Source organism: Pocillopora verrucosa, chromosome 9 (genome assembly GCF_036669915.1).
Source record: "Pocillopora verrucosa isolate sample1 chromosome 9, ASM3666991v2, whole genome shotgun sequence".
Lineage (NCBI taxonomy): Eukaryota > Metazoa > Cnidaria > Anthozoa > Scleractinia > Pocilloporidae > Pocillopora > Pocillopora verrucosa.
In genome coordinates this window covers 22,117,948-23,113,110 of record NC_089320.1, presented here as the reverse complement: position 1 = coordinate 23,113,110, position 995,163 = coordinate 22,117,948, and the positions used below count along the sequence as shown (strand labels likewise).

Below are 995,163 nucleotides of genomic sequence, written 5' to 3'. Positions count from 1 at the left end.
GGTTTAGGGTTAGTTTTAGGGTTAGGGTTAGTTACGGTTGTGTAGGATTTAGGATTTTTAAGGTTTAGAGTATGTTTGCACCCTGGGTTTGCTAGATTAATTTATGATTTATTAGGGTTTAGGCTTTTTCAGGGTTTAGAGGTCTTCTCAGTTAAGGGTATATATTAGGGTTAGTTACGGTTTTGTAGGGTTGAGGCCTTTTAGGGTTTAGAGTTTTTTTATGCCTAGGATTTGCTTGGTTTTCTTAGTGTCGGGTAGGGTTTAGCGTTTTTCAGCCTTTGGAGGTCTTTTCTGCTTAGGGTATATCTTAGGGTTAGTTATGGTTTTGTGGGGTTGAGGGTTTTTAGGGTATAGATTTCTTTTGCGCCTAGGGTTTGCTAGGTTTTCTTACGATTGGGTAGGTTTTAGGGTTTTTCAGCGTTTTGAGGTCTTTTCCGGTTAGGGTATATCTTAGGGTTAGTTACGGTTTTTGTAGGATTGAGATTTTTTTAAGTTTAGAGATGTTTCGCGCCTAGGGTTTGCTAGGTTTGCTTACGGTTTTGTAGGGTTGATGGTTTTTTAGTTTTTAGAGGTTTCTTCCGGTTAGGGTTTATGTTAGGGTTAGTTACGATTGTGTAAGGTTTTGGTTTTTTGGGGTTTAGAGTGGTTTCGCGCTTAGGGTTGGCAAGATTTTCTTACGGTTGGGTAGGGTTTAGGGTGTTTCAGTTGTTAGAGGTATTTTGCGGTTAGGGTATATCTTAGGGTTAGTTACGATTGTGTAGGGTTTTTGTTTTTTAGGGTTTAGAGTGGTTTTGCACTTAGGGTTTTTAGTGTTTTTTACAGTTTCTTAGGTTTTAGGGTTTTTTTAGGGTTTAGAGTTTTTTGGCGGCTAGGGTATTGCTTAGGGTAGGGTTAGGGTTAGGGCTAGTTTCTTTTTTTTTATACCAGGGTTTTTTTCTGGAAATAATAAACTTTTATGTCTTTTCTGGAACTTTTTACGCTAGGGTAGGTTGTTGTTAATAGCAACCCTTACTGATTTGTTTGATGAATATTTATTTTTTTACTTGAATTTTTACTAGAAATATTAGTTTTTTATAAACGTTTTTAAATATTAACCTTACTTGCCTTGCTTGGGAAAATCTGAGCTGTAATTGCTTCTTTGAAGATATCTCTGCTTAGTGGTAGGGTTTCGAAATAAAAACCCTAACCGTTTATCTGGGAAATATCTAGGAGAGGGTTTATTTTTTTTACTGGAACCATTAATTTGAAATTAACTCTACCAAAATGTAATCTTAGCTGCTCTCTGGGAAATGTTTGAGTTGTAACTGCCCTTTTAGAGATAAATATGCTTAGGGTTAGTTTTTCCAGATAATAACCTTAACCGTTTTTGGGGAAATATCTAGGATAGGGCTAATTTTTTTTTACTAGAACCATTAATTTGAAATTAACTTGACTGTAATATGATCTTAGCTGTCTCGGTGAGAAATATCTAAGCTTCAACGGTTATTTTCGAGATAAATAAGATTGGGTGGATTTTCTGAAATAAGAACCCTTACCGTATGGTTGGGAAATTTGTAGGCTAGGGTGGATTTTTTTTACTGGAACTATTAATTTGAAATGAGTTTTGCGAAATAATAACCTTTACTGTCTGTCTGGGTAAAACCTTTGATTTAGACTATAATGCGCTGCTTTTCTTAATGAGGATTTCTTTCTTTTCAATATGGCGAATGAAGTTTGGCAAAATTGTTTTTAAAAAGATCTCGTAGTGAGAATTGGAAAAAGAATTTGAATTTGTTTATGGTTTGGGATTGGGGTTGGGTTTAATTCCTAATCAAGTCAAGGTAGTAGTCGGCTTTCTTGCTGTCATATAAAATATTTAATCAAACTTTTATTGCTTGATGTTTCACACTTATATTTTACACTCACATATCCTACATATAAACCATAACAAATTCTATATATAAACCATAACGGTAGCTTTATTAGAATACAACGAAGATTTGCATACAAAAATATAAGCAAGGAATCTTATACTTTGCCATTACTAACTGTGTGGCAATTGAATTACATGCTTATCGTTGGCTGGCGGTTGAAGGGATTGGTTTTTTATTAAGATAATTGTTACATTTTGTACTGGTATAAGTCTGCCTTTAAAATTATTCAATTCAGGAAAACTTTTCGAAGTTCTTATGGTTTTTCCATCTCATAAACAAAGGGTTTTTCAAAAGGCTTTCTCTCAGATATACGCGTTAGTAATTTTTAAATACGTCGCTTATCATAGCGATTTGGAAAAGAAAATTCTTAAGATTGTTCTGGCTGTTGCCGCTTCTTAGGATGTATATTCTTCTGCCTCTTTCCTGATTTGTAGTCCTTTTCACGTTTGACACTGTATGTAGATAAAAGGGAGCGATATTAAGTTAGGTTCATTCAAGGTTTTAATACAAAAGTAAATTGTAGTTGCTAATATCGAATCGAATTGCACTAAAGATTGAATTAGTAACTATGTTCATAATAACTGGTGCTGGCGTGTTTTTATTATCATAATTATTTAGTTTCGTTCTCCTTTAAACGTATTTGTAATTAAATAAGAGTGTAATGCTATTTTAGGGCATGTCAATTTCTACTTCTAGTTTAAATGGTTTCTCAACTTCGTTTGCTTAATACAGGCTTTGATTATGTTTGATGCAATTGAAAAAAGATATGAATTACTTTACTGATTTCAAATTAAACCAATCTATTATGTGAACAAGAAACATCTGGTTGCCAGCTTGTATTCAGAATGGTACCACATATTTGTAGTTTTCCAAATAAAGGGCGAGTTTGAAAAGTCCCTCTTTTTCAACTCGTTTTTTTTTATTAGAATTTTTTAAATTATTTAGTTTAAGGTTGTAGTTTCTATCTATTGTCTAGTTGTAAAAGTAATAAACACACCAACTTATCTTTCACTATCAGCCATATGCCCTACTCTGCCACGATGTGAACCAGAGTGAGTAACGAGGTCATGCTGAAAAGAAAAAAATCTAACAAAAATTGTTGCAGTTAAAACACGCCCGCTTTACCTCTTAGATGATATGTAGGGCTTATAGATAAAGTTTTTCTTCAACTGATTAGTACGACACATCAGGGTTTTCCTAACAGCGAACGAGCCCATCTTACACAGGTTTGTATCGTAACATTTAAGTATTTCTTTACATATCTTCTCAGTGATGCACAGCATCCGAAAAGGAGGATATCTTGAGCTGCAATAATTTTTAAATGTTTTAAGCTCCCAAATCCCTTTTTTATTCTTTCTGTCTACCTCGAGACAACATTAACTACCATACTATAGCGTACAGTACCAAACTATGCTATACCATACTATACTACACCCTCCTGTATAGTACTTTGATGCACGTGTAATAATATCACATTTTTTGCCATGAAAACTATTATAAGGTCACATTCGCGAATTTGAAGGTGATAAGAGCACTTGTTCTCTTTTCAAGTGAACACTTATGTAAGGGCTATGCTCTATCACCCGTTCATGAGTGCTTTATTCAGAGGAAGAAAATCTGCTTTGACTAGGTTTTCCATTACTCAGAAATTTTATCGTACCTGTGGTTATGTCCTAGCTTTAGATTCTTCTCGCAGCTGTAGCTTAGATTGTTGTCAAGATCATCTTCTAATGAAGCACTCCACTATTGCTCAACTGATATCCCAGCGTTACAAATTCAGCCACAAATCATTGGAGACCCTTTGATTGTTTGTGTCCTTCCAAAGATCAGCCGTTTTCTCGGTGAAACTTGGGAGAAAAAAATACCTGGAAAACTTTTAAAACGTTCCATTTCTTTTTAATATTCTGCATTAAAAAATCATTAATACATATAATGTTATATTTATTATTTTTTATTGGTTTATCAACTTATTTACCTATTTTTTCATCTTCCTACTTATTCTTCATTTTTTTATCTTCTTAGGAACTTAGTTGAGAAATGATCCCTGTTATTAGTAATTAAGATTATTTCATCACTTTATTTTAACTTTTTATTTATCAATTGTTTTAGTGTATTTTAAGTTATTAGGTATAGTTTTATGAAGCTATCATTTAGAAAAAGCTCTCCATGACAGCATTTGTAGACACTTCATTAGACTGCTGTGACTGGACCAGACTGCGCTGACTGGGACCTGAATGTGGCCTTTTCTGAATGGCACTTTACTCTAAGGGACAGCACCGCACTGCTTTAGGTTCTACTTCACTTGACTCAGCCGGAGTGCATTGCGCTCGACATTGCGCTCCAGATTGAAATACACTGCACTGTACTTCAGTGGGTGGGAGTGGACTGGACTGGACAGGACAGCACTTCACGGAACTGGATTGTTGCAGTTGTCTTTTATGGACTTAGGGTGTTTCGGATGGAAATACATTACAATGTAATTGCGTGGATGGGACTTCACTTGAGCGGACGGGACTGGACTGGAGTGAGTGGGACAAGACTGTGCTGGACCAGAGAGCACTGCGCTTTGCTGCACTGAACTGCTATAGACTATGCTTGACTTCACCAGATTGCATTACACTGCACCGTCTTGGATAAACTGGAAATCTACTTACAGCATAGTTTGCATAACACTGGACTGGACTTGGATTGGATTGCCTAGATTGCAATGGAGTAAATGGTACTACACTTGACTTGAATGCAAAAGACTGCTAATAAAGACTGATAATATCCTTAGGATTTACAAAAAAATCTTCGAAATCGTTTTCTTTTGAAGGTAATGCTAGTCGCAGATATTTAAGACAACTTGTGTTTCGAGCATATGAAATGTAACAATGGAAATCATGCAAGTTGTTCTTGAATTGTCCCTTGACTTAATACTTACACTTAATCGTTATCTGTGACCAGTCCCATTGGCTGTTGATTGGATAACTAGGCCATGTTTAAAAGCACTACCCATTGATTATCTTTCTCTTCTGGAGAGAGAAAAGTTTCAGAATACAAAAAAGGGTTAAATATTAAACATGTCACCTTGTAAATTATTAAACATTGACATCAAAGCAATGAGTCGAGAAGCCGCCTCACAAATTCTATAAACAGAAAATTTAAGGTAGTCCAGAACCAAGAGTAATTCTCACAAATGTTTCTGTTACCTTTGATGTGTCTGATGCCCTACTTCGTTGCGATATGATCTGGAGTGAGTTGCGAGGTCTTCTTTAAAAAAATGAGAATAGAAATCTGACAAAACTTTTTGCAATGAAAACATTCCAGCCTTACCTGGAGTAATTTATTTTATTTATTTTATTATATTTAAGACAATTTGCGTTTCCAGCATATGAAATGCAACAATGGAAATCATGTAAGTTGCCTTGAATTGTCCCCTGACTTAATACTTACACTTACTCGTCATCTGTGGCCGGTCCAATGGGCAGCTGAACGGATAACAGAGTTTTGTTTAAAAGCACTACCCATTAATAGTTTTCTCCTCTGAAAACAGAAAAATTTCAGAAAACAAAAAAGGATTGAAATATTAAACATGTAAATGATTAAACATTGACATCAAAGCAACGAGTCGCGAAGCCACCTCACAAATTCTGTAAACAGAAAATTTCAGATAGTCCAGAGCCAAGAATAATTCTTACAAATGTTTCGATGTTACCTTTGAAGTGTCTGATGCCCTTTTCGTCATGATGTGATCTGGAGCGAGTTACGAGGTCCTGCTGAAAAAACAAAACAAAAAACAAAACAAAACAAAAAAACAAGGAAATCGACAAAACTTGTTGAAATCCATAATATGACCTGTAGAGCTTAGGGTATTACCTTTTTCTCCAACTGCTCGGTGCCACGCATCAGGGTTTTCCTATCAGCAAAGCAAACCATCTTACTCAGGCTAGTAACATAACATTATAATATTTCGTTACATACCTACTCAGTGCTGCACAGCTCCTGAAAACGGGCGTATCTTGAGCAGCACTAATTTTAAAATGTTTTTACCTCCCAAATCCGTTTTCTATTCTTTCAATCAGACTTGAGACATCAGTAACTCTTATACTTTATTATAGAGTGCAGTACCAAACTATGCTATACTATACTGCAGTATACCCTACTGTAAAATATATAGATGCCTGTAAAATAATTTCATTTATTTTGCCATAAAAACTATAACAAGAAGTCATTCTTGAGATTGAATACGATCAGAACACTCGTTCTCTCTTGAATTTAAGACTAATGGAAGGGCTATGCTCTTTCACTCATTCATGAGTGCTTTTTTTAGAGGAAGACAATCTTCTTTGACTAGCTTTTACTTCCATTATTTAGAAATTTTACCGTACCTGTGGTTATGTCCTAGCTTTGGACTCTTCTCCTTGCTGTAGCTTATCCTGTTGTTATGATCATCTTCTCATGAAGCACTCCAGCACTGCTTTACTGATATCCCGGAATGACAAATTCAGCCACAAATCATTGGTTCTCCTGTGGTTGCTTGCGTCCTTGCAAAGTTCAGCTGATGTCTCAGTAAAACTAGGTCTTGGGAGAAAAAAATACCTGGAAAACTTTTAAAACGTTGCAATTACTTTTAATATTCTGTGTTAGAAATTTTAAATACATAAATCATACAATAATATTATATTTATCAATCTTTTATTTATTTATCAATTTATTTACATATTTTTTCATCTTCCTACTCGTTTATCATTTCTTTATCTTCTTAGGAATTTGGTTGAGAAATGATCACTGTTATTAGTTATTGAGATTTATTTCATTTCCTTATTTCATTTTAATTGATCAATTTTTTCAGGTGTATTTTAAGTTATTAGGTATACTTTTATTAAGCTATCATTTAGAAAAACCTCTCCGCGACAGTATTTGTAGAAACTTCATTGGGCTGATGTGACTGGACTGAATTGGACTGGAATGAACTTGATTTTACTGAATTGGACTTGAATGTGGCCTCTTCTGAATGGCACTTCACTCTAATGGACAGCACCGCACTACCCTAAATCGCACTTCACTTGACTCACCGGGACTGCATTGAGCTAGAAATTACGCGCCAGATTGAAATACACCGCACTGTACTTCAGTGGGCGGGACTGGACTGGACTGGAATGGACTATTGCACTTGGCTTTTATGGACTTGGGATGTTCCGGATTGAAATACACTGCAACCTTCTTGCGTGGATGGGACTTCACTTGAGTGGACGGGACTGGACTGGATGAGACAGCACTGGATTGCTATAGACTGTGCTTGACTTCACCAGACTGCATTACACTGCACTGCGTTGGATTAAACTGGAAATCACCATACAGGATAGTTTGCATAGCACTGGACTTTACTTGAAAGGACTGTTCTGGATTTAGAAAAGATCGACTAAATCATGTTTTTTTTAAAGCTAGTGCTAGACGCGCATATTTAAGACAATTTGCGTTTCGAGCATATGAAATGCAACAATGGAAATCATGCAAGTTGTCCTTGAATTGTTCCCTGACTTAATACTTACACATCATCACCAGTTACATGGGCTGCTGATTGGATAACTGGGGCTGTTAAAAGCACTACCCATTGATAGTTTTTCTGCTCTGAAAACAGAAAACTTTCAGAATACAAAAAAGGATTGAAATATTAGACATGTCACCTTGTAAATTATTAAACACTGATATCAAAGAAATGAGTCGGGAAGCCACCTCACAAATTCTGTAAACAGAAAATTTCAGATAGTCTAGTAATTGCTTAGGGTTACCAAGAATAATTCTTACAAATGTTTCTGTTACCTTGGAAGTGTCTGATTCCCTACCTCGTTATGATGCAATGAGTTACGAGTCCACGCTGGAAAAAAAAAAACCTAACAAAACTTGTTGCAATCAAAACATGCCGGCCTTACCTCTTATTAGATTGATTTGTAGAGCTTATGGATATCACACTGCAAGTTTTTCTCCAACGTCAACGCATCAGGGTTTTCCTATCAGCAAAGCAACCCATCTTACTCAGGTTAGTGTCATAATATTTCTTTACATACCTACTCAGTGATGCACAACTCCCGAAAATGGACTTATCTTGAGCTGCAATAATTTAAAAATATTTTAACTTCCCAAATCCCTTTTCAATTCTTTCTATCAAAATTGAGACCATATTATCTCCTATACTATACTGTACTATACTATACGATAATGTACATTACCAAACTATGCTATACTATACTCTGCTATAACCCTAGTACATACTACTTAGGCACATGTGTGATAATTTCACTTATTTTCAATAAAATCCATTACAAGATGTCATATTCTCGAGTTTGGAAGCTATAAGAACACTTGTTCTTCTTCGGATTTAAGACTGATGTAGTAGCTATGCTCTATCACCAATTCATAGACGTTTTTGTCGGAGAAAGACAATCTGCTTTGACTGACTTTTACTTCCATTACTCAGAAAATTTTTCGTGCCTGTAATTGTCCGCTCTCAATACTGCTCTACTGATATCCCAGTTTCACAAATTCAGCCACAAATCACTGGCGACCCTGTGGTTGCTGGTGTCTTTTTAAAAGTCAGCTGATGTCCTGGGAAAACTAGGGCTTGGGAGAAAAAAATATTTCTTAAACATTTAAAACAACGTCACATTTCATTATAATATTCAGCAAAAAGTCATAAATACATAAATCATACTTCAATATTATATTTATTGTTTCATTTACTTATCAATTTATTTACATATTTATTCATCATCTTATTTATTTATCATTTCTTTATCCTCTTAAGTGTTTAATTAAGAAGTAGTCACTATTAGTTATTAAGATTTATTTTCTTTCTTTATTTTTTTTTATTGATTAGTTATTTTTGATTATTTAAGTTATATTTTAGGTATATTTTTATTAGGCTATATTTAGAAAAAGCTCTCTACTAGAGAGTATGTAGATGGTCTTTCATATTTTTTTCCTCCAACTGCTCGATTCGACGTGTCTGGGTTTTCATATCAGCGAATAAACCCATCTTTACAGCAGATTTGTATCCCAAAATTATCGTTCTTTAATTACCATCTCTGTGAGAAAATGGACTTATGTTGAGCCGCAGATATACGAAGTTCAAGGGAAAAAAGTTGAAATTTTTCGTTCAGTCCCCGAAAATGGACACAGTGAAGTTTTGTAATCTCAAACCTGAAAGTCGCACGAACAGTTTCCAGTTGAAAGTGGATGACTGTGGCTAAATTTACGACAATGACCAAACCCTCCCAAATATGGGCTAACATGCAGTTACCACCTAGATAACATTTCTTCCAGGGCTTTTTTTATTGGCAGATTGGGTAGTTATTGAACTAATCCAGTTTAGGCCATCTTTTCGTGAAGCACTCCGGTCCTGTTCTATCGATAATCCAACTTTAAATTCAATACTATATTATACTGTATTATGTAGCACTTTTCTATGAGAAAGACAATCCGCTTCAAGTCGCCTTTAATCCACTACTCAGAAATTAAATGTACCTGTTATCATGTCCTAGCTTTTAGTTTCTTTTCGCTGTTGTAGCTCACCATGTTGTAATTGCTATCTATTTATGAAGCAAAGCAGTCCTTCTCTGATCCGAACTGAGCCACGAGGTCATGAAGAATAGAAAAGATCTAAAAAAATTTCTTGAAATCAAAACATGCCGGCCTTACCTCTTTCAGATGATCTGCAGTGCTGATCGACCGTAACTTTTTCCTCCAACTGCTCTAGGCAACGCGTTAGGGTTTTCCTATCAGCCAACGAACCCATCTTACAAAGGTTAGTATCTTAGCGTTATAATTCTTTACCTACCTTCTCAGTGATGGAAAGCCGTTGAAAATGAGCTTATCTTTAACTAGAGAAAGTTAAAATGTCTCAAGTTCTTAAATCGAAAAAAAGGCGCGCTCTTCTTGTATATTAATTCTGGCAAACTCAAGACAACCTTAACTCTTACACTAAATTAGACTAGACTAGACTATACTATACTTCCTTTACTGAGACATTTCACATACCTGTGGTTATTGTCCTAGCCTTGGATTCTCCTCTTTGTTGTAGCTCAGCTTGTTGTTATGGCTATCTTTTCATGAAGCACTCCAGTCCTGTTTTGCTGATATCTTAGCTTTACATTCAATTGTTTACTATACTATACTATGTAGTGATTTTCTGCCTCGACTAGCCTTTAATCCATTACTCAGAAATTTACGGTACCTGTGGTTATGTCCTAGGTTTGGATTCTCCTCGATGTTGTAGCTCAGCTTGTGTTTATGGTTATTTTCTTATGAAGGACCCCAGTCCTGCTTTGATCCGAACTGAGCCACGAGGTCATGCTAAAAAGAAAAAAATCTAACAAAACTTGCTGCAATCAAAACATGCAGGCCTTACCTCTTTCAGATGACCTGTAATGCTGAGCAACCATAACTTTTTTTACCAGATGCGCTATGCAACGCCTCAGGTTTTTCGCATCGCCAACGCACCCACCTTACATAATTAAGTAACTATCACATTGTTTTAGTTCTTTACTTACCTTCTCAGTGATGGAAAGCGCTGAAAACAAGCTTATCTTGAGCTGCAGAAAGTTAGAATGTCTCAAGATCTTAAATCGGAAAAAAGGGCCTGCTCTTATTTTTTATTTATTCTGGCAAACTCGAGACAACCTTAACTCCTACACTAGACTAGACTATAGTATACTTCCTTTACTGAGAGACTTAACATTCCTGTGGTTATGTCCTAGTCTTTGATTCTCCTCGCTGTTGTGGCTCAGCTTGTTATGGCTATCTTTTCACGAAGCACTCCAGTCCTGTTTTACTAATCTCCCAGCCTTAGATTTAATACCTTACTAAAGTATACTATGTAGTACTTTTCTAAGAGGAAGACAATCTGCTTCGACTAGCCTTTAATCCATTACTCAGAAATTTAACGTACCTGTGCTTATGTCCTAGCCTTGAATTCTTCTTGCAGCTGTTGCTTAGCTTGTTGTTATGCTTATCCATTCCATTTCTGCTCTACTGATATCTCAGTGTTGCAAATTCAGCCATGAATCACTAGCGACCTTGTGATTGCTTGTGTCTTTCCTAAGGTCAGCTGGTGTCTTGCTAAAACTAAGTCTTGAGAGAAAAAATACTTGCAAACCGTTAAGACAACGTGGTGCTATATTTAATATTCTGCAAAAACATTTTTAATACCTTGACCATAGGATAAAATTGTTAATAACGTAAGTATTTCTTAACTTATTTATATATCAGTTTATTTACATATTTATTGATCTCCTTATTAATTCATCATTTCTTTAGTTCTTCAAGAATTAATCAATGTTATCAGTTATTGAGGTATATATTTTATCTTTTATTGACTATCAGTTATTCTTGTTTATTTTTAAGTTATTTGGTATACTTTTATTAAGGTATCATTTAAAAGACTGTTTACGACAATGCCGTAAGTAGACGCTCTTGATTGTGTTGGTGTGACAACTGCAGACAAGACTGGACTGAAATACACTTGTATGGGCTTAGATGTGGGCTTTTCCGAATAGCTCTTCACTTGTCTGGACGGGTCGCAATGCGCTTGGTTGTTCCTAACTTGATTGAGCAGGACTGCGCTGTGCTAGACTCAACGGCAATTAGTTGTTCTGGACTGGACGAAACGGAAATGGGCTGAGGTGTTACGGATTGCACTGTTCTGCACTGCACTTGACTGGACTAGACTCGACTGCTGTTGACTTATATGGACCTTGGCTATCCTAGATTGAAATGTACTTAGGTGGAAGGGAATGAATGGAATTGGACGGGAACGAATAAATTTGAACGGGACGGAACTGGACTGGAAAGGAAGGGAACAGACTCCACTTAATGGACTGGACCGGATTAAACTGGACTGGAGTACACATCAGCGGAGTGACTGGACTGAACTGGACTGAGCCGGACAGCAGTTCAGAAGACTGAACTAGACGGTACTGCACCTAACTGGACTGGACTGTCTCAACTAAAAAACAATTATATTAGGAAGCTGGTTTCAGTTTCAATTATTCAAGACAATTTGTGTTTTTGAGCATACGAAATATGTAACAATGGATATCGTTTTGGTCGTCCTTGAATTGTCCCATAACTGAATAATGAAAGTTAATGGTCATCTATGACCTTTCTGACGGGCTGCTGACTAGACCTTGTTTGAAAACACCAGTTTTTCTCCACTTAAAACAGGACACTGTTCGGAGAAAAAAAGGTGTTGAAATATTAAACACGTCACATAGTGAGTGGTGAAACGTTGTCATTAAACCAATTAATCAGGAAACCACCTAAAAAGTTCTGTAAAGAGAAAATTTCAGATAGTCTAGAGGAATGAATAATTCTTACAAATGATTACATATTACCTATGAAGGGCTCGATGTGCTATTTGGTTTTGACGTGATTTGAAATGAGCCACGAGGTCATGCTGAAAAGAAAAAATCTAACAACCTGTTGCAATCAAAACATGCCGGCCTTACCTCTTTCAGACGACCTGTAATGCTGATCGACCATAAGTTTTTCCTCCAACTGCTCTATGCAACGCATCAGGGTTTTCCTATCAGCCAACGAGCCCATGTTACACAGGTTAGTATCACAGTATTATAATTCTTTACGTACCTTCTCAGTGATGGAAAGCCGCTAAAAATGAGCTTATCTTGAGCTGGAGAGAGTTAAAATTTCTCAAGGTCTTAAATCGAAAAAAAGGCCCGCTCTTCTTTTATATAGATTCTGGCAAACTCGAGACAACCTTAACTCCTACACCTTACTAGACTAGACTCTACTGTACTACCTTTCCTGAGACATTTAACATACCTGTAGTTATGTCCTAGCCTTGGATTCTCCTCGCTGTTATACCTCAGCTTGTTGTTATGGCTATCTTTTCCCGAACCACTCCAGTCCTGTTTTACTAATATCACAGCTTTAAATTCAATTCGTTACTATATTAAACTGTGTAGTACTTTTTCTGTTTCGACTAGCCAGTAATCCATCACTCAGAAATTTAGCGTACCTGTGGTTATGTCCTCGCTTTAGATTCTCCACGCTGTTTTACCTTAGCTTGTGGTTGTGGCTATCTTATGAAGCACTCCAGTCCTGCTCCGATCCCAAGTGAGCCATGAGGTCATGCCTAAAAAACAAATCTGACAAAACTTGTTGCAATCAAAACCTGCCGGCCTTACCTCTTTCAGATGACCTGTAGTGTTGATCTACCACAACTTTTTCCTACAACTGCTTTATACAACGCATCAGGGTTTTCCTATCGGCCAACGAACCCATGTTACAAAAGTTACATTGTAATAATTCTTTACTTACCTTCTCAGTGATGGAAAGCCGCGTAAAATGAGTTTGTCTTGAGCTGCAGAAAGTTAAAATGTCTGAAGCTCTTAAATCGAAAAAAAAACCCGCTCTTCTCTCATATTAATTATAGCAAACTCGAGACAACCGTAACTCCTTGATTACACTAGACTAGACTAGACTATTCTATACTTCCTTTCCCGAGACATTTAACATACCTGTGATTGTGTGCTAGCCTTGGATTCTCCTCGGTATTGTAGCTCAGCTTGTTGTTATGGCTATCTTTTCATGAAGAACTCCAGTCTTGTTTTACTGATATCGCAGCTTTAAATTCAATTCTTTACTATACTATACTATGTTGTACTTTTCTAAGAGGAAGACAATCCGCTTCAACTAGCCTTTGATCCATTACTCAGAAATTTAACGTACCTGTGGTTATGTCCTAGGTTCGGATTCTCCTCGCTGTCCTAGCTCTTGTTGTAGTTCTTATGAAGCACTCCAGTCCTTCTCTACTAATATCAGTCCTTCAACTTCAATATTTTAGTAAACTATGCTATGCAGCACTTTTTGTAAGAGGAAGACAATCCGCTTCGACTAGCTTTTAACCCATTACTCAAACATTTAACGTACCTGTGGTTATGTCCTAGCTTCGGATTCTCCTAGTAGGTGTTCCTCAGCTTGTTGTTATGATTATCCATTCCAATCGTGCTCTACTGATATCCCAGTGTTTCAAATTCAACCATGAATCACTAGTGACCCTGTGATTGCTTGTGTCTTTCCAAAGGTCAGCTAGTGTCTTGGTAAAACTAAGTCTTGTGAGAAAAAATACTTGCAAACTTTTAAGACGACGTGGAGCTATATTTTAATATTCTGCAAAAAAAATTGTTAATACATTGAAAATACGATAAAATTGTATTTATTTAACAACGTGACTATTTCTGGACTTGTTATTATATCAATTTATTTTCATATTTATTTATCCCTCTATTAATTCATCATTTCTTTAGTTCTTTAAGAATTCATCAATGTTTCAGAGATTGAGATATATATTTTATTTCTTTATTTTATCTTTGATTGATTATCAATTATTCTTGTTTACTTTTCAGTTATTAGGTATACTTTTATTAAGGTATCATTAAAAAAAGATCTGTCTACGACAATGCCGTAAGTAGACGCTCTTGATTGTGGTGGTGTGACAACTGAAGACAAGACTGGACTGAAATACACTTGTATGGGCTTCAATGTGGACTTTTCCGAATAGCACTTGACTTGAATGGACGGGCCGCAATGCACTTGGTTTTTCCTGACTTAACTGAGCAGGACTGCGTTGTGCTAGACTCAACGGCAGTTAGTTGTTCTGGACTGGACGGAACGGGACGGGACTGGGCTAAGCAGTTACGCATTGCACTGCTCTGCACTGCACTTGACTGGACAAGACTCGACTGCTGTTGACTTGTATGCACCTGGGCTATGCTGGATTGAAATTAACTTTGCTGGAAGGGAATGAATTGGAACTGGACTGAACGGGACTGGACTGTACGGGCACAGATTCCTCTAAATGGACCGGACCATACGTTAGTGAAGTGGACTGGACTGGACTGGACTGAGCCGGACAGCAGTTCAGAAGACTGAACTGGACGGCACTGCACTTCGCTGGACTGGACTGTCTTAGTCTGAGCTTGACTTCACCAGACTGCACTACACTGCACTAACCTGTATTTAACTGGAAAGTACCATACAGGACAGTCACTGCACCTCGCTAGACTGATCTGCACCGAACTGCATTGCACGTTTCCACTGCACTGTACATGAATATACTCCACTGGACTAGACCCCACAGGATAGCTTAGCACAACACTGGATTTAAGTTAAAAAGGATTCTTCTGGATTACCTAAACTGCAATGGAGTAGATGGCAATACATTAATCTACGCTTGACTTACATTCAAAAAGACTGCTTATAAAGACTGATAATATACTGATGTTTTGAGAAAACATCAACGAAATAAAAATTATATCATGAAGCTAGTTTCAATTCGTGTTTTGAGCATACGAAATATGTAACAATGGGTATCGTGTTGGTTGTCCTTAATTTGTCCCATAATTGAATACTTACAGTTAATTGTCATCTGTTACCTTTCTGATGGGCTGCTGATTATACCTTGTTTGAAAACACTAGTTTTTCTGCGCTGAAAACGGAAAACTGTTAAGAGAAAAGAAAATTCACATATTTGCACTGCGGTGGAAAGATGAAATTAGGATCTCCTAATTTCATCAGAAAAAAAGATGTTGAAATATTAAACACGTGACATTGTGAACGTTGTCATTAAACCAGTTAATCAGGAAACCACCTAAACGGCTCTGTGAATAGAAGATTTCAGATAGTCTAGAAGAAATGATAATTCTTACAAATGATTACATATTGCCTATGAAGCACTCGATGTGCTACTTGGTTTTGACGTGATTTGAAGTAAGCCACGAGGTCATGCTTAAAGAAAAATCTAACAACTTCTTGCAATCAAAACATGCCGGCCTTACCTCTTTAAGATGACCTGTAGTGCTGAACGACCATAACTTTCTCCCACAACTGCTTTATGCAACGCATCAGGGTTTTGCTAACAGCCAACGAACGCATCTTACACAGGTTAGTATCACATTGTTATAATTCTTACTTACCTTTTCAGTGATGCTAAGCCGCTGAAAATTAGCTTTTCTTGAGCTGCAGAAAGTTAAAATGTCTAAAGCTCTTAAACCGAAAAAAAGGACCCGTTCTTCTTTTATATTGATTCTGGCAATCTCGAGACAATCTTAACTCCTACACTAGACTAAACTAGACTAGACTTCCTTTACTGAGACGTTTAACATACCTGTGGTTATGTTCTAGCTTTGGATTCTCCCCTCTGTTGTAGCTCAGCTTGTTTTGCCTATCTTTTTATGAAGCACTCCAGTCCTGCTCTGATCCGAGCTGAGCCACGAGGTCATGCTGAAAAAAGAAAAAAAAAATTTTACAAAACTTGCTGCAATCAAAGCATGCCGGCCTTACCTCTTTCAGATGACCTGTAGTGCTGATCGATCATAACGTTTTCCTACAATTGCTTTAGGCAACGCATCAGGGTTTTCCTATCAGTGAACGAACCCATCTTACACAAGTTAGTACCAAAAAAAAGTACCGAAAAAAAGGACCCGTTCTTCTTTTATATTGATTCTGGCAATCTCGAGACAATCTTAACTCCTACACTAGACTAAACTATACTATACTTCCTTTACTGAGACATTTAACATACCTGTGGTTATGTCCTAGCTTTGGATTCTCCTCTCTTTTGTGGCTCAGCTTGTTGTTATGGCTATCTTTTTATGAAGCACTCCAGTCCTGCTCTGATCCGAGCTGAGCCACGAGATCAGGCTGGAAAAAAAAATCTAACAAAACTTGTTTCAAATAATTCCTATCAGTGAACGAACCCATCTTACACAAGTTAGTATCAAATTGTTATGATTATTTACTTACCTTCTCACTAATGCAAAGTCGCTGAAAAGAGCGTATCGTGAGTTGCAGGAGGTTGAAATGTCTCAAGCTCTAAAATGGAAAAAAAAGGTTCGTTCCTCTTTTATATTAATTCTGGCAATCCTGAGGCAACCTTAATTCTTACACCAGACTAGACTAGACTAGACTAGACTAGACTTCCTTTACCGAGACATTTAACATACCTGTGGTTATGTCCTAGCTTTGGATTCTCCTTGTTGTTGTAGCTCAGCTTGTTGTTATGCCTCTCTTTTTATGAAGCACTCCAGTCCTGCTCTAATCCAAAGTGAGCCACGAGGTGGTGCTCAAAAAAGAAAAAAAAATCTAACAAAACTTGTTGCAATCAAAACATGCCGGCTCGAGACAACCTTGACTCTTACACGAGAGTAGACTAGACTATACTATATTCCTTTACCTAGACATTTCACATACTTGTGGTTATGTCTTACCTTTAGATTCTCCTCTCTGTTGTAGCTCAGCTTGTTGTTATGGCTATCTTTTCATGAAGCACTCCAGTCCTGTTCTATCGACATCCCAGCTTTAAATTCAATACTTTACTATACTATACTATGTAGCACTTTTGTAAGAGAGAGACAATCTGCTTCGACTAACCTTTAAATTATTACTCAGCCGTACCTGTGGTTATGTCCTAGCTTTGGATTCTTCTTGCTGTTGTAGCTCAGCTTGTTGTTATGCCTCTCTTTTTATGAAGCACTCCAGTCCTGCTCTGATCCGAAGTGAGCCATGAGGTCACGCTGAAAATCTAACAAAACTTGTTGCAATCCAAACATGCCGGCCTTACCTCTTTCAGTTGACATGTAGTACTGATCGACCATAACATTCTTCTACATCTGCTTTAGGCAACGCATCAGGGTTTTCCTATCAGTGAACGAAGCCATCTTACACAAGTTAGAATCAAATTGTTGTGATTATTTACCTTCTCACTGATGCAAAGTGGCTGAAATGAGGCCATCGTGAGTTGCAGAAACTTAACTGTCTCAAGTTCTAAAATGGAAAAGAAGGCGCGCTGTTCTTTTATATTAATTCTGGCAAACTCGAGACAACCTTAACTCTTACAATAGACTAGATCATACTATACTATACTTCCTTTACTGAGACATTTATTATACCTGTGGTTATGTCCTAGCTTTGGATTCTACTCGCTGTTTAGCTCAGCCTGTTGTTATGGCTATCTTTTCATGAAGCACTTTAGTACTGTTCTACTGACATCCCAGCTTTAAATTCAATATTTTACTATACTATACTATATATACTATGTAACACTTTTGTAAGAGGAATACATCCGCTTCGACTAATCTTTAAATTATTACTTAGAAATTAAATGTACTTATGGTTACGTCTTAGCTTCTGATTCTCCCCGCTGTTGTAGCTCAGCTTGTTGTTATGAATCTCTTTTAATGAAGCAATCTAGTCGTCCTCTACTGATATCCGTGTGTTAACTTCAATACTATACTACAATATGTAGTACTTTTTGTAAGAGGAAGACAATTCGCTCCGAGTAGCTTTTAGTCCATTACTCAGAAATTTAAGGCACCTGTGGTTATGTCCTAGCCTTGAATTCTCCTTGCAGCTGGTTCTCAGCGTGTTGTTATGATTATCCATTCCAGTCGTGCTCTACTGATATCCCAGTGTTGCAAATTGAGCCATGAATCACTAGCGACCCTGTGATTTCTAAAGGTCAGCTGATGTTTTGGTAAAACTTAGTCTTGTGAGAAAAAATACTTGCAAACCCTTAAGATAACTCGGTACTGTATTTTAATATTCTGCAACTGATCATATTGTTTTAATTCTTTATTTACCCTCTCAGTGATGGAAAGCCGTTGAAAATGAGCTTGTCTTGAGCTGCAGAAAGTTAAAATGTCTCAAGCTCTTTGATCTGAAAAAAGGCCCGCTCTTCTTTTATATTAATTCTGGCAAACTCGAGACGATCTTAACTCCTGCACTAGACAAGACTAAACTATACTATATTTTCTTTACCAAGACATTTAACATACCTGTGGTTATGTCCTAGCTTTGGATTCTCCTTGGGGTTGTAGCTCAGCTTGTTGTTTTGGTTATCTTTTCATGAAGCACTTCAGTCCTGTTTTACTCATCTCCCAGCTTTAAATTTAATTCCTTACTATACTATGTAATACTTTTGTAAGAGGAAGACAATCTGCTTCGACTAGCCTTTTATCAATTACTCTACTTAACGTACCTGTGGTTATGTCTTAGCTTTAAATTCTTCTCGCAGCTGTTGTTTAGCTTGGTGTTATGATTATCCATTCTAGTCCTACTCTAGTGATATCTCAGTGTTGCAAATTCAGCCATGAATCACTAGCAACCCTGGTCCATAGGTCACCTGGTGTCTTGGTAAAGCTGACTCGTGTGAGAAAAAATACTTGCAAGCCTTTAAGACAACGTGGTGCTATATTTTAATATTTCGCAAAAAGATTGTTAATACATTGATCGTACGATGAAATTGTATTTATTTAATAACGTAACTTTTTCTCAACTTATTTATATATCATTTTTATTTACATATATATTAATCTCCTTATTAATTCATCATTTCTTTAGTTCTTCAAGAATTAATTAATGTTATCAGTTATTGAGATATATATCTCATTCTTTATTTTATCGTTTGTTGATTATCAATTATTCTTGTTTATTTTTAAGTTATCAGGTATACTTTTATCAACTCCAGTGGGCTTTTTCTAATAGCACTTCACTTGACTGGACGGGCCGCAATGCACTTGGTTGTTCCTAACTTGACTGAGCAGGACTGCGTCGTGCTAGACTGAACGGCAGTTAGTTGTCTTGGAGTGGACGAAACGTGACTGGGCTGAGCTGTTATAGATTGCACTGTTCTGCACTGCTTTTGACTGGACTAGACTGCTGTTGACTTATATGGACCTGGGCTATGCTGGATTGAAATTTACCTCGTTAGAAGGGAATGAATGGAATTAGACGGGAACAGACAGAATTGGACAGGACGGGACTGGACTGGACGAGCACAGACTCCACTCAATGGACTGGACCAGATCAAACTCGAATGGAATACACGTCAGCGGAGTGGACTGGACTGAAGTGGACTAAGCCGAAGCACTTCAGAAGACTGAAGTGGACGGCACTGTACCTAATTGGACTGGAAGGTCTTAGCCTGAGCTTGACTTCGCCAGACTGCTCTACACTGGACTACCCTCAATTGAACTGGAAAGTACCATACAGGACAGTCAGTTTACTGCATCTCGCTAGACTGATTTGCACCGAAGTGCATTGCACGTTTCCAAATGAAACTGACAAAGACTGTACTGCGCTGCACGTGAATGTACTTCATTGGACTAGACCACACAGGATATCTTTGCACAGCGCTGGAAGTAAGTTCAAAGGATTGTGCTGGATTGCTTAAACTGCAATGGAGTTGATGGCAATACATTAATCTACACTTGACTTATATGCAAACGACTGCTAAGAAAGACGGATGATATACTGATGTCTTGAGAAAAGATCAACCAAATAAAAAATACATTAAGCCACTTTCAGTTTCAATTATTCAGGACAATTCGTGTTTTGAGCATACGAAATATGTAACACTGGATATCGTGTTAGTTGTCCTTGAATTATCCCAAACTGAATACCGACACTTAATCGTCATCTGTGACCTTTCTAATGGGCTGCTGATAGGCCTTGTTTGAAAACACTAGTTTTTATCCACTGAAAACAGAAAACTTTTAAGAGAATAAAAGGTGTTGAAATATTAAACCCGTCACAAAGCGAGTAGTGAAACGTTGTCATTAAACTGATTAATCAGGAAGCCACCTACAAAGTTCTGCAAACAGAAAATTTCAGAAGAAAGAATAATTCTTACAAGTGATTAAATATTACCTATGAGGCGTTCGATGTGCTATTTGTTTATGACGTGATCCAAAGTGAGCCACGAGGTTATGCTGAAAAGAAAATTGTAATAACTTGTTGCAATTAAAACATGCCGGCCTTACCTCTTTCCGATGACCTGCAGTGCGTTTTGACCATAACTTTTTGCTCTAACTGCTCTATGCAACGCATCAGGGTTTTCCTATCAGCCAACGAACCCATCTTAGAAAGGTTAGTATCACCTTGTTAGAATTCTTTACCTACCTTCTTAGCGATGCAAAGCCGCCAAAGATGGGCCTATCTTGAGCTGCAGAAAGTTAAAATGTCTCAAACTCTTAAATCGAAGAAAAAGCTAGCCCTTTTGTATTAATTCTGACAAACTCGAGACGACGTTAGCTCCGCCACTAGACTGGACTAAAGTAAACTATACTTCTATTACTCAGAAATCTAACATACCTGTAGTTATGTCCTAGCTTTGGATTCTCCTCGTTGTTGTAGCTCAGCTTGTTGTTATGGCCATCTTTTCGTGAAGCACTCCAGTCCTGTTCTATCGATAATCCAACTTTAAATTCAATACTATACTATACTGTACTATGTAGTGCTTTTCTAACCGAAAGACAATCCGCTTCGAGTAGCCTTTAATCCATTACTCAGAAATTAAATGTACCTGTTATTATGTACAAGCTTTTAGTTTCTTTTCGCTGTTGTAGCTCATCATGTTGTAATGGCTATCATTTTATGAAGCAATGCAGTCCTTCTCTGATCCGAACTGAGCCACGAGGTCATGAAGAAAAAAGATTAAAAAAAATTTGTTGTAATCAACATGACTACAACAAATTAATTTGATGTAATCAGCTCAGTTTGTTGTTATGGCTATCTTTTCATGAAGCACTCCAGTCCTATTTTACTGATATCCTAGCTTTACATTCAATTGTTTACTATACTAAACTATGTAGTACTTTTATGCTTCGACTGGCCTTTAATCCATCACTCAGAAATTAAATGTACCTGTGACTATGTCCGAGCTTTGGATTTTTCTCGCTGTTGTAGCTTAGACTGTAGTTGTAGCTATCTTTTTATGAAGCACTCCAGTCCTGCTCTGATCCGAACTGAGCTACGAGGTCATGCTGAAAAGAAAAAATCTAACAAAACCTGTTCCAATCAAAACATGCCGGCCTTACTTCTTTCAGATGACCTGTAGTGCTGATCGACGATTACTTTTTCCTCCAACTGCTCTATGCAACGCATCAGGGTTTTCCAATCAGCCAACGAACCCATGTTACACAGGTTAGTATCACATTGTTGTAATTCTTCACTTACCTTCTCAGTAATGATAAGCCGTTGAATGAGCCTATCGTGAGCTGCAGAAAGTTAAGATGTCTGAAGCTCTTAAATCGAAAAAAAGGCGCGCTCTTCTCTTATTTTAGTTCTCACAAACTCGAGACAACCTTAACTCCTACATTAGACTTAAGTATACTATACTTCAGTCATGAATCACTGGATATTTAACATACCTGTGGTTATGTCCTAGCTTTGGATTCTCCTCTCTGTTGTAACTCAGCTTGTTGTTATGGCTGTCTTTTCATGAAGCACTCCAGTCCTGTTCTACTGATGTCCCAGCTTGAAATTCAATACTATATAAAACTATGTAGTACTTTTGTAAGAGGAAGACAATCTGCTTCGACTAACCTTTAATCCATTACTGAGAAATTTAACGAACCTGCGGTTATGTCCTAGCCTTGAATTGTCCTCGCTTTTGTAGCTTAGCTTGTTGTTGTTGCAATCTTTTCCTGATACACTCCAGTGCTGCTCTACTGATATACCAGCTTTAAATTCAATTCTTTACTATACTATATTATGTAGTACTTTTCTAAGAGGAAGACAATCTGCTTCGACCAATCCATTACTGAGAAATTTAAGGTACCTGTGGTTATGTCCTAGCTTTGGATTCTCCTCGCTGTTGTATCTCAGCTTGTGGTCATGGCTATTTTCTTATGAAGGACTCCAGTCCTGCTCTTATTCTAACTGAGCCACGAGGTCCTACTAAAAAGAAAATCTCACAAAACTTGTTACAATCAAAACATGCCGGCCTTACCTCTTTCAGATGACCTGTAGTGCTGATCAACCATAACTTTTTTTACCAACTGCTCTATGCAACGCCTCAAGGTTTTCCTATCAATCAACGGCACCCATCTTACACAAGTTAGCATCACATTGTTTTAATTCTTTACTTACATTCTTAGTGATGGAAAACCGCTGAAAACAAGCTTATCTTGAGCTGCAGAAAGTTAGAATGTCTCAAGATCTTAAATCGAAAAAAAGGCCTGCTCTTTTTTATATTAATTCTGGAAAACTCGAGAAAACCCCAAACTCCTACGCTTGACCATACTTTACTTCCTTTACTGAGACATCTAACATACCTGTGGTTATGTCCTAGTCTTTGATGCTCCTCGCTGTTGTATCTCAGCTTGTTGTTATGGCTATCTTTTCACGAAGCACTCCAGTCCTGTTTTACTAATCTCCCAGCCTTAGATTCAATACCTTACTATAGTGTGCTATGTAGTGCTTTTCTAAGAAGAAGACAATCCGCTTTGACTAGCCTCTAATCCATTACTAAGAAATGTAACATACCTGTGCTTATGACCTAGCTTTGGATTCTTCTTGCAGCTGTTGCTTAGCCTTTTGTTATGATTATCCACTCCAGTCCCGCTCTACTGATATTTCAGTGTTGCAAATTCAGCCATGAATCACTAGCGACCTTGTGATGTCTTGTGTCTTTCCAAAGGTCAGCTGGTGTCGTGCTAAAATTAAGTCTTGTGAGAAAAAATACTTGCAAACCGTTTAGACAACGTGGTGTCATATGCAAAAACATTTTAAATACATTGACCATACGATAAAATTGTATTCAGTTAATAACGCAAGTATTTCTTAACTTATTTATATATCGATTTATTTACGTATTTATTGATCTCTATTAATTCATCATTTCTTTAGTTCTTCAAGAATTAATCAATGTTATGAGTTATTGAGATATATATATTTTATTTCGTTATTTTATCTTTTATTGATTATCAGTTATTCTTGTTTATTTTTAAGTTATCAGGTATACTTTTATTAAGGTACCATTAAAAAAGACCTGTCTATGACAATGCCGTAGGTAGACGCTCTTGAATGTGTTGGTGTGACAACTGAAGACAACACAGGACTGAAATACACTTGTATGGGCTTAAATGTGGGCAAATAGCATTTCACTTGACTGGACGGGCCGCAATGCACTTGGTTGTTCCTAACTTGACTGAGTAAGACTGCGTTGTGCTAGACTCAACGGCAGTTATTTGTTCTGGACTGGACGAAACGGAAATGGGCTGAGGTGTTACGGATTGCACTGCTCTGCACTGCACTTGACTGGACCAGACTCGACTGCTGTTGACTTATATGGACCTGGGCTATCCAAGATTGAAATGTACTTAGGTGGAAGGGAATGACTGGAATTGGACGGGAACGAATAGATTTGAACGGGACGGGACTGGACTGGGCGGGACGGGAACAGACTCCACTTAATAGACTGGACCGGGTTAAACTGGACTGGAGTACACGTCGGCGGAGTGGACTGGACTGAGCCGGAAAGCATTTTAGAAAACTGAACTGGACGGCACTGTGCCTAACTGGACTGGACTGTCTTTGCCTGAGTTTGACTTCAGCAGACTGCACTACACTACACTTCCCTCGATTGAACTGGAAAGTACCATACAGGATAGTCAGTTCACTGCACCTTGCTAGACTGATCTGCACCGAACTGCATTGCACGTTTCCAAATGAAACTAACAAAGACTGTACTGCGCTGCACGTGAACGTAGTCCATTGGACCACACAGGATATCTTTGTACAGCGCTGGAAGTAAGTTAAAAGGATTGTTCTGGATTGCCTAAACTGCAATGGAGTTGATGGCAATACATTAATCTGCTTTTGATTTAAGCAAAAGACTACTAATAAAGACGGATGATATGCTGATGTTTTTCGAAAAGATCAACTGAATAAAAATTATATTATGAAGTTAGTTTCAGTTCCAATCATTTAAGACAATTCGTGTTTTTGAGCATACGAAATATGTAACAATGGATATCGTGTTGGTTGTCCTTAATTTGTCCCATAATTGAATACTTACAGTAAATTGTCATCTGTCACCTTTCTGATGGGCTGGTGGTTAGGCCTTGTTCGAAAACACTAGTTTTTCTCTACTGAAAACAGAAAACTGTTCAGAAAAAAAAGGATGTTGAAATATCAAACACATCACATTGTGAAACGCTGTCATTAAAACAATTAATCAGGAAACCACCTAAAAAGTTCTGTAAACAGAAAATTTCAGATAGTCTAGAGGAATGAATAATTCTTACAAATAATTACATATTACCTATAAAGCGCTTGATGTGCTATTCGGTTTTGACGTGATTTTAAGTGAGCTACGAGGTCATGCTGAAATGAAAAAAATCTAACAACCTGTTGCAATCAAAACATGGCGGCCTTACCTCTTTCAGCTGACTTGTGGTGCTGAATGACCACGGCTTCCTCCTATAACTTCTTTACGCAACGCATCAGGGTTTTGCTACCAGCCGAACACAGGTTTGTATCACATTGTTATAATTCTTTACTTACCTTCTCAGTGATGCTAAGTCGGTCTTACCTCTTTCAGATGACCTGTAGTGCTGATCGAGCATACCTTTTTTCCTACAATTGCTTTAGGCAACGCATCAGGGTTTTCCTATCAGTGAACGAACTCATCTTACACAGGTTAGTATCAAATTGTTATGATTATTTACTTACCTTCACAGTGATGCAAAGTCGCTGAAATGACCTTATCGTGAGCTGCAGAAAGTTCAAATGTCTCAAGCTCTAAAATGGAAAAAAGGCGGGCTACTCTTTTATCTTAATTCTGACAAACTCGAGACAACCTTAACTCTTGGACTAGACTAGACTATACTTCCTTTACTGAGACATTCAACATACCTGTGGTTATGTCCTAGCTTTGGATTCTCCTCTCTGTTGTATCTCAGCTTGTTGTTTCCTATCAGTGAACGAACTCATCTAACACAGGTTAGTATCAAATTGTTATGATTATTTACTTACCTTCTCCCTGATGCAAAGTCGCTGAAATGAGCTTATCGTGAGTTGCAGAAAGTTAAAATGTCTCAAGCTCTAAAATGGAAAAAAAGGCGCGCTCTTCTCTCATATTAATTCTGGCAAACTCGAGACAATTTAAATCTTATACTAGACTATACTTCCTTTACTGAGACATTTAACATACCTATGGTTATGTCCTAGCTTTGAATTCTCCTCTTTGTTGTCGTTCAGCTTGTTGTTATGGCTCTCTTTTTATGAAGCACTCAATTCCTGCTCTGATCTGAACTGTGCTACGAGATCATGCTGGAAAAAAAAAATCTAACAAGCCTGTTGCAAATTAAAACATGCCGGCCTTACCTTTTGCAGATGACCTGTAGTGCTGATCGACCATAACTTTTTCCTACAATTGCTTTAGGCAACGCATCAGGGTTTTCCTATCAGTGAACGAACTCATCTTACACAGGTTGGTATCAAATTGTTATGATTATTTACTTACCTTCACAGTGATGCAAAGTCGCTGAAATGACCTTATCGTGAGCTGCAGAAAGTTCAAATGTCTCAAGCTCTAAAATGGAAAAAAGGTGGGCTCCTCTTTTATATTAATTCTGACTAATTCGAGACAACCTTAACTCTTGCACTAGACCAGACTAGACTATACCATACTTCCTTTATTGAGACATTCAACATACCTGTGGTTATGTCCTAGCTTTGGATTCTCCTCTCTGTTGTATCTCAGCTTGTTGTTTCCTATCAGTGAACGAACTCATCTTACACAGGTTAGTATCATTGTTATGATTATTTACTTACCTTCTTAGTGATGCAAAGTCGCTTAAATGAGCTTATCGCGAGTTGCAGAAAGTTAAAATGTCTCGAGCTTTAAAATGGAAAAAAAGGCGCGCTCTTCTTTTATCTTAATTCTGACAAACTCGAGACAACCTTAACTCCTACACTAGACCCGACTATACTATACTTCCTTTATTGAGACATTCAACATACCTGTGGTTATGTCCTATCTTTGGATTCTCCTCTCTGTTGTATCTAAGCTTGTTGTTATGGCTCTCTTTTTTTTGAAGCAGTCCAATCCTGCTCTGATCCGAGCTGAGCCACGAGGTCATGCTGGAAAAAAAAATCTAACAAAATTCGTTGCAATCAAAACATGCCGGCCTTACCTCTTTCAGATGACCTGTAGTGCTGATCGACCATAACTTTTTCCTACAACTGCTTTAGGCAACGCATCAGGGTTTTCCTATCAGTGATCGAACCCATCTTACACAGGTTAGTATCAAATTGTAATGATTATTTACTTACCTTCTCAGTGATGCAAAGTCCCTTAAATGAGCTTATCGCGAGTTGCAGAAAGTGAAAATGTCTCAAGCTCTAAAATGGAAAAAAAGGCGCGCTCCTCTTTTATATTAATTCTGGCAAACTCGAGACAACTTTAACTCCTACACTAGACGAGACTATACTATACTATACTATACTCCCTTTACTGAGACATTTAACATACCTGTGGTTATGTCCTTTAAATTCTCCTCGCTGTTGTAGCTCAGCTTTTTCTCATGGATATCTTTTTATGAAGCACTCCAGTCCAGTTTCTACCGACATCCCAGCTTTAAATTCAATATTTTACTATGCTTTACTATGTAGCACTCTTGTAAGAGGAAAATAATCCGCTTCGACTAGCCTTTAAATTATTACTCAGAAATTAAACGTACTTGTTGTTATGTGCTAGCTTTGGATTCTCCTCGCCGTTGTAGCTTAGCTTGTTGCTACGACTATCTTCTAAAGAAGCAATCTAGTCCTCCTCTACTGATATCCGTGTTTTAACTTCAATACTTTACTACAATATGTAATACTGTAATACTGTAATGTAGTATATGTAGTACTTTTTTTAAGAGGAAGACAATCCGCTTCGAGTAGCTTTTAATTCATTACTCAAACATGTCCTAGCCTTGGATTCTCCTCGCAGCTGGTTCTCAGCTTGTTGTTATGATTATCCATTCCAGTCCTGCTCTACTGATATCCCAGTGTTACAAATTAAGCCATGAACCACTAGCGACCCTGTGATTTCTTGTGTCTTTCTAAAGGTCAGCTAGTGTCTTGGTAAAACTTAGTCTTGTGAGAAAAAATACTCGCAAACCTCCAAGACAACGTGGTACTGTATTTTAATATTCTGCAAAAAGACTGTTAATACATTGACCATACGATAAAATTGTATTTATTTAACAACTTAACTATTTCTCAACCTATTTATATATCAATTTATTTACATATTTATTTATTTATCTCCCTATCAATTCATCATTTCTTTAGTTCTTCAAGAATTAATCAATGTTATCGGTTATTGAGATATATTCATTTCTTTATTTTATCTTTTATCAATTATTTTTGTTTGTTTTTAAGTTATTAGGTCCACTTTCATTAAAAGTAAAGCCCAAGTGACAGGCCCAAGTGGCCCAAGGTATAATTAAAGAAGACCTTTCTACGACAATGCAAGTAGACGCTCTTCCTTGTGTTGGTGTGACAACTGAAGACAACACTGGACTGAAATACACTTGTATGGACTTAAATGTGGGCTTTTCGGAATAGCACTTCACTTGACTGGACGGGCCAGAATGCACGTGGTTGTTCCTAACTCGACTGAGCAGGACTGTGTTGTCCTAGACTCGGTGGCAATTAGTTGTTCTGGACTGGACGGGACGGGACTGGGCTGAGCTGTTAGGATTGCACTGCTGTGCACTGCACTTGACTGGACTAGACTCGACTACCATTGACTTATATGGACCTGGGCTACGCTGGATTGAAATGTACTTAGCTGGAAGGGAATGAATAGGAATTGGACGGGAACGAACAGGATTGGACTGGACGGGACTGGACTGGACGGGCGCAGATTCCACTGAATGGACTGGACCACACGTCAGTGGAGTGGACTGGACTGGACTGAGCCGGACAGGACTTCAGAAGACTGGATTGGACTGTCATAGCGTCAGCTAAGGATTCAGCAGACTGCACTACCCTGGATTGAACTGGAAAGTACCATACAGGATAGTCACTGCACCTGGCTAGACGGATCTGCACCGAACTGCATTCCACGTTTCCAAATGAAACTGAAAAAGACTGTGCTGCACTGTATATGAATGTACTCCAATGAACTAGACCACACAGGATAGCTTAGCACAATACTGGAAGCAAGTTAAAAGGATTCTTCTGGATTACCTAAACTGCAATGGAGTAGACGGCAATACATTAACCTACACTTGACTTGCATGCAAAAAGACTGCTAATAAAGACTGATAATATACTGATGTTTTGAGAAAACATCAACGAAATAAAAATTGTATTATGAAGCTAGTTTCAGTTTCCATTATTTAGACAATTCGTGTTTCGAGCATACGAAATATGTAACAATGGGTATCGTGTTAGTTGTCCTTAATTTGTCTCATAATTGAATACGTACAGTTAATCGTTATCTGTCACCTTTCTGATGGGCTGCTTATTGGGCCTTCTTTGAAAACACTGGTTTTTCTCCACTGAAAACAGAAAACTGTTCAGAGCAAAAAGGATGTTGAAATATCAAACACGTCAGGTGAAACGTTGTCATTAAAACAATTAATCAGGAAACCACCTAAAAAGTTCTGTAAAGAGAAAATTTCAGATAGTCTAGAGGAATGAATAATTCTTACAAATGATTACATATTACCTATGAAGGGCTCGATGTGCTATTTGGTTTTGACGTGATTTGAAATGAGCCACGAGGTCATGCTGAAAAGAAAAAATCTAACAACCTGTTGCAATCAAAACATGCCGGCCTTACCTCTTTCAGATGACCTGTATTACTGATCGACCATAACTTTGTCCTCTAACTGCTCTATGCAACCCATCAGGGTTTTCCTATCAGCCAACGAACCCGTCTTACACAGGGTAGTATCACATTGTTATAATTCTTTACTTACCTTCTCAGTGATGCAAAGCCGCTAAAAACGGGCTTCTCTTGAGTTGTAGAAAGTTAAAATGTCTCAAGCTCTTAAATCTTAAAAAAGGCGCGCTCTTCTTTTATATTAATTCTGGCAAACTTGAAACGACGTTAGCTCCTCTACTAGACTAGACTTAATTATGCTATACTATACTTCCATTACTCAGAAATCTAACATACCTTTAGTTATGTCCTAGCTTTGGATTCTCCACGCTGTTGTAGCTCAGGTTGTTGTTATGGCCATTTTTTCGTGAAGCACTCCAGTTCTTCTCTAACGATATTCCAGATTTAAATTCAGTACGATACTATACTGTACTATGTAGTACTTTTGTAAGAGGAAGATAATCCGCTTTGAATAGCCAATAATCTTTTAATCAGAAATTTAACGTAGCTGTGGCTATGTCCTAGCGTTGGCTTCTCCTCGCTGTTGTAGCTCAGCTTGTTGTTATGGCTATCTTTTTATGAAGCTCTTTAGTCCTGCTCTGATCCGAACTGAGCCACGAGATCATGCTGAAGAGAAAGAAATCTAACAAAACTTGTAATCGAAACATGCCGGCCTTACCTCTTTCGGATGAACTGTATTGCAGATGGACCATAACTTTTTCCTCCCACTGCTCTCTGCAGCGCATTAGGGTTTTCCTACAACAACAACAACAACAACAGCATTTATTTAAACACGATAAAAAATTCAGCAAAAGCTGATGTGGTCGTGTACGGACAATAAAACTAAATTCCTAACTAAATCCAATAAAACTAAATTCCTAACTAATTATAAGAAGACTAATGTAAGATTTCTACATATTTTCAACAATAAAAATTCTACATAGTACATCATTATAACATACGTGGCTTAAAAATACACTTGAGTGACTTTTTAAAAGCGTCAACGTCTTGAATTGATCTCATTTGATTTTCCAGAGCGTTCCACCGAGTAATTGACTTGTATGAGCATGATTTCTTGACCATATCGGTCTTAGGTCTAGGTAACTTAAATGTCATTTTCCTCCTGAAGTCGTAGCTACTTACATACTTTTCAAAGTGACGGCTCATAGGACGTGGCAAAAGATTATAATAAGCCTGATGCGCTAAGATTAGTAATCGTTTCTCATACATAATCTCTAAGGTATTCCATTTTACTGTGGCAAGAACCTCCTTGCTTGGAGTACACCAATCCAAGTTAAATATTATTTTCGCCGCTCTAACATGTATAGATTCTAAGCTTGAGAAAAATACTCGACCATAAGAGCCCCAAACTAACATACCATATGTCACAGACGGCAGAATAACCTTAAAATAGAAATCAATTCTTGCCTGTATAGGAAGGAAATACAAGGATTTAAGTAAATTCAACTTCTGCGTATATGACTTAGCTAATTCCGATACATGATGATCCCATTTAAGAGCATTATCTATCTGAACACCTAGGCATCTTGCAGAAACAACCTCCCCGACAACATAATCGCCTATCTTAATAGCTTGTTTTGGCCCAGTAAATTTTCCGCGTCCACCAAGCAATATATATTCCGTCTTGGTGGGATGTGGAGTGAGACAGTTCTCGCAACACCATGTATATAGCCTTGCTAGTACTTCATTCAACTTGGAGGCCACCAGATCGTAGGTCGGAGCTGAGACATAGACGGTGGTATCGTCTGCGTACATGTGAAGCTGTGGGTCACCATCTATTCCCTCAGTGATATTGGGCAGATCATTACAGAAGATGGAAAACAGGGTAGGGCCCAGCACCGACCCTTGAGGTACACCAAAAGTAACTGGCATAGCTTGAGATTGACACCCATTAATCGTCGTTACTTGCGTTCTTCCAGAGAGGTAATCTCTTATCCAACACCACAAGTCCCCAGCTACACCAAGACTTTGAAGTTTTCGGAGCAGAATGGAGTGGGGGATTGCGTCAAACGCCTTACGAAAGTCTACAAAAACCACGCCTACAACATGTTTCTTGTCGATCGCTTGTCTCCAGTCATCCGTTATTTTCACTAACAACAGCTCGGTGGAATGACCTTTTTTATACGCCCACTGGTGAGGGTTCCCAAGTCCTTGTTCAGTGACATGCGTGGTAATAGTTGACGCCACCATAGACTCCATCAGTTTTCCTGGTACACTTAATAGCGAGATAGGCCTGTAATTTTGCTTAACGGTTTCATCGTCACTTTTATAGAGAGCTGAGATGTTTGCAGCCTTCCAAGTAGCCGGTACACTGTTGCAGGTGGCGCTTATTTGAAAAACAGACAATAAAGATGGAATAATTGAGTCACCGGCAAACTTTAAAAGTTTTGGAGCAACTCTGTCGGGCCCAGAGGCTTTATCGGCTCTCAACTTAGCCATCGAACTAACAATAACCTCCTGCGATGAATTTATGTTCATAACACAAGGCGCGACGGTAGATACATGAACGTTACTTTGTGTCGAGTTGGTATTCGGCAATTCGTTGGCCAGTTTTTCGCCTATAGTTGAGAAATGTTCATTAAGTATGTTCGCTTTGTCCAGATCGGAGGTGACAACTTTTCCATCCGCATTCCTGATCCCTAATATCGGGGTAATCGATTTGCCGTTTGTCGCATTTTTTACCAGTCTCCAGTAGGATTTACAATCCTTCACTTCATTGAACAGTTCCAAATAGTATCTGCTCTTAGAAAGCCTCACTTCCCGTGTCACTCTATTCCGCAACTCCGAATACTCAGCCCACAGGTCTGGATCACCCAGACGTTGTGCCATTTTAAGCATTTTGAAACGTTTATTCATCAAGTGCCGTATTTGCGGTGTTATCCAAGGTACCGAGACGCTCCTAATTTTAACTTCCCTGTAAGGCGCATGCACCTGACAGATATCTTTGAATATGCGTGACCACGCCCAATAGCAATCGTCTGGATCGTTAAACACTGAACATACTGACCACGGGGCACTCTCGATATCCTTCACAAAAGTAGCTTGATCAAATCTTTTGAAGGTGCAGGCCCTGACTATCTTTGGAGGCGGCCTTTTTATTTTGGACCATATTGTAGCAAGAACCAGCTTATGATCTGAGATTCCCAACTCAGTTGTTTTAATAGTTCCTTTGATAATCTCCGGCTTGCTGGTAATAACCAAGTCAATCAGTGTTTTTGTCTCACTTGTAACTCTTGTTGGCTGGCTCCTATCGTTCATTACGCTATAGCTGAATTGCTGGAGTATATCTTGTAATCTTCTACCGGCGTATGATGTAACACCCTTGTAGCTACGAAAATAGTCCGAGTTAAAATCACCGACAAGCACCACATTCCTGTGCCTAAGCCACATTTTCTCCAGACAATCACAAAATCGTTCGTAGAACTGGAAGTCAGAAGGAGGTCGATAACAATTTCCTAATATCAACGCAGACGAATTATGCATAATTTTGATCCAGATTAATTCAACATCAGGGGGCTCTGGGGCTCTACCAGTGAACGAACCAATCTTGCACAGGTTAGTATAACATTTCATGATTATTTACTTACCTTTTAAGTGATGCAAAGTCGCTGAAATGAGCTTATCTTGAGTTGCAGAAAGTTAGAATATCTCAAGCTCTAAAATCGAAGAAAAGGCCCGCTCTTCTTTTATATTAATTCTGGCAAACTCGAGACAACCTTAACTCCTACACTAGAGTAGGCTAGACTATACTATACTTCCTTTACTGAGACATTTAACATACCTGTGGTTATGTCCTAGCTTTGGATTCTCCTCACTGTTATAACTCAGCTTGTTGTTATGGCCCTCTTTTCATGAAGCACTCCAGTCCTGTTCTACTGATGTCCCTGCTCTAAATTTAATATTATAGTAATTTTGTAGCAGGAAGACAATCCGCTTCGACTAGCCTTTATCCATTACTGAGAAATTTAACATACCTGTGGTTATGTCCTAGCTTTAGATTCTCCTCGCTGTTATAGCTCAGCTTGTTGTTATGGCCATCTTTTCATGAAGCACTCCAGTCCTGCTCTACTGATATCCCTTCCTTAAATTTAATACTATACTATACTATATAGTAATTTTGTAAGAGGAAGACAACCTGCTTCGACTAAACTTTAATCCATTACTCAGAAACTTAACGTCCTAACTTTGGATTTTCCTCGTTGCTGTAGGTAGGGTTGTTGTTATGGCTATCTTTTTATGAAGCACTCTCAGTCCTGCTCTACTCATATCTTAGCTTAAACTTTAATTAATCAGGAAGCCACCTAAACAGTTCTGCAAACAGAAAATTTCAGATAGTCTAGAAGAAAGAATAATTCTTACAAATGATTACGTATTACCTATGAAGCGCTCGATGTGCTTTTTGTTTATGACGTGATCCGAAGTGAGCCACGAGGTCATGCTGAAAAGAAAAAAAAACAAAACTTTTTGTAATCAAAACATGCCGGTCTTACCTCTTTCAGATGACCTCTAGTGCTGATCGATCATAACTTTTCCCTCCAACTGCTTTATGGAACGCATCAGGGTTTTCCTATCAGTGAACGAACCCACCTTGCACAGGTTAGTATCACATTGTTATAATTCTTTACTTACCTTCTCAGTGATGCAAAGACGCTGAAAATGGGATTATCTTGAGCTGCAGAAATTTAAAATGTCTCAAGCTCTTAAATTGAAGAAAAGGCCCGCTCTTCTTTCATATTAATTCTGGCAAACGCGAGACGACGTTAGCTCCTACGCTAGACTAGACTAAAGTATACTATACATCCATTACTCAGAAATTTAACATACCTGTAGCTATGTCCTAGCGTTGGATTCTCCTCGCTGTTGTGGCTCAGCTTGTTGTTACGGCCATCTTTTCGTGAAGCACTCCAGTCCTCCTCGACTGATATCCCAGCCTTAACTTCAATACTACACCATACTATGTAGTAGTTTTTTAAGAGGAAGACAATCCGCTTCGACTAGTCTTTAATCCATTACTCAGAAATTTAACGTACCTGTCCTAGCTTTGGATTCGCCTCGCAGCTGTTGGTTAGCTTGTTGTTATGATTATCCATCCCAGTCGTGCTCTACTGATATCTCAGTGTTGCAAATTCAGCCATCAAGCGACCCTGTGATTGCTTGTGTCTTTCCAAAGGTCGGCTGGTGTCTTAGGAAAACTGAAACTTTTAAGACAACGTGGTACTGTATTTTAATATTCTGCAAAAAGATTGTTAATACATAGATCATACGATAAAATTGTATTTATTTATTTATCAATTTATTTATTTATCAACTTATTTATATACGAATTTATTTACATATTTATTGATCTCCCTATTTATCTCATCATTTCTTTAGTTCTTCAAGAATTAATCAATGTCATTAGTTATTAATTTATCTTTTACTGATCAATTGTTTTTGTTTATTTCAAATTATCAGGTTTACTTTTATCACATTATCAAGCGAAGAAACCCATCTTAGACAGATCAATATGTCAAAATTATAATAATTCTTCACTTACCGTCTCAGTGATGTTCAGCCCCTGAAAACGGGCTTATGTTGATCCGCAGGTATGGGAAATTCAAAGTAAAAATGAATTCAACGTAAAAATGGACAGAGTTAAGTTTTGAAATCCTTTGCACTCGTCAATGGATGACTATCGCTAAATGTAAGACAACCAGCCAAACCCTCCGAAAATGGGCGAACGCACAGTTAACACCAAGGTGACTTTGCTTCTGGGGCTTTTTCATTGGCAAATTGGAAAGTCATTTTAACAATCTAGTTCACGATTCGAGAAAATACCCCGAAATTGGCAATTCAAGCCTCCGAAAATAGGTCAGTATAAAGCTCCTGCAGTTGAAATTGCTTTAGTGAGATCAAAAAATAATTTCTTAATAAAGAAAAGACACGACGCTTGCATCTTAATTGAATTCTTGAGACAGAAATTTACACTGGGCGCCGCGAAAAATAAATCACATAAATTTGTGTACCCCAAAAATAAAGAAAAGAACACAGAGACATTCGGGTCAAGCATTTAATTTATAATACCGCATAACATCAATAACTTAACTTAGATTTTTCAAAATTACTTCACAGAACCCAGCAGGAGGGGATGCGCACCCTAGACGAAGAATTGGGCGTCCACAAAACTCCGAATGTTCCGTGTCAGTAATGCCGACACCCAGATAATTTGAACATCCATAGTGTCCTAGACGGTGCTCTCATTTCATATCAACTTGCAAACAACTCTCGGTCGTTTCCCATTGCCTTTGTATTCCGAACTGAGAATGCGAACAAGTTTTGAAAGGCCGAACGAGAAGCCGAAGTGAAATTCGAAGCGAAGATGAAGCCAAACTCCGAAAGAAACACGATCTTAACTTTCATCAATGCATGCATAATCTTTTCTCAAAGGCTAATTCTCAATTCTAATTTGCTGTCATAGCTGAATTGCTTAAATCCGATTTCCAGTCATAACGTTAAAATCTAGTTGAACCTTCGAGGCAAACTTCGTTCAAGTTAAACAGTCTTACTCGATCACAGTGTTTAAAATCCTCTCAATCAAGTAAAACTGAAAATGTAATCGGTCGCAGTCGAAGTAACAATGGGGGAAGACGTGCTCTAAAGTCGATGAGCAACTGATGAACACCGAAAGACCTGTTGATGAAGAGCCGAAGTATAAAAGGAGCCGATATTGTGACAAACCAAAGAAGCGACGAAGAAGAAACGACTTAAACCGAAAATTTGCCGAACAGTATTCGATTGAAAAAAAAAAGCTAGAGAAAAAGATGTGGAGGGAGGACCTCGCCCAACCTCAAGGGGACCGCAAACTAAGCTTTAATAACTTTGAGCCGAATCAGAAGTGTGACAACTTTTAGCAGAATTTGGATTTTATGGTTCGACCAGTGTACTATCTATTAACCCTTTTTTTCATCCCAACCCACAAAGAATCTTACTAACCAGCCGGACATCAGCGTCTTCTAACTGTTCTGTTCCCAGCCTCCGCGTATACAGCAGAAAGGAAGAGAAGAAACACCCAATTAAGCGTCGGCCCTTTTCTTCACCACGCTTTCTCGTCCATAGGCGAGTTATACCGGTAACAAGAGTCAGCACTTGTCTTGTGATGATGGACTGAACCATATGGAAAGGAATGGCGTGTACTGGAGCGGGTCGTACTGGACTGCATGGAACTGGACGGTGATTTTTGGACTGAATGCACAATGAACTGGTCTCTTCTGAAACGAAGTGAGAGGGGCTTAGGTTAAGTGATCTGGATTAGCTGGACTAGAATGGACTGAGCGGTGTTTGGACTGGAGTGTGTCGTACAAGTCTAAATGAGAAAGATATTGTGGATATTTAGGTGAAATAAATAATACGTAAAAACATCGTGGCTTCTTGTGAAGGGGAAAACATTGCAAAATAATCATACTCTGAGTTCGCAACCATTGCAAATGTCAGAAGAACTGAATAGGAATTTTCTGTTAGACACTTTTCCCTGAAACATTGCAAAACTTGGTTGGTCAACATGCGATAAATTTAAGTCATTTTTCCAGACTACCTTCAGGAGTAACAAGATTAAAAAAACTGTTCCCTTCACATCTTTACATCAGTGTTTTTATTGTCAATTCTGTTCTCCATACATTTCTTAAGAAGAACGTGTTTAACTATCATGACCTTCGTTTGTTGGTGATTATTTCATTTCTTCTTACGTGTGTGACCTTAATTTGTGATTAAGGGGTGATAATATAACGAGAAATTAAATGTCAGTAATCCCTAAGTTTTCAAGATTACAGAAAAAATTACTTTTGTGTGAGAACGAAGCCCCCTTCATATTGTCAAATATCAGTTTCATCTGGAGTCATGGCGAATAAACATCGAGGCATACCTTAATTTTCCCTCGCGAAATTTGGAGAATCTCATTGTAGAATTAAATTTAAACATTTGCAGATTATCGCTTCATTTCAAGCCCAGAAAAGAAGGAAACAAACAGGCAAATTAAATATCATGGCTTATTATAACCCTTTCGTCTAAAATATCAGAAATTTACAAACCTTCTTTGATTAAAAACCGTATTACTGACATTTTTACCATTCAGATGTTTCGATTAAGAAGAAAAAAAACAGAAGTGTGAACTTAATTTTTCACTTTTCATAACGAGCGGTTAACTCTTGAAGTTTAAGAAGTGATTAAAATGTAACTTTTCCCTCTATTATTTATACATTATCCAGCAAACAGGAAGTGAGAATATTCAAATTTATCTCCTAGATGTTGTTATCTTGATATGATATCAGATTCTTTTAACTAATTGGAAGGACACGTTTGGCAGCCAAAGGGGAGAATTGACGATCTGATCTTGGAATTTAAGGGCTGAGACGAAGGAAATTCTCGGAATCTACCTAGAAAGTCGATTGAAATATTTCCTTAATTCACTCGTCATCTCTATATTACGCACAATGGTCAAAACTAGTGCCTCTATGAACAAGCTTTAGATATGCTCACTATCAAAATTAATATGCACTACTTAAAACACTGAGGTTCGCTTCAAACTTGTAACTAATTAAAACTTAAGAGTACGAACCACGCTTTTTCTACATTGTTAACGCGGAATTTCAGCAAAGAAGATGAAAGATTAGAAATGGTACTCCGCGCGGTAAAGTTTCCGCACAGCCCCGTACTATTGTAAAACAAATCTGTTTTCCCAATGGAAGTGAATTGTTTTTGTCATTGTTTTCTCTGTTCAAGAACTGAATGTATAATGATGGGGCTGTGCGGAAATTTTACCCTCCGCGCGACAACAGTTTCAAAAAAGAATTTCAAGGAAGCCAATTTTGCAAAAAATAAATTACGCAATAGAATTTCTACTGCTAAGTTATTGACAGCTTCTGGGCGGAAATACGAGCGGCTGGAAAGAATTAAAGGATTTAATAAAACGAAGCTTCGATCTGGAGCCCTTCTTGAATTTGTAGATGGCTCAGCTGCTTTTAGAATTAGTTTACACAGTTTTACTTGTTTCTATAAGCTTCGATAAACGCTTACCTGCTTCCGTCCGTTGCCAGAAATGATACTTGATGAAAGAGGGCTTCCAAGAGAGAAAACACTGTTTAAGGGCTAAAATTGTGACAAGAATTGATCACTGAAGTAGAATTTCTCGAAGCTTGTGATAATTTCAAAAGTGCGCCTTTTAAAACTTATACGTGCACGTGGGTTATTGAGCTCTTCCCTGAATGGCTCGTCTTACTGCACGGGTTTTTAGCGCGCACGATTTTTCTAATTAGCTCTATTCATTAGAGGCACATTTTTGTTGTGGTAAACGCAAACGGCAAATTAACATATGCGTTCCCTCATTTTTCTTCCAAGACAAAATACAGAAGGGCCTCGCAAGTGATACTGCGGTATTCCCACTTAGTGTTTCTTTCCTTTTACGTTCCTAATTACATTTTTGTGTTTTTGCACGCACATTTTTCGTATTGTTTTCGCATTCTTTTCACTCACAGCGATTTGTATTCTGTTAGATTTTTTCGCATAATTCTGCTTTGTTTAATTTCATTCGTAAAACTTTCTCAGGAAAAAAGTGAACAATGGAGTATCAGAGTGCATTAGGTTAACATCGATTCCTTCGCTGCGATCATCTTTTAGTTTTCCCGTCCTTCATGCTCGCAAGTCACACAACGTTTGTAAGTGTCTTTGTAAGCTGTTTTGCGTTTTCCTATTCCTTCTACTTCGAAATCATTTGTAATTATTTGTTCCTTTTAGCAACCACGATCAACCGTAATGTAGATAAATCTTAAAGCGTTCGCGAGTTGAAACCTGACTTTGTTGGCAGTCACACAAAGAGTACAAAAGTTTTGCACAAAATGCAGAAACTGAAAGGGAGGTAACAAAACTTCAATTTTAGTCGTAGTCGTTCGTCGTGGGTTATTGAGCTCTTCCCTGAATGGCTCGTCTAACTGCACGGGTTTTTAGCGCGCACGATTTTTCTAATTAGCACCATTCATTAGAGGCACATTTTATTATGGTAAGTGCAAATGGCAAATTAACATCTGGGTTCTCTCGTTTTTCTTCCAAGACAAAATACAGAAGGATCTCGCAATGAATACAAAAGTGTTACACAAAATGCAGAAACCGAAAGGGAAGTAACAAAACTTCAATATTTGTCGTAGTCGTTCGCGTTAAAATGATCCCTCCATCAAAATAGCACAATTTGACGTGAAATAAGCCATAGTTATCATTTTTCACGGGCTTTAAATATATATATTTTTTCTGTTTAGTCACGGTTGAAATGATAATAAAATAATCGACAAAACTTGTAAGAAAAATTAAACCTTGCGTGTTCCTCCGCTTCCAGTACAAATTGTCTACGGGCTAAACTTGCATGTTTCAGTTCGTTTTGTTTCTTAAAGAACTCTATCATACAGGTTAGTAGAAGCGTAAATAAAGATTATTATACTACTAGCGCAAGGCCGTAAGTTAGATAACTCATCGGGGTAATTACGTCACCTTCGTTCAATAAAGAATACTGTATTGTATTGTATTAATGAGGTTGGAGCCCCTTCGCGTAGATTTCAACCTCAGATTTCTACGACATGACCCAAAGAAAGTTCGTGTAGCGATTTAGGGATCTAGCGATTTTCAATGCTCTAAGTTTATAGTATTTGGAAGTTCAACCGTGGAGGATTTCCCCCAAAGGAACCAAAGAATTCTGTACTGAGGAGGTCAAGTGTCCTTTTTTTGCTACATTGCAAATAGAAGGGAGTACCTTTGCTACAGAAACTATAACCACGAATAAAAATTTTTTTATATCATTTAATTTTTGTATGTTTTCCCTTTTGCCAGAGGAGCAATATCACAAAGCTTAATTTAAACTGGGCATAAAAGCTTTCTTTCCAGAATTTCAAATTTTTACGAACAAACCATAACAAGAAGAAGAGTTTGTTTGTTAAAATTATAATTTAAAAAGGAGCTAAAGTAAGCTCTTACTTCGGTCAAAACTTTGTCTGGTGCTCTTAGTGATTTTTTTACACAAGGAGGGCAGATTTTTCCAATTTTAAGATTGCTGGATATCTTGAAGTAGATCTCTTATCATATGTGCCTGGAGTTTCGACGTCGTTACCTTGTCATCAGATGATGAAGGGTTGGAATCAGATACATTTTACATTTCTTCTCTCCGTTTCTCATTTATCTTTTGGATTGTGTATTGTGATCTTGGCAGAAGTCTGACAGCACTTGCAAAAGTGATGCGCTTATTTGCGAGTCATTCGCTATGTTGTGTAGTTAGAGCGGAACGTACACTGTGAAAGATAAAAAAAGAAAGAGAGAGGAATTGTTTTGGTTAACCCACAACTATGATTCCTAAGAATACGTTGTTCTCGAATATAAAATTAATTAAAAAGAGATCAGCCTTTACACTCGAGCTCTTTCGAACAATTAAAGATTTCAGTTTTGCAAATGACATATTTCTGTTTCGCAAATTACAGATTTCGAGTTTATTTCGCAATTTACAGATTTTAATTTCGTTTCGTCTCGCCAATTACAGTAAGTCCTCCCTACGAATCAGCAAGAAAAAATAAACGGTTAGATGATGACATCAAAGCAGCTGAGGCATGACTGTATGCGGACGCCAAACGAGAGCTCTGAAATATTAGAGAAGTTTTACGTCCAAGCATTCAGACACAAGAGGCAAGTTTGATCTACCTTATTGCTGCAGCTTTCTTGCATAAATCGAACAGTTCTGCTTTTTTCTTTCTTTTCCACCTTCACCCAACTGAATACCCCTCTCCTACCAATAGTTTTTCGTCCTCACAAGTTAAATTTTTCGATTTATTTTCGCCCATTTTCACCACCACATCACTTATTCTTTATACCAACGAGAGAGACTTCCCATTTGGCTTTATTTTTCGCGCCGTAATTTCGGCACCAGATCACTGAACCGCGAGAACTCGGGAATGGCGTTCTCCCTGCGTTGAACGCAATAATTTGCCTTCGGTGTTTCCGCTCTCAGAATTTTCAAACCTGAGTGATTTAGCGTTGCTTTATAGCAGATGACAGCCACAAAGTTTAGACAAATACGTGCACAGCTATTAAACTTCTCGTTAAAGCAATTTTTTTTGGCTACGTTCTTGATGCTGTTGCCATCCTCAATTTACCTTGTCTCGACCGCGGTTATCCAACGGTTGTCCAGATCCTTTTTTTAAAATAATAATACTGTATATAACCTTCTCATTTCCCGCTCTCTCTCGTTCCCCCTATAGGTGTGGTGGGTACTTTTGTAACTTTGTCGTCTCTTCAGCAAAAAAACGCCCTTTTTGAGACCCGGTTTTCGCATTTCCTGAAATTAGATGTTGCCCTCATTCTGCCGTGTGAAAATCTTTGCCAGACTTTCAAAGCAAAACGCATTATAAACATTTAAACGGCGTTCAGGCTACAAAAGTTCCCTTTGCCGTGGAAAGGTTTACTTTTCCGTGTTAAGTCGCCAAATTCTTGCGGTATATGGGTATTTAGGGGCGTAGTACACGCCATACAATTCACTCTTTTTCCACCTTTAATTGTGAGTTGGCTATTGCGTGTGGAAAAATTTTGTCGGTTTCCGCGTACACTTCTCATGTAGAGTTGAAGTTTCCAGTTTGACGAAAACACCATTTTGCAGACAGCACAATTCGAAACTTAATTTCGTCCTTGTTATTGAGTCAAATTTTATTACATTTATGCTAAAGGTAGGTATGCTATTTCAGTTTATGATTCTGAAATTTTGCAGCTTTTAGTTAATTCTTTGTATTAAAAAGTAGCTTTCATGTAAGGGTTGGTACATGAAGAATGCGAAGTTACGGAAGTACCTGCTTAGATGTTCCGTCAGTGAGAGAAGCACTTTTTTTTTTAATGAAACATCTAATGCTTCGTTGAAGAAAAAGACCTAAATGACAGCTTTCATCTTCGAAAATCTCAGGACGTGACAACAAAAAATATGTATGCAATACTATTATTTTCCTGAAAAAAGCGCAAAACTGGCATTCGCAAGAACTGCGTATGTTCTTCAAGACCCCATTTTTTTTATGCAGCAATAAAGGAAAAAAATAAAAAGAAGAAAATCAGTAAGCCACAACGCGCCCTTACTTCGTGTTGAAGTCACTTATCAAATGAAATGCTAAGAATCGCCATATCTTATTGAGAAGGATGCATGTTTTTCCTTTCACAAGGCAAATTTGAAATTGCTTTGACGTCTTTTCAGTTAAACAGTTCTTTATAACCCTGATGCTATAAAAGGTTTTGTGAAGTTTTGATTTAAGCAATTGACTTTAAGGCATGGCAAGTTCTGCTTCTCTTAGAAAAGAAAGAAAAAGGTAGGTTCGGTGACCAATCTGGATTTTTTGCATGCATGCACCATTTACGATGGTACGTCAAATATAAAAGGTTCGGGAAAAATTATCCAGTAGAATTTTCTTCAAGCCATAAATCGCATTTTCTTTAAATATATTTAATTCTACCAGATAAATTTTTTCCATACTGTCTGAAAAGTTAAAGAATTTCGGGAACTTTCCAACAAAGAAATAAAAATGTTAGGTCACCGAATTAGTTTTTCAGATAATTTACAAAAACTAAAATTTAGTGGACGTTTTTGTGGACTTTGTGCGTTGCCATGGTAATTGATATGACGTCACAAGTACCCTCAAAGTATAGCCCAGCAATAGAGTTACAAGGAGACATATAGTTTGCCCACCCCATTAAATATCCTTCTTTGTAATCTTCCATCGTTTCACAAACATTGCAACAACAAAAAACCCTTTCGAGCCTCCTTAAAACTAACAAAATAATCAAACGTAAACTACAGAGCACGCTTTGACCTAACAAGACAGTCAAACATAAACTACAGAGCGCGCCTAGAACTAACAAAATAATCAAACGTAAACTACAGAGCGCGCTTAGACCTAACAAGACAGTTAAACATCAACTACAGAGCGCGCTTAGACCTAACAAAAAAATCAAGCGTAAACTACAGAGCACACTTAGACCTAACAAGACAGTCAAACATAAACTACAGAGGGCGCTTAGAACTAAGAAAACAATCATACATAGACTATAGAGTGCGCTTAGATCTAACAAGACAATCAAACATAAATTACAGAGCACGCTTAGTAACAAAACAATCAAACGTAAGTTACAGAACGCGCCTAGAACTAACGAGACAATCAAACGTAAATTACAGAGCGCGCTTAGACCTAAAAAAACAATCAAACGTAAACTACAGAGTGCACTTTGACCTAACAAGACAGTCAAATATAAACTACAGAGCACGCTTAGAACTAACAAAACAATCAAACGTAAACTACAGAGCACGCTTAGACCTAACAAAACAATCAAGCATAAACTACAGAGCGCGCTTAGACCTAACAAAACAAACAAACATAACCAACAGAGCGCGCTTTGAACTAACAGAAGAATTAAACGCTAACGACAAAGCACGCTTAAAACTAACAAAACAATCAAATGTAAACTACAGAGCGCAGTTAGACCTAACAAAACAATCAAACGTAAACAACGGAGCGCGTTAGAACTAACAAAAGAATCAAACGTTAACTACAAAGCGCAGTTATAACTTACAAAGTACAAAGTACCCCTCACATATGGAGGATAGAGGTGGCAAAGGATTACTTGTTCTGCAATCTGTTGTAACTCTGACCCATTCTCCGCGTCCTTGCTTTATTTTCCTAGTGTCGGTGCACTTTGGTGACGTGTGCACGACGGGTAGTTGTCAAAACGTACTCATAAAGCAATGAAGGAAAGGAGAACGCACCGCTGAGGGATACAATGGGAATCGAACGATTTTTATTAACGAGTTGCTGTGCATCAAAAAACGAACGAGCGAGTTTTTTTTTATGCAAAGCAACGAGTGAATAAAAATCGTTCAAGCATTTTCCATGGTGTAATTTTTTTATTTCATACGTACTGAGATTTTTTCTTACTGAAAGCAACACGCTTGTTGCCCTCCACTGTGAAGTACTATCGTTCATGTCTACGATTGGACGAACGATGTATTTTCAGTCGTTCGCTCAGTATGTACGAAATAAATTACGGTACTTTCTATGTTTTGAGAATCAGATACCGTATCAACACTTTTTTGAGCATAAATCTTTCCAAATCCTGAATAATTACTATTTGTTATCATAACGATTGTCTGCCGCAATCCTCTACCCTTAACAAAACGATCTATTTTTTTTGGTGAAAGAACGTTTCCTGTCCACGTAGAACGTTTGAAGTACTACCCTTCTGATCCCCTAACTCTATCAACTCGGACGTCGTCCAGTTTAAAAGTTCCATTTTCTAAAAAGCAACTGAAGTGGTTGCGTTAACAAATTTTTTAAGGGTTTAAGTAGTTCAGGAATTAAAAAATATTTATAAATTTCCATAGTTACAAAAGTGCCCTAAAAGTTACCAAAATGCCCTGCACAGTTACAAAAGTGTCTGTCACGTTACAGAAGTGCCCTCTTGTGTTACAAAAGTGCCTGAAAAAAGATAGAAATGTGCCCTTTCCTCCAGCTCTCCCTCTCTCTCTCTCTCTCTCTCTCTCTCTCTCTCTCTCTCTGTAACAATATGTGTGAGGGTTTGGGTGGAGTTAGCCTACGTGTAGCCGTACCCTCCCCCGATGGTGAAACGGAAGCGAGGGATGCGAGTTGCCTCGCTTTCGTTTCACCTTGGCGGGGGAAGGGTACGGCTACACGTAGGCTAGGGTGGAGTTGATTTATGAAAGCACCGGGTAGTACAGTTGGGGCCACACATCTTATCATCAAAACAATTTTTCATGACATTTTTCCACCAACATTTTCAACTCAAAATTTTGGTGAAGGATGGATGAATTATGCTTGTAGTATCAAGTAATTCAAGTTTTATTTTCAACATTTAAGTTTTGTTTTCAAAATCAAATTCTATGCACGCTTCGGTCAGGATTTCAAGTCTCCCATTCTGTCGCTTTAGGGTAGCTGTCCTGGGAAAACCTTTTGACGGAGCTAAAATCTCACCGTGGTAATTTATAGTCTCGTCAAAAAATATCGTTTTTATTGCTTTCGTTTAGCCAAACTTCGTAAGAGTTGCGCTTCTTGGTCGCAGCATCAGATAAAGTCGCACAGCATGTGAAAACCAACTAGACACAAAACATTATAGAAAAAGTTACGTTTCCTGATCACTTCCTCATTGATTTAGTGAAACAATTCACTATATGCTTGTGAATGTGAGAGCATCATAGGAGCGTTTTCAGGCTTCAAAAGAAATAAGGACGTGAAGCCCAAGGCCCTGTTTATAAGCTCGACACTAAAAGCGTTTCTTCCCCCGCAAATAAGTTTGAGGTCTTGAGCACCGCTTGCCTGCGAGAGTTTTGTAAGTGGTCATGTACCGATAGTGACTGCCGAATTTTTTTTAGACCTCTCGCCGGCTCGGCCTCTCACAGGGTTTCGAGGATCCTTGGGTTTTGAGTATCCCGCTGTGACAGCATTAGTAACAACTGAGTTACGAAGCCAAAAGTTGAGAGAGAGGGAAATTTTAGAAGAGGTGGAGGTGGGGAAGGGGTTAGTGCGTGATACGGGATTATGCGTTTTTAATTTTTCTTTACTAACATACCTCTTGAGTAGTGTGTTGACTAAGCGGTCAATTACATTTCCGAGGGTAATCCCGACATTAAGTTAAACAAATCTGAACTTAGAAGCCTCTTCACTACAGTTACCGCCCAGACTCACTTCATATTTAATGGTTCTTTTTATGATCAAATAGATGGCGTAACCATGGGGTCTCCCCTTGCTCCCGTCTTAGCTAATCTTTTTATGGGACATCCCGAAAAACTTTGGTTGAAAAATTTTCAAGGCTCTACAATTTTATTTTATCGCCGGTATGTTGATGATACCTTTTGCTTATTTAACTCAGATCGTGGTGCCACTATATTTTTCGACTGTATCAACTCTAGGCACCCTAACATCAAGTTCATTCTGGAAAAGCAGGTTAATCATAAATTACCCTTTTTAGATGTCCTGATTGACAACCATGACCCCAAATTCCTCTCTAACCAGGGTTTACCGCAAGAAAATTTTCACTGGGTTACTAACTAATTATTTCAGCTTCACCTCGTACTCTCACAAAGTGAGTCTCATTAAGACACACGCCGATAGGGCTTACAAGATTAATAACACCTGGTTAGGGTTTTACGAGGACATTAACAAACTTACTGATATTCTAAAAAAGAATCTTTTCCCTGCTCATTTAATTGAGAAGATTATAAACCATTACATCACTGGGACCCAAAGCAATCATCATCCCCGGGGTTCCCTTCCCACCGCTTCACCTACGTTTTACTTTAGGCTCTATATTGGCCACTTTTCTGCTATCACTCAAAAAAAGATCCGCCATTTTATTAAGTGCTATTGCAATGACTTAGATATTAAACTGGTTTTCTCTTCCTTCAAAATCGGTAACCCGTTTGGTGTGAAAGACCCTGTCCCTGATGGGCTCCGTTCACGTGTGGTTTATAAGTTTTTATGTGCTGGCTGTAATGCCTGTTACGTCGGTGAAACCTGCCGGCATTTTTCCACACGTGTTAGAGAGCACTTAGTCAGTGACAGGGCCTCTTACATTTTCAATCATCTGAAAGATTCTCCACATTGTCGCGCTTTGTGTTCAGCAGATGACTTCCATGTTTTAGATCACGCCTTCACCAGCTTTCAACTTAAGATAAAAGAGGCTATTCATATTCAAAGAGAACAACCATCCTGGAAGCAACAATTACACCATGTAAATCCAAACTATCCTTTTAATTCTCACACTTTCATGCTTTACCTCTTTTCTTATAGTCACTATTTATCATAATTAGCACTGTTCTACCTACTATATAACTCAACTTCCAACGCTTTCTACAATAATTAACTGAAGATGGCAGAAGTTTCTTTCGAAACATGTTTTACAGACTCAAAAGTTTTGTCGCTTTCTTTAAATTTTTAATTTTTATGACCAGTGAAAATACGAAATTGAAACCCAGTGGATTGTGGAAGGTTCAAAAGTTCCTTTGCGCTGCCGCTTAGTGTCCTAATGAAACCAATGTCAAGAAAGAAATTAGTCGTGCTTGGCCGCATGCGATAATGTCAGTGGTATCCTGTGAAGTGAGTGCTCAACTTCGTCGTTCTCAGGTTCCTCTCTCCTCCTTCCTCGGCAGTGAAAGGAGGCCTGTGTAACACAACTCGGTCGCGTTCCAAGACTTTCATGATTTAAGCTTTGGAAACTTACTCTTTAACCATGTGGGAGCCGAGTAAGGCTTGGGTTACCATATCGATGACCGGGAAGGCATGGAACCTAACTATCACCCTCTTGCTTAGCAACCACAACAAACTACAAAATGGCGGGTGAGGTTATGCGATCCTAATCCAAGTATTTACTTCTGCAGCCGAGAACGTCGTTTCTTTCCCAAAAATTAATGTAGAGAATATGTCGAAGTCGCGTAGAGGAAAGAGTGCATCGGCTAACGAACTAAGTAGATGGGAAACAGAACTGATTCAAGCACCTTTCAGTGAGGTGAGAACAATTTAAGTACAGCAAAGTTTAATTTGGATTATCTTAGCAATCTCTTGGCTTTTGTAGTCATCTCCGTCTTTCCCTACAATTGACAACGCTTTCAAGAATTCATTTGTTTTTTCCTTTATAACGAGTCTATCGTTTAATTTTGCTTCAGGAAACTTGGAGTTCTTGTGTGTTCTTTGTTGTACCAAATAAGGCTGATGATAATGTCTTCATTGAAACTATGTCCGAAGTTGTCGCGACAGGAGTGAGGAAGTTGTTCAGCATAATAACATATGAAGGTCTTATAAAGGACGTAAGTTCATTTTCATGTTTAGTATAGACAACTCCACCTAGAAGTTTAGATTTGTTATGGACTACAAGCCTCACTGGTTTGACTCGTAATGATTCTGTTGATGGGCAGATATGATAGTCCACCTTACATTATGAAAAAAGGGGGTAATTATAAGTTTCGAAAGAAACTGTGGTGCTGCGTCGGTGGGAGAGTATAACAGGTAATTTAGTGTTATTTACAACTGAGTTGAAAACGTAAATTGGCTACCGTTAAGAGTTTAAAGCCTTTAAACTCTTTACGTTGGCCAATTTACGTTTTCAACTCAGTTGTTAACACTAAATAACCTGACATTATGTCTCGTGTTGTTTACTAAGGTAAAAGATTTTGGAAAAGGGCCTGTTACAGGAGGTAAGGGAAAGGGTGCAGCTTCAGCTAAACCACCTCAGTTCCATGAAGTATGTGAGCAAGTGAAACCATTGGTTGATCAAGGTGAAGTTATACATCCTACACTGATGGCTAAACTCCTCAAGTTCAAGTTGTTACAAATCAAGCAGAAAGACTTGGAGAGGAGAGAGGAGGAAAAAAAGGTACCTCATTCTCTCTGCATATTGATACTAGAACCCCAAAGAGCACCAATTCTTTGGCTATGATAGTGACAACTCTCCACCTTTACTTTTTTTGCTCTTACAATTTAAGGCTGCAAAGGCTGCTGAAGCTGCCAAGAAGGACGAAAAAGGAAAGAAGTCTGGAAGAAGCCCTTCTGCTGGCAAACGATCAAAATCACCAGGAAAAAAGAAGGGTAAAAAAGAGGCAGACATACCTCCATCACCGAAAAAGGATACAAAACTGAAGAGGAGAGGAGATGTGGAAGATACATTTAAGACTATTGGTAAGCTACACATTTATAGCAGAGCTCGCAGAGCGTAGCCCCATAATTATACAAAATAGTAGTAACCCATCAAGCTGAAAAAATTTGGATGTACGACCGTACAAGGTGCTACTTTTGACATGCGTGGTCAACTGTACCATGGGCATGCCAATGCCACGGCTTTGTTCAGTAGTCCAGTGGTCAGTGCACTGGGCTCCGAGTCAGACAACCCGGGTTCTAGTCCTGGCCGGGACAAGTTGTTTGGGAAAAAAAAAGTGCAAGCTCCGCTTTTAGGCTTGGCTAAATCTATATATTATTAATGCACTAATTAGTTTTAAGAAATATGAAAAAAAGTATAATTAAAGGAGTGAAGAAATAAACATGGTTTTTGAATAACACCCTTAAAGCATGTAACACCCTGTTGTTTTCATTGGTTTCTCTCATTAAGAATAGCACTTTTGTCCTCAGATGCATGAAGTTAACCTTATAATGACAAGGTGGTATTAAAAGATAGTGAAACTTTATGCTTTATTATGCATAAAGAAATACATTGTCAACAGTAGTGTTTCTGTTTTCATTTTAGTGTTAATTTTCTTGTAGATGATGAGCCTGATGATGAGGGAAGCCCTCATCACTATGTATTAATCCAAGGTATCCTCACAGCTTCAGTTATTTCCAATTTGATTGAAGTAGGTGTCAATGTTGATGCACTCATCTGCCTCAAAGCAGAGAATTATGATAGTCTCACACCCACCACACACCAAAAGGATGACAACACAGCTGCCAAGGTGAGTTAACAACTGAACAGTAAATATTTACCTAGACCACTTTGCATTAGCAGGCAAGCTCTTAAGGTCTTTCATTTGATTAAAGAATTAGGAAATTCTACAATGTTAAAGCAATCCTTCATTTATTATTTTAAGTTTGCCAAATATGCATTGATATTTGCTGCTATGAGGGTTATTTTAAAAATCAGATTTAAAATGCTGTGAACTGTATTGTTTGAGCCATATTTAGATATTACCCACATTTCAAGTATTATTTCATATATTCATGTATTCCTTTAAATATAAATTTTTTTCTTAAAAAAATCAAATTGTGAATCTGCTTGCTAATTGTAAGTAGCTTTGGCTTTCCTTCTCAGTATTCCCCTTTGTGTTAGCTCCGTTAATTTAACCTACTCCCTTTGTCAAGTTTTGTTGCAACATTATGCTCCCTTCTCATTGTTAAATATTTTTTTCTTTTATCTACAGCCCAATTTTCTCCTTAATAACCTTGACAAGTAGGAAAGGGGGAAGTTTTTCAGCAACTCTGTAAAGGATTGTAATTGGGCTCTAATTTTTAAATCTAAATCAAAATTGTTTCAAACCTGAAACATACTGTTAGGGTAACTTTAATGCAGAACTCTCTGGTAAATTTTAGGAAGATGATGTGGAGTTGTTGGAGAGGGAATTAGTCATGTCAGAGGAGGTTGCTCAAAGGCTGGAACAAGAAGCTTTGATCAAAGCATTTTGGGCTGAATCACAAACCATTGTAAAGAAAGCTGCCTCTGGTCACAAGCTCAAAGACGTAGCCAAATATGAAGTTAGAATTAAAGACAGCATCATACCAAAAAGGAATCTTCAAGAATTAGAGGCAGAGAAAAAGGCAATTGATTGTAGACTGTTGAATTAATTAATATTGTGGAATAAATGTGAGAATAAGTTTTTTCTTTTAATTCACTGTGTATCTTTTTATTTAAAAGCAATTATTTTAAATTGTTTGTCTTTTTTTTTGTTTAAATTGTATCTTTTGGAAAAAATTTTGTTTAAGTTGAGTTGCACTGTTGACTCAATGTAATATATATTGTTTTTCTTAATTCATAATTTGTGTTTAAATTACACAGTAAATTAATTGTTCTTGAACTGATAGAAGTATTACCAGTACATTACAACATAGTTCAACAGAGATTTATTGTTTGAAAATCTTCACATCAGGTTGAATTTGGAACAGCAATATTTGAGGGTGTAGCTGATGTGTGCTACAACATGTTGGATCATTGGGAGCAGTACAAACATTACCTTAACTTGATGAAGTTGATTCATGTTCCTGTACATTTGAAAGCTTCAGCAAGTGCTTTAGTCATTCCACCTGCTGCTGACCCCCAAGGGTCACAATCTACTACAGCTAATCAGGGTAAGGACTTCTTTCAAATTTTCTGTTTGATGGTTTTCTTTACATTTTGATAGCGTGGAAAAACTGTATCTTAGCTTGTTAACTATTTGATGCTGTAGAGTTTTTAAGCCTTTATTACATAAAAATTAAATTGCCTTTTGTGTACTTGAGAAATTGTTTCATTAAAGTTTTTCATTTATTGGCTTAGGAAGGGTAGATTCTTGCCAACTTCTTGTAAAAGCTTTTATGTATCTCATGAAAGGGTTCCTTACAACCTTAACAAAAAAAAGGAATGAATTATGAGTTTTCTTGGTGACAAAATCCTTTCTTATCATCACAAAACCTCTGTTTGAATAATTTTAGTAGAGTAGGGCCTGAACTGGATGGATTTTTTGACTAAATTACAATAATGTCTCTCTCATTTTTAATTCCATCAGAGTGGAAGATACCTTCTTACATTTCTGGTGAAGAAAATTGACTGAATGTGTTTAAAGAACATGGTCAAAAATCTGTGAAATTGAAAAGCTTTAAGATTTCTTTTTTCATCAAAAGGGGCCTTAATTTTTTCATGTGGCTGTCACATTGTTTTCCCTTTTTAAGATTCTGTTACTATTTGTGTGTTTTTGTTTTAGATGGTGGCAGTGCCTCAGTTGTGATAGCAGATGCTGACAAACGCTACTATGATCACCTGATTAGCAGTGTACCACCTGAGAGCCACAGTGTTCCTCTTATTCTTCACTGCTTGTTGGAGCAGGTTAGGGTTAGATTTACTGTAGCAATTACACTTGCTGAGAACTATATGAAGAGCTGCCGAGCCAAACTCCATGCAGGTGCACAATATAATTGATATTGAGTATTCATCCATACAAATGCATAACTTTGTGCAATGGGATTCATTGAACAGTTGGCAATTAATTCTAATCTCTACCTCTAGCTGTAATAACCCTTTAACTCCCAATATCTCATTCCTAATTCTCCTCACTGTCTGCCATAAGTTCTTGTCATGTTAGTTTGGAGAATTTGGAATTGGATCAACTTATAATCCCCTAATTGATATTTTTCTTTGTTCTGATCACTTGTCTGCTTGATATTGTTTTGATATTATAAAGAGAAATTCTGTCTTGGTCACTCAAGGTAGTTAAAGGGATAAGTTTGCAAACACTTGTAGAAAGTTGTGCAGCATTACTGCTGGCAAAGTGTCATAGCTAAACAAATTCGTGATGCCTGCTCAGTGGACTGTGCTGCTCATTTACTGGCAGAAACAAAAAAATTATTAAATTGGGATGAGAGAATTACATGCTAAGAGCATGCCAGTTGAAATAAAATGGGCAATTGATTTACAAAAATCCTGTGCAATATCCAGATATGATTGGTTTTCTCACTAGTATTACATAAAAATGAAATGGTGAAAAGAATGTGATACTATTAATAAGTAAGTGAGCGAGTAAATAGTTTATGAATTTCCTTCTTCCAAAATTAATGCAAGCCAAAAACAATTTGTTCCCTGAATCAACAACAAAATATAAATACCAATCTAAAAAATTGTTTGTGTTGCAATTTTCTCTATTGGTCATTGAACTGACATTTTCAGTAGGGGTATCATGTCTATTGATACAGATGAATCATAAAAAAATGAGATTCACATTGGCTCCTCTCCAAATGAAAAATATTTCATGATAATGTCTGAGGATATGTTCTTTATTAGATAATTTGTTATAAAGAACATCATCAATGTCAGGGTGTTATATGTACATGTATCTAATCAGGTTGTTGCAACAGTTGATGAAACAAATCCACTGGATCAGGTTGTTCCACCAAGACAAGATGGTCTCAGCCACGACCTGGCGGCATATATTTCTTGTAAAACATCTAAATTAGCACTGCCAAATGATGGCAAACAGGTAAGGTGTTTGAAGTTTTAAGCCTTTTGCCTGCATGTTGTGAAATGTTATTGTCTAATGTGTAATTGAAACTGCCTTCAGAGCTCGGTATTAGCCAGATAAATCAGATGTTCAACAAAAAACACAAAATGGTACTATTTGCTAGCATCAAAACCTTTATTTTGTGCTACACCAGTAAAAAAGTTTCTTTTAGTCAATACACTGACAAAATGCCCCTACCAAAACATAATTTTAGTTGGCTATCACCTTACAACACTAAGTAATCAATCATGCATTATGAATTATATATATATATTATACTATCTGGACTTTGATAGACCCAGTTTGTTTCTTTAATACTCTAGGCTATTACTGAGCCTATAGACACTACCAGACCTCAAAAACTTCATGAATCCCCGGTAATCCTTCAGTATGGTGATGGAATGACATCCCGCCTACATGATCTTGTGCCAGCCAATGGTCTTGACCCACAAGAAGCAGAAAGGTGCATACTTGATCTCTTTCCTCAAACCTGCCTCAAAGAACTGCCACAACTAGATGGTCAAGACCTTGTGGAGCGTGAAGCAAGAGCTAGTGAGCTGTATCATTTTTGTAAGTCCAGGATGAGTTCCTCTGACTCTCTGGAGCGCATACTGAAGCAATTTGCTTTTGAAGGAATGCTCTTGAAGGTTGCAGATCACAATGGAGATGTTGTGGATCTTGAGGAGGTAGATGAATCATTCAAGTTTTATTCAAACCTGTGGGACCACCCTTACAGCAAGCTTAGTGAGTTCCAAGCCTTAAGATTCCTTAATGAGGACTTAGAGATAAAGAAACTTGCCAACGATTCTTTCCTACTGACATCTTTTCGTAATCTTGACGAGTGGTGTTTTGTGGAACATTTTGATCCAAAAACCATGATACAGGTAAGTGTTGGATATGATCAGTACTATATAATTCTTGTATAAGTTGTGTTCAATAATATTAGGGTAGCTTTACGCTATAAACCTTGGCTTCTCTTAGGCTCATTTCTTTGTTCACAGGCTGTTATGTAATTCTGCTAGGGTAGCTTTACACTGTAAACCTTGGCTTCTCCTAAGCTCATTTCTTTGTTCACAGGCTGTTATGTAATTCTGCTATTTTAGCTTTACACTGTAAACCTTAGCTTCTCTTAAGCTCATTTCTTTGTTCATAGGCTGTTATGTGATTATTGTAGAGCAAGGATCATGGTTTGTAAGCATGATGATGGAAAAGTAGAGTGGTCGAAATTTTGTTGTTATCTAAGTGTAGAAGCTCAGTTTTAACAAAAATGCAGAAATAAAAACGTAAAATAGGACAAGTAACAACTACCACTCATATTTCAATAAATATGAGCGGTAGTTATAATGATGATTCTTACAATACCTCAAGGAGTCCTTTTCACTACAGACTAAACCCCATTGGTACTGTGGTTGTGTGTGTGTGAGAATTTACACCTGTTACCTCTTGTATCTCAGGTGTTGGAAGCTGCACGCCTTGCTTATCCATACATGGACACTTACTATCACAAGCGTGACCACACACTATTACTTGCGTTACACAATCCCGTGGGAGCCAGCTGTGACAGTAGAAGCAAGTTATCCTGGAGCACTAAGCTCCACTCTAATGTGGGCTTCAAAAACTACCTCGAACATGTGGTCAGTTCTATTGGGGACTGGATTCAAGAACAGGTAAATATACGATAACTAAATAAAATATTTTTGTTTTCATGGTATGGTAATGTGAGGCAAAGTTTGTAGACATCATATTCTGCACAGTGCCTATGCTCACAAGCTAGTGTTTGGCATTTTGGTCAAATTCAAGGCAAAAACCGTTGACAGAAGTGACTGTGTTATTGCTTTACATGGTGTTATTGTGAGTTACCCGAGACATGATCTTTGTTTCCATAACTTAAAAGTGTCTCTGAATTTTGAACGTGTCCTTTAGTAGCATGTCGTAATGATGTGGGATATTGATCAAATGAAGCCTTTAAGTGCTACTGTGGTTCTTTCTTTATTCACTCCGAGCTTTCGCCGTTCTACGGCATCATCCCTGATGATGCCGTAGAACGGCGAAAGCTCGGAGTGAATAAAGAAAGAACCACAGTAGCACTTAAAGGCTTCATTTGATCAATATCCCACATGTCTCTGAATTGAGGAATCCTTCAAGAAAAAAAAATGTTCAATGCGTCAAAAAGATTAGAAAAGGGGAAAAAAAATAAAAATGTTGTAGAGATGTTCTTGGTTTTATTTTTTAATGAACCGTAATAAAAAAAAATATTCCATAAACAACACAACAGGAAAGAATTCGAGAAGAAGCAGCCAGAACACCTACTCCTCCCCCACCGGCTCCAGAACAACCGAGCGTCCCCCTGAAGATTGGTAGTCGGTATGGTTTAATGACCCGACAGGAAGTGGCTCTCATAAAGGCAGAAGAAGAGGAGAAAAACAAAAAGAAAGGAAAAAAGAGCGCGCGGGGGTCCCGAAGTCCAAAGAGAAGTGCAAAGACTCGCGAGAAGAGTGCTTCGCCCGAGAAGAAGGACGACAAAGGTTAACCGTCTTACGAACATTTTATAACTGTTTTATAAAAACACTTCTATTCACTCCAAGCTGCAAGTAGTTTTGTTTGGTTGCTAAGATGAATTAGACTTAAACTGTGAGTATAAAGCAAAGATAAAAACAAACAGCCAGTGGGGCAGTTCTTAAAGGTGTAGTGTTAAAACAAAATACACTCTTTAATGTAACCGCAGCTCACCGAGGTGCGTGCAGCGTTGACTCCGAAAGAAGAAAGCCAGTTTTTTTCCAGTCTATAAACCAAGGGATATTCGAGTGTTGTTGTTCTAAGCGTTACATTTTATAACTGCTTGTTTGCGTCTGGGTTTACTCGCAGATAAGAAGAGAGATGGGTCAGCGTCTAGTCGGCAGAAATCGGCGACGGGTCGAAGTCCTTCCGCAAAAGGCTCTCGTTCTATCAAAAGCGCCACAAGCAAAAGAGGGCTCCAAAGCCGGTCACGCTCAGGGGATTTGGAGGAGCCTGAGATACAACCCGTGGATGAACCTGTCGAGAAATCTTATAGTTTCATTGGTTATGACACAGGAGATAATTTGATTCACGTGTCCGGGTCTTTAATGACAGTTTTCCCGGCTGACGGTGGTCAAATACAGGTTAACAAGAGCCAGTATGTCCAGGGAGCCAGAAAAGTTTCCACGTCTGTGTTTAAAGATGGTAATATGTTTGTGCTTCATTTCTTGGAACCTATCGATGAGATTCTGACAAAAGAAGAGCTGGAGGGTTTAGAGGAAAAGGATGATTTGCGGATAGATAAGAATGAGAAAGAAGAATATAAGAACGATGAGCTGGAAAAAAGCGAAATTGAAGCTTCTGAGAAAGAACAACAAAAAATCCCAGAGGGTCCAAAACCGTTTTGTGATTTCAGCTCCTTTGTGGCCGAGCTCAGTGACGGTATGGTTTTAGCACTCAGTGGTTATGGCCCGTCAGGTTCCTTTAAAGAGAAAGAGTCAAAGGAATCAGAAGAAACAGTAACAGGATATTTAAAGGCAGATACAGTTATGCCCCCCCAGCCTACGCCCAGTCCACAACCCAAAGCAGGATCTCCAAAAGCGCGGAAGAGAGCAGAAGAAGAGGCTAAAAGAATGGAAGAAATACAACAGCAGCAGGAAGAGGAAAGACTCCGATTGGAGGAAGAAGGTAGACAAGTCTCCATACGAAGTTAAATACTGTAAAATAACTCTAGTCAGCTAATTCAGATTTTTATTTATTGTTTCAGCGCGACGAAAGGCGGAGGAAGAGAAGCTAAGAAAACCATTTCAACACGTGTTTATCACATGTCCTGACGGTCAGCATGTACAGTACTTAAACGATGACTGCTATAAGAGTTCAAGTAGTAAGGGAGGAGTGGTTGTGAGACAGAGCTATCCCATCAGGCCTCTTGGGTCTGTCAAAGAAAAACCAGCATCAGAAGAAATCTCTCGCACCATTATGACTGATGGTACAGTTATTAGAGTGAGTCTGAGTTTGTTTCTTCACAATCTTCCTCGTTTTTTTTTGTGTTGATATCATTTTCAAATTTTATTCGGTTGATATTCGAGTTAACATGAGAAGAGCGATTTGGAGAGGGTTCAACTTTGTTCAGATAATCGGCTCGACAAATCACATATATATTAAGAACCTTAAATTTAGCTTTGTAATTTGAATAAGTTCAGTTTAATGGTCTTGTACTAACATTATAAAAATACTCTTTCTCGGACCGTCCACTGACTCTTTCGTTTGATTATATATGCAGCTACTTACCGATGGGAGCGTTCAAGTGCTATTTCCGGATGGTGCAATAAGCAAATGTGAATCTTACCCTATGAAAAAGGCCCCTTCTAGTAGCAAGCCAGGCAGTGCTGTAGCCAGACAGGACCCATCGATTACAGCAGCTAAGAGAAGCGTTCGTGGGCCAGGAACAAATCCAAAACCATTGGAGGAGCCTTTGGTGCCAGCGATCTCGCTCCCTGATAAAGTACCTGTATGGTCTAGTACAGGTGTGGATGGGAGTAAAGTGCTGAGTCTGCCTGAAGGAGGCTATAAGACTGTTAATGGACTGCACTGTTCCACAGCCACGTGTCCTCAAAGCGGACAGGTTAGTACAAATGATCGAGAGGGGTTGGGGGCTGGTGAGGAATGAAAGTAAACCGGTGTTATTAAGTAGTTTTAATTGTGTTCATACACCAAATCTCATTTCCTAAATTTTTTTATCTTTCGATATGTCGTTTTTTGATGAAACAATTATTGTGAATTTGTTTATATGTTTATTAAATAATCCAAAAAACCAGTCCCTGTTGATCATTACTTGACGTCATTAATCCCTAAGCGTCACCTTCTCCAGTCTCCAACAATCATAATCATACTATGGCAACAAATCTTTCAAATGTTTGTCCCGGTAGATCATTATGGAGATAACTCTAGCACAATGTAGGGAGGTTCTTTAATATTGACGGAATTTCTTTTTTTACATTACGATTTATTCAACTTCTCTATAGCCGCCATGTGCCTGTCAAGTGCTTGTGGGGTAGGATCCATTCCTTAGCGCGAACTTTAGAGTAAACGGTGAAACAAAACACGCATTTCTTTGAATAAAATTGTATTTTTTAGGTACTGAAAACGCGCGAGGATAATGTTGTCATAATTGAGCGTCTGGATGGGACACGAATTGTGGAACACGCGGACGGAACACGTTTGACGACATTCTATAAAAAGGTTGAACAAGATATTCACGTCCCTGACAATGAGGCGGGAGAACAGGGTGTTTACACTGACGTCACCAAAATGTTCGTGAAGGTAGAATGCATAGGATTCCCTACCCTAGTTTTTGATCGTGATCTGGGTTCGTGCGAAACTATATTTGGGAATGGCACAAAAGTTGATACACAAGCAGATGGCGTGTGTATTATGTACAGACCTGATGGGAGTCAGTTGCACATAGAAGCAAAAGGTGAGACTCTAAGAGTATCCTAAGTGGTAGCGCCGGGATACGAATTTTATCACTGTTTTTTTTAGAATAAGGACGAATAAAAAATGTGGAAATTACGCCAAGCGGATGACCATGACAATTCTGAAGATACTGCTGTTGGTCTTTCACCAATATTTACATTAGAAGACAAAGACTGGATTTAGAATGTGTTTCTGACACTTTAGGGTAAATTGTCGGGTCGTATGCACCTTTTTCAGGTATTGTGTCCTACTATGGCCGTGACACGCAAAATTTAAACAAAGATTACGGGAACGCCAAGGCACCGACGGGGGTTTATGTCATGCGCACTGCCAATCAACTCTGTTTTGAAATGACGGATGGGAAAGGGACACACTTTACTGTCTTGTCAAACGGTCGCATTACAGTTGACAAGGAGGAAACTGAATCCACATACCAAGATATGGTTGCGAAGCCAGATTATGCGTCAAATGAGAAGAAGGAGCGTTTAGAACCAGGGCCCTTAGAGACAGCACCTGTAAGTCCCATAGTACCTCGTTTTTTTGTAATCCATGCCGATGGGTCAGGCTCTGAGCTTTTGCGCAGTGTTGACGTGCAGGACTTCTTGAAACAAGCCGAGGATGACCCATTAACAGCTGTTTTAAGGAGCCCCTTGGAAGGACATGCCGACGTAACGGGGATCACTATCGTGAAGCCTTATTCCGGTAAGCGACTACCTAGTTGATTCAGCATGATTTATTATACTACTGGTATTAAAAACCAACGAACTGGTATAGCAGAATATTGTTAAAGCTTAGAAAAGGAACAAGGGAATCATCGCTCTGTCAGTAAAGTGTGAAAGCGATAGTTATGTTGAAAAAAATTCCAATAACAACTATTGTGTGTCATTAATCAATATGTAATATCATAACGGCAGTAACAATCAATATCTAATGTAACAACAGCAGTAATTAATACTGTAGGTGACTTAAGCTCATTTATCTAACCCTAACTCTAACCCTAACCCTAACCCTAACCCTAACCCAACACTCGACGAGTTCACAGTCTGCATGTCCTCCAAGCAGTGTTTCGATTGAAATGCAGGTGGAACTGGGAAGATCTGGTTGAAAGAAAAAGATGAGGGGCTCATCATTCCACCAGGGCTTAGAGAGAGGGACTTCAAAATGATGTCTTCGAGAGAAGTTGAAAAGCCAGGACCTGTATTTGGCACTAATGCTGGTAGGAACTCTGTCTGAAGGCGTTTTTTTTGGGAGTTTCGTTCGGTTTTTCTGATCATATTTTCCTCTGATGCCAGATGTTCCACCGAATTGGATACGTTTGTCTTTTAATACCCTTAGGTAGCGGCCTTAGCGTTGGCTCCCGTGTGAAACCGATTCTCCTTCCTAATGTCACTTGTCCACGGGTTCTAGAGTTCCGTCAACTTATTCAGTATAAGCCGTTGACTCAGGACCAAAGACAGCAGATGGTGAAGGCCATACAAGCTTATAGCGATTACCTGGAAAAGAGACAAACAGGATTGGACTACTTACTGCCAAGAGACCCAAGAAATGAGAGTGAGAAGATGGTTGCCGAGGAACTGGAAGATAAAGTGAGAGAATATCTCAACTGTTGTGGTTACTTTTCTGGTGGCTTCTTTGAAATTTCTCGCACTGATTTTACTCAAGTATTTAAAAAGAAAAGAAACGGAGAATGCAGTCGTTCACGTTTGTCGATAGGAACTCTATTCAGGCTTTTTACAATATTACGATGATTGACGTTTTGATTTTAGGTAAGGTTCCATGAAAGCGCAGATTATAAAGTCAAGGCTCATGGGAAACAAGGTAAATAAGCAAGTGGTCTACAGTCTTAGTAATGAAGTGTTTCTATTTTTATTGTAATTGGTGTATTTTTTTTTCGTGAGCAAACCACAAATTGGTTGGGACGCTGCCAAGTGTAAAAAGGACTAAATATTTTCAACAACTGATACCGTATCAGGCCTTGGTTGACAATCGTTATCAGGTACCAACACCATAAGATATGTTACTTGCAAGGTCAAAAAAATTTGAGGGCCGACTTGAAACAGAAGGACATAAACAGCTTGTTGACAGATTCAAAATGACCCATCTTTATCCACATATACACTTATCCTCCCCGTTGCGAGGACTCTCTGTACCCTGATCATTATAGTAGTATTATACCGTCTTAAAGGATTATTTGAGCTTATTTTCACCTTTTTCATCCTATTTAATAGGAATATTGTTGGAAGATGAAATACTAAACACAGCTGAAGCATTCTCTGGTGGGTTAAGGCTCTAATGATGAAAGAAATCTTTTTGTATAACCACTTAGCAACCTTTTGTTTAATTTCTTTACTAACAACATCATTGTGAAACAACTAGGAATGATCTGCTTTAGCTTACTTATCGTGTCGTGTTTTTTGGGGCAGATTCATTAAAATGTTTTCATACAGGAAAAGTGTCAGCGGACCTATTGATTTTTCATATGATATTATCAGTTTTTGAGCTGTCCTTAACCATTTTGTAATGTAGGCAAGACGAAAAATCGGGATATCAGCCGCGCATATGTCGACGAAATAACTCCAGACCCAGTCCTACCTCCTCCACCCCCAAAATGGAAAAGATCTTTGTCAGAGTGGGAGCGGGATCAAATAGAACTGGCCGAGCTGGATTATGGGAAACATGCCTTAAGATACAAAGAAGTTCCTCCCTATTTCGAAACGAGATCAGGTATGAAGCTATCAACAAGTTAATAAATGCAGAGAAAATAGGGTCAATATCAGCTTGTGAAAAGATTTCAATTGTAGCGTTAATAGAAGTGTCTTTATGTCAGGGCAAGAGTTTCTGAAAGGTATTCACAGCCCAAAGGTCCCGGATATGGAAGCGTTAACTTCAGAATTAGCAAATCAAACACGTCATCCACCCCCTGGAGAAAGTAGCCCCGCTGAAACACCAGAAATTGTTGTACACGAGGAAAGCGCTACGTCTGACTGCACAGGTATGATGTATTCGATTATCTCTCCACCGTTGTAGTTTATTTGCTTTCCTTTGTTTACTTCGGATTTTTGTACAAGTCTGTACTTTTCAAATGTACTTGGAATTGTTGCACATGTAATTTTATGTAAACTGTTTTCTATTTTGTTCTTTTGGTTGAAGGGCATTAGTGACGTGAAACTGTTGACCCGTTATTATCCCTGATTCTTACAACAGGTGAAGGAAGCAAAATTGCTCCTAGCCCTGATGTTCTCCCTGCAACAAGTGGAGAGCTTTCCTCGCATCCAGCGGGAGAACCAAGTGCCACGCCAAACGGCATAAGACCCACTAACCCCACTCCTGCGCACGCTACTGGTAACGGCACCCCCACCCCTGTCCGTCCAACTAATCCTACTCCTTCACAGGCCTTCACGACCGCTAATCCTCGTCCTAGTAATCCAACACCTCGCCAGGCTTCTGAGCCTCTTTCCCAAGATTCCCCCCTCCAGGGGGACTCCCCACAGTGGAGAAACAATTTAGAGTCTGTTCAGGAGGTGGATGTTCCGTCGTCGCAGGAGGAGAGATTGGAAGGACCCATCGAACCAGAGGACGCAGATGGCTATGAAAACGGTCCAGTGTTTTCAGGTGAGGTGCTATTGCAACGGTTCATCATGTTATGCTATGCAATGCTATGCAGTGCTGTGCTGTGCTACTCTATACGGTGAACTGTTGTGTTCTGTTACCTGCGTGATGTGAATTCTGTTAATTATGTATGTGTCATGTCATGTCTTGTTATGAATCAAGTAACTTACTTAGTTTGCTTTGTTTTCTCCTAAATTACTTTTTAAAATCGGATTATGAACGTTATTTGAATGGTTCAATTTTCTCTTAACAGTTGAAATGCCGCACATCAGTCCCAGAAGTTTGTACTTCGATGTTACCGGAGAAACCAGGAAAGCTAAAGTTAAACTTCCCAGCTGTATAAAGGGTTCTAAACCTGGAGCTCTTCCCAACAGCCAGGTGTGTTACTGCAATTGACACCTGTTGTACAAATTTGAATTAATCAACTCGTAGCCAAAATGTTCTCTTTTCCGTAAACCATGGGGTTACTTAAACCAAACATTAGTGAAGTGAGAGCGGTGCGTTGTTGGAATTTGCGGTTTGTTGTAACTTCCTAGCACCTTACGGGGAGAGTGAGAAAGGTTCTATTTCTCGTTTCTTCACGATCATAATTTACTGTACACTACTTGAAGTTAACCCAGTCTCTATTCATTGTGATGTTAAGTTCTGATCATCATCTGTTATTTGTTTAAACAAATTTTAGTTCTACGAAATTGAGGACCCTGTGCGCCGTCGTGTACACACAGTGTCTGTGACGGGTGGTGATCAGCAGAAAGTCGAGAATCTTAGAGGCTTTGAGTTGCTGCCGCCACAGGTGTCTTTTGGGGTGCTAAAGGAAGGCTGCACTTATGTTCATAGTGTACTACTGAAAAATGTCGGCATTGATAGCTGTCGGTACAAGATAAAGCAGCCACCACCATCGACTGGCTTGCGTATTCTTTATCAACCTGGACCTGTAAGCCTTGTTTCTTTTATCGTGTTATTAATCTACTGTCAGGAACCCAACATATGTTATCATGTTCCGCTTATTTTTGAAGGTGGCGGCGGGTATGAACTCTGTTCTGGATGTGGAGATTTTTGCTGTGGCAGTAGGCGTGGTCGGAGATAGTGGTTTAGGTCACGTGGGACATCATGTGGAAATAGTTACGGAGACCGACATACTTTATCTTCCTGTTACAGCAAATATCCTTTTTAATCAAACCCGTGTTTATTAAGAAATAAGGTCAGTTGAGATGAATGCTTAAGTGAACAAGGCTTGGTGTGACATCTTGCCACTCCTAGTAAAGTTCACCTTCCTTTCAAAGCTAGGTATTGTCTAAATCGACTGTTTTAGTAATCTTAATTTGATGATATTTACTATTAGGGTCTTTCCTTGACTAGTGCTACCCATCATGACTGTGTACGAGTATGAAATCCGCTATGGTGACACCGAGGAGGGCCTGGTGCAAGGAACGCATCGCGTACCCAACAGGCCGCCATCCAGAGACCCCACTCGGCCCCGTAAAGAAGGAGACTACGCTGTGATAAATACGTCTGTTTGATACATAGTTAATGCTTCTGAATCACGAGTGCTTATGGAGTGTTATCCCTTGTTTTCGTTTTCTTTTTTTTAAGGAGTTGTTCACTTAGTTCAGTGTTTCCTGCTTGTACAAATGTAATAGAATTGTCTCATATATTTATATGAATTTGTATGTTTTTCTGTCGTTTGACTTAGCTTCGTACTTACAGGTTAGTAAACAAGTTTACAGCAAGAGATGGGAGTTGCTGATGTATACTACATCTGCAAATTAGTTGTGGTTATTACAGTGTTCAGTGTTCTTCATCTACCTGGATTGTTATGTTTGATCCCTTAAGTTGGCTTGGCCAGCCAATCCCCTCCACGCCCCCAGTCTTTATGGGCAACTTGGTGCGAGTGGATCGCTAAAACTTCAGACTAATCAAGAACGTACCCTCAATTGAATATGAAAGCGACCTTCGCAGTAATGAATACTACTTGAGCAGTAGTGAAAATAAGGCCTGAAAAAAGTTCAGCCCTGTACAGGATTCGAACCCATGACCTATGCTATACCGGTGTAGTGCCCTACCACCTGAGCTAACAGGCCAACTGGGAGCTGGTCACTATGTTGGTTCGTGATAAACCCTGAAGTGGTGAATAAATGATTGTGAATATATGAAAATCATATACGTGAACTGCGGGTTAAGAAATGAATATGTAAGCGATCTTCGTAGCAATGAACACTACCTAAACTGGGAGCTGGTCATCATTTTGGTTCGTAATAAACATAGATGTCGCATATATGATTTTCAGTTGGCTTAGTTGGTAGGCACTGCACTGGTATCGCAGAGGTCATGGGTTCGAATTCCGTACAGGCCTGATTTTTTTTCCAGGCCTTAATTTCCCTACTGCTTAAGTAGTGTTTATTACTGGGCAGATCGCTTTCATATTCACGTCGTTATCCACAGTTCACATAAATGATTTTCATATATTCACAGTCATTTATGTACCCTCGGATCGCTCCGTGGAGTTAGTTTGTTGCCAGGACTTAGTTCTTGAATGGATGAACTTTTTTCTTAACGAGTCTTGTAATTTTCGATGGATAAAGAAAGGAAATGCCAAGTTAAGGGTCAGAGTATAGTCCTTGCGGAAGTTGAATCAGTTCATGGGTCTTCCTTTAACTTACACCGGGTATTAACGAGCGAGTTATTGTTAAGGTGGACATTATTGTTAGAATTTATTCACCATGAGTGTTTCTTAGATGGAAGACAAATGTCAGAAGCAGGGTATGTTACACTGTAATGTGGTCCCATGTGGTACACTATGAGAGCGGGGTGAAAGGGGGGGGGGAAGAGGAGGGGGGCATCAATGAGCCTTCTTGCAGAATTTTCTTACTTAATGTTATACACCACTTTTCATGCATTCTTCAACTAATCTTGGGTGCCTGGAGCAAGAGCCGCTAATGTTTCATATAAACGACAGCCTGAAAGCTTTTATCTCAATAAGTTAACGTTACAAGACTTAAAAGCAGTGGGCATCTCAAAATATTTTATTACAATTCTTTTGGAATGTATATATTATTTTTTTTGTAAAAATATCTCTCGGTGATCAATATAATATACTATCAGAGTGTTTATGGATGAGATAATCAAAAGCGTATGTAGTTATTTGCGTTTGGTAAGTACATCACAAAAAAAAACTAGTAAATACGATATTTGGAATCTTAAGAAGGTCATATTAGTTAAAGTAAGACAACATATCGATTTCAATTATATAATCAAAATATAGTAACGTGTTTAAACGTGACCGGTTTACCAGTCAGAATATGACATTAGTGACTGTCACCACACAATCAGTTGCTCAAATAACCCACGAATTGTTTCAGAAATTCACTTAGGGTAGCTCTAGACCAGTTGGGTTACTTCCCGAGGGGTTCTTAGAGGAGACACGCCACACCTTAAATTTTAAAGTTGTTGGTTTGTAATCAGTGACAATGTTACTCGTCAATATCCCAACTCGCTCATTTAGGCTGTTTTAATATTCAACCAATCTCCTATATCATAGCCTTTGCTACCCTTGACGACACTTTTTCACGTCAAAAACAAACGAAAAAAATATAATGAAGTAACGCCTTTGAGAACCCTCTGAGCGCGTGTAGAATAAAAAATCGAAGGCAAGTTAAAAATCTTCAGTTAGGTTGTTTGAGTGTCTGACTGACAGTCCAGTGAATGCCACAGTGATATTTGAACCGTTTGAAAATAGATATACCATATGCAGTTCACATACAGCGCACAGTTAACTCGTTTGACTTAAAATCACAACTGTCTGCTCAGATTCAAATCCAGACTTTGGGCGCAATTTGGAATGGTCATGACTGTTCAGAGGCAACTGCTTGTTCACCCATTTATTTTGAATCAAAAAATATATTTTCATCTAAAACAATGTAGATTCGTCTGCGTTTGATAGTTAAGGATGGTAGATTTGCCTTATCACAGAAGAGCAAATAGAAAAGAATTGAGATTCACATCGCTGAGATTCATTGCCAGTGTAATGATCCCGATCAGCTTCTAAACACATTATTGCTAATATTTCGGTATATTTGTGTCAGTAAAAACGCTAACGTATTTGCGCGTAGTGTACTTATATCCAGAGTATATAGATTTCGCTGGAATCCATCTTTGAATAGAACCATTGAATTAATCAATAACCTATGCACACAGTTCATTTTAATTCCAGGAAATGTAAAAACTTCCTCTTTTCAGTAGGTGATTGAAACAGTTTCCGATTTCAAACCTGAAGAACAGTAACAAATGGTCCAGTTAAAAGTGAAGTTCTCACCATACTATACTTACGTTCACACCTGGACATACAAATTTCATGGGAAAAAAAAGACAAAAACAATAGAAACCAAAGAAACAAACAACGAAACGAGGCTTGATGTGCTCAATCTCTGGTGGGAAACTCTAAGGAAATAATTCAAGGACCAGAGGAAAATGAATGCCATTCAAATTATTCTTTACTGAAACTGGCACAAGTTTTAGCTTGTGACCTGCACTTCACTAAAATGACAACACCCTTCAGTTTGCTCTGTTTTTCTGTGCCTTTTCCATAAAAACAACAAAGAAGTAGAGAATAGCGAGAAAGGCTGCAAAGGAGAACAAAAACAATAAAAGTGGTGGCCTCAATGTAAAGCAACGCTAAGGTGTTGGCGTCAATTTAAAGGACACGACAACACAAAAAAACCTAGCGAGACTGCTGTTAGTCTTGGGCCATACTCTAACAAGACCACTGCAAGGTGGCAGATAGGTAGATATCATGACCAGAAAACAAGACTGGAGCCAGGTTGATGCAAGACTGCAAGGAAACTGCAGGACTGCTGCAAGACAGAACATAACTGATACCAAAGCATGTCTGTAACCACATTGCAGTGGGACAGAAGAAATTTTGAGAGATAGAATCGAAACTAAAGACTAGCAAAAATGCAACCAGACTGTGTCAAGAAGGGCTGCTGTAAGACATACACAAGACTGCAGCAAGTCTGAACCCAGAAGTCAACAAGAAAGTAAGACAGCAGCAAAATGAGAATGAGAAGGCAACCAGTCTGAAGCTAGAGTGCAAAAAGACAAGAGTAAGACTACAGCAAGTCTGCAACCAGACTGCAAGACAGTAGCAAGTGAGAAATCAGACTTCAACAAGGCTATCACCACACTGTAGCCAAGCTGCACCACAACAGAGGTAGGACTTCTGACACCCAAAGGAAAATTAGGGAAAGATTGGTTAAAAAAAAGTACCATTAGCTGTTTGTCACCCTCACCTTTTTTTAAGACATGCAAAAGGATAACAGGATGTCATGACTATGAAACAAGGTTACTTGTCAGAGAAGGAATACACATCAAGAAAACAGCTGAAAATTTGTCATTAATAATAATTAAGGAACGTAGATTCCACCAAAGACATGCAGACAAGCCTTTTATGGGAATGACAGGTTCAATAATTACAGCAGTTCCTTTATAAACCACAATGACACAGAGGGAAGAGGAGGGGGAGGAGGAGGAGGAGATAGAAAGGGTTGTGGCCAAGATGATGGCAATCAAGTGGCAGTTGAATGAAATCTAGTTTTGGTTATCCAATGGCACCACTAGTAAAAGTTAAAAGAATGTTACAATTGAACAAGTTTAGTCTCAAAATTAGATCTTTATTGTTACAATCAATAACCACATGACTTCACAACACAGAGAAATAAACAGAATTTCTAACGCACACTTAACATGAAAGCCAAATATCAACAATGTCACAGAATTTCACTGTACAGCATATAACATTGTATAACTGATGAAACTATGAATTAACATGCATATTTCACTTCATCTTCATTGATTAAATTGTTACCCTATCCAGCTATATTATAATTACATTTATCATCATCATTTATAACAAATCACCAACAAAACAAAATTCACTCCACATACAACAACACAACATAACACACCGGTTACAGAACAATGACACTATGAATTGTCTGTGTAATAACTTTCTCCATCACAGACACCATACATAACCCTTTCAGCAACACCAGATATTATTACAGTCAAATGCAAAACAATATTTTTACTAATTCAACTAGTATAACCAGTAATAAAGATTTGCATACAAAATATGATGCACATATTTTATGTCTATTACATCATCTACATGTACACTCAGAATCTTTGCTCCAATTTTATGAATGGTAAGAAAATTAAAAACAAACGTCTGTCTTCAAAAAAGAGTAAACAGACAAAGAGCAATATAGAACCTGTCTGTTAAATAAACCATTGCTTGAATGAAAAGGGCCAGTAGTTATGCTGGAAAGGTACAGCAGAATGAAGTCGACTCAACAGCAGAAAATGAATCTAAATACTAAATGATAGAAATCTTTCACTCACTTAAGCTAAATTAGTTTGCCAGGTAAAATCAATAAGTGGTTTAAATGTATGCATAGAATGATGCAATTTGTTTTACTCCTTAAGAATTTTATTTGTACATGTCATCTATCTTGCTTTAGCTTTTTATACATATGCAATTAGAAAGGGAAAAAATGCAAGTGCAGCTGAAAGGGCAGTCTAGTGACATACATTGACAACACTACAACATATAAATTTCAGTATATATTACATTATTAAATCTGATAAATTCTCTTCAAACATACAGAAATATATTAGGATCATTTGTTACAAAACTCATTTTTTGCAATAGACAGTAATCAATTAGTCCATAGTCAAGTGCAGACTGCAGGCACAACACAAAGAACTTTAGAAGTTTCTCCAGGCTTTACATTTAGCCTGGTTATTAGTTGGTCTTCTGCAGAATTAGTCTAGTAAGAAAGAGAAGTTATGTGTTAGTATCAATTACTTTACGTTAAATAGCAATGATGGAAAGACTGCTCATGTCCACATATTTTACTCTCATATAGTCATTAATGCAAGCTTGTTAGATGAGGGAAGAAAAATTCTGTTTAAATTTACTAGGATAATACTAGTAAAGCTGTCTTCCATACAAGGTTTCATGAATGGAATTACAATTTCAATGTACATTTTGCTTCATGATATAAGTATATGAACTCAGGATAAAAGTTTTAGCAGTAATTACAATATGAAATTACTGTCTCTTCCTATCAATTTATGAAAACTGTACTTAAAACCATTTAAACTCCAGGGAAGAAACACCTGTGAGTTTTTGTAAGGTGTAAGGAGTGATCAGACTGACACTGCTTGAAAGATGATGGTGCAATTCATCAAATAATAATAGAGTCCTTAAAATTTTGTTGTTTCAAACAGGTTCTACCTGAAGTAAGATTGATTTTATCAATGGCTAACTTACTTCATCTTTGGTAAGGATGTTCCCGTATAGGTCTCCGTGGTTTAACTGCACCTAAATATTGATGAAAACATTACCAACTTTACCGTTATTAATGTTGATCATTTGTTCTCAATGTCAAAAGATACGTTATGGACCACGGGCAATACTTTTGTGTCTAGTGATCCTTTGCTTTTTCTATTTATGATGCACTTACAGTTAATATTCTTGATTTCATTTTTCTGGCTCACCTCCAAACGATACTCTTTTGTGGGTCATTGTGTCAGGCTTGTTAGTAAACTTGTTAAGTCAGACTCACCAAGGATGGAAGTTTCCAGTCCATAGTCAAAAATGGTTCCTGGTCTGGTTGCATATGATGCAAATTCCAGTCCTGAAAGGCTGGCAGAGTATGCACTTGGAACTGAGAAAAAAATATACAAATTGTCACTGACTGTATTCCACTACAACTCTTGTTTTAGCTCAGGTTGTGAGATTTAATCATCTGCAGCCCATAACTTCAAACTTCACCCCATTTAAGTCAAGAGTAACTAACAAACCTTCCCTGCTGATATTCAAGGTATAGAAACTTCTGTCTGAGCTGATATACCCTATAAAATATTTGAATTTTCTCTGCATAAAATTACAACCAAACATGGAATGAAGCATTGACAACATCACATACCAGGAGGTCTTGCAAACCCATATCCAGCTAAGGCAGGTGGAAGAGGCATCCCCAGAAGACCATTGTGTATAACTGGAGTATTGCCTACACAAATAGTATCTTCCGGTGAAAAAAAGCATCCTAGAAGTCACAAGCAGGCTATAAACAAACCATCAAGATTTGTTCCCAATGCACTAAGCTTAAATTGTTAAAAGTTGCTATTTGACAACCTAAAATCCTCACCTAAATATTTGATGAAATAAAAGCTTGGTTTTCCCTTAGTAGGACAGTATGTTCAATATTATATGGTGTCAGTCTGCTAAAGAAACAACTTATGCAGCTAGTTAAGAACCAAATTATATTCCAATTGCCATGGCAACCAAAACTAAAGCAGCAGAGAGCAAACCCCAAATCTCACTGTAAGCAAATTTTTCATAACAATTGCTGATATGGTTTGAAAAGCTGTGACTTTAGTCTGATAATATTAAATATGAACATTTAGACTTGCTCTTTTAATTTTGTTGACAAACCTGCTTGTTCCCTCAAAGTGCCATTCATTAATGCCAGGTCTTTCAACTGTTTCTTTTTTAATTCATCTTCTCCCTCATCCTAAAAGGAAATCATAATTGATGATATGTGGAAGGTTGCCATTTATAAATGGCCTTCTAGTGGCAAGAAAACACAAAGCCAAGCCAACATACCACAGGTTGAAGAAGATCTTTGGCTTTTTCAACAGCTTTTGCAAGTCTCAACTTTGCTCTCTCCTCTGTATCTTCCACTGATATGAGCACGTGCAGATCCTCCTCTAAGTGTTCATAGTTCGGTTGGCCCCGTTTCTCTTCTTCCTGCATGTATAAAGAGGATTTATCACAGACGTCATCCTTGAATTCACTATTTTGACAGATATTTGAGACTCCTTTGTACATGTGACAAAACTAACCAATTTTTTATCTTTCATAGAACCTTTTCCTCTGACTAACAGTTTGCATCCAGTAGAAGATTCAACTTCTCTTAAAGTCATTCCCCGTGGGCCGATTACTCTACCAACAAAATTAAACTGCAAAAAGAGATCAAAACAAATTAAAACCTTAGAGGTGTGCAACTAAGTGCATATGACTGGATTCAAAATACATGTGCTTTAAGATTAGCACATCTAAGGTTTGATTCATTACTGACATAACATTAAATTTGAAAGACAAGGCAATTTTCTGAAATCTGCAACATAAATCTAAAATACTACATAATGAAATTTTATAGAATTGAATGTCATTTAATGGTTCATTCAGGTAGCAGCATACAGTAGGTAATCTACAAGAACTACAAAACTAAATAGAAGCTTTTTCTAAAGGAAATGTCAAAATAGAAAGTGAAGCAAGAGCAGAGTGAACTTTACCTTTGGGTATTCTTTGACTGGGGCATAGACCTTTTCTGACAATTTTACTCTAGGCCCTGAAGAAGCTGGAAGTTGAAGTTCCCCAAACACTCCGTCTGGTTCATTCTTGATCACTCCATGGAAGAGCTCATTTCTAACTCTGCTTATTTCTGTACAGGGAAGAAAGTGTTTTGTTTCAACCACACAACACAACTGTTTATTTAAAAGATATTTAACTTGTTTTAGTACTTATTGTGAGAAGAAAGCCAAGTTAGAGGAGAGCTGATGGGGAAATAAGCAGCAAATAACATGCTAACAACACTCTGCTTTTCCCCATAAACACTGAATGTCTTTCTTTTCATTTGAGCCATCCACATCACTTGAAAGGTGAAAAGATGCTCATTAAAGTCACATTCTGACTGCATTTCCAAGTGATCAAAGTTAAGGATAGTACACAGACATCAAAATGTCAATCAACCTGCCTAAAGCCTAGACTGACATTCACTATCACAAGATAAGACTTATAACAATGCTACTGAAAATAGAGTTCTGGCAAATAGAACAAAATAAGAGAGATGGTAAGTTTTGAGCTCTGTAAAGAAATAGAGAATGATGTTTCTTCATCTTCTCACCAGCACAGGACAAAGAAAAAAATTCTGAGTCCCCATGATGAAATGAACCTCAGAGCTTTAGATTCTGTGCTCTTGTTGAGAACAAAACTCAGTGTTAAAATTGTTTCATTTATAATAGTTTAAGACCCATAATGCATTTACTCCTACATAGTACAAACAAGAGCTTTGAATTATTTAGCCTTTTCATGGAATAAAATAAGGAGAAATTTGTGTATATCGTTACACTTTCAATCTAGATGTGACTTTTCAGGAAGGTAGAGATCATATGATTCCTACACCTTACTTTCTTAAAACAAACTAACAATGATTGCCATCCAGTGATTTAATGCCTGTTCCTTAACACACTATGAAAAAACATCAAATTCCCACATAGGGTGTCCATGACAACTCATTTAAAAGAACTACTGTGAATCCAACTTATCATTTCTGTAAAGAGAGAAGTGAATGAAAAGACAAAAATCAATTTAGGTTCCTAATCTTGAAAGCAAAAACAGCATTTTAGTTTAGTTTTGGATATCAAACCTTAGTACAAAAAATGAGCAGGTAATAAAGCCTTTAAAAATATAAATGAATTCTTTCAACAACTTCATTCCAATCTGAAACAAATTCACCTACAGATAATAGTTACCTCAGACCAAAAGCAATTATGGTAGTTTACAAAACATCATTCTTGTTTATCTATTAATGATGCCAACTACAGAAAAATATTCATAAGAAAAGGCAAAGTTGATAAATAAAAACAACAAAAAAAATAAAAACAACTCCTTCAAGATTCTTACTATTTTTTGGTAAACAACTTCTACATTGCATCCAAAACTGCTGAAACAGAATCTCAAGGTTTCGATTAAAAAGGATATGTTTACAAAGCCTAAATTAAATTTAGGAAAGTGGTCAACAGGCATTGGGGGAACATTAAAAAGATTTCATGATTGTTGACAGAAAGTAAAAAAGACAGGAAAAGAGCTGAAAATTGATGCTTTTGATTTATTTGCTTTCCAACCAATAAATCCTGACAAACACGACAACGATTTTAGTTTCTGAAGGCTGTGAAATACAGCATGAGTCGTGACAAAAATATCCATGTCAGTGCCCTCTTTCAATTCAACGAAAATTGCACCCAGCTTAAAAAAAACCACATTTGAAATAAAATGCTCAAAACCACAAATATCCTATTTTTCATCTGAAAAGCTCCTCTTAATTTTTGGTTGCACATGTCCGATTGCCAAGTTATAATTGTAATTATTTAGATTTGCTCTGTTTGGTCAGAATACGTGTCATGAAAAGCATCTGTCCCTAATCAAGATAAAGATCATTATTACACAAATTTTCATAAAGCAAGTTCCTGGGGGTGAATTCCTCGAGAGCCACAAAACGAAACAATTGAACTGGCTTCAGCAAACGCTAAGAAAAATTCTAGGCACACCCCGAATACAACCATTTATGTCCATTAAATCGTACTACATGGTCGAGCGCTCGCTGATAAATAAATCTCAGCTAAATCAGAACAAGCCATCAAATTTTCACAGTTATTTGACCCCGTCAAATTAGAAACGAGACGAATTCCAAGCGTGACGATTTTCCTTCAAAGATAACATGTAATTTCATGGACCGTCAAGCGTTTCAAATGTTGAAACTGCTTCACAAAAGACTTTTCCAAGTAAAAGCTAATGTTTAAGCTTGTTTACATACAAGAATAACAACAAAACACGGTTGCAGCGAACTAACAAAAGTAACCAGTTTAATAAAGCCTGCACGATCGGTCTCCTGACGGCCTCGTGAATACTCTAAATCGTATCTCCCTCTTAGTTGTGAGTTTATTTAGTTTCGGTTTATGCAACATCGTGGGCCAGTACGTAATAAAACAAGAGCAAGCGAGTTATCAAAAAAGTGTGGCTTTCATATTACCAAATAAAATATTCATACATCCCACTGGGTGGAAAGAAATCTAGTTGAATGTAATAGAATACGAGTTAATGAAACAGAAAATCACAACAAGTTTGTTCACAATACAAGCAACCGAGATTCCAGTGTGCAAGTTTTAAGGGGGTAATAAATACATCTTTAACATAAGAAATCCTTCCAAAACTCTGCAGACAGACGAGAGCGCGCGGACCAACAAAGACGCATACTATAGATTAGTTTTGAAGGCAACTGCAAAGAGCGCGTCGACCGACCCAATGTTCATTTTTCAATTTCAGCTTAACTAAATCTTTCCTAGGTACTAAGCAAAATGTCATATGTCCAACAAACCTGAAGTTGATCTCTTGTATTCCCTGGTGTGTCAGTGATGCTAACCTAAAACACGATCGTTGTTCGGTAAACACTGGAAATGGTGTCCGGATGTCGGGCAAACAAATGGAAGATTTATGCTCCACGCTCGCTGGCCGCGATCGATTACATTTTTCGTCGCCGCGTTTTTCGCTTTAAATCGCGTTAGAACAAACTCTACTTCTGAAATGAATTAGATATTACCTCGCGAAGTTACATTTTTTTCTTCTGGGGATTATTTATGTTCATTTACCGATTATTTATAATAACTGCAGTTATTATTATATTAAATTTGAAGTTAACTTGGCGCAACACTGTACCTTGATCCAGCAATCTTTCGGCGTGAAGAAATATCTTGGGCATTTTCGATACCGTTGTTTTGTCGCTGAGAAGTTCATTAAGATATTCAGGAGAAGCGACAGAACAAGACATTGTTGCTGTTATGGGTTAGTAGAACGTAAAAGGAAAACACATAAAAAAGCAATAGCAGTTGTTCTACGCCTGAGCAAGTCTTGTGAACTTCGACATGTGCAACCAATGATTACTCGGCCAGGGAATTGGGCTCTGTTACTCGACCCAAGCTCTTCAGCCAGGGACCTTCAGCCAGCGTCTAAGCTATATATAGTTATTGTCTTACATGACAGGGTTAAATGTGTTCCAATATGGCAGCACCGGCAGCTCCACCAAACTCAGAGAGTGATGAGGTTGACGAATTATTTTCACGGTTTATGTCCGAGGTACTGGTTAGTTTAATCCCTTGTACCAAATTTAATGTTTATTTCCACACCAAACTTTGTATACTTGCCTAAACTGAGACCCCAGGTTTTTGATTACGAAATCTATTGTTGATGTGGTCGCATGGGTTAGCATCTGTATTTGCTCCAAAGGAGAATTTTCATTTTGCAGTGCTAAGATGATAATCAGATAAAGTGCCCCTTTTCTTTCGTGTCAGTTATTTCTTCCTCGGAAACATGAAGAAATTTCTCGGCAGACGAGCGGCCATTTTGGAAAATAGTATGTTAATTTCGCGGGGCTATTTTGATAACGATAACATATAATGTAATCAACTACCAATCAAAATCATACTAACGCTGCGCCCTGATGGTTTGATAAATTTACCTCGGGGTCTTTCACAAGTCTGTACAATATGTAAAAGGTTATTTAGGCAAACCCTTTTTCAGTTGAATGTTTAACCTCCAGGTCAAAGAGATTGAGAAGCGAGATTCTGTTTTAACTGGACCACAGCAGATAGAGAGGCTGACAAGGCCTGGATCTACTTACTTCAATCTGAATCCTTTTGAGGTAAAATGTAATTGAAGGTAATCTTGGATTGCAACGAAGATTGGTCAATTATTCCTGCCTAGAAATAAAAAGTTGAAGATTATCATTCAAAAATTGCCACATTATTACTTTCAATACTCGCAACTTACTTTCAGGTGATTATTTTAAATTTAATTCAATATGTCTTTTTGGTAATATACTCTTGATAAAACTAACTAATTTGAATCAGGATTTTATAGCTTTATGTAAAAAAAATTTGATTTAGTTTTTAGTATTTGATGATTTAGTGTACATTCACTTAAGATCAAATGTAAATCCCGGCTACAGGTAAGGTACATGTAAACAAACTTATTTGTCCCCTTGAAATTTTGCAACAAATGTGCTGCTTCTTAAAACTTGAAAATCTTTGCTCACTTCTTCTGATTTTCCAGGTTCTCCAGCTACCTACTGATGCCAAAGAAGAAATAATAAGAAAACAATACAGAAAGGTCAGTTCTCAAAAAGCAGCTTAGTATTAAGTTCAACCAAAGTTTGCTATTATCCACAGAGTGCTCCCAAAAATGCTGAATTCTAAAAAGGACATGCTTTTAAGCTGCAGCTTCATTGCAGTTCTTTTTACACATAAGGGATTGACTTACCTCAACTAAAAGTGCATACTGATAACTGGAAAGAAAATGTTATAGAAGAGGTTTTCTGAAAATTTTCGGCTTATTTGTATGACTGTATGATAAGATATTTGTCTACTTTGATTTTTCTCTATGACATTGATTATTATAATGATACTGGCCATGAACAAGTTAAATTTATTTACCACAATCTAATCTTTTTTGAAATAAAGCTGTCATTCCTGGTCCATCCTGACAAGAACAGAGATGACTCAGACAGAGCCCAAAAAGCATTTGAAGGTATATTATACTGTTCAGTTGTAAGTTGGAAAATGACACTTTTATTGATTATCAAATTCACCATTTTGAATTTTACCAAAAGGCTTTGATTTAGTCTCAAAAGTTTTCCTTAAATGCATTTGTCTATTGCAAGCACTCAGAGGGGTGCACCTTTTGGTTTGCAATTAGCAGGCATAGACTAGCAAGTGACAGATTTATGGGCAAATATTAAGAATAGGGGTTGTGTCAGTGTCTAGAGAGTTAAACTGCTCCAAACCTCAGACTTCACAAGACTGATTGTCGTCAAGAATCACAGGAGAGTCTGTTGTCTTTGCAGTGAAATTGGCAAGTGTTCTTCTTTTGTGAGGATGATGTTAAACTCAAGGCGCTTTCTTCTAAATTTATTATGTCATGGATAGTAAGGGATGTTGGAAGAGCCCAAACTGCAGGGTTTCCATAAGTGGTTGGACACCAGGTGGAAATTGATTGTCTGTGACGTTGAATTTCCTGGCTTCCTTCAAAATTTCAATCAAAAGAAAGAGTCCCCTGGAATGACATGGCTACTGGTCAATATGTTGTTTAAACATGTAAACCCAAGTTGGTCTATTCTTTTTTTAATCAAATTTTTCTCCAAAATGTGTTATTAATGGAACTATGTCAGTCATTTTTATCAAAATTGGTATTGTCACAGTAAAGGTAGAAGTCAGCTGAAAGAACTTGAGAAAATCTCAAATGTTCTTGGTCTCACATCTTGAGAATGCTAGAAAGCTTGCACAAAGTTGAGGAGAAATTCAAAATGGTGGTTGCCATCTAACATGCTGAAGTAAAAAGCACTCTTCAGTGGTAGTCTATTTAAATCAATTAATCAGTCCAACTTTATTTATCGAGGGTAGCATGAAACTGTTACAATACTGATAAGCTTGTGGCACTCCTATATCAAATAATTATATCCCATGTATATACTAAAAATACCCTATATATGTATAAATATATATGGTACAATAAATTGGCAATGCTAATTTACTTTAAATTGATGAATGTCCGTATTCAAATGGCAAAAGTAGTCATTTAGGTATTTACATAGATCTGAATTTGAATTTGACATCTTAATTTTGTCTTTAACACTGGTTGGAAATGAATTCCAAAGTTTTGCATTACTTACTGAGAATTTCCAACCACCCTCAGTTTCCCTATTAAATCTCTTACAGACAAGGTTCCATTCTCTGTATCAACTTTTCCTATGATGTTTATCTGAATTCCTGATAATTAAACTGTTCATATATTGAGGGCAATCACCTACTAGGCTCTTATGAATGAGTAAACAATTATTTATTTTTGTGTCATCTTAAAATGGAAGCCATCCAAATCTAGGAAAGAGCTTAATACTATTGTCTCTGGTGTCTGCTTTTAATATAACACGAGCTGCACATTTTTGTAGCTTTAGGACTTTGGTGAGATTATCCATAGAACAAGAAGTCCATACAGTAGAGCCATACATCATTACTTGATTGATTAATGAGTTGTAGTATTAGATCCTCTGCTCGATTGGCAAAAATTGTCTAATTTTCTTTAATATGACAATTCATTGTGACAGTCTTTTGCAAAGTTCATTGACATGGTCATCAAAGCTAAGTTTGTCATCAATAAGACACCTAGAAGCTTTCGACACTCAACTTGTCTCAGCTGTTTCCCATTCACTTGAATTGAGAGTTTGTTTTCCATACATTTGCATAGCCTCTTTCCAGTTACAAACATGCAATTTGTTTTTGATTAATTCAGGATCATTTTGTTGTCATTAGAACTTTTTACAATTCCCTCAATGTCACTTTGCAAGTTTGTAGATAGCATGTCTGGTGTATTGTTGACATCACATTAATGGCTCAAAGTTGGGTAAAAGTGAAGAACAGTTCCCAAAGATACTGTCGGCCGTCTGTTGGCCAACTGTCGGCTAAAGTTGGGCAACAGTCGACCAACTGTTGATTGACCGTCGGCCGACAGTTGGCCGACAGTTGGCCGACGGATGGCCAACAGTCAGCCAACAGTTTTTGTAATGTTATAGACTAAAGTGTCGGCCAACAGTTGGCTAACAGTCAGCAGCTTGTTGGTAACCTGTTGGTGACCTGTTGGTAATGTGTCAGTAAGTCGTGTGCTGAAATGATTGCAAACAGTTACTTATTTATCACTTCAATAACTACGTCAAGACAGGAAAAATTAATTGCGGAGAGATAGTTAGTATGCCTATTGCCTAACTTGCTTGCGTTGGCAGCAAAACATGCCCATATTGGTTCGATTTCTTGAATCATTTTGAGTTACCTGCTCTTATCCAGAGTTTTCAAAGTGTTTTCACATTTTTGAGGTATACTTTAATATTTTAATTGTCATAATACGCCACAAAAGGCAATGATCGCAACCTGTCACAAGAAAAGAAAGATTAGTCAGACATACATGAATTATTGTAAACTATGGTTTTGCAATGCATTATAGGGCAATTGAAAAGCTTCCTTTTTGCTACCAAGTAAACAAGCCTATTTTAGTGTAGAAATACAAGTTAGGAAGTAGGTAAATACAAAAATTGATACATACGGTCTGGTTAACACTGTCGGCTGGCTGTTGGTAATGTGTCGGCCGACAGCTGGCCGACAGGTTACCGACAGCCAAACATGGGAGCTATTGTTCACTTTTACTCAAAGTTGTATCATCCACATACATGTCAATGGTAGAATGCTGTACCGTGGCTGGTAAATTGTTCACAAAGGCCAGAAACAACATTCTTGTGGTCAAGATCGAAGAGTAGCTGATCTATCAAATGTATTAGAACTGTCTCAGTCAAGAGGGATTTTCTGAAACCAGATTGAAGTTTGTGCAGTTTATTGTAGCTCTTGAGGTGACTATATAAAGATTTGCAAACATGTTTTTCAAATACCTTAGATAGGATAGGTAGCACAGAAATGGGTCTGTTATTGTTTATGTTGTCCTTACTCCCTTGCTTTTTGAAGATCGGTGTTACTTTGGCAACCTTCCACTTGGAGGGAAAGGTTGCTTTGTTAAGGCAATGGTTAATCAGCCTGCATAGTGGGCTTGATATGGCACTGGCTGTGATCTTTAACAGCTTTGCACTGATCCCATCGTCTCCTGTGGCTTTGTGTGGTGGAACTGACAGGAAAATCTCTACAACCCTTTTTGGTACAATGTGTGGAATCTTTAAAGCATTTCCACTCTGAGTTCCTTTACAATAATTTGAAGCAGCTATGTCTTCACCGATGTTTTGAGCATTGAACGAATCTATTGGTTGTTTAACAAAGAATTAGTTCAATTCATTGGCAATGCTTTCTTTGCCTTTCAAGTAGCCTCGCTCACACTTTATACATTCAATGCTATCTTTACTTGGGTACAATTCATGTGTTAAGCCTTTGATTAAATCCCAGAGTTTCTTTGAATTGTGCTTGTTTTCAGACATTTTCTTGTTAAAATAGGACTTATTACTTTCCCTTATTAGCTTTGATACATTGTTCCTTGAATGTTTATAATTCGACCAATCACTGTCTGACTGGCTATGCTTTGCTTTCATCAGTAGTTTATCCCTTTTTTTCATTTCTCGTTATATTTCACTTGTGAACCATTTAGGACGAACCTTTCTTTTCACCTTTTTACATTGTATAGGCAAGTGTTCATCTACCACATTCTCAAGTATTTTGTACCAAGCATTGATGAAAGCTGTGTCCCAGGGGGCTTCTTTTAATGCAGCATTAAGCTAAGCTTTCCTTTTTCAAGTTTTTTACAATTTCTATAGGTCATCACAATATGCTCGTTTTCTTTGTTATTGTTTCTGTTATTGTCAAGTTTGTATGTTCTGGTCTCAAAAATAGGCAAATGATCTGACATTCCCACTGTCATTGTGTATACATTGTTCATACGTTCTGGGTGACTGGCCCAAATGTGATCCAAGTAAGTGCCTGACACTGGCCTGGTAATTGTGTTTACAAGCTGGACCATACGCAAATCACACAATATTTTCATAAGTGATATTTTTTTAATTTGGCCGAGTTTGAAAAATCTACTTTGAGGTCACCCATTAAAACCATTTCTCTGTTTCTTAGTTGTATGTTTTTGATGTTCTTGCCTTATTTCTTATCATCCTTGACTTTATTAGAAGATGGCCAGTAAATACCTCCAATAAATGAGGAAGGCTTTGATTTATGGGAGCATACCCTCAGCCATAATTATTCTATATCAGAAACTTGAAAGTTAGACCTTTTTTTGACAAAGGTCGAGTTGGTTATGAAAGCCAGAATTCCATGGCCTTTTTTGCCAACCCTGTCCTTTTAAAATAGTGCATAACCAGGAATATTGTAAAATGAGTCTGTTATTTTACTGGAACAAAACATTTCAGCAAGAAATAGAATATCAAGATCTTTGAGTTCCTTAAGAAACATGGTTTTTATCTCTTCAAACTTACTGTCAGTTAGATGCTGAATGTCCCGTGACATAGGTTTAATCCATGACTTGTAGGAACGGGACCGGATTTCTTTGAACATCACCAGACAATAAAAGACCAAGTAGTGATATATGCAAATGCTTGTTGGGGAAGAAGCAAAGCCATATTTGTAATGCAAAGGGTAGCTTGTAGGAGTACTGCATCTTTCGTTGACACCCAAGAAGGGCACAAATACGGAGAAATATCTGCCAAGGGTTTACTTAAACCACCATGTGCTGGTTTAAAGTTGTTGTGAACATGACTTCCATTTTGAAAGAAGAAATGTTGTTGCAAAAGCAGGACTATGATACGCAGTGCAATAGCCCTGACCATCAGCATTAGCACCATATTTCCATTTATAAATAGTGGAAAATAATATCTGGTTAATGTTGACAGAATATTAAATCAATCAGCTCAATAAGCTGTTAAATATAAAAGGTGAAAAACAGGGTTTTTATGATTCAAATTTGTGTATCAAAGATGGAAATTGGACAATGGAACTTAAGTGAATCACAAAATGTTTGTGATCTCACCCTGTGAGATTGCTCTGAAAACTTTACAAAAATGTTGGGGACTTAAGGGTACTTTCTCATTTACCATGTGATAACTTAACAGTTGTGGATCTTTTGAAAGCCAGTAACCCTAACCCTAACAATAACATATTTGTTACTGCCCCATATTTTCTCATGTGTCTCCTAAAATGAAAAAGTGTATTAACTAATAAGATATACAGATTTGACAAGTAAATGATTGATTATTTGCACTTGTCAACCCTTTGATGGGTGAATTAAGTCATCACTCTGTTATCTTAAGTATTGATACATGTTTGGGAACTGAAGCATGTTTCTGCTCCAAAATGCACAAAAATGCATCTGTAACTGACAAATTTCAAACTTTTCGGGAAGCACACATGCTGAGTACCTACAGTTGCTAGGGCAAGAACCATCAAGCCTTGTATAAGGCATGCCTGCATGCCAGATCCAGATACCTTGCTGCTCCATACATCAATGAAACTCCCACATACTTTTATCATTAACCGTTGGGGATGGCTTATGATGTCCAACCCAATCAGTTTGTTAGCTTAAAAACTGACATTTTATTGGCTGATAGAGCTCCAATGTAAACAAGCCTTTGGACTATTTAAGTTTGACTTGAAGTATATCAGACCACCTGGTGTACTGTCAATGTTTGTACTTATTTATTCATCTGTTTTTCTACCCACATCTAATCACTCCAGCTGTCAGTAATGCTCATCAGTTACTTTTGGATAATGACAGAATGAAAAAGGTTCATGAAATTCTTGAAGAAGCACAAGCAATGGTCAAGGCTAATGTAAGTGACTTCTGTCTAGGAAATGGGAATGTTAGATATTCTTCATATATCATTGTCTGGAAAGGCTGGAAATGATCACTTACAACAAAAACCCTAAAACTAATCTATGGGAAAATAAATTTTCAGTGTTGATACTAAATTAATCATGAACATGACACAAAGACATGCATTATACATATATGTGCATCTCTGGGAGAATTCTTAGTGATTCAAATGTATGTGAGGACTGCTTTATGAGTGCAAAGTCCTGAATATTTCAATTGCCTGATAATATACAAACTTGTTAAGTGTTATTATCTTACTATAAAGTTTATAGTAAACATGATTATTGTGCAAAATAAATTTTTTAATTACAAATCATCATTGATTGTTGCTGTGAAATATTTGGCTTAGACAGGCATGCTTCAAGTTTTCTTTGGTTATAATTTATATCTAGGGGCTATATCATCACTGATATGTGTTCTTAATTTTTTCTTTGTTCAATAAATCATATTACTCCAACTTTATTTTTTTTTCATGAATCGATGGAGGGTGTAATGATGTAAGGGCATACTTCAATAGTATATATTTTTGTGAACTGTGCAGCTAAACCAGGGTGTCCTATTTTAGCTTAAGGAAAAGAAAAAGCAGGCAAGGAAAGAGGGCAGAGAGAAGATTGAAGAAGAGGAAGATCCAGATAAGGTAAAGAAACGATAATGTTCAGTTTATCAGGAATTTTACACATATGATCCTTTTGCATGGAGCAAGTTTGTGTTTTAATACTCACCACGTGCATTGTAGAAGAAATATAAGTACTAGTCTATCTGAATCATTATTGTTGGAAGATTCTATAATGGTTAAATAGTTTGTTTCAAGTTAAAACTGAAATATATATCCTGCTTGTTATCTTAAGTGTGATATTTCAATCAAGGAAGTGTTAATAGATGACATTCAGAAGTAATTTGTTCGCCCAGTGTTGACCTTGTGCTTTTATGCACACCAAACTGTCTATGAATAAACCCAAATGAATAAAAAATACATTGTAAAACTGAACTGAGAGTTAAGAAAATCTAAACTGTCCAAACTTTAATAGTTACAGCAAACAACTATTTTATTTACTTGACACTGAGAGCAAGAAATTGTACAAATGAAAACAATACAAATTCATACAGATCACGATTGTACAAACTAGTTTGTAGTCAGGAGGACAGTGTTGATAGCGACACTAATAAATCAAGAGATGTTGTTTGTGGGCATAAATATGTTTTGGATGTGACTCAGTGTCATTTTAGATCTGACAAGGGCTTAAACATTTGTACGCCCCCGAACATTAACTTAAGTCAAATATTATCACTTGGAAGGGATTGAGGAAATAATAGCTGGAAAAATACACAGTCTGAACAATCACAGGGGTATGTAAGCAGGCCAAAATACATTTTAGCTTGCAAAATACACTGCTATGCCTCACAAAGTGACAATAGTGTAGATTTGTGTCACTTTACATGGAGATTTGATGGTGATGATGATGATATCATGACAAGTAAATCCTGTATCTTTTATTGTAGTATAAAGATGATTGAATTAAAACCACAATGATTTCAATATACTTTTGTTTGTATTCTATCTATAGTTATCAAAACTAGTCCACTCCACAACTGTCAAACTGTTTGCTGATTATGAAATTAAGAGGAGGGCACAAGAGGAAAAAGATACTGAGCTGAGGTAAAACTACTGCAGGAGAAAATAGTAGAAAGCAAAGTGATTTGTCACTCTTTGAGATTTAGCATTCCAGTCAATTGGCTGTATTCCTGTTCATGTAGTCCAATGCTTTTGCAAGCATATAACTATATATGCAGCCATAGCATCAATCCACTCTAATTGCATTTTTTAGCAAAACATTTTGTTCATAAACACGAGTTTGACCTTCATACAGGAAGCGACAACGTGAACAAGAGATAGCTGAAGAAGAAGCAACAAAGAAGAAGAAAGAGTGGGAAAAACAATGGGAGGTAAGTTCAATTGAAAATAAGGCATATTCCAAAGTTCAAGTACAGCATAAGCTTTTCCTTTGAAATTAATATCCTTTTGGTGAAAATAAACTTAAGTGACAAGCCCTTTAGTTTGAAGCTGTTTGATGAGAGTTTTCCAAGTTATTTAAGAAACCTATATTCCCTTATCATGCTGTTTCAGCTTTGTAATAATTTTAGATTCGTTTGATTACAATTATTTACTCTAACTTTCATTTCCCTTTGAAAGGAAAGTCGCACAAACCGCGTAGATAGTTGGAGAACGTTTCAAGCTGGAGGGAAAAAGAAGAAAGAAAAAAAGGGTCGCACTGCTTTCAAACCACCTGCCCTTAGACCTGAGAAACGCTGAGCATCAGAAAGTGTTCTAAGTCCTAAATCGCTAAAATTGCTCTCCCTGATTATTCTTTCAACTGTAAATATTTTTATACTCATTATCTGAAGCGTAATAAATTCTGACATGGTTATGTTGCATAGCTTCTTGATACATGAGATCTATGTTCGTTTTATTTGGTTATTACTATTTTGTTGCCATTCTTATTCTTCCTAGGACTCCTCTCTTCCAAACGCAATCGCTGCGTGAAACCAGTTTCCAACCAATTAAGTTAAACCGTTTGGATACAAACCCTGCTAATTTAGCTGAGCAGACAGATATTGTTCAAGAGTCTCTTTGAACTTTTTACAAGAAAAGCTTGTTAAAACATCAGAATATCTTAACTCTCTCACCCCCATGGGAGACAAAAAAGTAATATCTAAGTTTAACACAGACGTGTAGAGAGAAAATATTAACCAAAGAGATGATCGTTTGACACCCAACAAAAAGAGCCACTGAATGCTTATTTAGATTTTGGTGGTGAAGGGTTAAAGCATTCCACAATTCCAGCCTTCTTCTGTTTAATTTAATTTCAAAAACAATATACTCCAACGCTAACCTCAGGACCTACTCATCTGATCTACTAGTATGAACTTCTTCCTTTGAAGAAAGAAATCCGTAGAATTCACTTCTGGTTAACTGGGGTCTGTGGAGAGGATATTTATATTGACCTCATCACCGTTCGTACGTCGTAATCAGTTTTTCTCTTGATTCTACAGAGCCCCTGAAGTTTGTTTCGTTTGATATTTGCCAACATACTGAAACATGAATCGATATTAGCTTTGTTTCGGTTACGAAGGCCGCGGTGGGACTGCACCTTCCCTCCGCCTACATCAAGGCTTGGTGTCTCAGCTATCAGATTGCTTTAACATGAGCACGGAAACATTTACCCGTATAGAGTTTTTATTTTTAATGTGTCTTCTAATGTCGAGGGTAAAGAATATCAAAGTCTTAGCTTTCATACAACTTTAAAGTTCTAAATACCAAGCTTAGTATAAGTGAAGAGCCTGGATTTTGTGAGCAAGAATTTGTAAATTATAAGTCGCTTGTCAATCAAGTACGCACTTCTGACACGAACACGAAAGTGGAGATGTTTTGAGCACGGCAAACTGCTGTACTGCAGAAAACAGTTTGATTTTACGAGGGAAGAACGATCAAAAAGAGTTATGGAAACAAATAATATCGCAACGTTTATTAGGGATCGTGAAGTCAAGGTAAGGTTTTTTTTTTTCTGAATTTGAATAATACACAGCGTTGGAGCGCAGTTTAACCCTACATTTTTTCTTCATTTTTGAATTGTCTTCTCTATAGTCGTCCATCACGCGAGCTTTCCAGAGAAGATTTCAACTCCATCAACCTTTTGTTGAAAGGCTTGGACTCGAAACAGAGCTCGAGGTAATGTAAGGTTTTGCTGAATTAAAAATCAGCGTCATAATATTATCAGACAAACTCTTTCTTGCTAGCTACAATTCAAATCCAAGTCTTTTCAATGTTTATTTTTAGTCTGCCGGGTTTTCTGTCGGATTCAGTATATATATATTTTTTCCTATCCACAACTGAGGCTAAGCAACTGTGTTTTCTAGATTGCATGGTTCGCGGAAGTGTGAAACTTGCCCAGCGTTTTGCCTAATTTGATGCAGAAATCGTAAATCAGTTTTGCCATTCGTTAAGAAAGCGCTTTGAAATAAACAGGAATGTTGACCAACTTAATTAATGCTAGCGAAACTTTGACGTCTTCTTACATAGGACCAGTTGATCTTGAAATTTAGCTGGGGCCACTTAATTCAAATTTCTGAGGTTTTTTTATGGAATTATTTTGTGACTCACAATTGTGGTGAGGATATTGCTTTTTCTTATGTTGTCCTATAAGAGATCCGATATAAGCTTGCCAGTAACGATAATAGACGCTTTAGTCCACGGGAGCTTTCGTGTCATCAAGTTATGTTTTAGAGGAAATGGGATTAATACTCTTTTCTGGATTAATAGACGATCAGAATATTCGGAAACATGTTAAAAAGGTACTGCAGGTTTTAAACTATAGAAGGGTTTCCATTTTGCCAAGGCTCGGTAGCCTGTTTTTGTTACTAATTAAACTATCATGTTTTTCAACTAGGGTCATTCTGGATGTGTTAATTGTTTGGAGTGGAATGAAAATGGAAAGTAAGTGATAGTTTGTAACCAGGTTTCCTTTACTGCCAACAGCAAATGACACCAAGTATTTTAGGTAATAATTATATAATAATTACACAATATTGATTATAATTATTTTAATGTATGGTTAGTTATTAACTTTTAACTGTTGTTTGTACTCTAATGTGTTCACCTTGTGACATGTAAAGGTAAAAATTTATAGCAATGTGTGCTCCTCTTGCAGTCTTCTTTTGTCTGGTTCAGATGATCTAAATGCTATATTATGGGACCCTCTGAGACGTCACAAAAAGTGCTGCATTAAAACTGGCCACTCAGGAAACATCTTCTCTGTCAAGGTATTACATTCAAGAAGATGCTTACCATATAGTAGATAAAAATTTGACTTCCCATGTCATCACTGTACCACTGGTAATATTTAGGGAGTCCTAGAACCTTTGAAGTTAGAGCAATGAGTGATATTAAGGCATGGGGGGGAGGGGGAGGGGGAGGGGGTATGACTTGTTCTGAGGAATAGGCTAGGCGGAAAACTGCAGGCTTGGTTGGATGAGGCTACTATAGGGGGCTTGTATTAGTATTGAGGTTGTGACTGCTCTGGTCTGAGAATGTGATGAGACTGGATTTTGCCACATTATGGTATTCCTCTATGTAACCATTAAAAAAAATTATCCACATTGTGCTTTCTAGTTCTTGCCACAGATTGGAGCTCGAATAATTGCAACAGCTGCTGCCGATGCTAAAGTTCAGATTCATACAGTGGAAACACAAGAAACATCACAGGTATATAAATGTCATATTGGACGTGTGAAGAGACTAGCTACAGCTCCAGATACTCCGTATATGTTGTGGAGTGCATCTGAAGATGGAACCATAAGGTAATTGATCTATTAGCCTAAATATCGATGTAGTAGTAAACTGGTGAAACATAAAGGTGATGTGATATGCATAAAAAAAAGATCTTATTTTCCTGAAAGAAATAGAGTAATAGAAATTTTGTTAAAGAAATAGAGAAAGATGTTTTTTCATCTTGTGACAAGCTTGAGACAAAGAAAAATTCTGAGTCCCCATCAGGAATGGAACCTCAGACCTTCACATTCCATGCTTTGATGCTCTACCAGTGAGCCACAAAGATGCTACGGTGAACAAGATCTATTATGAAGTTCATATTACACAAATCCTGCATACTGCTAGGATCAGCAATGTCAATAGCATTATGTTTATAAATAGAATAATCTATTTCTTTACTGAGGTCAAAACTTACCATCTCTCGTATTCTATTTACAAACATGACATTATTGACATTGCTGATCCTAACAGTATGCAGGACACATGTCATATGAACTTCATAGTAGAGTCTGTGGCTCAGTGGTAGAGCATCGCAGTGTGGAATCCAAAGGTCTGAGGTTCAATTCCTCTTGGGGACTCAGAATTTTTTGTTTGTCCCATGCTTGTGACGAGGAAAAAACATCTTTCTTTGATATATAACTTATGAATGAATGATTTATTTGTGGTATTGTAATATGCTAATAAGGCTGTGTGATACAGAGCATACTGCTGAATGCCTTGTTGGCAAAGCCAGGTTTGAGTTCAATTCCAGGGAGTTTAATCTCATTTAATCTAGTTGAATGAAAGAGTTTCTTTGAGCCCATGATAAGTAAAGATACTGGCTTTAAATTGAATTTTTGTTCTGCACTTGTGTCTTGGTGTTTGTAATTAGTTTATGGAGAGTCTGCAAAATGAATGGCACTAAACTGTTCAAAGATTATAGGCTTCTCTTTTCCTGGTTTGCATTTAGTCAATCCTGGTTTGAAAATAATTGCTGCATAATGTGTTGTTTTCAACAGGCAATTTGATTTGCGGCAACCTCACAACTGTAATACAAGCAGTAAGAACTGCAAGAATGTACTCATAAATCTCAACATTTATGTTGGTGCCATGGCAGAGGCAAAGTGTCTAGCAATAAATCCTTTACAACCTGAACTTCTTGCTGTTGGCTGCAATGATCCTTTTGTGCGATTATATGACCACAGAATGTTAGCATCTTATAGTTTGTCTGCTGAGGTCAAGAGACCCTCTAGTGGTAACAGCAGCTGTACTGAGGATTTAAAGCTTCCCCCTGGTTGTGTTCAGTACTTTGCTCCTGGCCATTTGCCACCACAGCTGAGCAAAGATTCACGGAGACGATTTCGAGCCTATGTTGCCACCTATGTGAATTTTTCACCAAATGGATGTGAACTTATTGCAAATTTAGGTGGTGAACAAATATATTTGTTTGATATTAAACGCCATCGCAAAGCCATGAGGTATCAAGGTTTTAATGGACTTTGTTCATCACCTACATCGAATGGTGTGGTGAAAAACGTAGTAGGTAATTTTGGTATTCCTTCAGGGAAAAATGGATTTTTAAATTCTCTTAATGGATCTACAAATGGTTACAAGGTCCCAGCCTTAAATGGAAAGAAAACTGTCTCAGAGAAAAGATCTTCAAAGCCTATAAGTGGCTGCAGTTCTTCAACTAACACCTCCCAGCAATTGCCCCTGAAAGCACTTCAACTTAAAGAGAAAGGGAATGATGCCTTCTGCCAACAACAGTTTTGGACAGCAGTTAACTTGTATAATGAAGCAATAGTCCATGCATCTGATTCTGCTGTCCTATATGCAAACAGGGCTGCTGCTTATATTAAGAGGGCTTGGTATGTAATGACCTGACTTAGCTGTGTTTTGCAAGATATGTGGGAAAGTGATTATTGTATTACAAACTGACTCCTCATTTATTGTCACAAAGATATTACAAAAAAGTTTAGGGATCAGAATGCCTCATGGGAGTGGGAAACACAGTGACCCAAATGGTCAGCCTGAGGTTTGGGTTCAAGACCTAGCAGGATAGTTGGATTGTGTTCTCACACAACACTCTTAACTCTCACTTAACTCTCATGGTGCTTCTACCAACCAAAAGTAGAAATGGATCCTGATAATGGGAAAGGGATTGCAATGCTAGGGGGAAGTCTGGGAAGGACCAGCTTCACATCAGATTGTGGGGGAGGGACAATACTCTTGGTGGCTTCATACTACAGCATGGGCCACTGTCCTCAAATAAAGACTATTTCTTGATTCATAACTAGGGGAAACTATTGCTATTAACTTCCACTTTGGCTGAGATAACAAAATGCTTATTTCAAACAAATTGTTTTTTTCGTTCTTTACAGGGATGGGGACATCTATGCTGCTTTGCGTGACTGCTACAGAGCTCTGGGATTAGACCCAAATCATACTAAGGCCCATTTTCGTCAAGCTCGATGTTTGTATGAACTACACTGGTTCCAGGAGGCCCTCTCCTGCCTCAATCATTTCAAGTTAAAATTTCCAGAGCAAGCAGAAGGAAGTGCAGCAAAAACATTAGAGAGAGATATCAGAGCTGCTGCATTTGCTGAGACTTGTGGTGGGTGTACTTGGACAGTAATAAGTTCAATGTTATTTCTGGGTCTGGATGTTTGAAAACCTTGATGTATGCTAATTCACTATGAAATATGTAAACCAGCAATTGCATCACTTTCACTGACAATTTTAGTTTCCTAGTGGCAAATTGTCATGTGCAAACTATCTAGGATTGGGTCAAATAGGCTGGTATCTAATGGAAGTCTCAAATTTCCTGATAAAATCAATTTGTGCCTACCTGCTTCCACCTCTGGGGTAGTCAGAGGAAAAGAGCAGAGTCTCTTTCAACAGAAACTCTGATGAAAACTGAACAAAAAATTACAGCCAGAAATTATTCATAACAGGTTTGAGAACAATGTTGTTATGATTGTTTCATTCAGCATTTTTGTGATTAGCTTGAGTCAGTGTTATTCTTAGTGACTTGAGATACTCTTATATGTCTAGAAAACAGTGAAGGAGAGTCAAATGCTCAGTCTGAACCACTTCCAAATCGGCGCAGGAGACGGCCTAGCATTGTGTCTGATCAAGAGAAAGAATTTCGAGCTGGAGCACTTGATTACGATCGGCGGTTCTGTGGACATTGTAACACAACTACAGATATAAAAGAGTCCAACTTTTTTGGCAACAACGGACAGTTTATTGTGGCAGGCAGTGATGATGGTTCATTTTTCATGTGGGACAAAGAGACAACAAATTTAGTGAGAGTTCTAAAGGGAGATGATTCTATTGTGAATTGCTTGCAACCACATCCAAGCATGTGTCTTCTGGCTACAAGTGGAATTGATCCTGTAATCAGATTGTGGAGTCCATGTCCAAGGAGTGGAGATATACAAGATAGACTTATAGATGAAGTTGAAGCTGCTGCAAGGGCAAATCAGCGTAGAATGAATGCTGATCCTTTGGAAGTGATGCTTATGAACATGGGATACAGATCAAGATTCACCATGGGAGAGGGTAGTGATGAAGATGACACTGAAACCCCAATACAGTGTCGTACTAGTTAGACAACAAATTTATTTTACCATTCAATAAAACTAGAACTCACCCAAATAGGTCATGTGTGGATGTAAGATACTTGCAAAATAAGCTGTCCAGTTTTGGACATATAGTGTAAAAACAAATGGAATTACAAGTTTTTACTGATCAAAAATAACCCATCCTCTCTCCTCAATTTCTTCCCTTTCCTTCAGCCATCAATTCATGGATGTAGTCTCCCTCAAGCTTGTTTTTGATTGAATGGGTATCAGTGACAGTGACTTCCTGGTGATGGCTGCAAAGGAATGCTGAGCTTTGGACAAGGTGGATGGGTATTTTTTAAAATCAGTCATGAATGTCATCTTGTTTAAAGTGGTCAGAAATGTTTTGGATTACATGCGATACATGTTTTTCCAGGCCAACTAGGGTAACAAATTTAAAGCCTTTTTTCCAAGAAATGAAAGTTGCTGCCATTGGCCCCTCTAGTCCTTTGTTAAAAGCTTACTAATTTAACTAAGGATAGTTGTCCAATACCAGGTGATAACACATTTGACCTTGCCAGGACAAGTAGCTGACCAGCTGTTTGTTGACCATACTCAGGTCTTCCAAACCCTCCAGAATGTTGTTTGGGAGAGTTTTGATGTCATGGCTTTTGTGTTGCATTTTTATTTAAATGAACCCAAGACACAAATGTCACTGAGGGATAGTATCTTGGTTTTCTTAGATTGCTCTGGTGAGTTTTTGATATGCTAATTGGACATTTTATATGACATCAACAATGAGGTTACCTTTGATTCCAAAATTTATCACTTAATTTGTTTTTTATACTTGGTAGATTTCTTTGTAGAAAAAGCTAACAATGAATGGTACTGAAGTAATTATCAACTATGGAAGCTGATTTAAACTTCTTCGATGTATGGCTGCACATCATAGATAGTCAGAAATGGGGATATGGTTTACAACGAATTTAATTCTCAAACCTAACTTGTAGTTAAGATATTTTTGCAAACATTGGCAACCATATTATTGATGGCTCCAAGTGAAATTTAAAGGTCTCTCCTGTACATTTCTGGGCATTTGTCTCCTATGTACATTTCCAAGTACATTTTTTTTTGTAATTTCAAGTTTTAAGAGTGAAAAAATAAACTGTGATAACATGCTTCTAAGCTGTCTTCACCACTGTAATGAGCACACTCTAAACACAATAAATTGCTGAGAAAATGGTCAAGGCAGTGAATGACCTATATTAGATGTACTTGCCTATTTACTGCCTTTTACCACTGACTTTTTGTGTGCTCCTTTGGTTGTATACTTCATTGCCTCTTGTTATGTTTACAGTCCAGATTCACAATATTCACCCATGTTCTTGTTTTTTAGTCCCATTATTTTGGTGGAATGCTTAAAGCTGCCTTGTAGGACTTGTCAGTCCATTAGAAACCTTTACCCCGAATGGCCTTTAATGTCAAAACAGTATACACTCATTTCTGAATTTTCTATCTTAAATAAGGAGACCAATTTAAGTAAAGGTAGCCCTATTGGCCTATCATTTTCTTTGATGATGAAGATGAACCCTTAAGCTACAAAGGACAAATTGTGATGAATCATAGATAGGCCTGCACCATCCATCCTTTTATTCTAATATTCTAATCAGAAATCTCTCCCTCACAGTCATTATACTTTGTTCAGAAGTGCTCCTAATGGAAGTAGTGGTTTGTGATGAGAACATACCTGCATCAAGACCAAAATTATTATCTAGATATGATCTTTTTCACCTAGGTTGCCTTCTTCAGCTTTGAGTTATTAACTGAAATGTATGGGAAACCTCTGCTACTACCATCAACTATCTATTTCATCAGTAGCATATAAGCTAGGTTGTATACTTCTGGTAATATAAATTATCCTAAGTTAAAATAGTTAAATCTTAAATTAAATATAAATACAACTTTTTGGAATAACTAAATAAAAGATGTTTGATCACTTCCACAGGACTAACTTGTAAATGAAGATATGTGCTGTCTGTAAGAAAGTGGACTTCATTTTGAAGTAAAATTGAAATTCAAGTCCAAAAAGTGCTATAAAGAGATCCATTAGGTAACTTTTGAGGCTACAAAATATATTTAATTAAGCTTTCATAGTGTATGAAAGCAAGTTAAATTCCTAATAGCTAATGATTTTTTTGAGGGCCTCAAAACATCTCCACTTGTCTGGAAGGTAAAATGGCTCAAATATGTGAGGGAAGGGTGTGTCCCAGCCACACACTCGCTGGATGGGGGCCTCAAGTGACAAGAAACAATGTTCCTACAACAAGGAAGAAACGAAACCTTGTAAAAATTACATTCGTTTGTATATCTAAAATCCCTATAGCACAGTGGAAACTAGTACAGGTCTTGTGAATAGGCCAGAACATCATACCTTGTAGCATTGAAAATTAAAATCTCTTGGCAACACCCTCAAATTTAAGCTTAATATGCCAGTACATTTATAACTTTAAGCTTGGTAATACCTATTCCTTATGCCCGAAATGCAATCACCATATCAAGAATCATCTTTTCACAAATTCTCAAATTATCAGTGCCTACTGTTTTCATGATTTAAGGTGGTTCTGATCTATATAACACATTTCCTGTAGATCATTTTCAGTAATAAAAAATGGGGGTCAACAAACCTACTTTCAACTTACAGGCATGTTATACTTCATGTAATACTTCAATTAATTACAGGGTGTTTCAAAAAGATGTAGTGCTGATATTGCACAATTCATGTTAGAAAGGTGATCATCTCAAATTTAGAAATTGGGATTTTTGATATCATTTTCATCCCAACACACAAAGAAGGGTGAAGTATTCGACCATTAAGTAAATGTTGTTTAAAAATGATGAAATCATTTTGAGGCTCTTTAAGTGTTTTTGAAGTAACTGACTGACAAGCAAAGTTACTGTTACTGTTTATTAACCCTTTAACTTCCAAGATCTCATTAGTAATTCTCCTTACTGTCTGCCATACAGTTCTTGTGATGTTAGTTTGGAGAATTTGGTATTGGATTGCCTTATAATCTCCTAATTGACATTTTTCTTTATTCTCATCACTTGTCTGCTTGATATTGTGTTGATATTGTAAGGAGAAACTCTGTCTTGATCACTATGGGAGTTAAAGGGTTGAGTGATGACATAGGCTGAGAAAGTTTATTGCACTATCCATCCCTTGATTGTCTACAAAAAAATATACTCAATTTAATTCACAAGTATCTCTAACCTGTACAGTGCTACTTATTTCTGCTCCAAATCCTCCTGTAAGAGTAGCTTCATGTGCTATTAACAATCTCCCAGTCTTCATCACAGACTAATAAGACAGATAAACCTTTAATTATAAATATCATTTGTAAATTTGTTCCTTTATACAACAGTTGATTTCCCTACAAAGCTATACCTTTGATTTATTTTCTTTTGAGGAATGGATACTTATGTATGGTCTAAATTTTCAGCACATATACATGTAAACTCTGTTGGGAGTTTCATGTCAATATATTTAAATTGCTTTTATCAGTTTTTATCTTTGATGTATACAGATTATTTTCATGTCTCATTATTCCCTACTTGTCTGCTTTTAAAGAAGAAGACTCACTGTCGTTCTCCTTAGCTATGCACCCAGAGACACAGCTTATCTAACCACATCTTTGATGTGTATATATATTGTTGTTATTAGTTTCTTTAGAACTTCTATGCCAGGCTCAATCTGTGTCAAATACTGATTTCTTTTTTACAACACAGCTACACTATAAAGAGACAATATTATCATTTTAACTCTTATTATAATTACATTCATTTCTAACATTTCACTCTTTGAACATGCCTGTTACTAAAATCAAACTACATATTTATATATAAATTATAACAGAAAGATATATTTTGGGAATAACAAAATTACCTTGAAGACGGTGTCTTCATCCCAAGGAAGAATTGTCCTGAGATCAATAAGTTCACAGCTCACTCCTAGCTGATCTTTTGCCATTTTACAGACATCTCGTAAGACATGGATCTGTGTGCCCCACCCCACTACTGTTACATCTGAACCTACAAACAAAAAAACAACAATAATGTGCAATGTTATAATAACAAGTCAAAAATCACTTCACCTCTGAAGGTTTAACATACCCTCCTCTAGAATTTCTGCCTCAGAGAGTGGGATTTCATAGTCTCCCACAGGAACTTCTTCAACTGCTTGTCTGTACAAGATCTTGGGTTCAAAAAATACAACTGGATTCTTGTCTCTGATAGAAGAGAGGAGTAGTCCTTTTGCTTGAATTGGCCCCCTTGGTATAACGACCTGAAAAAGGGTACAATGCAAAATTTTTAGACTCCTAATACAACTTAAAAGGTTGATGGTTAGGGTTCATCATGTTCTCTAATTTAGAGCTGGTTTACATGGTAGTGGGGGACTCCAGGTAGGTGAGGTAACCCACCTAGCTGTGGTTGAAAAATAAGATGTGTTTACAAACAATCTTACAATATATATGTATATATAAGTTAAAGAATCAAAGAGGATGCATCGATTACTCTGAGTTTTGCGCCTAAGTGGCCCTAACCCTAACCCTAACCCTAACCCTAAACAGAACTTACGAGAACTGACAAGTACTTAGGCACAAAACTCAGAGTAGCAGAGAATCAATGCGTCCTCTTTGATTCTTTCACTTATATATATTCAGCTCTGCTACCACAGCATTGAGCACTTTATGCCAAGGTAGACTCTACCCCCATAAACGTGGGGGTAGAGACAGACAGAACTCTGATGAGTGCTTAGGCGCGAAACTCAGAGTAACAAAGAATCGATGTGTCCTCTTTGACTCTTTCACTTATATATATATATATATATATATATATATATATATATATATATATATATATAAATTTCAAAAAGGCTTTTGTTTACCTTCAATCCTGGAACATGAGCAAAGAAACTTTCCACAGACTGTGAATGATAATGAGCCCCATGGCCAACAGCCCCACATGGTGCTCGTACAGTTAAGCTTCCACAGTTGAAAAGATTTCCTGACCGATACCTAAACTTTGCAGCTTCATTCACCAGCTAAAATAATAAGAGAACATCTCATTGAAAGTTAGGGGCAGTACAAATTAATCAGATGACCTTACATATAAAATTTTCAATACAAGGTACCAGTGAAAGCAACAATTATTCATTCATCTTGCAATTTAAGATAAATATAATTCAAGGATGCAATTCATGTTCTGTTATGATAATATTAAGTAAATAATCTCTTAAACTCCTTCATATGTTTTCACTTACAAAAAACTTAGTGTTTTTAAAAACTTACAAAAATATGAGGGCTTACAGTGTACAGTACTTTCAATAAGATTTGAAGTAAGTGCATGGCTACCTTGGTAAAGCACCCGCAGGAGAAAAATATGAAAAAACAATTTTGCTCTCATTAGCCCACTAGTTCCATTCAGAATAAATTGGCTTCAAACTGAGTTTTTTGTGTTGAACTTTGGTAAATGATCAATGAATATTGGTCTCCTTTGTAATAATTGTTTAACTGGTTGTTTATTTCTAATCAAATCTTCCATTGCCGACTTGCAAACCTGCTGCCCGAATTTCACACAAAAAGTCTTCTGAAGGGACATATGGTTACTGGTTACTGAAATTTGTGTCAGGATGTTCTTGTTCACTCAAAATCTTATTTTTCCTGGAAATGTGATATTTGGTATGACAAGACAATACCAATGGTTTTTACTCAAAACTTGTTTATCAACTAAAGGATGTCGAGGTGTTTTATGTCTCATTTGTTGAGTGTGTTTGAAAGATTCCACAAAGTTACAGAAAGATCCAGAATGGCAGTGACCACCCAACATTGCTTAGTACTTCACACTTTCAACCAGCAGTCAATAAAAATAATACAAGCTAATATCCTGTGTGCATCAAATTTCCGTATGCACATGTTCTCAAATTTCAATGTTACTATTAAAACCTTTCTTCCCCTGGCCAAGCCACTGAGATACCATCGTTTTCCATTCATACATCCTTTTTTGACTCACAGTCGCTTATAATATTTGCATTGTAAAGCCACGATCTTTGTTCAAACCTATCAGTCTTCTACCTCGAAATACTGAACTAATTTTATGTGATTTCAAGTCTTTTTTTATTTTATTTTTTAATTTTTTTTAGTGGGTGAAATTAAAAATATGAGGTAGTGAATTCCACCAGTTTTGTTTCTTGGAAAAACCCCAAGAATACTTTTGTCTGCAGAATTGTTCATTGTCGACAGATTTAGCCACCATAACTGTTTAAATATTAACATAATTGAATTAAATCAATCAGCCAATGAATTTTGGCTGTTCCCACAACTCATGTTTCATATTACATCCTAAACAATTAGAAAAAGGTCTTCCTCAATTTTCACTGAAAAAGCAGCTTGTTTTTTTTTTTTAATACAAGGGTTAATGCTGAGTGTTCAATGGCTGTTTTCATTTCTATCTTGAGTTCATAGTTAAGCCTAGGTTAAAGTTAACATCTTTGTGAAAAAGTTCCAAATTTGATTTCCTAGCCTATCAACAAGCAAGCTGTTTTATCATTTTTGATTTTCAACTAGCGGTTAAGTTGAACTGCTGTTGTTTTATTTTTCCAAAAGTATTTCATGATTTTAGTTCAGCACAAAATTGTTTAAAAGACCATTTCAGGCAACCAAAGATATGTACTTTGATTTCACACATGGTCAATTTTTGAAGAACACCCAAAACAAGCAGAAAAAGAAAACTTCTATTGAAAGAATGAATCTAAAAAAAAAGGACCAAAGAATTAAATGAGGTGAACACTCCAACACTAAATTGGCTATTATTTTGAATGTGATTTATTTCTTTTTTTGTTCTGTTAATTTGACTTGGATGTGACAAAGTATACCCAGCGATTCACAACAGAATACCTGCCGGAGCTCCAGCGGGTGCCAGGTCTTATTGAAAGCACTGAATAACTTACAAAACTTGCTGGACAATATAAGTGAAATTTTTTGGTTATTGTTTTTTTCTGTTAGCTGTGCCTATCACCAGAAAACAGCCAGTAAAAATTGCCAGCTTTTGGACGAAAAAAATTTTGAAATATTATATTAAGTCTGATTTTAATTTCCCAGATGCAGTGTGTAATAAACAAGCTTTTTTATATAATTCCACTGAGTTTCTTTTCACCTGATCAAATGCAGGGAAAATATAATCAGCAAACTGAATCTCAGCAATAGCTGTAGCACCTGCTGCAGCCATTCCAATTCCAAAACCAACAATTCCTTGTTCACTGAGTGGTGTGTTGAAGACTCTGTCTTTTCCTGGGAAAACATTGGGTGAATAATGTGTGCCTTAGAAAAACTCAATTTTAAATGTGAACCAGTTATCCACATAACACTGATTGGTGAGTAATATCATACATGCTCAGATTTGAAATTTACCAGTCAGATAAAAAGTTTCTACTAAAAAAACAGTGACAAATGACACAATAGTTAAGGTTCAATCAAAAAAAGTTAGTCACCATATTTGTCCTTTAGACCAACTGTACATCTAAAAACTCCACCAAATGCTACATCCTCTCCAAATACAACTACAAAAACAAAATTTAAACACAGCTTTTGTAAATTACCCAGTTAGTATAGTGATATGTTCAATATTACTAAGTGCATTTCTGGTAGGATAGTCTTCAAACACATCACAAACATACATCATTTTGTTTGATGTTATTCAGTTCCTTGTCTTTAAAATTCAGACCCTTACCCATCTAAAAGTGGGTAGGTACAAACAAAAGACTTTCAGTAAGAAGCTCTGCTTTAGGTTTGGCTAAATGTGCATCTCCATGAAGATAATTTGAAATATTTGAACCAGATATCACAAATCATTCAAAAGGAAATTTATTTACCCGAAGTTGGATCTGAATCAAGAATGATATCCATTGCATTTGTTAAAGACTGAAACAAATTCATTTTTTGAGTTTCTCCTGGAAAGGGATTTATAAAAAAATAGTGATAAGTAAATATGAACCTTCAAAATATCACATATCTATTTAGCTCAATATAATATATACAAATATTTAGAACAAAGGGTAATAGAGGATTTGATATGGGAAGTAAACCACTCTGTACACATATTACAATTAAGAGATCTAGAACTCAGAACTATTATGGCACAGGGACTGGTAAAGTTTTAGGCAACATAAGTTAACATAACCATCTATGCAGCAAGACATAGAAACTTGTGGAAATGTCTCAAACTTACAAATGTTTTATCGCATTTAAATATAATTTGAACAGCTAATTACACACCACAGTTACATTCAAATGCACATGGGCATGAGAAATGGTAACCTACATTTCATTATGAAACAGTTGTTTAATGATGCCTGATTGAAGTTCACATTCTTCAGTCGTAGGCAATACAGCACAAGCAGGATAGCTATGAGAGATAAACTAGCGAGTAGAACATGCCAGTATTGACCGAGTCTAACTGCACATACAACAGCACCCATACATGTATAAGTCATACACATACACCTTTTGGCAGTTCCTCATATGTAACTAGACTAATCCAATTCGATCTGAAAAGGCTGTATGCATAACAAATTAACAAACAGAAAGGTTTCACTATTATCAAGGTAGAGTAAATGGTTTGAACCTGGGGGTAACATGTAACAGTGTAGTTTGATCATCCTGGTGAGTGTAGTAGTTTAATCGTCCAGGGGAGTTTAGTCTTGAGAAGGAATGTTGTCAGCAGTGGTGACTGTCCTTCTCAGGACTACACTCACTCAGACGATCAAACTACACTATTACATTATAATAGTATTAAAAGTTCTGTACATCAAATTATTTGATACAAAATTTTGTTTTCTAGGACAGTATTGAGTTCGATTTGCTCCCCGTAATAAATGAATGGAAACTTAATTAAGGTATGTTTAGTAAAGAGTTTTGTTGGAAGGTGCGTCGCATGTATCGATTGCCGTCAATTAGGAAATATCTGATTTCGACCACCGCAACTTGAGGTAGATATTTCACTTTCAAAAAACATAAGAATTTATAATAAATTTTATCAGATTTAAATGTCTACTAGGTTAATGTAACTTAGCAAAATAAATCTAGTTCAGTCTAAATATTGTTCTCTGTTTGGTTAATGAGTTTGGTTTTGTCTATAGCTTACCATCAAGAGGTGACGGAGAATCAGGAACGAATGTCAATGTTGAAGCACATCTACCATATGTTTGAAATGCACTTCGAGAGCCTCCTAGGGGGTGAGATTTCCTGGGAAAATGCAACAAGTGCGATTTTAAAAGCTTTGACAATTCGCGGACACCCGCCATGTTGGAAATTAATCGATTCCAGTACTACGGATTTTTTAGTACCCATTCTTCTGACTCGGCCAACCAAGTACCTGAATGTTTATATCTTGGCTGTTGAGCTCCGTTAAGTAAAAATTAAAATTTAGATAAAAGTTAAAATTACAAATTTCGAGATTTTACGAGCCACTGTGAAAGTTTGATCAGTGGATCAGGATCTGTTAAATTTTCAGTGACAACCTGAACTGAGATGTTTACAACTACATTGAAGCAAAAATATAATAACTGCGGTACATGCCATGAACCATGCCGCTTTCTTTTTCTTCTTTTCAGTTTGATCAGAAAAGAGGATAAAAATGTTTCGTTAAAAAAGACAAAAACAATTTAAATATTGTGTGTTTTTGTGGTTAAATCTGAACTACCTGTGCAATGAGAAAATTTTCCACAACAAAAAAAAGCTAGGAAGAGAGTGGGTGGCAGACGTCATTATAATATTTGTGTTATTTTCAAACAAAGAAAAATCCAGCATCACTTCTCTATTCAGACCGTTGATAAAAATTTTAAATAGGATATCTTATTGTGTTCATTTATAAGAGAAAAAAGTTTTCCCATCTGTTACAATGGAGAAAAATCGAGAGAGGGGCCGTGCTAAAACATATCGGCGCTTCTTCTAACACTCAGTTTTCAAAAGCCATCATCAGCATACCCACGTTTTTGAAGAGTCACATTCGAACAGAGATACAAGGAACATCCTCTTTCCTGAACTTTTGTTCGATAATAACATAAAAGATATTGATGAAAATAACAATTACAATGTTTAGTTATCGGTAACATGGGAACCATACTCAGTAAAGGAAGCATGAATGCGAACTTCAATTTTTAATATGGAGTACTAAATAAAACGCGATGGGGAGGTGGAAACTTTCATTAATCTAGTAACGATTATCCTGTATGATCTTAAGCAGTCATTAAGGTCTGAAGGAAGCTTCTCAATTCAATTCCGAAGTGAGGTGTAGAAAGAGAATTTTCAGCACAAGTTTGATCCATACATTGATGATAATAATCCAATTCCACCCACCAAACTCCGAATGAAATTTATCACAAGACAAAATCTTTTGAGAGACCACAATGGCACCTGGAAATGCTGTGTTGCCTATCCTCTCGGCTATGATGCCAGCCTACGCATGCGACCTTCTCAGCCAAAAACTTCATTGGATACAACATTAGAAGTGTTGCTTTATTGTTGAAATGATGTGCAGTTCCAAAGACAACTGGTCTCTATTTACTGAGGAACAAGTGCAGCATGTAAGTAGATTTTCAAAAGGGATTTGTAAGTATCTATAGTTGAGTGCTCCGGCAAGGTTTCAGCTGAGCAAGCACGTTTGATAACACACTGAAGATATCAACAAATGTGGCTCTTTTTTCTTTTTTTTGGCGGGTTATTTAGATCAACCGCCTGAGCAATATCAGGACAAAATAATTAAATATGGCGTGAAAATAACCGTCTTATTCGGTAACTAATATTTTTTTAAATAAAACTTTTATAATGATTTACACACCTGTTAGAAAACTTATTGTTAAGGCATGCTGATCAACAGAGCCCACCTAGTGTCTGAGCAAGTTTTTTCTTCTACAATTTTCAACAAAGGATTGCTACAAATGGGAAGACCTTCCTCCTCGCCAAGGAACAATGAGGCAACTGTGTGAAATTTCAGGATTAGTTCGTGAGATCCCACTACTCACGGTTTTCTTTTTGTTTTTGAGTTTTGTTGAAGGTAACCGCGCTTCTTGGAAGTACTTGAGCGAAATATCCAAGACTTTCAGGAGATATATGTTCTCCACAAAACAGCATTTTCTCTTCTTTTCTACAGTTGCCGCCTGAAACCTGCAGCCGACACGAGAGCATGAGAGTCGTTAAAGTCCTAAAAGAAATTTCTTGGAAATTTTGATCTAACAGCCACCACTCTATTATTAGATCGGGTTTATTGTCCTTCCTACATGGATCCGGACTTGCAGTTGCTAGGAAGTAATTCCACGGTCCTGGAATTCTCCGAATAAATTTTTTTGAAGCAGATATTTTCAAAGGCCATCTTTTTAAAGCTTACCAATATTGCCTGGTAATGGCAACGAAAAGTTCAATATTTTTCAGGGCATCGTTAATTCTATGAAGAGGAAAAATGAAACATATTGTTTTTAGAGAAAGAAAATTTCCTTTACCGTTCACAGACGCCCACACAACAATTTAACCCAGGGTTAAAAATCTGTAACTAGAAGTTTCTTAAAAATGTAAATCAGGTTTTAACCGACACCACTGTGTATATTGAGTGGTGTTTTCCTGTTTGCTGTCGCATCATCGGTCAGTGACTTAAAAGCTTCATTTAGAAAGTAGTTCTAAGAACATAAGGAGTGTTTGGGTGATAAGTTTTGTTCATTTAAGGAGTCTTATCTGTGTTAAGTCGAGACACTTTCCGCACTTGTTGTTTTAACTGGTATTAGGAACTTGAGATTAATTGTGCAAACCGCCGTGGCTACACCAATAAATTTCATTTCTATTTGAAATTTCACGTTACACCTGCGACTAATACCAAATTCGCCTTGAAAGAACGCTTATTTCGAAAAGTGATCGGAAATGCCTATATTTGCAGCATTCTCACATCAGTGAAGTGATCGGTGGCCTGTGGTTGGTGTATATGCAAATTAAGCGCCTATGATCGGCGTCTAAGGTTAAAGATCATTAGAGCCCTTCGTCATACCGGAATTAACAGTTTTGAACAGAAGCGGTACGACCATAGCTTAGAATTTCTTGACAAGTACATTCCGTCCTCGACTAACAGTATTGATAAAAGCAATAAAATTGGATGTAATGGTTTCCCTTAAGGAAAAAGAGAACACGACTTGTTACATAATCATTTTGCTCGGTCAAAATATCAACCCAACGAAAAATAAACGCTTCATTTATTCAAAACAAAACCATAAAAGTTACTTTCCCTCTCGGGAGATTATTTCATATTCTACTCGGTACTTATTAATTATGAGACACTAATCGTGGTGAGTAATGTTTCTATCGTATTTCAGTCACTGTTCCAAAGCAAGTTCATCACAAATATATAGTGTGAAATTGCGAAATTACATTAAGCACGAACGTCTAGTTTGGCCGTTCCAAACGGCGTATTTACATAACAACAGTATTCGGGGATTGTGAAGAACTTCCTTCTCTGTTTCTTCACGAAACGAATTACATTTTAAGGCTTGCTTCACGTCCCTCGCACACCAATACGGTGATAGACAAGTATGTTTATACCGTACCTAGAAATAACTACGGGTTACAACGTTGAAAATAAACTACCCTCTGCTCCCTCATTATAAAAATATAGACTCACTTCCAAAGTTCAGAGAATCCAGTGGCGAATGTGACGCATACCTTCATTGGAGGTCTAGTTTCAAAGTTTTCATTGCGGTAACGTTCTTGAAACGTTCTTTAAAAACACGGAACTAAACTGTTATAAGCATAGGTACTTAATGTTTGACTTCTGGTCGATACAGGCACCATGTAACCAGAAGCAGGAACGAATGGATAAGATGCTGTCTTATCGCTGTACACCACCATCGGCATATAACTCACTTCACCGCGATGCTGCTTTCCTAAAAAGTCTATAAGGCGAAGGGTTTGTTTTCGTTCGTGTCCCATGAGGCAAACCGTGGAGGATGAAACAATATGATAAAGAACCATCAAATATTCATATTGAGCTCGCTCGTCTCCGATGAAATGATTTGCCAAGTAACTCTCCAACTTCTGTTGCTGCTGATGGATATCGCTGAAGTCGATAAAGAAACGACTACACATGTATCTCTCTAGGATCTTGATCTCTTCGTAGTTTTCTGGTACATAATTTCGCACCAAAAGATTGCAGTACTTAAGGAGACCACCACCTCGTATTTCCTCCGGGTTACGGGTAGCTATCAGTTTGTTGTCTAAATGATAGAGGGCAAGCTTAATATCGCCGTAAACCGACTCGGCAACAACGGTAGGGAAGAAATTAGGCTTCATCGGCACTGGCGACAGTTTGTAGAAGCCAAAAAGGGAATCGAGGATAATTTGAAACGAATCAACCGAGAATTCAAACTGCCTACGCATCGAGTCGACGAATTTCAGTTCGACGTTTTTCCCTTGGTTGTTCCAAAGCGAGATTAACGACCAACGATCGTTGTCAGTCGACACTTTCACCATCTTTTGAACATAGGCTTCTTTCAAGATGCAGCTATTGATTCTATCCTTCGGTACTTCACTGGGGAAGAAATTGAGAAGCGAGTTCAACACGACACACTTGATCTGCTGTAAGTGCAAATTAGAGCGAATCTCCACACCGAAGATCAAGTCAATATCATTGTACGAACAGTTGTTCTCTGTACTTAAGATATTGCTGGCAGTACTTCCATTCAATCGGAGGTCGCGGACTTTTAATCCTTCCTCTTTAAGGCCTGCTGTCACAGTCTCTATAAAATCTTTGAGGGGTACTTCTAGAGTAGGAAAATTTCCTCGGCCATGAATGAAGACAGTTTGGTTTAATACACTGTGAAGACGAGTGAGCTGGTTGAATGTGAGAACTTGGCAGTTGTTTTTAAGCTCCATATCCGCTCTTTTCTTCTGCACTGTCGTCTACTATAGTAAGAATGTAGAGATCTCTGGATCGTTCGTTTAGGGAATACAAACTGTGTAAATTTACCGATGTAGTGGTAAAAATTTGCCGACGACAAGAAGATATCATGTCGCAGTCATAATTTGCACGATCTGATTGGCTAGAGAGACAATACAACTCAGTCTCTTGGCAACAGCACGAGAGTTAGGGGTGACAGGATATTATTACAACCAATGACATGATGGGGTTTTATCAGCCCACATCCCGCCCACAATTCGTAAACATATTAGATAAAATTTCATGTTTCAGCAAATTGCCTTAGCTTCCTGCCTTTTGGGTTGTATACATTCTCTGGCAGAAAATAACAAGGCTTGCGAAAAAACACTCTATGCGATGATCAAGATTCTCAGAGAGGTTTGATTTCTTCCCGGAAAGTTGACGCAGCACGAAGATCATTAGGGAATGTGCGTCAATAATTCAGATCGAAGGCGTAAGATAGCATCATCAGCCCTCGTGCCTCGCATTATTCATGAACACAAAGGGACGAAATTAAATGAGTTTTTGAACGTTTAAGTGACGTCAGAGATTACAAGAGTTTTATTTGTATACGGAAAAAAACTGGTAGAATTGTTCTCAAGCTCTACGAAAATAAATAGCTTCAACCAATACGCAGTACGAGAGGAAGTTTCACTGCTAAATTAATAAAATTACGATCAATGTCGGAAACTCCTGTTTTTAATTCCGAAATTTCCCAACGGATTGTGCGAAGTATTCGAAATCTCCTTCGTGAACTAAACCAAGGGAAAGGAATTCGTTGGAGTAAGTTTCTACAAACGGGAATAAAATCTCTCCCTCTAAAAAAAAATAAAATAAAATAAATATGCATCCCATCGGAAGTAAACTTTAATCTTTTGAAAGTATATTCCAAAAATCCTTCTTAGAATCATTTATATATGTACAAAATACTAAGTTTAACTCATTTTTTCATTTAATTATACTGTAAAGATACAAAATATTCAAAAGTAAGTCAAGGGCTCAGTAGTAAACACTGATTAAGAGGAAAATCTTTTGTAATAAACAAGATTGATAACCTGAACTAGACGAAAATTTTGTCACGATATTATATCAACTTCCTTCCTTCAGCGTCAAGGATCGTTTTCAATGAAAAACACGCTCTAAAATTTACATTTCAACAACTTGACACTTTCCAGATCAGTTATCTTATTTAATATTTATCCAGATTTCTCTGTTTCTTTTCCGCTGAAATGAGTGCACCAGCGAAACGATATTACTTCAAAATAATTCATTCCTTAGCCGGAGAGATGATTAAAATCCTCACTAAATATAATGGTGGGAACTCACGAACCCACATTTATTTATATACAAGTTATTTGAGCTATGTCTGAAAGTAAATCTACAGAAATATACTGTCAGCGGAACGAATACATCCTTAAGGGAGCTTTTATTGTTTAATTTATTTTCGTCACATGTCTGTCACTAGTTTAAACTGAAGCGCTTACGAAAGATTTCGTTTAAGATTTGCTGTCAAGCTGATACGGATAAATTAAGATAAGAAAGGAATTATTTCGACCATCAAGGAAGAAATACGTTTGAAATCCCCCAAACCACCCCACATTAAACTTCCTACAAGTCCCAAAGCGTTAATTTCCAAAAATATCTTTATTCCTTTTCATATATTCAAAAGTACAGTTTGTTGCTCCCAATTCATTTCAATAAATTTTTGACGCTTCTAGACTTGATCTAACTACATTTGTAATTTACAGTATTAATTATCGTGGATCAATCGAAGAAAAAGCCCGAGTTGAAACACAATATAAATCTAAATGAAGAAAAAGTGGCACTCGCTATGGTCCTTCTCTCTCTCAAGGCAAAATTCGGTTGCCTGTAGCACCTATGTGTTTGTAGAAATATCATCTTGTCCATATCTACCTTGTTCTAATCGTAGATATCAAAGCCTCATTCCGTGAGCTAAAAAAAGACGACAATTCCCCGAGGAACAAACTCAGAAAAATAGAGATACAATCTTACTTCCAAGTCGTCTTCATTAGTTTGTATTAAAAACAGTTCCTTAATGTTCATGCATTTATAGGACTTATCTAATTCATTCTAACACTAATCGAAGTTTTTCTGAGTAATTAAAGAAGAATTCCTCTTATCTCTAAAACTGCCACTTGAAAAAGTGGCTGAATTTTAACGAGGCATTACAAGAATCATTTGAATATGGTCCGAGAATGATGCGGACTGAAGAGTAATTGTAAGCCGAATCATTTTACTGCCGGAATAGATATGGCATTTATTGTCTGAGGAGGCAATAACCGCCATATGTCTTCCAAAAGATGAGTAACTGTCTAAATTTATTGGCGGAATCGGTTTCATCTTAAATTTAAACAACGACTCTTACAGACTTCCCGTGCGGTACGTACTGGCTGGAGTGTGGTAATTATTTCCATTTTCCTGAAAAAATAGACAAGATTAACAACAAACGAAACGACTAACAAAAAACTACTTCCAAAAGCCAAAAAAAAAAAAAAAAAAAAAACAAATAAGAAGTAAAACAAAACAAAACTCTACCGTTTGAGGTTCACGGGGGTAAAGTGTGTCTAACCTGCTCTGGACACATTTTTTGTTTGTTACCAGGGCATTTTTGTTATATTATGGTAAAACACATACCTTCATGTCATACTCTAAGACGAAGGCCGGAATTTCCAATTGATCAGGATCAATCCAGTCATACAGGTACTGGATTCCAGACAAAAAGTGAACCTTATCTTTGATTGAGGAAGCGGTGAAAGTCGTGAAAAACCACGTAACAATTCTAACCCAAACAGTAGGGTGAACTATGTAAAAGGCTTTAAGATTACGACGATACCTAAGCACAAGCAGAAATATGTGTCACTCAAGTCATGTGATACTAACGTACAAATGTTACTGACGATGTTTTCATATTATTGACCAATCCCCTGGATAAAGGCTAGTCTCCCATGTTGGCAGATTAAAAACAATTTAAATGAAACCAACCTCCCGCCAGCTCTAAGCAAAGTGTGATTTAACTCAGTAACATCAAAGGTGAGAAAAACTAACTTGTTATCCACCAAATGATAAATATCTTTCAAAAATGACAATGGAGGCTGATTTTCCTCTGAACTCAGTGTATGCAAGTACACAATAACATAATCCCTGTTGACAATCTTGTCCAATACGGAGATGAAGTAAGCTACAGCCTGAAAAACAAGACAGTAGGCAAAAGTAAAACCCACAACCTCGAACATATGTGGCAATCCCAGAAGTCACCCTACGAGTCGTTATGGTCTGGGTTGGGCTTAGGTTTATCTAAACTTGTCTGGCGATATTGTTTTCGATTTTCAGTATAAGCAATTCCGACCTCCCCCCCCCCCCTCCCCTCTCGTCTGTTCACAACACAGACAAACATACGAATTTCGCTTTTATAATACAACATGAACACAGTTCCATGACCTCATCATCACCGATCGATGTTTACGAGAAAAAATTAAAGATTGCAATTCATGCTCAACTAATTAAAAACACTTCTCGAGTAGACCACCAAAAACAACTCTTAGTATAAGACAAAATAACCGCAGAACAACATACACCATGTCTATCTAAAGGTTAACAAGTTGGGTTTTGATCTGTAACACAAATTCGATCACCTGATTTTGGTGGGTCACTTCTTAGAGGGAGGGGTGTAAGTATCAATTCTGCAGACTTTGACCACCTCTACAGCATACAGGAACAAACCTTATTTAAGTCTACACTTCTTGCTTGAAAATGTCGACCAACAAATACTATAACAGGTCTGCCAAGAAAATCCACACCTACATAACACAGATTTAATATTGTGTGTTTCCAGAAAATATCCATACCCCCACCACGGAGGGAATTGGAAATTCCAGAGGGGTGGGGGGGTCAAAGTCCCAGGAAATTCCAGAGGAGATGGGGGGTAAGAGGCGAAATTTTCGTCCAGAGGGTAGGAAGTCGATCGACTTTCTTCGTATGTCAATTGGCGCCTTTTACCTACTTTAGTGGGACGTTCTGAAGTTTAAGTTGTTAAATTACGATGCTTCTAACAGTTCTGCAGCAAAAGAAAGTTTTCTTTTATCCTTGTAGCGCTTTGGAACATAAATAACATCAAATAAAGAAGAGAATCACTTTGTTTTTCGAACGGAGCCGCCATTACTCGTTACCAGTCTCCAAAGATAACAAACAACAGGAGTGGTTACCTAGGGATTTTCCTCGGTCATAACACGTTTCGCGTTCGTAAAATTTACAAATAACTGTCTCGGTCTCGCAAAAAAAAAAAAAAAAACGTTGGTCTCGCCGTCTCGCAAAGTTTCGCATAAATTTACCATTCACTACCCCTTATTGACTCCAGCCATCTATTAATTTTGATCTGCACTGAGCTTAATTCCGTTGCATCATAATGTGTAGGAGACTTGACGATTTCTTTATGGCTTACTTGCTTGCGATGTTACAATGAATGATAAGTACAGTCGTACCGTAGTAGAAAACAGTTGATAGTAACATTGAGAAACATTAGGATCCAGGGCTTTGTATATATGCGCGTGGGACTGGTAACTAGCCAAGGTTTGTTTATGCACAATCGGACGAAATTATCGACCCGCTGTTAACAAGAATCAATGCTTGTGTGAAGAAATTTTACATTAGAGGCTGGAATTTGGAAAGATGAGTTCAAAATAACTTACTGCTGACTCGGTTTTCTCTTTTGCTCTCTTATTTATGACACAATTTTGTACAAATTTACGTTGCTCAATGTGATTTCGAACGTTTCCATTTCAAGTGCACGCAATTTTCTCAGTACATTGTACAAACTTAACAGTTCAAAAGTGTTTTGTTGCGACTTGTACAGTTTTTTCCTCCTTTCGTGTACTGAGAATACTGTGTTAAATGTTTAAGGATAAGTATTGTATTTAAAAATAAAGCAAACATTAAGTTTAAGCTAGTTAGCGACGTTTATCTTGCGCGTGTAAGCCATCTCTCGAATATACACGCGACAAAATCACACGTCCCTCTTGTTTGTTGTTTGCTACGAGAAAAAAATATATTTCCAGGGGGTATAGGGGGTGGTAGAAAATTCTTTGGAAATTCCAGAGGGGTGGGGGGGCTACCACTGCTACCCCAAAATGGAAAATCCGAAGGGGTGGGGGGTCCTATATGAAATTCCCTCCGTGGTGGGGGTATGGATATTTTCTGGAACTACACATTGTGGTTATTAAAATAATGCCCAAATATCGGTTGCCACACCACAGAGTTAGTGAATAAGTCAGAAAGAACAATTGAAAATTACTCACATTACAACTCATGGAAAAGATATGTTGTGACTGATCCATGGAGGATTGTGTTCCATCAATACTACATCAAATCAATAAATCTGCACTTTCCGATTGATTTAATGGCATAATAACAATGCACTTGATGTTGCCAGAACATAAGAAAAGTTTGTACATCACTTGCCTGACTTTGTGCTCATTTAGAAAAAAAACAACATTTGGATGAGAAATGTCAGTGAAAAGGAAAAAATTAACCAAAAACAAAACCTGATTGGTAGACCATCTTTAGCCTCAGGAGACTTGAGAAATCTTCTGTCCTGGCTCGTCGCAGCCATCTCTGATACCTGAAATAAACAACATCCCTACACAATTAATACAGAACAGGTCATACATGGATACCAAAAGATTCAAAATCAATTAAAACCAATGGCTACAATGTGTAACTACAATGTATGGTGGGGTTGCCAATTGAAGACTTCTCAAATCTCTTACACTCTCTCATGTTGAATCGCATGTTGTTCACTGGGTGATCTTTGTAATCGTTGTCTTGTTAGTTGATCATGATCTCCTGCCATTGCTGAGAAGGAATGTTTGCCAACAGTAGCTGAGTCCAACATGTGAATAGCACCAGCTTCTTCTGCTTCTTCTACATCAGCATCTGCACATGTTTTAAACACTTTCCAATCAACTCACTATTCTATATTATATCTGCTGACACTGGATTAAATAAAAAGGAGGGTTTGTACTTTCTCAGAGCTGAGATAATGGAGCAAATGTACATATTCCTTACCATCATCAGAGTGTCTTTGACCAAGTGGTTTATCCATTATTCTAATTTGTCTTTCAGCAATCACTGGTTCACCATTTTCATTCCCTAGCAAATGCAATGACAGAGAAGAAACTAAATATTCTGCTAAGTCTGCATGAGTAACTTTCAACTGGTGTTAAGGTTGCAACCTTCCAGGATTGAAATTGAAATTATCTTTTATAGTTAGTTTCTCATGTCAGCTGCCGAATCTATGACAGAAAAAGAAATTTCAGCTCACCAATGTCATCTGGAAGTTTATTCAACACATAGTCTTCCTCTTCTTTGCTTCTAGGGAAGTACAGAGGCATGACATTCTTGTATATGGCCTTGCAAAAAAACCAGTAAAAAATTCAAGTAGTTAGGATGAATGACACAAAAGGTTAAAAAAAAAAAAAATTACCCCTTGTACCTCATCAGCATTTTCAGCAGCAAAAATAACAAGTTCAATATCAGAAAACTTTTCCAGAAATCGTCTAACAGTTCCTGCAACCAAAACATAAAACTATCAAATCCTGCATCTGTGTTTTCTAAGAAAAGCTAAAAACATACATGTGGATGTTGACATTAATGAATAACTGTTTTAATCTATACAAGCTTGGTAATAGAACTTTGACATGAGGAGATGTTAGAAAAAAGAATATTGAAGAAAAACAAAAACAACAAAAATAATTACACAAAAAGACATTGATTATTTAATAAGACCCATAGAGAAGACAGGTATACAGGATCAACAATATTATTTTATTCTTCCTTTAATAAAAAAACAAATCAACAAAATCTGATAGCCAAAGAAACTTCTAATCAAGACTTACGTAAAGCTATGTGGGCACCATCCTCAGGGGGGTAGCCTCTCCTGGATGTGTTTATCACACAGAGACCAACTGAGGCAATCCTGTTCTCTCTAAATCATATAATATGTGAAATTAGTTATTCTGTTAGCCATTCTCATGGTATCAATAACTTTGTTACATGGATAAAAAAAGCAAAATTGTTCTTGGAAGTAATCTTGCAAGTCATGTACAAGAATGTTCTTACAAGAGTGGCCTAACTCCTCTGGGTTCTAAAAGATTTAAAATTGTTTCCCATTTCCCTGTTTTTTTTGGCTAGTACTTGCTTTTGATTGATTTCCTATACTACCCACATACCTCTCAAAGGAATCTATGGTTTGCATTTGGTTTCCTCAAAGAATTAAAAATAAACTTTAACCTACCATTAGGTAAGTCAGGTTTGACTTTTTTATTCATGACATAAGTCATATAGACTGGTACTGACCAATAACTTACAGTATTTCCCATGAAATGTCCAACAATTCTGAAATTACCCACCTCACTATTTTCATTACACTTCTGTAACAAGAGAAAAGAGCACTCTCTGCCGCAGTTTTGTATTTGATGTTGTATCGTGGACCCACAGTGTGAATAACAAATCTACAAGTTACAAAATGAGGACTGTTTAACCTCTAAATAAAGCTAATAAGTGATGGAACCACAGGTAAAGTGAATGCAAGATACACTACAGTTAAAACATGACCACATAACATATCATTAAAAGGATAAAAAGTTGCTACCTCAACAACATTTTTGTTCAGGAGTAATATTTTGTTTGGGAGTTTTCATCATAAATAAGCCAGTTATATTTACTAATTCCAAAAATTCACATTTGTAAATTATTTGTATAACACTCATTTTTATATAGGCAAATACAACAAAAAGATGTCCATCCTCATTACAGCATTTTCCCTCCAATTTCAACTTCCTGCATGCATCTATATCTTGATATATCATGACACTAAACATGAACTAATTGTTCAATCTTCATTAGGTGTAACAAAAGTATTGCACACAGTAAAAATGTTACTCAAACATTTGGTCTTGAAAGGTTAGAATTGTAGTGTGAATGAAGGTTATTATATTACATACCTTGCTGGCAGACCATAACCCTTTGAAATTTTAGCTTCTCCAGTCCTGCACCCTGACAGCAATTATGACATCACATTTCAATTTTAAATTAGAAAAAAATGCCAACAGAGATACACCACTTTACAACACTGAACCTGAGTTGCACACAATACTGCCTCACAGACTAATTAACTGATAAATTAAAGGGAAGGAAATTTGAGGGAAAAAATACTACAACATACAGGTAGCTATCAAAAATTTAATACTGATTCAGCTCCAGGACAGTTTTAAAACATATATTGTTCATCTGATGATAAAGAACTAGAACAGACTTATCTTACCAAGTAACTGTGTTTTACATTCCTGCAAGAGTTCTAGACCTGCTGCCCGATGGATTCTTTCACTTAACATTCCTTTGCTACTTAAAGATTCATTTGTTGTGTTAACTATTGCAATGGTATTCAGTTTAGTGATATCACCAGACCTAAAAATCAGAAAAAAATTACTTTAATTAGTCTTTGTAAAATGCAAAACCCAAAGGAGCAGGGAAGTATAGTTAAGTCAAAAGCACAAAACACCTTGTTGATAGTGACAAAAAAAAATGTCCAGTAATTTTACTCTAAATTTGCTGTATATACGAGCCTCTGTTGGAGTAGCTGTTGATGTGATGAGTTCAATCCTCAGTTTCCTTTGCCTGCTGTGAAGCAGGCTATCATTAGTGATGAGATACAAGTAGCAAAGTGTTGTTTTCAGCAAGCAAGTTTAAGTGTGCAAGAGGTCTGCAAGGGTTTTGGGACAAAAATTAGAGCCTGCTAATGGACACCACTGTTTTCCGATTCTAGTTTCATATTTAACAACTTAATAGTGAAAAGTGCCAAAGTTATTTGCCAACAGAATTGGATAAAATAATGACAGCAAATCTCAAAATGAGACATTTTGATCAAAGATAGCTCAAATGATCATAAATTGTGGCAAAAGAGTTGTATGCAAAGTCTTTATATGTAATGCTTTTGTTTTATTGTATGAAAAAATGTACTATAGTGTAAAGGGCATCTAATTAGCTTGCTATAATATATCATTCTCTGTTTTCTTTATCTTGTTGTAATCATTCAAGGGTTGTCATTGTTGAAATAGAGGAAATAATAAAAATAAGAAAATAATAAAACACAAAGTGTGCCAAAGTGCTGAGTTTGCAAGTGCTCTTTCATTGTTAAACATAACAGGAAAATCAGGCTGGGTATTGACTGAAAACTTATTCAACTTATGAAATTCCCATGGGAGCCACAGAGAAGTATTGTTAGTGATCTACAAAGATGTAGACATTCAAATGGTAAAGTGGTCCGATTTTTCAGGTCTAGTCGACAATCCGTGGACACAATGTAAAATAGAAACTCAACTAAAGGCAGTACACAGGTGCTCACAACCTGCTTTTCTATTCAAAAGTACATATTAACAACCAGCCACAGTTTTGACTGTGGAAAGGAGTTGTAGCAACTAGAACCTGCATTTCTATTTATTGTCAGACAACTGCAAAGTGACTTTATATCATTTTCTTTCAGCTGTAGTGCTATTGTGATTATATGTAATGCAGTTCTGTTTCTATTCAATTAAGTTATTGTTTTTGCATTAAGTTATGTAAGAATTAGGTAACTCTGGCAGCAATTTATTTCTTGCCAGTGTACACATTGTTTTTGTTAGATAATTCTCATGGCTAGTTGATTTCAACTACCTAAGTCAGTCTTTTTGTTAGTTTTTGCTAGTGCCTTGTTGCTTTTTGTTTACTGCCAGTCCTGGTTATGCCACAAATTGTAGGTTCATTTCTATTTCATGTAGCTTTGTTGTTATTCTTGTAGTTGTTAGATTTGTACTTGGATTATTCTGTTAATTATCTATTTTCAGTCTAATCACATCTACCCATCTTTATATCTAAATATTCCTCCATCTGGCAAATAGATTAAATGTGCACTCATTTTGCGGTGTTAAACGTGTAGTATTTAAAAACTAGAGTCTTTCAAAAAAGAACTTGACACACACAAACAAAGCACTGGGGAAACCTTAGTCTCAAATCTCTCTTCTTTGAAAATTCAGTAGGGTTGAAAACTCATCCTTAGGAGATCACAAACTGTTCTCCTTTTGGAATCTTTTTTTAAGTAAAGAAAACTTATGAAATCCAGCTTTCATTATTTTGTAGAAAAAAAACATCCTAAACCATTCTTTTAACCATTCAGGTTTCCACAGTATGAAAGAAGTTGATAACAATCAAGTTTATCCATTTGTACACCTTTAAATTTCAAATTTGCTGGAAAATGTTCTGTAAGACTTCTATGGCTGATGTGTAAAACATTTTCACTTTGCTCTGACATCTCTAAATGCAGCTGAGTCCAACCTAAATAGTTTACCCCCTTAACTTATTATAACTTATGACAGTTAGCATGCAAAATATCAACACAATAGTATCCAAATTTTGTCCTTCCCAAACTTTTATTGTGTTCCTATTGCAACTAAAAATAGTTGAAATATGCAACTTTAATTGTATCTTGTTGGCATTCGGGCAAAACATCCTCTACATCCCCTACATCTGGGGACAATTTACTAGTTTTTTCTCATCCTTCCTCCTTTAAATTGATCACATCTCTTCCTTGATCCTTACTTTTAATATTTGAAGGTTTGTATTACATGACACCATGTTTGCCTTTAATCATCAATAACCTACTGGTATGTATTAAAAGGGTAGCACCTCTCTTTTACCAATCTGAATGCTGCATTCGTGGGCAACCACACCATACTCAGTAAACAATAGCCTCTTTTCACTGACTTGTGTTTAATGTCAAGGTAGTGTCTGCTTGCTGTATAAAGTTTCCTCTGTTTATTTGTAATTATGGTGATTTGCAATACCAGGATTAAAAGACATGAATTACACAAGGGCACATAAAATTAAAATCTAAGAATACCTATGGCCAACTTGTGCATAAAGTACTTTATCTAGAGATCAAGCATAATTGTGAACTTGTCATCATTGGTCTGACTTGCAGCAATGCAAGGTTCCTCTTATCTTAAAAGCCTAGCTTCCCAAAAATCACCGTGAGATTCACAATTATGGTAACTATCCAACACTACAGAATAATAGACACATGTAGTCTAAAAAGCAGTACAAAATAGTATCCTGCAGTTACCAAATTTCTGTTTGTAAAAATTCCTCAAATTTAGATGCTGCACTCTAAATCTTCCTTCCCTGCACAAGCCTAATTTCACTATTTTTCATTCTTATATCACATTTTGCCTCACAATTGCCCATTAAATATTTGCATTGTAACACAATGATCTTTGTTTACAGGGTTTTCTCCTGCATACACCTAATAACAAACCTGTAAGTTTTTTGCCTTGGAACAAAAATATCTCACAATGCATTTTAAGTGACTGCAAGTTTTTTTGACTGATTGAAATTAAAGATATGAGATGAATTCCACAACTTTTCTTTTGTCAGAAAAGCACAGGCTTATTTTCATCCAACTCTGATTGATCCAGCTGCCAAATTACTCCAGAACTCAACAAATTTTAATTCATTAGGAAGGTAATAACAAAGCCTAACTTTCAATTTATGCAAGGTTACTAATAGGTTAGTAACCTTTATGCAAGGTTACCAATATGGTTTCATGCTTTGGTGAGTTTGGGACAACTTATTACCACAGTGCCTACATCTTAGTGAGTAACCCTAACCAATATCCCTATAAAAACTCCTTTTCACAAGTTAAAAGGGGGGGGGGGGGGCTACATTGCTCTTTTTCATCTTGACAAAACAAAACTTTTCATACGTTAGCGTTAATTTTTTGGTGTGAGTGTATTTATTCATTAACTGATCAGAGTATCCTTTGGTTTTAAGTCACTTTCATTTCAGTTATTAGCTAAGTAAAAGTTTAACATGTGCGTTGTCGTTTGAACTACACCCGTAACCAAGCCGCCGGTGGATAATCTAACGCATCGAAAAGTGTGATGCAGTATCATATATCTCCTAAAGTAAAAGAGCAGTGAGGCACTCTGCGACAACAAGAACACCATCTTCTCGCAGACACGTCGAACCAATCAAGGAAAATCCGTTTTCAAATAGATAAAGAAATACAACAACACACGGTATCAAATCACGTCCACAAAACAAATCTACGACTAGAAACCTGATAAATTAATAAGGAATGAGTTAATTTGCTTCCTAACACATTCTCACCAGAGTGCTACTTTGCTGTTGATGTCTTGCCGCACAGGAAATGGACTGTGCGTCCTTCTGTCATTGGCCGGCGGAGTCACGTTCTCATAAGCAGGGACAGGAGTCGAGCCCCATCTTGGTATAGAAATAGCGTCCACAAAGCCCTCTGTCACACCAAGGGGATCCATAACACTATTTAACACACTAACCCAAACTAATAAGCAATTTTTTTTTTGTTCCTACACAATAGATCTCTAGATAGACTGACTTTCACGCGATTTTCAGACTTAGAAGATAAGTATTCCGAAACTCACAGACAGCGAAAGACATCGACAGTTTGATGAAATGGCATCAGCTGTATAGTTAGCCAGCGGTCAGCAACAGTTTGATTCACATAAGCCTACGTGGTGTGTATCTAATTTAATTTATTCAAACTAACTTCGTGATCAACCTCTACATACTGTGAGTACTCTTCAGGTTACAAGGTCGAATGGAAACACGTCACTTAACGAACTGTTCTACATCTCTTCGCATCGGTGAATGAAGAGTCTTGGGGTAATTTTCCTTGAGGCCGTCATTTAGTGATGTAAGTGTGTTCACCACGATGACAAACCGAAACACGCTCAAAAATACAACGATACGAACAGGCCCTGAGTAATGCCTCAAAATAAACTTTCCTTTCTCCTTTTTACTTTCTAAACTTTCCTTACATATTTTCTACCAGTGTCTGTTAGTCACCAAAATTATCCAGTGAAAAATATATAAAGGTCACCGTGTGTTTACTGATGCATGTTGATCGAAAAACTATATCGTGTTCTCGCAAGGAACGTGCGCTATTTCTCCAGATTACGTAATTTTGTGTGCAGTACAGAATGCAATGCACAGTGTAATACTGAGGACCTGATAAAAACTGAACTCAGTGACTCAAGATATTAACGTTACTATCAACAAAATCTCGTTTTTTGTTCTTTAGACAGAGAAAGCAGTAAGTTTAATTTACCGGAAAAAGTAATTACAAAATCTTAAAGAGAACGCGTGATGCGGCTGGTAAAATGTTGAAGAGGAACTTGCCCTGATGAGCGAAAGGTGTCGTAATCGGAGAGGCCTACAGAATGTTTTCCGCGGACTTTCGTTGGAATCTCGATTTGCATATTTTGTTTCTATGGCGTCTTACACTACACAACAAAAAGGCATATTTCGCAAAACAAAAGGAAATGCGAGTCTTCACCAAAGGAGAAAGTCGCAAGAGAACCTGAGCCGAAAAACTCGAAGTTGAGTTTTTCTTTTTCCCTAGCTTACTTTCGCAATTGCGCATTTTTCTTTCTTTTTTCCCCGATTGATGTTTGGATTTCGTTTGAGCCATTGTAAATTCGATTTCCCCGTTTCGCGAATTAAACTTTCCCGCGAATTTCAGAGGAATTCTATGTCACGAGACTTGCCAAGGATTTCGATATTGCGTTTCGTTGGTAGGCGGCTTGACCACTTTAAGTGCGCGCTTTGAGGAGGTGCGAAAACTGAATTTCTTTTCAAACTCGAGGTTTGTTTTTACGCGAGTTATCTCTACTTTAACGGATTAATAGGGTAGGTAGATTTGTTGGATTTTTAATGAACATTGGACAGAATGTTCGTCATATATCAACGCACCAAAGGGTGCGAGGCTTTTAAGAAATTCGAAATATATCTCTCGTGATGTCCCGGAGCGAGAGGCTGGTAATTCATTGAAGCAAACGCCATCAGTTTCTCAAGTTTTGTGTTTAAAGGCTCGCACGCGCCTAGCAAAACAGAAGCTATGGGAAATTTTGTTACCTTTATAATCTATAATTTATGAAATTACTGATACATATTTTTCTGCGGTTCCTGTAAAAGTAGCGCGCGTAGGACAATTTTTCCGGAAGGTATTCGATTTTGTTGACAATAACCTTTAGGGCAACAGTACAGCGCTTAGCCGCAAATAGAATCAAGCGAAATGAAGAAAAACTAACAAAAAAATAACAAGAGCTTCCTCTCTTTTTCTTCTCTCGTCCTTTTTATTCATTCAATATTGAACATGTTTCACCAACTTGAATGTTGTGGAGTACTTTGCGTAAATATGATCAGGTTTGAGTTTTGGTGACCGTCAACTAGTTTCAACAAAGTCATAATTTGGGCAAAAGAATAACGGAACCCTCGAGCATATGACATACGATGCAGTTAGTAGGTAATTATACAAGATCCATGGTCTGTTTACCTTCATAATATTTTCCCAATATCTCTGATTAGAACAGCATAAGCAGAAATCAACCCACCAATTGTTTAAAATATACACATTTCGTTCTGATTCAAGACTGGTTTGTTGGCTCCCGGGTCGATTATGTTTCAAGTCTATCAGAACTACCGACCACTAGTGTTTGGCTATTACACTCAGATAATAATTCATGATTTGGATATGATTTCACTTATTTTCACTGATTGTTGAATGATCGGATCCAACTTCCTTTTATTTCGATTTATCTGTGTATCAAAATCACAGCTTAATTAAAGTGAGGTGTTGGATCCGGCTCCGAAGCAGAGTACGGGTCAAGCTGATTATTTCCCAGGGGAAGGTTTTTACGTTAAATGTGGTAGTAAGATTTTTCTTAGGCACAATTGAAGAACAACTTTCTCTAATTTCAATGGTTTGGCTATCTTCAAAAAACATTTCCCATTAAGTTTATTATTTTAATTTAGCTCAAACGACTTGAAGGGAAAGTAGCTCTTACTTTTCCCATCAATGCCAAAAGGCAGAGAGTCTGTCATTAATTTTCACTTTTGAGAGATGATTCCAAGGAACAATTTTCTACTCGTAAAGAGGGGCTACTCAATTGAGAAATGCTTTTATTATAGTGTTAGATGGTTTACTGTAAACCAGATACAAAACGATATATTATACTTGAAAAGAAACAACCAACAAACTTACAACACGTTGAGCATTTTTCGTAAGTGGAAATGAGCATGTCACATTAGAAAATAGTATGAACATATGATAATATAAATGGTTAAACCCGTCTGGTGTGCATTTTATCTGGCTGATCGAGGCACTAGTGGAACACCTTTGTACGGAGATGACACTGCGGTACTTTGGAGCTTCAAGTTGTCCAGTACGTAGTTTTTCTTTTGCTTTACTGTCCTACGTAAGTTGGCGCTATTAGACACGATTTTCGATCGCACATTTGGAGGGCTATAGTCAGCAGTTGTACCGATGACATCATAGGTCCACTGCATATCAGAGGTCTGTGGACCAAATACGCAACGCATTGTTACCAATGCACATAGGCATATCAATTGCGAGAACTATATGCTCTATCAATGACCCTGTATGGCCATTGACCATTTAAGGAAAATGGCGGCAATAGCTTCAAAATAAACCAGCAATTTCCAAAATTTCGTAAAACCAAACGAGGGGCAGAGTTGAATGATCATGAATAGAGGGAACATACTTACACTCGAATTATTTCAATGCAAATAGTGACGGTGAATTTGGTGGGCACGGGGAGTAACAGCTGTTACAAGTAATCACAAGTTTGATATCGTTACATTTTGCTGCTGTTTGAATGCATGAACAAGTATTACAAATAGAACAAACCACGAAAAGGAAATACATCGAAAACAGAAGCTAAATCTCTTCGCAGAAGGTGTTCACTTAGTCTTGCATTCTTTCATCAACGTACGTTTAGATCATTAGCAAGTTGTTTTTCTTTTTATGCGGTTCCGTGTGAGGGAAAGGGAAAGAGGAAACATGCTGGTTTATGGCGGGAAGGCGAGCTGGGTAAAGTTGATGTACTCTAGCAACGATTAGCAAATTCATGTATTGGAACTGATCAGTAAAACCTGAGAGAAAGAAAATATCATTTATAAGTATCACTTGATCAGATTGACTAGCTTGTTTGCTCACCTGAACTACCAGTTTGGCCATGTGCGTTTTGCCGTAAATTTGGGGCTTATACGAAACCTTGATAAGTGTTCCTTCGGTACCTGCAGGAGTTAGTTCACCGGATGTTGGGGCTACTGTGAACTCCGGGTCAGAATTAGGAGCGAAAAACGCTTCAAACGGAAGGGTGTGTCTAATAGAGAGAACGGACATAAATTTTAAGATGAAAAAACGCTTAACATTTGTTTACACGTCTGGCTTGAATGACTGTAAAGGAAAAGCAGCACACTAGGTACATGCTTCCAAAACTGTCCGTATCTTCTAAGTGAATTGTTCAAACTTGACCAATTTTCTCTTCTGATGCAGTTTAGCAAATCCCTCTCTGCTCAATCAACCTACCTCATTTGACTTGTCATTCTGAAACCCACAACTGACTCCTTGTTCAGTCCAACAGAGTCGATAGTAATCGTATCGTCGACTTCCGGTTCAGTGGCAAGTACCCTCAGAGGAAATCTCCAAACCCCACCGGAAGCTGCTGATATCATTAACTGAGTCTTGTGGCTGAAGACAAAAACAGCCACAACACACTATCAAGGGATGTTAGTTACTCTACATCACAATCACGGTCATAACGACCGCCTCTTATATCTAAAAAACCCATGTAATTTAAGATAAAGTCAGAAGTTCGAACTTTTCCTTGAAAAAACAGGCTTTGAATATCTGAATATTTCGGTAAAAAAATCAAAGTGTGTGGAGGAGGAAGGCGGTAAGTGGAAACTACTAGGGGGCAAAGTTCAGACAATCCCTACACGGTATAGCGTTGGTGTGTGGTCGGCAGGTCGCTGCTCTTTGTCAACGTGCATTTGATTTACTGATTCTGTTTACATTCATCACCTACTTACCTGAATGGCTTAAATGGCGAGAATACAAAGTTAAACACAAGAATGATCACTCCTGACACTTGATTCTTGATCTTCCTCATGAGACTCACGCCCAGCGATCGTTCAAGACATGTCTGACATTCTGCATCATCATAAATTAGTTCATACCTACAGGTGTTTTAGGAGGATTTCTTTTAACAATTAAACATAAAACTTTACCACGTCATACAAAAGATCTTTTATTTCACCTACATGGGCCTTCCAGGGGTCTCTTTGGACTCAATGCTGGTTATTTTCCTCGCTCCGACGGAACTCGCTAAATATCCGCGAGAACCACATGTCAAACTACCGAATGACTTTTATGCATTAGAAACACACGACTACAGAATGGAATGCCTTTATGGTGACTGGCTCCAGTAAAACAATAAAAAAGATACATTACGCACTGAGTCAGCTGGCGTTTATAGAGAAAGAGCGACCAACTTCCTTACAAAGGACTGAAGGGAAAGAAGGAAGCAGAGCTATTTAGGAATCGTTGAAAAGAGATAACAATTTGGGTGATCTGTAATATGACACTCCGATCATAAGTTTCGAATTCGCTCATCTAGGCTAATCATCGTCTTAAACCAAAACGAGTTCAACGCTCTAACAGGAAAAATACTCTCATAGTCGTCGCTTTTCAATGCCTCAATATCTTGGAAAAAAAACCTTTGAAACCATCAGCTAGAAATGTCGCATTTTGCCAGTTTGCTAAGGTCTTTTGAAAACTGCAAAATTCCCACAAAGAAGAAAAGACTACCCATAATTATTAGTGTAATCACCTGAATTCCTCAGGCACATTCAAGTAGTCCACTCCATATTCCATTTCTCCAGGTAGGTGGCGCCCTAGCAAATTGATGGGAGTGATGGTAGGGTGACGCCCTAAACCTGAAGTGGCGTTATTGGGGGCCAATCCGGTAAGCGTTACTTCCAGTCTCTCTTCCACTCGGCTCCGAGCCTTACACTCAATACACGGGGCCTGGGATTCCTTGATAGGATATGATTCTGGGATACCTCGGACAGGAATTATCCAGTGAAGTTCATTCACCATACGCGTGCTCATCACGCTTGGATAGTTCCCATTCCAAGTGTCCTCAGTGTCTCTGTGCATGGTCACAGTTATTGTAGCCTCGTGTAGCTGCATGGTGTCTGGTGCAAAGGAGATTGGTATATCCAGGGTAGCCCCTGGTTCTAGAATTATCCCTTTAGCTCGTTTGAGCAGGAGACAGAATACTGAGTCTTTGGGCTGAGTGTCGCTACGCAGGCTTGTGAACAACGAGCCTAAACACAAGAAATAGGGTTAGGGTTTGGAAAAGGGTTGGTACGGAAAAGTGCATTACTACGACAACATGCAACACATCATGTAATATAGTGAAAAATATGGACAAACAATAGTGATAATAAAAAAAATATATAATCATAACAACAGTTATGGTAATAATGGTAGTCATAATGAGACACATTCCTTGCAAAGCTGTATTTTAAAGCCAGGGAGGGCTGGATCTGAAGTCAAATTATGATGAGGATTACTGCTATGCCTCACATGGCCGAGGAAAATTTAGGGGACTTCTGATATTAATCAGAATCGGACAGAAGTTCTGTTTACAGACTGAACTTACCACTCCGTGATGGTAGCTGCTCCTTCATTACAACGTCTACGATGACTTGACGTTCCGTAGGGTTTTCGAACGGAATAATAACAGACGAATTGCCTCCAAGTTGTGAGTAGATGTTGACTGGATCCACAGGTCCTGGCATCATTCCAGTACCAGAGGCCAGAAAAATCCAACTGCCAAGCTGAAAAATAGCACAAATAATTCCAGCTGTGAAAGTATTATCTGTGAAATTATTATCCTTTCCTAAAGCTTGAGTTACCACAAATCGCTAAAATATCTTCAAGAAATGAATCACCTGAGGACAGTGAAAGGAAATCTCCGCGGAGTGCAGTTGTCCGATAGCCGATGGTGTAAATTTGACTGGTACTTCAAGCAAACCACTTGCGGCCAATAAGATCTGTTTTGTGTCACCCAGTTCCAGATTGAAGTTAGCTGTGTTTGAGCTGTGAGGTGTGAGGACAAGAGACTCGTCTGTTGGATTGAGGAGGCGAATCATCTGATAAGTGGACCTGAAATAAATCAATCATTAGTCACTTTATAACGTTGGCGTATGACAATCAGGATTTTTGGTGATAAGCGTTAAAAAACTTTGTGAGAGTAAAACGATGTGAAAAATTGTGATAAGCATCGCACAATATATTCTAAAGAGGTGACACGACCTGAAGAAGTAATTTGACCAAAAAAGTAGCCGTAACCGCGGCTATTACAACAACACAAGAAGAGCAGTTTACTTGATAGTTATTCCAGCTAGAAAGTTTGTAACTCACTTGCCAATCTCGCAATGAATTGGGGGAAGATGTGAAGGATGAGGAGTGGTTGCCTTGAGCATAAGATTGTACCAAAACTCTCCAACTGCTTCATGTTGGAAGATTACACTGAAAACAGAAACAAAACCAAAGTATATTATGTGGTAAGTATTATACGTACGCTCTATCAAACAAGTGAAAGTGAGAGATACTTCCTTACCTGCCTGTATATTCACCAATCACAGTTGGGGCAAACGTCACTTGATATCTGACTTGCTGTAGGGGGTGCAAGACGATTGTGGGCTCACCAGACAAAGCCACGCCGTCAATAAGTACGTCCATAACAATTCTATCTCGGGTTGGGTTAGTTACTGCTATTTCAACTGCAACTGCTGAATGTGCTGCGCATGTCACTTCTAGGGTTCTCTCAGGCTGCGGTCTCGAGGCTTGAACTTCTACAGAGTACCACAAGCGGTAGGGTCGAAGTTTAGGATCATCCATAAGCTCCTGTGATAAGAGTTCCTCAACGTCATCGTTAGGAGCCTTCCTGTAATCCATAAAGCCGTCCTGTTTCTCGTCATCTTCAACTCTAAAAACAACAAAAAAACATACGGTAGTTGCATTGCGATCAGAATGAAGCATCCATAGAATAAAACATCCATAATAAAGCGAGGCTTAGAACTTAATTACTCGTCTCGGATAAATGACTAGAAAGATCTATCGATTCCTTCGTCATTACCTTGCAGTATCAAGGCTGCCAGAATACTTTCCGGATGATATAAAGGAAACGATTCCCTTGAATGTGCCTCGTTTCCAAGGTGAGACAGTGATCACGTGTTCTGCGGTCTTGCTTGGAAGGACCGTAACTGCTGATGGGCCGCTAACAATATCTAGGTCAGTCTTGACCTGAAAATACGTAAACAAATTATTGAAGTTTCCGTCTGAAGGCTGAGAACTCGCTACAGACTGACGTTCAATCAAATATCTGCTTACCTGGAATATAAGTTTATTTTTCGTCACATTTGGCACTTGCAAGCTATAGGTTGCACTAAAGTAAAAAGACAAGTAAAAATATCAAGTGATTTTCTGGAATTTCAGGGTCAGATTGATGGTTAAATGGGGCGAACAAAGGAGAAGAGAGAGGAAAAATCGAATAAGGATGTGAACAGACAAGTAATTAACAAGGAAAAACACACAGCCAGCGACAATCACAAAAAAAGAATACAAATAGCCTATAAAGGTTTTAGTTTGAATCTAATTCCATCGAGTGATAACAAGAGCTTTTGAGCGAATGACAGAACTAAAAATATACACTCCAGTTAATACAAAGAATACTCACCTTTGTTTAGCAGGACACTCTATCAAGATGTGATCCAGTGGATGCGGCTTTTGCCCTGTTCCCAGTAGCCTGTAGACCTGCTCTGCGCCGTCTAAAGTGTTCGTCAACACAAGCTTTCCCTATGAGACAACAAATGTTTAAAGACAAATGAATAAAGAGGGTAAGTTTCTGAAGAAACAGTGGTGCTGCGTCGGTGGGGGAGTATAACAAGATACTTTGGTTTATCAATCGAGTTGACAAGGCAAATTGGCCACCGTAAATAGTTTCAAAGATATTATAGATACATTCACGTCACAGTTCTTAGCGCTGTAGAACTTTATGTATTACTGCTTACCTCCACATGTCCTTCGTAACAGGGTTTAAACATCAAGGGGTAGTTGGTGGTGAGCCGAGATTTTGCTACCATGAAAGGGGGTCCATAGAACCCCTCTCCCTCCAGGCTTGCTGCCAACTGCCAGTCCTGATTACTTTGGTTCACCTGTAAATTCAAATTCAAGTTAACTTATTGACGCTGTAGTGAAAAGAACCGCAGTAATTATTAAGGCTTGTTATCATTTCTTATGAATCAATTAAATAGTGCTCCAAGCTTCCAATCAGACCTCCTCTAGAACAAAATTTGAATTTTTACCGGAAGAGCAGTGAGAAGAAAAATTCTAGTAAACCAATCGTTAAGTATTATTATTATTGTTCACCCATCGACTTAGTCACAAAAGACTCAGATTTTTCATTTCTTACTTCTGTATATCATAATATCAAGTTCGTCTATTCTCTACATCATTGACATTTTAAACCCTAACCCTAACCAAGAATGGCCGGTACCAATTACTCTCAGTTTAATCTGAGAGAGATTTTTGTCTGAACGCAAACCCTGGATACAGATCTCTCCTAATTTCTTTGTTCCACACGAAAAATTGGCCTCTGCCAATAACTATCTGTGATCCAGCATCCTGCTGTTTCTTCACAGTTTAGTGACAGCGACACTCACCACAGGTATGTCCTGAGTAACTGATTGATGTGTTGGTGATGTGAACTCCAACTCAAGAGCTGAGCCCGCGGAAGTCACTGTACATTCCAGCTGATATACTCTCATATCATGCGCTGATTTAAGAACAATTCGACAAGGGTAGTGCCCAGGTCCACTGGGTTGGAAAGTCACTGGCAATGGGACTGTATTCCTCAAGGGTCCGGACTCAGATGTGGCAGAGGTTAACTGAACTGAAGTGAGATTAACCGTGTAACTCAATAAACAAAGTTCTGTAGAACTCCTTATTTTCAAAAGGAAAATTTTTTAAAAGCAACTACTAACGTTAAACAGTCTATACAAACTAGAGCAGCACATCAAGTGCAAAAATTTTCAACAATCAAAACTGAAAAATAAACTCTATTTTGCAGTTTTGATTGTTGAGATAAAGTCCAATAAAAAAGAAGCCAAACTAAGAAGAAGGCACACAGTTTAATAACTTACCACTCTTTTTGTCGATACTCGCCGGTATGATAACCTTGGAGGGAGCCTGGAAATACTTGGAGCTCACCTCTGTGTGGAACTCAGTGACCTCTCTTTCAAGCGCTCTCTTCATTTTAGGATCCCCAGGATGCAAGAATTTGAAGCCTCCCAGGCCCAGCGCAGCCACACTTGCGGTGACAGAACAGCTGGTCAAGGTACCTGTCATCATTCGGCGCTGGAACTCCCGTTCTGACATGCGCTGCTGAGCGGTAATTGCTGAGGTTCACAAAATAAACGACAACTCTAATTCCAACAAACTTACAACAGACAAGAAATAGTCTAAATATAAGTTAATGTGATTAAATCCTGATAACTCACCTAAAGCATTTTCTCTCGCCTCATTAACAAGTGGGATGTACAAGTCCTCTGTAAAAGACTCGTCATTATCACATTTCCAGTACACCACCCTCTCGTCCCCACCGAATGCCCCCCTACCAGCCCTAGCTGCTGCAGCGCTGCTGATCCGGACACTGTGCGGGGAGGCGACCACTGGCATGGGGGAAGGCAGTGGAGGGGTGGCAGTCGCCTCAATGCAGTAGAGAAACTCGCCAATCTTCTCATTAATAAAGAGGATTGAGCACTGCCTGAAGCCAACATCAAAAGGTAAGAAGTGAATTTCTGCTGTGGCGCTGCTGTTAGCCTCAAGGTAAATGTTTTTGATGGGTGACCAAAAAGCACTTAGTGTAGGAGGTGATGAAGGAGCTGTTGAATACAACAAAAAACGGTTAGAGTGATACACGAAACAACTGAACTTCATTGTACACCACGGGTGGTTCAAAAAATGATAAAAAAGCAAACCACCGACTTTAAAAAGAACTATCGTATATTAAGTGAACCACATAGTAAGAGGTGTTACTGAAACCAGAAAGCTAAGGTATAAGCAGATTTTTTTCGATATGGTTCTAGTAAGGATCCTCTTTTTGTGCATAGATCAAGATGGAATCCCTTCTTTCAATATTAACCCTGTCGTTCTCTCTCGTATCCAACAACGGCCTATTAGGAGACGTCCGCCATTGACTCATGATCAAGATCCCTGGCCATGTAAATTAAGATCCTAGCAAGTTGAAGACAGGTCCACACCCAGCTTAGCCAGGATATGCCATGGCGATCTTTTTAAAACTAGTAGAGTAGAGTCGAGAGACTGACCTGTGACTGTCTCCATCTTATGTTGTTCTATTTTGGGAGCAAATTCTCTTCTTGGTGATTTGTTCATTTGCCTGTGAATAAAAAACTACTGAATATGAAAGCCATCTTGACAGTAATGAACACTACTTAAGCAGTAGTCATCTATCTATCACTTCACGGGTTTACTACAAATCAACTTAACGACCGACTCCCAAGTAGCTCAGTTGGTAGAGCACTACACCGGTATCGTAAAGGTTATGGTTTCATATCACTTACAGGCCTGAATTTTTTTTAGGCCTTATTTTCATTACTGCTTAAGCAGTGTTCATTACTACTAAGATCGCTTTCAAATTCATTTCTTAATCCGCAGTTCACGTATATGATTTTCATATATCCACAGTCAACACAACAGTGTCAGTTTGTTTGTGTATCGATACAATCGAATGTAGTAGAAATTCATTCCCACAAATAAAAGAAACAACGTCTAAACCATTACATACCCGTGATCAGTCCTTGACCCAACCTTCTTTAAACTCTTGCTGGATTTTGAGGCCTTCACTTTGGGCGGTGATGTTCCTAGGAACAAATTCCGAGCTTCTACCAGTACAATACGAAACTCTCCGGTCGACGGAAATGGGTTGGTGATGTCAAAGTTTACCTTCTGAATTTGGTAGCATGGTGACTCACTTGTGATTGTTGCCTTCAAAAGAAATGTTATAATGAGTAATACTACTAATAATAGTAATAACGGCTAACAATAATAATAATAATAATAATAATAATAATAACAATAACAATAATAATAATAACGCGGTGAATGTTTTCAACTTAAGAGTGAAAGATGATAGTGTAGTATGATCATCCGGATGAAAGTGTTTCAGAAAAGTGGAGTTGTTAGTAATGGTGAGGTGTAAACTGAGGAGTTGTTTGTCTGTTGACTCCTGTGAGTCTGGTTCGTGTAAACTGATTCATTAGTTATTGGCCGTTAAGTAGCTGGCTGTAAAAATCAAGTAACGTAAGTCAGTCGTGATTGGTCACTTTCAATCAGTTAGTAAGGTTAGATTGCTGGGTTCATGTCTTGTAGAAGTCATTTGTATGGGGCCAGTAATAGTCTGGACAACAGTTCATTTCATAAATATCCTCATCCGGAAGATTATACCATACAAAATATAGTTTAACCCGATATATCACAAACTGTTTGCCAAAAATCGCAATGTGAACTACTCAGTATTAGGCAGTCAGATATGAAATGTCCTTACCACAGGCAAAATGTTGTTGATACAGGTGTTCAAAGTAAACACCAATGTATTACCACATGGACTTCCTTCACGTTTTCCAACTAGAACCAGAGTTGCATTACACGGTCTGAGAAAACGGCTCTTGAACTCAACTGGCATCTGTAGCTGGCCTTTAGGTGACACCTAACGTAGAAAATACAATCACTTTAAATTACCTCACTAAATAAAATTGCCTGACATTATCGTTAATGTTATCATCACTCACCTGAATTGTGTCTCCCATTGGTAACCAAAAGTCCGCCGCGTCCTTCCCCGCCAAAAGAGCTTGATACACGAGGGGTTTGGTGCTAGGATTTTGAAGTCGAACCTATTGTAAGAAAACGACTGGTTAAGCCTCTCTAATGGCAGCCTAAAGAAAGCGAGGTTTATTTACAGGGCTAGAATAAACAAACACAAAGCCTTACATGTTTTGTTACTGTATTATGCAGTGATCCTTCAAAGGTGACCGTGGCGCGTGGCAAGTAATGAGGTAAGCGCTGGTACAGATGAATGCACAGCAGGACAACTGCGATAGGGTTCGGCTCCGTTAGGTCTGTTGGCTGCAATAACAGCAAAAATAACCAACAAACCAGTCAACCAATGGTTATGTTATTGACAGGATACACATCGCAAGTTTACAATATACGTGGTGAATGAAAAGTTGATTGATCAACGACAAGAACACATCCTATCAAAACTAGTTAAAAGAAGCTCTGAAAGCTTTTATGGTGTCAAGTTTGGACAGAGAAAAAGACGTAAGATAGAAATTGTAAAATAATCAATCCCGCGCTCTGTTTGGTAATGAAGGTTTTGCAATGTGGAATACGATAACTTCTGAAGTCATTAATTTCTAACCTGAATATCATAGTCCAAACCAATGTGCCTGAGAGCCTCAACAGCCTTGATCACATTATGCAGGCACTGTTCAGCCTTGCTGGGCCGAGTGTACATGGAATGAAGATGGGTTGAAATCTGCGAACATAATAAGTCATTAGCTCAGAGACATAAGTACCCTCCCATTCACCAACATGCATAAGCCATGATCAAGGCTCGTCGCCGCTGTTATGTTCTCGCAACTGGTAATAAATGTTATTAAGTGTTGAGAATAAAACAAAATCACTCGTAGAGATAAAAGCACATGGTACATGAACGACATCTTACCGCAAACGGCACATGAGCGCTCACAAGAGTTGCCAAAACCAGTCCATCCATGAAATCGACATCGAAGTTCACAATCCACCGGCACGGAGGACTGGATCCTGCAGGGGTAGAGGAAATTCTAATGAGAGGTGATAAATAACACTCACACCAAAGGTGGTCTGAGAAATAATTACGAAACGTTACTCATCCATCAAAACAAATTTAGGTTTAGGTTTGGGGTTTAAAAAACACCACCCTCTGGCATTTAGATAACATAATCAGGTAAAGACCGTAATAACAGTCAACAGCAGAGTGTCTGACCGAGCAGGACTCACCACCAATAGCAGCAGGCCAACTGATGTTTCTCTGGACATTATAATGATGGTTGATCCACGCTAACAAGATCCGCTCTCCCACACTATAAACATTGCTAGTCAGTGGATCGGGATTCACTTCAGGCAGTGGAATATTCTTGTTTGGAAACTGAAGCTTCTTGAACTGATGCGGGGTGATACGGCTCAGTATTAAAACCTAAAGTGAAATATGAGAGGGTAAGTGAAAATTCAGGAAATAATTCAACTAAAAACTCTAATAAAGAAGTTGCAAGTAAAAAAGGTTATCAAATATTACCTTAACGAGTTGTAGCAGGATATGAGTCCATGCCTGGGTAGAGCTAGTCTCAAACTGTGCTACTTCCAACTTGCTTATCCCTCTTTCCTTGCTGGAATCTTCTTTATCCATTCCTTTGAGTTTTCCATGGATTTTGTGCCAGCGGATATAGTCAGCGGTATCTAACAAGTCTTCTGGTTTAACATGAGACACCATTGCACCCTGAGTCCTGCATGACAGTCAGACACACAATTGGTAAAGAAATTATCATCAGTATACATTTAACTGTAATAACTCCCGAGTGACAAGTGTGCATTGCACAGAACAAGTAGTAAGTACACCAAGAAACATTTTATAATATCTTTCATGCAAAGAAACAGTTGCACAATTAGCAAACGGATTTGACTGAATAAAAACAAATGTACATTGTAGGAGGTCCCAAGAAAAATTCTCCCTGTTTCGTTTCCCACAAAACACTTAACAAAGAAATTGATGACAAGAGTACCTCAAAAACGTAAGAAGTGTGCTGTACATCCAGTGAACCTGTCGCACACGATCAATTGGACAAGTTGGAAGAGTAGATGCCAGTGGAATTCCTGGGACAGGACGACCACACATATGACTGATCAGATCAAATGCTGATCTCAGCTCTATTTTGGAATTATTATCCCAGTTTGAAGTCCTTGCAGCCCCAGTGCCACCAACTTGAGGATCACTTGTGTCCTGGAGGGCCGATCGCAGAGTCTGAGGTATCGATATTGGGTAGGGCCCACCAGACCAGCCCTGGCCAGAGAAGTATCTGGAAAATATATGCGAGAGAGAAACTAATCAAGTTGTGCTATGATGACGCAGACGCAAAAACGGTAAAAGCACTTTATGCGGTTATAATTTCGCTCACCTCTGCACTGCACCAACAACTTTCCTCATGAACTTTCTCTCATCACTCTCAACTCCAGGCCCCAAGACAAAGGTCCCATTTGCTTCAGACCCGTCAGACGGCCCCCGAACAGGGCCCCCTGGTTGGGATTCCCCGTGATGTGGCGTTGACGGGTAGGTTGATGACGTGGCTTCATTACTTGACTCGGGATATGTTGACGTGCTAATACCAAAGCTAGTGCTTGTTGCACTTGTTGAGGCTACTGTGGGGGGACGGTTGGGGGTTATGCACGGCATGAACACAGGTTCCCCAGGTGGGAAGTCTTGGGTGTCTGTTTGTTTATTTTTAATGGATATTGCCTTTTGTTCACAGACGATATGAAAATCAGTTTGATGAGCAGCCAGGAAGGGATAACAGGAGAACAAACAGTTATCAGCAGTGGCAGTCACAGGCAGCTCATACCTAAAATGCAGAAGACATAGATGAAAATACTTTACGTCAGTACAAACGAATGTGAGACGAGAATCAAGTATGGTTGTCATAGGTAAAAAAATGCTATTGCACTTTGTTGTGCTTAAGGTCAGGTTAATCAGATATGGATTACATAGAAATTGAGTATTGCTTAGCAAGCTAAGGACCCAAGGTAAGCTCCTTCAATTTATTGTCATACTTTTCCTTTCCATCTGTGAAGACGATAGCTGTGTTGCAAGTAACAGGGCTGGGGGACTGGAATGTTATAGTACAAGGAATCACGCAAGGTTGTGTGTTGTCATCGTTAGTACAACAGGGCTGAATTGACTGTCCACCAGGAAATGTTATTTCCAGCACTGATTGCAAGCTGCCATCCTCTAATTCTACTTGTGGGATTTCACAGTCTAACACTGAAGCTCTGAAATGACAAAAGTAGAATTACCTGAAATCAGGAACATATAATCTAGAAGTAGGTTACATGCTTCTGATGGAAATAGGTAACCAATAATACATAGCCAAATTAACACAAAAACAATGGTCTAAGGAACAAAAATGAAGATAATCTTTACGACCTTCAATAAGACTTGACGACAAGCAAACTTATAAACTGGTAGCCCCCTTAGCTGAAAAATTGCAACAGTAAGTAGAAGAAACAATAAGAAAGAAGCTATAACTGTAGGAAAAGAAAACAAATTGAATAATAATCCTGTGTGTACTATACCTTCTGTATCCCCTTGCAGTAATGTTGAAGTTCACTGACACTTTGGTACTAAGAGGAACAGGCATTAGCCGAATACTGTCAGGATAAAAAGTGAGGCTTGGAGCCAGCAGTTCTCCTCTGAGGGTCAATGTCCGATACGGCATTTCTCTATTGCCATTTAATATTACAGGAACATGTGCCACAAATAACCCTGGGCTTTCTGTGGAGATTAAACAGAAGCTTACATCAAGGATGATATCTCTTAGTAATCTCAGAGAGCTTTTTTTTTTTTTTTTTTTTAATCCCATCACTAGGAGACACTTCCTCAACAGCTAAATGTTTCCATCATATTTTTCAAATACAATTTTGGCCTGAAATATTTGTCACTTTCTTTAGCATGAGCATACTTGAATATTAAACTTCACATTTCTAAAAGGAAGTGAAAGTCAAAGTGAGAACTAAAGCGTTTATCAACATAAGAGTTATCATCCGAGGGGAAAGAGTATGCCCTATGGTAATATTGATACATGTAGACTTTTGTCCCAATGGCCTAATGGTGGCTTAAAATGTTTCTTAGTTAGCTATTGGTCAGAGATGACAACAACAGCATCATAACTGATCTTAACTTATGAAAAAGCACCACAAGGCTTGCTTACGTGGAGTGAACAGAACTCCCAACTGAAATGTCTCTCCACTTTCCAAGGTAATATCAGGAATAACACTTTTCTTCCCTGCTGAGGATGGTGTAAACGGTGACCCTGTTCTATGAAGAAATTTAAAGATTCCATCCTCCAATAAGGGTCCTGCAGCTTTAGTGTGTAAAGTCCAAGACAGGGGTTTGTCACTGTTGTTTACAAACAAACAGCCCTGATAATCAGAAACACATTGTTCATTAACACTTTGACAAGAAAAGACAAAATACCTATTGCTGAATATGAAAATATATCTGACTGATCACTGTTATTGTAATCATCATCATCAGTAAAAAGATTATCATTTAATCATTAATTACATATTAGTAAGCCCAATAATAAAACTCTAGTTTTATGTTGTCCAATCCACAACTCACCTGAGCACGTCCTGCCCCAGATTCAATGCCAAGTTCAAAGTAACCAGATGGAAGATGGAACTCCAAAACAGAGTGTGAAATCTGTAGTGGGGGACGCAGAGCTGTTGCCACTATGCGTCGACTGGGAGTGGCCACGCCAGCTAGGGATGGTACTGGGGTTATGAGCTCAGATATGGTCCAGTTCATGTGTGAGGGAGCAGGTGTTGGGGGAAAGGTTGAAGGTGCTGGGGTGGGAGCTACAGTGTGATTGATGCTGACAGGAATAATAAAATCATAAGATGCAACCTGAAAAAACGATAACAATCTTTATCAACTTAAATATTAATTATAATTAATATGCAGAGTTGTGAAAAAAATATGTGATGGCAGAAAAATCCTTTCATTCAAAACATTACATAAGTAACTATGTACCTCCGAAGGTTGGAATTCTAGAGCACATTCCAAGACTTTTTGACTTTTTAATGAGACATAGTAAACACCATTGCCATCATCCACTGGATCATCTGTGAAATTAAAAGACAAAAACAAATAAAAATTCTGCTGAATGTTAGAGATGGCAAGTCAGACAGACTGATTATCTGGTGAAAACAACAGAACAAACAAAAAATCTTGGTCTAATGAATTTCATGCAAGTCAGAGCTACCAATTGTATGGAAGGTAGATACATACCCTCAATATCATTGTCCAGAAACTTGAGTGAAAAGTCCAGGTATCTGCTCAGGTCAAATACCATGTTGGCTTGAGTGCGAGTCTAAACATTAAAAACTGTCATTACCACATTGATATGTGACTTAAGTTGTAGCAAAAATATTTTGTTCAATATACCTTGTTGGTCAAGAGAAATTTAATAGTTGCCAATGCACCACAGTGGACTCCACCAAACTGAAATAAATTCTGCAAAACAAAGTAATCCATGAGCACTTTGAACCAAGTATGAAGAATCATGTGAACCATGCAGTCAATGACTCAATTTAAAGAAATCAGTCTATGGGATTTCAATCAGTTTTGTCTATACTAGTCAGGAGTAAGATGACTCAGGTGTAAATTGTGATGCCATAACAACAAAAACAAGAGAGAGAGTAATATGGAAAGATCACCAGCATATTAACAACAGTTCTGTGAACTTACCACATCGATGTCCACACAAGGAGGTTCTACTGTGCCTCCCACCCTTAGTGAGATGGTCTTCCAGCCTCGCACATTCACCTGAATGTGAGTATCAAACTTGTGGATACTATTAGGGGTAAACTCCACCTGAGGATTAAAAAGATGCATGTAGGTGTTGTAAATTAAAAGCTTATGAACCAATTGAGGCAATGTATAGAGTTTTTCCTTTTATTTGAACTTTCTTCACACAAAATACATCTGTCTCCATAATTCCTGATAGAAAACTGATTAAATAAACTGGTCATGTCCAAATTATTCCTTAAAACCGTTTTGAACCTAATTGAGAGGGACCAGTAACCATACACTGAGATTACACAAAAAGAAATGGCATGGAAATTACCTGGAGTTCTGCTGTTCCCCCAACTGGAACAACTCCTTCCTTTGGGGAGATAATCATGCCTGGGATAGGACAAGTGTCAATCACCTAATTTATAGTAAATAAAATTTAGAGTTAACCATCTGCAACAAAACAATCTGTCATACATACACATTACTTCAATACACTCAAACTCAACAACTTGCAGCTAGATTAGTATCTAATCAAACTTTTAGAAAAAAAATTGCTCACTTTCATTGTTGCTCTCCTAAAAGCCCTGATACATCTTCAAGTATGTTATTTCATATGTGCCTTTTCAGCTGCCTTATATATCTAAAGTATTAGATGTTTAAAGAGAACTGACAAACCTCAAAGTAAGCATGGTTCTGATTTGTGTTTTGAAGTGACACAGACTTCACTGTTGTTAAATGAAGTGGCACTGAGCCAAACAAAAGCCTTCTTTCCACAAATGTGCAGTGAGTAGAGCTAAGCTACAACATAAACAACATTTGGATTTAGCTGATCTAAACTAATCACCACTGCCCCCTTCCAAACAATTGGGAGTATACTGGTAGCAAATCTAGACCTGCACAATTAAAATGCACTTTAAGCACTATTCTGGTGGAACATGAACAGAAGCAGCAAATTAGTGATATCAACTGGCATTCCGTATGTGTACATCAATGTATAATTACCTTAGCTACACAGGTCAGCTTCAAATCACTTCCTCCAGTCACATGAATGAGGAAATCTGTTTCCTCAGGAGCAGAAAATGTTGGTTGATAGACAACCTCACATTCCAGGCTAGTAAATGCATCAACAGTGCCTAAAAAACATATTTTTAAAATCAAATTATTCATTTGTGTGACTCTTCACTGAGTATTTTTTGATAATATTGTTTCAACTGTGTGATTTATGCTTTTTAGTTCAATTCTTACAATTCATAAATTTTTCATATCACAGTTTCCTTAATATATTTTTTCTCTGTTGAAGCTCAACAAAGCAACATCAGCATTAGGCAAAGAGATCTCACAAATACAACATAGTCTTCTTGTGCAAGGAATTTAGGCACCTGTACATGGCAAACATAGGATTTGCCTTCTTAAAACAGGGAAGACTATAGTATGATGCTTCTGAAACAAATTGTATTATTCAGTAACTATAAAGAAAGAAATGGAAAACACTGTTATAGCTAAAAGGTAAATCTCTATTTGCTCTGTAAGTAAAACAGTATACCTATTGATGGTCTTATGGAGAATGCTGTGCCCCTTTCATTTACAACAGGGGACCAAGAAAATTCAGCTGGGTAGTTTCTTTTATTTATCAATGTGATGGAACCTCTAAGACCTGCAAAAAAAACTCACAAGAATCAAGTCACAAACACTGAAATTAAAGTACCTCCAGCTATTTGAGCAATTTCATCCAGGAAAATAATGTTTAAAAAACCCCACCCACCTGAATCAGCCGATAAGCCTGGACAGGGTCTAAGCAGAACTTTATCACCTGACAGTTCCAACGCTACTGAAACAACTTCTGCCAAGACAACAATGTGCTGACGGTGATAGCCATTAATGCTATAATTAATGCTCCTACAAATGAAATAGATTTTAAATGATTAAAAAAACAGATTTCAAACTTTTGCTGGATATCAGCAAATATTTCTCTTACCTTTCAAACCTGCCCCTCACATTTGATTCAAACATCATTGCCAGCTTTGCAACTGAGTTTGGGGGAATTACTTGTGACAATGGAGATGTTTGACGAAGTTCACGACAGTCAATCTACAAAAAAAAAAGATTTTATCTAAGCATAAGAAACTCTGAAATCCTTGATTCAGACAAAAGTGATAACCTTAATATTGCTTTTGTCTATGGTGTTATATGGTCCCATCATGTTGACTAAGTAAAGTGATCCCCAATGGAATATACTGAAAAATCTAGTCAAGGTTAAGCTTACCAAGACCACAAACCATTTTGAGCTGGATTTAAGATATTCAGAAAGTCAAACAAAGAAAGAATACACTTTTCTTACCTCAACAACAACATGAATGAAACTATTCAAGTTGTTAACAATCATTAGATCTTTACTGCTAGCAGAACGTAGACAGACTTGTCCAAAGTCCATCAGAGAAGGACCTGAAAATATGAAAAAATTATGAAAAAAAAGAAGGGTAGGAATGAGTCATTTGGTGACAGAAAAGTGTAAGGTACTTTTAATTCAACTTATCATTTCACAAATAGTGACTTCTGTTGTATTCCATTCAACTTACCAATATCTACAAGTTTTAATTCCTGTGGAGAAAGTACTGAGGAGCAGTCATGCTTCTCCCTTTCTGTCATTGGCACAGCATTCAAGCCATCACTCAACTACAAGGGAAACATGAAAACCATAAAGTGTGTGAATGTACATGTATGTTGACACTAAGAGATATTAAACTAATTTCAAAAGCACATTTAATTGATTCCAGGGGTTTCAAAATGAGCTGGCAACTGCTGGAGTTTGATAAAATGTATCTAGTTGCTTTGGTAAAAATAATTACCTTTTGGCCCACAATGAACTTTTCACAGTCATCTGCTTTTGCAGAGTCTGATGCCTACTTCAACAAATTTTGAAGCTCTTGTTGGTTCCCCAATATCATTTTTCTAAGCATCTTTTAAAGAATATTCAATAACTTAATTACCACAACAGATTATTTGTAAATTTCCTCACTTTTTTTGAAAGGGTCTTTGACTTTTCATCTGCAAGTGCCATGGAACTCAATAACTTCACTTCATCACTAACTGGAGAAGGAGCTGTATAATAATGTAAGAAACAGTCACTACTAATGATCCTTAAACTTGAGTACCTATCCACTTCCTGGCAGGCATTCTGAAAACCTGTGCTAGCCCACAGCACAGTCCGTAGACTGATCCATGGAATAATTTATAGTCTGGCTCATGGACCACTTCATCAGGTCTACCAGACTGTCAGTTTTTAGAAAAAAAATGCTAGAGAAGAACTAAAAAAGATGAAAAGATTGGGGTGCCCTGATAGTCACTAGAATTGTTTCAAGTTATTCAAAATTCAACTTCTTTTCTTTGAATGAATGAGTTGCCAGTAATTGGATCCTTGTGTCTGTGCACAGATTTCTGGAATTGCCATGGGGCAAACATTGTAACTCGCTAGAAAGGAACGTATGGCAAAAGTTTGGTTGAAGATCCAAAAAAGTGATTTTGGCTTTTTTGCCACAGTTTTATCATAAATGGATAAAGATAATGTTAATACCAGGGAAGTGTTAGTTTTTGTTGGAATTACCACGAAATATGTTATAAAAATACTGTAAAACTTCTCTCCTTGTGTAAGGTCTATTGTGAAATCGTCATCATGTAATGGTCTCGAAATATTTTAGCCATAAATAGCTGGGAAACAACTCATTTAAGTCTTTCAGTTGTATTTACATAAGTACAGACTGTTTTCTGATACTTGTTAATGTATAATAAACAAATTACGACATTTGAAAATGTACCTCCTCAAAGGAGGGAAGTCGTTGTCAGCAGAGATGGAAATTAAATTATTTTTACCCAGCTGTTGCTCTCTGAAAACATAAAATAAGCTATGAAAAACATGAGGAAATCACTATGTCAAGTGATAGTTTGTTTGAGAAAAATTTCAACGGTCTTTGAACTGCAATTTTTCCTCTCGAACCACTTGAAGGATCTTGTCAGGAAAAGCAAGATCATGGGAACTCTGGCAGAAAGACATATCACCAGTTGTGCATCACTCCTTAAGAGACCAATTTGTATCACTCATCGTCACAGAAGAGAGGTTTCAGTTTGAGCCAATTATCAACACTGATTCGTTCTTATTGATCACATCAAAGAAGCAGTGTAGGACTGGTGTTTTATCACTTTAATGTATGCTTGAGCACACCATATCAATCTCCTGCTGCCTTGAGGTAACTTTTGTGGCGCTCTTTTGTACTTCCTTAAGCTTCCAAAAAAGCTAGAAGTATAGACTTAAAACACCTCCAAAAAAACTGAAAAGGCTTTGTTGAGTTATTCCTTGGCAATTTATTATTGGTTTTTCTAAATTTTGAGACCATTATGCTATGTCAAATTCACAATAACCTTTGCCTAAGGACACAAGTTAATCTGTAGATTTTATTCCATATTTTATGGTTCTTCAAACAAAAACTCATGCTTCCCTTATATCAAAATGACCCATATCCATTTCTGATAAAACAGCAGCAAAAAAGTGATAATCTCTAAAATAGTTTTTTTTGGACGTCAGAACAACCTTTCACTGTACAATTTGTTCTTGTGAGTTACAATGTTTGCCCTATGGCAATCCCAGAGATCTGTTTGCAAACACAAGGATCTAATTACTGGCAACTCATTCATTGTGAAAAGTAGACTGGTCTGCCTCCTGACAGTTGTAATTTAACCACTTCATTCAAGAAAATTATTTACTTGGAATCTATCTCTGGTAAGGCTTCTTGGGGGAGAATTCAGAGAAAGATATTAAATATTTACCTTTGACTGGGGATGTAAGCTCTTTTGCTGAGATCTTGGGAGGTTTTAATCCTATGGCGCTTTTCATTCCTAAATCAGTGTCATTATTTAACTGATGAAAGTCACTGCAAATTATAATAGGACAAGACATGTCACTCAAAATGTAGATTCTGTACCATATAAGATGCAGTATATAACCTTTATGTATGTGTGTACACCGAGCACCAGCTTCACTTGTTACTCCCAAATACAACAATTCAATTGTAGCAGATTTCCAGGTAATTTCAAGTATGTATTCACAAAACTAAATTTCTGTGAAACTGCACCATATGCACTTTCTCCACTTTTAAAGAAAATGGCATCTGGTTTTCTTTAAGGTCAGATCTGGCTTTGGGCACCTAACATCAGTCCACACCAACTAGCCAGACTACTGTCAATTTAACACTGAAGGGGTTCATGTTAAGTTCCCTAGAAATCATCTCAAGTTTTTCTCTAGGTACTAATTACCCTTCTGATTAACATTGATATTTAACACTGTCAGGTATCTACTTTACATCAGGTCCGTCCCACATCTGTACACATCTGTCATACTGGTGAGATGAGCTCCCCTTCTTGATTTATGGAGTCAGATATAAAGTCAAACAGAATGCTGGATTTAATGCCATTTATTTACCTTCTGTTACTGTCAGCTCGTCTACTTTTCCTCAAAGATTTAATGTAGTCCAAATATTGTTGCTTATGTTGCAATCTGAGTTGTTCTTCCTCCTCGGTGAAGGCATAATCAGGGTCTACATAGGTATACCTCTCAATACCTGTGAATAATGTCCTTGAAAACAAAGTTTTCATTCAACTTCTATCTTTTTGTAAAAAAAATGTTCTATTAACTACACATAGCTGCACAATTGCAAAATAAAAATATTGGAATAAAAGGATCAGTCATTTTAGCTGCAGGTAAGGAGAAAAACAAAGTTATTTTTAAAATCAGGATTTGTATGCTTAATTACCTCTCCAAATGTGGTTGTTTGATGCAGGAATTGTAATTTTGTATAGATACACTTTGTTACTCACTTGACATTTTCATTTCTCTTTGCTGGCCGGACACTGGTTGTACGATCATTTGGATGGGCAATCTGTGGAACTCCAGGTGCTGGTTGTGTTTTGAGTTTATTGGTTGTCCTGGTTCCAGTACCATGAAGAGTGATTGGAGTGGTATATATTGGTACCAGCCTGACAGAATAAATCAATAACTTAAAGACATAAAGTACAAAACAAAAGCGAGCACATAAACCATACATCAATAGTCTTGTTGTTCACTGGGATCTTATTCACACATTTAAAACCAACAAAATAAAAAGAAGGAAACAAAAACAGCAATGGCTGTGTAAATTTTGCATTTCTTTGCTCTAAAACTATACAGGAGCAGGCAAAAATATATATCCTTGACTTTACAGGTTATGAAATATTGAGCCCATTAACCTCACTACAGTAGGATCCCCATCAAATGAAAACTGCTCAACAGTGCCTCCTAAAACCTCCAGAGGAACAACTGGCTTAAATGATCCCATCTGATTGGGCCTGAAAGTTAACAGCACATCTAACGACTTTCCTGGATTAATATGAGCTTGTGATGGTGAAGAATGGAAGTGTGCTGTTGAGTGTAGGGAAAATATCAATGGCAAGCTGGCTGATTCATTGTTTACAGTGCACAGTGCATCAACTTGTTCACCAACTGAACATTCTCCAAACTTGAACACAGGACTAGGTGAGATAGAGAGCAGCACAGGCAAAGCTGTTCCTAAGACAGCAACTTCAACTCTAGATCCTGAAAATCATTGTGATGAAAAATGAGTAGGAGTTTACAAAAATTAGACAATTAACAACTTTGGCAAATGCAATCACTCATAAACAGAGAAAGGAGAAGGGGCACTTGATACAAATTTTGGCCAAAATGGGAGGGGCACGTAATCAAAGAGATGACACTAATTTGAGTGGAGATTCTAATCCAAGGATTTAGAGTGCATTAAATTATCAATATGTATAGGCAAAAATGATATGTATTGCAGGTGCTAAAAAAACCAAAAACAGGACACCAAACAAATGCCATACAAGAAACAAGTGAACAGCCAATCAAGACAAGTTTTTTTTTAACAATAAACTTTTCAATCCTGGCAATATTAAACCTATGATTTTTAATTCATTCTTCTCACCTCCATTGCCACTACCACCTCCAGAAACACTGCCAACGGTCTCTATATGCATAAAAAGAGTGTAATCTTTCCTTGGGGGAGGTTGATCACTAGCCTTCCATCCTTCCCTGGATTTTGTGTATCTTGGACTAAATCTGAAGTGAATCTCTCTTTTTTCTTGTGGATAAAGGATCCCCTGGCTCGGTAAGGCAGTCACCAGTGTTGTCAAGTCATTAGCATTTCCCAGTTCTTGAGCACTTGTTTGAGAAAGTAACATTGCTGTAGCGCTCTTGGTCAAGTCCACCCCCTGAAAGACAGACATGTAGAATGATGCCAGACAGTATACCAATATAAGCAACATTGAATTTTCTGTAAAACTTCTTGAAAGTTTACACTCCTCTCTTATCAAATACAAGGAAAAAAACTTCCCTAATTCTCCATGTGCTGTCCACTCAACCAATGTCATATCCACTAATAATGACTTCCTCCTCACACCCACTCCACCCAAAAAATTGAAGTTTATCAAAGTATATGCATTCACATTGCTATCCATCTTTTACTTCTAGCTCATGATAGTACTTCATATTTATCTCTCTATTTAATAATGTGTATTATTAACTGTACATCCCCTCATGGATAGTGGTTCTTTCTGTCCCCACTCCCAAAAGGGTATCACATACCAGTTCCTGTCCCTCTCCACCCTCTTCCAATATAACAACAAAATTAGCAACATCTGGTCCATTGTTATAAATAAGAAATGACTGAGTCTGGTCAGTCCCATAATATGTTGAGCCAAAGTTTATTGTTTCAATTTTTTCTTCTGTATCCAAAGTCAACAACTCCAGAGACCGCTCCACTACATTCCCAATGATTTGAAGAGTTGTTGGAGATTGGCCTTCCAGTTTGACTCTGCAAAAAAGCGTAATTTTTGACTGATCACTAGAGGTTTGATGCAATGAGTTGTGAAATAAGTTAATATGTTCTTTGGTTTGCTCCTTACACTTTGTTTAAAGGTCTCTAACTAATGATAATCATTTGATGCAAAACAATAAAAAAGCTGTTAGTATTCACTTACTGTGCATCTTCATTTAGCTCCCCTGGAGTCTTGCTTATAAATTCAACCTTAGCAAAATGAACTATAATTAGGTACAAACAAGATCAAGCTAAAAATGGTTTAAAGTGAGCTGAAGGAGATAGGTTAAGAACCACAACTGAAATAGCTTTATCTGTGCAATAGAGGGAATCCTGAAGAGAAGGGAAAGCAGCCCTATTCTCTGCTAAGGAGAAAAAGAACAAAGACAATGATCATATGATACCTGACCACAATCAAGTATTATTGTGATTTAATTCTATTGAACATCAAATCTGGCAGTGCTCTGTTCAGTTATTCCTTGAACTCTTTTAGCTAAGTCCATTTTCCTGTTCCAAAATACTTTTAGTGACTTTATATTTAACGGTTAAACTCACCTTGACAAACTGTCTTGCTCCTGGCTTAATAATGCCACCTGATGGCATAATTGTGATTGGCTGGTTGCCACTGTACCTTATTTTAAACTCTCCTGTCAATGATCCCTCATTTGTTATATAAATTTCACGCATTAAGACTTTACCATCAGCTACTGTCACACCAAAATCTGCTGGACCACTCAGTTCCAGCTGTGGACCAGGTGTATATCTATGATCGATAGTAAATTAATACCCTGTCAGCAATAGGAAGTCACACTCAACCTACTGCAACAATGAAAATTCACATAAAAGTTCCAAGTCTCTACTGTGGGAAACAGTAACCTTAATTACGTGTGACACCAAAATATAAAAAATACACTTTGAAATATGTAATATTAGTTTGGTTCAGCTTTTTAAGTTCAATAAAGGACACTCTACTGTAAACACTAATGATAACATATCATTTAGTCACAGGCAATCAAGGAAAAGTCATCAGTTTAAACTCTATAAACGATTTTGCCATACAGATATCTTTAAGTATTCTTTTTGGCACAGATATATTGACACAATTATAACAGTTTACTGTCATCAGTAGTTGAACTTGACTCGATAAATACTTTTAAGAAAGCTCTAAAATCAACATTATTTAATAACTAGGCCTATAAGTATGAAATTATATCATTCTATATATTATACATCATTTAATTATTCATCATTTCAACAGAATTATTATCTTAGATATATCTTCTTTACTTAGATTTTATACTTAGTACATAGATATATGCTTGTATGTAAAATGTTTCAGTGGGTATATTTATATTGCATAGTAATATATAGATTTAGCCAAGCCTAAAAGCGGAGCTTGCATTTTTTTTTTCCCACACAACTTGTCCTGGCCAGGACTAGAACCCAGGTCGTCTGACTCGGAGCCCAGTGCACTGACCACTGGACTACTGAACAAAGCCGTGGTGTTGGCGTGCCTGCGGTACAATTGACCATGCACGTCAAAAGTAGCACCTTGTGCAGTTGTACGGTCGTACGGTCGTACGGTCGTACGGTCGTACGGTCGTACGGTCGTACGGTCGTACGGTCGTACGGTCGTACGGTTGTACGGTCGTACAATCGTACAGTCATACAGTTGTACATCCAAATTTTCTTGGCTTGATGGGTTACTACTATTTTGTATAATTATGGGGCTATGCTCTGCGAGCTCCGCTATTAAATATTTATATCTGGGGCATAGTTTATTATGAGGATTAAGTTCCTTCCTTCTATAAACCTTTTGAATAATAATAATATATTATATATGTTATTATTTAAATAAAGTTGTTATAAAAAATAAAAAGTACTTTGAGAAAAAGTGTGATGCACTGGTATGTACCATTGAATGGGCTAAAAAGAAGGGGTGCTTAGTTTAAGGAGGGCACTTGATCGATGGGAGGTGCTTATATAGTTAGCAGAGCTATAGGACAAAGATTAAAAGAACAGTCACTGCACAAAAAGGAACTCTGCAAGCACATGGAGAGAGAAATAATTGGGATGGAAAAGAAACTATTCATCTGCACCGTTTGAAGTTTAATAGTTGTAAATTATGTGGCAATAGAAACAGGTTTTCCTTGCATCCCTACTACTTAAAATGGTGAGGGAGGAGGGGACACTTATTTGTAGGGGAGGTACTTGTTTGACATTGTGGCCTCAGGGCTGGGCACTTATACAAGGAGAGGGCACTAATTTGGGGAAGGGTGCTTATTAGGGTGTGGGTGCTTATTTTAAGAAATATACAATTTGTCACTCTCAGAATAGCATCTACATCATCATTGGTCCTAAAGTCATTTCTTTCCATAAATTAACAAATTAAAATGTGCATACTAATCTTGATGAAATACTCACGCAACAAGAGGAATCTCCACAACATCATTATCAACCACTAGTATAACTCTGTCCTGTGCATCTTCACCTTTAGTAGTGTAGTATTCAACCAAAGCTGATACTTCTAGCCCTGGTGCAATGGCATGGTCTGGATTCCTTACTTTTAATCTGAAACTCTTTTAAATGATAAAAGAGAGACAATAATGAACGATCAGTTCCATATCGGTGATGATGACAACCGTAAAAATTATCAAAAATCAGTTGTACCCTCATCGTCGTCATTATTTACAAAGATGATAAGAATTATGTTTGAACCTATATTTAGATGAGCCATTATTTTCAATACTATCCCCTCACCTTCCACGGATGGAAAAACTGACCAGAAAGAAATGCACCATGTGATTTAACCTTAAATGTAAGCTGCTACCAAAACGACAAAACAAGTTCTGAAAAGTACCACAATCTACATTTCGTACACAAAATTGCGCTTTATTATTGCCTCAAAATGAATATCTAGGTTTTGCAAAATTTTTCCTCTCGTCTCTATTATCAAAAATTTGACCAGTCTCTTACGTTTGACGCAGGCCCGTGAAATCGGAGGCTCTTCGATGTCTTGCTCAAGTTTTGAACTGTCAGTGTCATCTGGTGAACAACGTCCGATTCAGCATCGAAAAATTCCACCACAGGGGGGACAATTCGTACTCCTGCCACAGTTCCCTCCATAGCTTATGGCTTGACTCAAATTCTATCGTATTTTCCAACTCATTTTATACTCAAGACAGACAAATTTCTCCATTACAACTCATATTATCTTTAACTTTAATTAGCCGCCATTTTGATTAACACTACAGCTTTCGTTGCATAGAAACAAGCAGAAACCTGGGGAAATAAAACACGAATTCTAATTGGTCATATTTTCCGATAAGAAGGTTTATCCAATCAGAATTCGTGTGTTACCCAGGTTCCCACGATCCTTTGTGAAATCCTACGGGCTCGTCGGAAATGCCATAGCATTGCTAACCAGTAAACTCTGCGTGACTCAGTGCCTTGCAATATGCTTGTGGCGCCAAAGAATTCATATGAGAGGTACTTATTCAAATTTTGCGATCACTCTTTGGACAAAAGTGACTTGCAACGAACGCACGGGTACTTGTGCACGCGGAAAACTACGTAGCACCAGTTAAAGCCACTTTTTGATCGTTTTCACGTGTGTTGCTCGACTTAGTGCTGACATATATGTTTGTCGAGAAACTTTACACCAGCAAAAAGATACGTTTTGAGCGTTTGTTTTGTGCAAAGATGTGATACGATTACAAACGGAAGGGAATTATCCAGCGGATTTGAACAATAATTGTCTCTCAATGGGATGTCCACGTGGTCAGCAATTATAAACAACCACCTGTTGCATGATACGTGTGAATACATTAGTGCGGCCGGCTCTGGACATGAATGGGTCGCGAATGAATGAATGTTACAAACCAAACCAAGACAACTATATCCTCGACTTTCTCGAACTCTCAGGTGAGTTCATGATAGGAAATTTAGTTGCAGTGTAAATTTCTTCGCCCGAAGCTTGTTGTTTGTCGGTTTAGACGTTATTTTTCTTAAGATGGTTTTTCCCTGACTAAATGCTTTGTTGTACACGCTTGTAAAAGGTGTGTCGGTCAGGACGACTGTAAACTCGTTCTTGGCGACTTTAAACATAAACCTGAGCAAACAACATAAATCGTACGGGTATTATTTAATGTAAAAGTTACCTTTGAATTATGTAGTTGTGAAGTTTGAACCTACTAAGATTTGTTGGCTGTCTTGCAAGGCGTTTCATTTGCGGAAGTGGTGTGAGTTGTGTACAAGCTATCGGTAGATATTCATCGAGAGTATTTATATAGTCTGTTGCATTTGCCAGAAAGGAGGTTAACAGGGACTTCTTTTCTTTCCGTTTTCCTATCTCTAAGATTAACGTCAATTTTTCCTTGTCATCGTCCATGGGGTCGATGTTTCTTGCGGGTAATAATCTTTTCCCTTTTCCGACAGTCTGGTGAAACATAGTGCATTTAAATAATACTTTCTGTTCAAAATATTCCTTTCACTTTCTTTGTCGGCTCGATCTCTTTTGTAATCTGCGTTACTTGAAAAAACTTTCGCACCACTGAAAGTCAAATTTATCTTGTTCCGCCACGAAAGTGAAAATGTGATTTGCACATTGCACTGCGGTTCACTTAATGTGATAATGGATCGTAATCCAGAACATCTGGAAGCCATAGCCGAAAAGTTTTCATCCTTTTAGTGGATAAGATCTCCCAATTTTTAGGTAAACTCAGGCCAGATACGTTTCTTTTGACAGGTGCAATCTGGAATGTACATGCTTGGATAAAACACGAGGGGACAATGAGACGAGACTTGAACCGATTTCATCAACATACATTTTCTGTCTCCCTCATCAAAGTAAGAGTTTGAGTAGAAAATTTATACTTAACACGTAAAATTCGTTTATTTTTAGAACCAATGAGAACTTAAGTAAAGGATACTTGAAATGTTGTCAACATATGTATTAATTATCAACTGCCTTTCTTAAAATATTGATTAACATAATTTTATAACTTAGCACATATCAAAGCAGAAAGTTTTTAACATAAGTTTGTTTCTTAGATAAGGAAATGTTCGATTTACCTTGCATGCAAAAAGGAAAGAGAGAACTTTATTTAAAATTTGATAAATCTAAGTTTAAGTTCAGGATACCTCTGTGAGCATGTTTTATTTTCAGTGCACACATTTTGTTTAAAATGGTGCTAGCAATGCTTTCAGTATTTTTGGTGTGTTTCATTTGGTCCAATTTGGGTACAGTAATCTAGAATATATTTCTGCCTAGTGATTTAATGATCATGAGGCATGTTTCCTTCTTTCTGTTTACAGTTTTGAGAGTTTTCTTTTGTTGTCTTCATTCCTAAATTTTGACACCTGTTGAATGTAGCTACCTAAAACTGAGATACAAAAAGCAGCTTTCCAGAATGAATTTTTCCTCTTGTTTAAATAACTGCAGGGTTAAAGGCTCTTGCTACCTTTAGAGAGAGACTGAAACATGCAGTAAATTGGGTCAATTTTGATAAACAAAAAGCAGAGCTCCACCTAATACTGAATATTTACAAGAGGAAGTGCATATTGAGTTTCTGACTCCACATCAGCTCTTATTTCAAGGGGATGGATGAAAATATTAAAATTGTTCTGCAGTCTTGTGGTATACAGAGTATATGTATAGAGGAATATTTCTGGAAAGAAAATGGTGTTGTGTGGACAAGTGAAGAAAATTTTGTTCAAACTATAATTTCTACAGTAATTTGCCCTTAAGTTAAGTAAAACTGTTCAGTCCTAAAATTAAAGAAAGTGAATGCTTTAGTGCTACTAAGAAATGCTCTGTATTATAGAAAATTGAATTGTTTTAATGGTTCAATTTTGAATGATTTGGTTTTATTTAAATTATGGAAGTATAAGAGACACACTTCAAAATGTGATAAGTGATATAAACTTCTCTGTCTTGAAATTTTCCCACAGTATAAAATCTATCATTGGACAAATAATTAATCCTGAGTGGTTTAGATGGAACATTAAAGACTGAGCATGTGAACAAGAACAACATAAATTTGATAATCATACTTCTATGGATGGCTAGGGTGAATTGATTTCTTTTATAGAGGGAGGGGAAGTTGAGAAATTCTTATCTATCCCAAAGCTCTCCTTCTAGATTATTAAATAATAATGAAAATAATATTTTTATTTACTTTCAGAAAGTTAAAATATAATCCACAAAGAAGTGGTCATTGAAACTCAAATATGCTGAAAGATTATTATGTAAGTAAAAATATTACGATATTAATGATACCAACTCTAATAATGATAATAATGATAAACTAAGATGATAAAGTCTTAGTTCAATACAAGATAGAAATTCACATTTTAAATTACAAAAGCTACAAAAGAAAAAGGAGGAAATGGAAAAAAATATTACATAACTTGTTAGTTCCTTTCGATGCTTTGTCAAGTAAACTGATGAAAAAGTGATTTATTGTTAATTAGGCAGCTTCTATGTTGAACAACAAAATTGTGTAAAACATTTTACTAGAGTCCCTTGATGAAAGTGCCTCAATAAAAATATAAAGATTTTAGCCTTTAAGTTTGTACTTACAAACATTTATATTTTTAAGCCTTCCTCTGGACTACACCTTTAGAACCAATGTTGTTAAAAAAAAATTAAATGTGTAAAGAAATTCTTGGATATTGGAAAAAGCCAGATTTACCTCCAGTTTCTCCATCAAGTTTCTTAAAGACCAAATTGATTCAATCACTGTGGTATTGGATTTGTTTGGAATAATTTTTTTTTTCAGTCTGAACATGTTTGTGGGAAAAAAGGTGTGCTTTAAAGTGAAAAATTTTTTTAATTATAATTCTTGCCTGCAAAAAAGTGCAAAGGGCATTTGTGTGAGAGCATTAATCAGAGAGTAGTGTTGTTTGATTTGCCCACTCATGGGAAGGTTTGGTTTTTTGTTTTTCTGTTTGTTTTGTTTTGTTCTATTTCTTTTTTTTTTTTTTTGGGGGGGGGGGGGAGGTTGAGATTGCTGGCTTAAATATATCTTGGGATCTCAAAAAGGTTCAAGCATTTACATATGAAATTATAAACCATGCGCCAGTTCCTGGAAGGATTAAGGTGAATAATAATGAACACAAAAAAGGTACAGGCATCTGACTGGCTGAAAAAAAGTGCATTCTCATGTAACGCAAGTGCACAGTTGTAACACCCCAAGTGCAAAGTTGTAACATGAGTGCAAAGTTGTAACATGAGTGCAAAGCTGTACCACAAGTGCAAATTACAAATAGCATGTGCATGCTTTCAAAATTTTGTATGTCTTGTCTTCTCTGAGATGTTTTTTCATCTAAATTATTAACAAGTAATTCCATGACTTCTCTTGCAATTTAGGGTAAAAAACACTGGTATTGTAAATTTTTCAAAGACGGACTTGTGCAATTTTGTTGTCTTTGAAAAATTTACTTGTGCTTCTTAACACCAAATTGCACTTGAAATCATGTTTACTTATTACCTATAATTATAGTTCCAACAATTATTGAAGTTCATATGGAGTCTCCATGGAAACCCCTCATTAGAATGTTCAATTTTTACCAATTTATATTTGAGTTCACACTGTTAAATCATACATTTTGAATACTTTTCTTAATTCACATTGTTTTAATTTTACATTTTTAACTTCAAAAGATTGTCTATGGTTAGTTTTTAGTAATATGGCAAGTAAAAGTCAAAAGCTAGCAACAACATCAGTATATAATGAACAATATTAAAATTAAATTTCAGAGTTTTCACTGGCTCAGCCATCATGGGTTATGAGCCATTACACTATGCATGCATGCGCATGAAGACGAGTTAAGTGTTGGGTTTGCACACTAACATTACTAAGTGAATAGTGAAAGATAACAGACATGGTTTGATGCTACTCTGGTTTAAAGATTTAATGAATGTTACTGAGAAGTTACAATTCATAGACTCAACGTTTGGACACTCCTGTCTAGTGCCTTCATCAGGGGTGGTCTAAACGCTGCAACAAGTGGTCCTTTTATACGCTCACTAATTAGCTGCCTTTTTTCTGACGAGGTATAAATAGGCGTCAGGAAGTAAGCCGCCATCATCACGATTTAAAGGAGCGTGGGCGGAGTTAATATGCTAGTTTCCTGCGAATTTGTTTGGAAGCCTGGCATATTAACTCCTCCCACGCTCCTTTAAATCGTGATGATGGCGGCTTACTTCCTGACGCCTATATAAACCTCGTCAGAAAAAATGCAGCTAATAAGTGAGCGTATACTAACTTCGCGGTGACATTCATTAAATCTTTAAACCAGAGTAGCATCAAACCATGTCTCGTTCTCCACCTGGTTGCCATGTGAACTTTAAGATGTTTTAAAGAGAAAGATATTTTTCGTCTTGTCCTGAACATGAAAATGAACTTCGTAATAGACCTCGCTTACTGTAGAGTCTCTGTGGCTCAGTGGTAAAGCATCGGAGCGCGGAATCCGAAGGTCCGAGGCTCGATTCCTCATGGGGACTCAGAATTTTTTCTTAGTCCCATGCTCGTGACAAGACAAAAAATAACTTTCACTATTTCTTACCGAGCTCAAAACTTACCATCTTTCTTATTCTATTTATTACTTAGTAAAGTTGGGAAGATTTATCAATATTTTAGGGGGTTATCACAAAACATTTTTCCCCTTGCGTTTGTTGGATATGAGATGAAATCGGCCCGTTTTATCTCATATCCGAAGTGTGCTTGTTGAATAATTGAGAAACATACTGTTGAATATTATTTCTATCATGCTGTAGATAGTACAGCATACAAGTATGGCGTAACATGGAGTCTTACCGACCACTACTGTGTGGTGTTGATTGCAATTTAGGGCCTAGGAATGTTTAATTTGTGTTTGTTTTAGTTTGAAGATTTGGAGGTGTTGTCCCACACGGCTCGTGAAGTGTGGTTAGCAGAACAGTGCTCAGCCTTTGAAACACAAATACAGAAATTGTCACGTGAAAGAGAAAAGGACCATTTTCTTGAGGAGCTCTATCGCAAGCTGAAACAAGTGACGCGCCGTTGGCAGTTGTGGAATCATAAATCTTTTGGAGGTGTTACTTCCAGGGGGTTTGTTACGCTTTTCTTTGACATAATTTTTTTCATTTTATTTTATACTAAAATTAAGAGGTACTTATATCAGAGGAAGTTGCATCGTCATTAAAATTGGCACATACTTGTTTCGACAGCTTCTGTGACCTCCTCAAAAACTACTTTGTATATCATAAGTGTGATTGCGCTCATTTTCCTATTTCTTTATTGATTTCCTTGTTCTTTCTTTTGATTGGTCTGTGATTGTGTATGATGTCATTTGACAGATATGTGTCTGAGTTGGCCTCTTGGGAGAGGAACGTTCAACTTCGTGGAGTGTTGGTACCTAAAAGTCAATCAAATTTACGCGACTCCAACGTGCTTCCACGGTTTGATGAACTCTGCGTTCATTTCGAGAATCTCCTCGAAAGTTTCAAACAAGGCATCTATCAGCCACTTTCTGACTTTTTTCAAAATGAAAAAGTACTTTGTCATCTTAAAAGTGTTCCCAGAGACTTAGAGAAACTTTTGAATCAATGGCATCTTCTTCTTACGTCTGGTGTTATCGACGAGAGGTTATTCAGCCCGACTAGTGCCGAAGGACTTTACCCTATAGGAATACGAAACCGATTACACGACTTTGATCTCGTGTTACGACTTATTCCCGACCTAACAGAAAAAGCTTACGAAGCGTTGCGACTCGCCCGTCGGTGGAGGTTGATTGGAAAGACCTCTGCTGTCCAGCGAGATGAAACTTACATTATTTCTAGAGAACAGACAGCTAGGTTGCAAAAGCGTCGCACATCCAAAAGATTGAAAAAAGTGAATACTTTGGAAGAGGAAGTAGAGCAGTCTAAAGCACAGTGCCTCTCTCTTGAAGAGGAACTTAACAAGTCCAATACTAAATATCAGGAAATTGAGAAAGTGGTCACTGCTTACCGACAGCAATGCAATCAGCTGGAAAACGAGCTTGATGTCGTGAAAAGAAGATGTGAATCGCTGAAAGAAAAGCTAGAAAACTCCAAAAAAGAAAAGCGAAGCACGGGTAATGAGATAGAGAGCTCTCAGGAGCATTGTCGTGTCTTACAACAAGAACTAAACACTGCTAGACTCAAGTATTGTACACAGAAAGTGAAATTTATTAATACCAAGAAACGATGCGTTCAACTGACAAATCAACTGAATGCAACCCGAGAACAGATGACACAACTGGAATGTGAACTAGAGGCGAGGAAGAAACAGTGCCAGGCACTACAAGTTAAACTGGAAAATTCCAAGAAAAACATTTTTACTCAAGGTAACATGCTGGATGTACTACAGAACCAGTGTTACATGCTAAAAGAAGAGTTAGACGGAACAAAATCCAAGTGTTTAAAGTTAACATGTGAACTGGAGAAATCTCAGGACAGATGTTCTACTCTGGAGAGAAACATGAACGGGTTAAAAGAGCAGTTCCAAACTCTAGAGATCGAGCTTAGGAGAGCAAAGACACGAGAAGAACTGTTAGTTCAACAGAATACACAGTTAAGAAAACTCTTTCAAGGTTTGTGTCAAGGAAGGGTGGTTACTTTAATTTGTCTTAGTGATTTATTAATCAACATATTAGCTTTTCTCTTTGTCGTCACTGTCCATTGTGCTAAGTACAGACCCGGACGGTAATAAGGTCCCTACAGGCCGGCAGATGTTGCAGCACTTTGTGACTTTTGTGGCTTCTCTCAGTTCAGACGCTCCACTCAGGTTCTTTCCTTAGAATCCGTTTTCCTTATGCTCCTCACGGGTTCAGGCGAGGGCAAACCTGTTATTATAACAACGGAAATTATTAACATTTACCTTACTTCACCTTACCTAACCTAACCTAACCACCATGATCATCATGCATAAGTAAAACATGTTGATGGTGAAATGAAACAACATATTTACATGACACACAGTGAGGTTACAAACCTCAGTTTAGTGGTCAGAAGTCAAACTTGGTCATCTCTGAGGTATTCATAGTTAATAGTCATCCATTTGATGAGTTGGGAAAATTACCCTTAGATGATGCAAACATGAAAGCGAAAAAATAATGATAAAAATTTGTCACGAACATTTATTTCTGTGTTTTATAAGGCGTTTACAGGTACTGCTGTGAAATACGTCATGGATATGGTTACAAGTAAGGTAAATCAATGCCTCTATGAGACTGCAAAGCCAGATGAATGAAGCTAATGAAAGTGAATCATGATTTTACTCTTTATAGATAACGGATTACAAGAACCTAGCTTGTTAAAGGTCAATTTACACACACCAGACACAGGTACATGGACGTATTTCTCATTTCATATGTACTTCTGAGATTATAGTACTGATGAAGTTATAGTCCTGCTATGGTTAGTGTCCTGCTGAGGTTATAGTACTGATGAGGTTATAGTACCGCTGAAAGTATAGTCCTGATGAGGTTATAGTACTGCTGAGGTTTTTGTACTGCTGATTTTTTTATTCCTGCGGAGGTTATATCACTCCAAGGTGAAATATGATGATTATGACCTCTACTCAGGGTGGGTGGATGTGCATGTTTGTTTGTTAGTCATCCTTTACCTCACCTTGTTTGCAGGGCTGTGTACAATAGAGCAGGTACTAAGACATTAAATGTATTTGTTTCTATGTATGTTTTTTTCAGGCCCCACCTGACAAGCAATCAGAAGAGACTGTGATCAGTTGAGATCATTCTCAACTTTACAACTTGATCCAATTTCTTAATAAAAGAGTTATTCTCTTCAAAGGACAATCGATGTTTAATAAATCAAAAGCCGTAATGGACGAAATCCATATTTACAAATTCAACCACGACAGACATAGATTCTCACAGTAAACTCATAACCAGTCTCTGGAGACGTCGCTCACTTGCGAGCAGTCTTGGATGTCTATAGACACAGCAGCCACTGCTAAATGAATAGCCGCTAGATTTTATCTTCAACGGGACTATCACTTCAAAAATGTTTCTTGTGTTTTATACAGCACCCAAAAAAATTTGGTCTCGAAATACAGATTATTGGGAGAGTAAAGATAGCATTCAAAATTTTTCAAAAAAACACATTTTAATTTAATAAGCTAGTGAGATTAATACACTGTACGCTGTATGTCTTAAGTTATCTAAATAGTAGATATAAGATTAGTTCTTAGGTAATGTATATGGATTGTAGAATATGGTAAGTTAAATCGAAATATTTCAACCTTATACAGTCTGTACTGATAAGAGCTTTGGACAACCTCGGGCAAATTATTTAAAGAATAGTATTTTAAAAGACATGTATTGGACAATAAATATATAATTGAAAAAAAATTAAAGTTAATGAAGAAATTAGAGGTTTGATGAATAGAAGTTTTGAAGATCGACTTTTAAATAAAACGCACAGCATAAAACTCGAGAAAATGGCACAGTATGTTAGAGCTGGCGAGTTGAAGGTGGGAACAGACAGCAAATCTTGAATGTAAAAGAAGGTTATAGGTGCTGTCCAAAACAGGCCCAGTTTCGGTGAAATGTTGGACTAAAAACAGGAATTAGCTCCATTTCTTATCGACTCGTGATAGATTTCAACGTTGTCGACCTCACAACCGCTTCACTGGCAAAAACGCATTGTTGAATATTTCCACGAAGTATTAAGGCCTTTTTAAAGTTTTTGATGTAATTTCTTTTTTGCTAGAAGTGAAATCAAACATGATTTAAAGTGTAGTTCATCCCACATCAAGAGAACTCGTGGTTCGCAGACTAAAGCCATGATTATTCCCTAAATTTTGGCAGTTCTCGTAATTTGAGTCGCGAAATCTCGAGTGTCTTTTCCATGAACATTCCTTACTTTTCTGATGACCAAATTACTTGGGATCGAGGCCGTTGCGTCACACGTCTGCCGTTATAAGTGAAGTTTGTCTTGAGTTCAGCTTTCTTCTGTTACCACCGCTGGTCAACATGTTCGACTGAACGATCTCTTTGAATCGGGAACAAGGCGAAGTCCTTTGTCTTTCAGTCCACCAGTCAGCGGCTACTTCCAGTTCTTGTTGCAAATCTTTGACATATGAGGCGGGCGAAACTTTTATGTAGTACGAAAACTAAACAAGAAGAGAAAACTCGAGATAAATACTTCCTTTAACCTGGTCATTCCAACGTAAAAGAATCGTTGGAGCCAATAATAGTCGACTACCCTGATAAAATAACACGGTCAAAAAATCGAAACTGGAACCAGCAATTAAAAATTTCATTGTCTTCAACTCTTTATTACCAAATACTTTCATGGTGCCAGTTAACAGTGCCGTCGCTTCAACGATAGAAAATCAGGCCTCGGTTGTTCAAAGGTTGATTAACTCTAACAACTGAACAAATCTCTATTCACTGGATAGCGCGGTACGTTTACTATCACTTATCTGCTGGATAGTGATTTATACGTAGGATAGTGTTATCCACCCTTTATACAACTGGACCCAGGAAATGACCTTAAGCACTTCCTCAACACTTCACGGTATCGATTACTAATGAAAAAACAAACCACGTGCTTAGTGAAGCTGAGTCATTCTGTGAACATACTTCTTTCTGAGAGAACTTCAATTGCAGCACACAATGTTCTTGTTTGTTTACTGTGGCCTGATCCAAGCGCAGCACAAGTAAAGGGGCGTCCTCCTGAAGAAGAACGCAAGTGTGATTGGCTAATCACTTACTGAAGTAATCGTCTAGTTTCAAGACATTCCTACAAGAAAAGAAAATCTCTGCTCCGGAGTTCAATGACACCTACCTCCTCGCGATCGAACACAAACAAAAAATTATCCTTCAGTAGGAAAATTTGTGGAGCTGTTTCTCGTAAATACCAACCTCCTTCCTGGCAAACTGCAAGATGAGAGGTTCGTCAACAAAACAAAATCACATAGTAATAAGATAAAACTAACTAGGCAATGGAAATGATTGGACCATGGTAGAAGCTGAAAATTACAAGTTGAAGAGAGGGTAATATTACAAGAGAGAGTTCAAATAAAACTCAAAGAAGGGAAGAGATGAGAATAAGGAACAGAATAACTTGGACAACAAGGCACATTCTCCACGTCAAAGGGGACAGCGAACACGATGTAGCGATGATCCTAAAGCTACTTGAGACTACAGTGGAGAGTACTCAATTATTGATTTAAATACAATATCAAATCACTTACATTTTGTCACTTTGCTTTTGCCGTTTCTGCTTTGTAGAGATGTCGTGTCCAAGTTCTGATGAAAAATGTTTAGAAAATAAGTCTGAAGATGTTCCATTGTAAATATTGTTATAATGACGCTCGAGGTCGATTAGTCAGCGGTATTGGACAGTCAGTCGATGTGTCGTTAACCAGCAAGTCGGTCCATCGCTCAGTTGGCCGGTCAGTCTTGTTGTTCGGTCGGTCGGTCTATCTGTCTATCGGCCGGTCGGTCAGTCGGTCCGTCTGTCTGTCTCTGTCTGTCGGTCGGCCATTCTGTCAGTTCGTCGGCTTGTCAGTTGGTCTGTCGGGTAGTTCACCAATTATGATGTGCCTACCCCATAAAGTTTTTCTGCTAGTCCTTTGTCGGAAATAAAATATTTAAAAAGCTGACGAAGTTGATGGACGTGTCGTTGACGACGATCAATCTGTTGGATAAAAAAATATAGTTAAAAAAACAACTGTGAAGATTTTTATCACTGATAAAGGGAATAGGCTTCATTATTCATTCCATATCAATCGGCAAACACTTAATATCCACACATATCCTTTTAAGTATATAAAATAATAATTAAGTTGATGTTAATGTTCTTAATGATTCAAAGTTTCGATGGAGATCGACAAAAACAGACTATGTCACAGAACATAATTTTTTTTACTAAGATATATCTGTAACAGCTTGGCTATTATTTCTACAACAATAACTCAAGAAAATATCCAATATAGAGTTACTTGGGTGAAAAGTTTTCTTCTTTAACTGCGACTTACAACTTACCTGAGCTTGAAGTCTTTTGAGTTCTGCTTGGCATTTGTCATGTTTCCGTTTTAAGAGCTGGATTTAGAAACAAAAGAAAGCAAAACAGTGTCGGTTACAAACTAAAAGGTCGATTACCACTTTTCAGTATCTCAATCTCATCTCAATTCCGTGATATTGGCATTAAAGCACAGAAGAAAGGAAGTTACTTGTAGTTTGCACAAAATGTTACTTTATATCCACTTAATTGCGTAATAACGCTCAAAATACTTACGTCTCTCTCATGCATAATAGCTTCTTTCTGAAGAACTATTTTTGTTTGTTTTCGAGTGGTTGCAGAGATTTTATTCTCTAGTTCGTTAATTTTTTCCTCGTATTCTTTGACCAGTGCCTAGAGTAAGGAAACATTTACCTGTAAGTCATCATCATTATTATGTCAATAAGGTTGCTAAAAGCCAGTTAGGCAACGCGCCAACTACTTACAAAATGCAAAGTAAAAATTACAAGCTACAATAATTACGATACAGGGCGTGTCAATTTGACACGCCCTTATTAAACTAGTGAACTCCGTTGATTCCCAAATTCAGCAAGAGACGTAATACGAGGCACATCAGGGAGGAGCTGATTCAATCAGTCCAGTCTCTAGTAGTTCTTGGGAAAAATAAGATTCGAACACTTCTTTCTTACAGTGAGGTTTAAGAAGCTTGAGCCCATGGTTACTCCTAGAACAGGTCGCATTACTAAAATTTAAATAAACGCTAATCTTAATATCAACTAATCAAGCGAGATCTTTTTCTCTTTTCTACAGGGGTGCAAAGTTCAATTTTTTTTAGTATGGACATGACCCTTGACGACCAGTTGTATTCGTTTGTACAAAAGCGGGCTGCTGTTCCATGTAATCCCTCTAGCCTGACAATGTCGCATTTGAAAGTGGGTCCTCTCGTGTACTCGAGCCTAGGCCGGACTAAGGTAACATATAACGTCTTTCTGGTGCTCTCCGTTTAGGACTGGAGAGCGGAGATAGTCGGTTGTGCATATTAATACTGACTGAGGAAAAAACAAATGATGTGTTCAAACCTCTTTTTCTTTCTTCAAGCTATCAATTGTTATTTCTTGATTCTCTATGGTAGCTTGGGAATCATCCTCTACGGCTTTCGAGTCAGTGAGCTGAATTTGAAGCAGCGAGTTTTCTGCTTTTAGACGTCGAACAGCCTCATCGACGTCAGTCTGAAAAATCGAAGAAAAACAACAGAATGAAATGAATGGGGTGTTTTTTTTTTGTCTTTAGTTAGGATACTTACCAAATATTTATTTTCATCTTCAAGCCCCAAAGCTCTTCTCTTGAGAATCTCCATTTCTTTGAGGCTTTCCTCCAGTTTCTTACGCACGTCTTTCAGCTCCCCAGACATCTCTCGTCTCACTTCCATCAAAAGATTTCGCTCTTCTTCGACCAAACGACACCTCAAAGAGACATTCCAACGATTTTTCAGAATTTAACTGGAATACAATGCCATAAACGAATAAAACTTAAAATTCCAACTATGTCCATGTCACCACTTGTTGGTAATAATGTAGCCGGTTGGCAGCTAATCACAAAGTCTATTACTAATCATAACATGAGAGTAAGACTAAGACACACTTTTCAGGAAAAGTTATCAGTTCAATTCCTGGCAGTACCTGACGTGAGCCGTGTTGAGTTCCTCTATAAGTCGAGCACTTTCCATATCAGTCGCATGGAACTCAAGTCCTGGCCTACAATGGAATAAGTTCGCCAAAAAAGCAAGGTTTAGCCGTGGATTTCCCTGGAAAAAAAAAAAAAAGAAACCAAATAACGACTAATTTTCACAATGATCATTGTTCCTGATTTTTGCGAGCTGAATGTTGCTTGTTTTTCTGAATAATTTTCTCACGATACAAAATCTCGGTTAAGGAGATCAACTGATCCACGTTAAGAAAAAAAACCCGGTATAAATACCTTAACAAGTTCATGTGGCGTTATGTATTTATTACATCCTATCAGCTCAGCCATGGATAAGATTTTCTTTGCTCTGACGAACAAGTCTTCTTCATCCAAAGGAGACAAACTGCACCTTTTCACAACATATAGATGGTGAGAATCTTCAAGTTATTTATTGACGCGAAATAAAACAATTTCCTATTACGTGATGCCGACTTTTTCACCCCTAGAATCAATATTCCATCGGTATACCAATCTATATTGACTTCATTATGTATTCTGTTTATCTTAAGCCTTCTCTTAACATAATATTTCCTGACCAACTGTTGAAAAACTGGCTGAGTGCGCGCGCACGACATTTCTTCATAAAGCATAACTTCTTGTTCTCGGTTCATTAACATAACAGCAAATAACTCAGAGTGCAATACCTCTGTGGGGAAAGCTGAGTGAAAAGGTAACTGTATATCACAGAGTCCTACATAGAACAAACAAAACAGAAACTTAATTAAGTCATTGTAACTGGAAGCAGCGAATGAAAATAATAAAAGGTATAAAAACAGTTGGGAAGGGAGAAAAAGGAAAAGTGGATAAAAGAGATAAAAGCCTTTGTAAATTATTCCAAAAAAGGCAGTATTTCGAGTTAGCCGCAATGTTTTCATTTAAATATTAACATTGTTTTGTGGATGAAGTTATGATCTTATTGATCAATAGGTGGTCACGAACCTTTAAACTGTGGTTGAAGTCTGTCATCTCTGGACCCCTGTAAAGTGTGTGTCTCAGTTGATAATTGACCCATCTGATCAGTAACTCTTCTGCAGAAAGCTAAACAGTTGAACGCATGTCAGTTGCCAACGATGTGTTTGCGTTCGGAAAGTTCAGTGCAGTGAAATGCAGTCAATGATTCAAAACATCGGAAGATAGTTCTCATTACTTAAAGTTTCATTCTCATAGTTAAATATTACTATGAAAACAAGTAGAATTGAAAAACATACCTTAACAAACCTTGGCCAGTTTTCATTTGACCTGCGCAACAATACCAAGTTTGGATGGTTTTCCACATTCACACGAGACAGCAAGCCAACCTGTAACATTTCAGTCGTCAACTTTATCACAAATTTTCCTTCCTTTGGGTAGCAGCTAGATGACAATTGTTCTTCTTTTTAAAAGTGCAATTGTTATAATGACTTTAATACATAACTTACCCGGACGATTTTCCACAGAACTTCCAAAACCAAGTATTCCTGGCAAAATTGAAAAGATCGATGATTTTAACCCTCTGAAAGCTAACAGTTTAATTTCTCCTTACAGTAATACTGCTGAATCATTCATCAAGATTATGAGAATAAAAGAAATGATCGCCATCATAAGAAGCTTTGATTGCTTAACATATTCTCCTTTTCAATAAAAAATTACAATAGCGAAGATTTTGGAAAATATACTTGATACGGATGTTAGGGTGGGTTAATGTCAAATGAAACTAGTTACAACTTGCCGGCGTTATTGCTAAAAATTGAGAAGTGAAAATTGGCAATATTTCGTTCACTTAGTCAAAACTTAAGTAAGACAAAAAAGTTACGGTACCTTTCCACTCCAGAGGTCCTCAGCTGTAACGTTGTGCACATCAATACCCAGTTGCTGTGTTCCCTCTAACACTAGCTTTTGATTCTCTAATGCCTGATGAATATTCCTCACTTGCTTATGGATTCTGGAGCATGGCACGGTTCCTCTTCGGACTCGGTTTAATAATTTGCTGACAACAAATCGGGAAAAATAAAATTTACTCGGTAAGATAGAATAAATAGGGTCAAATCGTATGGCTGGTTGTAATTGATTCCTAGAGAACTGCATCAATGTAAAGTTCAAACAACGCAGAATCATGTAATTACGAAGAAAGGCCCATTTCCACTGGAAAAAATAATAACCATAAGAACCTTCACTCCCTTGTTTTGTTGAATTCAGGGAAACGTAATCAATAAAACATAGTCCTGAAACCCACGTAGCAAAGTAAAGCAAGATTCAGCGAAGCAAGATAAGTTTTGAACGTTTACATGATACGATTAATTCTTGCATGAACGATGTTTCCCGAAGTGCAAATGGGTTTTAAGTAAATAGGACGAGACCAAAATACGATTACTTCAAATACGATTAACCACGCCGACAACACTTCATTTCTCTTACCAGAATAAAACACCGGTTTTTTGCGCTTGATACAGCTTCTGTGCAGGTTTAATTGGTAGGCATTCAAGATCGCTGTCCTGACTCATCACAGAGTTAACAAAGCTGACGGAGGCTTCCAGCTAAGGTATTACGAGAGAGGAATCAGTTATTTCGCCTCAGCAACATCTCACGTTATACAAGAGATCTCCCCGGCCGTACTTTCACTCGCGAATGTTTCGAGTTGAACTTGAATTTAAACTAGACAGTTATAGACACAGTAATTCGTATCAATATCAATGAAAAGAGAAATTCCCTTCATTTCAAGCTATTTATATTCCTCTTTCATTTTTTTTTTCTTGTACAGGTGGACAGTTTGGAAAGTGCATCGAGTCGAATCTACACCCTCGTGGCCTTAACAACTAATTATTTACATAAGTTGACGAATTAAGTTTTCTTTCGCTGAATTTGAGTGAGTTATTAAAATACTAAAACAAGGAAACACGTTTTTCGATCACCTATTACGGCTTGTTTACCAATTTTTTTTTATAAGTACCACTCAGTTTATGTTAAAATCAAAAATCTTTCTTCGAAAACTAAGTGAAGATTAAGGTAACAATCTCATGCAGCTTTCGTGAACCGACTCTTCCGCCATATAACCATATTGTAAACACTGATGATCCAATCACTTTAATATTTTATTTTCACTTAATGTCGTGAAATCTTCTTCAAATTGATAACTTCTTTTAAACTTACCTCAGCTAAAGTAAAAGCAGTGGCCATCGCACAGTATATTACTTCAAGGCGATCTGTACTCAAAGTCGCGTATCCTTAACTTTTGACATCAAACTTGAAGTATTCTAATTTGTAGGGAATTTATCCTCTAGGGATCACGTCTTTTATTAAATCGCTGAAACTCAAACAATTCGCTTCCAAAATCAAGCACCGCTATCAATCATTTCCCTTTTGTTTCAGAAGATAAACAAAATGGCCCGATTGTAACTAAATCTCTTTATGGCAATAGCTCATAAAGAAAAAGCTTACATCAAGGAATTCAGCCAAGCGAATCCTATCATTGTACAAGAGATCAACAATCGTAGCACGTTTTTCCCTTAAGACGGATATCATGACGTCATGGTATTTACTATCAATTCAAGCTCCTCGGTAAGCGAGACTGTGGACACGGATGAAGAAGAGGAGATGGCTACTGAAGGATTTTTTAAAATGCAACAGTTTGTAATGAGTGTAATCCTGGTAAGTCAAGTCTAAAGAGCGTTCAAACATTGGGGTTATTGTACGATACGACAAAAAACCTAGGGGAAACCCTGAGGCGATTCTGCTCTAGGCTCTCAGTTTGCTGACCAGAACGCAAAGCTGATACAGTAACAGCTGAAGGAAAAAAAATCTAGAGAGAATCACTGACTGCAAATGAACAAAAATGAGCAGATAACGTCGGGCAGGCAAAACTGGAATTAACTATGTACATGTGCCCCGATACTGACATCAACGCAAAGGAATCTACCCGTAGAATTTTTGAAGCATGATTTATTTTGAAAAATCAACAGTACAAAGAATTTATGCTCTTCAAAAATATTATCTAAAATATACAATTCCTATCCACAAGAAGTAACTAGACTAAATATAAAAAGCTGTAAAGTTGGGTTTTCGTTGTCCTAAAATATGAGTGGATTAATTCTACACATAAAATAAACCTTTATATAAAAATACCTACTACAAACCTATACCCACATTTGTTTCATTACTTTCCAGTTTTTAAATTTTACTTTTGCTGACATAAAAAAGTAAACTATCGTTATTGTATCAGCGTCACTTCTTCCTCTGCCTCAGTACTCATTTCTATCATTTTTAGCAGACCTAATCTACTCAGTGACATCAAGTTTCGACGTAATGACAGGGTCTTAAAGGTAATATCTGCGTCCTCCTAAGGTTTTAAGAACGTCGTTCACACCATTCATGATATCCAAGTTGTTTTTTAGGCCGTGGAATCAAATTGGTTCAGCTGTTCTCCTTCAGCAGCTACACAGAATGCCTCAGGGGGAGGTGGGAAAGACTCATCATCGTCCTCGGAAAACTCATAGTCTGAGTAATCAACTTCAGGAAGTTCAGGGGCTGAGTCGTCATCACGGAGGCCATTTTCTTGTGGTACTGGGGGCGGTAAGGCACGTGATGGAGGAGGTGGGGGTGGTGGTGGCGGCTCCCCAAGATTAGGACGCTTTCGAATGTTTCCAGTCGTCTTCCGTCGACCCACATCTCCTAAGGGTATCTCTAAATTCTGTTTTTCATCGATGCAAATCTCCCTTGAATAAAGTTCGTCGCTCTTGCTCCGATTCGAAGTGAGGGAGTTTTGCTTTTCGCGAAGTCTCTTTGGAGTGGAATGAACAATCACTACTGGAAGACTGTCTCCATTGCATTCTAAACGTTCCAATGGGGGAAACAACTGCTGACTATGTGAATAAGGCAGTGCATTTTGTGAGGACACCTTTGTTCTTTTAGACCCGGGGATTGTGGGTTTTCCTGAATTGATGCATTCATCAGTTGTTCCCTGGGGGCTTGGTGATCTTTCAGCCGAGGTCCAAACACCACTTGACGATGCTGCAGAATGGCTCAAAAGAGAAATCCCTCTCAATTTCTTTAATTTCATTTGGTACAGGAGGGCAAGAATAATACTTTTGTAACAAAAGGCGTATTGCTCCAAAGTTTGCACCATTCCAGCGCGCTGTTTTCTCAAGGACCGGATAGTTTCAGCCACATCTATCCTGCCAGTGGATCTGAACGACTGCAAACAGTTGTTAATGGCGCAAAAAGCCCCAGATCTTCCTACCCCCGCACTGCAATGTATCAACATGGGGGTCCCCGGCACCGAAAGCGATCTGTACTCTTTCATCACTTCATAATACAATTCAAGAAAATCCGCTGGGGATGACGGGATACCAAAGTCAGGCCAAGCAGTGAATTGAAAGTACAAGAGTTCTCGACACTCACCGCTACCAGAATTTTCAAGAAGGAAACGACGAACCACACGACTGTCGAGTTTTCTGTAAACAAAATTAAATGCTTATTAATAAAACGCTAAACAAAACTGAGACTTCAAGGAACATCTCCAATAGCGCTTTCGGTCTTACCTTTTGTAAATGCAAGTTATCACAAAGTCTTTAAAGGTAACTTCCTCGTCAGTGTCAGGCCAATATCTTTAAACAAAAAAAAACATTTAATTGTGACTTACCTTACATAAGCAATATCAAACAAAGGACATGTCGTGATTCTTACTTGACACATTTGACTTTCTTGCCCTCTTGCAGCCTTGTTAACATAACGATCACGTGAACGTTCTGCTCCCAAATCATCTGCCAAAAGTCAGCAACGGTATTATCCAGTGGGCCCTGGAATGACACCAGAGATATAGGATCGGTTAGAGAGATTCCTGTTGGCTTTGATACATCACTGGTTGGTATGAGGTGGAAACTTAGCTAATTACAAACTGTATCTGAACCAAAATTACCTGAGTTGCGATGTAAGAATTCTTCAGCTTATTTCCGTCTAGGAAATTCGCGTTGATATAATCCGACCCTCCTTCGCCCTCTTTCACCTGCTGTAGGGTCACATTGGAGTGATCGAACGGAAGGATGTTCTTATAGCGGTTCTTGGGCAGATTAACGGGATCACTGAGAAAAGGAGAAACGAACTATGTATCATCGCCTATTGTTTGACCGAGGCAATACAAACACCGCTAAAAAATACATTAAAATTTAGGTTCGTAATGAAGAAGCGTCTTTACAATACCCTAGCACTAAATTACTATTTTTGACGTTCATTTTAAAAACGAAAAGCAGATCTTTATTTAATTGGCCTTTATTCTTACCAGGAAATGAAAACCAAACGCCGCGCTAGTGATGTCTTTCCGATGCAAAGTCTTCGCTGATTTTCACACAAATGTTGGATGAAAAAAGTTACGACTCCAAGTTATGGGCGCATAAAGAACTACTTACTTCGCTCGTTGATAAGTTCCTTCTGCTTTTTCAGCCGACAGTTCGCGAAACTCTCTATTGACGTCACAAGTTACTAACCGCTGGAGCATTTCCTCTGCCATCAATCGCGCCTTTTGTATACGTAGACGTGACTGCAAGGAGTAATCCAAGGAAAAAACTTTAAGCAAGAACAAATAATCAGAAAACTTCCCTTTTTAATGAAATTGTAAAGACTGACTCACGCTTCTGAAAGCATGAGACATAATCACGGTTAATGAAGTCTTCCTTCATGAAAAATCAACTTGGTGGGACTTTTAGCGTGGCTGCCCTAAGACTCTGGAGTGCCCTTCCAGAGAGTACAAAAAACACCAATAACATTCATCAGTTTAAAAAAAAGAAAAAAACACTGACTCACTCATTTGAAGAAGCGTTTTTTGTACGAAAGTTATGATTTCTCATTTTAATTTTTAGATTCGATTATTAATTTATTATATTGTTGTAATTATTATTTAATTTTTATCGTATTTTTGTTTTAAATGTAGTATTTTTATCTTGTATATAGATATATAACAATATTGTAATGCGCAAATGAAAATTTTGTATTAATATTTGCGCAAAAGAAATTTAATAAAAAATTGTTATTATTTTATTTCATCATAAAAAAAATCAAGTAAAATCTTAAGCATTGCATACTGATCCAGGGTTAATTCAGATTTACGCGATTGGCAGGTGAGCTTTAGTGTGCTTTTACTTTCTGCGTTCATTTTTGTTTCCTTTATCATGATTATTTAATCATTATTTCATTAACTACAGGTTTATTGAATCTTATTGTTTAGAATTAAACTTTTCATTTTAACAAAGTTTTTAAATCTCACACATTTCTGTTGAAAATAAAAATCACATGCACTATTTAAGTTTAAGCAAATAATATTATACTCTTAAATCAAAAGTTTTAATAAGTAAACATTAAAAACACCTTCATTAGGTTTTCCTGGCGATTTTAAGGCTAAACGGAATTTGTACTTTGGCATTTACTCTCAAAACTCGAGGTAACATTAGCATTGAAATTGTTCATGTATTTTATCGTTTATCTCAATAGTAAAATTTATAAGATTTTTTTTATCCTAAGTAGGCAATCTGGGGCGAAGCCAGCCTGTGGTTGTGTAGGCCTGGGCCTACAGTTTTTTTTCACCCGCTTCACTTTTAACAACGGATAAATCGCTATCCACGGAATAAGTGAAAACAAAACGTACTGCGCTTTCCAAATGATAGATATTTATCTATTTATCTCGAGGGAAAACAAAACTAACTAGTTTCTCGAGGGACTATAAATTAAGTGCTTTGTTATATATTTAAACTTTCCTTAAATAACCATGTGGCAAAAACAAACAAACGAGCTGTTCTATTCGGCGCGCGGGCAACAACTGCGCAACTGTATCCCTGTCGGGATACATTTGAATTTGATCAGGTGCACGTGACCAAGAATCAACCAATTGCAGTGCTCGTTTTTTTGAGTGTAAGTCTAAGTAAATAACAACATATAATATCATCCTCCTCATTTATAACTGCAACTGTATCCCTTTGAAAGTTAGAGCTGAAAAGAGAAAAGTCACTGCAGTTAAAGAAACGAAAAAAAGGAAAAATAAAAGAAAGATAAAAGCCTCTCAACCTTGAAGAGGAAAATATATACATTCTGTTCTCTATTTGATTCATATTCACTCAAGTGTTATTTATGAGAACTATCGACTTTTAAAGTGGAACACTGAAAATAAATTGTACGGCCATCGCCACTAAACAAAGAACACAGCATACAACAGTCAAATGAACACATCTACAATTTACCTTGGTATCTTCCAAACCGTTATCACCGCTGGCTAATGCACTCTTGGCGTAATAATAGTCCCACTCAATGGATTCTACAAAAACAAATATGTTTTCACGAATGTGCTTGTACAGTCAATATCAAATTTTACAGATTTTAATTAGGTTTTGCAAACACAACTTTGACGCTTACAAATTAATTTATCAGGGTATACAAATTATATGCTCATCTCTTATTACGAATAACTCAGGTTTTTGATAACAGAAATACTTCTAACGCAAAATCCTTATTCATCTTACCTTTTTTTTGTTCCTTCATCTTCTTGGATGTCTTCTTGGCCGTGTTTTCTGGACTCAAAGAAGAATGACTGTGAGACTGCCCCGCCATACGAACGAGGTTATCTTCTCGTAGACCAACAACAATACGTCCCTCATTGTCCAAGCTCTTAAGCGTGAAATGAAGAAATAATAATATGACAAAAAATTGAAAAATATAAAAAAAAAAAAAAAAGAATTAACAATAAATTTTTGTTCTTTAACCTTTTAATTCTCAACAACGATAAAACCAATTGTTTCCAATGATATCGATGGGGTCATTGCGTCAAAGCAGTTACTGTCAAAAATAAGCGTCATCAATGACTAAATTTAGTTTATTGAGTCTGATTAGAACCTGATGTTAATTAAGCAGCTTCAAAATCAATTACCATTGGAAGAAGGGGAGGTGGTAGGCGGAGATAAATAGTGAAACTATACCTCTCTCATTATTACATCAAGCTCATTCATTTCTTGTGCTGCTTCTTTGAGAACTGTCTCCTCGTAACCTGGGTCCCAGCCGTGGTGAGTGGGTGCGGAGCTTGGTTCAAAGTGCTTGTGGTTCACCATAGCAAACGAGTCCAGCCTGGATTCCTCTTCTGTCTTCTAATACAGAAAGAAGAATTGTCTCCATCAAGTTCCTTTAGCTATTAACTGCATTGAAACAACAAATGTCACCTGAAATTTTGGCCACGCAAGACTTCACTCGAGAAAACTTTCATTTATTTTTTAGAAACAAAATCGCTAGGTGCAAATTACGAGAAAACCCGTTAAACGGTTTGCTTAAAACTGAAAAAATAGATAAAGAAGCTACGTCATGCGGGTAGATTTGACTGCGCTGACAAATCGGCCAGGTATCTGCCATTGACACTCTAGCTGCATGTAACGCTACACGTGTTCATAGAAAACGTTTCCGGCAAAAGTAGGACAAAAGGTTAAAGCTACATTCTACGATGGCCTAAGACCTTTATTCGTTTGCGAACAAAGCGCTTTACAGCCTAGTGGTCGTGGTATGTACCTGGTCCTTCCAGGGATTTTTCAGTCCATCAATACTGACGTGATGTTCATATAGTCGTCCTCTCGATAGACTGTTGTGACGGTGACTTGAGCTTGACCTTAACTGCATCATAACATTATCTCTGTTGTTGATATCCTATGAGTGGAAACAACAGTGCATCGTTCAGAACATATCCTTAGCTTTTGGCTACCATCATTATAATATACAAATTAAGAAGACTTCCGCGCATATGACGACAACAGTCGGACAATCTGAGCCTTGAGAAAACTTACTAAGGAGTTATACTTGTGAAGTGACTGATAATCCAGCATGTGGTGCTGTTTTCGCTCAACACATTTCCTGAAGACCCAAACCAAAAGAACAATCAACAGGGTAAGGAAAGCAGCGCTTGCAATGGTGATTCCAACTATAACTCCAACTGACAGACCAGTTTGTCCTGCGCCTGAACCTGGTAACAAATCAAATAAGTCATCAGTATCTGGCTTACACACCTAAATATCCTTTTGCAAACTCTGAAGACTGATGGATCCTAACGACTCTTTGAAAACATCTTTTCTTCGTATTATATTCATAAATAAGGCCACTTCATGCAAACAGGAATATTAACTTGAAGTTATTACAACTAAAATCGATTATCCTGCAGCTTTAAGAAATTTACAACATCAACACATCTAATCTAAACCAGTTTCCCCGCACTGAGGCATATTACTTACTAGGAGTACTCTCAACTGAAATTGACGCACTCACAACAGCACTCTTGGTTCCACCAACGGATGTATTAGCCATGATGTAAAAAAGGTAATTTTGACCAGAGGAGAGTCCAGTCACGTGATACGACAGGCTGAGGCCTTGATAAAGGACAGAAAAAAGAGACGAATTGCTCATGTATAGGGAGTAGTTAACGATAATTCCGTTGGGATGCTGAGGCTTTGTCCATGTGACGTTCATTGAAGATAAACTGGAGATCTCAAAGGCAGGAGCATCAACTCCTTCAGGTACTGGGGGAGTAAAAAAGAACAAAATTGTATTTTCATTTAATTTCATAGTTTTTTCAAGGATTGAGGTAAATATCCGCAAAGGTTCACACAAAATAGCCAGTATACCTGTGAATTCTAAAAAAATCAAAAAATTTATTTACCTGACTCCAAAGTCAGTACAGCTGTCCAGTGTGTCTCCCTATGTGGTTTCCCTGTGGTCGCCACTTGAACAGAGTAGTTGGTATAAGGTGTAAGGCCTGTAACAGCATGATTAGTTCCAGCCACTCGGAACCTATGAATCTCACAATGCTCGTTTATTCGCGCTGGGTCACATTGCTGAAGAAACAGAGTAAATGAAAAGTTTAAATTTTGCCTAGCATTGGCCAGTTTCCAAGAAGCCATAACTTTCCTTGCGCCTAGCGCTTCCGCCATAATGTCTTTCTCGAGAAAAGGGTCGTCACTGCAATTTGATGTCGCTAAAGCATTACTGAAGACAGTATAGGGATTATAACCGTTTGGTCGAGTAATACTGTAACGTCTTCCACTTCCTAGGTCGAGAGTTAGGTTTAGAACACCTTGATAAAGTGGAGGACGTGTATATAAACCATTGACCAAAACAGTTCGAGTGAAGTCAATTGAACCGTCATCAGCAAAGCGAACCTGAACCAGGGACAAACCAACACTAGAGTAAACGAGGGAAGTATTCAATGACACCACATATCTTCTACCCACTGAGTCATACTCTGCGCGAATCATGTATCCGGGAATTCCCTTTTCTGCCAGTACTACACTCCCACTTACAAACACACTGTCGCGTAAAATTCCAGAAAAATTTTGTTCCGTGTGAGAAATATCGAAGAAAACAAATGTTCGATTCGCATCTGTTTGTTCGGCACCAAGTTGCGAAATAGCTGCAGAGATTGTGAGTAGACAATGCGAGTTTGGGTCTTCAACTGGAACAACTGTAAGAGTTGGAAAAAACGGAACTACCTTAAGATTCGCCCGCAATAAAAGATTTACGTCATTTAACGTTACTGCACCGTCCCCGTTGGCATCCAAAGCCTGCAACTGATGATTTGCGATAGAGTTCTGTATCTGCTGTCCCTTGTCCCGGGTGAAGTTAAACTGCTGCTCTGTCAAGTAATCCAACGTGAACTTCACATCTCTTATGTCAAAAATACAATTACCGTCAGTATCTCCAGGTTCTCTCTCCCCTTCTGGACAATTACTACAAGGGGGAGTGGGACAAGCGACGACTGACCGTCTGATGCGAGTGCTACTTGAGGAGAGGGATGCAAGAGATTTCCGTCGACGAAGTAAACTTTCGATTGCAACCTCAACACTTCCTGCCACGATGGTCCTAGGCACGGGAGGTCCGATCACGCTACCAACAAGATCATTGGCAGCAATCATCAGGACCGTTCCTTTCACACCAGCAACACCGCTTGATAAAATTCGAAATGCTATATCTGCGACATGGCGGATGTGATGAGTCTGGCTGTCCACACTGAGTGCACCAGCAATTCTTATTTTTCCAGTTTGATTAGTCAGACTAGACCTATCAGAAACAAAATAACCAAGCATGTCAGCACCTTCACTGACACTAGTCACTTCCAAGAACTCGTTGTCAAACACGATCTCTGTATCGAAACTACCTAGCACCAGATTTCCAGAGTTAATACGCACAGCTGCTATAAAACTTTCTCCGACATGCACCCGTTTTAATGGAGTGCCAGTGACGTCACCGATGTCTACATCGCCAACATCTGGGTCCAAGTTGCAGGCAAAGGAGATAGTATCTGATATGGACAGAGATCGTAAGGCAGATACTGTGACTTGTACTTCCTGTGGAGCATTGGCTCTCAGCGTCACAAAACCGCTTGTCTTATTCAGTGATATTTTTGTTGTGTCCTGAGTTCTAAATGTAACTAAATTAAAAAAAGTCGTGTTTTCTGAGCGAAAGAGCCCTATAAATTTAGAGTCATCGCTGAATCCAAGATTTACAGATAGTTGCAGATTTGAACGATCTCGGACACCTCTGAGCGTAAAGTTTGGTGACGGAGCAAATTCTACAAATGTTACCACTGTAGGAGTTGACTCAACCCAAAGGATCAAGACATGACTTGACATGTTCAAAAAACTTCCACTGATTGACAGCTGACCTCTCTCACCACTCCACCGGACTGAGACCACATGGTACCCATCAACTAGCGCTTCAATGGAGCTGTACTTCGCAAGCTCAGCTGGTTGGGCTGATACAACCTTAAATCCTGTTCTCTTGTTTATTGTGATGTCAATTGATGTTCCGTTTGTTAGCCTAAGATTCAAGTTTAATCTGACTCGTTGGTACTCTCCCGAGTTTCCGATCGGATTCAACTGAGTAACGTTAACAACTGTTGAAGAGTTAAAAAATGGGTGCGGACTCGCGAAACCTTCGAGCTTTTGGGCACCAATGACATTAATTGTGACTTGAACATTTGACTGAACATGTGCGAACTTGATGGAAATATGGACTCGACCAAAACCACCACCAGAGGCAGCCACAGTGACAGCGCGATCTGTTTTAGCCAAGCTTACCAAGTCACCATTACTTTCTATGGAGTAAATTGTCCGATTGTCGTTTGAAACATCCACGCGGTGGTCATGACAACTGATGTTGTAAACAAGAGTCACTCTTACCTCTGCATATAAAGGAACCTTAAGCACCTCTGCAGGATCCCCGCGTGGAGTTATCTCGTTGGAGCTCAAAATGACAAGAACTGCTCTGGGTTCCTGGAAGATTACATCGAGGTTTGCACGTAAACTAATGGTTGGTCTCTGTGAGCAATGACCGGAGTCTGCGATGACATGAAGTACATTACCGCTACTATTATCAACCGCTGTTATACGGTTACCTTCTACCGTGACCAGACTGTTGTTTGAAGAGTTGATGATGAAGCCCTCTAGGCTTTGAAACGTGTTCACAACCCCGTCACTATATTGTACTGACAATATAACTGAACCTTTATCCTGTGGAAGTAAAAACCTTTGATCCATGCTTAAGCTTAAAGGATGCCGTAAGGAGCTGTTTAACAACTTTGGAAAAACACCTAAAACCCGTGTAGCAATGACTGCGTCCAGAACATATATTCTGGTGTCTTCATTATGAACTTCCACATCTACGTCCCCGAACGTACGACCCAGTAGATAGTTAAAAACTCTAATGGTAACCTTGCCGACACTTTTTCCATGAACATTTAAACCAACAAGCTCAGCTACACTGTTGTTTGAACTTCGCAAGTTGTCTTTAACGTGCTGTGTGACATCAACTCCAGCGAAGAACTGCTTCCCGTTTGAAAAATTCGCCGTAACTGTTAAGCGCGCATGTTGATAGCGTGACTTGCACGAGTCACTGGGATCGTACCAGTCACGTATTCTCTTCAACTTAGCTGGTTTAACATCCAACGTAACAGGAATAGTAGGTGCCCAGACAACGAAAATAGATTTTGCGGAGAGATTCTTGTAATAAAACTCGACAATGGCTGAGGATGATCCTTGCGTTTCATTTCCGTTTACATAAACACTGGAACAGTCTTTTGAAACTTTTAAAACAGCTACATCAAGACTTCTACAAGCAACACTTGTCACATTCAAAACTCGTCCTTTCACAGTTACCCCAAGAACCGTCAGTGGAACTTCAACCCGCTTTCCATTCAGAACGGCAGTGTTTACAATAACTGACAAATCAGAGACGACAAAAAGCGCTGCAAAGTCATCTTCAGCAACAACGAAAACTCCTTTTTTACTTCTTCCGAATCCGTCTTCGAAAATAGCACCCACCGGCACAGAAATGAGCTGATTACCTCCCTGATCACTAACGTGCCTCACAACACATTCCATGTATTCTGGACTCGATGATATGGCATTTTCTGCGATCTCTGCTTCGATAGTAAAGAACAAGGTGGTAGAGGTTGTTTCATGGCCGTAACTATTCTTTCTAGCACCAAATACCACGAATTCGTTTGCACCATTAAAAGTAGAATGAATTCTCCACGAAGAGGAGGCCTGCACTTCTGTGATCTTTAAACCAGACGACAACGTGAAGATCAAAGTAAAGAACTGCACGTGTTTGGTATACTGAGCGTACACCTTAAGAACAAATGAATCACCCACATGTAATAAATGTAACGGTGCCATAATAACAAAGTTTTGCTCAACTTGAGGCACTTGTCTTTTCCTGAGATCAAACTGCTTTAGCTTTGTCATACTAGAAAGAGACAGACCATATTCCATCAAAGCTTTGTGAGAAGATGCACTGGTGTTGAGCCATTCCGGAGGGATGTGCAAACTTCCAACACATATTCCAGTATTGGCTGACGGTATACAGCTGGTGTTTTCCTCTGAGTAAGTATCTAGGTTAATAAGCCTGAAATGTACTTCAGTTGGTGCGGTTCTAACATTAAAGTTCCGATCAGATACCTGTATGGCTACACGTATGACCTGATAGTCAGGCGAACCGCTGACAACAATTGCTCGCAGGTATAAAGCGAGTTCTCCCAACACTTTGAACGTACTTACGTAATGAATGCTCCCTCTGTGGACCTCCAATTCACCTGACAACTCAGAAAATAAGCCAAGGCTAGTCTCAGCAAGAACGTTGCTCAACATGACCACAGGCTCGACCTGAAACGCACCCCGAATGGCATAAGTGAAAGGATGTGTCTCGTTGTACTTGAACGTAACATTGTAGTTAACATGTACTTGAAGTAGAGCGGTGTTGTTCAAGGACGGTGAGCCCATGTTCAAAGCAAATACCGATAAGTTTAAGGTCAAATAATTTGCATCTCTTAGAGATGATATAGTTTTCACTTTGCCGGTTAAGGAGTCAATAACGAATAGCTGTGAGGCCTGATCAGATGACAGTATTTCATAAATAACCTCTGCATTCTTTCCTGAATCTTCATCGGTTGCGTTAACTTGAGCAACAACTGAATCCGCCTGCAGGTTCTCCGAGATTAAAACGAAATAAAAACTTTTCGTAAATACAGGAGGATTGTCATTCACGTCTAACACAGATAGAGTGACGTTTGCGAGGCTGAAGAAAGAGACTGATGAACTCACGGTACCAATAATGGTGAGCGAATTGTTAGGAAGAAATGTGTCGGTTGCCTTAACAACAAGATAATACTTCTTCGTTTCCTCAAAATCTAACGACTTTATAAGTTTGATTTCTCCTGTCGAGTCATCTATCACAAACGTTTCGTTATCGCTGCTTTTATGAATGCTGTAAATGATTCCGCCTGCGGAACTTAGGTCTAAATCTCTTGCATGTACACGCAGAACAGTTGAATTAACTGTTAAGTTCTCGTAGGCACTGGTTTGGTAACTCTCTTGAGTGAATATTGGACGGTGATCGTTTACATCGACAACATGAATCATAACTCGAGTGTCGGACGACTGAGGTGGGATTCCTCTGTCAGTGACTGAGATGTTTAAAGTATACAGAGAAACATTTTCATGATCCAGCGCATGTGCTGTAGTTATAACTCCATTTTCCTCGTTGATAGCAAAGATGGCGGCCTTGTTACCTAAAACGGAAGATAACGACGAATATAAATGATTGAATTTTCAGACGATAGCCCTTAGGGAAACGCGCTTTCTCAAGACTTGCGTTGTATCAGGTGTTTACTTTATCACACGTCGTATTTATATCCAAAAAATTTTAGCTCCAACCTCCTATGTCAACATGGAGACCAAAGTGATACTGTGGTTCTTGCCTTAAGTTTACACCAACTTTAAATGATTGTACAATAAGATACCATAACTGTTTGGCATTCCCACAAAGACAATTTAGAGGCCTCAATTTTCACTGCTTACAAAGTTTGGGCACTACCGCTTCTATCAGAACTCGCTGAGGAACTGATCTGCGAAGAGAGGGGCAAGTAATTGCATAAAGTGGGAAGTAAAAGTCACTCACCCGAAACTATAGTGTAGTTGAGAACCGCATTTGTCCCCGAGTCACCGTCGGTGGCGTTTACTTGTGCAATCATCGTACCAACTGGTACGCTCTCCCTGACATACAAAGGAGACAGCGGATTAATAACAGGTGTCATGTCATTCACGTCAATCACTTGGATTTTAACCAAAATACTGCTTGACAGTGGAGGGGTCCCTTGGTCGTGTACGGTCACATTTAATGCGTAAATCTGTATCTTCTCATAATCCAGCCATGTAGCTGTTGTGATAAAGCCAATTGTTGGGTTTATGTTGAACGCACCATTCAAATTTCCATCCAAGATTGAGAAGGAAAGATTCGAATTTTGCCCACTATCTGCATCTGTGGCATTGATTTTGATCACAAATGTTCCCTGCTGCACGCTTTCCAGTAACGTCAGCCTTCCCGAAAAGTTACCTTTAATAATAGGAGGATTATCATTAATGTCTCTAATGTTGATAACAACGGACACGTTGGCTTCAAGAGGTGGTGTCCCAAGATCCTTAGCTTGCACGGTTAAATTCAATTGCCGAACTTTCTCGAAGTCAAGAGATGTCAACACGATCATCTCGCCAGTAGAGCTGTTTATGCTGATTATACTATCGTTTCCTGAAATAATGCTATACGACAGACGAGAATTCACTCCCTGATCACTATCGTTAGCATTGATTGTCATCAACACCGCCCCGGGAGGGTTTTCCTCGTCAAACTCCAACGTGTAAACTTCTTTTGAAAAGTGAGGACGTACGTCATTAACATCCATAACGCGCACACATATTGTAGCATTATCTGTATATAGCTGCCCTGTTAACGGCGAGTGTTTATAAGCAATAATTTCAAACTTGTAAGTGTCCATGACCTCTCTATCAAGCTCCCTTGCTGTTGTTATGATTCCTGTGAATAAATTCACCCTGAAGACAGAAGTAATGTTCATGAATGTTGAAGATATATTATAAAAAATTCTATCTCCATTTGGGTCGGTAGCAAAACCAGAAACGACTTGACTCCCAGGAGGCCTGTCTTCATACAAGGAGACATTATAGAACGTTTGATTAAGATGAGGCGGACCGCGGTCATCTTCAACTGTCACGCTTATTACAGTCGTATTGAACAGCATGGGAGAACCATGATCGGAAACATTCACAGCAAGAGAGAAGAAAGGAACAGTAGTATAGAGAAGGGAACTGTTGAGCTGAAGGACACCAAGCTGGTTGATAACAAATTTGTTCAATTCGTTACCGGAAGTGATTTTGTACTGCAGCTGCGCATTAAGGCCTTGGTCAGGATCGGTGGCGTTCACACGCAACAATGTGTATCCCACATGGGCAGTATTCCTTATTGCGATGGGCTGAATCGATTCTAAGTACGGCGCATTGTCATTTATGTCAAGAACGGTGACATTGAGTAGCAGATTTGTTGTTTTTATTTCCGCGAAGTATTCGACCGCTCGGTTTGAGGCATAAATGGCTAAACCATACAAAGATATTTCTTCCCTGTCCAAATAGTCTTGAACAACTATCTCTCCGCTGACATTACTAATGGAGAATTTTTGTCCATAGTTTCCATCTCCAATAATAAAATATGTACTGAAGTCTTGCCCAGTAATGTTGATTGGGACAAATGTGTACACTTGCTCGCCTATTGAAATATCTTCAGACACATTAATGCTGACGACATTATGAGAAAACAGAGGTGGAAACATGATTGAAATGTTGACTGTCAAGTTACTTGTAAGTGAAGGTTTGCCGGAATCTGAAATTTCAACGAACAGTTGCATGAAACTGTCCTTGAGATCAGTCAATGCAGAGTTTAAGAAGATCACGCCATTTTCTCCGTCGATGAGGAAGAGACTTAAGTTGTCTCCAAGAAGACTGAATTTAAGAACAGCATTATATCCTCTGTCTCTGTCCGATGCATTGACCCGACATATTTCGTTACCCACTGGCAAATTGTAAGGAATGACCTGAAGTGGGACAGGATCTGTTACGGGAGGATTGTCGTTTTCATCTAAAATAGTGATATTTACCGTGGCATTGGTACTGATATTGTGTCCATATTTCGCAGTCACAGTCAGTGAAAAAACCTCATTAGTTTCCCTATCAATTGTGGAATTCACCAATATCGTACCATTTGATGAATCGATTTTAAATGCGACGTTCCTGCTCAGTAAATAAAAAATATCAGCACCGGGAAGTCCGGGAACATAAGCCTTAACTTCGAGAACGCTCGAATTCATCGCGCTGTTTTCTGTCAAGTTTACCGCATATAATTGGGAAACAAAAAATATTTCCACATCAGAAGCGTAAGTGACACGAAATTCCACTGTTGTGTTTGTAGTCAACACTGGAATACCATGATCTGAAATGAGCACTAAAATCTTGAAGATATGACCAACTTTTCCTTGCAAGGAACTCTTTAACGTTATTACACCCGTTGTTGCATTAATGAGAAAGGTTTGATTTGAAGAAGAGTTCTCAATAAAACTGTAACTTATTCGCGCGTTTTCCCCAATGTCTTTATCAGATCCAACGACTCTGGCCAGCGAAACACCTAAAACAGCATTCTCAGAGATCTTGATCACACGACTCGGTACAATTTGATTGACAACCGGAGCGTTGTCATTCACGTCAATGATAAAAACGACCACAAACGCATCGGCAAATTTTTCCCGACCCACACCCCCTCCATCTGTAGCTCTAACTGTCAGATTGTACCAGGCTTTCTCTTCTCTGTTCAGACAACACGCAACGCGAAGGACACCTGAGGTTGAGTTTATCATAAAAGGAAGCGCTTCAGCGCTGACAAGGCTGTAGAAGACTCTGCCACTTTTCCCTTGATCAAGATCTGTGGCATTGACGGTAATAAACGAGGCATTCACAGTTGCATTTTCCAAGACATTGGCGTGGTAGAAGATCGTTTCAAATTGTGGCGCGAAGTTGTTCGTGCAATCCGCCGAGGTCAATGTATTATCGAATACGACAAAAGGATTGAAGTTGTTGTTCGTGTTAACGCTGATAGTTTGACTGCCAACCGGTAGGTCTACAGAGAATCTAAAAAGAAACAAATATGGCGGGTGTGGATTACCAAGCAAGACGGCCGTTCGCGTTAAACTTGTTTGGTTACTGTTGTCAATGGTTACGTGGAAAACACTAAAACCAATACTGTTTTGAACGAGTTCAAAGGCAGCCTGGACGCCAAAACTTCCATTTCCTCTGCTAACTCCCCGGATGAGATTTCCATGGATACCTACACCTCTTTGAGTTCCTCGAGTCCCAGCGAAATTGACAGCATTTCCTCTGTAAGTGATGTCGAAGAAAACAACTGTGTTGGCATCTGAGGCGGGGCCATTCTTTGATGTTAGAGTGACACTGAGTGACAGCTGACAATCAGAGCTAAGAACCTGAACAGGTATTACACTTACTGAGGAAACAAAGCGAACTAAACCAAGAAAGGCTCTTACAAGATAAAACGCGTCGGCCGGGTTCACGGCACTGTTCCTGTCAACATCAATATCACGGGTTTGATTGGAGGACAGTGATTGGCGGAATATAATCCCTGTTGCGTCTGAGAAATTAAAGATGGAGAAAGAATAATATCTGAGAACAAAGATGACATCTCCGAGGTCAAACAGACAATCTCTGTTGACATCACCAGGGAGGAGTAGCTTGTCGCATTGGCAAGTCGGAGGAGCACACGGAACAGCTCTACGCAAGCGCTCTTTACGAAAATCAAGCAGGTCTTGCCTCTCCTGATCATGAACACTACGTCGTCTTCTTTTTCCGGTTCCCATAACTTCCTGATCGACGGTTCCAGCTACAAGTGAAGACAAGCCATAGGTATCCGTGATTACAGAGCCTAGAATTGAAGCCAAACCCGAGCTGGTGGCATTGAAAGTAATGTCCGCTACCCTGACAATGCCATTCAAGGGCGAGTTACTCAAACAGTCCAAGGAAATTTGTCCCAAGGTGTCCAAGTCAGATACACAGGTATTCCATACACTTCCTTTTCTTAAATACATCACAGCAAGCTTTGAGTAGTCATAAGTGAGAGTTAGATCGATCTTCTGGACGCCACGCCTTTCCCCAGCGTTCAAACGAACTTGAAATTGAACCGATGATCCGACATATCTTGGGGGTAACGGCAATCCGCTTTCTTCACCAAGATCGACGTCACCAACGGCCGGCAAAAGATTACAAGCCATCGTCAAGCTGGATGTAACCAGAGAAACTGCGGCAGTTGCATTCAGAGAGAGTGTTCGATGATAGTTACGTCTGAGAGTAATTTGACCTGTTAAAGAGTCTACAGTGAAAATATTATCATTTTCACTTGTCAGAGATATTAACCCTGAGAATAAAGCAACGCCCCCGTCATAAAACTGCGGGACGAGTCTTCCATTGTCAAATGTCAATGACAGTTGCACTTGTGCCACAAGGGAATTCTCCACTCCTGACAAAGTTTGGTTGTTATCAGGGAGTAACACAAAGTTAGTAATGTTTGTCACAGTCACTGAAGAGCTCTTAATAAATATGCCGAGATTTGTAGTGTCCACATTACCAAAGTTTCCATCGAGAACAGCAAAGCTTGGCGTTGCACCAGACTTGACTGTTACGCGGTTTGCAGCCTTTTGTCCGACAATCACGTCTGAAGATCTGGATGAAAATGACGTCACTTCGTGTCCTGTGATGTCATAGTTTGAAGAATCACTCAAAACCATTACTAGGCTCAGTGACGCCATTTCGTGCGCGTTTGTATTAGCGATACGGCTGAGCGAATCGATGTGAGGAGCTCCAGGATAGGGTGGGTAGGGCTTGGCAAGTAATACCAGAGCTGTGTAGGTCACGATGTTGATTGAAACAGAACTCGTGACTGAGAAATGAGTAAAACGTACTACGAGATCCTTTTTGCCGGACTTGCCTCGTGAGTTTGGTGTAATGATAGGAGTGTTGTTATGACCACGCTGTACACTGAAAAAACCTTCAGACTTGCTCAAGTCATACACAGTCCTCGAGTCAGAGCTCATGTCCACTCGATAATCGTTCTCAAACACCAAGGTCACTGATATGGGACTTGATGTTGGTATCCCTGCTACAGTGGACTTGTCTCCGGGGAAAGTGATCTGTGGACTGACGCCGTTTACTTCAAGTCTCACTGGAGGTGACAAACTTACTTTGGTCACTTCATAGCCCACTCCAAGGCTAAATCCATTTGGATAACAACGGCTGGGAGGCAAGAACCAATCAGCTTGAAGAATTCCAGACCCAGATCCGACAGACACTGCTTCTGATTGGCCAGTGATTCTGAGTACGTGGATTTGAAGTGACTTGAACTGAAGGCCGAGTGCAGAGTTCAGTTTTTGTCGTCTACCATCGTTAAAAGTGACGCAAGCGACAAGCGCACCACTTGTGTAATCACGACGCAGATCTTGGTGAACAAATGCCTCCGCCGTTTGTGTTGACAATCTCGGATAAGGCGGGTCAGGAATGATGACACTTAGATTGGTTACCATGACAATGTCGATCAGTTGAACAGCGACTCGCCTTGATGAGGTCACCTTGATTTCAGTACTAGCTAGGAAATTACTGGTCAGCGGATTTACGGCTCTGATGACAGTTTGACCGGGGGACATTCCGTACACGTTTCCGAAGTTGTCCACAGTCGCTACAGACTCATTCAGACTTTTGAGAAGATCACGAACTAAACTTGTCGTCGATATGTTTTCAAAGTGGACTTTATCGTAAGTGAACTGGGCTTCAGACTCGACTCCAGTCCATTGATATCGCTGATCACATTTACCGCTATTTGCATTGAATTCCAACCAACCAGAGACTTCTGCGAGCTCCGTGTGAGGCAAAGTCAGCTTCAGTGGCAGAACAGGGAACCATACACGAACTGATATGATGGTGTTTATTTGACCAAATTGGACTTTAACTTGTGCTTCTGCTGATCCTCTGGGCTCGCTACCGTTAAGAAACAAGTTTGAACAGTTCTTAGTTACTTGCACAGCTTCTGATAAACTCGTGCAATTTGCTTCTGGAAGCAGGATGACATCACCCGATCTTTGAATAGCCAAAATTGTGATATTCGCTGTCACGATCCGTCCATCGATGACAGCTGTGTTTACTAAATCAGCGGACTCAGAGTATGCTCTTAGTTCCTTGACACTATTAGCAGAAAGTCGTATCATCCCTGTCGTGTGTCGAGATTGGTTGAAACCATCGAGCATGGCCACCATGACTGGATGTAGTTGGCCACCGATCTGAACTTCCTCGTTGTTGATATTACTGAGGTAAGTCAGCTGTCAAAGGAACAAAAAATCCACATTGTTTAGTGAAGGTATTATCTTTTTGTGTCGGTTTGTTGTTTCATTCTCCACACGGAATGATCCCAATTTGCTCATCATCATTATCATTTCTGCTGCAACAAGCCATTCACAGTGTCAATGTAAACATAGCAATATTGTCCAGAGTAGTGATTTTTTTAACTTTAAAAAAACCTTTCATCAATCGAATTTAGGTTGTGTTTCAAGTGCAATATTATAATCATTGTCACTTTTTTTGCTCCACAATTACAAATTTTCAAGAGAGACACTTATTATGGAACTCACTATGATGATATTTCATGGAGCAAAAATTAACACTTAAGTTTGTTAAACTTCAGATACACAACAAAACGAAGGCGACAGGTGTCTTGTAACCGATACGACTTGATCCTCCAAATAAATGGCTTGAATGTACAATGAATACATATTGGAAAGCAGTCATTACTAACCTCGGCAGTAACTGTTGCGCTTGTATTAACAACAGCTGTGTCCTGTACCTTGACATCAAAGCTGACAAGTTTCGCTTTTTTGACGAATCCCTGAGGAGCTGCCTCAGGATCAGTTAGTGTGGCACTCACAAACCATTCAAAAGAGCTGCGATTGATTGTAACATGGGCCCAGCGCTGACTATCAACTTGTGCTCCAGTGATGACAAGTGACGGACCAATCACTATCCTTACTCCAAACGAGGCTACAGCATAGGATGAGTCACAGTAAATTGAAAAGCTGAATACCCCGCCTACTAACACCGTGTCAAAAGGAAGTATACCGTATACGTCATTTGAAAACAACTGCGTTTTGCTTCCTGGATGAACTGTGACGTTACCTAGAAACGTGGGAGACTCAGAAGAGTTACGCAGACGGTACGTAATGGTAAGAACTTCAGGATCAACAAGAGAGGGGTCTGAGAACCATTTCGAAGGTAAGGGAACTTGTATCTCGGTAATTCCCGTAGATCCACTTGGCTTTGCGATCGACTGCAGTAAAAACAGAAGAAAGAATTAAACAATTGATCACTACTACAACTATATAACTAAATTAAAGCCATGCGATCAAACAAGAATACCACATTGACTTACTTCAAATAGGCTCAAAGTGACTTCAGGCTGTGAGAGTGGACAAATATTACTGGTTCTGAATGTAAGCAGACGCGGCAAAAGAAGATCATCAGCATACATGAAAGAGACTTACTTGTAAGAGGCTTCCATTGATGGCTAACAGCTTAGCACTGGGCTCGACTTTGACAACAACTTCACTTTTATCCACCAATGTGCGAACATTAAATGAGGAGTCCTGCACCTGCGCAATAACACGCACCACAGGCCTGTCCCAATACACATTCGCGCTGACCAGTATAGCCTTTACATGAGTCGCTGGTTCTCGCGTTGTCGAATAATTTGCTTCTGCACTCACTTTTCCAACAAAAGCGCGAACACTTCCTTTACTTCCTGGATAACCATTTAAGAAGAAACCAAGCTGCAGCGCGCGATTTGACGTCCTCCCTTGAAGATAACCTAATTTCTGTGTTTCAAAATTCACTACAGTCCGCGAGTCTAAGGTGGTGCGAGTTATAACCTTGATTAATACAATTGTTTTCGAACTGTTGACTTGATGTTTTGCGCCGCCTTGAAGTTGGGCTCCAACAAGAAAGCGGAATGTACTGTCCAAGGCAACATAAGTTTGAAGTTTAAAAACTCCTGTTGTGTTTTCAATTTGAAAGAACCGCGAGTCATTTCTCTCTATTATGAAGTAGGATAATGGAAGATAACCCGAGCATGGACTTCTGGCGTGAACTGTAAAGCAATTAATGCAAAAGCTTCGAGTAAGAATATTGGCTTTATGTAAGCCTAAACCTTATAATCTTCGTATTAAAAAAACTTGATGCACCTATCAAGATACGCGGTTAATAATTGTTCTCGTGCAACGTCAATGAAATGTACATTATTTAGGGGGGGAGGTGTTAAAAGTGACGTGAGGAATGAGATAAGATGATACCCAATAAAACTGGATGACTGGAAAGAATCACGTAAGAAATAGACATCTGACATAGAGAGAAGGAGAAGCCTGGAAGAGTTTGAAGCGATAGGAAGGAAGAACTTTAAGAATTTTTGGAACAATCTAAAAGGTAGGTTTCTCTTAAGAGGTACAGACTTCTTTTTACTTTTGTTACTTCTCCTCTATATTACTACGGTACGTTTTTTTTAAGGACAAAAGGGAGTTCAAACAATCCAGCTGCAGTCGGGTAATGATTTTTTTTCTCAGTGATGTTTTTACAGTTGGTTAATCTCAACAGAGTACGATAGAATAAAACCTGACAGTGTTATATAGCAAAACTTTACCTTGCAGTATTGGTACCCCAAGTGGCGTTTGATCAAAGATACTCCTCATGTAGTAGTGGTTGTCAAATATCAGAGTTTCACTGCAGTTTGGCGGTCTGGTAATGGCGCCATCACAAACACAGGAACTTTTCACCGGCAAGGGACAAGAGCAATTTCTTCCAAAGACTTCAAGTTCAGAAACTGCAAAATAATCTGTTTTTTCTGCTGAATTTCCCAAAAATGACATCATTGTCAATCTAACATGAGTGGCAAATGAAAAAACCTGAAGAGTTAGATTTGTTTCAAAACTATTTGATGCTGGCCTTGAAGACTGAAGTAAATAAAACGTTACAATCTCGTCGGGGACTGGGTGTGAAAATCTTTCGACACAATTAGCACTGTCAGGAGAGTCCAGTCTCCCTCCAGCTTCCATATTAAAAGTTGATTGACAGTCTTGGGAAAAGTATTGCAGTGGTACCCATGTTTCCCCATAGTCGGCAGATTTAGAAAGAACCATATCCCTTGGTGGCCACCATTTGAATGATATTTTCACAACTAAGACTTGTTTCACACCACCAAGGCTGACTGTAAAATTAAGTGGAACTCTTGTTCTCTTGGACTGCCACCATGTACTAAGGTTTCCATCATTACCCATGCCTTCCAAGTGTGCCTGGTTACTTACACGCCTCACTGTAATGTTGCTTTTCGGATTGACACAATAAAGACCATCTGGGTCCAAAGACACCATTGGGTAGTCCACATCACATCTACAATGTCCTGCTAGGCGGGGCTTCTGTGGGGTTTGCTGTGAAGCATCTGTCTTGATTTCTAAAGGAAGGAGTGGTCCCATATGAAGACGAGAACCAAGCTCTCCTGAAGGACAAGTATATTATAAAAGAATCATGACTAAAGAACTGAAATACTGAATTAAGGGGAGGTGGAGGGGGATGGAAGGGAGAGGATGGGGGGGCGAAGCCTGTGAATGGGAATTATGAACTCACAGATCTGTTTTACACCTACAGTAGGAACTCTGCATGGTGTGAGTTTATCACAATGTGAGCCAGATGTTTGTGTTTGTAAGTGGCAGGGGTGATCTAAAACCCAGTGTCCAAGTGAATCTCATTACAAGTTTGTAAATAATTACCAATTAAAACACAAAGGACTCATCTGTGACAGAGGGGAAAACAGTAATGTACTGACAAAGTCTGTCCGATCTTCTTTACCAATTTTAAATTAAAGTTAGCATCCCCCATCAGATCTCCTTGACAAGCAGAGTCTTCAATACCATTCAAAATTTGTCTACAATCATCTACCAAAAAGGGCCAGAATTCTGTTAATTTGTGAACTTAAACATAATTACAAGCACTGACCTCCCCAGTTTGTCACAAACTACTCTGTCATGACACAATCAACTACCCTGAAGACACCTCTGCCACCAACCTCTCCACCCTTTCCTCTGATCAGCACATGGAAAGCATGATCCACTTTGAAAATTTAATCTGTAAATTTCTCTAATGGCAAAATTTTAGTAACTTATGTTGCATACCTTTAAAGTAATCATCTTGTGAAGCATTTGCTCTCCCCCCTAAGAGGATAATTCCACTTCTGTTCCAAATATTTTTATAAGTGATCTCTTCAGCAACAAGCCTTTTATCCATGTACAGTTGTATAACAGAACCAAAGAGTACCACTGCAATGTGATGACATTTTCCATCTGCTAGACTGTTGTTGAAGTGCAAACTACTACTTAAACCACTTGCATTCATATATTCTAGAACTATCTCATGGTCAGTTTTGCTGTCTGCCGACACTGCAAATAGTATACTACTGTCGTCCTCTTTGCTTATGATTTTGCTAAAAAGGAATTAATTGGAATTGGATGTTAATAATTTGAGGTATTACAGTGCTAGCTATCAAGAAAGAGTGCCTGTTTTATTTACCAGTAAGCCCTGATCTGTTTTCACTAACTTCTGCTTTGTTATTCAGATTCCTTAATTTCACCAACTATTAGGCACAATCATTTCACGAACAAATTGTGACCTTTGTGTTATGATTTTTTCACAACCTCTGTATGGAGTTTCCTGTTACTCATAAATTTGGTATTTGGGGACTAAGAGAGTAAAATGACTTCACATCAGCCTCAATATGATCATTAACTTATTACATGATAGCTGAAATGGACAAATGCATTAATGTGGTCAACTACTTACCCTTGGTCCCCTGGGTATTGGCTCAGATGGATGGTTAGTGTCATTCCTTCAGATTCCCCAAATATCAGCAAAAACTCTGTTGACTTGGAAATAAAACCATTGGTGCCATTGAACTGAACAGTTGTCAATTCTTGTCCCTGGCAAGCTCCACTTGTATGATTTGTAAACATTACCTGTAATAGAAATGTTATGGAATAACATAGTTTATATTTCTGTTAAGGAAAGCTTTCAGTAAGTCAGGTTGGGGTCAGCAGGTGAGCCAAGTGGCTCATCTAGCTAAAGCTTATCCCACTTCCTATATCATGAAGTAACTGGAAGTATTACCTCACACCCTTCCCCCCCTCCCCCCACCCCATCCTTGATGGGATGCTGATGTGATGCATAACAAATCTGTAACAAGTCACCCCCTTGAACTGCATTAGGTTTCCTGAGAGTTAACCATTACCAGTTTTAATACATCATGTTGAGCCTGCAAGGAAAGCACAGCAAAACCACTTTGAACAATGTTAACAATTGTTGTTAATTGGTGTTAAGATTTTTTCTTCATCTTTCTTAAGGCCCTAGCAATGATCCTTATGTCTTGAAACCATTAATAGGGTATGGAGTTCTAAAGTGTTGTAATTCCAATGCAAAATTAGTAGTGGAGGGGTGAGGGAAGGAGCCCAGCACACAAGCTGTACATCCGGATTAAAAAAAATTATTTCCTTATTTTTCAATTACGTCGATTTAACGAAGTTACACAAAGTGAACAATTTCACTTTGAAGAGAATGAGTACTCAACTTTCCACTACAGTTGCGAGCAGATGAAGCTTGAATATAATCATGTTAACCAGCACACCGACGATTATCAGTGTAATTATTCCGACAAATCTTTCAGACTACCTAAAAACAGCTAATGTGTGCATAAACAAACAAAAAGTACATGGCTTATTTAAAACAATTTACGTATTACAATGAATCAATGCTAAAATATTGTTTTGATTGTGTCTCGCATACCTATCACAAAATCTACAAAATTTTACACTTTCGAATTTTTAAGTAGAGTATCTATCACTTACTTGGCCGTGAAACATTCCCGTAGCAACAATATCCAGGCTAACTGGTTCATTTCTCCCGAATGGACAATCGGCTTCACAATAATCAAACTTCTGACAACGATGGAAACGATCAACAGCTAAACAGAATTCATCATTTCCTTGCAAACCACAAGTATCGTTTGACGAAACAATCGCTTCTTGATAAAGTGCGAAATTTGTTTGTGCAAAAGCGAGCGAAGCACCTTGTTGAATTAAAACACCCGCAATTAGTAATACCTGCAACACACCACTGGAGAGCATCTTTAAAACCTATTCACCGTTATTGATGTCCGATCGAGTTCACATGCAGGTCAGTTTATGCAGCCGGGCTGTAGAAATCAAAGAAGGCAAAACCATCATTAACTGTCAGCAGTCATAACGGCTTCACCTAGTCGCACCACACCAGCTAAGTTGACAGCAGACAGAGGAAAATCTGGCTCAGAAGCAGCATTCTGCAGACCACTTTCAGCTCAGCTGAGTTTAGCAGCGTTTACCTCCGTACATAACAGATCCTTCACGTCCCTTAGTACTGCTTCTAGTTTGCAATCGCCCTGTTTTGGTTACAGTACGCTCAGTCGAAATGTAAAAACTTCACAAATATTCAATTGTCAATAATTGATTTCCTTATTTTCCTTGATGACAGCTATTGACCGAGCCGACTGGCTGTCAGCGGTAGTTACATAGAAACATTCTGCAAGCGCTTAGTTCGAATGCTCAAAATGGCGGACTACGGGGTAAAAACCATGCAAAGATTTGCTCCTTTAAAACCAAGTGCTACTCCCGTAATAATAATCTATACGGTTTCTAAACGTAGTGACATAGTTCTGCTGTCAAATTGCAGTCATTTCCTTTATATTGTAGTGGACGATAGCGTAGCAGTAAGTATATATTTTAAACAAATCTACATTTAGACAGTGGATTACTCGAAACGTCATTTCTCAGGCCTATGAATGAGACTTTCCATTAAATAGAACCTCGAGTCAAACGGGGAACATAACAATGTGAAATTTTTCTTTCTTTTGTAGCACACTTTTCGTTTTCCCAGTCTGGTGACCACTGTTCGTATTCAGGAACGTAACGCTGCTGGAAAAACACAGATATTAGTTGGGACAGTGGATGGCCATATTTTTGCGGTCTTCTTACCAGAAGATCTGACCAAAAGCAGCAGGTGAGATATTAATCTGGTACTGTTTCAGCCAGTGACAGTCAAACTACATTTTGGGGTAATTGTGAGGAACAACTCCCTGAAAAACAGTCAGCAGGAACTGTCAGCCAACTGCTCTGCTTAAACTCGTGTACTGAGTCAGTATCTGTCTGTGATATTTATCATCTAAACTTCAGTGCACTTAGACACTACACTGAATTAGGTTAACGCCTTAGGAAAAGCTGTGGTCCCTTAGTGGAAGTTAGGAACCGTGTATGACTTAAGTGTTTAGGTTTTTTTGTGTGATACAACTGCCCGTCAACTCCTGTATTTTCAGCCTCTCCAACTTATATCTGGCTCACATCTGTAAAACTGACGAGAGAAGACAAATATTGATAAAGAAAGATGCAAGTGAATTTTCACAGAGGTGACTGTGATTAGGCCTGAAAACCAGAAAACTTGATCCAGAATCCTACACACTGACTGTATTGATACGATGTCTCCAAATTACTTGTATGTTGTGATTCAATTTTATGTGTGGTTCAAGTTTTATATTTAGAATTCATTTTCACACAGTAGCTTTTTCTGCAAAATTTAAATTTAAGGTTAAAGACATTTGCTGATCCTACTCCTACTACTACTAGTGAGATGGCAAAACAAAAGAAATGTGGTGATTGTGATATCTTTGGAGAACTACTTGCTGGTGCAAATATTGATGTTACAGAAACAGTGAATAAACAATCAGTCAGAGCTAATAAATGTATAACATTTGTTGATGTGGAAAGTGCAGTCCTATATGAACCAAAGTTAAGAACATTTATTACCATTGAAGAAAATATTGTGTGTTGCAGAGCACTGGAGCAAGGCTATTTGTTGTCTATGTTTTGTCCTACTTCACAGCAAAATGATCTTGGTAAGATGGTGTATGCACCACTTCCAGTATTCAAAGGGATAATAACAGTTGAATCAGAATCACAAAATACATGCAGTTGTTTGTGGAATTATGTTCCTCAGCTGTGTTGTGTTCAAACCAATGGCAATGTTTCATGTCTGTCATCATGTCTTACCATAAAACGGTCTTTATTTAGCAAACTTTTTCACTGTGATGCATCTCTTTTGGATACCCCAGTCATTATCTTTGGTTGTGAAGATGGGCAAGTGTTATTTTGGCCTGTGAACAGTTTTGCTCTTACAAATGCAAACTCTGAGGCTAATGTCAGTGAACATCAATTTTCACCTCAGCTGATATACCATATGGAACAAAGAGTGGTAGCGATATATGCAGCAAGGCTTCATTATCCAGAGGATTCATCAATATGTCCGTCAACTGCAAATGAAACAGAAGTGAGGAATTGCAAACACAAGCAAGAATCTGATGACTGCTGCAATGCCTTAGTTTTTGTTGGAGGTTGTGACAAGATTATAATTGTATCTGATGAAGAACATCTGTCAGAGAAGTCAGAAGAAGTAAAGAAAATTAATTTTACATGGCACACAATTGTTGGCCCTGTTCTATGTTCCTGCTTGAGCAGCAGCCATGACACACTGGTACATTCAACAGGTAACGAAATCTTTGTCACCAAGTTGAGCCTCAACTGTGAGATGAATGCAGCAAGGTCAGCAGCAATGTTATCCTCAAGCAAGCTGACTGTACAGGTACCAAATGTGTCTGTGCTTTGTTGTGTAAATAAGCAAAGGAAGGGAAATGGCACAAAGAGGCAGGTGTATGCTCTTACTGTCACAGGAAAACTTGTTTTGCTTCTGTTGCCAGAATTGCAAGATGGAGAACAACTTATTGGGTCTAATGTCTCACCACAAATGGCTGGTGAAAAAGTGAAGAGTTACTTAAAAGAGATTGAAACTCAGACTGCAGAGCTGGTAAGAATTAATGAAAGCAGAGAAAGTGCAAACAGTACTTTGAAAGAGCTTAATAAAATTATCCACATTGTTAGTCAGGTTACCAAGAAGGCAGGAGACACTATGTTCCCTTTATTGTGTTGTTTTACACCTGGTGTTGTGTGCCAGAGCTCTTGTGGGCATACGTCATTGTCACTGCACTGCAAAGTTATTAACCAGGGCAATCTAGTGTTGTCACCTTCCTGGTCACTAATGGTTCGCATACAAGGAAAGGAACCTTGGCAGAGTTGTACCTCTCCAGCAGCTTGTTTTATGGGCCAATCAATGCCACTGAGAACCACTCATCCAGGGGAAGTCACAGAGATGAACATTCCTCTTAACAAGTCTTTCCCTTCATCAGGTCACATTATTGTAGAAGGGTACCTGTATTGTGATTTGAATTCCTTGCTTGCTGATCTCAGAAATGGAACAGATCCAACGCATTTCTTTCAGATACCAACTAAGAACGTTGTGATACCAGTTGGAAAGAAAGTTTTTGACATCCTTCATTTGATGCAAATGACTCGATCAGGGCCACAAGCTCAAACAAACTGCACCATTTTAGATTCAAATGAAGAGGTTTTTCAAACTATAGAGAGACTTAATTCAACAATCAGCAATGTAGTAAGTAGAAGTATATTTGGCCAGGATACAGAAGAGATTGCAGAGGAACCCACAGAAATTAGAAACTACTCAGCAGCTTTCATTGTTTCTCAAGATGCCATAAATTTCATGACCACAACAATTAAAAATGACCTTGCTCTGAAGGAAACTCTTCAAACAGAATCTCTTTCGCCGCAAGCTACATTCTTTCACTTCATCTTCATGGACTCAAGCATTGCTCACCAACAAATTGATGTGGAATGTTCTCACTTAAATCTGCTGAGTGTGAATGGTGGTCATGCATCCATACACATTAAACCTGTAAGTGGAATGGAAAAATCCACCAATGGTTCTCCTTTTGAAGTTGAATTACACTGTACACATGTGCGCTTGCTGTGTCATCTTCATGGAGCCATATTAACAAGATTGAAGGTAAACTAATACAGAGGGCAATGAACAAAGTTCAGCAAACTTTCCTTAATGAGTGTTCTAATTAGACATAAATTTGATGGGTTTCTTTAATGATAGTAATAGAATGATAGTTACAGCTCCAATGATACGAAATATAATGGTGATAATAATTATAACAGAAACATCAACAACAAAATGTTATTGGTGATGAAAATAGTAATGTGATACATTTTTTTTATTAGCCTGTTATCACACATAGGACCAGTAGGAGTCAAATGCAAGCTTATGATGTACAGAAACAGTTGAAAAAACTACAGGTAACATTTTGCCTTCTATTACTTTTGTAATTAACCAATATACTATTGACCGAGTTAAAGAGTCTATGTTTTTAGGTGTTATTCTTGACAAAAATTTGTCATGGAAACTGCACATTGCTCATATTGCCAGGAAAGTTTCAAAATCCACTTGTATAATCTATAAAGCTATGGTCTCTGCCTACCTACTTCAACTTTATGTACCCTGTACTATAGTCTTGTTTATCCCTACTTACTTTATTGCATTACGGTATGGGGCTCAACTTATCCATCCAGAAAAGGGTGGTACAAATTATATCAAGTAAGTACTTTTAACCCTCATACTGAACCTATATTTAAGCAGTTGAAAATTCTTAATCTATACAATATGTATTAATTTCAAATAGGAAAGATTGTGTTTTTGTTCAAGATAGGCCATCTTCCTGATTTTTTTCTTACTTTTCTCACGCTGCTTAAGTATATGTTTGTTTGAGAGCCTGCAATTGTTGTTTTATGTGTGTGTCCTTTCCTTTTTAACCTTAAATATTTTGTACCTTAATCATGCCATAAAACTGATGCCACACTTCTGTAAATTATGAGGTGCCTGTAGCTCATATAAGCCCCTGGGTTTCCCTACGGGTTTCCTCGCCTCTTGCTAAATCTTCTGCTATATCATATTAATGTATATATAATTCTTTTTTATTTCTACTAGTGTATCATAATTACAAAATGGCAAAATAAAATAAAAAATGAAAAATGAAAAAAACTTTAAAAAATTGTAATAATGAAATTCTTCAGCCAGCTTGTAAATTGTCATTTGATTGGCCACCCTCTGTCATTGTTACATTTTGATATATTTATTCCAAAGGATTTCCACCAATGTGTCATTTTGTTGGAAGATGAGATGTCAATGGGGACAGATAAATGGGAAACAATCATCATCAAGCGGAAAGTATGGGCTCTGTATGAGAAAATGAGAGGAGTCGTGCTCATGATATGACATTTATTAGAGATAGAATTGAAAGAGAAAGCTTCAGGTGTATTTTCTAAAATTCAGTTCATGTGGAAACATTTTAGAATCGTTGTTGAAAAAATTCGTAAGATGATTTGCACAGTTACATCTCAACGACAAGCTGTAAACACCTGATGCGTACAGAAGGACTTAAACAAATCAAACTTGGGATCGTTTAATGCGGCCATTTTTTTACCTTGACTTTCCGTTTTTATATTGTAATAACATTACATGTTTAACGGTTTGGGTTTTTTTTCTCACCTCTAACATTGTTTGATTAGTTGAAGTACCGGTGTTATTACGAGTGCAGTACTGCACAAAGGTCCTAATTGAAAGAGGATAATTTGGTTTTATGAACTGTGTTGATAATGTGAGTTGGCCAAAGTGAAGAGATTCAAATGCTGACGTTTGAAGCCTTGGCCATTCGTCAGAAAAAATCCAAATTCTTTGCTCTGACGAAGGGTTTACGTTCGAAACGTCAGCTTTAAAATCCCGTTACTGTTGCCAATTTACTTATCCAACATACATATATAAAGACCCAATCCAGCTCTGAATCCTTTAAGTAAAATTTGGAAATTAGACGTGTTTTTTACCACTTTCAGAACTTGTTTGGTTTTTATTCTTATAAATGCGTTCCTTTTTGTGGTTTGTCATAATTACTCGTTCGGTAGGTTCAGACAAAGGAAAAGAAATCAAATCAGTGTGTGAGGTTTGTCTTTGCTGAACTCCTAGCCGTGCATTCAAGATGATACGTGGGTCTAATTATTCTTATAGCATTGACTTGCATAACTGAGAAATGAAGCTCTACTATTTGCCTTGAATTGTCGTGACTGAAATTAATAGAATGACCCCTTTTTGCAATGCAGCTTCCTGTACTGTAAATAAAGACATACGAAGAAGAACTACAGTGTCTCCTTAAACTTTAGAGAAACGGATTTAGAAATTTGCAGAGGTTTTAAATTCCCGTTGAGTCTAGGATGAGTAGAGATGACATCAAATTATAAATTTTAAAAAGTGTTTCAACATTATCATAAATGTTCTTTGCCATTTTCTTGAAATGTCACTTGCATTTCGCTTTGCGTGCGAAACACGCACGAACAGTAAAAAAGTGTTTTTTGTGTTCTTTACTTGGTTTGATGTGTGTTTGCGATTTTTTTCTCCTGTTCTTTCTTTGTCCTAACTCTGTGAGCTTTTAAATTTCAACTTTTTCTTATTCAAACGAGGTTATTAGAGTTACCTTACGAATACAAAGTATTCAAATTTACGCAAGAAGCAATCAGATTTATCAAGTGCACACTTTGCGAAGAAAGTTGATGCTAACATCATCAAATAAAGCTTTAATCAAAGGAATTTCGTAATACGCTAAAAAGGTCTTTTCTTTTAATATCCTATAACGTGAACATTTCCCGAGAAACTCGTTAACACTAAATGATCTTTAAAAAGCTGCTGTGAAATGTGTAAATAGTGCCTTTTTCAGGCACTAGACAGGAGTGTCGAAACGTTGGGTCTATGAATTGTAACTTCTTCGGTTACATTTATTAAATCTGTAAACCAGAGAAGCATCAAACCATGTCTGATTGTCCACCTGGTTGCCGTGTGAACTTTAATATATTTTAGTTATTTATCGTTCACGGCTAATTTGGAAATTCTCCTCCACAGCTTAAAACAGTCAAGTAGTATTTACAGGGGTTCTTTATTCTTAGAGAAGATCGATTTTGTGAAAAGTTAATAAAATGTTCCAAACAGTTTACAGTGCGTGAGTGTCAATGCATAAGTGTTACTTCTTGATATAAGTCATTTATCGATTCATGATGCTTTCAGGCCATACAGCTTGTAATTATGACTGAATGGCGTTTCCCTGAAAAAGAAAAGATCATCACATTTAGCATTAATTGCCTTTAACCTCATACAACTTTCCGCACAGAAAAAATTAAAACAGAGAAGCAAAAGGTAGAGTGCCTCTCTAAATTCTGAAAATTGTCGATTAATGGATGTTGGGAGATAAGGTTGCTGGATTCAGTTTCAATAAAATCAAACAGCTCATATCCATGGTACTATTGTACTGTTTCTATTTTCCATTTTCATTTTGTGTTTACCTGCGAAACGTAACACCAAATATCGCATAAAAGCGCAACTTTCCTCATTGACCAGCCTTACACGAACGCTTAATTACAGCTTTCAGCGCGCATAGACTACCGACACCTCTACCTATCGGGACAAAAGGACATTAAAATATCAAATGTGATAATTTTTAAGTTGACGACTTTGATCACTTTCCACGTTCATTTTCGCAAATACAAAGAAACTGACTGCTTACCATTTACAGCAAGCCGCTGCAAGTTTCATTCAAATACAAATACAAAAAATTAATTCAATCAGCAAGTGTGATATTCAGAACTTCCCTTTTCACCTGTAGTCTCCTGACACACCGAGGACTATTTTATGAAATGAGAAAGATATCATGATTCATGAAGCAGTAATTTTTTTTATTCTACATGCGAGAGAAGCAAATATGCCATTCATCGCTAAAATAACCTATTGCAGATTTTATTTCACTTCAATTAAGTTTCATTCATCTTTATTCGCGTGCAAGGACGCAGAGTCACGGAAAGTCACCCTGAGTCAATGTTTCTTCATATAATGATAAATTTTTCACTTTGACTTCCCACTGACTGAACAAAGTGATAAATATTAGCATATGAAATTGAAAGACAACGATTGAATCCATTTTAATTTCAAGGTTGATTAGCTGGAAGAGCTGTTTAAATAATCATCAGTCCAGCTGTTGGACTAAATGACCTATCAAAGTTACTCTGTCAAGGGAGTGCATTTGATTTGGATCTATCTGACCCCATCATTAACTGACCCGTTTTCACTTTTCTGTATGAAAACTTTTTTAATAATCTTTTTTTTAATTTTTCATTGTATAACATTAGGTCACACAGGCAGTGCGTCAATTTTTATTCACAAGTCATGACCTATGCAACCATTTTGTCATGTCAACGTTATTTTAAAGTCTTTTTCGTGAAGCTGATATGTGCTCGATATAAAAGTAGCTTATTTGCCAATGGACTCAATAGGCTATCTCGTTTTCCGAATAACGAAGCTAAGGAAATATCTTAGTCAAAAGCAATTATGTACAATAGGAAACGCAAACTTTGCAAAGAACAGCCACTTTTGAACTCGAAAACCCTCTAGATGTATTTTTCATTCAAGAGTGGTCTTTGTCCTAGGTATTAGTATGGTTGCCTTATGAAAACACGGTGTTCTTTTCCTGAAGCAAGTAGTTACGAGTTCCTACCGGACTATGTTTGATCACTAGATAAAAGGAGAGTGAATTAGACCAAAGTGATTGGAGCCCTTCTTTATTGACATCTTTGATTGTAAAGTACATACGGTATTTGGTCAACCGCAGATATATTTACCCAACGATAATATAACCAAGGAAGTATATGAATGATCAGACCGTTCAGACCCAATAATTCAGGTGAAGGCCAACAACTTGACAAAGAGCTGGATCTCAGTTCCGCTGTTCTGCAAGGGAAAGATATCATGATAATGAATGAGGTGAGGTTTGTCTTCGCCGAGTTCATAGCACTATAATCAAGCTATAAGGGTCGGCAGGGTTAAATTAGTGAAGATCTTAAGTCAGAAACATAGAAATGCAGGAAGGAAGCTGGTGTTTTTGTTCCTCTTCTTTTTAATTCGCCTAAACTTAACTTGACAAGAGAACATGAGTTTTTCCACAACTGCGCATAAACTCATAGTAAATATAAATCTCTTGTACTCACTTCGAACCCAGACATAGACTGGGTAGGCCAGGTCATTTTCATTGGTGTAGGGTTCCGCCAATGACAAATCCGTACACTCGAAGCATGCGTAATTGTATTCCTCCCAGAATTCAACAGCTGAGCACCTTGAGTTCGATTCCACACATAGCTGCTGACATTGTACCTCGTCGATTGGATCAGTCGTGGATGAGTATAGAAGAGATCTTCCGTTGACTGTGCACCAAGTAGTGTCTGAAGAGTATTTGGTCCACACTGAAAAGACATACTCAGAATATCAGACATGCTTTGATGGTTATAGATCGCTTAATGTGCTTTGCCATTCGTATCTTAGCAACATCTTTTCATTTCACAAAAACAGTCTTAGAGGTACTGAATCATGAAGGAAGCTGGTGTTTTTGTTCCTCTTCTTTTTTAATTCGCCTAAACTTAACTTGACAAGAGAACATGAGTTTTTCCACAACTGCGCATAAACTCATAGTAAATATAAATCTCTTGTACTCACTTCGAACCCAGACATAGACTGGGTAGGCCAGGTCATTTTCATTGGTGTAGGGTTCCGCCAATGACAAATCCGTACACTCGAAGCATGCGTAATTGTATTCCTCCCAGAATTCAACAGCTGAGCACCTTGAGTTCGATTCCACACATAGCTGCTGACATTGTACCTCGTCGATTGGATCAGTCGTGGATGAGTATAGAAGAGATCTTCCGTTGACTGTGCACCAAGTAGTGTCTGAAGAGTATTTGGTCCACACTGAAAAGACATACTCAGAATATCAGACATGCTTTGATGGTTATAGATCGCTTAATGTGCTTTGCCATTCGTATCTTAGCAACATCTTTTCATTTCACAAAAACAGTCTTAGAGGTACTGAATCATGAAGGAAGAGGAACCTTCATCAGCTTAATACCTCATCACTTCGGAAATAACCGTGGTACAGTAATAGCCCAAATTTAGAAATCAGGGTTAGTAGGCTCGCTGCAGGTTTCTCTGGACGACTTTCTGTATAAAATAAACCGGCTTCATTTATTTTGTTAAGTAACGACTTCATCCTTGGGGTTTTAAAAGCCAACTGTACAGTGTTCCTAATGAAAGGAAACGAACAAGAACTCAATTGCTCTCAAGTTTTGAGGTGTGAAGCGACAAAGAGTATAAGCCGTCCCTCCTCTCCCCTCTCCTCCCCTCAGATGAAATGCTTATGTACTACAGGTTACCCTCAGCTTTTCGTCGCGTTTTTGTGGTCCTTCGCTGTTACCGTTTTCACCTTTTGGGCGGAGAAAAGTTATATGAGAGTAAAGAGTTCAGTCTGCCATCTATCTCCCTGACTTCGGTGAATGAATGTGTTGTAAAAGCCAGCTACATCTTGACACATACACACAGAAGCAGGAAATATGAAGAGAAAATGAACGTGACTTACCTTGCAGCGGCCGCGGTGGCGGCGGTGGTGCGTTCATAAGATCCCTGACTGGCTCATCACCCATGCCGTTTACAGGAGGTAATGCTTTAATTGAATCATACTGCATTCTTGGTTCATTTTCTTGACCATTGACTAGATTCCTCGACTTCATGCCTTCAAGTTGAAAAAATCCTTCAAAAGTAAGTAAATATTTACCTAAACGGAATTTTTTATTTCTGGTAAAAAATGAAAATAAATATGACCTACTTTCATCGGCTACTGGGTGTGCACCACGCAGTGGTGCGTTCATAAGATCCCTGACTGGCTCATCACCCATGCCGTTTACAGGAGGTAATGCTTTAATTGAATCATACTGCATTCTTGGTTCATTTTCTTGACCATTGACTAGATTCCTCGACTTCATGCCTTCAAGTTGAAAAAATCCTTCAAAAGTAAGTAAATATTTACCTAATCGGAATTTTTTATTTCTGGTAAAAAATGAAAATAAATATGACCTACTTTCATCGGCTACTGGGTGTGCACCAGTGAGTCCGAGGAGGAAGAGAAAACAAATAAAGGAGATCGAGGCCATCATAACAGGATGTAACTGATCTGACAAGAAAGTTTTAAATGAAACGATATTTAGAATTATCCTAGAGACTTCCACAGACTAAACTTTAAAGTAGATCAAAGAACGTTTGGTGGCTTTCCTCACGATTCATAGCCAACATTGATTGTCATTGACGACGTTCCTTTACCAAACGTGAGTTTCGCAACTGAACAAATCAAGGGCTATGATTATTTAACTTATCGAACCAAAAGATCATAGAGAAGCTTTTTGAGATAAAACATACAGAATACAGAATTTAAGTTACTAAGTCACAGCAGCTACAATCACGACATTGCTCCCCATACAAAAGAAGTTGCGAGAAACAAAAAATTTTGTCGAGTTTTAACTGGTGAAGTACGCTCCTATAAAGTTTGTTTAAAGAGCTGCCTTAGAATGTTCAAGAGCATGTTTTTGAAATTCTGATCACTTCATTCAACTCAAGTTAAGTTGTCATTGACATTTAATCTCGAGAAAAAACATGATTACCGAGTTTATCGTAGTTATGAGTGTAGAAACACAAAGTTAAATTTGCAGTGAATTCAATTGCTCTGCTTAAGTTTGCGATATTACGATATGTTGGAAAAAGTATTCGAGGTGTAATATGCATAGATGGGTAATTTTTGGTCTTTTCAGGACCGGACGCCTCAGAATAAGTCTGGGTATAATTGAAAAATCTTCCAATGGGGCTCCGTTTTCCGTTCCTGCATTTGGTTGGTAGTCTTGGAGGGAACCGAGGAAACAAGAGTAAACAGATATAAATTTTACACGAAAAATTTTTTTTTAATTGTATCTTTTGCAGTGATATTAATAGTGGTCCAGTGTCCCTTTGTCATCAAGGAGGTCTAAACGCTTGCACTAAGAGGAATCTACCTTTGAAATATTTTCTTTAAAGTTGTAAGGATTTTTTAACTTCCATCCGCTATTCACAGAGTCAAAGAAGGTCTGGAAGCGAAACTTTCGGACGAATAACTTCAGTTTAAACACTTTTTTTCTGAGTAATTTACCTGGCTTCTTGATACTTGCTCGTCTTTGTTCTATTCCTTTTCTTTTGGTGACCAAACTCTGTGAACCTTCACGCTTAAATGCCCAATAAATTCTGTATGTGGGTGGGAAAAACTATTATTTGTATACACAGCTGGGAATTTGAAATTTTGTTTATTTGAACTAAGTGTAATTGTATTTCCCCATCGAATACGAATCATTTTATCTGCCGAACACCCAACCACGGACTAACAAATTCCCACAAAGTAAATTTTAACACTAAAACACCGATTCTGTAGTTATCCTGTAAAGGTTTGATCAAGGACGTTCTGCAACATGTATCTTCTAACTATAAAAATTTACAGCAAAAGTTAAGGAATTCCTGTGAAACGTGTTAGAAAGCTTGCAAATTAATGCAAATTAGATTCTACGGCTTCTGTAATATTTCTTGTGGGTATAGTTGTCCGTATAGCATTGACTAGTATGATAAAAAAAAAAGACCTTTCTTTAGCTAAATGGCCCTTTTTACTTAGTAGCATTGCGCGCAATTAGTAACTTCCAAAATGTGCTTTTCTTGCACGACTGATGTTTCCCTGTTGCTTAAAATACTACTACAATCCTCATTAACAGCTCAGCTTACTTTTGCAAAGTTCGTTAGAATATGAGTGGGAGTTGTAGGTTCAGGTGGGGTATTAATTTTTTGTCTTATTTACCCGAATTTGCTTTATTTATCTAACAAAGCACTCAAAGCTACGAAACACGCAAGCAGATTTATCAAGAACATACTTTGACATGAAATCAGATTGTAACTTCATCATGTTAAGGTTCAATCGAAGACATTTCGTAGAACACAGGAACTTTTCTTCAAAATATCTTTTAGTGAAAAAAATTTCCCTGTATTCTCGTAAACATCAATGATGTTTAGAAAGCCTCCGTGAAATGTGTAAATAGATATGTTTCGTAATCTGCAAACTCATTAACATTCTTTTGATGGCTTTGAAAGGTTTCGCAGAATTTAGAGTGGATTCTCAAGCATTCTGTAAGATGTTTTATGGTTAACTTTTTTAACGACTAACAGTTCAAATATGTAATTTTTTGGGCCTAACGGCTAACGCAGCCCTAGATAACCCACTGCTCACCTTTTCACTTCACTGCACTTTGTAATCGCGTAGAACGTTCTTTGCTTTTCAGTCATGCTATGATTTTATCTCAATACTTGAATGGGTTTATCTTCCCTTTTACGAAAACAGCTTTGATATTCATCGTTCATGGATACGAGTTTGGGAAAGGCAAAGTGGATCATCAAGGAGGTATTAAAAAAAAAAAACCCAAGGCCAGCAGATTGGGTAATCCCACGTTCATTTGCTAGTTTTTTCAAGCTTTTCGTGTTGTCTAAAAGCTCTCAAGTTGCCGGAGCTGATTTTCATGATTGCCTTGTTTTGCCTAAATTTAAGATTTTGGGTTTCACTCTCAAGTGTTGTATCAGTGAGAACTCTGTGGGAAAAGCGCAGTGAGCACCGTTACTCTGGCAACTTAATTCGTACAGAGGTGTGTCCAACATTCGTTACATGCATTAGAATTCTAAGAAAAAGATAAAAATATTCATAAAAATAAAGAAATGCTTTAACGACCAGTATCGTCACTAACACTACTGCTGGGTTTCAAAAATAAACAGGAATTGAACAAAACAATACATTATATTACTACTTCTCTATCGTTACAAATCATAACTCACTGCACAACCCTCGACTGAATGTAACCATTTCACTTTGGTGTATTGACCAAATGACTATTCAAAATAGTCAATGGAGCTTTGTCAGCGCCTATGAGTCCTAAGAGGTGCCAGAAGGCTAATCGCAAAGTTTTCAGGTCACCAAGGAACATATCTTGTGAAAAGGAAAACTAGCATTATTCAAATGAAGCTTGATATTTTAATTAGAAATGAAATTATCGACTATCATTTCCTTCACAAGTAAAATATATTTTCTAAAGCCACAATATCGCGCTAGGTACAAGAGAGTAACCTTATTCTTGGAAAATGGAAGAAAACTGTTGGATTTTTGGAAATTTTTGTCAGTACAAGGACATGATCTCTACTTGAACCGACATAACACTGCTCGACATTAAGGACTGATGTTTGCTAATAACTTATAATAATAATAATAATAATAATACAAAAATTTCTATAGCACTCTATTCTAGAGCTCTAAGGCGCTTCACAATAAAATGTTTAAAGCAGTAACTTTGTGAATAATAAATTCGAAAAATACTAGAACAAAACTGCAAATTAAAATAACGCTTAAAAAGATAAGTTTTAAGGTTGCTCTTAAAAGATGTGAAATTTTAACTACATATTATATGCTCTGGAAGATTATTCCAAAGTTTAGGGGCGCAGACCGAAAAAGTACGATCACCATAAAATTTTAACCTCGATCTATGTGATACTAACACCTAGATTGTTAGTAACTGTGACAATTTTTAAGTTGACAACTTTGATCACTTTCCACGTTTATCTTCGCAAGTACAAAGAAATTTACTGCTTATCATTTACAGCAAGCTGCTGCAAGTTTCATTACACGCGAGAGAAGCAAAAGTGCCATTCGTCACCAAAATAACCTACTCCATATTTCATTTTACTTTAATGAAGTTTCATTCATCTTCATTCGCGTGCAAAGATACAGAGTTACGGGAAGTCACCCTGAGTCAATGTTTCTTCATAATGATAAATTTTTCGGTTAAGGAACAAGAGCAGAAAGATTAGGGTTTAGTGTACGTATTCTCTCATGTATCCCCATGTCATCTACATTGTACTGCTGATGCAAAAAAACTGTTTAATAAAAGGACGTTTAAGTTTAACTGCCATGAAAGAATTCGTCAAAGTATAGGAAATGTAAAATATCGTGCCAGTGGATATTTAACATTGTTTACTAGCCCAGTAACTCCAAATGGAAACAAACAAATCGGATGTAATAGTACAAAATATGTTAAAGTATATTTCACACATTCATGACAACCACTCCAACAACCCCATAAAATTTATAGTTCATCTGATAATAACCTCTGGTAGTGACTTTTTGTTTTCTTTTGGTTGTGTCATCGCACTAGCACTTGGGGCTGTTTATAACTAAAAGCAGGAGCCCATTACCCGAGCTTCCATCTACCATACTTACCCTCTGAGTCTACCCCGTATCTTTTCAAATTTTAGAATTTAGGGTTTTCGCGGGTGTTTACATAATAACCAATCATAAGGAAGCTGTGGTCCTCTATTGTTACGTCAAATGTAGGCCGTGCGAAAGTATTTCAGTAATAGCAAAAAGCGCGGAAAGTTTATCCGAACGTCAACTTGTTTTCGCGGGAAATTAATGAACCCCCAACATATCTCAGTTCTAAAAATAAAAAGATACAGGACAGGGTTGACTCAAGGGTACAATTGGTATAGGGGCGCCGGTATCTGTATACATATGTGAGAAACCTGCATCTCTGGCATACCAAGGGAAGAAAACAGTTACAGGATACACCAATAATTGCATAAAAAAACTTAGGCAAATGTAAGCACACAAAACAGAGTTTATTTCCAACGGAAAGCCCGGGTGAACGCAAATATGCGTCTAGTCATAAAAATAAAAAATGCCTTAAAGACCAGTATCATCACCAACGCCTCTGCTGGTGAAAACAATTAAATCGAGTTTGAAATTTGTACTTCAAATAAATGAGACAATCACGTCTATTATTCTATTTCCCACATTTTATTTTTCAAGTACTAACAGCAATTTTAAAGTTGAATCAAAAGTGACAGAAAGTTTAGTCAATTCAACTCTTCCTTTTTAACAACTTTTGATTACAAAGAGCACTTTTTCAGAATTTAAAACCCTTGATTAAAGTCTTGCAATAGCAGCTGAAATGATTGAAGCAAATTGAAAAGTAATCTCGGTTAAAAAATCTGCACTCGAGCCATCAGGAGACAAAACGGCTGAGTTAAGGTTTTGCGGCTATAAGACTAAATCAATATGTAAAAATGCCAATTGTAATGTTAGCTTATTTCGTTCGCAAGTGCATCTACAAAGCAGTAAATCAATCAAAAAGTTTCACATCCATCGCTTGGTTTTGTTTTCCCTTTAAATTTTGCACCAATTTACTGTTCCTCAAAGGCGAGAGGGTAAGTAACAAGACGTTTGTTGTCCCAAGCGTACAGCACTCTTTCCCTGGGGTTATAGTCCACCATGGAATTGGAACCATACTGGTTTGTGAACTGTATGTTGGGAATCCACTGTTTCCCTGTCTTGGTGTCATAAGCAAAGTTGATGGTAGTGGTTTTGCTGTTGTATTCGTCAATACAGTAAATCACTCCACAGGCCACAAAAGCGTTTCCCATATGGTACATCTTCTCTGCGCAGGGAAAAGAAGAGTCAAAATTAAATATTAAATCAAAAATACTCATTTGGCAAAGATGTGCACTGTCTTGATATTTTACTTTATTTCCTGACTCGTGGAAAAAATACTTCTTTTGTTTGTGATAAGATACCATAGCTCAGGTGATTGTAAAGCCATCTATGAAGGCAATGGTTCGAGTTCTGTCAAGGCTTGAATTACTTTGAGCTTCCTTATCTACAGTTTCTTTACAGTTTCTTTCTACTTGCTCCTCGTCTGTGAGGATAATTTCTTTTTTTCATCATTTATTGGTCATTTTAGGATTTATTTCATTTATTTGTGTCTTTTTGCTCAAGTAGACTAAGGGCCTTTTTTAAGTAAGTGTTCTTAATTCAGTTGCTACTCTATGCTTGGAGTAGGTTTAGTCATTCTGTCGCTTATTCTTTAATCGCCCTTAATTGAGATCTACGTAAAATATCCGCACCTCATTAACTCGTTCTCTTTTATTTTACAGTTTCGTTTCCGTTTACATAGCTTCATGTTGCATACTTACCTGTACTCAAGCTCCAGGTGCGGGTGACTGCGTTTTTACGCACATCTATTTTTGATGCGCGCAAACGATAGCTGTTTCCATTATCTCCCCAAAGAACCCACAATCCTTGCTCGTCAACCGCTAAGTCCATTCCAGTATTTCCACCCCATCGATAGTTGTTCTTTCGCACTGAAAAGCCGCTTACACTAATTAGAGCCTCCACACGCTCTGTGAGAAGATTGTACTTGATGATATGAGCTGAATTGGCTCTGTAATCAATAGATAAATAACAAATGATTCATCAGATGGGACTAATTTCTACTTAAATTCTCATACTGCTGAATGTTTCAATTTTCGTGAAAAACAAAACGAAAATTTATCTTTGAAACACGTGTTTTGAATCTATCTATCTGTAAAACAAGTCAGAAGTCTCTTTTTTTAATAATAAGTTAGATAAAGCTGGAAACCATACAATATCTCACCTGTTGTAGTAGAGGTATGGTCCGTACACTACTGCTCCAGTTCCATCAAAGTAATAAGGCAGAGAATAAGTCTTGTGAACCACACCAGCCTTGAACTTTTCCATGTTCTCAAACGCTTGGATGACATTTGCGTGATAATTTTCCATGGTAAATATGGTCTCAGCACCCATGATTCCTAGTGGGTCTTTCATCCAAGCTCCATAAGTGTTGGACCGAGCGTTGTGAGTGATAGGTTTTCCAACAGATTTGATGTTTGTGCACCTGTCTGAAGAAGTTTCAGTCAAAGATAAAGTCGATTATTATTTGATCAGATTTTCCTTCTTTTCAAAGACATATTTGATTGGATAGCATTCTGATTACCTACACTTATGTCAGTTCATAATGTAGAATCAGTGTTGTTTTTTTCTCTAACTGAATACTTTTCTTAGCACATTTTGCGACATTTGCGATTTTCTACAGTTCCATGTTAATTACAGCTTCTGCTTCTTGAGTATTAAGCCAACCGCCTAAACTGAGCCTGTTCTTGGATTTTACAGGGTAAAATTATTTTTTAATGCATTTTTGGCAAACTAGACCGTTTTTTTGGCACGTCTAAGTAACATTTGTGATTTTTTGCGTTAATTTTGGCTGGTTGGAACCTTCCTTGACCCTTCTGCACACATTTGTTGATTTAGACACTCGTCTAGACAACTTTATACTGTTTCTGCAATCTAGCACTATTTCTTTAATTTTCGTTTATTTTTCTAACATTCAACTCTTGCGTATATTTTTTCTCATATTTTTCCATTTGCGAGCTTCTGCGATTTTCATGAATTTTTTTTGGGTCTCTCTTTGCCCTCTACGATGAATTTCTCAATTTTCGTCGTCGCTTTTGCGAATTTCTTAGTAGTTTTCGCAATTCAGAGATTTTTTGCAAATATGGTTTTGTTTTCGTTTATGCTCTCCATAAATTTCTGGAATATATTTTGTACTTTTCAATCACACTTTTATTATTTTTCATATTTCCAATCTAATTTGTTTTTTGGATTCTTTGCATACCATTTTACAAAAACTGCAGAAGAAACTGGAAAATTTGCCGTAAATCTTCGTAGCTGTGTTAAAACAAATTAGAAACAATTTAGTCCTAGTCTCTTAAAGCCAAGTGGTTATAATTTCTAACAAACCTCTTTCCAGGATGTAAACATTCTCTTTTGCTTTATCTAAGTCACGTTGCTCATCAAGGATCATCTTGAGCAACTACAAACAGAAAAAAGCCATCTTAGTAATGCGCTAAACCCGAGTAACACGGTTCTTTAGTTTGCTGACGAATGGTCGTGACACTTACGTTTACTATCTGACCTAAAGCTGATGACACAGTGCGAGCAAAAGAGATTTTAAAAAATCCAGAATTGAAAATTGAGAGAAAAATAAGCAATTTTCGTTATGTGGCAGAACCTTTTTCATTGGTGGTTTGTTTTGGTGGCAACAGACTTGAGTGGCGACATGAGATTAGTTTATAATCTCTTAGTGGCGGTAGTAACCATACATTTAGAAGATACAATTATGTACTTCAAACTACTTACGTGCTTCTTTGCCAACTCGAGAGCAAGGTCTTTTATTGATAACTTCGACGAGTGATGGTGGTGGGAAGATAAGCCGCGTTTAATCCGCGTATTCACCGCAGATTTACCGAGTCCATCGCCCTGGAGCAAGAAAGTGATATTTAGGAAATTTAAAGCGCTAAACTAAAAGCCACACTGGGAGCTCGAGGAAACTTAAAGAAATATTAAAACTTCGAATAGACTTATCATCATTTCTTGCGAGAGCCCCGTAAAACATGTTTCTCACACGAATAAGTTGTTTAAGGTATAAAAAACCTTTGGATGGTTATATTAACAACTGACTGAATTGGTCCCCATACAAACGTAAATTCATTCAGTTTTAAATCTAGAAGCTCTTTTTCCGTAGTTTGCTTTGCATTTAAAAGAAGATTAACAAGGAACATTTTTCATGAAACACCAGATGTCTATATCTGAAAGGGCTGAATGAATTGCTGTTTACAAAACCTCGTTACAAACACTACACACTCAACTTCTTAAAATTATGAAGAAGCTATGATGTAACAGAATTGTCCTGTGCAATGACTATGTACTCTGAGCAAGCTATGGAGATTGTTTACAGACTCCCTGATAAAATGAAAAGGCAGTGAATCGAAGAAAATAATGGTTCGGTTGTGTTTGATAACTAAAAGCCTCAAACCTTACCAGAAGTAGAATAAACTGGAGGAGGAACAGTGAGAGGTATCGAAGCATTATGGAAGAGGAATGCCTTCGCCTTGGAAAGATCTAAAAGAAAATCAAATCAAATTTATATCTTAAGTTTGCCTATAGGATAATAAATTAAAAGATATGAACATACCTACAAATAAATTTCCAAACTTACGTTTCCCAGCAGCAGATATGTCTAGACTCTCTAGTCTAGGGGGTTTTCACGCGAGGGGCTACGATGCCGCAGAGATTAAATTTTTTCAGACAGATGCGTTCTGTATTGAGTGACTTGAACTTGGCCACGTACACTAGGTAGAGTCTGTCAGCAAATTTTCATGTTGGTTAGAGTATGAGTCATTGTTTACCGTTATTATGACATCAATTGAGGTGAAGCGTCAACAAACCTAGAAAAAAAACATTTTTGAGACACGATTTTCTAACAAACAGGGGGAAGAAGAAAAAAATACATTTCTTTACTCTCAAATCATTGAGTCAAGTAGTGTAGCAATTTGTGGTTTTCTTAAACAGCAAGTTGATCAAGGAGGCAAATAAATGTTATCATGATAACGAAAAGTGTCTTATCTTACAAAAACAAAAAGTTGACGCTTACGAGCGTGGATGTGAGGATTTAGATCTAAAATGCGTAATGGAACCCGAATTGAAACAATTCACTTAAGAAACTTAACCCTCAAATTAAAATATATTTTAGGACACTGTCTGTCCATGCTTTTGTTTCGTTAAAAGCTGACAAAAAGGGAACAATTTGGATTACCAGAAAAAATATCGATAAAAAATAAAAGAAAATGTGCTGCTCTTGCCTTGGTGATGATCTTACGATAAGAGTTAGTGAAGTAGCTGGAAATAGCGAGTCGATTAACCTGACTGGCAAACAAATCAATGTTATTCGAAGGTTTTTGCCACTGTTCAGTTTGGGAATTGAATCCGGCCGTGCTTCAGAGATGGGAGGCAAGCGCTCCAAGCTCTACGCTATTCCTGATCCCCTTAAATTTCACTGTCTCTCCATTCAGATTTGGTTTTGGTATGAAAGGGAGTGTTTGTGCTTTCTCTACGAGATGTTAACAGCCGCACCAACTCAGTCCGAAATTATATTACTGAACCACGTGGCACTTGAATCAGAAAATCATACAAGCTGCTACTTCTGCCGAATGAGAAATGACGTACCGTATTTATTTACTTATAGGCTGACCTATTTCTTCAAAAATTAAGACTTGAATCTGCCAAAAAAATTTCGAACAGGGGGGTTCAGCTTATAGCCAAGAGTTAAATAATTTTTTTTCTCTATCGAGTGTCAAAATCAAAGGAAATGTCACGCAAATTCTGTGATCGGCTTGTAGCCAAGTCAGAATTAATAAAACACAACAAATACAAGATGAAATTGTTGGTCAATAAACTTTAATAGAATTGGTGGCTCCTAAAGGAACCGTTTATTAAAGAGCTTTCAACTGATAAACAGTTTACTCGCCATCAGCATCGCTGTCGTCCACGCTGTTAGTTCCAAACTCGTTGTCTTCAGCTTCGTCGTCTTCGATTTCTTTTTCCGCCTCTTCAGTGAAAAGCTCATCGTCTTCAGTCCCGTCCAAAGCATTCGAAAAGCCACAGGTCTTGAAGGACTTCATCGCCATCCCTGCCGGGATCTCTCGCCATGCTTCATGCACCCATCGAAGAACAAGATCGGAGTGTACTCAAACGAGAAGCTGATCATTCACGCCAGGTACTGTCTTCTGACGTTGTCTTAAAATGGCTTGTTCAAGCACTTGCCTAGCGGCTGCAAAACAGGGATCAGGCCCCCAGGGATGAATGCTACATCAATGTTCCGCTATTTGAGAACTGCTTTTACATCATCGGTCAAGTGAGCTCGGAATGAGTCCCACACTAAGAGTGACTGTTCGTTACGAGGGGTCGTTGGCAAGCATTGGAGAATCCATTCTTTCACACCTAACTCGGAATGTCAGACAACTCGCCCCATGGACAATTAGCCCCAGACAATTAGCCCCCAGTCTCTGGACGATTAGCCCCCAGTCTTTGGACGATTAGCCCCCAGTCCCTGGACGATTAGCCCCCAGTCTTAGTTTATGTAAAGGAGAAGTTACGTTCATCTGTTGGTTATTGACTTTTATGAGTTTGTGTCTCCTAAAGGAGCCGTTTTTTTTGTGAATATCTATCTTTATTAACATTTACTCAGTTTAAATTACATGGGTTGTACGAGGTGAGCGCATGCCTCCAGAAGCTCCTTTGAATTCCTATTGCCATTTTCGAATTCACTCCAGAGGTCAAAGAGTCTTCTCTGTAAGGTCCTGTAGGTCGAGCGCTGATGCCTCTTCAGCTTTTTGTCTGAAACCAGACGGATTTGCATGCTGACCAGTGCAGCTTCCCGGTGAAGCACCTGGATTAGGATGTACAACGGAAGCTGAGATCGTCCTTTGGCGCGCCGGTTCAAGCCATTGTGCCAACCCTCTAAGTCATTATTGGTCCTGACCGCTTCCAGGAATACGCTCCAGGTCTGTGGCGGGAAGGTCTGACTGGTTATTCAGTTCTCTTCGATGTAGCTACAGAAATCCTGCAAGGGTCTGACAGTTGCTTGCTGCTGGAGTCGACGGAATCTACGTTCGATCTTGTCAGCAGGGAGGTACGATAAAGCCATCAGTTGCTTTATTAGCTGGTGGGTGCCGCGGTCATTTCTGTAGGCATCCTGGAGTCCAAGCCCTTGTACCTATAAAAAAAAAGCGAAATTTAATATTTTGTTAGCTAGATGTTATACTAGTTTCGTTTTGAACATTGTGCGAATTTGTATTTGCTTAACTGACCTGTGGTCCCAGATTTCAGAAAATTCGAAAGCCCGAGAAATTATTTAGAGTTAAGTCTGTATAAATAACTTTCACAACTGTCATTTCGTTGAATACCGTCATACCGTTACCGTTATACTAGTGAATACGACATCGTTACGAAATTTAGAAGTGAACCCTTTTATCACTTTTAACTATAGCTAGAATAAAGTGAATCATTGCCGATTTTAGTTTGACCAATCAGTGATTTAACAGTTTGAGATTGTACCTTTCGCCATAGGGCTTGTGTCCAGTGGAATGAACACCCTTTAAGCTGAACGCCTGGGAGGGTCTGTCGGAGTGCGCTCCAAACAGCTTTTTCGAAGTCCAGCATTACCTTGGTGACTCTCGGTGGAGAAGGGAGGATGGATTTTACAGCATCGAGGACCGCCTTGTAATCTCGCCGTTTTTTGCCTGACATTATGACGAAAACCAGAGGCACCTGACATAGACATAAACATAGACATGGTTTTTTAGTTGACGAAGACTTATCTAACACAGAGCTGTACGCCCATATACTTAAAAAGTACAAGGGCGTACCGTTATTTCAAAGGGACGCCAAAAACTACAGTAACATAATAAGTGCAAAGATAAAATGTATCACCTGCTTCACGTGATCGTCGTTCTTTACAAAGGCGTTAAGGGTCAGGAGCTGAGTAAACGGCTGGCGGCAAAGTTTAAAAGTTCCGTCTATGTACCACGTCTTAGACTGTTGGAGCAGTTCCAGCTGTTTATCTGAAGCAAACACCAGGTGACGGCGCCCTCGTATCTGAAACACACGATAAAACATTCGGTTATTAATCGACTAGAAAATGCACAATGTTCATAATTCCGTAAAAGAAATTTGTAAGCGATTATAGAAACCAAGAAATCAATTATTGCTTGAAAGTTCTATTGAATGAAAAGATTTCTAATCTAAAACGAATGAAAAGATTCCTGAACTAACACGAATGAAGAGATTCCTGAACTAAACGTTAACGGACACGGCTATTCAATTTCAAGTGTGATAACCAAAACAAAACATTGTAACTGTAAAAGATTACAGGCGGAATTGGGTGTTTATTGGCCTTTTTTTGTGGTCTATCTCTAACTAGTGCTCATATTCTTACCTTAACATCTTCACGGAAGAAGCCATCTGGGATATGCTCCATTTGTAAGTCCAAGTCCAAGTCCTTCGGGTCTTGTGGTCGTAACTGCTGGCGGGTGCGGTTAGCGGTTCTCTGCAGACTGTCAACACAGGGAAGGCTGGGACAAGGAGCATCTGTCAGTTCCCTGAGGAGCACGTCGTTGACAACCTCCGATGCACGTTGCATAAGTTCGCACATTACGCGTGGGTTTGAAATAAACAATGAAACACCAATTAGTAAAAGTTCGCACATTGTGCGTGGCTTTGAAAGAACATTGTTTATTTCAAGGTTAGTGGGTTGGGGGCTAATAGTCCAGGTACTGGGGGCTAATAGTCCAGAGACTGGGGGCTAATCGTCTGGGGCTAATTGTCCATGGGGCGAGTTGTCCGGATACCCCTAACTCGTCTATCCATCCTTTCTTGTGGAGAGAAACACAGAGGGAATTCGGAACGTCGAGGTCTCTCGGAGCCCGCACGCCTGAAAGATGACCTTAGGTGGTAGTTTGGTCCCATCTGCAGCGAAGGCAAGTGTGACAGTAAAGCTTCGCTTCCCTGCTCTGCAGGCTTTAACTGTCGCTGAACTACAGTAAAAGCGTTGATAGAAGCTCGAAGCGCATCAGCGTCTCATCTATATCGTAGATTCTAGGTAAAGGGTATCCAGCTCGCTGCCTGGCTGCTATGATGAAGCGGTGGAACTGCACAACTTTCTCTTCCATGCCATCTGGCAGTAGCCGGGCTAGCGTTGTCTTGGCGTGGAAGCAAACAGAGCGACGCCGTTTCCAGTTTTGGTACAAGCCAAGAGAAGCCTCGAATGCTGGATCTGTTGACAATTCTTTAGTTATCAGGCGCAACATTAGTCCGCTTATGGCAAAACCTATGAAAAATAAATGAAAACCATGTAAATGAATAGAATTTAAGCTACTCAAAGCGAAGAGTTAGAAGAGCTGTGCGTAAGTAAATAAAGTTAAAAGAAGAGTTTGTTTACTTTGTGTAAATAATTAAAATTCAAGAAACTCAAAGCAAACAGTTAGTTTAATTTGCATAAATGCATACAATTCAAGCGAATATTAGCGAGGAATGAGAATTAAAAATTAAACTCACGTGCGTGTTCACTCGAGCCTACAACTTTTCAATTACAAATAACCTGATAACGTCTGTGTTCGTAGAGCGACAAATCATTTGCTCACCTTGATGTCTTTGCTCGATAAACCGCTCTAATATCAGCTGGTCCAGCTCAGGATACTTCTGGGTATCTTTAGTTCGCCGTTGAAAAGTTTGTCTTGATCGTTACGGCTGCGACGAACCGTGGACTCAATCAATCAGTCCATACTCGCGAGTGATCTCCGAGTTGTTTTCGACAGCTTCTGCTTCAGTATCAACTTTGAGCTGGAAAATCATATTGTACGGTGAATGGCGTGTCTTTGGCATGATGAATTTAATACGAAATCCATTGATTATTGACTTTGGTAAGCGGTTGTTTGTGGCTATGAGTTACTCTATGGTTCAGTTTGGATCAATTAGTATTCACGATCGCACTGGTTCACTAAATGTGTACAATAAACAAAGTGCATTTCATTGTTTCTAAAAGATATGATTTTCTTGTTTGACTTTTCATGCTTATTCATTTGACACAATAACTTTCGACATGTTTCATGAGTGGAGCGCTTTCTTAAATGACTTTTGAGTGTACACTCAATTAAACTCTGTTGTGAAACTTAGGTCTCGGCTCATGGTCGGGACTTTTCCAATTTTATTTTCGAAAGCTTACGCCCATTATTGTGTCTCATAAGTCTGGGGTCTCGGCTTGTAGCCAAGCTCGGCTTATAAGTAATTAAATACGGTAATCGACCGAATATATGCTGCTGCGACTCAGCAGTTGCCAATATAGAAATCATCACCTAAGAACGTTGATAGACGCTTTTCACTTTAGATTGCTTAAAGTTTTCATCTCTAATACTCAAAAATAGTCTCATTTATTGCACAAATTGAATGGCTTTTCTTGTAGTTTTCGCTTTCATCTTTCAAGCTGAAATGGTACGGTTGTGGAGCAAAATTCCAACTATTGGCGATTTCCATTCTAAAGGGCGTCAATTCCTACTTAGAAACTGATTCTGCTCTGCTCTCAAGGCTGTAACTGTCCTGCATTAGTTTTGAACATCGAGGGCCGGTTATATAGACAAAGTTTAGCCGCTGTTTAACAAAATCGCCATCTTCAATTTAGCCGAAGCTTTTATCTGAACGTTTATTCTGCGAACAGTGTCAAAGGGGCCGAAAGCGACTAGTGGAAGGACATTTATCATATTAAATCAACCCTTTTAAAGAGGGGCCTACTACTTGCGTAAAACCGCGGTTTGGGTTAGACCTCGTGTAAAATAAACGGCCCTAAACGTTTGACTCCGAACAAATTTGGATTTGATATGCACAATTAAACCAGGCCGCCGCGGCGGAGCGGCAGCACAAACTACATTAACACCTCCTCGCTGCACTAACAGCAATGATTAGACGCATAATGACGGAGAGATGTTGTAATGAATCTCTCTTCAACTTCCTTAAGGTAAACGAAAGCACTTAAAAAGTCCTACCAGGGGCTTCTACATCAGAACTGAGTTCGGTGGTATAGTACTCCTTTCGCCGGTCTCGTCACAAAAGTTTTTAATCATCATTTCATTTGAACCTTGGTCTGCATTTTTTATCAGTAGAAAGTAAAGAACTGAAAATAGAAATTCGGCACAATGAAATCTACAGCAGCGCTTTCTTGGTAGTCTCGCAAAACTGAGAATCTTAACATCACTCGATAATGTAATGACTTCGGTAGATTCGTCCATAAACAAGCACGGTTTGCAAGCGAAAAGAAGGCATCAAAACGGCGATTACAATTTGGAAATACAATCCATCGTTGGAAAATAGCAGTTATTAGATATCAGAGAGATTAAAGATGAAATTGACTATAATTGAAAATGTTTTTTTAAAGGCGCGTTTTAAAATTTTTAGTGGCCTTTTAAACCAAACGAAATAAAGAAAGAAAATAAGAAGTAAAATGAAAAATACAAAATTGCTTAAAAAATTGACATTTCATATTTTCCAGTGTTTTGATTTCTGTTTGTGAATTGGCCTGAATTTCTCGACACGCCGAAAGAGAAAGCATTGCTTTAGATTTGGCCTCAACGAAAGTTGCTAGTTCCTCTTGAGTAAAGGCAAGCAGTGTCCACATAGATAAAGTGTGTGCTGCTCTTAGTGACAACATCTTTGACATGCATACATTATATATAAAACTGCATTAAACAAGGTATTCAAAACTTTCTCGAAAAACTGAAGTGGTGGCTCTTTAGGAGATAATCAAGTTTCTACAACCTTATGCGAAAGTTCGCATTTCTGTAATTTGCCTTAGAATTTACAATATGTGCGACAAAACAACTAAACAGAGATCACAAAAGTAGACAGTTTGTGAAATTTTGCCTTCAGGATTAAAGCTAGAGACACGGAATTTGAATATTTTTATTGTCATACAATGATGACCTAGAGTAAGCAACTTTACAATGTTTGCCAGCTGTCTTATGGTCCTGGTGTCTTCCACGATTACAAAACGCGACAATGACAGAAATAAACCGCCATAACAAATAGATGAAACCCTCTGTAAACAAGTGTCACTCGGCTGACAACCTCTATTGAGTAAAGCATTGAGTCTCGTGTTAACTGACGTTGATGAATTAAAATATGCTTCTTGCAAAAGTAACATGTTCAAGTCTTTTACAAACTGATGTGGCCGTAGGGCCTTAGTGGTAAGCAAGTTGAAAAGAAAATTGAAAGGTTTTGTCTCACACAATACCGAAAAATACGCGAAAGGTTTGCTGAAAGTGCTTCGTCACTCGCACTTCTCATTCTTATTTTCACAATTCAACTGAAGTTGACATGAGTTCGTTTATATTATATGTCTATTGTTCGCTCCAACGAAGCGTTAACACTCGAAATGTCAGCTTTATAATCTCTAAACGATGGCCAATTTACAACTCAGTTAAACAGCTTAACAGAGAAGCAATTACTCCTGTGAGCTACTTGAGATCAATTTCTGAAAATACAAGGCGAAAATAGTACGTCGTAATGCGTAGTTGCCAACAAGACTGAATTGAAATTAGACTATGGCGCGCGTTTCAGCGCTAACGTTAGGTGTTACGCGCGCGTGCGTCCTTTGTTTGATTGCATCACGGGGACGATGTCTCCCGAAAGCACATTCTAAACTCTCTACAGCTTAATTTTTTTTTTGTTTTTAGGATCGAACTCCTGTGAAGAAAATGGATCGCTTTACATAACTCTACACGTGATTCTACGCTTTGCGCGTGAAGCACTCCCTCAAAGAGAGCACGAAAACACTGGACACTTATGCAATCCCTAAATAAAACTACTTGGTTTCCTTGCAGGCGTTCTAAAAAAAACCGTTTTAATCAATTGAGTCCCCTCTAAGGCGTATTACACTTGATTTCCTCGCATGGCGAGTTGTTGTCATGTGAAATATTCAGTTCTTTTAAGCTCTCCAGAGTACTTTTGCGACATGACTTGGGTTTTATCATCAAGGAATAGGTGACAGAATCATTTTGTGTTGAATCAGTGAATACACAGGTAGGAACGACTGCTCTGTAAAGCAATCGGGAATGCCGAGTCTCTAGTATAATGGAGGTCGAATTGGTGAACTGTGGACTAGCTTGAGCGTTTTACATCATTATTTTCGATGAAACGATCTAGAATTGAACAACTAGAAACAGTCACTGTTCGATAGAATGCGTTGAAGGCGATCACAGAGCTATCGCATCATGTATTTCTTGTCTTCGCGATTACTAGAATTGGAAATGGTGGAGGCGCTGCATTGTCACGTACTTTACTACGGCAGCAGGTGTTGATGTTTTTGCGGTTAATTAGTGAGCTTGTATGCAATTAGATCATTCGGACTTTACTGTTGGAATCCGTAGAAGTAGAATTTAGTGAATTTAGCCTCGAAATGCCATGTGAAAATGATAATGAAATTGTGCAATTTTTGCATTTGATACATGTAACTGTTCACACATTTTGTGTAATATGTCATTTGTACGCGATATGTGATTATTATAAGCCACATTAAATGTAATGGTTTTAAAGCTCATTTGTTTTTGTGGAGACTTGTTGGGGTTTGTCAGACATGATTCAGAGTTTAGGGTTAGGTTAGGGACATGATTTTGAAATCTTCCATGGCTAGCTAGGCCCTAAAATTATAATAGAAATTGCATTAAATTACATTGCAATAAGAACTGGCAGTGGAAGTGTAAGAAAATCTAATGTAGAATGCTTTGATGCAGTCAGATACCCTGCATTGAATCTTGTGTTCTTACAATTCCTTTTTGCTACCTAAATTATTTCTGGTTCATTTTGGACATATTTAAATTGTGAGTATGATCTCTCAGACTTTAAAGACATGTAAAAGCTCTCAGCCATATGAAACTGAGGCCTCACAAATTTTAACGCTTGAGAGTCATATTTGAAAAAAAATATCATAAATCAATGCACAACCCTCTGCTGAATGTCATCATTTCACTTGAGTTTATGAACAAAATGACTATTCAGGGGAGTCAATGAAGCTTTTTTAGCACCTACGGGTCCTAAGAGGTGCTAGAAGGCTAATCGCAAAGTTTTCAGGTCACCAAGGAACATATCTCGTGAAAAGGAAAACTAGTATTATTCCAATGAAGCTTGGTATTTTTAATTAGAAATGAAATTATCGACTATCATTTCCTTCATAAGTAAAAATATACTTTCCAAAGCCACAATCTCGCGCCAGGTACAATAGAGTAACCTTATTCTTGGAAAAAGAAAGAAAACTGTTTGAATTTTTGTAAATTTTTATACAAGGATATGATCTCCACTTGAACTGACACAACACTGCTTGACATTAAGGACTGATTTTTTTCTTGTAACTTCCAAATTGTTGTTTCCAACAAGCTATCCCTCTGTTCTCTGCCATTTATGATAACAACTGGTCTGCAAAGTAAGTAAAATGTAGTGAACAAAAATTAAGTCGATTTTTTGAAATTTGTACTGCAAATAAATGAGACAATCACAACTATTATGCCATTTCCCACATTTTATTTTTCAAAACCAAAAGAGATAGAAAGTTTAGTCAATTCAAAGATTGAGACTTTTCTACATTTTCAAAACTTTTGATTACAAAGAGCACTTTTTCAGAAGTTAAAACCCTTGATTAAAGTCCTACAATCGCAGTTGAAATGATTGAAACAAGTTGAAAAATAACTTCTGTCAAAAGATCTGTGCTCGAGCCATCAGGAGACAAAACAGCTGAGTTAAGGTTTTGCGTCTGTAAGACTAAATCAACATGTAAAAATGCCAATTGTAATGTTAGCTTATTTCGTTCGCAAGTGCATCTACAAAGCAGTAAATTAATCAAAAAGTTTCACATATCACTTGGATTATTCTCTTATTAAATTTTGCACCAATCTACTGTTCCTCAAAGGTGAGAGGGTAGGTAACAAGACGTCTGTTGTCCCAAGCATAGAGCACTCTTTCTGTGGGGTTGTAGTCCACCATAGAGTTGTAACCATACTGGTTTGTGAACTTTATGCTGGGAATCCATTGTTTCCCTGTCTTAGTATCATAAGCAAAGTTGATGGTGGTGGTTTTGCTGCTGCTTTCGTCAATACAGTAAATCACTCCACAAACTACAAAAGCATTTCCCATATAGGACATCCTCTCTGCGCGGAGAAAAGAAGAGTCAAAATTAAATGCAAAATCGACAAAATTCATTCGGCAAAGATACTTCTTTTGTTTGTGATCAGATACCATACCTCAGGTGGTTGTAAAGCTAACTAGGAAGGCAACTGTTCGAGTTCCGTCAAGGCTTGAATTAATTTAAGCTTCCTTACCTACAGTTTCTTTACTTACACCTCATCTGTGAGGACAATTTCTTTTTTGTCATCCTTTATTGGTACTACGTGTCCTTAATTCGGTTGCTGCCCTGTGCTAGGAGTAGGGTTAGTCATTCTATCGCTTATTCTTTAATCGCCCTTAACTTAGATTCGCCTAAAATATCCCCACCTCATTAACTCGTTCTCTTTTGTTTTACAGTTTCGTCTCCGTTTACATAGCTTCATGTCGCATACTAACCTGTACGCAAGCTCCAAGTTTGGATGACTGTGTTTCTACGCACATCTATTTTTGATGCGTACAAACGATAACTGTTTCCAGTACTTCCCCAAAGTACCCACAATCCTTGCTCGTCAACTGCCAAGTCCATTCCACTGTAGCCGCCCGATCGATAGTTGTTCCTTCGCGCTGAAAAGCCGCTTACACTAATTTGAGCCTCCATACGCTCTGTGAGAAGATTGTACTTGATGATATAAGCTGAATTGGCTCTGTAATCAAAAGATTAATAACAAATGATTCAGCAGATGGGACTAATTTCTACTTAGATTCTTATGCTGCAGAATGTTTTAATTTTCATGAGAATGAGAAGAAACCTCCCTGTAAACAAAAATTTATCTTTCAAACACGTGTTTCGAATCTATCTATCTGTAAAACAAGTCCAAATTTTATTTTTTTAATTGTAAGTTAGGTAAAGCTGGAAACCATGAAATATTTCACCTGTTGTAGTAGAGGTATGGTCCGTACACGACTGCTCCAGTTCCATCAGAGTAATAAGGCAAGGAATAAGTCTTGTGAACCACACCAGCCTTGAACTTTTCCATGTTTTCAAACGCTTGGATAACATTTGTGTAATAATATTCCATGGTAAATATGGTCTCAGCACCCATGATTCCTAGTGGGTCTTTCATCCAAGCTCCTCGTGTATAATACCGAGTGTTGTGAGTGATAGGTTTTCCAACAGATTTGATGTTTGTGCACCTGTCTGAAGAAGTTTCAATTAAAGATGAAATCGATTATTGGTTGATCACATTTTCCTTCTTTTCATAGAAATATTTGACTAAAAAGCCTTCTGGTTAACTACACTCATGTCAATTCGTAATGCAGAATCAGCGTTGTTTTTCTCTAACTTAATGTTCTTCTCAGCACATTTTGCGACATATGCGATTTTCTGGTTCCATGTCAATTAGAGCTTCTGCATCTTAGGTGTTAAGCCAACCACTTAAACTGAGCCTTTCCTTGGATTTTACAGAAGTAACATTAATTTTTATTGCATTTTTTGCAAACTAGACCGTTTTTTGGCACGTCTTAGTCAAATTTGTGATATTTTGCGTCAATTTGGCTGTTTTGGTTGGAGCCTTCCTTAACCCTTTTGCATACATTTGGTGATGTTCGTAGACACTTGTCTAGACAATTTTCTATGGTTTCTGCGATCTAGCAATGTTTCTTAAATTTTCGTTTATTTAGCAAACATTCGACTCTTGTGTATTTTTTTTTTCAGATTGTGTTATTTGCGAGCTTCTGCGATTTTCATGAATCTCTTTTGGGTCTTTCCTTGTCCTCTCCATTGAATTTATCGATTTTGCGAATTTTCAGTAGTTTTCGAAATTCAGAGACTTTTTGCAAATATGGTTTTGTTTTCGTTTATGTTTTCCATAAATTTCTGGAATATATTTTGTACTTTTCAATCTCACTCTTATTATTTTTCATACATTTTCCAATCCAATTTGTTTTTTGTATTCTTTGCATACCATTTGACAAAAACTGCAAAAGAAATTTCAAAATATGCTGTAAATCTTCGTAGCTGTGTTAAAACAAATTAGAAACAATTTAATCCTGGCCTCTAAAAGCCACGTAGTTATCATTTTTAACAAACCTCTTTTCAGGATGTAATCATTCTCTTTTGCTTTATCTAAATCATGTTGCTCATCAAGGATCATCTTGAGCAACTACAAACAGAAAAAGCTATCTCAGTAATACGCTAAACCCGAGTAACACGTTTCTTTAGTTTGCTGACGGGAATTTTTCTAGTAAATGGTCGTGACACTTGCGTTTACTATCTGACCTAAAGCTGATGATGATACAGTGCGGGCAAAAGCGATTTTCAAAAATCCAGAATTGTAAAGTAAGAGAAAAATAAACAAATTTCACTATGCGGCAGAACCTTTGCATTGGTGGTATCAGACTTGAGTGACAACAGGAGGTTAGTTTATAATCTCTTAGTGGCGGTAGTGACCACATATTTAAAAGATACAATTATTTACTTCAATCTACTTACGTGCTTCTTTGCCAGCTCGAGAGCAAGGTCTTTTATTGATAACTTCGACGAGTGATGGTGGTGGGAAGATAAGCCGCGTTTAATCCGCGAATTCACCGCAGATTTAGCAAGTCCATCGCCCTAGAGCAGGAACATGGTATTTGGTAAAATTAAAGCGCTAAACCAAAAGCCATACTGGGAGCTCGAGGAAACTTAAAGAAATATTTATACATCGAATGAACTTGTCATCATTTCCTGCGAGAGCCTCGTAAAACACGTTTCTTGTAAGAGTAAGTTGTTTTAGGGTACAAAAATCCATCGGATGGTTGTAATAACAACTGACTGAGTTAGTACCCATACAAATGTTGTCAATTTATTCAGCATTAAACCTAGAAGCTCTTTTTTCCGTAATTTGTATTAAGTTTAAAAGAAGAAGATTAACTGGGAACATTTTCACGAAACACTAGATGTTTATATCTAAAAGGGCTGAATGAATTGTTGTTTAGAAAACCTCGTTACCCACACTACACACTCAAGTTTTTAAAATTATGAAGAAGCTATGGTGTAACACTGAGAATTGTCTTGAGCAATAACTATATACTCTGAGCGAGCTATCGAGGTTGTTTACAGACTCCGTTATAAAATGGAAAGGCAATAAATCGAAGGAAATCATGGTTCGGTTGTGTACGTTAGGTAAAAGCCTCAGACCTTACCAGAAGTAGAATAAACTGAAGGAGGAACAGTGAGAGGTATCGAAACATTATGGGAGAGGAATGCCTTCGCCTTGAACAGATCTGAAAGAAAATCAAATCAAATTTACATCTCAAGTTTGCCTATAGGAAATTAAATTCAAAAGATATAACTATACTTACAAAGAAATTTGCAAACTTGTGTTTTCCAGTAGTAGATATCTCTAGACTCTCTAGGCCAGGAGGTTTTCTTGCGAGGGGCTTCGATGCCACAGAGATTGAATTTTGTCAGACAGATGCGCTCTTTATTGAGTGACTTGAACTTGGCCACGTACAACAAGTAGAGTCTGCGAATTTTCATGTTGGTTGGAGTATGAGTCATTGTTTATTGATTATGACATCAATTGAGGTGAAGCGTCAACAAACCGAGGCAAAACATCCATAACACTTTTTGAGACACGAACGGCAAGAAGAAGACGAAAAATATTTTCTTTTACTCTCAAATCATTGAGTCGAGTAGTGCAACAATTCGTGGTTTTCTTAAAGACAGCAAATTGATCAAGGAGGCAAATAAATCATATCAAGATTACGATAAGTGTCTTCTCTTACAAAAACAAAAAGTTGATGCTTACGAGCGTGGAAAGAAAATATTTAAGTCTAAAATGCGTAATGAACCTGAATTGAAACGATTTACTAAAGAAACTGAAACCTTAAATTAAAATATGTTTTAGGACACTGTCTGTCCATGCATTTATTTTGTTAAAAGCTGCCATAGGGGAATCCAATTTGGATTACCAGAAAAAATACAGATAAAAAATAAAAGAAATAGTGCTGCTCTAGCCTTGGTGTTGATCTTACGATAAGAGTTAGTGAGGTAACTGGAAATAACGAGTCGATTAACACTCAGAGAGGTGTTACAAGGTAATGCTACTGTTAAGTTTATTGCGAGAACTATTAACCTGACTGGCAAATAAATCGATTTTTCCCGAAGGTTTTTGCTACTGTTCAGTTTGGGAATTGAACCCGTGTCTCAGAGATGGGAGGCAAGCGCTCCAACCTCTGCGCCATACCTGACCCTACTAAAGTTTACTGTCTCTCTTCTGATTTGGTGTTTGTATTGTATGAAAGGGAATGTTTGTGCTTTCTCTACGACATGTCAACAGCCGCTCCAATATATATTGCTGTACCACACGGCACTGCCTTGAATCAGAATATCATGAAACTTGGCTGCGACTTCTGCCGAATGAAAAATAACATAATCGACTGAGTATATACTGGAGCGACTCAAACCGGTTTCCAATATAGAAATCATCAGCTAAGAACGTTGATAGGCGCTTTTTCACTTTAGATTGCTCAAAGCTGTCTTCTCTAGCACTCAAAATAATCTTATTTATTGCAAATTCCGCAGATTGAATTGCTTTTCTTGAAGTTTTCGCTTTCATCTTTCCAGCTGAAATGGTACGGTTGTGTAGCAAAATTCCAACTATTGGCGATTTCCACTCTAAAGGGCGTCAATTCTTCCTTGGAAACCGATTCTGTTTAGAAGTAAGGTTCGCTCTCAAGGCTGTAACCGTCCTACATTAGCTTTGAACATTAGAGCCGGTTATTTAGACAAAGTTTATCCGTTGCTTAAAAAAATTGCCATCTCCAATTTAGCCGAACTTTTAGTCTAAACATTTGTTTTTGTGAACAGTGTCAAGGGGGCCGAAAGCTAATAGTTGAAGGGAATTTATTAAATTAGATCAACCCTCTTATAGAGGAAGCCCTAGGCTCACTACTTGCGTAAAAACGCGGTTTGGGTTGGACCTTGTGTAAAATAACCGGCCGTAAACGTTTGACTCCGAATAAATTTGGATTTGTTAAGCACAATACAACCAGGCCACCGCGGCGGAGCGGCAGCACAAACTACATTAACCCCTGAGTAAATTGGTTCTACTTGTATCATTGAATAATGACGGAGAGACGTGGGAATGAATCTCTCTTCCACTTCTTTAAGGCAAACGAAAAGCACTTAAGAGTCCAACCCGCCAGGTGCTTCTACATCAGAACTGAATTCGATGGTACAGTATTCCCTTCGTCTCGTCGCAAACGTTTTTCAACATTATTTCATTTGAACCTTGATCTGCATTTTTTTATCACTGGAAAGTCAAGAACTGAAAACAGACATTCGGCACACTGAAATCAAGGGCGGCGCTTTCGAGTAGTCTCGCAAAACTGAAAATCTTAATATCACTCGATAATGTGTCGACTTCGGTAGATTCGTCCATAAACAAGCACAGTTTACAAGCGAAAAAAGGGCATCAAAACGACGATTACAATTTGGCATTACAATCCATCGTTGGAAATAGCAGATTTTAGATATCAGAGAGGTTAAGGATGAAATTGATTATAATTGACAATATTTTTTTAAAGGCGCGTTTTGAAATTTCTAGTGACCTTTTAAACCTAAAGAAAAAAGAAAGAAAATATGAAAAAAAGATAAAAATTCAAAATTGCTTCAAAAATTGACGTTTGTCTATTTTAAAAGAAAGGCTGAAATTTTCCAATGTTTTGATTTCTATTTGTAAATCAGCCTGAATTTCTCGAGACGCCGAAAGAGAAAGCATTGCTTCATATTGGGCTCCAGTGAAAGTTGCTAGTTCCTCTTGAATAAAGTCAAGCAGCGTCCACATAGATGCAGTGTGTGTTAGTCTTAGTGACAATATCTTTGACATATTCATATATACATTATAAAACTGCATTAAAAAAGGTATTCGAAACTTTCTCGACAAACTGAAGATGCGGCTCGTTAGTAGATAGTGAAGTTTCTACAACCTTATTTGAAAGTTCGCACTTCTGTAATTTGCCCTAGACGCGCAACAAAACAGATAAACAGAGATCACAAAAGTAGACGGTTTATGAAATTTTGCTTTCAGAGCTGAAGCCACAGACTCGGAATTTCGACGTTTTTATTGTCATGCAGTGATGACCTGGAGTTAGCAACTTTTCAATGTTTGCCAGCTGTCTGGCAAACATTGAACATCCGCGATTACAAAACGTGACAATGACAGAAATACACCGCCATAACAAGTAGATGAAACCCTCTGTAAACAAGTGTCCCTAAGCTGACAATACTTCTATTGAGTAAAGCATTAGAGTCCCTTGTCAATTGACATTCATAAATTAAAATATGCTTCTTGCGAAAGTAACATGTTCAAGTCTTTTACAAACTGATGTGGTCGTGAGGCCTGAGTGGTAAGCAAGTTGAAAAAAAAAAGAGGTTTTGTCTTTCAATACTGAAAAATATGAAAAACAACGCGAAAAGTCCACTGAAAGTGCTTCGTCACTTGCAATTGCCCTTCTCATTTTCACAATTCAATTGAAGTTGAAGTTCGATTGTATTTTAGATCTATCATTCGCTCCAACGAAGCGTCAACATTCGAAATGTCAGCTTTATAATTTCTAAATGGTAGGCAATCTACATTATAAACTCAGGTAATAAATCCAAACCAAAATAAATCCACCGGCGCGGCACCACCGTTTCTTTAGAAACTTACCCCCATTAAGATACTTTTCAAGAGTAGTACTCGTATTTTAGATAATACGGTGAAGAAGCATTTGGAAGCTTTCGCTGAAATGACTATCTAATGGTACGAGAAAGAACTGAGGCATAAGAATTTGGAATTAAGAAACTAGGAGATTTGTTTCAATGAAACTGTAAACATATCAAACTCTTTCCCCAGTGCGACGAACATTTGTTTTTCTCGGTTCCAGGTGCACGAAACCACTAACCTCAGGTAATGCGCATGCTCTCCGTTACGAATTTTCAAAATGGCGGACAGGTCAAAGAGGGAAATTAAAAAACACAAAGCGATTTTGCAATGAATTCTCAACATACACCCTCGTTAGAAAGGCGAATCCACGGAAGAAAGATACAAAACTGTATGATATTGAGATCGATATGATATTAAATCGATACCGAGGGCCCGTTTAATTGCCTTCCGCCACGATTATTAGCTTTCTTGACAGCTTTCTGAAGGCAGAATACTTTCTTTCTGAAGACTTCTGATATGCGGCTATTGATTATTACACCTCGTATACCTGATTGCTCAAACACTTTGTTTACGATTGTTGAAAGGACCGACTCATGGTTCTCCGTCTTCGTCTTGACATTGCTTTGAAATAGTATAGACTAGTAAGCTGAAACGAAAAATTTATCAGGGAAGTTTACGAAAAATCTAGCAAACAAGCTTTAAAAAGGCATTTATTTAGACTTCATACTTCAACGAACTTCACAAATCTTACTTGTTTATCTTGTAAGTAAACGATGGCAGATTAATTCCCGAAGCGCTTTCTGAGTTTCCCGATCCCTCTCCTACTGCTTTCACCCTTACAAAACAGGAAAAATCAAAAGGAGGAAGATACAGCTGTTTTGAAACGCCATTTGACGAAGGTAAATCTGCTTTTTGTTCGACACTTTACATATCAAAACAAAGGAAATTTGTTCCTCTTTTTGATTCTGGCGGTACATTTTTAATTTGCGCCTGCGTAAAAGAGATATCGCCCGAGACCCTTCGCTCGGTCGTGTTTTGATCAAAAACGCCTTGTTAATTTCACGCAACCGCTCGGAGAAAAGGTAAAAATGACGAGGGAAAAACTTTACCTTCAAGTTAGAAAATTAGCGAAATAGAAAGCCACAATGTTATAGTTTAATATTTCAGAGGTACATTGAGTGCTTTTTCCGTAGAGAATCCGCACGATGGTAAAACATTCGAAAATTACACTCGATTTGAGTGGGGTGTCGAAGTGGGCGTGGTCACTACATTCATGTTAAGACTATTTGTACCCCATGAGTTTGATATGATTCCATCTCAGGACTATTTAACAAAATTCCGTGATCGGTCACTGGAAACTCGTATTTCGCAGAGTTAATTAATCGGTTCGGTTTGCCTTTCTATAGTTTTTCAAGGGTAAGCAATACATAATGTTAAAATGAAATTAAAAGAATCAAAACATAACTTAACATCAGATTTTTTGCATTCAGCTATAAATCACTGATTATCAACCTAAATCAAACGCAACCATCGCTGTAATCACTAACCTTCTCAGTTCTGACTTCAGTCGTCGTCCATCCCTGTCTGATCATGTTTTCTCGTATTGCAGATCATGCGCCCGATTTCTTCACGCACTCCTGTGAGCTATTGGAGATCAATTTTTAAAATACTGAGCAGAAATAGTACGACGTAATGCGTATTTACCAATGAGACTGAATTGAAATCAGACTTCGGTGCGCGTTTTAGGGTTAGGTGTTACACGTGCACTTCCTTTGTTTAATGCTTCACGGGGACGATTTCTCCCGAAAGCACATTCTAAACTTTCTACAGCTCGATTTTTCTCTTGGTTTTATGAGCGAACCCTTGTGAAGAAAATGGATCGCTCTATATATCTATACACGCGATTCCACGCGTTGCGCGTGAAGCACTCCCTCGAAGAGAGCGCCAATAAAACTACCTGGTTTCCTCGCGCAGGCATTCTAAACAATCTGTTTTAAGTACAACTCGATAAAACTCACTAAACTCGAAGCATTTAACTCGCTGATTAAGAGACAAACCAAATTCCTAGAGAAAAGAAGTGTCCATTGCTAGTGATCATTGTTGCTAATGAGTGAATAGATCAGTTGGCTTTTTGGCTACTGAAAAAAGAATCTGCCCGTGAATCAGGAAATTTTAATAGCCTTTTAGGTCTCCAATTTCGCAAAATACTATCCCTGCTGTGTTGGTTACTTATGCAAAAGCGGCTTGGGTCGGGTTTCAACGTATCCATAATGCTCCACGGTCAAATCATTCAATCAATTGAGCCCCCTCTGAGACGTATTGCATTTGATTTCCTCGCATGGCGAGTTGTTGTCATGTGAAATATTCAGTTCTTTTAAGCTCTCCAGAGTACTCTTGCGACATCATTTGGGTTTTATCATCAAGGAATAGGTGACAGAATCATTTTGTGTTGGATCAGTGATTACACAGGTAGGAACGATTGCTCTGTAAAGCGATCGGGAATGCCGAGTCTTCAAATAATGGAGGTCGAATTGATGAACTGTGGACTAGCTTGACCGCTTTACATCTTTATTTTCGAACGATACAATCTAGAATTGAAAAACTAGAAACAGTCACTATTCGATAGAATGCGTTGAAGGTGATCACAGAGCTATCGCATCATGTATTTCTTGTCTTCGCGATTACCAGCATTCGTAATGTTGGAAGCGCCGCACTGTCATGTACTTTACTATGGCGGAAAGTGTTAATGTTTTTGCGGTTAATTAGTGAGCTTGTATGCAATTAGATGATTCGGACTTCACTGTTTGAATCCGTAGAAGTAGAATTTAGGGAATTTAGCCTTGAAGTACCATGTGAAAATGATAATGAAATTGTGCAATTTTTGCATTTGATATATGTAACTGTCCACACATTCTGTGTAATATGTCTTTTTTACGCGATATGTGATTATTACAATCCACATTAAATGTAATTTTTTTAAAGCTCATTTGTTTTTGTGGAGACTTATTGGGGTTTGTCAACGTCAGACATGATTTTGAAATCTTCCATGATTAGCTAGGCCCTTGTAGTTTTGAGGATGTGGGCAGGCGGACATCAACAGGCATCTGCAAATGCCCAGCAATGGTGGCAAATGTCTTACAACTACCAGTATCAAACTCAATCTGCAGGTAAGCATCACAATTAAAGGCTGTAGAGTAAGTGGGAATGCGCAGTACTGCTTGGCTTCAATTCACCTTCAGCCTGGTGCACAATCTTCCAAGAGAGAGTGGAAACTTGGTGTTTTAATCCTAAGTTTGGATTTCCACTTTTGATTTGATATGCTAAATTTTTTTAAATAGACATTGCAATAAAACACATTTCATTAAGAACTAGCAGTGGTAGTGTAAAAAATTAAATATAACCTGCTTTGATGCAGTGTTCTAGCAATTCTTATTTGGTGGCTAAATTATTTGTGGTACATTTTGGACATATTGGAATTGTGAGTATGATCTCTGAGAATTTGAAGACATGTTGTTTGTTAGCCTAAGATAAGAGAGCCAACATATTTTCACTTTCAGATGCGAGCCAAGACTGGGCTGCTAAAGCAGCTTTATGGGCTCAACAACGAATGGCACAGGAACAGATGGCACAGTACTACCAGCAGCAGCAGCCACCACCACAGGCAGGCCATGCTCAGATGCATCAGCAGCCAGGGTATGGTGGTTATCAAGTTGGACAGCAGCAGCCACAAATGTTGGTTGAGAATCATCAGTATCACCAAGGGTCTGATGCCCCACCCCTCCCTCCAGAGGAAGTCCCAGACCCACCACCACCAGGGTGGTCAGATGCAGCCAATGTTGAAAGCCAACCTGCTATTGATAACATTGAAACAGTGGCCATGGATGATGGGACTGTGGGAACCAGTGTTACCAAGTTTGAAGAAAACAGCAAGCCTCTTTTTGATCATAAAGAAGAGCGCAAGCCAGTCATTACTCAAGATTACAATCACCAGCCTGTGGCACCTGTGCTTCCTGGAATGCAAACCTTTGATCATAACCATGGGTTTGATCGACCCCCTCCTCAGCAGTACAGCCATGCAGCAGTCCAGCCCATTGACTATGGGCATGGACAGAGTCTTGATTATGGCCATCAAGCCCCGCTCCTCCCAGGGGCACAGGTTTATGATTACCAACCTCAATTTGATAGTCATTATTATCATCAGCAGTCTTTTGAAATGGAACGACATCATCCCAGGTTTGCACATGAACATGCCAAACCTAAAAGCCATCCTTCAGTTGATTCTTTGCCTGATATAAGTGCTGGACTATCTGGTAAGTAAACCTCATTTATTTGGTTTGAGTGGCACCAGAATTAGTTATAAGACAGGTCTCAAATTTGACCCACCATCAAATGTGGTGCTTTACATTTGCATATTTCTCTGCTTTTTGGTTAAAGGTTGCAGTGTTGTTAGAGAATGTCATGTGAATTGGTGAAAATGGCCAACTTCAAAGCCAGTGGAGAAAAAGAAACCATTCCAAGCATGTCTATGTAAATATTTTGTACAGTGCAGTGTTGAGACAACCTGTAGCTTACTGAGATTACATTTGCTTCATCTCTTGTAGATGTGAAGAAAAAAGCTTTACCCTTGTGGATAAGGGAAGGCCTTGAAAAGTTGGAAAGAAAAAAGCAGAAGCAGGAACAAGAGGATGATAATGAACCAAAGAAGTCAACTGTAAATTTGTCGGCATCTGGGTCATCCACCATTGCTGGTTATGATCATGGCAAAGTCCATTCTCCCATACGATCTCCAAAGAGCAATGATTCTGATGAGGTACAGTGTACAAACAAAAGCCTCCATTTGGCACAAATGGGACAGATTATAAGGACAAATATGCAAGGACAAATATACAAGCATATTTTCACGCCAATCAGGGGCTATTGTGTTTATTATACTTGAAATGTTTTTGTAACATGTGGGTAAAATGGTTACAAATGGCTTACTTTTTGTTGTGCTATGATGCTACTCCATGACCAAACATGTCCCATCTTTTGTAACAATAGCTAAACTCTCATCTTAATTAATTTTTTAATGAATACTTTTATCATGGTAGAGGTAAAGTTTAATAATTGGGGATTGTTATGAGGTCTATCCTTGGATATTTCCCAGTTTTTGTTGGGTGATAGTCTATCACAGATTCGTTTAGACCAATTGCATGGAGCAAAAATATTTGATAGATTATAATTGGATGTATTTCCTCCTCTGCATGGCAATAAAATCTCCCTTGTGTACATGATGGCTTTCAAATATTGTATCTAGTCATTAATTTACTACTATAACCTATTGAAAAATTGATGGGTTGGAGGTCAGTTTTAAGCTGGTAATAGCCTCTCAAGTAACCAGAGGGTTAGCTGATAGTTAGAAGCTTCAAAATTGAGCCATGAGTGAACTGGAATTCCTGTTTGCCTTTTGAAAGACATTTTCACCTTTTGTCCAACATTTCTCACAGAAAAAAAGTATGTAATTTGACTATTAAAGAGAAAGTTTGGATTAAGATGAATATTTATTTTCATTTGTTTTTTATTTAAGATTCTAAGCAAATTGACATGTGAACAAAGCAACATTCTAGATTGTGACCGGCAATGAAGCTAGTTACTTTTGAATTCTTATTATTCTTTCTGACTGGAAAAATGCCAGAGTTCACCAGTAAAATTTATCATGGATATTCTTATCAGAACTTTGAAATCAAATGTCATGTACATATCAGTGCAACTTGTTTTGAAAAATTAACTCTTTTTTTACTAGGAGAGTGACAATGAAAAGGCCAGTCAGCATTCATCAGGGGAAGAAAGTGCTCCTGATAGCCACAGTAAAGGCTCTGCTGTTAAAAGTCAGGATTCCAAGCAAGGTCACTCATTTCATAAGAGGGCTCAGTCATCAGACGAGGAAGAAGAGGAGGAGAAGACAGAAGAGGAGAAACAACAGGAACTGGTGTGTTTAATTTAGTTTAGTTTTTTTTCTCTCTTCACTGCTTGATACACACTATCTCCTACACACTAACATGTAGAAATAAGTTTGGCTTACCATTTTATATTGTTGATCATCTGCTTATTCACAAAAATTAACCCAGAGGAAAAAAGAAGGAGTGAGGTGGAATTTATCGTATATATTAGCAAAGTTGTGATTAACTAAAACAATAACAAGTATTATGGTGGATCTCCTGATGAAATCATTTCCAATGTGGATCAAGATGTTGGATTGCATGCAGGTGTACTGCTAGTTACTTTAGGCAAACAAACGTACTGGTTATGCATCACCTTATGAGATGATTGAAAACTAACCAATCAAAGCAGAGCATCATAGGAAAAAGCCACTTAGGCATCAGAAAACTATATTTTGTAAACTGTAAGCATCAAGGGTGACCAGTTTGTAGTTTAGTCAATATTTTATTGTCCATTGTGATCAAGTCAAAATTGCTTGTGGTTCTTTGACTTCTCAGTTGGATAGCTTCCTCCTTCCTATGCTAGATTTTTATTTTTTTTACTAAAGTTAGGCAGAACATTTCCATTAACTTGCATTTACCAAACGTCTCTATTTATGCAAGTACTGAATGAAAGAGTTTGGATGAAATGGCATATGTAACTTTTTTCCTGTTTGCTTATAGATGGTGAACATTCGTAAACTTCTAACGGAAGTCCTTTTAACGGTAACTAATGAAGAGGTGAAAAAAATTGCTCAGGAGACTTATAATGAGGCGCTTAGAGGTAATGTGGCACTTCGATTCATAAATGTTACTTTGATAGATTTTGGGAATATTACATTATAACCTGCTGTGTTTCTAAATAATTTTGTAGGTCCAGCTCGACAGTTGCAACACTCAGGAGGCTTGGACGCTTTACGCGGAAAAGGAGGATATTTAGGTTTGTTATGCTCACATTGGTGCACTTCTGTATTAACATGGAGCACTGTGTGATGATCCACAGAAGTGCAAGTGGAACTACTTTCTTTACGATGTAGCCTTTGGTAACATTTTATTTGAGCGTTTTATGCTGCCCCTACCATGGTCACAGTCGCTTATAGCACCAAAAGCAGGCTCTTGCTGAAAAGAGCAATCAATACGTATGACTTGATCTCAACTGATTAAAAAAAGTTCCCCTTTAGCTCTTTATCTTCCCATCAACATAGGGAACACTTGTTAAGGTGCACAATATTTAGTCCCGAGCGTGTCCCTTGGGTGTTGGTTTCACCACATATACCAGCAATTGGGCGGAAGCTAAGATATATATATATATATATATGCACGAACGAGACAATATCTCGCCGCCAAGTAGCTTAGAGTTGTTTCAGGCAGATTAGAAGCATTGTAAAAATTTGTGTAGTAAAACCTGTGTCGCAGTATTTTACCTCAGGAAAATTTGATCAATCAATTACACGAATTCTTGAGGTGACTTAACATAGTGTTGCGTTTCCTCTCAGGACTTGGAGGTTACGGCTCAGATAGTGAAAGTGCATCCGAGGAAGATTCGGGCAAAGAAAAGCTATATGCTGATGACGACGAGAGAAAACACCACATCGCTGACGCGGAAGATGATGGAAAAATACGAAGAAGCCGATCGCGAAGCCATCCTAGCAGAGAAACACATCACAGGCACGAGTCTGCTTCTGAAAGCGAAGGAGAGGAAACCAACAGGAAAGAATACCGCGATGAAAAGCGCAGTAAAAAGGAAAGACGACGACGGACTCCTGTCAGCTCAAACAGCGAAAGCGAGAGCTCTGTCTCGGCTCACGAAAAGAGTCGTCGGAAAAAGCATCGTCGGCGAGACAGGAGTGATACTCCATCTCCGAACCGTCAAAAAAGACATCGTCGACGTCACGGAAAGAAAAGCCGCTCACGAAGCAGATCGCCGAGGAAACAGAGCAGCAGTAAAAAGAAAAGGAAAAGTGATAGTGACTCAGCCGAGAGCGATACTGATAGCAGACATTCTAGTATTAAACATAAATCATCTAGACGTAGTAGGGAATATTCACAGAAGGACAAGAAACATCGTCGTAAACGAAGATCTTCCAGTTCGTCGCCACCGCGTAATGAAAAGGACGGTAAGAAGGAGAGAAAACGGTGATCGTGCAGTGGATCATTCAGGTGGATTTTATTTTCTGTTTCCAGTTTCTGTGAATAACTATTTCAAGTATCACTGTTCTGTCCACGCTGTGTTCTGTTACCTTGCCTGGGTTTCATAGATAGAACGCTTATATGTGTAATAAGTTTTATGACATCTCTTAATTGTGGCCCAAACATTTTCAAACCAATGGTATGATTATTGTCATGCGTTTCGTTGGTTGTCGTTTGTGCCAAGAATTCAAAAGCGACAAATATTCAATCAGAGAAACGCAGAGATCGTTGTGCACGAGGGTCCTGGTCATGAAATAATCTGGGGCTCACCCTTTCACGTCCCTACAGCCGAGGAAACAGTGTTTGAGCCCGTGTGGTCCCGTCAGTTTGGTATCCGTTAGTTGTAATGAAGTGTTGTCGTTAGTTGTGTTGCTTTTGTTGATATATGCTCTGATCTGATCAGGTAATATCGTATACTCTCTTGCAGGCATAACACACAAAATGAAGTATTACCAGAGCAGAGAATTTTAGTTGCACTTTATTTTATTGGGGATAAGGGCTTGATTCCTCCCCCTGGTGAGACTTAAAAACGTCAAATCAAAAAGGAAAACTTCAAAATCAGCTATGTCGCTGATGAAGACGGACTATAGCGTACACTGTACCTTTTTGAAGATCAAATTAAATTTTTATGAACCTTGTTGTTGTCAACTCTCATAATCTACATGACGACGTGAACCTATTTTGTTCGTATTCCCAGCATAATTTTCTGTATGTAGCAAATCAAACGTTTGTAACTCCAGGGTGTAGACTACTCTTCTGTCAACTTGTAATCCAATCTTGCCGCTAATATTGAGCAGTCCTGCGCGAAAGCTGAAGTTGATATTCATGAGTACAAGTTAGGTATGGTTGCCCGACATGTAAAATAAGTAATCTACGTCTTAAAAAGGTTATTATAGCGTAGGATTGTAAACATGAAGTAGACATCAGGGAAATGTTGCCACGATCACAGCTTGCTCACCAAAAGTGGAATCCACTGGTGTCCAAACCAAAATTCCCGCGCTCCTGTGTTTTCGTATTCATGTTTCGTTGGGCCCTCTCGATCTTCCTTTTCGCAGAGTATTCTGAACATCAGTTAATTTTAACCTCCTTTTTGCTATTGAACGTGGCTTGGCGGATTGTTTCAGAATTCTTCTCTTTTTGCAAATCTTTTTAGTCTATTTATCTCATTCTTTTCAAGTAATCCATCTTTTGGTTCGACCAAAGTGTTAACGAAGCGTCAAACTGATCCACATTTGAGCTGAAATCTCCCAGGGGACGACAACACACACAAGCCGCAGGCGACTTCTAACATGTGGCTAGACCGCTGGTCTGCTGCAATGGAATGCTTATCCGTGATCGTTAAGTCTGATCGTCCGGGTGAGGGTAATCCTGTGAAGGAGTGTTGTCGGTTATAGTGACTGACTTGTTGACAACCCGAGTAGAAGTCGTCGTCAGAGTCAGATTACACAGAATTACCAAGGACTATCCCCACTCAGACTCTCAGACCAAAACGTGTTACTCCATGGGTTCAAAACAGCTAGTTTCTTAGCATGAGTCACATAGCTTCCCTTTCAGCCTTGTCCTCAGTGGTAACGTGCTTAACTAATGATAATTCTCCTATATATCAGAAGCGAAGCCGCGCACCGTATTAGATGAAAGGTTTGAACAGAGATGATATCACTGATGAATTTAGTTGCGAGTCGTAGATTCTTGATAGTTCCCGAAATGTCTCCTCAAAAGCAAATGAAACGATGAATTAAACTAGGGAATAATTTTCCCTGTGAAAGTAGCCATTCTGTCACCATTCCAGTAAGGAAGAACGACTCAAACAAATCGCAAAATGATAATTCTCTTTCATGTACGGTCGCCGTAAAAGCATCGGTGGGTGCTGTCAAGTCATATTACATTTAATTTTTTCCACTTTGTGCAGAACCACTATAGTTAGTAGGCACTTGAGAGTTAATACAAATGTTGTAAACTTCGCAAAAACGACAACACCAAAAAACGACAGCAACAGGTCACATTTACCATGTTTACTGGGAGATTGAAGAAGAAGAGGTTAAATTCCTAACTGTTCCGATGCCAAAAACAGATGAAAGAAGGATTTTGGAGAAAGATTAAATCCTAGTATTATTTTATTACGAGATATCCTAATTGTTTTTAACGCGGGCGCTTCGTATTCGGTGATGAAGGCAAATGACAAAACCTTTCTTCAACCCTTGCTGGATAGTCGACAAGCGAGCACTTTGGTTGCGACGAGGTTGCGACCAATCTCGAGCCCAGGGTCATGTTGGCTCCTTGTCAGCGGTATGGTTGAGCGAGATTTTTTGTAGCTTGGTTGCTAAGCAAACAAGACGCCAGATCGGTTAGGTTTTGTCATTGCTCACGGTAGGAGCCTTCTCTGTCTTTCCCAGCCGCCTACTTTCAATCTTTTTTTAAAGTAAAATGTATACTAGTAGTATGGCAAAGAAGGAACCTTACGAAAGGAATTCGTTTTATAATCTCCGACCTTTACCGTCAAGAGGAACAAGAAAGCGAAATCCCGATGAAGATTTTATTCTCCGTGGTCGTCGAACTCCTGTTAGGTACACGAGCTCTTACTGACTATCAACATATGGAGTATTTTATTATTTAAAGTCTGTAAATATCTTTGGTTATCTAGTTATAGGTGTTATGTTCTTCTTGTTAGATAGGACCTACTCATGACTGGCAAGGTCCACTACTGATATCGAACTGTTTTAGTATCCAACTATGACTGTCAAGTTGTAGTTCATCGTCCCAAAAAAATAAGCTGTGATAAAATTTAAGGTAAAATTTCCGCACAGCCCCATACTTCATTATGCATTCAGTTCTTGAATAGAGAAAACAATGACTAAAACAATACATTGGGAAAACAGATTTGTTTTACAATAGTATGGGGCTGTGCGAAAATTTTACCAAATTTAAAATTTAATATTAACAATTCAGTGACAATAAACAACATCATCATTAGGGTAGTCTACAGAAGAGTCATAGACCCCATACAAAGGCAGACCACCCCCGCCAAAAAGGAAAAAAAAAATATATATATATAATATATATTATATATTATATCCTACAAAAACGTCAAATAAGAAAGAAATAACTATCATCAAAACTGAGATAGAGTGCATGAATAAAGAATTATAGATTCACTCACATCTTGATAGCAAGAAGTCCCTGGCACCCTTATTGAAACTGGAAATGTTAGATGCCTGACATAATGATGATGGTAATTTATTCCATACATCCACAATCCTATCAAAAAAACTACTTTTAAAAGTAGCGGTTCTAGCAAAGTTCTTCTTGAGTGTAAGTTGATCCTTTCCCCTGAAGTGTTACCTATCAAAATCAGTATAAAATTGAATATATGTAGACATGTCTATACTGATGAACCTGTTAAGAACTTTATACAAGAACATCAAACTAAAACTGTCTGTCTGAGTTTTGAGATACTGAACAATTTTCAAAATACATTCTTCATCTTTGTCAGTGCATGTGATTTCAGTATATACTTGAAAACTTGCAATTAGTAAACTGAATTAAGTAATAATGAATGATGAGTTTTAAGTCTAAATTGTTTGTTTGACTGTACAGGTTGAAGCCTCAGAACTACCGAACCAACTCTGAGATGACCATATCTGCTGCAGGAGTTACACATAGAAGCATGAGAACACCCTCAAGGCAATTGGTGAATTTTCAGGAATCACAGACGTCTGATGAAGAGTTAGACCCAGATGATTTAGCTTTGGACTTGTCAGAATTTGCTGATGGACCAGAAGAAGAGCTTGCTAGGTTGAAAGATAAATCAAGTGAAAATGATACATTTTTGAACAGTACTTACAACTCAGACAATTGGTTTATAAAGCCACTTCACCGGACAACAAGTGCACCAGTTGACATTGAGGAAATTGCCAGACGACAGCCTCTTAAAGCTTCTGTGTTAAGGTCAGCTATGGAAGGAAATGTGACAAGTGTTCCCAGTGAAAAGATCAGGACAACACCAATCAATGACTTTGATTTGTCACTCTTTAGAGAAGCAGAAAATCACATGTTAAGTTCACGAACAATAAGTGCTTTAGCAACACCATATCAAGAAGAACTGGCTAGGTTAAGATTAGACAGGCTGCGTTTAGAGGAGGAAAGGCTTCTCAAAAAAAAATGTGTGGATGAACTTGAAAGAATCCGTGGACCTAAACCTAGGTGGTATGAACTCAAGACTCCTGAATTTCACTGTGAAGCAAAGAGGAACAATGATATACTATCGCTGTCAGGCCACTATGAAGATATCATGGAATACAGAAAACAGCTTTTGTCTTGTGTTGGAGAAGAAAAGGTTGCACAATAGTGGTGGTGGACTGTGAACCTTGCACATAGAAATAAGAAATGTATATTTTTCATGCAAATATCATTTGCTTTAAGATGGAAGTTTCTATCACAAACTTTCGCGTCATTATTTTTTTACTGAACTTTCAGATCTGAATAAAATTTTTTGTTCCTTGTATAAAGTACTCTGTACTGTAAACATAATCAAACCTTATTTTTCTTCCTTGAGATGCTTTGCAGTTTACAAAATCATCAAAAGAACCTCTGACAGGTGAAAACACAGGTGAATGAGCAAAAGAAAATCGTGGCATATGCTCCAAGTCTTCGATTGGTGTAGAGATTCTCTCCCTGGTAACTGATTATAAAGCTATGAGTGTTTTATATAATTATATTGGTATTGGCTTCAGTTAGTTTTGTTTAAGTGAAATATATGCCCAATTTATGTTAGGTAATGATAAAAGTGTAATCATCTTAACAGCATATTAAAAAAAAATAATAATGAGTGCTTTACTTTTGTCTAAGTAGCTACTCTGGACCATCTGCAAAACTAGGCCTTATGAATTTTCCATATAGTTCTATTCCATTAACTTTCTGTGGAAACATCACAATGTGAAGATTACAAAAATCACTTGCTATGTTTATCACACTGTGAAGAATAATATCACATATCATCCAAGAATCCACAACCTAATGCCATTATGCAAAATATATTGGTGCGAGACTCAAATAGTGTGTGAAAATCTTGAGGGATATACCTTTTTTTAAGACAAATATATGAGAAAATTGAAGAGTGTATATGGGAAAATTCTAGAGGAGGCAAAACTTTCACAATTTTTAGTTATTTTATTTAGCTGTGTGCCGGATTCAATGCTTTCACAAATGTTTCAAAATAAAAGAACAGTTGTCGTTGAGATTTTTTTCCAAGATCAAAATAAAGTTCTGAACATGTTCATTGAGTGTTAAAGTAGGAACCTTGAGAGCAATTTCTTCTAGAAAAATCCCTAATAAGATGATCTATTTGCCGTAATATCTTGCGATGTATTTTTAAGACGAATCAAAGTTTGTGTTCCAGTTCCTGACGTTAGCCAATGTGTTTGGCCAGCGTTATAGATCGCAGGCTTAATTTGACTCATAACCAGGTTCTCACGTTTTCCGACCTACGCGGCATGTTCAAATAAATAAATATGGCGTCCAACAGATCGAGTAATGAATGACCTTCATTCGGAAAAATATCACCATTTCTCGACTTGGTTGAAGCTTGATGTCACTTCTCCGGATGAATTAAAACATCGGGTAAATTTTCTCTCTCGAAAATGAGGCGGCTGTCGCAAACTTGGAAACAGAGAAGAACGTCAGAACGAAATCAACACCCTCTGAAACAAAGGGAACCTAAAGGAAATGAAATCAACAACGTTAAAGACAATAACGACAACTGTAATAAGGTAAGGACGGCTTATTTCTTTACTCTAAGTGTGGATCAAATTACTGTATGAGTAAGAACGTGGAGTCACTTGCACCGTGTAGGTGTAATCTTTTATTTGTGTTGCTTTTCACATTTCCAGCATTTGGAGTTTTTGAGCAAATTATCCTGAAAGACATCAAGTAGATCCGCCATGCATGTGAGATTAATCATTAAACGAATTGTTTTCAGATATTTTTGTACCAACCCTCTTGACACAATTCTTGTAGTAACCGCTGATATTCAGCTCTAATGGAAATCATCTAAATTATGGAAGCCTTTAAAGAGGGAGTGAAAAAAAAGGTGATCTATGCCTGTTCCTTCTCGATGTTGTCAGAAAGAAATTGTACTAACAAGTATAAATGTTTCACTATTTTAGGTTGATAGGTATGTGGCTTCAGCCCTATCACCATGTACTTCCTTGAACATGTCATTTGGATTTGAATTTGATGCTGCAGATTTATCACAATTTGATAAAATTGTTGAGCAACATATCCAACGTAGCCCTGTTCCTCCGTCTCCCTTCACAATCCCTTCTAAAGATACTGTGCAAGGAAAGGTTACACCGCAAGGGACTATGCACTTCTCCACTCCTCAGCTGGGAAGTGGCAAAAGAAATGAATCTGATGGGAAATGGTTTGGACCTACCAGGGAGAGAATCTCTACACCAATCGAAGACTTGGAGCATATGCCACGATTTTCTTTTGCTCATTCACCTGTGTTTTCACCTGTCAGAGGTTCTTTTGATGATTTTGTAAACTGCAAAGCATCTCAAGGAAGAAAAATAAGGTTTGATTATGTTTACAGTACAGAGTACTTTATACAACCATTTTTTCAGTACAAATAAAAAAAGATAGGAAAAAAACTCACTTTAAGAAAGTGAGTATGTGGGTTAAAAATTCTGTCATACAAGTGTTACTATGGACTAGGATTTACTTTTGAAATCTTTGACTGGCCACCATTCTTGAAAGTGAAGCTGTTTGTTTGTCTGTTGGTTTGTTTATTTCAGCCATGTCTCAATGGGCCACTCAGAGTCTCACAGTAGGAGCATCATGGACCTTGATGTGAGTGCCTCTGCAAACCCCTTGGAGCTTTCTTCCTGGGGTCTTCCTCAAGAGATACTGAGGAGGTACAAAGAGCTTGGAATCACTCATATGTTCGAATGGCAGTCAGCATGTCTTCGCACAGGAAAGGTTCTCACAGGAGGTAAGTTGGTACAACTGTAATGACTTCTTCTCCCTATGACTGACCTGTTACACAACAAAAAATCACGTTTCATCATTATGCTCATATTTTTTTGAAGGAAACTTGGTGTACTCAGCTCCGACAAGTGCTGGGAAGACAATGGTTGCAGAGCTGCTGATGTTAAAACGAGTTCTTGAGACAAAAAGGAAGGCTCTTTTCATTCTCCCATTTATTAGTGTGGCACGTGAAAAAATGTTTTACCTCCAAGTAAGTTTTCTCAAGTTGTCACCTGTTTAATCATTACCTAACAATTATTCTCTTGCAACAAGTTACAACTACGTTATCCTTGACCAATGGGATGACACGCATTTCTGTTATTATATGAAGAACCGACAAGAACTGACATAAAGCACTAAAGATGACAGTGACAAGACAGAAAAAATACTCCTCTCGTAAACAGTTTTGAAACGTGACTTTTCACTACCAGTTTCCGAACTTGAAACATGTTTTCTCCATTTCCTTTTTAACTCGTGAATTGCGCGCATGCGCAAGAGCGAGTTATAGATACGATGTGGGAAATGGCATTCGCTCGCTCGCTCGCTCGATTGGTCGATTCCTGTAAACTTTTTTTAGATTTTAGACTTTCGAGTGCATTTTATAGTTTTTGGCGGGCAATAAACAGACGAAATGGCGACCTTCGTTGCTAAGAATAGTGGTGGGGTGAAAAAGAAGCCAATGATAATCTTAAAAGAGTTTTTATTTTTCGTTTTAGTTTCAACAAGCGGCGCCAGCGACTGGCAGGCATGCAAGGATTCACACTGAAATAACAGAACAACCTTCGTTTTTCATAAAATTGTAATTTACAATCCTTGAACTTGAAAACAATCCGAAGATTCATTGAAAATATCACTTACTGCGAAGCGCTCGGAGTTTACAGATGTTCAAAAGCTTTTTCTGTTATAGCGTGAGATTGAGGACAAAATTGATCATTACGTTTCGTCGCGTGTGTTTTTCCTGTGTGAAGCAACAGAAGATGCCGGCGACTGACGAAATAACAAGTTAACACGAAAATCAGATAACACCTAAACAAACAATTTTAGCTACCGATTTTCAGTGAATTTTTAAAGAACAATTTTCTTTTAAGTTTCAAGACAATTTGAAGATTCAACATACATACAACGTACTAAAATGCGAAAGTTACACACCACAAAATTGATAAATAGGCCTGAAATGAAATTCTATCTTGTTATTGATCATACGTTGCCTAGCACGTGACCTAAATCTACCCAGGCGGAGATCCAAAATGACGGTGGCAGGCTTGGCTTAGTTATATCACTCAAAACTCGTTCCCGTTTGTCTCATTTGATAAAGAGGGAATCGTTAATGTTTTCATTAAGACAGTATTGCCTTGATTTTCTAATATTTACAACGAAAGACAGTAAATTTCACTTTTCACCCACATTTACTTCCAACCTTTTCTTTTGAACCAGAAACAAAAATGATAGACGTTTAAAACACATGACATCTCCACCTTGTCAAATGTAATAGCATGATCATTTCAATTGTAATGCCTTCTTATCCCAACGTTACTTTGTTTCTTTGCTACATTAGCGAACACTGAACTACTGCTCGTACTCTAGATATGACAATCAACCACAAAATTCCCTAAACCAGATAACATTAAACATAATCTAAAAAAATCATGTGTCAATTCACGAGTTTGCTCACAGAGCACTTTGATTACTTGTTAAGCTCATGTCATTGTAAGGTCAAACATATTTTTTCTGTCAGCGTTTATACCAGGAGTCAGGGGTTCGTGTGGAGGGGTACATGGGGAGCCACGCCCCAGCAAGAGGCTTTGTCTCAGTAGACATTGCGGTATGCACGATAGAGAAGGCAAACAGTCTGTTAAACCGCTTGCTGGAGGAAAATAAAGCTCTTTCATCTCTCGGGATTGTTGTTATTGATGAGATGCATATGATCGGCGACCCTCATAGAGGATATTTACTGGAACTGTGCTTGACTAAAATACGTTACATCTCTGGATGCAGAGGACAAAATGGAGTCAACGATGAAAAGAGTAAGTGATGATTACTTGGCATTCATCTTTTTCTCCACCCGTCATATTTCACACGTTTGAGCCATAATCATGATAATGACGTCATCCATCTCTCTCAAAATTTTTAGGAGGCGAGGAAACGTTGCCACCAATACAAATAGTCGGTATGAGTGCGACTTTACCCAATTTAGACATGCTCGCCAAGTGGCTATCCGCTGACCTGTATTTCACAGACCACAGACCAGTTCCCCTAACAGAAATGGTGAAAGTAGGCCCCACACTCTATAACGCAAGCTCGACAAAGATCCGAGAAATCAGTGGGGTTACGGTCAGCGGAGATGAGGATCACGTGATACCACTGTGTAAAGAGACTATCACGGAAGGTCACTCGGTCTTAGTATTTTGCCCGACAAAGAACTGGTGTGAAAAACTGGCCGAGAATATCGCTAAGCATTTTGCAGAGATCGGAAATTTGGCTCTGAAAGAACAAAATAGCAATACCGTCCAAAGTAGTGGGTTTGTCAAAGCTTCAACGCTTTTAAAATTTGATTACACTGCACTAAAGGAGGTTGTAGAGCAGCTGAAACGCACACAAGTAGGGCTGGACTCGGTGCTCTCTCGTATAGTACCTCATGCAGTAGCATTTCATCATGCAGGGCTCACATTTGACGAGAGGGACATTATTGAGGGGGCCTTTAGGCAGGGTTCCATTCGCGTACTTGTGGCCACGTCCACATTGTCTTCAGGTAGGTCGAAGTTTAAAGGGGGCGAGTTCATAGAGAAACTGTGGTATTGCGTTGGTGGAGGGTGGGGGAGGGTATTGCAAGACAATATGGTTTCACAAAACGGGTTGATAACGCGAAATTCCCACCGTAGAGAGATTCCGAAGCTGATGGTTCGAGCGTTGCGCTCTGACGAAGGGCTAACGCTCGAAATGTCAGCTTTAGAATCTCGCTCGATGGCCAATTCACATTATCAACTTATTTGATAAAACCAAAATATTTAAGTTGAAGTATGTTTGTTGTCGCACAAAGAGTATTTTTTTGCACAAATTGTCAAGATTTTTGCATTCCGACGCAATTTTTCATTTAGAAATTATCAACAATTTTAGTCAATAAGCGGTGCAAGATGTCTTGCGGAGTAGGCTGTGCTACATATTGTTAGATGAGTGACAAATCTAATGTATGACTCTGCTATTTCAAAGGTCTGCTAAACAGGTTTTTAATATGTAATAATTACTAGGCGTGAATCTTCCTGCCCGTCGTGTAATCATTCGTACCCCAATGTTTCATGGGAAGTTGGTGGATGCACTGGTCTACAAACAGATGGCTGGCCGCGCAGGTCGCAAAGGGGTCGATGCCTTGGGCGAGAGTATTCTGATTTGCAAACCCAGTGAACGACAAAAAGGTTCTTCGCTTCTGAACTCTCGACTGAAAGCTGTGGAGAGCTGCTTGCTTGGTATGTACACTATTTGATAATTCTTCCTAACTCTGTTGAGTAAAAACTCTTCTTAACTGAGTTTTTTCTGCACGAGTGTCTATACATCTTATTCAGATCAACTACTTGTTCCAGAATACTCTACCGGAGTTTGTAAAGGCTCTTGAGATTCGTTTCTCCCATAGAGTGAACGCGATGAGTTTGCAGGTTCTATGAAAAGAACTTGGTAAATGTCTCGCTGCGGAGAGGGAAGAATGTTTTTAAGCCCATATAGATTCTAATGTCAGGTTGCAGTTCACCTGCGAGGATCATGGCTTCATCTAATTTTCAATCCGCAAGTCAAAGGAAATTTGAAAGTTAACTGAAAGTTGAGTTAAATTAAAGTTAGGTTTGTCGTGCTCTTTGCTGAAGCGTTAAGTAGCCCTTGGAGCAACCAGTTGTCGCGTTGAATACTGTACATCAATTCTCCGTAAACTTGAGTTTTCTTCAAGATTAGGTTTTTCATTTTCTTTCAGGTCAAGGAGACAATAGTGGAATGAAACGTGCGCTACTTGAGGTCATCGCTAGTGGAGTGGCTACAAGGCCTTCGGATGTAGAACGTTACGCGGCCTGTACATTCTTTGCCTCAGTTTCCTCGCAACAAGAAGCAAACGATACAGACACAATTATCAAGAACACCGTGAAGTTTTTGGTAGAAAACGAATTTGTTCGTTTGCAAAGATGTGACGATAAGAAGACAAATGAAAACAAAGAGAACGACATTGGGGCAGAGGAAGTAAGTTGGAAGAGAAATATTGTAAATAAAGACTTTTCTACTCGACCTTATTTTAAAGTAAATTTCTCCTTGAATAACTAGGAAATGTCTCTTCATAAAAACAGGTTGGATCTTAACTAGCTGGTACAGACAAACGTGAGAGAATTTTAAGAGTTCCACTGATATCAGATTTTTGTATTCTAGATACAGACAGACGGATTGAAATACGTACCAACTCAACTTGGCGTGGCTACATTATCTTCTGCTCTCTCTCCTGACGAGGCACTTGTTGTATTTGCTGAAGTACAGAAAGCACGAAAGTGTTTTGTGCTCGAAAGTGAACTTCACGTGATATACCAGGCGAGTAACAACTGAAGACTTGATTACATGGGCGTTTGTATCAGCAGTCTCTCGATCGACCAATTTCTCATGACTAAAGCACTAAATTTTTTATGAGCATTCTGGTTAGTTGGCGCTCGAGTACACTGCTAAATCACCACAAACATTTCCTGATTGAATTCGTTCCCCCTCGCTTTCCATCCGAATCATTCTGTATGTTTCCTCTTTGAAGATCTATCTATTTCTCAAGGTTGGCAGATTTCAATGTAAAACGTACATGTTACTTGCTGGGATCTTACGACCTTAAAGTGCGACCTTAGGTGTTTAACTTAATCCTTTCAGTTGTCATGCTAGGCAATACAGAAATGCCTGACACTTATGTCCCAATATATGTCCGTCATAATGGTCCAGTGTTGGTCACTATAATGCGTCAACACTTGTTGATTTACAATACGTTTTGATGACAGGTGACTCCAATCTACATACAAGATCAGTGGCCCAGCATAGACTGGTACCAGTACCTAAGAATCTTTGAGCGCCTTCCTGCGAGCGTGCGGCGCGTGGCAGAGCTGGTGGGAATTGAGGAAGGTTTCCTTGCCTGTGCCGTGCGCGGCCGTACTCCAACACGTACGGAGCAGCAGCAGCGATCTCTCGCCGTGCATCGTAGATTCTTTGCTTCATTGGCACTTCAAGACCTCGTACATGAACTACCCCTCAATGCTGTTGCCAGGCGGTATGGAGCAAATCGAGGCATGCTGCAGTCATTGCAAGGTTCTGCCGCAACGTTCGCGGGAATGGTTACAGTGTTTTGCGAGAAGCTCGGCTGGACTAACATTGCGCTTCTTTTGTCTCAATTCCAAAGCCGTCTGTCTTTTGGTGTTGAAAGAGAGCTCTGCGACTTGGTTCGAATATCCCTCTTAAATGCTGCGCGTGCACGTATGTTGTATAACGCTGGCTACCATACTGTCGCTTCCGTTGCAACAGCCCCTCCATCAGAAATTGAGAACATATTACATAATGCTGCGCCATTCGTCAGTAGCCGTAGGCGAGGGGAGGAGACTGAAACCGAGGTACGCGAGCGTAGTGAGGCGCGCGTGTTTTGGGTTGCAGGAAGACGAGGGCTCACTGAAGGAGCGGCAGCAAAGCTTATCGTAAGTGAAGCCCAAAAGCTGTTGCAATCTGATGTGGCACAACTTGGAATTCATTGGAAGCCTCCTGAGGCTACAGATAATCTTGTCGAACGTGTCTATCAGGGGGAAGTAAATGTCTCTGGGTCGAAAGAAGTTTGTCCAAAGTTTACTGGGGTGAAATCGGGCAGTGTCGCACAGAGTAAATCTCGTGCCAAAAAATTGGACTCGACAAGACCAGTTATAGAGAAAATTCCAAAGACTAATGATGCTGTTCTTCGTGTTAATTCAAGCGATAGACCTCAACAACGTGCTTACGACGAGACAGTGGAAAGTAGTCAGGTCAGGTTGAATTGTCAGGAAAGTGGACCAAGGTCAAGAAAAGATGAAGTAGCCAATAAAGTGTTCGTAGATTTTTTAAAGCCAGCACGTTTCGTTAATATAGGACCCTTAAAGATCCATGGAAAAGGCCGCATTGACTCAGAAAAGACCGAAAATACTAGCTCTCTTGTTCATGCTTGTTCAGAAGTGTTAGCCTCTTCAAAGGATCCTGAACCTGTTGTGGCTGTCTCTTGCACTTCCACCTCCAAGACTCCTTTATGTGGCGGTGGAACAGTTCTTCCTCGTCTTAGGAGCAAACGCCGTTCACCGATTCCTGAAATTCCTGAGCCACAAGAAAAGTTACAGAAAAAAGAAACAACAGTTACGAAGATTCCAAAAGTCATTTTAACGGAAGGGATTCACGCAGAACAGTCAAGAAAAGGCTTCTCTGCTTTGGAAGTTTCCGGTGATTGTAAGGTTTGCAGTGACGATAAGTCGGTTTCATTAGAGCTGTACTCTGAGCCATTAGAGGGAGAAGAACCGGCCGTAAAACAGAACCCCTGCAATGCTCATAACAGTGACACTGATATTGTGTCAGATTCTCAGGCTTTAACATGTAGTTTGAGTGACACCTGTCTTATGGAGTGTGACGCCATGTTTGAAGAAAGATCTGTAAAGTCATACCCACTTGACATGAAGTTGTCACAAGATTTAATTCCTGCGAAGAGAGAATGTGAAGTTGTGTGTGATAAGATTTCCAATGCTCTGACAGATCAGACCGACAGTTTGGCTGAGCTTAAGAGTCAAGATGTTATTGGTGAATATGACATCCCATTGCGTCATTCGTTATCGGGAGAATTTGATGCCGAACGAAGCCCGGAGATGTTGTCATCATTAGCTTCTCGAGCTCTTAAGTCACCCGAATGCTCAGTAGCAGATGCTAGAAGTTCAACTGGCGCGGCAAGTTCATTTTCACTTCGTCTGTCGGCCAGTGACGGTTGCCTGGATTCTGATCTGTCCACTTTGGCTATTGCAGAGTTAATGGAGAAAGAAGCTGAGGGGAAAGAACTTCGGAAACATGCGGAAACCTGCGCCTTGCAGCACTTGCCTCAGGTACAACAGAATGGGTCTTATTTTACTAAAATCAAGAATTCTGAATGTACTGATTCATCCTTCGGTGGCGATCAAAAGTCGCCTGCTAAGAAGATTTCACCGTATGAACTGTTAGCTGCTGGTGAAACTGAAGGAAATGAGACAGCAGATTACGAAGTCATTCCTTCTACACCTCCAAGGGAGCAAATGCCATCCCAGGATAATTTTAAAACAAAAACTTCTGCAACTCCATTGTCAACACGAAAGCGTCCATCCCCACGAAGAACACCGTATTCCTCTACCCCAGATGAAGGACTTGTTATTATTGACGTCACGGGACATGAGCAAGTGTTTGCTATGTTTCTGAAAGAATGGCGCAGTCAAACTCGTTTTTCGTTGGCTGTGGCTTGTGAACGCTCCTTAGATAAAAATCCTAAGACAGGAGCACGATTCAGCAACGCCCAAACGTCAAGAGGCCTTATAATTGAAGGAGAGGACAAGAGCGTGGTCGGAGTTGCAGTGAGCTGGGGCGATAAAGATGCTTATTACATTTCATTTCTGGAACATGCTCAGTCGTCGCGCAATCGAGTGGATGACAGTCAGGCCGAGTCAGCGGTGGATTATAACCTCACGCTTTCTCGTCGTGTAAATGAAGTAAAGAGTACCATTAGGTTACTGACAGAAAGAGGAAGCAGCATGGTATGCTTCAATGTCAAGGAACACTTTAAGGTGAGAATGGATATTTAATGTAAGAATACCAGTTTTACAGTGACTACTGTATTGCCTCTTCAGTTGATGGATCGTTTTGCTGCAGATATTTGCTCAGTCTACTGGCATCTCTCTCAGTGGACCAGCAGACGATCCAAAGGTGGCGAGTTGGCTTTTGGATCCTGGAGCCAAGGAAAAGAACCTTCACCAGCTTGTGGGACAGCACTTACCGGAAGAAGCTTCCTTACTCGAAGGTTATATTACGTTTCTTTTCGCTTCCAGCCCTGCATAGTCTCCTTTACCGCCGTTATTTGCTCTTGTCCAACAGTACGCTCTCTCCACTACAAGTGTTGCGTGATGAGACCAAGTAACGGCTGTGAAGGAGACTAATATCTACAAGAAAATGAAAAACTTCGTGAGATCAAGAATTCAAGGTTTTTTTAGTACATTTTGAGTCTTCCAATACCATTCTAACCTGATGCGAAAGAGGGCATTTCTTCGCTAATTTGTTGACCACATATGACTACACGGGAATAATTTTACTTTCAGGTACCGGAGGTGGACTGGGTACAGGAGGTCTGGCTTTAGCATATCAATGTCAGCAGAGCGGTAGAGTGAGAGCCTGCGTCGAGACTGTTTTAGTTCTTTCATTGATGGCAAAGCTGAGAACCTTGCTGGAGTCTGAAGACCTCGTGCAAGCTTTCACCAAGGTTTGCTTTACTGAAACTACTTGAAATTTTAAAATTAACTTTGGAATTCTAAGCCTTCGCTTGTGAGTTTGACATTCACTTCGGGAGAAGCTATGAGGTTGATAGCAAAGGTGAAGAGAATACCATCTCGTAACATGCAAAGTAGGCGGCGCTTAAAGAGGCCCGAAGCTGTGCGCGCTCTTTTGGCTGACTTGGACTATCACAGAAGTGCAGAAAATCCGCGTGTAATGTCAACACATAGGTAGAGTGAAGGTAGAGTATACACATACATACATATATATATACATATATAAATATATATATATATATATATATTAGTGAAAGAATCAAAGAGGACGCATCGATTCTCTGTTACTCTGAGTTTCGCGCCTAAGCGCTGGTCAGACAGAACTAGAAAGTTCTGTTCCTCTTTGATTCTTTCACTTATATATACTCAGCTCTGCTACCACAGCATTGAGCACTTTATGCCAAGGTAGACTCTACCCCTACATTTATATATATGTATATATATAAGTGTTATTTTTTATGTATTTTTAGATAAATTTATTCATATTATAGTCTATTAATGTTATTTATGTTATATTACTATTGCGGTAACACGACCCCACAAGCCTCTGGCTTTAAATATTTATCGTGTTAAAATAAAGTTTTATCTATCTATCTATCTACATCACAAGTTCTCCTCCTTCAAGTTTTAACATTCCCCGCTCAATTCGGGAGAAATTTTATCCTATGGGAAACGTTTGATGTGAAATGTTTTAACCATCGTAGGTAGAGATGCCATCCGTATTGTGTTTGGCGCGTATGGAGTTAAATGGTTTGGGATTCTCTGATACCGAAAGTGAACATCTGAAGAACATTCTACAAGCCAAGCTTCGTACTCTGGAGGAAGAATCCTACCGACTGGCCAATCACAGCTTCTCACTGACCAGTCGTGAAGATGTAGCGCAGGTGTGACACATGTAAATCATCTTTTTAAATTAAATGAATTTAGGTATCTTAAAGTTTGGTTGATCAATTTGATAATGGCGTTAAAGACTTCTTAAAATCTCTCGTCTCCCCTAAGTGCATCGAGAAGATAGCTTAGGTGACTTATGGATCCTTATTCTCCTTCGTTCAACTTTTTAAACCATATTTTTACACAGGGAAAAATTAGTTTGCTTTGATCATGCTGTAATGCCCAATTTGTTAAGCAATTTATTCTAGATTGCATTCCACCTGACTATTGCAGAATTCGTTTTGTAAAGTAAATTTGTCGGAATTATCTTGGCTAAATTGTTTTACTATGTAGTGTTTGGCAGTCCAGTAATAATTCTCTGCACTGAAAAAACCGTTTTTCGCACATCCCTTCCCTTTCCTCCCATTTAGGTTCTTTTTGTGGAGCTCAAGCTTCCTCATGACGGAAACTCTGAAGATGGTCAGGTCACCAAGCGTAAGACTTTGGGAGTGACCCGACGTGGAAGGTCACGTGGTAGCAAACATCTTAGCACTAATAAAGACGTGTTAGAAAGACTCAAACCACTGCATCCGCTACCAGGACTTATCACAGAATGGCGCAGGATAAACGCGGCCCTAACAAAGGTTATTTTTCCATTACAAAAGGAGAAATGCTTGCATACGAGGCTTAAAATGTCACGAATTTACTCAATTAGTCAAACACATACTGCAACTGGGCGAGTTTCTTTTGTGGAACCAAATTTGCAAAATGTTCCAAAAGATTTTGATGTCGTATTGCCGACATCCATTGCCGAGAGTCCTCCTCCTGGAGCCGGGGACCAAAGGAATTCTTCCCATCGAGGCAAAAGAGGAGTGAGTCGACACAATGCGATGAATGTTAAGCTTGGGACCGAATTAACTACTCCTAAGTTCTCAGTGAGCATGCGTAATGCCTTTATACCCTTTGAAAGTGGCCTTCTTTTTGCCGCTGACTATTCTCAGCTGGAGCTGAGGCTCATAGCTCACCTTGCTAAGGACAGTCGACTCATCAAAATTCTAAATGGAGGAAGAGACGTGTTCAGAATGATCGCGGGTGAACTTTATCAAGTTCCAGCGGAATCTATCAAAGATGAACAGCGGCAACACGCCAAACAGGTATGTTATGGCATCATTTATGGCATCGGCGCCAAAGCCCTCGGAGAACAGCTTGGTTTTACTGACGAAGAAGCTGCTTTGTTCATAGACAAGTTCACTTCTCGTTACATTGGAGTGAAAAAGTATTTGAAAGATACGGTAGAGCAGTGCAAAAAGCAAGGCTTTGTGAAAACAGTAACAGGAAGGAAACGGTTTCTTTCGGCGATAAACTCACCGAACGTGCATGCGCAGAGCCAAGCAGCTAGACAAGCTGTAAACACCACGGTACAAGGTTCAGCGTCAGACTTGGTAAAGATAGCCATGATCAATATTGATAAGAAGTTGACCGAGGAATTTCCGTCATGTGTCATGACGCACAGACACTCCCTTCCGGATTTTCATCCTAGAAAAAACCAGGGAAGGCGTTCAAGGTGTGATTTGCCAACACCTATTGGTGGATATTTTGTTTTGCAACTTCACGATGAACTGATATTTGAGGTGTCGCAGAGTGATTTAAGAAAAGTGGCACAAATTGTTAAAACAGAAATGGAGAGCGCTATGAGGCTTTCTGTTATTCTGCCTGTTAAGATGAAGGCGGGTCCTTCTTGGGGAAACATGGCGGAGTTTGAATTGTAACTTATAAAAATTTCACAACGTCATAAGAGTTCAAAATGAGAATTGTGACACCAAATTTTTGTAAGTTGCAAACATATTTGTTTTCCAGTAATTGAGCGAAATATGAATTTATTTTACCCCTGATGGGGCGGACAGATGAAAATAGATTAAGAATTTTAACGAGCTTATTTCCACGTTGACTGAAACAGAAAGTCACACAAAGACTCGTTGGACGGGTAATTTTCCTTGAAACTCAGTGTATTACGCTCTTTAAGGATTTCTTTGCTTTCGCGCAAATTGTGTGATGAATTCATTACACACGGTGAAATATTTAGCCGAAACATCAACAAATAGTAAACAGCTTTTTATCATATTTATTGGGGTGTTTTTCGATTGACCCGGAGGCGACTTTAATTTCTTATTCAATGAAAGTGAAAATTATTCATTGTTCCTGATAAAAGAATGCCCTAACCGTGCTTCATTGCGGGTAACTTCTCTTTGCTACATGGCTGGACGACAGTCTCTGGAGTTCAAACATATTAGTTGGCATGCGATGTTTTCAAAGCTTATTTTAACGTTGGTTGGTTTGAGTCAACTTTTACCGCGTTAGCGTAACCTTCTAAACTAATGCGTTACAGAACGACCTGCTAGAGGAGTTATAGGTTCCTTCATTATGGCTTGTAGAAAGGCTTTCAAACGGCCGCATCAATCCTGTGACATTCTTAGTACCAACTTTTGGTCTACTTTGATTCTCCGTTTTTGCCCTAAAATTGCTGACGTACCATCCCTCTTGTCTTCAGTAGAACGCGGAGATTAATGCGATGGTCATCTTTAACTCTTTATATTTTGAAATTAAGGAACAAGTAGCCCTCTTTCAATTGCATGATACTACAAATTTGCATTTCTTGACAGTTCAATGTGTTCGCTGCGGGTGATCGTGTTGACTGTCCGTGATGAACTAGCGTGAGAACTTCCAAACTTTTGGTTCTGCAATCTCGATTTTTCTTGGCATCTGTTCCAAAGTACCTCTAACGTTCTTCTAATGTCGCGGTTGAAGATGGAATAAATGATTGGATTTAAAACTGGCGATAAAGACATCAGGCCAAATGTAATCAGGTCGTATTCTTCGTAAGACGTAGAAAACTGAGAACTTCTTGCAATCAAGTAGGTTCCTCGTGGCAACCAACAACACGCGAAACAGATTGTAACACCGAGGCAGGACCTTATTGCTTTGCTAAACTTTAATCGTTGATTTCTCGAGGCATGGACGTTTAATTTCCGCACTCGGTTTTCCTGCATTGTGGCCGCGCAAGAAATTCGAACATAAGCAAAAACAACTCCTCCAGTTGCTGTTAGTAAGAAAGAAAAAAGAAATGCATCAAAAGTGCCGTTCAAGGGCTGAAAGGAGATTTCTGGTGACAGCATCCAAATTAGCTTTAGAAAGTTCATTCCTGGTAGAATCCACACTAAAAACAGAACTTTGCACACTTTTGTGACGCCCATTTTAATGCAGTATGTTAGTGGATGGAGAATTGCTTGATATCTGTCGTAGGTTAGGGCGCAAATGCTGAGGAAAGATAAGCTTAATACATAATCTACGGCCGTGACAACTGCTGTAAGCCACTGAGGTACGGGTGACACTCCAAAGTACAACATCTTCCATGGTATCGCCACAAAGCCGACCAAAATATCTGCAACGGCCAAGTTGACAAAGAACAAGTTGCTGATGTTGTGAAGTCGCTTTTGCGTCCAAAGCAAAGTGCAAATTGCAGTGTTCAAAATAGCAATGATTAAGCTCATTGAACCAAACCAGCAGAAGATAAAAACTGTTTGCCAAGAGGTGCCATTTATATTGCCCAAGGTTTCGTTCATTTTTTAAACGAAGTGGAAGAAAATTAGTTTTTTCATCGATCGACGTAGTTCGTCAAATTCAGTTTTTTTTTTCTTAAACGCACGTTATCTCTCTGGTTCGGACTTCAGTGTGTGCAACAAACCAGTGATTTCCCGTTATAAGCTCAAAGGAGAGAAAATATGGCAGCTATCTAGTTATTACATGCGTTTTTCACCATACCCCGATGCATATATTACCGCACATGTGAATTTCGCACCTGTCGTGATCAAGAACATTTCAGACTTGGGTTGATTTTCACGTTCCTCCAGGGCATCAGAAGGAAATATTGTGATTATTAAAGTGCAAGAAAAAAACCCTTGGCTCCCAAACTGATATCATAAAAGGAAAACTCCTCCTTAGTTACCATGATGTTCAGTGATGATTTTCTTTTTCGATATTTCGCAAAAAGGATCAATTAACACGTTTTTTTCTCATCCAATAACAGCTTTCTGTAGTAAAATTAAAGACCTAAAGGATACCACAATGAAAGCTACCTTAAATGGCATGGCAGCTGTCCTTCAAACTAATTGATAATCAGGTAAACTTTCTCAATTCATGGAATTCAAAGTAAACACACTCTGATAGTTTGAATTTGCAAAATGTGTAATGAAATTCTGTCGGTGACTCACTCATCAGCTCTCTTATACCAAAATTGTATATAGGTTCTTTGATTTTATCGGATACTTTTGTGAAGCTTGACTCAGATTATGAACACCAAAATATGTGCTGCTCGTACTCAATTATGTTATAAATTGCTTCAAGGTAAAGTATCTTCCAGCTGCCTTAAGAATTTATTTTACTTGACGACGTGAGAATATTGCACCGGAAAGTTATTTTTCCTTGTGTGTTTTTATCCTAACGACTTTGAAAGGGATGGAAGTCGATAGGCTTCATACTTGTTTAATTAACGTTTGACTGTTGTGCAGTTCTTTTTATCATTCGAGTAGAAAGGTTCGCAATGATTGCAAACAACGTGGGTGTGAAAGTTTCGTAATTTTTTAAAATAAATTGACGTAGTCTGTAAAAAGTAAACAATTTCTAACTGATTTTTTAATTTTCTGTTGCCATGAAAACAAAAACGTGACCCGGAAAAAATTATATCACGCATTACCCTTCTTACTTCAATCTTCTCTTTTCATGCGAAATGAAAAAATTAACAAAAAGAGGTTTTTAGGTTATTGCGAGTTTTAATTGGAAACGACAGCCAATTTCTAGCGGAAGGCTGAACAAAATCGCTGTTTGGGAGGCAAGTAAAAATGACAGATGACTGGGGCCTGAGGAATTGGGGCAAAGTAAGATCTCTTTCTTATGACTGAATTGGGGAGCAGGGCGGGAGGGGAGGGAGGGGAGGGAGGGGAGGGGGTCGAAACTAGAGTTCTTTGATTTTGCCGATCCTGCAGACTGTTATAAATCGACTTGCATTACGCACTCCCAGTCTTCAAGTCTTCATGACAGAAACCATACCGTCTATTTGGTTGATTTTAAAGTAACACTATTTCTCTAAGCTTCACTTGTATCCGGAATGCTGAATGTCCTTACGTCACATATACTTCCGGTTTCCTACTCCATCAGTGACGTTTCAGTTAAACTTCAGCATGAGTAGGTCTATCAACTTAGGACAGTCGACGTGTTCTTAGCCATCTCCTCTTAGTTGGTACAAAGTAATAAAGAGGGGGAAAAATTACTATCTCCTTGGACGTTAGTCTACGAACTCGAGCTCGTGGAGGAGAAATTCAATGTTAAATCACATAACCACCTACTGTCAAGAACCCGTTCTGTAAAATGTAATCTAGCGTCTAATACTAACTGAACCAACAGTAATAAAAATAACCATGATAATTATAATAGCAATGAATAATGACGATGATAATGGCCATAGAATCCATCTACTGTCTTCACGCAATACTTTTGGCTCCGAGCAGTTAAGCCAAATACATTGCATGAATAATGTACCAAATTGATTTTCCTACAGTTACGTTTTCCAATAACTTGTGTAACGTATTGACTTCGTGATCGTCGAGCCCTCGTATGCCGGTTGCATCATCATTGACGACAACACAATATATTTAGCTGCCTCAATCACCCCATGAGTAATTGGATAATTCCGACTCGTGTAAGTCTTTCGTGTCATAGGATATCCAATAAATTTTTGGTCATTGTTGCAGTCAGTTACGGGACGAAAATGTCGCACGAAATGTGGATATGGCCACCTAAAAATTGAGAATACCAAAAGAAAATAGTTGTAAACTAACAGAAACAAATTTCTCGGAAGTGGAGCTGCCGAGCTTCCATGATATCGAGTAGAACTATGTCGTTTTAAATACAAAAAAGATAATATCGTATCCATGAAGCTCTGGTACATTGTACGTGATTTTAGTCACAGTTGTGCACACTTGTGACGTCATGCAACGTCATGAGAACGAGGCGATGCATCCCACTTCAATCATTTACAGACATTATATCTCGATTGTAGACGGTTATATCAACGAAAAATCACCTTAGTTTGTTACGAATTATGATTTCAAGAGGTTTAGGTTCATTTTCCTCTTTACTCCGAGGAGTGGCATCTCGAGTTGCTGCAGCCCCAGCGCGAAGTCATTACGCGACGAATGCGAGGCCACGAACGTTTGGTCGTGTTTCTTGTCATGTGGAAAAGCGAATGAGCAGTTCGTCATCAGGTAAAAGTGAGGTAGATCATGCTTAAAGAATATGAACAAAAATGGAATCAAGGAGGCAACCTCGTTCAGCTTTTGCTGTTTAATATGTTCGTGACTACTGCTAAAGACTACACTGATACTTGTCAATCAATATGTAGAGTTAAATTAAGCTTAACATGCTACTGAATGAAATTTCAGCGATGACAAATTTTTTGGGACTCAAGAAAACACCTGTCTGCATACCCTAAGCAAGTACATTTCTCTTTCTGGTGGGCCAATTTTTTTTTCTCAGTAAGTTTCTTCTCATATTAGACACATTCCACGAGGCCAATTGGATAGCAGGTTTTCTCTGAGTCACCATTCTTTTTGTATTGGTTGATTTCTGGCAGTAATGTGAAGAGAATACAAAACCTTTGTTTCCCAGACCTGTTGCTTGGTTTTGGTTTTGATTGGGTGACAACTCACTACCGCCCTACCTTAAAGAAACAAAAACAAATTTTTTCATTGATTATGTTACAGAGAGTGGCATACCCATGATGCATCATGTATCAGCTTTTGACAGATTGACTTTGATTGCCACAAGAACCATGAAACCACCAATACCAGCTGAAGTAACGTGAGTAAATGATTTTGTGAACCCCCTCTTCTACCTGTTAGGTATTGGTTGTCTTTGTGTTTGACTCATCATGAAATACTCCTGAGCAATGATCTTTTGAAATCATTGGCTTTTCCTGTGCACTAATCACTGGCCCCTATATAGTTCTGGAAATATGATGCTGTAAACTCGAAATTTTTGCTTTTTAAAGAGCAACAAACAGGGAAGTGAACTTCTCTTGGTGGTTTATTTTGGCTTTGTATTGGTTGTCTCTGTTTGACTCATCATGAAATATTCTTGAGCAAAGATCTTATGAAATCAATGGCTTTTTCTGTGCACTAATCACTGGGCACTTTTCAGTTCTTGAAGTGTGACTTTTCTTTTATAAGAGCAATAAATTGATAAACAAACTTCTTTATTGGTTTATTTTGGCTCTGAATTTATAATTTCTCACCTTAATTGTTTTGTTTTTTTAACTCTAAATTTAGGTTTTGGGAATAGAAAAAAATAAGGTGCTTGTAATACTTGTAGTTTAGATGTAAAATTCAGTCGAAATAAATGGTAAATTTTATAATACCTTTAAAAGATAGTTTTGTCTCCTAAAAATGTACAGGGGGTTTCTTGCAGAATTCAGTGTTTAAAATGAAAAGTTATATATACTTGCTGAATTAAAACTTTATACCTACAGCAGATAGATAGATTGGAGATAGCTTTGGTTGTATTTTACATCCTATACTGACTTAATCCACATGGGAGGATAAAAGCATGATAGTTTGATTTATTACACAAAAACTTTCCTTAAGTATGTAAGAAATCCGCTTAAAACTGTTGGCCAATTTTTCAACCAGGAGTTACTAAGAGGCAATTTTTCCTTGCTCTAGCAATAACTGTCAAATAAGCAGAAAAGGAGAATTAAATAAAATGTCAAGTGGGGCTCTCTATTGGTTTAAAGGACAAATTTTCAGAGCTAAGACTGTAAGAAATGTTTGATAAACTGTAAGGAAAGTTGAGAATAAGAAAATGCTTGTGTTGATCAATATATCTTAGAGACCTGTGGTTATGGAGAATCCTCTGATTTAATCTTTGTTAAGTGTTGACTTGTACAGTGTTCTCCCTTATTTTGAGCATGACCGGTGAAATAAATTTTCAAACCGGTAAAGCAATCCTTTTACAAGTTGAGTTTTCAAGAATTCCAATCAATTGTTAATGGTAATAAGAGGTAGTACAGGCAATAAATGTTACCGGTTACTGCCTGAAAAGGAGAACACTGCTTGTAGCCTTGACTTGTTTTAATTTAAAAATATGTTTAATGTCTGCATTGGTTGCTTAATCTGATGAAGATGGCAAGAATATTTTATAATGTTAAGAGACTTGAACTGATTATAATGCTGTCATAATCAATGGATACTGAACACCTTGTATGTGCTACCTGCTATCCTGTATCAAATGTATCACTCACTCTCTTCTTCATAAGAACACACCAGATCACCCCTTAAGAAGTGAGTGGAATTAATAAGTCTTATTATCCTTGGTAATCTAAGGGTACACCATACCACTCTTTTTAACAATTGTGAGAGGAGTTTATGGTCAGCTGGTGATTATTCCTTTGTTACATATTTTTTAGTGCAGCCACTATGGAAAGAGCAAATAGTAGACGACGCATTGGAGTGAATGGAATCATGATTATTCTGACTCTTACAGCATGTATTTACATCATAAAAAGTTCTCAGAAGGGTAGAGAGGAGCAAACATTGGTATCATTACATGAAGTGAACGTGCAAAGATATGAGAAGCTCAGACAAGAAGATGCAGAGGGAGCTGCTGCAAAGGCTAACAATGGAAAATAGAGGGAGTGTAACTTAGCGCTTTTCCTTCCTAAAACTCAAACCTGACTAAGTTTTAATATAGTTTTGTCTGTCATTAGTGTTGGTGTGCATAATATGTCACCTCCTGTTTCAGTGGATTGCATGATCTGTAGTGAAAATGTATTAATGATTTTGCAATGTAGAGATTTAAGTGCATATAATTTTTTTCAAATTGTTATGCTAATTAACAACTATTCACTGAAGTGGAGGTGGCAATTTACCAAGCTGTGAAGCGGTGAGGTAAATATTCACTTCTACCCATCAGCACTGAGGTGAATAGTTGATTTAGTATATACTAAATCAGTGAGCTATTGTTGTACAAAAAGATGATTTTAACTCATTTATTCTTGCAATGGTTACAATATTTTTGGGTGCAAATCCTGTGCACACTGCTTGGAGGTGAATAGCAAAGGATATTTATAGTGTGAGTTACAAATCAGAGCACACCTTCAGGGCTATCCACTGTTTTAGTATATTCCAAAGAAGCCTATCAGGTGAAGTGATTGCTACTCACGTTTTTTACCTTGAAAAGGCAATGGAGGTAAAGTTGATAAATGCAGCCATTGGGGTGAAATCACTTTAATAGACTTGTTTCATGCAGAATAACTTTTGGGTACTTTCAGCAAAGCTCAAGAATACAAAATGCAATTAAATACTATCTTAATAATACTTATTATGATCCATGAAATATTTTTGATTGGTCTAAATGAAGCACGTGACCGAATATCCCCCCCCCCCCCCCGCTAAAACTGGGTAATATCACCCAAGCGATATTCCCTAGTTTTCAAACCTTACGTCCACTTCGATAAGTCTTTATATTAAACGTCAAGATGAGAGAGGGTTTTGCGGTTCTTACAGAATAAGGGAAATCCTTTTCTTGTTCATTAAGTCGTACCAGAGAATCTTCTAAAGAAAACTTCCCACGATGCATACCATAAGCCGTTCGTAAAGATTTTTTCATGCGCGTTGCGAAATATTTGAAGGATAATAAAATAAAATAGCCTCTAGTTTGCGCGAAAATATTAACAGATATTTGTCCTTGGACATTATCTGCTGCTTGAAGGTCACAGTTTTCCTCAAGATTTACTCTCGTAAAGTTGTTCGCATCTTGGAACAGACAATGTCCGCGGACAAATATCCGTACATATTTTTAGCGCCAAATAGAGGCTACTATTTGAATAACGATACAGTTGTTCAGAAAAGTTTATCTTCATACCATTATTTGAATAACAGTATATATCTTGTTCTTCTCCACATTATTTTTATTCCACTTCCAATTTTTAAGTCTCCAACAACCCAAGTGAAACAAGCTTTATATCAGTCTGCGTATGCACTTTGTCTACGTCCTTAGTCAAAGTTCACAATAAGAACTGGCTACATGCACGTCCATCAACTATCATCTCTATTATCTAGTGAACGACGATAGCTGAATTAATATTCATTCCTTGGAGGAAGGTTGCAGACTTACGCGTTGTTCCTAACTTCCGAATTACGATATAATCAAATATTTGGTTACAGGGGAAGTTTGGCGAGAGGGGTCATGCACTATGAACAGCATTCGATGATTGCACAAACAACCATTGTTTTCAGATAAGTCATAACAACTGCATGTTTCCTTTTGCAGAGTCCTGTCAAAACAACGTTTATTAACACTAGGTTTCTATGATTATGTTATGCCGCGTTCAGTATTTGCTATTTTCCGTAAAGAAGCCTGGCGTGAGAATGTTGTATTGTTTAGTAAGGGCTGGAGTGAACTTGATCCAAGCAAATTCTCGCTTTGTCAGATCTTGACGCGTCTTAACACAAAAAAGCAATGCAAACCTAAATTACTTTACTTATGACAGGAGCCCATTACTTATGATTCTTGATGATTATGATTCAACTCAGTTGACAAAACCAAATTCCCAAGTGCCAATTAAAAATGTCATCCTTGGAAGGGTGACACCTGTGGTCTTGTGACAAGTTTTTCTTTTGTGCCTCCTATTCTAGTTCTAGATAGTGATGATCAAACGTCCTGAGAATTTTCTTGTTGTTTAATCTTCCTGAACCTAATATGTCACAAAAGAAAACCTCTTTTATTTTGTTCTGGAAAAAACTGTCAAAAGACACAAAGTACGCGATCTACTATATAACCATAAACAATTGGAGGTCTTTTCACGAGTGAGGTTTGACGATACCTGGTTTTCACTTGGCGTTCCATTGTTGTTAAAAGAATAAAAAAGATAATTAACATGTAATGAAGAGTTAGCCATTCAAAATTCCATGGATTATGCTTTTTCAGCATATAATATACACCGACCCAGAGGATGAATAAATCAAAAGTGTTCTTTACGCAGTAGACTTATCGCTTAACTAAACTTAGTGTTGTACCGTTAACAGTGAAATGAAAAAACACAGAAACACTGACATTTTGATTGGACCAGCTGAAAAAAGGAGCAAGATGACTCAAATTCAGGTAAGCAATGAAGCCATTTTAGCGAGTTATCCATTTCCAGGAAACCTAGAAATGGATACCTCGTTATAAAATGGCCTCGTCTCAACAAAGTGAGTGGTCAGACAACAAGCGATGCGCTGTGGAAGTAAGGTGAGGCATCTTTTATCGAGAATTTGACTATATTTTTACTTCCTAAGAGCGGTCGTAATATATTCCTATACAAACTTTTATAATTTCGCCATGAAGCTTATTACGCAAGTTGATCATCTAACAAGTCCGTGATGGCGAAAGATTGTTTCGACGCCCTAAAAAGTGATTTTGGAGAAAGGAAATCGCCTATTTCGGCTGTTTCATCATAAATTGATTAAGGTAATGTAGATGTGAGGGAAGCGTAAGTTTTTGGTTGAATAACCATGATATGTATTAAAACCTACCGATAAGTTTTCCCCATGCTTGTATGTGAAAGTTTTATTGTGAAATTGACATTGCGTAATGATTTCGAAATTTAGGAAAATTAGCTAGAAACCGCCAGGAAATAACTCCATCAAGCCAGTTTTGATATATGTACTCTTACGAATTCGTTCGTTCTGACCATATCTCAGAGGACCTGTAGATAGTACTGGTTCGACTTCATAGAGAATATTATGGTTACACAATTTACGTTTCTTCATTCGTAGCCGTATTTCTTGCTGTTTTTATCCAAATTTGACCGGTTTTTTCCCAAAACAATTTTGCACTCACATTACAATCCTTTTAAAAACGCGTCTGCGTGATTTTCGGTCGAGGATGCACGGCGGATTGTATTAGAGGACAATCCTAGCGAGGTCTTAACAGCTTTAGCTTTTTGCAAAGAAACACACACACAATGCACAATTCTTGCATTCGCTCTGAAGAAGGGCCACCGCTCGAAACGTCGAATTAGAAACTCTTACCGGTGACTAATTTACATTATGTACCCGTTCGATATAACCAAATGATCTTGTTATATTATACAGGCTGTGTATCGTCCGTGTCTGTTCCTCGATATCAAAGTGTTACGTGGTCGGAATGTTACCTTGGGCACTTACACTGACTGGGGTGAGTATGTGTACAAAGAAGTTTCTACTCGTAGAACAGCAAAGAGTACGATTGACTCATGTGGGCCATGGGGATTCTATGTGCAAATTTTGTGGCGTTAGCTCGGCCTCAGGAGTCTAGGGATAGCATTCATCTTATTAAAGATGGCGGATCGATTGTGTTCTTGGAATCACAGAATCATGTCATGGTGTCGTCATTACTGAATTTTGCTACAGAAATATATTCACAGAGTGAATTTAGCCTTATTTAGATTGCAAGCGTCTCATCGAGACTCGAGCCTCGAGCCACCATGTTTGACCGCGCCAAACTTTCCTCACCTTTAAAGGAAAAGCATTGACAAGTATTCATAAAATTCCAAATAGTAACCTAGGCCTTCTGAAAACTGTCTTTAAATGCGCTAAAAAATACTGAGTCAATGGACGCCAACGCAGTGGTCAAACACTGCGCATGTGCAAGAATTTGAAAAACAATGAGGCGATTTCAGAACGCGTGTCTTGCGTTAAGTGCGAAAGAAAAGGTTAAATTCCTAACTGTTCCAAGGCGTAAGACAAATTCAAGAAGGATTTTTGAGAAAGATTAAATCTTGGCGCTATTTATTGTTAGATATTCCAACTGTTTTTAAGGCAATGAAGGCAAAGAACAGGACCTTTCTTCAACACTTACTGCACAGATTACTGTCCGCTGTAAAGGCAGACCTGATATCGTTATAAATATCTTGTGTCGCTCTGGTTCCTCCTTTTTTCACACCGGTTTCCCTCGGTGTTGATCGGCAACTCCACCATAAACGCAACAAAGAATAATTACAGCCAGCACGGCCAAGTTTACGCTTGTTTACGCTAAGTTTATGCATCACGCCGCCGTGAAAAATTAAAAAAAAAGGGGGGAGAGTGTAAACTAACACAAAGTGGGTAAAGTCTAAAACAAACAATGTTTATAAGTCGCGGCCTTAGAAACTTCGAACTTTCCTTAGCAACTGCGAAAAACTACGTCTCACTTAGATTCACCATGTTTATAATAACAAATTATCCATATAAGTGTGTATGTGCAATCATTTGACTTAACGATGCCTTCATTTTAGGAAACAGAAAAAAAAAAACTGGGGACAACCACGAGCATACATTCAAAAACTGCTGTTTACCTGGTTATTGAAAAAAGAAATTATTTTGGTCAGGAATGTCTCTTTTATAGCTCCTACCTGTTCATACAAATCTCGAAGAGATTGGAGGAAGAGGTTTGATGCTAAGTTGCGTCACACGTAATCGACCAAAGTGCTGAGCAAAATTCAAAATGGCGGTCAAATTTTAGCGCATTTGAAGACAATTTTCGAAAATGTAGTTTACTGTTTGGAATCTCAAAACACAGTCACTTTCACAATTTCAAAAACAGTGGGTCTCTGGATTATACTTTCTTTTTAAAATTCAAGATGGCAGCTTCGCAATTCGCGAAGAAGTATCCGGCGAAAGCTTGCCGACTAAACTGTTGTTCTTTCTAATTAACTAATGACTGCAACTATCTTTAATTCAATGCTATACAATTTTTCATTTTCGAACTGCCTGACTAATTGTCTGTCTTCATCAGTTGTCGTCGGCTCAGTCTAGCAGACATAATTTGATTGGCTGAGCCAAGCTATGAGTCGCTTAGGAAAATCAAAGAGAGGGTGAACATTTTGGCCTTGACTCCTTAACTCCTCTTTTTATATTAAACCAAAAGGTCCTTTTTATTTCTCAGTTGATACACCGGATCCATACGTAAAACTGTACATTAAAACAGCATCAAATGGCAGGAAGAGAACCAAAGTGAAAAACAACACAGCTAACCCTGTGTGGGAAGAAACATTCCAGTTTTACCTTGATCCAAATGTGAAAAACATTTTGGGTAAGTAACCTTTAATGATATTTGCAACGTAACACTGAGACGAAGAGTCTCCTCGGTTAGCAAAGTATCCAACGTAAGCGTGGCTGTTGTTTTATTTGAAGTTTGAAGCATTGTTGTAAATTCCTATTCCGCGAAAATCACAACAGCCGGTCAATAACAAACACGTCTCGACCCACGCTGATAATGACTCTACATCTGCCTCTCTCTCTCCCTCTTTTTGATCATAAACCACGATAAAAAAGAAACCAGTAATTTATTTCGATTATGAATGCCTTCTCCCATCCCTAGCCTATAGCCTAGCCGTAAACAGAAACGAGAACAAATCACGCTCTTTCATAACGCTACAGGAAGGGTTCCTATAAGAAATAGAAAACTATTGGTCAGTTCCTGTAAATGCTATTGATATTGTTACTTGTGAACGTCTACTTTTCTTATCTTTAGAAATAACTCTAATGGAGTCAGACACAGTTGGTGACGATTTGGTGGATACAAAGTCATTCGACTTAAGTGCATTGAAAATTGATGAAACTTACAAGAAAACCTTTGTCTTTAAAGAGGTATGGTACAACTCAGCTCAACCAGGAAGCCTCAGTGGTCACGTTACTCGTGTGACACACCTCGGCCTGATGGATAGGCGAGTCAGTGCAATAATTAAACACGTTAATTGACTCAACTATTTGCTTTATTCTAGACCTCAGAAGTTGATGTGGAGATGAAAGTCAAAACATGGTAAACCCAGTTTTATATTTTTGTCATCGTCAAGTTCTCTGTCTTTCCTCGAAAAAGGGTTACTTTTTGAGGAACAGCGAAGACAAGTCGCTTTGGTCAGGCCTCAGTTGTTCGAAGGTTAGCGCTATCCACTGGATAAAACTCTATCCGGTGGTTAACACTGTATGTTTTTCTATCACCTAACTGCCAGATAGCGATTTATCCGTTGGATAGCGTTATCCACCCTTTATACAACTGGGCCCAGGACAATAATTAGTTTCCTGTCGAGAAAAATGCAATATAAAGAGAAGGAACATTTCCAAACAGATTATGATCAAGTGTGAAAAAGAATCCTCGCAGGCGAACTGCAGTTAGAGGAATTGCATAAATTGCGAAGGCTGGAACAATTCAGGCTTCAAAGGGAACCGAAACTGTACCGCCATCCAAATAGAACACGTTAATTGAAATGTTAACATTTCAGTGAAAAAAAAAAATTTCTATCATTTTTCTATCAGCTCTGCGCCTACAGACATGAGGTACAGCCTGGGCCTTTGTGACGAGGAAACTGATTTTCGTCAGAAGAGGAAAAGGGTTGTTTTTGAGACCATGAAAAAACTGCTCGGAGAACGAGGACCAAAAGAACTTGGCGAGGTAACTACCCTCTTGAAATCAAAGTGTAAAATGAACTGAACCCCAAAAATAGTTTTTGAGAAGCTAATGAATGACGACAGCACATTTGGTAAATAAAAGGATGATGATATAGTGATACAGAGTTTGTTTGCCCGTAATTAGGTGCCCTCGATTGCTATTCTTGGTTCAGGAGGAGGATTTCGTGCTATGGTTTCTCTCAGTGGTGTATTCTGTGCTCTAAAGGAGATGGGTGTGTTAGACTGTGCCATGTACACAGCAGGACTGTCAGGGGCAGCATGGTAAGTGACTTCATACCCAGTCCGGAGAGGGGTTACTCCCCTAGATAAGTTCTTTAGGCGGGCGCTGACCTAAGGGGTGTGGTGTATGAGATGCTGTGGTCTGTAAACAGCCATCGATTTTAAAGGCCAAGTCTAAAAACGGGTGTGGAAATGTTAAATTATGTTATATTTACAAATCTCCAAAGTTTAGTTCTAGGATGAATACATAGCTGTTTCTGATCGACATCTTCACCTCATTTGTATAAGCCCGAAGTTTTCTGAAGGCTAATTTGTTTGTTGGATTGAATAAAATTGAGTTCACCAGTTGAAAAAATTGACTAAATGTTAGTTCAAACTGGACGTTTCGATGTAATCCCCCATAACAAAGAAGCCATCGTGATCTCTGATAGTATAGTCTGATCATCCAGATAAGTGCAGTCCCGAGAAGGACTGTTGTCGGTAGTGGTGACTGACCTATCGACAACATAACTGGAAGTCATCATCGGAGTCAGGTAAATAGTTGTTGTCGGTCGAATGTTCTAAGTCCGGTTCGTACAGACTGATTGGTCAGTTTTGCCGTGATGTTATTTGCTGCAAGACTCGAGTGGCGCAGGTCGGTCGTGGTTGGTCTGTTTCGATCCGTTAGGACGTTCTGTTCGGTTCGTTTGGAATATTAATGACGTAAGTAAGTTTTATTCACGACATATTTCAGATTATTCATGTTACTCCCAGATTCAAACATTTTATGTATTGAGTTCATGATCATTTCTAACGCAAAAACTTAAAACATTCTAGGTATCTTTCGACGTTATATTCTCATCCTGACTGGCCGAATACCCATCCGAGCAAAATCAGGCAAGATTTGAGAAAAAATGTGACAGACAACTGGATGTGGTTGCTATTGACTCCATCATGGATGTACAGTCACATGAATATCATTCTGGATAAAAGATCACGTGGACAACCAGTCAGTTTCACAGATTTCTTTGGTTATCTGGTTGGAGAAACTATTCTGAAGGACGTAAGTTACAAGGGTTTACACGGTGTGGGTTACAATTCGACTGAGATTGGCAGATGTTTTTAGCTTCTGAGTAGGGTGAAGAGCTTAGCGTCTTTCAAACAGAGAGAACATTGCTTTAAAACAAAGTAAAGATGAACTGGAAAATGCTTCGTATCCACCCCTGTAACAAAGCGGATTCTACCTTCACATACCATTTAGCTCCCGTTTAATTTTCTGAAGTGTCACAAGGACATAAATACGCTCAGTAATAGGATCTCCCTGTGGCATGTTACTTCGTTACCACAAAAATTGATTCAATTTGTCTAAACAAAAAACCATTACAGCAAGTGCTCGCCACTCGTGCACCGATAATAAAACTTGCATGAAATGGATAAGTTTACGATCTTAGGTTTTCATTTATATTTTCTGTTATTTCAAAGCGGCAACATGTTCCAAAATTGAGCGAACAGCGCCATGCAGTGAAAGACGCCGCGGCCCCAATGCCACTGTACACTTGTCTTCATGTAAAGAAGAACAAAGTTGCACAAGACTTTTGCGGTAAGATCATTAGAAATTTTCCTAACATAAACGAAGAATATAGCTTGAAATAATTTCCTCTCTTAAACCTTTCATTAACGCTCTCAGTGAAACTGAAAAAGAGTGTCTGATTTCACATTTAAAAGGAAACTCCCACAGATCTTTCATTGATTAATAAATTTTTTTTTTCCGCTTATAGAGTGGCTCGAATTCAGCCCATATGAAGTAGGGATGACAAAATATGGCACTTTCATGAAGACTGAGCATTTTGGAAGCAAGTACTTTTGTGGGAAATTGGTAACACCTTACCCTGAGCCTCCACTGTTTTACTTGCAAGGTCAGCAGTCACTTAGTTTACTAGGCTCAAAAGTTTTCTTAGCACAGCGGTCAAACGTAGAGGGTCAATTTTGGCAGGCCACGCGCCAATTTCCCGCTCAAAACTTCTGAGGAAATCATGAGGAACAACCGTCCAAAAAGAAAAAAAAAGGGAAAAAAGAAAGCTCGAGAGTTTTCATAAACAAGCTTATTTAATCACGGGCTTTCACTGCTCTACCATTTTGTTTTTGGCTTTTAAAATCGTCAACGTTTTTCTAAATGTTGTCTGAGAACTACGGCGGCAGAGTACATTGGCGATGTTACAGATATTAATCGAGGAAGTTTTTGGAAATTATATGGAAATGTGCTAACCGTGTTTTTTTTATAAATTGCCGATTGAATGTGAAGGGGACAGTGTTTTGCTTAACTTACACACAATCATTACATCAGTCCTATGCCATTCTATTGCAGGTATTTGGGGCAGCGCTTTCACCATCATGCTTCAGCGAATACTACACGAAGGCCAGTCACCAACCGACACAATAAAAAACATGAGCAACTCTGGCGACTTGAGACACGAGTTACGTAAGTAACTGTTGTTGGATTTCTTTTGATTCAGCTCGCATTTTACAAAGCTGTAACTTTTTCCCTATTGTTCTCAAAGATATGGATATCTCAAACGACCCTGTGAGTGAGGACGAGGAAAGCGATGAGGAAATGGATATTGATGCAGTTGATGAAAAGGAAATGGGAGATGAATACAGCCATAATGAAAACCACAGCTTCCTGATGAGTATAGCAGAGAGCTTCGTGGAGAAAATTTATTTCCTGAAAACCCGGTCTGGTCGAGCAGGCCTGGTGCACAACTTTCTACGCGGCCTTCAAATGATGTCTGCCCCAGTTCCCTCGGCTGGTGAATCATTATGGCATTCAATTTTTGTCACTTACTTCATCACACATAACATTATAATCCGTTCATATTCAAACGACTCAGATTTTCAGAGCGCATTAAAAGGAAGAATAAAAAGCCAACAAAATAACAAAAATCGCTTTAAAAGCCCATCCAAACAAATTACGAAATTCCTCTTTTTCCGCACTAGAGGAGTATTTCTTGGCTCACAGCAAGTAGTTCTATTTTGCGAATGTAATCATGTACTTAATATTCTTCAATGTGCAGTAAGGCTTTTCTGATTTAGGGGAAAGATTAAAAACTTTTTAAAATTCTTATCATGCCTGTTACTTGTTTTATTCATAGAAGCAGAACAGGTCACTGACACCGCTTACCAATTAGCAGCGAAGGCTAAACGTATATACTTGGTTGACAGTGGGCTCTTGTTCAATTCACCATACCCGCCGCTACTTAGACCGGAGCGAGATGTTGACATTTTCCTGTCATTTGACTTCAGTGCTCGAGAGAAGGACAACGAAATTTCTTTTCATGTAATCAACTAGATATTCTTTGTTGATCAAATTTTGAATTTTGACCAACATTTTGCGCCCATAAACTTTAAAATATTATTTGTCTCGGTTTTGAACTCTTGAGTTAAAAAAGTTCTTCGCCAACAGGTTCAGTTTCATCTCACTCATATTTCGCTTTTCAGGAACTGTATTTGGCAGAGCAATGGGCAAGAGCAAACAATTTGAAGTTCCCACCAATTAACGCCAAGGAACAGTTGGAAACGGACGGAATCAAAGAGTATTACGTGTTCACAGATCCCGCGGATCCTACCTGTCCAGTTGTGGTGCATTTTCCTCTCGTCAACAAAACCTTCAAAGAACAAAGCGAACCAGGTTCTTTCAGAGATTGGACTAATTTTTCTTTTTGTAAACGAGTGATTTGTCATTAGGTTTGAGCACTTTTTGTTTTTTTGCCTCCTGCCGCCTATTTCTTCTGGGCACGAACTACGGCTGCGCTGATTTGTGGTGGTTGATCGAGTTGAAATTATTTTGTCGACTCTTGAGGCAAGTTTTGAACATGAAAGAAGTCTCAGCCGAAGCATCCATGAAATAAAAAACGTGGGCAAAACCTTACCTTGACTTACCTCGTGCGTTCCTGAACAAATTAACGGAAATTGTTAAGTAACTTTTGTGTTCTATAATACAAACTAACTCCGTATTTCGTTTTATTTTTTCCTCAGGAGTCTCCCGTACGACTGCTGAAGAAAGGGAGTTTGCAAACTTCTCCGTGTTTGAAGATCCTGACGCCTATTATAGCACGTTCAACTTTCATTATCCCACAAAGCCATTCGATCGTCTTTCAGCATTAACAGAATTCAACACTCTGTTGGGTGAGCAGGCCATTAAGGGTGTCATAGCTGACTGTGTGAAGAAGAGACGCGAAGCAAAACCGAGGAATGGCTAATGGAGTGAACGGGAACTCCACGAAGAATGGAAGCCATTACTAACTGCGTTTTTCTTTACTAAGATATACAAATAAAATATCGATGAAAATTTCTAGTGTATTGTAGGGATTATTTAATCAATCGTGTTTAACTAAGAAGCGTCAGTTACGTTACTTCACTGTGGGAATAGAACTGGAATGCGCAGGGGGCAAACTAGACTTGGGCTAATCGCTCAACATGCTATGTTTTCGGGGTTAAACTGTCAGTTAATTGTGCTTGTAATAGTAAAAATAAAACCTCAGTCGTATTGTGTGACGTAAAGTTGTAGTGATTGAAAGTCCGTGGCAGTATCTCTGATCAACAATGGCAAGTTGAATGAAATTAAGTTAAGTAACGTATGAGGGGAAAATATATAGACTGACTTTTTTCACGCGCGCATTTCCATTTCTACATATCACGTGACACAAACAACCGGAGGAATGTCGAGTGCAAATCATTCTCCAACTGCCTTGCTTACTGTTTCATCATTTTTTCATCAAAACAAAGGAGTTTTTTTCTTGTTTAAAACTTGATAAAGGTAAATATCTCAGACTCATTGATAACTTTTCGCTATGGCAATTCGAGAAAGTTAATCGTACTTTTACAAAAATAATTTCATGTTTGATTGCTTTCTATACTATCGGAGGGGGGGGCATTAGGGGTTTTGCAGTTATGATTATTTTTGAGATCGGTTTTTTCAGTTTTTGTGCTAAAAAAAACTTCGGTTTTTCGGTTTTGGTGTTATTTGCGGTTTGCGAATTTTCTTTTTTAAGCATTTGGTTTTCGGTACTTTTCCTGTTTGAGTTCCGGTTTCTCTTCGATTTGAGCGGCAATTAGGCACCACCACTGATCTTCAATGGCCGCGAAACCTCTGTAGGCGCCACTTGTCACCCACCCCTGGATGGAAACGATTACAGCTTTGATAATGTGAACATTTATCGGTTTTGGCGGTTTTACATGCGGTTTCTTATTTGGATTGAATTGTTCTTGCGGTTTTGTGATTTTGGATTATTTTTTTCTACGGTTTTGCGGTTTCTAATAGAACCCACGCCCCCTCCTATCGATACTAGACATGATCCAACAGCTCCAAGTTTTTGTCATTATCTTTTGTAAAACAGATGTTTATCATGTGATTTAGGCCGCTTCGGTTTTTACCTCTTTCCACTCTCGTGCAGGGGTCTCATAAGGACCCAAACCCCTCTCGTGTTTTCACTTCTCCGCCACTATTGCACCATTTACTATCTTTCTTCTTTAAGTCACTGAATGTCTGGAACAGGTTATACTCTGTTGGGTGAGGAAGCCATCAAGGATGTCACAGCCAACTGAATGAGGAAGATACGCGGAGGGAAACCGTGCGACGGCTATTTCTCGAAAACATTTTTAAGATTTTTACATATTGGGCGAATAGACCGCGAGGACAGAACAGATTTGAACTAAAATTGTTAACTTTTAGTTCAAATCTGTCAATCGGCACCACGGAAATTCATAATGATTAAAAATCATCATAAATTTCCGTGGTATCGAGTGACAAATCGTTTATCCTGATCATATGATGAACTTTCATGGTTCGGCACGTCTATCATTTAAGTATACAATGTCGTGTTTCTGGCGGTATGGGTCATGCTACACCCACCACAATGACTTAGTTTGGACTCTATTTGCCACAAAGATCACATAGTTTGTATTCTTGTGAAAAAACTATCAATTACAATTCTTGAGAAAGCGTCAACACAAAGGGCAAGACGAGGAGAAATCGGGTCAAATTTCATTACATTACATGTAAACAGTGACTACGCAAACCGTGGGACTCCTAGGAGCAGAGTGTTTCACGAAGAACATTAACAAGTTGCCGTTGTCGTTTATTCGCCCAGTACCTTGAACTGTACGGACTACTTAATTAGATAAATAGGATAAAAGACATACTTAAGCCAGACAGGCGTGTCTCTTAACAACTGAACAATTATCCATTTGCCTTCACGCCCGAGCGGTCATCACGAATGCAGATACTATAAATAGCTAGGCCGCTACTTCTGGTGAAGAAAGAAACGCCTTTTCCACATCGGTTTTCGTTTTAAATTTCAAGAAAGAAAGACGGCGTTGTTGTGTTGCCCAAATTGATACAGTAGCAGTTAGAAGATGGCAGAAAATCAGGTGAGCGGAACATGCTGAATAATAGCACCAATGTTCACAACACGTGTTCGGCATTTTTTAGTTTGTCGGCAGTTTGCTTTTGATGTAGACTAACGACAAAGAGTATCTAGCTGGTTGGAGAAGGAATTTCTATGAAATTTATACCAGTGTTGTATCGAGCGTTAGCCCTTTGTCAGAGCGAACTTCAGTTTTGAAACTCTTTACGATGGCCAACTTACGTTATCAACTCAGTTGATAATACCAAATTACCTTGTTGTACTCTCCTACCGACGCAGCAGTTCGCTTGTGATGCAGACTGGCGATAAAGAGCATTTGGCTGGTTGGAGAAGGCATTTCTATGAAATTTATTCTCAGTAGTGATTCCTAGTCGACTTAAAAAACAAAACTGACACGCGCTAACGAAGTTTCAAGTAAAACTTGTCTAGACCAGAGTTTTACTGATGGACAATGGCGACGACTCAGCGTTGGGTGCAACCGAAAGGGATAATGAATCAAGTTACCTATGAAGAAAAAAAATGAATAAACTATTTATGATTCTCTTAATAATAACAAGCTCCACGCTCCTTCAGTTTCAAAACTGACGCTCGCTCTGACGAAGGGATAACGCTCGAAAGGTCTGTGTTTGTTTGAAACTCTTTACGGTAGCCAGTTTACGTTATTAACTCAGTTGCTAAATTACCCTGTTGAACTCTTCCACTGATGCAGCAGCACTACTTTAGAAACTTACTCACTTTATCCACGCTCCTCCGACTGATAAAAGAAACTCAATCCGCTATCATTAATAAGAACATTAATACGTGGGGGAATTTGCATTTCTGGATTCCTTTACCTTGGAGGAGTCAAAACAGTAGCTTTTGCGGTCGACTTTTTACCTAAAATACTACTACAAATCATGGAGAAGCATGTGAGCCTCCTTTGGAATACAAAGATTGGAAGAAAACACACTATTTCAGAGGGACCCAGATAATTCAATCGAATGTTTATTTCTGTTCAGGAAAAAATTAAAATCAGAGAAACATTCCACACCACTCCAAGGTCAGTTACGCGGAAGATCGTGTCTTCAACATTTCAGTCCTGTCGCATCTGATGCTCTCAAGGGAGACATGATATCGCATTCGAACTAACTTTTGAAACTGATTAAATTATGAGTAGGTGGCGTACGATCGGCAGAAAAGTTGGCTTAAGACTTTACCAAAATTATGTAGTAAACATCTTTTGTGATAGATTACTGAACAGACAGGACGGCAACATAGAATCTAGTTGTTTTATTTTATAAAAAAAATGGTGACGCCATTCATGCGTCTGTCTTTCTTTAATCATAAATAAGAAACAATAACAATGCATGATTAATTCAGCTTATCATATAACAAAGTTTGCGACACAAGGATGACACAACCATTAGAGTGTATCAAGAAAAAGTAATAGGAATTCATAAAATAATAAGGTCCTATCACTTTTTCTTGATACGCTCTAATGGTTGTGTGTCATCCCTGTATACAGTGTATACAAAACCATAATTTCTTTCTAACTGTATAGAAGTTTTTTGTTTGTGCGGTCATGCGAAGCAATTAAACTTGAAATAAGATGTATGATTTAAGGAAGACATGATGAAATTCTTTAAAAACCACTTTCCATTCTGTTTCGTATCCTCCAAAAACCATTTCGGAGGCTGCACACATACGTTCACTTTCTCAAAGTCCTTTCCTGAATTAGCTGCGCAGTAGACTTACATGATTACAAGGGAAAAGTATTTATCTCGCTTTTTTTTGCAGGCCTTGTACCGTCCGTGTTTGTTACTCGATATCAAAGTGTTACGTGGAAGGAATATTACCCTGGGCACCTATTCTGATTGGGGTTAGTATTGTTCATTCAAAAACTCATTAATAATTCATAAGCCCATTAACCTATCAAATGGTAGATAATACATCACGTGCAGTGACTTTATATCGATAAACCTCATCCTTATTAGTATGCGGTGTTTTATCAGATATAAAGACACTGCATGAATATTAATTAATTATCAACACAGAAACTGACACAACAAATGGTGGGAACATATTTAATGTTCTTTCAACAAATTTCACACAGTAAATTTACTTTTGCACCAAATTAATAGTACAGTTGTGAAATACACATCTGGAAAAATTCTCTATTCCATTAGTACAGTAATCTGGTAAAGGCATATTAGACAATACATCATCTGAAACTTCGAATGTTTTTCTCGTATGCTAATTTATAACGTTGACAAAAGCATAATTGTTATGAACTCTCTTGACACACGCTTTTCCAAGAATGTTTTTTGAAGCCGTTCAAAAAACTCGCAGCACGTGTTTTATCGGGTCAAAAACCACTCGGCTACGCCTCGTGGTTTTAAACCCGATAAAACACTCCTGCTCGTTTTTTAAACATTACATAATCACTGTTACATTGTTTTCCTTATTTCTTGTACTGACTGATACTGTGTATGTAGCCACCGGAATGTCGTCTGTTTTGTTCAATTTTTTTCTGCTCATTATAGTCTACTGAAGTGAACATGATCTGTTAAATGCTACAGTTATATGTTCTCTCAGTGGTAAAGTTAGCTGAACCTGCATTGTAAACGACTTATTTGGGAACCTCAGTTAGTGTCACAAATTATCGACAGCCACCATGTTTTAGGACTTCCTTTGGTTGAGATGGTATTCACCTGACCGGTTGTTGTCTGTGATGATCTGTAAGTCAGTTCATGAAATTTTTCCATCCGAGGACTGTCTAACTAATCAATGTTCTTCATGTAATTAGCTCGGAGGCAGAGAGACAGTTTTATTGATTGGCGAAAGTTGTCTGCGCTCACTTTCGTTCAAGAAAATCACAGCATATGTTACCCCCCCTCCCCCCCCCTCAGATAAAATAAAATATTTTTATCTTTCAGTGGATACACCGGATCCCTACGTAAAATTGTTCATTAGAACAGCGCCAAATGGCAAGAAGAGAACCAAAGTGAAAAACAACACAGCTAACCCTGTGTGGGAAGAGACATTGCAGTTTTACCTTGATCAAAATGTGAAAAACATTTTGGGTAAGCAACCTATGGTATTTGGAACACGAGAGTGAGACAAGATGTATTTTTCTTGATCATTTATTGGGTCACTTCGGTAAACAACATATTGAAACTTAAAACTTAACTTAAAATATAGTCGAGATTTAGTTGCTTCAGTTCGAATTGAAAACGCAAGGTTCTTTTAAGAGCCGAGAAATGCTTTTTCTTTCCCAGATCTTATCGAAAAACAGGAACTGGAGAAGTTATCTTCAATTCCACTGTTGATCTCACTGAAATATTCCGTTCGTATAAGTTCCATTGATGTGTTTTGACCCATTCACTTGTCAACTTAAAACTTTCTTTTTTTCTCAGAAATAACTTTAATGGAGTCAGACACACTCAGTGACGATTTGGTAGACACAAAGTCATTTGACTTAAGTGCACTGAAAATCGATGAAACTTACCAGAAAACATTTGTCTTCAAAGAGGTATGATATAACTCTTCTCAAATGCTAAGCCTTCATGTCACTCGTGTAACAAATCTGATGAAGCATTCAAACTCTCATTGACACGACTATATGTTGTGTTCCAGAACTCAGAGGTTGATGTAGAGATGAAAGTTAAAACATGGTAAGACCATCAACAATTTTTGCTAGTGTGGAGTTTCTCACCATATATCTCTCGGGGGAAAAACTCAGTGATCCTTAATGATTTCCAGTGTAAGTCGGACAAGTTACCCGCCGTTAACATCGCACTTGACGAATGGCGAGGGTAAAGCGCTGTGAAATGTATATTCATTTTTTTCCTACTGATAAAGGTGTGATGAAATTGCATATCGAGCAAATTCTCCAGGATTACCCAAAGTTTTATCGAAAGAAAAATCCAAGTAATAATCTTAATAATGTAAATAGTAATAATAATAGTCTTAGCAATAATAGTAATGATAATGATGAACATAGTGATAAAGATAACGTAGATGACAATGATTTATTCGACAATACGATCGGTTAGCTCTTCTCCGTCGGTTTAAGTTTAAAAAATACACCAGTTTTCAAAATGGAAGCTTAATTTACGTTTTATCCATTTCAAAGAAAAATGAAATATTTCCTAATATTTTTCTATCAGCTCTGCACCTACGGACATGAGGTACAGCCTGGACCTTTGTGTCGAGGAAACTGATTTTCGTCGGAAGAGGAAAGAGGTTGTTTTTGCAGAAATGAAAAAACTGCTCGGAGAACGAGGACCAAAAGAACTTGATGAGGTAAATACACTCTTGAAATTAAGTTAACAAAATGTAAAATGCACCACACACCAGAAGAGAAGGCAAAAAAGATTCTGAGAGGAAAATGAACTAAAAAATTTGGGAAATACCAGAATGATGATATACAGAATAACTTGGTATTATCAACCGAGTTGATAACGTAAATTGGCCAGCAAAAAAATTGGAGTTTAGAGCGTGAGCTCCTTGTCATAGCGAATGACGTTATTACGTTATTAACTCAGTTGGTAATACCAAATTACCTTACTTTGATGACATACAGAGTTTGTTTAATCATAATTAGGTGCCCTCGATTGCTATTCTTGGTTCAGGAGGAGGATTTCGTGCCATGGTTTCTCTCAGTGGTGTATTCTGTGCTCTAAAGGAGATGGGTGTGTTAGACTGTGCCATGTACACAGCAGGACTGTCAGGGTCTGCGTGGTAAGTCCCGGGGTGGGGGGGAAGGTAAGATTTATAGGAAAGCACCATTACTAAGCTTATGGCGTATGACTTGCTTTGGTATGTACAAGGGTTTGAAATCTTGGGGTCAGGGCTGTCGACTGGCATGTTTGTCATGTTTTAGTGAGAGGTAGGGTTGGCTTTTAGAAAAATGGGTGGTTTAACCCTACCAAGGATTCCGTTGAGTACCCTCTTGCTCGGCCCTTCTCCCCTCGGGGTCAGAAGTGAACGTCTGTCCCACATTGGTGAATTATTATTATCATATTTTGCTTTAATAGCATCTAATCGTCAATCTCGAACAGTTCAATCACTAAATAAAGAAACTTTAAGTGTTGAAAAATATAAGAGAATTGTCCTTCTGAAAATCCGTTAGAGCTAGCTTTACTGGATATGTAAAGAAAATCTGTAAGGATAAAGATCAAAGGACAAGAACGGCTGACCTTGTATCATACTTCTTGAGATATTTCTCGGATACATTCAAAATCTCACTAACGAGTTCCAAGATTTTATCGCTGGTTGTTTTCAATCGACATCTCAACATAATTTTGATAAAGCAACCATCTTCTGTAGGAAAATGTTGCATTTGCCTCCCAAAAAAGCCAATGAAGAAGTTCGTAACCATTTACGACAAAAATTTTAAACATTCTAGGTATCTTTCCACCTTATATTCTCATCCTAAATGGCCGCAGGCCCATCCATGTACAATTAAACAAGATTTGAGGAAAAATGTGAAAGACAACTGGATGTGGTTGTTACTAACTCCATCATGGATGTACAATCACGTGAACATCATCCTGGACAAGAGATCACGTGGACAGCCCGTTAGTTTCACAGATTTCTTTGGTTATCTGGTTGGAGAAACTATTCTCAAGGACGTAAGTACCCAGATCCCTCTCTTTCAAGCATCCTTGATACTTGCTCCTTCTCGAGGTGAGTTATAATTAGACTGAAATAGGCCTAAGTTTTGATAAGTGTACTCATATGAAAATGTCGCGCATGCGCAACACCTTAGTAACACCGTGCGAATACATCCCGCTTGCTTCCTAATGAGCATAACTTCGAAAATAGGTCTACTATTTGCGTTGTGCATAACTGCAAGCTTGTTATTGAAATCTTCTGGTATAAACTCCTAAATGAAGTCTTCTATCGTCCGACGAAACACATTGAATTATTACACAAGTTTTGACATTGTCATTTCCTGCAGTAATGTTCACAAGTTCATCATTTGAAAAAAAGAGTTTTATTTCTATCGTGAGATCTCTTAAAATGTTCTCTATTATTTTAAAGCGGAAAAATGTTCCAAAATTGAGCGAACAGCGCCATGCAGTGAAAGACGCCGCGGTTCCAATGCCACTGTACACCTGTCTGCATGTAAAGAAGAACGAAGTTGCACAGAACTTTTGCGGTAAGAAAATCAGAAAGAATATTATTACTGTTAAGGAGAACATGCTGCCTAAGACTATTCACTCTCCTTAGTTCCTATAATTACGCCCACACCAAAGATGGGCACCTTATAGCAGGTTAAAATAAATACATCTAGATTCATCTTTCAATTGTCATCTAAAACCCCTGGATAATCAAACATTTTGTGTACTGATAGATTGTTTCCTCTACCTGTAGAATGGCTCGAATTCAGCCCCTATGAAGTAGGGATGACAAAATATGGCACGTTTATGAAGACTGAGAATTTTGGAAGCAAGTACTTTTGTGGGAAATTGGTCACACCTTACCCTGAACCTCCACTGCTTTACTTGCAAGGTAAGCACTAATCAAGCACAGCACGAGTCGTGGGATGTAAAATTCATTGAGCAAAAACTTACAACATCATCAAATTAAAATAGGGAGTTTGAGGGAGATTGTTTTCTTATACGTTTCGCGATAAGTTTTCTTTTAGTCGAAGTAAGCAGCTGAAGTTTCTCTCTTTACTTTGACGCTGATGCAAAAGGTGAAAACATTTAGAATTTATCATGTTATTGTCATACGTTCATATATACAAGGCTAAAAAAATATGCACCATTTCGCTTTCTTTCTAGGCATCTGGGGTAGCGCTTTCACCATTATGCTTCAGCGAGTTCTGAACGAAGGCCAGTCACCGACCGACACAGTAAAAAACATGAGCAACTCTGGCGACTTGAGACAAGAGTTACGTAAGTAATTATTGTCTGGTCATTTGTTAAGAAGATTTAGACAAGTTTACGTACATACTAAGTGGCAACTTGTCCTCTCTTTTCCTCAATAGAGACAGATGTTTCAATCGACCCCATGAGTGAGGACGAAGAAAGCGACGATGAAATGGACATCGGTGCTATGGATGGGAAGGATTCGAAAGATGAGGACTCTGGAGACCCAGGCTTCCTGAAGAGTATAGCGGAAAGCTTCGTGGAAAAAATATCCTTCCTTAAAACGCGATCTGGTCGAGCAGGCCTGGTGCACAACTTTTTACGCGGCCTTCAATTGATGACCGCCCCTGTCCCTTCGGCCGGTGAGTAACCTGGTTAGTTTTATCTTCATTTTTTATTTCTATCTTTTTTTTTCATTTCTTCAGTTATTATTTAATAGACTGCAATTTGCAGAGGGAGCTTAAAATTTTTATTGCAGTGTTACCTTCAAAGTATTCTTTAATGACATTAAGCCAAGTTAATACCCCCCACCCCACCAACGCAACACCACAGTTTCTGTGGAAACTTACCCCTTTTACCTATGATACTACTTGTTTGTTTGTTTTTTTTTTTTACAGAAGTTAAAGAGGTTGCTGACACCGCTGACCATTTAGCTGTTAAGGCTAAACGCATTTACTTGGTTGACAGCGGGCTCTTGTTCAATTCACCATATCCGCCTCTACTCAGACCTCAGCGGAATGTCGACATTTTCCTGTCATTTGACTTCAGTGCTCGAGAGAAGGACAACGAGCTTTCTTTCAATGTAATTGAGCAGATTTAATTGTTTTATTTTTATTATTATTATTATTAGTAGTATCATTATTATTATTAAGTTGATGAGATTTATGACAGGGAGTGTATACTACCGCGTTCGATCGACAAAGTCTAATCAGGGATCCCTCCGCCTGGTTCATCCGTGGTTTAATGAAAACAAATACTGAATTTTCGACACTTAACCCTTTAACTCCTATGAAGGACTAAAACAGAATGTTTTTAATATCAGGGAGACAAGTGATGAGAATAATGAAAAACTATCAATTATGGGATTAAAAGTTGATCCAATATCAAATCCTCCAAACTAACGACACAAGCATCGCGTGGCAGGTAGAAAGGAGAAATACCAATGAGATCTTGGGAGTGAAAGGGTCAAGGAAAGGCTAACTTATTTATCTTTTCCCTCGTAGGAATTATTATATTTGGAACCATAATTTGCACCTACAAAATCTAGCTTAAGTTCTCAGCTCAGGGATTGAACTATTAAATTCAGTCCCATCCAACTCATATTTCGCTTTTTTAGGAGCTGTATTTGGCAGAGAAATGGGCAAAAGCAAACAATTTGAAGTTCCCTCCAATTAACGCCAAGGAACAGTTGGAAACGGACGGAATCAAAGAGTATTACGTGTTCACAGATCCCGCGGATCCTACCTGTCCAGTTGTGGTGCATTTTCCTCTCGTCAACAAAACTTTCAAGGAACAAAGCAAACCAGGTTTCTGCGGATATTTGACTTATAGTTATGTGTAAATTAGTGATTTTTCACAAGGTTCAAAGCTGCGTTTGCTTGTTTCCTCCTTGTTTCCCCATAACGTTTTTTTTTCTCCGCACCAATTGCACCCTCGATCAGTGACGGCTAAATGAATCTGAAATTATTTCGTCGACTCACCATAGATTTTTCATGCTGAAGCGGGACCGCAGTTCGTTCTCCTATCTTAGGCAATGTACGTCCTTTCTTCTCCGAAAATCTTTGTAGGCACATCGGATTATACGAACTAGCGCTGAACGCCTTACATTGTGTTATTTTTCCTCAGGAGTTCCTCGCAAAACTGCCGAAGAAAAGGAGTTTGCAAAGTTCTCCGTGTTTGAAGATCCTGATAACTATTACAGCACGTTCAACTTTCATTATCCTACAAAGCCTTTTGATCGTCTGTCTGCATTGACAGAATTCAACACTCTGTTGGGTGAGCAGGCCATCAAGGACGTCATAGCTGACTGTGTGACGAAGAGACGGGGAAAGTAACCCAATGTGCGGCCAGCGGATGTACGCAAAATTCATGACTGTGGATGGCACGAGGAAGGTCTCGAGTGAAGAACTGCAATTTTTTCAGTTAGGGATAACAGTGGTGAAAATCGCTATTGAGGTGTCGGGCTTATTCTAATCAGTGTATGTAATTGGACAGCGTTTAAGTTAGGGTCATACCTAACTGAGGGAATAGAACTAGAAAGCGTAAGTAGGAACCAATTAAGCTTATTTTCATGTACTGTACACCATATTCCTGTATTAGGTTGTCTGCTATCGCATCTAACTTGAGGTGAAGGGTGTGATGAGGGTTCTAATGATAAGAAATCTCTTACGGTGTGTCTTATCAATAAAAGGTAATTCAGGAAAATTAATTTAAGTAACATAGGAATGGAAAATGGCATTTTTCTCTTATGTGACGACACTAACCGACAATAAGTCGAGTAAAATTTCCCAATTATCGCTTTCACTCCCGAGATCTCATTAACAATCCTTCTTACTGTCTGTCCTACAATTCTTGTGTTAGTTTGGAGAACTTGATATTGGATGAACTAATAATCCCCTAATTGATCTATTTTTTCTTGGCACTTGTCTGCTTAATTTTGCGCTGAGATTGTAAGGGAAATGTTGTATTGGTCACTCATGGGAGTTAAAGGGTTATCGGAAATATTTTTCCCACATCAAACCTCGATAAAGTTAAATGTCTCCAATTTAAACTTGAACACATCTTTTGCTCTGACAAGTGGCGACAGATATCGCAATTCAACGAAGTCTACTTCATAAACATTTCATTATCACAATCGTTAGCACTGCAGAACTGATTTCAACAATTTCACACTTTAACCATCGGATTCATTAGCACACTGACTACAAGGATAAAACAGAACTGAGATTGTCAAACAAGACAACTGCCATATCGTTCAATATTGCCAGGACGTTTATGAACCCGCAAACAAATTTTTAAATGGTTGCATCACGTAGAACCAAATTCTTTCATCCACTCTTCGTATTTCTTGATATCTGCATCGGACACGGACTTAGACACTTTATTCAAAGCAAGACCAAAATCTTCCATGTTAACTGGCAAATCCAGTTCTTCCTTTGGCAAATTTTTAATTTGTTCCGGAGTAAGGCCTCGAATGCGACGTCTCATTGCCATCATGGAAGCGTCCCTGTAAAAAGAAGTTATTTCATTGATATCCGGATAGAAAAAACCTGAAAAGTGAAAACATTTAGTAACAACAATATACGTTACAAACCGGCAAACATTTGTGATATCAGCTCCACTGTAGCCGTCCATCTTTTTCGCGATCTCCTCCAGAATTACATCTTCAGCCATGTTCACACCCCGTAAGTTGATCTTCAGCAACTCAAGGCGACCGATAGCTGAAAAGGAAAAATATTCCGTAAAAAAAGCGCCACCTCCGGTGTAAAAGTAATGGTTATGTTTTGTTATTGCATGTCTCCTTCACTTGAATTTGTTGTATTGCGACGGCATCTGAGTTGTGAAAAAACTACAGTAGAGTTCTGCGATCGCAAACCTCCTTAAAGCTCAGGACATTCAGACAGGATGTGACAAAGTACACAACCGGAGAAGGCCTCAAAGCACACATGACGGAAAGTTTTACATAGCTGGAGGTGTGGTCAGGAAACATTACTATGGTTAATTAAAAAGAAGATGCAAAAACTCTATGCTGAAGAGGGGATGGTCTTAGAAGTGTAAACAACAAATAAACAAGCAAACATACAAACAACCAGATAAACGCACAACGCTTAAGTTCTTCCAGGTTTGACCTTAGCTCGTTTTAGAGATTTAAGTTAAAATAAACTGTGTGTCAATATCAATAATATGGCAAGATTTGCAAATAACACGCAACACCTCATAGAGTAAATACTGCAGCATACTTTCAGGAAGTGGAATATAGATTCTTTTTTCCAGCCTCCTTCGCAGAGCTTCATCTAGATCCCAAGGAAAATTTGTGGCAGCCAGAACCATGACTAGCTGAGGACCACTCTCTGCAGTACCACCCCCAACACCTGGACAAAAAAAAAAAAAACAGAAAAAAAAAAACATGAATAGCATTAGTGAGCACTTGGTCGCAAAAGAATGGGTTTGAAGAACTCTTTCAACATCCAAAAGAGTCCGCATAGCTAACGTTACGTTAAAACTACAAGATCAAGCTTAAACTTCCGCTCTGACACCAACACAGTTCTCATCAAATGACTGGAACTTCTTTTAGTCTCAGTGTAACAGCACAGGGAAATTCATTGGAGGAATAACACAAATTTTCTACTGACACACACAGAGAGAGAGACAATGAAAATATACCAGGACATATGACTGTTAAAGCAAAGTAACTGCTAGGCACACATAAACATTTCTAAGAACCTTTCAACCAGTGTTACTTTGGGCATAAATGAATGAAGGGTGCAAACAAGTTTCATTGATGAGTTTTTTTATAGATCAAAAACTCAAAAAATTAACTTTCAGCAGGGGCCTCCTTACCTTAACAATCACACATATTAAAGGAATTTTCAGCAACACACACTTTTAACTGCGCCAACTATGTTTCCACAAATGTTTTCTGACATCTCTTTTGTCAAAAGTAATCTTTTTGTCATATCTTAGTTTAGTTTTGAAAAGTTGTGGCACAGGTAACACTTCACTCACCATCCATCTGTATGAGCAGCTCTGACTTGACTCGTCTGCTGGCCTCATGTTCACTGTCTGAACCACGCTTACTACAGATTGAGTCAATCTCATCGATAAAAATTGTACTTGGTGCATAAAATCGAGCCTGTAAAATACCAAAATTCAAACTTAATTTTCCACAAGTTCTTTCATAAGATACACCAAATGTTTGAAACCAAAATTAAAGAAGACTTTCAATCTTCCTGGTATGTCCATTCCATGAAATGATGCAAGAATACGTTATTTTTAATTCTTCTTATTTTATAATTTACAATACTCTTTTAATAACATCATATATGCTTCTTACCATTTCAAACAGTAGTCTGACAAGTTTCTCAGATTCACCACGATACTTTGAAGTTAAAGTTGATGAGGTCACGTTGAAGAATGTTGTACCACATTCTGTAGCTACAGCCTTTGCCAACATCGTTTTTCCAGTACCTGGAGGTCCAACCATGCATACACCCTAAAAAAAATTGAATAGGTAAGGCATTGAGTCCATGAAGAGCTGTGGCCTCACCTGCTTACACAAAGAAAACACATGTCTCTTGTACTGACTTCTATGATTAAACAAGTTTCATGTTTCAGGTCTCCAAAATGGACCATTCTGCCTTGGAAGATGTTATCAATTTGATTCTCAGGGTGTCTAATCTCTAAAAATTTATCAAAGTGAAAAGTGAAAAATTTATTAATGGCAGTGATCACTTTATCATGTTTTTCTCCCTTTTGGGGAGGGGGGGAGGGGGGAGAGGTGGGGGGGGAGGGGGGGGAGGGGGGAGAGGTGGGGGGGGAGGGGGGGGGAGGGGGGAGAGGTGGGGGGGGGAGGGGGGAGAGGTGGGGGTGGAGGAGGAGGATTCCTCAATTCCCATGGCTCAAAGACACTTGACAGACAACATCTGTGTACCTTCCAGGGACGGCGAATACCAGTAAAGTAATCTGGCATCAGAAGGGGAAGTACCACAGCCTCCTCCAACAGCTTTTTAGCTTCAGTTAGTCCAGCAATGTCACTCCTGCGTTAAAAAAAGAAAAAAAATTTAAGTAGATAACTGAGTAAAAACTAAGTACACAAAAACTGAGAGACAATGGCATATACATGTAATGGTCAAATACTCTGAAGACATACCAAAATTGGAATTCAAATCTGCCAAAACACTAGTTATGAGCTGAATAACATACCAGTGTACATTAGGATTTTTCTGTAAAATGTCTCTTTCCAAGGCCTCAACTAGGTCTTTATCATAACCACTCCCATCAAATCTCTTCTCACCATCACCATCACCTTCACCTTTACCATCATCCTGCACAAAAATATATAGATTTGAGTAGTTTTTTCTGTGACCTGAGGGCTATGAACTTAATAATTCCCAAAACTGTTTTAAAACAAAGCTTATACTCTCTTCTAAGAACTTCACCGTGATTAGAAAAATAAACTACGCGACATTGGGGAAAAAAAGTAGCATTAATGCTGGCAACAAAACCTGTCTTCCAGGAACAGCTTAGACAGTTGTACCTTTGGTGAGCTCACAGATTCCTGACAAGTTTAGACTTTCACTAATCAATCTGTTCTTTACAACCATGAGTTTCACTGTACTTTATTTGTTTCAAAGTCATTAAAAAAAGGAAAAAAATTAGGACAAAAATGGTGAAAAAGCAGATGATTTACTTTTTGTTCTTTCTTGGCACCTCCCTTATCCTTGTCCCCCTTTGACTGGGCACGCCCTCTGTCTGCAGGCCTTGCATCACGAGATGGCTTGCCACTGGGTGCAGAAACTGGTTTGCGTCCTCCCCTATCTCCAGCTCGATCTCTATCTCCACCTCGGTCTCGATCAGGGCGCTTGCTTGGTGCTGCAGATGGGCGGCCTACTGATGGATTGTAATCATCATTCTTTCTGACAACAGGTCGAGGAGCTGGCTTGGAGGGTCTACAGTGGAAACCAGTAGTGGACAAAAGTTGCAGGTTTATTACAAACAACATATTCTTTAATCTGTTATTTGGAGAAAAAATTGCTCACTGAAATAAGAGAAACTCTGTACATCACTGCTCTAAGTGTGACCATTGAATTTCTTAAAATCACTATTTGGCCATCTAAAATCAGGAAATGCTCACCAAAGAAAATGTTCAGTTGACCCAAAAATTGGGACAGTGTGGCTTAGTAAGTAAATAAAGGAAGGAATAGCTCTCTTTGTGATTTAAGGGTAGGTTGAAGAGCCATGCTCAACCACTGTGCTTTGCATGCAGTTGTTACTGTTATTATCTGGGAACTCAATACTTTTTATCACCCAGAGCACAACAAAACCATTAATTTGGAAGAGGTACATTGACAATATTTTCTGTTTGTGGAACAAACCCAAGGCAAAACTGAAGAATTTGTAAGACTGGAAAACAGCAACTGTTCATTGTACCATGATACCATCACTATTGGCTGAGTAATCAGACTTAGAAATAATATTCTTGACACAAAAGTGTACAAAAGCAAACTTTAACAGGGAATTGACCCTTGACATCCAAATGTATTTCAAAGAGATGGAGACCTTCCAATACTTGAATTTTCATTCATGTCATTCATCAGGGACAAAGAGAGGATTCCTAAGAGGAGAAGTGATATGCCTCCCATGAATAAATTTGTCACACTTCATGTTTAATAAAAACATGTGGTGTTTCAAAATATGCTTAAAGAATTGAGGATACCAAGATGGAATTTTTGAGAAATGTTTTGCTTAATTTGATTGCACCAGGAGAGAAGGGTTACTCCAAAACTGACATGGGATAAGGCTTTCTATTGATGGAATTGTTTCCTTGTCTAACAGTCACCCAAGTGCAGAGAAGAGCTTTCTGTTTTATTTTCCTCTGAAATTCTGTGCAGCAGGACCTCTTCAAACTCACTGCTCATTTTTTTGGCCAAATCATGAGGCTGTGTAATGTTCATTACATGCTTTTAAAATTGATCTAGTAGGCCACATAATATGGCAGCCTTCCATCCCTGCAGGATGTCCTGTTTTTGATGGCTTCATTGTCGCAAATGCAGAATGAAAATGACAAAAATATGTGGCAGATAGATGATGTACATGTAAAGAAACTAAATGGCAGTATAAAAAACCAGTTCTTAATCAAGACTGCAAAGATATATTCCAAAAATATTACACACAAGGCAGCTTTCCTTTTCTGTTATACAGAAAATGCTGAGAATGTTTACTACCCCTGCAACGCATCCTGGTTGAGCAGGGTCCTTTGAGAAGGGGCGTAACTGCCTCCTTTTCTCTTATAAGCTTGTTTCCAGACTTCACCTTTTGAGTGAAAGGCTAAGTATAAGGCTACACTCTTGCTATCTTTTTCATAGTCCTCTTTTCATTTTGTGGATCTACTCTTACAAACTCTATCTGGAAGTTTTTTTTTTTTTTTTTTCTTTTTAACCTAAACGTGATTTGGTATATAGCTAATTTGATCTATCACACAAGGACACAGTTTATTTTACAGCATACCTATTCTATCTAAATTTGATCTATCACACTGGGACACAGTTAATTTTACTGCATACCTGTTGTCAACATCTAAACTTGATCTATCACATAGCGACAGAGGTTTTTTTACAGCATACCTGTTGTCTCTTTCTATTGGAGTGGGTGGCGGCCAGACATCAGGATCCCTTGTAGGCTCCTCTTCATGGGATCGCCGAGGCCCTCCAAAATGTACTGTGTCCTTCTTGAAATTTGCCAGTGTTTGATTTATTTCTTTAACTTGGTCATACTCTTTGACAATTGCTTGACGAACCTTAAAACACAACAGAAATTTTACTTACACAGTATAACAAATGTACCCAAAAAGAAAGACCCTCTAAATTAAATGATCAGGAATACAATATAAATAAAAGAAAAAAGAATCATTATATCAGTCTTCAAGAGGGGACAAAATTTTCAGGCTTAAGTATGATATGACACATCACTGCTTTGTCAGTCCAGTGAATTGATCATGTCTATTGAATGCCTTTTTTGCTACCCTCTCCATTCTGTTTTTGCGATGACCTTCTCCTGCCATTATGAAAAACTGATCAGATATCTAAATGTTCCCCTATAAGAGCAAAACTTACCTGGTGCCATTCTTGTTTCATGATGGCATCATCTTTCAGTTGTTGAATGTGCTTCTGTATCTGTTGGATCACTCCTTGGTAGTACACTAGTGATGTGTCGTAGTTACCAAGCAGGGCATATTCACGTGCCATTTTTGCATTTTCACAGATTTCAGAAAGGCTCATCTTTACAAGAGGCCTGGAAAATATATATCACTTCAATATTCCAGTTATAAAAAGTTCACTTGACTTATCTATATCACAAGCTTCCCTGCATGTAAATCTCTAGTTTGAATATGTTTGACTTTGAGAGTATTATGGCCTGAGCACACAAGGCAAATTTTTGCTTATCTTGCAAAGAGATTTGTCATCAGTTCAGTGAGACAAATGCACCTAATGATTTTTTATTCAACCAAATTTTTACAAGCCTTACCAATCTTCAAAGACACTGCTGTCGCACCCTGTAGTAAGACAAATTTTTGCCAGGCATGAAATCTAACAGAATTTTCAATTTACAAACCACAATTTAAAGGAATACCTCAATCAAGAAAATTTGATCCTACTTATTAAATGTGAGTCTTTCTGGCAGATTCTGCCAAATTTATAAATTTTAATGTAGCAATCAAACGGTGAAGATGGAAGATTTGTACCTCAGGGTGCTGCATGGTGATCAGTACTGAGGATACTCATATTACAACTATAATGGCTCCCAAGTTTTCATTTTTAAAAGCTAAATCTCAAGGTACAGGTACTACTCAATTTATTGATCCATAAGATTGACATCAGGTAGTTAACAAGTATTTTGCTGTTTTTAAGTGCACCTGTGATTGACAAATTGAAAACTTGGGGGAAACAGATTTTTTGTGGAGCAAAACAAATTTTGTCAGCCCAATGCGCCTTGGTACCTAACCTCTAAACCGCTCCCTGCAAGATCATCTATAGCTACTGACAGGGTCATTCAGAACAAAACTGTTCTGAAAAACCACCTTTAAATGATGTCTGCCACAATATCCTGATTTTGTTTTAATACATAATAGATTAATTTCCTTGAGTGTAAAATACTAAGTAATGAAAATAAGTCAACTTAACAGACAATCCTCAATAGGAATTTTTCGATCTCGCCTTGCGACTTTTCCAGCAATTTTTCCTACGGTACATTTACGATTAATCCGTCGCATATTGTATACTGGACTTGTTAGGTACGTTAGATGTCATCGAATGCTTGAACCAATGCAAATAAACACCAGGCGAAGTTTAGCACAATTAAATATTAGCAGGTCTGGGCGGACGGAACTAATCGAAGATTCTCTGCCAGGTTGCCAAATGTCTACAACATGAACACCCCGTCTGAAAACTACGGTAGGGCTCATCAAACATTCTATGTCACTAGAAAAACGGTAACTCTGATTCAGTATTAGTATTCAAAGTAACCTACCTCAAGACTCACCCAAAATGTTGTGATCGGATGTTGAGAGACCGTTTAAAAGTGTAGATCGAGCATGCTCGTTTGGCGCCTATATCTCCCATTGAATCATGGGATATGTATTGGCCTGCTAAAACAAATATGGCGGCTGTCACATGAGCGACCTCAACCTTCCTGACTGTAAGGTAATTTTCAGCTTTCAAAGTGATTGTAAAGATCTGAAGAACAGAGAAACAACTTTTATTGACCACGATATTAATTTTCGGGGGTCTTCTAACTCATCCTACAAAAAATTTGGATTAGTCATCGCGGATGCATGAGTAGACAATCTACTTTCGATTCAACCTCCTCTGTGGCGAAAGAAGTAAAACAGATTTGATATTTGAGGTAACTAACCATGGCTTTGCACTTTGTTTTCTAGAAGATTTAAAATGGACGACGAAGACGATCTTCAACCCGATGCTCCGCCCGGGTTTGTGGAAGAAATTGATAGTTCAGAACTTGAGCAAATCGAGGTAAAAATATACATGATTATCAAACTTAACGAAAAACATGCATACATGAGCAATTCAGTAGTCAAGCGATCATGTGCTTCGATGGTGCTACAAGATGCCGAAGAGTTATAAATTAAATCGTAGTCATGAAATCTCAAAGGAAAAGTCATTTACTTAATTATCATTTTATCTTTAATTTCTTCCTTACGCATTGATCTTGAAGTAATCAAATTGATTGAGTTTGTACTTGTTACAATTTTACGACGGAAGTATTTAACTGTTTATCATTATCATAGCGGAGGCCTGTAGATATCCGTGTGTAGTTGTACGTTTTACAGCCATTTTTTTAGTTTTGAATTATATACAAACTCAGTGTGACGGCAGGGCATGTTGAGCCTATGGTAGTATTTTGGTTCCCCAGTCTTAAGGAAACTTCTATTTGACCCTAGTATCCAGCTTCACTGTAGGCCTCTTTAGTAAGCACTATGATTGGCTAGTCACTTGGAACAAACACTGTTGTAATTCAGTTTCTTTGAATTATTTTTGCATGAATACAAAAGCACATGATCTTGGTCTGAAACACATGAGCTAAACATGACCAAAGTCTCTGAAATGTAGTTTTTTCTTATGAAAATCCTACATCATGGGTCATAACCGACAAATGAGTGGATACATTAAAATAATTTGTAGAGGAGATGAAAGACATTGTGGAACAGATTTGATAAAAGAACATTTATGTACTCAGAATGAGTTGAAGCTGACTGATTCAGTAGATATGGTTTGTTGGTTTTCTATTTTCTGTTTTACATTCCAATAGATTTGTTAGACTTTCACCCCTATTTTAACATGGTTCCACAAACTTAAGTTGGTTTGTGAATGAAATAATTTATTATCTTTTTCTGCCTTTTTCACTTATATCTGACATTTTAATTTCTTTGGTACATTTTACGGACATGAAAGGTATTGAATTGGTAGAATGTTGTAAAATGAAATTGAAGAACAAGCTGATGTAGAGTTTCAGAGGAAAACATATTGTCATCCCCTGTACCTTAGGAACTATAAGTTGGTGTGCTCTGTAAGTGACTAGCTAAAAGCATAAACTTATGGTTGGAGAGGATAGCTGAGGTGGGAGATTGAAGGCTTTTAACAGGACTCCTTCAGTTTGTGAAATCATTAATTCAGTTCATCAGGGAAATTATACATTTGTCTGGGAAAAGTCAGGAAAAATTCAAGAAATTTCACAAACCTATGATTGCTGCAACTGTGCATGTTCTAATCGAACTTAAGAAATTAAAATACTAGAAGAACTTCTTTGTTTTTTATTTCTTCCCGTAAAAGTGCTTGATGTTTGAACTTATTGAAGGTGGCTTACAGAACTCTATTCCTTTCTCTGCCACCTTTGAAAGGAAAGTAAATAAATCAGTCCCTTTAGAACTGCACATTTGTCAGATGGTTCCTCTCTATTTTAGTGCGAAATCATGGCATCAAAATGCCTTTTCTTCCTAGAATTGACACTTGAGTGTTCAGTGGCTCTTTTTTTTAATAGGTAACAGTAATCATGTCTATACTTACCTTGTCAGACTGTATGGCCCATAAATAGCCAACTGTTAGTGAACTACTGACAGTCTCTCAACAGATTACTGACCTACCTTTTGAAAGTTTGTAAGTTACTCCTACATGTGAAATAAAAGGAGTTTGTTTAAATAAACTTACATTTTCTTGTTGCTTTACAGACAGTTGGAAGAGGTGCATTTGGGGTTGTTTCCAAGGCAATATATAGACAGAGATTTGTTGTTGCTGTCAAGACAATTGAAACTGAAGCAGAAAAGAAAGCATTTAGTGTTGAGGTAAATGAAACAGTTTCACTAAAAAAATACTGTGTATGTAACTTAGTTAAAGTTAATGTCAGTGATATCATTATTAGATATGGCAAATTGACATACACTGTACAATTTCCATATATCAATTAGTACTATCTAGTGCTGTTCATAGGGGCTGCAATGGGATAGAGACTGGAAAATTTGTAAAATTTTCTTTAGAGATACCTTTTGTTGTCAATTGCCAAGTTGAGATGAATTTCATGGTATTTCTTTTTAACAGGTTCAACAGCTGTCTCGTATCAGTCATGAAAATATCATCAAGTTGTATGGTGTCTGCACCACCCAGAATCCTGTAAGTTCTACTCTACAGATTTATTGGTAGCCCCGAGTGAGGCAGCTTTTAAGAACTGTAATCATAATTCATTGGTATGATGAGTAGCACAGTCACATAGCCATTTGCTGTAACATAGTTCAAAAATAACTATTTTTTTATTTTTTCACTTTTTATCACTTTTTGACTTTAATTTTGATCAAAATATACATTGTAATCAATATCTGTAAATATTTTTATTATTTTGCATTAATAACACTAATTTTGGTATTACCCACAATCCCTTGTGGGCGTGGCACATTTTTGGTTTTTCATAAAATCTTAAGAAAATCAATGTAAAAATGGAAAAAAAGAGGTTTTGTAATCATTAGTACACCTTGAAGCAATGATTTCCTCATTTTCTTTTAAAGGGAGTTTGTAAATAGACTTTCGTCCTCTCTTTCTGACTGGTAGGTCACCGCAAATGTGACGGACAGTAGCAGCATGTACAAACGCTTTCCGTTTTTCGTCAATTGTGAAGGTCATGTCATGAATGTTCTCCCTTATGTAAAAGTGCCCCTTAAGAACTCTGTCTCCTCTGTAATAATGACACTGATAGTCATCTGTGACATTACTGTCAAGTTCTTCAACTCCATCAGAAGTGACCTGAAGGAGATAGAAGTCGTAGACAGGATCATCTTCAGCGGCTATCGCAACTGTACTTCCCTTGCTGGCCAGGTCAGCTATGTAGGAAGCAGTATCATGGTCTAAAATTGGTGCTTCAGTTGCCTGTCGAGTGGTTGCCACATCACCCTCTCTGGTTAGCTCCACCAGCTTCCATTCATCAAGCCATGCCTTGTTAGTGCAATTCTCCTCATCATTCACAATGCAACTGATGCAGTAACATGAGCAAATCATACTGCCTGTTGCTTTTGTCATAAACTACTAACGGCTTTTGACAATGCTTTGGACAATTTCCGCCTTCTTTCGGGGTGTGGAAGGGAGTGTCTTCTTGACTTTATCAATAGCACGTTTTTTCGACGTCCGGTTTGCGAAACCTGGAGAATCCACGCTGTTATTAAATTCTTGTGCTTCTGTTCGCTTCTTTTCACGGTATTTTCTAACTCTTTCTCTTGTTTGCTGCCTTGTCTTTTCTCTTTTTTCTTGTGCTGCGATACGGGAAGCTTTTCTGTGCTCCGTTGCTTTTTGTTGGCGTTTGTTTTTTTCGGCAATGCTTCGTGTGTGCGGCCGAATTGATTTCTCGGCTTGCAATTTCTTTCGCCGTTCTTTAACTTGAGCAATCTTTTTTGCCTTGTTTTGTTGATAATAGGCCTTGTCCCTTTCTCTTTTTGCCGCTGCTTTTCTTTCTTGCGCCGCCTTCTTTCGCGAAATACCTGAATTTAGATTGGACTCTTTTGTTTCCATCTGCTGCGGTTGAATTCCCTCAGTGTTGAAAATCGCGTAAAACATTTCACTGTTATGCAATAATCTGCCCCTGCAAACTCTGTATGGACTCCCATGTTATTGACTGTGTAAACAAACCATGTGCTTTCAAAGAGAAGCTGCGAAGGAGCGGATTTCGTGAAAGTTTTGGTGGTGTTTTCCGCCATATTCCTTCGTCACTTTCCTTCGTTACGGTTCATGAACACGGAAACAATGGCGGAAATTGTTTCTGCGTCGACCAAACGTAAATTTCTAGCGTTAGATCTAACGAAATGGGTTGAAACGTTCTGTAAATTTAGCTTAATACAAGCCCATTCCAGGAGAGGTAAGCTTGTTTACTCAACTTAACAAGAATCGCGTCTGACAACGGATCTACTGGTGGATATGTGATGGAATTAAGCTCAATATGGCCGTTACGAAATGTGTTTCTGCGCGTTTTATTTTGATCTGGAAAACATTCTACTTGACGATTCAACTTCAGCGTTGGTTTGTAAATATTATGATGTATGCCCATTACATTTTTGTTATTAGTTTGTTGCTTACACAGTCGAAATTATCATTATTGCTAGTTTTGCACACTATGGTTGTTTTAATAGTTGCGAGCGTTACATTGTTCAGTGATAAAAACAGACGTTTATAACTTGCGTTAGAATAAACCATTCCTGTTGCAAATCATACTGCCTGTTTCTTTTGTCATAAACTACTAACGGCCAAAAAATAGTGGCCCCATGTGCGTTCTATATTGAGATATTTCATTTTTTTTCTTCCGTCTGATACATTTCATGTTACGCGTTACACCCAGAAATTCACGCATTTTCAGGAAATATTTATTTTTTACAATTTTCACTTTGTCGCAAACCTTGTTTTCTTTACACCAAAATGAAGTAGGATAACTAAGCTTATATTGTGGAAAGTGTGAGATTTAGAGGTTAAACCTTCCCGAAGATATTCATTAGCAAAGGCACTTGAGTCCAAAATGGCGGCGTGACTGTGCTACTCATCTATACTTTTTGTAGGTATGTCTGGTCATGGAGTATGCTGAAGGAGGCTCACTTTACAACTGTAAGAATATCAATGTGTGCACAGTATCACTGCTTGATAATGTTGTGGTTTAAACATTTTCCAAATTGAATATATTCCAAACCAGTTACATTTTAACACCCTTTGAGTTTTTATTTATGATAAGTTTTGGTATTAGGGCTTAGTGGAGCCTAATTTGGTCAGCAAAGTCCAACTACAAGTTGTCCAATTACAAGCATGATGTCTACATTGTCCTATTAGTGCTCAAATTGGGCTGTTTATAACTAATCATGTTTAAGAATTTTGATATAGGTTTGATCATTTTCTCAACAAACAGAAATAGCAGTCAAAAGGGTGTATAAAATTTGAAACCTTGAGGAAAAATTTGAAATTGAAAACATGATAAGACTAAAAGTGACCATGAAGGAATTTCTCATTTAACATCAAATTATATCATTGAGGAGAAAAGAACAAGAATAAAAGAAAATTATTAATCATGGGCATGAGATATTGTTTGATTTATTATTACTTTCTAAGGGCTAAAATTTTGGGGGAATTGAGAAGGGTTAATTCATTCTGAATTTTCTTTCTATTTGTGAAATTTCAGTACTTCATTGGCAACATCCTTCATCACGATGTGCACCAATTTACACAGCCTCTCATATGATGAGCTGGGCTCTCCAGTGTGCAAGAGGAGTAGAATATTTACATGGAATCAAACCCAAAGGAATTATCCACAGAGACCTCAAGCCTCCAAAGTATGCAATTTAAACAGTACACTGTGTTGTTATTGCTGTATTACATGACTTCTGTTTTTATGGAGCTTCTTAGTTATGGCTTTTAACAGTGCTATAGGGAGGCTATGTCGAGCAAGCAGATGTTGAGATTGATGGAATTGATCCTGGAGTAAAATTTTTGTGCATCATGACCTCATTTATTTTCTTGAAATGTAATGATAAATTATTGTTTTCAGTTTGTTGCTGACAAAATGTGGAACTGTTTTAAAGATTTGTGATTTTGGAACAGCTTGTGACATGAAAACATACATGACAAACAACAAGGGAAGTGCAGCGTGGATGGCTCCTGAAGTGTTTGAAGGTATGCAAGTTAACAGTGTATTAGATCGGTGTCATAAAATTGTTACTTTGCATTTTTTAACACTAATTCTTTGATGGATGGATGCTGCCACACCTTTTAATATGTTTTTGACAGATGTAGCTGAATAGCTGGTTTGTTTCAGTGTGATTAATGTGATGTTAATTTTATTCAGGCAACAATTACACAGAGAAGTGTGATGTTTTCAGGTATGTGTTACTGCTAAAGTAGTGTTCATATTAAGTTTCTGTTTTATAATTACTTTGAAGTCTATCAAAACTTCATCACCTTTCCATCCTGCCTGAAAATGTGTCAGGTGTCTTGGAACCCAGCTCCATCCCATTTCTAAGCAATGGCCTACTTCAGCTGTTCGAATATTCAATAGAGAAACTTAACATAGTTCACTAAAAAAAAATCGCTCTAACTTTTTAATTATTCATATAAAGAGTTTATTTGTAGCTTACAAGTTGAGGTGAATTTAACAAAGGCATTTTGTGTTTTTTAGTTTTGGTATAATCCTTTGGGAGATGATTACTCGCCGTAAGCCTTATGAGGACATGTCTGGATTCAATGCTTTCAGAATAATGTGGGCTGTTCATAATGGTGGGTGAAATTGTGTTTTTCATAAAAGCTAAAAAGAATACTAGTGAACAACAGGACCTTGTGCTTTTTTTTCCAAAACATTGTTGCTTTTAAAGCATTTATTGTCTCACATTTTATGTGATTTATTAATGGTTATTAAACAAAAATTAGCTCATTTCATATGTTTACATCTTGGTCATTGTAATATTCTGTAGGAACGAGGCCTCCTTTAATAGCAAATATTCCAAAACCAATTGAAGATCTAATGACAAGGTAGGGGAACAATTGACAGAGATTTCCAAGGTACTCTTAGCGCCACAGGAATTGCAACACAATCTGTTTTTCATGTATTATATATTAAAGATTTTTAGCATATCTTTAAATATTAATATTGATATTGTAATTATTGATATAACTGAGTTTTTATAATACATCATATTGATATATTTTTTATAGCTATTATCATTACTACATTACAATATCAATGTTACTTGCATCCTCTGGATCCTCTTCTTGGAAGCTGTTCATTTGCTAGCCATTTTACACTTTCTGAACTATTGAAAATTGGGTCCATGTATTTGTGCTTTTAGAATTTTTAAACTCAATGAAATGTTTGGAAACCTTTATCTGAAATATACCATTTTGTGGTGATGTTAAATACTTTATTAGTAAGTTGATACTATTAGTTTTCAGTCCTCATTTATCAGTTATCATTATCATTGACTCATTTTTATTTCTCAATCTTTACAATCTGTAGCTGCTGGGATAAGGTGCCAGCAAAGAGACCATCATTTACAAGAATTGTTCACATACTTCAACATTTAGTGCAAGTAAGAACAGAGTTCTTTTGAGAAGAGTTTTTTTTGCCACAGTTGATGTTATTCCATTTTGTCATACAAAATAATGTTGGTTTGTTATGGGTACAGTCTATGCTTAGGGATGATCAATTACTTTATGGGAGGGTATTGCTTCTAACATTTATATAGGCAACAGCAAGTTTTGTAGCTGTCTTCACTGCTTTGCTATGCCAGTTACCTTCAAGCTAATCTTCATATTCTTGAGGAATGATCAAACATGACTTTGTTTCAATTGATGTCTTTGCTAAGAGATGAAAGGTGGCACATTGACTTTCTCGATATTTGTAGGTTGTAAAATTGTTCCAAAGTAACTGTTTTTCTGAATAGTTCTTTCCAGGTGCAGATACTTGCCTTGTTTTTCCAGTTGGAACTTCAAGTACAAGCACAGATGAAAGCAGCACAAGCTCAGACCTGTCTCTGTTAAGCCCTGAAATGGATCAGAATGGTGGGGAAATGTCCACACAGGGTAGCACATTGAGTGACACTGTCATTGGAATCAAGAGTCAGCCATCTACTGAGAGTGATGAAGAAGGTTCCTATGAAATTGAGGATGAGGAAAAAGAAAATGATGAAACTCCAGTCCCAGGAAAATTAGAAGGTGAATCTCCTTTGGAGGGTGAATATGAAAGTCCTCACCGTGCAGCCTCTCCAACCATTACTATCTCAGTTGACAACAAGAGTCCTACAGCTCAGTTTGTGCGACAGCGGTCAGATTCTGGAGGGACCAGTCACAGGACGGGAAAAGCTCCAGTGAGCCCTTTACCTGGACCAGTTCCAGGTATTAATTTTGAGCCAATCAAAATTGTTCCAGCATCGGCTTCTCCAAGCTCAAACTCTAGCTTGATGACCTCATCTCCATTGCCATCTGAGGTGAGCCCAGTGAAGGCTTCAAGTGCAAGAATTTCCTATCCACCAGTGAGTCCTGCTGTCAGTTCTGGTTACTATCCAAATTACACTTCAGACATCCAACCAAGTGGAGGAATGCAGCAGGCACCATTTTATCCACCTGGTAGCCTTATGTCTACAGCTCCATCAACAGGACAACCACTGATCTATTCTGAGGCTTCAGGGTCTGGTTTTCTGGGAGGTGCAACATCCCCATACAAATCTCCCAGTCCTATTCCCCCAAATTATGGTCAGCAAGGGGCTTACCCACCAAACACCATATACCCCCCTGCCACTAGCTATGCCTTATCCACACCAACCAGTACTAGTCCATTGCAAATGCCCACATCAAGCACTGTGCCATCAGTACCTAGAAATACTCCTGTGTCGGGCTTTCATGCACCACAGCCACCTGATGGTTTGGACATGGAAGAACTACGGCTGGCCCTACAGAATGATCTTGACCCTCCAGAACATGGCAATAGAGTGCGCTTTAATTCCAGCGGCCCTTCTTCACAGGGATCTCTTGCTGTGGGATCTGGATTTTCCAGTCCATCAAGTTCAGGAACCAGCAGTCCTTACCCAGACAGGAAGACAAGTTGGCCTGTGAGTTCCCCACACACACACAACCATCCTCATCCTATGACAAGATCTGTGTCTTCTCCAGAAAGGAAGTTCAGTGGAGAAAAGAAGAGCCCTTTGGCACGGAGACGTGAACAAGGTTCATTCTTTTCATTCTTTCAGTAATAGTTTTGACTTTTATGTACTGTTTTGTAAATTTAGTTTTTCTTTTGACTCAGATCAATCAGGGTTCCCAAGTATTTTACAGACTTTGGCTACCCATTTGCAGGTACCTCAATATTAAGTAATATATTAGTACTATATGTCTACTTCATTCTACAGTAAGGTGTTTCATTTTAATGTATTTAGTACATTACTATTCCCTTCCTGTGGAGTTAGAGTAAACATTTCCCTTTTTCAATGAGTTACTCTATAAACCATCAACAATATGGTTATAGTCTAAGTCATGAAAAAAAATGCTTTAAATTTATTTTTTTACAATGAATGGAATCATTTTAACACATATAGTTTAGATACTTTAATATTTTTACCCTTATCTCTTACCACAAAGGTGAAGAGTACTTTCTGCATGTCCTTATTGGCTGGTTTGGAAGTGATTAGCAAGTACAATTCACCTCCAAGCTGTTGGGGAGTCATTATTGCTCATCAAAAATTTAATTTTGGACCATTTTTTGTATAGAGATAGAAACAAACTATTTTTGGGGGTTTTTGTGAAGTATGTACTAAAACAATTACCAGTGTTCACCTCTGTGTGAGTGAAAGTGGATATTTACCTGGTTGTTTCATGATAAATATCCACCACTATTCACCTGCACTTTGGTGAATAATTGTTGATTATAGTTGTTGTTGTTGTTTTCCCTGCAGCCTATTGCACCAAACCCTGCAATTCCAGAGTCACAGGCAATTTATGAGGAGCATATAAAGGTGGATATCTGTACATTTGTGTAAAATGAAATTTTAAATTACAGATTGAGCTCTCTTGATAGAAACTGTAGCTTGAAAGTGGACAGATGTACTTGCTGCTGCACAGACCATTTGCATTGGAATCCTTAATGATGATACCAATACACATAGTCATAAGAAGTTATCTGAGGGGAACATTTCATCAGAGGAATTTCTTAATTTTTTCGTTTTTGTACTAAACTGGGCAAAGCCAACCAGTAACACTTAACATGAAAATTTGAGTATAATTACCTGTAACTGTTTAAGTTCGAATTGTTCTTAGGATTCATTGTATGTTATTTAAAGATGTCTGTTTTTTTTAATGGATTGAGTTACCATCATAATACCTTTTGCAGCTTGCAAGGGAATACATCCAAGTTCAAACAGAAATGGCAATGATTCTGCAAAAGAAGTAAGCTTCAAATATATTTTACTCTGATCTTGAATTTTTGTTAATAGATGTAATAACAAATGCTAGTGGCCACAAATCCACACCTTATTGATGGCTTCTGGACCATATGATACCCTTTTCATTATGCTGGATGGTAAATTACATCATAGTGTTTAAGGATTGTGACTCCAAAAATGTTCCTTTCTTTAGAGCATATACCCCTTTACAATTGGGTTTCATCATCTTGGTAACCTCAGTTTAGGAATTATTATTTAACTGTGCTTTATTCTAACTTGTCCCACAGGCTTGAACTTGAAAAAGACTTGGAAGAATATGAAACAGAACAGCAAGTTAATGCTCAATATGTAGAGGAGTTTGCAATGTTGACTAGTGAAAAGGTCAGTTGCCACTTACCGTAGTCTGTTTACAATCATTAAATAGAGAGAACAGGAACCAGAAGAAATTTATGAAAAACAGAAGACAAACAAGAGAAAAAAAGACATGAGCAGTTGCCAAGACATCCTGTGATTTCACAGACTTAAGTAGTGACGTTGAATTTGGTGATTTTATATGTTTCTTGGTACTTATTTTATAAAGTTCTTCAGCCTTGCATGAAAGAGTTTTGATCACCAGTCACAGTGTGAATGAATAATAGTATCAGTAATATGATGTCTTATTTTCTTGTTCAATTGTGTTTTGTCTGTAGGAAAATCTCCTTTTGCTTCACAAAAATTTGAAGTCACAGTTGGAGGAAATGAAACGGCAGCCACCTGCACTGATACCTGGTTGTCCACTAAGTAGCCAGTATAGATGACTGACCACAGAGTAAACACACAAACAGTGTACAGTGTATATAATAATTCAGATATTTGCAGTTATAGAAAATCAAAAATTATTTCTTTCCTGGTTTTAGGAAATTTGTTTCCTCACATCAACTTCTGTATTCCTTCCTTCCTATTCTATTAAGACTCTAATTTCAGTTTATGAATATTAATGTGACAGCATGGCATGAAATTTAGTAACTATGTAAATAAAATTATGGGAATGGACAGAAAATTGTCCTATATAAGGTCCTGTGATATTTATAGCATGGCTGCAGATGTTATCTACCTTAGTATTTTTTCTGTATCTTATGTCTAAGGATTGCTTTCCTTTAACATAATTGCACAGCCAGTATTTGTTTTTAATGAATTATTTTATTTGAATCTTCATTTATTAATGTCCTTCTTAATAATTGAATTAATTCTAAATCAGTGCATCAGCTTCAATGTTGCTTTTTGTAGGAGAAAAAATGTGACTGAGTTATAATTTATGACTGTGAATATATGAAAATCATCTTGTAAACTGTGGTTTAAGAAATGAAGATAAAAGCAGTAGTCAAAATAAGGTCAGAAAATATTCAGTCATGTATAGGATTTGACTCCATGAGCTCTGCCATACTGCTGCAGTGCTCTACCAGTTTCCACAGCTGCTTAAGTGGTGTTCATTACTGCAAAGATTGCCTTTATTTTCATAAGCCTTAACTGATGAACAAAATATGCTATATTCAGGAAATTTTGTAAGGTTTTCTTTGTTGCACACATGCATTTTTCCATTCACATAAGCTACTGCTGGTAAGGAACTTACAATCAAAAGTTATTTCTACCACCTCAATTACTAAGTTATAATTTAAGATTTGTTGTTGGTGCTGTAATTTGGATTGAATCAGGAACCATTTTAGAATAAATTGGTACATAGTGATTGTCAGTTGTAAATTGAACAGAAACATTCACTGCAATAAGTGTTACCTCTGACAATAAAAAAGTGGAGTTATGCACCACAATTTTATTACTCTCCTAGATGTATAATGGAATACAGCAAAAATGATTGTCCTTTTTGTAATTTAAGTGTTTTATATATTCTATGGAGGCAACAGACAAAAACAAATTTTTAAAAACTTAACATAACAACCAATTTAACAGGGTAATTTAGTGTTAACAACTTGGTTGAAAATGTAAATGGACAACCATAAAGAGTTTAAAGGCTGACGTTTCAAGCATTAGCCATTCGTCAGAGCTCTGATGAATGGCTAACACTCAAAACATCAGCCTTACAGAGGCCAATTTACGTTTTCAACTCAGTTGATAACACTAAATTACCCTATTATACTCTCCCACCAGCGCAATACCACAGTTTCTTTAGAAACTTACTCCCTCTGTAACAACCAGTTTGTTGCCAAGTAGTAAATAATTCACTCAACAGTGACTGGATGAAGTTATCAATAGAATGAATAAAAAAATTTTTGGCACAAAAGAATTCTTACACAATAAAAATTTGTTACAAATTAGTACAATGATTGTTACTGCATGATTATATTAATGAGTGACATGAACACTGTATTCATTTTGCAGTTCAGTAATGTTTGTTTCCTTTGTGGCTTCAATTTGTAGAGTAAGTTAGGTTTTTGACACTTAATAGTTAGAAAATTGGCCTAGCAATTTTATGGCATGCACAAGCTCGGAAAATGTGTCCACTCAAAAACAATCCTAAGATTTGGAATTGCGTGGTATTTCTAAACAAAGATCAAACACTTTCATTAAGTTTGCATGAGGTATTCTGTGGGAATTTGGTGAATGTTTTAGACTAGCAGGCATGGTTTCCAATAGGATAGGTCAGAAATTTTTCCTAATTAATTTTGAAAACCTGATGATTTTATGGTGAACATGAGCCTGTCAGACTGTCAGACATGGAGAATTGTAGACACATCGACATATCTAAGAGTGTGAGAGACAAGAAAATACAGTCTTTAGTTTCTTTGATAGTGTTCAAAAGTTGAAAATAATATTCAAGAAATATTTGAAATTTATATTGGTTGGTCATGAAAATTACCTTTACAGCTGTGATGTGTAATAACATTTTGGTGATAAAGATTTAGAGATAAGTATAACAAAAAATGTTCACCATTCTCAATAAAATAAAATAAAATCAATCAAGTAAAATTGTAATTGTTTGTATCCCAAGCTCTGCATGTTTGCAAATTGGGTTGGCCACCAACCATTGTAATGTTGGCCTCTCTGTTTTAAGAAAATGTCAGTTTTAATTTAGAGCACCAGCTCAGGGAACTGTGACTATGACAATTCACTCAATCATTGAAGCCCAAGCATCTCCTTGATTGTCAATAAGTTTACTGCTGCAATGTTCCTTGCTTGATCTGCACCGGTTTGTAGAACATTATCTACATATGCCACATCCTGTTGAATCCTCATAATATTTTCCTGCACAGGAGTTAACTTGCTTACTACAAGCTCTGTAAGATCAGCTTTAAATACACTCTTGCATTTTTCCATGTTGTCATATTTCCCACACACAGCTTGAGTTGTTAACCCACTGAAGTCAGCATAAATATTGATCAGATTTGACATAGCTGGTCTTGCTTTTGGATCATAACTGATGTGATCTTCAGAGTCTGTTACTGCTTTTTGAATCTTTTTTTCAATAAGGTCTGCGGAATCAGTAAGTTCAATTCTTGACATTTCATTACGATCTGATTTGCTCATTTTTTTGCTGCCATCCCGTAAACTCATCACCCGAGGACAATTGTCTGTTGAAAGTAATAGTATGTCAGCTTCCTGGGCATTTTTGCAAAAACTTTAAGGAACAAGTGTGAAGTGTGAGCTATAAAAATAACAAAAAATATGTTAACTATGTTAAAATATGTTAAAATGAACTACTGCAAAAAAGAAGAAAGAACAAGTTCTTTTTCTATTCCTCTGCATGCTCATTACTTTACCAGGAGGGTTTTACAAGTTCGAAGGTCAGACAAGTACTAAGTTACAACAATACATTCCAGCTAGCATACCACAAGTAATCTAAGTTGAAAATACCTAGAATACTTTTTGGGAAAGGAAAAAAGTTTCCAAAGGTGTTGTTAAACTGACGACAAAGTTCTCTGGCAAGTTCCAAGTGTTGCACCTGATCTTCACCAATAGGGACGTGACTTGCCCTGGAAGAAAATAAAATATTGTTAATTTGTTTTCTTAATGAAATACAAGACTCCAAAAGGTAAGTTAAAATGTCATGATCCAAGTTTTTTACTTTTTAGAGAAACTCACTTGTACAAAAGAATATCAGCTGCCATTAGCACAGGATATGAATATAATCCCAAACAACTTTTTTCTCTGTTTTCACTTGCTTTGGTCTGAGATAAAGAACCAAACACACGAGGAAATAATTAACATTTCTTATATTGCCATGCAAAGGCTGTCAAAAGCTGTCAGCCTACTCTGTTCAACTGGGTATTCCTCACATGCTTCTAATAAGCAAAAGATGGCATCCTTGCCTTATACTTTATGTTAAGGCTAACAACTTCAAAACTTTCTGACAATTAACCTTAATTCATATACTTCCCTTATATGTTTGTAGGACCAAGCCATATCATTACTGACTAAATAGTTGCAGCAAGAAAGATAAATTACAAATTTGAAAATAAAAGATTTCAGTTTTACTTTTATTGTTACCTTCCACTGATGCATACGATTTAAGAACCCTGTGCGGGCCATACATCCTAAAATCCAAGCAAGCTCTGCATGTTGTGAGACCTTGAGAAAATGTTCAAAAAATACAAATTATAAATTATATTCAAGTTTTGTGTGGCCAACCCATTTAAAAAACAAACTATATAAACAATATTCTTGGAACTTCTCAGTTGCCTGACACTTTTACCTTTGTATCAGGTTTTGAGTGGGGAGCTGGGCATGAAAAATAGCCAAGACACTGAGAGAGTAGTTGGTATAGGTAATAACATGACTTCAAGAGCAATTTGATGTTCATAGACATGAGTAAAGTTTTCAAAGACAACAAAATTGTACAAACCTCTAGGGAGAGTACAATTTGTAGTCTTTGAAAAATTTACAAATACTTATTTACACCAAATAGCACAAGAAATCATGTTATTCCCTATAAATAGTTTATATGAAAAAAAGCATCATAGAAAGTAAAAAACAGTCGGAATTTTGATAGTGTACCTGGGTTATTTGTAATTTACACTTGTATTATAGCTTTGCACTTGTTCTTTGAATCTGCACTCTTTTACATGAAAAATGCACTAGTCATCAACCAATCAGAAGCTCATAATTTTTTCATGTATATCAATACAAGCAAGAACACACATTCAAGTGAAAGAGGAACCCTGTAATTTGCAGATTACCCAACAAACAGGGTTGTTAATCCATCAGTCTAAAAATTTCAATAAAAGTCCAGCAACTTCACCTGAGACTGCTGAAAGAGGATACTTTTCTCTGGATTCACTCCACAAGCCAATAAATATACAGCCATATTTCTGATACCCTGTCTCAGTTTCACAGGATCTTGTGGAATGGTGATGGAATGTAAATCCACAATGCTGTACAGGACCATGTCCTTTTCTCCATGTTGTAATGAGACCCAGTTCCTAATTGCCCCCAGATAGTTTCCAATGTGCATTGTTCCAGTGGGTTGGATTCCAGAAAAAATGACTTTCCTTTCTTGGGAATCCTGTAGAGGTAAGATGGGAGATATTTATCTTTTATTCATACTCTTCTCTCTTTACCTCAACATTAAATTTTTGTTAGGAAAGAAAATAATGAATCTAAATCAACTGATTTTCCCTCATTTATAATAGAGAAGGAAGGGGGTAGGAAAGGGGAAAGGAGATCGTCTTGAAGGGGTGGGGAAAGATAACGGTGTGATGGCTTGAATGTGCTTTCATGCTGATGTTTCATTCGCAACTGACTTGGCTTGAAAATTTCTGCCTTACATTGAGCTTTTATGGTGAGTTTCTGCCTAATTTCTCGATAAGCCCTATGATCTTTCGTAACTCAACACAAGCTAAGCGCATATTTCGTAGATCAACCTGAGAACTGAGGTGCCTCCTAAGCGAATCATTTGGTTTTCTCATCAAAAGCAGAGAGCAAGGAGAATTTCTCCAACGAAGCGCCATGATCGAGGAGGTTTGCTAACAAACAATCAAAAGAGGAATAAAACTAAAACTCTTTCAAGATCAACCGCGTTTCATCAGCCATATTGGATTTTAATTGTAATTTAGTAGACTGGGAACGAACAGCTCAAACGTCATAGCGTGGGATGCTGCTGGTCTTACGACTTTCGGCTCACGAATGACATCACACGACCATTTTGGAGATGAAAACACAGTAGAGGAAATTCGAAATCGATTCGCTGAGAAAAGCCACTTTCAAAGAGTTACGAGCAGATTTGGTTGTTTGAACTTTCATTCTTCTTGCTGAATAATCCAGAGATCATGGCCAGCCAGATGGAAAGTATCCTTGACCAACAACCAATCGAACACTCTCCAGAGACAGAATAGATATTAAGGAATACTTGCAACTTGCTCCACTAGTTTGCTGTAGCTAATGTGTGATTTTTTTCTTTTTATTGCATAGTATTCTCATTTATAGACTTAATATAGTTCTTTCACTCTGAAATTCTATGTAAGTTGTCCGAGCCAAGTTCACACTTTCTATTTAAGAAAGACACAAAACACTTTGTGAACATGGCAATATGCCCTTTCTGAGACAAAATCAAGGGTTCGACTTGTAGTTTGTCACTGTTATGAGCTATATCTGATCCTTAACTCTGCCTTTCAAAATTCAAGAACATCTTTTTAATTTAAAGGTGAGTATATTTGTTTCAAATTTGAACGATTGAGGTTCCTAATTAGAAGTTTGGTAAAATTCAATTGAAATAGTACTAACCACATTTTAATATATCAGTTTGCAGCAAAGGATTTAGAAAGAAAATCCAAGAAGTGTGAAAAAGAAGAAAAAGCGGAAAAACTAAAGTTAAAAAAGGTATCGGGTATTTTATGATTGAACTCAGCTGTTTGAAAAACACGGCTGGAATCAAAACCATTGGACGCCTACTCAAGCTGTATATTTCATGCATGGCCTTAATCAGTCCTTGAGCCAAAGTAATAGTTTTTTCAACTCTCAAAATAGAGATTTCTGTAAAATTTTTTTGGTTTAACATCCTATATTCTCTACATTTGATTTCTGCTGAAAACTATTACAACTTGTAAATGTTATCTTCAGGCTATCCAAAAAGGGAATATAGAGGGAGCAAAAATACATGCAGAAAATGCCATAAGACAAAAGAATCAGGTAATCAAACCATTTATCAAATTCTGACTATATATCAAATAATCAGTAGTGGTAGTGTTAGAGATAAAAACTTTCTATGAGACACTATGTAAGATGTAATTAAAGATAACCTCTGGACCATACTTTCTAGTAATTTTCACCCATGTTTTTGTATTTCAGTACTAATAAATTGATTAGAATGAGAGAGACAAGACAAGTCAATGTTTATTTTGTTTGAAAATAGTACAAATTTGAATATACACTTAAGAAATGTTTAATGTATAATGACCAGTCATGGAAATTAACTTAAAAGTTATGAAGACCTTGGGTCAATTAAAGCTCATGAAAAGTTTCATTGAAGAAGGTATGCTATCCTTTAATAGCAATGTAATGAGATTTCAACAATCATTTTCATTGCAGGCTCTGAATTTTATGCGAATGAGTTCAAGAATTGATGCTACTGCATCACGAGTGCAGAGTGCTGTTACTATGAAACAGGTATAATTGTTAGTTAATATAAGTTGAGTTATAATATGCAAAGCGTGATAATTCCAATATCACTTTAATTACTGGTTGTAATTTAAAGTTGAAGTATGAAGTAAATTTTTATGGATGTCTTTAAATCTATTTAGTTCAATCTCTTAGACTGTGATTGATGCTGGCTGTGTTTGATACTGACTGTGTTATTGTTACTTTTGTAATTTCCAGGTGACAGGCTCAATGGCAGGTGTAGTGAAGTCAATGGATTCAGCAATGAAATCCATGAATTTAGAAAAGGTGTGTCTCTATTACAAAAAATCTAAAGCTGTATGGAAGCTCTGGTCCTTCATTTGCTTATTGATAATCTGTTTTTGGTTTTCAAAGTATGGTTTAAGTATCCAACGTTAGTCCTGCAAACCCCAGCATAATAGTCAGAATAAATCTAATGCAGGTCCCCTCAAGGATTTAGGATAAGTTTCTCTTCAATTTACCAAAACTCATTCATGATTCTTGAATAGTTAATAACTCCCCTTCATTTGATTGTTGAATATTTAACAACAGGTGTCTGCTCTGATGGACAAGTTTGAACAACAGTTTGAACATCTGGATGTTCAGTCAAGTTATATGGAGAATGCAATGAGTGACACTACAACACTGACAGTGCCACAGGTGAAGCTATGTTCTATCATGCATTGAATTTATTATCTGTACTGTTACACTGCAAGTACACTTAGATCCTTTAAAGAAAACAGCCCTTAGAGGTGTGAAGAATTTGCTATCATGTCTTATGTCTTATGTGGTGTCATGTCTTAGTTCAGAGCACCTTACTTTTTTGCAAATTTGAGGTGGTTCCAACACCTGTTCTTAACATTTAAAATTTAAGATGATAACATTCTGAGTGTCATTAGGCCAATTGTTAAGGTGTCTGTGGCTAAAGGATTTCAGTGAAGAACATCTTTGATATGTTAACACATGAATGTCATGCTATAGTGTTAGTCCTTGGTATGGGTCCCAGCCGTCACTGGCTTACAATGCTGATTCAAGTACATTCATTGACAAAAATTTCATAAAAACAACATGTCTTGTAGACTCCAATCAGTCCAAAGCTATGCACTGTACAAGACTTATTTTTAGTTGTTGATACACTCTCATGTTCTGAAAAGGGAAAACCACAAATATGTCCATCACAATAGGACTGCCTAAACTTGGACTAAGACAAATGCTCTTACCTACTGAAGATACCAATAATATCACGATTCTCGTTTTTGTGCTGTTCTTTATAATTTGTAGGGACAAGTTGATAGTCTTATGCAGCAGGTTGCTGATGAAGCTGGGTAAGTAAAATGAATTGGTGTAATAATTAAATTGCTTTCCCCTTCTCTGGCAAAGTGAAATTATTCCTTTACCATACTGGTTCTTATGACTACAATCAAACTTACAACAGTGGAAGAAAACTCAGGGTTAATTTTTACTTAATGACTATTTTATAGTTATGTAAATTTGTATAACATGAAAATTTATGCTATCAAGGTGATATAATTTTTCTTGCATATACACTATTCCAGTTTTCATGAATGTGTAGTACATGTTATGTTGGATGAATGTTCAATTATCAAATGAGTGTAACTCTCAATTGTTGATCTTAAACATGATGTTTCAAAATCCTATCTTCTCCAAATAGCTTGGAACTCAACATGGAACTACCAGCTGGACAACAAAGTCAGCCAATTGGTACAGCTTCATCTGCGTCTGCAGAGCAGGTAAACTACTGTACATGTTACACTTCCACGAAGTTTAGGTTCTGTAGTTAAAATCTTCAGCTGTAATACTCATAGTTATATTTCAGTTCCTGAGTTCTCAATAAAGAGATGCACTCTCAATCTGATTTATAACAATTACCAGCATTAGATTAACTCTGTGATATCAGTAATCATGAATGATGTTGGGATCACAGAAATGTTGTGTTTAGGTGTCATATAATGGTTACTGGTATTATTTACAATAATTTATAATTATGTACCAGTAATTTAACTTGCTTTTCAGTTACAGGCGTGATTCACCCTTGTTAATTTTAGATTAAGTTAATTAATATTAAAATAATCAAACATTGTTACAATGTACTTCATTCAATCTTTGCAGGATGAGTTGTCACAGAGGCTGGCTAAACTACGACAATCTTAGGACAGACATGTGTGAACAAGTCATTGAAAATAATCAATGTCTGGTAGTAAATAAGTGATTTGTTTTTGTAATTCTTGATCAGTGAAAAACACAGCTCTGTACCATTTTATGCACTGTAACATTTGGTCTCTGACCTAAGTTGCATTATCTGCCTTTTGTTGTGAACAAAAATACCAGCAAGCCCACTTGTATTCCACTGACAAATTTACAGATCTTTTAAAAGTGCTTTTGAAATTTGCTTTTGCTTGCAGTTCTATAATTTAAACCTGATTCCAGATTTTATACATTAATGAAAGGTTGTCCAAGTTTCTTTCAAAAACAGTATTTAATTGACAGGCATCTACACAGTTGATGTGAACTGAACTGTGATATGTATTTTGGAAAATTCTCCAGACCATTTCTTACCAAAATTTGTGAAGTTTTAGCCATCAAATTAATGATTAACTTCTGTTCTAGAAAGCTTAAAGGTTTTCCAACTTCACTTGAGTAATATCTGTTTTTTTTTGTGGAGAGACTTGACTTGTGGAGAGACTAAAACTTGTAGAGAGCTGCTTGGTATGAGCAAGGGCTCATTGCTGTAGTCTCCAAGCCCTCTCTCTTGTGTACTCACTGTTATTCATTTCCTGGCTAAGCAGTGAAAATAATTACACCTTAGTGCAGAACAAAAAAAAAAACACATACACACACACACACACAAGCAAGTAGATTAGTACATAGAACACATAGAGGAAAGAATCTAATTAATGAAAAGATTCAAAACACCTGCATGGGAAGATTACTACAGCTCGCACTGATTTTGTGTAAGATGAATAATCTTATACCTTAGCTGTGGTTGCTTTTAGGATCAAGCAGTTTGGATATGGATGGCTGTTACCATGATTGTTGTATAGCCATTCTGATGGGAATTTTGTTTTTACTAAACTTTGTTCATTCTTGATAACTTCTGGTTGGACAATGTTCATTTTAGGTAATAAATGGTCTAAAGCTATTTCCCTTTTATATAATATCTGTTCAAGCTCAAGAAAACAAACATGTTACAACTTAGCCAATGATGTGTTGTGTGTCCAATATGTTGCATGATTGGTTACCCCTTCTTAAAGAAATGATCTTCCCCTCTTTTTGCTAGCATTACTGTTAAACAAGCCAAAAATGATCTTTGGCAATCATTAAGTTGGGCAACATTTAACCTAATTATCAGTGTAACGTGGATGCTGTAGTCTCCAAGCCCTCCCCATCAAGTCCAGATTTCCCATAACTTCAAATTTCTAACTTTGTTATTTTTGTCGAAGGTCATGGTAAAATGTTAATCACACAGGTTGGGAGAGGTCTTAGATGTTATAATGTTTAATTCCCTTTTCAAAAATAAGTTCCAGTAATGCTAGTAGGACAAGCTGAGTCCAATTCAGTCTGAAATTGTATGTGAGATTTACAAAATCAGACAAACATGAAACGACAACAGGTAGTGTAAGAGGATGAGGATAAAGTCAAAACCACCAACATTGGAAACTTTGAGAGTTTTTGGATCTTTTAGACCTGTACACTTTACAACATAGAACCCTGAGCCCAACTTTCTTGAAAAATGGAGCATGACAATTGTCCACTTTCTCAAACTGTTTCTGTGGAATTGTTTCTAATCTTCATTTTGTCCATGCAAAAAAGCCTCTGCCAGCTGAGTGTTAATTAACAATACAATGCAATAGTAGTGTACAATGACAAAATTTATTTACATTAAATTACATAACATGCCTTGAAGTAATTAAAAGTGACATGGCCAAAAGCTCACAGTTTTTCTCAAGCTTAGCTCTTGCAAAATTGTTCACCTCTCAGAACATCTAATATCTGAGGACAAATATGTTAAAATGTTTTTGCACCAAATAGAGGTGATTGGTAGTATATACACGTACCACTAAACAAACCTCTAGTCTTAGTAACATGCAAATTTGTACTCATTTCTTGGGTTAATCCCCATCTCAATTGCATAGGAAGATCATGGCATATTTTAAACACAGAACTAAACAATTAAGCATCAATAGTATGGTAAATAAAAGTTAACCTCACTTTACAACCATTAACTCCATGGGCTGGTTATTTAACTCAGCGACTGTTAGTTTATCTATTAAGAGGGTTGATTTAATGAAAAGAATGTCCTTCCATTGATACCTTTTGGCCCTCTTGACCCTTTTCACTAAAACAAATGTTCAGAGAAAAGGTTCAGCTAAATTGAAGATGGCTTTGGACCAATTTTTGTTAGACTACAGCTTAATTTTGTTTAAATAACCAGCCCTAAGTGATCAGCTTCATGGTGATTAAAGACTGGGAGCCAAACTGGAGACCATTGCTGCCAATTCATTGGCCAAAATTTCTTCTCTCAGGCCACCAGAACAGTCCCAGCTTGGAGCACTGCTTTTAGACTTGTGTGATAAATAATTTTTAAAGAGATCAAACAAAGATTACACTCTAAATAAGTGTTGAAAAATTACATGATTGTATTATTAATAATAATAATGACGGTAATTTTTTTAAAAAATTCAATCTCATTAGACAGAATATAACAATCTTTCCCATTTAAAAAAATAATTATAATTACATCAATTGACCACTTCCCCAATGGTGCTTTTCAGGGCCAATACAAACAAATTGAGAAAAACATTATAAATAAACAAATGTTTAAAAAATCCCAACTTACTGGAGACAGACCAGTTGGTTAAGTACAAAGCGCTGCCAAGAAGTTGAACTTGGAATAACTGAGAACAAATCTAACAAATAGCAGGGTGGAGGACTTGAACCTCAGGCCAGCAGATTACATGACCAGCACCCTAACCACTCAGCCACACTGCCTCTGTAGATCATTAAAATCTACACAATAGAGGAAATCATAACCCTTCAATCCCAAAGAGTGACTACTTTCTAATCTCCTTGCAGTATCACTGCTTAAATTAAACATTATGGACACAAGAATAATAACAAAAAACTGACCCTCCAAGTTGCAAATTCTCCTGGTTGGTACCATGGGCAATTCACAGAGAACTGTGTGGAAATTTTTTTTTTTGCTGATGACTGGTGTAAAGGGTTAAAGTTAATTAAAAACTTTCCTATGTTGACTTCTATGCTCAACACCCAACTGGGGGAACTTCTTTCCACCAGTTATAGGGGTATAGGTGCTTCATAATTTCAATCCCTCCTTTAGGAATTGAGATATTGAAGAAGCCAAACTTTGCTTGAGGAAGTTCTGGTTCAACTAGCTTAGCAGGAAAGGAGTGATGAGTGCGATAATTCAGAGCAAAAATCCAAGACTCTAATCCTCTTCTTCTCATAACTCCTCCTTGATTGTAGAATGCAAATAAGTCTACGGTTAGTGGAAGACCCTCTTTTTCAATGACAATGGTTCCACTTTGAATCCATTTGTTTTTCACTTTAAGTCCTGCAGCTTTGAAGGGAGCGATAAATTCATTTAAGGTCATATGTGCAAATCTTTCTTCTCCATAAAATCCAATATCCACATCATTGTCCCATGGGAGGGGTCTGCCAATCCGTAAGGCTCCCCATATCGAACCATACATTAGCCAATGGCCTACTTTCATTTTATTTAAAATCATGTGAATTTGATACGTGAGGTCAACTAGTGCATTTAATTCTTCTTCACTGTTTTCACACTTGACAACAGGTCTCCAAAACCAGTTCTTGTAGTAAGAATAACTTTGTAAATTTATCTCTACATAAAGCCCCACAAGAACAAGTAAAAGTACCATGCGAACTAGTAATCTACGTTTCCTCAGTCTCATTTTTTCACTTGTATGACCTCCTTATCAAGCTGTTGTGTAACTAGAGGCCACCAAAATATCTGTGTAGGAATAAAAATTGTTTGTCAACAATTTTTTAAAAGAACTTATCCTTTAATAAAGTAGTTTAATTAAATGAAGATATCTCACTGGTGAACACAGCAAATCTTTTGCATACCCTTTTTCAAAGTGGCAAAAGTATAAACTAATCCTGACCCTGCCACATGCAAAAGTTTCAAAACCATTGAGATAAATTCAACTATGTTAAACTATTCAGCCTTGTTCTGCATACTGGATAATAAAATTCTTTTTGTTTTGGTACAAATCCCAAGACATATATTTAGCAAAAAACAACACTGGGAAGTTAAGTCACAAACCAAAAGCAAGTGATTTACAGACTGGTCTCAAGTTCTCCCAAGATGTACAGTGAATTGGTATGCTTGTTAAGGAGATTCCTCAGTATTGCACTGCACATGTATCCTTAACTGAGCATAACAATCACATAATCAGGCAAGTGAACATGCAGTTCATTGCTTTTGTAAGATAGCAATGGTTTATTGGTATGGTAAACAATACGATTTTGCCCAATTAGAGCACACCTACCATCTCCATTCATTCTTAGGAAAACCCTTCATCATATTTTACAGGGATAAAAAAATGCATCAATCAGTACAAGAAGGGGGCGATGCCTCCCACGGTGGGAAATTGTTCCCCATCCAAAAAACCAACAGATCATTATAACAATGCATGTTTATCTTTCTTTGAAACTGACCATAAAAGGAATTGTGCAACAATTTTCACCTCTACAAAAATATGATCAGGATTTTTTTTCAAGAGTCATCGACAATCTCCAACTCATCAATCCTTAAAAATCCTTTATTTTTTGGTTTGATTCTTCTGACAAATTTCTATTTAAAAAAATATTACTCCTTTACATCAAGAATAATTTTGTATATTGCAAAACACACATCGATATTTATGCCTAAGAGGACTCAGGCTGAACACAACCTTATCCAAAAACCAGGGGTTCAGAAAATTGAAAGCATATATTTCACAATTAAAAGTGGAAATCATAAACAAACTTGTGTTAGAAATTTCAGGGCAAACAATTATTAACATTGCCATTTCAAATAATCTTGTTCCATTTTCTCTTTGCTACTGTCATGTCCCCTTCAGATTGGTTGTATGATCTACACACCACACTCCATTTTCCTATTTTTGATGTGAGAGAAGTTAAATGTAAGAAAATAAAATAAATTTGTGCTTTTTGTTCTTATGATCACCTGAAAAATTAATCACCTCACAATCAGTATATATTGTTGATTATTAATTTTGTACATCTATTGTTCTGATTGATTCACCCAACTCTGGTTATTAGCTTGTATTCTGAGTCACCTTAGATGGAAATGCACTTAAAATTTAAACATTCAGAATTAAATGAAATGTAGTAAAACAATTTTTCCATTCCAGCCTGGGGAATAAGAGACTGGTTAAAGCCAACTTGGTGCTATTATTAACTTGGTTAGCTACTTACCATCTCATATCTGAAGTGTGCTCATGCAATAATAGCTAAATATTCCCCTCAACTTCAAATTAGAAATTATTCAACGACAAGTAATTAATGATAAGCCCAAGGAAAACAAACCTCACTGTTACCCCTAAAGCAAGTCAGTGAGTGTTCCGTTATGACCCCAACTCCAAAACAGAAAAAATTATTTGCAGTGATCACCTCAAGATGTAACTTAAAGGTATGTTTTGTTAAAATCACGAAAGCTTTCGGCCAAAGTTTGTTCTTTGCAGGAGAAAAATTGTTAAATAACGAAGATAATACGTATATACGTATTCCCCTCAACTTCAAATTAGAAATTATTCAACGACAAGTAATTAATGATAAGCCCAAGGAAAACAAACCTCACTGTTACCCCTAAAGCAAGTCAGTGAGTGTTCCGTTATGACCCCAACTCCAAAACAGAAAAAATTATTTGCAGTGATCACCTCAAGATGTAACTTAAAGATATGTTTTGTTAAAATCTCGAAAGCTTTCGGCCAAAGTTTGTTCTTTGCAGGAGAAAAATTGTTAAATAACGAAGATAATACGTATAGAACTTTTTCCGTGTGCCTCATGGTGTCACATCAGTTTGAACATTGTTGGCGTCATTTCTACGATCAATAAGGTTATAAATAATCGAAAATGGCAGCCAAATTTTTTAAATAGAGTGTATTTCAATAAATAATACTTTTAGGCTCAAGGTTGGATTTTAAGACTCCTCAGGGAAAAATGTAATCATGGAAATTTACCGAAAGACTTCTAACGTAACAATACAGAACGTACTTAAAATTCTAATATGAAATCGCAGAACACAAGCTGACGTATTGTTTATTATGGCGACTGACCTACTCAAAGAGCTGGTGTTCAGGCAGTGTTCACTCACTTGATGGTCATACTACCCAATTTTTACAACCATTATGCAGAAGCACTTTCATTTGTTACTTTTTGTTTAAAATGGCCCCCTACTGGAACTAATTATGAGTCTAAGCAAGAATAATTCAATTCCTCCACCGGCTATTAACGTTCGCGTGTTAAAGTCTAACAGCAGGTCATGATCCATGGCGAAAACGGCGACCTTACGCCTGCTTTAGTCTAAAGTCTTTAGTTTGGTTTAGTCTTTAGTCTAAACCATTGATAACAGATTGGAATAAGATGAATGGCTTTTCACTCACCTAATCTTCACAACACGTGTCCCGCAAGAAAAGCTCAAGTAAGATTCCTAGCGCCTCTCATCGTCGTGCCCATGCGCAAAAAAAGTAGAGGAATGGGATTCTAATCAGAGGGACTGAGTGAATGGTACCTTTGAAAAAAAAAATAATGTAAGAAAATAAGACAAAACAAAACAAGAAAAACAAAAAGGAGAATGAAACGAAAACAAAAACCAGAACTCCCTCATTTAGCTTAAATTATCCTTTTAACTATTTATCGTTTGTTTATTTATTTTTAATCATGATCTCTTTTCGTAACGGCAATGAGTCATCTTTTACAGTTGTGTACTTAGTAGCCAGGCCTTTGATTTGGAGTGAGGCATCTAGTGCATGATGACAAGAAGCAGCGAGGTTTGTGTGGGCAATCACATGATTTCGAGTGCATTTTGGAATAACTAAGCACGAGTAAATTTTTTCAAAGACTAACAAAATTTCACTACAAGCTCGTGCAATTTCGTGTTTTTTTTTTCGGTCAATACAACCGCGTGCGATCAAAACAATAATATAGAATAATGTTTTCATATTTAAGGCGCAAAAAAGTTCAAAGTCGGGCTTAACAGTTCAAGGAATTGTTCAGTCCGGTTTGTTACTTCTTTGCACTGAATTAACCCACTTCTGCATTTAATTACCTGAAAACTGCATTTATCTTAACCAATCAGAACTGAGTAATTTTTTTTATGTATCTTATTAGTACCATAACAAGGTCAACCTTAGCTTCACTCCTGTTCAAAGGCTTGGCAACCAAGCACACAACTGTAAAATGGCCTATTGAACTGGTTGGAGTCAAGAGTTTAAAGGCTAAATCAGGGCGTTGGCCGGGATATGTCGATTTCATTTTTAGCTTGGGGTGAAAAGCCTTGTGTTTTCCTAATGTAGTTTCTTATTGCCGATGTCAGTTTGATATAAAGAGATGCGATCTCATCTCTGTTTCCCAATACATTAATCTTACCCACAGGCGACAAAGGCTCACATCATTTTTACTCATTTTCCGTGAGCAAAAAGCCATATGCGAAAGGAAAAGCGAAGTCGATCCGGGAAAATCTAAAACTGAGGCCTTGCCGTATTCACCGAGAGGTCAATACGGCTGGCTAGGCTGAGGTTTGAGATTTTCCCGTTGTGACCTAATTGTTGAAGAACATTTCTTTAGAGACAAGAAATGAATTCTAGTGAAAACACCTTTCTCTATTTCTTTACCGAGCTCAAAACTTACCATCTCTCTTATCCTATTTACAAACATGACGCTATCGACATTGCGGATCTTAGCAGTATGCAGGACGGGCTTCATATGTAACTTCGAAACAGACCTCGCTCATCATAGAGTTTCTGTGGCTCAGTGGTGGAGCTTCAGAGCCCGGAATCCGAAGATCTGAGGCTCGATTCCTTAGGGGACTCAGACGAAGTTGACGTTTCGAGCGTTGCCCCTTCGTCATTCGCTCTGACGAAGGGCTGACGCTCGAAACGTCAGCTTTGAAACGTTTTACGGTGGCGAATTTACGTTATCAACCCGTTGATTATACCAAATTATCAAGAGTATATGAACTATCTATAATCTCTTGTCGACTTTCATCGTTTTCATGCACTCTACTAAAATGAACCAGACCCTCCAAGAGCGAAAACTGGGCTAGCTGATAAGCAAAGGGCTGCAGGAATTTGGTAGGTCCGGGGGCAGATTGGCAGTTTAATTTTGATCGGGATGTGAAGTCAAGTTTCGAAATGGATCTTTGTGGGGTTACTCCAAGCTATGGCCTAAATATATATGAAACTGACGAAGCTCAAGACACCAGTGTCTCGAGCATGATCATATTTGCAGCCGTTCAGGTCGATCGGGTGATGAACCAGATATCACGCCTTTGGAAATTTACAATTAGATGAAACCAAGATGAAACAAGTTTTGCTGGATAGCACATTTCATAAACTTTCCATTTATGGTGGTTGCACTGTAATAATGTTTCGGGACACCCAAAGGTCTACCAGATCCTTAATCCGAATCTGAATACCATGGAACAGCAAGCTTTTTTTCGTTTTGTTTGTTTAGCACGTGGTGGTTTCTTCTTCTAAATGTTTCCTAGTTCACTTATTATGAATGATCACAATCTATGTAAATACCTTGCAGTGTTGTGGTCGATATTGGTTTTTGTAGTACGTTTCCTTTCCCACAAAAAATCCGCGCAATATTTTTCACTCGTAAGTAGACAAATATATCCCAGATATTGCATTCAACCTATATTTAGTTTGGAAACACTTGGTCCTGGTTGCTCAACCACGCGAACTTACTTTGGTGGAACAGACATCTTATGAGAATTCGTATGATTTGCAATAAACACCCGCATACTAAAACAGGTGGATAACGAAAGTCCTGAGGCTGAATTTTGATGAATATAGCACCATAGAAATTATAACCAGCTCAGGCTGCCAAAATTGAACAGGTTCCTTTCAAAAATTCAGTCATCAAAATCGGAAAACAGTGGCACATATCAAAGTATGAGTGCAAGATCATTAAAACACAACACAGAAATGAGTGCAATATTGGATTACTATATGAGTAACTGGACCCCGGACGCTGTGTTGAAAGCTACATAACTTTACGATGAAGCACGCTATGTGAAAGACGACCGGTGAATTGCCTCATCTTATTAAATTTAAATGACCTCACATGACATTTGGGATGGTAAACAGTCCTTAAAATGCACGTCTTAAGTCCTTCAAATGTACGACTTGTAAACTTTAAAAAGTGTCCAGCGTGGATCACTCTCGGCTAAAGCAATCAATGAAAGGATATGACTTACTTCCTGATATCACACTTACAGAACAGAGCAGAATAAGTTAGAAACTTACCGATAAGTAAAAAATTAATATGATAAAGCTTCATGTGAAGAAAATAACCATTTCCAGAAAAAAATTATTAAGGAACCACTTAAGACACATTGAAAACTCACCAAGGCTCTTGAAAAGTGTCAAATAACAGCCAAACATTCCAGCTCAACGCCTAAACAGTCAGAAAACGTGAACGTTTTGATAAAATTTGAAACTGTTTTCAAACTTTTCGAAGCATACTGATAACGCAATCTCAAAGTTTTCGTGACGTGAACACCAAAGTCAATCCCTAGTCCAATATTCGACTCCCTATTAATAAATTTATCTCTTCTTAGGAATACTTTGCTCGGACGATCTTTCGATTAGAGCATATAACCATGAGATCTCTCTCTTGGCTTCTCTTTACGATTTTCAGTTTGTTATCGTCGTGTTTATTGCTCGTGAGAACTTCAGAAACCGACGGAGTCGAGACCCAAGATAGCGCTTCAATACCCGGTCATCTAGAACCGCTTGGTTCAAGAAACACAAAGCACTCTTTGGAAGTAATCCAGAATTATCCCGACCCAAAAACCTTCTTTGAGACATATGTGGTTCCTAGCAAGCCAGTTCTCATTCAAAACGCCGCAAAATTGTCGACAGCTTTCTATAAATGGACTGATGAATACTTCTTGTCTCGTCCCGAAGCGAGCAAAGAAAAAATACAAGTAGAGAAAAGAAAGAAAGAGGAACGGACAGCACCTTACGAGGAAGTTCCCTTCAGCGAATTCGTTGAAGGTTACAAGGAGAAAGAAATCTATATGGTGAGCTCTGTTCCCGAGTTTATGAAGTAAGTTTAAATGAAGTAAGTTTAAGCCAATTTTGTGGCGATTGTTTTCTCTGCTTTATGTTATTTGTTTTATTAGCAATTTCACTACTCTCATTTAGTTAAAAACTATGCTTCTTCGTGCTGTTTCGACCGGGCCAATACATACGAGACACGTCATTATCTTCTTGCATTTTTGTATTTACGTCAGTTAGTTTGGGATTCCTGTCTAGCCCGATCTCAGTGACAGGTTTACATCGTAGAATCGAAAACACCTGCGGTGGTTTTAGGACTACCAAAGTCATTTGAATACATCCTAAGCTCAACAAATTAGAAAAAAAACGGCATCGTTTAAGCTCTCAAAATAATTTCATCTCGTAATAATATTATACCGCTCTTCCCAATACACCTGCTCCGACGCATAGGAAATATCAATTACATGTAGCATTAAACAAGACAAATTATTTGTTCTTCGTGCTAAAGTATTTGATGTTGTAATAATAATTTTGTGATTTCTTTATAGTTTAAGGTAGAATTACATTTAAATGACAGAGTTATATTTGCTCTCAATTTCAAATTTTCTTTCTTTCCTAGAAGCGATGTTCTTCTTCCCTCTCCTCTGTTGTGCCGTGATGTAACAGAAACGTCGGACATGTTAACTGATGCTGTGAGTTTAACCTCTTGTTTTATATTTCTGTTTCTTTGGAAACCATAAAATGAATCTTTCTTTGATGGATGTGTTTTAGGTGATGTGGTTTAGCAGCGGAGGAACTAAGTCTGTTCTACATTTTGACGATGGACTGGAAAACATCAACTGCTTGTTTGCTGGAACAAAGGAATTATTATTCATAGATTATCACAAGTATAAACATGTGGTAGGAAGTGAGAACATGATATTGCTTTGATAAAAAACGATAAAAGCTGCCTGGTTTATCGTTCGTAAAGTGAGGGCTGCGATACCTCCTCCACTGATTTATATTTTGACTTTTTTATGTTTAAGTAATTAAACCATAGCTTCCATTCGGGGTGGGAAAGTGCTCAGATATTTGTCCACGGACATTTTCTGTTCCGAAAGAAACAGGTTTCCGAGAGCAAAGCTCAAGGAAAGCTGTGCGCTCCGAATATTATTAACATATTGGAAGACTCTCATGACACTGGACGTGAGGTGGATGATTAGGAATTTTACCGGATCTTCCCCTACAGTTTTAGACGCGGCATATTTGCTTACCTGACACGATTACACCAATCTTGCTTTAGCAAAGACTTTTTATACTTTTTATAGATTTTAATGAGTGATATTTCGAGAGCACATTTTTCAATCACCACAAGGACGTTGATGTTGATGTTTCGTTCCCGACCAACCTTTTTGACAGTAGTACTCTTTCTTGCTGAATCCGCTCAAAAATTTAGCCAATACATTTAGTTTCAGTTTTAAATCGTGCATCCGGGTTTTGACACGCAGATAGATTTTGCTGCACCCATAAATTTCAAGTTTCAAGGTGATATAAACGGATGGACGTAAATAACATCTCTATACTGTATAATTCATTTACTTTATAGTTCTACGTAAAAGGAAGTGATACGGAAACATGTGCTCATTGATAATAAATCAGGAGCTATGACTTTTCAACTAATAACATTTGATCGTGACAAACTGTAAAATATATGTTTTCTCTCCAGGTTCCCATCGACTTCCCGGAAGGAAGATACTCTGGTGTTGATGTTGATAGGTAATCCTACTCTGTCTCACATAAGACGTACTCCGAAATAATTCATTTTTCTTTCCTGTTCAGCGAGAGAAAAGTTGACTTTTTCATTTGCGAAATAACATAAAAGGCTTTCAAGCTGGCGGCAGCCATAATTCAGATAATAAAACTTACCTGGATAAAAGTGAAAAGAAGCTTTTGGGATTATAGTGGCTGAACCAAAGGGAGAGTCAAGGTGGGGGGGGGGGGAGGGAGGGGGATACATACCCCTTTTCCTTCGGACCTTTGGGTTTCTTCAGTTACTTGTCTGACACCAAAATTCTTGACACGACAGGATCACAGGTTAATATTCAACCTGAAGGTTTTAACAATTATTTGTCTTAAAATATTTCTTGGCTTCTTTAGGCCCTTGAGTGGAAAAAAAATCAATATATTTTCTGTATCTCCCTGATCCATCTTTGAGTCATGCTTTCTTTGCACGACTAGTTACAGCACCTCACACGATATTTGAACTTCTCCTTTTTATCTACTGATAATGTTGTGTATTTATTTTTGTTTTCAGAGTAGACTTTGTGAAGTATCCTGGTCTCATTGATGTCGAATACTACAATGTGACGTTGAAAGCCGGAGACTGTTTGTATATCCCTCACAGATGGTAACTAGAAAATGAATAACTTGAATAACTAACTAATAACGCCATGTTTTTGTTGCCGTTAGGTGGAATTGTATAGAAATCAAACTGAATACTGAGACTAAACACAATATACACCTACAAACAGAAAAATAAATTGGTTGGGTCACAGTAAAATTAACAGTCAATTAACAGTCAATTTTCTCTAGGCCCCTTTCCCCCCCCCCCCCACCCCCCCGCTCTGTACTGTTAGCGACGACTGATCTCCCCTCCCTTCTTCTTGAAAACCAAGTAATCCCCACAAAATCTTCTGATTCCCACCCCCCTGGAGACAGTGATCCCTATGTGGTATATTCTGACTGTGAACATGGCTTTCACTCGTTAAACGAGTCTCTAGATGACTGAGTTAAGTGACAATTATCGTGTATAGATCCTCAAACGCGAAAAATAATGATAATAATAATAATAATGATGATGATAATAATAATAATAGTAATGATAAAAATTACAATTCATTAGTACCAGTGACGGTGTCTCCCGTGCGGTCATCAACTCTCTATTCGGAGTATGTACATTCGTGGTACCAGAAAAACTGCTACCTTACCAGAAGTGTTCCTTCAATGAAAGAAACAGATCTAAAATTTATAGGCTAGGGGGCACTGTTGTCCCCCGGAAATGATGTATTTATCCCTTAAATGTATAGGTTTTTTCCCTAAATAACTGAGTACTTAAAAGTGGGTACACTTCCTAACCTGTTGCCTTTGACCTGAATTTGCCAGTTTTTTTTAACTCTTATTGAATTGTTATCTGTAGATATAAATACAGAGAAGACTTGAATTTAATCTTAATTATCTGTGATCTTTAGATTTTACAACTCATATGGTGATTAAATTCAGTTCCAAAACAGTAGATGGCGTGTGTTGTTCTTGGTTGTTTTAGGTTTCACCAAGTTCGTTCATATGATCGCAACATAGCAGTTAATCTATGGTGGCAGCATAAAGCAAACTTCGTTCCAAAGGATTGTGAAGGAATGGAACAAAATCAAACCCTAGAAAAATTTACGTTCACCACTCTAGAGAAACTCATCGAACAACCAGAGGAAACTTTGATGTAAGTAAGCTGGATTGATGCACTTTTACTTGGTTTGTAAGGCAGGATTTCGGATTCAATTTTTCTTTGCATGGGAGTAGCCGTTTTTATTACTTTTGAGGATGCGCTCGTTTGCTTGAAGATCGTTTAATAAGTTGAAGAAACACGAAGTATATCTTTTTTCTTCTCAGGTTACCCTAAGTGCGAAAAAGGAGTAAATTAACCCTTTGAGAGATGCTGTTACATGATAAAAACGTGCAAGCTTTTGGCGTTAAATTCTGCTCTTAGTGGATGCAATAAGAAACGTTTTACTGACGCCTAAGAACCGGAAAATTTCAGTGAGAACTGACCAAGGACTCATCGTGCTGAGTAAACCGCATCTTTGTTTGCCTTACAGGAATCATTTGAAACACTTTCTCGGCAAGAATGACCACATTTCATTCAAGACATTTGTCAAAAAACTAAGAAAGGTACATATACGATGCACTAAAAATTACCAATGCTTCAATGTGATCAATATGTATTCATTTTTTTTATGTAAAACTGTTAATCTGGATTTTCGTTCGAAACAGCTGACCGACTTTAATAGTACCACAAAAAAGAGAAAATAGTGAGTCTATTGTTTTCTTTTATGGTAATACTGAAATAGATATGTACCCGTATCGAAAATATGTAGAGTACAGCATAGCAACAAAGGGGCACTGGAAAGGATTAAAGTGGAACCTTAATTTTTTATTTTTCCACACATTGCAATAGAAAAAAAAACAGTATCAGAAAAATTTTGAAATAAGGATAAAATTGAACCATTTTAGAAAAATTAACTTCAGAAAGGAGCCCATTACTAGGTAATAGGCTCCTGTTTCAGACAAATGGAGAAGCTCTAGTTAGCTCTATGTTTTATGCAGGTCTTTTAAACTTCTTTGGTTTTTGCTTGCCGGTAAAGTTTTTCGTTTTCGTTTATCTTTCTCTCATAAAGTTTCTCAGTCTCTCTGCTCTTGTTTGTTAAAATCGCAACTGACGTTAATCATTTCCTATAGCGCTTTGTTTCGTTACATTTTTGCCTTAAGTCCAATTGACGTTGCCCAATGATGCGATGCACTGATCGTAATGATCACGTGACTACCAAATTTTCTTTCTTTTAGGATCCTTATTTTGGTAATAATAACATCTTGACGTGGACCGAGGACATGAAATCAACAACCAAAAAGGTACCATTAAAAAACGTCACCATACTGAAACAAACATCTTCCTCGTAAATCATTGCACTTACTGTACACGCTCACTTCCTTAAATGAGGGACGTTTTTTATTCGTGGTTCGTCTAAAAATGTTGTAGAAGCCGGTTTTGGTAAGTTAAATGTTACATTCATAGCCTGATTCTCGACAAATCTATTTGTTACACCACCCAGCTCTTCAAATTGATGGACACAGACGAGGACAAGTCTTTCTCTTCGGCTGATCTTGAAGAACTAGTAAAAGCTGATGATGTAAGTGCAACTGGAAAGAGAAGGGCAGTTAACCTAAATATTTTGCCATTCTAGGAAAAGAAGTGCAATCAGAGGAACTCTGCCATATAAAAAGAGAGCAACAATTGTATTATTTTGCTTTCAAGACGACATAAATTCTATTTTCTTGTTGCTTTGGTATTATTGGAAACTTTTTACAGAAAAAGTAAGAGTTTCAGAAGCATTGGTTGAATTATCACTTGATTAATTTGAACTGGGTTAGGGCTGGGGAGAGCCTTTCAAAAATTTACGTTTCAAAATACCAACAGTTAGTCAGAATACTATCTTCAAATTCTTGTCGTTACAGAGTTAATTTCGGTACAGAGACTAGTTGCTTCTTGTCTGTTATGTTAACACTGAATCTGATTCAATTTAGGAAACCATACGCGCCCTGACAAATGAATACTTCAGGCTTGGTGACCTGATGGAGCACGCTCAGGAGAAACTTCAAGAAAATAATGAGTTGTATGAAGAGGATTATGAAGACGGTGCAGGAGATGGAGATTATGACATTCAGCCAGTGAAAAGATCTGGAAAACAAAACTCCAAAGAGGAACTTTGAGGAACAGTTTAGATATGAAATAAACAACTTTTTCATAGCATCTTTGGATTTCTTTGAGATGTGAACACTCTATTTTAAACACTTCAAACAAGTTTGTAACCAAAGGGCCTGAGGTTCAATTGAACCCCTCTTTGTTAAGAGAAAGTGATATCAGTGACAATAAAACAACAAGGCACCCCTCCCTGGACCCGAATATATCACCCATCCCTTAACCTGTTATGCTGATGAAACATAATTCGCGACCATTGTGGCACACAGGAAGGACTGGGTAAATATAGGTCTTGAATGTAGGCCAAATAAAATGTTGTATATTTAATATGCACTTTTCGCGATCGTAAACAGTGAAATCCATATTATGGGTAGCTTTTATCACGTTCGCTGTGTACTCTCTGATTGAGAATTGGAAGTGGACTCATAGTTTAGGCCTGTTCTTAAAATAGTACCACTAAGGGGGCGTTATTTTAGAAAGATAGCAGTTTTAAACGTCAGATCTAACGCAGCCACCTTTTTGCGCCTTTCCTACCGTCTCAGCTGATTTGGCGGCATTGCAGAAATTTGAGGAAAAGTACGGCTCATGGTGCATCTTGAAATTTTTGCTAGTACGACAACACGCAAAAGGTGGTGCTGAATCTTGTGATACTTCCCATCAGCCTTAATCCCTACTATTTAGGCTAGGCTACCAAGGTACACTGATAAATCCAAGATGGCTGACACGCGGGGTCGTGCATCGTCTCCAATACGAGCAAGGAACCGTTCTCGAGATCGAGAACGAGAAAAAGACAAAGAACAGGAAAAAGAGCGAGAAAAAAATGACCAGAAGCCTACGATTGATAGGGAAAAGGTACAGATTAGATCGTTGTATTTTGTTCCAGAAACAACGAAGACGATTCAAAATTGTTGCACTTTTATCAACCGCGTGTCTTTGTTTATTGGCAGACCTGCCCGCTGCTTCTCAGAGTGTTTTGTAACCAAGGCCGACATCACAGGTAAGATTGAAATAAAGCTGCTTTTCGTATCTCGTAATCAGAGTTTAATGTCAAACCTCTTTGAACGAATGCAATCTGGTAGTCCTTTTGTGTGGGTTATTTTTTTGTCCCGCAAATTAGCAAACGAACTGAGTTGGAATGAAGTTTAAATAATCCTGTGTTCACTTACCAGATAAGTTTAATGTAATTTAAGTTAGATACACTTCGTGGTAGATCGCATTTTGCTGAATAGTTTGGAATTATTCTTTTTTCTCTCAATTTGCTTCTTTACTACTTTACTTTACACACTGGTTTATTATTCTTGATCCTTTCCTCGAGTTTTTTCGACTCTCAAGCTGTGTTTTCAGCTAATTGTTGAGTGAATGTGGTTAATAAAGCTCTGGCGGTCAATAAAAATATTTAAGTAGGATTCATTTTTTGTCATCCCTCACAAGTAAATGGATAAAAAATCATGTGTCTTGTTGTGCTCTTTGCTTGATTTGCAAGAGGGAAGTCATACCTTTGTTTATAGACAGTTGTTATTGTATGTTAGTGAGGAGATAATTGTTCCCTTTTTTTCAAGGCAAAATGCTTTCTTTGACCTGATCAAAACTACATGTAGCTTGATCACTTGTGGCTTTTCACTGTTTTCATGTTAAGGTGCATTTATTTTTCTTTTGTTAAATCTACACAAGGTCAGTGCCTATAGCTTAAGATCTTCAATTGCGGCTGTCCTTTTCTATTCCAAGAGAATCAGCACTTGGCAGCAACTACTTTTCATAAGTTCCCTGTAGCTATTAGAAACATAACTGAGTACAATTCCTTCTGTTGTAGTGTGAAGAGACATCTTTTATGTAAGGAACTTTAAGCAGCAAATACAATTGTTTTTCTTTTTTTTATGTATATTCTTTTTTTAGAGTTGATTTATAGTGTATTAATTGTAGTTGAAGAACCTTACTTTGTTGGATACTCTGTAATAAATCATCATCATTATTATTATTTATGATAACATCAGGTTAGATGAATATTCCAGGACAGCTTTACCATCAAACGAACTCCAAGTGTACACATGGTAGGTTAATTTTGTGCTTTGTTACCAGAAGAATTGTGAGAGACATGGTAACCTAAAGGTTATTGCACTTGAGTCTGTGTCAAGGTTTGGGTTCAAGACCAGGGCGGATCATGGTGTTATGTTCTTGGGCAAAATACTCATCTGTCACAGTGCTGTTCTCTACCCAGGAGTTGAATGGGTACTGGCAAACTGTCAGGATAAGCTGATGAAATGCTGGTGGGTAACTTGGTGATGGATTTGTATCCTATTTAGGGGGGATTGGTGATACTGCAAGGAAAACTGTAATAAGCTCTAGCTGGGTGGATCGCTTGGCTTGAGCACAGACTTCATCCTTCGACATGTGATCAATACGCAAACATGTTTAAAATACCTATAATTGTAGGATTATTAGGTGGTGGTCATGTGTGCTTAAAAGACATGCTAAGGGTTAGGTGGCAGTGAAGTGATGCAAAGATAATGATGAAGGGTTTGTTGCAAAACAAATGGAATGCATACCAGTTCATTATACAGTCTCCTGTTTATGCTGTGGTTGGGAAACCTCAAATGCATTAATCTTGATTTATTTTGTAGAAATCTCTCTAGGTACCAGTGGATGGAATCAGAGTGTTTCTGTTTTGTGATAACATTGCTTATTTCTACTTCATTTTAGGAAAGATGCAACTTTGAAAGAGCTCATGAGTCTTGTCAAGGAAGTCAATCCTGATGCAAGGCGCAAAGGCACAATATTTGACTTTGCCATTGTATTTCCAGATGCTCGTCGTGGTGGATTCATCATGAAAGAAATTGGTTCAACTGCAGCAGGGCGTAAAGGGGCTGATGACACTGTCACACTAGAGTCTAAAAAGTTTCAAATAGGAGATTTCATTGATGTTGCTATTCAGACTCCAAGGATGGCAAGAAGAGATAGACCCTATTGATAATAACACAAACATTTCTGTGATTTTTGCTTGTTTGTAGATATGTTAAGATAGGGGGTCTGCAAAGACATTTCATGTGTTTTTATGCAATATTGGTGTCTATGATAATTTTGATATTTTATTTTATTCTTTCTGTGAACTTGATATATTTTTCCCCTTTTTTTGAAATGTAATGAAGAAGAAAGGGTGTATAAAACTGCTATTCTGAAGAAACAAATTTCCTCATGGGTGAAAAAGCTGTCAATGCCCTAAGTTGTGCATTTTTACTCTTAGATCCTCTGAAATAGAGTTTTGTAACTTTGGAATAGGTTTTGTTCTCATCTTAATAAAACCCAGTTTAAAGCTGATTTAGTAAGCCTACTTTGATACTTTAACAGAGCTCTTAATTTTGGTAACACTTGGTAACCCAACACCACCAACTGATCCTGCACGGCTTGCTGGAGATCTTGGCGATATGCTTGGTCCTCCTAATCCTCTGGCAGTAGACTTGGATCGTGCTTGTTGGGAACTTTTCATGAGAGGAATCTGATTAAAGCTTTGAATTGGAAGACCTACATCTGGGTTGATTCTGTAATTGTGCACTTTAGCTGTGGAATATTTGTACTATGTTAAAAAGGGCATTTTTTTTTTTTCAGGCTGTTGTGGGAAGAATTTTTTTTTAGAGCATAAAATTGATCTTCACCATGTATGTTGGCCCAATACATGTGTGGGATTGAGTTTTATATAATAAGCTCAGTAATGCATGCATTCTGATTGGTTCTCACTTATGATCTATTGGAGGACAGACTTATAGATGATGTCATCATTAAAACTTTTTTTAATTCTTTATAATCTAAAACAAATAGATTCCAAGTTGTGTGTCTGTTCAGTAATAGATCACAGAGGACATCAAAATGTGGTAAGAACTTCAGTGACACACTCAGCTGTGCCTCATGTGCCACTATTTTGTTCTTACCACATTTTGATGTCATCTGTGATCTATTACTGAACAGACACATGGCAACTTGGAATCTATTTGTTTAATAGTTGTTTAAAACTATAACTGATTAAAATCAGTTATAACTGCCCCTGTATTAATGGATTTTTGTATCAAGCTTACCCATCAAATCAGGATACACTTCTGTCACATTATTCAAAAGTGGCTCAAATGAAGAAACTTCCTTTCCACTGATGGCATCAATCTTTTCTACAGGAAGAAGTAGTCCTTTCAATGGTTATTCTTGAATAGCTTTTTTCATTTCTCTTTTATATGTATTTTTTTTCTTGGAAATGCTTTCTAGTCAACAGGTAACAAAAGACACATTTGCTTGGTTACCCTTGTATTTAGAATTGAGTTAGATATTGTTCTCAACTTTCATGACCACGAAATTTACTCTAAACTATAAATAACCTAAGTTGAAAGCTAGGCATTTACCCCCTTGTGTAGGCCATATCCTGATTAACAATCTTAGAGCAACATCTCTATTTGCAATAATTGTAAATTCTGTTTTGGAATATTTTGGTTCAATATGTTACTCTCATGTCAAAACAGATTGATTTGAAAACATATTTTTATCAATGTACACTAATGATTTAAATAAAGAAAAACAAAGAAAGAAAATTTACTTAAAACTTTTAGTAACACAAAGTTTGCTCTCCCTTGAAGATATTGGGACGCATATTGATCCGGTGGTCTTTCATAAATGGTTTTTAGAGAACCATTTTCATCCGCGATGTCTATAACAGCTGCAAGATAATGTAAAACGAATGACAAAATACAGGCAAACATCGCAGTGAGGTATTCAGTACGATTGCCTGCTTTTTCATTGGAACTTAAAAAACAACTCCATTATCCTCGATGGAGGAATAACAATTTTAACAGACTGAAATGTTCGGTACCTTGTTTTTCGCACCCGCATCTCAGTTTGATGTTTTTATATAAAATGACAGATGGACAGAGGAGGTTGAAAAATAATTTCTGGTTGTCTGCAAAGTCGAGGGAAACGATCAAGATTGAGCTTAACTATTGAAAACAACAAGGAACTATTTTACTTGAAAAATCGAAATAAAAGGTGACACTTACCTCCAAAGTGAATCGTAATGAACGACATTTCAGTAGTTTGAGACAAGTTGATCGTCAGTTTTGACCAGTATATTTCGAGTGATCAAATGAAGTAGTAGTCAAAGCAGCCGGTTAAGCCTCTACAAATACATTTTGCAGGACTTTTGAGTAGCCGACGTTTACACGCGCTATCGTTTGTGACGTCACAAATGAAACAACCGTGCTGATAAAAATTGCGGTGGGGTAAGGCACGGTGGGGGATTCCGCAAAGTTAACTTGTTACTTTGATAAACGAACGTAGGCAAGTATTGGGCAAACAATTACAGTCGAACTAAAATTTCAAAAGAGACTCATCGACTGGATGTTCAATATACTGAAACTGAAAATGAAGATTTCAAATTCCCGTAACGGTTAAAATTGCAAAATGATGTTCAATACTTTCTTTTAGTAAGCTCATGCCAAAAGCACATGCCAATAATTTCACTCAATGCATGTCTCAAAATCAATCCCCTCTTCATTTGAGAGTGCCGCTTCAGGCAGCATCCGGAGTCCTGATTCATCGATCCAGTCCAATGCTATATTTTCGTTCCAGTCCTCTACAGTTTTGACTGTAAACAACGTAGTTGTCATAGCAGCATACAAGACGAGACAGCCCCAAGAGTTGAAAAGCCAGTCGGCAACGAAATGCACAGCAACTCACGGAAAGTCAACTGAATTTATTCCAGGATTCAGATCTAAACCTACAGAAAGATGACTGATGTCGAAATCGTACTCAACACCAACATAAATGACGCAGATCCGTTCAATGAAGACGAGGTAAGCGAAAGATCTAGCGTTATCCTGCCAGAGACATGATGGAATCTGGCGCGCTTAGCTTATTTGAGGCTTGAGTTGCTGTTCTTTCCTACATTTATAAATGTTATAATTTAGCTCTCATCATCCGAGGCTGAAACTTCTGTTATACGACATCTATCGGTTGGACAGAGGCCACATCGCACATAACGTAAAGGCCATGTACATTAATGAAATCGTCTTCAATAGTCATACTTTGAGCTTGTTTAGGTATCAAAGTATAGTTATAATAATAATAATAAATAAGATCTTTTGACAGGGAGCCCACGTCACAAAGTGTGGTTTTCAGTGAGTTTAACCAAATCTTCGTTTTTCAGGCTGTTTTAGCTGTAAGCTTAAATGTTCGTATTAGCTAATTCTAAAATTTTGGACGTACACACATCGCATTTTGGCGATTAGTAACTACACTGTATACACTTATTTTTCCAGGCCGAGAGACGGTTTCTGAACTCCAAACCAACATGTTTTATTATAGTTGGAAAGCCGGTTAGTACCTGTGACTGTTCAAGATACAGATCTGTCAATGAACTGTACAACTGAAGATCATGATCATGATCATGATCTACAAGCAGGACCCTAACGACTGAAGTTACATTTATCGTTAGCCAATGCAACTCAAGTTAATTCTCAGCTTTATCAAATCGATCAGAGTCGTTGTCGGACTTTTGATGGTCTTAGATCAGTTTCATTGCACCAAATAGTTATTACACTTGAACAGCAAGGCAAGAGGCATTGCAAGTGTTTGTAAATCCTGTTGAGCTGATAGTTGTGCTACCGTACAGTATGATCTTAAGTACAGTTAATTCCCCTAATTGTACTATGTGCTTCCTAGCCTCTCACTGAGTAGCACATGAAAGTTATGTTTTATACCTCATTTCTAAAAGTAAAACAGTTATCTATAATACCATTAATTAGTACACTGCTCACTAGAATCTTGAATAAAGTGAGTTGTAATTATTCTTTCCAGCAGACATTTTCATCAAAATAATTATTTCTTCATTATTGTTTACATTCTGAGGAGGTAAACAAGGACAAACTTTGCTTAACTATTCCTAAGTTTTGATAGTATCTGTTGATTATTCATTGTTATATGTAGTTTCTTTCCTGTGTTGAATGCTGGTAAAAAAAAATTCCAGCTTATTTTCTATTTGAAAAAATGGTTTTTTTCTGTTCTCAAATAAAAAAAGTGTGACATGATACTTTTTCTGCATAAACAGGGTTCAGGTAAAACCTCCCTTGCAAGGAAGCTTGCCAGAGCATGGAAATGTGAACTTATTAATGGTGAGTAGGAAGGGCATGCTATAAAGTGAACATTATTTCAACATCTACTACTTGTAAATGAAGCCATATGATTAGTTAACATTCTTTGTACCTTTAAAATTCTCTCAAATTTATATCAGTGTGGAATTAAATCTGTACCTACACTGGGCAGACAATTGAAAAATATCTTTTGTTAAGAGTGTTATTTCAAAACAGGTATTATTGTAGTCTTATGCTTGAGTAATTTCTTTCAATTGATTTATGACTGCTTGTTATTGCTTGTTTATTTCTTCTATCCAAGGCTCAGAAATAATCAATCAAGGAATTGAACTGCAAACAGAACTAGGTGCCAATGCACAAGATATTTTGCTGAGAGGTGAAGCAATTCCCGAAGAAGTTTGTGCAAAGGTTTTATTGGACAAGATCAGTTCCCCAGAAGTTGCCCATCATGGTGAGTACAAACATTTATTATCAGAAATGCTTCTTATCAAAATGTTGATAACCAAGATCTGTGTAGTTTGTTGAGAGACACTGAATTATGTTGCTACAAAAACCTACTTGTTTACTAATTTGTTTGAATTTTTTTCATTACTTTTGTATAGCTTTGATAAAATTTTTTCAAAAATATTTCCTGTTCTCTTTTTTAGGGTATGTACTGGATGGATTTCCTTCATTGTGTGAGGACTGGTTATCAATGGCTGATCAGCTTGACCTTGTAAAAAATCTACCACTAACACCAGACTTTATCATTAACATGAAGGTAAAGAACATAAGTGAACTTAAGGGGAGATTAAAATGATATTAGAAATTGTCAAGGTCTTTTATCATGTGATATAAATATGGATATATGATGTTAAAGTAGTCATTTTCTGAATAGAAAATAAAACAGTGGCACATATCTACATTTAGTTTTAGTTGATACAGATGCCAACTGATTTTCTTGTTCTCATCAGATTCCAGATAAAGATTTAGAAAAGCGACGTTGTGAGCAGCGTGTGGATCCTTTGACTGATATACTTTACACAAAGAGTGAATACGCCCCTGAGCTTCAAGCTAAAGATGATAAAGAAAAAGATGAAGAAGAAGAAGAAGATGAGGAGGAAGAAGAAGCAGAAGAAGAAATGACTGAAGAAGAGGAAGAGGTTGGATTTGATTTCAAACTTTAGAACTTAGATATTGGTATTGTTGGTGTTACAATCTATTATTAATAGTATCTAATCTTGAGTTGAAAAACTCACCATGACTTTTGTGTCTACCTAATGCCATTGTTTTAATCTTCGCTGAACTTGAGTTTACAGTCTGCATGATGCAATGCAATGGCCTTACATTAGATAAAAACACAACTGCATGAAAGATGGCATGGCAATCACATCTACAACTAATTTTTTTTTTATTGTGAAGGAGGAAGAAGAAAGAGAAGAGATCACACCAGAACTTGTTGCAAGACTTGTCACAAGGCCAGAGGACTTACCTCAGAATGTTGCTACCAGTATCAAAAAGTATCGTGACATGATGCTGAGAACGCTTGAGGTATGTAACATGTTCACTGTACATATTGTACCACAACTAGATTGATATAACCAGATTGACATAAACATCATTTATATTATTTATACAGTTTCCCTTTGGACTTATCTTTTTGAGAATGTTGTCTATTTTGATGAACTTATTTTTTGCGTTAGGGTCAGCTATGTAAAAAATGATTTGTAAGTAATTAAACTGAAATGAATGGGGTTCAAATGTGTTTTCCCCTTAGGATTACATGGCTGATCATGATCAACAGAAGCTTATTGAGTTGGATGGTAATGAGAATCCAAAAGTTGTCTTCAAAGTGAGTATTATGTCTGGCTAAAAAGAAGATGATCATGTTTCAATTTTCTTTAGTGGTATAATTAAAAAAGCATAGGAATTTAACAGTAGTATATAAACTGTAAACTGTACTTACAGTACTTTGAAATAATATAACAATTGCTCTTTTTTTGTTTAAAGACGGCTGCATATAAATACCTATCATCAGTAATTACTTTTGTATTTTAGCTTCCAACTTTTGAGGTAATTAAGTTCCACCTCACATTTATTTCAGTCTCTTATGATGAAACTGAACACCTTCAAATTAAACCATGCACTGGTGCCCCTACGACTTCAAGGAGCAGAAGAAGGAGAGGAAATATCAGATGATACAGAGACTGATGACCTTCTGCGCACATTGGCAGCAACTGAGATGGTAGCACCAAGTTCCGTTGGCGACGCAGCAAGTGGGGACGTGCTTGCCCTGTGGCATTGAAGGAGGGTAACATTGCTCAAGGCGTGGCACAGTTTTCAGTCAGGTAAAGTGACACAAAATTACGAAGTTGTTTCAGGTTGTCAGAAACTTGTGGAAAGGTCCTGGAATTTGGAAATGGAGAATGGTTATCTTAATTGACTGCTACAGTTTTGTATTTGTCTTAAAACTTGATAAACATAACAGTTCCCCACCTGAAAAGTATGGATCAGAAGACCAATATCCACTTGTTAGTCCTTGATGCACCTGTGATCCAAATTTGCACTGAGGGATAAAGTACTGTATGTGAAGCACCAAGTCAGTTTTTAAAATTGATTTGTTCTGTTTAACTTTTCAGTTTCTTGGACAAGCTATATGTGATGGCATCAAATGAATCACTGGCCCACTTCATGAGGAATCCACGTTCCTTCCTTGCCCCCCACCTGCCCTGTCCTCCCTGTAAAGTGTGTGTCCTGGGTCCACCCCACTCAGGAAAAACTGTACTGGCTCAATCATTGGCTCAGAGATACAATGCCAAGGTAAAAATGGGACAGCAGTGATATAGGTCTCCTTTTTGTAAATGATTTTCCCATGGCTTGTGAAGAAAAGCTGCCTTCTGTATTGTAGTCCCTAAGGGGAGTTATCAGTCTCCAAGGATTCCATACAGGGGGCTCATTAGGCATGTGGTGGAGGGGGGGAGTGTTTTTCGAAAAAACTAATCTGGAACCAAATGCAAAGACATTTCTCTTTCAAACTATCACTCAGCTGGAATGAATAGGGTTTACAACATGCATTTATTTGGAACAGATTTTTCTCAGAAATGCTACCCAGCCCAAGTGAATATAACTTTTATTTTCATAACATCCTAATTTTGCTGTTTGTTTTTTGTATTATGGGAAATCAATGGTGCTGACAATAAACTTGAAGCTCTCTACAGAGAGCCTATAAGTAAGAATGTTTGCATTAAAAGGTGCAAATAAATGAATCAAAAAATATTATTTACTGGTCATGCTGTTGTCTTTACTTATTCTTGATTCCCTGAATTTCATTCTTCAGGTTTTTGACATTGATGAATTAATCAAGCCACGGAAAGAGGCTGCTAGGAAGAAAATGTTGGATGAACTAAGGGAGGAAACTATCGAATCTGCAAAATCCAAAATAACTGCAGCAAAACAATCACAACAACTTGAAGCTGCTGAGGAGGGAGATGAATGTAAGTCTGCAACTAAATATTCAATATTATGCTTCAATTACATTCACAATATACTGTCAAAGAAAGAATAATTTCCTCCGTAACGCAACTCCATTTACAAAGCTAACCATTTAATTTTCATTAGTTAGATAGATATTTTACAATCAGTGTACTGTTGCAACCTTGATTAGTCTTTTAATGAAGAGGTTAGAGTGTCCTGTGCACTGACTATAGCTGTGTGCAGATGCTCATACAAATAAACAAAGTCTTTTGTTTATCTTGGCAAAAAGTTTTCTGTCAGGTATTTGGTAGAACATCTAACTCCAAGTCAGAAGTTCATGACCCATGGTAAACTTTTTAAATTAATTTTTTTTATATTATTCCGGTAGTCATCTCCATCTGAGGTGTTAACAAAGCTCAGTCTTAGGGCATATTTAACTTCTATGTTTTCTTCCTCAAACAGCTGATCCAGCTGAAGATGCTGGAGAAGCAGCAGTAGAAGGGAAAGAGGGGGATGAAGATGGAACCAGTGGAGGAGAGAAAACACAGGAAGGAGATGAAGCAGGTGATGATGGTAAACCAAGGGTGGCTATTAAGGTAGAGGTACCTATAGATGCTAATCATCCTGAAGTTGTGAAGATTGTCAATGAGGTCATGGCTGAGGCTGAGAAAAGAGAACCTGAACTACCACCAGATGAGTATACTGATGTGATTGAAGAGGCTATTCAAAAGAGATATGCTGAGCTTCAGGAACTGAATCCTGATGGACCTCAGTAAGTTTGTACAGTAGTGATTTTGGCTTTGGATAAACTTGGATTCTATGTTGTCATTTTTCTTGCAGTTGGCAGCCATCCATGTTACTATGATGTAGCATAATGGTCTGAGCGAGGGTAGTGACTTACTTTTCATAAACCTGAAGGGAAGTAATCATCATGAACATGTGAACAACTTTTTCGGATACGGAAGGTCTAATGTATTCTACAACCTGTTGTTAGCACTGGGCCTCATTCAAGGCTGAGAAACTTCAAGGGTAGAATTTGTCGGCCAGACTTTGGTGAAAAACTGTAACAGCACAGCCAAAGGATTTTAAAACCCTTTTCTTTGATTTTGCTTCTATGGCGTTATCGAGAAAACTTTTCCATTTATTTTTCTGACAAAGCACTCTAGAACCTATTGTTCTTTTTTCATCGACGTAAGTAGCAACCATTTCGAAAAATGTTTTGTTTGTTTTTATCCTAGTGCTGGTGGTTACATTTTGGACAACTTTCCAAGAACACGAGAACAGTTCACTTCAATGATTGAAAGGAATATTGTTCCTGATGAGGTGATATGCCTAAGAGATGATAGTGAAAATGGAGAATACTTGCTGAAAAGATGGTATTACACCAACAAAGAAGGTATCTTAAGAAACATATTCCAGAGTGCAAGACTGACACACGGACACACACGCAGACAGACAAACAGACAGGCACGTGGACTCGTGAACAGATGTGCTAGCTGATTCAATATGAAAGGATGGTGAACGGACATGAATATAAGGAATTTTCTTTTCCATGACCCTGGCTTCCTAACACGATACTGAGAAAAACAAAACCACCTTTGATATTATATGGAACAGATCCATTCTGGGTCTCCCGGTTTCTGGTCATGTTGGATATGAAGTTAAAGTCTGGGTTTTTAGCATTTCTGTTGTGCGCGCGTCTATTTTCAAATTTGATTGATGAGCATGATTTGTTTTTTCCAGAACTTCACGAGAAATGGGAGGCCAGACGCGCCGAGGAACGAGCTAGACAGGAAGCCGAGCGAGCTGAAAGGGAGAGGAAAGAAAAAGAAGAAGCTGAAAGAAAGGCTGCGGAGGAAGCCAAGAGGAAGGAAGAGGAAGAAAGGCTCCGGCAGGAGCAAGCTGAGGAAACCGGCGAGGGAGAGGAAGAAACACAGAAGGTCGATGGAGAGGATTCTAAGGAAGAGAAGGCAGGAGAAGAGGAAGGAAAAGAAGAGGAGGAGGAAGACGATGGTGCTACTACTGAAGCTGAACCGAAGGCTACTGAGACACCTGAGGTGCAGCCTTCAGTAGAAGACCTGTCATTAGGTCCGGGACCTGAAGAAGAGGAGTTAATCCTGGATTCAGACCTGCCACCCAATACTCCCGAGACAGAGGAGTTCAAGAATCTTAGAACGAACTATGATCGAGACTTTACTCAGCTGTTGTCTGTATTGAAAGGCACGAATAATATAGAACCTATAATGGTAGTTGTTGACAAAGAACTGGACAAACTAAGCAAGGAGGTCGTCAAAAGAGTTGAAGGTAAGAAAGTACATCTGTGTGACCACTGTAATGAAAAATATCGTTGTCGATAAGAGTACAGATCATGCTTAACCACTGTTGATTTGTTAAGTCTCGTTTCAGTTAAAGTCAATCGCATTTCTGTTTCAGCCCCGTTCAATTACCGCGGCTGGGAGTACACAGGAATGGATCAAGACGAAGAAGAAGAAGACTTCGCGGAGGAAGAAGAAGAGGAGGAAGAGGAAGAAGAGGACATTTATAACAAGGACAAGAAAAAGATCTTTGGGGACACAAACCATTACTGTCCTGTAATGTTGAAGGAAAAGTTCGTTTTGTGGCCGGGTATCGCTGAATGTGCTGCCAAATACCGCGAGAGAACATACTTTTTCTCCTCTCCTGAATCTAGGGGTGTCTTCTTGGATGATCCAGAGAGTTTTTTGCCGAGCAATAGACCTCTTGAGGTGAGAAATTTTACAAACTACAAATGGCTTCTGATTTGCATTTGGTTTGTGGCGATTACAACGAACGCAAAAGCACACATGCTGTTTCTCATTGAACTGTTATTTATTCAATCGATAGCCTCCCCCGATTCGTCTTTTGATCGTTGGTCCCAAAGGAGCAGGTAAAACCCTTCATGGCCGTCAACTTGCCAAACAAATGGGCGTATTCCACATCTCATTCAAGGATCGTCTCCAGGAACTTATTATCGCAAAGACGAAAAAGAAGATTGGGCCTGAGTATGATGATGACGAAGAAGGAACCGGTGAACAAGCCATCACAGCACCTGAAGGACTGGAGGGGACTGGTCAGTATTTTTGAGTGCAATTCTAGATTTTGCTTCATTCAATTCTTGTTCAAAAATGAAGAATTATTAAAAGTTTCTCATCACTTTGAAGTAGACTTCCAGATATGCATTTCAGTAAGAAAAATTGTGTTTTATCCAGATACAGAAAATGCTATTAAGGCTGGAGAGGGAGAAGCTGATGGCGAGGAAGGGATTGGGGGCGAAGGAGAACAAGAACTGGAACTAACAGACGAAGAGGAAAGCATCCGCGCCAATTTAGCTGATGGTGAAGCCTTACCAAACGAAACTTTGGACAAGATTCTCCCAGCATGGTGGAACGAGGAGCCCTTCAGGTGAGATGGGTGCTATACTACACGTCATTAACAAGTTAAATTATTGCTTATTCTTTAAATCTGTTAACTTCGTAGACATCTACGCGCTTTAGTCAAGAGAACTCTATTGATCTAAGCTTACCACGCTTTTACTGGAATTTTCGAATAAATTAAACCTACTGAAGCGATCGACGATTCTTTTGGTTTATTTTTTCTTTTGTTTTTCTTGTTTCCCTCAAGATCTACTGGGTTTATCTTGGAGGGTTTCCCCCGTACTGAAGCTGAGGCTCGTTACCTTTCCTCCGTGGGCCTGTTTCCAGACATTGCAGTGATCCTTGTGGTGGAAGACACAGAAATTGTTGACCGCCTCCTGCCACCACTTCTTGACAAATGGCGCCTGAAACGAGACAAGCGAGAGGCGGAGAAGGAGCGACAGCGAGCATTGGCTAAGAAACAGAAGGTAAAATAAATGATATCTCAGACAGTTTTCTTGTATCTCTGCCAAGAAAGCTTAGAAGATGTCTCAAGTTGGTGTCTTTGATGGTGCAGTGATCGGCTCTCACCATCGTCGTCTGAAATGTTTTTTCGTTTAGTCCAAGGAGACAACGAAGGTGTAAAGTAAATCAGCTATCACTATTTCGACAATTTTCTCTAAACATTGCCTTTCTTTTTCATTCTCTCCAAAGGACGAAGATAGAGCGCGGCGACGGGAAGAAAAGATAGCGGAAATAGAGGCCAAAAAAGCCGAGAAAATGGTAATGTTCTTGTTCACCTTGTTTTATTCTTAGTGGTTCATTTTTATTTGAACTAATTTACAATCATGTACGACCATTTCCGATCATCTGTGTTCAGTCCCACCTGCGTAACTTTTGGTTTACACTCGCTTCCAGGCCCGCAGGGCGCAGAGGGACAGCGATGACAGCGAGGATGATGGAGACGAAGATGAAGAGGACGAAGATATTGAGGCGCTGTTGGATGCTGAGGAGGAAGATGAAGAAGAAATGGAGGAAGAAGAAGAGGAGAGTGAAGAGGATGCTATCGAACGGCTGAAAACTGAGATTGGAGATCGGTATGACGAGGAGACGGGACGAGTTGCTACTGTGCAGGTCAGTACGGATGAGTTGATCAGTTCCCAGAGTGTTTTGTGTTGTCAGAGAGAAAGCTATCACTTTGAAGAATGTGGTTTTTTTTTGTTTGTAATGTCTAATAATCAAATTGTAGAATTTTTTTCTCAAAAATGACCGCATTTTTTGTTTTGTCTCTATTTTTTATAGTATACTAGCCTGAGATAAATCTAAGCCTTTTTATTTACATGCATATACACGAAGCAAGTTGCACGAAGTTGTGTTAACTGTTTACCTACTTGTAGATCGACTTTTAAGCTCTGAATAGGGAACAAAACTGCCAAAGAAAATAGGAAAAAAACGAACCATACGAGGACTGCTATTGTTATAAAGAAAGCCTTCGAATGAATTTGGTTTCAAAATTGATGCAAAATTTTTTATCATAATATTTAATATTTAGGAAACACTAGAAGAGATTTCAATTCCTCGGGTTGAAATTAATGGCGGACGGAAGCCGCGCATTGTGGAGTATTGTATCAAGAAAGTTCTGAAGCCTGTGGTTGATTTCCGGGAGAGTCTATTTGATCGGTGCTTCGCTATTGATGGTTACTTGGCCAACAGAATGCTTGCTATGGGTTACAAGTTTCCGAGTCGCTTTGGAAGGTGGTGTCCTGTGAAGGTAATACTACGATTCGTCAAATCTTGTTAGTTCCAGGGTAAGAAATAGTCAGGGAAAAGTCAGGTACTGCATAGTAAGGACAGCCGTAGAGAGAGGCTGGCTGTGCCATCTGCATAAGGTCAGGGAAAATTTTTGTTTTCGCGAGAAAAGTTTGGAGAAGTCAGTTAGTTTTATAAGCTGATGTCTGTGGCAAAATGAGGAAGAGGCAATCATTATTTTTCATATCATTTCTCATCTTCATTCTTTCATTACAGCCACTTTATTTACTTGTACCATACTGATTTCCGTGGCTACAATGGAAAGTCCTTGATTAATTTATGCCATGTAAATTAGCCCTTTGGTTGTTGAGCACAGAAAAAAAGTGTTGACCGTAGAATAAAGTGGACTTTTCTTTTCAGTTGCTGGAAGGTGAAGTTCTTCCCCCTCAACACGGCTTTGGTGTTAATTCCTTCCCTGTTGTCTACCGACAACATATTTACTTTTGCTCGGGACGAGATGAGCGGGAGACGTTCATGCAGTGTCCATCACGTTTCTTGAAACAACCTTCTCCTAAACCTGTCGTTCCTATTAAGATGGCGATCATTGGACCTCCAAAGTCTGGCAAGACTGGATGTAAGTTTGAGTACATTTTGATAATAACATGTAAGGTTATAGATGTTTTGCTCCCTTCTCTACTCCTTAAATTTCTCTTCCTACTCCACCCCACCTAAACATAAATTTCACCAAGATTTTCTCGTTGTGAGATTTAAGCAAAACAGATTTTTGTTTTCTCTATATGTTTGATTGAGTCATGGGTACGAGAGAAAGAAGGGAAAGTCGAGAAAATTGGCTCGTTGTTTGTCGTAAACTTCAAAGTTCTTCAAACTCTCTATAAACAAAACGCATGATTTGATTATAATGTTTCTCTTTCAATGCAGTGGCAAAGCGCTTTGTGGCGGAGTATGGCGTAGTGAGACTATCTATAGGAGAAGCAATCAGAAAAGTTCTGAATTTCCAATCATACACGGAACTGGCTCGACAAATCAACCTTCACCTAAAGGCTGGGAACCCCGTGCCAGATGAATTGGCGGTACAAGCTTTGGAGGTCGCCCTGTTGGACATGCAGTGTCAGACGCGAGGGTAAGTTTGTGGGTTGGTGAAAGAAGAAATTTCCTAGAAACTCGTTTTTGAGAAAAATTACTTTGAATAACTCTAAAAAATGATTACAACTAGTCCGATCTAAGATAATGAGGAGCTAGACATGAGGTTCCGAAACAAAAGTAGCGGTTTTCTTTAACTTTTCATTTTACATTATTATATATTTTTTTCATGATAGGTTTATACTTGACGGATATCCTGTCACCAAGAAACAAGTGGAGCTATTGACCGAGCGGAAGATTATTCCTGTTAGAGTTCTGGAACTACAAGTAGATGATGACGAAGTGTTGAGACGAGGAACCGCTGACCGTCATGCTCCAACAAGGTTTTAAAAAACGAAATCAATACTCCGCTTTCGGTTAAATAGACGACTGTAAACCCTCAAAGAGGCCTCTTAGACACAATGTTGTATTTTGTATCTAACAATTTGTTCAAGTTTTCATAGGCATAGCTTTGTTTTTTTGTAGTGTTTTCAAGAGAATTTATATTTTGATGACTGTTTCTCGTCTTATCTGTTCCAGGATCCTTCCTTTGCACGATAGTCAACAGATACTCGGCATCAGGCTCAACGCCTGGCAGCGAGAGGTTGTGGAGGTCAGAGACTGGTACCAAAAAGAGCACAGAAATTGGGTGCCTATGGACGGTCAGCGGTCGAAGTGGTGGATTTGGAACCAGGCTCTTGATGAAGCCAGAAAAAGCGTCCGTCAGATTCAAACTTACTTACAGAGATTATCTGAAGGTAAAGTCAGAGGCGATTCATTTGATAACTACCGCAGAGAAATATGTTAGAGTGGGTAATAAGCTTTTTATCGCAATCGTGATTTGGGAACTCACTTACTAAATTGTTTTTAAAAATTCGGTTTCTAGATAACAAGCAAAATGGTGAACGACTACTCGGCGAAAAATACAACTTTGAATACCAACAAAAAACAGATGCATTGTTTGCGGCTAGTTGATAAGTTACTGAAAATGCTACTGATCGCCTAATGCAACACCACAGCGCTAGTATAAGTTGAGAGGGGTTTGGAAGTTAATGGAGTAATGAGGAGACAGGTTATTTGTTGACCTTTGTTGAAGACTCGACACCAAGCCCCGTCGTTAGTTGACTAACCTTAACCTTCTCTCGTACTTTTAGGCAAAGCGGCGTCAATAGCGGATATGTGTATCACACCGAGTGAGTGTCTTGTCCGCTTGGGCGACTTTGGCCAGTACTGCCCAGTCAGCTTAGCTGACCGTGGAGCGTTGGTCGACTGTTCTGTAAACTCTTCGCTTGAATTTGCCGCCGAGTTTCGAGGACGTTATTACAAAATGGCGTCCAGAGTGGAACTAGAACTATTTCTCGCGGATCCAGCTCTTTACGTTCCTCCTCAGGCCCCTAGAAAACTCCCTGCTCCCGACCTCCTTCCGAAAAGAAGGACGGAAGCGGAAGTTAAAGCTATGTTCCCTAAACAGATTGAACTAAAAGGCTACTGTCCTGTGACGTATCTGGATGGCAAACTGAGGTTAGTGAGTTTTAGCATGTGTGGTTTCTGTCCAACGAAGAATCTGCATTCATGTTACGACCTACATTACATGGTATATCTCTCGGCAATTTTTAAGCGAAACGATCTCTTGAAAGAAATATTTAAGAAACGTGTGTCCGAAATACTGAAAGGAGAGGAATGATCAAGTGAAAAGTATAACGTAACTAAAGGAAGAGCAAAAAGATGGGAGGACTTGATTTTTTCGCATTTTATTTATTTATCTATTCATTTACTGTTTTAATTTTTACAGCTACAAATCCATTTTGTTTTTAAAATCCTTGACTTATTGACATTATTCGTAATTTTTTTTATCCGCAGATATGAACACATTGTTCCTGGAGAGACAAACTTAGTGGTTGAATATAGAGAAAAACTATTTTGCTTTGAATCGGAAGAAAAACTTCAAAAATTTATGAGGTAATTATAATTTGACCACGCAGACAAGATTGAGAAAGGCTAAAGATAGAAGTTTCAAATTTTTAACATGAATTTCCTTTTTCTATTGCAACGGGTCGGTAAGGTAAAAAATAATTGCTAACAGCACTTAAATCAAGAATAATCAAACAGTTCTCGTTTCTATCGACAGGCTACCAGAAAAGTACCACGGATTGACACTACCACACAAGTTACCGCCGCGAAAAGAACCTTTACTTGTCAGTGGACTCCCTATGTTAGGTTACATGGAGCAGAGTGTAGCCACTGCTCTAACCAAAGCGCTAACTGCCGTGGGTTGTTTCAAACCGAAGTATCCATTCATTGATGCTAAGAAATCTGCCTTACTTTATATTGGCTATCACCTTAAAGGTCAGGAACGAGTAACGTGAACGTAAAAACATTAAAACTGGCGGAATTCATGGCAAATAAAGTAGCCTCATAGGCTAGTTAAACAATTGGGAGCTTAAGCACAAACGTGATATAAATGGAGACCGGAATTTAAGATTTCCTATGTGTGTATTGTTTAGTGTGAGATACTAAAACAAGCGCTTTTCAATTGACTGCTTGCTATTCTCCTTCTGGTCGCCATACGTGACCGTCTGTACTTGAGCGTCCTTTTATCTCTCTCTTCACTTCCACAAAAGTTATACTGCTGCCCGCGTTATTTAGTGATTGTTTGCGTCCGCAGAAAATGTTCAACAATTCCCACTTCCTAAACATGTGAAATCTGCAATACTCTTTCTCCATTTTTATTCTTGTGATCTCAATGAATTTCACACCTGTCGTATCGCGTTTTAAGGAAGAAAGAAATGCAGAAGTACAAATCCAGTTAAAGCTGGGAGACATTTCTATTGGGATCCAGCAGTTTAGAGAGAAGTTGAACTTAAACCTTTTTTTTTATCTCATTTCAGCCTACAACCCTAAGAGCAGTGAGTATGTGCGCAAAAAATACAAACAGAAATTGATGAGGTTCGAGGAAGAGTGTGAACTGATTGGGTACCTCGGCAAAGAGATGACCGCTCGTTACCGAGAACCAGATGAACTACCCATCGACTTTGATCACAAACTGTCAGTTTTTCTGGCGCTTAAAGACATAGAACCCACACCGACCTGGTGTGCGTGATACTTCAGTCACGGTGAAATCGTTCGTACGTGAAGTTTCCTACAAAGTTGTGATGAAAGACAAAGTTATTTATTTTGAAAGAAATCATGGTTTACTTCTAACTCTTGACTAGCATTTGGATCTAAATTGAACCGGTATTATGCAATGTAAATATAATGTCCGCAACAAGGTGGCAATTGTAAATAAAATTCGTTTTGACTTCTGATCGGTCTTTTTTAAGTGCCTTATTCACTTTTCGCCAAAGATCATAAATATGCGCGCATGATTTCCCTTACAACGAAGCACATAAATTTTCCCTTTCTGAAATTGGAGCTGGCTTATGTTCGATCCGATACTGCACGTGGCAGCGGTCCAAAAGTCCAGTTAGTCATTGATGAAAACAAAACTAAATTAGTCTATATTTTGTGCACAATTTGAAAAATAGTGACGATGGCTGGTGCTTTTAATAATGGAGGATGGAGAAGGGAAAAAAGAGGAAAGTGTTACAGCGCCGTCGTTTCACCATAAGCCGTTGGTTTAAAAAAAACGCGAAAATCGCGCCTCGAGGGATTTTCTTCAGCTTAAGCAAAAGACGCGGCCTCCACATCTCCTAATCCCTCTATTTCCTCTTTCAATTTGTCAACTAATGTTTAAGGCAACATTATGCAGTGTGGAAACGTATTCTCCTCTTTTTAAAAATCAAATAATCTCGACAGCGACTAATTTAACTTTTGAGTCTGTTCTATGGGTATTCTGTTAGGGTAGTCTACCACTTCTCTAGTTTGTTGGTCCATGCAGCAGGGTCAACGATTTTAACTAACTCTGAAAAAGTAATTCCACTGAGTGTGGTGCAAACTTTGCCTAGTTACATCGGGAAGTTTTCCGCTAGTGTGACTACCCTCTTCATGATTTCCGTTTGATTATGTTTCAATCAAACTCGAGTCTGTGGACGTTTACGATGACAAATTTGTCTTCAAGAGCAATACAAACTTGAGCCTTTACCGGTGAAGCTACAAGTCCATGGATGTTGCTTTCAAATTTCATAGATCCGAGTTGAGCGCGTGAGAAAGCATCCCAGATCCTTAACGTTCCCGATTCACTGACCGTTGCAACTGCATCGCCAAAGTCTTGCTCTAGATAGCCACACCCTTTGAGTAGATTATCAGCGCAACCCAGGCGTTTCTTCAGATCAAGATGCTGACCATCCCAAAGTTGTAATGATCCGTCAATGTGTCCTGTGGCAATACAGCGTCCATCAAACGAAAACTTACAGCATTTGACAATTTCTTCTTCAGGAACGCTTCGCTGAATGTGATGCACTTTCACTGTATCGTACAACATTAGACCTCTTTGACGATCACAGCATAGGAGACGATAATGAGAGACGCCGTCTTTTTGCTCGAAAACAAAGATGTCGCAGCACTCGATCATAGACTGCTTGGGGCCATTGATGTCCCTAAACGTCGATTCATCGAGATTCCAAATCTGGATGTGTCCCGATCTGGAAACAAACAAAACCAGATTATTGTCGAGGTAACTGAAGAACCTTTGGGGAGTGATCGGATGTTCTAGAGATTTAACTCTTTGTTGCAGGTCGGAATTCCACAATTCAAAACAAGCTTCTCTTTGAAACAAAATCGATTTGTCATTCGGTGACAGTGCAAAAGAATTTGCGTGGATGGACCGGTTACCACGAAGCCATCTCCCGCTAGAAGCTTCATATACACTCATTCCCACTTTGCACAAAACGTATAAATGCTGACCGTTAGCCGAAAAGGAAATAGCTCTAACTCCACAATCTGCCATTTCTGCAGAACTTTTGTTTTCGAGAGTGTGACACATATAGACCGTGTCAAAGTCCTTCAGAAGCACTCTTTCCGTGTCAACCTCTTTGGCATATGTCCACCTGGTTCGCTTCGAAATTGGAGCAATACGTATTGCGAATGGCAAACCCGGGCAATGTAATTGGCGAGATTCACCACATACGTACAAACAGTCTCCACGGTTTGATACACCAAGACTTCTATGAGTCGACCCTAGGTTTATCTCTCTTAGTTCAGAACACTCAAATTCATTCGCAAGCAATTCACAGAATGTCAACAGATGTTTCTTGGAGGAATTCAGAAGCACAAACTGTGAATTTCCTTCTGATCCAGAAAGGCAATCCACTGTTAAAGGTTCTTCGTTACTAAATGCATTCTGCTGATAAGTGTAGTCGTGCACATTCATGTTCCAAAGGGAAACACCTCTATCAAAACTGCCTGAGATGACATATTGCTGACATGATGAAATCGCACAACATGTGATGCCCCCAGTGGGCGGTTCCAATTTGATTACCAGCTCTCCTTTGTCAAGTTCCCAAATCATAAGGTTGTTTGTCACATGAGTTTCTCTAGTCACCATCGTTTTTCTGTCTTGTGAGATACAAGCATCGATGAAGGTGTGCTCGTTTTCTGGAAATAGCTCCTTTGATCCACCGTCAAATGTTACAGCTTTATCGAATCGACCGTGGACAACCACACCATGTTGTGGGACAAAAAAACAGTAGTTACAACGCTCTTCCTCGGTTGGCCAGATGTCGATCACTACGTCAGATCTGCAACTCCATAGTTCTCTTCCTGTTTCCACTGAAAACAGGTGGACGAAACCTTCTGCACATCCACAGACCAATAGAGTGTGCTCAGCCTGGTTTAAAATATCACAACAATTTACGCTGGTTTTGCAGCGGAACTTAGTGATCACAGGGTCTGTTGTCTGGGATCTGTTAACTACCTCTAGGCGGAGGGGAAGTTGGTACTTTGTTTGATACATCACAGAACAAGCTTCGAGACTTATTGCTGTAGATTCGGCTTCGTTCACTAATAACTGAAAAATCATGTTTGGGTTCTCCATCAACAAATAGGGATGACGCCTGAGGCAAGTTATACAATCATCGACTTCTTTCGAGTCATCACCTGAAAGCTTCAAGACTGGTTTGATGCTTTGAAGTTCCTCAATTAATGAGAAAACGTCGCAAGCTTTGCTCTGCAATTGAGCAAATAGCAGCTCCAGGCTACATGCATGACGAAAAAGTCTGTTTTTCTGGCTTTCATCTAGTTTTGGTAAGGCTGTGAAATGGTGCGTTCCATGCTGAAGGGCGTATCTTTCTTCTTGAGAGTACTCCACAGGGACATCTTGACGTTGCTTGATGGAATTGTAGGTCCTTTCGCATTCTTTTAATAACACGACATTTCCTGGTGTGATTTTTACCGTAAATTTATGTTGACCGTACAATTCAGGGTGACAGAGCCAGTCAACAATTGATTTATGGAAAACATCGATGCAACCGTCATGAATGGGCAGCAAACGTGAGATTGATGCTGACATCTTTTGGAATTGGCTCCAACCATCCTCAATGTCATAGCACAGGCCGAGAATTCTCCACGCCATGGTCGCAGGTAAAGGAGAACGTGCAGCAGCAAGTGACGAAAGAAAATCGAAGAAACGCTCTTTGCCAACTCCAAGATCCTTTTGCAGGCGATCAATATATTGCTCATAGACAGAAGTGATCCCACGAGGGAAAACATCTGAGAGATTTGAAGGTGTGAGGGTGCTTTTATGGTCTTCGACATGCTTAATGACAAAGTGTGCATACAACATAAGTCCTTCTGCTTGACTTACAAAGCGACTAACATTTTGCTCGATGCTGGTATTGGGCAACAGCCGCCTTAAGCTTTCTTCAAAAAATAGCTCAATGTCTTTCTCGTTCTTCTCGTCCGAGGGGTGGAGGACAAACGGGTTGAAGTGAGCTAGTTTGTCAATCATTGCTTGTCCAGTGCGACCGGTGATAACAAACTTTATCCAGGATGGTAGCTTGTGGAACTGTGTTCTTATCATATCAAAGAGTTCGTTTCTTCCCTGATGTTCACATTCATCTACAGCGTCCACCACCAAGAGGATGTTCATCCCTGGATCTGCCATCATGTTCGTAGTCTCTTGAAGAACGTGCGTGAACAGTTCCTCCATACTCATGGTCGTCAGATCAGTTGTGTTTAAGCAAGCCAACTGACCCGTCAGGACGTCCTTAAAACCTGGAAGATTGTCACACAAATGTCTGGCCAGTGACTGTACCATTAGCTCTGGTTTCCTTCTCCTCTGGTTATTGTGCTGACAGAAGTGCATTCCACCCAGAACCGAGCGCTCTTTCATGTTATGGCATAACTGTGCTGCAATAACAGATTTGCCCATACCAGCATTTCCAGTTATGATAAGAACACCTGAATCAGACATGCGATTTTGAAACCAACTCTCGACATGACTGAAAACCCATTTGCGAGTTCCTGGATGATACTTGGATGCGTAAAAATGGACTTCCCCGGAGAAATCAAACTTAGCAAGTCTTTCTATGCAAATGCTGGCAGACAGTGGCGCGGCTCTAAGATTCTCTACTCGCGAAGCGTCTTCACCGAGACGTTGAACTGCGTCAGCAATCTCCTTCCAAGATGATTGAAATGAAGCTTCGTCGATCTCGACAATCGTTGCGTGACTGTAATGGTTTCGATACCAGTGTATCGTTTTCACTGCAGCCTGGACTGTGTTATCCGTTGAAGGAGGTTTTGCGGCCCAGCCAGTAGCAGGAGCTGGCATTCCACAAACGTTACGAAGCAAAACGTAAAGAAGAGAAATGTCGAAGCGTTTAGAAGCAGGGGTACCAACCGCCGGCGCCGGGTAAAGTTTGTCCCACTGGGACTTGTTTATCTTCCCCTCTCGATTCAGTTTACGTATGTCAGGTTTCTTCCGGTTCAAGAACTTCAGGAGCTGAGGGGGAGGTACATAGCGATCAAATATGCGTCGTAACGCCGCAGTACCTCTGTTAATAAGAAGGGTGTTCAGCTTCATACCCAATAGCGTGTCATCAGTTATTTCCAAGCAGCATGCCATTGTGGGATAGAAATAACTACCAAGAAGTCCCTAAAAATAAACGATTTCAAAAAATGTGTATGTGGATTTAGCGCCTGATAAGAGCGATTTCCATCGCCCCGTTTATTGTTAGCTTAGAGAAACGGTTAATTAGCCATACATCACGTAAACCCTTAGGCAAGAGAATATTAATAATATTAGTAATGATAGTAATAATAACAATAATAATAACTTTTCATTGCCATCATTACTGTTATTAAGGCGCATTTATACCCCGCCCTCATCCTTAATAATTCGTGGTCCTTCACAAAACCTAAGACAGCAATTTGACCAACAACAGAACGAGGTAACAGGGAACCAGGACTGAGAAAAATAAGATTTTCAATTTTTTTCGAAAGCTCGGACAGATCTGGGTCACCAAGTAACCATTTTGTTAACCACTTGAACATAAATCTGAAAGGGATTGTGACCTGTTTTAACATCAGGAAAAAATTTGCATGAAGTTAACAGTTTGGACAAATGCTTCGTGATTAACAATACCTTGTAAAAGTACTCAGGTTTTGAAGCGAGTCCGCTTGTTCCGGTCGTATTGAGAACCCTCTACAAACTTTGGATCACATTTCAACATTGAAAACAAATTTTATTTGTCCTGTCATGCATCTTTTTATCTCCTCTTTCCATATCTTTACTTTAGTCGCAACTAAAACAAAGTTTGCAGAGGACCTTGTGCTGTGCTCTGTGGCTGAGCGAACATAATTATCCTCGAAAACTTCTTTAATGTTAACGTTCAATCGGAGGTATCATAATATTCTGTTCCTGGGCGAACTTTTCCATATAAAAAAAAAAAGCTAATGTAAGAGGCGGTATGTTTGCAAACAAAACTGTTCCTCTTCCGACATCTATTTTTTAAAAAGGTAGAGCGAAAACTTGTTCAGATTTCAGTTTTGCACTAACCTTATTGAGAAAAAACTGATAGTTTGGTTGTTTATATAGCAAGGGAGCGCTGAAATAATTCATTATCTCTTGACCCTATATCCATAAAATTTGATCCTTGAACATCGCGTTACGCATGGCGTATAGAGCTCTCAGCCAATTCCCCTCACTAATCATTTGGTATTTTTTACAGTAGTAATTGAATATGCACGTGTTCTTTTTCTTCTCTCTCTCGATTGACAGAATTTAACAAATTTAAGCCGCTGGAATCAAAGAAATCAAAACGTTTCTGAGAAAGATTGCGAAACAAACTTTAGCGAGTGACTTCCGGTCTATCTGCTCAGACAAACCTCTCTGTTTCATCAAAAATTAGACTTATTTGAAAGTTATGACGAACAAATTTTACGGGGAATGACTGAATACATTACTGCAGTAATGTATGTAATGTAGTAAACTACGGATCCAGCTATATCACAAACCAATCGTTACACGGAGTCTCCTAAAATCTCTTGAATTAGGTCGGTAATTGACTAGAGATATTTATCGCAACACTGACCTGGCAAACCAAAGTGTTGAAGAAGTAGAAATAATCCTTCTACGTGGTCGTGTGGTTTTCATTAAATCAGTCAAACCGAAGGGAACTAACAAAGACCGTCGGATCACTAAGTGAAACTTCCAGGTGAATTTGAACGCTTGGGATTGTAAAACGAGCGGAACTTCTGAAATTTCTTGAGTCGAATTTCAGTGATTACTCAAGAGCCGTCTAAGAGCGTATTGCAGTTTTTGGCAAGGGTTATAGACAACAACGCAATAAAATTACGGTTAAAAGTATGCACACAGTATTTCAAGGTATGAAAAAGACTCTTTACCTTTCGTGAACACCTTAAAACGTCAACGCGTTTAAAACAAAACCCAGTTGATCATACCAAACTGTATGGAGACGTGACTCAGCAGTAAATTGCGTGACAACTATAATAGCTTTGTTTTACGTCAAAGGAAACGTCTCGGTTCAGTGCTCCTACACCGATTTTAAAAACGCTCAAAGCTCTACAGAATGTTCAGGATTATCTCTAGAGAGTAAAAGGCCTGTTCAAATGGAGGTGGGGGACCCTTGGTAGGTGAGGTAACCCGCTTAGCCGTGGTCTAAAAGTAAAACGTGTTTACATACACTCTTACAATACCGGGGGGCTGGAGTGAGGTTTCTTAAGGTTGTTGCTGCGCGTCCCAAGCTCACGTCTCGAGAAGGACGAAAGATTAACTCTCGGACACGTATTCACTTATTCACTTATTCAGCGTTGTGTTACGCGGTGTTAGGTTACGAGAGGAACCGTTGAGTTAATACGTTGTAAGAAATAGTTTAAAATATGGTCGATTTACGACGCTAAATATTTCGAAATGTGAACATTTTAAACTCCTTGTGTTGCGGTTTCTGGTGATTTCTGCCATCAGACGACTAGGAATGTACAAAGTTTTAAAACATACGTGTTTCGCTTTTGAGCTTTTTGCCAACCTTGAGACGTTTACATGGCAAATTGTCACCCCGGCTGACAGGGTTACCCTTCCTGGCAAACCGGGCTAGCCGCATGTAAACGTGATCAAGATAAAATGAGAGATTGTATGGACAGGCGGGTCACCCCACCTCCATGTAAACAGGCCCCAAATATAAGGAAACTGGTAAGAAAGGCGTGGTGGTTTTTCCGCGGCCCAAAACATTCAGCTTCCACGTGTGTGTGCAGTTATTGCAATTGAATGAGGCAAGTATTCCTCAGTATTGCGGTCACTCAATAGTGTCATTTATTCTTCTTGTCCTGAGCTTGAGTGGCAGGTCTTTCAGTTGCCTTTTATCCATGCTGCAGAAGATTGAGCAGACCAAGAGACACATATTGTCATAGGGTGCGAGCAAGTGAAGAAAAAAGGGGGAAAATGGACAGCGAGTAGGCTCGTCGCATTTTTTTTTGGCTCAGATCCGCCTTAACATCAATGTATTTGTCGCAAGCGTTGACGCATCTTTTACAGTGGTTGTGAATTGTAATTTTTCATTGCGCGAGCTCGTAGGACGATTGCAATTTGTAGTATTTAAAAAATTTGTAAGTGCTTATTACACAAAATTGCAAGAGAAATCATGACATTACTTGTTAATCATTTAAATGATAAAAAACATCTCAGAAAGGTACAGTACAGTGGTTAGTTTGGGCCATACTAAAAAATTGACTTCCTTTTTAAAACTTTTCATGTAAAAATTTGTTAAAGCATAAAATCGAGTGGTGGAGTTAATCTTTATAAATATTAATAGCGGAGCTCGCAGAGCGTAGCCTCATAATTATACAAAATAGTAGTAACCCATCAAGCCGAAAAAATTTGGATGTACGACCGTCCGACCGTCCGACCGTACGACCGTACGACCGTACAAGATGCTACTTTTAACATGCGTGGTCAACTGTATCGCAGGCACGCCAACGCCACGGCTTTGTTCAGTAGTCCAGTGGTCAGTGCACTGGGTCCGAGTCGGACGACTCGGGTTCTAGTCCTGGCCGGGGCAAGGCGTTGTGCCCTTGAGACGTGCGGGAAAAAAAAATGCGAGCTCCGCTTTTAGGCTTGGCTAAATCTATATATTATTCAGTCTGCAAATGTATAAATGGATATTTGCACTTATGATTGTAAATTTACATTAATAAGTGCAAATTTATAGTTTTAAGGGTAAATTCATGGTTATAAGTGCAAATTCATGGTTATAAGTATAAATTTAGAGTTATTAGGGCAAATTTAGAGTTATAAGTGTTAATTTACAGTTATGGGGTGTAACAGTCACAATCATAAGTGCAAATTTTCAATTAGTATACGTAATCACATAATTTTTCACGTGCAATTTGGAATAAATAAGCACGAGTAAATTTCTTCAAAGACTAACAAATTTGCACTAGCCCGTAGGGCTCGTGCAATTTACGGTCTTTGAAAAAATTTATTGGGCTTATTTATTCCAAATTGCACATGAAAAATCATGTGATTACGTATTAATAATATATTTGAAAAGATACGAGATAGCTTATCATAATTATGCGGTAGCGAAGCGCGCGCATCAAGTTCAAAAATCATTTATTCAAACCCTGTAAGTGACATTGTGTGTTTGGTCAAAACAACGGCGTACGATCAAAACAATAGCATACAATGATGTTTTCACATCTTTAAGGCGCAAAAAAGTTCAAATTCCGGCTAAACAGTTTAAGGAATTGTTCAGTCTGGTTTGTTACTTCTTTGCACTGAATTAACCCTCTCCTGCATTGAATTACCTGAAAACTGCATTTATCTCAACCAATCAGAATTCACCTTTTGGGCTTTAGATTTCACGTGTAGTATCACGTGACTTTTGATGTAAACAAACCGTGAAAGTTCGGACATTGAGTCGAGCTCTCAGCACATATGTCTGAACTTCGGCTTTGGAAATTTTTCTTAAATAAATCCCCACTTTCAAGAAGCGTCTCTTCGCTCAAAATTGACATCTTTCTTTCGTCATTTATTTGATCGTTTTTAAGCAAGTTGTCATTTCGCTGCCGTTGAAGCAGATGCGAAGAGTGTTACAGGAAGCGTTGCGGCATGGAATAATTGAACTAGTTCTGCGTACAGTGATGTATCTGATCAGGTATTTTCAGTGTGTTTAGTGCGTAGATTGTCTGATAAATCCCCGTCCGACAGGAAATTAGTACCCACGAATCGCTGTAGAACGTGAGGAGGCCTTGATTCTCAGAAATAAAACCGATTTCAACTCTATGAACGTGTACCATTGCAGTTGTTTAGTAAGTCTATACCTAAACATAATGGTTACGACAAAGAGATGAGCTTATGGCACCTGAAAAACGATCCACGATACTTCAACTCCTTGGTAAGAAACGCTAACGGCGACCTAGTCAAGTTTTTCCATTTCCCGGGGGCAGTTAGACAAAAGGAGAGAAGGCAAAGGTGGATAAGGTTATGTCATCGAGGTGACTCGTTTGTGTGCACGAAGGACAGCTACGTTTGTAGTCTACATTTCGTCGGTGGAAATGGTCCAACAGAAGAGGATCCTGATCCCATATCTGCTGTAGCTAGTAAAGAAAGGGTAAGTTAATTCAGTCATTCTTTTATATCACCATGCCTAAGTGTTGCGACTCGTAAACGAAAGGCATCTTGCGAACGAGAAGCAGACAAAGAGAGGTGCATGAAAGTTTACCTTGAACGATCAGTGGCAAAAACCCTTCTGACATTTGATCGTCAAACTGGTAAATCGACAGAGAAATACGCAGCAGTGAAAGCCTTTTTAGATCTGAGCGTAGAGCCAGTGATGAGTTCAAGAGAGCAAATCAAATGATTAAAAATGTCTTACAATCCAAACGGCGGCGAAGCGTTAAAATTGTTAACAGTCTTTAAGGTATAAGTATATCATGAATTATTAATTCGCCTGAAGCAGGGACGTCGCCTTTTCGAAATTTGGATCCACTGGCAGAACCATTTTTTCGACTGCGGAGGTGATTTCCACTAACGAGGTTTTCAAGTATCCGCTCGCTGAAATCCCCCGTTCTTGAAGATATTTTTTAAGCTCTGCCACACTCATTGCGTTGAAAACAGCTTTACTCCTGTGATCTGCCATTCTTAAGTTTAACTCTTCTTGAAGGTTGTTCTGAGTTTCGCAGAATTTCCTATTTGCGTTACTTAAGGTTAAAAAAATCGGTACATTAATCAGCTAAGGAAATCCACACCCAAATACGTAATTACATGCGGGAATTAAGGCTTCCTCACGTTCTACAGCGATTCGTGGGTTTTGTAAACTTGTCCTGTTTACTAGGGATAGAATTCTAACGAACGAGACTCAATCAAACTGTTTTATTCCGCTCTCGTATTCGCTTATTTACATCGGGTGTGTAAAAAGCTACTCTGCAAAATTTGTAAGAAATCACTCTCTTATACGATATTTTCTACATTGTGATTGGTTGTTGCGAGTCTGATTTAAAAGGTCATTCAAGGTTGCGTTAATTATGTAAACCACTCAATGTCCATAATGTTCACACTCATCATCTGACATGTGTCACGCACGAATCAAAATCTCCGACATGGGCACTAATTTCCTATCGGACGGGATTTATCTGACAATCTACGCACTAAACACCCTGAAAATACCTGATCAGATACATCGCTGTACGCAGAACTAGTTCAATAATTCCATGCCGCAACGCTTCCTGTAACATTCTTCGCATCTGCTTCAACAGCAGCGAAATGACAACTTCCTTAATAAACGATCAAATAAATAACAAAAGAAAGATGTCAATTTTGAGCGTAGAGACGCTTCTTGAAAGTGGGAAGTTATTTAAGAAAAATTGCCAAAGCCGAAGTTTGGACACATTTGCTGCGAGATCGACTCAATGTCCGAACTTTCGGGGTTTGTTTACATCAAAAGTCACGGGATACTACACGTGAAATGTAAAGCCCAAAAGGTGAATTGAGTAATTTTTTCATGAATCTTTTTATCAAGGTAAATTACCTTTTACATAGACTAATCTCACCACTCAATCTTAGTTCTGCCTAAATAAAATTTCAAATGAAAAAATTTTAAATGAAAGTCAATTTTTGGCCCTAACCAGCCACCGTAGAAAGGTGAAACATACGAAATTTTGAAATTGCACTCGTGTCAGATGAAATGCACTCTTTTTCAGCCAATCAGAGGCGGGGAATTTTTTCATGTACATTACTTTATGATATAATCAAGTCTTGACTTTTTAGATTACAGGCAAAGGAACTGTCATTGATATAAATAGACTTATGGGGCTAAACAATCGAAAAAGAAGACTTACAATAAGAACAGACCGTCAAGACCGCGACGAAATTTGTATGCTAATCTGTAGTGGACTATTTTTTATTTTGAAAATAAATATTAAATAGACTTAGGAGGTCGTGGGGCGAATGTCTGCAATTTCATTATCTGTTAAACTTTAACGTCGGTAAGAATAACTTACAGGCGCGATTTCACACCGTTAATTTAATCCAGTGTAAGGCGATCCAAAATCCGCCGGAAAAGTGTTTCCGAGATAACCCCAACACCAACGAACAAGCTATCTGTGGGCAATTTAGCGAAATTTCCCGCCAGGGAAGAAGCGAAAGACAACTAGCTGTAGCACCCTACGCGGCTCATATTGTTAAGGACGTGGCCCAGACTCTCCTAAAGATTCTGGATTATCCCCATCGCTGTCATGTACTAGGCTTAAGGCATTCGAGTCGCTCTCTTCTGAAAAAACATCTTCCGAACTACTACTACTTACACGAGCTGCCACACCAGTTCTACTAGGGAATATGTGTTGCGCAATATTTTAGTTCCACCGCTTACGTCACGACTTCTCGCTTTTGTTTTTACCAGAAGTGAAATTTCAGTTGAAAAGGCCAATTTTCTCCTAACACAAGTCGAATTGGAAAAAACGAATTTAAAATTCGTTTTCTACGCCACTTTTTACGTAGTGTAAGAAAAACATGTATTTTTGGGTTTACATGCACTTTAAGTGAATTTCTAGATTAATTACGTCATGCGAGAACATCGCGCATGTTTCTCATCATCACTGTAAAACTGTTTGAAGCTTACCATTCTGCAGTGTACATGACTGAACATCATGCGTGAAATAAACTACGATGTGCGAATAGTGATTGACAAAAGTCTTGGGACGCCAATTTCAATGGCTTCAGCGGTCGCTTTGCTTTTAGCTTCCCTTAACATTTGGAAAAGAGGGAGGGAGGGGATTTGACTTGATGAACCAAGTAAGGATTTCTAAACGACTTGTTCACGGTATGTTATCCATTACGTGACCGAGTTACTTTGCCAGTTGCTGCACACACACGTGCATATTAAAAAATATAGCACGAAAGTTAGATTTCTCATAAAAATAAATTGTAGTTACTGTTAAGCCGCCTGAAAATTGACGATTCAAAACAACACAAAACCAACAAACCATTATTGCTGTCTTTGGACGCTTACAATGGTTGGATACAGGTGGCTTATTAAGTCATAGCTCTAAACTGCGCATTTTCATGAGAAGAATCTGTTGAATATCGTGGAATTTGCAAAATGTTACGTAAAAAATGAAATAAGAGTGTAGAGGAAATAAACCAAAATCAATTAAAAAAGAAAAGAAAAACAAAAAACCCGACTCCATGGTGTTCTACCCTTTCTTTTCGACCCAGCTAGCGTTTAGACGTTGACTAAAATTTTCTAAGTTTTAATTGCACACAAAATCGTCTATCGTGGGTTACATCAATCTCACCGTGACACTAACACTTCGCACTTAATTAACTGATCATTCAAGGTTGAGTCACCTCTGCTGTTATGAATAGTAAAAGAAAAAAAATGATCACTTCACCGTCTAACATGATTTAGTTAATCTAAATAGCGGCTCAACGTCCGATTGTGCACCGATTGTGCGAGTCACTTGTGCCGTAAAAGAGGAACGTCTCAGAGTGCTTTCCTTTCATCCACAAGGTACACCATATTTCTACTTTTGTTAGTTTTCTACCACTTTAAGTTTATGTCACAGGCATACTAACATATATTTTGATTCAGGTCCGTGCTAGTCAAATATGTCTTCTTCAAGAGAACCCAAAGCATCAAAGTCCTTTTTCAACTCTTGAAGCTTCTTTATATAATGACCTTCCATGCTTAATTTCTTTTCCTGTTAAAGAAAACAATAAAACGTTAGCGAAAGGTATCAGTTATACACGCTGTTATTTTGACTTCAGGGCATTGGAACAGAAGTAAATGCGATTAAACAACTTCGCAAAAACTTCGGTAGAAATCTAAGGCTTTCTTTTTGTCAAACACAAATTTAATTGTTTGAGACATGTGAAATGGTTTAGATGATGGCGAAAGAAATAGCGTTTTGGCAAACCTGTGCACGAACTAAAGAAGTAAATGTGGATTATGCAATCTAAAGGACAGCGAAAAAAGAGGTAACAATTACAACTAAAAAACAACAGAACAGCAAGAAAAACGGGTGCATGTGGCGGCGCAGTAAATTTTCGTAAAAGTATAATTCAGTTCTAAGCTGCATCCAATATAATCATGCAAACATAGTTAACTCAAAAGGACGTTGAGAACCTGTTGGGCTAAAATTTCCCAGTTAAACACCTTTCACATAGGAGCCGTTCTGAGCTAAAATCTCAATACCGGTTCTTAGTTTTAGAATAAAGAGTTTTTTCAAATATAATACAGTACATCGATTGCTTTACAAAAAGAGTAACAAAAACTAGCCAGAACATTGGCAGTGTTATGAGACCACAATACTGTGAAACTGACATAGTCAACTGTGTATATACGTTACCTATGTAAAGCAGGGCACTATGCGGCTGGCACACAGCGCAGTATCACACTCATGCACACCCATGAATATAATTTTTTTTACTCAAAAGTTGAGAACCTGATTAAGAACCTAGGTAGACTTATTTCACAGTAAACACCATTTATCAAAGAAACCTACGGAGGCTTACTTGAGGGAACCTAGGTTCATATATTGTACGCTTGTTTTTACTGTATTTAAAATTAAGTTGGCACGAAAGGCCTTTCGTTGACCACACTGTCTACATAGAGATAACAGGGTACATGGCTGTGACATGCGTCTATGACGGTTGTTTTGTCCACGACATCAAAACCACGAATTGAGTTTCTTACCTGATTTTCTTCCAATTTTTCTCCTCGACTCTTCTTCTCTTCCAAGGATTTAATATCATTAAGCGTTTTCACCAACTTTCCCATCCTGGAAGTGTATTCGTCGTATGCTTCAAAATTTTTGGGTAGACTAAGCTGAGTTTGAGCTGGATCATAGAATTCCACAGGTTTCTTGATATGACTTCTGTTAGTATATTGAACGTTTAGTGCAATGGGTTGGGGCCAGCTAAAGCCCAGATAGAATGAGACTTCTTCTTTTGAAAATCCTCCTTCGCGAAATGGAGAATAGTAAACATCGATGCCTCGACTTTGGTCCCAAGGATTCTTAACTCTTATGATATTTTTACTTTCAACCACTCCCGTAAGAAGTTGGAGTCTTTCTAAAGTTTTCCGATTTGTAAAGTCTACAGATCCTCGTGACTGAGGCAGTTCATTAATATGCACAAAGACGTCCAACCCATCACCTTGGCCCAAGAAGAAGAGTGTGGTATATTGTTTATGCTCCTTCTTGAAAGCCATGTGTTTATAAGCGTTTTGCTTACGCGTTTCATTAACATCTATTTCGTTTTTTCCCTTTTTAGACCACCGGTTCTTCAGCTGAAGCAACGCATTGTAAAAATCTTTCACTCGGTAATTGTTCAGTTCGATATTTTCGCGAGGCCAAAGAAACATCACCTTAAGCAAATGTGCATAGATTCCCTTATATCTTTCGTCGAAAGCTTCCAACGCGAACAATTTTTCTACAAATGTGTAAATTTCTCTATACTCCTCGCTCCTCTGCTCTACTTTCTTGGCTGATTTCTGTTTCGAATTATCACCGTGTGGAGAGTGAAGAGCCATGCTGGTTGTTATATAAAGTAAAAAGTCTTTATATCGGTCTCTGTCAGCGTTTTCACGATAATTCTCATACGCTAATTCCCGGAGTAGCTTAAGAGTTTCGTGCAGAGATTTGGGTTCAGCTTCAAAGTGAGCAATGTTGAATACACTCGAAAAAATACCTCCAGCAAGATAGCAATTGATTTTTTGCCATCGGTACTCCCAACGCTCCTCATCAGTCTTCAGCTCCAACGCCTCTTCAATTTCACCAAAGTAACTTATATACTGAGCTTTAAACCGAGCAATCTGTTTAGGAAGCAACTTTGCTGCTAGAGTACTTCCCTTGAAGATAGTGAAATCCTCTGAAAGTTGTTCCATGCAATGGGAAAATCGGTTTCGCAGACCTTTAATTGACTCGTGATAATCCCTCCAGGGTGAGTGAACTTCTTGCGGTATAACTTGCCCATATCCTAGATACCCTTGTAATCTTTTTAATCCTTCTTGGCCCCGGAACGGTTTTGTGCAGCGAAGCACGTCTAACAGGTAAAACATAACAGAGAGTTGACCATGGAAACCATAATTGTTTGCATAATCCACCGATGCCGCGATTGACTCCTGAAACCACTTCATTGCTTCAAAGGCAATGGGTAAAACTTGAGTAACGTCATCTATTTCTACCATGAGGTTATTTTCTCGGATTTTGCCATAAAAAACTTTCATTTTATTCTCATAAATGCGCCCCTTGGTGTCCAGTAAAAAGGAATTCGGATTCATTTTAATGGCCTTGTCGCAATACTCTAGAGCTTTGTCAAAGCATTCACTTTTTTTGGATTCTTCAGAAATTGCTCCAGCATTGACGTAAAAGACTCTGGCTATTTGTTGAGCGAGCACAGGGTCCTTAAATCTCTCTAACCCTTTCTCAAGGACCATCACAGCGTCCTTTACGTTCTCTTCCGTGGGCTGTTCCCCATCATCAGAGTCTCGTGTGTACAAAATCTTCTCAATTAACGGCGAAAACTTAGTTTGCTCATGGTCGCCATATTCATACTTCTTTCGATGCTTCAGCATTCTGTTTGCTTCTTCACGTAGATCCTCGGACGTAAACGACTTCGTTTCACTTTGTAACAAAGAAGACTCTATGAACTCCACTGCGATTTCGCTGACACTTTTTCCTTCTATTGCTGCAATCTTGTCAAGCAACTCATTAGCAATGACTGGGTGGATTATGGCGATGGCCCTCCCTGTGCCGGAATGCGTAGTACGGTCTACATCTCGCAAAAAAATTCGGGCTGAGTGGCTGAGGTATTCAACCCAGTCCACAAAGATTCTCTTGCGAAGGGCACTTGGAGATAACATCAATGTATCAAAACACGACACAAACACTGCGTATGGGTTGCATATGTTGAGAAGGGAACAGAACTTTAACAATGTCAATTCATCACGTCCAGCGACATGTTTAATATTTCTTTCCACAATACTAGAAGCGTATTTCGGATTGTAGTTCTCCTTCATTATCATAAAAGAAATCAAGTTCTCGTTTGCATACTCCTCAAAATCGCGTTCTGGGTCTCTGTCCTCCAGTTGTTGTTTCATTACAGTATACTTATCTTTAAACCAGCGCACCTCTTCTTCGCTAAGAAGCTGCTCAAGGAACACACTTGATGCCTTTTCTTTTTCCGAACACTGTTTAGGGTTTTGCGTAGGTTTGCAGTACAGAAATACACAAACAGGAGAAGGTGTTTTGGTAAATTTGAGGGCCTGATCGACGACTTGTGACCGTAGCTCTCTGAACATAAAGTCGTCTGTAACCTCGACAAGTGCTAAAACCGGTGGAATCTGCCCATCACTTTCTTCGTCATAGCCAATCTTTCTCAACTGGAAAATCTCTGTGGGAGTATTATAATCAATGTTTGTTATTACAGCACAACGGTAAGGATACTTTGGGTTGTTGCGAAAATCCCACAAGGCTTGCTTAGCCATGGTAGTGGCTCCAGCACCTACATGGTGATATATGGTAATGGTTTGTACCCTTCCCTCTGTTCCACGAGAATATACTTTTTCTATTAACCTTCTTAAGTCCCGGTAACTATCACGTCGAAGAACATGGTTCTCATGAGAATCTGTAAACCAGAAATTCTTCCAATGTACAGGATATCCTCGATAGAAGTTTTCCTCTACCTCTGACGACATCTTTAAACGATCTGCGGAGCTTAAATTAGTTAATTCACTATCGCATTCTTTTGCACTAACAATCTCAATGTTAAACGAAACATTTCTCAAATGATAGTGAGCTCCCGTCGTCATGATGACGTAACATTGGTCTCTGTTAGGTCCACAAGTAATCTGTTCCATACATTCCTGAAATTCAGTCCACGACATTCCAACAATGCCTCTCTCTTGAAGTTCATGCTCCTCTAAGCAGGTTTTTGAAAGATTTACCTCCCAATCAGTAACAATGTCAGGACTCTCAGCAACGTAAATCAACTGGTTAGGACCATCAAAGTATGTACAGAATTCTTCAAAGATATCCGTCATAGCCTGATAGTCTTTCGACAGCAGCAGAAACAAAACTACTGCCCTCGCTCCAGGAATTTTTTTGGCAAAGGATTGAATCAATTTGCTTAGACCCCTTTTCCTCTTTGAATTGTGCCACTTCTTAAACCCTACTGCCTCTTTCTTTAGTTCTGAGAGACCATTTCCAAATATCCAAGAAAGTTTGTAGTAGATGTTTTCAACAGCCTCATCATCTTCGTCATAGTCCTCTGCTTCGTGTATGTCTACCTGAGGCGAATAAGAGCTGGACTTGAATACCTTACAAAGGCCACTGCTACGTGAACCGTTATCGTCAAAATCAAAGACAGTTAGCCAATTGATTTTTTGAATAAAACTAAACGTTTCGTCCAGAAAATATTGACTCGTAGTGGCATCTGGCTTGCTTAAAACTAAAATCGGATAGACCGAATAGTCTAAGACCTTTTTGTTTCCACAGAGAAGTCTCTTGAGTTTATTAAAAAGGTCTTGAGTAGATTCTTGATTTACCACTGGCTGTTTCAATGATTTTTGCTCACGATTCTTCCTTGCCTCATCTAACTTGGGCTGGTTTCTCATATACTCTAACTGTTCCTCCCTATCTACAATTGCCTTTGTACTCGATCCATGTCTAACATAGACTGATTCTTCACAATCCTTTTTTCCTCGCTTCAGATCCTTCAAACAAGCCCTGAAAGTCTCCCCTTTACAAAATGAATAGGCTGGTTCAATGTCAACCTCTATAACCACCCTGTCACCAGACCCTTCTTCGGTAAGTGGGCCTCTAACAGGTATAAAAACAGGAGGACGGATACATCTGTGAACAATGCTTTTACTTGGGCCAACAAAGCACTTGCCGATGAACTCCGTTAGTTTTTCGTCGTACAAGGGCTTTTCTTTGACGTCAGTGCCTACAATTTCTCTTGGGTAGTATCCACAGGCTTGGGTTTCCTTTTCGTCTGCCACTCCAAAGTGTATTGTTCCATTCGTTCTTTCATTAAGACAGCCGCAGGCAAACCTCAAGGTCTCGAAGACAAACTTTTTCAAAATATCATCTTTGCAAGAGTTGGGACCTGTTTGATGTATTTTGTACTCGTGTATGGGTACGATCATATCTTTTGGGCCAGTCTCCCAACAATCGAGGATAAAACCTTTAGTGTAACTAGTTTTTCCACAATCCCTATTGAAATGTCGCGGTGTTTGATATCTTTGTTTATCGAGAGTTGGTCTACTTTTCCTCTGGGATAAAATTTGATCATCCTTAATTAAGTCACGTGCTACGTTCTTCAACGAAGCAAAATGCTTGCTCCACTTCAGGTCGATTTTGTTTACATCAAATGTGGCTTGATATTTGCTGTCCAGTTTTAATTTGAGGGCATAAAATTTCTTATATTTTCTATCGAAAGAAAATCTGTAGGTACATGTCTTCTTTTGCTTGGCCTCCAGCTGTTTATCGATCAATATAACGAAGCACTTCTTCTGGAATTCATCGTCTGTGAGCCTGTCGAGAGAAATTTGACGTACGTCTCCTTTACTCCGGAAACACAACTCCTCCCCGCTGCTCTCGCTTGTTGGCTTATATATAATCTGTTCCGATTCTTCGTCCCAGGTAAATGCCTTTAATTGCTCCTGTGATAACAATTTCATCCAATCCTTTGTTTTCTCCACAATTTTTGCCCATAATTTCTTGAGGTCTCTTCCTTTTAGCTCTTCTTTTGTGATTATAATAAAGCAGAATAAATCTTCTAAAGGATTTGCTCCCTTACCACGTTCCACAAAAATTGATCTCACTTCACATCTACATACACTTGTATCGGCAGGATCACTTACAGACTTCACGTCCAGTTTTAGCGCTTCGTTTAGGAGTGCAAGCTTTTCTTCTTCCTTTGATAGAGGTGGCGTTATATCTGAAACGTTTTGAGTCGCAGGATTTTCAGAGGCCAGTGGCTTTTTAGGCTCATCCATATCTTTTGTCGGCATTGGGTGGAGAGCTTTATCTGGTGAGTCTGTTTTACCGTTTTCTTCATCTATAAAAGATACCTCGTGCTGAAGAACAATCCACGGACCCTTGTTCAATTTCAAGTAATCTCTCAGTTCACTAGATTTAGTCATTATCAAAAAGGCTTGGCCATCAATTTCTTCTTCCTCTGCTTTTTCTAAGCATTCTTGTGATAATCCGAATTCCTTAAGCCAACTGCAAAGTTCTGCACAAGTCCATCTTTTCACCTCCTCTGAAGACGTGTAGGCTTTCTGAGGTTTTTCTTGATCAAACGCCTCTAAATGCGGTGTCAAATGTTTCATCAAGACTATTTCAGGTCCCTTTTTCAAGTTAAGAACCGAACATAGTTGCTCACGGTATTTGGACCCTAACAATAATAAAGCGCGTCCACCGATACCTTGCTTCCGACAGATGTCAGCATACTTCTCATATGGACCAATCGAACAGAGCCACGCAGCTGTTTTCTGTGGGTTCCAATTTTCCATCGATTGTCCCTCTACAGATTAAAAAGAGAACAAAGAAGAATGAGAGATTAATGATATAAAGATCAGCTTTCTTAAATTTTGTGTTACAATGTGTATTTTTCAACTTATAAATGACACAGTTAAAGGTGCACACTACTGTCGTTTAGTTTTCCTCCTTGATTTCCGATACAAGTGACATAAAAACCGATCACTAGACACCCTCGAGGGCCTCCTAAAGCTAACTGAGAGCAAAAATGCGAGACCTGTTACTTAGCTCTATGAATACTGCACACAGCAGCAATCCTTTAGGTAGAAAACCTACAATCATAGAGATAGGGGTTTATGAGAAACTTATAGCTCTGGATGAGGGGTGTTTTTTGCATTTACGGTCAATTGCCAGACTTGGAATTAAGGTAGGCTCAGAACGGTCAAAGAACCTTTTGAACTTGAACTGGAGATGATTATTTTAAAAGATTTGATGCAGATCTCAGCGGTATTCATGGTGGTCGGATCAATCTATTTAAGCTGCAGGTTTTTGTTAATTCGTCCAACTTTGGTTTGCTCTTTGACAACGATTTTTGCTTCAAGTAATTGTTGTCTTCAGCAGGATTCATTTCCTCACAATATCCTCGGAGCTCCACCGTAAAAATGCGATTTTATTTGGAGCCGTAGTGTCCCCCATGTTGGATTTACTTCATTCACGTGGCGCCTCTCTGCTCGATGCCCATTCTTCGTACTGTTCCGTCTTTCTCCCCAGAAGGAAACGATTTTTAAGGAAACGAACAATTTATTCGCCAAACAGCCTCCTTCAATCCTGCTATATGTACATTGAACACAGTGATATTGACACCAACGGCCTAGCCCAAATGACACCCAGAAAAGATCTGCTGTAGTGAGGTGTCTTAAATGTCCGAAAAATGTATAGAACAACCACAAGAGCTTAATGCGTGAGAAGTGTCTTTCTTTAATACATGCTTGTCGTTCAAACATCCAACGCAGCGAATTAAAATATATAAGAGGTCATATTCCTGTAAACTGTATACGCCATGAGTACATTTTGAGTGAAATTCCCTTCCACAGGACTTGGGATTTCAACTCCGTAGACTCACCTAATGAACCCGCCACCTCTACAGATAAAACTCTCGATTGTCACCAAAAGCTTTTTTCGAACGTAACCGGATATTATAAAATAACTTAAAATTGGTCATCTAAACGTAAACAGCATATTAAAAAAATCGGATGAAATCTTTAATCTAATCGAGAAAAGTTACGACCCGCTGACAGATTAAATCTGAGCCAAAAGGTACATTGAATCTAATTGTTAAGACGTAAAGGGATGTGCTAACAACTAGTTCCTACTCTGTGCTTGCTACTGATCTCCTGGAAAATGTTAAGTCAATAATTTTATTCCGGAGACTTCAATATGAATGTGATTGAATCCTCTGATAACCCGAATGGCCCTAACAAAGACTTGACCAAATTCAATGATCAATTCTGCCTAACGAACGTTACTCATGAAGCTACGAGAACAACAAACTATTCAAGAACATTATTCGAAATTTGTCTGACATCACACTCTGACAGAATGGCAACGAGTGGAATTTTTCTGGTTAGAATTAGTGATTACGACATCAGCTGTGATGTAAGGAAACAAAAGCCATTGAGACCTATGCATCCAGCTCTGCTGTTGAGTAAACTAAGAGCATATGGTTTTGAAGAAAATTTCATCAATTTGTTGCGCTCCTATTTATGTGGGCGCTCTAACAGAGTGAAGCTTGCATCTCGAAAAAGTTCCTGGAAACGGGTTAACCGAGGTTGCCTCAAGGGGTCAGCTTTGGGACCGTTGCTGTGGAATATTTTTCAAAATGACTTAGTCTATGAAATTGAACGGAATCTAAGCATGTATGCTGATGACCATCAGCTTTTTTAAATTAGTGATAACGTTGCTACGATTAATGACAACCTTAATGCAAACGCAAGAAAAGCATCTTCATGGTATGAGTCGAACTTACTTAAGGGGAACCTCTCCAAATACCATACCATGTTGATCAACAATAAACAAAGAGACGGGAGAGATGAGATAAACGTAAATGTACAAGGAACTGACATTGATTCTATGAACAGTATTAAGTTACTAGGTGTCACTATGGACAACAAGCTTAATTTCAGTGTGCACATAAATATCACGTGCAAGAAAGCTAACCAGAGGATAGGCGTACTAATGAGACTCAAAAACTTAGTGCCCACCGTTGCTAAACTACACCTTTTTAAGGCTGCGATCCTTCCGTACCTCACCTACTGCCATCTCACCTGGCATTTTTGCCGAGCAAGTGACAAGAGAAAACTTGAACGCACTCAGGAGAGGGGTTTGCGTGCAGTCTTCAGAGATAGTAAATCTACATATGAGCAATTACTTTAGAAGGCTAATTTAAAATCTCTTTATGAAAGAAGGCTACAGGATATAGCTTGTTTAATGTTTAAAGTGAAGCATAATCTGTGCCCACCGACTGTCAAAAATTTGTTTTCATTTTTTGAGTATTAAATAAGGTAGTTTAAACTTTTAGTTCTTAATGTCAATGACGTATTTAAATTTTATCTATTGTAAATAGTTAAATTAGTTGAATTTTAACTTATTGTATTGAGTCTAGGTGTCCCCTATTAGTAGAGGGTTTCTTACCCTCGGCTAGATCGATTGACACATGAATAAAGTTTTTCATTCATTCATTCATTCATTCACCTAAGCAAGAACAAAAGAGTTTAGATCGCTGAAGAACTTACATCAGAATTTAACAGGGTAATTAAGTATTATCAACTGAGTTGATAATGCAAAATTGGCCACCGTAAAGAGTTTTAAAGCTGACGTTTCGAGCGTCAGCCCTTCGTCAGAGCGAATAACGAAGAGCTAACGCTCGAAACGTCAGCTCTAAAACTCTTTACGGAGGCCAATTTACGTTATCGACTCAGATGATAATGCTTATACCCTCCCACCGACGCAGCACCACAGTTTTTTAGAAACTTACCGTATTTACTTAGCTAAGTAAAAAACATTCGGCCATAAGCGAGACCTATTTTAGAACACAGTGTTCATAAAAAGACAGAAACTTCACAAATGAAACACACTGATTGTCATGAATATTTAGAAGGATCGAAAAGTATAAGAAAGAGAGATTGACCTCTCCGGAAACACACGCAATTGCAAAGCGTTAACCGATAATTAATTAACATTAATTTCGGCTATTGAACTGAAAGCGACCAATCGCAGTTAACATGAATTTAATGTGATCCTACCGAGTCAATAAAACTTAGTGCACGGCATTAAGTAAACAATCTGAGATGAGGAAATGGATGATGAATTCGATACCGACAGTGAAGACGATGAGCAGTAAGAACAGATCGCTCCAACTACAAACAAACGGCTTCTTTAGGAGCCACCACAAAATAAAAAAGTTTATGACCAACATACTATACCCTGAGTTTATTTTATTCATTTTCGCTCATTGTTCTAATAAGTCGAAAACGTTTTGTTTTCGAAAAAATCTCGGCAATAAGCCAAACCTCTTCCCATAGTTCAGATTATATCAAATATTAGCATGAATTTGAGTAAAAATCGCTCGGCTTATAGCCAAATAAATACGGTAACCCCTTTAGATCAGGATTTATTTGATTATGAGAAACATTCCCCAGGACAGCTCGTACATTTATGATAACATTGATAACACGTAGTCATATTGGCTTGGTCTTAATAAACAAGTACTCGACGAGCATGCAAGTGTACAACAAATACAGCTCCGCAACAACCAACCGCCATTGATCATTCCTGTTTTACAAAAACAAATCTTCATACGAAATCAACTCTCTAAGAAATTCCGTCGTGCGTCATGAAGCCACTTCTTGCGAATAACGAATTATCATTCCTGTTTTACAAAAAAAAAATCTGCATACGAAATCAACTCTATAAGAAATTCCGTCGTGCACTATGAAGCTACTTCTTCCGAATAACAAATTTAACACTGCTGGCACAAATAAAATTCATCCTCTGGATGATGGGAAACTCGTATATCTAACCACTTCTTTGTGAACCCAGAAAGACAGGACTCTGCCTTAAGTTTCACGAAAGAGGACCTAAACGACCGTCGTAGCATTGCGGCAATGAAAAGCAGTCGCTCTATCTCAACTTTGCTTTTAAGGAAATAAACACGGAAACCGTAACCGACCACATATTTAAGATGAATGCCAAGAAATCTACAGGCCTTGATGTTCTCTACTCAAAGATTATAGAACTGTCTGCTAGAGCCGTGACTACTCCATTAACGTCTCTGTTTAATTATTGTATTCGCACCAGTATCTTGCTCAGTGATTGGAAAATGAGTAATGTCACCCCTATACACAAAAAGGTTGATGTGACCGACAAAAACAATTACGGACTAGTCAGTGTCCTCTCTGCAATTTCCAAACTATTCGAGAAAGCGACGTTCAATCAGCTCTACGCCTTCCTTACACCATTATTCTGACCAAACTTGTTGGATTTCCTCAAGGGACATTCCTGCGCTACAGCTCTGATCAAACTAGCAGACGATTGGAGAAGCGCATGCAACGAAAAGAGAGAATTGAATGTAGTTGCTATCGATCCGTCCAAGGCTTTCTACTGCATGTGCCACTTTTAAGATCATATTTGGGCTTATTTGTATAAATACAAACAAAGGTGACATGCGACAGAATGGTCACCTTTTCGTTGTGGCGTTCCAAAGGGAAGTCTCCTCAGCCCTTTATTATTTAAAATCTTCACGAAAGATATGAACGAAACTGTTTCTGTCTCCTCCTTCTAAGCAGACGATATACGACCCAATATACGACAAACAAATCCTTGTTTTGCTTCAATTCAACTTAATCAAGGTAGGGAAAGACAACTATCTTCCCAACTTAACAACAACTGTCTTCATAAATGATGAACTTGGAAAAAAGTACTTAAGATGGTGGGCATGAAAACATTGCAACGTATGGAACAATTTCTGTTAATATTCTTTAAATGTTTCAAGGATAGTGGCCCACGATATATAGCTAACTTATTTAAACCTAGCCACGCCATTCAATTTCAGGAGTAGTGGACTAAACTTGTAGGACAAAATTATTATAATGATGGCAGATTCATTACCTGGTCGTACCCTTACCTCATTTCTCGTATTTGGAATAAGCTGCCATCAGTCGCAAAAGCGCACAATATGTTTTATCTTTTTACAGACACTAAAAAAATTTGAGTTTTATTCGCTGGCTATACAGCAATTACCTTTTAGGCTATCTTATTTATATTCATATTTCCATTGACCTAATGAGTGCACATTTTAATATAAAACCATACTCCTACTCATTATATCACAATTACTCTCAGACTCAACCGATTGATTATACTAATACGTGTAGTCTCTAGATCTTATTTCTACTCATTTTACTTCCTCTAAGCTTTTATCATGTATATTCCTAGCTTTTCAGCTTGATAAACACTTATATCATGAGCCTAAGGTTCGAGAGAGTGGGAGGCCAATGTATTTGACGCTGAAGAAATTAGCCTTATCCTTATGCGCTCAGATTGTTACTGAATAATACTCACCTTCTGTTCCCAACACTGACTGATCTCCTTCCCCACCAACAGCGCTCTCAGCTTGATCTTGTTTCTCCATCGGTCTTACTGTGGTTTAAAGGTTTAACAAAGTTCACTCCTTTTAACAAGCTAACAAATACTGCCTTAAGGTAAGTGTAAGAATTCAACGTTTATGATTCTGTTTGCTTAACAAATAGTATATTTCGTCATAGCTGATAAGATAATTCAAATACTCCATATCAACCACTTAATGGTCATATTTGTGTATACTCCCAACAACGAATTAAGATGTATGGTGGGTGGGTAGGAATATGGAATTAAATATCACAGCCCAGTTCTTTGATCTTAGAAGAGTCTTTAGCATGATTCAATTGCAGTTCCATTTGTTCTAATACGTCAATAATAAAAAAAGGAAATTGATTTTATCGCCAACATTGCAAGACCTTGCGAAAAGAATTCTCCTTCTCTAAGTTAAGGCCACCTATCGATCTCGAAGCTAACATGGTGAACAGAATCGACTATCGCAAGAGCCACTGGGGTGATTTTCAATAAGGCAAATAAGAAAATGTATACAATGACAAACTGTGTAAAAAGAGGCTAAAAAACAGTCCAAAGCAAGACGCAATAACCCTACTATTGCCTGTGTTAGTGCAAAAGGGATGGGTAAGAGAAACTTCCAAATTTATGAGGCCCTGGAATACTGGTACACTGCTAAAACAAATGCAACATATATAATAAGTCCAGAACCTTGCCGAAGTAATATGACACTAAAGAAATTAGCTGTATCCTTGTGCACTCAGATTGTTACTGAATAATACTCACCTTCTGTTCCCAACACTGACTGATCTCCTTCCCCTCCAACAGCGCTCTCAGCTTGATCTTGTTTCTCCATTTGTCTTACTGTGGTTTAAAGGTTTAACAAAGTTCACTCCTTTTAACAAGCTGGCAAATACTGTTCTACTACTATAAGAATGTAGTTGAACGTAACACTACAAGAACGCATCTCCTACGTTTGATCGTACAAATAGCCGCTGACCGACATCTCCCCCCTTTGCAAAATAAAAGAAAGAGACTAAAACAAACCAAAACAAAAACCAACCTGGGACTATGACTTAAAACCCGTAGCCTAGGACCATACAGACAGTATCCTACACCCGAGTGTGGAGCGATAGTAGAACTGCATGTTAACTGTTTGTGTGTTCAGTGACTTGAAGTCGATGCTCATAAATTAAAGAAAACTTATGATTAGTTTGTGACGTAGTCTTTCAGTCTTTCTGGGGTTTTAATTAGCCGTATAGACCGGGTCTGCTTGACTTTTGATCGTGTCAGTTCCTGGGGCTGTGGTGGTGCAATATCTGGTGCTTTGTCTTGAGGGGGTGCGTTAAGGGCCTGTGGGTCAACTGGTGTGGTGTTTATGATTTGCTAACTGACTGGGGTTTGAGGATGGGGGGGTCCTAAAAGTCGTAGTCAGCGTTTGGCTGAAGGGTGTTGATTGGACTGTGGTTGCTCTACAGTTTCTATTGACGGTTTTGGTAAATGTTTGTGTTATGCGTGCTTGTTTCGATTTCTGCTTGGGGTGGTTATAGGAAGGTGGGGCTGCAGGCTTTAGTTGGACTCTGTTCCTTCGAATCATGCGGCTTTAAGCATTGCAGATTGTGTAAGACTGAGGTTTTCCATGGTTTATCACTTCTCCAAAGATCCATGGTTTCCTACGCTGGTGCGGAGGTGGTTTAGCGTAAGCATAGGTACCAATAATGAGTGGTCCTCGTTCTAAACTAGCTGACTTGTCTTAGTAGGTCTTGCTATCGCGCCTTTTCTTTGAGATCTCCTCCTCAACGATTCTAAGGTTAAGCATGGTGGGGGTCAAGAGTTGATCTGTGGTGGGTGGTGTAGTTCTGGTACGTCGTAGGAGCATGCGCTGGGCTGGTAAGTAAGTGTGACCTTCAGGCGGGGTGTTCCCATGGATTCCGCAACTTTAACGGTTGGCTTGGCTCTTCCATTACCTTTAGGATAGTAGGGTGATGACTTGGTATGTTTAAACCCGTATTCAACAGAAAACTTCCACTAGTCTTCACTGATAAACTGTAGCCCGTTATCAATGTGGTAAAAAGCTGGAACACCGTATCTTGCGAAGTGAGCTTTTGTTTTTTCGATGACTGTTGAGGAATGGGTTACTTCTAGTTTGTGCACCACGTTCCTGTCGGAGGAATGGCATACAGTCACAAAGTATGTTTGCTCCTCCAGCTCACAGAGATCTTGGCTGACTATCTGCTGGGGTCAGTTGGTATTGGTAAGTATTTCATTGGTTCTTTTGGTGCAAAGTGGCCATACTTGGCGCAAGTACTACACGCATCACACGTCTTGGATGGACTTTCGCAATCCTGACCAAAAGAGGACTTAACGAGTCACATTTATGTTCAATCCTCCACCAAAGTGATTGGCGTGGATCTTGCGAAGCATGTCCTTTTGCATTGATTGGGGCACTATAACTTTGGCGCCTTTGTAAATAATGCCAGTTTTCACTGACAGTTCGTCCCTATAGTTCCAGTTGGAGCGCAAAGACTCGGGATGTCTGCTCTGTCTGCTGGCCACCCTTTGACAATGACTTCGTATATAGTCTTCAGTGTGGTGTCTTTTTAACTTTCCTTACGTAACTGGCTTTCGGTGCTTTAAGTTAGTTTCGGATTTCGAGCGTCGTAATCTGACTCCATCTTCATACTGAAAACATCACAGTCCCGTTCTCGTGCTGTTATTAGATGGGGTAGGACTGCACGAGAGAGTGTGTCTGCCAGGTAAAGAGTCGGCCCTCTCTTGTACTTTATTGTGAACTGATAGCGCTGAAATCTCAAAGCATTCGTTGTAGGTGGGCCAGTGCCTTGTTCAGTGGTTTCTTCATAATAGTTTCTAATAGCTAGTGATCTGTGTGGACTTCAATGTCAGTCTTGCCATACAGCCACTGGTCAAACTTTCGGAAGCAGTTGCAGATTGCTAGGCACTCTTTCTCTATCTGAGAGTAGCGCTGTTCCGTGGGATTCATGCTTGAGGACGTGAAGGCAGCTGGTTGTAGTTTACCATCATCATTGGGTTGTAAAAGGGCGCCACCAACAGCATTATCACTGGCATCTGCCTGGAGTACAACTGATTTCGGAAGGTCATAATAGGCTAATAATAGAGCGGATGAAGTCAGTCGCTTTGCCTTTTTGAAGGCTTTCTCTTGAGCCATGGACCATGAAAATGACACAGCGTCCTAGTTTAACACGCGCAGGGGCTGAATTACGGAGCTCAGGTTGGGGCAGAAAAGCGCAGATAGTTAATCATGCCCATGAAACAAAGGAGTGCTGGCTTGTTCTGTGGTGTTGGCATCTGTAATATCGCTGCTACTTTGTCTGGATCAGGTTTCATTCTGTTACCTGAGATAATTGTGCCCATGAACTTGACCTCTTTAAGCCTAAAGCGTAGTTTGCCTGCGCTGAGCTTGATGGATCTTTGGTGACAGCGTTCCATCACGGCGATGAACCTTCGGTCATGCTCTGCCTGAGCATCCTCGAAGTTGTTGCCTTCCCCATACACAAGGATGTCATCGGCTATTCATACTATCCCATCCAAGCCTTCCGATGCAGATGTCAGCCTGATATGAAACTCGTGTGGCGCACTGGTAATACTAAATGGCAGACGAAGCCACCTGTATTTGCCATATGATGTATATATGATTGTTATCCATGAGGAATCCTCCTCTAGGGGGATGTGGAGGAAACCTTCTCTAACATCCACTAGAGGGAAGCTGAACTAAGTTTATGAAGCATTTCATTTGGGGTGGGCATTTGATGTTTTGGACGATGAATGGCTTTGTTTACTGTTTGGCCGGGATCGATGCATACTCAGAGTTTCTTAGGGGTTTCTCCAATTAATTCATTTGAGCATCATGGGGTTGGTTCATTTACTGTGAGCAGGAAATCTTCCCGCAAATATTGGTCTAAGGCCTCTTTCCCCTTTGCTCTTTTCGCCACTGGTATTCTATGAACTGACATCTAGACGGGCTGAACGCTTTCATCAATCTGAAGGTGAACAGGTGGTCCATGCTAGCCTAAGCCCTTGAACGTGTCAGCATATTGGAGTAGGACGTCCTCCATTTGCAGCCGGCCTGGTGGTGGGAGTCTACGGTTTGAAGGAATAGTAATAGCGGGAGAAGGTGATGACGGGGGATTGCATGGGCTGCCTGTGGTCTCGTGTAGTCGCTGAAGGTGGTTGCATGTCTTAAGGTTCCCTTGGTTTTGGCATGGTGCTGTGTGCTGGCGTCAACTTGTGTAGTAAACTAGAATCCAGGGAGGTCATCGTGTTTGGTACTCGCGTTATCGTCTGCCGATGAACAGAGGGATTGAATCTCGTCTGCTTGAACTCTAATAAGTCTTCGTCTTTCGCTGTCTCTACCCGACAGAAGTGGTGGCTTGATCCCAATGCAGGAGTCTGGCAGGACTTAAAAGACAGGGGTGTAAAACTTGTTGTTCTTTTCGCACGTTAGTTCCACCGGACCAATCGGATGAAGCAGTTTGGAGTTTCCATAGGGATGTAGACGGTAGCGAACGATTTACTTCGGCATCTGGGAAGAAGGAGCGTAGGGTGCTGGCTGACATGGTGTTGCAGGTTGCTGCAGTGTCTATTTGGAACCTTACTTGCTCGAATGTCAGGCCCGTGGTGGAAAGTGATAGGTTTGTGAAGTGTCGTTTGGACTTCTCAACCGATGCAATGCTGTGAACTTGTGTCTAGGCAGACACGGGCAAAATGGTCGTTGTCACCACAAATGGTGCAGGTCTTTCCATTACTACTTACTACTTACTTAGGCCCGTGGCTCCACGGGGAGCATAGACCATCGACGACCCCTCGCCATCGCACTCTGTTCTGGGCTAATCTTGCTGCTCCTGTCCAGTTTGTTCCTTGCTGCTTGAGCTCTGCCTCAGTGTCTCGCTTCCAGCTGTTGCGAGGCCGGCCTCTCTTCCTCTTTCCCTGCGGGTTCTAGGTCAGAGCTTGGCGTGTGGTGCTGGATTCCTGAGGGTGTGTCCAATCCAGCCCCACTTTCTCTTCAGAATTTGTTTTGCTACTGGTTCCTGTCTTGCTCGCTCCCACAGCTCTTTCATTTTGCTGATGAAGATTAACACCACTGCCAAAACACCAGTCACAGTCGGTGGAGAGCCCATCAGGGAAGTGGATTCCTTCATCTACCTTGGGAGTGCAGTTGACCGACAGGGGGGCATGGACAGAGATGTCACAGCCAGGATTGGCAAGGCCAGAGCAGTTTTTGTCATGCTCAAGAACATCTGGTCGTCCAAGGAGATCAGGACAAGAACCAAACTTAGCATCTTCAACTCCAATGTGAAGTCAGTCTTGCTTTACGGATGCGAAACTTGGAGGACAATGCTACAGAAAATCCAGACATTCTTCAACACCTGTCTGCGGCGCATCTACAACATTCGATGGCCAGAGATGACCCCAAATGAAGGTCTTTCCATTAGCTTGACACAATTTCCAGGAATGTGGACCACGCCGATCACCGCACAAAAAAACATGTACCAGGTTCCCATCGTAGTTTCATCTGGCCGTGTCTGACGCCTATCCAGTGGACATTTTCGTCGATTCCTTTGGACGGGTCTGCGATTAACTTGTTTGTCTACTTGGCGGAATCTATAGCTCTTGCTTCGGCGATTACGTCGGACAGGGACTTCTCTGAGTTGTCAGGTTTTATATGTTTTCTCAGCGACTCCGTACGTATGTTATCCTCACTCAACCCAAATATATATTTGTCTCTAAAAAGTTCATCATGTTAGATCGCCATAGCATATAGGCTGCCAGCGTGTCTCGCCGTAACTTCCCATTCTTGAATGGACATCAGGGGGGCTTAGGAGGTGGTCCAGAACTTGTATCGATCAGTCAGGAGTGAAGTTCCCGTGCTGCCTGTGTAATGAGCTCGTGGTTTATCCATCCAAACCAAAGGTTTTTTTTTTAATCGCCGTCTGGAATTTGAATTTGCAGGGTATAAAGCTGAAATTTCTAACAGAGGACTTTTGTAACGAGCACTCTTTCTGCAAACAGGATTTTTAGCGAGGTCGCGGTAATTAGCTTTTATGCAGTGATGGTTGAATCGTAACTCGAAATTTTCACTCACGTTTCCCACCACTTTGGGCTCCGGTCTTTAAAGGTTCGCCATCGTGTTATCCCACTTCTGACACCAAGTGTAGGGGCCAATACCAATGACAGAACTTCCTTTATTCGTGGTTGGTGCAATAAACATAGCGGACTACAAGAATGTATCTCTTACGAATGGACGTGCGAGTAGCCGCTGACCGACAATATCATGAGCCTAAGGCTCGAGAGAGTGGGAGGCCAATGTATTTGACGCCAAAGAAATTAGCCTTATCCTCATGCGCTCAGATTGTTACTGAATGATACTCACCTTCTGTTCTCAACACTGACTGATCTCTTTCCCCTCCAACAGCGCCCACAGCTTGATCTTGTTTCTCCATCGGTCTTACTGTGGTTTAAAGGTTTAACAAAGTTCACTCCTTTTAACAAGCCTACAAATACTGCTCTAAGGTAAGTGTAAGAATTCAACGTTTATGATTCTGTTTGCTTAACAAATAGTATATTTCGTCATAGCTGATAAGATAATTCAAATACTCCATATCAACCACTTAATGGTCATATTTGTGTATACTCCCAACAACGAATTAAGATGTATGGTGGGTGGGTAGGAATATGGAATTAAATATCACAGCCCAGTTCTTTGATCTTAGAAGAGTCTTTAGCATGATTCAATTGCAGTTCCATTTGTTCTAATACGTCAATAATAAAAAAAGGAAATTGATTTTATCGCCAACATTGCAAGACCTTGCGAAAAGAATTCTCCTTCTCTAAGTTAAGGCCACCTATCGATCTCGAAGCTAACATGGTGAACAGAATCGACTATCGCAAGAGCCACTGGGGTGATTTTCAATAAGGCAAATAAGAAAATGTATACAATGACAAACTGTGTAAAAAGAGGCTAAAAAACAGTCCAAAGCAAGACGCAATAACCCTACTATTGCCTGTGTTAGTGCAAAAGGGGTGGGTAAGAGAAACTTCCAAATTTATGAGGCCCTGGAATACTGGTACACTGCTAAAACAAATGCAGCATATATAATAAGTCCAGAACCTTGCCGAAATAAATATATGTTATTTGCCGGCTGGGAGGTCCGTATGGTGAAAAACTGTGACCGAGGTCTTGAAAATACTTATATATTTCAAGACCGAGGTCACAGTTTTTCACCATACGGACCGACCCTTATCCGGTAAATAACACATTTATGGTTTTTAAACTTGACGAAATTCTTTCCGAAAGAACCCGAATGATTTATGGCCGTAAATACGGCAAGATCTTCCATAAACTGAACAATTTTTGAGTGAGTAAATGGTAGTTAAAACAGAGGTGATGCAAATTTAAGAGAGATGCCTCAGCGAAACATTTTCATTTCCGTAACGATAAAGGTGATTTAAAAGACTTCCAAACAAACTTTGAAACATTATTTTTACAAGTATCTGTCACAATCTGACACCTGTCAATTAGAGAGCGCGCAAGAAAAAAAAAAGCGTAGGAACATTTGAAAACCAACAGAACTTAGTTTGGCAAGGACTGTCACGACAATGTTTTCTTCAAAATCAGTTAATGCTCTAACGGAAAGTATTATTCACTCTCATCGACCATTCATTCATATACGAAGATTTACCTCTGTTCATTAAGTAAACGGCGAGGAAAGTAATTGTGAGTAAATTCAATTTTTTTATTTTGAAGTTGTGAGAGTTTGCTCGTTTGTTTGCTGTAATGGCGTGTTTAACTCTGATCTTTCCTTCACAAAAACTAAATTCGAACGGCACACTCCAACGAGACACAAGGGAATGTAATGCGACCTTTTCTCAAAAAATTCCTTCAATTTCTGTAGTGCAATTTAAGGTACAAATGTCCAAATTGAACGGAATTGGAAAGACTCACCAGGAGCGTATATTTGTTGTAGAACTTAAATTAAAACTTCGCTCGCTCTCTCACTATGAACAAATTGCTCGAGAAAATTCAGATATTAAATGAATGAAAGTTCCATCGTTCAGTTTAACTGTAACCAAATACCTCACGTTTCAACTTTCTGGGTACTTTTTGTGAACGATTAAAATTAATTCCAGACGGTTTTTAGGCCGCTTGTCAACCAACGTAATGACACTATTGTTTATACAAATTCATTCTGAAACCAATATTTTTCTGTCAACCAAAGTGATTTGATAGAGAGAAAAGAGAGGATTCATAAGTTATTTATCGGCTTGAGGTAGTGACCGAAGTGTTTGCTTAAAAATACTGCCCAGCCGGAAAACGAGGTATATTTATGAAAAATGACAACGAAAGTTGGGATGTACTCGGCGACTCACGAAAGCGTTACCGTGGCCCGTGTAAAGAACCAATCAGATTGCAAGATTCGTTACCGTGCCCTCTAAAAAAACAATAATATATTATACCTGTATTTTGGCCTCGCTTTTTTCAACACTTTTACATATTTTCATTTAGCATAAAGTCTTCCGGCTGTGTGCTTTCTCACTTTAGATTTTGAGACGTTAGAGTGGAAATCGAGATCTCAAGTATTAACAACTTTATAACCAGATAATATTTCTAAGCCATGTTAGAGTCAGAAACCTGTAAGTTGTAACTCTTTCATGTTTAACACGCATGATACCGAAAAGTTTGTAAGCCTCTTGTCTTAGGTTCGTGGTTAAAAACATTTCTTCCAACATCCCGCGTGTTTTATTATTCATATCATGTCCTTACTTATTAATAATATTAACAATAGTCGTTGCGGTAATAGGACTGAGTAGAGTCCAATTCTGTCTGTAATCATACGAGTGACAACCAAATCGAACGAGCGCGCTGCGGGAGTCCGATTTGTTTATCACAGACCGAACTGGACGACACGAAGTCTTATTATCAATTATTCATAAAAACTCCCCTTCCCGAGAAAAGAAGAATAGCCAAGTTATGAAAGAAAGGGAAAATTTGCATTTCTATGATGATTGAAACCAAGGTTGTTGGTTGATTTATACTATAACTTTGAATGCGATTGGTCTATTGAACTGTCCCATAACAAACTGTCCAATAACAAACTAGCCAATAACAACTTGGCGAGTGAATTAGTGAAAAATTTGGAGTTTTTTTGACCGATCAAAATCATCGCCAGAAATCAAGGACATTTCGAGCCCGCTAACAATTATCAGCGGTGTATCATATTACACTCCGGAACAATAGAATATCATGAGAATTCAATATAGCGGCGATCACGGTTCGATCTGCAAAGAAGCGTGTTTCGTACCATGACTTATACAATTTGAGCACCGCAGATCTTCTATTTGATGAAAAGACAAAGAAAAGAAGACCTGCAAGTAAATCTTTGAGATTTTTCGAGGCAGAGCGATCACATGATGTCAGAACCGCCATCTTGTCCAATATTTCTGCCAATGCGAGGAGTTGTAATTTTTTAATGAAAAAATTGCGAGATAGCTTATGCAGAAACAATGCGCGTGAATCATAGGCAAAAATGATTATTCTAACCGTGCAAACAACATAGTAAACAACAGGTTTCTCAGTTTTCAAGGTTTTTTTTCAAACTCTTTTTTAAAGTCGCAAAAGCGGCTAAACATCTCAAGGAATCGTGCTATCAATGTCTGAATTATTTTTACACTATTTGAATGGATGTTTAATAAAAGCGGGAATGAGGAATGGTGAATGGAAAAATGAAATGGGAAATTGAAAATGAGTAAAAATTTTAATTTTTTTTGTGTTTTAGATTAGCAGTTTATAATGAGAAATTTATATTTTTCTTGGATATCCACGTTATCTTTCAAAAACGTTCAAGGGGAAATTCAAGGATCGAAATCAGTTGATGACAAGGAGAGAAGTGAGCTTTAAAGAAACAGATAATGTCCAAGGACAAATATACGAGCACCTTTACACGCAAAATAGAAGCTATTGTGTTTCTTATCCTTCAAAAATTTCGCAACGCGCGTGAAAAAATGTTTACGAACAGATTAATGTTTTCTGCGGGGGAAGTTTTCTATTAAGAAATATTTCACTTGTTCCGTAACAACCATAAAACGCTCTCCTATCTTGATTTAAACTCTAAACGAAGACTTATCGTAGTGGACGTAAGATTTGATTATTGGGGTGTATCACTTGGGTGATATCCTCGGATATCCCTTAGTTTCAGCTTCAATCAACCAATCAGAGCGCACTGTTTTTTCCAGTCCTCTAAAAACTGCATTTCATTTGGCCAATCAGAATCTATAAATTTTTTCATGTTAAGAGTGATTGTCAGTAAAAATCAAAGAAATCGTGGCCACGGTCAAAAAATCGATTTCGCTCATACTTTGTCAGTTTGAAGGCCTAGGTAAGTAACTGAAGGATATGAGGTTAGTTTTTTGAAATATTCCATATAACGGCAGAAAACCACGAAAAACGGTCACCCTACCGGAAGCTCGGATTTCACCTGGCGGAAACTCGAAATCTTACACTTTTCAGCTTCTCGCTACACAGACGTTTACATAGCTGTGAATCTTTCTTAAGTATAATTGAATACATTGATTCTTCCTTAGTCAAACCATGGGAATTATTTTTATCTCTGCTTATTTTTGAGTGAACTGAGACCCGATTAAGAAGACACACTTTTCTCATTTACGCGAAGGTGTAAAATAATCCAAACTCAGCGACGAAAAAAGCTGACCGGTAGTTCTTCAAATCCTCTGATATTATAACCAAAGACAGTTCAGTCATTGATTTTTAGGTCTACGGTTTTAAATCTTTAGGATCTAGTAGCACTTTTGCATGAACGCCAATCAAAATTCGAAAAAATTCCAATTGAGCGCCTTTGAAATTTACAACTCTACATAACAATGCACTATTGAATAAATTAACTCCTCGGCCAAAGTTTGTACATAAAACATGAGGGTTTTACTTTCCTAACGGTTTGAACCTTTAAAAAATATATATTGATGTTAAGTATTGTCCACACAGGTAAAACAAACTATGAAACACCAAAATTACCACGAGCTGAAATTAAATCTCACAGGCTCGCTCCCTAATCTGTGTCACGCACGAGCGACTTCGCTACAATTAGTACAGTAACAAACAGATATTTACATCTGTTAATTTACAATAAGTCTTATTTTAAAATATCTTACTCAACGATATGCCAGGTTCCCCAGTTAACTTGCTGAAGTAAAAATAAAAGAAAATATCATAATAGCAATTCAAACTGAAACGATAAGAATTGATTTTATTAAGAATGAGAAGCTTTATTCCGTCGATAGCCAATCAGAAGTACCTGTTCTCACGAAAATTGCATCGTTCTTTAAATAAATAAATCGAATTATCTTTATCTGTGAAACATTGCAACTAAAACCAGAGTTTATTGTCGGGGAACTTCATATAACAGCGATGTCTTGCTCGTTCTTGAATAGTGTTGGTGGGATTTGCGGCGCAGACGAACGCACAAGTTCTTCAACTTCCGTCACGCCTCTCACGCAGTGTAACAGGGATATCAAAAATCACAAAAAGTCGTTGAAATTTTCCGGAATTGAAACGGAGGTAGAATTAATTTTGGCGAGATGTGGATGTTTTCAAAAGCCGGCGAATTTATCGGATATGACTATCTGTCCGGTTCATCGTGCCAAGTTAGGTTTAGGTTGGCGAAGGACGGGTAATCTTTGCACCATCCCGGAAGTTGTTTCTGGTCACTGCAAGGAGCTGAGGAAGGCACCCGCACAGGAAAAAGGAATAAATTTATTCCAATCCATGAAGATATTTGAGCTTTCAAAACAGCTCGTCCCTGTGGGCTCAGGTAAGCAACCAACTACTTGATGTTCTACCAAACAGAAACTGTCTCCAATGAATTATTTTTAGTCTATTCATTCTGATGACTTGAGATTATATGAAAGAATCATTTGTTTAAACGACGGAGAGAAATAAGTAAGGTTGATGAAGGACATTTCGTTACTTATCTCTTCATTCAGTTGTCCAATCCAATTTTTTTATAACAACCTTTATTTCATGCCTCTCATTTTTTTATGGATTGCGCTTCTATTAGTGTGTGCACTGTATAGTGCCCTACCCACTTTGTCGCCAGGTATGTGAGTGAGTGAGTGAGTGAGTGAGTGAGTGAGTGCCGGTGTCCGTAAACAAACAGGTCCGCAGCGCGTACACAGCACTACCCACATGTATACAATGAGTTCCTATTATTTATCAGTATCTCTCAGTTCGTACGCGGGGTGTGATTGGTCAATTTTGCGCGGCCCACTAAACTTTAACTAATTTTCATTCCCGCGCGCCCGATTGACCTCAGAGACATAATGAATATCTTACTAACCTCGTTTCACGGTCTGTAACTTACAGTACGCACCTGGAATTCGGTTAGTAGGGGTTAATTTACTTTGTTTAAAACATTTCAATTTCGTTTCGCAAAAAGCCACTTGAGAAAGATATAAACAATAAACAAAAGAAAAGGATAGTCTAATCACAATGCTACTCCCCCCCCCCTTCTTCTCACCTCTTATCGCGCAGTCAACTTTCGATTGTTATTTTATTCTGTGGGTCGACAAAACTTCAGACTTTTGTGTTTAAAAAATACGCGCCTTTCGGTAATTTCGGAGTTTTGACGGGAGTTTGACTATGTTTTTTCTAAAGGAATTTGCGTAAAATGCAGAAAGATGCTTAGTGTGTATAAAGAAAGAGCACCTGAGAAATGCCAGATGACCGCTGAAGTTTCAGAGATCGCCGAAACCTTGAACAAGTTAAACCTGGTGAGTATACGCACATGCTTTATTATATGATATGAAATACCGGTGGCAAGACACTTTCCCAGTTATATCGCTTATCAGAGACCTTATAGTCTTTCTGTCATGTCAGCCCATCTCTAAACGTTTCTTCAGGCCACCAATAAGCATTCATCCTTTCACTTCACAAAGTCATACAAACTCACAATCTAAAATCATTATGACGTCGTTTACGTCTTGATCTATTCCCCACACTTTAAAATATATTTAAGGTCTTTTTTTAAATTTTTATTTTATTTGCCGGGGAGGGGGGGTGGGTGGTTGGCAGGCGAGGGAGCAGGAGAGAGGAGGATGTAGATTGGATGGGTGGCCAACCCTCTCCATTGTGTATCTGCAGAAGTAAGAAAATTAATTTGTACATCAAAACCTAAATACGTTATATTACACCATTTGAAATCTAAAAAAGCATGTGTCGAGGACTGTTAAATTACTTGTCCTATGATATGTGTCCATGGCAGCCGAGAGGTGAGACACAGACATGTAAATAAAAAATCTGCAAGTGATCCAAACGCAGCCAGTGATGCCAATAGCCGAGAACAAGAAGATGATGATGGTGAAAACGAGCAAGCCTCGCCACTTTTCCCATGCCCCGAGGAAGGGTGCATTAAAGCATACAGCCGCTTTGTATCATTACAAGTACATCTAGACACGGGGAAACACAAGCGACTACCTGAACAGGAAACGCTGTATGACAAAGCAAAACGAGGATATGCTTCAAAGCTAATGGATGAAGGTAGCAGGATTTCCACTGTGCAGTTACAATGTGAAGAACAAAACAGCCAATGCTTTTCGCCCCTTACAATGGGATGGGCACTTAAGACAATCACAAAGAAGACGCGTTTTACGCAAAAACAGAATGAATTTTTGAAACAACAATTTGAAATTGGCGAGCAGAGTGGAAGGAAAGCAGATCCGAATGAAGTCTCAAAAATGATGAGATCTTCAAGGGACGAGTTCGGAGCTCGTCGATTTCTACCAGAAGAAGTTCTAACAGGACAGCAAATCACTGGATTCTTCTCACGACTGGCAGCAAAGAAAAGGCTTCCTCCCAGTACAGTGAACCGGGAAGAGTCGGACGAAGAGACCACTAGAGAAGATGACAGACCATCACAAGAACAGGTAATCCAATCTGAAATCTGTGCGCAAGTGATGAGAGAGGTTTCCCTTCAGCACCCCATTGTATCGTCGTCAGGTTACAACATCTGTGAACTCATGCGCATGGGCAAGAAAAAGCTGATGTCACTGAGTGTGGACATGCTGCGCAGTATTTGCGATGAACTTGGTGTGGACGTCTCTGATATAACACAAAGACGAAAGAATCCGTTTATTAGTCGTCTTTCAAAGCTTGTAGGCGAGTGCGGCTGTACCTCATAAGCAGATTAATAAACTGTTTTCTGTTGACTAATTATGCCTTGCGCATAATTGTATACAAGATAACATCATTTATTTTCTTTCGAAAAAATCGTTTCATTTGATCGTTATCTTTTTTTAAAAGTGTGTTCAGTGAAGAGGTAGATACACTAATGGTATGGCGACCACCTCAAGGCTGCCACCGAATTAAACCAGCCAACCAGTCACGTAATGTAAGCTAATTACAGTTGTATATCCATTCAAAGTTTTAGGGCTAAAAAGTTTGAAATTGTCTCCGCAAGAAGCCAAGAAAAATTCAAAGTAACAAAGCTTGACGTACAAGATTGATCAAAGATCTACTTAAATATAGTTGTGTGGGGAAATGGCCATATTGGAGTGATGCAACGACCGTAATTGTGCTATTAAACGTAAACATATAAATGTTGATGTGACGTTTCCACTAGTATAATGTGCAAACTGTGCACTTTGTGGGTGGTTGGGGAGAGAGAGTAGTATGGTTGTTAAATCCTTTCCCCCACCCCCTTCCCTCCTTTTTAAATGTCGTAAAAATGACAGTGCACATTATTTATTCTTCGGTGCCCTCTTTGGAAAATTCTTAGTATTTTTCATCGAATATTGTCAAAATTAAACTTTATTTTCTCTATCAATGACAGACTGTAGTGTTGTTTGACAAGCGCAATCAATAAAACATGCAAGTCGTGAAACTCATAGTGTTTTCAATAGTAGCATTGGACAACAGAATGAAGAGGATACAAAACTCATTGGAGACAGTTCCTGCTTGGTAGTACATTTTTTAGTTGTTATTTACCTGAGCCCATATGGACGAGCTATTTTGAAAGGTCAAATATCTTCATGGATTGGAAAAAATATATTCCTATTCCAGTGCGGCTACTTTTCACAGCTCTTGCTGAGTGAACCGAAACAACTTCCTGTATGGTGCAAAAATTAATACTTTTGAACATGATGTATTACTCAGTAAGTGACACAGGCATAATCGGAAAAAAAATCCGAGTGCTTCATGGGACTCACATCCTGCATACTGCTAGGATTGGAATGTCGTGTGTGGCATACGTGCAATGGAATAAATGTGATGGAATATTTTTAAGCCTGGTGAATAAATGAGAATGATGTATTATTCAGTAAGTGACACAGGCGTACTCGGAAAAAAAGAAATCCGAGTGCTCTCGGCCATCAGGAGTCGAAACTATCGACATCGTGTCAGGTTATGCCTAAGTGACACGATGAGACGGTACGGGTAGTCATCTCCAATAAACTCGTTGGCTTTTAAAAACACGCAATCTTGCTAAAATCAATTCTGGTTCAAGTCCGGAGAGTTTTTTAGGATTTCGTGCGATGTTTTATATCCTTGTTACACAGCGTGAGCAGTGTGACGAAAGCTGAGTAAGGGTAGAAATTAGCCATTGGAAGTTACTTAGCAAGTGCGTTCGTCTGCGCCGCAAATCCCACCGACAATATTCAAGAACGAGCAAGACGTCGTTGTTATGTATGTCTATTAACTTCGCCAACAACATACTCTGGTTATATGGTTAAGTAGATTTGTTTATTTAGAGAACGATGCAATATTTGCTTTTCGTGGAAACAGTTACTTCCGACTGGTTTTCGACGGCACAAAACTTCTCATACTAAATAAAATCAATTCTAATTGAGCTAGAATTACTATTAAGGTTTTCTTTTTTTTTCAGCAAGTTAACTGGGAAACCTGGCAAATCTTCGAGCAAGATATTTTAAAAATACGACTTATTTAAAATCAACGGATGTAAATATCTGTTTGTTACTGTACTAATTGTAGCGAAGTCGCTCGTGCGTGACTCAGATTAGGGAGCGAGCCTGTGAGATTTAATTTCAGCTCGTGGTAATTTTGGTGTTTCATAGTTTGTTTTACCTGTGTAGACAATATTTAAAATTAATATATATTTTTAAAACGCTTCAAACCGCTAAAAAAGCAAAACCCTTATGTTTTATGTACAAACTTTGGCCGAGGAGTTAATTTATTCAATAGTGCTTTGTTATGATTTCAAAGGCGCTCAATTGGAATTTTTTCGAATTTTGATCGGCGTTCATGCAAAAGTGCTACTAGATCCTAAAGATTTAAAACCGTAGACCTAAATATCAATGACTGAACTGTCTTTGGTAATAATATCAGAGGATTTGAAGAACTACCGGTCAGCTTTTTTCGTCGCTGAGTTTGGATTATTTTACACCTTCGCGTAAATGAGAAAAGTGTGTCTTCTTAATCGGGTCTCAGTTCGCTCAAAAATAAGCAGAGATAAAAATAATTCCCATGGTTTGACTAAGGAAGAATCAATGTATTCAATTATACTTAAGAAAGATTCACAGCTATGTAAACGTCTGTGTAGCGAGAAGCTGAAAAGTGTAAAATTTCGAGTTTCCGCCAGGTGAAATCCGAGCTTCCGGTAGGGTGACCGTTTTTCGTGGTTTTCTGCCGTTATATGGAATATTTCAAAAAACTAACCTCATATCCTTCAGTTACTTACCTAGGCCTTCAAACTGACAAAGTATGAGAGAAATCGATTTTTTGACCGTGGCCACGTTTTTTGAATTTTCCTTGATTTTTACTGACATTTACTCTTAATTATTTAGACCAAAATAGTTGTAAGATCGCTTTCTTACCTCCACCTTTTAGAAAGCCCTCAAATAGTCTAAGCGTGACACTGTCATTATCGTCATCAAGTAAGGACTCCAGATTCAGATCATCACGAAGCTTTGGAAAGACATGCGAGAGAAAATGTTATAGAAAGTTAAGGCTTTTTCCAAAAAATCCTGTTTATTAAACCTTCATGGTGCTTTGTCATTGAAACACTTCTAATGCAGGGCCACTAAAGCCTACCATGCTGGAACACTTTTGAGAACGAAGAACAATATAAAAGATGCCACTGTAATTTTAATAGATATAAACAGGTACATTCTTTAGATTAACTTTTAAAGATGAAGAAAAAGTAAGATGAAAACAGTTCCGTGATTGAGGTGCACGTCACGGTTCAGCTATATCAGAGACTCCTCTTCTATAGTACTAGCATTCAATCAAAACGGATTGCCAATATTTCAAGTTTAAGTTCCACGTTTCTAACTAGTGTAATTTTTCCTCTGTGAAGTCTGGTGTGGCTTACCATTGATACTGCTAATTAAAACTCTGTTTTCTCCATAAACTTATTTCCTTTATCACACTTACCTTCTTTCCATTACAATATAGATGTTGGTTTCTTACTGGAAGTCCAGTCCTTTCCATTATTTCCCGTTTTACATCGGCAACTGATGATGGGTTAGTTAACTGTAGGCACATTGGACCAAGATAGCTATGGTCCACAATGACTTGAGATTTTGAGCTGTATCCAAACATGAAGGTTGAGAAAGTATTAATCTTTTTTCCATCACTCTACTCTAGAGTGCAATTGCTGTATTTTTTTTTTCATAATTTACTGGTCAGGCTGAAGAGTGAACATGGAATACGGCTGTTTCGATTCTTAAAAGAGGTTATGTAACAAGTTATGTAACAAAAAGCATGCATGGAGTTGTTAAATTTCAGAAAATGTCCGTGAAATATCTCCTAGCAGTCTATTTGTCATGACAAACTAGTTTATCTATTTTATCTGAATCAAATGAAGTTGATTGTTTTATTTAAAATAGTAATTAATTCCTAGTCAAAGAATTAATCGCCCAAGACACATTTTTACGAGACCGTGTCACTGCTGATCTGTCTCAGTCTCATTTCTATTTGTATTACTTCACTTACTCGTGAGAACCTGTTTCAAATTTCAGCCTCAATTTCTCTAAAAAATTGATTTCTTGGACAAAAAATTAAAGGCTGTAGGTTTTTAATGTACAAGAATTAAGGCTTCTGATTCATAAAAATGTTAGCAAAACAGTACATGATGATGATGCCTGCATTTTAAAGTCAGAAGTATGTGAGCGACAAGGGAATGGTCCGGAGTCAATGAAAATTAATTAAAATCAAATGAAAATAGTAAGTACATAGAAGGAAGCAAGTAATTTTACTGCTGACGGATGGGTAGGTACTACAATTTCAAGGCAGACAAGTCATGTCCAACCAAGTAAGACTTAGTGGAGAGAACTCAAGAGTTAAGTCACTTTGGGGATAGTATATCAATTAAACCATTATTATTTGTCATTAATAAAAAGGGTTTATTAATTGAGCACGACAATTTCAATACATGTCCATTTACAAAATCATCAATGCTTTAATTCTTTAAGTTCCAAGGTGTGCTCAAGCAACATGACTTCAACCCTAGTTTTGCAGTCTTTGAATCCGCTTAATGTATTTGAAAGCAAGGTATTTCCTACCCCTTTTCACTGATGTGAGCTTCACTACAAGTTTTCGTGTGAATCCAACCGTTTAATTATATTTTTTAAACAATTTTGTTAAGGATAAGTACATGCAGATCCTACCTCTTAGGACCCAAACATTTACTGGGATTCAGAACCATGGCGGGAACATGTTCATCTTGCTTTATTGATTCCAGACTGGTCACCTGTGCAGTACTGTCTTCCATTTGTTTAACTGCTATGTCCTCTGTTAGTCCCATATTCTCTTTGCTACTCTTACTTTCCGGATAAAGGCTTCCAAACTGAAATGACTCACTTTTAAGAAGCTCTTGCCTTGATGACTGTAAAGGGAAGAAAATGAAAAGTAAAGGATTGAAATGAAGGAAGTATGTCCTATTTTGATTGAAATTTAAACCCCTTTTTGACAAATCTTTTCAAAACTTTGCTGGCGAATTCAATTAGCTAATTATTGCATAGTTTTCAAGAAATGTAACTTGCAAAGAAGAGGTCAGTTTTCCAAGCAGCTTTAAACACATTTTTGTTAAAGCAAATGAGAGAATCTTCTGTTCTTCTGTTGAAGAGTAAATAAGTAAATGATAATTGTTAGGATATTATGGTTTGCTCAAATAAATTATTTCTTAATGACGACAAAAAATCCAGTAAAGAAGGTACCAGAGTAATGTTTTAAATACGTTGTCAGATCATTAGAAAAATTGAAATGAATGCATTCAAATAAAGTTCATCATTACACAGTTATGTTCCAAGGACTTAGTTGGAAAATGACACTTACTTGATTACAGCATACCCAGTTAATTACATTGGCAGGTTAATGGGCACAGCCAGTACAAAATAAATTCAATTGGACCATTTTTTAAAAATGAACAAGATGGACCCTTCCTACCTTAATGACAAGAATACTACATAGGGTAGAATGTTATCGGACCCAGGTTATTAACCATAAAAAAACTTGTAATCAAGCGCTACTGACTGACCAGATTTAATGCTGGTTGTTTCAATGAAAGATCATATTTGAAAGTATCAAAGGCCAAACAGAAGGCAACGCCAACCTGCTTCTTCTTCTTCTTTTTCCCTTTATGTTTCCTCTTTGATGAAGTAGAGCCAATGCCACAAAACCAGACTATTGAGTCATCTTGCCTCCTCCTTCTTCTCTTTGGCTTTGAAAACGACAACATGCTGTAGTCTGGAGTAAGCTGATGAACATGTTGTGGTGTTGTATACTTAGCTGGTTGAGAATTAGCTCCATCCGTGGAATGTCCTTGAGATTCTTTGTCTGGTAACTTATCCCGTTGATGTTCTTTTTTGTATTGCGGTCTTTTGTAATGGCGAGCTTTTATTTGATAGAACTGTCCATTGTCATCACAATACAGGAGAGTCTGTGAAAAGTGAGTTATAGTAAATAATCCCAAGTAATAATCATAATATATCATCCCAGAGTCATGTATGATTTAGATTGCAATGTTTCTACTGACTGCCTTTTAAATGTGTGGCATTGTTCAGTCCGAATGTTGTAGTCTTTCTCATACATACGGCGTGTACATTAATATCATTGCATGGACTCCATCACGATTAAAACCACAACTTCTTCTACCAAAGTAAAGAATAAAAACTTACTTGATCTTTTAATCTACTAATTCATTGACATTTTGTTAAGTTTTAGAGCATCCTTGTAAAATTTAGTCAGGTGCAAAAGGAATGGAAATCGCACAAGCTGAGAACTTATTCTGCTTTTGTTCAGGTGTGAAGTGACAAGCACAAGGAGAATTCATATTTTTTAGTCCTTCCGTAATGGTGCTAGTTCATTAAAGGCAATCATAAAAAAATGTTTGTAGTTCTCCTGGTAGTTTTTTTGGAAGCCAGTTAAAATTCCAAGTGGAGAGAAACACCATAAAAGTAAAGCGACTTTCCTAAGAGCACAACACAATGATTTAACCAGGGCTCAAACGTGGAAGTTTCAATCCTGAGTGTGCTGACCATGAGGCCTTTTTAAAAGTGCCTCTTGCATCTCTCTTATAAGTTATAGTTAGTTAGTTATTTGTCCGGTTAAGGGTATTAGTAGCGATGTGCTACACTTTAAAGTCTAAGAAAACGAAAATAAACCTAACGTATATGTAAATATGTTAAATCATGTATATCTTGTAAAATTATCCTTCACCATCACATCTCTCTACCAATCTATGAGGGTGTCAATAAAACGGTAAAAACTTTCAATCGTTAGGCGTAAAAACAGAAAAAATTTTAAACCTTATTCGTAAAAAAATTAACCGTAAAATTGTCTCATTTTTATCACAAAGGAAGGAGGTTAATTGGCTAAAAGGTTAACCGTCAGAAGAAAAAGCCATCACCCTGTTAAGACCCTTATCTAATGTTACCATAAGCAAGTCATTTCACAACCTCAGTTTTTCCAGTATTTAGCTTTGATTTGATAGCTAATCAGGGCTCCTCCAGGTTTGTAGAAACATAGGTTTCTTCAACTGACTGATAATGCTGGGAATAAAGTTCTGATTGACTTCATCAATAATAAAAAAAAAAATTACTCCTGTTTACCAGTTTGAAACACTTACAGTTCTCAGCAAAAAGTCCACTACCTCTGTGTGAGATACTGACACAAAAGCATATGTCTGGAAGAAAAACAAATTTTTTTCAATAAAGATTTTTGATAAAAGCAAACTAGGTAGACGACTTATAAGGCTGCCAAACTAGCCTTACAGACAAGCATAACACTCAATTGATAACACGCAATTTAAAAGATAAAGAAAGCAAGAAACACAAGCACACAGCTACAACATTATCACATTAGCCATGATGGAAAAAACCTAAAACTTGTTTGCTTGGCATTAAATATAAAAGAAAGTCGATCCATCATTACTTCGTAATGATTTAAGTCTTTACCAATTGAGAGAGATTATATATCGCTATATCTTGATCATCTTTTTTGAACAATCAGGAGCTATGCAGACTTGACTCAGATGATGATTTTGCTATCGGGAATAAAAAAAGAAGCTTTTTGTGAACCGCTTGTTGTGCTTCCTGCAAATTGGTCGCCGGCGTGCGAGCTTAAAACCAAGTTTATTACAAAATGGTGGTCTCTCCTTTAGAGCGAACCGGCTCTGAAATAAATTAAAACTCACCTTTTTTGACGGAATGTTAACTTTAGTGATGACACCAGGAACGTCATAAATTCCTATTAAAAAAAAGAAACAGATGCCAATATAAATTTTTCAGTCAAGATGGAATTTTTAGATAATAGGCACGTCGGATTCTTACTCCGTAACAAAACAAATCACATTTGGTGATATTAACAACAAAAGTCAAAATCGAAATCTATGGACAAAACGTCGGTTATGATCTCAATATCATGGAAGACGAAGGTGGATATTTGGTAAAATGTGGTGCGGAAGGGAGCATAGGTTTTTCTAGAGAGGGAACAGTGTCACAGATAACCCATGCGTACTGTGATTTTTAGATCTTAACACGTTGACCAATTTATTTGTTGTCAAGAGGGACTTTTGATTTACATTCCTCAGTCTGGCTCTCACTTTGCCATCTGCCGATGACTTTTCTAATGCCGATTATTTACCTGAAGTAAACTTCACTGCATATTTTCGTTTACCTTGAACATTGCAAGGACGCTATTTTGAGGGCTTTGTTTGTGTGTGTTACCCTGTCGATACCCTGGGCTAACACCAAAATTGTGATGGAAGCCAACAAAGACAAATTTACATATTACAAGTTTACTTTAGCAGCCTTCACCGGAGAGATGAGTGTTGAAGATCGTTAAATGACATTGTAGGCTACTTCCAAACAATAATGTAATGTTAAAAGTCATAATGATCTTCACTCAGACTAAACTTCCCTCTCTAAAAGAGAAGAAGGAAGCCAGAATTCTTTTATTTTTTGTCCATGAAAAGGGTTTAGGACACATGTTTTAAAAATAGTGATCCCGCTGGTATGAAAAATATTTCAGCTGAAGTTTCCATATTTTGTCTGTGAACTAAGTGAATACACCTTGTAACTTGTAACAAGATAGAATCCCATGAGCTACATTGTTGCAGTCGCTGCGCGCTGGACAAAATCTTTGAAATTTACACTCCATCCCTGTAGACTGGCCAAAAATCATTTTTGGCTTGTGGTGACGCAAAAAAAGAGAATTGGAGAACAACTAAACTATTTTTAAAACATGTGTCCTAAACCCTTTTCATGGGCAAAAAATAAAAGAAATTTTTTTCCGACGGGAAGTCGGGAGGACCGCTCTTAGCGGGAGCGGCTACTTAAGACGGAAATGAAAGAATTTTTTCCTAAATAAACACCGAATTAGCCTAGCTACACCTTCGCGGCACTTATTCTTTTCATAAATATAATATTGTTAGTGAGGTTGCCTACCCCATAAGCCTGGTGGCTTTCTTAGTCTCCTTGCCATCGTTAACTTATATTGCTTTAAAAAAATAAATTTTTTGTTAGAGAAATTTATGCCATTGGCTCATGAAAATAAAGAAGAAGGTTTTACTGGTTTATTTTCTTTTCCGCACGATACAAAAATTCTGGCGGTGAATACACAGAGTCAGCAATGTAAATATTTCCAAGAAATTATGCAGTTCCAAGCACAGGTGTCTGGAAATTTTAATTATACAACACAATGTGAGTATATTAATGGCAGTATTTTCAATAGTACTCATTCGAAAAGAGATCTTTGCACGCTCAGTCCATTTCAGGGTGGGCTATTTAGGTAGTCCATCGGGGTGGTCCATGGACTAGGGGTTCAGTGTTTTTTATTTACCACCGGTAGTCAAATAAATTAATGGAACTAGGTTAAAATCAGAGTTTTTCCCTGTGAATAAACAGAATTTTTCTAATCCCTTTTGATACATTTAAGTTGGAACATTGAAATAAGTTTAAAATTCCAAGACGACGCACAATTGAAAGTCTCTCCGGAGTGAATTAACTTTTTTTCTTCAGCAGTTACTTGGCTCCTAAATATTTCTATGTGGTACCCAATTCCAAAAAGGTTGATTGCCAATTTTTCATTAAGGCTCTGTACAAAACATACCCTTCAAAAGCGAAAAGAGTTTTGTCAGCTATTCAAATCGAAGAATATTGAACGACTCTTCCTTCCGAATGGAGGATAAAGTTGCTCCTGCGTCATAGTCATTTAGTCATTCATTTTGCCCATACTCCAGCTCATGGAACAAACTCGTCAACTTACACAGATATATTCACATTCAATACCTAACCATAACATTGTTGAAAATAGATGATAAGTAAAAAATATATATATAATCAATTTTTGATAATCATTTCAGTTTTCGTACAATTAAAGTCATTCTTCTATGCTTCATTTGCTTTTAAAAAAATGGTTTTTCTTCATCATGCAGGATGAAGAAAGCCTCTAATACCACGAATGCATCAATGAAGATGTACAAAAAAAGGTTGACGGCTTGCGTAGCCCATATAAATTACTATAAGTTCGTGCAACCATCGCAGTTTAATCAAAAGTAAATGCCCTTGTTATAAGAAATACATGTAAAGCCTTCCAAGAACCTCACGTTGAAATGAATCGATCAGAAGTCTTCTACACTAACTGGTATTTAAGAAAAACCTGCCAAACACGGGCATACTACGCATGTAAGAGTTTTTTTTTGGATGGGTGGGTTGAAATGGGACACTAAGTAACTGATGTTTGCATTTTTGTCATAGAAAAAGAGCATTGATTTTCAAAAGATTCCAATGAAAATATTGTTCAATGAAGAGCAGAAAAATAGTCTTCCAATTTATCTGAAATAAAATAAGACACACGTAATTTATGGTATCGCCACAGGATTCTGAACAATAATTATAAAAAAATAAGCTACGTGGGTGCCACGCTTCCTGTAATCTCATTCACAGCCGTTATTTGGTCTCGTCACACAACGCACTCTCTTCCCCCCGTTACGTGACAAAAGCAAACAACGGCCTGCCCGCAAATACTTTTTTCTCGTAAGTGTCAAAACCCGTATTAGGGAGTTTTAAATCTACGATTGTTTCCGAATGCGTGTGACCGCAAACGTCTCGGAGTCACGTGACCAGACTCCAGCAAAACGTTTGCCTCCACGCTTAAACTTCGGGCAAGGCAGTTTGAGGTAGTTGAACTCCCTCGACACTTTTTTCCTTTCTGTTCGAAAGTTCTCACGTATGTCCAATGGATATATGAGAAGCTAGAAAACAAATCTTTTAGCCACATGTTGAGTTTGAAATGAAGGACCTCCATCCTTTGTGTAATTCAAGATGGCGGCGCACGCTGTGATTTTAAACCGGTGAAATCCGACGTCGATCTAAAAAGTCGAAAGTCACTCAAAGCAGTAATACATTGATTCCCAGAAATAAACATGAAATGAATTTGACTCTAAAGATTATTCTTAGCTTTATTCAAGTAATTCTGCTTTACGTGACCGTTCAAATCAGGCCGGGATGACAATACAAACAGGCCGTTGTAATTCAGTAAATGGTGACCACGATAGCCTATGTGTAACAGTACCCTCCCCCGCCAAGGTGAAACGTCACTCTAACCTATGCAAAATTACGTAACTTGATAATAGTTTTTGCGAAGTGGCACGTGTTAGCGTGAAAGGTTATCGAGTTAGAAAAGAACATCATCGAGGTGTTTTCCCTTTTTCGGGTTAATTTGCAATTTAGCGTCCGAGTTCAAACATGTACTTTACTTTAAGGATATAGCAAAAGATTATGAGCGACATTTTGCATAGAGTTAGAAGAGGACGGTGTTCGATTAGGATCGCGCTTACGAAACTAGATTTCAACGTCCACGTAGTTTCTTCTTGCATTTGTAAATAGTGCCACGGTCGTCGTTGGATCATTTGCCGCAGAATCTCAAGGTTTTTACAGATTTCTTTAGGAGATAGTTACGCTGCAAGCGTGGAGAAAGAGCGACTCTTTTCTCAGTCGAAAAAATCGCTGCAAGAAACAACTAGCTTTAATTTAATAGCTTCGCAGCGCCGTTCGCAAAGAAACCGAAAATTGAAGAGGGACAATCCTCTTGGCCCAAGTCCACTGAGATAGAGCACCTGGCTTTCTATGAGAGCTTTAACGGGAGGCAAAATAAATATTGTAACCGGTTTCTTCTAGAGAAGAGAGGCGATCCATCACTGGCGCCGCTTGATTTATTAAAGATTTTCCATAGCCGGTTGGTAACAAAACGGAGACATCTTTACCTACGAAAAACGTATCTATGGCTTTCTGCTGTGCTTCTTGAACTGTCCCGAAAGTCGCGCAAACTTGCCTTAAAACTTCGTCGTAGATCTCTGTTGTTCGCGATCTTGTTCGTTTGTATGAAAGTAAATTACCAACTCTTGGCAATCAGAATTCACGAAAGAATCGGATGTACATATTCTTACAAAAAAAAGTGACGTCACAGAATACGATTAGATGTCAGGTTTTCGTTGACGTTCCCTCGCTTCCGTTTCGCCTTGGCGGGGGGAGGGGGGGAGGGGAGGGGGAGGTTACGACCATACGTAAGCTACGACCACGACCGCTTAACCAACCTGGAACTATATAATGTGCTTGCTCACGATGCAAAACCTGTCCTTTCATTCATAACCCAAGGGAAATACCAAGAGATACATTAAGATTACTGATCACTTCACGCGCACCTCCGCTAAAGTCATCTATTGCATAACTTGCACTTATTGCAAAAGTTATACATGGCTGAAACACACTACCAAGTTAAGATAAATGTGAGTAAGGTAGACTAATTTGCATATTTGCATATTTCCACACTTCCTCACTACTAAATTAAGATGCATGCGAGTAAGCTAATCACACATCACACATCACACATTTTCACGTTTCAAGGTTACTCTAGGGTGATTAATTTTATGTGTAGCACATTCCGTTGTGATGACGTGTTCTGTGCAACTCTACCCCAAGGAAAAGCAGAGTTATTCTTTTTTTTTCATAAGAAAAAGAATAACTCGACAATTGAAACTTATGTGAATATCTAGCTATCTCAATTTTAATGGCAAGTAAAATTATCCCTTTATAGGAATTTCTTTTTTCAAGTCGCTAGCAGATTAGGACACCAGAGGGGTCATACACCACCAGCCATGTTGCCTAAATCCAAGATGGTGTCCAGAGGCCGCTGCGTTTCGAAAACAAACTTAACGAGGAAGTTCGCCACAGATTTATCTTTACAAATCTTTAAATAACTATATCTTTGGGTAAGGTATGAAGAAGGAATATGATCGCCAATTTGATGATTGATTTCCAGGATTTGGTCGCCAAAGTGAAAAATTTAGTCCCATTAGCGCCTGTATTATCACAAGTAGCTGAAGGAAAGGATTTGAACTAAAACTGAGCTAGACAGCCCTAAATTAGCTCAAGAAACTCACACGATACAAAGGAACAACTAATGAAGCAAGGTTAGTTTTTTTTTTCCAAAACTAGATCAGATTTTAAAATCTTTGCATTTCTCCCATTGCGCAACGTAAAAGATTTACATATTTACAAAATAGAAACATAGGCATGCGTAGCATGTAAAAGTTATTTTTTTCGGCTGGTGTGGGTTGAGATGGGACATAATGTGTACCTAATGTTTTCACTGTTTTGGCATAACTTTCAAAAGAACGAAAATATCGCATTAATTCATCTGAAGAGAAAGACAGAAAAAAACCTAATTTATATGAACTCAAACAGCTATTTTGTGGTCCATAATCTCTATTGTCTAAATACTTCTAAGTAAAATGGAAATGTATTGGTGCCACACATAGTGTTGTCTCCTTCGCAGCTGTTGTCTGGTCTTGTCACACAAGACCAAATAATGATTGCAAAAGAGACTACACTTCCTGCCATTTCTCAAACAGAGAGAAAATCAAAATTATTCATCTACAGTAAGTTGCCTCAAAAATATAATTCTGCGTAATTTTACAACAAAAAGCAAACTGAAACTCTGTTGTACTTCTAATAGACCCTAACCAAAGATATATTGCGATCTTGAATAAGTGAAGATACATTGAACAAGAGGTAAGGATAATATTTCAAAAAGGGCTCCTTCATTGGTTGTTGCCTATCTGGACTTTGTCCTCCATGTGAGAAATATACCTTAAAATGCAGGTTGTTTTTTTACAAGGAATTAACATGGGATTGGGTTAAGTCCCACGTAGTTAAGGCAAATTTTATCAGTAGAAAAAGTCAAAACATGAGAGAATTGGGTGAACAATACACTATCAATAGCAATTAGTTCCATGTGAATTTTTTCAGAGGGTTGGACTATGCAGATAGAATACGTGATCAAATACAGGTTGTTTGAATGACCCATGATAGAGCAAAGGCTAATGTAGCAAAATAGAATTTGAATGGTTGGAATACAATTTAAGCACGTGAAAAGTTTCTTAATGTTCAAATAGTGCAATGATTGGGTATTTTCTGATTGGAATTTGGATGTTGTTTTCATGGTTTGTGATGGAATGTAGGTTGTTTAGTGTGTGTGTTGTGAGTAGAAGAGTGGAAAAAATTTTCCACTTAAAAATGATACAAAAAGTTAAATGCCAACCTTTCATATCCTGATAAAACTTGACCTTAATTGACAAGGCTATTGCAAAGATTACAAACCATTAAACTTATGTACACAGCCCCCTGATCCAGGACATCATTTGTAAGAACACAATATGCAATCTTCAAAAGTTACAATGCCAGGGGGGGTTGCCAGTGGGGAGTGGGGGTTGTTAAAGCTTGACACTGATTGATGCATCAGCATTAGAACTGGCATTTGGTTTGAAAGTTTTATAGAAGAAAATGACTGAACAAAAAAAAAAAGATTTATGAAAATGATCACATCACTCTTACATCGGACTTTAAAAACTAATTTGCACAAATATTGCAACTTGCCAGATGACCATCAAACACAGGTTGCCAAATTTGGTATTCATGTTGCAATTTTAGGTGCCTTATTTTTGTTTAGTTTCTGTGGTGACCTTAAACGATTACAGCTTGGAACACTAGCTACTAGCCAAATGAATTATTTAGGGATAAGCAATGTGATTGGCAGTGTATTATGTCATGTACAAATTGTACCATTTTGTTCTCTCTTTCCATTGTTTATTCCTTTTCTCTGGCCACAAAAATACTCTTTTAGGCAACTATATCTCAATTTCGGGCCCCTAAAAGAATGCTGGGCTTGGAGTCCAAAGCTAATGAACAGAACGGTAACATAACAGATTTTAAAGTTAGGGGAAGCCAAAAGTTTCAATTAGTGGGCACAAATGGAATTATTAATCATACCACCACTTAATATCAAAAAACATACAATACACCTCACATACATAAGTACTTTTTCCATAACTATTTAAAACATTACCTTCAAGAAAATCTTTTAAAGTGCTGCCTTGGCAATCAGGAGGCAAACCATGAAGGAATAGCTTTAACTTCTCAATATGCATAATTCAACACTTTCAGTAGAACTGCACAGTCTGGGAAAGAATATCAACAAAAATCAGAATAAGGGGGGTAAATTACTGAATAACTTGCCAATAGAGAAATTACAGAAGCCTCCATGCCACTTAAATTATGCATGCTAAGACTGAGGGATGTTGTATTTGTTAATTAGTAATATTTACATGTAAATGCCAGGCCTCTGAGTTAGTATATGGAAAATGAAAGCTATTAACAACCCCTCTATCTATCTATCTATCTATCTATCTATCTATCTATCTATCTATCTATCGATCTATCCTATCTACCTATCTACCTATCTACCTATCTATCCTATCTATCCTATCTACCTATCTACCTACCTATCTATCTACCTATCTATCTATATATACTATCTATATATACTATCTATCTATCTATACTATCTATCTATACTATCTATCTATCTATCCATCTATCTATCTATCTATATATACTATTTATACTATCTATCTATCTACCTATCCATCTATCTATCTGTATATACTATTTATACTATCTATCTATCTACCTATCCATCTATCTATCTATCTATCTATCTATCTATCTGTATATACTATTTATACTATCTATATATCTATCTATCTATCTATCCAACTATCTATCTATATATACTATTGATACTATCTATCTATCTATATATACTATTTATACTATCTATCTATCTATCCATCTATCTATCTATCTATATATACTATTTATACTATCTATCTATCTATCTATATATACTATTTATACTATCTATCTATCTATATATACTATTTATACTATCTATCCATCTATCTATCTATCTATCTATCTGTATATACTATTTATACTATCTATCTATCTATCTATCTATATATACTATTTATATTATCTATCTATCTATCTATCTATATATACTATTTATACTATCTATCTATCCATCTATCTATCTATCTATCTATATATACTATTTATATTATCTATCTATCTATCTATATATACTATTTATACTATCTATCTATCTATATATACTATTTATATTATCTATCTATCTATATATACTATTTATACTATCTATCTATATATACTATTTATACTATCTATCTATCTCTATATACTATTTATACTACCTATCTATCTCTATATACTATCTATATATATATCTCTACAGCAGCTTGGCAATAATAATTCTTTGGCTCTAAGAACCTCTTTACATTACATTCCTTGTCACTGCCGGTTGTTCCACACTGACATGGCCTAATAACACCCAAACAACTGTATGTACAATTTCCAGTAAGCGGCTGCTAATTGATGGCTTATTTTTTTCATATAGCTTTGACTGCATATGCTGCCCAATGCATTGAAATAAAAAACGTTGTAAAATTTAGTATCAGTACCTACCCTACAAAATATACTTGTTTTGGAAGGCCTTCTACAGCCCGCAGACCTAATTCATTAATTAAAAGTAATGTGAACAAATTCAATTCTAACCCCAAACTAACCCTTACCCAAACCAATCTAGAAAACCAGGGATTAAGCCTCATCAAGAACTACTGTCTTGGTCAGGCCAATTATTTGGCTGTAAATGCATCCATATTTTGGTGAATGTTTGGTTTTCAGTGTAGTCTGCTCCCATAGCCAAATAAAATTTAGAATTGAATTTGATTGGCTGTGAAAACCACAAAGACCTAATTCTTTGTTAAAAATCCGCAGGAGGTCTTAGTTACAGTCATAGCACTTAAGGTACAGGACCGTTTATTTGCATCTACACAAAATTTCCTGTAGTATCAATACTCATTCCTCAAATACTGCTAACAAGATGGACCTCAGTTTTCCTGCATTCTAGGATAGCTATAACGAGTTTGTCTATTGAAGAAACTGTTAAGAAAGTGATAAAAGGAGTGATTAGAAAGTGATTAGGTGAAAATTAAACTATTCTTTCCGAGGATTTTCTAAAGCATTTAAAAGTGCAGATACTTGGATATGAAAGTTCAATGAGCACACTTGACTGGCGCACCCAATCAGGAATTACTCCAGTCTGATCTTCATTCTTCAGTGTAAATTCATGCCATGCCATGGATTAGAAAATTCAAACGCATTTTGTCATAAACGTGTGCAAGCATGTGGAAAATTATCCAAAAGGCTTTACTTTCGATTTAATTTAAGTTTGTGTTTTGTTTTACTGTGTATAGCACATTAGACCCGCAAAACAGATTAGAAACGAACACGTGCTTCGTTTTCGCTCATGACTTCGTATTAGCCGTAAGATATTTCCTTTTTTTTTTCGTTGCTTACCTTTATTACAGACTCCACAAAATTTCTACGATGCCTCCTTTTCACGGATGGCCGATTACAACTACAACATAGAAACACCTCCACGAAATCTGTCGAAACTGAAAAAAAACTGATTCTCAGAACTTCCCGTTAATTGTTTATTAATATAATCGTCGAAGTGAAATATAACTATGTAGTAATTTTTATCTATGTAGAAGTCAGCGAAAAGAATTTTTAAAATGTATTCATGAGAAACTGTTTCTTGTAGATCTTTCCCTAAGTTCGCTCTTGCGTTTAGAATTGAAAATCCTCATCTAAATATTGTAAAAAATATTATAGAATATTTTCAATTATGATCATGGCACAACGCAGATAGAGAAAATGTAATCGGTGAGACAAGTCACGGATTATCCTTGTCGACAAAAGTAATATCGCCTGCTACATTATGTTCAAATTTAATCTCCGTCCAATCGAGGTAATGTGCAATTTTTTAATCAATTACCATATTAGAAATAACAATATATCGCTTAAACTCTGAACGTAACTGCGTTAAATTTATTTCATCAGAAATCCAGAAGATTTCCGGTGTTTTAAAATCCTCCTTTTGACAGATTTCGTGAGGATGTCATTACGTTGTAGTTGTGATCGGCCATCCGTGAAAAGGAGGCGTCAAATGTATTTTGGGGAATCTGTCATATAGGTTAGCAATGGAAAAAAATGCAAATATCTTAACGCTAATACAAAGTCATGAGCGAAAACGAAGTAAGTGTTCCTTTCTACTCTATTTTGCGGCTCTAAAATGCGAAATAGGGCCTTCATGACAACATCGGGCGAGCTCGGATTTCGTCATCAGAAATCTACCCGAGATGACCTCTGGTGTTTTAACATCCTCCTTTTGACAGATTTCGTGGAGGTGTCACTATGTTGTAGTTGTAATCGGCCATCCGTGAAAAGGAGGCATCGCAGAAATTTTTTGGAGTCTGTAATATAGGAAGCAACGGGAAAAAATGCAAATATCTTAACGCTAATACGAAGTCATGAGCGAAAACGAAGCACGTGTTCGTTTCTTCTCTGTTTTGCGGGTCTAATATGCTAAATAGGGCCTTCATCACGAAGACAACATAGGGCGAGCTCGGATTTCGTAATCGGAAATCTACCCGAGATGACCTCCTTTTGACGGATGTCGGAGTACGCTTTCCGCAGCGCGCCGATCACGCATGTTTAAAGTTAGCATCTATTGGAATGATTAAATCATAGATAGTTAGGTAACAAACACATCTAATGCTCTAGATTGGGATATCAACTCAATTCATAATCTAGAAGCGAAGGCTGGTGGAGATATTCTTCAGAATAAATTCATGCCATGCCATGGAATAGAAAATTCAAATGCATTTTGTTATAAAAGTGTGCAAGCATGTGGAAAATTATCCAAAAAGCTTTACTTTTGATTTAATTTAAGTTTGTATTTTGTTTCACAAGATGCAGTCTTAAAGCATAAAGTGCAATATCCCAATAAGTGCCATTAATAGAAAATTTGGAAAAGGCGAATACACGCCTATTTGGCTTTTTGGTCGCCGAGTAGGCGAATTAGCTATTGTCTTTAGTGTCTAGAGAGAGAAAGGCTTTAGTTCACCCGTTGTCCGCCATGATTACGTTTTTATTTCACTACACAGTTCAGTAAACTTTGCCACTGATCAAGACGCGCAATTCTCTTGGATATGGAATTTAGTTCAACTGCAATTAATTTCAGCATTGAATCAATTCAAGCGATCTATTTAAGAATTTTGGTTGGTCTAGATACGAATTCTATTTGGCTCAAGAGAAGCAACGGCTCTGATCAGTGCGCCGATCACGCATGTCTGAAATTAGCACCTGGAAAGGTTAAATCACAGATAGCTGGGTAACAAACATATCCTATGCTCTCGATGGGAACATCAAATCAATTTATCTTCTACAAGCTAAGGCTTGTTGCGATATTTCATCATCCCGCATTTCGTTTCGATGTCCTCACTCAAATAACTTCACCCATTGAAGATTGTGTATGGAGAGCAACCTTGATATACAGCGCGCCGATCACGCATGTTTAAAATTAGTACCTATTGGAATGATTAAATCATAGATAGCTGGGTAACAAACATATCTTATGCTCTAGATGGGGATATCAACCCAATTCATAGTCTACCAGCGAATTCTCTTGGATATGGAATTTAGTTCAACTGCAATTATTTTCAGCATTGAATCAATTCAAGCGATCTATTTAAGAATATTGGTTGGTCTAGATACGAATTCTATTTGGCTCAAGAGAAGCAACGGCTCTGATCAGCGCGCCGATCACGCGCGTTAGAAATTAGCACCTTCTGGAAAGGTTAAATCACAGATAGCTGGGTAACAAACACATCTTATGCTCTCGATGGGAACATCAAATCAATTTATCATCTACAAGCTAAGGCTTGTTGCGATATTTCATCATCCCGCATTTCGTTTCGATGTCCTCACTCAAATAACTTCACCCATTGAAGATTGTGTATGGAGAGCAACCTTGATATACAGCGCGCCGATCACGCATGTTTAAAATTAGCACCTATTGGAACGATTAAATCATAGATAGCTGGGTAACAAACATATCTTATGCTCTAGATGGGGATATCAACCCAATTCATAGTCTACCAGCGAAGGCTGGTGGAGATATTTCATCATTCCGCATTTCGTTTCGATATCCTTACTCAAATACCTTCACTTTTTGAAGATTGTGTCTGGAGGGCAACCTCGATATTTTTCTATACAAGTTCAAAGAAAACTATACACAAACCCCAAAATACCTGTGTGAAAGAAAAGAAGCTCCTACTTCTGTGTCGCTTGAGGAAAGGGAGTTTACTGGATTCTCACACAACACAAGCAACAGAAGCTACACCTCGCGCAAGGCTAGTCCCAGGTCAACACCGTCGAAAAGCTCTGGGTCTGGCTGAGGCGGAATTCGTGAACGATCCTTAATTTGTATGGAAATTCTGACCTCAAAGTTGCCCATGAATTTAGTTTGGTTGCCAAAAATATAGTACCATTTTCCGGATCATTTTGAAGTTATTTAAGGTTTTTACGAATGATGGATTTAACTGCGTGATTGGGTAGGTGAAAGTATATTTTGTAGCATAAAATCTGGGGAATTCCAACACTTCCTGTCACTTCCGGTTTACATACATGTACAAACCTCTCATTTTCTTCAAGAATTAGTTTTATGTTATAGAGAAAGGCTAATAACAGTGTTCTATATACTTGAATTTGGATATTAATCGCAACATTAACCTTACCTTTAGCCATTTAAAACTGATATCAAGGAATGGCGTTGTTTTTCCCGGCCCTGAAGCTGTTTCTACTCGTGTGCCCTCTTAACCCTTTCTATCCCAAGATCTCATTAGTAATTCTCCTTTCTGTCTGCCATACAGTTCATGTAATATTAGGGCAGAGAATTTGGTTTTGGATCAACTAATAATCCTGTAATTGATATTTTTCTTCTCATCATAAGTCATCACTAGGCCTTTCCCGATTATGCTACTAAAACTGGCATTTTATGCTCCTAGAAATTCCGCTTTACGTCAAAAATAATGCTCAAATTATGCTCGATTCTCAAAATAATTCTACTTTGGTTTCAGAAAATGCTTTGTTTAATTTCAAGCAAAACGTAGAAACTCGGACATCGTGTGTATCAGCATCTGAATAAAGTGAAAAGTGTTAAATTGTTTGTTTATAAAACTTCTGATACGGTCAAAACTTTTCCAATGATATACAGTTAATTAATATTTGAAGTCCTTAGCGTTTGTTGTACTGTGACATGACGCTGGCTTGGAGGTTGTCAACAAGAGCACAATTCTGTTGCTCGTTGAAGGACGCCTTCAGTATTGAAAATACTCTGTCTGCCGTAGTAGACGATGGTTGGACAAGGAGAACTTGCCTCACTGCGGGAGCCCAACGAGGAAGTTACTCCTCGTGCCCACACCACCATTCGACTTCCTTCTCTTCAGTCGGGATAACAACATCTTCAGTGGCAGCCAAATAGGCAGGAAGCTCGGCTCTGAGACCGTCGATGGTAGTATCACTATCCAGGAAAGGAAATGCCCTCAGAGTCTCTACTAATGTATTTGTGGGCTTAAGTCACTGGATCCTAACAGGGCAGAATAGTCTGGCAGCCTTGAATGCTACCACTACATCATAAAGATCGACATTGAACTTTCTCAGAAACCACGTAATTGCCGGCTCAACGCAAGCCTTCGCACTCCGTTCAAGTGCTGTTACGTTCTGACATAGGTCTTCCTCCGAAATTGCAGTTGCAATTGCACGGACGTTAAGGAAACAAGGAGCTTGACAAAGTTGGGAAACGGCGCTTAGTTTCTCATAACAAGCAAAAACCAAAGGACCATCCCCTTCCAAAAAATACGTGGCTTTCACAAAATGTTCGCCAACATCAATAGTATCGTCAATCTCAAGCTTCAAGTTCACTAGTCGCTGTGGGTCAGAAAGTATTGCTTGAAGTTGTACTGTGGGCAAACTTTTGCGTACTTTGCCTTTTCTACGAACCTTGCGACATCTCCAAACTGCATCATCAACTGATTATGTATGTGTAAGTAGTAAGAGTGAGTCGGTATAGCGTGTAACCAATCAGAATCGGGTATTTTGGTCACGTGTTACAAATGGACCAATCAAAAAGCCGGATTTCACATTCCATTCTGATGACCTGTCTAGAACCGCGCGGGTGCTTGGGGCCGAGTTTGTGGCGGTTACGGGCGGTTCAGGTGTCAATGGGTTAATTTATATATTTATACCTTTCATCGTTGAAAGAAAATGGAATTTATTTTTTTTCGTTGGATGTGCGCAGGCAAGCTGTTCCACAGCGCAGGCGCAGAGGCATGAAACGAGCGGGCACCTAAAGTTGCGCGCATAACCCCTTTTGGGCGTTCTAAAAATATTGTATCATTATTGCGTAATGAATACCTAGACGATGTTCTGATACAGATCAGATTACTTAAATAACTAGGAGTCATGCCATGAATCGCCTTAAAAGTAATCAGCAAGATCTTAAATTGGATACGGTAATTTACTGGCAGCCAATGAAGGTTGTAAAGTACCGGTTTAATATGATCGAATTTCATTGTGTCCGTTATAAGCCTGGCTGCCGTATTCTGTATGCGTTGTTATTTCGATAGTTGGTACTTGGGTAACCCATATAATATACTATTACAATAATCCAGCCTTGAAGTTACGTAAGCATGGACTAATGATTGTCTGCATTCCTTAGATAAGTATTTCGATAAACGCCTAATGTTATGAATGTGGTAGAAGGAGGTCTTGCATATCTGGTTAACATGGCTGTTCATCTCCAGAGATTCGTCTGACATAACGCCGAGGTTCCTGTCACTGGAAGAACGATCAATCTTCTGGTTGCCAACTTCTATGCTAGAAGAGCGAAGTTTGCTTAACTGCTGACGAGTTCCGATAGCAAGGAACTCAGTCTTCGTGTCGTTCGGTAGCAGCCGCCCATCAATCATCCACTTTCGAATGTCCTTAATACATGCTTCCATAGCGCGATGCGCGACATCCTGGGCATCATCATCACCCGGCCTAAAGCTAAGGTAGAGTTGGGAGTCATCGGCGTAGGAGTGGATTTGAGGAAGGTGACGTTCAATGACCCTGAAGAGGGAAGAGGTGTAAATAACGAACAACAGTGGACCCAGGCGGGAACCCTGGGGAACACCGCAGTCCAGAGAAAATTCCTTTGACATTGATCCATCAATTACGACTCGTTGACTCCGACCAGACAGGTACGAGCGGAACCAGTCATGCGCTTTACCCTGCAAGCCAACAATCTTGGTCAGCCGATCCAACAAGATGGAATGATCGATCGTGTCAAACGCCGCACTAAGATCCAAAAGGATCAACAGGGTCACGTGTTGCGAGTTCATTTTCAGAAGAACATCGTTCATGACTGAGCAAGGCCGTCTCCGTGCTATGGTGTTCACGATAAGACGACTGCAGCTCTGCATAGATGTTATGGGTGACCATCTGACCATGCGTCTGTATGAACACAGCCTTTTCTGTAAGTTTGGAAATATATTGTAAATTACTGACTGGTCTGAAATTCTGAAAAATCGGTTCCAGTCCGTGCTTCTTCAACAGGGGATGGACCGAGGCACATTTCCACTGGTCAGCAAATATACCATTCTGCAGTGAAAGATTAATGATCTTGGTTAAAACAGGGAGCAGAGTGTCAATACAGGCGACAAGAAGGGGAGTTGGCATAGGATCAAGTGCACATGACTTCTTGGGCATGGCCTCAATCAATTTCCGTACTTCATGTTCAGTGAGCAGAGTAAAACTGGTCATTGGCTCAATCGAAGATACTTCAGGCTGGGAGTCAGTATTACTAGGTGACACGTCAGCTGACATTTCATCAAGCTTACCCTGAATGGTGACAATCTTCTGGGCGAAAAATTCACCGAACTTATTGGCAAGAGCAGCTTTGTCCTTAAAAGATGGATATTGAATTTCACGACCGCTACCAAGCAACCGCTTTTTTACCGAGAATAATCTCTTCTGATCGCCACAGTTCTCATCGATGAGTTCTCTGTAAAACACCCTGCGCGCCTCCGTTATAAGGTTGTTAGTTTTATTTCTCAAGACCTTATACCTCCGTAAATCAGAAAGGAGGCCAGTGCGGCGCCATCTTCTCTCTGCCTTACGCCTCTCCTTTCTCACTTCCTTAATATCGTTGTTAAACCAAGGGACCAGAGGACGCACTGGAATAGATCTAGTAACAAGTGGAGCATGACGGTTTAATGCAGACGCAAGAGTGGTGTTGTAACAGTGCACCAAATCGTTGAGATCGTCTGGAGTGTTAGTACACAAATCTGAAACAGCAAGCTCATTAGACAGTGCAGCAATGTCGATGTTCTTAATCTTCCTAATCGTTTTTCGTCTTCCTGGTGATTGTTGGCTTGTCGAGATTAAGCAACAGACCAGCGATCAGAAATATGATAATCACTAACAGGTGGATCCTTGACCAGGGCGTTGCATTGCCGTGTGATAATTAGATCCAATGTGTGCCCCGATTCGTGAGTTGGCGTAGTAACATGCTGCAACATATCCATCGCTTCGAGTAGATCAAGAAATTTCGCGCGAACAGGATCCCCGACAACATCTACATGAATATTAAAATCGCCCGTTATCAGCAACGGCTCTGAGGAAAGGATGATTGACTCCAGATAGGCTGAAAACTCCTCAAAGAAGACATCAACAGACACAGGATGAGAAGAAGAATACTGCAGGCGATACACAACAACGACGCCGACTTTCCGAGAGCCCCGACCAAGAATGATCCACTCAGAGAACTCGAATGACTTTCTCTCGCCAGCCGCGATTCTCGTCACGCTAATACTGTCACGGCACAATAAAGCTGTACCACCCCCGGAGCGACCAGATCTCGCATGATCATATAACATGTAGCCTGGCGGAGTCACCTCCGCTCTATGAGCTGAGTCTTTTTCGGTGAACCAGGTTTCAGTAATTGCGAAAATATTCGCAGCGCACGATTTAACATAGCACAGAAAGTCCGCAGATTTGCTTTTGATAGATCTTGCATTCAAATTACAGAGTTTCATTAAGTTAGTTCGAAGTGAAGAGCACTGTGCTATATCAATAGGAACGTCCGTGAGCGTGCGAAATACTGGCCTATTATAACAAGTGGTGACAGTCGGCCGCATTGTAATCAGCGATGGAATTCCAAACCTTGCTCCTGGTCCATTATTTGATGTGCTTATTGTTCGAGTCGAACTTGAAATATGCAAATTTCCACCATGAACCAGATTTTGACCGCCAGAGCAGATATCAAATAAATAGTTTGTAGGACCTGGATTCCTAGAAATATCCATCCAGACAGTAGTATCCAGCGGGGGGTCATGTCCAGCAATAACTAAACAGGTAGAACCGTGTTTCGACCATCTAGCTAAGGAGAATTTGGTGTAGCAAAAACCAACAGATCTAGCACGCACACCAATGCGAACTGAAGATGGCAAGATATTCGTGAAAAAAACGCCAAGACCAAAGCAACCAACTCCATATTGATACCAAGGCGAAACTGAAGAAGAAGTTGTTGTTCCATTAAATTTAGAGAGTGCCAAGACGCAATAAAAGGCAACCAAAACGAGAGCCCTTAGCGACGTGTGCATACTCCACTCTCCACACTCGCACACAAACCTTGTGAGATAGTTGAATAACAACTCAACAACTCTTTTTAGCGAGTGAAACGATGGATGTAATTGATGACAGGCTTCTGAATGTGGTGATTGTGCCACAAGATACGAAAACACCATGTATGATATTTAAAAGTTAAGTTGATAATACAAGAAGGTAAAATTTATTTTATTATAAGATGTCATAACCAAAAACGCATTTTTAATGTGCGAATTTTTTTCTTTTTAGTGAATTTTGTTTTTAATGTGCGAATTTTTTTTGTTTTTAGTGAATGAAGTCGATGTCAATCGAAAACACCGTTGTATGAGGAGGCGTTCCCGTTCTGTGACTCGTTTCATGTTTTGGTTTGTTTCTTTAAGAAGATGAAGGTTTTTCTGTTGATTTGTAAAAGGTTTTTGAATGAATTGGTTTGTTTTTGGTTGAGTTTTAGGAGAATTGTTTTTTCTTACTCCATTTTTTGTTACAGATGAAAAAAATTTTTATGAATGCGATCAAAATTTAAAGAATAAAAGAAGCTTTTATGTGTCATTTTTCATTCATCGTAATCATGGATGAATAAAATAAGTAGACAAAATAAAGAGTTTGAAAAAGGGAATGTTTATTTACAAAGGTTATGATATTCCTAACACATTTTTTCTTATTTTTTCGGCGGAGCCGACAGCTCTTCCAAAAATGGGTCTGGTTTTTCTCAGAAATTGTAATTGTTTAGGTGTTAAAGCATGGGGTCTCTTTATTTTGGTGGTTTTTTTCCTGCTTTTCCTGGTGACAGCTTCTAGAGCTTTTTTAGCACCAAATGAAGCACCTCCTCCAAGAGCACCTAATCCGATGGCTTTACCTCCGGCGATGAATGCTGGAACGAGTGCTGCTAAGGGTAGGAGACCCCCTTTCTGTCTGTTTGATGTTCTTCTTCTTGTTCCTCTCCATCTGTTTTTTCTTCTTTGAACCATGATGTCTTCTTGTAAGTTACGAGTTTACTGGTATAATGATGATGGTTGATGCGTTGTTTTTATAGGTGAGGGTTATTTGCAATTTGAATTTTCTTTTAGCGGCGATAATATTTCGTGACAATTTTTCCATGCGTGATTTTTTACCAGGAAGTGCATCGATGGCGTTGACCATTTTCAGGTCAGCTTTCCATTTGTCTCGTATGTTTTTGGCATTGGAATAGTCTATAACATGTTGTTTGGCGATTCTGTCCAAACGATTGATACCAGGATCACCACGTGCGAATCGTTTTTTGAGAAATGTTCCAGGACCAAGATATTGATATCTTTTACGTTTTTTGAGTGAAAAGGGATCATCTATCCCTGAGCGTGGTTGTGTAATTATGTAATACCTTGTTGCTTTGTTTGATGTTTCCCGACCATTTGGAGATGCTTTCAATGGTATTTTGTATGTTGTAAGTTTATATTTTTCTTTTGAAAAATTTCCAGGAGTTTTTGGACGATTTGATTTGTTTGTTGAAGGAGATCAAGGTTTTTTTCTGTCCGTTGAAAGATTTGCAGGAGTTCTTGGACGATTTGGTTTGTTTCTTGGTTGAGCTCTAAGGGTTTTTGCTTTTCGGGATCCATGTTTTGTACGAATGAAAAAAAGTGGGTTGGGGAATGAAATTTATAGAGAAAGATACGATTGACACATTTGCTGTCAAAAAAATGAAATTTATTTCAGTAATAAAAAAATGAACGTCATGTTGTTTACAAGTGACAAGATTCGAAAGACATTACCGGTAACAATATATGGTTCATCGTTAATTCCATACCATTTTATACAGAAAGTGTTAATCATGATCGAGTCGGTTTCTTTGTACCGAATATTATAATTGACGTAAATGAATAACATCACGCGACGATATTGTAAATCTCCCATGACTTTGCACAAAGATAGATCCACTAATGGAAAATATAAATATTCAAAGGTGTTTTGAAGATGAAAATCATTGTTCATTGAGGTCCAATTCGACATCGATCGTTATAACATAAATAATGTAATTATTTACCGTTCTACTCTTAAATCACGATTTGTTTTTAATTCACATCGTAATTTAAATTTTTGAGATTTCTTTGAAGATCATGTGAGTCTGAAAAAAATAAAAAGTATTTAATCGAATTAATATCATTTCGTGAAATCGTTGTGATATTTTCTATCGCTATGTTGAACATTCTACTTCCTAGTTCTAGCTGTTCTTGCATCCAATCAGTTTCACGCCCTTCAACTTGATAAGAAACGAGTAGAGGGGAAGTTCGCATGTAAACATCTAATGAATTCATTCGTCTATTAATTTATACGTACACGTTCGATCAAGAAACTAGAAAAAAATGGGGAATGTATTTTGTTACCCTTTCCAATTGTTCTTCTAGGGTGGGTGAATCTATAAGGGTGTGAAGTCTGGCGATGACTTCGCGCGTCATGTTGAGAACGTCACGTGCGATACGGTCTGTATCGATTTTCAGCGATTTCTTGCCTGGCTAGTTCTGCATCAGGATTTTCGTTGTTTTGAGGAGCTGCAGGTGTGACACCATCACCACCACCACCACCACATTAGGTCAAGGGGCGCGACACAATGCACAGGTGTTGTGATGTTCTTCCCATCTCACCTGACACCGCCAGTGCACGTATTATCGGCAACATGAAAGTTGCACGCTTCGTTCACAGGTCTGGGATTTACAGATGACAATCGTATTCGGTAGCGTCCACATCCGGTTTTTTCCTGTCTCATTCGTTTACTGTTTCGCCCGGCCATTTTTCTATACACGATGCAAAATATGCAATCAAGATAGTGACGAAAGACATTATTTTCTCGGGAAAAAAAGTATTATACCTTTTTTTATCGTTTTCTCGCCGTCTTTCCTTCGTCTTCTTATTCTGATGTTGATTGTGTCTCTGCACTTCGGAAATGTTTTTTTTTTATGTTTAAGGCGAACGGCCAGGCTCCCGTGAGGGCGGTGCAATGCCTGCCGAACTAACCGTCTAATCCAACCCAAGGCGGGGAGTGCAAGGCCTTAAGGTTGGGTTCACCAATAAACAAGAGACACCAGACACCAACTTCGTTGGGGAATCGAACCCCACCTCGCAAAACATTAAACACACCCACACCAAAACGGAACAACGCACACGCTCGATAACGATAATGAAAACGATAATAATATCCCCTAACCAGCCAAGGGGCGGTACGCAAACAAAAAACGAAACAATAATCATAGCCCCTAGCCAGCCAAGGGGTGGCACGCAAAACAAAAAAAAAACAATAATAAAAACCCCTAGCCAGCCAAGGGGTAGCACGCGAACAAAAAACAAAACAAAGCGAGGAGCAGGCAAAAAACAAAAAAACTGCACTTCGGAAATGTGTGATCAAGTGGTGAAAGACGTCCCTTTATATAGTGCCCCCATCACCGCTGACATGTGGTATATCCTAATAGGGGTACCCCCATTCCCCTATCATGTCATACCACATGTGAACGGTGTCGAGCGTAACATAAAAAGGTGGTTCGTTTTTGTACATTTGATGATTGTTGGTATGTTTTTTGTGGCTTTACCAATTTTATCTCTCATTTGGTATTGCGAAGAGTGTAGCTGTTGTTTCATAGACGATGTGGAAGGCGCGGCAAAGAAGAAGATCAAAACTTGTCGAAGAGCTGAACCTGGAAACCGATCTGATCGGACAGAGTACCGATCCCACGTCGGAGCTCATGACGAGGGAACAATTAAGAACAGCCATCAAACTGGTGCGCAATTTACAAATTGAAAATTGGATATGCTTCCCCATCTTTGCCAAGCATAACGAGGCGGTCATGGCTGCAAGATTTATGAAGATTGTGGAGAAGATGGATGAAATGATACTAGCACAACCTCCGGCAGACTACACCACATATCAAACATTTTTAAAAAAAGACTTTATGAAATTTAAATCTCACTATTCCGGGATAGAATGGAGCAGTCTCGTTGCTAGACTGACGAGGATTTATATTTTTTATGAACATTACAAAGATATATTTACAACAAGAAAACTTGGTACGTTGGCCCGTCTTCGTTTGGCCTAGATGTAAAAAAAAACATGTGGAGTTACAAATAAAAAAATTGTTTTATCATTTTTTTAAGTTTTACTACTACTACTACCATCACTTTCGCTACCATCAAACGCCAATTTTTTGGCAACGGAACCTATAGAGCTTAAAATATAACTTTTCTGTTTCTTCTTTTTTTTTTTTCTAGACGGATCTTAACTTGTCCATCCTTTAGCCGGTTTTAAGATTTTGAGGGGTCGTGGTGTTTTGGAATATTTGGCAAATATTTTTCGCATCTTTCTTAAAGTTTTGTTGACGGTACCGTCTATATCTAATTCAGGTCCTTCTTGAGCAAACGGCAATTCATCCCACGACACGTTTTTGCTTGAGGTTTGTTTCTTGGGTATCTTGACGGGAATTCTCGACGGTTTTAGAGGTGTCGTCGTCGGTTCTCGTTTGGGTGCTCTTCTGGGTGTGACCGGTTCTCTTTTGGGGGTGACCTCACTCAAAATTTTTTTTGAGCAATTTCTGTTGTACGGGAGTGACCAAATCTCCTTCTTCGTCTTTTAAGGATTTCACCAACTTAGTAGGATCGGCATCGACCGATAACGATGCTGGTAGTTGTCTCATTTTTTTAACGTAGAGTTCTATATCAGGATCGATCTGTTTGATGGCTTGCTTTTTGAAACCTTGACTTGTTTTGGGACTCTTTAGGCTTGTTGCGTGAGAATACGCACACCCAATTGATCGCGAGGATTCTTGAAGGCAACGATGTAATGTGCATTTCTAGAAATGGTTTTGGCATGTTTACCTTTGGGAAACATGTCTTGAGTCATGAAAACGACGTTGATACCTCTGTGATGTGATTCTCTGGTAAACAGATCTAAGACTCTATTGTGGTCACTTCCTTCGCGCATGAGATCGTCTAATACCAAGATTCCTCCTTTTAATTTTTTGTACCATGTATCCAATAATTGGGTATCTGGAATTCCTTCGTAGAAATGGATGCCTTGTTCTTTTTTCATTCTTTTAAAAGTCGTGGGTTGGCAGTGTAAACAAACGACTTCTTTCTCTCATTAGTTTTTCCACGAACACCGTTTTACCACAACTAGAAGGTCCGACGACCATGATGCTACACGGACTTTGAAACTGAAACGGTGTACATAACATCATGATTTTTTTTTGTGTAAACTAAAAAAGTGTTTTTTTATTTATATATCCAATGAACAAGATCTGCTATTGTCTTGTTTACAACATTTAAGATTTTTAACTCTTGAATTTAATAATGGTTTGATCATTTCTCCCACCAAATGATCATTGTGCACAAAATCCCCTTTTTTAAATAAACTTATGAAGTCGTGCATGCTTTGACCCCTTGCTTTAGCTTTCAAATACATTAATGCATATTGCCCACACGATTGTGCGTTCATTTCTTGCAATTTCATTGCATTACTGTTTATAATTTCAAAGTTTTCGCAAACCCATTCCACCACATCGGATGGTTTGTACCAGTTTAATGGTAATCCGTAACTGTCAAAGACTTCGCAAGTGTGTTTTTTTGTGAAAATAGCCAACCTATGAGATCCGGGTTTACTGATTTCGTCGGTGTGGACGATGTAAGCTCTTTTTTTCTATTTTTCTGGTAATCCTGGTAATTGATCGGCTGCAAACATTCCTTCGAAAATAGGTGCTAGACATGGATCTTGTTTGGCGAGATAAGATAATTGTTCTGTAGTAAATGGAACGAATTCCATGACCTCTTCTTCTTCTTCTTTCTTACTGGATTCTTCCTGCAATCGTTTGACTGTAAATGTCGTACTGAGTACTACCCGTGGGTTTTATCTGCATCATGTTTTCGAATTCACCGTAGACGATGACGGTGATTAACGAATTTACAGCTCTTGGTAATGGCGATTTTGACACGTCCTTCTTGTTTAGGGTCCAATTGTACACTGTCTGCACATCCAGAGGCGACATTATCCCACATGTATAATGTGGTATGTTGATCGTCTCCCCAATGTTCTGGTTTGATCATACATTTTCCTCGGTAGGCTGAACAATTGGCACTGATAAGTCTGTGATACCCTGACATGTCTAGTTGACCATTGGCTGCAATAAGTTGCAAAGGTTGATACGGGTACTCTTCCCCTTCCACAATCTGTTTGATGCTACTTACATCGAATTTCGGGAAATTGAAAGGGTTGTAGGCGTAATTACCTGAGAAAACATCTTGATAGACTAAGCCCACCACCATACGGTCCGGTACTCTTCCGTTGAACACGTCTGTAGCTTCAAAGTTAGTGTGATTGTTTTGCAAGGTGTAGGTCCTGATTTCTGATCTGACGGTGGGATAATACACATCAAGATTCCTCTGCAGTCTAGCTGTAGCGATTTTATTGTACACGTCTGACCTGACTTTGACCATACAGGCATAGAATTTCATTTTCAAATCGCCGGCTTGTAACCTGACGTCGGTGTTTACTGCAGTCAGTCCATTCATGAAGAATTTAGGATCGTTGAGTGTAAACCTCATTTTGAGATCTACTCCCAGTATGAGTAATCTCCCTGTATTGAACAAATCTAAATGAGGTAAACCAAACAATTGAATAGTTTTCCTCCCGTGGTTTTTTCTTTTATTATCAGGAGTCCGTCGACTGCTTTTTTTCGCTCTTTCGATAACGCTGTGTAGTCGGCATGAGGTGCGGCACTGTCGATTTGATTGGCAGTCAGGTCGCTAGGTGGATAATTTAGAGCTGAGTAATACCCTTGAGGTCTGAGAATCGTTTCCTCATCTTCTGTTCCATAATTGAGTATGGTTTCCAGATATGCTTTGTAAGCGTACGTGTCTGTTTGTTCGGTGGTCAGAGTCCCATTCACGTAGATGGAAGGTTGTTTGATGATGGTGTGAAACGCGTTTGGAGCCAACCAACGTTACGATGCAGCAGCCAGATTTCCTCCATCGGTTTTTTTCAGAATCAAATCCATACGAAAATAACTTCGGCTAAAATCGATATATTCACGACTGCCTGGTATCAAAAATTCTATAGGGGTAATACTTTCACTGGTCGGATTGATTTCCACGATACGGTATCCATTGTAAGTGATGTTGGTAGGTGGTACTGTTAAAGGTCTAAAGCACTATCTTGAACCTCTCCCAATTTGAAGTGGGCCGAGGAGGCCTCGCTGCCTCCGAATACGATGCTCATCTTTCAAGAACTGATGAAGAAACTCTCACTAAAGAGCTTTTTATACTTCTCTACGACGTGTGGTGATTTTCATAATTTTTTTATGGTCTTAATGATTTTACCAGTTAGGTATTTTCCTAAGGTATATCCTGGAATCAATGAGGATGGAAACGCTCTTCCTCCTCCTCCTCCTCCTGTCTGTCTTCTTTGTCGACGACGACGACGACGTCCTATCATTCCACTTCCAGTTTGTCTTCTTACCATTATGTAAAAACTCCAATGAAAAAAGCTTTTTTTTATATCTTTTTTTCTACCTATACTTATAATTTCTCTTCATTTTCATACCCATGAGTTTAAAGAGATTCTTGCCTAGGAATTTTCCTATTTTATATCCTGTTCCTAGAGTTCCAAATATCGGCACCTTGGCGGCCGAAAACTTTCCTCCTCCTCTCTGTCTTCTTCGTTGACGACGACGATCACTACTACAACGTCCTAACATTCCACCACCTCTTTGACCGACTATTCTCATCATGTAACCTTTATTTTTAAAGGGATTGGAAGCTCTGTTTATAGGAAGTTCATCCATACTTTTTTTCATGAAAAAAATCAAATGAAAAATAATCCAGCTCTTTTATATCTTTTTTTAATCAACTCTATAAAAAAAACTCTGTTATAACATTCCTACTACTTCTTCTTCTTATTTATGAGTTTCTGGCCAAAGAATTTTGCTATTTTATACGTTGGCCCTACAACTTTAAGGATCGGTCCCATTAGTAGCCCTCTTCCTTTCTGTTTCTTCTTCTTCTTCCTATTCAGGTATGCGCCTGGCATTATGGTAGAAGATCCAAGAAACAATACTATGGATAAAGGACGTATGGTTCCTCCTTGCTGTCTTTTTTTCTTTTTTCTTCTTATTGCGCGTCGTCTTCCACATGTCATATTTTTTCAGTAGGTAAAAATATCACTCAAACGTCTTGCTTTTTTTTTCCTCCTTTTTATACCTTTCATTCCGCTTTCTTTTTGGACTTTCTTTTTACGTTTCACACCCGTTAGTTCACCAAAAACAAAATCCTTGGCTTTTCTCTTTCCGTTTTTTTGAGTACAGGTCCCACGTCTCCTCTTAGAGCTGCACTCGCTACTTTTCCCATTCCACGCAATACTCCACCCAGTCCACGTCCAGATTGAATTCCCGGTCTATAATATCGTAGTTTTCCACCTTGCATGATGATTAGGGTTTTTTCTCTCTCTCTATACTGCCAAAAATGATAAAATTAAATCACCACTCATATTTATAGTCTTGTGACATACGTTTCGCAGATGCACACTTGCTTAATTGCGTTTGGGTTGACATTTCTAATGACCCACCGCCGCTTCTTCTAAAATTGATGGTCAAGATCGTCTGTCCATCTTTGAAATTTACTTGCGAGCCATCGGTTTCACTGATTCTCACTTCTACGCTGTCGAAGACATTTTTACGAATAGGTAAATACTGTAACGGAATAGGTAATGAAATGCTCGACAAGGCCACTTCCCATTCTCTTCCCGGTAAAGAGATCGTCTTGAGAAGTTTGGCTTTGAATCTACCTGGAGTGTTATCTCTGTAGATAGTGTCATATCCGTTACTAGGAAGATTGAGATAAAACGTGTCCTGATTAACCTGCATGACTCATAAATCGACTGTTTCCTTCTCGTCTACCCAACTGTCGTATTTGGAAGGCCAACCTTTCCATTTGACCAAAGCTTTCCCGTCTTTCCTCTTTAATACTTTTTCGATCCGGAAAAACGTGTCTTTATCACCCGTATCGACTTTTTGCAACTCTTCCTCGTAAAACGTACCTTTGACAGGTGTTCCATCGTATTCTTTGATCTTGTAAGATGGTACATAGGTATTTAATACTCTATCTACGATGAATATTTCTTCTGTCCAGCCTGGTAAATACCCTTTCTTAAAGGTTCTACGAACCTTGCTCAACATGACTTTATCCCCCGCTTTTAATGTAGGCTTTCTACTTTTACGGGATACATCGAACAATTTTTTACTGTACAGTTTCTTCCACACTTTTCCATCGTTATACATGGTGACATTCTTAGGTGCTACACCTGTAGCATTGTGTACAGACGCGTTATAACCTTTGACTAAATCTGGTAAAAAATCCAGATATTTGAGAGTAGCATTGGCTGTTAAAGCTCGGTACAATCTCTGTTTGAGGGTTTTGTTAAATCTTTCTACCACAGAAGCTTTTGTATCACTTTGAGTATTAAAATGATTGATCTTTTGCCGTTTGAGATATTCTTGAAACGAATTGTTGTAAAATTCACTTCCTTTATCCGTTTGTAGACGTAACGGCTTTCTCCCTTCTTTCAAAAGAGACTCAAAAGCGCGTTTTTGCTCTGCACCGGTTTTGTTCTTCATAGGAACCACCCAAGCATATTTACTTAAAACATCTACAACCTTTAAGAGATATTTTACTCCTTTGTTGTATCTACTGAGATTTTTCATATCTGTTAAATCGGCTGCCCATTGATGATCTATACTATTAGCTACAGTTGGATTCCTTGTATAACGTATTCGTACCGGTTTATGCAAAGAGTAAATTAAATTCTTTCGCATGATACTCTTGAGTTTTTTGACAGGTACACCTGTGGCTTTGTGTAACCTTTCCAATCCGCCATAACTACCTGGATTAGAAAAGTCATAATACGTCTTCAATACCATCCGTTCCAACTTTTTTTCTTTATCCAACTTTCTTTTCTTTCTCTTGTTCATTCCCATGACTTTTTTTCTCACAGTAAAACTTTAGTGCAACATCTCACCAACGCGATTAAAGCCGCCCTCATTAACTCTTTGAATGATGGTACTTTATCGGGATGAGAATTAAATACCCAGTTTTTATGTTTTTATGTTTTAACTGTTCTCTCATTCCCTCCATGTGTACAATGAATACACCAAAATTCCATTCTCTCTCGGGGTCAGGTTCATTGATCAAATGAATAAATAATTCATCCGCGTTTTCTTTGGTTTTCACCTCTTCCAACAATTCTGGAGCAACAAGCGTATTTCGACCATTCAATTCGATTTGATAAATACGTCGCCATAACCACTCTTTTCCTATCCGTTCCATCTCCTAATCTGACCAATAAAAAATCATAGCAAAGCTATTTATATAAATCGAAAACACATTAAAAAATTTTTCATTTTTTTCCATGTGTTATCCTGAAATAATGAACGTCAATACTACGGCCACCCGAACCGATTTTTTTAAACGGGAACGTCAAGATTTTAAAGAACAAGTATCCAATCATTATTTGGAAAAATACTGGGTGATAGCTATCTTGAAAACCATTCATAAAAGGAAAGGATTCGAACCATCCATTCATCCCCTTTTTTCCATGCAAAGATTGCAATAAAAAGAGTTACAAACTCGAATGTGGACTTCAAGAAATCAAGTTTCATGAAATCTATGACGAATGGGTCAAAATCCTGAGAGAAAGAGGTGTGTATCATCCTATTTGGAATCATGAAGACATGGAATTTGTCAAAACCATGATCTCTGGAAATAACAGCAGCAGAATGTTATTGGAGGAATTGCTGTCATTCAGAACAGAAGAATTGGCATTTTCTTACGAATGTCTAGGATTCACTCATCAAGATATTGACATCATCTTCGATTGGATGAGAATCACACCTGACGAACGTTTCATGGCTGGATTGGATGAAATCGATGGTGACGTCATTGAAAAAACACCATAAAAGAAAACACAATTTTTTATTTTCTTACTTTTTTAATCATCATGGCCACTAGCATGCAAGATTATTCATCCATCAACTCTTTACAAAAAATGGTAGACACCATACCAAACGATAATACCAGTAACAATGGAAGTGAAAAAAAAAAGCACAAAAAACATAAAAAGAAAGAAAACATGGCGCCGCCATCCACTCTTCCGCAGTTACAGACGACTCCTGCCTTTGCACCCCACGAATTGTTGAAAGAAATGGGATTTGACATTTCTCTAACAACTTCCACCTCTTCTAATTCAACTGTGTCACCTACAGCGGTCACCGTCATGGATGAGAAGAAGTATGATCTTAACATTTGTCTCTTTCATCTCCGCAACTTGGAATTGTTTCAAGCCCTGTCCAACATGGAGTGGTACGTGAAATGCCCCTTCTCTGGAGAGTGTGGAGTCTTCGCGCACAGAAACATGCAAAACAGTTACATGGGTGTACTCAACAGAAAAGTGCACGACACCTACAGGAAACTCAATGGAACTGTAATGTGTGAATGTAATAATCAGGCTTCCCTCAAAGTAAGCAATTCACCTCAAAACCCAGGTAGACCTTTTTTTGCTTGCCGCAATAAGGGTGGATGTCGATTCTTTCAATGGGCAGATGTAGGATTTAACAAGAAAAACGAACAACTACAAAAACTGTTCAAAGAATATGGAAAGTTTTAAAATACACAGAAAAAACAATTCCATTATTTTGAAAATAACGTTTTTTATTTTTTCAAAGTGACATTTCACATTATTGTTAAAGTACGATTCCGTTTGAACCGGATCCTCTCAATTGAGAGTCCAGTCCAATTTTTATCATTACTCAGTCGAGTCGACAAATAGCAGCGTTCTGTTTTTTATCAATAACGATGATCATTACTGGCTTTTTTTTCCTCGAACTTAATTTTCTGTCAAAAAAAATATTTTCATTGGCCAGAAAAAAACTTAAATCTCAAGCAGTAATTTGAATTTGGATAAATTATACAAATTAACCTGTCTGCATTGATGGTAAAGTGGTGAGCATACCCGCCTTCCAATCAGTTGACCCGGGTTCGATTCCCGGCCAACATAGGTTTGTTTTTACTGGGATACCTGTGGTAGCCCAGTCATAAAATGCCTTTTTTTTTTTTTTTTTTTCCTCCGCCACAAAATGGAAAAATTGCGCAATAGTACCCAGAGGTCATTGGGCCCTCAACACCATGACAACTAACTGTGATCCAATGAGGTGTTCACATGCTGATCACGCGTGCTATCTTGATGATGATTGACGTTGTCATGCACGGACAGGGCCGGGTCACATGACGAACACGAGATTTTTGCCCATAAAACTCTTTTGTCAGTCGTTTTGTATTTCAATGTGTTTGGATTACGATTATCTGGAGCATTATGGCGCAAACGCTCAAAATACTTATAGACGCATACACAAGTCGCATTGTTCGCGGCCAATCCACACAAAAAGATGTTATTGAGCGGTAATTTTGGAACGGATTGAATAGCGAACGCTTGAAAGCTAGGAAAGCATTGAATGCCTTGTATGTCTTGTATGATAAGTATGCCAATGTATTAGTTGAAAACGTTAACTCGTTGTAAAAAGCAAAATCTGAAATCTGAAACCAAACTGCATATACTCTATGCAATCTATTGAACAACACTACTACCGTGAGACTGAAGAACAAAATTCAAATGGATGCAAACTGCTTGTGAAGAAAGACGCCATGTTGGATTCACTTGATGCCAGGGAACGTAGCTACGATAACAGTGCGAATGGTATTAATTTCACGATCAGAAAGGTGGATCTTATGTTTTTTTTTCATTGTAGTTGTATGGGTATTCTTTTTTAATAAATACATGATCCAAAATCCCGTGTTTTTTGTGTATAGTGTTATTATGTTAAGTATTGTTTACGCACTTGTCTTGTCACAGGCGACCCAAGGTCAGTGTTTCGAGAAAGAGCCAATGAATAATTCACGAACGCGTCACGCGTTGTGTGACTCAGAGTAAGTTATGCTGGGAACCGTTGAAAATTTGAACACGTTATAAGGAATAGTATAGGGAACGAAATATGGTCGATTTACAACGATAAATATTTCGAAATATGAAGATTTTTCTCGTAAAATCAATAAAACTTGCTCATACCCAGTGTATCCGTTGTAGTTTCTGGCGATTGTTGCCGTTTTAAGCTTGCTTTACCATCACTATTATTCACGTCAACTACTTTTATTACATTGGTAAAATCTGTACAGACATCACACCAACCAACTATGTTGAAGGCTTGAAATTATATTACGATCGATTTTCATCAAGAAATGGGCCAGGAATTTTCCACAATAGTGCAAATAATCGTGAAGGCTGATCGCGGAAAAGCGATTGCGTGACGCTCGGTAAGCTATAAGATGACATGTTATTAGATACCAGACGTAAAAACTCTTCAGATTCTCAGTCTGCATTTTGTACCCACTCTGCAGTCTATATTTTGTATCCGGTCTGCAGTCTGCTGTCTACATTTTGTACTAACAGGTATCCGTGGCACAAATACAGTTTATTTTTGGTTACATTTATTCGCACAACACACATATAATCTACCACAAAATACCTGTGTGTGAGGTAATTCGACATTTTCATTCTTTCCCGCGTTAATAATCTTCTTTCCTTTTGTTAGAATGTAGACCACTTACAATGTTTCAAGTAATCCACCCACCCTACAAAAAATAACTCTTGCATGCATAGCATGCCTATGTTTTGAGACAGGTGTATGCCCTTGGCCAGACTTGAGCTCACTATTTCAGTATACTAGTCCGACTAGTATACTGTAGTATCACTACACTTGATTCCACGGATCCAGTACCATCCAGGTATCCCAGTTACCCTGCTCACAGGGTCTAGTTTGTTTTTTGGTTTTTTTTTTTTGTTTTTTTTGTTTTTTCTTCTTTTTTCGTTGTAAAGCCGAAATGTTCCCAAGTTGTACTTCATTAATTAGAAAGTTAAAAACTTTTCCAAAAGCTTTGACCGTAACAATATTTTCCCTACTATATTAACGAGCGGAGGCATCGGGAAAGGCGTCGGTGACATAGGGAAAGACATCAACAAGAATGATATTTACGATTTGTAATTGTTATGTGACGAAAAAAAATAAATTCCATTTTCTTTTAACGATGAAAGGTATAAATATATAAATTAACCCACTGACACCTGAACCGCCCGTAAACCGCCCGTAACCGCCCGTAACCGCCCGTAACCGCCACAAACTCGGCCCCTGGCGCCCGCGCGGTTCTAGACACGTCATCAGAATGGAATGTGAAAAATCCGGCTTTTTGATCGGTCCATTTGTACCACGTGACCAAAATACTCGATTCTGATTGGTTACACGCTATACCGACTCACTATTACTACTTATGTAGTCCATGTTTTTGAAGTAGATTATATCTGCAGACCTCAGATTCCCCAGCTAAAGGTATCCTGAATTAGTTTCCACAACGCAAATACGGTCAGCATGCTTATTGCGTGACAAATGAAATCTGATGCATCAGCCGAAAACAGAAGGAATATGTTGCTTTATTTCCGATAGTTAGATAACGGGTAATATGCGACTAACATAGTCTGTAGACTGTACAATTTTACGCCACTATCTGCGTCGGTGTATATACTGTAAGATTTTAAGCCGTTAACTAACGGTATAAAATCTTACAGTATATAATATATCGACTGGAAGAAATAACGCCGTTAGTTACCGGCGTAAAATCTTGCAGTATATATATCACCGACGTACGTACACATGAAGTTTTAAGCCGTAGTAACGGCGTAAATCGGTATCCCTTGTCAGCTTTTGTGCGGCCAATTTACTGGATCAAATCTTTTGGTCGCCCCAAATTATTTGCTCTACATTAGTGGAGGGGTACAGAGGGGTGAGCGCCCGGGAGACTAGAGGACTGGAGACGCAGGAGGCGGGAGCTGATATGGAAAATGTAACCCTTGAAAAGCCGAACCCAGGGAAGTTTTTTGTCTTCCATTTAATGCCCATCCAGAAGGAAAATTTCCTATTCGTTTCTTTATTACGTCAAGGTCACAGATGCGATATCATGAAAAATCTACAAATTTGTCGGTCTCTTGCAAGCTGTATCTGTATAAAATTGTCCAGTGACTAAAGTGAGTCAGGTCAAATGTCGTCAAACGGCGTAATTTCTTCCAGTCGGTTTTGTTTATATGTAAGATTTTACACCAGTAACTAACGGCGTAATTTCTTCCAGTCGGTTGTTTTTACACCCCTGTTCTCCCGGGCGCTCACCCCCTCCAATAATAGAGAACAAATAATTGCTTAGGGTTAGAAACGTACGTACGTCGATGATATATGTACTGTAAGATTTTACGCTAATAACTAACGGCGTAATTTCTTGCAGTCGGTTGTCTCCATATGTGAGATTTTACGCCAGTAAGTAACGGCGTAATTTCTTCCAGTCGGTGGTCTTTATATGTGAGATTTTACGCCAGTAACTAACGGCGTAATTTCTTCCAGTCGATATATTATATACTGTAAGATTTTACGCCGTTAGTTAACGGCTTAAAATCCTACAGTATATACACCGACGCAGATAGTGGCGTAAAATTGTACAGTCTACAGACTATGTTAGTCGCATATTACCCGTTATCTAACTATCGGAAATAATGCAACATATTCCTTGTTTCGGCTGATGCATCAAATTTCATCTATTACGCAATAAGTATGCTGACCGTATTTACATTGTGGAAACTAATTCAGGATACCTTTAGCTGGGGAATCTGAGGTCTGCAGATATAATCTACTTCAAAAACATGGACTACACATACATAAGTGAATTTCTCTATATGTTGCTTGAGAATAACTTCTCAGCAGGGTTTGAAAGTGGTGTACTATGGTAATCCATGAATCAGAGTGTCTGAGAAGGAATATGTTGCATTATTTCTCGGATTTCTTCGACAATTTTTACAAACAGAATAGCAACCTAGAGTTGATTTGAAAATGTATCTTAACAGGTGGACTACACAAACAAGCTATTTAATTACAGCGACAGTGGTAGAAATCAATTGAAAGCAACAGAGCGAAACACCGAATGTATATACACGAGGTTCATGCACAAGCGAGTATTTTCTTGCGACAACTACATGTTTCGAATATTTTGTGTGCGAAGATTTTATTTAGTTCACGCTCACGTATTTACAACAACATTCTTAGTTACATGTAATTTACTCTAAAGTTACGCCAGGGGGATAGATTTTAAATCAAAGAACAATATAAGCGACAGATTAATCTCAGCTAAAAACACGTCGACAGAGCTGGTATCTCTGTAAACAGAGATTTGTTTATTTAGCACTCGAGAAAAATAAACTTGAAAACTTTACCTAAAACGGAGGTTTATTCACTTAACAATAAAGGTAGGGTAATTTTAAAGTTAAAATTGATATATTTAAATGAATGAAAACAGAAGTAGAGACCAAACACGTCAAGTTTTGTCCCAATAGCATGTAATTTGCAGTAGAAGTACAGCAAGAAAATGGCCGAACTCCGTGAAAATGCACGCTATATATTTTGGTCTGCCGCGCTCACTTTTCTCGGGCCAAGGATAATATTTTTACATGATAAACACGAAGAATTGCTCGTTGGAGAAAACTCTTTTATTTTATGTACATTCATATACCCCCGATGATATGGTCGTCTGAAATATGGCAAAAATTTAGCGTACAAACGGAGTAGCAAATATAGTGTACTTTACGCGGGTGGTTACAAACGAAAGAAAGTTTAGTTGGAGATAAAATATAGATGCAAAGCTACTCCAAGGGATGAAAAACAACTTATAAAAAAATGAATGCAAGATAAATTTTCGTTGTCTTGTACGAGCGTTGTGAAAATGCACTAAAAGCCAGATAGAAATTATGCAAATTAGGTACGTTTTGGCCGATTTCGAACTTTCGAATTTTTTGCCAAAATAAAAACTCGCTGGAACTTTTGAATAATATTTTTGAAAACAGTTCACCATAAGGGTCTTTTGGAGCAAATAAAAAAAAAGTTAAATTTTTGCTTCTGTTGCCGGATTCTTGAAAATTACTGACAACCTCTCTTAACTCGCTCATATAACGTGACTTTCGTTGTATCGCTGTTTTCTTTCCGCTGGTTGATTCTAAAGATCGATCTCGAGCTATCGTTGAAGGGACTGGTCTATGTTCTCCTTCAGAATTTCCTTCTATGAGCTGCAAGTATCGAGATGGCGTGGCACTGGCCGACGCCATCTTGTTTGTACTGACCAGCTGCACTCAGTTCATACAGTTACTGAAATCCTCCTCTAAAACTCATAAGCAAATCATCACAATGCTTTTGAATTCTAAAATTTAGCATCTTCACTCTCTTGAGTGCTGAAATTTAGATCAAAGTTATGCAAAATGCTAAATAATGCTAGCAATTCTTTTTACAGAAAAAGTGGGAAAAGAATGCTTTTTAACCACATAATGCCAAAAAAATGCCAGCATAATTGAGAAGGGCCTAGTCCTTACTAGTCTGTTTGATACTGTATTGATATTCTTAGAAGAAACAGAAGCCACTCATGGTTTAACACCTTGACGAATGGCTAAGTCTAGAAACGTCAGCTCTCGAAACTCTTGACGGTGGCTAATTTATATCATCAACCCAGCTGATAGAACCAAATAAGCGTGTAATACCCCCCCCCCCCCCGACGCAGCAGTACAATTTCGTCAGAAACTTACCCCCTTTGTTACATTAGCTTTACCTCTATTCATCTTCATAAGCGCTAGTGCTTTCATAGCATCGATTTTCACCCTAATGACACGTGAACTAAAGCCAAATGAGGAAGTGCCAAAACGTATCCTTTCATTTTTTTTGTAAAGCAAGGTTTTGTTAATAGAATAATCATGTCAGTTAATATACCCAGTCTCCCTAATTCAGTACTGTCCCACTCGTCCGCATTCATTTTGCTGACTGAGGGGACGGGAGCAAAGATGGGATGAAGTGGAAACACACGACATGAAATTGCGACCCCAGACGGGAACTTTGTTCAGCAGCCTTTTATTCAGTAGAAAAACATGCATATAAAGTATGCTTATTCTCATCTTTTATTTTCTTTTCAAGCATCACAATGTTTGGTTGATTCACTTTGATTCCCTCACTGATTCTCTCACAAATAGTGAATTGAGACTTGATGGGTTCTCGAACAATCAGGATTATGGCAAATTAAGTAATCACATGTCAGCTCAGCCTGGGATACCAGTTATTATAAATGCCTCTCCTACAGCATTGTTAGCGTCCTCACTGAAAACAGATTTTTGTAATCGTTGATACGTGCGGATTAAGTCGACTAAACGGAGCGACCCAGTTTAGTCAGTAAAAGGCTATGTAAGCATGTGATAACAGAACAGATATGCATTGATGTAAGCACTTAAATCCCAAAATATATACATCTGTTTAGTAAAGGAGAAACGTTTTCATGCCTCTTGATAACTTTGTAACGTCCTGGCATAATTACTTTTTGTCTGATGTCATTACCCCTTATTAGCTTTCAGTTTCGCGCATAGATTGTTCCTGTGACAACAGCCATTAATTCATTCCTACTACAGGAAAATTGGCGATTCTTACCTTTAAGTTACATGTGTTAGAGAACTGAGATGTTTTAGGCTCGGAGTAATTGATCTAAAGCTATTGGACTTCATAATTTTAAACTTATATTTACGATACCGTCTGATTTGGAATAAAAAAACAAAACAATGCCACTTCAGCCTTTTTCTTACACAGAAATTTCCATTCTATAACTAGTTATATTTGACTGCACGTGGACGCAATTGTCTGGCAATAATGTTTCTTGTGGACTCTTGCTCTGTCTTCACTTCACGACTTCCCTAAAAGTAGCAGAAGGTCAAGTACATTTAGATACATGAACACTCAAAGAGTCTAAGAAGAAGGACTTCTATGTGTATTCAGTCTAAGGGCCTGTTTACATGGAGGTGAGGGACCCCAGGTGGGTGAGATAACCCGCCTAGCCGTGGTCGAAAAATAAAACGCTTTTACATGCAATCTTACAACCCCGAGGTGCTGGGGTGAGGTTTCTTGAGGTTGTTGTTGCGCTTGCAATTAAGGAATTTCAGCATAGGCATCCCAAGCTCACATCTCCAGAAAGACGAAAGATTAATTCTCGGACACAATTACGCGGTGGCTACGCGAGGTATAGTAGACTTAATACGTTATCAGGAATGGTTTGAGAAACGAAATATGGTCGATTTACAACTCTAATTATTCCGAAATGTGAACATTTTACACTCCTTGGGTGTCCGTTGTGGTTTCTGGTGATTTGTGCCATGAGACGGCTAGGAAATGTACAAAGTTTTAAAACATACATGTTTCGCTTTTGAGCTTTTTGCCATGAACGCGACCCCGGCTAGGCGGGTTACCCCACCTTGATACGTTTACATGGCAAATTGCCACCCCGGCTGACAGGATTACCCTACCTGGCAGACCGAGCAACCCGCCTAGGCGGGTCACCCCACCTATCATGTAAACGTGATCAAGATGAAATAAGAAATTATATGGACAGGCGGGTTACCTCACCCACCTGGGGTCCCCCACCTCCATGTAAAAGGGCCCATAATTGCGGTAACTGAAATCTTGGCACATTGTTCATACGGTTTTCTCTTATATTTCACGAGAAAATGCTATACACGTGCGAAATTCGCCAAGTATGGAGAGCAGAGAAAGGCAGTTGGAAGTATGTAAAAACATCTCGCTTGCTTTTCAATTATTTCTTGGGACCTAAATAAGAAAAGCTCAGATTCACGCATGCACTTCAGATCCTCGATGGAAATTCAATTCAGTTGTGATTGAACGCGAAAGTGAAACCCCAAATTTTCCACTCAGGCCTCGTATAGAGCGCCTGAGCGTTTTCAAACCGGTCGGAATGTGCCTCACGAAGAGTACAATACACTGTACCTGTTTTGCGGGAGATAAGAGAGATGTCATCCCAGAAGGTTTCTTGAACAGCTTCTTTCCCTTTTTCGCGGAGGACTGAGTCAATTTTGGTGGAACATTTTCTGTTTCTTCATTCGATTGCGATGAGTACTTGTCATTGTCTTCAACTGGAAAAGACAAATACAGTTCAGAGCTTTACAATTAAGAGGCACGCCTTGTCAACGTGAACGACTTTAGGACATGTCCATAGATCGATATTACGCCATTACTCAAGAAAGCTTCACACCTGCAGTGTTTTCTTGCAATTCTTGGAAGAGTTTTTTCTTTTTTGCTTCTATTTTGGGTGGCCCTGTCTCGTCCTGCAAAAAGTTTCAAATTCAGCATTGAATGGGCGCTCGAGCAAAGCAACTCAGAATTTACAACTCCAATATCCATTGATAATTTCTTCATTTAACAAACTGACGCGTGCTCATCACGTGACAGAAAGAGATAACCTTACCACTGACGACTTTTTAACTGGTAAAGTCGTTGACTTTGTTGCGGGTGTCGTCTGTTTGTTTCTCACAGATTGTCTTGTGCCCAGGCGACTTCGTCTACGAAGAAATAAAAGAAATGATTAACTTACGAGTTAACTTTTAAACCCGGTGTAGGGAAGATGAATTGTTAATCTGCATGAATTGATTTAAGGCGGTAGCCAACAATAAATCAAACCAAGCGAATACTTTGGGATTTTTCAAGTTAGTACAATGGCCATTGAACTGTTTCTCTCTTAAAGTGATTTTTTTTGTCCCAAGCCATGAAAGCCAGTCAGTGTGTATGAGTGTGTGCTCACGTTTTCCTTGAAGAGCCCGGAGTAAAGTCCTCCTCACTGTCGTCTGTTTTTTGTACCTTCGTCCATTTGGTTTTGAGCTGAAACAGAGCAAAGAACGGAAAGGGTTACATATAAACTGTATCAGAAAAGTGGATAAATGATTACCGTCACCCTATGGTGTCAGGAAAGAAAGCACCCTTGAGGAGAGAGAGCTGTTGCTTTATGTTTTGTCTCCAAACGTGACTGTGCTGTTCCACTTTTGTCCTTTGACAAGATAAATTTTTACGTTAAAAAATAACCAAAAGAAAAAACATTGTACACGCAATTCAAGTCATCAAGGACTTGAATAGTTATATAAAATTTCAAGTAAAATCCACACTTCTTCCAGCCATGAGAGACGCACTGAATAAAAAAAATCATCTGATTTTATTCCTCTTGAACTATTCCATGAAATTTTTAGTTGATGTTTTTGTCAAATGTCGGAGTCAGGAAATTGTCATCAACTTCATGCCAATATTAAACCAAGAGTGAACCGGCTCGTAAGGATTTACCTGAGACAATGGGATGTCACTGCTGTTCCTCTTCAAGGATTTCTTCGCTGATCTTGAACAAGATGTTGTCGAATCCGCCTTGTCAGCTACATCAGGGTCCTAATAAAACAAACAAAGAAACAACTTAACAAACAGACGGTGATAAGGTCTTGCTAGCAGCTCCTCAGGTCGAAATTGTAAAACGGTTTTTGGATTAACAATAATATCGAACTTATGTAATGAAAGAAGTTAGAAGCAGGAACAGTAACAGATGAGCGATAGACACAAATGAGTATACTTCATTTAATTTCGAACACCCGAAGCTCTACTAGCACTGATATATGTCATCAGGGGTATAAAATGAAACCCATAAACATTATTCTCACCGAAGAAGAGGAATCTGTTTTTGAAGAGTTACTTCTTTCAGCAGCGAGTTCTCTTTCTACGCTTTCTTTTTCATGTTTCATCTCTTCTATACTCCTATCCTTGTCGTCAAGCTGCCTCTGGTAATCCCGTTTCGTTTTCCGCAGTTCCTCTTCCATCTCTCTTCTCAAATCCTGCCTACACTGCTCGCGGATTGTGGATAGTTTGATCTCATACTCTGCCTTTTTGGCGTTAGCCACCTCTAATGTTTGACGCATGGTTTTCATGATGTTGTCTCTTGAATCGTTCATTTTGCTTATTTCCTCCTCTTTCTTTACCAGCTTTTCCTCAAGAGTTGCACGTTCTTTCTGCAACATGGCTATTTCCTTCTCCATGTTCTGCATCCGCTCGAAGATGTTTCGCTCATTAGCCTCGCTCTTATTGGACATATCTTTCATAGCATCGCTAGCAGCCGTCGCTTTCTTCTTCAAGCTGGTTATTTCCCCCTTCTTTATGTCCAGTTCCTTAGTTGCTAACTCACACTTTTCTTGCCAAGTTTGCAGTTCTATGGAGAGAGTTTCCAATTCATCCTGTCTTTCTTCAAGTGCCTGTCCTTGTTCAGCTAATAATACATCTTGTTCCTCTAAAACTTTTTTCAGGTTGGCAATCACGTCTTTGTCCTTTCCCGCATCTACGGAAAACAAGAGCATGATTTCGCAACACGTTTGAGAATTGCTATATGTTGAACACATGATGTCTCTCTCTTTCTTTTTTTCCCTTTGCATCAAAACTTGTCCCCAAGACCACTAGCCACAGCTAAAACCCGAAAAACTCTTTTCAGTTCAACTGCAATATTATGGCATGCATATTTAGCAGACGTCTTAATTTGACTTGCTATTATCTTAACTCTTGCTGACCAAACAGGCATTACAATCTGTGTGGTCGCTTAAGGAATTCTTTACTGTATGCAATCAGTACAACTCGACATAATTTTTGCGACAGGCATACCCTAGCCATTACAAACCATACCCAGCGATCAATCACTCAGAATCCTTTCATACAAACGATATCATCGAGACAACGAAACTGTTTCAGCGGCTACCTGACGAGAATAGACGTAGATTTCCTTCCATGGAACTCTTTTCGTCATTCAGTGTTTTCACTTTGTCTGTAAGTGTCCTGATCTGTTCTCGGGATTTTTCATTTTCAATTGATGCTTTCCTAATATTTTGTTCCAGTTCGTCGATCGATTTGTTCCTGTCTTCGATGGTCTTTTGCATGGACATCATCTCCTTCCACACCTATAGATCAACAAGGAAAGACACGAGGAAAAAAATGAAAAGCAGAGTATATTTGATATCACGAAGCCGACAAAGTCAACAATACTGAAGTCTCTCTATGGCCAAAGGAAAATCTGAGCAGTATCTCAGCTACACGAACGGAGTAGTAAAAGCTGAAAGCCAGCCAGTCTTTAGTACAAAATTGAAAATGTGCTGGGACTTTGCCAAGTTGACAAGTGAGAGCAAGCACTTGCTATCCGGCAAGGGAACCTGGAGTGAGCCAAACTAGCGGTTTTTCGACGGTCAGAATCTGTGTGTGAAGAGCCCTACCTTGTCCAATTCTTGGAACTTTTGTTGATCAATCGTCTTTATTTTTTCCCTCAGCTCTTCGATTTCTTTCACTTTCTCTTCAATTTCCTCGTTTCTTTTTTTCAGTCTCGCGTTCGCCTCATTCGTCTCCTGTTCCAGCTTTACTTTGGCTTCCTGAAACGAAAAAAAATTTATAACTTTCATTGCTTCCAGAGCCCGTACAGAGATGATGTTTATCAAATCTAAGCTTGGGCTCAATAAAAATATAAATTTACACAGCCTATCTTTTCTGAAAACATAAATAGACTTCTGACTCAAGGTTAGTTTAAAAACTGTCTGATGGGGACTTTTTTTTTGGACAAATCTGGCTGCGGTGGCAGGAAAGTACGAACGATATGACGTTTTGTCCGCCATATTGGATTTCCATGCCCCCGACCCCCCTAGAAACAATGGGCTAAAGCCCATCGTATGGGTCCTTCGGACCCACAACCGGTTACCTTTACAAAAGCTCCGGCTACTTAAAACCTCAAAGAAAACTCTGGCTTCGGCACGAACGTTTTTTTTTTTTGTCCATGAGAAAGTATGAGGCCTTAAACAACGCGAGCACTGATATTATTAGTGCCAGACCCCCGAAAAACCTCTTCCGACTCGTCTCAAATCTTCTTGTTGGTAAAACGCGCATCCTGAAGCACTAATAATGAATGCTTTCTAGCAAGCTAGTCGTTTGGTATAGTAGAAATACTTCACCTGACGTAAAATAACTTCAAGGTCACAATTGAAAGATATTTAAGTCGTGGAAACAGTTTTATGCCACTGTGGTATATTATAGCTAATTCCATGGTTAGCTGTAAAAGCTCAAAGTGTGTGATATAGCCACATTAATAGTCAACAATACACTAATCACTATTCATACCTTAATCCTCTCATCACTGCGTGCCATTCCTTCCTCGAGGAATCTCACTTTATGTTCAAGATCTGGTACAACTTGGTTTTTATATCTTTGAATTTCAGTTTGCAGTCGTGAAGTTGTCTCGTTCGCAGCAGAAAGTTCATCTTTTAGTTCATGAACTTTTCCATCCATAGAAGCTAGACGCTTTTTCTTTTCATCTAACTCATTCGCTGACGCACTTCGTGCATTACACATTTCTTTACTCGCCTCTTCAACAGCTTTCTCTTTTTCCAACACGTTTCTCTTCTCATTTTCCAGCTGCGTTTGTAAACAAGCATTCTTTAGCTGCTGAGAATTCAACTTTTCTTCCAAAGACTGAATGCGTTCGTCTTTCTTCTTCGTTTCTTCTTTTTCTACATCGATTTCCGCCCTTACTTCTTGTAGTTCCTCGAGAAATTTGGCGGATTTCTCATCGTACTCTCTCTTTAACCTCTCAAGTTCCAGCCTAGTTTCTTCAAGTGTCACGTTCTTTTTAGCCATCATATCCTTACTCTCCTCTCTCTCTTTATCAGCTTGGACAAGTCGTCTTCTTAACGTTTTCAATTCTTCCTTAGTTTTCAGATTATTTTCCTTGGGTAGCTTTTCCATTTCGGACAGATGCTTCTCTTTCTCTGCTAGGGACATTTCGAGGCGTTTAATGGTGTTATTTCTGGCAATAACCTGACTATTTTTCTTGTCCAGCGCTTTTGTGGATTCTTCCAACTGTTTTTCCAATTCTTTCAAACTATCTTCACTATGAAGTTTCTTCATTTCTTTTTTACACTCTACCAACTCCGATTCCAGTTCATTTATCCTTCTTCTGCTCTCACTCTTGACGCTCTTCAATTCTGCATCTTTTTCCTCGATTTCCTTTTCCACCCTTTTAGTCCTAACTTCTTGCTTTTCAATGTCTTGAGCACTTTCTTTGCTCAAGTCTTCAGGACCTTCTGCCTGGTAAACTTCGCATTCTTTCTTGGACAAAACTGCGATCTCTTCTTCAAGAGCTTTCTTGGCATTCTTCAATTCCGCTGTCGTCTTTAAATTCTCCTCCTGAATGTTCTTCAGTTGTGTCTCCTTTTCTGTAACTCGTTTCTTCATGTCGTCCAGTGCAGCCATTTTATCACAAATATCTTTCTTAGCGTCATCCAATTCTGTCACTTTTTCGCCAAACTCCTTCTTCATCAACTCAAGTTGAGATTCTTTTTCTTTGCACTCGCCTTTCAACGTTTCTAGTTCAGCTTTGGCATGGTACATCTCTCCTTTAGCTGCTTCAAGTTGCTTTGCCAAAACAGCCATCTCGGTGGCCATAATGTTGTCTGTCTCCTCGGCCTGGGTGTTTCTTTTTGCTTGCGAATCCTCAATAACCTGATTTAGAGACGATATCTCCTTCTCCAGCTCCTTACAGCGTTCTTCTGCTTTCTGCAGCTCGTCTTTAATTCTTATTAGTTCTTCGTCGTTGTCGAATGCTTGAGCGACATAACTTTTCTCACGGGCTAATTCTTCTCTTGTCTCCTCCAATGTCCTTACTAATTCTTTCATCATTGTGTTATTTGTCTCTAACTGATGCTCTGTGTTTGAAAGTTTGGCCAAGGCAGCGTCCAGGGCACCTTGTGTCCGCAAAAGCTCAGCGGAATTTTCCGTCTTCTTAGGCGCTTCCTTCTCCTTCTGTAGCTCATTTGTGAGATGTTGTAAGGTTGCGTCCTGTATTTGGTATAAACAAAATGCAGGGGAGTCAGTCTGGTTAACTCAAGTGATTCAAGACATACACGCAGCGCGCCAGAGAAAACGGAAAGTGTGAGATGTGTGAGCTTGGATATACTTTATGGACTTCAATGTCAACATAATGAACTTAACGTGTTTTTCAGTCATTTTGGATACCATACGCGTGGTCAATTTTTGGGAAAACTAGGATCAAACTACACCTTCGAAATAAATGAATAAACGAAACTAGAAAGGCATGGACGGTGACTGGATACCAAGGAGAATCACCGAACTACTACACATCCATACGCCTTCCATCTTTCACCGTAATTTGTTTAAGAGGTAGGCTATCAAGGAACGTTGAGCTTAGAGGTCGTCAACTTAATTGTTAGCAAATTTCAGAAAAGGAATAGTGTCTGTTCTTGTCAGTCATTGTCACGAACGTTTGCTTTCAAACACTCCAAGTTCCACAACAAAGTTAATCAAATTTTCTTGCAAAGTGGGCCTGATAAGTCAGATTGTCAAATCAAATTCAATCATCATTTCTTTGACTACAGTAACCTAGTCATGGTGAAAACGCTCGGTTTCTGTAGCATGTCACAATTCAGAATATTTTTTGATGCTTTCACTTCACTTAACTTCGTTTTAGCGCCACTCTTTTAATATTTCCACATAACTCCTAGTTTACATCTGGTGAGTTAAAACGGGGTAAACCCTACTCCTAAGTTTAGAAAAAATCTACCCTCCCTACCCCTGGAAAATTTCTTCTCCAGGTGTTTCTCCGCTTTTTAGAGACAACTTGATCCCAGGGCGCACAAAAGTAGACCGCCGCCGCCGCATGAGAAACGACACGAACACCACTAAATATACGTAATCGTTCGTTTATTGATTACAGGTTCAGGAGCACCAAATAAACGATGACTTCATGAAACAACTACTATGAGGCATTATTTTGTGCAGCCAATACCGAGGGGTGGAGACTCTGTAGCCAGGTGATTGCAAATTGTATTTTGTCTTGTAAGCTATTAAATGTTTCGTCAGCTTTTATCTGCTTCAAACTTGGAACACATCCATATATTCAGCGCCTTACACCCCATACAAATTCAAATTCTGGTCGTCAAGAGTTGTTTTTCAGTCACATTGACGACCAGTTGGTCGCAGTTTCAGACCTTGAATTTGACTTTTTGTTTTCGTTTGAAGAATGATGGATATGATTGCGAGTTTTCGTCTGGTACTTTACAGTGTACAGAGTAGTGAGGTGTAATTTGAAAAACGTCAAGTGGTGTACTTTTGTGTAAGAAATTGCGTACAAAGTTACGTACAGAATGTTAAACAGAACAGTTCGTGTAATTGGTAATGTCGAGTTCTATCGCCTCGAACGCACCTGTTTTTTAATGCAAGCTTCCTGTTCATCAAGCGCTGCTTTCAGTTTACTGATCTCTGCTTCCTTCTCAGAGAATGCTTCGCCAGCCTCTTCAAGCATCTGTTTAAGTTCTGCAGCTTCCTCGTTGGCGTGATTCAAGTGAGCCTGCAATTCCAAAACTGCCTGTGAGGTCGCTGCTTCTTCTTGTTTGTTTTCTTTTAGTTGTTTGATTTCCTGGCGCAACTCAGCAATCTGTGCATTCAGTCCACCAATGAGTTGCTGCTGCTCCTGAAAAACGAAGCACAGATTTCTTGATTACAAACCAAAATTGTGAAAAGAAATTACGACTTAAATCAATTACAAATATTTTGCCTTGAGAATGCTGTCCCAGTGGTGTGAGACGAAAGAGAAGTTCGAAGACCATGCAAACTTTGTTGTATGTCTCTCTCCATCCGTGAGTATAAATGGGATCTGAGGAAATGGCTAGGAAATCTGAGGAAATAGTGCGGGTTAGCGGTGATGAAAAAAAAAAAACTTCCTATCTGGACGGAGTAGCAAAGCTTGTTGCGTTATGCGACAAGATCTGAGACAGCTCAGCTTTACTGTCTAAAAGCATGATCATTCTGTCACTTAAGTATTCCGTTATTCCATCAACTTACTCACCCGAACTTTAGTCTGCTCTGTATGTAAAAACACACTTGGCACCCATTCCTCGTCTTCCTCTTCTATTCGTTCGACCCGAGCTCTTTTTCTAGATATTTTGACGGACTGCGTCAGCAATTCGATCCTGCGATCACACTTCTCCTCAACAGCGGTTACTTCCATTTTAACACGTTGACTGAAATTTGAGAGCGAATTGCGCGGTTTCTACATTGCTCAGCAATTATCACACCTCAATAATGACTGAAAGTTAACACACAGCTTAGATGAAACTCAGAAGCATTTCACTTCTACATTTTTAAGAACGTTATGTCTCACAAATGTGTGTGATTTTAAGGTTTGGATGATAATAGAGCAACAAACTAGGGGGACTGATATTACTACTGTTCTTTGCTTATTACCTGTAGGCTTTCTCGATGGAAACAAGCTGTTCAGCCATTTCCTTGCACACTTCCTCCCGTATCTTTACTTCCAGTGTCTGCATCTTACGCTTCTCTTCGATCAGTTGTTCTTGGAGAACTTTAACCAAGTCCACAAGTTGCTAAATGTGACAAAATCGATAGAAAAGTAAGATATGACAGCATAACAGACTAAAGCCCTAGCTGATGTTAATTAACACCATCCCATTCCACTGACTTGGTTTTTACTTTTGTGATTTTGTGCATTTAGGCTGCTTGACATCAACACTTGGAGTAACTACATCATCAAGAGATGCACGACGCGCGTTTCTTTAACTGCGGATAGATTGGAGACGAGTCAGGAAGAGGATTGCCTGGGGTCTGGTACCTACAACATTTCCTAGTGTAGTGTCTTGTTATTCGGGTGAGTGTAGTCCTGTGAAGGACTGTTGTTGGTAGTGGTGATTGATGTTTCGTCAACCTGAGTGGAAAACATCTTCAGAGTCAAGTGAATATTTGTTGTCACTCGAACGTTCTGAGGCCGGTTCGTACAAACTGATTGGTCAGTTTTGCCGTGATGTAATTGGCTGTAAGACCCAGATAGTGCAAATCAGTTGTCATTGGTCAGTTTCAGTCCATCGGTAAAATTATGTCGTTCTGTTCGGTTCGTTTGTCATGTCAATGTCATAAATGAGTCGTCTGAGTGGTGCGGGTAGTAGTTAACACCTCCTGAGGTTAGTCTGATCTAAGTTAGTAAACCTTTATAATAAGCAAACTTATAAACTTATAATTGATTAACTCATAATACTGTCAGTGCCAGACTCTTTACAGACCCTCATCAGTTCGCGTTGCTCACAACCTCGTATTCTCCCGCAGGCAGAGAAACACTCTCGCCAAAGGAATAGTAATAATGGCCTGCTTGCAAGCTTTGAGTAACAAACCTGTTGATAAGGGTTGGGTTCCATAATGACACTTTCCTCCTCTATCTCTTCATCAACCTCTGCTAGAGTATCATCACAAGGGGCTGGTGTGTGAAGTGCTCCTTTGATCCATGGCACAGAGGGCCTTGCTGGTTTGGAGCGTGGTGTGGCAGCCAAGGCACGGGCCTTCTTTGCTGGAGGAGGTAAATCCACTGGTTTGGACACTCTGGTAGTCACCTGACAATAAACAAGAAAGAAAGGGAGAACTAGACATCAAACTGTACACTGAAATATTTGGCTTCTAATTGCTAACTTTCTTCATTAAATTCTCCAAAGCCTCTTTTTTTGTATTAATGATACATGTCTGGTAAAATCCAGTATATAAAGATGGAAAATTTTCAAATATTTTCTAACCTTTTTGGCGATAGCTGAAAACTTCATCACATGGAATGTTTCATCAAACATAGAAGCACACATGTTAACATTGACAATCATGGAAGCCCTTCCTTTTCCACAGAAAAATCCCTGAAACAGTCTAGTGAGTTTACTTTCACGGAATGGGATAATAAGGGGTTGATTCCTACAAAAATAAATGAAAAGTTTGTCTATGGTAAAAGATATAACATTTGTTTCAACAAAACAAAAACATAAAGTACAGCAGTATGATTGAGGCTAATTTGAAAGCTAAAAACTATTATCAACATGGATTTGCAGTTTACTGGATAAATCCTACTTACGGGTTTTTCTGATTGTAACGTAAATATTCCAGGCATTTGCCTAACGTCATCAAGGAAGTGTTGATGTTACCAGCTTCTTTGAGTCTGTCTCCCTTGCTCTGGGTTTTTGAGTAGCGCTCAGATCCTGCTAAATCTACAAATGAAAGTCTGCAGAAAAAAAATTATGTTAACTGTAGCTGTTGTATAAGTATTTTAAGTAAAACTGCACATGGAGCCATGTGCCTCTATAACTATATAGGTTCTGGAGGCTACTTTACGGCAAGTTGATGATGTGTTATGGTTTTCAATTAAAGAATTTTGAACTGTGATTTCCAAAATAATAATATCAAGAAAAATTGCACAACATGGTCACTTACCTGCTAACTCTTGCTACATGAGGATCATCAACATCAACTACTCGCAGAACCTTGATACTGAAGATACAGTGACTGAAGAATGAAAGAATTGCTTTGTTAGTTACATAAAACTATGATAAAGTCTACTTCTGTGTGTCAACATCATCATCAATACCACTACAACCACCACCACCATCATTGTCATCATCATCATCTCACCATGCTAGTTGGCAACAAAATAATGTGTTGTAGAGTAAATGAAAAAGAGACCATTTTTAAAGAGCCTAATGTAACCAACCATGATAATTTGTTGTATTTACCTGCGACTGGAACACTGGTTTAACTTTGTGGAAGCTATTCTTTGATTTTTCTGGCCAATCTTAAGAATCTATACATGAAAAAAGAAATAAGATTTTTTAGTATCACTGCGTCACTCCTCTGAGAAATTGAAACAAACACAGTTATAATTACACTGATGTTATTTAAGTGCAGGTAACCAAGAGGGGAAAAATATTGAGGATGGAAGCATATCTTACCTTGTAGGCTTCATCAGCATTGGAGACATAAATTTCTCTCAATCCTTCATTAATAAATGCAAACAGGCATCATTAATAATTTGCCTAAATTTTCCACTTTACTAGATCATCATCATTGTAGCATAACTTCTTAACCATATTTGAAATTACAATTTATAAAATGAGCAAATATATAATGAAAAAGAAGAGGCAGGTATTGGTGACTTAGGCCACTGAAACTGTCAAATCCCTGACAACTGATGACACAATTGACCAGTCTAGCTGAGTGTGCAGTTTTAATAAAAAAAATCAGTCAAAAAATTATTGTTTGGAAAGTAAGGCAAACTAGATAGCTGTGACAGATTGTCAGGTGCTAGGATCTGGTTGTTGTATCTAAGTACAGAAAGCACAGATCTATGTTAAGACTCAAGTAGCTTGTACCACAAAATCTGGATGTCTCAAATGTAATAAATAGACCACACTGCTTGCAAGGGAAAGAACTGTGGAAAACACTGGGAAGCATACAGTACTGTTCATGCTCAAGGGAACATAACATTTACCTTTTTTTTACCATCTAAATTTGTAAAAATAATAAAGTTAACTCATTTATTGATCATTTCTCAGTAATTAATAAAATAACAAAGCAATGTTCAAAGGTTCCATTTTAGTCTTTATTCAGCACATACCTTTGATATAGGGGTTCCCGTTTGCATCATCACCAAGTCTGAGTGTTGTTCTTTTTTTACCTTTCCCTGTTGGACATGGCTCCAACAAATCAAAGATTGTTTCATTGTAGATTTCAGCATAAGAAACCCAAACAGAGAATTTGACTGGTCCTTGTGCATCTACATTGATTGTGGTGTCATCTGCCACCCGAGAGATATTCTCGTCATTGTCAATGGAGGACTCTGAAATGACACGACAGGATCAATTAAATCTAGAGAAAATACTAGTGTTTAACTACTTCACTTGGCAAGAATCTCTTTAGAAAATTCTTGAATAAAGGAGGATTTTAGATGAATTTTCATTAAAAAAAAAATGAAACCATGCTTAAGTGGGAGCTACAACTGAAGTAACCTTGCATCTAGTTTGGATAAAATGTTAAATACCTTCATGTCCTCCATCCTGACTCTTGATTGTGTTATGCAGAACTGAGTCATCAATACAACTGACTTTTGACAAGTCAGCAGTAGAGTCTTGGTCCAGTTTGAGAAATGCATTTATGTCAAAAGTCTGAAAGAATAATGCAAAATACATAGATGACTGCTTTTCCTGATGAATATCTTGTAATACCATAAATGCATCTATGAGTTTCCCATCTCAAGAAGCCTCCCTTTCTCAAAACAGACTCTTTTCTTTTTCACTATTGGCTGCAATATTGTGTCATGCAAGTGACCATGCAAATCATTTACAATGTTAAATAAAGTCTTGGAAGACGGAAGTAAGAGGCCTTATCAGCAGCAGTAAATGCTGGTGATCATGTTCCATTGCTACTTTTTATCCCTAAACAAAAAACATTAGAACACAACTCCAGGCAGTAAGATTATTGAATAATTTATTTATTGAATACTACACCACACAACTTAAGAACATGATAAGAACGTTTTCAGGCTCAAATCGAAAAAATCGCAAATCGTAAAACATTTGATGTTCCTTGAAAAAAAGAGTGTATAAAGTATTCATTTAAGATGTTTGAGAGCTCGGTTCAAAAAAATATCACCCACCATTAATTGCTGTAACTCACCTCTTTGTTGAGAGACGAGAGTAACGCACACTTGAAATTACTTTCCTTCTGTTCCTCGTCATATGTAAGCCTCACAACATCTGTGCAGAATCTTGGTTTGAGGTCCATTCTCTCGTAACTCTTTCCCTCTATACTGTTAAAGAGTACATCAAGACTTCGAGGTAGAATCCCACCATCTTTGGGGGTTCCTTGAATTGTGTAAGTCTAAAAGAAACACCGAAAACAAAGATGTTTTGAAGTATACGACCCAACTCAACTAGAATAAATCATATCAACATGTAACTGACATCAAAACGACACCCAACCAAATTAATAAGTGTTATATCCTTTTACAGCTTATTACCATGAATCCAATTTGTATTCGAAAGAAAGCAAAGAGGTTACAGCTCACTGATCGCGTAGTTACAAATGTTCAAATAAAACAGAAAGCTCGCTTACCTTTCCCGAGTTAGTCACCCCGTAGGTAAAAACCAAACAATTTTGTCCCTTAATGAAGTCCGTTACCAAAGGAAGAGTTGTCTCATCGAAGAAAACTTTCTGTGTTGTATCCTCACTAAACACATTTGTGAACGAAAATCGATGCGAAATCTCACCGCCAGCCCGAGTGCTGTTTTTGAATGCAAACGATTCCTTTGGCGCGTTCATTAAGACCGAAGTACGGCTTTCTCTCTCTACACATTGTTGATCTTCGTTTGCCTCGAGTTCTTCGCTACTAAACGGCCGTGCTCTTAAATAAACCTTAATGTATTCTCTCCCAGAAGTGTCCGAAGAGGTCTTTTCTTTTACAGGATCATCAAATTCATCGAAGAGATTCTTGCGAATGTCCGCGTCATTGTCACGGTTAGGATGGTCGATCTGACCATCATCAGGCTCTTCTTCGCCGTCCGAAATAGAACTGCGTTGATGCTCAGACATTTTGTTCTACCAAACAATTGTTTTCAGCGATTAAAATCAGAAGAACTTACAATATTTACCATACAAATCTGCGCGAAAAACTCCTTCATAAAGTTACGAGAGGGAACAATTTTGAAATTGCCACTCGTTGATTCCACTTTCATCTGATTGGTCCGTTAGGAAATGCCGCTGGCCGAATTGGGGCTAGTTCATTCATGCATTTCAGGTCTTGGAAAGAAATATTTCAAGCGTGATATACATCGACTTAATCGATCGCCCTATACTACGCCTTAGTCCATAACAATGTATAATTGACGATAATAACTGAAGGAATTTAGCCGGCATGTACCTTCGACATGTGAAACTGGTCCGTTAACCCACCGAAACCAACAGGGGCACGTAAAGTCGAGGTTCCCTGGTAAATGAATTAAGGGTGTAAGTTTCTAAAGAAACTGTGGTGCTGCGTCGGTGGGAGAGATAATTTAGCAGGTAATTTAGTGTTAACGACTGAGTTGACAAAACGTAACTGGCCACCTTAAAAAGTAAAAAAGCTGACGTTTCGAGCGTTTGCCCTCCGTCAGAGCGATAGAGTTAACGCTCAAAACGTCAGCTTGTTTACTCTTTACGGTGGCCAATTTATGTTTTTAACTCAGTTGTTAACACTAAATTACCTGCTCCCCGGTAACCTTCCTAATGTTCAAGTGAAATCATAACATCTCGATGTATAGTACTCTCGAGGCTAAAAAAAGGTCGTTGAGTTGCGAGTAACCCTTCCAACTCATGTGAAAAGACTTATTCTTAGAGCGCTCAAGTTCTTTTGTAATTCTGATGTATCGCCATTTAAGAATGGTTATCTCACTCGCCTAGTTCATTGGATCTGTCTCCATTTGGCCGGGGTCTTGATCTCCATTGTCGATGATCCGTTGGCCTTTCTAATTTCAACTGCAAATATGTATTATTTTGCATTCACATGTAATTATATAGGGACCATGAATTTGAACTGAATGAAAGAAAAAAATATTGTGGAAGTAATACCCAAAAAATTCATTAACTACTGACAGAGAGAACTACAAACTTAGTGAAAGGTTACTGTTTATTTGACTGATGAGTACCTGATATTTCTATGAACCCAATTTTATAGTTCTAAGTGCTATCTTGGGTCATTTTTGTTTGCAGTATCACAATCCATAGTGTTCTTTATTCTAAAGTAAAAAAGAAAGAGGGCAAACTAATCGCTAATGCCAGAGAATGACCGATCATAAGCTTTTGTTGAAAAGAGAATAAAAATATTACTGCAAAGCACAAAGTAACAGACAACACAATAAATGTCCTTTGTGAAAACCAAGCAATGATTCTCCATGATTTTGCTTTGTCTCACATTAAATTTTGAACAATAAACTGGTGGCTTGGTTTGATTTGCATCATTAACTTGAATAAAATTCATGAAAACTTGGCTTTTGAGAAGTCCATCTCTGGGTGTTGTTCCATGAACCTGGCAAAAAAGAGCAAATATGAAATTACAATTTTGTTTGTCATTCATAAAGAGAGAGGTGGTTTACATCATCAACTAAGTAAGTTTACAGCACTTGTTGAATAACAATATTTTAATGGATGGCAAGGGGGCCTCCAAACACCACAGGGCTTATACAAGATAGGCCTCCTTACTTAAAAAACATAACACACACACACACACACACATATAAGCAATACACATTCATTGGGAAAATTTCCAAAGCCAAACCACCAAATGTCAGTTGTGATAGGAAACAAACTTTTTTGTTTTTGTAAACTCCTCCTTAAAATATAATATAGGTATTGCCTACCAATGAAAACACAATCCAGAGGAGTTTGTACTCACTACCTTGACAGGTAAAAATAATGGTACAAGGTCCTGAACTTCCTTAGTGATGCAATTCAAGTAAGTAAGCCAGACAATGGGAATTTCAACTCCATTTTTGAGGGACAAAAAAACTCACTTTTTTAGGATATCTTGCTTTTTCTGTTCTTCTGAAGTAGGTAATCCCATCTAATGAAAAAACAAATGTTTGAGTAATCAATAATTCAAATGTTACAACTGAAGTTGACTTCTCAGAAGTTCCAAATTTCCAGTCTTGATTAACCACCTACAGTATGTTTTTCTGCAGTGCACTTGCCATTATTTGAGTTTTGACTCAGTTCCAATTGAAGTAAACATTTAAATTTTCTTCTTCTCCATTTGTCTTCAAATGATGTTAACATGATTGTTGTTACTTTTAATGAGGCCACTACCCTATTTTTCCATTGTATAGTTTGTAATATATCTGATGACGTATTTTAACACTTACAGCTTTTTGTCTTTGATCAAACATCATTTTCTCCACCATTCCTCTTGTTTCATCATCTAAATCCCCAAGCTGCAGTAAAGACAGCAATAAATGATGTTTGCTAATATGTTTTAATCAAATATAAAAAAAAATTTATTGATTTACTAAGAAAACTGTCCACACTTTTGATTTCATCCTAGCAGGGTGAACAGGAGCAGGGGTAAACCTCAAAATTACAAAAAATTATCTCAAAATATTTCTGCCGCTCAAAGTTTTCAGAGTTTGAATAAAGAGGGTAAGTTTCTAGAGAAACTGTTGGCGGGGGTATAACAAGATAATTTGGCTTTATCAACTGAATTTATAAAGTAAATTGGCCACCATAAAGAGTCTCTAAGCTAATTTTGTGAGCATTAGCCAATGCATTAGCTGACGCTTGAGCTTAAGCTGCTATGTTTTTACTGAAGACATCAACAATTGTTGTGGCGATTTTATAATTTTCTCCATATTACACCCTTGGAATATTCTAACCTTTGAATTTTCTGGTTGAACTTTTTTGGTGTTAATCTCTGGATCTGTTGTCAACAGGTGTGACCACCATTCCATTTTATTAACCTGACAAAACACACACATGGGTTGATTAGCAATTAACAATAAATCACTAGTTTAATATGAAAAGAACATAAAAAAAATCCATGAAAACTGCCATTACAGTGGCTAAAAGGGCTCAAAACTCAAATCTATACAGTCACCATTTTGTGATCTGAAATCCTGAAATGGTTGCCAGGGAAAAAAATTTTTACTAGTCTGGAAAATTTCTAGTAAAATGGCAACTATCAACAAAAATGCAACCACTACTGACAGCTTTTTCTTCTTAAATGACAATCTTGCTAACTCCTTTCAAACAGAGAAGAATATTTTGTGCAATATTACACAATCTTTAAAAGAGGGAAAGATCTTTACTAACCACATAACTGCCAATTGCATGCCTTTAAATTCATGACTTTTATTGAAAGTTTAAGTCTTTTATGTAGAAAATTAACCCAATTAAACTGGTTTTCACCTACTTTTTCTAGGGTGATGACAACATTTTTCTGATCCTGCAGTACCCATGAGCACTCCTCAATCTTCACCTAATAAAAAATCATTATCGCTGTTTACCAAAATCCTTTTTGTTTATTTTGCATTTTTAAAAATTCTCCTGTATAATAAAGGTAAATTAAATTATAGCTACCTTCTTTGGCAGGTCTCCATCAATTATAGGTGGATGTCCTTTTAAGCCAACTTTTAAATGCTATGTACAGAGGAAGAGAGAAAAACAATTAATTATACCAAAATTTTATACCTGATAGTTTCAGTTTGGGTAAGTCAGTTTTGGGCAAAATAGCCAGCTAATTTAACCCAAACTTTCAGAAATATTTCAGTACTATCTACATGTTGTTCACCAAGGACACCTCTAAAAAAATTTGACCAGAACATTTGAAGTGAGGATGAGCACTAAATGCACTTCATCAGAATAACAAAAGCTTCATCAGAGGAAACTTACAGGATGACAAAAGGAGAGCTTGCACGTTTTGATACATATTTTAGGCTTCACTTTTCACCCTTATTTCAAATACCACTTCCTTAAGTAATAAAAGCATTTCTATCAAAGATTTGTACAAAACGACAAGCTAGAAAAGGGGAAAATCAAATTTTAACCAGCAGTCAATTAAATGAACCACAACATTATGTGTTCACGATGATAAACTCTCCACAGCTTGTAGGGTTTAGCCTACAGTCAATGTTCTGATGTAGTTTGGTTCTTTGTTTTTAATTGTTAGTTTGGTCATGTAAAAATTACTGTTAATAAAAAACTTACAGACTGCTGTATATCCACTATTACATCTCTTCCTTTCACTTTAAAACTGACATTTAAAGGAATCCAGGCCTTAAATTCCATTCCAAAAAGAACAACATTATTAATAAAATTTGCAGTTATATTTCAGAGAACAGTGCCACAATATTGTATGCCAGCATTGTCAGATCTTATCAGCTTATTTGATCACAGCTTCTTCAAGTAAACAAGAAGAAGCTCAATAATATCAGTATGAATCCATCATTCCATGCTGACTTCCAAATGAAGGATGTAAATTCATCACAGTGGAATTTTATAAAAATTTTAAATACAAACAAACAACCTTCCCACTAGTTTACATATTAAGGTGGTGAATATTTTAGTGCTGGTGACTAGCTTGTGAACAGCTACCAGTCATTCATATGAAAAAAAAAAATTCAAGAAAGATGGCAGGGCACATGCCATTGGAAACTTGAACTGGAAAAAGTCATCAAGTTAGCAATCAGGGAATTGGTTCACATAATGTAAATAAAAATGGTAAATATTGTATAGAAATATTAACAATGTTTGCCCTTATAGATCACATTAATTCCTAATAGACAGTTTTATTTTGAAAAAGGTAATAATTTTGAAGTCATAACATTGAAATAATAAAACAGACAGGTTGTAATTTTTTATTCCTCTGACTGTTGTATGTAAATCTGCTCACCTCTACTTCTTGCAATGTCTGAAATAAATATATAAAAAAAAGTTCATATAAGGTAAAAGTCAGTTGAAAAGAAATATCAAGTCTTGTATAGATACACACATAGGAGCTTGAATGAGTTTTATTGTAAAATACAGTAATGGTATACAGAATTTGATGTTTCAAACAGATTTTCATGTGGGTGATATAAGCTCACTAGTTTCATCAGGTAGCTTGGCAAGCTTACTAGTTGTAAGAAGTGGAATAACGCCTGTCAACTCACTTGTGTCCATCTATAGTTTTCAAGGTCAGCTCCATTGCCAGAGTTAGGTTTAAGTTTTCCTTTAGCATCTTCATCTTCATCCTCAGAGCCTTCAGCTTTGGCAGTCTAGCAGGGTAAAGAATAAGCCAAAGAGTTAAAAAATCCTTACCAAGCATTAAAACTACACCAAACCAGGAAAAAAATTTTTCCATGTACATCAAAAGCATGAGATATCTATTTATGTATCCATTAAGTGTAAATAGGAAAATGTTCTGAAACTAAAAGAAAGCACTTGACATGTTTGTACAACTTCTTAATGATAAGAATAAAGGCTAACCTCTCCATTTTCAGCCTTTCCATCTTTTTTTGTGTTTTTTTCTTCAGTCTCTTTTTGCTGCTTTTCTTTTTTTTCCTGTTCTTCACTTTTTATCCTCTCTGCTTCTTCCTCTGTCACTTCTTGTATTTTTGCCTCTGTTTTCTGCTGTGCTTCCTTATTAGCTTTTGCTGCTTTCAAAGCTTCAGCCTCCTTCTTCTCTTTTTCCTTTTTCTGGTAAACAAAAAAACCACAAGAAAATAATGTTATTTGCATATCCTCAATAAAGAAGTCAGTAACAAAAACTGCTCCTCTCTAGTAAGAAAAGAACAAATGTTGAACAATTCAATGCAAAAACAAGGGAGCTGTCCACTGGAATCAGACAGAGACCTTACAATTCCCAAGCTTCTACATGTAATTCCAATTTTTAAATATTATGAAGCTTGAAACAACTGGAGCTGTATTTCAAATTAGAGGAATCAAACTTAATAGTCTGCAGTTATTCCAAATTCACAACTTGGATTCACTACACTTTGCATGAGCCTCACAACACTTAATGAAAAAATGTAACTGATCTGATGGTGTGGCGCATTGAACTTTTGAAATGCATGCAAACAATTAAAAAAAAAATAGTATTCATGGGTTACATAAATGTACATATGATGCCCTGTACAAAACATTTGAAGCTAAGTTAATAAATAAATAAATGATAAGAATTAATTCAAGTAACATATAATTCAAACAAACCTCTTCAACTTTCTTCTGATGCTCCTTGAACTTGCTCAGTACCATTTTTTCAGCATTTGCTTTCCCAGCCCCAATGAAAAAGTCTGTTTTTCTTTCCAGAAATCCAAAGAATACATCTAGCAACTGTTAAGGAACATTTTTCAATGACATCGAATGTGAAAAATGTGACGAACATATAGCGAAACAATTAAAAGATCAGAAAAGATGTTATGGTATTTTCAATACTTCTTGACTTGCTTGATGCAAGCTGGGGTCGACGGCAGGATGTATGACACTATGTGCACCTCACAGATAACATACCTTCAGCGGGAAACGACACTTTAGTGGCATATTTAATGGCATATTTATCGATTTGTTCCAAAGAAAATCAACCCGGATACAGATTAGGTAATTTCTCCCACGTACCTCAGCAATCCCTCCTTCGCATTGCTGTGCAATCGCGAGCAACATTCCATCAAAACGTTCTGAATGTGAATCTGCCATGTTCTTATTTGGCTGGGAAGTCTCAATTAACACAGAGAGACTGGAATTTTCAACTATCCTGTCTAAGTTTTGAGAAAAGAGATGTACTTTGTCAAAACGACCAAACTGCAATGTGCTTCCACTGATTACTTTATGTTTCAAGACACATTCTGTCACTCAGGGAAGAGGCTGCTGGGAAATTGTTGGCTGTTTATCACCTGCAAAGTACCTTGGGAAGTAATCTAGCAATGGCGGACCAAGAAGGAAATATATTTTCTTTTGACGAACTTGTAAATATTTTCAGTTATCTTTCGCCTGGAGAACTTTCTAAATGCTCTCAAGTCTGCAGAGATTGGTATGAAGCCTCCCAAGTTGGTTCTTTATGGAAGAAGCATTGTTTGCAGAAATGGAACTTCTGTCATCTGGGAAAACTGAAACCTGGTTCGTGCGTTAGAAATAATTATTTTCAAAATGGGAATTTCTCACCAGTTTTTTATTCTCTCCCATCCCTCCATTACAGTGATGCACAGAGACTGTAGGACTGTGTTAGAGCTTGTTTACTCTCTTAGATAATGGCATGTTCCAATATTCAAAGGGAGAGCGGAAGGGAACGCTATTTAGTGGTGGAAAAATGTCTTTATTTAGTATCAAGACAATTTGCCAAAGTCTCAGTATTGATACTGTTGAGTTTCATCTCTTAACAAACCATTTATTTCTGTAATGTGTAACAATGAGTGACAATCAATGACAAAAGAGTTGAAACACCTTCCTATGTTTATATGAATACTGGAAAATCATTGCATCTCTCATACACTTGTTTTTAGCCCCCTAACCCAAAATCAGTGTTGCGTTTTATATTGCAGAGGCTTAATGCATTCAAACTAGCACAAAATTTATTATAGGAAGTAGGGAAAAACAGGATGAAATTAAATTCTTACTATTTTTATAGTTTTAAAATTACAACAACTTCATCTGTTGCTTTTCAAACCTTGATATCTACCAGTATCTACTTTTTCTACAATTGATCTATTATACTTTCTGTTGATAGATTAAGGTAGGCATGGTTGTCTTAAAGACTGTGAATGTGTTATGTTATAAATGTCACTTTAAACATAACATAGATGTCATTTAAGACTTTAATTCCTATGAGTGACTAAGACAGAATTTCTCCTCACAATATCAATACAATATCAACCAGATAAGTGATGAAAATAAAGAAACATATCGATTTGGGGATAATTAGTTGATTCAATACTAGATTCTTTGAACTAACATTATGAGAATTGTATGGTTGAAAGTAAGGAGAATTACAAATTTGATGTGGTAGTTAAAGGGTTAAGAAGGTGGTCATCAAGAATAAATAATTGATTTGATTTCTTCCTCTTTCAAGGAGAGAGAACATGGCAGAGGTACTATGTGGCTCGGAATAAGATTGAAACTGGTGTAGCCACAGGGAGGCCAGGCCAAGATTATGTATGCAAAACATTACGTGGGCATAAGGGCCAGATCACAGATGCAGTGTTTGTCACAAGCAATGATGTTTATAATGAGGAAATAATTGAGAAGAATGTCTATCCAATTGTTGCAAGCTGCAGTCAAGACAAGTCTGTATGTGTATGGAATGTGCGAGAAGGAAGAAGTTTGTGGAAGAAGCAATCTCATGAATCATCAGTTGCCTGTCTAACAGTTTTCTCCAATAATACTCTGATGGCAAGTGGAGATGTTGGAGGGAACATCAAGTTGTGGGACATCAATACAGAGCAAGCCTCTCCTTTGCAAGGCAGCCATTCTGCTGTCGTAACCTCAATGGTGTGTGGAAAAGATGTAATTGGACAAGAGAGAGGTGGAGACCAACTTCTTTTTGTTGGGTTCAGAGATGGCTATGTTAAGATGTGGGATCCACGGCAGACATTAAGTCCTCAATATGAGCTAACATGTTCATTTGGGTTAAATTGTGTGAAACTTCAATCTGACCATCTTATGGCTGTAGCCTCTAAGTCTGAAAGCACCATCAAGATATTTGATATAAGACACCTTGCACCAGACTGCTGGAAGAGCCCTGAGATGCAAATCCTTCAGCATCCATCTGATTCAGTTGTGACTTGCTTTAGTTGGGTTCATGGCAAACAGAACCAAATTATTGCAGGGTTCAACAATGGTGATGTCATCCTCTGGAATACAGACACTAGGCAGCAGATTCATTGTTTTCAGGGACACATAGGAGAGGTGTCATGTATCAATACGAGGGGATCAACTTTGGTAACTGCTGGCCATGATCATACTGTCCGTTTGTGGGATTTAAACTCACTTGAGGCATTACAAACCCATACTAGTCATGAGGGACCGATTACTGGGCTGTATATTGACAGTTACAGAGTGATATCTTGCTCAAGGGATTACTCCATCAGAACTTACTGTTGGTCAAAGAGTTCAAACAATCTAGACAGTAAATACACTCTCCTTGGCGGCTCACTGCAAAGAGCAGGGAATGGATTTGAAAAAGTACTTTGTGATTACTCTACATGTGTTGGTATGGCAAATGATGTTTTAAAAGCATACTCTTTTCAGGTATAATCATAACCATTGCAATTTCCTTCAATGTGATTGGTGCATAAGCTGCATTTTTTTTCTTTAATTATTCTGTAGAGTTGTAGTTGGACAGTGAAATTGAGCAGTTTGTTGTAATTGGACACCTGTAAATGGACAGTTAAAGCAGCCAGTTATACTAAGTCCACTCAATGAAATCCACTTATCGAAAAATTGATTACAATAGCCATAGCAACAACCACTTCCCTACAAAACTGGGGGTTTCCAAAATGAAAGATTTTTTTACGTCAGACAATGTCTCTATCCAAGATATTTTTCCCAACTTTCTCTTCTTTCCACAGTTTTTAAAATTTTCTTTTCAGAAGTTATAATAGTAATGATTAAACCATTTCTGTCTGTAATCATACTTTTAATTAACAAATCACACTCCTGCTGGGATTTTGTCTAATTTTGTTAAAGATTATTACAGTAACAGACTGAATTGGACTTCACTCAATCCTATTACCATTACTTGTTAGAATTTTGTTTGTTAGAAACCAGTAAGATTACAATGGAATTCCTTGATTGTGTAACTAGGATTTTCATTTTTATAACAATTTCTGATAATGGTTGTGTAGCTAATTAAATTAATGTACTTTGTTTGTTTATATGAATCTCAAAACTCACTTTATACTTAAACAGCCTTTTGCACTAGTTTCTGACTGTTCAAACTTTACTACAAAGTAGATTTTGACCAGTCAGCCTGATACAGATGTTCTCTTAAAGTGAGCAAAATATATATATATTTTTCATGAGCACCAAAATTTTATTGAAATGTACCTTAAAAACCAAAATGCCGTCACAGGTGATATCAGTGAAACTATATTTTGAGATTTCTACACTTTGTTATTCTTTCTTTGTCTTTGTCTTCTCTTATATAGTGGGAATTATTTCCATCCAAATTTTTACCTCATCATAACAATTATTGTTTTCACTTGACCCAGAATTAAGGGGGGAAAAAAATTCAAATTTTACTTGTACCTCTGATATCTTTAGTAAATTCCTTCGATATGGATCATGATTTGAATGACTTATGCTAAGAAATACAGAACCATAAATATATTCTTCTTACTTAAATATACATTTGTATTTACTTAAGAGTTTCATTCAAATTTAACTTGGACAAGACAAAATAATTTCTTGGAGAACATTGTGACCAACTGGTACATGAAACACACATTGCCATAAACAAAGTAATATTTTGTTTGAACTTAATAATAATAATAATTATATAGAAATGAATATTTATACAGGATAGACCCTCTGTACATAGGTACTGTTATCAAGGGGATCCTATTTAAATGATAAAAACACAGATATAATAAAAAGGAAAACCAAATAAAATATGAATTTTGCTAACGCAAACCTGCAGTAACTACACTATACAAAATAAAATTCATCGAGAGACTTCCTAAATAATACCCTACAGCTAATCTGCCAGGGTTTTAAAGGTAAAGAGTTAGAAGATACAGGGCCTGAAAAATGTAAAATTTTTGGAGGAAAATCAAGTTTCAGTTTGTCACAAATTGTAGTTGATACTAAAAACAACTACATGTAAGTCTACATGTGGAAAAACGATACTTTTGGAAGAGTACCGGCAAAAGTGTATCTTATAAGTACGTAAAGCTAACGCTTTGCCTTCGTTTGAGTTTAAACGTTTAGTTTATCTTCCTTTTTTCCCCTCGTACATTAATTCCTACACTCCAAGTTCCGATGATGTGATAACGTGAGAACCAAAATGTAATGCAAACACAATTAAGGACCTCTTTCGATGTCTGGTTTAGGCAGTAGATATGACCTCTCATCTGTTGACTGGATACTACGTGTTTTTTGGCTAGATATTTCGAGTTCCACCATCGATGAAGGGGTGAATGATCTCTTGCAATTCAGCGAAAGTTTCTGAACGCTATAATTTAGACAACTTTGGAATTTTTCAGTGAAGAAGCAAAACAGTAAGAAGTTTGCAAACCCTTGGCTACTGTCACCAATTCCCTATAGAGCAAAGAAAGGAAAGAAATTTGATTTATGACAAAAAAACAATGGACGTTATTCCTGCTGGAATAATCGCTTTACCCGTTCCTTCCTAAGCAGTTCTTTGAAAACCCTTAGAAAAGACGATACAGGAAAATAACAAAGGCCTTCTGGGCCGACTATATAATTTTCTAGAGTATTCCCTCCCCCTACCCCCTACCCCCTAGTATGGGCAACATCCGCTCAATTAATTCAAGGCACAGTAGTTTAAGGGTCATGAATCATAGGGAATCCCACTGAAGTTTCATTTTCCAGCCTCTTACATTTTTACAAGACCTACTGAAATCTCCCCGTAAACTTTGATTGAAAGTAGACATATTCAGCGCGCGTTCTTGACTATACTTTAGCAACAGAGCTTAACCCTGACCACACATAACTAATAAATTGTAGCTAATACTAATGTATTGTAACTAATAAGTTGTACTGTGTTGTATTATCTTGAATAGGAAGTCCATGTAGCCGCAAGTTTGCGTGACAGTGTGATAGTGAAACATTTCGCTGTTCACATTGTCACATTCATCTGATACAAGTAAAATTTTTTATGGCAAAAAAGTTTGCTAGCTATCGAGTATCTCCTTTGCAGCCATCCTTTGAGGGGCTCTGCGCGACATTGTTTTAAGTTAGAACGAAATGATTATCATGGGTGAGGTGTAATAATAAGTCATTGAGCTGTTGACTATGAGTTAACAACATTGATTGATTGATGGATGGATTTCCGATAGATAATGTGAAACCGAAAGGCAAAGGGGTTTTTTTTATCGATGTTCCGCGAATCGGGTAATGGGGTCAAACTGACAGGACTTCACGGGTGCCGAGTACCCACACGGGAATCCAATTCTCTTGAGTGTCTCGTGATTTTGATCGTCATAGACATTTTAACAAAATTAGAAACAAAATTAGAACACAGAAGATAGTAAGATTGGCCACCACACCAGTCGAGAAAAAAAGTCACATTGAGCTGCACATCACAACAAACTAACCTGTAGATAAAGAAATACTGTTCCGTAAGTTGTATTCAAACTGTGAACACCAGCGAAAGTGTAAAGGATGAAGCGAAGTGTTCCCCAAATGCGAATTAAAATGAACGTGACTGGAACTAGCATCAATCTTTTTTCGGCTTTTATGGCAGCTTCCTTTGACTGAGGAGATGAAAACTGCGCTTTCTCATTATATATCTAGAGGAGAGAAAAAAATGTCCATTATATTTTACTTTGTCAGAAAAAAAGTCGAACTTTTTAAACATGTTTAATATCTACTGCAACCTGTCAATGTTCATGGTGTGCGTGAATAGATACTTAGGAAATGACAAGAAGAAAATACTAATAATTTTCAAGATGCAGAACGACACACATTTAATTTATGTGGTTTGTTGAGCACCAGAAAGGAAAGTGTCTGGTGCAGAAAAATTTTCCTGACAGTTTAAGCACAGTGAGGCAGACCACACCCCCAATCCAAAATTATGGACAACACTTTCCCAGTCCTAGAAATACAAAGAGAACCTTCACTTACCTCCTTGCGAATTCGACACTTTAACATCAGGTAAAATATTGAGCAAAGAAAATAAGCAGTTATTTCCCAGGCTTTTCCTGTGAATAACATCCATATTTCTTTCTCTCCTTTCTTCAAACGCCCGTCAATCCAGCACCAGCCAGCACTATCTACATGATCTTGGCCCAACTTTCCAAGTCCAAGCGCAACACTTACAATAACCAGAGGGAGACCCCATCCAATGATGTGGAAAAATTTCATCATTTCATCGGCTTTGTTACCCCGTTGTCTCGCCACAGCAGTGTACATATATATGCCAAGAAAAACCGTCCAAAAAAACGACCAAAGCGAGGCACATGTTGAAATAAAACTCTGAGCTTTACACGCGTTGTTATTCTCGTCTACCAGCCATACTCCGAGTAAGTTTCCTCCCGCTATGAGGAAATCAGCGATGGAAATGTACACCAATATTCGCCTGGAATTTGATCTAAAGTCCTTCCACGCTAAAAATGTTGCAATTATCAAAAATGTTCCTAATAACGAGAAGCTTGCAGAGATTGTTGTCAAAGCTTTGTTGACCTCCCCGGCGGCTTCCTTGTCGTAGCTCATGATTACGACGGTCACATTTGTTTTGAGGACATTTCACTAGCTTCGAAGTTTCAAACCTTTAAGATGAAATAGAGCTGAGGGTTAAAATTCATTTAGTGTAACAAATATACTTATAAAATAGGCTTCATCATTTGTCACATGCTCTAAGCACATCTCGTAACGTGAACATGCGGAAACATGCAGATCACATTTCAGTCACAAGTCACGCGAGGCGCTCATACTGCTTGTGGCTCTCTAATCCTTAGTATTGGGCCTATTTTCTCTCGAAACAATTTTTTCCGGAAAATTCATCATCGTATAAGAGAGTCAAAAAACCTTCACAAGGTATTATCGAAAGTAAATCTGAGGGCTCTGTGACGATCCTATTAAGATGAAAATGATTGTTCTCTGTTTTCGCCCTAGTATAAATGTTTTGTTCATTGTAATAGACATGTGCTGAACATGAGCGCATTGTATACAAGCTGAGCCTGTTCGCACTTGACGGTGAAGGGCCGTAGATGAAAAGTTCTGTCGTATATTTAACAACGAACCTTTCCTGACATCGCAAAAACAGTCACGAGCTTTTCATGTTATCAGCGTTATCCTTGATGTTTTTGTTATTCTGGACTAAGCAGCTCATCAGGTTGCTATTCAGTTGATTAGTTCCGAATTTGTCACGGGTTGCTTTCTCGGCTAACTTACTGATTAACTTCACTGATTTGGATAAGTGGCGATCTGGGAAATCAGCAGGTTTTTTTCAAGTCGATGGATTTTAAATTTAAGTCAATTTTCGATTCAAATGAAACATTTTTGTTATAACGGTTCTGAGTAAAACATAAATGAAAGGAAAGTACCTGCATTCTTTTTTCCTATCTCATTGGCCAAGACACGTGCTCAGTTGCCAGCAGGCGTAGTCCCTTTGCCCTTTGGCATATCCACGTTTCGAAGCGAGCGCTGTTGCTTTGCGTTCACTCGTGGCAGTTAAAGTGTCATAAAACAAAGGAATGGTATTAGCCAAATAAAATTCAGTAAGGGGGAGGTGAGAGGAAGTCACTTGAACCGAAATCAAATATTACAGAGAGGTAAGTTTTCTTCATCACACTAGTGGTCTAGTTTTGTCACACAATGCGTTCTCGACCCAATTTGTAACGTGACTTGATTTCCTTGAACTGTAATCAAGTTTACGTTTCGAAGAATCAAGTTTGCGTCTCAAAGAACCAAGCCCGCGTTTAATTGAATCATGTGTCTGCGTTCCAAAGGATCACGTTTGGGTTTCAATGAAATCAAGTTTGCGTTTCAAGGAATCAAGACAATATATTTTCATTAACTTTCAAGTGATGCCTGAGGTTTTATCCATACAGATTTTCCTTCTTCCTTTGTTTGTTTTGTATTACCACTCAGTTCTGGAAGAGCAAAAATGAAGGAATATATTTAGGACAAAAAATTTGAATGATCAGTTTAAGGCCTTTAGCCGTCAGGAAAATAGATACCCAACAGCAAGTGTAACCTGCAGTCCAATAATTATTCTATTGACTGATTAGTAAGTTTAAGTTTGGTTTAAGTCTGGTTAACCCTTTAACTCCCATGAGTAACCAAGACAGAATTTCTCTCTACAATATCTGTACAATATCAAGCAGATAAAAGACGAGAATAAAGAAAAACATGTCAAATTCTCAGAAGTTATATCATTAAAATTGTGGACAGTAAGGAGAATAGCTAATGAGATCTTGGGAGTGAAAGGATTAATACTGTCCATCATGTAGTCATCATTATGGAATTAATGGTTCCTTGGTGTCTTTTGTAGATGGAACTCATGGTCCTTATTCTACTGATGTGCTGGTGGTTGCTAGAAGACTTGACCTTTCATTGATCAATGTTCTACGACCATTTTGATACTCAGCAGATGTGTCTATCCTTGGAGGTGGATCATCTGATGGTGATTTGCAGCACATAAGACATTCCTTAACAGCAAGTTTCAGACTAACTCTGAATTTTTTAGTGAAAAGACAAAATAGTAAAAAGTTTGCAAAACCTTGGCTGCTGTCACCAATTCCCTGAAAATTTAAAAACAAAACAATGAACCAAAAAACTTTGTTATGGAAATTATTAGTAACTGTGGACCATAACCATTTGTTAGTATTATGGTGTATGGAAACACTGCAGAACTCTATGGCAATTACCAAGAAGCTACTAGTACATGACAGAGACAAAAAAGGGTAATAATGATTAACAACTTGCTAAGACTAAAAAAAAAAAGGAGAACAGAATATCCTGAAAGGAGAATAACAATGGTTGAGTATGGATAAAATCAACAAAGATCTTGAATAATAATTTTCAAGATGCAGATTTTTGGTGATAGTATGGAAATCTGCCTCAATCAACACAAAAAGCTAAAGAATTTTCATCTTACACATGGGAACCTTGGGCAAATTTAGGAAGAACCACCCAATTATAAAATGCAGCATATGAAAAACTTATTAATATTATTATAATGTAATGATGATAGTAATAATAATGATAATACATGTAAAATATAATTTGCAAAATAAATAATTTTCTAATGAAGTCACTTTTATTGTGAATTAGGATTAGGACATTTCTTTGATATACCTCTCCAAGCAATGAGGTCATTCAGTCAAGCATCACCTTATGATACCTTAGAGTGCTGGGGTTGGTTGGTTTTCAGTGAAACAGCTGAGATTTTAACACTTTGATCTCCTAGTGATGTACTCCCAAGAAGTTCACAACAGCACAGTTCTAAAAACAATCTCACTTGTTTCTTGATCTTTGGTACATTGCTTGAAGAAAATTTGCAATTGAAAGCACTTGTAAATTTGAACTTTGTAATCTACCACAGGAGTGACAACATCATGAGAAAATCAACAGAACCATCAATAAATTCACATCTTTACAACCCCTTATCTAAAAATATGGCATGTTTTGTGAAACAACTGGTTGGTCAACTGCTTTGTTTTGACTTCAAGATACTCAAAAACTAACCTGAAGGTAAAGAAGAGCTTTTTCCCATTCTGAATTAAAAGTTGCTACACTGTTCGACAAATAAATGATGAAGCGAATTGTACCCCAAATGCGCACAAGAATAAAAATGATGGGTACCAATGTAAGCCTTCTCTCTGCTTTAATAGCAAATTCCTTTGACTGATGAGATGAAAACTTTTGGCGATGATAGACCTACATGTAAAGAAATTAAAGGTTAAATACAGATTTAACAGCTACATGGAAGGTGGAAAAACACTTGCTGTGAGGAATAGAACATGCTTAATGTGGGCCACAAATGGACTTCTTGTGCTCAAGTGTTACTTTTTTAAAATAGATTTTAAATAATCGAATTCTTATGCAATCGATTGAGTGTGAGTTAATTTCAAATTACTTTTTAATAATCAAATTTTAATGAAATCATCTATATCATTGGTTTAATAATCTTCAATAAACATAGTTTTATACTCTGTTTTGATTTTTATCATCATCATTATTATTATAATCATAAAAATTACAATTTCCTTGATTGTGATTACTTTACAAAAATTCCTTTTTTCCACTAATTCATTTGCCAAGTTGTTATCAGACAGTTTGTTATTGGATAGTTCTTATTGGACAGTTCAATAAGCCGATCACTTTCAAAGCTGTAGTTTAACTCAACCAATCACTTTTTAAGTTGAAGTTTAATTCAACCAATCACATTTTAAGTTGTATTTTAACTCAACCAATCACATTTTAAGTTGTAGTTTAACGCAACCTATCACATTTTAAGTTGTAGTTTAACTCAAGCTATCCCAACCTTGGTTTCAATCACCATAGAAATAATGTTGCAAAGTGATGATGAAATTTCTGGTCAAGTATTAAGGAAAAGAATCAGTTTAATGAATATGGAAGCAATCTTTACAGTTATGAACACTACTTAAGTGGTGCTGAAAATAAGGCCTGACAAAAATTCAAGCCCGTACAGGATTTGAACCCATGACCTCTGCAATACCGGTTCACATGTATGATTTTCACATATTTACAGACAGCTATTCATCACTTCACAGATTTATTTGGAACCAACAGAATGACCAGCTCCCAGTTGGCTTGTTAGCTCAGCTGGTAGAGCAATGCACTGGTATCGCAAAGGTCATGGATTAAAATACCGTAACTGCAAAGATCACTTCCATATTTATTTCTTTATCCGCAGGTCAAATATATGATCTTCATATATTTACAGTCAGAATTAGTTTAAATAAGAAAGTTGGATTCATTGAAGAAGAAAGGAAAGAAAATCCTGGCTAACCGATGCATAGTTGTGTCTAAAAGTAGCAGGTACAAGTACCACACAATACACATTACCTCCTTACGAATATGACACTTTAACATCCAATAAAATGTAGAAATAAGAACATATGCAGCCACTTCCCACACTTTGCCTGTGAGTAACATCCATTTTTGTTTCTCACTTGTCTTCAACTCACCACTGATCCAACACCAGCCAGCACTGTAGAAATCATGGTCATTTCCTAACTTGTTAAAGGCGATACCAGTTACTGTTAACGGAACAACCCAAGCAAAAATGTGGAAATATCTCAGCATCTTGTCAGCTTTTTCAGCCTGCTTTCTTGCCACAGTAGTGTACAAGAATATGGATAGAAAAGTCGTCCAAAAAAATGACCAAAGCGAGGCACAAGTTGTGACAAAACTCTGAGCTTTGCACGCAGCAGTAGTGCGATCATTTTCCGGCAGCCATACTCCAAACAAATTACCTCCAGCGATTAAGAAATCGCCTATTGAAATAAACACAAGTATCTTTCTGGAAGACGATCTCAAGTCTTTCCATGCGATGAATGTGATTATGATCAGAGAAGTTCCCAATAACGAAAGACTCGCTGACACAGTTGTAAGAACTCTGTTGACAGGTGAGTTAGCTTCGGTTTCAAAAGACGTGTTAGCGAAGGTAGGGGATTCTGGCGACATACTTGCATTGAGGCCTCCTATAAGGGGCCTCTGTGGTGCTTAGCTTCACTACCAATCAGCAAATGGAGATTATTTGAGGAATGCATCGATTTCTGCAAGGCTGCTTCAAGCACCACTCAATCGAGAGATTCAGCACGTCTCAGTTGTTACTTTCTTTGTTACTTGATACGTTTTCCCTGCTATGTTTGTTGCGTGACGAAGGCGTGACGGAAGTAACTAACTTTAGAGCTACTCGCCCTCCAATTTTTGCTCTTAGAGCGTTTTAAGGAATGCTTGAGGGCGGTGATTAATCTCTTAGGTCTGAAACGTTTTTTCTTCCCTTTAACCCATGCTTTTTGTTTCGGGTCAAAACTTCCTCAGTGCCTTCAAGGCTGTACAGTTTGTAGGAGCGCTTATTTCACCTACGAGCACGTTTAGAAAACGTCGAAACTCCCCGTTTACGCCTAGAAAGCACGACAGTTAGTTAGGGGTCGAATATTCTTTTCCTTTGTCTCACTGTTTATATGAAATCGCCAAAAATTTACACCTCTCTTAAAGTTTCCTCTCTTAAACAGCGGGGAAGGCACATGGTCGGTGATTTGTGGAAATATTTGGTGCAAATAACAATATTTGAAGCGTCTTATTTTGGGGGATTTATGAGTGTTTGTTTGTTTTCTCTGCGTAAACTTATGTTTTTTTCAAGATCGATGTCTGTGCTAGATTGAAGAAGTGTTAACGCGCACGCCAGACCATCTCATGTTTCCTTTAGGATCTTATTACGTCAGTCTTAAATGAAATAAGCAGGAACTCGTGGCAAAGCCACCTCCTTGTCACAAGACGTAATTCAACAGTATCAGGCGATCTCTCTTACACTAAAGTACACGTGCACCGGTTATTTCTATCAATCTTTTTTTACGTCAAGGCCCTTATATTTTATTTAACAAGTGAGATTTCGGGTCGCAAGTCGTGCTGTTTCCAAGAATTCCTCTTTCTAGGTAATTGCTCAGCTTACGCTCCGGAGATTGTGTGAGCGGCTCAACCTGGTGCTTGAAGGAAACGTTTTTATCTTCGTTCTTGTGATGATGGAGTCGACATAAAAGTATGAAACATTAACTGAGTTTAAAAATTAAGGGCCGTAAATCTGATTGCCGAGAGGAAAGGACGAGAAATCACGACCGTGTAAACTTGGGCTATCAAGATGAATTTTGCCAACGCATCAACAACGCATCCACCCGTTACTTTGAGTTTTGGAGACATCGGAAACACAACTTTAAACCGCGCTTTGGTAACCATTACCTGCCTTTTATCTCTGCTTGGGGCATCAATAATAATTATTACATACGTTGAATGGAAGGATATGAGGTCGACTTCGAGAAGAATCTTGGTTTACATCTCCATCGCTGATAGTATCGTGGCCGCAAGTTACATCTTTGGCGCATATCTACCTCAAAACACAAACTCCAACGCTTGTACAACTCAGAGTTTTATATCCACCACCGCTAACTTATGGTCCTTCTTTTGGACTCTTTTTATGGCTATATTTTTGTACACGACGATAGCTATGCAAAAACCCAGCACGGCCTTAAAGATGTTTTGGATGTATCATGGCATAGGTTGGGGGGTGCCAGTGTTTGTCGTCAGCTTTGCTCTGTTTGAGGGTGTTCTGGGGAACGACCGTGACATCTTTAGTTCTGCCTGGTGTTGGATTAAGGTACAGGGTAGTGGAAAAAGCACTCAACATCACAGCTATATCATCTGGATGCTTGTCACTGGCAAAGCATGGGAAATACTGGTCTTTGTTCTTATTTTGATTTTCTATGGATTGCTCAAGTGGCATCTTCGCGAAGAGGTAAAAACAGTTTAAATTATAAACAGTTCTAATTTTTAACTGATATCATGATGTATCCCGCTATGATCTTTAATCTTTACAATCTTTACACACGCTAAGAAATTCATCAGGCCACAATGTACAATGAATAAATTCATATAAGCTTAGAAGAACCTTTGTAATCTTAATTACTCACTACTGAGTATATATTACTTCACCAAGTTAAAGCTCATGAATGCCTTTTAGAAATTTGAGATGTATATAATGATGATATGGTCAAAGCTGTCACGCAATTCAAAACTTAACAGGACTAGCTGTCATGATTTCTTTGTGGAGATGATGATACTAAGAATTTTCTCTCTTTGAGAGAACGACGGGAAGAACATATGGTTGGAACGTTCATCTGTTATTTTATGAATTTTATTTATATATTCAATGAACTTAATTCTTCAGATATAAAACACTGTAAAGGCCTCAAACTTTTGAAAGAATACTTTCTGCTTCCTGTTCGCTCGTTGGTTTTCTTTTATTCGCGAGACTCTTTATTCATCGTAATCCTAGGTGACAACTGATCAGAATGATGAAAGTTGGACCTGTAGTTTTTCATAGGCTGGTTTTCCCGCCGTTTTTGGGTCCAGTCTATAATGGCCCCACTCCCTCCCCCCTCCCCACAGTCCCATACACTTCGGGGGGGAGATGCTCGGGCTCAGTTTAAGTTTCCTGAGCAGCAGCTGGCAATAAAGCCTACGTTTTTCGTCTCTGTGGTATAACCTAAGCCGATCACATCATTACCTTTTCTTTTAGCTAGGTTGAATTTTTTTCTTATAGTATTCTTTTGTTTAAAAAATATATTTTAAACTGCTTTGTTTTCAGTTGCATCGGAACGAAAGACATCGGATAAGAAGTAATGCCCTAAATGCAGCCAAAAGAGCTGACAAAAGGCTAACTTTTGTTCCTGTTATTTTCCTAATTCTACGGTCCTGTGGAATGCTTCGCTTCTGTATTTATATATCTTCATCTGAGGAGGAATTAAAGTCAACAAAAACACTGAACATCCAAGAAGTTTTGGTTTATTTGCAGGTAGGTGTGGTGGTATCAACTACCTAAACTCGTGCATATAAACAAACAAAAAAGAGAGTATTTAGTTTTAAGGGAAAGGTCGAAGGAAATAGCTGACCACAAAAACTAGTTGTACCCGTTGCTAACAACGGATTTAGATTCGGGGCCTTTTTGCCCAGGAAAAACCTCATCTAGTATGCCCATTTTTTAAAAAAAGTTTGGCTCACTGCAGGAGATACTTTGAAGGCTTTGTAAAAGAGAACGAGGCAGAATTAAAACAAAAATAGATTGAGCCTCGGTGATGTGTCTCTCTCGAAAAATAATTAAGCAGTGGCAATATAATGTGAACGGCGTAACTGATAATAAAGTAGCCAGCCAATGCTTGTGTGTGTGTCGCAATCCTTTTCCAGGACAACCCACAATCTTTCTTTATTACCCAATTTCCATATTTTTTTTCTAGGGAATTTGTGAGAGTGCACAAGGATTCGCCAATTTTATATTCTTCTGCTTGCTTACCAAGAAATTCCAGGAAAATTCACGGAGACTGTTATACAGACACTGCCCATGTCTTGAGGAGATCTGGGAATACGACGCTACCATAGAGCCAACCGATCAGAGTATTAATCCAGCGGATGGCTATAACATACTTGATCTTGAGAGCACAGAAATGAATGAAACCGTCACGCTATCTCGAACATCTAATTTAAATGCAAATTATCTGGCCATAACCTAAAGCTGAAGCCTTCTTCTGTCACCGCCATGAAGTGGCCTGAGCATTGAGTAGGGGAGAGAGTTTCTACCAGGCACCACCCGTCTCAGACTCCTCACCTCTATCGATCGTCTCAGACGAATCGTCAACCATTTAACTTACCTAGTATTATTGTCCAAACCCTGGAATTTTTTAATCAGACTTAAGCAGGAGTGGTTTGAGAAAAAGCATAATTTCGCGAGTTTTCCATGATCTCACTTTTAAATAATGTAATCAGAACATTGGGTTAGATTTTGAAATTGATTTATTTGGACGAACAATCTTTAATAGTAGCGGGATTTTCATGATGAATAAATTGTGGTGGTCAGTCAAATGTGATTATTTAAGTCTGATTATGAAATCAGCGTATCAGACTTGTGATGTGTGATCTAGTTTGATGACGTTAAGTATTATTTCAGTGAGTGTCTTGACTTCTGCCCCAGACAAGTTTTTACAAATAATCAAGTTTATCAAGACGATGAATCAATGACTGAAGCTGATGTAGGCGGGAAAGTTGTGGAGAAGAATAGATTAACGAAGGCTTATATACAAAAGACGCACAGAGCAGTCGTTGTGATGGTCTCCTATCGATTGAATAATTGATATTCTCTTGTTATTTGTAAATTGTGCGTTTTCGAGATGTTCTCATTCTTTGCTTGACTAAGGTCAGTGTTCTCTGTCTTCAGACGGATTGGCGATTGCGAATTCATCAAAGTTCTCGTTAACTCAACTTAACAGCCGGTTCGCTCGAGTTTATTTCCAGTTTTTTAAATTGGTTTTCCAGTATGATTCAACGAGCATCTGTTGTTATTTTTCATGCATGATGGATACTGCTTACACCTCGGACACATTTCTTGGTCAAATTTGCCTTCCCAATTCCTCTCGACACGGGTGTGGCTTAAATGTTAGGTAACATGCATGCAGCTGTGCCTAATTTAATTTCATATCAGGGATGTTTTGTTTTAAATATCAAACCTAGAATTTGACACACGAACCCGCCCGATCCTGTAATCATTAAGAACTGGAAAAGAGGGAATTATTCCTATTCTGCAAACAACCCAGAAGCTCACTGACCGCACAAAGGAAAAGAACAGCATGCAGGTCACAAACAGCTGCTACCCCGGTCAAACAATCGGAAAAAAAATCAGTATTTGAGTCAAGATTGCATTTTAATCATGATGCAACCCCTAATTGTTCAGGCAGAGAGTTGAGAGAAAATGGAGGATTGATGCTTACTAGAGAGTTACTGAGTTATTTGAAGACAATTTGGACAAGCCAAGCTACTCTTTAGGACATCAAAACGTGTCGGTGCATGTTATGATTTCATGTATACCTTCAATAGTAAAGGTAGAAATTCATTACTTCTCCTTCAGTGAGTGCGTCAAGCTTATTTACTGCCGTGGAGAAATGAGCGAGAGTGTCACCAAAAAAGGCAAAAGCTTCTGCCACATGGTAATAAGGGAACGCCTGCTCTTTCCTGCCCTGCTAGGGGCCTGGGTAGGTTTGTCATTGTAAGGACTACACTGATATTTTCCTATTGTCTATGGATCTCTGTCAGCATCACAGCTACAATGGAATCATACAGGGATACATTCATTATCATTCAATGTTATGGCCAGATGCGAAAATTATGCCCAAAATTGTTCGAACGAATGTATTATATAAAGAGAGGATAATATCCTTTCTTGATTTGATGTATTACTAGGCGAAAAATGACACAATCTTCGACCAATCATAGGCCTTACCTTTAAGATCACCCGAGCAACCATACCTGACTATCGACAAGAGAATATTAACTGTATTCTTCTGTTATCGAGTAATACCTTATCAAAACGAAAAATTTGTGTTATTTTCTTAATTATTTATTTACAAAGGTGAGGCAGAGTGGAATATTTCTTAAGTTGAGCGAGAAAAAGCGCCATATTTCTGGCTTTGACTACTGTGTCGGCGTTTCCAAGTATGTAAATTATAACGAATGTACCCTTCTGTCATGTAGCATTTCTTGTTCGAAATATTATATTCCCGACTATGTTTACACTGTTCGTCATTGCCCATCCAGTTCGTTTCTTTATCATGACCCACCTGCGCCGACAACTCCTGATTTTGGTTAAACCAGTTCGGCTTCACCTCCTTGTTTCAAGTATATCTACTGCATGGCATACCCACGTAAGAATTGAAATACCAAAATCTCAATTTCGAGTCATGGCTGAAAGTGAACGGTTCCAAAACGTACTTTTATGCGTTTGTAACCCAGAAAAACGTTTGTATTCCAAGTATTGGTATGAATACTACCGGAAATCATTTGCGAAAAAATCATTTTACGAACAGTTCGAAATGAGGAAGTGAACTGCCTGATCTGTCTTTAATCAAAACAATATGATAACGCGGTTAATTTCACACAATTCAGAGCGAGCGTGTTAGACCATGCGCTGTTGATTTTCCTACGTAGGTGGAATTTTATTCCTTCGCGAAAGTTTTTTTTTACTGTGCTCGGAATTATTGCACTCTCAAAAGGAACTTACCATTGGTTAGGAGAGACGTTAACCGAAATCGGAAGCAACAAGCTCTTAAATTGTTGGTCAATGCTCCATATTTTGCTTCTCTGGTCAGGTTTTCCTGGGAAATCGAAACCGATAATGCTTCTATTTACAGCTGTTGTTATTTTAGGTGAGTACAATCTGTTACGATTTTCCCCTATCAGGGCATTTTAAAAAAGCGAAGGTGCAGTAGGCATTGGAAGAGTTAATTTAATGCTCAGGTTTAACATTTAAGCAATGGATTGACATTAACTTGCTTGGGTTTGACATATAAGCAATCTAAAGCCACTTCCGCCTCAGCTTAGTCCTATTTCGAAGAAAGTTTAAGAGGCCCTGCGCCTAAGAAACGACCGATGATTTCTAGCTAAAAATTAAAATCGGCCGATTTTTATCTTCCAAGTAGAGGTTACCTAATACCATTTAAAAATTAATTTCTTTTGCTTCAGTTTCGCTTTAAACCAAAAATATCGAGCCACGAACTTGTTACGTCTGATTGTAGTAAAATCTGTCCCAAAATATGCCCTTTCAAAAACCGGTTCAAAAATCACTATCGCAACACAAAATAATGAGAAAACCACAAATTTATGAAGAAAAAGGCCTTTTAATGCAAAATCATTCGATAAAAATCGAAAAACTGCAGAAGCGAATGAAAAATAAATGTTCAAATATTACATATCAAATTAGATGGAGCGTTGAGATGATTTTAAAATAATTATTTCTGCAAAATCCAACGCTATTGAAAGCAATCACAGTGATGAATCAGACATGAGAAGGATATACATTACGTTTCTGTAAAAACAGTTTTCGGCCAAAGTTTATCGACCTTGTACGAAGCGTTCAAAGTTGCAGTGTTTACCGTTATGTTGCTACTTCGGCGAAACACGTCTCTGTTGCCAATACGTCCATGGATAGCGTGGTAAATGTCACTTTAAACCTTGCCAGGCGCTCAAATACCATCCTAAATAGAGTGATATGGGATTAAATGAGAAAGGAAGATGAAAAATAGGTAGAAAAAGAAAATAATTTACATTTACCATCTGCTGAGGTGAGTTGAATCTTGGAAATGTTATCGCGTGACAGCACTCATTTCTCGAAACTACGGCGGAATCCAAGCAACTGCGTAGAATATAAGTAAAAAAACAACTCCTCCGCCGCCAGAAATCCTGAAGTGAAACAGTTTTATATTATTGCTATGAATGATAATGAATTCAAGTGAAAATTAGCCTCAGATACATAGTGTCCATTTAGTAATTTGGCGGATTCCGCGAATTCCGATTACGCCTCTTAATTAGTGTCATCGAAATCAGACGCGGTTACCTTGGTATTTGTGCATAAGCTATAGGAGCTCATAGGATCAAATCGGACTGAATTTGTAGTCAAACAGAAGGATGGTTAAGCTGCGCGTAAACCAAAGAAACTAAGGATTCATGGTTAGTGTTGATTGCCGTCTATTTAATGCTAGCAGGTATTTTTGATACCCATTTCGTACTATCCAAAAGCTAAAGAGGCTCGCTAACATTACTGGCACTGTCGTTTCAGAATTGAATGAGTGTATTCTAATTTATCATTCTCCTGCCAAAATCTATCCATTATAGGCTGTCTTTACCCATGCGATGCTGGATTACCAGCTGTGGGAAACTGTACTTTCATGGATTACTACTGCAGCTTACGAAACTACGAATCAACATTCTTCAAGGCGTTGAAGGATGGGACCTCTTCAGATTGTGGGTAAGCATTAAGCATTATTGGAAAAGATCTAAAACATTAGAAAAGTGTGAAAAAGAACTCCTACGAATTACGTTCCAATTATATTTTAAATAAGTCCTCAGAGGTAGATTAAAGGGTTGTCCATAAAAAGCCAGACTCCTACAGCCCTGCAAAAAGAGCCGGCCCCTGGTTGCAATTTATCAGTGTTTTGTTGGCTTGATAGTTTGAACATTTGGAATCTAATGCCGATGTTACATGATCGAGTACGATACTCTGGATCGGATCATGCTCTAAGGCCTGAAAAGGCGTTGGATTGACCGTCACCTACTATAAATGATTCACTCTTCATAAAAAAGGGTGGGTGGGTGGGTGGGTGGGTAGGGAATCGGGATTATTGAACCTCCACGAACCTCCTTCATCGATAGCTGGCCATTTTCAAACTCTAGATGCTCAGCATTTCACAATATAATTTTGATTATCCGCAAGATTTTAATAAATTATCCAGCTCACTCTCATTTGTTTTCCTATTTTATGGTAAAGACTCCAATTCTGGATGTTATATTATCGCTCCTTGAAGAAATCAAAGGAATGTTCGAAAAGTGAACCAACATTGACAGTGGCTAACATTGAGGAAATGAAATCGCTTTACTGCAGCGGGAGAGACTTAGAGATACCGCTAGTTTCGTCGCTGTCCTTGTGTTCGCCCGAACACAAGAGCAAAGTCGACGAATGCATTCGTGACTTCGCGAAAGCGTTTTTCAAGGACCCAAGCGACAAATCGCTGTGCAGGTATCTACATTACCTTTACCAGTTTTATTCTCTCAGAGCTACTAAATGCTATATCAACTGGATTTTCGAATTAAAAACCGTAGTTGACACATTTCTATTTGATCTCAGTATTTGTCAGTAGATGTCCGCACGGATCACCCCTTGCAGCTAAAACTTAACTTGAAGTTTATTTCAACGCGTATACGTTTACAGTATGTGAACCACTATAATAACATAGTGATCTTCATCTGGTGTCAAAATATACTCACATTTTTTTCCATGAACACTGTATCTGTGTCCCTGGGCTCATTGTTTTACTTGAGTTTCGTTCTTGGGAAACCATACAACGTCCGCCTGTATTTTCGCGATAAATGGAAGGTGAGGTTTAAACATCATGAGTTCATGATCATGTACTGAATTCCTACGATGAAGCTCTAATTATTTACACGACCGTCTGATGTTTTCACTGATCATGTTTCCATGGCAAAAATTGTCCCTTTTTCCAAAAGAATTTGAGTTTTGCTCTATCTTTCGTGATAATATCCCATGTACTTAATAATGAATAGTTTCTGTATGATTTTATTGTGACAGTAAACGTGGAGAAGCCAGGATGTGTGTGACTATGACATGGGATACCGTTTGCAATAATGTCACCACAATGTCCACGGGGATCTTAAAAAATGTCACCGCTAACTTTAACCCGTTTTGTGATGGAGGGAAAGATCCATGGGCTTTAGAAGAAGATCTGTGCGAGCCATATCATGAAGAGATCACTCAGCCTACTCAGCCAGTTTGTGAGATGTGTGGGGCAGGACGCCGCGAGTATTCTATAACTGCTCTTTGGCTGAGTCTTTGGCTTTGTGCTCTTGCACTGTATGTATGGGAGTAACTAAGCCTGGCGCATGTGGACTATTAAACACACCGTGCACATTAATTTATTTATCCCCAAACTTGACGGTAGAAATATGGCCCACTTTTAGCGCTGCAGAACGCCCTTTTCTTCGCCCGCGAGAAAGTTTGAGGAGAGCTGGCGAGGGGTCTGTTTTGTGTCTGGGAGAATCTGGCTCTGTCTAGCACTCACTATTTTTGCCAGAACTCTCGCAGATCTCTCGTTGGCCACTCTCTTCCCGTGTGAACTAAAAATTTCTTGCGGGAAAAGAAACGCTCTTGCCGAGGCGCCAATAATCAATGCCTGTTTGCTGGCTATTTTGAATTCGATCCGGCTATAAGCACACTGTGTGAATGACATCCGAATACTTAAAATCAAGATTTTCTCTTGTTAAAAACATAGCTAAATTAAGTAAAGCGCTTTTTGATTGAGTCTCTTAAAACTCAAAAGCACAGTAATCACAACAGATATCAAACACAGTAAATATCAAGGGGCGAGTACCAACTCATAACAGAAACAAATAAGAGCCCAAGGGCGGTGATCCGTCGGATGAAAACCAAATTACTTGCGTGGCTCTAAAGAATCCCGAATCGTAAAAATAGAATTTTATTCGATCTGAAACAATAAATAAATAAGATTTCTAAACAACAGAACCTAACCAAAAATAAGAGACCTAAGCACATCATATAATCTTCAAAACACGAACAGATTTAACCGCTAATTACATGCGGCCTTACAGAAATTACACTAACAGAAATCAACGCGAATAATTGAATGTAACAAAGCCTAAGGAAACCAAAAACGACTTAAACAACTGACTTACTTCGTGACGGGATTCCAGAGTTAAACTAAACTGTATAATCATCAAAAACGGGAAAGCTATCCTGATTCATGCCTCCGACACGACACGTGTAAAAACTAACTAAAAACCATCAACTTACTCATATTTCAGTGTCAATCAAGGTGATCAATAAGTGAAAAGAAAAAGTGAAATATTAAACTAAATAAACTTTTAAACGTAACGCAAATGTCACGCGAGCAATGTTCTTCTCGAAACAGGCGGAAAAAAACCAGTGTCGAAGTCGAAGTTTGTCACAGTTTTGAACAATCCGTTTAGAAACACATCAGTGTGAAGAAATAGCAAAGGACAATCCTCGACAATAAAATGAGCATCTACAAGAGAATAACAACTCTCGGCATCCACTTATTACTTCTTACTCCTCCCATTCATGAAATATATGTATTTCCCGCGCGTTGTAAAAATATTTGAGGGATATAATCACGATAGCCTCTATTCGGGCGCGAAACTTTGCTTGTCTATTCGCGGATGAGTTAAACCGCGGCGTGCTGAGCGGGGGTGGGGAGTGGTCCGATGCGTTATGAGTCCCGAATTGTGAAACAACTGGGGAAGAAAATAACGGGACTTTTTGCGAGACTACTGCTCTTATTTCAAGCGAGAAACCTGTCTATATTTCTAAAGAAAACCAGCAACCCAGCAAGGCAATAAAACTTTAATATATTCATAAGTAACAGATTTTGAGACAGAAAACCACACTTGAAACTGACAACCTTCTAATTTTAGAACCCTGGTACCTGACAAAACTGTTCCTTCAATACCGGAAAAGCCCGGTAGCAGCAAAATTAGCGAAAAGAAAAATGAAAAATTATCGGTGACAAACGACTCTGGAATTAGTACGCCCCCTCGTGTTACCCCTCAACACACCCCCTCCGTCACAGCTCACGTCGTAGCGTACTAGATACGTGACGCAATCTCAGTATCAAATTTCTATTGTGTGTGAAATCGTACAATGCTTCACTTTCCGTAATAAGTTCTGTTACGCCACAGTCGAAGGCTACGTAGAGATTGTTGTATCAGCGCTGCGATGGAGGAGAACGAAATCTTGGCGACAATAACTACAGTTCTGTCTCTTTTTGGTACGCTTTTCATCATCGTCTCTTTCTTTCTATGGAAGGACATTCGAACTACGTCAAGGAGAATTCTGGTTTACATCTCTATCGCAGACTTTCTCACATGTGTTGCAACAATCGCTGCTATAGCAAATTTTTGGTTGTCAGGAACTGAAAACAAAGAGGTCTGTTTCGTCCAAAGTATCATCGGAACTTTTTCTGTGCTGTGTTCTTTCTTCTGGACAGTTTCTATGGCGTTGTATCTGTACATTTCTGTTTGCTGGAAGAATTCCCGACTAGCTGAGCGTTTGTTGTACTTATTTCACGTGTTTGGCTGGGGAATACCAGCAATAATTGTGACTGTCGCAGCGTCGACTCATAAACTGGGAGACAACGGCAACAAAGTCTCAGCAGGATGGTGTTGGATCAACATAAAGTTGAACTGGCACGAGCAAATCGAATGGATGCTGTTGGCAGGAAAATTATGGGAAATAATGGCATTTTGTGCAATAGTTGTACTTTATGCCTTAGTCAAACGAAATATGAAGAAGGAGGTAAGGTTATTTTGCTATTAATTGCAATGAACTCAAGCCATTTAACCCTTAAACTTTCAAGAAATAAATCCTCCTCTGGTAGCTGCTAAACATTTCCTTGTAAACGAGCTACAAGAATTTGGTGTTAGAGCACAATAACAACTTCTACCTAGTGTAGGTCTTCTCATAGCATTTTTGCTGCATAATGATGGATATTATGAGGAGAAGTTACATGCTAATCCCTTTTGGGAGTTCAAGGGTTAAAATGAACTATCAATATTGTAGTATGAAATACTGTCGAACCTGTATCAAGTGGTCACCCATTGGGAATGGTTAGGTCACTGCTTAATACAGATTGACCAATCAATACCAGCTCCACAGAATAAAAACACCATTTTATGCCACAATTGACCACTTAAGTTGCTCAAGTTGCAAAAATACTTCAAACACTTATTTAGGGAGATAAAGATGGATTAAATTATACTTGAAATTCCAGCCTAAGTGACCGTTCAATACAGGTGAAAGACAATACAAACAGGCTGTTGGGATTGAATAAAGGGTGACCAAGACTACTTCATAGAGGTGACCACTGGACAGAGGTGAAAATTACAGTGTTTTAGGAAAAACAAATTCAGGACTTTGACAACCAACTGCATTATACAGGGTGACCGCTGAATATGGTACCACTTCATACAGGTTCCACTGTAGTATTTATGAGGTTGAAGTAGTACAGGGTCTGGAAGGGGGGGCTTTGATCCAGAATTCCTGCTCATTTTTTACTAGAGTCCCATTTCCTGTACGTTCTTTTATCATCATTGTGAATCCTGTTTTTCTTTCCCACGAATACATTGAAAAAGGCAAAAGGAAATGAATGTAAGATTTAGATTGGCTCCTGTGATTGTGGAGCATGTGAACAGCAATGGTGCCCTCAGGGTTTTCTCCAAGACCTTAACTCTGTGCAATATCCTCTAGACCAGTAAAGGTTTTTTAAATGGATCTTAAATCTCTATAGCTCTCTCTGTTCTTCACTTAATGGGATATTAAATTTTTTTGTGGATTGTCTCAGTACTTATGGCACTAGAAGACATGTCTGACTCATCAGTGGCTGCAAAAAATGACAACAAAACTTTGACTGAGTTGAGCTGAGTGTTGGTCATGGGAGTATCAGCATTGGTATCAGTATTCACCATATCTTGTGGTCTTATTGTTAAAAACAATCCTCTCAACTGCTCAGGATAACAGTTGTGAAGTCATGTAAAGAGCTTGAGAAAGAGTTATATTTAGTCATTATAACTGATATGCTATTACACCAAGTGCACTTTCCTGGTATCCGGTTGGAAAAAAAATACCCTTTGTTGTCTCAGGGTCCAGGGTCTGGTGATTTCTTGACAGTTTCAATTAGATAACTACTGACCAGGTACATGCACTCTATTATTTGGTTTGAAAGGAGACACCACTTACACACCAAGTGCTCACCTGTTTGATTTACTTTCACCACTAGAACGTTTATTCGGTTCATGGCACTATACCAAATTCCCAACAGATAGGCCAAAAAATCCTGCATCCTGTACTCTAATTTTGGCAAATTCCACTTCCTGGGGAGCAGTCAAATCCTGAGTCCTGTCAAGATATTTTGCATTTTCCTGAATCCCACACTGTATTTTGGTCAAATCCTGGATTCGAAAATACCCTTCCAGACCTTGGTAGTACTGCTTGATTATTAAATGCCAGCTTTTGCCTTTGTTGGTGTCCCCAATATTGCTGAGATACTATTTGAATCTTATATCATCTTAGTTATAGACAATATTATCTCAATTTAGTTCTTTTTACTTTAACTTTCCGTGTTATACCTGCAAACTAGTTGGTGAGATTTTCCTCATTGTATATGCACAATAGATTTGACTTGACTTGATGCTGGTCACTCTTAGGGGTCAAAAGGTTACTCCTTATTGCTGCAAGAGCAACAGACACAGACTGCAAGCGTTGATTAGGATCATGATGTATTCAGAGTGAGGGGTTGAGGCACTTGAGTGCAAGCAGTGTGTTTTTCTCTTCTTAGGCTTACTTTTTTTTTGCATTGTTTTGCAAGTTTGGTAACATTACTCTTTGGTTGGCTGTGGTTAGTATGTTTGTGGAATGCTTCTTTCATAAATTCCAGTGGGGACAAAAAACTTTGAAACCTGCTCAAAAATTAGAGTGCATATCAGACATTGGGGTTGAGGGGGTGTTAACTTACAGTTATTATGTATTTTTCTTAGTTTAGTAGTTGGGTGGATCTAGGAAAAGATCAATATGATATGAATGGCTGTATGATATTTGTAGATCTTAATATATAACTATCCTTAAAACTTTAAGAATACTTCAATATAAAACAACAAATGCATGGATTGTCTCCTTAGCTTCATGAGAAAAACAGAGTATTCACTGAAAGTACAGTGGCACAAGCTCAGAAGGCAGAAAGGAAACTGATTTGTGTTCCCTTATTATTTGTGTTGTTGCGTGTTTGGGGAACTATAAGATTTCTCCTGATGATTTCACACCATGAGTCACCATTTTGGCTGCTCATTCTACAGGTGAGCGAAATTGGGATTAAGAATTAGTGAGAAACAGATAGAAATTACCTCAGTTAGGGTTTGTAATGGTTTTATTTAAAAAACTCCTTACAGTTAGTATTTTTTTATTTTCCAGTCATACTTGCAATGTGCAACAATTTAATTTACATCCTGAGTTCTTGTTTATGGAACTATGTAGTTATGATAAGCAAATTGTGAATATTGCAATCATGCTATGCATATGTTCCCAATGTATTTACCTTTACTGATTTTTTATGCTTACTTTCTTGTAATTGTTGTTGTTATAGGGTATTGGAGATAATGCCCCTGGATTTGCAAACTTTCTTCTATTTTGCTTTTTTACTGAAAAATGTTTTGGTAAGTTTCGTCGCTGTTTCCAGTGTTGTACACTATGTTTTGACTCAAGATCTCCAACTGGAGTGAAACGCTCCAACTCACTTCAGGCAACTTATGATGTTGATGGGACAATAGGACAACCAATCATTCGTCAGCATTCCATAAATAGAGAAACTGATTGCTTGAATGGGCATCTTAATACCACTGTTGATTATTCATCAGTGAACTGCTGAATGAAGGAATTGCCCCCTGTGACTTTGCACTCATGAAAATCAGCTCACACAGTCATTGGTTCACAAGTGTGAAAGTATATTTCACCAGAGTGGGATGAATAGTGGTGGATATTTATTGAATGGCAAAGTGGAGACATACTTATCCACCACTTTCAGGAACACCAAGTTGGATTACTGGATTATTTATATTTACTACACAAAAAAGCAAAAAATTAGTGCATTACTTTTAGTAAATGAAAAAAATAGTTGGAAATGAATCTCTGGAAGCACAATTATTTCATTTCTTCATCTCAAAGGGGGGGAGGTGAATAGCACTTGGTAGCCTTCCTAATCACTTTTGTGGCAGCAAATCAGGGCTGAGTATTCACCCATGTGGTAATAAATCCTAATAAGGAATAAGTTACTTAGAAAATAATTTATTGTAAAAGTAAATCAAATTTTCTCCACGAGAAGTGAATGTCTATTTTGGTGACAAAAATATATGATGGATGTGTTAGAGTTAACTTTCTTTGAAAAGTATATTTAGGAAATCTCTACGATATTTCTTTATTGTAACTATTTTCTGTCAATAAAAAAATTCTAACAACTATCAGAGGTAGATTTTTTACAAGAAGTATTACTCTAGCAGTACATCTGTGCTACATCCATATGGATAAAGACTACCTGACATTTACCATAATACTTATTTGAGAAACTTTTCATATAGCACTACTATTCAATATACATGTGATGTGTCAGAGGATAGTTTAAGGACGTCCACACTTGCTAATGACAGGTCACTAAAACTTAATGCTACATAACATTAATATTTTTATGAATTCTACAAGATATTGCCTTCAAATACAGTTCAGCCCATGATTTGTGGCAACAGTTGTAGGCCATAATCAATTTTGTATTTTTTTTTTTCAACAATTCATGTTCCCTATAGCTAATTGACTAAAAAGGATAAAGGTTTTAGAGTCTTGCCAAGGATTGCCATAATTTTAACTATTAATACTACTTTATCAACAATTTAACCATTTCACTCCCATGACTGACTAAAAGCAATTTCTCCTTACAACCATACTTTTTCAGAATAAAAAGTGAATGATAGGAAAAGTAGAAATCCAAACGAAAATTAGCACAGAGATACTGTGTGATTAAATGGTATATTCTCTGAGAGAAAATAAAAGGAATGTATAACAGATAGTGGAGAGAACTTACAGTTATATCTTGGTAGAGATAGGGTTAAATGGCAAGAACCTTGCTTTGCATGTAGAGTACCTCTTGTCATGATTTGCCTTTAAAAGATACAATGTGTTTTAAGTGGGAAGTGTTTAATGAATTACAGATGGCCATGCATTTAAAACAATTTCAAAAACTCTACAGGGTTAGAGCATTTTCTAAATATACATCAATAAAAACGAAAAAAAGTTGTCTTAAGAGTTGTATTTTTGCAAGAATCTTCCCCAAGGGGAGGGAAGAACCATTGGCGTTAACTACAAATGTGATAATTGCACATCATCATCTCTCTACTTCAAAACCATAATATCTTGAAGTGGTTTCCTTTTTATGTCTGGAACTGTTGCATCGCTAGCTGGGTAACCAATTGGAAGCAGCAATAACAGCTTTTCATTTACTTTCCTTCCAAGCAAATCTCGCAATCTTGGTCCCGCATTCATGGGTGTGGAAGTCACTGTGACTAAACCTGCATTCTGATAATGATAAATTTGGTTGTAAAGGGGGACTTGCTTAATCAATGAGAAGGTCAAAATGAATTGATTACAACTGCCCTAAGTTTAAAATTGTATCCTTTCCTCCACAAAGCAAACAGATCCATGACCCTAGGTTGGGTAAGGAGGGGTTGTGTGGGAGGAGGGGGGGGGGAGGAAAGGTACTCTTGGAAGTTGTCAGCAAGGGTCTATGGCAAAACTACTGTATGCAACCCTTGTGCTGTTTCAGATTGAAAATGTGGTTATTTTTTTCACCCTCAATCAGACACCACTTACAGGCTTATACTTGATTTCACAAACCCAACAATGATACTGTCAATCATGCTGCACAGGTTGCTAATACCTAAGGAAAAGCCTCCCTGGAATAAGTCCCTGTAAAGTCCCTCCCCCTGAATAAGTCCCTCATCTTACTTGGATGGCTGCAAGAAGAAGGCCAACAGAGATGCACACACTCATTTCATTGTAGTAATGTGTCTTCTTGCTTCCATCCTCAGTAAATCCATACACCTGTTTGAAAATAAGAATGAGATATGGCGCACTGTTCAGGTACAGCTTAGACCAAGTTGTCTTCGCAAACTCCAGATCCTTCACCCACTTTTCTCCCATTCTCTTGGCATAATTTAGTTTTTCCTCTTCTTCCACGATTTCTTGGATTGTGGCCTTTAAAGATTTGTCCTTCACTACTACAAAGGTCCAAGGCTCCATATGGGCTCCACTGGGAGAGGTTCCTGAAAACACAGATTTGTGACACAGAGTGAACTAGGACTGAACAGTTTTCACCTTGGATGGATGAGTCAGCCATTACGCAAAAGTGGGGATGGGTTTTTCTCTGGAAGCAAATAATTATGAGTCTTGATTAAATAATAAATTATTTTAAAAAGGTTCAGGACTTTGCAGGTGAAAAGTCTTTTCTGGCCCTCCTTGTTCCAAGTCATCATGGCAACTAGGTTTGATTTGATAATATCTCTTAAGATTGAAGAGAAGTTCTTTCTCATTTACAATAAATATGTTACTTGTGAAATTTTCAAAAACGGGGGGGCCTCTGTGATGTTGATCCAGAGTTAAGACGGAAACTTACCACGATAGATAAAGAATGCTCAACGATGATCATAACAATAAAACTAAACCTGTTGGATTTTTTTTCACCATAACAAAAGTTTGATTTAGAGGAAATAGTTTTTGATTCAACACCATGCAATAACTTCCGGAGTGGCTGAATTGTTTATTTTCAATGACTTTTGAGTATCTGATAAATTCATATTACAATGAGTTTATCACATCTGTGGCACAGCATCCTTGAAAATCAGTTTGTTTTTTTTTTTTCATTCTTTTTTATTCTTTGGCAAAGGCAGAAGTACAATGTTGTATAAGGTAGACTTAGTGCTGGTATGTATATTTATATTCATAACTTGTAATTCCTGAGAGATTAACCATGGTTAAATAAAGTTGACTAAGATGAACCCTTCACACACTAACATCAGTATCCATATTCTCTATACTCTACTCTGTATGTTTCTTTTAGTACTGACAAATAGAATTCATTTGAAGATCAAAGCTTCTTAAGTTGGAAAGCATTTCCTTTATTCTGATGATCTTTAAGTGAATGATTTAGCAGTACTATTGAAAGGAGAAATGAGATGCTGGTCAAGGTTTAAAGGGTTAAGAAATAAGGATGGGATACTTCAGTTATTCTATGGTAGGGTGGCTTGATCAGTCATGGGAGGGATGGGGGACATGCCTACATTTAATTTTGGGTAACTTGGTTTTGGGGGCCATGTGACCTACTATTATTAGCATGACAGACTATCAGCCCCCCCCCCCCCCCCCACACCCACCAGCAGGATACACCTCCACCAAGAAGTCCTCGCTTTGCCAAAATTTCAGTAGAGTAAATTCAATAGTAATTTGTTAAAAAATTCAGTAGAGAGAACACTTTGCTTCGCCCTTGAAAGGCCCCTGGAGTTTTCTTGAGTGAACAGCATTGTTACAGTTGAGCTTTCATGTCCCTTAAATACCTGCAGTTCTGATGAGATTTTCAACGACTTCAATAGGCACGTCCTCGTCGCTAATTTTTCGGACCGATCGTCGACGGTTCATCTTCTCGTAGAACTCCGCCGATGTTTTTTTCATTTGATCCTCCTCCAAGCGATCGTCGAACCAGGGATATGCTATGTTAGGGGCATTGCCCTCACCAATCGGCCGATAGGTAAGTGGATCGGCAGGAGGTATGGCGGCGTGTTCGTTGTCTTCCGAGGGATCTACATCTACTGTGTAGCCAGGGCTCTGCGGCTGGAAACTTCTTTTAACAAAGTGAGAAAGGATGACGCCAACCAAAATTGAGGCAATGTACGGCCAGTAAGTGGCGAGGAAAGGTGCCGAGAATTCCATGATCTCCCAGCATTACTATGACTCAGCTAAATATCTTAACTGAGTACGGAAAACTTCTAAGGAAGGTATGTGCACAGGAACACCAGTAAATGGTCGAGATGGTCAGTAAGACTTCTAAGATAATTTGGGAAAAACCTCGGTCTGAATTTCTCTAAGAAACTAAAGACTTCGATAATAGAACACACATAATGGATTTATTAAGTCTTGAGGATAAACCTGTGCATTAGTTGAGAAGGCCTCAGTTCTGGGCGTGATACTCCGCGTGGTTATCTTCGAGATCTTCAACGCGACTGCATTGTTGGTAATTTGTTCACGATATTCACAAACGGAGACAGGAAATGAACGGAGAAACACATAAATAGTTTGAAAACAATAAGCGGTTGTTACTAGAACCGTTCCTTTCCCGTTCCCTGTTCCCGTTCCTTGTTCTTCGTTCTCCATGTCAGATTTTAGTGACGCCCACAATAAGACTAAACACTTCAGTATGTAAAATAAATAAAAATGGGAAACTGATACACTGATCCCAAGCCGACACGTACAAGTATAGTTTAAAATTTACTTTAAACTTGGTTTTTCTTCTTTTTTTTGCCCTGTCAGACATGATATCGGTTTTTCAATTCATCTCAAGCTAATTTTTAACTCGTGAATTGCGCGCATGCACAAGAGCGGGTTGTAGATATGATGTGGAAAATGACACTCGCTCGATTAATCGATTCCCGTAACCTTTTTTTCGATTTTAGGCTTTTGAGTGCATTTGATGGTTTTTGGCGAGCAATAAACAAACGAAATGGCGACCTTTGTCGCTAAGAATAGTGGTGGCGTGAAAAAGAAGCCAATGATTATCTTAAAAGAGTTTTTTTTCGTTTTAGTTTCAACAAGTGGCGCCAGCGACTGGCAGGCAAGCAAGGATTCACACTGAAATAACAGAACAACCTTCGTTTTTCATAAAATTGTAATTTACAATCCTTGAACTTGAAAACAATCTGAAGATTCATTGAAAATATCACTTACTGCGAAGCGCTCGGAGTTTACAGATGTTCAAAAGCTTTTTCTGTTATGGCGTGAGATTGAGGAAAAAATCGATCATTACGTTTCGTATCGTGTGTTTTTCCTGTGTGAAGCAACAAAAGATGTCGGCGACTGACGAAATTACAAGTTATCACGAAAATCAAATAACACCTAAACAAACAATTTTAGCTACCGATTTTTAGTGAATTTTTAAAGAACAATTTTCTTTTAAGTTTCAAGACAATTTGAAGATTCAAAATAAATATTACGTACTAAAATGCGAAAGTTATACCCCACAAAATTGATAAATAGGCCTGAAATGAAATTCTATCTTGTTCCTGATTATACGTTGCCTAGTACGTGACTAAAATCTACCCAGGCGGAGATCCAAAATGACGGTGGCAGTCTGGGCTTAGTTATATCACTCAAAACTCGTTCCCGTTTGTCTCATTTGATAAAGAGGGAATCGTTAATGTTTTCATTAAGACAGTATTGCCTTGGTTTTCTAATATTTACAATGATAAACAGAAAATTTCACTTTTCACCCACATTTACTTCCAACCTTTTCTTTTGAAGACAAAACCAGAAACAAAAATGATATACGTTTAAAACACTTGACATCATCCACCCTTGTCAAATGTAATAGCATGATCATTTCAATTGTAATGCCTTCTTATCCCAACGTTACTTTGTTTCTTTGCTACGAACACCAAACTACTGCTCGTACTCTAGATATGACAATCAACCACAAAATTCCCTAAACCAGATAACATTAGACGAAATCCAAAAAATCATGTGTCAATTCACGAGTTTGCTCACAGAGCACTTTGATTTTCGTTTGAATTTGTTTTCAAACAGCAATTATACCAATAAGAAATAAATAACAATCATCAAAACTGAAATAGAACCAAAAATTAAGATATGACTGAATTTCAATTCTTCATTCATGTCTGTATCTCAGTTTTGATGATTGTTATTTATTTCTTATTTGAAGTTTTTGTAGGATACATTATATTTAAACATGTATTTTTTCTTTTCTTTTATGTGGTCTGCCTTTGTATGAGGTCTATGACTCTTTTTTAGACTGTGATGATGATTTTGTTTATTGTCATTGAATTGTATGAAATAAATAAATAAATAAATACCCACTTGAACCTACTTTTTCGGCATAACCTATTTTCAATGAGAAGGAAATTGATTTGTTAGCATTGATGTTATTCTTATTTTTTTTTTCACCAAAGGGATTAATTTGCAGGGCATGGGGTCTCCAGTCAGCAAATATTTAAATACTTTCCCCAAGTTATTCCCAGGATCTCTATTCTAAGAACAGATACATTGCGCAGGAGATTTGATTAAAGTTAGAGTAGACAAACTCAAATAGCTTGTCCCTGTTTTAGTCAAATCTCCTGCGCAATGTATCTGTTCTTAGAATGTTGGAAAGGAAAGCCGGACATGTTTTTATGTCTTTTGAAGATATTTTGGAAAAAAAACAGCAAAATATGATACTTACCCGCATTATTATGATAACTGCAAATAACTTTTTAATGCGGTAGAGGAGATTTACTTAATCTTTTCTGGAATGTTTCTGTCTTATATGTGACCATTTTTCTTCAAATGGCTAATTAGAGATACGATAAATCTTTGCAGCAGCTCTCTATACAAATCGATTGCACTTTGACACCGTTGTAGTCCAATCTCCTCTTCAGGTTATGAATCATGTTCTTCACTCTTTCAAACGAGGTACCTCTCGCCAATCACCAAGCAAGAACTTGCTTTTTTTCATTTAAAACGGGAAAAGTGAGTCACACTGCTTGACCCAAACTCCTTGATTCCATGTGCCAATGTTCGCAGACACTTTAAATGTGTGATCGGCTGGTATCCAAACACATGGTAGTTGAGACATACGTTGCCGAGAGTACATGTGTTCCCTCTCGAAAACGAACGGAGAAAAGAGTTTGTGATCCCTCTCCTCCCTGGGGATGTTACTTGCCATTGCATACTTTCCACTGTTGTGCCATTGGTGGTACTTTAAAGCGTTTAAGGGAGAAGAAAAAGTCGGTGGTGAATTGCTTCTTGATGATGCCAGCTAGGAAGGTTTATTTAAGTTCTTTTTGCGAAGTAAAAATCGCGCAGCGTTGTGTGCCATCGATGAATATCAAGAATGGTTCAAGGAGGTAGTCGAATTCAAGACGAGTGCCTCGGCTCCGGCGATGAAACGATTATTACAGTGTTACGACGGTTCTCACTGGTATGAAACGAAAGGAAATACAAACAAAAGGGTTGGGGTTCCCTCCGCAGCTTTGGCTCTTTCTTGTTTTACGCAACCACATCCTTTCCTGAGGTACGTAATGCTAAAGCTAGTGGCAAATAATAATGGTCTCCTTGATCGTTTCCTGATTTGTCTACCATCTACAGCACCAGTATCGATATCTGTTGGGATGGAAAGTAGCAGGAACTTGAGAAATACCAACCTCTTTTTTGTGAAAAAGAACTGAAAGACCGAAGAAACTAAATGAAAGAATGTAGGAAAGAAGTGCAAAAGGCAAAGGGGAAGATAGGTCGGATAAAAAAATATAAATATAAAAGGAAACAAAGTTATTGAAATGGTACCAGACCTTTACGGTAATAATCCAGACGTTCACTAAAGGAGAAAACAAAAATATATTTGAATAAAAAAAACGTACAAATGTCTTCCTGTCCGTTTCCTTGGTCCATTTCTCGTGCTTCTACTGTTTATGGAGGGGGAGGTGAATAGCGCTTGGCAGCCTTGTTACTCACTTTTGTGGCAGCAAATCAGGGTATTCACCCATGTGGTAATCCTAATATGGAAAAAGTTACTTAGAAAATAATTTACTGTAAAAGTAGATCAAATTTTCTTCACAAGATGTGAATGTCTATTTTGGTGACAAAACTATATGATGTATGTGTTGAAGTTAACTTTTTATGAAAAATATATTTAGGAAATCTCTGATATTTCTTTATTGTAACTATTTTCAGTAAATAAAAAAAATTCAAACAACTATCAGAGGAAGATTTTTTTACAACAAGTATTACTCCAGAAATACATCTGTGCTACATCCATACGGATAAAGACAAACAGACATTTACCTAATACTTATTTGAGAAACTTTAATATAGCACCACTTTTCAATTTACATGTGATGTGTCAGTGGATAGTTTAAGGATGCCCACACTTGCTAATGACAGGTCACTAAAACTAAATACTACATAACATTAACATTTTTATGAATTCCACAAGATATTGCTTTCAAAAACCATTCAGCCCACAATTTGTGGCAACAGTTGTAGGCTATAATCAATTTATTCTTTTTCAACAATTCATGTTTCCTATCACCAATTGACTAAAAAGGATAAAGGTATAAGAGTCTTGCCAAGGATTGCCATTTAACTCTACTACTTCATCAACAATTTAACCATTTCACTCCCACCACTGACCACAAAGCAACTTCTTCTTACAACCATACTTTTTCAGAATAAAAAGTGAATGATAGGAAAAGTAGAAATCCAAAAGAAAATTAGCACAGAGATTCTGTTTGACTAAACAGTATATTCTCTGAGAGAAAATAAAAGGAATGTATAACAGACAGTGGAGAGAACTTACAGTTATGTCTTGGTAGAGATAGGGTTAAAAGGCAAGAACCTTGCTTTGCATGTAGAGTACCTTTTGTTGTGATTTGCCTTTAAAAGATACAATGTGTTTTAAGTGGGAACTGTTTAATGAATTACAGATGGCCATTTAAAACAATTTCAAGAACTCTACAGGATTAGAGCATTTTCTAAATATACATCAATAAAAACAAAAAAAGCTGTCTTGAGAGTTGTATTTTTGTGAGACTCTTCCTCAAGGGGAGGGAAGAACCATTGGCAGTAACTACAAATGTAATAATTGCACATCACCATCTTTCTACTTCAAAACCATAATATCTTGAAGTGGTTTCCTTTTTATGTCTGGAACTGTTGCATCACTAGCTGGGTAACCAATTGGAAGCAGCAATAACAGCTTTTCATTTACTTTCCTTCCAAGCAAATCTCGCAATCTTGGTCCTGCATTCATGGGTGTGGAAGTCACTGTGACTAAACCTGCATTCTGATAATGATAAAGTTGGTTGTAAGGGGGACTTGCTTAATCAATGAGAAGGTCAAAATGAATTGATTACAACTGCCGTAAGTTTAAAATTGTATCCTTTCCTCCACAAAGCAAACAGATCCACGACCCTAGGTTGGGAAAGGAGGGGTTGGAGGGGGGTGGAGGAAAGGTACTCTCAGAAGTTGTCAGTAAGGGTCTATGGCAAAATTACTGTATGCAACCCTTGTGCTATTTCAGATTAAAAATATGGTTTTTTTTTTCAGCCTCAATCAGACACCTCTTACAGGCTTATACTCAATTTCACAGACCCAACAATGATACTGTCAATCATGCTGCACAGGTTGCTAATACCTAAGGAAAAGCCTCCTTGGAATAAGTCCCTGTAAAGTCCCTCCCCCTGAATAAGTCCCTCATCTTACTTGGATGGCTGCAAGAAGAAGGCCAACAGAGATGCACACACTCATTTCATTGTAGTAATGTGTCTTCTTGCTTCCATCCTCATTAAATCCATACACCTGTTTGAAAATAAGAATGAGATATGGTGCACTGTTCAGGTACGGCTTATCCCAAGTTGTCTTCGCAAACTCCAGATCCTTCACCCACTTTTCTCCCATTCTCTTGGCATAATTTAGTTTTTCCTCTTCTTCCACAATTTCTCGAATTGTGGCCTTTAAAGATTTGTCTTTCACTACTACAAAGGTCCAAGGCTCTGTATGGGCTCCACTAGGAGAGGTTCCTGAAAACACAGATTTGTGACACAGAGTGAATTAAGGCTGAACAGTTTTCACCTTGGATGGATGAGTCGGCCTTTACGCAAAAGTGGGGAACAGTCTTTCTCTGGAAGCAAATAATTATGAGTCTTGATTAAATAATAAATTGTTTTAAAAAGGTTCAGGACTTTGCAGGTGAAAAGTCTTTTCTGGCCCTCCTTGTTCCAAGTCATCATGGCAACTAGGTTTGATTTGATAATATCTCTTAAGATTGAAGAGAAGTTCTTTCTCATTTACAATAAATATGTTATCTGTAAAAAATGCCAAAAACAGGGGGTCTCTGTGACGTTGATTCAGCGTTAAAGACAGAAACTTATTACGATAGGTAAAGAATGCTCAACAATGATCATAACAATAAAACTTAACCTGTTGGATTTTTTTTCACCATAACAAAAGTTTGATTTAGAGGAAATAGTTTTTGATTCAACACCATGCAATAACTTCCGGAGTGGCTGAATTGTTTATTTTCAATGACTTTCGAGTATCTGATAAATTCATATTAAAATGTGTTTATCACATCTGCAGCACAGCATCCTCAAAAATCAGGTTTTTTTTTTCCATTCTTTTTTATTCTTTGGCAAAGGCAGAAGTACAATGTTGTATAAGGTAGACTTAGTGCTGGTATGTATATTTATATTCATAACTTGTAATTCCTGAGGGATTAACCATGGTTAAATAAAGTTGACCTAAGATGAACCCTTCACACACTAACATCAGTACCCATATTCTCTATACTCTACTCTGTATGTTTCTTTTAGTACTGACAAGGAGAATTCATTTGAAGATCAAAGCTTCTTAACTTGGAAAGCATTTCCTTTATTCTGATGATCTTTTAGTGAATGATTTAGCAGCATTATTGAAAGGAGAAATGAGATGCTGGTGACTCTTTGGGTTTAAAGGGTTAAGAAATAAGGATGGGATACTTCAGTTGTTCTACGGTAGGGTGACATGATCAGTCTTGAAAGGGATGGGGGAAATGCCTACACTTGATTTTGGGTGACTTGGTTTTGGGGGCGATGTGACCTACTATTATTAGCATGACATACTGTCAGCCCACAACCACAAGCAGGCTACAACTCCACCAAGAAGTCTTTGCTTTGCCAAAAGTTCAGTAGAGAGAACACTTTGCTTCGCCTTTGAAAGGCCACCAGAGTTTTCTTAAGCGAACATTATTGCTACAGTTGAGCTTTCATGCCTTCTATAAGGGTCAAATTTCATTTTAATACCTGCAGTTCTGATGAGATTTTCAACAACTTCAATTGGTATGTCCTCGTCGCTAATTTTTCGGACTGATCGTCGATGGTTCATCTTCTCGTAGAACTCAGCTGATGTTTTTTTCATTTGAGCCTCCTCCAAACGATCGTCAAACCAGGGATATGCTATGTGAGGGGCATTGCCTTCACCAATAAGTTGATTGTTAAGTGGATTGGCAGGAGGTATGATGGCGTGTTCGTTGTCTTCCAAGGGATCTACATCCACTGTGTAGCCAGGGCTCTGTGGCTGGAAACTTCTTTTAACAAAGTGAGAAAGGATGATGCCAACCAAAATTGAGGCAATGTATGGCCAGTAAGTGGCGAGGAAAGGTGCCGAGAATTCCATGATCTCCCAGCATTACTATGACTCAGCTGAACATCTTATCTAAATACGGAAAATGTCCAATACGTTGTTGGTAAGACCTCTACGGTAATTTAGAAAAGACCTCGCTCTTAATTTCTCTAGGAAACTAAAGACTTTGATAACAGAGTGTGATACTCCGTGTGATTATCTTAGAGATACTCAACGCTATTGCATTGTTGGTAACATTCACAAACGGAAACAGGAAATGGAGCGAATTCCCTAGTGATAATGATGTCACATAGTTTGAAAACAATAGGCGGTTGTTACTAGAACCGTTCCCCGTTCCCATTCTTCGTTCTCCATGTCAGATTTTAGTGACGCCTACAATAAGACTAAATATTTTTTTTTCAGAGGGCACGGTAACGAATTCCACAATCTGATTGGTTTTTTACCCAGTCAGTATTTTCTTATCTCTGCCTACGGGCAACGGTATCGCTTTCGTGAGTCGTCGAGTAAATCTCTACATTCGTTGCCACTTTTCATAAATATATCTCGTTTTACCGGCTAAGCAGTATTTTTAGGCAAAGACGTCGGTCACTACCTCAAGCCGATAAATAACTTATGAATCCTCTCTTTTCTCTCTCTCTAATCACTTTGGTTGACAGAAAAATATTGGTTTCAGAATGACTTCTTTGTATTGTAAGCGATAATGTCATTAATTACGTTAATTGACAAGCGGCCTAAAAATCGTTTGCAATTAATTATAATCGTTCACAAAAAGTACATAGAAAGTTAAAACGTGAGGTATTTGGTTACAGTTGAACTAATCGATGGAACTTTCATTCATTTGATATCTGAATTTTCTCAAACAATTTGTTCGTAGTAAAAGGGCGAGCGAAGTTTTAATTCCAGTTCTACAACAAATATACGCTCTCGGTGAGTCTTTCTAAGTCCGTTCAATTTAGACATTTGTACCGTAAATTGCACAACAGAAACTGACGGAATTCAACGAGAAAAGGCCGCAGTAAATCCCCTTGTGTCTCATTGGAGTGTATCGTTCGAATTTAGTTTTTGTGGAGGGAAGACCAGATTTACACACGTCATTGCAGCAAACAAACAAGCAAACTGTCACAACTTAAAAATAAAAAATTTGAATGTACTTACAATTTCTTTCCTCGCTGTTTACTTAACGAACAGAGGTAAATCTCTGTACATGAATTAATCATCGATGAGAGTGAATAATACTTTCCGTAATATCATGGACTGTTTTTGAAGAAAACATTGTGGTAACAGTCCTTACCAAACTAGTTTCGTTGTTTTTCAAAAGGGAACATGCGCTCTTTTTTCTTTTCTTACGCGCTATATAATTGACAGGTGTCAGATTGTGATCGACAGATACGTATAAAATGTTTCAAAGTTTGTTTAGAAGCCTTGCAAAAAGGGATTACTTCATGGAAAATGCGCGCGTACGATTTTTATTCACGAGTTGTGTAGTATTAGAAAACGAACGAGTGAGCGCGGCGAACGAGTGAGTTTTCTGATACGTATCAACGAGGGAATGAAAATCGTACAAAGCATTTTCCATGCTGTAATGTGTTTATTTCATAGGTGCTGAGGTTTTTTCGTGTTGTCTTTGGTAGACAAATAGCTCAAATGGGGCGATGAAAAGCGTAAAAAGTAGTTTAAAAATTTCTCAACAACAAGTAAATAAAAGTGCATAAAGTTCATAACACTTAAGCTTACCTTGATTATGATTGATTATGCTGGCAGAATAGCCCTTTTTCTTCAAATTTCGTTCGAAGCTGGCCATTAAACTTCGAAGCGAAGTTGGCACGTACTCGTTGCCATCTTAAGTGCGTACGGAGATAATAAATTCGCTAATGAATTCATTCAACTCAGCCGCTGGAATATCTTCAATTTTCCTGTCTTCGTCCTTCGTTTTCAAAAATCTTTCAAGCAATCTTACATCTCTCTCAGTTTTTTGAGCGGTATTTTTGTTTTCGTGTTCTAAAATGAATTCTTCAACTGAGTAAACAGAAGCGAACCTTCCCTCGGCCATTTTTCAAAGCGCGCGCGTTTTGTGCAACGGCTATCGCATGACGTTCTCTTCAGTACGTTCATTCATCATTAGTGAAATTTCGTCGTTCGCGTTGCTGATTGGACGAACGATAATTTTTCACGGTGAAATTTTGTCGTTCGTACTCCTGATTGGCTACATTTAGAATCAGTACGAATTTTATTCACTACGATTTTTGTGGGTAAATCTCAGTACCTATGAAATAGATCACCTTTATCATTACGCAAATGAAAATGCTTCAGTGAAGCATCACTCTTTAATATGCGTCAACTCTATTTTAACTACCATTTACTCGCTCAAAAATTGTTCAGTTTATGGAAGATCTTGCCGTATTTACAGCCCTAAATCATTCGGGTTCTTTCGGAAAGAATTTCGTTAAGTTTTTAAAAAAAAGCCTTTTATTTACCGGCTAAGGGTCGGTCCGTATGTTGAAAAACTGTGACCAAGGTTTTGAAAATGCTGGCCGAGGCTATTGACCTCCCAGCCGGCCATATATATAGTTCAGCATGTAAAATAAATGAAAATGGGAAACGGATCCACTCGACTGGAGGGAAAAAATTACCCATCAAACGAGAAAGTGAATTATAGGATATATTTGTCCCGTATTTTAGCTCGAAAGACAAACCCTTTAGGTCTGGGAGAAAGAAGAGAAAAAGGATGAATGTTTCGTCCCCTGTGGCAGATGTATATTATAAGCCGACACGTACATAAAGTATAGTTTACAATTTACTTTTAACTTGGTTTTTCTTTTTTTTTCTTTTTTTGCTCCGTCAGACATGATATCGGTTTTTCAACTCATCATCCCAAGACAATTTTTTTCGTTTGAATTCGTTTTAAGAAAGCAATTATACCAATAAGAAATAAATAACAATCATCAAAACTGAAATAGAACCAAAAATTAAGATATGACTGAATTTTGAATTCTTCATTCATGCACTGTATCTCAGCTTTGATGATTGCTATTTATTTCCTATTTGACGTTTTTGTAGGATATATTATATTCATACACGTATTTTTTTTCTTTTCATTTTGGTGGTCTGCCCATCTAATTCCCGAAGCGCTTTCTGAGATTCCCGATCCCTCTCCTACTGCTTTCACGCCCGACAAAACAGGAAAAAATCAAAAGGAGGACGATACAGCTGTTTTGAAACGTCATTTGACGGGGGTAAATCTGCTTTTTGTTCGACACTTTAAATATCAAACAAAGGAAATTTGTTCCCCTTTTAGATTCTGGCGGTACATTTTTAATTTACGCCTGCGTGAAAGAGATATCGCCCGAGACCCTTCGCTCGGTCGTGTTTTGATCAAAAACGCCTTGTTAATTTCACGCAACCGCTCGGAGAAAAAGTAAAAGTGACGAGGGAAAAACTTTACCTTCAAGTAAGAAAATTAGCGAAATAGAAAGCCACAATATTATAGTTTAATATTTCAGAGGTACATTGAGTGCTTTTTCCGTAGAGAATCTGCACGATGGTAAAACATTCGAAAATTACACTCGATTTGAGTGAGGCGTTGAAGTGGGCGTGGTCACTATGTTCATGTTAAGACTATTTGTACCCCATGAGTTTGATATGAGGAAATTGATTTGTTAGCATTGATGTTATTTTAATTTTCTTCACGAAAGGAATTAATTTGCAGGGCATGGGGTCTCCAGTCAGCGAATATTTAAATACTTTCCCCAAGTTATTCCCAGGATCTCTATTCTAAGAACAGATACATTGCGCAGGAGATTTGATCAAAGCAGGGACAAGTAATTTGTTGGAAAGGAAAGTCGGACATGTTTTTGTGTCTTTGAAGACATTTTGGAAAAAACGCAGCAAAATATGATGCTTACCCGGATTAATATGATAGTTTAACTGCAAATAACTTTTTAATGCGGTAGGGAGATTTATTTAATCTTTTCTGGAATGTTCCTGTCTCATTTGTGACCATTTTTCTTCAGATGGCTAATTAAAGATACGATAAATCTTTCGGCGATAATCGGCTCGCTAAATTCCATCAATTTTTACAGCCCGAAAGTATTTTGAATGTATCAGTACATGGCTAAATATTTCCATATTAACCAGGGCTTAAAAAAAAATAATAGCGTAAATCTCTGTACTTGTAGTCAGGCAATGTATGTATGTTGAAATCCTTTTCTGAGTGAAGAATGACACAGTTACATTCGGTTCAATGCAGTGCATAGTAGTGTTATTGCGTCGACATCTGATCAGTTGTGTTCATATTTTTTCCTTCCTCTTTTTTCTCCTTGTATTTTTCATCATTATCATTCATCGTTATCCTGACCTTGCTATTTTAAGTTTCTTATTTTGGTTTTGTTCGGTTAGGTGGAAAACGAGGAGTGCGGAGTGCGGAGTGCGGAGTGCGGAGTGCGGAGTGTGGAGTGCGGAGTGCGGAGTGCGGAGTGCGGAAAATGAGGATTGTGGAAACACGGGCAAGAAATGTTCAAAGGCTTCTTTTTCGCCCTCGATGGATGTTTGATGGGCGAGGCCGAAGGGACTAAAAGCAGTAGTAATTATTTGCGTACCTGTAATTACGGACATAACACAATCAAAGAATATTATGGAATAATAGGTTATCCTTGCTCCGCATTTTCTACACTCCACATTTTCCACGCTCCTCGTTTTCCAGACTCCGCACTCCTCGTTTTCCACCTAGCCGTTCAATATCATCTGCAAAAGCTGATAAGAGGAGTATTGGTACTAATATGGGAGAAAGTGGCTATTAATAGGCTGTGCAATTGATACCATAGCTTGAGGTTTCTTGGCTTCCTAGCGAGCGCGACATTTTCCCTCGCGTGCTCCGCGTGCCGCGCGATCTTTCATTAGTGACGTGGTTAAGTGATCAGAATTTACGGTAAAGCCAAAGAGTAATCTTCTTGACAAGACAAGCCTGATAGGGAAGACTTAACATGACGCCACGGCCCCTCCCCCAGATGGAGTCGCTTGTACTTTTATATAGGCTTAAATGCCTCTTACCTGACGGTAGTGCCTTTATGTTTTTTTCCTATGTTCGTTCGTTTTGCTGTGATTGTTTTTTTATTTCTATCAGTTTAAGACACGAAACACCGAAGCTCGTTGATCATCGAGACCTGCCAAATGAAAATAAAGTGGTACTGCATTCTATAAATCAAACAAATTGACTTAAAAATTCAACCGGCAGACCTGTAGAATTAAAATTAATTTATACCGAGTTGTTTCTACAATATTTAGTTGATCGACAACCTTTATTCCTTCCTTATCAACCACACAAGAGACTTCCGATATTGTTGAAACGGAGAGGTATGCAGGAAACGTAAGCATACTCCATAATGGAATCTCCGTAGCTAAGAGGTACAGAAAACGATACGGAATTAGAAGTCTGGGGCTAGTTTACCTTCGTAATTAGTTCAATGCGCGGTGAAAACGATAAAAGTAGCAGAGCCACAAAAACGTTTTATTTGGAATTCTTCTTGTAGCTTCGTCGCGCAATAGTGTTACACATTAGCCATGCAGTTACACAGGTTGGTGCAAATTCTCAGCAGGAACCATACACTTCCTTTGTTCCAAGTTGCCCGTGACGAATGAACGTTACACCTCTTCTGGAACTGTGACGTCTCTGAACTTTCTGTCGCCAGACGACATCATACCGTTTTCTAATATCCTTACTTGTATCACAAATAGAATTCGGCGTCAGAAAAAAATCCTTGGTGGGAGAGAAAAACAAAGAAAGAAAGCAGAAAACAGATTGTTAGGAATGTGGATGATTACAGGAGATTATTTGCGAAAGTATTTATCGTGAGTTAATAAACTTGAATTTTCCGGGAGATTTACAAATCAAAACTCTTTCTTTCCCATTTTGTTCGTCATCAGAGTTTACAGGATATCAAGAAATTTGTAAAACTTTGATCTTCTGGGTGAATCATCGGTAAAAATATTTTGTCTGAGCGGAAATTCAAGCTTGATTGACAATCTGTTCTTGAACTTTGACAGTAACAAAGTGAGCATTCAAGATAGCATTGATATTTTTGATTCAAATCTTATCTTAACTCACAAACAAAAACACAGAGGGTTTCTTAAAATAAGATTAGCTTTAAATTATAGATATTGTTTCCATATCTACATTTAATGTAGCGGATGCAGTTTAGAAAGTCTAAGAAAGCGCTAAGGAATTCAGACAGAAAGTGTCCCAAGGTGGATTATCGTGAAAAGCCTGTTTCCGGATTTGCATGAACAATACCAGGCATTTTTTTCTCTTTAATTAAAAGCACCCGAGCCTTCGTGTAATAAACTTTTCAGTATGTTTCAGAGAATCCTTATTTTTTTTTGGATTGGCCGTACGTTATTTTTTTTGTGTGTACATCCTGAACAGTTGTCATGCTCGAAGAAAATCTCGTACCCTGCGCAATGAATTAACACCCTCACTGTCGGTTTTCTCTCTGTTAACTCGTAATAACTTTTAAACACTTCCGGAAGGCGCACAATTGTCCTCTTTTTTCTGCGCACGTAGTGACACACAACCTGCGCGCATTTCCTCGCGTGTCCGTCCGCCGCCCGCGCGTCTAAAAATGACATCCGGCGCGCCCTGAGGGACTGAAATATGAAAACCTTGTTGGATAAATATCAAAGCGGGATTTAATTTCGTCAATGCATCGCGCTTCGCTTAACCTCTCCAGTGCATGCCACAATGAACGCTGGACGCTCTAGAACGCGTACTACTGAGAATATGGACAATTTTCACCGCTTCCTGAGTACCGACGAGATTAAAATGGGTTCGGAGCGCTCATCTGCATCGAAGAAAGTGAGAGAGACACTATCAAATCATTTTTTTTCCCCATAATTATTTAAATAACGCCTCTCAGACTGCGACGACGGGTCGTAGTGGAGGCTGGCTGGTCAAGCTGAGTCGAATCTTTCCTTTTGTTCTCAGGGAATTTTACTACAGAATCTCGACGAAGGAAAGCCCTGTCTTAAATGTGGAGAGAAATGTTCTGGTTTCAGTTTGCACGTGTGGCGGTAAGTGGCGCATAATAAACTTGTTTATTTTTTGAGTCCATCTTACGCATACTCTCAGTCGGGCTGTCAGCGAGCAAAATGCGCGCACGAACTGAGAATTATTGAAATCGAAATTTTAATCCCGTTGTTTAGACTAAAATTATTCTGTGTGTCACTTAATTAAGTACAATAAAACACTTTGAATTTATTACGCGCCGTGTCGTTCCCACCCGCAGAAAATAACTCTAGAGCAGTAAATTATTTGCTTTCGTATAATACTTCTTCGCTTTGATTGTCTCTTCAATTTTTCGCATGTAAAGGGTTTGTTTAAAATTATTGATCCCTTAAAGCGCCTTTCATATCTATTGATCCACTTTATCATTTCGCGATCTCTGCGCTAAAGTATCAAGAAAGTGAAATACCCACACTGGTTGCTAGAATGTAATATGTCAGTGCGGGCTGGCAATAGCGACTTGTCATTGTGGATATGTGTCAAGTTGCGAGCTGCCGGAGGGCATTAAAACTTCGATTTTCATTCATTAGCCGCTTCAGTGACTAAATACACAAGCTGTGCCCATGTAAAGCCCGTTACGAAAGTGCCTCGTAGATAATTTTTTCTGTTCGACCCCTGCCGGTTTGTTGGGATACTTAAAACATTTCGATTGCGTGAGAAGCCTGTTTAAACACTTTATGGAGACTGTGAAGAAAGTAGAGACGACAAAGCCTCCTCAAAAACCACCAAGACCTAGTATAAGGTTAGTGAATTTCAATTTCGCGAATGAATGAACACACTGTGTAAGAGCTCATTTTAACTAGTACTGATTAAGAACAGATACCTTATTCGTGTTTCATTTCTTGCCGCTTTGATCAAGAAAACACACTCAAGAAAATTTCACTTATCAGTGCTTAGTTCAAAGACTTAAGACTTGGTGAGATTTTTTTGGACGTTCCTAGCGTAGGAGCAAATTTAAATGCACAAGTTCTCAGTTCTATTCTTAGCCGTAGAAAAATCGAGCGATATTGACATGTTATTTTTATACATGAATCGTGACTGCCGAGCAGATATCAGGAAATCGTGGTAGGCTGTACTGCCGAAGAATGGCCGACGTCTACAAACGAAAATTACATTGCAGGAGATTTTTAAACTTTCATTTTTAAACGGGAAAGTCTTGAGTACTTTGACAACAACCGTATTATTTTGGACAACCATTTCTCGCGCCTGTGAAGTGTTTACTTTGTTAGACAAGTGAACAATTGCGTAAAAAAAATTAAGAGTTTTATGGACTGTCACCAGATTGGAATTCTTTCCCTTTCCGTTTCTAATGATGCTTTCACAAAAGAAGAGGCCAGATTCTGGAGAGATCAGTCTTAGAAGGCGTTAGAATAACATTCTTCAGACACGTGCCAAAATACCCGCGGCGCACTGTAAAGACAGCTTTTAAGACGCAGCGCAAAAATACCGAGTGAACTTGAATTCCGTTTGGTATCAAGAGAATTTCTGAGTAGTTTTGTAACCAAACACCGAAAGTTATTTTGTGTCACAGAGACAGACTAGTCGTTATTTTTGACGATCTGTGCGTAATTATGTTAATGGCTTAATTGCCCCTGAACGTGCAAACTCATAAGAAGCGAGGAGTTTCTTGCCGGACGTAGTCCTGGCTCTGTAATCGCCACATGTAAGCGATCTCATGTGAATGCCCTTGATTGTACTTGCGTCTTTTTAATCTTCCTTTAAGGACACATATTTTAAGTTCCTTGAAGGAAAGTTCTTTGGTCAGAACGCACGGCGTTACTAATTTTCCGAAAGCAGCAAAACAACAAAGGATGTTTCAAAATATACTAGTCACTTTTTGTTTCTTTAGGATTCCAGTGTAAACGCAGAATAGCCTTTAAGCAAGTCAAGAGATACTGCTAATGTTTTCCTAAGGATTTTATGTAATATCTACGCATTTCTGTTTTTAAAATGGCAGAAAATATGCCGCAAAATCTTATTTAAGGACATCCGTTTTACTGGCTATTAATTCTTTCAAGAAAACTTTGCCGAAAACCACAAATTATTCATGAAAATTGATTAACCATGTGGAAATCATTCGAAAGTAGATAAAATTTAGGACCTGAACAATTAAATTCTAAATCTCCATGTTTTCTGTGATCAAAGAACAGAAGATTAGAAGAAAATCTGTTACGAACAAAAAAGTTCTGAAAAAATGCCTTTAAAAAATTCCTACTGGTGATTTTATGATCAACTTAAGATTGCGTGTTACAGAAACATAGCTAAGTTTGGTTACGATCTGGTGGATATTCAAGCCGTTCAGTTTCGGAGAAATGTGAGATATTGGGTTGTGGTAAAAAGTCATTGTTCTATTGAACCCTAGTTATGGTATTGAGGTAAGCCATCTGCCGGCAGTGCGTATGCATTGTTCGAACCTCGCATAAAAAGGCAGAAGTTGCAGTTCCTCGTTTCATTTAGAGCTGGTCCTAATTTTCGGTGTAATCGGCTTCTGCTTTGCTGAACAATATTTGTTTTTTTCATCGTTAGGAGTTTTCCGTTTTCATTAAGCATCTGTTTACAACCTATAAGTTTATTTTTGAAATGAGGATCCCAGAAACCAAAATCATCGTTTTTTCCTTGAAACCAAACTTGCTCTTGTTTCCAAATAACTATCCCACTGCCTTATGGTTGAGAATTTTCTTAAGATAGCGGGTCTGATTTTAACTTTAAAAAGCATTAATCCTTTTATAAAGCTGTTGACTCTTCGTAGTGTAAATATTTACTTTTCTTTTAAGATCAAGTTGCGGAATTGAACTCGTACTTCTCCAAATTTTGATCATGACAGACAAGAAACAATTTGGAGCGATTACCAGTTGAGTGTGGAAAGTAAACTGTGGTCTCATTAGTATTGCTTTGTTTGCCGGCGGCCTTGTGATTAGCCTAATCAGATGCTGAACTAAAATCAATTGCGACCTCAATCATTTTTCTCCTCGATGCAGGTCGTGTGCATTTTAATAAACGCCATGGAAATGTTTCAGATCGTGTGCATGCTGCTAATGTATGTAAATGGAAGGGTGATTAGAGCAGTTTATACTTAATGAAGTCATGCAAGCGCAGAAATGCAATTGCCAGAGGATGAAGCACTTCAGACATCTGCTATACTTTTTTAACCCTTTGACTATTTGTAACTGTTTAGAATTTTCTGTTCTTTGAGAGAAACCCACTCAATTGTAATAACCGTTACTTGGGGTTTTTACAATAATCTACGCGTTACGCGCTGTTCTTTCACAGAAAATAACAACGGTACCAAGAACCGTACTAACAGTTTGTCCGTCAAGGTAGTACAGGTAATTTGAACGATGAGGCATCTTCTCGAATTAACAGTGTAACAACATGGACATGATGGCATAATTTAGGACAAACCTTATCTTTCATTCATTTCGTTATGTCGTTGGGCCATTATGTATTGGGCGTGAACCAGACTTAACAAGCCCTGTTTCATCCCTGGTAACCTGACTTTTTAAAATCGTCCAAATCTTTCTCGACAGCAAAGTGTGTGCGAACTGCAAATGTCCCCGTGAGAACCATGATATGTCTGTGGACGCTGATGCTGATGTCGATGTAGACGAAGTTGAATTCAAAGTAAAAGGCCTTAAAATCAACTCGGACACGAACCGCGAAGATGATTTACCGTCCCCTCCCCCGTTGTCAAATAACAACGAATACCAAACGATGAAGATATTTACTACTCAATCTTCCCTTGTGGATAACGATTTGTTTCCCCCACCTCCCCCTCCCTCAACGGCCTCAGATTACCTTTGGTCTCCTCCTGGATTGACGACTGGTCAGGTGAGGAAAAACAAATATTCTTTTTTTGATCAAAGTCTATTTGGTATTTTGACAAATTTGTGTGTCCTCGTCAATTTTTTGCATTTTTTGAGGAAAAATCCTTTACCCCATTTAGTTATTAAAAGTATCAAATAATTTTTTCTCAACCCGAGTACCTTGGTACGCTGTGGTTTAACGGATAAATCGCAATCCAGGGAATGAATATTGGCAAACCGCACCACGCTTTCCGACGAATAAGATTCATTCCTGTAGATAAAGTTACCTTTGGGGGAATGAGAGTAAATAGAGCTAATAGATTTGCGAATAAATCTGGAAAGACCTGCTAATGCTTTAAGCCAGGAGGTTTAAGTTACATGTGCCCACACAAAGAAGAAATTGTTGAACTAAGATTATACCTTAACCAGAAATGTTCATGTAAACTCGTGCTCTTGTCTGGATCACAAACAGGTAGAGGCTTACATGAAGTCCTTACCAGAGGATAGAATTCCCATCCCTGGGTCACCTGGAGAAGATTATTATATAAAACAGCGCGTATATCAAAACCCTCCACAAGACAAAGCGCCCGTGCATTTCTCAAATATTCCAGAACCTCAAAGAGAAGCTTTTGTTCAATTCTGGAACAACGAAGATAATGCAAAAGGAACCGGAAAGGTCAAAGTTCCTCTTGGAAGAAGAGAGGTGAGAGGATTGCTTCTCCTTCTTATCATTTTTTTCGTTTCAGCTCCTTTTGAGGGGAGAAATTAGAAAGCAAGTGCACGCTTAGAGGAATAACAAAGAGAGGCTGTCGATTGCATACACATTTCTTTCATCTCTCAACACTGATGCTAAATATGTCAATTTGCAACATTTGACCTCCTTAAAAGACCCTAATCCTCATACCAGACACAATGCTGGACTAAGTTTTTAAATGACACACACACGTCTTGAAAAGGTACGTGGCCAAGTGTAGCCACAGAACATCATTACTGGTAGCAGTTCTTTGACACTCGGCATAACTTGTGTTAATGGACTGTTTGGATTATGCTTAAGTGAAAAAATTACAGAGAGGCACCATAAACGATGGATAGTTTCTCTGGCGATTTTCGCTGAAAAACCGACATAAATGTGCTCTCCTCGATATGAATAGAAAATTGTAACGTTAGAACTTGTTAATGATTTTAAAACAACTGTAATAGGATTGTGCTGTCATTTTGTTATTGAGGTTTACTTAGTTACTTGGTAGAACACGTATTACTGCAATGCTTTTACTTTCCCTTCTTTCTCATAGTAGTAGACTAAATTGGAGAAAAATGGGTTTATCTGTGTATCTACTCTCGGTGCCCCTCAATTTCAAGCAATAATATATGAGCTCGGCGTGTTTATTTTCTTCTTTAGCATATAAACTTTTAAGCTTTGCAAGTGCACACATGCCAAGAAATGTTCATACCTCCTAACTCTTTATCCGCTGCAACAAAAGTTTCATAAGTTGGCTGGATAATCCGCTGATATTTTAATCCTCCTTAACCAATAATTTGTCCAGTGTGCTTTAAATTAAACGCCATGGAATTTAATGTACAAGAAATGATTAGCTTTAGATGAGCCTAGATAAGAACACTACCTATAGTAGTTTGCCAAAACCGTTTAGATATGAAGAGAATGTGAAGGACGAGGCTGTAGATGTTTACACTAATCTTTCAAGAGTTCTTAAAGATAAAGCTTAAAAAGGCGTACTTGAACATGTTAAGTTTGTCGGGATGGCTTTTCAGTGTACCAAAACGGCTCTTACTAATAAGAGTTCAAGTTACCGGCCATTTCAGTTAACCCTGTTTAGTTGGGTTGTTAATGATGTGCTTCAATTATGTAAATATATGCGCAAAATTCCTTACAAATCTTAAACCCTTCATACAATTTTGGGTAGTCTTTCCTTTCCGCGTATAATTGCTATGATTGCTTTTAGTTTACACGTATAAGCGCTGTAAGCTACTTTTCTATCATTGTTCACCTGCACAGATCGTGAAACTAACATAAGATGCATGCATGTCATATGGCTCAGCATAATCTCTCTCAGTGGTTGAGAGAGACCAGGCTCGCTTGTTGCGCGGGTGTTGCGAGAACCACGCCGTCGAATTCATAATTTATTCCTATCAATACCACAGCATAGCAGTTTGCCTTCTTGTGTGGTGCAAGTCTTAACCTTATCTCACATTTTACGATAGGTCACTTGCTCATCCAATAATTTTGTATTAAAAATGAATTAAAACTGAAGGGGGTAGAGTTGGCGCCGCTCAGGGATTGGGGGTGGGGTGGGGAGAGAGAGGCTTACACAGGAGCTCTGGACGATGAGTTTACTAAAGAGGGAAGCTCTTTAAAGCATTTACGGTCAGCATATCTCTTGTATACATAATTAAAAGTTTACTGTGTGCCAATTTACGTTTGGGTTCCTGTGCTTCTTTAGACTTGCCAATCGTGTTTCAAGACCATCCCTAAAGGCGACGTAGTGGTTTCAGCTGAGTTAGACGACAGTGAAGTGTCATGCTATCACGCTGCATGCTTCTGCTGCGCGACTTGTTGGGAGCTGTTGGTAGACCTCACCTACTTCCAGTATGGAAACAAAGTCTACTGCGCAAGACATCACGCTGAGTTGTCAAGGCAACGTTGCTATGGATGTGATGAGGTAAGATTACCCGCCACAATTTGTTATGTCGTTCTGTGGTCGTCCAGCTTTATGGGAATAGCTTGTGATATTGCGAAATCTTGAGTGGTCATTATAAGGGCTAACGGTGGAGTTGTTTATCAGTCAAACGTTTTTTCATCTGTTTTGTCATCACTTATGCCTTTGCTCTCAATACCATCTGTAGCTCGTTAGCTGTGATTGAAAGATTCACCAGTATCTAAGCAGCTGCGCACCAACCCCTCCCCGAACCAAACATTAACCCTAACTTGTTATCATCTTACTGTTGTCAAGGGACGGGTCAGTGTGCAGTTGCTCAGATACTGCCATCGATCCAAGGTTCTGGGGCTTTGATTGAGTCAGTAGAGCTGTTCTTCAAAAGTTAAAGTTAATTTTTTGTTTCAGTGTGTTGTATGTCTTTGAGACACATAACAGACTTTGACTAATTTAGCAAACTAATTCTGAAGTTCTATTGCTCCCTTTATCTGCGCATACTCAGCTTATCTTCACCGGGGAATACACCATAGCCATGAATAAAAGCTGGCACTTGGGTCATTTCCGATGCAACGAGTGCGACGTCAGCATCACCGGCAAGCAGTTTATTGTCAGAGACGAAAAGCCCGTATGCGTTGACTGTTTTGACTGCAGGTGTGTTCTATTTATTATGATTTACGTGATTGTGTGTTGTACGTAATATATTGTCTGCAAGTATGTTCTTATCTTTTCTAGGGAGTCAAATTATTAGCAGTTGTTGGACAGACGGGAACAATATTGTAGGATTTTGTCTTACAATTTTGCGTCTGAGATCTTTATTTCATAAATAACTAGAGGGTCACTCTGGAGCAGTCTTGCAACTGCTACTTCTGATCTTCCATTCTTTATCGAGTAAACAATTTCAATTGACAAAATTTCTTCTTTTGATGCAGATTTGCCAACGTGTGTGACCACTGTCATGGCAAGATTGGACCTGATGCTAAAGACGTATCAACAGCTGACGATCGACATTGGCATGAAATGTGTTTCCTGTGCGAGCTGTGTCGGAAACCTCTGCGATCAGACGGAAAATTTACTTTCTACAAGGAGCAAGTTCTGTGTAATGATTGCTACATCACTAACTTCCAGAAGACGTGTGCAGGATGCCATTATGCCATCGAGTCTGGGAGCGCGCGCCTAGAATACAATGGCACCTACTGGCATGAAGAATGCTTCAAGTGCGCCGTCTGTCGGGAAGCTATCGGGACTAGCGGTTTTGTTCCAAAAGATGATGAGTTCTACTGTCCCGGATGCTATCAGAATTTACATGCCAAGCGTTGCGCGGATTGCGGAGAGCCACTCTCCGAAGGCGGTGTCCTCTACAACGAACAGACCTGGCACAAGGAGTGTTTCAGTTGTTTTACCTGCCATGAATCGTTGGCATCTCGACCATTCTCTGTGCATAGTGGCCACCGCTACTGTATCGAGTGCTATGGAAGGTTCCTGGCCAAGCAGTGTGAGGTCTGCTTTAAACCAATTATCGGCGGTGAATACTTCACGTTAGAGGAGTCAAATTTCCACAAAGAGTGCTTTAACTGCACTCGGTGTCAGCGGTCTCTGGCCAATGAAGGATTTGTTAGAGAAGGGGTTGAACTTCTATGCGCCAGCTGTGCTGATTGAACAGAAGCGTACAAATTAAACGAATAAGACCTCATGCAAGTCCATATCGAAAAAAATTACTTAATCTAACAGAGCAAAATGTTATAAATTTTTCGTAAGTTTCCAAAGTAAGCTTGTTTCATTTCAGTGGTAATGAAAAGTCTTTGTTTACATCCTTTTAAACCGACAATCCCGGCGTATAAGTAAGTTGATCTGTTTGCTAGTAAACGAGCTGACAAGAGGGACAGACATAAACGATTCAACTTATGGGTGTAAAATTAAGTGTTGACGTTTTTCCTGTTTCAGGAAATCTTTCATCAAAGCAGTTTACTACGCTGCGAAGAAGCATGAAAATTTAAGTAAAAGTTGCAAATGTTTCTTTTTCTAAATATATATCGTAACAATGAAGATAGATTATCGCTCGATGCCAGATGATGATGTACTTACGAAGTTCAGATTTTATTTTTTGTAACAATTGCCCTTTCTTTTTCCTCGAGCAACAGCTAGTTCTGTTAAATACGTTTTAGCTGCTAATGTCATGCTTAAAAAATTATATGCAGAAATAATCATATATTGATGATGCCTTCGCAACTTTTTGTTGGACAATTCTTTTTCGGAGGGCCTCTCTAAAGGGAATTTGGGATGGGGTATGTATGGTGGACGGTATAGGAGGGCTATAGACAGGCTACCTACTCTTCGCTAACATACCTTCAGCCTTCTGCCGAGCTGTTTTGAGGGTTTGTGCGAACTTCGTTTCTTGTTGACGTAAGTTATTTGGATACCAGTTCTGTTGATTTTTGTGATGGTTAAAATTTTTATCAATAAAGTGTTTTCCAGAATTGTCGTGCGGCAGGTAAATGCCATTCAAGTTGAAAGAGGAACGATTATGTAGTTATCAGAACAAGACTCGTACTAAAGTTATGATAATGAGACGCTTTTTTTTACTACATGGTTTAAGACTTCTATTGACAGTGAGGCCTGTATTTTAATACCTTTTTCTGAAACCTGAGAACAAAGTGAACAGCATCTTTATATCTGTGGTTGTGCTGAAAAGAAAGTTAAAATCTTTGCCTAATTAACAATTATCAATCTTCCCCTCAGCTTCGTGTAGTGTGCTGAGAATCAGCAAAATTTTGTTTGCATAATAATTTACAATCATATAGACAGTAACTATACAAACAATAAGATGCGATTTCCATTTTACATTCCATACTTTAAGAACTGGAATATTTCTTGTACGAGTTAGCATCATCACAAATATTACGTTGAACATTATCTCTACAAGCAGCGCTAAAACTATACGTATCAAAAGATCCACAATCATTTCCTGGTACTCTTCAGGACGCAGGATCCGGTGAATTATAGCATAAACTGTCATAAGTCCAACTGAGAGGACAACTGCGGCAGCCCTAGACATCATTTCGTGTATTGTTAAGTCAGCGGCTAGCCTCTGAGATCGACGTTCTTTCATTTTGGCGGCACTAAATGGTCCTGTGGGATCTGCTTCCAACCCAGAGAGTAAAATTCTCTCATACTGTGATTTGTCCTCGTGAGATTCTCCAGCTTTGACGATTAGTTGGTACACTAGGTGAATGGTTTGTTCGCCGATACTTAACGCAATAAACGCCCAAAGGCTTTTAAATTCGGCCAGCATAAATTTCACTGCCATGCAAACCGCGCTAGATGCAGTAGACACCAAAACATATGAAAAGCCTGGGTTTATAACGTACAATCCTGAGACACATCGCTTTGAGAGTATCTTAGGTATTATGCCGACTGAATATGAAAGAGCAATCATGGCGACTTTTAAAATACCTTCGAGGTGCGCAAACAGTGGACACAAGACGGACGCGAACAAACAAAACACTGGGGCCCCTATGATGAACTGCGCACAGAGCTTAAATCCGAATAAACTTGCACTAAATATATTACCTCCGAAAATACGCCCGACAGAAAAACTTTGGACAAGAATCATAATTAAATAAAGAATATTCAGTGGATATGGAATCCACGGAGGGTAGTACAACCCATAGACAGCAACCAAAAATCTGTAGGCGAGATCAAAGAAAATTCCAATCAACGTAAACGTAACTAAGTTAACTTGTTTGATTAGAGGCCATCTGAACACAAATAGCAACATCAGTGGCTGCCAGAGGTAGAGAGTTGAAGCCAGGTACGATTCACCAATGATACGCGGTCGCTTTTTTTCTAGAGGGATGGACGAATCACGGAGTGCCTTCCAATCGCAGACGAAAATTATCTTCATTTGAAAGTATATAAAGAAGATGCACCCAACACCTATAAAGCCACCAGTTAGCACTGTTACTTGAAATGCAAACCAGGCACTCTTCTTCAAGGAGACTTTCATTGCTGGTCTGTTTTCTCGCCATGTGGATGTATCTGTGGAGTTTCGTGGGTTTTCAAATTCTTCACTCAAGGTATCATCTGCGTTAAATTGTGTACAATCAACAGGCAATTCTCCGGTGAATGAATCCTTGTCTTCGGAAAGTTTGAAGATGTGTTCTGTGAACAACATGAAGCCGCTGCAAAGCAGCTCTACAGGTACAGAAAGGAATTCTGCTATCATTAGTCGTGGATGATAGACTGTTTAAGGAAAAAAATAGCTCATTTTATAACAATCTATGTTTATTGAGGAAGCACACGTCTCTCAAACTTTCGAAAGTAACACGTTGAATTTTGATTTGACGGGGAGATAGTGGACAAGAAGTGCTACCTTGGGATTGCTTCCTTTTACTCTTATTGATTTTTTTAGTATTTCACTATTTTAATTGTTCATAGGAAATATATGAAATCGTTGTAAACAATTACAAAACAGACCCTGAAAGAACAATAGCATTTGGGGTCGTAGCTGATCGCGACAAAAGAACAGTTGAGACCCTTTAATTCGCGAGGAAAAGTGCAACAGTTTTAGAAGAACATCCGTTTTCATACACACGACGTTTTGTTGTTGTTTTTTAACTTAAAAACCCAAAATGGCAAGTTTCGAACCCAGTTCGAAACTTGCTATTAAATTTCGAGTTGATTTCATTTGTACGCACGCCACGACATGTGGTTTCTATTTACTCGAAAGTAAACTTGTTAGCTTTATCAGAATGGCAAAAAAGTAAGGCTGTTTTTCTATTATGACTATTTTTTTCACCTTCTGCCTTCAGTTCGTCTGGTTCAGCGATTACAACCATTCTGTGGATTTTAGTGAAATTAGCAGGCGATCGCTACCCAAAGTGCACCTTTATAGAAATCCAAACTGTGTAATTGGATCGCGTTAATCACTGCCACTGCTTTTACTGACTACCATATTTGGAATCAGTGAGGTTGGTTCAACTTCATGTTTACACAATATCCTGAGTTTCAGGTCCTCGCCGGGGCTGTCGGATACAACCAGATGCTTCTTAGCAGTTTTCGCTGGTTATTTCATAATTCTGTACAATTTCTCCTCCATGTTACATGTAAACAGCATTCATGAATTGTAAAATCTGTGTGGTTCGCCTGTAATTAGCGTAAAAAAACCCTAAGTATCATCCAACTCGTTTGTTTGAAGCCAAAGCGTACCAAAATTGATGACATCGGTCAGTTTCTTCACATCGCTATACACCTCCCAAACTCGTCAAACAGTTTCCACTTACAATGAAAGGGCTGCTCAGCAGCTGAATGAAACAAAAAAAATCAAGTCACGTATTCTTCTTTGATGAGTCACATGACGCTTTACAGTCTTAAGACCGAATTTTATTCAGTAGTGGTTGGTAACTGCCATATAAGTTTTTCTAAGAGATCGGTTCACTTGGTTTCTGCGAATCATTTTATTCAACAGAGACAAGGTATGCTAAAAAGTCAAGAGAGCCATTTACTTCGTGCATATGCATACTGCTTCCTGTCACTTATAGGAAAGCTATGCTCGCTAGCGGGCTACCCACAGGCCAATATAAACTCTTAGATAAACAATTCATCGGAAAACAACAGGAAATCTTATTCTTTAAGTGGAAGAGGGACTTAATTGTAATGAAACTGATTTTCATCAAGTACATACACTTTTTTTCAATGTTAGTTGCGTCAGTCAATCAGTGGGTCAGTGAGTCAGTGAGTCAGTGAGTCAGTGAGTCAGTGAGTCAGTGAGTCAGTGAGTCAGTCAGTCAATCTGTCATTCAGTCAGTCAGTGAGCCACACAATCAGTCCAGCTCGTCAGTCAATCAGTCGGTCAGTCAGTCTATCATTCAATCATTCAGTCAGTCAACCAGTGAGTCAATTAGTCAGTCATTAAGTCAGTCAACCAGTCAGTCAACCAGTCAGTCAGTCAGTTAGTCAGTCAGTCACTCAGACGATCAGTCAGTAAATCAGTGAGTCAGTCAGTCAGTCAGTCAGTCAATGTTAAATTGGTAAGCTTCTGAGTATAGTGATCGGACTTAAAAACCAACTGATCATGAGTGGCTCATTAAAGGACCGTTGGACTTTGTGAATAAACCATTGCGTATCATGACAATCATATTTTTATTCCAGCTTTTCACTAATAGAGTTTAATTTCGCTCGAAACTGTCTTGACAAACTACTTTAGAATAACCCAAAACACGTACATACCATGAGTGGAAACAAATCTTTCAGGGGCTTGTACCCCGACGACGGTTTTAATTGTTGTACTTTGTCATTCCCACGCGCAGGAAGTTGTACTTGTTTTCCGCTTTTCCCGTGATTTTGTGTCACATACAATACATCAATGGATTAATGTAATTAAACGATTCACGGCCACGCAACTTTCAAAATTTTGAGAAGTCACAACAGGATTTAAAAATCGTTCCCAAAAATCGAACAGATATTAATAGCGAAAGTGCAATATTTTGTCAGCGCTTCTTGAGCATTGAGACGAAAAAATAAGGAGTTGGTTTTCAGTTGTATTTCAATTACGAGAATGATATGAGTGTCATGACATCGAATCAGCAGAGGGCTCTTACATGCAAAGGTCTGCTAAACAGATTGGCAACTGACAGATAGATTGCTCAAAACGTACAAAACACAAAGGAAATTATTTGATTCGGAAAGAAATACTTTTTTTAGTTCCTTTCCTGAACTGTACTTATTCGTGAGGTATTAAAACGTTCGATATCCATCCAATGTGTGAACGATCAGTTTTGTTGATTTCTGAGCGAATATAATTAATCGAACTGCATTGTTTTGCGTGATCTCCTGTAAGTTAAATTATCTCTTAAGGGGGGATACAGTTGAGCGAAAACTGAGCAAAGAAAACAAATCCATCAAAAATCGTGAAGGGTTGGACTCATTTGTTTAAACCCACGCTTAGCTGTCTCTGTGTTTTGCGAAGCACAGAAAGAAGCATTCTTCCCTCTCTCGACGACGCTTTTACGAGATTAACAGCCTTGGGGGCACAATATTATCTTTAAACAAAGGTTTTGAAGTAATATCCTGTCTTTAACTTGTTTTAATAGATATTACTTTGCAGTTGATATTTCTCTAGGTGTACAGATGATTTTACACTTAACAAAGCGGATGATTTTTCAATGAAATTCGATAAATTTGATTTTAGCCTTCCCTTGTTCTGTTAAGCTGTAAGATATCAAATTAGAAAATCTTATCAGTTGTTTTATCTTCTCTCCTCAAGTATGTTTTACCAAGAATTTAGTTTCGTGTGTCTTGAAGATGTCCACTATACCAAAGTGACTTTAAATTCGCCACATAGTTCACATATCGTACCTAACGATTTTATTGGCTCAAATCAATTACCCATTGTCTTACTTTTTGCCGCGTCCGAGATCATTTGAGTCCTTGCTCCGCATGAGCGAATATTTCAGAAATATTTCATCGCTGATGTGTTGTGTCTCTGGGGCACTCCACCTAGTGCTTGGAATATCGTAGTACGCTGTAGCAGTCGTGGTTCAATTATTCCTTCGCTCGGTACTTCAAAGGAAGTTCGTGGGTCTTGAGTCGAAGGATTGTTCGCTGGTTGTGCAACACATGTCAGGTACGGGCGCTCTCTCACTCACAGACATCGACTGCTCTTTTCGCTCCCTGAGCGTGCTACATGAAATCATCTGGTTTTTATTGAGTCGATGTATTTAATGTTGACTGAGCAACAGATCGAAGACTTAACGATACCCGTGCCTTTTTGTATCCTTCAGCAGTTTTGGAATGCTTTGTCCCAAATGTTGATGAACGATTGATTTGCTGTGGGCGAACAAAATCTTTTTGCAAGCAGTCATTGACATAATTTCAACTGAATCTTCAGCTGGGAGGTATTGAATCATGAGTTTTGAAGAAGACGGTAGTGGAACATTCACGCTGCGAATTAAGTCCCGTTCAGGTAAGATTTGTGTTTCGTTATGGAGTACTTCCCATGACGAAAATGGACATCTTATAAACATCCAAGTGTGAATTCAGCTGTTCGATCGTGATCTCTGTTATCGCATGACTGAGTTCTAAAGCGTCATTTTATTTCGGTGACACCTATTTTGGCTGTATTGAAATGTTCTCCAACCGTCAGAGAGAGGCCTTTTGTTTTATACAATAAATTAAAGGGAAGCTTCGCATTTAAACGAGAATTTTCTTAGGTGTTGTCTTCCGAAGGTTTCAAGCATGTTTGTGAGTCCACGCTCTCGAACGGAAGGGTGGTTTTCTTGCGGACAATAACCTAATCCCGCAATTGTCATCAGGATAGAAAGTTTCTTAGACTTAAACAATAAACTTAATTTTTTCCCGTGGGTTTTTTTTTCGCTCTCGGGGTAAATAATTTCAGCGTTGAAGCGAAGCAACTCGTGCCCGTTGAGTTCTTAGGTCGCTTTCGCCATGTTGTTTTGTTAGTCGTTCACGGCTTACTTGACGTGTTTTTATACTCTTTACGTACCTTCTTGTTCGGGCTCTTCATCCTGACACCTAAATGAATAAAAAGTGCTACTTTGTTTACTATTAGGATCTTTGAACTCAAGCTTTGAATACCAAGTCATTTAAATCTGGAGGTTGTAGACGGTTCGGCATTCAAAAATTGTTTTGAAGATTGTTGTAGAGCGCAATGTGCTCATTCCTTCACTTTATGGACATAGCATAAGCGGCTAGCCGTTATGACAACACAGTACATGATTTCCATAATTGACCTTAAAAAGCTGGGGTACTTTTTTATTTAAGTTTTTTAGAGAAACCATATGCCGATAATTGGGAAATTAGAACACCAATGATTTCACTAACAAGATCGAATAAAAGGTCAAATGCAAAGTTTTTTGCGAATTTTCACCATGCGAGATTTATCTTGTTATGAGTCGAATACCTCGCATTTGAGAAATGCCTGTGGCTTTTTAGGAGCTTACTGTCTCTTCACTCTTCACGTGTTCAATTACTCCGTTGAAATCTACATCGTTGTGGATTTCACGAGGAATGGAACAAGCGAATTTCACGCAACCCTGTTGAAGCAAATACGCTCATAAATTGAGGACACTAACATATCAGCTGATCAATTTAAGTGATTTTGATCCAGACATGAAATATTTGCATTGTCAATATCCTTCCGTGGGAAACCACAATACATTTTACATTTAGAATTTTGAACACACCAATTCAATTAGCAGGGGGCTGAGATTTAAAACATTAAGAGTAAGGTTAGAATATCAGTAAACTCGTCAAGTAATATCGAAATTTTAGCCCTGGGTTTGTTACAAAAGTAATGTTCATTTGGCATAGAAGATAATTCATTACCTCAGCTCATTACATATTAAAGCAGTGGTGAGGTAATTCATAACAGTTAATTTTGGGGTTCAAATTAATTGATCTACATGTATCAGAGCTAAAGATTTTTTTAAAAATTAAATGTAATTTGATCCAGTTATGATTCCCTACAGAGTACCACAATGAGTTGTAATTTTAGAGCTAAACCTAGTAGCTAAACTGTGGGCAAATAAAGGGAAATTAATCTATTATGCATGATGGAATATGCAATGTGTTTCTCTGCCTTTGCTGAGCACTTTTAAGTCAAAGTGTACATTCATACCACCTAAATGCTTTTGTGCAGCTTTTTCAACTTTGAAACCCTTCCAGTGATTGGGAAGAAATGTATCATTCTGAATATTCTATCTTTCTCGTTTCTAGATTTCAAAGGGATTCATTCTCCCTCAAAGATATTTTAGCCATTTTTCCCTCATTCCTGTTATTTTTGTTTTCACTATTTCTCTATCTTAATTCTCCAATTTTTTTTTTACCCCTCTGGCACAAGAAGCTTGATGATTGTTGTTGATCGATCAACCGTTTGAATGAAAATTTATTAAAGAAATTAGAATTATCATGTACTTTCATTGTAGAAAGTATAATTTATAAGATCATAGGTCATTGGATTCTCCCTGTTTTTGTTGATATTTCCTTTATGTTTCTTCAAAGGAGCAGAATGTTTTCTCTCTGTCATGCTGAAATATTGGATAGTTGCATGTACATGTGATATTGCGTACTCTATATATGTACCTTTCACTTATCTTCATTCGTGTTCTAAATATAGATCTGTCATTGGTGAAAAGGAAGTTCAAATTCTTTTAATGTTTGTGTATATGCTCTCTGATTAATTTCCTTTTCTGCTCTATTTTTAGATGAACATGAAGGAACACAGAAGAAAACCTTCACAAAGTGGATAAATGCACAACTAGCCAAGGTACAATACATGTTTTCTCATATCACTTGATTTCTGTGATGTTTTTTCCATTTTGTTACCATCTCTGTTTTTTTTGTCTCCGGGGATGATTTCTTTAATGTCTATAGCTTATGTAGTTGTATAATATATACTTGTGATAGTTCTTTTTCACTTTGATTGTAAGTAGAGAAAAAAAGCCTTTTTTTACATGTGGTAAGGGCTTTCAACAAGATTTAAAGTAGAAGGCAAATGAGAAATATTAGGCAATAAGGTTATTGCAAATGCCATGTTGTTATGTCAAATTACATGGGAATTATTTGCATGAATCTTCCAGAAAATTCTGCACATGGGATGGAGTTGTGCATCTAAGCTTGTTGCATGCAAATTATGCATTTAATTCCTTTTCAAACTGATGAAAGCTGTTGTACAATTTTTTTTATGGTGTTTCATCAACTGAACAATTTTACAATAGAAATTACTGTAAAATGAGGGGAAAGTAGTTTGCTAAAGATGATAGACAAGCCAACAGTTGATGACAGCTCTGGTGATGAGCTGGGTGAGTGAGGGGAGGGGGGAGGTAGGAGGGGAGGAGGGGAGGAGGTGCGAGTTGGAACAACCAGGATAATGCAGATATTTAGCACATGCAAATTGTAGATGATCATTTTGGTCACTTTGCACAGAAGTTAAGGGCTAGTTTATTTCAACAATTGTGGTGGGATTGTAGCATTTACTATTATACACTTTTTGGTGGTGTAATTCGAATTTTTCAAAACTATTCATTTTCTGTGTTGGTAGGCTGGCAGCGGCCAACAAGTTAAGGATTTGTTTGAAGACCTAAAAGATGGAACCAAACTACTTCTGCTGCTGGAAATTTTATGTGGAAAACGAATTGTAAGTCTGATAGATTGTTGTAATCTTGATTTCTGTGTCATATAAATGTTTTTGTAATTGAAAAAGCACTTTTTGTGACTCCCCTTTGAAATGTATACTGCAGTTACATGTCATGTTTTATGTAACTTTAGTTACAGCTAAGAGTATTTACAGTATTCTGATTTCCTTTAAAATGAGTGAAATTTTGAGTGCATGTAATTTAAAAAGACGTGCAATTAAGGCTTAATTCTCTATGTCTTAAAATCCATTTGTTTTGCATTGTTTGATAGAGAAGTGAAAAAGGACGCACCCGTGTTCACTTTATGACCAATGTAGACAATGCCCTCCGGATCCTTGAGGAAAACAATGTAAGTGGTTTTTACCAATTGTTTGTGTTGATTCAAACATGTATGCATACTTATCAGGCTTTTACCAACATGAATAAATTATACTTTTTTCTATTGATCAGGTACGACCTGTTAATATCAGTAATGATGACATTGTTGATGGAAACCCCAAACTAACCTTGGGGCTGATGTGGTACATCATTTCACACTTTCAGGTATGAAGATGAAAATTTTTTTCTACACTAGTGCATTATATTGTTGACATGTGACAATTGTGCTCTGTGGGAGGAGCAGGCAAATGCACCAAGCAGGAAGATACACGTTTTGTCTTGTAAATGTGACTGACTTTTGGTACCATGTCACACCATGCTTCCACACAGGAAGGGTGCTTATGTTGTACATGTAAATCTTTCAGTAAGAGGTTTGCTTCCTGACATTGCATGACTTGCATCATAGGGGTTAGAGGAATCTTGTACCCTCAAGAACTGCAGGTTGAAAACACACCCTCCAAGAGGTTGAACTCCTTCCTGGGATTGTTGAGATACTCAAGCTTTATCACTTTGCTATGAGGTGTAAGCTCAATGTAAGGGATAAAGGCAATAATGGGCTGGTGGATGCTTTCTGAAAATGTGACAGTCAACAGGTCAAAAACTGACAAGAATTCTCTGACTTATTAACCAGGGGTTTCAAAAACACCTCTTACGGCCATTTGTTTAGCTTGCAAGCAGGCTCTTATGTTTGGGTATGGTGTTTATTGTCCCCAATCTGCTCCATCAACTGCTACTGCAGAATGGTATCATAAGAGATGTGGTTTGATATGGAAATGCTAATATAAATGTACAGCTTTATGAGACTCATTTAAAATTGTGTAGAGGATCACATCTATGCAGCAAGTGATAAATAATTCAATGTCTTGCATTGTAGTTGCAATTGCTGCTCAAGAATTTGATGTTGGATTCTGATTCAGAGACACCAGAGGAGAAACTGCTGGCCTGGTGTCGTCAGTCAGTTAGGGGGTGAGTGATGATGTCAGACAAATGACACATGCAATGCATTATGGAGTGCATAGATTACAGGAAATAACAAGGGATATACATGATGTAGCTTTACTTTTGTACTTAAAAAAATTTCCTTTTGATGGGAATAAGCTCTGAGCTAATATTTAGCTATTCTGAGGATTTTTCCTTGATTTTACAACTTAAAATTAGAGACATAGTTATACATGTAGATATACAATATGTGGTTTATGTAATTGAGGATATGGTGTATTTTGATTGCAAGGTATAACAATGTATTTTGGGTGAATTGATTTCTAAATTGGATCAAAGTACTATGTTGTAGTAATATCCATCAATGTTTTTTATATTAGATATGACGGTGTGGATGTCAAGAACTTTACCACAAGCTGGCGTGATGGACTGGCATTTAATGCGTTAATCCATAGATACAGGTCAGATGCTTCTTAATTTCTTCACTATTTATTGCTGAAACATGTACTTCAAGACATCCACTGCTACGTGCCACTTCCACTTCCTGACTTGTCTACCACCCACAATCTATTACCTGATATCTACCACCTACCATTTCCTTCCTGCCACCCTTCAGGAGCAGTCTACTACATTCATCTATGACCTAATAAATGCTTTTGATCATCCTCACCCACTATTTTTTAGTTGCCACCCATTAATCATCAAATTACCACCCACATCCTTGACCTGAGACAACCCACCTCTTCCTTCCTGCTGTCCATCGAAAGGAGTCTATTGCCCACATCCATGACCTGCTAAATGCTTCCCATAATACTCTACATGCATCTCAACCCTTGAAGTCTGCTGGTGATTTACCACCCACATCCATGATCTGACACCATCCTCTCTGAAGAAGTACAAAATTAAAAAAAGAACGACAACAAACAAAACAATCGAAAACCGTTGACTCTCAGGTATTTGATAAAGGAAAAGAAAATTGCAAGTTCTTTGTAGTTGCTGTACTTTAACCCTCTAACTCCCAGATGTGATTAACATTAACATTAACACTTCTCCCTATTATATCCATACATTATCCAGCAAACAGGTCATGAGAATATTCAAACTTATCAGGTAGAAGTTGTTATCTTGATCTGACACCAGATTCTCGTAACTTATTTACAAGGAAATGTGTAGCAGCTAGAGGGGAGAATTAACAATCGGATCTTGGGAATTAAAGAGTTAGCAACATTTTTTCTCCTCTTCAGACCCCATCTGTTTGACTACAGTGACCAACTGGAAAAGAATCCTTCCGATTGCTGTGAACACGCGTTTTCCGTTGCAGAGCAGTTTCTTGATGTGGACAGACTTTTGGATCCTTCAGGTACTGATTAAATTTAAGACAGGTCAACTTCTAGCTTTACACAATAAAATATTTTGTTCTCTTCTGTTCAGTCTGGTTTAACTTTGTTTAATCCAATGTAAATGATGGGTTATTGTAGCGTCTGGCCTCTGTTCGTGAAGTTAATGGAAGATTACAAATGAGGCGATTTTCAAAAGCAAAATTTCTTAGTTAATAATTTAATTGCGCAGGACACCGCCATCCTCAATCCTTTTAACTGTACTTATGTTGGCCAATTATTGCTACAAGGGACACCTAAGTTCTTTGCTGCTGATAATCCTTTCTTCTACTGACGGTTTTAACTGGTACATATGTACATTGACATGCGTATAAATACATTGAAAAATTGTACCTCATATGTACATGTGTGTTTTAAAGACAAATGCTTGAACATCCATTATTGAATGTGTTATGTTATAATTTTTCAGAAATTGGGCAGCCGTAGCTATCGTGTAATTTGTCTAAAACATCTTTAAAACAAATGTTATTATATCATTTAGAACATTCAGGAGGGAATTTTCTGGAATATCTGGAAACATTCAGGGTAGTTAATCTGAGCCTCAATAAATTTAACAGCGAAGTTTTAACAGCCAAAATTAAATCCAAATGATATATATTTTGCAGATGTTGTGCGTGACCGACCAGACAAGAAGTCAATCCTGATGTACGTTTCGAACTTGTACAACAAGCTAGCACCTGGCGTGACTCACATGACCGTACAAAGGAACGCTACGAGTACATCGTCACGCAAGATCGAGAAGTCGGAACACACTCATACCGTGTCGAAACGCACGATTAGCAGCACGTATCACACTGAACACACAGTGAAACACGTGAAAAAGGGTTATGATGAGAGAGAACCCGTGAGATATGTGACCACCACAAGTACCACAGTGAAGGAGCCGCCAATACAACACTCAGCCATTACCACTGTGGTAAGTCTACAATCATATCATATAATTATATCACATGTAAGTCACTAAAAAGCCGATTGAACTTGAAAGGTAAACCATAATTAAAGACATCGTAGAAATGTAGTTTGAGAGAAAGTTATGCTCCGACGATGTTCGAACACGTGATTTCCAGATACCAACTGAGCAACCAAGCCACATGGGTGTGAGGAAGATATCAACGTAATTTGCAATGGTGAAAAATTTGAAAATGTGTTTTCAAATCTCAATAAGAGAAAAAACATTTCAGATTTCAAACAAGCTGCTTGAGAATTTTTTCGTTTTCTGTCTCCAGGGCCTCTTTCGGCGTGTTTATTTTTATCGCTCTGTCTCGTGATATTCACACGTTTAGTGATCATAACTTAAAGTTTGTAAAGTAAGCAAAACAGTGTTACTATTCAAATACCGAACACACTGAGTTGCAACAGTGGATAATCAAAATTCCTTCAAGTTGTCAGATTAGATAAATCTTTGTAATGATATACGGTCCTGGAAACTAGAACAATTATGACGGAAGCCATTAGATTCTACGTGGCGGTAATTTTCAATTCCTTATCTTCATGTTTACCAGGAAACTTGGAGAATCGCCCGAAAATTTTATAAGAGGTTCAACGTGCTATAAAGAATGCTCAAGAGCTGTTGTTGATGACCCATTTTTTAAAATTTTTTTTTCATGCCCAGGTTGAACGTAGTCAGGAATCTGAGAGACCCGACTCCATGGTCAGTGAAACCAGCAGTATCCGAGATTCTGTCGGTTCGTTTAAAGAGTGGGAAGACTACAACACTGCGCTACAGGATGTTTTGAATTGGCTGTCAAAGGCAGAAAGAACTTTGGAATCACAAGAGAACATCTCTGGTGAAGTGGACGCCGTCAAAAAGCAGTTTCACGGACATGAGGTAAATACCACTTCCTAAAAACCGACTTTGAGGTCTGTTATCTTTACAAGATATTAACTCGACACTGTACGTTCGAACAGGAACTATATTCCTCAGTACGTGTTCATACTCACTAAACGTACTTATACGTAACAAACATGCTATTAAGATGGTAGTTGATATGAGGATCTTCGACGATATATGGAGAAGTTCTAACCGTTTCTCAGAATATTTCGAAAATTTCTAACTACGCTGTGCTTTTAGGATCTTTTGAAGGTTCCGACGTATTTGCGAACTTTCCAAAGATTCGATTTGTAATGAAATGAATTTCATTTGACACGCGCCTTGAAATTCACATAAAGCAATGATTCTCGCAGATGAGCTGAAATTTTTAGCAATTGCAGAAAAGAAGCGTGAAAAAATTAGGCTTCGACGGGATTTGCCTCCCAGTCAGTAGTTGAGCGCTACTAACAACTGAGCTACGAAGCCACACTTTAGGAGTGGGGCAAATGTTCAGAGGCTTCTTCTCTCCCGCGGAGGAAACTGATACAATTTGTAATGAAATAAAATTCATTTGATCTGCGGATTGAGAACCAAATAAGGCAATGTTCCTCGCTGGTGAGCTGGAATTTTAGAAATTACCGAAAATTTAAAGAAACGTGAGAAAATTCAGGCTTCGACAGAAGATTGCCGTAGGCTTCTATAGGCCTTGCCCTCCCAAAATACCTGTTTTCAGATTTTCGATAGTTGACAACATAAAATGCGATTAAGTTTTTTTAAAATATTTTTAAAAGTTGTGATTAAGGTGATTCCTCAGAACAAAAGTTATGGAACAATTTTTTTTAACTTTCTTTAAATGTACCCTACCAATATCTGTTTCGAAAAATACAATAAAAAAGATAAGTCACCCGCCGTGCTTGTTTAAGAGATATAAAGGGCCAAACGTACCTCATTTATGTCTGTACTGGCACAAATCACGCGCGTCATTTCATCGGTTCAAGGTACATTTTGCTGTAGCTGTAAGCAAGGGTTTTTAAAATAACACTTGGAAAAAATTTAACAATTTGATATATAATTTGTGGGAAAATCACGCAAATGCGCGCGCTTATACGCCCTATTACGTGATTTTTATGCCTAGTTGAGGATTCGCCGTGCAATACTGAGGAATCACCTTGAGTTAAAAACATATTTATTTGAATGAAAAATGTTTGCAAGAAAAGTTTTTTCTAATTCCAGGACTTCATGATGGAGCTTACCTCTCATCAGTCGGAAGTGGGAGCTGTTTTAGAGTTTGGTAACCAACTGATTAGCGAGGGGCTTGTGAACGAGAAGGAAGAAACTGAGATTCGAGAACAAATGATCTCACTCAATGACCGATGGGAGGCACTGAGAGTTGCGGCCATGGACAGGCAGACAAAGTAAGTAAAGCTGGTGCTAAACATTGTAGCTCTGGTGCTAAACTCTGAAGCGTCGACAGAAATAATAGATATTCGCTCGCACAAACAGTGGCCCACAGTACATGTATTAATTTTACTTGGAAACCGTCGGAAGTTAGGCATGGTGAAATCGTATGACACACAGTGGGAAAACTCTCAGCGGTTTCAGTGATTCGAGAAATCTGATTGGCCCGCTATCTTGTGAAAATGCGTGTAAAACCAGAAACAAAATGGCTGGCATAAACACGCGTTTTTTGTCAGTCAGTTTTTTTACGTAAATATTTTTCTTGTGAGGAAAAGTAAAAAAAAATCTTCAAAACCTTTATTTTAAAGTTTATTTTTCATCTTGATCATCTCTAATGTACGGAACTTGAAATTTGTAAACGTCCTTACCAGGTACAATTTACTAAAATACGAAGAATCCATTATAGCCTCGTTTGCCCACCGGAATAAAGCTTTTCATGGCACAAAGAAAATATTACAAGATGTTAAAATAAAGCAAAGCTTACCTTACTCACAGCCGCGTTTGCTGGGCACCTAACCCTGAATGACACCACAAGAGATAATGTCCCCAGTTCTCCCTACACCTTTCACTGAACATGCATTTAGCGAAATTTTGCCGTCCACTTGAAAAGTTGAGAATGTCCACATCTCACCGTTACAGATAGAAAATGACATTGGATTTCAACAACGGTTGTCCAAAGTTCAATGTTCAACTTATACGAGCTTCATAGAGCGTTGTAGTGTCCTCGGCCTCTCATGACCTCTGATTTTTAGGCAAAAACTGTACCTTAAAGTGTCAACCCAAATGTTTTCTCAAGCACGCCGTTGATTTCTATTTTGGACGTATTTCTTTTGAATGACTGTCTGAGAAATCTTTTGGAAGAAAAAATTTTCAAAGATTTTATGTTGTTTGCGGGCAGAATATTAATCTTGCTTTTTGGAATAAAGAAAATATCACGGAGAAAATAATAGAGGAGGATATTACGCTTTCCCTGGCGCGTGATCAGCGCGCGTCTTACAAGAATGTCGGCTTTATGGGCGAACATCGCAATTGAGGAAAGTCTTCAATTTATCACTTGATGCCCTCATGGGCACGAAATCACCAGTGTTCGACAAGTGGAACTCTGTCGGCGTTCTAAGACGTATATACTTGTAGACATGTATTTTTAGCGTAACGTTTTCTAAAAATAGCATGCACCTGGTATACTGCTAGTAAGGCGATAGTCTGGGGAGACGTGGACACTGTTGCCTTTCGGGGCTTCAACAATTTGTTAACATTGGTGGAGAAAATTGAATTCTAAAATGTTGTGTTGTTGTTTCCTTGCGTCAGGCTTCACATACAGTTGATGGATCTCCAACAAAAGCAGATCAATTCCTTGGGCGACTGGCTGGCTGTGGCCGAAAAGCGAATCGAGAGCTCGGAAAACATTGGCTCTGATCTGGACACCGTGAAACGCCAGGTGGAAAATCACAAGGTATGAGATTCACTTTGTACTAATTTCCATGACTAATTTTCTAACATTGCAGGCATTTGTAAGTTCGTCGATTCTCTCCTTAAAATTGCTAAAGATTCGGAATCTTAGCGCTCGTAATATTGTATGAAGTGAAGGTAGGTTTGGCCGCACAAGGAGAAACATTCCTCGGCTACGTAGTCTATTGACTTACTTTCTATTTGTTGGTATTAACCTTGTTGGGTCACACAGTTTTTCCAGGAAGACCTTGAGAAGCAGCAACTGCAGGTGAACTCACTGACGCACATGGTTGTTGTAGTTGATGAGAGCTCTAATGAGAGTGCAACCGCTGACCTGGAGGAACAGCTGGCGGTTCTTGGGGAGCGCTGGTCAAACGTTTGCAAGTGGACAGAGCAGAGGTGACGCAATCTTAATTAAGATTCTCTGTGTTGATGTCTGGAAAAAAATGTTTCCCCGCTCGCTCGAATTCTCTCGTCTCGGATTTGGTGTGCGGAAGTTTTTCTTCTCCCATTTGAATTTTTGAAGAAAGCGATCCTGTAAATGAACCCAAGTAAAATAATGGACTATCTATCCTATAGGGGGGATTTGCATGCCTATTATCACATATTAAACGCCTCTTGTGGCTTATTTATGGAGGATTTTGGGGGCTGGCATTCTTTTTCATTTTATCTGCGATTTCTGCAGGATTGTTTGAGTGACGTGCCAAACGAAATTCTGTTTTGTTCAATCAGTGTGACGCTTGGTCGATCTAGTTCTTTCTTCTCGTCATCCTTTTTCATGGAAATTTAGTGATATTGATGTGAGAAATTCTTTGTTGGTGATATATCAGGTGGTCTATGTTACAAGAAGTGTTGAAGAGTTGGCAACAGTACAGAGACGAAGAAAGGAGACTGTCTAAATGGTTGAAAGAAAAGGAATCACAGATTGAAGATATCAAGCACATTGACTTGGGTGATAGCGATGTTGTAAAGAAGACGGTGAAAATCTTAATGGTTAGTATTATGTGTGTCGTGGTGACCTTCCTCTTGCATAAAATCCCTAGTGTACTCTCTTGTTATGGTTTTTTAGTCTAAAGCATCATAAGAGGCGAAAAAATGTGATCCATTTACGATTTATGGTTTTTACTTCAATTTTGAGTTCTGGTATTCCGTTGCCATGGTAAAATTGAAGTTGGTCAGTATTTAATTTCTGGCAGTATTTAATATCTAGCATTATTTATATATTTTGGGCTGTAGTTGTTGAAGCTAGAAATTTATTTTTGTCTTCAGGTGTTGTGAACACCGTGTAACCAGTTTTATCCTTAATTTCTACCTTGGACAGGCTTTAGAACAAGAGATGGAAGCACAACAGGCCACGTTTGGAACTTTTAATCTTGCTGCCGAGAAAGTCGCTGAAAACTTAGACGAGGACTCGCCTGGAGTCACTGAGATTCAAGACAAAATGGAAGAGTTTAATGACAGATGGAACAAAATTACCACAGAGGTTTCCAGTAGAATATCCCTGGTAAGGAATGGTCTGGCGCTCATCGAATATTACGAAAATAACTCCGCTTACGGGTTCTTCGTCTGGCTTTCTCCTGTTTTAAAGTTAAAATTCTAAATAATTTTTACGTAAACTTCATAGAATATCCAGGTAAATTGAAACGAGGACCTGCTGTGGGACCTTTCGGTCATGTGCTTTGAAAATACCAACAGCAACAGGATCTTTAATAATGTTGACGACAAAGCATACGCATGCGCTGTGAGGATTCAAGCCGATAGGGGATTTCACCTTTTACCGACCTTCATCAGCCGTAACGTGTCTATCGTTGGGTCTTTTGTATTTCTCGCGCCCTGTACGTTGCATCAAGAGTAAATGCTTACTAAGAATTTTTGCTTTTAGTTGGAAGGTATGGACGTAAAACTGCAGCATTTTCTGTCTGACTTGGTTGATAAGAGTCAATGGATCACAGATACAGAAACACTGCTCAAGTCCCCCGGGTTTAATCTGGATGATGAAAACATTTCTGGTGATAAAGTGGCTCAACAGAACGAACTGGTTGAGGTAATAGATGGAAAATGTATAGGGAAATTTTAGCTCGGTCTTCGAAGGGTAGAAGTCGCTATTCATTTGTGACGTGTAACGAGGGACATAAGACATTGTATTCCCAAAGCTAAATTCGTTGATCAATCACTAATGACTGGCTTTAGAAAATTTAATTTTCATGCCGCACCAGGTACTGCCCTGCAGTGCAAGGAAATACCCCGAAAGACCATAGCATTCTGGGCAATGGAGTTACCAACGAGGTTTCTAAGCTCAGATCTTTGTATCTCGCTGTCTGATTTATTATAGAACTCGTTGGGGACACATATTATGATCATATTTCACAAGTATTCTATACAGTACCAAGATCAGCAGCGATGAAAGCGTGATGAAAGAGTTTTAGTTGCATTATATTTTCGACTGTAAACTTGAAAACGAATTGCGTGAAACAGACGGATTACATGTCTCAATCGCTCATGATTTGGATGTATTTTGAGAAGAGTTTTCTTTCGCCTCCACAGTCTCTTGACAACGCTAGGAGACAGAGGAAATCAAGCGTGACGACCGTGCAGAAAAAAGGAGAAGAGTTGATTGAGTACTGCCGTAGTCAAGGCAACATACCAGTGTCACTTGAACAATCGCTTAGCAACTTTACCGACCGCTGGAATTCCGTAGGTAGCTTAATTGATGATCGCAGGCACAAAGCTTTGCTGGCACGTAGGAGGCGGGAGGTACAAGACTTGATGATAACTCTTGAGGCAGTGATCAAGGATGTGGAAAGAGTTATTCACAAGTTTAGTGCTGAAGTCCCTGACAATGAGTATGAGATGAAATCACAACTGGAGTTATGTAAGGTGAGTGGGTGAAATCAAATTCCTTGTAGCTCAAAGTTCAAATGCGTGAAATCAAATCCCTTGTAGTTCACCTCCTATCTACTGGTTCTATTCTTAAATGATGGATTTACACCTTTCTGTGATTTTGGGATCAGTTCTTTTCAATTCCATACTGATTTTCCTTTATGCTCACCCTTGTTGGGTTGCCAGAAACCCGACTAAGCTAACGTGAGCGTTGATATTAACATAAACTGTTCCACTGTAGATAAAACTCGAGGAAATGACCGTCAATGAGGTCTCCATGATCAAAGTGCGTGAACTGTCGCGGAATCTGAGTAAAGAGGACAGACATACCCCACACCTCCAGTCTGGAGTGAAACGACTGGATGACCGCTGGACAAAAGCGCAGGCGACTCTGGAGGATAGACAGAAACAGCTGACGGCCGCACTGGAGTCTGGGCCCCCAAAGCAGTTCCTCAGCACAATGGACGCCGTCCTGCTTAAGATTAAGAGCATGGAGTCACAACTCGGCGCGGAGTTTCTTATTTCTGATACAACATCTCTTGAGGAACAGTTACAGAAGTACAAGGTGTGAAGGAGATTTATGATTCATTTTTGTCGTAAGAAAAGTGTCATTTGAAGTGATTATCGTCAGAGGTTTACATTGAGTTCAGTATAAAGTCACTTAACTCCTTGATCTCGTTTCTCAGCACAGAGCTGAAAATGTTGTCTGCGAACTTAAGATATGTAGGCGACATAACAAGAGCCGAGTCATGAAGTCGAGGCGTCATGGTTATGCAGACAAGAGAGAAAAAAGATACAGAAGCGAAACAAGGCACTTTAAACAGCTGACCAGTATTTCTACCTTGTAACAAGACACAACTTACGCTATGAATTGCGAGGGAGCCTGAAAAAAGTTATTTATCTTCTTAAACATTCGCATTCCCTGTTATCGTCTGTAAAGACTGATATAGTTGTTTTTCCTTAGTCTTCAATGTTCTTTGGGCCCACAGAAAAATCTTCATAGGTAAGAAGTATTAATTTTCTCTTCAACAGCAACTGCAGGCGAACATGACTGAGCAGCAAAGAAACATGGACTATCTCAATAGCACTGGAGACAAGTTTGTTAAGTCTCTTCCCCGACAGCGATCAGAACAGCTCAGGATGAAGCTAGCAGATCTGAATGATAAATGGCGGGACATCAATCTTCACGCCGAGAAGCGACAAAACCAAGTAAGAAAGCCATGTCCCTCCGAGCCTCGTGATAAAATAAAACGTCTCTCTTTGGTTATTGATTTAAGTTTCAGAAACGCTTCTGATGAGCTCTCTTTAGTTGATAGATACCTTGTGAGAATATTGTCCTCAGGTTTTGCCAACAACTACTCTAGTCTTTGGATGGTGTTCTTGGAAAAACGTTCCTATTTGTCTTGACCCGTTAACTCCCATGAGTGACCAAGACAGAATTTCTCCTTACAATAGCAATACAATATCAACCACATAAGTGATGAGAATAAAGAAAAATATCAATTTGGGGATAATTTGTTGATCCAATACTAAATTCTCTGAACCAACATCCTAAGAATTGTATGGTTAACAGTAAGGAGAATGACAAATTTGATCTGGGAGGTAAAGGGTTAACTTACTTTATTTGTCAGGTTGGAAAGGCCGTCAACCAAACTCGACAATTTACGGAAGAGATCCGAGGATTGTTTAAATGGATGACAGACGCTAGTGATTTCCTTAAGGATCAGGAACCTGCCGCTGGTGACCCGGAAACGCTGGAGGCTCAACTGGACCAGAGCGAGGTCCGTTTTTTTTTTTACTTACCTGCATTCTTACTTAATATCTCATGGAGAGAACATCCATCTCAGACATATACTGTAGCTGTGACAAATTGAAATAAGTGTAATCCAGATAAGCCTTGGAAACACTCGCATTTCGTTTTCAGAGATGATAGGCGGCAAAGTGAAAAAAAATTTGAAATATGTTGATAATGTGGGTTACCGGAAGCTTTTTTTTAGGGTAACAATGTTCTGTTGGCTCAATCTTTCTGTTTCTTCAATGTCGTTTTTCAGGCCTTGCAAGGCGATGTAACCAAGCTTCAGCGCAAGTTGGACTCTTTGAATGAAACTGGGACATACATGATAAGCAAAGCTTCACCAGCTTATGCCGATAAACTCAAAAACGAGTTGGATGAACTGAACGGACGCTGGGAAGAGCTGGTACGTGTGTCGCTCAGAGTGAAGGATAACTTGGTCGCAGCTCTTGAGAAATATCAGAAGTTGAGTCAGGACATGAAGGAGATCAGCCATTGGATCATGCAGGTGGAGCGGTCCATTGTTGATGATGAGGGAGAGATCACGGGTGGTGGCATCACCAAGGAGAGGATGGATCATTATAAGGTAGCATTACGTGTCCAGTATTGACTCGCCTTGCATTTTACATGAACTTGACTGCAGAATACCTTGAGACTCTAACAAGAGAAAGTTGTTCTCAAGATGAGGGCGCAGTCTTTTTGCGTTCAAAGCGATTTGGGTCGTAGGTGACTTTTGGTACAATTGGAAAATGTTCATGTTGGTGTTGTTATGAGGGTAGGGTTCAGGGGTCACGGAAAACAGGAGTTTCGATATGATTTTTCATAAGCGGCTGCCGATGTTGTAAACTGTGACTGTGCTCGGAAAAAGGTGTTGTAAAGCCCCTCCCTTCTTCTTCGGGAAATCAGGGGGTATGCTAAACAGAGGGCGTTATACCACCAGTAAGTGGATTTTATTAAATTCCTTTTGTAAGGGCTCGTGTTTTTTGTGTTAGAGAAAACCTTCTATCCCCTGAAAAAAAAATATTATCTTTGCATTTCTTTGCAAAAATAGTTTTCTTTTTGTGTTGCAAGCTAATAAAAGAGTCTGGAATTGATAATTACCCTAAATTTTTGGCACAATTTTTTGTACAGGAACTACAACAAGATATATCCAAGCGCGCGCCAGTAGTTGTTCGAATCAACACGACTGGAAATCAATTGATTGACCGCACAAAACAGGGCAGCCCTGCCCTCTTGAAAGAAAACTTGAAAAAGCTGAATAGCGATTGGAACCGTCTGAAGACTAAGGTTGCACAGCGGCAGCACGAGTTCAAGCAGACTCAATTAGAAATGGAACAGTTTCATGTGTTGATCGAGCGAGATTACAAGCTGATTGGTGAACTGGATCGAGTTGTGGAGAAGAGTTATCACGTTCTCGAGGGGACTGAAACCGAGCTTGAGGAAGCTCTAAGGGTACGTCAGGTTTATTTTAAGGTTCTGAAATTATAATAAAGTTTAAAGGAACAGAGGGTTGGTAAATTGGGTTAAATTCACTCATGCGGTTGACGCTTGGCACCATGGTTAGTCCCATGGACTCAGGATTGGAGGACTTGGTTGGAGCCTCGATCAGGTCACTGTGTTGTGTTCTTGGTCTACGCAATTTACTCCTATATAGACTAGCAATGCTTCCCTTTACCTCAGGGTTGGGTTGTTAATGGGCCAGAGGAGCAAACCATATTGGAAACTAGTCTTGTGGCTGAACGGTCACTTGCAGTGGACAAGCATCCCAGGCAAGGTAGTGACAGCCCTCCTTTTCGCCTCCTGCTACGGAAACCATGATAGGTTGTGACAGTAATGGGTGCTTAAAATCTTTCCAACATTGATTACCACATACCCTCTTTAAGCCACTTATCTGTGACTTTGCACATTACTTCTGTTTTCCTCCTTGTAGAATCTAAATCGTCATTTCGCAGCCATCAAGGAAAGCGGTCCAGGCTCGGTGTCAGATCTCGCCAGGCAGCTGACGAGCAAAAGAATCGCTGTAAATGTGATCAGAAAAGATATGGGAGAGTACGAGGTCAGTTAAATTCTCATTATCCTGTAAAGGTTCGTGTTTCTTGAGTGATGATCAGTTTTCTGTAAATCCTTCTCCTTGCTCACCTAATCCTGGCTGCTTTTGTTATTATCAGGATCGGTTGTCCGTCATTAAGGGTAAAGTTGACAAAACACGCCAGGTTCTTGAAGGAGAAATACAGCGAAGGCAGCAGATGAAGAAAGACTTGGAGACAATTAGGATGTGGTTTGTCAAGATTGAAGTTCTCATCAACTCGAAACTCGCCAAACACGAAGAGATGGACGAGAGGGAAATGAAGGTAAATGACAAACCTAAACAAGGCACTGAAATAAAAAAGCAAATAGACATTCTGACTGACTGACAGATTCAAGGAAAGAGAGCTGGAAAGACAGAACACAACGACTTGTTGGAAATTATTTAGCCATTCAGATGAAGAATTTACATATCTTTTATTCAGCCGGACTATGAAATAATCAACACATTTTTTAGTAAAACACCTTCGTAAATTTTTTTTTTTTTCGTGTATAATGCAACTCGTACAAAGTAGCCGGAAAAGAAAATTAAAATCTTTCTTGAACCATTAAGAGTCAGGTTGTACGACTTGTTCCTATGATAAAGACGCAAATAATGGGGATATCACAAGACGACGTTGTTTCTTCTTTTTTGTTAAAACAGGCTCTAGAGGAGGAGTTCTCTCTAAACCAGTCACTTATGAACTCAGTGGAATCAACGGCCACTGAACTCAGCAAAACCCCTAAAGGATCTGTCTACCTTAAGGTGTTAAAAGATCTGGAGCAGATTAGACTGAAATGGACAACAATCCACACTAAGTTCGTAGACCTCAAAGAACAACCAGGTAAAAAACTAGATGCGGAGTTTGACAAACTTCATGGTCAGACATTGACTGATTTGGATAAAATACACAGAGGTGTGAAAAAGCTCAAGTTAGAATCTGCTGAGCCAAGGAATATCAAGGGTCTTTTGGATAAATGTATGGTAAGTTGTTCATATGGTAATGTTGTTCGTGAAGGTATACTCTGATGATTATTTTTATACTATTATTTTGTTATCACAGTATTATTACTATTATATATTAATAATAATCGTTATCATTATTAGTAGTACCATTTCTTAGGATCTTCGTTTATCGCTAGGCGTAAACATACAGTCTCATATCAATAACACTTTGCATTTGAGAATAATTTACTTCTTTATGAAAAGCACTCTTTACTAAAGCTGTACCGACCCTTCAGATAAAAAAAACAACATTCGTAAACTGAAAATATATTTTAACATCTTGAGACTCTGATTTGTTTTTTAATAAACTTTGTTTTGGAATTAAAAATTCTGGGTGCGTGACCCTAGCGTAAAATTGATGGAATGAACAATAGCTTTAATGCTTCGTGTTGATAAATCAGCTTTCCAAATTTACGTGAAAATATGCACTGCTTGTTAGTTTTGGTTTCCAATTGATTTTCATATCCTAATTGAGCGTTCTGAGACTCGTTTCAAAGTTTATCAAGTCAATCCGTTGTTTAGATTTTAAATAAAGTTTCTGTTATTGTGCATGGAAAAATCATTTAACCAAGAGGACTACCTTTCATTACTTTCCAAAATTTGGTTTAATGCAATGTTAGTGAATATATTGATAAACACAATGTTCATTGGTTTTTGAGGCTAGATCTTCAGATAATTTGAGGTTTCCTTTTATCAAGATTACGATAAGGGTGGTAAAGTTTGGTTTTGAGCGAGAGCTTTTTTAATTGTCTTGATGCAAATGAGAAGAGTAAACAGTGTTGTTGATATTTATTATGTTTACCAAGGTCTCTCTTCCTGCAAATCTGAGGCAGACCTCATTTGCTTACAAATTACCTGTTAGAGTTTTTTTCCTAATAAAAATTCCACGGTGTGAAATTTAAGCTTGAAAATTGGATTCCAGCCAAGTTGTAATGACTTTTTCATGGGGTCTAAATTAAAGTTCCATTATTTTAAGAATTTTAAAAACAAATTGCAGCTAGATGTTTTTAAATGACCTCCTGAAGAGAGTGTTTTAGCAAGAATATTCTTTTCAGTCGTCGACAAGAGTTCGTAAATTTCTAATGCAGATTATTTGTGACCACAATTTGTGGGATCATGTTGTCGTCATTTTGTAACAAGCTGCGATCTGTAGCCGAGGTAATTGTGTTACACGTTTTGTTCTTCGAAGCTTTGCCTTCGTATTTTCCTTTCAGCTCGGTGGTAAAACTGAATGATTCTCGAATCTTTAGACGAATTCGTTTGTTTTTGTTGCCGATCCTCAAATTTTCTTTTATTTTGAAGAACTGTGCTTCTTGTCGCAAATACTGGCGGTTGAGCTTACTGCTAAAAAACCTTTGAAAAAACTTTTAAAATCCTGCAGTGAACACATAGAAATTTGGTGGATTTTTTGTTTTTAAAGCTAATTACACCAATCGTAAGTCGTCTTTTTCTTTTTTTTTTTTTTTTAAAAGGCAGGCTTCCACGGAGCTTGGTGTTAATTAGGCACGTCTCTAAGCGAAAAGTGAGACTTTTTTTAAACTAAGGATTTACAATACTCGTAACTTCGTAACTCGAAGGAAGTGACATCTTTCGTTGTATGTCTATGCTTCGTCATCTGTTTTTCAAGTTTGCGGAAAGATTTCGCTGTCGCGATGTATTCATTTCTCGTTTGCAAATATATTTCCCTATTTTTTGACCGGATGTATCTGTGAGCGTTAGCATATTTTGGTTTCACAGCGTTTGCTTTGTCTCGGAGCAAGGCCCACAAGGATACCTTTGTTTTCTTTCAATAAGGAAGAGCAATGTTTTCACTCAGGATGGCCTGAGGTCGAACCTGAAAATTGTTGTCATTCATTGTTGGTGTTAAGATGGAAGGTCTTTGCCATCGATTGGCCTCTCGGTGTGTTGAGAAGTTTTGCTCTGTTTTCAGAGCTGTCATGTCGTTAAGCACAGTTCATAATAGTTGTTGTCAGGTGAACTTGGGCTTATCACAATGTTCTTCTCTCGCTGTAGTCATACAAAGATGAACTGTCCACAGTTAAGAAAGACTTGGAACAAGTCAAGAAGCTTGGCTTTCAGATTATGGAGCGAGTTCCAGAAGAAAAAAAGTCTGGGGTCGAAAGACGAGTGGAGGAAGTGGTTCATGAACACAGGGAACTGGAGAAGAAAGTACGAAGCAAGGACGAGGTTAGTGCATGCACTGTAAGGACAATTTTTTAGCGATAGTAGGATTTTCTGTGCGTCATGTTCTGTAAGATAAATCAACTCGCTTTCGCTTCAATTTCAGGTCGGATCGTCCTACCATTTATCAGTAATCTTGAACGTACTGTACGACCCTAAATTTTTAATTTCCCTTCCCCTCCCTGCTACTCATCTCGCCTGTCGCTGCTCTCACAAGTCCCCTCGCATAATGGCCTGGTTTCCTGTTTGATAATGATGTAAAGGGCAAAGTTCTTTAATCGCTGTCAATTCCAGCTGTGCTTCAAAACCAGTCAGCAGTTTAATTTTAGCATATTACTGAGCTGACATGGTCAAACCCATTCCCCCTCACTTCTTTACTGTTGCTTCGCCTGGTTTGTTTTCTGTGGGAGTATATTTGGTAATCAGGTTTTACTTTTCTATTGAGAAGGCGGACCAGTCTAATTTTCTTTCAATTTGGGGGGCATTTGGTTTAAGTCTTGAATGGGGAAATAATTTGGATTGCGGTAAGTTTGAAGAATGTGAAATCATCTGGGACTTTTTCGTGACTTGTGGCTTGTAATCTTGTTACATTTTCAAACCGTGAAAATCACGAGAAAGTCTCATTTGTTATTTTTGCGCAAGATCCGAAAGGAAGGGATTACTTCGGGATTACTTTGGGATTACTTAGCATTCAGATGTTGTTACCTTTTAAAGTATTTTTGTGGTGATAAATGTGAATTTTTTTTTTTAATTTAACAATTCGCTCCCGACTGGACATCGAAAAATTATCATTTTTCTTTTGATTAGTTTCTTTCTATCATGTCTTGCCATTGACAAGTTTTTAAAAACCCATTGAGGATTTCCGGGAGACCCCCCACGTAGAATTGAAGTCAATGTTTTCAATCTTCTCCAGGGAATCAAGAAGAGTGAAAAAAGCTTAGAAATTAAAAGGAAGAAATATATAAAAGTTAAAAAGAAAAAAAAAACGAAAATGGAAAAAAAGAGAAAATAGAGCAACTATTTCTAGAAATGCAGAGAATCGATGTTGTTTATATTTCATTCTATGTTTTCTTTTTTATCAAAGTAACCGACATGTTTGTTGTTAACTTGGCCTCCTTCTTAATTTAACATTGCATGGTTGTTCATGGACAGTCTTTTTATCTTGCTTTGTTTCGTGATTCATCCCTCCTAGCATAGCCATTGAAATAATATTTCTTCTATCGCAAATTTTGAGAATTTACCCATTTTCATGATTCTTTTTATTTTTTTTTGTTACAATGACCGGTTTGTCGGAACATGCTGATAGATTTAAAAAGATTCTTTCTGGATTAGTCTGCAAGAATCTAGAGAAAAGTCTTATTAATCTGACATATTTCGATCTGCTTGGATTCTTGTAATTTGAAGATGACAAATGATTTTATCAGCTTTAAATTCTAGATTTATTATTTTGTTTTCAATCTTTCTTGTCAAAGTACAGATTAATTGCCTTTCACAGGTAGTTAAATGTGATCTATTTTTGGTTCAACAAACAGTAGCTTTTTCACGCCGACTTCAGCAATTATGAAATTGAAAACAAAATCTGCAATTTATTCTTTCATTGGATTTTCATAGCCGACCCTCCCTGATTGTTACTGATAAAGCTGTGACATCTGTTTTTATTCCCTTTGGATTAATTATTCCAACGGCGTCGTTGGATCGTATGATTGCAGTCAAAATTATCGCTTCGGTTATATGTTACCAGACTTCGGCACTGGTAAACTCATTACACTGGTTGCATTGAAATCCCCGGGAAGAATGCGGTTTTTGGTGAGATACAAAGGTAAACGAGTTTTGAACTAGAAAAGAGTGTGAATTTACGATTAGTCTTTAAACTTTAATATTTATTCCTACGTTTTAAATTGCGAACTCGTTAAATTAACTTCAAGCAATGTTTAAAAGGCGATTTCCAAACTCCGCCGTATTTTCTAAGATTTCGCTCTCTGCCGCATATTTGATTTTAAACGTACGATCCCAGTTTTCTAAAAGAAACCTGATCGTATTTAATTCAGGAATGTTCATGTATTTCCGAAGGTTGTGGTTTGGGCCATAGTCTCCAACGAAATTTCTTGCTGTGATATTTCTGTTGCAGTGATAACTTTGAAGTTGTGTGATATTTGTTGTGTTAGTCTTTTCATGTTGTATGCTCTTTAGCGTACGTATTTCGTACTTCACCCCTCATATTCTGAAAACAGGAATCACAATGCATTTATGTAAATTCACGAATTGCATATTTTCTAAACCACTTTCTTGTGGAGATGCTATTAGTCGTTACTGGATTTTATTGTGACAACGTTGTAAGTTAATCTTTTTTTACTGCATATTAATTTTGATAACCGTTTACAGTTCTCGAAAGCAGGACTGCTTGAAACGAGAAGGGAGACAGGGAAATTATTGTTATTATTCTGAAGTTACTTTACTACTTTGAATTATGGGTCATTACTTACTTTACTGAGATCAGGAGAACCTTTGTACAAATCTCACAGATAGATTGCACTGTTTTCACTCGCTAATACCGAATGAAAATTGTTGTGTTTTAGTTCGGCTGGCTTTTGCATAAAAACAACGATAAATTTTTCATTTCACGGCAAGTCTCGCGGTGGACGAGGAAAGTGACGTGACAAACGTGGCATGACGAGATCGTCTCTTTCATGTGACAAAGTGTACGTTACAATTATGAAAGTGTCGGCACCTTCAGATGGACCTCATCGATGATTGTTTTTGTGCTTTTTGTCATAAAATAGAATTAAAAAAAAGAAAAAGGAAAACACCTCCATACAACAATCCTTCTCGAGTTTCAAAGAGATCCCGTGGAATTCTTGAACTTCGAATCTTTTTTTCAGAGTCTGTACTCTGGAAAGCATTTCTGTAGAAAAATATGCATATTGCTGTCCGTATATTCAGGAGTTTTGGTGGGTGTTTTATGAAATTCGCCGACTTATTAAATTTGGCTTGGTAACGGTAGCAAAGCAAGTAACTATAACCACTGATGTTTAACATTGCTGATCATTTCATTCCTAGTCTCTCCGTGAAGCGTTACCTTTGGCCGAGCGCCTGGAAAGTGATATGAACAGTTTGGAAAAGTGGCTGGAGGACAGGACTACTGAAGTAAAGAAGAGAGAAGAGGACGGATTCCCAGAGGACGTGGATGGCGAGATTAAGTGGAACAAGGTTAGTTTTAGGGCATTGATGACAACGACAACATAAATAAATAAGAATCTTCTCCATCCTCAGCCATCCTTGTTTTGTCTTAGATTAATGCCTTTTTGGTGTTTTTCTATCTTAGAGAACATTTATTTCGTAATAGTTTGCAATCCGTTTGAATCCTCTCCGTCCTGCGTCTTTCTTGGTCTATTATTTCTTCTCATTTTTTTCTATCTTTATTTACTAGTATTTTGAAGTCATATACAATCCGTGTCGCTCCTCTTCATCCTTTGTCGCCTTGTTCCTTCTTGTTTTATTATTGGCTCACTGATTTTTTTCCTTTTTTGCCAAACTAATGAACTTATGTACAAACAGTGTCAATCTTGTCCATCCTAAGCCTTTCATGGCTCCTTTCTGGTTCAGTTTTACCTCTTCGGTGTTTTTCTCATACCAAACTTATATTTTGTTGTCATTTCCGATACATTTTAGTTGAGTTCATCCTTAGCCATCTTTGCAACTTCTTTGCGTACTCTTACCACCCTTGTGTTTCTCAGACCTGCGATCAGACGGTCCCTTTTTTCGGGGAGCACAATATTTTAAATCGCAAGAGCCGGGGTTGGGATTGTGAGGGTGTCCTTTTTCCCTTGCTATGCTGCCTCCCCCCTCTCCCAATAACTTTTGCGCCGCCACAGTATCGGGCTCCCTCCAGAAAAAGAACGCCTGGTCGCAGGTTAGTGTTCTGTCTGTTCAATCCGACATTTTGTGATGTCAGTCAATCTGGAGTTAGTTTTGTTCTCCACAGCAGGAGTGATTGCGTGACTCTTTATGTACACTTTATTAAGCCCTGTGGAGTTTCAGTTTTCAATTCACTCAAGAGAATATCATTCTTAAACTTGTGTTAGTTAGCCAATATAGATATTTCTGGCCTCGGTCTCTTTTGGTAACGATCGCTAAATTCAAGAGTATAATATTAACTCAATTATCAGCATCTGCGGCGCTCGAATCCAATATGGCGATGTTTTCGTAGTTTTAATTCAGGCTTGTTCAGTGTATTTGTCTGTTACGAAGCGACCGGATAAGGAAAAACTCCTAGAAAAATGTTAACCAGGAAAAGAAAGTTTTCTAAAGATGGAAAAATGCGCCAAGGTTTTGTTTTGACGTATGAATCTCGGAGTCGTCAAGCAAAGTATTACAAGGTAGTGTTCTGAGCGGTTGAAACTTGAATGAGAGCTAACATCCTAACTGTTTTCTTTCCGTTTTGACTGTATGTTTCAGATTATCTGAGCAAGTGTATAAAACTTTGACTCTTATGTCAATACTTTTGCTTCTTCAAATTTCTTCTAGTGGAGAAGTAGTTTGTTCTAACTAGTCATTTGCGTTGAATAGTTATGTAATGTGGGTGTATTTTCTCCGCTTAGGGTCTCGTGCAAGAGGTCACTGGCAAAATGTCAGACGTGCAAAACCTCACACAAGTTGGTCGTGAATTGGTCGACTTGTCTGAAACTGGCCAACTTGTGAACTTAGAAGACCGACTAACACGGATCAATAACGCATGGGAAGACTTGAGTTCAGCGGCAGAACAACGAATGTTGACCTTGCCTAAGTACAAGGCAAAACTGGCGGACTTTGAGAAATCTGTGGATCAAATGAACCAATGGTTGGAGGATATGGAAAAAGAAACCAACAAAGTGCAGCCGAAATTAGACGAAGCGGACGTAGCTAAGAACAAAATTGACGTAAGTGCTTTAAAATTTTAAGTTTACTCTTTAAATTCTAAGAGCGATAGTATCTGATTTAGAATGCAATATTGGTTTCGGTGAAGCGTACGCGGGGCTTGGATAGCAAAAATTCAGATACTATTGAGAGCAAATACGTACCTTAAGTCAAGATTTCTGTCATATTCGTGGAATTAATACTAAATGAAATAATACACTTTCTTTCGGTAAACCTGATTTTTTTTATGTCTCAAGATTCAAAGTAATAGTCCAGCCCACGCATATTCCTGGTACGTGATAATCATTGCGATATTACAGTGAACTCTTCTCGTTTTTTGTCAAATTTTAGAACAAAGAAATGCCCAATAACTCATATTAAATTAATAGCTCGTTTTTCACTTAAAGAGAGCAGAAGTAATCTTAGAATAAATAATGTGACTTCCGGTTACAAGTGCACTACAAATTGATGGTTCCAAGCAGGACATGAGCGGCTTGGCTCGTCTGTTCATGTGAAGGAGAATCAAACTGCAACTTTGCAAATTGCCAGTCACGAGATTGAACTTCGTAGCGAATCCAATCGAAAGTACTCTATTGAAAATATCAGCGGAAGCCTGCGGTTATTCTAAATATTTCAATTATATCTCCACTACTGTTCGCCACACCACAAACACTTGTAAGATAAGAATATCCCCTCATCTATATCGTCTTTTGTCAGATGTCAATATAAAATCTTAACAATCAAAAATCAGACGTGCGTATGATGTGATTTTCCTTGCATCTCTACCATCGACTTATCACGCAATCATTTAGGACCCTCCTGATTTAATTAAGTAAGGGTGGCTCAATATAATTGAATTGTGGGCTATTGTGATTTTTTTTTGTTATTGGGTGGGCGTGCAATATCGTAACGACTATATTCTTCTCGCCACAAAATCACATCGGATATTGAATCAATAATAACCCTAAGTCGTAAAAGGATGTCTCTTAGTTTCAGGAGGATGTCTCTTAGAGTACCGTTAAACATGCGGCAAAAGTTGGTCGAGAATGATAGAAGCATTAAGCAGACTTTCATTTTTTTTTCTCTGCTGAAATCATACGAGAATAACGATTGTCGCAATACCTTTTAGGTCTTGTCAAAAAACCCTTCATCTAAGCTACAAACCCTTTCCTTTTCAAGAATGATAAACATTTGAAGTATCCCCCGGCTCAGCTGGATACACCGTCATGTTGGTGGGCATTGTTAACTGGGAAAGTTATCATCTGGGGATTATCTTTCATATACAACCTCAAATTGTCACGACAAGCTGGTCTTTATATCGTGCACGTTAATTGGAGCTCTTTGCTTTAACCCTTGGAGTGACTGGCTTCAAATTTCTCCTCACATCATCATCCTTAAATCAAATGTGAAGGTCATGAGAATAAAGGAAACGATCAAAAATTTAAGAAGCTCAAAATTGTCAAACAAATTCTCCTCATCAGTACCACAGGAAATGTTAAGAGAACTGTGTCGAGAGCATGAATACTTATGTAACGGTGTAAAGGGTCAAGTTAATCTTCGTAAAAGTTCCAATATGAACTCCTCCTATTAATTGGAAAGTGTTTTTAAATGGTCGTTCTGTTCGTTCGTTCTGTTTCAGGAAATACAAGAAAGCATCAAAAATCGCGAGCCTCAGCTGAATCTAATCAGGAAGCAGAGCGGTGAATTCGTTCATCGCGGCCGTCCCATCATGGAACCTTACAAGCGTCTGCTGGACAGAAGGTGGGATGACTTGTCAGCTAGGATAGGTCAGCTGGAGCAAGACTTGGATGAGGCCAAAAGGACGGCCGCAGAGGCCAGAGCTAAAGGGGGAAGAGTGGAAACAGAGATTATCGTCACGGTGAGAAAGTTTTCTTTTTTTGTGTGTAACTAATTATTACGGATGCAACAATTTCACAGTTAAAAGGTAAACTATGGAAGAAAATGTTTCGAAAAAACCCTCTTGATCTGGTCTTTTTATGTTCAGGAGCGTAAGACAGTGTCGTCTACTCCCGGGGGGTTAATTGAAGAATATCTATCGAGAGAAAAAAGGACAGAAACTGACGCAGGACTCCCAATCACCACCATCACCACTCACAGGACCTATACAACAAATTCGGCTCCAGGTGAGACTTAGATTACGTATATAGCACATGCAGCGGTGAAAAGAGATCTCAGAGGAAAGACCGTCCCGTTTATGTCTATTTACGTAAGATCAAATGATGGAAAAAGTTATTAATTCAAACAAGCGTGGAGAAAAATGTCTGAGTTCCCCGCGCGGAGCCAACCTCAGACCGGTATGGAGCCGTAGAGAAATGTTATTGATGTCGGCCGTATACTGGGCTCATACGCAACAAGCGTCTTGTATACTATTGTGATCGAAAGCGTCGTGTGTGTATAAGAAAGATAAATAGTTAAGTTAAGATAGCATCGAGTCACGAGCTATAAAGGTCTGAGCTTCAATTGCTCTTGGGTGACTCCAAGGTTTTTGTTCATGTTTCCTTTAACTAAAGATCTGTAGATCGCACATTGATCCAAAGTAGGTGTAATCTAAAACGAGTGATGTGGTATACAAATAGTAATAATAAGCTTTTTCCTCAACTCACTGCCATCTTTTTTCTTCTTTTAGGGCACTACGTGGATGATGACTTTCAGAGGCGTTTAGATCAGATTCTTTTGGATATCAAAGGTTTGGAAGATCTTATTCGTGACATTCAATCTCCCAAGAAATCATCTGAGAAAGAAGTCAAAGAGAAAATCAAGGTAGGACCGGAAACCATTGGAAGAAGGATGTGCACTGACAGAAGCTCGCATTTGATTTGGAAATCTTACATGAATCGAGAGTTTGGAGACAATTTTTAGTCAGGCTCTTATTGGAGTTCAGTTAGGGAATTTTTAGACAAATTAATTTTAATGGCATTCTTAGATCCCTCCAAAAAGCCTAAACCCAAAGTTGGATGAAAAAGCGCTCGGTGAACCTATGTCAAATCTTAGAAAACGCCTTACATACCTACGTGTGTGTATTGGAGGTTTCATAAACGCCTTGTGGACCTCTTCTTTAGGTTGCGGAAATTCAAGTTGACAATCTGCAGCCCCGCGTAGAGCACCTGTTGAAGGAGAGTAAAACCTATGCTAATAGGGAGGGGGCACGGGGAGATCACATCCACCAGTCGTTGCTTGATTTGTCCAGTCGTTGGGTGAAGGCTTGTGATGAAGTCGAGAAGCAGAAGAAAGCTGTCCGTATTGTGCCGAACTGGTATCAGTTCAGAAGCAACTTGGATGACATTGATGCGTGGCTCAGAAAGATGGAGCAGGAAAAAGAATTAACGGTTAAGGTGAGGAGGACTGGGTCGATTGTCATACTCAACACGTGCTGCGGTGTTTTGAATGGTCACGAAGAGTAATCAAATGTTAATGAGAGAGAGGAGTCTTCTGAAGGAGATAAGATTTCTTTGTTTGTGTTTTTTTTTCCTTATTGTTTTGCGACGTAGGATATAAGATAGACCGAGAACTTACAATTCTAGTTTGCTTATGATGGCGGATTAACAGTTGCAGATGGAAGAGGTGGAAATGAAGCAATAAAAAAAAAGGAAAGGATTGAAAAATGTTGAAATTTATGAACTTGAGACTGAATAAAGGAGAGATTTTTCAAGATTAACAAATGATGTCTTACTCCATCAATAAAATGATGTTGTCTTTCCTAATTCTTTAAAGCCGGAGGAAATCGAGGAGCAACAAGCGAAATACGAGATGGTGTTTAAGAATATCGAGGAACTAGACAGACAAGGAGTTCAGATACTGACTCCTCGCGAGATTGAACGACTGAGGAAGAGATTCAGGGACATTCACACCAAGTTTATGCAGTACCACAGGCCAGCTGGAGACAGTGAGTGGAATGTCTTGATAAACATTTTACTTCTTCTTCTTTTCTAACTACATGTTGCCTCTTGTTTTTCATCTTTCAGCGACTTCTTATCGCATCACAGTTCACACTGGTGACGTAAAGGATGCTGGTACGCAGTCGAACGTGTCTGTGATGTTGTTTGGTGATAAAGGAAAGTCATCGAAACTTCGCTTGGACAAATCCGAGACATACAACACCAAGTTCTGTCGCGATCAGCTTGATATATTCACCGTGTACAACATTCCACAGCTCGGCGATTTGCACAAGGTCCAAGTTTGGCATGACAGGACTGGACCCAAGCCAGATTGGTTCGTGAAGGGATTTTACGTTGAAGACAGATCAACTAGAAAGGTTTACTTTTTCAATTGCAATGCGTGGATTGGTCGAGATGCTGACATGCAAGATATCAAGTGTGAAGGTTACACCCTACCAGAAGGTGAAAAATAAGTCTATACAAAAATATTCTCTTTGAGCCTTCAATGCAATGGAGACAAACTCGTCAACTCCCCAAAACCTCTCGAAAATTGGTGATAGCAAACGATTTTTTCTACGAAATCTTTGTTAGTGAAGAAAATCTTACCAAGGGGGTCCCATAAACAAATAACGTATCGTTTAACCTTGGTCATGTCTAACCATGCTCATAACATTCTACAACTTGAATAGTGCAATAGTTGAATTCAAACGCAAAACTGCGACTCAAGGATTGTAATCTGAAAAAGATGTACGAAAATTTACCATGGCAAGGATATAAGGGTTTACAGGAAAAGGCCTGGGACTTTACGTGAGATATTCAATGCCACAAAGGTTCGCGTTGGTTGATTAGTCGTATATTCATTAAATTTGCTTAACAAATTGACAGTAAAGATGGTGCGAAGAGAATTTCAACCGGATGTTTTCATATAGATTAATTTTGATCAGTGTCTGCTTTGTTATGTTAAACTCTTTGTATTTTCCATTACATTGCCGCGTTGTCGGCGAGCGTAATTTCATTTGCTTTTATTGGTGCATTTCAATATTTTGCGAAGTAAAACCTTAGGAAATGTTGAGATGAACAGTTTTGTTTTCAAGTGTTACCTGTTTTGAAAAGAGAGATACTTATACTTTCCAAATTGTCATTCCAACCACGTGTTACAAGGCCTGCTATTGGTTGCAGCTGGGCGACTCGCCCAGTGAATAATAATTTCCATTTGAATGGTCGAATTTCAAAATAGAGTGTTCTGCTGGTCGTTCAAGTTTGATCAATTACGGAAATCTACGACTATTTTACGACTTTTTTGTCGTTCTTAGTTTGTTTTGGTTGATGTTAAGTGGCCGTGGCTTATAGTTGGTTGCACTTAAGGTATGATAGAATTTTTACGAAAATTACTGATCCAGTTCTGTGTACGTCCGCCACTAACACCATTTTCACAGATTAAGCTACAAATAGCAAATTTTGAACTTTATTTCGGCATACCAAACAGATCATTCAGATCATTACATCATTACAAAAATACTGGTTCTGTAATTTTTCGTGATTCTCTGTATTCTGATTGCTGTTTCCACTTTCTTGCTCAACAGAAGGCGATGATATTATGACCAAGGCGTCGCTAGCGCGAGTCCGCTGGCAAGTAACCCTCGTGGACCATGAACCTGCCTTGACTCCCGGATGGAAGTTGGTGGAGGACATCAGGAAACTTTCAGATGAAGTCCATGAAGCGGAGCTGCTGTTAGAATCTCCTGAGTTACAGAAAGCAGACTTTGAAGACTTCTCCAAACAGGAGGATAAATTGAAGGTTAGATAACCCAGCTAGGTGTTGAGTCACATGTCTCACAACACATTTCAGATCAACGTCAGTAGCTGAACAACTGGGCACCTACCCCTCCCCAAACCCAACATTAACCCTTACTTGTTATCAGTTGACTATTGTTGAATTTGGAGAGGGGTAGGTGCGAGTTTGCTCAGGTTCTGGCATTGATCCCACATTTCTCTGATGTGAGGACTTAGTTTAAGATTGAAATCAGAGTGTCATGATAATTATGCAGTCAAAACTTTAATTCTGTACAGAAATTATATTTTAAGAAAAAAAATTTATTCTGCATTCGCTTTTCTGCGTATTTTTTTAAAGTATTTCTTTTCTTTTTACAGCTGGTAAGCGAGAAACTGGAGAATTTTGAGCCACGTGCAACTGGAGTTCTTTCTCGAAGTGAAACTGTTCAGTCCGCCTGTAGTGAAAAGGAATACGATGCTGTCAAGAGAGCCGCCAGCAAGTTTAGACTACAATGGAATAACCTTAATCAGGTACGTTATACACGTTACCAACTGAAATTCAATATTCTACTATTTATAAAGTAATACAACGAGGGTTGATAACATGAAAGGGTGGAGCCAAATTAACTGCAGCCTGGGTAGCAGTCTTTTTCATTTCCTCTTAACCAAGCGAGATAGGAAGTTTGGCTTAGCAGGAGTCGCGTGAAGGTCTGGTACTGAGAAAGTATATACAGGAGGAGGGAAAAGAAACGGTAACGACTGATATGCAGGCTAAATCGGCTTGGTGACCAATCAAAAGAGGCATTGCTGTCATAGCCAAATTAATCGACTATTTTTATCATTATTTTGGCGCAGGATTACAAGGCGCGGTCGCTTCGCTGGGAGAAGGCAGTTGCAGTGTGGAGACAATTCCACTGCGATCTTAAAGACGTGACGTCATGGATGACACATGCGGAGAAGGTTCTTAATGAGACATCCGGGGAAGTTGAATTTAACGCCGCCAAAAAAGAACAAAAGGTAATGTACCAGGGAAAAAATCGAATGTTTCTGTGATATTACGCCTAACAAAGCGAAAAGTGATGTTGTCGTGCATTTTACGTTTTCCATCCGTATTTGTTCACTCTTTTTGGGTACGGCGACACCTTACTTTGATGTGTGGTTGAGACGTGTTTAACTGCGTTTTAAGTGTGTTTGATATGCTGCTGAATCTGTTTGAATTGCGTCCGAAAACTATTTCATCACGCTCAGTGAGTTGCGTTCAACACGCATCTCAGCGGTTAAGTACTCAAAGTTTTGCGAACTTTGCTCGGCACAAGTGTTTGCGTTAAAGCAAATCATCTACATGTATTTGCCACCGTAACCGTTGCGATATATTTCTCGTTAGGGTCTGGAAGATGGTATTGCCCGGCATCAGAGCACAGTCAATGCCATGAATACCGCTGGCCAGGAGATTATCAGTAAATCGACAACAGTGGAGGCTGATATGCTCCGTGATAAACTGACCAGCCAGAACAGGCGCTGGGAATCCATCTGCAATCAAGTCGCCAACAGAAGAGACAGGTTACTTAGCGTATTCAAATTGTTTCTATGTCTGACTCACGAGGATTTGAATTTTTATTTGAAAGAATATCTTGTGATAGACCCAAACCATACACGATTTAGAGTCGAGCTGCAGTAGGATTGGACTGGCGAACTTCCACGATTAAAAGTCATGTAACACACATTGATTTGTTTTATGTCCCTTTGGAATTTGGATACCTCGTCGATCATTACGCTGTCAACTTCGTGTTTTTAGATATATCTTCGTCGCGGCTATTACTCTTTGAAATTAAATTCTCTTCCCCTACCTTAGATTTAAAGAGGAAGCAATGCAGATTGAAGAGTTTTTGGAGGAAAGTGGAGAAATGCTGCAATGGATGGACGAAGCAGATACTGAACTGCAAACTAAGGATCCATCACCAGCTGATGAGGATGGACTGGTGCAACTGATTGAAAAAATAAAGGTGAGTCAGTTTTGATCCAGAAGAAAAAGGCTGTACTTTTGGCTGATCACAGTAATTTAGAATGAGATGAGACAATGATGGCGTGAATTCCTCTGTTTTCCATTTTCAATTGGCGATCATTCTCTGAGAGACTGAAGACAAAGCTCTTCACCAACTGGTTTGTTTTAAAACGTCTCGTGGTTTTATTTATAGGGCGTTCATAAGGAACAAAACGACAGAGAAGATACAAAGATAAGCATTCAACAGACGGCAGAAAGACTTCTGTCCAAACCAGCTATCTCTAAACCCAACTCAGAGACCATCAGAACGAGGCTGGACATCCTCCTCACTCGATGGGACATTCTGCGCGCAGATATCGCCACGCGTACGCGCGGAGTGGAGTCTAAGCTTAGACGAGTGTCAGAGTTCCTTATAGATCTAGAAGAGCTCAGCTCATGGGCCTCTGGGACAATAAAACTGTTAGAGAAGGGAGAAAGTGTGGAAGCTGTTGATATTAATCCCAAGGTTTGTTGCGTCGTTATGATAATAGTAAAAGTCAAATTTCTCGATTTAAGAAGGTTTATTTTGCTGTTTAAGCTCGGTGTGTTTAATTTTCAAGTACTTTGATAATTGATAAACAGCTCTTAAGTCTTTGTTCTACAGTAAAAGCTCGTCCCACCTGATAAAATGTAGCAGAAATCATTGAGTTAATACAGTGAATTCTCACTTGACAAACTCCTACTTTTGAGAAAACATTTTAGAGTAGAGAAGAAAACTTTCATGTCAACGAAAAACTGAGGTAGAGAGGTAGTTTGTTTGCTGACCCGAAATATTTCATGGATTGAGCATCAACAGAAGTAACGAGGGACGCTTCTTTTCCTTATTGGGACAGTGTTCTTTATTTATTCGTTTTAGTTTATTTATCCAGTTATTTTTTATTGCAGACTATTCAAGAATCAATGAAGTCTCGTCAACCGAAGCTTGACGCAATAAACGAAAACATGGCGCGCTACAGACGTGAAAGTAAACTTGATGGAAACCAGGTCCCCAAGTCCCTGGAGGTTAAAGTCAAAGAACTTAATGACAATTGGAGTCGAATTGCGTCACTGACCGCTAATATGTTTGCTCGCCTTCGATCGCCCCGATCGATTGTCGAGGAGAAACCTCTTCACTGTGTTCCTGTTCACTCTGGCATTCCGATGATCATAGAGGGTAAGTTTAAATGAGTTTTTTTCCTTTTTTTGAGGAATTCCTTCCCTCTTGTATTTTCGATTTAAGTGGTTATAGCAGTGAGGAATAGTTATGGAAGTTTTTTCGCATTGGCTTGTTTATACTTACATACGAAGCCAAATCATTCCGCTACATCCGTCGTATTTTGGTTCAGTATTGTTTGAAGAGTTGCGCCACATTGCAGCTGCTTAGGAAACAAGTATTTACTCTGTCTTTTATTTTATTTCAAGAGCGAGTATCTCCATGGCCGAAGTTCGACAAAGCAGTGTTGGAACTTCATGACTGGCTGGATACGTTGTCAGAGATGATGAAAACAGAGAAGATAGTACTGGGAGATTCTGAAGACATGGAAGGACTTCTGGAAAAACAAAAGGTGTGCTAAGATTCAGTGGATTCTCATATTTATCTTCTCCTTCGTTCGAGAACCAAAGTTGTGTCGCTCGTTATCTGAAAGCTTGTTATACTAAATATTTTTATATATTTTCGTTGTTTTAGTCCATAGATGAACAGCTTAAAACCAAACAGCATTTGTTGGACGAAATTGCTGAAATGGGTCAAAGTCTTGCTGATGATGCGCAGACCGAGGAAGACAAGTTCTTGATCGACAGCATGGTGAGTGACGTGGGAACATGTCACCAATTGCGTTTTTGGATTTAAAAAAAGCGCACATCGAACTTTCTTAAGTTAGAAACTTCTAAAATCTTATGTACCTTTAATTTAAAGTGTTCAATAGATTAACCAGTCTAACCAGGTGACTTTATTTGGACATTTGTGCAGGTCAGCAAATTAAAGGGTCATTGGGAGACTATCGCGGACAACTCAGGCGTCTGGCGAGGACAGATCGATTACTTGATCGAGGAATGGAAGAGATTCGTGGAACTTCGGGAAGAACTACTAGAATGGATCAGGAAAGCTGAGGCCTATCTAGAGAGAGACGAGAACGTGTACGGTTACACGGTCAGCGAATTGGAAGAACAGATCGACAAACATAAGGTCAGTGATGTTTAGTTAAATAATGGGAGACAGTTGTTGATTGGTAGTCACGAATGAAAAGGTTGATTTTTATGTAAGAACTAAGCAAAGCCACAGACCCACCAGTTTTGAAGGAGGATGCTTGACTAGCTTGTCCCAAGTTGCTAGACAGGTCGTAAATATCCAAGAAATCGGTAATGAAGGAAGCGCTTTTTATCAGTGTAGTTTAATCATACGCTGGGGCATGAAAAATTTTTTTCAATGTCTTTCTTTATCCAGAGTCTGATGTGATCGATAAAAAAGCTGTCATTTTAGAAATAGTTTGTCATTCAACTAATTCTAAATAAAACAAATGAACAACCTCACGATCACAATTTCAGTTCTGATTCGATAACTTTCGGATTTGTTTCTTGAGTGGGGATGTAACTGGCAATACACGGCAGGATAATTCCTCATACCCCTCTGGTCTCACTTGATCATAACTTTCTCTGAATTTACACAGGAGTTCGAAGATGATGTGGAAAACTGGCGCGGCAGCATCACTGCTGTGAATCAGTGCGGTGAACACTTGGTACAAGAATTCCCTCATTACGAATCGGGAGAACTGAAAAACTCCATGTCAGAGGTTAACGAGAGATGGAGTAACATAACTGTTAGGTATGATGGGAGAATTTTTTAACTTTTGTATGTCTGAAGAGAACTATTTCACGACAGGATTTAATCGAAGATCTCTGGAATAATCACATAATATTAATTTACAATGAAGCCTACATGGGTAAATAACGCCTATTTTTAAGTTGTGACAAATCTCATTTCATACTTGTAGTCAATTCACAACAGCTGTGTCCAGTTCCGGGCCGGTGACTTCGACTACCCGGACTGTATCTGTTTGTATTTTACAAAGAGTCGGGTTTTTTGCCCGCTTTCGTGTTACTCAAGTTCAGTCGTTAAATAACGCTGGTATAACACCTTTTTTATTATTGTGCCTTTCCTTTCTTTCCTCGCTGGAAATAGTAACAATAAGAAGAATAAAAAACAATACAATTACCGTAAAGACCTGATTATTTTACGATGTTGTCCTTCGCTAAGTAACGGTCGTTTTGCAGCATTTTTTTTCACTTTATTTCTTGTAACTACATGTTGTGATCTTTGGGTTAGGAGTCATGTGTTTGTTTGGCTATGAGATGATTTTCCAAAAACGGAGAAAAGGAAAACACTGAAAAAAAAATTGAAATACGTTTTGTCATTCAACTCTTCTACTAATTCAGACTGATGTGATTTCTGTGGGAGAATTTTATTGCTGTAGAAAAATATTGAATTGGGATATATATGCATATAATTGTAACAGCCACTGACCCTTGTCATTGTTGGATTGAGAAGTCCTGGTTTAACAAAAAATCAAGATCAAGGTGTTTTGTCGTTTTTGTCGAGGTCTAAATGTTTAGAGTTGATCGCAGTGAATGTCTCTTTGTGAAAGCCGCAGTTTTCAGAAATATGGTCGGCACTCGTGTGAATTTGTGTGATAAAGCTAAGACTAATTGTTGACTGATCGATTAGACCACCAATCGAGAAAAAATAAATAATGACAGATGTGATGCTAATTAGCTGATTTTGAGAATGAGATTCTGAATGAATACTTCCGAGATCAGATAAAATTTTTGGGTTGAGTACTTTATGTAATTTGTAAAAATCTCGTACGATGTGAACGGTCCTGGGCTGATTTCGCACGTTAGTTACAATGAAAAGTCGATCATATTACGCCCATCTTATATCAAAACGCATGTTTAAGAAGGAAGAATCGAAGCCCTTTGTGATATGATGTTACAAAAGTAGAAAATAGTCCATCAGCTGCCATGTCTGACCACTTTAATTTTTAAACTGGCGTGCTTTTGGAATGGTTTGTCTTCGCATACTCTCTGACGCATCTTTTCACAAATTGCCGAAGAAGTGTTAGTGGAGCCGAAAAAAAAAATTAAGTCAAGTACCTGTAAGAGATCAATTCTCAGATCGTCTATTCATCATGCGTTGTTGGAGTTGCTTGTTTGAGAGGTAATCTTTTATTTTACAATTGCTAACCCATCGGGTAGATGCTGATAAATATAAAAGCATGATGCGCACGTTAAATTTAATTTTTTGAAAAACTGATTCGGTTACGAATGCGGCCAAATCAAACTGCGCCTTGCATAGGATTTATCTGTTGGACCCTGAAGTGATTTGGCCGTTGTTGTTTGTACGTTTGTATAGTATATAGCAGGCTTTGTCGTTGTAGTATTTATATGGGCGCTTTTCATTTCTTCAGGTCTGACTCACGTAAGAAAAATCTAAAGGAAGCCTTCGACCGCATGGTGCGATTCCACGAAGACATGATCAATGCTTTAACATGGCTGACGTCAGCAGAGTCAAAAGTAGCGGAGTTAGACAGCGCGGTGGAAGCAACAAGTACTGAGGAGCAGCAAGACATGGATGCACTCAGGAAGGAATTGAAAGTAGGTCTTCAGTATGCTGCATTGTAACACTCTTTTTCAATTCTGTTGACATGTGACAAACAGTGAATTTTTCTTGAAAGGCAATGCGTGTCAGCGTGCTGTTTGAGGAGAGAGTTTTGTCAATGATATATTTGAGAATCATATTCTGAAGGCGAAATATAAATATTAAAAATTATGATAATGAACTTTGTTGATTTAGAGTAACAGGTTACAGTGTTAATGATACACTTGCGGCACTCGGAAGTGGTGATCTAGACGGGTAAATCGACCATATTCCCTTAGCCTGAGGAGAATAATTGTGGTAGTGTAATAACTTTGGTAATTGTTAGAGCAACTTCACTTTCTTACACGTTTTTTAATCGCCTGTGGGGAAGGGGAAAGAGAGCAAGATATGACGTAATCTTCGGCCAATCAGAGCACGAGCACGTCTGTAATCACCCGAACACCTCCACTAAAGCGATATAGTCAAATAAATTAATGATTCGTCAGCACAAAAAAAAAAACAAAAAAACAAAAAAAAACTAGGTGAAATTTTCCTACAAGGGCGTTTTTGTGTTAGGGTAATTGTCCAGAGAGTTGTTATTTTCTGAGGGTTTAGATTGTTTTATCATTGGGTTTTAGTTCCTGGAAGATGACATTAATGGACATCAAGAAATGTTTGCTTCACTTAACGAGAATGGCCAGCTGATTATGGCCGAGATGGAGCCTGGGGATGTGCTAACCGCTGTTCAAGCCAAGCTTGATGATATGAATGACAGGTGCTAATTGCATTTTTTCATATTATAAATATGGTATATGACTGTGTGTGTCGTTGTTTACGTTTTGATGAGTGTCTGAATTAAATAAGTTTTGTTTTTTTCCCCTTTATTATTGAAAGATGGCAATCACTCAATGTTCGCACGTTGGACATCCGAGATCGGCTGGAGGACACTGGTACCGAGTGGCGCCAGTTGTTGATGGACCTTCAGGAGATAATCGATTGGATTGCACGTGCTGATCAGGAACTGACCCTTCAGCAGCCAATAGGAGGAGATGTAGAAAGCGTGCGCAACCAGAACGAGATGCACCAAGTAAAGATTTTACTGGAATATAAGAATGTAACTTAAGATAGGACTTCAGAGCCATCTAAATTAAACCGATTGTGGATCAATATCAGTATCTTAGCAACTGCACACCTACTCCTTCCCTCACCAAACATTAACGCTAACTTGTCATCAAGTGACTGTTGTTGTGTCAAGGGAGGGGTAAGTGTGCAGTTGTTTAGATACTGACAATGGCCCCTTATTGTTTCAATTTTTTTGTCGTAAAAATATTGCTTTTATTTAGCAGCAAGTTTTCAACACATGCAGTTTCTGATTTGGAGCTTAATTGTCGAGAGGTCTCTCGCTTTCGGACAAAAACGAAATTGTAAGGAACAGTCCATGTGATATATTATAATAAGTGCATCTTATCTCAAATTTAGAAAAAACGTTTCTGGTAAATAAGATAAAATGTCAAATGAGTGGCTAGAAAGGAGAAAATTTCGAAAGGCTTTCTTAGGGTTCCTTTTGTAGTGGAAAGAACTATTGATGTAACTCTTTTTGGTCTCCTTTGTGTAGGCTTTCAAGGGCAAGCTTAATGTGAGGCGACTGGTTGTCGATCGCGCTCTGGACGATGGCCGGAGGGTTTTAGAAGAATATGAAACGGACCGAGCCTCTGACGAACCAAAAGATTCACCACGGGCGCGCATTGCGCAGAATCTCAAACGCCAGATCGACACAGTCAGCGAACGCTGGTCAATGTTGTGCCGGCGGTCAGAGGATTGGCAGCACTGGATTGATGAAGTCCTAAGGGTAAGTACCTTTCATGGAACGGGAACGAATTGTGTTCTTTTTTGTTCCGAATTGTGTTCGCTTATTAAAGGGGGTGTCTGTCACTTGTGCCATTTTTCTTGATTTTGGTGCTGCTGGCAAAACTTTGGCTCAGAAACGTGGACCAATTTGCAGTAATGGGCAATCTATATGTTCGCGGACGATGCGTCTCAAATATAAAGAGAGATAAATGGATGCTTTAAAAAAAAGCATGCACTCCTGTTCTTGCACCAGTTGTTCGAAGGATCGATAACGATAATTCTCTATCCGGTGAAAACCGCTGTACGTTTTGTCACACTCGTCGTCAAGAACAACTTAACAAGTACTGGACCTCTGGTTGACAGTCAGTGGCCATGTACCGTGGGGGGTAGGGTGATGAACAGTGGCCATGTACTGTAGGGGGTAGAGTGGTGAACCAGCATATCGCATTGTGTTCGAATACAATAGGGGATTACGCTAAAAAATGTGGCCTTTCCAAGTGATGTATCACTCCATCTGGTAAACGGTGGCTTTTAAGAAAAAAAGAGGCATTAAAATATAGTTGGGGAAGGGTTATCTCTTCCGGCTCTCTCGTGTCTTATTGAACAACACTCGATTTTTAAAACGGACGATTAGAAGTACCAGGCGGGGTATCATATGTCGGATGCATTTATTTTTGGAAGTATTCTGCAATGTTTATTGAAACTCGAAGGGTATCAAGATGCACTTCAAATAGAGAATAGTACTGGTATTTCTGTTTTGTTTGTATTATTTATCTTTCTTCATCGGATACACCTTTGATACAAAGGAAAAGTGTAGAGTATATAGGTCATCTGGAAACCACCCATATCCGGCCCATCGTATCAGCGGGCAATACAGCTTCATATTTCACATTTACTCTCGCACTTAGTGTTGACTTAAATTAAGTAGGAATCAAATCGTACAATATCTAGGATCTCCGTAACTGTGTGGCCAAATGGTGAGTACTGTCCACTACATAAGGTTATTTGACACAGTTGTTCGCTTAGGGTGAAATTTCATTCAGAAAATTTGGGATGATTTATTGCATTTGTGATTGTTTTTCACGGAGGTTATTGGAGCGAAGCTATCATTCATTGTTTTAATCAGTCATTGCACAAATTGATGTTTGTACGTGTCCTTGAAATATGCAGCTGCTCACTCTTTCCTCTTCCTTTTTTCGGTGAGTGATGCGTTGTTTTGTGATGAACAAAAAATCACAGGAGTTTATCTCTCTCGCAGAACGGGGAGCCTGGATGAAACTTAACCTTCGCGCACTGTTTAGCCCTTGTTTCGAGGTTAAATATTGCATTTATTTAGCGTAAATTGTCGCGTAAATTGTCCCGTGAATTGGTTTATTTTTTACCCTAAAGTTTCCACGCCCTCATGTTTACGACCAGTTTTCGAGACGAACATTTCATCATTGTAGTTTGTATTGAGAAGCCAAACAACAGTCGAAAGATTTCAGGAATTTCCCACTTATACGAATTTTGACCCTGGTATTAATGGCAACCCGATCGTAATCCCATGAAAGCTGGGCTGTTCAGCGAAGAAAGAAACTCTTCTTTCCTTAGAAACAAGTCAAAAAGCCGAAGTAATGATTCGCCAATTTATTGACGCTGTCGATTTTATTATCAGGAAGCAAGAGATGTTCGGAACCCACATACGAAAATTTGAACAATGATCCTGCATTTAACACTCACTTTCACGCGCTCAGCTGTAACTGGACAATAAACGCTATTAATTTGTTACAGAATTTGTGTACTGGAGAAGTATATGAGGCTTGTTTCGGCATTTAATTCCTATTCTTTACTTTATTTATGTCCTAACATGAAGTAGTAAGAACGCGCGAATTCGTTTCCGCTGCGGAAACATTGTGTAAGATTTCTCGTGCTTTTACCCTGAAGCCAATCAAATATTTGTTTATCTCCATAATGCACATGTTGAATTAACGTATTAGTTTCAAATTTGATTCATTTTTTGCAAATACCACGCAAAGTTTTATGTCAATTTCATTTTTTTTTAAGTCAATATAGGTTAAATATTCACATGTGGAACTCAATGACCCTGGTCACGCAATTTTACTTAGATTTGTCACGTGGAATTTTGCATTAACAATGAATTTTTGAATTAGGATCTTTACCAACAGAAGAATTGATAATCTGTACTGATTTTAATTGGGGAAAGGCTCATCTAGTGAGTTTCAGATCAGTGAAACCCACTACTTGACCACCATGCGATTTTTTATGCAGCGGAAAAAATAATGTTGGTGTCAGTTTAGTTAAGTAACGATGTCTGATATTGACGCTTTATCGCAACAAAACGGAAACAATATGCTAGAACTGAAATCATTTGATATCTCCTATAGATCTTGTTTTAAAAAAAAGTATTTCCCACATAAAATGTTCGAAACCACTAACCCTGCAACTCCCAAAATCTGATTGTTAATTCTCCTCTCTAGCTGCTACAGATTTCCTTGCATAAGAATTATAAGAATTTGGTGTTAGATCAAGATAACAACCGCTACCTGATAAGTTCGATTATTCTCCTTACCTTTTTGCTGGACAATGTATGAATGTTATAGGGAGAAGTAACATGTTAATCACTTGACTAAAAAGTAAGTTAATTATTGATAATTATTTATCATTTGAATCGTTTCCTTGCGGTTTCCTTTGCTCTTGGAAAAGTTCCTAGATAAGTATAGTTGTTTGTGCAACACGCTAGTTTTCTATTCGATATCTGCCAAAAACAAAAAAACGCTTCTGCTATTTGCCTTCTTTTGCAAATCTGATATTAGCAACCTAAACCCGCTTCGGACATAAGTCGCTTTAATCTTGTTTATACAGTAAACTGCTCTCTTTTTTTTAATACGTCCGCGTCTAAGAAATGAAAATCGTGTCATCCGCCGCAGGCTTAGTTATCAACTTATCATCCTGTGGATTTCTTGGGTCTTTATTGAAAAGGGGATTTATTACTAGGTTTTTATGTAACTTCGTAGATATGTAACTACTTTTGTTTTACTCAAATTACGGGTTGAAGTAGTGATGCAACTGATGCACATGCCCCGATAAAGCTGGAACATGGATTATCTGTTTGATAGTTTTGTGAGAAAACAGTTTCTGTCTGCAGAAATGACTCGGATTGTTGAAATATTTATTCATTTACGAGCTAAATTTGATGACGTGCTGCAGACGTTCTTGTCTTTTTAATACGATTGAGAGAGTGAGAGAGACACCAAATGCAGCATTTTTAACCGAACTTTTGAATGTTTTGGTTTGCAATAGCTTTTGTTTTCCTCATGTTAGACATTTCGGTATTCCTGTTATTTGTGACTTTTTTCTTCTTAAATAATTTAGAAAGGAAGGATTTATACTTCTTTTCATTTTGAACCATCGGCCCGTGTTTGTTATGTAGGGAGAACATCATTCAAGCATCTTATCTGTTACACAATACTTCTAAACTGATTATATTCGTTGAGACTTCCGCAAAGGCTTACCTTCTTTACTACTTTAAATTCAGTATTTAGCACTCCTCGTTATGAGCAAGCTTTCGTTTTTGGTATAAACACCGCTAGACGTTATTTAGGTGGAATGTAAGATTCACATAGAAACTACGAAAATATGTTTTGATACGAAGGTCTTAGTAGTGCTTGATATAATGCTGTTTCGTCCTGTCTTCTGTGCCTAACGTGACCCTTATTGTGGAATGATTCAATTTTTTGGTAACAACGGCATATATTACTCAGTTGTACTATGTTAGGTTAATGAGAGTTTGTATAAATCTTCTAGCGTTCTGTCACAAATGCCGCAATCTGATCGGTCACGCTACTCACTAACTTTTCCGCGATTGGTAATGATTAACTTTTGTGAAGTGAGAAGCACATGGTGTGACATACATGTATCATTATTCAATAAAATGGTCAGTGTTCCAGAAAATTCCCAACAAAGCCCTAATTTTGTTTTAATTTTTCTTCTTCTAAACAGAAGTTGCAGCTTTTCCAGGGTCAGATGGAGGAGATTGATGTGCGATTGGTTGAGGCCGAGCAGGTGAAGTCGAACTGGACACCAGTTCAAGATCTCGTCATTGACTCGCTATCCGAACAGATGGATGAACTCAAGGTAATGATAATCGTGGAGTGCTTTGAAACAGATTGTGATCTCTTGACTGTCCGCAGTGTGTTCCAAATGTTATTTGTCAATGTTGTTTTGTACAAACGTTTTCCAAAGAGTATTGTGGAAAAACTTTACTTTGCCATAGGCTTTCTCAAACTTAATCGACACTTGAGTCGTTAAATAACGTGCCCTGCTCAGCATCATTAGTTTCTTTAAATGAGAGACTGAACTTTTGTTCTTTAACTATTACTTTTAATCAAGATGGCATCAAGTGTTAAAATCATGAAGTAAGACTCCTGGCAATGCCTAGCCTAAAAATCAAGCTGTAGTATCAGTTTTCTGTCAATTCTTAAGTCCTGAAATATTGACTATTACAATTGTGAAGTCATCGGCCTCCTAGACATTTATGAGTTTTTTTCTGTCGACCATGTAAAAGAGAGTGCCTTCTTTACATCCAGGACTTCGCCTTACACTCATCCGGGATATTTGATCTCTTGTAGAGTCTCCAGGAACAAATAGCATCTCTTCAGAACATGTTTGAGACTCTCAGCAGCACAGAGAGCGAACTGAGGCACAAGGGTGTGTCGCTGTCGCCAAGTCTTCAAAACCGGATTGACCAGTTGTACCGAAGATGGAAACAGTTACAGATCCAACTGCTGCAAAGACAACACGCTCTGCAAGAAGCCTACTCCAGCTTTGATTCTTCATCTGTGCAAGGATTACACGGTTAGTAGATATCATTCATTACAGGCGTCTTCTTAGGGAGTACCAGTTAGGTTCATAAAATAGCGACAGTTTGCTGAGTTGCTACGTGAATTTTGCTTTTTGTTTTCCCCTATCTTCCCTTGCTTTAAGAATGCAAGATGACAGCCGTGCAACAGTTCGCGAAGGAATACTGAACGTTCGTCGGCTGTGAATTTTCTTTTACGTGTATTTGACTTGTCATTTCAGTCAGTATGCTGACCTGCATAATTTGCTTTCCTTTTATTCACCAGCGAGTGTCGAACCACCCTGGGAACGAGCGGTAGCACTGAACAAGGTTCCTTACTACATCAAGTAGGTTTGCAGTTTTTACCTTTCTTACTTGCTGTATCGATTCCTTTCTTGTTTTGTAAGGCGTTTTTCAGCAGAAAATTGTTCGGTTACCATGTCATGTGCTGCTTACTTCTTGTTCGTGAACCTTTAGCTTGAACTAGTAGACATATTGTCACCGAAAGTCAATTATCCGTGATGCTCATAATTAATACTTCTTCATAATATTGTCACAGCCACAAGACAGAAACAACACAGTGGGATCATCCCAAGATGACAGAGCTTTACCACCAAATCGGTGAGTACTCTTCTTCTCAACACTTGGTTAGGTTTCCCTAACTGTTCCCTGATACCTATATGCTACCCATGTATACTCCTGGGTGGAGACACGCTCTGTTACTTAACTTGCCCAAGACCACAACACAAAGACTCTGTTGGGGCTCAGACCCAGACCTCTTGGTCCGATGTCCACACGGCCAGCTATGGGGCCTCCGAATTTTCCACTTTTTGGAGAGTAAGTTAAATTTTGACAGAACTATGCTTTTAGAATGACTTTGTCCAATTTTCTCGTGTCTTTTCTTTGCAGCGGAACTGAATGATATCAAGTACAGTGCTTACCGAACGGCTATGAAACTTCGATGCATTCAAAAGGCTACTAGTTGTAAGTTGTTCGTTTTTTTTGTTTTCTTTGTTGAGTTTTTAGTGCTATTCTTATTTCCCTACATATTCCATAATCCCAGTAAAGGAGTGTCTTTTAATGTACCTCATTCGCTCATGTTGAAAATAGATCTAGAACTGGCGACTATTTTCCTCCACAGAGTATACGAGACAAAACGGGACTTTCTTGATTTCGATCCAAGGATGATATTCCAAAGTCTATTCTAAACTGGTTACGATGGCAAGGCCTTGAAACAATATATTCAAGTTTGCTTCCTTGACCAATGATTTATGATATAAATTTAATTTGAAGTGTGGATAAATATCAATTTTACTCTTGTAAACAGACCTGTGTAATTTATTAACTCTTAACACAATTTTCTCGCTTAACAGTGGACCTGGTGACACTGAACAATGTGATGTCAGCCTTAGAGCAGCACAATCTTAAACAATCTACGAACGATTCTCTGATCGGTGTCCCGGATATGGTCAAGGTATTGACCACTATATATCAAAACATTGAGGTGCCAGCGGATTTATCGATGACCAGCAATGAGTTCTGTGTTGACCTGACGCTTAACTGGCTTCTTAACGTCTATGACAGGTAACTATTTTGATGGTAGTTTGTAAGCATGGTTACCTTTCTAAAGTAAATGAGTTGGCTATTAGGGATTTCATGAAGCCTCCCAGCTGGTTATCTTCGATTTATTTCGATGGATGTTAGCCGACTTCTCATACCAGGACAATTTGACCCGCTCTCTAAGACATAATTAATCACTGTGGGGATGGGAAGGCAGCAAGTGTTCGATCAATTTTTCCGGAGTAAAGCAAGCTTGAAAGTGTCTTCTTCCCCGAAATGTTCATTTGTATATAAGCGCGCTTTCTTCTCAAAACATTGTATACTACAAGGGCATTTAAAATTGAGTCCTTTATTTTTTTCTTTTAGCGGGCGAGTTGGAAAGATCCGTGTTCTTTCTTTCAAAATTGGTCTGGTGACAATGGCGAGAGCTCATTTAGAAGACAAATACAAATGTAAGAATTTGAAGGTTTGATTTTTTTTTGTTGACGCTTATATTTTTTCTTGCGTTGTCCAGCTAAAAAAAGGTTTGATGCCTTTTTCAGATTTATACCGGCTTGTGACGGACGAAAAAGGCTTAATGGACCACAAGCAACTAGGATTGCTCTTACATGACTCACTGCAGGTGAAGCTTAAAGCTATTTTTATTTTTACTGAAATTGTACACCTAATATCGAGACAAAGAGGCGGCTTTTATTCGGTAAATACAGGCATTTAGTCAGGAGCAAGATATTCTCCTGGTCTACTATTTAAACGGAGCCTCCTCTCGAGTTATAGTGTTTCAACCCGATAGTTCGACCGAATTTCAAGATTTTATTCCCATTTTTTTGTTTTTACAGATTCCTCGTCAACTCGGTGAAATTGCCGCCTTTGGTGGCAGTAACATTGAACCGAGTGTGAGAAGCTGTTTCTCGAAGGTAGGCTACTTAAGGACTCCAATCTCAAAGTTGTTGAAATTCACCATCTGAAATCATAAAGTTGTCGCCAACAAGAACACGCGCCATCCTCTCGAGCGAGCAGATGCACGACTGAAACAATTCGCTTCTTATTGTGTTATTTTACTCTGAGCTCTATTTGCCTCCTTGCGATATTTCCCGCTCTTCTGATTAGCTTCTATAAGTATTTTAATGAATTTGTCTAACGAGACCCAGTCGAAATGCGCTCTAAAATCTCTATATGGTGGTCGCAATTATCTCGTCGTCGTCCATGTACTAACCCCAACAGACGCCACAAATCTCGTATGTCGGTCGAGCTCAGTTTAATTCGGCGAGCACAACTTTGGTCATAAGTTCAGAAAGATCATCGGTTAAAAGTTTGAAACTGATTGCATTTATTGCTGTCTGTTGTCAACAGACCGGAGAAAAAAAGACCATCGATTGTGCAGAGTTTATGACATGGCTCTCAGTTGAACCTCAGTCTATTGTTTGGCTGCCAACACTTCACAGACTCGCCGCGTCAGAGGCTGGTAAGCACTTTACTTCCTTTTTTCTTTTGTGATCTAGTATTTCTCTATTTCCTTCATACCCTAGGTAAATTTGCATATAGCCGTGAAATGATTAAAAAATTTCACGATAAAATGTTATCTATGTTACCTATTAAAAGACAAAAAAACTTTTGGCTTTGCCTGTCACTAATGTTCTGTTTTTTTGGGTCTCTCTTACAGTGAAACACAAAGCCAAATGCAGTATATGTAAAGAGTACCCTATCGTTGGGTTTAGGTATGTGACTTTTCTTCAAGATCACCATTCCATGTTTTTTTTCTTCTTTATATTCTCAAGGCCTTCCTTAGTGCATTAAAAATATATCCCCTTGAAATGTTTTTCATTTGTTGCAGGTTCCGTTGTCTAAAGTGCTTCAATTACGATTTATGCCAGGTACCAAGCATTGAATGTGAAGTGTATTGCTTTGCTAGCTGCTAATAACAAATTCAATTCTTACTAGTTTCCTAACTATCGTATTTGTCATTCCTCATCAGAGCTGCTTCTGGTCGGGCCGAGTCTCCCACGACCATCGTCTCACTCACCCAATGCATCAGTACTGTTTGTCGGTGAGTAGTTGCTTCGTTGTTAGATTGACTTTGTTTGATTGACAATTTATCCATTTAAGTGTATTAGTTAAGTGTTGCAGCTGGTTTCAGGTAAACGCGATTTTCTTATGGTCAGCGCGCAGGTAATCTAGTTAGAGGTGTGGCTTCGAGCCTGGCAGGACACATAGACACAAGATACTTTCTCTTTCTAATGCCTTTACACTGAGAACAATAAACGATGACCCTTGTGCCTGTGCGCATCTTGGTTCGTGTTAAGGCTTCAGTTGTCAGCCAGTCAAACAATCCAGTCGTTGATATTTTTTTGTTTTTCTTTATGTTTTTTTTTTTTGTTCCACCCTTTCTCGTGTTTGCTGCTGTGGTACATGTAAATTGTTGCATTCTGTATTATAGGTAAGATTAAGTATTGTTATTTTTCTTTTTATTAAGACCACCTCTGGTGAGGATGTGTTAGATTTCTTGGCCATGGTTAGAAACAAATTCAAGAAAAGGCGATACAAGAACAAACCGCCACGAAAACTCGGTTATTTACCGATTCAGACTGTAATGGAAGGAGGAAATCTCGAAACGTAAGTTAAGCAAATGATGAATAGTGACTGTGAAAATCATATATGTGCACTGCGGTTGAAGAAACGAATACAAGCGATCCTCGCAGTTATGAACACTACTGAAATATAGTTGAAATAAAGCCTGAAAAAAAATTCAGGCCCATACGGGATTTGAACCCATAACCTTAAGCAAAGGTTGTTTGGTAAACCGCGCAACAAGTACAAAACTGTATTTTCGTCAGCCAGTCAAAATTAGCCCTAGAGGCTTAGTGTTCGTTTCCTTTGCATTGCTTGTTGTTGTATACCTTTTGTTCGTTATTTTTTTCTCTCTCTGTTGATAATCACTTTCCTTTCTCTTTTTCCTCTTTTGTAGGCCACCCATGCCGACTCCTCAACAAAATGTTAATCACGAGGTACACAACAGACTAGGCATGTTTGCTCACAGGTGCGTGAATTATTCACATCCAATTTCTTCCTTTACTTTCCTTGTATTGTTTGGCAGAAGAGTGAACTGAAGAAAGAAATTGGTTTTGAAGGGATTGTTACAGGAAGGGTATTTCCCGCATTCGGGAAACAAGAGCGTTGAGACTTATTTGAGTAGTCCAGGAGGTAGGTTGCTAGACAAACAGAAAAGGTGATTTTTTTTCCCCTTGCTTGCAGGTTGGCCGAGGCAGAATCAGAAGGAGGAAAATATAATCCACAGGATTTGTAAGTCTTTGCACGACTAAGCTGTCTTGTCCTTTTTTTTTGCGTTGACATTTCCAACAGAATTGGTCTCAGTAAATGTGTTGATCTGCCTGGATTTGCCGTCCTGCGGTCATGATTTGATAAGGGTTAAACCTGTATTGTTATTTCGCAGGGACGAGGAACATCAGCTTATAGCACAGTACTGCCAAAGGTAATAATTTTTCCACCATCTATCTGTCTGTTTGTCTGCCAACGTTTCCTAGATGTTTCCGTACGTTTTTCATTACACCTTAAATAAAACGTCTCTATGGACACTTCGGATATTAGCTGTTTGAACTACGCTGAATTTTTAAATCGAATTTACTCTAGGCACCGAATTAAGATAAAGTGGTGCCATCGTTTCAATTATCTGTAGACATTAAAAATTAGTAGACTCTGTTGTTCCCATGTAGCTTGTTGAAGTTGTTTTTCTTCATCATATAAATAGTACTTTTCTTTTCATTATTTACAGCCTAAAGAGCGATACAGCAGACGCGGTAAGAACTTCACAACTGATTTACCAAATGATGATTTTCTTGAGCCCTTGAAGTTTGTCGCGATGTCTCTTATTTCTGTATTATGACACTCGTTCTTGTTGTCGTAGCCCAAAAGTCCAACTCAGATTGTAATGGCTTTAGATGCGGTAGAAAAAGAAGATCTTGAAGCTGAGCTTCTCAAACTGGAAGAAGAAAACAGGTCAGTATTTTGTGATAATTTATGATAACGAGCTCGTCATCTTTTGCCCAAAAGTCTTTATCGCCAACAATGATCAACAGGTTTATTGCTTTCAACCTCATGCGTCATTTATTTTGCCAGGGACCTCCAAGAAGAATACGAACGGCTCAAGTCCATTAGAGATCAGTCTAGCCTTCCACCTGATGGTGAGGCATCTCCCGGGGGACCTCAGAACAGAGATTCCGAGCTGCTAGCAGAAGCTAAACTGCTGCGTCAGCACAAAGGTCGCCTGGAGGCGAGGATGCAAGTATTGGAGGACCATAACAGACAGTTAGAGGCGCAGTTACAGCGACTTAGACAGCTACTCGATCAGGTGCAGGCAAATGATGATTACTGAATGACCCAGAGCAGAAATTTCTCAAAAATTCTCCGCAATATCTCATACGTATGTTATCGTTGATCTCTTTTTAGCCGGGTCAAGACAAACAGAGCGGGGCTCAGTCCTCTGAACGAACCACTCCGTCTTCCTCCATCAGCTCGCTCGGAGACGGTCCGTATTCCCCGGTAAAGTCAGGTCGATCGGGAAAATCCCGCGGGAATGATAGTGATTCCGAATCGGAACCTGGTGGGACGAACTCAGGACCCATAAAGAATGGTTTTGCCGGTAAAGGAAGTGAGGATCCAGCTTTAAAAGAAGTCATGAGTCAAATAAGCTCTTCTTTTCCTCCTGATCAGAAAAGTGAGTGAGGAGCGAGGCACGGTAAAGCACCATTTGGTTTGTTGTTTGTTGTATGTTTTCAGTGACTAATGCTGTTAACTCTTGTGTAGTGTCTGCTGAAGCCTAACCAGTGGAATCTAACCCTGCATGACTGTTGACTCTTCTGGTAAGAGATCTAAACTTACCCACTTTTACAATCAAACTCTGCACAATTATTGATTTGTCCAAAAAAATTAAAATAAAAATAATAATAAAATCCTATCATGAGATCAAAAGAAAACAAAATACAGCAATCACTAAAAACAAACGCCTGACACAGCCCGCGGCAATCAAGATCACTGTAGTCCTCGCTTACTTGTTCCTGCAGTAACTTGCTTTTTTGAAGGACACAAAGCTCTCCCGTGACCATCCGTTTCAGCAAGCCTGTCACAAAATTACTTCTCTGTATCCACCTGCACTTGCTTTGATGCGTCACGTGCACTTGCACTGAAGCTGACTTGATACTTTTAACTCGTAACATTTAAACGTGCATTTGAAAGAAATAGCAATGCATAGTGCTATGTATACAATTGTTATGATAAGTCTATTCGTCAAGAAGGTATTGAGAACTGTACTTATTGTTCGTCATTTTGTTAAAAGGGAAGTCTGCTAATCTTCTCCCAGGTTCGGAACGTAGCATTAAAACGTGCAATACATAGCATAGCAATACATAGTGCTGTGTATACAATTGTTTCAGTTGTTATATAAGCCTATTCGTCAAGAAAATTTTGAGAACCGTACCATTTGTTCTCCAGTTTGTTAAAGGGAAAGTCTGCTAATCTTCTCCTACGTTCAGAACGTAAACATATTTGTTGAAGAAGGGAACTACTTTAAAGAAACACATCAATTTATGTGCTTGGATAATTCAATTAAATTACCATGCACTTCGCACATTACGTCTATCAGAGCAATCTTCACTTGTATGTGGAAAATTATACGGGGTTGCCTAAGATTTGCTTTATTTCGTTGTGTGTTTGATCCAGAAAAGTCGCCTAGTCTCTCAACCAATCAGCTTCAAAACAAAAAGCTATGGCGACTTGGTCACTCGCGTTTTCCCGCGCTTCGAACATTTTCCTTGTTTTTGCTTCGAGTTCTCATAGTTTCCTGGTGAACTCTTCTTACTATGAATGGTTTTCGTGATTGCTTTGGTTTTGGATTTACGAAACTCAATCGAAAAGAACCCGAAGCACGAGTTGAACCGCGAAATTTATGAAGACAGTCTTTTTTTTTTCGCTGAAATGCCAGTACAAGTCCAACCATGTTTAGCTTTGATTGGAGCTGATCATTAATCCATATTGTTTGTTTTAGGTGCAGACCCCGTTGGACATTTGTTTGCTACTGCAAAAGATGTTAATAAAGCTGTGGAATCTCTAGTTCAAGTCATGACAGATGACGAAGCTGAGTAGTAATGATAGATATTTGGGCAAATAACTTACATTATTCAGGACAGACACTAAGGAACATTTTGTAAACATTTTGTCTAGGAGATTGTATACGCGTATTTTTACTGGTTTTCCCAAAGATTTGCTGTATGGGATAATAAATACCTGCTCACTCGCCACTCAAATCAGTGCTCGAATGTTGTAGTCTACAAGAGCCGAATGTCTCCGAATTTGATCGTCGGGTGTACTCGACTTTCGGCGACGGAGTTGTGTCTCGAAGAAATCACTACATCTGGGCGAAATATGTTTGAGACGGATGTTGTGTGAAGTAGTTGTTTAAGGGCAGACTTCGTTATCTGTTAACAAGCGGTGAAGCATTACTCGTTATTCAAAACTACTTTTAAAGACTTTTTTCTAATTGTTAGCGAAACTACTGCACTTTTTAAAATGCAGTTTTTTCGGAAATTTGATAATTCATTTTTAGTTAATTGAATGATTTTCGTCGAAATTTGCTGTGGAAAAGTTACGAACAGCTCCACTATTAACCAATAATAGATAATGATAAATTGATAAATTAAATATTTCAGGTGCTTTTTAATTTTAAATGAACAGTTCCAAGTAAAAACCACAAAGGTAGCACTTACTGACATGTGGTTGGAAATGAATTTTGTGAAATCAAACCAAGACGTTGTAAGTTGACTGGCATGAGGTACGATAGCCTCTCCTAATAGCGTTACTAAACGTGTGCGAAGTAACAACGTAGGGTATCTTAGGTATCTTAGATTCATCTTGTTAAATTTTTCAACATGGTTCTCTTTTAATCCATTTAATCTGTTTAATCTGTATCGTCGTCATCCTAGTCCTTTTGGGAGTAGCTTTTGGCGTTTTGATCGTTGTTTTAATATTTGTGTTATTTTCAAAGTAATTGTTGACTTTGTTAGTAAAACGATATGAAATACTTTAATTTAACCCCATTTTGCACTTTTTCAAACTTCAGTCGGTATAATTTCAAATGCTTAAGTAAACATTAGACATTAGCATATGTAGCTTTAGAAATCCTAAGTTATGTATTTTTGGCCTATTATAAAACCTTGTCTTGGCGAGTGAAGCGAAGGCAATGCAATCTATTTAAACAAAATTTCGTTTGTTTTAACATGAAGGTGAAAACTCTGCTGTAGCTGGTAATACCAATACTATCAAGATGATTTCAAACAATTCCAAAAAGTTTAGTTGGTCTTAATGGTGTAATGGAAGAATATTTTCGTATTGAATAATGTTATTTTCGTATTATTAGTTGAATGGTATGTAAATTTTATAGCGTAATAAAGTGCTAATAAACTTGTTGCTTGTTCAATCCTTTTTTTGTTTTCAGACGAAGTTCTTTGTTGTGTTTCGAAAATCTCCTAATTTAATCCCTGGATAAAACAACTAGTCATTCTTTGCTGAAATGATGAGATGCCATTGTAAATTTAATGAACCCTATCACTGTCAAGAGTGCTAACTCTGTAAGTTCTCCCTACAACATCAATACATGTCATGTAGTGAATGTAAGATCTTAGCGTGCAGAATGTTGTCAATTGTTAATTAGGGTGTCTCTAGAGTGTTGTTGCTGTTTCGCGTCGTCTTTCCACCGGTTAGTTAGCTTCTTTTGTTTTCCATACCGCATACTTTCATTTATTATTGTTTCATTCTTAATTATTGGTGTCAATTACACTCTCAGTTAGTCGTTTCGCATGCATTAATTTTCAGTTTTTCCTGCGTATATTAACTTAATTTTCCCTGTTCAGGATGCCTTTCTTTTCCCTGTAGTCGCGCTAGTCGCATTTGACTTTCGAGCAGTGTCTACGTTTTTTCTCGTCGAGTGCAAGTGCAGTTTGTGAGTAATCGTAACAATGTAAGTATCATCGTTTCAAGTAGGCTGTATTTCTTTCCTACCACTTTTACATAATCAATTGTTGTAATTTTGTATGTTTTTTAGTTTCAACTCTCATCGTTTTTCCACATCAATAAATCGCCTTTTTTATTAGTTAATCGTGGTGTTGGAAAGCTACGGTTACCGCAGTCACAGTAAATGATGGAAAAAGATAAAAACATCAACTAGAGAAAAAAAATTTAGTTAAAAACCAAATCTTCATAACTAAAATTAAAAGAAACGTAGAGAAACAAGTAAGAAGAAATGATACCGAGATCCTAAAGGTCACAGGGTCGCCAACCGGTCGATGTTTCTTAAGGTGGTAGTCGTAAGGAGAAAGGTGATGTTTTTTACATCTGTCCTTGTCAAAAATTGTCATGTCAGTTTTTGAACAATAAAATGAAGCTTGTGAGGGGCAAATGATTGACGGTGAAGATTACTTAACGCAGAGACAGCAAACAGCCTAAGAGAAAACATTATACGGTAAATTTCCCACGACAAGTGTTCGTTTGGCCGAGATATCAAATGGGTTCTCTAGCTAACGTAAGTTGAATGACGTGACAGAGACCTTGCAAAACAAAGAAAACGGATTTAACTATTCTTCGATGGAGAATATTATACACTTAATGTATGGTCCCAAGGAAAACAGTTTGTTTTGTTTTCCCTGATGTTTCACGAGACAAAGTCGAGGGAAACATGAGGACTCGAGGGAAAACAAAACTAACTAGCTTCCCGAGAGACCATACATTAAGTGCCTTGCTATATATTTAGACTTTTTCTTAAACAATCACATGGCAAAAACAAACAAACGTGTTGTTGTATTCGACGCGGGGGAAACAACTGCGCAATTGTGTACCGGTCGAGATACATTTGAATTTGATCAGGGGCAAGTGACCGAGAATCAACTCATCACAGTGCTCGTTTTGTTGAGTGGAAGTCTAGGTGTGTAACAATCTCGAATGTTTGCCCATAGACATATAGACAGTCACTGTTGTCCTCGAGTCGCTTGTTGCTCGAAAAAAAATTTTTGGGTTTTATTTTCCCTAAATTTTGCAATTAATTTCTTTTATCTTACATTTTGTTTAATCCTCCGTAATGAAAGGTTAAAGCTGAAACATATGCAATGCAAATTAAAGAGCAATCATCTAAATTTCGTTAGTGACGTCGTCGTATTTGTTATCAGAGTTCTTGTTTGTAGTGTACAGTGGAACCTGTATTAACCTTACTTGTATTGACCTTATTTTCATTAGAGCAGTTCTTAAACAGTTCTCCTCTTCCCCACCGAATGAAATAGAGGAAATGGATAACCTCTCAATTTCCGTACAGAGAGCACGCTTTTCCATATGTTAAACATATCTCTTAAGAACTTATCACAGGATTTGTCTCAATTACTTCTTCAATTTGGAAGTAGTTGGAAGGTTCATGACGAATGGAAGCCTATCTGGTGATCAGACAAACATTAGATCCTATAAGAAAAACGGCCAGAGAAAAAGATTATTTTTAGCGGCTTTAAGTCGGTACTCGTATTTCATCAATAAGTTTGAATGGAAAACCACACCACCGGGCAAAATAACCCTTTCGGATCATCTGATTGGCTGATTCGAATTCATAAAAATATCATTTCCGCGGCTCTGATGTAAAAAAAAAAAAATTAAAAAAAAAAAAATGAATAAAATTCAAAGATAAGGATAAGGATTTATTCCGTTCTTTTGCTTTTTGGAATTTTTCAGCTTCACGCTCACTGAAAGAGATTGAATTTCAACCCTCAAACACGGATAGAACATTTGAAAAAGCTTTTTAGCAGATGAGAGGAGTTTTTATTTAATAAATATTCAAAGCAATATTGTCTTTTTCAAAGAGAGACTAATGATTCATTCACAGTAAAGCTCAAATACGTTCGAAAGCTATTTTGTTTAACACGATCATGATTTAAAATAATTGTCTTCAAAGAGGTTTCTGAAACTGATGTTTGTCCACTTTATGTAAGGGTCATTTATCTTTCGTGTTTCTGTCACCAATTTTCATTGATTTAATCCTGGTTTGACTCAACATTTTTTGTTGCCGTGAATGGGGCAAAAGAAACGACGGAAAACAGTTTCGAAAAGAGATTAAACCGCTTCAAATAATTGAATAGGAACACTCTATGAAGTAGATGAGCAGGGTAATGTAACACACCCCACCCTTTTACCTTCGGTTAGTTGATGATACCTTGATGATAATTTTGCTTTCATTCCAGTTATTGTGACTCTAATGTGCTAAAGGCATATTTTGAATTGTTCAACCCATGAGTTATACAGACAGTATCAGTTGTGCAGACCCTTAGGTGAATAAACATGTCAGTTGTTTTATTTCTCAATGCGCGTCATATCCGGTGACCCTTGGTAAAAGTAACCCTTCTCTAAGTTACTTGGCCGCGGCGGCGGTAAATACGCGTTGAAAATAGTTAAAGCGAATTTTTTAACAGTCCAGACGGCCGACCAAGACTAATTACCAATGACATAGACGATTGCGTTGATAGGTCGAGGTAGTTACGTCTTGAAGGAGACGTTTCTGACGCTTATTGTACAAGATGACGGTTTCGACGCAGACGTTTGTAAGGTTTCTTGCCCTGATTGCGGCAATCTTTGCTGTGAAAGGTAAGTGAATTTGAAGGTATAGGATCTTTCTGTAATCTTATTTGGGTTTTTTTTGGTTGATGTCGATAACACCTTAATTAATTATTTGCACGGCTTTTGTTCGGGTCTTTACTGTTTGATACATTCTGGCCAGTTTTTGTAGCTGTATCGTCGAAATTTCGGACGTTTAGATTAGTTTGTGAGAACAATCTGTTCATAATCTTACTCATTTCAGAATAACAAGATATTCATCAAACTTGAAATCATTCTTTAAGGTGGCCAATAGGCTTGCCTGGTTACGATTCCTGTCCTTGGTATTCATTGTTTCAGAAATCAGAAAAACTGATGCTTTTGAGTCAGAACGCATTTGCTTTTAAGCCATAAGCATTTGAGACATGTTTAGTAACCGATTTCCGAATGAGAAGAGAACGTATGTTTTTTTCCGATCATTTGATGATACTTCCCCCTAACATCGCCAGACCTGATTTGTATTTCATTTTCCACCGAAAGCCATGAAAATCCATTTACCCGAAGAAGATTTCAGTTTCTCCATCACTGTTGGATTATATTTCATTAGAAATTTGCATTTCTTGTTGAGTCAATTTCAGTCAATAAAATGTCAACCGAGAAACAAAACTTTGACAAGCTATCATAACGCTGGAAAAGTGTTGTTGCACATTGTTCGGTTTCGTACATCATTTTTTTTTGCCCACATTTTTTTTATTTTATATCCGGATCATTGTTAAGTGGAATCACTGAGAGATACTTGAAAATTCAACGACCAAAGTTTAAATTTCATCAGTACTCGAGAGGTTTAAGAAATTTTGAATAATCCTCACGTTTTCTAAGAGAATTTGTCGGTGGTTATGTATTTTTGAGGAAAACCTGATTGATCATGAATTGGAAATGTTAAACACGCATTCATAGAATGTTCCACTTCTGGGACTGCATGGTGAGGATTTCAAATCCAACTCGACTTAAACAAAAGCAATCGTACTTCGAAAAATCTTTTAAAAAATAATGAGAAACGCTTCTAATTAACACATTTCATCAGTAAACAATCCAACTCACGCCGCAGGGCTTACTGGTACAGAATCCCATCGATATGTATTTGAATCGCTAATATCTTAGAAATGAAGCTTATCATTCTAAAATCTTTTAAAAACAGTGAGATCAAAACTAGCCTCCGAGAGGGCCGTGTGGATATAAAGCTTTACATGAACCGTCGCCAGCTGAACTCTGTGATTTATTCAAGAAATACATAACGAGGCAGAACGAAAGAAAATTTTGTTCGTGTGATAAACAAAACGATGAAATTTTTGCGAGCATATTGTCTGCTAATAAACTGACATCTAACATAATATATTTATGGTAAGAAACCTTTTTGTGTTCTTGTATTTACTTAGGATGTCAGATAAGCCAAAATATGTTTTGCTTTCCTTGTATTACTCGACGGTAGAAGTCTCACGCACTACAAACATTTCCTTATGACGGGCTGATTCTTTTCTTAGAATTTTTCCCACTAAATCTGAACGACGAGCGTAAAGTTGATTATGAGAAGCCTAATGGATGCCGTTAGCATATACCCTTTGCCGATTGCAAATCAAGTCTCAGGTCTGCACGGTCAAACCATTTCTGTTACGAAACGGGGCGGGCACAGGCGGCACACAACGTATCCGAATAGAAATGACGCGACAAAATGCAGAGGTGGATCTAAAGCAAACTAGGCAAGATGTATCTGTCACATTATAATTAAGTATACTGCTATCAATTCCTCGTCTAGAGGGTTTGTTATTGAACACCCTTTGACTTTTATATGACTTCTTTTCAAATTATTTGGATAAAGTAAGGACGTATGTTCATGAAGAAGACTTAAATTTGAGCCCAAAGCTTTCGTTTATGTCACCAAATGCTGTGCAAAGTACTTATAAGGAGTTCTGCCACTTAAAATGGCTGTTAACTAAGCTCCGCCTCGAAAGAGTAACTTATACGTACAGTCATGTTTTTGCGGCGGCAATTTTCGCATTTCTTACAGGAATAAATGGGAGCTGGAATATGTCTTTGATGGAAAACGGGGAGGCCAAGCTGAGAGAGAAATTATTCAAGACTGGTTACAATCCTGAGTTACGCCCCGTTCTGAACAGAAGCAGTAAAGTCACAGTAAAGCTTGGTGTCTCTTTACATCAGATCATTGATGTGGTAAATGATCTTTATTACTCGAAGTTTGAAGAAGCTTATGAATATGCTATATGGTTTTCGCAGTTATATCATCAGTTTTTTTTTACCATTGCTTGAGCGGCCTCTCACCACCCCAGGAGGGTGGTGCTTATGCTTTAGTCTCATAAAGAGAAATACTGAATAAATTCGCAGCTGAAAACTTGCAAAATGATTTGGTAATTCTCTCTAAGGGTCAACTTAGGGCTAACGCATGAAAATTCAGCTTTAAAAACTGTTCACGGTGGCCAATTTACATTATCAACGCTGTTGATAAAACCAAATGATCTTGTGGTATCCCCCTGCCGATACATCAACAAGTAACCCCTTTATTCAGATGAAAACTTTAACTCTTTTTTTTTCATTCTTGCAGGACGAAAAGAATCAGCTAATGCAAGTCAGTCTCTGGATACGTCAGGTTCGATACATGCAAGAGATAAATCTCTCAGTTCTATTTTGTTTCTTCAGTCTCCTCAGTTCATGTTTCTTCTTGATGCTTTGTCATGGTTATGTTTATATGCTACACCAATTGATGAATTTGTTTCTTAGACCTGGTTCAATCCATTCTTGACGTGGAATTCTTCACATTTTGAGGGCATCAACCAAATCAATATCAACGCAAACAAAGTTTGGATACCAGATATTTATCTCTATAATAAGTACGAGAGTCTACTTCGTATTTGTTTTCATGTTAATATTATATCTTTTTTGGATGGTGTACGTTGTTGCGTAGTGATGTCGTAGTTTTATTTACTTATTTTCTAACGAGCGTGTGAATATTTTTTACTTTTTTCCTTTTGGAGGAACGAATCAAAAGTACAGTTTAAGAGCCGCCTACAATATATTTTCACTATTGATGGAACCATATACACATTATTTACTCCTTAAAGTTTAGAAGGTCTACACTCCAACATGATACAGTATGGATGCAACTTCTCGAGGACATTCCGATTGTCTGTTAAAAAAACAAAACCGCAAATTACGGCAAACGTAATAACACAAATAAGCAATAAGAATTCAAAGTGAAAAACGAATGGGCAAGTCATAAATGGTTGTAGTTTTGCATCTGGCTGGTAAGACCAATCATAGATTTGAATTGCTCTGAACATGAAAAAACGGGTTGTAGGAGGATCAGTTTGTATCAATTAAATCTCTCTCTTAAACCTCGAATGCAACAACAACAACAACAGCAAATATAGAAAACAGAACGCGTGGACAAGGATTCTTTTAAAAGTATGTCTACTTTTCAGTGCCGATGCTAATAGAGATGGAGCACTGGACCGATTCAAAACTAAAATAGTACTCAGTTCTAACGGACGAAACATGTGGCTCGGCCCAGTTCTCTACACCTTTTCTTGCAAGATAAACGTGAACTTTTTCCCTTTTGACGAACAGGTAAGTGTTTAAGCGGTCTGTGACTAAAACAGAACTGTGTGTTACCTATTAAAACAATAAAGGTAGGTTTTCATTTGATAGGCTGGTGTGTACTAAAAATGACTATTTGGCAAATTCTTAACTTTGAAAAATTATATATAGTATTTTTGGTCGTAGAATACAAGTTTCTCTAGGTCTTTTCAAATGACAAAATATGGTTAACACAATTTGTGTAGAATAGGCTATAACCAGAGTAAAACAAAGGATAAACGGAGGAATGAGTAAGTGCTCAGTTTCGTGAGTGCTGTGAAACTTTTCTATTTCCTCTTCTCCTTCTTCAGCTCAAAAAATTCCACGACCTTCGCTGAAAAACGGCAGGTTTCCTGTATTCTTAGCCCAGATTGTCCTCTATCTCTTTTAGCCTGCAAAGATTCACGATTATCATTTACTTGATCTCAGTTTTGATTTCTTTTTAGTTCTGCTCGATGAAGTTCGGTTCATGGACGTACGATGGTTACCGACTTGACATTAAAATGGAATCAGATGAGGGCGACACAAAGAAGTTTGTAACAAACGGTGAATGGGACTTGATTGGCCTTCCAGCGAAAAGGAATGAAATTGTTTATGTATGCTGTCCTGAGCCGTACCCGGATGTGACGTACACAGTCCATATAAGGAGGCGGACCACTTATTATTTTGTGAACCTGATAATTCCGTGTGTGCTGATAACATGTAAGTTTCCTGACGTAAAACGGTTTATATCCACTGATTGACAGTTTCGGTAAAAAATAGGCGGTTTTTTCCAAAGATTTAGCTCAAAAGAATGACTTTCGCTGCGTGAGTTGAGGCAGGGCGACGTAAAACTAAGTGATGGGTCACTTGCATATCAAACAGTGTGGTCCATTGTCGTAACAGCTCTTTTGTTTTCTTCCTAATTTGTAGCCCTGACACTGCTGTCGTTTTTCCTCCCCCCTGACTCCGGAGAACGCATCACGTTGGTGATTACCAACCTACTGGCCATGACTGTGTTCATGTTGATTGTGGCAGAGATCATGCCGGCTACTTCTGAAGTTATTCCACTGATAAGCATATATTACACTGGAATCATGTTTGAGGTGAGCAGATGGTAACATGAAAGTAGTGCCCTTAAATAAATTCATCAATTCCTCTTTACCTCCATGTAAGTGCAAGTTCAATTACGCATATGCAGAGCGCATAATTAGGATCAGGCTTGTTTGTTGTCACAGAGGAAGGCAACCTGCAGTCGGCATTTTATTGTGCATGCAAAACAGCAGACCCAGACGACGTTGATTGAAAAATTCGCTCTCTAAGCGTTATTCACAAAAAAAGCTCTGTTTTTTAGAACTAATGTCACCATGCATCTAGTGAATATTTGACATGACCTTCAAAAAATTAACCAAAACTCAGTGGCATAGGAACACTTGCTGATGGACATGCCGGCTATGTAACACTCCTACTGACATCTCTCTCGCCTAATTTGACTCATTTCCAAACTTCAATCAAGCTCATCTCATTCAAAAACGTCACAGTTTTTTTTTTCTATATTTTGATTTTTCTGGGGCACTGTTTTCAATGTAATAACTTTATTAAATCTTATTTCCTGCATGCCTGACCATGTATTATGGTTATTTCTAGAAGAATATAAATTTTGATTACTTTAGGTAGTAAAATGGGCCACAACTGATGTAACTTGTACATTTGCTGCAGGTCGCGCTCTCTTTGGTTGCGACATGTCTGGTGCTTAAGTGTTACTACAACAATCCCTCAGTGGTGGAGATGCCCATGTGGGTAAGAACTATCGTGCTGAACTGGATGGCCAAAATTTTTCACGTCAAAATTCCAGCAGGCTTGATAAACGTAATCGAAAAACACGTGCAAGAACAAGAAGCAGCCCAGGAAGAGATTGACATAGAGAGGCGGAGTTCCACTATGCCACCGACAGTCGCGCAACGTGAAAGATGTTTCACGTCTATCGGAGAATTCTACTCAAAATCCAGAGGAAGCCTGCAAACTGCTGGCCGAAACCGCTGTAGGACTTTCTCTTCAGAAAGAGATTCAAGCGTAGATGGGGAAACCACACAAACTACTGCAGGTCCCAAGCCTTTGTACTTTCCTTTCATCAGCAGTCTTCGCTCCATTAACGAAGATCGACCATCTGCCCCAAATATCCAATTGTCTTTGGATGCGACCATGAGAGAATTGCTTCTGAAACAAGATAGTTTATTGAAGAACGTCCGAAGGCTGGTGCACGTGATGAGAGAAAAAGAGGAAAGTGAAATTAAGAGAGAGGAATGGAAGCTGGTGGCCTCTGTCATCGATGCTTGTTTCTTTTGGGTTTTCATGGCCGTTTTGTTAGTTTCTAGCCTCGTTATTTTTCTGCAGGCTCCAAAGTATTGATAATAATCGACTTATTAACCCAAATATTGCGTACGGTTGAGGTGTTCAAAAAAGCATATTACTGGGACTTTCTGTGGAGTTTGATGAAAGAAATGAACATTTCCGTGTAAACGAAGTTTGTTGTTTCTTTCTGATCCGTTTTCAATGTATTTTCCATCGTAATTATTTAAAATCAACTATTATACACGACTGATGCATTCATTCAAATAGTTAATCGAGAGGTGGGGACTTCAGCTAGTGTAAGTGCTTAACCTATGACTGTACTTTCAAAGAAAACCTACATATTCGTAATAAAAATTATTTGTTGGATCGTGTAACTCACAACAAACAGCGAAATTAATTCAAAACGATGTAAGCATTCCTAGACCAATGCCGCCGTCCTTTTTATAGCACCGCAAGAAAGTCGAATAAACAAAAACAAATTGTAAGTAACCTCCCTTTTTGCAGGGCTTCAGTGTCAAACCCCAATTATTCTCTTTTATTCCCATTCCTCTAAACCATGTTGCTTCATTCTAGGAAAAAATCCTTGCTCTTCTCCATAACTCTCTCTCTAAGCACTGTTGTCCTTCCACTCCAGGCTTCAACCTGAGTTGACCGCAAAGTTTTCTTTATCTTTTTTAAGAGGCAGTTCTTTCTCGCCGATGTCAAGGGAAGGCATGCAGCGGTACAGATAAAGGATCTGCATAATAATCAAACCTTAATAAACCTTGAGTGCGTGCTCTTATTGTTATTTTTTTTACGCTTTCGATGGTCTGATAAAGAGCAGCTGTATGACCCCACTCTTTTGGTCACCTGTGCGCCATTTACAGTGTAGCGGAGAGATATGAACAAATATGCCCCTTTAACCAGATTCCTGTGCTTTGGTTTGGCTTACTGACACGATTTAACGGTTATTACACAGGAGTGCATGCACTAACTGGCTAACAAAAATGACGAGAAGACACGGAATCTTCTCTGGGCTTCTTTTGAATCTCTTGTATTTGAATGTCGTAACATCTTCAAGTGTGGGTGAGTAGAATAACAAAATTTGTGTGAGGAAAACCTTAGGCCATAATATGTCTTTTCTAATTCGATTGCATGGGAGAAAGTTCGCAGTAAATGTAACAATTCAACCCTTTTCACATACTTTTCTTTAAGCGTTCAATACCGATTTCTTGATATGCAATTAATGTCAGCAATTTGGAATATTAGGCAGTGTGACTAGATAGACCTTATAATTAGAGAATGGATTTCCGTGAGACACCTGAACGAGTCAATGTAAACCCGCTAGCTGTTTCACTGAACTTGTCAATTTGACCAGTTATGGATGTCATAACCGCTATGTTTATTACAAACCACAGTCAAACAAATGTTCCATTCCCATGAAGGAGATATCTGAATCGAATCTGTTTTCCTTGGTTGGAGAAATGTTCCGTCAATATCACAATACCATATACTGCAACAGATTTGGTACATTAGCGGTGTGGTGTACAGTGAAACTCTGCCAAGGGCGGGCGAAGTGTTTCCAACATGTCGCAAGATCAGATGGAACAAACTAGATTTGGAAATAATCCTCTATCTCATAAGGAGATAATCCTCTTGGAATGGAATGACTCATATTTGTGGCTGGGGCACCGTAAAAATCGAAAGATAACCATGTTAGCTGTAGAAGCCTTTAACTTAAGCACCAAAACTCCAATTTTTTTCCGATGAAAATCATGCGCTAAACCGACTTCGACGATATCAAAATTTCCGAGTATTTCTGGCTATAAACTAAGATGCAGTGAACCTTTTATAGTCTACGTACAGTTTGATGTCCGTCATTCCTCACGTTCCATTAATTCAAATCTGTCAGATCGTTTCAGACCGTTCTATCTAATCATATCAGTTAATCTTCATCACATTCTCCCTCGCATTGCGCTCAGATTAGCATAAAATAGGTGTTTGACGGTAAAAGCCTGTCTTTTTCGGCATATGCTGACAGGAGCCTGGTTTTCGAAGTTGGGATAATACATTTCTAACGTTTATCGTGTAAATAGTCCATGCCAAGCACGATAATGGCTCCATATGAGGTCGACATGCCACAATCTATAACAAGCTTTTCTTTTTGGACAAGAAAGTGAAATAATCGAATTTTCTCCCGTGAGGGTGTCAGGTTTGGAGGCTTTGCAGGCCACAGTGGCACAACCGTAACCAAACCCCTTTAGTCCCCTTCCCCTCGAACATGGCTCAGTAAGATGGACATCTACTAGATCGGCAATTTTGATTCCCTTTTAGAGCAATGCCCCCCCTCCCCCCTTGTGGAAAACAACGCCATAATTTACTGCATCATCGGAGAGAGAGATAGATGTGATCGGAGGAATTGTGGCAAAATTATAAACAAAAAACCTTGAAATTTAATGCTTTTTTTGTCTTGAGCATATCTGAAATTAATATTTTAGAAATCAGTTTCTCGCAATAGTCATTAACTATCCTTGTGAATTTTTTGTTCATCCATATCTTCCAAGGTTTCTAATATAGCGGTGCTAACATTGGTCACCCAGGATCACATACGGCAGTATTAAGTCATTCAGGCAATCAAGCCCATTGACTCGTTTCAGTTTGAGAGTCTGGCCAGAAAAAATTCATGAGCGTGCAGATTTGAGATTTAATCTGCACGCTTTTTGTGAACGTAATCCGTTAACATACCAGGGAGTTATTACGTGATGAATTTAAATTCAATAAAGAAAGGACTGAAAGATACGGACTGACGTCTCGCTTGATTTCAAGAGATAAAATTTGATGTGATTTAGTGACCTTTGTGAGCCCAGACGGCGTGACCTGCGTGCGAGAAACTGAACTATTGTAACAGATGTTTCATTTCATATCTTTTCCTTTTCAGTTTCAGCTGCCTTTTTTATTATAATTGATTAGCTTGCCCCGTTGAAAATATTGTTGGGTCGCAATGACAGGGGAAATTAACTGTAGATCGCAACACACCTTTACGAAAGCACTAACGTCCCTCGAACTTTATTTTTAAGTCTTCCTCAATCTGGTCCAATCTCTCGGTTCTCTAAGAAAATGCTACTTACTTCAAATTCACTTCACCCTCATTCTTTAGCCACACTGGTTCTGAGTGACTAATCGATTACTATCTCTCGGATTCTCACTCACTGAGTACTGGTATAACTCTAAAGAACATGCTTTTCTATTCATTTACTATCGGCAGGCCTGAGTAGACATGTTAGGCTTTTGACCTCGGAAGATCAAACATCTGTTGTGAGAACACTAAACCAAACATTTCTGCGAGAATCTCACAAATGAACAACAAAGTACTTAGTGCTTGCAATCAACCGAATCAATATTTGAGTGCGTAAGCCAAAACCCAGAACACACCCTCTTTGCGCAGAGTGGTAATGAATACTACCTACAAGTAGTTTGTCTCTTCTCACATGCAACTTGTTGTGCATTATTTTACTTTCTGCAGATGTCGATGTTAAGCAGAATAACTCAGATAACGAGGAAGGGAGGTTATGGCGGAAACTATTCCTCTCGAACTACAATCCTGAGCTCCGACCTGTTCTGAATATGAGTGAAAAAGTCACCGTTGAACTTGGAGTGTCCTTACATCAAATCATTAAAGTGGTACGACTTAGAGTAACTTTAATTGATTGTCGAAAGTGATCCGAGATTGCATTGGTTTTGCTTTACTCCGCTCTGTGATTGGTCCAGAAAACTTGCGCCACTCTCTCACTCGTCAGATGCAGAACTAAAATGATTACGACTTGGTTTCCCGCTTTTTCTTAGGAAGTTTTGTTGTTTTTGAGTTCTCATTGGCCCTTTAAGGTATTCCCTCTCTTCTGATTGGCCGTTGTGATTCCGTTTGTGTTGGTTTTACGACTACTCAATGGAAAAGCGCTTAATTATGAAATGGCCGAATAATGATATACAGGAGGTCTGACTGGCTACTCATCTATTGTGGGAGTTTGGGGGAAGGCTCAAGAGATTTAAAAAAGTTGAATCCAATTAAATCATTATTAAGCACCTAAAAATAAAACCAAAATTAGTTCTCCTTGTAGGTGAAACATAGACTGTATTTACCCCCTGATTTTCTTTGCCTTTTGATAAACGTCGAACGGGATTCTCTTTTAAAGTTGCATTGAAATATCGCAATTACACTGAGGTTTTATTTTGATGATTCAAGGACGAGAAAAATCAGTTGCTGCAAGTGAGCCTGTGGATTCGTCAGGTAATTTTTGAGTCTCTTTTCCAAAGTAGTCTTGCAACGATTAAGATAGTTTGAACAACAGTAGTGTGTTGCTGCTCAGTTTACGTGACAGTTGCTTCGGAGTTCCCTAACCAGGTCCGAATTACCGTATTATATAATTGATAAGTGGGTCATAGGAACTGTGACCAGAATCCAAAATAGCTCTGCAACTCAGTGAAAATGGAAAATCTTAATCACACAACTCTTCCTTTAAATAAACTTGTGCTCGTTTTATGCTGACCTTGCGCATTTTTGTCCACAAGTTCTGATTTCAAACCTTTTGGTTTCTGTCCTTTCATCTAGTCTTGGTTCAATCCATTCTTAACTTGGAACAAATCAGATTATGAAGGAATGGATCAGATGAACATAAAGGCAAATAAAGTGTGGATACCAGATATCTATCTATACAACAAGTATGAATGCCAATTACTTTTGAGGTTATGATAATGTTTACTGACGCGCCGAGTGTATTTCAGACCTATATTTTTACCCTTCCAGTGCCGATGCAAGCCAAGATGGGGCCCTTGACCGATTCAAAACTAAAATAGTACTCAGCTCTAACGGTCGCAACATGTGGCTTAGCCCAGTTATCTACACGTTCTCCTGCAAGATAAACGTCAACTTTTTCCCTTTTGACGAGCAGGTTAGTTTTAAACACATTTTCTGTGACTAAAACAGAATGAAACGAACCTCTGTGTCTGGTTTATGACAAAGGAAAAGTTACCAGATCTGGCTAATACACAGGAAAAGCCTGCTAAAAGTTTAAGTGATGAGTAAGACTACAATTACTAATTTCAGAGGAAATAAACAAGACCTCGTTTTTACATGATTTGTTTGGTTTATGAAGTGAAACGAATTTCCTTGACCAATCAAAAAGCGTTGTAAAGCGAAATCAACGCAATCTTGGGTTAGTTGAAGACAATCAGTTAACACCCTGATGACGGCGTCGATTTAGAATTCTATTTACTTTAATAATTTAGCTCTGTTCAATGAAGTTTGGCTCATGGACTTTCGACGGTTACCGGGTTGACGTCGTAAAAGAGGCAGACGAAGGTGACACTAAAAAGTACGTTTCTAGTGGAGAATGGGACCTAATTGGTATACCTGCGCAAAGAAATGAAATTATCTACGCGTGCTGTCCTCAGCCTTACCCGGATGTGACGTATACAATCCATATAAGGAGACGAACCATATACTATTACATCAACATGATCGTACCATGTGCGTTAATAACATGTAAGCCAACTAATATTGTAGTCTAGTTGGGGATTAGTTGGAGACGAGGTGGCCTACTGGTTAGTGCACTGGACTCCGCATCTCGAGGGTTAGGTCCGAGACCTGGTCTGGTCATGTGTTGTGTTCTTGGGAAAAACACATTACTCAGACAACGTCTCTCTCCTCCCAGGAGTATAAATGGGTACCAGGAAATTGCCAGGGAAGCCTGGTGAAATGTTCGGGGGCAGCCTTGCGACTGACTAACATTCCATCTAGGAGGGATTATAGGGAGGCAAAAACTAGTAAACCCGGAAACAAACCCTTTTAGCAAAAAACGAGCTCCAAACTCAAAATGCCCTCTGTAATGGATGTCTCTTTTCAGAGGCAAGGGAGCCGATATCATTACAAAGTCAAAAATATATCTCTTATCACCACTTGGTTTAAAAAAATAATAAAAAATTTCCAGACTAGATATTAACCAAGAGACATTTCAGCTTTTGAGTTATTGTTTTCGTTTGTATGTAGCCCTGACACTGCTGTCGTTTTTCCTCCCCCCTGACTCCGGTGAACGCATCACGTTGGTGATTACCAACCTACTGGCCATGATTGTGTTCATGTTGATTGTGGCGGAAATCATGCCGGCTACTTCTGAAGTAATTCCACTGATTAGCATATATTACACTGGAATCATGTTTGAGGCGAGTAACTGGATCACATTCATTTTTCATCAGAAAGCGAAACCTTCTCTGCTCTCATTCGAAATTTATTTTCAATTGAGACAACACAAGTTAACTGGAGCTACCTGACCCCGTCTGGTTGCGGAGATGTATTAGCATAATTTTTGAGTCGGAGTTTTTAGCTTATTTGTACATGGAGGATGGATTTTTCCATTACAAAACAGTTCAACAGTTTTAACAAACCGCGCTCTCCATTATTTCAATAGGTTGGTCTCTCTTTGGTGGCAACATGCTTGGCCCTCAAATGTCATTACAACAATCCGTCAGTGGCAGAGATTCCCACATGGGTGAGAACTATTGTCCTGAACTGGCTGGCAAAATTCTTTCGCGTCAAAATTCCTCCAGGACTCGTGAAAGTCATCAAGAAACATTTCGAAGAAAAAGCTGAAGCACGGGAAGAGATTGAGTTCGAGAGACGAAATTCAGTTCTTCCACCCACGGGAATATGCAGAGGTAGCATTTCACGTCGTACTTCCGCCTTCTCTGAGCGGCGATGTAGCCATGCATCAGAGGCAGCATCAACTATCGGACTCCCGCAGCTGTTTAACACATGCGCAAACTGTTTGGAAACTATTAACGAAGAGCATCCGACTACGGATGACAGCCCTCCGCAGAATATTCCTCTCTCTTTAGAGATCTCCATGAAAGAGATGCTTCTTAAACAGGACAATTTGTTGAAGAACGTTCGAAGGCTGGTGCATTATGTCAGAGAAAATGAGGCAAATGAAATAAAGAGAGAGGAATGGAAACTGGTCGCCGCTGTTATCGACGCTTGTTTCTTTTGGTTATTCATGTTGACATTAATCATATCTACACTAGCGATTTTTCTACAAGCTCCAAGTTACTGAAATCTCTAACTCAGAAATAGCCTCTAGATATGGCCTAGCCTAAATCAGAGGACTTTTTTCCAATAATTGTTATCCGGCAAACTATTGCTAGACGTACCTACATTTGATTTAGACCTTGTTGTAAGAAGCACAGATTTACCTTGTAAACCGGCTATTTTTTCCCTTAGTATCTAGATGTTCGAAATTTACAGCTTTATTCTTTTAAGCATTTCAAAATTTAGGGAAAAGTCATTTCTTATGGCGTGAGTTCCCGTCAATAAGAGTTTATAGGGACCTTTTCTTTCTGAAGACTGATTAGCATCCTGTCGACACAATGGTTAAAATTGCAATGTCTTTCCGTAAATTTTTTAAAATTAAACTCAAAATTTTTTCTATGTTATTGAAAATTATTTTTGCTTTATAACGTTATTGATTTGCTCATAATTATAATAGAACTATTAATCTTCTGTACAATATAGGTCGACAAATTACCACCTTACTGATAACAATAAGGTCCTCTTAAAGTATTTTTAATTCATCTTGCTTGAGAACATATCCGCCAATTGTCTTCCTTAATGCTAATTAAATCATTTATACTTATACAACGTTCCTATTTTTATCTTTTCATGATTCATTTGGGTGAAAATACCCAAAAATTCATGTATAACGAATTTAAAAATCTTAACTATGTCTGAATATTAACCTCGACCTCCTATTAACTCGTTTGGTTGATCCCAGCTTGTAATTTTAAATATTTCAAGTTTTTACAAGAATTCCAGACTTAGCGACATATCTTAGCTGCATAATTCTACGGTTCTCTTCCGTAGCCCTAACTGCATTACTCACGTTTACAGTGACTTCCCTACGCTGAAAATCATTATGGTGGATCCAATCATGATAATCACAAACAAGTAGAGGAAAAAGGAATCTAGAATCTCCGCAACTAGGATCCACTCCTCTTTTTTAGAATCATACTCGTCCTGTTCTTCAACAGCTCGTACCAGTTTCTTCACATAGTGCACTAGGTGCTCTTGCTGATGGAGCATGGCAGTGATAAGCGAGTTTGAATTCGAATGTGCGGACGTGTTCGCTCTGAGATCATCATTATTTATGGGAGCATTATCGTACACGGACTCCCTCCTGACTGAAGCTCTCGAAGGATATCTACTGATGTTCCTGGAGTGAATTCCGTGTCCCAAATGAAGCATATCCACCGTCATCTCATGACAAGTTCCACATTTGTGTGCATTGTGATGTTCAAGTAAGTTAATATTTGCCTCTGTGTTCCTTCGGCTCGCGAACCTTTGGTGAAACAAATTAAAATTTGGGTCCAACGACTCTGCTACAGACAGGGGTCGGTTGGATTTCTTTTCTTCTTCAGCTGCTTTTTCTTCCTTTTTGCGCATTTGCCTTCGTTTTCTTTTAACTTCGATTTTCAAAAGTTTACCCAACCATTGGATGATTACTAAGCGAATCCAGAAAGGAACTTCTGAGAACGAAGGGTTGGTGAAGTAGCACTTCAACACTAAGACAGTGGCGATTAGCGAAAGACCGACCTTTGGAATAGAAAATGAGAAGACATTTGATACAATATGTAAATTAGATCTCCTTTATCATCTGTTATGCCTTTATTTCTAACGACCATGTAGTTGATACCAAATCTGGTGTCATGTTAGTTAGGAATAAAGTGTGATCAGTGAACCTTCATCATCACATACCGGTATTTCGTATAATGAAAAGAAAAACACAGACTCTTGCAGAAAAAGAGGTAAGTTTTGTACGGGAAGTAGGGAAAATTAATCCAGTGAAGGGTTCTATGAACAGGTAACTCTAAAGGGCTGCGAGGTGGTGAGCATGCGCAGTCGCTGAGAAATGCCAAAGAAACTTAGGCCACTGGCTTATGGCTTGGAGAGCGCTAAGATAAATATAACTTATCTGCATTGTTCTGATTGATTTAGACCATTTTGTTGTTTAATAAAATTCCAGTTTTGTATTCCCATCTAAAAAAACATTTAAAATTTAATGAGGAAGCTCATCATCAGCAGTGGTTAAATGGACTTAAACGTCTTTATTTGTGCAGCTGTGCAACAGATGATCTCCCCTGATTTCTGAGCAAACCGTTCCGTTAGCAGATGGTCAGTTCTGGTCTAAGTCTGACTTACTGAAATTATACACGACTATCTCTCCATTATGTTTTTTTCCATCTCTTTTATGAGCCACTCAAATATAAAATGAATTCGGCGCCTTTTAGCTCCTTTACTTCAAAACTACAGGAGCGCGGTGTCATTACTGTGTGACAATACAATCGAAAAACAGAGAGCAAGAGGACCGTTTTTTTTTCATACAACTTACCTCTATAAGTATACTGAGGAAATAAACACTGATGATTGGCACTACCTCAGATGTTTGTGGTAATATGTCAGCAACAATCAGCATGAACACTGTCAGTGCTAATAAGGTAGTGATCACCAACGTGATTCTTTCACCAGCCTCTGAGGGAAGGAAAAAGGACAGCAGAGACAGAACTGGTGAAAAAAAGAAAAAAAAAGAATAGAAAAGAAACAAAAAAATTAGCTAGCGCTTCAGATCTGTAGTTAATTAATTGAACAGTTTTTCACTGCTATAGGCGGAGATTGTAGACCAGCAATGATCGAGTCTGCTCCTATGGTCTCCGGCTCAAACCTTTCAATTGTTGGAGACTTGTAACACGCATAATATCATGCTCATCAGAGATTGATGAGCACGTAATTACATCAATAAAATCTAAAGCCTTTAACGTCCATGAGTAACCAAGACAGAATATCTCCTTAAAATATCAATACAATGTTAATCAGACAAGTGCTGAGAGTAAAGAAAATTATTATATACCACAGAAGTGAATAGTGCTTTATGGGCGCTTATTGGTGAATAGTTGTATATATATATATATATATATATATATATGTAAAGAAATGAACATAATTTTGGTATCTATGTGGTATATACTAAAACAAGTATTCACCTCGGTGTCGGTTCGCGGCTTGGTAAATATCCACCGATGTTAACCTCCACTGAGATCAATACTTGTTAAATATCAGTTAGAGGAATATTAGTTGATATAATTCTCCGAAGTAACATGATAGGAATTGTATGGCGGGCAGTAAAAAGAATTAATAATGAGATCTTAGGAGTAAAAGGGTTAAGAAACATATAATTGACTGTTACAGCTGATATTTTTAACTTACGTGTGATTAGAAAACAAGGAACAATTAAATTGACGAAGAAGTATGTTGTTCTTCTCCGTAGCTTTAAAGTGCAGGTGACATCAGAGTAAGGCTGCGGGCAGCATTCATATTTCATGACATTTCTCCCACAGGGGAACCCTACTAAATCCCATTCTCCATTCACTTGTGTTGTTTTGGTATCAGCGAGAGCGCTTTCAGCTTTTATATCAACACGCCATGCGTCATATGTCCACGAGCCGAACTTTAGAGAACATGTCTGAAAAGAAAGTATAAAAAGCAGAATCGACAGCATTCACCCTAAAAACAACACTTTTAAAAATCATACGTCATTGCTTGACGAAACAGTGTGGCAGTCGATACGCCGCGATCCTCATTGATAGCCAGACTCTTTTGAGCGTCAGAAAGAATTATCTTTACATGACCTCTGTCCTGGGTAAAAAAATTAACAATGCAATTTACTCTCGTGGAAACGCGTACAGTGACGTTGCAGTGAGAATATACATGTTGAGTTACGATCCACGTTACTGTAACTAAGTGAAATGCGACGGGTTAATGTTTACTCACCTGCTCGTCAAAGGGAAAGTAATGTACGTCAATTTTACATGAGCTCTGGAGTATGGAGGGTGCTAGCCATGTGTTAGTGCCATTGTGATTCACCTTTATCTTGGTTTTCATCCTGTCCTGAGCCCCATCGCTAGAATCGTCCGCACTAATAAGTAAAACAACAAGAGCCGGCTATTTACACGAGGTCAATTCCAAACTGCAAAAATGACTGAATACCACAAGTAACTATTTGAGTCTGTCGGTTTGTAGTAAACACCAGAGGATAGACCATTGCCTTCAGTTGAAACTTTGATATCCAAAAAGGCCCAACAAGTGTATTTTATAGCCTGGTGGAAGGAATTGATAGTGTTTATAAACTGAGTTGGCTCCTCTCTGGTAGAGGAGGTAGCTTTTGGCGTAGCTATTTGGTACCCATAGCTACGCCATCAGTTTGTTGGTTATAGTTTTCCCCACAAGAAAAGCAATTAAGTGTCAGCATCAGTACGGCTAGGCGGAGCAGTGTTTTAGAGGTAGATTCCTTAACAGTACGAACAAAAAATGTTCGAGGGCCAGGAGACCTTCACCATGGGGAGAGAGAGTAAAAAGAGTGAAAGGAGTTTGTCTTCATCAATGAAATTAAACTTGCGAAAAACTTCAAGTGCGTGTTGGCTGTCTTTTATGTATAATAGTAATGTTTTGACGATGGGAGCCATAATTTTGTCCAAATAGCAACGCCTTGCTTAACTGAAAAATTCGTCGGTCTTTCCAGAAATAGAAACAGAAATTAAGTCCTTACTGAGGAAGGATCTCTCTTGGTCAGAAAATGGATTTTTTTTTAGTTTTACTCCCGATCCATGGGTTGAGATAGTGGCGCAAGTTTTCTGAACCAATCACAAAGCGAAGTAAAGGAAAAACAAAACAATCCCATATTACTTTATAGATACTCAATTGAAAATCGTTCATAAACGGGCATACTATTCACCTGCCCTTATTTTCTTAAGAAACAGGAAATGATAGTGAAGAATATTAATACATGAATATGAAAGCGATCTTCGCAGTTATGAACACTACTAAAGCAGTAGTGAAAAGAAGACCTGAAAAAAACTCAGGCCTGTACGGGATTTGAACCTCTGCGATACCGGTGCAGGCCTGAATTTTTTTTCAGGCCTTCTTTTCACTATACTGCTTAAGTAGTGTTCATAACTGCGAAGATCGCTTTCATATTCACGTCTTTATCCGCAGTTCAAATGTATGACTTTCATATATTCACAGCTAATATAAATACATTTACTTGTTATAGAGGTAAATGTCCGGTGTCCATAATTTATCCGCATCGATGTTAACTTCTGTTATTCCACCATAATCACTCACATTCCACCGCAGTAAAGGATTTACCCAAACCTATACATGGAAAAAAAATGATTCTCCAATAAGGCGAGAAGAAAATGTCACGTTACTCCTATGAGCTTCCTACGACTAAAACCTATAGACATCTAAAGCTTGTCAGACAAAACACGATGTTATGAAAATAATTTACAATTGATTGATAAGTGATTTAAAGTGGATGCGACTTACTTTCCCTGAGACGAAAGAAGATTGAATTTTTGTTATCGATAAAGTTTTTTTTTGCAGATATATTTTAAAAATCAATCTCATACAAATAAAAAATATGCAGCAATTGGTCAAAAGAGAAAAATAAAGTAATCTAAAAAAGGAAAAGATTCTTCAAACCCAGGATGTTGTTCCGTTTCCAAAGAATGGTGCAAAGGGCTCCTAAAATTTCATCATCTGTTTTTTTAATAGCATATCCTGTTTTGTTTTTCATTGGCTTCCTATTTCCTCACTTAAAAAATGAGTGGTTCAATTTTAGAACCCCCTTTTCGTCAGGTTCAGAGCAAAATTATTCTATCTAAGAATCCTTATTGTAATCTGTGTTGACAGATTGACCACAAATTGCACTCGCTCTACGAGCTCGTGCGATTTTGTTAGTCTTTAAAAAAAATTTACTCGTGCTTATTTATTCCAAATTGCACTCGAAATCATGTGATTACCTATACAAAATGAACTGATTATAGTGATATGAGAAAATGAAGAGGAGAAGATATCCATGTACACAGATTTAGGAAGAACACATTTCACTTCAATCAAACTGCTACATGTACCGTGAGGTCATGTAATAACTTTTGGGTCATTTAGTTAAAAAAAAAATTTACGATAAAGAGGATCAATTTTAACTTTTGTTAGGAATCCGGCCTTAATATGATCTTAATTATACTGTTTTTTTCTTTGTTTCCGTTTGTTTTTAGCTTTAGCTCCATTATAAGTCTCTGGCGTGAGGGGCTGGGAAACAACCATCTGTGTATTTGACGTTAAATAAAGTATCTTATCCTATAGAACGCCTAGAGATACAATTGTACAAAATAAACATATAACATATTGGGAAAGGAAAAACAGATATAAGATGATCAGCCGATTGCAGTTAGAATCATTTAACCCCGGATTTCTTCAATCAAAGCGAATCTCAAGAACAAGGTATAGATTTTATTGTCGACAGAATCACTGATGTTTAGTCCTCTGAATTCTTTGTCACGTTACAGAGCAATTAATGTCGCCTCGATGAGATTCATTACATGATATTGGTTATTTCTTTTAAAAAGTGATCACCGACGAAACATGAACTGCTTTATTTTGCTGATAACTTTGGGTCTGGCGATTTCGTTTCCTCTCGCGTATACAAAGGACAACGAACAAGAAAAGATGGTAAATATGTACAGTAGCCATTGTTCCTTAATTGTCACATCTCAATAACAAGCTATCGTTCACTTTGATTTACTGTTCATCATCATTCAGCTTCCTCTCAATTTTGATTTTTAAAACGAATCAATTTGTTTCCAAAGAACGAGCTTAAGCCACTCAACTCTGAGGGCGACAAGGCTAAAATGGACAGTCCACCTGGTAAGTCAGGCTCCTTGTCAAATATATATGTGCGCTGTGGCTGCGAGAGGATAAGTGCTGATCCCAGTGGTAGAGAGGACGCTTAAGCTTATCACATACGAAACATGCCTCGGCTGATCAGTTCTTTTTAGTTCAGTGGTAGAGCATCTCACCACAAAATCAAGAGGTCTGAGAGTGGATTACATCCCCATCCGTCGACTGAACTTAAAGTTAACCAGTCCTTTTCATTTTTATTCTATTGAGATTAACTTTTATTGCACACGCGCGTCTTTTATATTCAATCATCATTTTTCAGGAGGACATGGCTTTGTTGCTGCCGTATCATACTACGGAATTGCACATCATCCTATGTATAATGATTACAGTGGTGAAGGTGATAAATCACAACCGTTAAATATATAACCATTATGGTGCTGTTACAAAAATTTAAGGACATAGAAAACGACAACAGCTACTTTCCCGCCTAGTTTTTCGCTGTTAAAGTAAATTTGATACATTGCCAATCTACCTCACTGTACCAAATACTAGATCACTCTTTATGCCAATGATATAGATACAATTGTGCTAAAACCTACGTGAAAAAGTCTTAAAGCTATGATCTTAAAACTATTCAATAACCTCCGTGGTTAAATTTACCCTCTACCCCTAACTTCCTCACAGGGATTTTTGTAGTTGCTGTTTCTGTCCAAATAAAGAAATGGCCGCTTGAATGGGGTCTGACTAAATCGATTCAGTATTCCAGTGGCTTGGTTTTCAATAAGTTTTTGTTTATGTTCTCTCAATGTATCAACAAGGGTTTCGTTTCCATATCATGTCAGTGCACAGGTTTTAGTTGTTCATTCTAATTCCATTCGGATTGATCTTTCATTTTAAATATGATTAGGCCACTCCCTTTTCTACCCCAATTAATGTTGACAGCTACGCGCCGATTGAGATACTAGAGATCGAAATCACCATGGTATAGGGAAAGGCAAGGAATGCATGGCAAAAAGAACGTGTTATTTGCAAAAGCATTTATTGAAGTATCCGTAATATGACCCGCGCTGAAGATTTTAGGGGAAAAACGTATATTTTCAAAGTTAAATTAAACCGTTATTAAATGACATGTAGATGTGTGCCATTACCTGCCTGATGAAAAGACTCAGTTTTAGAATTTGATTTCTTTCAACCTGTAAAGAAAGTAAAACAAACAACCCAGAGAGCTGTCTTCCTAACCAATATGAATGTACTGTCTAGCTTAAATAACTCTGATTATGCAAAGCCGGCCCACTGGTAAACACGAAGGACAGTGGGAATGAAAGGTCCAGAGAGTTTTCATGCGCTTAGGAAGCATTCACTACTACTCCTGTTTCCGCGACACATCTTAGTGTCATTGTCGTTTACTTCAGCCAGAGAGTTCCTGAAACCGTACGATTTCTCGACAGGATAAGATTATCATGATACATACCACATCTATGATTTGATTCAAAGTTATTCCAAACTGCACTGTAACATTGTCCTTGATCGAAAGGACAGGACGACGAGATTTGCTGTGACTCAAAAGGAGTTCTACCAGTCTTTCGTCGTAATCTCCATCTGCGGAGAGAATTTTTTATATTTGTATCGTTGAAAGGAAATATTGTTTTTGCCATAAACATAAATGTTGACCTCTTGTCCTTTAATAAATAGTAGAATCCGTCAGGAATTCACATTACTGACTTAGAGAGCAGACATATAGTAGTTACTCATTAACTCTGTCTTGATCATGTGCACTTGTTCCTTTTGACCCGAGGACTTGTCTTTGTCGCCTTTCCTTAAGATTTTACTTAAGAAATGTGTCGTTACGAGCCTTCAACAAGGATTTGATTTTTTTTGACGTGAACTGAAAAAAATACTTAAGTTAAACTAAGGCAGCTGTACCCGGCAATTTGCCTCTTTTTGTGGCTTGCAGGGTACCCGCGTTGCCCAGTCATATTACACAATTTATGATGATACGTCGCATTTCTATAATGAGTGATTGTCTCTTGAGGTCGTAATTGAGTGAAACATATTCTCTACCTTGAAAGTTTTCACCAATGCCTGACTTAACACAATAACACACTACCAAAACAAAGATGGTCGGTCGCATGTAGTACATCTCTGAGGAAGTGTCACTGGGCTCACTACAACCTCGCAGCTCGATCTGAGAAAAGAAAAGAAAACAAATAATCACGAGCTTTTGTTGCTCCTTATCCCTTTAACTCTCAGATCAAATTTTTAATTCTACTTACTGTCAACCATGCAATTCTTATAATGCTAGTTCAGAGAGTTTAGTATTGGATTAAATATTTATCCCCAAATTGATATTATAACATAGCTAGTAAATTTGTCTAATCAAATTCAATTGCGCGAGCGTGCTTCATATTCCTATTGTGCACGCTCATGACGTCTGCAAACAAATCCCTCGAGAAAAAATTTTCCATCGGGTTGAAAATGTTATAAAACCATTGGTTCATACGTCAGCTGTGCGTTCATCGAGATATGAAGCACTTAGGAAGTTTGGAGAGCACTCAAGAAGCTAGAGTTGCTCTCGGCTACGCCTCGAGCAACTCTTACGCATCTTTCGTGCTCTCCAAACTTCCCACCTGCTTCATATCTCGATGAACGCACGCTGACGTATGAACCAATTGTTAATTTTACTTTAGTCGCATCACTTATCTGATTGATGTTGTATTGATGCCGTAAGGAGAAATTCTGTCTTGGTCACTCATGGGAGTTTGCGGGTTAAACCTATTTTTGGCTTCAGTTAGACGTTTCCATTGCAGCACATGTCATCAGATTGGCAAACTCCCCTTTGGCCGATGAATATAATGAGGTGCTGAATCGAGCGATAACTAAGTTGGGCTTTTTTATAATAGTATCGTCCATTCCGAACAATATTAAAAAAGATAACGTGTGATCAGGGAAATAAAGAGGTTCTTCTGTAGAGCGGCTCTGGGAGGAAGTTGAATAATTTGAACTGCTTGAAATTGAATGTCAATTACAAAAATTTCTTGGGGCAGTAATACCAGACTGTGAAAGAGTCATTAATGGCTGTACAGCGACAATGACATCATGAGAATAGATGTATGAATGACTTCAACTCTTTAGTTCAAGGAACCTAGGGACAACATTTTTCAGATCTTTCTTAAGAGCCCATCAGCTGCTTCCTACCTCTTTCCTTTGCCCAAAGAGTCCTTGAAAACTTTTTTATATTTCGGATTGTTAATTATCGTTTAAGTTTGCCGTGAAGTTATTTCAATATTGATTTTTAAAGAGAAGCTTAGAGTGACTTAAACAGCAAAAAGCAATAAATAACTCCTACAAACCCTCTTTTTCTTGTTATTTCCAATCTTAAAACACTACTCTTCAATGTAATTAGTTAAAAAAGACCAGTGTGAAAATTTAAAGCTGTACTTTCGTGCATAACCTCTCGATTATCAAGGTCAGTACTTCATTTCATCCGACTTTTAGTTAATCCGTGTAAAATGACAGACCATCATTAAAAGTTTCCGCTCTTAATTAAAAGAGGATTATGTTCTGTACAACACAAGTGTTGTGTCGCGTTTGCTGCCGATTGCTAACTCCACCTTCATAGATAATAATTCATTGCCAAAGAAACCCTACTTTTGCCGTATCTTTAAAAAAGAAGGGATAGTAATCAATTAAGACCCTTGCGATTTCAACGCATTTTATCTATAAGATCGGAATTTCGAAATTCTCCAGATACTGTTTGCATAATTTTCTAATTTAAAGAAATGACTATTTCCCTAAGTTTGGCGATGAAATATGGAGCGATTTTCGTTTGATTTGAGAGTTAAAATGGAGGATGGATGAGCTTACAGATGGACGATTATAATAAAAAACATTTATAGATATGTTCGGGCTCATCAAATTATCGCCAAGGGAACAAATTTAACATTCTACTGTTTTCTGAACATTCCATTTTCTTTCTCAGCCTCTACTAATTACCATGGGTAAAAAAGGTCACCAGAAGGAAAAAACGCTGATGCAATTCAAGTCATAGGCAAAATTTGCGTAATATAACTGTTAGCTCTTAGGCCCTATAATTGTACTGGATTTGTTCACTGATGAACACGGTAATTTTGAAATGCACCTCTCTTAAAATAATTATATTGACTTAAGAAATAAAGTGAACTATGTTATTGTACTCTGCATGTTCTCCTAGGATGAAGAAAAGTGAGAAGAGTCCGAGAAAGATGTTTCAGTCTCTAATACCTTCTGAAGTCTGCCACCATAATATGAATTTTTATTTTAAGGAGTCAAATAATTCATAACATAAACACTACGTTCCAAGTTATCTCCACTTCGCTCCATAACTTAAATAGACCTCTTCACGCCAAGCTACTTCCTAGCGCTTCATATATGCCGCCATGTTTTTACCGCTATTATATCTGCGCCGTTTTCAGATGAAACTTCGCCGTAAATTAATTCCAAAAACTGCGCATGAAATACATCGCAATCGGCCGACACAAAAACATTTACACACACTTAAAACAGGTACCTACCGAACCAGGTTTACGTTGGTTGTCTTGACGTTTTAAATCACAGTTCGCTTAAGTAGCGTTTTGGATCTCGTGATCTTCTTAATTTTCCACTGGCCAACACAGTTACCTTTGAACAATTTGGCTGCTAAAACGCACCAAAATCCAGGTCTTATTAACAAAATCCATAAGAGGTATAATAAGGTTAAAGGTGGATTACACTTCAAAGAAATTCCTAACCTGCTGTGAGAATATTTATTTGACTATCACTTGTCACGGGAAATGTCGTGTTCATCTGCTAATAGAACACGTGCACTTCATGTTCCTCACTTTTCTTTTCACATAAGGTCTCAGACCCATCCAGATAGATCAAGTCTTAGATTACCCTCGGCTTTGTTTGATAGAAGTTTTCCATAATTGTAACTTGTTCGTTTTGTTCTGACCGGGACAGCAGATAAACCCATAACAAATCTCACGTGATCGAGGAAGTTGCTTCAAACTAGGCTGTCTAGAATATACGCAAACGCTCAGATTCAATTAAAAAAAAAAACCAAAACAAAACGAAACAAAACAAAACAAAACTTAAAACACTACTCTATCACCATTTGTTTTCACGTAAGTAAACATTTCGAACACTAGCAAAATTTGTTTCTAATTAAAACAAGTCTCAACACTTTACCGTAATGTTTGTTGAGTACTGTCACGAGCTTGAGGTGCCATGGCGGTTTCGGATTTATTTGCTTTGCTTACAGCTGAAACAAAAGAACAATTAGAATATGGATAAATGAAAATTTCCCTAATGACATTCACATAATACCGCTTCTTGAGATGTTGAAAACACACAAATGAAATAAATCATCAAGATTTAAAAGTATAAATAACTAGACCGCCTTTTTCCTATTTATCACATTTAAATAAAATCAAAAGTAAAAAGTATAAACGTTTTTCTACACCATACTTTGAAAATTCTAAATTCTAATTCTCTGAACCGTATAATTAGCAAGCAAAGGAATTCTACTAACTTGCTTTCTTATCAGGGAATCAGAGATCAGCACAGCGCGAGCTAACAGATGTATAAACAAATAAAGTGAATATACGGCGCCATGAAGGCTGCGAGTGTTCTGCTTAGCTTGCCCACATTAGTCTCCGATCAGAGAAGCGTTTTAAATTTACACGGCGTTAAGGCAGCAAAGCAAGGTGACGATATCTTTTCAACAGAGACATTTGTGACCAGATTCAACCGTCACCAAATCACGATACTTTCTACTGGGAAGGAAAAACACGCAGAAAATTAGGCTTGCTCGTGGTGGCATGCATATATATATATATGTATATATATATATTTGTAGATATATATATATATGGTTTCATTTTGTTATCACCTTTGGATTAAGTTAACAACGAACTTAGACCTTTCAGAAGTGAGGGTTTTTGATCATTTGGATATCTACTTTCTAAGTTAATCAAATCGAGTCTTAGGGATGAGAAAGTGCTTCAGAAATTAGTAAACAATTCATCCTGTTTTGAAGTTCCTTTTCCATATCAAGACCATGGGTATGTAATACGAAAGCTATATTATCAGTGACTTGACATCAAATTTATCCCTTTGCTTATAGAGATTACTTTTGCTCACATTTTTTTGTAACGATCTGACCCACAAACCGCAAAGCGGAAGAGGAAAAAGCGAACAATGAACGCTTTCTGTTTATACAAAATTACGTCTTAGTGCGTCGGAAATGGAGTCACGAAGCTGATGTTTGGAATTCCAAATGCAATTTCTCAACCTTAAAGACTAAAGGAGACTGCTGATATCGCCGAAAATGTTTTGCAACCTTCTAGGATCTAGCGCCAAGAACCACATTTTAAGAGGTTGTAGGTGGTATCTTGGGAGAGAGGTGCGAAGTCATACAAAAGCCAGGTGGTCAGTAAAATCTTATTTCGCTCGTTTTGGGTGGGAACCAATCCATCGAGCCCGCATACTCAATTTTTGTTTTATTCAAGTTACATCTATCAGCCAACTGGAAAATTACAATAGAACCATTTACTTGAGAACGTTACCTATAGTTTCCTTCTTTATAATTTGTTGTAAAATGAAGATCGTACCCAAGATAAGTTTTCTAACTTTAGAATAAGAATATCGTGACTAATCTTGCTTAAAAATGTGTTTTACTCAAAAATTGAACGAAAAAACGACTTCAACTAGCACCCTCGAGGCCATAATGTGTAATGATGGATCTACGTTTACATTAACAACAGTTTAACGGGGTGGACGCAAATTCTCTGATATCCAACCATGTATGTTTTGGTCAAAATTAACTCCCTCAGAGTTCAGAAGTCAATGCTAACGATCACCGGGCACTAATAAAAAAATCGCCGTGAAAGAGAAATCCGAAAAAAAAGGAGTAAAAATATAAAAAAAAAAAGTAATATTACGAAAAAAGCGAAAAAAAAAAAAAAAAAGGAACGGAAAAAACAAAAAGCAAACAAACAGGTTGGTTTTCGTCCAAAAACGTTTTAGATGTGCAGTGGGTTTGAACGTTGCCTAAATAATGTCAATGTTCTTAAAATGTGATTTTAACTCAATAATGATCTTAAAGAAAATCAATACTTATACAGAAAAATATATTTTGAAAAGCCCAAGAGGGGAATGAAAGGTTTAATTTAATTTTTGATCCCTCCGATTCAACCAACGAACAAAGTATTAAGATCGAGATGAAACGTCAAATATTACAACGAAATCCGAAATGGACATATAAAGCAGGAAATAAAGACCCAATTATAGTGCAAGCTATTATTTACAGCGTCAAATATCTATACTGGAACAAATTTCAATGATGGATACAAAATTCAATTTTTTTTCAAAGGGCTACTCTATGGAACTTGATCGACATTGTTGTTTCAGAAAAACGCATAGGGAGAATTTTCGTCGGTTTTAAAAGCATGATTGAGTCAGTCTTAACCCCGCCTTTTATCAGTATGTCATTTTGACGTAACACCAAATTCTAATATCAAGCTTGCATAGTAACGCTTGGTAGTTAGAATGTAGAATTACTAATCTAAAGAATGCGAAGGTTCAGCAAAGAGTTGTTAAGGACAAATTATCTTTAATTTTCAAAGCTTGTGAACTTTCCTTTCTCGACAACCCTGTATAGCCTATGGCCGAGCCGATAACTAAAAGAGGTCAAATTTTGTCAACTTCGATCAGCGCGCGTGAAACAGTCTCACGCGTCCATGCAAAGCAGTCAAGAATATCAATTTCGTGCGTTAATCATATTTTGGAATTTGAAAAAACAAGGCAATAAGCGAAGCTATCAAAGTGAGCGTAAAAATCCACATGCAAGTGGTGTCCACGATTGACGCAGCCATCATCCACTCCTCGCGTTGCTTCCCTTCTTCGTCCTGCGCTTCTTGAGCCTCCACCAGTTTTTCTAAAGCATTTGCAATGGCTCCCTGCTTGTGCGTAATGGCTTTTGTCAGAGAGGTTTGGTCATCATATCGCGTCTCTTCTGTGACGTCGTTCCCAACATAGGATCTTCTATGTTCTCTGTCGTCTGAAGACGTTCTTCCTTCGGTGGCCCACTTTCCACTCGCTAATCCAGAGAGTCTCTTCTCGAGCAAACCAAATCTTTGATTCAGGGCTTCGTTTCGAGGTGAAAACGCCTCGATGTATCCATTGTCTGACCTCACAAGTTTACGTTTTTCGAATGGGGCTCCTGTTTCTAATGGGTTTTCCGAGTTGTCATCACGAAGTTTCTTGTGAAAAAGCTTTCCCAAGCAGTGGAGGACCACAAAGCGAAGCCAATTTGGCATCTTGTGAATAGAGGGATTTGAAAAATGATACTTGAGAACCACACATGTCCCAATAAGAGCAATTCCAACCTGAAAAAATTTAAGACTGATCATCGTTTCAATAACTAGAATCATTAGCGGTCAAGTGATTTGATGTCAACATTTCTTCCATAATTCTACTTTTACCGACTTAGCGAGGAAAGGTAACTTGAATGTAACATGGCTTCATATTTTCCGCTTTAAAAGAGTTTGCCATAATAACTCCCAACTTAGATATAGTTTTCAGAGTATCTAAGCCAACGGAAACGTAGACTTATTATCTAATTATCTATTTTTGCACATTTTTCGCGTTGTCGGTTAACGAAAATGTACAAACTTCAAATTTAATCCTTCGCACTGAAATCTACCAAATATGACCCTCTGTAAAGTTGTGTCATAATGTCCGTTAACGGTGGCACTCGTTCCACATCTTACACCAATGATTGTTACCTACTAAGTACTAAAAGTTACTTCGGTCGTGATGGAAACATACCTCAAAAATACAGCAGGAATAAAAGGTGGATATGATAGATACGGCATCTGATGTCGGAGGAATGATTTCAGCCACCAACAACATGAACACTGTCATGGCAAGGAGATTAGTGATGACCAATGAGATGCGTTCACCAGAATCAGGTGGAAGGTAAAAGGACAAGATTGTGAGACCTGTGGAGAGAAATAACATTCAGTCCGCATCACAGTGTTGTTGTAGATGATAATCAAGCTGCAGTGGTGGTTAGGACGGAGAGCATCTTGCTATGTGTAGATTCAACACCTATTTCGTAAACTTTGCCCCGTTTACTAGGGATACAATTCTAATGAACTAGACTCAATCAAACTGTTTTATTCCACTCTCGTATTCGTTTACTGACAACGGGTGTGTAGAAAGCTACTCTGCAAAATTTGTAAGAAATCACTCTCTTATACGATATTCTCTACATTGTAATTGGTTGTAGATAAGTACTGATTTAAAAGGTCATTCAAGGTTGCGTTGGTTATGTAAACCGATCAATGTCCCAAAATCACTACAGGCGGTGCTTCTACCTCTTGACATAATGTTCACACTCATCATCTGACATGTGTCACGCAAGAATGACGAAGTCTCCGACACCTATATCCTATTTTATGAGCGTATTGAACATTTGATCTCTTTAATGAATGCATAGCTTACGCCCCAGTACCAATACTCACTTACCTACAATAACAAGGCAAGGGATGATCATGTTGAAAAAAAAGAACAAAGTTCTTCTCCGAATCTGCACTTCGTAAGTGACGTCTGGGTATGGTTCTGGACAACAAACGTATTTTACGATATTTCTTTTGCAGGGAACAGCAACCAGATCCCACTCTCCATTGCTTACAAACTTATCAGAAACACCTTCATCTGCTTCAGGCCTTAAATCTAGTTGAAAGCCATCGTAAGTCCATGATCCGAACTTCAACTTACAGTGCTGTTCGTCGAAAGGGAAGTACTTAACGTAGATCTTGCAGGAGCTTATAAGGATTGCTGGAGACAACCAAAGATTGGTACCATCACTAGAAACCTTAATCTGTGATTTAAATCTCGCCAGGGACCCGTCTGTGCTGTCATCGACACTGTTGGGGAAAAAGGAAATAAAGTTGTGAGTACACTCAGAAAATAGTCACATAAAATTTTTGATTGCGTTAATGTAATTTGACAGCTGAAGTATTTATCATTCTAATAATCAAACACAGACTTACGTCCATCTCTTCAAACCCTTTACAATCATCCAATTTTTATGCCTGTTTGAAACAAAACTACTTACTTATTGTAAAGGACTAAGTCGGGTTTCCAAACTTCTGTTGGGTTAACATTAATAGTCGTAATTCCTCCGTAGTGTGTTGCATTCCATCGGAGGAAAGGATTCACCCATTTCTAAAGAAAATAGCGAAAACTGATTCAGTATATTCAGCATGTAAAACTGTACACAGTTCACGTGCTTACACTCGTACACTCTCCCCACCCCTCTCCCCACCCTGGAGTATGGACTGGGTACCAGTAAAAAAGTTTGTGAAACATGATAAATTATTGGGGGGGGGGGAAGGAGTAGCTGAGATGAACTAACTCGCACCAGAGAAGGACAGAAGTCCTACATTTGCTTGATGCTTAAAAAAGGTTAAGCTCATGGCCCAGAGACTCGAAGACCTTAAACCTTACCTGCCTCACCCAAACGCTAAGTCGCATGAGCTCATTTCTCTCGTCCTGCAAACAAAAACCAAAACGCGCTTAAATAAATCGTATGTTTATCAGTTGAGAGGTACGATCTTTGAAAAATTAAGCCGTGCAGGGTACCTGGAAGTGTTAAGCTTATAATAACTTTCTACTCATGATTTTTCAGTCTTTGCTCAACTATATTAATATCGTTATAACTCGCAACAAAAAACAACAGATAGGAAGAAGAAAAGCTTTGGTCTGTTTCCACTAACTCTCAGTGCTGACCTGAGATAGGGAAAATTATCAATGATATTGAAATAAGATTGTTATTTTATCACAAAAGCCTGGTCAAAAAGGGATACAATGTATCTCATACACCACGTACTCACAATGTCAATGAGTTGATGCACAGATATACCCAGTATCACTGTAACATTGTCTTCCTTTCTCAGCGCCGGCCGTAGCCGCTTGTCGTATCCATCGAACAAGTCTCGGAATAGGGTGAGCTCCTCACGGTCGGGAGACATGTGGGTTATTCCACTCGTGGAAGAATGGCGCTGAGACGAAGGCGCGGTGAAAGGAATTTGTGGGACCCCTGTGTAACCATTTAACAATTTTGAATTAGTAGTTGAATGATATATTTCCACGTCATCGTTTTCATATTCTATGCTGAGCCTGTCGTATGATGACGTCGTTCCGCGTTTTTCAGACCCTATCCTTGGCAGTTGTCTTGAAAAAATTGTTCTGAGAGACAATGCTTCAAGAACTCATTCAATGTCACATTTTGCAGTGTTCTTGAGGATGTCCATATATAGAAAAATATGCTTCAGTTATAGTTCGAAATCCGAAGTTTTATTCCAGCTAGTGCGACAAAACAGACATCGCAAGTCCGGATTGTTTAGTTTTATAACCCGAAGACGATGTGTAAGTTTTGGAAACAATAATTCTTTGTCATCATTCATCGGCAAATTAATTAAAGGTAAATTAACTGCCCAGGGGCAGTCTGACTCGTCAGTTTATTTAAAAGCGTTGAGTGTTGTCTAGTAACTTGTTATAATAGAATAATTGTATTGAATTTCACCTCATCGATATGGAAACGGCGAAGAAAAAAATTCAATGAAGTTACCTTTTATATATATCACCAAAGGGTCTAATTTGTTTGTAAGAGTGGAGAAAAAACCAAGTAGGACATAGTCACACACCAGATGAACGGTATCTCAGTGTACTTTGCTATTGTTTTAAGTGTCTTGTGTAATTTAAGTATTGATATTCCTTTAGACTATGCAGAGTATTTAAAAAAAAAATTGAATGAAGATAATAAAAGTATCCCAAGTAATGGTTTGTGAGTTATGTCAGTTTTGCAATTAGGTTTACCGTTAGTATTATAAGCAAAGTATCCTATAACTGCTACGAGGAACATAATTTCGAAAAAAATTGGAAAAAAATTAGCTTGCCGCTGCCAAACAAGAAGCTGTCGATCTGCCTTTGCTGCTCACCTTATCCTCAAACTTTCTCTATCATCAAACAGTTTTTGCCTCCTCACTGACTAAGATGTTAAAACAGAGCCATCAGGGAGAGTTATAAGGAGTGTTCTTGAGGATGTCCATATATAGAAAAATATGAGAAGTGAACAATCCAAAACTCTCTTTCGAAAATTTCAGAACACATGGTTATCTTGTATAGTTAACTTACAAGCCGGTAAATGACAACATGCTTAATACCGTCCATATCTTTAGAACTATAGAAGTTTTGATTAAGGAGAACCATAAGCTTCCTCTCAAGATATTAATCAATCCAGAAATTTCCTGAGTCCACTGATTATGGGCTGGAGTAACCAATCACTAACTGTCTTGGCCTGGGAAAAAAATCCCCTCTCAGGTGAAGTAATCCAGAGTACCCAGATAAAAACACTCTCTCCCCTCCCCTCCCCCAACCCTCTCAGTGTCCTATTCAAATCGTATTTAATCACACTGGTAGGTTTCACGACAGGAGAACATTTTAAAAGTGGCGTAACTTCCTCTAAAGGAACCTGACTGTTTATTTTAAAGAGGAAAAAAAAAGTATTTGATAGTTTGGTTCGATTTCATCAAGTAGAGACCACATCGATTGCATTTGTGTTTATTTGTAGATTCCTTAACTTTGACAGAGAAAGTCCCAATTGGTGACATAGGGAAAAACAATGTGTTGTTGTACCAACATGAGCTCAACACTCTATCATCTTAAAGCTCACACAATACTCTGTTTGACTGCCTTAATCACTGTTATTTTTTTTGGATAAAATTGTACTAAAATATAAATGCGTCTTCGCCTTGGAATGTATTAAATGTGTCGGTTGAAAGCTTAATGAAGGTAGCCTACCCGTCAACTTATGTTAGGTCAAATTGTTATCCGCGAGAGGGTGATTTTGTGCGTGTGTTCATGTTTAGCTAAATTTTTGGAGTTATGAGTGGCTTTTATGAATAAGCTTCTTAAGAAATGTTTTATTTTTGCACCTCAATCCATTTATGAGCCAGTCCTTTGATGAAGATAACTTAAGTTCCGTTTATTAATCCAAACGGCATTTCCCCTTGACCAACACGCACACCAAATATCGCCATAATAATTCACCGTTATCCACTTCACGATTGTCCCACATCAGTTTTATTTGCTTAATCCGAACAAAGTCACATCTGGACGACATAATCACCAAAAAACCGTAACTTTGTCGGCCGTGAAATAATAATTCATATTTCTCCCTTAACTGACAAGTGATATAGGAGCTCTCCTGATACGTTTCAGTCTCCGGCCCAAATTCCGATGTTTAGGATAATGATGTCTTCTACAAGCGTGGTTGTTAAAAGTGATTTTATGCATGACAATCCACAGCAATTGATCGAGTCAAATACAGGAGCTCACTGAGTCGGGCAATGTCGGTCCTTTTGTTCATAACTGTTGCAGCGCAAGTTTTTCTAATGAGTTATGACATCAAATATTTCACTGTAAAAAGAGAGTTTTCTCTTGAAAGCTTAAAAGCGAAGTCAGGATCAATTCCTTATAAGATCTACGACGTTTTCCTAATAAAAGCTCCTCTGTTAAGCTACAATTTTCTGTTTTCGTGATACAAGTATGGAAATAAGTGACAACTCCCAAACTTTGCGAAACACTCACCCAAACAAAGTCAAACACATTTTACTTTTAAGAATGCCTAGCAATTTGCAGTTTCTAGAAGATTTATCCAAACGATGGCTTAGTTTGACGTGAAACGTTTGAAACATTAGCTATTGTGATATAATAATATTGAAAAGTACATGTTTACATACCTGTATTGTTTGCGCCCAAAACGGTTTTTAACACGGAAAAACACAATGCCACTGCCACAGCAAAACTCATCTTAATCTCAGGTTGTTGTCGCACGAAAATCTTTCACTTTAACAGTTTTACTCCGCCACAAAGCTGCTTCTCATCACAGTGAAGAGGGTTAAAATTCGTCGACAGAGCGATCCTGGAACTAGATAACATTATGTCAAAGTTTATCACTTTGTTGACTTTGTTATGCGGGCGGAAACCACATGAAGCATGTTTTGTTATAGTTCTACATACTGTGCCTTTCAGAAGACAATACTTAACTGTTTAAAATCAATCACCGATTTATTTATATTTAAACATCTGACAAAACACATCAAAGCTTCAGAAGAAATTGTGCACGTAGAATCGAAGCTAATACTTCTTTTTTTATGCGGATCATAGACACACCGGTCGAGAGGTTGTTGAAGAAACAATGAAAAAATTCTTGGACTTCAGTTGGCGGTGTTATCTGAACATCTCTAAAGAACAAGAGAAGGGTTAGTAACTGATATGGAAGATACATTGATCTCTTAAATGTGAAAAAACTTTGGAACAATGTCGGATCGGATGTAAAGAAAAGACACTGTTTTTAATAAAAATAAACCTGCGTAATATCGCCTACAAGACGATGATCCACAGTAGGCCTAAACAGTAAATGCTTGGTTGACAACCGAGAACAAGTCAACTAAGATCAAACAAACCCAAAGAGTTCGTGAATTTGCCAAAATGCCCTACTGTATGATCAATTACCGCCAAATTTCTTTGCTGAAAGGTGCTAACCACAAGTGCTCTGTTTGACCCGGTCGGTGAACCGAGGAACTACATATTTATTGGCTTAGAAAGATTTCGGCCACCCTTGGTGCATCTTTAAAACGAAGGCTTTTTTTTTTTCAAGTCAGTCGTTTGTAACTTATTATCGTGATCCCAAGCCACCCTGATATCGTTTTGGTTTATCGTCACCTTTCTAGGATCTTTCTTCCCAAACAAACGTTTTTTCCAATAGTTCTCTTCTATTTCTAGACACGGTTTAAGCATTGCAAAGAGGGGCGATTCCTTTAATTCTGAGTAAATCTGGAAAAAGTTGTCGTTACCATGAGCTAACTGGTGGGTATAAATCGTGAAAATTTCTACTCATAACAATTACTATATCAAAGTATGTGAGACCGTTGCATTATTTTTGCATTCAGGCGCCTCACCGCTTTGTCGCGTGTCTATTTCGGGGCCCTTTGTTGATGATAATGAAGAGTGCACTTCACCTGTTTACACCCATATCATTAATTTTCATGTTTATGAAACTCGACCATGCTTGTTTGACAAAATTAATTTAGTTATAAGTCTATTCTTAAAAATGGTTTTTGTCAGCAGAAGGCAACTTTCAAAACTGCTCTACAATATATTTTGATTAATGAAACTTGATCCCGAACGAGCCTCGTGCGACACGATAGACGACAGGCCTTGTAAATTTGGAACAACAACCTTTCTCTTGGCTTTTAATCTGTTCGTGATACACTTGCATGGAGTTGATTCTACGCGATTATCACGGATACCCAGTTTCCCCCAGTGTTTTGGGCGTCCGAAGGACCAGTTGAAAGAGTGGACTATTAGCTCTTTAAAAACAAAATAAATGAAGAAAAACTTCATACATTTTTTTTTCATAATTCAATTAGGTTTAATTTCTCAGATCAATCTTGTCTGTTGTGAATCAGAAAATGGTTCAGAGATAGGATCGCCGCAACCCACAGTGTTATTATTGATGTGATAAATTTGTCTTCAAATACAAATAGACGGGTGAAAGTTTTAAAATGCGAGCTGATAAATCTCTTTCTATACATAACTGAACCGCTCGGCTTACCAGAATCAAACGCATTTAACCGCTGTCAAGGGATGAAATAAAGAATTAGCTAGGATGTCGGGTATATTTTCTACGATACCCTTTAGTTAATTAATGCATTTGACCTTAATCGGTCTTCGGTAGGCAATCCAATGGCACTCAAATCCTTTGGCCCAGCCATCTGTTTTCACGCTATCTTACCACATAATTAAGGGCGACAGAACCGGTCAAACGTAGTTTGTATGGCGGTTTTTATAGTTTGTGCTTGTTAAAAAGATGTTGTTAATGGTTCTGGAAATATTTACATTCAGAAAATATATGGACTATTATACGCGCGGTAAATTTATCATTTCAGTGAAACTTATGTTGAGGTAAGGAAAAAATGGAATTCCAAATTCCATTTTATTTTATCTCAGCAATATGCCCGACAATATATAATCAGCTGTTCATTTTACCAATTGTTTCACCATGCAACGGAATATATAGAGAAGATAATCAAAGGACTGAAAAGATACAGACAATAGACTGGATGGACTCATTTAACAATAGGGGAAGTTAGAATTTATAAACAACATTTTCTTTCTGGCTAAGGTCAGATATTTTATTCTACGCACGCCTTCCAGATTTAGAAGAAGGTCACGAATTTGTGTTTCGGGAAATGTTCCAGTCTCAATTTAGTTCTCCCCTGAGTGAATTGTTCTCATATGAGGATTGATTAAGTCCTTCAATTAACGAGGCAATTCTGCCAAAAAAGAATGCAATTTACACCTCTCTTTTCAACTTCTTACTAATTATAACAGGGCCTTACCAGGGAATATTGGCCCGAGGTCGTGGCAGGGGGGTGTACGGACCGAGGGCAGTAAAAGACAAAAACGACCGAGGACCAATAATTTCCAGTACAGCTCGGGCAAGCAAAATTAGTAATTAGTTTTTTATTATAATTACACGGCACTCAGACCAGACTTGTCTAGGCAAAGATAAAGGCCCATGACCGTTTCCGCGGAGACGGTCTGTATTGCAAAATACGGGCTAAGTAAGAACCAATCAGAACACAAGTAATTATCTCACGACTACATTGAAATAAAGTAATTATCTTCAGCGTGGAACAGGAGTGGTAGTTGTATTAAGGCAAGACCGTTCGGAAAATTAATTGTAGGTGACACGAAAACATAAGCTTCTCCTGAGTCAAGAGACTGAAAGCGTTCAAATTAGAAGCTCATCTTTACCGAAGGTAACTGACTGATGATGCGTCCGATTTTTAAAATTATTTAATTAATACATTATTTTAATCATGTCTTTCACCAAGCTTTTTTTCTCCCTAACGTACTACGTACGTAACGTGAATTTTATCAAGATGGCTGTTGAGACGATTCGCCTTCCACTTTAGTTCGACGAGTGTTTTACAATGTAAGCAAGAGTTTTCCTCGTGGGTTTGGAAGTGATTCAAAACGCTCATTTGCAGTTTTATTTAAACTTTGCTTTGACGCCTCTACCGGCCCCAATTAAAAACGTTAAGATAGTTACCCGCGCGAAAAGTTAGAGTCAGAAACCTGCTTGTTTCCAATTATCATAAATGTAAATTAGGCTTTTGAAATTGGAGTGAGCCACATTGTTAAAGATATTAAGTTGTAATCTCTCTCTAAAGTGGTACAAAATAGAAGATTTAACCGCGATCGGCCAATAATTGTTTAACTGGTGAGTATATAACATTAGTAAAGGATCGGTGAATTCCACGATATACATTTAGCTCTGTCATCCCCCAAGAAAAAATTGGAATTGTTGTAACCAACACAGTGCCTTTACTCGAGGACAAGACTTTTCCAAACGCAATTTTTAGGGCTGGAATGATAAATTTGCTTAATGGAATCGTAAAAGATTGGCACGTGTAACTTTTCGTTTAAAAAAAATTTGTGAAATACTGAATATACCGGCTTAGTCTAAACAGATAACATCACAAACGTCTGTTAGGCATAATTTTCACTAAGACTTCCAAAGCAAATGAAGACGGAAAAAGTTTTGATCTGCTTCCCAGGCGTTGAAATTACCGGAAGAAAACACTTCTATTTTTATAGCGAGCGAGTGGAGTTTTTTAACTCGAAGCATCATCAGATACATCAGAGCTTCACCTGAAATGCATTAAGGCGGTTCTTTATTTCGGTTTATCAATATTCCTTAATTTCTTATTAATTTTTTTTCGCGTATTATTTCATTTTGAAAGAGACATCGTATTAGGGGAAGTAAAAATATTTTTCAATTCCTTGATAACAGGATGATGTATGCATAATAAGCTCTGTTGGTAGGGAAGTAATTTAATCACAACAGCTCTTGTTTTTTTCGTTCTATTTATTTTTTTGGGGGTAATTGTTAATTCCATCGCGCAGTGAATCTCGACAAGAGCCAAAGAGTTACGATGATAGACTTTTTGTATGAAAAAAAAATTCAAGTGTGACTTGCTGCGCCAAAAACATCCTCTACAAAGGCCCATCAAATGCTCTCCCGGCCACAAATCCTTTGGAGAAGCGGACCAATCATTTGCTAATTCCACTATACCGCATCCTCTTTAACTCTGTAATTCAACATTTTAAGATGTTATTAACCGGCTTGAGACATGATTTTGAATTATTTGTTCAAAAAGGAACTAAATGCCTTCAGGGGACCCTAATATAACTGGGTTTGAACACGTGTAAAAGCAACTGCATGTCTATCTATCACCATATTGACGACTTTTCACGGGAGGTTTTTATCATTTACTCTAGTTTCAGTTTCTAAGAAGGAGAAGGATTGAAGACAATTGCCAGAATTCTCTATCGTCCGTAGCTACGTACTGATTTTGAGACTGGAGTTTGGGTTTCTGCTGCGTATGCTAAGATGTGGCTTTTCATCAGAGATTTCACCTTTCCAAAAATAATTTTTCTTGCCATTTATTTTCTGTCGGGATGTTCAACAAAACAAGGTAGGTTAATCAAAGAGAAAGGGTTTTTAAAACCTGCAATGAAACACGCAGGCACGTCCGCAATTTCGAACCAAATACGAACGGTAACCGCATATGTAAAACTGATTGAATTACCTGCAGTGAAAATGAAAAGCGTTCTCATTGTGTTTCACTACCACTGTAAACCTCAAATTTGGGTTTTAAGTCCCACACTTATAAAAACTGCAGAGAAGAAGCACTTGATTCCTGAAAAAAAATAAATTTAGAAAAAAAAACTCACAACGATATGCGTCTTTATGGACCTGCTTTACGCTGAACTTTTTTTTTCGAAGAGTACTAACTGTGTTGTTTCATGAATTGTAGATGAGTGTGGGTGTCCTTAACATTACTGAATTGCTTGTGTGTGTGGCCGAGATTTATCAGCTATTTTAGGGCAAATTAGGTTGCTTTTTTTTAAGTGAAGATGTTCACTTGATGCAGTTTACTAAATCAAATTTTTAATTCATTTAAATTGTGATTGACTAGTGCCAGGAAACTCTGCACCTGAGATGAGAATAGACGACGACGACGAACAGCGGTTGTTGAAATACTTGTTTACCAACTACAATCCACAATTGCGGCCTGTCGAGAACAAGTCAGACCGCGTCACTGTCACCTTTGGCATTTCTCTTCACCAGATCATTAATGTAGTAGGTTTCCTGTATTTCACTAACTTCTTTAGAAGAACTGTTGATAATAAATCAGAAATTAGCACATTACAAACATCCACCTAAGCTTCATTTACACCCTTACGCTTACTTCATGTCTGCCAGAATCTTATTTTCAAAGAGTTCCTCGGAGATTTTTCGCTATGAAATTTCAAAAAAGTTGCAAATGGAGACAACGATGTAGAAAGGTTGTCCACTTCTGTTGCATAAATATTCAGTTAAGTTGCTGATGGGTTTTGGAGTCTACCGCGTAGACTTGTAGTAAGAACTACCCGTTTTCTAGGCTCAAAAAATAAAAACAAAACAAAATAAAATAATCTCCCGCTTTTTTCAATACGACTTACCAGCGAAAACAGAGGTTGTGATGTGTTGTGTTTTACGACCACAACTCAATCCAAACAACCGGAAAGTATTAAACTATTACGCGATAGGCTTGATGCAACTTTTCAATGGCTACGAGAGATTCATATTTTATTTTTATTTACTTTTCTGCAGGACGAGAAGAATCAGCTCTTGCAGACCAGTGTATGGGTCAGACAGGTAGGAATTTCTGTTTCCTGGATACCTTACCAAAGATGGTTGCACAATGTATCTAGTATAATATCTAGTATCGGATAGAAGACCAAAAGGGATGAGTGAAGGGAAATTGAGCTTTTTCTAGCTATACATATAGATTCCACTTTGCCGTACATCTGTTTAGTCAGATAGATCACAGATGACGTCAAAATGTGGTAAGAACGAAAAAGAGGCACGCAAGGAGCCGCCGAGTGTGTCACTGAAGCTCTTTCAACATTTTTCTGTGATCTATTACTGTACAAACCCAAGGCAGTATGGAATCCATAATTTGTTTTATACGATAAAAGAGCCAAAATGATGCGTCTGTCTTTCAATAGATCTTAAGTAAGAACCAATCAAAATCCCTGTATGTTTAGCTTCTCATATATTTATAAAAAGGCATGAGGTAAGTTTCTAAATAAACTGTGGTGCTGCGTCGGTGGGAGAGTATAACAAGGTAATTTAGTATTATCAGCTGAGTTGATAACACTCGAAGCGTCAGCTTTCAATTTGCAAACCCTTTACGGTGACCAATTCACGTTATCAACTCAGCTGATAATGCCAAATTACCCTACAAAAAAAGCATGATCAATTAAACTCAAAATTTAGTGATGTGCCATTCACACCCTTTACGGTGACCAATTCACGTTATCAACTCAGCTGATAATGCTAAATTACCCTACCCTGATTGTAGAATGATTCATTTTATTCTGATAGGTTTGGAACAATCCTTTCCTTGTTTGGAACCAAACAGACTTTGGTGGAATAAAATCTGTCAATGTTCACTCTTCACAGGTCTGGATACCAGACATCTACCTATACAATAAGTAAGTTAAAAATGTAATCCTGTAAGCTAAGCGGAGTAAGGAATGTAAGAGGATGATAAACGTTTTTGGACCTGTAGCTCTCTTTGATTATTAAACCAACGAGACTAACTACCAAAGCCAGTTCAGGCATTCGTTTCAAACCCAAATTTAGAATATTAAAATATGACTTTACAAACAACACTTGTGGCACAAAAAACTCTCGGGAAGAGCTTTTTCGTTTACCCTCTACACGATATGCTTATATCTGTTCTTAAATGCAGTTTGTGATCAGCGAAGTATTCTATGTAAAATGATTTTGTAAAACGAAAGAGAGAATTCAAAGTAGTAGTAACGAATAACATTCTTTCAATGTTGCACTTTTCAGCTCGTAGCTGGTTACTTATACTTGAAGCTCCTTATAATAAAGTTTAATTTTTAGCGCTGACCACGAACGTGAGGGTGGAATGGATCAGTTTCATACACAGATAGTAATCAACTCAACTGGTTGGAACATGTGGCTGACACCTGTGATCCTGTACAGCTCTTGTAAGATGGACGTCAAGTATTTCCCTTTCGATACCCAGGTAAGGATCTCCGAAACATCCACTGATTAACATGTGATTCAAGGTTACGTTCGGATTTCAAAGATAGAGCACAGTTCGATTGAATTTTGTAAAACGAGAACCAAAGCAATCACAACAGCCATGCAATCCGAGCAAGGAAATATCACCATAAATAGCCACTGAGAACTCGAAGTACAAACAAGCAAACCGCCCGAAGAGCGGGGAAACTCGAATGATCAAGTTGTGGTTGGTTTTAGTTTTGTATCTGATTGGTTTAGGAAGTGGCGCGAGGTTTTTGGACCAATCACATAAGGAAGTATTGAAAAAACGAAGCAATTCCGGATTACATTCGGCACTCAATTGAAGATGTCCCTGAAAATAATTCATGAGACCTAGAATCACGGTAAAGGAACAAGCAGTTTGAAGTTTTTGACAGTTATGATTCGTCTACTAATAGGCTTGTGATCTGAAATTCGGTTCCTGGACGTACGATGGTTTTCGTGTGGACATGGTACCAGAGGCACTCCTTGCAGACACGACAAAGTTTGTCAGCAACGGCGAATGGGAACTCATCTCGTTTCCAGCAAAGAGGAATGTAATCTATTACGTTTGTTGTCCAGAGCCCTACCCGGATGTTACTTACACCCTGAGAATACAGAGATTGGCTTTGTTTTATTACATGAATCTGATCATACCATGTCTGCTGATAACAGGTAACGAAGAGAAACTGCAAAAGTAATAAATTATAAGCTGAGCCATAAAAAAAATTTGACTTTTATTATGATAACCTCGCAAACTAAAATTGTCCTCAGTCAAGATGATGATAATGACAATCAAAGTCCTTACTATTTTGATGAAGAAAAAATTTACATTTTCTCGGTGATGAGAGGTTACTTTTAGAGACCATCTGATTTGTTCTTCAGGCATTCTATTAAGTGTAAAACGTAATTTGGATCTCGACGTATACATATGATTTTAAACCTGACGTTTCGAACGCTAGCCTTTCGTCAATGCCCGATTCGCTTTGACAAGGGGCCAACCCTCAAAATGTCAGCTGTTTTTAAAACTCTTTGTGGTGGCCAATTTTCAATATCATCTAAGTTAATAAATCCTGTAAAAACTCTCTCCCCCTCCCCCCCCCCCCCCACACACACACACAAACACTATCGCAGCATTCCAGTTACTTTAGAAACTTATCCCCTTCATACATGTATTATTCCATTACAGTGTTGACAGTAACGGCTTTCTACCTTCCCCCTGATTCTGGTGAACGTATCACGTTAGTGATCACAAACCTGTTAGCCATGACTGTGTTCATGTTGCTTGTGGCAGATATCATGCCATCAACTTCAGAAGTGATACCAGTCATATCAATATACTTTAGTGGTGCGATTTTTGAGGTATGTCTGTCAACTCCTTTAATTTTAAAATCAGAAAAATGTCAAAGACGTAGTTTGTCGAAGAACATTTTGATCGCATTTGGTCGAATTGATATATCTTTGTTTCCATATCTTGTTATTTGTATTATATACCGGTATTAATTGAGTAGGAGAGCCCGAACTGAAAAATATTTGACTTTCGGTCATGACGCACGGACCTCGCTGCGCTAAAATCCGTACGTCATGACCTTGAGCCAAATATTTTTCGTCCGGCTTCCCTACTCAGTCAATTAATACATATTATAACTCTCAGAGTCGACGAAAATATTCAAGGACCTCGCTCCTCTGTTATCATAAATAAGTTAATATCTAGCAAGATATCCGTCTTCAGTTGCTCATTCAGCTTGATACATATATCCTCCTTTAGGTTTCACTGGCTCTTCTCGCCACGTGCTTCATTCTCAAGTGCCATTTTCACGATCCTGCTTCATCAGACATGCCAGTTTGGATTCGACACATTGTCTTCAATTGGATGGCACAATTACTCCGTGTTAAAGTCCCTCGCCATAGAAAACAGGACATACAAGAACTAGGTGATGTTACTTTTCTGCGCAGAAATAAAATTGCAATGGAGTACAGAGTAAATGAAAAAACCAAGATTGAGAACGCTTCCACATACAAAGCTTCATCCCCAGACCACAGCCTGGCTACACGCCATAACGATATTCACTCACTTGTCAAACGGATTTCTCATTCAAAAGTCTTAAAAGGAAATTATAAATCAGGGCCTGGACTAAGGGAGCAGGAATCTATCCCGAGAATGTCTGTCTCGCAGGTGGAAGATTGGTGCATACAATCCAGCGATGTGAGTCTAAGCAGTAATGAAGATCATGGAGTAGAGCAGCATAACTCTGAGACGGGAACAGATGGCGAGGTCAGGAAGCCTTTAAACAACGGCGACAGGCGAATGGAAGAAATGCTGAAAATGCAGGAGAAGCTGCTGGAATGTGTTCAAATTCTGACCAAAGAAGTAGCCAAAAACGAAGATGTGCAGGAAAAAAAAGACGAGTGGAACACGGTGGTCGCTATTTTGGATCGTGCTTTTCGTATGTTATTTTTAATTATGTTCTTTCTGTCTACATTAACAATCTTTTATTTTTCCATGGTTTAGATAATGATCACTGCATGGCACGTTATTGCAATAAAAATTATAACTGCGAGGATTAAATGGAATAATCGGAAAATAAGTGGAAAAAAAAGAAACAGCAATAGTATCAAAGTGGTGAAGTAAACGTTTATTTTAAGGTTTATGGTCTTGTTATGAACAACGCTGTCGTTCATACGGTGGAAAACTGAATACAGCAGACAATAACCAATAGCATAACTGTATATACGTTACTCTTTCTATCAGACACAAAGTTATATAGAAATTAGGATCCAACTAAGCTGGTACTGAATCTTTGAAGAATAGTCTTAGATATTCTTAATTAGGTTTACTCTTCCAAAAACAGAAATATGTAGGAATGTAAAAGAGGCAGTTATATACTTAGTAAATCACTTGGTATACTCAGTTTTGTAATCATACAAACTAAAAAGCGACCATAAAATTGTTCACTTAGAAAGGTTTATTGTGAAAATCCCAGATGAGCTAAGAAGCAATTACCAGGTATATTATCAGACTAGTAAAAAGGGTGATTATCAAAACTTTTCTTTTGCGATAGCTCCTTTGAGTCAATTTTGTTCATTAGTGAACTTTTTCAATATCATGAAGAGAAAAAATTAACAGCTATTCAACGAAGTGAAGGTCGCTCGTGGTGGATATTTACCCAACCGCCAAGCGGCGAGGTAAATATCCTCAGTTAGCCACTGACACTGTAGTTTTTTTTAGCATATCCTAAAACAATGAGATAATTAAGCACAGAAAGATGATTTTAACTCATTTATTCTTGTAACGCGGTCATAATATTTTCGGGGGCAAATCCCGCGCGTTACTCGGAGGTGAATAGCAAAGGATATTTGGGATTTGAGTAACCAATCAAAATGCGCCTTCAACGCTATCCACTGTTCTATTATATTAATTGCTAGTAAGAAGTCGTAAACATTACTGGGAGGGGCCGTCATGAATGCATGCAGTAAGCTCATTTTCAGGGAAAGTTAGTGTGTCAACTGATCACGGCAAGTCCGAATCTTCTGTTGTTTCTCTGCTCTGTTCTGGGTTTGGTTTGCATTAGGAAGAAGTGCACCAGGCACCATATTGCAAAAAGAGGAAACTTTGTTCCCGCTTAATGTTGCATTTGAGTTCAAACCAGCTGAACCTCATGCAACAAACTAAACGTTATCCCAAAACATACTTTTTTTTCGCAAAATTCGGCAAAGAACACGTCAGAACTATCACTGCATCATGTCGCATTAGCCGTGTGTAAGTCACCTCAATATTTTCTACTGTAGGTCGGAGGCAATGCTTGCCCATTAAAATAAATGATCTCAACCAATATGCAGCGTCGACTAAATGTTTTGCCTGTGATCATCGGTACTTGATTATCTTTATAGTTTAGTCATGCTACGATATTTCAAAGAAATATTTCTTGGGAAGTCACTGGTTTTTTCGCCCTTCCTCCTAGCTGCTCAACCAACCAAAGTCCTTGGAGGAGCTCAGAGTACATTTACCCCTCTCCCCTTTGTAATGACTTATAAGAAAATAATAGCCTGGTATGCACTTAAATACCGATAAATTGCTGGTATTAAACACCGAGTTAAAAATCCTTTTTTTAGCTACATCTAATATCAGATTTCTAAGACCACGCGTAGCTTGGAGCTTGCATGAAGATGATTATCGTAGAAACACACAGAATGAACAAAAACAACCAGAGGAAAAATTTGTCAATGATAATAGCTATTAGTTGCCATTCCTCCTTCATTAGGTCGCTCATCTCCTGGTCTTGAATATATCGCACTACCTCGGCTACATCTTTGGCGAGATTTGTCTGAGTCTCTAACAGCTGTCTTGTCACGCCATCAGCAGTACCTCTAACGTCGTCTGCTGACTTCACATGATTCGCGAAAACGTGCTTCGAATGCGATGGCGGCGCGATGTCCAGAAGATTGTGCCTCGAGGCAGCGTGACTGCTAATCAGATCATTCATGGCACCGCCGACTTGAATACCATCGTAAAAGTGGGGCATGCTTAAACGATTCGCGTTTCTAGCTCGCTGAATTGACGGTAAAAGGTTTAGTCTTGGCTGTATATCGCCAGGTAGATTGGGTGAAATGTGTGACAGGTGATCACGTGATGAATTATGACGCGAGGTGTTTGGAATCTTCCCTTGAACAACATTTCCAGGTTCTGAGATATCGTTCTCATCTTGCTTTGGGTCTTTCTTTGAGGATTCTTTAGGATCAATGCCATCCAGGATTTTCTTGACAGGTACCTTAGTAAGTCGAGCCATCCAACCCAACACTATGTGACGCACCCAGTTCGGAACGGGTGTATGTGAGGGGTTGTTGAAATAGCACCTCAAGACGAGGCACGTTGCGACGAGAGCCAAAGCCACCTAAAAAACATAATGCAAATGAATAACATGACATCAACGACTCGTTTTGTAAGAATGCCGGCTGATGAAAATAGCAAAATGAGGAAAGAAAAAGCAAAGACATGAAAATGAACGGACTGAAAAGCGGATAATATCACAAATGCATACAAACTCTTTCAAGCTCGGGAAATCACCAATGACCAGAACACGATTTGATGTGGTTCGCTTTTTCAACTGATTTGTTAAAAGGTTTGCTAGGGCGACCAATCGTAGAACACAAAAAAGAAAATTCCAGTCCCAGATTCCACTCGACACTAAATGATCCGATGGATATTTAGTTAATTTTGATAGCTGGAATTACACCTGAAAGCATACACAGCGGGGAGATGATGGCTCCCAAACCAGGATTGGTCAAAAGTTTGAATGATTTTTAGCTTACCTCAAAAACACTGCCATAAAAGTAAACAGAGATTAGAGGTACAGTCTCAGAGGTCGCTGGTATAATCTCTACCACTAACAACATGAAAACTGTCAAGGCCAGGAGATTTGTAATAACGAGTGTGAGACGCTCGCCGGACTCAGGAGGAAGATAGAAAGACAACAGGGTCAGCGCTGAAAAGTAATACAAAGGTTGCCATGTTTAACAAAAACATTTTAAACATTCCCTAAAGGTCGACATAGTAAGGGTTTCGGCCCCTTTGAGACTTGCGTTGTAATTGGCCTCTAATGTCCTAATGTCTCGATACCTCCCTTTTAGTTAACAACTCAAATGCGTTGGCCAACGTCTAATTCTAATCAATCAATTTTTCTTTGTTCTCCCTTTTTTTTTTAACCCTTTGTAAATAACAAAATCTGAAGTCCTTTCCCTCCTTTCCGGCCTAAAGCAAATCTTCCAGCTGTCGATTTTCGTTCTCAGTCGCGAGAAATGCCATTACCAAAGCTAATGGATATGTAACTTTCGGTTTTTCTTTTCATATTTTGAAGTTTGAACGTCACTGTCTGCGAGCGATACGGATTTTTCAGTGTTTTAGCAGCCATAATCCGAAAAACTCCGACAAAGGACCTTGGATTGAGAACGGTGAAGGCTTTGCCGTTCATTCATCAACCTGACCAAGTGGCGCGAGAGGCGAATGACGTGTCAGCAGCTGATTGGCGAAAAAATATCGTATTTTTTCATGTAACGGCTCTTCTCCGGGCTGGAAATCCTTGTATAAAACCGTAGTTTCTATGATAAATAATCTTATTCTATGACATAATCTCTCAGTTCCCATGACACAACTTCAGAACCGAGGCAACCACCTACCTGATATAAGAAAGCAGGGGGCGATCATATTCACGAAATAAAACATATGTCGTCTTCTCAACGTCATGGTGTAAGTAACGTCCGGATAAGGCTCTGGACAACAGGCGTAAACAAGTTCGTTACGACTGCAAGGCATGCTTAGTAGGTCCCATTCTCCGTGTCTGATGAACTTTTTAATGTCTCCATCACACATGTTCTTTCCTCCTTCTGGGATAAGGTCAAGTCGAAGACCGTCATATGTCCATGAACCGAACTTCATTTTGCAGGTCTAAGAAAAAAACATTGTTATTAGCCAATTATTGTTTTTTTTTTTTGTATTTCAAGTTCTGTTTGATAGTTTCAAACAGCTTACTCCACAATAAGAAATGTCACTTGCTGAAGTTACGATGACGGTAATTAGATACGTTATAAGTTTCTTTCTTTCCTTTGATATCACCGTTACATCAGCTCAAACAGTCCACCAAATAATAAATGATTACGATCAGAGTAATTAATTCCCTGTAAGCCTGATAGTCTCACCAATGGTATCTGGAGATGAACTGAATATTCAGATAGAATGAACTCAAACAATGACAAATCACAGTTTCACTTGCAACGTGCAGTGGCTACTTCTTTTCTTACACGTGTCGGTTTACCTGTTTGTCAAAAGGAAAGTAAGTAACGTCAAATTTACAGGAGCTTGTCAGGATTTTTGGCGCCATCCACATAATGTCTCCATTTGAGCTTAAGACAAGTTTAGTCTTGAAACGATCCAGAGCCCCATCGTCAGAGTCATCTACACTGTATAATGAACGCGACAAAAAACGTACATTCGTGGAAATTACTTTTTTTTTTCAGCAGCTGTCGACGGAGGTGTCCCTCAGTATTACTAGAAAGTAACTGGCTAAGCTAGTCAAGTTAAAGCAGAAAATAGGCTTTTCTTAGCGGGAATTTAAATTGATTTCAGCTTAAATGTTTATCATAGATTTTGATTTAGAAAATGACTAAATTTTCTGAACGATTCCGAGCAATGGCCGATTTCATCCTACGAATTGGCCCACGTGGCTTGCCAGTTCTAACCAGTGGTGACAGCTACCATCCCCTTGCATTGGGATTAAGGCCCACAAACCCCCAAAAAAAAATAACCACAAAAACCAATCAGAGCTTGGAAAAAATATCGTTGGGAACTTATTAGAACTGAAAGTATTTACATCTAAACGGTCTGAAGCAGGGAAAAGCGCACAGGAGTTACATCAAGGGGGTGGCCTGAGTTTTCAGACCAATCAAATGGTAAAGCAAAGTAAACCAATATATGCACAGAGTCAGTACTTAAGTGCAAATAACTCTTATGGGATTCTACTCGTCTCTAGAGGCAACTTTAGACAGCTCTCTAAGCGGTCTCGATTGCCGAAGAATTTTGAATGACAGTAAACTTTAGAAACACTGTAATAAAGCAGCGGGTACAAGCATGTAAATGTACCGAGCGTTAAGATCCATACTCACTTGTTATACAAGAATATGTCAGGCTTCCAGAGTTTTGACTGATGCACATTAATAGTTTTTATACCACCAAAGTTTGAACTATTCCACGTTAAGAACGGGTTATTCCATGCCTAAAAAAACGAATTGAAAAATCTTAAATAAGTTCAGTAGCGACGAAACAACACAAAACAACGGCAAATGACGAAGCGGAGGGTATAGTTAACTACTGATCTACAACAATTGATTAAATAAGCCCCATAGGAAATGGATATCATATCTAAAAGTGTTTACCTTTAACTTGAGTCTAAATAGATCACATGGAAAGGACAACAAGCACATTTACAGCGTATTCTGTGTTGACAATTTTTAAAACGTTTGAATTTCCGAGCATTTTTGTGTGACTGTAGCTCGCTGGCAGAACTCCCATCCATGAAATTCTTTTGCTACGTTTGCAGTACAATCGTAACTGCATTAAATGAATCAAAGTGGAGTTTTATTGAAAGTTGGTGAAATTTGAATACCTGTCTTATCCAAACACTACTCTTGACGATTTGATTTTTGAAATCCTGAAAGAAAAATGCTGTTATGCAATTATAATGCGGTGATAAAGATATGAATTAACTTATTGTCTCCCTCAGCTATTTCGAAAATGCGAGGACGCCCAGATAATAGGCTCTCTTCCCACTATTTTGAGGAAAGAAATGAGTTACATCAATCATTTAAGTCAAAATAAGTGAAAATTTGCATTTAATTGGCAGTTTTGATCGTAAGTTATGGAAGTATGCATTGTCTGAAGGAGTTGAAATTTTGAGCCTGTCATGCATGCCTGATGTAACAGATTGATCATGAAAATCTCTTCCTCGCCGGCTTCGTGATCCAAAGTGACAACATTTTCTCCCTTGTTTGTCGATCAATTTTCAATTCATCTGTTCGTTTATCTGTTCCAAATCGCCAGCTACAATTCATATTTCGATCTAACTTTCAATTTTGTTTCATAGTCATATTAATGGTACTATGTCCAAGATATGATTAATAGAAAGTGGCTTTTGAAGGTGGCAGCCATTTCAGTATTTTCACTTGTTTAAAGCCAAGCTCTCCGGCTCTTTGTGTGAATTGTTTTAATTTACTTTTTAACATTGTTTTCATATTTCATACGAAGAGAACCTTGTTAATTTTATACATAATGATTTTTAATAGCCATTTAAATCTATTAGTAAATTTAGCAAAAAGTATGACCTTTTTTTTTAATTAAGAACTTACAAGGCTCCTCTTTCGTGTTTTAATTGATTAAGATAAATGACCGTGGGTCAAATTGACCTTTACTAGTGCATTTATGAGGTTAGTATGCATTCCAAAGCAAGCCTGTTGTGCTCGAAAAGATTGAAATCATCCCAAATGAGTGACACAGGCGAGACGCGTCCGGTATCTCTCTATAATCTAGAACCAAGTTCCTTGCTTGGTTGATTTTGAAGCAAGCACTGCAGCAATAAAAAGTATAAATGACCCTAGAGCAGCGAAATGTGCTCCATTAGTAACCTTATCCCTTCAGCTTGCATAAGAACCATTTTGGACTTACCACTTCAATGATCTGATGGAGCGAGACGCCGAACTTTACTTCAACTGTATCTGTTTTCTTGAGAACAGGATGGATTTCTGGGTCATAGTTATCAAATAGGAAGTGTAACAACTTCTTCTCGTCGTCATCGTCCGTTATGCTTTTATACTTTGTAACTTTTAAACAAAAAAAAAGACAGAAAGAATATTCTTATCATCTTATATGTTTAATATGCTTGCATACTAGAAACTTTTTACAATCCATCAGGAGCTGACTTGTTAAAAAAACTATAAACTTCTTCAGCACTTAATGAACTTGGAAACCTGTCTGCTTCCTTTGTGGAAAAGATTTTTAAGCAAGTTATAAACCCGACATGAATAATACTTTGTGTTCTTCTTGAAACTGTTTGTTATGGAAAATAGAGTATCATACTACGTTAAAACCATTTGTTTATTCACCAACATGCTAAGAATGAAATACAGATGAACGATTGTTTCCTGAACTCCATTCTACTGATTTAGTCTTTCTCACGGTCAAAATTGCTGGGCTCCTGCCATGGAACTGAAATAAGTGTTACGAGATATACATGTGTCAAAGCATTCTTGCTAAAAAATGCAATTATGTTTCACTACGACCTCAAAGGACTAATTTATTCGTCATCGTCAAAACCACTCCAGGAATTTAGATAGCCCTCATTACCGGAAAAAGTACCTTTTCATAATTGAGTTCTAAATGTGATCACCATCTGATTTCATTACCGACACCCTATTTCAATTATTCCTTGTCTAGTTTTGATAATATATTAATATGTTTACCGAAACTTCATGTGACAGTGGAACAACTAATTCTTTCATAACGCTAAAAGATAATAAGCCATTTATTTTGTTGCTAAACAAGCTGCATTAGCCAAATGATTTATGATTCCACAGCCTGGTAATTTTTCGTCTTGAGTGCCAAAGAGTTCCTTTGTTTTAGATCAAATTAAGTTTTCTTTCTGTATCGTAACGGAACAACGCTTGATAGAGTTCAATGATTTTGTGCATGGTTCTGATTGTAACTAGGTTTACTGATGGAGGGAAAATCAGGGCGCAACGACAGGTTTTGGTGCGCATAATGCAGAACGAATAAAAATATATATCTTGAAATTCACGCTGGAAACATCTCGTGTCCTAAATAGGCGTTTAGAGTGCTCCCTACAGGGTAAGGCATTTGTGTGAGCCGTAAAGTTTTGCAATGTGTAAAACCTGGTAAGCTGCAGAACAATCTTCTGAAATAATCACAACCTTCACTAAAATCATTTGTTAAGTTGCTCGACAATCCTCGTGGCGCGATGTCGAAACTCGTCAAGCCGACTACACTTGAAAGCCGGGCATCCGTCAGCTTTAATTTACCTCAGCAAGAATTAAATAACTTCAAAAAGTCGACGACAGCCTACCTTTAGATGAACACACGGTATAGCAAAGTGACAAAAATACGATATAAACTCGCCACAAAATGGGCATATCTGCTCCGCGTGATCAGCTCCACGCAAGGGGACGACGTGTTTCTTGGGTGTACGTGGATGTATGTATCTGAATACAAAAATTCCTGACTTGAAAGCTATCCAATTCGAGCCCATTATCATAAACTGACTTCAAACGCAAGATTCACGGCCCCGGGGGCAATTTCTAGTCGTAGGGTCTCGACTTGTTTGACACAAGTCATGAAAGCATTTCTGGAAACAATTCCGGTTAATCTGTTTTTAAAAACGCGTTGAACTATTGCAATGCAAGACTTATTATCGCAAAAAGTCATGTCCCAGCTAGAAACATTTCACCAGAGACAATTATTTTTGCAGTTACTCGAAAAAAGGTGCAAATTTTTACCATTCTTATTTTGTAATACGCGAAGGTATTTTTTTAATGCTCGGAAGTAGGGTTGTCAAATGAATTTAACAATTAATTAACAGCTGGGATGTGATCTGCGTAGGGAGATATTTACAACTGTCTAGTTTATTCTAGCTTTAATCCCCTGCTTCTTCCAAAGAAAGATTATGTTTCCTATAACACGAACATTTTGCCCAACAATGCTTCGTGCAAACGATGCTTTATTGGATTAATCAAGTATTGTTTCGCGCTTTACAGGTTTTAGTCCATTGAGGCAGGCAATTAAATAACCACACAATACAGTTAAACAATAAACAAAGCTTAGTTGAAAAGGACACAAAACAGTCTTTTGTAGACGTACATCTAGCCTGGCTTTAGAAAACATTTTAATGGATCCTTCGCAGCTCCTTTAAGAATTTATTTTTGTCTTTTTAATTCAAACAGTACTGACAGTCAAATAGACTTGGCTGCAACGTTCGTCTCAATTTGCGACCTTCTAAATCAGTCTCAAAGAATATACCCAGCTCTGCTCTGAGTATAAAACAAATCACAATCTTCATATTTTGCCTTCGACGGCCCAAATTATGGGTGCGCTTTTTACCACAGATCAAAGAGAAGCTCACAATGGATTAAAATCAATTAATTATTATTCTCGCAACTGTCCATTACCAAGACGACGTTAGCTATTGAACTAATGTTTCATATATTTTCATCAATCAATTAAGAATTGCTTTGTTATTGAGTGTACATTGAACTGACATAGGTTTATTTTATTAAATTGCAACTCAATGCTGGCTTGTAATGATACACATATGACACGCTACCGACTCAAAATGAAGGCACCTGTAGTTGACACTGCCATGATCAACATGAAAAATAGCGATCAATATTCCGAGGACCAGTTAATTTTCTAATTGCCATTCACAAGCCTTGTCAGATTTATTTAATTTCGCATATCCTGCTTTATTTTCTGCCTTGTAACCCTAGGGATTTGACAGTATTTGATTAAACTCATAGTGCACACGCTCTGTGTGTGTGAATCAGTATCCAGCGGTTAAAACAACAAAAACCAGCGGTAGCACTCCACATGGGGCTATCTACATAACGATTGAGATAAAAGCAATGTATACAAACAGACGACTAAACAGCCAGCCTCTGGCAACTTCCATTTGTCGCAGGTCATCATTAGGTCGATTTGAATCTTTTCATATAAGCACGTATGCTTAACCCATGAAATTGAAAATGGCAATGGCCGTTATAGTACTATAACTATGTGTGGTGAGAACGGCATCTTATTGAGCAATCCAGTTTCGATGACTATTTTCCGGTTTCAACTCACGAACAGCATGCCGCAACTTCTTCTCAGTTTTCTACGTGAGTTACTTTTCAGAGAACCTACCGCGGCTGTTTAGTTACGTTAGCTGCATTGTAACCGATCTTTAATCGAGCGCTTTGATTGGTTTTTCGTGCCATTTCACAGGTTTGATGAGAACTAGGATCATGATCTCAACGCAATCGAAACTACCCCATGTTTGTCGCTGAAAAAAGCCTTAATGGTAATAACATAATAATAGTAATAAAATTTTTCCATGTGGATACGCTGAGCAAAAACTACTCGACATTTCATAGGAATACTCGACTCACTAAGCGAGAGTTTTACGAACCACTTAAATTTTGCTCATTGAGGGAACGTAGGTTGTTTTATTGTGCTATAAATCTCTAGTACATATGGCCAATCGCTTATAGCATAATACGAATGCCATGCCATTAGGGATACTGTAGCGTCTCTGATTATGAGTTCGTGCGAGGTCAGAGGGTTTGGTTAGATATATAACTAACAATTTACCAAAATGCAATTAACAATGAATCTCACAATACAGACTAATGGTATGTTAACTCTATCATCTGAAAAGCTGTCCACAGCTTCCAACAATTGATTTTAATATTTAAGATAACGACAAAATCTGATAACGACCCACTTGCTGGGTTCTAAATTACATCCCAACGTAACTTCGGGTTTATAGGGAAACAAGAGAGCGACAGCCGCGTCTTGCTTAACCCTCTTTGAAGTTCGTGTCAGCGGCGGCCAGCAAGCAAAAAAGAGTGCTTTCCTTTATCAGTTCAGGTTAAACTGTAGATTCTTCGAGATGTTTGGAGCGGAAACTGTGGGTTCAACAGCCGTCTGACTATCATAGGTCAAGAATTCAATTTCGCCTCATTAACGAATCAGCGTCATAGAGATTTCTTCTGCAAGATTTTGCATTCAATAATTCATCTTCGAGGAAGTCAAAACGTTGATTAACCAGTTGCACATCTGCTGACTTTTCCTAATTGGATCCAAAATATGAAACTGGCATATAGTCCGGCTAGGTCGTAATTTGAGAAGAGAAAACACCAGGCTGATTGAATAATAAGACCGTTCACGTTTACTACTTCCTCTTCCCCATCCAATTTCTAATTCTATTTTAATGTTCCGACTTCTTATCGTACGTAGTTTTTGTTTCACCTCTTCCTTTGCATCAATTCTCCAACGCAAAGATTTCCCTCGCGTTTGATATCATTTCGCCAGCACACTTTCCTTAAGCCTATCGCAGGTTTCTTATTTAAGTGAAGTTTACTCAGAAAAATCTTACAAAAACAGTTGTTTATCATTTGAACCTACATGTGCATTTACCAAGGGCATTCGGCGAATAAGCCTTGTTCAAATAAGGCATCAACATGAATTATTTGAGTCAGTCAACTCTTTTGTTTATTAGTGTTAAGCGGGTGATGCGCTTTCAAAAATCATTACCTGTATTCTTAAAACTTTCCCTTGGTTGATAAGGTACAGCAAGTGGAAATGCAATATTTTCTCTTGAACACTTAGCGATTCGATCAAGGCGGTAATTTTGTTAAAAACTACGGGTTTAAGCTGTCGGCCGCGAAAAGCTTTCCCTGCTTTGTTGGCCTACCCTGGAAAACAAATTATTATTTCGTTATTAGTTTTGGTCAGTTGATGGGATTTTAACTAAAAAATCGCGCAATTGTGAAATTAAAAGAGAGATCGTTTTAATTTTAGTAGAAAGAGAGACAGGAGACAAATAATTATCTAAATGAATGTGCAAATCGGTTGTTTTCCATTTCAATTTCAATATTGAGATCAATTAAAGGATTTTTGATGTCATTTTCCTAAACTGGGAGTGCCTGGATGTCAAAACTGAAGCATGATCGATCGGGTATTGGTTCCCGCGAGGCTATAATAATAACTTTATAGAACAAAGACATCTTTAGAGAATCCGGCCAGTTCGTCAAGGATAAACCATCTTTAGAAACAAACAGAAGGCATACAATTATCGTAAACGAAGACTGATTACTATGTAATAGGTTTTGCTTTCCTCGAATGAACTGTGCCGGTCATTTCTTTCTAAGGAATGATGTAGCTCTTCTCGAGTTAATCACATCTCCCTTGGACGAGTTCAAGTACTAAAAAATCAAGTAAGTATACAGGATGGCAAATAGCTGGACTAAATAACAAGTAATTAACCCTCTCACTGGCGAGTCTAACTGTGCATGCCGCCATTTGATAATTTGATGCTTTATTTTTTGGGGCCAGTGGTCTGAAATCTTACGTTGCAGAAGACTTCGAAAAACATACCCAGCCGCCCAAAAAAACTTATTTGAAGTTCACCGTTATTACATCATTTAATTTTGACTCGGAAGCCTTAGTGAGAACAGATTTGCACAGGTAAAGTGGTAATTGATCTGCAACTAATCAAAGAGCGCCTTATTCCTGATGTAGGAACACCCAGAGAGATCACTACGGGTGTTAGATCTGTTGATGTTTTCTTTTTTAAACTCTTGTTTAGTTTTGCCTCTGTGTAGTAATTGAGCGTTCTAATTTGAAGGGACGTCATCGATAATGTTATATTCAAATACCTGCTGCAGATTATCGAGTTTGTCGTGAATTTAGGTTAAGAATACGTTTCCTAATACGAGCGCGCAAATGCGCAACATAACATATTGGCATCAATAATCCCCCGGCAGTTATTAATTTCGATTGGTCCGAGACTTATTGGCTCGCTCCGAACGCGTATGTTGCTTTAGACAAGTGCGAAGGTGTAGCCCTGGAAGAGATTATCACTAGCGGTGATAATGGGCCGGAAGAAGAGGCTAAATATAATTTTATCAGTGCCACCACTTCATCTGTATCTGTTCTGTCGCGAATGATAGATGGATATTACCTCTAACTAGGCTTTGCTGCTACATCGGGTGACGGTGATAAGACTGTTTATTACACTTATCTAAAACACCAAAACATTATTAAACTTTAATTCAATTTACGATTATCTTTGTACACTTTTATGACATGAAAGATTACCACAGCAATCCCATGCAGACCATTTTGAAATCAACGCTTCCTTTTTCCTAATTTTGTATTTTTCCACTGGTTATGGTGAAAGTTCGTCTTTCCTCTCCAATTTTGCACGACTTTACATAGTGTGGGTGGCCAGCATTGAGCACTTGATATATCTCCTGACTAAGATTTCAACGCCACGTGTGCTGCAGCATTTTGGAGGCGATAAGGTCTCCAACCACCAAAGGTCTTCAAGTTCCCGGCCTTTGACAATGAATTCTCTGCAAGTTTACGTGGTTACGTAACATTCTATAATCCAAAATCGTAAGAACTTTCATCGTCACCTCCAGAAACCAAATACAAACAAAAACAAAACAAAACCAAGAAACGAACAATTTAAAATCTTTTAGCAAAGTTTCAGTAAGGAAAATAACGTAATCATCTGTGTTGTTTCCATCAAAGGGAATATCCATCATTGTACCGAGTGTTCTTGTTTACTGATAAAACTGCATTTCGTCGCTCGTATGCAATTTCCAATTTGTAAGCCTTATCCTGATTCCCCACCGCCATGCAATAAAAAAGTAAGTATACAGGTTGGTAAATCTGAGCTGGACCAACTAACAAGTAATTAACCCTCTCACTGGCGAGTCTAACTGTGTATACCGCCATTTGATAATTTGATGGTTTATTTTTAGGGGCCAATGGTCTGAAATGTCACCGCTATGCAATAAAAAATTATACTTACTTGATTTAAAAAAATTTACTCAATAGTAGAGTGCAAAGAAAACCAGGTGAGGTCGATTTAAAACTTAATCCTTCCCTAATGCATTACGTACCGTTCGTTAGAGTTCAGTATGGAATATTTTTCTCCTGTGTAAAAAAAGAAGTCAATAAGCACTGACAAGAGGAGCTTTGATGCGGTGTCCACAGGCTGATATCAAAACCATTTGTAACCTCTTTAGCTTTCGTGACAATATGTCTCTGATGTTAATCAAAGTCGGTGGAGCACGTAAAGAATATTTTTAAGATGAAATCATTCAAAGAGGACTACAGGAAATGCGGCTTTATCATTTTTAATTAGTCCATCTGGAGAAAGAAGAAGTAGCATGTATGGGCGACTTAACAACCTCTTCAACAATTTTGTTGTTTTCTTGTGCAAAAAAAATATTTTTTTGCTTAGCTTATTAAGTTAAAATTGAGTTCGACAAATTCCCATTTATCTAAAGTACTTTATTTTAGCAGCTATGTGACAATTAAAGTCGAGAATCCTTTGAATATATCACTTCAGTTCTAATTCAGCTAAATTGACATTGCGTTGGCCCCATCAAAGAAAGCGCTCGTTTTGTCTTCATTCATTCCCAGGAACAGCGATTACCAGTCTTTTCTAATTGCCGTCACACCCGTACAATTATATTGGAAGACTTGAATGCTTTCTTTTTAGTAGGCTGATCTTAATTGCCTCTGAGTAATAAGACGCCTCCAGAGGTCTAATAATTTTAGTACAATTTTTTCAAAAGAAAGTTTTAAAATGATTACTAACGTAGAACGTAATGATGCTGACTGAACTTTAAATCAATTATAACGTTTAACCTGTGTACAGATAGCTAGGGTTGATGTCACAAGGCGTCAGGTGACAGAATCCCAAAATGGCAAAGCGGACGACTCGTGAAAACTTGGGTAACGAAAAAGAAGAAAATTTAGAGCATTTACAAATGCACCAAAACCTTATTTAAATAACAATTCTTTGTAAACAACAGACCCAGACTGAGAGCTTCTTTTGTCCCAGAATCTGACGACACAAATAATTTCGTCGTATAGTTAGTAATTATCTTTGTTATGTACCATGTAGCATATAAGACCATTTAAAACCGCGAGATACTGTTCATATCGACTTCAGTTGGAGAACCAAATGTCGTTGACGCCTTAGTCAAGTATTTACAGGTGAATGTAGAAAGAATTGTTTTTAATAATCTAAATCCATGGTTCATATGCCTTGATTGAATGGTTTTAAGTACTGTGCCATTCATATCAATCATAACGTGATTAAAGTACTGACTGCGGCTGCTGCTCGCTTCCGAAAGTTGACTCGCAATATCAACTTAACGAACAAGGAAACTTTGATAGAAACCCAAAATGATGGAATCTAGGATCAATGTTCTGCACTGACGGCTGAAATTACTAAGTAATTAACTTGTGTATTACTTGATTCATGAAGATGGATCGTTTCCTTTATGTTTTAATTTCTTCACCTTGGTTAAAAGCTTGATATTGTTATCCATCGCTAAAGTGGTCAACACTGTTTAAGAATTGTTTGAATGCCTGACGTTTCTCTTAGCTATTTAGCTGTACAACTGTACACGTACAGGGCGAAAACGTTAAGGGAGATTAGTGTACTGGGGACGTCTGTTTGTCAATTGAGATTTGCAAAGGGTACTATGCATTGCAACGTGGTTCTTTATTTATTCTGGTCAGACTAATTCCTTTTGTAATTAGTCATTCATTCGTTTGAATCTACCAACAGACTCTGTAATGAATTGACTTCACCGAGATACCAACCTCATGTTTGCACTTTCATCAGCCTCTTTCTGATCATGAAAATCAAACTGAGTTGTAGACAGCGGTCGCGGTCTGCTTTGGTGTTCAACAAAAAGTCTCGAGTAAAGTGTGCACAGTCGAACTGTACGGATCATTTAGAGAAGAAATATTCATAAATCTGAGTGGGCTTTTTAAAATATTACATAACATGCAAATATGAAATAACATGTTATCCTTAGAGAAGGCAAGGATACAGATTTGGCAAAGCTGAAAAGGACACGGAAGATGGACGAAAAGACTAATCAACAAGTGTTAAAATACCGACGTGTGCGTGAATACGCAGATGCACAAAAAATATAATAAAACGTTGTATAAACTTGCTCTACTTTACGTTATCTTTTTTTCAAATTTGCTCATGTTCTGGTTAAATCAGTTTTCTTCGTCGTAAGGGTCATTTAGTTCGTTCCTTTTTTTTTCTTTCTCGTCAAGTTACAATTAAAGGGTAGTCTTGTAAATATGTGGTGTATTATTCGTTAATAATAATAATACTAATAATAATAATAATAATAATAATAAGTTGATAAAGTAAATGAAGCCGAAAACCACCTCCTAAGTTCTTGACCTACCTCTCTCTTCTTTTATTTGAGCGGAATATCTTGTTTTCATTCAAATTTCTCTTTGATTTCCGTCTATCTAGGTGAAGTTGTTTTGAAATTGAAGCTTATTGTCAAATCCACAGGTTAAAAAAATGAGTGAGTCAAACCGAAAGAAGAGAAGTGGCTCCTTAACAATAACTGAGAGCGACAATCGTGCACAGAAGTTAAACCAGGCGGCAGATCGCACGCTCTGTCAGCAGCTATCAAGGTATGAAAAAGAGGAAAAACAACTTCAGCGGGAACTGCTCGACTTAAGGAGAACAAGAGAGACTCTCGATGCCGGTTTCAAGTTATTTTTGTCTCCAAGATCCTGCAGGCGCAGAGGATCAGAGCACGCGCGTGGAATTCCCTCAGATTTTCCTCGACGCAATTCTGGTTGCTCGTCACAATTCACCTCTAAACTTCCTCCCATTGTGTCCAAAAGTCCTATTCCCTTAAGAAGAGCAAAATCGCCAGAAACTATTTCGCAGTGGGCCAACACGGCCATATCAAATGATGTTAGTGTTGGCTCTCAAAGTAGTCACGACATCTCTGTGAAGGAAAGCAAAACATGTTTTCTTTCGGTGCCGGAGAAAGTGCTCTTTCGAAGAACCCACAGCAGCCCTAATGAAAATAGTCGTAGGAAAACAGATGAAAACTTAAAATCTTGTACCCCACAAGTCTTGAATGAGAACGATCCTTTACACGAGGGATTTAACCAGGAAATAAAAATTCAGACAGAAGAAAATGACAAGGAAACGTCCCTTGAAGACGATGATGCAGCTGTCGATACTGTTGATATAATTCCTAAAACTAGGGGGAGATCTCTGAGTGATTTTAGTCAGGATAGCCTTGCAAATCTTCTTTTTCCTAATAGTTTTAGTCACGGTGACTCAGGATCGCTTTTGAGTCCAACGCAGTATGTTCCTACAGCTCCATTATCACCAAAGCCGAAGCGTGGTAATCCCTACAACTTACAGTCATCGAAGACCAACGTGGATTTAATGCAAAGCACCAAGCTGTCGGGTAAATTTAAAGCAGTTGGTCACGTTTCTCTGGGTTTGGCAGTCATAAGCCGACTGAGTGCTAAGACCTCTACCGGCGAGCAGGATTTGGATGAAAAAGTAGGAGAACTTGGACGTTATAGCCCAAGGAGAAGAGGAACTCTCGCTCATATTAATTTGATCCCGCCTCCTGATTATAGCCCAACAGACACGAGAAGGCAGAAAACCTGCTGGACTGCTACGAAAGAAGACATCTCACAAGATGATTGAAAGGATGAAAGCAGTTCGTATGACACACTTCATAAAGGAGAACAGCTCATACATAGCACCTTCACATGAAAAATTTTGCTTTGTGGTTGGGATATTGGAACTGGAATACCAAAAAAGGAATACAGGAACATGTATGCTGCAGTAAACTTAATAGTTAAAACAGCTCTCGGTCCAATGTGATACCATTATCTTTGAGACAGTTTTATCCCTTAATTCTTGTTTTCAGATGCTGTTATTATCTGCGGTATTTTTCTACGCTGAAAAATTAACTGCAAACGCAAATACATAATGCAATATATATAGAAATCTGTCGGTGACCTGAAAAAATAATGGTTGATATTCATACTGTAAATATAGCTGTATATGGATTCCAGAGATGTCAAATATCAACTAAAGGCATTTTATTTTCTTATCTGGCCTTTATGAATTTTTAAATTAAATCTAGAACCGGTACTGTGGTCGTAGTTATTATCGCGCACAATAAATATACGTAGGAAAGTCAACATTTTACGGAGTGGCTCTTACGTACATAAAGTAATAGATGTTTATCAGGCTTTGCGTTTGATATTGAAATTGTAAGATTGAGAGGAAGCCTTGGGAAAACAAGAGATATTCCCATCAAAATAAAAGACCTGCCCTAAGGGACGCTCGTTATTTATAACAAGGCTCCTCATCAAGTTCTTTTTTTTTTTACGCTTTACAATTATATTTTCTACACCTCTTCTCTTTCTTCAGTTGTAATTAAGAAAAAAATAAATCATACTTACTCGAAAAATAAATTAAGAAATGTGATTACAACTTGGGATAAATGGTGTCTCGTTTTGGCAATGATTATTCACGTGGTGACCAACAGTTCCTTTAATTACTTCCTCGGCAGGTAGATCATAAAGGGACCAAAAATTGTAATTATGAATTAATGTTTATTGCTCGGTGAAATATATAATGGCACTGCTATTTATAAAATGCAACCTTCGATATGCAGAGCACTAATACCTTCATAAAAAATGAACTAGATCATAAAACTGAAACAAATTTGAAAATAAAGTTACGTGGGAAGGTTTTTTGTTAATTCTGTTTTCAATGTTATGGCCAATTTTTTGATGACGCGACTGACTTTAAATTCACACCAGGTTCTGTTTTTTCTCCATTGTTTTATTTGTCAAATTATCTCAATGCAACAGGAACCAATGACGAGCGTATAATTTTCTTCAGGTAAGTTCAGTTGTGAAAACAATATTGACATATCTGCCACACGTAGAAACTCGACCACCAATCTGTTTGATTTAGACCTCATTATAAAACGAATGAAATTAAACTGTGATGCATTTGCAGTCAAACACAATCACGAGCCTCTTTGCATTGGAACAGAGATCAGGAAAAATTGATTACAAACAATCATCATTCGCCGCTGTAGCAATTAGAATTGTAGGGAGTGTTGTTAGAACACAAAATTTCCATTTCCGAGTTGAAATACAAAAAGATAACAAGCCTGTGAACGTGAGAGAAGGAGCGAACTCATCTTGTGACTAAAGATTTCGTTCGTGGTTTTTTATCTGAGATTCGCGTCAAGGTGAGTTACCAAACTACGCTGAAAGTCTTGTTATGAGCGAGGACGTTATTTTCAAGGAAATTAGAAGAAAGCCTAGAGATACAATACAAAGTTCACCGAGAACCTTTTAACAAACGAGTACTGAAGAGCGATTTCGTAACAAAGTCATCTTCTGCTACGTGACTGAAACGACGTGAACTGAAATCTCCGACCTTTAGTCTTCAAGGCTTATAAGGACGTCTTTTGCATTTTGGGTTGGTTCAAAAAAAGGAAGACTTACTAACGCGAAAAAGCGAGTATTGTGAAAGCAAAAGAGTATTATTCAGAGGAATATTGATATTTACCAAGTCAAGCCAAGACTTCTAAAATTTCAAAATTACATTGCAGGTGTAAAAAAAGAGCAGACCTTCAGTTTTCGGCGAAATGAATTCCTCAACTGGCCATATCATACGAGTAACGTGGCTATCTAACGTCTTTGTGTTCGGGGCCCTTGGAAATCTCCTTTTATTTGCGGTGATTTTGCGAAAGGGGAGAATCGCCAACGTTGCCAATCTGTTCAACCTGAACTTAGCTGTGGGTGACGTGTTACGCATCATCGTGTTTGTACCTGTTTATTTGGATTATTCCTCGCAAGGCGAATGGCCGAGGTTATTAGGAAGTGCTGGTTGTAAAGGGATATTCATGATCGTCCAGAGCAGTTTAACGGTTTCCATAATAACTTTAATGCTTATGAGCTTGGAACGATTTCAGGCTGTAGTACACCCGCTGAAAAAACAGGTAAATTACAATAAAATTAATTATTAATTATCAAAGTTCTCAAAGTGATGATTTGACATCTTCATTTGATGAAAGAGAAATATTGTGAGAATCTTTATTAAAAAATTGCCATCAAATTAAACATTCATAAAGGGCTTAAAAAATTAAAAGAATTGACATTTTTGCGCACAGTACATGATCTCAAAACGGCTACCTCGTTTATTAGCGTTTATTCTAATGAGTATCACGATTCCATGTTCTATCTTTCTCAGCCACTAGGCTGCGATTGAAACTGACGCCTAATATCGTTAACGATAAGACCCCCCTCCCCCCCACCTAGAGGGGAAAATTGTCAGAGAGGGGAGAGGGGCCTATTAACAATTTACTCAAAATGCGATTAATTATCGTTATTTTGAGTTGTCGCCTATAATCTCTCGTCGTCTAGATGTAGTAATTAATAAAACATACTCGCATACAAGCATATTTTTTAGTGAGACGCTACCGAGATCACGGATGAAGAACATTACATCAATTACCTTCCGACTTTTTGTGCTTGAAGGAGGTGGCTTATTAGAGAGAGATTAATCAAAGAGGGGTTTTTCACAGAGGGGGAGGGTATTAGAGTGGAGGGGGGCTTATTAAAATGGTGACGGTAGTTTCAATTCTTAGTCAATCTTTGGTTTCATTTTTCTCTTACAGATGACTATAAATATTGCCAAGGGCGCTGTGGTCCTTTCGTGGGTCTTAGGGTTACTCACTAGTGTCTGGTTTGCCTTATCGATTGACACGAAAATAGATGATAAACGTAGTTGTGGTGTTGTGGCTACAGATTTCTGGATAAAGGTAACGCTCCTGCTGCTTATCATAGGAACACAATGGCTTCCTGGGGTATTTTTCACGGTAGCGTACATAAAGATCATTCTGAAGTTGCGCAGAGACTCCGTAATAAGCCCATCGGATGTTTCCCAAAGCTCGCAAAATCGCCATCGGAGGAATAAAAGAGCGGCTCGCATCTTAGTCATAGAGGTTCTATTATTCCTTTGTTTTCTGTATCCTTTTTATCAGCACAGCTTGGCGTGGATTTTGGGATCTGATGATATCGTTAGTCCTTTGTCAGTAAAAGGGACGTTCATTTTTTGCATGATGATGTCATATTCTCTTATTAACCCCATTTGTCATATTGCGCTTAACAGCGAGTTTAGAGCTGAAATTTTTAGAATGATCTGCCAGTTTAAAGGTTGTTGTTGCCGCGCGAAAACCCGGCCCAGCAGTTGTTCACAATGTCATGTAAGACCGTGGCATGAGAACCAACAAGGAACGCACCACGCCGCTGAAAGAACAAAAACAACCACGGGCATATGACATTTCGAGTTGTCTGAATTCTGAAAGAAAACGGACATCGAAGATAAGGAGATACTCGGAAGAATTTGTCTGAAGTAAGATGTGGGACCGGTCCATTTCAAGAAGAATATTTCTAGATAAATATCATTTTCCAAGTTTTAGTAAGCTCGCTGACTGAACAAATAAAAGGGCAAAATTTTTTGGGTTCCTCTCTTCCACCCAGCATCAAAAATAATCCTTACTGATATTCCAAACTACAAAAATCAACATATGGTTTATTCTGATATTCATATTCACAAATAATTGTCTTTGAATTTTTAAAAGGTTCTGCCGGTAACCTAAGAAACTGTAACAATTTCTTGTTATAATGATTTAACTTACAATATTTACACCTGATATCAGTCTGGTGAACTATTCCAACTGTCTCATAAAAAATATTTCGAATTATCGATGCTTGTTCAATATCAAGCGAACTAACTGATGATTTCTAAAATACCTTTTTAAATCAAAAGTACACAACGAAAATAAGGACTCGTGAAATTCACATTGTATGTGTCGTGAACGCATGTGGAGAAGCATACGTATTTCCTTGAAAGCCACTCGCCTGATGAGTAACAATTGGGCTAAGTGGGATGCCCGTATCTGATTGGCTGACCACAGCATTGGGTTCGCGGGTGGAAAACGGTGACACCGCTGTGTGGAGCATGTGGCCGTACGTTTCTGTGGCGGAACAGTAGGGTGTCACATGATACTGAGTAGGTAACATGGCGCCGTGCGGTAATGACGATAAGCACGCATTGAAGGCAGAGAAAGCAGTATTTGAATGACATGTTGGTGTCTGAGGCGGCATCGTAGGACTTAGAGGAACACTCTGATAAGGAGATGGTACAGGGACTGATGCATGCGGGGAACAAGAACCTTGATCTGCCCAAAAGGAAAAATAATAAAAATAAAGAGATAAACATGACGAGAGCATATCAATGCGGCTCTGAATGTGGTCGAAAGGGCAATCGGAAGACACACTCCTTGCCGTTATCTCCTGATTGTAGTCGTGCCTTTAATGGAGGTAAAAGAAACACCTTTTAAAGAGGCATTTTTTTCAATCGGGATCTGAGTTTTTTGTCATGGGAAGGAATAAACTGTGAATTGGTCAGTTTTAAAAACGCAACCACCAGATCGATATAAGGAGAAGAGATCCAAATACTGTCGACTCACCGGAACTAAGCTGTTCATCTCTTCCCCTGAAGTTTGAATAATGTAAAGTTCTTCCTGCGGTTGGTCTAAAGTATGAATAAGCTTGCATTATCTCTTCCATTGGATCCCTGTTTATATAAAAACACAATAAATAAAAACTTCTTTTTAATCGATTTTGCACAATATCAAAGCATATCCAAGTTGGTAAATGGACCTTCAATTAAGAGGTCACCCAGCCTTTTTGCATTATTTTCCACCTGTATCCAACGGTCACTTATAGCGGAACTATAAAAATAATCTATAAAGTAATTTTAAATCCATGTTTCTTCCCCAAAATCAAAGTAAGTAGTATTTTTAAGCGACATTCTGTACATTGAGTAATCAATTTTGACATGAAGGGGCGTTGTGTATCGTTTTTTTTATTAAGAGGTCATCCCGCTATTCCCCGTTGGAGACCGCTTCATACAGGTTTGTGGCTGATCTTGTCAACACAAAATTTTTAGGCAACCTATTCTTATACCCAACTGAAATATTTGTGGCAATTTAAGTACAAGTCTTGTTACTCACCTGACTCGGCCCGAGTCTCTAAATCCTTTTGCAAAAGGATTACTGTCAATCTTCAATCGAGTTATCTGGAATAGAACGAAATCTCCAGTCAGATTTACGCACAAAGTAAACCTAAAAAAATGCAATTTAATGTAATGTTATTTGTCACAAATCTCTTTAATTAATCCATTTACCGAAACAGTCCTACAGACAGACGAGGTAAAGTTTAGCAAATTTAGAGTTCTTTGGCTAAAAAGAAAATAAAAGAAATTCTAAGTCAAAGCTGTCATAACCCGTATCTTGTTTCAGTTCATGGATGAAAAAAGTGATATATAAATATATATATATAAAATAAAATGGAAGTGAATTTTTGTAGAGCTGAAAGACTACTCATACTGTATCTTTCCCAATATGCTACCTGTGTTTTTCTGAGTAAAGGGTTCTTTCCGAGTTTTTTCCTTGTATTTTTTCCTATTTTTATCCGCAAAGAAATATATATAAAAAAGGAAGCACCATGGGCCAATGAAAAATGTGAGAAATTAGTATTTTTAATTCAAACGGCTTCTTCTTGATGCCTTCGAGAAAAAGACCGTTTTTAGGAAAATATCGAGTATAAAAATGATTGTCGTTTTAGGGTTCGTGAATTAAGCAAATAACATGTCGTTTATTCACCAAACAACATCATAAAAATACTTCTATTGTCTCTTAAATACGGCGGCAAAAGGAAAAATAAGTCCTAATTGAGGCCATTAACAAAATTAATGTAAAATACTTCCCCAGATCAAAGGAGCCGTGCGCATTATCGTTACATCGATGGAGTAATCAACGCTTAAGCGACCGGACGAGAATTGAAATTACTCCAGCCGGGATATATTTACCGAAAGTGAATTATAAAAACATACTGTTAGCGCCTGATCAAAGGAAAACACCCTTTAAGTCTTTACTGGAGTGTTGTTTTGATGCTTTCACCACGTTTAATACTATTGATAGTCGCCCCAAGTGCAACGGTTAATAATGCCACCACTCTAATATCGCAAAAAGACATCATAACATATAGGAAAGCGATTGGCAACCAGAATCAAAGTTATGAATGAAATAACACGGTACGTCTCAAAGGCAAACGATGAAGGAGTCTTGTTCTTAGAACATCTGCCCACACACACGAATTAACCTTCTAATGGGAAAAACAGAAGTTTTGACGAGACGAAACCGATAGGGACAAATGCGGACTTTCAAGTCTTTGACCTATCAAATCGCCTTTCCGATGAAACTGATTTTGTTTGTTTGTGAGAATAAAAAGCAGGGCTTTTTAAGATAATCCTTCAGAAAATCATTTAAATCTTATTTTCAGACAATTTCTGTTCAGTTCCAAATTGATGGTGTACAAGGATATTAGATTAAAAGCTTGAAGAAAAAGCTAATGAAGACTAACAAACTCAATACAGCCTACTTTGGGACGTCAGCCGTCGCTATTTTATTTTAGCCAATGTTGCCTTTGAAAATCGACCAAAACGATGAAGCGATAAACACGTTGTTGTTGTTGTAGATGTTAAATTTACACCCTGATGGATTTTGACACCTTTTTGGTGCTACCACCACAAAATACATCGTTCTAAAAACATTGTTTAACTTTCCTAAACAATATAAAAATGCTTTCGCGAAAACGACATGACCGAAATAAATGATTAAAACAAGAATCAAATACACATTTATAAATTATAGCATTCTCGATTGCTTGCATTGCCTCAAAAAAAGAAAAAAACTGGTAAATGATAGCATTTTGCCGAGAATGTAATCTGTCAATGCTGTATTTGTGCTGTTTGTATCTATCAGCTGTACGAAAAGTCCCATTTTTAGGTATAGCCACTGCCAAAGCCATCAGCGGGAATCAAACTACTTTCCAATTTGAAGACACTAATCATTGACTGGCGTAAAGCACGAAACCCACACTCGGTAAACTGTATAAGCTTTATACAAACTAATGGGTGTTGGGAACAATGCTTGATATACGGTACCTGTTGATTCTGATACGCGGTAACCGTCGTAAAAACGGTATCAGGAAAGACGAACGTCTTCCTCAAGGAAGACGGCTTCTCTACGTCCACAGCAACCGTGTCTGAGGTATCTTTCTTCTTTATTATGTGAATTCTTGGTTGATATTTGTGCATGGAGTGAAGTATGATCTTAAAATGGAGAAAGGCATTGTTAAGTTTAAACTCGAACTTTAAGGGTCTTCTTTCCTCCTGATGAAAGCTAATACAATTATTGTTATGTGGGCACACAAATGGTTGTACGCAGGCGGGAAGAGTTTCCATTTTAACCGTTCACCATTTTAACACTGATCCGAACAGTTTAATAAAGTATCATCAAATGATACAGCGACAGTACCGACAAACTGCATAAATCCACTCACATGTCCTTGTTGATCCAGCTCGTTATTGGTCAGTTTGACTTTATCAAATGACACTACTTGTCTCATCCACTCCTCGCCAAGCGCGGGAGAATCCGGGTGAATATACACCCGGCCTGGCATCGGCGCGTCCGCATTTCCCGCTACAACCCATTTGGAACTGTGGTATGCATACCTGTGAGTTAAATGAATCATATAACGTAACCCTCAATGAAGGAACTCGCGACAAAATTACTGATAAATATTGTTTGTGTCATTCCTGTTGTAGTGTGCTTTGCTGTTAAGTTTGCTCACGGCTTATATCAGCGATAAATGGTGATTAGATCAATTTGTCTTTGAACAGATTAAAAAGGCTCCGTAAAGGTTACTGCGTCTCGAAAATTCAGCCTCAACTTTTCAAGTTGACAATTTCCTCCTCGTAAATGAAATTCATTCTACACCATCCTTTAGTGAGCTTTACCGCCATAATATTTGCCCATTGTGGCGAATTATTGTCACACAGTTTCTTTGTAGGGTAATTTTCTATGTCGCAGAAAACCAACGGACCCAAAAACAATGTCACGAGGGAAATCTTTGAACAATTGTAGCATAAAGAAAGAAGTTTTTTTCGTTTTGTCACGAGCGTGGGACAAAGAAAAAATTCTGAGTCCCCATGAGGAATCGAACCTCAGACCTTCGGATTCCGCGTTTCGATGCTCTACCACTGAGCCACAGAGACTCCACGGTGAGCGTGGTTTATTACGAAGTTCATATGACACGCGTCCTGCTGTTCGGATCTTACCATCTCTCTTGTTTCTAATTGTAGCATCGTTCAATCAAGGATCCTGTGAGTACTTTGTTAGATCATGTTCTTGGATTCGAGTCTTACGCTTATCATCGTCCTCACCTGTAACGTTTGTTGTCCAGCGGTACTATGTCCATCATGAGCATGTAGTAGCTTTTGGGATCCAGTCCGGAAACTTTGACTCGGATGGCGGGAAACATGCGCCTTGCACAGAAAATTACAACAGCAATTAACATTCATTTGAGCTAGATATATTAAGAGAAAATTCAGTAAGGTTTTTTAGGATGAATATCATATTAACTATTCAAGTCTAAAGGTCTTTTATTATTTTCTCGGTCTTTATTTCTTCACTCATTCAATCATTTTCTCGTTCGTCATTCACTGATTCATTCAATCTCTTATCTATTCATTCATTTATTTGTTGAAATGGGAACGTGTATACGTATACGATTTAATTCGCGACTGTGGAGAAAATCTGAAATCGGTGATGAAGCAAAGTATCAAAACTGACTTCATGCCCAAAACGGGTTCGACATCTAACATAGATGTGACTCAAAACATTCCTCGTGCAGATGTTTCGCTCTACCTTCACAAAACATCTGGGTAATCTTATTTGACGTGACGTTCCTTCCTTGGACAGCTAAACGACCCTTCAACCGAATTTAATTAGAACAGCTTTTTTCCTGTTTTGTAGGATGTTTAGTACTTCAATCATTCTGGATAACCTTCGCCGTGGCCACCCTTTTAATTAATTTGGATAATCCGTGCCAAGTGCCTTGAAAGCCAGATCGCATTTGATGCAAGACGGGTGCAAAAAAAATTTTCGGTAGGACGCTAAGGAACTTAGATGAGTGGCATTTCAAACATCGTAAGAGTTCATTCCACTGGATGAGAAATTTTCTACACCAGATCTGTTCTAATGAATTTGAGGTTATCATTCCTAAATTTGAGGTGTAACAGCTTCTTTGAAGAGTTAAGTACTCCAATCGTCAGAGCGATGTTTTCATCAAGTTAAATTGTCACTGATAAAGACTAAAAAAAGACCACAACAGATATTAGCGCGTCAGTTTTCAATCTGACAATTTAGGGAACAATTTTGACTGGACGCTTAAAATACGATACCTATTTGAAATTTAACAGACTTGATCAGAGCACATCACAAGATTTTATTCTAGGAAACGAGCAAATACTAAAAAAATGACACTAAACTGCAGAAAACGGCTAAAAGAAAGGAAAACTCGGGACAAAAAAAACCAAATATTTCGATTAAAGATGTTCGGTTTCACATTTCGCGATTATTCATTCCTTTCTCCTGGTAACACATTTGTTACATTTCGATAGATCTTTTGCTCAATCGGACACTGGGCGATACGTTCGTCTTGTGAGCAGAACTTCCCATAGTTTGGATAACATTTCAAAACCACGACCTCTGTTGATGACTTTCAATCAACTCGTAAGCCAGGGAATAATGGAAAATAATACATGCTCGCTGCATGCGTTTCATTTCAATCTCGTCTCTGCTTTGGCTATCCGAAAAACAACGTAGGTTGATCACGCAAAGATACAGGCCAAGGCTCTATAGGGTGGAACTGACTTTTTATGGCAATTTTGTACCATTTAATTTTAAAAGCTTAATTTCATAGCTCAAGTGACAGCGCAAAGATACAGAAACCAGAAGTGTGAACAACGGAAGAGCTTAGCTCACTTATCAGTTGTTTATAACCCTGAGAATTTTCCTCTGATTTTCTAGTCTTAAGCGATCAACAAATACTGATATCTTTACTTTTCTACCAACGGAGTTCCGGGCAGTGTCCATGTAGAATCCTGTCACTAGCTTTTCTATTATCATTTAGTGTGACAATGTAAATCATAGGTTTTTTCTCAAAGAACGCCCACATTGGAATGCCAAGGGCATGGAATTTTACGCCCGGATTTCAGTGGTCTTCCTTGTCTCAGTCGTTTCCGTCAGTATCAAAAGCTGCTGCATGGTTGTTTATTTAAATGAATGAAGACAAAAAACGGTAAATTTTAGAGGAATCTGTACCTCCTTTAGGAGTTACTGTGAATCTTTCCTGTTCGCGACCTGGCGTTGCCAAAGCATTCGAAACTTTAGAACGGCAACGCGGAAAACGCACAACAGCAAGACATGAGAAATTCATTCACCGTTGAATCATTTCTTCTAGACGCATTGTCTGACTGAGGGACTTCATCACAAATACTGCACGATATTTGTAACGTAAAAGGAGCCTTGTGTCGATGCATTTTTAGGTTCACTTCATAGAGATAGAAGAGACTTAAATAGTGGTTATTATCCTACCTGCCTGCTTTGGTAATTATCATTTCGGTTCCCAACTCAAAGAAACGCTGCCATAAATCACGCATCTGGAGTTCAATAACGATATCTTCGCATTCCAGTGTTTCTGTAGAACCCACTCGGCTCTGCATGGCCTGCATTGATCCTAACGCTTCAGTCGCTGGATCTGAGAAAGGGAAGGTAAGAAATAAAGTGATGGAGGAGCAAATGGAAATGTGTGTGAGTTCGACCACCCGATTGCGGTGGAGAAACTCACCGTGCTCTCCGCTCTCGGGTGATCTGCGTCCTGTGGAAGCAGCCATTCTTGTAATCGATGTCTGTTGGTTTGTGTGTTCTGAGGATATCAACGATTCGACAGAGAAGGCGTTCGCTCGCGAGGAGAGATTTCCATTAGCGTGTGATACTGTTTGGTGCATGACAGTTTAAAACTGTGATTTGTCTTGTAAAGCTGCACAGATAGTTGAGTCTGGAGTGAAAACGACTTTACAAGATGTGTAATTTATGATGGAGGCTATCTGTCGATTATATCAATTAACAGTGATAATTAGATTTATTATATACCACAGTCATCACTCTCCTCGGAAATACCAGAGTATGCTCCTGTGACGAGCCACATAGCCGCCATCAAACGCGCCGACTTATCCACCACGGGAGCGTGGGAATATGAGCTTGTTATCGCACGGCTTTTATCCAATCATCGAGCAAGTCCTTCAGCGTGAAGTTTCCGGTGTTTAGTGTAATTAGCTAAAAAATATCGACTAACCAGAACCTTCCACGAAAATTGACGAAATACTGTCCCGCGATGTCAGACAACCGGCTAAGCGATAATTTGAAAACAACACTTGTGAACAAGCTGTTATCCCGCTAAAATAACCGCTGGAAACCCAAAATTTGTTATTCACCTACAGAGTCTTTTCCTGTAAGTATTGGATTTTATTATTCTAGACGCTTATTGCAGCAAACAGAAATGAAATCATTTCTTTGCTATTCTAGTCATTTTTTCCTGATTACCCGCTAGGCTGCGCTATTTAGCGGGTACAGTTTTTCTAAACGTTTTTCCATGTGATCTTTGGCGCGAAGGTACAGTCCCTTTACAGAAGATCTTTGATCAAACATCTCACTTGCTTAGACCTTTGTTCACGTTCAGAGCCACCTGTGATTATTTTTTTACAGGAAAATGAATCCAAAACATACTGATGTGGTTCAAATTTTGTGCTCAATTAGTCCTGGTCTGTCGTGATTGCCTCCGGCGGTATTGTTGTTGTCGGCGAAAGTAACGATTGAGGTTATTAATTTTGGGGTTATACGCTGTCCTTTCGAGTGATAATAGACAATGTAATGGTCTGGCGCGTGTAAAATAAAGTGCCAAATTGTTGACGGGGTCGATTTACCCTTGCAAAAACCTCTTTTCAACACGCTCTCTCCATTTAGTCCGCTTTCAAAATATTATTGCAGAGCACAAGTGGCTTAGATAACATTGCGTGCTCCATGAGTAAACTTGCGCGGTTGGTCGGTACTGGTAAATACGATGAAACAAGCAGATGTTTCTTGTCATTTGTTTGAACAATGCAGAGAAAACAAAAACCCTTTTCTCACAGGTAAATGGGACCTTGATAAACGGAAAATTACAGATTCTCAAAATTTTTAGTATCTCAGTATGTTGCAAAAGCACAATACCCTTCTTTGTGAATTGGTTGTAACCTACCGTTTTTCGATTCGTTCTTCGGCAAACTTCTTCGCTTCGTAGACAGTCGATTAAATGTTTCCTGAAATAAATCTTATACAAAGTAAACATTTAGAAATAATCTGAATTTCCTAAGGGGTTGGATTAGGGTTAAAAGATTGCTTGAAAATGATACAGTGTGAGACTAATGCCCATCATTGCTTAAGTAGAATGTAACTTGTGATCGGCATAACGTCACAAGATTAGTTCTCGTAGGATAATATAGAGTTATAGAACTGATGCGGACCCCAAACTTGATGACAAAATCGTTCCCTTGATCTTAACTGTAACATAATTATGAAAGTGGCAAATTTACCTTCTGGGAGAAATCGTGTAAAGTAAAGTTTACTTTAGCCATAAGAATTATTACTTATTTTTAATTTACACCTTTTTATATCATTAACAACGCAGAAAATGTTGTTGACAATGGTCAGAAGTTATTGAATGAGTCTTTTATGCTCAAATGTTCCTTTTCTGAGAGTAATCATTTCCTTCGAGACATGGATTAGTCTGCGGCGAACAACACACTCGATTAATGGCTAAAGAATATTTTCCTTCGTCACTGTGAAAGCTCCTTTTTCTACGTCAGATATCCTTGATTTCAGAGTTACAATTCTTTGCATTACTCGGTGCCATGAAGGCTGGGTCTGCTTAGAAAGCTTTAGTCGAACAATTCGTTTAGCGAGCACTCCTTTGAGTACAGACCCGGTAAACATTACGGTTCTGTGAACTGAGATCGCAATCAAAATTTTTCGGCACAACAGTATTAAGATTTCGATGAATCCTCGATGAGCCTCGTTAAATCGCACCTGCATTTGAATCTTTTGATTTGATCCCAAATCTTCCCTTAACTTATATCATTACAATGCTGTGTCAAGAATTCATATTTCAATCATCTTAGGCTAAACTCACTAACAATCTGTTCAGTAATTTATATTTATAAAAGCAACTGTAACTGTAATCTTAGCTTCCGGCTCATAAGGGCCTTAGGCTGGCTTTAATCTGCACTACGGTAATACCTTCCCCGAGCTTGCTTCATGCTGTCTTGTCCATTTTGTTTTCACCAAGCTTGTAAAACGGTCAACTGACGGATTATTTCAGCACAAAGATAGCATTTTTTGTTCTAATTAGTCTATAAATACTTCTAATAGATTTTCCCGACGTCGTTAGACCTTTCGGCATTTTATGGTCTATTATTGATTACTTTCTTATTGACTGCGCAGAGGGGGCCAGAAGAAGATTTAAGAATCTCACAAGCTCACACTAATGGGTTAATCAACTTTTTTTAAAAATAAATCCGATCTTATTTGGAACGGAGTACATGCAAAAGCCAGGACGCGATATGAAGGAGCTGCCACCTCGAGCACAAATACTTTAGTTTTAACTCTGTTTTGGAAGGAGCCCCTGAAGTTGGTTATGATTGTTGCATGTGTGTGAGTAGATCAATAGATGAAACTCCCCAAGAATGACCGTGTCAGTAGCTCATGGGATTTATCGTGATTCTTAGGTAAGGATTATAAACAGCTTTACGTCGCAAGAAAGACAAATATTAATTACTCCATGGGACGTTGATGGGCTGGCATTTTCAAAGTTTTGTCCATCTTTCGTTTTCTTTTCGAATTCCGCTAACGCTAGCCCCTTCGTAGCCTAACATTTTATCAGTTTCATTGCCTCATTAAGAGGGATCGATTGAATATTCCTCGAGGGATTCTTCCGTGATAGTTTTCCGACGCCATTTTGTGACATAAAAGTTGTTTTATTAGGGAAAATACCTGAGTTTTTCTTTTCCATTACAACGAGATGGGTTTCTTCCTCCTTTTTTAAACTCAACGCAAATTGTATAACCTCGCTACTCTTTTGCCATCATTCATTTGGATTTAGAAAGACATTCTTTTACGCATCATTATCTTGTTCCCTTGAAACCACACCCCAATTAGCATCACACGACCATAAATGGTCAAAATTTACATCCATTTATAGACCCGTTAAAACCGCTCCCAGACCATACACTTTGTAGTGAGATCTACCAATTTTTTTCTTGCAGATACCTATACAGCTTAAAAAGGTGGAATATTCCCACTCAGCAACCGCCATGCCCACTGTCTCGAGCTCTCTGTTGCTCTTTACCTACTCTTCCCGTCCGTGATCCCCACGTGATGTTTTGTGCAGTTTTATGACGTCAATCAGGAGGTCGTGCACAAGTCATCATGAGACCTTGTTTTCAACATTCTTCAGAGCTCTAATTCTGTCGTGACGAGTGACTGAGGAGGTCGGTGTTTATTGTATTGAAGTGGGATTATTGTATTAATAAATTAAATTATGACTCAATGATTAATTGATTAATAATTGATTTAGTTGTTTGTTCAGTTCGTCTGATAACTTTTCTTCTTTTATTTTCCTGTTTTCATCAATTTTTTGTTAATTTTCGCTCGGTTAGCCTCAGAGATTTATAATCCATTGAGGTCAAATTCTCGTGGGCTAAGAACAACAAGATAAAAATCCGGCCCAGTTTTTTTTTAATTTATTTTTTTTATTTTCACACCACTTGTCCACTAAGCCACTTTTCTTAAATCGTATTAAGAGGCTTTTTTGATTGCGAAGGCTTTTTTGGGCTGTTCATGCAACCGTCTCAAAACTCCCATTGCATGGCAGCTATCGTATGGTATATATAGCCTGTCTCAAAAGCTCGTCATTAACTTCCTTATTTTTCCAAAATTTCACTAACTAATTTGAAAAGAGGAGTTTAGAGCCGAGATGTAGGAGAGGCGAGTATATCACAACCAAAATAACGCGGGTAATAAAATGTCTGTCGCAAAGAACTTTGAATCATAAAAATCTTTGAGGGGGTAATTATGCAAAGTATGGTTTTGAGTAATACTGTTAATACTTTCCTCCACTATATCTAGTTATTAAATTTTCGCTAATCCAGGATATTGGCTTACGCCTTGCGCCCTGAATCTCGTGATTTCAGTTCCAAGAACCGTTATCAATAATAAAAACAAAAGCAGCTTAAAGGCCCCTTTCTCCTGCAGTGTAGTGACGGTTCAAAATGGTAAATTTAAAGGCTTGTTACACAAATCTCTGTTCGTATTGTTCGTTAAGCTAAATTTCACACATTTAGAGGCAATCTAAAATGTCGTTAACTTTTATGTCAGTTAGCCTGTGTGTTCAGGTAACTCATAGACATTTAAATAATTTGATTTCGTAATTTTCAAAACAAAATAAGAGAGGAAAAGAAAATGAAACCAACAATAAAATAAAAGAAGACAAACAAACTCTTAGTCTGCTCAAGGCGTTTGCGCGCCTTCTTCTCTTTCCTCGCTTTTTTTCTCCTCCATTACTATCTCAGCCGTATATTATTTCGCTCCGTTTTACCAAACAGGCTGAGAAATTAATGAGTTGCGAAATTTCAATGTTACAAGATAGCTCTATCTCATTCTTATTCTCTGCTTTATCTATTCCTTCATTTAGCGAAACAAAAGTATGCGTAAACCGATGTAGGGTCGAACGCAAATTAGAGCAAAGCATGTGCATCTCCGACGCTTACTCTTCCACTGACACATAAACATGATAGCCTTCATTTTACCACCGGTCTCCCTTTGGCAGTTTCGATTCTCGTGGAAATTCGTCGTCGAACGAAACATATAACGAGATTCCATTTGAAATAGCTATAAATGCTTCTTTTCTAGAAAAAGATATTCCTTCAATCTTTCGTTCAGTCTAAAATTACTCTGATAAAGTAAACTTTTAACTCATACACAGCATGTATTATACATAACATGGCCTGAACCTGAAAAGTGGACTCTCCCTTCCACTTGAAAGGCACAAAGAAATAGCTGAGAATCTATTAACTGATTAGACCATGAATAAATCCTGCACATCATTCAGCCGAGAGGTTCGAACGGTAGAGTGCGTAACGAGGGTTATTTGGTGAAACGAAGCTAAAAACTTCTCTTGGAATTGGGAAGGGCTGAGATTCCGGCGCTAAACCCGAATATTTAGTTTCTTTCTGGTATGTCTCTCAAAATAATTTAAAGTTGTCCTTCACCAGTCGAGCGCGACGACCGACCTAACATTTTCCGTATAAAAGCTTTGATAGCCAGAGGTCCTTTCAGCAGTTTCCATATCCGTGAATCTATGTACTGCTCGATTAACATCGACTGTACGTACCAAAGTATTTAGCTGGCAAAGCCAGCATGCGATGCTTTATAATTTGTTGAAGACAATAGGCAATTAAAGTCGCTCAATTATAGAAACTTAAATTATGAACTTGCTGTACATCTCAATAACGTCACCCAACCTCCTCTATCACGCAATAACGTGTCACCTAAAAAACACGTGTGTAAAACTTTGTTCAAATCTTTCTCAAACTCAGCCGACAGAGATGGCTGGCTCAGTTTGCTGTTCGCTCGTGACCGGCTCTCTTGCAAATTCATTGTAACTGAATCTTTCTGTTATCCATAACAATGCAATGAAAAGATCAAAGTTCGAAAAGAACCACGAATAGATAGGATCAAAGTCCTAGCTAGGATGTGAAGACTGGACAGAAAGAGTAGACTACAATAGCTTGAGCAGTAAAGAACTTTGTTTATGGAAGAATTGGCCATCATCCATGGTGGGTGTTGCCGTATTCGATATCTTAATTCAAGCAATAGTTTTATTGTTCATATCTAAAGACTAAAAAAGATGCCGCTAACTCGTTTGTTCAGATGTTTTTCTATTTCATGAAACACTAGAACTCCATTTCACCTGACCAAAAGCAACTGCTCAAGTCATTAAGAATGAAACAAATGCTCTTAAAACACTTGTGTTCAATAGATCTTCACGAAAAGTCATATTTGATTATTTGAGCAAGTGAAAAGCAAAATGTACTCGATGTGGCAAATCAATTGTTTCTCGGCTTCGATTGAGACGCAGAAATACAAAACGTCGTTTATGGAAGTGCTAAAATTTCTGATGACTTTTTGATGATAAAGGAAAGGGTGATCACGTTGGTTTCTATTATTGCACCCTTAAACAAACAAAGTTTTATTTGTTAAGACCCTTGAGACAAGCGTAAGATCCACTGAGGACAATTTCATCGATTTAAAGATTAACAAAGTTATGGATATAAGCTTCAGAAGCCGCATTGTCACGATTTTAATTACTTTGTTTATCGTGTCCCGTTCAGAATCCTGAGGGAGAGTTAAGATCATGAGTTATAACCGAAAGACATTTCGTTTTCTGAAGCTTGAAAAATCGTCAAATTTTGCCAGACGAAAGAACGACGTCGAAGACAAAATGTTGGGCACAAAATTGAAAGTTATGGAGAAAGAAGAGCGAATCATTCGCCAGAAACTGTACGAGATACGACGAGAGAAATATTCACGATCGTTTTACAAAAGCGAAGACAAGTCAAAGTTTGTAGATGTTAATGTTTGCGAGACCAACGAGGGAGAGAAAAACAAGATAACAGCATCTGGCGTGGAACGAACCATAACCGCTTTGAGACGAAAATCTATCGCAGTGGAAGAGTTCAACCCAGGACAAGTAGTTCGTGTTTGCGTCTCGTCAAAACTCGAAGACAAAGTTGCAAGAGATGAGAGCACTTCACTTAGTGCTTTACCAGCGATTCAGAAAGCGAGGAAGAGAAGACATTCTGTGGCAATTGTCACAAATATTGCCGAACACAAGGCAGCAGATCTTTTTACGTTAGGAGAAAATTATGTGCAGTCAGTTTCAGGGGCTGAAGAAGGCATTTCTGTGGACTTTGCCCTGAGAAAGTGTCAGGAGAAAGATTCAGAGACGACCACTGACCAGTTACTCCAAAGGAAAGTGGACGCAAGTGGCCAAGAAAACGCCAAACTAACAACTTACTTAGAGAAATCTGCTACCTTAGACTTGCAAACGAAATCTACGGGTTTGTCCAGAAGACGATATAGTTGCACTGACAATGACTTCCACCATAATGAAATAGGAAGGTGTTTTACTGATTCCCCTTTAAACGTTTCAAAACCAGAGCCTGGAGAATCTAGCGGTTTGGAATCCAACTTATCTGTGCCTGACTCGTCTGAAACGAAAACCACCACCACACACGGTGTCACGAGCCCTGTTCTTCTTCTTCCTCAGCGACCGCACAGTAGTAGAAGTTGTAGCGATAGCAGTATTCATGGACTTCAAATTGATTTAAGAAAGTGCAGAACGCCAGTGCTTGGCTCCTCGAGGAAGTATTTACAAGCGGACAGTCCTAGTGCTCTTCGACTTGATGCTGAGTCCAAGCCGAAGCGGAATGCATTCGAAAACGAAAACACATCGAAAAGTGTCACGAGTTGCATAAGGAAAAATCGGAGTGCTTCTTTAACCACAGGCTTAACTTCGGGCAACGAAGATTCTACTCTCTCAGAGAAAGAAGAGAAAGTAGCCGAGCAAGTTATGATAAGGCAGCTTGAAATAAAAACTGCAGCTGACAAAATGAGGAGGCTCTCTTTGCAACACTTCGGTGATGCAAAGGACTCATTGAAAGTCCCGCGTCGACAGAGTTCTGGTGTCATTTCGCCATACCTGCAACGAGCTGGATCGGAGAGTTCACATAACGATGCGAATAACAATAGTGAAGGAAACCAAAGAGTAGGAATAGTGAGAAGGCACAAAGATAATCCAAAATTGCTCGGGAAAGCTGCGAAGGAGACTTCTAAAATCGACAAAGAAAAAGCCTTGAAAGAACAGGTTTTAAGCAAATTAGCGTGGGACATATCTGACTGTAGATACTTGCGATGCGGCGGACGGGACGACGCTGTATGACATTACTCTAAGTCATAGACTTGACTCCTAGATGTACATCAGCTTTCAGTATGTGATAGATAAGTCAAATTAAGGCATATTAGCTAAAAGTAAAGCTATTGACATCTAACTATCTAGGCCAAAAATGCAATTTTCAACTGTAGGCTTTGTAATCTCAAGTGCTACATCGGCATCATCAAATATATCAGGAGTAACTGTCGCAAATTTACATCAAAACTCAGCTTAATGAAGGACCTAGGGTTTATAAAAAACAGTTCGGGAGACACCATTTAATGGATTCCTCGTACTCATCTTACAAATAGCATCTTATAATTCTAATGTGCCGTGAACAGAGACGGGAAACGATCATGGAGCTAAGGACATGACAAGTCAAGAAGTTCAATGAGCCAAGACTCGAGTCTTGCCGCAAGCGGCGAGAGTCTTAAGCTGCAGGCTGTTTTTTTTTTTTCGTGTTTCGTCGCCAAAAGTGGGGTCATGGTTCCAGGCGTTCCTTGCGTAGACCGTGGAAACTGGGGACGAGATCATACCGTCGTCCTCGTTTCTCGAAGTAGAATCCTGTTTCCACGATGTCGAAAGGGAAGGCAAATTCTATTTTGCGAAACGAAAAGAAACCAAGCGAAATATGGCGAAACTAAAGGAATAATGCGGCATATTATCTACTAAAGTAAAGATAACTTCCATAAGGATTTTGGAGTAAATCTTAATCGTTAAGGAGGATTTTAATTCGTTTCGCAAAGTAGTCATTTAAGAAGAGTTTCTATTCTGCGAAATCGACTATTTTCACCCTGCGGTGACAATGTGACCTTGTTCATGCCATGCCATGACAAGAGAATGGCTTCATCATTACCGCTGGGTGAAAAGCCGGAGTAATTGCTTTCAAATTACTATTTTGCGAAATTGATTTGGATAGTGAAATAGGAGGTGAAACGTGTTTTTGTGATCAGAACAAAAAAACATTATAACACAATATGAAAGGAATATTGATTAATTTTGGTGATTCAAAACTAGTATTGCATACTGGAAATGAATTTTAGAGTAGTTTGTTACAACTAGCAAGACAATCTTCTTTACAGTGTACTCCTAACTGAATTATCAACAATGCTCATAATATCAAAACATAATGACCAGCTGGGATACAGTACAAGGTATAGTGGTAATTGTTCATGGTGAGCTCGAGGCTGCCATCGAGAGATATGAATACTGTGTTGGCTTAAAAAAAGCTTTTGATTCATTGACATACTCAAGCGTACAGCACGTATAGAGGTTCCAAGCAATTAGCTCCTAACAAGTGGTTCTCCTCAAAGTAAAGATACACATAATCTTTGCATTTATGTGAACTTATGATTATAAAACATATCAGGCTTTTTCTCAAATTGAGTACATTATTATTTTTAGTTTTTTTAATTAGGTCCCATAATCCCTATCATTTGTCATTTCATCTACCAGTGCAAAGGCAGTCAGTAACTGGCACTCCCTTTACCCCTCAAATGGCGCCAATACCTACGCGCACGCTCTCAAGAAAAGAACTAGCCTCCTCATTCCTTGTATACTCCTCAAGCGGGCTCGAGTTAATGCTTTCGACAGCGTCTTCTTATGGTAAAAACTGTTTTTGATTTAAATTTCTCGTTTCGTAGCAAAACTCAGCTCTTATCTTTTTCTTTTAGTCGTTTGTTTACAATTTCCTTTCTTATCATATTAACTATGATCATGATCGTCAAACTATGGACACTATAGGTTGCAGTTTAATTCAATATTACAATGGCCTCCGCGCGCAAAAGACTGTATGCCAGTGGGTTCTTTCAGGACAGTTCATATCTTATCGTTTGTTAAATACTCCCCTACGTACTTGAGAGTTTTTTTTAGGGAGCGCACCTATTTTTTTGTTCGTTTTATTGATTTTCCTCTATCTCTCTCCTCGGACGGTAGGGATTATTTTACTGCGTCCTTTCTCTGTTTCCCACAACTCTCATACGCAAGTTACAAGTTGTTTCTCAACTTCTTCATCCTCCTCTGTTTGTTTTCTTTTGTGAATATCTCGCCATTTCACGTGATCAGTGCGTATGGTTGTTCCAATCAATCTCCTGGTGGCTATTGTACTGTCCAGCCGATACTCGTCATTCTCTTTTTGCCTCAAACATCTGAAAAACGCTTTGAATCCTTTGTTGAATTCTTGGTTCAGCGTTCCGTAAATGATTGGATGAGCGGCACTGGTTGCTATTACTAACAGAACGCAAAGTTTCTTTGCAACGGAGTTCGGATAACCAAACATACTTAACAGCCACGTTACGTGATACGGCAAAGTGAAAAGAGCATACACAGCTGCTATTACCACCAACATTTTAATCACCTATAGAAAAAAAATTAGTCTTTAGTGTAATAGTTTTTCACGAGGTTATTATTTTAAACGCAACGTCTGTGTATTTTTTTTTTATGGAAAATCTGTAGAATATTAGCTCTCAGTCCTAAATGTTCTGCGATTCGGGCACCGTGCTCTATCGGTTTGAGTGACTATTAATAGTAACTCTCTTGATCCAGATGTCGGCTCATTAAAGCCTACTCTTTATTTCAACACCAATATTGGAGTAGACTTGCCAGCTTTATCAATAGAATAACCAGTGCCTTTAAGGTCAAATAAGTCGAAAAACGAAACAATACAATTGCAGTCAATTAAGGGTACGTATCACGGTTACTTCGACATCTTTGTTTGAAATGCTGGAAATAAAAGCTAACTTTGATGACCCATTTCTCTTTCATAAGATAACTGGCTGAGAATGATCGAGATGGTGGTTAACAAAATTTTTACAAATCTCCTACAATTGCAAAGATAAACCAGAATATTTTAAAAAGTCTTAGTTTCAAAATGGCTGGTCTTACCTTTTTGTTTCGATCTGAGCGTTGCCTAGTTGACGTGCATGTAAGGTGGTCTAGTCTCGTTTTCGAGTTAAGATGGCCGCATATGAGAGTATAGCAGCACATAATTATTGTCATGGGTATAACAAACTGCACCACAAATAGGCTCAAAAAGTAGAATTGCTCAAACTTGTCGCTGGGCCAGGCGTCTGTGCAAACCGGCTGACTGTCCCGTCGTTTCACCACCCTAAGCGCAAAATTGAACGGAAGAGCAACGAGGACAGAAAAAGTCCAGATTAACATAATGGCAAATTTGGTGGTTTTTACGGTAAATCTTCTACCCAGAGGTTTGACTATAGCTCGATATTGGTCTATAGTCATAAGAACCAAAGTCATCGATGAAGCGGTAATAAAAACGTAAGCTAACGTCGGTATTGTCTTACATAACACGGCACCAAAAGGCCAAATGTAAGAATTTTCTTGATATGCCAAGCGAAATGGAAGATTCACAGTGAGGACAGCGATGTCGGCTGCGGCAAGATTACAAATGAAAAGGTTACTAACAGTTCGCAGTTTTCTTCTTTTCATGACCATTCGGAAAACCAGAACATTTCCCAAGACGCCCAAGACAAAGACAAGCGAATAACAAAACAGTTTAAAAACTTTAAACGAGAAGCTCTCCGTTGAAAAGCTGCGGCTTTTTGTGACGTTGAATGTGACAACCGCAGACTCATTTGCTATAGCGTGTTCCTGGAATGCCATGGCAAATGGAATCAGCATTGACAATTTCTAATCCTAATACTTAAAATGGAAATCCTCATTTGAGAAACTTTTGAATGGTGCCAACTCTGACCTGTAAAGTATGGTAAGTCACCCTTAGTCCTGCAGGCGGCTTTTACACCTATTTGTTTTTATAGCCATTTCTATATTCATGAGCTATTGAGCGCTCTAATGCAAATCCTACGTTGAAGATATCGGCGATAAGCAGATGTTCGACACTTGAATAAGTCTAGACAAAGTTGAACAGTAACTCAGCCGTTTTAACGCTTTTCCAGAAAGCGGCTGCTTTATTCTAACCTGGAGGTGAGTCTTGAAGTGAACAGACGCACCTAAGGTATGAAATTATTCTCATATATATCAAATAAAGCCCTATTAAAAATTGAGAACAAAGCAGACAAAACGACCAAGAAAAAGTTTTTGTCAGAACTCGTTGACTTTTGAAAGCGTTTATAAATAACACAAAAATAAGGTGATCTGCTCTTAAACCGAAAACAGAAAAGTAAAATGCATGTAGCTGAAAACATGTAGTCTTTGTGCGCAAGTATTCCCCATATTAAAGTAACACAAGGGTACCTGCCAGCGCCGAAAAAGCATTAGGTAATTCAGAATTTTATTGTCATAACTATTCACGAGTCCCTGATTCTGGAATTAACAAGTTAGTTAGTACCAAATAGAAAATGGTTTTATTGACACGAACGAAATATATGTTAAGTCAAAAAAAAAAACACACCTTTTATACGCTATTAGAAAGGAGAAAAGGTAAACGGGTGACAGCAGTGACCGAGAAGAAGGTTATACGAAAAATGAGCCCAAGAGGAACTAGTTTCATCTCTCGATTGATTTAATCAATAGTTGACCCCATTTGACAGCGACTCATTTCATTTGCAAGTAATATTTTTGTAAAGTATACAATAAAACAGTGAATAGTGGTAGATGCTCGCTCTGATTGGTTATTCAAGAACCGAATAACCTTTGCTTTTCACCTCCGAGCCGCTCGCGCGGGATTTACGCCCGAAAATATTATAATCTTTGCAGGAATAAATGAATTGAAATCATATTTTTGTGCTATATTATCTCACTGTTTTAGTAAATACTAAAACAACTTTTGAGTGATTCCTTGCCATGACCGCTGAACCTTCTCGATAATTATGAATTTTCAAAAAGGAATTTCGGTCATTTAAACACAAGTTGAGGACAATAGCTGTTGTAAAATTATACTCACGTAGAGGACGATCCAGTTTATTCAGAAATGAAAACAAAATGGTTTAATTTAATCTGCTCAGGGTAGAAAAGAACTCATTAGTCAGTAGGTAAAAGTAAACACAATCACCGGGGTCAGTGTAAACAACAAAATTTACTGCATGAAATGAATGAATAAATTACAAAGATGATGGAGGTCTAACTCAAGCACAAGGCTGAGTCAGTGTTCGAGTTAACACTGCCCTTGAAGTGAATGTGTGCGTTCTCGCTAACACACAAGCGCATGTATCGTAAAGTTAGTACTCCGGATAAACCCAATATTATGCAAAAAAGATTTGATTATGGTCGCAACATTCTACATTGTACGGTAATTGGAATATTTCTAAACTAATCGTAATATCCGTGAGTGATGACAACAAAGAGTCTTTGTTCTTGGAAGAAATATGTCAGTTCTGTTTCGGCAGAATGAAATTAGCTAAGTAGCCTGTATATATGGTCTCTTAAAGTATAATGACTTGGTAAAATTTCTCAGGTGAGACCACATCTTTAACAGGTTTGCTTCAAAGTCTCCCAAATTTAAAATGCAAAAACCTAATTAAACAAACAAAAAAAGAGAAACCAGATAAAACGATTGAGTTTAGCCTATCTTATCCTAGTCGTGAGATGAATTTGGTTAATTATGTGGTTACGTCAGGAACGTTCTTCAATATGTTAATATTTCATCATTGGTTTCTAGGGAAACTAAAATCATTATTAAGCATTTCAATGGCTTCATTAAAACTTAACAAGCAAAGTAAAGCTGTTAAATCTACTAAAGAAATAAACATCTCATCGAAGAAGAAAAAACGTTGGCGTACGCACGTGCAACAATCGCTGTTAACATCAGCAGTCAAGATTTGATTCTTTGAAGCCCAAGAAAGTTCACAATTCAATTTTCATACACATAGTCAAGCAGGCAGGTGTTGAGAAAATTTTCACCAAGAGATTCTGTTGGGAAGTAATGTCAAATTCTCAGCTCTGTTCAGCAATGTTTGCCTGTTAGGAGAATTACCTCTTAGATAATGGAAATTCGATTATAGGGAGTTAACCCTTTAACTCCCAGATCAAATTTGTAATTCTCCTTATTATCGACCATACAATTTTTTTAATACTAGTTCAGAGAATTTAGTATTGGATCAACTAATTATCCCCAAATTGATATTTTTCCTTATTCTCCTCACTTATCTGGTTGATATTGTATTGATATTGTAAGGAGAAATTCTGTCTTGGTCACTCATGGGAGTTAAAGGGTTAATAAACCATTTGATAGGTTCATGTGTATTGTGACTTCAAAGGACTGCACGTGTATGCATCATTATACCTGAGTGAACGTAAATTTGTTGTTCAAGAAATATTTTCGCAAAAAAACTTACCTTTCGTTTATCTCTCAGTTTAACTGTTTCTTTTCACTTATTTTTCAATTTCTTGTGACCTTTTCCCCCAATTATTTCTGAAGGTAATGCAATGCCCGATCATCAAACCCAAATTCTTTTTCAATTTTTCTTCACCATCACTGTTGGGTATATGTACATCAGATTAGAGCTTTTCAAATGTTTATTCCAATAAACACTACTAACTTGTGTAGAAAAATGTTTGGAAACTAGTCAACAGTTTTTGGAAATCTCCGAAAGATAAAAATGTGTAACAAGTCTATTAGCACCATTAGAGCTGCTATAAATAGAGTTTTATGATACAACAATCTCATTTTTACCCAATATATTTTTTGGTGAACTATTAGGAACCTAAATTACGTTTTACAGAAGAAATAGATGGAAATAAAACATTTAGACTTTTTCCAAACATGCTATGTACGGCCGCTAGAAAAAATGCTACCATACTTTGAAACCTGAACTCAAATAGCTTGAGATGAGATTTATCTTCTGCATCGTTTAACTGGGTATACTGATAATTTTTAGGCCACAACCATTTACGTCAAAACTCAAGGGTAAATCTGAAGTAAGCTTGCTACAATATAAACTCCCCCGCTACCATTACGATTCGCCCATGATTTTAAGGCTTTCCACCCTTGTTATCAAGAGCGAGAGTTTCAAAAACAACCCATGGTTTCTTAGTGATGATTCACGTCATTGTTCTTGGCCTTTATATAATAAAACCCAGCGCTTAATGGACGATTCGTTAAGTGGATTTATTAACAGTTTTCAATCAAACAACCATTAGAAAACCAACTGGTAGCGCACCATCACTTTTAGCATAGAACTGTAAATCATGGGCACAATTCCGGTCTGGGTTATAGTTTTCGTATTCGCATCTTTTACACACGAGGGTGAGTATTAAGTTATGATAACTAAAGTTTAAAATTACGGATATCTCTCTTCAATAATATGCCTTATTTCACTGAAGTATCTCTCCAGTGTGATCATGGCGGCTTCTGAGCATTAAAAAATTAAAAATACGCCGTATATTTTTACCCTCCTAACTCTAAAAATCAGGTTCTAGTATCTTGCTGACACTAAAAAGAATGAGAGGTGTAATGTTTAGCTTTTAACTTGATTTCTAGATAAAGTCGATACAAGGAAAAAAACCATTATAGTAAAAAAAAGCGTTCGGTCATGGCACTAATATTTTTATATTTGAAACGGTTGGAAGTATAATTTGAACGTAAAAGTAAGATTGAGAAAAGGGGAAGACATGGAAGATATGTCTCAATGTAAGGACGTTCTTTTTTTTTTTATTTAGCACGTGGTCGAGGTTGTCCTACAGCCATGGGCTGTTATAAAGACTATGGAGTAGAGAGAGTTCTTCCAAATCTCATCATGAACCAACGTGGCACAGATGGCTTCTGGGCAAACTATACGAGATACCTTCCCAGGTAATTGCAACAACTTGAGTTAAGTAAGCTTCATTTCTCTCAGATGGTGAAGTACAAAGAAATTTTGAGCAGTAAAGCTATCTTCAGTTGGTAAAAATGATATGAATTATTTTAACGATTATTAAGCTGAGAATTTCTCGAGGTAGTCACATGTCACTTATGTTTCAAAGTGATAATACCTCTTTTATGTATCCTGGCAACAATGCAATACTTCCAGAGAGTGCCCCATTAAAGTTCACTTTGAAAGTGGGCTCCATTTGGGCGTGTACTTTAGGACACTGAAACAGGAAGTCGGGCATTTTTATTCACAGGCAAAATCTTGAATGCATTGGGAGAGTACAATATTTTTCAGTCAATTTAGTTAATCAGCGGTACTATGTCTCGGACAACTGTGCAAGTCCTGTAATAGTTGAAAAACATATATATTTTCGATTCCTCGTGGGAAGGAAGAATTTTAGAATTTTTTCTTCGTATGCCGCTTATGACAAGGTGGAAAGCATTTTTTAATTTTATGACAGAGCTCAAATGTTACCATATCTCGTTTTGTATTTTCCCCTTTGAGAGTGAGTAAGCCTCAATTCCTAATGAAGACTTCCTTTGTCCCACTCTCGTGACCAGTCGAAAAAGCATTAGTCTCTAAATGCACAGTTGTTGTTTATTTTGCTAAGTGATTGGGACCCTAGTTTCTTATACTCGTTCGTATGTTCGTTTTCTTTTTTTGTTTGGTTATACCTGTTGTTTTTATTTTCTATTTTTGTTATTAGTTTAATTTGTAGTTGTGCGACAAAAGCCAAAGAGATGGGCTACAAGTACATTGGAATTCAATATTATGGAGAATGTTGGGCAGGAGACTACTTTGCTAGTCCGCTTAAAGAGAAAAGAAGTTGTATAGACTTAAAATTCCGAACGTGTCAAAAGATGGGCCCTCACAGGATATGCAGTGGAAAGACTTGGACAAACTTCATTTATGAATTAAAAGAAGTAAGTGTGACTGAAAGAGAAGCCACGAACTTTCAATGTGGGAAATGGATTAATAAACAGTGTGATTGTTATTTTTAGTATAAGACGTACAGAATTCACACTTGTGAAGAAAAGGTGACACCCGAGAGCAAGTGATAGCACTGTTGTAGCTATTGAGTGTCGAAACTAACGCGGGTTTGCTTTGGTTTTACTTAGCTTTGCTCTGTGATTGGCCAAGAAGACTACCGCCATCTTCTTTACCAATCAGATTCAAAACTAAAAACAATCGCGACAAGATTATTTGCGTTTTCTCGCGCTTCAAATAGTTTGCTTGCTCTTACTTTGAGTACTTATTGGCTACTGATAGTCTAAACCTTAATTCTGATAGGTCACTGGCATTATGTTGGTTTTGGTTTTTTTCCACGCTCAATTTAAAACTGCTCAATTATGATATACACGTGATTAAACTATCAAACTAATTATTTACAGATGATTTAGTGTTAACAACTGAGTTGAAAACGTAAATTGGCCACCGTAAAGAGTTGAAAGGCTGACGTTTCGAGCGTTAGCCCTTCGTAAGAGCGTTAGCCCTTCGTCAATCGCTCTGACGAAGGGTAAACGCTCGAAACGTCAGCCTTTAAACTCTTCACGGTAGCCAATTTACGTTTTCAACTCAGTTGTTAACACTAAATTACCTGTTGTACTCTCCCAACGACGAAGCACCACAGTTTCTTAAGAAACTTACCCCGTTTGATTATTTAAAGAGTTGGATGTTTATCACGGGGAGTTGTTAATTAACAGGGATGTCCTTGTTTTGGTTTATGCTTTATTATTCAGTTTCTCCCTCCTTTAATTGACTTCTAACCAATATTGGTATTTGCTGCTTCATTTTTTTGTCATGGCTATGTCATCCAAGCCTACCACAGCAGAGCCAGTTCCGACTAAAGCAGTCACAGCTAAACCAACAACAGAGGCAACCACGAGCAAACCAGTTACAACTCAGCCAATAACAGCTGTATCAACAGCTAAGCCAACTAAAGCAAATACAACCATAAGTAAGGAATTATTTATTTCACCATGCACAGAAAAGCGATTTTCATTTTCTTCAACGAGCACACTCACTTCGTCCATACCAGTCATATGCAGCTATATACGAATGAATCCATGCTGGAATTTACGCATACGCGACGGAAAAGTTAGTAGCGAATTAGAAAATACCCTTGTCATTGCTAATCAATCTCAGATGGAATTTTCTGTCAATTTAAATACCTCTAGGTAATGTAACATTAAAATCACCATAAGATCCTCTTTGACAAAGAAGCCAAATTATCTACCTCATACAAATATACCAAACAACATATTTAGTCACGTTCTGAATTTCGGAAGAATTCAGACTCAAGGAATAGGTCAAATGTCCACCTTATATGTAAAAGCTATGAGGAAATCAAACCCTTTAGGGCATGTGCTCTATATTAACATGACTTTGTCTCCATATTTCAGATTGTAAAAAACCCTTGGACATTGCCTTTGTTGTCGACGCTTCTGGGAGCATCGGAAACAAATCTTTTCAGCTCGTTAAGTCATTCTTGAGAGAATTCACACACTATTTCAACGTTTCCACGAACGGTACTCATTTCGCTTGCCTCCACTACGATCATCATGTTTACATGGATTTCACCTTTAACGACACAATATACCACAACTCATCTGTCCTTGATATGAAACTTGACAGCATGCCGTACCCCTCAGGAGCCACCCGTTCTGACCAAGCTTTATGGGGTGCCTATTGGTTATACAGGCCAAATAATGGTGCTCGTGACTACCACGACATACCTCGGTGTGTTTTAGTGCTGACTGATGGCAAGACTTTCGGCGGCATGGATTACTTGAAGCCACCTGTTGCTGCTCTAAAGGTATTTTTAGAAGGAAGGGGGGAGGGCTGTCCGTAGGTGCATAAGGCCTCACCTCTGGTTTGAAGAGCGATGAGATTGGAAAGCATCCAGGTAAACTCGGAAATTCCAATTGACCAAGTTTGTTCCTCCCCCCTTATTTTGTTGAAGAATCTCTTCTATAGCCTTACGCTAAAGTGAGCCCCCCCTGAATTTACCGGTAAGGTCTAACAACCTAAAGGATCAGTTTATTTATTACTTTATTTGAAATATTTAGACAGCCTGGCCCAGATCAGCTTCAAAGGGGGCCTGTATAAAAAATAACAAGGCCAGACCGTAACACCAGGAGCTACACGCCCTACTCTTTGCGAGAAGTATCCTTGAAAGAAATCACTTTGTAACGGAGTGTAGCGTAGTTAATATGGATTTTTTTTCCTGCCTTATTAACGTTAACCTTAATGCTTTTTACCAGAAATCATCCTACGCAAAAATTGTTGCAGTCGGTATTGGTTGGGTAGCGGATTTGGCAGAACTTATAATTATGGCTGGGGAAGACCATTACGTATTTGTGGACAGATTTGAAAATCTCGCCGACCATATTCGAGAAGTGCTGGGCAAAGTGTGCGATTAGACAGGTATTATATTTATATCATGTTGGTTTTTGGCAATTTAAGTAACTGCCCCTATACAGTGGCGTGGTGTGTGGATTGACAAACTGAAAGTAGACGACTAGCACGAACACGTTGCGGGAAATTTTATTTTGCGCGCGTTGGCGATTTTTTGTGTTTTGTGGAAACGAATTATTATGAAATTTCTTATCAAGAACTAACTCTTGCGACTTTATGTTTATGAACAAAACACCAGCACATAAAACATGGTAATGTTTCAAAATTTCCTTTTTTCACAAGTTATTCTGAAGAGAGTAACGCGCGTTTTATTTTGCGGGATTTTCCTTTCTACGGGTTTCCGCGTTAGCGGATCGACGACAGGCCGCATATATTGAACCCCGCAAAATTTCCATCAAGACAAGACAAGCAAGGGTTTTAATCCATACAGAAACTCAAGGTGGCTGACTACTTTGATACGTTCATTCCAAAATTAAAACTGCTGTTATAAATCATTTCAAAATTTATAACAGTGTTAAAAATGAAATGAAAAATTTCTCCAAACTTTCCCCTAGTTGAATTTTAATCTTCTGATGTTGTTGTGGCTGTTGCTGTTTGTTCTCCTCCACTAATTTATCCTTATACGCATATACACATAGATGATTTTACAATGACCGCGCGGAGGTACAAATTTGAATTTTTTTCAACCCATAAAAAATTTTGTGTCTCCAAACAGCCATGTAATATTCTATTTATTATATAAACACCAATGAAATACTAGATCATGTCATTTTAATTTTTTTAAAAGTAGTACAAAAACCATAGCAACAGCGATCTTTTCACGTGTAAAGATAACAAAAGCTCACTAGGTATTTCATTGGTGTTTGTATAATATCAATAATGCATGATGTATTGCAAATTTGACAGTGCCTGTGAAGTAATTTTGTTTCTTAGTCTATAGTGTATTGTTAATAGATTATTGTGCTCTAAGTAATGTCATTTTTGTGATTAATATTAGCATTTAAAGTTTTGTAAATCTGTAATGTAAGTACTGTTTGTATCATTTTGTCAGTTGGGGCTTAGTGGTGCAAGCAACAACTACGTTTAAAATAATAAATAAAAAAATGCTGTTGAATTAATAAAACTTTAACAGATCAGCAACATATTAACAACCTCTTCTTATTATTTTGCAGACATTCTAAGATGGTTAATGGTACAGCAGTGTCTGAGTTAAGGGAAGACAAGACTTTTCAATGAAATTAGGGAGACAGGAATGGGAACATATATATATATATATATCAAATATAAAATGGGCATATTGACTATTTATCATAAAGAGAGATTCAAATATAGTTAAGCTGCAGTAACCATTCAAGCTTGTACCAATAACATGGTACACAAGAGGTTGTGATAATTTCTTTTTAAATACATTATTTATTGGCACAAAATGTGTACTAGTCAAATCTTTCACTGAATTTTACTTTCACCCACTAAAAAATTAATAATATTTTAATGTACACTGTAATAATAACAATATCATGTTTGAAATAGAGTATTTACCAAAATATCTAGGTCAGGCAAAATTGTATCAGTAGCTTTCACAACACATCCACAGTGTCTTTGACCTTTAAGTTTTAAAAATATGACACAATTTTCTTATTGACACAAAGTAAAAGTAACCAGCCCTGCTCCTCATACTACAACCTTATTTCACAATTTATTGGTCAAATCCTTTCACTTGAATATATCAGAAAAAAAAAAAAATTCATGAGCTAAATTCCACAACACCTACATGGATCACCCTTCAGTGTCAGAGACAAACCACACTAAAAAGTACCCAATAACCAAAAGCAGTCAAGATTCTACCTTTCAAATTCAAATCCAAACTGCATACAGTGCTGTTCCACTCTTCAACACAAATTGAGCTTGCTCAATACAAAATGATCCTCTCACTTTTCTGTTAACTTTTCACTTACACTTACATGTAAACCTTCTGAAATTAGATCCTTAACATAACAGCCTCTTGAACGTTGTTTCTGGTTAATTTATCCAAGTCAAAAAGTCAACTATTGTTTACAACTTTCCACAATACACTTCAAGCAAGTGAATACAAAAAAACTGAGTCAAAATCAAAGTTCATCGCCTGAATCTAAATTTATCTCCTTCATCTCTGCATCCCAAGTACTGTCATTTTGAGAATTATTGTGAAAGTTTGAATAATGCACTTGTGATTTCCTCTTAATCAACCTCTGCGAAAGAGCAAACAGCAAGCATGTGATAGCACTTGTTACAGCCAGACTTCTAAAAAGAATTCTTGGTCCATAACTACTGTACATGGCCCCTCCACCAAAGCCTGCAATAAGTTTTCCCAGACCAAAATGCGTTGCCATAACCAAACCCATCACTGTTGCACGCATCCCTTCAGGTGAAATAAGACCCCCATAGGAAGTTGTAGCTGCCCACATTGCTCCAAATGTCACACCATGTAAAGGTTCCACAGCCAATACATACCAGGCATTGTGAAGGAATGAGTACAACATGTATCTAATTGTATAACACACAAACGTTAGGTATAGGACACCATGATGGCCAATACATTTAATTAACTTCCCAGAAAAAAACATAACAGGAACTTCTGAGACACATGTCATGCAAAGAGTTAGTCCCATTAACAAATGGCTGCCATTCATGTCTTGAATAAACCAGAACAAAAAGGCACCAATTGTTGAAAAACATGCTCCCATGATGAGAATCCCCACCAAAAATGTCACAATGCGACAGTCAGAGAGAATAATGAACACATTCTGGAAAATCTTAGGCTTGGATTCACCCCCTAAGTATTCCAATGGCAACTTAAACACTGTTACAAAAGCTGCAATGCTAAACAACAGGAAACCACAGAATGCTATGAAAAACTGACTCTGATTTGAATTCTGGGAGGATTGATCAATTGTGAGCCCTGACAAAACTGCAATGCTACCCCATCCTACAGCACCCCACAGCCTTTGCTTGCCATAGTCACCGCCTCTGCCAATATCTGTCAAGAACTTAACAGTGGCTGCATCAGCCATGGAATTCGAGCCATCGAATAGCGACCATACAAAAGAAAGAACAGATATAAGAACAAACATATTGTAGTTGTCCCGACTAGCTGTAGTTTTGACGATATCTGTTGTATTTCCAACGAAATCATCTGTGCAGTTTTTATCCACCAAAGGTGATGAATAATTCTCTGGAATCATAGAATAATTTTTTTTAAGTACGGTCCTTTCTTTTCCAGTTATGTTAGAAAATGAGCTATTATTACAAAAGTTCTTCGCCGCGTTTAGTTCCTCGTTGGGTCGAAGAAACACCAAAGAAAATCGAAGAGCAGAAGAAACGATACACATAATTAACATTGCAACTCTATGTTTTCGATATTTATCCGCTAAAGCGCCAGCGATGGGTGCTCCAATGAAATTTGCCAGTGGTTGCAGTCCGATCACATAACCGGTCTGTTCAGCTGATAATCCCACGTGGCGTAAAAACACCGGAAAGAATGGTTGGATACAAGCTTTCGCACTAAATGCGAAAAAGTAGTAAAGCTTTAGCACCAAAAGATCTTTGTTTATCCGGAAAATTCGCGCTCGATTTCCATACTGTGTCTCCTCCTCTACTGCTTGAATTTTACCGTTAATAATTTGCCCTCCACCGGTAGCCATGTTGACATTTGTTCACACGATTTACTGCCAGGCGTTACAAGAGTTATTTTTGTGCTCAGGCCCTCGCGGGTATCGTAGCATTCGTTGTCAGGGAGCCTACGGCCTACAGCCAGTGCTACTTACGGCTAAAGCACTCCACGAAGTAAATAGCTCCTTTCAAGTTTTTAGTGTTGCAGACTTATTGAAGCTACGTAGGAAGACACAGAGTCAGTCATAAAAATTTCGTTCAAAGGGTGTCATTAGGTAAGAGTCAATGGTTTTCTGCTGCCTTAGGTTATTACAAGAAAGCACGTCGGGATATATTCATGTCAGTTTGCTGGTGGATTATTTGGATTTAATTTTTGGGTGAGGCAGGACTACATAATCCAAATTATATACTCCCAGTTCAAGTTAGTCTGGTCAGAGATTCCACGCATTAGCGTCAAAACTCTTCTGACATTTAGCCGTTTTCAGTGCAATGAAAAAAAATTGGATTCCGCCTTCTCAAAAACTGTGAAAACGTATTATAAACGTCTTCTTCTTTTCGGAAGTAGTTCTAATAACTCAAACGTGAAAGAAAGATTCTAATTTTAATCCGGCCCTGCATTTCAATCGAGCATCTTTGATATGTCTGCAAGGACTAGATTACGCCAGTATATATCAATGAGGCAAACAGACCCATACTGAAGGTTGATTGGGTTCAGAGAGGAGGGGCAGTTTGCTTGGAACAAATTTTAACTCGTGACATGTAATTTCCCGTGGACAACCATGGGACGCGGAAAAAGTTTGATTAGCTTGAGCTAGCCGCATAGAGATGAAATTTAGAAATGAAAGAACATCCTAAATCGTGACTCTAGTTATGTCCGTGGTCGCTTACAAGAATATACTTTTGAATACAAAATTTCATGAGAGTTCAAACAGGGCACAGTGAAGAGAGTCCAAATAAAGAAACTTGCATTTAAAGAATACACGATAGGCGCCCTCACATCTCGCTTAACCATCATTTTGAATCCCGCTATGCCGTCATAACGGTCTTTCCGAATGTGTTTATTGTTGTTGTGGTTTCAGACTGTTTTTGTTCTCAGGCACGAGTGCTCTTTACAAAGAATGAAATGAATCAAAGAGCTCAGGTCACTGAACAGGAATGGCAAACAAGAAAATTTAATTCTTTTGAAGAGAGAACCGGTTTTATTTGAAGTAGCAGTCTATCACAGCACTCTGCTATCACTGACTTCACGCATGATCAAGACTCTTCAACGTGACAAATTTACCTCTCGCTCAATTCGACTTCATAACATTTCCTTTCAAAGAGTACTAATCTTAACAGTCGAGTTAATCTGCATCATACATGATTTTTTTCGTCCAAGCTAAACTTGGATTTGTCAAATATCATAAGGATAAATAATTCAATATCCAGCGTTCCAGATAGTAACAGGTCCAACTGGTCGATGTTCCTAAAGACGCGCTAAAAGCTAATGAATGCAATGTTATTCTTACATATCTAATGCAGTGTTGGGCCTTTTTTTATATAAATAAATACTAAACTTATCTCAACAATTTACTCCGCTAAACATATGATATTAATCAACTGAATGCTAAGGTCAGGAGTTATTACAACCGCAGGCTCTGGCAATTTTTGACAACTTTTTTTCACGTTATTTATCTACAGTTTGCCCATTAGAAGGAGTGAGTGGTGTTGATAGTGAAACAGTCTCGAATGAAAACATCCATAAACTCACTCTTGTGACATTTGGAGCAAAAAAAACATCATGAAATATGTTCTATGTCGTTTCGCGTTGTTCTGTAGAATTATCAGCCAAGCTGAGTTACTTCTGTATCTCTTTTCATGGTCAGCCGTAACAAATTAGCTTTATAACATTTTTGAGCTCGTTACTAACACCACTGCTACACCCGCCATCATCTTCATCGCGACGTCGACGCCGACGGCGGTCATCACATTCGTCATCTTCATCACGACGACGACGTTTGCGGTCGTCGTCGTCGTCATCTTCATCGTCGTCACAGCACTTGCCTCCTGAACTGGGCTCGAACGTCAGAATAAGAACGCGGTCATTTTGCCCGGCAAGTATTCGAAGCCCAGGGATGTTGATTGAGTTAGCTTCGCCTATTCCTAGGCCGATAACTCTTGCATTGAAAGTCTGGGAGGAATTAAACAGATATCATTTTAGAACTTAGACAGGTTAGATTTGTTAATCTAGTATTTGTGAATCAAAAACGGAAATCTCATTAGGACCACCAACAATTGAGAGAGTAGTATGCAAATTTCCTGAAGCACTAGGAGACGCGTTCGTTCAATTTTCTCATTGTTTTGATTTTGCATTTGATAGGAGGTGTGCGGGTTTTTCCAGACCAATGTCATCACGCATTATTCTCGAGTTCGGTAGTCAGCTAAAAATTGCTCCTTATTATTAAGAGCAAATCGAGATATTGCAAACACTGACTGAAAGACTTGTAATGATTTTAATTTATCGTTCAACAGTGTTGAACGGCCGTGCAACAGTCAAAGCTTCGCGATTAACGACTGACAGCCACTATTACGCCATGAAAGGCAATCAGGAGTCCAATTCTAGACACTTTTTTCGCTTAGAATCCGGAATCCATAGCTGCGATCCTTTTTTATAGTCATCCTTGCTCTTATTCTCTCTCCATATCTCCTCCATTAGGAACGAGTTTTTTGTTATAAATAAAGATTGAAATTTAAAGTTTATGTGAACTTAGATTGGAACTGAATTGATACGAAATCAAATGAATTTTAAAGATTGAAAGGAATGGAATGGAATCCGGAATCCGAACAAGTGGAATATGGAATTCAGTACGATTTGCAATGTTACAACTGGGCTAGTAAACACTACAACATTACTAATCATTTCCTCTACTATACTCACATCTCTCAATTCTTGAGCGGGGAGAACAAGTGAATCAGTTCCATTAAAATTAACACCATCAGTTACAAAAACGACTACTTTTTGTGCTGTATCACGGTTTGCGGAGCTAAGTAAATCCTTAGCTTCTTCTATTACTGTATCTATCACTGTAGAACCAGCCGTAAATTGTAAGCCGTTAATCTGTGTCTTAATCCCAGATCGAGATGTTGTTACTTTATCACTGAAGCTTGATGCCAGACTGTTAATCCGGTCATCAAAGGCTAAGACGATGACCCGCGCACCAGATGTTTTGGAGATTTTGATGTTATCCACTAACGTCGACAGAAATGTCTGTAGTTGTGTGAATTGATTGTCGTCCATGCTGCCAGACACATCTGCTGCTATTATGATGTCTAACTTCTTACTGCATAAATTTGCTGGGAAAGGAAAGGAAAGGATGAATCAGTCATAGAGCATGGTTAACAGAGCTCAAAACATATAAAGTAAGCCCAGCCAAAACCCATATCTCTCCACGCACTAGCGGGTTTAAAAAGAGTCACTATTTTCTTGTTGTTAATCATTGCCGGTCCAAGAAGCAACATGCAGTAACCTTTACTCTAAAGAGTTCACCGCATATAGAGCAGTTTTCAACTGATCAAGTTTCAAAAAACCAAGACCAAATTAGTCACAACTACCACTTAGAGCAAAGGTTTCCGTCATCATGAAACCAGTGAGAACTTAACGTAAAAACAGATAGCCTGGTTGAGACGCGAGAAAACGGGAGTGACCAAGTCGGGATTGGCTATACTTTCCTTGGTTACAGTTTGATTGGTTGAGATTGTGGTGCAAGATCAAAGTAAAGCAAAACCAAAGCAATGCAGGATCATTTTCGATACTCAATTGAAAAATGCTGATCTATCTTTTCAGTTCAATCCGGTTTTAGTAGGTGGCCCGGGGAAAAAGGAATGTTTTGCCCCAGAACTGAAAATCATAAGTGGGTTATGTTATGATTGAAGCAAGACAAGGGAATTGTTGTCATAAATTGAGACACTTCAGCCTTTAAATTTGCTATTTTCATTTCATGAAAAAATGAAATGGTTGAAATTGAACACGGACCAGAGTTCATGTATTCGTGACAAGAAGCAAGTCTTGGCTGTCTTCTACCATAACAACGCCAGCTATATCTGTTTCACTGACGTCTTGGAAGAGTTGCTAGCACTAAACTCTGGTATGTTTATCTTAATAAGAGTTATGACATCAAAGACGGCACAAAAATGTGCCAGGCTTGAGAAACTTGGCCAATATAAGGCAGTTCAAGCACCAAGGAGAGTGAGTAGCATATTTTTCATTATAATTTTCTCCAAAGTTCAACCTACTTTCAGATGGCGATAGGCGACACATCCTTGAAAACTTCGAAAACCATTGACGCTGATTCAATGTTTCCAAGCGATATTTCGCTCATAGGAAGAAATTTTCACTGCTCATAAATTTTGCACGTAACCAGGACACGTTCACAATCAAATATTATTAATTACAACAATATGAGACCTTTTATGAAAAGAAAGCACGCTTGACCTGGTGACTTCACGATGCCTTTTTCAAAAGAATACTTTTGTGAAGAAAAACATTCAAATTGATTTTAAAGGTGAAACATATTACCTGTAGTGTTCAAAATAATACGTAGTTTTACCAATGTCTCGGAGTCTAGTAACAGAGCATGCGTAGTATCTAGCAGTTTGACACTCATCACAACAGCTCTAACGAAACAGAATTTTTTCATTCGAGAACTCTACACTCCCTTCCAAATTCAATAACTTTTTTTTACTGAATAGTCAAATCCACAATTATAATACTAGGAATGCTCAGTCCTTCCGTTTGCCACTGTGCAGAACGAACACCAGGAAGTTTTCAATTTACTTTCAAGGTCCAAACTTTTATAATTCGTTAAATTCTGACATAACTAGTTCTCCCTCTTCCGCTTCTTTTAAAAGAAAGCTTAAGGAATTTCTTCTCTCTAAGTATTAGCTTCTGTAAGGCAGTAATTCTTAACTAACTTACTTAATATGTGTGTGCGTGTGTGTGTGTGTGTACGTGTGCGCGGTCAAAGTTAATTACCATAAGTCCATATTGTAATTCTAATATAAGATTAGTTATTTTAAGTGAGAAAGCCTGACTTGTTATAAGCCTCGTGGTTTCTTTCAGGTTTTCTCGCCATTTATTTTCTGTCATCAATTTTCTTCATTTTTTTTTCCATGTGTAAATGTCGTATATGGCAAATAAATATTGTATTGTATAGAATGCATGACTTTTCATGACTGAGTTATTTCGTCTTCATACACTAAAAATGGATTGAAACATGAACTTATCGAACATACATCAAGTATATATACTGTCAATCCGCTGGTGATAAAAAAGGAAACTGTTTTGAAACAATTGTAGGATTTACTGCACCAGGACAGAACCGATCTAGCAGTTAAAAAAATTATTAATGCAACTTGGAAATTATTTTGATCCCAGAATGACCTTATTAGCCTTCCAAGTTGTTGTTTGTTGTCATATTGTGCGGAATTTGGGTAAGCTAAATTATTTTAGTTTCCACTGATAAAACATCAGATTATGTTCCCCTATCCTTCTATGAATAGCAACTTCCTTTATCAGTGATTGCACGTCATTCCATGCACTGTTAGACTTAATTTCCATCATATCTTTAAACTTACTAGTATTTAGTTGCATACCAAAGTGTACATCATCATTAATTACTTTTCCTTGTCACGTGAAGCTTTGACTGGGCTTCAGGATAGCATTTCTGACTAGTGACTGAGTAATAATCGTGGTTTACCGCGGCACTTCTGTTAAAAATAAGCTTAACTTCTATTTCCGGCGGTGGTTCCAAATCGAGCTACAACAGTCAAAGGGATTTCCACTCTCAGATATTGACAGGAAACACCCGTGTAGTTTTTTTTAATCAATAAGACGAAGCTATATGAGTTTAACGGAAGCGACGTCCCAGAAGTTTCCAAAACCACTAACAAAAGAAAAGTTAATTTCACCTCTCAATGAGTTTCTAATTGTATCCTCTTTCAACTTTTTAAACTTTTCAACCTGATCGAGGTAATGTTGCAAAAAAACCCCTCTAACATAATATCATAAATCGATTTAAAAACTTCAAAAACACACCAGAAACACACAGACATTTTCTTATTCAAAGAGTATTTATGGTATATATTTTCATTGGAAAGACACTTGATATTAGCACCCTTCATGGCTGAACAATACAAATACTAGAAGACTGTTTATTTCGTTGTTACTTTTGGGTTTATCATATCTTTCAAAGAAGGGATAAAGAAGTTTGCCAAGCTTTTGTCGTATTTACCAAAGAGGGAGGCATCAAATTTAAGTTGCTAGATTCACTTTCCCAAACTGGGCCGCGAAAGTCCATCGAAGTCCATTGGACAAAAATGACGATATCATAATAACCTTCATGAGTTGATCAATAAAAGACTGATTTCATTCTAGGATTAAATATTTGCCTTATTGCAGGAACTGAACCAATTCGTTATTAGTTCTAATTTTATCTACAACCTAAAAACTATGATAGAAATCGGCACCTGAAGGTGGTTAATGGCTCCAGGAGAAAAAACGTTTACATAACTTAAGAGCGAACAAAGTTCTTGTCACGAGTGCAATGATCATATCTCGTCCTGAATTTGCTGTATGCGTTTTCAATTTGCGCCTTTACAAAGACACTTGAAGCTGAAAAAGACTTTTTTCTAGTTATAATTAACTCATCTAAGAGGTCAATGATAAATCTGTTATTTTAATTGCCCCGCCGATGCTACAAAACAGTCTCTTTAGAAACCCAAATTCTCACCGCATATTTAGTTCACTCTCAGGGAGGTAATATCCTTGAATAGATACGACTTTGAAATTTAACTTTTTCGCCAAGCCCATTTCCAGGTAACTGGTACACGACAGCATCATACAAAACCAAAAAACTTGCGAGTGAGTTAACAGACTAAATGAACTCAGAAATAGGATAAAACTATAACTTTTATAAAAGCATGTACTCACCTCCTACTTCTCCGCTAACACACAAAACCACAAGGATCAGAGCAGCGCCAACAACTAAGAGGTTAAAAAACACAGAAAGGCGTTAAAATCATTCCTTAAAAACCTGCACTTTACGCCTTGTATATGTGAAGCTTGTTTATAAATCCAGCCAAGTTATTCTGCGATAAATAAAACCATCTTACTTTTCCTCGCCATGCTGAATTTTTGCCAAGACGGCAACTTTCGTCTAATATCTACAAGCTCTACTGAAGTAATAAATGGGTCACATTTTATTCTAGTCTACTTTTATATTGAACCGACCCGCAAGCACTCAAAATCTGTCATTTACTCTTTCTGTCCAATAACCGGCCAGTATTGCTGCCCTTGTCTTTTTATCTTCCTTTCCGCGAACGTACGCGTTTTAATAATAGATACAAGCGAATATTTCATGGGAATATCAATTTTTCTTAATGACCTAGTGTTGTCATGTTGCATAATTCTGTTTCCTGTGGATTTGAATGTTGTGGATTTCTTTCGCTCTTTTTTATTAAATTGTACTGGTGAAATTACTCAATATTAGCTAAATATTTGCAACTTAAGGAAAACGTCATCACCTTCCAAGATAGTGGCTCTTTCAAACAACTTTGAAGAGGACATCGTGATGTTATCAAATTTTTTTCGTGGGAAAAATTATGTTAAATGATGACCATTCCTCTGGTAATTAAAGATATCAAAAATATATCTACTGTTTAAATAATGCAATTTCTAGTTCTCTGTGTTATTATGCTGTTGGAACTCCATTCAAAGAAAAGAAAGGGTTTTTTTTAACTTTGGGTACAGAAGTACAGTTATATTGATTGTCCAAAACGCATGAGAGCAGAGCTCTCACGTTCTGTAGGTTTACCGGCGTTGGAACCCACGCCAGATGTTGTTACACGGAGCAAAATGCAAGGTTTGTAGAACAAGAGCCGAAATGTGGGTTATTCATATCGGAGTTAAGTGTCCGCCCAACTAGCCTAAGAGGGTTGTTCATGCTGGTAAACCGATAGAATGAGCATTCTTCTGCTTTTGAAACTTTTAGTTTTCTATGATCTCACCACTTTAAAAAACGAGACACATTTTGACCAATAACTGCATGGAGTTGCTCAATTATTTCGTGATTTAAGACGGACTTTCCGAGAGGTTGTCCGAATTCAATTACTGCTGCTCAAATTATAAATAACAACGATATAAATAATTGCCTTTATTCTTTTCAAATCATAACAATTACCAATTGTTTAAGCCAACGTAACGATCGTCTTTACTTATTCAATTTTCTCAGGTGTATTAAGACAATTATCGGCTAATCAGAAATACAAAAAGACCCCCCTGGATGATGCGTTCAACATATTGCTAACCAGGAGAGTTTTATCACTCTGGTCTTCAAGGTGCCTTACTCTTTCATGGCCTGTAAAGTTGGAAAAGTGATCTCTGAATATTTAATTTTATTTTATGGTAGACACGAAGAGGTTCTTCATCAGACTTAATAACCGCTTAGGTGGAACACTTCAGTAACAATAGAAGTTATGTCTCATTCACTAATTAGCGTCAAGATCGGTGAGGGTGAACCGTTTAAGAAGTAAACTGAAAATTTGTTCTAACTCAGTTAAAGGTTGAAAACAACTGATCAGTGGATCCTTTGCAGGAATGCTGTTTACATATGCATTTCTCTGGTCAAAGGCTGGTTATTTATTTTCTAACGGCATGTATAACTTTTAGTTCAAGGCAGACGTTTTCGTAAAACAATCATTCATTTTCAATGCAAGGTAGACATAACATTGCTCCTATTGTTCAGCTCTCATACTTTACGGTTGGTGCAGCGAAGTACAACACTCCATGGAAGACTATTCTTTGGAACACTTATTCACAATAATCACTTTTTCTCGACATTCGTTTGTTTAGACACTAGACACTCACGGCTCTGGTATTTCAGGTCGGTCCCTTTACGTAACACTACATATACTCAGCAATATCTTGGATGGTTTGTCCGGTAGATGCTAAGGAAATTAAACGCTTTGCCGCACTATTCATCCGCTGGCTTTCTCAAGCTGAGTCAGCGAACACCCACGTCGATTACATAAAAGCAGCTACGAAAAATATTGAAGAGTTTGTATTTGAGAGTGCCATAGGAAATTAACGGCCTTGGATAACTTGTTTTTTTCGAAATGCCTCTGCCTTTTATTACCGTCTATCCGTTTTTTACTTAACAGTTTTGTGGTGAACTTTCAGCCAATTTTCTTGGTTTTCAACTCACTCCGAAATTCCTAACCCATAAAAGCGTGTAATCAATCATGATTTCCAAACAAACTTTGATATTCTCGACGTGATCACTTTTACGCAACATAATCTTCACCTGCTCGTCGGGTCTTGAGCTTTGAATGCCGTTTATCAATTCATTTCCTTTCCTGAAGAAACGCCCATGTGAAGAAACTGTTGAATATCTAGCACCACTGTTTATTAAAAAAATGATTCAAGGTGCCAGCTACCGTTAGGAAACGCGCATAGTTTTATGCCTCGCCCTGTTTCGAAATGATCCTGTTTCGATATCAAACATCAACAACATATTTGAAGAAAGAGGCCTACATCTACCGTAGGCATCCGAATATTTTCGCAAATTATGAAGCAACCTCGTCCCTTGATCAGCTTGAAAAAAAACTGATCATTTGACCAACGACATTGATCTATCTTTGTCGTGCTTGTCCACACGAAAATACAGAGGAATCAGTTGTTTAGGGCCAATATAATTAATGATTGCCTCTTAACGGCACACATATGATCATAAATTAAATTGTCGATTGTTTGATAGTTGATTGAGTTTACAGAGTAAAGTTTGACATGATCTAAGCACGTCAAAACTTCGTTAGTGGACTGCAATTTCTTCAATTCCATGTGACGAAAAAAAAGCACGCGCATGTTGAACAGCAATAGATTTGAAATTAAGAAGATTTTACCAATGAGTGATTTCGTTACAGTATAAAACTGAATTCTGCGATGCGTGATCGTTAATCAATGCTTTTTTCCAAGGCAAGGAAAATGACGTTGGCACGAAATGCTAAAAATGGCGTTCCCTTCCGCTCTGCCCTCCGAATACTTTTTAAAGAGATTTTGGTAGGTCTGAATGAATGTGAACGTGTTGGGAAATCATAAACCATGACTTTCTTTTCTTTCCGTCACGAGATATCTTAATGTCGTTAATTTCCCTTTGGAATTTTTTAAGTCAATGATTGCGATCCTTAGAGTAAAGCTTTAAAACAGCATGTTACCTATTTTATGGTCAAAACCGCACTCCAGATATTCTGGTCCCTAATTGGTCCTAATTAGCTCATTGGTTTGAACGACGGTCTCGATGAGGTCAACTGAGTGCATCAAAAGTCCAAAACGAACCCTTTCCTCCCCCCCTCTTTTACTCCTGTGATACCTTACTCTTCTATGAAAGAGCTTGAGCAATGCAGTGACAATGCAATAAAGCAATGTTTTCCGCAATTTATGGAAAAAGTTTTCGTTGATCATGCGTTTCTAATGACATTTAGCTGTGGTGGTTTTTTCTCGTTGGGCAGTCACTCTAGAAAAAGACCATTTCATTGACAAAATACAAGTAGAAAAAACAGTATACGATACAGCTCTAGATATATTTGAACTGTTAACCATAAGAACTCAGTACGCCTTTATAAATTTCCGTGACTGAACAACTACTTCGTGAAATCAGCAGTTCCTGTTTTCACCGGATCATTTGCAAGTTAAATTTCCTGGTTAGAGAAGGTCGAAGCCTCAAACCTCAGCCACCTTTGACGATCAAATGGTCTTTATCGATACATTAGTCGGGGGCTTCAACCTCTCAGTTGAGTATAAAAGATGGTCAGCGAAAAGCTTCTTCAGAAATTGCTGAACAAAGCTGACTTATTAGCCCTAGGTTTATTAACTGATATCAACTGCGGGAATGTTGACAATTTACAAAAACAACTAAGACGTATTTACGATTCAACTCTTGATCGGCGGCCTTTGAGCGGTAAAGTTTTTTGAAGAAAAATATTAGAATTAAAAAAAAAACTGACGTAAAGTGGTTGCAAATGATTCAAAAACGGAAGTCTGAAAAGGAGGGAAATATGTCTGAGAATTTTGGGTATTTGCGGTTGTGGTGAGATTGAATCTCTTGCGACTTGTCGGTTCCTCTCAATTCTGGCCAAGTCATTTGGTTACTGTCCTTCCCTATTCATGTTTTATTTTGAATTTTCTGAAATTCCTACATTTACTTTTTAACGATGGAAAGTGATGTGCATTCTTTGTAGAACAAAAACAAAGCCATTTTATCAAACTCAATGATACAACAACGGTATTTGATGTCGTAGGAATGCATGACAGGGACAAGTAGTTTGACGTATATAGACAGAAGAAGCGTATTGAATATGTAGTTAATGTGTCTTCACGCCAGTGAAATTGATTCCTATCTCAATAAATGATTAGAAGAGTATTTAAGCTAAATTAACAAAACTTAACACAACTAGCTTCATTACAGCCAAGCTCCAGTTCTTTTTCAAACTTATACTATTCCGTGACTTTCCGTTACCTTTTCCTATGACTCAGTCGGTGTCCATGACCTACGACCTAAAGATTGTTTCCAGAAAAAAAGTTACAACTAAAAACCTTTCAATCAAAGTTATAAGTCTCAAAAAGAACATATCAATTGTCTTCGTGGTCCATCACTTTTCAGGCAATTAACTCCACTCCCAATTTTTTGGTGTGCAGGCAATAAAAAATTTTAAAAAAAGTGTCTTTACTTCTTTTACATTGAAACACGTTAAATATATCATGTATATAAAATTTCATACATTAAATATCAACAAATAATTTCTTGGCTGCCAATGATCACGTTTTATACATTGTCAGTATCAACTTGACCAGTTTGTAATTCTTGACAACAACATGATGAAGAAGATGAATTGTCGTCTGTTTGCTGTGAGTCTTCTTCGAGTTGTCTGTAGGAGGGGAACTGGGTAACAGTAGAGCTAGGATGACTGGGTGTGGGTTTAAGGTTGTAAACAATGACGCCCAATATTACCAATGCTAAAGATCCAAGGTACAGTGCTGAGAACTGAAACAAAGACAATATGATGAGAATTCTGTCATAAAATGTTTTCTAAAGAACTGCTATCAGCCATCCTTGACTTGTTTACATAATTATCTCATCTCCTTAAAATATCCATACTTTATCTAGTAGACATGAGATGAGAATAAACAGTCCACAACAGGGGTTAACCTTATATTATGCCCTTGGATTTCCCCAGAGCAATTTACAAGATAATGATCAAGAAGTAAGAAGAAAGTCTGTCTGAAATCCATCTTGCTATTTTCACAGCTATGTCATTACCCAACAGTTAAGTATGAAGTGAGGGTGAAGCATGTAGTGAGTCTGGAGCATGGGAAACAATATGCTTTTGCTTCCTCTTCCCCCTTTGTCTATGCATTCAAGTTTGTCAAATCCCCTACAGCCCTTTCCTGGCTTGTGCTCTGGAATTATTCATAAACAATGTGGAAGGTCAGTCAAGTGATTATTAAGAGGTAAGAGACTCACCTTGTAATGGAACAGAAATAATCCACAGAGTAAGCTGTAAAAGTCTGCTGTCAGTAGGGACAAGTTTACAACTGTGGCACTGCTGAACTTTATAGCAATAGGTACCAGGTTATACAGCAGAAACAAACAAAGTCCAAACCCAATGAAGTATAAAACTGAAAAGGAATTCAGGGCTTGATTAATTCACTAATAGCATTCAAATGCTAAGTAATCTACAATAAAATAATTATATATTATAACAAAAAGGAAATATTTTAGAGCAATCAGTGTTTCATAACATTTCATCTTTTTAACCAATTTAATATAATCATTACAAAAGACAAGTAGTTAAAAAAAGCTCAATAAACCAACCAATTTTATAATCCCATTCAATGGCTGACAGTTGATTTCTTTCAAGAATCATCCTGATGAGAGAAAAATATATTAAGAAGAAATGTTACAATAAGCTGACCATATAAATAAATGCAAGTTTGGCAGAACAAAAACAATGGAGAGATTCCTTTTGAGGCCTTTGCCACCACAAAATGAGGTTGGCCCCTTTATAATCCAGAACTAGTAACAAACATGTTCAAAAAAATAATGTAATAATAATAATAATAATTAATTCATGGCATAAAACTCACATCTGAATTGCTGAGATAAAACTCCCAAAGAGTCCAATCATGCCAAGAAATTCAACTCTACTAAAGTTCTTTACTACAAACTCCTCTGCAACATTCGAAATTCCATACATGATGGCTCCACACAACACCAGAACATCTCCTATGGCTTGATTTTTACCTGTAAAGGAGCAATATCATAAGGAAAATTATCAATTAAAGAAAATCAGCCTCTGTAATCATTTACATTTAGGCAGTTGATACAACTTGGAATCTAAATAATATTGATTAGAGACATCAATATACAGTGTGTAATACAACATGACATCAAGAATTTTAGATCATTGGTTAACAGATTTGCTGAAATTTTTACTGCAAATCAAATGAAAATGTGTAAAAAGGAATTAAACTGAACCAAATGAATAATTTTGCCTTCTGCAAGAGAAGGAAAAACAAACCTTTGGAGAAAAATTTAAGGAAGGATGGAGAAGAAGAATTAAAAAGAATTTAAAGAAATGGACAGCACTATAATCAGCATTGCAATTCAATAAATTACCAGCAAATTAGCGAGACACACACACCCAAACCTATTAAAAAAGCCTGCCCACAAATTCTTCTTTAGATCTTTTTTTTTTCACACTTATTTACCCTAAAGATTGGAGAGCTTATTCTCCCAAATGATGACTTTCTCTAGTTGCCTATTTCTGACACTTTGGTGTTTCTTCAAGACAATATCTTTTTCGATAAGTGTCTACTTAATAATTTTTTTCTCACCTGTCTGATTAAAAGTATCAATTACTAAAAGTGCAAAGTGAAGAGAATTCATTTGATGTACACTCGTAGAATTGAAAGTATAATTTGACTGTATTTAGGCTGATAAACATAAATTTACAAATTTTTTTATTTCTGAGTTTAATACTCACCTGGACCATAATAGCGAGAACCAAAGTAATCTGCTATAACAAGACAAGCGATGCCAGTTAAACAGATGAGTACACCAGAGTAATGGACAAACTGATAGCGTACTTTTAAGAATATCCAAGATAGAACTAAAACTGATACTAATGAGAAACAGTCCAAGACCTGTCAAAAATAGAAAGAGTCAATTGATCTACTTGAAAAAATGTCCTCATATGAATAAGCTGATTAAGCCATTGTTTATTACAAAGGAAGGAAATACAATGATATAGTGTTTAGCATGTTGTACTCCAGAGGAAGTTAGATCCAAGTTTGAGTTCTGACAGAGGTGTCATGTTCCTGGGAAAGACAATGAAATCTTGATGAACCTCATTCTAGCCTGGGTTATAGGTGGATGTTGGTTAACTGTGAAATGGAGGGAGCAACTAGTAATGGACCAGCATAATCAAGTGAGGTGGGAGGAATAGCAAAACCCATAAAAAAATTAATGCTGAGAAAATGCTATACCAGTGTAGGCCCTTTAGCACTTGATAGAGCTTTGCCCTTGACACAGAAGAGCAGGCACTTTGAAGTAAGATAAACTTGGTGTTTAGCAATAATATTAGCATCAATTTATCCCTGTAGAAGTATATGCCTTATTGGTGTATTCAACAATGATGCCTGAGTTAACAAGTTAGTTTCCTAGAAACTATCAAAACAATAATGTCCCTACACTTACTAATATTTATGTTTGTAATATTAAGTTTAATTTTCTTATTTTTGATGGTGACTCACCTGAATGCTGGTTAAATTTGTGTACTGATAAGCTTTAACAACCAAATAATTTGCCTCAACATCACAGAGTGAAATTAAAAAATATTTCCATCCTGTTTCAGTAAGTCTCTTTTTAAATTCCATAGGATGACAGGCCAGTGTGGTTGTGTGTATAAGTCCTAATAATAAATAGTTCAAGAAACTTTGTGTTGTTGGAATCTCAATGCCATAATCAGATGCCAAGAGCTGACTAAATACACCAGTACCACAAACGAGCCATGACAACAATTGACCAAGGGCAAGAATTCCAAGGAACCTCCTAAAGTGAAGCATACAATAGTCAAAATTCAAGAAGCATAAGTCCCTTGTGACTAGTAGGGTCCAGTTGTTAGTGTTCACTTTTTTACTCACACATCTGTTCTAAGAAGTCATATTGTATGCATGGTGTGGTGGCAATTTTCAATGACAGCTAACAGATCAAAACTGATCAACCATGACCAACTTATACTACTTAGGTCTTACAGCCAATGAGATCACAGCAAAACTGCCAATCAGTTTACATAAAGCAGACTTATAATATACCACTGATAGACAATTTTTGACTTAATTCTGATGATAGCTTTTAACCCGTTGGTTAAACTTCGGTGACCACAACAGTTCTTCTCATAACTACTCTCCCTCAGACAAAATGGCTAAAATTAAAACAATCTTAAGAGAGAGATGTCTTTCAAGATAGACTAAAACAACTTAAAAAGACAGAGTCGCTGAACAGGTCTCTCTCTGGCTCGATTTGCATATAATAGCGTTATTACAGAAAAATTATCGCTGAATTTTTTCACAAAATCAAGGGAATAATTCAAACATCATAAGTGTCACTTACCGCGTAAAAATGCGCTCAAAAAGTGGACGGATGTAACTGCGTTCCACTTGTTCGTCCGCCATCTTGTCAAATTATATTTATGGGCATAATGACCATATTTGGAATAACTGTCTGCGGGGTTGTTATGATAAAGCGAACGCTGACGGTAAAGTTATTTTCGTGGAAGCGTAAAGATAGTTCGCAGGGTTTCACTTTCCAAGGTATTCGATGTTACCCATACTTTTACTTAGGTAAGCAATTTATGAGAATGTTTTTACGTCCATGCCTTCTCGGTTGTCATAATAGATCCACATTGAATATTTTACGACGTACTACTTCAGCATTTGGTATTACAGATCTGTTTCCACCTTGTACATCTTGTTTTGTACTTGATTTTAGTCAAAGGAAGTTAGTTTGTGCTTAACGATAATGTAATTAATCGTTTTGGTTTATTTTCGTTGCAGAATTTTACAGATTTGAACTGAAAACAATTTCCCCACGGCCTGTTGAAATACACATGGCCACGTAATAATAAAATTCTACAAAGTACTGAGGATTTCACAAGTCTGAAGATGAGTCGTCAAAGATCTGCAGACGCTGCCCGCTTCAAACCAAAATATTTTTACCAGTTCAGAATTATTTTAATCGGCGACAGCACTGTTGGAAAATCCTCGCTTTTGCGGCAGTTTACGGAAGGGCAATTTATCGAAAACTCCGACCCAACTGTCGGTGTGGATTTTCATGTCAGGGTTGTGATGCTTACATGTGAGTTTTCAACCATTTTACTTAACGTTTGCCATGTTGCGTGTCAGCAATGCACATCGAATTTATCTTCGAGAAATATTAACTATCAGTTGTTTTACCTATGATGTAACCATTCTTAGAATGTCGTTGCGAATTCTTTTCCTGTTTTTGGAAGTGTTGCGTTGCTTTTAGCGCATCGTAGTAGAAAACAAATTTTTTGCAAGTGATGTGGATTCGGTTAATTCTAAATTCACGATCGTTTGTCGTGGCTGCATTTTCAGCTTTAGTTGTACATCTTAAATCCTATTAGAATATGAGGCCTTTATGCCTTGTTTAATTTTATCAACGTCCGAATATCTGTCTCAACCATTAGATTTGCACTGAACCGCTACAAAAAATGTGCCTTGGGTAGGTTTACGGAAGCTTTTGAATTAAGAAGTCTGCTTTTACATCTTTATGTAAAAAGATTAGCCGTCACCTGTTGGACTCTTGGAGAAAATGCATTCATTTATACTTGCTAATTTTGTAAGGGATATTTGAATTTCAATTAGGAAATATTTACAGTGGTAATGCCTATATCTACTGTTCTTGTGAAGTGGTTTAACTGAAATCGACCAGGTTTCTTGAAAAGTCATGTACTACTTAGGCCATATTCTTAAATATTGTCTTCAATTTAGCTTTATTTTGCTTGAAAATCTGAGATTAGCCAACGAAGTGTGAAACTGGTTAATCTGAATTAAAATGATGCTTGCATATTTTAGACGCCATGCCTGAGAAAATCGTTGAAATGTTTAAAAATTGTGAAATATTTTCCAGGTTTTCATGGTTAAAGTATTTTATTCTTGGTTGATTTACATTTTATTGCTGTTGCATTTTGAACAACCTTTCATATGATATTTATATCTCTTTGGAGGAGAGTCACTGGCAAGTCAGGGAGACAGCATTCAGAAATATAAATCTGACTCAAGCCAAATATTCTAAGTACATAAAATAGAGGACTCGTGTGGTCATGATTTAATGAAGTGTGGAAGTAGCTAAATAAGCCACCTCCTTTTGAGAGGTTTTGGGCTTGTCATTCAGTACATGTATCTCTCTGTATTTGTCAATTTTCTTATTAATAAGCTATAAGCTCTCCAAACTTTGCTCCTACAAGAATAAATGGGTACCAAAAGGGCTCTTAAATCAATCTGAGATGCAAAGCTATTCAAAACTTTATGCACAGATTTTCAAGTTGCCAAAAAACAATAATTAGTTACCTATGGCAACTGCACTCTATTTTAAGAGTGTGAAAAACAGATAGCAGGCTTGAGATATTAATCAGCTCAATATCCCAGTATTTACTGTAATATATCAGGTGACACAATGAATTGATTTTCTCTGTTTTGTGTTCTTCAGCTGACGTCAGAATAAAGTTGCAGATCTGGGACACTGCAGGACAGGAAAGATTTCGTGCCATCACATACTCATACTATAGAAACACTGTTGGCTGCTTGATTGTTTATGATATCACTAACAGGGAATCATTCCTTAATGTTAAAGACTGGTATACAGAGGCAAAGAACTGCGTAGAGGAAAGTGATGTTGTCTTCATGTTGATCGGTCATAAAATTGACAAAGAATCAATGAGGAAAGTTTCCACAGAGGAAGGAGAACGATTTGCAGAAGCAAACAATATGATGTTTATTGAAACATCAGCTAAGGTTTTATGCAATATCGAGGAAGCTTTTTTCAGAGTGACTGAGGAAGTACATAAACGTATGGAGAGAGGAGACCTGGGACTGAGAGATGGCTGGGATGGAATTAAGGCACTGCCTATGCGGCCCACAGATGTGTTGGGTATTGGACATGCTATTTCAGCTGAAGACTTGCTGGAACATCATCAGGAGTCTAAAAAGTGCTGCATGGGTTGATATATTTTTTTTCAAATATGCACTAGTTAAAAAAATTATCTTAATCCTCTACAAACTTGCTTCTAAACTAATCTGGATGTATCCCTTTAGCAAACATGTAGAATTTTTACTCTGGTAGAGGTGTAAAAATATTAACACTAACAAAGTTCACTCCACAAACTAAATTTACCCAACTTAAAACCTTTCTTAGAAATCAGCTGAGGAATTTTTGTGGCTCTTATTCTGCATTCTTCTGTTGTAAGAGTTCTCCCACTTTTTGTTTGGAATGAACGTAGGGTATGCCCAAGTGAAATAACAGGTTGACAGATAATTTCACTGTACCGATTTCTCACCAAATGTAAATGCTTAAGCTTAAGTTCTGGAGCTATCAGACACTAACAGTTTTGCCATTCAATAGAAACTCCACTTGGAAAACATATATGTGAAGGTTAGGAACTAGAATTTTGTCTTAAATCCTCAAGGCTGGATTGTTAATCATAAATTGGTATTTAATCATTAGTGGGACCTATACAGTAGATAGTTTAAAGCTAGGATAAAAGTTGATCATGTAGTTTTGTGAGTGAGAGAAGTCCTGAAAAGAACTATCATCCTATTTTGACATCATCAAATTGTTTTGATTCTCACTCTGATGATGACTTCCACCCAGGTTGTTGTAGTGTCATCAACAAACATCTTTGTCATTGTCACTCTCACTCTTTAGATGACATGATCAACAATTACAGACTTCACATTTTTAGGAGGATGTTATGGGGTCTTATTTCACTCATTACTTTAAGAATTCAGCCTGAGTAGATTATGTTACTATGGACCAGAGCAAGAAGAATGACCTAACTTAAAAACTAGAGTGAGTGAAATGTAGCAATAGGGATAGCTTTTTTTTCTAAACTTCAGAAAGGTTAAGTTTTTGCCAATTTCTGTGGTTTTTAGTTGTAGTAAAAAGTTTAGAGTGTTTAGGAGAGGAATCTTAACTTCAGGTTATTAACTAGAATGTGCAGATATTGTTTGCAATACTTTTAATTATATCAGTCAAGAGGTTTTTATTTTGTTTAGTCAGGTGGTTTCATACTATTTTTTGTTACTTTTTATGAGTGGGTTTGGTTTTATTTATGATGATATGAAGTGTATAACTTATTATTTTTACTAATTTTAACCAAAAACAGGCAGATCTTCCAGTTATTGTCAGGTTTGGTTAAATCAAGAATAAAAAAAAAACCATACTTCACTCCTAGTGATTTACTCATCATTTTGTTCTTACATGAATTAAGAGGGACACCCATTTAAAGGGGCAGCTTCGTTCAATGTAGCCCTGGCAGGGTTCTTGGATGAGACACCAAACCATGTCCCCCATCACTAAGTAAAATATGTTCTAGCAGATTGCTGATGTAAACAAGAGATGCTGGAGAGCTGGAGAAGTGAGCTGTTGTCTACCACACTAATCACATTTGAGTGTCGCCTTGTAATTGGGGGGGGGGGGGTCTCTAACAGAAGAGAACAAAGAGAATAAAATGTTCTTCTAAGATGATACTGTTAGATGTATTGGGCTAGAGAAAGAAATATTTATAGAGTAAGTCTACAAAGAAGTTTTGACAGGGAAATACCATTGATATTCAGTATATACTTATTTTATTTATAAGCATTAAAGACAATCATTCTTAACACAAACATGATGTAGGATTTATGAACTAAAAAGTCTCATCTGAACCGTTTGTGACGACAAAACTCTGAGTGATAATTGAAGTAACATTGCTGTTTCAAAGGTGTTTGTTTTCTTAGCTGAACCTCACAAATAGATGGTGGACAAAGTTGACAACAAAGGCTTACAATTTTTAGTTTGGCAGAATTTGACCAAATAAAGTTTTGTTGAGGCTAATTGATTAACAGTGACAGTTCTAAGGAAAGTAACAAAGTTCAAGGCCATGGTTCTGATAGACAAAGGTGGAAAGGAAGAAACTAAGAAAGTTATTCCGTAAAAGTGATTTGACTGGTGGTGCAACAGAGCACAGCTTTAGAACATCTACACATGGCACAGTCATGTTTAGAACAAAATGCAATCATCAAAAATTCTTTAGTGATAGATACCCACCCATCACCTCATATGTATATCAAAAAACCTGCATTATACTGCAGATATTTCAGCATCTTCAGGAATGAGGCCAAGACCTTTCAGAGCAAAAATAGCTGCCTGTGCTTTAGCCTGTTTTTTGTTGCCACACACCACTGCAGGCTGGTACTCTACACTGTTCACTAAAACTTTAAACAGAAACTGTTTATGGTGTGCAGGGCCATGATCAAAGACTAAAGTGTAGTCGGGCAGTTGCCATTTTCTCTTACTGCAATACTCAGCCAGGGCAGACACAGGATGCTTTCCTGCAAAGTACGATTGAAAAAAAAGTTTATGAGAAAAAGACACGTCATGGAAACATGAACATCACTTTGATACAACTCTCTTAAAGATGGAGCTACACAAAATGTAAGACAAGCAATAGAGACAATAACAGGCTAAACCGCAGTCTCCTCTGCCTCTGGCACAAATAATGAGCAGCCTCCCTGTTACTGTACAATTGCTCCATTCATGTCACAAGAGGGCCAACTAACAGGCTAGGAAAAGTTCATAGTGTAACTTGCAAGACACTACATTCTTCAAAAGCAACATCTGAGGGAACAAAGAACACTGCAAAGGTTTAGCCTGCTTTTCTAGTATAGAAATTGGAATCTGTAGTTTTGTCCCCTGCTTACAATATTATTTTTGAAACATCCTCTTCAGTTTCTCTCTTGGCAGGAATTCCTGTGTTAGAAGTAGTGTTCAAGATACCAAGGAAAGAAAGATTTTTATCCACCAAAACAGCAACAGTGAAAGTTTCAATCCAATGAAGATAAACTTATGCTCCCAAAAGGCCTGTATTGACCCTGTACAATATAGGAGTAACAATGCCTTGAAGCTTTTAATTAATAACCTGTGCTTTATTGGTGGATAGTTACCTTCCATTACAGTCCATTTCAAAAATAAAGAGAGGACTGGAGAAAAAGTGGTCATCAACTGATTTTTGCAAAAGAAATATCAAATAATATTACCTCATTGAAGAGCAAGACATTATCTTAGGACAAAATTTCATGAGTATTCTAGTTTCTTCTGTTACAAAAAGCTCCTTTTAACTTGCCAAAAAAATTTGAAAAAAAAAATGAGAAAAAAAATCATAAACTTGATGTATTAGGGACTTGATCCCTTGAACCTGTTTTTTAAGATCATAAGGATGAACTAAACCTGATCCCCATTTCTTAGACTGTATTTTTCCTTTGGATGACTAGGATCCCATTCCAATTATTGTCCTAAGATTACTTTGATCTTCATGCATCAAAGGGGCTAGAAAATCAAATTTGAACAGATTCATCTTCTCCTTGTTCATCATGCAAAACAGGTATCATCCCCAAGGAATAATTATCTGAAGGCAACTAATTTAAGCTTGTGCGAAAACCTTTCATCTAACAAGTGGATGTTCACAAATATTTCTCCAGCACTCTCCCCATATTTGGAAAGAACTAATTGGGTGATTTTGTGTCAAGAATGTTCATTAATGAACCCTAAATTTTGAATTTCAGAACTGGCCTGCTTTATCTGAGAACTTTCTTAAACATCTTTTAAATAATTAATGGTGACAGAATGAGATATGAAGTTAATTTCATTCACTTCTCCTTTGATTTAAAGATCAACTGCCTTTTTCTCCCATCAAAAAAAAAATACACATATACCATAAAATGTGTTAAATTCTTAAGAGGACTATGCTGACTTCTCAGAAATGCAGCTTTTGAATTGTGTAGTATTGCTTTTGAAAATCAAGGAAAATCATTCAAAATTGCTTCATCTGCCAGTAAAACTGAGTAACTCATTTGTATTATACTAGTGAGTCAACATAATTTTAGAACTCACAAAAGTTTCAAAAAAAGGGTTCTGAACTTCAGTCAGGACTTGTTCAAGAATGAACGTATCCAGCCACAAAACACACCCAGTAATATTTACCTGATTTCATCAAAAATAAGTCTTTGTGTGATCATCATTTGATGGTACAATCTCCTTGTGGTGCTAAAATTCTCAACATCGGATCAAGAGGCATTGCATATTGAATTGCTTGTATGTAGGCTTCATTTCAAAGGGGTCGATGCCTTTTACTGCTGGGAGAAATTTATTTGTTTCCATGCATTAGCATAGAATGGCACAATTCACTGGGCCATTCTATGCTGTATGACAACACTCTGTGACCATCATTGGAATCTTTTAATATGTGTGAGCTGGGTAAACAATTTACTGTGAATAGTACAACAGTGACAAAATCAGAACTGAAGCAAAAGTTGCCATCACCAAATAACAAGCAAGAACATAATTACAGTCTGCAAAATGCCATAGCCTTGCATGCAAAATCAAATCTCTGACTAGCATTTGATTGAATGACTCATTGGTTACAGAAAGTGTAATTTTCTAAACAATACAGTCTAATTGTGAGTTGTAAACCCCAATTCTCAATCTATCACTGTTGTGAAAACAAGAAGTTCCCACATTATTAATACAACCTTACACAAGAGACCCAAAGAGAGATGTCTAGAGTAAAGGAAAACATGTCAGAAATGTTTTTAAATTATAAGTGCCATGATATTTCTCAAAAAGGGATACAAGATGACAACGGATAAAGGAAGATTATAAAACCAACTAAAAGTAATAAAAGGCAGAACTACATGTAAGAAGTGTGCACCGACTGAGAAACAATGCTCAGAGATTTGGGTCACAATTTGGTTGGTCAACAAGCAATTCAAATTCCAATGCCTCTACAACAAAGTACTCAAACTCAAACAATATATAATATTGTTAACTAATAATTTTAATCAAAATAATTATTGCTTTAATAAGAGAGCCTTTCCCCCAATACTTCCCTCCCCCTCTGAAAAAAAAGAAAAAAAAAAGCTGGACAGTAGGAAGATGCTTAAATATAAATTAATCTCAAGGGATATACTGAACTAGACAAATCCACTTTATACTAAGGTCAGCCATTTAACAGTCCTTCTACATAATATTATACATGTCTACTAATCATTTCCAAAACCTGTCAGACATACCCTAAAGATACAGGAAATACCTCACTTAAGTTATCTTCAGAGTCCATTTATATAACTTATGGATCCTTCATTTTTTTCTCCTTTCAATCTAAGGCCCACCTGCTTCAGCCTTTGGCCATAAATTGAGAGGGTAAAAACTTGGTCTGTCAGTTATGATATGGACAGAGACGACAGCCCAAGTCAGTGACAGCAATTTGCCAGATGTCAGGATGTCAATGCCAAGCTGGGAGTGACAAATCATTATGAACTGCAAACAACTTTGAGAAAGTCTTTCCCTTTTACATACACCATTTCTATACTCTCCACCAAAACAAATTAAAAAAATTTCTTAATGATTATCATGATACTCAGACAATGATGGTGATATCACTAGTCGGTGAAAAAACAGTCAGCACAAGTTACCTTGCAGGTCCAGAACAGTAGGAGCACCTTTCTTGGTAGCCTTTTCCTTTCCAGCACTGAGACCTTTCCTATCAATTTTGACAGTGAGAGCGATAGGTTCAGCGTAACCTTCTCCTCTTTTACCAATCACTTGTCCAGGTTTCCATCCCATTTTTTGGAGAAGCTTCATGCCAATACCATCAGAAACTGGTGAGAGATTGTGAAACATGTCCTGCAATCAAGATGACAATTCAATATCATTGCAACCAGAAACAACAGGCATACTATTTAAAATAGCATTTATTGGTAGACATGTGCATGTTCAACAAAAACAATAACTATTACTTAAAAGCATAAATCCCCCCTCTTGAATGCTTACAGGTTAGGATCTGCTTTTATAGGTAAGTCATAAGGATATTTTCTGTCCAATTCTGATTGAATCTAACACAAATTAGAAATGTTTGGGGTTTTAAAAAGATCAAGAATACATGCACACACAAAGAAATCTACCTTTTTGGCCCATGCCTGGAAGCCTCCTTGCAAATCTTCCTTTGGCAAAAGATTCTTCACAAGCTCTCCAGTAAACTGGCCTGGCTTAACATTTGATTGGCACCAATTCTGCATCTTCATTTGAATCTCCTGGAGAACCAACAGGGCCTCAATGTCATTAGGGTCAGTCTGCAGCCGCCTTTGTGCATCCATTCGCTTAGCAACAAGGTCACTGATGTCCAGTTTCTGAAAGAAGTGGAGATTAGGGAATATTTCCCATACAGTTTGTACATACAACAGAATTATCAAAAATGAAAGTGATAATTGAACTAAAGGAAACAAAAACATCAGCTATATACCTCAGCAGAAGGTTGAGGAAATACTTCTACTTTTGGTTGCGTCTGAATTGCAGAGCCATCTATGTTGGCAACCATTTCAGCCCCATCATTGACACTCTCTTTTTCTCTGTGTTTACTTCCACAAGACACAGGAAACTGCTCCTGCAGAGGTTTGGATGACCCTACTTGTGGGACCATAGGCTTGTTCACCTAGATAAGGAAGATTAGCAAGAAAGATTAAGTTCTCTCTCACAATGACCACAAATTTAAAATCAAACCTTAATCAGAGAACACATGCGTAAATAGATACATCAAACTAATTACCTTTCATATCTACACATCAAAATTTTAGTGCTTTCAATCTAGACCTGAGGTTCAGTTTTACATAAAACACATGCACACACTAAAAAAAATGGTGTACATGCACTACTTTTATTAACTTACTGGAAAGATAACAGGTGGTATAGTGATATCTGGCTTTTCTTTAATTAAAAATGGATGGTGTGCCACTGGCTGAGAATCTTCTTTCTTTTCTAAAGTTGTTACACTTGTGTTACCACTGTCTATACTCTCCTTTTCATCCTGTAGCTTTTTACAGAAAGCAGTAAGCTCCGCAATAGTTTTCCCTCCAGCCCTCTGTGCAACTTTTGTCTGCTGTGCAGAAAGATCACATGCGACTGGTTTGTCAATCAAAGTAGATATTTTATCTATTACTGGCACATTGGATACTGATGAAGGATTCCTTGGTTGTGTTTTTTCCTTTGATTTTGACCGAGATCTACTACTCTTACTCCTCCTTCTTTCTCTAGATGCTGATCTTTGACCTCTTCCTCTTGAGTGTGACCTTGATCTGGATCTATGATGTCTCCTGTCCCTAGACAAGGATCGTGTTCTCTTCCTTGGGGTTCTAGTTCTTGATCTAGAGTGTGACCTTCTTCCTCTTGATCTTGAACGTGACTGTTTCCTTCTTGGAGAACTCCTTCTCCTTGGAGGTGACCTACCAGATCTAGAGTATGATCTTGACCTTTGTCTCCTGAGAGATCCTACATTTTTTTTCCAGGAAGGTGGAGAAACCCTTCTAAAGCTTTTAAATACAGGAGATTTATGGCGTGACCTGGAAAGTGATCTTTTACGTCTTGGTGACCTAGAGAATGATCTTTTTCTTCGTCTTGGGGACCTAGATCTTGACCTACTGTTGTATGAATGGGAACGTGAACTTGACTTGGATTCAGTTCTTCTGTGGCGATTCCTTTTTGAGTGTGACCTTGACCTTGACCTTGATCTCTTTTTGGATGCTCTGCTCCTTGAATGTGACCGTGACCTTGGTTTCTTCTTCTTTGCAGACTGCTTAGAACTTGATTGTGAGCCGGATTTCCTTTTAGTCTCTCTATCATTGGAATGGGATCTTGAGTCTCTCTCCTTGTTATTTCCAGACAATTTAGACTCTGGGGACTTTGACTTACTCCTGGAAGATGAAGTACTCTTTTTGTTCTCCAAATCTTTTGCATCACTCCCTGAACAATTACTGTTAAAATCTCTCTCCGGGCCTATTTTTGCAGCAACTGGAGTAGATATCAAGTCATTTTTATCATTCTCTAACCTAATACTTTTAAAATAACTCTCTGACTTTTCTTCTTTGGAATCTGAAAGTTTAGATCCATGAACATCCTGGATAGGCTTTTCATCACAGTTGGTCTGCGCTGGTTGAACAGCGTTACCATACCCAGCAGTGCCATTCTGTGAGGCCAGTTCTCTATCCTTTTCCTCGGTGTCAAGATTTTTGTCTTTCTTAAGAACAAAATCGGTTTCAATTTCATCTGGTGTCCGTGATTTCGATCGAGACTGTGAGCGTGATCTTGACTTATGTTTTCGTTTTTTGTGCTTTTTCTTGTCCTTTGACTTCGACTTTGAGTGTTTCTTGTGCTTATGTTTTCTAGAGCGTTTCTCTTTCGAAACCTCCTCACTCTTTTTGTCTACATTAGAAGAGGACTCTTCATCTCCGTTATTTTCACTACCCTCCTCCATCCTGTATACCGATTTTAAAACATTCGCAAGTTCGTCGGACACAAAACTCATCGTTTTCAGCAAAATAAAGAAATTATATAATCTGTGAACTATACTTGTATCCAGCGCATACCTCTTACGAGAAGCCGCTGGCGTAAACCGACGAGAAGTTCATCGAAGGTCAGAGACAAAACTTTTCAAGTTTTGATCCTTCAGTTCGGAGTTTATTTAATAAGCATTTTGCTTTACCATCAAGCTTTCTATAACAGTCATGGCTTCACGAGATGGGCCTAGGGCTTCTGGAACTGATGGCTCAGATTTTAGTCACAGGCAGCGTGTGGCTTCACATTACAAAGAGAGCGTCCTTTGGAAGGGGAAATTAAAAGCTTGTCTTTGCCTCCATTTATTTCTGATCGTGGCTGCTGGAGGTTGGATTGCTGCTGCTTACAATGGGTAAGGAAAAAAATTATCATCTTCATCATAATTGTGTAGTTAAAGGAAAATGTACTTCCATCAAAACAAGATTAGCTGATGGTGCTTCAAGTGATAACAGCGGGGTTAAAATTATTTGCCTCTGCAGTAATAGAAGCAGCTATTTCAGTATATTTAATCCGTAATTTCTCTTTATTTTGGATCACAAAGTGGTTAAATCATCCACCCTGCTAGGGCAAGATTTCCGTATAACTCTACATCTCATTACGCAGACAGAGCATGGATAACAGAAAACAATAGCAGTACAAAAGATTGCCTTTGAGACTACAGCTTTGTTTTGGAATATTAATGGGTTTATACGGCAAACTCTCCAACCGATTAAAACTAAATGAGGCTCATCTTTTTAATTAATTGGTTCTAGTGTCATGCGCTCATGGGTGGTAAGCAGGGATAATGTGAAATGCTTTGAAATCTACTGGATCAATCTTTAAGATTTAATCTTTAATGAGGTACTGTTATAACATTTAAGAAACACTCTACTAATAGATTTGTCTGTAATGAGGTAAAAGAACAAATTCTATGGCATATTTAGTGATAGTAAAAAAGGTATTGCAGCTAAAATCAAGAATTATGAAATAGACCAGGTTGAAATTTTTAGAGTTGAGAGGTTAAGCACCTGCAAGATTTTAAACTGAACATTTGCATTTATGTGATTCACAGAATGGTTAAAGATCAACCAAAACTTTGGCAGGCAGCCTGGTTATTGAGTGCTCTACCTACAGTTGTAGGGCTTCTAAGCCTTCCAAAGAACAATACCAAACAACTTTACATTTATGCATTTGCAACATTATTTATTGGGGTTGGTCCTCTAGCATTTGGTGCTTGTGTAATGGTTCAAGAAATCTTCTATAATGTTAGTCAAGGAAGAGCACCAGCTACCCAGGAACATCAGATGGCACCAATGAAAATGGCATTGTCAGCTTTCCTGATTCAATTTCATGGAATCAGTTTGTATTACGCAAACAAGCTCATTACTGCATGGAGTTCCAAGGGAGAGAAAAAGAACTCATAATGCATCACACATCTGAACTTAGTTAGAAGGCTACAGAAGGATATCATCAGAGAGAATGGAACTATTCCTTCAAGAACTGGACGGTATGAATTAAGTCAAAAAGGAAAATGCTTATGGCTTCAATTAACAAAAGCAGTAAAATTTCCAGTCCAACGTTGGTATTCTAGAACCTATGAATTTTCATTGAATTCTAAGTGTAACAGGTATTTGGTGAAATACTTGTAACCATAGTTAGTCAATTATTCTGTTGTAACTAAGAACACTCTTGGATCAAACACCAAACTTGTTACCTGAAGACCCATTTCAGGTCCATGCAAGTAGTGTAGAAATGGAGGAGATCTAACAAATGTAAGTTAGAAGAGAATCTTGTTTCCCTAGGCTTCAATTTATACCTTTTTTTCCTCTCCAGTTTTGCAGGATTTTTAGGAAAAGGTTCTGTAAGCTGGTTGTGACAGAAAAACCAATTAGTTACTTGGGGTTAGGCATATGTACACCAACAAGTTTGATCCACTTTCCCTTTATCGGTCAATTTGAGTGTCAGAAGTGAGCTAAGAAAGCTAGAAACCTTTAGACAGTAGGAACTAGGTTGAAATTAGGTTTTCCCTGTATGTAATAATTTATGCAATAATATTCTTTAAATACTAGTCAATTACTTCTGTTGTTCAGCTAAATATTTTATTTGAAATATTCTACTAAGACTATAATAAAAAATTAGATGTACTTTATTTCTAAAAAGTTTAAATTAGTAGGATGCTGAAAATACAGTCTTGATAATATATAAATACTACCATTCTTCAGTGTTCTGTCTGGCATTCAATGTTTCACTTCTGCTTGCGTGCTTTCATTTTTTCTCTAATCTCAAATATTGCAAAGATCTTGACAGTGACTGTAACTGTTGCTACAGCAACCTTTTCTTGAAAAGTCAGTTGTTCCATATCCTTGTTTTCAAGTGACATCTCTCTACCGTTTCCTACAAATTCTTCATAATGCTCCTCTCGTATCAGGATTGGTGGTCCAAGCGATTGGTTGAACATTTGAACAACTTCTAGAGCTTTGCTCTTTGCATTTCTGACTGCACAAACACAGGCTTGCCGTCTGAAGCAAAATGATAAATAAACTATGGAAAAAGTTTGCCTTTTATGTTGGTTGGGGGTTAGGGGATTTCTGAATCTTCAGACTAAGTGCACACACTTTGACTGGAGAGGGACTAGCAAAGAGGGCAGCCTTCTCCTTCTAAGCAACATGACCTTCAAGTTGGTTTCTTATAATCCATAATTAAAAAGCACATGATCCATGATCTACCTATCCCTGGAAGCACTACACTCAAAGAATCCCACAGCTTACTGATTTAGTTGACAATGACATCACTGTAAGCAGTTATCAACCTTTTTACTCCAAAGATCCTGATATAACTTCTCCTCTACAGTATGTATCCTATACAATTCTTGTGATTGTGGCTCTGAGAAGTTAGTGTTGAAAACCAAAAAAATCCCTTTTTCGTAATTTTTTTTCTACCCGTTACTTTTATTTTGGGTTGATAATATATAATAATATTAGCCTTTTCCACCCCAAGGTCAGTATGCATATTCTCCATGCTGTCTATATTTTTCCTAAGGTGCTGTCAGGGAGATTTTGCTTAACAATCAAGAGCTCCTGTACTTTTTGATCGTTTCCAAAATTCTAATGACCTTAATGTTTGATTAAGAGGTGACACTTAAAGGAGAAATTAGATGCTGTAAGGAGAGAGAGGTAGCCCTTGAGGTAGCTAAGGTGAATGTGGGTCCAAGGTAAGGCTTTCAAGAATATATTTAGTAAACATAAATAAGTTACTGTAGATATTCCTGTCTTAATTTGGAAATAAGGTAGTCAGTATCAAGATTCTTCCAGTTTGAGCTTGCAAGCTTCAGTGCTTGGGTCGTGTTGCAAGTAGACTGCATCCTCTAGCTTACCTTAATGATTCAAGCTTGCTAGCTGTGTGATATAGCACAGGACTTGATACTTTCACTGTTTCATCGAGCTTTTCCACAAGCAGGTTACACACTTCTTCACACTTGGAGAAATCACTGAATTCTACAACTACTTCAATTTCCATTTGATATAGGTTATTGATTCTGTTTAAAATTTTGTGAACGATAAAGTCTTTGACATGGTGAGATTTCAGAGTCTGCAGAACGTAGTCGACTCTGCGATTTACACTTGTCTTCACCTCCTCCACAGATTCCTATAGATAAAAAATTAAACAACTTCCAGTTACAGCAATAAGCTACTTGCAGGTAAAACCGTGTTCGTTTTCTCTGTGCATCAGGTTTTTCAGCTTTCGAATAAACACGCAGTTTTACTGAGAACTAGCTCTCAGTTAATCCCTTCATTAATATAATTATACAAATTCGCCTTAGTCGCTTACCTTGGTATTGGAACAGACAATCGAAACCTTAGCTTTATCAGGAGGAAGAGTAACTTCTCCAGTCTCAAATATCTGAATTTCTCGTCTATTGTCAAACGCTCCTTCGAGTTTCGAGTCCATTTTTTCCGGATTTACACCCTCATTTTCGCCCATTGAAGTAAACTCAGCAAAAACTTTAGCTGGACTATGCTTTCTGGGTTCCAATCGACTCATTTCGTAACAAAAATACCCCAAAAAAGCCAAAGATGCCGAAATATGTGCAGTGACTTCAAAAACCACAACAAACAAAATCTTAACGGCGGTGACCAGTCTTAGAGCCCAGTTCTCCCCGAGTAAGATCGTGAGCGCTGCCATAGCCTAGCGCATTTTACCAAAACAACTGAACAAGGAAATGATGGAAAGAGATTTATTGCGGAAGATGATAAAATATTTGGGACGAGACTGGCATATAGCTCGTTAGCTGACAAGCAATAACGCGGTGAAAAATTAGTATGGAGTACTTTGTGATGCTCCTCAAATTTCCGCGCTTATTTATTACTATAATATGCCCACTGAACGTAACTCAACTCTGGCTATGACAATCTGAGTTGTTCTCATTCTTTTCCAACGAAACCATTATTTTACAGATAATTTCAAAATAATCTATTGACACTTGAAGACACAGACGTTAAATCAAATTTTTACCGGGCTTCGCTGCTTCATTCCAATTGTAAACAGAAACTTCTCTTAATACTATAGATCTTCTCTTTGTGACAAGTTTATTGATCCTTAGGCTAACTGCAGAGACAGTTTTATTTGCCAAGTCTTTTGGAAAAGGATGAATTCTTTTATGTCCTATGGTGCTTCCCAACTCTGGAGTCGAAATCCAACCGTCTTTAGTTTTCAGCTTTAGTTCATATTTCATGACTAATTGACCATATCTCTCAATATCTTCCATCAGGATAACAGAACCATTGAGACTTCTAAATGCTGTAAACTTCCAAATTTTCTTCGTTCCAATTTTTAATCTAGGCTTGAATGATTTTTTAACAGGATCTTTGTATAACAGTGCAATCGCCTTTCCCAGTTTCTCGTATGCCTTACGATCCTCCTCGGGTACCAGCCCGCGTGTATCGGGATTGAGGTTCAGAATCAATGTACATCCATGACCCACGCTTGTTAGATATTCACTCAAAAGTCTACGGACACTTTTCACTGAGTACTCCGTGTCAGGTTGCCAGAACCAAAAGTGTTCACGAATAACGGTATCGCAGTTTGCGGGACAGAACAGCTGACCATACGGGCTTCCTTGAATTATTTTACCTGTAACAGAAGGGAAAAAATAAAAACGAAACCTTATGATTCCAAATAAGATTATGTTTTTTCAATGTTTAATTCTTTGAAGTTGCGATTCCAACCAGAAACAGCCAGTAAGCTGGAGTTTTTATATGGAAATGACCAGTTTGGTGACAAGACTTTTAACTCACCGTCTGGTGTCTTCTTAGAGCATTTTCCTTTGGGTACGGCGTACCACTGCGGTAAAGGTGCAAACGCCTTTTCGTTACCAACCCAGTGTAATCCTTGATTACCAGAAAACGTGGGGCACTCGTCACAGATTGAGTTACTGGCTAACTCACGTATGATTGGCCCGATATCAGGACTCACTTTTGGGACAATACCAGCATCAAACCAAATGTAAAAAGGGTCTTTATATGGAGAGGTAGCATTAAACAATTCACGCATTTGTTCTTCTACAACCTTTTTATAGTACTCTTGTGTTGCAGGAACACCAGTGGTGTAATTATCCACTCCCATGTACCAATTATTATGCACACTATAAAAGTATCCATATTCCAAACCATATTTTCGGCAGGACTTGATAAAGTCAGCCAGGACGTTTCCCTTTCCGTCTCTCCACTTTGTGTATTTAACGGAGTATTTGTAGTCTGTTGCAGTAGGCCACATGAGAAACCCGCTGAAGTGGTCGATAGAAAAAAGGATATATTTGGCACCGAAACTCTTAGCTGCCTCAAGCCATTGATCTGTTGAAAGCTCTTCTGGGTTGAAAGTGTCCACGGGCACAACATGACCTAGCAAACATACAATATGGTTTAGATGAATGGATAAAGGGGTAAGTTTCTAAAGAAACTGTGGTGCTGCGTCGGTGGGAGAGTATAGCAGGTAATTTAGTGTTAACAACTGAGTTGATTGCTAAATTGGCCACCGTAAAGGGTAAAAAAAGCAGAAGATTCGAACGTTGGCCCTTCGTCAGAGCGATTGGCGATTGGCGAATCTATCGCTTTGACGAAGGGCTAACGCTCGAAACGTCAGCTTTTTTACTCTTTACTGTGGCCAATTTACGTTTTCAACTCAGTTGTTAACACTAAATTACCTAATATGTTTTAGATGACATGATAAACAGGGAGAACTTCCTTTCTGTGCGTCTCTTTTCACGCTTGTTACCGACACACTTCTAAACAACGGCCTGCTACGTAGGCAAAGGGACTTGTTCTTAGTACTAGGTACTAGGTGATCATGATCCTTGACTCTATCAGACGCTGATCATTTCCTTAAAGCCGTATTTCGATTGATATTTGCATCCCCTGAGCAGCGTAACAATGGAATGTGAAAACAACTCAAGGGCTTTCGAAACTAGTCCAGCGACATAATTTGGTCTGGATGGAAAGGCGAATAAACAAGATTGTCACACAAACGGAAAATTGAAAAAACAAACTATTTCCACTGGACAAGAAATTAGTTTATTTTCCGCCTGCACTCGGAGTTTCAGTAAAATCTGCCCAGCTGTCAAAATCAAAGAGTACAAACAATAGGGTATTTTTCGGTTTGTTATGAAATCGAAACTATTACTAAAGGAAACATTCGATTCTTTCCCTAAAAATTCCTCACAGACCCGTTTAGCAAAGCAGACAGTAACTGGCATAAACACGTCATTGTTAAAGGAGAAATTTTGTTACCTGGCTTCATATAGCGGTTAAACGTTTGCATATTGAAATGAACAATCGCTCCCACTTCATAATCCAGCCATTTTGCTTGGGTTTTGGTCGGTTTTGGTACCTTAAAAGTACTTACAATTCCCATCCAGTAGGCATATAGACTAATTCCTAAAACTAACAAGATGTGAAGATTTACCATCCTGTTAATGGTCTGAGAACCTGACAATATAGGTTTGCTTTGTGCTTTTTAAATTGAGGAAAAAAGATGTCACGTTTCTGGAGGTGGTAAAATATAAATACCTGCTGACAGGTCGCATAGCACGCCCGATTAAAGGCCCATTTCCAACCTTGATGCAACGCGGTCGTTTGTTTTTGTTTCGAACCACCACTTTTGTTTAAATCGCGCCTCTGATTGGTCAGTTATTTTTACCTTGTCACGTCTCAAAATACCTTCTGCGTTTTCTCCGATGAATTTGAAGAGCTTATCAAAATAATTCTGTTTAAAACGATTCTATACGTTCTAATCCGGTATGGAATCAGATGAATCCACTGATTTAGTAGATTCCGAGGCAGTAAACGCTTATGGATCGGTTGTTGCTAAAGAGGAACGCGAAAATCCTTGCGAGCATTTCGAAGAAGGTGAAAATGTCGATCCACCACGTTTTCATTCATTCATCAATTTTTTTTCATTGAAGTTTGCCATCGTTGTTAAATAGGACCAAGGGTCAGTTGAAGTTTCCTGTCCGTCGAGAAGAACCTGCGCTTGAGAGAGTGGTCGAGGGTGTTGTCCATGCAAAGCAGCAGATAAGAATTGTAACGGAAACTGTCAGTGTCGCTGACGTTCCTGCAATGAAGTGACTAAATTTAAAATAATTAAACGTCCGGCAGTCCGATATTTTTCCATATTTCTCTTCGAAATCCAAAAAATATTTATACGAAAATGTTCTGCCTTTATTTACAATCCTCAAGCGCTTCCAGGCAGCCTAAAATTTCGAACTTGATGTTTCTCGCTAACCCTGTATACAGAGTACGAAGCCATCCAAGCGATACGGCCGGACACGGTCCTCAACTAACTCCATATTTCTCTTTGAAATATACCAATTTTTCGTTGGAGAATATTCTACCTTCATTTAAAATCCTCAAGCACTTCTAGAAAGTGAAAAAATGCCAACGTTTTCCGTTTCGCTGACCTTGTACACAGAGTGCGAAGAGATCCAGGCATGCCACAAAGAAAATTTTCACCGGACACTACCGGACACGGTCTTCAATTAACTAAACGTCCGGCAGTCTGGTATTTTTCCATATTTCTCTGTTTAAAATACCAATTTCTACTGAAAATATTTAATCTTCATTAAGAATCTTCAAGCGCTTCTAGAGAGTGAAAAAATTTGAACGTTGTCCTTTTCGCCGACTCTGTTCACAAAGTACGAAGAGATCCAAGCGTGATACTTTCCTCGGATTCTTCTGGACAAATTCAAAATACTGTTAGGAAACTGTAAAATAACGAACGGCGAATTTATTAACCGTAAAATAGTTGACTATATGTCCAGGATGGCTCTTGAGAAAGACGATTTTAGAAGGTTTTCAGTGATCTGGGAATTTCGTGTTACAGGAAATTGGGTCGCGGCGCGCGTTGCATCAAGGTTGAAAATGGGCCTTTAACGTTTTTTTAAGGCTCTGGTTTATGGCGGAGCTCGCAGAGCGTAGCCCCATAATTATACAAAATAGTAGTAACCCATCAAGCCAAAAATTTTGGATGTACAACCGTACGACCGTACAAGGTGCTACTTTTATCATCCGTGGTCAACTGGCACGCCAACACCACGGTTTTGTCCAGTAGTCCAGTGGTCAGTGCACTAGGCTCCGAGTCGGTCGACCCGGGTTCTAGTCCTGGCCGGGGCAAGGCGTTGTGCCCTTGAGTCGTGCGGGAATAAAAAAAATGCGAGCTCCGCTTTTAGGCGTAGCTAAATCTATATATTATTACTATTTCACCGATTTATTTGGAGTAACTTGCTTCAAAATTAAAGGCAATCTTGAAAATCATCTCCCAAAATAGGTGAACATTCAGGAGATGCGAACAAGTTAAAAAGGGAACGAGAATGTCTTTAAAAGATGAATTTTCCAATAGACACGAACTGCGACGTAGCTCTTCCAGACAAGAAAGTGGCTTACGCAAATCATAATTCCGCCGTGATTGTTTATTTTTTAGCCAGAACCATAACAAGATAAAGCAAAAAAATTTAAAATGAAGATACGAAGAGCAGAAACACCGAAAAAAAAAAAAATGCCAGTTGCTACGTAAGATTGCGGTCTTCGTGCTAGTAGTGCCATATCTGGCTCGGTTACTGCAGCTTCCTCGAGTCTGCAGTAGAATAGTAAAATATTGAAAAGTTCACAGAAAAATGTAAAAGGAAACCTAAGACTTTTGGATTAAAAAGCTTAATATCTTATACGGGTATTTCGTTGGTATTTCGTTGATATAATATTCTATTTTGAGCTATACCAAAATACTTGCACATTTTCAAACACCGTGACTTAATGGCTGCTGTTTCTATGTGACTCCTATAATGCAATGTGGCTCGGACAGCCTGAAGGATGATGTTGGCTCGCTGAACAAGGCACAAGTGCCGAAATGTTTCGAATACAGATGAAATGAGTTGAAACAGTTTTCAAAATGATTCTAATCTTTAATCATCTCTTGGAAATTCTACCATTATGTATCGCAATGATATTTTTTTTTTAGATTTTCTTATATATAATATAATTCTTTAGAATGTGGCTTATAGAGAAAATTCTTAACTTACCGGTTCGTATCTAAAAGCAAGATAAAAAAAAGTAATGCATTAAAATGTAATTAGCAGAAGGGTGGAAGTTGGTTTTAGTTATTCTGAACATGGAAATGTCAAGAAAATATACATATCAGCAATGCTGTTAATTCGAAAAAAATTTTTTCGTTTATTTAACATTGCAGGAGGATAAAATCTTTTTTGGTAGTATCGTTCTTCGTTTCATTTATTCGCGTTTTCATCCCTTTTGCGTTGAATCTGATTTGAGCTTTCCAAGTTTAAGCTCCAGTGTTGCTCGATTTTCCATCATCTATGAAGAAAACAAAAAGGGAAACTCATGATGAGCGAGAGATATTTCTCGAAAGAATTCAAGACAAAGACTACTGAGAGAAATGCTCAGTCTTATTATATAGTGGTCGTCGGAAATACTCATCATAATCCTACCGTTTTCAATTCCTCTTGAAGTTCACTGTTAACTTTAGATAGCACAGCATTCTTTTCTTTCAAATCATTTATTCTCGAATTTAATTTGTCTTCCTTGGTTAGTGGCCTACGAAGAAGAGAAAAAGGTCAAATGCAAGCAATAGTATCAAAGGTTCGACGGTTAATCGATACTTCACATGAAAAAAGGGATTTCGCCGAAAACTATAACTTATTATTCCTTCCTTTGAACTACGAGGCCACTGTAAATTGGCTATAAAAGTACGTCGCGTAATCTCCTTTGTGGGGAATGGACGAGGGCATGTCATACTAATGAGCTGATAAATAAATTAAATGCTTAACATGATTAATTTATAGGTACCATTCATGACTGTGTTAGTAGAAGACGGACAAAGTTTTACCTTACTACAACTTTTGGCGGTTCCGTTTTAAGTTTTCTCTCTTTTTCTCCATCTTTGTCTACTCTTCTTCCTTGTTTTAATGTTGGAGGACTTGGAGGTTTCTGAAGATGGCGGTTAAAGAGGAAAAACAGAACACAGTTATTGACATCTTGGTGAGTTAGAAATGGAGTGAAAGAATGAAGTGAAATTGAAGTGTGGCTACAAACTTTAGGTGCTAGGATGCGCAGTCTGAGACTTGGGCAGCTACTTTTAGAAGCAGACCTCCCCATGCCTACTGAGATCTAATCTAACTTCACATCACCTTTTGCAATAATAGTAGATTAAATGACACGTACCAACTTCGGAACTGGCCGTGGTAAGGCCTCCTGGGCGTGAGTTGGTCTGCTTGCTGCTGTCGTGACTCCTAAAGAACAGAAGAACTAAGAGTAAGTGACACATAGCAAGTGTTCTTCTTAAACCAAAATAACGGAATACACATTGCAAAAATTCTTAAGCCAAAGCTTCTTCATGCCTCACCTTCATTTGAAGCCTTCTGAGCAGGAGTTGACCGAGACCACCCTAACTCCTAGGGCAAGGAATGTAAACAAAAAGAAATCTTCTTATCTTCAACATTAAAAGAAAATTCTCGGCGTGACCTTGTTAAAGTTTATTTCATAAGCAGATGTTAAATTCAGTCGCTGCTTTCCATTGCCCAGCATGCTGCCTTTTGGCAGTTGACCTTCAGCAATAGAGGTAACTACGGTAACGCATTTAACAAAGCTCACACAAAAGTGCGCGTATCTCAGTGAGAAATATGAAACAGGGATAAACGAAAATCTTAAACCCTTACATGTGAGTGGTCGAGTGAAAATGATCGCCTATGAATCCCGGGGCGAGTGGATGAACCACGTGTGCCTTCGCCTTCCTGTGCTTCCACAAAACTTTCAAATCTGCTGAAGTCAGCAAAATCTTCCTGTTTCTCTACTTTTTCCTGGTCGGCTACAACTTTCTCTTGTTCGGCACTATTCTCTTTTCTGTGTCTGGGTGTGTTAGGTTCGCTCTTTGCTGGCGCTGCACTGTCACTCGTCTGAAAATACAGAACTATTTTTGAAACCATGTATTTGACGCATGGAATATTTAAGCTACTTTTTAACCAAGCTTGCTGTAATTTTGCCAGTTTGATCAAAACCGTATTCACGCACCTGACTGGAAAAGCTTGACGACGGTGATGGTGGTGTTCCTATAAAATAATAAGAAAAATATTGAGCTGATAACTCGAGAAATTCTGATACCACGGAAATGTCAAAATATGCAGATTAAAGAAAGAACATTCCGTAGGTCTGTTCACGGTCGCTATAAATTGGAACGATGTCATTACTAAAGCTTGTGAACAGAGAGGCTTTCAATTTAAAAATGTAAAACGTTATCGGTATAACATATTTCTAACAGTAGCACAAAACACGTATCGAATATCGCTGGACTAGACAGAAGTAATAAAATGTTCCACATACCGCGAAGTAGAGTATTGTATAAACTGAGCGACTGTGGCGTTTGAAACTGATCCAAACGTTTCATCAAGCATTTATTACCTCAACAAAGCGTGGGATAAGGAATGCCAAGGAGCTCTAAATTTTAAGGTCCTTGCACAGTAAAAAATGCAGTATTTACAGAATGATGATAAACAACAAAGCAAGACATTTCTACTGAGACGCTAGCAGACAGGAATTAATTTCTATACCTCTATTTTCCTTGGCTTTCGTAGCAAAGAGCTTATTGAGATCCAACGAAGAAGATCTTGAATGACCTTTCTTGTTCCTAGGGGGTGGGGGAGGTGGATCTTTCTTTCCTTCTGAAGACACAGAACTCTGACCCTCTTTTTCGACTGGTGTTGTCACTAAACCAGAATCACTTTTAGTATTAAGTTTCACATCTCCAGTCGACCTCGGCCTCTCACCGCTTCTCCTATTCACTCGATAGACTACTTCTTCCTTTCCAGCTTCCTCCTTAGGTTCTTCCTCTTCCTGTTCCTCCTGTGCCAGAGGAGGAGGTGAAGGTGTCCTCATTCCCTCAGGGGAAAGTGGTGAAGTAGGAGTGTCTTCTTCAGGTGAAGAGGGAGGTGATTCGGAAGGTTCAGGGGAGCTAGAATCTTTTTGACGAGGTGATGCCTGATAAATAAATTTATTAGTGGGTGTCCAGCCATCACGGGCTTGTTTTCCAGATGGAGGGGGGAGCAGCTGCCCTGGAAGGGCATCAAGAAGGCTAGGTTTGACTGCTGCTCTTGGTCGTGCTATCTCTATCTCTGCTGTAACGTGGGTGGGACTAAGAGGTCCAGTGTGTGGCACATCACCTTGCTGAGCAGGCGTACTTGGCATGTTGACTTGAAGAGGGCTCACAGGATTACCAAGGTTGATTATTTTGCTTGATTGGCCATCTGTTGAAGCATCCTCAACAGAAGCTGGATCTGACAGTGACCTGGGTCTTCCAGCACTGTCCTCACTTTCCTTGAGGGCACCGTGTGATGGTGAGGCTTGAACAACTGACAGCTACCAAAAATTAACATAACACCAACATAAAAGTACAGCCCATTGTGCACTTTCAAGCAAAGAGCAAACTTTAAAAATTAAAAACTAACGAAATAAACTACAACTTAGAACATTTTTTAGTTTTCACAATGTTTAAGTTTACTCACTGCTTTCCTCCTCATAGGCAAGTTGTTAAACTTAGTGTGCTGTGCAGTGCTTCCAGAGGAACCACTAAAACGTAACCAGTGCTGTGCAGACAGATAGTGCAAAATAATGGGTACAGTGCATACTAACAAAAACATCATTAATCACTGTACATTGCAACTGTTAGTGCAAACACGGATAATTTCTTTAGAGAAATGTTTGATTGAGTGAAAAATCAACCAGAAAGGCCTTGCATTTAATTCACCATGTGCTATGACTAGTCTGCAAAACTTTTGCCATCCTTCCCTACAATTTGCTGAAAAACTAAAGCAAATCAGGCCTTAGTTTTCCGACAGTGTGTTAAGCCAGTCTTTGGGAGTATGAGTATGATGATTTTTTTCCTGAATTGCAACAGTGTTTACTTTATTTCTGATTTCTTGGCACCCAATCAAAAAGTTTTCTGTGCAAACAATGTGACATAGACAATACCACAGACAAACTTTCCATATCAAAAATGATGTCAACAAAATTAAACATATATAATATAGTGCTATCATTTAACAAGTAAACAGACAAATTTCTCCACATAATCTTACATTCCAATTCTGCCTCAAGCAAGAGACATCTAAAATTCAACCACAGCACACCCATGTTTGCCTTTACAAATTTCTTTCCAGAAGAGTTCATCAAAACTTTTTCCCAAGGGGTTTTAAGGATGATGAAAACTAATAGTAATTCATTACAGATGTCAATAGAAATCAATAAGAGATATATGATCCTGACATGCTATGAACTAAGAGTTCAAGAGGCATCAAAATATTTTTCTCTTCCTTCTGACTCCCACAGGGGATTACACCAACAAAAAGAGATAATTTCCTTCTTGCCTAAATATTTTTAATTATAAAAGTGCCAAATTGCAAGGTGTAACTTACATGCAGGTGTCACAGTTAGTAATCTATCCTAGGTGTGATCATTTCTAACAGTACTAACAATGATGTACCTCTGGTGAGGAAACATTCCTTCTTATACTCTCTGGTTCTTCACCTTCATCTGTTTGAGGTGGCACATCAATTGGACACATATCCACTAGAAATTGTCATGAAAAAGGGATATGCAGAATAAAGCACAAAGTGACTTTTGACAAAACTTTCCTTTCCCAGTGCATTAAAGAATGCAGGTCAATTGAGAAGGAAAAACTACCAGTCTATCAAAAATCACCTTCAGTTTTCCTTGTCTCTGCCCCTTTGGAAATGTAGCAGTTTCATTCAAACTAAAATAGCAGGCAAATTATTTTCCCTATCCCAATAAAGGTTCCACTTTTTTACAGCTTAATAAACAACAATTTTGGATACTTACTTCAATTTGATAATTTTGACCACTGAACAGAATGGAGCTCATTCTTTTACACTGTGACATTTTACCTATTTCAACTCTGTTTTCTTTTCAATCAAAATGTGATCAGCGCATTTTGAACTTAGAAATCTTGTCTTGGATTTGCATTTTAATTTTTCAATTTAATTATAGTGTTTTTTTTTAAATCACTAGAATTTTTAATTTCAAAGTAGCACTTTTGATGAAGGTTATTAAAGAAGATTCTTCATCTCAAGGTAAAAAAAAAAAAAATAATAAAAAATCCTTGATATTTATGATTCCAAAACTTATCATTGTTGTACACATTTTCCTGGCACCTCTTGAAATTGTCTCCATGAGTAAATCTCATTAGTCTTCTGAATTCTGGAAATTAGTAACTCATTCAATGCCAGTTCATATTTTACAGTGAGGTGTTTGGAAACCACACAATCACCCACATTTAATATCAGCTCATAACCATTAAGTTTTGCAATAGCACAGAGAATGCCATATGTACCTTCACTCTTTTCTGGTAACAAGACAGTAGGTAAGGTCAGTGGCAGTTCCAGGCCATGTCGCATAGCTACAACAAGATGCATTGCTATGCAGAACTCATCCAAATTCAAAGCATTGTCCTTATTGAGGTCTGACAAGTGCCTTAAAAGAGTACACAAGAAAATCATAAATTCACATAACTGCCATACCATCCCAGAAAATATGGATCAACTGCCAACAATTCATTGTTGCATACCATATTTTGGATAGCACCTCCACTGGTAAGCCAGATTTCATGAAAAAATCCCTTGCTCTTGGTCCTACAATGCCAAGATAAAAAATTAACAAATTGTGCTCACAAAGGTAACATTACTATTAACACAATTATACATTAACAAGACCATTGTCATGACAGCCATTCACTGTTAAGCAAAAGATGTGCATAAAATTACCAATCTGAATCAGCCCTTCCCTTCCTATAGGGCAAGTCATTGACTGCATATAATGTTATTTCCCAAAATTGTTGACAAAAGTGAACAGGATTATTAATAATTCTGTTGTTACCTTTCACAACACCATCTATAGCTGGTTGCAGTCTTAGAAACTGTTTTGTGTAATATTCTCTTTGATCAGGCAAAATGCACCACACATTATCTTCTGATTCCTCTTCAATGCTGCTGACACTTTCTGCAAAACTCGCCAGTGATGGAGCTCTGAAGGAGGAAATATAACTTTAAAAATCATGTAGTACAATGTACAATGTACAATGTAGTACAATGTAGTACAAAACATACCTAAGGAGAACTTCACCCTCTTCACCCGCAAGCTCAGGAGAACTGCTGCGATCAACATCTTCATCACTGGAGCTGTGTTCTTCATCCAGTTCATTGACCACAGTTATTTGTTGAAGAGAAGCACTTGGAGGGAATGCTGCCCACTGTGTATTGTTTGTTGTATTTGCATTATTTTTGTCTTGCATCCACGTCCCTGAAAATGAGTAGTATGATTGAGAACTAATTGAAAACAAATTATTTGTAACTTGTGAATACATAATACAAGTTTTTTGATGAAGAACATAATAACAACTAATAAGTGATAACTAAAAACCATTCCTAATCTTCATCTGACCATAATCATTGATTAATAATTTTATGATCATATGCTCACACTGTGTGAGAATATAATTTATTAACCTTGGACTTTCATGATCTGAGGGCAAATTATTACAGTAAGTTATTACTGCATTATTTAGGGGTGGAGGACTTGCTGGGGGTTTCACTGCCCAACCAGGCTGCCCTGAACTCTGTATCTGTTCACCTAACCAAAACAATAAAGTTTATTTAAAAATATCTGTAATTTTATAAATATTATAATTTGGAACAATGATAAGATGGAAAAAATACTGACAATATGTGTAATTTACCTGTAGAAACAGGTAGGGACTGAGTTCTTGCAAGCACATTGCCATGGTGAGATCCTGCAATTACTTGACCACTGTACACAACACCTTGAACAGGAGGTCCAACAGGGATAGTCTGGTGATATTGTGCCCCGGCATAATGACCTTGCTGGTATGATTGCGTAACAAATTGTCCTGATATTTGCTGAGGTGGGGGTCCTGGGGACTGGAAGGGTGTTGTGATAAAGTGAGCTTGCTGTGCAGGTACCATATAGACAGCAGGCATTTGCTGTTGTGACTGCTGTGGCCAGTTTCCTCTCTGCTGCAAGTGTTGTGAGGGAACTTGTTGGATTGCTGTAGATCTGGGTGGTGGTGGAATTACAATGTTTCCTGGATAAACACCTGTTCCTGGAACAGTAACTGCTGGGGATCCCACTGGTGATGTTATACCATCGGGATCAGGATTCACTGCAGCCATATCAACCATTTCAGCTGGCTGTACTTTAGATGAGCCTGTTATTGAACTGTTATGGTGTACATCTTTCTTACCATCTGCTTTCTTAAAAGTCATTTTTTTCTTTTTGTCTGTTTTGCAAATAGAAAAAAAATTGTTTCTTAGCTTTGTACCAATCAGGATGGTAATCCAGTATGATGTTTTCCAAAGTGTACTTTTTAAGAGAAAAGTACTGCTAGGAATACGGCAATTAGGGTGATATGCCAGTACTCTAGTAAATTTCAGGATACAAGTGTATGCAGAGAAACTTAGCCCAAAATTAAGACAACATGAGGTTCAAGAGCTTTGCCATAATATGCATCCATCAAGCCTTTTTCTCCTAAGAGTGATAGCATCTAATTTCTCCTGACAATATCACCCAGAATCAATCATTAAAGACACATGAACAAAAGAAATGATCAACAATTAAAGAGGCTCTTGATTGTTCGCAAATTCTCCATGTCAGGACCTTAAGAAATGTACTGAGGACAGTAGGGAGAATGTGCATACTGATGTTAGGGTGTAAATGGTTAAGCATAAACTATAACATGATACTGAAAACTTTTTGTTAAACAATACACACTGTCTTGTAAAGTACCTGCTGATTCTACAAACTTTTCTTTTTCTCTCTTTTTCTTATCTTGTCTATTGGCAACTTCATCATCTCCTTCTTCAACAAGCAAAGTGCGGTTCATATCTATAAATCGTGGATGAAATGAAGTGCCAAACAGTGTTTACATAAAGCAATATTATACTTCAGCTTTCTTGTGTATAAGAAGGCATCTATTTGACTGACAAACTGCTTTTACTGATGGGAAATACATTTCAATTGAGTGGAATGTTAGTGTACAATTTTACACAAGGTTACCAAGTCATAGAGAAGTTATGAACAGCCTTTGAGGGCTTCCTACTATGCAGCTGTTTTGAAAAGAAAAAATCAACATGTATTGCATTTCTGTTATCAATATTCTTGGTATATATTGCCAATGTAACAAATACAAGTTCAAGGATGTTTTTATTTCAGCATTTAACTATTAAATTTACCAGTAAAATGCTAAATGCATTTTCAAGTGTACAGATGAGTGATTTCAGCAGTAACTTCCGACATCAGCAATGTCAAAAGCATACTTATTCGAGTTAGACATGTTGGGGTAGTACTCAGATTGACACATAAAGCAATACATAAACCAATACAGCGAGTGAAATTAAATAGCCAGGTATTTAACACTTTTAAGTTGAATACTTTCAGTTTTAAAAAGGAACAGTACATGTGTCGTTTAATTTAAACGATTAGGAAATTTTCCTTAAACTCTATGAGACTCTTAATTCACAAAGTTTCAAACAGGAACTACTAAATTTAGCAAAAAATAGATATGCTCTGTCGAGTAGCATGAACTGTACACCGCTGACAAAAGTTCTTGAAGTAACAATGGAATGAAATAAGATGAATCAAGGCCTGTTTATTGACTGAGAACAAAATAATATTGTTTGAATTCAAGCCTTACATTTACGACTAAGAAATTGCACTTAGAATACTATCTGATACCTACCAAAGTGGAACATGTAAGTCAAGATTTTTGTTATCAAACACGCGACTTCACCTTTCAGTGGTCAAATTTATGTAATTTAAGCTACATAATCCGCGTAAACAATCCGAAAAGCTCTAAATGTCACATTTACTACGTTCTTACCTTTAAAAAGTCAATTATGTGCGAAGGAATTAGGTTTTCATCCAGTTTGCGATCAACTTCGATATCCTCTTCAGCAAGTCGTCGTGGATTTCGCTTTCAGTAAAAGACGGAAATTCTTCGAAAGGGCCAAAAAGTCAATCATTGTGAGCCAATTAACATTTTCCTACCGTAGGCCTCTTGTGTGATTGAATTAGGAGCTTTAATAAACCAAATATTTCACAAAATCACCAATTTCCTTAACTGAGGAGTGGAAATCTGCGGCCATATTGGAACATAGTCACGTGCCAAAATATGCACTCCCAGACACTCCCGGATGACAACGAGGCAGAGAATCAGCTATGCTAAATCACTTCCGGTTCACCTTTTCAGCCATTCTGAAGAGGTTTACCTCCGACAGCTGAGGACCCTTTTGAGTGGTAATTAGCGCTTGATTTTCATTCCTCTTTTTAAAAGGAAAAATATTCCCGTCCTTGGGCAATTCACGACTACCGAGCAGAAGAGTAAATAAGTAAGTGATGGATTAGGATAAAACGAACTCGAATATCCGGCAGCAGTTAGGGGGCGACCATGAATAGACCTCGACTGAATTCCCTTTGAAGAGAAGCTGTGTGCCCTTTCATGAGTGGAATCGAGTCAAATGAGGATTTCGGTTTCGGTTTCGATTCGGTCGCATTATCAATTTCATAGGCGTGGACGGCTTTTCGAGGGGCGTTTTTTTTTCGTTTCTCTTTCAGGTGACAGGCTGTAGCTTCTACGAGGCGTGAATCTTGACTGCCGTCAGAAAGAAAACTAACCAATAACCCCTTAATACGGCGAGTTTTTACCAAGATTTTTCATCATCAACGAACGCTGCACTTTCCGCCTTCGCAATGTTTACTATTTTCATATCCATATTTGTATCTTTATTCATCATCGTTTTTCCTTTAAATCATGTATATAGTGTTTTTCTTGTTTTTTTTTCGTTCTTGATCTCTTCGGGTTCATTTTTCATTCATGTCAAAAATTTTAACATTAAAAATACACAACTCCGATACAGTCTGTATTTTATTTCACATCTTATTTTTCCCATGATTCATTCGGACCTTAAACTGAGGCAAGAAAAAGTGAAACTGAGAGTAAACAGAGTAAGCTTCATTAAGGTGTGCTGACGAACACACTAATTAAGTTTATGAACATTTGCCGCAGAATAATGTACACCCTGTGCAAGAGAAGACGATTACGACCCTTCATTACAGAGGATGAAAATCGTAGTAACAGTCCATTTCATTAGGTAGTCGATTTGCCCCCGAGGAGACTCGCTCGACGTGACACGAAACTTAAGGCAATTTGGTCTCATGCTATCTCTTGATAAGCTGGGTGGATCGACTTTCATTACGGGGAGTTGACCACTGTGCAAAGCGGCCTTCAACGACATTCGCTTCTTAAACGAGAGTGAACCAAAAGAAAGCACCACTTATTGACGACCGTCTCTTGACACGATGTATTCCAAGGGTCTCTGTTCTTCCAATCCATGGGGTGAGAACATGAAACAATGACATTATGCACTTATTGACTGAAATGGGTCGGGGGGAATATTTGCCTCGAGGTCACGCAAGGTCCTTATGTAAAGACCATGTGATTTAGACGTGCGTGCATATCATAGAAATAAAATAATGTTTATTGTTCTGTGGACGGTTACTGAAAGCTTAGAATTGTCTTACGATTTATAAACAAACCAAATAATTTAACATCTGTTGTCCGCTAGTGTTTCATGTGTTATCCATTTGAAAAACCATAAGTAAACTGAGGTGAAAGATTGAGTCTTTTCTCCAGAAAATTTTGCAAGTTTACTCTGGTACTATAATAATTTGATTACACTTTACCCCTGTATTACAAGGGACAAGGAGCGTAGGGTCATTAGTCCTTCTCACGTCATAGCGCACAGCCCTCATATCGGGACTTTCGTTAAATGATTTTCAATAAAAGCACTCGCGGGGTCGAACGGCTCACATAGTGATGGCCATTATATAAATTATTCTTACTAGCTGCAGTCATTTACAGTATCCTTAGGTTAAAAATAATTACAGATGCCAGCGTATTCCTTCAGTCTCAAAAGAGTATATTTCTCTTGTAAATTGTCCGGATCAGTTTCTCTTTACTGCCTCCTGATATTTCAAATCAATCAGACTCCACACAAAACATTGCAGTAAAATTTTGTTCTCTTGTGCCTAGGTTCATGACACAGAATGCTAAGATTTCGCCGTCTGACATATTACCCACCGAAAAAAGTCACTTCTGCAACAACGCCAGTGCTTTGTGCAAATTCTCGACTGCTGTTTGGACGTCCTCGTATTGTAAGGCACTGGCGGCAAAGCGGCAATATTTCTGAGCCTTTTCGTTATCCTCAGGAGATAAGCTGCTAGTTGGCGGCGTCGCCGAAGACGGTATAGTTGGTGGCACCACTGGGTGGACAGGTGCGACTGTAGGAGACTGACACAAAAATTGATTAAAAGTATCAGTAATTTAAAAATGGTTTAATTACTATTGTTAGCGAGCGAGATTAAACATATCGGTTTTTGTGTCTGCCTTCAGATGTTTAGTAACTTGGGTGAAAAAAATTGCCGTCATCAAAGAAAATGCCCTCTTTTTTTCGGTTTATTTTTTCCCTAAATTACATGTACTCAATTAACTCTTTTGAGCAGAGCGCGAATTTATGTCATGACAAGTTGAACATGTCATCGGCATAAAAAGGTGGGCAGCGAAGTTGAAACTCCTCTTGGTGAGACACTTACCGGCTGTGCACTCGGCTGTGCACTCGGATGTGCACTCGGCTGTGCAGGTGGTGTTGGAAAATGTGTGTGATCGGGAGGGTATGGCTGAGAAGGAAACTGTCCTGGTATTCCACTTGTGGTGGTAGGGTAAGGAGGCTGCTGTGTATTGGTAGGGTAAGGAGGCTGCTGTGTGTCGGTAGGGCCTAAGGGAGGGTAAGGCGCCATCCCTCCCTCAGCCTCCCCACCCAGATTTTCATCATCTCCACCAGCAGGACCTGGTATAGGTGTTTCTCCGCTTTTCAGACACTTGTGAATGTAAGCTGCCTTCCATTTAGCATATTTACAGTGATGCAATGCCTATGTAGTAAAAAAACGCTTATCAACAATCCAGGAAAGATGCAAAAAATCCCAAACAGAATCCTTACTGAAATTTAGGCAAAAACAAATAATGTTGTGTTTGAATTCAAAATCTGTTTACATGGACTATTCTTGACATGGTCTTTACCATTTCAAACTTTCAAACAGGGTTTCCAATAAATTTTTCCATGAGTGGTTGCTGATGTTGCAAAAGGCAGCTGTGTCATAAGGCAAAACCCAAAGACAAGAGCCTGTTCACAAGCTGAACAGAGGGCAATGACAGGTCTTACAAGTGGGGATAACTACCAAAATGTAGCTTTTATCAAAACCCCTGTTCAAAATATGAAAGCAAGTTCAGTTGCTATAGAGCTTATTTCAATTGAGCATTGTAAAGCTGAAACCAATGCAATCAGAACAGTCAAGCTGAGGATAGAAGAATACCACAATGTGCCAATGAGCAGGGATGTCATTGAAAGCCAGAAGGTGATGGAAACACACCAGCTGTGAGGCCATTTTGCATGTTGCTTTACCACACACCTGCTTGCTACCCAAGCATTATTCATTTCAGCCACCTTCTCATTCCAGATCATTTATCTACTAGATTTTGTGATGACAACCCTAAATGAGAGTGCAACAAAAAGAAACAAGCACACTGCTTTTAGGATAGAAAAATGCAAATGACCATACTACAATTGGTTTTCATTTTGAATTGGATTTGTTGAAAAAGTAGCTTGGTTTCTGGACCATTTACATGTTCAGGGACGTAGAGCAAAAGCAAAGCATTGCAAAATACCTTTGACACTTAGTTTAACATAATTCTAAGCTTATTTAGTTCATTATATTACATTTTTAAAAAGTAAACTCTTCCATTCACCTCTTCCGACAATTCTCCAAACTGTGCCAAAACATCATAGAGAAGACTGGCTGTGTAAAATGACTTGACAACATTTCTGGAAAGATTCACAAATGATCATTCAAAACACTTGGCATAAAAATGAGTTACAAAAACTGGTAGATAGAACATATTTCAGCATTGCACAGCTACAACTGTACCAGACAACAAAGCTCAAAGTCATGAAGTCTTGGTTCAAAGCTACACATAAGAATGTTAAAAAAAAAACATTAATTTAATAAAACCTCGTGTTGCTTCAAGGTAAAAGATGCAGAAAAGCCAGTGGTTAGGAGACAGGACTCTGCAGTGCTCATAAGCAAGCTACTTTACTCAAATAGGGTTTCTCACTATCCAACAGTACATACAGGTACACACAAGCAGTGCCCCAGCTAAGAAAGATATTAATGAGCATTCACCTAGTCCCTCATACACAAATGATGAAATGTCAAAATGTTTTGAATGCTCTTTTCAAATAAATATTTAGAAAAAATCAACCTACTTATTAAAATTTGCAGCACGGTCTTCAGTGTCTGCCCACAAAAATAACTGTACAGCTTTCTCCTCTATGTGAATCTTGGCAATATTATCATCAGAAACAGCTTCATGACCCTGCTCAATTAACTCTTTCTTTCTCTACGAGAAATAAAAAAAAAAGGTTCAAAATGAAAGACTAGACATTATGTGAAATAGAAGTAAGGGCCTTAACCATTTAACTCCCAGAAGTGATTAACATGTAACTTCTCCTTATAATATCCATACATTATCCAGCAAACAGGTATTGAGAATACTCAAACTCATCAGGTACAAGATGTTAACTTGATCAAACACCAAATTCTCGTAACCAATTTACAAGGACATGTGTAGCAGCTAGAGGGGAGAATTTACAATCAGATCTTGGGAGTCAAAGAGTTAAATAACATGACAGCAAGTTCACAGGTTAGAGGTATCCTCTTTAGAGTTGGCAAAAAGCAGTTTAACTTTTCTTGTAACAATTTGAACCAAAATTGATTGTGTAAGGGTAAACACCCTTAGAGCAAAACAACAAAATTTTGAAACTGAACATGAAAGCCAGAAATAGTCATAATTAATAATAATATAGTTATATCTACCAATGTCACATAGTTGAACCAAATTTTAAGTGGCCCATTGATTGGTTTTTATTTTACTAGCTTGACATGTATAAATTATAACTAATGACATGGAAAGCATGATCATAGGTAAAAGGATTGAAAAAAACATGTGAGGATAGGTGAGGATACCATATGAAAAGAGATGGGAAGAGACAAATTTAAAATTTAAGCTAGAGCTCCAAGTCTCTCCCAAAACACTCTTATCACTCGATCCTAGCCACTCTACCTACTGTGAAACATAGCATGTAATTCACTTGAAAAGGGTTACATTTTATTGTTCAAGACTGGTAGCAAAAGATAATGCACCCATCAGTGATACAGTGAAGATCCATGAGGGTGAAAATGTAGGTTCAAATAGAATTCAAGTTGATTTTAAAATAGCTAAAACACACTAAAACAAAACCAAAGTAACTTATTAACTTGACTGATAATCTTAGTATATTTTGTACCTTTTCAAGCTGGTCCATTAGCTTCAACAGGAATGATTTGCCCTCACTGCTTTTACTATCAATTTTGATACCTTTCTGAACTGCATGAAGGCGGCCTAAATACAAACATACAATACCTCTATTTGTTTTAATTACCTTTTAACTTATACACATTTCTGTGATAATCGCAGAAAGGTGTATAATTTTTCGTGCTTATGTGATTTGTCCAATAGTTGCCAATTGTCCCTCTTAAGACAAACAAGCCTGCATCATAAAATAAACACATCTTTCTACTTCACGTCTACCTCAAAAAAGACCGCTGTAATAAGCTTCATGTCTATTCTTTATTTACCTCAGGTAGCACTGGTAGTCGTAAGCTCTTAATAGAGATCCACTGTCTCTCTTACTAGGACACTGAGAATTCTGTTACGAACAACTGTTTCATTGAAATTCTGCAAGCTTATGACTAGTGAGTACTTTTTCCAGCTTTTTCCAAGCAGATGGGCATTTGTGATAAGCTTAGAAAAAAAATTACGAAAACTTTAAAAAATCTTACCGAGAAGTCGAAATGTTTTTCAAACATACTTACAGTAGTAAGCCACAACAGCATCTCGTTTATCGTACTCTTGGGCCGTTTTAAGGTATGGAGATATGGCTTTCAGAGTGGCTGGGACAACCGCCGCCATTTTCACTTCCTATACAGCTACAGCCGCTAAGGATGATCGTGGGCTCCGAAAATTAAGTAAGGTACTTAAAAGATCCATTTTTATAATCATTGTGGAGCCCCAACGTAAGGAAAAAAGACCTCTTCTTCCTTATTTGGAGACTTAGGCTCCTGGTAACTATAGCAACTACGAGAAAGCAAACATCTTGTCGCCAAGTATTTCTTCTGTTGCTCAAAGTTTATGCTAACATTTTACGATCTACTTCGGTAGTTTGTCTTGTGATTTCTAAAATGTACGCAAATGTGATGCAGCAAACGCAGGATTATCCAAAAATGCGAACGACAAGACGACGGAAAGAAGAAAAAGTAAGGATGGTTTATGTATTGTTTTAGGCGATTTGTAATGTGTAAAAAATCTTCGTCTATTACGAAGTTATCAATGTCAGACATTAAGAAGTTTTTCTAATCTTTACTTAGGAGAAAAAAACTGTTGTGGCATTGAAGGCTTCAATCATTGCCGAGCCCTTTTCAGCGAAGTCAAGATTAGAGAACGCGCTGGTAAGTACATGTATGTTATTTCTTCTAGTAAGTCAAAATAAGAAAGAGAACCACGCGACCCTCTGCCCTAAAACCGAGAGCTACATAACGTATTTCATTTGGGTTCCTAAAGCTATTACTTTTCTTTTTATTAGGTTATTCCTCCTCCTGTTGCAGGAGCTTTCAAAGAAAGGCCATCAGAAAGCACTAGTTTTAAAAGGTGTTATGAGCGAGGCGATTTTCCCATTGCTTTGGAGCATGATACGAAGGGCAACAAGATCGCCTGGAAGGTCGAGATAGAAAGGCTCGATTACCATCATTACCTTCCGCTGTTCGTCGAGGGATTGTCTGAAACATCGCATCCTTACGAATTTTTCGCCAGACAAGGAGTCCACGATATGTTGGAGCATGGTGGAGACAAAGTTCTTGCAGTTATTCCACAGCTTATAATCCCGATCAAAAAAGCGTTGAATAAGCGAAAACTCAGTGTCATCTGTACCACTCTTAAAGCTCTGCAGCATCTTGTAGTTGCCGGTGAGATGATTGGTGAAGCCCTTGTCCCCTATTACAGGCAAATTCTACCGATCTTAAACATCTTCAAGAACAAGAATATCAATTCGGGTGATGGAATTGATTACAGCCAGCAGAAAAGAGAAAATGTCGGTGATCTGATTCAAGAAACGCTCGAAGCACTCGAGCGGCGTGGAGGTCCAGATGCGTTTATCAACATCAAATATATGGTGCCAACCTATGAATCTTGCATGTTGAATTAACTCTGAGTAATTCTGGACATTTCGCCTTGCTTATTTAGTGGGACATAGTCCACCAGCGATTTCAGGAATTTTTGAAGGATGATCAGATTTACCTATAAATACAATATTTTTTGTTAGAAACTTTATGTTACAACTGACGTATTCTTTTTGTTTTAGTAACTGCCTGGTTTAATTATGTTCCAACCAGTTATATATTCTTAATAAATACCTTGTCGATACTTTCAGAACCTCATATTGTACATAAAGAATAGTTTTATCATTTTTGATTGACCATGTAGGCTTCCAGGCGCATATACGTGTATAAGAATTTTTTTCTTTGAGGAAGTAAATGTTACGATCAGTTTATTTGGACTGCTTGAATTTATTATATTTAATTATGCCCAGAAATGCCTCACCTTATATGCATTCCAGGGTGACAAATGATCATTAAAAACCTTTAGCTAATATATCAATCAAAAACACAAGGGCATAAGCACTTGTTCCTTAAGAATAGTTTCTTAATTCTTGAGATAAATTCAAATAACAATTACATGTACATACAGTCGAACCTCTCTAAGGAAGCACTATATTAGGTGGTCACCCTGTGCTAAGAGGTCGGTTGTCAAAGTCCTGAATTTGTTTCCCTTTATCACTGTAATTTCCTCCTCTATTAAGTGGTCCTGGTCACCTTTGAGTGAGTAAACTGCATATGTGTATTGTCTTCCACCTGTATTGAATGGTCACTTAGAGTGAAACCACTTGAAAAACATTAAGGATAATGTTTCAAGTAAATTTGAATCACTGTATTTCTCCCAAAATCAATCAAAGTTTTGTATTGTTCTGTCTTCCACCTGTATTGAATGGTCACTTAGAGTGAAACCACTTGAAAAACATTAAGGATAATGTTTCGAGTAAATTTGAATCACTGTATTTCTCCCAAAATCAATCAAAGTTTTGTATTGTTCTGTCTTCCACCTGTATTGAATGGTCACTTAGAGTGAAACCACTAAAAAAACACTAAGGATAATGTTTCAAGTAAATTTGAATCACTGTATTTCTCCCAAAATCAAAGTTTTGTATTGTTTTGTGTTCCACCTGTTTTGAATGGTTACTTAATTAAAGCACAACAACTCAAATAGGACTGTGAATAATGTTTCAAGTAAAACTGAACTCATATTTCTCTCGCAAAATGAAAGAAAGTAGTTTCTGTGAGGGAGGTTTTGTGCATTAATGGTCAATTATGGTATAAAAAGGCAGCTTTTATTCTTTTTTATATCACCCCTGTTCTCAGTGGAACATTTCTTAACCCTTAAACTCCCAGAAGTGATTAACATGTAACTTCTCCCTATAGTATCATCCATTATCCAGCAAACAGGAAGTGAGAAAACTCAAACTTATCAGGTATGAGATATTATCTTGATTGAACACCAAATTCTCGTAACCAATTTAAAAGTAAATGTGTATCAGCTAGAGGGGAGAATTAACAATCAGATCTTGGGATCTGGAATTAAAGGGTTGAGTGGTAAAACTGTATCAAGTTGTCAACCCACCATTCCTTGATTCAGGTTTGATTTTTCATGAGAGTATGATTCATCAGAAAAAAATAAATAGCAGCTTTCTTCTAAGACCATTCTCTAAATTTCTTGTCCTTCTTGTTCTTGGTTAATTTATTATTGTCCCAGCCTAATGTGTTACAGCAGCAGAAACCTTCTTCACCCTGATGCGAAAGAATTTCTATTTCAAGGCTAACTCAATTTATTTATTATTAATTCATTATAAGGTTCCCTGCTGGGTTTACTAGAACTAGGGTTCTATTGTATGCCCACCTGCCTCAGGGTGAATTTTGTAAATAGATATTAAATAAATTGTCCCAGGCTAATGTGTTACAGCAGTAGAGAACCTTCTTCACCCTAATGGGCAAAAACAATTAATATTTCAGGGCTAACAACTGGGAATCATATTCTCCCTAGTGTTTGAGAATTTTTGGCAATGAGTGAAATTGGTCAAAATTCAAGGGGAATAGTGTTTGTATTACAGTCTTGAAAAAAATATATTGAACTTGTGGTATATTGAAGGAAGCTGAGGTTCACTGTCATATAAGTGTCAATGTCAATTACTAGTGCAAATTAAGTTCACTCAGCAGGAGAAATTGGCAAAGTTCTGGTCTTTTTCTCTTTTTCTATTTTTTGTAATGCAATATTTTTCGGTGCTTCATCCATGTTATGCTTTTATGATGTTATGAAAATGAAATATTTTTCAGTGCTCCATCCATGTTATGCTTTTATGATGTTATGAAAACAGTTAAGATGTTTTCCAGAACTTAAATTGTTTTGAAAAATGTTAGGCCTACCAGAGTTCAAGTTACTGCAAGAAATTGTATGGAAGAAACTTGTTTTTTGCACACAGACATGCTTTTACACTCAGTAAGTCTGGTTGAAATGTCGTTTCAGCTCAGGAAACAGTGGTAAATGTCAAAACAGGTTGCATTGATGCTTAAATGAATTTGATGGTTAATTTTACCGGGACATATTTCTAATCACCTTTAATCTGAATTTCTAGACCTTAAACACATTTCGCAAGGAAATAGGCAGGCATTGATCGAAAGAAACAGCAACTATAATATCGCGCGGTTCTATTTCCTGGGATTTATTTGCTGCGTTCTTAACCAACTTAATTATTTAAGTCAATATTCGAAACAAGGTTTGCAAACGTTTTTTTGATGCACCACCGGCAAGTATTTACTATTTTTCATTTGTAAGTTATTTTAGCCTTATAACTAATGATTTCGTTTGCAGTCAATTCAGAATCGTTAGGCAGTAAATTGTTAGTCAGTGGAGGCCGGATATCGATTAATGTGAAGGTACGCTTTTTGCCTTGGTAATTTACGTTTAAGTAAGATTTTAGGTAAAAAATCATTAACAAAATGGCGATCAGACAAGAAAGAAAAAAAGACCCTGTAGCCAAGACTTTAAAACTAAGAAAAATGTGTGCATAGAAGTTGGGGTATGAGTTACTCTTCCTAAGATAAAGGACAGGTGGGATAGGAATCATCCACTTGCCCTGTAGGTCTCGGCCTGAGAGAATTAAATATATTCACTAAATGTTATGCTAACTAAACCTTGCGCTTAATGGATTTTTTAATGAAATAAAAACCACTTTGTATTCAGTAAAAATGTCAGAAGTCACTAGAAAAACAAATCCGAAGATTGATTACTACCATGCATTACTGACGTTAACTGCTAAAAAAAAAAACAGAGTTGCATTCGATGTCAAAACCAACTAACTGAAATATTTGATTCTAAACAGTGCTTTTAAATAGTTGAGCCTCCAGCAAAACAAGGTTGTTATATCAGATGCCAAACAAAACCATTGAACACTGCTAACAGCTTACTTGTAGATCCTCCTTACTTCTCCAGCTGCGTATCATAAATGATTTTTTTAATGAAGACTCGAGGCGTCAGCCAACAGGGTGTAATTTCATCAGCGCTAACCAATCAGTGAAAGCGCCTGTCAATATCTATCCGTACGATTCCGTCGAATGGGTCCCGTAAAAATATTGCCTTAACGCGGTGCAGATATATAACACAGATATGACAGCTGCAGAGTTGGTTCTGATTTCCCTCCTTTTTTTTCTCGAAGTTAAGGGAGACTGTCCTTCAGAAACCTGTCAGAAGATCTCTCTTAATGTGCATCAAGATTCTGAGCAAGACAGAGAGTTTGCTGGCCATGTTTTTCACAATTTCATTACGTTAAACCCAGTTCAATGTTATATGTGGTGCATACGCGACTGCCGATGTTTGTCGATAAACTACAAGGAAAATCCACAGAACGACACCAAGTATTGCGAGTTGAATGAAGGAAATCATTTCATCAGCAAAAGTTCATTGGTAAAGTCTTCAGGCTCAAGATATTTTGCTTTACGCAAGGAACGCAGTAAAGTTAAGGTACGAATGGGGTAGCGCTTATTAACTGTACAAAGGACCGTCCTTTTTTATTGATGAAAACTGAGAGAATCACACTGATGGATAGGCCAAATGAGTTTATTTTGTCAATTTAATTCCTACTGAAATTTCAAACTATATCTGTCTCTTCATAAGAGGGCTTTTATGTTTTCCCCATCCTCTGTTTCATTATTAAATTTCCTGAAAAGGATATGCAGTGAACTTTGTAACTTGCCGAGGAATATATCGGCGATACCCGTTAAATAAAAACTTTAGGCGCATATTATTTGACTAAAAAACAATCTCCTAGCTATAGGTAAACAGTCAGATATTGCGGGTGAAAATCCTACTTTTTTTCTCATTAATAAATTTAGCATAAACCTTTTCGACATTGATTATTTACGAAGTATTCGTTTCAGTTCGAAAAGTTGGACGATTGAATTTAAACTTGCATTCTATTTCTCAGCCATTTTCTTATTTTCAAGGGAATAACCTTTACTCGGCTTATAGGCTCCTAAAGTTCTGATGCTTGCAAAAAAACAATTAAAATAAATACTTTCTGCAAAAGATTATTGCTTTCAGATTGTATCGTGCCATGACCTAGCAAGTATAATTAAATTAAAGCGGCCCACCGGTTTGAATTAGATTGCAGGTGTTTACTCTTATTTATATCCATCCAATGAATGTCATAAAAGGGCAAGCGAGAAATCCGAAAAATTGCTATACTATCTGTTTGAAATCCACCAAAACTAAAGCTAAAGGAGTTCTGACATAAAACGCCTAAATAAAACGTTTTCAAATAATTAGGAATAGTAACAGGACCAAGTGGAGTCCAATTCGGTCTGTAATCGTACGGGTAAATAACAAAATCGAACGGTCGCGCAGTGGGAGTCCGATTTGATAACTACGAGTATGATTATTATGAGTGACGTACAATTCGGTCTGAAATTATATGCGTGGTTTGAAATCATAGGTATGATTTCAGATCAAAATTGCACGCCACGAAGTTCAGTTACCACTCAGTATTACATTCATTTTGAAATCGCAAAATTGAGTCGCTCGCATGCAGGATTTTTTATTTGGTACAAATGTTTTATTGATCTAGTAGCGAGCTGATTGAAGAAAGTTGCAAATTTGTTTTTCATTTTCATGCCATTTTTATTGTTTGTTTTTAAACAAGCAATTATTTGTTTTATCTTAGTAAAGCGTCCTCATCGGCTAAGAAAAAGATGAGATTTAGAGCAAAAAATTGTGCGATTCGTGAATAAATCGCACAAATGAGAGGCAATGAGATTACAAGGATCACCAGTGATTTCAAAAGGGATGGGCCCGATGTCATGTGTTCGGGAAATTTCTTAATCCTGGCTACGTTCCAAAGGCTAAGAGCATTGAATATGGAAAAACGTAGGATTGTATGATCCTTTTTCTTACCGGTAAAACTCATCTAATGAAATCAATTTTCGTTCAATTTATTGTTGAAGACCCAAAGCATCATTTCTTCATGCGCTTATGACGTCACGTGTACCAACGGCTGCTGCAGGAACAATCCGTGTCTCAATGGAGGAACCTGCACCGAGATCTGTGAACCCACCAGTGTTCGGTACAACTGCTCCTGTCCTGCACCGTTTGTTGGGAAACACTGCGAGATTCAGCAGAAGAGAAGCTGTCAGGATCACGAAGCAGCCGGGTCTACCGCCTCTGGATTGTACACAATTAACAATGATAATAATCAAACCTTCCAGGTGTTGTGTGATTTTGATTCAGAGCCTGGACTCGCTTGGAACCTGATTGAGTCCTTTAGTTTATCCAACAAACATCGCTTTCAGGTATTTGCATTCTCTTTAAATTTTTCATAAATATTTAATCTTGGAGATAAGCACATTCAGCGGTGAATGCGAAATACATTCGTCCTCATTTTGTTTCCATAATTTTCTTGTTTCATAAGCAACAGTTTTGATAACGATGGAAAGTCGTCACTAACTTTAATTTACGTGCACTGACTATACAGCAGAATATCGTGTTTTACGACGAATACCAAGCCATCAGCGGTGACGATCCAAATTGGCAGGCCTACCTGATTGAGAGACCTTACCTCCTTTGGCTCAGAGATCACTCGACTCACTGGAGAGCTACTTGCCGATACAACACAGATGGCACCGTATATACAGATTACCTGAGAGCCTCACTTGAAGACTTTGACATCATCAGAGACGTACCCACAAAAATACAGACCTGTCGACCGTACGAATATGTCAACATTCGAGGAAATGAGTGTTTGAATTGCACTACGGCAACATGGTATAAGAAAGAAAGCTACCCTTTCCATATAGACAGTTCCTGTACCAGTTGTGGCTGTGATTTCGATGGGATAAAAACAGACGTGGCCATTCCAAGCGAGGACAACTTTGGATATTACTTTAGTACAAATCCCAAATTCCGTTGTACCTCAAACCCAGCAGATACGACTCAGTTCTGGATCGGAGGCAAATAGTAGGGTGACCAAACAATAGAAACTAGATGGGGCTCATTACTTAGCTTTTGGTGACAGACTCCGGCAGTCAACAACTTTTTTTTGTCATGAATTTAATCTTCAAGTTACGAGACAGTGTAAAAAAAAATATATAGTAGATGGAGCAAGGTTAAGAGAAACCTCAGGGTTTTAACATGATTGTGTCCCCCTAGCAGATATCAAGGTCAAACAGTTATGTATCAATGAAAGAGTCTTTGAAACCACTAGGGTTTAAATTCAGTTCTAAATGTATTCAATTTCTGAATGGAGCTTGAAAGAAAGATTAAACGTGTCTAGGAAAGGCTATGGCTAAGGCATAGATCCATTAAGGCGTATTTAATTGAAATAGTGCTGTATTACATAGTTAACTTGAAACCCCTCGGTTAACATTGATGACGAATTCAATATCATCCACTATCTATAATTTTGGAGTTATTTAAATTAACAGTCAGCCTCTGTGTTATGAAAAGTGTGTCTAGAATTCTAAAACATTCTAATTTTTTGTTCTATGTGATTAATTTCGTAACGTGGTTCTCTTCTGAGTATTAATTGCATTAATGCTTATTGTTAGTTCTGCTTTTGTGTTGTAAATAGTTTCTAGCTAGTTCGTTATGTGATACATTTGATGCGTGGCATTTTGAAATAGGTGTGAGAATAAGAATTAGATGTTAGAAATTGTATAAAATAAACTTTTTCTCGTTTTTACCGTAAGTGTCGACCAGTTTTATTTTACATCTTCGAATTCAATCAGCACACTCTACAAATTATACTTGAGCCAGCGTTGAAATTCATCTAAGATATTGATAAATAATTTTTAAAAATGATAAATTCTGAGCCAGATATTGAAATAAAGAAATATACTATTAATTTTTTCATGAGCTGGGGAAAACACAGAATCCACCATGAGAAATCGTATTTGCGCTTCAAAGCATTACCACGGAGCCTCAGGGAATGAGGTGACAAGTTTGGAGTGGAGGATACTGACGCGTCCTGCTCACTGCTACGATCAGCTTCGGAGGCCTCGTTTCGGAATAAATATATTAAGAAATGTAGTGGTAAATGCTTAGTAAATGGGGAAAGAAAGTACTCGTTTTTTCATTGGCGTTGTAAAAAGGAAAAAATCTAAAGCACGTAACATTACGAAAAATTTTTTTCTGAGTGTTGAAAGCACATCGATTTTCCTTTCATCCGATCAAAATTTTAAAAAAAATTTCCTTTTATTGCTGGAGTAACGTAAACCGCGGGAACAGCATAATTTTCATTTAAATTTCAGAAGTAAAAAACAGAATTAAAAAACTGTGACTTTTGAGCTCCGTCGCAAATAAAATAAATGTGCTATTCATTTTTTCACGAGCTTAGGAAAATACAGAATCCACCACAAGAAATTGCATTTGCGCTTCGAAGTTTTACGTCTGAGCTTCAGAGAACGTGATGGCAAGTTTGGCTATTATTAGGTTCACATGTGATACTGATGTGATTGTTTTCTTTATTCTAGCCCAGAATTATTTCTGTACATTTGACTGGTTTAAGGAGGACTAAATAAGCGAAGTTGGACACAAGGGTGCATCATGGCCTTACCAGCAGAAAACTTCGAGGGTTCGCCCAAGGAAGTTTTAATTCAAAGGGCGGGGTAAGCTTCTTTCCACCGTAAGGGGTTTCTCGTTACGTTTTATAATTTACTTTATAACTCAGTTGATAACACCAAGTTATCTCGAGATTTCAGTAGTATGTTACGAACTGATAACCTCTAGATCAAATATCGGGGAGAGGTTTCCTAAACCATTTCCTCTTTTTGAGAAATATTTAATAGCTTAGGATGGCCAGTATTTTATTGAAGAGACGAAAATGGGGTGTGGTGAAATGATACGAGAAACGGAATTCCTAGGATGGGTTGGGGAAAAATTCCGCCTCGCTTCTTTCCAAGCCGAGCTTTTCTGTCAAAAGATGAAAGAAGTAACAACTCACAATGGTTTAATTCCACTTCCAAAGAACTTTTAATGTCTTGTCACGTATATGTGGCATACTATGATGCAAATAACAATTCAAGTCATAACTAAGTTCTATACTTATGAATAAGTTCTTGGTAAAAGCGGGATTAAACTCACGACTCGGTCTAACATGCATGGGATTGATACTAAACAATATGCTTATGAAACCATAAATGTCTGCATAAGTAATCCGCCTTTGGGTAAACATTCAGCACAGCATGTTGAAGAGATAATCTGAGTTTAAACGTTTGACAAAGGTACAGAATTAACACATAATGCTTCGTACATTTCATAGAATGCCAAAATTTACATTTAGCATCGATAACCTGCATGTGTAAAAGGGAAAGCGGATGAAATTAAAGCGAGCTGAACGACGCTAAATAAGCTCAGAAAAGCTCACAAGATACAAAGCAACAAACACAATGGTTTAATTTAGTGTTATCAACTCAGTTGATAACGTAAATTAAAGAGTCTAAAAGCTGACGTTTCGAGCGTTAATCCTACATCAGAGCGATTGGAGGAATTGTGAGTTGTATGTGGGTTTTATATGCAGAAAATGGAGCTACGTTATTGGTAGGAATAGGCTGAGGAGTACAAAAATATGGTGACAAAACAGTGGCAAGTTTGTTTTTGTTCAAAACTAGCTCGCAGTTTTAAACTTAAAATGTGATTGTCTATTCTCATACAAATCCTCTTAAGAGAGTATACACTCTATCTTCGATATTTCACCCATTGCACAACATAGGCACAATTGCACATTTACGGTGGCTTATTATGCGAACTTGGGTTACCTGTGACATAACATAACAATCTAAATGGTATCCTTTAGCAGTTTTTATCATCTATCTTGTGAGGTGTACAAAAAGCAATTGTCAATATATGAAATGACTCCGCAACATAGGTTCTTTGATGTTAAAATTACTTGTCTCCAATCCAGAATTGAGTCGTGGCATTTAAGCTTGAAGTACAACGGAATTTAAGATTTTCAATTCCTTACAAACCAAATTTGTCCGCATACGAGATTACATTACCGGACCCATTGCCGTTGCCATTGCGTCGATTAAGTTAGATTATTATTATTATTGTTGTTATCATTATTATTAGGAAGGCTTACATGATAAACCTACTGTCTATTTAACAATAGGCCATTTTACAGTTGTGTGCTTAGTTGCTAAGCCTTTGATTTGGAGTGAGGCTGAAGATGACCATGATAACAAAGTAATTTGCATTTGAAAAGCAACAAGGTTTGTATCATAACAAGGTCAACCTTAGCCTCACTCCTGTTCAAAGGCCTGGCAACCAAGCACAAAGTCTGTTTTAAAACAGGAACGCAGTTAAGGGTTTCAATAACTGTCTCGAGGTGTCCTAACCTCCTGCGTGGGTTGCCGGATAAGGCTGTGAAAACACGAAGAAGTATTCTATCGCTCAAATCAAAAACTCAACAAAAGAAAAGGGGAGCCACATCACTCTGCACCTGTTCAAATCCACGATATAACAATACCATTGCAGTAGCCTTTCCCAGTGAAGAGGAAAATTTACTCAAGGTTCCCAGGCTAAGGCAATTCTCTTTTCTAATTCATTTTTAATGGTTTTTTCTAAAATGACAGAAAAAGCAGAGGGTTTTGCCCCGTGTATCGTCTTATGAGCTCGTTTTAAATTTCATTAGGAAAAGAGTGAACAGGCTCTGAATAAAGTTGATATCATTAATACGAGTTCAAAATTAAAATGAATTGATAGGAAAACACATGAAAATTTCCCTAGCTCTCGATGATATACCGTACGTAGGTTGTAATTACGGCATCTTGGAGAACATTTAAGGGAGATCTCGGATGTTAGTGAAATAGCTTGCCTTTGTTCAAGTCGCATTATTTCATGTCGTTCTTTTCCTTGTAGTTTTAAAGATAAACATCGACAGTCGTGTATACACCGTAAGTAGCAATGGACTGGGTTTGAAGTCACAGAATTTAGGAAAAGATGGCTAACAAGCTCTTCGTCTCGCATTGCATCCCCATAAACATTAAAGGGATGTGTTTGACAAAACTCCCGTATCGCAGTTGCCTTTGGCTTCTGTAAATGTCCCAAAAAGCTGAAGACTGGTTAGAAACTGAATTAAACGCTTAGCCGTGATCATTCAAACTTGTATTTTCAGCCTGTTTCGTTGGGATGATGTGGAGCCATATCGCACCTGAAGCTACTAAGCAATGAAGACACGTAGATGTCTAATTTGATCGAAGAGTTTCTAATAATTGGCTTGCGCGAAATGGTATGAAGAGGAACAGTTCAAAATACCAGACGATGGTGTTGGGAAAAAACAAAGGAACTGACGATGAGCCAGTGTTCAGGTGTGACGAGTCACAACTTCCCATATCCAACACAATAGAACCTCTTGGCGTAACAATTGATGACAAATGAAATTTCGAAAAGCATATCGCTAAATATGTAGAAAAGTCAGTAAACAGATCACTGTATTTAAAAAAAATACAGAAACTGTTGCCTTTTGAGACTAGAAGGGATCTTTATTAAGCTTTCATTCTACCACACTTTAATTACTGTTCCATCACGTGGCACTACTGTAATAAGAAATCAGCTGACAAGCTAGAGATATAAACCGAATCATTTTCCTGCCTCATTTCTTCAAGTTGCCCTCCAATTATCATTCTGGCAAGTTATGAATAAGTTATAGGTTATCAAACGGCAAGTCTTGAAACTAAACTGTATCTTCCTCTGACAAGTGCTTTTTATTTTTTTATATATTTTTTTCTTGGGTTGTAGGTGGATATCATCTTATTCTGAAAATAAAATAAACTCATCTCGACACTTGGTCGCCTTGTCGAGGTCCTATTTGAGTTACAAAGAAATTTGGGATGTGTAGTATAGAAATTTCCAAAGTTGCCTTCGTTAGGTATAGCCAGATTCAACTACTTCCATAAAAGTCGCAAGGTATATCAATTTGGGTGATGAATTTGATTACAGCCAGCAGAAAAGAGAAAATGTCGGTGATCTGATTCAAGAAGCGCTGGACGCACTCGGGCGGCGTGGAGGTCCAGATGCGTTTATCAACATCAAATATATGGTGCCAATCTATGAATCCTGCATGTTGAATTAACTCTGGAAAATTCTGAACAGTTCGCCTCACTTATTTAGTGGGACATGGTCGACTAGCGATTTCAGAAATTTTTGAAGGATGATCAGATTTCAGAATTAATACAGTTTTTTTGTCAGAAACTTTATGTTACAACCGACGTATCCTTTTTGTTTTAGTCATCTACCTGGTTTGATTATGTTCCAACCACTCATATATTCTTAATAAATATCTTGTCGAGAATTTCAGAACCTCATATTGTACATAAAGAATAATTTTATCGTTTTTGATTGATCATGTAGGCTTCCAGGTGCATGTACGTGTAGAAGAATTTTTTTCTCTGAGGAAGTAAATGTTACGATCAACTAATTTGGACTGCTTGAATTTGTTTTGTTTTATCATGCTCAGAAATGCCTCGCCTTATCTGCATTCCTGGGTAACAAATGATCCGTTAAAATCTTAATATATCAATCAAAAAAACAAGGGCAACTCTTGGAATAAACTCAAATAGCAATTACATGTACATACAGTCAAACCTGTATTGGAAGGCACTATTAATATTTAGTGGTAACCCTGTACTAAGAGGTCGATGGTCAAAGTCCTGAATTTGTTTCCCCTTTATCACTGTAATTTCCTTCTCCATTAAGCGGTCCTGGTCACCTTTGAGTGAGAAAACTGCATGTTTGTATTGTCTTCCACCTGTATTGAATGGTCACTTAGAGTGAAACCACTTGAAAAACATTAAGGATAATGTTTCAAGTAAATTTGAATCACTGTATTTCTCCCAAAATCAATCAAAGTTTTGTATTGTTTTGTCTTCCACCTGTATTGAATGGTCACTTAGAGTGAAACCACTAAAAAAACACTAAGGATAATGTTTAAAGTAAATTTGAATCACCGTATTTCTCCCAAAATCAAAGTTTTGTATTGTTTTGTCTTCCACCTGTTTTGAATGGTTACTTAATTAAAGCACAACGACTCAAATAGGACTGTGAATAATGTTTCAAGTAAAACTGAAATCATATTTCTCTCGCAAAATGAAAGAAAGTAGTGTTAGTGAGTGAGGTTTTGTGCATTAAGTGGTCAATTAGGGCATAAAAAGGCAGCTTTTATTGTTTGTTATATTACCCCTGTTCTGTGGAACATTTCTTAACCCTTAAACTCCCAGAAGTGATTAACAAGTAACTTCTTCCTATAGTATCATCCATTATCCAGCAAACAGGAAGTGAGAAAACTCAAACTTATCAGGTACAAGATATTATCTTGATTAAACACCAAATTCTCGTAACCAATTTACAACAAAATGTGTAGCAGCAAGAGGAGAGAATTAACAATCAGATCTGGGATTGATCAGATCAGGGTTAAGCGGCAAAACTATATCAAGCCGTCAACCCACCGTTCCCTGCTTGGGGTTTGACTTTTCATGAAAGTACGGTTCAGCACAAAAAAATAAATAACAGCTTTCTTCCAAGACCATTCTCTAAATTTCTTATCCTTCTTGTTCTCAGTTAACTTATTGTCCCAGCCCAATGTGTTATAGCAATAAAAAACCTTCTTTTCTCTATTGGGGAAAAATTTATACTTCAAAGCTAACTCAGTTAATTTATTACTTATTGTTAATCCATTATTGTCTCAGCCTCTTCACCATTATGGGGGAAAATTTCTATTTTAAGGCTTACCGCTTAGAATCATATTCTTCCTATTGTTTGAGAAGTTAGGCAACGAGTGAAATTGGTCAAAATTCAAGGAAAATAGCGTGTGTATTACAGTCTAGGAAAAAAAGATTTTTAACTTGTGGTATATTGAAGGAATTCGAGGCTCACTTAAGTGTTAATTTCAATTATTCATGCAAATTAAGTTCACTCAGCGGGAGGAAATTGGCAAAGCACTGGTCTTTTCTTTTTCTAATTTTTTTTAATACAACATCTTCCCAATGCTTCATCCTTGCTATGCTGTTATGATGTTATGAAAACAATTAAAATATTTTCCAGAACTTGAAATGTTTTGAAAATGTTAGGCCTACTAAGGGCAATTTACTGCAAGAAAAAAAAAATAATTGTGTAAAAAAAAACTTGTATTTTGCGCTCAGACATGTTTATACATTCAGCAATAAGCTATAGGTTACATTAAAAAAATCTGCTTCGACTGATTAAATTGGCTAATTTTAGAGGCTAATTGAAATGTCATTTCAGCCGAGGAAACAGTGATAAATGTCAAAAAAGGGATGCATTGATGCCTAAATGAGCTTAATGGCCGATTTTACCGGGATATATTTCTAATCACCTTTAATCTGTATTTCTAGACCTTAAACGCATTTCGAAAGAAAAATAGGCAAGCATCGATCAAAAGGAAACAGCCACCGTAATATCGCGCGGTATTTCCTGGGATGTATTTGTTACGTTCTTAACCAACTTAATTATTTACGTGCCTCTGGCAAACATTTACCATTTTCCATTTGTAAGTTATTTTAGCTATAATTAATGGTTTCGTTTGCAGTCAATACAGAATCGTTGGGCAATTGAATTATCAGTCAGTGGAAGCAGAATATCGATAAATGTGAAGGTACGCTTTTTGCCCGGGTAATTTACGTTTTAGTAAAAATCGTCAATAAAACAGCGATCAGACTAGGAAGAAAGAAAGAATTTGTAGCCGAGACTTTGACACTAAGAAAAATGTGCGCACAGAAGTTGGGGTATGAGTTACTCTTCCTAAGATAAAGGACAGGTGGGATATAAATCATCCTCCTGCCTTCTTCGTCTCCTGAGACACTCGACGTGCTGTTCCAAAATCGAAAATATCCACCAAATGTTATGTTCACAAACCTTTGTGCTTAATGGATTTTTTAATGAAGTAAAAACCACTTTGTATTCTTTAAAAATGTCAGAAGTCACTAAAAAAACGAATCCGAAGATTGATTACTACCTGCATTACTGACGTTAACTGCTAAAAAACAAACAGAGTTGCATTCGATGTCAAAACTGACTAACTGAAATATTTGATTCTAAACAGTACTTTTAAAAGGTTGAGCCTACAGCAAGACTAGGTTGTTATATCAGATGCCAAACAAAACCATTGAACACTGCTAACAGCTTACATGTAGATCCTCCTTACTTCTCCAGCTGTATATCAAAAATAATTTTTTCGATGAAGACTCGAGACGTCAGAGGGTGTAATTCCATCAGCGCTAACCAATCAGTGAAAGTGTCTGTCAATATCTATCTGTCCGATTCCATCAAATGAGTTACGTAAAAACATTACTTTAAGCTTTAACGCGGTGCAGATGTACAACACAGATATGACAGCTGCCGAGTTGGTTCTAATTTCTCTCCTTTTTTTTCTCGAAGTTAAGGGAGACTGTCCTTCAGAGACTTGTCAGAAGATTTCTCTTAATGTGCATCAAGATTCTGAGCAAGACACAGAGTTTGTTGGCCATGTTTTTCACAATTCCATTACGTTAAACCCAGTTCAATGTTATATGTGGTGCATACGCGACTGCCGATGTTTGTCGATAAACTACAAGGAAAATCCACAGAATGACACCAAGTATTGCGAGTTGAATGAAGGAAATCATTTCATCAGCAAAAGTTCATTGGTAAAGTCTTCAGGCTCAAGATATTTTGCTTTACGCAAGGAATACAGTAAAGTTAAGGTACGAATTAGGTATACGTGGTAGCGCTTTTTAACTGATACAAAGGACCGTCTTTTTTTATTGATGAAAACTGAGAGAATCACATTAATGGATAGGCCAAATGAGTTTAATCGGTCAATTTGATTCCTACTGAAATTTCACTCTATGAAATGAGTAGGAATAAATTTAGCGTAAACCTTTTCAACATTGATTATTAAGATGTATTCATTTTCAGTTCGAAAAGTTAGACAGTTGATTCTAAATTTGCACCCTGTTTCTCAGCCATTTTTTTTTCAATGGAATAGCTATATCCTATACTTGGCCTAGGCTTGTAAAGTTGTGCATACTGTGGCATAGCTGTCAAGGTGTGGCATACTTGTGAAGATGTCATGTACTTGTCAAATAGTTGTGACAATGTCATTAAATATGCTAATGTCGAGACGATATTTAAGGCGAGGCGTGCACCGAATACGGGACTTGTGTGTATAGGTTATATGTCGTACGTTGTCTTGCAATTTTGTGCATATTTAATTTGCTTGTTTGGATACCACACATACTTGCATACCTTTTTAGCTTGTACACATGTTTTGTCGATCCAGTAACGAACAGGTTTGAAGAAAGTTGCAAATTTGTTCTTCATTTTCATTGGTTTTTTTATACAAGCAATTGTTTGTTTTATCTTAGTAAAGCTTCCTCGTTGACTAAGAGCAGAGAATGGTGCGATTCGTGAAGAAATCGCCCCAATGCGAGCCAATCTGATTACAAGGATCACCTGGATTTCAAAAGCGTATGCAATGAATAATAATATAGTGGGCCTGATATCATGTGTTCGGGAAATTTTTAGTCTTGGCTACGTTCCAAAGGCTAAGAGCATTGAATATGGAAAAACGTAGGATTGTATGATCCTTTTTCTTTCCGGTAAAACTCATCCAATGAAATCAATTTTCGTTCAATTTTTCGTTGAAGACCCAAAGCATCATTTCTTCATGCGCTTATGACGTCACGTGTAACAACGGCTGCTGCAGGAACAATCCGTGTCTCAATGGAGGAACCTGCACTGAAATCTGTGAACCCACCAGTGTTCGGTACAACTGCTCCTGTCCTGCACCGTTTGTTGGGAAACACTGCGAGATTCAGCAGAAGAGAAGCTGTCAGGATTACGAAGCAGCCGGGTCTACCGCCTCTGGATTGTACACAGTTAACAATGATAATAATCAAACCTTCCAGGTGTTCTGTGATTTTGATTCAGAGCCTGGACTTGCTTGGAACCTGATTGAGTCCTTTAGTTTATCCAACAAACATCGCTTTCAGGTATTTGCATTCTCTTTAAATCTTTCATAAATATTTAATCTTGGACGAAAGCACATTCAGCGGTGAATACAAAATACATTCGTCCTCATTTTGTTTCCATAATTTTCTTGTTTCGTAAGCAACAGTTTTGATAACGATGGAAAGTCTTCACTAACTTTAATTTACGTCCATTGACTATACAGCAGAATATCGTGTTTTACGACGAATACCAAGCCATCAGCGGTGACGATCCAAATTGGCAGGCCTACCTGATTGAGAGACCTTACCTCCTTTGGCTCAGAGATCACTCGACTCACTGGAGAGCTACTTGCCGATACAACACAGATGGCACCGTATATACAGATTACCTGAGAGCCTCACTTGAAGACTTTGACATCATCAGAGACGTACCCACAAAAATACAGACCTGTCGACCGTACGAATATGTCAACATTCGAGGAAACGAGTGTGTGGATTGCACTACGGCAACATGGTATAAGAAAGGAATTCTCCCTTTTCATATAGACAGTTCCTGTACTAGTTGTGGCTGTGATTTCGATAGGATAAAAACAGACGTGGCCATTCCAAGCGAGGACAACTTTGGATATTACTTTAGTACAAATCCCAAATTCCGTTGTACCTCAAACCCAGCAGATACGACTCAGTTCTGGATCGGAGGCAAATAGTAGGATGGCCAAACAGTAGAAACTGGATAGGGCTCACTACTTAGCTTTTGGTGACAGGCCTGACAGTCAACAATTTCATGTACACTTTTTTTGTCGTAAATTTAATCTTTAAGTTACGAGACAGTGTAAAAATATCAATAAATAAAGTAGACAGGGCAAGGAAGGCCAAGAGAAACCTCAGGGTTATTACATGATGGTGTCCCCGCTAGCAGATATCATATTCACAGTTTAAAGGTCGAACAGTAACGAATCAATGAAAGAGTTTTTGGAATCAACCGGGTTTAAATTCAGCTTAAGATGCAGTCAATTTCTGAATGGAGTTTGAAAGAAAGTTTAAACATGTCTAGGAAAGACTATGGCTAAGGCGTAGATCCATTAAGGCGTATTTAGTTAAAATAGTGTTTTATTACATATTTAACTTGAAACCCCTCCGTTAACATTGATGACAAATTCAATATCATGCCCTCTACATAATTTTGTAGTTATTTAATTAACAGTCAGCCTCTATGTTATTAAAAGTGTATTTAGATTTCTAAAACATTCTAATTTTTTGTTTTATGGGATTAATTTCTCAAGATGTTTCTCTTCTGGGTATTAATTGCATGTATGCTTATTTTTAGTTCTGCTTTTGTGTTGTAAATAGTTTCTAGATCGTTATGTGATACATTTAATACATGGCATTTTTAAATAGGTGAGAGTGCAAGAATTAGTTAGTAGAAGTTGTATAAAATAAACTTTTTCTCGTTTTTACCGTAAGTGTCGACGAGTTTTATTTTACGTCTTCGAATTCAATCATCACACTCTACAAATTATACTTGAGACAACGTTGAAATTCATACAAGATATTGATAATAATTTTAAAAAATAGTAAATTCTGAATCCGATCTTGAAATAGAGAAATATGCTATTAATTTTGTCACGAGCTTAGGAAGAAATAGAATCCGCCATAAGAATTGCATTTGTGCTGCGAAGTTTTACCTCTGAGCTTCAGAGAAGGTAATGACAAGTTTGGCTATTATTGGGTTCGCATGCATCTGTTCAAATCCGCAACATAACAGTGTTACTGCAGTACCAATTCCTAGTGAACAGGAAAATTGACTCAAGGCTCCTAAGCTAAGGTAAGTCTCTTTCCAATTCATTTTTAACTGGTTTTCTACCCTTTTCAAAAATGACAAAAAACCTAGAGGGTTTTTCCACGAGTATCATCTTATGAGCTACGTTTCAAATTTTCAATAGGAAAAGGGTGAACAGGTTCTGAATAAAGTTGTTATCGGTAAAACGAGTTAAAAAATGAAATGGTAGGAAAACACATGAACATTTCCCTACCTCTCAGTGATATACCCTACGCAGGTTGCATGGCATCCAGTAGAACGTTCGAGATGTTGTGAGTGAAATGACTGCCTTTGTTCACTTTGCAGTATATTGCTGTGTCGTTTAATTCTTTTCCTTGTGGTTAAAAGATAAACATCAACAGTCGTGTATACACCACAAGTAGCACTGAACTGGGTTTGAAGTCACAGAATTGTGGAAAACATGGCCAACAAGATCTTTGTCTCGCATTGCATCTTCATAAACATAGATCAAAGGGAAATTTTTGACAAGATCCTGTACCGAAGTTGCCTTTGAAAACAACTTAAAACTCTGAGTGCGATGTGCGTCTATTCTTGATTAATTTTTTACCGTGTTTATAATTTTTCACATTCTTATAATTTTAAGACTTAGTGTGGCGAAACGTTGTTGAATTTTTACATTTTAATAATGGTTAACCAATCTTAAATTTATACACCTTCAAGGGCTTTATTCTTTCCCATTTTTTCCATCTTTTTGTTTTTCGTAGCGTCCCTGTAAACTAGCTTTTTATTTAAGCGTACCTACCACGTTCAATACATTGATTGATTGATTCTCTTACTTTTCTTTTCTTCACTTGCCGACTAATCAGTCAGCATCAGTCATGGCTTCGTGCCAGAACAAAAGGAAACATATTGATGTTTTGAAAATACAACAGAAGGCTTATTGATCGGAAGCTTCCATTCATCATATAATTCGTATGGTAAAACGAATCTGTTACGCTTTCTGAACTTCGCGCCGCCGCGTTTTAAAGAAAAAGGCTGTTGAAAGCTTTAGGCATATTAATTTTTTACCGTTCGATAAACTGTCTAAGATTACGTGTGCATCAGATGCATATGTATATAATAGCCTCGAAATTTAATTAAATGGTTAAAGCTATCCTTATTGAAAATGAATATTTAAGACAAAGATTTTGAAACATCTTAATCTTTCAAAAGTTTGCTGTAATTAAGAGCTTGAGGATATAAGAAATTCCCACATTTCTTTTATTTTGAGAAATTCCATGAACTCCCGATACAACAACATATTATAAAGCAAATTGATTCATCCCGTGAATGAAAAAAAAGAAAAAAAAGAAAAAAAACATGTCTCAAAAGAGTGGCGCAGAGTAACAAATTTCGCGATTGTCTTCAGCAGAACAATTGACAACAACGGTAAGACCTGTTCATTGATTACCCCCTTCCTGAATTCTAATGACCTCACTTATTCCATCAAAATGTTACTCGCTGCAGCATTAAAAGTATATGATTCAAATCGAGAATGGAATCTAATCGCTCCTCTGTTCGTTTCCCTTTTAAAGTCTCATTTTAGAGATAGATTAAACCGAATCACTTTCCTGCCTCGTTTCTTCAAGTTGCCATTCAATTATCATTCTGGCAAGTTATGAATAAGTTATAGGTTATTAGCCGCAGGTCCCAAATCTAATTAGCATCTTCCTCTGATAAGTGCCTCTTAGTTGTTTACATATTGTTTTCTTGGTATTGTAGGTGGATATCATCTTATTCTGACAATAAAATCAACTCATCTCGTCACTTGGTCGTCTTGCCGAGGTTCAACATGATTTCGTTTCTCAGGCCGCCTTGAGGCAACTTACAGGGCAAAGTTCTATTCAATCTCGGATAATTTTTAAGGGAACGATAACGGGAGTCACGTTCCGTGAGGCAAATTTAACTTTTTGAACGTTTTGGTTAGTAAAAGATGAAACTTATCTGATCGGTCAGAACTCGCAAAACCTCATGCTTTATTGGGGCCTCGTGTCTCCTCTAACGAACCATTCTAACGCGCAAATTTTAATAGAAACCATTCGCACGCAGATATAAGCAATTATTGGATGAGGATAAACATGACATCATGAAGTATCAAAACCGAGGTTTGAGTTATCTGCCAAAGTCGAAGGTAAATTTTAAACTCGAAAACTTTATCTGGTGATATGTTTTTCTATTTTCTGTGTACTGAGCGTCTTAACATGTTGTCCTCGGTGAAAATACCACAAATAGACCCCTTTTAAACGAAACTTCCAAGTTCACTAAAGAAATAAAATCCATAACCAGATTAATTGGGCCATAATCTAAAGTATTAGTAATACAGTTTTACTTCAGTTGTCTTATTTTGATTCAACTTTTCTTGTTAGTAGTTGTAATCTTAAAGTTCGGGAGCAGGTTAAACTTAATCACGTTAATTTTTGTTTGGTTCTTTTATGTTATGTCACATGCGGCCAAACGAAAAGAAATAAGCTGTTCAGGGTTAACAGTGTGGTTTGGTCGCATTACCAGCAATCCGAGACATTTTACTCCCGCGGTCCGCGAGGTCAGTAGTTTCTTCAGGTTCTACTGTTCATGCGCTATGGCGTCAGATTTCATGTAAACATGGAGCGAAGTAGATTTCCGCGGAGGAATCGAGTTGATTATAAAGCACTAAATGTTCTTTCTACAGTGGATTTAGAAGTTCATTTGAAAGGAAGGAGAAAATTTAAAAGCGGATCTAAAGTTTATTTTGTGGAGAGACTTATCAGCCGGCGAAGATTGAAGAACGAGGTATGTGTATTGACCCTTTTATGTTCCTGCAGCTATATTTTACTTCGGATGAAATTTATACTACAATCGAAGTAAGTTCATAAACAGCTCTAATCAATCTCTGACAATTTAAGAAAGAGGAGATTCAGTGACCTTAAGTTGAAATTCTAGGGATTTCTTTTCGAAATCGAGCAAAACATCAGACATTTTTTGACGATTCAGACTGGAATGAGCTCACAGTGATACAAGTTTTGTTTTTTATAATTGGCGCGATTTGGCGCTTGTAGGAGTCTGCAGATTGTTAAAACAGCGGTAAAAAGCGTGGAAATGCTAGGCTGCTAAGCTGAAGTAAATATGGCGACTTTTTTCACGAAGAAAACGATGGAAAGTGGTCGTTCTTCGCGTCCTACAGGACATTCGCGAGCTCAGGTAAAGGTTACGTCTAATAGTGAAAAAGCCCTATTTTCAAGATTGATTTGCGGCCTCCTATTTTATCATGGAAGGCTTTATTTAACGTATTTGAAAGATCGTAAACTGAAGAAAATTTTGAGGGGTCGGCACCGATGAAAGCATGAAACACACGGACAGCTCAAAGCATGGAAGTGAAGGTAAGTGAAGGTATTTGGATGAAACTATAAAGGAAGTACAACCGAAGATCTTTGTTATTTTACCTCTATTCCGCGGCTCGACGAATAAACGAAACGGTGAAAAAACTTTCGCTTCGTAGTGCAGTTGCATATTATTTATCAACGAGAGGTCGGCACGTAGAATTTAATTTATTTAAACTGCCAAAAAATAAGATTTTATTTCAGATCCCATACATTTCTTTGTATCTTCGGGAAGCCATTTTGAAAGTAATCTTTGATTGACGTACGGTATTTGAGACGCAATATGACTCGCATTGCTGGTAATGGGTGTACTACTTGCCCCCGATACAAACTGAGTCGTTTCACCCGGATTTGAGGTACAACGGAATTTGGGATTTGTAGTGTAGGAACTTCGTCAGGTATAGCCGGATCCAGCTACTTCCATCAAAGTCTAAAGGTATAGCGGTGTGAGAAGAGTCGATATGCAAAGGATCAACCCTTTTCATGTACCACTTTGCTTCGGAACAATTCACACACTCATTTCCCCAAATATTGACATGTTCGTATGGCCGACAGGTGGCTATAGCCGAAGGCACGTCTACGATGATGTCAAAGTCTTCAAGGGAAGCTCTCAGGCAATCTGTTTACACGGTACCATCTGTCTTGTATCGGCAAGAAGCTCTCCAGTGAGTCGAATGATCTCTGAGCCTAAGGAGGTGAGTTCGTTTGATAAAGTAGGCCTGCCAATTGGGGCATCACCGCTGATCGCTGGCTAGTCAACGTAGAACACGATTGTATGAAAACAGAGAAAGTTGATTTTAGTTGATTAAAACCATACCAAAATCAATTAAGGAAGATCATAATGACAAGAGTGATTTAGGAGCGATAATGAAGAGATAATACTCCTTTTAAGACAAACCCACCGTGAGTCCAGTTTAACAATTTAATTAAGTGGTGAGCTCTAAGGTAAGGTAAAGTCAAATATCCAAGGAAGATTTTTGTTCGAGAAATTAAATGACTTAATCAGGTTTGATTGCCGCCATCATCAACTGTATAAAATCCAGATGAATTGGACAAAGCAGCTTCTTCTGTTGAGCCTCACAGTGTTTGCCAACAATTGGTACAGGAGAGGAACAGTTGTACCGAATGCTTGTGGGCTCATAGATTTCAGTTCCCCCATTGAGACATGGATTGCTTCATCAGTACATGACATCAGTACATGACTTCTCTTGCTGCGAAAACCAAAAAAGGGGAAAGTTTATTGATTCTATCTCCGTAAATAGTAACAGATATTCCACCCGTATTAAGCTTGAGTAGCGAACAAATTCATCGTTACGTAAGAGCCTTCGACAGCTTCTCGGAATTTCCTCAAATGAAGAACGAAGAATTGGATCCGGCTGCTTTGTGGTCCTGACAGTTTTTTAGCGAATTCTGGCAGTGCCTCCCGCCATAGGCAGCGCCACAGGAACAGCTGTACCGAATGCCTGTAGGCTCACAGACCTCAGAGCAGGTTCCTCCATTGAGACACGGAGTGTTTTTGCAGCAGCCGTTGGCACACGTGACGTCATCAGTACATGATTTCTCTTGCTGTAAAAACCAAAACAGATAAAGTGATGCGCAAGTATTTTGCTTATCGCTGTTTGGGCTACGTAACTAATTTTTTTACGAATAGATATTTACGTAAAATAGAATAAGTCCTAGGAAATTTCCACGTTTAAGTAAAGAAAGATCATGACATACTAGTGTAATTATTCACCTTTCGCTGATATATCCTCCTAAGATTGTAGTAACGGGATCCTGACGAACGTTCAAGGGAACTGTTGTGGGTAAAATTGCTGGCATCGTTCAACTCGCAGTAACTGGCGTCTTTCTTTTCCTTGTAGTTAAAAGATAAACATCGACAGTCGTGTATACACCACAAGTAGCACTGAACTGGGTTTGGAGTTACAGAATTGTAGAAAACATGAGCAACGAGCTCCTTTTCTTGCAAGGCATCCCCATAAATGTCGAAGGGATATGTTTGACAAAAACCTGTATCGCAGTTGCCTTTTGCTTCTGTAAATGTATAAGATATAAGAAGATTGGTAAGAAAATGAATCAAATGCTTAGCCATGATCATTCTAAATTGTATTTTTAGCATGTTATGTTGGGACGATGTCGAGCTTCATCGCACCTGAAGCTGTTACGCAATGGAGACAGCGTGGAACTCACATTTGAAGTCCTCTTATTTTTCTTTTTTCACCTGTCTACGCTCCATGATTTAGCATACGTCTTGCTGGCTTCAGGTCAGAACTTTTAGTAAAAGAAAACAGACAGCGCAATGAGTTAGTTAACTGGAATTTTCAATTTGTTATTTCGCGAATTTGGTAAAACAAGAAAGCTAGAGTGGAGTGTACTGCCTAAGAATTCTTTATTTGTTCAAAATGCTATTTACACTTGGTTGACCAAGTAAAAGCGTCAAAAAATTAATCATAACAGTCGCCATATGTTGGCATGCAATTACCATGGCCTTTATTGAAAATAAAATGTTAATGACAAATTCTCTTCAAAAATTTATGGTTTTCATAACTTGCATGAGCTCCATGAACGAAACCATTTAACCAAATTCTCTACAAGACAATTAACCATATGGTTCCTAATTAGCATCGGAGCATCAGGTATTGAGTTCAGTTAATTTTTAAATCAGCGGGAGTCACCTTCCTTGAGACAAATTAAAACGGTTGAGGGGTAATCAGCTTACTTCGACATTCAACTTTTTGAATGTTTGGCTGGGAAATTAATTAATTCCCCTTGATAGTAAGCTTGGGCGACCATAATCTTTTAGCCCGGATGTTATTTGCTGCATGTGTGTGACTTGTTAGAGGAACAATAAACACGCAAATTTGGATGTTTTCAGGTTTAAGAAATTAAGTTGAGTTTGATTTTATTCTCACAAACAATAAAATTTCTCGGTAGCAAAAGCCGGAGATTAGTAAAGGAATATAAAGATTCGGGAGATAAAGATTTTCCAAGACAGCTTTCGCTGAAGAAAGTTGGCGGCGTAACATCCACGAATAATTGATAACCTCGAAAGCCTGTGCTATGAGCAATATTCATGCTGTATCGTGCAGAGGAGAAGAATTAGTTCTCAAGCACGAGTAACAGGTATTTAGATGGAGTACTTCTTATCTAAAGCCGTCAGGTGCTGTTCCATGTAAGACTTCAGCAGAGAGCTTACAAGGTGACAAATAAATAAGGACTGACTTAGCTAAATGCAGTCGATGTTTGGTTCTCTATGCCAACCGTTTACTGAGAAGAATAAAATTGGCAATGATTGGATGATCCATGGTTTCTTTTTTTAACTTTTTGATTAGTGTTTCTTTAATGTGATCACCGACTCCATTGACATTTCGTCGGGTAAAAGTGAAGGATGTCTTATTGAACTTAGGAACAGTTAAGACCCGGTTACCGTAAGATTACTCAAATCGTCCCGATCGGTAACATTCCTGAGAAGATTGGTTTGATTCGCGTGCTGTTTGTAAAACAGGTGCAACTTGTTATACAAACATCATCTTCCTAAAATGTCTTATTTGCTCCCCAATCTTGACCAATGTTTTATTGATTCCATCCTTTATCAATGTCACTGACAATAAAGACCGCTGCTGGACGGATATTTTTAATTATTGGTTCTTCTCATAACTGCTCGAATTTAATTAAAATTTAGGAATTAAATTCATAATGTAACTGAGGTAAACTTGACTAGTATGTTAAAAACATTACTCGTTAGCCTTTGCTTTTAAGAGATATCTCGCTGAAAGTTCAACATGCACTGACGGTTTGTTAAATTTTTCTGCCAGTGTTCACATACATAGTTGACCTTTCAATTTTAACAACATTACGTGAATAGCACTTTCTTTCTAAAAAAAATAAACATTGCTAGAGAGAGATAGATGGAGAGAAAGGAAGAGTAAAAGAAAGTGCTTGACATGATATCCCGAGCAAGCTAAGGAGATGATACCCGGAGTTAGCCAGTGTTTTACTATGTAGATGCTGTGAAGCCCCCTTTTAGTAACCATTTTTGAAATAAGTTTACTCTGGTAAATGTGAAATATTAGAGAGTTTGTTTATATTCTAAAGTGAAATAATCAAACATCTTAGGAAGACGACAGGTGAAAATTCCAAGACAAACAAAAGATCGAATTTAATTTCCCATACAATTTATAAAATTTCGCAGCATGTGGAACAAACTCGCTCAAACTGTCTATAAAAGCACGCTCGACACTAGTTGAACGAAACAAACAGTAAAGTCAGTTCTAAACACAAGAAGGAACGTAACTATGTCTTTGATTCATTTCCTTATCCTTTTACAGATTTTTTGGACATTTACAGAAGCAAAAAGTAACTGCAATACGGGATTTTGTCAAACATATCCCTTCGATGTTTATGGAGATGCAGTGCAAGAAAAAGAGCTTGTTGGCCATGTTTTCCACAACTCTGTTACTTCAAGCCCAGTTCAGTGCTACTTGTTGTGTAAAGACGACTGTAGATGTTTGTCGTTCAACTACAAGGAAATGAACGACGCCAAATACTGCGAGTTGAACGATGCAAGCCATTTCACCCACGACAGCTTTCTTAAACGTTCTGCAGGATCCCGTTATTACAACATGCGAAGGTTTTTTCACCAAAAGGTAAGTGAAAATACACGTATTGTTGTAGCATTTCCAAATGCATTCCTAAAATGTAATTTAAAGAATGTTGGTTGATGAATAAAATCGATTTCTTAAAAAATACCTCTCTGCGAACAAACAAAATATTACTTGCATTATTAACAATTTGTTGCGTAGTGTGCCAACCAATTCGAAGCTTCATCATCCCCTTGGGAAACTTTGGGCAACCTCGGGACTGGTTGAACCTTCCCTAGGTGGAGTGGGGGATTTGAACTGAAAGTGTCAAGTCTTTCCAGCGGAATACAAGTGTTATATTTTAGGTTATTACTTGCACGTGGATGTTTTACCAAGAAACAGAAACTATCGTAGAATCAACTAACAGCTGCACTGGCGGTGTAACTGATATAAACCTTTTATTTATGCGGGCACTGGGTAGTCTGTTTCTATTGGTATCCAGTGTATTCATTGTCTAGAAAACAAAAATAAAATTACACGTTCGCTCAAAGATATATAAATTTCGTGTTTTCGTAGCACGAATAACATCTCACTCCTTCGTTCCACTCACTCGTGAGATATTTTCCTTGCTACTCGAACATATAATTCATATCCTCTCGTCACCGTGTAATATCCTCTATGTTTATCCAACGTAACATCTTTTGAAAAGGGTTATCATGTGCTGTGGGAATGGAGTGTGTATGTGGTGCGATTCTTCTGATTTGGTTTCTACAGAGAGAAACGTCTTGCGTTGGTGACGTCACATGTACTAATGGCTGCTGCAGAAGCAGTCCGTGCCTCAATGGAGGAACCTGCACTGAGATCTGTGAGCCCACAAGTGTTCGGTACAACTGTTCCTGTCCAGTAGCGTTTTCTGGAAAACACTGTGAGACTCAGCTGAAGAGCTGTCAGGACCACAAAGCAGCCGGGTCCAACTCTTCTGGATTGTACACAGTCAGTGTTAACAACATACAAACCTTCCAAGTGTTCTGTGATTTCAATTCAGAGCCTGGGTTCGCTTGGAACCTGATTGAATCATTCAGTCTGTCAAACAAAGGTCAATTCCAGGTAATTTGGTATCTCTTTGTATTTTCACCGTTATTGCCACTCAGATTAAAATGATCGACATTCTGTTAATTGATTCGCGGCAGGTTCATCGTGAAGCAGCATTCATTCCCCCCTGAATAATTTATTGAAATAAGCAGATGAGATTGTAAATAGGTTGCGATTAACAAGATAAGGAAGGATACTTTTGACTTTAATATGGTGGAAGATACTGTACGAATCCACAAAAAACTGTCAAGATTACATAGCAATGAGTCTAACTTGTTTGGATAGTACACAGTTATCAATGACAACAGTCGAAATTTCCAAGTGTTCCGTGATTATGATTCAGAGCACGAGTTTGCTTTGAACCTGATCCCATCATGTAGTTTGTCTCAAAACCTCTCCGGGTAATTTTCCCAAAACATCCTCGTCAGAAGGCGTATCCCTTCGATTAATTCTTATCAAAGAAACGTAAAGGGGGTGGAGAATTTTCCTCGTAATGTGTTCGAGATTGGACATATTGTTGTTGCTTTTTTAATTAGTTTCCGTGATTTTCCCGCTAAATGTTCTCAAATGACATTTCTTTTTGGCCTGTCTACCACCATGACACGACCTTCACTTTCTACTCTCTGTCTTCAGAAAGACATCGTGTTTTACGAGGACTACCCAGCCATCAGCGGTGATGCCCCAAATTGGCAGGCCTACCTCATCAAACGACCGTACCTCCTTTGGCTTAGAAATCACTCGACTCACTGGAGAGCTACCTGCCGATACGACACAGATGGCATCGTATATACAGATTACGCGAGAGCCTTGCTTGAAAATTTTGATTTCATCAGAGACGTACCCACGGTGGTAGAAGTCTGTCGACCTTACGAATATGTGAACATTCGGGGAAATGAGTGTGTGAATTGCACAACGAAGACATGGTACAAAAAAACAGATTATCCTCTCCATATTGATAGTTATTTCCAGGCTGGCTGTGATTTCTATGGAAGCATAACAGACGCGGCTGTGTATAGCGAGGACAACTTTGGATTTTATTATGATATAAATCCTAAATTCCGTTGTACTTCAAGTGAGAATGACACCACCCAGATTTGGATTGGAGGCAAGTAATTTCCTCATATAAGCATACACCTGTAGTTTTCGTTGAAAGAAGTTGGTCATCTTAAAAATCATTCAGACATGGTTACCTTTAAAATGTGATCAGTTTTACTACACGCCTGATCACCAGCTGAGTAGTTTTGCAAGTAAGCAGTTTACAGGCTCGAAAAAACCTGAGTAATAATCCTCGTCTGATTTCTGATGCACGTAAATATAACAGTCCCTTTTCACTTTAAATATGAAAATTACATGGTTTCTGTATCTCCTTAAAGTATTATTACTTTACATCACAGCTAAATGAGCAGTTTGCAGGTTTGAAACATGTTTGCGAGATTTTTTAGCTCTGCTAGTACATATGCAACTTTGTTTTGATCTAAATAAGAGCGAGGGGGTCTGTTGAGACGATGTCAATTTCCGTAACTGAACTGTTTACTAACGAATAACTACAATCAATTGTTGTATCATGAGAAACTGGTCACTATTTATCACCTGAGCGGGGGAGGGGGGGGGGGAGTGTTGAGAGATCTTAATATTTCACAATAAAAGTTACCTGATCCTCCAAAGGCTCTGTAATATTCAAATGATCCCGCCTCATTGGCAATCAATTTTCTGTAATCCCCACTCAATACTCTGTTAGCGACGACTGACCCCCTCCTCTGTAATACCCCCAAATAAATTCCTTCTGCCCTTCCACCCAGGCAATAAATAATGACTGATCTCTAATATATTCATTAATTCAGTCTTTAAAATTGAGTGCTTCGAGCGCACTTGAACATTTTCTTGAATTACGAATTTGTCTTACAATTGTTTTAATAAAAATAGCTTTTGGCTTTTAAGGGTGAGAAGAGGCCGTCTTTCTACGCTGCTTTACAAAAACAAACTTAAACCAGAAGGTAACTCGTTGAAACAAAAAAGGGAAGTATAGTATCATTGACTTTTTCGCGTTTTTGTAAATGAGATTTACAATAGATGATCTGAGAAATGCAAATGTTATACCTGAAAGGTTTGTCATTTCTTGATTATAATCAGTTGTCAATGTTGGCTTATTTAATAATGTTTAGTTGAAAATAATGTATCAAGGTATTACAGAAGTTGAATTCTGACAAAGAGTTCCATTATAATCTTCTTCCCTGCTGTAACTGTGAAGACTAACCTTAAAAGCTGCCAAAAAAGAATGAGAATAAAAATTCTTTTTTCGTTTTACGTAAAAGAAAGTTTTATGTTAGAATATCATTTAGTCTATCTTTGAGTGTCGACAAGTTACCGTTATTGATTCAACGCCAGTAAACACGTAATTCTCATCGCAGAGTATGGATGTGTTTAAAGCCACTCCTTTACATAAACTATGTGCAAGATGTAGAGCTAGTTTATAGCTATACATCAACTGGTTTCAATCAAATAATCTTCTAAGTTGACCCAATACCTTACGCTTTGTCTTTATCTTGCACAATCCTTTTTTTTTTCTTAATTTTATGCCATAAATAAGAATCCTTTTTGAAGTTGTTATAAGAATTATTATAAATAGATTAAGAGAGATGGTAATCTTTGAGCTCGGTAAAGAAATAGAGAAACATGTTTTCCGTCATGGCACGAGTGTGGAACAAAAAAAAATTCAACTGAATCGAGCCTCAGACCTTTCGGATCCCTCGCTCCGATGCTTTACCACTTAGCTACAGATACTCTATGATGAGCGAGGCCCATTACGAAGTTCATCTAAGAATTATTAACTTTTAGTTAAATAGCTTTTGCAATTGAAAAAGATGTTAGACACATCCAAGCATGTATGATAAATCAAAACTTTCCGTGATCTTTCAAAGCGTGATTTACTTTACTACTTTCTTGATCATAAGCTTCCTTCTTCAAACTAATGATATAAAAATAGACTGCCCAGTTTCGGGTGGACACCAATTTTACCCTCCAATTAATATTCATCGGTTATTCATCCTTTATTGACTTAATATTCAATATTCTGTATAGTACAACCAATTTCACATGTTAAGCACATTGTCTCATAAATGTTTCTTATCCTGCTGTTGTTTTTTTTAATTCAAACATGATAACGTAAAATGTATAATTATGATAATGTTATCATTGTAACTGCTTAGTTCCATTAAACTTCATTTGAAAAAGTAAAATGTGAGTTTGTTGAAAAAAGCATTTCAGCTCTTTAAGATGAAATAAAAAGAATTTCCTGCCGTTAATTAACACCCATCTGCAGGATCATTTCATCTCCTTTTTTTTATTTTAGCTTCAGTGGATATAACCACCTAAACAAGATATTTTTTTGCGCCATCCTTTGTGTATAATGAATAATTAACAAACAATAATTAATTATTTTATTACGTTTTCGAGCTCTACATGTCTGTTTGGCTCAGACATCTGGAATGAACTGATTGATTTAATTCTCGCACCTGAATTGGCGGCTTATAAAAGGAAAGCAACTTAAAGAAATACTTTGGTGGAGAGATACCTTTAAAAAAATGATCTGCTTAGGTGAGGTGTGAAAAACATAACAGTGTTCTCCAAAAAGTGTCTTTCTTTTGTCATGACATTTCTGAATGTAAAGGGTGATCTGAAATGTGGGGCAAGCCTAAGTTTTTAAATATCGGACCGTGACGACACGTTTTATGCCGACGTCATGGTATAGACAAAACTATCTACGGCTCGGACAGCTAATATCATTCGATTATGAATTAAAGTAATATGGATGACCAAATACTTTACACAAAGTATCTTAGAAAAGGAAATAATAATCAACGAAAAAGCATTTCTTATCTTGCTGCTAAACCGACAACAAGTCTCAAAACCGGGTGATATCACTGACCCAGTTCTTGATCGAAAGCAAATCACTGTGCAGACTGTAAACCTGATACAAAACGTCGGCTGAGCTAATTTTGATCCTGTACGTACAATTTCATTTTTCAATTGACCCAGAAGTTTCAGGGCTAAGATTTTAAGCCGCTTACGTCTGATCTGTAGAAGTATCTTCATGGCCGGGCTGCTGTAAACTAAAATTCAACTGCTGTGGATCTGTTTTGCGTTGTTAGGAAGGTTGGTCGGTGATTTATACAATCGCTGAAAATCCCCGGCAATAACATTATGATATCTACATAATCCTTCGCTATGACACTATCACACACTACCCATCCGCCATCGACCATAAGATGCTGTATGTAATCCTGATAGGTAATTATTGTAAGTTGTGTTGCATTGTAAACTGCAGCTAACCAGCAAGCTAGCTCAGTTGGTAGAGCGTTGTACCGGTACCGTAGAGGTCATGGGGTCAAATCCCGTTCGGGCCTGAATTTTTTTCTCGTTTCAGTAGTGTTCTTAGCTGCGAGGATCTCTTAATTTCGCATGTATTATCACGTTTCACAGATTTATATTTTTTCCAACACCTGTCCTGGAAGGATTCATAATTTAAGGGTCTTTCAGGGAGGCTATGAAAAGGGTGACTAACTAAATTCTGATTAAAAACTTATTTACTACGCTAGAAGTCACTTTTCTTTCGATTGTTGACTTGCTAGAATAAATACCATGAAAGGGTACTTTGGCAATCAAAGTTTAATTGAAAACCGACGACGACGAAACAAAGAACAGGAGCGTGTACGGTATTGTGCCTTCTCCCATACAAGTCTCCGGTACAAAGCATCCAATACTACTCTTTCAAACCGTTTTGAAAAGACACGGGCCAAACAAAGTAGCGTTGAAACTGCACCCGTCAATTCTTCCCCATTTCAATCTTAAATCGTCAGCACAACTGCAAATGCACATAAATTGTATAAATAAAAAATGACAGCAGATGTAAAACTTATTATCTATCGCTGTTGTAATAGCCAGTAGTAGCCACAGAGATATCGTCAGTTTTCACGACAACAAGAAGCTACTTAAATTTCCCTTGGCGTCCCCAAAAGTAATACTATTAGAGAAGTGGCTTCAACCCGGAAGCCATCCAGTCTGGTTCATATTGTCAACATCACGATTTGCATAATCAAGTAATTAGCGCAATTATTAAAACATAAAACGATTGGGACGGCTTTTAATTTTAAAGTTGATGCCTCGGTTGCTTGAGTCTCTCAAGTTACGAAAGTCGATCTGTAGGCCGTGAAGACGAAATACAGAAAGCATTATTTTTTTATGCGTCCATGTCTGCACAAAATGCGGCTAAAAGATTGGTTTCCTAATGTTCCAATCGGATTGGTTATAAACAAAAGACTTCACATATATTTCTGGGACATACGTGAAAACTTTCGAACAGGTAGAAAAAAAGTGTCGAGGAAGTTCAAGTACCTGAAACTGCCTTGCCCGAAGTTTAAGCGAGGACGGCAAATGGCGAACGTGACCGCTGGAGTCTGGTTACGTGACTCCTAAGCGTTTGCAGTCACGCGTATTCAAAAGCCAACGTGGATCCAAAACTCCCTAATAATCGGAATAAAACTGAAAATTTAGGTCGCTAATTTTGATAAGATGATGGAATTGATATTAGGACTTTAACTCACTCGAACACCGAGCTTGGGATACGATTAATTAAAATCATTTCCCGTAACTAGAAGCATGACTGCGTGTACCCAGGTACCCGTTACACTGAGAAGCATTTTATTGCGGTTGCTCTAAATGTTTTGCATTCGAAGTCGTGCGATGTTGGAATCGAAAAATAGCTCATTACTCGTTTCAAGGCCATTAGGCCGTAAATGGCGAGTTAAGGTCTCACTTTATTTCAATCTATAAATTTATCAGTCTACCTCCGTAGTTGAGAAAGTTTCTCATAACAAAATTATTTTCATATCAGGATCACGATCTATAAAATCAACTTAAATTGTATAAATTTTCTTAATTTGTGAGATAGCTAGTCTGACTTGCAAAAAGTATCCACTTACAGTACACTACCAAAGGAAACTAGGTTAATAAAGATCCGCAAGTAACAAGAAACATGCAAGGTACTCGTTAATTTTCTTTCCCCCTGGACGGCTGCACTATGACTGCAACGGACTTTGATAAATATACAGCCATAAGAAAGGGAAATGAGAAAACAGAACCCCACTGACTCGAATTCCCAAGAGAAACGAAAAATGGTTCGAATTAGCGGGTGTTCAAGTTCTACATCCATAAAAACGGCAAAGAAACTGGTAAATATTTTTGCACTCCATGAGGAAAAAACAATTATGGAAATGTAGCACACAAAGCTGATCCACACTGCTATCTTCTACACTTGAAAGATCTTTCACAACACTCTTGGTCTTTCCTCAGCATTTTATAATTTTTTTTGCCACGGTTCGAGACATCTGTTTAGAGAGTGTGAAAACATATTGCAAAATAATAACGAATATTTTTTTGTTGGCGGCGTAGATTAGCCAAGATTAAAGATAATTTCACCTCTTATATGATCATTTTTTGTTATCATTCTTAGTGCGAAATGTTAACACATCGAAGGATAAGTTTGATAAGCAGATAACCTGGAGAATATGTAAACATTCTTCCCTCTTTTTTGTAATGCATCAAAAAAGCTCCAAGCCTGAAGCAAGGCACAGAGCAAAGAACCTACCCTGGATCCAGTGTTAAATTAATCAAGGAAAATAAAAAATATGATTCAGTGGTAAAAGCACTTTCTAAAATATCACCTAACGAAAAATTTGATGGCGAAATTCCGCCTGGCAGCGTGATTTAATTTTTTTGCCGTAATTTCTCTAACTTGAGTTTATCCTCTACTCTTCTCGTTTCGTTCTTTTGCCTGTTTCAGTCCAGACGTAACTGATTGGTGAGTCTAGCTGCAATTAAATTTCATATGCGTTAGCCGAATTGCGTATCAATACGTAGCAATACGTTCTGCGATCTGTATTAACCTCTAATAAGCGGAAACTTTTCAGCAGATTTTATAGTAATCAAAAATATGCACAATTTCGACATTTTGAATAGTTTTGCAATCTTTCCCATAACGTGGGGGAAAAACAACTCAGTGGACGCTGTACATGATCATGAATTTCTGTCATGTATGTTTTTAATTCTCCAGGTGTTCCCTGGAAAATGTCTCTACGGATTATGAGCTGAGCTCCATGAAAAATTCATTCGTGACAACAAGATGAGGGAGAAGAGAAATTTGCATTTCAGTGCGCCCGAAGACGTCGTGTTGTGGGCATATTGGCGATTGTTGTTTTTGGTTTGTTTACTACCTTCTTTTGTTTTACCGACTCATATTCAAGAACTGATTAATACATTATGTTCCCACAGATTTTGATCAACCTTACTTGCCGATACAACACTGATGGCACCGTATAAACAGATAAGCTGAGAGCCTCGCTTGAAGATTTTAATATCATCAGAGAGGTACCCACGGCGATAGATGTCTGTTGATCTTACGAATATCTGAACATCCGGGAAATTTCGATTTCTAATAGACCTCGCTCACCCGAGGGTCTCTGTGGCTCAGTGGTGGAGCATCGGAGCGCGGAATCCGATTCCTCATAGGGACTCAGAATTTTTTTCTTTCTCCCACGCTCGTGACAAGACGAAAAACATCTTTCTCTATTTCTTTACCGAGCTCGATACTTACCATCTCTCTTACTGTATTTACAAACATGATTAGTTTTATTACACTTTATTATTTTTATTTATTGTTTTTATTACACTTGATCACCAGCTGAGTAGTTTTGGAACTAAGCAGTTTACAGGCTCAAAAAAGACTGTTAGAGATCCTCGTTTAATTTCTGTGCAACTAGATGCATGCAAGTATAACAGTCCGTTTTAACCGTGCGTAAAGATGAAAATTCCTTTTTTTATCGTATCTCCTAAAAGTATTATTATACAACGTCTTAGCTGTAGAAGCAGTTTGCAGGTTTGGAACATGTTTGCCAGATTTTTTAGTTATGCTTGTACATATGCAACTTTGTTTTGATTTACATAAGAGCGAGTATGTAAGGTCAATAACAAGGGTCTATGGAGACGATGTCAATTTGTTAGTTGTGTCAAAGTAAAGATTTATCTGATCCTCCTGTGGCTCTGTAATATTCTAATGATTCCGCCTCATTGGCAGTCAATTTCCTATAGTCACCCCTCAATACTCTGTTAGGGGCAAGTGTTCTCTGTTCTCCCTGAAAATCCACTCATGAAAAGGCCGGCCGTAAACTTTACACATGGAGTTTCAGTTGTAGCCATGGGTTCCTCTTTCTTCTTTTTAACATTTAATTTCTATTTTCTGTAAAATCTTTTCAAGGTGCTGGCTGCCATGGTAAGAAGAAATTGTCGAAGGAAATTGCAACAGTAACTTTATCAATTTTGCCTCAGATATTACCCTTGATTAGATTGGAGTTTATTTACCATAATATTTTTCTAAACGCAAAAAGAAATTCTCAACTCTAGGAACCGATTGAATATTAAATTTTTTTTTCTGTTCAACAAAATCGAGCAATCATGGATTGGTTGTCTCATACAGACACTGTCGACACTGAATATTTCGTCAACTGCTATTTGTAATTTATTTTATCGCCTGTTTTTCTTTCTGCAGCTGTAGTTGGACAAAAATCGATGTCAAAAATCAACTTTTTTTTGTTGTAACTATGTGCACCTTAGTGCAACGTAATGAGTCGGCGTTACTTTTAAAGACCCGTCAAATTTTCCCTTTCGATTAATATCGTATAAACTGTGGACGATAGATTTTTTTCTATGAACCATTTTTTCTTCCTTACTTCTGTTCGTTCTCCGGAGGGGTTCCTTGCCAATAGCTTTCCCGCATTCTATCCTTTGTATTCTCAATGTCTTGCTGTCTTTAGATCTCTTGTAGTCCAAAGCAATGATTTCAAAAGAGTGATATTGTTCCGCAAATTCGCAGGCAGTGAGCGTAGCAAGTTTGCTTCTGGAATAAAACAGCTGAATTCTCCTCACACTTTAAACTGATATTGCAAGTGTGAACTCGTATGATAAAGGTTATCATTTATTTGGCGTCAGGATATCAATAATTAATCATTCAAACTCATATGTAGATATTGTCTTTGCCAATATTGAAGGAAACCAAATTAAGCATTCAATAAAATCACCTTGTTTTGCTTTCTGCACGCAGATCTACCAGTGTGTTATTTTCAAAAGAATAAAGAAGCCTTGACTGTGCTCAGTACGTTCTCTAGTAAAGCACGTAGGAAGCGGCTTGAGCACGAAAGAAATGTAAGGAGAAACACGAGACCTCGAGTGTTTCTCACTTTTTCATGGGTCAAATTCATCACGCATAATTTTCTATTTTCAAAATAATATGCAATGTTTGATGCAAACAAGGTGTCGTCAGTATGTTTTAAATTCTCATAAAACATACTAAAATAAGGCAATCAGAATCGTTGTTAGAATGGTTCTAATTATCTGATTGGTTAAATAAGATCAACGCCAAATGTCAAACAATCAAAGTTCTGCAATAGCTCACAAACTGAAATAGTTCGGCAGGTCAAATTCAACTCTTGTGCTTGAAGTTGTTTTTAGTTTTAATAGAGAATCTAAAATTGAAATATTCAGTGAAATCCAACCGAACTGTGGCTCATAAAAGCACGCAAGTTTTTTTTAGATGACAATAAGAGAAACAAATTGCTCAAGGCATGTGTTATATGAATAAGCGACAGCTGAATTCACAGGAACATGAAGATTGCTCTGGTTACCAGAGTGAGATCACCGGTAAACTCAGCTGTTGTGACTGATTTAGCCTTCCATTCAACAAATCGGAAAGGATATCAGAGCAAGCTCCTAGTTGTTCACTCAAAGGGCGGACGATGTAATTTCTGATGCTTGTTTCCCAACGATGACCAGATATCGCCATGATGAGCTAGCCGCGATGGACCTCAACATGATCTCAGTCACTCCGACACCATCATGATTTGAATAAAATTTAACAGTTATACCAGTTTGGTTATATGACCCTATATTTTTCATCATTAAATGTCATCACTAAAACGTCATGATTCTGTTTACGGAAACAAGTGTTAGCAGTTGTGTTTCCGCAATGGAAACAAAGGTTTGAGCATGCCCCCTTCGTATCTGCCAATACTGTAGGTAATAGCGTGCGTCTCAGAGCTGGATAAAAATCAGAGTCAGAGAATCAGGCAAAAATCCCATTTCCATCAGCAAAGCGTGTTTCGTCAAATCAGGTTTAACTGGATGAAAATCAGAAACAGACACCTGAAAAACTGAATTTTACATGGGGTTTATCGATGTCTATATATGTTCTAAATTTAAGCGTAAGCACTAACTGCAAAACCCATAAAAACTAGCCTAGGTTATCCCCCGTGTGTTTTAGACAACACGTTCGCAGTTTTGAAAGTAAGAAATTTAAAGTTATGTCCGTGTGCGTGGGAGGTGGTCTTATGTTGAACATCTGCATCAAGTTTTTTGCGCGCCACAATCGGAAAATATCACGCACGTCGATTTTAACACTTGTTTTTGTTACTTTTCCGAACCTTGAATATTCATCTTGTGAAGTTATTTTCTGTAAACTCATTTGATTGGTTTCTTACACGTTGATTGACACATAGGGATGGGCGATATCTTAAATAAGTAATCTGCTCAAGAAGGACATTTTGAGAAACATCGTTTCCCCAGCTGGGGTGTGAAAACGATAAAAATGATGGTTGCAAAGTTTTTTTGTATACTTATTTCAGCTTTTAAAGTTAAGGGCTACTGCTCCACCGGAAAATGTGGATATCAGAGCAAGCTCGTAGTTGTTCACTTATAAGGCGGACGATGTAATTCTGATGCTTGTTTCACTGCGATGAGTAGATATTACTATGATGAGCTAGCCGCGATGGACCTCAGCATGATCGCAGTCGCTCTGACATCATTACAATTTGAATAGAATTTAACAGTTATGCCAGTTTGGTTGTATGACCTTATATTTTTCATCATTAAATGTCATCAGTAAAACGTCATGATTCTGTTTACAGAAACACGTGCTAGCCGTTACGTTTCCGCAATGGAAACAAAGGTTTGAGCGCGCCCCTTCGTATATACCGATACTGTAGGTAAAAGCATCCGTTTCAGAGTTAGTAATCAGAGTCAGAGAATCAGGCTAAAATCCCATTCACACCAGCAAAGCGTGTTCAGTTAAATCAGGTTTGACTGGATGAAAATCAGAAACAAACAACTGAAAAACTGAATTTCATATGGGGTTTATTTAATAACTATCAATATGCTAGATTTAAGCGTAAACACTACCTGCGAAAAACCCAGAAAAAACTAGCCCAGGTTATCCCACATGTGTTTTAAATAACACGTTCGCAGTTTTGGAAGGAAGAAATTTGAAGTTATGCCTGTGTGTTTGGGAGTTAGTCTTAAGTAGAACATTTGCATCAAGTTTTTTGTGCACCATAATCGAAAAATATCACGCACGTCGATTTTACCCCTTGTTTTTGTTACTTTTCCGAACCTTGAATATACATATTGAGAAGTTATTTCCTGCGAAGCCATTTGCCTGGTTTCTTACGCGTTGATTGACACATAGGGATGGGCGATGTCTTAAATAGGTAATCTGCTCAGGAAGGACATTATGAGAAGCAAGCGGGGTGTGAAAACGATAAAAATGATGGTTGCAAGGTTTTTTTGGATACTCGTTTCAGCCTTTCAAGTAAAAGGGTTCTGCTTCACTGGAAAACGTGAAAAGATCTCTTTCGTTGAGCAACAAAACGCCGAACATGACAAAGAGCTTGTCGGCCATGTCTTCCACAAGTCTGTCACTGCTAACCCACAGCAGTGCTATCTGCTTTGTATTAACGACTGTCGATGTCTGTCGATAAACTACAAAGTCAAGAACGACACCAAATACTGCGAGTTGAACAAAGGCAGCCATTTTACAAACAAGATGTCTTTGATAAATAATTCAGATCCATTTATTTCAAACTTGGAAGAAAATAATTTACTAAGGTATTAAACCTTATTATGTCATAAGGTATTTTTGCCATGAATGATTTCAGGTCTTCTTCTTAAGATATTAGTCATTTATTTGTTGTTGACAATAAATTATAAAAATAGGTCCGCATTGCGTACATGTCAATAGAAATAATTGCATTTAACAGTGTAGTTTGATCGTCCGGGTGAGTGTAGTCCTGAGAAGGACTGTTGGCGGTAGTGGTGACTGACGTTTCGACAACCTGAGCGGAAGTCATCATCAGAGTCAAGAGAGAGTCAACTAACTGAGAAATAAATGCATTATTAGATAATTACATGATTTTTAAATTTTTACGAAAAGAGATGAATCTTTCGAATAATGAAATACAAAAATAGAATCAGACAACTAACTGAGAAACATTCAAATAAAGAACTGTTCCTGGCATGTGCGAGAGCTGCTCAATAACGAGGATAGCTTGAATATTATTCGCAGGTCAGAAATCTAATAGGATTTATTTCGTAGAGACACTATAAAAAATGTGTCACGAAAATGGAAAAAAAAAAACGTCTTTTCCCGATTTCGTGGTAAAACATGTGATTGTTTTCACCAAACGAAATTGATCAAACTAAAGAAGAGATATAAGAAAATCTAAGACTCACTGATCAATTTTAGCAAATATTTGACATTGGGTGATCTCGCTTGTTTAAATATTGAAAAAGGGGCAATTTTAATGGACCATTATGGCATGGTCGGTATAAAAAATAGCCTGTCAGAGCGAGGCATTAGAGATTTCGGGAGCAACCGTGATTGCTTGCAAACTTATAAAAGAAATAGCTAAGTTAATGCAACACTTTTCTGTTAAACTCAAATTAGGATCATGATTATACATGACAGGACGGAAAAACGCGTGGACTGTAAGTACCTCCCGTTGTCCTATACAAAGCCTTAGAAAACTTTTCTAAGGCTTTGTATGGAACAACGGGAGGTACTTACAGTGCATGCATTATCCGTCCTGTCATGACTCCTAACCACACCGTTCCATGTGCTGATGACGTCGCGTGTACCAATGTCTGCTGCAGGAACAACCCGTGTCTCAATGGAGGAACCTGTAATAAGATCTGTGAGCCAACAAGTGTTCAGCACAACTGTTCCTACCCTGTACCGTTTGTTGGTAAACACTGCGAGATTCAGCTGAGAAGAAGCTGTCAGGATTACAAAGCAGCCAGGTTCACCGCCTCTGGATTGTACACCGTCTTTGATGACAGAAACCAAACTTTCCAAGTATTCTGTGATTTTGACTATGAGCCTGGGTTCGCATGGAACCTGATATAATTGTTCTCAGTTTGTCCGACAAACATCTTTTTCAAGTCATGTTTCTAAGATTTTAAAGCCATAAAGAACTATGTCCTGTTCTTTCTCGTCTACAGAAAATAACGAGGATGTGAAAATTAAGTGCCCTCAAATAGGAAATGCCTTTATCATTTTGAATTTTTGCTTCGTATTTTAAGTTCGTCTCTCTTCATAGAAGCTTTCGTTACTAATGAATGCTTCGAATAATTATGTCAACAAAAAAATATTGTTTTTATACATGACTATCCAGACTCAAGCGTCATAGCAGTAATGCTTCAATTTGATAATAGTACTCAGGTTAATTTCTGTCTCAAGCTGCAGTGATCTTAAGTTCACGAATATGATAGTGATCTTTGCCAACTGATGATATATATATATATATATATATATATATATATATATATATATCAAAATATGCAATTTTGTTTTGATTTAGAGCGAGTGTGTAAGGTCAATGATATGGGTCTATTGAGACAACGTCAATTTGTTAGTCGAATGTGTCACAATAAAATTTACCATATTCTCTTTTTTTCGAACACTTAGCGAAAATCTCAACTCTAAGAACCGATTGAATATTAAATTTCTTTTCTGTACAACAAAATCGAGCAATTGTGGATTGGTTGTGTAATACAGAAAAATTCTGTTTCTGAATATTTCGTCAAAATGCTATTTGTAACTAACTCTATCGCCTGCTTTTTATTTAGTAGATGTAGTCGGACATTACTCGATATCAAAATCAACCGCATTTTATCCTTTTGTTTTCTCAATGTCTTGCTGTATTTTAATCTCTGACATGAGCAAAACAATGATTTCAAAAGTGATATTATTCCGCAAGTCCTTGCTGGCAGACAGTGAGCGTAACGAGTTTGCTTCATGAATAAAACAACTGAATTCTCCTCATACTGTGAAGGTTATCATTTATTTGGCGTCAAGATATCAATAGTTAATCATTCAAATTCATATGTAGATATTGTCTTGTTTGTTTTGCCAACATTGAAGTGAAAATAAATTATAAAAGGTATTAAGCATTCAACGTAATCACCCTGTTTTGCATTCCGCACGCAGTTCTACCTGTGTGTTATTTAAAAACAAATAAAGAAGCCTTTTCTGTGATCAGCAAGTTGTGTTGTAAAGCACGTAGGAAGCGGCTTGAGCATGAACGAAGGTTAGGGAGAAACACGAGTGCAAGTCGAGTGTTTCTCCTTTCTTCTATTTTCAAAAAATATTTAAAATTTGATGCGAATAAAAGTGCCGTCAGTATGGTTTAACTGGATGGAAATCAGAAACAGAACTGAATTTTACAAGGGGTTGATATAGTCATTATCAATGTGTTAGATTTAAGAGTAAACACTATCCGCAAAAACCCAGAAAAACTAACTTATGGTATCCCACATGTGTTTTCGACGACATGTGCGCAGTTTTGGAAGGAAAAAAAATGTGAAGTAATGTCTTAAGTAGAACATCTGGATCATGTTATTTGTGTGCCATAATTGGAAACATTCATTTTATCACTTGTTTTTGTTACTTTTCTGAACCTTGAAAATTCATATTGGGAAGTTATTTTCTGTGAACTCATTTGATTGGTTTCTTACACGTTGATTGACGCATAGGGATGAGCGATATCTTAAATAAGTAATCTGCTCAAGAAAGGCCATTATGAGAAACATCGCTTCCCCAGGTGGGGTGTGAAAACGATAGAAATGATGGTTGCAAAGTTTTTTTGTATACTCATTTCAGCTTTTCAAGTGAAAGGCTTCTGCTCCACTGGAAAGTGTGAAAAGATCTCTTTTGATGAGCAACAAGACGCCGAACATGATAAAGAGCTTGTTGGCCATGTCTTCCACAACTCTGTCACTTTAAACCCACAGCAGTGTTATCTGTGGTGTATCAACGACTGTCGATGTTTGTCGATAAACTACAAGGTCAAGAACAACACCAAATACTGCGAGTTGAACGAAGGCAGCCATTTTATAAACTGGAACTCTCTGAAAAACATCCACAGAAGCGTTTACTACGTACTGCGGAGAAAGTATTCCACCAAGGTACTAAATTTCTCAATGTCATAGAATATTTTTACAACCCATCTTTGTAGCCTTCATCTTGAGATAAGAGGTGTTTCATAGATAATAATACATAGGCGGGCGTACGAGTGAGCACAGAGAAGAATAGAGGAATTTACTAAGATGTTAAACTTTATTATGTCATGAGGTATTTTTACCATGAATGATACCAGGTCTTCATCTTGAGATATCAGCCACTCATTTGTTATATTTAAAACCGAAGAAGCTGCTGCGTGGCGATAAACTAAAAAAATAGGTCCATACTGCGAACAAAGTGATTGCAAAATGTAAAAAAATGTATAAATATATATATACATGCTTACAGCTGTGCTGCACTTTAATTCTATTTGGGACAAAAAGATTACGATTTCCGAGTTTTCTAAGCAAGGTGACCCATAAAATAGTTTCTCAAATAATCAGAAGCAATACTAAAACAAATTATGACTACCTATCCTTGTAGATGCTGATGTCTTCCCCAGAAGTTTTTCAAAACAGAGAACAGTTATTGTTTTGAGCTCGAGGTAACAGCTGCAAAAGATATTGGAAGATTTAAATTATTGTGCAACACTGACGGCTTCGAAAAAAAAAATACTATTTTCCCAGTCTGTACTGTAAGGTCCTTCAGGTCTTGAGAGTAAACACATCTTTCTTAAAAGAGAAATGAAAAAAAAATGAAATACAAAAATGGAATCAGAAAACTAAAGGAGAACAATTCAAATAAGCAACTGTTCCTGCAGGTGCAAGAGCTGCTCAACAGCGAGGATAACTTAAACATCATTCTCAGGTCAAAATATAATAGAATTTATTTCATAGAGAATTTATTAAAAAGAAATTGTCATGAAAATGGAAAAATCCGTCTTTTTCCCCGGCACGGTCGGTATGAAAATAGCCTATCAGAGCGAGGCATTAGAGATTTCGGGAGCAACCGTGATTGCTTGCAAACTTGATGAAAGAAAAAGCTAGGTTTATGCAACATAATTCTGTCAAACACAAATTAGGATAATAATAATAATAATAATGATATAATAATGAAAAGTTGTTTTATTGTTTTACCAATTTTTGCATATAAGGCTCCTAACCACATTGCTTCGTGTACTGATGACGTCACATGTAGCAATGGCTGCTGCAGGAACAATTCGTGCCTCAATGGAGGAACCTGCATTGAGCTCTGCGAACCTACAAGTGTTCGATTCAACTGCTCTTGTCCGGTGGCGTTTGCTGGGAAATATTGCGAAATTCAAGTGGAAAGAAATCAAACCAATCGAGACATCTCAGCAGCCGGATCCAACTCGTCTGGATTGTTTACAGCTAAAAATGACTCAAATCACACCGAGACTCAACAGAGGAGAAGCTGTCAGGATTACTAAGAGGCTGGATCCAACTCTTCTGGGTTGTTCACTGTTATTGATGGCAGCAATAAAGAATTCCAAGTATTCTGTGATTTCCATTCAGAGCCTGGGTTTTCTTGGAACCTGATTGAGTCATTCAGTTTGTCCAACAAACACCTTTTCCAGGTAGTCTTCCTAACACTCATTGACTAGAGTTTTCTGTTTATTATTTTCCAATGAAAACAACCGGCTTGGGTGGGAGTGGAAGCAGTCGGTTAAAATGTGGATATTACCTAAGATCTTCTTTATCGGCTTAAACTCTCCTATTTTGTCTGCAGAATCACATCGTGTTTTATGATGACTACCAAGCCATCAGCGGTGACGTCCCAAATTGGCAGGCGTACCTCATCGAACGACCTTCCCTTCTTTGGCTTACAGATCACTCGACTCACTGGAGAGCTACTTGTCAATACAACATAGACGGCACCGTGTATACGGATTACCTGAGAGCCTCACTTGAAGACTTTGACATCATCAGAGATGTACCCACGGTGGTAGAAACCTGTCGGCCATACGATTACGTCAACATCCGGGAAAATAAGTGTATGAATTGTACCGCACGGACATGGTATTTTAAAGGAGTTTGGCCTTTACATATCGACAGTGACCTTACCGGATCTTGCGATTTTGATGGAAGCGACACAGACGCGGCCATAGCATCGGAGGATAACTTTGGGTTATACGCTATAATAAACACCAAATTCCGTTGTACTTCAAGTTCAGATGCAACGACGCAGTTCTGGATTGGAGGGACTGAGTGATCTCATGACCACTGTTTCAACTATAATCTGAACTGACTTGAACTTTTACTTTTTTTACCTGAAAACAAAGTGCAGACATTATTTAATATACCTCAAGAAATTTTGTCTTTATAACACGCCAAAATATTCGAATAAGCTTAAATCTTGATGACTAGAGCGTTTTAAAATGTGGGATATCTTTGGATGTGCCTTAATCACATCTTTGTCCTCAGACCTTCGGATTCCTTGCTCTGATGCTCTACCGCTTAGCCACTGCTCTGTGATGAGCGTGGCTCATTACGAAGTTCAAATAAGAATTATTAACTTTCACTTAAAGAGTTTTTGCAATTGAAAAAGATGTTAGACACAACGAAGCATGTATGATAAATCAAAATGTTTCGTGATCTTTTCAAAGCCTGATTTGAAAACTCTCCAGTTTTGGGTGGGCACCAACTTTACCTTCCAATTAATATTCATGGCTTATTTATCCTTTATTAACTTAATATTCAATATCTTGTATAGTACGGCCAGTTTCACGTGTTAATCACATCAATGCCCCATTAATGTTTCTTATTCTGTTGTTATTTTTTCAATTCAAACATGATGACGTGAAATGTATATAGTTATGATCATGTTATCAAGTGATCATTTTAACTGCTTAGTTTTATTAAACTTCATTTGAAAAAGTGAAATGTGAGTTCGTTGAAAAAAGCATTTCAGTTCTTTAAATTAAAATAAAAAAAAACTTCCTGTCGCTAATTGACACCTATCTGCAAGAGTCATTTCCCCACCTGTGTTGTTTGTCTGTTTTTTTACTTTTTAAGCTTCAGTGGATATAACCACCTAAACAAGTCGTAATCAAGATACTTTTTGCGCCATCCTTTGTGTATGATGGACAATTAACAAACAGTACTTAATAATTATTTTATTCCGTTTCCCAGCTCTACATGCTTGTTTGGCTCAGAATGAACTGATTGATTGGATTCTCGCACCTGAATTGGCGACTTATAAAAGGAAAGCAACTTAAAGAAATGATCTGGTCTAGAGATACTTTAAAAACATGGTCTGCTTAGGTGGGGAGTGAAAAACATAATAATGTTCTCCACAAAAAAATCTTCTTTTTTATGACATTACTGAATGTAAAGGGTGATCTAAAATGTGGGGCTAGATTAAGTTTTTGAAGCGTAGGCATACGTGGCATGCAAGATTTTTTTTTTCCGCTGGGTGGGATGAGGTCGGAAAATGTTCTCATTTTTGTAGCAGATTAAGAGCATAACTTTCCAAAGAACGACAATATCGCATTACTTCACCTTAAAAGAAAAACAAAACAAGAAGCAATTTATCTGAACTCACACAGGTATTTTGTGGTCTATTGTTTAAGTACTTCTAAGCAAAAATATAATGCATCGGTGCCACGCTTACTGTTATCTCCTAATCGCAGCCGTTGTTTGGTCTAGTCACACAACGCCATCTAGCTATAGTACCTGTTGGAGAGAGAGCGTTGCGTGGCGATATTCCTGTAATAGGCGAGTGTTTGGGATGGAGAACGACGGATTTTGAAGAACTGTATGGCGATCTAGGTCAATGATCAATGACAAACGAACTGGCTCGGGAAGTATGTGGTTTTTATTTATCGAGTCCCTGTGAGGTTTGATGAATAGCAGAATCAGTACTGAATATGTCTCGATCGAGAGCAGACGGGACCATGAGCTCCTGATTGTTATATTTTAGAAATTTTCCACAATTCCGCACAGTTTCTTATATTATTTGGACGCCATTATGGACGAAATGCGCAAGCGCGGCCGCCATCTTGTCCAAAATTTCTGCCGATGAACAAATAAGGAACTGTTCCTGGCAGGTGCAAGAGCTTCTCACCAGCGAGGATAACTTGAATATCATTCGCAGGTCAAAAATATAATAGAATTTATTTCGTAGAGAAAATATATAAAAAAATTTGTCACGAAAATGGAAAAATCCGTCTTTTCCCGATTGCGTGGTAAAACATGTAACTGTTTTAACCAAACGAAATTTATCTAAGTAAAGTAGAGACATAAGAAAATCAAAGACTAACTCATCAGTTTTAGCAAATATTTGACAAATATTTGGGTGATCTCGCTTGTTTAAATACTGAAAAAGGGGTAATTTCAAAGGACTATTATGGTCGGTATATAAATTAGAGATTTCGGGAGTAACCGTGATTACTTGCAAACTTGAGAAAATAAAAAGCTAGGTGAAAGGAACACTTTTCTGTCAAACACAAATCATAATCATAATAATAATATGGTAATAAAAAAAATGCTTTATTGTTCTATCAATTTTTGCATATAAGGTTAAGGTATAAGGCGTCATCAGTACATGGAAGGATGTAGTTAGCATCGTTCCATGTACTGATGACGCCACGTGTACCAATGGCTGCTGTAGGAACAATCTGTGTCTTAATGGGGGAACCTGCAATGAGATCTGTGAGCCCAAAAGTGTTCGGTACAACTGTTCCTGTCCTGTGCCGTTTGTTGGTAAACACTGCGAGATTCAGTTGAGAAGAAGCTGTCAGGATTATAAAGCAGCCGGGTCAACCGCCTCTGGATTTTACACCGTCACTGATGACAGAAACCAAACTTTCTAAGTATTCTGTGATTTTGATTCTGAGCCTGGGTTCGCATGGAACCTGATCGAGTCGTTCAATTTGTCTAACAAACATCTTTTTCAGTTAATTTTATTAAGATTTTAAAGCTATAAGAACTATATCCTGTACGTTCTCGTCTGAAGAAAATAACGAGGATGTGAAAATTGTGTTCTCCTAAATGGGAAATGCCTTCATAATTTTGAATTTTTTTTCGTATGTTAAGTTCGTCTCTCTTCTTAGAAGCTTTCGTCACTCCCATGTCTTCGAATAATTCTGTTAGCAAAATAAATCTTGTTTTATACATAATGACTATCCAGACTCATGCGCCATCAGCGGTTACGCTTCAATTTGACAAGAGTACGTAACAAAATAGTTCAGCTTAATTTTTGTTTCAAGCTACAAAGATCTTAAGTTCTCGGATGTGATATTGATCTATACCAACTGAAGTTGAAATTTTCTGTCTATAGAAGAACATCTCATTTTACGATGACTACCAGGCCATCAGCGGTGATACCCCAAATTGGCAGGCCTATCTCATAAAACGACCCTACCTCCTTTGGCTCAGAGATCACTCGACTCACTGGAGAGCTACTTGCCGGTACAACACAGATGGCACCGTCTATACAGATTACCTGAGAGCCTCGCTTGAAGATTTTGGTATCATCAGAGACGTACCCACGGTGTCAGGTGTCTGTCGACCTTACGAATATGTGAACATCCGAGGAAATAAGTGCGTGAATTGTACCGCAATGACATGGTATAAGAAAGGAAGTTATCCTTTCCACATGGACAGTTCCGGGCGCGGATCTTGCGAATTTCACGGAAGCGAGGTAGACCCAGCTAAATATAGCGAGGACAACTTTGGACAGTACGCTACTACAAATCCCAAATTCCGTTGTACCTCAAACCTGGTTGATACGACTCAGTTTTGGATCGGAGGCAAATAGTTCACTGACCAAACAACACAGTAGATCTAACCGACAGTTTGTCCTTCCTCATTTGGCAGCACATCGAGAAATAGAACCGGCAGACCATATGAGTTATGATTTCAGTAGAATTTTTGCACCAATTTTTAGAATAAAACTCACTTAAGAAATAATAGCGACTGGTCATTATTAAAGTCTAGTGGGGGGGGGGAGGGGAGGCGGGGATTTTGGTTACCTGATCCCCCATCAGGCTCTGCTCATTCTTATTCTTATGATTCCCCCCTTCATTGGCACTCAATTTGACAGTAAATTTTCTATAGGCCCCTCATTTATACCCTGTTGGTGACAACTGATCCCCCCCCCACCCTCCGTTCCCCCTTGAAAACCATGTGATTCCCCAAAATCCCCTCCCTCCATGGCCCCTAACTTTCATTTGATTACAAACTAAAGTGAGATAAATGCCCAGATACTTTGCAACTAGCATCTTAGCAAAGGGAAAATTAATGCATGAAAAAACTTTCATTATCTCGCTATTGAACCAGAACAATGTGCAATTAAATATTATTCATCCAAGCGGTTATGTCAGTGTCTACGGCGCAGCTATGCCACACGCCTCGCACAATACAACAGATGATACATGTCATCGTAAGTAGGGGGTATGTTCCAAGGTTGTCCAAAGAGAAAATTCTCATCGTTTTTTAGAGCCGGTGTTGACAGTTCAAATTCAAGCAGTGCCATCCGTGCGAATTCTGTGGTCGTGTTCAACGAAACTCCACGTTGAATACTTATTGAATTACACGTGTTAGACTTAGTACTGGAAATTTTCAAAAGCGCCACCGCCAGAAACGTCAACTTTACCTCCTATACAAATCTCAGCTGTTTCAAAATTAATCTTACGCATATATTTTTTAAATTTCCCAGAAAGACTATGCAAAAATACCTGGGTCAAAAGGAAGCTGTGAATAAAAAATCTCGACAAAGGGCGGAAGCTGTGGATACGTTTTGCATCCCAGGAAGGCTGAGCGGTAGTCATACCACCACTGTAAAATAACTATAAGGTCTCAGTTTGCAAATGGAGGGGAGGGGGGAGGGCAGGCTTGATTAAGTAGATTAACTAGAATCTGATTAAAAGCTCATTCAGAAATGCAACTAAGATCTTTGAATTTTATAGAATGATTTTTATAGAAGATTTATAAAATACTGAGGTAATGTGACCACTGTATTAACTGCAATTTTTTGATAGGAGGGGTTCATTTCATCATATTCGAGGGTCTCAACGGGGCTAACTTGAATCGTTAGGCGTAAAAATTGACCTTCTAGACGAGTAGCGTGCAATAAAGATTACTATATAGATGTGGTGAGGTTGTACGGCTATGACTTAAGGTCTTTTATTCAAACTAAGTTAAAATAAATATAAACAACACGATAAGGTTTGAGTCGAAAATCATCTCATCGTCCCATTTCAATTTAAGGCCGTTGAATGTGAATCGTTGGCTCAATTGCAAATGTACGTAAAGATCGATCTGTAAATGGTTATGGCAGAGAAAGTACAAAACTTATCGTCGACAGTTTGAAAGAAGGTAACCAGACAAATGGAGCCAAATGTGAAGACAAATGATAAGTCTCTCAATTTCCCCAACTGCCCCCGAAAGTAATATTGTTGGCGAGTGTCTTGAAACGTAATCACGCAGATCGAGCCAGTTTTCAAGAAAACTAAAAATTCTTTAAATTTCTCCGGGTGTCCCCCTAAAGTAATATTAATGGCGAAGTAGCCATATATCTTGTGTCTATTAAGCAGATGACCAAAAGAATAAACATTATTTTCACTCTTTCTTACTGTTCATCGCAAAAGCTTCAGGCCTGACAGGGTACAGAGCGAAGAACGTAGCCTAGGATACGTTTAACGAAAGTTCCGGTAACTTAACAGACCCAAGGCAATATTTAAAATCAAAAATTTAAGATTAGAGAAGCAGGTTATGGCACCCTAACCAGTCCATTTTGTTTCTTTAGCTGATAGTTTTATTGTAAAATTTTCAAAACTTTTGGAACCCCTATCTTGAAGGAAAACACAACAGCTCCATTTTTGGTTAGGACAACCTTCGAGAAATAGGCCCTTGGATCCTCCGCTGAATTATTAATAGCCAATGAAAATATTATACAGTCGTAAAATCATAGTTCATTACATCGGCTAACAAAAAACATAATGGTGGAACTCTGCCTGACATTTTGTTTCTGCTGTAATTTCTGTAATTTTCATTTATTTTACTTTTCTCTTACGTTCTTTCGTCTTTTTCAGTCCAAACATAACTGAAAAGCGAGTCTGATTAATAAGAAATACTTCAGTGAATTTGCATATCAAAAGGCTAAACATCAATAGAGCTCTCTCGAGTGATCTGTGTTCAACTTCATTAGCACAAGATATTTTCAACAATTGTAGTAACGATAAAAAATATGCACATGCTAGAATAGAAACCACAAAATTGTCTGCAAATCCACAACCACTTTACTCTAACCACGGGCTTTCAGAAATATGTTTTGATTTGTAGACGCTCGGAGTTTTGCAGAATGAAATATCGAGTTACGGTTCATGGGAGGTGATCTTTATAAAAACAATTAAAGGAGTTATTTGGTCGCCATGATAGCGAGAAGATATTAATTTAATTAGTTTGTTCGAGTTGTAAAATATGATAATCTTTTCACTAACCTTATTGGCTTAGTTTCTCGCATCCCGATTGATCTATAAAAGAAAGGCAATGTCTAAATTATTCATCCATCTGTTCGAGAAAGTCATCACGAGAAACATTGTTTGCTCGAGTGGGGTGTTAACACGTTAACAATGTTGGATGTAAAGTTTTTTTTTATATTAATGTTAGTTTTGCGAGTTAAAGGAGACTGCCTTACAGGAAAATGTGAAAAGATCCATTTTAATGTGCAACAACATGCCAAACAGGACCAAGAGCTCGTCGGCCATGTTTTTCACAGGTCTGTCACTTCAAACCCGGCACAGTGCTACTTGTGGTGTATAAACGACTGTCAATGTTTGTCGATAAACTACAAAGTCAAAAACGAAACCAAATATTGCGAGTTGAACAAATACAGCCATTTAAACAGCAAGAACTCTCTGAAAAACATCCTTGGAAGCATCTACTACGTACTGCTGAGAGAATACTCCACGAAGGTACTAAATTTTATTTTGTCATATAGTATTTTACAAAGCATCTTTGTAGCCTTCATCTTGATCGAGATAAAAAGTGTTTATATATATGTATATGTATATATAGAGCGAGTTAAAAAAAATGCGAGGATGGACAACTTCTGACGTAAAAAAGGTAAAAAATTTAAAAACATTTCGGTCAAAGACCTTCTTCAGTTATTTGTTACTTTTGAATAAAAAAGAGCTTTAAATAAGATCGAGGTGCTAGTGATTACGTAATTACAGGTGACAACTAATGAATAAGATACAAAATCGCGTGAAAGAGCAGAAAGTGGTGTTAATAAAAAGATGACAAAAAACAAAATCAACAAAGCGAAAAATATCGAAAAAAAAACCAATCTACAAATAAAATAATGGACAAAATACGAGAGATACAAACTAAAAACTAAAAAAATTAACTTGTTTAAACGAATAGAGCAACTGAAGAATAGAGCAACTTAGAAAAGGATAGAGCCACTCTTACCTACTACTGTAAACCGTACCAAAATCCCAAAACAAGGCCTTTGGAGCCTGAAAGGGCAAATTAGCAACAAAATCCCTGAAGGGGCCCTTTGAGTCCAATCAACACCTAAAAGGCTGACAAAATCCAAGAAAAGAGCCTTTGAACGAGTAATCAGTAACGAATAGTATAGGATGGAAAATTAATTATAGCAAATTCTGTTTTTCGAATGAAATTCCTTTCTTTTATTTAAACTATGGAGGCCAAAGAGAAACCATTATATATATATATATATATATATATATATATATATATATAATTTTTAAGATTTTTACCTGACGATAGATTGTTGAAATAATCGGTGCAAGATTATTACATTAAAGCAAAAAAAATACATTATAATTACTTTCTTTACCCCTCAAAATGTTTCTTCATGTGAGTGCTAAATTTCTATAAAAAAAAAAAAAAAAAGAAATAAAACTTTTCCGTTTTTTGAAGATATCAAAATGTCATCAAAAAGAATTAAAACTCCAACGAATTTCAAGGAGAAAGAGAACAATTGCATAGAGAGTGGGTAAATCTGAGCTTCCATGAGATTCCGGTTACCCAATTCCAATTGTGCAGTCAGATACTTGGAAAGCATTGAACTGATACTGATTGACTCGACCAAGGTAGAATGTAACTAACTCTTAGCCCTTTGCTTCACTGACATCAGATATTATTCGCCATTGGGTGATCTCACTGGTTCATAATATTGAAAAAGGATAGTTTTCATGGACCAACGCGGAATGCATTAAACCAAAAGACTTCTTGAAAATTAAGAGGACATGCTTTTATAAATTGGTGAGAAAAGACACGTTCATGCCAATATTAAACTCACATTCAAATTAAAATCATAAGAATAACATAGCGATAAAAACATATTCTTTTTTAATCAATTTTGTATATAAGGGTCATAATAATATCGTTCCTTGTACTGGTGACGTCAATTGTGGCAATGGCTGCTGCAGAAACAGTCCGTGTCTTAATGGAGGAACCTGCACTGAGGTCTGTGAGTCCACAAGTGTTCGATACAGCTGTTCCTGTCCACTGCCGTTTGTTGGAAAACACTGCGAGAGTTGGCTGAGAAGAAGCTGTCAGGAGTACAAATTAGCCGGGTTCCGCTGGTCGCGACTGTTCACACTCATTGATGACAGCCACCAAACTTTCCGAGTGTTCTGTGATTTTGATTCAGAGCCTGGTTTCGCTTGGAACCTGATTGAGTCCTTTAATTTATCCAGCAAAGATCTTTTCCAGGTAATTCTCCTGAGAAAAGACCATTTATCATTAGTTATTTATGCAGAGAAGGTGGTGAGGATGTGATTATTATTTTAGTACCTCCAAAATGAATTATTTTTTCATTTTAACATTGGTCCTTTGATTTGCTTGCTTCGTCAGCTACGTTGGTTTCTTTTGGAAGTTATGATAACTAATATTGACAACCGATTCTGTCAACAGGAGGAATCGTATTTTTATTATTATCATCCAGATGCAAGGCCATCAGCGGTAATGCTCCAAATTGTCAGGCCTATCTTAGCCGGTTTAATTTTTGTTTCTAGTTGCAATGATCTTAATGTAATTAATAAATATAATTATGATCTTCATCAACTGAAGTCGACCCTATCTGTCTGCAGAAAAATGTCACGTTTTATGATGACTACCAAGCTATCAGCGGTGATGATCCAAACTGGCAGGCCTACCTCATCAAACGACCTAACCTGCTTTGGCTCAGAAATCACTCGACTCACTGGAGAGCTACTTGCCGATACAACACAGATGGCACCGTATATACAGATTACCTGAGAGCCTCGCTTGAACACTTTGACATCATCAGTGACGTACCCTCCGATGATGTACCTAAATGTCGACCGTTTGAATATGTGAACATCCGGGGAAATGAGTGTCGGAATTGCACAATGAAAACCTGGTATAAAAAAGGGCATTTTCCTCTGCATACCGACAGTTCTAAACAAGCAGACTGTGATTTCGACGGAAACACGACAAACGCAGCCGTACAAAACGAGGACAACTTTGGATTGTATTCGAAGGTGAATCCCAAATTTCGTTGTACTTCAAGCTCAAATGCAACGACTCAGTTCTGGATCGGAGGTACTTTGTGACTTTCCCGCCCGTTGGGTTCCTGGTGCCTGTTAAAATACAGATGTCTAGTAGACGTAGGCAGAGACCATTTTATCCACCTCAAGATATTACCTTTTTTTCAGTTTAAGTCCTTGGAAGTTCCACCTATTTCCTTTCTTACCTGTTCCAGACATTTAGCAAATAAAACAAAGCGCGATAGTAGCGGTACTGAAAAAAACGAGAGAGGCTTTGCTCGAATCGCGTAATACACCCAAACCTTTCTCGTCACGACCGTAAAATATTTCGCTCTGTTTTACAAACTAAACGTAGGGAAGACGCAAAATTTTTTTCCATATGTACAGATGGGATACCATAATCGATTGATTTGAAACGTCATCTCACAATGAGTTGACTTATTACTGATATTATTCGAAAATCAGCAAATGTCGCAATTCATCGAACTCAAAACAAGACCAGGAAACCATTAGGGTCAATTACTGCACTCTGCATGAGAAAGTGTATCCTATTTGATTCAAGAAGGCGGCAGATAACAAGACTAAAATGTTTATGTTTTTCGAAGGGTAAAATTACTGCTTTTCTTCTTGTACTCGGTTTGATATTCTCTTGAAGAAATTCAATGCAGAACTGCATGCACAGATAATAATTTTTCGCACCGTTAGCTATGAATGGAAGTTCTATAGGTCCACGATTTGTAGAGTTATACAACGACTACTGTAGAATATATCAGTGAGTTTTGTCGAAAAGCTATGATACTGATAGTAAGTCAGTTTGTCTATATTTCTTTGCGAGAGAATTGTCCATAATCGTTTTCTTGGTAAATATAGATTCTTTGTGAAGTAATTATTAACTGGCATAGTTAATTAATATTTGGAATGTTTATTGGATGCCTTCATTATGAACGCACTTGAAAACTTCACTTGAACGCACTCAGGAGAGGGGTTTGCGTGCAGTCTTCAGAGATAGTAAATCCACATATGAGCAATTACTTAAGAAGGCTAATTTAAAATCTCTTTATGAAAGAAGGCTACAGGATATAACTTGTTTAATGTTTAAAGTGAGGCATAATCTGTGCCCACCGATTGTCAAAAATTTGTTTTCATTGAAAAGTTCCACATACAACCTCAGAGGCGCAGATTTCCACATTCCTAGATTTAATACTGTTACCTATGGAAAACATTCCCTAAGATATATTGGCCCTTTGCTGTGGAATCGACTTTCAACTAACATAAAAACCTCACCTTCTCTACAATCTTTTAAAAAACAGATCTGTTTAACTAACCTTTCGTCTAAATTAGAATACGATTGTGAGAACTGTGTTCTATGTAGCACATGAACAATTATCTGGCTCAGGGAACGCTCTATGTGTTTACTTGATTTAATAATGAGTATTAAATAAGGTAGTTTAAACTTTTAGTTCTTAATGTCAATGACGTATTTAAATTTTATCTATTGTAAATAGTTAAATTAGTCACATTTTAACTTATTGTATTGAGTCTAGGTGTCCCCTATTAGTAGAGGGTTTCTTACCCTCGGCTAGATCGAGTTTGACACATGAATAAAGTTTTTCATTCATTCATTCATTTATGATTATAGACTCTCCTCTGATTCACTGCAAATGGTGCACCGTGACATGACTCTCGCTGTATCTTTCTTTATCAGAACTTGTAGGACACTTTCATACTAATAAACAACTTTAGTAACTCAAAGATAGAGTATCGCCTATAAAAGTGGACGACATATTACTCTAGTTATGCATTTCTCCTCCGACTTTCAAAATTGCATTTTCACTTTCATCCAAATTGTGCAACTGCATTTTATCCATCACTCCTTTATCTTTTAGTTGAAATTTTGTTGTCAGGAAATTGAAAAGTATGAGTCTTTAATGGTTCTAATGAGCGGAGGAATATTTCATATGGCGTAAAATGAAATACTTGCTCACCCACTTTCTCGTCAAAACGCTGGCCGCAAACTCTCTGTTTCCCTCTCATAACTGCGTGAGATGCTGGTACCAAAATTTTCGTAATCGGTGAAGCTCTTATTTTTCTATCAAATGACAAAGTTGAAGTTTTCCTATTCTCGTTTATTTCTCTGCGCGTTTAGGGCGATTGCCCCGGTCACAGACATATGTCACTTGATGTGCAAATTATGAGACCTTCTTTTCGCTATACAGTCGTTCCTTCCCCTTCGCCATGGTGATTTCGAAAATGATCTCTTTGATGACAACTTCCTCTGTCAACATTGATTGGGAGAGGGATGGGAGTAGGACAATCACATTTTAAACAAAAGGAATCAGTTAGGCCCCACTCTATTACTTTCTTTGAACAGAAACGGCAACTAAAAAAAGGTTTCAGAGGCAGGTTGATTTAACTTCAACGGGTGAAGAATATTTTTAAGATTTTTATTTATTTTGGCAGAATAATTTCTGTGTCAATGGCATCATGAGTGATCTAACATTTCTTAAAGAGAGGTGCATTGGAGAATTATTTACTTTTACCGAAAGTAACTTTGGCTTTCACTGTGGCGTTACATCTTTGTAGTAGTACCCAAATCATTATATATTTAACGGCCGTAAGCTTCACCATGGCTTCTAAGATAATGTGTCATACCACTACGACAGGCTTATAATGTAATGCTCCAAGAAATTGTTGATTGAATATCAAGAAAGTGAATTGCAACAAAAGTAAATCCTGATACAATAAATATGAAGAAAAATAGAGATGGTAAAATTTAAGTTCAGTCGACGGATCGGCGGGGAATGTAATTCACCCTCAGACCTCCCGAGTTTTTTTAGACCTTATTTTCACTGTTTCTCAAGAAGTATTCATAACTGCGAGGATCGCTTTCATATACGATCAGAGATGTTTAGTCATTTTCATTTCGTGTCGTATTAAAGAACGGCTAATGTTGCCAGGATCAGATTCGTAACCTACCAACTTCAAGGACGCCGGCTCCATTATCATTCTGGACTAAATGCGGACTTGAATACAAATTCCCTGCAACAAGGTGAATTTTACTTTCTTATGAGATACGGTACAATTATTTCTGTTATGAAGTGATTATTTAACGAATATGGACTGCCTTATTTTTTCATCTGATACCTTTGGGTCTGGCGATTTACATTCCTCTTAAGGACAAAAACAGATAACAAACAAGAAAAAGAATTAAACTCATTTGGTTTCATTTCACTTCGCTCTCCGAATGATCGAAAAAAAACAATCGGATACTACAACAGAACCCAGTGGAGCGTTTTGCGCATATCATTCCTAAACACAGGAAGACAATTAAGCAACCGATTTCGAGAACACCTTTGCAACGTAGAATGGAATGGCAAAGATACAGCCACTTGTTTCTTCATGGCAATCATAATTTCAGTATTGTAAATGCAAGATAAATGGTACAAATACTGTGTCACTGATATTACTGATAATTTAGGCTGAAGAAAACAGAGAATTTTCACAAATGAAAATGATGGTTGTCACAGCAAAATAGAATTGAAATATATTTCTACTCAGGGCATGTTGTGGGATGAACATTTTTCAGTGCTTTCCAATCCGAGAAGGTCCTGCAATCGCAAATATTGGCCAGGTACCTTTGACCTCGACTTTGACTCACTGATCTCTTGACGGTACATGATAATGTCTATAGTTTATGCTATTGAAGAATAATAATACGTTCAAACCTCTAAATTACTACGCTCGTCGATTGTTTTTGAGAATCTAAGCAAAGGAGTAAGAAAAAAGGTTTCCGGAGTGATGAAGTCTTGCTTAATTTGGGGACATCAATGGTAAGCCGACGTCCGTTTTACGTGTAATTTTCAGTGTGCGCGCTATCTTCATAGAACTAAAATTCAACCTTCCTCGGTGAAGAGATACATCGTGGCCAGAAATATATGTTATTTATGGTTTCAAGCAAGCAGTGAAATTAGAAAACTAGGCCGGAGAGTTTGAGTCTCTAGTTGTTCAACAGGAGTTTTGAATTTTAATTTGTTAAAAACTCTCTCTCAACCAATCAGACTCAAAAACAGAACCCACTGAGATTTAATCACTCCTATTGTCCTACGCTTAAGGCCGTCTGTATAAAATGACCTGCATTTCCTATTGGCTCCTCGCTTGTTCGTTGGGATTAGTTCCATTATAGATTTAAGACTCTTTATCAAAGCGTTTTCACGCATAGTTTGTCGCAAGTCCTGCAAGCAGTTAGGATCGTTCCTCGATTAACTCTAAGGTATGATATAAAATTATCCGCTTAAAAAAGAAACTACATTCACTTACCTCCCTGCCTCTCATCTCGTCGAGTCGGTCTTATGATCAATCTCACAAGAAGCAGCGAGGGGTCGTTGCGCTTACAACAAAATATTCAGAAGTGCACTTGCCACACTAAATCTTTCTTTCAAAATATTCAAAATCAACTGGTGCAAATAACAAAAGCATTTACGAGTTTATTGAGCTCCTTTGTTCTGCTGGCCTCACTTGCTACTATCATGCGTCGCGTATTCGTCGTCGTTTTTTTTTCGAGAAATAAGGGTATGAATTGAATATTTATTTGGAATGTAGCCAACGCAGAATATCGGAAGAGACAAAGAAGGACAAAAAGAGCTGGTTCTTTTGAAAAAAGGGGCGTGTAAAATTAGTGCATAATAATGACACGTCTTCATTTTGCAAAATGAACACTTTATTTTTTATCTAGGTCAGAGTAAACAAACCAAAAGTGATTGTTGAGATTTTAAAGGATGAGGAAATATTCCTTAAGAATCAGACACTTTTAACTTCTTTACTAAAGCGAAGTAATATCGCCAGAAACAGAAAAACGAAGGGGACAAAGAAGGACCAAAAAAGCTGGTTCTTTTGAAAGAAGGGGAGTGTAAAATTAGTGCATAATAATGACATAATAATGACACGTCATCATTTTGCAAAATGAACACTTTATATTTTATCTGGGTTAGAGTAAACAAACCAAAAGTAATTGTTGAGATTTTAAAGGATGAGAAAATATTCCTTAAGCCGGAATCAGTTATAACTTCTTTACCAAAGCAAAGTAAGTATCTCATTGAGACAAGTAGAGCTATCAAGTAGGTTGCAAAGAGCTGTTCTTAATTTTTCTCTCCATTAAATTGTATTTCACATTCTGGGAGAACAGCTTCCTTCAAAGAGAATCCGTTCAGTTCACAAGCTCCTCCAACAAAATGGTGTCCATCAAAGCCACGTGTTTCTTCATGGTGATAATGATTTCAGTTACGTTACATAAATGCAAGGTAAATCATATAAATACTGTGTGACTGATTTTATTGATGCCTCAGGCTAGAGAAGACTTCAAAGAATTTAAACTTATAATTAAAATGAAAGAAGGGAACAACAATGGTTCAGTCACCGAAATTAGAATTCGCACCATCAATTACAGTCGGAAGTTAGTTCATGATTTAAAGCAATTTTAGTAGTTACTGTTGAATTTGTGAGTTAGCTTTATTGAAAAGCAGTGCAACTTTTAATAAGTTAATTGTTGGATTCTCCGTCTGAAAGCTGCAACTATGTGTTGAATTGTTTTGTCGGCAGTTGCATGTTTTGTTATTAATGGTAGCGGCGGCGGCAGTATCATCAGTCTGTATAGATACGGTTAGGATGCGTTTGTTATGGTCGTCAATTATTTGTTTCGTGTTGTTCAGGCAGCTGTAACTGATCTTGATGATTTTTCGGTTGAAGATTTTTCTGAGCTTGTGATCTTTGTCTACTAGGGCGAGGAATTTGTGTCCGATGTCGGTGCTGGTGTTCTTGCTAAAAAGGAGGGTTGTACCAGAGGATGTTATGGCGTTCTCGGTTTTCCCGTTTGCTTGTTTTGGCTGGTTCGTACTGTAGTGTGTAGTGGTATCCACTTTCGTCGAGTGCTTTCTGATATGGAAGGGCGGCTTGGTCAAAGGATGCTTTGTTAGATGATAGGGACGACAGTCGTTTGTTGATGCCGGCGGGAATGTTCTTTATGGTGATAGGCGGGTGGTTGCTCTCGCGGTGAACATATCGCAGTGAAGTATTCGGCTTTGTGAATGGCTGATAAGTGCTTTGGTTAAGGTTAAATGTGACGTCTAGGAAGTTGATTATTTGTTTGTTAGCTTCTATGTTGATGCGTAGACCGTTATTAGCGGTCGTGTTTATCAATTTTTCAACTACGTTCTCTACACAACTGCCGAAGAGAATGCAGTGGGAAGTGGCGAATTTACATTCGCTGCAGTTGCGGAGAAAATCATGCAACAAACGGGTATTAGAGGCATCGTCGTCGACAACCAAATAAAAAATGTCTTTTGGAAAATATTGGAACCATGTGTGCAAAGCTAAAGGGAGCAAAGAGGAAAAGTGGAGGCTTCGGTGTCAAGATCGAGGCTCACTGACAAATGGCGCGACCAAACTTATTCTGTCAAGTTATTTTATCACGAGATTAATAATTACCTTATTGAAAACGAGCGCTCGAAGAATCTTTGGAGAATGAAATTACCAAGCGACAGAAACTTGAGGAAGAGCTCGACGACCCAGAGAGAAGCTGCAAGTATCACAAAAAAAGATTCCAAAGATTCCAACGTTGTGAATTTTCCCTCGCTTTGCGACTTTGTCTACGGCTGTCACAACGACAGGATGAAAGTTTAAGGTCGTTGGTTTTCTTGTCTTCTTTCTGAATGAAAGTTGCGTTGAAAAGACCTCGTCGGAGTATCGTTTTGGGACTCTCCTTTCCCTAGCATTGTCACTAATGCGATGAATACTCTAATCCGCAAGCGCAGTAGGGAAAGCGTTGTCCGCGCCAGTCTGGACGCCAATTAGGGCAAATGTTCGCGCTTAAGGGAAATAAGTTTGATATGTGAGACAAAGGGGGTTCAATAAAATAAGCCCCCGTGCTCATTCACCTTCTAATGAAAACGCTGGGTGTAAACTCTATGGGCAGTTTTTGTCTGTTTCCTCCTAAAACTGCGTCGGATGCCGGCTAAAAATTTCGTAATCAATGGAGCTCTAATTTTTTATCAAATGACGAAGTAAGTTGAAGTTTTCTTATTCACGCTTATTTCCCTGAAAGTTCAGGGCACATTGCCCGAAAGAAATTAAAAATTTCACTTCATGAGCAAATAACACCCTTTTTCGTTGTGCAATCGTTCCTTCCCTTTCGCCGAGGTGATTTCGATCTACTTGATCAAAACCTTCGCTATCAACTCTAAGGAGGAATGTGGACTGACTCGGTCACACAAGATCATTCCGTATGGAATCAAGGACTTAAGTCAAACTTATGCACTGACAGGATTTTGAAACCAAACCCTTGTATGATAAACAAAATAATATATGAACAAAGGGGGTAAGGTTCTGAAGAAACTGTAATGCTGCGTCGCTGAGAGAGTGTAGCACGTAATTTACTTAGTCGAACACTAGAAGAGAAACTCCATATCTACGTGCGCCGATGTGTTATTCTCTACATATCATATATTGTGTAACTTTTGTAATTGTTCGTTATTTTAGTTTCAACCAACTTTATTTCACCGCTGAGGAGTTAAAGTAATTTGTTTTGTTTCTAGACGACGTGGAGTTGTGCAGTTTCACTACTCTTTTAAACGGTTTTGAAAAAGCACAGGCCACAACAAAGTAGCGTTGACCACACTCATCAATACTTTCCCATTTCAATTAAGGGCCACAACTGCAAATGCACATAAATTGTGTTAATACAAATGACAGAGCAGATATAAAACTTATATCTATTGCTTTAGAGTAGCCGGTAGTAGCATCACAGATATAGTCAGTTTTCACGACAGTTAAAAATTCTTTGAATTTCTCTAGGCGCCCCCAAAAGTAATACTATTAGCAAGGTGGCTAAATGAATTTGATAAGCAGATAACCTGGAGAATATATAAACATTCTTCCCTCTTTCGTGCAGTTCATCTCAAAAGCTCCAAGCCTGAAGCAGATCGAGCAAAGAACTTACCATGCATCCAGCGTTAAATTAATAAAAGAAAATAAAAATATGATTCTGTCGTAAAATCACTTTCTTAAATATCAGCTAACGAAAACTTTGATGGCGAAAGTCCGCCTGACAACGTGATTTAATTTTTTGCGGTAATTTCTCTGACTTGAATTTTTTCTATACTCTTTTCGTTTCGTTGTTTTGTTTTTTTCAGTCCAAACGTAACTGATTGGTGAGTTTCGTTGCAATGAAATTTCATATGCTTCAGCCGATCTAACGTATGAATACGTACCATTACGTCTAGCGATCTGTTATGACATCTAATCAGCGGAAACTTTTCAGCAGTTTTTATAGTAGTCAAATATGTCCATTTTCTACATTTTGGATAGCTTTGCAAACTTTTGCTATAACATGAGGAAAAACTGCTCAGTGGCAGCTGTATATGATCATGAATTTCTGTCGTGTATGTTTTTATTTCTCCAGGTGTTTGTGTTCCCCGAAAAATATCTCTACGGATAACTTGAAGTTCACATAGCAACCAGGTAGACAATCAGACATGATCACCAGAGTAGCACCAAACCATGTCTGTTCTCAACGGATTATGAGCTGAGCTCTTTGAAAAATTAATTTGTGACAAGAAGATGATGGTAAAGAGAATTTTGCATATCAGTGCGCCCGAGGAAATCGTGTTGTGGGCAAATTGGCGATTGTTTTTTGGTTTGTCTATTATCTTTTTTTGTTTTACTGACCCATATATATTCAACAACATTAATACATTAAGTTCCCATCAAATTTTAATCAACCTTAAACCCAATTTAATTCTTCATTTATAATGAAAAGCGTATACGTTTTCTAACCTTTTTTGGGGGCCTCTTACTGTAAGACAAAACCAAGAGAATATCAGGTGTTGATATTCTCTTTGGAAGACTTAACGTCCTAAAAATTTTGCAGAAATACTTTTGAACTACCCTTGGGTGATATATACAGTAAAGCGAGGTGGTCTTAATAAAAACAATTGGAAAAATAATTGCATGCCATGATTGGCAAACTTCCTGAAAATTGTTTGTTCCTATTGTGATGTCTTTTCCATAAACTGATTTGATTGGTTCCTCACACCTCAATTAACTTCTAAAGGAAAGGCGATGTCTAAATTAGTAATCTGCTAAAGAAAGACATCACGAGAAACATCGATTTCTCGAGTGGGGTGTGAAAGGTAAAATGTTGGATAAGAAGTATGTGTTTTTATTCATTTCAGTTTGGCAAGTTAAGGGAGACTGCCTCACAGGAAAATGTCAAAAGATCACTTTTAATGAGCAACAACATGCGAAGCAGAACTAAGAGCTTGTTGGCCATGTTTCCACAATTCTGTTATATCGAACCCAGCTCAGTGCTACTTGTGGTGTATAAACAACTGTCGATGTTTGTCGATAAACTACAAAGTCAAGAACGAAACCAAATATTGCGAGTTGAATGAAGGCAACCATTTTACTGGAAAGAACTCTCTAGTAAACAATCCAGGATCTATTTATTACATACTGCGAAGAGAAACCTTCACTAAGGTACTAAATTTTATATTTTTAAAAGCTGTTTTTACGAAGCCTGATCGCCAGTCTTCGTCCAGCCGGGATATGAGACATATCTTTTTTTTTTTTGATATATTTTTAATTGTCTTGGCTCTATTAAAATTGTTTTAAATAGAAATTGACGATAGATTGCAAAAAATCTCCACAATAAAAACAATGTACTATGATAAACTTCTTGATGTTGTCAAAATTGTTCTTCTACGTGGATACTGAACCCATCCGCAAAATTATTTATATGTTAGGTACACTGTTTATTTTAAACCCGAAATAATGGCTGCCGAAAAATACGTTAAAATTTTAATGTAATTTGCAGAAAACTCAAAATTTGAAGAATAACCCTGGTATTGGTCCTTACTTGCAAGATGCGTACCTCTTTTATTCTTGTCTTAAGGATGATGAAATTTTCTATTGAAACAAGTAATGATTTTTTTCGGTTTACAACATATCAAAGAGGAATCAAAACAATTACGTTAAGCTCTCCGTGAGAATTCGAACGTCACCCACTTCACCGCACGTTTGATGATTAATGCAACACTTTTTAAATATGTTAAATTAAAATAATACCATAAAGATAAACTGGTGATAGAAGATTAATTTTTATTTTAATGAATTTTTGTTCATGAGGCTCCTAACGTTCCATGTGTTACTGACGTCACATGTAGCAACGGCTGCTGCAGGAACAATCTGTGTCTTAATGGAGGAACCTGCTCAGAGATGTTGAAGTCCTAAATGTAATAACTGTCCTAAATGTAATAAAGTCCTAAACGTAATAATATTTGGTCCTAAATGTAATAAAGCCCTAAATGTAATAACGTTCGGTCTTAAATGTAATAAGCCTCCTATGCAATCGTTTAACTGCGCTAACATTGAGATGTTAAAGTGACAGCTGTTGCACCAAAGAATCCCCCGACCAATATTTATGGAATATTGCGGGCTCACTGTATTAATCAGCGTCTTTTTATTTGTTAAAGACGTAGGTTGAAAAGCATTGGCTACAAAATCTTATACTGATACTGATGTGCTTTTGGCATCAAATTGACGGACGCAAAAGCAACGATAACGTTGACTAATAGCTCTCTCTATATCATTGGCTCAGACTCTTAAGTGTAACAGATTTTGACGAAATACTTCTGTCATCAGTGCTGAAGTTAACACTTGATGAACCGAATTACAAGGAAAAAGAAGTCCACCAACTTATACGTTAGACAAACTGCTGGGCTCGGAAGGGCATTTTTTGTACTGTCTTCCCTTGCCAGATTTGTACGGGTCTGCATAAAATATATTCACATGCGTTATTGACCGAGCGTGAGGTCAAAATGGCTGTATTGGCCGAGTTCTTTTTTTTTTTGCGTTTTTATGGACTGAGAAGAAGTCACGGTCCATTAAAAAGTAGAAAAAGAACGAGGCTAATATCCAGTAATCTTGACCATACAAGCTTGGTCAATAGAGTTTATATTCTCTTGGCTTAATCATTAAAGGATTCATTGTATAGCAAAAGATTTCGCTTTGATAAGAATCAAGAAAGGCCTGTTTATTTCGAGAGCTGATAGTGAAAGCCAACTGTGTTTGCAGCACAATAAACCCAAGAGGGTTGTTTATTTTTTTCTATGTATATGCAAACATTGTCCAAAAGTTACGAACCTTGTAAGTTTTCTTGCGTGGGATCAATACGGGGAATCCCGAGCGGGCGAGAGTGGGCCCATCATGCCCGCTCAGGTAGCCAATCAGAACACAGGATTCTGAGTCCTTGGCTCAGTTATATCACTCAAAACTCGTTCCCGTTTGATAAAGAGGGAATCGTTAATGTTTTCATTAAGACAGTATTGCCTTGATTTTCTAATATTTACAATGATAGACGGTAAATTTTACTTTTCACCCACATTTACTTCCAACGTTTTCTTTTGAACCAGAAACAAAAATGATAGACGTTAAAACACATCACATCATCCACCCTTGTCAAATGTAATGGCATGATCATTTCAATTGTAATGCCTTCTTATCCCGAAGTTACTTTGTTTCTTTGCTACATTAGCGAACACTGAACTACTGCTCGTACTTTAGATATGACAATCAACCACAAAATTCCCTAAACCAGATAACATTAAACATAATCTAAAAAATCATGTGTCAATTCACGAGTTTGCTCACAGAGCACTTTGATTTCTACATAATGACTATCCAGACTCGAGTGCCATCAGCAGTAATGCTTCAAATTGACAAGAGTACGTTATAAAAAGTTCAGCCTAATTTTTTTTTTCGAGCTGCAATGATCTTAAGTTCATGGATGTGAAAGTGATCTTTACCAACTGAAGTTCACATTTTCTGTCTGCAACTGATCGTATTTTACGATGACTACCAAGCCATCAGCGGTGATGCTCCAAATTGGCAGGCCTACCTCATGAAACGACCTTACCTCCTTTGGCTCAGAGATCACTCGACTTACTGGAGAGCTACTTGCCGATACGACACAGATGGCACAGTATATACGGATTACCTGAGAGCCTCGCTTGAAGACTTTGATATCATCAGAGACGTTCCCATAGTGACCGATGACTGTCGTCGTTACGAATATGTGAACATCCGGGGAAATGAGTGTGTGAATTGTACAGCACGGACATGGTATAAACGACCTACTCCTTTGCATATGGACAGTTCCTATCGCGGATCTTGCCAATTTGACGGAAGTAAGATAGACCCAGCCAAAAATGACGAGGACAACTTTGGGTTGTACGCTTCTACAAATCCCAAATTCCGTTGTACCTCAAACCTGAGTGATACGACTCAGTTCTGGATCGACGGCAAGTAGTTCACTGACCAAACAACACAGCAGATCGAACCGACAGCTTTTCTCTTTTTGTTCAGCAGCATATCGTGGAGTGGAACAAGCAGACCGTATAAATTGTGATTTCAGTAGACCTTTTGCACCAATTTTTAGAATAGAACTCACTCAAGAAATAGAAAAGACTGGTCATTATTATCGTATAAAGGGAGAGGGGGAGAGGGTCTGGGGATTTTGGTTGTATCAATCCGTGGCTCATAATTTTCATTTTCTTTTGGAACCCCTATCTTGAAGGAAAACAGAACAGCTTTACTTTTAGTTAGCAGAACCTTCGAGAAACAGGCTCGTGGATCCAGTGCTGAATTATTAATATGTAATAAAAATATAATAAAGTCGTAAAATCATTGTCCAGAATATCAGCTAACAAAACACATGATAGTGAAACTCTGCGTGACACTTTCGTTCTACGGTAATCTCTGTAATTTTAAATTTATTTTACTCTTCTCTTACGTTCTTTAGTCTTTTTCAGTCCAAACATGACTGAAAAGTGACTCTGATTAATTAGAAATGTGAATTTGCATATCAAAAGATTTAACATCAATAGAGCTCTCTCGAGTGATCTGTATTCAACTCTCATTAGCACAAGATATTTTCAACAGTTGTAAGAACGATCAAAAAATATTCACCGACTTAAATACAAACCCCAAATTTGTCTGCAAATTCCCTGCAGTTTGCAGGTATAAAACATATTTGCGAGATTTTTTAGTTATGCTTGTAAATATGCAACTTTTTTTTAATTTAAATAAGAGCGAGGGGGTCTGTTGAGACAATGTCAATTTGTTAGTTGTGTCACAATAAAATTTACTTGATCTTCTAAAGTCTCTGTAATATTCTAATGATCCCTCTTAATTGGCAGTCAATTTCCTATAGTCTTCCCTCAATACTCTGTTGGCGACGACTGACCCCCCACCCCTCCTCTGTTCTCCCTGAAAATCCACTCATGTGAAGACGCCGGCCATAAACTTTACACACAAAATTACAGCTGGAGCCATAAGTTCCTCTTTTTAATTTTTAACCCTTCATATCTATTTTCTGTAAAATCTATTTAAGGTGGTGGGTGCAACGGTAACACGAAATTGTCGAAGGAAATTCTAACATTAATTATTATCAGTTTTGCCTCAGTTATTGGCCTTGAATAGACTGGAGATAATTTGCCATATCGTTATATTTTTTCAAACACTCAGCGAAAATCTCAATTCTAGGAACCGATTGAATATTATATTTCTTTTCTGTACAACATAATCGAGAAATCTTGGACTGGTTGTCTGCTACAGATATTCCGTTGCTAAAAATTTCGCCAAAATGCTGTTTGTAATTAACTCTATCGTCTGGTTTTCATTTAGGAGCATAGTTGGACATTAATTGATATCAAAATCAACCGCATTTTATCCTTTTGTATTCTCAATGTCTTACTGTCTTACTCTGATATGATAAAAGCATTCTCCTGAGGGGTTCCTTGCCAGTAGTTCCCCCGCATTTTATCCTTTTGTATTCTTAATGTCTTGCTGTATTTTAATCTCTAATATGAACAAAGCAATGATTTCAAAAGTGTGATATTATTTCGCAAGTCCTTGCTAGTAGACAGTGAGCGTAACAAGTTTGCTTCATAAATAAAACAGCTGAATTCTCCTCACACTTTAAACTGAGCTTGCATCTGATGAACTTGTACGGTGGAGGCTATCATTTATTTGGCGTCAGGATATCAATAATTAATAATTCAAATTCATATGTAGATATTGTCTTGTTTGTTTTGCCAGCACTGAAGAGAAACCAAATTATAAAAGGTATTAAGCATTCAATGTACTCACCCTGTTTTGCATTACGCATGCAGTTCTACCAGACTGTGTTATTTATATACAAATAAAGAAGCCTTGACTGTGCTCAACACGTTGTGTTGAAAAGTACGTAGGAAGCGGCTTGAGCACGAAAGAAGTGTAGGGAGAAACACGAGTGCTAGTCGAATGTTTCTTCCTCCTTCGTGAGTCAAATTTCTCTCGCGTTTCTTCCTATTTTCAAAAAATATATATAAAATTTGATGCGAATAAAAGTGTCGTCAGTATGGTTTAACTGGATGAAAATCAGAAACAACTGAATTTGACATGAGGTTTATATAGTCACCATCAATGGGCTTGATTTAAGAGTAAACTTTATCCGCAAAAACTCAGAAAAACTAGCCTAGGTTGTCCCACATGCGTTTTAAACAACACATTCGCAGTTTTGGAGGGAAGAAATTTGAAGTTATGTCCTAAGTAGAACATCTGCATCATGTTATTTGTGCGCCACACCAGGCAAATATCAAGTACATTACTTTTCTGAGCCTTGAATATTCATATTGTGAAGTCATTTTCTGTGAACTCGTTTGATTGGTTTCTTACACGTTTATTGACACATAGGGATGGGCGATATCTTAAATAAGTAATCTGCTCAAGAAGGACATTTTGAGAAACATCGTTTCCCCGGCTGGGGTGTGAAAACGATAAAAATGATGGTTGCAAAGTTTTTTTGTATACTCTTGTCAGCTTTTCAAGTTAGGGGCTACTGCTCCCCTCTAAAATGTGAAAAGATCTCTTTTGATGAGCGACAAGGCGCCGATCATAATAAAGAGCTTGTTGACCATGTCTTCCACAACTCTGTCACTTCAAACCCACAGCAGTGCTATCTGTGGTGTATCAACGACTGTCGATGTTCGTCGATAAACTACAAGGTCAAGAACAACACCAAATACTGCGAGTTAAACGAAGGCAGCCATTTTACAAACAAGAACTCTCTGAAAGACATCCACGGAAGCGTTTACTACGTACTGCGGAGGGAATACTCCACTAAGGTACTACATTTCTCAATGCCATATAGTATTTTTACGACCCATCTTTGTACTCTTTATCATTAGATAAAAGGTGTTCAATAGAAAATAATACATGTGTGGGCGTAAATATGGAATTTCTCTTCGAGTGTTTAATTCCATAGCTCGGGAGTGAGCACAGCTAAAGGGAATAATTTACTAAGATATTAAACTTTATTCTGTCATGAGGTATTTTTACCATGAATGATTCCAGGTCTTCATCTTGAGCTATTAGCTATTCATTTGTTATAGTTAAAACCGAAAAAGCTTCTGGCTGACGATAAACTACAAAAATAGGTCCACACTGTCTATAGTGTAAAATGGAAAAAATGTATAAACGTACATACATGCTTACAGCTGTGCTGCACTTTAAGTCTATTGGTTAAGTATGTTGAATAGATATAAATGATTGCGTAGGTGTATTATAGTGCAGTAGTTGTTTATGGAAGTTGTTTGATAATCTATTTAACAATAAGATTATGAGTTCCGAGTTTTTCTAGTTTCTCAAATAATCAGAAGCAAAACTAAACTAAAATTATGACTACCTCTCCTTGTGGATGCTGATGTCTTCCCCAGTATTTCAAAACAGAGAACATCGACTGTTTTGAGCTCGAGCTAACAGCTGCAAAAAGATGGGAGATTTAAATTATTTTCCAAAACTGAAAACTTCGAAAAAAAACCAACTATTTTTCCCAGTCTGTATTTTAAGGTCCATCTTTATTCGGATCTTGAAAGTTAACACATCTCGTTACTTAAATTTTCATGAAAAGAGATGAATCTTTCGAAATACAAAAATGGAATCAGACAACTAACGGAGAAACATTCAAATAAGGAACTGTTCCTGGTAGGTGCAAGAGCTGCCCACCGGCGAAGATATCTTGAATATCATTCGCAGCTCAAAAATATAATCGAATTTATTTCGTAGAGAAAATATTAAAAACAACTTGTTACGAAATGGAAAAATTCGTCTTTTTCCCGATTCCGTAGTAAAACATTGTTTTTTCATAAACGAGATTGACCTATAGAAAGTAGAGACATAAAATCAAAGACTCATTGATACGTTTTAGGAAATATTTGGCATTGTGTGATCTCGCTCGTTTAAATATTGAAAAAGGGGTAATTTTAATGGATCATTATGGCATGGTCGGTATTTAAAAAAGGCTACCAGATTGAGGCATTAGAGATTTCGGGAGCAACCGTAAAAGCTTGCAAATTGCAAACTTGATAAAAGAAAAAGCTTAGGTTAATGCAACACTTTTCTGTCAAACACAAATTAGGATCACAATAATGATATAATGATGAAAAATTGTTTTATTGTTTTACCAATTTTTGCACATAAGGCTCCTAACCACGTTATTCCATGTACTGATGATGTCACGTGTAGCAATGGCTGCTGCAGGAACAATCCGTGTCTCAATGGAGGAACCTGCTCTGAGATCTGTCAGCCCACAAATGTTCGGTACAACTGTTCCTGTCCTGTACCGTTTGTTGGTAAACACTGCGAGATTCAGCTGAGAAGAAGCTGTCAGGATTATAAAGCAGCCAGGTTCACCGCCTCTGGATTGTACACCGTCATTGATGACCGAAACCAAACTTTCCAAGTATTCTGTGATTTTGATTCTGAGCCTGGGTTCGCATGGAACCTGATTGAGTCATTCAATTTGTCCAACAACCACCTTTTTAGGGTAATTTTGCTCAGATTTTAAAGCCATAAAGAAATAACGAGGATGCGAAAATTAAGTTCCCTCAAAAATGAAATGCCTTCATTTTGAATTTTTTTTCTTCGTAAGTTAAGTTCGTCTCTCTTTTTAGAAGCTTTCGTCACTAATAATGTCTTCGAATAATTTTGTCGACAAAAGAAATCTTGTTTATACATAATGACTATCCAGACTCGAGTGCCATTCGCAATAATGCTTCAAATTGAGAAGGGTACGTTATAAAAAGTTCAGCCTAACTTTTGTTTCAAGCTGCAAGAATCTTAAGTTCAGGAATATGTTAGTGATATTTACCAACTGAAGTTCACATTTTCTGTCTGCAGCCGATCGTATTTTACGATGACTACCGAGCCATCAGCGGTGATGCTCCAAATTGGCAGGCCTACCTCATGGAACGACTCTACCTCCTTTGGCTCAGAAATCACTCGACTCACTGGAGAGCTACTTGCCGATACGAGACAGATGGCACCGTACGTACAGATTACCTGAGAGCCTCGCTTGAAGACTTCGACATCATTAGACAGGTACCCATAGTGACCTATGACTGTCGACCTTACGAATATGTGAACATCCGGGGAAATGAGTGTGTGAATTGCACAACAAGGACCTGGTATAAAAAAGGAGCTTATCCTCTCCATATCGATAGTTCCTACCAGAATGGCTGTGATTTCAGTGGAAGCATTTCAAACCAAGCCGTACACGAGGAGGACAACTTTGGTCTCTATAAAGTGGTCAATCCCAAATTTCGATGTACTTCAAGCCTAAATGCAACGACTCAGTTCTGGATTGGAGGCACTTTATGACTTTCTAATCCCTGACCCAGTTCCTGTTAAAAAGCAGGAAGTTCACTTAACCCAGGAAGACATTTATCCACCTCAAAAATGTTATTACACTCATAAAGTTAGAGCTCTATAAAATATTTATCTTTGAGGTTACCTTGGCGGTGTGAGTGAGCTTTATTGAAAAGCAGTGTAACTTTTAATAAGTTAATTGTTGGGTTCTCAGTCTGAAAGCTGCAACTTTGTATTGAACTGTAAGGAAGAAATGTAAATGTGTGCCCTTCTATATGTGCCAAAGAACTGTTCATAATTCTTTATTGTAGAGAGTTGATTTTTTTGTGAAGAAATCATTAATTGGTCTTAATTTTCATTGTTAGTGAAAACACAGTCAAAATACACTTTCCTACGATTGTTGTGCAAATGGTGCACAGTGACATGATGTGTGACAAGCTGTATGACACTTCCCTGTATAGACGATAAGGGTAAACCAAAGATTGAATCTTGCCTATTTGAGCGGAAGGCAAACCATTAAATGCGTTACTCCTCAGACTTTCAAATTACATTTCACGGAGACCTTTCGATCAAGAAGATTTTTCAAGAGATATATATATGTATCTGAAGGTTGAACTAATCAATAAGACATAACTTTTCTGTGACTCTAAGTTTCACGCTTACGCGATCATCAGGCAGATTTTAATCTTATTGATTAGTTCAACCTTCAGATACACCACACTCTGCGAACGCATTGAGCCCTATACCGCAAAGATAGACTATAACCAAGGTATATATGTATATATTTGCTCTTTCATCAAAATCGTTCAGCTGAATTTCACCCATCATTCTTTTACCATTTCGTTGAGCCAACGAAATGGCTGTTTTATTTCAGCACTTCATAAATTTGCAAAAGAGACATGAGCTCTAATACAAAGCAGTTGAGGCGGGGGGGGGGGGGGGGAGTTCATTAAAACGCTAGATGCAAACTCTATCAGCAGTTTGTCTGTTTACCTCCCAAAACTGCGTCGGATTCCAGCTAAGAATTTCGAAATAAATAAAACTCTTATTTGTCGATATATAGCGATTGCCGTCTACTGTAGCGTTAAATTTTGTAACGGTGTCAAAATGAACTATAGCCAGCGGACCGTGCGAGTTTTATGATGGTCGGAGGTTGCAGGATAACGTGCTTTACCAATATAAATCTTATTAGCATGACAAGACGATCCTGAAAAATGATGACTGAATGTCACAGATGTTAATTGCAGCACAATAATAGAATAATAAACACAATAGTTGCTAATCGAATCAAAAAGTTCCGTCGGCGGATGGGGACTGGTAATCAACTCTCAGACCTCCCGATTTTGCGGTGAGATGCTCTTCAATTGAACTTGAAAAAACTGATCAGCAAAGGCATGATTTAGATGCGATAAGCTTAAGTGTCCTCTCTACAACTAAGATCAGTACTGTCCTATTTATTTGCACGTTCACTTTCCATTTGTAGCCAGAAAAGCCTTATCACGATCAAGAACGGGAAAATAACTCACATATCTTGCCAAACCATCAGAGACTCAAGAACTTATAATCGAGCGGCCACAGCGCATATATATATTTGACAAGGAGCGTGTCTTACCAATTACGCTGTCCTTTTCAGCCCTGTCATTTTTAGATTTGAGTGGCCCATTCCCGCCTCATTTGTAGCCTACATTCAATTGTACCAACATTGATTCCCTTTTTGTCCAGGGTTAAATATTAGTGAACTTGTGACTTGAAGGTAATGCACCTCTTATCTCAATTACTGCTGTACCTCTCTTTTTTAAAATTTCAATTGAAGGCAACGGCTTATGTACTAGTGTTTACTACAAACCTACAGATTCACATATTTACTTGTTGTATTCATCTTCACATCCATCACAAGTCAAGAACTCCATACCTTTTTTACAGTTTCTCAGACTTCGTCGTTTACAATGTGCCAGTTTTTCGATAAACGTGGCTATCCTGTTTCTGTCGTTCAGGCGGGCCACCACCGTGCCCAACAAATCGATCGACAGTCAGCACTACAAACGGCTGAGAAGAAAAACACTGACCGCATTCCATTTACTCTAACATTTCACCCTCACAAACACGCAGTTAAATCTATCATTCTTAAAAATTTTAAATTACTCCAAAACGATTCAGAGACTGGCACAATCTTTTCACAACCCCCACTTATTATCACCCGACTAGGTGACCGATTCCGAGAACACCTTCGCGACGTGGAAAGAAATGACAAGGACGCATCCAAACCAGTCGCTAGACACTTTAATCTTCCTAATCATTCTAAACAGCATATGGCAGTTTGCGGCCTTTCCTTGCATCTAGGCAGTTCGGAAAGCCGTAAAACACTAAAACAAAAATTTATCTTCCAAATCGGCACCCTTAATCCCCACGGAATCAATGAGCACTTTTCATTCAACTAATTTCTTCCTGTTTTCTCGTCACCATATTCCCACCAATGGCGTAGCTCCTCTTTCTGCATATAAACCCACACACAACTCCTCTGGCCGTGGACTTTCCTACCAATCGCTCTGACGAAGGGCTAATGCTCGAAACGTCAGCTTTTTTACTCTTTACGGTGGCCAATTTACGTTTTCAACCCAGTTGTTAACACTAAATTACCTGATGATTTTCAAGTTTAGTTCATGGTTCAGTCTAGGTTCAACTTTGCCATGTCTTTGGGGAGGAAGGTTACCGCAATACTGAGTCGTTCGTCGTCTACAGGACAGGGCACACCGGAATTAAAGCTTGCGTCTTTCCCATGCAGTTCCCGCTTAAAGCCGCTTTTACACGCAACCAGAATGGCGTTGAAGAGAAACCTGTCACAAACATCGTGCATTTTGACATAATTATTAAGTCACCGCATCTAGTTCGGAATTGAGTTGTCTTATCGCCAAACATCTATGTAACTCAAATAAAGAAGGTTTTAAAATGCTTTAAAAATACGTAATTTACACTTGTTTTGTATTTCTTTTTTTTGAAAAGCATATTTTAAGAAAATGAAGTATAATTTTAAAAAACGACTATAATCTTGAGCATAATTTGGAATAATAATAATAATTACAACTTTATTTATGGAGGGTAACACACAACTGTAATTCAACTGATGAACTAGTGGCCATCGATCTTAAAAGTACCGTAGTAGAATTAAAATGTATTCGAGGATTATAAAAACAGGTCAACAGATCTATAAGGATGCAAGCTAAAAATAAACAGATAAAATAAAATATGCCGCTTGGATCAGGTTAAATCACATTCGGACTGAAATGTTCTACTTCATCGAAGCTCGTTAGAAGATGTCTGTGAAAGGCCTTTCTGAAAGAAGCAACTGTTGTCGCCCATTTTTTCAGTTTAATGGGTATTTGGTTTCACAGCCTAGTCGCAGATACGCTAGAGGTCCTTCCTCCCTCCCTCGGTTTCGCGATTGAAACGAGGGCAGGCGAAATTTAATTTACCATAACGACCAGTTCGTGTGTGTAGGTCTGCATTCAATTTGAGTGGATCGTACATATATGCAGGACAGCTTCCTTGTAAACGTTAAAAAAAAACTAAAATACCCTTATTTAACTTGACTTCGTCATAAAAAGGGAGTCACGCTAATTTCTTAAAGTGTTTCACGCTGTTCGACCTTGTATCAGCTTCCAAGATAACTCGGGCAGCGCGTTTTTGAAGCTTGAAGACTCTCATTATGTTATCACTTGAACAGTTCGACCAATGAGCAATGCCAGTATAATTTTCTATTTTTACCAACACAGTCTATAAAGGTCTAGTGTGGGGGCTCTCGGGCCCTTTTCTGTAGGCATCTATGTCCTTTCGCTCTGACGAAGGGCTAGCTCTCGAAACCTCAGCTTTGAAATTCTTCACGGTGGCTAATTTACGTCACCAACTCAGCTGATAATGCTAAATTACCCTGTTATACTCTCCAACCAACACAGCATCACAGTTTCTGTAGAAACTTACCCCCTTTATCCATGTCCAAGCTTTCCTTAAAAGAGAGCTCTCTTTACAAAGGCCTGGGCTGTCGGGGCATTCTGAATCCATCAATGCGGATGATGAGGTCTTCATACCGGCCATCGTGAAGAACTGTAACCGGTGAATAACCTTCTGGAGATCGGCGCGGTTAAACGACATTAACAGCTCCATTAGTTTAAGTACCGCTTATAGTTACATTCTCACTGCCAAAGGATAGGTTAAGAGAACCACGCGAAGTTTCCAAGCGAAGTTCTCACGCGACGACTGAAAATACCTCCACTCTACTTGGGCCATGACGAACTTTGATACTGACTTGATTACGCATATGACAAAAAACGGGAGCTAACAGGGACCCCATGGGTTATTTTTGCCCGGGAGCATGATGGGATAGCCGCACTTTAAGTTCCGCCATGTTGGTTTACTTCTGCCCGACAATGGAGTCAAATTATTGGGCAATTCCTGTGTAGTTTCTAAATTACCGACCGAAGCAAAAATGGGGGACATGGAAATTGTGAGGCAGTTCAATAGTGAAGTAAGTATGATGTCATGTCGGAGGGTTTTCAATGAAAATCACTTTTGCTGCGCGGCTTCGAGAGTTCTCTTCCGCTCCTCGATAAACTTGTAAGCTTCGATTTATACTTTCAGCTGTCGACAATCTATGAAACCAAGCCACCTATCTCTAAAGCAAAGGTTGCATCTGTAACCAGGCTTGCTGTTAAAGCCATCAAGGTATGCGTTGTGTTCATATATAATACAAACAACCGAAAAGAGACGTTATGAAATTCCAGCGATTTACCTCAGTAACTTAACTATCATCTCATTGCAGTATTATAAACACGTGGTACAGAGCATCGAGAAGTTTGCTCAAAAGGTTCGTCCAGATTCCTTGTCCTTTTCCAATTGTCAATGATATGGTGGAATCATTAATTTTTTGTTAATGACAGTTTCGGAATCAAGTGAACTTTATTTCTCAAATTTCCTCCGTTGTTGCAGTGTCGGCAGGAGTATAAAGTTCCAGCTCTGTATGTAATGGATTCTGTTATACGGCAATCGCGACACCAGGTGAATCTTTGTGTTGATTTTTTTGTAATATGACATGTGCATTTATTTGCGATCTAATATGTGTTGGGGCTGTATGATGTTTGACGTTTGCATACTGTAACTCATTTGCATTTACTTGTTGGAAAGTCGATATCACTGTTAATATGATCATCGCTTTGAAAGTCTACTTAAACAGCTGAATTATGAAACAAATTTCAAGAATATAGAAGTTTCTATGAGAATGGAAGTTGTCTAATATTTAGATTTTTGTATTTCCCAATGAACTAAACTAATTATTGAAAAAATGTTTGAATTTGTGAATGAACTAAAATGGGAGATTTCATTGCCTATTCTGCATCTCCTAGAATGCTGAAAGAAACAAATTGAACAGCCAATTAATCTAACTAGGCCAGATATAAACTTAATCTAATGATTGGACACAATTCAGTCAAGAAATCAAACCACAAACAATTATAGTAGTTATTCAGATCTGAAATCTTAATTTTTTCTATTTGATTCTGTGAGGGTAAGTGGCATTATACTGTGACAATTTATGGTTAAACCTTTAAATCCCAAGATCTTAATAGTAACTGTCCTTACTGTCTGCCTTACAATTCTTATCATGTTAGTTCAGAGAATGTGGTATGGGCTTAACAAACAATTAACTAATTGATATTTTATTCTCATCCCTTGTCTGTGTAATATTGTATTGATATGGTATGGAGAAATTCTGTCTTGGGCACTCGTGGTAGTTCAATGGTTGTCATTCCCTATTTTTATAGTTTTCTGACCTTATTTCAAATTTTTTTTTTATAATCATTCATTGATTGTTCTCTTATTAAATGTAGTTTGGTGCTGAGAAAGATGTGTATGGACCACGCTTTGCAAAAAATATAAAACCAACCTTTCAGCATATTTTTAGATGTACTCCAGAGGAGCAGGTAATAATAATAATATTGATGATGATGATAATAATGATAATAATAATAGTAATAATAATAATGATAATGATAATAATAAGCTAGCAAAGGTCATTCCACGAGAAGGCTATTCCTGTGTCTTGTGGATGGAGGAAAACCAGAGGACCTAGAGAAAAACCCTCAGAGCAAAGACAGAAACCAAAAACAAACTCAACTAACATGTGATGCCAGGTCGGGGAATTGGAACCCAGGCCACAGCAGTGTAATGCGAGCACTCATGGCATTGTGCCAACCCTGTGCCATCCTGTCCCCTTCCCATCCCTTTCAGGTCAGGGAAAGATATCATAATCACTGATATACTGGAGAACAAATACTTTTTCTTGAACTGTAGTGTTCCCTGTTAATTTTGCTTGTCTTTTGCAAACTTGTGACTTATAAAAGTTATATGATCAGTGGAAAGGGTTTCTATGTGCTTTTAGTCCAAGTCCAAAATTGTTACTTCATTTTTGTGCTCTAATTTTCAGGGAAAAGTAATTAAGGTCTTGAACTTATGGCAAAAGAATGGTATATATGCACCTGAAGTAATTCAACCTCTTCTGAACTTACCATCAACACTAGTGGAGGGCAAGTAACTATTTTTGTTACTTACATGTATATAGTAGTGGAGCACTTTAGTAACAATGTGCTAGATGCTTGCTTGCATTTAACAGGTTGGTTTCTTGACAAGAAACTTTGACATAATGACAGCATACTAAAATAACAATTGTCTAGAGATTTGTCAAGCAATGCTTTCTCCTACAATAATGGTGCGGCGTGCAGGAAGTGAAAGTGGAAATAGGTTCACTTACCCCAATGCACAGGCAGCCTGAACAATTAGTTCTGTAAACTAGCAAACTTCTTGTTAGCTAAGGGTAGGCTGAAATTGATACCAAATTATCAATATCAGAGATATTATTCCTTCTTAAAAGTCAGTACAAGAGAATGATCAGAGAAGCCACATAGGGTTTGTAGGAGGCCCCATAAATGTGGAAAGTCCTGGAATTCTAAAACTTAGCACTAAATTGATTTGATTGATATTTTCCTTGTGAATTTGTTTAATGTCATTACTTGTCATTTTGATGTTGAAGGAACAATTTGGTCTTTTCTGAGAGTTTAAGGGTTAATGTGAATCTTTGGAATCCTGGAAAAATCAGCCTGAGATGTGCAAAAATCCTGAAATGTTGATTTTTGATTAATTGCTGCAAGTGCATCAGTAGTTTATGTTGCTTTGTGCAGTCAATATTGGGAGCAGAGTTTTGCTTCTTGTGGGAAGTGGTTGATGATTTTATTAGTGAGTAACATGACTTCATTTTGGAGCAATGGTCCCTTATAGTGAGCTTGACAGTATTCATAACAGTATTCATAACAGTATTCATAACAGTATTCATAACAGTGATATGTTTTTATACAGAGAGTGAATTGCTACCTGCTACAGAGACAGTCAATGCATCTGCTGTAGAAGTGCCAGAGAATCAAGCCACCCTAGCAATGACTAATCCAGGTTCCACCAGTCTTGAGGAGCAGCAGCAGGAACATTTACGACAGATTCAGCTTCTTCAGCAGAAGCTTCAAGAGCAGCAGCGCATAAATGAACAACAACAACAGCAGCTGAGGCAGCAACAGCTTCTCCCACCAGGGGTGGTCACAGTACCGCAGGAAACCCAGCCTCCACACCAAACAGAAGGGAGCACATCTGCAATTGCGGAATCTCAAAGAAGCAGCATACCTCCAACAGTAGTGGGACAACAGCAGCCTAAGTTTCAACTGCAGCCAGAGGTTTATGCACAGATCCAAGCCCTTACAGGTGAAAATTACCATGGTTTGATGAATTTTCCAAAAAATTCAATAATAGTGCTGGATTGTATTGTTTTTGTAATACTATGCTCAGTTATTTGTCTAGAAAACTTGGCAATCCTGTCAACCAAACAACTACAGACAAATCAATCATGACTTTGTCATGCAGGTTTTTTTTCTTTTAGGTCAAGTTCTTGCTCTGAATTGTCACAGGCTCTTTGTTCTAACTTAGAAGCAAGTAGGACTTGAACAATGGCACAATGAAGAATAATAATATTTGACTCTGGATGACCTTGTCTAATCCTTGAAATTATGCTATAGGCTTGATTGACATTATGGCCCACTTCTAGTTCCTTTTAAAAATATCAGATTCCCTTTTACATGTCATTTTGGTCCTATATTGCCAAATTTTGAAGTCTTCTCAATTAAGTGCAAATTAAAATTCTTTGAACTTATGTTTAGATAATAATTTTGTTATAGGTATGAATATACGAATGCCACAGACAAACAAGTCTGCTGCACCAGACTCATTGATAAGTTCATCTCAGGCACTTCTTCCCCAAGGGAATGGTGAGGACTCTTTACAACCCAATCAAATTACAAGATTTGCAGATGGCTCTAATTTTGGACCCTCCAGGAGCATGCCTGCCTGGGTTCCTAATGAAATGGATCCTGGAACTCAACTTGGTCCCCAGTCTGGAGAGGAGAGGAGACCGGTGAGTAATCTGCACAGTGTTGATCAGCTTTCTTTTTTGTCTTTGTGGTTGTGAAAGATGAGCATGGTTAATTAAGAATTTTTTAAATATGTTTGGTATTATAGGAATATTTAATTGTGGTACACAAAAGTCATCTAGTAGATAGAACCTAGCTAACTAGAAAAAAGGTTAATTGAATCCCTTGCCACAAACATCTCATTCTTGAAGCCCAGTATGTCTCTTTTCAGTTTTACTATGAAATACCATTGTTTATGAATGGCATATTCTTGCTTAAGGAATCTGCTTCATGTTCCTTAGACTCTCATAGATGATTTTGATTATGGGGATGATGATGATGATGCTGCAAGAATTGCTGAGCAACGACGGCATTTGATGGAGGAAGAGAGGCGTCTGAGCCAAGAGTAAGTCAACACTTGCCAATTTATAAGACAGTTCTGTACAGGGAATAGAAAGCCTTTAGTGTGGCAATACCTTACATGAGTTCCAATAGTTATACAGATTTAAAGGAGCATTTATATTCTCTTTGCTGCAATTTTGTTTTCCTTGTGCTTATAGTGAATAATGTAAACAGTCCCTGTAGGTTTTCCCCTGAATTGTGTCACAGATTTTTTGTGAAGTGTCCCTGTCCTTGTCTTTCCATTTTTTTTTGCAAATCTATCAGTTAACAATGTTAACCAGTAACAATGTAGCACAATTTTCTGTTCTAATTTAGTTAGGTATATATTTTAATACCATTGAATATTTATAATTCTTAGAACTCGTCCTCTCTTGGGTGACTTACAAGGTGAATTTCAGAGCACTTTCCGACCAGTAGGGGAATCTCATGACCGACATCCTGATCCTGCAGGTACTAGACTTCTTTTGGATGAAAATCACACACCTTTTTAATGCTTTCCTACAGATTTTTCATGTTAAATGTAATTTTAAGTCACATATGTTGCTTTTCTTTGCTTCAATCCTCTCCTCCCTGATTCCCTCATTTCTATTCCTTTCCTCTCAGCTAATTTTTACATATATTTTAACACAAAAATTTGCAATCTTTAAGACAAGGAAAGTGTAAGTATCCTGCATTATCTCACATCCTAGCAGTATGCATGTTAGCAGTATGCATGTGTTATTAAAGAATTACAGCAAATAAAATGCAAGCTTCCTACTTAGAGTTTAAGAGGCAGGGGTTTTGTTTGTGTTCTTTTTTTCTAAGTTGTTGAAAAGTTAGCAGTACTGGGTATAACTTGTTACAGTCTAATATATTTTCTTGAAGGCTATGTATTAATTGGAGTTAACAACCATGATAGTGGGTAGAATGTTGCAAATTAACTGGAAAGTTTGCCTCATGTAGCTGCTAGGCCATATTCATGTACACAATCCTGAGCAAGTATTCACATCTAACCACTGGAATTGTTATTCTGTACCAGGGCCATTTGGGAGAAGGTCTCCTGATATGCATTCTAGAGAAAGATCTCCTGGCTATTACCATCGATCTAGGTCTCCAAGAAGACGGAGCAGGAGTCCTAGATGGAGAGATCGATCACCTCGACGACGATCACGCTCACCTCATGGAAGAGATCGAGAAAGAGACCGGGAAAGGGATAGGGACAGAGGGCGGAATCGGGAAAGAGACAGGGATTGGTTCAAAGATCGCGACTCTGAGAGGGAAAGAGATAAAGAGAGAGGTCGTGGCAGTGACAGAGAAGTTGAGAAAAGAAAAGATTGGATTCCAGCACCAAAGAAGGAAACACTTAGTGGTATGTTTTTTTTTCTGAAAGAGTTATTTTTGTATGCAAGTAGTAAAAGAAGAATTTGTCTAAGCCACAGAGAAACTTTTAACAAAATGAAAGATTGAAGATTAAGTCCAAATTTTTACCTCAGTGAAGTTGATCAGTTGTAGATATAAGATAAGAGTTTGATAAAAGTATCTGACCTTTTAGTTCTTATCATACCTGGACATTTTATGTGTGCTTGTTCATGGCTTTGGTGATACCTGTTATCTTGGATTTGTTAAATTTACATGCAAAGGGTTTCATTAGTTGGTGAACATTCAAATGAAAACTGATGCACAACAATTGAAAAGGTTCACAAGAAAGAAAATTTATAAAACACTTTGATATGACCAAAAAAATAACTCTTGATTTGTGCATTTTTTCCTTAGTGTTTTGTTAAACAACCTGGTTCAAAAATTTGGCATGTGAAATCCTTAAAGAAAATCTGAAAAGCATCATAATACAGGGGCACGAAACTGATACGTGTTCTGCTGTTATTTAGTTTGTAGTACAACAATCTGGGTTGGACATTTGGCTAAGACAGTGATGAGGGAAAATTTACAGGAGACGTTTGAGACCAAGAAGTTCACAGTTTCATCTATTGATGTAAGTTGAAAGTTGGTGAGAGCCTGATTAGCAATCAGTAGCTTCAAATAAAGTCCAGAATCAGTGTCTGGGAGCCAATACTATGGAACATGATGATATAATAGAGACGGGCGGTCAGTTACAAGTTTGCAAATCTGCGGCTTGATGTTGATTGTCTCTTTCTGATTCCATGACTTTGCTTTACTTGCAAAGTTAATTACCAGATTTATTACATCTATTCGAAATCACTGGTGATCCTTGCAATCTGATTGGCTATCATCAGTGTGTTTTTTTTTTAATGAATCACACCATTTTTGGCTTTAAATTGCCCTTTTTTTCCACTCAATTAGAATTAAACTAAAACTTAACAACCAATCCGATTTTAAGGCTTGTTTAAAGTAACCAAAAAAAATTGCAGGAAAAGGAAAGACAACTTTTTCAATGCACTTGTTTGGTTTTGAAATCATGCATATGATTTCAAACCAAATTGCACCCCATGCAGTTCAATAACCTTTATTAATTTAACAAATGGTATGGGGTCCAATCCTGATCAAGCCTGAGTTTTATCAGTTTTTTTTTTTTTTTATCAGTTTTTTTTATCAGTTTTTTATCAGTTTTTACCCTTTACGGTGGCTAATTTACGTTTTCAACCCAACACTAAATTACCTGAGTTTTATCAGGTTCTGTTTTCACAAGTTGAATTTCTTACTGTGATGTTGATCCTAAGGATACAAATACTCAACAGTCTTTTCCTTTGGATCACTTTTACTCGGGTATGCTGTATTATGTAAAGTGGTTATTAAATCTTTTGATAAGTGACCTGTCTAATTTGTACAGATGGTCCCACCCAGAGGTTGTGCTTATGTTGTGATGGCAGAAAGACAAGAAGCTTTAAAAGTGCTGGTTACCTTAAAGAATGAAAGGCTTCATGGTAATTACCTCAAGGTTTGTATTCCACTTGTCTTATCTTTACATAATGGGATGTGGTTAATGTGAGGGTGTTATGTTAAGGTGTAAATATGAGGAGTTCTTCAAAATCTGCAGTTAAATTTTGTGGGCTCGAGGGACTTTTTTAGTAGAGATGTTTGCTATAGTTAACTTTTTAAAAACATAAAATTTGAGGCCCCATGCGCTCACTTTTAAATAAGTTTGCAGTAACTTGAAAGACCAAAATTATGTCATTGCATTAAGTATGTACTGTTGCAAAACATCTGAGCCAGATTGATTGTAAGGAAGTCTCAGGGGCATCAAGTGCGAGGTTGAATTTCCTGCTCTCTATGCTTTTCTTAAGGTGCTGACAAGGAGAATTTGTTTAGCAATCAAGATATTCTTTAGTCGGTGATCAATTCCTTTATTCTTGTGACCTTAATGTTTGATTCAAGGGTGATATTGTAAGGAGAAATTAGATACTAGTCACTCTTAGGGATCAAAGGGTGAAGGACTATTCAATAATTCCTTCCCTGTGAGACCTATGCAATAATATTCATCATTACAATGACATTATTGATGTGTTGTTGCAGTTGGCTTGGGCGCCTGGAAAAGGAGTGAAAGGCCGAGAATACAAAGAATATTTCGATACAGAGCAAGGTGTAACATTCATCCCTTGGAGTAAGCTGGGAACTAATGTGGATCTACAAACACTGAGTGAAGGAAGTTGGATTGACCCAGAAACTGTACCACCGGGACATCAGAACACTATGAAGGAGGGTACGTGTAGTTTTGCTTATATATATCTCTGGGTCGGAAAAGCTTAAGTTGTTGTTATTCTTAAATGTTATTACTAAGAAAGAGTACATATTTCCTCGCAATTGAAACTGTAATCAGCACTTTATTCAGGGAATGACAATCATATTGAGTCCCATCCCACAAGTTATCAGTTTAAAAAACCAAAACAAAACGATCAACAACGTTTGATAGTTTGTATGACCTCCTTCATCTCTTTGTTGTGGTCTTTCTCTACAGGATCAGAGGCCGGTAGTGCAGACACAAATACTATTAAAGATGATAAAGATCTCGGAAATATGAGTCAAGAAGAGCTCATGAAGCTGGCAGCCGCTCAAGCAGCAACTGATGAGAAGAGTACAGAGCAACCTCAGGCTGTGAACGCAATTGGACAGGCTCCTCCTCACGTTCGCCCACCGGGACCCCACATGTTCCCAGGCCATCCTCCTTTGATTCCTCCACCGATGTTGATGCAGCATCCGTTCCCTGGAGCTCATCTGCCTCCCAACATGGTACCACCAGGAGCACCACCTCCACTTATGACAGGAGTACCACCTCCGAATATAGGTGGTCCCTCACTACATCAGTTTAATCCAACCAGACCACCAACTGTAGGAGCTCTTAAGGGCCCGCCAGGTCCATCTTCAAACGTAAGCAGACCTCAAGAAGGAGGGCAGTTTCAGTCAGAAAACAGCCGATTCCCTCCTTCTGGGGTTCCACAAGATTCTAGTCAGTTTCCTCCCAAAGATGAGGATGGTCACCACCAGGCCAGATCGCATGAAGTTAATCAGTTTCCTCCCCATCATCCTAGTAGACCTCAAGAACGAGGACAACATCCCTCACACAACCCAGTCAGACCTCAGGATGGGCCGCCTTTTCCTCACCATCCTGGTAGATTTCCAGACAGTCATTTCCCTCCTGTGCATCACGGACCACACCCATTCCAACACCGACCTCATCACATCAGAATGCCACATTTTCATCCAGGAGGACCTAGGTTCCCTCATGATCTACCTTCTCTCGTGCCCACTGGAGGACCAATGCGTCCTCCAGACTTTGGCCCATCCGGTCCAAATCCTTGGGGACCAGGGCCTGGTCCTATGAGAGGTCCACCGCCTCATGGTATTCCACCACCTGGTTGGCCAGAGGGTAGACTACCAGAGGATGCTCATAATTCTGAGGCGCCTGAAGAATGGAATGAGCAACAAAAGAAAGAAGGTGAAGATCATACGGAAGAGATAAACACAGCTAACCAAGATAAAACCATCGATATCCCCAATGAAGAGCGAGACCGAAGGCCAAGAAAGGAGCATGAGGATCGAGATCGTGAACGGCCTCGGGACCGAGATCGTGGACGTGATCGAGATGATCGTGATCGTCGAGAACGCGACGATCGTGGTCGAGGCCGAGACTGGGATGACCGTTTTCGTGATCGCGGTCGTGATCGCGATCGTGTCCGCGATCGTGAACGTGACCGAGACCGTGAAAGAGGGCGTGATCGCGACCGCGATCGCGATCGTGATGACCGACGACGTGAGCGCGACGAGCATCGATCACACAGGGACGTCAACGGTGAAAGGGATGCTTCTAGGAATGGTTCGAGAAGAAGAAGTAGGTTTGAACCACTCGAACAGAAACCTGACCCAACCGAGTTAGAAGCGGGAGAAAGGAATAGCAATGAAATAAAAGAAGCTTCCGTCGATGGTCCTCCAGCACTTCCTCAAAATTTGGAAGTTGAATCTAGAGGAGAGGAGGGTGAAATTGTAGATGGAAATGACGAAGAAGGTTTCGAGAATGTAAATGCTCTCAAGGACAATGAAGACGGAAGCTTTCCTAATGATTGCGAAACTTTAAACGTTCCTCAGAACAATGATGAAAACATTCCCAAAGATATCGGAAATGTAAACATTCCCCAGGATATTGATGCAATGAGCATTCCCACAGATGTCGATATCGAGAGCATTCCCAAAGGTGATGACGCCATAAATACTCACATGGAGATTGCACCTGAGAACGGTCCCAAAGTCATGGAAAATGTAGACACTTCTCAAGGATTTTACGAGCAGAATAGCTCCAAAGAAACTGTTAATTTATTGAACTCAGATACCAAAACTGACGATGAACTCGAGCAAGCAAATTCCAGCTGACTGTTTCACAAACAAACTTTTTGGGGGACTTTGCTTTTTATCAAGTGTCCTAATAGTTGATTTTATCATGTACTCCGGTCAAAACCGCATTTTTTTTATCGAAAACCAATCTTTTGACACGCTATCCATCCACTCCTTTTTTCGTTTGAATTGTAAATCCTTGGACTTCAACTGGAAAAATTTAATTTTCCGTAGAAGGCGAATGTTATCGCTGAGAGAAATTGAACAATGAATTTTTGGCATAGGTCTCTCTGTCTTATTAATTTCACAATAAAATTACGGCTGGCCATTCAACCTAAATTAAGTATTTTACAACGGTAAGAATGGTAAAAAGGGGGCGTAACTGTCTCCTTTTATAAAAGAAAATAGAGAATAACAGGAAGAAAGGTAGATGATGAGTTTGCACAACTTAGATCTTGTTTGCGGAGATATGTCTCTATTTTTCATGATTGAAGTGAAGTAGACTGAGAGATCAAACAGCCTACTTGAGTAAAGCCGCGTAACTAACTTCTTTAGGTAGAGTTAAAGAAGACTCGATCGTGGATTTTTATTTCAAGGAAATGAACATTTTACTATACTCTTACGTGCTGTCGCCATATTGAAACTTCGCGGCACTACCCATGAGGCTTTTCGGGAATATTGTACATGATGTTTTGCAACGACTTCGCAGGAATTGTAGCTTTACTATCATTTCAAGAGAGGTGTGTATGTTTTCTTTTTTCATTTTTATTATGTAGGGTTGTAAGATGAAGTTCAGCTGGCAGTGTTAAATGGAGATTAGCAAAGCCCTTTAATTTTCCTCAGCCGGTTTAGTTTATTGTAATGCCTTATGCCGGAAGCAAATTACTTTCGATTCTTTGAGAACAAAGCAATTTCAACTGACGTTTTTTTAACGTTGAATGGCAGATAGCAGCAACATTTTCCACTGTATATCACCATCGTTTAAACTGATTCTTCGAGCCACTAGCACAACTCGATGTCCACCGTAATTTGTTTGTTGTTAGAGTCCGTTTGCCGTACTTGTACAAAGTGCAGTTGGCAGTTTTAACTTCCGTGCATTTGTGACCCAGATATTTGATTATTCAGGAAGCATCTTAGACTAGTTTCACACACGTTAAATGGAACACGAGAAGACCGAAAAACTCGTCAGTTCTGTGTATACTGAGTTAAGAAATAATTCTTGTAATAAATTTCAATTCTAAACGCGTAAACCTGTTTTCTAATCCTCGTACTGCTGAACGTGGTGGAGCTTTTACCCACTGTGATTTTTGCATATCAAGCCGGTTATTCCTGAAAGATCGGCTTGATAGGATCAACTATTCGAACTTCTGCAGAAAGGTGACTAATCAGTCTTCTATGGAGCCAGCATATCGTTTCAGGAATTATTGCCAATTTATCCAACAGATAGGGGTTATGACTTTTGCAATGTTTCCTCTCAAGGGTTTCACCTCTTTCATCCAGGTATTGTTCACTTAGTTTCAGTCAGGATTCGCACCGCAATTTGAAAAACGGTTGTGTTTGAAAATATGTTTTTTTGTCATGTAACTCATTTTGTTAAAAAGATAGAGGATGTTGGGTGTTAATAAAGATCAAACAACTTCTCTGAGGGAGGCTATAAATTTTGTAAGACAAGATTGATAATTTCATAAACATTTTTAATGCGGGGGGGGGGGGTGGGATGGTATGGAAAGAAGGAGTTTACCTCTGGGCCTCAATTGTTTGTATGTTTCGGGGTTGCTATGGATTGTTGGAAAGGAGCTTTCTTATTGTAAAATATGATCCATTCTCAAGGTTGGAGAAGTAGGGAGTGACTGAGAACAACATGAATTCAGCAGGTAGACATTTTACACAATTGGAAGATTTTCTTTGAAACTTTCACCTACACATATCAGTTTTACCCTGTGCTGCTACAAAACGTGTGAACTAAACACTAATTTAGTTTTATCTTGTCTTTGTTTGGATCAGCAAGGCAAACAATGAACTTATGGAATAAATAGAATGGTTAGGCTTTGGATCATATGGTGTGTGTAGATAACTTTGTAATGATATGTCTGTTCAAACTTGCTTTCCTGAAGTATCTTGTGTTGTGTTTTTGTCTTCCTTCTATACTGAATGTTACCCAAAACTTTGAAACTTCAGTGAAATTTACTTATCATATATAGGTCAATATTACACTAATTCAGTTGTAATTAAATTGTTCTCATCATTAATTTGTTTTTAGTCAGTGTTTTTCACCTTTTCCTCTGGCACAGGCATTAGTAACACATGATGGTATCAAAAAATTCAGTCCAAGTGAATATCATATCATGATTAATCAGTGTTGTTAGTTATTGTTTTTATGTGTACTTCAGGTACTGGCATGCTTAGTGGATGATCATCTCTAAAGTTGTCCAAAATGTCAGCTAAAAAAGTTGCTATTTCTATAAATGTTGTGTATAAAGATGACATTTATAGTCAAGAGAGTCTTATCTACTCAGGAGAAACAACCTTGCTTCCATGTAAGCTAAGTAAACTATGTCAATTTTATGTCTGAATTTCCTTGTGTTTGATACATGTTCAGTTAATTTGCCCTGCTTTGTCTTTAAATCAATGGTAAAGGGTTCAAGATTGGATAGTAATACATCACATAGCAAATAGATGTATAAAACAAGTAGATTCCATGTTGCTGCGGGTTTTTAAAGTTACTGTAAACATGTGCAGAAGATATAAAAATGTGGTGAGAAAATCAGTGACACACTTGGTTGTGTTTCTTGTGCCACTGTTACTACATTGGGACATATTCTGTGATCTATTACTGAACACATATACTGCAGCATGGAATCTATTTCTTAGGTGAAATGCTTGAGACCAATTTGACATAAGGATTTCCTTTAAATTGTTGGGTCCTCAAGAAAACCCTCTCTATCTATTCTTTCCTGACAAGGTTGCTGTTTCATTTTGAAATGCTTATTTTCATATTACTTCTGTTTCAGTAATTGTACCCCCAGCCTGGACATTAACTGGGACATCTATTCCATTTTGTGTAAGATAATTTTAGAAGTCAGTTTAGTATGATTTAAAGCAAATCTTTGCTGACTTTAACTCATAAACAGTACCTGTTTCATCATAATCAGCTATGTTTTCTTTGTTTTTATTGTCTCCTGCTGTTTCTTTTTGCAACTCCGTCCCCAACATTGTCCAAAAATTACAAACTCTGTTAGTCAGCCGGCTCCACACTATGTTTTCTTGTGCAGGATAAAAGCAGACTTCCTGGGAGGGCAAGATGGGCCCATCTCACCCCCTTGGGTACAGCCAACCAGAACACAGGATTCCCCCATATTGCCCACAGGCACTACCAGTGATTTAATAATGTTTATTATCATAATTATTGTTATTACAATATAACTTTTGAAGTAGTAAAAAAAATGCAGGAGTTTGTATTTTACTAAAGCTGCTCTAAAGTCAAACCTGTGCCTTTTGGTGATATTTCACACTTATTTTAGAGAGGTCATAGCCATTTCACTATTACAAGCTTTTTATGTTTCAACTTTTCAGGCTCTTTTTTATTTATTTCCATTTTAATTGAGACACAAATTATTTCATCTAGTAAAGTATGCTATCATTGACAGAAATTGTTTGGCAAAATTTTGTGCACACCAATATTTCTTTTGTCAGTTCAGAAATTCAGAAATACGTGTATCTTTTTACCAACTAAATTTTATATTTTGTGGTTTTAGGCCACAGTAGAGTCATTGAGTGATCATGTTTTGGGATACAAAGAAAGGCTTCAAAACATAACAGCAATGAACGTTTACTGTAGGAAGAGTACTGATGTAAGTAAGGACATTAATTTAGTGACTCATATTATTTGCCTTTGAGATACTACTAGTCTTAATACTACTAAATTTTATGTCTGTTTCTTTAAACATATATATCATTGAGGATTGATAATAATAGGAGTTAGTGAGTCTCCTTTGAAGTTGTCTCTTGGTGGCATCAGATCAAACACCCAGAGACTAAAAGACGACAAGGACAAGTCTCAGTGCTCAGATCAAAATAAGACTCTATATCAAGTCTTGAATGAAATGTCTGCCATAATATGTGCAACACCCTGAGGGAATTATATCTTTCAAGTACCTTAGTTTTAAAACTGCTTTGCAAAAGTAAGAAGCATTTAGAGCAAGTTTTACTTGGTTCTTGCGAGTTATTCGCAATTGCATTTGCAATTGCTCTGTGATTGGTTTGGAAAACTACCAGCACACTCTTGACCAGTCACTTGAGGTCTTGATCACCTATATATTAATACATTTATTAAATGAGTTCCCATAGGTTCACCCTTTTCTTTGTTCAGTTGTGATTTAACTTTGGTTTAGTTTTACAACTCTCAATCCAATGAAGACGGTTATTTTATTTGTTTTACTGAAGAGTTTGTCTCCTCCAGGATGTTCAAGGACAGTAAAGAAGTCAGAGATCACTTGAATGAATAGGCTGTAATCCTGAATATGATGTTCCTTCTCCAAGTGAAAAATATGTTAATATTTAATGCTTGATGAAGGAAAACTCACTGATATACTTTTTTAACTTATAGGAGTTGCGCTTAGAAGACTATGAATACCTTGAGAAGTCTGGGAAATTATCAAAAAGAAAAACAAGAACAAAAATAGGAGTCCTACTTCAAGACACAAATTGTCCCATGTAAAATATCCATAATTACATTAAAATACAGATCCATGACTTTGCAAAACATATTACGTACTAAATATTTTCAAAAGTATACGTGCAGTCAGGATTTATTGGGCTAGGTTGTGTTTTTGGGAAAACACTTCACTCTTGATTAAGAAGTGCCCTCCCTACCCTGGATTTTTGTTTTAAAGGGGGGAGGGAAGAGTCATGTCGGTAATGCTAGTGTTACCACTTATTTTGGAGAGTAGGGATACTTCATGCTCCGTAATCAAAGGCTATTTCATGGTATGGAAAACAGGAGACGCTTTGTTAGTTAACTTTAACCGCTGAACTTATGAGCCTGTTCATGATTCTTTCGTAGTTCCACTACGTTTGATACCCAAAGAAGAGCAATCAAATCCTCCACATCTGGTCCTTTCAATCAAGAGAAACAGAAGACAGCAAATATTTGGTCTAAATCATCCAGTGCGGGGGTTTTTGCAAGCCAAAGTAAGAAACCCCACACCGTCACCTTTATGCCTGGCCTGCTTAATTGAGTGTAGCTTAAATTTTCTTCTAGCACCTTACGTTTTACTTTTTAGTGTAAATGAAACAATTGAAAAGAATATCTTGATAGGCAGAAAACGCTTGACAGAAAAATCTATAGTCATTCTGGCTTTGATGATGTGATCGTATCTGGAGTGGCTGGTAAGGGAAGGAAAAAAAACACGTTTAAAAACAAGCTGATAACCTAACATTCCTTATCTCGCTACAAATTAAAAGCTTTAACCGACAACAACTGATGAAATAACAGGCAGGATCAGATTTTGATCTCTGCAATTCCACTTAACATGATTAACGAGACCGTTTCACCTTTCAGTCAGTTGACGTAACACGAAAAAAAAGGAAAGTCCCCCGTTCCCCTCTTATTCTTATTGATATGTCTATCCTGCCAGACAGAAAAAGCGAGGGTGCAGTAAGTGGGGAAACTTGTAGAGGGAGCTCACGAGAGAAGGTATCCTTACAACAGGGAAATTTCTTAATTATTTAAATTCAGTGCGGCAAATACTCAACTGTTTTTAACTTTCTTTTCAGAGGCCACAGGTCCTGGCACAGTTCGCACTCAAGCGCAACCATCACACAAGTTTTCCTTTTCTCCGATAATAAATTTTACGGCGCAAACTTCTGCAGATCCTAGCAAAGTTTTTCTCCCCCCAGCTGACGAGGTAGAGTTAGCGCCAACCGTGACTGTTTTAGAAGGGAAGGAACTTATGGATTCCCTCCTTGAGAGCATTATCAAATGCATGCAAATCCAGAATTCTCTCTACAGACTTGTGTTGCTGAAACTAGAAAAGCGAGCTGCCGAACCTAAAGATGAAAATGATGTTCTCCCGGGGCCCAAGGCGAGTGATGAGAAAAGCGCCGGAAAGAATCAGGATTGTGATCTAGGAACTCTCCTGTGTGAGCTCAAAAGCCCCTTAGAGGCCTTAATGCGCTCTGCAGAAATTCAAAGAGGACTTTTTCAAAGAATGGTCGCCGTGAACTCGATGATAACTGACGAATTCGCTGACCCGCCTAACGATGGCGCATCTTTAAGAGAGGGTCAAGGTGAAGAAGTACTTAACACTACATGAAAAAATTTTAAACAATGTACATTCTCAACAATTTGCTTTCGTGTCCTTGTTATTTTACAGAATCCCGTCAAGTTAACATACTGACAGTTCGTTCCGACCTCGAAGAGATCGCTTTTAAAACCAAAATGCCGTGTTACTATGCAAGAAACCCTTACACCAACCAAGAAGTTAAGGCAATAACTAGCGACGATGTCCTACATCATGTATGTCAGGATGAGCGGCCCTTAAGCTCTCGAACCGTCAAAGTTGGGACGAGTGGTCAGCGGGAACTTCCTCATGGATTTGGAACCCTAAAAACCGTGACAGGGAAGCTTTTATACAAAGGAGACTGGTGCAGAGGTAATCTGCATTGGCGGGATATTTTGACTCCTTTTTTTTTTTGCGGTATGGAAATTACCGTGAGGGAAATAACTAAATGTTGACATGGAAAGATAACTAATTGAAATTAAACGAAAATGACAACCCTCTTGAGTAAATGCAAAGGATAAATAAAGAAAAAAAAAGAGGGACAACCCTCTTAAGTAAATGCAAAGGAGTAATAAAGAAAAGGAGGCTGTGTAAGGATTGAGATGATGAACGCAGATGGTTCTGCATTAGATTAGATTGCCAAGGAGATTAGGACCTCTAGTACTCGTTCCTTTCTTGTACCCTACTCATCCTCTCCACTTCCCTCGCGTTCAATGTACCTCTTACACATCGCCATGATTCTTCTCCGTATCCTTTTAGAAGCTTTTTTCACTTCTGTCCAGGAGTCTTCATAAAATGTGCTAAATTATCAGTGAAGCGATTAGATGATGTCCTTTGAACGTATTTCTTGCACTGCAGGCAAGCGACATGGCAAAGGCGAAGGACTTATTCTATCAGTGCCGTTAGTGGGTAGCAGCCCAGGCACTATCGAAAATGGATTCTACAGTGGAGGATGGAAAAACAACATGAGGTACGTTGAACATAATTTTGACGGTGCACTCGTAGACACCATTTTCTTTCCGTAGTGAAATTAGTAGATTTTATAGACAAAAAATTTTGAAGGGTAAGAGCAAAGTGCAGACTAAGTTAACTCCTTCGAAAGGAACACCTCCCCTGATAAACTGAGAGTCCATCCCAGCCGATCTAAAGTTTTAATCAGAATAAATCTCCACTGTCTTTGGAAAGCTAAGTCCTGTCTATGATGATCTATGGGGGACTCGTTTGTCCATTAAGAAGTTATCTATCTTTGAGAGAGTTAACTGTGGCCCTTCCAGACGGGTTTTGAACGATCAGAAAAATGCATTTATAGTTATTTTTGCTTCCTCTATTTCTCTTTCCCTTCCTTTTAATATACTCTCATCCGACTTAACTCAGAATTTGCTTCAGCCCCTCACGTTAATTGTCGATCTTTTCTCGAATTGGAAAGAAAAGACTTTAGCCCAAACTACTTATTTTATTTTCAGGCATGGCAAGGGGAAAATGACGTTTGTGTCCGGGGTCGTATACGAGGGTCAGTGGCAGTATGATGAAATGACTGGATATGGGACCCTGAAGTGTCCGGATGGAACCATTCAAGAAGGGAATTGGAAGGACGGGTCGTTGGACGGCTGTGTTCTCTTCACCTGGCCACATGGTGTCACAGAGTACCGCGAGTATAAACAAGGTCAAGGTTAGTTTTAACTAGATGGCCTGATGAAAAAGTGAAATGCGTCATTTTATGGTGAATCTTTTGAAAGACTGAACGGCGAACTCATAACGAGTGAGAAAGTAATGCTAACTTTGGCTGTGGTATTTAATGGGAAAGAAAATGTGCTCTGATAAGGAGAGAAGTTGAAAGTTGTGGACACTGCTTGTGTATATGGTATGGCCGTGACGTGCGTCTTGCACCCGATACTCGATAATTTACAATATATACTGATCATTGAACTAAGTAAAAAACAGTTGAAAGTTGAAACCTTTATCGCTTTTTTGAAACCTTTTCCAGGTCAGCTGCCTTGCTCTAAAATTGACAAAGAAACTGCTGTAAAGCTTACGCAGATGAGTCCCATTAGATCCCAGCTCCTAGCACTGCGTGAATGCGCGGCTGAGTTGAAGGACGAGAACCTGGCTCTCAAAGACGAACTGAACACATTGAGAGTAGGACAGGCTGAGTTAGACGAAAAACATGAAGCGGCTATTTTGGAACTTCGCCAGTACTTTGATGGTCAACGTGAGCTCGACTCTGAAAAACTGCGAAAAGAGTTCGAACAGAGGGTAAAAGATGCAGAAGAGAGCAAATCGAAAAGCTCCGAAAGAATACGAGAATTAGAAAAGGAGCTGGAAGAAGCCAAAGGAGGGAGACTGTGCCAGATTTGTTTTGAAAACCCACGCGACTGTATCATTATGCCCTGCACTCATTTGCTGTACTGTAGGACATGTGTGGCTGAGCATAAAAGGAAAGGTGACTCCCGCTGCCCTACTTGCCGTGGGCCTATCTCTGGAGAAATGTTGTGTAACGTGAATCACTAATCAGGGAAAGTTTTAAAGTTTTAAAAGTGGACTCAAGTGTTAGTCATTACTTCTCCTAAACGAAAGAAAAATTCACCAGTCACGTAAATTTCTGGAAACGAATCACGCCTCGCGCTGATTCGTAAGTTCACGGAACACGTTGCCTCGCTTCCTGGAAAATTCACGCATCACATTAATTTTGGCCTTAACCCTTCAACTCCCAAGATCTTGTTAGAAATTTTCTAAACTGTCTGCTATGCAATTCATATGATGTTATCTCGGAGAAGTTGGTTTTGCATTAACTAATAATCCCTTATTGATGTTTTCTTTATTCTCATCACTCGTCTGCTTGATATTATGATGATAATGTAGGGAAAAATTCTGTCTTGGTCACTCATGGGAGTTAAACGGTTAATTACAACCACGTAAAAAACCCTTTGGCACCCACCTCTCCGGAAAAAACTACACTCTATTCTATAAGAGCGCGTACAATTTGGCTGAGTCCAGATGTTCGAACCTACTTTTCAACAGCGACTGAAATGTAATCACCGCTTGGCCATGGAAGGTCTGGGTACAAGACTAAATTAATCTTCGTAATTTATGCGACGTTGCATTACGGAATAGATCTTTTAGTTTTGAAATAAAAGATTTTGTGACAACTTTGGTTCTAACATGGGCATGTCATCCATCGTCTGTCGTCCAGAATTCATTTTTGGGTTTTAACTCATGCCATCTGTGGGATCCCCAGCCTAGGGAAGGTACCTTTTTTTGTTGTGGGTGTGTGTGTGCGTGCGTGTGCGCGTGTGTGTGCGTGTGTGCGTGCGTGTGTGCGTGCGTGCGTGTGTGTTTGTGGGGGGGGGGGGGGGGCTGGGGCTTCGGAGGGAAGGGTCATTAGTAAATTTTTCACAAATTGGGGAGGGTCAAACCTGTTTTATTCGCAACCGGGGGAGGGCCACAGTTTTTTTGGCAAGGAAAAATTACTTCTTGTCGCTTAGTTGAGTCCTATTTGTTAACAAACACGCGAAGTTTATAGAAACCTAAAACTTGTATATACAAGCAAAGCTATAAGCCAAGATTAATCTAAATTATTTTCAGGTGTCGAAATATAATATTAAAAAACTATCTTCTCCCAGCTAACATAATCGTCTCTCTCGACCCGTGGCCGCTTTCGTCCATATTTTGACGGCGGTAATGTTTCCGCGCGGGGTTCTGGTATAAAATTAGTCACCGGTGACGATTCGTCACTTAAGCTACTCAGGCTTGAACCGACAACTCGATCTACTACATCATTTTGCGAGTCAGTTTCAACCTCGGAAATTGCGGTCACTTGTTGCTGCACATTTCTCAGTGGGGGCTGCCGAGGTTGTCGACACTCCATTGAATCGTACAGCAAGCTGCCAATGTGCGCTTTGATCATTGCGACCTTTTCAGCTTTCTACCCTTTGAAGGTGATCTTGTAAGAGGAAAAGTACGAGGATAGCTCGTCCACCCTCAAGGACGACAGCTTATCGGAGTTGTACAGTCCAACGCAGTCAATGTCACTATACTCCCAGTTCAGCCGTTCCGTTCGCTCCCTTTCAGTCTCCCCTTTCTTTTTCTCCTGGGGCATTTTTATCTCGGCAAGTTGCTCAACATACTCTGCCACAAGCTTTTCGGGGACAATATATTTATCTGAAAACTTTCTAATAGCCACGCTGTCGCCACTAACTAGTTCACTTTCCTTAAACAATCGCTTAATCTGAGCTCGAGGCTGGAAGTCGTCCGGCTCACGGCCATTGGTGGGGGGTTGCATTCCAAGAGAGAATGGAAGTTTGGTAGTTTGCCATAGTCGGGATATGGTCGTCGAGTTAGAAGTGGAGCGCTGGTAGTCTTATCCTTCTCATCCTTATATAAACTTAAAGTTTATATAGTTGGCCATTTCGCTCTTGACACGACATATAAAGCTGCATGAATCTCCCTGCAGCCGCTGGATTATCAGAATTCACTAAAGCCAACTTGTGATTTATTGCTTTCAAAGCCTCGCGAACTTCCCACTGGCGCTTTCTTTCAGTCACGAAACAGCGGCGAAAGCTTCCTTGTATCGACAAGTGGTCCAAAAGGACAGTTAGAATTTTGGCAGAATACTATTTTAGAATTCAGTATATTCGCCCTTTGGGTTCGGGAACCACCCCAGGTCTTCATCTTTCCACTTCTCTGGACTTGCACTTTCACTTGTTCACGCACCCGATGTGCCACCAACAGAGTCAGATGTGCCACCAACAGAGTTAGATGTGCCACCAACAGAGTCAGATGTGCCACCAACAGAGTCAGATGTGCCACCAACAGAGTCAGATGTGCCACCAACAGAGTCAGATGTGCCACCAACAGAGTCAGATGTGCCACCAACAGAGTCAGAGGAGTAGCGGGCATCCTTTTTAGAATGGCGAGTCGGCAAACAGCCACAACAGCCACAAGTTGCTCCATCTGACCTCATGAAATCCTCGCATTCACCACAAGCGCATTTCCCTCTTTCTATACCTCGTACAGCCTGTACCCTTTTTCTAAACACATTGCCCATTTTCAAGTTTTCACCGTGCAATCACACGCCACGCAATTAAGTGCTTTGTGCGCAGACACGTTATGTGAGTTACACTTCAGTTTAGTTATTTTCACTTCCGGTTATTTTTGTCTTGGAGGAGGTGGGGGGAGGATCAGATGTTTTTGTGTAGGTATTTGTGAAGAGTCATACATTAATCCATTTTTTTTTCGCAAAAAATTTCTTAAATACCCCGATCCCACCCCCTCCCCCCCCCCGCCTAATAAAAACGTACCCTCCAACCACTGCAGGAGCTAAGCGCCAGGTTCTAGTTCCATAAGTCCTTTCGGGCTGTCTAGTGTGTAGGTTGATACCCATGAACTGAGAGTTTTCAAATAGTTTTACGTACACTTTCATGGATGGCGAACTTCCGATAAATCTGCATATTTTGGGGATACAGTGGATAGTTACAAGTGTGTATGTAAAGATTGCTTTCAGTAATTTGGCTTGGTGTTGGCTAGCTTAAACCTGTAAGTATTTATAATAATCTCAGCCGTCTACCCGGAAGTGAGTTGTGTTCACTTTTGGCTAAAGTATGGGGGTGTTTAGTGTTCGTTATTTTTCGTTGTGGTGTTTAGGTCGCTGATTTTTCATGATCGAAGAAGAGCTAGAACATGTCAATGCAAATTTCGAGCCACAACGAAGTCCTACTGAACAATCCAGCGAGGAACGCTAAATAGGGCAATATCGCTGAATCAGGAGAAATAAGCTTGCCTTATAGTATAGGACAGCGTTATCTTAGAATTTGAAGAATGATCTAGGAAATTAGTCTCTCTGGTACTGTAAATTTGTCAAAGAAACTTGTACTCCCCAAATTATGACCTTAATCTCTGTGGAAGCTTCCTTCACTAAGCCCACCCACCCAAAGGCTCAACTAACAGGCATGTGTTGATTTGAAGTTTTCCAGTTTAGCTATTTTTACCGCAGGAACTTCTTTCTCTTGTTTTGTGTCAAGCAGTAATTTTTCTGCACAGTTTTTAACTCCTCTAATGTTCGCATTCTTTTTACACCTGTGAGAATTTATCGGGCATTCACAATGCATTTGCATGCTAGCTGTGATTTACTACCAAATTGAAGGCATATATCTCAGCACAGTGCAAAAAAAATTAAACCTCAACTTAATTTTTCCAGTCAATGTTAAAATTAATACTCTAAAAGTCATGTTCTTTAAATCTTTGGAGTTAAAATCGTACTGCTGTAAAACACTCTTGTCAAATTGGGCCTGCCCAATGCAACAATCTGGCTTGCTTGAGGGAGATAATTTAAATTCCCTGCAGACAGTGTAATCAACAGTTTTCATCTCAGACTGTAGATGACGTGATACACATATGACATGATATGCATACCTTCTCCTAAAGAAGAGGCTGCCCTTTTTTTAGGTGAATGGCACCCTTTTCAAGCAAGTTATTGTTCTACTGACAGTACAATAGTGATTTTGAAATAGTATCTTGCACTATATGTTGAATATTTTTATTTTACATAATTATATTTGATGATCTTTGCTCTGAAGAGCCTCTAATATAAAATCTAAACAAGAGGTAGAAATTATCTTTCTCAATGTGTTTTGAATAAAGACAATCAATATATGATCCAAAAGTAAATTTTCATGATTTACTACTTCAAGCGACTACCACATATAACCTAGATTAATATGAGTGTTTGCTTGACAGTAGGGCATCAATGACAACTTAGAGAATAAACTCTCTAATAAGTTGTTTATTTTTTTATTTTATTTTGTTTTTATTTTATCAGTGTTCATGAAGATCTAGATGTGTAATGTAATTAGAATGACTGTTTTATTATTCACTTAGATCAGTCATGTTTACTCTTCTCTCTTCAATTTCAGGAACATTTGGGAGATTTTATTGACTGCAGATAACCACAATTGTGCACTGTCTGTAAGCAAGAATGGCCTTATCCTTGGAAACAGCTTTACATGTTGTATTTGAAGATGACAACTGTAGTGAGCCAGAATTATTTTTATACTCAGGAGAAACAATTTCTACTCCCTGTAATTATGAAAATTTATTTTGATAATTAATAATTATTTATTAACCCTTCAACTCCTGTAATTGATCAGGACAGATTTTCTCCTTATTATATCATTCTATACAATATCAAGCAGACAAGTGATGAGAATATAGAAAATTATCAATTATGGGATTATTAATTGATCCAATAAAAAATTCCCCATACGAACCTAATGAAAATCATTTGGCAAACAGTAAGGAGAATTACTGATGAGATCTTGGGAGTTAGAGGGTTAACTAGTCTATACATAACATATTTATACTATGTGCTAAAATTGGCAACATGTGACTCATTACTGTTGGTACACTTAATTACAGTTCAATTAATGTCCATCTTAAGTTGTAAATTATGATTAATGATTCAAAGTTATGGACAGGGACAAGCAAAATGATTTCAATAGGAATTTCTTTTCATGTAAGGGCATAAAAAATTCAGATTGAGGCAAGTTTGACAAATCTAAGGCAAGGTGAAAATAGAAAATTTTTATATGATAATGTTGATAGTTAAATGCTTATGGCATGTTTTATTTCACATTCTAGGTAAAAAGCTTAAGACATGGGAGACAATTGGAACGCATCCAATACAGTTTCGTGTAAGTTTTTCTATGTAGTAGCAGAGTGATTATTAAGTCATTATCACAATTCACTCTCAATGGATGATTTCCACCACTGATGGTACTTCAGACTGTAATTGCTCAGCTTGTGACAAATTTAATGATATGGGTAGCTATGCTAAATTAGATATTGATCGACCATCCCACACTCTTGATTTATGATGGAAAGGATTTAAAAATGGTGAAAGAGGTATCATTTTTGTAATTATCTGATCCATATGATATTTTCTGTACATGATCTTATTTGGTCTTACAGATCCAATCTGATTGTTGGTCTAAATTAAGAAATATTAATATATACTTATTACATGCATTGTAAATTTAAGGAGCCAAGACAATTAAAAATTGTATTATTTATTGTTTAAATTCAATTAAGATTAAAATCGCTTCCAAAAAATTGTTTATTTTCTCTTTAGTGGTTTATGTAACTTAGCATTGAATAGCAGCAAGAGACTCACAAGTTTCAGATCTAGTCTCTAGGATATTTTTGTAAAGGAAGTGGGGAGTTAATTACTAAAGACATGTGACTGTATGGTTTTATAGATTATTTAAAGACCTTTAGTGCATATAGTTTAGTTATCTTGTCACTTATGCCATCACAACCACTGGCTTCTGTAATATTGACAGATAGTTTAGAGGTTAAGGAACCACTAGGTGTTTGTCTGCAGTGATAAATTTTGTGAAAAAAAGTGAGATGACCAAAAAATGGTAATGTGCTTCTGCAGATAACCAAAATATTTGATTGGTTCTTTAATGAAATTTCCAATTCTTATTTCAAAACAATGTTGATTTGTTTCATTGCATTCAATCTTTTGTTTGTTAATCCAACCATTTTTGTAAACTTTTTTTATTGTCTTACATGCCATCTCTTTTTTTTTCTATTGTCAGTAGTAACTTTACATTCAGAAGTTTGACTGAACAGTGGCTTAGATGATTTCTAAAAGTGAATCAGCATTAAGCTGACTCTTGATGAGTCTTTGTACCCATAGAGCAAATACTGAAATCAATATTGGTTCCAAAAAAAGCTTGCATTCCTTTAGCTATGTTAACCATCAATATTTTTTCACACAGAAACAAAATGACTAAATTTTTACTCTAACAAAGTCTTTTAGAATTGCAATTCAAAATGATCATGAAAAGATTAAATTAAAACAAGAAAAGAGGATGTTTGAATTATTGCAACCCTGAATTTTCAAAAAATAACACAATATTTATGTTTTATTAAATTTTCTTTGTGAAAAAAATTTATTGAACTTAATAAATATATGAGATAAACCACGATTGTAAAGAAATTGAAAAAATGGGATATGGTCAAGGAGCTATTTTGAGTGAATTTATTAATTTGCTAAATATTTCAAACAATTTCATGTACCAAGCTATTAACAGAACTTAATTTGTACCTTTACTTAATTAAAGATATAGGTAACATTAAATTCCTAAAATTTTTTTTATTTCACACTCTTAGCCTTGCTTTGGAAAATGAAAAATAAATTGTAGTACCTCAATAGTGATCTAGTGAAGGTATTTTTTTAATTAGTTAGATATTTTCTGCAATTAACATTCTGGTAAACTTGAAAATGTTTCGGTGTTAAATTGCTGTTATTGATGACATTCCATTCCCTAGTTTATGTCCTTCTTTAATTTTTGAATGACTGTTCTTTTTTTAGACCACAGTGTCACTTTCCAGTGATGTACAGTATAATGAAAGATTTCAAGTCATAACTATGATGGATGAATATGCAAACAAGAGCATTGAAGTAGGTTAAATAGGTTATCAACGTAGAAATTAAGGCTCTGAGTATTTGCTCAATTTTTTTGTAATTCCATGAGGCATCTGATCATGATCTTTTATTAACTTAATGATATATAATTACAAATGAATAAAGGGGGTAAGTTTCTAAAGAAACTGTGGTGCTGCGTCGGTGGGAGAGTATAGCAGGTAATTTAGTGTTAACAACTGGGTTGAAAACGTAAATTGGCCACCGCAAAGAGTAAAAAAGCTGACGTTTCGAGCGTTAGTCCTTCGTCAGAGCGATTGGACGAGGAGCTAACGCTCGAAACGTCAGCCTTTTTTACTCTTTACGGTGGTCAATTTACATTTCCAACTCAGTTGTTGACTCTAAATTACCTGATATTAATTACAGCTGAGTATGACTTATAAATCGAGTATGTCTATAATATATCATAGGAAATGATTGTCCATAGATGTAAGAGCCAATAAATCACTCATTCTGGCTCCCTCTCATTATGACTGCTGGAGCATGAAATCTCAAACATAGTGACTTAAGGATAGCTAACTTGTCCTTAAGTGTAGACGTTTTAAATTGCTCAGGAGTTGCGCTTTGAAGACTATGAGTACCAGAATAAGACTAGTGCCCAGAAAGAGCCATTTGGAAAGAGTTCTTCAACCACGTGCTCCTCGTCTGCTACTGATAGAAATGAAAACTATCTTTACACCTGCTCTGGATGTAGTTCTTTTTCTTCCTCGTCTGGCTTCCGTACCATGTCCTCTAGCTCTAGAAAACCTCGCAGTTCTCGACTGAGCTATTTTCCCCACTCGACACCTTACAAATTTACGTCGTCAGTGTATGAGCACAGCCCTTGGTCACCAAAATACAGTCCTTCGTCACCAACATACAGTCCTTCGTCACCAAAATACAGTCCTTCATCACCTACCTACTATCCTACGTCACCAAGCTACTGTCCTACGTCACCAAGCTACAGTCCTACGTCACCAAGGTACAATCCTACCTCACTACGCTACCGTCCCACGTCACCAACCTACAGTCCTTCGTCACCTAACTACACTGTTTCATCCAGCTTTTCTGCAGCTCGTTGCAATTCATTTTGGTCGTTTCTGGAAGGTGAGGGGCTGAATCTTTGTCTATTAATTGTAAATGTTTTAGTTTGGTATCAGCGAACTCTGGAGACTCCCGAGATGAATTAGAATATTTTTTTTAAAATTTGTTTTGACGATCTTTTCGGAAATATTATGCGTAGGGAAGATAAAGGAGAGAGACACTCCCTTATGGGCCGTATGTCTCAGTTATTTTCAGAACACTTTAAATCCATGCACACGTCGGAGGGTCTTGGAATAAATGTTCTCGTGTACGAATCTTAATCAAATTTCACGCGATATCTAAGCTACACGCGTGACTTAAGTAACATCATTCCTGAAGAAGCAAACATATTGAGTCTAAAAGTAACTTAGTTTCAGTCTCGTTTCTTGATCTTCTCTTGACTTGGTTAGGAAATAGTTGAAAAAAAAACACCTTTGCAATCCTTTACCTCCGTGAAAAGTTCATGGTTACGGTACAAAAGAGAATTATAAATCAAAGTAACATGCTTGAAATGGGTACTAGTGAGTGTTATTAATGCCAGAAATTGTTATCCAGTTGTAAAGTAGGTCTAGGCAAGTACTACTACCTTAAAGTGCAGTTCTTGTGGTTTTAAAAGGGAAGACTTAAGCGGTTGCAGTTTTATTTAGGCGTTATCAATTTTCAGCGTCATTTTGTTTTTACTACCTGTTAGCTCGTTTCCGTGAAATACAGTCAGTTCTTAGAAGATAACGTCTCGCTCCTCGATGTGACAGAAAGTTAATTTCATCCACGAAATTGCTTTTAGTTTATCTTCCTTTACGATTCACAGGATTCGATGCCGCAAAATGGGACCCAACTGACATTGAAGTACAAATCAATGAAACGTACAAGGTAAGTTATTACTGAGGTTAGGAATTGAAATTTGAGTTTTCCCTGGTTCTTCTGTCAAAGAAGAAGAGCAAGTACGCGCACAGTACATCGGCACGCAGAACTATTTTGCCTTCTGCTGAAACATAAAAAGCTAATAAAATGGCAGCATGATGAAAGTTAAAGACAATTGAGGTCTACCTCTGACAAAGCCATACTCGGAAAAAAGAAAATCTGAATTCTCACGTAAGGAATGAATCCTATTGTCTTCCAACTAAAATTTTGGAAGAAGTGAGGAAGGGGCTGGTGGTGTGAAAAGTCACGAAACTAGGTCAACGCGACAGTCACCCTGTATGCTGCTACAATGGATAGTCGACGTTAACGGTGTGTGTTGTAAGCCTTGTGCTCAAGGAGAAAGAGTATTTCAAAATCCAAGACTGTGGCATACTTGTCACCTAAATTTTTAATGAAAAGAGGTATGATGTTCAAACTGAACTTTTTGCGACCTCAAAATCCAAAAGAGGGAAATGGCATAGGTGGTTTAATCGACGAGGATGAAAAATAAGGAAGGAGTCAGTTATAACTGTGTAGGTCCGTAGACTATAGAATTGTGAATGAGAAAAAGTAGAGCATGGTAATAATGAAGTGGTCGTATATTCTGTCAAAGGGACATTCGTTCAGCGAGATTCATACTTCCTCCTTTTTCCCTTGCATGTGTAACACTGACGTGACTCTTTTGATTTGGGTACGATCCTCTATTCACAGGCAGGTAAGAGGCTGATAAACAAAAAGGGTGTGGTGCGCTCAGTAAGTGGACGCCAGTGTTTAGTGAAACTATACGATGAATACCACCCGGTCCTCATCTCGATTGAAAATATTGATCCGGTGAAGTTATCTAAAAACGACAAAGTAAGTATAGCTAAGTTACTCTCAACATCGCTCATCGTATTTTATTAGTCCGTATAGAATTAACTTTTTTTTTCCTTTTATAGTTAGCATCCTTGTTGTTGTTGGTATTTTGGGGCTTATGGGGTAAGAAAAAAATGGCGAACAGAAAATCTGGCTGAACAATAATTATCTAAGCGACCCGTTACACGCTTATTAATCAGTGACTAGACTCCCTGGACAGGACATGATGATGTTCTAATGCTGAATTCTATATCATGTGTATTGCATTCCTATTTCATTCAATTGTCAGAATTCATATTTGGTTTCGATATACATCTAGATCTAATGTTAACAACTGGGTTGAAAACGTAAATTAGCCACCGTAAAGGGTAAAAAAGCTGACGGTTCGAGCGTTAGCCCTTCAATCGCCCTGACGAAGGGCTAACGCTCGAAACGTCAGCTTTTTTACCCTTTACGGTGGCTAATTTACGTTTTCAACCCAGTTGTTAACACTAAATTACCTGCTATACCCTCCCACCGACGCAGCACCACAGTTTCTTTAGAAACTTACCCCTTTATACATCTAGATCTGCTTACTTGGTTTTGAAAAGGATATTATTTGGCTCTTCACTTACCCGTAATGTCCTTTAACTTTTAAGAGTAAAATTATGTTCGGAGATGGCCGTTCAAGAAGAGGAACATTAATCAATATTGACTACCCTGATGCAATTGTTAAAATGGAGGATACTGAGGAACTGAAGATTTTACCGCTAAAATTCCTTGCTAAACTTGGTAAGCTAAAATTTAATTTTGATGTTTACATGTATTTGAATCGTTTTATCAAACCGTTAAGATATTAGTCATATTTGATAAGTATTAAAACTTAGTGTTTTCAATAAGATTTGAAGACGTTGGCTACCTCGGTAAAGCACCCGTCGGCGAATAATATAGAAAACAATTTGAGTCAGTATGTTGTTGGAAACTCAAAATTTTTTTTTCGCTGGAAATGTATGAAATGTATGCTGGAATATATGATAAGACAATATCTGATCATTTTTGTCAAAACTTGTTTACAAGGTGGAAGTCGATCGACTGAAAGAACTATCGAAGATCTCGAGGTATTCTGGGTCACACTTCGTGAGTTTTCTTGAAAACTTCCAAACTATACCCGGCAATTCACAACAGAATACCCACCGGAGCGCCGGCGGGTGCCAAGTCTTATTGAAAGCACTGGGCTGAAACGAAAAAGAATCTTTGGCTAAAGTGTTGATAATTTTGATGAAATGTTTCCATTTTTAATCCGTTTTGTATTTAATTAGGTAGAGACAATAGCCAGGTTCGTTCATTTGAAACCCCAAGTATAAAGAAAAGAAAGGATAAACCCTTGAAGTCGCTGTTTGACTCCGCCGTGAAAGAGGAAAATGCAACTCCAAGTGAGTAAAAACTATTGCTCAGTAGCACTTTGTTTTATCAACACTTATTTCAGTAATATATTAAGAAAACTGATTGGTTTCGTATTTATTGGCTAGACCAAGAGATTACACCCTCTTAACAACAACAATAACAATAACAACTACAACGACTTTATTTGTACCCTACATTAATTTTCATAATACAAAAAATAATATTACATGAAAAAATACAGGCTACCTGTAATAACCTAGGTCTAAAAAGATAGGGCAGCCTTACTTAGGTTATTAATAAATGATTATATTAAAGGGTCAGGTACCACACACGCACACACACACACACACACACACACACACACGCACACACGCACACACGCACACACACGCACACACACGCACACACACGCACACACACGCACACACACTTCACAAAACACGTAAAGAGAAAAGAAAAAGCTCGTAGAAAAAGAAAGGCGAAAAAAGAAAGCCAAGTATTCTAGTTTTAAACAATGGAAAGCCTGAATAAACTGTAGTTTTGGTAAATCTGCAATTAATATTTCGCAATAAGAATTGGCTTAAACTTTTTCTTAAAACGTTTGAGGGAGAGAAGCTTTATGTTGGAACCTTATGTTGAAAATTCCATAATTTGTTTTGGCATAAGTCATCCTGGAGGACAACCTAGTGTTATGTCTATGTATGTCCCTGACAGGATTGAAAAAAATATCAAAGATTGAAGGTAAAAGTTGGTAATGGAACTTATACATAAACACTGCAAGTTGAAGGGTAATGATATCACACAGCTTGATAAAATTCAAGTCTTCAAATAAAGGACTTGAGTGTTCAGTGAAGCTGGAAAAGGTCATTATTCTTATAGCTTTCTTTTGTAATATAAATAAAGTTTGCACAGTTCACTAATAGGCATTACCCCAAGCAATTATACAATAATTTAAGAATGGCTCTACTAAAGTATAATACAGGCTTAGCAACGTTTGATTAGGCACATCCCTGTATTGCAATCTTTTTTTTTCGAATCCGGATCAATTACTTGAAGTGTATCATGGACTCCTTTGATGCGCCATTTTATTTGACCTGGTCATCCGTATCAGCTCAAAAGAACATGTCCACAATTAATTGGGAACGAAAGGATTTTTTAGAGACTACAACATTCTGAGCACTATTTCGTTTAAAGATCGCGCTAGTCTCGGCAGGTTTTCCTCCAGATGGCTTGAAGTTATCAAGCATAGGTTTGTCCTCACAACATTATTTAAACTAATGTAGTGCCACACTTGTCTCGCCAGTGATCATAGAGTCCAGCGCAGAATCAGTTGACGCTAAACAACTACGATCATCTGAACAAGATTTTTTCCGCGAATCAATCGTTGGTCTCACCTCGAAAGTCAGTGCTCATCCGCGAGTTGAAAAAGAAACGGGTCAAATGCTAACAGTTTCTGAAGGAAAACAGTTGTCAGAAGCCCTGCTGAAGAGCATCATTAAGTGTATACAAATCCAGAGCTCCCTCTACAGACTTGTTCTTCTCCAAATAGCTGGTCGTGCTTCATGCTCTTCAAGCCAACCTGACACCGATGTCCAGGGAAGTGTTCATGCCTCAGATGAACACGAGGCTTCTGATGTGAGCAGTACAGGAGAAAATTGTAAACATGATACACAGGTTCTCCTCAGTGATCTGAAACAACCCATGGAAGCTTTGATGCGTTGTTTAAGCATTCAAAAAACACTTTTTCAAAGATTAACAGCAGTCAGCTTGGCAACTCTTGAGCTGTCGAGTGGCAGTTTAGGTAAAGTGATACAGTGTAGATGATTGATAAACTAATTGATAAACGTTGTTTAGAACTGGGTATCCTAATTGAAGTTTTTTCTCTCTCCGATGCTTATGTTAACAACTGAGTTAAGGTGGGCATTTACTAACGCGGTGAGTGCTAGTCGTTGTCTTACCCTTCTAGAGAAAAACCAAGTAATATTATATTGACCAATCCGGTGCATATCCTGTTGTCGTTTATACTGTGAAATAATATTAAACATACTAATATTAACAACAATCACATGTATGGAACGAATGTCAATTGAAACTTTAGAAATTTTATGATAGCCTTTCTACGTACTGCCGAAAGCCAAATCACGCCCTTCTCTAGGTAAGGTTGGCCCTCAGGTGGTACTCAGTTTTTCGGCATTAATTTTTTCAGTGTGTTGTTCGGCACGTTTAGTGTTTCCTGACCCGTGACCATGGCGTCCTTTTTGCAGAAATGAAAAGCAAGCCACGGGCAGACATTTTGGCGGTGCAATCTTTTCTTGAGGAAGTTATCTTTAAGAACAGAGTGGAGTGCGGATATGTACGAAATCCTTTTACAAATAAACAACCCAAAGCTTCCACTACAGAGGATGTGGTACAGCATGTATATTACGATAAACTACCGTTCAGCGGAGCTGCAGGTACAATTTTGGTTTAGGGAGCGTCAATTTGTCACAATGCGCTTGTTTCCTTTGTCCTGTGTGCTTCCTTTGGATATGAAGACCAATGTAGGATATTTAATCGACAGTTGAAATCGACGGTTAATGATTATTTTTTTCCTCTCCGAGATCCACCAGACAAAGAAACGCTAAGAAATGGCGTTGATGTGCATTTCAAGTTAAATATGACTCCATCTGTTCCTATTATAGGTTGCCTGAAGAGGACTGGTACTTAGTATACAGTCAAAACGTAGCGCTTCACACTGGCAACTTCAATCTCGTGACACACGTTAGAACACGTTAGAAAATTTTTTTCTTTAAGTTTATCAATGCTCCTCTTCCGCTTCTTTCAAATCTCGTTGCATGAATGAGGGAAAAAATAGGAACCAATATATACTTAAGACCACTTCTGAGTAGTTTTTCATACTTCCATTGTGTTAGCAAGGTACAAAAACTACATAGACATCTTCAGGTAAAGCTTATCACTTACTGCATCGTTATTTTCTTGCAGTAACCAACTACAATGCAAGTAGTCAAAGGAAACTTCCACATGGTCATGGTAGCCTTAAAACGGTGATGGGTAAAACTTTGTACACAGGAGACTGGTGTAAAGGTAACGCTCAGTCTGGTCAACTGTCCGGCTACTGTTAGAAACTATTCAGTACTATTTAAAAAGGCTACAAAGCGAAAACTGATCATCGGTATTTACATCATCGTCGATGAAAAGCGAGGACAATTACCTCTGTCTCTGTGAATCATCGTTGACTGTTATTTTGCGTCCCCGTGTTATTTTTCATACCTGATAAGTATCAATTAGTGTTTCATTATCGCACCCTATGTAACTTGAGTCTCATTAGTAGTCTTTATTTCTTCACGAGCTGAAAATTACGTATCTTAGGCTACAAAGTGAAACGTAGTAAAAGTAGTAAAAAGGTCAAAAATAGTAAAAATATGTAATGTAATTCCATCCCTACTCAAAGATAATGCAAGGCCAAGGCATGTTAATCGCCCATGAACAAGACTTAACACTCAGCAAAATGCTTAATTTTGAGGAATATTTAATGACTGGTCGTGCAGTATCATGCGCAAGAAAGTGTAACTCTTTAATAGTAATGGAAGATCTCTGTTTTGCACACAGGCAAGAGAGATGGGATGGGTAAAGGTCTCATCCTTTCTTTGCCTTGCGACAATCTAACAACAGCTAAACATGGACTCTACAGTGGTGGATGGAAAAACAATATGAGGTAAAAACAAAGTACGGGCTGCAGTACGCAGATATCTGCTGAAAAGAGATATGCATTGACGTGTTTAGTAGACGACTTAATCAAAGAAACAATCACCGAGATAACCAAGAAAAAATAAGTCCAGTAACAGCTACTCAATGAGAATTAACACTTGTGTTAATGCATCTCTAAGGTCATCGCGCAGAAAGAAGACAAAGAAATTGGTTTCAAATGATCGAGCTTCGAATTTCCTGTTTCGGAAAGACTTGTAAGAGCCTCAACTCGTTTCTGACTAAGTACACACACCAACATAGAAATATAAGATGGTTCTAATTTACTGAAAAGGGCGTAATTTGCTTTCAATTTCGCTTTTACACAGATGTACTTTCACATAGACTATATATTCTATTGCTTAGTTCAACCGAGCCTTACGTGTTGATGAAATTGTTTGGGCCTACTCTAGGCATGGTCATGGAAAGATGATGTTTTCTTCCGGTGCTGTATACGAAGGTGACTGGCAGTACGACAAAATGACCGGCTATGGGACTTTGACGCTTCCGGATGGTGCTGTTCAAGAGGGGAGTTGGAAAGATGGGTGCATAGATGGATGTGTGCAGTTTACTTGGCCTCATGGAGTCACTGAGTTTCGAGAATATGATAAGCGTCGAGGTTAGTGCTTTAAACCACTCGATTGTTTTGTTTAAGTGAGAACAGATGTTCACCTCACGACATTCGATGTACATTTCAACATCATCAATGGGTTGAACTAAAATTTAGCCCCGCGTTTCGATAAAAGATGTTTAAATTTGAGAGGTGTTTCCATCATATAACGGGCGTAGTTTAATTCATTTTGATCAAGATCTTAAAGTAACTAAGGAGAATGTTCTGCCTTTGCTATAGCATCTGCAAATGGTAAGATGCTCTAGTCTTCTCAGATAAGGATGATAAACAGTAGTCCCCATCTCATCGCCTGCATCTATACCGTACTGTTGGCGGGGTACGTTAAAGAACCCGTGTACTTCTCGCAGAGTAGGTGACGTTGCTCTCAGTGTTGTGTTTTGGCCTAGTTGTTGTTTTACACCGGATTCCATTTAAACCAGCTTTAAGGCTGAGCTGGGCCATACCACAAATAAAAAAATGAATGAATAACTAAATATTTTCCCTATAACCAAATATGTTGGATTTAATTTATAATGAATAGTAAAGAAATTGATATTGAGTTAAATTATAAATTGATTGTTATTACTCGGAAAGGGGGACTACTCCTGGTATAGAAGTAAAATTGTTCTTTTTTTATTTATTTTGTCGTTTGATCCTCAGGTCTCCTGTCTTCCTGTGCAATCGGTAAGGAAGCTGCTCAGAAGCTGTCTCAAATGCGTTCCATTCAGTCCAAGATTTCAGACATGAGTGAATGTGTAATTCAGCTAAATGCCGAGAAACTACGTCTCAGTGAGCAACAGAGCATGCATAAGATGGTACAGGCTGAGTTGAGAAGTCATTACCACACTGCTATGTTTGAAATTCGTGAAAGTTTTAGGGAGCAGCTAGAGCGTGACTGTACGGAAAAGCAACAAGAGTTTGAGAAGAATTTAAACAAAGTAAAAGAATCCGAGGCGAAAAGTGCCCAAAAAATTCTCGATCTCAAAATGGAACTCGAAAAATCCAGGAGCTCTGTGCTTTGTAAGCAGTGTGCCAAACAGCCTCGTGACTGCCTCATCATGCCCTGTGGCCATTTTTTGTACTGTAGAACTTGTGTAAAAGAATTAATGAAGGGCTCCTCTATCAAATGCCCTTCTTGCAAGCGGGATGTCACCGCTAAACTTTTCTGTAATCTTGATCATTAAACCATACATTCTCAATAAATGAGAAAACTATTGTCGTTCAATCTATACTCGAGTTGTAAACCAAATCGAACTCAATGTATAGTCATTGTATCATTGTAAATGTTAAGACAATTGTTTTAATATTTCTTACGAATAAAATGATTTAAGAAACGTAAAATTCGTTTTGTAAGAATGACATTTCTTAAAGTTGATCTTGTAATCTGATCGTCCGGGTGAGATTCGTCCTGAGAAGTACTGTTGCCGGTTGTAGCGCCTGACGTTTCGTTGTTGTTTAGTTGTACATTGTGGAAACAGGAGGACGACAAGGTGACCGATTACGAAAACACCTTCGCAGCGTGGAAAGAAATGACAAGGACGCACCCAAACCAGTCGCTGGACACTTTAATCTCCATTATCATTCTAAGAAATATATGGCCGTTTGCGGCCTTTCCCTACATCTAGGCAGTTCGGAAAGCCGCCAAAATTTGGAACAAAAATTTATCTTTCAAATAGGCACTCTTAATCCCCACGGTATCAACGAGCGCTTTTCATTCAACCAATTTATTTTTGTTTTTCTCGTCACCATATAACGTAGCTCCGTTTTCTACATGTAATCCCACACACAACCCAGAATTCCTCCAATCGCTCTGCGAAGGGCTAAAGCTAGAAACGTCAGCTTTTAAATTCTTTATGGTGGTCAATTTACGTTATTAACTCACTTGATAATACTAAATTACTATGTTTGATGGTACTTTATTCATTTCATTTCAAATTGGTTAAAGATAGTTCCCATTTTAACTCTTTTAGGCCGTCATGAGATATTTACTTGATGAAGGACTTCGATCACCATATACGTACAAAACTCGAAATAATACGACAACGTTTACTTCCACGTTTACCATTGCTTGTGCCACTTGGTGAAGAGGAATTACGCTTCTAAAGAGGCGATCGTGGGATTATCATTTATTTTCCGAGACATTAGGTATCATCTTTCATCTATTTTAGCCGAAAGAGGTTACGCCAGTGCTAATAGGTGAAGGAGAATATACAGGTAATCAATGAACAGTTGGCTCGTTTATCGCTGTATCAATGTCCGATAGCGGGAATGGTAACTTCGTCGAAGCGGGAAAGGAGGAGATTATCAATTTATTCAACTAAATCTTTGAAATAGAGACGGTCATGTCATGTTCAGCTTGGGACTTTCCGGTTTATAAGTAAACCATGGGCAGAATTTAAAGAGGTTACGAAAGGAACTGCCGCACATCTTAATTTGTGAATATCGTGGTTATGCCAATTTGTCGCCAAACTGGGGCTTGATCCGGAAGTAGAAGTCAACAATTTTATTGAGCAGTCATCTTCAATTTATAACTTTCGAAAAGAAAAAAAAAAAAAAAAAAAAAAAGAGAAGAAGATAAAAATGAAAATCTCTAGACATTAAGCTGTGTTGAAGATGACTCCGCTAGACCTACATTCATACCCGCTTTGCTGAAACGGGACTCTATCTACACCAGAAGTCATTTCGGTCGTGCTAATCAAGCTTCCGTGTCTCAACCGGAACCTACAGAGATTACCTAAAAGCTACTTAAGGACACTTCTGCTTCACAGAGAAGTATATAAGCAGAACGATTTTGCTCTAGGAATTTTTTCCAGCTTATTTAATCATGTTTTGCACAAGTTTCACTCTTACAACCGGAAGGAGGCTTCTGGATATCGACGAGGTTTGACTTTCGGTTTTTCCTCGACCAACAGAACAACAACTCAACAGAACCGGAATTCGGTTGAGATCCGGTCCCGATCACGTTGAGGTGAGACTGGCCAGGGATTATCCTGGTAAGTCCTTTCTTCAGTAGTTTTCCGGCTTCCATTTTTCTTCAGGCTGTAAATCATGCAAATTTGATATAATCGACAGAACATCATATTAAGAAGAATTACACAATTAACCAATTGCCATTGAAGAAAGACATTTGGATTATTTTTGGCACATTTGACAGCTTACCCAAAATTACAACCTGCGATTGGTATCAAATGGTACATTTTCCTCTGACATAACGGGTTATTGCTGAGTGTGTAATGGTTGCCAACAAATTTGTAGTGTAGCATGATGAAATGCTGGGGGATAACCTTGTGATGGGATTTGAGCATACCATTCAGGGGGAAGTGGTAATACTTCTAGTAGCTTCATGCCAAGGAAACTGGGATAAGGTCTGGCTCGGAGGGAGGGGAGATGGCAACTTAATGGCTTGAGTACAGACCCTAACCCTTACCCCTAAGCCTGTACCCTCTGTTGTGATTTGTAGGAAGACACTGATGCATATATCATGTCACCATACATGATTACCAAACTTCTGCTTCTTTAACAAAAATTAAGAGTTTTAACTGTCTCTGGTTGATTAAGTCCATGGAGTCTGTGCTGTTGTATTTTTTAATTTTGCAGAATTTGCTGACATGCAAAGATAATTCAAGTGTTTTAATCATGGCTGCAGAGTTGGCTATTTGTTGGAATGTTGCATTTGAAGAAGATGATCATCAGGAATATCTTTTGTATTCAGGACAAAGTATTAATCTACCTCCATGTAAGGCAAAATTCCTTAATGTGCCAGAATCTTATTTTGGCTCAGCTTTTTTCAGCATCCTCCTTTTTTACAAGCTTCCCTCATGTTGATATTTTTTGCTCCATTTGCACCTCTAACTTAAATAACCCACAAATTCTATGTTACAAATAGTCAGGTTAGAAATATGTCAGGAGTATCAGTTAGTAGAAACATAAGATAAAAAAATTCCTTAATTTTAGTATTCACCTTGGTTAAGAACTGTAATCTAGCTCTGTCTTTCTTCTATTTTGGATGAGTGGAGGGGGCATTTCATGTAACATTAATATACAAGTCATGTTTGTCTGAAGTATATTGATTTGAACCTCTTTGACGGATATCAGTTTGGATGTGGCTTTAAACCAAAAGAGTACTGTAATGAATTTGATCTCATTCAGGTAACATCAAGCAATGACTACAGAAGAGTAAAGCCTTATTGCAGAAATATTGAGGTTTCTACAATGAATTGAAAACTGGTCTTGCATGTAGCCCATATATAGTTCCACCAGTCCTGTAAGTGGCACCCAACTTTGATGATTGATATTTTCAATGATTTGTATGATGAATTTTTACTTTTCAGTAATTTATCCAAATGCATGGACACTCTGTGGAACACCCATACAATTTTGTGTAAGTAGCAGACTCAGAAAGTTTTAAGTGCACCCCAAACCTTTTTGACAAGGTCTAATTGGGTGGTTGCGAAGTAGCTTTCCTCTGTAAACAACAAATTATACTTCTTTTATGAATATTATTTATAGAATATTTATATATTAAATCTATGTTTGACCTGTTGTTATGATTGTTGTTCATAGTGTACTATAACCCTTTCTGATTAAGATGAATGTCTCATGATTACACTAGGCCACTTCATTGTCATCACTTGATCTTCAAGGATTTAAAGAAAGGTTTCAAACCATAACCATGATGGAAATTTATTCTCAAAAGAGTGTGGAGGTAAGTACAGTTAACTTTTGTTTGGGTGATTTTGCTATTAATAGAAACTTATTTTTTTGTCTAGATGCTTATATATGCACTTGACTCTGCCTTGTAGAACACTGAATTTATCTCCCACACATCTTGGCACTGATAAAAGGCCACTATAACCTGGATTTAATTATGCAGAAAGGTGATTAGAAATTAATAAACTTGGTTAAAAAAAAAAAAATCAACTGTTGTTCAATTAATTTCTATGGTTACCTTTAACCCAGTTTCAGGCGAAAGCCAAAAAAAGCAACCATATGACAATTTTTCAGTAACTCAGTTAACTGTAATAAATTAATTAGAAATAACTTGTTTAACTCCTGGGTGATTATGTATCTATCTTTGTAAACTATTTAGGAGCTGCGTTTAGAGGACTATAAGTATGTGAAGAAACCAAAAACCAAAAGGTCAGAAAAACAATTCAAAAGTTCAGCTAGAAATTATTCAAGAGGCTTTACCTTACATCATTGGTCAAATTCAAGTGTTGAAATGAAGAATCCCAGCCCGAGTAAGAAAAAGAGTTATTTGTTTTATAATTTAACTTTTTTAATAAGGAACAGCTTCAGTTTATTCACACAATTTATGGTATAAAGTAATCAAGTTAAAATCAGGATATATAAAACTAGTTTCTTTTTTTGCATGCTCCTTAAAGCAACTTATGTTGTATGTGAATGACAGCAAAAAGCACAAGAATTTCAAAAAGTTTAAATTATCAATAATCTTTCATGGATAATATTTTGTGAGCCCTGTCCTAAGGATTTTGCATTTGTTTCCAGTGGACACAGATTCTATCACAAACAATGCTCAAGAGCAAACATCACAGAGCTCCCATTATTCCACCACACAACCATCAACTGATCCCAGTGAAGTGTCTCACCAATCAGCTGAAGAATCAGAGCAAGCACCAATGGTGACTGTTTCAATGGGAAAAGACCTCATGTCCTCTCTGCACGGGAGCATTATCAAGTGCATGCAAATCCAAAACTCTCTCCATAAGCTGGTGTTGCTCAAACTGGGACAGAAAGCTGCCAGATCTGAGGGACATAGAGACACTGGTTCTAATAGACTGGAGACCAGCCATGCAGAAAGCTCTGATGAGAATCCAGATGATGATCCAAGGGATCTATTGTGTGAGCTTAAGGATCCTTTAGTGGGGCTGATGGGCAGTACAGAAATTCAAAGAAATTTTTTTCAAAGATTAATCACCTTGAACTCAATGATTACTGGTGAATCAGCTGATTCATCAAATAATAGTTCATCTCCAGGTACAGATACTGATGTCTGTGTCTGCTCTTAGAATATTGTAATTCACACCAGTACTTATCAGCTTACATGTAGGGGCGACAGTGAAGGATTACTGCTTATATGAAGTGAAACTGAAATGACAAAACAGAAATAATATGAGTGAAAATAGGAATGCAATTGAGAATGTGAATAGTGATGTCTGCGATGATAACATTGATTGTTTGAAAATGATTTCCTAAATTGTTTTTTCTGCTTCAAGAAAATCAAAAAAGCTTTCATTCCTATTGATATGAAGCCCCTGTGAAAACTTTAAAAATTCAAAAACATTTAACCCTGTAACTCCCATAAGTGACCAAGATGAATTTCTCCTTACAATATCAACTAGATAAGTGATGAGAATAAAGAAAATTATCAATTTGGGGATAATTAGTTGATCCAATACCAAATTCTCAAACCTAACAACATAAGAACTGTATGGCAGACAGTAAGGAGAATTACTAATGAGATCTTGGGTCAGTTAAAAGGTTAAGCTATTCCTGGATTTTTGCATGTTTTCTACTAGGGAAATAAATGTAAATAAAAGACAGAAAACCATGTTTAAATGCACGTAGTGTCCAACAAAAGGTATCAGTTTGAGTGGAAACATTTTATTCGGTGTTACATGTCCCTCAAAAACATATATACCCACGTATGTATTCCCTCTTGTGCAGAGACTCAGATGATGGGCTGGTTATCAACTTATTTGGAGGAAGTGACAACCTTGGTGACGGAACACCCCAGAATTGTTCCATCATGTTACCTGTATAAAAAAAATGCGTTTGAGATTGAGAGCCATTAATAAGATACTTACTTGTGTTGGTTTCTTCCTGCTCAGAATCATCACAAGATAACATGCAGACTGTTGGTGCCAATCTTGAGGAGATCGCACTTAAAACTACAATGCTTTGTCGCTATGCAAGAAACCCTTTTACCAGCTTCCAAGTCAAAGCAATGACCAGCAAGGATGCACTGAAATGTATATGTCAGGTTAATGGACCTGTAACCTCCCAGGCAGTCAGTGAGGTGAGAGGTCAGCGGAAACTTCCCCATGGATATGGAAGCCTGAAAACTGTGACAGGGAGACTTTTATACAGAGGAGACTGGTTCAGAGGTAAATATCTGGGACAACTGTCAGATTGGTTTAGAGGGATAAAGGATAAGGAGAAATGTGAGAACCATTAGGTGTAATATTCTTGGAGTTTGCCCCAGACATTATGCCGTGATGGACTTGATTGAATTTCTCACCCCAAGTAGCCACCTTGAGCTTGTAGCTTCTATGTAGCTCATATGAAATTGTATTGATTGATTCTGTAGTCATATGATGCCTTGATGTTCCAACTGAGAGTATCTAAAAAGACCTTTGATTCCTTTATACAGGGCCTCCCAGACTCCTTGAATTAGAGCTCCCCCAAACAACTTAAGTTGACTTGGTCATTTTTGAGAAAGGTTCTTTGTTTCATGATCTGAGGATCATTTTGGAGGCAAAAACGAAATTGTTCACTCCTTTTTGATGTTGATGACATCAAAAATTGGCATAGGTCAAAATAGTATTATTGTTTGTTGAAACGACATTACAGTAAGAGCAGGAGGAAGGTGTAAGAAACACTGAAACAAGTTTCTATCAGTAAAACTAACGCCATGCATCTAATTTGTTGGGGAACTTTCTGTTATTGTTACATGTGTTGCAGGTATGAGGAACGGTGAAGGGGAAGGCTTTATTCTGACAGTACCTGTAAAAAGTGACAGCCCAGAAGTCAATGAACATGGGTTTTACATTGGTGGATGGAGGAATAACATGAGGTGTGTCGAGAAAGTAGAGTTGTATTGTTAAGTTGTAAAAGCAACAGAGCTGTAAACTGTTTTGAGCAAGACCTAGAACTGGAACAGCAAGGACAAAGTCTGAGCTTCCTAAAAGCATAGCTTGTGGTAGAGAGTGTGCATGTAACCTTTTCTTTGTATCTTGAGTCAATTAATCATAGCAAACCAACCTGGCATGCTCCCAAATGCAAGTAGAACGCACAGGTAGACCTACCCCCCTTTCTGAAAATCTTGCCTAAGCCCCATGGTCCATGTAAGTAGGTGTTCACTAAGAGAGAAGTGACTGTTAGTTGAAAACTCTATGAACTAAGAACAGCTACTCAGGGCAACACAATGCAAATCTCTATTTTCAGCCTTAAAAGCAAACTGCCAGATATTAAAGAGAAAAGGAGAGAGATTTTTGCTTTATGCCCAGTCTTCTGTTTGCTAGGCATGGTCATGGAAAGATGACGTTTGTATCTGGTGCTATATATGAGGGTTTGTGGCAGTATGATAAAATGACAGGATATGGGATCTTGAAGTTACCAAATGGGACCATTCAGGAAGGGACATGGAACGATGGATCACTGGATGGCATAACTCTTTTCACTTGGCCCCACGGTGTCAGTGAGTACCGAGAATACAAACAAGGCCAAGGTTGGTACCTAAATAATTCAATATGAACAAATTTTCATTAAGTGTCAAGTGAAAGACGCTCTAGCATGCGTGACGACATGCGCTAAACAAGCAATTTGTAGAAGAGAAGTGCCATGCACTTGAAAGTTATCAAAAGGAACCCAAGTTAGTATCCCCTCCCTGTGCTTGATATCACCTGATTAATTCGCCAATTAAAAAGTAATTTAAGAGTTTTAAAAATTTCATGCTGGGCGATGACAGTTAAGAAAGTTGATGGCTCAATCCATGGTTTTGTGGTTTTTTTTTTTAAGTATTTGTAGGTCAGCTGTCTACTGGTCAAGTTGATGAAGAAACTGCTTTAAAGCTTGCGCAGATGAGTTACATAAGATCCCAGCTTTTTTCTTTGGTTGAAAGTGCAACAAAGTTAAAAGACGATAACTTAGACCTCAAAGGCGAACTGGACTCTTTGAGAGCTGCTCAGGCAGTGTTGGACAGAAACTATCAACTTGAACCCGGTCTTTCTGAAATACGCCAAAGTTTTGAAATTCAACGCAGGCAGGTTTCTGATGAACTGAGATTAGAGTTCGAGCAGAAGTTTAAGGACGCAGAAGAGAGCAACATGAAAAACACTGAGAGAATAGGCCAGTTAGAGAGAGAGCTAGAACAATCTAGAGGATCGGAACTGTGCCAAATCTGCTTTGAACGACAACGTAATTGTGTCATTATGCCTTGCATACATTTTCTTTATTGTGGAAGATGTATAACTGAGCATAAGAGCAAAGGTGATTCTCGTTGCCCCACTTGCCGCGGGCCTATCAATGGAGAATTGGAAGTGAGGAAAATGTAAGTGTAGAAATGAAACTAATAATGTTCCAAATGGGTGCGAAGTTGATAGCTCTCGTTATTGCAGGTCTATCAATCTTTGGAACAAATTACCAAGGGACTTTAAAAGCGTGGACTCATTTCATACTTTTAAAAGGAGGCTTTTAGATTTTTACGATGAAAAAACCGTTTCTTATAATCTTCCAAGTCGTGAGGGTGTAAGTTAATGAACCTATTCTTAAATTGACTTGGTTGTAAATAATATCACATGATAATTAGTGCTAGTTTTATTACTACTCTCACGATTATAATTATTACTACTATTTTGTTAATATTTATTGGGGTTGAATATCAATTGGGACATCGTCCTGTTTTCTTCTCCAGTTGCCGATACTATTCAGTACGTGTAACAAATTTCAATAAAGATAAAGACAATAAAGACAAGCTATCAATGACATCATGCATGTTGTCCTAGCATGCAGACTGCATTTCTTTGGTGGGCCTTAAAAGTTATCATCTTGGAAAACTCAGAGGGGAAAATAGAAATGAAGGGAAAACACAACGGGTCAAGAATGACATCGCTATTTGTGCCTTACATCACATGATTACCTCCTAAAGTTTGTGTCCAGATGTCAGAACAACCCTCTATCTCCATTGGCAAATCCCGTTTTTTTCTTTGCTCTGAGTATTTCCAGCGAACATTAAAAACAAGATTTAGTAACAGGATTGAAATACTTAAATGATGAGTAATGTGTTTTAATTTAACAAACTGGTTCGATTAGTACCCTGTCTAAACTTAAGATCAGTTACAGAAAGTGACCCTTATAGCTCAAGAAAGACTTAGTCTCGTAAAGAAACTTGTTCGTTTTGTCATGAGCTTGGGACAAAAAAATTTATTCTCCTATGAAGAATCAAAGTTTGGTCCAGCTTCAAGTTGGCAAATCCAAAGTGGCAAATTAAGAATGCTTCCAACATTTCTGATCCCAGATGTATAACTGAGGCAAAACGCTTTTCATATGTGAACCAAGTACATGGTCTACTTCACTATCAAGTTTCCATAAATTCAGTGGTAGAGCATCAGACTGAGAAAATCTGGAGTGTTGGAACTGTGGGATGAATGGGGCAGAGATTCCAAACGTGAATTTAGCCCCTCGCTCTCAAGAAAAATTATGTGGTAGGCAAATTAAACAAATGCTAATTGTTTACGCAGCATTTTTGAAGATCATGCTGTTTAAATTCAAGTTCTCTTTTTGTCTTGCTTGTGATTCCAATGTCCCTTTTATTCTTGTCAAGGTTTTCATTTTGATTGGCACATTGAAACTGAAACAAGTATGATTTTGATTTGGAGATCTTGATTGTAAAGCTACACTAGCCATTTCCTGCAGCATTTGAAAAAGTAGTCATAACAACAACAAAGGACAAAGGCTTTGAGTGAGAGAAAGAGTAAATGCCAGCTGGAATGACCATCTATCAATTCATAGAAGTTTTGAATCTGATTGGCTGAAAGGGTAACGATATGAGATTTCCAGACCAAATTGCAAAGGAAATTTCAGTTCCCAAATAACTCCATACTATGATCAAGATTGTTAATGACCTTATAACTCAGTTTGTTAACTGCCAGTTTGATGATGCTTTGAGTTATTCTTTTTAAGACTTTAGCTGACATTCTTAGGAAAGGAGAAATCCATCAAATATAGCAATATTGGCAACACTGCATCAAAAAAATTAAACCCTAACCACTTTTACTTTATGAGGCATTTCCCCCTCAATCATAATTCCACAATATCATAAGGTATTAATGTATTAATGTATTAATTTCATGCTTGCACATGAAAAGAACTATAATTTTATTATATCACACAGCAACACAACATTGTGTATCAAAACTTTCCACAAAAGGCATCACTGATGAGAGCCTGAATGAATCAGGTCATTGCTTTGCATAGTGTAGCACAAATTCCCACAGATTCCTCTCCAAAATGGCCATCAATCAGAAAAGCATTCCATGAAAAATGTTGCATTTTATTGATGCAAAACATTTCCTTTCAAATTGAGATTTTGTCAATACCAAATAGATATTGTTCATTTGGATGGTGTAAATTTCCTTATTTTATTCACCTACAAGTTACCTGCCATTCTGTAGATGGATCTATTCACAATAAAAGTCACACACTAAAACCTGGTTCATTGTATCCCTCTCTTTATCATAAAACACAACATCTCAATAACACTTCCCTGGACTAACACCTAGGCCTTTGAGAGACATTCACACCAAAATTTATTAGGAATTATAGATACTTTTACACTAAAAATAAAGAAACAAAAATAGTTTAAATTCAAAAGAGCACCAACATTTCATTGATAATCTGGTGTAAAGTAATAACTGAGAGCCATATTCTTTTCCTCCACTGAGTAGATGGTCCTTACCTATTATTTCACAATAATTTAATGTCCCCTGACCAATCAAAATAAACTTATTTTAAGTTGTTGCAATTCGGTTGCACATCACATCTGAAACCCTTCATGATTACATATATCATGCCTAATAACTACAATGTACTCTGTGCAATTGACACAGAAGCAAATTATTAAAAGCTAAAAAAACTTGGTATTATTATTGTACTAATATTTACACCATGTTTTAAAAAGAAATTAAATATTGATACACCAAACTCCCTGAAAAAATACTTTAAGAAATGATTGACTTTATTTAGCTTGAAGGAATGACTTCAACACTGTGGTGCTTTTGTGGTCCACCTTCCAGCCTACAAGTAAAGAATGATTGATATTTAGGTTAACCCTTTACACCCCAACATCAGTATTCATATTCTCCACACTGTTCATTGGACACTTCCTATGAAACTTACAAGGAGAATTTGTTCAAAAATCAAGTTCTTTTATACTTGGCTGCCATTTTCTTTATTTTCATGATTTTAAGTTTGATTCAGTGGTAATTCTGTGAGGAGAAATTAGATGCTAGTCAGCCTCAGGGAAGTAACAAAGGCAGCAGAACTCTTTCATTTCCAACTACCATAACTGGTTCTACAAGACCTTTGACTCCCCTGTATTAGTAGATACACCAATATCCTTCACATAAAGTTAAAAATAATTGCCACCTCTCTAGTGAGCTCAGTAACTACCCTGCACAAGTTTGATGGACAATTTTTGTGTTCTGTCCATTTAGGAAGTTTCAGCTTCATATCTGTAGCTGAAGTGTTATTGGTATAAAAATAAAGTCCTATCCAAGTTACCAAAAACAAAACCTGAGATCGCCATAGCAAGGCTAAGTCCCTCTACTCAATTGAACACCTTAGATCAGTACAGCAAGATCTAAGATACTAAGGTAGTTAAGTCTGTAGTGCTGATGAGAAGAAGCCATCTGATAAACAAGCTTTACCTGTATTTGGTAAATCTTCCAAGCTGAATAAGCTGACAGACTTCATTTGAAAAGTGGCAAGCAAACAAGAGCATATTCCGTGGGTGAACCTTCCATGCAAACCTCATAAATAACATGGAGTAAATGCAGAGTGCTAGGAGAAACATAACAACCAATTATTATCACTGTAACCCTTGTTTCAACTACCAAAAAGTTGTACAGTCATACACTCTGTGGCTGGCAATTTCAATGTAACAACTGAACAGCGAGGCACAGGGAATACAAACTAAGGAAATGCTCCATACCCTTTGTTTGTTTCCTCTCAGCCTCATGAGATACCAAGAACAATTTTCAATAATTCAAAAGAAGCAGATCAAAGAGTTGCAAGTTTTGTTAAATTATGTTAAGCCAGTAATCACCACTGATTATCTCCAAGTTGACTTTTTCTTTAAGCACAATTTACTATAAAAGGTAATGACTTTTCATGGATTTTTCAACAAGATCTTAAGTCATAGAAAAGTTTTTTTTAAAGAAGAAACAGTTGCCATACTCTGTAGTGTCAGCTTTACAAACAGGAAACCAAACTAGAATGTATCCAACCCTTTCACTCTAAGATCTCATTAGTAGTTCTCCTTACCATCTGTCATACAATTCTTTTCATGTAAGTTCTGAGAATTTGGTATCAGATAAGCTAATAAACCCCTAATTGATATTTTTCTTTATTCTCATGACTTATCAGCTTGATATTGTATTGATATTGTTGGGAGAAATTATTTCTTGATCACAATTAAGTATTGCCAGAAACCAGTACAACATCAACAAAATCTGCCATACCTGTTGTCATTTTTCCACTTATAAATTCTGGGTCTCTCTTCATGTCAGACATGGCAGCCAAAGGCAGACCCCAGTTGGCAACTAAAATAAAATCAATACATACATTTTTATATCAAGAACAATTTTCTTAAAATGCCATCAAGATACTTCTATAAACATCTCTTTAAAGTTGGATATTGACTAAGCCCAAGTTTCCTACATCATCTCATTAAAGGATGCTTTATCAACTGCAGATCTCAACAATGTGCAAGACACTAGTCACATATTAACTCTGTATATGGCCTATCTCTGTGAATCAGTTGGTTGAAGATTCAATAACCACAGAAGCCAAGCTCTCCAAACCTCATTCATTGACTTTTCACTTTGTTGCAAAAAACTGCAGCAGAGAGATACTTATTCAAACTGACTGATAGCGTGGACTTCTGCTACAAAGTTTGAGACTGGAATTAGTCCACAAGAACCAATAGAAGTATTGGTGGTTGAGAGATCAGACTGTCTTCAAAGAGGTGGTAGTCATGTTGGTTAAGCACCTAGTTCATTGTTTAAATGATGTTGTCATCCATTTAGTTCATCCTTTTTTCTCCAATTGCAATTCATACTTAATTGATAGTTTTCTCCTGCACACATTTGATAAAAAAATATTGCCTTTCCCTGTACTTCACAGGATGATAGAAGGCTGTAGAAGCCTTGATAAAATGTTTTCCTTTTCATTACAGGTCCAAAATTAAGTTCCCCTCATGTAAATGAAGCCAGAAAAACAGCCAAGTTAATGGTGTTCGGTAGGTTGACCAAATATCTAGATAAGTTGACGACAAGGTTAACCACTGGTTTAGTGAGTTAACAAAAGGCAATTTGATGTTTTGAACTGAGAGCCACCAGAAGGATACATTTCCGTATAACCCCATACTATTCAAAAGCAGGTCCTCATCCCAAATGCAACTTATTGTTTTCGCCATCGTTTTCTTCATCTAAGAATTGTATGCATAATGAAGTATGGGGCTGTGCGGAAATCTCGCCGAGGCTGCAACATGCACAGGCCAAGATCAGTCGAAATCGAATGGTTTGCAGGTGGAGTTCGTATTTCGTGGAACCAATTGCAGAGAAGAGCCATTTTTACTCACTTAAAATACGATTCTTTCAGAAATCACACTACGATTTTAATTACAATCCAGACATTATTTACATTTATGCGATTCATCCGGGAACATACGCAGCCGGCAAGAACAGTTATTTTTCTCCGTCTCCGCCTCTAAGCTGATGCGTTGTAAATAAATAAATCAAGCAGTGATGTAATTGATGTATACACCCGAGGACTGGATGAAATGAAAAAACAAATGTCGAATAGTTTGATCCATCAAAAAAGCCGGATTTCATTTGCATGCTCAAACAGGAGAAACGACCTTTGAGAGAGGGTCGAACATTCGATTCCACGAGCCTGATCAAAAAGTAACACTCGTGGCAAATTAAACAAATAAGTTTAACTTCCATGATGTAAAACAATCAACACTCACCTGGTCCCCAGAAATGCTGTAACATATGCATGAAAATAAACAGATAAGATCAAATTTAATTGCGAAGCCACTTCAGCCGGAGGGTCAAAATTTCGTACAATATAAACGTCTGAAACAAGGAGGAACTTACCGTGCTGAAAAAGAACGAAAACATTAATTTAGTACGACAAAGAAGACGTGATGAAAACTTAGAGACTGGGTAATCTTACCTGAGTAAATAATCCCTAAATTCTTTACTTTTAAGATGGTCGAGTCCCTTCCTAAACAATCTGGCAGCCATTTTCAACGTGATACGAGCGTGAACAACTTAGCAAGCGATTGTTCGAAACAGCCAATGCTCCGATTTCTGGCTCACACGGTCACTGCGCAAAAAGCCAGCGGTTGAGAGACAATGACAATCTGGTCGTGTAACGCTCCATGTGGATGTACCCATCGGGGACATCGTTTGGATTGCTATGTCGATATACTCTTGCTTACTGTGACCCAAGAGTTATTGTGTGCAACATCTCCTCGTATTTTCCTTGTCATGTCAACTCACAATTCCGTTGCTTCTCCTAATCGCCGACGAGATAGCCAGCAGAGTTGGACTGGCTCGGAAATTTTCCAATCTCAATCACCGAACGATGTCGTCGTCCAAAACAACTCACAGGTGAAACTGAGCGGGAAAGCGTGGGGAAGAATCAAAAAGTTTCTTCTTTGCAAAACTGACTTTCCGTCGAGTATCTACTACATCGTAGGAAATGAATTCTGCGAGAGGTTTTCTTACTATGGAATGAAAGCTATCCTAATCCTGTACCTTACAAGGGTTCTTATTCTTGGGGATGATACTGCGACTGCGGTCTTTCATAGTTTCTCTATGTTATGCTACTTTACCCCTCTATTTGGGGCAATGTTAGCCGATGGTTGGCTTGGAAAATACCGGTGAGAATGAGAGAACTTTACCATTCAAAAGTTTTTCTCACTAATACCATCACTGTAGTCTCCTTGGAGCAAAAGAGAGTTAAATTCATGTTTTGCATAATAAACTTTCAAGAATTTATTAACCCTCTTCCACACTCCGCCTAACCACACCCCCATTCCCCCCTCAAGAAAAAACTGCATGAATGATTTTCTTACTTGAGCAAGTTTAATTCATGTTGGGCATAGTTTGCAAAATTAAAACGTCTTTTTTGTCAAAATTAACAACTTCTTCAGCATACATGTTTTGTTTCCCTAGTAGAGGTCTCAAAGGAATTCCACCCTTTTGACTTCTTTCAAGGCTCTAAACTGTGACTGCTCAATGAAGTTAACAAATTGATGCTGGCTTAGGATGGTCTGTACCTACTCTTATCAACAATGATATTTGTCATCAAAGTGGTCAAATTTTGACCACTATGATGACCAATATCTTTGCTGATAAGAGTAGTTTTTTACCACAATATCAATGTCAAATAACTCATTCTTTCATTGCATTACCACTGTGTGCTCTTATCGGCAAATTGGCTAATCAGATTGTGACATTACTGCCAATTTTGGTAAAATATGTAAAGTAGATCATTTTGTTAACAAATTTACTGCACAATCTTGGAATCAAAAATTAAACTTCAGACAATCAGAGGATTCTCACAAGTAGTGAAACTTACTGATAATATCTAATTTGGTTCAAAATATGCTCAATATTAACTCCAACTTAATATTATAAATAATATTTTTCAGAGCTATTTACCCTGTACACCCCAGCATCAGTGTGTATATTCTCCATACAGTGCTTTATTCATTTCCTAACATGCTGACAAGGAGAATTTATTTAACAATAGAAGAGCCTTTTAGTCAATGATCATTTTCCTTATTCTTTCAACCTTGAGATTTGATTCAGGGGTGATACTATAAGGAGAAGTTAGATGCTAGTCACCCTTAGGCTCTAAGGGTTACAAGCCACATATCTTATGCCTCTATTGATATAGAAGAATGAGTTAATAAGTTACCAAAAACACTGTTTGTCTGGCATGACATAATCATTATGAAGATGTATATTCAACCTGTTCATCACCTAATTTCAAAGTTTATTGTCTTCCACTCATTTCTTGAATCTTCATTTTCCACAGAACAATTTTGTATGTTTCTGTTATCTACTGCATTGGGAACCTGATTGTGTCAATGACATCTCTTCCTCCCCTCGGTGCTGGTGAGATTCCTGGTCCTATGATTGGTTTGTTCCTCATTGCTCTGGGTACAGGAGGTATCAAGCCATGTGTGTCAGCATTTGGTGGAGATCAGTTCACATCTGATCAGTCAAAACTGCTTCAAAGTTTTTTCTCTGTGTTTTATTTTGCGATTAATGCTGGAAGCTTGTTGTCTATGCTAATTACACCTGTACTGAGAGGTATGTGCACCAGTGTTGGTTACATATTGTACGATGAAAATTTGAACATACCTAAACATAACTCTTGCCCCAGAATGCTCGCAGACTTCATTGTGACCTGTGTGTATCTCAATAAAAAAATGGCTGTCTGGAAGTTATTGGAAAATATATTGAAAATATGCTCTCATTAGGGCTGAATTTCTATTTTGGCTCAAAGTTTTTAAATTGCCTCAAGATACAAAAATAAAGAAAAAGCAAAGTTTTGCATATGATTTGAAGACAAATTCAATCCCTTGCCTCTTTTTACCCTTTAATTAGCAATGCCCCTTGTGCATCTGGTCCTTTGAGGGAGAATACAGAAAGCCATCTTGTTTTTTTGTGTGTATCACTAAATGGTCTGTTTATTAACAGGAGATGTAAAGTGCTATGGTGATGACTGTTATCCTCTAGCCTTCGGTGTTCCTGCAGCCTTGATGTTAATGGCTATAACATTATTTTGGTTTGGCCGAAATAAGTACAAGAGGGTTCCACAAACTGATAACATTTTGTTGCGGGTGACAAAGGCTGTCAGCTATGCACTCAAGAAAAAAATAACCTCAAAGGTATCATACACTTGTCTGAATATGTCCACCATGGCACAGCATTGAGTGACTCAATTTTGTGCCATGAGGTAATGATGTCCTCTTCAACTACTTTGGTCTGTTCTAACTCCTGAAAGGGAGGGGCACTACTTGGAAGGAGGGCACTTATTAAGAAACTGTCAACCTGTACTAATTCAGCTGTAGGTGAAATTTAAAAAGTTATGGATGAAGTGGAGATATAAACAAGTTTACTTTGTACCCTTACTATTTGAGAAAGAGAGGAAGGAGAGTTGGGACACTTACTCAAGGGGGGCACTTGTTTGATATATTGCCCAAGGGGTGGGTGCTTATCAGGGGGAGGCTCTTATTTGACCATGGGCATTTATTTAAAGGGGGTGCTTGTTTGACAATATGGCCATAGGGGTGGCTCATACTTGGGGGATGTGCATGGGTGCTTATTCTAAGAAATAGTGTATTTCATTAATTCTGAAAAACAGGCCCTGGTCTTTCCTAATCTACCCAGAATAGTATCATGATTATACCCCTTGCAACATTCCTCTGAAGCCACCAACATTCAACATTTAACTGTTTCAGTTATTTTGGCATACACTCATTTCTCAAGCAAAGTCACTCTTATTAATGCATAATGTTCTGCCTGTGGTGCATTACATATCTTCCTCATTGTTATTCAAGATATTTTATGTTCTTTTTTCATGATTTTTCATGATTAAGGGAGAGAGAAAAGCTCACTGGATGGACTGGGCCAGTGATAGATACGATGCTCAGTTAATAGAAGACATCAAAGCTCTGTTCAAAGTGTTGTTCATGTTTCTTCCACTGCCCGTTTTCTGGACATTGTTTGATCAACAGGGCTCACGGTGGGTTTTGCAGGCTGGGCAAATGGATGGTGATGCTGGTAAGTGGGTAGTTTCATAACAATTAACAAGACGGAAGGTAAATAATGTAATGTATGGTGGTGTTGGAAGGACAGTAGATACATGCATTGTGAAAAAAATGCAGTTTTTGCTTATGCAGGTGTAAAACAGAGCTGTCAGTAAAAGCTGAAAGCCTACCAAAACCAGCAGTTAGTCTCCCATCTATAACCAGCTACTTTCACGTCATTGTACTGAAAGTACAGATGGAAATGTACAATTATTGAAATGCCATCAAAGAAATTTGCACACCAACCTCTCCCAGTTTTTATTGGAATTGAATGCATTATTTACCAGTATCAGGTTTAGACACCTCAGTCATTTTAACTGAATAGTTCTCAGTCTTGCTACCTACTAATCTGTTTAATAACCATCTACTTTTGATGTTATTGACAGCCTTGTAAAAGAGCCTCAGGACTTTGTCTAAGATCATAGGTGCCTGGAAAGCTTAGCCCATTTCCACCATGAACAATGATTTACTACAAAATTTGTTTGATTGTTTTTCTTTTTAGGCTGTGATACTTAAACCTGATAATTTTTCAATGACAAGAGTAAAGACCATAACGATTTTGATCTTGAAACAGGTTTCTTGGGAACCATGAAACCAGACCAGATGCAAGCATTCAATCCTCTTTTCATCATTATCCTTATTCCACTGTTTGAGACTGTGATATACCCATTACTACGGAGGCCAAAACCACTCAAGCGGATGTGCGCAGGAATGTTTCTAGCTACAGTGGCATTTATTTTTGCAGGATTTCTTCAGATGAAAATACAGGTAATAGTGATATTGTAATTTTTACACTTATAACGGTAGACAATTGTTGTCATGCACACTCAGAATTGAATTGTCAATAAATATTCAGTGGTTCATTTTACATTTTTGCAGAGTGAAGAAGTCATCAAGAATGCACCCTCGGAGGGACAGGCAAATTTACAAGTTATTAACTCATTGGACTGCCCAGTGTCGCTGTCCATCGGCAACAAGAATATCACAGTGACACCTTACGGACACTCCAGTGAGTTGAACTTGCCAGTAACTAAGAACGTGTCGACCAGGATTCAAACATCTTCAAAATGTTACAATATGTCAAGACCAGTTGAGGATAGTCTTAGTCTGGAAGATAAGGAGTGGTATAACCTGATTATCAGTGAATACGAAAATCAACTTTTTACACATCTGGTCAAACAAAACGTTTCATCTCCTCCTCCGGGGAAAGCCAAGTTGTGCACAGTTCTTTTGCCATCATCAGTAGACAGCGAAATGTTTGATATATTTCTGGACGAGACTAAGATTCAAGAAAAGGTGGATGCTTGGGGAGCAACAAATTGTGTTGTAAAAAATTCAGATCAATATAAGTTAACTGTAAAAGGAGAGAAAACAAAGACAACGTATGTGTCCAATGAAATATCTCTTAAGAACGGTGGCATTTACACCGCCGTAATAGAGCCGAACAAACCAGGGAAAGGAGGTAATGTCACCTTGTACAAGGATCTGGAGGCAAGAAATGTCTCAATGTTGTATCAGATCCCACAGTACTTTGTGATCACGAGTGGAGAGATAATGTTCTCTATAACAGGTGAGTCTTAGCATCATTTGAACTCAGAGAGGTTATTGAATATATCACACACTTTCTCTCTCTCTCATCGCCCGTGGAACACAAGACACCATCAATCTCTCTCCATTTAGGGGGTCAGTTTCTAAAGAAATTGTGGTGCTGCGTCGGTGGGAGAGTGTAACAGGGTAGTTTAGTATTACCAACTGAGTTGATAACGTAAATTGGCCACCGTAAAGAGTTACAAAGCATTCCATTCGTTCTGACGAAGGGCTAACGCTCGAAACGTCAGCTTTGTAACTCTTTACGATGGCCAATTTACGGTACCAACTCAAGTGATAATACTAAATCACTCTCTCCATTTAGCCCTGTTTTGCGCAGCGTGTTATGCCCCACTCATTGTTATTTTTACCTCACCGAGATCAGCCCGAACAGCTCGATGGTTTTTGGCCAACCACGTTCACCTTTACCAGGTTGTACTGTCCTGTGCAGGGTAACCTAAGGGATATGAATTTCTTACAATTTCATCACATTCTCCTGTGAAAATGAGATAAGAACAGACAATCATGAAAAGTCAAAACCTTCTTTCTCATGGGACAATTTTTGTTAAGAATCACTGTTTGGTTTCTTTTACAGGTTTAGAGTTTGCGTATTCCCAGGCTCCTGCCTCTATGAAGTCATGTCTTCAGGCCGCTTGGCTGATGACAGTAGCATTTGGTAATTTGATTGTTGTCATTGAAGCAGAATCTCGTCTCATTACAAACCAGACAACCGAATTTTTCTTTTTCGCCGGCATGCTGTTTGTGGTGATGGTAGGGTTTGCAGTAATGGCTAAATTTTACCGATATGTTGAATCTCCAAGTGGGGACCCTGTGGCCGTGCCTGTGGACAGCATTGATGATAAAACTGGTATCGTAGATTTGGACGAATTATCACGGATTTAGGACTTTTAAAATGGTGTATTTACCTGTTTTGTAGATAGCTATAGAATAAAACATAAAGTGGAATAGAATTGCCTTTTTCGAAGGTTAAGAACTGGCTTAATCTGAGAGTTTCACCAAGCTAACGCAATATGCAATGCAACACAATGGAAAGTGTTGCGCGGCGGTACGACGTAAAGCAATGTAACGCATCACATTATAACGCAATAAGAAATGTTTCCCGCGTAAGACATCTTATTGTTATATATTCACACGTACTCTTGTAAAATATCGGTTTGGTGTCTAACACTCACCTTGTGTATTGGTTGTTTTACACGGTCATTCATTTGCTTGGCAGATGACGTTTAATCAAATTTTGACTTCTGAATTATTTCCCTTTCCGACAGAGGTCAGGGTTAGGCAAACAATTAAGTGGCTGCTGGCCATTTTGTCTATTTGAGACCGTGCCCTACAGTCAGAAATATTCACCGAATTCCCACAGAAAACCTCATGCAAACCTAATAAGTGTTTGATGTTTGTTTAGAAATGCCAAGAAATTCCAAAAATTTTGACGGTTTTTATTTGACGAATTTTCTGAGCTTCTGCATGCCATGAAATTGTTAGGTCAGAAATATTATGTGAGTCTCGAAAGTCTAGCGATTTTTCGGTATTACAAGCTCGGAAAGTTCGTCTTTCGAAAAAAGAAGCAAGTTTTGAAATCGCTAAACATTTCTAAACAAACATCTGATAATCTTGAAAAGCTTGAAAGAACCTCGCAGGGAAAATTCTTTGGAAATTTCTGACTGCCGGGCATTTAGTCCATTTAAGACCGTGCCTGGCTGCTGGGCACTTAGACACAGTTTGAAAAAATACAGTGAGATTAAAGAATGTTATATCTTTTCATAAATTGTAAATGCTAGTTATTCGATACGCTCTGTAAGGGTGTTACATTGTTACAAAGAAGTATTATGTTGTTATACATTTTGTACAGAAGTTAACTTAAAAGTCATCGAACTTTTTTTATACAACTGTAGATAGTAGTGGCATAAATCACCGTATCTATTAGGCAAAAAAATTAGTTATGTTAGCTTTCATTTAACTTCTCGGTTGAGAATTTTCCGATTTAGCGGTGAAAAATTTCTCCGAGTTAAAAAAATCAATTTTTTTGAAATTTGAACAAACGCCCAATGTACTCTGGTTCTGCTCATGGCAATGAAAGAAACAGCAGCAACAAACATTGTATTTAGGAATATCGTAAATTCCTTATTATGAAAACTCGGAAGGTTCCTTCTGATCTCGGACTGTGATGTCTGATCAGACGGAACCTTTTGATATAGATCAGAAACGCCTTGGTCAGACTTCAGGGTCCAAAAACCGCATTTTTAGGCGCAGTAACTTCTAATGTCTGGAAAAAAAAACTTTGAACACTAGCTTTGAAGTTTTTGGGAACTAATTGAAATTTCTTCTAAAGCTTGAGGGGAAAATACCCAAAGGATTTAATGAACAGTTGTTTGTTGAGAAACGAGCTGAAACTCTTCCGCTTTATGACAGAACGTCATTGGGTTGAATGAGTATTGCCGGTTTTCAGTGTCACGCCATTCAAAATAGATCAAAATAAAAAATAAAAACCGTTCAATCGATTTAGTCTAGAATCTGGAAATAGAAAGAAGCTAGATATGTAAAGACTCTCGCCAAGATTCAGGTCACAGCAATTTTTCTTACGGAAGATATGAGGAGAAACGTTTTTCCCAAATTTATAGAGATTTGTATGGAGCCGCCATGCTGGTGCCCACCTAGATGGGCACCAACATGGCGGCCGGAAACCAGCAGAAACATCTGTCACTGAGTTTTGCTACAAAAGCGTGAATTTATCTCTCTAAGAACTCATAAACGTAACAATAATACTTTATTCTAATACAAGAACTGTTCAGATAGCTGAATTTCCCTAAATAAGTCACCTTTTAAACCAACATAACAGCTCTCTCGCTCGTCATGTAAAGGCCACGTCACGCAAAAGCTTAGAAATTCAAGAGTAGTCTATCACTAAACCAAGAACCCATTTGGAGTGAAAATTTGTCTGAATATTAGTTTTTAGCTGCTCTAATACATCATGAAAGTAAAATCTCAGGAGGATCAATAGTTCTGAAGTTTGAAATTTAGTGACGTCACGTGAAAACCAGCAATTTTAAATAGTTTCCAAACCAGTGAAAAGAAGCATATCTCAAAGTGAACCGAGCTAGCCAATCAGCGCACGAAAGTTAGTGGCACGTCCATGGGAACTGGAAATAGTCGTAACCAGTCTTTGACCGTTTTTATCAAATATGGCGGACGCTTTGGGGGACGAATGGTGGTTGAGTGAAAAAGACGTCGAGGATACAGGTAAATTCTCTGCTTTGTGAATTTTCTTCCTTTTTTGAGAAAATAATGATTATTAATTATCTTTACTTGAATTTTACCATAAGAGATTGAAACAGAACGGAAAAATAAGCGGCGAAAAGGTGAAGATGTCGAAGGTCATTCGGAGAACAACAGCAGTAAACAAGTGAGTAAAGAGTTTGCCAAACTGTCTTTGTGGCCTTGTATTTGGTTATTTCTTTAGTCTTTGTAGTCATCCTCTGCTTAAAACAAGGCGCATGATAGAATTACCGGATGGGACGCGTCTCCAGAAAGTTATTTTGTCTATCTTGCCCACCAACCGGCAGAGAATAGGTCTCGTTGATAATTTTTGTTGTACGCTGTGTATCTTTCACTGAAATCCTGTGTTATTTCTTGTAGATAAAGCTCAGTGATGATGGTCCAAATGAATCAAAAGCAAAGAAAAGGAGGAAAAAGTCTAAGGTATTACTTCTTTGTAACTGAAAGATACTGTTGTAACTAGCCAGGATCTCTGTTAGTATCTTCTTGGAATTATGATTGAGACAGGTTGAAATAGGTGTGCTATAATTGGAGTGTCACTTATTCGTGTGTCTTCTTCCAGTTGTAGATTAACCTTGCCCCCCCCTTGGAGCAACTTCAGAATACCCCGCAACTCATTTACATGTACATTGAATAAGAATAGCATCTATTGTGTTATGCCTCGATCTTCAAAGCCTCCCGACACATGTAAGTGAGGCGGACCAAAGTTGTGGGGTATTCTGAAGTTTAGCCCCCCCCCCCTTTTTTAACGGTTGATTTAATCGGCTTTTAGTGGTGTATTCACAAAACTTGTGATTACATTTGACAACCCTTACAGCTAGATATAATCATGAATGCCCTTTGCAAATCTGGAAGGCAATACATGGATGGAAGTACTAATATATTTGTTTGGAGAATTTCCATGCTATTGTCATAAAAAATTTTAATGATTGTAATATGTGAATGCTGTAACATTTTACAGATTGAAAGTATATCAACAAAACTTCAAGGCTCAGAAGCACCAAATGTATTGTGGTCAACTTTCTGTGACAGTACTGCAGGATCACTGACAACATTAGAACTTGAGGATGTGAGCATTGATGGTAAGAAGGGATTATTTACAGCACCAAGGAAGACAAGATGTAGCTTTAAAGCTTGTGCTTTTTTGTTGACCAAATTGCATGATGATTAAGCATCCTATTAAGCATCAGTCTAAACAGCTTGAAGCCAAAAATTGACTTTCTTTTTCATACCTACCCCCCTTCCCTCACTCAAAGCTCACCCATTTAAAGAAATGAGATATCCAATGAAGATCTCTACTGACCCCTTTTTTTCTGTGCACTTAAACACAAGTAGTTAAGAGTCTGTTGAGAATCACTGTTCATGTTATTTGAAGGGTAGATTAACCAGAAATTATGATAAAGAAAGTTTTTAAAGTTATTTTTAAGTTATTTTTTTCTGTAAATAGTGTGAAATAATAAAACTTGGAAACTTGGAAACCTTGGAAACTTAGCCAAAAATATTGAACAGTAATGGCTATACTCTTTGTGAGAGACATAGCTGCCTATTGTGGTGAATTCTGTTGTAATTGGACATCAAGATCCAGATTAACACCTTGGCAAGCATCTTTCTTATGTGTTATTTGCAAAGAAAGTTAATTTTCACTCTGCTTGTCTCCAACCAGGAGTATAAGAATTTCTGATCATGGTCTGTTAGTTCTCTGACTCCCAGTTGACGGGCACAGGGGAACTGTTCATGAAATTTGACAGAACTTGAGAAGGGTAACCTGGTATAGACTAATAGTGTCCCATCCAATAGAAGTAGCAAATGTTTCTAGTTGCTTTACAATGTGCAAACCTGAGTTGGTCAAACTATGCAAGTTATTTTTGGATGCAGGCTTGCCTAAGCACATTCTTGGAAGGGCTAAGAGCTTGTAGCCTTAATTCTAAATGAGACAGTGAGTTTGGAATTTCTGAAGTTTAAAGTCTCTCAGCTTTGCTAATTGCTGTGGTATGCAATAATTTGTATGGTAAATTTACTACAGAAGATTTTAGAAGCAGTTGTTTTCAATTTTTATATTTTTTTAGATTCCTGTTGTTTGGTGGATGATTCTATTCACAACGGATCTCTAAATGAACTCCTTTCTTACCTGAATAATGGTGGGTGTCACAACCATTTATGCTATGCCTGTAGAGTGTACTGCTCTATTGAACTGTACACATGTGATAACCCAACACATTTTGATAACAAAGAACACTTTGTGGGACATAACCAGTTACCTGACTTGAACAGGCAATTTCTGTGCCTGAGAACACTCAGTTTGAAATGAGGCTACAATGTAGGTGCAAACCTTTCTTGAAAGGATTGGTTTTCTTCCCATGAAAATTACAAACAGTACCATAATGTCAAGAGAACAGAGGGGAGAATATGAACTCTAATGTTTGGGTGTAAAGGGTTAAATGTTAAAATGGGAGGAAAATTACCACAAAAGATGATGTTCATGGCCCAGTGTATTAAGAACAAAATCCACATGCTCCGACTCAAGTTGAAGTTGTGACCTTTCAGTTAGTTCTTCGAATCCATCGCTGATTGTCTTTCATCTGATTGCATCTGTTGCAGTTGTTCCTCAGTGGACAAGAGATGTGGATAAACTAAACAATAAAGGTGATCATGGCTCTCCCTTGCTCCTGTTTGTTTCATCAGCAGCCACAAGAGTTGTGGAACTTAACAGGTTAGTAAGGCATTTATGATGTATCCTAAACTGATTACAGTTTAAGCTGAAGGCAAGTCCTGTAAATAATGTGCAAGGAACAACAATGGGGTAAACGGAAAAGATGGGTTGGGGGGCAGTAGGTTATAATCCAAGGGGTAATTGAAAAGATGGGATGGGTCATTAGATCATTATCCCAGGGGTAAGGGGAATGAGAGGTCTAGAGATCTCAAGAGATTAATCTACTTGGTGAATTACCTGAAGACATGAAATTCCTCTTACTTTCTACAGGGCAGCGACAGAATTCAAAGGAAAATGCAAAACGGTTAAATTATTCGCCAAGCACATGAAGGTAGAAGAGTTTACATGTTTAAGGCAAGCTCTGTGGGTTTCTAGGTTGAGAAATTAAATTATTTGGGCTATGAAGCCGTTTCGACGATAAGAAATGAGTTTGGGAAAATATTTTTGGGAGAGGTATCCGCTTTTCCAACGCTTTTTAAAAGAACCATCGCGCAATTTGACATCATGGTGGTGTGACCGTTTGACGCCCATCTCCTTTAGTTCGCGCTCAGTGAACCAGGAAAAATGTCATATTTCCTGAAAACCAGGCGATAAAATCGTCTTTTTTGTCCTTGAAACTGTTATGGCGCGCGTGACGTGTGTGAATTTTACCGCTTTCAGATCTTCATCGCTCATTCCAGGTGGAATTTATTTCTGCAGGTTTCAGAGCAGGAGCGGTTTCTAGAGTCCCAGGTGGTTCATTTCGGCATTGGGACACCAAGTCGAATTTTAAAGCTAATACAGAATGGTGAGCGGGCTCTGTTTGTAATCAGTCGACTCCAAATTGCCTCTTTGCATGCTTTTAGCCATGACGCTCGATTGCTGAGCAAGCCTCGGAGCAGCCCCGCGATATTAGTGCTTCGGCACGACCACGGCACGAGCGTTTCTTCGTTTCGTTAGGAAAGTACGAGGCCTTGAGCTACACGAACCCCGGAAAACCTATCCCTGCATGACTTGTCTCAAATCTCCCCGTGGGCGGAGAAACGCGCGTCCTGCAGCGCTAATAATAAGAGCCTACTGGGCAGCTATTGCTAAGCAAGAGTGCTGATTCGTCTCAGTAACTGAACATGCTTAGAGTAGTTTTACCTCAACCCAGTTTTACATCTCTCTCAACAAGTGCCCTTTAGCTCATTATGAGGTAACGACCCACGAGAATCTGGGAGGTACTGCTTCGTACCCCTTCGAAACCTAAATTGTTTTCAGACTTCCTTTTCTGAAATTTCTTCCATTGCAGTTCACCTGCGAGGATCATTTTGTCGATTAAAGATTCTTTTTTCACACTTTCAGATTCATTAAAAACTAAAAGATTGAAGTATGTAATTCTTGACTGGACATGGAGAGATCAAAAGCTGCGGAGAATGATAGATATACCAGAAGTACGTAGTTAATCATGTCCGTGGTAATAAACCTCTGTTTACAAAGCCAGACAGACTGAAAGGGTTCTTGTATAACAGATGTTTATTTAAGCAATAAACCGCACTTTTTATTGGTTTCCCTTTACAATATCTCAGTCGGGATTTTGGAAGAACACTATTGTACTGCTTGTTATATATTATTTCTAAACTGGGAGTACAAGAAGACTCTCCAGACCCTTTTCGTCCATACGTTTCTCCTAAACTATGGGTTTGCTTTTGCCTGGGACAGTTAAACGCCAGTCTGTTGGTAAGACAAGGGCCCACAAACGGCCAACTCCAAAAAGTCTGATTTTTTTATTACGTGTTACTTAAATAGGCATTAATTTATTAATCCCTGAAATAACATTACTATAAGCGACTAATCAGTGGCCTTTCTGATGTTCTCTTTCCTGATTTCATTTTTTAGGTGAGAGGAGAACTCATTTCGTTGTTGAAGGATTTTATTTTTCCTTTAGCAAAAGCTTCAAAGCTCAAGATTGGATTATTCTAATGCTGGAACATGCCCCTTTTTCCGGTGGTAAATGTACATAGCTAACTGGCACGGAATGCAGATCCGAATTCCTTTGATTACAGCGAACAAAGTTTATTAAAATCTGTATAGACTTTCCCACGTTATTAACACACAACTTTATCCATCACTCCCTTCTTATTCTTTTCAATTACGAAATGTCTTATACTCCAAACCGAGTCAGTTTACAACACTCCTAAAACATTAGAACTCTCGTAAGATCGTCTAAGGAAGGGTGTTTATTTAAGAATGGCCGTAATGTGACCCAAGCCTCTGTCTCTAAATCCTTCGCCTTCTGTTTAGACCCAAGTAAGGCCTGTCTCTCCTTAATGCGTTTCAATTTTTCCTGTTGTAGCTCTTTCGTTTTCTCAGATATTAAGTTCCTCAAGGATTCTTTTAGCGCACCCAACTGATATTCTGTGAGTCTTTCCAGTTCGTCGCTTGTGAATTTCGCTTCCGTTTCATGCTGGAACAAAGCCGCGAAGAGTTTGCGCAGAAAGGCAAACGGACTGATCGCGCTATTGGATTTTACTTTGAAACGCTTCAACTTCACGTCAATATTTCGTTCAGCTACTAAATACTCCCGAATCCTGGAGTAGAGAGTTTGCCTTTGCGTTTTCTTTAATATTTTTACGCAATTCCTGCATGTAGCACTTTGATTTCTTTGAGAGCGAATCTCTACGACGTAGCTTGTATCTGTAGGGCCTACAGGTTCACTTCCTGTTGTGCTGTTGTAAGCGACAGTTTGGTCCTTAACATCGACACAAACGGAATCTGCCATGGTTTGCTTCTTTTCCCATCAACGAATAAGTTACTTTCTTAAACCAAAAAGTGCGTCATAAGTGAACAAACACGTGAAGCGCGCGCGCTGAGGAAGCGAAAGCCGAGGGGACGCGCGTTTCTCCTCCGGCGGGAAGATTTGGGACACGTCGGGGAGAAGTTTGCCGGGGCTCTAGCGGAGCTTGACCTTTCACAGCCATCTTGCCGGCTCCCGTCGGTCAAGGCTTCTTATTTTCTCGCGGGCGGGAAAACGCTCTCGCCGAAGTGCTACTAACATGACCTGCTCGTAGGCTAACTGTGAATTCTTTCATTGAGGTCAGAATTTTAATAATCCTTTCTCCATTACAGCGCAGCCCAAAGGAAAATGGCAAGATCTGGCAATTTCGTGTCAACGAACCCATAATGACTTCTCTCACTTATGCTTGGTTTGGTAAGGCTCATGATGGAGTGGGGAAACTTTAAACGTGGATTATATCAAAACTTCATCAAATTGTAAAAGCTCGGCGAATCAAGGGAGGCCTCAGATTGTTTGATATCCATATTTGTCGGTAATTAGCACAAGTACGACAGCACGCTCTTTTACCAGTCTCTTTTAATTAAACAAAAGTTCGTTATAGGACGAAAAATATACAGTAAAAAAATGTGTTGTCCGAGTTATTATACATCAAACCAGTGACACGACAGAACTGATTTTTATCTGACTCTGTCCCACCTCCATAACGTTCCGTCATCACAAACAGATATTAGAATCCTGAAAAGAAAGAAATCAGAAGTAGATTCGATATGTAACAATTTTCAAAGTTAACGATATGTAAATCTAAACTCTGTAGACATTTCAGTGCAGACTTACTTGCCGTCCTTACTAAATCCCGTCTGTCTGATGGCCGATACACACTTGTTGTGCCCAAGCGTTGTCGATCTAAGATAACAACATGCAGTTTATGCAAATAAGTCTACCCCTAGGATATTATTGAGAAAAGAAATAAGCGTATCTGAGAGGTTGAAGAAATGGTTATTCGAGATTTTATAAACTACAGAGCAGTCATAATTTTGGCGGGCTAGCGCCAAGTACTCTTGGTGAAAATTATAGTTGCAATCTTTGATTTTTACAGCAGCGGAAAACTCGGAAAGTCGATGAGCGGCGGTCAAAAGGAAGGAGGGAGGGAGTGGGGCCTTTCCCTGCCCCCTCCCCCACCCTTCACTTCAACTCTAAATCAAACATGGCTAGTCGGACAAACGACCGCGATCTTCTAACGTTAACGCCCAAAAAAACCAGCACAGCAGGTTAAGATTTGTATACTTTACTTGAAGTTAGTTTCACGAGATCACGTGGTTGCTTGTCATGCATGTATGTAAATTTCGTAGCAAAATTGCCGGACTTTGCAATGGTCACGTGTCTTCTACATGGCCTTATTTTCAGTATTTGGCAACCACAATGAATGATAACTAACCACGATTGTGACCTTCTCACCAATGTCTAAATATCTCTTCAACACAAATTTTAATACCAACCAAGGACACGAAATTAAAAAAAACATTTGAACTTGAATAGAAATGTATCGTAATAATTTGCATTACCTAGCTTTTGTTGGATCGTCAACGCCAATATCCCAAACGAATGTCTTCCCTGTTTGATTCCCAACCGCCATTAGCTGGAATGCAACAGAAATTGTAATAAAAGTTATGATGTGGTCAATTTTGCGCTCTCAGTTACAGTTGCAAAGCGTCTTAGCTGCAAAGAGTGTAATTCTTTTTTAAAGACTTAAAAGAAAGGAGTTAACCGCGTCTTAATACTTTAATACCTAACAGTACCCAGCCTCTAATTTCTCGGGACAGTATTACTTCTGAATCAACCATTAAGGTCGTAAGAATATTGGAAATGATCACCTATTGAAGAGGCTCTTGATTTTTCCACAAATTCTCCCTGTCAGTACCATAAGAAATGTAAAGACCACAGCAGAGAGAATACGCATACTGATGTTGGAGTATAAAAGGCTAAGACAAACGACTGTTTCCGTTTTTCTTTCTAGGTCTCAGCCATCCAAAAGGCAAGCAAGTAAAGAAAAAGCCCTCTTCACTTCATCTGCGTTTTCTTGGTTAACATACTGAATAGTGTTTTGACACATTTCCGAATTAGAAGTTGTTGTACCAGAGAAGGTCGGGCATTGTGTGAGAGACATGTCTTCTGCAAACAAACCTCAAAGTTACTCTGGTCAGAGCTCAAATACCAAGCTCTCTCGATCCAGACTCCCATGTGCTCACCGTTGGGTTGATAACGTCAGTAAAAGATTCTGAAAATAAATGCTTACCCTTTGCTCGTAATCTAAAGAGAATCTCATGTACCAGATATCACACTGGGAAAACTCGAACCTGTACAAAAAAAAGAAAAAAAGAAAAAGATACTAACATTGAAGAATGCAAATAGTCCCTGCATAAATGAACACTTGAGTACGGAAAAAAAGATTTTTCCTCATGGAAACAATCCGCATTTCCTCACCGGTGAAGTACTGTTACAACCCGATCAGAATTGAAAGGCTGCAAAAGAGAGAGGGTAAGGAATTAATTATCACTTTTGTAATTGTTTTGACTCGCTCCATTATGGATGCAAACTTCACCAACAAGGATTAATGGGAGGTCCTTATAAAAATCAACTCACTTAATAAGTTGATGACCTAACCACTCTGGAGACCAAAAGGGAAAATGATAACTACGAGGTACATACCCTCTGTAATGAAATAAATACATTCTCTATTTCTTACCCCATTAAAAATGTCCTCAAATCGCTCTTGTGGTTTCCAGCATACAATGCAGTTTTCACATGACTGAAAACAAGATAGATTCATAAATGGAAAGGTTCAGTTGCGTTTAAAGAGGGTGAATTCAAAGATCCTCCAATCATGAACACAACTGTTGTTACAACTGTAATGATTTTCAAACAAATCTACCCTTCCCAGGTCTCCCTCTTACGCGTGTCAATTTTTTTGTTTTTTCTTCATCTACACTCAAAATCCAAAGGTAGAAAACCAGGTTTAGTTATAGTCAGTTCACCAGGATGTTTTGTTGTCCCTTCACCTATATTTTATTATAAATATAATATCAAAGTTCTTGTGCCAGGTATCTGTGGAAATCACCAAGGAAAGCTTCAGAAAGGGGTACAATATTAGGTGGTGTTAATGTGGTATTTATCAGGGGGTCAAATAAAGTGCCAGCCACACCCCGATTGCTCTCTTTGAGCGCTTGATCAAAATTTCAGATAGATGTTTTTTATGAGTCTTCCCCTTTTTCATAACAGAGCTTGACTATTCTGCAGTGATAAAAGTAACTGACCTTAGACAAGATGAGGTCACCAAAGAAGCGAACACTGTCCACATAGTTTCTATGAATGTCGCGGGTGGTGAAGTCAGGGTAGTGGAGCTTGACAGTGTGAAAAGCTCTGCAATAAAAAGACAACAAATCACTTAGAAGTCACCACTAAAGAGTATGGGATTATTTACCCATAACACGACCAGTGCTAGAAAAAAAGTTGTTATAAACATATGAACACAAAGACCAAACAAACAGGACAAGTGAAGAAGAAAAACACAGGCATGTAAGGCAGCCTTTTGCTAAAGTAAAGCTGACTGGTTTTGGCCAATGCTCCTCTCTCCTGAGTGATGCTAAGGGGCCAACTGCTTAGCATTTAAAGACAAGAAACTGCATTTATTTTATACTTTAGTAAAATCCTGAAACCAATCAAATTAAAACCTAAAAATAGTACCACATAAAGGTTTGTGTGCTTGCCAACAAATTATCAAATGGATGTGACTGCTATTACTGGATACAAGAGAGTGACTGAGAAAGTAAAATGTCTTGAAAAAAAACAAATCCCAATGATGAGGCCTAGGCTTGAATCCAGCTGCTTGAATACATGGCAAGGACATTAAGCATTAAGTTAACATAACATGTCTCTTTGTCAACCTCTGTTGTTTAACTTCCAACAGCTGTCACATAAATTATAATACAATAACATGTGTCACTATTGGATAGAGTCTGATAAACCCCTAACTATCCTTCTTTGCAGCTGCTGTCTGGTTTGAGACCAAAATGTGGGTGGAGAGGAGAGTTATTTCATGACAGGTATTTCTCGAACAATGCATAATGGAAAGTAAATTCTGCCTGGGAAATACTCACTTCTCAGTTTTGCTTTGATCGTACGAATGGGACTCCGCAATAGCCTAAGACAAGAAAGAGAAAAAATGAGGAGAAAGCAATCAAATGTTAAAAGATAAATTGTAACTTAGATTAAACACACACTATAGCTCATTCAGCTTTTGGTATCATGTCTCCCTCAAAGATACCTTAACAATTACGACAAAACTCAGTGCTGACATTACAAACAATTACTGTATGTAGAACATTACACCGGGGCTTTTGATTGCATCCCGAGATAAATTTTAGGAATTTACAAGCCTGAAAAATCTTCAGTTTGATTTTACCTTCTTGACGGCATCAGTTTGAAGAGACCATATCTTCAGTGAGTGATCCATACCACAGGACACCATCTTTTCACCCAGAATATCAAAGTCCTTGAACAAATCAAAAGACACGTCAACAAGAACAACATGACACCTCACACTTTTCCTGTGAAAAGTTCACAAACAATCTGTGTCACAAACAAAATGAAGCTTAAAAGTTAATGTTTAACTAAATTGTAAGTTAATTTCAGAATAATTTCACAGTTTAAAAAAAGCCTTTCTAAAATTTCCACTTGGTTTGTTTTTATCATATTGAGAGGGGTACTGCTTCAGTCTATAAACTGAACTTGGATAAAATATTGAAAGGATCACAGAATTCAATAACTATCAAAGAAAGCAAAGTGAACTGAACATTAATAGAAAAAGGAAACAGAATGTGGTGAAATTGGCCAAGCCCCAGAGAAGCAGTACTCTGCATTTCAATTTTTATATTCTTTAAAAACCCAAAGAGTATGTTAATTGGCTCCATGAGATGATGAGGGAAATGAAAGGAGAGAAAAGGAAAACAGAGGATAGATAGATAGATAGATGAATGGTGCCAATTTCCTCACTTGCAGCCAAGGGCTGAATTGCGGAGGAACCAGAGAGGTGAGATCGGACGTCAGCATATTAAAGGCGCCTCTGGCAGCCGCTTCAGTCCATTGTGATCACACCTCACCCACCCAGACCTACGACGGCACAAATCGAGATAGACCACAACACCGGGCACTACGTGCCCTACTCTTTGCGAACAGTGCGTGCGTTCTTTTACGTCCCACAATTTATTTTGTAATATAGAAGGGTTGTGAGACGGGACCTCCGGCTTTACGTCTTATCCGAGAGACGAAGCAAAGTGGGTAAAGCATCTTGCTTAAGGATACAGCGACATGCCCCTGGTAGGACTTGAACCCGGGCCCTTCAACCCAGAGTCCAGCGCACTAACCACTGGACCACTGACGCCCCACGAGGAAACAAGAGAAAGAAGAAAAACTAAGAGATATTGTTCTGAGATACATACTGTACTGAGGACTTCATCTCTATGTCCATCCACTCCACCAAATATTGCAACTAACACATCTGTTTTGATATTCCAAAGTCTTAGACTGTGATCTGCCAAACAAACAAAAAACTGAAATATAACCTTAGCTTGCTTTGAGACAAATTATCTTTACCTGCCTTGATAGAATAAAATGGTTGTCATACCAACTGTGTGATGCATAAAAAGCTATAATTATGATCTTTAGGCACAGAGCAAAGCAGACCAAAAGCAATAAAGCAATCCCAGATAACTTGCCATACTTGATTGAAAAGCATGCAATTGTGTTACCTTTGCTTGCTGATAGAAGTAAATAAGGATCCACTGGATGGAACTTAAGTTCATTAATGGCTCCTCCATGACCAATATAATGCTGTGAGTAACAATCAGCACACACAAGTGACAAATATATCAGTGAAATAATCATACATTTCTAACTAAATATACCATCAATGCCTGCTTATAAGCCACACCCTTTCACCCAAAAATTTCCGCACAGATAAGGGCTGCAGCGCATTAAAGAGATCAATGGGAAACCAAAATCAAGTTTATAAAATTACTATTGGGTTAGTATTTTCATACAGGAAATCACTACATCACCAGTAAATACGTCAAGAAGTGCACAATAAATTTGGTCCTTGCAAATAACTAGAAAAAACTATACAAACTCAAAAAATGATTACTAACCTTGATACAATTCATGCTTATTGGACTGAAACAGAATAAAACACATTTAAGTAAAATACCTTTAGTTAATGAGACAAACTTTTTCCTTTGGGAACTTAAGTAAAAGTTTGATGATCTACCATATTCACAAACAAGTAATAGGACATCTGATTTAGGGAAGAGAATGACAAGTTTAAATAAAAAACACGAACCACTGAAATAGACAACAGAAAGATTCATAACACTCATTAATTATCATCATGATAATAACCTGATGAATCTGATGATTCCTCTTGTACCAGCAATAGCAAGCAAAGGCTCCCCTGTATCAGGATGGTAGGACCACGCACATGTGTAGAAACTCTCCTCTGGCTATGAGTTGTTAAAGGTTTATAATGACTAATGTAGATGGAGCACTTTTTGAACTCATAAATGTCTTAACAAACAGACTGGTTACCAGCTGAGAACAATATCTGGTAATCAGATAATTTGGTTTAATCAGATGAGTTGATAAATTAATGTAAATAGGCCACCATGAAGAGTTTCAAAGCTCTTGAAACTCTTAACAGTGACCAATTTACAGTTATCAACTCAGTTGATAAAACCAAATTATCATATTATACTCCCCCACTGACACAGCACCACAGTTTCTTTAGAAACTTACACTCTTCATTTAATATATAGTAATCAGTCATATTAGACTGGCTAACCTCCTCTGACAGAACTGAAAATAAAGCTTATCTTGTATACTTTGTAGGGCAGAGGGCAAGTAAGAGTTCTCAAATTTAGATGAAAAAGATACATCAGCATCCATATATGCTTGAAGTAGCTTGATCACACCTTTTGCTTCACACTGGTAGATTGTCACCTGAGGACAAATCACATTGTTCAGAATTCACATTCTGTATCTTATTTCCACTTTACAAACTTGGTAAACCCCTTTGCATAAAGTGGTTTTCTTGAGGTTCAAAATAAAATTCCACTTTTGACAAATACAGTACATCTTCCTTAACAAAGCAACCAGGGTCAACATTCATCACCAGTCCCACTCTAAACCTTCCCAGACACCTCTAACATTTCTCATCCTAGTATGAAGACTAGCTCACCAAAAAGGGCTCTAAGGTTCATTTGGTAGAATATCTGACAGGGAAAGTGGACTACTCCTGGTTTAAATCATCATGGGAGAGTTAGATTTTTCCTGATGCACAAAATTTTCTTTAAAACCTTTATATTACCCTGTTACTTCCAACTGTTGCAAACATGTTGAGATCATCTGTTCCTTCTGGTACATTGTGATTAAACTGCACAGCAAATATAGGCTGTTTGTGATCCTCCTGTTATATTCACACAAGAAAAAAATCTAGTTGACAAAATCCATGAATCCTAAATCTACATGTAATAAAATATAACAATGTAACAAGCCTTGCTATTGTAACAAAGCAAATTGTGCAAGAAATCATGGAAGCAACTAGTATTTCCTGATGCCCTAAATTCAAATATAATTCAAATTTGATCAATTTAAATTACGCTCAACTATGACTAAAGTGACAACATGAAATAAACTTGTTTACAGGCACACAAGACTCTCTGAAATATTCCCTGTCTTTTCAAGATGTGACTTGTCCTAGTCAACATATTTGTGGCCATACCATGTCATATCTTAACTTATTGTTCATTCACACTCAGAAAACAGCAACACATCACTTAATCCTAATCTGATAACACTTTTTCACCAGGTTCACTGATTGGAATGCTACTCACTACTTGATGTATGTACCTTTTTACTCTCATGATATTAAGGGTATTTCTCCTTGCAAATAACCAGAACATTTCTCTGATGAAACCAGCAAATTCGTACTGAAAATTTTCTCGATTTTCACACATTGTCTACTTGACAGAATAGTACTACTGTGGGGAGAGTTTAGCTAATGATCACTACCGAATTTAAGTTGATTAAGATGGCAGGCGAAGGGTAGAAACAAAGTCAGAATCTTAGCAGTAATTACTCGCAAGATTCCATCATATCTGCTTCATTTCTTTTCCTTGTCTTTCTTAGAACAAAAGCATGCGTTCTGTAAACTTAAAGCTTTCCAAGTTGAAAAGCGATGCACGTGGTTCCCAGCTCCAACAAAGATATTTTAAGTGCGCGGGAAACGTCAATGACCAAAACTTCAAATGTCATCATAAGAACTTTGAATAACTGGAAAAGATGTGAAAAATCCACTATACCCTAAGAAAATTCGCGCATTTGAACGCTAAACTTTTCTTCTTCCTGCCTTTTCCACGAAATCCTCTCTTTCCAATTGTGGCTTGCGTTGAATTCGAATTGGAACTGCTGACGGTGGAATCATTGTCGCTGTCTTCTTCGTCAAGTTTTGCTTGTTTCCCTCCTCTTTCGAGTTCTACATCTGATCCTGTGCCTTCCATATCCACAGGATCATCTTGCTGAAGAGACGATGGTGTTTCTTCGGTCATTGCTAAAACCAAACTGTGTTTAGAATTTATGTTTTGTTCCCAGTGAAAGGCGTTTAAAACTAGTCGGTACACTATCTGTCACATACATGACTAAACACTCGGTAAAATGTCACGCACTTTCTACCCAGTCCTCTCCTCCTACTGCAAGGAAGTATATTTGTGAAAAGAGGTAAGCTGACAAAGAATGTTTACATTTTTGTTTTCTTATTATTCTTCATTTCATAATAAAGCTACTAAAGTGTAGCTTCCATTATCAGTATTGAAAAGTCACAGCCAATCTCATTTCTCTTAAATTAATCCCGGAAAACCAAGTCCTCTTTCCTCTTTCATAGAGAGGACTATTTTATCAGCCAGAAATTTTGTAGATTTCTGGTGACTGATATATTTTGGTTAGTAGTGTATGCAAGCAATAATTCATTTTAGCATCCACAAGAGAAGCATTGACACGGAAAACTGACCAATCACCGCACAACATGATTTTCTAGGAAACTTGACCATTAACAACGGATATCAGTATCTGGGAAACTGCCCACCTACCCCTCCCCTAAAACAACAACATTCAATTGATAACAACTCAGGGTTAATGTTGGGTTAGGGGAGGGGTAGGTGGGCAGTTGCTCAGATATTGATTTGGTCCGCGTTTTCTTAGAAAATACCAAATTTCGTGGAAGAAAAAATTAAACACGTTAGGACCTACACTTAACGCGATGACGGAAAAAGCACGGAAATTGCCTTTCATTTTGGGAAAGTTGAAGATGGTGCATAGTATCTCCTAGTAGATTTTTACATCCAATTTACGTCCATAATGGCGAGTGCCAGTGGGAAAACGGGTTTATCAAATTCCCTACTCAGCTCTCAGATTGAAGAAAAATTTTCGACGAATCAACAAACACAGAAAATTTACGACCAGAAAGATACATGGCGGCAGGAAATGGAACTTATCATCCAAGAGCTGTACCCCAGCTGTTGCCTTGTGATGTGTGGTTCGTCTGCGAACGGATTTGGAACCATCGATAGCGACATCGATTTGACTCTAATGCTGGGCATCGAAGGCAGAACTGCCGTCACCAGAGAAACATATACGCTCAGGAGAATCGAATCGCTTTTCAGTCGCAAGCCTCGCCGCTTTGAAACAGAGGTATCAGTGTTTGTTATTCCAATTGATAATTTAATTTGGTATCTCTTTTAGCTTGAGATAATTACCACGCATAAATATCCGCATCGCCTGTTTGTTCTTTATATATTACGTTCTGGTATAATCCAGAAATACTCGTTCATGGAGGCTGTTTGGATCGAACGATATTTGAGCGGAAGATTGAAAGATCTCCTGGTGATCCAATTAGAAAAAAGAAGCAGTCTGAACCAGCTGCCCCTGTTAGTATATAGTAAACAAAATGCAATCTACAATTTTTGCCTTGGTAGGGGGGGGAAGAGAAGGTAAAAGTGCGTTGAAAGAACGAGAAAGTGTGATTCTGCATAATTGAACATGGCACATCTATAAAACGGCCACAGAACTAAGGCGTAGTTAACAGAGAGTAATTGTAACTACTTTCAGGTTGTTTCAAATGCCAAAGTCCCCATAATTATTCTCAAGGATAAAGAGAACTCGTTTGAAACGGACATCACTTTGGAGAATTCGAGCAGCTTGACGAACGCCTTCCTATTAAAATGCTACTCTGAGTGTGACTTAAGAGTGAAGCCGTTGACAATTGTGATCAAACTATGGGCGAAAAAGGCTCAAATTATCGGAGCCAAGTTTAAGAGGCTTCCAGGTAATGTATCAAGAAGCATTTAACATTGTTGAAGGTCGGAAGAGAAGGATGAGAAGACTGTAAGCGAAGGGGGTATTGTGTTGTATCTTGGAGTAATTCAAACTATACTCTAACACTACCTGCGACTCCTGACAAGAACTTGAATTAACCTTTATCGCGAAAATTTGGAGACTTTTTTAATTGTTATTTGTTTTTTATAAAGACAGTAGTTGGAACTTATAACCTGATTGATACAAGTTTATTAGCATTGGGGGCCTATGTGTGAGGAGACATGTGGACTCTTAAGATCTCTCGTATAAACCTGTGCCGCTTCTGGGATTCCCCCGCTTCGAATGTGTAGTTATGCTTACTGCATGTAACTGTGATGCTTTAATAAATTTAGCTGCTTGCCACTCTCCATCATGTCTAGGTTTTGCTATCGTTCTCATGGTCATCCACTTCCTACAAGCCGGTTGTTCTCCCCCAGTCCTGCCTGTACTGCATAAAGACTTCCCAGAACTTATCAAAGACACGTCAAAAAACGAAGTAATTCACCAACTAACCGATGAAATTCCACTTCAAATCCAGACGTACAAGTCAAAAAACGAGGAAAGTCTTGGAGAATTGTTAATCGCGTTTTTCCGGTATTATTCTGCTTTCCAGTGGGCAGAAACCATTTCTGTTCGTACGGGAAACACGGAACCCACCAAAATGCATTCTAAGGTTTGGCGGGGACCTAAAATCAGAATTGAGGATCCCACGGACGGAGGAAATGTAACCAGAGCCGTGTTTGACGAGTATGAAGCCAGGCGCATTAAACAGTCTTTCAAGACTGCGTCAAAAATTTTGAATAGGAATTCGTCTTTGGAAAGTATTCTTTGATTTACATCTCATCAGATAAATAAGTATACTTTGAGATAAACCACTCAATCACAACGAAATCAATTTAGACTCGAAACATAATTGCTATTCATATTATTATGATTAATTCAATTGAAATTTTGTAATATATAGCAACAGTCTTGTTGCTTGTTTTCCTTCTCTCTAAACCCCGATTGTGTCGTCCTTCCCGTATTTCCCTCATCATTTGGTAAGTTTTGTCTCGTTGTATCTCTATGATTAATTTTTCCGTCTTACTTTAGTATCTTTTTGTAAATGCTGAGTAAACGTGTTTAGTTGACGCGGGCCAGTGCCTCTTCACTTGTATTTGGTATGTCTGACCTCACTGAAGTAACTTGAATAAGTTCCTATGATTACATAAGGGAGACGAATAAAGTCTGGGCAATTCATTGTGGTGCAGCGCACAATTTGACTTTTGTTAATCTTAAATATCATAGTTAATAGGTTTGTAAACATTAAAAAAAGTCGTTTATCAAACACCAGACAGCAAACCAAACGATAATCAAAGTGAAGGTCTTGATTCAACTTTCGTTCTTTCAAATTTCGCAGCGTTAATTAAGAATGAAGAGTTCGAAACTGATTTTCTAATTCTCAGTAATAAACATTTTATCCAAGTAGGATTTAAATATTCGATGAAAGTTACAGTCGAACCTGTACTAAGCGGTTTCCCAAAGGGAATGGCCAGGGTGACCGTTTATTACAGGTTTACGGACTCAATACAGGTTGATCCGCAAATAGCTTGTGTGATGTTCGTGTGTGACATTTGTCCTAACAGTCCATAGTAGAAAGATGACCTACAAAGTATTGAGGATACTTGAATTCACAGTGCTAGCATCGATTTCGGGAGATAAACATGGAATACTGATTTGACTCGAGAGATTAAAGTGAAAATTGACGTATTTAGAGGGGAAAAATTTCGGGAGTTTGACAAGCGACCGCTTAATACAGATTCCACTGTATCTCTGATGACGGATGGAGTTGTTCAGAATGTCTAGTGTTATTCTTCCATGTAAAACTGTTCGCAATTGAGGATATGGTGACAGCCATAGCACGTTAAAACCACCAAAAAGGATGTCATATTTCCTTGTACTGTTTCAGACTCATTGACTGAATACTTTTAAAATTGATATTCCTAATCGTTATCTAAATTATTTTAATTATTTTGCTAATGTCAGAGCGGGTAAAGAACAATAATCTGAATTTATTAAGCATTTTCAGCGGGTGAGTTCGAGTAATGAATTAAACTCTAGAACACTCTGTAAACAGGATGTCAGAATTTACATTGTAATGGACCAATCACAATTAACAATGCGAGGCATTTCTGGGAATTTTATTGTTTACGGATGATATTGCGTTTTCTTAGAAAACGTTTGAAACTTCGTCGAAGTAAACACAAATTCTCTGGTAAGCAACAACTTTGTTGTCACCCGAGGGCTTATTTTTCATTCATTTTCACTCAGATTTGGGTCGATAATTATGGCTAATGAAAACACTGATAGAGACGCTCAGTTGAGCTGTCAGATTCAAGAGAAATTTTCAGCAAACCAACAAACGCCAAAAATTTATGATCAAAAGGACTCATGGCGGCGGGAAATGGAGCTTATTATCCAAGAGCTTTATCCTAGCTGTCGCCTTGTGTTGTGCGGGTCTTCTGCAAACGGATTCGGAAGCACTGATAGCGACATCGATCTCATTTTGACTGCTAAAAGCAGGGAAGATGCTGAAGATTACATGTTAAGAAGAATAGAATCGCTTTTCACCAGGACACCCAGACGCTTTGAAACAAGGGTAAGGTCTTTTCAATCTATTGAGTCAATATCACTGTCTCCCTGAGAAAGCCTTTTTGAAAAACGATTAATTATGCAAACTTTAATGAAATATTAATTAAAGTGAAGCTATGTGTAACGAAGTGTTTTAACATTTACGAAGGCTAACATAACTTTTGCAGGTGATCACCGACGCTAGAATTCCAATCATAAAACTCAAAGACAAGGAAAAGTCTTTTGAATCTGACATCTCCGTCAACAACTGGGCAAATGTTCGCAACGCTTTCCTTTTGAAATGTTACTCCGAGTGCGATCCAAGAGTGAAACCTCTGGTTGTCATTATCAGACTGTGGGCTCAGAAGGCTGAGATTACCAACGCAAGATTACACCGACTTGCTGGTAATGCCTAATAAAGATATTTTTCTATTCGGTATGCTTTTTACACCGATATAGATGAACTTGTATTCCTTGTTGGACAATTTATCGAATTACCTCTAAGAAACCACGGACGGCTTTATAATTTTCCTCGTAATAAGTTTATTTCTTTCTCCACCGACTACGTTTCTTACCAATTTCGTAAGTGCCCTTCTAGTACCAAGAAGGGGGCAGGGGGGAGGGTGAGGCTGCATCCTCATTTGGTAGGAAATGTACCTTTTACTGTGGAAGTCAGGATGAAGACTATTAAATCCCTGGTATTTTGCAATATTTTTTCATTAAAACTTGAACTTGATTTAATTATTCCATGGTAAAGGTTTAATATCTCACTATAGCTCAATTTTTTGGTCCACAGGTTTCGCAGTTGTGCTACTTGTCATTAATTACCTACAAGCCGGGTGTTCTCCCCCTGTTCTCCCCTCGCTCCAAAAAGATTTCCCAGAGCTCTTCCGATCAACAGAAAATGATGTCATATCCAAACTCACCGGCAGCGCTCCTCCCCAAGTAAAGTCACACAAATCCAAGAACACGCAAAACGTTGGTGAGTTGCTGATCGGGTTTTTCAAGTACTACTCCTCTTTTGATTGGAAAAAAACCATATCTGTTCGAATGGGAAATACTCAGCCAACTTCACGGTATGGAAGAGTTTGGAATGGGCCCTATATTAAGCTGGAAGATCCGACAGACGAAGGAAATGTCACAAGGGGCGTGTATAACTCGAGCGAATTCACACGCATAAAGAATGCCTTTCAATCTGCCTCAACTCAGCTGGAACAGAATGCATCTCTACAAGACATTTTTTAAGCTAAAACGATCGCATCCTAAAGTGAAGGGGATGAATGGTTTAAGTATTTAAAGTTATCTTTCAAAACTTAGTAGTTCAAACGTTACTTGTATGCCAGTAAAAGCTTTTGATACGCGTAATAAAAAAAAAAATAGCCGATAATTCAAGTCTTTGTACGAATAACCAAGGGAGTGACAGCTGTATAAAACACAAGTATGCATTGCAGACCTATCTAACCTTTCTTGAGGGTGTTTTGTTTAAAATGTTATTCAGATAGTTTATTTAATTAAACCAATATACCAAATACTACGTATTTTCTTTACGTAAATTTTCAAATGGAGTCCTCACATTCCTCCAACATTAATGCCGAGTTTACTTTATTCTTTTTTATATTCAAACTGAATGATCGATGAGATTTTCAAAAGAACGACCGACTGAAACAAAAACTTAGTTCGTTTTTTCTTTTGTTAAGTTCTTCCAGAACTTTATGATTACACCTAAATTTTTTCATGATTTGTTAGTACTGTTTCCCTGTCAGGGAATACGCTGTGGCTTAACGGCAAGGGTCTGTCTGTGATAGCTTACATAATACATGAACTGCTCCGTTTATTTCAACTGACTACGTTGATTGCAACTTAGAATGATTACCACACACTGATGAAAATTTATTAATCCATTAACGATATCAACAATATGGATATGGATGAAAACAAAGATAATTTATTTGTTGATGCAAAAATTGGAATCAAAGTTTACATTTTGAAGGTCTCCAGACTTCTGTTAACGACGAAACAGCTTCTAGCTTTATATAAAGTCAATTACGAACTTGAACTCAGAACAGTAAAATCAAGTCAAGAAAAAGAATGAGCTTAACTCAGTTTACTCAGAAACAGTGTCTCGAAGGCCCTTTAAGTGGTAGAAGTGCTGCTCCTAAAATAAAAGGCAATCTATGACTGCATGTGCCTATTGTTGTATGGTTGTAGAGTATTGTGGTAAGAAAGAAATGAGGTGTAACATGCACCTCATTTTTAATGAGGTACATGTTTAATGAAAGGTTAATGAACAGGTTAATGAACAGGTTAATGAACAGGTTAATGAACAGGTTAATGAACAGGTTATTGAAACAGCTTTCGTCGATGCCAAAATTTGTCAAAAGGAGGACTTGGTTAGAACAGAGTTTGTATACTGGTCAATTCACGGGCTGGGGACAGGGCGGGAAATTCATAGAAAAGATCCATGTATAAAATGTGTATCAAATGTATTTTGATACAATACTTATGTACGCTTTGCGTACCTAGCACAATAGATAGTGAGTGCGTACTCCTGTTAATTCCGAAGATCTATAGTTCGAGCCCCAGCAGCTTCAACTATTTCTCTATCGTTTTTTCTTCTCTTTTCTTTTCTTTTTTCATTCTTCCATTCAATTCACAATGTCATTCTCCCATATTATTCCTGTAAATGACATCTAAAGTTTTCACATTGTAACTCTAAGCAGTTTCAGTAACCTTATTTTTCTCTAGCTTTCTGAACACGAAAATGGCTCTAGTGAAGAACTTATTTAGTTTCTAAAAGCAAAATTAGGGTTTTTTAGCGAGTTTTTACTGTGTAAGGCAAAAATTGAAATTAGTTGGAACAATTTAGGGATCTACGTCAGTTTCTTCTTCGGATTCCTACAAGATTTCTTCCAAAGACGGATTGCTTCTTAACTTCGAGAGAGCGCTACTGAACGCACTCTTTATGCGTGAGAACTCGTAGGAATCATACACGGATCTGGTGACGTTACCCCCATCTGAGGGATCTTCCAGGCGAATGTAAGGTCCCCGCCATATCTTGTCGTACGTCGAAGTCGGTCGGGTATTTCCAGAACGAATCGACATGGTTCTACTCCAGTTAAAGGTGGAGAAGTACTGGAAGAAGCCAACCAGAAGCTCGCCAAGACTCTGCTTGTTATCGGAACTGAAGGCTTGAATTTCAGCAGGAATATCTGAGGTAAGCTTGTCGATGATCACACTGTTAGAAGCTTGGAAGACCGCAGGGAACATTTGTTGCAAGGCAGGCACAACAGCAGGGGAGCATCCTGCTTGAAGATAATGGATTACCAAAAGAACCACGGCGAAACCTAAATATTAAGAAGAATCGACATATAAAAGGAGATCCTAGCAGCTCAAAGGTAGACCAGTTTATGCTTTTTTCCCGTTTAGTTTCTGTAAATTTTCATTTTTCTCTCTCTTACGCGTTTTGGTCTAAGTTACAAGCTTTACATGTCTGCCTGTCTTGTAAGAGTCAGTCATATGTTACTCGCATCGTGATATGTGAAAAGCTACATAGAACTAAACTAAAATGAAGGGACTTTTTTTTTATTTGTATTATTGAGCTTGTAAACGAGTCAAACCAGTCAACCTTTCATCAGATCATGTGGTTTTATCAACTGCGTTGATAATGTAAATTGACCACCGTTAAGAGTTTAATAGCTGACGTTGCAAGCGTTAAAAAAAAAAGAAACTCTTTACGGTGGCCAGTTTATAATGTCAACTCGGTTGATGACACCAAATTGTCTTGAAAGATCCCCCCCACGCAGCACCAAAACTTTCTCTAGAAATTAACCCCCTTTATTGAACCTCAAATCCGCCACTTTTTTAACAATCGGCAGATTTCGTACCTGCAAGTCTTTTGAGTTTTGCATCGGTGATTCCTGCCCGTTGAGCCCACAGTTTGATGACCATGACCAGCGGTCTCACCCTTGTGTCACACTCGGAGTAACATTTTAGAACGAAGGCGTTTCTCACGCTGGTCCAATTTTCCACACTGATATCAGTTTCAAATGATTTCTCCCTATCTTTGAGCTTGATGATAGGAACTCGTGCGTTTGGAATCACCTGGGGATTGTTCAAAATTCAAAGTTGACTTTAAAAAAATTTACTGCTGCATATCAAATGTTTACTTGTCTAGTTTTTTTTTTTCAATCAAAAATATCTCTCACTCGGCGCTGACACCATCTTGAAATTGGCTTTAATAAAAATTATATCGTTTGCCGAGAGAACATCAACTTTTGATATTCTCTTGCATATGCCAATTAGGTTGAAGGTTAAAGCACAATCTAACCTCGGGATCGGTAGAAATCGAAGTGAAAGACACTTTGAGGAAGCTTCGAATTAAAAATTCTGATCAATATGACGAAAGGGAAGAACCAGTTTTTTCTTTGATCTCCCCCCGAGTCATTTTTGATGCTTTATAGAGGAAACCCACAAACAAAAAATTAAATCATAATCTAAAGTGTTTCAAAACGCGGGAAAAGACACGACATACTAGTTTGTCATGCATATCTTACGTAGGAATCTGATTGTCGTAGTCGCAGACATTCAAGCTGGGCTCAAATACTATTACATACTCTTCGACAGTTACACCATTTCACCAAATAAGGACCATAGAACCCGCAAAATATGCGATGGCACGGGGAAAAAATGCGGACTGAAAGCGGAGTAACAAAATGGCCCCCGGCTAAACGATTCAATCTTTTATTTGTTTCCGTGTTTTAGGCTCGAAATTTTGTGCATGGAACTATTAGGGGCAACAGTTTCTTTTATAAGTCATCAAGAACTCTTAATGGTTTCGTTTGTGTTGCCTTCGTCTTTCGCACACGCGTTATGTGATCCATACAGTGCACAAGATTAGACCGTATGTATTTAAAAAAAACTGAAAGTCAAAATATTATAAAATGAAATGGCAGGGGAATAACAAGTCCCTTATCTCATGGTTTTACGCATTATACGAGCGGATATTTTCCTGATTGCTCGTATTATTTATAAAAATTATGCAACTCACATAAGGTGTGGTACTACCTCTGTTTGAAAACGACGACGGTTACTCGCAAAAAGCGACTCTATTCTCCTCAACATGGAAGGTCCAGTCATTGCTGCCCCTTCAAAGCACAAAACCAGGTCGATATCACTATGAATGCTGCCAAACCCGTTTGCGGACGAGCCGGAAAGAACGAGTCGACATGACGGGTAAAGGGTCTTCACTAAGTCTTCAATTTCCTTTCTCCATCGATTCTTCCGATCAAATACTTCACTCGTTTGACGATTATCCTGAAACTTTTGCTGAATTTGTGCGCTTAGTTGATGATAATGATCATCTCTCGAGCTGAAGTTGAAACTAGCCATGAACGTTCAACCTGCTAATATCGTAAACCTTGCAGTGACGAAATTAGAGCTTAATGCGGCAGCCTGCCTAATCCTTTAGTTGTTGACTTTCAACCAAACCAAATGTTAACTACTAACTACGTGAAACAGACGACAGATTTCTGAGAAAGTTTTCACTCTAGAGCGGAAAACAAGTTACATGACAGAATGACCTTTCAGTGAAGCGATGAATCTGCAAGCTGATTGGTTATCAAGGTATATTAAACATTGACGTCAGTCAGGAGCCCATTACCAAAGTAACGGGCTCCTGCGTTACTCACGTTTCTAGGAAACTCAATCACATTCTCGGAATTTAGGATTCCGAGAAAGAGGCGATGTTTCATGAATTCTGATTGGGCTGTTTATGATACGTAAAATTTACCAAGTAATCAAAATTCCTATACAAAGATAGACTTTGATAATGTTTCTTATATGATGATTGTTAAAACCCTCGGTAGAACACAAGTTTGAAGTTATGATTTTTATTGGGTCTTGTATCGCCTTTGTACTAATAAAATAATTTGAGTTATCACAACAGAAACGATAACAAACACTCAACAGCATAACTACTCTTCATGGTAAACGGAAACACTGTCTCTCATTCTTTATGCACCACTGAGACGTGCAAATCCTACAAAAGGACTTGTAGAACGGGCTTAAAGTTTATCTTTGGTTAAAAATGCACTGTAGCCCTGACAGCAATCCATCAAATTTGGTATAATCTTCAACGCTAGAAGATGGCATCTTTGTTGACGACGTAACTGAACGTTTCTTAAATCTATGAAAACATTCGCTCGAATAGAGTTTTAAACCCTGGCATGTGGATAAAACGCATTTTGCTCTTTATTCTCGCTCAACCAATTCAAGGTCAACTCGTCTAGTTCTCGGACTTGCTCGTTGCTAACGTCACTTTCCAGAAACTTTGTTGTTGATGAGCTGTTGAAAAAAAAAATTTTGGCATTCATTTATCATTGTTTCTCGACCGACCCAGATTTTGCTGATATTTCAAGAGATGGTCAGATGTTTGTCCAAGATTCTTCGGATATTAAATTTTATTTGTCACATGGGGGTACTAGAGCTAGGCAACTAGAGGACTGGTAGCGAGCTACAACGTCCCCGACGGAAAAAAAATTGAAGTTTACCTATGTCGTAAATGATCGCCGATCATCACAGAAATCTGGGACGTGTCGGGAAAACAACAACATTCCCGATTTGTCGCCGACCATCCCAGAAAATCGGGGATCTCTACGATTTCGGAGTTTTCATTTGTCGGACAAATCTGGGACGGTCGTGAACCAATGAAATCCTCAATCGTCTACGATTTGTCCGACAAGTGAAAACCAGCATTATCGACAATTCGTTTAAAGGAAAAACCTCTGTCCCATCTCTTCCTCTTAAACAATCAGTACACTACGCAACGGACTCACTTTTCAATTCCGTACCCTTGTCGGATAAAATAATCAGAGGATCCAGGAGTGAAAAGCTTACCGGAGTACTTTCCAAAGGGAATCCAGGTCCCCTTTGTGCGAGTGAAGAAGGACACCTCGGAATTGAAGCCAGTTGTGTGCTGCTTCTTTGTTTGAACCAAGCTTCAGGAGCAACCGCGTATGCTTATAAACTGTCTCAGGATGTTCTAACGAATTGAAATAATAAGGAAAGTTGTAGTGTGGGAAAGTTAGAGCATTTTCCAATTGAGTTTTGAAAGAAATCCGTGATTGTATTGCTTTTCCTTTACTGCGCTCTGTGACTAATAAGGAAAAGTCGCGACTTGGTTTCTTGCAATTTCCCGCGGCCGTTTAAACGTGTTTAGTCTACGTTCAAATTTTCCTTTCCTTTCAAAGGAAAGGAAGTTACTATGCTCTCTGTTCCATGCCGACACTCAATCGAATAGCGCTCTTATTGGGGTTGGTTAGCTGCAACCACAAAACACACAATGAGGCGTTCATGTTCGAGACTCAGGGCCGTCTCTAGCCCAAGAACGAGATCAAAATCAAAATCATCATGATTTTAACGTCCACTGAGAACCGTTTTAGCTTTACCAGGCCTCATTTCTTTCCCTCTCCACCTCTGCAATATGCACTTAACTTCTCTTTTAAAATACTGAACGTTTATAGCGGTTCAATATGGGGAAGTACGGTGCTCGTGAGACTCTGATCAGAGCTGGCGCCATATGTGAAGCCATTATTATTCACTCCATCAATGCCTCTGTTTACCAAAGAGTGTTGATGGGCCAGCCACATATTCTCATTACCGTTCGAGCAAAGGCCAAAAGTAAACACTTAACGTCACACCTGATGCTGGTTAGACAAAATACCTGCTAAACACTCTAAACTGAGATGCAACTGATGCAAGGCATCATGGGTCTGACCCAGTTCATCTAGAATAGAAGCCTTCTGATCGTACGCTTGGACCTGAAAGGAAAGAAAACACACACAGTAAGATAAAGACAGCCAGGCAAGCAGTAGGTCGATCGCACGGTCCAAATAGTGGCACTACATATCTGACACAAACATTTAAATTCTTTCATGATCTGGCGTATTACCACGACAGAGTCGCACAATATATTTCATGAGAAATGGTGCAAACAAAAACAATAAAAAGTAACGAGAAAAAACTAGAAGAGATGGGCAATAAGCCAACTCAAACATTCTAATTAACTTTGCTTTCCGCGAGTTTTTCATGCGCGTGTCAAGCATGTGTATTCGAATTTCTGAAAGGCACCTTTAACAAACCATTATTTGCCGTTTGCAGTTGTCCAGGGAGGCAAAGTCAATGTTAACCTAAATGACGCCAAATAGTTACCTTCTACGAATAAAGTTTGACCCACCTTGCTAAACAAATATTGTATACTTACCTTTACTCTAGCAGGCCTTCTTGAGTTGTCAGTTTCGCTTTGCTCCTCGCACGAAACATTGTCTCCTTTTAAGAGATAAAAGAAAAAAAATTCAAAGGATTAACAGAAAAGGTTTCGCTGAAAACTTAACTAGGACCATATACATTCAACAGACTCAACAACTATCACTCTGTCGACCAACAGAGGTTCTTAGATTACTTCACATTCAACTGCGCGTCAAACGTGAGATACATGAATGACTTCAGTTCAGTTGGCACTTACCGCGTCCCGTATTTTTGCAACAAGTCTTATCAACTTACCGCAGTCGAGCTTTCTCCTTTTCCTCTGTTGTCCATCATTATCCTTGTGGCCTTGGATTCTTTCTTGATTTTTTACTAACTGGACATCTTCCAGTGCGACCAGTACCCTAAGATGATTTTGGCAAGTGTATTGCACAAGTTAGATGAGAAGCTTTTCTTTCTATGGCAGAGTTCTGTGATTGCTCCTAAAAATAAAATGCTTGTGGACCCTGTCTAACCCGTCAGGATAATTTTTGTTTTATCAGCAATTAATAACATCAGAAACTATTCGCAAACATCCAACGCTTGTTACCAAAGGTTCTTCTAATTGGTTCATGACGTTCTTCGGCGCATTATCATGATAATCTGTCATACCGTATATGGTTTTGATTATAAGAATGCCTAAAGAATGGGCCTGGAGGCCTATACAACGATTTAACGGTAGATGTCTCAACAGTTAAGAATATATGAAAGTCGTATATTTGAACTGCGGATAAAGACGTGAGTGAAAGTGATCCTCGCAGTAATGTGCACTACTTGGGCAGTAGTGAAAATAGTGACTTTAATATATTCTTAACTGTTTATTTATCACTTCACGGGTTTATTTGGAACCAACATAATAACTAGCTCCCAGTTGGCTTGTTAGCTCAGTTGGTAGAGCGCTGCACCGGTATCGCAGAGGTCATGGGTTCAAATCCCGTACGGGCCTGAATTTTTTTCAGGCCTTATTTTCACTACTGCCCAAGTAGTGCACATTACTGCGAGGATCACTTTCACTCACGGTAGATGTCTCCCTTCAGTTCTTCTACCTAATGTAGTTCACGGTCACTAAAACTTGACTGTTTTCTCCAAGTACGCTGCATCGAAGCAAGACGAAATATAATTACGTCGCATACGTTTAAAGAAGAATTCACAATACCTGTTGAGAGACTGCAAGGCCTCTAGTGGTTTTTGAAGATGAACCAATGACTCTGCTTTCAGCATAAGCATTTGTACGTTGTCAGACACCGCTTCGCTATTGAAGGTGCTCAAATAATCTTCCCCGTCATCTGATCGCAGCCTTTTCTTTGGAGCTTTATCGTTGGCTCTTATTTCATCGTTGTGACCTTTGAAGGCAAAAACAAAGTCGAGTCAATTCCTGGAGTAACCTGTGACGGACAAACTTTCATTCAGGGGTGGGGTTGGGGTGGAGTACAGGCTGGTAGTGCCTCTGAAAGCTCCTAGCAGCAGACACTGGAATTAGAGGGGAGTAGACAAAGAAAGTTTTTACAAAGTACACAGTTTGGACTTAAAGCTGCTAGCTTTCATAAATCGAAAATAAGAGTCAATTCAAATAAACAAAACATTTTCTCTAGCCACAACTGGTCGGCGGAAGACCAGTTCGCTATTTTCAAAGTGCAGTGACGAAGATGAAATTATGTAAGCGAAAGATCTCCAAATAGTGACATGGGTGCAGTTGGAAATGAAAATTGTAAAGGTAACACTTGTCATATTTGTCTGTCTCAGTAAACCTCTTTTGCAGAGAAAACCTATCACAAGCCCAATTCACCAATTACATACCTTGTTCAGTAGGTTCTCCATGCTCGATAGAAGTAAGAACTTTATCACAAATTGTCACCGCGTCTTCATGTCTCCCAGCTTTAGACAGCGCAAATGCACATTTTTTATACAACTCGGTAGGACTGGGGAGATTTTGGACGTTCGGCCGCTAAGAATGAAGAAGTGTTACAATGATTGTTGATCGTATTTTTAACTAAAACTGGGCATGCCTTACATCGAGATGAAAAAAAGCCTAAATCTGAAAACATTTGCGAAATAAGGAGATGAGAACCGAGATTTTACCATTTTTATGAGCTTGCGGCTGAAAATGTACCGGAATAAATAAGCTGGTTTAAAACTGACGCATTTCAAACAAAAATATCAGTGAGAACGAGAAATTTATGACATTCTTACAAAGTTGGAGGTGCGCACTTCTACAATATTGACCAGCAACTCCAGAAAGTTCGTCGCTGCTTCCTCGAACCTAGCAAAAGATATGTATGTATTTAGATACTGTTGACCATAAAAACGCACGAGGAAGTTGCTTTCATACGAGGACTGTGGGTACGTTGGTATTGATTAACCAAGTAAAACCGACAGATTGAGGTAAAGGTAAATTTTGCCGAGTGACGAGAAGTTGTCTGATGACTGTGAATTATGTCAAGTGACAGAAAATGTGTGCTGTCGATAAATGATTCCTAGTAAAGGTGAAGACGTATAACGACGGTAAGTAACATGTAAAGACGGAAAATGACGTTGAGCGGCGATCAATAACATGAAGTGACAGTAAATGATGTTTAGCGAAGGCAAATAACGTGTAGTGTGGGTAAATAATGTCTAGAGACGGCAAATGATGTCTTCAAACGAAAAATGATGGGTACCGACGATTAATAATGTCTAGTGGCGGTACAGGATCGCAAACGATGATAAACAACGTATACTGACGGGAAATAACATGTAATGACTATTAATAATGTCAAGCGAAGGCAAATAACGTGTAGAGAAGGTAAATAATATCTAGTGACGATAAATGACGTCCAGCTACGGAAAATTATATCTAATAACGATAATGATATATTGTGACAATAAATGCCGTCTATAAACGAAAAATGAATTTCAGACTTCTTGGAAAATCAGATTATTTAGAAAATCCCTCAAACCTTCCTAATTCTGAATATCTTTTCGCTAGTATGTAAGTAACCCATTCTTTTGACATGCGAGCACTTGACTTCGAACTGCCCAAGGAAAATCTTGGAGGAACGGATAATTCCACATCTAGAGGAACAAAATTTCAAAAGAATTGTGTATTTAATGAACCAAAGAGTAGTAGGCTTAGTTAGTTGGCTCATAGAAGAGAGTAAGAAGAATCAGACATTGAGATGTGTGGAGTGAAAGTGCTCAAGCCCTTACCTAGGTTACCTTTACTGTGTTCTCTGCTGTGATCTCGAGGACTTACTACAAGGTGTTGGCAAGTCTGTGGCTCACTCCCTCTAGCCTTGATAACCTAAAAATACAAACAAATATAGATAGAGAATACGCTTATAAATTTCCCTTCCACGATGGAGCAGTTTTCAATTAAGTGTCGAAAACCAAACCAAATCAAAACAAAGGTTAACTTTGTCACTGGCCATTGACAACTCCATGTGTAAACAAGAAAACTTCTTAAGGCACAAGGAAATGCCAGTGACCAAGTCGCGATTATTTTTAGTTTTGCATCTGATTTGCTGAGATATAATTTGGTTCCAATGACTGAGTTGAAAATGTCATTTTACTACCGTTAAGATTTTATATTTAAACGAGCATTTCTTCGCTTCTTAAGGCCTCAAAGTTTGAGGCCTTAAGAAGCAAAGCCAGCCAGGCGGCGAGAGGTTTGCAGATCTCCGGCAAAGCGAGTTCTCAGATCTCTTTTCACAGGTCTCTCCGTAAGGCGGAGAAACACACGTCTTGCAGCGCTAAGAGCGGGGGCAGCTCGCAAGCTAGCTGTTTTAACACTTCACTCTCCAGTGCAGTTATGTCTGCTCTGGCATAAGGAAACACAACTAGTAAAACCTTAAGAAGCAAAGCCAGCCAGGAGGCGAGAGGTTTGCAGATCTCCGGCAAAGCGAGTTCTCCCCGGCTTTTCACAGATCTCTCCGTAAGGCGGAGAAACACACGTCTTGCAGCGCTAAGAGTGAGGGCAGCTCGCAAGCTAGCTGTTTTAACACTTCACTCTCCAGTGCAGTTATGTCTGCTCTGGCATAAGGAAACACAACTAGTAAAACTGTTTTTAAATTTTAAACATACCTCTTTTAAAAGTTCAAGAGCTTTTATTTGCGCTTCAAACTTGTCCATCTTTTGATATTGAAGAGAAATGTTAAAAAGAGCCTCCAGCTGCTGGAAATCATGTTCCAGGGCATCCTTGAACTTCGCTACCGCAGTGTGATGTTTACCCTTGGAAAGATATAAAGATAACAATGAATTGTTAAACGACAACATCAGGGTAAGAGGAATCACAATCTCACATTGGCTAGACGCCCTCACATCTTAGCTCAAAGGTGACACATGAAAATCTGGAGGTATTTTAACTCTTTCACTCCTAATATCTGATTAGTATAATTCTCCTGACTGTCTGCCATGTGATTCTAATGATATTAGTTTGAGAATTTGTTTTTCCTAAGAATGACATAACCAGGCCTTGGCCCCGGGAGCACTCCTTATGGAGTCCAGCCCCTAAACCACCAGACTAAAGAGCGCATATTTCATGTCAATTCGATCTTTTACTTAAAACATCTACCTTGACTGCACAGCAGCACCCTAGCATATTCAAAGTCGCAGCTCTGTTCTGTTCTTGTGAGATGGATAAACACTCCTGAAAGCATGTCAGTGCACTGTCCACTTGATTTTGTTCATAGAGAATGTATCCTGCAACCATACATAACAACAAAATCACTAGTACTTAAGCCCCTGTGCTGTACTCTCCAATCATATGACGGTTATAGACAAGGAAGAGTCTTTCAACTGCCTAATACACATCTTCCTTTTTTTTAGTTAATTGCATTTTGACTTTAAATCAATACACCAAGACTCCAAACCTTTGAGATAGAGATCATGAAAACCAACATCATGAGTATTTTCTTTGCCCCTCAGTATTTCCAGTGCCTTTTCGTATTCCTTATTTGCAAAGAGGGCAAATGCCAACAGACTTGTCACCACCGACAACAGACTCTGTATATCTGTTGAGGAATACAACCAGAAAGCACTACCTCAACTTTTGACATGTTTTCGTTTATGGCCACTGGGATTATTATGTAACATGCATTTTATCTTACTTACATGTTAATCTGTATGATACAAGCCCTAAATTATCACTATTATTATTATTACTAGCCAAAACAGTAACTAAAATAACAACTATAGGAATCTGAATATGCTATCTTGCCTGTCAAGTCTTTGGTTGAGTGGGTAGAGGAAGTGATTATACTATTAGAAATTGATGAGCTGTGTTCTAAAATGAAGAGGCATACAGGAAGCCGATCAGCAGGTACCTAATGATCAATCAAACAGATAAAAAATTTAAAATAAGTAAGAACTAGACAGTGTCTGTTCTACCCAATTTTTTCTTCTGTAACATTTAAATCATCTCAGTTTATTTGGTGGCATTAGAGGAGATTATGGTGTTCAAGGGAAAGGCAATAGTGAAGTTATCATCCCAAGTGTGCAGAAAAAAAGTGATGAACTTAAAAACAATTTTTATAACTTTAGTTTCTTAGCAACTTCAATTCATAGATAGGCCAGATATGCTTCAAAACAAGATTTGATTCAAAATTGTTAGACAAAATATGTATATAGTAACTTTATTAAAATGCAAAATGTTTTTGCCTCTTTCATGCATATATACTTTAACAGTACCTATGTATAAATTTTGGTTCCCCTTTTGACAGGAAATGGAAAAAGGAAGTTTTAATTCTCCACTGCATATTAAGTAAAGGTTATAGGCATTATTACTTTTGGTCATTTCATTCTGTAAACAATGTGGAGGAATCTCAGATACCTTAGATACAACATAACAGAGTACATCTAAGTGATCAACATGAGCTTTTATAAAATGTTTGCCAAATTGAATGCTGTTACAAACCTCATCAGTAAAATTCATGTTTGAATCCACAAGTTTCAACTGACTTTGCATCAGGTAAAGAAGTTTTACAGCCTGGTTCACTAAAGGAAAAAGGTATCAAATAGGCCTTGAATTTCCCTCACTGACAGAGAAATGATTCATGCTAGTTTGAAATTCTTTTACCCATTAGCTTTCTCTTAAAACTGTCACTGCATTTGTTTGGTGTATCATAAAATTTTCATAATGATTTTCCTAATCTTATTTTAAAAAAAAAACATCGAATGATAAAATTTTTAAGTTATGGTTGCAGAGGTTTTCAGACTGACAGACAAACAAACTATTAGGCAAAAAGACCTACAGGTAGACATACATATATAGTTAGAGACACTGACTGACTGAGTCTCAAAGTTAAAGAGGCAAACAAATAGATAACACAGGCACAGCTAAGCACAGATGGACCAACTGATTATCAAAGAATACTCACCTTTCTCATCAATTAGCCACTGAAATGCTAAAAGGCAGCAACTCAACACAAAGGGGCCACACCCAATAGATCTCTTGATCAATTCCTTAAACAATGCTGGTAGAAGTGAGTCTATAGTACACTCAATGTTTGCTGGACCAAAAAGATGTATGTTGCTAAAGTCCTCTTCCCCTTGGTGACAAGGTTCTATTCTGAATGCTGCAAGTCCTGCACATATTAAAGAAACAAATATGAACCAAATCTGGTTGGTACAACCAAAAGTGAAGGAAGAGATTATGGAGGAAGGATGGGATCAAGAAAAAAATTAGCTTTGAAGTTATAAGCATATAAAATTCAAACTTGTTTAACCCCTGAAAAGAGACAGAAATTCAATTGATCTCACAAGGTGTTAATTCTGCAGGTGTAGAATAACAAATATATATTTTTGAGTTTGTAAAACACTGTAAATTCTGGTATGCGTACATACCTCTACAGATGCTTTGGTGGAGTATGGCAGCACTTTTGTGAATACCTCCAATGCTCACATTCATCTGGTCTTGTAACAGCAAGTGGCACAAATTATACACAACTGCTTGTTCATAGCAAATGAATGCCGTATCTGGTGGAAGGCCTATAAAAAGGTAAAAATAGTTTTACTTGTTGTAGGATAAGTCTGTGATTAACAGCCAGCATTTGGACTGGTTTGCCCTTTTTTTCTGTATGAAGGAATGGGGAATGATTGATTACAGTAAGAAGGAAATTGTTGCATAGCCCATTGACATCTTTCAGATTTTAGTAATTAAATGCAGTTGTAGTACAAATTAATACAACAAGGGGAAATTCAGTCACAAAATGTTCACCATGGCTCAATAATAGGGCAATCCATTCTTGGGTGGAGAGACACTGATATTTTCAGTACTTCAAAATAATGTCTTTTACAACACAAGGCAAGTGAATTGGGGCTTCAATCTACACTATGGCTCCAGAGTCCACCTCACCATTTGACCATTGCATCCTCCAGGACTCAGTAACAGATGAAGAATAAATCTGTGTTTGGAAAAATGAACCCACCGAGCCCATAATTGGGAAATAACTTGGGAAATCTTATGAAATGGGAATACCTTTCAACAGAATAAAAAAGTGATGTTTTATTGCAGTAATAAATCAGATCTTGATAAATTTAAAACTTTCATATCTTAGCTAATACAAACATAGACTGGTTGGAAAATACTCACCTTGGACTCTTTCCAACAGAGAGGTGAAACTCTCCAGAACATTCTGAACTGATGCTTTACTGCCATCCTCCTTTTTGATTCAATGAGATGAAAAGCAACACTGACCAATCAAATGTTTAATTAAACTCAGCTTTTATCCAACAAAGTTTGAACCATTACATAGTGTTACAAACCTTCCTGAAAGTTGCATACACAAGAGACCAATTCTCTAGCACTTTTTACAAAATTGGGACCTCCCTGCAAAGTGAGCTGAGCGAATTTTGTTAAATGATAATATATATACCACAATAAGAAATACTCACTTTTAAGCGATTCACAAGAAGGTCATTTTCAATTACCCACTCCTTTATGTCAAGGTTCATAAAAGTTGCTGAAATAAAGTAAAACACTGGTAAAAAATAAAACATAGCAAAAAAGTTTAGACCATGATTATTCCATCATTAACTCTTACAAGCCATAGCAAGTGTGATAATCTAGCTGAGGCCTCATCTTCATCCTCTAACTCCCTGAAGTGATTAACAGGTAATGAGAATACTCAACCTTATCAGGAATAAGTTTTCATGATTTGACACCACATTCTCATAACTAACTTACAAGGAAATGCATAGCAGCTAGAGGGGAGAATTAACAATGAGATCTTGGGAGTTAAAGGGTTAAAGCACTCTTTCCAATTCAGGCTGCATAATCATTGAACATGTTAACACATGTATGGAAAATTTCTTCAGCTTTTGGATTGTGCATTCTGCTTGTTTGGACAAGATTTAAGTCCTAATCAGACTATTATTGTCAGTAGTGGTGGCTGGTGTTACAAGAACCTTGGTGGATGTCATCATTATAGTCAAGTGAGGAGTTATTTGTCATTCAAGTGTTATCAAGAACTCTGAAAACTGATTCATTAGTTTTGCTATGATATTATTGGCTTAAATATTCAAGCAGCACACATATTCTTCATGCTTGGGTCTACTTCAATTTTTTGGTATCACCTGAGGAGGTTCTCATAGATGAAACTAGTTTTAATATCCCAGTTTTAGTTTAGTGTGTTGAAAGTAAACAAAAATAAGGATTTTCATGTGTAAGGTGATATTAAGTAGTAACTTCTGGGCTTTGACATCTGTTGAATCTCCCAGAAATTTGTTGGTAAAATTGAGTTAAGAAGAATTCAGATAAACTGACTTATCTCAGCTGACTTACACTACTTGAATGTTAAAGCCAATAACATCACTTCAAAGTCGACCAAAACTTTAATTCAACTGGCAAACAACTCCTCACCTGAGTCTGATCATGAATGATATAAGGTTGTTGAACATCATTCACTCCAACCAACAATGGTCCATTTCCAGACTACTCACACACAGACATCAAATAACATGATCACCTGTAACTCTAAGGCTTAAACCATATACAGTAGTGTTTTTCATTACCTTGTTTTAAAAGTTCCACATACTCTATGAGATGGTGATGTGAAGCTTCGAGAGAAAGGCTACCTCTATGTGACTGTTTTAAGCTCTATCAGAAGATAACTTGATTTTATAATTAGGTTTTAAGTTCATTAAATATCATATTTTATTCTAAAGTTTATATTAAGTAATATTATTGAGTGAGGTTGGGCATGATATCATGACTTATCAAAACTGAGGTCTGAGGTAAAACAGACATGTTGTTTGATAAGTCATGATATCATGCCAAAACAGATCTCAATATTTGTTTCATTATGCATGAAATTCAGCCATTTAAGGTTTCTCTGAGTTTCCAAAAGTTTGAGAACACCACGTGGACAAGGGACTTGAAAACCATGCAGACTTTAAACTCTACATGATAAATGCAATATCTGCTGCAGATATTGGGTTTTATAAAAAAGCTGGATCATTGGATAATGCAATTCAAGAGCTTTAATTGGCTTAACTATCATAGGTTATGAGCCATTATACTGTGCACCTTCATTAGACAAGTTAAACCAAAAGTGATTTTGTATATTGTAGCATTCTATTTGTTATTAAAAAATAATGTTGTGAAGATTTATCTATATTTTAGGGCATTTTTAGTGAAACAATTATTCCACTTGCACTTGTTGGATATGAGATGATTATAGCCAACTGGGCTCTATAGGCCTTGTTAACTATCTATCGCCTCATACCCAATGAGGGTTCATGGAATAATTGTTAAATAATGTCAACTTCACATGCCATTGTATATTGATTGAATGCTCTAAACCAATCAGATTTTTCCTAATAATTCTGACGCATAATAAGTAGATTTCATGAAAACAATCAGCACCATGTCAGCAAAAACCCCTTCAACAATTACTCTGAATGCATGTATAACAAAAGTGCAGAAACTCCACAAAAATGAGGGGGAAGGGGTGAAAGTCTTCAAAGAGGATAGGCAAAGGTGAGACTGTCGGTTGATAGTAAAAAGGTATATATCTTCGTAATCGCAACTTAATTTCATTGTTCACAACCCCTTGAATACAGTTCTTGAATAAAGGAAACAAAAGATTTCCTTAGGGACTAAAGCTTTGTTTTAGAATAATATGGGAGTAACCGAAATCTCTCCTCCATTCAATGAGCTGCAAATGTTACAATTTGCAGCTTAATTAATGAATAAGAGGAGATGGCATGCAGCCACCGATCGTAAATATCAAATACCATAGAATACCCGATGCTCAGCGTCCATTTTTTCGAACATCTTCTCCTCTAATCCTCTGAGCTCTTCTTTCAAAGCAAATTCTCCTTTGATCATGATAGCTCGCCGAATATTTAAAACTTTCACGCTCACAGTCTTTCAAGCCAAAACCTCCCGTCATTTGTTGACCTCTACGATACCCTTTGTGTGACTTATACGAAACCCTTTCGTTCCTACCCTCACTCCCCTCCCCGAGAAAAAAAAAGCCCGCCATTTGATTCATTGGTGGGAAGCAAATCACTTTTCTGCCTGCTTGTTTTTGAACTTCGAATTTTCCTCGAATTCGGCTTGTAACAGATCTAAATTTTACGAGCCTTGAGGAAAATAAATAGAGTGTCTGCATTTACATTCTAGTAGGGTTGAAAAGTTATCTTTTCCCTCTTTCTTCTTACAATGGCGGGTGGTCGAGAGAGAGCTGTGGCAGAAAGAAGCCTCGTTTGTTTGTTGCAAGCTGTGGAAGGTCATAGGACCATTGTGGAATTACGAAACGAGTCATCGGCTGAAGGACTGATTGAAAATGTTGATGGTTTTATGAATGTCAGAATGTCAGATGTCAAGTTTACTAAAGGAAACGGTGGTGATGTAGTGGACTTTCCGACTATGTTTATTCATGGAAGACAGATTCGATATGTTCAGATACCTGATTACATCGATATGAGGAAAGCCATCGAAGAACAGTTGGCCAAAATAGGAAGGACGAGGAAACCTCCCCCCAGAAGAATGAAAAAGGCGAGAGGAAAAACGTGAAGGTAACTTCACGTGGCCAAAGAGACCAGTTGTAGAGAAATATTACAAGTAAGCTTGAGATCAATTGCAAAGAAGAAATTGTAAAGTGTAGTCAGTGGTTGATCTTGACTTGTGAAGTTTTTCTTTATTTTGTTTTGCCATACCCCTTTTTTTATTGTTGTATCAGTAAAACTTAACGGGTCGTTAATTTTTGATTGTGTCAAAAATCTTGTCAATGTATATATCGCGCAGTGTAAAATGGTTGAATTTAATTACCTCGAGAGTAAAAGGTGTTTGGGGGGGGGGCGGGGGGGCAGCCCGAAACAAGTTAACTTAATTAAATCTGCTCTCCTTTGGTTTTTATTTCTAAAACTTTCATATTAAGTAGGCAGCTGCAAAAGATTACAATCAGAATATGTTTATTTATTTATTTACATTGTAAATACTTTAGGCGTGATATTTCAGAAATCAGAAATGTGATTTACAGTGTCCATAGCATGGAAAAAATCTTTTAATACCAGACTTGACTGTACTCCATTACAAAATGTTTTTACTGTTAAAAAATCAAAAAATATGTTTCCATGAAAACATTGTGGAGTTGAAAAATTGTTTTCAAATATTTATGATTTTACGTAGACATTTTTGAGAAACATTGACCCCCTCCCCTTTCACTAAATTTGCTTCTATAGTGTTGTTAATATGATGCACTAAGCTCTGGATAATATTCAAAACTAGTGCCCAGCGGCAAGACATTGGGTATGCGTGGATGGTATGTGGTATTTTTACTGATGGAAGGCAGCTCAGGCCAGTCAAACTGAAGTGTTGTGGCGTGTTTTTCTCTAAACAGCCGTCTCTTCTGGGATCTTAATTCAACATCAATAGTTTCAGGATTCCTTTCTAGCTTACTCCACTCTTCATGGTCAATGTCTGAGTCATTGTAGATTCCTTTCATACGAAGCCTAGGTGAGAATGAGAAGCAGACAATTTTAAGGTTTAAAAATTTGGCTTTTCAAACAATCTACAAGATGCTAATTTTAAGTTCAGAGATGACCTATTCTACATTACATTTAAACCAAGGCCATGCATTTAATGAAAACAAACAGACCATTCAAAGCCTCTTTTTTTGTAAAATTTTGTCACTTAAAAATTTTTTGAGTATGAGGAAACACTGAGTAAAAAGAGTGACACTCTTTTACTCAGCTTTGCTGTCACAGTGTTTTATATTCTTTATTAACCAACAGTCCACCAGTAAATGCAACTGAAAGAAGCATACAGTTTTCCCAATTCATAGTTGCACTCCCACAACCCACCAGCTATGATGTGAAACTACTAAAACACAAATGGTTTGAATTTGACTTTTAAAACAACACCTTAGTTATGTAAACATCATTGGTGAAGGAACAAGTTATTTCAATTTTTCATATGGAAATGAAATTTTCAGAACCTTTTTTTTCAATTCTGCCCTCTGAATGGTGTTATCAAACTGGCTAAAATTTATTGTATATCAATTTTGGGGAGATCATGTCATCTTGTGAATTAGTGCAGTAGTAAAGACTGACCCGCTTCTTCTCCTAACACCACTGTCGATATCATGTAATTGCATTCTTAGCCAAGTGTTACACTCAGTGCCATGCCGACCCAGAGGCACCAGTGGGGCTGAAGGGAGGTGGATCTCTTCTAGTTGTTTGTCACTCATTGTATCTCCTGTGATGCACCTCACCATTGTGCGATCTTCCTCCAATCTTGTTGTTCCTTGAGATAATAGAGGATCATCTAGTTTCTGTGTTATTGCCTGAAAACATCCATCAAATATCAGTTATTATAAGAGCCTTCATTAACCACTTAAGATACTTTAACTGTTGCCAACAGTAACTTATCGAAATGATTTGGATTTACAAAATAGTACAGACTGTTAGTTGATTAGACCTGTGTTTATTGTAGGTAATACAAATTGTACATTGCAGTATTAATGTCTAAATTGAGGTCTGTTTGAAATTTTAAAGCTACTGTGTTAATTACTGGGTTACCAGTTACTTGTGTGTTTAACCCAAGACAACAAGGTGCATTAATTTTTTATAATTTCTGAATCTTTTCCTTTTAGGTATGAAAAGATGAGTGTTCAAAATGAAATGCAAGAACAGGTACTGGGTGGTAGAGTGTCTGACTTTGAACCATCAAACAATAGGAAATGTTTCAAATGTGAGTGGTCAGACTCTCTGAAAGAGCTTGGCTTGTCTACAAAGGCCAATCGGGCATCATTGTTTTCTCTGTTGTCAGAAAGGTTCTCACCTTAAGTGGTGCAGGCCGGTTGGCATTAAGAACTAGTGGATTGTATTCCTCAGGAGACATCACATCTAGGAATACTACACCCTGAGTAAAAAGGAATTAATATCAAACTGTTAGTGATGGTAATGACATTTACATGTGTGCTCAGGAAATTTACTCAATTCTAGTGTATTTCATAATTTACCGACACATAGAGATCTGAGTGTTTCTATAATTGTCAGAGCTGCAGGAGATTAGTTTTGTGTAGTATATTCTTAATAAAATCACTCTCTTTTGTTACCCTATACATCTGATACACATTGCTCAAAACATATTCATATGTTTCTATTTGATTGACCCTTCAATAACATAATTACAATAGAAAAACCAAGCTCATTTTTTTCATGATACCAATTTTTGGAATTAATGTGTTTTATTTATCTTAAGTTTGGAGAGACTGCAGATAGCAATCCTGTCTTGCACTATTTTAGCTATTCTTTCTTAGCTCTACAAAGTCTAATTTTCCTTTAAAAAAAATCATTGAAAATAAACAGTGATATATATATATATATATATATATAGGGACACACACACACATATATATATGTATATTCTCACCTTTTTGTTACTATAATCGAGATATTTCTTGTAAATATTCCTTTTTCTTCTATCCAAGTGTCTGTAGTTTGGGCCATTCATTTCTTCATCTATTTTTTCCTAACAAAATATTAATTGATTATTTAATTGTGACATAACAGTCAAAATCAAAATCAAAATCAAAACTTTAATGGGGCAATACAACTTTTGTGAGATGGTATTTTCTGTAGTTATGATCTGATGTTGGTTTTCCAGGCAGTTACACTGTTTGTTTTCACTTAATAACTGAGTTAGAAATAATGTAGCTCAGTCCATCAAAATGTAGCTGGAGAACCTTGCACCATCACCAGAGAATTGCACAGTTGCCAGAGAATTCTGTGGTTTCTCATCTATTTAACACCCAGTGTTCTTGGGCAAAAGTCAAACTGTGTAAATCAGCTCAACAAGGCTTTGAGTTTGACCTCATACACACCTCCACAGGTTGTTTCATGGTTATGCTATCATCACCAGTTATTAGTTTTGTGCTTAAATGTATCTTGTACTTGCTTTCTTAACCATTCAAATGCAATATTTACAATGGGCTGCAAATAATAAAGCTTGAGCATCAGCTTTTAAATAATATGTATTTTACTTACCTTGACAGGACTGTACACTCGCTCACTCCATTTCTTGAAAAGCATTTGTTTCTTTCTTCTGTCAAGGGCTTCTTTCTGGTCAATAAAACTGTCAACATTCTGTTGAAAGCAAAAAGTAAATGAGCTAATGCATGAGTCAATTTTAAGATGGCCCAAAGAGTTGTTGACAGCCACGACCCCAATGTGTAGGAATGGAAACAGGGGGAGAGGGAAAGGATTGAACAAAGGATAAGATTGAAAGCAGCCAGAGTGGTTGATGATTTTAATTACTCGCAAGTTTTGCATAATTGAGTACGAGCCAATCAGGATCAAGTAATTTGTTTAGATATGAGTTAAAACAATCATGGTTTCACTACTTCTTTAAGGGTGGTGGTTACACTATAGGTTAAGTTGTGACAATTTGCAAACAGACTTCACCTGTGTGAGTTCTTTGCTTCAGTAGGGCAACTCAAAGAGAACAAAATTGTAGAGGCAAGCATCTATTTGCAGTAGTTAAGTTTGTCAATATGTTGTCGATAAATAACTTAGTTTGAGCAATCAAGAAAAATATAATCATTTTGATCAGGTCACTAAGTTTCTCGACACTTCCTAAATGTGCATCCATATTTTATGCTGGTATATCTCTAGCGTTTTGCGGCAAAAAAAATCACTCTTCCCGTGACCGTTAGTTGAGCATAATAACGTTCCTAATGTCAACCAACACCGCCTTTTAATTAAGGTATGCTAATTAACACCTTAAAAATAAATAATTACCGTTCTTAGTTGTCACTCTCTGCACAACGACTAAAGCCCTAACTTAATACCAGGATTATCTAACGGGACAGAAATTGCTACTTACTCACTTACAGACTTACCTTTACAAAAGTATTCTCGTTATCAAGGAGCGTCGTGTACATATTTTTAGTGGCTCGTGACTCAAAGTCGGTCCTTTCCTACAGAGGGAGGATAACCGATTCATCAAGATTAAAATTTAAAATACTAGAGAGTTCCTTTAGTATCCGCTTTGTTGATTTGCGCGGTTTGAAGGCCTCTGTGTATTTCGGCACTCATGCTGAGATGAGATTTTGTCTGAGTCAATAATTCAAATACGAGAAATTCTTTCGAAGTTAATTATTCTCTGAACATTTATTCTCTTGGGCTGGACTCAATGATAAGACTACCTGAATATTTCGAACGGATTTTTCATTCAACCAGGTCTGAATTCTGAAAGAATGGTCCGAAGGACAGGCTGACTTGGCACTGGAAGCTCTTACTTCCGAGTACGTTCCAAAAGGTTTTGGTCTCTCGACTGACGACGCCGACACTGCTCGTCTATGATTATCCTGCAATGAAGTTAACCATAAGAAGTCACACAGTATTGAGGTTTAACAGATTGAAAAAGCGTTGCTTTAACTTTTATCAGATATACGTAGATAACGTACTTAAATATTGAAAAATTACTTCGTCATCACCTTGGAGAGTTCATGTTTGCCATTGTCGTCCAATAGCTCGTCCACAATATCGTGAGTGTGAACAGAAATACGGCCGTTAACGGGTCGTTTTGGTCGAGACATCATTCTGTTCGTTTGCTGCCTCGTCCAGTTGGATTTTAGGCCTCACGAGGACAATTCTTTCATAAGCAGACTAGAGATCAATCACTAAAAAGTTACCAACAAAGTCACAAATATCACAGCTTGACTTGCTTGAGGACTTCACGTGTAAATTATGAACTGTTCCCTTGGCAACGAATCAGCTGTGTTTTGCAAACGTTCTTCTCCCTTGGGAGGGTAGGTGACTTTGGATACTTATTTTCATGAATTCAATCTTTTTGCAAAATCACTTTATCCTAGTATGCATATATTCAAAATTTTTGGAGAACGATACGCAAAAGCCACATCTATTCAGTTTCATTTCTTTATTTTCCTTTGGAAAGAATGTTTAGAATCAGCAGCAGGTTATCTCTACCCTACCCCTGTTAGTATTATTTATGGAAATCGTCGACCAGTTGGTAGTCAGTGTCCAACTTCGCCTTTTCCTCGTAAAGATGTGAGAAGAACCAAGCTTTTCTAGTCATTTTAGTCACCATGTTGTAGAACTGACTTCATTTCCAGAATGAATCAGCTTCAAAGCCTTCTTCATGATTCTTTGATAGCAACGGGTCACGTTGAACATTGTGCTATAATTCGACGAAAGGACACTTCTCTCCGAGCCAGCACTGTCGGCTTTTCGGTAAGAATAGCGTACTTTTTGCAAAGATTGTAGACTAAGAGAAAGACAAATTACTTTTAAATGTGTTATTATAACTGTTTTTAGATGCGATGTAAGGCTGTAATAGCCCTATATTAGTGGAAAACGATGTTTAAGAATTGCCGCCATATTCTGTTTGCAAGAAAGTCAAACTCTTTGGCGTTTGTTGTGTGCAAGTGTAAGGCTCTTTCTTGCAAACACTGAAATTCCTTTATCAAAACGCGGAATTGGCATATTATTTTTCTTCATTATCATTGTCAGACACCTTTCTGCCCTCAGAAGGAGGAAAATTGAAAAGAAATTGGCAGTCGATTTGACGGGGGCGAATTTCTCTATAGGGGGAAGTAAGAATTCTGTCAATTTCCCCCAACAGTTTGGCACTGCCTTTTTATTATCCGTTGTGAGGATTTCAGGTCAGCGACTTAGATGGAAGTTGAACCTGAGTCATTTGATTTGGAGTTTGGCTAATGCTATACATATGTTTCTTACACTTTTGCTGTTTTGATTCTAAATATTTGTGTGTATGGTGTAAATATTTTGATTTTCAGCCATCTTTGGACAATATACATGCATTGGTTCATTCCTTTACAAACAGTGCTCACGCCAGAAAGGAGGGCCTTAAATTCCAGGACACAATTTATGAATGTGTCAGGGCTGATAGATTCTCTGTTTATGCAAAACACGTGAGTTCATTTCTAAAAATAAAATAAATAAAAACAAATGGCTACTGGGTACTAATGGGACACAATTTATGAATGTGTTAGGGCTGATAGATTCTCTGTTTATGCAAGAAATGTAAGTTCATATCTAAAAATAAAATAATGAAAAACAAATGGCTACTGGGTACTAACATGCCTAAAGCTTCAAGTTATATGCAAATCCTCTAGCTGTACATGTAGAGTAGCAACCATTTCTAGTTGCAAAATAGATCTCAGGTTCATAAATACCAATCTTTTTTATTATTATTATTATTATTATTATTATTATTAGAACCCCACGTAAGCTTCGATATGTCAGTATATTCCCACTTGACTTGTGAAGGCAGCAGTTTTAGAAACATGCTTATAAATTTAAATTTCCTTCAGACATAGTTTGATGCTACACTGGTTTGCAGATTTAATGAATGTAACCGAAGAAGTTACAATTCATGAATTGTAACTTCTTTGGTTACATTCATTAAATCTGCAAACCAGTGTAGCATCAAACTATGTCTGATTGTCCACCTGGTTGCCGTGTGAACTTTAATATATTAAATTTCCTTGTTACATAATTCTCAACAGGCACCTGCCAAACTTGTTTTTGAAGTTTGTTCCAAATGCCAAGCTTGTCCCAAAGTTATTCATGTTGAATTATGGCTTTGTATACCTATAACTATGAATATGGAAGTAAAGCTGGCAAGTCTGGAAGAGTAGTCACTTGATAACATCACCATACATGCCATATTTTGTACCTTATTTATGACAAGTACTACTTAATTTATTTGAATCATTTGCTTTTAATAAAAGTTATTTAGAACAAAGATTGCATGAGTAAAAGCTTTTTTTCTTTGAAAGGAAAACAATGGAATAATCTTGGTGCGTACAGCTACTTTGCTGTTGGTGGGCACATATACACCAGAAATGAGTCCAAGTATTTGTGTTGAGGCAGTTGAAAAACTAGGTTAGTTTTACTACCTGTTTGCATGAAAAATGACAATTTAATTTTGTTTGGAGTACTTTGAAGAAATAGAGTCCCATACTTGCCTCTGGTTATCAAGATTGCCACTATACTAATGTTTTTTTTGTCTCTTTTTTACTCTGCAGCAGACTATTTCAGGGAAAAAGGGAAGTGATCAGTGCAACACAAATCACTATCCCATATGTTAAAAGACAGAGTGTTCCAGGATTTTTTAGAGTTGAAATTTATCGATTGATCCAGCACACATTTCTTGTAGGAACAAATATGTGATTCACATTTGAAACAATTTGTTAGAGCCATGGGAAAGGAAAACAATCTACAACCAATATTGACAGAAAGATAAAGTGTATTCAGCACAACCTATGCGAGAAAATATGTTAGTTTATTTATTTTAACTTGAAAACTTTTCAATTACCTTTTACAATTATAATAGAGTAATTTAATAGTGTAGCCTTCAACTTAAACAACATGTTTACACAATTCCTTGATGATGTACAGTGTGCTTTGTTGAAGAAAATCCTAGAAAACAGTGTTTATTATTATTCTTATCTCTAAGTTGTATTAATTCCTGGTTAGTTATTTCTTAAGGGATCCCTCTTAGGAAACACCATTAATTTTACCATGGTGCAATTTTGAAACTTGAAATCTTCTGACAAATTTGGTTTTTCTTCACAAAAAAACAAAATTTTGGCCAACACTTTGAACAAAAAAAAACTCCATCTAAAAGTTTTAATAAAGGAAATAATATGAACCATACTTATGTAATTTAAGGGGAAAAGAAAAACAAAAATTGTCAAGAATATATGACAATGAAACTATTTAAATTATAAGAAGATCTTAGGCATCATGAAATCTAAAGCCACTTGATGGGCACAGAGATGGACAGAAATAATTTTTGACTGAAACGAAGTGTGGAAAAAAGGCTTTAGTGATTTTGAGGTAACATCTACTTCTCCCATCTGTTTCACAAGAGACTACAAAACAATTTGGAAGGAGAATGTAGTCAATCAGAAGTCACTAAGGCTTTTTTTCATCTACTCTTTAATGTAACTTCAAGTAGACCTGCTTTCCCAGAGTAATCCATCATGTAAGTCAATACAAACCAAAAGAAACAGAATAATTCACTTCTACCATTAGCTAGCCATAAAATGCTCTCCCACATTTCCTCCTCCATAAAATTTCCTCAAAAAATACAAAATGGCAAACCAGCCAATAAAATATCATAGTTCACTGTCAGCATGAGCAGAGCCTTCCATAGCTCATCAGCTTGACTCACAAACTGTGATAGCTCTTATTCCTACCCTGCCACCACTTGCACACTAAAATAAAAATCACAGTCAAAAAAGTGCCCAAAATTATTCCTCCAACAAATGAGGCACCATCAAACTTTCTACTGCTTTCCTTTGTGCCAGGCTCAGTAGTGACAGGAGCTGATGTTGTTGTTGGGGTTGGTTTAGTTGAAGTGGAACTTGGGATGGGCGTTGTCGTTGTGGATGGTAGTATCTTTGTAGTTGTACTAGGTGTGGAAGTAGTACTTGAATTGCTTATAGATTCTGCTGTGGTAGTTTGACCTGATATAGCTGAGAAGAAAAAAGTTTGCATTGATCATTATTTTCATTTAGAAATAAAAATATGTCTAGTACAGACTGCCTTTCAAGTTACAGCTAGCCACTAAATTTTCTCGTGACTCAGTGATATTCAAGAGATCAAAATAATTTGAATTCAATTGCTTCATTCCTTACAGGGTCACAGGAATTATCTCTTGAAAAAAAAAAGAAAAGGAAATTTCACATATTCATCTTACACAAACAAGTCCAATTTGTAAGTCGTAATCATTATTATGCCACCTATCAGAGTGAATATGTGTAGGTATATCACATCTTGCTTTTTACAAGTTATGTTAACAGGTGTGGAAATCTGTTCCACCAATAAGAAAGAAAAATACATTTTTTTAACCTTTGGAAAGGGCAATACCACACAAAATTCACTTCCAACTGAAATAAATTTGTCAAATTTTTTTTGAAAGACAGCAGTAGATTAAACTTCACAAACACATGTTAGTGTAGGCAACTTGTGACAACCATTAAAAATTATGGTTAAATGAACATCATAGAAAAAATTGCAAAAGCCAGAATTAAACAAATTTAACAAGAACTGGATAGAGTTAAGACATATTGTGGAAAATCCCTTAAGAAGTTAGGCAAACTAAATTCTGATAACCTTTGAGTTGACAAAAATTAAATATAGGAGGTCTGTGTTTGGATTTTTCTGTAGTACAGTGCTCAATAGGTAGAAGTAGAGTGCGATATATATTGAGATAGGAAAAAAATAAAGAGACTGTACTTTCCTCCCAACAAGCCTGTTTCATGACTGCTCACTCATGTGGGGATTTTATTGCCCAGAATGTTTGTAGCCATCATTTATATACTTTACAAATTTGTGGCGTGGTAGTAAATTTGAATGCATTGTTCAATTGTTATGCAGTAATGCTTTGTTTCTGTGGCAGCATGAGGACACAAGTTCATTATGTTTATTGAGTGATGATAATTCAGGTAGGCAGATGATAAGTAATTTTTCTTTGAGGCAGAGGTTGCATCTTTTGCTTATGCTGTTGTAGGGTGATCTTGATGAAAGGATGCGCCATGAAATTAAGTGGTTATTGTTATTTTCTTTAAGGGTCCAGATATGTTTGCTAGGATTGGTAGAGTTTCTGTGTTTTGCATGTCAGAATGATGCGATTTGGTTTCTGTATCTAGTCTTGAAGTTGTTTTCTGTAAGTCCAATGTATGTTTTAGTGGTGCTGTTGTCCTTATGTGTGACAGTGGCTTGCTAGATTAGTGATGATTGGAGGCAGTCTCTGTTAACCCTAATGAAATTAAGTGGTTATTGTTATTTTCTTTAAGGGTCCAGATATGTTTGCTAGGATTGGTAGAGTTTCTGTGTTTTGCATGTCAGAATGATGCGATTTGGTTTCTGTATCTAGTCTTGAAGTTGTTTTCTGTAAGTCCAATGTATGTTTTGGTGGTGCTGTTGTCCTTATGTGTGACAGTGGCTTGCTAGATTAGTGATGATTGGAGACAGTTTCTGTTAAGTGGGCATGGGTTCTTCTGTCCGTGGTTGCAAGTTTTGCTGTCTTTTATGTTGGTGTTATATGTGGTGTTGTCAATGTGTTTGGATGAATTTAAAATACATTTGTTGTGGTTGTTGATAGTCTGTTTACTATTATTCATGCAGCTGTAACTGATCTTGATCGTATTACAATTAAAGATTTTTCTAAGTTTGTGGTCTTTAGGGGAGTGCTTGTCTACTAGGGCAAGGAATCTGTGTCTGATATTGGTGCTGATGCTTTTGCTGAATGGGGGGTTGTACCAGAGTATGTTGTTCCATTGTCTGTTTTTCCATTTGTTAGTTGTAGGTGGTGTGTAATGTAGAGTGCACTGGGATCAAATGTTTTGCTGTGGTTTCCACCATGTCAGCAGCAATGATAAAAGAATGAACTTTTACAAACTAGAACTGTTAACATACAACAATCTACTGGAACAGATTGTCGACAACCACAACAAACGCATTTTAAATTCAACCAAACACATCAATGACACTGCATATAACACCAACACAAAAGACAGCAAAACTTGCAACTGCTAACAGAAGAACATTCACTAATCTACCAAGCCACCATCACATGACAGCAGCACCACTGAAACATAGCACAGAAACTCTACCAATCCCAGCAAACATATCTGGACCCTTAAAGAAAATAACATTGACCACTTTATTTCATGGTGCATCCTTTCATCAAGATCACCCTTCAACAGCGCTAGCAAAAGATGCAACCTCTGACTCAAAGAAAAATTACCTATCATCATTCAATAAACGTAATGAACTTGTAGGTAATTTAGTGTTAACAACTGAGTTGAAAACGTAAATTGGCCAGTGTAGAGAGTAAAAAAGCTGACCTTTTGAGCGTTAGCCCTCTGCCAATTGCTCTGATGAGGGGCTAATGCTTGAAACGTCAGCTTTTGTACTCTTTACAGTGGCCAGATAAGATTTTCAACTTGGTTGTTAACACTAAATTACCTGCTATACTCCCACTGATGTAGCACCATATTTTCTTTAGAAACTTAACCCCTTTAGAAATGAAGTTGTGTCCTCATGCCGCCACAGAAACAACGCCCAACTGCACAACTGAATGATACATTTAAATTTACTACCACACCTATTATGCAAATTTGTTAAGTGTAGAAACGATGGTTATGAATATTCTTGACAATAAAATCCCCTGATGAGTGAGCAACCATGAAACAGGTTTGTAGAGATGAAAGTATAGTCTCTTTGTCTTTTCCCTATCTCAATATATATATACAATCAATATATATATATACAATCAATATATATATATATACAATCAATATATATATATATATACAATCAATATATATATATATATATATATATATATATATATATATTTATAAATCCTTGAGAAACAAATTATAATAATTGATAAAAATTCAACTCAAAAAATTTGTATTATGCCTAAGATTTGTTCATATTTTTATTGGTCACGTTGGATCACTTTCCGGGTGTGAAACGAGATTAGTTCACCAATGACGTGGTAATGACACTTGCAAATATTTTTGGAATTATTCATAAACTACTGTGTTTGCTGACGCTTAGTGCTGATTAAAAATATTGAAAACTCACCTACTTCCTTTCGCATTTCAATAGATCTGTTAAGGATTTTGTTCACGCTCAGATTATCATTTTTATTCGTTTAAACATCACTTTGAAGAAAAAATGGTCCCCAGTAACAAGTGTAGATTCCAAGAAGTTATTGGAATAACATGAAACTTCCAACATAGATACAGATGCATATACTCTGTTTCAAGAAAGCTACACTGAAATATACTTTATACTTAACAGATATTAGGCCTACTTTGAGTGTACAAATAAATTTTCCTTATCTTTCCGATCACTGCGGCTGTATGGAGTATATCGCTTTATGTCGACAGCCGCTTGTTGAAGCGAGCATAAAATTCGTACAATAGTTACAGGTCGTGCTGTCGATTATTGATCCGACTAATCTATGTTAATGGTTTATAACAAACTAATTTAAATGGTGATGATTTGAAAGAGATAGTCCGAATATTTTAATCCAGATTTCCTGATAATCAAATTTAGTTCACCGACACAGTAGACGTTGTCTGTAGCAGTGATCAAGAGGACACGTCGATTTGACAAAATACGTACATACCTGTTAAATGTATTAAATAAACTGCAATCGCCAGATATCCCAAAACATGCATCCTCGTTAGCCGTAAAACACTGCTCAAGGCCATCTTAAGGAAAGAGAAAAAAATCAGGACACACCAGACTGTCGCAACTAACAAACGCTAGCTCTCCCTTCCCTTAATGCTATCGGAATAGTATTAAATTTCCATTTGAAGCAGAGGTTGAGGGTGGGGGGAGGGGAGGGGAATGACGAAAACAAAAGATCTGACGCTAATGCCAAAAATGTCCTCAAATATTGTCGTTTCGTAGTTTTATTGTCACTTGAACTTATTTAATTATGTCCAGTATTTAATTTCTCACACTAAAGAAATATCGTGTATTTTAAGGCTGAAAAAGGTATTCATTTTTATTGAAAATTAAACATCCCCTGCCCAGTCAGGAGTGAATCAGTGTTGCCACGTATGCCGAAAGGTATTGAAACCGCTGGTCGTGGAACACTTCCGTGAAAGACATCGACTCTCAGACTGAAATATACACAGTAAGTCAAAAGGAGTGGGAATGTTGGTTTTTCTTAGATCGAAAGGCTAGTTTTCGTAGCAGACCTGTATGACTTATCTAAGTCGAGATTTGACCAGATTTCGAGATTTGGATTTATGTCCCAGGATTGCTGAGTTGTTTAGTTGAGGATTTGAATGTTTTATGAAATTGATGAGATCTTACCCACCTTCTGACTGGTCAAAAACCAATCTTGTTTTTGTACTAGTAAACTTGTGGCTATTTTAATGCATTAGGCTGTCCTTTGCATTGGTTTACTGCGGTGATAGCCCACCTAGGTTGCTGGAGAATCACATACTTTTCTCTCCTTCTCCAAAACTTCTCCTTAAATCTTAGTTAGATCTATAGTACAGCCTTGTTTCACCAAAAAATTAAAATAAAAACAACCGGTTTTATATAATTATAAAACAGATGTGCACTACACAAGATAAAAAAAAAATGCAATTACCCTGATAATACCAGATATGCTAATGATGAAAACTGGAAAATTGGTGGCCTACTGTCCTGTAACTTTTTATTAGTAAGTAGTTAGTAATTTTATTAGTAATTATTCCTTTCAGTAAAACCCAAGAAGAAACTGGCACTCAATCCACCTTCAGTGAACAGTGAAAAATTATTTCCCAGACAATTAGTTGTTTATCCCATCTTCTTGGCATTAGAAAGGTTAAAAGTAGTGGAGCAGAAGTGGGCAGTTGTTTGTGACCTAAGGCATTAAAGGGCTCTCTGGGAACAGAGCTGTGAAGCCAGATTGTGCTTGTCTTGGGTCTGGCCATATTTGTAAGAAGGGTTAAATATGTCATTTTTAGGTTTAGAGAAACAAACAAAACAAAGAAAAAGAAAGAGGTAAATATCCATCCATCTTGGTCAGGGAAGCTTGGTCATTAGAGGGTTAATGAACATAGCCTGCTCCGTGCAATACTTTTCTTTCAGCTAATTAATACTTTTAAGTTTGAGCTTTTTTCTTTCAGTTACAACTACTTTTAAATTTGACCTTTGCATTTTTTGAGGGAACAAAATTAAGTATGCTTTCTCAAAAGTCAGGAGATACCTAAAAACAGCACATTATCTCTCTCTCTAGTATCCAGTCAGAATTGACACAGGATTTGCTTCATTTTGCCCACTTGGAAATACAATTCAGCATTAAGTCATTTAATATGAGAAGCTGTTTTAAACTATCAAAGATATTAACCTACAGTTAAACAATATTTGTACAGAGGCATGTATCTATATTCGGCTCTTGGTATCTGGTACATCCTGTTATCTAAAATTCTAGGCCATGTTTGCACAGGATGGGCTCGCATCTCAAAATTATTTTTATGGGCTTGTTCTCCCAAGGATGCATTCCTATAACTGGGACCTGTTTCTTGAAACTCCTGGTAATTACCAGTTGTGAAAAGCGGACTGTTGATCTTGTTTACATTCAATATCAAGATATCAAAGACAGACTTCCTGTCAAGTGATAAGTCACCTGACGATGAGATAACCATTTTTAGGCTGCTTTTGAAATTTCTTAGCAAGTACTCTCATGTGCAACTATTTAACTCAGATTTGGTTGATAATAGACAGTTTAAGAAGCCATTTAAGGACAGAGCCTTGCTTTCATGTTGAGGGTCAGGTTGATGCAATTGCCTCCCAAATACTTCTTCCCTAATGACAAATAAATTGTAAAAAGTACCTCATTTTAAGGGTAGGCATTACTATGTAAGATTATGGCAGTAAACTTTTTCTGCGAGTTAGGTTGTGCATATTGCCATTTTTGGGAACTCTGTTATTCAAGTATAACTTCATAAAAACACAAAATATTCTTACTACTGGTATCTTAACTTCATTCTTGATCAATAGTGCACATGTATTTGGCAAAAATATTTACACAATCAGTGAAAGATTTAATTTTATTGCATTATAAACCATTCTTGGTCTGCAGTTTTTGGGCAAGAGTTATAAAATATTCTCTAAATTTCATTTGAAATCAATTATCTCAGTCTTCTGGTCTATTTTATCTAATGTCTTCTAGAATCAAAAATTTTTGAGTTTACAAGGTAAATATATAATATGATTTAGAACATCACAAAGCAGTTTACTTTCACAGGAAAATTAAATTCTCTCCATCATGCACTCACCCTGGGTTTTGAAGATAATGGTTCTTTTGTTTCTGTGCTTATGTAAACAGTGCTAAATGGTGCACAGAATAAGAGCATGACAAGGGACACAAATACAAGTTTAAACAAACCCAGGGTAACATTCCAATATGTTAGGTCATGCAACTGTGGCAACCAGATTGTAATAATACTAGCTGTCTCTCACTGGGAGCCAACAGACAGCAAACAAACTGCCCTCATTAAATCCCCAAAAAATTTATTGAAGTTTAGCTGACCCATCTTTGTTGTAACTTACGCTCAAGATAGCTTAGAACTATTAATAGCAGCACAAGCCCTAACAAAAATGAAAACAATTGTTGGTGAGCCGCCACATCGGTATTCTTCTGTCACAATTGTTACCCATGCAGCAGGATTTGATTACAGGGAAATCACAAAGAAAATCTGACAGCGAAGACATAATATCGCAAACAATATTTAGCAAGGCATTGCTCGCCTGCCGTGACATGAAAACATCCAACCATATGAGCCAGATCATATTGATAAATCGAAAAAAACAATGATAACAATGGAGCCATGACGCCTCACCCGAAGAATCCCGTTCATGCCTAATCCTTCCGAGGGAGTGATAGTAAAAATTTTGGCGTCGAAGCAATAATTTAGAAACAAGAATCACAGGTAAATTAGTAAAATAAACAGTAAACTTGCCTCAATATGCGAGGTATTTCGAATATGACACACTACAGTACACGTTCAACCTCATTCTAGAAGGATTTTGCCTTAGCAACGAAGAAAAAAACACAGGCTCGCGTGTCCATCCCTGTTCATTGACGATCGCAATTCGCCCGAGACGAAAGGGCTTAAAAATTACGGCGGGAGAGGCTCGCCGGAACACCGCAGTACAAACAACAAATATGTGTCTTGTACAAACGCACGAATGAAAGAAAGCTACATTTTTATAGGAATTGAAAACTTAACGATTTGAATATTACGATAGAAAAAAATAAAATAAATGTAATCATTCCCCAGAGCAAAAATCTAGAATAGACTGCAAGAGGAAAATTCGGGACTCTAAATCTGCATTCGCTTAGAATTCAAATCACTAATACGTTGATGTAAATATCAAACTCGTAATAAAACACGTGTACACACACTGTTCTTTTGTATGCCGTTTACAAAGCTACTGGCTCACAAAAACCGGAAAAAATCCACACAAATTATGGTTAATACAGACCTAATTCCCAGTTCTTTTAAGACTACATTTATTACCGCTGTCTCTGCAAAAATCGATGATCATCAAGGCTTCTTTCGCCTCTGTAGAGGATTGGGAACCTTCATCCATCGAGACCAGGCATCTACTATCACTTCATCTGATGGCGAGGTTCTTGTGAACGCTTCGACATTGATATCTGGAGTTTCTCCTTCTTTGCCACTAGCTGCATCCAAGTACTTATGAATGCCTTCGAAATCTTCGGGAATATCAAAATCTTTGAAGACTTTGGCCACCACTTTGATGTGCAACAATTTGGGAAGCAAGATACAGTCGGGAAGACATAAATTTTCGCCACCGAGAAATCTCTGGGGCTTTTTCGAACGAAGAAAGGTATCGAGCGCTGCAAGTTCCTCTATAAGATTCGCTTTAAGCCTTTCATCTGTGTTTGGGTCTGTGTTCTTCGCCAGCTGATTGAACTTGTGGTAAACTCCACTACCAGCACCTTTAAACACAAGATGGTTTACTTCGTCGTTCGCGCTTCGCAATGGATGATCGGGAGAGATTTTTTCGATCAAGGCCTCGATTTCCGCGGGATCCTCCACAGGGTCGTTTTCAAATAGCTTCAAAGCTGGTAATTTTTTCATGTTTCTACTCTTAATCGCATCCACGAGGCGGATGTTGACCCGCACATCTTTCAAGACAAACATCATCATGAACCTCTGAGCAAAAACGTCCGCTCCGAACTCTGAATCATTGATGGTCGAGGCCTGTTGGACGACAAACGAAATGATCAGTGAACAAGCCATCACCAAAAAACTCAAAATATACACTTCAGAAGATGTGCAGTACCTTCACATACAGCGTTATTTCCCCCTGATCAGCCATTTCGGAAACAAACAGCAAAATAGAGCGTACAGAAGTCTCGCAACCAACACAACTGCTCAACTCCACCGATGAGGATAGTAACTATTTGATTTCATGGCGCACCCATTCGCGTACCCAGGCCTACCTCGCCGTCCTGTATTTATTTTCAGGGAGGAGTACGTGGGGATTCTAATTTATGAGGCAGACTTGAAGAGTGATAGTTTAGCCATAATGACGTCATAATATACGTCATATGTAGTAAGCATGGCAGAGAGATTTATCTCTGTATTTCTATTTTTTTTTACTTAAAGGGGCTCGTCGAATCGTAATTTTAACAGCTCCACATCCCCAATGAAAAAAAATCCATTTACGAAAAATGAGGTTAGAGTCCAAACTCCGTAGAAAATGTGTATTAAACTTGTTGAATGAACCACAATATTTGTCTCAAATAAAGAACCCTTAAGCTTCTTAAAATTTCAAACAAAGGAGTAACAGATTCACGCAAATGAAAGCTCAAAAACAACTAACTAACGAAAAACAAAATAAAAGTACGCGAAAAATGTCCACGTCAGTTTCCCAATGTCAAGGTTAGAATTCTTTGACGTATCGGCTAATTTGTGAAATCACGCGCGCCGCGTGTGAATATAAAAAGAATACGAAGGGGGGAGAGGAAGAGAAAAATTGTCAATTGAAAGAAATTTTCTACGCCCAAGAAAAAAATTCCAAAACAATAACGATTCTCACAACGAAACTTTTTAAAGCCGATGACCCATACGAAAATGAACTTTGAAACGTTATCACAGAAGAAAATCGGAAGAAGTTTTCTGGAACCTTGACCATTTAACACTACGACACCATATATTTTTTTTAACTTTCGCTCCCAGAGCCACTCGTTTCCAGATGTTATACGAGGAATCTACGAACGAAAACCCTGAGGCTCTTTCTGATTCCGATATGGCCCCTGGAGGTCTGGTAAATCTTACCATTTTGGTATTTTAAACGAACAGCGAAGAAAAGTCTTAATTCTCCATGTTTCCGAAGGAACTAAAGTTTAAGTCATTTAAAGTTCTGAATCATTCACTTCATTGATAAGTTGTTTCTGGCCTAGTCACAACTGAAACAAACAACAACATCTATAGTGAACAAGCCAAAAGTGAAGTAATTCTTACAGGTAAAAGAGCATTGAAATAATACCAGTAATGAAGTTGCCTATGCAGTTGTGGCCATGTCATCAGAACGGATAACAAAACGACCACAACGCACCAGGGAAGGCACTAATGTTGAGTGAGCTGGTAGTGAGCTAACGACATTAAATCCCCTCTTAAATGCGTTGGTTTTAGTGATCGATAATTAAGAAAGAAAAGCAGACAACCGGCCTTATGCACAGCAGAACAAGCTATATTTGGAAACGACTTATTTTAAGACCTGTGTTACGAAAATGCAAATCCACATTTTACGTTCAGTGTAGTTATCAAGACCAAAAATATTTTTACGTGTAAATCAAGCAAATTTTAGCAGCAGCACTGTGTACCTAGACAACTGAAGAGGTATTTACAGTCATTCTTCGATCTTCTCCTTCAGGTCTCTCGATCGACGAAGCAATTTAGGAGTGGCGTAGATGATAGACACGTCCATATATTTGAAGCTCACACTTATTATCCTATTTAGCGGTTAAGATTGTGTAATTACCAGAGCGACTGTTACGCAAGGCTAATGGTGCATAAACAACGGGCGATTATACAAACACTTTGAAATTTCAATAAAGGGACCAATTGTTTTGAACTGCCAAAGCTCGATGTCGATTTTTCTATAAAAGAAGTAATAGAGCAATTAAGGAATATTTTTAAGCTTATCAGTGAAGCCAATTATGATTTTCCTTCGATAGAATAACCGTTATCGCGGTAGTCTTTGTGTTTCAGCGCAGAGCCGTGTGTTAAGATAATTAATCAAAGTGAATCTACAGAGGATCACTATTATAGCTCCACGATACTTTATGACTTTGTTCGTAGGAATCTCTTCGCGTAAGATATAGAGAGGAAGCTTGGAAACGAGGGAGCATGCCATGAAGATAAGTAAGTCCAATTTATTGTACTGGTATCAAGTCTATCAAGCCTCATAGAAGACGCGACTCGGTTGTTCTTCTTGAGGCATTATCTTAAAATGTTCGTTCCGCACTTAACTTGTGTTATCTAGCCGCTAACACTCTAAAGTTTTCTTTCGTAGCCCTCTAACAAAGGCACAGTTGCAAATTTCCTGGACCAATGCTCTTTGATTAGCTCATCTGACGGGCACGTGTCCCGGAACACCACTTGTTTCTCGCCAGCATGAATATAGTCCCAGACTCCTTCGAACTTCCCTGGTATCTCCAGGCCCTTCAATTCTTTAGCAGCCACGCGAACGAGGAGGAGCTTGGGTAACAAGCTACAGTCGGAGAATCTCAAAGAATCACTTTCCATAAAAGAACTATCACTGCCCAGCAGAAAGGAATTCAACTCCTCCAATTTCTTCAGCAGGGCTGTTTGAAGACCGGGATCTTTTGCGGGGTCATTATTTTTGATGAGGGCGCAAAATTTTTGGAAGATATTGCTACCAGCGACAATAGCCTCTCTGTTGTTACTTCTGATAGGCGGGTTCGGGAACCTTTCCTCCAGATACTTGGCGATGAGTAGAGGATCATCAAGAACCAAGGCCTCGTCTGGATTAAGCTGATGAACAAGAACAGGGACTTTCCCAGTAGAATTGATTTCAAGAAACTCTTTGGACTTCTTTTGGATGTTGAAGGGCATGATTAATGGCTCGATGTTCTTCAGCTTGCAGATCATTCGAACCTGGTGGGTCAGCGGACAAGCCGCAACGGAAGATTCGTCCGCAGCAGCCTGGAAATGAATAGGTATCTGAGGTGAAATCTTTGCTGCGCTACAAAATGGAATGCATTGATGCATGAGGTGCACAGCGCTCCTTGAAGTGAGCAGATGTTTGGACACATTTGCCTTTCAAAGAATGTCTGACTGCGAAAAGGAAAGAAGTGAGAACCTTGTGATGATTACCCCACCGCCCATTTTAAAAAAAAAGTGATTATTCTCTTAAACCCTCCCATGATTTGAAAATATAAGATTGTGGCCAGTGACGAGTATTCCGTTAGCTTTGCAAAAATACACTACCCCGATGACTTACAGTTGCGGCTTATACAAATAATTATCATTGTCCTGAAAATTTCTATCATTGATTTATCACCTTTTCGTTTCGCTGTTAGGGATCTGCCCACATGGCTGTATGTTTGAAGCAGATATCCATGCCAATCTTCAATGGCGGCGAGTTCTGGGATATTTTTAATCTAAGAGTTGTTATGGCTCCTTCAATAGTCTCGATGAGAATTTCTACACCGAGTTAGTTCATGATCACCCAAGCTTTATCTAGAAAAGACTGGCGATATTAACGTGAAGTGTTTATAGCGATTGTTATTTTGTGTTTAATTAATACCGTATTTAGCGTGGGCATGATGTTTTATTTCCAGAGATTGCTTATATTGACGTCATCTTGGACTATACGTGCACAGAAACAATATAGCGCACTCAGATGGATAAATTTCCCACGAGGTTCATGGCTGATCGCATCAGTTGTCAAAATGCACCAATTTAAAGAGGCAATTTTTCAATCTGATTGAAAAACTTTTTGCCGAAATTGGTTTTATCGATAGGATTTTTTGCAATCAACCATGCATGTATCCCTATTACTTTGATACCATTTTGCTGAAGTGATTCTATCTTACATGGGGCATTTTTGACAGTAATTAATGAAAAGATTGCGTTAATTTCGATCCATTGTGTCACTTGAAAGGACTCAGGGTTTTATGCAGCGAGACAAACTCGAAACGGATTTTTACTGGTAATCGACACGTTTGAAATGCACGATCAATGTTTGTTTCCATTTGATTCGAGCATGTTTTGTTGTACATGTGACAAATTTATTACTAGAAAGTACAAAGCTACTTCATAAGTTCTGAAATAACTTAATTGCTATCTACTCTTTCGGACCTACTTCTGGCTCGTCGAAAACTAATAGTTAAAGGTTTGAGAGGTATTTAAAACAAATAGTTGCATTCGTGTGCTCATTACGTGATAAGTATTCAGTTCTATATTTGTTTAACTAGCTTACATATTTCTTGTAATTTAATTGATCATCGAAAGTTCACTCACCCTTACGAGAAGATAAAACCCTGGTGTTGTTTCTGATCCGTTATACATGTCGATGTGTTGATCCTGAGTTAAAATAAGTTGATTGAATTGGTTTGAACGCAGATTCCTTGATATACTCCAGCTGTGATGAAAGACGCATTCAATGGTAAAGAAATAAGTTCAGAGAGAGTTTATTCATTAGCGAGGCAAAATGAAGGTAATCGCCCGTAAAATTTATGCCTTTGTTAGAACTTTCACGAAAGACCAGGACCCAATTAAAATAGCTGATTGGAGTTACAGCAACAAACAGCAACGCAAACAGTTCAAGGAGAAGTCTCATTTCAAAATAAGTTGATCTACTAAGTCTAACGCCTGCTATTCACCCTTCTAAGCGGTCGAAGCGGTACGTGCCAAACCGAGAAACCTCGTGTCATTTCACGACGGAACCACTATCGTAACATTTAACGTATGTACTTTTTAACAAGATGAACGGTTATCTTAACCAATAATCATGGATCACTACTTCCTAAATATAGAAATACTGCACTTTAATTTGAAAATAAGTTTATCATAAGTTTAGAGGTACGTGAGAACGAGTTTTCCTGACGCGCAATTAACCCGGCAACATTCAGTTTGAAAAGAAATTGACTCAAGCGCTATTCCTATCGAGAAAAAGACCTTTCTAGCAGATTACTGATTATCTTCTCAACTGAAACAGACACTTTGTTAACACCAGCGTTACCATGGTTATCGAAGACTAGGCTACAGAGCGTAAGAATTCAGCATCCTTAAATTTTGCTGCATGGGATGGGAGGGAAAGTTTAAATCTCACCATAACAAAGGAAGATATTCAGTTTCGTTTAAATCTTTCATGGACGCCATATTTACAACTTGCGAGGGCTATTTTCTAGTGGAACTATTCTAAATCAAACAATTCTGTGCTTGAGGATCACCTACACTAAGGAAAACTTAACCAGCATAGACGTAGGTCAGTCCAGTCTTCGATGCCTCTCGAAGTGATGCCATCTTACCTGTAAAATTCGCAATTTTCAACTTTCAGGATAAGGGCGCGGGCTCTCATCGCCTCAAAGCGGATGGTTCGGCGAGTCTAAAGAGTCACTGAGCGGGCGGGAGACAAGATAATCTCGAACCCCTTGAGGTTCTTTGAAAGGTGTCAAATCGAGATTCACTGGTTCAATGTCTTTCATGACCGGCGACAATTTGCTTGGTGTGTTTCTCCAACACAGAGAGTTTTAATTTCCCTCACTCCTGCTCCGCCCGTGAGTTTCCCAATAGCCTTTCCCTGACGTGACACGCCCTGATTCCACGTTGTGAACCTGTGCCAAGTCCTTCAGCCCGCAGGGATGCGAGCGAAAATTTCGAATACGCATTCAATAAAATGGCGGCCATGTTGGTGCATCAACTCAGTGCTGTGGGATTTGCACTTTTTCCTCATGTAAATTCTCTCTTTTTTTTTCCAAAAGGTTTGCGCATAGCTGGTAACCAATTAGATGAAAAACGATCCATAGGTATAATTACCTTGAAACATAGTTGCTTTACCTCTCCTCCCACTTTTATAGATACTCGCTGACACGTATTTCTGTCCAAGAGTGATCTTTATTCGTAATCTTTCAAAACATAATTCTGCATCAGTTAAAATCTTATAGTTGGGTTACTATAATACAATACAAGTAAGAAAGACATCTTTCATTCCTCTCTGCAATTGAAACCTCTTGAAATGACCGTGAAAAAGTACAGGAAGATGAATTATAATAAAAGTTACAGTTTCGTAAAAAAATTACATTTCCCTTTTTTCATACTCGCTTTTTGCAAACTATATGTACGCGCGGTTCCCTTTAAATAACTCACAATTTCACTTCAAAAATGTATATCAAGTACACAAATAATTAGAATCGATTGTTGTGGCATGATGTGTAATAACCTGTTGACTACGTTGTTTTCAGTCGACTTCTCATTGAGTAATTTTGCCAAGAGTAATCCCTATAAACACGCAACAGAAAAATAGGAAAAGATTCTGTGCAAGTCACTAACATTCCAAATTGCACATTAAGGTTTCCATAAGGTGCTAGGCTCGAATTTCATGAAAATTAAATATCACGTGTTCCTTTGCTTTCAAAATAATAACTCTGTTGGAAATTTTGTTGCACTAACAACCTCTGAACTAATGTAGCTATATAATCTGTGCAGCTGCCTTTTTCTAGCAGCTGTAAGTGATTCAGAGTGAATTAAGGATTGCTTTGATTTCAAAGTAATTTATCTATCTAGAGGTGTCCCAAAGGCGTTCCACATCGAATATTCCACAATCCACAATTACACAGGTAGACTTGGGCCGTTCGTTGAACGTCTCTTGTTTTTCCAGTTCGTCAAGAACTCTTGTACCCTCAATTACTTGTCTACGAATAAGAGCGGCGGCCCAAAGTTAGTTTTACCTAACTAACTTAAACTGTTCATTTTCATTTGACTTCTATCATTAGACATCCAAAGTACAGAGTAAATGCAGACTCATAGAGTTCAATTTATAGGATATCTAATACATAAAGCGCCCTCTCATTCGTTGATAGGTGTGGTTAGATAAGAGTCTGGTAACGCGGTTGCAAGGTCACGCTTTCATTTTTCTGATTTTTTTTTAGAAATATTTAACAAAAGCAAAAGGGCAGTGATTTTCCATGTTTTAATACATAGAGCTGTGATTCTTACCCGAAAGCAACATATTTCGTGTCCATCCAAGGAGCGGGCTGTAACGTGATAAAGAACTGAGATCCATTTGTATGCCGGCCCCTGTTGGCCATACCCACAATACCTCTCTTTCCATGCGGTATGGAAAAGTCCTCATCTAGAAACGACAACAAATAAAGGAAGGGTATCAAAAAACAGTATGTACAGACAAGAATGTCTATAAGGCAGGGGTTTCACGACAAGACTGTTACCAGCGGTCCACCGCCGCCTATAAGACTTCTTACTGCCTTCTTCACAGCAAGCGAGCAGGCTCATATGTGCGGATTTTGCGTGTCCTTTCACACGAGTGAGTTGGGAACCAGCGAGAGCCTCTCAAGGAGTGCCTCTTCACAAGAAATTGAATTTCGAATTTCCTGTGTGTATACACGAACGCAGCAGTCTAACTGGTCGATTGACATTGCATGACGAGACAAACCTTTGTTAAGTGTAAGCGTATAGCCTGCGTTACACACTCTCCTCCCCTTCTTCGTCTTAAAGAAATCAATAAAATGGCTATTATTCTCACTAAGTTGTTAATGGGATAATCCGTTTCGATCATCTTCATTCTTACCCATCTTCGATCCTATTTGGTATATTCCATATTCTTTTATGTTTCTCCACCCCTAAAAACTTTTAGTCTTAATATGTTGCGAAAAAGTTTCCTACGTCACTAACACGAACCCCTACAATTACCTTCAAAAAGAGGCCCATATATTGACTCTCCTCCGGTTCCTTTTCCTCCTTCTATATCTAGAACACAAAATAAATATTGTTATCTTTCCTCAACACTCCTACAGAAAATGATTTTCAATTAGGTGCACAAACAATCTGAATGCTTTCAGACGTAAATAGAACTTCTGGCCGTAGTTGAATTATGAAAGGCCAAGAGAACCTTCGGGGAGCTGCATTCTGGATCAAACGTTTTAAAACTTTCAGCCAGTGCTGAATGACTAATTGGTCTAACGCAATAATCTACAATGTGGTAGAACTTCAAACAGAATACCAAAGCCAGAAAGATTGGAGAAAGTTTCAAGAATTTGATGCAATAGGGTGCACGCAGGTGTGCCTGAGTTTTAAAATGCACAGAAAAGTTGAAAGCAATGGAAAATCAACTAAGGCACAAGCAATTTCTTGGAAAACTTTCTTCCTCAATAATCAGTTTAAGCTAGAGAAGTCTTACAACCAACATCTATGCAAGTTGACTGGTCATTTTCACAAACTAGACAAGAAACATTTGACTGAAAGATAAGTCTTCTCTTTATTTTGATGGCTTTTCCTAGGGCTGTCAATTCCTCAAAGTTCACAGTATTTGATCTTAAGTTACCACCTGATTCAGCCACTCACTCTCTAAAGCTTCTGCTTGACAGAAATTTCTATGCAAGCTTAGAGTTCACAGTTCATAAAAATAAACATAATTACATGGAATATTGCGATATACTAAAGAGCGTCTCATTCTAGTACCTACTATTACTATCATACAATGTAAAATGTGCTCTATTGCAATTACCTCCGCCTTGTATCCAGCCATTAGGAACTATTCTGTGTAATATTGAGTTCTTGTACCACAGCTTCAGAGGAGGATCATGCCGTACTGATTCAGTCTGACTTCCTACACACAACTCACGAAAATTGTCACATGTCCTAGGTAGTCTTTCAGAGAACAACTGTTGAAAAGGAACTGTACATTAGAATTAAGGGCTCATAATATAATATGTCTTTGTTCCGCTTGTCCCTGTATAAGCTGTGTCTGTACTTTATTCAACTTTCTCTCTCCCACAGGCACATCCTAATTAATAGCCCACTTTTTCCTTTTGATAGATATGAGCTTAAGGGCTGGGAGACATCTTCCAAATTCTCAAATTAAGAAATACAAGAGTACGTCTTACTCTGTTTCATTTGCTGATATCTTTATAGTTTAAATTTCAGAGCTATCCATATCTCAACCTTGAATGTAAACACTACAAACAAATATCTCCTTTCTCAGAACCAGTAACTAGTAGGACTTTTGTGAAACAAGCTCCAGGTTATAAAGAAACTAATCTTCTTCCTGTGAGCAGCAAGTATACCTCCTCGCTGAGCATGTATGTGAAACTCTCTTGGACAGGAAAAACTTCAGACAAACAAAAAAATAGAAATCTGGATGATATATCTATGCAGATACCTCAATCAACAGTCGTCCAATCTTTTGATGGCCCACTGCTATGTCCAAGTAAACAAACTGATGCTAAAAGAATACAGTCAAAGCAAAATTTCATGAGTAATTGAAGTTTTGAGTGATCAAAGCTTTAGATAAATATGCACAACGTTACCTTGGTGGCAAGTAGATGGTCCTTGTATGCTTCTTTAGCCATGGCATGCCATAAAGGAAGAGGCCTAGCAAAAAAAAACAAAATAAATATCACACTGAAAAAAATCTTTCTTGCAGTAATTTGGCTAAATGTAAAAGAACATACAGTTACCCTTAAAATTAAATGAAAAGCAATACATTTTTATGTTATCCCAGGTCTAGTTAAACCGAAGATTAATGACAGAATAAACACAAGGGATACCAACATATTTTCAAATAACAAACCTGAACTCTCTATATCCATGGGTATCCAAGGCCCATTTTATAAAATCGTCAGGTCCTCCAATCAACTCTTCATCGAAAAACACAATGACATTTTCTTGAAAGCCCCAAACTTCTTTTCTCATTTCCTAGCAAGAGAGACAGCAATTTCCATTTATCTTCCATTTGTAGAATTAATAATTTCTGATGCTAGAATGTAGATTGACTGGAGAGCATTACATCACAATGAAAAAATAAATAAATAAGTAGTTTTCAATTAAGCAATGAAAGAAACAGAGCAGATTCAGAAAAAGAGACCTACATTCAATTTGAGTGCCCCTGTATTGAGTAAAAGCAAGAAAAAAGGAAGCAAAAAGCACATGAGTTGTAAGAAGATATGGCTGGCTTTAGTTTTCTTTTTCTTTTTTAGTCAGTATATGAATTTTAGCTATGTTTAAGTATCATAAAGTAGGATATGGTTGTAAATTTGTAAATTTTTATATAATGTATGATTTTGTATGATTGTAAAGTGCCTTGAGCAGAGAATACAAGCGCTATATAAATAAAGTTCTTATTATTGTATTATTATTGTTTCAGAAAGCTTATAATTTTCCATTTAAATACTTTAGACAGATTTAGGGGCCTCCTCAAACAAGATGCTTTATTTCTGAGATCCTAACTTCCACCATTTTCTTCAGCCCAAATACTATGATCTTCATTTTCAAATCAAGAGCATGGAACCTGAAAATGTTCTCATAATTTTATAAACAATCAAAACAGGTCAGCAGGAATAAAACCTTTACATTGTTGATCTTAAGTTGGGATCAAATGGTCATAATGGTTGATTATAGTTTCAACTATCATTCATTATCATTGACTATCATGTTTCCATTCAAACGATTCATGAAAGTTGATGCTAGTTGACAAAATCATGCAAATATGGCAAGCCCTGAGGTCAGCAATTTTGGTAGCATTTGAGATTTTACTCAAGAAGTTGCAAGTTAAAGATACTCAAGCCTACCAGGAGATAGTAAGAGTGAACTAGGAGACATTCTGCCAAGTGTTGATGGCTACTTTAATCATTGAAAAAATTTGCTGAACAAAAACCTACCAATTCACATCAATCCACTCAATCAAACAGCTAAAACTATCATCAACTGTCATGTCAAATTTGAACTACATGATAGTTGACGATAGTTCATGTTCAAACGCACATTATAGTTGAAACTATCATCAACTAAAGCAACTGTTTGAACAGGGCTTTACACCCAAGCATCCCATATGAACAGTTAAAAGGGGATCCCTTTTGCTAACAGAACAGAAATGTCCAAATCAACAGTTTGAAAAATTTTTTCCTGCTAAAATACTGGTCTTGCATATAGAGTCCAAAAAAAATACTTAAAATATCAAACACCATAAAGAAGTAAATCAGTTACCATTTATGGAGAAAACAATCAATCCTGGGAAAACCTATTGAACTTTTTACATCTCTTATAAGATGAATCCTCCAATTGACAGGATTTATGATTTTTGGCTCTCTTTGTAACCTAAGCACAAACCTCATGATACATTATGTTTTCACCTAATTGGAACAAGTTCTTATTCAAAAATACACATATTTATCAAAACGAAAGGAAATGGTACAATTTAAATGGGAAAACTAAGCGATGGTATTTCCTATCATCTGAAACTTATGTTTAGGAATGAAATATGGAATTTAGCCTCTGCTTGTCTCAACTCTATCACGTGAATTTTGACCAGATGAAAACTTCTTTCAAATCAAACTCCGCTAACCAACCATAAAATCTTAGGTTATCGTTTTTAAAAAAATAATTGCTCTCTTTATTGTTTTTGTTCAAAGGAACTCATGAGTGACGAATGCCATGTGTTTGGAAAATGAATTGGAGAACCATTCATCAAAATCATTCGACCCAAAAATAAAAATATTAACCAAACACGCCGGTTTATGCTTACATTAAGTAAGCTTAATGAATTGTACTTGGTTGGAACACGTTAAGTCTTATCACAAATGCAACAAACAATGTACTCTTGTACCTAACATGGTTATTTGAGATGCATAAAAAAATCAACTAATATTGCAAGATTGGTTTCTTCCATAATACTTTCCAAACACTCAAGAGGTTTAAAATAAGGCACTAGCGTACCTGAAAGCTTCGAAATTTTGATTTATTTATAAACGACAGGTCACGCTGGAAATTTTTAGAAGGTTAGCGTACTTTTCAATTGACGCCAAACAACAAGCTTACATGAGAAATCAATTTTTTCTGAGTGATCTCGGTGTCTTCCCTAGATCTTCAGTTCATTAATTTAAATAGATTCATAATTGCTTCTTTCTATCCTACCTTCTTCTTATCTCGAATGAACGTATCCCAATCACACTCCAACAAACCCAGGACGTACGGCTCGGTGAAAACATCGGGTTCCCTCTGGCTAAGTTGCTGTTGTGATAAAATGAAAAAGTACATCAGACATGAGCATTATACTTTTATTATTGAAAACCTTCATAAAAATTCTCATTTAATCTCAATAATACCTCTGCAGCTCCTTTAATCATGTGAAATTCGGCATCTTTAAGGAGACCGACCACAGAAATCGTGTGTATGTCCGCCATTATCCTTGTTATTCCGAGATCCCCGGGCTGTTGTTGTCATAACAACAATGCTCTACGCATGCTCACGTTAGGTGGATCACGTTCGATCATGTGAAGCGTACGTGAAAAACAGGAACCACGTGGTACAAGGACAAAGTACAGCATAACGGACAAGTGTCCTCGGAACCGCAGTTATAATGACCTGCTCATCTAACGTCAGTTACGAATAATTTCATGACCAATTTTCCATCATTTCGTACTGATGTGATGCAGTTTTAGCAATTGAACAAATGCATAGCAGACGCTTGGTCAGAACATGAGTGAGACAAGCAATACAAACGATAGAGAAAAAAAACGTGATTTCTTAATCACGCGGATAAAACTATAATGGCCGTAAGCGATGTGAGAACCGCAGCAGTTCCCTTTCCTCATTCGTCATCAAACGTAGGCGTTTGTTTGTGCTAACCTCATTTCAGGATTAGTAAAAAGAGATATATATTGGAACATATGCTCATTCATCAATCGCAGGTCACTCGTTTTACACAATAACATGCTGTAAAATTAAGTAATCAATTAGTCACTAATCGCATATAAAACAGAATGAGGACACGCGGTCGCGTGTTCTCATTCAGCACAACTTTCACGACCGGAAATCCCCAAAACCGGCGCCCATTCAAACAAGTTTAAGCTGAACTTGGCCCGTCTGCACAAATATCGCTAATAAATAAATAAATACCGGATGTGACGTCAGGCACGCTTAACAACGCGCTTTAGCTATCACAGAACCCTGCAAATTATTTTAAAACTGTAACCACATTCTTATGCAACTCTTTGGCTACAAGAATGACTCCTGGGAAATTAAGAGATGTGACCAGCCTATCGAATCATTTGAAAAGCGCCATTACATCGCCGACCACCATTCATATGGAATCTTTCTTTCAGATAGTTGTGCAGCCTAGGCTGATGGCTGGGGGCCTTCAAAAGCCATTACTATCCAAAAATTTTGATGGGGAGGAACTTTTTTCAAAGATATCTTACAGCCCGCTATCTGTATGCTCGAACCGATTGTACATTTCAAAGCTAAGCTTACCACCAGTTGCTTGAATTGCCCCGTAATGACGTAGTCAAGACTAGTTTCTACGAAGGAATCCAAATACCTAAGTGTGTCCAAGTGCCCTTCAACATCGACCGAAAGTAAACTACGACTTATACTCGCTGATCAGATTTTAGAGCAAGCTTCTAGTATCAAACGATTTACAACGATAAATATTTCGAAATATCAATATTTTACAAGTAAAATCAATAAAACTTGCTTACATCTCGTCTGTCCGTTGTAGTTTCTGGCGATTTCTGCCGTTTTAGCTTGCTTTACCATCACTGTTATTTTTGTTATTTGGAACCACCTCCTTTTCTCTATTCGCAAGATTTCATCCAAAATCCTATATCCTAGGGCTGTATACAAATATTGCTTTGTTCAGTACCATCCTGACTTGATCCCAGTAATAGTGAGTGTACATGGGTGTTTTTTACCTGTGTGTCAATGTACTTTCTCCTAAAATGTCTTAGGGAAAGGTGTTTGCCTGCGCCTTTCTGTTTCGTTTTGAAAAATCTATAAACATGATTCAAAGCCACATGAAAATTATCAAAAATATATTTTGTGGCGTACCATAGAGGCTCTCAGAGGGATGGTGGCTTTTACGGCCAACGGGTAAAAATTTGGCAAGTTCCGTTAACAGAAAAAATATTGCGATAAACTTTTTTTCACGACTAACGGTTAAGATTTGCCAATTATTATCCCTTACCGCTATGTTCTTTCACTGTTGACCACATAGAGTTAAGGTTAAACAAGGTCCATTAAGACCCTTATTATACAAGAAGTTATCTATTAATTGTCGCCTAGCAATAGAAAACATCGGCATGCGTAGCATCCAAGAGTTACCTTTTTTGGCTGGGTTAAGATGGGACACTTTGTGAACCTCATGTTTCCATTTTTGTAGCAGGAAAAGAGCATAACTTTTATAAGAACGAAATTATCGCATTACTCCATCTTAGGAGAAAGAAAAAAAAAACCTAATTATCTGAACTCACAAAGGTATTTCAGGGTCTATTGTCTCTATTGTCTAAATACTTATTAGTAAAAATAAAATCCATTTCCCGTTGGAGAGAGAGTGCATTGCGTGACGGGACGAAATATCGGTTGCGAAAACCACTACGCCAACTACCATTCCACTAACAGAGAAAAAATCAAAATTATTCGTCTACAATTAGCTGGCAAAATGAAATTTGATTGGTGAAATACATTTCAAGCACGTGAAAATTGTCTAATGTTCAAGCAGTGCGATGATTGGGTATGTTCTGATTGAACTTCATGGTACGAGTGGAATGTAAGTTGTTTGGCGTGTGCGGTGTGAGTAAGGGAGTGGAAAAACAGGTTTTAACTTTCATATCCCGATAAATCTTGACCTTAATTGACGAGACTACTCTCGCAAAGGCCACAAACCGTTACGCTCATCAGAAGAGCCCAAAATTCTTTGTGCACAGCCCCTGATTTCATGACATCATTTGAAAGAAAGCAATACCCATACGCTGTGATTGGTGCAGGATATCCAAATGCTGTGATATGATTGGTGCGAGATGCGTACCCTGATGCGGCAATCTGATTGGTGCGACCAAAGTACCAGCCTACAAGCTCACATAATTTCTTTTTTTTTTTTTTTACATAAATAAAAAATAACTCAAAAAAAGCTAACTGCTATTGAAAACATACTTTGATTGGTACGACCTTGTACTCTCTGGTAAATTTAAGGTTGAAAATTGAGAGAGATGTTCATGATCAGGAATCCATCAATCAATAACTTTGTATTTTTCATCGCGAAAAAGAAACTGAAATTGATGGTAATTAAGAAAAAAAAATCGATGCGATGAAAGAAAGGCGTTCCCGAATCTAACAGCTTTTAACCTTATTTGCCATTGTTTATTCCGTTATTGCTTAGAAACTGGAATAAAACAAGACACAGAGCGAAAAGTTCACAGGCAAACCAAACTCAATATACGAGAAACAGTCCGATCTTCAAGTTATTACATAACAGTAAGAACATCAGCCAGATTGCATTTAAACATCCCTTGACTCGCTCCAATATTGAGTTTTATTGTCTTCGGTGTGGTTTTTGGGTTGATTTCAAGCAATAGAAGGAGACTTAAGTTCGTCTGCTTTTACGTCTTCATACTTTTTACTCATTCAAATTTCTTAATTTCAACAGTTAGGTAAGAACAAACATTACAGCACAGTACGCTAGTGCGTATTCAGAGCATGGGCTACCTGTGGTGCGTCACAGTTTGTTTAGGAGACCGACATGAAATCGTCAAACGGGCCGACAACGTTGTTTGTCATCTAATATTTTTGTCGCATTTTTGTCTAGAAACGAAATAACGGCAATTAGGCAAATCTTTTCCTGTTTGTAATGGCACTGTGCAATGCGATGCGCCCCTTAAAGTAGAGAAAAAAATCGAAATAAAAGGCAAATGTACTTTAGTCGACACCTTTTTTCAAATAGTTGATGTTCTCTAATCCTTGCTTCAGCTCATTTTTTACTTCAGTGGTCCTTATTTTTTAATTACTATTTCAGTATTTCGCCAAATGACTGAATTGAATGATAATAACAGGAGACAAAGAAAAGAAAAATATTTTTTTCCTATAACTGTCTGAAGCTGACGCCGACATCGTTAATTAGGCGGTTAAGCGAGTGTCCCACCACACCGTCATATGGTTATTATGTAACTATTCCATGCTCAGTTTGTCACAAATATGAAAGGCCGTCAAGAACTTCCTTCCATGCTTGAGTTATGCCAAACTTTCATGAAGAGTAGAGAGGCCATGTGGGGTTTGACTGATCGTTCAGAATCATGCTACGACCTAAAGCAGACGAATTCCCCAACACAGGTTGACAATAAGGCTATGCTGCGTTTCTCGCGATATCATTGTCGTAATAATATTCTAGGAACGGCGCAAATTTCCTTTCCATGCAAGGATCAAATGCTTAACAGACCAACGTCTCCTGAAATGACTTCAAAACCTAAAGAAGAAAAAAGAATTTATAGAAACGTGGACACCCAAGAAAGGCTAAGGAACACGGAGGTTTCCTTCTCACACTATCAAGCGCGAGTCTATCTACATATGAAGCAGGCAGATACCTCGGAGCGTTATTCAAATCGCCAGTTAAGTCAAGTACCCAGCACAAGTTACTCATCCAGGGACCAGTTTGATACGGGTGAGCTTAGGCAAGGCAGACGTCGAGTTGGAAAAGAGTATGTTTACGTGGAACAGAAAAAACCACAACATCAAGAAATGATCCCAACACCGACAAAAGCGAGGGGGTCCCCCAGACAAACAAAGCTGACACCAATGCAAGAGGGTGCCAGAGAGGCAGCGGTAAGCCTTCCCTGGCAGTTAAAAACGCTGAACGAAGATCAGTGTCCAGTTGTGCGGCCGGTAATGGTACGTCGACATGGGAAACAAGAGGCACGTGTAGAGAGAAACTCGCATCCCAAACGAAGGTATGGCATCAGCGAAGGAACTGATGCGGCTCGAAAAGATAGGACATTTGCTCGAGTTTTGAGAAAACGTTTTTGATTGTTATCAGTTCAAACAAAACCGTCGAGGAGTAAGGAATCGAGGCTGATCGTTAAGTTTCATATTGTCACTAAACAGCAGGCTCTTCAAACTGATCTACTGATTGGCTTGTATCAGTAACTCAGTAAATCATACTTATATCGACGCACGACTTCCAGAAGTTCCAATACTTTTTCGACTTTCTTCAGGGTCGGCCAGGGTTTTTGGGTATTCGGTATTCAGGGGCGTTTTAAATCGGGTATACGGTATACTGCAGCTTAAATATGGGTATTCAGTATATCACTTTCTTTGAATTTCAGGTATAAAGTATTCAAAGCTTCGATTATTTTTGGGTATATTTGGAGGAATTTGGGGTATTTTGGGGTATTTTGTCGATTTTTTTTCGGGTATATTGGTATTCCACTACCCCCCCTGGCCGACCCTGTTTCTTCACCCCCATGTTATTTGTGCAAACTTGTTCGAAATCTTTTCCCGAAGTGACACTTTGATTTTTATGCGCGGAAAGAAATCGCCTTTAAATCATTTAAGTGTGCGTGACCCATAGCTGACCTATCTTTGGGGCATCGTCTACTTTGCATGTAAAATCTCTTGAAGATTTTCTAATATAAATATTTGTAAATAAGTTACAGTTCACATGGGTGTCTACTCTCAAATAATTTTTTTTTAAAACTGTGTATTAAAGGTTTCTCAATTCACTGTCGAAAGTTCATCTGGGTTGCTTTAGTATTGATTTTCCCCGTTCTGTGATTGGGCGCTTGACTATCTCGACCAATCAGATAAAAAGTGTGCCTATTCTTTCTTTTGGTTCCTTGCGATAAGGTTCATGACACAGCCTGAAACTGAGCACATCACAAGTCCTCTTTCCCTGACTATTCTGGGCAATCAGTACAATCAAAATTACTGTTTTACTAGAAATCGAACGCATTTTTTCTAATAAATGATTATTACAAGTTATAAAGGGAAAGAAATACAATTGGATGCAAAAATTGTACTGAGAAATAAAAAGACAAGTCAACGATTAACTCTCCTTAGTCACAGCGAAAACATTTCTGTCACGGGACATCACGTGATGCTTGCAAAAGCGATTGATCTGGAAAAGGTCATGGACCGAGAAAACTGGAGTTGTAGACTCTCCTTATGCCACCATCCCCCCACTCTGAATTCTTCGTACGCGTATTTTATCTAGTAGTAACCAAAACATCCAAATTATTCGAGCCTGGCCCTCTCAATGTAACACAGCATAAAGGTGAGCCGCGTGAAAAAAGAGCGGGCGTCGCGTGACAAACGAAGTGACATATAACGAAACATTGCTTTACGTCATCTACAAGTATAAAGTTTTCTCACCGAAGTTATAACGTTTCAAGGGTAACAAAGTGATTTGTATACCAAAATATCATTTGAAAGTACTAAAGTTACCGTATTCTGATCATTCTCTTGAAAACGCAAGACCCAGCGAGGAAGTCATCATAAAATAAAAATTAAAACAAGCAGAGCTGAGGAAAAGAATTAGCATGCATCGTGATGTCTTCCTTGCACAGATCATCGCCTGCTCAGCTTTGCGATTAAAGGCTTGGAATTTTACTTTTCCTTCCGATACATGAACGAACCCAATTCCAGCCTGGTAATTCTGTAGAGCCATTCCTTGCAATTCTGTGACTGTCACTTCGTAACAGCGCGTTTAACTTCTGTTGCCCGTCGAGAACAGGCTGTGTCAAGACAATCCGAAGCGATTTTCTGTTGACAATCTCGTGCTGGCAGAAGATTCCAATGAAAATTGCGCAAACAAAGAAACAGTAAAATGGTGCACCTTTGTAATAACCTCCTTTGTCGGCCAAGGCACCAAGCCAAGACGCCCAAAACATCGCCCACGTTAACCACAGAAAGCATACGCAGTCGATGTAAGTCGGTAGCTGTCGTCGAAAGTACGGTCGGCTCTGCGTAATGAAGTGATTTGAATAAGCATACATTGTATTTCGAACTCGGACAGCCCGACCAACATCTTCTACTGCTATTCGAGTGTGTTGAATTCCCCTTGCTTCAGTAATTAAGCGATCGTTTTCCGACATCTCGAACAATCTAATGGAGAAAAATACGATCCGTCAGTGTCACCCACAATGTGATGATTATATTTTATGATCAGAAACTGGAACACTAGTTCAAATACATTTCACCATAAATATCGGTCACCCCTACCTAAAGATCGGAACCTCGAGTAAAGAGGAATTAGAATACCCAATATTTCGCGGCTCCTGAAAGTTGGTAGTTTTCGCGGAAAGGAAGTACTTTTTTTAATCTAATATTTAGTTTCTCAGGGCTCTCTCGGCTTGTCACGCAAGCATTATTCACGTAGGAGATTACGGTGAAGTGAACGCCCGAATAACAGTTTTCTGATCCTTTTCGACAAGTGTACCAGTGTGATCGTCAAAGCGACTTGTTTTTTAGCTGGTGATCATTGCCAATCACATAATCAATAAAGGAGAATCCAGTTGACATGATTTCCATTTACGAAGATTTCAATTTCGCTAATTTACGAGCTGGTAGAGGCATTTTTTACAATTTTTCCGGAATGCTCTTACCAAAAATGGTTGCATTTGGTCACCTTCCCGTCGTGCCTTTATGAAATATAGTTCAGGCAGGCAACGCCGAGAAACGAAAACGTCAGTAAAAAAAAAGGAATTTTTCGTAGAAATTTAGCGAATGGGTTGATGTGATAACCGTCTCCAACGGAACCAGACCATAAACTTCAGCATAAGATATATGCAGACAGCGTTTGGTTCCAGATAAAATGGAAATAATTCGCCATCGATCAGGGTTCTCGATCTCGAACCACGCTAATTTTGGTGATTTTAGGATTTTAGTTTGCAGAGGACGACTAAGAATGCACAATCAAACCTGCATTGAGCGGTCACCCATGGAGAATGACCGCTTACTACAGGTTGACGCTAAATACAGGTTCCACAGAATAGGGGTATTGCAAATAACGGTAAAAAAACACTGATTTATGCCAAAATATACCACTCAACGTACAAAAGCACGCTCAAAAATACTGCTAGCGTAGATTTCGGGAGATAAACATGGATTAAATATACTTCGGAAAGCTTGTTTTTAGTTTTATTTGAGTGGTTCCGCCAGAACTGACCGTTCAATAGAGGTCCAAGACAATACAAACAGACCGTGGGGACTCAGCAGAGAATAAGCACGACCGCTCAATAGAGGTGACTGATGAACATTACGTTGTTTAAGGGGAGATAATTTCGCCAAGAGCCCGCATAAATTACAGAGTGACTGCTTAATACGGTGTCGCTCAAAACAGGTTCGACTGTCCGTAATTTTTCCGTGTATTTACACTACAATGAAAATTAACGAGGAAGTATAATAAGCTAATTAAACACGAAATCTACAAGGCGAGGAAACCTGAATGAAACCACGAGGCTTGTAAAATTTACAATTTTTTTAAAACACACGCGATGAACAGTTAATTTACTTTTCAAATCCTTTGAAAATTGATAAAGGTAGGTAAGCCAACGTATTCGTCCTTTTCCATTAAACTAAAAAGATTAGAAATACTGCCTCAGGTTAACGTATTTAAACTACCATCCATTAAAACTGAAATGGATTTAAAATAAAGCATATTTATTGGAACAGTATTGGACGTGGTTGTCGCAGTAAAATTTACCTGATCCCACCAAAGAAAAATCATCCTCCTCATTGGTAGTTAATTCGCTGTAAACTTTCTAGAATCTTCCCTTTATACTCTGTTGGTAACGACTGCTCCCCTCTGAGAATGTTCAGCCCCCTTCCCCCCTTCGATGATAGATGACGACTGGTTTCTTAATATAAGTCTTTGCAGCCTGGCCTCTTACATTAATGCCGTAAGATAAATAATGGTATATCCAGGATCGATAAATTGTCAGATGAATTTTGGAACACCTACGTAATTTTTGTCTCACTTGTTTGCTTATATTGCTAGAAAGTTTACCTTGAAAAATTGTGGTAGTGTAACTATCTTACTACATTTAATCAACGGATCTAATCTTTCCTACGTGAATTCCACATTAAAAACTAGCAAAATGACCCCAGTCGGATAGTCCATTAGTGTCACACTCACTCTTATTAATTCTCAAATACCAACAGAATTATCACCATCTATAAAACTGTGTTTTTTAGTCAGCGTACTATTTGCCTCCGATCCAGAACTGAGTCGTATCACCCGAGTTTGAGGTGCAACGGAATTTGGGATTTGTAGAACTGTACATTCCAAAGTTGTCCTCGGTCATTTATGGCCGACTTGCTTGCGTCGAAATCGCAGGACCGATGGGTAAAATAAGAGTCGACATGCAGAGAGTAAAAGCCTTTTTTATACGCTGTGAATGCAGTGCAATTCACACACTCATTTCCCCCGGATGTTGACATATTCGTAAGGTCGACAGGTGTCTACCACCGTGGGTACGTCTTTAATGATGTCAAAGTCTTCAAGCGCGGCTCTCAGGTAATCTGTGTATACGGTACCATCTGTGTTGTATCGGCAAGTAGCTCTCCAGTGAGTCGAGTGATCTTTGAGCCAAAGGAGGTAGGGTCGTTTGATGATGTAAGCCTGCCAGTTTGGGGCATCACCGCTGATGGCTTGGTAGTCATCGTAAACCCGATGTCCTCCTGCAGAGGAAGCAGAATTGATGAGGAAGTTATGATCACATCTTTCCGCTGAATGCGCTTTCGTCCTACGCTCATTTATTAGATATTTATAGAAGTATTAAGGAGAAAGTAAATACCTGAAAACCGATCTTTGTTGGATAAACTAAAGGACTCAATCAGGTTCCAAAAGCGAACCCAGGCTCTGAGTCAAAATCCACAGAACACCTGGAATGGTTTGATTCTTGTCCATCGTCAACTTGTGTAACGATCGTTGTCAAAACTGTCGCTTATGAAAACAAAACTCATGGAAGCAACATGATACTGAATGTATTTCACATTTTTCTTTTTTTTTTCTCCCTGAATGCGCTTTTCGCCGTCCTAACGTTTTCATGTCTTAGATATTTTTTAGAAGGATTTAAAGAGAAAGCAAATAACCTGAAAACGATCTTTGTTGTATAAGCTAAACGACTCAATCAGGTTTTTCCAAGCGAACCCAGGCTCCCTGAATCCAAAATCACAGAACACCTGGAAGGTTTGATTATTGTCAATGTTAACTGTCTACCAATCCAGCCGCGGTGGACCCACCCGGCTGCTTTGAAATCTTGACAGCTTTCTTTTCCTGCTGACCTCGCAGTGCTTTTCCAAAAAACGTAACAGGACAGGAACAATTGTACCGAACACATTGTGGGTTGACAGAGCTCAGTACAGGTTCCTCTATTAAGACAAACGGATTGTTTTCTACAGCAGCCATTGGGTAACACGTGAAAAATCATCAGCACAAGGAACAATGTTGTTAAGAACCCTAAAATGTATATGGAAAAAATAACTACGCGTTTCTGATTGGCTGAAAACGAGGGCATTCTCATTGTAACACGAGTGCAAAAGTTAAAAATGATCCACGCAGGTGAGAAGCTAAAAAAGTATCTGCCAGGATTAATTCTGGTGATTTGATATTTCTTTCGTCCCCTGAAATTCAATAATTTTTTTTTATTTAAAGTTTTTAACTTCCGGGTTCCATTAAAAGAGGAAATCCTTTCTACCTTCAATACCCGAATAAAAAGGAACTTGAAAGTGCAAAACTTCAAAATCCGTCCTGATGATCGCGTAAGCGTGAAACTCAGAGTCACAAGAAAAAGTTGTCTACATTGATGTGTCCAACTTTCAGATATGTAATATTATAAATACAAACACACGCGCACACACACACACACACACACACACGTACACACACACACACACAGGTACACATATATATATATATATAATAATATTTCTTTCAGTGCCCTTTCCAGTTTTTTTTTTTTGCCTTTTTCCGTAAGAAATCAATTAAAATGTCCCAAAGGTTTCAGGTGGCAGCAGGTTACGTTACAGTTTAAAAGATAAAAGAAAAACAATTTATTTTCAACCCCACTTTTTTGGGAAAGGACCATTACCATCCATAAGAAAGAAAATTTTTGACGGGGTTACGAAGCATAATAACATTGCAAATAGTGCCTCTAATTATTGAATGATTATTTGTATTATCGTTCGTCAGGTTGAAGCTTTCCTCCTCGATATGAAATAAAAAAAGAAAGGCATGGACTGTTATGCAAAGGTGAAGACTGAAAACCCATTCGCGGTCAAAATAACGCTATTACATGATAACGTTTTTGGTACCTTAGTGGAGTATTCTCTCCGCAGTTACGTAGTAAACCGCTTCCGTGGATGTTTTTCATAGAGTCCTTGTTTGTAAAATGGCTGCTTTCGTTCAACTCGCCGTATTGGCTGTCGTTTCTTGACCTTTGTAGTTTAATCGACAGACAGCGACAGTCTTTGATACACTTCAGATAGCACTGCTGTGAGTTTGAACTCACAGAATTGTGAAAGACATGGCCGACAAGCTCTTGGTCCTGATAGGCTCCTTAGTTGCTCATTAAAAGAGATCTTTTCACATTTCCCAGTGGAGCCTAAGCCCTTTACTTTAAAAGCGCTGAAATGAGTATACAAAAAAAAAAACTTTGCAACCATCATTCTTATCGTTTCATTTCCACAAACCCCGCCTGGGGAACGATGTTTTCTCATAATGTCCGTTTCTTGAGTCAGATTACTTAGTTAAAATATCGCCCATTCCTTATGTGTCAATCAACGTGCAAGAAACCAATCAATGAGTCACAGAAAAATAACTTCACAATACGAATATTCAAGGCTCGGAAAAGTAACAAAAACAAGTGTTAAAAAATCGACGTGCGTGATATTTTCCGATTGTGGCGCGCAAAAAACTTGATGCAGATGTTCAACATAAGACCACCTCCCACGCACACGGACATAACTTTAAATTTCTTACTTTCAAAACTGCGAACGTGTTGTCTAAAACACACGTGGGATAACCTAGGCTAGTTTTTATGGGTTTTGCAGTTAGTGCTTACGCTTAAATTTAGAACATATAGACATCGATAAACCCATGTAAAATTCAGTTTTTTTTTCAGGTGTCTGTTTCTGATTTTCATCCAGTTAAACCTGATTTGACGAAACACGCTTTGCTATCCCTATGTGTCAATCAACGTGCAAGAAACCAATCAAATGAGTCACAGAAAATAACTTCACAATACGAATATTCAAGGCTCGGAAAATTGACAAAAACAAGTGAAAATGGATTTGTTTAATTATTGCGCACAAATAATAAGATGCAGATGTTTGCTTAGTACCATCTCCCACGCATAAAGATATAACTTCAAATTTCTTCCTTCCAAAACTGCGAACGCGCTGTTTTAAAACACATTTGAGATAACCTTGGCTAGTTTTTGCAGCAGATAGTGTTTATACTCAATCTAACATGTTGAAGTGATCTGGCACGTTTCCACACCCAACTCGAGCAAAACATGTTTCTCGTGTGTCCTTCTTGAGCTGCTTATTTATTCAAGATATCGCCTTCTCTATTTGGCAGTCAAATGCTGGCGGACAAAACAGGAAGTATTTTCAGTTATTGATATCTTGACAATAGCCTTTACCGTGCAAGTTCATCAGATTCAATGTCAGTTAATTTGTGAGCAGAATTTAGCCGTTTCAAAAATAAATTTCCATTAGAGCAAGAAAGCCACTCTTAATATCTACCAGCGGGAATATGTAGAACAATATCAAACCCCAGCTGAGGGAACGATGTTTCTCAGAATGTCGTTATAATATGGCTCATCCCTATGTATCAATCAAGTGTAATTAAGTAAAACAGAAAATAACTTCACAATATAAATATTCAAGGCTCGGAAAACTAACAAAAACAAGTGATAAAATGGATGTCTCCAATTATGGCGCACAAATAACATGATGCAGATGTTTTATCTAACTGATTCAATGTCAGTTAATTTGTGAGCAGAATTTAGCCGTTTCAAAAAAATAAATCTTTCATTAGAGCAAGCAAGCCACTCTTAATATCTACCAGCAGGACAATTATTGGCAAGGGGGACCCCCCACCGGGAACGAAAAGAAGTAAAGAACTAAATATGGTTGGTATTAGAAATATGAAGAGCCATGTGTTTTTCTATCTTTGCAATCAGATTATCTTACATTGTGTTAAAGATATACTTGAGGCAAAGCTAAATATTTTTACTGAAAAGTAACGTCAACTTATTTCATCTCAGTAAGGTGCTTTATTCAGTTAAAAAAACCCTGAATTTTTCAATGATTGATGTTCAATTACAGCTGCAAAATGACAAAAAATGTTAATTACGATCAGCGGTACAGAAAAAACATTCACAACTCATGGTTTGTAGACAACCAGTTATCCATTATTACTTTGTTTTGTAGAAAATTACTTTGTTTTATAGTGAATAGAGAAATATAAGATTCGATCGTTTCCTAGACTTGAAATTTTCACTCCGTGTTCGTGAAAAATATAGAAAATAATCCTCCCTGTGTTCAAGATAAAAACCAAGGAATAATTGATGATGTTTTACAGTTAGAATCTCTTCGACAATGTCTCCTCACTGTGGCAGTCTCCTCTCCATGGTAATAGGCCTATTTAAAATAATAATCGCAATGGATTATATTATCAGTTTGTCAAACTAAGTACATAAAAACTGTCTGAGGGCTGCAAATGTTTGATTTTGATTTTGTTTTAGCACTAAACATACAAAAAGTTCCCAGTTTCATTCAAATAGCAGCAGCTTTTTCACATTTGGCCATATATAACTCGATTTTCCGGTTCGGAAACTTCGTCAAACTCACATTTGACGGTAGTTATTTAAGTTCAAAGCACGTTCTATTTGGCTGTAGTAAACAACCCTTAGTGTCCTTATTCGCCATATCCCAGAAAATCTTCCGATTTTGCAGTCAAATGGCAACAAATGGAGTAGCGACACATATAATATGCGACAGATAAAATAGCCTTCAATCTTCATTCCCCTTGCTGCCAACTTCATGTTTGTTTGATTTATTATCACAAGTAAAGGAAAACTTAACATAACTTTATATTGATGAAGGTAATGTCTCAGATAACTAAGTCAAAAAGATGCTCTTCCATTAACACTGTTTCAGTCAATGCCGAACGACGAAATTATACAGGCAACACGTATATATTTAACACTGATATCATGAAGAAGGCCGAGAAAAGCTTCATGTTGTACTTGCTAAATAAAGATTAAACTCAATTTCAGAACATGATTAGTTCGGTGGCACTCGTTGAGTTTAACTTTGACAGTTTATTTATAATAGTATTTCCCCTTTAAGCTGCAAGATCTTAAAGCAAGATCTTAAAAGGGTTGCCTGTTGTGGCATAAACAGGCAAGTTTGGTCTACAGTTCTCACAGAAGACAAAGGTCTTCAGTACGATTAACTCTACTGAAACCAGCAAATTAAAACAAATGTTTCTATCTTTGGTTCAGTTTGCTAAAAAAAACCAAGCTGATAGTAGTTGATTACTATATAGTTACATCCATCAGAGTGCTCGCCGTAAGTTATATGTCCTCGACCGCATAGCTATCTTCAGAGACAACAGTGCACTCTTCGTGGTTGATTCAATCTTTCATGATTTTAAAAGAATACCTGAGAAAGGTGAAGAGAGTGTTGTACACCGCGGGAAACAGGAAGACGCCGAGCATGATGCGAGAGGTACGTTTGGCCTTATCAGATCAACATCAGTATCTGGGCAACTGCCCACCTACCCCTCCCCCAATCTTTGAACAACAGTCAATTATTCAAGTTAGGGTTAATGTGGGGTTAGGGGAGGGGTAGGTGGGCAGTTGCCCAGATACTGATATTGATCCGCCTTATCCATGAAAAAAAAGCTGCAGGATGAAAAACTTGGAAGTAGACTCTCCCACTATTTGTCTTAAAGAAGCAATTTTCATATCGTGATTGGAAAGAGCGATCATTTCGAGTTCTGCCACAGACACCTCGTTCAAAACGTTGAGCGTTTGCAGATCATTCTTCAACGGTTGTTTCTTGACAAGTGAAGGGATTTTCTGTTGAACATTTCGTTTTGCAAGTAGAATGCAATAAATGGGAAACCAAATATCAGGAAAAATACGGTGTAAGGACACGAACAAGCGCCACCAAAACTCCACACAGCAACAATAATTGAAAACCACAAAGGTACACCGCGGTAAAAATAGATAGGTCTGCTTAGGCATGAAGCGCCTGCTCTCTGTGGTGAAGATACATTCGTGAAACGATGCATAGAGGCGTGAGAAATATTCACTTTACGGCCAACACTGTCTATTCTGGTTTGGCTGTAGCGAAGAAGTTCAGCCGCAAATGACACAGACATTGTCGCACCGATAAGAAACGTTCCCGAGCCAAGAAAAATGCGTCGTGTAACGATTCCATCCGCAAACAGGAGCCGATTTAGTTTTCTTCTGTCTCGGCAGCGATGACAATTGATTGTTACTCGTCTAGCGAGCTATGCCTTTAGCGTCTTACTGCCCACAAAACTGAAGAATGTGAAAATGATGACAAAATTTTAAGAAGACTTTGGAAGAATCACAATTTATCGTGAAGCAAAACATGATTGTTAGTTATCTCGGTCTTTCTGGGAAAATTGTAACTCGAGCCAACCAATCTCAGGGATTATTCAAACTATCATGGGAACCTGTGGGCTTACAGTTTTTTCTCTGTTGGAATCGGATTCAAAAAAAAACGCATGGTATGATAACAGTGGAAAGGAATATGAATATCAGTTATCTGACATTTTTTCAGAGAGAAAGGTTACATTTAAAAACTTAGCATGGCGGCCGACTCGAAGATAACTAACCTAGTAAGCTCTCCATTCCCCTCAACACATACTCAGACTAAGGCAGCTCCCCTATCCCCTTACCCCCTCCCCTCCCCCGCCACTCACTCGAACACTTAAAGGCTCATATTTCGTAAGCTTTAAACCCTCTCTTTCCAGATATATATTCATGCAAACCAGCCCTGCTTATTATTGCTTATTATCATATATTTGTGTAAGTCTAAGGGGTCAGCACTTGGGTGGGTTGTCACGCAGTTTTCATTTTGGTTGATTTTAAGAAATAAAATTTAACCAATCCACTAAATTCTCTTTAACAAGAACTGAAATATATCTAATTGTTTTCGTATGTTACTGACAAATTCAGTTCTGAAAACTCACGAGCGTTTTCTCAGGTTGTGTTTCCAGAGAACTTAAGTTTTCAACGTAACACAGTAGGAATCCTTTGCTTTATTTCTGTGCCTATTTTGTGTCTACAAATCAGGAATTACATCTGAACTCCATGATAACTACAGTTTAATTATCATCTGCATAAGATACTATTTGTCTGACGCTGACCCGGTCAGTCAACAAGCTGCCAAAAGTAGCAGTTGTAGACATGAAAAGAAGAAGCATCAATCGAGACTGACATTTGGCGTCGGACATGTGTTTCTTCGCGGTATCGTTGAATGCTTGAATTTTGATCTTTCCTTTTGAAAAATTGACAAAACCAATACCAGTTTGGAAAGACTAACAAAATTGTGGTCTTTGAAAAAAATTAACAAGTGCTTGTTTATTCCAAATTGCACTGGAAAAATCATGTGATTAAGTGTTATACATGGAAAAATACGAGATGGCTTATTAAGCATGAGCAAAGCGCGCGCATCGAGTGCAAAAATAATTTATTCCAACCGTGCGTTCGGTCAAAAAAACTGCGTACGATCCAAACAATGATATGCAATGATATCTTCACAACTTCAAGGCACAAAAAAGTTCCAAGTCCGGCTAAACAATTCAAGGAATTGTTCAGTCTGTGTCCGAATCACTTTCGATGAAATGTAATCGTCGTTTCCGAGGTTTAACCATGTTTGTTTTTAATTCGCAAAGTATTAAGCTGGGTCGGCTCGTAATTTTCGATTTCCTTGGCAATTCCCTTCTCTAAACACCACTTTTTCCAAACCGACAACCGAAAAGTAGTGCTTTTTACAGTATTTTCGTTGTTTGAGCTGTTTTTAAGCTGCGGTGGCGAAAGAAAACCTACCTAAAACGCCGGCCATTGTTTCGCTCGCAAGTTTTCAAATTTTCATATTTTGTTGCGACATCCAAGGCTCGCATTTGATTGGCTATCTGTGAGTTTCTTTGATTATTGACCAATCAGAATGTCTGATTTGTTTCTTTCTTTGCACTGAATTAACTCTCTTCTCCACTGAATTACCTGAAAACTGCATTTATCTTAACCAATCAGAACTGAGTTATTTTTCAAAGTATATTATTAGATACAAAACAACACTAACCCTCCATTAAAAAAGCAAATTTAAAGCTTAATTACGCGGGTAGTAAGACTGTTAATACAGAGTAAATCTAGAACTATTACATCAATGATAGGACCTATAAATAAGCAGATAATATATATACATTAAATTATTGATGTTAACGGCTGTGGAAAGTGTGGTTAAATAAAGCTACTTAATGCGTTCATTTGTTTTGAAAATTGATAAGGGTAGGTAAGCCAACGAATTCGTCCTCTTCCATTAAAACTCGAAAAAGTTGATTTGAAATATTTTTCATAAATACATACAGTACTTTGATACTTTTCGTAGTTCTTGAGGGATGTTGTGTCATATTTTGGTCCCTAGTCCTGAAAACCACTTAATTTGTTAGTTAGATCTGAATGTTTTACATAATAATTGCCGGCTGAAGAAAATCTTGTATGATAATTATATATCTCATTTCTAAAGATTAGAAATATTGCATTGGGTTAACATACTAAATATTGCATACATTAGAACTGAAACAGGAGCTGAAATGGATTTAAAATAAAACATATTTACTGGAACAGTATTGGACGAGACAAAAAGAGGACTGGACCTTTAAGGTGCGAAGTATTTTAAACGAAGGGCAGGCTTTCATAAAACCACAGAATTTAATTGGGGATAGGTCATTTTCTATTGCTGGGGGGGGGGGGGGGATGGGGGGCGTGGGAAGATTTTGGTTGTGTCACGGTAAAATTTACCTGATCCCACCAAAAAAATCCTATCATCCACCTCATTGGTCCTCACTTGGTTGTAAATTTTCTAGAGTCCCCCTCTTTATATTCTGTTGGTAACGAATGACCCGCCCCTGAGATGTTCAGCCCCCCTCCCCCTTCGATGATAGATTATGACTGCTTCCTTAAGATAAGTCTTTGCAGCTTGGCCCCATAAATTAATGCCGTAAGATAAATAATGGTATATCAAGGATCGATAAATTGTCAGATGAATTTTGGAACACCTACGTAATTTTTGTCTCACTTGTTTGCTAATATTGCTAGAAAGTTTATCTTGAAAAAATGTGTTAGTGTAACTATCTTATTACATTTAATCAACGGATCTAATCTTTCCTACGTGAGTTCCACATTAAAAACTAGCAAAATGACACAGCTTTGTCAGATAGTCCATTAGTTTCATGCCCAGTCTTATTAATTGTCAAATACCAACTGATAAATCACCATTGGATCTACAAAACTGTGTTGTTTAGTCAGCGAACTATTTGCCTCCGATCCAGAACTGAGTCGTATCACTCGAGTTTGAGGTACAACGGAATTTGGGATTTGTAGAATAGTAGTGTCCAAAGTTGTCCTCGCTATGTATGGCCGTCTTGCTTGCGTCGAGATTGCAGGACAAATGGGTATATGATAAGAGTCGACATGCAGAGGTAACTGCCTTTTTTATACCTGTGAATGCAGTGCAATTCACACACTCATTTCCCCGGATGTTGACATATTCGTAAGGTCGACAGGTGTCTACCTTTCAAGGGTACGTCTCTAATGATGTCAAAGTCTTCAAGAGGCTCTCAGGTAGTCTGTGTATACGGTGCCATCTGTGTTGTATCGGCAAGTAGCTCTCCAGTGAGTCGAGTGATCTCTGAGCCAAAGGAGGTAGGGTCGTTTGATGAGGTAGGCCTGCCAATTTGGGGCATCACCGCTGATGGCTTGGTAGTCATCGTAAAACACGATGTTCTTCTGTAGAGGAAGTAGAATTGATGAGGAAGTTATGATCATCGTCAAAACTGTCGCTTATGAAACAAAACTCATGGAAGCAACATGAGATTGAATGTATTTCACATCTTTCCGCTGAATGCGCTTTCGTCCTACGCTCATTTATTAGATATTTATAGAAGATTTAAAGAGAAAGCAAATACCTGAAAACGATCTTTGTTGGATAAACTAAACGACTCAATCAGGTTCCAAGCGAACCCAGGCTCTGAGTCAAAATCACAGAACACCTGGAAGGTTTGATTATTGTTATCATAACTCTGTACAATCCGGAGGCGGTGGACCCGGCCGCTTTGTAATCCTGACAGCTTCCTTTTAGCTGAATCTCGCAGTGTTCTCCTACAAACTGTACAGGACAGGAACAGTTGTACCGAACACTTGTGGGTTGACAGATCTCAGTACAGGTTCCGCTATTAAGACACGGATTGTTCTTGCAGCAGCCATTGGTACACGTGAAGTCATCAGCACAAGGAACAATGTTGGTAGGAGCCTAAAATGTATATGAAAAAAAGATTAGGCGCTTCTGACGGGCTGAAAACGAGTGTATTCTCGCGAGCGCAAAGCTAAAAAATAGGCTCACAATGCGTACTTGTGTCAAATAAACGTTGATGCGGTTTGGATTGGCTTTACAGTAAATGTAATGCATTTTGTCATGTTATCGCGATAAATGTCGAGTAAAAATTCCATGTATGACTCCCAAGCTGCAGACGAGAAAACGGCTAGGGGAAACATGTTTGGACGTCTAGTTTCGAGGAAATTATGGGTGCTTACCATTTGACAGAATAAACTGTTAAGATGACTGGTAAATAAAGGTAACAGTTTTTCCAAAATCAGCAAACCAGCCGAGCGAGATGGATCATTTGACGTCAGTTCCATTTGACTTTCAACCGACATTTCTGGATTTTTTGCTAAATGGTAAGCACCCTAACTCTCTTAGGGCGCGGTTACACAGGACTCTTTTTATCGTGGTAAGTGACCCTTTTACAACGGGAAACTGCATTTAGTGAGTGGTTCCAATATTTCCCCGCAGTAAATTTCCCGTGATAAATATTTATGACCTACGTGATTGACAGAGTAAAGAGTCACTGAAGTAAACATTTTGCAGGTTAGGGCTTGTCGCATATTCCAATAGAGTGCATTTGAGCATATATGAGGTTCTCAGCCACCGAATGCTTTGCACAATTAACTGTCAAAATGTGTTCGAGTCAACACGCTTCAGGCATTTACACACTACTTCAGAGACTCATGAAATATTTGCGTTCGACAAAAAGGTAACTGCCGCGTACTTTTATTCATCAGCGGAAATATTGGAATCAGTCGCTAGTAGCAGAGTAGAATTTGTTTACGATAAACCTGGATAAACCAGCAAGTAACTGCATTGTTAGCTAATAGTATTCGAGCTTCTAGCGTAGAACACTGTACGTAAACTATACTTTTACAAATTAGTTTTTCTGTTTTACATGATCGGTGAAATGTGAAAATTTTGGCAGGAGGTTTGAAGGCATTAGTTTTTACCTCATTCATGCTGAAAGCAATGAATGAGGTATTGTGATAAAGCAGATGTTGACGGAAGTTGTCGACCGTGGGTGGAAGTTGTATTCCGTTGACGGAAGTTACATTGTGGACCGTGAACGGAAGTAGTCGCGCATGCTACCCCTTCCCACTTAGCAAAAGTCAAAATTAATTTCGATGAAGCTCAGAAACTCACGTGGAAAGAAAAAATGTTTGTATGGTTCAATAAAAATAAAACCCCAAATTACATTTCCGAAGTTCTAAAAATGTAACTTAAATCGAGAAGCTGAAATGTTCACACCTAGGGGACCCGTAGCGGGCTCATTTCAACACACGCTGTGACCACGTGGAATAGCATCAGAGGCAGCCATATTGGTAAGCCGTGCATTTGCATTCGTCTTCAGTTGGTGTAAAGTAATCATTGCTCTCTCATTGTGCTTTTCCTCGGAAGCTCCTCAACATACAGTCCACACATCGGCCAAGATAGTCGCACTAAATTTTTTTTCGAGGTCCAATACTCTGGTCTGGACTTAAGGCTCGCTCGAACAAAAACAGCAATACCAATCCGGTCAGTACAAAATACAGACTGCAGACTGCAGACTGCAGACCGGGTACAAAATGCAGACTAGATAAATGCAGACTGCAGACTGGGTACAAAATGCAGACTCAGAATTTATACTATTTTTTCGTCTGATACGTGATAACATGTCATCCTACAAGTTACCGAGCGTCACACAATCGCTTTTCTGTGATCATCTTTGACGATTATTTGTACCACTGTAGAATATTCCTTGCCCTTTTCTTGATCACAACCGTTCTTAAGCCTTCATATAGTCTTCTCACTTTGCGCGCGAGTTGGTTGGTGTGATGTCTGTACAGAATATACCAACTTAATAAAGTAGATTAAATGTAGATGTAAATGAGATGTCACCATTGAATAGTTAACACGCGCAATATTCGAGAAACAATTGACAGCTTTGCATTTGCACCGTTACGCAATGCATCAACAAATCATAGTTAAAAGGAAGAACCTCAAATTGCTAATCCACAAGATAATACTGGACTTTGTCATTATGTTATATCTGTCCGTAAAACTTCGGTTATTGGTAGCAGTAAACGGGAGTTGAAAGTAATGAAATCATTCAAGTATAAATTTTCTTCTGCATGGCGCGACACCGACGGGGTTACGAAGCATATTACATTGCAAAATAGTGCCTCTAATTGAAATGATTATTTGTATTATCTTTCGTCAGGTTGAAGCTTCCTCGATATGAAATCAAAAAAGAAAGAATGGACTGTTATGCAAAGGTGAAGACTGAAAACCATTCGCGGTCAAAATACGCTATTACATGATAAAGTTTGGTACCTTAGTGGAGTATTCTCTCCGCAGTACGTAGTAAACGCTTCCGTGGATGTTTTTCAGAGAGTCCTTGTTTGTAAAATGGCAGCCTTCGTTCAACTCGCAGTATTTGATGTCGTTCTTGACCTTGTAGTTTATCGACAGACATCGACAGTCGTTGATACACTTCAGATAGCACTGCTGTGAGTTTGAACTCACAGAATTGTGAAAGACATGGCCGACAAGCTCTTTGTCATGATAGGCGTCTTGTTGCTCATTAAAAGAGATCTTTTCACATTTTCCAGCGGAGCAGAAGCCCTTTACACGAAAAGCTGAAATAATTATCAAAAAAACTTTGCAACCATCATTCTTATCGTTTTCACACTCCACCTGGGGAACGATGTTTCTCATAATGTCATTCTTGAGCAGATTACTTAGTTAAGATATCGCCCATCCCTATGTGTCAATCAACGTGCAAGATACCAATCAACTGAGTCACAAAAAATAACTTCACAATATAAATATTCAAGGCTCGGAAAAGTAATAAAAACAAGTGATAAAATGGATGTGTCCAATTATGGCGCACAAGTAACATGATGCAGATGTTCTACTTAAGACCCCTTCCCACGCATAAAGATATAACTTCAAATCTCTTCCTTTCGAAACTGTGAACATGTTGTTTACAATACAATATTTATTTGCCATATACGACATTTACAGATGGAAAAAAAAATGAAGAAAATTAATGACAGAAAATAAATGGCGAGAATACCTGAAAGAAACCTCGAGGCTTATAACAAGTCAGGCTTTCTCACTAAAAAATAACTAATCTTCTATTAGAATTACAATATGGACTTATGGTAATTAACTTTGACCGCGCACACGTACACACACACACACACACACATACGCACCTTTGGCAACTTGTGAGGACTGTGTTTACACACAGCGCTTGCGGGGACCCCCCCTTCTGCTGGCAGTATCAAAGCAAAAACTACGATGTTTGATAGCTTGTTTGCCTTACTCTTTATACACTTGATTAGAATTGAAGAAATTTCAATTTTTCTTGTGGGGACTTCCTTATGGGGACCTGTCCATTACTCAACTTTGCCTACTTGTGGGTACTACTTTTAATATAAGACTTGTGAGGACATACTTACCTAACTTGTGGGGTCTCTGTTTCCACACCCCCTCTTATGAGGACCACCTCTCCTTTTGCTGGAGAAGGCGAAGAAGTTTTGCTGAAGGCCTGGTACTTTCCTACAGCCGAAGAAAACCCTCGTGATTAAATACTAATAATGAAGGCCTGTTAGCGTAATCGCCTTTGCAGTCGTTGTTTGGTCTTGCAATGGGAGAGAGATTGCACTGCGTGGCGAGACTAAACAACGGCTGCGACGGAGACTACCGCAAGTGACACCAATGCAGTTTAGTGTTGCTTAAAACTATTCAGACACCAGTGACAATAGACCAGAAAAACACCTGTGTCTAAATTCATTTCAGATAAATTGGATGGGTCTTTTTTGCTCTCCATTGAAAGAAATTTTTGTCGGAATCTTTTGAAGTTAATACTTTTTCTCTTTTTACAAAAATGAAAACGTCAGTCACTTAGTGTCCCACCTGAACTTATCCATCCAAAGAAATAACTTTTGCACGCATAGCATGCCTACAATGAAGGATGACTGCGACTTAAGGAAGCCCAACTGAAAAAATCTCAAAAGTGACCCTTCAATTTGGGATAAAATACTCTTTGCAAGAAAGACCTAATCTTTATCTTTCAAATTCGAAACTCAAACCTGCGGGTATCTTTCTGTGAAGAGGCAATAGACAGTTGATATAACTCGAATCCTGTAATGTTTACAACAAAAGTCCAACGGTCACGCTTTAAATAACACCAACTCGACAGTAATAATTTTAGGAAAAGGGCACAAAAATATTTATTGTAAAAGCTTTCTGAATTCGGCTTCTTTGATTAAGAGATGGCTTTTCAGTTTGGTGTATGAAAAACCCATGATAGTGGCCAACTGGAGGAAAGGCAATACTTGACAAATACAAGTTGAGCACTACAATGGGTTCCATTTTGGTAACACCCCCTTTTTTTTAACGTCTAATTTGGGGGCTGAGGTTGAACGTTCTTTTTTATGTAATTTGAGTCTGAAAACTTCTTAAGATGTTCTGAAACTTTTATTAGTACGGACTAAATTCGACCACAATCTGAGTTGTTCTTCAGTTTATCGTACATCAATGAAAACCGCATTCCTTAGTATTTGAGTTTTATTGTCCTGTTTGACCACAGTTTAACATTTCTTTTGCCTTATTTTTTCTTCTCATAAAAAAAGATAAAAAAGATGAGCAAAATGAAAAAGTTCGCATCGGACTCTCAGCCTGGGTATGTTCTAAGAATGTTTTAAAAATTTGGCTAATCTCAGCCCAAACGTCCTATTAAAAAGGTCTTATAAAAGAAAAAAGGATCTAGTACTTGAAACTTAATTAATCTTGGCTTCCATCCTACACGTAGCATATATATAGGCCAGACTGCTAAGCCCTCCTCATAATCTTGGAACTTCAGGTGGTTTTTCACACACAAAGAAGGCAAAGGAATTTGAAGTTAATGTAACTGTAACACTTTAATATAATTTAAAGCAGCGATGTCTATTTAACTGTCACAGGAGAGTTATCAACCAAAGCCACTCACCAGTGAGTAGAGCAGATATTCTGCATCTCATGTTGCCGGCATCTTTTAGTGAGATTGGCAATAAAATGTATGCTAATGCGATACTAAAATTTAACTTGAGACGTAGTTTGTTTGCGCAACCCTCTGATGTTGGTTTCACAATGCTTGCTAATAACAGTTCAATTTCACCACTTTAGTTATAAGTTTTTTTTGTTAAAATCATTATGCAAAACTCTCTCCTTGTTTTTGCTTATACTCCCGAAATGAAGCACTCTTAGTTAGTGTATACTAAAATCCACCTCTGGAATCCTCGATGATCAAGTGTAAGAGACTTAAAAACCGTAAAAATTCTGGATATAACCCTTAGCTCATAATTTCATAGGACCTTTCTGTTGGAAAGAAGATATTGACCAATTAAAATCTAGTTAGGCCTACAAATGGATGGCAAATTGCCTCTGTATTTTGCAAAATACATATAACAATACTGCATTGTATATATTTATAACCTCACAAGGCCGGATCAGTGGTTACAACCTATAATGCAATACTGGCTGAAACTACACCCTTTAACCAAACAGTAATGATATGGATAAAAAAAAATTCTGTTTAGTCATATTAAGAATATTGGCCGGGTATGTAAGGTCTACAGAGCTTACTATCAGGATGTATAAATTTGAGAATTGGTAGCTTATATCGAGGTTGGGTACTTTAATATAGGCTTATATCCAAATGTTCAGGGTGTATTTTTTATAACAGTATAACCCAAACATTTGCAGGAGCCTTAGATTCTGGCGGATATACAATTCACTAAAAAATGTAAGCGCAGGAGTATTTATAAGAAGTCTTGGTAGGGCTCACCATCGGTAACAGTGATTACGTGATGAGAATCTATAGACCTTTAAAATGATTGATAAAATAAAGGGGAGCTCTATTACTTTTGAAGAAAATTGAGGCAACTGGAAAAAACTATTTGCCTTTGAATCAGGAGACCCACACAAACTTTGACTATTAGTAATTTTTTTAAATATTGGGAAATGCAAAGCAAAACACCCCTTAACTATCATAATATTAGCAATTATGTCCAACATCATAACGAATATACTAATAATCTCAGTTGTATTTTGTTGTCCTTGCAGCTCTTGGGGTGAAATTTTAGCAAGGTAACAGGGTAGTCATCAAGGGCAGGGGACCAGGGAGTTTCCTTAGCGACTATGAAGTTGACCACTGGCCACTTTGGCCTAGAGGATAGAATAAAAATAGAACCAAAAAGGAAATCCCTAGCTGCTTAATTTCCTGCCTTCGTTCTGTAGTTACCCAGAAACTTGAGATCTTTGTGACAGCCCTGAGATTGGAAGAGTTTGGCAAAACAGTAGGTTACCTTGCACAGGATTACTTATACTTTGAGATAACAAAAACAGAACGATTCTATTAGCTATACTTAGGGGCAAGAAACTGCTTTCTCTTGTCAATCTGATTTTTCACAAAGTATTAAACAGCATGCCGGTCATTAAGTTGTTTGTATTTTAAAAGCAAGTGTTGCACTAAATGCACCATTGCTTTTAAAATACAATTCTAAAAGTTTAGTTTTCTCAATAACGTCATTGTTTGACAAAGTTAAATATGTGATGCCAAACCCTTTCAATTGGTTATATCTTAATACTCCAATCAAGAGCTACATAGAGCACTCTTAGTTTGTGTAATACTGAAATCTACCTCCATAATTATAAATGACTGAAAGTTGAAATAATGTAAAAATTCTGGACACAACCTAAAATCCTATTTTTAAGGAAGCTTATTTTTAAATTTTGTCCAATTATAAAATTTTGAGTTGGAATTACAAGTGGATAACATATTGATTCTAAGACTTTTAAAAGTTTTGATGTCAATACTACAGTGTATATCATTTTACACTTGACAAAGCCAATTTAATGGAGGATGGTGGCTTACACTGTGGGGGGTATTTTGGAATTGGCCTATATCCAAAAATTTATGGTAGAATTTAACATATTCTATTTGTCGTTGAATCACAGTGTACCCACGCAACCTGTGACGGTAAGTTTTTTTTAAAATATTGGAGATGTTTGGAAACAGCAAAAACTCCTTAATTATCATGAATTACTGTTTTTTGTTGTCCTTGCAGCCATTGAGGTTGAATTTTAGCAAGGTATTAAGGGTTGTCATTAAGGGTGGGGAAAAAATGAACTAGGGTGCTTAAAAACTGCCTCCTTCTCTTCTTCTGTACATAAAACATAGGCATCTTACTCTGTAAAGAAAATCAAAATGAGCATAACAAGTAAGCTTTACGCTAAAACTGACTCCTCTTATAATTATAACATTTTCTCTACTTACTCTTTGACTTTGACATTCCCCGGTCCTCATTTTCCATGTCCATATGACTGCTGCGTTTTTCGGGGGGGGGGGGGGGGGGAGGGTTGATTTCTTTGCAAGTAGTCCCCGTAAGTAACTGTGTATTAGCATGTCGCCACAAGAATGGCAAGTAGTCCCCATAAGTAGTTGCGTGTTAGCATGTCACCATAAGTACGGCAAGTAGTCCCCATTAGTAGCTATGTAGAGCTTTTCCCTTTAAAGTGCCTATGACACGAAATTTTGAAATTTTTTATTTTGCATTTTCTGGTTGATAGCTGTATTTAAAATTGGAGATCATTAACCATAGCGCTTAGCGAGTTCTCCATGACCAATTCTTTTTTGTATTGAAAGTACGATTTGGCGGCCAAAAAGTGTCGCCATTAAGCGAGTGGCCAAAACGATCATGTTTAGCTGTGACGTAGAAAACTGTGAAGACGCGTAAGCAATTATGGTGGAGAAAGGAGAAATATAAAAGAGAGGACGAACATAGTGCGAGGCTGGAGCGCCAAATGATGTTCGCTACAAGAATAATACACATAAACCGGGCATTTATATACACTACTTTCTAAATGATGTAGCTGTATGGCCAAAATGGACGCTTTCGATCGTCGACATCGAGGAGATTCTACTCTTTAATGTCGTCGGCCTTATTCTCCGTACCGGCTTCGAAGACGCCTGTTACGAACACATACCACAAATCAGGGTAAGATAACCGATGAATTCAGCTAAAACGAATGCTGATTAAGGGCCCTGTTTCCACACTATATACGATTGTTCAACATTCTTTCCGGCTGACATTTCGCAAATGAAAAGTGGTGAGCTCCTTCTTGATGTTTATTTCACGCGCTTGAGATGTACTCACAATTTTTGTCTTTCCACATGACTACGTTTGCGCTTTTCTTATCGTATGAATATCATACCAATTGTAGTTTCCATCGCATTTTGATAAAAGATTTACATCAACTGTAATGAAGTTAAAGCCCTTTCCTGAGCTGACCGATATCCTGTTGCGTGAACAGTGCGCAACCTCTGACGGATACTGGCATAAAAACAAGCTTAAAGGGGCCGTGTATTCTCCTAACCTAGGTTTCCGAAAATCCATCTCATGAGCTATCAATCCCCCCTACCCTCAAGAAACCAAAAGTAGCAATATTAGCAATTTCATTGGGATAACAGCACCGCAACGATATAAATAAGGAAACACAAATTTTATTGAATTAGATGGTAACGAATTCAAGTGCCGTATGAAAGTCGATGCGTACAAAATATTCATTTATAATGTCAGTTATTTCCTTTGTGCGGAATGGGTCATATGGCAATGCTGCACTAAAACTAAATAAGGTTTTTTTCTATTAAAATGCCTATATGAGATTAACTTGAATCGGATGACTATAAACTTACTCGTTTTCCTTTCGGTTTGACCGGCTCGACGACCGTGACCATAGCCTCTGCCTTTGCAATCTATGGGAGAAGGAGCAACTTGCAGTAGAACTGGCCGATTACTCCTCGGTGGAAAATCATCGTGCCTCGTGATACGACTGATTCTTTCTTCAAAAGTTAGCTTTTGGTTTACCAAGGGAATTTCTCTACAGCAACGAAACACTAGAGCACTGACCGAGGGGAACCTACGTCGCACGTAGTGCGAAGGAATAAAATGTTATTGCAACAGAAACGAACAGAGCTATCCACAAAACACAAGCGCAGCAAACTAGACATTCAGTAACGGGAATTTTTGTTCTAATCTTGACCTAAACAACGCAAGCGGGAAACTGCCTTTATCAGTCTTCGTAGAAATCTTCGTTTGATGCAGCGCGGTTCTCCTTCTTAGGGCTGAACCGTACTCGCAACTTTCATTTCTTCTTTATAACTTGAGTACGATGTATTACAACTCTCGGTAGAGCTTACTTAAGGTAGGTAGACATCGCTATCGGTCGTTATTTCAAAATTATTTCAGCGCTGACTTATAAAAATTGCAAGATGTGAAAGGTATTTTGGTGTCGACTGAGAGTTTTCACAGTTTTCTACGTCATCAGCCGCTAATTCGTTAACAGTCCACGGGACACTTTTAAGACAAAAGCACTTTAGGGCCCGGAAAAACCGAGTTTTAAGTCTGGGACTATTCTTCAATCGGAATTGGTTTGTACATATGATAAGCTAAATATTTACGCAAAAAAATTCGTGTCATAAGCTCTTTAAGAATGGCAAGTAATTCCCATAACTAGTTGTTTTAGGATGTCCCCATAAGTATGGCTGGTAGTCCCCATAAGTAATTGTTTTAGCATGCATATCCCCTTATGCACGGGAATCTACGAACGCGTGGCCGCCATTTTGAAAAAGTGACCGATGTACCCTGGGACGAAGTTGGCAGCTAAGCATGAAACGGTCTAGGATCGCTTCCTAGTGTAGTTCAACTTGGTAAGTGACCGATCTTTCCTCTCTCTTTTTTAACATAGTTAGCACCTTAAACGTGTTTGTGAAGAACAAAAAAATGTGTAGTTTATGGCTCTCAAGAACAATATAGACAGAAGAACAAGAGAAATAAGTTATGAAATTGAAACCACCTACAATCTTGTACTCACCATTTCAGTCATTTTCCGCCAGTGTTTTCCTTGTGAACTTTCTTTTTTCACCTTGACCGACTGTAAGAAGAAGCTTGCTCACTTTGGGGGTTTTTGAAAGGTTGCGGGTTTCCTACAAAAACAAGAAGGATTGATAAACCTTTCACTACAACGTTCTAGGAACATTTGAAAATGTTGTTGTAGTAATTTATCACCAAGTAATGGGCTTACTTATATGAAGTATATACCCTTCCTGGTTTCATTGTTGTTGTCAGGCAATGTTTTTGGTCAGTCAGTTTGAGTGCCTTAAAGAAGCTCAATTCCAGAATTTTCTTGACATTTTCCTTGATAACTGGAGACTTTGTTGAAGTTAGAGATAAAAATACGACTTAAATAAGATTTGGACTAAGATAGGGCGAGCATGCTATGTTATAAGCATGTTTAAAAGTATTATTATCATAATAATCATTATTACCTGACACAGAATGAAGGACTTTTTCAGGTGCATTTTTCTGTGATGCATTATTCCACCGTTGTAAGAAGAAGGAACTGGAGATGTAGATTTCTTTCCCCTTTGAATTCAAGAGGAAAAATAGTGAGTTATGCTGAAAGTCTTGTTTATGGCGAGACTGGAACAAATAAAAAAAAAGCTTAATTACTATAATTTGAAACTTCTAAGCTAGGAAAGCATTATAAATATATATGCCCCAGTGGGAAAAAAGAAGTTGATGAGAGATTCCTGGGCCCAGTTGTTCAAAGGCCAATAAGCATTAACCCAGGGTCAAATTTTTATCCAAGCTTCTTTATTCTTTCTTTCAAAAGCCTTTTTTGGATAACCTTCTCTTTTCTTTTCATAGCATCCAATTTTTAAATTGGAGACAAAAAGAATTGTATTGAATTTTCATTTAAAGCTTTCAGATCTGGAACCAGATTTCACACTTAGCCTGGATTATCTAAACCTGGCTTTGAAGAACTCAGGGATAAGTTTCTAAAGAAACTGTGGTGCTGCGTCGGTGGGAGAGTATAGCAGGTAATTTAGTGTTAACAACTGGGTTGAAAACGTAAATTAGCCACCGTAAAGGGTAAAAAGCTGACGTTTCGAGCGTTAGCCCTTCGTCAGAGCGATTAGAGGAATTGTGGGTTGTGTGTGGTTTATATGTAGAAAGTGGAGCTACGCCATTGGTGGGAATTAGTGACGAGAAAACAGGAATAAATTAGTTGAATGAAAAGCGCTCGTTGATTCCGTGGGGATTAAGGGTGCCGATTTCAAATATAAATTTTTGTTCTAGTGTTTTACGGCTTTCCGAACTGCCTAGATGTAAGGAAAGGCCGCAAACTGCCATATGCTGTTTAGAATGATAAGGAAGATTAAAGTGTCTAGCGACTGGTTTGGGTTTGGATGCGTCCTTGTCATTTCTTTCCACATCGCGAAGGTGTTCTCGGAATCGGTCACCCAGTCGTCTTCCTGTCTCGCCGATGTATAACTTATTGCAATAAGTGCAAGTTATGCAGTAAATAACATTGGCGGAGGTACACGTAAAGTGATCAATGATCTTAATGGATCTTTTGGGTCCCGATATTTTCTCTACGTTATGAATGAAAGGACAAGTTTTGCATCGTGAGCGAGCGCATTTAAAAGTTCCAGATTGGTCATTGGTATGAAATGAACTCCTGACTAAAAAGTTGCCTATGTTTTTATCACGTTTGAATGAAATAAGTGGGGGTTGCGAAAAGATAGTGCCAGTCTCTGAATCGTTTTGGAGTAATTTAAATTTTTAAGAATGATAGATTTAACTGCGTGGTTGTGAGGGTGAAATGTAAGAGTAAATGGAATGCGGTCCGTGTTCTCCTTCTCGGCCGTTTGTAGTGCTGCCTGTCGATCGATTTGTTGGGCACGGTGGTAGCCCGCTTGAACGACAGAAACAGGATAGCCGCGTTTATCGAAAAACTGGCACATTGCCTCTGATTTTTCGGAAAAATCAGAGTCGTCAGTACATAAACGACGAAGTCTGAGAAACTGTGAAAAAGGTATGGAGTTCTTGACGTGTGATGGATGTGAGGATGTATACAACAAGTAACTATGTGAATCTGTAGGTTTGTAGTAAACACTAGTACATAAGCCGTTGCCTTCAATTGAAATTTTGATGTCTAGAAAAGCCAAAGAAGTGTCGGAAATTTCCCAGGTATATTTAAGGGCCGGATGAAAGGAATTGACGGCGGTTATAAATTGAGTGAGCTCCTCTTTGGTAGAGGAGGTAGCGCCGATGCAATCGTCAATATAGCGGCCGTAGAGTTGAGGTTTTGGGCCGTGGTATTGGCTAAAAAATTGATGTTCGATAAAACCTACAAAAAGATTGGCGTAGCTGGGTCCCATTTTAGTACCCATGGCCACGCCATTAGTTTGTTTGTAGTAGTTACCACCGAATGAAAAGCAATTGAGTGTGAGTACTAGTTCGGCCAGACGGAGTAGTGTTTCAGAGCTAAGTTCCTTAACAGTGCGTTGATCGAAAAAATGTTTGAGGGAATGTTTGAAGAACTCAGCCCGAAAAAGGATTTGGAAACCCCCCCTTACAGAAATTCTTTGAAATTAGGGAGCATGATCAGTTCAGTATACAAAAGTGTAAGTAAGTGAGAGTAGAACATGACCTGTCTATGGAAATTTGACTGAAGCAGTTATACAAAATGGGCAACGTTTGTTTAGCAAGGACAACTACTGTGGAACTGAATGGCCAGATTAAGAGATGATCATACCGATGATCAGACAAAAATCACTCCAAATTAAAACAATCCAACCAGTCAATAAAATAAATCTGATTAGTTTAAGATTGATCACTAATTGTGTTATTGTACTAGTTTGATGTTTCTTTCCAGTTTGTATCTCCCTTACAATGCCATTTCGTAAAATGATTACTCTCTGATACCCCCGTGTGGCAAGTGGTCGCTTATTTCAGCATAACAAGTTCCTTTTCCTTCAAAATATGTCAGGTAATTGCTTTATATGTGGCTATCAATATAAATTTAGTGACTACCTTTAAATTAAGCCAAATTGAAAGGCAGAGATTCTAATTATTCGATTGCTTTGTAATTCGGTTCATCGTTTACCCAGCATTCCTTATCATACAACCCAAGTTTCCACTCGTGACATTGCTGCAAGGAGTTTGCAGATATTTAGTTATTCTGATTCATGGAGTAAACATCCTTAGTTGTTTTGATATTTATCCGGAATTGTTCATCAACATCAGCCATGTTGTTGCTCTCGTTCATATTTTGTTCTTTGTTGCGTTGCACCTTACTCTCAATTTTGCCATCTTTTACTGGCATCTTACCTTCATTAACTACATGGTTAAGAAAAAGGAATGTAACAGTCTTTCTCTTGTTTTGTGATACTTAGTTTGAATATATGATAATCATTATTTCTTAGTAGAGCCAAACTTCATTTAATAACTTTAACTCTTCTATTTCAAAACCACCATCTTTTGACGCATTAGTTACGGGAGTTTTGTCTGAGAATGTCTTTCGAAGCTATTCAAACCGTTTCTTTTAGTCACTTTGAGGGTCTGAAGAGCGAAAACTGTCCAAAACACCATTTATAGATACTGTTCTTTCAGATGCAAATCATAAGCTTCCGCAGTTTGGTTATGCACAAAAGCAGTCTTACACCTTTCACTTTTACTCCTCCCCTTTTCTTGCACTTTTCTTACACCATTGTTTTACTTTTAGCCGTGGTAGTAATAGTTCATTGTTTTTATGATTTTTAAGGCTTTTGTTTGGTTGCAACTTACCTTTGACGTTGGAAGAGAATGTATAATGATATTTATGAAGACATTTGAAATGGCAAAAGCCACTTGCAAAAAACTCAGTGGGGATTTAATATTGGAAAACTACTTCTGTAACAGCAAAAAATTTCTTTCATTTTCCAAAGGGCCCTAAGAACTGATTGGTTTAGAGTGTAAGGGACATCTTCAGTTTATATAATAGAGGGTGTGTGTATGTACATACCAGTTTCCAAGGAGTCTGCAAATAGACAGTTATTGATCTGATTCAGGGAGTAAATCTCTTCAGAATTTGTTGTTACATCCATGTAGAAACTTTCATCATTGTCAGGACTGCTGTTGCCCTTGTTCATATTTTCTTCTTTTTTGTGTTGCACCTTACTGTCCCATTCTTTAGTCCATCTGCCTTGCTCTCGTTACCTAAGTGGTTAAGAAAAAGAAATGTGTAGAGTTTTGCTAATTTGTGTGAAACCAGGAATGAATAATTGGAGCCATCATTTGAAGTATTATTAAAAAATAATTTTTAGATTGTTTTGACCAAGGACGGTATGAGTTGTCATGATATCTAGACAGATTGTATGGTATTTGCAATATTCATGTTAAGAGAGATTAAGAGTAAATCTAATTCTGGAATGGAGAATTAAATGTTATAATTTTTTATCCTAAGGGCTATGAATGTTCCCCTAAAAACACAAAACAAAACAAAACAAGAAAAAAAAACAAAATGATCATTAGAAGAGATGGGGCAAACACCCTGATAGCTTATGGGGTCCATTACACTGAAACACAAGCAAAGAAAAGAGTTGCTGCAGTTCTGTTAAGTATGAAACAAGTCTCCCAAAACAGGTAATTAATGGTTAGGTTGCAATACCTTTTAGCTGTCGCCTGGGAAGATCTCTAACTTCATGGTCACAGTGTAGACCTTCACCGTTCCGAAGTCCACAAAGGGCAAGGCACACTTTGTCTTCACCTTTAATCTTTCTCATTTGCTTTATTTATTGGATTATCGTTCTTTAGTCTTCCAAGTCCAGCAGAGAATGTTGCATCAAGGCTAGAAAATCCACAAAAATCAAAGTCATAATTGGAAAAAAGCAATCTCAATTTGTTCCTTGTAAAAGTGTAGTGTAAGGTTTGATGACTTAGTTTCAGTTCTTCCTTCGGTTGTGTGGCGCAGACCAAGCCCATCTAAAATTACACAACTACTTTATTTACAATGAAACTTAAATGCAACTCATGATAAAGCCAAAAAAGTGCAAAAAAGTACCATATATTTTGATGGTAATTTTATTTCACTTGGAGTAATATGCAAATGATGACAAATCATGAAGCACATTACACACAAAATAGTATGTATTTCAGTATCAGTGATTAACAATCTCATGAAGCCTATTTTGAATTCATTCAGGTCGATTTGTGTACAGTAGTCTTAGGACAGCCTCCCCCACTACCTTAAAATCTTTTTTGTTTAACTTGGCGCTTACGGTTAGTGATGTTTTACTGTATTGTAATTAAAATAACTTACCGTAAACACTTGAATCCATCCTTAAAAAAGAAGAGAAAGCTTCTTACTTCTTCCACATGCAAATCTTCTCTTTGATAACCTTCATCCTCTGAGACAAGTTTCCCTTTATATTGAAGAGGGAGATCACCCTTTGAAAACTTCTCTGTTGGAACACACCTCACCCTTAAAACAAAATTATACCAAATCCGTTGATCATTTTGCTTCCCTTTTTGTGGCTACTTCCTCCTGTGGGAGGCAAAGCCACATATATTATCGAAATGAGTGAGTAGCTGTAAATGAGTTAATCACTCTTAGCCTTAACCCCTTAACTCCCAAGATCTGATTGGTAATTCTCCTTTCTAGCTGCTACACATATCCTTACAAATTAGTTGTGAGAATTTGGTGTTAGATCAGGACAACAACTTCTACCTGATAAGTTTGAATATTCTCATTAGCTGTTTGCAAGATAATATAAGGACATTATCGGGAGAAATTTCATGTTGATCACTTCTGGGAGTTAAAGGGTTAGAGATAGAAGAGTTAGGTTCTCGAGCTAGCCCCTATAAATTTACCATTATTATTATCTTTATTATGATTATTTGTTACCATTTAGTTATTGCCTGAATGTCAGTCAATCACTATATTCGCAAATCATCTTTCTCTCCACAAAAAGGGTACTCGTAGATACGTGGGTTACGGCAGTTTACTGTTTTACATGTGAATGGAAATTTTCTGCAACACTACCTTTTAGCATCATGATACAACCCCTAGTTTTCTTCAATGCTATAAAAGTCATACTATATCAGTGGCCTCATGCAAGGTTAGACTGCCTATTTTTTAAGCTCGCAAGAAAAGTAATGTAATTGCCTTTCCATGGTCTATTAGTAATTTCCAAAGCGTTCCAATTTTCTAAAGCTGACCCTCTTCGTCTAAACCATTCTAATAATATTGTTTTTTTGGTATTGTTCTCTTTTGTTTGCTCTATCTGTGTCGCACATATTACCTTTGGCTACGATTTTAGTCGAACAGTTTTTCCCTGAACACAATAAGATGTACGAGGAAGTTTAGCATAAAATAGAGTCTGAAAGGGATTGTAGTCTAATGATCTTGGACTAAGAGGAAGAAGGAGTTTTGTTGCAGTTCCATGTCACCTATATGTGGGGTAGCTGTAAAGTACATTGAATTGCCTTCAGTTGGGGATCTGAGAGTCTGACAAAACAGGGTTGTAGCTATAGCCAGCATGAGGCTAACCGATTTACCTCCCTCGGTCATTCTTTGTTGTAAAGGACTGCTACCAAATAAATTAATAAACTGATAAAAAATACATAACCACAAAATTTTTAAGATCAATAAATTTATACCATTTTTTAAGCTGTGGAGTATTCCGAAGGACGCATTCTTTTGATATCTTAAATCTGAAAAGGCCGCCCTTTTCCTCCAAAAATCTCCAAAAACGGGCTTACGCCAACTTTAAAATCATATATGAAAATGTTGCAACATTTTCATGAATCTTTCCCGGTAGTGACAAAATCTCCACTGTGATCCGTATGATTCTGACCTTCCCTTTCTCGCGGGCCGGGCAAAAGACAACAAACGCCCTATTCACGTACATTTTGTAAATTTTTCCAATTAAAACATTTGTCCAATGAATTTACCGTTCCTTTGCTTTTCCTAAAAGATGGCAAGTTGTTTGAGCCCTTTTTTTCACTCGAACAGACAACTTTTTTAAATAAACTTCAGTGTTCTACAAAGCTGCACTTCATCGCATAAATTCATAATCATAGTAAAAGGTGATAAGATAACGCGGGTAATTTTATTTTTAGATTATGAAGGGACTCTGTGAATGACCATGGCGCTATATCCACAAAAAGATTACCCCGATTGGCGCCCGTTTTCCAGCAAGGCTTCATTACCTTAATTCACAAATAAATCACATCAAAGGAACGTTTTACTTACGCCGTCTTGAGAAATTTTGCGTCCTTGGGCCGATTTGTACAAATCAATTTTTGGCCTCTCATTAATTTCCCGCCAATTTATTCCCTGTCAAATTTCTCGGTCACTTTCCACCACACGATTCCATCGAAATGCTCTCGCTCTCCTTAGCAAAGTTTTAACCCTTAAATTTATATTTGGTAAACATTGTGATCATCGTATTTACACTTTTTGCCGAGTGATCGGTGATTAAGAACGGGGACCTTCTCAAAAAGATAAATCCGTCTTTTCGTCTCAATTTTACCCAAATTTCTTACTCGACCGACTAAGTGACTTTCTGTACGGCAAATTCTGTTAAATTAAGTTCATTGTTTAAAAAAAAAGAATTCGATAGCTTCAAATTTATCCTATAATTTCATCATGACAATAACAACAACGAACAACCAGTAACAGCATGCCAAACGATTTTGTGTACAGACCGTGTGGGCACCTTAGGTCGCTATCATCGCAAAAAATTATCTTGAGGGTCATATTGCCGCACAGAGAATATTAGCAACTAAAGACCACGCAAACATGTTATGAACTCGTACTAAATAATATGGCCATTCCCGCACAAGAAAAAAAATTCCGTTTTTTTTTTTTTAAAAATTCCCTCGAATTTGAAGTAGATTTTCAGCTAAAATCCAACACGGTAAATTATTTTTAAAGTAAGTTCTGATAAATAACGTCCAGGTTTCTCCATTAAAAGGCTCGATATGCAGTTGTACTTCATCACATAAACTGATCAGCACAGTAATAGATTACAGGATTGCGCGGGAAATTGTGTTTGCAGAGCACATGGGGACTCTTACTATGGCGCTGTATCTCTACGAAAAAAGTTACCCCTTGTATTTGATTAGCACCAGTTTCCAGCAAGATTTCATCGCCTTAATTCATACGTAAATCCTATTAACGAAGCATGTTAACTTACGCCGTCTTGAGCAATTTTGTGTTCTTGAGCCACTTTGCACTGTTTTATTTTTTTGCGCGTGTTATTAATTATTACCCGCCAATTTTTAATGTCGAATCTGTTGCTGTCTTTCTGCCACACAATTTCATGGAACTTTCTTCGCTCCCCTCAGCGAAGTTTTACCTCTCAAGTCCATGGTTTGGAAACATCGTCAAGTCTATTTGGTCATATTATTTTCGCAATTAAATATTTTGCCATGGATATAACCCACCATGTGGGGACCTCTAAATGACGAGAAAACACATCCGTGCATTTTAATTATCATTTCACCCGATTTTATGAGTCGACATAGCCTCTTTCAATAGACATCTTACCAAAAGAAACAATAAATTGTTCTCATTAAGCTTCTGCCCTTTTCTATCGTTAAACTGCTCACGCCTTATGTACAGACATGTCACCATCATGCACCAGATTTTAAGGGGACCTTCGCAAGGAAAAAAGGTGCCCTCTCTTCGCAATTTTATCTGAATTTCTAAATCGACTGATCGAAACGAGCGACTAGATTAAATCCTTTAGACTAAGTTCAATTTTTCCGTTCAAAAGGCTCTGTACTTTCACTTCAACACATAAATTAATCATGATAATCGCGGCAATCAGTAACACTGCACGACTGAGAATTATGTCTTTGGACAATGTGAGGACCATGTTAAAAGTTTGGTGCGATGTCACCCAACAGAACAGAACAGAAAAGTGAAAGGTGAAGAACATAACGATGACTTATAGCTTACCTTTAAAATAGTTACATTTTGGCTCCGCTTATACTCCAGATGCAACTGAAGTCTCATGGAACTTGCTATGCTTATCATACTGGCAGTTGCTTATGTTTCATTAACAGATCAGTAAAAAAATGCAAAACATTTGGATTTATCACAACACTTAGAAGTAGAGATAACGCATGTCACGAAAAAACATTTTCACTCGGTTCTTTAGACAAAAAATAGTCTTTTCATCTTTCTTATCCTTTGACAAATTTCGATCACCTTTGGTCCCCTAAATTGTTCGTTGCCCCAAGACCGGAGCAATGGGAACTACAAAAAAATAAATTTATGCCGTCTAATGTTTCCTATCTTGAACAGATTCACTCACCACTCCGTGGGTCCCCTTAATTAGGGTTTTTGTTTTTCGATACATTACACTAAAGTCAAAACGTTAACAACTTGTATCCCTCTGCTACCCGCCAGTAAACGTTTACTCATTGCACTGACTTAGTAGACAGCATAAGCAGCCTTTGTCCACCGAGCATTTTGTTCATTATTTCACCGGACATAGCCTCTTCCGATAAATATCTGACCCAAAGAAACATTAAGTTGTTCTTATTAAGTTTCTGTCCTATCACCAAACTGCTCATGCCTCATGTGCAGACATTTTGTTATCATGTAGTGAAAAATTATGGGGACCGTCGCAAGAAAAAAAGAAAGCCGCTTTCTCTTCGCAATTTTACCCTAATTTCTTAGTCAACCGTTCAATTCGAAACGACCAGCTAAATAAATTCCCTCAAACTAGGTTCAATTCTTCCCGTGGGAAAGGCTTGGTGCTTTCATTTCATCACATAAATTGATCATGATAATCACAGCAATCAGTTACACTGCACGACTAAAATATTGTCTTCGGACAATGTGGGGACCAAGTTAAAATTTGCTCCGTTGTTCACCAAAGATTATCCGGTAGGGACAATGTAGAGCAGAAAAATAAAAGTTAAAGAACATAGCAACTTATAGCTTACCTTAAAATAGTTTCTTATCCATTGACAAATTTCGATCACCTTAGGTCCTCTTAATTGTTCATTGCCCCAGGACCGGAGAAATGGGGACTATACAGATAAACAAGTTAAAAGATCATTAAAAAATGCAAAAAATTTGGATTTGTCACAATACTTAAAAGTAGAGATAACGCACGTCACGAAAAAACATTTTTCACTCGGTTTTTCAGACAAAAAAAATAGTTTTTTCATCTTTCTTACCCGTGGACGCATTTCGATCACCTTTGGTACCCTTAATTGCTCATTGCCCCAGGACCAGAGAAATGGGGACTACACAAAAATAAATTTGTGCCGTTTAATGTTTCTTATCTTTAACAGGTTCCCCTTAATTAGGTTTTGTTGTTTCGATACATAACACTAACGTCAAAAAGTTAACAGCTTCCATCCCTCCTGCTTACCGCCAGTAAACGTTGACTTATTGCACCGACTTAGTTTATAGGAGAAAAAGCAGCCTTCAACCATCGTACTTCTGTTACAGAATTGTGCGGGAAATTTCGTTTGCAGAGCACGTGTGGACTTATTAACTATGGCGCTATATTTTCACAATAACTTTACCCCGTGTATTTGACGAGCACCCGCTTCTAGCAAGATCTTATCTCCTAAATTCATACATATATTCCATCAACGTAGCATGTTAACTTACGCCGTCTTGAGCATTTGTTTTTTGGGGCCAGTCTGTACTGTTTTTATTTTTTTTTGCGTGTGTATTTGATAATTTACCGCCAATTTTTATTTCCAGTTGAATCCATTGCTTTCTTTGTGCGTCAGGATTCCATCGAAACGATATCGCTCTCCTTAGCAAAGCTCCACCTAACAAGCCCATTATTTGGTCAAAATTTTGAAAATGACAATTACATTTGCGCTAGAAATTTTACCTAAGTCATAAGCCACCATGTGGGGACCCTAAAAATGACGAGAAAACACATCCGTGCATTTTGATGATTATTTCACCCGATATAGCCCTTTCAAGAGATATCTTACCAAAGGAAAATAAGTTGTTTTCATTAAGTTTCTCGTCTTTTCTATCACAAAAATGCTCATGCCATATGTGCAGACATATCGTTATCTTGCAGTAAAAATTATGGGGACCGTCGCTAGCAAAAAAGAAAGCCGCTTTCCCTTTGAAATTTTACCTGAATTTCTTAGTTATTTGTTCAAAACGAGCAACGAGATTAATTTCCTTAGACTAAGTTCAATTTTTGTTTTCAAAAAATCCTTGGGGCTTTCATTTCATCACATAAATTGATCATGATAATTTGGCTGATGCGCCATCAACAGATCAGTAGGAAAATGCAAAACAATCAGGATTTGCCAAAACACTTAAAAGTAGAGATAGCGTGCGTCACGAAAAAACATTGTCAATCTTTTTATCCTTTGAAAGTTTCGATTACCCTGAGTCCCTTAGTTGTTAATTGCACCAGGACCGGAGTAACGGGGACTATACAAATAAATAAGTTTATACCCTGTGATCTTACATATCTTTAAATTTATTCCAATTTTCACCAAAGACTATGCGGCAGGGCAACAAAGCAGCTTACTGACCTATAGCTTACCTTTAAAGTAATTACATTTCGACTACGCTTATACCCTAGAAGCGCCTGATGTAACTTAATTCTCGAGGAACTTGCGATGTTTATCAAACTAGTATTGAGCTAATGGGTCTTGGACAAATCAATAGTAAAATGCAGAAAAAATCGGAATCTCCCAAAACACTTAGAGGTGGAGATAACGCGCGTCACCAAAAACATTTTTCATTGTTCTTATGCATTGATAAATTTCAATCACCTTAGGTCCCCTTAACTGTTCATTGCCATAGGACCGGAGCAGTGGGAACTATACAAAAGAATAAGTTTATACCCTTTAATCTTCCCTATCTTTAAAATTCAGTCCGATGTTCACCAAAGATTACACGGCAGGGCAATGCAGAGCAAAGAAGCCACCCTAGAACCTCCTGATTTAACGGAGGTCTCAAAGAACTTTGCTATGCTTATCCTACCAGAAGTTGGGCTGATACGTCATTAACAGATCAGTCAAAAAAATGCAAATCATCTGGATTTCTCACAGCACTTAAAAGTGTAGATAACGTACGTCAAGAAAAAAACATTTTTCAGTCGGTTCTTTGGGCAAAAAAAATAGTATTTTCATCTTTCGTTTCCGTTGAAAAATTTCGATCACTTTGGTCCCCTTAATTGCCCATTGCCCCAGGACCGGAGAAATGAGGACCATACAAAAAATAAGTTTATGCCGTTTAATGTTTCTTATCTTTAACAGGTACTCTCGCCATTCCGTTGGTCCCCTTAATTAGGTTTTGTTTTTCTGATACACTGACGTCAAAAAGTTAACAGCTCACAACCCTTCTGCTACCCGCCAGACATCGTTGACTCATTCCACTGACCTAGTTAATGACAGTATAAGCAGCCTTTGACCACCGCAGTTTTGTTACTTCCTACAAAGAGTGGTTTAGTGAAAAACACAATTCCTTGCGTACTCATACCGAGTGACAAAACAAATTGATCCCTACATTTTGATCACTCATTCCAAGAAATATTCAGACAAATGTTACGATTCACAAGCTGAAATTGGACCTGAATGAAGTTCTAAGTAGGTTAAATGACGAATTCATCGCCATGTCAAAGACAACAAGTAGTCCTTTGGTCGTTCATTGCTATCACCTTTGGTCTGCTTAATTTGTCAATGCTCCAAGACCGGAGCAATGGGGTCTATAAAAAGAAATAAGTCTATACCCTGTGGTCTTTCTTATCTTTGGCAGTTAACTTACCGTTTCAATTAGTTTCTTCTCCATTGAATATATTTTAATGGCAGAACATTATTGGATGACCCAGCCACAACGTGAGCACATTTACCGACAGGACAAACTACTAAGGAAAACAAGACAAAATAAATGTGATTTGTTACTTTGGAAACTAGGTGAACGCGTCAAGCAAAGTGCGGTATCTCATCGGGGAGGATCACAGACTGGGCCAGCTATAGAGCGGCGGAAATCAAGCCTATCTGGCCTTAAGCGAAGTAATAATATGAACGATGACGGAGCGCAAAAGTCGTCTGCTACTTACGGCGGTTCGAAAAGATAAATTAGTACAGCAGCTTAAGATACAGAACATAAATCGGATGTTGTGTCCCCTACTTCCCCCCCCCCCCCCACCTTTTTCACCGGCGTGCTAGACTCCGGTTCTACCTAGTGCTATATGGTGAGCTCCCCAAAAACATGACCGCATTCTCTCAGGCACCAATAAAAATTCAGTTTTTTTATCATTGCGACCGCGTTAATAATACCGGCTTGTTATTATGTCCAACGACCAACTTTAGAGATTCTCCCAGAGTTTTCTCAAGCCATTCCAAGGATTGGTTCAGGTGCGAAGTTTTTTTCCATTACACAGAACAACACCCATTTGATATGAAAGCGTTACCTTTTTCAAAACCATAATTTGGTAAACTCCTATATACTTATGTACTTGTCTCCCCAAAGAATGATTTAAGGGTGAATTAAACTTTTTTGTATCATTTTCACATTGCTTGTTGTTCGTCTGATCTGTCGTGGACCTGTTCGTTCCTTCAGTTAGCATCTTGCCTGAACCTTGCATGGTTGCTCGCCTTGACGTCAGTAATCCAGTGAACAACTATTTACTGCTTCCTTTTGAACGAAAAAATTCTGGACTCCAGCTCATCAATGCTTCTTATGGTGTCAAACTACTGACATGCCAATTGAGGCCACGTCCACTTTATCACCTTTCTCTGAAGACTAAAAACAAACAAGTACCCTTGGAAGGCCACTATATCTAAAGCTCGTTGGATCCTGTCGTATAAATTGCTTAAACTACAAGAGTGCTGAGCATGCATAGAATTTAAACAGATATTTTTCTTCCCCTCCAACGTCCAACGAGCTAACTTACCGGGTAGTCCCAGTTGCTTTTTGCGACACAAAATGGGTCAAGCGCCTGCTGTATAGCTCCGGTTGGCAAGGCATGATAGTGATATAAGAAACAAATAATTTATTTTGAAAGTCCTAGCCCTTCTTCCGTAAAGTAATACCTTGGGAAATCAGGCGATCCTCTGACATAGTCCACTTAACGCTTAACTTCCGCGTACCTCGAAACAGTCACCCGAGACCTTATGGCGACGACGACGTAAAGGGACTCAACGTCGAGGCCGTCAGTTGCCGTCGGCGTTCCTGCCAAAAGTTTACATTACGAAAAGATCTTGGAAACCGTGAGTTTCTTATTCCAGCAATTGTGAACCTTTGAAAGTTTACTGAGTGTCTTGCCGATTTCGTCCTTGGCTTATGCCCGTAATTTGATCGATGATACAGAGTACTTGTTTCTATATAACGTTAAGTTCTCCCAAAAATCCTTCTATTCTATATTGGAGCCACGAACGCTTCAATCTGGACATGATGACAGATAAAGAATGCAGGAACTTACTGAAGTATTGAACCCTCCAGGCCTGATTGTTTGCTATAACGACGTCAACATGGACACAACTGAGGCATTCTATATATTTCTCAGGCGGTTTGCCTGCCCGATTCGCGATACCTGAGCCTCAACTTTGAATGATTTCGCATACTGTGATGGATTCCATTTGCACTGACTTGATACATTTGCTGTTGGATTGGATCAGCCGTGGATAAGTCGCCCACCTTTGTAGACATTCACAGAAATTATCAGCGAGAAAGGAGCGGATGATGTACAACGGCCCTACGAAAGTACATTCAATGAAATTTAAGTCCATTGCCACACCCAACGGCCTTATTGCTACCCTCTATGGCCCGGTAGAGGGTTAAAGGCACAACAGCGTAATGTTGGCTCGATCCAAAGTGTTGAACCAGCTTCAGGAGGAGGCACCTTATGCATTCATGGCGATCCAGCGTATCTTCTCCGACTTCACTTTCAGAGTCCATTTCACGGCGTTACTAACAGACCTTCCAAAAGCTTGGAACAAGTCAATGAGTGAAGTGAGATTTTTAATTGAATGGATCTTCGGTGATGTCGTAAAGTATTTTAAATTCTTGGACTTCAAGAGGAATTCAAAGTTATGCTCAAGCGCTGTGGGAAAAGTGTATATTTTATGTGCTCTTCTTCATAATTCTCGGGCATGTTTATGTGGTGCAATTACATCCAAGTTTTTCCAGTTCTTTCCCACAACTGTCCATGAGTACTTTCAAAAATTTCAAGCATGGTCCATAATAAATCAATTTTCCGAATAATTTTCAATCAGTTTTCAGTTTACTTTTAAATAAATTAATCTCCTTTAAACGATCATTACCATGTAAAAGCATTTTAAAAGTACTAAACTTTAAAATTATAAACAACTTTTAAAATTAAAAGATTATATCAAATGATCGCATAACTCATACAAATTATACAAACTGTTGATATTCTCTTCAGACAGCTGATATTCTCTTCCTGTTGTCTATCACATATACAGAAATACGCAAAGCATCTGAACCAGAAAGTCCAAGTTTCAAATAAATTTGCGGAACAATTTTATTTGTCAGCAAGTTTTTGTAACAAGAACATAAGCGCCTGGCTTTGCCGCTGCAGCAAAACCATGTTCATACGTTCTAGTTGTCGTAGCTGCTGTTGCTGCATTCTTGCGGTATTCGGTTGTTCCTCGAATCTTTCGTCATGTTTTTTTCCTAGATTCAACTTGCCCTCTGCCTCTCTTACCTCCTTCTCCATTTGCAGCTGTTGTTTCTTTAATGCCGCCTCCTCCAAGTCTTGGCACCAAGACAAGTCAATGGTTTGAGGCAACTAAGGAAAGCCTTGCCATTCGAGATATATTTGCACATAATAAAATTCAGCCATGTAGTTTTTTGTTTTTCCCTTGATGCCGTTGAGTACGCATTTGTGTCTGAGGGCGGCCGTGGAGACCAATCGGTGCACGAGAGTGTCTGTCGCATGTGAATCACATGAACGGCCAAAGGTGAGCCTATCCTACCCAGTTCTCAGGATCTTCGCCCAGGTTTTGATGAATACTTTCAGTTGTTTGTAAAAGGCTTTCTCTGTCCACCCACGGATCTCTTTCCAGTGTCAGCCTACAACAGAGGTTTGTGCAGTTTGTGCAATTGAACCATCTGCATTCAATTTAAGTTGAACCAAATGTATTATGCATTTTTTCCGGTTGAAACCATTTGAGCTAGTTTGACCATTTAAACTACTTCAACCAAATAAGATAGATTGTGCAATTTGTGCAGTTTAAATGTTTTTGTAAGTTTGAATATTTTACCAGTTGGACCAATTAAGCTAGATTGTGCAGTTTGTGCAGTTGAAGCACTTAAGCTAGTTAGACCATTTGGACTACTTCAACCAAAAAAGATAGGTTGTGCAATTTGTGCAGTTTAACTGCCTACGCTAGTTTGACTATTCACCCAGTCGAGCCTATTAAGCTAGATTGTGCAATTGAACCTTTTAAGCTAGTTCTGGAGTTTGTCCAGTTGAACAGTTTAAGCTAGTTTGACCATTTGAACTACTTCAACAAATTCAGGTGGCTTGTGCAATTTTTGAAGTTAAATGTCCTCGCTAGTTTGACTATGTAACCAGTTAAATCATTTGAGACAACTTTAACAGTTTCTGCAGTTGAACTGGTTAAGCTAGTTATGAATTTTATACAGTTTAACTGTTTTCGCAAGTTTGACCATTTAAGCAGTTGGAGTTAAATTAAAGAAATTTCGAAAAGAAGTTCGAAAGAACTGCAGACGTTACCAAACAGAGAGAGAAACACGACAGAAAACTCCGTCACTTGCTCAGTAAGGGGTCTCTTGTTAATTCAGGCTCATCTCTGAGAGATAAATGAGTCTTGAACCTTTCCTCCAAGGAGTTATCCGCGCTGGAACGGAGTGGTTTAGAGAAGGGTCTGAAGTTTGCTATTGCTCCTCGCAAAATACCGACTGCCGATATTGTCGCCGCTGTTGAGGAGAGTATCTCTCAACTCAAAGACGATCGTAGGTATTTGGTAAGAGCAGAAGTAATTAGCATACTCACACGTGCTAAACCTCCTCCCAAAAACATTCAAAAGGATGTTTTCAATGCGCTTATAGCTCTCAAAAAGGATCCGGACAGGCTCGTAATTGAGGACAAGGGTAATTGTGTTGTGGTTATGGACAAACAGCAATATCACGACAAAGCTTTGTCTCTGCTTAACGACAAGAGTACGTATGCTGTCTTTAACTCTGATCCTTCCAGTAAAACTCAAAGAAAGTTAAACAAAATGTTGCTTGATTTGAAAAAAGCTGGTATAATTAGTGACTCTACGTACAAAATGTTATACAGTAGTGACGGCTTATGTCCACGTTTTCATGGCTTATCTAAAATTCATAAACCGGGAATTCCTTTGAGACCCATTGTCTCTTTTGTTAATTCTCCGACTTATGCAATTTCTGGTTATCTTGCGAGAATTTTGTCGCCTGTTGTTGGGAATACTGATTACTCTGTCAAAAATCCCTGCGAATTTGCGGATTTCATAAGAGATAAAACTCTTAGCGCTTGTGAAGAATTAGTATCTTTAGACGTTGTTTCGCTCTTCACCAAAATCCCAGTTGAGCTTGCCGTCAAGGTTGCGGAGGAATGACTCAGAGAAGATGCTTCCCTGGGACAAAGAACTTCCTTGCCTGTGGAGGATATTAGTCATCTGCTGTCTTTTTGCCTCAAAACCACGCAATTTACATATAATGGCGCCTACTATCAACAAGTTTTTGGTACAGCGATGGGTTCGCCCGTCTCTGCTGTCATTGCTAACATGGTAATGGAAGACGTGGAACAAAAGGCCTTAGCCACTTCACCGGTTAAACCCTTTTTCTGGAAATGATATGTCGATGATGTTATTTCTGCGATATCTGGAAATGAAGCGGAGCGCCTCTTGTCGCATTTGAATTCAGTAGAGCCGTCGATCCCATTCACCCTTGAGTGTGAAAAGGATAGACATTTTCCCTTTCTTGATTTAAATGTGTTCAGAGTAATTTAAAGACAAGTCTTTACTGTAAACCTACCCACACCGACCAATACCTCGCTTTCGATTCTCACCACCCTGTTTGCCATAAAAATTCTGTAGCCAAAACTTTACTTAGGAGGGCTGACTGTCTATCATCTTCACTCGATTCGAAGGCTGAGGAGAGGAAATATGTTTCCAATGTCCTAAAGGCAAATGGCCATACAAAAACTTTTCCCCGTAACTGCCAAAAATCAGTTACAAATAGTAACGCTCTTGATGCAAGGGAACCAGCGACTGGTTTTGCTTTTATTCCTTATATACAGGGTGTTACGGAACCGATCAAGAGAATTTTGAATAGCCACAACGTTAAAGTTGCTCAAAAACCTTTTCAGACTTTGGGGCATATTTTCGCCAAACCTAAGGATCCTGTCACGAAAGAACAACGAACCGACGCCATTTATTCTATTCCTTGCAACGACTGTGTCAACGAATACATCGGACAGACTAAACGTCAGTTTGGTACACGGTTAAAAGAGCACCAAAAAGCGGTTTTCCTTTGCAAAAAGGAAAATTCAGCTTTATCGGAGCATACATGCCTAACTAACCATACAATTGGGTGGGATAATTCTAAAATTATCACCACTAATCGGCGTTACCACCAGCGCCTTTGTTTGGAGGCTTGGCATATTAACTCCGCTCACGCTCCTTAAAATCGTGACGGTAACGGTTTGCTACCTGACGCCTATTTACACCTCGTCCGAAAAAAAAGGCCGCTAATTAGTGATCATATAATAGGACCTCTTGTTGCAGCGTTTAGATCACCCCTGATGAAGGCACTAGACAGGAGTGTCGAAACGTTGGGTCTATGAATTGTAACTTTTTCGGTTACATTCATTAAATCTGCAAACCAGAGTAGCATCAAACTATGTCCAGTTGGAACAAATAGGCTAGATTGTGCAGTTTGTGCAGTAGATTCTATTAAGCCAGTTATGCATTTTGTCCAGTTGAAGCACTTAAGGTAGTCAGACCATTTTAGATAGATTGTGCAATTTTTGAAGTTAAACTATCCTCGCCAGTTTGACTATGTAACCAGTTGAATCATTTGAGGTGACTTAAGCAGTTTCCGCAGTTGAACTGATTCAGCTAGTTATGAATTTTGGCTGGTTAAACCATTTCAGCTAGTTACGCATTTTGTCATTTTCGCTAGTTTGACCATTTTGAACCACTTCAGCCAATTAAGATACATTGTGCAATTTGTGCAGTTCACCTCGAATGTCAGACAATTCGCCCCGGACAATTAGCCCCCAATTTCAATACAATTCATCCCCAATGTGAAAACACCCAAATTATTGTAGAAAATATAGCTTTTGTCACAAGGCAATCATTTCTTGAAAGAAAAAGATAACTCGACTACTCGAGTCAACCGAAACCAAAATAATTTACTGATCGTCAATCGCGTGAGCGTAAGATGGTGATACGTGTTCAGTTCTTCGGTTTTAGACGCGCGAGAACGCGTTCGCCCTTATTATACTTATAAATTCGACCGTAGATAGCTTTGTTTCATGTACGATGGGCACGAATGATTCGGTTAACGGACTCGGTGTTTTCACATTGGGGGTGAATTGTCTAAAAATTGGGGGCGAATTGTTTGAGGGGCGAATTGTTCCGATACCGTTTACCTCTTTCTGCTGGTTTGACTATTTTAACTAGTTATACCGATTAAGCAAGATCGTGCAGTTGGTGCAGCTGAACCATTTAAGCTAGTTATGCATTTCCTCCGGTTGAACCATTTGAGCTAGTTTGACCATTTGAACCGAGGAGGGCATTGGGGCCCATAAAAACCTTAAAACCGTAGAAAAAATCATCCAAAACCGAAAAAAAAACTCGATCAAAACCGAAAACGGCATGCAAAACTATCAAAATCGATACACTTTCACATCCCAGTTATTAAAACCCTGATCGTTTCGATACAGCGATGACAAGTGTAGCGTACAGAGTAAACTACACCAATTTCATGACAGGATCCATGAATACCATGCACTTGGCATTCGTATCTTCTAGTATCTGCTTAAATTAACAGTTGCGCTCTCGAGGACCTCGAGCGTGGTCTCTGCGGACTCAGCAGCTGGTAATGGAGCCTAATTAAAGTAAGGAAATTCGCACAAAAGCCCTCCATAGGATTGCAATTTTGCAGTCGCAAAAAGCTACAACTCTGGAAAGTTTCATCAAAAATCCCTGATCTAACATTTCCGTTCGCGAACTAAGACCTGAAAGTTTGGAGATTCCATTGGAATGTTAAATCAATCAATCGCGTATGGCCTGTAACTAGGTCACAAACTTCGAGGTGGCGTTGATAAAGAAACTTTGGAAATGATCCGTGCTTAGCCGTGCCCTACGTGCAGGCGCGTAGCCGTACCCTCCCTTCTTTCCCCCCCTACCTCAGGGGAGGGGGAGGGTACGGCTACACGTAGGCTACCTAGGGATCCCTGCGATATTTCAATTGGTTTGTCACTCATTCCTCTCGATAAAATTTTCGTTTAGCGGCTATTCGAGATTAGTGGAGGTGCGTAGTTGCCGCTCAGATCGAAGAGAAACCGGAACCCAAATAGGTCCAACTGGAAAAACCGAAAACTGCATCGGATATCAAAGCCGAAAACCAGTTAGAATTTTTTGCGAAAACCGAAAACCAAATGCTAAAAAAACGGAAAATCCGCAAACCGCAATGACCACCGAACCGAAAAAAACGAAGTTTTTTGGCACAAAAACCGAAAAACCGATCTAAAACGTAGCCAAAACTGCAAAACCGAAAATCCTAAATCCCCCTTTGAACTACTTTAGCCAATTAAGATAGAATGTGAAATTTGTGCAATTTAACTGTTTTCGTTAGTTTGACTATTTTAGGTATTTGAATCTAGATTGTGCAGCTTGTGCAATTGAACCATTTAAGCTAATTGTACATTTTTTCAAGTTAAACCATTTAGCTAGTTTGACCATTTGAACTACTTTAAACAACTACGATATATTTTTCAATTGTTTTCAGTTTAACGGTCTTCGCTAGTTTGATTATTTAACCAGTTGAGCCAATTGCGCTGAACTGTAAACTCTTTTTATTACATGAACAACGATTCACTGAAATCAAATGCATAAATCCGCTGAATAAAGCAAAATAACCGAGTCACAAAGGATAAGAAAGCTAAAAAAAAACGATCGAATAGTACAAGTTGTTTGTGTCTTGTCCCGCTAATAACAAATGAAATCTTGTTCGACAATCTTAGCAGAAACTAAAACTTAAACTCAAAACAGACCATGTGCTCTCGAAAACTTGATATCTTACCGTGACTGCAAAATAACCAGCGGTACACTGAAATATCTACTTGACTGTCCGCATTCGAATCAGTTCAGAAATGACATAACTACTTTCTAGGCAGAACCAATTCTGCTGGATCGTGCAGTTTGTGCAGGTTATGCAGATGAACAATTTAAGCTAGTTTGATCATTTGTACTACTTCAACCAATTAGTTATTCAACCAGTTAAGTTAGTTTGGTTATTTTAACTACTTTAACCAATTATGGTAGATTGTGGAGTTTGTGAGGTTGAACCTTATAAGATGCTTATGCATTTTTTTCAGTTTAAGCATTTAAGCTGGTTTGAGCATTTTAACTATTTCAACCAGTTAAGCTAGATTGTGCAATTTGTCAGTTTAACTGTTGTCGTTAGTTTGACTATTTAACCAGGTAAACCAATTGAGCTAGTTTAATGTTTTAACTACCTGAACCAATTTAGCTAGATTGTGCAGTTGAACAATTGAAGCTAGTTTGATCACTTGAACTACTTTAACTAAGTAAGATAGGTTGTGCAATTTGTACAGTTCAACTGTTTCGCTAGTTCGACTATTTAGTTGAACCAATGAACCATTTCGGAGGCTTGTTGCGTGGATGTGATTAAATTTGGCTGCTTACCTGCTGTAAACTGTCCAGCTTTATAGACTTTGAGTTTTCTACCTGTTGAGATTTACCTGCGTCCCTATACAGTCATTTAAAGATAGGTGAACTTGTCAATTGCATGGAGTTTTGTGCCAATTAAATGACTGTAAGGTTAGTTGTCTTGCTTCTTAGAGCTGGTGGGTACGTACGGTGAATCAAAAGTTCTCACAGGTTGTACCCAAAGAGTTCATGCCATGATGCATCTGTTCTTCACAGTTACTATCCAGTGCACAATCATTTGCAAAATTTAGATCACGGATGGTGGTAAGACTGACCTCAAGTGTTTCCTTAAGTCGTCTACGATTGTGAAGCATGTGATCAGTTCTATAACGAGTTTCTACGCCTGCATCACCTTGTGAGAATGCACCTGGGAGCATTGTAGAGAGCATCATTGAGAAGAAGGTTGGACGAGAACACATACGTGTTTCAAGCCATTGTTGACCGGGAAATATTTCCACACCTCACTATTTTACAAGTTCCATCATTTCATTAAGAAACTTTCCAATCATGGTGATGATAATAGAGGTGTATCTAGCTTTGAGATGACTTTCTATAGATCATCACGACTGACCGTGTCTAACGCCTTGGTCAGGTCAACAAAGGTGGTACAGAGGTCCTAGTGTTACTCCTGGATTTTCTCATAAAGTGACGAGCTGTAAATATCACATGTACTGTTCCGCTGCTGCTCGTTCGAAAGCTGCACGGACTCTCGGGCAGGAGACCTTGTTGCAAATGTTTGTAGAGTTTGTGAGGTTGAAACTTATAAGATGCTTGTGCATTTTTTTCAGTTTAAGCATTTAAGCTGGTTTGAGCATTTTAACTATTTCAACCAGTTAAGCTGGATTGTGCAATTTTTCAGTTTAACTGTTTTCACCGAGAGTCGATTAGGCATGACTCTAGCAAGGAATTTGCCTAAGACTGACGGCGGTAACAGTGTTCCATTGTGGTTGTCGCAGGACTGCCTGTTTCCTCGCTCTTACAATTGGACAATGATAGCCTTATTGAAGTCTTGAGGTAGAACATCTTTGCTCCAAAAGGATGAGAACATTTCATACAGATTTTGGGTGACTATTTTATTACCTGCCTTTCATATTTACGCAGGAATGGCGTCTGCGCCTGGAGCCAGGTGTCTTGCATTTTTCTGAGATGCTCTTGAGTTTACTATTGCAGGCAATAAAGACTTTCATTTCGATACTGATGTTGCGCTGACTTGATAGGCAAGAAAGTGCTTACGTTTCTGCTCTAAGAGTTCGTTTATTTCCACACGTTGTCATCAAACCAATCCTGATTTTCCTAAGAGACCGAGCCTAGCTGTTGCAGTGATGCAGTATAGAAAAATCCACTCCTCTTTAAGACTTGTTTCACGGAAATGGAGATCAGGAAGCTTATCCATGAGGTCACTGATGACTTAAGTTCATTCATTTTCCCGAATAAAAGATTCCAGTTCACATGGAGGAATATTAATTTCATAATCATCTCAACTATATCTCTGTGGCTTAACGGATGATTCCTTTTTGGTGTTTTAATCTTCTCTAGTGTCACAGTAAGAACTGCAATAACTTAGGTGGCTTCGCCTCCCATATAGGAGATGCGAATTTTTCACACCTTGTGCGAATGTTTTCAAGGTGTTTCTGAGAAATTGCACCACAATATCTCACGTTTTATGCAAAATTTTGTGATTACTTTGAAAAACATTGCTGAGATGGTCGGGATTTTTGAAGAAAAAGATTTTTTATATTTTTTAGAGTTAAAAGAGATTTATAGACATTTTTTTGAAGAATTTCTTGATAGATTTTGGGAATTATGTATCTTGGCCTATTTTGAGATATTAATAAAGTTGTGTTCAATATATGACATGATTTCAATTTGAGAGTTCTCTTACTTAATCTTGTGCACCGTGACTTATAGATGAGAACTAGATCCTTGTATCAAGGATTCCCATCCTTCCCATCCTTCAATCCTTTCCTTCCTCCCCGCGAGCCAGTGATGATAAACATTTTTTTTCGAGCTTTCTCTAACTAGTTATTTAGCGGTCCTACATTTTATTTGAATGTAAGAGCTCTTGCTGTTAGGTATCTTAATGAATATTCTGTGAGGTTTATTGAAAGCAATACTGAGAACTCCTGGAAAGGGTATTTTATCTAACAGGTATGTCACAGCAAGGTGCATGGCGTGATAACCTCACCAATCAAGCAATTGCAGACAGACGAATGATAGAACCAATATGACAGAATCTAATCACTGAACTACTGCATGATGCCACAGATGTTGGAATTTTTCAGTTCGCTCAAATAGATGAAACATAGCATTAATTTGCACTTAGCTCGATCATTAACCATTTACACCCTTAGGTTGGTACTCATATTCTCCACACTCATGAGATGAACAATCATGAGCTTTTCAAATTGGTTATTATTTTCATTTTTCTCATTACCTATACATTCAATTCAAGGTTGATACTGAAATGAGAAATTAGAAGCCAGTCACCCTTTAGAGTTAATGGGTTAATAACTCAGAATTGGACGTGAATGAAATCGCTCTTTTAAAAGAGAAAGAAGGGAAAAGAAAGCGTTTCTTTATGACGGAATACAGGAAAAAAGAAAACTGCTGCAAACAAATGGAGATTTAATCATTATGATTACCCCTAGCTTAGTGCATGGTGAGCCAACATGGATGTTCAATTTGTCCTTGATGTTTAAGCTAGCCTTGTGTTATGTATATTTGCTCTTGCACCTCAAAGGCACAAAAAAGCATCGGTGAGATTTAGCGAGCTGCTTGTGATGAAGCCACAAAATAAAATGATAGTTTTAAGCAATTATTCGGACGTGTAGGTAATAAATTGCTAAACAATGTTGAGATAAGCGCATACTCCATTGACTCTGCATGCACACTTTTACTATCCACACCAGGTCTACATGTTGAGGTCCTTACGATTCAGAGCCCACGTATGCGTCCTAGAGTTTCAAAAAGTCTGATTACAGATAACTTGAGACTCGGAGGGTAACGGAAAGGCTCTGGATGTGCTATAAGAGCCCTGACCCTGCCATCGCTGAGCATTTTTAAGGTCGATTATTGTCGAACGCGGATGAAATTTTTGGGGTATATTTGTTGTGTTTAACAATTGGTGCCGCTTTACTAATAGCCTTTTGTAACAGGGACGTTAAAGAGCCCTGTGACCTGCATCAGTTCTCTTTTCTTTCTTTTTTCTTTTTTTCTTCCTTTTTTCTCAAACACTTTTTTGGAGCAAAACGGACATATCGTTAAAGATTCCAAACATGATAGGAAAATTAAAGAGAAAATGTTCCCAATAAGGCAAGTGCGAACGGTACCCTAAAACAAAGCACCACCCTAATGGTTACCTCTGCTGAAAACAGCCTACCATTCTCAAATAATGTTGCGCGCGTTGATTCTGTTATTTTTTAACATAGAGAGCAAATTACTAAAGGTTGATTGGTTCAGATAGAGGGAATTTTCCCTTTATTTTGGTAATTGCCCTAGGGAAAATAACCCAAATTTGAAATATCTTCTGTTCTGATTGGCACCTGAGCAGGCAAGATGGGCTCGGGACTGCCCGCTGTGATTCCGCGCAAAAACAGTTGGCCTCCTTTCCCGTCTCTCGAAATAAACAAGTCTTGATTCGTAATAAAGCGGCGATGTTTTTGCTCTATAATAAATCCGATATTGACCAAGCTTTTTCGGTCGAGGTGGCTGGATATTAGTGTCGTTCTCTTTTTTCCGTTTTTATGGAAATAAAACACAAAAAAGAACTGACCCAATATCTAGCCATCTTGACCTCACGCTTGGTCAATGACGCTTATGAAAAATTGCGTTACTTCCGATTCTTTCCAAATTTGGAGTATAAGATGTTGAAAATTAAAGCCAATTTGGTAGTTAAATATGAACTACACAACTAATATTTCAAGTTCAATCGGCGTCGATGTGAGTCGATCTTATTTTATCCCCGTTGATGATGATTTAGAGGTTAAATTTATCATCGGAAACTCCGTAGATGGAATAGACAGTGGTGAAGGACGCAGACTAGATCGGGGGCTAGAAATTGAGATCGAGAAATCGAGAGCCATCGAACATATAGTTTTGAAAAGCATAGTCGTTCACCTCCAGTAGCCTATTTCGCATTCGCGTGCAGTTCCTGAGTTTTGATCAAAAATTTGTAACAAGTATCTGAGACCAAAGAGCCCCATAATTTACGCCAATGGATGTGATTCAACTATGCGATTCAAACCATGTGACGCGTAATACGATTGGTTGTTTTGTTGCCATAGAGAAATGCATATTTTGATTTTAAGCGATTACTAGTTAGTTTGTACGTGTGTTTTGTTTTAGTCAACTTCAATTTAGGAGCGGAAGAAACCATTGTCACATTGGTATTCTTAGCGAAGGAGAAGATGCTATAATTGAGGAGGTGAGTGAAACGTTTTCATCGGGTATAAATTCAGAATAACAAGTACAATCTTTTAATGCTTATCCTAAAAAATAACTCAGAATTTTAAAGCCCTGTTCAAACGGTTACGATAGTTGATGATAGTTGAAATAATCATTTGCCGTCATGTTTGCGTTCAAACATCTCATGATAGTTAACAATTGTTCACCGAAGTGGAGGTAAATATCAGGTAATTTAGTGTCAACAACTGAGTTGAAAACGTAAATTGGCCACCGCAAAGAGTTAAAAAGCTGACTTTCGAGCGTTATCCCATCGTCAGAGCGATTGACGAAGGACTAACGCTCGAAACGTCAGCTTTTTTTACTCTTTACGGTCGCCAATTACGTTTTCAACTCAGTTGTTATCTGTAAATTACCTGCTATACTCTCCCACCGACGCAGCACCACAGTACCTTTAGAAACTTACCCTCTGTATTCATGGGGGTAAATATCCATCATTTTCATCGACACTGAGGTGATTAATTTGTTTCAGTATATATAGTATATCACACAAGTACCATAAACTTAGTTTATTTCTTTCAATATACCGAAAATGGTGGGAATTCAATTCTTGTTGTTCAATTTTTCTCATCATCTGTTCGGAGGTGAATGGTACTTGCCATTCAATTCTGAACTAGCCAATCAGCACATGAAAAAAAAAACCATTCACTGAATGTGTGTTATATACTAATTGATTATAGCTGTTGAAATCATACAATGGGATTTTACTGCCGGCTGATACCTAGTATCTTAGTGTGTGAAATTGTAAGCAAAATATCAGCCAAGAAGAGTGCTTATCGCCACAGTTTTAGAGAACATTAATGTAGAACGACTCTTCTAAAGAGTTGCTTGATCACCACAAATGAAGCAGGAAGGAGTGGATATGAAGTCAAGAAGTTGCAAGCAGAAGACAGAAGCCTTTAACCCTTTAACTCCCAGATCAAATTTGTCATTCTCCTCACTGTCAACCATACAATTCTTATAATGTTAGTTCAGATAATTTAGTATTGGATCAACAAATTATTCCCTAATTTATATTTTTCGCTATTCTCATCACTTATCTGGTTGATATTGCATTGATATTGTAAGGAGAAAGTCTGTCTTGGTCACTCATGGGAGTTAACGGGTTAAGGAGATGTTGAAAATGAACTTTGAGACAACCTATAAAATTTTGACAACTATTTTACCCCTCTTATGATTTTCCATTTCAGTTTGAGCCTATTTTTGGCAAGACCACAGACTGAAAAACTAGTTAATTATAGTTTGAGTTCAAATGTGCACCATAGTTAGTTACTATCATTGTCTATCTGTACCATTTCTATAGGGCTTTACAGTAAATCAGTGTATATGTGTTGAACTTGATATATTGACTTCATTTGAATTCCTTTTTTGTTTCAATGTGTTGGTGTTGACCCCCAAATTTCATCTGCTTCTGCTGCCCCCAGTTCTGTTTTGCCAGCAGTTAGTAGTCTCATATTTTCAAAGAGCATCAGGTTTATTTTTCTGATGAGAGTGCTATATTCAGGCCTGGAATTATACTTCGGTTCATTTCCCCAGGGACATTGTGAGACAGTTTTGTGAATTCCCTGAGAATGATTTATCATCTGTGAATACTAAGCCCACTGCTCCTCATATTTCCTAACCAAACCCAAAGTGAGTTTAGGAGTATTTCAGCTTTCTCTGGGAACAATATATGCTTTGCGGTGTATCATAAAATGAAAAGGGGATATTTAAAAGTTTGGTTTTGCCATAGTGTCTGGAAGTGCATGCTAGAAATGATGGAAATTGCTTTGCATTGTGTCATACCGAAGAGTGTCATAGCTTATTGTTTTGCTAACCATATTTCCCATTGCTTGATTTTAATCACTGTCAATGGTTTTAGATGTTTTGTTACTCAAAGGAAATACCAAAGAAGAGATAAAAAAACAAAATAATAGAAGATGCAAAAAAAAAAAAAAAAAGAAGTGAAGAATGTCATAAAAGCCACTTTGCAGCATTCATTTTAACTTTGTCAGTCATGAGTTATGATAGTTGTGTTTTGATGCTAGTTTTGCCAAAGAGACCTCCTATTGATTAGCAAGGATAGTGGAGGGCATATTTATTTACTTAGTAACACTTCCAACCTGCCCCCATGCTGACACACCCCCATTTTTTCCAAAAATATTTCTTACCAGTAAGGGTTTGACTTAAATTGGAAAACATGAAAATTTTGTGAAAAGATTTAGAATTTACTTTTCTCCTTTCAAATTTTCAGGAATGTGGCTGACATCTGGAGGATCAATTTTGTATTACTTCATAATAATTATTCATAATAATTACTGACATTTTGATGAAAAATCTTTTTTTCCTTAAATATGGTAACAAATTTATGCTAATTTTTCTGAAATTCTTATTTTAATACACTTCAATGTAAGATAATGTAGGGCCTTATTGCTATAAATACATGTTGAGGTAAAAAAATGAAAACACAGTGTGGTCAATTTCATGCATTTTTGGGGGCCATAGATGAGTTAAAGTTTGCAAGATCAGTACTAATATATATGACCTAAATGTAAATGAGTGAGCCATTGTTTTATATATGTTAGTGCATCTAGTTCAATCTGTTTCCTAAGGACTGTGAAATGTGTTCACTGTAGTTTAGGGTAAAACTTTGGAGTCAAGGGAAAGATCATTTTCCTTGATGAAAATTGAATTAGTTGGTAGTGACAAAACTAATCAGTGATTGCTACAGCATTCTGTGCCACACAGCTTTGGTCCCATAACATCTACTTTGTCAGTTTTTCTAAGTTATTGCATAATCTGGTGACTGACATAATATGATATGTCTCTGTGTAGAACAGCCCACACATTACTCAAAGTTCTGTTAATAGACAGACATCTTCTGATTGGACACGGCACTACTGGATGTACTGAAAGAATGATACATGAGGGAACTTATAAGAAACAATAAGCACATTTAGAGGTGCTCAAAAAAGCCATAAAGTTACATATATTGTTAAGTTCTATCAAAAAGGCACTAGATAGAGCTGTTTAGAGGATTCCATGCACAATCAAAATCCCTTGGGAAGATAACTCTTCTACCAAAAGGGAACTAGTAGTAATAATAATGATAATAATAATAATGAGACTTTGATGATGTTCTTTTTGGGTCTGAGAGTCTGTGTCACCTCAATATAAAAACCTGATCAAAGAAAATGGGTGGTGCTTGTGTTCTTTAGAGGGTAATTCTTTGAAATAAGACCTTCATAATGAGGACTCCCGAAGAGTCCCTTTACTTTGGTTCGGAGAACACACACCTTAATTCCTCTCAAAAAGGGAGAAAACAAAAGACTGGAAAAATTTTTTTTAGTCATAAAGCACCTTAGGAGGTGCTCTAAAAAAGTCATAAAGATAGTTACATTAAGAATTAATGTAAAGAATACAGTTTTTAACAAAGTACACTATGCAATTCTTAGTATCACTCAGGCAGTGTGTGTATCTGAATACACACAGTGTGTGTACTTTATGAAGAATTTGAGTGTGTAAACCATTAAAAGATTATTTTTTCGTTAATCTAAGTATCTTAATGGTTTTCTTGGGCACTTCTTCATGTGCCTCAGGACACAAAAAAACTTTTTTCCAGGTTCTGTGTTTTTACCTTCTTGTGAGGACTCAAGATGTGTGTTATACAAACCGACTTATGAGGACCATTCAAAAGTCCTCACTATGATGGTCTTTTCTCTTATTACAACGTATTTATGAGGACTTTTTTGTGGGGACTTGAAAATGTCCCCACAATTTGAACAGACCCCACTTTGCTGGTGTGTATACATATGAATGTCCCCATAGGTGTGCAAAGGTGCACGCACACACACACACACACACACATATATATATAATATGTATTTCTTTCAGTTCCATTTCCAGTTTTTGCTTTTTCGTAATAATCAATTAAAATTTCCCAAAGTTTCAGGTGGCAGCAGTTACGTTAAGTTTAAAAGATAAAAGAAAACAATTTATTTTAAACACTTTTAAGAATAACATTACCATCCATTAGAAAGAAAAGTTTTGACGGGATGAAGAAGCATTTTACACTGCAGAATAGTGCCTTTAATTGAAATGATTCAGATTTGTGTAATCTATCGTCAGGTAGAAGCTTCCTCAATATCAAATTAAAAGAAAAGAATGAACTTCTATGCCAAGATAAGGACTGAAAACCATTCGCGTTCAAAAAAACCTTATTACATAATAAAGTTTGGTACTTTAGTGGAGTATTCTCTCCACAGTACGTAGTAAACGCTTTCGTGGATGTTTTTCAGAGAGCTCTTGTTGGTAAAATGGCTGCCTTCGTTCAACTCGCAGTATTTTTTGTCGTTCTTGACCTTGTAGTTCATCGACAGACATCGACAATCATTGATACACCACAGATAGCACTGCTGTGGGTTTGAAGTCACAGAATTGTGGAAGACATGGCCGACAAGCTCTTTGTCATGATAGGTGTCTTGTTGCTCATCAAATGAGATCTTTTCACATTTTCCAGTGGAGAAGTAGCCCTTTACTTGAAAAGCTGAAATGAGTATACAAAAAAACTTTGCAACCATCATTCTTATCGTTTTCACACCCCGCCTGGGGAACGATGTTTCTCATAATGTCGTTCTTGAGCAGATTACTTAGTTAAAATATCGCCCATCCCTATGTGTCAATCAACGTGCAAGAAACCAATCAAATGAGTCGCAGAAAATAACTTCACAATACGAATATTCAAGGCTCGGAAAATTGACAAAAACAAGCGATAAAATGGATTTGTTTAATTATTGCGCACAAATAATAAGATGCAGATGTTCTGCTTAGTACCACCTCTCACGCATAAAGATATAACTTAAAATTTCTTCCTTCCAAAACTGCGAACGCGCTGTTTAAAACACATTTGAGATAACCTTGGCTAGTTTTTGCAGCAGATAGTGTTTATGCTCAGTCTAACATGTTGAAGTGATCTGGCACGTTTCCACACCCAACTCGAGCAAAACATGTTTCTCGTGTGTCCTTCTTGAGCTGCTTATTTATTCAAGACATCGCCTTCTCTATTTGGCAGTCAAATGCTGGCGGACAAAACAGGAAGTATTTTCAATTATTGATATCTTGACAATAGCCTTTACCGTGCAAGTTCATCAGATTCAATGTCAGTTAATTTGTGAGCAGAATTTAGCCGTTTCAAAAATAAATCTTCCATTAGAGCAAGAAAGCCACTCTTAATATCTACCAGCGGGAAAATGTAGAACAATATCAAACCCCAGCTGAGGGAACGATGGCTCATCTTTATGTATCAATCAACGTGTAAGAAACTAATTAAGTAAGCCACAGAAAATAACTTCACAATATAAATATTCAAGGCTCGGAAAACTAACAAAAACAAGTGATAAAATGGATGTCTCCAATTATGGCGCACAAATAACATGATGCAGATGTTTTATCTAACTGATTCAATGTCAGTTAATTTGTGAGCAGAATTTAGCCGTTTCAAAAAAGATAAATCTTCCATTAGAGCAAGCAAGCCACTCTTAATATCTACCAGCAGGACAATTATTGGCAAGGGGGACCCCCCACCGGGAACGAAAAGAAGTAAAGAACTAAATATGGTTGGTATTAGAAACATGAAGAGCCATGTATTTTTCTATCTTTGCGATCAGATTATCTTACATTGTGTTAAAGATATACTTGAGGCGAACAACAGTCAATTGATAACAAGTTAGGGTTAATGTTGGGTTAGGGGAGGGGTAGGTGGGCAGTTGCCCAGATACTGATATTGATCCGCCTTATCCATGATAAAAAAAAGCTGCAGGATGAAAAACTTGGAAGTAGACTCTCCCACTATATGTCTTAAGGAAGCCAATTTTCATATCGTAATTGGAAAGAGCGATCATTTCGAGTTCTGCGACAGTCACCTCGTACAAAACGTTGAGCGTTTGCAGATCATTCTTCAACGGTTGTTTCTTGACAAGTGGAAGGGATTTTCTGTTGAACATTTCGTTTTGCAAGTAGAATGCAATAAATGGGAAACCAAATATCAGAAAAAATACGGTGTAAGGACACGAACAAGCGCCACCAAAACTCCAGACAGCAACAATAATTGAAAACCACAAAGGTACACCGCGGTGAATAGATAGGTCTGCTTAGGCATGAAGCGCCTGCTCTCTGTGGTGAATATATTCGTGAAACGATGCATAGAGGCGTGAGAAATATTCACTTTACGGCCAACACTGTCTATTCTGGTTTGCCTGTAGCGAAGAAGTTCAGCCGCAAATGACACAGACATTGTCGCACCGATAAGAAACGTTCCCGAGCCAAGAAAAATGCGTCGTGTAACGATTCCATCCGCAAACAGGAGCCGATTTAGTTTTCTTCTGTCTCGGCAGCGATGACAATTGATTGTTACTCGTCTAGCGAGCTATGCCTTAAGCGTCTTACTGCCCACAAAACTGAAGAATGTGAACAAATGATGACAAAATTTTAAGAAGACTTTGGAAGAATCACAATTTATCGTGAAGTAAAACAATGATTAGTTATCTCGGTCTTTCTGGGAAAATTGTAACTCGAGCCAACCAATCTCAGGGATTATTCAAACTATCATGGGAACCTGTGGGCTTACAGTTTCTCTGTTGGAATCGGATTCCAAAAAACGCATGGTATGATAACAGTGGAAAGGAATATGAATATCAGTTATTTGACATTTTTTCAGAGAGAAAGGTTACAATTAAAAACTTAGCATGGCGGCCGACTCGAAGATAACTAACCTAGTAAGCTCTCCATTCCCCTCAACACATACTCAGACTAAGGCAGCTCCCTATCTCCCCATCTTACCCCCTCCCCTCCCCCGCCACTCACTCGAACACTTAAAGGCTCATAATTTCGTAAGCTTTAAACCCTCTCTTTCCAGATATATATCCGTGCAAACCAGCCCTGCTTATTATTGCTTATTATCATATAATTTGTTGTAAGTCTAATGGGTCAGCACTTGGGTGGGTTGTCACGCAATTTTCATTTTGGTTGATTTTAAGAAATAAAATTTAACCAATCCACTAAATTCTCTTTATCAAGAACTGAAATATATCTAATTGTTTTCGGATGTTACTGACAAATTCGCGCGCATCGAGTGCAAAAATAATTTATTCCAACTGTGCGTTCGGTCAAAACAACTGCGTACGATCAAAACAATGATATGCAATGATATCTTCACATCTTCAAGGCACAAAAAAGTTCCAAGTCCGGCTAAACAATTCAAGGAATTGTTCAGTCTGTGTCCGAATCACTTTCGATGAAATGTAATCGTCGTTTCCGAGGTTTAACCATGTTTGTTTTTAATTTCGCAAAGTATTAAGCTGGGTCGGCTCGTAATTTTCGATTTCCTTGGCAATTCCCTTCTCTAAACACCACTTTTTCCAAACCGACAACCGAAAAGTAGTGCTTTTTACAGTATTTTCGTTGTTTGAGCTGTTTTTAAGCTGCGGTGGCGAAAGAAAACCTACTTAAAACGCCGGCCATTGTTTCGCTCGCAAGTTTTCAAATTTTCAAATTTTCAAATTTTGTCGCGACATCCAAGGCTCGCATTTGATTGGCTATCTGTGAGTTTCTTTGATTATTGACCAATCAGAATGTCTGATTTGTTACTTTCTTTGCACTGAATTAACTCTCTTCTCCACTGAATTACCTGAAAACTGCATTTATCTTAACCAATCAGAACTGAGTTATTTTTCAAAGTATATTATTAGATACAAAACAACACTAGCCCTCCATTAAAAAAGCAAATTTAAAGCTTAATTACGCGGGTAGTAAGACTGTTAACCTTACAGAGTAAATCTAGAACTATACATCAATGATAGGACCTATAAATAAGCAGATAATATATATATACATATATGTTATTCGCCGGCTAAGGGTCGGTCCGTATGGTGAAAAACTGTGACCTCGGTCTTGAAAATACTGCCCGAGGCCGTAGGCCGAGGGCAGCATTTTCAAGACCGAGGTCACAGTTTTTCACCATACGGACCGACCCTTAGCCGGTGAATAACATATTTATTTTTTTTAAACTTGACGAAATTCTTTCCGAGAGAACCTGAATTATTTAGGGCTATAAATACAGCAAGATCTTCCACAAACTGAACAATTTTTGAGCGAGTAAATGATAGTTAAAAATAGAGGTGATGCAAATTAAAGAGAGATGCCTCACCGAAACATTTTCATTTGCGTAAGGATAAAGGTGATTTAAAAGGCTTCCAAACAAACTTTGAAACATTATTTTTACAAGTATCTGTCATAATCTGACACCTGTCAATTAGAGAGCGCGTAAGAAAAGAAAAAGCGCAAGAACAATTGAAAAACAACGGAATTAGTTTGGCAAGGACTGTCGTGACAATGTTTTCTTCAAAAACATTCAAGGATCTAACGAAAAGTATTATTCACTCTCATCGACGATTCATTCATGTACGAAGATTTACCTCTGTTCACTAAGTGAACGGCGAGGAAAGTAATTGTGAGTAAATTCAAATTTTTTAATTTGAAGTTGTGAGAGTTTACTCGATTGTTTGCCGCAATGGCGTGTGTAAATCTGGTCTTTCGTCCACAAAAACTAAATTCGAATGGCACACTCCAACGAGACACAAGGGGATTTAAGGCAGCCTTTTCTTAATAAATTCCTTCAGTTTCTGTTGTTCAATTTACGGTACAAATGTTCAAATTGAACGGACTTAGAAAGACTCACCGGGAGCGTATATTTGTTGTAGAACTGAAATTAAAACTTCTCTCGCTCTTTCACTACGAACAAATAGTTTGAGAAGATTCAGATATTAAATAAATGAAAGTTCCATCGTTCAGTTAACTCTAACCAAGTACCTCACGTTTTAACTTTCTAGGTATTTTTTGTGAACGATTAAAATTAATTGCAGACGGTTTATAGGCCGCTTGTCAACCACCGTAAGGACGCTATTTCTTACACAAATTCATTCTGAAACCAATATTTTTCTGTCAACCAAAGTGATTTGAGAGAGAGAAAAGAGAGGATTCATTAGTTATTTATCGGCTTGAGGTAGTGGCCGATGTGTTTGCTTAAAAATACCACCCAGCCGGAAAAACAAGATATATTTATGAGAAATGGTAACAAAAGTTGGGATGTACTCGGCGACTCACGAAAGCATTACCGTGGCCCGTGGGCAGAGATAGGAAAATACTGACCGGGTAAAGAACCAATCAGATTGCAGGATTTATTACCGTGCCCTCTAAAAAAAAAATTAATTAAATTATTGATGTTAACGGCTGTGGAAAGTGTGGTTAAATAAAGCTACTTGATGCGTTCATTTGTTTTGAAAATTGATAAGGGTAGGTAAGCCAACGAATTCGTCCTCTTCCATTAAAACTCGAAAAAGTTGATTTGCAATATTTTTCATAAATACATACAGTACTTTGATACTTTTCGTAGTTCTTGAGGGATGTTGTGTCATATTTTGGTCCCTAGTCCTGAAAACCACTTAATTTGTTAGTTAGATCTTGAATGTTTTACATAATAATTGCCGGCTGAAGAAAATCTTGTATGATAATTTTATATCTCATTTCTAAAGATTAGAAATATTGCATTGGGTTAACATACTAAAAATTCCATACATTAGAACTGAAACAGGAGCTGAAATGTATTTAAAATAAAACATATTTACTGGAACAGTATTGGACGAGACAAAAAGAGGAATGGACCTTTAAGGTGCGAAGTATTTTAAACGAAGGGCAGGCTTTCATAAAACCACAGAACTTAATTGGGGATAGGTCATTTTCTATTGCTGGAGGGGGGGGGGGGGGGGAGGCGTGGGAAGATTTTGGTTGTGTCACGGTAAAATTTACCTGATCCCACCAAAAAGAAATCCTATCATCCACCTCATTGGTCCTCACTTGGTTGTAAATTTTCTAGAGTCCCCCTCTTTATACTCTGTTGGTAACGAATGACCCCCCCCCTGAGAATGTTCAGCCCCCCCTCCCCCTTCGATGATAGATTATGACTGCTTCCTTAAGATAAGTCTTTGCGGCTTGGTCCCATAAATTAATGCCGTAAGATAAATAATGGGATATCAAGGATCGATAAATTGTCAGATGAATTTTGGAACACCTACGTAATTTTTGTCTCACTTGTTTGCTAATATTGCTAGAAAGTTTATCTTGAAAAAATGTGTTAGTGTAACTATCTTATTGCATTTAATCAACGGGTCAAATCTTTCCTACGTGAGTTCCACATTAAAAACTAGCAAAATGACACCAGCTTTGTCAGATAGTCCATTAGTTTCATGCCCAGTCTTATTAATTGTCAAATACCAACTGATAAATCACCATTGGATCTACAAAACTGTGTTGTTTAGTCAGCGTACTATTTGCCTCCGATCCAGAACTGAGTCGTATCATCCGAGTTTGAAGTGCAACGGAATTTGGGATTTGTAGAATAGTACTTTCCAAAGTTGTCCTCCCAATCTATGGCCGTCTTGCTTGCGTCGAGATTGCAGGACAAATGGGTTATAAAAGTGTCGACATGCAGAGGTTGGCTGCCTTTTTTATACGCTGTGAATGCAGTGCAATTCACACACTCATTTCCCCGGATGTTGACATATTCGTAAGGTCGACAGATGTCTACCACCGTGGGTACGTCTTTAATGATGTCAAAGTCTTCAAGCGAGGCTCTCAGGTAGTCTGTGTATACGGTGCCATCTGTGTTGTATCGGCAAGTAGCTCTCCAGTGAGTCGAGTGATCTCTGAGCCAAAGGAGGTAGGGTCGTTTGATGAGGTAGGCCTGCCAATTTGGGGCATCACCGCTGATGGCTTGGTAGTCATCGTAAAACACGATGTTCTCCTGTAGGGGAAGTAGAATTGATGAGGAAGTTAGATTGTTGTCAAAACTGTCGCTTATGAAACAAAACTCATCGAAGCAACAAAAGATTGAATGTATTTCACATTTTTCCGCTGAATGCGCTTTCGTCCTACGCTCATGTTCTAGATATTTATAGAAGATTGAGGAGAAAGTAAATACCTGAAAACGATCTTTGTTGGATAAACTAAAGGACTCAATCAGGTTCCAAGCGAACCCAGGCTCTGAGTCAAAATCACAGAACACCTGGAAGGTTTGATTATTGTCATCGTCAACTGTGTACAATCCAGAGGCGGTGGACCCGGCCGCTTTGTAATCCTGACAACTTCTTTTCTGTTGAATCTCGCAGTGTCTTCCTACAAACGGTACAGGACAGGAACAATTGTACCTAACACTTGTGGGTTGACAGATCTCAGTACAGGTTCCTCCATTAAGACACGGATTGTTCTTGCAGCAGCCATTGGTACACATGAAGTCACCAGCACAAGGAACAATGTTGGTTGGAGCCTAAAAATGTATATGAAAAAAGAATTAGGCGTTTCTGACTGGGTGAAAACGAGTGTATTCTCTTGTAACGCTAGCGCAAAGCTAAAAAGTAGGCTCGCAATGCGTACTTGTGTGGGATTTCAGTTAAGTTAACGTTGATGCGGTTTGGATTAGCTTTATAGTAAATGTAATACATTTTGTCATGTTATCGTGATAAATGTCGAGTAAAGATCCCATAGACTCCCAAGCTGCAGATAAGAAAACGGTTAGGGGGAAAACATGCTTGGACGAGGATTTCGAGGAAATTATGGGTGCTTATCATTTGACAGAATAAACTGGTTGAGATGACTGGGGAATAAAGGTAACAGTTTTTCCAAAATCAGCAAACAAGCCGAACGAGATGGTCCATTTGATGTCAGTTCTATTTGACTTTCAACAGAAATTTCCGGACTTTTTCGCTAAATGGTAAGCACCCTAGCTCTCTTAGGGTGCGGTTACACGGGACTCTTTTATCGTGGTAAGTGACCCTTTTACAACGGGAAACTGCATTTAGTGAGTGGTTCCAATATTTCCCCGCATTAAATTTTCCGTGATAAATATTCATTGATACGTGATTGACAGAGCAGAGAGTCACTGAGGTATACATTTTGCAGGGCTTGTCGCACATTACAACTGAGTGCATTTGAGCATCTGAGGTTCTCAGCCATTAATTCCTTTGCACAATTAACTGTCAAAATGTGTTTGAGTCAACGCGCTTCAGGCATGAACACACTACCTCATGTAATATTTGTGTTCGAAAAAAAGGTAAATGCCGTCTACTTTTACTCATCAGCGGGAAATATTGGAATCAGTCGCTAGTAGCAGAGTAGAATAGAAGTTGTATTCCGTTGACGCAAGTTGCATTCTGGACTGTGAACGGAGGTAGTCGCGCATGCAACCCCTCCGCACATAGTAAAAGTCAAAATTAATTTCGATGAAGCTTAGAAACTCACGTGGAAAGAAATAAAATGTTTGTAAGGTTTAATAAAAATAATAACCTCAAATCACATTTCCGAAATGTCTGTACAGAATATACCAATTTAATAAAAGTAGATGTAAATGAAATGTCACCACTGAATATTTAACACGCACAACATTCGAGAAACAATTGACAGCTTTGCATTGGCGCCGTTACGCAATGTACCAACAAATCGTAGTTAAAAGAGGGAACTTTAGATTGCTAATCGTAAATCCACAGGATAATACTGGACTTTGTCATTATGTTATATCTGTCCGTAAAACTTCGGTTATTGGTAGCACTAAACGGGAGTTGAAAGTAATGAAATCATTCAAGTATAAAAATTTTCTTCTGCGTAGCGCGACACTATCTACTAGAATTTTATTTTCTGCGCAAATTTTGTCGGGATTTCCATAGGATCGACGCAATTTTTGACATACTTTCAAAATGCAAATGCAGACAGTTCCGTCTGAGAACTGGAATTTGGTACGATTATTCCTTACTCATCCAACAATTTCTTGCATATACAAACAGAAAGCGAATTTTTACGCACTAAGATAAATACCCGACAGCGCGTGCTCAAAATTAGATCTTAAGACCTTATTACTCCCTTCGAGCCTCCAAAACTAAAAACTACACCAAATCCTGAAATATCTAAACTAAATTGACAGTTTTGATCTGTGAAAGCTCACAAGAAATGAAAGTTGAAGTGTTGTAAAATTTACCAAGTAACATATTTTAAAAACTTAACCGGTTTTGTGTGAGAATAACAAAAACTCAAATTTATTTCGAAGTGTTTACATGTACTTCACTCAACTTTCTTCGTTTATTACTGTAGTAGTTAGCAATTGCCTACAGAGCCTTGCTGCGAAATGCAACATTGGTGACAATTATTATAAAATAAAATGAAAGCTAATCTTAAGTGTGGGGAAATCCCACACAAACATGATCCTCGCAGGTAAGAAGCTAATGTACCTGCCAAGATTAATTCTTTGATTGAATTTTTCTTTCGTCTCCGAAATTCTATGAAATTCTTTGAAGTTTTTACCTTCGATTCTTTTTTCATATTCCATAATTCGAAACATCCATCTCCTTTCATAGGAATTTAAAAGAGAAAATCTCTCTACCTTCCAAATACCCAAATAAAAGAGGAACTTGAAATGCAGACTTAATATAAATAAAATATATATTTCTTTCAGTATAGTATTTAGCTTTTGGTTTTTCCAAATAATCAATTGAAGTTTGCCAAAGTTTCAGTTGGCAGCAGTTACGTTAAGTTTAAAAGAAAACAATTTATCTTAAACACTTTTGGGAAAGACATAACCATCCATTGGAAAGAAAATTTTGACGGGGTTAGGAAGTATCAGTTACATTGAAATATAATGCCTCTAATTGAAATGATTATTTGTATTATCTTTCGTCAGGTTGAAGCTTCCTTGATATCAAATCAAAATAGAAAGAATGGACTGTTATGCAAAGGTGAAGACTGAAAACCATTCGCGGTCAAAATACGCTATTACATGATAACGTTTGGTACCTTAGTGGAGTATTCTCTCCGCAGTACGTACTAAACACTTCCGTGGATGTTTTTCAGAGAGTCCTTGTTTGTAAAATGGCTGCCTTCGTTCAACTCGCAGTATTTGATGTCGTTCTTGACCTTGTAGTTTATCGACAGACATCGACAGTCGTTGATACACCACAGATAGCACTGGTGTGAGTTTGAAGTCACAGAATTGTGAAAGACATGGCCGACAAGCTCTTTGTCATGATAGGCGTCTTGTTGCTCATTAAAAGAGATCTTTTCACATTTTCCAGTGGAGCAGAAGCCCTTTACTTGAAAAGCTGAAATAAGCATACAAAAAAACTTTGCAACCATCATTCTTATCGTTTTCACACCCCACCTGGGGAACGATGTTTCTCATAATGTCATTCTTGAGCAGATTACTAAGTTAAGATATCGCCCATCCCTATGTGTCAATCAACGTGCAAGATACCAATCAACTGAGTCACAAAAAATAACTTCACAATATAAATATTCAAGGCTCGGCAAAGTAACAAAAACAAGTGATACAATGGATGTGTCCAATTATGGCGCACAAGTAACATGATGCAGATGTTCTACTTAAGACCCCCTCCCACGCATAAAGATATAACTTAAAATCTCTTCCTTTCGAAACTGTGAACATGTTGTTTAAAACACATGTGAGATAACCTGGGCTAGTTTTTCTGGGTTTTTGCAGGTAGTGTCTAAGCTTAAATCTCACACATTGTGGTGATCTAGCAACTCGAGCGAAATATGTTTCTAATATGTCCTTCTTGAGCTGATTATTAATTCAAGATATCGCCTTCTCTATTTGGTAGTCAAATGCAGACGGACAAAACCGGATGTATTTTTTAATTATTGATATCTTGACAATAGCCTTTACCGTGCAAGTTCCGTATCAGTTAATTTGTGAGCAGAATTAAGCCGTTTCAATAATAAATCTTCCAGTAGAGCTAGCAAGCTACTCTTAAAATCTCCAAGCAGGAATATGCAGAACAATATCACATATTCTGAAATCATTTCCTTATTTATATCAGTGATTAAAAACTGTTTCAATGCAGGACAACTATTAAAGATTTAAAAATGGTTGGCATTTACAAATCTCAAGAGCCTTGTGTTTTTCCAACTTTGTGGTCAAATTATCTTACATTGTGTTAAAGATATTCTTGAGGCAAAGCTGATCGATTTTTTCTGAAAAGTAACGTCAGCTTATTTCATCTCAGTAAGGTGCATAATTACAAAAAAGCCTGAATGTTTCGACGATTCACGCCAATTACAGCTGCCAATTGACAAAAAATGTTAATTTCGATCAGCGATACAGAAAAAATATTCAACGACTTATGGTTTTTAGACAACCAATCATCCATCATTACTTTGTTTTGTGGCAAATCACTTGTTTTCTCGTGAATAGAGAAATATAAGATTCGACCGGTTCCTAGATTTGAAATTTTCGCCTAGTGTTCGTGAAAAATATATAAAATGTTTCTTGTATTAAAGGTAAAGAACCAAGAAATAATTGATGATGTTTACAGTTAGAATTCTGTTCGACAATGTCTCTTCACTGTGGCAGTCTCCTCTCCATGGTAATAGGCCTATTGTAAATAATAATCGCAATGGATTATATCATCAGTTTGTCAAACTAAGTATAAAAAAATACAAAAAGTGTCTGGAGGCTGCAAACTTTTTATTTTTATCTTATTTTAGCACTAAGCATACAAAAAGCTCTCAGTTTCACTCAAATACCAGTAGCTTTTTTACACATTTCGCCATATATAACTCGATTTTCCGGCTCGGAAACTTCGTTAAACTCACCTTTGACAGTAGTTGTTTAAATTCAGAGCACGTTCTATTTGGGTGTAGAAACAACCCTTAGTATGCTTACTTGCCATATCCCGAAAAAATCTTCCGATTTTGCAGACAAATTGGGGACGTGGGACTCGGAGACGCGAGACTCGGAGACGTGGAACTCGGGGACGTGGGAGTAGAGACGTGGGACTCGGGGACGTGGGACTCGGGGACATGGACACGGGGACTCAGGGACGTGATAAACAAACAACACCTGATATTTGCGCTGAATTTTTAGAGTACATTTTTCGGTGGTCTCGAGACAGCTATCATATGCTGGAGAGCTTATTAGTAGAATAAGTCCATGAGTCCCACGTCCCCGAGTCCCACGTCCCCGAGTCCCACGTCCCCGAGTCCCACGTCCCCGAGTCTCAGTTCCCACGTCTCAGTCCTACTTTTAGTCACAGCCAATAATTGAAAACCACAAAGGTACATGAAGCGCCTGCTCTCTGTGATGAAGATATTCGTGAAACGATGCACAGAGGCGTAAGGAGTATTCTCTTTACGGCCAACACTGTCTATTCTGGTTTGCCTGTAGCGTAGAAGTTCAGCCGCAGGTGACACAGACATTGTCGCACCGATAAGAAACGTTCCTGAGCCATGAAAATCTCGTCGTGTAACGATTCTATCCGCAAAGAGGAGCCAATTTAGTTCTCTTCTGTCTCGGCAGCGATGACAATTGATTGTTCCACAAAATTGAAGAAAGTGAACAAATGCTGACAAATTCTAAGAAGACTTTGAGAGAATCACAATTTATAGCGAAGAAAAACAATGATTAGTTATCTAGGTCTTTCTGGGAAAATTGTAACTCGAGCCAACCGATCTCAGGAATTACTCAAACTGTCATGGGAACCTGTGGGCTTACATTTTTCGGTTGGAATCGGATTCCAGAAAACGCATGGTATGATAACAGTGGAAAGGAATATGAATACCAGTTATTTGATATATTTTCAGAGAGAAAGGTTACATTTAAAAACTTAGCATGGCAGCCGACACGAAAATGAGTAACTTAATAAGCTCTACATTCCCCTCGACATATACTCAGACCGAGGCAGCTCCCTATCTCCGCCTCTCCCCCCTACCACTCACTCGGAAAACACTTAAAGGCTCCATAATTCCGTAAGCTTTAAACCCACTCTTTCCAGATATTTATCCATGCAAACCAGCCCCGCTTATTATGACTCATCACATAATTTGTTGTAGGTCTAAGAGGTCAACACTTAGTGTGTTGTCACGCAATTTTAATGTTGGATGATATCAAGAAATAAAATTTGACCAATCCACTAAATTCTCCTAAACAAGGGCTGAAATATAACTAATTGTTTCCGGATGTTATTGACAAATTCAGTTCTGAAAACTCACGAGCGTTTTCTCAGGTTGTGTTTCCAAATAACTTAAGTTTTCAATGTAACACAGTAGGAATGGTATGATAACCATGATAACTACAGTTTAATTATCATCTGCATAAGATTTTATTTGTCTGACGTTGACCCGGTCAGTCAACAAGCTGCCACAAAGTAGCAGTTGTAGACAGACGCCGCTATGGAAAGGAGAAGCATCAATCGAGACTGACATTTGGCGTTGGACATGTGTTTCTTCGCAGTATCGTTGAATGCTTGAATTTTGATCTTTGCTAGTGAAAATTTGACAAAACCATTACCAGCTTGGTAATTCTGGAGAGTAATCCCATCAAGTTCAGTGATGGTTAGCTCGTAAAATGTGTTGAGGTCTGTCTGACCAGAGAAAAAGGGTTGTTTGTGAACAGAAGGCAGAGTCTTCTAATTCACCCACTCGTGTTGACAGTAAAACAAGAAAAACAGCAAGCAAGCACACAGGAATAGCCTTTGATGCACCAGCTCCAACGAAGTATTAGATACAAAACAATGCTAGCCCTCAATTAAAAAAGCAAATTTAAAGCTAGTTTAGGCGGGTAGTAAGACTGTTAAACTTACAGAGTAAATCTAGTAGTGACTATTGCATCATTGATAGGACCTATAACTAAGCAGATAATATATATACATTAAATTATTGATGTTAACGGCTATGGAAGGGTGGTTAAATAAAGTTACTTAATGCGTTCATTTGTTTTGTAAGCCAACGTATTCGTCCTCTTCCATTAAAACTTGAAAAAGTTGATTTGAAATATTTTTCATAAATACATACATTACTTTGATACTTTTCGTAGTTCTTGAGGGATGTTGTGTCATATTTTGGTCCCTAGTCTTGAAAACCACTTAATTTGTTAGTTAGATCTTGAATGTTTTACATAATAATTGCCGGCTGAAGAAAATCTTGTATGATAATTATATATCTTATTTCTAAAGATTAGAAATATTGCATTGGGTTAATTTATAACAATTACTATACATTATAGCTGAACTGGATTTAGAATAAAGCATATTTAATTTACTGGAATAGTATTTATAAAACCACAGGATTGGGGAAAGTCCGTTTCTATTGCTGGGTGGGGGGGAGGGTAGGTGGGAGGATTTTGGTTGTGTCACGATAAAATTTACCTGATCCCACAAAAGAGAAATCTAATCACCCGCCTCATTGGTAGTTAATTGGCTGTAGTCTTCCCTTTATACTCTGTTGGTAACGACTGATCCCCCCTGAGACTACATTTAATCAACGGATCTAATCTTTCCTACGTGAGTTCCACATTAAAAACTAGCAAAATGACACCAGCTTTGTCAGATGGTCCATTAGTTTCACGCTCAGTCTCATTAATTCTCAAATACCAACTGATAAATCATTATTGGATCCACAAAACTGTGTTGTTTAGTCAGCGCACTATTTGCCTCTGATCCACAACTGAGTCGTATCACCCGAGTTTGAGGTACAACGGAATTTGAGATTTGTAGAATAGTAGTGTCCAAAGTTGTCCTCACTAGATATGGCCGTCTTGCTTGCGTCGAAATCGCAGGACCGATGGGTAAAATAAGAGTTGACATGCAGAGGATAACTGCCTTTTTTTTACCCTGTAAATGCAGTGCAATTCACACACTCATTTCCTCGGATGTTGACATATTCGTAAGGTCGACAGGTGTCTTTTTTCAAGGGTACGTCTCTAATGATGTCAAAGTCTTCAAGCAAGGCTCTCAGGTAATCTGTGTATACGGTGCCATCTGTGTTGTATCGGCAAGTAGCTCTCCAGTGAGTCGAGTGATCTCTGAGCCAAAGGAGGTAGGGTCGTTTGATGAGGTAGGCCTGCCAATTTGGGGCATCACCGCTGATAGCTTGGTAGTCATCGTAAAACACATTGTTCTTCTGTAGAGGAAGTAGAATTGATGAGGAAGTTATGATCATCGTCAAAACTGTCGCTTATGAAACAAAACTCATGGAAGCAACATGATATTGAATGTATTTCACATTTTTCCGCTGAATGCGCTTTCGTACTACGCTCATGTATTAGATATTTATAGAAGATTTAAAGAGAAAGCAAATACCTGAAAACGATCTTTGTTGGATAGGCTAAACGACTCAATCAGGTTCCAAGCGAACCCAGGCTCTGAGTCAAAATCACAGAACACCTGGAAGGTTTGATTATTGTTATCATTAACTCTGTACAATCCGGAGGCGGTGGACCCGGCCGCTTTGTAATCCTGACAGCTTCCTTTTAGCTGAATCTCGCAGTGTTCTCCTACAAACTGTACAGGACAGGAACAGTTGTACCGAACATTTGTGGGTTGACAGATCTCAGTACAGGTTCCGCTATTAAGACACGGATTGTTCTTGCAGCAGCCATTGGTACACGTGAAGTCATCAGCACAAGGAACAATGTTGGTAGGAGCCTAAAATGTATATGAAAAAAAGATTAGGCGCTTCTGACGGGCTGAAAAAGGGTGTATTCTCTTGTAACGCGAGCACAAAGCTAAAAAATAGGCTCACAATGCGTACTTGTGTCAAATAAACGTTGATGCGGTTTGGATTGGCTTTACAGTAAATGTAATGCATTTTGTCATGTTATCGCGATAAATGTCGAGTAAAAATTCCATGTATAGACTCCCAAGCTGCAGACGAGAAAACGGCTAGCGGAAACAGGTTTGGACGTCTAGTTTCGAGTAAATTATGGGTGCTTACCATTTGACAGAATAAACTGGTTAAGGTGACTGGTAAATAAAGAGCGAGATGGATCATTTGAGGTCAGTTCCATTTGACTTTCAACCGACATTTCTGGATTTTTTGCTAAATGGTAAGCACCCTAACTCTCTTAGGGTGCGGTTACACAGGACTCTTTTTATCGCGGTAAGTGACCCTTTTACAACGGGAAACTGCATTTAGTGAGTGGTTCCAATATTTCCCCGCAGTAAATTTCCTGTGATAAATATTTATGGCCTCCGTGATTGACAGAGTAAAGAGTCACTGAAGTAAACATTTTGCAGGTTAGGGCTTGTCGCATATTCCAATAGAGTGCATTTGAGCATCTGAGATTCTCAGCCATTAAATCCTTTGCACAATTAACTGTCAAAATGTGTTCGAGTCAACGCGCTTCAGGCATGAACACACTACTTCAGAGACTCATGAAATATTTGCGTTCGACAAAAAGGTAACTGCCGCGTACTTTTATTCATCAGCGGAAATATTGGAATCAGTCGCTAGTAGCAGAGTAGAATTTGTTTACGATAAACCTGGATGAACCAGCAAGTAACTGCAACTGTTAGCTAATAGTATTCGAGCTTCTAGACGGTAGAACACTGTACGTAAACTATACTTTTACAAAATTAGTTTTTCTGTTTTAACATGACCGGTGAAATGTGAAAACTTTTGGCAGGAGGTTTGAAGGCATTAGTTTTACCTCATTCATGCTGAAAGCAATGAATGAGGTATTGTGATGAAGCGGAAGTTGACGGAAGTTGTCGACCGTGGGTGGAAGTTGTATTCCGTCGACGGAAGTTACATTGTGGACCGTGAACGGAAGTAGTCGCGCAAGCTACCCCTCCCCACTTAGCAAAAGTCAAAATTAACTTCGATGAAGCTCAGAAACTCACGTGGAAAGAAATAAAATGTTTGTATGGTTTAATAAAAATAATAACCTCAAATTACATTTCGGAAGTTCTAAAAATGTAACTTAAATCGAGAAGCTGAAATGTTCACACCTAGGGGACCCGTAGCGGGCTCATTTCAACACACGCTGTGACCACGCCGAATAGCATCAGAGGCAGCCATATTGGTAAGCCGTGCATTTGCATTCGTCTTCAGTTGGTGTAAAGTAATCATTGCTCTTTCATTGTGCTTTTCCTCGGAAGCTCCTCAACATACAGTCCACACATCGGCCAAGATAGTCGCACTAAATTTTTTTTCGAGGTCCAATACTCTGGTCTTGACTTAAGGCTCACTCGAACAAAAACAGCAATACCAATCCGGTCAGTACAAAATGCAGACTGCAGACTGCAGACCGGGTACAAATTGCAGACTAGATACAAATGCAGACTGCAGACTGGGTACAAAATGCAGACTCAGAATTTATACTATTTTTTCGTCTGATACGTGATAACATGTCATCCTACAAGTTACCGAGCGTCACACAATCGCTTTTCCGTGATCATCTTTGACGATTATTTGTACCACTGTAGAATATTCCTTGCCCTTTTCTTGATCACAACCGTTCTTAAGCCTTCATATAGTCTTCTCACTTTGCGCGCGAGTTGGTTGGTGTGATGTCTGTACAGAATATACCAACTTGATAAAGGTAGATGTAGATGTAGATGTAAATGAGATATCACCATTGAATAGTTAACACGCGCAATATTCGAGAAACAATTGACAGCTTCGCATTTGCACCGTTACGCAATGTATCAACAAATCATAGTTAAAAGAGAGAACCTCAAATTTCTAATCGTAAATCCACAGGATAATACTGGACTTTGTCATTATGTTATATCTGTCCGTAAAACTTCTGTTATTGGTAGCAATAAACGGGAGTTGAAAGTAACGAAATCATTCAAGTATAAATTTTCTTCTGCATGGTGCGACACCATCTACTATAATTTTATTTTTTGCGCAAATTTTGGATTTCCATAGGATCGACGCAATTTTTGACATACTTTCAATATGCAAATGCCGGCAGTTCCGTCTGAGAACTGGAATTTGGTACGATTGTTCCTTATTCATCCAAGAAGTTTTTGCATATACAAACAGAAAGCGTATATTTACGCACTAAGATAAATACCCGACAGCGCGTGGCTCAAAATTAGGTCTTAAGACCTAATTGCTCCGCTTCGAACCTCCAAAACGAAGAACTACGACAAATCCTGAATAACTAGACATAAATTGACAGTTTGATCTGTGAAAGCTCACAAGGAATGTAAGTTGAAGGATTGTAAAACTTACTAAGTAACATATTTTAAAACTTAACTAGTTTTGTGTGAGAGTAGCAAAAACTCGAATTCGAAGTGTTTACATGTACTTCACTCAACTTTCTTCGTTTGTTACTGTAGTGGTTAACAATTGCCTTAATTAAGTGTGGGGAAATCCCACACAAACATGATCCTCGCAGGTGAGAAGCTAATGCACCTGCCAGGATTAATTCTTGAATGAATTTTTCTTTCGTCTCCGAAATTCTATGAAATTCTTTGAAGTTTTTACCTTCGATTCCATTTTCATATTCC

The 995,163-nt window shown here is 38.0% G+C and overlaps 92 protein-coding genes, 5 long non-coding RNA genes, 1 other non-coding gene and 7 pseudogenes across 150 annotated transcripts; 49 read left to right on the top strand and 56 right to left on the bottom strand.

Moving 5' to 3' along the window:
* Positions 1-47,975: 47,975 nt before the first annotated feature.
* Positions 47,976-65,257, top strand: LOC131777597 (sperm-associated antigen 17). The gene is made up of 28 exons (XM_059093907.2): positions 47,976-48,153; positions 48,311-48,451; positions 48,805-49,017; positions 49,127-49,319; positions 49,899-50,086; positions 50,721-50,945; positions 51,275-51,473; positions 52,085-52,206; positions 53,219-53,353; positions 53,698-54,258; positions 54,829-55,041; positions 55,650-55,899; positions 56,240-57,058; positions 57,138-57,373; positions 57,654-57,995; positions 58,508-58,847; positions 59,084-59,548; positions 59,928-60,062; positions 60,182-60,432; positions 60,613-60,664; positions 61,075-61,122; positions 61,373-61,570; positions 61,674-61,838; positions 62,051-62,458; positions 62,709-62,833; positions 63,138-63,389; positions 63,472-63,616; positions 63,821-65,257. The coding sequence occupies exons 1-28, from the start codon at positions 48,067-48,069 to the stop codon at positions 63,973-63,975; spliced, it is 6,663 nt and encodes a 2,220-aa protein (XP_058949890.2). The 5' UTR covers positions 47,976-48,066; the 3' UTR covers positions 63,976-65,257.
* A 210-nt stretch (positions 65,258-65,467) lies between these two features.
* LOC131777583 (KH domain-containing RNA-binding protein qki.S-like) lies at positions 65,468-75,238 on the bottom strand. Of its 3 annotated transcripts, none has more exons than XM_059093891.2 (9): positions 75,018-75,238; positions 71,819-71,967; positions 71,366-71,482; positions 71,127-71,270; positions 70,956-71,034; positions 70,447-70,566; positions 70,084-70,185; positions 69,789-69,839; positions 65,468-66,722 (listed from the first exon to the last, which is right to left on the bottom strand). In XM_059093891.2, exons 1-8 carry the CDS (start codon positions 75,127-75,129, stop codon positions 69,790-69,792), a joined length of 873 nt encoding a protein of 290 aa, XP_058949874.2. In that variant the 5' UTR covers positions 75,130-75,238; the 3' UTR covers positions 65,468-66,722; position 69,789. The 3 variants fall into 3 exon arrangements, with proteins under 3 accessions (XP_058949874.2, XP_058949873.2, XP_058949875.2); XM_059093890.2 differs by lacking the exon at positions 65,468-66,722 and adding an exon at positions 66,729-69,282; XM_059093892.2 differs by lacking the exon at positions 65,468-66,722 and adding an exon at positions 66,729-69,282 and having other exon boundaries at positions 70,447-70,530.
* Positions 75,239-75,325: 87 nt separating this feature from the next.
* Positions 75,326-85,138, top strand: LOC131777584 (dnaJ homolog subfamily C member 8). The gene is made up of 9 exons (XM_059093893.2): positions 75,326-75,434; positions 75,898-75,999; positions 76,410-76,466; positions 76,817-76,883; positions 82,574-82,668; positions 83,278-83,349; positions 84,278-84,369; positions 84,581-84,656; positions 84,904-85,138. The coding sequence occupies exons 1-9, from the start codon at positions 75,348-75,350 to the stop codon at positions 85,021-85,023; spliced, it is 768 nt and encodes a 255-aa protein (XP_058949876.2). The 5' UTR covers positions 75,326-75,347; the 3' UTR covers positions 85,024-85,138.
* A 775-nt stretch (positions 85,139-85,913) lies between these two features.
* Positions 85,914-92,761, top strand: LOC131777581 (WD and tetratricopeptide repeats protein 1). The gene is made up of 8 exons (XM_059093886.2): positions 85,914-86,258; positions 86,356-86,439; positions 87,158-87,204; positions 87,419-87,530; positions 87,880-88,067; positions 89,037-89,885; positions 90,399-90,631; positions 91,072-92,761. Exons 1-8 carry the CDS (start codon positions 86,211-86,213, stop codon positions 91,629-91,631), a joined length of 2,121 nt encoding a protein of 706 aa, XP_058949869.1. The 5' UTR covers positions 85,914-86,210; the 3' UTR covers positions 91,632-92,761.
* Positions 92,553-100,949, bottom strand: LOC131777582 (2-oxoisovalerate dehydrogenase subunit beta, mitochondrial-like). 2 transcript variants are annotated; one of them, XM_059093889.2, is made up of 9 exons: positions 100,782-100,949; positions 99,511-99,588; positions 99,130-99,198; positions 98,796-98,929; positions 96,529-96,684; positions 95,754-95,925; positions 95,527-95,672; positions 94,855-94,941; positions 92,553-93,900 (listed from the first exon to the last, which is right to left on the bottom strand). In XM_059093889.2, the coding sequence occupies exons 1-9, from the start codon at positions 100,939-100,941 to the stop codon at positions 93,760-93,762; spliced, it is 1,143 nt and encodes a 380-aa protein (XP_058949872.1). In that variant the 5' UTR covers positions 100,942-100,949; the 3' UTR covers positions 92,553-93,759. The 2 variants fall into 2 exon arrangements, with proteins under 2 accessions (XP_058949872.1, XP_066028305.1); XM_066172208.1 differs by lacking the exon at positions 99,511-99,588.
* A 2,906-nt stretch (positions 100,950-103,855) lies between these two features.
* On the bottom strand, positions 103,856-105,690 carry LOC131777591 (terminal nucleotidyltransferase 5C-like). The gene has a single exon (XM_059093902.2). The coding sequence runs from the start codon at positions 105,545-105,547 to the stop codon at positions 104,396-104,398; it is 1,152 nt and encodes a 383-aa protein (XP_058949885.1). The 5' UTR covers positions 105,548-105,690; the 3' UTR covers positions 103,856-104,395.
* A 1,527-nt stretch (positions 105,691-107,217) lies between these two features.
* Positions 107,218-118,116, bottom strand: LOC131777590 (protein GDAP2 homolog). The gene is made up of 14 exons (XM_059093901.2): positions 117,807-118,116; positions 113,929-114,071; positions 113,609-113,660; positions 113,015-113,116; positions 112,502-112,590; positions 112,099-112,172; positions 111,928-112,015; positions 111,672-111,755; positions 111,374-111,539; positions 111,149-111,225; positions 109,332-109,408; positions 108,657-108,796; positions 108,246-108,444; positions 107,218-108,029 (listed from the first exon to the last, which is right to left on the bottom strand). Exons 1-14 carry the CDS (start codon positions 117,971-117,973, stop codon positions 107,973-107,975), a joined length of 1,515 nt encoding a protein of 504 aa, XP_058949884.1. The 5' UTR covers positions 117,974-118,116; the 3' UTR covers positions 107,218-107,972.
* A 1,674-nt stretch (positions 118,117-119,790) lies between these two features.
* On the bottom strand, positions 119,791-147,377 carry LOC131777592 (cilia- and flagella-associated protein 47). Of its 2 annotated transcripts, none has more exons than XM_066171886.1 (54): positions 147,112-147,377; positions 146,560-146,714; positions 144,691-144,898; positions 144,299-144,345; positions 143,904-144,132; positions 143,245-143,530; positions 142,514-142,859; positions 142,106-142,264; positions 141,711-141,863; positions 141,059-141,162; positions 139,257-139,339; positions 138,817-138,913; positions 138,579-138,682; positions 138,216-138,328; positions 138,003-138,136; positions 137,784-137,894; positions 137,243-137,373; positions 136,916-137,038; positions 136,572-136,655; positions 136,193-136,318; positions 135,890-135,958; positions 135,734-135,815; positions 135,476-135,567; positions 135,065-135,349; positions 134,652-134,862; positions 134,017-134,215; positions 133,495-133,713; positions 132,846-133,286; positions 132,453-132,746; positions 131,969-132,176; positions 131,674-131,869; positions 131,360-131,457; positions 131,054-131,170; positions 130,624-130,758; positions 130,425-130,526; positions 130,181-130,342; positions 129,422-129,621; positions 128,943-129,013; positions 128,115-128,498; positions 127,758-128,012; positions 127,278-127,507; positions 126,627-126,770; positions 126,293-126,411; positions 125,947-126,001; positions 125,693-125,859; positions 125,174-125,542; positions 124,975-125,082; positions 124,503-124,716; positions 124,211-124,388; positions 123,374-123,872; positions 122,574-122,720; positions 122,071-122,232; positions 121,696-121,864; positions 119,791-121,034 (listed from the first exon to the last, which is right to left on the bottom strand). In XM_066171886.1, exons 1-54 carry the CDS (start codon positions 147,259-147,261, stop codon positions 120,822-120,824), a joined length of 9,537 nt encoding a protein of 3,178 aa, XP_066027983.1. In that variant the 5' UTR covers positions 147,262-147,377; the 3' UTR covers positions 119,791-120,821. The 2 variants fall into 2 exon arrangements, with proteins under 2 accessions (XP_066027983.1, XP_058949886.2); XM_059093903.2 differs by having other exon boundaries at positions 127,761-128,012.
* Positions 147,378-147,539: 162 nt separating this feature from the next.
* On the top strand, positions 147,540-156,494 carry LOC131777611 (tropomyosin-like). 4 transcript variants are annotated; one of them, XM_066172558.1, is made up of 7 exons: positions 147,540-148,059; positions 148,883-148,983; positions 150,321-150,384; positions 153,025-153,230; positions 153,479-154,734; positions 155,431-155,487; positions 155,851-156,492. In XM_066172558.1, the coding sequence occupies exons 3-7, from the start codon at positions 150,367-150,369 to the stop codon at positions 155,859-155,861; spliced, it is 1,548 nt and encodes a 515-aa protein (XP_066028655.1). In that variant the 5' UTR covers positions 147,540-148,059; positions 148,883-148,983; positions 150,321-150,366; the 3' UTR covers positions 155,862-156,492. The 4 variants fall into 4 exon arrangements, with proteins under 4 accessions (XP_066028655.1, XP_066028654.1, XP_058949907.1 ...); XM_066172557.1 differs by lacking the exon at positions 150,321-150,384 and having other exon boundaries at positions 155,851-156,494; XM_059093924.2 differs by lacking the exon at positions 148,883-148,983.
* A 14-nt stretch (positions 156,495-156,508) lies between these two features.
* On the bottom strand, positions 156,509-164,087 carry LOC131777609 (synaptonemal complex protein 1). Its single transcript, XM_059093921.2, has 18 exons — positions 164,003-164,087; positions 163,271-163,389; positions 162,674-162,842; positions 162,295-162,333; positions 162,085-162,174; positions 161,816-161,914; positions 161,521-161,567; positions 161,111-161,225; positions 160,813-160,937; positions 160,437-160,596; positions 160,213-160,362; positions 159,410-159,526; positions 159,157-159,213; positions 158,720-158,809; positions 158,364-158,418; positions 157,955-158,046; positions 157,750-157,842; positions 156,509-157,277 (listed from the first exon to the last, which is right to left on the bottom strand). The coding sequence occupies exons 1-18, from the start codon at positions 164,027-164,029 to the stop codon at positions 157,068-157,070; spliced, it is 1,854 nt and encodes a 617-aa protein (XP_058949904.1). The 5' UTR covers positions 164,030-164,087; the 3' UTR covers positions 156,509-157,067.
* Positions 164,088-164,803: 716 nt separating this feature from the next.
* Positions 164,804-189,876, bottom strand: LOC131777617 (uncharacterized). Of its 5 annotated transcripts, XM_066172723.1 has the most exons (20): positions 189,240-189,876; positions 188,182-188,354; positions 187,518-187,825; positions 185,993-186,844; positions 184,845-185,446; positions 184,103-184,630; positions 177,317-183,629; positions 172,351-176,927; positions 171,522-171,696; positions 171,097-171,381; positions 170,656-170,831; positions 170,384-170,518; positions 169,807-169,971; positions 169,354-169,498; positions 169,075-169,148; positions 167,254-167,384; positions 166,767-166,929; positions 166,535-166,647; positions 166,390-166,455; positions 164,804-166,302 (listed from the first exon to the last, which is right to left on the bottom strand). In XM_066172723.1, exons 1-20 carry the CDS (start codon positions 189,516-189,518, stop codon positions 165,240-165,242), a joined length of 16,323 nt encoding a protein of 5,440 aa, XP_066028820.1. In that variant the 5' UTR covers positions 189,519-189,876; the 3' UTR covers positions 164,804-165,239. The 5 variants fall into 5 exon arrangements, 4 of the variants coding, with proteins under 4 accessions (XP_066028820.1, XP_058949913.2, XP_058949914.2 ...); XM_059093930.2 differs by having other exon boundaries at positions 171,522-176,927; XM_059093931.2 differs by having other exon boundaries at positions 169,807-169,968; positions 171,522-176,927.
* Positions 189,877-189,976: 100 nt separating this feature from the next.
* LOC131777599 (Fanconi anemia core complex-associated protein 100) lies at positions 189,977-196,313 on the top strand. Its single transcript, XM_059093911.2, has 5 exons — positions 189,977-190,135; positions 190,283-190,425; positions 191,007-193,332; positions 193,554-193,628; positions 194,473-196,313. Exons 1-5 carry the CDS (start codon positions 189,977-189,979, stop codon positions 194,602-194,604), a joined length of 2,835 nt encoding a protein of 944 aa, XP_058949894.2. The 3' UTR covers positions 194,605-196,313.
* Positions 196,314-197,965: 1,652 nt separating this feature from the next.
* Positions 197,966-202,590, bottom strand: LOC131777614 (uncharacterized). Its single transcript, XM_059093928.2, has 8 exons — positions 202,535-202,590; positions 201,419-201,510; positions 200,324-200,416; positions 200,072-200,230; positions 199,826-199,978; positions 198,910-199,161; positions 198,408-198,659; positions 197,966-198,150 (listed from the first exon to the last, which is right to left on the bottom strand). Exons 1-8 carry the CDS (start codon positions 202,588-202,590, stop codon positions 198,137-198,139), a joined length of 1,071 nt encoding a protein of 356 aa, XP_058949911.2. The 3' UTR covers positions 197,966-198,136.
* Positions 202,591-204,946: 2,356 nt separating this feature from the next.
* Positions 204,947-209,330, bottom strand: LOC131777598 (olfactomedin-like protein 2B). 2 transcript variants are annotated; one of them, XM_059093909.2, is made up of 7 exons: positions 209,199-209,330; positions 209,021-209,101; positions 208,340-208,459; positions 207,941-208,013; positions 206,778-207,042; positions 206,317-206,564; positions 204,947-205,781 (listed from the first exon to the last, which is right to left on the bottom strand). In XM_059093909.2, exons 2-7 carry the CDS (start codon positions 209,066-209,068, stop codon positions 205,528-205,530), a joined length of 1,008 nt encoding a protein of 335 aa, XP_058949892.2. In that variant the 5' UTR covers positions 209,069-209,101; positions 209,199-209,330; the 3' UTR covers positions 204,947-205,527. The 2 variants fall into 2 exon arrangements, with proteins under 2 accessions (XP_058949892.2, XP_066028739.1); XM_066172642.1 differs by having other exon boundaries at positions 209,175-209,308.
* Positions 209,331-211,005: 1,675 nt separating this feature from the next.
* Positions 211,006-426,575, bottom strand: LOC136283584 (uncharacterized; annotated as a pseudogene).
* LOC131777607 (arginine/serine-rich protein PNISR-like) lies at positions 217,486-235,155 on the top strand. Of its 3 annotated transcripts, none has more exons than XM_066171943.1 (9): positions 217,486-217,606; positions 229,426-229,538; positions 229,929-230,681; positions 230,973-231,181; positions 232,154-232,339; positions 233,013-233,112; positions 233,203-233,268; positions 233,825-234,488; positions 234,946-235,155. In XM_066171943.1, the coding sequence occupies exons 2-8, from the start codon at positions 229,448-229,450 to the stop codon at positions 234,466-234,468; spliced, it is 2,049 nt and encodes a 682-aa protein (XP_066028040.1). In that variant the 5' UTR covers positions 217,486-217,606; positions 229,426-229,447; the 3' UTR covers positions 234,469-234,488; positions 234,946-235,155. The 3 variants fall into 3 exon arrangements, with proteins under 3 accessions (XP_066028040.1, XP_058949902.2, XP_058949901.2); XM_059093919.2 differs by lacking the exon at positions 217,486-217,606 and adding an exon at positions 228,699-228,840 and having other exon boundaries at positions 229,430-229,538; XM_059093918.2 differs by lacking the exon at positions 217,486-217,606 and adding an exon at positions 228,699-228,840.
* On the bottom strand, positions 219,081-223,167 carry LOC131777602 (myocilin-like). The gene is made up of 7 exons (XM_066171944.1): positions 223,022-223,167; positions 222,863-222,943; positions 222,171-222,290; positions 221,769-221,841; positions 220,613-220,877; positions 220,136-220,383; positions 219,081-219,723 (listed from the first exon to the last, which is right to left on the bottom strand). Exons 2-7 carry the CDS (start codon positions 222,908-222,910, stop codon positions 219,470-219,472), a joined length of 1,008 nt encoding a protein of 335 aa, XP_066028041.1. The 5' UTR covers positions 222,911-222,943; positions 223,022-223,167; the 3' UTR covers positions 219,081-219,469.
* LOC131777608 (uncharacterized) lies at positions 236,860-239,344 on the top strand. The gene is made up of 2 exons (XM_059093920.2): positions 236,860-237,082; positions 238,113-239,344. The coding sequence occupies exons 1-2, from the start codon at positions 236,943-236,945 to the stop codon at positions 238,861-238,863; spliced, it is 891 nt and encodes a 296-aa protein (XP_058949903.2). The 5' UTR covers positions 236,860-236,942; the 3' UTR covers positions 238,864-239,344.
* Positions 240,048-253,054, top strand: LOC131777612 (DNA polymerase theta). The gene is made up of 14 exons (XM_059093926.2): positions 240,048-240,283; positions 240,680-241,089; positions 241,310-241,506; positions 241,604-241,752; positions 243,277-243,565; positions 243,673-244,290; positions 244,787-245,002; positions 245,497-245,756; positions 245,940-246,095; positions 246,542-249,343; positions 249,429-249,576; positions 249,872-250,032; positions 250,804-250,983; positions 251,401-253,054. Exons 1-14 carry the CDS (start codon positions 240,155-240,157, stop codon positions 252,736-252,738), a joined length of 7,053 nt encoding a protein of 2,350 aa, XP_058949909.2. The 5' UTR covers positions 240,048-240,154; the 3' UTR covers positions 252,739-253,054.
* On the bottom strand, positions 253,207-254,962 carry LOC131777615 (trace amine-associated receptor 2-like). The gene has a single exon (XM_059093929.2). The coding sequence runs from the start codon at positions 254,587-254,589 to the stop codon at positions 253,606-253,608; it is 984 nt and encodes a 327-aa protein (XP_058949912.2). The 5' UTR covers positions 254,590-254,962; the 3' UTR covers positions 253,207-253,605.
* On the top strand, positions 257,038-260,398 carry LOC131777601 (protein FAM162B). Its single transcript, XM_059093913.2, has 3 exons — positions 257,038-257,286; positions 257,785-257,881; positions 259,485-260,398. The coding sequence occupies exons 1-3, from the start codon at positions 257,124-257,126 to the stop codon at positions 259,705-259,707; spliced, it is 483 nt and encodes a 160-aa protein (XP_058949896.1). The 5' UTR covers positions 257,038-257,123; the 3' UTR covers positions 259,708-260,398.
* LOC136283538 (cytosolic phospholipase A2-like) lies at positions 262,251-271,167 on the top strand. Its single transcript, XM_066172526.1, has 15 exons — positions 262,251-262,304; positions 263,155-263,236; positions 264,965-265,111; positions 265,553-265,668; positions 265,803-265,840; positions 266,335-266,470; positions 266,612-266,748; positions 267,523-267,748; positions 268,168-268,285; positions 268,464-268,601; positions 269,051-269,164; positions 269,244-269,492; positions 269,835-270,019; positions 270,181-270,370; positions 270,718-271,167. The coding sequence occupies exons 1-15, from the start codon at positions 262,251-262,253 to the stop codon at positions 270,939-270,941; spliced, it is 2,154 nt and encodes a 717-aa protein (XP_066028623.1). The 3' UTR covers positions 270,942-271,167.
* LOC131777578 (cytosolic phospholipase A2) lies at positions 272,431-282,395 on the top strand. 2 transcript variants are annotated; one of them, XM_059093883.2, is made up of 15 exons: positions 272,431-273,111; positions 274,884-274,965; positions 276,023-276,169; positions 276,503-276,618; positions 276,723-276,760; positions 277,256-277,391; positions 277,693-277,829; positions 278,497-278,722; positions 279,135-279,252; positions 279,468-279,605; positions 279,881-279,994; positions 280,087-280,329; positions 280,588-280,769; positions 281,304-281,493; positions 281,813-282,395. In XM_059093883.2, the coding sequence occupies exons 1-15, from the start codon at positions 273,097-273,099 to the stop codon at positions 282,019-282,021; spliced, it is 2,091 nt and encodes a 696-aa protein (XP_058949866.2). In that variant the 5' UTR covers positions 272,431-273,096; the 3' UTR covers positions 282,022-282,395. The 2 variants fall into 2 exon arrangements, with proteins under 2 accessions (XP_058949866.2, XP_058949865.2); XM_059093882.2 differs by having other exon boundaries at positions 272,439-273,111; positions 280,585-280,769.
* On the bottom strand, positions 282,777-290,277 carry LOC131777580 (katanin p60 ATPase-containing subunit A-like 1). Of its 2 annotated transcripts, none has more exons than XM_059093884.2 (11): positions 290,213-290,277; positions 288,799-288,976; positions 288,310-288,482; positions 286,377-286,635; positions 285,890-286,011; positions 285,618-285,723; positions 285,021-285,179; positions 284,693-284,819; positions 283,927-284,058; positions 283,281-283,407; positions 282,777-283,193 (listed from the first exon to the last, which is right to left on the bottom strand). In XM_059093884.2, the coding sequence occupies exons 2-11, from the start codon at positions 288,961-288,963 to the stop codon at positions 282,995-282,997; spliced, it is 1,569 nt and encodes a 522-aa protein (XP_058949867.1). In that variant the 5' UTR covers positions 288,964-288,976; positions 290,213-290,277; the 3' UTR covers positions 282,777-282,994. The 2 variants fall into 2 exon arrangements, with proteins under 2 accessions (XP_058949867.1, XP_058949868.1); XM_059093885.2 differs by lacking the exon at positions 290,213-290,277 and adding an exon at positions 289,211-289,238.
* On the top strand, positions 290,317-302,947 carry LOC131777585 (mitogen-activated protein kinase kinase kinase 7). Of its 5 annotated transcripts, none has more exons than XM_059093895.2 (17): positions 290,317-290,385; positions 290,622-290,715; positions 292,428-292,541; positions 292,795-292,866; positions 295,284-295,329; positions 295,895-296,045; positions 296,261-296,385; positions 296,558-296,591; positions 296,888-296,985; positions 297,180-297,237; positions 297,722-297,794; positions 298,149-299,427; positions 299,507-299,556; positions 300,153-300,212; positions 300,587-300,642; positions 300,926-301,019; positions 301,328-302,947. In XM_059093895.2, the coding sequence occupies exons 2-17, from the start codon at positions 290,632-290,634 to the stop codon at positions 301,433-301,435; spliced, it is 2,502 nt and encodes an 833-aa protein (XP_058949878.1). In that variant the 5' UTR covers positions 290,317-290,385; positions 290,622-290,631; the 3' UTR covers positions 301,436-302,947. The 5 variants fall into 5 exon arrangements, with proteins under 5 accessions (XP_058949878.1, XP_058949879.1, XP_066028128.1 ...); XM_059093896.2 differs by having other exon boundaries at positions 290,330-290,385; positions 290,625-290,715; XM_066172031.1 differs by having other exon boundaries at positions 290,358-290,380.
* On the bottom strand, positions 292,944-294,294 carry LOC131784174 (uncharacterized). Its single transcript, XM_059100976.2, is given in 1 exon segment — positions 292,944-294,294. A coding segment is annotated over 1 exon segment (1,119 nt). The 3' UTR covers positions 292,944-293,175.
* Positions 302,563-306,655, bottom strand: LOC131777587 (tryptophan--tRNA ligase, mitochondrial-like). 2 transcript variants are annotated; one of them, XM_059093897.2, is made up of 6 exons: positions 306,491-306,655; positions 305,869-306,132; positions 305,118-305,198; positions 304,713-304,798; positions 304,485-304,603; positions 302,563-304,201 (listed from the first exon to the last, which is right to left on the bottom strand). In XM_059093897.2, the coding sequence occupies exons 1-6, from the start codon at positions 306,575-306,577 to the stop codon at positions 303,747-303,749; spliced, it is 1,092 nt and encodes a 363-aa protein (XP_058949880.1). In that variant the 5' UTR covers positions 306,578-306,655; the 3' UTR covers positions 302,563-303,746. The 2 variants fall into 2 exon arrangements, with proteins under 2 accessions (XP_058949880.1, XP_066028130.1); XM_066172033.1 differs by having other exon boundaries at positions 304,043-304,275.
* LOC131777600 (charged multivesicular body protein 1b-like) lies at positions 306,758-311,382 on the top strand. Its single transcript, XM_059093912.2, has 10 exons — positions 306,758-306,914; positions 307,250-307,269; positions 307,368-307,445; positions 307,686-307,754; positions 308,154-308,231; positions 308,442-308,510; positions 308,775-308,882; positions 309,504-309,547; positions 309,895-309,973; positions 310,353-311,382. Exons 1-10 carry the CDS (start codon positions 306,896-306,898, stop codon positions 310,392-310,394), a joined length of 606 nt encoding a protein of 201 aa, XP_058949895.1. The 5' UTR covers positions 306,758-306,895; the 3' UTR covers positions 310,395-311,382.
* LOC131777603 (ribitol 5-phosphate transferase FKRP-like) lies at positions 313,372-316,979 on the bottom strand. Its single transcript, XM_059093915.2, has 2 exons — positions 316,895-316,979; positions 313,372-314,235 (listed from the first exon to the last, which is right to left on the bottom strand). Exon 2 carries the CDS (start codon positions 314,174-314,176, stop codon positions 313,505-313,507), a length of 672 nt encoding a protein of 223 aa, XP_058949898.1. The 5' UTR covers positions 314,177-314,235; positions 316,895-316,979; the 3' UTR covers positions 313,372-313,504.
* Positions 320,088-326,203, top strand: LOC131777605 (bifunctional peptidase and (3S)-lysyl hydroxylase Jmjd7). The gene is made up of 10 exons (XM_059093917.2): positions 320,088-320,570; positions 321,141-321,213; positions 321,293-321,421; positions 322,227-322,276; positions 322,815-322,907; positions 323,823-323,993; positions 324,370-324,442; positions 325,115-325,180; positions 325,381-325,458; positions 325,853-326,203. Exons 1-10 carry the CDS (start codon positions 320,122-320,124, stop codon positions 326,036-326,038), a joined length of 1,368 nt encoding a protein of 455 aa, XP_058949900.2. The 5' UTR covers positions 320,088-320,121; the 3' UTR covers positions 326,039-326,203.
* On the top strand, positions 326,734-329,729 carry LOC131777594 (histone deacetylase complex subunit SAP18). The gene is made up of 4 exons (XM_059093905.2): positions 326,734-326,879; positions 326,975-327,024; positions 328,019-328,075; positions 328,725-329,729. The coding sequence occupies exons 1-4, from the start codon at positions 326,742-326,744 to the stop codon at positions 328,990-328,992; spliced, it is 513 nt and encodes a 170-aa protein (XP_058949888.1). The 5' UTR covers positions 326,734-326,741; the 3' UTR covers positions 328,993-329,729.
* LOC131777595 (uncharacterized protein CXorf65 homolog) lies at positions 329,350-331,082 on the bottom strand. The gene is made up of 5 exons (XM_059093906.2): positions 331,055-331,082; positions 330,871-330,957; positions 330,598-330,717; positions 330,092-330,178; positions 329,350-329,579 (listed from the first exon to the last, which is right to left on the bottom strand). Exons 1-5 carry the CDS (start codon positions 331,080-331,082, stop codon positions 329,350-329,352), a joined length of 552 nt encoding a protein of 183 aa, XP_058949889.2.
* LOC131777589 (adenylate kinase 9) lies at positions 331,688-346,161 on the top strand. The gene is given in 30 exon segments (XM_059093900.2): positions 331,688-331,849; positions 332,315-332,371; positions 333,103-333,166; positions 333,447-333,596; positions 333,793-333,905; positions 334,099-334,287; positions 334,547-334,675; positions 334,902-334,976; positions 335,229-335,376; positions 335,379-335,472; positions 335,764-335,944; positions 336,462-336,618; positions 337,061-337,370; positions 337,837-337,994; positions 338,342-338,902; positions 339,032-339,342; positions 339,461-339,686; positions 339,826-340,018; positions 340,238-340,457; positions 340,684-340,752; positions 340,888-341,103; positions 341,522-341,740; positions 342,139-342,352; positions 342,658-342,859; positions 343,056-343,202; positions 343,399-343,616; positions 344,013-344,379; positions 344,719-344,817; positions 344,987-345,204; positions 345,747-346,161. Coding segments are annotated over 30 exon segments (5,583 nt in total). The 5' UTR covers positions 331,688-331,783; the 3' UTR covers positions 345,959-346,161.
* LOC131783864 (uncharacterized) lies at positions 346,285-352,689 on the bottom strand. Its single transcript, XM_066171792.1, has 2 exons — positions 352,639-352,689; positions 346,285-350,887 (listed from the first exon to the last, which is right to left on the bottom strand). The coding sequence occupies exon 2, from the start codon at positions 350,855-350,857 to the stop codon at positions 346,865-346,867; it is 3,993 nt and encodes a 1,330-aa protein (XP_066027889.1). The 5' UTR covers positions 350,858-350,887; positions 352,639-352,689; the 3' UTR covers positions 346,285-346,864.
* Positions 359,010-406,041, bottom strand: LOC136283555 (sterile alpha motif domain-containing protein 9-like). The gene is made up of 13 exons (XM_066172584.1): positions 405,960-406,041; positions 400,787-400,898; positions 393,576-393,628; positions 393,009-393,065; positions 391,494-391,820; positions 390,550-390,767; positions 389,315-389,468; positions 388,756-388,846; positions 378,290-378,367; positions 372,667-372,744; positions 371,854-371,931; positions 360,444-366,280; positions 359,010-359,448 (listed from the first exon to the last, which is right to left on the bottom strand). Exons 2-13 carry the CDS (start codon positions 400,866-400,868, stop codon positions 359,347-359,349), a joined length of 7,155 nt encoding a protein of 2,384 aa, XP_066028681.1. The 5' UTR covers positions 400,869-400,898; positions 405,960-406,041; the 3' UTR covers positions 359,010-359,346.
* On the bottom strand, positions 373,484-377,818 carry LOC136283296 (uncharacterized; annotated as a pseudogene).
* On the top strand, positions 398,572-412,085 carry LOC136283556 (uncharacterized). Its single transcript, XR_010718834.1, has 3 exons — positions 398,572-398,852; positions 399,398-399,453; positions 411,647-412,085. It is a non-coding gene; the product is annotated as an uncharacterized lncRNA (long non-coding RNA).
* Positions 426,576-429,434: 2,859 nt separating the features above from the next.
* On the bottom strand, positions 429,435-444,884 carry LOC131783822 (kinesin-like protein KIF20B). The gene is made up of 23 exons (XM_066172163.1): positions 444,312-444,884; positions 443,874-444,077; positions 443,239-443,362; positions 442,816-443,037; positions 442,151-442,194; positions 441,935-442,002; positions 441,636-441,707; positions 441,280-441,426; positions 440,957-441,122; positions 440,564-440,779; positions 439,626-439,765; positions 439,228-439,402; positions 438,586-438,852; positions 435,486-437,201; positions 434,594-434,746; positions 434,086-434,284; positions 433,007-433,674; positions 432,642-432,740; positions 432,112-432,188; positions 431,779-431,872; positions 431,566-431,638; positions 431,301-431,446; positions 429,435-430,216 (listed from the first exon to the last, which is right to left on the bottom strand). Exons 1-23 carry the CDS (start codon positions 444,786-444,788, stop codon positions 430,130-430,132), a joined length of 5,634 nt encoding a protein of 1,877 aa, XP_066028260.1. The 5' UTR covers positions 444,789-444,884; the 3' UTR covers positions 429,435-430,129.
* A 958-nt stretch (positions 444,885-445,842) lies between these two features.
* Positions 445,843-451,515, bottom strand: LOC131783811 (nuclear migration protein nudC-like). The gene is made up of 12 exons (XM_059100582.2): positions 451,317-451,515; positions 450,912-451,034; positions 450,189-450,398; positions 449,873-449,977; positions 449,614-449,631; positions 448,929-448,997; positions 448,302-448,361; positions 448,135-448,200; positions 447,599-447,682; positions 447,092-447,160; positions 446,744-446,793; positions 445,843-446,259 (listed from the first exon to the last, which is right to left on the bottom strand). The coding sequence occupies exons 1-12, from the start codon at positions 451,392-451,394 to the stop codon at positions 446,208-446,210; spliced, it is 984 nt and encodes a 327-aa protein (XP_058956565.2). The 5' UTR covers positions 451,395-451,515; the 3' UTR covers positions 445,843-446,207.
* A 101-nt stretch (positions 451,516-451,616) lies between these two features.
* LOC131783854 (WD repeat-containing protein 5 homolog) lies at positions 451,617-454,913 on the top strand. The gene is made up of 2 exons (XM_059100632.2): positions 451,617-451,814; positions 452,764-454,913. The coding sequence occupies exons 1-2, from the start codon at positions 451,622-451,624 to the stop codon at positions 453,945-453,947; spliced, it is 1,377 nt and encodes a 458-aa protein (XP_058956615.2). The 5' UTR covers positions 451,617-451,621; the 3' UTR covers positions 453,948-454,913.
* LOC131783855 (G-protein coupled receptor 157) lies at positions 454,290-459,058 on the bottom strand. Its single transcript, XM_059100633.2, has 4 exons — positions 458,921-459,058; positions 457,500-458,143; positions 456,971-457,165; positions 454,290-455,951 (listed from the first exon to the last, which is right to left on the bottom strand). Exons 2-4 carry the CDS (start codon positions 458,085-458,087, stop codon positions 455,715-455,717), a joined length of 1,020 nt encoding a protein of 339 aa, XP_058956616.1. The 5' UTR covers positions 458,088-458,143; positions 458,921-459,058; the 3' UTR covers positions 454,290-455,714.
* Positions 459,059-459,372: 314 nt separating this feature from the next.
* LOC131783815 (G-protein coupled receptor 157) lies at positions 459,373-463,201 on the bottom strand. Of its 2 annotated transcripts, XM_066171939.1 has the most exons (4): positions 462,411-463,201; positions 461,067-461,258; positions 460,099-460,120; positions 459,373-459,469 (listed from the first exon to the last, which is right to left on the bottom strand). In XM_066171939.1, exons 1-4 carry the CDS (start codon positions 463,029-463,031, stop codon positions 459,390-459,392), a joined length of 915 nt encoding a protein of 304 aa, XP_066028036.1. In that variant the 5' UTR covers positions 463,032-463,201; the 3' UTR covers positions 459,373-459,389. The 2 variants fall into 2 exon arrangements, with proteins under 2 accessions (XP_066028036.1, XP_058956572.1); XM_059100589.2 differs by having other exon boundaries at positions 459,383-460,120.
* A 604-nt stretch (positions 463,202-463,805) lies between these two features.
* Positions 463,806-467,209, top strand: LOC131783835 (G-protein coupled receptor 157). The gene is made up of 3 exons (XM_059100610.2): positions 463,806-464,859; positions 465,712-465,918; positions 466,358-467,209. Exons 1-3 carry the CDS (start codon positions 464,209-464,211, stop codon positions 466,628-466,630), a joined length of 1,131 nt encoding a protein of 376 aa, XP_058956593.1. The 5' UTR covers positions 463,806-464,208; the 3' UTR covers positions 466,631-467,209.
* A 1,873-nt stretch (positions 467,210-469,082) lies between these two features.
* On the top strand, positions 469,083-472,591 carry LOC131783785 (uncharacterized). Its single transcript, XM_059100550.2, has 4 exons — positions 469,083-469,312; positions 470,778-470,910; positions 471,430-471,678; positions 472,249-472,591. Exons 1-4 carry the CDS (start codon positions 469,228-469,230, stop codon positions 472,544-472,546), a joined length of 765 nt encoding a protein of 254 aa, XP_058956533.2. The 5' UTR covers positions 469,083-469,227; the 3' UTR covers positions 472,547-472,591.
* On the bottom strand, positions 469,809-474,057 carry LOC131783786 (uncharacterized). 2 transcript variants are annotated; one of them, XR_010718723.1, is made up of 4 exons: positions 473,370-474,057; positions 471,927-472,011; positions 470,217-470,345; positions 469,809-470,140 (listed from the first exon to the last, which is right to left on the bottom strand). It is a non-coding gene; the product is annotated as an uncharacterized lncRNA (long non-coding RNA). The 2 variants fall into 2 exon arrangements; XR_009340157.2 differs by lacking the exon at positions 471,927-472,011.
* Positions 474,058-474,325: 268 nt separating this feature from the next.
* LOC131783783 (G-protein coupled receptor 157-like) lies at positions 474,326-479,546 on the top strand. Its single transcript, XM_059100546.2, has 3 exons — positions 474,326-475,008; positions 477,387-477,560; positions 477,848-479,546. The coding sequence occupies exons 1-3, from the start codon at positions 474,430-474,432 to the stop codon at positions 478,127-478,129; spliced, it is 1,035 nt and encodes a 344-aa protein (XP_058956529.2). The 5' UTR covers positions 474,326-474,429; the 3' UTR covers positions 478,130-479,546.
* LOC131783784 (iodotyrosine deiodinase-like) lies at positions 478,651-483,127 on the bottom strand. Its single transcript, XM_059100548.2, has 3 exons — positions 481,857-483,127; positions 480,253-480,569; positions 478,651-479,823 (listed from the first exon to the last, which is right to left on the bottom strand). Exons 1-3 carry the CDS (start codon positions 482,227-482,229, stop codon positions 479,641-479,643), a joined length of 873 nt encoding a protein of 290 aa, XP_058956531.2. The 5' UTR covers positions 482,230-483,127; the 3' UTR covers positions 478,651-479,640.
* A 3,224-nt stretch (positions 483,128-486,351) lies between these two features.
* LOC131783793 (iodotyrosine deiodinase-like) lies at positions 486,352-489,908 on the bottom strand. Its single transcript, XM_066172058.1, has 3 exons — positions 489,342-489,908; positions 487,765-488,081; positions 486,352-487,345 (listed from the first exon to the last, which is right to left on the bottom strand). Exons 1-3 carry the CDS (start codon positions 489,712-489,714, stop codon positions 487,163-487,165), a joined length of 873 nt encoding a protein of 290 aa, XP_066028155.1. The 5' UTR covers positions 489,715-489,908; the 3' UTR covers positions 486,352-487,162.
* Positions 489,909-496,369: 6,461 nt separating this feature from the next.
* LOC131783791 (testin) lies at positions 496,370-505,684 on the top strand. 2 transcript variants are annotated; one of them, XM_059100558.2, is made up of 7 exons: positions 496,370-496,528; positions 496,658-496,743; positions 500,263-500,563; positions 501,011-501,241; positions 502,998-503,216; positions 503,713-503,861; positions 504,140-505,684. In XM_059100558.2, exons 1-7 carry the CDS (start codon positions 496,415-496,417, stop codon positions 504,864-504,866), a joined length of 1,827 nt encoding a protein of 608 aa, XP_058956541.2. In that variant the 5' UTR covers positions 496,370-496,414; the 3' UTR covers positions 504,867-505,684. The 2 variants fall into 2 exon arrangements, with proteins under 2 accessions (XP_058956541.2, XP_058956542.2); XM_059100559.2 differs by lacking the exons at positions 496,370-496,528; positions 496,658-496,743 and adding an exon at positions 497,274-497,477.
* Positions 505,685-510,652: 4,968 nt separating this feature from the next.
* LOC131783790 (dystrophin) lies at positions 510,653-564,646 on the top strand. 5 transcript variants are annotated; one of them, XM_066172703.1, is made up of 73 exons: positions 510,653-510,831; positions 510,992-511,170; positions 513,431-513,492; positions 514,267-514,362; positions 514,632-514,709; positions 514,811-514,903; positions 515,613-515,704; positions 516,058-516,138; positions 516,922-517,037; positions 517,680-517,990; positions 518,687-518,902; positions 520,118-520,299; positions 521,651-521,795; positions 522,024-522,190; positions 522,622-522,784; positions 523,113-523,295; positions 523,674-523,835; positions 524,336-524,668; positions 524,913-525,236; positions 525,704-525,880; positions 526,303-526,452; positions 526,723-527,049; positions 527,595-527,915; positions 528,394-528,519; positions 528,632-528,814; positions 529,192-529,512; positions 531,547-531,720; positions 534,772-534,921; positions 536,313-536,630; positions 538,247-538,486; positions 538,613-538,751; positions 539,255-539,388; positions 539,688-539,960; positions 540,340-540,511; positions 540,591-540,965; positions 542,087-542,301; positions 542,655-542,807; positions 543,132-543,293; positions 543,661-543,836; positions 544,129-544,279; positions 544,472-544,783; positions 545,203-545,470; positions 545,719-545,861; positions 545,984-546,100; positions 546,266-546,481; positions 546,963-547,117; positions 548,760-548,946; positions 549,568-549,704; positions 549,824-550,016; positions 550,545-550,778; positions 554,777-554,911; positions 555,406-555,631; positions 555,901-555,961; positions 556,174-556,235; positions 556,524-556,598; positions 556,988-557,198; positions 557,541-557,626; positions 557,717-557,796; positions 558,011-558,088; positions 558,525-558,636; positions 558,835-558,889; positions 559,006-559,045; positions 559,147-559,218; positions 559,645-559,784; positions 560,137-560,208; positions 560,424-560,471; positions 560,623-560,661; positions 560,962-560,986; positions 561,094-561,185; positions 561,306-561,537; positions 561,636-561,903; positions 561,993-562,048; positions 563,230-564,646. In XM_066172703.1, exons 2-72 carry the CDS (start codon positions 511,113-511,115, stop codon positions 562,007-562,009), a joined length of 11,487 nt encoding a protein of 3,828 aa, XP_066028800.1. In that variant the 5' UTR covers positions 510,653-510,831; positions 510,992-511,112; the 3' UTR covers positions 562,010-562,048; positions 563,230-564,646. The 5 variants fall into 5 exon arrangements, with proteins under 5 accessions (XP_066028800.1, XP_066028799.1, XP_058956536.1 ...); XM_066172702.1 differs by lacking the exon at positions 561,993-562,048 and having other exon boundaries at positions 511,096-511,170; XM_059100553.2 differs by lacking the exon at positions 561,993-562,048.
* On the bottom strand, positions 514,965-520,936 carry LOC136283606 (uncharacterized). Its single transcript, XR_010718876.1, has 3 exons — positions 520,827-520,936; positions 516,418-516,563; positions 514,965-515,309 (listed from the first exon to the last, which is right to left on the bottom strand). It is a non-coding gene; the product is annotated as an uncharacterized lncRNA (long non-coding RNA).
* Positions 564,647-567,631: 2,985 nt separating the features above from the next.
* On the top strand, positions 567,632-580,863 carry LOC131783801 (uncharacterized). Its single transcript, XM_059100570.2, has 15 exons — positions 567,632-567,851; positions 569,866-570,029; positions 570,418-570,462; positions 570,594-570,703; positions 571,295-571,439; positions 571,895-572,150; positions 572,361-572,533; positions 573,147-573,834; positions 577,282-577,439; positions 577,999-578,043; positions 578,365-578,474; positions 578,560-578,704; positions 579,042-579,297; positions 579,802-579,974; positions 580,220-580,863. The coding sequence occupies exons 1-15, from the start codon at positions 567,785-567,787 to the stop codon at positions 580,859-580,861; spliced, it is 3,177 nt and encodes a 1,058-aa protein (XP_058956553.2). The 5' UTR covers positions 567,632-567,784; the 3' UTR covers positions 580,862-580,863.
* Positions 580,864-581,425: 562 nt separating this feature from the next.
* Positions 581,426-592,256, bottom strand: LOC131783802 (neuronal acetylcholine receptor subunit alpha-7). Of its 2 annotated transcripts, none has more exons than XM_059100571.2 (9): positions 592,089-592,256; positions 589,600-589,723; positions 589,010-589,137; positions 588,687-588,731; positions 585,899-586,008; positions 584,629-584,773; positions 584,065-584,320; positions 583,193-583,365; positions 581,426-582,396 (listed from the first exon to the last, which is right to left on the bottom strand). In XM_059100571.2, exons 2-9 carry the CDS (start codon positions 589,676-589,678, stop codon positions 581,689-581,691), a joined length of 1,644 nt encoding a protein of 547 aa, XP_058956554.2. In that variant the 5' UTR covers positions 589,679-589,723; positions 592,089-592,256; the 3' UTR covers positions 581,426-581,688. The 2 variants fall into 2 exon arrangements, with proteins under 2 accessions (XP_058956554.2, XP_058956555.2); XM_059100572.2 differs by having other exon boundaries at positions 583,193-583,332.
* A 1,798-nt stretch (positions 592,257-594,054) lies between these two features.
* Positions 594,055-601,527, bottom strand: LOC131783816 (neuronal acetylcholine receptor subunit alpha-10). Its single transcript, XM_059100590.2, has 7 exons — positions 601,368-601,527; positions 598,458-598,663; positions 598,072-598,116; positions 597,680-597,789; positions 597,088-597,488; positions 596,386-596,558; positions 594,055-595,943 (listed from the first exon to the last, which is right to left on the bottom strand). Exons 1-7 carry the CDS (start codon positions 601,435-601,437, stop codon positions 595,329-595,331), a joined length of 1,620 nt encoding a protein of 539 aa, XP_058956573.2. The 5' UTR covers positions 601,438-601,527; the 3' UTR covers positions 594,055-595,328.
* A 4,558-nt stretch (positions 601,528-606,085) lies between these two features.
* LOC131783823 (neuronal acetylcholine receptor subunit alpha-10-like) lies at positions 606,086-611,336 on the top strand. Its single transcript, XM_059100599.2, has 8 exons — positions 606,086-606,176; positions 606,681-606,844; positions 607,358-607,402; positions 608,135-608,244; positions 608,663-608,807; positions 609,244-609,499; positions 610,014-610,186; positions 610,593-611,336. The coding sequence occupies exons 1-8, from the start codon at positions 606,092-606,094 to the stop codon at positions 611,334-611,336; spliced, it is 1,722 nt and encodes a 573-aa protein (XP_058956582.2). The 5' UTR covers positions 606,086-606,091.
* A 103-nt stretch (positions 611,337-611,439) lies between these two features.
* Positions 611,440-619,613, bottom strand: LOC131783804 (neuronal acetylcholine receptor subunit alpha-10-like). 5 transcript variants are annotated; one of them, XM_059100574.2, is made up of 8 exons: positions 619,450-619,613; positions 618,036-618,190; positions 616,981-617,025; positions 616,481-616,590; positions 615,634-615,778; positions 614,999-615,266; positions 614,135-614,307; positions 611,440-613,716 (listed from the first exon to the last, which is right to left on the bottom strand). In XM_059100574.2, exons 1-8 carry the CDS (start codon positions 619,514-619,516, stop codon positions 612,958-612,960), a joined length of 1,722 nt encoding a protein of 573 aa, XP_058956557.2. In that variant the 5' UTR covers positions 619,517-619,613; the 3' UTR covers positions 611,440-612,957. The 5 variants fall into 5 exon arrangements, with proteins under 5 accessions (XP_058956557.2, XP_066028762.1, XP_066028763.1 ...); XM_066172665.1 differs by lacking the exon at positions 616,981-617,025; XM_066172666.1 differs by lacking the exon at positions 619,450-619,613 and having other exon boundaries at positions 615,634-615,773; positions 618,036-618,131.
* Positions 619,614-629,998: 10,385 nt separating this feature from the next.
* Positions 629,999-632,581, top strand: LOC131783842 (prolactin-releasing peptide receptor). The gene is made up of 3 exons (XM_059100618.2): positions 629,999-630,226; positions 630,593-630,982; positions 631,661-632,581. The coding sequence occupies exons 2-3, from the start codon at positions 630,629-630,631 to the stop codon at positions 632,321-632,323; spliced, it is 1,017 nt and encodes a 338-aa protein (XP_058956601.2). The 5' UTR covers positions 629,999-630,226; positions 630,593-630,628; the 3' UTR covers positions 632,324-632,581.
* A 262-nt stretch (positions 632,582-632,843) lies between these two features.
* Positions 632,844-641,450, bottom strand: LOC131783841 (T-box transcription factor TBX15-like). 2 transcript variants are annotated; one of them, XM_059100617.2, is made up of 8 exons: positions 641,256-641,450; positions 639,554-639,716; positions 637,339-637,440; positions 636,456-636,627; positions 636,058-636,225; positions 634,064-634,128; positions 633,518-633,624; positions 632,844-633,226 (listed from the first exon to the last, which is right to left on the bottom strand). In XM_059100617.2, the coding sequence occupies exons 2-8, from the start codon at positions 639,688-639,690 to the stop codon at positions 632,844-632,846; spliced, it is 1,134 nt and encodes a 377-aa protein (XP_058956600.1). In that variant the 5' UTR covers positions 639,691-639,716; positions 641,256-641,450. The 2 variants fall into 2 exon arrangements, with proteins under 2 accessions (XP_058956600.1, XP_058956599.2); XM_059100616.2 differs by lacking the exon at positions 641,256-641,450 and adding an exon at positions 639,807-640,214.
* On the bottom strand, positions 637,098-637,170 carry Trnap-cgg (transfer RNA proline (anticodon CGG)). The gene has a single exon. It is a non-coding gene; the product is annotated as a tRNA-Pro (tRNA).
* Positions 641,451-650,019: 8,569 nt separating the features above from the next.
* On the bottom strand, positions 650,020-651,665 carry LOC131783824 (galanin receptor type 1-like). The gene is made up of 2 exons (XM_059100600.2): positions 650,928-651,665; positions 650,020-650,400 (listed from the first exon to the last, which is right to left on the bottom strand). The coding sequence occupies exons 1-2, from the start codon at positions 651,663-651,665 to the stop codon at positions 650,020-650,022; spliced, it is 1,119 nt and encodes a 372-aa protein (XP_058956583.2).
* A 9,032-nt stretch (positions 651,666-660,697) lies between these two features.
* Positions 660,698-662,914, bottom strand: LOC131783818 (major facilitator superfamily domain-containing protein 6-like). Its single transcript, XM_059100593.2, has one exon. It carries the CDS (start codon positions 662,905-662,907, stop codon positions 661,336-661,338), a length of 1,572 nt encoding a protein of 523 aa, XP_058956576.2. The 5' UTR covers positions 662,908-662,914; the 3' UTR covers positions 660,698-661,335.
* A 1,132-nt stretch (positions 662,915-664,046) lies between these two features.
* Positions 664,047-670,114, bottom strand: LOC131783847 (thrombospondin-related anonymous protein-like). The gene is made up of 4 exons (XM_059100625.2): positions 670,025-670,114; positions 669,843-669,896; positions 665,793-666,208; positions 664,047-665,045 (listed from the first exon to the last, which is right to left on the bottom strand). Exons 1-4 carry the CDS (start codon positions 670,035-670,037, stop codon positions 664,737-664,739), a joined length of 792 nt encoding a protein of 263 aa, XP_058956608.2. The 5' UTR covers positions 670,038-670,114; the 3' UTR covers positions 664,047-664,736.
* Positions 670,115-674,257: 4,143 nt separating this feature from the next.
* Positions 674,258-678,662, bottom strand: LOC131783836 (solute carrier family 35 member F1-like). The gene is made up of 7 exons (XM_059100611.2): positions 678,580-678,662; positions 677,721-678,018; positions 676,952-677,111; positions 676,053-676,209; positions 675,781-675,833; positions 675,430-675,584; positions 674,258-674,949 (listed from the first exon to the last, which is right to left on the bottom strand). The coding sequence occupies exons 1-7, from the start codon at positions 678,639-678,641 to the stop codon at positions 674,731-674,733; spliced, it is 1,104 nt and encodes a 367-aa protein (XP_058956594.2). The 5' UTR covers positions 678,642-678,662; the 3' UTR covers positions 674,258-674,730.
* Positions 678,663-678,702: 40 nt separating this feature from the next.
* Positions 678,703-682,437, top strand: LOC131783837 (ras-related protein Rab-39B-like). Its single transcript, XM_059100612.2, has 3 exons — positions 678,703-678,809; positions 679,023-679,323; positions 680,698-682,437. Exons 2-3 carry the CDS (start codon positions 679,131-679,133, stop codon positions 681,210-681,212), a joined length of 708 nt encoding a protein of 235 aa, XP_058956595.2. The 5' UTR covers positions 678,703-678,809; positions 679,023-679,130; the 3' UTR covers positions 681,213-682,437.
* Positions 682,438-682,835: 398 nt separating this feature from the next.
* LOC131783794 (protein SON-like) lies at positions 682,836-689,642 on the bottom strand. Of its 3 annotated transcripts, none has more exons than XR_009340158.2 (6): positions 687,968-689,642; positions 687,545-687,733; positions 687,207-687,431; positions 686,718-686,928; positions 685,228-685,379; positions 683,444-683,579 (listed from the first exon to the last, which is right to left on the bottom strand). XR_009340158.2 is itself a non-coding variant. In XM_059100562.2 (5 exons), the coding sequence occupies exons 1-5, from the start codon at positions 689,597-689,599 to the stop codon at positions 683,329-683,331; spliced, it is 2,508 nt and encodes an 835-aa protein (XP_058956545.2). In that variant the 5' UTR covers positions 689,600-689,642; the 3' UTR covers positions 682,836-683,328. The 3 variants fall into 3 exon arrangements, 1 of the variants encoding a protein (XP_058956545.2); XR_009340159.2 differs by having other exon boundaries at positions 685,228-685,376; XM_059100562.2 differs by lacking the exon at positions 685,228-685,379 and having other exon boundaries at positions 682,836-683,579.
* A 38-nt stretch (positions 689,643-689,680) lies between these two features.
* Positions 689,681-691,756, top strand: LOC131783797 (protein jagunal homolog 1-like). The gene is made up of 2 exons (XM_059100564.2): positions 689,681-689,980; positions 690,680-691,756. Exons 1-2 carry the CDS (start codon positions 689,799-689,801, stop codon positions 691,029-691,031), a joined length of 534 nt encoding a protein of 177 aa, XP_058956547.1. The 5' UTR covers positions 689,681-689,798; the 3' UTR covers positions 691,032-691,756.
* Positions 691,465-693,720, bottom strand: LOC131783795 (interleukin-1 receptor-associated kinase 1-binding protein 1). Its single transcript, XM_059100563.2, has 3 exons — positions 693,436-693,720; positions 692,981-693,252; positions 691,465-692,126 (listed from the first exon to the last, which is right to left on the bottom strand). The coding sequence occupies exons 1-3, from the start codon at positions 693,646-693,648 to the stop codon at positions 691,853-691,855; spliced, it is 759 nt and encodes a 252-aa protein (XP_058956546.2). The 5' UTR covers positions 693,649-693,720; the 3' UTR covers positions 691,465-691,852.
* Positions 693,721-693,854: 134 nt separating this feature from the next.
* LOC131783845 (uncharacterized) lies at positions 693,855-696,924 on the bottom strand. Its single transcript, XM_059100623.2, has 3 exons — positions 696,390-696,924; positions 694,902-695,504; positions 693,855-694,737 (listed from the first exon to the last, which is right to left on the bottom strand). The coding sequence occupies exons 1-3, from the start codon at positions 696,565-696,567 to the stop codon at positions 694,103-694,105; spliced, it is 1,416 nt and encodes a 471-aa protein (XP_058956606.1). The 5' UTR covers positions 696,568-696,924; the 3' UTR covers positions 693,855-694,102.
* Positions 696,925-699,048: 2,124 nt separating this feature from the next.
* LOC131783819 (ralBP1-associated Eps domain-containing protein 1-like) lies at positions 699,049-708,343 on the bottom strand. 2 transcript variants are annotated; one of them, XM_059100594.2, is made up of 17 exons: positions 708,070-708,343; positions 706,977-707,075; positions 705,910-706,470; positions 705,281-705,473; positions 705,051-705,199; positions 704,743-704,806; positions 704,509-704,648; positions 703,642-703,727; positions 702,665-702,745; positions 701,714-702,518; positions 701,178-701,215; positions 700,826-701,062; positions 700,513-700,561; positions 700,332-700,399; positions 699,997-700,097; positions 699,599-699,704; positions 699,049-699,464 (listed from the first exon to the last, which is right to left on the bottom strand). In XM_059100594.2, the coding sequence occupies exons 2-17, from the start codon at positions 707,071-707,073 to the stop codon at positions 699,393-699,395; spliced, it is 2,847 nt and encodes a 948-aa protein (XP_058956577.2). In that variant the 5' UTR covers positions 707,074-707,075; positions 708,070-708,343; the 3' UTR covers positions 699,049-699,392. The 2 variants fall into 2 exon arrangements, with proteins under 2 accessions (XP_058956577.2, XP_058956578.2); XM_059100595.2 differs by lacking the exon at positions 702,665-702,745.
* Positions 708,344-709,095: 752 nt separating this feature from the next.
* On the bottom strand, positions 709,096-714,330 carry LOC131783799 (vacuolar protein sorting-associated protein VTA1 homolog). Of its 2 annotated transcripts, none has more exons than XM_059100568.2 (6): positions 714,216-714,330; positions 713,648-713,742; positions 712,568-712,701; positions 712,051-712,126; positions 710,841-711,176; positions 709,096-710,538 (listed from the first exon to the last, which is right to left on the bottom strand). In XM_059100568.2, the coding sequence occupies exons 1-6, from the start codon at positions 714,310-714,312 to the stop codon at positions 710,338-710,340; spliced, it is 939 nt and encodes a 312-aa protein (XP_058956551.2). In that variant the 5' UTR covers positions 714,313-714,330; the 3' UTR covers positions 709,096-710,337. The 2 variants fall into 2 exon arrangements, with proteins under 2 accessions (XP_058956551.2, XP_066027926.1); XM_066171829.1 differs by having other exon boundaries at positions 709,096-710,539; positions 710,854-711,176.
* Positions 714,331-714,496: 166 nt separating this feature from the next.
* Positions 714,497-715,945, top strand: LOC131783800 (parkin coregulated gene protein homolog). The gene is made up of 3 exons (XM_059100569.2): positions 714,497-714,656; positions 714,768-714,848; positions 714,983-715,945. Exons 1-3 carry the CDS (start codon positions 714,582-714,584, stop codon positions 715,598-715,600), a joined length of 774 nt encoding a protein of 257 aa, XP_058956552.1. The 5' UTR covers positions 714,497-714,581; the 3' UTR covers positions 715,601-715,945.
* Positions 715,946-718,912: 2,967 nt separating this feature from the next.
* LOC131783798 (uncharacterized) lies at positions 718,913-722,894 on the top strand. Its single transcript, XM_059100565.2, has 3 exons — positions 718,913-719,523; positions 721,002-721,346; positions 721,529-722,894. Exons 1-3 carry the CDS (start codon positions 719,170-719,172, stop codon positions 722,009-722,011), a joined length of 1,182 nt encoding a protein of 393 aa, XP_058956548.2. The 5' UTR covers positions 718,913-719,169; the 3' UTR covers positions 722,012-722,894.
* Positions 722,895-730,487: 7,593 nt separating this feature from the next.
* Positions 730,488-733,199, top strand: LOC131783825 (uncharacterized). The gene is made up of 3 exons (XM_059100601.2): positions 730,488-730,748; positions 731,694-732,038; positions 732,221-733,199. The coding sequence occupies exons 1-3, from the start codon at positions 730,575-730,577 to the stop codon at positions 732,701-732,703; spliced, it is 1,002 nt and encodes a 333-aa protein (XP_058956584.2). The 5' UTR covers positions 730,488-730,574; the 3' UTR covers positions 732,704-733,199.
* A 4,532-nt stretch (positions 733,200-737,731) lies between these two features.
* Positions 737,732-745,960, top strand: LOC131783856 (uncharacterized). 2 transcript variants are annotated; one of them, XM_066171828.1, is made up of 4 exons: positions 737,732-737,866; positions 741,500-741,817; positions 742,526-742,858; positions 743,477-745,960. In XM_066171828.1, exons 1-4 carry the CDS (start codon positions 737,846-737,848, stop codon positions 743,954-743,956), a joined length of 1,152 nt encoding a protein of 383 aa, XP_066027925.1. In that variant the 5' UTR covers positions 737,732-737,845; the 3' UTR covers positions 743,957-745,960. The 2 variants fall into 2 exon arrangements, with proteins under 2 accessions (XP_066027925.1, XP_058956617.2); XM_059100634.2 differs by lacking the exon at positions 737,732-737,866 and having other exon boundaries at positions 741,406-741,817.
* Positions 745,961-754,487: 8,527 nt separating this feature from the next.
* On the top strand, positions 754,488-756,153 carry LOC136283243 (uncharacterized). The gene is made up of 2 exons (XM_066171735.1): positions 754,488-754,779; positions 755,767-756,153. Exons 1-2 carry the CDS (start codon positions 754,488-754,490, stop codon positions 756,123-756,125), a joined length of 651 nt encoding a protein of 216 aa, XP_066027832.1. The 3' UTR covers positions 756,126-756,153.
* A 1,690-nt stretch (positions 756,154-757,843) lies between these two features.
* On the top strand, positions 757,844-760,801 carry LOC131783862 (uncharacterized; annotated as a pseudogene).
* A 1,920-nt stretch (positions 760,802-762,721) lies between these two features.
* On the top strand, positions 762,722-763,901 carry LOC136283537 (uncharacterized). Its single transcript, XM_066172525.1, has 2 exons — positions 762,722-762,844; positions 763,422-763,901. Exons 1-2 carry the CDS (start codon positions 762,722-762,724, stop codon positions 763,899-763,901), a joined length of 603 nt encoding a protein of 200 aa, XP_066028622.1.
* Positions 763,902-766,746: 2,845 nt separating this feature from the next.
* LOC131783826 (uncharacterized) lies at positions 766,747-769,692 on the top strand. Its single transcript, XM_059100602.2, has 3 exons — positions 766,747-767,058; positions 768,485-768,829; positions 769,207-769,692. Exons 1-3 carry the CDS (start codon positions 766,747-766,749, stop codon positions 769,690-769,692), a joined length of 1,143 nt encoding a protein of 380 aa, XP_058956585.2.
* Positions 769,693-781,348: 11,656 nt separating this feature from the next.
* LOC131783827 (uncharacterized) lies at positions 781,349-781,984 on the top strand. Its single transcript, XM_059100603.2, has 2 exons — positions 781,349-781,400; positions 781,491-781,984. Exons 1-2 carry the CDS (start codon positions 781,349-781,351, stop codon positions 781,982-781,984), a joined length of 546 nt encoding a protein of 181 aa, XP_058956586.2.
* Positions 781,985-784,499: 2,515 nt separating this feature from the next.
* On the top strand, positions 784,500-788,125 carry LOC131783839 (uncharacterized). The gene is made up of 3 exons (XM_066172306.1): positions 784,500-784,841; positions 786,197-786,541; positions 786,895-788,125. Exons 1-3 carry the CDS (start codon positions 784,500-784,502, stop codon positions 787,372-787,374), a joined length of 1,167 nt encoding a protein of 388 aa, XP_066028403.1. The 3' UTR covers positions 787,375-788,125.
* A 3,621-nt stretch (positions 788,126-791,746) lies between these two features.
* Positions 791,747-802,367, top strand: LOC131783788 (SR-related and CTD-associated factor 4). Its single transcript, XM_059100552.2, has 15 exons — positions 791,747-791,881; positions 791,995-792,078; positions 792,176-792,220; positions 792,343-792,411; positions 793,239-793,331; positions 793,835-793,934; positions 794,761-795,153; positions 795,624-795,859; positions 796,157-796,260; positions 796,615-796,706; positions 797,275-797,604; positions 798,122-798,225; positions 799,042-799,149; positions 799,725-799,911; positions 800,167-802,367. The coding sequence occupies exons 1-15, from the start codon at positions 791,843-791,845 to the stop codon at positions 802,071-802,073; spliced, it is 3,891 nt and encodes a 1,296-aa protein (XP_058956535.2). The 5' UTR covers positions 791,747-791,842; the 3' UTR covers positions 802,074-802,367.
* A 145-nt stretch (positions 802,368-802,512) lies between these two features.
* LOC131783787 (uncharacterized) lies at positions 802,513-811,473 on the top strand. Its single transcript, XM_059100551.2, has 11 exons — positions 802,513-802,774; positions 804,425-804,571; positions 805,046-805,095; positions 805,790-805,885; positions 806,641-806,747; positions 807,097-807,224; positions 807,810-808,322; positions 808,409-808,687; positions 809,174-809,285; positions 809,779-809,984; positions 810,300-811,473. Exons 2-11 carry the CDS (start codon positions 804,469-804,471, stop codon positions 810,821-810,823), a joined length of 2,118 nt encoding a protein of 705 aa, XP_058956534.2. The 5' UTR covers positions 802,513-802,774; positions 804,425-804,468; the 3' UTR covers positions 810,824-811,473.
* A 2,216-nt stretch (positions 811,474-813,689) lies between these two features.
* Positions 813,690-827,568, top strand: LOC131783853 (uncharacterized). Of its 2 annotated transcripts, XM_066172712.1 has the most exons (15): positions 813,690-813,847; positions 815,224-815,388; positions 815,948-816,000; positions 817,689-817,778; positions 818,354-818,885; positions 819,670-819,731; positions 820,473-820,616; positions 821,255-821,387; positions 821,915-822,028; positions 823,303-823,800; positions 824,264-824,452; positions 824,982-825,083; positions 825,609-825,714; positions 826,157-826,362; positions 827,014-827,568. In XM_066172712.1, exons 2-15 carry the CDS (start codon positions 815,286-815,288, stop codon positions 827,535-827,537), a joined length of 2,856 nt encoding a protein of 951 aa, XP_066028809.1. In that variant the 5' UTR covers positions 813,690-813,847; positions 815,224-815,285; the 3' UTR covers positions 827,538-827,568. The 2 variants fall into 2 exon arrangements, with proteins under 2 accessions (XP_066028809.1, XP_066028810.1); XM_066172713.1 differs by lacking the exon at positions 823,303-823,800.
* A 1,487-nt stretch (positions 827,569-829,055) lies between these two features.
* On the top strand, positions 829,056-836,073 carry LOC131783849 (uncharacterized). 6 transcript variants are annotated; one of them, XM_066172535.1, is made up of 11 exons: positions 829,076-829,125; positions 829,266-829,321; positions 829,951-830,089; positions 830,685-830,734; positions 830,966-831,058; positions 831,443-831,593; positions 831,862-832,350; positions 833,205-833,480; positions 834,058-834,169; positions 834,618-834,823; positions 835,114-836,073. In XM_066172535.1, the coding sequence occupies exons 3-11, from the start codon at positions 829,990-829,992 to the stop codon at positions 835,647-835,649; spliced, it is 2,013 nt and encodes a 670-aa protein (XP_066028632.1). In that variant the 5' UTR covers positions 829,076-829,125; positions 829,266-829,321; positions 829,951-829,989; the 3' UTR covers positions 835,650-836,073. The 6 variants fall into 6 exon arrangements, with proteins under 6 accessions (XP_066028630.1, XP_066028629.1, XP_066028632.1 ...); XM_066172534.1 differs by having other exon boundaries at positions 829,078-829,125; positions 829,266-829,346; XM_066172533.1 differs by having other exon boundaries at positions 829,056-829,321.
* A 1,552-nt stretch (positions 836,074-837,625) lies between these two features.
* Positions 837,626-841,666, bottom strand: LOC131783808 (mitochondrial pyruvate carrier 1). Its single transcript, XM_059100578.2, has 5 exons — positions 841,555-841,666; positions 841,346-841,479; positions 839,835-839,915; positions 839,022-839,154; positions 837,626-838,389 (listed from the first exon to the last, which is right to left on the bottom strand). The coding sequence occupies exons 2-5, from the start codon at positions 841,374-841,376 to the stop codon at positions 838,335-838,337; spliced, it is 300 nt and encodes a 99-aa protein (XP_058956561.1). The 5' UTR covers positions 841,377-841,479; positions 841,555-841,666; the 3' UTR covers positions 837,626-838,334.
* A 111-nt stretch (positions 841,667-841,777) lies between these two features.
* LOC131783813 (solute carrier family 15 member 2) lies at positions 841,778-848,654 on the top strand. Its single transcript, XM_059100587.2, has 7 exons — positions 841,778-842,266; positions 843,430-843,707; positions 844,098-844,288; positions 845,000-845,183; positions 845,784-845,977; positions 846,089-846,779; positions 847,392-848,654. The coding sequence occupies exons 1-7, from the start codon at positions 841,872-841,874 to the stop codon at positions 847,697-847,699; spliced, it is 2,241 nt and encodes a 746-aa protein (XP_058956570.2). The 5' UTR covers positions 841,778-841,871; the 3' UTR covers positions 847,700-848,654.
* A 1,217-nt stretch (positions 848,655-849,871) lies between these two features.
* LOC131783807 (protein CMSS1-like) lies at positions 849,872-857,837 on the top strand. Of its 3 annotated transcripts, XR_010718724.1 has the most exons (12): positions 849,874-850,054; positions 850,138-850,217; positions 850,451-850,513; positions 851,052-851,172; positions 852,157-852,228; positions 852,689-852,800; positions 853,071-853,131; positions 853,500-853,587; positions 854,127-854,215; positions 854,661-856,103; positions 856,655-856,826; positions 857,573-857,837. XR_010718724.1 is itself a non-coding variant. In XM_059100577.2 (11 exons), the coding sequence occupies exons 1-10, from the start codon at positions 849,997-849,999 to the stop codon at positions 854,742-854,744; spliced, it is 828 nt and encodes a 275-aa protein (XP_058956560.2). In that variant the 5' UTR covers positions 849,872-849,996; the 3' UTR covers positions 854,745-854,771; positions 855,891-856,140. The 3 variants fall into 3 exon arrangements, 2 of the variants coding, with proteins under 2 accessions (XP_058956560.2, XP_058956559.2); XM_059100577.2 differs by lacking the exons at positions 856,655-856,826; positions 857,573-857,837 and having other exon boundaries at positions 849,872-850,054; positions 854,661-854,771; positions 855,891-856,140; XM_059100576.2 differs by lacking the exons at positions 856,655-856,826; positions 857,573-857,837 and having other exon boundaries at positions 854,661-856,140.
* On the bottom strand, positions 856,117-864,276 carry LOC131783805 (polycomb protein eed-like). The gene is made up of 16 exons (XM_059100575.2): positions 863,967-864,276; positions 862,973-863,071; positions 862,540-862,605; positions 862,009-862,109; positions 861,759-861,783; positions 861,363-861,444; positions 861,054-861,145; positions 860,018-860,107; positions 859,713-859,756; positions 858,870-858,975; positions 858,302-858,364; positions 858,040-858,077; positions 857,852-857,912; positions 857,121-857,194; positions 856,393-856,461; positions 856,117-856,293 (listed from the first exon to the last, which is right to left on the bottom strand). Exons 1-16 carry the CDS (start codon positions 864,210-864,212, stop codon positions 856,236-856,238), a joined length of 1,314 nt encoding a protein of 437 aa, XP_058956558.1. The 5' UTR covers positions 864,213-864,276; the 3' UTR covers positions 856,117-856,235.
* Positions 864,277-864,849: 573 nt separating this feature from the next.
* On the top strand, positions 864,850-867,143 carry LOC131783817 (poly(A) RNA polymerase GLD2-A). The gene is made up of 3 exons (XM_059100592.2): positions 864,850-865,350; positions 865,768-865,984; positions 866,394-867,143. Exons 1-3 carry the CDS (start codon positions 865,018-865,020, stop codon positions 866,843-866,845), a joined length of 1,002 nt encoding a protein of 333 aa, XP_058956575.2. The 5' UTR covers positions 864,850-865,017; the 3' UTR covers positions 866,846-867,143.
* Positions 867,144-867,383: 240 nt separating this feature from the next.
* On the top strand, positions 867,384-870,211 carry LOC131783860 (poly(A) RNA polymerase GLD2-B-like). Its single transcript, XM_066172644.1, has 3 exons — positions 867,384-868,651; positions 868,812-869,028; positions 869,420-870,211. The coding sequence occupies exons 1-3, from the start codon at positions 868,340-868,342 to the stop codon at positions 869,866-869,868; spliced, it is 978 nt and encodes a 325-aa protein (XP_066028741.1). The 5' UTR covers positions 867,384-868,339; the 3' UTR covers positions 869,869-870,211.
* A 410-nt stretch (positions 870,212-870,621) lies between these two features.
* Positions 870,622-874,166, bottom strand: LOC131783859 (poly(A) RNA polymerase GLD2-A-like). The gene is made up of 3 exons (XM_059100637.2): positions 873,688-874,166; positions 872,508-872,724; positions 870,622-871,967 (listed from the first exon to the last, which is right to left on the bottom strand). The coding sequence occupies exons 1-3, from the start codon at positions 874,009-874,011 to the stop codon at positions 871,519-871,521; spliced, it is 990 nt and encodes a 329-aa protein (XP_058956620.1). The 5' UTR covers positions 874,012-874,166; the 3' UTR covers positions 870,622-871,518.
* A 329-nt stretch (positions 874,167-874,495) lies between these two features.
* LOC131783810 (uncharacterized) lies at positions 874,496-887,441 on the bottom strand. The gene is made up of 21 exons (XM_059100581.2): positions 887,147-887,441; positions 885,913-885,997; positions 884,794-884,861; positions 884,492-884,561; positions 883,744-883,887; positions 883,278-883,484; positions 882,815-882,894; positions 882,119-882,224; positions 881,772-881,912; positions 881,474-881,601; positions 880,984-881,130; positions 880,111-880,204; positions 879,861-879,975; positions 879,115-879,184; positions 878,722-878,869; positions 878,081-878,267; positions 877,183-877,289; positions 876,884-876,948; positions 876,344-876,440; positions 875,518-875,662; positions 874,496-874,965 (listed from the first exon to the last, which is right to left on the bottom strand). Exons 1-21 carry the CDS (start codon positions 887,228-887,230, stop codon positions 874,836-874,838), a joined length of 2,418 nt encoding a protein of 805 aa, XP_058956564.2. The 5' UTR covers positions 887,231-887,441; the 3' UTR covers positions 874,496-874,835.
* A 125-nt stretch (positions 887,442-887,566) lies between these two features.
* On the top strand, positions 887,567-887,920 carry LOC131783832 (U7 snRNA-associated Sm-like protein LSm10). The gene has a single exon (XM_059100606.2). The coding sequence runs from the start codon at positions 887,567-887,569 to the stop codon at positions 887,918-887,920; it is 354 nt and encodes a 117-aa protein (XP_058956589.1).
* A 299-nt stretch (positions 887,921-888,219) lies between these two features.
* LOC131783857 (protein FAM228B) lies at positions 888,220-893,082 on the bottom strand. Its single transcript, XM_059100635.2, has 8 exons — positions 892,848-893,082; positions 892,557-892,718; positions 892,251-892,328; positions 891,397-891,495; positions 890,783-890,881; positions 890,189-890,269; positions 889,459-889,691; positions 888,220-888,858 (listed from the first exon to the last, which is right to left on the bottom strand). Exons 1-8 carry the CDS (start codon positions 892,950-892,952, stop codon positions 888,594-888,596), a joined length of 1,122 nt encoding a protein of 373 aa, XP_058956618.1. The 5' UTR covers positions 892,953-893,082; the 3' UTR covers positions 888,220-888,593.
* A 211-nt stretch (positions 893,083-893,293) lies between these two features.
* Positions 893,294-896,477, top strand: LOC131783844 (profilin-4-like). 2 transcript variants are annotated; one of them, XM_059100622.2, is made up of 4 exons: positions 893,294-893,604; positions 894,171-894,305; positions 895,176-895,281; positions 895,428-896,477. In XM_059100622.2, exons 1-4 carry the CDS (start codon positions 893,488-893,490, stop codon positions 895,451-895,453), a joined length of 384 nt encoding a protein of 127 aa, XP_058956605.1. In that variant the 5' UTR covers positions 893,294-893,487; the 3' UTR covers positions 895,454-896,477. The 2 variants fall into 2 exon arrangements, with proteins under 2 accessions (XP_058956605.1, XP_058956604.1); XM_059100621.2 differs by having other exon boundaries at positions 893,309-893,604; positions 895,425-896,477.
* A 6,483-nt stretch (positions 896,478-902,960) lies between these two features.
* On the bottom strand, positions 902,961-905,396 carry LOC131783834 (chloride intracellular channel protein 1-like). Its single transcript, XM_059100609.2, has 2 exons — positions 905,245-905,396; positions 902,961-905,162 (listed from the first exon to the last, which is right to left on the bottom strand). Exons 1-2 carry the CDS (start codon positions 905,278-905,280, stop codon positions 904,479-904,481), a joined length of 720 nt encoding a protein of 239 aa, XP_058956592.1. The 5' UTR covers positions 905,281-905,396; the 3' UTR covers positions 902,961-904,478.
* Positions 905,397-906,635: 1,239 nt separating this feature from the next.
* LOC131783812 (chloride intracellular channel protein 2-like) lies at positions 906,636-909,622 on the bottom strand. 3 transcript variants are annotated; one of them, XR_010718751.1, is made up of 3 exons: positions 909,456-909,622; positions 908,494-908,682; positions 908,047-908,135 (listed from the first exon to the last, which is right to left on the bottom strand). XR_010718751.1 is itself a non-coding variant. In XM_059100583.2 (2 exons), exons 1-2 carry the CDS (start codon positions 909,501-909,503, stop codon positions 907,464-907,466), a joined length of 720 nt encoding a protein of 239 aa, XP_058956566.1. In that variant the 5' UTR covers positions 909,504-909,622; the 3' UTR covers positions 906,636-907,463. The 3 variants fall into 3 exon arrangements, 1 of the variants encoding a protein (XP_058956566.1); XR_010718752.1 differs by having other exon boundaries at positions 908,494-908,672; positions 909,456-909,512; XM_059100583.2 differs by lacking the exon at positions 908,494-908,682 and having other exon boundaries at positions 906,636-908,135.
* A 1,415-nt stretch (positions 909,623-911,037) lies between these two features.
* LOC131783809 (probable inactive peptidyl-prolyl cis-trans isomerase-like 6) lies at positions 911,038-918,083 on the bottom strand. The gene is made up of 9 exons (XM_059100580.2): positions 917,273-918,083; positions 917,082-917,177; positions 914,743-914,867; positions 914,480-914,543; positions 914,332-914,394; positions 913,678-913,834; positions 912,864-912,920; positions 912,153-912,288; positions 911,038-911,848 (listed from the first exon to the last, which is right to left on the bottom strand). Exons 1-9 carry the CDS (start codon positions 917,348-917,350, stop codon positions 911,713-911,715), a joined length of 912 nt encoding a protein of 303 aa, XP_058956563.2. The 5' UTR covers positions 917,351-918,083; the 3' UTR covers positions 911,038-911,712.
* A 4,762-nt stretch (positions 918,084-922,845) lies between these two features.
* LOC131783851 (uncharacterized) lies at positions 922,846-924,233 on the bottom strand (annotated as a pseudogene).
* Positions 924,234-926,015: 1,782 nt separating this feature from the next.
* LOC131783833 (uncharacterized) lies at positions 926,016-928,601 on the bottom strand (annotated as a pseudogene).
* Positions 928,602-935,386: 6,785 nt separating this feature from the next.
* On the bottom strand, positions 935,387-939,284 carry LOC131780507 (uncharacterized; annotated as a pseudogene).
* A 4,366-nt stretch (positions 939,285-943,650) lies between these two features.
* LOC136283413 (uncharacterized) lies at positions 943,651-956,493 on the bottom strand. 3 transcript variants are annotated; one of them, XR_010718771.1, is made up of 7 exons: positions 956,408-956,493; positions 951,765-951,926; positions 951,114-951,293; positions 950,469-950,662; positions 946,945-947,041; positions 946,491-946,602; positions 943,651-943,807 (listed from the first exon to the last, which is right to left on the bottom strand). It is a non-coding gene; the product is annotated as an uncharacterized lncRNA (long non-coding RNA). The 3 variants fall into 3 exon arrangements; XR_010718770.1 differs by lacking the exon at positions 956,408-956,493 and adding an exon at positions 955,413-955,597; XR_010718772.1 differs by lacking the exons at positions 943,651-943,807; positions 956,408-956,493 and adding exons at positions 945,216-945,536; positions 955,413-955,601.
* A 16,207-nt stretch (positions 956,494-972,700) lies between these two features.
* Positions 972,701-976,663, top strand: LOC136283410 (uncharacterized). Its single transcript, XR_010718767.1, has 3 exons — positions 972,701-972,794; positions 974,369-974,464; positions 975,066-976,663. It is a non-coding gene; the product is annotated as an uncharacterized lncRNA (long non-coding RNA).
* Positions 976,664-982,926: 6,263 nt separating this feature from the next.
* On the bottom strand, positions 982,927-987,052 carry LOC131781944 (uncharacterized). Its single transcript, XM_059098651.2, has 3 exons — positions 986,702-987,052; positions 983,844-984,188; positions 982,927-983,666 (listed from the first exon to the last, which is right to left on the bottom strand). The coding sequence occupies exons 2-3, from the start codon at positions 984,150-984,152 to the stop codon at positions 983,190-983,192; spliced, it is 786 nt and encodes a 261-aa protein (XP_058954634.2). The 5' UTR covers positions 984,153-984,188; positions 986,702-987,052; the 3' UTR covers positions 982,927-983,189.
* A 4,293-nt stretch (positions 987,053-991,345) lies between these two features.
* The window catches only part of LOC131781940 (uncharacterized), a 4,620-nt pseudogene continuing 802 nt past the window's right edge, over positions 991,346-995,163 (bottom strand).

Coding starts and splice junctions, on each gene's coding strand:
- LOC131777597 (XM_059093907.2), top strand. CDS start 48,067: ATGTCGAAGTCGCGTAGAGGAAAGAGTGCATCGGCTAACGAACTAAGT. Junction 51,474..52,084: donor ATCTACTACAGCTAATCAGG/GTAAGGACTTCT, acceptor TTTTTGTTTTAG/ATGGTGGCAGTGCCTCAGTT. Junction 62,834..63,137: donor GAGCTCTTCCCAACAGCCAG/GTGTGTTACTGC, acceptor AACAAATTTTAG/TTCTACGAAATTGAGGACCC.
- LOC131777583 (XM_059093891.2), bottom strand. CDS start 75,129: ATGTCTTGTTCTGTCGCTTCTCCTGAATATCTTAATGAACTTCTCAGC. Junction 71,968..75,017: donor CGAAAGATTGCTGGATCAAG/GTACAGTGTTGC, acceptor TTCCCTGTACAG/AAATAAGCAGAGTTAGAAAT. Junction 71,035..71,126: donor AAGATCTTCTTCAACCTGTG/GTATGTTGGCTT, acceptor ATTTCCTTTTAG/GATGAGGGAGAAGATGAATT.
- LOC131777584 (XM_059093893.2), top strand. CDS start 75,348: ATGTGTTCCAATATGGCAGCACCGGCAGCTCCACCAAACTCAGAGAGT. Junction 75,435..75,897: donor TTTCACGGTTTATGTCCGAG/GTACTGGTTAGT, acceptor TTTAACCTCCAG/GTCAAAGAGATTGAGAAGCG. Junction 84,370..84,580: donor GAAAAAGATACTGAGCTGAG/GTAAAACTACTG, acceptor ACCTTCATACAG/GAAGCGACAACGTGAACAAG.
- LOC131777581 (XM_059093886.2), top strand. CDS start 86,211: ATGGAAACAAATAATATCGCAACGTTTATTAGGGATCGTGAAGTCAAG. Junction 86,440..87,157: donor GACTCGAAACAGAGCTCGAG/GTAATGTAAGGT, acceptor TTTTTCAACTAG/GGTCATTCTGGATGTGTTAA. Junction 88,068..89,036: donor TCTGAAGATGGAACCATAAG/GTAATTGATCTA, acceptor TGTTTTCAACAG/GCAATTTGATTTGCGGCAAC.
- LOC131777582 (XM_059093889.2), bottom strand. CDS start 100,941: ATGGCGGGTGTCCGCGAATTGTCAAAGCTTTTAAAATCGCACTTGTTG. Junction 96,685..98,795: donor TTTTCCCTGCATTTGATCAG/GTGAAAAGAAAC, acceptor TTATTATTTTAG/CTGGTGAATGAAGCTGCAAA. Junction 93,901..94,854: donor AAATAAGTAGCACTGTACAG/GTTAGAGATACT, acceptor TCCTTGTTGTAG/GAACATTGTTTCTTGTCACT.
- LOC131777591 (XM_059093902.2), bottom strand. CDS start 105,547: ATGGAGCTTAAAAACAACTGCCAAGTTCTCACATTCAACCAGCTCACT.
- LOC131777590 (XM_059093901.2), bottom strand. CDS start 117,973: ATGGATCCCCTTGGTGTGACAGAGGGCTTTGTGGACGCTATTTCTATA. Junction 114,072..117,806: donor AACAGCAAAGTAGCACTCTG/GTGAGAATGTGT, acceptor TCTGATTTTTAG/GTCTGGTGATATCACTAAAC. Junction 113,117..113,608: donor GGTTATGGTCTGCCAGCAAG/GTATGTAATATA, acceptor TGTAACTTGTAG/ATTTGTTATTCACACTGTGG.
- LOC131777592 (XM_066171886.1), bottom strand. CDS start 147,261: ATGGAGGGAACTGTGGCAGGAGTACGAATTGTCCCCCCTGTGGTGGAA. Junction 135,350..135,475: donor TAGAATTCCAACCTTCGGAG/GTACATAGTTAC, acceptor TCGTTTTTTCAG/GTTGCATCTTATGATTTTAT. Junction 129,014..129,421: donor GGGTCAAGGACTGATCACGG/GTATGTAATGGT, acceptor TTTTATTCACAG/GCAAATGAACAAATCACCAA.
- LOC131777611 (XM_066172557.1), top strand. CDS start 147,945: ATGATACGTGTGAATACATTAGTGCGGCCGGCTCTGGACATGAATGGG. Junction 148,060..148,882: donor CGACTTTCTCGAACTCTCAG/GTGAGTTCATGA, acceptor TTCTTTTGACAG/GTGCAATCTGGAATGTACAT. Junction 154,735..155,430: donor GTTAAGAAAACTCTTTCAAG/GTTTGTGTCAAG, acceptor TACTCTTTATAG/ATAACGGATTACAAGAACCT.
- LOC131777609 (XM_059093921.2), bottom strand. CDS start 164,029: ATGGCCACTGCTTTTACTTTAGCTGAG. Junction 160,597..160,812: donor CTCAACACGGCTCACGTCAG/GTACTGCCAGGA, acceptor TGTCTCTTTGAG/GTGTCGTTTGGTCGAAGAAG. Junction 160,363..160,436: donor AAGATGAAAATAAATATTTG/GTAAGTATCCTA, acceptor TCGATTTTTCAG/ACTGACGTCGATGAGGCTGT.
- LOC131777617 (XM_059093930.2), bottom strand. CDS start 189,518: ATGCTCTCCAGTGGTGTGTTGCAGGTATTACTAATTGCGGGTGTTTTA. Junction 176,928..177,316: donor CAACTACACTATAGTTTCGG/GTGAGTGACTTT, acceptor CTTCCGTTTTAG/GTAACAAGGCCGCCATCTTT. Junction 169,499..169,806: donor TTGATGTAATAATGAGAGAG/GTATAGTTTCAC, acceptor TTCACGCTTAAG/AGCTTGGACAATGAGGGACG.
- LOC131777599 (XM_059093911.2), top strand. CDS start 189,977: ATGGCGGACTACGGGGTAAAAACCATGCAAAGATTTGCTCCTTTAAAA. Junction 190,426..191,006: donor GATCTGACCAAAAGCAGCAG/GTGAGATATTAA, acceptor TTTAAATTTAAG/GTTAAAGACATTTGCTGATC. Junction 193,629..194,472: donor AACAGTTGAAAAAACTACAG/GTAACATTTTGC, acceptor TTTATTCCAAAG/GATTTCCACCAATGTGTCAT.
- LOC131777614 (XM_059093928.2), bottom strand. CDS start 202,590: ATGACTGAAAAGCAAAGAACGTTCTACGCGATTACAAAGTGCAGTGAA. Junction 201,511..202,534: donor AAGTGCAGTGAAGTGAAAAG/GTGAGCAGTGGG, acceptor ACCCACATACAG/AATTTATTGGGCATTTAAGC. Junction 199,979..200,071: donor ACACCCAGTAGCCGATGAAA/GTAGGTCATATT, acceptor TTCAACTTGAAG/GCATGAAGTCGAGGAATCTA.
- LOC131777598 (XM_059093909.2), bottom strand. CDS start 209,068: ATGCTTCGATACCTCTCACTGTTCCTCCTCCAGTTTATTCTACTTCTG. Junction 208,014..208,339: donor TCGAGTTGGCAAAGAAGCAC/GTAAGTAGTTTG, acceptor TTCTGTTTGTAG/TTGCTCAAGATGATCCTTGA. Junction 207,043..207,940: donor TGTTTACATCCTGGAAAGAG/GTTTGTTAGAAA, acceptor AAACTTCTTCAG/ACAGGTGCACAAACATCAAA.
- LOC131777602 (XM_066171944.1), bottom strand. CDS start 222,910: ATGTTTCGATACCTCTCACTGTTCCTCCTTCAGTTTATTCTACTTCTG. Junction 222,291..222,862: donor TTCAGTTTATTCTACTTCTG/GTAAGGTCTGAG, acceptor TTCCTGCTCTAG/GGCGATGGACTTGCTAAATC. Junction 220,384..220,612: donor CCATACCTCTACTACAACAG/GTGAAATATTTC, acceptor TTTTGATTACAG/AGCCAATTCAGCTTATATCA.
- LOC131777607 (XM_066171943.1), top strand. CDS start 229,448: ATGTGGGCAGGCGGACATCAACAGGCATCTGCAAATGCCCAGCAATGG. Junction 229,539..229,928: donor GTATCAAACTCAATCTGCAG/GTAAGCATCACA, acceptor TTTCACTTTCAG/ATGCGAGCCAAGACTGGGCT. Junction 233,269..233,824: donor CGGAAAAGGAGGATATTTAG/GTTTGTTATGCT, acceptor GTTTCCTCTCAG/GACTTGGAGGTTACGGCTCA.
- LOC131777608 (XM_059093920.2), top strand. CDS start 236,943: ATGTATACTAGTAGTATGGCAAAGAAGGAACCTTACGAAAGGAATTCG. Junction 237,083..238,112: donor GGTCGTCGAACTCCTGTTAG/GTACACGAGCTC, acceptor TTGACTGTACAG/GTTGAAGCCTCAGAACTACC.
- LOC131777612 (XM_059093926.2), top strand. CDS start 240,155: ATGAGGCGGCTGTCGCAAACTTGGAAACAGAGAAGAACGTCAGAACGA. Junction 241,507..241,603: donor AGGAAAGGTTCTCACAGGAG/GTAAGTTGGTAC, acceptor ATTTTTTTGAAG/GAAACTTGGTGTACTCAGCT. Junction 241,753..243,276: donor AAAAAATGTTTTACCTCCAA/GTAAGTTTTCTC, acceptor TTTTTCTGTCAG/CGTTTATACCAGGAGTCAGG.
- LOC131777615 (XM_059093929.2), bottom strand. CDS start 254,589: ATGAACGAAACCTTGGGCAATATAAATGGCACCTCTTGGCAAACAGTT.
- LOC131777601 (XM_059093913.2), top strand. CDS start 257,124: ATGATTTCAAGAGGTTTAGGTTCATTTTCCTCTTTACTCCGAGGAGTG. Junction 257,287..257,784: donor AATGAGCAGTTCGTCATCAG/GTAAAAGTGAGG, acceptor ATTATGTTACAG/AGAGTGGCATACCCATGATG. Junction 257,882..259,484: donor CCAATACCAGCTGAAGTAAC/GTGAGTAAATGA, acceptor CATATTTTTTAG/TGCAGCCACTATGGAAAGAG.
- LOC136283538 (XM_066172526.1), top strand. CDS start 262,251: ATGGCCTCGTCTCAACAAAGTGAGTGGTCAGACAACAAGCGATGCGCT. Junction 263,237..264,964: donor GGGCACTTACACTGACTGGG/GTGAGTATGTGT, acceptor TTTATTTCTCAG/TTGATACACCGGATCCATAC. Junction 269,165..269,243: donor CGACTTGAGACACGAGTTAC/GTAAGTAACTGT, acceptor TTGTTCTCAAAG/ATATGGATATCTCAAACGAC.
- LOC131777578 (XM_059093882.2), top strand. Junction 279,253..279,467: donor AGTTGCACAGAACTTTTGCG/GTAAGAAAATCA, acceptor CTCTACCTGTAG/AATGGCTCGAATTCAGCCCC. Junction 281,494..281,812: donor CAAGGAACAAAGCAAACCAG/GTTTCTGCGGAT, acceptor ATTTTTCCTCAG/GAGTTCCTCGCAAAACTGCC.
- LOC131777580 (XM_059093884.2), bottom strand. CDS start 288,963: ATGAGCCTTTCTGAAATCTGTGAAAATGCAAAAATGGCACGTGAATAT. Junction 288,483..288,798: donor TGAAACAAGAATGGCACCAG/GTAAGTTTTGCT, acceptor TTGTGTTTTAAG/GTTCGTCAAGCAATTGTCAA. Junction 285,724..285,889: donor AAAAATCCTAATGTACACTG/GTATGTTATTCA, acceptor TTTTTAACGCAG/GAGTGACATTGCTGGACTAA.
- LOC131777585 (XM_059093894.2), top strand. CDS start 291,338: ATGGGTCATAACCGACAAATGAGTGGATACATTAAAATAATTTGTAGA. Junction 295,330..295,894: donor AGGAGGCTCACTTTACAACT/GTAAGAATATCA, acceptor GTGAAATTTCAG/TACTTCATTGGCAACATCCT. Junction 296,592..296,887: donor GAGAAGTGTGATGTTTTCAG/GTATGTGTTACT, acceptor TGTGTTTTTTAG/TTTTGGTATAATCCTTTGGG.
- LOC131777587 (XM_059093897.2), bottom strand. CDS start 306,577: ATGGCGCTTCGTTGGAGAAATTCTCCTTGCTCTCTGCTTTTGATGAGA. Junction 306,133..306,490: donor GGAGGCACCTCAGTTCTCAG/GTTGATCTACGA, acceptor TTACCTCTACAG/GATTCCCAAGAAAGGAAAGT. Junction 304,604..304,712: donor GCTGATATTCTTTTGTACAA/GTGAGTTTCTCT, acceptor ATTTTCTTCCAG/GGCAAGTCACGTCCCTATTG.
- LOC131777600 (XM_059093912.2), top strand. Junction 307,446..307,685: donor AAAAACTAAAGTTAAAAAAG/GTATCGGGTATT, acceptor TGTTATCTTCAG/GCTATCCAAAAAGGGAATAT. Junction 308,883..309,503: donor CAACACTGACAGTGCCACAG/GTGAAGCTATGT, acceptor TATAATTTGTAG/GGACAAGTTGATAGTCTTAT.
- LOC131777603 (XM_059093915.2), bottom strand. CDS start 314,176: ATGAGACTGAGGAAACGTAGATTACTAGTTCGCATGGTACTTTTACTT.
- LOC131777605 (XM_059093917.2), top strand. CDS start 320,122: ATGAGATCTCTCTCTTGGCTTCTCTTTACGATTTTCAGTTTGTTATCG. Junction 320,571..321,140: donor TCTGTTCCCGAGTTTATGAA/GTAAGTTTAAAT, acceptor TTTCTTTCCTAG/AAGCGATGTTCTTCTTCCCT. Junction 322,908..323,822: donor TTGTATATCCCTCACAGATG/GTAACTAGAAAA, acceptor TGGTTGTTTTAG/GTTTCACCAAGTTCGTTCAT.
- LOC131777594 (XM_059093905.2), top strand. CDS start 326,742: ATGGCTGACACGCGGGGTCGTGCATCGTCTCCAATACGAGCAAGGAAC. Junction 326,880..326,974: donor CTACGATTGATAGGGAAAAG/GTACAGATTAGA, acceptor GTTTATTGGCAG/ACCTGCCCGCTGCTTCTCAG. Junction 328,076..328,724: donor GAACTCCAAGTGTACACATG/GTAGGTTAATTT, acceptor ACTTCATTTTAG/GAAAGATGCAACTTTGAAAG.
- LOC131777595 (XM_059093906.2), bottom strand. CDS start 331,082: ATGTCGTTCATTACGATTCACTTTGGAG. Junction 330,718..330,870: donor ATGCGGGTGCGAAAAACAAG/GTACCGAACATT, acceptor ATTATCTTGCAG/CTGTTATAGACATCGCGGAT. Junction 330,179..330,597: donor TGTGTTACTAAAAGTTTTAA/GTAAATTTTCTT, acceptor TTCTTCCTGTAG/AAAAGATTGATGCCATCAGT.
- LOC131783864 (XM_066171792.1), bottom strand. CDS start 350,857: ATGGCATGCTGCTTGGAAATAACTGATGACACGCTATTGGGTATGAAG.
- LOC136283555 (XM_066172584.1), bottom strand. CDS start 400,868: ATGCATATTGAGAAGTTAAAGCTATTCCTTCATGGTTTGCCTCCTGAT. Junction 393,629..400,786: donor TTTAAAAGATTTTCTTGAAG/GTAATGTTTTAA, acceptor TTTTTTTAATAG/GAATTTATGACGTTCCTGGT. Junction 372,745..378,289: donor GTCAGTGTTGAGAACAGAAG/GTGAGTATCATT, acceptor TTTAAACCACAG/TAAGACAAATGGAGAAACAA.
- LOC131783822 (XM_066172163.1), bottom strand. CDS start 444,788: ATGTCTGAGCATCAACGCAGTTCTATTTCGGACGGCGAAGAAGAGCCT. Junction 439,766..440,563: donor AACCCAACCCTTATCAACAG/GTTTGTTACTCA, acceptor TGTCACATTTAG/CAACTTGTGGACTTGGTTAA. Junction 434,747..435,485: donor GCAGTGATGAGAGGATTAAG/GTATGAATAGTG, acceptor TTTTCGTTTCAG/GAAGCCAAAGTAAAGCTGGA.
- LOC131783811 (XM_059100582.2), bottom strand. CDS start 451,394: ATGGCAGATTCACATTCAGAACGTTTTGATGGAATGTTGCTCGCGATT. Junction 448,201..448,301: donor ATGGAGACCTGCCAAAGAAG/GTAGCTATAATT, acceptor ATTTTTTATTAG/GTGAAGATTGAGGAGTGCTC. Junction 446,260..446,743: donor AAGCAAGATATCCTAAAAAA/GTGAGTTTTTTT, acceptor CTTTTTTGCCAG/GTTCATGGAACAACACCCAG.
- LOC131783854 (XM_059100632.2), top strand. CDS start 451,622: ATGGCGGACCAAGAAGGAAATATATTTTCTTTTGACGAACTTGTAAAT. Junction 451,815..452,763: donor TCTGGGAAAACTGAAACCTG/GTTCGTGCGTTA, acceptor TCCTCTTTCAAG/GAGAGAGAACATGGCAGAGG.
- LOC131783855 (XM_059100633.2), bottom strand. CDS start 458,087: ATGAGCTACGACAAGGAAGCCGCCGGGGAGGTCAACAAAGCTTTGACA. Junction 457,166..457,499: donor AGTGTCGAATTCGCAAGGAG/GTAAGTGAAGGT, acceptor TCTCTCCTCTAG/ATATATAATGAGAAAGCGCA. Junction 455,952..456,970: donor CAGTATTTCTTTATCTACAG/GTTAGTTTGTTG, acceptor TTTGCTCTATAG/GGAATTGGTGACAGTAGCCA.
- LOC131783815 (XM_059100589.2), bottom strand. CDS start 463,031: ATGTCGCCAGAATCCCCTACCTTCGCTAACACGTCTTTTGAAACCGAA. Junction 461,259..462,410: donor AGTGTCATATTCGTAAGGAG/GTAATGTGTATT, acceptor CTTTACATGTAG/GTCTATCATCGCCAAAAGTT. Junction 460,121..461,066: donor AAGCTCTTCTTTACCTTCAG/GTTAGTTTTTGA, acceptor TTAAATTTTCAG/GGAATTGGTGACAGCAGCCA.
- LOC131783835 (XM_059100610.2), top strand. CDS start 464,209: ATGAATTTTGCCAACGCATCAACAACGCATCCACCCGTTACTTTGAGT. Junction 464,860..465,711: donor AGTGGCATCTTCGCGAAGAG/GTAAAAACAGTT, acceptor CTTTGTTTTCAG/TTGCATCGGAACGAAAGACA. Junction 465,919..466,357: donor AAGTTTTGGTTTATTTGCAG/GTAGGTGTGGTG, acceptor TTTTTTTTCTAG/GGAATTTGTGAGAGTGCACA.
- LOC131783785 (XM_059100550.2), top strand. CDS start 469,228: ATGCTCCATATTTTGCTTCTCTGGTCAGGTTTTCCTGGGAAATCGAAA. Junction 469,313..470,777: donor TACAGCTGTTGTTATTTTAG/GTGAGTACAATC, acceptor TATCCATTATAG/GCTGTCTTTACCCATGCGAT. Junction 471,679..472,248: donor AGCGACAAATCGCTGTGCAG/GTATCTACATTA, acceptor TTATTGTGACAG/TAAACGTGGAGAAGCCAGGA.
- LOC131783783 (XM_059100546.2), top strand. CDS start 474,430: ATGGAGGAGAACGAAATCTTGGCGACAATAACTACAGTTCTGTCTCTT. Junction 475,009..477,386: donor AACGAAATATGAAGAAGGAG/GTAAGGTTATTT, acceptor TTGTCTCCTTAG/CTTCATGAGAAAAACAGAGT. Junction 477,561..477,847: donor TTTGGCTGCTCATTCTACAG/GTGAGCGAAATT, acceptor TTGTTGTTATAG/GGTATTGGAGATAATGCCCC.
- LOC131783784 (XM_059100548.2), bottom strand. CDS start 482,229: ATGGAATTCTCGGCACCTTTCCTCGCCACTTACTGGCCGTACATTGCC. Junction 480,570..481,856: donor AAATCTCATCAGAACTGCAG/GTATTTAAGGGA, acceptor CTGTGTTTTCAG/GAACCTCTCCCAGTGGAGCC. Junction 479,824..480,252: donor TTCTTCTTGCAGCCATCCAA/GTAAGATGAGGG, acceptor TATCATTATCAG/AATGCAGGTTTAGTCACAGT.
- LOC131783793 (XM_066172058.1), bottom strand. CDS start 489,714: ATGGAATTCTCGGCACCTTTCCTCGCCACTTACTGGCCATACATTGCC. Junction 488,082..489,341: donor AAATCTCATCAGAACTGCAG/GTATTAAAATGA, acceptor CTGTGTTTTCAG/GAACCTCTCCTAGTGGAGCC. Junction 487,346..487,764: donor TTCTTCTTGCAGCCATCCAA/GTAAGATGAGGG, acceptor TATCATTATCAG/AATGCAGGTTTAGTCACAGT.
- LOC131783791 (XM_059100558.2), top strand. CDS start 496,415: ATGAACGCTGGACGCTCTAGAACGCGTACTACTGAGAATATGGACAAT. Junction 500,564..501,010: donor CTGGATTGACGACTGGTCAG/GTGAGGAAAAAC, acceptor GATCACAAACAG/GTAGAGGCTTACATGAAGTC. Junction 503,217..503,712: donor GTTGCTATGGATGTGATGAG/GTAAGATTACCC, acceptor GCGCATACTCAG/CTTATCTTCACCGGGGAATA.
- LOC131783790 (XM_066172702.1), top strand. CDS start 511,113: ATGAGTTTTGAAGAAGACGGTAGTGGAACATTCACGCTGCGAATTAAG. Junction 556,236..556,523: donor AGAGCTTTACCACCAAATCG/GTGAGTACTCTT, acceptor TTTTCTTTGCAG/CGGAACTGAATGATATCAAG. Junction 556,599..556,987: donor CATTCAAAAGGCTACTAGTT/GTAAGTTGTTCG, acceptor CTCGCTTAACAG/TGGACCTGGTGACACTGAAC.
- LOC131783801 (XM_059100570.2), top strand. CDS start 567,785: ATGACGGTTTCGACGCAGACGTTTGTAAGGTTTCTTGCCCTGATTGCG. Junction 579,298..579,801: donor ACCATGTGCGTTAATAACAT/GTAAGCCAACTA, acceptor GTTTGTATGTAG/CCCTGACACTGCTGTCGTTT. Junction 579,975..580,219: donor ACACTGGAATCATGTTTGAG/GCGAGTAACTGG, acceptor TTATTTCAATAG/GTTGGTCTCTCTTTGGTGGC.
- LOC131783802 (XM_059100571.2), bottom strand. CDS start 589,678: ATGTACTACATGCGACCGACCATCTTTGTTTTGGTAGTGTGTTATTGT. Junction 583,366..584,064: donor TCCTTGTTTTCTAATCACAC/GTAAGTTAAAAA, acceptor TTTTTTCACCAG/TTCTGTCTCTGCTGTCCTTT. Junction 582,397..583,192: donor TCCTCAGTATACTTATAGAG/GTAAGTTGTATG, acceptor TCTATTCCAAAG/GTCGGTCTTTCGCTAATCGC.
- LOC131783816 (XM_059100590.2), bottom strand. CDS start 601,437: ATGAGTTTTGCTGTGGCAGTGGCATTGTGTTTTTCCGTGTTAAAAACC. Junction 598,117..598,457: donor TGCATCAACTCATTGACATT/GTGAGTACGTGG, acceptor TTTTGTTTGCAG/GACGAGAGAAATGAGCTCAT. Junction 596,559..597,087: donor CCCTTGCCTTGTTATTGTAG/GTAAGTGAGTAT, acceptor TTCTCTCCACAG/GTCTCACAATCTTGTCCTTT.
- LOC131783823 (XM_059100599.2), top strand. CDS start 606,092: ATGTGGCTTTTCATCAGAGATTTCACCTTTCCAAAAATAATTTTTCTT. Junction 606,177..606,680: donor GGGATGTTCAACAAAACAAG/GTAGGTTAATCA, acceptor GTGATTGACTAG/TGCCAGGAAACTCTGCACCT. Junction 607,403..608,134: donor CCAGTGTATGGGTCAGACAG/GTAGGAATTTCT, acceptor TTATTCTGATAG/GTTTGGAACAATCCTTTCCT.
- LOC131783804 (XM_059100574.2), bottom strand. CDS start 619,516: ATGCCCATTTTGTGGCGAGTTTATATCGTATTTTTGTCACTTTGCTAT. Junction 615,779..616,480: donor GACATATTCTTGTATAACAA/GTGAGTATGGAT, acceptor TTCATTATACAG/TGTAGATGACTCTGACGATG. Junction 615,267..615,633: donor ACTTTCCTTTTGACAAACAG/GTAAACCGACAC, acceptor TTTTTTTCTTAG/ACCTGCAAAATGAAGTTCGG.
- LOC131783842 (XM_059100618.2), top strand. CDS start 630,629: ATGAATTCCTCAACTGGCCATATCATACGAGTAACGTGGCTATCTAAC. Junction 630,983..631,660: donor TACACCCGCTGAAAAAACAG/GTAAATTACAAT, acceptor TTTCTCTTACAG/ATGACTATAAATATTGCCAA.
- LOC131783841 (XM_059100616.2), bottom strand. CDS start 639,966: ATGCACCAAACAGTATCACACGCTAATGGAAATCTCTCCTCGCGAGCG. Junction 637,441..639,553: donor ATAATTACCAAAGCAGGCAG/GTAGGATAATAA, acceptor TTTCTGTGCAAG/GCGCATGTTTCCCGCCATCC. Junction 633,625..634,063: donor AGAGACTCGGGCCGAGTCAG/GTGAGTAACAAG, acceptor TTATATAAACAG/GGATCCAATGGAAGAGATAA.
- LOC131783824 (XM_059100600.2), bottom strand. CDS start 651,665: ATGGCATTCCAGGAACACGCTATAGCAAATGAGTCTGCGGTTGTCACA. Junction 650,401..650,927: donor GCTCAGATCGAAACAAAAAG/GTAAGACCAGCC, acceptor TTTTTTCTATAG/GTGATTAAAATGTTGGTGGT.
- LOC131783818 (XM_059100593.2), bottom strand. CDS start 662,907: ATGGCTACCGGTGGAGGGCAAATTATTAACGGTAAAATTCAAGCAGTA.
- LOC131783847 (XM_059100625.2), bottom strand. Junction 666,209..669,842: donor TGTTAGCGGAGAAGTAGGAG/GTGAGTACATGC, acceptor TTCCTTTCCCAG/CAAATTTATGCAGTAAGAAG. Junction 665,046..665,792: donor CCGCTCAAGAATTGAGAGAT/GTGAGTATAGTA, acceptor AATTCCTCCCAG/ACTTTCAATGCAAGAGTTAT.
- LOC131783836 (XM_059100611.2), bottom strand. CDS start 678,641: ATGGCGGACGAACAAGTGGAACGCAGTTACATCCGTCCACTTTTTGAG. Junction 677,112..677,720: donor CAAATTTAACCAGCATTCAG/GTGAGTCACCAT, acceptor TATTTTTGACAG/GTCTTGGACTGTTTCTCATT. Junction 676,210..676,951: donor TTCTCGCTATTATGGTCCAG/GTGAGTATTAAA, acceptor GCTCCTTTACAG/GTAAAAATCAAGCCATAGGA.
- LOC131783837 (XM_059100612.2), top strand. CDS start 679,131: ATGAGTCGTCAAAGATCTGCAGACGCTGCCCGCTTCAAACCAAAATAT. Junction 679,324..680,697: donor CAGGGTTGTGATGCTTACAT/GTGAGTTTTCAA, acceptor TGTGTTCTTCAG/CTGACGTCAGAATAAAGTTG.
- LOC131783794 (XM_059100562.2), bottom strand. CDS start 689,599: ATGAGTTTTGTGTCCGACGAACTTGCGAATGTTTTAAAATCGGTATAC. Junction 687,734..687,967: donor TACCACCTGTTATCTTTCCA/GTAAGTTAATAA, acceptor TTCCTTATCTAG/GTGAACAAGCCTATGGTCCC. Junction 683,580..686,717: donor TACTGTTCTGGACCTGCAAG/GTAACTTGTGCT, acceptor CGTACTTTGCAG/GAAAGCATCCTGTGTCTGCC.
- LOC131783797 (XM_059100564.2), top strand. CDS start 689,799: ATGGCTTCACGAGATGGGCCTAGGGCTTCTGGAACTGATGGCTCAGAT. Junction 689,981..690,679: donor ATTGCTGCTGCTTACAATGG/GTAAGGAAAAAA, acceptor TGTGATTCACAG/AATGGTTAAAGATCAACCAA.
- LOC131783795 (XM_059100563.2), bottom strand. CDS start 693,648: ATGAGTCGATTGGAACCCAGAAAGCATAGTCCAGCTAAAGTTTTTGCT. Junction 693,253..693,435: donor TTGTCTGTTCCAATACCAAG/GTAAGCGACTAA, acceptor TTTTATCTATAG/GAATCTGTGGAGGAGGTGAA. Junction 692,127..692,980: donor AGCAAGCTTGAATCATTAAG/GTAAGCTAGAGG, acceptor ATTTTGCTTCAG/ACGGCAAGCCTGTGTTTGTG.
- LOC131783845 (XM_059100623.2), bottom strand. CDS start 696,567: ATGGTAAATCTTCACATCTTGTTAGTTTTAGGAATTAGTCTATATGCC. Junction 695,505..696,389: donor TAACCGCTATATGAAGCCAG/GTAACAAAATTT, acceptor TATGTTTGCTAG/GTCATGTTGTGCCCGTGGAC. Junction 694,738..694,901: donor CTCTAAGAAGACACCAGACG/GTGAGTTAAAAG, acceptor CTTCTGTTACAG/GTAAAATAATTCAAGGAAGC.
- LOC131783819 (XM_059100594.2), bottom strand. CDS start 707,073: ATGAACCGCACTTTGCTTGTTGAAGAAGGAGATGATGAAGTTGCCAAT. Junction 700,400..700,512: donor TCAGAAGGCTTCAAATGAAG/GTGAGGCATGAA, acceptor TCTGTTCTTTAG/GAGTCACGACAGCAGCAAGC. Junction 699,705..699,996: donor CCGCCAAAAGTTGTAGTAAG/GTAAAACTTTGT, acceptor TCTTCTTCGTAG/GCCACTAACCAAGGAAGACA.
- LOC131783799 (XM_059100568.2), bottom strand. CDS start 714,312: ATGGCGGCGGTTGTCCCAGCCACTCTGAAAGCCATATCTCCATACCTT. Junction 713,743..714,215: donor TGCTGTTGTGGCTTACTACT/GTAAGTATGTTT, acceptor GTTTGTATTTAG/GCCGCCTTCATGCAGTTCAG. Junction 712,127..712,567: donor CGTGCTGCAAATTTTAATAA/GTAGGTTGATTT, acceptor GAATCTTTCCAG/AAATGTTGTCAAGTCATTTT.
- LOC131783800 (XM_059100569.2), top strand. CDS start 714,582: ATGTACGCAAATGTGATGCAGCAAACGCAGGATTATCCAAAAATGCGA. Junction 714,657..714,767: donor GACGACGGAAAGAAGAAAAA/GTAAGGATGGTT, acceptor ATCTTTACTTAG/GAGAAAAAAACTGTTGTGGC. Junction 714,849..714,982: donor CAAGATTAGAGAACGCGCTG/GTAAGTACATGT, acceptor TCTTTTTATTAG/GTTATTCCTCCTCCTGTTGC.
- LOC131783798 (XM_059100565.2), top strand. CDS start 719,170: ATGACAGCTGCAGAGTTGGTTCTGATTTCCCTCCTTTTTTTTCTCGAA. Junction 719,524..721,001: donor AGGAACGCAGTAAAGTTAAG/GTACGAATGGGG, acceptor TTATTGTTGAAG/ACCCAAAGCATCATTTCTTC. Junction 721,347..721,528: donor CCAACAAACATCGCTTTCAG/GTATTTGCATTC, acceptor CTGACTATACAG/CAGAATATCGTGTTTTACGA.
- LOC131783825 (XM_059100601.2), top strand. CDS start 730,575: ATGTGGTGCATACGCGACTGCCGATGTTTGTCGATAAACTACAAGGAA. Junction 730,749..731,693: donor AGGAATACAGTAAAGTTAAG/GTACGAATTAGG, acceptor TTTTCGTTGAAG/ACCCAAAGCATCATTTCTTC. Junction 732,039..732,220: donor CCAACAAACATCGCTTTCAG/GTATTTGCATTC, acceptor TTGACTATACAG/CAGAATATCGTGTTTTACGA.
- LOC131783856 (XM_059100634.2), top strand. CDS start 741,467: ATGTCTTTGATTCATTTCCTTATCCTTTTACAGATTTTTTGGACATTT. Junction 741,818..742,525: donor GAAGGTTTTTTCACCAAAAG/GTAAGTGAAAAT, acceptor TGGTTTCTACAG/AGAGAAACGTCTTGCGTTGG. Junction 742,859..743,476: donor CAAACAAAGGTCAATTCCAG/GTAATTTGGTAT, acceptor CTCTGTCTTCAG/AAAGACATCGTGTTTTACGA.
- LOC136283243 (XM_066171735.1), top strand. CDS start 754,488: ATGATGGTTGCAAGGTTTTTTTGGATACTCGTTTCAGCCTTTCAAGTA. Junction 754,780..755,766: donor AAACAAGATGTCTTTGATAA/ATAATTCAGATC, acceptor AGGCTTTGTATG/GAACAACGGGAGGTACTTAC.
- LOC136283537 (XM_066172525.1), top strand. CDS start 762,722: ATGACGCCACGTGTACCAATGGCTGCTGTAGGAACAATCTGTGTCTTA. Junction 762,845..763,421: donor CTGTCCTGTGCCGTTTGTTG/GTAAACACTGCG, acceptor TTCTGTCTATAG/AAGAACATCTCATTTTACGA.
- LOC131783826 (XM_059100602.2), top strand. CDS start 766,747: ATGTTAGTTTTGCGAGTTAAAGGAGACTGCCTTACAGGAAAATGTGAA. Junction 767,059..768,484: donor TGAGAGAATACTCCACGAAG/GTACTAAATTTT, acceptor TTTGTATATAAG/GGTCATAATAATATCGTTCC. Junction 768,830..769,206: donor CCAGCAAAGATCTTTTCCAG/GTAATTCTCCTG, acceptor ATCTGTCTGCAG/AAAAATGTCACGTTTTATGA.
- LOC131783827 (XM_059100603.2), top strand. CDS start 781,349: ATGACTATCCAGACTCGAGTGCCATCAGCAGTAATGCTTCAAATTGAC. Junction 781,401..781,490: donor AATGCTTCAAATTGACAAGA/GTACGTTATAAA, acceptor TACCAACTGAAG/TTCACATTTTCTGTCTGCAA.
- LOC131783839 (XM_066172306.1), top strand. CDS start 784,500: ATGATGGTTGCAAAGTTTTTTTGTATACTCTTGTCAGCTTTTCAAGTT. Junction 784,842..786,196: donor GGAGGGAATACTCCACTAAG/GTACTACATTTC, acceptor TTTGCACATAAG/GCTCCTAACCACGTTATTCC. Junction 786,542..786,894: donor CCAACAACCACCTTTTTAGG/GTAATTTTGCTC, acceptor TTCTGTCTGCAG/CCGATCGTATTTTACGATGA.
- LOC131783788 (XM_059100552.2), top strand. CDS start 791,843: ATGGGGGACATGGAAATTGTGAGGCAGTTCAATAGTGAA. Junction 792,079..792,175: donor TTGCTGTTAAAGCCATCAAG/GTATGCGTTGTG, acceptor ATCTCATTGCAG/TATTATAAACACGTGGTACA. Junction 797,605..798,121: donor AAAGAAGGAAACACTTAGTG/GTATGTTTTTTT, acceptor GCTGTTATTTAG/TTTGTAGTACAACAATCTGG.
- LOC131783787 (XM_059100551.2), top strand. CDS start 804,469: ATGTCAGCTAAAAAAGTTGCTATTTCTATAAATGTTGTGTATAAAGAT. Junction 807,225..807,809: donor GGGGGTTTTTGCAAGCCAAA/GTAAGAAACCCC, acceptor CTTTCTTTTCAG/AGGCCACAGGTCCTGGCACA. Junction 809,985..810,299: donor CGAGTATAAACAAGGTCAAG/GTTAGTTTTAAC, acceptor AACCTTTTCCAG/GTCAGCTGCCTTGCTCTAAA.
- LOC131783853 (XM_066172712.1), top strand. CDS start 815,286: ATGGCCTTATCCTTGGAAACAGCTTTACATGTTGTATTTGAAGATGAC. Junction 821,388..821,914: donor AAAATTCCTTGCTAAACTTG/GTAAGCTAAAAT, acceptor GTATTTAATTAG/GTAGAGACAATAGCCAGGTT. Junction 824,453..824,981: donor ACCGTTCAGCGGAGCTGCAG/GTACAATTTTGG, acceptor ATTTTCTTGCAG/TAACCAACTACAATGCAAGT.
- LOC131783849 (XM_066172533.1), top strand. CDS start 829,990: ATGGCTGCAGAGTTGGCTATTTGTTGGAATGTTGCATTTGAAGAAGAT. Junction 830,090..830,684: donor AAGTATTAATCTACCTCCAT/GTAAGGCAAAAT, acceptor TTTACTTTTCAG/TAATTTATCCAAATGCATGG. Junction 830,735..830,965: donor GAACACCCATACAATTTTGT/GTAAGTAGCAGA, acceptor TGATTACACTAG/GCCACTTCATTGTCATCACT.
- LOC131783808 (XM_059100578.2), bottom strand. CDS start 841,376: ATGCATATGTTACAGCATTTCTGGGGACCAG. Junction 839,155..839,834: donor AAGTGGAAAAATGACAACAG/GTATGGCAGATT, acceptor TGTTTCTCCTAG/CACTCTGCATTTACTCCATG. Junction 838,390..839,021: donor GGAAGATTTACCAAATACAG/GTAAAGCTTGTT, acceptor CTTTACTTGTAG/GCTGGAAGGTGGACCACAAA.
- LOC131783813 (XM_059100587.2), top strand. CDS start 841,872: ATGTCAACTCACAATTCCGTTGCTTCTCCTAATCGCCGACGAGATAGC. Junction 842,267..843,429: donor GGTTGGCTTGGAAAATACCG/GTGAGAATGAGA, acceptor CATTTTCCACAG/AACAATTTTGTATGTTTCTG. Junction 844,289..844,999: donor AGAAAAAAATAACCTCAAAG/GTATCATACACT, acceptor TTCATGATTAAG/GGAGAGAGAAAAGCTCACTG.
- LOC131783807 (XM_059100577.2), top strand. CDS start 849,997: ATGGCGGACGCTTTGGGGGACGAATGGTGGTTGAGTGAAAAAGACGTC. Junction 852,229..852,688: donor CCTTTCTTACCTGAATAATG/GTGGGTGTCACA, acceptor CATCTGTTGCAG/TTGTTCCTCAGTGGACAAGA. Junction 852,801..853,070: donor AGAGTTGTGGAACTTAACAG/GTTAGTAAGGCA, acceptor TACTTTCTACAG/GGCAGCGACAGAATTCAAAG.
- LOC131783805 (XM_059100575.2), bottom strand. CDS start 864,212: ATGACCGAAGAAACACCATCGTCTCTTCAGCAAGATGATCCTGTGGAT. Junction 861,445..861,758: donor TAAGCATGAATTGTATCAAG/GTTAGTAATCAT, acceptor TGTTACTCACAG/CATTATATTGGTCATGGAGG. Junction 859,757..860,017: donor AAACTGATGCCGTCAAGAAG/GTAAAATCAAAC, acceptor TTCTTGTCTTAG/GCTATTGCGGAGTCCCATTC.
- LOC131783817 (XM_059100592.2), top strand. CDS start 865,018: ATGGCGAGTGCCAGTGGGAAAACGGGTTTATCAAATTCCCTACTCAGC. Junction 865,351..865,767: donor CTCGCCGCTTTGAAACAGAG/GTATCAGTGTTT, acceptor AACTACTTTCAG/GTTGTTTCAAATGCCAAAGT. Junction 865,985..866,393: donor CAAGTTTAAGAGGCTTCCAG/GTAATGTATCAA, acceptor CATCATGTCTAG/GTTTTGCTATCGTTCTCATG.
- LOC131783860 (XM_066172644.1), top strand. CDS start 868,340: ATGGCTAATGAAAACACTGATAGAGACGCTCAGTTGAGCTGTCAGATT. Junction 868,652..868,811: donor CCAGACGCTTTGAAACAAGG/GTAAGGTCTTTT, acceptor TAACTTTTGCAG/GTGATCACCGACGCTAGAAT. Junction 869,029..869,419: donor AAGATTACACCGACTTGCTG/GTAATGCCTAAT, acceptor TTTGGTCCACAG/GTTTCGCAGTTGTGCTACTT.
- LOC131783859 (XM_059100637.2), bottom strand. CDS start 874,011: ATGGCTAGTTTCAACTTCAGCTCGAGAGATGATCATTATCATCAACTA. Junction 872,725..873,687: donor GTCGTCGTTTTCAAACAGAG/GTAGTACCACAC, acceptor AACAATCCCCAG/GTGATTCCAAACGCACGAGT. Junction 871,968..872,507: donor AAAACTCAAAAGACTTGCAG/GTACGAAATCTG, acceptor CTTAATATTTAG/GTTTCGCCGTGGTTCTTTTG.
- LOC131783810 (XM_059100581.2), bottom strand. CDS start 887,230: ATGATCAAAGGAGAATTTGCTTTGAAAGAAGAGCTCAGAGGATTAGAG. Junction 884,862..885,912: donor TGTGGAACTTTTAAAACAAG/GTAATGAAAAAC, acceptor ACTTTATTTCAG/CAACTTTTATGAACCTTGAC. Junction 881,913..882,118: donor CTCAACCAAAGACTTGACAG/GCAAGATAGCAT, acceptor ATTCCTCAACAG/ATATACAGAGTCTGTTGTCG.
- LOC131783832 (XM_059100606.2), top strand. CDS start 887,567: ATGGCGGGTGGTCGAGAGAGAGCTGTGGCAGAAAGAAGCCTCGTTTGT.
- LOC131783857 (XM_059100635.2), bottom strand. CDS start 892,952: ATGATGTCTCGACCAAAACGACCCGTTAACGGCCGTATTTCTGTTCAC. Junction 891,496..892,250: donor ACGAGAATACTTTTGTAAAG/GTAAGTCTGTAA, acceptor TGCTTTCAACAG/AATGTTGACAGTTTTATTGA. Junction 889,692..890,188: donor ACCGGCCTGCACCACTTAAG/GTGAGAACCTTT, acceptor GGATGTTTTCAG/GCAATAACACAGAAACTAGA.
- LOC131783844 (XM_059100621.2), top strand. CDS start 893,488: ATGAATCAGCTTCAAAGCCTTCTTCATGATTCTTTGATAGCAACGGGT. Junction 894,306..895,175: donor TCTCTGTTTATGCAAAACAC/GTGAGTTCATTT, acceptor TTTCTTTGAAAG/GAAAACAATGGAATAATCTT. Junction 895,282..895,424: donor TGAGGCAGTTGAAAAACTAG/GTTAGTTTTACT, acceptor TTTACTCTGCAG/CAGACTATTTCAGGGAAAAA.
- LOC131783834 (XM_059100609.2), bottom strand. CDS start 905,280: ATGGCTGATCAGGGGGAAATAACGCTGTATGTGAAG. Junction 905,163..905,244: donor AAATAACGCTGTATGTGAAG/GTACTGCACATC, acceptor GTCGTCCAACAG/GCCTCGACCATCAATGATTC.
- LOC131783812 (XM_059100583.2), bottom strand. CDS start 909,503: ATGTATAACGGATCAGAAACAACACCAGGGTTTTATCTTCTCGTAAGG. Junction 908,136..909,455: donor GGTTTTATCTTCTCGTAAGG/GTGAGTGAACTT, acceptor ATTCATTTCCAG/GCTGCTGCGGACGAATCTTC.
- LOC131783809 (XM_059100580.2), bottom strand. CDS start 917,350: ATGGCGGACATACACACGATTTCTGTGGTCGGTCTCCTTAAAGATGCC. Junction 914,544..914,742: donor CATGGATATAGAGAGTTCAG/GTTTGTTATTTG, acceptor TTTTTTTGCTAG/GCCTCTTCCTTTATGGCATG. Junction 913,835..914,331: donor TTGGACGACTGTTGATTGAG/GTATCTGCATAG, acceptor CCTTTTCAACAG/TTGTTCTCTGAAAGACTACC.
- LOC131781944 (XM_059098651.2), bottom strand. CDS start 984,152: ATGTGTACCAATGGCTGCTGCAAGAACAATCCGTGTCTTAATGGAGGA. Junction 983,667..983,843: donor CCAACAAAGATCGTTTTCAG/GTATTTACTTTC, acceptor CTTCCCCTACAG/GAGAACATCGTGTTTTACGA.